The sequence below is a fragment of the Gopherus flavomarginatus genome, chromosome 4 (genome assembly GCF_025201925.1).
Source record: "Gopherus flavomarginatus isolate rGopFla2 chromosome 4, rGopFla2.mat.asm, whole genome shotgun sequence".
NCBI classification, from domain to species: Eukaryota; Metazoa; Chordata; order Testudines; family Testudinidae; genus Gopherus; species Gopherus flavomarginatus.
This window is the reverse complement of record NC_066620.1, coordinates 50,247,943-51,180,006: the sequence shown is the minus strand read 5'-3', so window position 1 is coordinate 51,180,006 and position 932,064 is coordinate 50,247,943. Positions and strand designations below refer to the sequence as shown.

Genomic DNA, 932,064 nt, shown 5'->3' with positions numbered 1-932,064 from the left:
CTTATTACTCCACCAGAGAAACATTAAAGGGGGTGGGCAGAAGGGAGGCTGTATTTTTTTATATGTATTACTGTTTTCAGTCTTCCCCACACCTCTCTGTTCTTTGCCTTCTTCCCTGACTTCTCTCTTCTAATTCCCCAAGAAGACGAGGAGGAAGAAGAAGAAAAGCTCCTGTCCACTATTTCCTGATAGGAAGAATTATCATTGTGACATCTTTTCATTAATCATATCCTTGCTTGGCAGCCAGGCAGGGAGACTCAAGCTGCTTGGCAAAAATGAGAGAGACCAGTGTCCTGTTGCTCTTCCGGCTAACATACATGCATTTTGACTTAATTGTCGCTATTGTCTCTGGAGAGACCCAGGGAGCCACCTCAATCCTGTCTGCATTCTACCAGCATCATGGCACTGAGTGCGCTAAGCCAGCTGCAAAATAATGGGAAACCCAGCCAAAGACAATCAAAGGCATGGTGCATTGCAAGCAGAGGGTGATAACAATGCACAACATTTAAGCCTGTGTAGTTCTGTTTGAGATTTTACCTGAATTTTGAGTTGCTGTCTTAATTCTACCATTCGATTGCCTCCTTGCTCCTGGGAAAAGGACTCGGTGTAGTGAAAGGAAGAGATTTATCTGGCAAAAATGAAGAATGATTTTATGTGTTTGTTTGTATTTAATCGCTCCAGTCTTTAAACCCTAGAGCTATGGTGTCCAAGCTTTTCAGTTCAAGGGCCAAAAATATTATGTGATGGAGCCACAATCAAACGAGGAGGTATGGTTTAGAACTGCCACTTTTTCTTCATTCAGTCACCTCCTTGTTCTTTCCTAAGTTCTTAAAAAACTGATCTGGGAGCCTGATAGCAGATCCCCATCCGGTTCCTAATGCCTAACCTCTTTGTTAAGCTAAATAGATGGAGCTCCTTGAGTCTGTCACTTTAAGGCATGTTTCCTTGACATAGGATATCAGGGTTGGAAGGGACCTCAGGAGATCATCTAGTCCAACCCCCTGCTCAAAGCAGGGCTAATCCCCCAGACAGATTTTTATCCCAGTTCCCTAAATGGCTCCCTCAAGAACTGAACTCACACCCCTGGGTTTAGTAGACTAATGCTCAAACCACTGAGCTACCCCTCCCCCCTTTCTTCTTTCCTATGGCTCTTCTCTAAACCCTCTCCAATTTAACAACATCCTTCTTGAATTGTGACACTAGAACTGAACACAGTATTTTGCGGTGGTTGCAGCAGTGCTGAATACAAAGATAAAATAGTCTCTCTACCCCTACTCCTGCTTGAGATAGCTCTTTTGGCCACAGTGTGCACTTGGCACTTATGTTCAGTTGATTATCCACCTCCACCCCCACATCTTTTTCAGAACCCCTGCTTCCCAGGAGAGGTTTCCCTAACCTGTAAGTATGGCCTGTATTCTTTGTTACTAGATGTTTACATTTACCTATATTAAAAACCATATTGTTTGCTTTTGCCCATCTTACCAAGCGATCCAAATCACTCTGCATCAGTGACCTGTCCTCATCATTATTTAACCCTTCCCCCAATTTCTGTGTTAGCTGCAAACTTTATCAGTGATGATTTTATGTTTTCTTCCAGGTCACTAATAAAAATGTTAAACAGTATAGGACCAAGAACCAATCCCTGTGTGTTCCCACTAGAAACACATCCATTCAGTAATGATTTCCTGTTTACAATAGCATGCTCTGACCTATAAGTTAACCAACTTTTCATCCATGTAATGTGTGCCATGTTAATTTTACATCTTTCTAGTTTTTTCATCAAAATGTCCAAATCAAATGCCTTACAGGATCTAAATGTATTACATCAAAGCTAGTGCCTTTATTAACCAAACCTGTAATCACATCAAAAAGAGATCGATAGTTTGACAGGTTGATTGGTATTAATTATATTACTCTCTTAATTCTTTATTAATTGAGTCCCATATCAGCTGCTCCATTATCTTGCCTGGGATCGATATGAGACTGACAGGCCTATAATTACCTGTTTACCCTTTTTAAATATTGGCACAACATTAGCATTCTTCTTGTATTATGAAACTTCCCCAGGGTTCCAAGACTTATTAAAAATCAACATTAACAATCTGTCCTCAGCCAGCTCTCTTAAAGCTCTTGGACATAAGTTATCTGGACCTTCTGGTTTAAAAATGCCTAACTTTAGTAGCTGCTGTTTAATATCTTCCTGCAAAACTAGTGTAATGGAAAAAGTGCTATCATATGATAGTACTATGTCATCTTCCCTCCCCCCAATACAGAACAGAAATATTTATTGAACACTTCTTCCTTTTTTGCATTACTATTGATACTTGCTCCTCAGCAATACCCCTCACTCCACAAAATCTTTCCCTTCTGCCTCTATTCCCTCAACCACTGCCCCAAACCAATTCTTCTCTCCCAAAGTCAATTACTGAGTCCCCACTAAAATTGATTGCAGTGGAGCTTCCTCCCACATAAAAAATCAATTGCTGTCACTTCCTACCACTTTTTGTGGGTCCTCTGATGTGCTGCTTGTCTTTTTACTTTCCCTTCCCCATCTTGGGAAAACTAGAAGACTCATGCCCCTCTTCCCTGTTAGTGCCTGCTTCCCTGTTCTTAAAGGCACAGCAGCTCAGAAATTGCATCTCTCTACATTATGCCTCCCCTCCAGAAAAATAAGATATCTGTGATCAAATACACATTTTCTTCTTAACACAGACACCCTTCAGAGTCACAATTAAGAGGTCTGAAGGCCACACATTGGAGGTTTCTCTTAGAAGTTCTACAAAGAAAAGTATTCATTATTTTAAAAAATTAAGGCTCAGCATATTAACTTTGGACATATTAAATTGCCTGTTCCAACATTTAGACATGATTATATAACCATGCAATTATAATAGAATGAGTTCAAATATCAGGGTTCACCACCTATCTTCTCCCAAAATCTTGCCATCTTTCCTGAGGTTGAAGTTAGAGCAATTACACATTCCACTCATGTAACTTCAAAACCCTGAGTAACATTGAATCAGGTGTGTAGCTAGAAGTCTAAAACATGCCATGTTCAAGAAGAGAGCAACCTTGAGTTGATGTATGGTTAGGACCTCCAGTTTTGGGAATAAAAAATATGGATGCACTGTTGCAAGCTGTCATGATTGTATCACGATCATTTGGTGTGTTTCTTAAACCCCAGTTCTTGGAGGCATGTGATCAGATGAGAATCTCAGCTTTCATTCTCTAGTCCTCTCAGGGCATGCCCACATAGCATTTTGGAGTGATCCTCCCAGCCTGTGTTGGCAGCTCTTAGTAATAAACCTGTGTAATTCTCTAAGTCCTCTCCTGCCTGGAGGCTTTCTTACTAATGTTCAGAAGATGTATGTGGGTTGATACTATTTCATAAGCAATACAACAAAAATACTGCAAATTTATTTGTCATTCTTGGTTTCTGGTTTCATGTATAGGTAACATTTCCTTAGCATTTGTATCCTATACACTTACATGGGGATTATTGTATGGTTCCACCGGAGACACCAGTCTCTCCTTTAATGGAAAACTAAACTGCAAGACTCCAATGTGTGCTATGTCTTGGCAGGGGGTTGACACTGGTGTCAGAAGCAAGCTAGAACTTCCAAGGAAAGGCATTGTGAGCTGGTATTCCTGTTGGACTGAGATGGAACAAATAATGAAGATACTCACAGAAATCAAAGCTGCTCCAAAAGCTAATAAAAGGTGGCCAGAAGGAATTATGAGATCTAAGGAAGGACCTAAAACAAGGCCTGGGAGCTTCTTAGAAAGAACTAAAATGGGATCTGGAAGCTTCTCAAAAAGGAATGAGAGATGATCCAGAGGCAAAGGTCCAATCCAGTCAGCTGGAAGTAAAAAATTTGCAAATCAGCAGCTGCCAAGTATATGGTATATTTTGAAAGAGTAACAACATGCCCAGTCCAGGCTGGCAAACGAGAAAAGAGAGGTGACCATCAACTTCACAAGCATGGGCCAGCTTATGGACACTTAACTGGATATGGACTTGCAGATCAGGATCACTAAAAGGAAACTGAAGACACTTCATGAGGTTAAGGAATTTGCTAGATGACTGGAGTGCTTCCATGAAGCTTCTAGTGAGGAAGGTGGAAGCTGTCTGCCATAAGCCTGATAAGCACAGATCTATGTCTAAAATGCATGATGGAAAAGGGGATTCTAATCTGGTCCATGACACTTCGAATGTTTAGAAAAAATGTTAAATTCAGTTAGCACAGCAAAAGAGAGTGACAATAATGTAAAAATAAATAAATAAAAATAAAGGAATCAGGTCTGTTATATGCTAGCGCTGTGAAAAGATTGGCCATCAAAAAGTGTGTCAAAGTCCAGGGAAGACAGGACAGAACATCTGAGTTTGGGAAACAGGCTGTCATAGAGCTGAAAAGTCAAAACTTGGGGGTTTGGAGAGTAATCCCACAGTTTTTGTTTAGATCTGGGCAGCTGAACAGCAATAATGGGAGCATAGCCACTGAATGCGTAATAAGGACTGTGAAATGCATAGAAATTGTGGACACTGACTCAAATGTAACAATTATTAGAGTAGGTACACTAAAAATGCTAGAGGGTTAAAAAAATCCAGACTCGAACAGCTTAATTGGTCTGTAATGAAGAAATGACTGAGGAATGGGCATCCATCCAAAATGGAGAAAACTGGGCTGAGAAACTGGACCTCTCGAACTGGAGCAAGAGAACTGGATAGCAGAGAGTGGATGAGTTTATAATTGGCCTGGATTTCATTATGGCTAATAACCACGTGATTAACACCAAGTCTGGTGTCCTGCAAATTTAGTCTGTGGAAATTCCCTTTAAAGCTGTGACACAGGTGGGAAAAAATGTTTTGTAGGTGACTGATTTGCAGCGAGCAACTTGTCTATCCCCAGCAGCTAAAACTTCAGTAGCAATCACATATTTGGTAACTTTATTGACGGGAAAACGGGGAGTGGTTGAGACCTGCTTTGAGACCGAGGGTTTCAGGGAATTTTAGCTGCTAAAATTCTTATAGATCTGAAGTCAGAATGGATGCTTGTTCACTTGTTGACTGTTCACTTGTAGACAAACAGCAAGTAGAAAAACAAAAACAAAAAAACAAGTGGCAAAACATGTAATTCTTGTCTGTGCCAGGGCAGTATAACTTATGTCTGGATGGATCAGAAGAACAGCTCCTGATTCCTAATCAGAAAATATCTTAACCCTTTCTGCTACTCCTCAGTTAAATGTACAGTGCTGCACTGGAGCAACTCCAGAAGAAACTCTGGAAGTTTACCTCCACAATTTTCTTCCTTAAAAAGTCCCTCTATGCCAGCATTTACTATATTCACTTGTTTTGCCCCTGTGGGCCCTGCCCCTTTATTTTATTTTGACCATTTCTAACATATAATCTACTGCAGCAAGCACTGGCCTCTTCCAGTCATCCTTCTCTGTTGCTGTGCACTGCAGGAGCATCCATCCTAAAATGAAGGTCTAGTTCCTCTGAGGAGGTTCTCATACCAGAAGGGGACAATCTTGTTAATTCTCACACATATCTGAGGAAAAAAGTAGTTTCTCGTTCTAAGAAAGACCCCTATTTTATTCCTCCATTCTTTATTCTCCTCTCTCAATAGTTAGCTTGTTAGCTGCAGTTGCTACACTTTGGTTAAGTGTTACGAGTCATTCTGAGAGAGATGAACATGTATTCCTTGTTGCTTTCCTGAATATTTACTGCTTATATAGCTTTGGATTCCAAGTTCTACTATAGACTTCATCCTCTTGTATTCAAGTACTCTTGTCCTCAAGTGTTCTATCAAGTACTATTGATATGAACCTGAGAAAAACCACTATGATGAATTGTATGTTAGGGCTGGCCCTAAGCTAATCCTGATTCTACAAACAGGGGATCCATATATTGAGCTTGGTAATGGTGTGACACATGCTGAGAAGAGGAGTATAACCCACTTCATTTGATGAAGTGAGTTATACCCCACGAAAGCTTATGCCCAAATAAATTTTAGTCTCTAAGGTGCCACAAGGACTCCTTGTTGTTTTTGCTGATACAGACCAACAGGGCTATCCCTCTGAATGCTGAAAAGAGATTCAACTTTATTTTCTGACTCCACTCATCTAACCTAAGTCAGAGTCACAGGTACTAGTTAACCCTGTCACAGTACAGGGGACAGTATCTTAGGGGTCCAGTGAATACTGTTACTTTCAGGAATCTCTCAATGGAAACAAAAGACTTAAGTGAATGTAGTTTGCATAATCGTGTAGAGGGGCCAGAGCCCTTGGATTTTTATTTTCAGGAATACAATAGTTACAAAATATGGTTTACCTAATTTGTTTTATAATGTCACAACGGGTGTTGAAACAATTGGTTGCCTTATAGTAATTGTAAAACCTTTTAGTGTTGCGGACTATGAGGTGATATGCTCTGCTGCTAATTACTTAGTTCGTAGAATCAGATTCATATTACACAGTACAAGTGTTAGGCTATCTTCATGCTCTTATATTATGTGGAGTAGTTGTTCCTTTTTATATATTAGCTGAATTTATCTCTAGTTTTTATTTTCACTTACAGGATGTGTTTGTTTCACAATCTTATGAATAAAGTTACAAGTAATGATTATTCTGAAATATTTGGTCCTAATTAGTATAATGCAGAGCAAATAAGCAATAACAAAAAAGTGTACTAACAGCTTTCTTATTGGTTCAGAAATCTTGACTATTAAGTAGTCCCTTTCAAATAGTTAAACTTTTTGTTTCAAAAGCTTTAGGGATTTTATTCAGAATTTCAATATAAACATTGTGAAGAACCTTAGCACAATCTATTTACATCCTTTAATATAATAGCATTCAACTTCCTTTTCTTTTAAAATTCCCCCTTACAATTTAAGGCTAGCATGATTCAGTGCCATCTATAAAGGCAGTTTCATAATCTTGATTCAGCAATACATTCCTATTCAGCATGTGCTTATGTGTTTAAGTTCCACTTGATTTCAATGGGTCTTAAGCACATTTAAAGTAAAGGATTTTGTTGAACAGGAATGGATTTAAATGCTTTGCTGAATTGTGCTCTCTATTGATATGTCTAGACTGCGATAAAATACTTGCAACACCAAGTCAGAGTCCTCCCCGCTCATGGGGTCTCAGAGCTCCAGTACAAGCCCAACTGTCTACTGCAATTTTATAACCAGGCTGCCCAAACCCCACAAGCCCAAGTCAGCTGACCTGGTCCAGCTGCATCCATGCCGTGGGTCTTTTATTGCAGTATAGACATACCCTATGTCTATTAATGGACTTCATGGAACATCTTTTTGAGTTAAAAAATCTAAAGCTTTTTTTCATTAGGATGCCCAGTGTCTTGTCTGAGATAATCAAGAACCATGAAATCAGAAATTAAAGCATGTTTTATGAAAGGGTTATATTAGAGAAAATAGAGAGAGAGAGAAAATAGACCAGGGCTATAAAGAAGTAAACGTAGGCAAAAGTAGCGTATTCCTTCATATAAACCATTTCACCATCTGTATCATGTTTACTTATATAATAAGTCCTTTAGGGCAGGGACTTGTCATCTTGCATGTCTATAAAAGGCCTACCACACTTTGGGGTGCAATTTAATAATTAATAATAGTTCTCCTTCCATTGATATCACAGAGCTTATTGCTTGAATATTGTGGAGTAATCCACTGCATACAAGAACAACCCAATTGCCACATGCACAGGGCAATTCTCATAACATTTTTTCCAAAGAACAATGACATTCTGCAGGTTTTTTAAACTTACTTCTGAGTCTTTACAGGCTTTGTAGTATAGCATTAGCACATGACAAGGCATGTTTTAGTGGTTCATTAATACATGTCGTGGATGTGCAGCTTCATGCATTCAACCACCCGAGGCGTGTATTAATGGACCATTAAAACATGCCCAAGAGTGTCTTAATACTGTTACAATATAGCTTCTCAGTTTTAAATTCAATTTTTGTTAAAAAAAAATCTTTTCAAAAACATTTTTTTCTTGCTATTTTATGAAACATCTTTTCCACTAGGGGAAAAAAAGAGCTTCCAGCGTAAAAATAAGAAAGCAGCAGGACACCATTTTTGCTGCCATTTTTTAATTCTGTTCTTTCTGGCTTTATTCTATTGTATGTCAGAGTCCTAAAACTTGATTATCATTTATACTAAGGTACCTCTAAACTCCTCAGGCAGAGTATAGGGGTCTTAAAGTGGGTATAAATGTAAATTATATCCGTGTACTTTTGAAATTGCTAATTTCAACAGATGTTTCTAGGTGAGAGAGCCTTTTAAGCTAGTTTTGCTTTCTGTTGGAAAAAAACTAACATACAAAATCCAAGCAAGCTCACAAAGTAAGTTTTGCAATAGAAAATTAAAGCTAGAGATGGAAACTGGGTGCACAAGGAGTGAGAACAGTTTCAAGGAGTCATCTTTGCCCACCCTGAGTGACTGGTCCACTCCAGCACTCAGTAAAACTCTGCCCATGACCATGTCACTTGCAAGACTAAAGTAACTGTTAAACAACTGTGTAAAGCACATATAATCATTTACTGTTATTATTGTTGTATTATTATTTGTATTACAGTAGCACCCTCTCACTCAGGATCAGGGTCTCTCATTAAATGCTTTACAAATATGAGGGGAGAGATTGGACTGGCTGGGCAAGAGGACTAGGACTGAGTGTGGGGTGGAAGAAGGCTGAAACTGGAAGTTCAGAAGGGTGTAATTAGGACTTCCTGGGCAAGGCGATTGAGACTGGGGTGGGACACCTAAAGGAGTAGTGACTGGACAGGCTAGTTGAGGAGCATGGGATTAGGATGAGGAGCCTGGAGTGAGGAAGAGACAGGACTAGGACATACAGTGGTTGGAGGGGATGAGGAGGAGTCAAGCTTGTGCAGAAGAGTTTGTGCCCACTAGAGCATGCTCCTCTCCAGAATCTGGAATGAAATCTAAGATTTTTGAGTCTCATTCCTCTGATGTCAACAAATATCTCTGAAACCCATTGACAAAGTGTTTCTTTCATCCTCCTCTAGAGATGGTCTAAATAGTGAAGATAACCCAGTAGTCCAGGAGCTCAGGTGGCAGAGGTCTGCGTGGGGCTCCTAGAAGTTCCAATCCTGCTGATGACCCAAGTGGATATTAATATAATGCCATGTGATGAAACTTTAGTTTTTTCAATATGTATTTTTAAAAAGCCTAGGAACTTATGTGCATTAAAATTAAAAAAAAAAAAGATTATCAAGATGGTAAAGTCAAGTAGGGGGAGGGATAGCTCACCAGTTTGAGCATTGGCCTGCTAAACCCAGGGTTGAGTTTAATCCTTGAGGGGGCCACTTAGGGATCTGTGGCAAAAATCAGTGCTTGATCCTGCTAGTGAAAGCAGGGGGCTGGGCTCAATGACCTTTTGGGGTCCCTTCCAGTTCTATGAGAGAGGTATATCTCCATATATTAAAAGTACTTAAAAGCTAGGAGATATCAGAATCAAGTTTGCTTATACAACCTTAATTCAGCTCCCTGATTATGATACAGTCTTTAATTACACAATCATACACTATTTTTCCATAGGACCCCTGCCTGATTCAGTGCACAGACTGGAGAGTGCTCACTTAATGAACTGCTATTCAGTCAGACCTCCTCCCTGCTAGATCAGCCCTATTGTGACTGAGAGTATGTCTACACTGCAATCGGGACAGTATCTGTAGGCATACCCAAGCTAGCTTTGATTCAGCTAGCTCCCTAAAAATAGCAGGATAGCCATGGCAGCATGGACTAGCTGACTGAGTATACCCTTGGGTCTTAGGCAGGACTGTACTTAGGTGGCTACCCAGACTGCTGCATATTACCATAGCTACACTGCTATTTTTATCGACCTAGGTCGATAGAAGTTAGCTTGGGTGTGCCTACATGTGCAGTATTCGCGGCTCCTGATTACTGCATAGACATATCCTTAGTGTGAGCAGTGGAGCTGGCCCTTGGCATCTAAAGCCATGTTATAATTAAGGAAAGGCAGTGCATCTTAAATGATGTGATAAGGTAGACAGCCAAAGGCCAAGTGCATCTTAAAACCTAATGAGTGCTGTTATTTTCCTGAAAGGCAATTTGTGGGAGTATTTGCTCTTCAGAAATGGGAATTATACATTAAAAAGAGGGGAAAGTGTTGTGCATATATTGCTCATTCAAGTCAGACCATAATAATTATAATCAATAAACTAATGAAACCATTAATAAATGTTTGTACAACACTTTGGGAAAAAATTAAGTGCTAATGTGCTCTAGAGCACTAAGTATTATTTCTACTATTATGATAAATGACATAGGTATAGCATCACTCAACAAGTTCAAATTATCTCTCGAGCTGTTTCAGTATAATTTTTTTGTAGCTTTTATTAAGCACTTCAGAAAACAGAGGTATAATGTATAGTACAGAGGAAATCATACTATTTGTACAGTGCTGACTATGTATTTGGTGTTGTACAAACCTATAAAATATGGATCCTGCTTTAAGGAAACCACCGTCTAATTCAGGCAACATTGTTGTGAATTAAGTGAAGATTACAATATTACACTTGCCTTACGTCTACCTTTAACATAATAAATTAACATTTAGAATATGGTATTATTCAAAGCCATGCTGTGAGCGAAGCTGCAAGTTAGAAATAGCACACTTGGAAGTCTTTCCCTCCTGAATAGAGTTGACATGGACCAAGACAACCAGGTTTTGGTTTTGCAAAAAATTGTTAGTTGGATTTAGGTTTTTGAAAACCAAATTTTCACCCAAGTTGGTTTGGTTTCAGGTTCCACTTTATCTAACAATGTCCCGAGGCTGACAGGCAAACAAGAGTGCTTTTGCAAAATCATCTCTGGTTTTGAACCATTTCTAGACCAAAGATATATGAATTTCATGGTGTTTGCACTGAAAATACATTTAGCAGTTTTGCTTGAGCTCCTCACCTAATGGAAAAACTATGCAAGTCCTGAGTCTCATAAGTCACAGTAAAGAGCTTGTAATTGACTCCTCCACATAGAGGTACTGGTGACAGCGATCCACAAAATGGGTTTCAGCTTGTCTTTTCAGAGGTCTTCCAACTTTGTGATGACGGGGGAGACCCATGCCATTCACATGGTTTGTGGTCTGATCTGGCAAAGAGCTGAGGCCAGCTGCATTTAAAGCTGTCAGTGCTGCTGGTAGATTCAATGAACCTCACAGGTGCTTCTGATTTACTATTTTTCTTTCCAGTATTACTGACCAGTTACTTACCAAGTGAACAATTTGGCACATACTATATCTAATGTCTAAACTAGCCCATGCTTAGATGGGTGCTATACTTTGTTATTTTATTTTGGGAATTTAGATATGGGGATGACAGCTTCACAGAGACAATCAGATTCCAAAACTATATTATATTGCACATTTTACTCTAATATCCAACAAAAAGAAAGCTTTGTATTACTTGCAATAATGTATATGCTGTAATACTTCAGCCGTAGTAACCCTCGTTTATAACACTTTATTTTACTAGTTTGAGCAAGGCCATAATATAGGATTATAAACAATAAGAAAACAATAACAAAAGACATCCCTATTAAAAATTTCTGTCTAGGACTACTGCATAGGAGGATGTGTAAAGACAGATTGGATAATTTTTAATAAAGGCCTTTGGATTGACTGTAGTTATTGGAGCCACAGTAATTACCAGCAAGACACTCCTGTGAAACCCCTTCAGTGGAGTGGCTCTAACTAACGTTAGATGATGTCATTATGGATACTGATACTGTGATAAATGGGGGTGGGGGTGTAGCTCCCTTTTTTGGACAGCCAGCCAGCCAGTAACTTTAAAATCTCTCTTAGTAGCTGTTCTTTAATTGCTCTACCTGTAAAGGGTTAAAAAGTCTCACTGCTATGCCTAGGTAAAAGGAAGTGCATGGGCACCTGGCCAAAAGACCCAATGGGAAAGCTAGAACTTTTAAAATTGGAACAAGACTCTCCTTTTGTCTGTCTGTCTGCTGTTCTCCGGGGAAGAGGCAGACAGGGCAGAGTTATGCTGTGAGAATCTTGAGCCAGGTATGAAAACCCGTCAGGATTATACCTAGAAACTACTCATTTAAAACCCCGGATATGTAAGTTGATCAGGAAATGTCTAGGGACACACCATTAGGTTTATCCCTTTTATTTCTTTATGACTTGTGGACTCCTTTGTGCTAACCCCAGGTGCTTTTGTTGTGCTTTTAATCTTTAAGATGGACCTCAAGATACTATTCTTGATGCTTAATCCTTGTAGTTGCTCTTTTTAAATCTAGCAATAGCCTAAGTTCCCAGATGTATTTTCTTCCTTTTGTTTTTTTAATAAAATTGACCTTTTTTAAAGAACAGAATTGGATTTTTGTGTCCTAAGAGGTTTGTGCACATGTTTAATTAGCTGGTGGCAACAGCTGATTTCTTTTCTTTTTTTTTTTTTTTTCCTGTAGTTCTTCCCCAGAGATGGGGAGGGGAAGCAGTTAGGGGGTGAAAGGACTTCAGGATACTCCACAGGAAGGAATTCCCAAGTGCGTCTTCCTGGGTTCTCAAAGGGGTTTTGCACTTGGGTGGTGGCAGCATCTACCAATCCAAGGTCAGAGAAAAGCTGTAACTTTGAGAGTTTAGTACAAGCCTTGAGTGGCAAGTATTAATTTTTAGAATCCTTGTGGGCCCCGCCTTCTGCACTTGAAGTGCCAGAGTGGGGAATCAGCCTTGACGGATACTTATGCAGAAAATTCTAACAAAAGAAGTAGATGGGATATGAGAAGATAAAAACAGAGTTTAGAGGCAGACAAATGTTAACTATAATCTGGCACAGATGTCATTACCTCTGTGCTTGAATCAGGCACCAATTATATTTTAAGATAGAAAGCACTATATATATTCTTGTGCAAGTCTAGGTAATGCAGATAAATATTATTAAAGCTGCAAAGCTTTATGGGCCATCTTTTTGTAAATATGCAACAATGACCAAAATATATTTTTTTAAATTTAAAATTAGTACAGGTATTTTTTAATAAATGAAAAAATACAGTTAAATTGGTTAAATAAATATTCTAAATATATGAACATCATAATATTTTACGTGCTGTGTTTTACACAGGTAACATAAAATAATTCTTCATTTACAGAAGGGAGGCATTGATTTTTGTAAAACAAAGATGGCAGAATTGTTGTGCACACACCTGATGATTTTGAAACTGCTAAATGTTTGAGTGGATATAATACATTCTCTAGTCATTGACATGCAAGTACAAATTTTAAGTTTAACTTTTTTCTTTGGAGGAAAAATCACTCAAGGAGAGTGAATATAATAATTTTTCTGAAGTTTATTTGGTCTGCTAATGTGTTACTAAATTATCTTTGTGTATAACAATTGTATTAATGGAATATTTAGCATACAGGTCTGCATACTGCACCATACTATGCTTGTATTGTAATTTTTTGAGTAACATCTCACTAGAATGTTTACATTGTTATGTTTATAACAGTCAGTAGTTATGTTGTTTAAGTTTAAATATCCTCTGTGCAGCTATTCCCTTATAAAAGCAAAGCCCTGAATATGTGAACTCTTTACGATCAGAAAATGAATATACTGTGAGATCCTCATTAGCAAAGGCTATATGCCACCTGTTTATTTTGCTTATGTGTAAGACCATTTGAATTTAAAATATGCAGCGCATCCTAGCTGGGTGATAAAATATATTCATTTTATTAAAACCCTGATTAATTTCCAACCTCAACCCTCTAAACACTTATAATCCGATCCTGCAGCTGAATCTTTTTAGCACACTAAAAGAGTGTTTTCAGAAGTTAATTTTAGAGATTTAGGCCAAGAAATAGAAATAGAATTATAATACATTGATCTGAAAATGCTATTTAAACACAGTTCTTAGCATACAAATGAGATAATGATAGAAAACAGAAAAGTGGGAAAGGACTAAAAGGCAAAGGAAGCACAGTCCTTGTGCCATTTAAAAAGCCTTTTAAAAACATGGTTGCTTCTAGAATTATACTGTTAGCATTAACTACTCTGCTAAATGTAATTTCAGAGCAGCTTGGCTATGCTGGGACCAATAATGTTTCAGCAGATGTTAACAGTGAGGGAATTTAAAGATTACGGAGTTTCATGGGTGTAGTAAAGCTGCAGTGGGAACAGAAATATTACCGTAGCTGTTATGTTCTGAGTGCACCACATTTACTGACAAGTAATACATGAGTGATAGTGAGGACCAAGGGAACAGAACTTTATACTTACTGGTCAGCAGCATATAAATTCCATAAATTAAACAAAGTTTTATGTATTTTTCATTTCTCTCCAGAATGAGCCTCTCCAAGGACTCTTGTTTCATGTTAATTCCATCGACAAAGCATTGCTGTAATGTACAGCATTTTTTCAAAAGAGTATTTTCCCAAATAGGTGTCTCCATTCTCCCTGCATCTCCATTGTCCTTTCCACTTGTCACCCATGTACAGTTTCCATGAAGACCTCCCTCACTGCAGTGTTACGGAATCAAGTCATAGTGACCATGTACAGCAATGTATGCCCATTCATTTGGGAGGAATTCCCCCTATAAATTACCCTTTTCCAGAGGTGGCAGCCATTGGCAAGGTGTGCTGCTTTTGCCCAGCGTATCGACACAAAGAAATAACTTTTATAACTGAGTGAACCCATGGGAAACTGAACCAGCTTCATGATGGAATGCCTTTTACTAGGCCTCAGGCCCAAAGCATTAAACTAGCAAACTTCAAATAAAAGAAGAAAGCTATATTGGGGTACACCTCTACCCCGCTATAACGTGACCCGATATAACATGGGTTCGCGTATAGCGCGGTAGCAGCAGGGTTCCAGTGGCGCTTTAAAGCGTCCGGGGCTCCGGCTGCTGCGGGGAGCCCCGGGCCCTTTAAAACACCGCCGGAGCCCTGCTACCGCTACCCCGGGGCTGCAGCAGCGGGTCTTGCCGGCTATTTAAAGGGCCTGGGGCTCCCCACAGCGGCTGGAGCCCAGAGCTCTTTAAATCACCGCCGGAGCCCTGCCTCCCCTACCCCGATATAACGGGGTTTCAGCTATAACGCAGTAGGGACTTTTGGCTCCCCACAACCACATTATAGCGGGGTAGAGGTGTGTCTATTGTGTTTTACTGTTTTAACTGCTGTTCTATTACTAAAGTGAATGTGGGAACAAGTGAGGTTTATTCGATAGTCTAGTATGTGCTTTGTGTGTCCATTTGTAGATCTAGCTTCAGAGACAGGATAAAGCTAAAGAGTACAACAGAGGCTAAGTTCAGCATGTTGAGGTCACACATGCTCTGTTTGGATGGAACAGAGAGGACTTAGAAATATGACATTCATTTTTCTTAAATTCAGTTTAATACTTTTGTCATGACTAAAGTTTTCTATTTAGCTCACAGTCAGTAAGTATTTAGGTGTTTTGTGCTCATGTTTGTGAGCAAGAATAATATAATGAATTAATTGTGATTTTTTCAGAAGAACGGGGTAATGAATTTAAAAGCTCATGCTTTTTTCTCTGACCATATATTATAATTTACAGAGAATATCTGCTTTCTTCTTTCTGGTCCTGTAAAAGTTTTTTTTTTTAAGTAACATATCAGTGTATCTTTTGGTCTTTGCATTTTCAAAGCCCATTTCAATGCATTATCTAGGGTCTTCTGACTTTTTCCCTTGTATTTGCAATTCTGGCATTCATATGAAAGAAATGCAGCTTTGACACCTTACGCTGGCGTACCCAAGTTCAATGTGATTTTACTACTAATATAAAAAAGGATAATGTATTATCGTTTTGCTTATATATTGTGCTGATCATGCAAAACCACACAAGTTCATTGCCATTGTAGGTACTGTCATGGACCTTTCCCTCACTAAGTCAAATGTGTTTATAAAAGAAAACAATACAGTACCACCATGATGCTTATTAAGAATGGAGGCCCCCGTACAGCAGACGACATAGTGAAAGCCCTTTTTATTCTGATGGCACTATTTCACTGTCTATCATAAACTTAGCGAAGCAGGCTCTCTATCCAGCTCTCCTTTTATTGGGCATAAATCACTGCTGACAGGAAGTTTTATGCCTAAATCCGTTTACTGTCCTTGTTGGTAGTCTTTAAATTAATATTTATAAGTTGAGAGAGGCCTAAAAGGATGCAGCAGTAAAATATCTAAATGCTTCGGTTTGGCTTGAACTGATTTTCCCCTTCCTGACCACTGACATTCCTTAATTACTAGTGACCCAGGCATGCATTGTCGCTGCTAGCCCAAGCCCACAAATCACTGCTTTTCATGGTATTGTGCCTGATAAAATGAGAGGTTCAAGAAGAATCAGTTTGTGTGATATATTGGACAAACAGGCATACAAGGGAAAAAGGAGATACAAAGGAATAACTTTTAAAGGTAAGAGAAACAACTACAAGTTGAAACACAGCAATCATGATCTGAAAAATGGGTAGTAATTTCATTTGGCGAAAGTACCAATATAGTGTTAATTGGAATTTTAAAACAATAGAAACAATCTGCAGGGCATCTTATATTTACAAAAACTCAAATGGGTATACTCAGTTCCTGAATGTACAACACACAAACCCACAGCAAAATGACCATTTTCATTAAATCAAGATGAAGGACACATCTTCTGATTGTGAAAAATCTTTGAGCAGGTTGCATGGTTACCTCAAATTAGAACGTGTCTGCTTTAGAAAAAAACATGATAGACTGGCAAAAAGTGCAAAAAAACCTCAGTGTTTGTCTTTCTTAAATTCTACTTATTATTTATTCATTCATCTCTTTTTAATGCGGTTCCCCTGCCAAAGCACCAGGGGAGCTGTACAACAGAATAAAAGCAAATATAATAAAAACATTATCAAATTCCACCTGCTTAAAATACATGTATATAAAAACAAATGAAGCTGACCAGGTTTTAAAAAAACTTGAAGATACCAAATGAGAGGATCACTCTAAAAACATCTAGCAAAAATATTTAAGATGATTTTTTTTTAAAAGTGGGAAGGGACAAAGGCCTTGAACCTTTAAGGTGTGCAGCATTCTGGCTGTAGTCATGGAAACCAGCTAAGCACATATTTAACTTTGATCACATGAGTAGTCCCTGTGACTCCATGGTGGAGAGTGTAAGGAGGGGGGATTCTTAAATCACAGGTGACACGTAAGTACAGCTACTTATCAGTGCAAAGTTCAGGGGGGCCTGATTCACGATTGCCCTGATTTACCATTGTCCTGTCCCTTGTGTTGTTATTGACACAATATGTGAATTGCATGGGACTCATCCATTCATCAAGTATAGCAGAAATGATTGAGTTACATTTTAATAGCAATAACTAAAACAGATGAAATACAAGAGACCCCAGCATGTGCAAACGGTCTCAACTGGAGCTAGGTGAAATTTTTCAACCAACAATTTTTTTAGCAAAAAAAATGCAGATTCAGTGGCATTGAAACATTTTGTGAATCGGTGGCAATTTCATGGAATTGTTTCAGCTGAAAAAAAATTTTTTTAAATCAGTTTTATTTTGCCATTTTCTAAAAGAAACATTTTTGTTTGGAAACGACTTTTTTGTTTTGAAACTTCCTTTAAAAATGAAATTAAAAATGTTAAGTGCTCAATTCCTAAATGAAACATTTTGTTTCAGGTCAAATGAAACATTGTTTGACCTGAAATTATTCTTTTTTAATTGCCAGTGAACTGAAAAATCTATTATTTGCACAATTCTAGTGTCAATCAGCATGCATGGGGATCCCCCAGATACTATTAATAAGAATTTCAAGAAAACATAAGTTTCCTACCAATTGATTTTTGGGTTTAAATGGTAACAGAATCTACCAAGCCCTTTAACTTTCCAATGACGATACATTGATTTCCATATAATTTACTGTGTATGGGTCTTTCAGAAGAGGCCATAAAACCCCACACCCTACCTACTCTGCATGGACTGCATCCCTCCTTGTGCAATTGCTTGTGCTCATGATCTTCATTGTTTATCTTTCCAGGGGAGATGCACTTCATATGTGCTGTATTTATATATTTACTTTGGAATACATGGGGATGCTATATAAACGTAAAGTTTCACAATATTATTTGATTGCCTGGGAGAAGATTTGGTAAGAAGCCATTTTTTCTTCTGTCTGTCAAAACTCTACTATGCTTTTGAACTCAAAACCCTAAGCTGGGTTGAGGTAGTCTTCAGTCATGGTTACGAACACTGCTCCTGCCAACTGAGACAGCTAATAATAGGCATAATCCTACACTTACAATTATAACACAGACACAATTATATGTTTTATTAGAATGACTCAGACTTCTCCTAAATCCTATTCTTCCTGAACAAGATAAAATTATAAAGGCTAGTAGAATAAGCCGATCATCTGCTGGAGCAACTAATTCCCATATAAGTCTCTCTCTGCTCTTGGGTAGCTAAGTATCCAAAGCGATTTATTCTAGAGCTTAAAAGGCTATAGCTTTTTGGCATCTGGGCCAAGTAACCAGAATTTCCAGATACACATACAAAATGAGAGATGGGCGCCTGGCTCACATCTGGCATTACTGGATACGTTAGATATAAAATATTTGGTAATGATTACAAACAACAAACTCTAAATCCACCAATTAACTATTAATTAGACCCCTATTTTCTGACTCAAACCCCCAACTTGCTTCTCTTTCTGTCATCCTAAAATATTAATGGCATGAATAAGCAGCGAGTTTGAAGAGAAGCAACTCCAGACTGCCCCACCTCCTTTTCTCCCCAAGTCTATCAACTTTTCAAAACAGCAAAAATGTTGCAAGTAGCCCAGGCAGTATCTTTGCCTAGAGATATCTGTTCTGTGTCTGCATTCAGATGTGTTACCATTCTCAAAATTCTGCTTTCATCTCACTAGACACGTAGTAATAGCAGCATTTTCCCCTGGCCCTCACCCTTGTCGGAGAGCCTAGGACTCCCTTCAGACAGACTCTGGTTCCTATGGCCATTCTTATTGTTACCAAACTGGTTTTTTAAAGGTTTGACAAAAACATGCAAACAGCTTCACTTTATTCATATTTATATTTTTAGTTCTTTTGCTGTCAATATTATCCCTTTCAAAATAAAATGTTTATTTTTCTGTTAACGGTCAAAAGTACTGGAGCTTTCAGCTGTATTGAAATACTGGTTACAAAACTAATACTATGGTCACAATGGCTCCTTCTTATTCATCATAACCCTTACTCCTATCAGGAGAATCTAGTGTGGAGCTTTTCCACTCACAGCATCCTCACAAAAAGTGCTTACCTTTCTGGGCATATTTTCCTTACAAAATGGATTAAGAACATATGCACTGTGATAAAGTTCCTCCTGTACCTTGGTGGGTCCTGTGCTTATTTGGCAGATTTGCTCACCTCAGTGATCTTCCCCACAGTCTGGATCAACTTCTCCTGTGTCTGATCAGGAGTTGGGAGGTTTGGGGGGAATCCTGGCCCACCCTCTACTCCAGGTTCCAGCCCAGGGCCCTGTGGATTGCAGCTGTCTATAGTGCCTCTTGTAACAGCTGCATGACAGCTACAACTCCCTGGGCTACTTCCCCATGGCCTCCTCCAAACACCTTCTTTATCCTCACCACAGAACCTTCCTCCTGGTGTCTGATAACGCTTATACTCCTTAGTCCTCCAGAAGCATACCTTCTCACTCTCAGCTGCTCACACACACTTCCTCTCCTCTAGCTCTCCCCTCTCTGACTGGAGTGAGCTCCTTTTTAAACCCAGGTGCCCTGATTAGCCTGCCTTGATTGGTACAGGTGTTCTAATCAGCCTGTCTGCCTTAATTGGTTCTAGCAGGTTCCTGATTATTCTAGTGCAGCCCCTGCTCTGGTCACCCAGGGAACAGAAAACTACTTATCCAGTGACCAGTATATTTGCCCTCTACCAGACTCCTGTACCCCACTGGCCTGGGTCTGTCACAGCACAGACAAGCATGCCTTTGCTGAAGGGACTGGAGTGTCTATGGCAGAGAGAAGCTTGTTAAATGGACTGTCATGCTTTTTAAATGTTCTTTCCTTAGTGTCCTGACCTGAGCAAAAGCCGCATGGCACCAATTTTCCATAGTTGGAAACCCCTAAAATTGAAATGTTTGGAAGTTGCTTTTCCGTTGGCTCTGACCCCATTGTTCTCAGTAGCCCACTTACTTTAATTTCCAGCTGTCCTAATAGAGACAGAATAGTCAGTTCCCTGCTTTCTGCTGTGTTATCAAATTCCTCCCTGTGGCCCAATATGAAAGCATTGGTGCTGTGTTAGAAAATCGTGTAGAATGTAATAGAGAATAACACTTGTGTCAATTTTTACACCAACCTAGAGAATGCTAGAGCAACGATGTTGTTTCTATTAAATTCTTTAAATTGGTTTTAAAAATCCTATAGAAATTATATAACTCGCTTTTTAATTCTATTGGTTTTTAGAGTCAGATTTAGGCCTTGATTCTGCATAGGGATATGCTAGTGTGGACCTCTGCATCCATACGTTCTTCTCTTGCTGTTTCTTCTCTGGCCCTTTAGGTGACCAATCATTCTCTTTCTGTTTCTGTTTAAGTCTCTAGCCTCTTGCTGCTCTTCCGTCGCTTTCTCATCCAATATCTAGTTAGAGCTGGAGGGAATATCTTTTTAGAGTGAATGAAAGCCTCTCTTCTCTTTACAGCTCTTTCCTTGTTCTTCCAGTCTGAGGCCTTAACCAGAAATAGGGTTCACTTGGTGTTTTTCAGGCAGTTGCCTCACACGTGGTTGTGACCTGGGTTACAGAAAAGCAAGAACAGCAAGGGCCAGCCTTATGTGTGTTCTAGCTGTAGTGCAATGAGCAGGGCTTTTGCTCTGGGCTGTGAACTCTACAGAGAATGTCTGCTTTTCCCCTGGGTTGGAAAGAGTGTTTCATGTCACTTTCGGTAGCTACCTCTCCATTTCAAGACTGATGTTGACTGGTTTCAAAGTCAGAGGGAATTGTATCCGTGTTTGGCCAGAGGGATGGGATAATTGCTGTGATGGGGCTTGATGATGAGGAAGTGGGAAATAAAATGAGAGTGGGAGAGATTCTTGGGGCTGCAAGAAGGGTTTAGATGTCCACACCCACCGCATCCTCTAATTGAGCCTCTGGGTCACCTAAAACGGTAAATAAGAAACACTGGGCTTCTGTGCTGCCATATTAGCAGCGGGAAGGCAGCTTTCCAGTGCTGCTTCTTAACATCTGGGGGAAGCAAAATTCTGCTTGGATGTTGCATCGGTGGCACTCTGGCAAACAGACTTCTGAATGTTTGATGAGTACGACAGTCTCAGAGTAGAAGGGCTTATGTGCGGGCATAAAATTCCAAGCTAGCTAGCAGCGGAATCAGGGAGTGAAAATGTCGAAAGACAGTGTTTGGTGCAGGCATCGCATTTCAGTTCTGAGGACCAGAAGAGTCAGGGAATATTTAAAACATGGGTTAGGGGTTGGCAGTAAATGGAACAAAGTTGAGAAACATAGACCTAACTTCGCTTCGTTTACCAGTCATTGGTGGAAGCCTGGATCAGCCCAACTGAGGTGGATTTCAGCCATCCCTACTACCATTTGTGTTCTCTTAATAGCTTTCCAAACTATTCACTATGCAGCCTCTGCTTACGATGTTCCTGCATTCAGGAAAACAGGCCTCAAGTTTTCCTCCTCTGTTGATTGGCTCTTTTCTGTGACCTTAGAATCATAGATTCCATGCCCAAAAGGGACCGTTGTGATCATCTAGTCTGACCTCCTGTATTACATAGGCCATACAACTTCCCCAAAATAATTCCTAGAGCATATATTTTACTTAAACATCCAATCTTGATTTAAAAATTGCCAGTGATGGTGAATCTACCACAACCCTTGATACATTGTTCTACCTGCTAATTGTTAAAAATTTACACCTTATTTCTAATCTGAATTTGTTCCGTTTCAACTTCCACCCATTGGATCATATTACACCTTTTCCTGTTAGACTGAAGACCCCACTATTAAATACCCATGGGGAAGGTACTTCTACATTGTGACCAAATCACTCTTTAGCCTTCTCTTTATTAAAAAAAAATAGAGTTGAGCTCTTTGAGTCTGTAACTAAAAGCATGTTTTCAGATTCTTTTTCATGACTCGTCTCTGAACCATCTACAATGTATCAACGTCTTCCTTGAACTGTGAACACCAGAACTGGACACAGTACTCCAGCAGCAGTTGCACCAGTGCCAAATACAGAGGTAAAATAACCTCTCTTCTCCTATTCAAGATTCCCCTATTTATGTATCCCAGGAGTACCATTAGCTCTTTCAGCCACAGAATTACATTGGGAACTCATAGTCATCTGATGATCTACCCCCATCCCCACATCTTTGTCAGAATCACTGCTTCCCATCATGGAAGTACGCCCTACGTCCTGTGTTCCTAGATGAATACATTTAGATTCAGCCGTATTAAAAACGTATATTGTTTGCTTGCACCCAATTCACCAAATGATCCAGACTGCTCTATCAATGACCTGTCCTCTTTATTATTTACTATTTCCCCATTTTTTGGTGTCACCTGCAGTCTTTATCGATGATTATTTTGTTTTCTTCCAAGTCATTGATAAAAACGTTAAATAGTGTAAGGCCAAGAACCAGCCCCAGTCAAACCCATTAGAAACACACACACTCAATGACAATTCCCTGTTTACAAAGACATTTTGAGACTTATCCGTTAGCCAACTCTTAATCCATGTAAATCTTTCTCCTGTCTTCTCCTTCACAGGCCCTTTGCTGCCAGCCTCACTGCTCTGCTCTCCATGCTCCTCTCCAATTTTCCCTCTCGCTCTCCTGCACTTTCTTCTCCCAACCATTTGCTTATCCCCATCAGTGTTCTCTTTCCTTTGTCTTTCAAGTTACCTGCATGTCTTTCTCTTCTTCTCCCACACACGCACACAGACACTAAGGGCAAGTCTATACTAGCACTTAAGTCGCTCTAACTTACTTTACTTAGGGGCTGTGAAAAAGCCCCTCTCCCCTCCCCCCCCCGAGTGACACAAGTTTTGTGCAGTCTACACCAGCGCTACGTCGGCAGGAGACATTCTCCCACCAACATAGCTTCCGCTTCTCGCAGAGGTGGCTTAATTATGCAGACAGAAGAATGCTCTCCTGTCAGCATAGTGTGTCTTCACCAGATGTGCTACAGCAGCACTCATGCCGCTGTGCCAATGTAGCGCTGCAGTATAGACTTGCCCACACACACACACATACATATAAAAACAAAACACTCCCTCCCCAGAAAATTGTATGGCTACCATACCGTTTGCCAACCACCATACAGATCATTGTACACACCTGTTGCATGCGTTTCCCTCCCCCTTTGTCTGTCTTGTCTGTTTAGATTGAACAAATCAATAATAGTGATGTCTTCAGATCTCCTTTCTTCTCCCTGTGGTCTGGAAACATTATATCAGATTCCATTGACTCAATCCACACTACTTGCAGCTAAGTATGAAGATACATAGTGGCTTCCTCATTGCCCTAACTCTGAATTCCTTCTCAAAGCTTAAGAGCTAGTCAGTCATCTGGAGTAACACTGCTTCTGCCTTGCACTTAATCCATCCAGCATTGTTTTTTCTGTATTGCTGTACTTCCTTTTAAATTCACTCATAAGAAAGCTTTTAATGAAAATTAAGTAGCAAGGGCATCAGCTTTTACTGGGAAAAATATACTGACATTCATGTGTTCCCATGGAGATATGCTTCCTGCATGAAAGTCCAGCTTTACAGAATATTCCACCTAAACTGCTCACCTCGCTATCCCAACCTTTGAGTACAGGATGTAAATTTAAGATTTGCCAGTACAGCAGAAGTCTGGCATGCAAACATTTTATTTCTCCCTTTTATAGATTACAACAATTATTTCCCTCTAATTTTTGGCAGCACTGGTTCAACTTGAACATCACTCTCTTTATTTGTTCTCCTTACATCGCCCCTCTTCCCTCCTTTTGCTAAGAGAAGAATTTTAGAGAAGGGTTTGTTTTGTTTTGTTTGCAAAGACATTTGAAATGGATCCTTCAGTGTTAGGTGAGCTATGGATATCTAGGGATCAGGCTGGTTCAGAGTAATAATTGCTTTTTCACCTCTGGGATCTGTGCTCTAACATAGCCTTTGACTAAAGTGCCTATAAATCAATCTGGTAATCATTGTCCTTATTATAAAATGTGTACCACTCGAATCTGTATTGAGATTGAGTAAGAAGGTTTTATATTCAGGCAACTGCCTTTATGGCAAAGCTCCTGTAGCCTTCATTTAAAATAAATCTGAGAGACCAAATCCATCCCTGGTGTAACTCCATTGGCCTCTATGGAATTACACCAGGGATGAATTTGGCCAGACATATTTGTCATCAGAAATATTTTATACCAGCAATAGCATAGATGAACAAGGCTAGTCATCACGTAAGTCCAAGCTAGAGATTTTAAGTTGCCTCCATTATTACCTCAGGCCCCTACCTCACCTTAGGCTGAATGGAATGATAAGGTCCAACTTGTCAGGATTTATTACTTATTCACAAAACCATCACACCTTTGACACATGTGTCAGTTTTTATACAAAAACCGAATGAGCAAGGATGCTGAAGTTTCCTTTCAGCACACTGGAAGGCAGTCAGTCCTTTTTAACCACACCCTCAAGGCTTTCATGTCAGGGCTTAGTTACAATGACAGAGCCGTGTGAGGGAGTTATCATTTTGCCTATCCATACTGTACGTAGCTTCTGGACAGAGTATACGAGGCTCCTTGTATTTCAAGAGAATTCAACTTTTATGTCTCGTTTTTAAAAACATTCATTACAGAATGTAAAAGATATTAGACACCCCATTTTATGTTAGAGTTGTGGCTTAGGCAAAGCAGTAGCTTTTATTTATTTATTTATTTATTTCATAACATGAAAATTAAAAACGCTATGTTGCCACACTCCAGAGATCCCTATTCTGTAAGAACAAACAGCAAAATACCTGCACCAGTAATGTAAAATAAAAAAATGGAAAACGAAGAAAGGCAAAGAGACAGGAGCACAGACTACCACAAATTGTTTCTAATGAGTTTATGGTCAAAATTATAATTTTACACGTAACAGCGTTGTTATTAAAAAATACTAGATTAACATGAAAGTCACCAGGGACTGCAGGAAACATTATAGGCTATGGTGTACATAACTAATGTTTACAGAATAAAAGAGGGATGGACAAACGTGATTGATTTATGAAAACTCTAAATGCTACAGAATTTATGTATTCCAACAATTGGTTTTAGGTGGCATTTAAAATGAAATTAAATTAAATGTGCAGTTTCATTTTATGTGAGCTTTATTAGCCACCTCTGGCCAGATCTTGAGCAACTTACTGAATCCTTATTCATACACATTTCCACTGAGGTTGAGGATTTGGCTCCAAGTTTCCAACCCATAGATATCCTGTTTTCACTGTCATCTTGCCTTCTCAATACAACAAACAGCAATTTTTATGTAAATTATTTCAACTTTAAATTTTCTTGTTGTAATAATATACACTAAACACATCAAAGGAATAAAGTAAGGAAGAAACCTACACTTCCTTTTTTTTCTGTTCCTGTGCGTAGCTAAACTAGTGGTCACAATAAATAGGAATGCTATGCTATGTAGCATTTGAAGTTATTAATGGAATATAAGATGAGCAACAAAAGAACTTGTGTAAAAGAAAGTTCTTCAGTCATGTTGCATGCAGAACTGAGGTCTGAGCTTTACTTCAGAACTCTGCTAGTGCATCAAAACCCTATTTTTAATAGGCTAGGCATCCAGGGAGTTTTTCCATATTTACTATCCATTTGCCACACTTGTCTTTTCTGTGTTACAATATGTGTGATTTTTTCATTGATAGTAGAGGCCTCATGTAAAAAAATGCCTCAAACTTTTGCTGTGGTGTTATGTTCTTTTATTTCCTTGCAGAGCAGTTCATAATATGAATTATGGGATATTTGAATTTACCCTAGCGCTTTCCTATGGCATTATTTCTGCTATAGTTTTTAATTTGTGATGAACAAGACCAAGCAAACATGTTAACTAACATAGATCTAATAAAACTGCTCTTGCTTTTACACCTATTCATCTCTGTTAATATCTCATCTTTAATAATAAATTAATAATCCCTTTATAGTCGCTACTCAGTGACATAGAAGGAAATCAGCTCCGCTCTGAATGTAGAATCTGGAAGAGCTGATATATGAAACAATAATGTAGACCAAGCCCCCAAGGAGCACTTTTAATACTTTCGTATGTCTGTTGTGTGTCATTGCTATTGAGCCTGATTCTGATCTCTCACTGGTTTTACATTGCTGTAATTCCTTTGACTTCAGTGGAGTTATTCATGAAGTCTGTTGGGGGTGAGATCAGCATCACGTTCACTGTGTCTGCTCTTTTATTTGTGTGTGCATGCATGCATATATGTGATCTTTTTATTTTAAAATATTACATAAGAGGATGTAACATACTTATTAAATGAGCCTGAAATACCCTGAAAAAACAATGACTTGAACTGTTTCGTATTCCACCCTGACCCTCAATTTATCAGAAAGATGAATGAAGGTGCTACATGGACAGAGTAATAAAATGTCAAACTAGCTCACCAAAAATAATGACATATTCCATATTCTAATTTATTAAAATATGATGAGCTGCAAATTATACTTTAACTCTTTAATCTAAATCTCTTGACTGTAATTAAAATCACCCAATGTTTGTGGACCAAGAAATCCCAAGAATTTTTTTGTCTGTTTTTGTTAAAGAATATCCTCTCACCGTGCTGGTTTTCCCAGCCTTAGCGACTACGTGATTTCTGCAGATTCATATCCGATGGCAATAGAGAACCTGACCCAGCAGGACTCCCATTGACTTCCATGGCAGCTGGATCATGCCCTGAATGAGAGCCAGCAGATACATTCTGGATGGTTAATAAATGTATCAACTTTCAGAAACACATTGTGTCCAGTGCAGAGTGACAGTAAGCAAGCATAAAGTAACAATCTGAGAAGAGAGCTGGTATGAGAGGAGGTGTAAGAAGAGCACTCCTTCAGCATTGTATTACCAACATAACAAGGACATAGGACTGAGTTATTAGGGCCCCAGCTCAGCAAAGCATTTAAGCAAATCCTTAATTTTAACTATGTGAGTGATCCCAAACCTCTTCACTTAAGCATATGATTAAAATTAGGCTTAAGTGCTTTCCTGAATAGGGATGAGATAATTCACATGCTTAAGGTTAATGCATGCTTAAGTGCTCTGAGGAATCTAGGCCCAGATGCAGACACCATTAAACAATCACGTTCTGAAAAGGGTGGAAAGTTGTTACACAATTTCCAGACCTTTTAAGTCAAATTTCCTATCTCCCCTGCCTCTCTCACTATCTTTCTTTCTTGCTAGCTGGCGGAAGATATTTTTAAAGCTCCAGTTCACCAAAAATGATAATGTTCATTGCTCCTCAATTGTAATTCAAATTGCTCCATGCAGCCCCAAGCATGTATTCAAACACATAATCACCCAAACAGGAGATTTGAATCTTGCCAATTGGAATACTGTAGGTCACAGATGCCACACATTTTTTTTTCCAAAGCATAAATGGAGATGGGAAGATGATTGATAAAAGCTGGCCTTTGCTGTCCATTTTTGGTGTTCTCTTTCTGTGGTTTGTGTTATTTGGGTTCATGTCTCTTTGTGTCTGTGAGGGCTTCCCCCCCCCTTTCTTTTTTCAGTATGGTCAGAGAAGCAGTGTTCATCACCTGGAGTGAAGGCTGACAGGAATGAACACAGGCAGGAAGCAGCGTGACACACACATTGTCATGCATGACTGACCAGCAGCCATCAACAGCAATTAAACATTGAGAGCTCTGGATCTTTTTGGACAGGTTCAAGTTTCCTGGCACTGCTGTGATTAGATGTTTTGCGCTGTTTCCCTGTAGTCAGTATATGGCACACTCCCTTTTGCTTGCTCTTTTCTGTTATTTATTTTTGCACTGCAGTAGTGTTAGCATATTTTCATAGCAAATCACGTCATGTAAAATGGGTCCATTTTGAATGAGATTTATGAGGCAGGTTAAAGGGCAAACAGATAATAAAAAAACTTGAGCATTTAAAAACAACAACACTGCACTGTATTGTGTTAAAATCCTTTGATAAATCTTAGTTATATACAGGGCCCCCCCTAAGAGAAAAATCTGTTTTATTGTGAATGGCAAGGGCCAGTGAAGCTGGACATGAGTATTGGACTTAACCAAGTGACTGTAATTTTATTATAATTTAAGGCAACAACAAAAAACCCAGAGGCTTCTAAATTTTAGTCTGCACTAGCAGGTTGTGCACTAACTAGGTTGTGTGGACCCTGGGATCAGCTCAGTGGCTGGGATTTCTAGAGAACGGGCAGGAATGGCAGAAGCTGAATCTGCTGGGTAAGAACGGCTACACTGGGTCAGACCAATGTTCTATCTAGCTCAGTAGCCTGTCTTCTGACAGTGGCCAATGCCAGGTGTTTCAGAGGGAATGAACAGAACAAGCACCCATCAAGTGTCGCCCATTCCCAGCTTCTGGCAGATAGAGGCTAGGGACAGTCAGAGCGTGGGGTTGCATCCCTGACCATCTTGGCTAATAGCCATTGATGGACCTATCCTCCTATCCTCTAGTTCTTTTTTGAACCCTGTTATAGTTTTGGCCTTCACAGCATCTGGTGGCAACAAGTTTCTGTGCATTGTGTGAAGTACTTCTTTTTGTTTGTTTTAAGCCTGCTGCCTGTTAATTTAATTGGGTGACCCCTAATTCTTGTGTTATGTGAAGGAGTAAATAACACTTCCTTATTCACTTTCTCCATACCAGTCACTGTTTTATAGACCTCTGCCATATCCCACCTTACGCATCTCTTTTCAAAGCTGAAAAGTCCCAGTGTTTTTAATCTCCCCTCATACCTCTAATCTTTTTTGTCGCTATTTCAGTGCATGTTCAGGAGTGGGGTGTGATGCTGATAGACCAGGTGCCTATTCATGCATAGGCCTCACCGAACACTGACAAATGCATAGCTGGAAACCAGTTAGGCTCACCTGTACGTTAAGTTTATAAGAATGTGTTTAGTGTTTAGACTTTATGAAATGCTTGTAGGATGCTGCATGTATTAATCTTACTTATAACATGGGGTACAGATATCATATTAAGTTTTTGCACTGTAAGCCTCTACAATTATGTAAGTCATCAAACAGGAAAGCAGCGTTACTTAAGGTAGAAATGCTGACATCCTACAGAAGGTGTTAGGTCCTGCCCACCAAGGTTCATTGAAACCAAATGAGCCATTGTGAATCATCAAAGAAAAAAGACTTTGTTGATTGCTTCCCCTCACACACACACACACCCCATCAAGAGGAGATATGCAGGTGCACTCATTGAATCAGCTTGAACACTGGGGGAAAGGAATTAAATAACCCTGATAAGAAGGAACTGTATCTCTATGCTGCTTGAACTCTGAGGGGCATAGATTTGCAAGCATAAGCAAGAGTTCCCCAGTGTCTGGCCTGGATTAGCCCTAAAGGACATATATCTTACACATTACAGCATCTTCCATTACTTTTTGGAACCTAAGACTGTAACTCATTTGTGTGTATATGTTTACCTGCTTTAATCTTGTAAATAACTCTCATTTCTTTGTTAATAAATCTTCAGTTAGTTTATTATAGGATTGGCTCCAAGCATTGTCTTTAGTGTGAGATCTGAGACACAACTGATCTGGGGTAAGTGACTAATCCTTTGGGACTGGGAGTAACATTAATATTGTTGTGATTTTTTTGGTAGGGGACCATCAGTCACAAAGGCAACTTACCTAGGTGGCAAGATAGACCGGAGTACCCAAGGGGACAGTCTGTGTTTCCATGTTAAGGTGGTTATAGCACACAAAGAGTGCATACTTGATTGGTACTCACCTTTATGAGCCACTCTAGGCAGCTTGTGGTAAACAACATGCTGGCATGAGGCCTGGAACCTAGCCACAATGCTTTCTGAAACAGCAGCAGTGTCTGAGGTTGAAGGAGAGGTTGTGTGACCGTCTTGAGGCTGGGGTGTTGGAACAATTTTATAGTGGGCGTGCTGAAAGCCATTGAACCAAACTGTAAACCCTGCATATGATGGAAACCACTTCAAGCCGGGGGATGTTGCCACACTTCCAATACCCTTAGTTCCAGCATCTCTGTCTTGGGGGCTATAGTGAGCAGGAACCTTCCTTGACATGAAGGTGGGGGAAGAAAGTGACAGTGTAAGCACCCCAAATGACAAGTCTGTTTGCTTTGGGGGAATGGCGAGGTACCTGTCATTGTTAGGGGTGAAGGAGCAGGAACCAGTTGGGGAACAGGAAACCTTGTAAAATCTTACTTCCACAGTACATCTGAGGTAGGTGTCTCCCAGAAGAACATGAGAGTTCTAGCCTACCCACTCAACTACAGAAGGACTGGCGGGTGAGGAGGAGGGATTAAGAAGATACTCTGTTCAAGACAGAGGGCGAGGGAGGGGAGTAATAGTTGCAAGAGGTTGCTTGGCAGTAAAATGACGTTGTAAAACATGTAGCAACATGTTCAGTTGTGCTAAGGCTGGATAAGGGAGTAGCTTCCTTCCCCCAACACTGTCTAGTGTGGACAGCATACTACCGTCTAGTCAAGGCATCATTGGAAGGCAGTGGCTGGCTGGCAACATAGTACTGTCTCAGGGTGTGAACTGCCCTCTTAGCCAGGCTCTGCAATCCAAGGCTGGACTGGGATGGCTGATGCTCCTTTGTTTGTTATTTATTATAACAATGCTTCTATATTGTCATTCATCTGGGAATTGCAGTGTTCCTCACAAATACTAAGTAAGCCTCAGAAGAACCCTGTGAGGAACCCTGTAATACAGATGGGAAACTGAAGCACAGAGAGGCTACGGTCCAGATCCTCAAAGACACTCAGGTGCCTAACTCTCAATTTTAGACATTATTGTGATCCACAAACCCCTCCCCTCCCCCTTCCACTGCTGCCTTACCCTGCAGGCACCTACATTTTCAGGGTACAAGTTTCTTAGGTGGTTATCTTGCTGACTTTGGGCATCTGCACTGCAGCCTCGCTCTAGGTGTCTGGATTCCTAGCTCCCACCTGAGCCACTAACTAGAGGAAGGAGTGCCCATTGCATTCTGGGCCAATCTGATGGGTGTGCTCAGAGGCCCTCTAGCCCCCATGATAGCACGGGAAGATAGTGGCAGCCTTCCACATAACTTTGAGCCCACTGATTAGGGAACTTGTCTCGGATGTGGGAGACCCTAGTTCAAGTCTCCCTCTGCCTGATGAGAAGAATGGGTTTAAACAGGGGTCTCTAACCCCTCAAGTAAGTGCTCTAACCACAAATTTGGGATAGTCTGGTGTCGGTCTCCCTTTATTTCTCCTTCTGAAGTTGTCCCATAATAATTGATTAATAATTAGCCATAAAAGAGAGAATCACTCCATAGCCCAGTGGTTAGGTCACTCACCTGAGAGGGGAAGACCACTGTTCAAATGACTTCTTTCAGTAGTGGGGACACTTTAAACCAGGGTCTCCCACTTCCTGAGTGAGTACCCTAACCTCTGGGCTAAAGGTTATGAAAGAGGCTCCTCTTCAGCATACTAGGGCAAGCTAGGCAGATGCCTAACTCATGCCTGCCAGAAATTATTTAGGTACCTAGACAGCCTGATGCCCCAGAGAGGGATTCCCATTTACAGATGGCTAGGAGAGATCAGTGCCTCCCTCCAGCCTGGTCTTACACACTGAATGCCAAGAGAAGGGTTTGTGTTAAGCTCTGCCATTTGTCAGCATCTCCCACTGGCTAGCATAGGTGGCTCCTCATCTATTGTGCTGGCATTTGTGGATCCCATTCAAAGGCACCTGTCTTTCTCCATTCATTGTACACGGAGGCTGGATACATAGCTCAGGCTCATGGATTCCCATTCCTGTTCCTGTGATTTTTTTTCCCTAGGTGCCTAAAATGTAGTCATTGCAATGTCTAAGTCCCTTTGTGGATATGGACCTAAGTAACTTCTCCAAGGTCACACAGGAAATCAGTGGCGGATCTAGGGCTTGATACCAGAACTTCATATTCCTGGTCCCATGCTACAACCACTAGATCATGATCCCACTGATTTTTGTGTGTGCTATTTTTTATCTTTCATATGATTGCATCAGTTTGCATCTGTTTAAGATTCTGAGATGTTTCATCTTTCTCCTCACAGTCCATCCTCATGTCAATTTTTTTAGAAGCACATCTACAATCTTAAGGAAAGAGGAACAGCAGAGGGTTATACATTTCTTGAAATTGGTACCCCAACAGTCGACACAATTAAACATGCTAGGGAATCTAACCTCGTGAAGCCTACTCCCCTGAAGAGCCTGAAAGTCAGTTCTTGGACCTTGATGCTGATGGCATGGCAATTCAACTATACCATGAACAGTGAGGTTTTGGTCTTCCAGATGGGGTGGCTGAGGGACTCTTCCTTTCTCAGCTTCATTTGCCCTGGGGTGGTTTTCTAAGGAAATTTAAAATTGACCCTGCAGTGATGAGACACAACCACAGTGATAACTTCATCAGCACTGCTAATAAACCTGTTATGTCACAGCTGAGCTACACCAGCAGATGTTGCTCTAGGCACTGCAGCAAAGTTATGTAAAGCTACGGCACACCAGCAGATTAAAAAGTGCTGCTGTATGTACGTCAGTTGCCGACATCAATAAAATATTGTCCTTTATTATAGTCATTAGGGAACCTTTTAACAGTGATTAAAATTTCTTAATACTGTAGTAAAAATTTTAGCTGTTGCCTGGAAAAAAGGAAGAGATTTTGAAGCATATGATGGTGGAATATTTCAACCAAATGCCAGCATGACAGGGGGATTAACAAGCACTTGTTAGTCAAAGTTGACAGATATTGTGTTTTCAAAGAGCACTCAGAAAAAGTTACTGTACAAGAGCATTTGGATTTTCTGGATGTAGACCAAGGATAACAGACTTAAGCTGTTCATCAATGAGACTGCAACCTTATCACCTATAGAGGTCTGATCCGTATCAATGGCCAAACTTTGATGTTGGCTCAGTGTTCAGGAGGTCACTTCAAGCATTCCTAAAATGTGAGGGCCATGAAGTTACACTGAGCAGCTCTACCACCCTCAGAGCGCATACAGTGGCACCACTGAACTCAGAAACCACATGGCAAAATAAGAGTTTCAGAGGCACAGCAGGAATCTATTCTGATATAGAATAATACAAGAATCTGGGAGTCTGTTCTACCTTTGTTAGGTTTGCACTTTAAGGGCAGGATTGACAAGAGTAGAAAGGACTAAAGGCCTTATTTATCAACCTTTTGTGATGGTTGTGTTGTTGTTGCATTGCTGTACAGTTCATGTGAGGTTGCTATAGGGGGCATAAGGCTACACAGGTGCTTCACTGAGAGAGAGAGTTTTTAAAAAGGGGGTTCCACAGATACAGCCTCCTCCCACCCCCATAAGGGGCTGGTTTGAATAATCAAAGTGCTCTAACGTGCACATGGCAGGGGGAGATTTCTCTGAAAATCGGTATGCCATAAAAGGGGCTGGAGTACTTTGCCATGAACATTTGGAGTCACTAGATTCCTCAGTTACAACCACCATGTACCAATAAGGAGCTGATTTTAATATTCAAACTGATATAAAACCCATGCACATAGTAAGTAAAAACTGGAACTCCACATCAGAGACTGGGGTAAACTTTGGGAGAGGGAGGAGGAGAGCATCTGTGGAGATGAATGGGTCAGTTCACAACTCTCAGGACTGTTGCCAGGCATGGCATGTCTCCATGGCATGTTCCGATTGACCTGAGAACCTCCTATTGAGATGGATGAGCCACTTCACATTTCTGCAATCCTCCTGTGACAGAGAAGAACCCCTTCCCCCACTGTTAACATGCAAAGTGGAGTCTGGGGCTATGTCTACACTGAAACCACTGCACTTGCGCTGTTGTAGAGCTTCAGGATAGACACTCACTACTCCGCAAGAGGTGATAGCTAGGGCAGCAGACTAATGCTGCCATTGACCTAGCGCTATCTAAAAAGGGGGTTAGGTCGGCTTAACTACATCACTCAGGGATGTGGAGATTCCACACTGCTGGGCAATGATCATGTCCTCACTGAGGCAGAAATTGCATTTAGGCCAGGCTTAGTGAATGCCAGCTGGCTACACCTGGCTTCTACTCAGCCATTTAATTTATACTGTGTTGCCAGGTGTTACACCCCTTAACACTTGTCCTCTGCCCTGTACTATCATGAATGCTACCAGATTGCTACAAATATCCACACCAAGAATAGACTATTGTGCTCTTCTGGCAGCTCTACAACCAACAGAACTCCGCACTGAAACGAGGGGTCTGCAGTCCATTTGGGTGCAGATGCTCCTTTCCTCATATTGCAGTGTGAGCTGGCAACCTGCTGCAAGTAATCTCTGATCCAGTCAGTACAGCTGTCCCTAACACAATGACGGGCAGTGAGTGCAGACAAATGGAAATACAGTTCTGTACACAGCACACCCTATAAAATGAGGCGCTCTGGCTGAAACTTATTTACAGTATACCCCCAGTGACTCTTGCCAGCTCCCAGGGGCAGCGTTAAGGTTGTGAGCGGAGCTGGTGTATACCTTAATTCTATATTTCCTGGGTTTCAGAAGTTCAAGTATAGGTGGATTCAGTGTTCTGCATTAGCTGAGTTTTTGGGAAGGGAATCTACATGATGAAATGTTTGCCTACTGCAAAGACACAGGGATCCATTTTGATATGCTCTCCATGAGCTTTCGGAATAGTAGAGCTAAGCAACTTTAAAAGCTCTCGGCGTCTCACGAAGAAGTCAGGAAATGCCTAGCAATTAGCCTTCTTCACCTAAGCAACCATGGTGTCAAAAGCACACAAATGTCATGGATGCACAGTACGGCCCCATTTGTGCTATGATTGGAATTAACAAAGAGGCTGAGCTAAATGTACTCTTCGTATTCCTCCACTTTTGTGCTTTTCTCAAAACTTTAATAACTTTTCCTGTTTTTAGTGTTTTGACTTTTTATTTTAATGGTGGAAGAAGTTGCTCTGAGATCACTCTATTTGGAAATCTTAGTTTCAAAATGCTTGTAGTAAAATATTGTATGCCCCCCACTTCTTAACAGCATTGTTATGCAATAGTCATAGGGTCTAGACATACAGTGAAATAGTTTTGCCATCACAACTATGCATCCAAATGGCCTCAGAAGGCAGTCCCTGCAAAGATGCAATGAAATCCTTTTCTCGTTGTGACAGCATTGCAAATTCTAATTGTTATGGCATTAGTCTTGCTTTGACTTTGACGTGCAATCAATATTACAAAATGCAGATGCCCATGCAAGTTTATGTTACATTACTACATTCTTTGGCATTAGTGTTTGCCTACACTCTAATTATTCTTCCGATATAAGCATCTTGGCTTTTTAAAACTTTCCGTTCCCCAAAATACCAGAGTAGTTTATAGTGAGGGCAGCTTGCTTATCCACATTTTACTGGGAAAAAACATTTGAAACCATATGAAAATAGTTTACAGTTCTAAAAGTTAAAAGTAGGGCTCTGCTTTTGGTTTCTCCAGGAACCTCAGTAGCTCAGAAGTCAAAGAAAACATGCCTGGGTTTACTGGGATCTGTATTTGTATTTTGTTTTTTCCACACACTGTTTTAAAAAAAACAACTCAGACGTCCACATATACAGGCAGAAGTAAGCAAGATGAGAGCTAGATCTGAAGATTTTCAAAAGCTCCTAAATTCCATTGTCAAAATGACTAAGACACTCATTGAAAGCTGAAGAGACTTAGGCTCCTACATCACATAGATGCTTTTGAAAATTTTACCCCAGCCTTCTCCTTGTATTTAGATAGAGAAATGGGGAGGGTTGTTCTTGAGGCTAAAGCACAGAAGTGCAAGTCAAGAGATCTTTATTTCTGACTCTGGCATGGATTCCCAGTTCAGGGGTGGAGACTGGTTACATCTAGAAAATGAGTGAGCAATCCCAGCTGCTTGGATAGGGAAGGGATGCTAGCTGAAGATGGGCATGGAGATAGGAAACAGAGTGGCACATGCCCTTCTGAAGCAACTTTACTATTTGTGGGAATGAGAGCTGAAAGAGAGAGAGAGAGATGTCACAGCTCTCAGCCTCTTCTGCAGAGCTGGAAGAGGATCCTTTCCCTTGGGTCCTCCCACCACTCTCTGCTCCCAGGTCCAAACAGGGAGTGAGCAAGAGGGTGAATCCCAAGAACATAGGGTTATCTGTTGTGATACAGCATGGCCAGAGGGCAGCAGGAGAGGGTTAGAAGGGAGCCTTATTCCCTGTAAGGGGAAGAAAGTTTGCTATAGATTAACTAGAGCAGCTGAAGCCAATTAGAGCACCTGAAGCCAGTCATGTGATAACCCCCCTGCTTCAGTCAGACAGTATGGGAGTTGGAGCAGAGAGGAATTGGTGTTGGAGCAGAGGACAGTTTGAAGGGAAGCAGAGGACAGTTTGGAGAAGTGCTGGGGTAGGCTAAGAAGTCCAAGACCCTAGGTAAGGGGCACCTGGCTTGTACAGAGAGAGGGCAGGAAGCGCCCCCCTCCAAAAGCTGAAGGGCAGGAGAGGGAAGTAGCCCAGGGGAAAGAACCATCAGTTCAAGTGGTTCACCACTATCCTCAGGGCTGGGACCTGGAGTAGAGTGTGAGCCCAGGTCTCTCCCTCTCCACCCCCCTCTTCTAGGACACTAGTGGGGCAATTAATATTCCAAATTAGGGACAAGAAATGGTGCCCTGAACCCCCTCCCAAAGAAGAGAAAACACGAGATCCATCATAATAGTGCTGGCAATTTGCCACACAGTACAGTGGCGAAAACCTCCCCCTGCACATGCAGACCTCCTTACCCAGCTCACTTCAGCCCTGGGAGCAGTGTGGTGTATAGAGCTAGGTGAAAATTCTCAGCTGAAACTTTTTTTGCCAAACATAATGCAAATGCGGGTTGACCAAAACATTTCACTGACTTGTGTTGATTTTGATTCATTGTTTCAGTTGGGGGGAGAGGGAAGAGAACAAAAATTCTGAAATGCCAAAATGAAACATTACAACTCTTTCAAAATGAAACATTTCTATTTTTCTAGCTAGGTTCATAAGATTTCTTCACCTAGCTCCTACACACCATCCACAAACTGGTGAGTCCAACCCCCCATTATGCCTGATGGCTATGGGCCCCAACTGCAAGTGGCAGACCCAGGTTTGAATCCCCATTCTCATGTGAGTGCCCTAACACTGAGCTTTAGGGTATTCAGGGGTGGGTGTCTCTCTTACTGGAGCTACTCCACTTTGCATAAAATAATGAAATAGTCTTTGGGGGTGAGAGAAAGCAAGTAAGAATGACTCTATCAGTTGGTACTTTGGGCAGTCCTCTGGGAAGGGTAGCCCTGTGTTCCAATGCCTGCTCCCCGTGAATATTCAACCCAAAAATGAATTGTTTTCTGACCTGTTGATTTGCCAAAAAATCCAATATTTTCTGGATTTTCAGTTGACCCAAAACAAAATGATTTTGTTAATTTTTTTTTCAGAACTGCCAGAGAACGAAAAAATCAGTTATATGCACAGCTATTGTGGGGTGGGCAGGCTCATCATTCAGGCTTTAATGTAACCAGCTTAGCACATGTTACGGTACATCCCACCATCTCTAGAGTTGTAGCAGATGTTAGTTGGAGCTAGCTGACATGATGCAACATCACACCTTTAAATCCCAGTGTAGACAATATTTAGGGCCTTTATAATCATTAGCTGGTGATGCACCATTCTTCCTTGTGTAGTCAGACCCTAAAATAGGGAGCTGAGTTCTAACAGTACTTTGCATTTCTACAGGCACGACTATCTATGGATCTCAAAGTGTTTGCAATTTACATTAGGGTAAAATATAAACATTTTGGGAGCATCCAGACTGGCCTTTATAAACATCAGAGGGGTAGCCTGGAGCTGTAAAAGCAGCAAAGAATCCTGTGGCACCTTATAGACTAACAGACGTTTTGGAGCATGAGCTTTCGTGGGTGAATACCCACTTCCTCAGATGCATGTACATGCTTTATAAACATGTTAACTATCTCAAGTTAAGCCATGTCTTCACATTAGGATCTCAACATGTTTTAAGTAGCACATGTTTAAAACAAGCCTTTTTAGCTTGTGATGACAAGGACCTATTTGGCAATCTAGTAAAAAAAACAAATAAACAAACAAACACCAAAAAATTCACAATCAAAAACAAAGTACCCTAGCCCGAGCAGAGATTTGATCCCAAAAAAGAAAGTACTAGATAGTCCATGAAGTCCACTAGGGACTTCGCTGTTGCTATTACTTGGAAGTTGCAGAGACTATAGTGATGGGCAGCAGTCTAAAAACCCTAGGTGAAGGCAGCATAAATCCAGTGAAGACAAGCCAACTGATAGCCACTTACCTGAAGTTGATTCAGGACCGTACACCCAGATCCATAAAGGTAATTAGGTGCCTGCCTAATTCCCAGTTTTAGGATCCACTACGATCCATAAAAGTCCTGTTCAGCTGCTGCCTAAACCTGTAGGCACCTAGTCTCACTCAGCACCTATGTTTTTGCTATAAAATTCCTTAGCACCTAAGTTTCTGTCTCTGGGCATGCACACTGCTGCCTTACTCCAGGCCCCTGGATGCTGTCTCCAGCCTAAGCCCCAGATTGATCCATGAACATTCTAAGGGCATGTCTACATTTACCTCCAAAGCAATTGATCCAGCAGGGGTCTAGTGAAGACGTGATAAATCAACCGCCGAGTGCTCTCCCGTCGACTCCGGTACTCCAACGGAGCGAGAAGTGTAAGCAGGGTCGATGGAGAGTGTCAGCAGTAGACCGATCACAGTGAAGACACCACAGTAAGTAGATCTAAGTACATTGACTTCAGATACGTTATTCACATAGCTGAAGTTGTGTAACTTAGATTGATCGCCCCCTCCCCCCTTCCCAAGTGTAGACTAGGCCTAAGGTACCTACTTCTCCCCATCCATTGTATAGAAGCCTAGGCACCTAATTCAGGTTTTGTGGATTGCAGTGTTGTTCTTGTGATTTTTCTCAACGCTCAAAAGTTAGGTGTTTTAACGCCTCAGTCCTTTCACAGATCCAGGCCACAGATTCTAGTTTACACACCACCTCCTGCAGCAACATGGATACTAGTAGCTGAGGGTAGAAGAGGATCTGCCATTATTTTCAAGGTGAAAGTGGGGGATCTTTTGCCAGGGAGTCTGTTTCATGTTAGAGTGACGCTATACCAAGACTGCAGGGAGTATTTTTTGTGGAAGGAAAAAAAAAACCTCACTTCACTGTAAAAGTTCCAGTGTATTTTACAGAATGTGTTGGTCTTGCACTTGGAATTTAAGATGTGAGTATACATGCAGCTGGCTCAGTTAACATGAATGCATGCATACCAGGTGGATAATAAAGTAATCAGGAGTTGCTTTGCATTACTGGATAACCAAATAGCTCTTGTAGCATTGCTGTGAAGAAATTAAAGCAGCCTGGGGCAACCTTACTTTATGCATCTGAGCTTTCCCAAACTAATTTTGCATTCATGAATTGTTGTGGTTTGTTTGTGGAGAGGCTGAACCCCTTCATGCTTTACATTCCTTCCCCCACCTTTTTTAGGAAACTCCTTGTTCCCATTTCCCTGTTTGGTTTTTTTTTTTCTTTTTTCTTTTTTTTAAAGACTGACTGTGTGTGGGGTGGAGAAGGGAAAGTCATCCATATTAACACAATAGCGTATGCCTACTTGTGTGCAGCGCTGTACATAAACACTTTCCAGTATGCATCCTTATTAAAATAGAATATCTCCTGTGTCACAGAAAGTCAGTTGTTTCATTCACTGATGTATCCACTTGATGTCACTATCACTGCCCAGTACAATGGTATGTCAAAGGACTCTGGTCATAACAACATTTGCACCTGTAAATTGCTGAGCACAACACAATCTACAGCCAGATTGATTTTGGTAATGTTCAAAACAACTCCACTCTATGATAAACCATTCATTTCACTTGGGCACACTCCTACACCAGCCATCTACATTCAAAGTTTAGAGCCCTGAAAAATAGACATGAATTTTTAAGCTATATGTTCCTATTAACCATGAAAACCTTCTGCAGCGCGTCCTCTCTAACAATTAGTACTGTGGTATACTCTTTTAGTATTACAGCTGAGAATAGTTATTTTTTTCTATTTTTTTTAACAAAGTATAGCAAGATATGATTATTCTTGATGTGTCAGCAAATTCTCTGTATTATTTAGTAAAACAGCGTGTGAACTCTGACTGATTGTAATCCCTTTGAAACTCCTTTGTCTTTGCAGAGGGTATATTAACTTTATTACAGGGTTTGCTATATTTTACAACTTCCTTCTCTTCTTTACCTAGATCTTAATCAAATCATAAAAAAGAAAAAGAGATTTTTATTCATCTCTCATTCAATGGCATGAAGGTAGAGTATTTAATGCTTTGGAAAGCAGATGAAGAAAGGATTGCAGAAAATGATTAAAAACTGATTTTCAGCCCATTTTTTATTTGTTTGTCCTTCTGCCACAGACTCCTCAGACAGAGGTGTCATCACGTGACAGAGAATGGAGCACTTAACTTCTTTAAGCCTGGATTTAAACAATTGTCCACAGTGAAACACAGCTATTCCATGTGAACTTGCCAAAGCCTTGCCAAAGCCCATTAGCTGGGATTAAGTGCTTTGGGGAGAGCTGTATCCTGCTTTAAGGGGCCTTGATCCTTTCACCATTGTTTTCTTGCTGCCTGGGTAATAAACACTTTCTGTCAGTTCACTCTTCAGTGCCACAGTAAAGATCAGATCTGACAAAGCACTGGAATATGGTATTTTCTATTCCTTGGTCCAGACAGTCACTTCTTAGTTCTCTCTCCTACCTCCTTTCTAATATCAGTCTTCTTCAGCCTTCCAGTCCCTCAAAGAATTCCACAACTGGCAGCTGTAACTGCATATTAGTAAATTGTACTCTATTATTTGAGTGTGCCTAGGTGTCATTGCAGGTGCTGGAAAGAGAAAACACAAGAGTCTCATGGAAAAACACAAGCAGAGCCAAATCCTCATTAAAAATTGTCTTAATTCAGGGGTTCTCAAACTGGGGGTTGGCACCCCTCAGGGGGTCACGAGGTTATTACAGGGAGGGGTCGCGAGCTGTCAGCCTCCACCCCAAACCCCGCTTTGTCTCCAGCATTTATAGTGGTGTTAAATATATAAAAAAGTGGTTTTTAATGTACAAGGTAGTTGCACTCAGAGGCTTGCTGTGTGAAAGGGGTCATCAGTACAAAAGTCTGAGAACCCCTGTCTTAATGTCTGGGCCAAGATAGAACTGCATGCTCAAAGAAGATTTGAATGTCCTGCAGTTTTAGAAGGTCTCTGTAGTTGTCTTGCATTCTACAGTAGTCCACAACTGCTAAGCTTCACTCTAAAAAGGAATTGTTCAGCTTCTTCCCTGTGGAGGCATGACTACTTTAAGCTGTGCCAAGCAGCATTAAAGTTGTTTGCAACAGGAAAACAGGAGGAGCGTAGGCATCTCCTTCAGTGACTTAGAGCTATCATAGCACCTCCTCTACCACCACCACTTTCTGTTGCTGATGTCTAGGGCATGGTGGTCCATCTACATGCCCCACTTGACTTCTGCCTCCTGTATGAGTAGCAGTCAGAATAATTTAGAGTAGCCCTTAGACTCAGACACCAAGGGGCTGGCATGACATGCAGCTGGCCCAGGATTGGGGGAGTACATAGGCCACCCTTGCACACTGTTCTTGAGCTGTGCAGCATGTACTTCTAGGTCATAACCAGGAATCTGGTTCTAAGTTTCTACCTTTGTCCATTGCAGAGTTACAGGGCTACATTCTCTCCTGCACCAGAGCTCTCCTCAGTGGGAGGGTGGACGTAAGGGGTGTCCAGGCGCTGGTTCTGGCTCCCTGATTAAAGGGTATACTAAGGCCACGTCCAGACTAGGAATTAAAATCGATTTTAGATACGCAACTTCAGCTACGGGAATAACGTAGCTGAAGTCGAATTTCTAAAATCGAGGTACTCACCCGTCTGGACGGCGCGGCATCGATGTCCGCGGCTCTCCGTGTCGATTCTGGAACTCCGTTCGGGTTGATGGAGTTCCGGAATCGATGTAAGCGCGCTCGGGGATCGATACATCGCGTCCAGACTAGACGCGATATATCGATCCCCGAGCAATCGATTTTAACCCGCCGATGCCGCGGGTTAGTCTGGACGTGGGCTTAGACTACAAGCAAAGGTATGATTGTAGCATGGGTAGCAATAGCAGTGTAGACATGGTGACGCTGGCTTTAGCAGAAGTCAGGAAATTGAGTACATACCCAGGCTCCTGGCAAGCTTGTCCTCAGATGGCTAGCCCAAATACCAAGCCTGTGCCACCACATTTTCGGTACTACTGTTATCCGCACTAGCCAGATTTACTAGTGCTAGCTTGTTGCATTTATATAGTATATTCTTTTTCAGTTTTCCAGTTAATTCCCTAATCCTGCAAACACTTTTGAGTGGTCCCATTGGCACGCTACTTAAAGCTAAGCACATGCATAAATGTTTGCAGGATTAGGGCAGAAATATGAGGCTGTGTAAAACTGGGCCCTCTTTTTTCAAGACTCTGGAATTTTTTTGCTGGTATACTTGCATAGATCAAATAACCACCCCCACCCCCAAATTTCAGAAGGTTGAAATGTTTCATGCAAAAACTGTAAAAAGCCAATTTTACTCAAAATTTTGCCACTGAATAAACCTTTTATCATTGATACTGTGGGTTCCCCTACAAAGCATATCATATTGATTTATAATAGACACTTATATGGCACAGTTCAGCACACATGGCAGCTCACATCGGTCAGCTTAAAAGTATATCAGCTTTTCCCATGTATAGGAAGTGAAATCTCCATTACCACCTGTAACTGTGCAAAGCTACCAGACCTCACCTGAATACTAAGGAATAATGGGTCATTTTAAAAGGTCTAGGCAAAGAGGTGTATCTAACAGCACTGTCTGTTAGTGGCCATCCTCAGATGTAGAAATATTCCTGTCTGGAGAGAATTCTAGAAGTGCCTCCCACTGAGAATGCCTCTGTTTGCCTCAAGTCCTACCCATGGAGCAGTTAACTTATGGCAAAAAGACATGTTTTTAAAACACGTTAACTAACCTGTTTTTAACACGTTGAAATACAAATTACACTATCTACATTGGGCATTGGCACACTTTAAAATGGCACCTTTTTCCAAGTCATTCTGGCAAGTGACGGGCAGCCAGTGAGAAACATGAAGCATAAATATAACGTATTCTCCTGAGTCCACCTAGTTCAGAGGTAGGCAGCGATACTTCATCTGGCCTTTGTGGTTTGCTCCAGACAGAGCTCTCTTATAGTTAACAGAAAATAGATAGTGTCTGTCTACTCACGTTGTTATATTGCTCCCACAACTGAAGTATCGGAGCTCCACCCGATACTTAGAATTAGAAAGGACAATAACAATATTGTTCTTCCATTCTGTCCAGACTGTAGGACACTTAGCTTTATGTGCTTGTTTCTTTAATGTGTGTGTGTAAGTTGAGGGAAAGTGGGGAATTATAAGCATGTTTAGACCTTACTGAGGGAAAACCAAGTCAAAGAGATGGGTTTCATTCAGTTCTGAATGCTGTGAAATCCGGGCTCACTCATCATTTGCAAGAGGGAATTCTACCCATCACACTCATGAGAACTCCTCCTCTGGGTCCACAGTTCCATGCTCCACTGGGACATAGCTATAGAGCTGATTCTCCCCCTCCGGTATGAGTGTCCTGGGTAAGCAGATGGGGCAGAAGAAACAAGACTGGTGATTCATGTGCTGCTTTTCCTGTGGTTTCTCCTCCCAGGGAAGTAAAAATCCCTCTTGCTGTTGTTTTCCTTCCTTCTCTAGTGACTGTGAATATTCATTTCAGTATCAGACAGAGCATGGAGAGAATAGGGGACTCTCCTGGTGAGGATTAATGAGTAATGAGTTGTGAGTTGATGGTGGCATACACAAGTTGAGTGGGACATAGGGTGACCAGACAGCAAGTGTGAAAAATCGAGATGGGAAATAGGAACCTATATAAGCAAAAGACCCAAAAATCAGGACTGTCCCTATAAAATCGGGACATCTGGTCACCTTAGTGGGACATGAGGAGATGTCATTCACAACTCTATGACCACTGGGGGCTATAAAGCATAGTAGTGGTATACACACAGAGAAAGAGCACCTTCCTATGGACTGGATTGTTCCTAACCTTTGCTCAGCCATACATGGAAAAAAGGTGAGACAACACCCTAGTATTTGGCTGTGCAGCCAAGGATTGTTCATATTGTGGCTCCATCCACAGGGGCTGCTTGTCTGACACTCCCCCTCCCAAGCAAATGGGTGTGCATGTGGGGGGGAGTTGATAAGCTTTGGCTCTACTCACGAGACAAAGTAGCTGGTCAGATGCACCCTGAGGAACATGATGCCCCTTGAAAAGGGATGAAGCAACTTACTGACCCACCAACACCAAGCAAGGGTGAAGAAAAGGAGGACTGTGCCTCAGAAAGCCAATACCTCTGCCATATGAGTCCTCCATGGGCTACACTTAGGAAGCACAGCCTCCTTATTATCCTCTTATGCTGGGCAGAGCCTAATAACTCAAGCTAGCCATAAGTGACTGCTTAGTATTTACTAGTTCTTCCTAAAGCAGTATTACCCTCTTATAGGAACTGATTTGCAGTGTGCCTTGCTGGCGCTAGCCCTTTAAATTTGGCAGAATGCAGCAGCTGCACCCTTAGCAAGGCCATTTTCCATCTGCCTGCTGTTTGCTGCGCTTCTCTCAGTTCCAGCTGGTAAGTGTTCATAACTCCTGGTGGGTTTTCACCCAGTTTTCCTTTCACATTCTGGAGGTGGTGACACATTCTCACAGAGGGCCCAGGCCCATGGCTAATGAGGAAAACATTTCCTAAGTGTTGGCAGTTTTCCTACTACATATTTTCAAACAAACAGAAATTCCTAACATTCCTGCATGTGTATAAATTCAGGGCAGGCCTTAGCCACTGCAATGACAAAATTGTTATGATTAGAAATTATTGTTTTAGCTCTGCCCCAGACTGTAGCTTATCAGCGACCTTTTCCTTATGGCTCTTGGCAATCCACACTGATGCAATTTAGTTCCTAACCAGCCTGCTTCCAATCCCCTAAAGCTGCACAGCAGCCTCTTCAGAATAGGTGCAGAGACACAGCCAGTGGCTTGAAACGAATGCCATGGGTTCCCCTCACGCAGTTACTCAGCTCACAACACCTTGCAGAGCTCCACAGCAGGGCTTAGGAGGAGCAGAGGTCTGTAAGCTGGCCCTCAACGTGAGAGTGAAATTTAGTCAAGATTATTTTTTGCCCATATGTAGTTGTCCATGTCTTTAATACAGAAGGGCAGTGTATCAACTGCAGGCCTGATCATCAGCTGGTGTAAATTAGCATTGCATCAATGCAGTCAGAGGACCTATGCTGATTTATGCCATCTGTGGATCTGGCTCTATATTCCCAACACTCATTTCTTCATCTTGCTCAGAGGTTAACAGCTGCTGACCACGTAAGATGAGTTTGTGCTGGCATATGAGAAAGGCCTCTCTGATCAAGCTAGACACACAGGAGCCAATCCTGCTCCCACTGCAAGCGCTGTACATCTGCAGCAACAGCAGGTCCATAGTCTCTGTAAGTTGAACTGGTGTATGAAAGATTGTCCCACTCGGGCACAGATTCTCTTAATTGACTCAGAGGTGAAGCCCCATTTCTGGCAAGATACTTAAAACCAAGAATTCCAGGTATGCTAGAGTTTTTGGGTGCCCAACTTGAAACACCTCAAAGGGACTTGATATAATTTCTGAAGTAATTTCTGAAAATGAGGCTCCTTCAAGATGTCTCAGGTGAACACACAAAACTGAGACATGCAACATCTCTAGTCACTTATGAAATGCTTGTCCAATGTGCCACTTTGGATAGGCAGCATTTGGCTGGGCAACTTTGACAAAGAAAATACACATGTCTTTATTACGTGGCCAGGACTTTTGTGCTACTATGAGTGGCAGAATCACAAACGAGAAGTCACCGCTGATGATTTAAAAATAAAAAGCAACATTTCAAATACACCATGTAAAGTCTTCTTTTGACATCAAGGTTTAATTTAGGGTTTTAATGTGTACCTGGACTCCTTTTACCAGTTAGCACTGAGCTGTCTGCCCATCATTGTCTCTTAGCCCCGCTGTTCTGCTCTGATTTCTTACACGTTTTTTAGCTGCTGCTATAGGATGTTCAACCTCTAACATAAATCATTTACTGTACTTTGAATGTTGGATAATGTGTTTGATTCACCCAACATTAAAAGTACACATCTGTTTTGATGTAGGGTGCATCGTGCCAGTAAATAGCATCATTTATCTTAATATCCCTCACTTCACATATAAATTAATAATGAATATACATTCAGAGAGACATTTCCAAGCGGTGCAGGGGGATCCCCCCTAATTTAACACATGCCATGTTGTTAAAAGTTCAAAAGAAACTTTGATTCCCAAATCTGGGATCTGGTTAATTCCCCCCTCTACTTATATCATGTCACATCAGTTAAGAATAGCTGGGCTGCTCTTGCTGTTGGTTTCTAGCAAGAGCTCTCTCTGGCTTCTCAAGGGAGGTTCACAGCCTTTGGAATTTAGCCTCTTGGGGCCCATTTAAGCCTAGTGGTTGTCCAGCTCTGGGATACTATGTATGGCTCAGACATTTGGATTATTTGAGTTGTTTTGCTCTGTATTCTGTTGCTGAAGCCCCTCTGACATGGGAAGGAAATGCAACACAGTTGTCAAATGAGTCAAAGACCAAAGTGCAACTTTTATTGAAATACAGTTACTCAGGCAGGCGTTGGTGATACCAGGATGCTAATAGCGTCCTGCAGTAGCAAGTGTTCACAGAGCCCGAGGGCTCCCGGCACATGCCCTGAACTGCCAAGCAATGTGAGCCCCAAACCACAGCAGCACTGACAAGGACCATGTTTTCTTGTGGGAAGTGCTGTGCGCTGTTTAGGTCCTATCCACACTGTGTTCTTCTCCTTTTCCCTTTATATGTGGAATGTGACAATAGTGGGTTAATTCTAACCTTGCCTCCAGCCACGGAGGTGACAGATCTCAGTCCATTTTTTACTGGCTAAGTGTCTACATCACAAAATCTGGAATTAAGTGAAGCCATTTCTAGCCTCACCAGGGAGGTCAGGGACTGAATATACAAAGACTGAACTACTCACTTGCCCTTAGAAGTAACCCGTCCAGACCAGGATTAAGGCATGCTGGTGAGGGCTGCTGTGTAGTGTTAGGAAAGCTTGCACTGGTACTAGCCTCTACGCTGTGGATAAATATACAATCTTAGTCTTTAAAATGATCAGATCACTTCTTACTATCACTAAATTCACTAAAACAAACTCTAACTAGATAGGAAGAGGAAATGGAGTAGATTCAATGTCCCTCCTTGGTTAGCTTCTCCTTTCCTGTGGCTAAGGACACGTAATACCGTAATTGCCCTCACACTACAGTGAGAGTGAGAGAGAGGAGAGATGTGCTTTTGCTCTAATGTACTGACTAGTGTTTATGCCCTCTTCTGGATAGAATCTGAAAAGCAGAGTTGTGTGTCATAAGCCCCATACTAGTAATGGCTAGCTAAGACCCTTCTTTATATTACATAGCAAAGGAGGATCTGAGTTTTATACCTGCTCTTTTTGTAAACTTCCAAGAGATCACACTGTACAGTACAGTGGCAACCCAATCATCCCAAGAACCCACAGATGACTCATTACAGCCATACCAAGGGAAGGCAAGAATGATAAACATCCTTGAAGTGCATTATTTGTTACATAATTTATTTCCTTAAAATGCTTCAGCCTTAAGAACATTTCATTAAGGGGCTGTACTAATGAAGCATCACAGAATTCTAGAGCCTCCTGCTGGTAGGTAAACACCAAGTTTGTTTTCCTTGCTAAGGGCCTCACTGCACTTCAGTGGGTTAGTGTTTCCTAACACATGAGCACTTGCATCTGAGACCAGCTAGGTTTAGTAGCACACAAACCAGTCTAATCTGTTGGATGGGAAAGTTCACAAACAAAATGAGTTCAGAGATGATCTTGACTCAGTCCCCCAGAGCACATGAGTACACATAATAAAACAGCAGTGCGCTGGCACCGATTTCTCACTCTTAGCTCCACAGGGCCCAAGAAGCGAAAGCAGAAGAAAGAAATGAATGTCTATGGGGCCAGCAGCAGGTGGTGGCACCAGGTCAGGTTTGATGATCGGTGATAGGTCAATGGGAGGAGAAAATATTATTACAGCCTCCTGCTGCAGCAGTTCTCTCTTACTGCAAATGGTACAAAGGGAACAAAACATTTCCCTTTTTATATTTGCAATACTTAATGGCTCCTCTCCCTAATTTCAGCTAACGTGACAGTGTGTAAGCAAACTGATGTGCCTGCACAGAGCCTCGCTGAGGTCAGTGGGGCTCTGCGTCTGCTCACATGCTATCAATTCCAGGATCAGAGCCTCAGATTCTATTGTTCTAAATCTCTGATGCAATTTCAAATCTTGGTTGCTGTTCGCAAACAAAATTGTTGCTACTTTGTCTTGCTCCCCACTCCCAATTGTGATCATAGCAAGAAGGTTCATAGTGAAACTGAACTGTTCTGCACCCTCTGATTAAACTGACCAGGCCAAATCTAGCCAGTAATTTGAACTGTAAAATGGAGCAATCGCAAAACACCTTCAACATGATTGTTCAATAAATTATTTTGATGCTTTGCATTCTGGTATTGTACATGCACACTAATGTAGACTTCCCCTGTTTTATCTTTTACAAAGGGGTTGGAGATTGCTCCCTCTACTGTGTAAAATTGCTGTTGAACAAACTCCTTGAGCTATGAAACACTTTTTTTTTTAACCTATATCCTGATGGACAGCAAAATCCAGGGTGTGACAAATGGCACCTGACATCCAGGAAGGAATATATCCTTAAGAATAAGTCTGTATCTCCAAACTATCTCTAATTTTCTAGGACAGCCTTTCATTCTAGATCCGTATCTATCACCGTTCCACAAAGACCAGATCTTATTTTTCAGTTCCTGTGAATTATAAGCATTAGAAAAGTTCAGTTGTGAAACTAAGTTTATATTTACTTTTCTTATCTGACTGGAGTTTCTTCTTTTTTTTGAGTCTGTATTTGGGGTCTGATCATAAAATGTGACTGAAACACATACCCATGATTTTGGCTGGGGAAGGAAATTTGGGACCATAGGGGAAATAATGAGGCTCTTGGACCACACATAATGAATGTCCCTGTGATGATCCATATTCTTGGCTTAAAGTAAGATACCCAATTTTAATTACTTGGGTGGTAGCACAAGAATGACATTTTAGGATGAAGAGTTAAATAAAGAGGGCCAAGGTAAAGATTCCCACCGTTAAAATTAACCCTGTTACAGTGATTATGATTCCTCTTCCTTTAAATCCTTGAAATAATTTGAAATTGGCCTTTCTCTGTAGTTTCATGCAAATGCATGAAAGTTTTGCAGGAGTCCAATTAGATAGGACTAATCTATGCAAATACTTCATATTCTCAATGATTTCAGTTATGAAACTCTTTCAGATATAATGGCATAGTGCCTCAGCATCAAGATCCATTAACAGAGACCATCCTCTTCTTTGCTGTCTGTATAAACCACCCTTGTTTTATCAGTCAAAATGCTGGCTTCCCTACTATCCCTGTGTATAGGGGTTAAGTATTAGCATCTTTGGTATGTTTTATACTCCCCCATCCTTCCCTTTTTAATGTGGGTGAAACCTCACTATCTGGAATTACAGTACATCCCTGTTTAATCAAAACATTTTAGAGACACTGAAAACATTTGACTAAAAGGGTCCAGATGATGGGAGGACAACTGATCCCCACATATCAGGGGACACAAGAGCAGTATGGGGAAGGTGGAGTTCTGGTTACGTGGAGTACATGTAAATGAAATTTGTCTGTCGTACCTAAACTAGATGTAAATCTGTTCTACTTTAATTTCACTAACTGTGAGTGACCTTAAAGTACTTGACTAGAGTTTAGCGGGGGAAAGTAGGAGGACAAGTGTGGGTATCTCGCAAGCCATAGATGTTCTGCCTGGAAAATCTGTCAGTGGTTTGCAAACATGAATACAACAGAATGAGTGTCTGAGAGGTGGGTCAGAAGTTAACAGGATTTTGCCCTACTATGGAAACTTAAGCCGCAGATCGGAAAGTGTTTATGTGATATCACAATTTGAGTGACAACTGTCAATAGGAGTTGGATGGAGGTGAGGTCAGTATGGATTTTTTCAAAGGCTGTCTGCTGCTATTGCCTGTCATGAGATAGCTGTCATTGTCAAATCATTCTATACATTTAACAAATGGAATACATCAGCATGCTAGCAAAAACACTGAGGAGTTACAAGTTTATTTTAAAAAGGGACTGGCTTTTTTATTTTAATTGTGCTGGTTCTGAATTTTCTACATTTATACATTGTTTAGGACACGGTTTATGTTTAGACGACAAGCATTTTTCTTTATGGCATTTTGCTATCTTTTGTATAGTTTGTAAATTTATGTTCTGGAAATCAGGTCTGTCAAGGCTTTTGTTAATTAAATACTGTAATGTATTTTACGTTTCCTTTAATGGACAGAAAATGACTTTTGTTCAAAAGGACTTCATTGTACAATATGATACATTTTTCATTTGATGTGGAGAAAAATCAATTATTTTAAGAGTGCTATTCTTCTGGCAGTTCATTTAGGTGAATTTTTACTATGTTAAATGATCATCAGTATTTTTTCTTTTAATATCAACTCCTGGAAAAGTACTGTAATGAAAAAAAAAAGAAAAAGAAAAAAAGGTAATTTGCTGTCATGTAGATGGCATTGATTTTGCTCCCCTTTTAAAAGAGAGCGCCACTCAAATACAGCCATAATATTTTAAATTTTTCTTAAAGGAAATAAAAATGAATTATTAAATAGCATAGTAGAACTCATAGGTCTGAATATGTGTGCTATATACGATAGTTATGGGGCCTGGTTCTGGTTAGCCAGATGTACACCAGTGTAATGTGCTTTAGATCAGTGGAGTAAATCATGATTTACATCAGTGGGAGATCAGAATAATGCCTGTAATAGTAACTATTTATTATAGATGTGTATGTTGAAAATATATTCTTCACCATGTGCAATAAGGCTTCATAGAAAAGTTGAATCAGACTTTGTCGGTGCTGAGTAAGAAAACATGTTTGTACAGCCTTTTTGACAAGCATATGAGTAAAAGATTAATATGAGCTTTTATCTAAGATTCTGAATTTTATCTTCTAAAGCTGTAAAAAAGAAATGAAGACCTTCCCCCTTATCTCCAAACCACCAGATTTTTCCAGGTCAGGGGCTGCTTCAAGTGGTTTGGTGATATGTGCCTTAATGGTTGTATGGGGGCAAGAGCCTGCAGCATGGAGAATGTAATTCTCAAAACATGCTTTTAAAACAGTCTTCACAAATGCAAAATGAGAAATGGAATTGCTAAAAATGACATGTTCAGCAGACCCTGCAGTACAGCTGACCTGCAAGTTGCACACCTTTATTTGGCATGTCTGATGGAGTAAATTTTGTTCTTCTGACAAGAAGAAAATGATAATACTTATGTCAGGTATAAAATTCACCAGGTGTTCTACTGTTCTAGCAAGGATTGCTTTAGTCTTACATTCTATATTTAGAATAATGTTATAATGATTAAAAGGTATTTGATTTGACATTAGTCTATTAAAATTGTTATATCCAATTTCTCAAACACTAAAATTAGTTGAACTTTGTAATATAAGACACTTGCATACTAATACTTTTACAGGTTTGTCATTTCTCCTAATCCTTACTTGATATGAACAATCATAAGCTATTGGGAATTTTACATTTGCAATAACCATCTCTTGAGACTAATATTACTGTGTCAAAATCTGAGAGTCAATTTTTAAAATCCAAAAAAGCTATTATATGGATACGCAGCAGACCCTTTTGGATTTAGGTTTGTAACCCATTTACATTCTCATATTTTTAAAGAGACAAAGTAGTTTTTATAAGGATCAACTTGAGCATTCTCTGCATTGATTTGTTTTATCAAAGTGATCACTACATACTGAAACAAGCGCACTTCCCCAGTCAGATACGTACCAAGAAACAAAAAGTTCACTTTGCAAGGTGTGCAAAAGCAATGCCAAGGCAGGTCAATCAGGTAATAAGTAGCTCTCCCAAAAGATGTAACATTCTTTACCTTTTGCTGAATGACATTAAAACAAAGCCTGAAATTCTTTCCTACCTAAGAAAAAGCAATCATTCTGCAGCAGTTAGCCATTTGCCATCACTACAAAAAAGGGAACCAGCACCTGTAAATAATTTTTTATCATTATAGTGGTGATCAACAAAACCAAATTTCAGTCATAATAAATAGTTACTAATTTGAGTCCCTTTTTATGCAGCTGTGTAAGATGTTACTTTTCTAAAACTTGGTTACATAGGTGCTAGAGTTTAATTCAAAAAGTGCTGTGACTAAGGGGTGGTGGGTAATCCCAGGAACAGAGCTGAAAACATATTTGAGTCTCAGACTCTCGTTTCCTCCCCTTCTCCCTCTTCTTTTCTGAGGACAGGGTAGATAACGTCACCCTCTCTTGTGGAGTGCTTTGTTCCCACTGTGTGCCCAGTCAGTTCCTCTGGTCAGAAAACAGGGGAGGCAGAGCCAGGACTTCCCACTCCTTACCCTTTCTGCCTCCTATTCACCCATCTGTGGAGAGTCTCAGGTGAGCGTCAGAGCAGAGCTGAACAGAGGAATAATGGGAGTGATCGGGGATTTACTTTCTCTTGCTTCCCAGTGCAGCTGAGTAAGGGCTGTGACAATGGTAGCCCATTATAATCTGGCTATTGGATGCGGAATTTGCCACAGTGATCCATAGCTTTGTCATATCAAGAAAGGAATACTGCTGTGTATGTGGGGCTATGGCTGACCACCTGGAAGCTTCAGGAGGTGGCTTCCTGCTTCCATAGCAGTGTCTTACTTACTGAACACATTGTGCTTGTACTCCAAAGACTGCAGTGGCTCCCAGTTAATTTCCAGGTCTGTTTCAAGATGTTGGTTTGCTCTATAAAGCTCTTTATAGATAGGATCCTGGATATTTTAGAAATCACCTGTCTCGTATGCTTGGTCCCAAGAGTTCAGACCATCTGTGACTGTCTGCGCTAAGAGTCTCAAAATTTGTACATCTGGATTTTCTTAGTCAGTGGTTTTCAACCTTTTTTTTCATTTGCGGACCCCTAAAAGATTTCAAATGGAGGTGTGGACCCTTTGGAAGTCTTAGGGCTTGGCTACACTGGAGAGTTGCAACGCTGGTGGTGGCTTTACAGCGCTGCAACTCACTCACCGTCCACACTTGCAAGGCACATACAGCGCTGTATCTCCCTGGCTACAGCGCTGGCTGTACTCCACCTCAGCCTGGGGAATAACGACTGCAGCGCTGGTGATGCAGCGCTGCTCTGCCAGTGTGGCCACCAAAAGCTCTGTTATTGGCCTTCAGAGGTATTCAGAAGTATCCCAGAATGCCTGTTCAGCCACTCTGCTCATCAGTTTGAACTCTACTGCCCTGGCCTCAGGTGACCCGCCCTTTAAATGCCCCGGGAATTTTAAAAATCCCCTTCCTGTTTGCTCAGCCAGGTGTGGAGTGCAATCAATGAATCTTTCCAGTTGAGCATGCCTAAACGCACCAAACGAGTCCCAGCATGGAGCAATGGCGAGTTGCTGGACCTCATCAGTGTTTGGGGGGAGGAAGCTGTGCACTGCCAGCTGCGCTCCAGCCGTAGGACTTACAATACCTATGGGCAGATATCAAGGGCCATGCTGGAAAGGGGCCATGACCAGGATGTGCTGCAGTGCAGGGTTAAAGTGAAGGAGCTGCGAAGTGCCTATTGCAAAACCCACGAGGGAAACCGCCGCTCTGGTGCTGCCCCCATGACTTGCCGTTGTTACAAAGAGCTGGACGTGATACTTGGGGGTGGCCCCACTGCCAATCCGAGGACCACAATGCACACTTCAGAGCAGGGGGGAGAGAGGAGGAGGAGGGGGGAGGAGGAAACCGAGAGTGAGGGTACTGGGGTGGGGGGAGACACCCCAGAGTCCCTGGAGGCATGCAGCCAGGAGCTTTTCTCAAGCCAGGAGGAAGGTAGCCAGTCGCAGCAGCCGGTACTTGGTGGAAGACAAACAGAGGAGCGGGTTCCCGGTAAGCGGCTTTTATTTTCAGGATGGAAATTTTACGGGAAAGGAGGGGGAGGGTTAGGGCTGCATGCATGCATGCCTAGATGTGGAATAGCCCATTGATATGGTCTATCACATCACAGTAATCGGCCTCGGTAATCTCTTCAAAAGTTTCAGCCAGAGCGTGGGCAATGCGCTTGCGCAAGTTTATTGGGAGAGCCACTGTGGTCCTTGTCCCAGTCAGGCTAATGCGTCCGTGCCACTGTGCCGCGGGAGGTGGGGGGACCATTGCAAGACACAGGCAAGCTGCATAGGGGCCAGGGCAGAATCCGCATTGCTGTAGAAGACCCTCCTGCTCTTCTCAGGTGACCCGCAGCAGCGAGATATCTTCCAGGATCAACTCCTGTAGAAAATGTTGGGAGAGTGTTCAGTATAGGTGCCCCCTGCAGCTGTTTGCTTTCCCCAATGCACAGAAACCCCGAGGACAGTACCACCCTGAAGCAATCAGTCCCCTTTACTCACCATTTTGGGGCTTCTGTGGGTTATATGTGCTCTCTTTGGTATGGGAAAATTATGCTATTGTGAAGACTGTAAATTCCTTCACTGTGTGGGAATAACTCTCTGATATATACAATACTGCCTCTGTTAAGTGTTGCCTTTTTTGCCTTTCCACAAGCAACCTTGATATCTTGGCTGCCTGTGTTATCAACAGCTCAAAGACTCCAAAACCTCTGGAAGAAGCCGCGAAAAAGCAAAGAAGACATGCTGCAAGCAGTTATGGATCACTCTGTCACAGAGAATCAAAAAGTGCAGGACTGGAAGGAAAGGGAAAGTGGGATCTGCCAGGAAAATGCAGCAGCCAGGAAGAAAAGCACAAAGCAGCTGATAAGCATCCTGGCGCGCCAAGCGGACTCTATCCAGGCGCTCGTAGCCATGCAGGCAGAGCACTACCGCGCCGGCTCCCCCCCGTCCCAAAGCTCTTTCCCTTGTGCCCCAATGTCAGCTCCAAACCCCCTTCCCCAGCATCCAGGTTCTTACCACCACCAGCTGCCTCCAACACCTGTACGTTCACCAACCAGCCCTGAGAACTACGACCCTTACCCTCTGCACTCAACCTACATCACCATGCAGTATAGGCATCCTGAAGTGCAGCAGTCATTGCACAGCACTCCAGACAGGACATATTCAAACCTGTGACTGTACAGTTCCCCACCCCACCCCCCTGCCCTTTTAGGTTCCCAAAAAGGTTGTATGTCTGTCAAAGAAGTTATTTTCTTTTCAATAAATGAATTCTTGGCTTTGAAAACAGTCTTTATTATTGCAGAAAGTCAAAGATACCTTAGCCCAGGAAGGAAACAGGCACTGCAAATCAGCTTAGGAAACACAGATTCCTACTAACATTGTAACCACTGCACTTCACTCCCGTGCAAGGCACCAAACATTACAGTTGGTTTTCAGTCTCAGATTTCTCCCTCAAGGCATCCCTAATCCTTGCAGCCCTGTGCTGGGCCTCTCTAGTAGCCCCGCTCTCTGGTTGTGCAAATTCAGCCTTCAGGCGTTGAACCTTGGAGGTCCATGCCTGACTGAATCTTTCACTCTTCCCTTCACAAATATTATGGAGGGTACAGCACGCGGATATAACCGCAGGGATGCTGCTTTCCCCCAAGTCTAGCTTCCCATACATAGATTGCCAGTGCCCCTTTAAACGGCCAAAAGCGCACTCCACAGTCATTCAGCACCGGCACAGCCTGTAGTTGAAGCAGTCCTTGCTCCTGTCAAGCTTCCCTGTATACAGTTTCATGAGCCAAGGCATTAATGGGTAAGCGGGGTCTCCAAGGATCACAATGGGCATTTCGACATCCCCTACTGTGATCTTCCGGTCTGGGAAAAAAGTCCCTGCCTGCAGCTTCCTGAACAGGCCAGTGTTCTGAAAGATGTATGCATCGTGCACCTTTCCAGGCCAGCCTGTGTTACTGTCAATGAAACACCCACGGTGATCCACAAGCACCTGGAGAACCATAGAGAAATACCCCTTCCGATTAATGTACTCGGATGCTAGGTGGGGTGGTGCCAGAATAGGAAGGTGCGTCCCATGTATTGCCCCTCCACAGTTAGGGAAACCCATTTGTGCAAAGCCATCCACAATGTCCTGCATGTTCCCCAGAGTCATGGTTCTTCTTAGCAGGATGCGATTAATGGCCCTGCAAACTTCCATCAACACGATTCCAACGGTCGACTTTCCCACTCCAAACTCGTTCCCGACCGATCGGTAGCTGTCTGGATTTGCCAGCTTCCAGATTGCAGTAGCCACCTGCTTCTCCACCGGCAGGGCAGCTCTCAATCTCATGTCCTTGCACTGCAGGATAGGGGCGAGCTCCTCATACAGTCCCATGAAAGTGGCTTTTCTCCTCCGAAAGTTCTGCAGCCACTGCTCATCATCCCAGACTTCCATGACAATGTGATCCCACCACTCAGTGCTTGTTTCCTGAGCCCAAAAGCCTATTCCACGGTGCTGAGCATTTCCGTGAATGCCAGAAGCAATTTAGTGTCATACGTGTCAGGCGACTTGCTATCATTGTCGGACTCCTCATCACTTTGGATCTTAAGAAATAGCTCAACTGCCAAACGTGATGTGCTGGCGAGACTCATCAGCATACACCTCAGCAGTTCGGGCTTCATTTCCCACAGAAATTGCGCTGCACAGAAACCGTTGAGAGAGTCAAGATGGTGCCAAATGTGGACGGAAAAACAGGGATTCCTGGGATGTGAAGTGATGCATCACAGGGCGTTGGGACAGAAAGCAGAATGACCCACCCCCTCCACCCCCTTGCCACAACCCACGGCGCCAAAATGGGCCGAGGTGCTCTGTGGGATAGCTGCACATAATGCACCACTCCCAACACCACTGCAAATGCTGCAAATGTGGCCACACTGCAGCGCTGGTAGCTGTCAGTGTGGCCACACTGCAGCGCTTTCCCTACACGGCTGTACGAAGACAGCTGTAACTCCCAGCGCTGCACACCTGCAAGTGTAGCCAAACCCTCAGGCATAGTCTGCATACCCGCAGGAGTCCACAAATCACAGGTTGAAAAACAGTGTTCTATGGTAATGACAACCTTTCACAGACCCCCTTAGATGTAGTCTTTGGTCCCCAGGGGGACACAGACCACAGGTTGAAAACCACTGTTCTTCACTCGCTCCAGGTCTTCCGCGGCACTGAAAGACCCCCCCTGCTGCCAAAATGCCACTGAAGACCCGGAGCAAGTGAAGGACCCCACTACCACTAAAGTGCTGCTGAAGACCTGGACCACCGCTGGATGAGGAAAAAAAATTAAAATTTTTACAGGCGCCTAAGGCACAGGGCCCTCTTAGACACAGGCATGGGGCCCGATTCCAGGGAATCAGGGGAATCAGCCTAAAGCTGCCCCTGACTACAACACTGCATATGACATATGTCCAGATGGTCTATTCAGTTGCTTGCACTCCTTGTGCCTCAGAGATTCAGTCTTACCAGGAGCAATATCCAAGAGACCATGGGATTCTTGAAATCCATGGGGTCAGGTAAATTGATGACTCCACTGCCCAGTAGGAGTCCTGGCCATTCCTTACCACTTTTGAAAAAGCGAACACCCACCATGGTGCTAGGCCCCTCTGGAGAAGGCACAAAAAGGATCCTCTTGTCATCTTTTGTGTATGTACCAATGTGAATGGACCAGCCACAATTTGGCCTTTGGAATGAAGAGAAATGGTACATTGTCCAGATATGTCTCTGCAGTGTGATCCAGTCCCTTTAGTGGTATTTCTTCTTTAGAGAATATGAAGTACAGTACAGAACAATGCACTTTCCTTCCGTCTTCTCTGTTTTATGCATAACTGAAGTAAGGGAGGGATAATAGGATGGGGGTCTTTCTCCTGTTGATCCCTTGTTGGGATTCTTCCCAGCTAAAGTTGTTACCATCTAATAGCCAGAGCGGGGCAAGAAATGGTTTTCCTCCAGTGAAAATTTTTGAGATTTCAAAAAACTTGTCCTTTCATTGGGATGAAACTTTTTTTTGATGTTTTCATAACACACAAGAGACAGAGAGACCACCTCAATCTATCTGATAGGCTGCTGGTAAGAGCATTCACCTGGGAAGTCAGACGGGACTTGACCATGGGTCTCGCACTTCCCAAGTAAGTGCCCAGCCCCTGGGCTATGGGATATTATGGAGTCTCTGTGTCTCTGCCTCTTTCTCTGATTTTGACCAGACATCCCATCCTGGGCCTCAGAAACTCTTTTGTCGAAACTCGTACAATGCATGAAAAGTTTCAGTTTTGATAAACTGGCATTTTCCAACAAAAAACATTTAGTCAGAAATTCCCAATCAGCCCTACAAGAGCAGTTCAATGCCTTAGATAAGTTGCTCATCTCAGTCCACTTCCTAGCAGATGCGTGTTCACGTTTCCAAAGGTTCTGTCACTAATTAGCACCAGCAGACAGGCCATGGACTGAATAGACACTGAAAATACCCTTGGGCCAAAAAATGGCCTCTCCAAGTAGGGATGAGACAGACTGGCAGAGCAGCTTGCACTGCCCTTTCCCATCCTATGTGGAAGTGACCCGGCTGCACACAGGAAATGTCTAATCTAAAGCTATTAATAAACATCTCGGTGTCAACCTGTTCTTCACTTTTGACTCTCACCAGGTAGAGACTGTGAGGAAACGACAACCTGCCCAAGGCATACTGTGTGCTCTCAGAGGTACGCAATGAGAGAGGTGTATTATCATGCTAATAATTTTGATAAGACATCCCCTCTCCCCAGTGATGTACCTGCATGATGAAACTCATGTCAAATGATCACTCCCTTTAGAAGTATGAAATTGGACTGAAAACACTATTAATTTTAAATGCTGCCAAATCCTGGATCTTTAGGCTTAAGCTAAAAACTAAGTGCTGATGAATGCTGCAAAAATTGTACTATTCTGTTTATTCTAGCCAGCCCAGACGTGCCCAGGCCAACCTTTGCACAGCTATTTAGTCAGTTTCCTAATGCCAGGCACATAGCAATCCAAGCCAAGAAGAGAGAGGTATGGAGATAGGGGTCATGGAAGGGTCAAGGTTATGCACTAAAACAAATTGACCTTGTCCCTGGCTCCTAAGCCTCACACTAGAATGCCTCCCAGCTGCAGGACTTGGGGCTGTTCTCAAAGTGTTCAAATGTGCATTTTTTGGGGGATCTAGGATCAGGACACCAGAGCTATGTGCCCCAATATTTCTCTTGTGACTGTGGTTTGTAGGGGAAGGGTGCAGCTCATGAGCTTTCAGAGAAGCACCGTGTATGTCAATACAGAATTTCCCATTCAAACATGACAACGTTTGCTTCTGCTTGTAACATAGAACTAAATGTGTCGTGCAGGTGTACTGCCCATACAGAGGGCCATCTCCTCAGCTGGTGTAAATCAACCACTGCAATCAGTGGAGCAACACTGATTTACACCAGCTGAGATTCAGCCCCAAAGGGTATATAACAATAGTGGCTGGAGTGAGCTATCTATGTTCATGGCTTAGGAATGGTCATATCTCTCAAGAGGTGGAGCCCAGCAGACTTATAGTCAATTATCACTGGAAATTTCTCATGAGAGGGAAAAAATGGTTTATTCCATCTCTCTTCTGGGGTATTTGTATTAATACTACATTTAGCTATAATAACAATTATATGTATTCTGGACATCACAATGTCTGTATCCATTTTGTCATAGTTTTACATTTACATAACTATATACATGTTTTGTGTGCATGGTATCGAGTGCTTAATCTTTCTTCTTTTGTCTGTAAAATTTCAGCCCTATTTACATTATTTTATGCTTCACATTCTATATTTTTTTAAGTTACACCTGCAGATTATTATCTGTGTTCCATCAGCATAAATGCTTCAGGATCAGCACTTTTCTGTTCTCCCATGAAAAGTGATGAGGACTTGCAGTGGCTTAGGTCATATGATCTGTCTCAGTGCTGTCTTATACGGACACCAGAAGCGGGGAGAGAAAGTGAGTGCTATTTTGGCTACACTTTTTTGAATTCCCTGTGCAGATGCTCTGCATGTTTTACAGCAAAATTAGTAACAGTAATCATTGTGGAATATTGAAAATGTCCCTGCGCGTGGCTGCTACTAGCACTGGATGATGACAAACTTGTTCCATCCATTTGACACCACAAAAAGTCCACGTGTTGCAAAGCTGTTTGGTTCTGAAGTGATTAACATCATGGGAATGAGCAAAACTTGGCTTCAGTACCTGAGACTTTCCCTGTCTGACATGCAAAGCTGTTAGCAGGCTGTATGAGGTACAGTAGATCCCTATACCACAGTGCTGTTTTACACCTTGTACTCTGAGGAGAACTTGTCAAATACATTCCTTTTTATACCAACTACATGTATTTTAAATATGTGGTCTGCATATCTGAGCAGTCTTTCTAAAGTATCATTTGATGAATCCTAAAGAGTAACATTGACTCATACTCTGAAAAAAAAATTGCAAGCTTTTCTTTTACTTGAAACAGAAGTTTGCGTCAGTAGCTCAGAAAAACTGGTGGTAACTCAGTAATACCCATAAAAACCTGTGTTTAGGGAATAATTAGACTTGCTTACAGAGCAATAGTGAAAGACTTGTTAGCTCAATTGTTGTTTTGGGGGTTTTAGTGTATATGGAATGACTAAGGATATATGGAAACTATTTATTTATTTATTTGCTACCTACAGTGATGTTGTGTAGGACTTAGCTGTGACTACCATATTATTTAACTCTTGGTTATTTTTGTTATCTATGCAACTGACCTAAAATAGTGCTACCTTAAAAAAGTAGCTTTCAAATATTTGTTTTCCTGATTAAACTGTCAGAAAGGTGGGAATGATCAAAAGCACACAATGTCCAGGAGATAAAGAGCAGGATTTTCCAGCACATGAATGATGGCTTTAACATCCGTACTCTAAATAATTATAAATGCTCTGGGGATGATTGATTAGTTTCATTACATGTCTTTTTAAAGGTATCACATGTTTTTCTGTTGCAAATATTAGTTTCTCTACTTTGGTTTATAGAATTTAATGTGGAATTGGAATGTGAACTCCACACCACAGTATTGAAAATGTTCAATATTTTTAAATTTTCAATATTTTATTGAGTAAATCTTGGTTCATATGTGACCTGCAACTAATGCAGCAGCAGAGGAGGAGGCTAGAATGCTATTAGAAGACTCTATGTGAATCCGATCAGCTCCGGCATGGGAGTATGATTTATAACCTGTGCAATTCCAATGAGGCCAATAGAGTTGAATGGGTTAGGTTAAATAGGATTTGAGCCAGAGAGCTTTAACACTCTTAGGCTGTTGCCAGGCTGGAACCAAACAGGTGTCCTAACCCTTTCTAAAGGCCAAATCCTAAGGTCCTTACTCAGTGTGATGATAGTGGGAGTTTTCTGCCCCAAATAAAGACTGAGTAGAAACTGAATAAGGACCTGAAGATTTGGCCTTATACCAGCAAAACAGTTCACAGTTACAGATACACTAATGAATCACACACTCCCCAGCTCGGCAAGAGTACTGTTTTCCCCCACTGTGAAGAATCTTTAATTTTGAGGGGGAAAAAATTGGTAATATCTGCAGTGATCTGTCTGGATGCAGTGTAGGATCAAGCTCTAACAAACACTCACCTTTCTTTGGGGAGCTCCATCTGGAGGAACTCTATGAGGGAGAAGAGGTCCTGTGACCCACCACCACAGCTCTGAGTCAGCTCTGCATATGGCATCAGTTCATCTCCTTTTCATGTACCCCAAATTCTGCTGCCTCCATATCTGACCAACACCTTTGCCAACTCTTGTCTCATCCTTGGTCCTTCAGCCTCTCTGTGTATTCATCCACTGCAGCCTGATGGCAGCACAACTCACTGAGTTAGGACACCTTTGTCTAGGCCCCTTGGCCAAGGCTGAGAGGGAGGTATAGTTTCCCGAAACACTTCACCCTTCAGCACTGCTTCCTAGAAGTTATGGGGTTCTTTCCTTCAGGAACATTTGCATGGAAATATCCAGACTACAGTAACACTAACCAGAGACGAAGATTGATTATCACACAGAGAGAATGGAAAGAAAAGAACAGAAATTTGCTTAACATCTCTAGATTTGTACTTTTCATAAGCTAAGCTAGATAAAGCATCCTCAGCCTGATGACAGAGGAAAAGGAAAAGTGGATAACATAGTTTTCATGAAAGCAGTTCTCTCTTCTTTGGTCAAATTGTCAACATTGCTTGCTGACTGATAGCAGCTCTTTACTTCATTCAGTGATCTCTTGTATCAAGCCCACTTGTCCAGACATAGGGCAGCCATCCCTATTCTCCAAACCAGTTCTCTCCAGTTACCTACACATACAATAGTAGTATTACAAGCTCTTGCAATTTTATTGCAAGTCTTTTGATCCATGATATTTTTCTTAAAGCCTCAGATCCTGGATTCATTTGCTGACATAAGAATCTCAGCTTTCACATTGTTGTTTTAAAAAAATAAGTTTCTAGCCGCTAGGTTATGGACAAAAGCTAGAATACATGAACCCTCAAGGTTCCAGAAATTAAAAAAAAATGTATTATTTTTTAAATCTCATGATTTTTAAGCCAGTCTTATGATTTTTGAATATTTGGGTTTGGTAATATGGTAAAAGAGTTTGGGACTAGCTCTTTTCTCCGAGATGAATCACTGAGCATACATAACCCTTAAAAATGATTAAAGCTTTAGTGATCAGTCTGAGAACCATATTTCACAGATCCGTATGCATGTCTCTATCCCAGCCAGTTTCTGAATTGTCCTTTCAAATAGGCAGATGGACATTTTCCTAAGTCCTGCCCTTGCCCCATTTTCCATTGTCATGGACAATAAATTAGGGATGGGGGTGTGGCTCTGCTGTCACAATTTGTTTTCTCTGTGTCAGCCTGAGGATGGACCTGGATGGGAGCAACCTGCCTGAAAACTGAACCAGACAAAATGACGTTCACGGACAAGGGAGTTAACAGGAGAATGGAGGGGGATTCTGCCTGTATTTTCTATTGGAAGTGTAATGCTACCCTTTGCCAACATGATGTGCAACCTTAAGGTCCTATTGAATTCTTCTCTACTGCTGGCTGTGCAGATCGCAGCTCTGGCCCATAGTGATTTTTTCCCATTTGTGGATGACTAGGAGATTGACTTTTTCCCTTCTGAATGTAGCCTTTGCCAGAGTCATCCAAGATTTTGACACATCTAGGTGGGATTAATGTAGTTAACTCTAATTGGCCCTGTGATTGATGAGCATCTGGAAGTGTGGCTGATACAGGACTTGTCTGTTCATCTTCTGAAGAGGTTAGGTCATCATGGGCACGGAACACCTGTGTTCCACATGCCGCACTAGCTATCTATTAGACTGGGTGTAATTTAAGCTGCTTGTGATCATCTCTAAAGCCTTTGGCCTGGGACCAAGTTATTTAGAGAACCAACTCCTAGTCTTACGCTACATCATGACAACTGAGGAAAGCAGAGGCATTATTGCTGTCAGTTTCTGAATTTCATTTATCTTTGGCAGATGATTCCTATTTAAGGATCCACATCTTAGGAACTCATTTCCCAGAATTCTTTGCCAGAGTTTGAGCAACAGATCATTCCACTTTTTTGCTCAGTCAGACTTTTTAGGAGTTTGTCTACACTAGACTTCTTTATCTGGACTGACCCCTAAGGTAAAAGGTAAACGTTTGTAAACTGGAATATATATTTGAGAATTGTTCACACTAACCTTTGCAAATGTGTTAACTGCCTCGAGTTAATTGGAAATCAATTAACTCTAGGTACAAATGTCCAGTGTACACATATACTGAGTGGACACGGAGGATGGGATTTGCAAAGGTACTTAGAGCTGGCCCAAGTTGCTTTTACAAAAGAATGTCATTATCCCTGTTTTGCAGATGGGAAACTGAGGCAGAGAGCGGTGAAATGACTTGCCCCAGGTCACTGAGCAGGCCAGTAGCAGAGCCAGTAATAGCAGTGGAATCTCCTAAGGCCCAGTCCAGCGCTCTACCCAGTAGGCCAAAGTTCAATGCTTTTGTAAACCCTACCCTTGAACTTTCCCCCTGTTGCTGGCTGTTTTAGAGAGGTAATTGAGATGCTGATCCTCTTGAGTCAACATTTTTTGACCCTAGACAATAATTTTGAATGTTTTATGGAAAATGCCTAGTTATAATTCTGCCAGGCGCTAAGTACATCAAACAGTGAAAATGTTCAGCCTAACTTTTACCTGCGCAAGCTCTTTGGTGCCATTTTTAAAGGAACATTCTCAGGTTAAAATTTTATAGAGAGAATATTACAATTGAGAGAATGTTAAGAGTCAGAATGTGAATGGAGCTCCCACTCAGCCTCCCTTTTTCAGTTCTCATAATCTTGGTACAGAGAGATGTATCTCGGTGGGACATGGAAGTTCCTAAACATCTGCTTGACATCAACTGTGCTTGCAATTATTTATACCTGCACATTGAAGATGCCAAAAATGAAGCTAGGTTTTAAAAATATGGCTCGTCAATCTATTTTGATTTTTCACCATTTGTTTTTCTTTTTTGCACCAGCCACATCTTGGATAATAAAATAAACTGGTTTCTTTGTGGTTCCCATGAACTGGCACAGCGCTTCTATGTGTAAAATCATTTCTACTAACATTCAGTTTTCAAAAAAACTTAAAAAAAAAAAAAAAAAAAAAAGCAGAATATAACTAAACTACCTGATGCTGTCCCTTTAATATCCTATCACTTTGTTCTTTTTAAACAACCAGTTTAAACCCCGGGGGGTAGAGTAGGCACAAGGGACAAACCCTGCAATTTTAGATCATTGGTAAGACTATGAGATGTACTCTATGCTGCATTTATTTGTATCTTTGAAAATACAGAGGACTTTACCTCAGAAGTGTATGTCTTGGGTTTGTCCACATTTGTGAGAATGTTAATACTGTGTTGTGGGAATAGTGCTGCGTTCCCTGTTATCATGCAAGCAATTGCTAACTGTAGACCTCTGACTTTGTAATTTGTTCTTTATGGACTAGCCTGCAGCCAATAAGCAAAATCAATAGTCTTTGCTGAAAAGTAAGCAAGTGCCAGTGTGTTATGTGACAGGTGAAGATACATGTGCTTACCAGGGGTCAGGGGGCCACATCAAATTTCTCTCTGACTTCTTTTCAAAAAGCTAAATCCATTTAGGGAGCATTCGTCATTGGAAAATGTTGCAGTGGGGAATTAGGCAGGCTCCTACTCTTCTTTTCTCATTTAACGATGTTTGTTTTCAACAGCCTGTTCAATAATGTCACTGAGAAGAAATTATGTGAGAAGAATAAAGTGCTTATCGTCTATTTATTTATTCATTCATTTCTGCAGAATAACACTAGCTATTGCATTCTCATGTTTATTAATACTATTGTGGTAGTCCAAACATTTGTTTGTTCTCATCTCCCTTTGAAAAAAATAAGATGGGACTCATGGCAGTATGGAACTGATTACCTCCGGTTTAAGTCTGAGATGAAGGTTGTACAGGATTGATGGAAGCTATATATTTCTATAAGCTACCATTCTCTGTATTTGAATGGGATGTAAATATAGTCCATCATCTCTGTACTGCTGAGAGATTGGAAAGCTTTTTGTTTTTCAAATTGAAATGATCGGGCTTGAAGCATATCAGAAAAAGCTTAAAAAATAAAAGCTCTAGTGAGCTAAAATAGATTTAGATGGACTTAGTTAAATGGTCTTATCATCTTGGAGATTTTACCACCACAATTCTCTTTTTTTCCCCCACCAACTAAGTATTTGAATGTTTAGGTTATTAGTATTTGAATGTTCAGGTTATTAGGGAAACTGAATCCAGTAAAAAGCCTTGCCTCTCAACATGATGTTAAACTATAATTAAACACACGTATACAGGTGTTTTTAACATTAAATTCTGAAAGGAGGAGGAACAACCCAGCAACTCAACAGAGCACAGATAAATTTTTCAAAAGTGCCTGAGTGATTTAGGCTCCTATGTCCTGTTTTCAAAAGTGGCGTAGGCATTTACAAGTGTAAATCCTACTGATTTTTTTTTCAATGACTTACGTGCCTAAGTCACTTTTGAAAATGGGACTCAAGCCCATAAATCACGTAGGCACTTCTGAAAATGTTTCCCCTCATCTAATGAAAATGAAAGAAGCCTTAGTACCACAGTCTGAATTTTAGTGACCATAGTTGCTCCGTTTGACACCCTGGCTTGCTGCCATTATGCTACCACATCTACCTGCATATATCTGGTCAAGAAAAGATGAGTTACCATTCAGTTGCAATCAGATTAGAGGTTTCCTACATGAAAGCAGAATTTTAAAAAACAATCAGATTGCTGTTTTAAAGATCCAAATTTCTGTTGTGCCATGTTTGATTCTAATATGTAATATAACCAATCCTATTTTAATTTCCAGACTTTGCTTTCTTTATACAAATATTTTTTCTCCTACTGACTATTAAAAGCATTAGAACTAATATTTTCTCTCAGATGAGCCCTGCCTTTGAAGATGCTGAATTACTGTATGCAGTTTTCTAGTAGACTTTGAAACTGGGTGCTGCTGTACTGTGTGCTCATGCCAGGCTCTCGGATTTTACAAACTGCTTTTGAAGCTATGTGTTATCTAGTGAGTAGTTGTCTTGCAACAGTATTGAGAAGAAATAGGAAAAACTTCCAAACTGACTCATAGGGGTCCTATAAGACACTGTAATGGAGAGGCCAAAAAAAAAAAAAAAAAAAAAAAAAGGCCTTCGTCAGCCCTAAAAACAAATCAACACAAAAAAACCCACATTGGTGCTTTTGTAGCCTGTAGGCTGCAAACATTAAAATAAGGCTGGAGTTTTAGCTGTCAGAGTTTTGGACTATGGAAATTTTCTTTGCCACTGAATCCTGTTAGTGTATCTGTTTGTCTTATTTCCTATGCCCTTTGTGCATTATATAATAAGAGTAAAGATTTTGCATAATTTTAAACAGTGTTGTTTTTACTGGACGTAATGCTAGATTCTAACACCTCAAAGTTTTGGTAGGAATTCTTGGCAAAATAGGGATCTGGATTCAGACTCACCCTGGGTGAGTGAATCCACATGGCAGGCTGCAGACAAAATGAGAATTAATAATCTCTCCACCTATGGTTGATAAAAATATAGATATGAGGATTTATTGATAATCTAAGGAAAAAACAAAACCAAAGTACTAGAACAACACTACTTCTGTTATACAAAGACAAGAAATAGTGACTTTGAGTCTTTTCTGAGTTCCTGGTTGCATGGGGCCTAGGTTAAACCTAAGATTTACCAGCTCAGCTCTTTTTTTATTAGGTTATAAACCTTTCCCCCAATAAACAAATACCCTCTTATGGGCTATTTTCCCTCACAAATGGCAAGTTTTGTGACCTCATACTGCTGATACAGCCTAAGTGCTGCCTCATTGCTAACAAACACCCACCAAGTCAGAGTCTCCACCCCTTTTGCAAATAGCTGCTGGACTCAAGAGAAGACTAATGTGTATCCTGGGCTTTCATAACCACAGGCCTCATTGCCATGCCCAATCTCTATGCCGTTCCTGCATCAAAACCTCAGATCCAAACTCCCCTGAAAATTCCCAAAGTTCAAATCTAGAAGCAGACTTGATCCCTTGAACCCATCTCTAGGTCTTATGAACTTTATGTATGTGAACTTTCTGAGGTTAGCATTCAGCATCTCCATCTGAACATAAATTCAGTGTTAGACTGGGAGACATTTAGTTTGACTACAAATCTTTCTTTTAATGTTCATAGAATCCTATCAGTTTTTGTCTTGGTTTTCTTTTGTTTGTTTCATAAATTGTGGGTGCCTTGTCAAAAGAAATTACCAGCAAAATAACTCATTTTCTCTCTGTGTTCTTATCTTGCTACCAGAACGTAACACATACTACTTACAACAACTCCTAACATTTTTTTTTTTTGTGACAGGCCCTGCTTCCATTTGGTATGACACATTGAGAGAGAGACATAGATAACAGTTTGGAAGTAACACAAGTTATAATAGTTAAAGTAATTAGCCTGAAGTTTGAACATGACTGTGTTCTTCACAATTTGGCATTGTTGGGATTTTAATCTGACAGTTGCTTGGCCCTTGTACCTTAAATTCAACTTTTGGTTGCTTTTCTATATTATCAGATGAAACATATTTTTTGAATGTCTTTGATTATGCATCTTAAAACCAACAATCTTTTTTTAATCCCTCTCATTGCAATTTTTCCCTTTGTTTCTCACTTTCCTGCTGCCTAACATACCAGATACTAACAGGATGGCGTGCTAGTTACAAGGGCAGTATAAAGGCCTAGAGAGAATAGACAAAATATGTCCCTCCTACTTTAGGCCCTGATCCTGCAATGAAATCCATGAGAGATGCACCCTGCATCTCTGAAGAACCCGCCCTGGAAGTCGATGGAGATCCATGTCAGTACAGACACCTGCCTGCACACATCCCTGGGAGACTGATGTCTTGATTTAAACCTTCCTGTTTGGTTTTCCCAATAGAGTCCTCCCTTGTCCCTCTTATGTGTGATTTACACCCACACGCAAACCTAAGTCTGCCTACTTTTGTGTAACATAATTCACCAATTATGCCCGCTCTGAATTTGGCTTGATTTCTCAATATAAAGTTTGAAGCTGAATGAAATCTTGATTTGCTCTCTCTATACATAGATGTATAAAGATGTATCCCATTGGAACTTGCTGCTGAGCCTAGTTATGTTCTAGATCTGTATTAATGAACCTAGCAAAGAATAAGAGTGTCAAGTTCTAAAATGTATTTGATAGGGGTTTTCATACTTGAGGAGAAGAGAAAAAAAGTAGCATAGGGGTTGATTCTGATCTCAAACATCCTGAGGCGGGGTACTGTAGCTCTTACAAGTTATTTTGTTTGAGTGACTCCTGATTCAGTTGCCTGATCCAAAGCCCACTGAAGTCAGTGGAAAGATCCCTGTTGACTTAAATGGACTTTAGATCAGATCCTAACAGAGATATGAGTGAGGGCAGAATTATAATAATAATTATTAATAATAATTGTTAAAAGCTTTCTTCCCTCCCCCCAACAACTCATAAATGTAGCTGGTAAATGATTAATAACAAGTACTTCATTCAGTTAATTTTGCCTTTTTCTGTTCTTGAATTGTCTATGAGCAGACTGAAATATTCTAATATTTATTCGTTTGTGTGAAATTGTTCACAGAGTAAGTTCTGCAAATAATTCTTTGGCCCTGATCCTGCAAAGACTTAGGCATACACTTAACCATTATGGGTCCGCTCTCCGTTAATATAGTTAAGCACACGCACAAGTCTTTGCAGCAGTAAGTCATAGTCTGTGGTTTTTTCTCAAGCAGTTCATTTTAAATATTAATATTCAGAATTCAAGCTGTTTTGACTGGATACATACGTCACATGATAGTTTACTTTTCCCTGACTGGATGAGCATCATTAGGATTGGTTTATTATGTAAACACTTGACCACTAATTCAAAATTAACTATCCATGGATAATCTATACTATCTTCTTAAAATTCACTATTTTATCAAACTTTCCAGCTGGTAAATTTGTTTGCTAGAATATTTATGGAAAACAAACACAGCAGGGATCTGAAGATAACTGAAGAAAATTGTAAAAACCAAAATGTTCATGGGAAAAATGTTGCAGTATTACCCTTTCTCTATACATAACTTATTTTAGTTCAAGAGAAAATTGGATCAGTTAGTACTCTAAACTGGACCAGAACTACCTGAAAATGTGATACCAAATATACATAAAATATATTTTACCTTGCTCAAGTAGCTTTCAAAAGGGGGAAAAAAATAAGTCACAGTGAAGGGGATCTCTTAAGAAGCACAGGGACTGACCAGTCCTTTGGAGAAGTTTTAGATCAAAGCATCGGGCAGTCTTGTGCCAGTTTTCTGACCTAGAGCTCTCTGCAGCACAGCAGGGTAATGTTCACTTCATTTTGAGTATCTAACCCCTCTGAATAAAAGGTATCAGTGTTACTTAGCTGTGATGCAAATAAATATTCATAACAATGGCACATGCATAGCTAATTGAGCAGTTTTTGTTAATATTATACTAGCTATTCATGGGCACGTGCCTTTTTCTATAATGAAAATACTGCCTTGGGCTGGCTTTGTTTTTCTTGTCAAGAACAATTTACGTGCTTTCATTTAAATGAATATAAACTCCTTATTCTCATGAAAAAATAATTCACCATTAATTTGGGTAAAGATTTTCTTCCCTTTGTGGTCTTTTTTTTTTTTTTTTAAACAACAACCAAGAAACCCCTAAATGTATCTTGAATATTTTTTTTAGGCATTATGTCTAATTTCATGACACATAATGTGAATAAATAGTGATTCTTGTGATTATTTGAGGCATATATATTGTGTTTGTGCACATAAGACATTTTGCTTAAAATTAATTTGGAAAGTAGTAATATAAAAAAATACAGGATTCCCCATGGATGTTAATATGGTGATTTGGCTTGTTGGTTTATTTAATCCTCTTACTCATTTTTTTTTAAATCTCCCCTCTGCTCCTTTTCTGTACTTACTGCTCTCTTATAACTTCATTCCTTTTCTAAGAGTGGGTGAGATTCTGCTCCTGAAGAGTTTTTTCAAAAGGGTTAGGACCTGAGATATCCAGATAATCAGAATGCACATTGAGTCATTTGTCTCTCTGGTGAGACTGGAAATGAGGTGATGCTCTTTGTGATTTGAATTGTCCACTAAAAACTGGAGTGAGGCAACAAAATTCACATAACAGAGCAGCCATTGAGTAACAACATCAGGTTGGATATGAACTGGTGCCATAGAGCTAACAATTACTAATTGCTCATGGTTTAGTGATAGGTTTATGGTCCAATATCCAGCATCCTTCACGGCTAGAAAAAGAAGCATTATACCATTATAAATGGGAAATCTCCAATGGGGCTGTGGAATTGGTACTAGCCCTATAGCCCGACATGCATCCGATGAAGTAGGTATTCACCCACGAAAGCTCATACTCCAATACATCTGTTAGTCTATAAGGTGCCACAGGACTCTTTGCTGCTTTTTCTAGCCCTAGAGTAGCCCAAGATATTGACTATAATTTGTGACATTTTTTGATATAGCAAAAACATATATAGATAGATAGTGTGTCTACAATAAATAATATAGATATGATATGGTACTGTTCAGACATATGGTACTATTCAGACATAAGTTATATGAAATTCACTTTGAAAGCAAGGAGGACTTTAAAATGCATTACCAATTACTTACATACTGTCTCTGTTCAAAGTTTCAGCACTAATACTTGTGATGAGCACACAACTCATTGCCCTTATTTGTCCAGAACCAGGGCATGGGTGATCAGTTCCAGAGGTCAGAGCCATAGGCAGTTGGGCCTGAGGGAGCTGAGCCAGGGTCCATAGCACAGGGTCAAACTGGACCCAGTAGCCAGGAAGCATAGCTAAGAGTCAAGTTAGAGTCAATACCCAGGAATCAGAGGACAGGGCGAGGAAGCAAGGGGTCTGCCTCACAGCAGGTCAGGGATCTGCCTAGTTGCACAGACAACTTCCTGGTACTCCCTCCAGGCTTAAATAGTGGGTCTGGGCTAATCAGAGGACATGGGGGGAGCTGCTAGTCATTTCTTGCAGTGACTGATCTCCCAGGGTGTGTGGTGTGGAGACCGTCACTTTGCCAAGGCTGCCTGGTGGTGAAGTGGAAGCGCTGCTTGCCTGGGACCCCACAAACGCAGATCCAAGTTTCATGAATCCTCATATCAACTATCTATAACTTCAGCTCCTTGACTTTTCCCTTTACATGAATTACTTTAGGTGAAGGTAGTAGAATGCTTAAATAATTATAAAGCTACCTTTTTCTACGGATATGACACCAGTGCACCTTGAGAGGAATGTAGCAAGGACAAACATTCTCATCCCAACTATCATCTAGCACATTACAAAGGTTTTTCTCTGCATCTCAGTTTTTTTTTATGTGTAAACAAAAGTTCAGTAGAACTCAGCAGGTGGCACAAATAATGAGAGATCCATTGAGAATTTTGTGAATTTTCCTAGTTAGTAAGTAACCAGAAGAACACAAATGTACATTTAATACATCGTGATCATACTGTGCTCAACCCATTTTTTTATCCTTCTCCTTCTCTTGTCAGTGACATGGAGTCAGGGTATTTCTTTGCATAACTTGTCCTGGAGCAGAAATGGTCACAAACAACATTCAGGCAATCCCCTCTTTCTGAAATCTCAGCCAAATTCCTTTTCCCAGGGAGGAACTCTGCCTCAAGAATTGATTCTAGAAACCACAAATCAGAGCAAACTAAACTATCTTGTTTATAGCAGGTTCCCCCAAAGATCCTGTGTCAAAAACAAATAACAATACAGAATTTTTCAAAGACTGCACTTTGCTGGCATGCTATGAAAAAGAACTTGTAAGACTATGTGTGATGGCGCCATCTGGTGACTCCTGCCATTGGTTGAGAATTTAAAAAGAGCTCCATGTTGGCCTAACTCTGCTCCCACTGAAGTCAATGAGAATTTGATTTCAGTGGGAGCCAGAGTTAGGCCAATGCCAAGCACTTTTTGAAAATCCCTCGGTGTGGGTGTGGGTGGGTGTTAATTCGTGTTCACCCTTTCTCTTTCTTTGTCTGTTGTACCCACTTCCTGTATTTTGTCTGAGTTAGTGCCCAATCTTACAATTACTTACCATACGTGATTAGATGTATTCAATACTATAGCTGGGTGAAATTTTACAGACTAACAGTTTATTCACTAATAGGACAGCTTTGGGTTGAACAAAACTATTCATGAATTGGTGTTAAGTTCATTAAAGAGTTTTGACTGAACCAAAGAAATCTAAACATTTTAGTAATATTAAAATGTTTCACTTTGAACTGAAAAATGTTATTTACATGTTCAGGCATTTTGACAAAAGCAAGCAAAGGACATAGGTGTGGGAACTAGGTTTTATACGGGACTCTGCTCCTGACCCCGCACGTGTGGTTCCAGCTCCTGGCCCCATTCCGAAGGCTTCGCTCCTGGTTGTGCACGCGGGCTCCTGGCCCCACACACCCATTTCTGGGCAACACTTCTGGCCCCCGCATGCGGGGTCCTGGCTGCCAACCTGGTTCCAGGGGCTTTGCCCCTGGTCCTGCACCAGACCCGCCCCCAGCTGTGGCCCCAGCCTCAGCGCCCTTACCCCTGTCTGGTCCTCCCCTCCTGGAGACACAGCCCTTCTCCCAGCCCCAGCTCTGAGGGGAGGTGCAGACAGGGATAAGGGGGCTGGTTTTCAATACCCCTAGTATTAAAAGTGTTCCAGCACCACTGGCAAAGGAGTCACAAAATAGAGGGGAAAGGAGGAGGAGGAAGAGGAAGTACTGCATCCCTTCTTAAATTTAACCCTGGGATTAGGGCACTATACTGAAATGGAGGAGGCCCAATTTCAAATCCCAGCTCCATATTAGGCAGAAGAGGGACTTGAACCCAGGTCTTGCACATCCCAAGGATATTTTGGTTTAGGGGCTTTCTTAATCTCTCCTTTAGAAACTGTTCCACTTTGGAGAAGGGGACTTGAATGTGAGTCGCCCAGATCCTATGTAAGTGCCCTGACTCCCAGGCTGTATAATCATTCTCACTTTCTTTCCCTGACCCCATAGGTGCCAACTTCTCCTGGCACTGGTGGGTGCTCACGCCCCTCTGCCCCCACCCCAACCCCGACTTCACCCCTGCCCCACCCCCATCTCAACCCCTTCCCCAAAGTCCCTACCCCAACTCCGCCCCTTCCCTGACCCTACTGGACTCCTTCCCTAAATCCCCACCCCAGCTCTGCCTCTTCCCCACTTCCTCCCCTGAGCATGCCATGTTACCGCTCCTCCCCACTCCCTCCCACAGCTTGTTATGCCGCAAAACAGCTGTTTTGCAGCGGTAAGCTGTGGGAGGAGAAGCGGGGATGGAGCGCTTGGGAGGAGGCGGAGCTAAGCTGGGGCAGGGGGCGGAATGGGGAGCATGGCTGCTGGTGGGTGCAAAGCACCCACCAATTTTTCCCTGTGGGTGCTCCAGCCCCAGAACATCCTATGCCTGGCCCAATGACTATCGATTGTCATTCATAATGGCAATTCATAGTCATTCATGATGACAGTGAATAATCACTGGGACGAAGAAAGAGAGTTATATAAAAGTAATAAAGCTTTAGGCCTGGTCTTCACCTAAAATTTAGGTCAATTTAGGTACATTGTTTCAAGGTATGAAAAATTCATGGAGAAACATAGTTAAACCAACCTAAGCCCCGGTATAGATGCTGCTAGGTTGATGGAATAATTCTTTAGTCAACCTACCTACCATCTCTTGAAGGGTAATTTTACTACAGTCATGGACATGCCCCTTCCGTCACTATAGTAATGTCTACGCTACAGTGGCATAGGTGCAGCTGTGCCTCTGTAGCACTTGTAGTTTAGACATACTCTGAGTAACACGAGACCTGAGTATGTCACTCTGCTATGGATTCCTGGGTTCCCAGATTAGTGAACTGAGAAAGATCAAGATTCTACTGCATAAACATTTAACTCCAAAAATCATCTTTCAGATTCCTTATACCAAATATCAAGACCTGCCCATAGCTCTATAAAATAGGAGGAGGGGTTGGTTTGTCATATATAAAATATGTGCACATGTTTTTATGCACTAGCTTATTGTGAAATAAGGAACTTCTCACTATATCCCTGTAAGATTTTGCTACATTGTATCTTCTTGTCTAAACGTACCTGTATTAGCCATTTAAATAATATTTCATATGGGAAGTGTAAAGGTGGTGGAAATGTTTTTACCTGATTTCTCATGCAAGCAAAGCTGAGAAATCTCTACATGTAAATATCTCAAATGCAATATTTTTTATGTAAACCAGTAATAGCAGCAGGGGTATATAAAACAGTTCATTGTGTGATGTGCTCTCCTGAAACAGGGTGTGGGATGAAATATCAACTCAGGTCTATCACAAACAAAACTGCTATCTTCAGTCATTAACCTTATACACAGTTGGACAATTGGAAGGTGAGTTTTTGCCCCTGGCTCCTCTCCCACTCCCAATCCCAATCAACCATACCAGAAAGAAGCAGATATGAAATTGTATAAAGTTCCTGATAGCGTGTTAGAATTAAAAGTAAAATCAGCCCATGTTATGTGCCTCTTCACAGAAACAAAAGGGCACTTAACTATCAATTAACATGGGTCCTATTAAGAGACTCAGAACTAGATGTACTATATATAAAATACCAGTTTCTCTTTCTCTCCCTCTCTCACCTCCCTCCACCCCACACCACCCATCCATATGGAGAAAGTTCCATTCTTATGGATCATGAGTCTCATTAAATTTTGAAGTCCTGAGGCAAGGATCTTGGACCATATTTTCAAAGGTATTTAGGTGCCTAACATTACTGATAGGCAAGGCTAAGATTTTGTCATGATTATTTTTACTAAAGTCACAGACAGATCACGGGCAATAAACAAAAATTCATGGAAGCCATGACCTGTCTGTGACTTTGCTGCTGTGGCTCCATGGTTTCCCCTGCTACTGTGGTGGCTGGGAGCTGTGGGGTTCCCCTTCCGCTCGTGGCAGCTGGAAGCTGCAGGGAGGGGGGCCCTCGACCCACAATGGCTGGGACAGAGCTGCAGGGAGACCTGATTTCCCAAAGAGAAAATGGGATACTCCCAGCCGCTCACCTGGGGTGTCCCCCTTCCCCTCGCATAGGCTGTCACTGTCACGAAGGAGGGCCCCCTCAGGAGTCTTTCACCTGTCACTGGAACCTTGCAGGGGGCCGCCTGCTGCTGCTGTCGCCTGTTGCTGGAACCCTGCCAGGCCCCACAGGCTGCCAGTTCCAGAGTCCCGCAGCTCCTGGGCCTGAAGTAGAGAATGTCGGGGAGGTCTCAGAAAGTCACAGATTCTGTGTCTTCCATGACCTCCATGACATAAACATAGCCTTACTGATAGGTACCCAGTGAGAGTTTCACAAATGCCTTAAGCAGTTTGGGCAACTAACTAGGCACCTAATCTGTTTTGAAAATCCCATTAGGTGCCTATCTGCATCTTTAAGTGCCTAACTACCTTTAAAAATCTTGCCCCTTGTCTTTATACCTGATGGTAAAATGCCTACTTGGTGCTATACACATAAGGAGTGGTGGATCTGGTAATTTAGCAAAGCAAAAGTACTAGCACATTGGAGAAATACATACATAATTACATTGGATTGATGGCCAAACTAAAGGCTCTACAAGGGAATAACAAAGCAGTAGGATTAATTCCATGGCTATTTTGTACAATCAACCAGTCCTTTTTATTTGGCTTTTGGTTTTCGCTTGTGCCCCCTTTCCCCCCTGTAAACAATTACACTTGTTTTTTAGGAGTACGTGCTGAAAACTTGGTCTTTCCATTGTTTGTTGCTTCCCACCTCTGACCAGATGAATAGTCCTAAATCCAATTCATCACCTCTGAGTGCATTAAAGTGCTCTATACCATCACACGGTTTAATGGTGTCTTTTATATTCACAATAAGATATTTATAATAAGAGACTTAAACTTTCATGTTTCTTAATTAAAGAGATTTTCTAAACCAGTTGTAACCTGCATTTGGCCTTATGATACCTCCTGGAATAACAATGATCTGCCAGTTAATATGTAAGGGCTCACGACTGATTGTTGCTCCTCTTCTTCTGCATATTAAGTAGCATTCATTAATTAATATTCAGCTAGCTTGCCTCTTGCACACAGGACATCATCTTTTCAGTGGGTTCCCAATAGACAAAAGAATAATTGTAGTTTAAATGAAAAGGCTTTGAATGGAATGGTAAGATTACAAACATGAAAAAGTGTGCATTGGCTACAGAATTGTAGGGGGGGGTTTAAGACAATGAAAACGTGCTCCTAAATGGTTTTGGGTTGGTTTGGAACATCATCTCACTTTGTATCCCAAAGGTTTATTATTCTTGTGGATGTGTCTTCCAATTGATCTCTAGGGGCTTGTCTACCTGTTGTCTGGAAGAGAAATAACTAAATTGGTTGTAATTTACACCTACGGATATTTCAGTGTGTGTCCACTCTGATTTCAGATTGAGTATCATATTTTAATACAATTTAATTTAAATAAATTTATCTTGAAATAGGACACTCTTAATCTCAAATCAGTGTCCACACACAAAATTGCACTACAATAACTAAAAGTCTGTATTACAACCAAATTAAGTTATCTCAAATCCAGTTTATGTGTAGACAAGCTCTAAATGCTCAGATTAGCAAAGCACTTGAGTTTGTGCTTAAGTCCAGTTTATTTCAGTGGGACTTAAATATGAACTTAATATTAAGCATGCGTTTCAGTGCTTTGCTGAATTGGGGCTTAAACTATTTCTTGAAGAGGCAAAGAATAAAACACTTTACACAAATGTGTTTGCAATTTTCAAATATTTGCTTTGGTAAGAAGAGCTTCCCGGTGACACAGACTAGTTATTTCATTCTAATAATTCCTGAAAAGTTGAAAATGGATATCACTCTCATGATGAGATCTATGTAATGTTCTTTAAGTCATTTTCATGTACTAGGCAAAAAGCCTAGATTTTGCTGCACATCCTTAACTTGACATACATGAATAGTCCCTACTGAAGTTGCATTATTAAAATTGTTCTATTGAAAGTAAATGATACAGATAGGACCATGAGTACATATCTGAGATGAGTCCACAAAAACAAACAAACAAATCCTCAGATCCAAATATGCTCCAACTTTCGGGGGAATTTGAATCCAGATCCACAGTTTGCAGCTTGGATCCTTTTTCTAGTATATAATAAAGTAAGGACCGTGGCCCTTTAGAATTGAAAAGTTTGGGCTTTGGGCCGAGTCGCACATAAAGCAAACCTGTTTTGCCACTACAGCTGTTATTTTTTAAGTTAGCTTACTATTGTGAGGTTGTTGGTTTTTTGTTTGTTCTGCTATTTTTTTCCCAACAATGTCTCCCTCTGGGACATGTCACTTGAAGCTTATGTTTGTCATGCTTATGGTACAGGGAGAAAACACACACTAAATTCAGTCTTTAAATTAAGCTGTAACCAAGCTTGTATATTCATTAGAGGAGAAAAATTCTCTTCTGAGAAGTTCAAATTGTTTATTGATTTTCATTTCTGTGTTCAAGTGAAGCTTGAGTAAGTCTGTCTCACTGCAGTCCCCCTGGGGCAGCACCACCAACAAGTGCATCACATTTCAAACCAAGTGAGCAGTTACCAAGAAAAATCTGAGAATTCCTTTAGAACCGTATTAATAAACAGTTAGAAGGTGAGAATTCCAGTTCGGTAAAATTGATTCTTTTGCCAGGGGAATAACAAATCTTGAATTGCAAGGACAATATTGGTGAAAAGCCTAAAACTGAGTCAGGTGAGTGGAAAGGGCAGTTAACGGCATGGACTTGTGGGGAAACTGGCATGCTTTTAAAAAATTTTGTAATGTCATAAAAATGATCTGATGTTTCCAGGGCTCTTCTGTTATTGTTATATAGGTTTGTCAACGGGGGGAAATACACAGTGGGAGTTGCTGACAGTGACATCTTTCTATTCGGTTTCTTTTTAAGAATGTGTTGCATCAAACAGTCATAAGATTATGAAAATAAACAATGTCTATGCCTCAAAGTGAAGCCTAAGGCAGCCTTGAAAGTGGACTGAAGTTTAGCTTAACTTTCAGTGCCTTTTACTAGCAATTTAAGTATTACTCTCCTTAATAAAAAGTGTGCTGAGGTGTTAGTCTTCTCTTTCTCAAGGTTAATTTCTATTTAGAAGTCTAATTAAATGAACTTTAATTTATTAAGCACATGGTCAGACTTAGGCAAGGATGGAATTTTCTACCTCTTCTGAGTCCAAGTTTCCATGTGCATTGGAAGAACTCTTTAAAAAAAAAACCCACCACATTTGTATGTTTTAGAATTGTCAATGACCAGAAACTGTTTGTGTCAGGAATGAAAGATAATTCCGGCTTCTTCTTAGAAAGATAAGATAGCAAATAGTGTGTTATACTGAACAAAGAGGAATCAAATAAACTAAGGTATACACAGGCTCAGCATACTTTATGTAAACATGTATGGGGGGACACAAATGTATAAAAATATACCTGAGAAATGAACATATATGTTTTTAAATTCATTAACCCTGATAGAAAAAAACCCTTTTCTAGAAAAAAGACCAGCATAATTTGTGCATCTGCTTTGATGTATCAAATTGCTTGCAAATGCACTGCAGTTTCAGCTAGCTGCAGGTAGTTACATGCGCAACGACAGTGAATTAGGAATGACCTGGGGGCTCTGTGTACTAAGGTGAATCGGTTTTAGTGGGTATCAGTCCTACAGGCGGTTAGTTAATCAAAAACTTCTCCATGAAAGGAAGGGGAGAAGTAGTAATAGAAGAATCATAACCTCTATTCTAAAAAATGTTCCCATTAAGTTTCTCTTTTTAAACAAAAATATTTTTTTTACAAATGTTGCGTGTGATTCCGCTGGATACAGTACATCACTATTTTTGTTGTTCTTCTGTGTAATGATTCTCACTGATGTCTCTTTCTATATATGTTTTAATGCTCATTGAACAGAACGTATTTAACTGTTCCTGCAGCTGTCTGTTTTCTGGTGTTCTGACTTCCCTTTCATCTGGTTTGTCCTCCACTTGTTTTATATGTTTGCAAGTTTTCTACCTTTGAGCTCTGTATGCTCCAATTGGAGCTGAAATACTGAATGTTAAACATCGTTTTTTTCCCCAATGTCAGTTTTCTCTAGGACTCTTTTATGCAATATTTGAGAATCTTGTTTGGTTGTAGTGGTACAAAAAGCAATACACAGAGTGCAAATGTGATAATAGGTTTCAAAATATGGATTGTATGCTCAGATTTTTATAAGTGGTACATACACTTATGCCATGCTTTTTTCTTTTAAGTGGGGCATTCAGATAGTGTGCAAACATTTCAGATTTTTGAAATGCTCATTTATATAGATGTCCATAACTATTACAATTAAAAATCAGGATCTTTCTGGAAGTCCTACTTAATAATAGATTTAGGAATGAAAAATAAAGTAGGGTTTTAAAAATTTCCTCTGAATGCTATTTTAAAAAATCCAAACACTGTTTTGGAAAAGACCAAAGGGATGTAGGAGCACAAGCCCCACTGACTGTCAACAGTTATGACTTTGAATTCAGTGGAATTTGTGTTCCTGACTCCTTTAAGCATCTTAAAACACTCTCCCTTAATGTATAACGCACAGGGTTATTTTTGTTTTACTGCAAAGAACCAACTGTGTTCAGCTCTGATTCTGCGAATGTTTAATATGCCTTAGTAACTTTATTCATATGTGTGTTTGCAGGCTCAGGCCCATATCATGTGCCTGCTGTATTTGTTAAAACAAATGGCCATATATGCACATCTCTTTGATTTAAATGTTTGTTATATTTTAATTTGAAAATTATCCTATTAGGCCCCATACCTGCAATTGAATCCACATGGATGGGGCTTCCTACATGTAGATGGATCACCCACCTTGTGGAGAGTTGCAGGATCAGGGCCGGGCCTCAGTTTGATTTTTCATTTGTTCTTGTCAAAAATATAAATGGTTTCATAGAAAATAACTCGCCGACAATGTCCCCCTACATTATTTCACATTGTACCTCATAAATTTTAAAAAACTGAACACCATATATTTTATGACCTAATCGAATTTACATATGATTACATATAGACAGTGCTCTTCCTTTCTAATGGGAGGCAAGGATGTAGGAGGGTATACTGATGTGTTCAGTATAAATGACAACGTGAAGCAGGTGGAAGAGTACGGACTGAAGAGGGAGCTTATCAAGGAGCTAGTTTGTAACGCACCAACTCCTACTGAATAATATTCTGCACTTTTTTGGAGGCAGGGGCATATCAGAGACTGATCAGGCAAATGGGCAAAGCAGAAGATGAAGAGAAGTAGTTATGGTAGAGCAGCTCTAATAAAAGAGAGAGAGAACTACTTCCTTTAGCAGACAAAATCAAGACTCAGAGGGGTAGCTATGTTAGTCTGGATCTGTAAAAGCAGCACAGAGTCCTATGGCACCTTATAGACTAACAGACGTATTGGAGCATGAGCTTTCATGGGTGAATACCTACTTTGTTGGATGCAAAATCAAGAATGGTACTGAGGATCTGTTGATTGTTAGGATATCTTGCACCAAAACTTCAGCCAGTGTAAATTCTTGTGGGTCCAGTGAAGTCAATGGTACTATTGAATTTCTGCCAGCTAAGGATTTGGCCCACAACACCGTCATGCTTTCTTACATCTGGGGCAAGCTCCATGTAAGCATCTGCATAACTAACTCATTATTCTCCTTTAAAACCCTCCTTAAAACTCCATTGTCATGAGGCCTACTTAAACTGAGGCCATGGCTACACTTACAGTTCTGCAGCGCTGGTAGTTACAGCTGTGTTCGTACAGCTGTGTAGGGCCAGCGCTGCAGTGTGGCCACACTGACAGCTACCAGCGCTGCAGTGTGGCCACATTTGCAGCATTTGCAGCGCTGTTGGGAGTGGTGCATTGTGGGCAGCTATCCCAGCATTCAAGTGGCTGCAACGTGCTTTTCAAAAGAGGGGGGTGGGGTGGAATGTGACAGGGAGCGTGGGGGAGACAGAGAGAATGGATTTTTGGAGTTGACACTGTTCTCAGCTCCCTGCCTTGCAAGTTCTAAGGACTGGAAGACACACAGTGCCTACCTTCAATCATTTTAAAAGTTCTGACCCCCTTCCCCCACCCCTCTCTCATTCACTAAATGCAAATTATGTACTCCTAAATAGCGTCAGACCAGATAAGCATCTGCTCAGCACGGACTTCCCCCTCCCCCTCTGCCGTGTGAGCGTGCTGTTTCTCTCTTCAAGCAAACAGCTGTGAACATTCCAAAGTAATTCCCCTGCCTGCCTCCGCTCGCTCAGCAAACAGGAGCTGTGTTTGTTTTTTAAATAAGCAGTTTGGCTGAACTCCGAGCTCTCCCTTTCTTCCAGTTTGTTGTGGACAGGAATTCTGGGATACCTCCTTATACCCCGGAGGTCAAAAAAAGCGCTGGTTGGGTCCACACTTGCTGACCAGCGCTGGATCACCAGCGCTGGAATCGCTACACCCGAGGCTCTACCGGGTGTACAGCCAGCAGTGCAACCAGGGAGTTGCAGCGCTGGCCGTGCTTTGCAAGTGTGGCCACATCCTAAGTTGCAGCGCTGTAACCCCCTCACCAGCGCTGCAACTCTCTAGTGTAGCCATGGCCAGAGACCACAGCACACTACACTGATCATATTGCCTCATTGTTTCCTTTATCAGAGGAGTAGCCGTGTTAGTCTGGATCTGTAAAAGCAGCAAAGAATTCTGTGGCACCTTATAGACTAACAGACGTTTTGGAGCATGAGCTTTCGTGGGTGCCATGCATCCAACAAAGTGGGTATTCACCCACGAAAGCTCATGCTCCAAAACGTCCATTGTTTCCTTGTTACTCCATCTGTTATCTCTTGTAGTAGGTTGTAGTAGGTTGCTCTTTGGGGCAGGAATTGTATTTTTGTTCTGTGTCTGGACAGCACCTAGCACAGTGACTAAGCGCCTCGGTGATACAATAATACAAATAATAATAATGATATTAATAACTTTGTTGTGGCTTGTTTAGTTTTGTTTGTGGCATTAGATCTCTTTGCTGATTTGTTAGAAGTACTAAAATGTAAGTTTTACAACTGTTGTGTGATCAGGTTAGAATCCCCAGTATGAGTGAAACTGGGGCACCATTTTCAAATTGCTTTTGAAACTTTGCATTCTTGTTTTACATGCACAAATCAACAGCATTTTAAACAGATTGTGCACAGAGTGTGAGATCTCCTGAACATGTTGGGAGTCACCAGAGAGAATGGAAAATGTATGAATAATTGAAAAGGTCCATCCAGATTTAAAAATGGCTTTTCTGTTTACTCTGATTAATATACTCGAGGCTTTCTCTAGCCAAAGTTTTCCATGGCATCCTGGGCTTTGTCTGCTTGCTGCTCAGCACAGTTCCGGAGGCAAGCTGGCCTACTGCAGACAGAAAATTCCTTGGCGTTGCAGAGCTGTTTGAGAAGCAGACAGCTCATTTAAATGAGGTCACTGACATAGGTGTTAACTCATCCCACTCCCTGGAATAACTCACCCCTTGCAAGTCTATGGATGGAGAGGGTCCTGGCTTGACTAGTTCTGTTTTGTTAAGCAATTATAAACATTTGGGAGGATGAGGGTTCTTCCATTCCAGATTGCTGAGGAAGGGAGGGGAATATCCCCCAGTTGCTTGGGATGATGTTGGCCTCACCATCCAGTATTGTTGTGAGATACTCCCTTGGTGAAAGTGGATGGCTTTCCCATGATCTCTCTGTCAGTTTCTAGCCTTAGCATTCATGTGTTACCATTGTTTGGCTGCTTCCAAAATCCCTGAAAGTCCTAGAGCATCTGGTCTACGGGCCAGCTGCCATGGATGCTAATTTGTGCTGGAGAGAACCCCAAATCCAATTATTGCTGCTTAAGGACAGATTTTTTTTCCCCCTCCATTGTTACTAGTTCCTGGTGCTTTTTGGATTCATCGGGGGAAAATTTCACTAATAACCTTGATATTATATCATGCTTTCTCCCATACCTCTCAACCTTCAAACATGCCAATGAGTGACATAAACCATCCCATATGTGTGACAAATAACCATGATGTGGAACACCTGGGGTTTGCTACAATTGACAGCTTATAATGTTTTTAGTAATTGACGGATTTGAATAGTTTCTGGTTTTAACTTTTTTATTGTTAATAATTGTTAATATAACCCATTAGAATCTGTTTGTTTGTTTATTTTAATTCAGAGTTTAAGTTTTCATCTCCTTGTGGATAGACGTTTGAGTGAGTATTTTAAGGAAAAAAGACAATTCTTTTAGCAAATGATCTCTATTTTCTGCCTTTTAATAAACAATATCCTACATCTCCTTTAAAAAAAAACCCACAATGTCTTAACCTTTCTGTCCCTCACCAGCTAACATATCATCTTTGGCTCCCCATCATTAGGAAAAGTTCTGTTTTCTATTTTTTTGGGGGGGGGGAGGAGGCAACACAGGGCAGGACGGGTTAGCATATTTAACCTCCCCTCCCAAAATGAATCAGTTTGCTTGTTTCTGGTCTGTTTTTCTTTCTGTTTCACAGAAATTATTTCTGTATATGATCAACTGTCTCCTTCTCAAGTAACTCTGGTCCATTCTCTTGACTCACCTTCATGCTCCTCATTGAACCCAGTACTGCATTTGTTAATATCAAGATATAATTTTCTCCCTGTGTGCCGTTGCACAATTTCCTAGCACGTTACAGAATTTCCCACCCACACGCACACTTTTATTCCAACCTTGTCTGTACCAATGATTTAATTCATTCCCTTAATCTTTCTGACTCTCCACTGTACTCCTCCACCACCCTCAGGGAAGAGGCTTCCTCCTCTTTTGTGCCTGACTGAATTCCAGGCCTTATCTCAGATCACAATGTATAGATTGGTCTTCCAATTCCTAACTTACCCTGTCTAATAAAAGAATCAAACTCATGCCCTTAGATCTTTCTAATTTTCCTATGTATTCTTCTTTCCCAGACCTTAATATATGTTTACAGTTGATACAGATAGCTCATACATATGAATGAGATTTTTAAAACAGTCCAGGGTATGTAGACACATACCCTTCCATTCATTTTAATCTGCTAGACTTCTTTGAAAATCCCATCCTATGTCTTTTACTTTGTACAATATAAGCTGCAACATAGAACTTTCCTGTGATCGCTTTTTATCAACAATATTTTACCAAAATGGAAATTGTGACATATATCATCATGAATAGCTGCAAATTCACATGTTAAGGTTTATCACCATACAATCACTCAAGGGCTTACTGGTCCTTCTAAAGAGCTGCTTTGTTTGCAGACTTATCAGTCATAAATTATGTTCATCGTGTACTAACAGAAGTAGTGGTTTGGGGCCTGATACCCTACTGAAAAAGCTGTAGTGTGTAACTTCACTGACACCAGTGCAGTTACTCCTGATTCACACCAGTGTAAACCAAAGCAGCATCAGGCTCCTTGTGTGATGTGCTTAAGGAAATCTTGTAGTCAATGGGAGCTTTTCTATTGACTTAAATGGGACCAGGATTTCCCCTTATCTTGTATCTGTTTTAAAGACAATTGCAAAGATGTTTGTTTCAGCATCAAATTCACTTAATGGGACTAAATCGGGGGGCCCAGATAATCTTCTTCCAAGAATATTAAAGGAATTGGCACATGAAATTGCAAGCCCATTAGCAAGAATTTTTAATGAATCTGTAAACTCAGGGGTTGTACCATATGACTGGAGAATTGCTAACATAGTTCCTATTTTTAAGAAAGAGGAAAAAAGTGACCTGGGTAACTACAGGCCTGTTAGTTTGACATCTCTAGTACGCAAGGTCTTGGAAAAAAATTTGAAGGAGAAAGTAGTTAAGGACATTGAGATCAATGGTAATTGGGACAAAATATAACATGATTTTACAAAAGGTAGATCGTGCCAAACCAACCTGATCTTCTTCAAGAAGGTAACAGATCTTTAGATTAGTGGATCTAATTTACTTCGATTTTAGTAAGGCATTTGATACAGTTCCACATGGGGAATTATTAGCTAAATTGGAAAAGATGGGGATCAATATGAAAATTGAAAGATGGGTAAGGAACTGGTTAAAGGGGAGACTACAATGAGTTGTACTGAAAGGTGAACTGTCAGGCTGGAAGGAGGTTACTAGTGGAGTTCCTCAGGGATCGGTTTGGGGACTTTTTATTATTGACCTTGGCATAAAAAGTGGGAATGTGCTAATAAAGTTTGCAGATGACACAAAACTGGGAGGTGTTGCCAATACAGAGAAGGACCAGGATATCATACAGGAAGATCTGGATGACCTTGTAAACTGGAGTAACAGAAATAGGATGAAATGTAATAGTGAAAAGTGCAAGGTCATGCACCTAGGGATTAATAATAAGAACTTTTGTTATAAGCTGGGGACACATCAGTTGGAAGTAATAGAGGAGGAGAAGGACCTCAGAGTATTGGTTGATCACAGGATGACTGTGAGACACCAATGTGATATGGCCGTGAAAAAAACTAATGCTCTCTTGGGATTCATCAGGCGAGGTATTTCTAGTAGAGATAAGGATGCCTTAGTACCATTATACAAGTCACTGGTGAGACCTCATCTGGAATACTGTGTGCAGTTCTGGTCTCCCATGTTTAAGAAGGATGAATTCAAACTGGAACAGGTACAGAGAAGGGCTACTGGGATGATCTGAGGAATGGAAAACCTGTCTTATGAAAGGAGACTCAAAGAGCTTGGCTTGTTTAGCCTAACCAAAAGAAGGCTGAGGGGAGAAATGATTGCTCCCTATAAATATATCAGAGGGATAAATACCAGGGAGGGAGAGAAATTATTTAAACTGAGTACCAATGTGGACACAAGAACAAATGGATATAAACTGGGCATCAGGAAGATTAGACTTCAAATTAGATGAAGGTTTCTAACCGTCGGAGGAGTGAAGTTCTGGAACAGCCTTCCAAGGGGAGAAGTAGGGGCAAAAGACATATCTGGTCTCAAGACTAAGCTTGATAAGTTTATGGAGGGGATGGTATGATGGGATAGCCTAACTTTGGGCAACTAATTGATCTTGGACTATTAGTGGTAAATATGTCCAGTGGCCTGTGATGGGATGTTAGATGGGGTGGGATCTGAGTTACTACAAAGAATTCTTCCCTGGGTGTCTGGCCGGTAAGTCTTTCCCACATGCTCAGGGTTTAGCTGATCGCCATATTTGGGGTTGGGAAGGAATTTTCCTCCAGGGCAGATTGGCAGAGGCCCTGGGGGTTTTTCGCCTTCCTCTGCAGCATGGGGCATGGATCACTTGCTGGAGGATTCTCTGCACCTTGAAGTCTTTAAACCATGATTTGAGGACTTCAGTAGCTCAGACATAGGTTAGGGGTTTGATACAGGAGTGGGTGGGTGAGATTCTGTGGCCTGCGTGGTGCAGGAGGTCAGACTAGATGATCATAATGGTCCCTTCGGACCTTAAAGTCTATGATTCTATATGCTCCTGGTTCCCAAGCAAGCATATTTCTGTACTTAACATCTGAGACTTGTGAGTATTGTGGATATAAAACTTCTTCTCATTCAATTAGTTCACAAACTACTTTGTTTATTAGTGTGAAAACCTGCCATATACTTTTTATAGAGAGCATACTAATCTGAAAGCTCACCTCCATAGTACTTTCACTGGTTATGCGCAAAGCTGACTTCGCAGGGAGCATTTTCACTGGTGGTGTCAAAAGCCTTCAATAATTAACATTACTGTCACATATATAGATTTTTTTCTTTAGTTGTAATAAAAGAAATTTCCTCCAGAGCAAACGGAGAACAAAATTAATTGATCTGACACTGGAGCTATGAAGATGGGCTTTAAGGAATCCTGTTTAAAAACAATAAAAATTAAAGGAATTCGGGTGCTCCAAATAATTAAAATGAGTATTTAACCAAGAAAATGCAGCCATATCCCTCACTGTCCTGCTTTATGTAGACTTGTAAATGTTAAATGTTTTTCAGCATGTATGGCACTACAAGGATTTAATTTCAGAAGTTGGAAAAACAGCAGAATTAATCTCAAACTTCCCATTTCACTGGTGGAATATGAAGACACAGTTGAAAACCTGTTGCTTTATACTGAATGAGATGGGGAATCTTAGTGTGTAAGAGAGGGAGACTATGCTTACACCTGGAGCTAGGGGTGTGATGCCCAGCTCACATAAACATACTCGTGCTAGCTGTCACCAAGCTAACATACTAAAAATAATAGTGTAGTCAGGATGGCACAGGCTGTGGCGAGTAGCACCTCAGGCTAGCCGCCCCAAATATAAACCCACTGGGACCACGTAGGTAAATCCTCAGGATGGCTAGCCCCATGCCATTGCCCATGCTACTGTGGTTACAAAAGTCCTTACAACTCCTGGAGGCTGAGTCCCTTAGCTCTAACAGGTAGAGGCCTGAATTTTTGAAAACGAAGGACCTAGGTTCTATTAATTAATGCTGCATGTTTGCAATTTGTCTGGCAATTTGCATGTGCCTAGGGAGTTAGAGACATTTGTGCTTTATCATTTCCCTAATTTGACCCCTTCTTTGCATCTAGCTATCAGGAAGGTTTTTCAGATGCTGCAAAACCCTTCCCCAACATCAGAGCAAGTTGATAGTTTACTTTCTGAGTCCTAGATAATATCAAAGGCAATTCCAAACTTGATCTTGTGAATTGCTGGTTGCCCTCAACTGCTGTTGAAATAAATGGGTCTGCTCTTGTGAGCAAGGGTTAAGCCTTAAATAGACAGTCTGTCCCAATCTCGCTTCATCTCTCCAATCCACCAGCTCAAAAAAGGAACTATGGAGGGAGCCATACCAATACCAATACACTCTAACGCAGGGTCACCAAGAGCGGGTTCGGGCCCCGGTGAAACAGGGTCGACAAAGCCGGGGAAGCCGGGCCCCCTTCTGGACCACCGGGCCACAGTAATTTGTACCGGCTCCCTCCCCCCACCTCGTCGGCCCTGCTGTAACGATAACAATGTCCTCCTCTATTAAATGAATAAATAAAACGAGACAGGAGTATGAAAAAAAATAACTTTCCTGTGATCCCATTAAAGGCACAGAGGAGAAGACAAACATTTATGGGGAGGAAAGTTTTTTCCTCCGCAATAAAGGCCACAGTAAATATGTTTGTTGAAGAGAAATAAATGTAAGGAGGAGACATACACACTTGATGTTAAAGAAAAGCCTGTTCATGCTTAAGACTTTGGAAAAATTGTTCAAGAGCTGCTCATCCATGTTAAAATATATTACCCCTGTGATATTACCGAGGATAGCGAGAACTATGGGGGTCAACTGAATAAGCACTGGTCACTCATGTTTAAGTGCCTCAAGGGAAGCTACAATTTACACACCCAATTTTTCCAACACATCAACAACAGGTCAGATCCTCAGCTGATGTAAATTGGCATAGTTACATTAAAGTCAGTGGAGCTATGCCTGTTGGCACCACCTGAGGACCTGGCCCAAAGTGCATATCTTTGAACATTTGGGCCACTTCCACACCTTTAACTTCTAACTTGTGGATTTACACACCCCAGTGTTTTTAATATGCAAATTTTAACAATCAGGACCCAGAGTTAGCTTAATTTGAATAAGAGTGTACTGGCACTTTTTTAATTCAAACTGTGTGAAAATCTGAAATACACAGGAGGGTCAGCAAGGGCAGGACAGATCCCTTAGTCTGCAGCAGGATTTATTGCAATTAGACAAGCTTTATGCCAATCACAATTGTTATCATGGAAGTGGACTAGTCTTTCAGGTCAGGGAACCTATTTAGAAAGGAGATTTGACTAGATGGATGTGAACTTGATGGATCTGTATTTTTATAAAAAGGCCACACTGGCCTAATGACAAGCTTTCTCTTTTTTTTAAGTTAAAATTGACCTCATGATAAAACATCACGTGCAGGCTATGTAATTTACAGGGCCTAGCAAAAGAAACAGGTGTTCCAGTAAATATGTGGTATGGGGAGAAACAGGGAAACATTGGCTGAAATGGCAGAGTCCAGACTCTGAAATGGTAGACTTAGTTCTGAGACAGGACTGAGATTGTTCTTAAAAACCCCCAGTGATGGAGATTCCATAAACTTCTTAGGTAATTTGTTTCAGTGCTTAACTACCCTGACAGTTAGGAATTTTTTCCGAATGTCCAAACTAAATCTCCTTTGCTACAAATTAAGTCCATTACTACTTTTCTTAATCTGAGGCTAGATCTACACTGTGGGGGAGTTGACCTAAGAGACGCATCTTCAGCTACGCGAATAGCGCAGCTGAGGTCAGCGTATCTTAGGTCGATTTACCTGGCCACGAGGATGGCAGCAAGTCGACCGCTGCCACTGCCCCGTTGACTCCGCTTCCACCTCTCGCACACAGTGGAGTTCTGGAGTCGACGGCAGAGCGATCAGGGATCAATTTTATCACATCTACACTAGATGCGATAAACCGATCCCTAATAGATCGATCACTATCTGCCAATCTGGCGGGTAGTGTAGACATACCCTCCGTGGGCATGGAGAACAATTTATCACCCTCCTCTTTGTAACAACCTTTTACATAATTGAAGACTGTTTTATCTCCCCATCCCCAACTTTCTCTTCTCCAGACTAAACAAACCCAATTTTTTTCAGTCTTTCCTTGTAGGTCATATTTTCTAGACCTTTAATCATTTTTGTTGCTCTCCCCCAGGCTTTCTCCAATTTCGCCATCTTTTTCCTAAGTGCGGTGCCCACAACTGAACATAATGCTTCAGTTAAGAACTACTTCTCACGTCCCAGATGTTCACCTTTTTTTGCTACAATATTACATCGTTGACTCGTATTTAGTTTGTGATCCACTATAATCCCCAGATCCTTTTCTGCATGCTCCTTTCTAGGAAGTCATTGATCAAGACTTCCCAGACCTGCATGATCAAGAAACATAAAACATAACTGTGTGTAATAGAAATGGACCTGAGCTTCAAAACCTCAGCTGTTGGGGTTGTTGAGATCTGATATTTGCTTTCGCCTATTATGAGGAGGGAGGCCGGTTGCTAAATTTGGGCCCTGATCTGGCTTTATGACTCTGAATGCCATCAAACATAAGGAGAATTTCCAGGATTTGGATTTTGATCTATCTCTAATATTAATGTGTAGATTTATCTATATATTGCTGTCTACCCTCATATACCTTGTGTGTGTGTGTGCATGTGCACTGAAACTTTTTTTTATGTAAGTGATCAACCAAGGGACCAGCAAAAATCAGTGGCCTAATAAAAATGAGTCCTTACATTAAAACAATATTGCAGTGGAAATCTTGAGAGTGCATTCAAGTGGTCATTTTAAATAGATTGCATATGAGAGGTGTCCCTTAGATTTCAGTGTGTACATGTATCTCACATCTTGTATACTCCAGGTCTTATCCTATCTGCAATGGAAACAGTCACAAAGCACACGTAGTCTAGAAAGAATAAAATTTAAAAACCTGACTAGTTTTTATGGCAGCATATTGCACAATTCTAATGAAATGAAAAGCAAACTCAATGAGATAAAATTATCAAATGGAGTGGGCTATATTCTGAGGTTCTTATTCAGTTTTTACTTTGGCAAACCCCCTTTGAGTTCAATGGGAGTTTGCTTGAGAAAGAACTTTAGGATTTGGTCCATTGTTAGGCTTAAAAGAAAATACACTTTTTATCAGAAAGGGAAAAAAGTCCTAAAAGCATAGACCCCCAACTGCCCACGTCTGCAGTAATATGTCAGAGGAAAGAGATTCCAGAGATTTGTCACTGATCATTTCATTAAGATAGCAGAGTCCTCCTTCCCCCGAATAGGCATTGGAATTTACCTCCAAACACTACACATCAATTTCTTCCCCCCGTCTCTACTGCCAGACACCTAGGAATCCTGAGTATCTCTAATGCCGTTTCTTTGCTTTTTGGCTGTGCAGCTGCAAATGAACCAAGTTGATGGGGGTATCTTTAATTGGCAGCTGCCCCATGGAACGTAATTTAAGGGGTATCTTTCCACCATAGCATTGTGAGCAGTGCAAAAAGCTAACAGCCTAAGACTGTGTTACCTGCTGGGTGCAGATTGTGTGTGCCCAACAACCCCCAGCTTGCCTACACATTCTGCCCACTTCCTTTCCCTTGTAGATCCGGAGAGCACTCTCCATAGAGTCTGGACACAGAGTTCTGCCACAAAAACAGCTGACTCTTTCCTTCTGTGTGGGAGCAGTGTTATCTGTGCATAGAGGGTCTGCTCTATACACAGATTGGGGGCAGTGCAAGTGCAAGTGTCTGAACAAATCTAATAAATGAAATGTAAAAAGTCTCCAGATCCTGTATAACAGCCAGTAATGGCAATAAAGGTTTCACATTATCTACCTTGTCCACATTTCCTCCAGGATCAATACAGCTAAGCACATATAAGAGGAGACAAGGAGACAAATATAAAACTTACTTTCATCAAGTGAATTTTAGATATCAGCTTTAAATGGGGGGGTGGGGAGTGGAGGTGAGTGGAAAAAAATATCAGTACCATGTTAGAATTACATTATTTGGAACAAGGATGAATGTGATGGTGCAAAGTCGAAAGGATTTACTCAGCAACTTTCCATCTGTGATAAATGATATTTGCTAAAATATGGCTTGTGCAGTGTGTTTTACTGACATGTAACTTCTTTCAGTTGGATATTATGAAAGTGTTGCAATGTTGGACTACCCTGACTGGCTCTATGGAGGGGGAATATTAACACCTGATATGAGAATGCTTTCACATCAGCAAACTTCAGGCCAAATTTTAGTCTTTTGAAGAGTCCTTTGCAAAACCTTGCAGATTTTGGCTGATCTTGATGGATGACCAGAACAATAGAATTTCTGTCAGATTCTAGCGATGGTCTTGCAGAGGTACAGGATTGGGACTTGGGTGATGTGTGTTCTTTTCTGGCCTCTGCCTGTGTGACCTTCAGCAGCCACTTAGGGGAAGATTTCAAAAACACAAAGAGCCTAACTCCCAATCACATATTTTTGGAAATCACTCCCTTTATCTCTCTGTGCCTTAATTTTCCTATCTGTAAGATAGTACTTCCCTGCCTCTCAGAGGTGCAGTGAGGGTAAATACTTTAAAGTTTGTGAACTATTACAGTGGTGGAAGCCATATAAGTATCTAGATAACTCCTGCTTTGAGCTTTTGGGGTGATGTATGTACAATGCACTGTGGACAGGTTCCTGACCCACATTTTTACCCAATACAGTCAAGGGTAGATTGTGCTTATTAAGCACTGCCTTGTGTAAGGGGTGATGGGTAGCTGCACCAGCCCAGCAGGAGCCCTGGGAAGGAAATTTGACTCAGAGTCACAGTGCCAGACTTGCTCCAAGGGAAGAGGAATTTGCTCCACCCCCCTTACCAGGTGTAGCACACTGGTCCCCACTCTTATGCTGTCTCAGCTCTGCTGGGCAGCATCCATCCCATCCCTGCCCATTTGCTCACAGGGGCAGCCATGATCTGGTCCTTAGTGTTTCCCCAAAAGAGAGATCAATGGAGACATATCCACTTTTGTGTTTATCAAGTGCCCTGTTCTGGCTGCCCCGTCTAGAATGTTTCAGAGTCATCCTTTCATTGGCTAGAACCTAAACCATTGTAATAGATGTGATGTGCATTATGAGGCAAATGCATAATCTGCAGGTGTGGAGGCCCCCTCTGCCCAGCTTAATTGGTGTGGTTGTGTAGTGCAAGGCGTGGCTTGGTGTGTGGGTGAGTGGCAGAGGCACATATCCTTTCAGAAATGCAAAGCCCTCTCCAGGAGAGAGTTTGCCATGGCAGAGTGAATGATGGGCAGGTATGATGAGAGGAGAAGGACCAAAGCGCTACTTCATGTATCCTCTTGTTCTTCCTCCCACCTCCACCCCTTGTTAGAAGTATGCCAGACTACATCAACCATTCAATCAAACTGAAATGCTGTATTTGGGAATACATTTTCCCTCTATTTAGCAAGCTCTGTGACCAATATATTATGCCATATCCTACATTCTTATATGCAGATCTGAGAGGAGAATCAGACCCTTTGCCCTGGTGTACACTACAAATTTATGTCTGTATAACTACGTCGCTCAGGAGTGTGGAAAGTCCACATCCCTAAGTGATGTAGTAATACCAGACAGCACTAGATGGGGGAAGTGGAGGACCTATGCTGATGGGAGAAGCACTCCCACAGGCAGAGGTAGTGCTCCAGTGGTGCAGCTGCACCGTAAGAATAGGCAGGCCCTCAGTTAACGTCACACCAAAATGTTTTAATGATAAACAGAATTTTAATTCACAGTCCTACGCTGACACACTCTTGTTGTTTTTAGGGATTTATTATTCTTGATATTCTTATTGTTGTTTTTTATTTGTTGTCTAGAGAATAGTATGACATTTCAATAGAGAAATAAGATAGCAGTTAATGGTAGAGATGGCTGAAAATAGACGTTTCCATCCCACTAGAAATTGCAATATTTCAAAATTTGCTTTCGTTCCAAATTAGAATGAAAACGTAAAATATAATTTTTTTCATGGCCTGGAAAGATCTGGAAAACTTTGAGCCAGAAGCAATTAAAACATCATTTCTATGATAGATTCATGTTAGAGCTGAAAAAAGGCTATGACTTTCTTCATGGTGGTACAGAAAAAGTTCCAATAGTCTATTAGTTTTGATTGTCCAGTCTCCAGTTATCCACTCATTTAACCGCAAACCCGATAAAATGACCCGACTTTTCTGTTTGCAATACACAAATGTTAAGGAAATCGTGCTCAGTTTATTTCACATCTTAAACCTATAACTACCAAGGGCAGATGTAAAATGCAACTCGGAGTATTTTATACACTGTGAAATATACAAATTGCTGGAAAATTACAGGTGCAGATACTTGGATTCTCTAGGACTCTCGACATGTCATTCTGCAAATTTCAAAACACAGGTGGCCTTTTTATATTTATGGATGACCTACAGTTTATGATTGTATGATTATGGAATGATACCTTAGAATAATGAAAAATTGTAAATTAGCAGAAGAAAATCATTTGTAAGCAATAGTGTTTTTGTCTGTTTAACCACAAGTATAAATATATCTTTTTTCATGGGGGGAAGTGACTATTTTTTTATTATTTATTTATGAAAATAGATGTGTGGACTTCTGGAATAAATTCTAGCATTTAGAAACTGCACATGAAATAATAAGAGACAAATTCAGACTGGAAACAAAGTGTAAATTTTTAATAGTGAAAGTAAGATGGAAAATATCATATTGCCTCTATATAAATCCATGCTATGCACAAATCTTGAATATTGCATGCAAATCTGGTCGTCCCGTCTCAAAAAAGTATATTTTGGAATAAGAAAAGGTACAGAAAAGGGCAGCAAAAATGATTAGGGGTATGAAACAGCTTCCACATAAGGAGAGATTAATCAGACTTGGCTTTTCAGCTTGGAAAAAAGACAACTAAGGGAGGATATGATAGAGGTCTATAAAATCATGACTGGTGTGGAGAAAGTAAATAAGGAAGTGTAATATACTCCTTCTCAGAACACAAGAACTAGGGGTCACCAAATGAAATGAATAGGCAGCAGGTTTAAAACTAATAAAAGGAAGTATTTCTTCACACGATGCACAGTCAGTCTGTGGAACTCCTTGCCAGAGGATGTTGTGAAGGCCAAGACAGCAACAGGGTTCAAAAAAGAACTAGATACATTTGTAGAGGAAAGGTCCATCAATGGCTATTAGCCAGGATGTGCTGGGATGGTATTCCTGTTTGCCAAAAGCTGGGAATGGGCGATGGGATGGATCACTCAATAGTTACCTGTTCTGTTCATTCCCTGTGAAACACTTGGCATTGACCACTGTCAGAAGACAGGATAATGGGAAAGATGGACCATTGATCTGACCCAGTATGACCATTCTTATATTCTTATGTTCTTAAGTTATCCGTTGCAGCAGTTTACCAAGCGTCATGGTGAATACTCCATCATTGACCTTTTTTTAAATTAAGATTGGATGTTTTTCTAAAAGATGCATGCTCTAGGAATTTTTTCAGGGAAGTTCTATGGTCTGTTATACAGGAGGTCAGACTGGATGATCATAGTGGTCCCTTCTGGCTTTGGAATCTATGAATCTCTTATGTCATAGGACGTTAAAACTGAGAGTGAGTTTCAGAGCCGACTCTTGCCCGTCACATCAAGTATTATCTTACTCCAGGAATAATCCCATTCTAGACTGTAAACTCTCTGAACCAGAAACTGCTTTTTTATCTGTATTTGTACAGCACCTAGCACTATTGTAGTAAAAATGTTCACTAATAATTATTTGCAGGAATACTCATGGTATAAAGTACCACTCAGTAATGCTGGTCAAGAATTTTTAGATGAAACTGTTTTTGTTGGAAAATGCTGATTCATTGAGTCCAAAATATTTTGAGGGTTAAAGTTGGTTTTAATTAATTTCTCATTTTAAAAAAATTAGAAATACATTTTGAACATCCTTTTTTGCGGTCTGGAGTGTCTTTTTGTTTCAAAATTTAAGTTAATTTATAGTCAAAAAGAGCCATAACAAAAAGTTTTGATTGACCTGAACTAAACTTTTTTGAGGGGTTCAGTTCACAGAAATTTTGAGATATCAACTTTTCATCTCAGTTTGGACTGAGAAAATGTTTTGAATCTCAAAACTATTTGCAGGATGGGAAAAACATTTTCCACCCAGCAATACCTACTCAGCATGAATAAATGTAGCAGACTGAAGCCCAAATTGAAGTGAGCACAGAATATATTGATTTTCATGCAGAAATCTTTTGAATGTCTTTTTTGTCTTTTGGAGGAATGCATTGTTAGACTCCTTTAAAAAGGGGGAAAGCAAACCAGGTCCTGAGGTCTTCTTTAATGCAGCTTTCTGAAAATGACTTTAGAAAGCCAGAAAGTAGAAAGCCATTTTAAAGTGATTTGCAAGAAGGATGTGTACCTCCACAGAGAAACCTTCACTTGGGTCATTTGGATTTCTCTCTCTTCCCTGGAAGCAGCTAGTCAAAACTGTCTGTATGCAACAGAAAGATAAAAATTTCAATTAGGTTGAGTGCTGTCATAAGCAGACTACATGAGAAGGCTTGAGATAATATGCATTACATATTGATGTCTATCAGCACTGAGAACATAGCCATGTTTTATTTCATGCCCCTTTTGTAGGTTTGGCAGCAGTGGCACCCAATAAAGGCCTAATCATATTAATTTATGCCCCTATCAATTATGCATTCAGATTCCCCCGATAGCTTGTCAGTTTTTATTCACTATTTTCTGAAAAATACGCCTATTACAGTTACTGAGCAAATAGGAGGACTGTCAAAAACTGAGATTTAAAGAATATTACTTAAAAGGGGTGGGTTTCTTTAATTTATAAATCTTGTATTATATGTCATGCCTTTGTTAGTTTTAAAACAGGTGACAGTGCGGGGACAGATGTCACATTAAGGACTTTCTGGAGATGAGGGGAGAAGTCTGCTTTCAAGAAAAGTTGAATAAAGCGGTGCTTTTTAAAGCAAAGTGTGATCTCTGGTCTGCAGATGTAGTAAAAATGTATCAGCTTTGTTATTTAATGTGAATTTAAATGTGTGGCTCTCAAATGATGTGCATCAACAAAGTATTTTTTTTAATTAATCATTTTCAGTTCATAAACTGATCTTTTTTTGTGTGAGAAACTGTTTTATATATTGTAACTAGTCACTAAATTCAGGGTACTCCTTGAGTGTTGGTATAGGTAGTGAACAGAAAGTGTAAATAGAAGGACTGTGTGAAGTGCATGAAATTGCACTATTTACTTGCTTGTATTGAGCACCTTGCCATATGTACTGTATAAGTCATTTACAAATATCCAGATGGCATTGAATTCTGAGTTGCTAATCCTTGCATACCCTGTTCACCTATAACTCTCATTCAAGTCAACAAGGCCATTGAGTTTTGATGTGCAAGGAATGCCAGGGTCAGGCCTTCCATACTTGGTGCAGTGCTGAAATGTGTCTGATCCTTCTGCAACTGAAGTCAATGACAAAGGTTCACATTTTCAGAAATGGTCACTGATTTTAAGTGCTTCAGTTTTGGGGTATCTCAAGCTGGGCTCCCAAAATAGGTAGTAACTTTTTGAAAATTTGGCCTAGCATCCCCATTGGCTGACCAAGATCAGACCCTGTGTGTCATTTCAGTTTACATAATTTAGGAAAGCTTATTATGTTCTATTTTATCCACACAAAGTCAAGCACTTTGACATCAGGAAAGTTTCATCCTCCAAATATATTATACTAAGTTATCCATATGTATGAAACTAATTACATTTACAGGGCTAGATTTAACCCTGGGTTACGCAGACTCTCGAAGCTCAACCCACGGAGCAGGACACCTGTTAGCATAAAGTTTGTGCAGAAGGACATTCTGACAGCACCAAGCAAATTTAGCCCCTCTGTGTGCCTGCACCTGGTGCAGGGCTGGTGAAACGGGTGTGTGGTTCCTTGGACAGGCATGGATACAACTACACTGCATACGCTCACTGACAGGAGATTAGAACTGTATTTTTGTGCTTGCAAAAATTAATATCCAAGGAAAAAATAGGTCTTGGCACTAAAAGTCACATGTCGTTTACTCGCTTTTTTGATACTCTATAGACGTGTTATTTGTAGTATTGTTCTTTACACTACTTTCTACTCCCACCAATCAATCCAAAATGCTGATGCCAAGATCTTCCTTTCCCACCACCCTGACCATGTCTCCCACACTCCCTGCCTGCTTGAATTGCTATACTAGCTCCCACTCTTCTTCTTCATTAAGTTCAGGTTTCTCCTTTCCATGTTTAAAGCACTCTGCCCCTGCTCTGCCCCTGTGTTCCCAAACTCCTCTCCTGACGGTTTCCTTGAGAGAAAATACTTCTGTCCTTCCTTGGGGCCTCTTGCCTCCTTAGGTGGAGAAACTCCGAGGAGGGAGTTAAGGGGGAAGGGAACTCAGTGATGAAAACCTTGCTGAGTTTTTTTATGGGATGTTCCATGGGGTCGGTGAGGTTTGCTTATCTTAGAACAGCCCACAAACCCAGTTGCACAATCCTGGGCCATTAGTGGGAGGTCTGGACTAGCTACACAGAGGTACAGGGCTTCTCACAGCCTCTTTGTCCCCTGTGGGTCCTGTTTCCTGATAGTGCGAGTTCATTGTAGCTATGCTGACATGGAGTCTGCAGCTAGTGGCTTTTTAGAGAGGTTCCCAACCTCAGGAGTGGAGGATATGGGAAGAATATTCTTCCTGTGGCTGTTTTATCTTTCTAGGTAAAATTCAGCAGGACCCATGTCACCTCCCACACTCTGCCTCCTCCTTCTGTGCTGAGCCTCAGAGCATCTTTGGCTGCTGCAGAGAAGGCTGCCTGCCCTCTGCTTTCCGCCAAAGGGGGGGATTTGAATGTGGAACTTTGTGATACAATCACACCCTCAGTCCTCGCTTTGGCAAAGCTCCCATTGGCTTTAATAGGAACTGTGCTTGGGTATCTAAGGATTGGGCTCCTTGTTTCCTTTACCAACTCCTGACTTTGTGCCACTTTTCACCTCTGTCCATATACTTAGGCAATTAATGTACGATAAGCCCCCTTCCTCTCCTCCTGTAAACCCTCATATCCTGGAAGCATTCCAATTACAATGACCAGGTAGCATCCTGTATTGTCAAGTTCCATTGTATTCTCTCTCCCCTCCAGAGTCTAAGCTCTTTGGGGAAGGGACCTGTTGTATGTTCAGCAGAGTTGATCATTCATACAGTTCCTCATACACTTATGTTGCTATCTAGATTATCCTCTTGTTAATTTTAGATAGGCCTGACATATATTAATGATGAGGCTTAGAACTTTTACAGACTTTTAAATCCTCAGAGCATCTTACATATATTAACTAATTAATCTCAAAAACACCTCTTTGACATAGGTAGATATTGTCCAAATCTTACAAATGGGGAACCCAAGAGATGTTAAGGGATTTGCCTAAAGCCACAAAGTAAGTCTGTGTCAGAGCCATGATTCAAACTGACACATTCCTGGCTTTTCATTCCATGCCTATGTCACCATTTTCTTTCTCCACTGATGGGTGGTTTCTAATACTCATTTCAATCATTCTGTAAGTCGGCCTTAGCAGTTGCCTGCCTTTCAATATTAACTATTTTTTGGTTGTTTCCCCACCTCTGTATATCCAATACATCTGCCTAGAAAACTTGAAATTCTTCATAAGTTGCATATGGAATCTGCAGCTTCAATTAAAAAAATCTATGATAGGAATTCAGAGGGGATATTTATAATACCAATAGTACCATTAGGATAGAATCCAAGGAGATTCTCCTGTTCAAATGGAAAAGCTGCAGGACTCCCATTTAAGTCATGTAGCTGCTATTCTCTCAATCATCCAGATTTTTTTTCGTCCCAAAATAGATACACAACAGGTACCCGATGGACAGGGATGTGCATGCCTGCGCATGTTGGGGCAGAAAATTAGGACTGTCAACTGATTGAAAAAATTAATCATGATTAATCGCACTGTTAAACAATAATAGAATACCATTTATTTAAATATTTTTAGATGTTTTCTACATTTTCAAATATATTGATTTCAATTACAACACAGAATACAAAGTGTACAGTGCTCACTTCATATTTATTTTTTATTACAAGTATTGTAAAAAAAACAAAAGAAATAGTATTTTGCAATTCACCTAATACAAGTACTGTACTGCAATCTCTATGATGAAAGTTAAACTTACAAATGTAGAATTACGTACAAAATAAACTGCATTCAAAAATAAAACAATGTAAAATATTAGAGCCTGCAAGTCCACTCAGTGCTACTTCTTGTTCAAGCCGCTCAAAGAAGTATGTTTACATTTGCAGGTGATAATGTTGCCTGCTTCTTGTAAACAACATCATCTGAAAGTGAGAGCAGGTGTTCTCATGGTGCTCATCATGGCACTGTTGTAACTGGCGTCACAAGATATTTACGTGCCAGATGAGTTAAAAGATTCATATGTTCCTTCATGCTTCAACCACCATTCCAGGGCACATCCATGCTGATGACAGGTTCTACTCAATAAAAATCCGAAGTAGTGTGGACTGACTGATTCTCATTTTCATTATCTGAGTCAGATGCCATCAGCAGAAGGTTGATTTTTTTTTTTTTTGGTGGTTTGGGTTCTGTAGTTTCTGCATTCAAGTGTTGCTCTTTTAAGACTTCTGAAAGCATGCTCCACACCCTGTCCCAATCAGATTTTGGAAGGCACTTGAGATTCTTAAATCTTGGGCTGAATGCTGTAGCTATCTTTAGAAATCTCACATTGGTACCTTCTTTGCATTTTGTGAAATCTGCAGTGAAAGTGTTCTTAAAATGAACAGCTTGTGCTGGGTCGTCATCCAAGACTGCTATAATGTGAAATATATGGCAGAATGTGGGTAAAACAGAGCGGGGAACATACCTTTCTCCCTCAAGGAGTTCATTCACATATTTAGTTAACACATTTTTTTAATGAACGTCATCAGCATGGAGTCATGTCCTCTTGAATGGAGGCTGAAGCACAAAGGGGCGAACGAATGTTTGGCATATCTGGCACATAAATACCTTGCAATGCCAGCTACAAAAGTAGAACCGTTGGCAGCAGATCGAGAGAAGCGATTATTCCCCTCTATTCAGCACTGGTGAGGTCACATAGAGTATTGTGTCCAGTTTTCGGCCCCCCACTACAGAAAGGATGTGAACAAATTGGGGAGAGTCCAGCAGAGGGCAACGAAAATGATTAGGTGGCTGGTCTACATGACTTCTGAGGAGAGGCCAAGGAACTGGGCTTATTTAGTCTGCAGAAGAGAAGAGTGAGGGGGGATTTGATAGCAGTCTTTAACTACCTGAAGAGGGGTTCCAAAGAGGATGGAGCTAGGCTTTTTTCAGTGGAGGCAGATGACAGAACAAGGAGCAGTGGTCTCAAGTTGCAGTGAGGGAGGTCTAGGTTGGATATTAGGAAACACTATTTCACTAGGAGGATGCTGAAGCACTGGAATGGGTTACCTAGGGAGGTGGTGGAATCACCATCCTTAGAGATTTTAAAGAGCCGGCTTGACAAAGCCCTGGCGGGGATGATTTAGTTGGGGTTGGTCCTGCTTCGAGCAGTTGGTTGGACTAGATGACCTCCTGCGGTCTCTTCCACCCCTAATCTTCTATGATTCTAAGAAGCGGGCAGCATTATCTCCTGTAAATGTAAACAAACTTGTTCGTCTTAGTGATTGGCTGAACAAGGAGGAGGATTGAGCGGACTTGTAGGCTCTGAAGTTTTACATTGTTTTATTATTTTACACTTTTTGATTTCAGTTACAACATAGAATACAATATATATGAAAATGTAGAAAAACATCCACAATATTTAATAAATTTGAATTGGTATTCTGTTTTTTAACAGTGCGATTAAAACTGTGATTAATCGCAATTAATTTTTTTGAGTTAATCGCGTGAGTTAACTGCGATTAATTGACAACCTTACATGAAATATGTAAATCCAAAAACTGATGAAGTAATAGTAAGCTGACAAGACCTGGCCTGATCAGCTACAACTTTGACAAAATTTGACAAGGAGGAATAGTCCAATTAATGGGGTGCCTCTGGGCAGCTTTACCTTACATGACTGGCACTTCTAAAACAAGAACTTAGTGCACTTGGCAGCATTATCCAGGTAATATTCATATAAGGATGAACAGTTTCTCCAGTGTACTAGTCATCTGCAGGCTCTTCTTCATCATTCAGCATGGATGTCTTTCTGTTTCACCTTTTATTTTCTGTCAGAAGTGTATTTATTGTGGCAATGTACAGTATAATCTGCTTCTTTGCTTCTATCTGAGCTCCCTTCTCACAATACTTCAGGGTATTAATGGAGTACAGGATTCTGTGTTACACATGTGCCTATTTAAAGATCCCCATTTAAGATTGCCTTGCCCTTGGGCTGCTGGTGGTGTTTAATAACTTTCTACACTAGTAGTTCTCTCTTCATCATTACACTAGCCCTTTTTTACCTTGGTATATAAAGATCTTAAGTGTTCCCCTTGACCAGCAGCCCAAGGATTATACAATGGTACCAGCAAGAGAAAATATAAAAGCTACAACTTTGAAACTATTAGAGTGGAAGCATCGGAAACAGCCACATGAGTAAATTGTACTGAGGCACTTCTTCCCTACCCCATCAATATAATATGAACCCAAATAGTTACACAAAGGAGCCTAGAAAGATTAGAAACATAGACTATAAATAAATAGATTCATCTTGGAGAAATAGCTATCAGAGGCTGATGTAAGTGATAGGGTACAGATAAGTTAGTAGTTTTGCAATTTCATATCTGAGTTCTTTCAGAACTTTTGAGTGAATAGCAGAGGTGAAAGTAAGCCGGTACGCCCCGGTATGGCATACCAGCAAGAGCCGATGCGCTGTTCTGGGGCGGCCCAGCTTCCCCAGGCTGCAATTTAAAGGGCCTGGGACTCCCAGCAGCAGCTGGAGCCCCAGGCCCTTTAAATTGCAGCCACAGCCCTGCTGCTGGAGCTCTGGAGTAGAGGCGGGGCTCCAGAGGCTATTTAAAGGCCCAGGGCTCCCGCTGCCTCTACTGTCCTGGGCCCTTTAAATAGCCACCAGAGCCCTGCCACTGCTACCCCAGGGCTCTGGGGGCTATTTAAAGGGCCAGAGCAGTAGAAGCAGGGGAGTCTTGGGCCCTTTAAATAGCACCTGGAGCCCTGGGGTAGCAGCGGCAGCTGGGGGCTCTGGCAGTGGTTTAAAGGGCCCAGGGCGGTAGTGGCGGCCAAGCCCTGGGCCCTTTAAACTGCTGCTGGAGCCCCCCAGCTGCCGCTGCTATCCGGCGGGGGAGGGCACTTACCAGTACAGGGCAGGTCAGGGCTGACTCTGACTCACCCATCCCCACCCTTTCTGCCCAAGGCCCCGCCCCTTCCGGGGGCCAGAGCTGGCCCCAACCCAGTCCTGTACTGGTAAGTCCCTATTTCTACTTTCACCCCTGGTGAATACCATCTGGTACCAGTGACTTATTACTGTTTAATTCATCGGTTTGTTCCAAAACCACCTCTACTGACACCTCAGTCTGGGACAGTTCCTCAGATATGTTAATAATGGCTCATATCTGGGAATCTCTCTCACAGTTTGAGTAACATATGCTTGAGGTCTCGTGCTGTCATCCTCGGAATTTCTAAATATTGTAGATGACAATTTCCTAACTCAGAAAGTGATGCCTTCAACACAGGGAAATTCTATATTCAATCTCATTGTGACAGTTAAAGAAGAATTGATCGCAAAACTAAAAAGTAATTATCACATTTATAATATGCAAACAAAATAAAGCCCAAAACAGTACTATATATACTTGGAGCTGTAAAAGGGCCAATTTCATAAAGCTGAAAATAATTATGAGCCAAATCATCTGGGAGGAAGAATTTAATCAAAAAAAAAGTGAATGAGAATTGGGAATTGTTTAAGAATACATTAATAGATGCTCAAAAAGTCACAATGTCAAAATCAAGGAAGAAGGCTGTACTGGTTAAAAAACTAATCTGGTTTAGTGGTGAAGTGAAGACAGCTATAAAACATTAAAATAAATACACACACACATATAAGAAAGGGGAAGTGGATAGTAATGAATGTAAATCAGAAGCTAAGAATTGTAGAAAATGGATAAAAGTAGCAAAGAGACCCAAGGAGAAATCTATGCCAGCAGAGTTAAGGACAAGAAAAAGTTTTCCAAGTTTGAATAGTATAGGTGCAGTTTAGGAATCAGTTTTTGAAAGTTTGACCCCAGCCTTCCAAAGGCACACAATCTCCTAGTATTGCTGCCTGGGCAATGCCGCCTTTCCTTTTCCCTTAACACAGTCCAGCCTCATAGGAGTTGATAGTTGATCTGACAGTGTGGTATATGCTTGTGAATTTTGTGTTTGTGTGAACGAGAGACAGAACACTAGGGAGACCAGGAAAACAATTGCTTAGTAGAGTTGGCCTTTAACTACAGGCTGAATAAAACTGTATTGTAAACTTGAAGAATAATAAAAGGGGTAAAGTTGAGCTGGGGAATTGCTTACTAGAGATGGTCCTTGATGAAGGTATACTGTGCAGATGTACCCCTTTTATAGGCTCTGATGCTATCATAATAGAAAGAAAACCTCTTTATGCAATTTCTAACCAAAGTTTTGAAACCGTTCCGTCTAGAATTCCTAAACAAAAGGAAAATCCTATAAAGACCTGGGGGGAAAGTACATTCTCTATCTTTGATTTTCTTTACCCTATCTTTACATGTTGACCTTGTTTATATTTTCAGAACTGTATATAGAGTTGTCGACTTGGTCAATAAACTAATCCAGCCATCAATAAAACACACCTTCTTGTTTATTAATACATGATTAAAAATGTATATGATAAAAAGATATTGACTGCAGCAGAGTTTAGGTGACAAGAACAATTATGGTTTCAAAGCCTAATCACAACATGAGCTGTTTAACCCAATGAAAGTCAATAGTCTATTTATGAACAACTATGTTTTTTATTTTAAGTACAGTATTTGAATTTTACTAGGATTCTCATTCTTACATCATTTACTATTGTAATTTGTACAAATCTCCAGAATGAAACAGACAACTGATAAAGCAGAAATGTAATGGAAGTTTTATGCTTCTTGTATGACAAATCTATATATGTGTGCAAACGGTATTTGCTTTCGTTATAGTTATCTCGCTGCAATTAAACTAAGGTGATAATTCAGTATTTTCCATTTTTCAGTGTATTACTAGTTACACGGTTGATAAGCAGGTTTTCAAACCCTCCTAATTTACTTATAATCCATTTTAATATTATTATTTTAGGCTTAATTTTACTGCACTCAACTGTAGGGCTTGAGTTTTATCTTATTTAAAACTGTGTAAATCGGTGGAGTTACACCAGTGTAAAACTAATGTGAAATTAGAATCAGACCCAGAGGATTCAGAGGGTCTGGGGCAAAGCAATTTTTGGGACCCCTTCCATAAAAAAAGTCGCAATACTATAGAATACTATATTGTCATGGGGGCCCCTGCAGGGCCCGGGGCCTGGGGCAAATTGCCTCACTTGCCCCCCCTCCCGGGCAGCCCTGATCAGACCGTTTTTTTTTCCGATCAAGTAAATTTCAGCTTTTTTTAACTCTTTACCATAGTCTTGTTGTACTTTCTTTTCCAGTAATATTCCATAGAAATCAAACCATTCTGTAATAATTTAGAGGAAGGATTTTTAAAAACAACTTAAAGAAGCAAGTTTCTACATTTTATTCCTCATTTACAAATAAAACTGAGTAAAAATATAGCTTGCTTGTTTAAATCTGACCCAGGTCAGTAGTGGCCAAAAGCAGTAAAAATCTGAAGTTTGTTCTTTGGCCTTTGTGAAACAATGGACACTCTAAGAGACTATGGTGATGGGCTTCCGAGAAATTAGATCCATCTAGTTCCTTGTAGGCAGGTACCCATATCACAAAATATTTCATTATGCTTTGTGGCAGAGGGGCCAAGTATGGGATTAGGTAAGGAACCTGAACTATCCCTCTAAACTTTCAAGGTTGAAGGTTCAGGTGTAGGGTTCTGTGGGGACACTTGCACTGCTGCTGCCTGGTTTGTTCCTGTTCTGTAGCTAGAAACAAGACTCCCAGACAGCTCAAGAAAGATGCAGAGTTAAATTTGTTTTCTTAAAAAATTTTAAAAATCACAACTAACTACTTGTTTGACAGGGCAAAAGGGTGGGGGGAGATATAGAACAAGATACAAAAAAAAATCATGTACTGATCCCTGAAGTGGCTACATTTTATTTTATACTACATTACAAAATAAAATAGATACATACCTTTTTTAAAAAACTATTTGCTACTTTCTAGGGGCTTGATTCAATTCCTATTAGAGCAGTGGTCCCCAATGCGGTGCCTGTGGGCGCCATGGCACCCGGCGGGGCATCTATGTGTGCCTGCATACTGGCCAGCGGACAAACATCCACCGAAAAGCGGCATCATCAAGAGGCGTCGCCACCGAAATGCTGCCGAAAAGCGGCGTCATCAAGAGGCGTTGCCGCCGAAATGACACTGATTTTCGGCAGTGACGCCTCTTGATGTTGCTGCTTCTTGGCGGCATTTTGGTGGATGCTTGTCCACTGGCCATGGTCCTCGGTGGCTCGTCGTCTGGTGCCCGCCACCCAGAAAAAGGTTGGGGACCACTGCATTAAAGATAGGAAGGATGGTCCACTAGATAAGGCACTGTACTTGGACTGAGGAGACCTGAAATCAGTTCTTGGCTTAGCCATAAATGTACTATGTAACCCTGAAGAAGTCACTTAATCTATTCTGTGCCTTAATTCACCATATGTAGAGAGAGTGCTTCTCTTCCTCACAGAGGAGGTGGTAGGATTGTGAGCCCTTTAGGAAGCATATACAAACATAGAAATACCTGGATAGCTAAGAATAACATCGATAGGAGTCTTTCCGTTGACTTTCACAGGGATTGGATTGGATTCAAACCACATGGAATAGCTTCTCCAGTGAATGCATAATCATGTTGTCATCTCCACTTCTGTCTTAATTTAGGGGCTTGGATTCTGAAAACACTTATCAGGCATGGTGCTTACTACCATGAGTAGTCCTGTGGAAGTAAGCATTTCCAGGATCAGGCTTTTTAAACTGTAAGATCTTCATGTCAAAAATCTTTTTTTATCACTACTCTAAAATTCCATGAACATCAAGCAATAATAATGATTAGCACTTACATAGATATGCCTTCCACCTATTTATGGTGTCTTCTTAATTCACCTGTTGGGTAATTTGGTAAACACCTCAGTAACAAAACTATTTGTTTTAAAAAATCTCATCCTTTATTGTGCTTAAGTTTGTTTATTTTAGGCAATGGGATAATGGGATAATTTGATCACTGGCGATAGTTGCCATTTAATGAGGAAGAATGAAATTATAAATGAACTGAAAGAGGAAAGCAATCAAAGTACTCACACATTCCTAAATTTTATTCTGAAATTGTTATTGACATTATAAGCACTATTTTGCTACGCACTCTGGTATCATCTGAGAGCTGATCCAACAAAACTGAAATCAATCAGTCTTTCCATTGACTTAAATTAGAATTCAGGTCTTAAGTCAATGAGGCCTTTGAGGGGGAAGGGAAGGAATTTTTCCACATCTTCCTACTGCAGAGTTCTTACACCATCCATTGAAGCATCTGAATCTGGCTCCTGTCAGAGACAGGATACTGGACTACATGGCCAATGGGCTGATCCAGTATGGCAATTCCTATGTTCCTAATCAAAGATATAAGAATTGACTCTGTCAACCAAGAGCAAGAGAGGGCCAAAAATAGGATGACCTGACAGAAGGGAAACTGCACCCCAGTCTTTGCTGTAGTCACTGTTTGAATGTTCATACTTCTGCTTGGAGCTCAGAGAGTGTTTATCCAACCTATTTTTTGTATAAACATTGAATTGTTCCCATTAAGGATCATTCCTCTTTGATTGCGTGATTCAGTAAGAATACATTATTGGCTCAGAAACACACATTTGGAAGGAACAGTCCATATTAAATCAAAAGGATTCTAAAAATCTCAACACTGAAAAGTAGAAATAGTATGAAGAGACTAATTTTTCCTCTCACTTATACCAGTATAAAACCATTGTAGCTCTGATTTGATACCAATATGAGAGGAGAATGGATTCCAAAGCAGCAAGAATGGAAAAAATAAAATATGCAACCAAAAACACTGAAAGAAAAATAATTCCCTGAAATAAAAGAAAAAATCATTCAGTGCACCTTAACGCTAACAGGACTCTATTACCACAAAAGATGATTACCAAACAGAAGTTAAAATTATATATATATATATATATTTATCAGAAGTTAAATTGAATACAAATGTATTCAAAGCGTAAAGAATTTGAAATCCCGGGACAGTGATCACTTGTTTAAAAATATTAGTATTTGACTTGGGACCTTGCACTTGTATGCTTATCTTCAAACCCACTTTGACGAGGACATTGCTCATAAGACACTTTGTTCCAGTCTGTGACCTGATTCACTCACATGTTTAAAAATATTAGTATAGTACATTTAAGGAAGTTGGTACATTTGAGTCTAATTAATTATGTACATTGTAGCTCTTTAGTCTTTCCGCTCAATGGACCAGAGTTTTAATTCATTTCAGTTTCAATGTCTTGTTGGACTCTCTGCCTCTGCTTTAAATCTAGCCTCTAGCATTTGATCAGGTTACTTTACAACTTATGATATTCAGGAACTCCAAATGTAAGGCTCAGATAAATTTTGAAAAACTGACACCCCAGAAGTATTGATATTGAAGAAAATATGGAACAGTTCTAAAAAATTACTCTTCAGGCACAGATAGCAATGATTAAACCTTTTGAAATAAGATAGTCTGGGAATTTTTATGGAGATTTTGGAAGGTAATATATATTTTAATTAATCTTGGCCTCATTAATTGTCAAACTACTTCATCATCAGGTTCTACATACGTTCCTACTGATCCTTTATCTTCATCATCACAGTCTCATTCCATCCAAACAGAAGAAAGATCACACTGTGTGTTGCTGAACATCTCTGTCCTGGCCCACCCGTCCTATATACACTAGGGTACCAATTTGTGTGTCTTCTTCAATGTGTGTGCTATCTGCTGTTGTGTTGGTCTCAGTTCTACAGTTTATATCACACAGAACTTTCAATAACAGTTGTGTTCATCTGGTACATTTCCTTGGAAGGTCTCAGAGAACTATACCACCAATAATTACAGCTGTGAAGTAGACAAGTGTTATTGTTCCCATTACTTTGCAAATGTGTGAACTGAGATGCAGATTCAGAAAGGCAGATTTTCCAAGGCACAAATGGCAGTTAAGCACCTAGCGCCCACTGACAGTAGGGTTAGGCTTCTAACTGCCATTTGTGCCTTTGAAAATATTCCCTAAATGAGCTGGCCAAGGCCACAGAGCTAGTCACTGGTAGAATTTGGAATTGTCTAATCATCCTTAATCTAACTTTGCCTTTCAATTTTGACAAAAAGATGCTGATTGAATCAAAGATGGTATCCAGCAGGGAAATAATGCCAGAAAGGTGAATGTGACAGAGATAGACTAATAATTGCTAGTAAAGATTGAGCTCCTCATGTTCAAGAAAGCTCTAATAATAATCATATTTCTTATGCTCTCCTTTTTTCTCTCTTCCCCTGGTTCGTGTTGGAAGGGTCCAAAGCAAGAGCAGGTTTCATTCATGCAGCAATAAAGCCAAGGGCCTTCACACATGTGGTCATTAATGATCCCACTGTAACCGATATAAACCCTGCACTCAAATGATTCACTGTAGGTGACCACTCCAAGGCACACCTAGCTAAGGAACAGATTATTTCTGTGGTTTGTACATCATCTAGCACCTTTCTCCCAGAACAGCTGCCCTGTGTCAGAATTCTCCTGTGTCAACAATATGTATGCATGACATGTATATCCATTATGTAGAGTCGCTTCTCAGTCATTGAAATACAGCCACCTCTGTGGTGGGATGAGACAGGATGATTGTCACAAGCAAAGCTAATACTTTCTTTACATGAAAATAAGACCTTGATTCGGTCGGGCATTTTGTTCCTAGAAATCAGCATTTTGTTCCTTTTACGAATGGTTGTGGTTAGAGGAATGCAGGGAATACAAATACAGGATTTCTGTTTTAAGTGGGTTTTGTCATTTGGACTTCTGTACTACACCTTAAAGTGAATGATTTTAAAATCCATAGTGGTGTATTTTGCTAATTCTAAATACTTATTTAACAGACAATAGAAAAGATACACCTAAGCCATTCCAGTCTCTGTTAAATAAGTATTTAGAATTAGCAAAATACTGGCTGGGAACCAAATACAAGAATGACAACTAAGGCTATCGGCCCATTGCTATCCAAGATAATGATTCATATTTATGGGACCTGATCTTGTTCTAACTGAAGTCAATAGCAAAACTTCTGTTGACTTCAGTGGGTGCAGCATGAGACCCATGGCTCATAACGGTATTCGTATTCATAGAAGCGTAGTGGTACATTCTGATCTCCCAGTGGTGTAAGGCAAGTATAACATCAGTGAAATCAGAAGTTACACCAATCTAAAACTTATCTACATGAGATTAGAATCAGACCTTCAGTCTAATTCTCATAAATTCAGTAAACTATTTTTTGTTTTCCACTATTTCTTCTTTCAGACAGTTCTTAGAATAACAGATCATGTTCGTAATAGGGCCTGTAAGATAAGAGAAGCCCATCTCATGCCCCTGTAGATGTAGTTAAGTCGACCTAAGCTCCAGTGTAGACCTAGCTACCCCCCTCACAGAGGTGAATTACCTACACTGAGGGGAGAATACCTCCCGTTGGCATAGGTAATGCCTACTCTGAAGTGCTACAGCGACGCAGCTGCAGCTGTACTGCTGCAGCGTTTCAAGTGTAGACAAGCCTTCAGAGAGGAGGATTTAGTACAGCAATGGAAGAACCCCGGCCGTTGCTTTAGTAAGTCTCTGTGCTACAGTGCTACTGCAGCAGTGGTGCCTCTGTAGCATTTCTAATGTAGACATATCCTAAGACAGGGAAGTGCTCTGCTGTCTATGGTGTACCTGCTCAGTAGACAAATAGAGACATACTGCTTCCAGGGCTGCCAGGCTAGTACCTTTCACGAACACTAAACTAAAGGCCAAATTTGAGTGAAATTTCATGCATCTAGCAAAAGGCTCATGCCTGGCACAAACTCTACCAAATTTCAAGTCTCTTTTCTAATGCATTTTAAAGAAAAATGGGGGAGAGAGATGGCTCAGTGGTTTGAGCATTGGCCTGCTAAACCCAGGTTTATGAGCTCAATCCTTGAGGGGGCCATTTAGGGATCTGGGGCAAAAATCTGTCTGGGGATTGGTCCTGCATTGAGCAGTGGGTTGGACTAGGTGACCTCCTGAGGTCCCTTCCAACCCTGATAGTCTATGAAAAAGGCTCACTTTTTAAACAATGCCTCATTCTCAGAAATGGTCGGACCATTTCGGCTGAAATTTTCCAACATATTCAGCCTGAGGCAGACACCCAGCATGGGAAATTTCAGCCTAAACAGTTAACTTTTGGCGAAGTGTAAGTCACTGAAGTATGGGCCTGACTTGGACATGGAACTGTCAGGGAACCTTAATAAGAAGTGGTGTTATCATTACTGCTTCTACTGCCCATACAGAACTCTCCTCTGAGGGTCTCAGATGGTTGTTCAAGCACTGGTTCATAAAGCCACACACACAGAAGCCCCATGGTGGGCAGATGTTATTAGCCCCTTTTATAAACAGGGATACAAACAGAAATGGAGTTAGTATGAGACCTAGGGACAGAACCCACCAGGCCTAATTGTAAGTCCCCCACTGGAGCAGGTTTTCTCCTAGTAGACTGTCACCTATTTCTTTACTCCTGGGGACCTGGCTCCCTCTGGCCTGCCAATGTATTGTACTGCTCTGCCCCACAAGGGCATATATATTAGACAGACTGTTCCTTTTTTATTTCCTAGCTCTGATCTTTAGAATTTTGTGATTTAAACTATTGCTGGGGAGGGGAAAGGGGGAGTCTGAATAAGAAACTCGTTCAGGGCAGCTTCCTACAGTTCAGTTTTGTGGCTCCTATGGGTATGTCTGTACAGTATGGAAAAAAGAATTTGCAGCCTGAACTGAAGTGGCCTAATACACAGCCCTGCAAGGGGAGGCCTGAGATGAACAACTCTGGGATTCTGTGCTGACAGAATGTGTTGCCTGCATGACTGGTTAAATCAGGGCCATTGACTTCAGAACCCCTTGCTAGGTGCATTTCACGTGAATGCATAAATTGCAGGGGCCAGGCCCTGAAGCTGCATAGAAGTTCATGCCACTGTCTGACTTCCTTAGAAAAGTGAGAAAAATAGTTAAGTGCTAACAGTAACTGATGAGAGAGCAGGAACCAGCTAGGAATGCATTGTAAAAATAGTCCCAGCAACAACACATTCCTTAGCTTAAAATTGCAGCCATCTTCAACAACCCAGAGTTTTCCTAACCAAACTGCTGACTCTTTTTTTCTTATCAAAACACCACAGCACCCATGTTAACAACCAGGAGTAAATCAAATGCAGGACCAGCTAGAGTTAGCCAGCTCTTGTCACTCCCTTGATATCAGATGGCAGATAAATTATGATCTCAAAGCAGTGTGCTCAGGGCCCCGTGCTACCATTAAGACAAACTAGGTGGTTGCCTAGGGGGCCAAGATTTGGGGGCACCAAAAAGCAGTGCTCCATATTTTTTTTTTTACAGCAATTCCTCCCCGAGGGCGACCTCGCTGCTCCACTTCTCCTGCCTCCCAGGCTTGCAGAACCAATCAGCTGTTTGGCATTGCAAACCTGGGAGGAGAATTAGAGCAGGGCTGTGTGCTTGGGGAGGACTCGAAGCAGAGATGAGCTGGGGTGGCCAGGTGCTGCACAGCTCCTGGAGGGGGGGCCTCAGGGCAGGAGGGAGCTACTGTGTAGGTAGGGGCGCCTCAGGGTGAAGGGGAGGCGGGGACCTGCCACAGGGCTGGAGGGCGGGGGCACAAGGTAGAAGTTTCACCTAGGGCACAAAACTTCCTTGCACCGGCCCTGAGTGTGCTCCCCTAAAACTTTCAAAAGCACTGTTAAGGTGGTGCCAGAGATTTCCGACCTAAAAGACAGAGCTTTTCCGGATTGCCTCAAACCCCCCGATGTGGGTGCCGGTGATTTTGTTTCCTGTAGTCTTTTGTTGAATTAAACCTCTTCTTCCATCATGTAAAGACTTAAATCCACAGATGTAAGAAGCACTTGGAATTTGTGTGCATCTCTCTCTCCTCTTCCCTTTGGATTTGTTTGGGTCTGACAAGCTCGCCTATAAAACACGTTTTAAAAAGATCCCTTTTAAATAAAAATAAACGCGGGGAGGGAAATCCAGCCAATGTTTGTGATCGTAGCGAATTTAAAACAGCTTTCTTCCCAGGTCGTATCTGGCGAGAGGTGATTCTGATGAGTATTTCTGTAGGATCAGTCTATTCTGTTAAATATAAACTTGTGTTGCCATGAAGGGGAAATGTTGTTGTTGTTTTTTTAAAAAAACAAGACCTTTAATTTTTACCTGAAGAGGAAGTTACTATTTAACTCCTGGGTTATACACTCCAGTCTCTCTGGCTGCATGTAGCCACTTCAAATGTAGGCTGGAATGAACGACCTACAAAAAAATATTAACGAGATAAAAGTAAGCAAGCGAAAAGGGGTTAAGATTTCAGACCACTGGCCCCTATTTTTGCCTTGCATAGGTAACTCTCTCTCTCACACACACACACACACACACCTTTCAAAAGGTTTTAGCAGTCTTGATCCTCTGTAAAATGCTGGTGGCTCAGTTACTACACGAATATTTCTCACCCGTAGCCCGATCCATCCATCCACCCTTCTTTTCTTCCTGATGCTGCTTCTACCTTTTTTGCACACTGCTAAATTTCTCCTGTTCCTCCACACCCACCCCCTGGATACAATCGCCTATAGACAGCTATGGCTCCTCCAAGGTGTCCGGCTCCAGGAAGGCTGGGCGAAGCGCGAAGCCTCAAAAGCTGCAGCCGCCTCTGCCCTCGGTGCACAGCAGTCCCCGCACAAAATCCTCTGGCTTTCAGTTCGCTTCCTTACTATGTAAAGGGAGAGATTTTAAACTGGGTGAAGTCCCACTTAAAGCTCTTGGCTCGAATCAGAACTTAAAACTTGGATCTGAGCAACTTTTGCATCACAGTCAAAGCTACTGCACACTCCCTGAAAGACAGCAACAGGGACCACCTCAGTCATTCAGGTTCTCGGAGTCCTCAAACTAAATCGTTCATGATGTGGCTGTAATTTTTAAAATCCCTCTTCAGGTGAAGGCTCTTTCTGATTTCTCCTCTAAATGACTGTACAAAAGAACGACTACAAAACTCGGCTTCATTAACATGGCCAGTGTGTGTGAAATAACTGTATGTTCCCAACATGTGCACAAAGACTCACCCATTTTGGTAATTATCCTCACCAATCTGGTAATTTATGCAGGATGTTTATATTTATACAACATGCACATTTTTGAAGGAGTCTGCTTCTTCATCAGGTCAATGTGTTAATTAAAAGTTGGTCCAGACTGGTCACTTTGCAGTCCCAGATGTGCTTAACAGCATGCAATTAACACGCAAGGAAAATCTTTTTGAAGATACTAGAATGTAAAAACTCAGTAGAAAGCCCTTCGTTTCTTAACATGAAATAGTAATGGCAGCCCCCCCAAAAGTCATTAGAGATATAATTAAATATGGAGTATTTTTGAAGAGCGCCCTGCACAATCCTCCAAAAATATTAAATAGTAATTTGATTTTTTTTCCTCTAGCACTACAGGTGCTAGCTCTGTTTTTCCTGCATTTCCCACACTATGTATATTAAACAGAGAGGGAACATTACGCTGTTGTTGATGATGACCTGAGACTTGGCTGAAATATTTTGCTCCGCTGTGTAAAATTGCAAAGTGGGTCTCTCTCTAAAATGGCTAGCTTGGCTTTTATAATTACCTCGTGGTCTAAACTTCTCTGCAATCCTTTTTTTTTAAAGAAGAGAAAAATAAGAGTTTGCCCTGGGTATTAACATTTCTGTGTTCAGGGGCTTGAAGCCAGGCTCTCAGTAACTGCAATGGCAGATTAGCCTAAGTAAAGACTGCAGGATCGGGCCCTATATTGCTATACTCACCCTGGTCTACCAGTCCATTCACAGCAACTTGCTTGCCTGCCTGCCTGCCCCTGCATTCAACTTGGCCTAACCGTATCAATGTACAGGCCTCAGTACAGCAGTTTGCCTCCCCTGAAATCCCCCCGCCCATGACCCCCCCTGTATAATATCTTGTCTTCCTTAGTCTCCGACCCTCGGTTCGCTAGAGTGTGTTCCCCACGTATGCACGAGGGAGCTTGTATTTCACACCCTGGGAAACGATTTATTGAATTGTCCTGACCAACAAAATCACTTCTTAAAATGGTTCATTTATTAAAATTGGCTGAATCTTTTTTCAACATATTCCTTCCCTAGGAATATTTCTCCCTTACGCAATAAAAACGACCCCTCATTTTCTTCTGTTTCATTAAAATGTTGCGGCACTCGCTACCTCTGAACAATAATCCCTACACAACCCCTATCCCTAGGACACTGCTTGCATACTGGGCGCGGGTAGGTCCACGCGATGGCAAAAATACTTCGCTCTGTACCCAGAGACAGACAGACGCACAGAGGAAGGCTGCATGGTCCTTGCAAACTGACTAGAATTGTAGCTATCAGACTGAAGATGCAGAAGGGGCTATGATTTAAACGCAGACCCGTTCTCGTTGTTACCAAGAGTATATATATTTTTTCTCCTTTTGTAGGATACAGAAGGTGAATAATGAAATCCTTTTGCTAATAGTTTATGAGCCATGAGATTGGAAATGTATATGGATAGACCAGAGCGCCAGACTAAAAATCACTTGAGAGAGTCTCGGAGCCTGATAGAAGAAACCCTTTAATATCCCCAGCACAGAGCAAAGGGAAACAGGGGGCTGCTAATGTCGGGGGTTGTATGTCTGTCTCTCCCTCTTCCTATCCCGACTACCGGATAACAGCGGTCTTGTTCAGGGAACAGCAATGTCCATACACCACTCATGCCATGGATATGTATATACACTAGATCTAATGCATACTCTTTATAGAGTGTCATTATGTGTATGTATATAGTGTGTACACATATCCATGGCATGAGTGGTGTATGGACATTGCTATTCCCTGAATAAGGCCGCTGGTATATATATTCTGGCTTTATATATATATCTTGTATATACATGATGCACACACTATATATACATTCACTATGTATTTTATATGTGCGAGTGTACGTATGAGTGCATATAGTATATGTTACATGTAGTGTGTAGCCATAGTGTGTGTGTGTGTACACGCAATTTTAGTGGCATATAGTGTGTAGTCTGGGGGGGGGGTGTTATACAATTTGTTGTTCCAAAATGATCTTTCTTTGGGGTTCCCGCCCCGTGGTAGAACTGGAGGACCTGTGCAGAGCCCAGCAGCACCAGTGTAGAGGCTGCAGGAAACACAGAGTGCAATACGAACCCCCACCCCCAAAGCCACTTTTTCCTCGTGTTTTGCAGCACATCACTTCTGTGCCTGCTTCAGAACCGGCCAGGCTGCCACCCCCAGCTTGCCGCACGAGCTCGCTCCTAGGCGAGCCCTGGCGGAGCCCGCACCCTTATAGGAAGAGGCGTTTCACAGAAAGGCTGTGCCGCACGATTTGCACCCCTGACTGCGAGGGGAGCAAACCTCTGCGTGGCTCCAAGCGCTGGGCCCCTGAGCAGCAGCTCCACGGTTGGACCTCTCCTGCGATTCAGTGCCCCCCCCCCCCGGTAGCTGTCGTTAGGAGGGAGACCAAAAAGTGCCAATGCTGCTAAGTTTATTCACAAAAATAGTGGAGGGGGGGAGCCCCGCCCTGACTAGCTGTTAGGGACACGACCTTTCCCAGCTCCGCAGTGGGAGTGCGGCCGAAGGGTTGCTCTGAAGAGGAGGATGGAGCTGGAAAAGAGCGTCTCTGCCCTGGGGCTGTGTCCCACTCCGTAAACTCCGTGTGGCAAACCTGGAGGGGGGGGTCAACCTCGCACAACCTCCCCATAAGCCCCCCCCCATCTTCACAAAGCGGGACAGAGCGTGTGAAAGGAGTTGGGGCGAGGCAGACCCCCCCCCCCGCCAGCCCCGCGGGACGGAGCAGCAAGGGATAGAATGGGCCCCTAACGCCGCTGCTGTTTGCAGGGCGACCTGACTCTTGACCTCTCAGCTCTCGGGTTTGTTTCTTCTTGAATCTTTTTAAATTAGGGGGTTGGATTTATGCAGGAGATTTTTTTAAAGCCTAAATATATTGCAGAGCTCACGGCTGGGTGAAGGGTAGTAATCCCCGCCCACTCCCCCCGGGGGCTGCGAACGGCCCTCGGACAGTGCCCGGCCAGTGAAGTCCCCATCTGGCCGGCCGCAGGAGAGATAGATAGCAATAAGCCTGACACAGCCCAGGCTGAGACCACGGTCCTGTAGACAGAGCCCCAGCTCAGAGACAGGTGGTGGGGAAAGTTTGCCTAAATTAATACCCGTCTGATCCCCAAGGAAAGGGGAACAAACCCCAGTAAGGCCAGGTCAGCTCCTAAGAGAAAGCAGGGGTTGCGCGTGTGTCCTGGGGAAATCCCCTTTGGTTTCCAGCCCCAGCTACATACTGGAGAGCAGGGAGGAACGGCGGGGCACTTAAGGGAAAGTTTATTTTCGCTACACCACCAAACTGTTCCCGGCTCTGAGGAAAGGGGCATTGGATTGAGGGGGGCATTTTCCTCCGTCCTCACTGTCCCCCCCCAGGTTTGCAACCTGAGACTTTTGCAGAGGGCTTGTGGAGCTTTGGTTGTTTGTAGTAGCCGCTAGAGCTTTCACGGTGGTAGGGACACCCCCCCCCACACACACACACACAAAGCAAAATCTTGGCACCAAAGCGAGAGAGACAAGCAACCCCAATGAGTGGCATACCCCTGTGCAGCCACAGAGCCTGAACAACAAGGGAGTTGTCTTCGCAAGGAAACCTGTCCTTGGACCTCACATCACTCCCCTAGCTCAGGCAGGAGGAGTCAAACTGAGGAATTGATCCCAGCTCGGGGAGAGAAATCCAGACTGGCTCTGGAATGATGCAGGCAAACCAAGTAAGTAGCAATTTACAGAACAACCCTCCAAGATGCCTTCTTTGGGGGGGGGTATGTCCCAGCCCCCCTGCCCGTCAGGCTCAAAGCTGGTGCCAATAATTTAACACGCTCCTGCATTCTGGGATTGCTGGGCGCATTAAAGCTCCAAAGCGAGGTGTTTCTCAGTGGTTTGTTTTGTGTGAGATATATGTATAGGCGGTGGTTAAAAGCCCCAGCCAGACACCCTCCCTTCCGTCCATTTTCTCCCAAATAAAATCCCCCCACGAATAATTTCAGGCTGCATTCTCCAGCGTTCCCCTTTATATTTTTCAAGTAAGTGAGGGTAAACGCACTAATCCCCCCGCGCCTGAACCATCACCATCTCCTTCACTTCCACACGGACAGGTATGTGCTTTCTTGACCCCTCCCTCCTAAAAACCCATCAAACGCACCACAGAGCCCACTCGGAGTGAAAGTCAGTGCTAATCCAGGGCAGTTTCTCCCAATGGTTGGGAGGGAGAGGCGCGGGGGGGGGAGCGAATATAAATGTCCTAGGGGAAAAAAAACAAAGGCAAACAAACAAACAAAACAAACCCTTCACACACAATCCCAATAAAGTCCAATTCCTTCCCACACACCCACAACTTTAGCCCTGGCTGCTGCCTGGGGGGTTTTTAATCTCACAAAGAGAAAGGGGGGCTCCATGCGCAAAATTACGCCTTCTCCTCTCATTTGTTAGCTGATTCCATCAAAAAGTTCGGTATTTATAGGCTACACACACGAACCTGGAGTAATACAAACCCTCCCGTGTTGTTCCCCTTGCAAAGTGACCGGTCCCGAAGCATCTGACCGGTTTTGTGCGTGGAAGAGAGAGCCTGCGAGAGAGAGAGACTCACACACACACACAGAGCTACAGTCCAACCCGTGGAAGAAGAGCTCAAGCTGAGAGATTTATTAATTGCTAAACGCTGCTCTGCCATCCAGCCATGTGAGTACCTAACAATGATCACCTTTCGCACAGATGGTCAGTGATCAGACGCAGGCACTGTCTTTTTCCCCCCTCCCCCTTTCTATTTTATTTTTATTTTTTGCCTGTCCTTTCCCTTTCTCCCTATTTTTGATAAAGTTTTAGTTTGCCTGGTTTATGCCTTACGAAGAGGGAGAAGTAAACGTGTGTGTTGGGGGGGGGGGGAAATGTGCCGGAGAAAAGGAAGGAAGGAAGCCGTGGTGGAGAGAGAAGGAGGGTTTATTGAGCGATCGCCTTGTCCCTTGAGTCCGATCCGAATGGGAATTAGTAACAGAAAAATAACGTAGGTTATCCCTCCCCCCCTTTCTTTCCCTGTCGCGTTTAGCCTCCTAGGCAATCACCCTGGTAGCGATACTGGGGATCCATCTGTATTAACCCAAACCCGGCGATGGGTGGGTGGAAGGAATCTAAAAAAGAAGGAGAAGGGAGCTTGGTGATTTCGCATATAGAAGTGACTAGCGAACAGCTCCAAGCGTGATGCACAAACAGGTAGGAAATGCAAACAGGAGTCAATGCGCTCTCTGGCTGGCTGTGAATACAGTTTGAAGGGGAGAGGGCGGACACAGATCACACAGTGCGCTCTGCTATCCTGGTCTCCATTATTCTCCCGCAGTAGGTGCCCGCCTTAGAAATCAAATTTCACGTGGAGGGAATAGGGATTTTAGTGAGATGGCTGTAGGATGGCGTAGAGTTTGTTCCCCAATCTGTCCGGTGTCTTGCCTCGCCTCTTCCGATAAGTGAGGCTTTTCAGGCTCTCATAAAGCTCAGGGTGACACAATAAGTCAAGTGAAATCAAGCCTCACGCCGCATGCAGGACACGGCATGTGCGTTTCAGATAGTGCACGGATGACTCTTTGGAGCAAAATGCAACCTGTAATAGGAAATGTGACTCTTGAAAAGGTAGGTATGTTGCTTTATGCAAAACTGGGAGAACCTAAGGCTGGGAGACCCTCGGCTGGGGAATGCGGGGCGTGGGAGAGTGAATTCGCTTCCAGCTTTTCTAAACCAACACTTGAGCGCCAATCATACACTCCCAGGTTAGTGTAGCATTAAATTAACAGTCAGGATGATCCAGGGCATTAGACTGTGTGCCCGGGCTGGAAACTCTCTTCGTTTAGACACAAAGAAGAGAGCGAGAAGGAATTACCCTGGAAAGCCAAAGAGCACGGTGAGAGTCTCTATTTGTTCTCCCGCCTCATCCCCCATGAGCAAAGTTCAGTGAAAACCAGCGTGTGTTTGTGTTTGTGCCCTTCGGAATCCCCTGATCCCTGGCGGGTTCTGGAGCACTAGTGGTGATGCCTGGGCTTTAAACACAGATGCTTTGGCCTCGAGCGCGCGTACGATAACAGGAAGAACTTGCAGTGCTTTGGCTATAATTTTGCCGCATCATGTGGAAAAAGTGACTTGAATCCAATGCCATTGATAGGTGGCCGTGAAGCCTCCTTTTCAATAAGCAGCGGTGGAAAAGCGGCATCGGCAAGCCACTGCCTTGTTGCTTCAAGGTATTGGACCGTCAGATCCTCACTCCCCACACTGCACCTATAAAGCCACAGCTCTTCTTGGCTGGGGCGGGTGTCAAAAGCGGGAGGGGATCGTGGTTTGCTGACCCGTAGTTCGGACACGCTGAATTGACAATCACAGGCATAGGGCACAAGAGCGCTAGATGCAAGACTTTCCCCTCGTCTTTCAGGAATACACACAATACAGGGCACCTGCAGGGCTGAAAGTGGGCCAGAGCCACACGGTAGGTATCAGATCACACACAGCAGAAGAAAGAAATTCAGTTAAAAATACATGAGTTCATATCAAAGGGCGAGCGTGATTTTTTTTTTTAAACAAAGGTGCACATTAGAACAAGCTAGAAGCGTTTTGTGTCTGATGCTATCTCCCACGCCCACTGGAAATAAAGCACAGCCTGCTCTTCCTTTGCGTCTTTTAAACTCCCTTTTAATTAGAATTGCTAAAGTAGGACACCCCGGTGGAAGATGTTTTCAGTATCCACCTACACCTCTGCTACAAGCAGAATTAGTGCCTGTTAAATCTAGTGTATGAAACGCAGCCCTACTGCAAAACTCTTCCCCACCCCACGCGCTCGTTTGCCACTTTCTCATCCCCACAAATTGCAGGGTGGTGAGGGAAAGGTTACTCTATTTAAAACACTCTCTGAAGCAACAACGAGGAGGCTGGTTTCCAAAAGCCTTGCCTTGTTGCAGGCACATCAGAAAGACTGAGGTTGGGAGTATCCCTTAGAACTCATTTAACTTTTTTTTAAAGTCCAAACGTAGGTGTTCCCTTCCACTTTAATTTATTTGATCATACGATAAAAAAGATAAAATCGTCTGCGTCTGGTTATATGCCCTACCGCACTAAAAGCTGAAGCTGGTCTGAGCTGTGGAATCGGCACTAGTTAGCTAATGGCAATGACTGAAATGAAATTTTAGCCCTTGCTTTCCAAAGGAGCATTACACTCCAAGCGGGTTTACCACACTCATGCACTTCTAATTTGCGCGGCTTTAGTTTCTCGCTACTTTCCCGCCCGGCTCTGATGTTTCTGATGATGGCGAAGGCTGATCACATTTCCGCTAATGAAAGTGTCTGGCGAAACAATTCTTTTTGCTTCTATGTTATAAATGGCTTCAGAGAAAAACTGAAATCCTGTTGATAATGAAACACCTTGAACGTGTTAAGCTTAGAACCACTGCTGGACCAATGCAAGCTAACATGCAGTTTACATTTTCTAAACCAAGAACGCTATTTATTTCCAACGCTAAATAAGTACTAGGTTATATTCGCCTTCAAGGAAAGTTGTCCTTGTTAGAGCGCTAAAAACATTATTAAAACCTTCCCCTTTAAAGCCTGGACCCCTCTTTAATTATTATCTGTGTGAAGACAAGTCTAAATTAACCCTTTAACATGAAAACGCCTGTCCGCAAAGAATGATAATTCTCTTTAATTACAGGGAAGAATGTATTTTTTTAGAATTCATCAGTAATTTAACTGAACTATTATCCCCCACATTCAGTGTGTTCAAAACGGTTTACCATCTCCCCTACATTTCTTTAAATACATTAAAACATGTTTGAAGTTGTGAAAAATAGTTTAGAATGTAGCTTTAGAATTAGCGCGTGATCGCAATTACTGATCTGCTCTAACATGATCCGAATTATCTGAGCATAATTTAAAGTCTAACATTTGCTGGCACAAATGTATAGCAAGCAAATAAAAACCACCCCCACAACAAATGCTTAACAAACAGGAAGGAAAACCCCAACAGCTTCTGCATAGCAACAGGTAACACACCTGCAGAGTTTAAGGGCTAAATGCGGGTCTTTAGCTGGCTAAAACCCACCGGTATGTTTAAAACAAACAACAAGCGCACTTTCGACCATAGGATACCACCAGAAAAACAGAGCTAATGCCCAACGAAATTCAACAAGTTCTAAGCTACCAGTGCGATGAATAGGAAATCTGCCAGGAAATCAAAAAGATCAGCGAATAGTCTTGTTTGCAACTCACACCGCCCCGCTAGCTTGTCAGTCGGCAGAAAGAAGAGGGGTTGATCTTAAGCGGCACAGACACGTGTTGATAGTGAGCAGTCAAAGAACAACAGGGTCTTCATGATGCCCCACCAGGCTAAGGACCAGTCAGGGCTGAACCTCCATAATGTCAGTCCTGCCCGCATCTGGTATGTTATTAAAGCGTCTGTAGCGAATCCCTGGCGTGTCTGATACAAGCCCAGCTCCAGAGCCTGGCTCGGCTGTGCTTTCCACGGGGCAGTAATACACAAAGGGGCACTTCAGTTTGAGGGGGCGATGCACAGTCTGTAGCTGGTTACTTAAACGGCGGGGGCAGACAGCGGTGGGGCGGGCGCTAAGGAACCCGGACAAAAGTAACGGGTCTCCATCACCGTGCAAACAGCCCCACCCCAGGCTTTGTGTGCGGGGCATGCCCAGGTAAGAAATATCGGCCACCTTCCTGGCTCACCCACCAGACCTTCCCGAGAGCCGCCCGGTTTAGGGACAGCTCCTTGCTGCCAAATCCAAACCCATCGGCCCAGGGAGAGTGTTGGGTATTGGCTGGGACAGTGCACCTGCTCAGTGGGGCTGATTCTCCCGTCCTTCCCCGGCACAACTCTCGCTGAAGTCAGTGGGAGTTTTGCCGGAGTAAAGACTGCAAGCTCTGGCTGCTAGGAAAGGTCCTGAGATGATCCGACAGGTCCGCCCTCGCCCCTCCTTCCTGGCCACCCCTGGCTGGGTTTACGGGTTCACACACTTTGGGGAGGGGGCGCTGGGGAGGCTCGGGGAAGAGTAAACGAGCGGAGTTCCCTTGCCTGATTCACTGAACTTCTTCCAAAACTCTATCCCGGCTATTAAAAGTTGTGTCACTCCTGCAAATAAACGGTGCGCCGCACTGGGAACGGGGCTACAATTGCGATGAAAACTAATCCAGGAAGGGAAACTGTTCTAGAGAGACCTTAAAGATCCTCTTGACCCCAGGAGCCCCCATTATATATTGTAAGCATTTCCTCTGTAATTGAAATCAGTTATTATTGCTGCTACAAAGAGGGAGAGAGTGCAACCCACAATACTATCTACAACAGACAGGGTGTATATTTAATAATGAGCAGGGAAGGCAAGTTGCACAGTTGCCGAACTTTTTGAACATCAGACCTTGCATTTTCAGAGTTCGGCTGTTAGAGCTGTACAGAGTCAGAATCTATTTGGCCTAATCCGTTCCTTCTGGGTGTCCTCTTGGTTATACATAACAGCCCTATATTAAATGGCCATGTCGTTTAAACACTTTTAGGAGATACTGAAAATTCTCATTGAGAAACAGAGCAGCTAAAAACAAAGCCATAGCATTGTTAATGAGGGATGATGCAGTCCTAAATAACATTGACAATATTAATGTGACTTCGTTTGAATATGAAAACCTTTTCAAACAGCAATAGTATAGCCATACTTTGTCTTAAAAAATCAAAACTAATTGTAATGATACTTTGCAACTGTATTGCACCTTTCATCCATGGATCTCAAAGCACTTTGCAAGCATTAATTAATCAGCCATCACAGTCCTCATGTGAACTAAGTAAGTATTATTACATTTATTTGAGTATTGTGGAAACTGAGGCACAGAATGGTTATGTGGGACACTGGGCAGGGCACAATGAGTCATTGGCAGATGTGAGCATAAAACTTCTGAGTCCTGAACCCCAGTTCAGTGCTCTGATAGATTATGTTTCCTTTCTTGTAACAAATAATAAAAGACAAGGACATTGTATTTTGAGATTCTGTGGAAATACTAATTTAATTCTCATATTTTATATGACCAGAACCCATAACTGGATTTATATAAATGTATTATATAGTTACTTATTTCGTGTGTGTCTCTCTAACACATGCACAAACACATAAATAGTGCAATACAATATTTTCACAATATTGACATATTATACAAATAATGTAAAACTTTATCACAGTGAGCCAAATTCCATAAAGCTTGCATGGAATATAATTGCACTAATCTTCCCGAGATGAGGAAAGATTAAATACACAGTATATGACATTCACCTGTTTTACAGTAGATGCTCCTTTTTTATATACGTGTATTAATACAAGTTACACTAATGTCTACTGCATATGATAAACTTTGTGGCAAACATTTTCACAGTAGCCTTTAGTTATGGGTGTCCAATTTAAAATCCTTTGGACTTTTTTTCAATGTTGAGCACTCAACTCCAAATTAAGTCAATGGAAGCAGTAATTTTTAGCACTGCTGAAAACCAGCCTCAAGGTGTCTCAGATTGGAAATTTAAAATCTGAGATTGTTCTTGAAAATGTTGGCCTGTGTTATTTAGGAGCCTGGACTTCTAATTTACTCTGAAGTTACAAGACCAGGTCCTAGAAGAGGCTCAGAGAAAGATGCAGGTATCCGATTAGGTAACTTGATTATACACCTCTACCTTGATATAATGCTGTCCTCGGGAGCCAAAAAATCTTACCACGTTATAGGTGAAACCAAGTTATATCGAACTTGCTTTGATCCACCAGAGTGCGCAGATCCGCCCCCCCAGAGAACTGCTTTACCACGTTATATCCGAATACGTGTTATATCGGGTCGCGTTATATTGGGGTAGAGGTGTACTTCACTGCTTTTAGCTCAGTATCTCTCTGCATTTGTCATTTTTATTAGCTTCTTGTTTAAATTCAACCAAAGATCAAATAATCAGTATGATATTAGTATTATTATTTCAAATATATTAATGTGCCATGATATCTGGGTAAAATACATTCAGTACAATTTATAATGGGAAGTCTCCCTTATACAAATACAATAAGCAATAATGGCTAGCAGAACTGAACAGCTGAAAATGTAAGTTTTGAAAAATGAAATATCATCACAGAAGTTGGTGAAAGTACCTCTCTCATTCTGCTGAAAACTGTCTGAAATAGAAACAGACTTCCAAGGAAAACAATATACAGCTAGCTAAACAAAGGGTTTAATCAGGACAAACCAGTACCTTGCTGATCTCACAGGATGCTATGTTTAATTAATGGAAGCTGCTTCTGTGTTTCAGAAGTGAAGATGGTTGGGAGACCAGGTAATACTATTGTGGTGTTGGCCCAACAGAGGGTTTCCACAGTTTGGGACAGATTTCTGATGTAAATAGATACTCCACTGAAGACAATGCAGTTGCACCTATTTACATGTTGGTTAATTTGGCTCTTTTTGACTAATACCTTTTCATGACTCATACATATTACTTCCTGATGGATGAGAAAGTCATAAAAACTCTGCTCCACCTCTTGGAACCTTTAATATTATCAAATACAGACATAACAATGGATTACATCAGGCAATGCCTAAATCTACCACTGAGTTTTCATTTTTCTTTTTTAAGAAAGTAAGATGTTCACAGACAATTGATCCCTTGAGTGAAACCTTTTATCTCAAGAGTTTTTATTACTTTCATCTACCAATAGATACTCAAAACAAAACCAAGAACCCCCTCACACCTGGGATTAAATCAAATTTAATTTGAAGTGGTTTCCCATCTGTGTAACACCACCGATCGAGTTCAACTGATATACTCCTGATTTACACATGTGAACTGAAAGTAATATTGGGCCATAAGAGGATGACATAAACCAGCAACGAGGAAATTTAAAAACAGAGGCTGACACTGTCTGTAACTTTGTTTTGTAATGTGCCAGCAGAAGCACAGACACAAATGAACACACTGATCCAAACATTGATACAATTCCTAACTGAGGGAACACAAAGTTAATGACAAAGGTAAACTGTGAGTCATAATATAATTAGCAAATGATGATGTGCTAACTTCAGAAAAGTGTATAGGGGAAGGTAAAGGGACCTTCCCTGCCTTCCCTATTAAGAAATCAGATCTTAGCTACAGAAGGAAGAGAGAACAGAGAACAATGTGAGTTATTTTGAGGATGTAGGGTTTACAACTTTCATATGGTATTTCTTTTCTTTCATCAGTATATCTTGGATTCTTAACATTATTAAAACATTTTTTCTATTGAATTTCCTTGTTTTACTGTATTGGAATTTACTCAAAAAACAAAGAGGGCTTCTTCAAAATAATGTAATGTCTCTCAGACATACAAGCATTACAAGGGCCATATCATGTCATCACTACATGTGTAGATTTCCCACTAATGTCCATAGTTAGTGTGCATGTGGGCCATGACTCAAGAGCATGACAGTCCATAGATTATTTCTGCAAATACGTATGGTCTGTTATATAATTTATCAGCTCTCCTATGTGCACTTTTACCTGAGGGATTATACACACTCTTCTTTAAAATTGTTCTGTGTCTACTCATTTAGGCAATTTAAAAAAGATTCTATATTCAATAGACACCAATAGCTAAACTGATCTCCTGAATAAATACAGAGCTAGATAATTTTTAAAAAAATGATATCTCATATACCAGGTGGTCTGGGACAGGTTTCAAAGCATACTTTTTTAAAATGTACTTAGGATGTAGCTTGTGCATAGTAACCACATTCAGAAAAATGATGTGCAATAATGGCAAATATCTAATCTGTTTTGAAATTTGTTGTCCTTTTTCCTCCAAAATGGACAGAGCAGTAAAGTCATACTAAGAACTGAAAACTTCCTAAATTTAATATTTTGAAATAAAATATATTTTGGGGGACATTATTATAATTTATTTGTAATTTGTTAGTGCCTCAAGGCCCTAATTTACACACAAAAGAAAAAGACAGTTCCTCCCCTAAAGAGCTTGCAATAGCAGTAAGCCATAGGTGACTTTTTGCATATTTAAATCAGTAATGTAAAAGTGGCTGCTACAGTCATGCAGTTAATGAAAGCTGAGTAACACAAGATGACAAATTAGTATAAGCACCCTAAATAACTTCACTAATTGAGCTAAGGGCTCAGTCCTGCTTCCAATGCCAGAATTCCCATGGACTTTAAGAGCCTGCTCTCATTGTTGGTTGTATTGTGGTATCAGAGCATTGTGGCTCCGTTGTGCAGAGCATCATACAACCACATAAATAAGACACAGAAGAGCTTATGGTTTCAGGCCTCAATTTTTCATACACTTTCTTAGTATTGTGGGGCTCTCATCATGTTACATTGAATGCAAATTGTTAGATTGGTACCATATTTGAGAAGCTGCCAATGACATGTTACTAAGCTTAACATCTGTCAGCAACAACTTTTACATAGCATGGTGTCTTTATTTATTGTTCTTGATGTAATTTAAAGTTGTGTATATTGTTAAACCTATGAAAAACCCAAGCCCATAAACTCTCACTAACATGGAAACTGATGCCTAAATGAAATCATTCTGTGTACTTGTATATACTTATGAGTCAAAACATTTTCAATAGATTCAGTCACACACCTTTTTATTTTATATCCCCCGTTATAAATATTTTAATCTTCATGAGAAAAGAACAAGACTTTTAAAAAGAAAAAAATGTAGATTCTAAAATTTGAATGGGGAAAGCACAGGATGGGATCAGTGGATCAGTGAGTTCCTATGTCACTGTGGGTAATTTCCTTTATCTCTCTCTGTGTCTCAGTTTGTCCATCTGTAAAATGGGTAGAATAATAGTTTCTTATTTTAGGTTAGGTCTATACAGCAGCTGGAAAAGTGCTTGCAGTGTGGGTACACAGATGTTCTAGCTCTGCTTGGGCTAGCATGCTAAAAATAGATGAGTGGCTACAGCAACATGCTCGGCAGCTCAGGTGAGCCACTCTAGTACAGACTCCATGGGAATATACTGCAGTGTAACCCCATAATAGCTTACATGATATAAAGGAGCCAAAGCAATTTACAGCTCTACACATACAGTACTATTGAAATGCAGCCACCTTCGGGGTGAAGGATGACAACCAGCTGGATACAGTAGTGTAGAAAGGGAAAAATTTAGCCAAGGATAGCAGGAAAAACTCTTTTTAAGGGAAGTGTCATGGAAAAAGACTCATGTATAATAAACTGCATGGACCTCAATTTGTCTATGTTGGTAGAATGAAGAAAGGGATAAACGGATAAGCTTGCAGGATCCTGCCCTCCTCATGTGTTCATAACTAACACTGATGTAAGTGAGGATGACAGGTGATGTGCCTATGTCGATGAAAGAGACTGTAGTCCGCAGCTGATCACTGATCATATTATCCAGCAAAGAGATCTTCATACGTGTTGAAATCAAACTCTAGTTTTTTAAACACTTAAATGAAATCATCTGCTTTTCTCTAAAAAACAAAACACATAAATATGCCAGATGGAAGAGGGGACTCATTTATATACTTTGGGGATTATGATTGGACCAACATAGCTCTTTCCTAGATTAACAGCAGGTGAAGGCCACACCAACTGTCATTAGAAAGGTGAAGAAAAGTCCTTAGCTTTGCAGTGAGGTGTCATTTGACCTATGACCCTGATGTCATGATAATGTGAATTCTTAAGATTCATGTTCTTCAAACAGGAACATCCTCTAGCGTGTATGACTCTAAGTCAGACGTGTTTGTTTATTATATTATCTATTAAGCTAGCCTCAGATGCTTTATAGAAACCAGACACAGCAAATCCGAGACTGGTAGTAATACTAAAACACTTACATAGTGAACTTCATTTGTTGATCTCAAATGTCTTGACAAAGGAGGGTAAGTATCACTATTGCCCTGTCCATACAAAGATGCTGAGTTACAGAGTGGTGAAGTGATTTGTCCAGGGTCATATTGTAAGTCAGTGACAGAGCTGGCAACAGAATCCAGGTCACTTGGCTCCCCTACAAACACATTATCTGTTAGGATTCCGATTGCATCACAAAGCGCAAGAATTTTCTGGTGACATCACAAACTACTCAACCATTGCTCCAGTTTTCTTCAATGGGAGCTCTGCACATGTATCCAATGACAGCATTTCATTCATAGAATCACAGAAATGAGGTCATCAATTCCAGCCCCGTGCTATGGCAGGACCAAGTAAACCTAAACCATCCCTGACAGTTGTTTGTCCAGCCTGTGCTTAAAAATCCTCCAATGATGAGGATTCCACAATCTCCCTTACAGGTAGAAAGCTTTTCCTAATATTGAACCTAAATCTCCCTTCCTGCAGATCAAACCCATTACTTCTTGTCCTACATTCAGTGGCCCTGGAGAACAATTGATCACCATCCTCTTTATAACAGCCCTTAACATATATGAGGTCTACATCTGTACAGTATATGTATGTGTCTGTACCTGAGTGTTAACTGGAGTTGGTTGATAAACTCCTCCAAATATTTTTGACTGATATTAATGCTCAGAAAATAGTAAATTCTTAAATATGGTATGATTCATACAGAAAAGGTATTAAAAACTAAAGGTGTCAGTCAAAATGGTGGCCTATTGTATAGATGGCCAATAGGGCTGGTGATTAGAGATGTGGTTTTATAATGGCAATTTTTGTGAAAAAAACCATAGGATATTCGTTGTGAAAAAGCTAAAGGTTGTGGTGAGGTCGGCAACCTTTCTGAAGTGGTGTGCCGAGTCTTCACTTATTCACTCTAATTTAAGGTTTTGTGTGCCAGTAATACATTTTAATGTTTTTAGAAGGTCTCTTTCTATAAGTCTATAATATTTAAATAAACTATTGTTGTATGTAAAGTAAATATGGTTTTTAAAATGTTTAAGAAGCTTCGTTTAAAATGAAATTAAAATGCAGAGCCCCCCAGACCAGTGGCCAGGACACAAGCAGTGTGAGTGCCACTGAAAATCAGCTCGCGTGCCACCTTTGGCACACGTGCCATAGGTTGCCTACTCCTGGGTTATGGAAATACAGAGGCACCTGGCTAAACATCACTTAACTGATGTGCAAACCTGACGTCTCCCAGCATGCCTGGTATGACTCTCACTGAAGTCAATGGAAAAGCTCTGACTGACTTCACCTGGGAGCTTGAATAAGCAGGCTCCAATAACCCAGTGATCTCATTTCTTGGCAATGATTTAGTGGCAAAATGCCCTGAAGTCTCCTACTAGGTAGACTGCTTTGATTTTGACACAACATACAGTAGCGATGCTACAGAGTGTTACTTTAAGTAATTAAAGTTATACATGTCAAAATAAATGAACACGGAAGATTGGGCATGATTGTGATCTGACTGGCTCATGAAAAGTGTAACTCCAATGAAGTCACTGGAATTAACCAAGTGTGAAAATTGGGGTGAGATCAGAATCAGGCTTACTAAGCTCACCTCTGCATTCCTCTCACATCCCAAACACTGATGGACGCCAGTAAGAGTTTTGAGTGTGAAGGAATGCGGGACTGGGCTGTTTCATGATGCATGATCCCTTGATTCTTTTTGCTGTGCTTGTGAACATAGCCACTAATTCATTAAAGGCTAGATTGTAACTTTACACCTTGAGTAAGAGGCAGCAGGTAGCTGCACTTGCCACCCAAGGCAGACCAGAGAAGGAATAATAACAGTGTTACAATTCCGCTCCTGCTTCCCCTTTGCTCTGGGGCATCGAGGGAAAGTAAGTTACTTCACCCCTTTCCTTGGAACAGCTTACTCCCCTACGTGTGTCCAGCCACTCCGGAGCTCCTTCTACTTCCCATACTTTCCCAACCCTTCCCTGCCCACTTGATTGCAGCAGGGGAATACTGGGTGACTAGCCCCCTTTCTTTCTCCTGGCCCCCTGTGGCTGGAGTTGAGCTGAGTTGAGTGAGGAGAGCTGATCAGAGGGTTAGAGGAGCTCTACTCCCCTTTGCAGTCAACAAGGGCTGTGCCAGTCTAGCCCCAAATTCATAATGGATCTCCCTGGCATTAAAGTGGATTTAGTGAGTTTCTACCATATAATTACAAAAAGGATAAAAAAATCATGGGCATTGTGCTGAACAACAAAACCTTTATTTTTCCAGTTTTAGTGACATTAATCCGAACGACACTTGTGTGGTTTTGGGGGTTGTTTTTTCCTAATCTTGTATGAAGGAGAAACTCCCAGATCTGATCTGTACTAGAGAAGTTGCATTAGATTCCCAATTAATCTAATTAAATAAGTGCAAATCCCTAATCTAGATACATTTTAAATCAATTTAATTAAACCAGTACAAAAATTCTAATATACACAAGGCCTAGGATACTATGATGATGGATACAGTGGATACAGCTTGACAGGAGATAAACAATTTGTCACTCCAAGAATTAACATCAAGTTGTATGCATAGGTAGCCTATGTAACTAAGCATTTCTGTTGCAGTTATTCTTTCCCCCTTACTTTCTATTGTTTGTTACAGTCAGTTGTGGCATCTTTTTTTTAAGCTTGTAGGCTCCTTGGTGCAGAGACCTTGCCTTATCATGCATTTATACAGTGCCTGGCTAAGTGAGGCTCTGATCCTGAAAGAGGCCGCAAGGTACTACCCTAATACAAATCAATAATGATCTTGCAAAGAGGGCAAAAGTCCGTTCTCAGCTATTTCAGTGTAAATCTGAAGCAGTTGCACTGATTTCAGTGGATTTGTTTTTGATTGACATTGGTACACTTGAGATCAGAATCTGGCCTGGAAAGTTCACTTGTCTGGTCCTTTGTGATACAGGGGACTTGCTGCTAAGTACCTGCTGTCTTTACCTGCTCATTTCTGTGAGATACTGAGCACCATCTGTTTCCACTTAAGTGTTGGGGTTGCGGACACACAGCACCTCAGAGCACTGAGCCCCACAAGCCTTTTGCACCACCCAGAAATTATCTTGGAAGCTCTCAAAATTCTCATTAAAATCCCATTGTTTGCTTCCATACACTCACATGTAACTTCCCTCCTGCCCCCCCGCCTCTCGCAAAAAAACCCTAAAATGTTAAAAAAAATCAGGGTTATTGGTTTTTTAAAACCTGAAAATCAAGGAATCCGTATCACTCATGATGGGGATGACACAGCTGCAGCCCTAATGATGATGTACCAACTACTGAAACAGGAGGGACAACTAAAATGAGCATGCTTTTCTCTTTGCAAGTTGAACAGTATTCCACCTGGGTGCGTGCTGAAATATGTGATATGTAATTGTAGAATCTGCCAAAGATTCTGCATTGGTGCTCACTTCTCCTTCACTGCTGCATAAGTGTTTTTTACCAATCATTTTATAGCATTGCTAGTGCTCTGTGATTGTCACTGCCCTGGTTCCATGACAGAAACAGCAATTTCTCCATTTTTCCCATAAACAGTCAGATGGCCAGATCCTCAGCTGGTATAAATTGGCATCGCTCCAGTGACATCATTAGAGCTATGCCAACTTTCACCAGCTGCAGATCTGGTTCCCAGGCTGTCACCCTGACCAGCCAGCTACTGAACAAGCCTCCTCCATGAACGCATGCAGCCTTGCAAATTTGTCTGTCTGTGTCTATTATAACAGAATATGGGATTTTGAATGGGTTTAATTAGTTAAATATGATTAAATATATTTAACATCTATTTTATAATAAAGCATTTTTTACTTTTCTCACAATTTTCCACGATAAACAGCTTAATTAAAATATTTTGCTGTTATTTTCCTTTTTTCTTTAAACGATTAGGATTAATTCGGTTAGAGTCCTAGTGATGTAAAAATCTGGCCCATTTTTTTTAACACCCTGAGATGGACCATTTTACGTCAGCACCAAAGGCAAAGTTTCTTGCCAACATTCTAAACTGATGAATACAGCTATGTTTTTTTTGCAGTGTTGTAGCCATGTTGTCACAGAATATGAGAGACAAGGTGGGTGAGATAATATTTTACTGGACCAACTACTGTTGGTGAAAGAGATGGGTCTGACCTGAAGAAGAGCTCTGTGGAGCTCAAAAACTTGTCTCTTTCACCAACCGAAGTTGGTCCAGTAAAAGATATGACCTTACCCATCTTGTCTTGCAGCTATGGATTTTCAGTCAAACATTTCTTGTAACACTGATTATTGTTAGGAAGCCTGAAACATAGAGTCAAATTTTCAGTAATGCACATACAGCATTTGCCATCCATATCTAGGCTTATCCTTGAAAACACAGGTTTTTGTGCACATCAGTGGATGAGCTTGCAAATTCTGTGGACTAGGAAGACTGTCTGAAAATGTAGCTCTTTACAATGGACTTTTACAATTGCTGAAGATAGAAAATAGTGTACAGCCTTGCGAACAGCATGCTTGAGCAGAATACGCCTTTTGTTCTACTTGTTAGAGCAGCTTGCCACTTCTGACTTTGACACAGAATCTCTTTATTATCTGCACATTAACCTTTTGTGGGATAGGAGGACAGCTTATTTGCATCATGGGCATCCACAGAAGTCCCACCAGTGGAAATCCTTGGGAGCTGTCTAGTGGATGCTCTGGCCACATGACCTCTCTAAGTGGTCATACCCATTTGCCGTACAAGCTGGTTCTGATACTCCCTGGCGGAGTAGCAGTTTTGGGAAGCTTGCAGGGGCCTGTGTTTTAAAGTGGGAATGAGTCATGCTCAGGGAATGCTATATGTGTACATGCAAGAACAATATACCTTTGCACGTACAACACTAGCTACAAATCATTGTCTGTTCTGATGTATGTATCCTTCACAGTGTGATAGATGTCAGGTCCTGTTCTGTATTTGTGTTTTAGAGGCTATGTGCTAGTAGTTTCATAATTCAGAACAGCCAGGGCCAGATTGTGACAGAGCCATAGGCTGCTATGGACCCTCTGTGACAGATGCTTACGCCTAGGGTTACCAGATAGCAACTGTGAAAAAACAGAACAGGGGGTGGAGGGTAAGAGGTGCCTATATAAGAAAATGTCCCAAAAAACGGGACTGTCCCTTTAAAAACGGGACATCTGGTCCCTACTTATGCCAACCCTATGCACAAAGTCCCTCTTGGTAACCCACACAAGGCCCCGTCACAATTGCAATCCCTCCTGCGCCAAGCGAAGTTCAAAGATGACTCCATCAGTGTGTCCCAAAGAGAGCAAAAGGAGGTGGGGAGATCGTCTCTGCACTTGCATGTGGAATGAGCTGGCCATATCAGGGGACATACCCTGAGCAGTCCTACTGCACACCGAGCAGTTCAGGGAGGGAATCACTCACTGAGCTCCTCATGAGGTAGCATAACTTTGCACTGGGCTCATTCTTGGGCCAATGGCTAGATGCCACAATCTGGCCCTCTGTAACCAACTTAATAGCTTGTTTTTCTATTTAAGTGAATTTTAGTGTTCAGGAATGATGCCAGATTGACTACTAGAAACTAGATTTAGAGGAACTATCTCTAGAAGTGGAAACAGATCAGTCTTGGTACCAGTTTGGTCCTCAGCCTACCTGCCAAGAATATCAGAAAGAGAGCCAGTTAGCGCCAACTGGGATAGTAGACTTTGTCTACTATGAATGAGGCCAATACCATTACATTTATGTTGTGTTACTACTTCCTGATGGCAGTTCAGAAACTTTCATCATTATCAAACTGAGCAGCTTCTAATCTCCATACAAATTCACTGAGCTCTCCAGTTCTCCTAAGAACAGACTGTGTTCTTATCAGAGATGGGCCCAAACTGTGAAGTTCAGATCTGACTCGGAACTTTTTCAGTTTGAGGAGGCTTGGATCCAGTATTTTGGTGGAGGCCCCAACTCTAATTCTGTACTATGATAAATAGTTGCTACAGCATCTGTACCATATTTTTTCACATAGTATTGCAGCAAGTGTAGAAGTCAAATAGCTAAGAAACATGCTTATGTATATAAAATCAAATGCGATCCCACTCTCTCTGATTTACAGGTATGCTTATTCTGCATATGCATAAAAAATACATGCATCTCATCCCCTACAGCTATAAACCAAAATAAATTTGCATGACTCAGGGATTTCTTCAATGCCCAGGTATAAACTCCAGTTAGAGATGGTAATGGCCAAAGATTAAAACAAGACTATACTCTTTAGTATTAATACTATTGTTCTCATTTAATGCGTAATTCACAGTAGCGGTACAAGAAGAAAAGCAGTCAGTGGTTTCTTATGACAAGTGTTAGGCATTGGCATTACCAGCATACTCCTCCAAAAGATTCTTCACTCATTTTATTGCGTTGACTGTGTGCTGTGGTTGGTTAGGTTTGATTGTCTGTATATGTTGTGCCATCATTTCATTGCCTTCAGTGGTCTCCTGGTGTTATTGACATCCATTTCAGCCATGTTTTCCCCATTTGTTCTTCTATCCTTTCCCTCTCACATACAGGGCTGGCCCTGAGCACATGGATACCCTGCAGCTGCAGGTAGCTCCACATTTTAGGGGTTCCTCATTGGGGACACAGCTTAACATAAATTTAGTTTTCATGGTCTCATGAAGCATGCAAGGGTCTATTCAGTTGTTTGCAGGAAAGCATATGGCTTCAGACCAGGCCCACTCATGTAGACTCCAAACGCCCATTGTCTTCAATGTTATTCTTGCTTGAGTCAGGCCAGAGAGCATAGCTGATACCTAAACTGCCCAACAATAATAGTTTGATTCTTTTTCAGAACCTTCTGTTTTACCTCTCCTTCATTACTCAGTGTGGAGAGAAGCTAATTTTCCTTCCAGAACGTAAGGCTGTATGTGGGAGAAGTATCTATAGGTGGAAATCCCTTCCCCCCACCTGTCATGACCATCAGTCAAGCTTATGGTTTAGGGTACCATCTGAAGGCCATCGCTGCCTTTTGCATGGGATGTGGGACCATTCAATCTGCTTAAATGCAGATCTCTGTCCATGCTCCAGTCTGCTCCCACTGTAGCATCAAAGCAGAGCAGAGACCCTTTTCACAGCATATAGTAGGGACTCAGTTCCTCCATGCAGGCTGCGTCTTCATTAGGAAAAAACATGCATTCATAACTCAAGTTAGCTAACTATCCCAGAACGATTAGTCCAGTTCAGTTCCCTGCTCTGCCTGATTTGGAATTGAGACTTGAACCTGCATCTCCCAGATTAATGCCTTAACCACTGGGCTAGTGACTGTTCTGGGGTGGGTTTTTCTCCTCTTCCCCTGAGTGAAAAAATGCTTTGTCAAAAAGAGTCCCCACCAGCTCAAGTCAGAATAACTTTTGAACAATTTTCTGCTTAGCATTAAACTATAGGATATTTTGGTTAGACTCTCATTTTCATAACGTTCCTATAAACCAGTTATGCTACGAGTGCCTGATTCTGATCTCACTCACACTGATTTTTACTGCATTACTGTACTGACTTCTATGGAGTTAGAACTGTATACGTTCCGAATTAGAACCTTATTCTTAAAGTGCCTTCTAAATGCCATATTAATTCTGCAACCCATTCTGTGGAAGTTTATTAGAAATTCCTCTTTAAGGTAATATGATTAACTTTTACTGGTGCTTCAGTTAGACCTACTGCTTTAAATAGAGTAGTATATAAAGTAAAAATGGATCCTGTGTATTTAAAAGGATATGGCCAATCTATTTTTCATAGTTTTGAAATGTTTTTTGCTTTTGTTTCTCATAACCCATTGGACACTCTTGCAGTTAAGGGCCTAACACTGCCTCCAATGAAACCCAGTGGCAAAACTTCTACTGGAATTCAAACAGGAGTCAGAATGGGTTCTATAAAATCTAACTGTTTTCCTTTGTGGCATATACCCGGGTATGTTATTGTAGAGTTGATCATAAATCCATGGCTGCTGTTAGTGATTTTAAGAAAAAAACATTATTTTGAGAAAGAAAAACCTGCAATGAATTAACTGGGCTTCATAAACAGATAAAAGAAAAGTAGGTCAAATTTTGGGCTAAAATACTTTTGGAGTATCCCTTGAAACCCATCCCTGCATTGTTTCCTTGTGCAGGACTGTCTGCCACAGAAGCCAGACAAAGTTTTACATGTGAACAGTCTGCAGGACTGGGCTAAGTGGAAAAGGCTTGAATTTAACTTCATATTCTAATCACACTGGAGAAGACGTAGTAGGCCTACGTTGTGCACACATTTTAAAGCTATGCTTCTTTGGCAGCTGAGTAAACTGTCTGCTGTATGATCTATAGGCTAAAGTTAACTATGCTGCAAAGGGGCACAACTCAGCTGATTTCACCAAGGCTGCGTTTGGGCCTACAGCTAAGTTCTTACTTGCAGAGATAGACCGATTTCTTTGTTGTTGGTTTAGGAAAGGCCTGATTACTCATTTATTTTATGGAAATGTAATATATTTTAAAAACATAGACTTCTTTAAAGATACTTAATTTAAAAATTAGCTTGTAAATATTCACTCCCACAATCACAATCCATCCTTTCATCTCACAGGGCCAGACAGTGAGAAGTCTTGAGCAACTGCAATTTACCTCTCAGGCAGCCGTATCATGCCCTTAATTGTTAAGGAGAACTCTCCACGGCAATTAACTGGCAGTCCTGCTTAAAAACTGATGGCACACTATAGCCAACAATATAATATATTCAAATACTTTAAGCAATGTATTCTGTTGCTCCAAGAAATGTTACATGCAAGAGAGTGTATAAGTGTCATTTCAATACAGCAACAAAATTTTTTTAAAAAGTAACAAATCACCAAACAAACAAACAGATGCTGCAATTTTAGAATCTGGCTGTATCCTACCATGTTCTAAAAGTTCTAGGTTTTCATTTAAAAAACCCAACTCTCTTTCTTTCAAACTGAAAGATACAGACATCACAATGTAAATCAATGTGGTGTTGCCCTATTAACTCAGCCTTGCAGAAAATTGTCCAGTCAAACAACAGCAGCAGGAAAAGTGGGAATTTACCTCTGCTTGACCCCATCTTCTCAATAAAGTGTGAATGCCAACACCTAATTAGGACCATTTACGGGCTAATAACATGAAGCATGGACAATTTTTCCTTTTTTCTTTATATATAAAAAACCCGGGAAATTAAATGGAAAAAAAAGTTTATTAATCTAATATTAAGGTTGCATAGCTGAAATCACAGGAATGCAAAAGGTAAAGTTCCAGCAATAACTTACATGAGCCACATTGCACACATGCAGAATTTACGATTCCTGTTTTTCTGGTTAAATGTGTCACTTAGCATATTATGATTTATTATTAAAAGCAAGTACTAAAGCATACAGGAAGGTGCAAATGAGCAGAGTTAGCTCTGCTGTAGGACCCTTCATTTTTGCATTCCCTGAATTCTGTGATTTGAGTGTGCAGATTTAATATGCATTAACACAGTTTTGGTATTTAAGGTGTATGTGTGTGTAAAATAATTTGTGTTTAGTTCTATAGTGCAAAAACCTAAATTACTGCTGAGGTTGCAAAGTTAGTGCCACTTCTGCAAACACTTAAGCATGTGAGTAACTTCACAGATGTGAGAAGTTGTTTGAGTTCAGTTACTAATTTGTCAAGTTGGTCTACCCTTAAAAGTTAGGTTGACATAACTAGGGCCTGGTCTGCACTACAGGATTAGGTCGATGTAAGCTGCCTTGCATCAACCTCGCTGTGGAAGTATCATTACTTAACTTTAGCTCCAGCTGACATAAGTGCCTCTCTATGCCAATTTAGTAACATAATCTCCCTGAGCAGCTCAGAGTCACGGTTGAGGTAATTCGGTCGACTCAGTGTCAATGTAGACACTGCGTTGCTTATGTCAACTGTTACTGGCCACCAGAAGCCATCCCATAATGTCCAACACTAACAATACAATCTATACAAGCACTCCAGGTGAGGACACACACCGTTGACACAAGGAGCCAAGTGTTCACACACATGACCGATTTAATAACTGCAGTGGCTGTATGCCGACATAAGTTAGGTTCACACAATTTTGGCCTTCATCAGTCAAGGGTGTCAAAAACCCTGACATAACTATGCCCATCTAGCCCCACTGTAGACACAGCTATCTCATCAGAAGAACGCTTCTGTTGATGTAGCTAGCTTCATTTGAGAGGTAGTGTTCCTGCACCGATGGAAAACCCCCTTCTGTCACTGTACGCTGCATCTACATTACAGGGTCATGCCTGCATAGCTTCGCTGACATAGCTATGCTGATATTATCACTGTAGTGTAGACACAGCCTAAGTGTTTTCAGGATGCAGCCTAAAACTTACAAAAGTCAGAGAATGAAAAGCTAAGCTTCTTGTTGCAACTTTAATCCATTCAGACTGCACATACTATGTGCATTAAGGCAAACACTAAACTGACTGGATTTTTTTTTTAAAAGTACATATGTGCAGTGCAAGCAAATTGACTTTAATGGTAGTTGCAGGATTAAGCCTATCTATATAAAACATTTTATTACTTTTCAGAAATAAATATTTTGGAAGCTTTGCAGCAGATGTAGTGAAAGATAATCTTAAATAATAATATTTGAGGAAAACGTTCAAGGCTTTTTTTTTTAAGAGACACTATTATACTGGTGAATTTTAAAAGTATTGGTTATACCTTCCTTTCTGCCCTGCTGTGTTCACTCTAAAATGAACACTAGGCAATCCCTACACTTAATACTGTACCATATGGATACACTCAGCTGGGGGCATCCCCCCGCCCCATCCTCCCAAGGAGCTCTAAAGCAAATTGCACAAGGCCTATACACTGTGTGTCTGCTAGAGGCAATTCAGACAGTGCAAAGCAAGAACATTATTGGACTCTCTAGATCCATCTAGCATTTCTGTTGCTCTTTCCCTTTGGCCCCCGATGGCTTAGAAAATGGCTTGTTTTCCTAGGTGTGAGTGGGAGAAGCGTCCCGTTTGTTGCAGGAGGAGGAATTTACTACCCAGCATCCGGGCTGGCTGAGGGTTGGCACCTCCTTTCCCCAACCCTTTTTTTTTCCAGGTGGGACTTGGCGATGACCAGAAAAGAGCACATTGGCACTGAATGTCACCCTGAAGGTAAAATGAAAGACAAAAAGATGAACGCATGCTTGATTCCTTCAGCAGCAGCGAAAAACACACACAGCGACTCCATCAATGCAAACACAGCAGAGCCGTCCGCTAACGACCACGACCGTATGATTATGTATTTCTAAAGAAAGTGTCAAATTTTCCCCCCAAATGCATGCAAAGAAACGTTCACATACCAGGTAATGAGCCCAGGGAAAACCTGGCAGCTTCCCCCGTCTCCTGCCAAGTTATCATTGAGAAAACAGACAGGCAGAATGACGTCCTGGGTCAGACTGAGTGCGGATCGACTCTACCAAGGAAACAGGGAGGCCTCCGCATCCTCCGAGCACCCGCCGCTCTCTTGATCCCCTAAGAACTCGCCTCGCCCAGTGCAGGGCAGCCCCTTAGGTGGTCCCGGTGCCGCGGAGCAGCCCGCTGATCCTCTGGCCAGGGCATGGGGAGGTGGCCTGGGCCTGCCTCGGCTAAGCCTCCCCCCTTCGCCGGCTGAGGTCGCGGGAGCCCAGTTAAAGGAGGCGTGTGTAAAGATTTTGCAATGTCCCTGCATGGTGTTGTAGACTTTCCTAGCAAAGAAACCGGCTTCGGCTTCTTTAAAATCCCCGACGACTCACCTGATTAACCTGCCTGCGGTTCTGACCTGACCAGGTAAACCGAGTCCCAACCTTACCATCATGCACATCTGCAGACTGACACCGCATCTGGGGCATGTTTTTTATTTGAGACTAGCAGCTCTATTACCTCCCCCTCTTCCACCTTCAGACCTTGTCAATTTCACTTGCTTAGAGTCAGTCCCTTAAAAAAATAAAATAAAATAAAAATCACACAACAAAGCCCAGGCCCCAGGGATGATCGATTTTCAGCTCTTTGGCGGATTTTAAATAATAGATTATACATAGATTGGTATTTTTTCTGCCGACAGATCCAAACCCGGCAGGTTTTGTCCTGCTCTACCCCCCTCCCCCCTTTTCCCCTCTTTCCAAAGGACCCAGAGTGCTGTGAAAGTGACAAGGTTTTAACGAGCCGGAGTTAGGGGACAGGGTCCTTGGGGCGGCTTTAGCTTTTGCGAAAGGGGTAGGGGGACTTGACTTTACAGCTGTTGTCACTGTGTGTGGTGGCCGCTGCTGCTCCGAGTGTGTCTCGCAGCCTTCCTTAGCGCCCCTCGCAGGGAGCTCAGAAGTTCCGCGATCCCCGGGCTTCCCAGCTCGCTGCTGCTGCTTGGCTGTCTCGGCCCCCGGGTTGCCAAGAGCAGCCCCCATCGGCCCAACACGATGCAGTGGTTCCCCCTAGATTAAGCTCAGTTAAGCTCTTATGGAAAGAGCAACGGACCCAGAGAGAAAGACGCTTCCCTTTCCTCCCCCCTCCCCTTCTTCTTCCTTAAACATTTCTATGAGTGATTCACAAGAGCCAAACAGGCCTGGTGGAAACCCTGTATGTCACTGTGGTGGGGAGGAGGGTTCTCGTTGTTATTATTTATTATGTATTTATTTATTTTTGTCTGTAGCCTGGTTGCTTCAGTGATGTTGTGAAATTGCCACATGGGGCTGCTTGGCTAGGAAAGCACGTTTGCTCTGTTTGTGTTGTAGTATGTACTAGAATCAGTGGACATGCAACATGACACATCTGTAGGCACAAAGAAAGCAAGTCATTTGCAAACAGAATCCGGGAGGACAAAAGGAAAGTGTGGAACGTGGGATGTAGTTCTCATCTTGGTGGTACCCCAGGCTCCAATCTGGAGGGATTTTATAGAATTGACCTCATGTTGCTGTCTAAATATGACCTGCCTGACAGTTGTTTTTTAACTTAACATTAATGCTATAAAAGATAAAGTGGTCTGAGGATATATTTTGAAGTGCTGCAGGGGCAGTTCTCTTAATACTTGTTGTACTGTTGTTAAAAGATTTTGCAGGCTACCCCACATCACATAGGAGGAATGCATTTCAGAAATGAGCAGAATAACAAAAGGGTCAAATAAAAATGAGTAGAATTTAAAAAGAAAGTAAAGGAGGAGGATGGGGGTAGAAATGATGGAATAGAGAGCCTTGATCCCATTTTATTGTGATTTTTAACCCCAACTGCATCATTTTGATGTAGTTAAGCAGACTTTAACAAAACATAAAAATTGAGACAGTACCACAGTCTGTGCGTGGGAGGGAAATTTGAATACCCTTCAAATAAAAGACAGTGAAGAACTATGAACATAGCTCCTTGGTCATATAAGGGAAGTACATGAGCTGCAGCAGGCAGTTAGTGGGGGAAAAAAGATTTCAGAATCTTCTATTTTCCTTGCCAGCCTCATCCCATTTTAAATGTGAAGAAGTGCAAAGCTTTGATGCATTTTAGCTTGGAATTTGAGATGCAGTGTGAGTACTTACAACACAACCCAAGTTAGATTGTACACATGGACATTCAACCCTGCATTGCACTTCCACTGAAAACATCCAAGGGTTTGGGATCAAGAAATGATTTGTATAGTTACTTTAAAATACAGGGAACAAGAATGTATCAGTGTAACAAGTGAATTTTTAAATGCATAGACTGGAATCTGACAGGTCTCCCCTAGGGGGACTTTACAGTTTAAAATGTTCAAGAGGCAGCAGAAGGTAAACATGGCATTTGATGTGTTCATTATCAACATACTGCAAATAAATCAATTACAGTAACTATGTGCAATACCTCATTTATTCTGCACTATTTTTCAGAAATTAAAAGGTTACTATTAGAGTACTATGTCCCTATCTCAAACCTTGCACCACTTATTACTACAACAGTATTTCAATATTAAGTGATCTTAAAGATAGTTCATCTTTCATTTTGAATCCTGAATTTGAATCAGCATTAGAATGTCAGTGCTGCAAGATAAGGTATAACAAACTAAGTAGACAGCTGAAGGGCTCCTGGTGAAGGTGTTGTTGAGAAGCATATCTTGGTCTGTTCTCAGTAACCTTGTTTATAGGGACATTTCAGTTGCAACCAGAATTTCAGCAAGAGGCTGCCTAGACTAATGTCTGTGTGTTTGAAATTGATCGTGAGTGTCTTTTTCACTATAAACATTATATATGCCTTACCAGAATACTCATGCAAAACTTTTCTGAAAGGTTATAGTGTTTTAGTAACAGGAAGACACATCTTTGCAATTGTATACAATAGAAAAAAACATATTTATAAGATTTGATTTTGGTTTTCTGATGTGTCATCCAGAGATAGTTATACTGGCTTTTTAAAATGTTATATATAGGACACACACACATACAGGCTTTGATTTATCAGATTACAGAGTCTTGTGGGTTTTGAATGTACAGCTCATCAAGTAAGTTTAAGGTAAAATATGAAAATATAGCATTTATGCTGTGATTTACTGAATTTTAGCTAGCTTGTTTTAAAATTGTATTTGGAAAATTATTCAAATGTAGAGACTTGGTGTTAAATGCCAGCAGCCACATTAATGATGAAAAATGCTGCTGAAACACTTTTGAATAATAAATAGGATATGTAATGGTCAACCGCAAGATAACATTTTTACAGTGTTTTTATGGCTCTAAATTGGCTACATTGTAAACCAAGCTTACTATTCTATTAAGTCATCATACTTTTCAATTATTTAACGTTTGAAGACAGGCAATCTAGTCTGGTCTTCATTATGCATATCAGAAAATTATATATAAAGTATAATTGCTTGTTGTTAGTATGTGAGAGCTTCATTTTGGATCAGGGTTGAATTTTAACTTAGGACAAAAATTACAAGGTATGCACATAGAAAAAATGATATGTAAATCGTCCTACTCTTATGAAATGGGGATAGTTACTGTGCTGAAATGTACCTAATACAATTTGAGATCCACTCACTGAGAAACCTTGACAGTATCTGCCTTCCAGGTACTGTGCATTTGGAAATACTATATCTCTATTTAAATGCAGATCTTCGGTTTTCTCCAGGGGGCAGTTGGTGAATCTTTCGATTGAACCACTGGTACTAGAAAAACTAACTGAAGATTTCCCCATGAACAAGAGACTCTTTCAAGTCTGCCTGTTTGAAAAAATGATTATACAGTTTTCTGATATTGCAGTTTTATATTGATTTTAAATACCTTTCAACAATCAAACTAAGGGAATAGTGCATTTTACTCAAACAAAGCAGTTTTATGTTTCCACTCTTATGTGAGAGTCTGAGGAAATATTATAACCATTAAAATAAGTTCTTTGTTTTTACACTAACATTGTGTTTGCAAGCAAATTTCATCAAATGGACAGGGGAGTCTTCCTCTGATTTTGACCTAGATTTCTCTTGATTATTCTTAGAAAATTAATACCTGGTTATTTCCCACTCTGAAAATAGGTTGATGCCCTCTAGGTGTGGCTGCATGGGTAATGGGCATACATGCAGTTAACTCCGTCCCTCCTCAAAGACTTCGTTACTAGAGCTGTATGAAAAATGGTGGTCCACCAACCAGGAGATCATGCATTGGTTTCGATCCATGTCTGTCTGCATTCTTTGGGTGTGGGGTTCAAACAAATTCAACATCTCACAGCCAAACCCTATTACAGCTGCTGAGTTTATTCCAGTTGGCATGTTGAAAACAGGAATGTTGGCTGGTTTCTGTGATAAATCGGGCCATGTTTGCTTGAAGCAGAACCCAGCATTACTAGAACCCAGGTCCAGATTCACTCGCATCTAGGCCCATATTCACCTAAAACTCAATGGTCATTAATGGTCATTAGGAATCAGTCCTATTCTCACTGAAGTTAACGGTGACTACTCCAATTGATTTCAATGGGGAAAAAGATCAGGCCCTTGACAAATGTTTCCACAAAAATGCTCAGAGTTGCAGGAGCATTTTTGCTGAAGGTGGCACGTGAGCTGATTTTCAGTGGCACTCCCACTGCCTGGATCCTGGCCACCGGTCCGGGGGGGGCTCTGCTTTTTAATTTAATTTTAAATGAAGCTTCTTAAACATTTTAAAAGCCTTATTTCCTTTACATACAACCATAGTTTAGTTATATATTATAGACTTATAGGAAGAGACCATCTAAAAACGTTAAAATGTATTACTGGCATGCGAAAACTTAAATTAGAGTGAATAAATGAAGACTCGGCACACCACTTCTGAAAGGTTGCCGACCCCTGGTTTATTGTTTCTAATAGAAACCAAAACTAGGCAAGTTTCTTATGCAAACATTTTACATCTTACTTGAATGTGTGAGGCCTAACTCTCCTCTCCTCTCACTTAATGCCAGTGTCATTCCTTGGATATCAGTGGAGTTACTCCTAGTTGACAAATGTATGAGTGAGAGGAGCATCAGACCCAAGAGTTTCACAGCATGTACACTTTTATTAGCATGTCGATCAATGAAGATGGCCCTTTTCTATAAACTTGTGGTAAGACTAGCTTGCTGGTGTGAGTTAAGATTGGCACTTATTTTACAAAAGCATTTTTTCTTTTTTAATATGTGGGCACAGTCCCTTATTAAAACCCAGATATTAAAGGAAAAGAAAATGGAACTTTTTTCAAACTGCTTTTCTGATGGGGAATCTAGTGGCAGTTGCTTTGAAGCATGTGTAATTGATTATCATACATTTATTTTAAAAAGCAGACATAACAGGGAATCTAACATGATGTTTTGGAATATATCTGCTCCCCACAATGTTCTTGAGAAAAATGTAAGGTTGCAGGCATCATTTCATGCCCTGTATGTTTTTGAACATAAATCAAAGAAATTGTTGGAGAGTTATAGATGTTCATAGTGACTGTAATAAACACATGCAGTATATATTTTCCAAGCTGTTTTGTATGGGTGAAAAGCTGAAGCTGACATTTTGTACGAACAATTCAACTTAATCGCTGAAAATTTATTTCCTAGTTAGTGTGGATTACCAGTGTGGCATAAAGTCATACACCTTGGCTTAAGTTCATCTGGTTTTGAAGCCATGGTTAAAGCCAGGAAAGAATTTAAATTAGATTTAGATGCCTAGAATTATTTATCCTAAATGTCACAGTTACAGTAATGCCTCTGTGGTGGTAGTTATAGCTATGTTATAAGTAGTATTTATATCTATATTGTTATTAGTGCTATTATTTATACATGTCTCAGAAGTGTGCTGGGCATGTTACAGAGCAAGGAAAAGGCCCTGAATGAAAAAATCATACAATCTAAATTTTATGCAAGACACAAAAAGTGAGGGTAATAAACAAAATGGGGCTGATGGAGCAATGGAAGGTGATGTGGGCAAGGATTAGAACAATGTTATAGCTCACGTTTACTCAGTTTAGGCATGTGCATACCTTGATGGTTCTATTAATTTTGATTAAATGTTTGTAGCTGACAAGGCAGAAGTGAGTTTTTCAGAGGAATTTGAATGAGGAGAACGTGGTGACTTGGTTGAACAGGAATTCGGAAGGTATTTCATGCATGGAAGAATACACAGAAGGTGGAGCAGAAGGAAGGAGAAAAAGGCAAAGATTGCATGGTGCTCTGATTGCATGTGATGGGGACAATATAAATACTAGACTGGAGACGGAAAGACTTATATGAATCTGATTCTGCAGCTTTTATTTGGGCAAAACACGTATTGCCTGAGTAAAAACTGTACAATTGGTTTCTTGGGGCCTGGTTATGCAAACACTTACTATTGATTGTAGTTCTTACTACTTTGAGTACTCCCATTGAATTCAAAGAGACTATTGCTCTTGTGGATAAAGTTGTGTGGTTGAGCTATATTACCAACCCCAGCAATTAAAAAATCATGAGTATGGCTCCTAAAATCACGATATTAGCTTAAGAACCATGTTTTTTTTTTAAACAACTGTATATCTTGATGGGGTGGTTTATTGGCACTCTCACTTCTGACCCTTGAGGGTGCACTTGAATCACATTTTCAACCTTTTTCCAGCAACTGCAAGGGCTAGAAACTTCTTTTTTTAAAACAAAAGCGAGAATCTCACATTATCACTTCACTCCGGGCGCTGGGGCTTTAAGACTTTAAGAAAAACAACAGATATCGCAAGGCCAATAATGGAATCGTGAGAATCAGTGCCACTGCTTAAGTGTTGGCATCACTGGGCCCTGTGTGATTTACATATTATGATTTTTTTTTATTATAAAGACCTGTTTTTATGGATGCCCCCACACTGTGTGAATGAATTTTTTTTAACTGTTACAGATTAAGGATTTGGGGGGGGGGCTAGTCTCTGCCTTGGCCTCAATATAGACTGGTGTCCCCGGGCATGAGCCCCCAACTCTGAGCAGTTATGTCAGACCACTCCCACCCTGTACTAAATCTAATTAACTTTTCCCCCTCTCCTCATGCTCCACTTCTATATACTATTAAGGTGTATAGCCCTCCTTTACTGCAGGATTCCATTGCTACTGCCGCCAGGAAAGTCTTTGCTACTCTAGCCCCTGTCATGTGCCAGTCTCTCCCCCTTCCCACTAAAGAGCAGACAGAGAGACCCTGTGGCCCAGGAGTGGGCATTGGTTTACTTGTGGGGAGAGGAGAAGTTGTAAGGAGCAGCTGGGCCTGTACGCTCTTCACTGGAGGGAGTGGAACCTCCCAGCTTGTGAAGAACTCAACTGCTCAGGGCCTGCTCCACTCCCAGCTCCCTTCCATTTCTATGATTAATGTAGGGAGCCAGTCTGTTTGCTCCTTACCCAGCTCTTACCTTCCACATATAAGTTGGCTCTTACTCTGGCTCCCTGAAAGCTTCTCATCTCTCTCTGCTCCTTGCAATTGGGGACGAGGGATGAGCGTGCAGGAGATCCCAGAGCTGCTGGAGAAAAGGTCTCCTCCTTCCTCTACCCCACCCCACCAGCCAGCTGCTACCCCGCCTCACAGGGGGCACTTCTTGAGAATGAAGTGCAGGGACAGAGGGAGAGACAGCTGTGACGCAGAATGTACCACCAATGGGATACACTTGAGAGGTCTGAGGGAAGATGGGCTTTTGAAATCCCGGTGTGCTGGGTTGTTGGGTTCCAGGTGGGCTCAGTATGTGCTGTCAGAGGGAGGAAAGTTGAGGGAAGGGGAGTCTCATTTACACAGGTGCAGTGGCTGGGAAACCTCACATGGGAGACATAAAGAGTGGATGCTAATCCTGGCTGGATGTCCTGCAACTCTGTGACATTCCCCAGGTTTGTGGGGTGGATTTTGTCATGCCCACTAATTTTAGAACAGGACAACTGCATAAATCCAGAGTACTGGGCTTTATGCAGGATTCAGGAAGGTCAGTCTTTGTGAATAAGGACTTCTGCACATAAAGGCTTTTGGGCAGTAATCTTGGCTCACTGAAATCCTTATCCTCATAAATACTTTATTATTGATTGATTGAATGAATGAATTAGCGCCTACAGGTCCCAACTGACAAGAGGGTCCCATTGCACTGGGCACTGTACATATGCATAAATTAGAGACAAATCCTGCCCTGAAGAGATCAATTAAAATAGACAGGATAGAGAAATGGTGGGAGAAGGGGATATAACATAAGAAGAATATTGGGAACTGAAGCAATAGTGATTTGCCCAAGTCACAGGGGAAGACTATGGCAAAACCAGGAGCTGAACTCAGAGCTTCTGAGTTTCAGTCCATTGTCTTCCTCCCAAACATTACCCCCATTTCACAGATGGAGAAACTGAGGCAGGGAGACACTGCTCCCACTGATGTCAATGGCAAAACTCCTTTTGACTTTAATGATGCAGGATCAGAGAGGTAAAGTGCTTTGTTCAGGGTCACACAGCAGAATCAGGTCTCCTGACTCCTAGGTTCTCAGTTAGTAGCACCACATTGACTCTTTTACTTCAGTGCAAATGAGATTTCTCCCTCCAGCAGGCGATGCTAACTCATTTTCCCAGTGGAGACACTCAAGGAGCTGACAAGCTCCTGTCCTCCTGCAGGAAACTCTGGGAAGGCAGCAATTGTTTGAATGTTTGTTGTTGTGGAGGAGGATATGTATGTTGGATTTTAATGATGGTCTCTTGATACAGACTGTCTGTTACCATTGTAACCAATCAGATTGATTAAAAAAATTTCTTAACCAATCAGATTGATTAAAAAAATTCAAGGAACTAACATGCAGTCTGATTTTTCAAAGGTGCTGAGCACCTCTGAAAATCAGGCCAGTAATATACCCACTAGGGCTGCCAACTTTCTAATCGAACAAAACCAAACACCCTAGCGCTGCCCCTTCCCCAAGGCCTAGCCCCCTTTTCCACCCTTCCCCCATTCACTACATTCCCCCTCCCTCGGTGGCTCACTCTCCCCCACCCTCACTCACTTTCATTGGACTGTGGCAGGGGGTTGGAGTGCGGGCTCTAACTGGGGGTGCAGGCTTCAGGAAATGAGGAGTTCAGGGTGCAGGAGGGGACTGCAGAAAGTTGTTGTGGGGGAGGGCTCCAGCTGGGGTGTGGGCTCTGGCCTGGGCTCAGGGATGAGGAGTTTGGGATGAACGAGAGGACTCCAGGCTGGAGGTGGTGCTGAGGGATTCAGAGTGTGGGAGAGTGCTGCAGATTGAGGCAGGGGGATGTGCAAGGGGTTGAGGGCTTTTGGTTGGGCGTGCTGGCTCTGGGGTGGGGCCAGGGTTGAGGGATTCAGGGTATGCAAGGGGGTTCTGTGCTGGGGCAGGGGTTAGGGTGCAGGAGGGGGGTGAGGGCTCTGGTATGGGAGTGTGGGCTCTCAGCTGGGGCCAGGGATGAGGGGTTTTGGGTGTAAGAGGGGGCTCCAGGTTGGGGGGGACAGGGCTGGGGCACAGGCTTACCTCTGGTGGCTCCTGGTCAGCAGGGGTGGGGGCCTAAGGCAGGCTTCCTGGCACTGTGGACTGTGCTGTGCCCCAGAAGCAGCCAGCAGCAGGTCTAGCTCCTAGACAGAGGCATGCAGGTGGCTCTGCCTGCTGCTTTCACCTGCAGGCACCTCCTCTCCAGCTCCCATTGGCCAGTTCCCAGCCAATGGGAGTGCGGAGCCGGTGCTCAGGGTAGGGGCAGCACATGGAGCCCTGTGACCCCCCACCTAGGAGCCAGAACTGCTGACTGCTTCTGAAACACAGCGCAGTGTCAGAATAGGTAGGGACTAGCCTGCCTTAGCTGGGCAGCAACACTGGCTGGACTTTTAATGGCCCAGGTGGCGGTGCTGACTGGAGCCGCCAGGGGCCCTTTTTGAGTGGGTGTTCTGGATGAAAAGTGGACACCTGGTCACCCTAACACCAACATAACCGTGAACCCCAATTTTACGTGCAGGTATGTACAATGTGCACACTCATGCATGTATAGCAGATATACATAGAATCTCAATTATTGTGCTGTTTGAATTCTTGAACGTGGCTTGGTTTCTGCCCTTTGGAACAAAAGTTCAGAATATTAGAGAAATAACACAATATACTACTAACTACTACAGTCATAGTGCCAAAGGGTGTTGAATAATCTAAGTCAGGGGTTCTCAAACTTCATTGCACCTTGATCCCCCTTCTGACAATAAAGTTACTATATGAACCTGGGCGGGGGGTTCAGAGCCCTGCCACCCTGGGTGGGGGGAAAACGGATCGCAGGCAAAGCCCTGCCACGCCAGGTGGGGGGAGGAGGGGCTACAGCCTGAGCCCCATTGCCCTAGGTGGGGGTGGAGCTCAGGCTTCAGCTTCAGCCCTGAGTCCCAGCAAGTCTAATGCTAGCCCTGGTGACCCCATTAAAACGGGGTCGTGACCCACTTTGGGGTTCTGACCCACAGTTTGAGAACTGCTGATCTAAGTGATCATAAACTATCTTGCAAACGTCCAAAACAAAATATACAATAACTCTTCTTAACTGGACTCTATCGTGTTTAAAAATTGAACCATATTACATTTCCTTTTGATTTTCATGTTTGTGGCCCAGAAAAGAGAAAACTGACCCCTTTTTTAAAAAAAGCACCTTACATGCTGTTCAGTCATGTTCTAATTGCAATGCAGGTTCCAGTTAGTATTTGGAACATTATCCAGGGCTAAATGTTACAGTAAAAATCATGATTAATGATAACAAAAATAATTACGCACAAAGCGTGTTGCTCAGTTTGAGTTGCAGCTCCTTTCCCCAGAAGTCCACGTAGCTCCCACGGACTGATTCAAAATGTTGTTTTTCTGGTCTTATTTGTTTACTTGGACATCACTAAGAAACTGAGACGCACATCAACATTCTGAACTTTCTCCTTCCCCAAGTTATGGAGTGTTTGGATCTGAAGTTTCGGTTAAGCCTGCTATAAAAATAGTGGCCAGCTCTGCAGTTTGGCTCTGAAACAGGCTTCTGAATCCTTGCAAATTTTTTGGTTGTTGGAATCGGAGGATTTTATTCTAGTAGGAATGTGCCAGAGAGTTTGACATAGGACACTGGGGTTGGGGGGTGGGGGAGGAGAGTCAGAGAGAAAAAAACAAACAAATAATTTGCTCAGTATCTGAAAGAAAGCTAAGAAAAGAGTGTGACTGATGTAAGACAGGGTCAGAATGAATTTAAGACAAACACAGGTTGTGTAGGGCACCTGCTATAACAGTTCCAACACATAAAGTGCCTTAGGGCACAGCTAACACCTTATCACCTACAAAGACCACAATCAAGACAAAGCAAAACATACTTGGACAAATACTGCGCTCCTTACACAGTCTTGACAAAACCCCATTGAAGTGAATGGGAGCTTTGCTTGTATCAGGACTGATTAAGGACTGCAGGATTTCAGCTCATTGTTAGCAAAAATGACACAGTAAATTCACAATTTTAAAAGTCCTCCTGGACATGCAGCAAACCCACTTATTTTAATTGTGTGAAGTTGTCCAAGGTTGCTTTGCTCTCCAGAGCCTGGCACTAGCTCCAGTGAAATGTGATGCCATTGGTTTTCAGAAAAGGTTTCTTTCTGCAGGGCTGCAAACAGAGATCAGCTGCTACTGTGTATACACAACTAGGGAGCAAATCAACCAGCACATTTAAGCAGCCTTTTTAACCCTGAGACTTTCCAAGATTTCTTCTTTACACAGGAAGTTTCCTTTCTATTGTCAGATTTAGCACTTTGCTCATGTAATCAGATCAGAGCTAGGATCATTGCTGCACAGTAGAAAGACTTCCTTAAGACATTTGTCCTTGAAACTGCACCAAACTCTTGGAAGAACCCAGAACCTGTAAGTATGTATGATTTAGGCAACAATAGCACAGTGCAAAGCTGCAATCAACCATTATACAATATCTGATTAGCAGTGCAGTAGAGATTTTTTTTTTCCAGACGTTACGTTACATTCATTTTCAATTCGTTCTGAGGAAACAAATCAATTGGGGCTTCTGATACAGTGACTTTGCAGTAGATGAGTTAGTAATATGTTTGATTTAACTGTTTGTTGCTCTCATGTATCTTGTGGGACAATTATTGTAGCCAGCAAACAGTAGAGAACTTTTCTGATAGTATTAGGCATTATAAATGTGTGTGGTCTCCATCTTGTAAATAAGTTGTTTGTTTGTTTGTTTTTTCAACCGCACCCCACAACGAACAATAAATAACAGGGCAAGTAGAATTAGTTCACGTAGTTCTTAAGAGCAATAAAACATATTAGTTTGCAGGCTTAATTTACTAGTAAAGAACATTCCAGTGTTGTTTTGTCTTAATTGAATTCTACTCAGTACTGTCTATTCTGTGTTTTACTATCTTGTATGTGTCTGTTTAAGTTACTTTGCTAGGACTGCAGTGTGCTTAGACCTGTGTTTAAGCACTATTTATATTCCAGGCACATGCCTGGTAAAATAAGTGCTCAAGATTTAAAAGCTTAAAAAAAGGATAGTTTTATTAGCCTTGAAAGCTAGAGAAGGCACAACATGGATGAATGTCAGATGTAGACCATAGAACCTAAGTCTCCCATGTACTAAGCCAGATCTCAAGACGTCCACTCTTGCAACTACATCTAATAAAAGCCTTGAGCTCCCTTTCTATAAATTTTTAATATGCAACAATACTTATGTTTATAAGATTAATTTCTCCCAGGTTAGCCTGATTGATAGCTGGATTGTGGTTTCTTAAGAGCTTTCTCCATGAAACTCACAGAAGAGCTGCATTCCATTTAACTAGTGAATGTAAAAACTGGTAACCATGGATTCAGCCACCACTAACTGCCGGGTGCAATGACTTGTTGTAAACAATACAAATGAGCCAGGATAGCAGAATCAACCAGACATGAAATGATTTTAATAGAAATTACGGTAAAGGTCATGTGATACTGTATCAGCTTGTATTCAGTATTAAAGGGAAAGTATTTCAATTTTTCAGGTTCAATTTAAACTGTATATCTCCACCAGCGCCACTGTTGCACTAGATCCACTGAAGGGGAAAAAACATTCTCAGGAAATGTTTCTGTTTAATTACATATTATGACTTAGGCCATGATCCTGAAAACACCTATGCACATGGTTAACTCCTGTGAGTAGTTCCATTAAACTAAAAATCAGTGTGACTACTCATGCTTACAATTAGGGGTATGCATAAGTATTTGTAGGATCAGGCACTTAGTAGGTAAGTTACTATACAAAAGATCTTTGTAATTTAAAGAAACAGTCAATGCTGAAATTAAATTGTGAAATAGAAGTTTTAGTATTTTGACAAGAAGGATAATAGGTTATATCTGTTGTGCAGGTTTAAAGTGTTATGACTTTCATTTCTCATTCACCATTTCCCAATCCCTGGTCTTAATTTATAGCCTCTGTCTTTTGGAGAAGTGATAAACCAATAGTGTCAGCTAGTATAATACTGCATGATGATAGGCACATGCAGATTGTGTGAGCAGTGGTGTGTCTTATCTCAAGATTTTCCATGCCACCAAATCTTTGCTGACTCCTGACTGCCATGTGCCCTATCAATCACAAATTCTAACCATAACCAAATCCCTTTCCATGTGTGTATGTGTATACATATGTGTGTCTGCATTTCCATTTTCCCCCTTCCAAATTTCAAGCCTTTCTCAAAGCCTAGAAGATTCAACTATTATCCTCCATTAATCTAGGGTGCTTCCCTTTGCCATGCCTGTGCTAACCATGTAGTTTGTAAAAGAGAACAATAAATAATAAAACCAAACAAAAATACCCAAGAACTTTGTCATATAACAACTCCAATGATTGTAAAACTAAGTCCACAACTCCCACATCCCCAAAAAGCTTCCCTTAAGAACTTTAACCCTCTTCTATTGTTTTTGTCACCCCTTTATCAACTCTGTTTTCTTGTACTTATTATGTCACAATGTTATTTGGATGAATGCAACCGTAAGCTCCGTAGGCAGGGAACTTGACTTATTTCTATGAATGTAGTGTCAAACACAGCTTTGTCCTATCAGTAATGATAATATATAGAGATTTCAGCCAGGAAGTGTTTTGAATTATTTATCATCACTCTGTTAGAATTGACCAGCATGTGTCAGGCATACAGGGTTACAATTAAAAAGTATATAGCTAGACAAAGGGACAAATCCTGTTTGCTTTACTCTTCTGAGTAGTCCCACTGACATCAGTGAGACTCCTTGTGTGCATAAAGAAAGTGGGATTTGTCCCACATGTAACAGTAACAGGCCACTCACTACATATAGGCCCTGTTAACCCGACTTCTATTGAAAAGAAGTGCATCTGAAAAGCAAGTAAAAGGAGAGCTCTCTGATTAGACAGGTATGTCAGAAAAATCTTTCAAATACAACAAGGACCTTTGTCATTGTTTGAATTGTGTAAGTGTTAAGATTTTGGTAGCGCACAGAAAAGAGGGGGAAATATGATTTTTTGAGACAAAATAGTATCTTTAAAATGTGCAAATCCGGCCCTAACGTTACTCACCCCAAAAAGGTGACTTAACAGGGAAGTTACCATACAACTGTTCATACACAGACTGATGGAGATCTAGAATTAAATTAAAATGTTCGGAGAAAAATCAAGACTGATATCCAAATAAATTATAAGACAGTACTGCTTCCCTGCCCCCCCAAGTGTGTTAATTATTGAACAAAAACCCCGAAAATACATATATATTATTGGGCCTGACAGAAGCAGTGATCTTTTGAATGTATCAGAGAGGTCTCAGCCTAGAAGAACAAAGAATTCAGGATCAGACGTGCAGTATGGCTTCAGGGACCCTGTAAACATGGGGCAAGTGGCAGCCTTCCTTTGTTTCAAGTGGGTATCTTTACTGACTGTGACACCAGTTTTTCTTTATCGATTTTGAATAAGATATTGGATTTATGATCTAAAACTTTGAGAAGTTAGAGAATGGGATGACAAAGCCCGTTTTCCAGCAGGCAGAATTGGAGAGTGAGTTTTCCTGTCTCTGGTCCAGGATTCATAGACTATAGTGATGGGCACAATATAAGAACCTACATAGAAAGAGAAGTCTATTTTGAGCAGAAGTTACCAGAAAACCTCTCTGCATACTTGAAACTAAGACGCAGACACATAACACTTAGTGAAGATTCAGGGCACACAAGTTTTTTTTTTTTTTTAAATCGTATAACACAAGATAGAGCACATTTTTGGACACAGTGAAAGTAATCAATGATTACCATTAAGTATTAATAATTAATAATATAGTTGATGGTAGCCTTGCATCTTGTAAACATCCCTACACTTGATCTGCAATAAGAAAAAGAAACAAGGCTGTTGGGATGGGCACTCTAGCTGGTTTTTTATTTTAACTGAACTTTTGCTATTTTTTCAGTGTCTAGGTACCAACATGTTAGCACTTGAGGAATGTTTGTTTGGTTTTTTGCTTGTGAAAATACCAGATGGACAGTCCTGATAACTAAATTCCTGTCATGTTAGTGTAAGCTTCTGCGAACTGAGTCAAAATAGGTTTGGAAGTACCACCTGAAGGGATGAGAGAGTGATTCAATATCCAAGCTCACTCAATACTTGGCCTGTTCTGTTGAGGCTGCCAAAAAGGGTGAAAAATGTGTTGATGTCTTTTATTAAGTGGGAGCCTACCTACCAGGGACTGGACTGAAGCCACAAATTCATTTCATATGGGCCACTAAGCAGCCATCACCAAATATCTAGTCATCAAATATTTCAGAATATTGCTATTTAAATTCCTACACGTTTCAAATATTAACAGTATTTATAACAACACAGTATTTATAGATTCGATTTCCAATGTGGTTTTACAACACAACTCGTATGGACAAAACAGGCCGCATCCAACTGAAGTCAGTGGAAGGCTCCTGTTGACTTCAGTGGGCAATGAATTGGGCCCATAATGATTTTAATTGTCTTTTGATTCCTTTTTGCTTTTCAAATTTACTTCTTTCAGGGGTCATCAAAGGTGTTATGTTCTCCAGGACACACAACTGTCTTGTGGTCTAGAAACAGAGTGATATCAGAATCAGCTGGATTAAAATTAACTTATTCTGACTTGAGCGTGTGTTTTGATTATGCTGAAATATTCTTCCATTGTTTGTCTGTACCAGATGGTAGACTGGTACAGACAAACAGTGCCAGACTGGCCATCAGGATTCTGCTTGCACATGCTTTCTCTTTCCTGGTAAGGCTTTAAAACTGGGCTGTTGGACCTGTTTAGTGTTATGCTAAGAATTTCAAAAGTGACCAGTGATTTTTGGACACCTCTGTTATCAGGTGCCCAACTTGAGACCCCTTTAAAGGGGCTTGATTTTTCTGAGGATGAGTGCTTAGCACTTTCTGAGAATCAGTCACCTTTAAGGGGTCTCAAGTTGGGGACCCAAATCACTAGTCACTTTTGAAGATCTTTGCCTTAAGCTTTTTCAGAGCTGTAGCTGGATGATGACTTGGCTTGGAATGGTGTTTTGTGAAGGCAAAATGAAGCAATGGCTCAGAAGTAGCTGAGTCAGTGATCCTATGCCATCACTAATTTTTAGCTGTACTTGTGCTATTTCATGTAATCTAGCAATATCTACTATTTTATTTAAATCAAGCTTAGTTTCTTGAGTTATCATCAGCCTTTCATGTATTTTTGGACAAATAGGCCCAGATGCTGTCCCAAACTGATGTCTCCTTAAACTGTCTTTAGCTAATAGCTTTACCTCTATCGCATACTGCTCTGAGTTCATTTGGACCTTCTACTTTATTATAAATTATATAGCTTTTGTGGTGTCATATACACTTCTACTCTGAACGCTGTCCTTGGGAGCCAAAAAAATCTTACTGCGTTATAGGTGAAACCGCATTATATCGAATTTGCTTTGATCCGCTGGACTGCACAGCCCAGCCTCCCCGGAGCGCTGCTTTACTGTGTTATATCCGAATTCATGTTATATCAGGTCGTGTTATATCGGGATAAAGGTGTATATCGAACCTATTGTAATATGGCTTTCTTTATTTCAACTGACATATTTTATCCAAATTTTTATAAGTGTCTTTACTTTTCTCTCCAGTCCAGATTAACAGGTGACAGCCTTTTCCCACCTCATTTCTGGATTTCAGGTGATCCTGAAAAATGAACTTTTCCCACTCCTTGTGAAGGTTCCTGCTTTTTTAGTTCATCTTGAGTAGCTGAACTGGGTAGAAATCTTTTTTTTCTTAGGTTGCATCTACACTTTGAGAGCTTCTTATAGCTGTGGTCTGGTCTACACTACCGCAGTAGGTCAACCTAAGCTATGCTACTCTAGTTATGTGAATAACGTATTTGGAATTGACATAGCTTAGGTCGACTTACTGCGGTGTCTACACTCTCTGCGTCGATGGGAGATGCCCTCCTGTCGCCTTACCTTACTCTTCTTGTTCTGGTGGAGTACTGGAGTTGACCGGAGAGCGCTCTGCCGTTGATTTAGCAGGTCTTCACTACACCCGCTAAATTTACCCCACTACATCAATTGCAGCAGTGCCGATCTACCTGTAGTGTAGACATGGCCATACAGTGTTATTGTTTACTTCCATGGGTATAATCCTGTGAGTGATAGAGCTGAACCTAAGAAATTATTCCATTTGTACTAGGGTAGTGCCTGCTGGCCTAGAAGTTATACAAACAGACAGGGGTGTTGGAACAATTTGTGTAGTGTGATGCTGATGATGGAAACCGTGTGTTTGGTGTTTGTTATTACTACTTTAAGTCAGCGGGTGTGGGAGCTGCAACCCTAGTTCTAGCACCACTGCACACAGATAGTCTTTATACCTAACAGCTTGCAATTTTACAAAATTCTAGCTAGATTGATTCTCAGGTAGTGAACAAACTTTACTTTTAATAGCAGCTACTAAAAAGAATTGCATCACAAGTAAAACACCATTTCTACCAAAATCTAACTGCCTATACATTTAGTTAAACAAAATTTGTAAGATGGTTTATAATAGCACCAGCTGGTGACTTTTAGTTATATTACACATGTATTTCTAAAACAACTGTTTTATAAATCTATATATATCTATATAAATCAGTTAGTTTAAGTGGTAGCGTATGTATTGTAAACTGGCCTGTAGATTTCAATTCAATAAACTTCTCTTTACAAAATAGCATATATGAACTCTAATGGGTTAATTTTAATATCTTAAGACTACGAAAATTGATACACGAGTCAAAAGAAGTATTTCATTTTTGGTTCATGGAATGGTATAATGGAACTAAACTACAGCATTTCAAGGATAAACTATCTTGTAAAGTCCCTCAGTGTGGTGTATGTGATGCTCATTTTCAGAATGGATTTGGATTTTCCAAATCACCCCTTTCGTTGTTGAAACACATGCTGCAATTAGCCAAATATGTTTAGACTTTTGTTGCAGAAAGTCTTTTTCTCTTTTTCCCTGAAGATGTTAAAATTCTACATTCCGTGGCACAAATTAGATGGAGTGATATAGATTGCATTAAAACACCAATTGCAGGCCAAGAGCTGTAGAAATCTGGTCATTGCTTTTAGAATGTCAAAGTAATGGTTAATGTACGTATGGTTAATGTATGTAGCCAACAGAAAATGCATGCTGATCAGCAGATGCTCTGTCTTGGTGGCTGCCAGAACTCTTGCAGCATGTTTGCTAAGCCCTATATACAGGACCTCTGTTCATTGGGTTACTCATTGAGCTTTTAATAGTCAACTTAATTTTAGTTAAGGTTCAGTTTAGTAACTCTAGAAATTAATGGAAAATATGCTCTGTGTTAAACTGGTAAACTGTATTAAACATGATATGCATAGACACAGTATCTTTTGGAGGTAAAAGATAACAGATCAATTCCTATGGATCCTACAGTCACAAGCTTTTAAGGATAAATTACAGAAACTTTGTAATTATTGTGTGTAATCTTGCAGAAAATTAAATCTGGAGTTTGCATGTGTGAGGAAGTTTGATCTCCTTTGCACACCATAGCTGTGTAGTGTAAAAGCAGCTCACTGTAGTGTGGGCTCCTTGGTTATCTGTCAGGCTTTGTGTTTCACTTCACTGCAGGTAAAATGCTGTTTCTAAGACTGGCTAAATCCCTGGCAAAAGCAAGAGGTCTTATTGTCAAGGCATGTTTCTGAGACCTGTAGTTCTTACTTTCTCTGTCTCTTTGAAAGTGGCTTTAGAACCTGCTGAAGTTTACAAGGTAAGAGAGAAAGTCTGACTCTTTTCAGATTTTGTTTTTATTGATTGTTTCATGGTTTCAGACTCCTGGTGGAGTACAAGTACCACGGGCAAGACATTTTGTCCTACTTAAATAAGGTCTAATTTAACTGCAGAGGGCCAGTTATTACCTTATAGATTGAAACACCAGGGACTATAAATATACCATAATTAAGAACTGGTTTGAAAAAAAAAAAGGGTACAGTATGGCAACAACAAAAAGCAGCAAGAGGTTTTTCTGTTAATTTTATCAAGGGAATGTTTTAAAGTGCTCTTGGAAGATGTCTGTCTGATGTCCCTGGAGAATAAAAACCTCTGTTTACCCACAGGACAGGTATTACAAGGAGATTTGCAGTGCAGACTTTCTCACATTGTCCTTTATGGCCTTGTCTACATTAGGGTTTTTCAGCCCCATTAATCCCAAAAGATGCAGCCCCATTGTGGGAGAGGCAAACTATGAATTTGGCAGGGCTTAGGTTTGACCATTCCAAGCTGGTCTAGCATCAAATATTTCGGTTGTTACCAAAATTGAAATGGAAGATATCAAGGAGTTTAAAAATCTTACTAGAAATAAATGTCCTTAGCAGCAAAAGAAAGCATATATTAGCAGTAAGGGGTCCTCCAGACTTACCAAGGGGTGGGGCAGTCTTTCTCACAATAGCAGATGCAATTCTGCTTCAGACAGCTGAAAAGAGAATTCACTTGGGAAGAGCTGCATGGTCCCCAAATCAGAGCAGCATGCCTTACAAATGCCATAAACAGTCTTCAGATGATTCTATTTTATAATCTTGTCCATCACATTGTATGATTTTCAGCATAGCAATTGAGATATCTGTAGTGATTTTATTAACTATTAAAAGTATTTTCTTTGACTAACAAGGAGAGACTGTGTTTTAGTTCTAACGATCAGTGGACAGGGAGTCAAGACTCTTGGACACTAATCATAAAATAGATCTATCAATGGGAATGATAATAATATTAAATATCTATCTTGTAGAAGTATTGTGCAGTTTAATGTTTGTAAAGTGCTTTGAGCATCTTGGGCGAAAGGTGTTATAGACGTACAAAGTATTTCTCACTGATATAAGGCTCTTATTTAGGCTTCCCCTTTAATCACTTTTATTTATAACAAAACCTTGAATATCAGTTCCAACATAGTTAGCTACCATAAATGATGTGATAATGAGGATGGAGTATAGGTCATAAGCCTGCAAATATGTGTGAGGAGATGGTGAGCTTAACCTACCAGGTGAAAGAAAGGTTAGTATACCAACTGCAGGAACACTTCAAAGCATGTAGATAGTTTGCTGCACTAACTTAATTATCTGTGCTATAGATATGTTTGACAAACATATCTATAGCCCAGATACTATTACTTCACAGTGGGAGATAGCAGAGTGCTTCTGTTTGGTTGGCAGTTTACTGGATCCTTCCTTCTGCTTCCCTGCATTACTCCTTTCAAGGACTTTCCCCCCTCCCCTTAATCCATTTGATGAATGGAAACTTATTCCTTTCTTGGTAATGGCAGAAAATATTTTAAGGAAGGCAGTGTGCAGCCAGATAGGATGGATTGAAATGATTCTTAACTGAGACTGATAAGAATTGACTTTTTTTTTTTTAATCCATTGATAACTGAGCACCTAAGTAAAAGCTGTCTCTCTCTCGCTCCCTGCCCCCCCCCTTTATTTCTTCACTGAATTGTATTTTGGAGCCAGTTTTGTTTCTCCATGAAAAAATGCCTCTGATCATTATATAATGCTATAGTGTGCTTCTGAGTAACTGAATGTTGTGGACTTTTCTGCAAACAGTGTGATCTGAAATGTAAAATGGGAGCATTATAAACACCACTCATCCCGTCAAAATTGAATGAAGTGACCTGTTCTTTGTCACCAAGATGTGGCCTGTTGTAAGGCTGTTGGTAAGCTGTGGGCTCTAATAGGTAGAGACGATGGAGAACCTCTCAATGTTTTATCCTTTCCTCTTCTGTAAGGTCTCTTACATGGGAAGGTACTGTTTTTAATTATGGTTATTTTAATACTGATCCTCTGAGGTTGGCAGGTAGATGGGGAAAGAGAGAAGATCATGACGACATGCTGAAAAAAGCCCAAATGTTCTATATAAATAAAAATTGAATTCATTTCATTACTCCTACACAAGGGGAATCCATTTTAGGAAGGCTCTTAATTCCAGTGCTAGATTATCTGTTATGGAAAAGTGAAAAGCATTAACTAAGAGGCACTACAAGCAGGGCTGGCTCCAGGCACCAGCTTATCAAGCACGTGCTTGGGGCAGCCACTCTGGAGAGGGGCGGCACTTTCAGGTATTCGGCGGCGATTCGGCAGAGGATCCCTCACTCCTGCTCGGAGCGAAGGACCTCCCGCTGAATTGCCGCAGATCGCGATCACGGCTTTTTTTTCTTTTTTTTGGCTGCTTGGGGCGGCAAAACCCCTGGAGCCGGCCCTGATTACAAGTATTCCTTTAATTCAGTGAATTCACGTGAATTAATTCAGTTGCCAGTACTTCTAACCAGAGAGAGCCACAGGTAAATCTAAATGATTTTTTTGCCCCTGTACAACAATGCCTTGGTTACAAGCACAGAAACAGAGGTTGGACATGTACTCTTTTTTTGTATGTACAAAGAGATTGTATATTGGTTATCTCTGTTGTGTCAGTTGCCCATGTATACTTAATACTGAATTTTGTTATTCAGCAAAGACTCAATGCAGAGACACAGGCCAAAGTCTGATCTCAGTTACGGTGGTGTAAATCTGGAGTAACTCCATTACTGTTAGTGGAATTACTCCAGTTTTCCACAGGTGTACCTGAGACCAGAACTTGGCCAATGATCGTCGGTAATTTTCTGATCCGAAGATGCAGTTGATAAGACATGTCTTACTTATATGTTCTGTACTAAAACTAGTGCCTACCAGTTCTTAAGAAAAGCCTCTGCTAAAATGAAAGTGAAACTTGCAATTTATCCAAGTTATTTGTTGTGGTTGGTTTTTTTTTTTTTTTTTTGGTCAGATTGAATTTCATAAAGAAACTATTGTATTGTAATAATTCCTACAAGCTTTGACTATTTCTTTGGGGGGAAAAGTACTGACCTTTCCCTATTTTTAATAAAACCTTTATGGTTTTCAGTTTGCCTCCTCTGTGATATTGCAGGAATTTTTATTTTGTGTTGATGATCAGGGAAATTCTGTTTATTTCTTCTGTATATAAGACATCTGAAAAGTCTTTAGGAAGAGGAAGGTAAATCAAATTTATAGGGCTGATTATCCTCTCACACTTGTGTGACTGAAAGGAAGATCATGTCCTATGTACTGTATTGCCTGTACATGCAATGTTACATGGAATAAAATAAGTACATTGTGATCTTTTAATTTAAGCACAAGACATTTGGAACAAGTTAATAAAAGCAAGCAGTCAGTGGTAAATTTATGAGGGCAAATATTGCCCTTTGATGCATATGTCCCTCTCCCCTTGCCAGTTAATAGAAGATGTGTGGTCCAGTGGATGGGACAAAGGACTGAGTTGTGGCTCTGCCACTGATCTTTTGTAAAGAGCTTTGAGATCTCTGGATGAAAAGCATTATAAAAGAGTTAAGTATTATTGTCTGCTTTGTTAGACAATTGACTTTATTGGTTTTATTTTTTTATTTTATTTTATGGTTTGTGCTTTGTATGGAAAGAGACTACTAGGAAAGCCTTTGTGCTTTAGCACTGGCATTTTCCTTTGGCCTCCTTTTTCTTGCTCATGCCTGTGCTACTGAGTTAAAGGACATAGTAAAGCTACATAAATAACAAGCATATTGTAATAGATCATCATTAACATGAACAAGTCATTGTTATGGATACCTTCAGATACCTCTGAAATAACTCCAGTCCCTTCCAGTGTCGCTATGCAGATGTGACAGGAACAAACACTCTCCTCCCCTTAGTATTCATTTGTCTGGGACTACTCCTGTGTACTGGAAAAGATCCATCCCAGTCCCTTTTCCAGATCAAGGCTACTTCAGTGGCAAACAGACAGCTTCATGAAGGTGACAGAAAACTAATGGATAGCACCTAAATTCCATCCACCACAGATTTGACCAACAATTCCTTACTGTGTCACCCCACATGGCATTGAAAAGCATAATCTCCAGGGAGTTCTATAAATACAAGCTAAGTTATCTGAGAGCTGATCACTATCTGGAAGGAATAATATGTGCAGTGTATTGTAAGAAATTACCAGCTTCCTGAAAAGCTCACAACACAATCCATTTCTGCATAGATTTCTCTTCTGTTCTTCTGTATGAACCTTATGCACCTCACCTATTTCCTTGCTTCCTACAATATGATTTTGGTCAATGCAGTTTTTTCAAACACTTTCCTAGTAGTCCTAGTTTTCTTCTCATTTCTTCTTAAATGTCAGCCATCATGTCAGAAGATAGACTTAGAAAGCAGTGTGCATAATAATTGCTCCCCCATCACTCCCCCTTTTCCTGTAGCTTGGTTTTCTGACTCCAGCTGTGCACCATAATTTTGAAAACTACTTTTCTGTTGCACCCAGGACTCAAACAAATGCCCACAAATCAATTTCTGCTTCTTTGCCTATTGGGTGTCTGTTGTAGAGAGAACATAAACATGGAAATAACTGCCTGACCTTGTTCCTATTCTGCACCTCCATTTGTGGTTTAACATTGAATAAATTCACCAGCGTGCCACCTGTTCTTGCTTAATCCTCTTTGGCAAGTCCAGCTGTGAACTTGAGGAACCAGTATTGTGCCAAAATCTGCTGGGTCAGAACATGTTTGGGGAAAAAAAGATCCTTTCCTAAACCATTAAATATAAGGACTGGATATTGTTCTGGTTCTGACTAGCAGAAGGCCAATCTCCTTTTTAGAATTGCTTAGGAATAGTGACTGTGTAGGCTACTGAGTCATTGAATGTTATATTATCCTGCAATTGCATGATTTCAGCTACTCATTTTTGAAGGAGGCAGTCCATATCAGTGGTCAAGTAGCTCCTCCAAAATGCTATTTGACTAATCTGAAAAGAAATTGGTCTTGAAAATACCCTTGTCCAGAGTTTCCAGAAAGTCCATAAGCACTTGATGCATGATGGATTCTTTCTTTATCAGGCATCTGCTTCCTTTTGCTAGCTCAATTCTCGAGCAATTTTTTTTTCTTCTGTAGTAAGAGGCAAGCAATATATTCCATATGCCACCACGCTTTGTAAAGAATCTTACTGCTGACAATCTCACAGCTGCTGAGGAATAGTCCAGGCCTTGCTTGTAAAGTGACACTAAGCACAAGAGTATGTATTCCATTGGGATTGACCATGTATTTTCATTCACCTTTTTTTCCTTCTTGAAGGAAATATGTTAATGCCTCCTAACTACATGCCTAACAGATGATGGCAGCCACCAATTTCCATAGCAAAGCCCCTTGGCCACAAAGCATCTAAAAGAAATCTGGAATTAGACAAGTTCATCTTTGCTGCAAGCTCAGCAGCAGACCATCTCAATCAAGAGCAGTGGAAATAATACGCAGTTGTCTTAGCAACACTAAGAACCTGTTTGACCCTGAAAGAAATATGCAGATGTAAACTCTTCAGAATATAAAACCTTTGATACTTAGGGACAGGTTTCAAAGGTGGTCGGTGTTCTGCACCGACCTTAGTTTCTGAAAATCATGTCCTTAGTTTCTGACCATGGATTGCTTGAACAGCTACTGAAAGAGCACCCTTCAAAACATGCAGAATGACCTCCAGCTGAGACAAGCTTAATATACCTCCTGCTGGCTCAGCCAGGTGGAACCTTTCCTTTTGGCTGACCCGATTTGCTGTCCACAGACCATGAAAGTCCCTGGGACTTAGCTGTGGCAATGTGCGGGGACACAGGGCCAGTACAGAAACAGGATGGGATACCCTCCTAATTGTTTGTCTAGTGGCCACAAGTTGTCAGATACAACAGATTCCTCAGGCGATTACAGTGGGTGGCAAAATTTGCCTTTATAGACCATAGTTTAACGAACATAATGTGCTTCAGATACGCTCTTTTTAAAACCGTAGCCAGGTCTCTGCATGCTATGGATGCCTGAAATAAACAGCGGTGCTTCTTCCTCCTGAAGTAGCCTCACACAAGTTCACTGATAGCTTTTTATCAGCTCCTACAATGCCCTACACTGGAAAGTAATAGTAGCTTGTGAAAAATATGGTTGGGGCTTGTGTGACTTCCAGGAGGATCTCCCTTATATATGGGATATGAAGGGACTTACAGAACCAGCAGGTTTCTTGCACATTTTGTCGGAAACACCTACCAAAATATAGCATGATATCACATCTCCAGAAGCACAGAGCAGATGGAAATATCTTCCTGTATATTGACTTGTGTTACTCTGATGAAAGGCATTGTTTCTCTCCTGCTGTCAAGCCAGCTAGCCCCCAGCAGCTGACAAAAATCTCAATCTGCAGGATGTTACCAATGAAGTTCAAATGACCACATGCTTTAAAGCAAAATTTATTGGCTGTTACAACCTGCACCAGCAACTGCTTGAACTCACTGGTCCAAGCTCACCCCTAGTGTAACACAATTGAAGTCAGTGGTGTTCTGGCAGGTTGAATTCAGTCCACTGAGTTTATCCATGGGGAGGTTAGAATTCATTTTCCAAGAAAGAACTCAAGCCCCTAGTGTCTGTGCTGGACTTGGACCATCTGTTTTTATTCTTCTACTCCAAATTCATTAGCTACTTCACCAGTCTTCTACTTCACTTTCTGATGTGATGGGCCCTCCAGAAACTAATCCAAATTCAAGACCCAGAGTTGTATACTCTGATAAAAGAAGTGACTATAGAAGGTGCTTCAAAATATTATATAGTCCAGGAGTGTTTTTTATCCGAAAAAAAAATGTACTTTGTAAACTCAGTTTGTCAATGCAATCCTGACAACTAAAACCATACAAGTGTTCCAGTAGCAATTGAAAAACAGATTCCATATAGGCCCTTGTCCTGATCGGGGTGTTTGACTGCAAGAGCATGCAGTTGCTTGATTGGAAAGATGCATATGAAACCAAACTCAAAAGAGAGTCGAAGTAATCATTAACTGACTCACCTTCTGGATGTGACAAGTGATGAATCAGCGTAAACTTGCCTGAAGCTTTCTTCGAGACAATACCCACAGGGGAAACCCTCATATGCTCAAGTGGAGCGTTATCAAACAGACCCACTATTCTCCCTACCTGCCAGTTCTTTTCTGTCTTGCCGCTAACCACCTGAGGACATATAACTGCTGATCTCAGCTTCCTTGCCAACATTTCATCTTGGGGCCTGAGTAAGATGGTTTAAACCCTCCACAGAACCTTTACACAGCAATTGTGTGTGGTGTTTTTAATTTTTTTTTAACTTGTCAGCCTATTTCAACAACCAGGAAAACATTTTATCTGCCCTCACCGGAATTTATGCTCTTTGCAGGCCCCTTTAATCAACTCTTGGCTTTTTCCACTGTCTTGCTTTGATTTGAATGACTGCTTGAAGCACCTGCTAATGGCCTGGAGCATTCATGCCTAAATTTGCAGTTTCTGTACCACTCACAATCAAACTGTTAGTAAACAGCCTTCTGGAGCACCTGCTGCATTATTTGGGGCTAGGAGTCTGTTCACTGTTTGCTGATGAAAGCATTTTGTACAGTGCTGTCTCTCTACCCTATCCCAGTCCATGCCGTCCTCCACCTAAATTGCTTGCTGTACCTTAGCCACACATTGGCCTTAAAAGTAACATCAGAATTCTTGATCTTCTCCAGATACTTGAATAACGTGCAGGATTTTTCCAGGATATTAGGGTAATGGGATTGGTACAACTATACAATAACAATCTAGCTCTTATACTTGTCATCAGTAGATTGCTAAGCACTTTACAAAGGAGGTCAGTATCTTTATTCCCATTTTACATATAGTGAAACTGAGGCACAGAGCAGGGAATAACTTTCCCAAAGTGACGCTCTAGGCTAGTGGCAGATCCAGGAACAGAACCTGGATCTCCTGATTCTCAGTTCACTGCTCTATTCACTAGACAACACTGCCTCTAGATAGACGTACAGTGAAGGAAAGGAAAAAAAAATCCTAGAAGCCTGTAGAGAATCCCTGGTCTCTTTTCCCCAGGTAATGATAACTCACATCAAAGCTGCTGTGTATTGGTGATTATCTTCACTGCTTTTGGGATTCTTTTGTGCCAGTCTCCTACATGTATTTGCTAGCTCTTATCATGCATAAGCAAGAATACATGGCTGAGCTGCACATACTGTGTTTTCCCATTCATATCACCTGGCAACCCTAAATTGGACTAACTATGCACAAGACTTCACAGGTATCGTGGTCCAACAGAGCAACTGAAACTGTGCTCCTTGTTCTTTCTCTAGTGCATCAGGTTTCCCAGAACCCTGTTCTATGCCTGCAACATTAATGACATGGGATTTCTCCCTCTAAAAGAATCATTTATTTCCTCTGTTAGAATAACTGCTGTTAGCAGTTACTGAAGAAGCATCAGCATTGGGTTTGTCTGTTTACATCTATGTTACTTGCCAGTCTCATTATCAGAAAGATCATGCTTTTTCCCCATCAAGTTTTATTCCTTAATTCAGTCACATCATGCCTGCATCCTACCTTCTATGTTGATGGAAGTGCCATTAGTACAATGTAGGAGTCCTCTCAGTAGCTACATAATATCTTCCCACCTTCTTGTTACTCCTGTGGAAATTCTGCACCAAAAAATTAAAATATTGTGCACAGAATTTTTAAAAGTCTGCATATTTTATTTGTCAAAATAACAGAACATAATCACAGTGGTTTCAATTATTTTGGAAATTTATTTCAGAATACTTGACAGCAAATATGTCTGTAATAATAAACAACAAAAAAGATTCAGGCATTTTTTTTTTTTTGATAAATGGATTCCTTACTGGGCATATTAATACAGAACTCTGAGCAATAATTCATTTTAACTACAATACAGAAATATATTTTCCACATGCCTCAGAAACAGTGCAAAGGCTTGGGGAAGTCAGGGGTAACAGAGGAGCTGAGGGAGAGGGAAGTAATTACTAGGAAGGATCTTGGGAGTGAACCTGGAGGATTGTTGGGTGTGGGTGGGAGAAGTATGGAGCAGGGCTTTTTTGGGAGGTGGAGAGGGATTCTGAGGGAGTTAAGTAACCTCCCCCATACAGACCCTTGCTGACCCCTCCCCTCCTCCATTCTATCAGGCAAATCTGCCCTGTCCCTATGTGGCCCTGCACCCCCAGTCAGCTGCCCTCCCCCCCATTCCCATGTGGCCCTGTACCTCTACTCCCATTCAGCCCTGGCTCAGTGTTGTAACCCAACTAGTTGTTCTGAACCTCAGTTGATGTGCCCGCCCCCCCGCAGCAGCCCCATGTGCCTCGCTCTGTCCATCTTCCCCATATCCTGTGCCTCCCCACCTGGCCCCATGAGCAGGGTGTGGTGAGGAATGCAGCCACGGCCCGCTCCCTGTCCACGGCTGGCTGCTCTGGCCGTTGAGCTTACTGCCCTCTCTTTTGGTGACACAGCAACCCCTGATGAGCGAAAAGTGTAACTGCAGCACCTCTCTGGCAGAATCTATTTTCTGCAGAGAAAAAAATCCGGGGGGCGGGTGGGGGGGAAGACATGAATTCTGCACGTGTGCAGTGGCACAGAATTCCCCCAGGAGTATCTTGTGCTGCAGACCATGTGCTCCTCCACAGTAGAGGTATCTGCTCTCATAAGATAAGGCAGCATCCACCATGCTGTTTGATTTCTCTCACTGTTATCTGCTGGTATTCTCAAAATAACCCTCATTCATATTGTTGAAAAAGAACATGTTGTCTACTTCCCTGGTGGGATTGTTCTCGATGTTGATCTCTTACATGTTGCATATACATGTCTTTGGAACACTTTGTGGCCTGAGCTTGATGACTACTGAGTTACTCATCCTGTCTTTGACACTGTCTCCTGCTGTGGTTTTTGCTCTTTTGGGGTTTGTTTCCCTATTTGTAGAATGGAGATAATATTTACCTACCTCTCTCACAAGGACATTGTGAGGATTAATTAACATTTAAGATGTTTAAATGTTAAATATAATTTCCCCATATCTGTTGTATATTTCTGGTGGTTTGGTTTTGTTTTAGAAAATTACTCTGTTTAACCACCTTTAATCTCTTTAGTCAGTTCCTCATCCTCATTTACTATTACTTCTCATGTCTATCGGTCTGAGGAAAAGCATGAACTCCATTACTTCCTGTCCCACTCTAGCTCCCTTCCATCATTTGCTGACTTGTCCCTTCTCATCTTTCCGAAGTATCGGGTCAGCCGGTCTAGTCTTCTCCAAACCTTATTATGAATGTCATCGATCCTGTAACAGCCATATTGCTGTCCCTGCAATTGATCAACAGCCTGAAACTTGGACTTGTAGTACCTCATCTAAAGCTAGTTTTATCATTCCTTTATTGAAGGAGGGCAGAAGACTGCTCCTTAATCCTTCACCTGGTATTTTTCTGCATCTTCAAATTAAGTTTGTAGGCTCTTAACTTCCCATCATCCAGTGCTTGCTGCTGCTAAGGGATTGCATTGAACCGGGCTAGATTTGGATCCTTTTGCGTTGGCCATCCTTCTTCCACAAGTCATTTTCTCTGTGTCTTTGTTGTGTCCTTAGCTGAGACCTTCTGTTTCTTGGCTTCTTAGTGCTGTGAATTATGGCACAGCCACCCCAACTCTTTCAGAGTAACTTTTCCTGCCCTAGCCCATAGGCCTTTTGACAGGCAGGGCATCCTTAAGTCACGACATAAGGGTCTACTCTGGCCATTTAATTAATAAAGAAAAGGGGAAGTCCCCAGGATAAAACATCCTGCTTTCAATCCCTCAAGAGGTATGGGGCTGAGAGGAAGAGGACCTTCCCTCTTCTCCCCCTCCCCCCAAGATATTGCAAGTCTGTGATCTTTCCTATTTGTGACTGCTCAAATCCTTTTACCTTAGGATTTAAAAAATGATCTATCACCAATTCTAATTTTTCCCCTTGTAATAGTTTAAATACCCACCCCCCAAATCTGACTCTTAAAAATTAAGATAAATATTTGTCAAAAGAAACACTATGTAGTATTTCTCTGGCGGGTGGGTGAACATTCTTTTAGTTGAATCTCTGAAATGTAACTGCACCAGTCTAGTTGGGGAAAATTTGTTTGAAGACGTATTACGTTCCACGATCAAATGGAAAATATGGCACCTGTCATCATATTTAGAAAACAGCTGGGTAACATGGCCAAGTGCCACAGTCTCTTTTCACATGGCCTTTATGATGAAACTATCCAAGCTCCATTCTCAGCAACTGGAGAAACCCTGTGCCTTTAAATGGTTATAGAAACATCTACTTAAGGGACAGCTCTTATTGCAGCAAAGTTTGCTTTTGATGCTTCTAATTAGCAGTTAGTGGCTTACACTTTACTTTTGTAACCCATAGGCTTCCTTCTATGGTCTTTTTCAGCTATTTGTGGCAGTCAGATATATGCATTTTGTGCTGCTTTTATGCTCGCAGAATATATTTGAAATCAGTCTCAAGCCAAGATTTCTTTAGTATTCAGATATTTAATTTAAATGAGTCAGAATTTTCTATGTGTAGATTTTTCTTTTATCTAAGATGTTAAAACCCTCTAATGGGTTAATTGCCCTTGCTGATCTAGTCTTTGATGCAAAATCTCCTAAATACATACATATGTTTTTAATTAAAATATTTATATACACAAAGAAAACCTTGGTGTTTTTTACATTTGCAAACATATCTCCAACATTTGCAAACATATCCCTGCATGCTTATTTAAAATAATATTTTTCCAGCTGAACACAGTAAGGGAACATGCTGAAACTCCATTGCTATTTCAGAAAGCAGGTGTGCTGGTAGAGATTAGCAGTTTTCATACTGATTTTGAATTAAATGACAATGAGATTTCTAACAAAGAATATATATTACATTATCATACATGATATACACACATTCAGACACTATAGCTGAATTAAAAAAAAACCCCTTTTTTAGAAATCTCGCTTAATGGCATAATAACTTCATAACTGAATGAATCTTTAGAGGTGCCATTTTGCTGCTCCTTTCCAGCAGCAAGCCTATCCCACTGACCTACGGTTCGAACCCGCTGTCTTCACTCACTTCCAGTGAAGTGGTCTTTGACACAGACTATACTGAAACAGAAGGGGGAGCTCTCAATGCACCAGCCAAGGAGGAGGAGCTGTGGGGAAGTGCTGCTTTCCCAAGCCAGGGAGAAGAAGGGCAACTTCCCTCTGCTTTGATCAGAGGTGAGTGAGCTGTGCTCTCACTCTGCTCCCTGTTACTCTAACCCCTGCACTGAAGTCATAGGGCCCAATCCTTCATCTCTTATTTATGCAGGTAATCACAGGGTTAGTAAGGAATTACTGGCATAGACTCATTTGGAGGAAGTGATTATAATGCTTTAAAAGTTATTGATATTTAACTTCTTTAAAGAAACCATGTGAAAATGGAAAGGGCCAACATGTACCTTTTTTACTAAAAATAACTATCCCCCTGATTTGGATGAGAATGCTCAGTTAGAGATAAAATCCAGCTTTTCACCTGGCCAGCTTTCTCATGACACACGCTGGGCTCAGCCACAGCTGTGCAAGGACTACAGAATCAGCCTCCATCTGATATGTATCTTTGGATGTGGCTCCATGGGAATAAAAAACCCACAGCAGGCCCTGCTCAGCTGACTCGGGCTCATGCGGCTTGGGTTCCTGGCTGAAATATTGCTATATAGACATTCAGTGACCCAGAGCTTGGTCTCTAGCCTGAGCCCAAACAGCTATTTGTAGCCCCACAGGCCAAGTCAGCTGATGTGGCTTTTATCCCCATGTAGACCTACCCTAAGATGCAAAGCCTCTTGCAGCTGCATTTCCAGACTATGGGTTGGAGTTCTGGTCACAGGCCCCCTATGCCACTTATTCATTGTGTTGGGGCCACCAAGGCCGCATCAGTTTTGAATTCCATGACGCCTCCCTGGTTCCATCCCTGTGCGAGTTATGCAGGGCCAGATCCAAGGTAGGATACAGTGGCTTAGAAGGCCTTTTGTGAGCCTTCCACACCATAGATGAATTATAGCCAGACAGAATCCCTCTCATCCACAATTTACCAAAAATCTTACCATGAATCTGTTGTGTGGGATTAATTTAGAGCTCCGTATCCACAAATATGAGGATCCCTCAAGTCATCTGTGTCTCCCAACGGATGGTCAGATTCACTAGTGAATACTTCATAAATAGTTCTATTTGTTTTTTTGGATTGCCAAGAAACATTGGCTGTTCAGAATCAAAACTCAACTTAATGCTGGAGGCAAAGAGAAATTCAGAACTTATGGGAGTATATTTTTAACATTTTTAATAGAATATATGGGAGAAATGAGGCCATGAATAATGGATATCTTATTAATATCACATGTCAAAGTGTACAGCATCAAAACACGAGAGCGGACTGAAATTGTAACTTTCTTCACAAGCAAATAAAAAGATAAGTCATTCTAGAGTGGAAAGTCTGAGGGAGAGCAGCACATCACTCTGTGTTACAGGAGTGCTACTCTTGCCACTAAATTAAACTCCACTGACTGCTCTCACTTGATGAACCCTTTTGGAAGTTCTTTTTTTAAAGCTAACAGATTGGACTTCTAATTTTAGTTTTGATGGCTTATAATTAGAAATATTTCCAAACTTGTTTACAAACACCTGCACTGGGAGCGTGTGTCTGCAATTTTAGAAGGACTCACTTGTCACCTCTAGCAGGGGGTGAAAGGGCATTTCAGTTCTCTGTGCTTGTACAGTTGCTTGACACTGGAGCAAAAGTTGCTGCTTAAAAAAAAAATACACACACTCTTACAGTGATGTTTTGATTGGGATTCTACACGCTGAACTGACATCAAAATTTTTTTAAAGGAGCTTTTTACTGCTTGGAGATCAAAAGGATGGTTGGTCAATGGCTAGATTTAAAGGAGAAGGTCCAATGACTAATTTTAGCTGCTGTATTCTGCACTGGAGAGGATGATTTTTATGTTTTTCTCTAGTTATCCATAATGTAAACATATATTCCTTCCTTGGATATAGTATTTCAGTAACGGATTTGGAAACAGTTGTAAGAGACCCTACTACAAGAAGCTGAAGAGTAGAAATGAATACTTGTAGTTGAGCATGCAAAGCAATGATACCCTAAGATCTTGAGTGGGGCTTCAGTGGCATGTATCTCCTTATGTGGAATTTCTGCGCTAGGGTGAATTTCACGCTTGGCTCACTGACAACTATTTATTTTATCTTTCTAAAGAACAAAAATTTTATTTTGCATACCGAGGACAGTATACAATAAACAAGAACACAAAACTTAACATTTATAGAATCACTTACATTGGCATTAGAAGTCCTTTGTCTCGTCATTCTTGCCCTTATACCCATTACACATGGATGCTAGCTTCTGTATTTAGATTTAATAATGTTGCTGGTGAATTTTCAAAAAAAGGGGGGCAGGTTATGTCTTCCCAAGGGCCTTTTATGCTGCTAAAGGGGGCAGAAGGAACTCTCAGAAAATACCCCTACTATGGGGTGGGCAATGGCGGCATAAGCAGCCCTATTGACTGCTCTCCACAGTAGTTATTCCTAGCTGCTGTGCAGCCCATAGCTCTGGGGAAGCACCTATCCTGGAAGCCAGATTATCCCTAGAAGGAGCATTTAATCTGGAAGGGGCAAAGGTGCCATAATGCAACTTTCCTTTCCTTCCACCTCCTGTGCTGTGCCTTATAAGTGGCCCAGATCCTGTGCTGAGCCTACGTGTTCATGTTTAACACAGTAAAAGCAAGGTGAGGATGGTCAAAGAAGTTACTTAGCCTTTCTGTACCTCTAGATCCATATATATAAAATGGGGGGTGATAATTCTCACCTCCTAGTGGTGCTGTGAGGCTTTAATTATTTAGTGTTTCTAAAGCACTTTGAGATCCTGGACGAGAGGACACTGTAGAAGCCTAAAGTATTATTTTTATTGCACCTTTACAACAAATGTGCTTGACAACTGTTTTCCCCAACATGCTTTTAGGTGACATTATTTTAATAAGGCTTCCCTGTCAGCATTAGACAGGAATTTTTTTTTTTTAAGACCATACTAGCCACAACTGTGCCACAGATATGGCCCTTAGGAAGCCTACAGAATAGTTTCTTAACAAGTGAAGATGCAAATCATGTTACAGTCATATTAGGCTGTGAACGTGTTTGAAAATAGCTTCAAACACGATTACAACCCTTAATGTGGCCACAGTCTGAGCTGATCAGAATTAGAAATAACTGACATTTTAGAAATCACTGCTTATGATTCAAAGTTGACTGTAGACATTAGACAAAAATAAAATCTCTTACCTCGCTGGAACTCACACTTTTTCTATTTTATTGAGCTTTCCTCTGTTCAGTGGGAGAAAAGAAACCACCTTCCAAATTGAAGCACGAACGGAAATGTTGCTTCATGCCAGCGTTATCAGTTTTCCTCTATTTTTTGTTTGCTTGTGTCAGCTCTGTGCCCACTTTACTAAGTGTTAATATGTAGAAATCTTTCCAAAAGGTTAAGGGAGGCTCTGAAAGCAAGAACTATGCAAGTATGGAAAATCCACCCAGCCAGCATGGTCTTTTTTTCTTTTTCTTTTTTAAACAAAACCATACATTAAAACTTTAGGCGTTCTTTGAGATTATGAGCCTAGAGTGATTACAATTAAAACGACTGGCAAGATCTTAGATTTGCAAGATAAAGAGGAAAATAGGTGACTGAGATGCAACAGTTGCAATGCTATCCCATCAGCTTCCCCTTTCATCATCTTTGGATGAATGAATGGACTGTGTGTGTTTAAGCGGTAATTTTTCTGGGGATTCTCATGGCTCACCTTCTGCAAGATGAGCAACCTTTCTTATGTTGTTTTCCGAGAGAGAGAGAGTGAATCTAGGAAACTATTAATTGGAATGAATGTAGTCTCTAAAAGAGAGAATAAGCGCTTCGGTGTTCTGTTTTGGTTCTGTGCTCAGAATACCTTTTAGTTCGGTTTGTAGATGTGTTCTCTTTCTATGTTTAATAAGGGAAGGATTGCTATCCCTAAGAATTGTGTGTAGCTGAGTGCGTAAACTTGAAGCATGTTGTACACTTGCATTCATATTCAGCTGCACATAGGGAACTTGGTGGAGGCAATCTGTGGTTGTTTTAATATCAAATATGATTGTTGCCAAAGGGAATTCACAGAGATTCCCAGTCTGTGAAGTACCAGTATCTAAGCTAGAGCTGCATTCTGAGTGCAAGAACAAAATATCAACATGGTAAAAAAACTGGACTACCTGATACAAATCCTTCACTCACCTCTCCCATTTTCCATACCTGTTAACCAGTTCAGCTTTTTTTTTCCCCCAAGGAAGTAAAGAAGAAAGATTTTTATATACTGTAAAGAAGCAAAGATGAAGTGGGTCTCAAACTTTTTTACTGGCGACGCTTTTCACGTTGCAAGCCTCTGAGTGCGACCCTCCCCCCATAAATTAAACACACTTTTTATGTATTTAACACCATTATAAATGCTGGAGGCAAGCGGGGCTTGGGGTGGAGGTTGAATGCTTGCGACCCCCCCCCCACATAATGACCTCATGACCCCCTGAGGGGTCCCAACCTCCAGTTTGAGAACCTCTGGACTATGACAATCTATTACCTATGAGAGTGACATTGACTACTGGAAATGATCATAATTTTTCACCTTTAGTGCTTGGCACCTTCACATTGTATATGGGTAAATACAGTCATTTAAGAAAGTATTTGAATCTCTGCAATAGCTCCATGCTATGGTAAATACTCATTTTCTCTGTTTAATTGTGTTAGATACTGGTTGTGCAACCAAGCTGAAGGGATAGTGCACAAGGTTGGGTTGCTCTCAAGCCACATCAGCTCATATGCCTCTGGTTCACCAGAAATTTAAGGCTGAACTTTTCTTTCTGTGCAAAAAGCCAGGACAAGACCCATGTATCGTTTAAATTCAACTCAAGTCCTATTTGGAGGGCTTAAGTGGTACATCAGATGTGAGGGTGGAGGGGGGGACCCTTTGTACAGGGCATGGATTTCACCCTCAGTGAGTACCAAAACCACCTCTGTACTTAGCTTGGCATAAATGTGTGGCTAGAGCGGCTTATTTCTGAGTAAAGTGTGGGAGTACTTTGGCTCACGCATATGTACTTTTTAATGAATTGGCCTTCCTATAGTAGTTGAAGCCAAATACGGTGCTCAAGCCTAGGACACTGGGGAGGAAATTGAATTGACACAAAGCACAGTCATAGTTTTTAACTTTATATAACGTATTTCGCAATATATTAGAAAATTAACTTTGTGACAAGTGGCAAGACCTGTTATGTAAGTAATCCAGCTATAGAGCTGGTCGGTGTTCTTACTTTCATTTGAACTTCCCTGCAATGTGAGTCTTGAAGGAGTGAATGCCTGACACAGTCCCTGCTTGGCTCTCTGGTAAGTCATTTGAATCTGTCTTTCCATATAGTCACTTTCCAAGCTACTGAATAAAAATAAGGAAATTTTTCATGGAGTACTTTAAAAGAGAGCTGTTAATCAATTTTTCTTATTCTTTTATGCCCTGTGATTTTTTACACCACCCCCACCAGCTGGTTAATCATGCAAAAGCTGAACACTTCATTAGCCAGAACATGTTTGCCCATGGGCATTTCTGTAGTAAATTAGTTCTTTCTATTTATACAGGTAAGTCATGGCCAAAAGACTTTAAGGTGCCAAAGGTAAGGGTCGGAATTAATTCCTTTTCTGAGTCTTCAAGAGAACTCGTTTTTAACTCTGAGCACCAGTGGTTTGAAATTACTTTTGAATTAAAGATGATATGGAGAAAAGATCATCCTCAGGCTGGTCCAAAATATATTGTGTCTTTCTGGATGTCTAATGTGGCCTCTGCTGCATATTCTCCTTAAAAAAAAAAAAAAAAAAGGTTATGTAGGAGGCAGGGGGCATATTGACCACTGTTAGAGTACCTTTTTTTCTCATACTAGGTGCCTTTTAAACCATTAATTGAAAAGATGTGGTTTATGGATGCTTTGTTCCCTCGAATCAAATGGTACCGTCTGAAAGCATACAATAGCCCAACAATAAATTTAGCTTTCAGTCAAAGGCTGATACAGTCTTGCTGTATATCACCATTTCCTGGAATCAATGTCATTTTATGTCCACCTAGAATAGAAAGTCTAGATGGTGGTTGCCTTAATTTAACTGATCATCACATTCATTAAGGAGCCAATCATGAATTCCTGACAGGCCCTCAGCTCCCATTGATTTCACTAGCTCCTTTGGGTGGATAGGATGTGCAGGATCTAGCCCTGAGCCTCTAAAAAGTTGCAATTTTTGTGACTAGTGAATAAACACTAAAATTCCTGCTAAGTTTAGGCTGTGGCTCATGTCAGCTTCCTTTTCTAAATGACTGTAAGAGCACCCCAGAAATATATGTTTGTCACCATATCTCTTTGGCTTGCTTGCGGTATTTTACTAAATTTTTGCAAATGAATTTGGTGCTTGGTATGCAGAAGGTGAAAATTACATTGTTATGGGGGCGCCATTAACTCGTAGCTGCTGGGGAGCCATTTATAAAAATTCTGGGATTGGGTGAAGTTTCAGTCAAGTTTGTTTTATTGCATATTTACTAATTAAAGTGCTACTCTTACTCATGCTGAGTAGCACTATGTCATGCAAATAGTGTGGCCCTGTGGGTAGAGTGCCTGAGTAGGACTCAGAAGGAACTGGGTTTTATTCCCATCTCTATCCCGGCTTGCTATGTGAGCTTGGGCATGTTACTCCTCTTTTTTGTTTTCAGTTTCCCTTTCTGTAAAAAGGGGGTTGTAATACTGACCTCCTCTGTAAAGTGCTTTGAGATCTGCTGATTAAAAGCAACAAAGAGTCCTGTGGCACCTCATAGACTAACAGATGTATTGGAGCATAAGCTTTCGAAAGGCGCCACAGGACTCTTTGTCGCTTTTTACAGATCCAGACTAACATGGCTACCACTCTGATACCTGATTAAAAGTGTTCTATAAGAACTAGGTGGTGATGGCGGTGTTATTACTTGAGGAATAAGGTACCCCTCAGTATCTGTAACAACGGCACAATCTTGGCTTTACAGATTTCTAAAATAAAATTAAGTATCAGAGACTGCCATGAAAGCACCTGGGCACTTTACATTGGTAGCTCTCAACCTTTCCAGACTACTGTACCCCTTTCAGGAGTCTGATTTGTCTTGCGTATCCCAGAGTTTCATCTCACTTAAAAATACTTGCTTACAAAATCAGATACAAAAATGTCACAGCACACTGTTACTGAAACATTACTTACTTTCTCATTTTTTACCATATAATTATACAAGGAATCAGTTGGAATATAAATATTGTACTTACATTTTCATTGTTTAGTACAGAGAACAATATAAACAAGCCACTGTCTGTATGAAATTTTAGATTGCACTGACTTCACTAATGCTTTTTATGTAGCCTGTTGTAAAACTAGGCAAATATCTAGATGAGTTGCGTACCCCCTTGAAGATCTCTGCGTACTCCCATGGGTATGCATAACCCTGGTTGAGAACCACCGCTTTACATCAATAAAGCAGTCAATTTTAAAATTGTATAGTGGGACTCCCTGCTCACTAAGAAAACCTCCATTCCCTGTTATGCCTAATGGTTGATCCAGTGGCTGGCTGAACAAATAGGTCTTACGTTCTGCCTGTAAGCTTGGCAGACTTGGGCTCTGGTGGAACACCACAGGGAGCAGGTTCCAGACAGCTGTGTCCTCCGCTAAGAATGTCTTGCCACTTGCCACTGGAGAGTTTAACTCCTTGAGTGTGACCCAATGGACTGCTGGACCTTGGCTGAGAGAGATTCGCTCAGATGACTGGGTCCCAGTTAATAAGAGGCGTAACCCAGTTGTAACCAACCCACTGAGCTGCTTCTGACATCACACAGGCTGGCAATATAAAATATGCTGCCAGAGTTTGAATTTTGCAGTGTAGCTATAAAGGCCCTTGTACTGAAAAGGGTGTAAAAGGGTGTCTTTCCCCAAGAAATTGTATTGATAACAAATCTCACTTTGGGCAGCCTGGTGAATCCTCTAGCTATAAACCTGCTCTCAATAATATATTTTGTGTGTGTTGTGCTAATTTCAGTGGTTCCTATGCATTAATCCTGCAACCTGTGAATGTAAACTCCTTGAGAACAAATCCTGCAGTTTTTAAAGTTGGATATTGGCTACCACTAAGAAATGAAATCACTTACTTCACCTTCCTCATAATATTACACAACATTTTGGTGTTACGAGATTGGATTTTTAAACATTATATTTATTTAGTTATACAATGCCGCATCTTATTTTCCCTTTTTATGCATGTTTATATCTTTGGGGCAAGAACTATGTCTTTTGTATATGTCTTTGCAGTGCCTTGCACAGTGGGCCCTGGTCTTGATTTGGGGATTCTGAACACTGCTGTAATATTTATATTAAATAAAAATAATATATCTTGATGTCCTCAAATCCACTTGAACTCAAGATGAGCTTAAAAATCCAGGGTCTGATTCAGGAGAATTCAGTCCCATCTGGTTTGTGGGTAGCAGGTGTGTGTGAGTTTGTACACGTGTGTGGTGGGTTGATGATTACAGGGACTTTTTGCTTTTGCTTTACATATAAAGCTTTAATACTGTGGTTTCAGGCTCTCTAGCTGCAGCTTAAGTTCCTCTTTAAGGGCCAAAATCTGCTATTTGTCTCCATATCTAGACAAAATAATTGTGTTGGCAAATGGCAGGAGCAGTTAAGTGTACACCTTTATGAAGAAATTAAGGTTCTAGGCCTTAAGATTTGACTTGATTTCTAATTATACCCAGCCCTCTTTCTATATGGTATATGATTCTGAGACTTGAAGAATGTGTGTATGTTACAGAGATCAGGGATATAAAAAAGACAGGAAGGTGTTTCATGTGGACTTTAGTGTGCAGATCTATTGTAATACCTATTGTGTTATCGCACAGCAGCATAGTGAGAATTTCTTCTATTTATTTTTATACTATGGGCAGAAGATTTGTAATTTCATCTCCATTGTCAGCAGGTGGCAAAAGAATAGTCACACACCATTTTTTTTGTTGTTGTCATTCTGATTTGGTATAAGGAAGGAATTCTTGGTCATTTTAAGCAGCACCTTAGAAAAGTAAGTAGGTCTAATAAACTTAGCAAGAAGCATGACCACATTAACCCACTGGCTCCCTGTTCATTTCTTGTATTTAGTATAACCTTCATAAATTTGTTCCCAGCCATCAGAACGGACCCTTTCTTTCTGTCTTTCTGTCTTTCTGTCTTTTTTTTTTTTTTCTCCTCCATCTGCTCTATTTTCATCATTCTCCTGGTCTGCTTCTTCCTATCATCTGTATGTTTAGGAAGTTTAAAAACTTCCTCCACAACTCTTAGCATTGGGGGAACAGATTTCCTGTGTGTCTCTATTCCAGTGATTCCATCTCTTTTAAAAATGTTTCCACTTTTATTTTTCTGTTTGTTTTTGCCACTATATAATTTCAGTTTGTAAAGTGGTGTGTGGGGGGGTGGGGTGGGGTAGAGTTTGTATGAGAGATATGGGGTGTGTGTGTGTGTGTGTGTGTGTGTGTGTGTGTGTACATACATAGAATAAAATTTTATATATATAATATCTATACACCTCATGCAGTTTTCTTGGAGAACTGGTGGAGGTTTGTAAGGCAGAGTGGATGAGGGGCTGCATTGTAAGGGGAATTCTGTCTGTTTGGCAGAGTGAGTGATAAAGTGTTTATCTAGACATCTCTTTAAGGACTCCTTTTATTTGTTTGCCTTACAGAGGTAAGTGGGGAGGGCATCCCCTTTGACAGAGTAAATTTTTTCCAGTAATAGGACTTCACATGAAAACATTTTTTTTTATTAAGCAAGTCATCCATACTGCACTGTAGGCTGTTTGAGAATAACAGTATGTTACAGACTGCAAAGTTAATGCAGTTAATATTCAACTGAACTTTTGGGGGGTTGCTAATCCCTGAGGCGGGCTTAGCAGAAAGGGCAAACATATTTATAGCACTTTGAATCAGACTGCAGCGAGTGAACAACAATATGTGTTATACCATGCAAATGTTATACAATTTCTGCAAAGCTCAATGCAAAGCAAGCTGTTGACAATATTTAAACTGCTGAGGTATCCCTGACAAAGTTGTTGGATCGGACAGACCACAGATTGATTAAAATGGGGCTATCGAAAAGGTCTTGAATTTCTTCTTCTGGCAATAAATCTGTTTGGAACTTGCAGATATTAGCTCCTAATTCAACAGCCCATAACTGTATCTTAAAATTCTGTCATTTATATTATTGCCTAATAGGATTTCATTGGACTTTGTCAAATATCTGAGTATGACTTAGTACATGCAAAGATATAAATGTTCTATTTTATATTGTCGTGTCTTATTGGCTGTGTGGGAGCATGAAGGCCATCCTCCAATTATAGTACAGACTCCTGGGTGGGAGGTTAGTAGTGGGTTGAGTTTGCTGGAGGTCAGTGCTCTGTACCCTAGGCCCAATGAGGTAAGAGTTAAATCGTGAGTGGGAGGAAGTTCTCTCTTTCAGTAGAGCAGGTGAAAGAGGTCAGAGATGGAAGGTACAAAAAGGAGGACGCTTCTGATGGGCCAAGTCCTATTCACATTTGCATCGGTGGCAAAACTCTCCTGGACTTCAGTGATCTAGTCAAGCCCAAAATCACTAAGCACTGCTGACCCAGTGGGAGTCCCAGCAACAAGGGTCCTGCTCTGGCATTTTACATTTGGAACTCAAATAGGCTCTGCTAAATAAGAGACAAGCGACCTTCAAGTCAGCAACAAATTCCTGCTGTATTTATGTTACTACAGACAGACAGACTTAAGATGGCTGCTGCTGACACATCCTTAATTTTTAAGGTAGATTTTTAAGGTGGACTTTTCAACTACACAGAATACCAATTTTAAACAAAGTGGCTACACCAGTACTGTGTTCTGTTGATCATGTTTTACAGATATTTTACCGGGTGGCTATTCCCTCTATTTACTGTGGACATTGGTTATAAGAATAAAATTAGACACCTACGCCCTGATTCAACAAGTCACTTAAAGTCAATGGGACTGCTCATAGGGTTGAATATAGGAACCTGCTTAAGTGCCTTGCTGAGTTACAAGGGCACTAAATAGGGCTGTTCATGCAGAGGCTATCAGAAAACAAATTGTTTCAAGAAGATATACATTTTAGAACTGTTAGAAAAGAAAAGACTACTTTTCTGGGAAAATGGAGATGGACTTTTTATGTATGTTGCTGAAATTTCAACAATCTAAAAAATTATGATTGACTCAACTCACATGCAGGTATGTTGAATTTTTGTCTGAAATATAAACAAAAAACACTTTATTACACTAGATTTTCAAAGGTACATTACATATTTTAAAGATATGAAATACAATTATTCAAATTAAATGTTTCTCTTACGGATTATATTGTTTAATATACACTTTAAAAAAGCAATTTGTTAACCAGTTGTTGTCAAAACATGACTTTAAACTTCAGGTTTATTGCTACTTATCCTTGTGCCTTAAATCATCCAGGATATCCTATGAAAGTATATTTATATGACCCACTAGATCTTTGCTGCACATCCTGCAGCTATCTTGAAGCTTTAAATAAACAGGGCCACCTGCAGCTGTGTTAGGCAAATGAGGAGTTTACACACCAATTTCATTTGTTTGTCGTAAAAATTATTACTTTGTTTTACTTCAGACTCTGCTGTGGTGCTACATAAAAGACTAATGTAAGTTTTATTAATTGTTACATTGGCACTCTCAGGCCCCAGTCAGGACTGGTGCACCGTTGTGCTAAATGTTGTACAAACACCTATATAGATATGGTCAGGTTCTTACCTTGAACTGGTTATAATTTAATTACACTCACTCATTCCCTTTTGTGTTTTACAAACAATGGCAGGGGAGGTGTTGAGGGCAAGGGTAATTGTGATGAGATCACATAGCTGGACAGGGTAGCTATATACACTATCTGGTGGTTTCGAATGGTGTAGATGTCTTTTATTTGCTCCATTCATTTTGCATCCTCCATAGAAAAGAGCCCTTAGGTTGACTGACTCCTATTTTTATATTGTTATGTAAATAGGAACATAGGAATTGCCATACTGGATCAAATCTAAAGTCCATCTGCTCCAGTTCCTCTGTACAACAGTGGTCCGTACATGATGCTTCAGAGGAAGCAGTAAGAACCCCATAATAATCGGATGTGAAGTAATCTGCTCCCTACCTTAGGTCACATCCTAATTTTTCATTATTAGGGATTGGTGTAAACCCTGAAGCATAAGGTTTAAACTTCTGTGTTTGTTCCCCCCATCTCTTCATATAGACTAGCCCACAAGTACTCCTCTACTTATCATTCCTTGTTTAAAATATATAGTATCCCTACAACTCTCACAGATGATAGGGCTGCTCTCCCTGAATAAGCCCCGTGGCTCTTCTTTGGAGTGCCTCCTTTACAGGGAATTAAAAGGTTATTGTGATTCTTTCACTTTCTCACTGTCCAGGAAACAGGGGTAGCTCCCTACATGTGTGAGGAGCAAAAAGCAGGAATCTATTAATTATGGCCCATATACTCTGATGTCACTGTGCACCAGGGCTGTGATGGCACTGCTGGACCACTCCAGTATTTTTACTGCCCAATTTGCAGTAAAACACAATAAGAAATAACCATCAATAAAGCTGCGAATCTTGGTATTAATTTTCTTTGCTAGCCATGTTCATACGAGCAACTTGCTATTTGCATATGTGAATCTTGTCATAACCGTTTCAGGAAGTGATTTGTTAATAATCAAGTTCTCAGAACAGCTCTAAATCAGTAATTGATGCAGGCCTGGATAAAGCAAACTGTCCGCCTGCCTATTTTGTGGAGCGTTTTTTGGCAAATTTCAAGCCTGCATGAAAACTAGCCATCAGAATAAAATTTAGGACAGCTGGGATGCTTTGCAGTGAAGACTTTTGGCTCCACAGTTCAAATAATCACAATAGCAGCTCAATTTAGCCTTTGGCTGGGTAGGTTTGGCAGGGCACAATGAAAAATAATTATTTCATGGCCTGCTTATTTGTCCCTTAACAAATAAACTCTCTGACCTATGCAGTCTTATGTAAAGATGTTGCTGTATGTAGGGCTGTAGAACACTGTAATATCCCCATTAAAAAACTGTTTTATTTCACCCTCATGTCACAATATTTTTTAGAAGTCTGTTTGGGAACCAAATAAAAGGAGCTGATGGTGTTGGAAGTTGAACTCCAGCCAGCCAAGCACTGAATCTAAAAGGCCATCAACCAGTGTCTTCCTTTTGAAAATGTGTACGTTAGTATTCAGCATTGTCACTGATATAAACAAGTCCATCCCTTTACAGCCTTACCTCTCAGGATGGAGAAATGCAGTTCTTAAAGCATTTGGATTTTGGCCTAAATGTATGTTGCTTAACTAACCATGTTTAAACTTTCTGTTTTGTCTCTATCTTATGACTTCCTTGTTCTCCTCTTCAGTTTAAATGACATCTTAAAATGTGTGACAGAGGAAGAATAAAAGCTGAGCAAAGTGCTTTGCAAGGGAGGAAATATGTATATCCTACTGTCCGGAATCTCACAGCCCCTTTTCCCCCTTCTCTGGATTTCTGTGTTTTTGTTCTCTTTGAACTGAAATGCAGCCAATCCATGGCACTCTATTTCTGTTTCCCACTCTGGGGGAAACAAAACCCAAAACACATACACAGAAGCATTCAGAGTGATGTGGTTTCCTCCACCCCTGTCATTTTGTTTCTATAATAGTGAAAGGAAGCCTTTTTCCCCCCTCTTGATCCAAAAGATCTGTCTAGATGCACCCGGACACACGCACACAATGTCTGCTGCACCCGGACACACACATACATGCACAAACAAAAATCAGACTCTCCCTATGATCATCATGATCTGTTTTTAATGAGTGGCACTTCTTCTCGAAGTGTCATTTAAAAAAATCAGCAGTCATGTCATGCATAGAGATGAATTTCTAAATGTAAATGAGATTCTCTCAGTAATTTATTTACATTTGTTTTCAGCACAACAAATGAGACATCACGTAGCTTCATAATTTCCCATGACCGAGTCACCAGCATGCGGTGTGTAATTTACCATGATTTAAGATGCTTATCTGTAGGTTCTTGAAACAGTACCTGGTGGGGTTTTTTTTATAATACTTTCCCCAGCCTTGTAACCCCCTTCTGTACCCCCTTCTGATGGTTTCAACTGAAACAAAAAATATAAATCTGTGTTTTTTGTTCTTGCTATCAAATCTTTTGAGGAATAGAGCCGAGTGAGCTAGGTTTTTTTGGTTCATGTATTCCCCCTCCACCTTCTGTCGCTTGCCCCCAATCTATTGGATTATTGCTGCTGAGGTTTGTGGAACTAGTAAAATTAATATAAAATTTTCAGTAGCCAGAGTGGACACTGCAATTGATTAGAGACCCATTATAAAAGACGGATATGCCATGATTATCAACATGCCTTGACTGACAAATGACTGTCCAGTCACGTGATATGAGTGGAAGGGTCCTGATGTTTGTGGTACTTCCCTTATTAATAAAAATACCAGGAGTCTTAGGCCTGTTGTCAGCTCTATACTGACTTTCTGTGGGTCTTTGACCTGTTTATGACTTACTTTATACTCAGGTGGAGAATGGATAGAAGTCTACATTTTCAGGTATTGTGGGCACAATCTCATACCTCAAAACTCATTTAATTTGTGTCTGCAGTTGAATCCACTTAGATGTCTAATTCCCCGCTTGTCCATATGAGGCAGTTAGATGTTTCAGTGGGTGCCAGTGTTAGCACAAAAATGTGCATGCAGTTTTGTGCCTCTAATCTTGGAGGCTACATTAAGGCATGGTTAAAAAATCAGGGACATAGTATTTATTTTTGATATTGTGTTTACAAATTAATACAGGAGAACCGTGAGGCTTGGATGACCCTTACTATAAAGTACAGTAATCATCCAAAACACCACATCATACAATTGTCTTCTTATAGTGTTCTGGGTCATCACTCTGTTTTAAAACAATTATAATTTTATTCATCACTTCCAGATGTATATGTTTATATGGAGATCTGCAGCATAAACCATATGTGAGTAACAATTTTCTCTTTGAGAGGGAGTATGGAATTTCTTCTAGTTCATTCATAGTAGGGCTGCCCAGAGGATTCAGGGGGCCTGGGGCAAAGCAATTTTGGGGGCCTCTTCCATAAAAAAAAGTTGCAAAACTATAGAATATTATATTCTCGTTGGGGCCCCTGATTCCCAAATTGCCCCATTTGCCCCCCAATTTGAGCAGCCCTGATTCATAACATCAGAACTGAGTAAGCAAGTTCTAAAAAGAATAAATATTTTTGGTTTGTTTGTAAATGTGCACTGGTCTGGCTCAAATTCAGAGTGATCCATTCTGGTCATCTAGGCATTTCCTTAGTATTACTTAGGCCTAGCACTAAATTATGCCAAGGGCCAGCTTCTGACCAGATTATTTACAGAACTGCCTTTAAATTACAAAAATCTTCAAGACGGACAATGCTGTGAGCAAATTATTTCTTCAAGGTTCCTTTACAGAATACATTTGAGCAAGAGCTTAAAGGGGCTACCTGAATCTTATTCTGGAAGAGAAGGGTGGCAGGGAGAAACAGCACTCTTTTTATAAGTGTCAGGCTTTCTACCTGAAACAAAAAGAAACAGACATGTTGAAATTGCTGAGGTTTGTAGTGATTTCTGCTCTTGAAGACTAATTCTCAAAGTGTGAAAGGTGCACTGATAGGAGCAGCAGAGGAGCTTCAGCTCATTTATGTCATGGTCCCATTCAAGATACTGGGGCACAATTCTTTTCTTTAGATTTATGGGCATGCATCTCTGTTCACCTCGTAAAATCAGCTGTTGCGCAGTTGCACGCAGGTGCAAGCATATCAGTTGTTTTACAAGTACTTTCTCATGTCCAGTCCACCAATCCAATCCGATGGACTGATTTTTTACAAGGGGCCTGGTGGGTGGGTGTTTGTGTACCTGAGAGTCCTTGGCATGTCACTCCCGGTGTAGTGTGAATCAAGCAACTATAGGGTTATCAAATGTACAAACAATATATTTCCCAGTGGCAAACCAACTCCCTATTACACTGTCACTCCTTCAAACTCGCACCCCTCAAAACATTAAGCATATTCCTGTGTGGAATAGATGTATTTGGCCTTATTCACAAAAGCCATGCCCAATGGTTCACTTAAAAAAAAGAATTTGAATAGAGCACTGCTTAAGGGCTCTCTGTACGATGTTATGCCTAACCGGAGTATTCTGTATGCCTGCATTTTTGTCAATATTTTTTTAAACGCTTTCATACTGTGAAACAAGAATGCCTTTTTGTGATGCCTATTTGAAGCTGAGAAAGCATAATGCTATGTGTTTCCGATTTAGTGAACATTGCAATGCAGGCTTGAAACTAATTCTCATGCACAGTTCCATGTGAGGCTAGAGGGGTCCTTGAAATCTATGCTCTCTGTCTTGTTAGGGTGAAATTCAACCCTGTGGAGAGGGCTCAAGTGGTGAATAGGGCCTTATATGGGTCATCTACACTCAGGGCCCTGATCCTGCACTCCTTACTCATGGGAAAAGTGGCACTGACAGTGAGAGGATCAGGAGCTTGTGAGTAAATAGAATCAGAGGGGTAGCCATGAGCTTTCATGGGTGAATACCCACTTCGTCGGATGCATGTAGTGGAAATTTCCAGGGGCAGGTATATATATGCAAGCAAGAAGCAGGCTAGAGATAATGAGGTTAGTTCAGTCAGGGAGGCCAAGGCCCTCTTCTAGCAGCTAAGATGTGAAAACCAAGGGAGGAGAAACTGGTTTTGTAATTGGGAAGCCATTCACAGTCTTCATTTAATCCTGAGCTGATGGTGTCAAATTTGCAGATGAACTGAAGCTTAGCAGTTTCTCTTTGAAGTCTGGTCCTGTAGTTTTTTTGCTGCAGGATGGCCACCTTAAGATCTGCTATTGTGTATCCAGGGAAGTTGAAGTGTTCTCCTACAGGTTTTTGTATATTGCCATTCCTAATATCTGATTTGTGTCCATTTATCCTTTTCCATAGAGACTGTCCAGTTTGGCCAATGTACATAGCAGAGGGGCATTGCTGGCATATGATGGCGTATATTACATTGGTGGACATGCAGGTGAATGAACCGGTGATGGTGTGGCTGATCTGGTTAGATCCTGTGATGGTGTCGCTGGTGTAGATATGTGGGCAGAGTTGGCATCGAGGTTTGTTGCATGCATTGGTTCCTGAGTTAGAGTTACTGTGGTGCAGTGTGCAGTTACTGGTGAGAATCTTCTTCAGGTTGTCTGTGAGCGAGGACTGGCCTGCCACCCAAGGCCTGTGAAAGTGTGGGATCATTGTCCAGGATGGGTTGTAGATCCCTGATGATGCGTTGGAGGGGTTTTAGCTGGGGACTGTATGTGATGGCCAGTGGAGTCCTGTTGGTTTCTTTCTTGGGTTTGTCTTGCAGTTGGAGGCTTCTGGGTACACGTCTGGCTCTGTTGATCTGTTTCCTTGTTTCCTCCTGCGGGTATTGTAGTCTTGAGAATGCTTGGTGGGGATTTTGTAGGTGTTGGTCTGTGAGAGGTTAGAGCAGATGTGGTTGTACCTCAGTGCTTGGCTGTAGACAATGGATCGTGTGCTGTGCCCGGGATGGAAGCTAGAGGCATGAAGGTAGGCATAGCGGTCGGTAGGTTTTTGGTATAGGGTGGTGTTAATATGACCATCACTTATTTGCACTGTGGTGTCTAGGAAGTGGACCTCCCGTGTAGATTGGTCCAGGCTGAGGTTGATGATGGGGTGGAAGCTGTTGAAATTGTGGTGAATTTTTTCCAGAGTCTCCTTCTCATGGGTTCAGATGATGAAGATGTCATCAATGTAGCGTAGGTAGAGAAGGGGCGTGAGTGGATGAGAGCTGAGGAAGTGTTGTTTCAGGTCAGCCATAAAAATGTTGGCATATTGTGGGGCCATGCGGGTGCCCATAGCGGTGCCACTGATCTGGAGGTATATATTGTCATCAAATTTGAAATAGTTGTGTGTGAGGATAAAAGCACAGAGCTCAGCAACCAGTTGTGCTGTGGCATCATCAGGGATACTGTTCCTGACAGCTTGTATTCCATCTGTGTGTGGGATGTTTGTGTAGAGAGCCTCTACATCCATGGTGGCTAGGATGGTGTTTTCTGGAAGGTCACCAATGCATTGTAGTTTCCTCAGGAAATCAGTGGTGTCACGGAGATAGTTGGGAGAGCTGGTGGCATAGGGTCTGAGTAGAGAGTCCACATATCCAGACAGTCCTTCAGTGAGAGTGCCAATGCCCGAGATGATGGGGCAACCAGGATTTCCGGGTTTGTGGATCTTGGGTAGTAGATAGAATAACCCTGGTTGGGGTTCTAAGGGTATGTTGATTTGTTCCGATGTTAGTGTAGCGAGTGTCCTGAGTAGATGGTGCAGTTTCTTAGTGTATTCCTCAGTGGGATCTGAGGGAAGTGGCCTGTAGAATTTGGTATTGGAGAGTTGTCTGGTGGCCTACTTTTGGTCGTCAGACCTGTTCATGATGACAACAGCACCTCCTTTATCAGCCTCTTTGATTATGATGTCAGAGTGGCTTCTGAGGCTGTGGATGGCATTGTGTTCTGCACGACTTAGGTTATGGGGCAAGCGATGTTGTCTTGCCACAATTTCAGCCTGTGCACGTTGGCGGAAGCATTCTATGTATAGATCCAGACTGTCATTTCGACCGTCAGGAGGAGTCCGTGTGGAGTTCTTGTGCTGTTGGTGGGAGGGTAACTGTGTATCAGTGGGCTGTTCAGTGTTATCCTGAAAGTATTCTTTGAGTAGGAGACGGCGAAAGCAGGCTTCCAGATAGCCGCAGAACTGTATCATGTTAGTGGGGATGGCAGGGCAGAAAGAGAGACCCCGAGATAGGACAGACTTTTCTTCCGTGCTGAGTGTGTGGTTGGATAGATTGACGATATTGCTGAGTGGGTTAGGGGTACCACGGTTGTGGTCCCATGTGGCAGGTAGGAGTTTAGACAGCTTACAGTCCTTTTTCCTTTGTAGAGAGGTGAAGTGAGTAATGTAGATCTCCTGTCTTATTTTAGTGAAGTCCGTTTGTATGGAAGTTTGGTTATTTATGAGAGTCTCCAGGTTGGAGAGCTCTTTTTTGATGTTTTCCTGTTTGCTGTATAGGATGCTGATCAGGTGGTTCCTCAGTTTCTTTGATAGAGTATGGCATAATCTTTCACTGTGGTCTGTGTAGTATGTAGATAGCAGTGAGTGAATAGAGTACTTTGCACTGAAACAGCAGTCAGGGACAGGTGAACCAGCTTGGGCTTGAACTGTCGACTAAAACTTGAACCAAACCTTCTCTGAGAGCTGGAAAGTTGAACTTTGGTTTTCTTCTCATTTACATTCAATATGGGTCATGCCTGTTGCCAGACTGGTGCGTTACCACAGCATGAAGTGTTGGGTCTGGATTTGAAGAGTGCACACCGTCAGTATGCTGTGGAGCTCCGTTCCATGGAGACTCCTTCACCACACACTTGCAGTGGAATTTGGAAAGACAGGCTTGGGGAAGGAGTAAGTTTTGAGATTTTGCATTGTGTAGAACTGCCTCCACTGCACCCAGTGAAGCAGGCAAGTAGCAGCAGAGTCTACTGCAGCCTCAGGGACTGCAGTGGAAGCTGTGTAAACTTAGGGGTAGAATTCCTCCCCCAACCCAATTATGGAATCCCCCATGTGTCATACTTGGTTTTGATATAGGGTGTGAAGAGTTGTTTCTTGGTCAGTTGTAAATGTAACCTCTCTGGTCAGTGTGTGTTAAGTGTCCCCCATCCCTCCCCACCCCCAATTCCCGATTCACAGAAGATGTGTGTCTCATCATTTCCTTGTGCACCCTCATTGGTCTGTGTGTATCTATCTGTTGTCGCTTGTCTTCTGCTAAGGTTATAAGTTCTTTGGTGCAGGGACTGTCTCTGTTCTTTTGTTTGATTGTTCTGTTTGTACAGTACCTAGCACAATGCAGTCCTGGTCCATGACTGGACTTCTCGGGACTGTGTGTTGTCAAATAGTAAATAATTAATATTAATTAATTAATTAATTGAGTATTACAGCCCCCTTCTACAAAGACTAGCTCTTTAGCTCAAACTGAAGACACGTGATTTTTAGCTCTCAAGGCCCCGGGTTCCAATAGTCATTATGCCAAGATGGTTCCCATTGCACAAACACTGTGACTTAAGTTTCTAAAACAACAAGAGTTTCCAAATTGTATATCACACAAGTGCTTCACCCTCCAGCTTCTAATCTATATCTCACTTATTGCTAGAGTCAACAGTCTATTAGGAACAAAAAACAAAACCTTTCATCATCTATTGATTTGCAGTCTTTAGAAAATGCCAATAAGCTATTTTTTTGTCCAATTTCTCAATAAATAGGAACATTTATTGGTTTTTCAGTTTCAGTGTATTGCATGAGATTATATTTTACTGTGTATTATGGGTAGTGCAGCATCTCGGTACATTTTTTCATTCTGCAAGCAAATTCCAAAACTGCATAGCCCAACTGAGAGGTGTAAATATATTTGTAATATTAGTTTAGTTCAGATGAAAATGCAACCAATAATCAGGCTTGAGTTAACTCTTCTATTTGTCCTGTTCTGATATTTTGACTATAGACTAACAGATGAGAATTACAATTAGAAAGGAATTACAGTGAAAGGGAACATCTACATTGCTCCCCATACAGGACAGAAAAAGGATTTTCTTGTGGCTAAATGGTAGTTAGGAGATCGGAGTTCTGGTGATGGCTCCGCCACAAACTTTGTGTATGACCTTGGGCAAGTTCTTAGCCTCGCTGTGACATACTGTGCTTCAACCTAGAAGGAGTAAATTTTCACTTGAAGAAACGCATGTTCTTTCTGAACTGCCCATTCTATAGCTCTCGCTTTTGAGCATGGGTAAACAAATCACAGTGAGTTTGAGCCATGGCAGATCTTAGGATCCCAAGCCCTGAGTTGCCTGCCTCTCCACTCCTGCTGCAAAAGGGGAAAATCACATGAAGGATTTTCTCCGCCGCCACACCCACTGTTGAAGGAGATACCAAGGTGAACAGTTACCTCTCACTCCAGTCTCACTATCAGAAATGGGAATCTGGTGAGGCTTTCCTCCTCTGGTTGTCCCACTGCTGAAAATGGAATGCAGGCACAGATTTGTCTTCTCATGAAATTCAGCCCTACTGCCAAAGGCAGTTCAGCCCCACTTCTTCTATCCTGTTGTCAGAGAAGATGAGGTGAAGATCTCACTGCTGAGATAGGATGTCAGGAATAGAATTTCTGTTCTTCCATTTCCACTGCTGGAAGTGGAGATCTGGGAGAGGATTACCTTCCGCTATCATCCTGCTGCAAGGGTAGGCAGAATGCTCTCTCTCTCTCTCTCTCTCTCTCTCTCTCTCTCTCCCCCTCCTCTTTCTTCTCGCCAGCAAGGACCATTCTGGAAGACCCCCAAACTGGAAGTCTTCCCTGGGCCCTGAAAAGCTTAGGACCATGTGCTGTCTCTTGCACTGTATGGGTACAGGATTAGCTCTGGTCTAAGTGAGTTTCATGGAACATAGGATTTATATTGAAGGATGGGGAGAACGAATTATTTTGTGCATAAAGCAGCATGTTCTGGGTATAGGGCCAGATTCTGGGAAATGAAGATTCTCTCCTACAAGTTGCTGAGGGCCCCGACCTTGTTGGGAGCTCAGCACTTCTCTGGATCAGGCCCGTAAAGAATAAATAGATGATTGATGAGCAAAGCTGTTTATACTCTTTGGGCACAAGGATAAAGTGGAACATGCGAACCTGGAAGGCAGAACCAAGACTGAAGTTCTCGAAGTTTGTTGATTTTTTTATTTTATTTTCTCATTTAACTTTCCCAGGATCTTTAATTTAATTCGTATTCAGTTGTTTTAAAGCTGATGCAATGCCAAACAACAACAGCATTCTTTTTCAGCAGGAGTCTAGATGACAGCACCCAGCAAATGCAAAATTTGACATTCATATAAAAGTGAGCTGAGCAAGACCAATAGAAAGGAGCCAAAGATTGACTGCAGCAAGAAGAATAAAGAGGCCTATAAGGAATCAACAACTGCACTATTTATTGAAATACCATCGCTGACCTTTAAGGTGGCAGTGCTACAATATAGAGTTATGCAGAGCAGCAGGGAGAGAGATGGCTAATATAGAGGGAACATATGATTGGATGAAGTGTTGCAAACCAGGTTTAGAAGAGTGTTGCCCTTCATTACTTGAGCATATTATACAGTAGGGTTTATATCACTGTGCTGTTTGGAAAGGTTCTGTTTTCAGGGCAGCTGTTTGCTGTGCCTGGTAATGAATTTCTGAAGAGTTTGGGCCTGAACATATATTGTGGAGATACTTGTGGCTGATTAGTAGTTGTGTGGCAGAATATAAAGCTTAGTTTGTTATATGCAGTATTGCTCTCAGTGAGGCTTCCTAAAGTGCTATATTCCAGTAATAATTAATTTTTTTGAAGCTAATTGAACTCCTATGCATCAGATTCACCTCCCCAACAAAGACCTTTCAGGGCAACATGTAACATTGTCAGGGCCAGCTCCTGGCTCCAGCATGCCAAGCGCGTGCTTGGGGCAGCATACCACCGGGGATGCGCTGCCAGTTGTCCTGAGGGCGGCTGGCGGCTCCGGTGGACCTCCCGCAGGCGTGCCAGCGGAGGGTCCGCTGGTCCCACTGCTCCGGTGGACCTCCCGCAGGCATGCCTGCGGATGCGCCTGCGGAACCGTGGGACTAGCGGACCCTCTGCAGGGACTCCTGCGGGAGGTCCACCGGAGCTGCGGGACTGGTGAGCGGCAGAGCGCACCCCGTGGCGTGCCACCGTGCTTGGGGCGGCGAAATGGCTAGAGCCGACCCGGAACATGGTGGTGTTTGTTTTCCCTAACTGGATAAGTTTCATAAGATACCTCCCCTACTACTCAAACCAAATTTCCTTTAATCATGAATAAAGCTTTATTTTGTGATTAAATAAATTTAATTTGCAGGCTTGAAATTTGCTTTCCAGGAATATTTATATGAACAAAGTCTCTTGAATGTTTGCAAAATGTAATGGAAGAGAAATTCTCTGTAGAATTCTCTCACTATCCACTCAGCACCTCAAACACTCATGAGCAGCAACAGATTCACGTTGCTTGATGTAGCCATGGTGGCAGATAGAATGGACTTCCATCTTGAATGGTCCATTGCAAGTCTTCTTCCTTCAGCAAGAGTTAGTGTGGGAGAGTTAAGGCTTCATAAGTCCTCCAAAGCTGAGAGGGACATTAGAGATCCTGTTGCAATTTTAGTAAGAATATGTGGTCTTCCCTGGTGCCTGGTATTTCAGTTTTCTTCTCCTCATACTGTTGTGAGCCAGTGGTGCTCTGCTCCAGAGGGCACTGAATTTCTCTGCCAAAGTGATTCCTTTCTCTGTATAGTTTAATTTGGGATGGACAACACTGCTTACATTTAAGATGTAATTATTATAAAAAAGAATCACAATGGGAATTTTTTTTAACTTCAAAGCATTGTAGGGTACATGTTTCTATTTTAAAATGCAATAGAGAATCCACCATGAAGGAACTCTGTGTAAAATAAAGCCTTAGGACTGAACTTACCCCAGAGTCTGTCTCTCCAGTCAAAGTGTTTTCACATGCTCACTGCCATAGTATCTGAATGTCTGTCTTGATGGAGGCCTCAACTGGTGGAAAATAACCCCAGTCATTTCTATATCAAGGGGCTTTAGGGGGATAACACAGACCAAAGAGTGTGAATCCCTTTCGGAGAGAGACTGTGCTGGGAAGTAAAATCTCTCCCCATTCTCTGTGTATGAATAGTGCCCTCCTATGGGTTGAATAGCATCTGGGGCCCAAGGGGCACCGCTGCCTCAGAGAAATGTGATTTATACTTCTTTGTACTAGCTTTCATGAATCTGTCACTCTAAATTCACTCCGGGTGTAACTACACTGAAGTCCTTGGAGCTACACCAGAGATGAAATTGGCTATTCCACTACACGCATCCATTGCCTCAGACAAAAAAAATCATCACATGGTATGGAGTAGAGATGCTCACTAACCAATCCCTATTTCTATCCCTCTCCTCCTCTTTCCTCCCTATGACTGGAGAAGTAGTAACTGGCCACTTCACCACAAATGGTCCCTTGACATATATGTTAAAGTTTTATGTTAAATAATCTGTTCCACCTCATATTGAGCTCTGACCCTCTGAGTATATTTCCCAGACCTGTGTAAGCGCAAAAGCTTGTCTCTCTCTCCAACAGAAGTTGGCCCACTAAAAGATATTACCTCACCCACCTTGCCTCTCCCTAGTATCCATTGCAACTAGAACTTTACTCAGTGCCTGTGTCATCCTCACACTACATGAAACACACTCTTGCCTTAAAAAGTAAATATTACAATGCTCTTTCATATTGTTTCCAAATTTGAAATTAACTTTGATATGAGCTCTGAGAAAGTAAAAGTAAAATAGTGTTTTGAAAAGAGAAACAGCTAGAATAGGTGAAAGGTGGAACTGAAAGGGGTGGGGGAGTCAGGGTGGCTCTTTTCTCTACGTAGATCTTAAATGATAAAAAGAAGCTAGTATTATGGATCTTCTCCCCTTCTCCATGGTTTTCTGATCCAGCCCATTACACACATGAGGACCCAACACCTTCAATCATTTTATATCAACTCTGACACTGAAGCCAGACTTCACTCTCATGCCTTTTAGCACTGCACTCACTCACTACATTCCCTTTGGTATTCTCTACAGTTATTATTTCTTTCCTCTCTCAACTAGGAAAAAGCACATTCTACTCACACACCTAAGTCAAAGGCCATTTGAGATTGCTTATATTTTTCATTATGTTCCTAAAGTAGTTGGCAAAAGGGTACAATAGCCATTCTAACTGTTTGAGCTCATGGATGGGTTCTGGCTTACTTGTCCTTTTTATGATTAATTATATTAATGTAAGGGTTTTCCCCCCTTCACTGCTCATTCTATTCTTTGCCCAAAGTCTATGTAATGTTTGGCCCTAAGTTATGGCATATTATATATTTCTATTAATGAAAAGCATCTTTCAAACGCCCCTTTGCTATTCAAAGGTTACACCAGCATGTTCAGTAAACTTGGTAATGGCCTCTATAAGCTCCTCTACTGGATCATCCTTCTCTCAAATGCCTAATGAGCATAGGCGCTGACTCTGTGGGTGCTCTGGGGCTGGAGCACCCACAGGGAAAAATTGGTGGGTGCTCGGCATCCACCAGCAGGTCCCCACCCTGCCCCAGCTCACCTCTTCACCAAGAGCACTGTGTGCCCACCTTTCCCCCCCCCAGCTGCCAGGGCTTGTGCCGTGAAACAGCTGTTTCATGGGGGAAAGCATTGGGAGGGCGGGGAGAGGAGGGGGGAACACGGCGCGCTTGGGGGAAGAGGCAGGGCTGGGGTGGGGATTTGGAGAGGGGTAGGGAGGGGGTGGAGTTGGGGCAGGGACTTTGGGGAAGGGGTTGGAATGGGGGCAGGGCAGGGGTGGAGTCAGGGCAGGGCTAGGGCCTGGGGCAGGGGGCACGAGCACTCATCAGTGCTGGGAAAAATTGGTGCCTATGCTAATGAGGATGTAATACAGTGTCACCCAAGGATATAAATGCAACAATGTTCAAGGAAGAGAGAAGGTGCTAGAATAATTTAGAAAAATCCTGTGCTTTTTTGGGAACAGTGAGATGAGAAATCAGGTGGTTTTGTTCCTCTCTGTCACCTAACGAGAGTAATTCAGGACAGTTATTCTTGGTTGCTGATGCTCTCAGCCCATCAATGCTGCTGTTGCTTCTTCCAGTGTTCACCACCTATTGTGTGACGTCTAGTCAGTGTAAATAGAAACTTCATATAAAAATCTATGTGAAAAGATTGCTATTAAGGCTACAGAGTGAAGCTTTCAACCCTCCTTGGTAGTCTTATTGCCAGTCTCAACAGAAAACCTAGTGATTGAATGGCTGTGGAAAGCATATTTCCCTCTCTCACCAAAAGATGCTCACCTCTTCAGAAGCATTATCTGTGCACTTTGGATAGGAAACAGGAGAGAGGTTTGCATTCCGTTGCCTGTACTGTAGCTATTCTGTGGATAAGAACTGAATTAAGTTTCCAGTTCTAGAATCTTTGCTGAGCACAATATTCACTGCAAAAATAACACAGGACATTTATTTCTGGATGGGAGTGAATTATTGTCATTAGACGCTATGTAGTTTTGTGTCAAGGGGAAACAAAAATCCTGTGTACTTCCTGCTCCTTTCTGGAGTGTTTCTTAATGTTCCATGCCAATCATTTTGCTGGGAACATGGAGTCCTTTTTAGTGCTAGTCAGGTAATAAGTCATTTTCTCTGTAGAAAAACTATGCAGTAGGGGCATGAGTTATTTATTTACATACTTATCAGAAGATCATGTGCTAATACTAATGCAAATCGCCAGAGAGTTCCCAGTGCTTCCAGTGGAGTTTTGCCCCCTATTGGAAATTTTATTGTAATTGAACAGAAGTGAATCTTCCTCGAAATTCTGCTCAAATGCAGATCTCTTTAACATATGTAACAAAATGTATGCATGCCTACCAAATGGTGAGCACCCTTACGTTTTGGACATATCTTCCAATTAACTGCAGCTTGGATTAACTGCAGCCGAGCAGCCATTTCCTGTCATCATTCTGCATGCAAAATTCCCATTGAGATTAGTGGTAGCTTGGTGTAAAAATAGCTTGGACAGTGTAACCCGAATTGGACTTCATTGTTTAATGGTGTGTAGTGGGAACCAGTCTTTAAATACATGCAGTTACATCAAAACAAACGTTTTTGGTAGTGTACTAGAGAAGGATGTGGCCCCATGTTTTGCAATGAAATGCATTCAGTTGACCTTTATAGCCATGTCCATCTCGTTCTGTAGACCGATTTTAGATGATTTGAAGACCAGAGACTAAGTGAAAAGGTAAGATGAACTTTTATAAAAGAAGCATATTAGAGGTGCCATGTAGTTAAAAATGCATAGTTACAGGTTTTAAAAGTTCTAATCTCCAAGCTAGTGCATGGATTGTATTAGAAATTTAGAGTTAATGAGATCAGGTTGTTTCATCTGAGCCTAAAACGACCCAAAACTGCATTGGCAGCCAGATATATCAACTTCATTTTACAAATCCATCAGTTTCTGAGGTCTGTTGACACTGCATATTCACACTGAGTCATTTTGGCTGAAGAAGTGGTAGGTGCCCCCCCGTGTCGCCCCCGCCCCTTCCCCTTTTCTCAACTGCAATGATGATTGTTTCCACTACCACACAAATATAACAACATATGATTATCCCTCCTATTCAGAAGCTGCTAGTGGCTTTCCTGAGCCCAGGAGGCCCAGCAGGCAAGAGCAGCCATACATGAAAATGTTGAAAAAGAGTCAGATAAACTCATTGGAGACAGAGTTAGTGACTGCATCAGCCTCTATAATTTCTGAGTTGTTGGATATATCCTCCTTTTTCTGGTCAGAGTCTCCACATGGTGACGTTAGTGTTTTCTAATAAATCAAAATACCCAAGCCCTGCATAGGTTTGTGGGGAAGGAGGTACAGTAGTTTCACTTAAATTCAGCCCAGATTCTCTTGAAAATCAGTCTGGCTGTATCAAAAGTTGATGAACCTGGGCAGATTTCTAGGTTTCTGACTAATTGTGATAGATAGCCTTTGTAGACGGCAATTCCCCACTCACCCACTGCAAAGAAACGAGTAAGGGGTGAATAGCCCTGCTTGTTCTTACTCACCTGGATCCAGGGTAAGTATGTAAATTCAGCTCAAGGGCATTTAGACTTACTGTCGCTTGATGCCATCCATATTACCTACTCTCTGTTCCTACCATATTTGTAAGTGTTTTGCCTTGTATTATTATTGTTAAACATTTCCCAGTAAAATTTTAATGCCAGAAAAAGAAAAACAAGACTTGCCCAAAGCCATGTCAGAGCATGGATTAGAATTTAGGCGATCCTGACTCCTAGTTCTGTACTTGGATCATTAGGCGAAGTGTCTGGAATTCACTCAAAAGAGAATAAGTGGTGAAAGTTTTCCATGTTATATCAGCTGCTCTTTAAGAATGGTCATAGTCATTTTCTTCAAAGGAGAACCCAAGTTTAAATGTATGGTGTAGATGTCCATTCCCCAAGCCCATAACTGCCTTGCTCTTGGCCATTCTGGAGTGAAGTGTACTTATAGCTGCGTGCACTTACAGATATTGGGATTTCCATTTCAAAGCACAAACAATTCTAATATTAAAAAGCCTATCTCCCCAGTGGGAATATGGGTTGCAGGAGCTTCTTGACTTTCCTCTTTCATCTTTTTATCATATGTAATAACACCTTTAGATCTCTCCATCAGTGTGTTTTTTTTTTTGTGTCAACATCACAGTGGACAAAATGTCAGGTAAAGTTAAAGTAGAACATTTCCCTGGAGAAATAAAGACTCTCGCCTATGGATTATTGTTGCATTGTTGAACCTGCCTATATTCAGCCATGGTTTCGCCTGCTAGGGCACTTCATTGCTTAATCTGAAATTTACATTTCTGTTATAAATTGGTAAGAATTTTAGCTACCCAGTAAGTATAAAAATGGAAGGAGAGAGAGAGTGGGATTTCTACAGTGGTTCTGTATGTGTTCAAGACTTAGCACTGTGAAATACCTGATACTTAAACTAACATTCAGTTGTTTTTCTGTAACTACTTTTCTCAATGAGCCTTAAAAGCATTGATATTTTCAGGCTTTATAGCTGACGATAACTGCAGTGCCCTTGAAGTATCCAGTAGCTAAGGGAATGATATTCCCAAATTCAGCTGGTAAACTGCCTCTTGCTTTCATATGTGACACCTGTGTCTCTCTCTCTCTCTCTCTTGTTAGTCTGGTACCAGAACCCTGGCTCATTGCACAGTGCTCTCATAGGCTTACCTGGTACTATCGTCAGATGCTGCCTGGATTCTCTGTTGTCCTCAGAATATCTGCTCATGTACTGTATCGTGAAGCTAATCCTTTGTTGAATTTTTTTTTTGTACATTTCCAAAGGAAAGTAGGGGTCTTGTTCAGGTCTTTCCATTTTTGCATGATAGTACAGTTGAACAACGTGTACATGTGTTAATTAAACATCTCTTCTTATCACTATTTTGGTAAGTGTCCTGTAAATTTAATCACTACGACACCTCTGTACATATTACAATCCTTTTAAAGATCTAGAGAAAAATCCTGGTGGATTATTCAAAGCACTAAATCACACAGAATTACAGTAGTTATTAGAGGAATTAAAACCTGTGATAAGAAGCTTTAAAATGCATTTTGGGGGAGGCTTATTCTTTATCACAAATGACTGTAAATAGAACTGAACAGTAAAAAGCTTGATAACACTTTAGTTTACAGTACACCAATAATCAGATACTGTAATTACAGTATAATTACATGATAATTATTGGGTAGTATGTTAACTACAAAATATTAGTTTTCTTGTTTTTTCCACAATGACAAGTTACAAACCTTCAGGGCTTACGTAAGCTACCATAGGGCCTGATTCCCCTCTCACTTACTTACATTTGCTTTGCATCTATATTCTGATTGACATTAGTGGAGTTGCTCCTGATTTACACAAATGAGAAGAGAAGCAGGACCATACAGTGAGATTATTTATCTCTATATATCTGCATCTGTATATAGATCAGAGTAAAGCTCTGATCATTTCATTTGGGCTGTGTGTATGCATGTTTGTTTATATATTACCTGTAGTAACGTTAAATGTTTTTGGCTTTTTGGAGTTTAGTGTGAATCATGATACCAAGGTAAGTATGTTTTCATGCCATTTATGGTGTTAAAGGTTCCAGCTAATTAAGACCAGCTGTGTTGGCAAGAGCAATGTTGATCACCTTGAACTCATCAGGTTTTCTTGATAGTACATGATGAGTGCATAATGTGCTTAAAAAAATTATCAGTAACATCTAGGAGGCTTTATTAGGGGGAAGGTGATATGCCCTCTGTTTGATCAGAAATCGCCTTTTACTAAAGATTTCCATGGAGAAGTGGAGCAGGAGGGAAAAAAAGAGATGCTTGAGTATCTGAAATAAAAATTATAAACAATCAGTACCCACATAGGTGTAGTAAACTGTTGAAACCAATGACAGTTTCAGGTGGTCAACATCTCTCAGGATTAGGTCCTTCATATGGGGCCCAGTCTTGTCTCAGTTGAAGTCCATGGCAAAACTCCCACTGGTTTTAGTGAGAATGACTGACTCCTTTGATTCTTATACTAGTATAATCCCTATGATCATGCTGAGTATATTAATTGTGAATAACTAAACCACACTTGTGAGATATCGATTACACAGTTTAATAAGTAATTCTAGATTTAGCTAATAGTAACTCCAAATGTAGCAACCCTGTCATTTGTTTTAACTTTGTAATTACAATGTAGCTGCAGTGTCTAGAGCAGGGATTGGCAACCTTTGGCATGCAGCCCACCAGGGTAAGCCCCCTTGCGGGCTGGTTTGTTTAGCTGCCATGTTCACAGGTTTGACCAATAGCAGCTCCCACTGGCTGTGTTTTGCCGTTCCAGGCCAATGGGGGGCTGCAGAAAGCGGCGGCCAGCACATTCCTTGGCCTGTGCCGCTTCCCACAGCCCCCATTGGCTTGGAGCAGTGAACCGCTGCCAGTGGGAGCTGCAATCGGCCGAACCTGCAGATGTGGTAGGTAAACAAACTGGCTCAGCCTGCTTAGGGGCTTACCCTGGCGGGCCACGGGCCAAAGGTTGCCAATTCCTGGTCTAGAGTCTAATTACAGAGTAACTAACTGAATATTTCCTAATATAGACAGAAAAACTCTTCACTACCTGTCCCAATTGCTTTTTTTGTGTGGCCTTTGACTAAGATCAAGTGTAGTATTAGATATGTCCTGATTATTTGCAGGTGAAAAGACGCAGTAAGCTTGTACGGCTTTCCCAGCTATGTCTTCTGTGTTACCATGACCTTAATGAGTTTGTTTAACTTCTGTCATGCCTTCCTAATTTGCCTAGCTGAAGGTCTTGTTTAATTTCTGGTAAATGTTGACACCTAGAGATCATTTCTGTCTGATTCACCAGTATTTCTTCCTCCAAAAACTGGTTTTCAGCTGGTTTGCACAGATTCCTGTAGAGTGAGATTTTTCTTCTGCATCAATGTATTGCTAACGGTTACTGTATTTCTAAGCATGTAACTGCACTGAAATGATCACACATTCACAGGCACATAGAAAATGTGCATTAAACAGTGGTCCTAAAATTGTATGTCCCATTGCCCTGAGAGAAGCTTATAGCTTGGATCTTAGAAACTCTCTTTTATGTACAGGTGAAGCTCACAGTCTCTGATCCACCTAGGCTGTTGTTAAATGGTGTGCAAAATGCCAGAGTGACAAGTAACATGGTGGAAGCATTGTGCCCCCAGGACAGAGAAGTTCAAATCCTGAGGATTAATGTGGAAGTTGTTGGGTTCATTTGTAAGTATTTTATCAGGCAACACGAGCAGGAAGGTGCTGAGATTGCCGTTTGTAGCTGAGGCTACTTTAGCGCAGTCCACTGAGTGTTCTTTGCAGTGCTCATTATACTGCTGTGGGGCCTGGTCTCTGGTTTGGAGGGAGAGGGTCTCTGATGACTCTCTGAGCACAGTGTCATGGGGGAGCCCTTTACATTTCTTTTTAATCTCACTGCATTTTCAGAGTTAATATTTTTCATGGTATGATTTTCACAAAAAGTGGTTTTATTTTAGGAAACATACTTTTATGGAGGCACATCATAGAGGAAAGGTTAGGATTATTTAAGGGAGGGGAATTAATTGAGTCACTTCTATAGGCATTAGGCAAATTGTCTTACTTGGAGTTAAGCGGCAACCTGGGAGTGTTTAAGTATAGGGTGCCTGCAACTCACTTTATGATAGTCTTAGCTTACGACCTTATATCATTTTATTTCTCTATTAAATCAAGACATTCCACACTGAGACTCGAATGGTGCATGGTGCAGTGGTTAGCTGCTCCTGTTCAGAGGATTGTGCAGCCTACTGTGATGAAATAATAAAGTTATACAGTATACATGGAGTTTGTACAGGAGCCTAAAAAAGAAAAGCCGCTGCATGTGTGTGTTAGATTAGAATACAGAAATATCCACACCACAGAACATTGTCATATATGGGTAACGTGTAGTGCCTGCTGTATGTTGTAGGGCTCAGACCGTTGTAAACGTATTCATCCTTGTGACTTAAAAATAATTAGTCACATCCAGAAATCTTTACTGGGCCAAGTCCTTGGCTTCAGTGGTAGTAAGGATTCGGTCCAGTAAAAATACTTAGCACTTCTCTCATCCTTTACTTTTTCACCGGGTTGTGCAAATGTTAGCCAAGTAATATTTAAGCAATTAGAGCTTGATTCTGTGTTGGGCCCACGTGGGATGAGTTTGCTGACTCAGAGTATTCACCAAGCAGCCTCCACAGGAGAGGCTCTTTGAGTGCCCGAGGGGAGGATGGTGCGGCTACTGAAAAGGGCATCCCTCCAGTGCAAGAAGAGGGTGAACTGAGCATATAAGATACAAGTAAAGTATAAAATCTTCTTCTTTTTTTTCTTTAGAATAAACCGCAGCCGTCCTTTCCATTCCTCCTCCACCCTTAGAAAGCTCTACGACTCCAAAATTTCTGTACTTTTTTCCACTTACATTTGCACTCAGTTTAATTCAGTAAAAATGCCACACTAACAGAGCACCTGCTTGATGCAGAACGTTTATGACTATCTCCATGAGTGGCTTCTAAGGTTGTGTTACAGCATGGTCCTAGGAGGTGCTGAAATAGCCCCCAAAATGTGAACTGAATATAAATGATGCAGTGATATTTGCCTATATTTGCACAGCCAGTAGCTCTGAGAGGTGCAACTGCCCCTCTCCTTTTAGTGGGTGTTACCTCAGATTCCCAGTGATGATCCTTTAAGTGACAACATTTGTTAACTCCCGCAGAGAAGTGGGTTGTGTCATGGAGTGGTCCACCCAAATACCCCGAGAGAACCTTCTTCAATAAGAAATAAAATCCCCTCCAACTGCACAAGCCTAGTTGTCACCTGCTGCCCTACACTGGAACCCACACAGGGTGTCATTAAACAATTACAGTTGGGACCACATCCTGAAAGAAATCTTTCCTGAATCCCTTCTTCTGGCCTTCAGAGCCCCCAGCCTCTCCCAACTCATCATAGAATTGTAGGACTGGAAAGGACCTTGAGAGGTCATCTAGTCCAGTCCCCTGCGCTCACGCCAGGGCTAAGTATTATCTACACCAGTAGCTCTCAACCTTTCCAGACTACTGTACCTCTTTCAGGAGTCTGATTTTGTCTTGCATATCCCCAAGTTTCAGCTCACTTAAAAACTACTTGCTTACAAAATCAGACATAAAAATACAGAAGTGTCACAGCACACTATTACTGAAACATTGCTTACTTTCTCATTTTTACCATATAATTCTAAAATAAATCAATTGGAATATAAACACTGTACTTACACTGAAATGTATAGTATATAGAGCAGTATAAACAAGTCAATGTATGAAATTATAGTCTGTACTGACTTTGCTAGTGCTTTTTATGTAGCCTGTTGTAAAACTAGGAAAATAGTTAAATGAGCTGATGTACTCCCTGCAAGAGCTTTGCATACTTCCAGGGGCACACACAATCCTGGTTGAGAACCACTGATCTAGATCATCCATAACAGGTGTTTGTCTAACCTGCTCTTAAAAATCTCTAATGATGAAGTAAAAAGCTCCCCACAGACTAGGACCCATCAACTCAAAGCTGTGCCAGACTCTCTGCTATAACAACATATGGGAAACCTGTAGACATATCTGCACTGCTACGAAGATCAATACCACTCCCCCCCAATATGCCTTTCAAGATCCTTGGATCTTACATGTGCAAATCACAACATGCAGTGTTACCTCATCCAGTGTACTAAATGCACCAATCACAACTATGTGGGTGAAGTGAGACCATCACTGTACTCTCAAATTAACTCACACAGAAAAATGACTAAAGACAAAAAGAGCCTAGCACCTATATCACTGTGTATCTGACCTCTCTATCCTTATCCTCAAAGGAAACCTGCGCTGTACCTTCAAAAGAAGAGCCTGGGAGGTTAAATTCATAACTTTGCTAGACACTACAAATCATGGTCTTAATGAAGACACTGGATTTATAGCTTATTCAACAACCTGTAACCCACTAACCCCTTGCTCTTCCCTCCTTCACTCCTTCCTAGGCTCTGAGTACATTTCCCAGACGTGAAGAAGAGCTTTGTGTAAGCTTGAAAGCTTGTCTGTCTCACCAACATAAGTTGGTCCAGTAAAAGATATTACCTCAGCCATCTTGTCTCTAATATCCTGGGACCAATTTGACTACAGCAACACTGCAAACAATATTGTTAACTATTTCCTCACTCATCATAGTATGTAAGAAAAGTGAGGGAGGGTCATATTATGAAGAGCAGCACAATCAACTGTGAGATATGGCAAAGTTCCCACACACCAAATCGAGAAGGAGCCTAGCAAAGCTAAGTGAGGCATCTGAACCACTCAACAGGAGACAGGCTCAGTAAACCTAGTAGGGCATCTGAGCCTCTCCAAGGGTAAGCCAAGCCAGGGAGTCCAGCAGAGACCATGAGGATATTCTGACCCCACTGAGGAAGTACTGAGCGCAAGGAACCCAGAAGGAGTGTGATCATTTTGTGGATGTTCAGAATATTGTCTGTGAGCAGCCTCCCATGTGCATGGAGCTTTTTTTGTGGCTGGAGCTCAGAAGAGTACCACCACCTTTTTTATTTCATTCAGACCCTGATAGGAGTAAGTTTAGAAGGAATTTAAGACAGCTGGTAAGCAAAGTGTAGTAAAGGCCTTGACACAGAGAAGGGAAGAACAGTGTAGTTCTTTAATTATATCTGTCTTTTGATATGGTGCTGCTAGCATATATAATGTTTTACTTGTTCATGGATTTGTCACTGTGATGATTTGCAATTGTCTTTTAAATGTGTATGTCATTATGTCATTCATGTCTCCTGAGGAAAAAACCTGTTCCCATCGCCTCTTTAGATGAAGCAGAGATAACTACTGCTTTTGTATCCTCAAATTTTCCCTGATGGTTTGTGGGGCACTAAATAAGAAATCCAGAGGACTTCCCAAAAGGGTTGGAAAAGAAATTTTAGAATGTAGTTTGCAGCATAAATCATTGGAAAAACCACACTGTTCTCTTCTGTGGGTATTATCTTTCCATTTCTGAAACCTCCTTCTATTCAAAATTAAATTTTTTATAAGTTCTTGCCTTCCACTGTAGTCACATATGACTTGTTTTTTAGGGCTCTGGTGTCCACTTGGGATACTGATTCTGTGGGGGTGAAATCCTGAAGTGTTTACTCAGCCAAATTGCCAATGATCATGGTACTTTTTAAATTGATTTAGACTTGTCTATTGGGAACTGGACAAAGACACCAACTTCAGTTCACATAAGGCTTCAAGCAACTGTTAGGTGGCAGTGAGTTTTAATTACTATCTTCTGGGCTAAGTTCAAACCGTTGACATAAAAGTGAGCAACTCTGTGTCCCATATGAGCTACCTGAACCATCCAGTTATTCTTAGTGAAACATTTTAAATTGCTTCCACTGTTATCAATGTGTGAAAGATCTCAAATGCTGTCAGAGATGCACATACAATTGTATGGTATGTGCTGTGGGCCAAAGATGGCTTCTTTTGTGGAGCAGCTTATGCACTGCAGTTTGGGCACGTATGTTTGAGTTGCAAGCACATATCTCAGTACTTGTCCCTGGCACTGCACAGATGCTCAGACAGAATAGGTAATTAGAGGCACAAGTACTCTGATCTGCAACCACCTTTTGGGTGCAAAATTACAGGTGCAAATTTTAGAAGCACAAACTGTACCTGGAAAAAGTAAAGACATGGTCTCAGCTTGGCTGAAAATGTGTGTATACAAATAAGTATCTAAAAGGAGCGCACACATGGTTAATACTTGGCACAATTGAATGTTCCTGTGTGTAATTAAAATATAGATCACTGGTTGTTTTCTCCAGCTAACCAAAGTGTAGTAAAAGAAGAGTCATATACCACCATCCAAACTTCAACCAAGCAACTCAGCTTCCTGAAATGTGTTGAAGCAGAATTTTGTTAAAGGCCATGACTAAAAAACATGATTGTTACCTTTATGGAGGAAGAGCTAAAGTGAATTCTCAACACCTGCAGTATCTTCTTACGGTACAAAATCCAGCAGGGCATGAGTTGCTCAGTGAGGTACTGCACGGAGGCTGGCACTTCTTAAAATGTAAATTGCTTAGACTAAAACAGAAGAATAACCACCTTCATCTTAGTCTTACAACAACAAATGTTAGCTGGTAACCGCACACAGGTTAGTAGTTATGATGACTTCTGTGCTCAGTACATCTGTTATGAGAGAAAAAAATTAATCCTAATATTGTAATAGCTCATAATTTTTATAGTGCTCACTGAGGTCCTGATCCTAAAGGTATTGTTCTTGGGCCCTTGATCAGTCCTGTTTCCACTGAAGTCAATGGAATTTTGCCATTGGGAACAGGATTTGGATAAAGGCTCAACCCTACAGTCCCTGTCTGGGTCAAAGTCCCAATTTTTCTCAAGAGAATTTTTGCAGGATCAGGCCCATTGCCTTTCAGAAAGAGAGCTTGCTTGTTTAAATGATAATCCACAAGGAATCCTGTAGGATGAAGAATTAAAAAAACACACATTCCAAGTAATCCATATTGGCAATTTGTGTTCTTAAAAAATAGTACAACGAAATGTATACACACTGCTTATAAGAGTGTGTGTGTGTGTGTGTGTGTGTGTGTGTGTGTGTGTGTGTGTGTGTGTGCTGAGCAATCCATATGTGGATATTCCTCTTTCAGGTCACAATACAAGTTGAGCTCTAGAAGCTGTTCAAGCAAATTTTAGAGAAAACTGACACAGGAACAGTGATCTTGGCATCAAGCATTTCCACCCCAACTGATATCAAGATATGTGCATGGTGGAAGACTTGCCAACAGCTAATTCAAGTGGAAGAGAGGAATCCCATGGAAAAAGTAACAACCCCAGAAAACAGACAGCAGCATGAACAGCTAAATACAGTCTTTCAGAGAACAATGAAAGCTATGCAGAATGAAACATCAGTGGGACACATTGCACAGGAGAATGAGTCCTGGAAGTACAGTGAAATCACATGCAGAAAATTGAGACTTTATTTTTGTAAGCATCATGATCATGCTTTATGAAACAAAAACTACACGACGGTTTAGACCCCAAGTTTACAGTTTAAAAATATTACTACTTTTTATAGAAAATGTAATATGAACAGATATATTTTCATGATATAAATAACAAATCAAGAAAATTCCACTGTAGTGTTTTGGAACCCAAACCCTCCAGCTATGTGCATGACAGCCAGAAAGTGAAACTAACTAGAAACAGGCCTATTTCAGATGTATTGAAGTGCAAAAAGTCAACAAGCAACTTAAATGATGAAAGGCACATTGGAGTTGTATAATTGTTTGATTTTTATTAACACAGAAAAAGTGTTGTGGTTTTTTTTTTTTAAATACTTCTGTTTTGAGTGAGTCTCTGTACTTAAGTAGGCCAATGGGATCAATTTCTTTCTGATGCTAATGATACTGTTTTTTCCTGTGTTCAGGAGAGAACAGATTCTTGAGAGATCTATTTGAAGATAAAACTGCAGATGCTGGAAATATTGCTAGATCTCTGCATAGAACCAGGACAACAAAACAAATACCATAGTCCTGTCTTTTGATTCTCAGTTATTTATTTGTCAGTATGATGGACAGGGTTTCTCTCTATTTATGCTCTTGATGAATATGGTCAGTGTTAAACCTGTGCCTATGGCCATGGTGTATGGATTGCTACTTAAGAGTTTCTTTATCTACCATCTGGTCTATCCACTCCAGAATCAGCTTCCTAGTTACTTCTTTTTCCAGGCCATCTGGCTATTCATCTTCCACCCTGTGGCTTCAGGGTCTCTGTGCTTTTGGAAGGAAAAACATAGCTCATATCACAAATCCATAGTATGAATTTGATGACTGAATAGGAGTTTTTAGCCTGTGTGCTGTATTTGGAGTAAGACTTAAGAGACAAGTAGCAAGTTAGACAAATAAAACTACTTAATGATGGAGAAGTGAAGTTCTGGCTTATCTTTGAATCCTAGCCACACAACTCTTAGGAGACAGTGAAGTGACAGGGAGTTCAACCAATGAAACACGACATGGAAGCGTTACATTCTCAGAACACTTTTTGTTGCCTGAATATAGCCTCAAGGCAAGATACTTTTCTAGCAGCTTCTGAAAGTTGCTTCCTTTTGCCAATTAACCCATTAACATCACAGAGTAGATTTAGAAGGGTGGGTCGCAGCTTTGATTTACCTTGGTGTAACTCCATTGACTTCAGTAGAGTTACCTACACCATTATAAATCAAAAGTAAGATGAGAATCAGAACACTGGAGTCCTGATTATTGGTCCTGCACTCTGATCACTAGATGATGTATCATCTCAGTACACACAGAAGGCTGAAAGATGCTTTAACAACAAACAACCCCCTCTCCAAACACCTCTAGGTTTTATTAAGAGGAAACTGTAATATTTGTAAATAACTCCTCTATTTAACAGGTTTGGAGCTGCCTAATGGATTGTTAATCCAAAGCCAGACATACCTTGAGTGCAGCTCGTGCACCAGAGGCAGCTGCACTTAAGTGCTGAAGTTCCAGTGGAACATAAGTACTTTGTATAACATCACTGTGTTGGAGACATCAGCTAAATAACCTTAGATTTATGACACAACAATAACAAAGCACCTCTCATTTCAAAGGATCTCAAAACATTTTACAAACTTGATAGAAACCACTTCACCTGTCATCGAAATGCAGCCACCTATGGCACAGAGCGCAGCAGATGTTCAGCAGTGCCAAGTGGCACTTCACAAAGTTTTGGAGGGAGAGTGCAGACGTGAAAATGCAATTTGCCAAGGCACTGAAACTAAAATCCCTGTGCTGGCTAGTTGATATTGATATTCCATCACTTTATTTCCCACCTCCCCTGATGCCATGAATTAAGATCACAGGGCTCAAACCTTCCCTCTCCGATCTACTCTCATATTATAATAGTTGGTTTATGTTTGTACAGTTCCTAGCACCATGATTGGGGTTCCTAGATGCTAAAGTAATACAAATAGATAGTTGTTATTAATTAGTAATAATAAATACTTAAAGTTATCACAGTACTTTATAAAGGTGGAGAAATGTTATCACCATTTTATAGGTAGGGAAACCAAGACATGCAGAGGTGAAGTGATTGTACAAGGCTGCAGGATAAATCTCTGGCAGAACATGGACTAGAACTCAGGTCTCCTGATTTTTGCTTTGGTGCTTTAACCAGAAAGACCACAGTGCCAGTACTTTGTAAAAAGTGGCTATGCTTTCTGTCCCCCACCACCCAAAATACCCAAAGGCAAAGTCAAGCCTGGCATGCAGCAGCTGCAGTGTTGAATTCCCTCGCTTGGGTGGTGGTTAAATGGTTTGGTTTTGTATTTTATTTATATGCTTTCATTTGCCTATTGGGGAGTATGGATTACATGCTTTCTTTTGCTTATCAAACGCAGAAATGTGTTTTTCCCCATATCAGTAGGCGAAGGATGTTAGAAACCTTCATGTTTTTCTTTTCCAAGTAAGTAAGTAAATAAATTAAAAGGTGTGATTGTTTGCAGTCTGGCATCCACATAGACCAATGCACATTGAAGTGCTATTTGAAATAGGTGAGTCAGGCCTAGACTTTGACAGAACTCTAGACAGAAAAAATAAAATGAAACTCCTAATGAGGGAAAAAACAAAAACAGCCCACCAGGCATTTTGAGCAAGTTCTGCTCCAAAGGAGGAGGGCTTGGGGGAAAGATGGCGAATAATGAATTCATCAAGCTGAAAATGCACAAGCCAACGGAGCGCTCAGGTTTCAATACAAGGCAAATGGAAAGAGAGCCCCCATTACTGTTGAGATACACAGACACTGCTCCACTAATCGCTTGGTCATGCTTCGGAGACAGTAAGTCATCACAGGCCATGACATGGTGAGAAGGGTTCTGGGGTTTGTTGTCAGAAAAAATTGTTTATTTAACATCCATAACCAAGATCATCCCCCTCTGCTACCTCCTTTCCCTGACTCCCAGTCCACATGTCTCTGCTGGAAAATAGTGAGTCAGAAAATGCTTTCAGACTCCTGGTAGAAAAGAATTTGGTAGCTATTAAAAGCAGTGGACCATTCCCCGTGGGCTGCAGAAGCTCAAGAATTTAGTAATGAGATGTGGAACTGGCCATTAGTTTGCACTGAGCCCAGGCTGGTAGTGACTGGTACTGACTAAAGGTTGTTACTATTCAGCAGCTATTTTATGACTTTTCTAAAATGAGCTGGTCATGTCAGCTTAGGCGACCACCACAAGTGGCACTTGTTGGTAGGGTCAACATTGAGACTGAGAAGATTGAATAGGCATGAAAATTGTAGGACAGTATAGGGTCAGGGCTGGTCAAAGTGGGGATGTTTTTCCCTGCTTCTCCCTGTGCTGTATAATATATTCTGTGTCACAGCTTCAGTCCCTTGGGCTGCCAGTCCAGTACCTTTCACAGAACTAAATTAGTCACTCAGGTACTACTACATAAGAACCTCGCTAGATTTTCGAGAAACTGATCAAGGTTTCTTAGTTAAGGCTACATCAGGTTTTTTGCATGGGACAGGACCGTAAAACCCCCCTGAGGCGGAAACAGTGAACTGCTTAAAAAATGAAAAGTAGAAAGGGGTCTTTGAAGGCTCTGTGGATTTTGGAAGGTATTTGAGTCATTGGTAATTTTTCCTGCAAAAAGAAATGACCAAAAATCACACTTTTTAAAGATTTTGCACCATCTCTCACCACATTTTGTATCCCTTTGCTGAAAAGCTACAGCACCCTCCAATTTCAAAATTCATGTAGATATCAACATCCTCCTCCTCCTTTTAGAGTAGAAATTGCCATTTCCCAAAATCTCCTAAGCCTTCAGTTTGTTTTTGCAATTTATTTTTTTTAATTATCGTGTTGCGTTTATTTTCTAAAAGCAATCCTCTAACTAATAGAAAAAAGAAAATGGATTACAATATACATAGTAATTAGCATTTTGATTGTTATATCATAATAATGCATAATAAAACAAAACTGCTACACTTTTTTTTTTTTTTTAGTCTTTTGCTATATAATTTTGAGGTCTGTGCGCCATAGATAATCTTTCAAAAGTTGATCTTTTCTATTATATCTGTCTCCCCCTCCCAACTCCCTGCCCCAGAAAATAATAATACAAAGTTTCTCTTTAGTTCATGGTTACCAAATAAGTACATGGATGTATCAAAGAGCATAAGTCTCCATATCATCTTTGAAATTACTGTTACATGGAAGTGCACATAAATGTTATTGAAGCGATAGGGATCTACATGTCCTTTCCACTTAGCCCCTGAATGCAGCTTTAAAATACAGGGAACTTCCCAAAAGGAAAAAGCTTCTTGGAAAAATAATCAAGGAATGGAAAGACCCAGCCACACACACCCTTAAAACCAAGAAATGTACAGTTAATATCGCCTTCCTCAACATACATTAGCTCTCACAAATAACATTCACTTTGGCTGGCAGACTCCACCCCTCTATAAATTAGCCTCATACAGTTCCAGCATGTACAGAGAAACAATATCCACACCACATTCCTCCATGAGTGCAGTGTAAGACCAACCTTTAATTCTGACCCCACACTTCACCATGAGAAAATACGCCACTGTATGTTTTACTTATCTTGGCTATTTTGTAATGTTGCTGAGGTCAGTTATGCTTTTATCTTATTTCTTTAAGAAAGAACTTTTAAAGTTCAGAGGCCTATGAATAGTCTGAAAAACCTTATTAAGTCTAAAATATAGAATCTTGATTTGCTGTGGGGTGTTCCACTGTGATTAAACTAAATTAGGAGGGAAGAGGTGGGGGACCCAGAAGCTAAAGTTTTTCCTTCCAGTGCACTTGAATTAGGCAGAATAAGGAACTGAAAATTCTTTCTTTTCCTCTTTCTCCCTTTCCTTCAAAAAACTATAAGGATAATGAGGAAAGGAACACTGATTTGAGCTCAATCTATTGCTTAAGGACAAAACACAAACCTCCTTATTGAGTTAAAAATGAGTCTGAATAGCAGTTAGACTCACACACATAAAAATTACCACTGCTCCCGCAGTCTTTATTCAGATGAGATGAATTCTTTTCCTGATAGGAGATGAATACTGGCTTTGTTAAACGAGCCCGTAATTAACAGACTTTTAACGTCTAGAGCGAAAGTGTCTTAAAACGAAGTTGCCATGAGAATGTCAGACCTGTGGAGACAGAGTTATTAAAGTTACAGTTGCTGAGGATAAACTTTACAGAATGGTTAGGGTGATTTGGGTGGCAACCAGTCAAGTGAAAAGCTAACCAGCAAGGTATCAAACCTTTTCATTATTAATGCTGATAGCTTTATCCTCTGGAGACCAGGGTTCAAGTTGTGGGAAATGGAATTAATGTGGTGATCTTGTTCTAGTGCCAATTATTTTATACCATCAAAAAGCCACAGCACACTCTGGCAAGATTGGCGGTCTGTTCAGAAGTGCTGGGACCTGGACAGCAAGGGTTTTGCGGGGCAACATCAAAGCAAACATAGGCAGAAATTTGTGAAATAACTTGTATAACACCTGGTCTCCAGAAAAACTTGATCCTGCATGGTTCTGAATGTCCTCAAGTCCTATTAACTTCAGTATCAGGTATGCAACACCTCTCAGGATCAAGCCCTCCCCTTGGCCTGAGTACAAACTGCAGACTGTCTATTTATCTACCTACTTGTGGAATTGGCTTGATTAGCAAAAGTGGCCAAGTTTTCACTGTGCTTAGTTAACACAGGCAAAGCCTGACTCTGTATGTATCCATCTCAGTATTTCGACCATGTCCATCATCAGGGTCTGTGCCTATCTCCTACCAGTGGTTTCAGCCACCATTTTTTTTTAAGTATCTAGTCTAATTTATTTGGAAGAAAAGAATTGACACCCTCCTTCCCTGTCCTTGGTTTGTCCAGACTACTGTGATAACATAAAAGATAGGTAAAGTGTAGGTCATTCAAAGAATACATAATATAGTAAGATGGTTGTTCTTTCAGGTTCATATAGCAATCTGATTTCATTTCTGAGTCCCCAATTGATGTTTGTTTTTATTTAAGATGTCTGTAAGGGTAACTGTTCTGAATGTACCATCCGAGATAATAGCATTAACTGGCATGGCTGCAAAATCAATAATAGTATCAAAAATATACATCTACTGATTAAGAGTGACATAAAACAAATTTGTTAACTAAAACAGATGGAGTCAACAGTTTAAATGTGCACCATAAATGTTTAAACTCCATTCAGATTTCTTGTTTGTTTTAACTTTTAATAAATCATTAAAAAAAAAGATGCATTGAAAGACATACCAAAGAAATGAGGAGAAAGGAAAGGAACGGTAACTTAGACAGTGCTTTCTTACCTCCCAAAGGGGACGGTAAAAAAAACAGTAGTAGACTTCACCCAGAGAAAGTAATTGAAAATGCTAATTTAGTGTCCATACTTAACTTTGAAGGACAGGTCTTTGTCATTGGGCTTCTTGAGAAACAGCAGAGCAGAAATAAAAATAGATCATTGACCAAACAATATTCCTTTCCAGCTGGGATGTTTAAAGCACCACAGTATTTGTTCATTTTTAATCCTATATAAAACAGCTATTTCAAAACTATCCCAAAAGGAGATTAAACGACCAAGGTCAAGCACACACAAACTTTTTTTAATTGAAATGTAATTTGCAAAAATATAGAAAACCATATTCTTTCTTTGAGCTCATAAAAATAGTGACAAGGAATGGGAAAGCTGGGCCTGATCACCCCATCTCGTCCAAAATGCTGTAGCCATGCTGAGGTCTTTAGTACATTGATCCTTGGTGGGGGTATTTGGAGACTGAGCCCAAAAATCAGGAGGCATGAACCACATTCCCTTGTGGCCCTCTATTAATCCTCCCTGCTTTGATTATTTGTGTTCCTAGCATGAGTAATATGAAGGCAATGTGGGGATTCATGGGGACTGCATGGGCACTCCCTAGCCAGTCAGCGTAAAGGCACAAATTAATGCTGTAACAGTTTAAATTTCATTTGGAAGGAAACCGTGAAAAGACTCAGAATTTGGCTCAGAGGCTTCCATGCTGTTTGAGATTTGTTTTTTCTTGGAGGGAACATGGGGATGAAGTCAGATTCGGTTGTATCAATATTCGGTAATACTGTTGAATATTGTAGGGAATTATTGAATAATTCTGTAATGCAGTTGAATATTGTAGAGAGGCTCCAAACAGTTTCTTGAGTTTACATTTATTTTCAGTTTCTTTATTTAGATCCAGGAATCAGACCATGAAAGTGCTGCCTTTCTCACTGCTCAGATAGGTGCAGTACAATGGAAGTGGGTTGGCTTCACTTCACAGGTGACAAGATGTAGTAGGGATGTAGTAGACACAAGTAGTAGGGATCATCCCTTTCCTGTGTACTGTTCAGGAGTATTCGACATGAACTGCTTCTAGCTCACATACAGAGACGTTTGAGGATTAGGTGGGAAGTCCAGCTTGTGCGATGGTGGACCCATGACTACAAGGATCTAATGGCCAATGCTTACATTCCTGAAACTATAGTAGCATAAAGGGCTTAACTGCTGTTCTGCAACACATAGGAGAGGATTCCTTACTCCATAGAAGTCTCAAGTGACCCAAGGGCCAGATTTTCAACTACAGTACTGTAAATCCTCATAGCTTCGTTGAAGTAAAAGGAGCTTCAGCAATTTGCACCAGCTGAGGATCTGGCGTATTTATTCTAGCTGTAAGTTGGGATGAAGATATGGCAATTTGAAAATTAACTGGTGATATAGCTAAGTTTTGATGGTGCATTATGACACTGTAGCATGGTGCATACAGAAGTATTTGGAAAACTTCCATTGATGCACCAGACATTGTGTAGAACATTTTATTTGTGACTCATTACTTGATGGACAAACACAACTCTGAGCAGAAATGTGGAGTAAAACTGAGCATTGATGGAAGACACAAAAAAGAGAAGCTACTAATTCGGAACTATCAGAGGTAATAATATCTAAACACCTTAACCTCAAACTCATTAGTCTCACATATCTCAATCAATATGGATTATCTCAGAAATCAGTTTTCACCTGCAAATATGATTGTTAAATAATTCACAAGTTACAGGCCTTCAGGCAGGAAGAGGTTAGAGAAGCAGAAGGAAAATGGTGATCTTGACCTCAGATGCAATTTCAATTAAAAGAGGAGAGCATGTGTAAAATATAGTTTTATGTTCAAGGTGTCAGTCCGTTGTTTAAAGGGGGGGAAAGGTTATAAATGTGCATGATATCTCTTTGCAATGTGATATTTAAAATCTCTCTTATTTTTACACATTAACAGAAAAGATGCTATTCTATTTAACAGCAAAGAATATTTCATTTAAAACATTCATCCAGTAATGGTTGTGTCTTTACTTAGATTTTTTTTAAATTTTATTTTCGGTTTACTTTTGCTATCTTAAATTACACAATTAATTTATTATGTTGTACCATTTTAAAGACAAAGTCAGCAGACAACTTTAGGGGATTTTATCAAATTCTATGAGTATTTTATTTTTAACCAAATGATATAGAATTTATACTTGGATTTTTATTTTTGTTCTGTCGTTTGCTTGGCCCTCTTTGTATATTTTCATACGAGGTATTGTCATAAGACATGCTTGCTTGGCTGTGTGATAGCCATCCACAGTATAACTATTTTATGGGTATAAAAAGCAAGAATGGGGACTTCTTCCTGAGGGTAGTAGAAGGGGCCTGATTCTTTTCAGAAATCCTGATTCAATACCTACTGCAAATCAGTGGTAAGATTCCCATTGACTTAATGCAGTGGTCCCCAAACTTTTTACCTCATGCCCTCCATTGCTACTGTCTATGCCACCCTCCCATCTCCCGTAGCCGGGCCTGGGAGGGGGAAAGGGGACAGAGGTAAGGGGGCCGAGGCTGTGAGCTGGGGACAGGACCGGCAGCCCGGATCCTCGGGGGTGGGGCTGGCAGCCGTGGCCAGGAGTGGAGCTGGCTGGTGCTCCCTCCCCGCTCGCTCCCCATGGGGGCTGGCCCAAACCCCAGCCACACACCCCCTGAACATTCCTAGGCACCCCCCTAAGGGGTGTGCCCACAGATTCGGGACCTCTGGACTTAATGGATCTTGGATCGGACCCTGTGTAAATTCAGAATAACTCCACTAAAGTCTGTGGTGTTAAACTGGTATAGACTATTCAAATTCAGGCTCTGAATCCCCAGAATTTGTGTTTTAGTTCACAGTTGCCAACTTTCACATAGTAAATAAGCACCCCGACTTTCACAATAAGCCAAAAATTAAGCTAATCCCTAGGAACCCCGACACTCTATGTAACCAGATCTCCCTGTGTGCAGTCTGGGACTATGGTGGGCCCACTGCGCACCCCTGACTCTCAGCCCACCATGCCCCTGCTTCCCCCCGCCCCTGCTTGCCAGGAGCCAACCAAAAAAAAGAAGGAACAAGCTGCAAGCCAAAAACTAGTCAACAATCAACTCACAAGCCAACTAAGCCAAAAACAAGCCCAATTTCTGCATTTTTGTCATGGGTTTGGAATGTCTGGTTTAGTTGTATGTATGGATGCAAACTATAGCTTTAGCAACATTTTAAAACCATGATGTAATGCAAATTTATTTACTAACTTAATTATTTCTGTACTAGACATCACTTAGAAGTAATTATAATGATGCATTTTAATCTGCTGTTATCTGTATTCTCTCAGGGACTTTTCAATGGACATGATCTGGATAAATATCAAACATTCCAAATGCATTTGAACTCAGCCCAGGTCAGTAATGACCAAAAGATATTACTTTTGGAAGGCCTTCCTCCAGTGGCTTAGTTAAATGAGCTGGTGATCTCATTCCATTTCTAAAGGCAGTCACACACTCCACTGATGGATGTATAAGAACTTGAATAAATAGATTCTAAGTGAAAAGGTGTCCATGTAAAACGCGCAACTGGCACTTACAGGCCTTCTCTATAGATCTAACTACTTTCTGACCCCTAGAAGTGGTCCCTATAGGTCCAAGTTAAGACACTTTAGTGTGTGAGATATTGTGTGGTGTTACCTAGGCTGTAGTTCCGCGTAGGGTCTCATTCTCAGGGATCTCAGTTTGGCACCTTTCTCTGCAATACATTTTCCCCAAAGCTGAAAAAATAAGATTTCTTCAAAAAAAAAAAAAAAAAGGGGGGGGGGCGTGGCTGTTAAGTCTGCAGAGTAACATTAGGTATTGACCTAAGATGTATTTCTCCTTATGAGAAAAGTTCTGATGAATTTAACAGAACTATTCTATCAAATGTTATCCAGAATTAATTCCCTCCTATGGAATTCTATAGCAGTGGGTATGCAGAAGTCTTCCAGGCAGTACATTTAACTCATTTAGCTCTTTGCCTAGTTTTACAACAGGCAAAGAGCACTAGCGAAATGAGTGAAAACTAAAATTTCATTCAGACAATGGCTTGTTTATACTGCTTTGTATACTAGACACTGGAATGTAAGTACAGTATCTATATTCCAATTGACTGACTTTCTCATTTTTACCATGTAATCATAAAATAAGCCATTTTTCAATACTAGTGTGCTGTGACACTTCTGTATTTTATGTCTGATTTTGTAAGCAAGTAGTTTTTAAGTGAGGTGAAACTTGGGGTACACAAGACGTATCAGGCTCACATGGAAGGGGTACTGTAGTCTTTAAAGGTTGAGAACCACTATTCTATAGGATGAGTCAAAACAGCTAAAGAAATGATATCATTCTCTATTAAACTCTATGACTTGATTAAAATGAGGGTGGAGGGATCAAATAACTATTGTTTTCATCTCAATCAAATTCTATAAGACTTTTCCTAAAGGTTATAACAGAGGTAAGGGGATTCTAATCTTCATGGCAGTGGATAGTGATTGCATTGTGGCCAGAAGTGAAATGTGGCACATTACCCCTTAATATTACATTACTTCTCAATAAATTCATTTGCGCCATTTGGATAGCGAGGGCGACTGATCCCACTTGTCCAAATCAGGCTGAGAGAAAGGTAAGTTATTCTTGTGCTTAGGACCCTTTATTTCTCTCCCCACTCCTCCCCAAAAAAAGAGCGGGAGGAAGAAGGACGAAATATTTGCATAACGCTGAAACAGAATAATAGCCAGACTATTTAATATGATAAGTTGAAGAATTCAGTCAAAATGGGCTAAGAGTAACACACACACACACACACACACACACACACACACACACACACACACACACACACACACACACACACACAGCTTTTCTAAATCTGGGTCTGGGTTGAATGAACTTTCTTTTAAAAAATATATTGTGAAATGTGATTAGTGCCAAAAGTCTGTGAAATTTATTATACTATTAAAATCCTATTGGGTCTTTGTTTATGAAATGTATTTTCTTGTATTTGAGGTTTAGGAAGGCTTGATCATGAGGCTCTGAAGATTCATGGCCCCTTTTCTGCAGCTTAATTTAGGCTCTATATCAAATATGTAAAAGAACATTCTATCTTACTGCAGACTGTGTGTGTGTGTGTGTGTGTGTGTGTGTGTGTGTGTGTGTGTGTGTGTGTGTGTGTGTGTGTGTGTGTGTGTGTGTGTGTGTGTGTCAAAAAACAGACTTCCCTCCACCAAGATTTGAAAGTATCTTGTCCCCCTATTGGTCTTCTGGTCAGGTGTCAGCCAGGTTTACTGAGCTTCTTAACCCTTTACAGGTAAAAGAGACATTAACCCTTAACTATCTGTTTATGACACGCCCCCCCAAATCTCAGACAGTGTGGAACCACACTGGCGGTGATTTCTTCCTAGAACTTCAAAATCTTGGAGAGCTAAACTCCATCAAAGCAGTTTTTTGTTGTTTTCCCTTGGCAGTATGAAGCCACTTTAGCGCAGCATGGTCGGTTTGTAGCTGGAACTGCTGTCCCCAAACGTATGGGCGTAGCTTTTCCAGGGCATACACAATGGCGTAGCATTCTTTTTCACTGATTGACCAATGGCTTTCCCTCTCAGACAGTTTCCTGCTGAGAAACACGAGAGGATGGAAGTTTTGATCCAGTCCTTCCTGCATTAAAACTGCTCCTACACCATGCTCGGATGCATCTGTGGTTATTAGGAATGGTTTGTCAAAGTCTGGGGCCCTTAGCACAGGGTCAGACATGAGTGTCGCCTTAAGCTGGGTAAAGGCCTTTTGACACTCATCAGTCCACTTAACTGCATTTGGCTGGGTCTTTTTGGTCAGGTTGGTCAGTGAGGCAGCAATTTGGCTGTAGTGTGGAACAAATCGCCTGTAATACCCGGCCAACCCTAAGAAGGATTGGACCTGTTTCTTGGACTTTGGGACAGGCCACTTTTGGATAGCATCCACCTTGGCCTGTAGGGGGTTTATGGTTCCTCGACCCACCTGGTGTCCAAGGTAAGTCACTCTGTTTTGGCCTATTTGACACTTTTTGGCCTTAACAGTTAGTCCTGCCTGCCTGATGCGCTCAAAGACCTTTTCCAGGTGTTCTATGTGTTCGGGCCAGGAGTCAGAAAAAATGGCCACATCATCGAGGTAGGCAACTGCATATTCTCCCAATCCTGCTAGGAGACCATCTACAAGTCTTTGGAAGGTGGTGGGTGCATTTCGCAGTCCGAAAGGAAGCACATTAAATTCATACATCCCTGCATGGGTGATGAAGGCTGACCTTTCCTTGGCGGGTTCATCTAGTGGTACTTGCCAGAACCCCTTGGTTAAGTCTATTGTAGAGATGAACTGAGCACGTCCCAATTTCTCCAATAGCTCATTGTTGCGTGGCATTGGATAGATGTCGGGACGAGTTATAGCATTTAGCTTATGGTAGTCCACGGAAAAGCGTATTTCCCCATCTGGTTTGGGTACTAGAACCACTGGAGATGCACATGCACTGGTAGAGGGGCGGATTATATCCATCTGTAGCATGTTTTGGATCTCTCGTTCTATAGCAGCTTGGGCATGAGGAGACACCCGGTAGGGTGGGGTTCTAATTGGGTGAGCATTACCTGTGTCAATGGAGTGGTATGCCCGTTCAGTCCGTCCTGGGGTGGCTGAGAACAATGGGGCGAAGCTAGTGCACGGCTTCTTGATCTGTTGCCGCTGCAGACATTCCAAGGTTGTGGAGAGGTTCACCTCTTCCACGCCATCGTCACTTTTTCCTTCGTAGTAGATACCTTCAGGCCATTCAGCGTCATCTTCTCCCTGGGCTGTAAACTGACAAACTTTCAAGTCTCTGGAATAAAAGGGCTTGAGAGAATTAACGTGGTACACTTTAGGCTTTAGGGTTGAGGTGGGAAATGCTATGAGATAGTTAACACCTCCTAGGTGCTCTTGGACCGTGAATGGCCCTTCCCATGACGCTTCCATCTTATGGGCCTGTTGCGCCTTCAAGACCATAACCTGATCTCCTACTTTGAAGGAACGCTCTCTGGTATGTTTATCATACCAGGCCTTTTGCTCTTCCTGAGCATCCTTTAGGTTTGGGTGGGTGCTTTGTAGGTTGCTTACAAAGTCTAGAATGTTAGTTCCTGGAGAATGCGTAAACCCCTCCCATTGCTGCTTCACCAACTGTAAAGGCCCCTTAACCTTGTGGCCATACACAAGTTTGAATGGTGAAAACCCTAAACTGGGATGTGATACAGCCCTGTAGGCGAAAAGCAACTGCTGCAACACTAGGTCCCAATCATTGGAGTGTTCATTTACGAATTTACATATCATGGCCCCCAGAGTTCCATTAAACCTCTCCACCAGGCCATTGGTTTGATGGTGATAAGGGGTGGCAGCCAAGTGATTCACCCCATGAGCTTTCCACAGATTTTTCATGGTCCCTGCCAGGAAATTAGTTCCCGCATCTGTAAGGATGTCGGAGGGCCAACCTACCCTGGCAAAAATGTCTGCTAAGGCCTGGCACACGGGTTTAGCCCTGGTGTTGCTTAGAGCTACTGCTTCCGGCCATCAGGTAGCAAAGTCCATGAAAGTCAGTATGTATTGCTTTCCTCTGGGGGTCTTTTTGGGGAAAGGTCCCAGAATATCCACAGCTACTCGCTGAAATGGGACCTCAATTATGGGGAGTGGCTGGAGCAGGGCTTTGACCTGGTCTTGGGGCTTTCCCACTCTTTGGCACACCTCACAAGACCGGACATAATTAGCAATGTCCTTGCCCATTCCCTCCCAGTGGAAGGACTTCCCCAACCTGTCTTTGGTTCTGTTCATCCCAGAATGGCCACTGGGATGATCATGGGCTAAGCTTAAGAGCTTCCCCCGGTACTTAGTTGGAACCACCAACTGTTTTTGCGGATGCCAGTCTTCCTGGTGTCCACCGGAAAGAGTCTCCTTGTATAAGAGTCCTTGTTCTACAACAAACCGGGATTGGTTAGAAGAGCCGAGAGGCAGTGGGGTGCTCCTTGCCGCCGCCGAAGCTTTCTGAAGGCTGTTGTCTGCTTTCTGCTCAGTCTGGAACTGTTCCCTTGAGGCTGGAGACACCAGTTCCTCCTCAGACTGTGGACTTGGGCTTGGTCCCTCTGGAAGCGATGTAGGTGATGGGGTTGTTTTCGTTGTTGGTGAACCGCTCTCTGCTGGTGCACCAGGTGGTATTTCAGGCTCCGGCTGAGCCTCTTGAGTATGGTTGTCTGCTGCTTCTGCCAGTTCAGGCCCGCTGGTGTCAGTGCTGGCAACGGTTCTGGTGCTGGTTGCTTTTCCAGTTCCAGTTCTGGGACTGGATGCACTATGGCTGTTGCAGTCGTTGGCAGGGGATCTGGGTCCACCACCTCTGTCTGGGTCTCTGGTAACACAGCCAGGGCCCTTGTGGACGGCTCAGGAACAGGAATGGGTCTGGAAGCTTGCCTGGCTTGGCTGCGTGTAACCATTCCCACCCTCTTGGCCCACTTCACCTGGTTGGCCAAGTCTTCCCCCAGCAGCATGGGGATGGGATAATTGTCATAGACTGCAAAAGTCCACATTCCTGACCAGCTTTTGTACTGGACAGGCAGTTCAGCTGTAGGCAAGCTTACAGATTTTGACATGAAGGGGTAAATTGTCACTTGGGCCTCTGGGTTGATAAATTTGGGGTCCACTAAGGATTGGTGGATAGCTGACACTTGTGCCCCCGTGTCTCTCCACACGATAACCTTCTTTCCGCCCACTCTCAAGGTTTCCCTTTGCTCCGAGGGTATTTGAGAGGCATCTGGGCTCGGGGATCTTTGGTGTGATGGTGGTGTAATGAACTGCACTCGATGGGGTTCTTGGGGCAGTTGGCCTTTATATGTCCCAGGTCATTACATTTAAAACATCGCCCAGCTGACTGGTCACTGGGCCAAGGTGGGTTGCTGGAGACTGGTGAGGTGGGACAATAGGGTGTCTGGGGCTTTCCTTGGGTTGTAGGTGGGGTCTTGGGTTGCCCTCGGTGATAGGGTTTATTTTCAGTTTGCCCCCTGTAATATTCGCTCCCCTTGCTAGTAGCATTTTTCTTTTCTGCCACTTCCACCCATCTGGCTCCAATCTCCCACGCCTCCGATACAGTTTTGGGCTTCCCATCTAGGATGTACCTTTCTATTTCCTCAGGAACACCCTCTAAGAACTGCTCCATTTGCATTAAGAGGGACAGCTCTTCCAGAGAGTTAACATTTGCTCCTGATATCCAGGCATTCCAATTCTTTCCAATGTGGTAGGCGTGTCGGATAAATGACCCCTCTGGTTTCCACCTTAGGGCTCTGAACCGCTGACGGGCATGCTCAGGTGTTAGCCCCATTCTGATTCTGGCCTTGGTTTGAAAAAGTTCATAATCGTTCATGTTCTCCTTAGGCATTTCAGCCACCACCTCTGCTAAGGGTCCACTGAGGTGTGGCCTCAGCTCTATCATGTACTGGTCTGTAGAGATGTTGTACCCATGGCAGGTCCTTTCAAAATTTTCTAATAAGGCCTCAGTATCATCACCTGCCATGTAGGTGGGGAATTTCCTGGGATGGGGAACGGTATCTGGAGAAGGGTTGTTAGGGTTGGCTGTTCCATCCTGCTTAGCCTTTTCTAATTCCAGGGCCTCCCTCTGGAGCTCCAAAGTCCTCCGGTGGTCAGCCTCTTTGGCTTTCTCTTCTGCATCCAGTCTCGCCAGTTCCTGTTTAACTGCTTCCTTGGTGCTCATTTTTTCTGCTTTCTTGTGCTGGCCACACTACCTCTGCAGCTTACTGACTGGGATGCTTCAACTCAGGGCTGCTTGGTTAAGAGAGATTTTCTAACTAGTTATACCCGAGAGGTAGAAAGAAAGAAAACAATTCAACTTATAAATGCCTTTTGCTGGCTGTCTGCTGGCTCACAGCTTGAAGCCTCCTCTTAACAAAGACCCTTGTTAAAAACTTAACACCTCTGCCCTCAGGCTGCTTTCCAAGCAGCTAGAAAGGAGAGAGAAAAAAAATCCTACTGGCTTTTGGTTCCTAAAAATCCCAACCGCTGCTCACCATGTCAAGGTTTTTTCCCCACTTTGAACTTTAGAGTAAGAGAAGTGGGGACCTGCATGAACACTTCTAAGCTTAATTACTAGCTTAGGTCTGGTACGCTGCCACCAGCAAGAATTTAGTGTCTGGCACACTTTCTGTTCCCCCAAAACCTTCCCTGGGGACCCCAGACGCAAACCCCTTGGGTCTTAAAACAAGGAGAAATTAACCATCCCCCTCTTTTTCCCCCCAGACTTTCCCCTCCCTGGGTTGCCTTGAGAGGCTTCACACAGAGCCAAACTCCTTGGATCTTAAAACAAGGAGGAATTAACTATCCCCCTCCTTTCCCCCCACCAATCCCTGGTGAGTTCAGACTCAATCCCTTGGATTTTAAAACAAGGAAAAATCAATCAGGTTCTTAAAAAGAAAGCTTTTAATTAAAGAAAGAAGGGGAAAAAAAAGTAAAACTTATCTCTGTAAAATCAGGATGGAAAATGCTTTACAGGGTACTCAGATTCATATAGACTAGAGGGACCCCCTAGCCTTAGATTCAAAGTTACAGCAAACAGAGGTAAAAATCTTTCCAGCAAAAAGACACATTTACAAGCTGAGAAAACAAACATAAGACTAATCCGCCTTGCCTGGCTACTACTTACAATTTTGAAACATGAAAGACTGATTCAGAAAGATTTGGAGAACCTGGAATGATGTCCCGTCCCTCTCAGTCCCGAGAGCAAACAATGAACCAAACAAAAAGCACAAACAAAGCCTTCCCTCCACCAAGATTTGAAAGTATCTTGTCCCCCTCTGGTCAGGTGTCAGCCAGGTTTACTGAGCTTCTTAACCCTTTACAGGTAAAAGAGACATTAACCCTTAACTATCTGTTTATGACAGTGTGATACACTTTTGTATTATTTCCCTGCCAATGTTATTTCTTTTATAAATGCAGAGCTGGTAAATAGTGACAAACTGACAAGAGCTTAGCTTATTTTCTAGGCCAGAAGGAGTAAATATGCAAGGTATTCCTGTAACTTTTCCATAACATTTGATTAGGGGGGTTCATATGTCCATGCGCACACACACATACATGCACACAGACACACACAAGAACAGCCATACTGGGTCAGAAGAAGGGTCCATCTAGCCCACTGGCCTGTCTTCTGCTAGATACTTGAAAGGAAATGAACAGAACAGGGCAATCTTCAAGCGATCCATCCCCTGTTGTCCAGTCTCAGCATCTGGTGGTCCAAAGGTTAAGGACACCCAGAGCATGGGGTTGAATCCCTGACCTTCTTGGCTAATAGTCACTGAGGGACCTATCATCCATGAATTTATCTTGTTCTTTTTTAAACCGAGTTCTACTTTTGATCTTCACAACAATCCCTGGCAGCGAGTTCCACCGGTTGATCATGTATTGTGTGAAGAAGTATATTCTTTTGTTTATTTTAAACATGCTCCTATTAATTGCATTGGTGACCCCTGCATTTGTGTTTTGGGAAGGGCTAAATAACCCTTCCTTATTCACTTTCTGCACAACATTCATGATTTTATAGACTTCTATCCTATTCCCCCCTTAGTCGTCTCTTTTTTAAGATGAAGAGTCCCAGCCTTTTTAATCTATGCTCCTTTGGAAGCTGTTCTATACCCATAATCTGTACCTTTTTTCACTTTTAATATAGCTTTTTCAAGATAGGAAGTGTACTCCGTATTCAAGGTGTGAGTGTGTCATGGATTTATGTAGTGGCATTAGGATATTATCTGTTTTGTTATCTATCCCTTTCGTGATTGTTCCTAATATTGTTAGCTTATTTGACTGCACATTGAGCAGATGTTTTCAGAAAACTATTCACAATCACTCCAATACAGTCTGGTCCATACGCGTATGCACATGCATGTACACTAATGTATGCTTAATTCTTGATCAGGCATGGGCAATGGAACAGCACCCAATGAAAGTAGTGAGGGAGATTTCAAAGGCACAAATGTGAGTTAAGTGACCAACTGCCCTTTGTGCCTTTGAAAATCTCCACCTATGATGTTAGAACACTTTTTAAAAATAAATTATCTCTTATAAAAACAATATGGGTGTTTCACCACAAAGTTCCAAAAAGTAGTAGCGACACAATTGTAGTACTAGAAGCATTAGTGAAGAATACTCTAGTATTTGTTTGTATAAGGGCTCCTAGCTGTGATGAAGTTGTGGTAGTAGTTATGAAGATCATGATGAGTTACCTTGATCTTTACAGAGTTGATCTAACCTCAGACAAGGGCTTGATCCAGCAAGTCACTGAGTATCTCCTAGGAGGTGCTGAGCTCCCTCAATTCTCAGTAGAGTCAGGATAGGATCAGACTTTCAGTCTTTTGCAATGACATTGTGTGTCTCTCCAAGGGAAATCCTAAGATGTGTGATTTATGGGAACACCTAATATTGCTCATTTCCATGATTTAACTAGAACATTTTTATTCCTGTCTCATCTGAATACAACGCAGTATTTTCTTCTTAATGACCAATTCCATCCTCAGATACCCTAGTCAGTGGGAACTTCACCCAGGTTTCTGAGGGCAGAGTTGGGCCTCTAGTCTGGAAATGTCTTATGATATTGACCCAAAAAAATGACCGTCTTCTGAAAACAGGGTGGAAGATAGTTTTCTGGATTGTGGAAGGTGAGAGAGAATGAGAGGAAAATATTCACCTTTATTGTCGAATTTTTTTTAAAGCTTTAAGACAATGGCATTACTCTAGATTTACATTGGTGTAACTGACATCAGAATCCTGCCCCCATAGTCAACATTAAAACTGATCAATCAGTCATTGCCCAAATGAGAATTGAAAAATCAAAGGCCTAATTCTCCCATTGCTCACACTGGTATAAACCAAGAGTAATACTGTTGAAGTCTGTGGAATTACCTGTATAAAACCAATCCTAATTCTGGTTTTCTAATCAAGCCCAAATTCTTTGGAAGTAGAAACTGCCATTCTCAAAGATATTTTGGTTACGTAATGCTGGTTAAGATGTGACACATGGCATTATCAGTCTCTGATGTCTCCAATAAAAACTCCTCTAAAAGAGTAAACATTGATATAGAACTGCTACATAACAATGTATCTTCCTTTGGTGTCTTCCAATCCCCCTTTGCGTCTATATTCAGTATAGCCAAGAAAACAAATCTTTGGGGGTAGGTTTTCTTTTTCAGAAGTGTCCTGGGAAGTCAAGAGAACAAAGCCCTGTTAATTGTTCTGTATTCAAGATGCATAGCATAATGTTATAATACTCAAACAATATTCATTAGGCAAAACAATTGCAATAATTATCTTATACAAAGTCAGACAGGGTAATTTCTTTTAAAATGAGGAAACTCTCCAGAGAAGATTCTGCTCCAGTTTTGTTTCTGTTTGTTTGTTTTTGGCCAAATGGTTTTAGATAGCAATTACTGAAGTGTCAGTGACCTCTTGGTTCAATTGAATTAGAAAACGTAAATGAAGTTTAACCAATATTGGTCTATGCTGTCTTTAAGATAGAGGAAATTGGAGCCTGGCAAGATGCTATTAAAAAAATCACCAATAGCAGATTCGCTTTGAACCTATGTGTAAATCAGGGCGGTGCTGAGTCCTTCAGACAGTCCCCTGAAATTTGCAGGGACATTTTGTCTTTGGACGTCCTCAGGAAATGTTCTCATTGTATGTTGGATGTTTTTGTTTCCTTTATATGTGGCTGGGTTCTGCATGTATCTTTCAGATTGATGTAATAAAAGTGGTTTGCTGATATAGAGACAGTCCAGCCAGCAACCTCAATACTTTTAAATTCTTCTGCTGCTTCACTACCTGTATGCTACTACCAGGCTGAATCCAGGATCCTGTGACTATGTGGCACGTTCTTTCTTGCAGGCACAGATGAAGGATATGCACAGTAGTGAATAATCTGCAGAAGTAAAATAACAGTTTTTAGTGGACATTTAGATAGAAATCAATCAAAAATTGGGACTATTCCTAGCAAGTCCAGTTTCTTTTTTTGGGACCCTCAATGTGATTTCCACATCAGACCAAAACCACTATACGATTAAGTCCATATTAGAGTGAAACTGCATTGATCTTTCTGATTTCATTATGCTAAATTATTATAGACCACAGTTTTTAAAAATACAATTCTAGAATTCTTATGAACAAGAGCATGATCCATGACTATTTCTTTCCCATTCCAGTCATGAGACAGTAGACTACATTTGTGCTTTTGACAAAATACCAATTTATTGATATTAGATTGTAAAAGATTTTTAACGATTGAAAGGGACATTTGATAAAGAAATTAGGTCACAGAAATAGAAAGGACTAATAGCCCAGTCCTGTAACACCCCCCATTCCCTTCCCCCCACACACTCCTTAAATCCATGAATAATCTTTACTCACAAAAATGGCCACACTGAAGTCCTTGGCACTTCTTGTGTGAGTAAGGATTACTCATGCCAGTAAAGGTTTTCAAGACTAGGATCTATAATTTAATGTGGAATCATTTCCTGACAGACCAGTGGTGGTTTTTTTTTTTTTTCTATTTCTCTTTGCTCACTAATTTTATGGGTTCTTTTTTTTCTGCCAAAAAATGGTTGTTGCATCATTAATGATGGAGCTTATTATTGCTTTTAATATTTGAATTATATCTGGAAAAGCATGAAGATTTATCCATTTCTCTATGAGCATTTAAAGTAAGATATAAAAGAACCTTTGAGTTATACTTTGTATAATTTTAAAATAATTTTGGCATGTTTTCCCTCCTGGCAAGCAAAGTCTTTAACCTTATGGAACTTCGATTTGCAGTGACTTTCAAAGGCAATAGTATTACATCAGTGATCCTGAAATGGTGAGGTCAGAAATACACACAAAGTAATTAAGGGATCAAATGATTATAGTAGAACAAACAGAAAAAATAATTGCCCCAAATACTAAGGGCCATATCCTGCTTGCCTTGCCCAAATAAATTGTCCCACTGCAGCCTATTCAGATCTCATTGACAAAAGTGAAAATCTAGAAAAATTCCGAAGAAATCACCAGTGTAACTGAGATTAGAACGTAGTTGAGACAGAATTACTTACATCTGAATAAAGCAAGCAGGATTTTGCCCTAAAGATACATTCAATGTGAATGCATGTAGGAGGAAAATGAAAACATTGGGCCGAATTCTGCTGTCATTTATATTGAGTCAGCCCTGTTGAAATCAACTAACAGCAGAATTTGACCTAAAGTTGGCACAGATAAAGTCTGTGTTTTTAGTGTTTAAAACTGTTACATTTGAAATAAAGAAATTGTAGCATGTGGCAGACAAAAAAAAAATCTGTTTCTGTGAAAAATCCAGCAAACCTTTGAAACTTTTTTCTTTTTTGTCTTACAAGAAAAAATGGAATGTGGAATGGTTGTTGTTGGTGGGGTTACATAAATGAGAGCAGGTGCGGTCGTGCAGAGGTAACTATTCAGCATATGTAAGTGCAGTTGGAAAATCATTGTCCTGCAGAGAATACTCGAAATTGGTCCCTAATGGCCTTGGTTTTTGTCATATGGTCTTGATTATCAGCTAAAATTGCATTGCCAATGCCTTTAGTGTGAACGAGATGGATGAATAATTATTACGTGCATTGAATACCTTTCTGCAAGGAGGAACCAGGATGTCCCCTAGTCACCGTAGCTACCATTTCATCCTGCTGTCAGAATGACTGTAAGTGGCCAATTCATCACTTCCTTATTTCTTTTTTTTTTAAATATGTAATGTACACACATAACTATGCAAAGAATGGGCAATGTAAAATCCAAAATTGGGAGGAATAACTGCAAGACACAATTTTCACTGAGATTACAGATTAAGGGGAGATAGATCCAGGTGCCGTATCCTGTTTCTGATGGCTTTACCTTGTCTTCGTATGCTTATAATCTCCTGTGAATGTTATAGGAGTTAAAGAATGTCTAGTATTAAAGGAGGCGCACACAGGATAGCAAAAAGAAGTGTGTGAATTGACTAGTAGGATACCTTTCAGCTATGAATTACTCTCCTTATGCTTCTTAAAAGGGGTACCATGCCCCATTTCACTTCCCTCTGCATTCATTTTGCTCCATTATGCATTAACTAATATAATAACTGAAGGTTCCAGTAATGAGGTTAACAAAAATCTTCTTGCTAGCACTAAGAATAATTCTCACTGGTATTCAAGAGTTCATTGCATCCCCCACAGAAGGAAAATGTGCTTGCAGGATCAGAAATGATAAGGTTCAGAACCACTCTAACTAAGATCCATGACCATGACCACGCTGCTCATTCATCACTGGTTTATTTATTGTAAATCGTGGTCTTGTGTGACTGCTGCTTATCCTCTGTGCAATCCTGGCAATTAATGATGCGGGCCACTAGCTCCTAAACAGGATACTTTGAACTTCTTTGCAACACAAATAAACACAACAAATTGCACTTCCTGTTGGAGCATTCTGAGTATCTGATCAGAAGGATTATGTGGAGAGAGAGAGGGCACAAGCTTCTCAAAGCAAGATTTTCAGTGTCTGGAGATGTCTTGATTAATTACTTGGTGTTATTTGCCACTAAACCCTAATGAGGTGCCTAAAAACCAGTTTTGATTAAATAATCACCTCAACTATTCAGGTCCACTGATTATCTTTAACCAGCTGTTTTAACGGTGGGTACCCATATTGGAACTGAAGAAAATATAAATAAATGTAAAAACATGCATTGTACAGTTCTAAATGTAAAGAAAAGAACCAAAAGTGGAAAAAATATTCTGAAAATGCTTTCTGTTTCTCCAGTCACAGTTTTAGCACTGTTCATAAAAAATTCTCCAAATACATTATACTCTTGAATAAATTAATGCTTGCTCTACATTTACCCTGGAAGTTATATCCATTTTACACAAGAGGAGCTATCGGTGATGGAGTCCTGATTCTCATCCCCTGTCATAACTGCTAAACACCACCTATACAGATGAAACACGTAGTACCAAATTCATCCTTGATGTAAAACCATTTATCAGTGGCACTGCATCAGAGAAGAATTTGGCCCTTGCAGAGTCAGCCAGACCAATACTACAAATATACACCCAACCATATATAGCAAGGATATTAGTATATTTCAGGATCCTATTGATATCAAAAACCATGACATGAAACTTGAGTACTTTATGATGTCAGTCTCCTTTTAACTTTCATTTCTAATTGAGAAAACTAAATTGATTGCATCATATGAGTCCTGATTGAGCTTTTAAAAAAAAACCAACAAAAGCTAAAAATGGCTCAGCCAAGCGACTGAAATGTGATCACAAGCCAGTGAGATCAATAATCTTAAAAAAAAAAAAAAAAAAAAAAAAAAAAAAAAAGGTTTTGAGTGACAGTTTAAAAATGGGAAATTTAAATATATATCACCACATTCAGTTCCATTGTGTATTGCATAAAATGCAATGGCAGATTTTTTTTTAGCAGGCCAGAAGGTGATGTATTAGTAACACTGAATTTGTATTTATGTTCCACACTGTAAACTACGTTTATAGCAATATATCTGTATTAAGATATTAATGCTAGAAGAGCTACCTAAGCTTAACTTTACAAATATAACTCAAAATGTAGTTTATAAGTGCTATAACTAGTAACATCAGTATTGACACTTGCTGCATCATCTATGTCCCTGGAAAACTGTGACTGATACTAAATGAAAATTCAGGCAGCTAACAGTACATAAAGCATAACAGTGAATACCAACAATATTTCATGGCTCTCACTGTTGAAGCTCTCTTGTGTTCTGTGCTGAAGAAGATTTAAATGAGGGGTGACACTTCCAAATATTCCTATTTACAAAAATTGTGTGGATTATTAGATGGTATAGAGTCACTGGCCTGTAATTTCATGTTAACATTGTGTATCAGTACAGTACATGACATTACACAGTGTAATGCACATTGTTTCCTCTTTGTTAGAGATTGTTCATGAATGACACACTTGTGACTTTACTTCTCACTTGATCCTGTACTGCAAGGTGTATAAGGATTCCCTGCATAGTGCTCCTAAACTCTCTGAACTCCCATTGATTTCAGTGGGACTGTAGGACACTCAATACATTTCAGGGTATAAGAAGTGAGGAATTGAGCCTTGAATTTACTAGTGAGTTATCTGGTTATCCCTAACTCAAATGTATTCTTTGCTTACCACAATGAGAATGTATATTCTCATTCTCTCTCTTACACAAACATACACGCACTATAGGATGGTGCTATAAAAATTTATATTGGCTCTTGTTTGAGATGACCTGCATAACTCATTCATGTTTCCTTCTCTTGTGATTGATGTAGTTATCACAAACACAAGCAAATGGAAATTTCATAGCATCTTGCATCATCACCATTTTCTCTAACACTCATGTGAACTCTGTAAATATTATTATACATATATGTAAACTGAGGCTCAGAAATGTTAAGTGCCTTTTCAAAAATCACCCCATCTAGTCAGTGATAGATTGAGGGTTAGAACCGGGATTGTCCAATCTTTGCTCTAACTAGAGGTGACATTGAGCCAAATTCTGCCCTCAGATACTCTATTTTAAATCCCAGTGAGAGTCCTGTCACCTGCATTATTCACTTATGGCCCCACCATTTATAGCTAATATGGTCATTCCAATATGGTCACTATGATAAAAACAGCCCTGCAATTTTGTCATTGCTAAATAGTTTGATATTTTAGTCTCCCTCTCCCTTTTTCTCCTTAGAAATACAAAGTACTAGGGAAAATATTATTGATATGGCTGGATATTAGTGACTGCCACAAATGCAGAATAAAGGTAGTTAACAGGACTACGTTAATGTAGACTAGATACTTTTTAGTTCATGCTAGCAAGGTCTAGCATAGGGCAGTTACAGCGCAGCATTTTAGTGTACTCTGCATCTCACACCCCTGTAGCCCACAATATAGGGCCAAGTAGACAAGCCCAAAGATACCTTAATGCAGCACCGTTACACTCCTTTTTAACAGGGTATATGTCGTGTCTTTATTTTGAAGCAAGCACTTTAATTTCCTGTGCCCTAAACCCCACCCACTCTGTCCATATTAGTAGTGCCATGATAGGACTGTTTGTGTGAGTTCATTGAGCAAGATTTGGTCCAGCATGTATTTATTTGAGAGAGTTTTTTAATTGCATAGTATTAAAGGAGTTTTTATCACGCAGTGAAATTAAAGATGTAGGTTTTTTGCAGAGGAATCAAAGTGAGAAGCCCATTACTGTGTTACCTCCTTTTCCTGCTCTTTCTCGTCTTTTAATCTGTCAAGCTGCTGTCTGGACTGGAGCACAGTTTGGCTGAGAGAGAAAGGATGTGACTCAGGTAGGCCACTCTGTGTGAGAAAGATAATGAAGGTGGGTCTGAGCAGCCTAGGCCCAAGATTATAAATGAGATTGGGGAAGGGATGGCAGTGGTTGTTCCCCATTATGGTAAGTCCTTGTTGTGTAGTGCCTGCCCTGAAGAGTTTACAGTCTAATTATCTTTTCCTTTTCCACGAGAGGCCTTTTGAGGAGTTTTAAAGATGGGTTCAACTTTATGAAAAGTGATAAACAGTGGTGCTTTTATGACGGGAAAGATGTTTCAAGTATTAGCTGTAATGGAGAAAGATTTATGTAGAATGGTTTTCATTCTAAGATGCTTCCCCCTCTCTCCACGGCATAGGCTGACATTGTTGCTTTTGTTTTCTCTTCCCCTCCCCTCCAGTCTCTAGATTTGATTGTCTGGGGCTCTGAAGAGGTCATTCATAGTGTAATGCTTCCTGTTCTGAAATGTGCTTCCCATTTTGGTCAACCAGAGCCTGAGTTTGTTGACCCTCAGGGCCTGGTATAAGTTCTATCCCATCAGGCTTTTCCCTGAAGCAGTGATTGTGGGATGGTATATTCTTTGTTTTTTACATTAATCAATATAATCTACATGTTGTTGGAACAACAAGGTTGAAGTTAGTAGTTGGTGTCTTAGCTTTGTACCTTTATCCACCCAAAAAGGGACCCAATGCTTAGTAATGCATACGCTGGCATGGCTCATTGTTGTTGGAGTATTGCGTCTTCATTTTACATTTCATTTCAAATGTCTTTTAAAACTATTTTAGGGTCTTTATGAAACATTTTGACAAAACAGTTCATAATCAGATGACAAGAAAAAGGTATGGAAAAGGCTAGGAATGCCCTTTCTTTATTCTTTTGACAATATTTATTAGATTTTTATTTCTTAACTATTTTTTTTTAATTGCCTAGGCTAATAACACACCTTCCCCTCTTCTTTCTCCTAAGAGCCTTTTCTGCCTTTCAGCAGAAATTTGTGGTCCAGTGGCTTATTTGAACTCTCATAATTTAGGAATATTAAAAAGCACGTAGTTCAACTGGATAACATAGCAGCCAGATTTGTGACTGGGTGATTAATATCCAGGTGATAAGGAGAGAAAGTGAAGCCAGGAAAGGCCAGAGGTAAAGACCTTTTTCACTATTATTATGTCACATCTCAGCTATTCATTCCTTCAAGTAATAGACAAATGGCAAAACTCGCATTGACTTTAGTGGGAGTAGGAGTAAGCCCCAAATGAACAGCTTTCTTACATGGCTGAAAGAGTGAGGACTCAGGTGTTAATTCACAAAAAAAGATCATCACAGATGGAGAATGGGGTGGCATGTGAAAGAATAGCTGGCTGAAACGCAGTAAGGGCCTAATCTTTTGGGTGCCATATGTTGACTTCAGTGAGAATTGAGGCCTTGCAGAGCTGGGTCCTAATTTCTGCTGAAAATTATATAGAGAGAGAGCTAGGAAGAAACCCCCTTTTAACATGAAATCATATAGATGGGTAGATATAAAATATAATGAAATCATGAGACCCCTATGCATGGATCTGGAGACCTGTTTTGTTCAGAATAAAAGGTAGGAAGATGGCATCCAGAAGGACAAAAGCATCCAAGGCAGCCCATCTGTAGTCTGACCATATGATAGACTTGGACAAATCTAAAGCTGCCAGCACAACTGCCCACAGAGTATGCCAAGGAGCCAGATGCTAACTCTACAAGGATATTTTCCAGAGTTTGGCACTGAGAGTCTTATGACTACCATCCAGGGAGGTGAGGAAGGGAAGTGAAACCATATAAACTTGTCACCTCACAGCATCAGCTTTAATATTCATTTGAGGTATATATTTCTATAGTTCTTGGGTAGAAGTAAAAAAAAAAAAAAAACCATAAAAACTGAAAGATTTTTTTCCAAAAAAACCTGAATCAAATACAAAATGTTAGTTTATTTAAATGTAGGGGTACATGACCATTTCTCTGTTCAGCAAAGAATCCACAGAGGGATTGGGTGAGTCCCTGAGATGCTAAGCCAATGGCTTCCTGCAAACTGAGAGTGTACGAAATAGAAAGTTAATTTTCTGAGACATGATGGATAGATGCATTTTAGTGCTATAATATTTTTGTGAATTCAGATTAATTGGCCTGTAGATATCTCCGCTAAGGATAATATTTACATGTTGAAATGTAATGAACATTACTAAGGTAAGCCCAAATGCACGTGTACAAGTTGGGGATTTGAATGCGAGCTCACACTTGTGCATACAAAGCCTGACTTACGTGTGCAGATAGGGCAATTGCACATAAGCAATTCCGGCATGTGCAAAAGTTTATATGCAATTTAGTGTGGAAAAACTGGGAATGGTTGGCTATAGTGGTTAAATTTCCGGTGCCCGATCCTGTAAGTGAATGTTAGTAGAGAGAGCACCGCACCCCTGAAGAAGTGCACAGCACCTCACAGAATTGAGCCTAAATCTCTCTCTTGCGAAAAGGATTGTACCTAGAGCTTACAATGATTTTTTATGTGTTAATTTTGGTTAAGATTGTAGATGGGGGTAAAATAAGGCATAAAGGGTCAAGTTCAAAAAGAGTCTTTCCAGGGGCATTCAACATCTTACAGGGTCAGGTTCAAAGTTGGATAGAATCTGTGCAAACTTCTAGTCCTCCAAGTTTTTTCAGCATAGGTCAGACTTGCAGGATCAGCAACAGTCCTCCATTTCAAAGGGCTTATTTTCCTCTCCAGACTTAGACTGAGAAATAGTGTTGTTTTTCTTTAATATGGAAAAATATCCATTGGGACTAAGCTTAGAGACCCACCAAACTCATCTCACTTGTAAACAAAATACATTTTAATCAAGGCCAGCCAGGGGGCAGGAGGGGGCTGGGAAGAAAAAAGTCCAGAGCATTAATCAACTCATGGCCCCAGCCATTATTTTGTTATGGGCTTTGTTTGGGAGTCAGAGGAAAGAAAGGATCTGACACTCAATAACTTGACCTGGACTACTTGTCCTCACAGGGAAGTTACTCCTGCCCTCTTTATACTTGGGTACTGACTACTAGACATTTGGTCCCTCCCCTTGTGAACAAGTGGTCAGGGAGTAGAAGGAGCCTTGGCAAAGACCAGCAGTAATTCACTACCTCCTGGAGCAAGATGGCAGCAGGGAGTGAATTTGTACTCAGAGGGGTGTGTCTGAGTCACAGTGCTCCGTGAGGTGATGTAGCTTACACGCCACCCCTTGCTCAAAGCAGTGACCGAAGGCACAAACTAACCAAACATTTAAAAAAAAAAAGGAAATTTGCCCTGTGTTGGGCACCACAACAGGGCATTGAAAATTATCTAAATTCATCATTTTTCTGGAGTGAAAGGTGTGTTAGCAGGCCTTTTGAATGAATTCAGTGCATTCTTACTGTGTGTGTGTGTGGGGGGGGCGTATTTTTCCTTTCCTGCTAGTCTCCTTAAAATAGCAGTTGAAAGCAGCAGGCTGTGCAGCCTCAAACTGCTTTCTTTGCAGCAACTGCTCACGTGTTCAGTCTCCTTATTCAAGCCCAAAAGTTACTGCCCCAGGTAAGAACTTTCTTCTTTCCCTAGGTGCGAGGCAGATCTAGGAACTGGGACATTGGTTTTGATGGGCTTTGAGTGCCAGCCCCACTGCATTGTAGAAACTCAAATGAGGGTGGTGTACCAAAAAAGAGTTCTTGTACTGGTTTTGGCACCATTGGTTTGAGTGGACCAATGACCAGAATAGTAATATCCTAAGCCACAGCAATTGAATCTCATTTGCTGGGACTGAAATATAGCAGCCAAAGCAGAGTTCCCTGTCTTGCTGTTTTTATGTATCCCTGAGTCTAGAGTCATTTTTAAAATGTGAGTGATGCAGTTTCTTGCATCTTTCATTTAATATGCTGCTTGGTAAACAGTGTTTTAGATTAGTATATTTGTAATTTAAATGAAGACAATACATCAAGTCAAGTCAAAGAAGAAGGAATGATTGATGCCTCTTTCAGTGTTATGCCCTGTTTTTGAAAGAGAAGAAAAGGAGTGGTGTGCATGTTGGGGATCTAGTGGGAGGAAACAAGAAAGAAACTAACCTTCATGGGTAGAAACACACTATTTTTAAAACCGTCATCAGCCCTGATGGCTGAATCTGTTTTCTTCAAGCACACTGATACATTCTGCCTAATTCATTTTTTATTCTCTCTTGGGGTCTGCTTGGAGATTTGCCTCAACAAAGGAAGCATCATGTTACTTCTTTTAAATAATTGATGGCTCTCAGTCCAAGCCAGTTCGAAGGAAATTCTGAAAATAGGTACTTATTGAGTAAATACCCTGCCTTCCCCCCAGTCTCCCTCCCTTTTATTTATTTTTGCACTCTGGGTGACTGTCAATAGCCGATGATGTCATTGAAGCTTTGGAGATGCCCAGGACTTAGCAGCTCTGATTTCATTTTATGTATTTATTTATATTTAAGAAAAGGGGAAGCTGTTAATTATAAACTGTCTGAGGCAGCTAAGAGCTCTTAATAAATCATCAGCAATGTTATGCCATAATAACAACTAGAGCTGTACTTTAAGCTTGGGCTTGGAGCTGGCATCCATAAAGACACAAGGAGAGGAGGGCTGAGTTGAAGGCACTCAGTCCCTATTCTGGCAGGGAGGCAAGTTATGTGGCCTTTTCAGATGAAACAGTGGGTTCCACTGTCTTGGTTATTTACATTCCCAGAAGTGCTGTCACCTGGTAGCAGCATTATTTGCAGGAATTATGTCATTTTTTTTGGCCAATATTGACTTTCTTGAGGCTCTGTGCTTTCATTTTTAAAGTATTGCCTTCTGCCTCTGTGAATGTCGCAAAAACATGATGGTCTCCACAGAACATTACTGGACTGCAATGGGGGGTTCTTTTTTTTTTCTTTTTTCTTTTTTTTTTGGTAGGATACCTGCTGACACGCGGGATCCTCAATTTCAACATGATTGTTTCTTCTGTTTGTACTGCACATTTATATCGCTATATAAAATAAATTATAATTCGTATATGGGGAAAAAATCAGTCACCTGAACTTCCTGCTTTATTGGTGACCCAAAGTCTAGCAAAGTTCATATTCAAACTCTGGTTTTTAATCTGTTTCGGTGCATGCCTCATAAATGTCTGATGTTGCTGTGTTAGACAAACGGAGAATCATAGAAACGTAGGGCTGGAAGGGACCACAAGAGGTCATCTAGTCCACCTCTCCGCCCTGTGTTAGACTGTTCCTGACAGGTGGACAGATAGGGCAGAATAACATGAAGAATCTCCAACCCCCAAGAGCTTGATTTCATCATTTCTGCAGCACTCCCATCACCTACTAAACCAGAGAGCAAGAGAATGAGCCTGAGAATAAAACTTGAGATCAAGATTTAAAAAAAACAACAGTTTAAAGCAGGGCATCTAAATCTTTGTTAAGGTACCTAAAAAGTGTGCTGAGCATCCAGTAGTTCCCTCTGATTGTGTTTTGCCCACATAATATGGGGTGCATTCAGGTGATTATGCATGAAAGAAATGCAGTGTATGAAACTGCATATGTATAGATGACTGCATATGCATGTGATTGCATTATTTAAAAACCTAGTTACATATTTGCTCCCATGCATGCAAATTCCATAGATGCAATTTAGAAATTCTCCAAATTGTTTCTGTCTTTAAAAAGAGCAGGTGAAATATAAATCCAATAAGAAGAAAAGTTTTTAAAAAAGACAAGGAGATGGTAGCTTACTTTGTGTGTTAATACAGTCCTCCACAGAGGGAAATCAAAGAAATGCTGAAGGCACAGCATACTAAGTTTTATATCTATGAGTGTGTGCTTAACTCTATTGCCTGGGAGATTTTATTAAATGCAACGGCCAGGAAAATTGACCTCACTTTTTAAGGCGAGGGGAAGGGATAGGGGATCTAGGGTGGAGGGGAGTTGGCTCCCTGCTCATGTCATATAAATGAACAGAGCTGGCACTTTACTGATTTATCGATGAAACAAATGAAGATGAGGCGGGGGGGGGCGGCTAATCCTGTAAGACATTGTTGCAGTTGATATGGTAAGATGCTCCCCACAAAATCAGGCGAGATGAATGAACTAAAGAACCCCTGTAATATCATGCCATATAATAAATATCACACCATGAATTGATCACCAGTTTCTTTGATGGGTAGTCTACCAAGGCTACAAAGTGCTACTGTAAGCATTCTGTTTAGGAAAGGAAGTTAAAAGCCTCTCGAGGGTTCACAGAAAATGCTGATACTGAATGTAAAAATGGGCACATTTTAATCCTTACGTTATTAATTATTACTCATGATTAATTATCTTTATTTTATTGCTATACCAAATCCTTAGTCACCTCTCACATTGAAGTGAATAAGAAATTCACCTAAGAACCTCTTGATTTGATGCATTGTCGTTATGTACCATCTATTGATTATTGGACATTATCATTTGTGCTTAGTATACCATCTGGTATCATGCTGTCAAATTACAGCATGTATTTGGATTGCAGGTATAACACAATTTCTTCCTGTACCATCTGATCTAAGTCTAAAAGTACCACATGGGGGGAAGGGGCAACAACAACAAAACCAACACACACACAAGTTTCCCTAGATACAAATTGTAACTCGGAAGGTAGCTTACATGAGTTGAGTGTTCAGATTTGATGGACTGATGAGTAATTTAGGATTTGAATTTATTATTGAAGAGTCCCAGTGGAAAATTTCTTCATTTACCCCCCTCTGCCCACTTCAAATTGCATAAAGAAACGTCTTCTTGAGTTTCCAGAAGAATCCTTTTTCAGAACATATAGCTCCTAATATACATAAAAGCAGTTTGCTTTGATCCTGACAATTAAACATTTATTTTTAAACTCAGACTGGGCTGCTATCCAGCAATGCTCTTTCCTTTGCATCATGCATTGGATCTAAAGTACCCAGTCAGCCTCAGTGGAGCAGGAAGTAGTTAAGAATGAACTGTCTTGATGGGTGCTGCTGGTTCCCCCCCTCTCCCACACACAGTTTCCCTTCCCCACTAGTTTTGAAATTCAAATGAATGCAATTTTCAGCTCATTTGAGCCAGAATATACTGTTGCTGAGCTTCAGTGGCTCTTAAATTCAAACTCACAGGAGAAAACAGATATCATCTGTCACTAAGGGTGGGAAAGAGAGTCCTGCCCACATTTTATTCATGGGAACCAGGGCTGAACTGACTAATTCAAGCACTCCTGACTAAGTGGCAGGCACTGGCAAACTAATCAGCTAATCAATAAGGCTGGTTTTCTGCAGTTTGGTCTCTTCTGATCTTTTTTTTTTTTATTGCTCCCATCTATTTAGTATTTATATTAAATGTCCCAGTGCAGTTCTAGCCAGAATGTGCAAGTATGTTTGCCTCTGACTGCCTTTGCTTATTCTTTCCTTATTCTCTTCAAAAAACTAAAAGAAAGTTTGACAGAGAAGGGATGACGGGTTTCCAAATGATGTTAAAGGATTTGAATTAATTAAAAAACATGCTTCAGAACTGGTGCTAGTAAAAAAATCCATATTAAAAAAAGAAGAAAATGGTGTTTATCTATCTAAGATATATATATAATCTCCATGCACACCTGTGGCTTGCACACCAGAGGAGCTTACTATACAAAATCTGACTCATATTTTAACTCACAAGCCAAATATCTTTTGAGTCATATCATCCCATCCATTTATAAACTGGTATTAGCTACTTTGAAATCAGTGGGGAATTCTGCTTTAAAAGCCATGGTGAAATAAGGCCCCCCATTTAGCCTTGCTGACATAGCTATTTGAAACACAAAGATCTTCCCACAAATGGGATCAGATACTGCTACCATTGATAGTCAGTGACAAAACTCTCTTTAATTTTAGTGTGAGCAGGATTGGACCCAAGATTAGCAAATTTCTTTTAAAAAAGAAAAAATTACAAGCAAAGGGAATTTGGTGGGCATGAGGGGCACAGCTAAAGTATAGTCTGTGCTACCTGGAGGGGAAAGTGGAGGGAATTAAGCTCATACAGCTGCATGATAGCCAGTTAATGCTCTTTTGAGCAATAACAACGTGCTATTGGCAACAATCTACACCATGGCTTAGCAAAATGCATATTACAAGGGATATATGGGAAATGGTGGAGAAATCTGTGGTCTTCAGGTCAGACTGCAAAGGATGGATACACGATTGTGGCACATTTACTATTTTATATGCTATGGCCCTTGGTACGGTACTGAACTTGGCATCTCTCTGGCAACACGGTGCTTTTCATCTTCCCCACTCCAGGTTACTACAAACAACTTCTTGTTTTTTCTCCTGTCTGGATGGCATGATGTGTATTCATTTAGGGGCCAGTCCTGCAAACCCTTGTGCATGTGATATATTCATCACAAGTTTATGCCACATACCTCATCAGCCTGTTCCAGCACTGTTCCATTTTATCATCCTAAGGCTATTTTTGGGTGATGTATTCTTTTCCATGCACTAAAACAATGTAATCCGATTAATAAAACACAACAAAATAAAGATGCACAATAACATTTTCTGTGGTACAAACAAACAAAATATAAACCTAGTGATAATTTCAAAATGATTTGTTCTGATACCAGCCAGTCACTTTGCCCACTGGTGGCTCTTGTCATACTTAGACACTGAGCTGCAATACTGATACTACAAATCCTTAGAAAGGAACTTGATACTTCCAGTGAGATTCTAATGATGTATGTAAATCAGCTGCCACATCCACACTGTAACCGCTCAGCAGAAAAGAAGGGCAAATAGCTTCCTCAGTAGCTGCTGGAACAGTCAGCTATGCTGTGATTGATACCCCACCCCTTTTTCCCAGAAACTTAACATGTCAGCTCTTTCATGTACCCTTTCTCTTCCAAGAATATATCTTCCCATTCCTTCAAATTAATCTGGAACTGGGCCCTCCCATCTGTCAGTTCATTTTTTTTTCTCCTTCAGGCCCAATAGTCTCCCCTCCCGCCACCAAAACCTTTATCCAGATTCTGTTCTCTTCTATATAGGTTTTATATTGTGATCATCCCCATAGTATCTCAGCACCATCTAGCAGATTATTAAGTAATGTGACTAACATTCATCACATGCTTTTTCTCTCATCTTCTTCCCAGGTGAAGTGTGTACAGTGGACAGCTTTTGTTCTGCATATATAAAATATGTGTTTGTTAGAGAAGGCAAAATCAAATCTATGCACCTTGCACTTAAAGCAGCAGATGGTGAGGTTTGTGGTGGGTCTTAATTCTTGTAAGAGTTCATTCCAGAAGTCTAGCATTGCCTCCCTGAGAAAGCCCTGTCTCCTGCACCGACAAGCTTTGCCCTTACTGCAGTTCCACAGCCAGAGGAGTGTAGTTATTGACCATGGTCTTCATTTGCAGAGCTTTAGTTGATTTTCTAGATATTCTGGGCCTGGGCCTTCAAATGCCTTGAAGATAAGGACCGAGACCTTGAACTTGATTCGGTATCCTACAGGAAGCCAGTGTAGGGAGGAGAGGACAATTTGGAAGTGTCTGTGATAGCCAGCATGGCTGGGGAGATGGGCTGTAGCATTCTGTACTAGTTGGAGTTTCCTAAAGGTTTCATGTGTATTGCTGTAATCCAGCTGAAGGGCGATGAAGGCATGAATAACTGAGGCAAGGTGGTCATTTGCTGCTTTCCTGATCTTTTCACTCTTGCTGATTTTCTCACATTGGAGAAAAAAATCAGCTCCTTTTAGCTAAGATTATAACAACTAGATAAAAGCAATAAATAAAATAAAAGCTTATCTCCAGACAGAGAAAAAGACTGTGTGTATGTATGTCTGCAAAATGCTAGTATATTAATATGAAATTAGTAAACATTACTATCTTATCAAAGATGTTTCACCAAAATTTGTCACTGAATCCTAACCCTCCAGTACAGATCAGTTAGCGTTACATCCATTTATAACATGGTAAATTTGCTCACCATTTTGTATAATTAATAACTGAGGTGATTACTGATAGTGGTTCGTGCCCTCTTTGCCTTTCTCTTGGTCCTCCACTTCCACAGACGCTTCTATTACTTAGAGCCTAGTTCTATGATCTCAGTCAAGCTAAATTCCAGTTAATTTCCATGAACATGGACATCAGTGGGTGTTTTTCCTTGACTGAGGGCTGCTCAGTTTGGCTCTTCCTTATTTTAGGTCTTTACAAATGAACATCACACCAAAAAATAAGTTAGTGGTCCTGCCTCTATCCCTGATTCTGCAGCTTATTCCCTGTGAGCAGACCCTTGTGCCCAGCAATGCCCCATTATAGTCGGAGAGTCGCATGTGTAGAACGAATGGGAGGGGTAGTACATGGTGACCTGGATATCTTGCTTGGTTATAACCTTCTAGTTAGATGTGGAGGATTGATAGTGTTGAAAATATATATAATAATAAAAATATCAGTTTTCTTGTATTTTACTTTCATATTTACTGGGCTATAATTATGTATTTGAACATTTGCCATTGTTTGCTACCTCTCCAAAACTAAATTATCATAATAATAATTTTCTGTTTATAGTCCACTGAGGAAATTAATAGTGATCTCAATGACGTTAATGACAAAACTGCCACTGATTTTAATAGGAAGGATTAGCGGTGAAGGAGGAAAAACCCTAGAAAATGCCCCTTTAGCAAAAGCACCAGCTGATTCTCGGATAACAGCCCTCATAAGCCAACTGTTTGCCAGAGTCACGTTTTGTTCCATCCTGCCACGAACTGGACTGGGACGACAAATTGTAGCAACAAAGAGGCATGACATTAGCCTTGCGTATATTTTCAACAGCCTTTGTATTACCATGGTAACAATAGTTTTAATTATGGAGAGCCAAAATGATAACTTGTATATCAGATGTGGCTCAGTTTTCCCCTGTGGACAAAACTCTGATTAGACATTTGAGAAAAGCTTTGTATCTTTGTTTTCCTCCCAGGCTGGATTTTATTATCTGCTTTAACAGACAGCTGTTTTGCTCATGGTATGAACTTAGTGAAGCTGTAGCAGGCGGAAGAGCTGCTGGACTGGGGCCCTTTAGTTGATGAACTGACCCTTTTGTCTCAAAGGCAGTTTGGTACAGTAGTAGCTGGTGCATTTAAGAAGAGTCCTCTCACTAAAGGGCTGCTTTTGGCTTCCCTTTTAACCACTGGGAATCTACATATTTGGGAAAAGCCCTGTGTGAAGCGATGTCTAATAATCATCCTTGATAATAGTCATGATTGTGCTGGAGGGACAAACAAGTAGTTCCGTTACTGCAGTAGACATGGATGTTCACAAATCAGAGCCATATTCAGATCAGGGCTATAGAGTAGAAATAAATTAAGAGTATAGTATGTGTGTCTGGGTGATGGCATGGGGGGTCAGGAATGGTTTTCTTCACCGATGCGGTTTTTAGCTTGGTCAGTTTTTAAGACCTGCCCTATACTGCAGATGATCGCTAACATGTACATAATCCAGAGATCTCACATTGACCCCAGTAGAGCAATGCCCTGAATAGAATCTTGCTGGGTTCTTCATTTTTAGGATAGGCAGAAAAGATAATTAAGTTGCCAGGTAGGTTAATGCTAATCACTACCTTCATTTTTTTTTTATTTGTAACCACTTGAGTAGATCTTTGACATAATCATGAATTATTACTGGTGGACAGTGACACTCGGTGGTTATGGTGGGATTGACTTTTCGTTGTGATCTTCATCACAGTGGTGAGGAACAGAGAAGTCAATAAATGGATAGAAGAGAATCCCAAGCACCCTTTAACCTCATCTACAAATGATTTGAGAGACTGATGTTTTCCTGTAAATTTACTGACTGAGGGCCTGATCGAGTATGGTGCTGAGTGCCTACTGGGAGATGCTTACTGCCCCCACCTCTGCTCCTAACCATTGAGAAATGGTGTTCTCAGCACCCACGAGAAAGCACTCAGCACCTTGCCAGATCACACCGTTAACTAGCCATTCAGTTATTCAGATTCTTGTTTCTGAATGCAAGAGCATCAACAAACAAGTAGGCTGATATTTGGACTCAGTGAATCTCTAATCTTCTCTTTGACTCTGTTGAAACAGATTTTAAAACATAAAATCCCATACAAGTATTTCACTAGTAGCTGAACTGTTTGTTTTGTTTGTACTTTGCTAAATTTAAGAAGCCTTGTCTGTAAGATGTTGGAGTTTCAGATAATTAGTTAAGCATTTGTGTGAAAGGAAAGAGCGTTTTTTCGTGGGGGAGGGTTACTGTTTGGTTTACTAAGATTTCACTATAAGAGTGGCATTGCAAGTCTGTCAGTCCCAGCTTTGCTGCATATGTGTAGCTCTGTGCTTTGAGACCCTTGAAATGTCTGTTTTTAGGACATCAGCAGGAGGCTAATGAAAAGGCTTTGTTGATTTTAACGAATTGCAAGCCACTGTAGCCAAAATAAATATAATCTGCTTTTTGGATTAGTTGTCACAGATGATTTTACCTACTAACAGTGATTAAAGGACCCTGGTGGACCAGAAGCATAGCTGTTCTCTGGTGACTCTCAGTAAAATAGCAATAAACAGAGTAAATAAAGACTTAGGGCATTAGTTATCTTTTTAATAAACAGTGACACTGCATATAATGTTTGGAGGGACTTCAAAGACCTGCATCATGTACAGGAGTGTCAACCTTTCTAGCGCGTAGAGCACTGGTCACATTAGATGACAGTCTTATTAGTGCCAGATAGTATTTTCAGTGTTGCCATGCTTCTTTTGTTAAATGATGAAGACCGAGAGTCACCCGTCTAGAACGCCAAACAAACTGAACACCTTGTGAAAACATTTGCCACTGATCCACTCTCATTCTGCAATGGACTGTAGGAGCAAAATTAAAAATTCCTGCAACTAGAGAGATTACAGCAGGAAAATGAAGGAAGTGTTAAGTACGTGTGTAATTACGTAACCTTCTAACCACTGTAATTCCATCCAGTTAACGAACAAGACCAATACTGTTTCCTTTCACCTTAGTGTTTATAAGCTGATGAAAAGAATTACTTGCCTATGCCGACATCTTTTATCCCATGTGTTTCCCCAGAAATAGTAAGTGGGTGAATTCTTTGATTCCATTGACATTTGCTGGGAGAAGCAGGGGTTATAGCTGAGGGTCTTCCAAAACCACTTCATGTTAGCAGCGGCTCTTCCTCAAAGTACAGATGTAACCATCATTCTTCTGTCCTCTCTTCTTATGACAAAAGTTTTGATAATACTGAGCGTTGGGTGTATAACAAGGACTAATAGAATGAAACTGTGCAGGGAAACATTTAGGCTGAATACTAGGACGAACAGTGAGTTGAAGCAGTCAGTGGAATAGTCTCCCAAGGAAAGTGTTGGAAGCCCAGTCTCTTGGGAGTTTTACAATTAGTTTAAAAACAGTAGAACGTGTCCTGTAGGGAACAATCCTACTACAGCAGGGAGATGGCCTGGATTATCTAATGGGTCTTTCCATCTTAAATTTTTATGAATCTGTGTAGCTTCTGTTGCTGTCCACAGCACCAGCACGTACTATTCTGATGAACGAAAAGAATGCTGCTAAAGATACCTTTTTATGTGACAGGCCAGGAACCCATAACTCTTAAGAGAGTAAAACACCCTGAGGGCTGGATACTCATCTTCACTTCAGTTTTTCATAGCTTTTGTTTATTTGATTTGAGTTTATGACTATAGTTTTTTGATGCATAGAGCTAGATCCTCAGCTGGTGACTTCAGAGGATTTACTCCAGCTGGGGGTCTGGCCCATATACTCTACATACGCGTGAAATATTTTGAGACTTCTTTTTTGCTCAGTGCCTTAAAAAGTGTATTAGAAACACATATTATTGCTTTCTTTTCTGGATGAGATAATTAAAAAAGTATGCTTTAGTTCAAACAGGAATTAATTCAGGGAAATCTTATGGCCTGTGTCATGCGGGAGATCAGCTGAGATGGTTACAATGGTCCCTTCTGGCCTTTAGAATCTATGAATTGATGGGAAAAAATTATCTCTTGATTAGACTTGTAGTGACACTCATTAAAGGCCTGATCCTTCGGTTGGTCTGAAGTCAGTCGAAGTTTGGAAAGTTGCCTGATGGCAGAATTCAAGTCTTGACTGCACATCTTCTTTGTTAAAAATTAGGACTAACTCCAGCTCATCAGTTTTGCTAATAGCTGAAGAATCTATTAATTGTAATTAGGGAGTTTAAAAATAATTAGCTTTGGTGTTCATTGCTATCTTTGGGCCAGATTCTAATGCCCCTATTCATTTTGAAAACCATCTTACTCTACCGTTGGGTCCGTCTGTGGTGTAAGATGCTACTCAGCTTGAGTAAGAGTATCAGAATCTGGCCCTTTAATTGTTGAATAGCACAGTGGTAGAAAAGCTTTAGATAGATCGGGGTCGGCAACCTTTGAGAAGTAGTGTGCCAAGTCTTCATTAATTTAAGGTTTTGCATGCCAGGCCAGCAGTGCAGGCAGAAGACGGAACCCTAGTGAAAGGTTTCACAAGCCAGGCCAGCAGCGGGCTGAGTGGGACCAGTGGCTGGGACCCTGGCTGGCAAGGGGCTGGTGGCTGGGATCCCAGATTGGCAGCGAGCTGAGCAGCTCATCCTGCTGCTGATCTGGGATCCCGGCTGCTGGCCCTGCTCAGCCCACTTCCAGCCTGGATTCCGTCCATCCAGGCCGGCAGTGGGCTGAGTGAGGCTGGCAGCTGGGACCCTGGCTGGCAAGGGGTTGGTGGCTGGGACCCGGCTGGCATGGGGCTGGTGTCCAGGATCCCGGCTGGCAAGGGGCCTGCAGTCTGGACCGCAGACCAGCCGTGGGATGAGCATTTCATCCCACTGCCAGTCTGGGGTTCCGTAATCCAGGCCGGCAGCAGGCTGAGTGGGGCTGGCAGCCAGGACCCTGTCTGGCAGCAGTGTGCCACTAAAAATTAGCCTGCGTGCTGCAGGTTGCTGATCCCTGAGATAGACAGACAGACAGACAGACAGACATTGCTTTGGACAAAATCAGTGGGCTAGATTTTTCCCAGTCCTGTGCAATGGAATATTAGTGCAGGCAGGGCACAAGGGCTTTCTCAGATCCCTTTGCTCAACCGTATTCTCAGTCCTAGTGCTTCTCAGTTTCAGGGGCCATGATCCTCCTGATGCTGGGAATCTCAAAGGCTTTTTCTGTGTCAAGCTATCTGAGCTGAGCTAGCACCTGGTGGAATACATGCTGCACCCTGGGAAAGAGGGGAAAGCATTGTTTGCTGCTGGTGTGCGTATTCCTGGAGGCATAGTGGCACAATGTCTGCAGGATTGGCTACCAAAGCATCCCTTTCTGTGGGTTGTGGCTTATAAACCATAACAGAGTTCTTAGTCTCTGGGTTTGGTTTGGTTTTTGTTTGATTTTTAGTTTACAAACAGTTTTGCCCTTATATAGTATTTATTTGGGAAATGCCAGCATTACCCGCCTCAACTTGACATGATGGCAGTGACACACATAGAACCATACTTATTAAAATAAAAAATATACAGGTACTCTGTGAGATTCCCATGGGAGTTTTATGTGCGAGATGTGTACATCAAATTGGAGTCTCATTATCCTACCAGCTACTGACATGTGGGCAGGGTCTGTGTGGGCAAACACTTCATGCTTCTTCCAGCTCAAGTGAAACCATTAGTGTGTGTGCGTGGGAGAGGGAAGCATCCCCATTTTCCTCTGCTAGTGGCTGATCCTATATTCATAGGTGGAATTTGTGAAGAAACTCACTCACTGAAGTGCACTATAGTGCCAAAGCAAAAACTTCATGGTAGCACATCTGGGATGAGAGAACTGCTGCAAGCCTGCATCACAATCATGCCAGTTTTCAAGAGCTCCAGACTGATTTTATTTATTTTTTTTTGCTTTAAAGTTTAAAGAACAGAAAATAAAATTCCTGTTTAATAAATGGATGAGGAAACCAACTTTTGGCTTGTTGTTGCCTTTTGAGACAGTCTGCATCAAAAAAGGGGATGTAGGGGGACTGTATGGCAGTTGGAGCCCTTAAAAGAAATTGGGACTGACGTAGCTAGAATTTCTTCTAGGGAAATAGGTATCTCCATGCCCAGCTAGCTGTACTGGCTGCTGTCGGAGGAAAGAGGGACTGGACCATTTATAGATAGAGTCTATGATGGGGTAGTGTGGATAAAGGTTTTACTGGAATGAGTTTCCGACAGCTACACTTGTCACCAGTGGTGAAACCATGAATGAGTTATGAAGGCCATCCCAGGCAAGTGCTGATAAAACCTTCAGACTGCACCAAAACAGCTTGCATTCCACCCAAGTCACACATCACCAGAAAAAAAATGATTCCAGGAATGTTTTGGATAGCTTGTAAAGAAATTATTGGGACAATTTTTTTGTATCTTTCACCTTTGAAATCCAGGCTCCCTTTGTTACCATGAATCCACCTCTTCAGGGTGCAGAGGGACCCATATAAACGTTTAAAATAATCTAAACCACTTGTTTATAGCTAAAAATGACATGGTTTTAAGGTAGGATATCTTGGGACCTTCTAGAGCTAGAAGTGAGTGCTGGGGACCTCACTGGAAAGATGAGTATCTCTTTTTAAGCCTCTTATTTCTAGCCTGCATAGCTGTGAGATACAGTTATCTATTGATTTGATTGTACTTGTATGTCCCACATTACAGTAGTATCTGAGCACCTCACAAGACCCCTCTGAGGTAGGAAAGTACTGTTAATGTTAGCTTAAACCTGTCATTGGTCCAGGACTGAATATTGTCTGTCTTCAGCTTCAGACTAGTGTAATTTTGGAGGGAAATTCAATATATGACTGAAAGGAGGGAACATTTTGAGAGAAGGTTTACTTAAAATAATAATGGTGGCTGGTGAGCAATGCAGTATCTTGGAATGTTAGAAGCAATCCTGGTAGGAGATGGATTAGTGACACAGAGCACCTCAGATGGTCAAAAGTGCCTCATACATTTTATGTATCACATGAATACCAGTGTTCTATATGTAGTCTGTTGATCGACTGAGTGTCAGATGATTGATTGATTTGTGTGAGTGTGTGTGTATAGAGAGAGAGAGCTACATAGTCTCAAAAACTATCATTCTTAATACTTTTCTTAATGAAGGTTATGGGAAATCCAGGTAATGTTTGTGCTGATATTTTGTTGATCATTCAGATAAAACTAATGATAATAATGCACGTATACTTATTCAAGCCCTTCGCTGGAGAGTTGCAAATGGTACCCTAGCAATAATTTGAAGCGTGAAAACAAAAATGGAGAGAGAGAGATGCAGCGCAAAAAGCACAAGGGAAGTTTTTTGTTTTTTGTTTTTTTTTTTAAGGATAATTTTATGATAAGACCATGTTTGAAGTGATGTCACCTTTTTTATTCTTTGAATTCAATTGCCTTTCTGAAGCTCTATATATGTATTCTCATGTGCAGCAAAACTGTTACATCAAAGGTTAATGTTTGAATTCAGGCTATTAAAAAAAAAAAGAGGGAGTTAGGGCATGGGGAGAAGGGAGAACCCTCAAATGACTAAAAGTTCTTAAAAGCAAGATATAAAAGAAAATAACTGTCTTCCTCCCCTGACAAATAGTTCAAAAAAGTAGCCAGCAGTTTGAATCTGGCCTGTCACATTGCATACAAATGAATATACTGTCACTATCTGTTTCCTTTGAAAGTTTGTGATCTTATCTTCTGTGGTAAAGGGCATGTGACACGATCAGGGCTCCTGTTCTATTAAATGTAGTCAGAGTCCTGATCTATTAAAATGGTTGTGACTGATTTCTTCTATCAATATTACCTTGCTACTATTTTTTTTTTTTACTCCCCTTCAACAATTTTCTCCACTATGGGTTTATTTCTCCAAACTGATAGATTTCTTTTCTAATAAGGAAGGGAAAGTTAGATTCCTTACTAGGGAGTATCTCGCTAATGCTGTACATTAGTGTTTCCCAATCAGTAATGCTTGTGTGCATATTTCCTCCTCTCTATCCCCGCTTGACTTTGTTCTAGTAAAAGTATGTGAGTAAAATTGCAATATTTAGGAAAGGAAGTTTTCACTGAACATGAAATACTCCTGACAAGTTACTTGGTGCATTCTGGCAATTAGTTGCAGCTTCATTTCTTTCCTGGCCAACTTTAAACAGGAGAGTCAGAGGTGCAGGGCCAGCACTGATAAGGGACAGTAGAGAAAGGAAAATATTTCCCCCACCCAACATTCCGAACCCTATATTGTCCCTAGGTCAGAAATTCAGGTGAGGGATTAGCTACATCAGTGGCCTGATACAGCACTACTGAAAGCAATGGCACTGGCATTGCCACTGACTTCAGTGGTGCAGGATCAATAAAGGCCTAACCCTGCTCCTGTTGCAGTCAATAGAAAACTTCCACTGGGTTCCCTGGTGTAGGATTGGGCCCGAAGGGGTTGGCCATGACGGGTGCTAAGCCTCTAGAACCACTTCAGTGGGAATTCTGGCTATACAGCACTTCTTGAGATCAGACCAAAAAAAAAAAGTTCCTCAGTCCTGCACTGTCATTGCTGGGCTGTTTGATGAATTCCTGCTGAAGCCATTGAGCCCCCATTGGCAAATTGGCTTTAGTGTTTGAGGCAACAGAGTAGTTGTCCCTGGGTAACTGGTGGTCATGCTTGGGATGGAGGGAAAGAGATTTTGCTCTGATTTTATTTGTCTGTTTTTCTGAGTAGGTGGGGTCCTAATGGCTGAATCATCACCGCCTTCCTGTGAAAAACAAGTGCATAAGTTATGTCCTCAATACAGGGGTAATGGGATGAAATGTACTGGCCTGTGATATACAGGATATCAGATTAGATGTTCTAATGGCCACTTCAGGCTGTACGCTCTCTCAATCTATGAAAAAGTGAGGCCTGCTTTCCCCACAGCCTTTCAAACAAAGAGCAGAATAATAGAGAACCATAAATGCCCTCCCCCCAAAACAAATAAAACAGAAACCCTGTCAGATGCCCACTAACCAGAGTCCCATCAATGCAAGCTGCACACTGTTTGTTACTACTAGAGGACTGACAAGTTGCATTTCATTTATAGACAGCTTGTTGGCCATGCTTCTGTCACCGGTGCATACCCGTTACACTGAACATGAGTAACAAACTGAGAGATGCTGAAAGAGAGCCTGGAGCATGCCGGCACGTCTGGAAAGTACAGCTGGTTTAAGTGAAACGGCAAGTCATTTGCAGTGCTTGTAGTGAGAGCTATTTCACAGACAGAGCAATTTTGTTCTTCTGCGATTTTTAGCACTGTCAGTAATTAGACCCGTTTACATTGTAAAAATCCCTATACATGCTAAGGCAGCTTATGTGAGTTCACCCTGACAGAAAAGTATGTAACTGTTTGCATGAAAGTGGGTTGGGGCCCTATCCAATTGCCACTGAACTAATTGGAAATGTTTCCATTAGGCCTGTGGATTCTGGTTTAGCAAAGTACTTAAGCACATGTTTAAGTGTTTTGCTGATTTGTGGGCCCTAATGAGTAAGGTTTTATTGAATGTCAGTGTACAGGAATTGGGTAGAATCCCTTTAAATAGTTTATGAGCCCCCTAGTGCCGGAGCAGCCGTGTGCACAAGATAGGCCTTGCTTATTGAATATAGTTTGTAACTAGGGTCTTTTGGACCCCACTGAACAAAAGACACAACAGTTAGTAATGAGTAATGATGGCTGAAAAGCCTTGGATTTGGATAATGGTTGTACCTGAGGATCCATACAACTATTAGGATCTTTTAATATGAGAATCATCCAAATTAGAGTATCATTCATGATCTCTCCAAAAAGAACCCTCCAATGCGCGCACACAGAGGGCAGTATCTTCAGCTGGCGATCACACGGAAGGAGATGAAGAAAAGTTGGGCCCATTGACTCCTTTTTAACAGATCCATTAGCTCAGCATAGCCTGGGTTGTTTCAGCCCTGAGGCATTAAAGGACCAGTAACAGCTGGACCAGAATGTCACTGTCCTTCTGAAAAAATTGGAGAATGGGTACTGCCTAGGATTTCCCCAACATTCCTTACTTGGTTTAGTTAGGGATCAAGCCTACCAGTCAGCCTTGAAACAAAGCAGGAGTGAAAAGCAGGCCTGCTGACTGGCCTGAAGAGATTGGGGGGGAAGGAGAGGAGCCAAATGGAGGAGGAATCAGACAGGTGGGGACATGGTAGAAGATCATTGTGATGCCCCTTCCACAGTCACCACTGAACACTACTCAAGGTAAATCTGTGTGTGAAGAGCCCAGTCCTGCTGGGGGAAGGACAAATGGAATAACATGCGTCTTCTCCACTTCCCGAATGCACATCTCTCTTCCCCCCCTTGTAAAGACAGTGTAAGAGGTTACCGGATCCAGAACCCCCTCCTTTCCTTTTCAGATCCACTATATGGTGAGCATCTTTTCACGCCTCCCCTATAGCATATGATTCCCAATCATATGGGTAGGATTTTATCTTTTGGACATAGAGAAATAAGAGAAGATGAGGGTGGGAGTTGGATGGGAAAAGAGTTTTATATTAAGGATTTGTCCGTCAAAGACTACCTCTTGGATTTGATTATCTAAATATGGCTGCTTTGCATGGAGCAGGGAAGATACTAGATATATTGAAAACATTAGCTATTTTATTATAATAATAATTTAAATATTTTCCAGCTGTTAGCCAAAGGGTGCAATTTTTCTTTCCAGTGCCATTATATATGCAAGTCCAATTGATAAACTGAAATGTCCTGGGCTATAATTATTCTCCCCTGTAGCTTTAATGAGGAGATCTGTGTGCTCTTTGATGGGAGAATATTATGCTACAAACAGTAACGCTGAAAGTCAAGACAAGTGTAATCTGCTTACTGTAGTCTGTGAATCCTCACCATGTGGTTATGTTATCTGCAGTGCATGTTTATATAAAGATGTTCCTAAAGGGATTTAATTTAATAGAATAATGGTAACTGACACAATATGAAGGTGCTCATATTCAGTGATGAGAGTCGTATAAATACCTGGATGGATGATAAAAATATGAGCTACTACATGTTTCAATTAATAGTATATAAGTGAACTACAAAAAATAAATACAAATTGAGAGGTGCTGTGCATTTAAAGAAAGTCTTCTGGTTATTACCAAACTAGTGTCAACCAGTAGGCTTTGGAGACAGCATAGTGCTTAGAATTAAGCACATGCATAAGTCTTTGCAGAACTGCGGCCCCCATCTTGAAACTGCCTCTTTGTGGGAGACACTGATTAACATCAGTGGGGCTCTGCATGGCTGTACTTGTGGGACTAGCGCCTAACTTAGAGACCATACAAACAATCTCTTGAAGTCCAGCTAGTATGCTGAGCTTTACACTCAGTGCAAGGTATACTACATCCTTCCCATGTGGAGGAATATTCTTCTGTGAAGGCATAAAACCAGGGTTAGGGGAACTGGACTCTATTCAGAGCTCCACCGTGCACTTCTCCTGTAACTTTGGAGGAGTCCTGTGCACTGTGTGCCTCAGTTTCCTTACTTATAAAAGGAGGCTAATGATACCTACTTCCCAGGAAAGTTGTAAAGCTAAACCAATTTATGCTCATAAAGCATGTTGACTAAAAGCAATGTACAACAGCTGAAATTGCGTTAGATTTTTTTTATGAGAGAGCGAACATAAAATTAAGATTAAAAATAACTTTAATACAAATGTGAATCTAGTATTTAGTATTTCAAATGATAAAAGAAACAGGAATAGATCTCTCTGTGGCCATAATTTATTAGTTCTCAATCAGTCTAATCCATCTAAGGAACATACCACTCTAGTGTGTAGGTGTGGAGGGAAACTGATCACCTTCTGGAGCTTACTATCTAACAGAACATGTATATTTGTCCTGGCTTTTCCCATCAACCTGTTTTTAAGTGCATGGTAAGGTAGTGGGCTACAGCGCCAGTACTCAGGTATTTTTTTTCTGATCCGTTGCACCTTCTGTCCTTGAGACCGGAATGTGAGTGCGCCCAAGACAGCAAAAAGTTGATAGCAAGTAATATGCTAAGTGACATTGCCCTCCTCACCCAATTACTTGAAAGCCTTTGGGTTACAGAGCTCTGACATCATGCAAAGTTTATTTCTTTTTTTAAATATTTAACCTTTCTGAAGGTAATGTATGTATATCTGATTTATTATCCATCCCAAGGGTGGCGAAGTACATGGTTCAAGTCTCTGATATTAAATTCCAGTATCAGGCATAATCTGCTTTAAAAAAAATAAAGGAACTTGTTCTTCAGTGCAGAAGGACTAAGGTGGAGATGAGGGGATAGTCACTGGCTATTAGCATTAATTATTATTTTAATGCTGGTCTCACTTGTATTGTGAATCAAGTGACTGTGCTGATGAAGGATTAGCCTTGACTTCTGTTCATACTTTATGGTTACTAGTAATACTGGGCTCAAATTGCTTAGAAGCTTTTCTGTTCTTCTATTACAGTTTCCTAGTTCGAGCAGTTTCATCACAAATGCAGTATCTCCCTCCTAGTGCTGTGCAGGTTGATAAAACAGTTGCCAAGCTGGAGTCCCTAAAGAAATTATTAATTATCTGGTTAATGTGCATCAGGCTGAGGGAGTGTGAGATTAATCACCAGTGCTGGGATGTGTTGCTGAAGTGGATTTTGGTTTTTCGTCTCCTGTCACTCGGTAATGGCTTTTCCTTCCTTCACCATCAGGTGAACAGGTGCGGAGATGCTGTATTTTCATTTTCCTGTAGTCAGTAACAGCCGGTGGCCAGGAGATGCCTTTTTTCAGTCCTGCTGCATGAGCAGTTTACAACATGGAGTGCTAGCTGCTCAGAATGTTCCAGCTGCAGGAGATTCTCGTATAGCGACAGCAATGATCCCAGTGTTCTCAAATACACACATGCATTCACACACATAAGGAGAGGCACCGGAAATCAGCACAGAACCAGGGACTTATTCTGATCTCACTTCTACCACTTCTATGCTGGTGTAACTCTACTGACTTGAAAGGAGTTACTAGGAGTTGTAAATTACACTGCAGGTACCTCAGAGCACAAACAGGCACCTGAAACATATGTGGATGCTGGATCATGTCTGTATTCGAATCTTACATGTATGTACTGTACTTCAAAAGGAAATTCACCAGCACCTCCTTATGTTTAATGAAATAAAACAAAACTCTGCTCTTCCAAAGGCAGCTATTATACCTCTGTACTGGAAAGACCCGAAGAGACAATGGGATTATGAGGAGCCTTTTTCCCCAAATCACAGACTGAGGGAGGTTCCTTGATAAACCTTATGTGTGTGTCTAGTGGACAATGTACTCAGCATTAAAGAAAGTATGTTTAATAAATATTAACCTATGAGTGAATGAATCAGACTTCTCTTCCCATGGTGGGAGAATAAATAGGGGTCCTAAATCAGAATGTTAGATTAGGGATTTAGGCATTTCAACTGCACATATGCTCGTTAATCAATTGCGGTGCCCAGGCAACATAAGGAAGGTCCTGCACAAATTTGCCTTGCACCTGGCAGTGACCTGAATCTTTCAGTTGGAGTAGCTACTCTTTAAAATTTACAGTTGTGAATGGTATATAAGATGGATTGACATTATTCCCCTCCTCACCTTTTTTTTTTTTTTTTTTTTTTTTTTTAGTGGAACAGTGATCCAGGTGCCTCCGTGGCAGACCCACCAAGGGGCAAATTCTTTTTTAGTAATAGTTGATGATGAAGGAAGAAAAAAAGATGGTTGGAGACAAAGCCTGCTTACCTTAGAATAAAGGTCCATCGGAGGTCACTGGAACTGTTTGCATTAGGAATGCAGGAAAGGATTGTCCCCTACTTAGGAAGAAAGGGACGCTGGGGACAATAGCACAGCACCCATTCAAACAGCAGGTGCTTAATGGATAAAAGCAAAGGCTGAATCTCTTTCATGGCCCCCTACCCCTAGTTAAATAACAAGTTATAAATTGTATAATTAATAATTATTAAAATAGTCCCCAAAATGCTGCACTAAAATAATTTCAAATTCTAGTAATCCTGCAGAATACTGTAAACATTTAATGTAAAGGTTCCTAGCCTTCTCCCCTTCCCAAACCTTAAGTAATGGCTTAAATTCACCTAACTCTATTGAATCAGTAGAGCTGAGAATCAAGCCCCATTTTTAACCGTCCCCTTGACGATGCTGCAGAACACCCTTTTGGGATGGGTATGCATTCCCCTGTTGACTTTTCATTTTGATGGCTATATATCCTGTGTATTGCCTTTCATCAGCACAGATGTTTGTTTTTCCTGGGCTGAACGAGTGGCTTTCTCCCAGGTGAACTGAAGCCTTTGGATGACCTTGCCATTCTAAGCAGGTAGAGACGCTGTGTGTTTGAGGTAGCATTACATTATGCCATCATACAGCATTTGCTATTGGTATTGCGCTGTCCTTAATCTCTCTGCAGCTAAAGGTGTTACCTTGGGAGGCAAGAGAGAAGGTGAACAGTATTCTGTACTGAGTATTCTTTATGTCAGTTCTGTGCTCTAGGTTGAAAACCTTTTAGAGCCCCATTATGTTTGTAATGACACAAACATCCATTTGTTTAGCAGGCTAAGGTATAACAACATAAAATGTAGATGACCCATTTGTGCTTAAAATATCCTAACCAGCCAGTCAGCATGGCAGCGGGGGCGTTGTAAGCATTAAGCAGTCCTCAGGGCTTCATGTTTAGTATTTGCATCCCAGTTGTTTGGGTTCCTGCTCCTCGTAGAGCTTCCTGAGCTCATTCTGATAAGTAAAGCCAAGTTTACTTTGTTAAGCTCATCAGTTCCCAGCAGTGGAGAGATAACAGGGGGGGAAATAGGATCTTTAGGAGACAAGAAACAACTTTCTGTCTGTACCGGGAGGCAAGTAGTCTTTTGAATGACTTTATTTGATATTAACATGTGCATTTGCATATATGCACACACACACACACATGCCCAAAAAGTACTTTTAAGGAATGTTAAATTTGACAGCCTAAACCATAAAGGCAAACATTAACCCACTAGACTCTTCTGGCGCCATTGCTGTTTGATATATAAAAGTAAGTTGAGGCAGATCTTCACCTTGACCATTTGCACAAATCAAGTAATTGTGCATGCAAATAACTAATTAACAAAAAATTAGCTGATCTGATGCAATCTCAGTAACTGTTAGCGTATATTAGGCATGTAGTTATGTGTGTATTTGCAAACTTATTTTGCTAGCAGATGATTTTTTTTTAAATGTAGGTTTATTGTGTTTTAAGGGTGGGATTTTCAAATGCATCAAGTGATTTAGGAGCAAAAATCATTAAAGCAATGGAGATGGAGCTCCTAAGTCACTTAGGCATATTTTGAAAATCTCACCTTTAAGCTTCACCCATCCTAGCATTCGGTGTGATAAGGAGATGCACTTCCCCAGTGGGAGCTCTGGGCAGCATTGTTCCTCAGGCAGATTAATTAGGCTAGTAGCATGTTGGGTGCCTCCTCAGGGAGCACAAAGATAAGAGTTATAAGCAGTCCCATGTATGTTGCTCCTCACGGCCTCTGCCCTGTGTAGGGCCAAGCACAATTTGATCCTTATTGTCTTGTAAAACTTTCTATGGACAATAACTGTGGTGAAGCAAGTTTTTTTTTTTTAAATGAAATAACAGCATTTAAATCCCTTCATCTCCAATAACCGCATGGTAGAAAAGAAATCAAAGGAGAAGGAATTAAGGACCAAGTTTATCTATTTATCTGTCTGTCTATCATGATGAAGAATGCTCCATAGAACTGTGACAATTTGTAGCAGCTGTGGATCTGCCACAGAAATTCCAAAAATATGTTTTCCTCTGCATTCCGGAATGTATTTGTTTGTGTGTGTGCACGTGTTTATTTTTTATTAGTGTAATAACCAGGGAAATTCTGTGTTGAAAACTTGTGGTTTACATTTTCAAAGCATAAGCAATGGGTGTAAGAATGTACATCCATTCCTGGCGCACACAAAGCTTTTCATTGTGCTTTAACACCAGAATTGAGTAAGTGACACACAACTGGGTAAAAAATACAGGCTTATGAAGGCACACACCTCTTGAATTCCATTTTGAAAACATTCCTCCTTAGCCAGGTTCTTTTCCTTCCCCTACAAAATACCAGAAACTTTTGAACTATGTTTTGAGTCCTTGACTAATTTTAAATTGTATACTTTAATTTCTCCCCTGGTATTCTCATCAAATAAGGTGGGGTTTTTTGTTGTTGGTTTGTTTTTTGTTCTTGTTTTTTTTTGTAAAAGAAAAGATTTGGAAAAAGGACACACGGACAGTCCTGGAGTTCATTCTGATACCAGGGCGGTGGTTACACTCCGCTAGTTAGAGTTGGGATACTCTCCCAAAGCCCTGCTCTGTTCTTGCCCATCCTCGAACATTTACAGTCCTTGTATAGACTTTGATTACATGATTCTTATTCAAAGAACCCAGAGCACTCTAGAAAGTAATGAGTTAGATCCTGTGCAGTGACTTGTGTTGGTAAAAGGAACAGCTGTTATGTACTCAGCATTAGCTCTGAAGCAGCCTTTGGATATTAAAACCTGTATTATGAAGAGAGGAAAACTTGGCCAGGGCACTAGAAATCTATCTTCAAAAAGTGCCATGGACTCTTTTTCATAGATAGCCATTAGATGGAGGCAGAAGGGACCTCAGTTTAACATGTCATGCAAAGTATAGAACTTCTAATAGCATAGTAGTTAGTACCTAGTGGTACTTCGGTGTAGTATCAGAGAGTGTATTAGTTCTGGTGTAATAATGGAACCGTCTTATCTGGAGGTCAGAATGCTACTAAATGAGTTGTCCTGGGATACACAGGGGGCCTCACAAACATGAGAAGAAAATTTCTTTAAAGATACATTTTTTTTTAAAAAGGGTATGAAGGCCAAGAGTGGGGAAGCCTCCCACACTTCATGCCTGAAAAGCATTCAGTGTGCAGATCCCCTGTTCTGTTTAAAAATCTGTGTGGTGGCTATGCTGAATGTGGGAATTCGAGAAGCAAAGTGGGATGCTTGCAGTGCTGCTTGCATGCCTATACCCAGAATGTTTTTCAGAATCACAGCCTGCTCTTATCAGCGCTAGTGTCCGAGCTCTGGGAACAAAACTGAAAAGCTTGGGCACTGCAACTGTGTGCAGTTTCCCCCCCTTCCCCTTCAGTGTGTGCTTTGCAATTTAAAGATACAGAATTAATTGAATGACAAATTATGATTAGCAAGGAGCTGAGGCCTAACTGCCACAAAGGGAGACTCGGGGGGGATGTGTGCTTGGTCTTGTCAAGGTATGATTCCCCACTCTGAACCTTAGCGTCCAAAAGATGGGGTACCTGCATGAACCCCTCTAATCTTAATTACTAGCTTAGAAATGATAGAGTTGCCACCACCCAAAAATATAGTGTTTTGGGACACTTTCTGGCCCCCAAAATCTTCCCTGGGGACCCCAAGACCCAAAACCCCTTGGGTCTCACAACAAAGGGAAATAAACCATTCCCTCCTCCTTTCTTCCTCCCAGATTCTCCCCTCCCTGGGTAACACTGGGAGATCCCTGTGATTCAACTCCTTGAATCTTAAAACCAAGAGGAAATTCACCTTCCCCCCCTTCTCTCCCCCTCCCAGACTCTCCCTGAGAGAGAGATAGTGATCCTAACACAGAGAGAAATCGGGCTTTTCCTCCTCCCTTCTCTCCTTTCCCCCACCAATTCCCTGGTGAGTACAGACCCCCTCTCCTTGGGTCTTACACCAGAATAAAAAAATCAATCAGGTTCTTAAAAAGAAAAGCTTTTAATAAAAGAAAGGAAAAAAAGTAAAAATTGTCTCTGTAAAATCAAGATGGAAAATGTTACAGGGTCTTTCAGCTTATAGACACTAGAGAGAATCCTCCCCCCAGCACAAATACAAGTCGCAGCAAACAGAGATACAATCCTTCCAGCAAAATACACATTTGCAAATAAAGAAAACAATCAAAAGACTAAACCGCCTTTCTAACTGTACTTACTAAATTGAACAGAAGAGGCTGTTTCAGAAAATTGGAGAGTCTGTATATAGTCCTTGTCCCTCTCAGAACCCAGAAAGAACAAAGAAAAAACCCAAAAAGCACAGACAAAGGCTTCCCTCCACCGAGATTTGAAAGTATCTTGTCTCCTGATTGGTCCTCTGGTCAGGTGTTCCAGGTTTACTGAGCTAGTTAACCCTTTACAGGTAAAAGAGACATTAACCCTTAACCATGTGTTTGACAGGTCTATTTTTGGTCATGCCAAATTTTCACCTCTTCTTCCCTGTCACTCTTTAAAGGGACAGTGTGAGGCTAAGGACCCAGCTATTGGTTTTGCTAAAAACTATTTTGCACTACCAAATATTTTAGATTTGCATGCACACTTTTTTTCCCTCCAATGGTATAAGTATACCTCTTGCATCTTTGTCAAACCAAACATTGCTGCATTGACTCTGCAGATGCATGAGAAACTGAAAGGGGAAGAAATAAGAAACTGACAGAAAACAGAAATGAATTTGTTTAGCTTGCTTTTATTGTCTGAAGGGCAGTTCTAAATAATAGCCAACAGGAAATTAGACTTTAAAATTCTTTCACTCTTAGCAGCGCAGGCGCCAGATTCTGCAAGTATCTCCAAATGGGTGGACCACTATTCCCTTGCGGAGGCTTATTTACCTTATTCAGCTGGTCTCTGTGGGGTCATAGGTCCCTGGCTGCATGTAGTTGCTTGAGGAACAAGACCTAAGGCAGTGCCACAAGTGAATACATTTCTTTATATGTTCTTCTAACCTGACACTGTCCCTATAATGTCTGATGTCATCCTGAAAAAGAATGGGCTAACTAATGCATCCACTGCAGTTTAGAAGTGGGCTAGGAGATGGGGCTGGGGAATGGAAGAGACTGATGAATTTGGCTGTGGAATTTAAATTACTCTGATAAATGTAGTTAAAATCCTATTTCACACACCTGAAAGCCTGTTCAAAAACATTCTCTGAAATAGAGGAATCATCTGTCCCTTATTTTAAAAGAGTCGTCACCCCTACCCCCCATTTTTTTTGGAAGTGATCCAACTTCCACTGAAGTCAATGGAAAGGTTCACATTAAGTTCAGTTGTAGTTAGATTGAATTGTACTGTACACTTGTGACAAGATATAGTCACTTTGGCATGTAAAGGGTTCCTCGGCTCCTGCCTATTTCATGGGTGACCTGGGCAGGGTTATAAAAGGAAAGGAGAAGCTAATGAAGAGGAGGTTACCATAGGGGAAGTGTGTGTCCTCTTTCCTCTCTGCTGGCTGAAGCTGGCAAGGCCTTGGGTGTTTATTATTTAGTAGTAGGAGTTTTGTTTTTGGAAATAAGCAAGTCCTGAGGATAGTGATTGGTAGCTGGGACTTACCAGTCAGGGAAGCAAAAATGTGAGTCTGCACACTGACTAACACCCTGTCCGTTCAGGGTGCTGTGTTTTAGCAATAGCCATGCAAACGATCAAACATTGGGGTAGAGAGAGATCGTTTTATACTATGGCTAAAATGTTGTGGAGAGATGTCCCTTAAAAAAATGAGCTTTGTCCTATATTTTTTCATATCCTTGTCCTCTATTTCCTTGAAATATAGGCAGTGACACTCTTCAGAAAGCAAAGCAAAAGTACCTGGGACAAGCAGTAGAAGAGTAATTATTTTGTCCCATAACTGCTTTATTTCCAAAGTTTACATTGGGAGTTTTAAAATGTCACCAATCTTAACACCAAACTTACTACACAATGATTTATTTTTTTCCCAGTAAAACAACAAGTATGCTATATTGACATTTAAATTTTGAGGTCTTTGTATATTCCCGGTGCAGGAGTTGAAGCTTCTAGATTTGCTGCTGCTGGCTAAGAGACACAGATGCATTATTAGGGATAAGTTGGTTTATCTCCTTTGACACTTTTCTGATATCTCTTGATCATTAAGGGCTGGATTAAGTGGGAAAAAACATTACTTACATGGATGTTATGTAGCTTATGCCTCAGATCTTTTATGAGAGAGTTTGGGTGCTTAATGTCTTCCAATTCAAAAAGAAAAATCGAAGTCTTGTGTGCGGCTTCATTCTGTCAGGTGGTGAGACAAGATTTAGGTTAGCACTTAAAGGGAACATCTCAATTTGAAAGTCACATTTCCACCTGAAAATTTTGTACCGTTTTTTAAGAATAGTAACACCCAGCAGGACTTTGAAAAAATTCTTCTCCAACCTCTTTCAATTAGTTTACTTAGTGGATTTGATGGAGTTTTATGTAACTATAGTCAGTTTCACTCTTAGGCTGACGGTCACTTGCACTTCTTGTGTCATGCACTCGCATGATGACATCACTCTGATGTACTGCTCTACTGGGAGCTTGTTGCACGTTCCTGCCCAGGCCCTGCAAGAGGGTAGTAGCACAAGCAGCAGTAAAGCTGAAATCGAAAAAGAAGTGGAAGTAGGCAGTATGTGCACAGAGAAGATATGAGTGGGCGCTGGTGGACCTGAGCATGTTTGGTGATTCTGTGAGGCTCTCCTGGAAGACCTTTCTGAACTTCAGCAAAACCCTTCTAATTGTTGTAAAATTAATTAATTAATTTCAAAGTTAGGGTATGCTATTTAAAGAGTGATCTATTTGAAACTTGATTTTCATTTTTTTAATTAGTCAATTTAATCTAGTCAATTAGTCAGTTGACACTTTAACTGAATGTAGATCTCAAGCACGTGTCCTTCTGGCCCATCAGAGAGGCAGACCGTGCAAGCCCAACAGGTATTTATGGCATTCCTCAGTTGATGGAGTGGCAGGGAGGCTATTGCATTGCTTCAGTCAATTAGTAGAAACCAGACAGTAACACTGAAGAGAACTGGCCCATGAACAGTTATATTCTAGCTATTCAGAGCATCGAAACCTTGATTCTCCCTTATTATAATGGCTTTCCTTTCTATAGCACCTTTTCACCTGAACATCTCAAAGCACTTGACACACACTAGGCTTTACAGTACCGCTTTGAATATGTGTTACTAGACTTATTTTATAGATGGGAAAACTGAAACATGGACAAATTAAGTGATCTTCCAAAGGTCATCCAATGAGTCATTGTCATTGCAGAGAGAGCACTAGAAACTCCCATTGGGATTAGCTTGCAGCGCTGGGAGCCACGCTCCCAGTGCTGGGGCATTGTTTACACTGACGCTTTGCAACATTGTAACTTGCTGCGCTCAGGGGTGTGTTTTTTCACACCCCTGAGCGAGAAAGTTGCAGCGCTGTAAAGCGAAGGCCTGAGAAACGTAGCTTCCTGGATGCTGCTTTTACGCATGCTTTCTTTAATCATGTTGGGTGAAATTCATCCCCATGCATGGTCTAGCACAAGCCTATATACCACTTAAATAAACTTAAGTTCTCAAAATAGGCGCCGTGCAAGCCTTCTGCACGCTGGTCATTCATAGTCTTCATTCCCTTCATTGGGTGTTTTGAATTAGGAAAGGCAAAGAACTGCATAAGTGAAGTTGTCCTGTGAGGAAAACTAGGACTTCAATATAAAAAGATTTTGCAAATGAACTATGTATCAACATAAAAATTGGAAAATAGAGGCCTGGTGCTTCTTTGTGTGTATCATGGTAAACTGATGTTAGCCAGGTTTAAAGCAATGTAGAGTGTACACACAAAGTTTCACCAGTTTAATTAAATCAGTACAGTATTATACCTTTATAGATGACCCACTGTTAGCCTATCCTAAAACATTTATTTAGAATAAATGAGGTTTTTTCTCCCCAATATATTTGTCATGAGCACCTTTTCTTGTATTGTCTTTGTTTCCTCTTTATTTTTCTTGCTGGTTGAGTACTTGAATCATTTAATCCTTTTACTTGGATGTGACTATAAGGGTGTTATGAACTACACTCAGATTATCTTTCTTTTCTTGAACTTGCTTTCACTACCTTAAAATAAGAATAAAGGTAACTATTGAAGAAAATCTTGTTAAGCACCTAAACGTTTTACTACTACTTAGTTACAGGACATCCTTAGTGAGGATGGTAGTTTCATTTTTCCTTCCTGGAATTGCTGCTTTAGCTCAGGACTCCCTACCAATGTTGCTCAACAGAATGAAACATGAAAGCCTGATTTAAACTCTGAGTCTCTTTTTCATCCTATAGTTGGAAGTGTCTTTTAATCTTTTAGATGTTTCTAAACATGGCAACAAGCATGGCTCTGCAACAGATGCAATTCTTTCTAGGTCTCTAGGTAACATTTTAACCTGTGTAATATTCCAGGAAATATGCTGCTGCTTGTTAAAAAAGGATAGGACCCCAGAGATGCCTTTAAATATGCCTGTAAAGTGAGAGGTGCCAAGAGAAAGATAATATGGCTGATTATAGTTATTTACCTTACATTTTCGTTCGCCCTTAACTGGGTGTAATTTAGGGGCATGAAATCTCTTATTGGAAGTGTATTTGCATTAAACAGCTCTAAGCAACCATGAAAGTGCAGAAGCTGAAAAATTGACACACTGGGTTCCTAGAATCCCAAAGTAGCATTTTTGTAATAGGCATACAAACAAATCAAATAAACATGTTTTGCTTCAATGATTTAAAGAATATGGTCTTTGGAGTAATTTGTCTTTCTTTCTTTTTTTTTTTTTAACTATCATTTCTAACCTTTTCATTGCCTATCTCTAGTTTGCAGCTCCTCCTAACAATCTGCAGCAATTTCCAAACCAGCTGTTGGGGTTACATAGCACTGTGCCTTTGTTTAGATTTCCATGAGCTATCAAACCAGCCTCTAAAGGGGATTACCTGGACAGTATTGGTTTTCAGATCTGCTTCTTTAAAAAAAAATATTTCATGTGTGTACTTTCATTTAATTAAATAAAAATATTCTAAAATTAATCAGGCTACACAAAGTCCAACCGTGCAAAAAGGTACTTTTCCCCCACTTCTTTACCAAATTATCATAAATAAACTGTAATAAACTGTGAAAACAGAATCCATTTAAACATTTTGTGCTTTTCTGGGAGAAGTTTAATGTACAGTTGCTTTTAAAAGAGGTCTTTAGTCTATTTCACTGGTGTATGCTAAGCCTGAAAACTTCTGGTTTACTGTTAAACAGCTGCCATCTTCTATCCCAGAGGTGGCTGTACTTCAGTGGTAAATGAAATGATCTGTTTGTATCCCTTACTTACTTCACAGGGAGGCTGGGAGATTTGCTTAATTAAAGTTTGTAAAGAGTTTTGTGATCTTTGTATGAAAGGAACTATTGAAGTGCAAAGACATATTAGTATTTATTTCAATGCATTATGCATTTATAAGTGGAGGAAAATTGGCAAAACTTCCTTTTTTATAGATATAAAGTACAGTCTTTAAGAAGCCACAAAAGTAGCATTATTATTTAGACATGCCGATGTGTACTTGGGTTTGAAAATCTTGGCTTATATGACTGTAAATATTAGTTGCAGTGTTAAGTTTACTTGTGTTACATCTCATGACAATACGTAGCCCTGTAAATATCTTATGGTATTCACATTTTTATATTGTTTTATGATCCCCTTTATTGAAAGTAATTTAGGGGCATAAAAGTGTTGTATGTAAGTGACAGTCCGCTATTTAGCTCTTTTCAGTACAAAAGGTATTAACTGTACTTGGGTTTCTTCATTGTTTTGTTCCTATTTTGCAAACACAGTATATTTTAATTAAGGCTTGTTAGTCCAGATCTAATGAATACATTTACATCTTCATGAGGTGAACTTTACTTAGAAATTGTCCCTGTCATAGTGTGGCTTGTGATATCGATTTTAAGGACTTATTTTGTTGGTTTAAGAAAGTTTCTTGTGGTTTGTTCTGCTCTTACTGGAGTTAAGCCATCAATATTATCCTAAAGGATCACTGTACAGTGTTTATTAAAATGTATGTATAGGCAGCAGGTAAGAAAATTTCTAAAAAGAGACTGGGTTTCTTCCTGAATATATAATCCACTGTACTGGTATATAATGGTCTTTACTGTGAAACAGTTTCAGAGGTGGCCTGTCAATTAGTTTATATCAAATAAATCAAGAAATCACCCTCACTCCTTCCAATATTAAAAAAACAAAAACAAAAAAATTTACTAAACCAAACGATTAACTGAGAGACACATTGGGTAAAATTCAATCCCAACAAACGCTAATTAAATCAGTCTTTTGCTCATGCCTATCTCCACCAGGGCAGATCGGGACAGACTACCCCCAAGCAAGCAGGGGACAGGCAGCAGTCTATGACACAGCACAGTGTTGCCAGGACCCAGCCTCCCTTTTTCATTCTTTTTTTCTTCATCTTCCTGTATTATGAGTAATGGGATGTAAATGAAAATAATGTGAGGTACCTGAATTGGGGCAGGGTGTTGGGGTACAGGAGAGGCTGCGGGGATTAGGCTCTGGGAGGGAGTTTGCGTGTTGGGTGCGGGCTCTGGACTGGGACAGTGGGTTGGGATGTGGGAGGGGATGAAGGGTCGAGAGTCTGGGGCAGGTTGTCAAATAAGATTTGTCCTGCATTTTGGGGCTCCCTCTGTCGTTGGGGGCCCCGTGCCTCCACACAGTTTGTTTCATGGTAAATCTGTTTCTGCTTAAATTTTCAAAAATCAGAAGGCAAAGAAAAAGAACCTAAAATGTAATGCTTTTAAAAATCTCATAATTTTTGAATGCTTGAGGTTGGTTGCAATCTGTGGCCTTGATCCTGCTAGTGCATACATATAAGCTCTTAACTTCAGCGAGACCACTCAAGTGCCTAAAGTTAAGTATGTATGTGAGTGCTTTCATGATCAAGGGTTATGTGCTGAAATAGTAGTCACAGTTTCCCTTAGTCGCATGTGTGATGGGGTCATTGTTCCTAGGCATATGTGCATCCACTCTCTTATCCATTTTAAAGCACTTTTATATGGCCTCCATCACCATGGTATCTGCACACTCATCATCTTTAATATATTTATCCTCACAACACCCTGTGAGTAGGAAGTACTGTTATCTCCATTTTCCAGACTGGGAACTGAGGCACAGAGTGGCCAAAACCTAAATCCCCAAACTGAAATAAATGGGACTTAGGCACCTACAGTACCTTTTGAGAATCTAGGCGTAAGTGACTTGCCCAGACTCCCACAGGATGCCAGTTGCAGGAACTGATCCCAGGTCACCCAAGTCCTACACTAATGCCATAATCCAATGTTTCTCAAACTGAGGCTGCTGCTTGTGTAGGGAAAGCCCCTGGCAGGCCGGGACGGTTTGTTTACCTGCCCTGTCCGCAGATCCGGCCGATCGCGGCTCCCACCGGCCTGTGCTGCTTCCTGCAGCCCCCATTGGCCTGGAGCAGTGAACCGCAGCCAGCGGGAGCCACAACTGGCCAGACCTGCAGACAGGGCAGTGTAGGCACATGGACTCACCTCTGGGCTGCTCTCTGCAACCCCCAGTACCCGTTGGCCTTCTGCTAGGATGCAGCCTGGGGCTTTCCAGGCTGGAGCTCCCCAGCTCCTCTGCCTTCCCCAGCCCTGCTCCACTCAGGTATTCTGCTCAGGTCCCTCCTTCTCAGAAGCTAGAGCAAGTCTGCTGAGCTCCTGGCTCCCAGCCTCTTATATAGGGCCAGCTGAGGTCTGATTGGGATGTGATCCAGCTGCAGCTGCTTCCCCAATCAGCCTAGTAGCTGCTTTACCCCTGCAACAGCCCTCTCCAGGGCTGCTTTCAACCCCTTCTATTTTAGGAGCAAGTGATCACCCCACTACAGGCAGCTAAACAAATTGGCCCAGCCCACCAGGGGCTTTCCCTATACAAGCGGCAGCCCCAGTTTGAGAAACCCTGCCATAATCATTTTTCCTCTCTAGCTCCTTCCCTAGCCCACCACCCTTGATGTAAACCTAGCCAGATATGATCATGGTGAGAAACTACTGCACTGGTCAAGCAGTGAGGAGGGACTTGAGTGGGCCCTCCACAAGGAGATGGATTATGACTAATGACAAGCATGTGCCAGTAATAGGTACAAGCTTCTTTGACTTAATTTTCGTAGTCAAGCCTTTAATTGACAGAGAAAGGTATAGACAAAGGCAATTAAAAAGGCCAAACAAATCAGAGCTATATCAAGGCTTTAAAAGGAAATACATTTTAGAAAGTTTTTTTTCTTTAATTAATAGGGATTTTGTTGTCAGGCTAAAACAGACTAAAAATAAACAGCGGTATAGTACTTCATTAAGCTGCCTGCTTGGAGTGATTTTCCCATTGATTAGTCTCAGGGCTAATGCTGGTTCATTCCTCATTTCATTGCTAATTAACATCAGCTCTGCTCCTGACCACTTGACCGCACTCTCTCTGTGAACATGTGCTGGTTTGGCAAGTAATAACTACTCCCTCCTGCTTAAAAGACAGAATTAAGGGGGAGAAATAGCTATCAAGCATGGAGCTTCAGCTTCTTCTACTGTAAACAGAGCAAACGAAAGCCACATCAGACTCAAACTAGGGGTAATAAACATCCTTTACTGTACAGAGGAGTTTGATTGAGGGACTATGTAAATACAGCTGATGAGCTCAAGCTGCCATATGAATTGACAGGCTTGGCTCATCTACTGTCAGTCTAGTTGATTCAGGCTCTTCCTGAATGTTAACAGTGCAAATTACCTGACCCCAAGGGCTTACAAACCAGCAGGCCTTTAGGGAACAGAGTACATCGAATGGATGGCAGTTACTTTCTCAAGTCTCCACAACGTTCTGTTGGTCTGAATAATGAAATTCATTGGTGATAGGTAGAGTAAGAATGGGGAACATCGCACCCTAGTTATAGCTTTGTTAGGCAGCTCTCATGCAAACAGAATATAGATTAAAATAGAGGAATGAAAGACTAGAATTGGCATGGAGGCATTCTGAGAAAATCTCTAACAACTTTAATGAAATTAGCTGCTTCTGTTCTGGATGAAAAGGTCAATTTTTCCATAAAACTCAAGTAAACGGGTATTTTGGAAAACATCTACTAAACTTGGCATGGAATAAATAACATTATCCCAAAGTCTTGGTTTGAGTCCAGATCATAGCATTTTCTTTTAATTTAATTGAGTATTGCATTTCATTTTCAGAAAGTCTTTTCTCATTTTTTTTATTCTTACATTTTGAAGCATTCATGTCTCAGGACTAATCATGAAGTCAGCCTTATACAAATCTATCAGTCAGAAACAGTCGCTGGAGAGAAACCTTGCCTGAGTGATGATCCTCTCTTACCTTTGGAGTGGTAACCTAATTCACTTGTTCATAAATGATATATTTTATATATTTCCACAATTAGTTCTATGGATTCAGGGCTCGAGTCTGCAAATACATAAGTATGTGAGTAAATTTACTCATGCGAGCAATCCCATTGAAATCAGTAGGACTGCTTGTGTGATTATAGTTAATCATGTGTAAATTCTTACAGGATCAGGCCCTATAATAACTAGAAATTGCTTCATTTTTATTATTTACACTCTCTTTCCGTGGTCTTTAGTAAAGTGTACATTTTACTCAGATGATAAAATCTGTGTTTTAGCAGCACCTGCACAAGGATAGCTATGATGGGAGAGGGTATTCTGCTTCAGGACATAAACTAATCATCAGTTAGGATCAGGAAGAATGATTATAATGATAAAGTAGTGCAAGATAAGTTGCATTATGGAGTATTCTCGGAATTCTCTAGCATTGGAAACTGACAGAGATAGGGTACCAGATGCTTTTGAGCATTAGCCTGTTCAGGTATGGCAGGTCCTCTGTTCTTATGTCATCCAGGTTGTTGAAATGGCTAAAGCCACACCACATCCCAAATTTTTAGTGTCTGCAAAGCTAAGTTGGCATTTTGTGAGGACAAGCTCTGTGTATTCCCATGGCATTTCTAGTACCTTCTGCTTCAAAAACAGCTGCTCTGGTGGTATTTTTAGCTCTTCTCATGATATTTTCATTTCCGGTCCTGGTTAGAATTGTAGAGGCAAGTGAAAATGAAAAATACTAGGAAAAAGAAATAGTTCCCTGAGTGTGTTTGAGTCTACAAAGTGTTCCTCCTGGGCCAGAGATTCAGGTCAGTTCTTACTTTTTCCAAATCCACAGTTTGTACCCATCATCCTCGTATTTTGTTTCTGCTGGGGGAGGGTATCAAAAGAGATGGTAAAATGTGGATTAATGCTAGATATAAAAATAATTCCAATGTTGTTTCACTCTCTACTTACCATAGCAAAATGAAAATGTTGATTTTTATATGTACATAGGAGTAAATCTTGCCCCCACTTCCCTCTGTCATAGTAAAGGGCATGAGTGCCATGGAACAAAGTACATTTATGTTGTGCAGGCAGAGGTGTCCTGTAGGGATTGTACCTTCCAAGCACTGCTGTGGTCCTTCTGCTCCGGTATGTTGAGGAGTGCTGAGAGTGGGGCAGGCTAGGGAAGGATCAGAATTGGAGCCAATGTGAGTATATGGCCATACTGGCAATCCCCCTTTGCAGGGCTGTGGGGAGACAACAACTGCAGCTGCTACCACCATTCTGGGGCTGCCGTAGTGGCTGTGGAGCACAGCCTGGGAAGAAGAGACTGGTTATTTGGATTGTACACTGGGGTCAGAAGGCTCTCCAAATAGAGTAATTGGTGAAATGTAAACACAAAATAAATTAATAAGGATCCTAACTGCTCACGGTTGTTAGATGATCCCATGATTCTTTTTGTAAAAGGGTATCTTGCGTACTTGCCAGCAGTCCTGTGTTAGGCTCAACTCTCTGACTTTTGGAACGTAGTCTTGTGTTCACAACCCCAAACAGCTCCATAGCTTGGAGGAAAGAGAGAAGGAAAATTTGTGGTCTTCTGTCAGTGCAGAGAGATCAGCAGATTTAAGGCAGACTCCATCCTCTCTGCTTTAGCTGCTTTTCTCTGTTTTAGGGTCTCTGTGATTTATTTATTTGGCATATGCAATCTGGTCAAGCCAAGCCACAGTGTTCTTATCAACGATGCTCAAGGCACGAAGACCTCCAGGAGTCATTTAGCAGTCCTCAGCAACATGTGTCATGGTTTGTGGCTGTTCACTGACATAGTGGACTATCTCTAAAGGAGCACTGAAATTCTGCTGCAGCACAAACTCCATGTCCAGTACGAAAGCGGTTCTGAAGGCTCCATTGCTTTCGCGGTAAATCAAACCCAGGTTTATGTTAATTGGTGTCCGAGACAAGATAATTATTTTCACTTTCTCTGCAGAGCATGAAGCTCGCCATGCACCCTCTACTGTAGTTCCCTCTCGCGGTAACTTATCCACAATGGGCATTGTGATTCCAGAGCAGAACACAGAACACCAAAGGCAAGATATAATGCCTTACTGTCCACCTGCACAGCCCTAAGATGTTGAAAACTCCAAAGATATTGGAGAGGGAGTAGCAGGCCACTGGGCCTCCCACCAAATAGACAAATAAAGGTAAAGATAGCGTGTTTGGAGATGGAGGATTGTTGAGGTAAGCATAGGTTTGGATAACCACACAAACTTCTGATTACATATCTGGACCTCAGTTTTTGAGGCCATGATAATAAAGTTCACCAAAAGGTGCACAACACCTTCCTGTGACTCTTCGGACAGAGACCCCCCAGACTCTCAGCTGGATTATAGAATTGCTCCTGGGAACATTTTTGAAAAACAAATAACTGTGTTATCCTGGCCAAATACCAGTTTGGGTAATGGCATTTCACCTACTTAAAATTCCCTGTTATTTCAATCAAAGGAGGTATTCTTCCCTTCCCTTCCCTGCCCTTCCCTTCCTTTCCCTTCCTAAAAACTCACTCGGTAGTGCTGTCATGGAATGGCTGTTGCTTTCTACCCCAGAGATAGCTGCATTTCAGTTCCAATGTGTGTGAATAATTTATCTATTATTCATTATTATTAATAGCAATTTTATATTATTTACAAAGCACCCAAAATGTACACCTCTACCCCAATGTAATGCCACCCGATATAACACGAATTCGGATATAATGCGGTAAAGCAGTGCTCAGGGCGGGGCGGGGCTGCGTGCTCCGGCGAATCAAATCAAGTTTGATATAATGTGGTTTCACCTATCACGCAGTAAGATGTTTTGGCTCCTGAGGACAGCATTATATCGAGGTAGAGGTGTATTAGGCTCTCAGCAAGCAGAAAAGGAGAAAAAGTACCTGCTCCAAGGGTCTTGCAGCCTAAATAGACAATGAGCAGAAGAGAGATGGGGGCTAAAATGTAAGAACAGCAAGTAGTAGTCAACATAAATAAATTTTATCAAAAGCACGTATGTTCTGTTTTCAAAAGTGACTTAGGGTCAGATTTTTAAGGTATTTAGACACCTAAGTCTCATTGGTTTCCATGGGAGTTAGGTGCCTAAATATCTTTTAAAAATCTGGTCCTAAAGCACTGAGTCCATTAGACTAAGGCTCCTAAGTGCTTAAGAGCCAGATGTTTAAAGATTAGCTACAAATGGAAATTAGGTGCCTAGGCACTTTTTAAAATCCAACTAGGTCTATCTGTTTCTTTAGGAACCTAAATGCCTTTTTAAATCTGGCCCTAAGTCACTTTTGAAAATAGGACTTAAAGTCTTAAGTCTCTTAGGCCCTCTTGAAAACGCTTCCTCCAATTTCATTGAAAGTTAGTCCCTTTTTAATATGGGACTTAGTCACTTCAGGAAATGTTACCCCACGTGTCTTGTGGTTCCACCTTTCAAAAATATTAGACTGTTTTAATTTTTCCTCTCTCCGTGCTGCTCTCATTTCACCTCAGTCTCTGCATCTCAAGGAATGGAGCTAGGATAGAGGTTAATAAGCCTTGTAGAGGCACTATGTTTTAAGGAGGAATTTGAAAGAGGAGAGGACGGAGATGTGGGAATAGTAGCAAAGGGATCCCAGTCCTAAGGGGTAACATGGAAGATAATTTGAAGGTGAAGGTGGGAGCTGGAGCAATGGGACAGCTAGCTGTGTGAACATCCCTTGTCCTCCCTCATCACATTCCCTACCTAATGTTTTGATACTCTTGCTTGTTGGTCCTTGTCTAAAATTAATTACTAAGCTCTTTGGATTGGGGACCATGTCTTTCTATTTGTGTTGCAAAGCACATAGCACACAATTTGGAACAGTATAAATAATAAATAGTGGTAATAGTTAATTGCTATGTAAAGCACTTTGGGATCCCTTGGTATGAATAGGACCTCACACGTAAGTTATTAGTAACAATAATTAATCATCTTCTATGCATCCAGCCTCTTAGACTCTGTGCAAAAGTTTTATAGGAAACAATAAAGCATGGTGTAAAACCGTAAATAAAAAAGTAGATATCAAGCCCTGTCATATGCAATTTTTAAAATGAAAACATTATGAGAGATGCCTTTTCTGACCTCCTTCATCCCCACTCTTTTTGAAAGGGAAAAGGACAGCAACAGTTCAGAGATGAGAACAAGTATAAGGGTGTTTCTGTGATTTGAACTATAAGTTGGCATATCTTGTTAAGCGAGCTCCAGTGGCTTCTTGTTTCACTACAGGCTAGAATTTGGTGAGAAAAGTCTGATTAATGGCTTTTACAAAAAGTGGATGGACACCCAAAGGAGAGGAATAATACAGTTGTGGCATTACAAGTCAGCAGTGTATTAGACATTTTTTTTTTGTTCGTGGGAAAGGATTTCCTGTTGAGGTCTTGGAGAAAAATAAGTTTCATTAGTTGAGCGTGGAAAAGAGAGAGAGCAACAGGATTGACTGTAATAAGCCTCTCCTTTTTACTGAAAATCCATTACTTTCTGAGCTATTAAGTGATGAAAGGGATTAAGAGAATAAAAAAAATATATAAGCGGGACTGTATTCGTAAATCTAATAAAGATGATAACAGTAGGGCATTTTATAAAATTTGCATGTGAATGTATAACATCCTAATCCACTGGAAGACTGCATTGTACTATGGAAGGGGGAGGGGTATGTATTGAACATATAGGGATAAAAAATTCAACAGTAGAATTTCTCGCCAAGAGATTTTTTTTCCATATGGACATCCATATGGTTTATCACAGAATCCATATTTTTGTCACCAGGGCCCGTATGTTTAGTTTTTGCTTATATAAAAGTGAAATCACTTTCCGTTATCTCATTTCCTAGAAAGTGTTTTGTAGGTGTAACCAAATGTGGAGTACACTTTGTTCTGTAGTCCTCAGATGTTGGCGGCATAACCAGATGCGGTACACCTGGCTCTGAACAGAGGTTTTTAAAAATCAATGCCACTGGAGTAAAGTGGCCACCCTCTATTGGGATAAGGTTCATTAATAATGATATGTGATCGGCTGACATAGGGATTGGGGCCAACCCTGAGAATCAAGGAGTTATAAGCAACTTACTGACATGCCCTGATCTCTCTTGCACCGAACAGAGTTCTTGATCAGAATAATAGAATCATAGGACTGGCAGAGACCTCGAGAGGTCATCTAGTCCAGCTACCTGCACTCATGGCAGGACTAAGTATTATCTAGACCATCCCTGACAGGTGTTTGTCTAACCTGCTCTTAAAATTTCCAGTGATGGAGATTCCACAACCTCCCTAGGCAATTTATTCCAGTGCTTAAGCACTTTGACACTTAGGAAGTTTTTCCTAATGTCCAACCTAAACTGCCCTTGCTGCAATTTAAGCCCATTGCTTCTTGTCCTAAAGAACCATGCCCAATATATATTTTTTTTTGGGGGGGGGAGGTGAGGGAGGGAGTAAGTGAATGTAATGCTGGTGAAAGGTGCCAGATTGATAACGCTGTTTCTCAGTTAATCCACAGAACTGGTAGAGAATAGGTAGTGACAATGAAAGCTTCTGCACAGTATCTGGTGAGCCTCCTCCCTGACCTGGACATTCAGTCTTTGACCTTCTTGCTGACATTTCCAATGAGAGATTCAGTGACAGCAAAAAGAATTGGGCATAGAACATTGACTTATTTCACACAGCCCCCAGATAAGAGTATTTTAACCAAATGTAAGTGTGCTATATTACTGCATATCGAGGAAAGCAGCAGTGGTTTGTGTCCTTACTATATGTAGTATCTAATGGAATTGACTGCAGTAAACAGGGATCCTCTGATGTTGCTATGTCTGTAGTATTTAACTTACACAATGGGCAGGGAACACCCTATTCTCGCATCCGAGGGAAAATTCCATCACCTGTGCCATTGGATTTATACTGCCCCAAACTCCTGGATGTGCCACAGGAAAAAAGGCAGCAATGTGAATGTCTTATTCAAATTTCTTTTCTCCAGTTCATGTAATGTAAACTTCAGGTGGGCATGGATTCGTGCTTTATCCTCTACCTCCATAACAATAATGGAAATTATTGTGGGAGGTTAATAACCGTTGTGCGTCAATACTGTATTATCTTCTAAATCACACAAAGAAAAGGCAACTACCTTCCTTAAATAAATTTAGCAGCAGAATCTTGGGGTGGAGGCAATAGCTACCATGCCAGCTTCTTGTAAACAAGTACATTTCAGGTAGACTCATTTTAACCCTGCTCCCATTGGAGTCATAGAGAATTTTGCCACGGACAACACTTGGAGCAAGTTCAGGCTCTTTATATTACCTGCGGCACAGGAGTGATAGACAATCTTAGCCTTGTGGAAGTATCATTGGATGCAGGCATTTTGTGTTGCCTTTTGGTGGAGGCAATCAATCATTTTCAGCACTGCTTTTCCTCGACAGGGTTGCAGCTCTGGAAGGTCAGTGGTAGGTGCTAGTGGGTTGCTACCTCATGGGTCTTGATTGATTGGGTACCAAGTCATTTTTCAAAAGCAACAGCTCATACAGTGTGCCTGACATGTGCAGACAATCTGCATGTGGCAGTTCCTGGGCACGATGGTCATACGTTCCTGGGCAACCTTCTCTGGCTGTCTGGTCAGTGCATGCATCTGAGCCATCTCTGCTGGAGATTTCTCAGTATGAACAGTCAGCATTTTGACCCTGTCATAAACAGATAAGTAAGAGTTAATAGAACAGAAGTACTTCATATCTCTTTTGCCTGTAAAGGGTTAACAAGATCAGTGAGCCTGGCTGTCACCTGACCAGAGGACCAATCAGGGGACAGGATACTTTCAAATCTTGAGGGAGGGAAGTTTGTGTGTGTGCTGTTAGATTTTGGTGGTTGTTCACTCCGGGTTCTGAGAGTGACCAGATGTGCAACCAGGTTTCTCTCCAATCTCCCTGATACAGGTTCTTATAGATTCAAAATAGTAAGTACTAGGTGATAAGGCCAGTTAGGCTTATGTTTGTTTTCTTTATTTGCAAATGTGTATTTGGCTGGGAGGAGTTAAAATGTATATTTGGCTGGAAGGAGTTCAAATTGGTATTTGGCTGGAAGGATTTTAATTTGTACTTGTATACTTAGGCTGGGAGGGTATTCCCAGTGTCTATAGCTGAAAGACCCTGTAACATAGTCCATCTTAAATTTACAAAGATAATTTTTACTGTTTTTCTTTCTTTAATTAAAAGCTTTTCTTGTTTAAGAACCTGATTGTTTTTTTATGCTGGTGAGACCCCAGGGGACTGGGTCTGGATCCACCAGGGAATTGGTGGGGAGAAAGGAGGGAAGGGGGAGAGAGACGTTAATTTCTCTCTGTGTTAGGATTACTTTCTCTCTCAGGGAGAGTCTGGGAGGGGGAGAGAGAAGGAGCGGGGAAGGTGGATTTTCCTCTCTGTTTTTAGATTCAAGGAGTTTGAATCACAGTGATCTTCCAGGGGAACCCAGGGAGGGGAAGCCTGGGAGAGGCAATGGAGAGGGAAAGCGTTTACTTTCCTTGTGTTAAGATCCAGAGGGACTGGGTCTTGGGGGTCCCCGGGCAAGGTTTTGGGGGCGACCAGAGTGTACCAGGCACTGGAATTCCTGGTTGGTGGCAGCGCTACAGCTACTAAGCTGGTAATTGAGCTTAGAGGAATTCATGCTGGTACCCCATCTTTTGGACGCTAAGGTTCAGAGTGGGGGTTTATACCATGACAGACCCCCAAGTTGGCAAAGCATTGGCAGTCTCTTGTTTTTTATAGTCATAGGGAAATATGCTGAGAATATGCTATATATACTAAATGTAACTTAGTGAACAAGGAAATGGCAAGTGCTAAACACCTTTGATTTTTCATGTAGAAATGCTGGTTTGTTTTCTTTTTTGGTATTAGAATGTAAGATTGAATTTATTTTAAGATTCTTTAGGGCAGCATTACATTCCTTCCACTGTTCTATTCCTTACCACATTACCTCACTACATTAGCACTTGTATCTCCCTCTGATGGCATCCAGTTTCCATTCCATTCACAGTGGCCAGGGATCATATCTCTGATCCACTTAGAAACACAATGATCTCTACCCCTGAGAATGCAAACGCTTTCTCAGTCAAATCTATTGATCTACAGGACTCTATTTCTGGCTTTCCATTCACTCACTTGCTGTTTCGGATACTGGATATTCTTTCTGGGGGAAGAGTTAACTTGGTTACTAGGAACTAGATGAAGAACATTTCTGTAGAATCCAAAGATAGAAGTGATCTTTTATATACATTCATGTGCATGTGTGTGTTGCACGTGTATGCACACATGGTACATTTCTTCACTGAGCAAAATTAAAATTGCAGCCAGTAATGCACTAAGCTTGGTGACAATAGTTGAACTCAGGATGGAGCCAAGAGGGGACAGCCAAGGTAAACTGCATTTGCATTCTTATGTTGCAGTCATTTAATCAAGAGTGGCAATGTTAAGGTGACATATACAAGCATAAGTTGGCTGCTGGAAGTGGATATTCAGGGGTAATACAAGGAGATTTATTTGTGCCCAGGGAGGAAAAATATGACTTCTTTTCAGCACCCTTTTAGTGAGGCACAAATGTTTGGGGATAATAAAATACAAGTCCAGTGTCAGAGGGCCTTCTGCAGTGCTGAGCCCTGGTACTCTTTGTAAATCATAGGAGCCCTATAGATGACATTTTTTGCCATCTCTGCGACATCTGGGCCCCACTGTGCTGTAGAAGCAAATAGTTTAAAACGAACAGACTCTGCCCTAAGGAACTTATAATCTAAATATAGAAGGCAAAGAATAGCAGAGAAAACAGGAGCACAGAGGGGTGAAGTGACTTACCAAAAGAACACAGCAAGTCAGTGGAAGTGCTGGAAATATAGAGTACAATTTTCATAGGCTTCTCAGGTGTATATAGGGGCATAAATCCCATTGAAAATCATGGGACTTTGTCTCTTAAGGACTTGATTCTGTGTCCATTGAAGTTACTGGCAAAGGTCCCATTGACTTCAGTGTCACAGAACCAGGCCCTGAGTGCCTAAATCACCTTTGAAAATGGGATGTAGGCTTCTAAGTCACTTTCACTTTTTAAATGTCACCCATAATCCATGAGTTTCAGACTAGTGCCCTATCCACTGTATCCTGCTGCCTCATGATAGACTCACAGATGACTAATTAAATTACTGCATAAGCATCAGGGATTCTTATACAGGTAAAAGTCTGCCAGGTATGTTGATAAATTGAACAAACAGAAGGACTATTATTATCATATAACATATTTGTAGTAGTGTTTAGAGGAAACCAGACTAGGGCCCCATTATGCTAGGTGTTGAACAAACATATAGTAAGACAGTCCCTGCCCCCCAAAACTTACAATCTGAAAGCCAGGAAAGAACAAGTAGATGAGACAACCAAGTGGGCCAAGGTGGGAAGGTGGAAGATGAACTCTCTTTGGGGTGGTTCAGTTATCACGATTACACACAGTGGTAACCTCTCTCAGGATATCTGTGAAGAGCACTTTGGGGTAAGGAAGAAAGTTGACTTTGGGAGGACTATAGAGTGTTTTATCACAGTTTCATTAATCAATAACTGAAATTACAGCAGAACCAATTCCTTGAGCTAGACCTCTATTCTTGGAATTGGATAACCATTTTTTTTTAAAAAGGCAAAGAATCTTAAAAAAATGTCTACAGTCATAATAATGAATAGATGCCATCAAAAAGGTTCCTTCATTAGAGGCAAAGAAGCTGTTTGTCTTAACAGAAGCAAGGGTTGAGCAAGGTGTTGATTCTGCTGTAATTCCATTTTCTGGTTAGTCAAAGAGTCAGGGTGAAAAATTTATCTTGAAATAGAAGTAAAATAAGAAAAAATATCACATTTTTTCTGGCTTAATTTGATGAAGGATTCTTTGTAAACTGTAATTGCATAGTTAATAAACCCTAGATATCTTTTTTTTTGTTTGTTTAGAAGTTTTAAAATTAGTTGACTAGTAGCTTAAAGAATAATTAAAATGATAAATGGTGTGATTTTCTTTAACCAGTCAGGCACTAGGTGTAACCACCTTAATAATAGATGCTCAGAGGGAGCAGGAGATGCTCACAGGGAGCAGCACACATTATTTTCCAGAAGTGCAGACTACCAGCATTTCTGAATTTAAAGAGGGTAGGAGGAGAAGGTGAATCATTTGACCAAGAAAGAGCCTAGTATAACGTATTAATACTATGCATGTATAAGTAATATAATATAATACAGTACCTTTCATTTGAAGATCTTAGTGCTGTTTACAATAGCCAGTTAATTTAGCTTCATAGCATCCCTGAAGTGTCATAGCGTAAGGATCATGCTTCCCATTTTACAGATGAGAAATCTGAAGCACAGACAGAGATTCTAAGAGGTGTTGAGGAATTTCAGTTCCTACTGAAGTCAATGGGAGTTTCAGATGCTTAGAATCGTTTAAGGAGAGACTTAAATGGCTTGTCCAAGGTCACATAGGAAGTCTGTGACAGAGCCAGTTCCCCTGACTCCAATCCCAGTGTCTTAACTGCAGGACTATCCTTCTTCCCTCTGCAAGTGACACAGATTTTGGCAGCATGGCATGGAACATTATGGAAGAAATAGTTGACAATAGGAACGAGCAATTCATTTGACAGTTTAATTGGATCTGTTTTCAGTGCTTGCTCCTACTTTACCACACAGCCAGATGCTTTTCACCCTAACTGAGACTTGTATTGAACCCTTTCCACGCTCTCAAACCCCCACACTTCCCAGAGAACTGACAATTCATGCGCAGAGCAGGTCTACACTATGGGTCTAAGTCGATCTAAGTTACAACGGTATGCTTCTCGTTCCAGTGGAGTACTGGAGTTGACAGGAGAGCGATTGGTGGTCGATTTCGTGGGTCTTCACTAGACCCGCTAAATCAACCCCTGGGGGATTGATCGCCATGTGTCAATCCCCTGGTAAATGGAAACAAGCCCTCAGACAGAGAGGGTCTTTCTAGAGCAGGTTATTTTAATTAGCCTACGTTGAAATGTTCCTATGTAGTTTTGGGGAACGACTTGGCATGAATTCATTTTCCCAAACGCTCTCTCTTCCATCCACCCCAATTCCAAATAAAGATCTTTTGGAGGGCGAATGAGTTAACATCTGTAGAAATGCAGCTGCTACTCTTATTATTTTTGCCACTTACTTCACATTGTTTTATGGATGGATTGTGTGACTATCACCAAAAGACTCAGCTAATGCTGTTGTCCTCTTTTATCAAGGACATTTTTGAGAAACCACAGTAAAGCTGCTGTAACTCTGACAGTGCTTATAATTATAGCCAAAAATAGAAAGCAGTACTTCACACATTTTCTTAATGTAGGGGGTGTGGTCCTTGACACTCAGCCAAGTTAGGGCTTGGTTGTAAATGTTTAGCACAAACTTCATAAATAGCCATTGGTTTATGAAGTTCTTGATGGCAAAAGCTTTTTCTAGAAAGAGCACCCTCTGCTGGCTAGGTCTCCCACAAAGTAGTTCACTTAATTACCTAGTTGGACTGTACATACCAATATACAATTGGCCTTTTTAGGGACCGATCGTAAGAACATAAGAATGGCCATACTGGGTCAGACCAATGGTCCATCTAGACCAGTATCCTGTCTTCCGACAGTGGTCAGATGCTTCAGAGGGAATGAATAGAACAGGGCAATTTATTGAGTAATCCATCCCCTGTATGCCAGTCCAAGCTTCTGGCAGTCGGAGGTTATGTCTCTATCCTGGCTAATAGCCATTGATGGACCTAACCTCCATGAATTTATCTAATATTTTTTTAAGCCAGTTATATTTTTGGCCTTCACAACATCCTCTGACAATGAGTTCCGCATGTTGTATGAAGAAATATTTCCTTTTGTTTGCCTATTAATTTAATTGGGTGGTTCCTGAGTCTTGTGTCATGTGAAGGGGTAAATAACACTTCCTTATTCACTCTCTCAACACCATTCATGATTTTATAGATCTCTGTCATATCCCTCCTTAGTTGTCTCTTTTATAAACTGAACAATCCCAGTCTTTTTAATCTCTCCTTAGATGGAAGCTGTTTCATGTCGCTAATAATTTTTGTTGCCTTTCTCTGTACTTTTTCCAATTCTGATATAATTTTTTTGAGATGGGGCAACCAGAACTGCACAGAGTATTCAAGGTGTGGGCGTACCATGGATTTCTATAGTGGCATTATGATATTTTCTGTTTCATTATCTATTCCTTTCCTTACAGTTCCTAACATTCTGTTCGCTTTTTCACTCCTGCTGCACATTGAGCAGATGTCTTCAGAGAACTATCCGCAGTGACACCAAGATCTCTTTCTTGAGTGGTAACAGCTAAGCCATGGGTGCACCAATATAACATTCCTCTCTCTCCGTTGACATATGGTAGTGCATCCCACAAGGTGCTAAACTCCTCATGTGAGATCCTGAGCATCCTGAATTCCCATTGGCTTGAATGAGAATTCGGGAATGCTCAGCAGCTTTCACAATCAGCCATAATAACTGTCTTCCTGGTGTATTAGAGAGACAAGGTGGGTAAGGTAATATCTTTTATTGGAACCATTTCTGTTGGTGTGAGAGACTAGCTTTTGAGCTTACACAGAGCTCTTCTTCTTCCTGGTATGTTGTTCTTTTTGCTTACAGACACAGAATTTATTTGGTTTTGTAAGTGTCTCTATAACTAGGTTTTTATACTCTCCCGGTACAAATATAAAACCTTGGTTTATTTGCCAGCTCAAACAAGAGTTTACAAATCCAGCTACTCTCCATAGCACAGAATATGGCCACTAATGTGCATAAAAAGACTCTGTGTTGGGATCTGTAGTGTTCCTGAAAGGCAGGAGAGAGAGATGAGATGAGGTAAAACTTTGGGAAAGTTCAGTCAACAAGAGAAGAAGTACAGTCATACTGATTTATAAAGATACTGTAACTTTTAAACATGTACTTTCAATCTGAAGGACTGCAGTGGGGATTTAAAATATTACTATTTAATTTTAAAAAATTACATAAATTAAGTGAACAGCCCATTAACAAGATGCCATCAGGATCACATGGCCAATTCAGATCAAGTTATATTATCTTGCCTGCCAGATTTGAATAAGAATTAAGAAATTACTATTCCAAAGTAGTATTGGGCATTGATCCTCATTTACAATGAAATTTGTCACCATAACTACCTGGAATTCTACCATTTTGACAGAAGCATTCCACTGAATCGTCTTCATGGTGCAACTATTAGTGAAGTATATTAGTAGGAGGAAAAGCTTCTAATTAGTTGTTCTGCTTACATGTTCAAAGAAGTCTTGTCTTCAAGAGAATTCACTTGTAAGCAACAAGACCTGTCTAATGAAAGGTAACCCAGATCTGACAGGCATTGCACTTCCCTTCTTTGGTACGTGTGACTCGGGCTGATGGTTCCTATGTGTGGTTGGTGTCCCACCAGCAGCATGTATTTCGCATTTCACTGCTGGCTCCTCATAGTGTAACCTGTCAAATCAAAGGTTTTTATTTTAGCATATGTGTCCAGGGTAATCGAGCTGCGAGGACTAAACTATGCTTGGTAAAACTGAATATATTCCAGCCTTTATGTTGAGCTAAATAAACCGAGATTCCTTTGTGTGTGTGTGTGTGTGTGTGTGTGTGTGTGTGTGTGTGTGTGTGTGTGTGTGTGTGCGCGCGTAAGTAATACATACACACACACACACACACACACACACACACACACACACACACACACCCATATACATCATTGTTTTGGATGCCAGTTCAAAACCACCTGATAAATTCTTTCTTCTCAGTTCAGTGCTAAATTGTGTCTTTTTATGTCTAAATCCATATACGTTTGGAGTCTCTTTTTGTTGAACACTACAGAGTGAATGAGAGGGCTTGATTCTCCTCTTGCACTAGTGTTATACTGCTATAACTCCAGTGACTTTTTATGGAATTACTTCTTTGAGAGGAGAATTGGACTGAGAGGGTTGCAGTATGTTGAGATCAAAAGCTTACTACCAACAGGGCACACTAGGGAAGGCAGGTGCTGAGCATTGGCATACAGTTCTCACTACAGAATGTAAGGTAGTTATACGTCAATCCTAAGATTTAAAAAAAACCAGCAGATAACCAGCTTTGGACAGCCACTAAAATCATCACTCCAGAATTTGCAATAGACTGAAAATGATACACCCAATGGTAATATATATTGCTATATCTCTTATTCACCAGATCTGTAGCACAGCAGCATGTATCTATCTCTGGTTAGACTGATGCAATAGAGATGCATTTCCCTTGAAAGAGTGACTAGAATTTATTAACCTTTTTTTTTTTCTTCTGATAATATCTTTTCCACATCTGGGCTCCCTTAAGGACACAGATCACAACCGTGGTCAAGTGTTCTTCTGTGCTTCTTTATATCCGGTACCTGCTGAGAATATTTTAGTAACTACACGTCTCAGAGAAATGAGGCACAGACATCAGTTTCAACAGTCATTTTAAATACACTCTCACAACAGTAGAAATTGCTGCGTTGTGAAGATTGAGTTAAACCTCCCACCTCTCAGTAACATCGTTGTACATTTCTAGGTTGGAACTTAAGCCAAACATTGTTTTCCATAAACTGTGAGGTGCTGTTTTATATATTTTCTCATTGTGAGCTTCTGAACAAAACTGGCTTGATAAGATTTCCCGGTCACATTTTCATACCCAAGAGGGTCTGACTTTGGAAAAGCAGTTGGTCTTTTGGGTGCTTACCCGATTCGAACCTGAATTCCAAAACTTTCATTTTTGCTTGTCAACATTGTTGACTTAGAATTATTTCTGACAAAGTGTATATCTCTGTCACTGCTGGTTTTAACTGTGGTTTAACTATTATGGGGATTATAATGGAGGAGTATTTTGTGCCAATGCTATGGATGTTTTGAAATGTCAATTCTAGTAATAATACTTAAAGCTTTGCCTTCCAAAGACCTTAAAGCTCTTTAAAAACATGGATGAATTAATCTTCACAACATCCCTGTGAGGTAGATGCTTATTTTATTCCCCATTTTACAAGTGAGTTTATCTCCCAGCTTCTGTTGAAGTAGATTGACAAAGAATGGAAATGGACTTTATGCCATGCCTCCCTAAAATGACGACTGGCAATCTCTGGGGGAGGAAAGGCTTCTGCTGGTCTAGTTTAACCTGGTGGCAGCTGCAGCCAAAGACTTGTGAGACTAATGCAAAGAAATTCCATTAAAATTTAAAAATAAAGTTTGCTTTGTCCATCCCTGCTTCCCTTTTGTAGTCACTTTCCACAGACATGAGCAGTTGAAGCTTTATTTGGTCAACAGCTAATTGATTTTCTGCTAGTGTGTATGCTCCAGTATGCAAGCTATGGTAGGATGGGACACTGCTTTGGCATGTAAAACGAACGAAGTTCCCCAAACCTCCTGAGAGAGTCCTGATAGAAGAGGCAAGGAGAGGAATCAGAGAAGAGCCATGAGATGGATTAAAGGATTCGAAATCATGCCTTATAGTGATAGATTCAAGGAGCTCAATCTATTTAGCTAAACAAAGAGAAGATTAAGGGGTGACTTGATTACACTATGTAAGTATCTAAATGGGGAGCAAATATTTTATAATTGGCTCTTCAATCTAGCAGGGAAAGGCATAACACGCTCCAGTGGCTGGAAGTTGAAGACAGACAAATTCAGACTGGAAATGAGACATGAAGTGGAAGTCATTAACCATTGGAACTTTCATTTGAAAGTTTAATTGGATCTGTTTTCAGTGCTTGCTCCTATTTTACCACACAGCCAGATGCTTTTCACCCTGACAAATTAAAATCCTTTCAGCAAAATACCAATCATGGTGGATTCTCCATCACTGGTGATTTTAAAATCAAGATTGGATATTTTATTAAATGAAGCGCTGGAGGAATTATTTTGGGGAAGTTCTATAACCTGTTTTATACAGGATATCAGACTAGATGATCACAATGGTCCCTTCTGGCCTTGGAATGTATCAATTTTCATGCCCTCCTCCTGATTATAAAGTTATGCTCAATCGGGGAACAGAAACAATTCCATGTGACTTATGTGACCAAGCACAACAAATCAATACAGCCTGAACAGCCTGGTTTCAGGTTCAATTACCTTAAAAGAAAAAAAAAAAAAGCACAGCAATGCCTCCAAAAATTGTCTGAAAAATTTCAGGAATTTTCCATTCTGAAAGCGCGCACACACACAAAAAGTGTGTGTGTGGGGGAGGGAGGCCTACATTTCTCAAGAAAATCACTCATTTATCTTTTTCATTTCTATATAGTAAGTATTTATTTGTGTGATTGTTAGCAAGCACTGCACCTGTGCCTTAGAGTGGTTTCAGGTGCTCATGATTTCTCCTTACCTGCCGTCTTCCATTTTATCATGGTGAGACTATCTGCAATGAGAGTAGTGCAATGAGAGTAGTATTTAGCCGCATATGTCTTAGGAAATGTTAAGGGAGGAGCCCAGTATCATACATGGGTATCTAAGGAGGGCAACATATCTTGCCTTGTGGATTCTCAGATAGGCACTTGGGTATATAAATGTCGACATTTGTGATTCAGGGGTGGTTTCAAAGTTCAAACGTGGGATCTGTAATCTTAATGTCCGCCCTTGGAAAATTCATTGTGAGCTAGTGTTTTCCTTTTGCCATCAAGCCTTATGCTGAATCATGTGGCTCCTGAGAGGGAAAAAAAGGACTTTGAAATTTTGCTTTCCATTTATTCCTATTCTGTTATTTTGGGCCCCAGTTCAGGAGAGCATTTAAGCACATGCTTACATCCAGCCCTATTCAGGACAGTACTTATCTTTCTGCTGAGCTTTAAGACCACTGATTTAATGTTAAGCATATGCTTACATGTAGTCCTGAACAGCGATGCTTTTGTGAATCAAGGCCTTGATTGGGAGAAGGATTGGGACATGAGGGATTTCACTGTACTGCCCTGCCTATCTTATATATGTTGAGGGAGCTGTGGAATAATTGCTGCTGGGCCCTATATTGTTCCTCAGTAAAGTCCATAGCAGGGCATCCTTTAACTCACTAAAGGCGAAAAGAAACAACCCACAGTAAAACAGGGACAGTGCTTTCACTCCATGTTGTCTGCATTAATACAGCATTGTAGCAGCAGCTGTCTTTTTTTTAAACAGCTTAATTTTTTTCTCCTGTAGAGTAAGCTGACCAGATTTGCAGTTTATAAAACTGGGACAGCCTAGCAGGGGACAGGGCTGTCCATGAACCATCTTCAGGGGATAATAATATCAGTAATAAAATGACTGCCATGACAATTGCCAGGAAAGGTGAATTGCAGTGTATGTGCAGTAAACATTTTTTTTTCTTGAGATTGAGAGAGAGAAAACAAGCGAGCTTCTGAGTTCAGTGCTGGTTTTCATTAGAACCAGGGTGACCCGCTTGCTAAAAAGTTAACTCTGGTCAACTCTCCTCCTGTAAACTCTTGACCTCAATGTTATTTAGAGAGAGAAAGGGCTAGAAGATTTGGTTTAAATAAATAAATAGCTGTAGCAAGGAATCTTCCAAGCTCTCCTGGCTCTGAGTTTCAGTTAGAAGTAAAATATTATTAATAACAAAAATAAATCACAATATTATGAGCAGCAAGTTTCTGTATGCACTAAACATCCTAGACATCCAAGTGTGGATCCTCTGATTTGTTCTGTCTCATTTGGTCCAACAGAGCTTGAGTTTGTTGACTTTGAAGGCATGCTGTAAGGCCTGTCTATTTTCTCAGGCTTGTCCTGAGGCAGTGGATTAGTGGGGGTGTGGTGCGCTGAGGGAAAGCAGTGGAATTGGGGGCAATGCAGCCATTGGCGAATGGTGGTTTTTAAGTTTTACATCAATTTATACAGGCACCTACACTTTAAAGTGGAATAATTTTTGTACAGATTTTAAACTTATAATAAATGAAAAAATTCTGTTTCTGTTTCTGTTGTGGTCTTAAGGACAAAGAACAATAAATACCCGAGAATCAAATAGACATGTGTTTGAATAATGTCTATATTTAGGAATCTGTTAAGTCAATAAAGTAATATATTTACTTGCTGCTCGTGCAGCAACATACTCACAAGTACAGAGATCCGCTTTTTAGTCCACTGATGCTCAGTTGTTCCATATGGTGGACATCATTCCAAGGAGGGCTTTTAAAAAATAAATAAATACATAAATATATTCCAGTCACTGGCCATATATAGCAAGAAGTTTCTGTGAAAACTGGTCAGAGTATTTCTCCAGTTCTCACACCCTCCATAAGCCAGGGTCCAATTTTCCCTATTGTAGACCCAATTATGCTGCTTCCTCATATTTCGGTAACACATATATACACTGTCCTCCTGCAGCCACCCAAAGGTTGAAACCTGCTCTGGCAGGAACCCCTCCTCCAGCCTCCCTTAAACAAAACCTTCTGAAAATGTCTCTTCTTGCTGGAAGTCCATAGGTCTCTTCTGAGATCATTGGTCTGTCAATCTTGTTTAACTATTTAAATACCCAGATACCGGTGAAAGATTTGTTCAGCTGTTTAATAACTTGGCAAATGGCATGAGCAAGCAGGCACATTTGATTAACAATTTTTTTTAATCCCTAAACTCGGAAAGGGACAAGAAATGAGACAGATGGAAACAGGTTTACTTTTTCTTTGTTTGAGTTGGAGCAAAAGAAGTTTAAAGGAATGAAAGGATATTTATAACCTTTTAAAATCAGGAACAGACCTAATTTTCCCCCTCCTTTTAATTTCTAGAGAAAGGTAGGCTGATAAAAGCAGGAAGCAGATTGTTTGTTTGTTAAAAGCCTCTGAGAGCCTGAAAGTGATACACATTCCTCTATTTCTCTATTTCTCTGCCTTCAGTTCTAAACAATTCAGCGACAAAGATTAATTGACTTTGTGCGCACATGTGATTACCTAGCCACACATATCTGTGTGCGCGCATATGTATCTGCATATGTACATATGTACGTATGCCTGTGGAATGTTATTTTTAAATCATTCCTTTTAACTCCTAGATTTCAGCGTTTGACCCCCTACTTCAAAAGCGAGAGATTAAGCGGGCCCCATTATTTTGACATCAAATGCAAGCCCTATTCTGTTGCTAGGATACAGAATGTGGGACTATAATATTGCCTTCTTGCAAGGTTATATTGCCTAAGTGAGAGTAGCAGGCCATATTATAAATCTAAGTAGGTTAAGACAAGAGATAATGATTGCTGCTTTTATCATATACTAATTAAAAGGGAGGGTGGGAAATCTATACAACAGTTACACCACGCACAATGTTTTTATTCTGAGGATCTTCTGATATGGGAAGCACGATGAATGTACAATTTAATAAAAGTCAGTATGAGCCAGGTTCTGCTTTCTGTTTCTGCCTGTGTAAAGCTGGAGTAACACTACTGATACCAATAGAGTTGTTTCAGCTTTATACCAGTTTAACTGACGCCAGAATCTTGCAGCAACATACCCACCGATGAGCCACGAACCTGGTATATTGTGGATATTGTGGGTTTAGTACATTGACATTGTAGTGGCTTGGAAGCTGTATTTTAGTAGGCCAAAGCCAGTGCCTGATTGATTGCCATTACTCAAAAAAAAGGGATTACTCATGATTTTTTATTATTATTATTATTTATTATTGGTGAAAATTGCTCTCTCTTTTCATTGGAAATGTCAACACTGAGAAATTTCAACCAGCTCTATTCAGGAATGGCCGCCATTATGTATCCCTTCCATCTCAATCCAGCTTGATCACGTAGAATAATATCCTGTGGAACCGTTCACTCAACCTCTGTGCAGAAGGGAGAACCATTAACTGCGTAGGCCACAGAAGGGGCAGAATGTAAGCAGAGAGTAGACACTCTTGCCTTCATTAAAGGCTGTGGAAGAGCATGCTAACTGCAGCTTGGGAAGGGTAGTTTAAAAACAAATTCTTGAGCTGCTGTGCAGCAGCATTAGTGTTCTCCTGTGTCAAGGTTTTTCTTTTATAGGTAGAGGTCAGATGACCATACCTCAACCAATGGCTAAGGAGATATTTGACACCAAGAACTATTGATTAGTTAAGAGAGCAATTCTGGAGAGCTGATGTAAGTCTCAAAGCTGTGTTTCAGCAGATGGGATTGTGTCTGGCAATTATTGAGTGCACAACATATATGGCTACATGGTGTTTTACCATCCAACAGCAGTAATTTGAGTCTCAACTCAGCAGTTAAGATGAAGCCCGAGTTTTGTATCTTGTTTTACTTTCTGTATTCTATAGCTTTAATTTTAGGATTGGTTTAGTTTACTCTAATAATTAAATACATACTTTGTATCTATGTACTCCCTTCCATATGAATCTCAAATATATTGTCACAGTATGTCTTTCACAATAGTTAGGATTATTATCCTTATTTTACAGCTGAAAACACATTTTTCCAGAGTCCACTCATTTGGGTGTCTTCATGTGGGGTGCTGCAATTTTGGATGCACCCTCTCCAGCTCTGGTTGATTGAAATGGAGATGTGCATGAAACAGCGGAAACAGAGAAAATGGACTGTCTTCAAATTTTGGCCAAAATTACTTCTCCAGGGTCAGACAGGAAAGCAGTAGCAAAGCCAGGAATAGAAGCTGTGTCTGCCAGACCTCTGCCTTAACCAGAAAACAGTATATGATGCAAGATATCCATATGACAAATTGCACAGTCATGTGATGAATTGCATTACTCGTGTACCTTTTATCGCCTCTTCCTACTAATCCATCTGCCCTGGGATATATTCTAGCATTCCATAGCTCTGAATAGCCATTAAACATTCCTGCTTTTCTCCCAAATGCCCACAAAATTACACCGCTCTGAGGTGCAGACCGGTAATATTCAGTTCTGCATGAATGACCAGTTTAAGGCCGAATATCTCTCAACACATGAAGGCAAGAAATTGGAGACTTGTACCAACAAATGGGAAGGTTTTCCATAATTTGTTTTTGAATGTAGGACTTGCTTCTAACCCTAGAAGGTTACAAGATATTGGACTTTAAAGATGTCACATCTTTATACAATGGTGTGATCGCTGGTTCTGGAACAATTTCTATAGTGGGAGTGCTGAGAGCCGTTGAACCAAACTGTAAACCTTGTATATAAAGGAAACCATTTAAATCCTGGGGGGGGGGGGTGCAGCAGCACCCCCAGCACCCTAGTTCCAGCACTTATGGGTGTATGTGATATAAGGATTTTATTTAGACTTTTTTTGGTAAGTCCTGTATAACTCACTAAGTGCTGCATAATTCACTCATGGCTTCACTACTTATGTATGGTGCATCTATCCAAATTCATGCCAGTAAACCGATATCCTCCACCACACAATTGTGTGTGTGTGTGTGTGTGTGTGTGTCTATAATATAACATTCCTATATCACTATATAAAATATGTATATATTGTGTATATGATTTAATGAATTCTCAGAATAAATATTTATCTAATGTGTTCTGGTGGAGCATGTGACAGTGGGTTGTAGAGGTTAAACCAGGAGACAAACAGTCAGGACATTTGAGGGTCCTAGAAAAGTACCTCTTACCCAGGTTAGCACTTAGGTCCCTTTGAAATCAATGTGACTTAAGCATGTGCTTAAAGTTAGGCATAAGTGTAAGTATGTGCTTAAGTGCTTTTTTTTTTTTAACTGGGGCCCTCTTGAAGTAAATGGAAAATATTCATAGGCTGCAGGGTGATAGTTGGGTTTCAGGATCCTACTGCTAGCTCTGCCACTAACTTATTGTGGCCTTGGACAAGTCACTTAACATTTCTGTGACCCAGTTTATACATCTGTAAAATGGATGTAAAAACACCTACCTCTCAGAGGCCTTCTGAGAATTTATTAATGTTGAAGTACTTTGAGACCCTTGAATGAAAGGCACTTACAGAAGTGTAAAGTATTATTATTATGTATGTCTGTAGTAATATTTCATACCTATAAATCCAAGTGTGATATGAGCACAGTTCATCAAAAACAATATAATGGGTTTCATGGTGGAAACCTGGGCATATTCCTGACAAACTGAATCCAAAACTACAGGACATAGGGAGGGAAAGATAGCTCTTAAAACAAGATAGTTTCACTCTAAATTCACAACTCAGATGTACTTAATTTTCAACAAACCCTGTGACCCCCTCCCTATGTCCCATTGTCTCTGGAGGATTGTGAGAAATAAACTTGTTACAGCACTATTTTTCTTTCTCCCTCAGGCATTTTATATTGTTTCAGAAAAACATGAACTGGGATTTTTTTAATGTTTATTTTTAAATATGAAACTATATGGACAATATTATTGGTGCATTTCTTGAAATGTGTCCAGAATTCAAACCTGGAGGCTATAGAAGTGCTGGAGTGAAATTGGCCCTAGACAGTTAATAAATTCTGAGCAGAGATGCATAAATCAGCAAAGGGTATCTTTCAAACTTTTTTTTTTCCAAAGGGTGGGCATGGGGGAGGGAAATGTCTTTGGAGAATTGTTTTCTATCAGTTCAGAAAATAGAGAAAAGAATCCAGCAATACCCAGTGCTGGTTAGCAGATTGTCATTTTTGGGTTTGATGTTCCTGGGTTTAATTGTCTTTCATGTGAACAATGGCAGGAGCTCTCTAGTGTGCCATGCGAGCATGATAAAAGGGGGCCGTTCTTGCATAGCAATGCCTTTTTTTTATTATTAGCGTAAAAAATTAGCAAGCTGGAAGTCGTTAGAAGGAGTTCCACTGGCATTAATTGTAATGCAGCCTGAATTTGTTTGCAGACCAGTGCGGCAAGACAATAGCAGCAGGGGAAAAAAGCAATATTAATAGCCTTTTACTTATTGTATCATTTTAGCGAGCCTTAATAAGGTGTCTGCTGTCAACTGGAATTTATTAAAAAAAAAAAGACATGGTAATTGATGTATTGCAGTAAGTATGGATGAGGGCTCAACTTGATTAATGTATGAGTTGGCTTTTTAAGGCATTTTAAAAAGGCTTCTTAACTGGGTCTTAAGAGACTGGCACAAGCCCAGTGTAAACTACCTCATTGCAGTTGGAAAACAGCTTGACAGCTGCTGATGTCTCCTGGGCTTTGCTTTTTTTTTTTTTTTTCTGATCAGAGAAAACTGAAGTAATATAGTCCTCGTCAATAATTGCAGTGCTTAAAAATCTTATAAAGGGATTTCTATTCTTCCCTCCGGAGATAACTTTTCAAAGGTTAAATTAGTTTTACTTGTGTGTGCTTCAAATATTTCAGGTCCCAATAAGGATCAAGTTTTGTTTTAAATAAACTGCTAGTTTGTGAGTTGCATGGGATTAACACCTTACTGAATATCTACTGTTTCTAAGAGGAGTTGGATATTACATCACATCCAAGTTTTTCTCACTCTATTCCCCAAAACAATCTACTGCACATTGCTCCTTGTTACATTATGTTGCCAGTTCGTTTCACAGAAGGGCATTTGTTTTTTATTTTTTGTTTCTCATGAATTTATTAACTCCTGTTTTGAGACCTTACCTACTGAGAGAGTCTAGCAGACCTACATTCAGAGCTCAAAATAATCTAGAAAGGCAAAAGCTGGGATTTTCATAGTCTCCTATGAGAGTTAGTACCCAACTTGTATTGAAATTCAATGCAAATAGAGTGCCTAACTTCTTTAGTCTCCTTTTGAAAATCACAATCTAAAATATCATCATACTTGCCTGGACATCCATGGGTGCCACCAAAATACTGAAGAACAATCTAATAAGAAGATTCTTCTGTTTCCTAGTATGTGTGAACCAGGCATTCTGTACACGAACAAGCTACCAGAAAATAAGAATAGTACGAGTAAAAATGTGCTTCTTTAACTAAGCTGTGGACTTCCTGTATTCCTCACCTTAATTCCTCACCTATTGTGCCTTAAGTCAAACAACTGATATGTGGTATGTTGTGCTGATGGGATCGGCAGCAGCATACGTACATCTGTGTATATCTGGTACACTGGTGTTTCTGCTTGTAACTGCAGCTAGCTAGTGGGCAAGCAAAGAAATATGTTGAGAGCAATCATAGAGAGAAATGGTTCAATTACTCTGAATATATGTGTTCATCTTATTATCTCCCGGGGTCACCGTGATCTTGAGGTGTAAGTTAAAGGGGTAGGCATTTAATTTGTATTTTAAAATGTCCGTATTTGTAATCTAAAATAAAGAACAACTCTGTACTGACTGGACTAATCAAGTTCCCATCTGCTCTGAAAATGTCATCTATGTGTACACAAAAGTCAAGTACAGAAATGCAGACTTCTAATTTTCCATAATAGTATGTGGTCCTTCCTGATGTCTTTAGATCTTGCCCAAGAGAAGTATTCTTCCACCTATATAGATGCAAACTTAATTTGCCTGTATAGGCTTCATCAGTCTCAGGTCTTGGGGAAATGTGGCATCTATTTATGCACTCTGCAGAATTTGGAAATGCACCTGCGGTTGCTGTTATAGGTTGTGTGCCAGTGTGACTTTTCTGTGTTCCTAGTATCTTTTGAACTTCCTGGTGTCACCTGGAGACATTCTGTGTCCTGAGATGCTCCTGCCCTTCTTCTTAGCGTATGCACAACATACCTCAAGTGGCACGTGACCAGGATTCATCACCAAATTTGGTCCATTGGTTGGATCACTAGCTTCCCTGGCTGGGGCCAGGTACCGATTGGGAGCACAACCTGAATGCTGATCCATGCCCCCCTGCACCTGCCCTTAAGGATAAGGACCAAGATGTGGAGCCTCGTAGCATCACATCCTGGAGTACTTTGTTTTTAATAATTTTGTTGTTGTTGTTGCTAGGAATGGAAGTATGGGCCAGACACACCAATTAGAGCTATTTTTGGAGTCTGTGTGCAGCCTAGAAGTTAGCTGTTCCACCACATTGGCTTAAATTGGTATCTCCCAATAATATAAAATAGTTTTTCTAGTTTCTTCTTAGAGTTTCAGTTACCAAATACTCAGTAGCAGAAGGTTCAGACTTACATTATTTTAGCTGCTTCCCTGCATAGTCATTGTACTATTAACTGAACTGGTCACCTAGTTTGAAGGAGTGTGATTTGTAACCTTTGTTTACATAAGGTATCATATCAGTAAAGTTTTTAGTAGAGGGATGATTTGCTGTGAACTTTCTTTTTGAGTTTGTCATCATTTCTTCTAATGCCATTTGTCTTTTCCTAGCAGTTCATTTCATAATACCCTATTCTTCCTTAGTCACAGAAAAGAAACCAGAATTAGTCTGCAGGACTATGAAATTGCATTAGTTGCATCTGTTGCTTTTCCTCACTGCTAGTCTCGTGCAGTCTCTTAGAACCCAGACTGTGTTTCCAAGGTATTTCCCCAGTGGATTCAATATTCCCTTTTGAATAGGTGTCTCTGAAGTTTACTCTTCCTTCCTCTAATTACTCCTGTGTGGCAAATGGTGCAAATGGTCCAGCATACATCTGTGTGATCCTGTGCATAAAAAGATGCTATACCAAAGGCTTAGTACTTCCTTTTTCCTAACTCATATTTCTGAGTTCTTTTCAAAATCCAATTTCACCAATATTATTTCCTCCTTCTTCATGTATCTTCTTAATTTCTAGATGTGGACTCGAACCAAAAAATCTGGATCTGAACACTCACGAAGATTAGGGGTGTTTGAAATCCAGACATAAATTCAGATCCAAATTTTGCAAATGGCCCCATCCTTATAATGAATGTAACTGAAACCCTGGATCTGAGCAACCCTAAAATGTTAGCTATTGACAACCCAGATTTAAATATTCTGGCTTTGATCCCATCTCTATATATTATCCAATTTATTTGTCTATTCTTTGTCACTAGACTTGTAAGCGTTTGCTTTCTCTTTCCCTTCCTGAGTCTGACCTATTATCAGGTATTCAATACTTTCACATATAAGTGGATCTGGTTGGAATTAGAAGGTCCACTCCACATCTGCAGGTGGTAGCATCTGCACATTCTTTTCTATACACAGGAATCTGCAGCGCATGCAAGAATGGGAGGGAGATTGGTGACTGTGACCATTAGTTTGAGGTTTGCCATGTGCATACATTATGCAACCAGTTCATTATGCAACCAGAAATTCCCAGAATTCTCAAGGCCTGTATTAACTGTATTAAGCTTCCTGGGAAAATTCTAGTCAGCGCCTCACTTGGGGTTCTGAAGATCTGCATTATGTCCCTGGCTTTGCCATAGACTTTGTATGGGACTTTATGCAAACAAGGTGCATAAGTGATCTTAATCTCTCTAAGACTCAGTTTCCCCATTTGTATATGGGGCTAAAAATACTTATCTAGGTAATAACAGGGCTGTTGTGAAGCTAACTAAATGAATTAATGTCAGTAAATAACATTGATATCGCTGGAAGGAAACAGCCACATAATATTTTGCACTTATTAATTAATAGAACTGTTCAGTAGTTTTGATTAGAAGTGAAACAGAACTGGAGCCGTAGGAAGTGAAAGGCATTGTTACTCGCTTTTAGCAAGCCTGAACCTGCAGCAACGAGTTTGTATAGCTAGAACACTGCAGCTCCTTCAGTTTGCATGTGAAACAGGCTGAATTCACACGTATGATGCTGGCAAAGTGGTTTCCTACGTTTTTGTGGGAGAACTGGTTTGTATGAGCTCACAGACACAGGGGCTTTTATCAAAAGGTATGCATGTGAATAAGCCCAGGCTTTATTTATTTATTTATTTTGTGGTCAGATGTCATTGCCAACCCGTTAGCAAGGTCCTCTCACTGAAACTGGAAGAGGAGCTAGGCCTAATTCTGATGCCACAGCAGAACTCTGATCTCAAATCCCCCCTTCTAAAGCTGGTCTATAGTTATTACATGAGTAAAAATACAGAAGACCACCAGAAATACACAGACTAGGTATCTCTGCTTACGCATCAATACAAAGAATTCTAATCACAGGGCAATTTACCTTTCTGAAAGTGGACTAAACTCATGTGAGCCAGAACATACAGCTAGCTCTCAAGTATCAGAGGGGTAGCCGTGTTAGTCTGGATCTGTAAAAGCAGCAAAGCATCGGCCAAACTGGACAGTCTCTATGGAAAAGGATAAATGGACACAAATCAGATATTAGGAATGGCAATATACAAAAACCTGTAGGAGAACACTTCAACCTCCCTGGCCACACAATAGCAGATCTTAAGGTGGCCATCCTGCAGCAAAAAAACTTCAGGACCAGACTTCAAAGAGAAACTGCTGAGCTTCAGTTCATCTACAAATTCGACACCATCAGCTCAGGATTAAACAAAGACTGTGAATGGCTTGCCAACTACAAAACCAATTTCTCCTCCCTTGATTTTCACACCTCAACTGCTAGAAGAGGGCCTCATCCTCCCTGATTGAACTAACCTCGTTATCTCCAGCCTGCTTCTTGCTTGCATATATATATATATATATATATATATATATATATATATATATATACATATACACATACATACATACATACATACATACATACATACATACATACCTGCCCCTGGAAATTTCCACTACATGCGTCCGATGAAGTGGGTATTCACCCACGAAAGCTCATGCTCCAAAACTTCTGTTAGTCTATAAGGTGCCACAGGACACTGCTGCTTTTACAGCTAGCTGTGTTACCTTGGCTCACACTGGATATGTCTACAGGTTTTTTTCCATCTCATTATTTGATTTGATTGATTACAAAGGTTTGGGGTGGTAAACCAGGGTAAACCCCAAACATCTGGGGAGTGTCTAGACTGGCCTTTATTAAAAAGATCTTGAGTAGTAAGATATTACTCAACGTGTCCCATGATTGGGCTATTAGTACTACTTAGCATGAGTACTGGTGACAGAATCTAACCCATATTTAGGCAGTTCCTGATAAATAGAGGGATTAAAAAGGTATGTCAAACATTTTTACCCAAAAAGATTTTTAATTGAGAAATGTTTCCAAAAATGGAACTTGTTAAAAAAAAAATTCAACATATTTAAAATTTTCTATTTTGGGGAGAAATCTTCCACGCTATTTTTTTTACTAAAAAGTTGCCAAAATTATCAAAATTATTGAAGTTTTTCATTTATTGAAAACTGCATCATCGTACAACATCTAATTTTCTTGGTAAAGACAAATTTGGAAAATCATGTTAAAATGTTGTGATTAAAATTTTAGTAAAAATGACCTCAGAAAACTTGAAAAATGGGCCTGTTTCAAAATGTATCAAATGGAAACAACTTAAATGTCTCAAAATATTGTTATCTTAAATTGTTAACACCTATTTTTATCCAGTTCTGGTAATAACACACTAAGCCACTATTTACAGGATGCAATCAAACACAAGTGCTTGAAGATTTTTTTTTTCCCGGACTTCCTCAGCTCTAAATCATATCATATTGCCTGAGAAACCAAGTGAGAATGCTTCTACTTAGTAGGGTTTCATAAAATCATAGAATATCAGGGTTGTAAGGGACCTGAGGAGGTCATCTAGTCCAACCCCCTGCGCAAAGCAGGACCAATCCCCAACTAAATCATCCCAGCCAGGGGTCTGTCAAGCCTGACCTCTAAAGGAAGGTTAAAAATCTCTAAGAAAGATTCCACCACCTCCCTAGGTAACCCATTCCAGTGCTTCACCACCCTCTTAGTGAAGAAGTTTATGACCTGGCTGATTATATGGGATAGACTCAGCCAGTCATCGACACAGGAAATATATCATGTGACTCCTGGTGGATCAGGGCACAATGGTGGGGGGAGGCTAGGTGGCCTAGCTGGGCCAAAATTGAGTGGTGTTGTGATCCCATGTTCCAGATCGCAAAACCACTCACTCAAATTTGGCTTGGCTGCTGCTGACTTAGGTCAGAGGGGCAGCTGGGACAAATTTGAGTGGCACTGCAACCCTGTGCACCTGCTTGGCCTTCCAACCTTCCAGTCTGTCTGGTGCCCATGGGGACTGAGCACCTCCAGCCCCCCAGAGAGAAGCAGAGCAGGGGGCACCAGAAATTCCCAGTGCCCAGGAGGGTGGAAGGACTGGATCTGGGGTTTTGGTGCTTCTTGGGGGTGCAGGGATGCAAGAGGAGGCAGAGGTTGGGATTCCCAGAACTGCCTGTCCCCTGGTGGGCATAGTACTCTTCAGCCTGACCACTTCTCCAGGTAAGAGCTTAGGGCTGGGTGTGAGGCAGAGAGACCATGGGGTTGGGTGAAGGGGGAGAGCTTGGAGCTGGGTGCAGGGCAATGTGAGAAAAAGAGCATGGTGCTGAATGTGGGGCAGCAGAAGGAGTGTGAGAGTGGTGCTTGGTGCAGGGAGGAGAGCGTGGGTCTGGGTGCAGAGGGAGTGTGGGGGAGTGTGGGGCTGGGTGCAGGGGGAGTGTGAGGCTGGGTGCAGGAGGAGTGGTGAGGGGAGGGAAACTTTGGATCCCCTAGGAAAATTCTGCTTGTATCCCCGATATGTCAAAGTGTAACCCAAACTACTGCCACTTTATAGATATCTGTCTGAAGTAGAAAAATTTTCAAAATATTCCTTTGAACAGCTGTGAACATGGACACTGTCTGAGTGAACCACTGCAAGTAGGAGGCTGCATTTTGAATAGGAATTGAGGATGACTTCTGTTTCTTTAATAATTAGAATCACACGCTTTGCCCGGTTCTGTTCTAGCACGTGCACTTGTGTATTTTAGAAATGGGCCTGTACCAAATCCCCGATTCTGCCATTTGTGGCTCAGCACCAGCTCTGGAAAATGTGTGCATTGCCTGGCACGCACAGGCTAAAGTCCCTGCTTTTGTCTTGGAACTGAACATAAAATACCTGACTTCATGGATATAATAGTGTCTTGTATGTAGTGGTAAAATGTCACAGTTAAATTTATATGCTCAGAAAGGTTGTAAGTTAAAGCTAAGTGCACCCCACAACATTTATATTTACCCAGGATGTCAAACTAAAATGTTTGTAGACATGCTAATGAGGAGTTCTTGCTTCCCGTTAAGAAATGTCACGAACTTAGTGCTGTACAAGATGCCGTTTTGTGCAGTTGAAACGAAGTTCCGCATCCTATTTTTAAACCTTGACATGATCTGAGATTATGCTTTCCTGTTTATAAACTTTAACAGAAGAAATCATGTTGCAGCCTTATGATGGGGATACAATAGACTTTTTATTCATGCTGTGGGTATTTCTCGGTACTTCAGACACATGATTTTTTTCTTATTAACCTGTTTTCAAAATAATCTTCCTATATCAAAGCATGTTTAAAAACAGATTTGTTTTTGATAGCAGTAACTAAAATGCAATAAGAAGAAGCCTTTTGATCTGTTGCAAATAAACTCTTTTGCAGATAAATATGTAACAAGTGTATTTTTGTTCATTTGCTATCATATTTAATAATAACCAGTGGAATTGAGTTCAACAAAAATGGTTTCATATCAGTCTTTGAATACATACTTTTAAATATTAAAAGATAATGATTTGTACGGCATTGTTATGTAATGCATTTCTTGTCTTCTCTTGTATGCATGTGACGAATTCCAGTCGATAAGCCCAGGACTCTGGAGTCAGTTGTCTGGCTAGTTATTAAGATTAAGATAAGTACTAAGAACGGAAAGATACAGTGCATTGTACTACCCTTATGGGACTGGGCCACCTAGGATTCCAAGTGTAAACAATGAATTAGTTCTCCTGGCTCTTTTCAAACCTGAGGTGTACACTGTAAATATTGGTGAAATCTGATGGAAAGAGTGTGCAGGGATTATTCTTATTTTACCCATTAAATGTTGCTGAAAAATAAAAGACAACTTTACCCCCCCAAAATTCTGAACTCATTCAGATGTGCCTATAAAATACTAGCCTAATGCTGAGACTTGTTTATAGGAAAGATCATTATTTTTCATACAATAAGCTGTAAGAAAAACACCAACACTTCACCATTAGAAACTTCATGCTGAATATACTGCAAAAATAGCAACATATTTATATTCAGTACCATGAAGTGCAGTGAACACTTAAAAAAAACCTAAGGGTCTGATCCAAAGCCCACTAAAGACTGCGGGAAGTCTCCTTGTGTCTTTAACAGGCTTTGGATCAGTCCCTAAATGAGAGTTTAGGAAAATGTACTGTTTCTGGGCATTTTGAAACCCTTATTGTTAATGCCTTCAAAGGTAGAGACTTCAGGGCATCACACTGTCTTGTCTAAAGGAAGAAGGGGAGGGCAGGGGAGGCCCATGCCTTTTATTATTCCATGCTAATGAAACGTTACTGAGGTACACCAAACAGAGGCAAATATTTTCTGAAGTGCAAGCAGTGATTCATAGTAAATATAGTAAATATGAGTATTGCCACAAATTGGTAGGCAACATTTTCAGGACTGCAAAGTTTAACTGTCTATAAGATCACTGGAGGAGTGATAGAAAGGGGTAATTTAGCAAGCATATCATAGCAACATGCTGTGTGATGTAGAGCACTCGGTAGCAATTAATTTTTGTTAATGAATTTAAAACTAGATGTATGGAAATGGTTATATAAAATGTATACACTGCTAAACAGCTAACTAGTCCTCGGGGTTTGCGCTTTAATTATCTGTATGTAAATCATTTTAACCAGGGCAATCTAATGAGTCAAAAACTGCTAGGAAATGTGGATCTGGATTTGTAAGGTCTGTAAGACACTTCCCCCTGCCTCCTCCCCACCCTGATGCCCGACTTCACTAAAAGGCCTTTACAGATAAACACCTCTTATGAAAAGGATAGTTTATGAAGAGAAAGTGGGATTTAGTGATGCTTTCTAAAGTAGTATTACTAAATTCTAAGGATGCCAACTGTAGGAAATGTATGCTAAGGAATATTGAAAACTATTCAACTGCTGCAGAGGTTATACTTAGATGACTCATAAAGGTCTTTCCTAACCCTAGTATTTCTAACTTGATGGAAAACAAAACATTTGTTTTCATTCTGTAGAAAAGGAATGAGACAACTATGCAAACTACTTTTTCTTGCAAGTCTGAATGTGTCTTTTAGAATCAGAATAGTCTCATACATACTGCAGTTAAATCATTGTGCTTCCTGAACTCCCTTGTGCATGGACTAAGATTTCCTCTTAACTGGGAATAAAGATAAAAAGCTACTGTATATACATTTTTTATGTTTACACGTTATCTTAAGCAAAATTAAATTAAACCAGAAGTTATGATGGAATCACAATTTATAATTGAATCACTAATACAGTACGGTATCTGATGGCCTTTTGATACCATCAAAATTTGTATTTATGTGCTGTGGTTGGACATATTAAATATACCCAATGGCCTTTGCAATGCTTATAATGCCACACTACTTCCCTTTTTTTAACATGGGATCTTTATAACATGATTATATACCTCACAGTTACCTACTAGAGGGAAAGCTCTACTTGGGCTATTGGTGTGGATATATGCTGTATAAGCAGGCAAAGAAATGGTCCAGATTCCTAATGATGAACACTTCTTGCAAAACTCATATTATAGAAGATAGGAGCACGCATCTATTGTACCCTACACATTGTAACTTAACATAGTTGGATGTACATTTAAAAGTCCAAACATAAACCTTGGGAACAATATCCTAACATACTTTAGATTTTAATTATTCCAAGGGTGGTTGGAAGCAGGTGTGTGTGAGTTTAGCCTCTGTGTAGACAGCTCTGTGCTGTATATTCAGTGAATGCACTTGGAACCAGCTGCTTATTTTAAAAAGCTCCTTAACTCAAACTCCTTATGGTCTGAAATACCCAAATAGTTAGCATTCTTTCCAGTTTGATATGATTGAGACCTTTACTTGAACTGACCTCAGAAGGAATAGCAGACTAATTGAGGCAGCCCTAGTTCCAGCTCTCTAGAGGTGTAAAACACTGCACATGGTATCTGGTGCATGCATAAAGAGGTTTACATAGTGGAGGGGGGAATGGGAGAGGGAAAAGGTCCCCCCCCCTTCTCTCGCTGTACTTTTTTTTTTTTTTCCTTTCAGGAAAAATAATTTCAGTTTCATCTTAATATCGCTGCATAGTAAGATAATAAGCACAAAAGTAAAATGCACCCAAACAATGGAGAAGGTAAAATTAGGACAGTACTCAGGTGCCTCAGGGCTGTAATTAAAGCACTCTGGATAAAAAGAGATATTGTGCCTCAGATTTATGCTCTGAGGAGGGGAAAAAAAGCAGAAAGTGAAATACAGCAAAAGAAACCCTTAATTCCAATGTATTTCAACTCACCCATCAGAAGAAATGGCATTAATTCAGGTACCCAATTACTGTAATGTGGTTCAGAGCACCTCAATAGGTGTTTCAATCTCAAGCCAGGACTAACATTTGTAATCCTTTAAATGCACTTAAGAAATTGATGTTACAGCCCCACAATCTGTTAGGGGCCTTGCTTCCTGGCTGATTGCAAAGTATCCCACCATTAATTGGATCATCAGAATGTGATCCGCGTCCTGGTCCTCGGATTATGTAAGACTGACTTTGCTCTGACGCGTTGAACCAGAGGCTTCTTTTGCTGGATATTTTGACCCTTAATGTAGATAAGTGGTATTTTTCATCAATCTTAGCTTGCATTAAAAAAGGGAAATGTCAATTCAATGTGGGGCGTTTAACTTAATTCAACATCTTTTAATTTAATACCTTGGAAAAGTTAGTCTGTCTCCGACCTACCTCATACTTCGGCTGATGGAATATTTTGTAAGACACTATTGGAGATACATTGTCTTGCTCCTCAAATAAAATCAAGTTCCCAAAGTTTTCACTCTTTGTCTCTGTATGAAAAAGGGGCAAAGGGGGACAACTTGTTTTACTGCCTGCAGTTGTAATGGAGTTGCTTCAGTCCCTGCAGACAGTTACTCCTATAACACCTATCTTTGCCTGAGAGAAAATAAATTCTACATTTTTTTCACTCTGCTTGGACTGTACATTTCCTTCAGGATTGTGTGTGTCGGGGTGCTGCTTCCTCTTCTCACACCTGTTTGCTGAATGGAGTTTTAATAGAACTCCTCACTTTGATTAATTTGCTGAATATATTTAGTAAATGTTAGTGCTCAAGTAACAACAGTGGATTTGGACATCCTCTATTTGGACCAGATCTAAAGTCCATTGAAACTACTGAACACTGATTTTCAGTGCGCTCTGGATCAGGTCCCTTATCCCCAGAGCTGGTGCAGGACAGACAGTGGCAGTGTATCCTTCCCTGTACGGTCTTACCAATATGTCTCCACTCTGACCTGGAGGAACCATTTGTAAGTATGTGATTTCTCTGAATGATCTGCTGGGTTTGATCTTGGATGTCAAGACCACTAGTCCTCTCCCAAGCATTTTTCCTACTTGCGTGGACATACTCAACTGAGTCCAAAGTCAATCACAGGAAAGGTTGTTAGATACCCAGTAGAAGTAGCAGGATGCCCGTGTGCTTTGCCACAATGAACACTGAGTACATTTGACTCTGATAACATCATTGGAACAACCATTTTTAACACAAGTTTGAGGAGTGCTCCCGTGTTTGACACTTAATGGTTACCGTTCTTTCCAAAGGTAAACAGAGACTAAGGGTAAGGGGTTTGTTGAGTATCTATGCCTTATCAGTCCTTGACATCTTTCCTTGGACTGCCAGCAAGGTCGCCTACTAGTCCCAGTTGTTGTGGTAATTTCTGTGAGGTAGACAGATGTTCTCAGGAACTCTCTCCAGAAGAGTGGTCCAGAAGAGTTCTGTAGGATGTATTTTTGCTGTTTCCATGGCAGAGGAGAAGTATGTTGTTTTTACCTCTATTATGGCAGCATTATTTGTGTCTGAGTCTGTCAGTATCAGACTTATTTTTTTTGCCACTCCATTCCTTTCTGCTTTTTTTCTGTCTGCTTTATGGCCTCTAGGTTGAGCAGAGTTTTATGTAAGTACATTTTTTTGGAATTTGGCAAACTCCAAGAGTTTTCTGGCCAGACTATGGAGGTGGCTTTTTCTTGTCTTGCAGTAAGAGAGAGTTTCCACCTGGACGAGGAAGTGGGCTGACCAGCTGAGGAGAATGGTTCTTGCATTTCTTATGTTTACGTGCTGTCCAATGATAAGGTAGATTACCTGTGAGAAATCTAAGACGGAGAGTTTAGATAGCCCCAAACCTCCTATCTTATCAGAGGCATCATCTGAATGATTGTTGAAGCTATCTACAAGAGTTATATGAGGTTTATTGTATGTTAGGCAGTGATAATGTGAGCTGGGAAACTGTAGTGTCTGAGCTTTGATAGTGTTAATGTCCAGGTTAGTCAGTTCTCTGGACATGCAGATTGGTGAATGCAATCAAAGAATTTTGATCTGAGTGTGTGTTTTTTGCATTTAACCCCAGAAAGAAATCAAATGGATATGTTACATCCAGATATGTACGTCTGGGTTTGTTGTAAGAAGTGGGGAGCAGGGGAGGAAAGGAATGAGGTAAGCCAACCCCAGGCCTATATCATCAGCCAGCCAGGTTTCTGGGACCCAGACCAGGTGACTTGTCGTTGATAATAAGATTATAGATCATTAAGGATTTATTTACCATACATCTTGCACTGGTCAACATGAGGCTCAGGTCCTGTTCTTTGTCAGTTTTGGGTCTGTGTGAAATAGCTGTTTGCTTTGAAGCCAATAAAGTTTGTGGCTTCACTTTATACCAGGAGTGAATTTGGCCCAGTTTCTCCAGATCTAGAACATCTCTCTCAAAACCAGCCCAAGAGCAAGAAACAAAACATTGCCCTTATAGCAGTGCAGTGACGGGGCCAGTTAAATAGCTATTGTGGCTGCGGTATGACAATAAAGGAGAAGCTAAACCATTTGGAGTATTTGTGGAAACTCTAATATCTGTAGCGCTTGTGTAGAAGCAGCATTTACCAGCAGGTTTTGCTTTAGAATAAGAAGCTTTTGAGTATTATTCCACTGTATGGAGGTGAAAGGAAACGTTTTGTAGCTTGTGGCAAAGCCTTCCTGATCAACTGATTTTACACACAGCCAGTGTATCTCAGGGTGATCTGTGGCATGGGGTTACATTGTAAGTGCGTCACTTATAATCTGTTTAATTGGAGTCTTGGGTGACATTTCCCTTCTGCTGCATCTCCAGATAGAAAGCTGATCTACATTTTTTGCTTTAAGTACACTACAAGGTTGGAAAGTAAAGTTGAGTTTGTGATGAAGTAGATATATTGGCTACCCATGCTTTTGAAGACAAATGGAATCTCATCCATCGCTGCTGTGCCAGTACACTGATGCTCCGTTTCACATTGCTTTGGGTTAGGATTTCAGTTTGCCCTTCCTTCCTAATGGGGTCCCTTGGTGGTGAATGCCATCCACACACAGGATGGATGAGATGCCCTAAGGACCTGAATCAGGCTTGCCTTTTAAGCAGTGCCTTGCTGAACTGCTAACTGAGGTTTCCTTGAACTGCTGTGTGAGAATATGAATTCAGCTTTGAGACAAAAAGAGAGCAAAAATATTGTATACAGAAGCATATGTTAGTTAACAGCACATGGTGTTCTGTGGCAGTCTGAATACGTATTGAAAACAATTTCCTTGTGGGGTCTTCAGTATTTCTGTGAGTCTCGTTTTCCTTTGTTCTAACTCCCACTGGGACAGGTAGAGAAAAATGGCTGGTGCATCTGCTCCGGCCACTGTCAAACAGAAGCTTGCAGCAGAATTAATTCCGTCTTCTCTAATGATCAGCAAGTTACCTCATTGTCAGGAAATGGCCTCTTCAGTCTAAAGAAACCATCACAACTCCTCATTGTATGCTACACCACCTTTCTCTAATGCCTGCATCTCTTTTACACCAAAAACATTCCCACATACCTTTTAAGTTTAAGGTCAGCGTGGTTTCTTTTACTCCATAAGTCTGGGTGTTTGCGGATATACTATGTGTATCTCAAAGCTTTCAGATTAGAGGCCCTACATTTTATATCTTTTTCTTTTCTTCCGAAGAGCAAGCTCTGCCTTCCCCTTTATGTTAGAGGAAAGGTTAAGACATGATTGCATGATGAAGCCAGGCCTGCCACTCTGTATCCATCTTATTAAATCAGATTCTCACCTGGCTTGCCATACTGTGTTGAGGAGACATGTTTGTGACTGTCCAGTGCAGACAGCTGAGTGCTTCTATCCTGTTATATCCCTTTTCAGATGGATTTAGTGGCAGTTTTTACAGTTTTTGCACAGCTTTGTGCAATAGGAATCTTGCTCAAATTCTTATGTCCATGTTTTTACATAACTTGGCTCTCCCCAGAATAATTTGCAAGACAATGCTGAATAAGGAATGCAGCCATCCCAAACTCCTGGCCTCCAATGGAGGAAAAAATCACAGCCACAGTTATTAGTGCCTGCAGTTGCACCCAGTTTGAGCTCTTCTGTGGTTTGCTGGATGCTGTGCTCAAAAAGTGTGATATATATTGTATATTTTCATGCTTTCTCTGAGTGGTGGCACATACATATGTGGAGTGAGATGTGTGTGAAGTTTAGCAAGTATGTTTGAAATGGCTGAGTTTGGTTTCAGAGTTAAGTCCAGCTGTTGCTTTAAACACTTTGTTTAGTGCAGTGATTTATGCTGTACCAGTCTCACAGAAGCAGGCTGATGTGAATCATGAATGAACTACTTTTGAAAGATGAAAAGGATGTGAGTATTCCCTTTCTCTCTCCCTTGCCTTCCCTCATCCTACCCTTTGCTCCCCTCCGATCCAGTCCAAGTAAGCACATTCCTGTGTGATGCAGAGGAACTTGCTAGATACTGGTTAGTCTGGTTCTTATGTCTGGTTTTATTACTTCATTTATGTGTCATTTCTCACACTGTCTCCCTGTCACCTCCCCTACCATTTGAAACCCATATATGCTAAAATAGTCTTGAATGGATCAGTAAATGTGTGTCATAGAATGAGGCCAAACAAATATGTTCACCCAAGATCTGGGAAGTGGTAGCAGCTGACCTTTTACACTTTTTCTGCTTTTCAGGTCTTTAAGCCCTGAGCCACCCTAAATCTCCTGTCCCTATAAAAAGCTGCATTTTAAAAGGCTTTAGGAGGCTTGCTGACCTTGCAACCTACTTTGTAAGGAGTCTGCACCCACAGCTATTAAACAAAATTAATTTCAGCACTTTTAAATTGTTAATCTTGCAAAAGACAACTCGCTTGCTCTCCAGTGATCCCATAGGTCATCATTCTGTGTGCTGTAAGCCATCACTGGGGTTTGTGGCTCTGAACATCACCAGTCTGCTTGTGGTTTTCCAAATGCCTTTCCAAATTAATTCCCTTGCTCTCCACTTTCCCTCCCCCCTAGCTTTTTGAGATCTGGGAACTTGGTGAGCTATGTGGATTTAGCGGGCATTCAAAAATAGCCCACAACGTCTTATTTTCAGTTTAAGGCTACTCTATCCTAAATCAATGCTTCTGACTCCTCCACCTTATGGTAATGAACGTTGGGCAGCAGGACATTAATTCAGGTAGGAAATGACAGCTTTAGTATTCTGAGTGTTCGTTTTTCTATCGAAAGGGTTACATCTCTTGTAAGTTAAGTATCTCTTTACCCATGGGGCAAATGTTTTATCATGTATCAATTTATTTTGTATCCCTTTTAAGTGCATTTTGTCTGCCTGGCTGTAGAACTTGGAAATGTTGCCTTTTCCCTCCTTTTGATGGTGTGTGTGTGTGTGTGTGTGTGTGTGTGTGTGTGTGTGTTTCCCTCCTTTTGATGGTGTGTGTGTGTGTGTGTGTGTGTGTTAGTTATCTGGGATTATCATTCTCGGTTGTCCCTGCTCCTTCCACATCTTTTGTCTCTGCCACTCAAACCAATTTCAGCTATCTGGGCTTTCATTTGGGATAATAGCCTCTCTTTTTACTGTTGTCTTGTCATGTTTGATTCGGCAGCACAAGGGTTTTAAATTAGCCAAAATGTTTGCATGCTGAGCTTACTCTGCTGCCACTACCAGTTGTAGATCTACTGAACCACTTGATGCTGAAATTGATGATTGCTCGGAAAGAATAAGAAATTGTTGGTGACTACCGGGAAGATTCATTCACACCGAGCCCCTTTTAAACAACATAGAGGGAGGGAGAGAGAGATTTCCTTCATTTTCCTGCCACCTGGCTGGTGGTTGTATCGTGCTTGTGCCAGGTTCCTGCTGAGTGATTACAGTCTTGCTAGGCTGGGTAGTTCCTGTGATTTCAGAAATAAAAACAGAAAAAAACCCTCAAAAGATGTGCAGTTAAATTCAATGACTTACAGCTGCTGGGTTTTAACTCACTGGTGAGAGAGCACTTTAATTTCTTTCTTATTTTATTCCCTCCATATTGAATTTTACTTGTCAGAGGTTTTAACCGACAGAAAGCTACCTTCCATGGCTGCTGGAATTTGTGGTGCTAAACCACCAAATGGGAATTGAGCAGTTTTTTGAATATTTTTCCAATCAAAAGGAATTGGTCATTAATGGGATTTAGTGAGCTCTGGAATCACCATGTCAAATCTACCAATGACCCTCAAAAGTTGTTATTACTGGTGTTGTTGGTATTGAAAGAGATTTGTGACCAGAATTAACAAGTGGCCACCCTACCTGAGAAAGTAGGTATGGCTGTCTTATGCATAAGTTCAAAATAATCAGAAACAATTTGACAGATAGGGCTAAAAACAGATTATACTCTAATCAGTGAGGCCACAGAATTAAATGAGAAGTGGCTGGAATATTACTAGAGATGCAATTGTATTTTTATTATCTAGTACATTCACATCTACAAACATGCCTCTCCCCCACAAGTCCACTGAATGGCCGTGGTTTGATGTAAATCTTCTTTGAAAGATGATACAGGTCATAAAATGAGGATAATAGGTCAGCAAGTTTTCTGTTTACAGTAGCTCTTCATGGAATCCAAATCTGCATGAGGCATAGGAGGCTCCGTTATGTGACCCATGTCTCTATCAAACCTTATTGAGGGAAATTGGGTAACAGGAACATACGATTTGCCGCAGTAGGTTAGACCATCAGTTCTGGCATTCTACATTTTGGTAATGGCTAGTACCTGATGCTTTGTAGGAAGGTGAATAAACCTGGTCACGTCCCTAGCCAGTTGTGTAGTGGACTATACATGGAACTGTTTGTGTGTGTGTGTGTGTGTACGCAAAGAATAGTAAAAATGTGACAGAATTGTGTCACGTGATATCACACACACACGCACAGGCACTGACCTATTCAAATCCCAGATGGTGCTTGACCCCTACTCCACCTCAGGCCCCACCCCCCACTCCATCCCTTCCTCCAACTCCCCACCCATGCCATGCCTCTTCCCATTCCTGTTCCACCCCAGGCCCTCACCCACCCTCACCCTGCCTTTTCCTGATCACTCCCCACCTCTTTCTGCCCTGGCTCCTCTCCCCCCCCCCCAGCGTCTCTTGCATGCTGCTGAACAGCTAATCCATGGCAGGTGGGATGTGCATGGAGGAAGGGTAAGGAGCTGATCAGCAGGGCTGCCAGCGGGCGGAAGGCTCGGGGGGTGGGGGAGGCACTGATCCTTGGGACTGCTTGTGGGTGCTGAGCACCCACTATTTTTTTTCTGTGGGTGCTCCAGCCCCAGAGCACCCCCGGAGTCAGCGCCTATGGACACAAAGGAGCCAGACATATAGGGTGTGTGATTCCAGACACACAGAATACTATTCCTCAAGATTATAACCAAAAATTGTACAGTGTCCTGGATAAGACGATAAATATCACATATTTAGTAATAGGACTCTACAGCATCTAAACTTACAATGACGTTTGCACTGGTATTGTTACAACTAGGCTAATTCCATCATCCAGTTTTTCTGGTTATTAAATTATATGTTGTTGTTTTATAAGCTATCATTTTGTCTGAAAAACACACTGTGATGTAAATTTTAAGGAGTTCCGGTAAGTCTTTTTCTCCCTGCCCCCCTCATGTATTTAATAAATTTTGGGGAAATAATCTGAATGAATAAAACTCCAAAAATATGTATCTAATTAATGGTATGAATCTCCAGGGCCCAGCAATGGATAACTGCAGTGTACATCTAGCATGGCAGGCTTCAGTTTGCACCCAATAACAGCAGATTGAATGGGGAGGCAGGATACCATTATGGGTCTAGTCCTGTTATCTCTCTCTAACTGTTGTAATGTTCCAAATTGCTGATTTCTCTGCTCAATCAAGACAGTTGTATTACAGGAAAATATATTGGTAGAGGTGCTAGTGAGGGAGCTAATGCAAAGGATAATGAGTGGCTCTAGCTATGTCCTCCAGCAGACTTTGATGAGTTTTGATAATATATGGGATAGGTCTATCTGCCCTATTAGCAAATGTAGCCAGTTTATGCTCTACATACAAACTAGAGATTTGATAAAGCAGTAAATGAGTTTTCCGGCTCTCATGCACAAGGTATTAGATGTTCGAAACTTAATGGGATCATCATGCTTCTGCCACACTTCCGTTAAAATGTGTTTTATAACGTAAGCACGAGGCAGCGTGACAATTCAATGAGAGCAGAAAGGTGGTCTTGTCGCTAAAGCACAAAGCTGGGGACTTCTAAAATCTGAGTGTGGCTCATGGCTCTGCTTCAGAATCCAGTGTGATTTAACATCACTTTTCCTCTGTTTCCTCATCTGGTTTAAGTTGGAGCCCTTTGGAACATTTTCAGTTGAAATGAAATTTCAACAAAGTCAAAATGTTTAGCTGAAATGTTTCAGTTTCAACCAGGACATTTTTGAAACAGAGCTGAAGAGAGAGGGAGGGAGTGTGTGTGTGTGTGTGTGTGTGTGTGTGTGTGTGTGTGTGTGTTGAGGGGTCAGGGGGAGATGAGATGGTGGGATGTGAGACCAAGTGACTCAGGCCTGGTCTACACTCAGGGGGAGAAGGGAGATTGATCTAAGTTACACAAATTCAGCTACATGAATAACGTAACTGAAGTCAACGTATTTAGATCTACTTACCGCAGTGTCTTCACTTCGGTAAGTCGACGGCTGACCCTCTCCCGTCGACTCCACCTGCGCCTCTTGCCCCAGTGGAGTGCCGGAGTCGATGGGAGAGCGCTCAGCGGTCGATTTATCGCATCTAGACTAGACACGATAAATCGACCCCCGCTGGATCGATCGCTGCCCATCGATCCAGCGGGTAATGTAGACAAGCCCTAACGTTCACATTCTCTATAGCCTGGTGGTTAGGGCAACAGAGGTTCAAGGTCCTGCTCTGCCTGAATCAGAGTGAGCTGGGATTAAAATCTCTGTTACAGCAGGACCCTGAATTTGGGTTCCCCCCAACAGAGAGAGGTGCCCTAACACCAGGCTTCCCACATCCTCTCTCTTTCACTAGGACATTTGGATACATCTTCCCGAATCGAAAACATTAGCTTTTCAGTTTGAAAACGGACATTTTTACACACATCTTTTTTCATGAAAACATTTGAAAGGTTTCATTTTGGTTTCAGTGTGGAGTGAAAACAAATCCTAGAACCTCAAATGTTCTTGTGGAACAGAATGGTCATCCTCCAGTCCGCTGTAGTTAAACTTCTCCCTTGCCTCATGAGTTTTTATTTTGAGGCTTAAGCCCCTAATGTTTGTGAAGTGCTTTGACTTTCTTTAATGGAAAGTGCTGAATAAGTGAAAATAATAATTCAACCCGTTTCTGGTTTAAGAGACCAGTAGCATTTTATTCAGCAGCTGCTGGGAAATTGCCCAAAACGAAGTGGAAGAAAGTACGGGTCCAGGTGATGCATTTTAGTAAAACTGAGCACAAAAGAATGAAGTTGACTAGATAATAGAGTGCTTTTTTTTCTTTTTAATGTTTCACAGATATCACTGTTCTTGTGCCAAAATTTTACTAGTGTTGAGGAGATAGTATTGAAGTAGCACAGAAAATTCAGTAGACAGGGTAGGCAACATGGCTGCCAAACCAAAGACCTTGTATCAATACATGTTTCTGCATATTAACACAATTAGGCCAAAGCTTGAATATTTGCAGCACCCCTGGCAGGCAAGGGAAGTATTGTTATCCCCATTTTACATTGATACAGCAAGTGACTTTCCCAAGGTCACATACTAAGTCAATGTCTGGAGTAGAATTAAACTGTGCAGTTCCTAGGCCTGTGTTCAGGCCATTAAATGGCATTGTATCTCTGATCAGATTGGCAGCTATATTATAAGTCTATTTATTCCACTATCAAAGAGGAGGCTATATTATGACAAAGTTTTTGAAGCTTTGAATGTTTTCCTTTCTTCTTAAACAAAGACATAAAACTGGTGGCCACAATGTACACTCACAGTGGCCTATAGAGAGCTCTGTTTTAAGATTCACTAAGCAGAAATAATTGTGAATGACATAGTTTTGCAAGGATTTTTTTTTGCTAATGCTCTTAGTTTTGGTTCCCCCCACACTTTCAAGTATTGTTCTGAATTTTAATTTTTAAAATATTGCTCTATTTTTACTAACAACTTATTGCTAACAAAGATCGTCAACTCTGATTGCGTGTTTCTAGCTTTAATCTGTTTCCTAGCACTAGGGAGGCATTTTTACCTTTTTTGCAAAAAGTAACAAGAATGTCATATATAAAATTACCCTGTTTGAAAGAATGGAAGCTGCATCCCAATATAGATCACAGTGGAAAATGACTCAAAATTACATGACAGCTTCTCCCCCTTCTCTTCTCCCCCTTCCTTTTCTCAGTCTGTCTCTAGTTCAGCTACAGCATGAACCATGCACAGTGTATTGTGACATTTCAGTTTACTGTTACTAATAATTCCTTTGCATGTTTCATTAGTCTGTTATTTATAGAATCATAAAAGGGTCTCTACAATATTTAGCCTCTGCGATGTTGATGATGACATCCTAAAGATTGAAATGTTCTTTTAAAAGAAAATAACATGTAGGTGGAATCTTCACTTCACCGTCATATTTTATCGATTCTTTTGTCGTATATAAACTCTCTCACAATCTCTCTACAGAGAGGTGGCTTTAACTATATGAGCAGTCAAGGAAAAGTCCTACATCTTACAACATACAGTTACAGAGGCTGTGGAGAGCATGAACTCCAGATGCTTGTATAAACAAGACTTACTAGAAGTCTTTACCTCATAACTCCTCATAAGCTTACACCTGACAAGCCACTCAGAGCTAGAGGGCTGTGTTTTCCGTAATAAATTCCTTTTTGAACCCACTTGTTAGTCAAGTGTTGTGCACACTAACTACAGAAAGGGCCCTGTGTCTTGGGCATAAATTACTCTTGTGTGCCACTGTCTCTGAGCAGCCCCCCAGTTATGGATTACTTTGTTCTCGACTTGACAGGAACATAATTAGAACTGTTGATGAAATCTACCAAATTGTTCCTCCGTGGCCTCAATGGTCAGGAAATTTGGTTGAGTCGTATTTGTCACCGACGTAGAGGCTCTAAACACTTCATATTAACTATGTTATTAATGTGCCCTCTAATCTGTCCATGAATTGGTAACACTTGAAGTGAGCTGAGCTCTAATAGCACCTTGTGATGAATACATTGTAATGCTGTTAAAAAGTTTCTAGAGGGTGAAAAAAATGTTAATAAAAAGTGGATGTTGCCTTTTTTTTTTTTAAATGGAGATTCATTTAGGCCTTACATTGACAGACCGTTTTCTGTTCTATAGGATTTGCTGACATTTTGGCTGTTTCATTGCCAGAGGAGGCTTTGTGTGTCCCAGAGGAAGTGAGCGATCTGGCCATAACAAAACCCGCCAAAATATTTAAACACCGTTTCGATCTTTTCTAATGCAATGCATAGTGAATGTGACTAGAAAAGGATGGTGAGTTCATGAAGGGGGGTCATTTCCCTCTGGCCTGTCTGGTGAAACGTGCACAAATGAGCCACTGGGGGTTGGGGGTGGGATGATTAGAACCAGGAGCATTTACTTTGCCTCCTTCTCTCAAATATATTGCTTCATAGAAACATACAAATATTAAATATGGGTCTCAGTTAGTATGTTTACATCTGGATTCAGATCATGAACTTCCTAAGAGTTTGGGGTGTTCAGATGAGGTGTTTTGGTTATCAGCCCTTGTCAAAAAAATTTAGTCACTAATCACAGACTTGTAGATGTTTTAATCTTGCAATAAGATATATAGAAGAAATATTAAGACGGGACAATTACTGTTGAAAACCCTGAGCCTGCCAGCCATGGTTGATGGAAATCCTAGAAGTTACCAAGCAGGTATCACAATGCATTGTAAGGAGAGTTATTTGTTATGGTCCTGATTCATTCGAGTTGATATGTTTTGGATCAGGCCCGAAAAGCTAAAATACTTGGTTGCTCAATAAGATGGCTTTTGTAGAGGGAAATGTCTTCAAAACAAAAAAATGATCTCATGCTTTAATGTCACTTTGAAGAACATTGAGATTCTTTTTACCTGGATAAGTAATTGTGTTTAGACAAGTAGTTAGAATACGAAAATGCTACAATAGAGATGTTCACATGTAGGGTTTTACGGGAATGAAGACAGTTCTGACAACATAATGTTTAGAACAGAGCTGGCAGTATAGAAAAACAATAATTTTATGTCCTTTAGCTACTCTGCAAAGAATCAGGTAAATTGCCTTCCATTGCTGCAGTACCTTTGGTGATTTGTTTTTATTAATTCTCAAACAAAACAAACAAACAAATGGAGGGGAAAAAAACCTCGAACCATGCAGCCTGCATTAAGCTAATGCTTAGTGTCTGATTTAAACCCACAAATGTAGAGAAATTCAGAGCACAGCTGAAATTTTGTGTTTATCTCACCTGTAATGTCCATCACATATCCCATTAGACCACCTCTTGCTCAGAGGTTACCGTCCATACTAACATAAGCTAAGGAGTTTCCATCCTACTAAGCTGTATTTTCTTGCTCATGTGGACTTAATTCACATGCTTAAGAATGTCTGAAGAGGGTAAATACTTGCAGTGAAGTATGTAGCAGGGAAGAACCTAACAAGAGGCAGTGAAATAAGTTGGCTATGATCCCTGTTTTGGAAGCAGCTCTACATGAGCTGATCCCTGCAGTTGCCGAGAACTGTTATGAATTTAATTGGGGTCCTGGGTAGGCATCGGGGAGAGGTGTCTATCTGTGTTGCTCCAGTCGCAAGATTGTGACCTATGATAGCAAGGTGCTGTGTAAACATAAATTTTGGGGCCCTTGTCATGATTTATGAAGTCTTTTTCTTAGCTTCCTGTCAGTTTGTCATTGAATACTGGATAGAAGAGAAGGTTCTGATCCTAGTCTTTTAACCCCGGAATCCATGGTGCTGATTTACTATCTCTTCCTCCCTATGACCAGCCGATATCACAGTAGGTCTGCTTGCAGGCACAATGGGACTGTTGCCTACAAAGCTGAGACACATTAGTGTGGGAGATGGAGATTTTTCAGACGCTGACCCATGGTTTCCTCAGATCTCCAACATCTTCCCCATAAAATGCAAGTCTCATCTTTAACCTCTCACAATAATGAATATAATCATAAATAATAAACCATTTAAAGTTTTTAAAAAACAAAAATTGCCATTTTTTTTTAAAGAGGGAGAGACCCAGAAATGCAGGATGTTAAAACTGCATATGGCTCTTTGCAATTTTGTAAGGTGCTCCGATACGTGGTTAATGGCTGCAGTATAAATACATTCAAAAAAATCTCTTTTCTTTTGGTCCCACTCATTCTTTGTCTTTGCCCTTCTTTTTCTCTCTCAATCCATCTATTCTGAACGTTTCTTCTCCTTTTTAATTTCTCGCTTCCCTTTACTTAAGTGCAAAATCACAGGCTTTTGGAGAGCTTTCCAAATAATTGGATCTTGTTGCTTGCAGTGTATTCCAAACTCTGTTATAGTACCTTTGTTGTATGTGGGCTTTAGAATTCTTTGTCATTTGGGATGTTACTGTTACCCAAAGGCACACTTTATATCCTGTATCTACGTCATCTCACTTTCCTTTTAGTATGTATTTGCTACTTATGACATTTTTATTAAGGACTATTATATTATTTTTCTGATACTATTGATTTTCTTTTTGCTTTCAATCTCCCGTGGGAATGTTGTGATATATACTCATTTGCTCCATCTATATATACATTTCTATTTTCATTCCCCAGATGTGCTAAGGGCTGACAGGAACAAGGGCCTAGTCTGATCTCACTTGCTGTTTACCAGTGTGAGTTTGGAGTAATTCCACAAAAATCGGTGGAGTTGCGCCAGTGTAAAAACAGATTTAGATCAGAATTGGACACTTAAATGTTAATTTGGTAAAACTGTCACTCTACAGCATCAGTTGTGTGGAGCATATGTTAGTAGATGCTCATGTTTGGAATGATGATTCACAGTTAATCGTTATAAGAAATAGGCTTACCACTTCATAAACTCTGAGAAGGACTATTTTCTTTTCCAAACATTTAAATTACTCAGCCATTTTATACATTAAAACCCAATTATAACTTAGAGTATCAGAGAATTTCTAAAGCTATTTTCTTCAGCAATTGTGCCTAGACCTATATTTTATCACTGAAAGTTCACACTCTTAAATGCATATTTTTTTAACAGAACTAGCAAGACATTTGACCAGACATCAGGTGTTGCCCTAAAATACTAACAGCAAAACTATATTTTGTCATTTCAAAGGTTGAAATTCTACTCTTGGATCAACATGTTCTTGGCTTTAAAAAAGAACATAAGGTTTTTGTAGGCTGAAACACTGAAGCTTATATTCTTCAGAACTGATTACCAATTGTGCTTTTACCTCAGGTTAGAGATAGGCCAGTACCAGAATACTAGATCCAAGCTCTTTGCAGCTAACCCTCTCTCCTTCCTGACCCTCCCACCCCCTCTTTTCTGTTCAGATCTGAAACCCTCAAACTCTGGGAAAGTTGTGATTGATATCTAGACTTCATGGTTTGGGTCCATCTCTATTCCAGATAGCCATGTCTTCTGCATTTCAGATGGCAGAGCCCTAAGCATTTGGCTCAAGCAGGGCATGAATACCATAATAAACCACTCCTGTTGTTTCTACTATTCTGTATGCACTGAACTAACTGAAGTTTGAAGAATCAAATAAATATACATTAATGACAACGCTACTGTAACTTAAAGGAAAACTCTATCACTCAGACTAGCACTATGAAATTTCTGTGCACCTAAATGAAGTCCAAAATGTAGCCAAATAATCATTTACCAGCTTCCTTTGAAACTGCAATATTTAGAGACAAGCAAAGGCTGCTTCAATTAGTTTGCTTTAAGTATTTTATGAACACTGCATGAGAGAACAAAGCCAGAAGGAAATTTCCCATTCCCACAGCCTTATCCACAATTTGAGAAGGGATTTGCAGGATTATGAGTAATGATGTGTACTTGTTTTGGAATTGAAAGATGTGTCTCACACACCAGGTTTTGGCCGTTACCTACTTGCATTAACGTGGTCTATCTTGGCGGGATTCGATGGCTAAAAATCAGCTATGGCCATGCCACAAAATGCAGAAATCCCTACTGTTTCATTTTGGAATACAACCCTTTGTGATAGTAAACCTGATTTGACAGTGTCCAGCTGAGAAGATGCATGATATATGACCTATTTGCAGTATGTGCAATTTTTTGAAAATGTTGTCCAAGACAATAGAATAATCTTTCAGATTATCCATTGGGAGGCTGATTTCTCAGCAGAAATATATGTGTCTCAGACTGTATTAGTCTGGGGCAGGCAGGTGATCACTGTAATTGTAGATAAAGCAATAACTAGGGATTTTCTTATGTGTTTGTAAACCCAAAGGGAGGCACTTAGAAACTAATAAAACACTCTCAAGTGCAGCCCTAGAAATGTGACTGTCTATTTGTTGAACATTGACCATGTATTTTTGTAATGTAGCTCACTCTCAGAGCCTTATCCACCCATTGGGAATTGATAGCATAATTTTTACCAAACCTTTTCCTGTCTAGATCATGGTTAAAAATCCACAGGTAACCAGGAATTCAACAATTGGAAAATTTTCACCTCTAGGGCCAAGTTCTCTTTTCATTTGTGGCTGTATAGCTCAGGAATAACCCTGAGGTACTTTGGTATAAGAGAGAAGAGAAACCTTGGGCCATATTTTAACATTAGATATGATCAGCATAACTTGGGCAAAACCCAAATTATATTGTAATATTTTCGGAAATAAAAGTACTGACTTACAATAGCATAATGCCTTCAAAATTCATTTTGGAGATGCTTTTACTTATCAAAAATATGTTCAGTTGTATCTAGGATTGCCATCTAGGAACATACACATTCTGTATCATTTAGAGAGAAAGGGAAAAAGCAATTTTACCACCAAAGACTCCGATTTCAAAACAAGGAATAGCTGTGACATTTAATGTGGGTCCAGGGATGTCATGCATGAAAAAGTGAAGGGGGTGTGTTTAAAAAAAGAAGAAAAAGAAGACATTAAAAGGGAACAAGCAGCTGCAGTTCTGTTTTCATCTATTGTGAGTCTTGTATATGGAGCCTAAGCTGAGATAAGAGTCTGGTGTGTCCCTTCATGTAGCGCTGTAAAACTGTATGAATTAAAGTTCCCAATGATATTAAGATTAACTAAGTAAAGTTACACTTGTCAATAGCTCCTCTTGTTAGATATTTAAAGTTCAAGTGCTTATTTGCTTTAGTTAAGTGCTCTGAAGTGCTTCAAAAGGCATTGGCCCATTTATATAAACAAATAGAGAAACTCACTGATAGTCTACTCTACCTAGACAGAGTGTCTTACCCAACACTAAGAAATCCCTTACTGGTGTCTGAAAAGGATCTGCCCTAGCGGCCTCCAACACACTTGAGCCTTTATTTTATATTCTTTGGTCAGGACTTTCTCATCATAGCTTACATTCAAACACAATTTTCATGCTGCAAATAACATGGAGAGGGAGTCAGGTTAGTAGCCCAGGTGCTTATTTATACAGAGTACAAAAGTGACTCATTATCCAAAGTACCATGGAAGACTGATTTTCTTTCAGATTATTGCTAGACTTAGTATTTGTGCCACAATATTTTGTTCTCCTTTTTTCTGGAATGTGCTAATTCGGTAATATGTTTAATTTTTAGTATCCTTTCTTGCTTGAGAAAATCAAAGGAAAACTTTGACTGTAGTGATATTTTGTTACCTGTTACGTGGACTGAGTTCTAAGAGGTCATGTAGCCATAGCTCAGACATATTTTCAAATCTAATACTTGGAAAATACCCATTTCAGTGGGAATTCTTCATGTCCGTTAATAGAGAAAGGGAGAAGGAAAGAAACTTGCTGATACTGAGAGGCTTTTAAGCTATTTACATGCTTCCGACAATGCCTACCACTTGTCTTCATGATGACAACTAAGCTATCCCACTGTTGCTTCTGTACATACAAACCCCTTAATCCCACAATACCATTTTTCATTCAAGGCCTTGAAGCCCAGGCACTTCATTAAGTTATTTATTGAAGAGTAGGGAAGTTTATTAAGCAAGTCTCTCATTTGCACAGGCTCATGCATACAAATAGGTGGATACAAATTATGAGTAGTTACCTATTAAAGTCTAGGCAGTTAAACCCTGAAGTGAAGGCGAGTTGAACTCTGTGCAGGGTTTGGTTGGCAGAACTGGAGTCTCTGATGAACAGCAGTACATGGACTCTTTTTTTGTTCTTTGCTGTTGCCCTTTAGAGAGACAGAGCAGCTTGCAAAATCAAAGATGTCCCAATAGGGACTGATTTTCCCATTGAGGATATGAGAGAGGAACTGCATGAACTGTTCATCAGAGACTCCAGCTCTTCTGGCCAAACTCTATAGGGCTTATTTGTTAGATGTGGGCTGAAATGCAAACCAGAGAGCTGCCATAAACTACACCAAACCTCTACCAACCTCCCTCCAGAATGCAAAGTACTGTGAACAGAGGGATTTACCTGAACCATGCCATTATGCTGAAATAAGATAATTTGGCAACCTGGATGAAATCAGTATGTTGCAGTAGTCTTGATTTGCACGTTTTCTTCTGTGTGATCCAGATGCTGTCTGTGAGCCCCAGGGGCAGTACTACTGGTAATTTAAAGTTCATTTTAAAAAACAGAAGTTTGACTAATCTTACAAATAGTGAATCATGGCATAGTTTGAAGATTTTTTTGTCAAGTTTGATCAACTCCAAAGGAAATCTTTACTAAATATTAGTTTTGAGATGAATCAGGGAAGGTAAGATGAGTCTTTCCTCATCACAGGAAAACAGTGTGTTATCTCTTTGTTTGAGTAGCACGGGAAATATATTTTTAAAGGATTTATTTATTTTTAAAGGTCAGAACAAAAGAAACAGGCATTGAAACAGAGTCAGAGTCCTTTTCTTAAATGTACTGTATTGTAGTGCTTATAGTGCTGCCTATAGCTAAGGTGCTCAACACTTTCCATTGTAAGACCTTGTGTTCAATTGCTTATAACTTTGCCAAACTTCAACCATTTGGATTGAAATTTCCCTTGCCAGGTGCCTAGCTCGGATTGATTTAAAAAAAAATTCAGCTAAAATAGTTCAGCCATTTCCAAGAACATATTTCACCATTTGCCAAGTCTTTAAGATGTAGTAGGTTTGGAGCTCAGTTTTGCTCCAGAATCCAACTTGCAGGCTGCCCATAAAGCTTTGAAACATATCTATCAGTCCTTTCCAAGGTTTAGTTCCCATTTATACACTGTATTTGTCCATCTTATTTTCTCGCTAAAGTCTGATGTCCCTTTGCCATTTATTTCCTTAGACAATTCACTATACCTTTGTTATTGTTGATAAACCGGAGAGGGTTCAGAGAAGAGCCATGAGAATGATTAAAAGATTAGGAAACATGCCTTATAGTGATAGACTCAATGAGCTCAATCTCTTTAACTTAACAGAGAGAAGATGCAGGGATGAGTTGATTACAGTCTATAAGTATTTACACGGTGTACAAATATTTAATAATGGGCTCTTCAGTGTATAAAAGGAAGGTATAACACAATCCCAAGGCTGGGAATTAAACCTAGACAAATTCAGATGGGAAATAAAGTATACATTTTTAATGGTGAGAGTAATTAATGATTGGAACAGTTTACTAAGTGTCATGGTGGATTCTCCATCACTGACCATTTTTAACTCAAGAGTGGATGTTTTCTAAAGGATATTCTCTAAGAATTATTTTTGGGGAGTTCTGTAGCCTATGTTATAGAGGAGGTCAGACCAGATGAACACAATGGTCGCTTCTGACCTTGGAATCTGTGAATAGTTGCTTTCCTTTCATAGAATTCTCACTATTCTTTTTATATGCACTTCAGATATATGAAGTAATGTGGTGAATTTTTGGCCCTATTGAAGTAAATGGGTGTGTTCTCATTGATTCCAGTAGGGCCAGGCTTCATTCAGATTGTATCATTGTTATGTGGCTGTGTGTGTAATGTTCACATACAGATGCATAGTGTGTGTAGATATATACTCTATTACAGACAGGCACCAGTTCTATGCCCACATAAAAATCACAACAGGATCTAATAATAATACACTCTTCCTTTGAGAAGCTTTTAAATTTGTTGTGTAGAGTTCATCAAATTAAAATATATAAAAGGGCCAAGTTGTCCTGAACCTTGATGCCACTATGAGCTTGTGATTTGGCTAAACAACTCAATGAAAGTAGTTTGCAGAGGCTTGACTTTCCAGGTGCCTCACCCAGGCACACACCCCAAGTTCTGGTGGACATACAGGCAGTTCCCCTGGTAGTTGTCCTTCCCAACAGGCTTTCTTGTCTCTCCTATCCTCTTCGCCTGTTCTTTACAAGACTGGTACAATCAGGTGCAGTAGCCTTTAGTGACTCAGGTTTCTGCAGGACCCTATGGGCCTTTCCCAACTTCCCTGAGCTGAGGAAGGGAGTCAGGTAGGCAGCAGAGTGCCTCTCATGCCCCATCTGCTTCCCATTATTAATTACATTGTGGCAAGGAGTGTTATGATACCTAGGGGGAGTCACCTTCTGGGGTTCTGATGGAACCATACAGCCAATCATATCCATTCTGTATGTGGCCGTGATAAATGTCACCTAGACTCCTTTTATTTTACAATCCAAAGTGTGCATTTCATGATCCATGGTATAAACCGCAAAAGATTTACATATATTCACTTCTGTATCTAAGCTCCATTCACAGTAGTGATGATTTTGGAGCCAAACTTGCAGTGCTTCTTGCAACATGCTGAGCACCCTCAACACCTGTTGAAGTCAATGGGAGTGGTCCACTGTTTGTCTAGCAACATATGTACGTCAGTTTGTGGTATGAAGTTTGTCTTGTCCCTTGTTTAGGAAGACCATAATTCATTTATGCCTTTGCTACTTGCAGGAAATGCAGTCATCTCAAACCCATGACAACAAAACTTTTATCCCCACAACACACTGTCACTCATCTTCTCACACATTTTACATATGTATCATTTATTTTCATCAGCATCTGCCTTTCCATTGTTGATTTATTCCTTTCTAGGCCTCTGCCCTTTCATACAATACTAGATCAAAAATCATGTATGTGTAGAGGAAAATGCATGATTTCAAAGAATACTGGTTTTAAGATTTTTATTGCCAACATGAAAGCAAATGTGAAGTTACATTAAATTAACCACTAATTATTTGTCATGAAACAAAGAGTTAAATAAAAATCCTCTCTCTGTCCAAATCAGACTTTTTATCCCCACTCCAAGAAAACTGTTGCAGGAGGTTTGTGTGGTATGAATAAATGTATTTCTTTTAACACTTTCAGGTGTAAAAATGCTATTGTTTCATTTGAGGTGTGAGGAGATGTGCTAACCTTGTCAATGTGGAAGCAGCAGAGCAGAAATGATAACTGTATATACATTTTTTTTTACAAAAATTACTGTGTGTGTGTGTGTAACTGAGAGACAGAGAGAGAGAGACACAACTTATTTAAATCCTGAATACAGTCAGACCTCATATGCATTGTTAAAAAAAAGAAGCCCTAAAGAATTGCATATGGATTAGGGGGATGAATATTCTATTATTTCAGTCTGTTCTGCTGATCTTCTTATTGTGACTTTGCGCTTCAGAAATCTGCCAGGAATTTGGCTTTGCCGTACTAGGCAGTAATTTTAAATGTGTATCAAGCACTTGATAGTGTATGATTTGCGTGCTGTTGCATTCCCATTCCCTAAATTTTCCACCAATTTATTACTTTTTTCATACTGTTTTAATATTTCAGGATGATGAATATATACAGCATCATTAAAGGTAAATAAAAAATGCATGAAATTAAAAAATGGAATATTAGATGTTTCTTTCCTGTAATCCCTAGGTCCAATAGGAATGAAATGTCTCTGTTCTGTCAAGTAATCCCTAAACATGATTAGGGACCTTGTACTTTCCACATAGCCCACATAATATTTGTATCATATAAGCCTATTTATGTAAGGTTTGAGTAAAAGTTGTTATTAGAAGACCTATAAACCTATTTTACAATTCAGAAAGATTTGCTTGCCTCTTAATCTCTCTACTTTTATTATTTTGCTGGAGTTGATGGCAGTGCATCCTTAATTCATTTTTCAGAATGCTGTTACATCTTTTGGGTACTTATATCATGCATTAGCTGGCCCATTGAAATGTATTTTTGAGACACAGGATTGAGTTCATCAGTTCATCTACTTCTATAGCTTCTCCTTAAATCTGAGCTAGGAAGGATGTGTAACCCTTTCCTGCGTCTTTTTTCTGTGACGTCCAGATTTAATCTGAACCATGGGTCAGGAAGACGCAGGAATCTTTTCTGTTGCGGGTTTTTTTTTGTTTGTTTTTTTAAGGATTAATTTTCTATGTTTGAATCACATGAGATACATTGGTGATGTTGATGTTTCCTACAGCATCACATATTGAAATCAGCTTGTGATTTGACCAGCTGATTGAGTGGTTTTAGAGGGAAAAACTGCACATAGGAAAAGTTTTAATTGAAATACTAATAGGTAGGAGATGGAAGATATGATAGCTAATTCTGGGTCAATTTTGTTATTTCTTCCTATAACACTGATCTATTTTTGAAGCAATAATACAACATTCCCTTCTTGGGAATTGAGTCTTATTGTTAAACATCTTCCATTTCCATTGCAAGGACATAATTGTGCCCATTAATTGGAATAGCAGCAAAGAATCCTGTGGCACCTTATAGACTAGCAGACGTTTTGGAGCATGAGCTTTCGTGGGTGAATACCCACTTCGTCAGATGCATGTCATGCATCTGATGAAGTCGGTATTCACCCACGAGAGCTCATGCTCCAAAACGTCTGTTAGTCTATAAGGTGCCACAGGATTCTTTGCTGCTTTTACAGATCCAGACGAACACGGCTACCCCTCTGATAATTGATTGGAATAGGCATTTCTCTGAGTAAGGAGTGCTGAATATAAGACTTTATTAACAAATCTTTTGGAAGCGTATTGAGTCAATCTGCTCCATATTCCTGGCTCTGCCACAGATTTCCTCCGATGATTTTGGGCAAGTCTCTTAATGTCTCTATGTGCCAGTTTTCCGTCTCTAAAATGGAGATAACAGTACAGGATTGTTGTCAGGCTAAATTCATTAATGTTGTGAGGTGCTCAGATTCCATGATGAGAGGGAATCTTAGAAAAAACTGTTCATAAATAAAATAAAAATAGTACTTTTGTGTGTAGTTTAACTGGCCTTTCACAATAAGAGTATTTTTAGTTCATATTTGATGATCACCATGATAATTCTGTGTTTCACGTACTTTGATTTGAGATTACATTATTTTAATGTTACCTAATTGTTTCTTTTAAAATAAATACTAATCAAAGAAAAGTTTGTACTATTTTCAACCATATCCCACTGAAATTGTACTTTTAGTCTGTTTTCAGCATTTAAGGTAGTTTTCCTGAGCAGTGGCTCAGTGCTTGTACTTACGAACAGCAAGAAACATAAATGCTCACTGCTGAGCCACTCTTTCAGGAACACTAAGATCAATAGTGTTATTTAGTCTGCATTTATGGGGTGTGTTAAATAACCACAATTCCTGATGTTCAGCATGAATATGGCATGTTTAAAACTGCAGTCTATATTGCCCAGAAAAATCTAATGCAGTCAGAACCTTCGATCCTTACTCTCATTTAAAATAATCAGTTTAGGTGATCGGGGTTGTTTTGTTAGCTTGAGACATTTTAATTATTTTAGCGTAAGTAAGTGAAGGAGAACTGAGCTTTTCGCACACAAGCCCTCTCTTCCTCCTGGCAGCTCAGGGAGTAGAGCTGAGATACCCTTGTGCCGTGCGGATCCTCAGTCTTTGTTTTGTCTCCTTGGTGCCATTAGTAGCGGCCCTTTAGTTACAACAGTTTGGGGAGTTGCCTTGCATACAGGGGACCCAAAGTCAGAGAAGTACAAAGGTGAGTGTTATGTCATTCAAACTGAAATGTGCACACCCCACAACTTGCACTGGGTGCTGCTGGCCTGTACATGAGATCTTGCCATATATGCAAAATCAGTTTCAGATGCCTTTATTGCTGCAGTTTAAGTGGAAGATGAGAATTGCAAAGGCAAATCTTAATTTAACCAAATAATATTGTACTCTCAATCCTTAAAATGAACTAATTCTTTAGAGTACTTAGGAAGATAACATATTTAAATAACATAGGTATTTACGATGGAATAATTAGATTGAGACTATGCAATGGCTGCCTGTCGTGGTAGTTTCACTGCTTTTACTTCACGAGAAGTAATATCATTATTGCAAAATTTCCAAATTGCTTTTCACACAAATCCACAGAAATTAAATCTCCTCCTTGTTATAAATATGAAGTGGTGTCTTGAGACACTACTTTATTAGCACAGATCTATGGAGACAACAAGCCAAATTGTGCTTTCAAATACACTACTGTAAATATGGAGTAACTAAATTGAAATTGAACTTGAACTCGGTTGAAACTTTGTGTCAGTCCCTGATTCAGCAAGGCACATAAGCATGAGCTTAATTTTAAGCATGAGTAGCACTGGAGGACTTTAATAGGGCAACTTGTGCTTAAAGTTAAGCATGCACTTGAATGCTCACTGAGCTGAGGGGAACTAGGCTTAGTATATAGAGTGCCATGTGGTGCACTAATAGTGGTGAATGATGTACATTGGAAGTCTTCAGAGATCAGTGTCAAACTCAAAGGAAATAACGTGAGTACAGATCTTTGTAGATCATGTCAAGTTATTTAGATGACAAACGAGCATATGATACAATACATATTTGTGTCTGCAGTGGAGGCTTTGAGCCAAATTCTGCTCATATTACTCGTTTCAATCCAGAATAATTCCAAAGAAGGCTATGCATTATGTCAAGAAGAAAGGGTGAAACATCAGTGCAAATTGTACTACCACAAAAAAAAGAGAACAATTTGAGTGTTTAAAATAATATTAACTTTGAGCTCAAGACAGAGCTGCGAATTGAGAATTCTGCATGACAGCTAGCATATCACCTATAAAATTGTGATATCACCTGTAAAATTGTGCCTAGGTGTTGCTGTATACAGAGGGCTACATCAATGAGTCTCTACTTAGGCAACATAACCTTTGATTTCAAGGGGAATTTTACCTGATTAATAACAGAGTAAGAACTGTGGATTTGGTCCAAATGCACTTTTAGAGGGTTCCATTACACTCTGCAGTGCCATATACCAGACTATTGAGAAAGTGTGTGTTACCACATGGGTTTAGTAATCTTTCGCTGGCTTATCATTAGTATCACAACTCAATCTCTAAGCACTTATCAGGACGTATAGAATCATTCATGCTCATAGAAGACCCAGATGTACTACAGTGCCTGCAAGTAGAAACAGCAGGACTCAGTAGGAAGCAATGGGAGACTTAGCTGATAAGTAACTTGTTTTTAAATAGATCTTTGTCAGGACCATATTGGCTTTTTTAGCTTAATTTAAGCAATATCAGAGCTTTTTATGTAAAGTGGAATAAGTTGCACAAGAGAATAAAAATAAGACTTCTCCCAAGTGATATAATCGGTTTTACTTGCAGCGTCAAACCTATTTTATGGAGCAAATCATGAAGAACCATAATTTTAAAAACTGAAGGCTACTCATGGTAGTAGAATTAAGCACATAAGTAAATGTATACAAGTTCAAGGCCTATATGTGCATCTTCACTAGCATCTTAATTTGCTCATAAAAATAACCGCTTACGATTGTAATTAGCTGATTATCACAGTCTTAGATATGCAAAATGCAAGTGTAAACCAACTTCTAGTTTTTAAACATTTGGGTCCCTATGTTTTAGGGTTTGAGCGAACACTCGTTGAAGTCAGTAGCAGTTTTTCCAATGACGTCAATGGGCTTTTGCATCAGGCCCTTGGTGCTAATGTTGTAAACCTTTTACCCCAACAGCTTGTGGTTACAGTAAGGATGACTATTACAATCAAGATTATTGGAAATATGTGGTACTCTTATAGCCATATCGCGGTGGTTTGACCTGTTCGCAGTCATCACCAGGATCTGTTTTTCCCCTAAAAATAAATAAATAAACACATTTAATTCTCAATCTCATTGCAGTATTCTAGTGGATTATCAATCCTCAAAAGTGTTCATGCTTGCTTATTGTTTTAACAGGAACATTTCTGAATGAGTGGATTTTCAAATGCATTAACACCCATTTATCTCTTTCTTCCATTATACTGGCATCACAACCAAAATTAGGGGAGTTGCTCTCACAGTTCCTCTCATTCTTCATCCCTGTAAGAGCAAAATTTGCTGTCTTTTCATAGTAACCTTTACTATGCAACTGATAAACAGTATTGCTTTCTGTTTTAATGATCCCCAAATAATGTCATAGTTAAATGAAATACAGTTTGTCTCAGCAGGTTTCTTTGAATTTGTGAGCGTTTTTGTTCCATATTCCACAATAATAATGTATCAAATATTATTTACATTTTTACTGTTTTCATTCAGTAGTTGAAATACCCATTTTTTGGAGACTTTGGATTGCTTTTGAACATATTTGAATGCATTTTTAGCCATCACCAAGCTTAAAATAGGAACCCTTTTTTCAGCTTATCTTTATTAAACACCTGTAAAAAATCAATGGTATTTCTTTTTCTTATAAAGCTCTCTTCCTTTAACGAATGCCAGACATAATGCACAGTTTTTCCTAGTGTAGATTTGTTTGCTTGGCGTTAATGGGCAGTAAATGGTCCAGTAATGTCTGTACTATACAGATACTTGTTATTTTGTAGATAGGAGTTTGATGTTAAAATACAATTCATCTGATCATTAACCATAATCAATTAAAATGATTGTTTTATTGAGTGTCAGTTTAAAGAAATTCTATCCATAATGAAGCTGTAGGAATGGATCATTCTTTACAAATGCTAATGTCTGCCAATCAAAGAGTGTGAGGTAGGATTTGACAAATTGTATTTCCTTACCAGTTTTTCCTTTTCTTCAAATAAAATCAAATATTCATTTTGTTTTTCTTAAATTACAGTTTAGTTAGATAAACACAAGTTTATATCTTAAGAGTGGAACACCAGCCTTTGTTCTCAGGGAAGTCAGTAGCAAAAGTTCCGTTGACTTCTACCTATCATCTAGGTTCTTACATTGGCGGGGTGAGGCCTTCAATGTTGTTTTGGTAAAAATATGTTGAAACTAAATTATGCTCTTGGAGTGAGACATATTTTGTCTTAGAACTAAATTTCACAGATTTTAAAAAACAAGAGTTTGTGTCTATTTTTATGTCCCTGTGCTAATTTGATTAGGCCTGATGCAATGCCCGCTAAAGTCAATGGGGAATATTTCCAGTGAATTCAGTGAGCATTGGATCAGGCTGTTGTACAACAATATGTTAGGCAGCGAAGTCTGTATGTGTGTCTGTGTTTAAAAAAATTCAATAAGTATCTTTTTTTTCCAACTAAAAAAAGAGAGGGGTTACAATAGAAATGTAAGCAATGCAATCTCCAGTTTAGCAGTGTGAAAGGCACTGCTCAGAATTAAAAACCCTTGATGTGACAAGTAGAGAAGTCATAGGAAGGTACTAGAAGAGATGACGAAAGTTAATATGCTCATAAATAATTAAGTACCATGATCAGGACTGAAGAATGTTGTGGAACATTTGAAAAGGGGAAAAGAATCTGATGCAATTAGAAAGTGGGAAGGTCTGGTATGCTGGTTGTTGCTGTGACTGCCTCTCTGATAAGGTTGTAAGAGTTGCCAATATCAGTATTCAGCCTTGTAGTGTGTCACAGTGCTTTCATGTGAACTGAACTGAACTGTCTCTTCACACTCCCTCCCGCTCTTTCTCTCGCACTCATTCCCTGCACTCATCGCATTGAAGTCAGGGGAAAGAAAAAAGATTTGAGGATCGCCCAATTTGTTCTGACATAAAGAGATGTTTAGCTCTGTGAAAGGTGGTGGAGGCAGAGTGCCTGACTGACACTTCAACAGTGTGTCTGCTGGGATTGCTCACTTCATGTCCCTTCATATTCCCGCTGTGTCCTGCATGAGTGCACTTGTCTAATCTTCACAGTGAGAACACCAACAGTCCCTTGGGCTTTGGTGCTCAACACCTTGTTAGACAGGGCTTATGGTGCCATAGCTCTTGTTTTTGCTCTAACATTTCAGGTTTGTTTAAGGTCCAAATAAAAGATTTTTCAAGTAGTTTCCTACAAAAATGCTGTAGATCTCCTAATCGCTTTGGTCTGCTTTTAACAATCACTGGATTTGGATAGTACCAAGTAAAACCATGGGAGAGGGGGAAGAAAAGGAGAAAAAACAAAAGAAAATGTAAAAGGACCTTGCTAAGTCAAAAATGTACTGCTTCAAGCAACGGCATGCTTTTGGTTTTGTTTTTAAATGAAAATGTGTTGACCTGCTTTTGTAAGTCTAGAAAATAGACTGGTAAAATATGCAGTGAAGAACTGACAGCAGTAGTGGCAAATTGATAAGAAAGTCAAGACCACATCTGATCAGTAGCACCTAAGAAGTTTAATTTAGTTGTTGTACTTCTATTTTTTAAGATTCTGGACACGTTGTGGTACATTCTAGCATGCCACATCCTGTTACAAAACATCACATCTGGTTAGTTTGTGATGCTGAATAACACTAAGAGCATGAGTTAATGAGATGTAATACTCAGCTCTTATTACTGAAGCATTAGTGGGTACCCTGTTAGCTACAGTTACTACCTAAATTCATCCTCTACTGTAAATCAGACACAAACCAGACTCTTTTTTTAACAGATGAATGCTGTTGTTAATATGAGCCTTCTCCAAACATATTAATTGATGGGTTTAGTCCTTGTTAAATCTTTTAAAAAACATTTTCCTATGCCTTGCTTATACATTTTAAATGCCTCCTATATTCCTTTTTTAAAGGCAGTTATTTGCCTCCTAGATCCCTAAAACAATTGCCTGTGACAAATAGCAGAATAGCGTCACCCTCTCTGCTTCCTGCATAGTTGGTGTCCCAGTACCATTAACCCAGAAACATGCTGCACCAGTTCTCTGACACATGGTTGCTCTTGTATCTTTCCTTGGACCATTTACATTTCCCTTCAGCTTCAAAATTTGAGCCCACTCCTTCAACATCCTAACGCATTTTCTGTGTCTCCCTTGAGACTGAGCAATTTGTGGCTCACCTCGTAAGTGATTCCTAATGCAGACTGCATTCTAAGAGCAAAAATTTCGAAGTTGGGCACCTAAAGCTAAATAAAAATCAAAGCTAGTGCTGAAATGAAAAACAAACGCTCTCCATGACTCAGCTCTTAAACATGGAATCAATAATGCATCCTTTAAAAGACATAAAAAGAAACCAGTATGTCTTGACTTGAGTCTTGATTGGAAAAATGCCACAAATGTACTCTGCATATATAGACTGATCTTGTAAATTGCTAAGTGAATCCTAGAAGTCAATGGCTGAGGAGGGTGCTCAGCACCTCACAGAGCTGGGAGTGAATTCCATAATCTGTAAAGAAGATGGCACCAAGGCAAGAGTTCCAGTCTCATTTATCTTGTTTGTTCTGATGGGCCATAGTGCCACAGACAGTTCATCAGTTAGAAATATACTCCCTGAACTTTCAATGGGACTACTTTATGCTTAAAGTTAAGCACATATTCAGTAGTTTGCGGCATTGAGGTTTTAAAGCTAAATTTAAAACCATGAGGTACACTGAATAGCTAAAGCAGACTGTATTTTATGAGTTTAGCATGAAATATAGTCCATATATACACATTTAGTAAGCGTTTTATTCAAAAAATGCATTGGCACAAACCAGGAGGAGCTCTACAGACAACACAAGTTGACCCAAGTATTTGCATAGTTATGGATGTTCACAAACAAGAAAGCCACCAATTTTATATTAATTGAAATATCAGTTTAAAATACAATTGTAATGACTAGTCAAATTAATCCATGGTAACATACCCGCTAAAATGACGGAAGGTCTGAAGGGAAATTCCAGATCCGTGACGGGAAGAATTCTCTTTTGACTAATAACCCCAAACTTCAAAATAAAATGGCATGATCACCAGAGGTGAACAGGGCTGCCCAGAGGAGGGGCAAGAGGGGCAATTTGCCCCAGGCCCCGCAGGGGTCCCCATTAGAATTTTTGGGGCCCCTGAAGCAAGGTCCTTCACTCGCTCCAGGGGCTCCGGAAAACTCTTGCGGGGCCAGGACCCCCGGAGCTTCCTCCGCTCCCAGTCTTCGCCGGTGGGGAGTCCTTCCATTCCAGGACCCACCACCGAATTTCCACCGAAGACCCAGCTGCACTTTGGCGGTGGGTCCCGCTTCGGTGGTAATTCGGTGGCGGGAGGCTCCCGCCACAGGTCTCCGGAGCACTCCGGCGGTGTGTCCCGGAACAGAAGGGCCCCCTGCTGCCAAATTACCGCCGAAGTGGGGGCCCCCCGTCACCGAAGACCCCAGGCCTCCGGAATCCTCTGGGCGGCCCTGGCAGTGAATACCAGAACCTCTGTCTGAGCAAACTTTCTGTGAGCTATATATATCACACAAATCCATCCTTACACAAGTGAACAAGTATGAGAAATTTTTTTTTAATATTTAAAATAGATTTAAGTTAATGCTTTAACTGTGGGATACGCCAAGGTAACATCAGCTTCCTAATATTGAGTAACTGTTCTATATGTGCCCAGATTTGTTGAGTATAATGTCTATATGTTAAACAGTTTTCTGTAGTATTTAAAAATTGGCATTTCAAAGAGTGTAATAGCATAATGAAATGTAAACTGAAAACAGGAATGAGTTAATTAGACTAATGATCCCTTGACTCCTTTATTAGCCAGCTTTTTAGAAATTGGGATTAGCTTTGTTTTCTCTGCTGAATAAAGACAGGAAGGATAATGTTTATTCTAGTAAATGACAGCACCAGAAGAAATGAGTGTTTTCCTGTTAGTTAGGGTTTCATTGGTTAAGACAAAAATTTTGTTTTCATACACACATACCTAATTTATTACACTTTGAGTTAGGCTCAGACTGGAAGAGAGACATCAGGAAAGCATTTTAGGAATGCCTAGTGGTTGTTACTTTAAAAGTGATCTACTGTATTTTACATCAATACTGGATTCTATACTTTAATGGGGATCTTCAAGACACAGAGCCTTACTTGAGTTGAAGAGAAAGCTAGTCAAAGGGACAACCTGAGGAAACTTGATGACTTGGAGGCTGGGCTTCATTTGTTCATTTGTTCTTGTGCAAAGAATGAGTTATACTTTTCTATTACTTGTAAAGATCATCTAAAGAAGCATGAAGAATATCCCAGTAGACATTTAAAAAAAATATAAGCTGTCAAGCGTACACAGAAGAGGAGAATTTTTACAACAATAGCAGGAAGCACAAGACTATTCTCATATAACCATTTTGCAGTCAGTGGAATTGCTCAAACTTATGCCCTCTGTTACACTTGGGTAACTAATACTAGTTTTTACATTAAAATGCATAATCCCCGTTTTAATCCCATGAAGTACCGAGCTCTTGCCAAAGGGAGCAGTAGGGGCAAAAAACCTAACAGGCTTCAAGAGTGAGCTTGATAAGTGTATAGAAGGGATGGTATGATTAGACTGCCTACAATGGCATGTGGCCCATCTGAGACTGCTAATAGCAAATACCCCCAATGGTTAGAGATGGGGAGGGCTCTGAGTTACTACAGAGAATTCTTTCCCAGGTCTCTGGCTAGTGGGTCATGCCCACATGCTCAAGGTCCAAGTGATCACCATATTTCCCCCGCGGTCAGATTGGTAGAGACCTTGTGGGGGTTTTGTCCTCCTCTGCAGCATGGGCCCAGGTCACTTGCAGGTTTAAATTAGATTTTCTATAACTTGAAGTCTTTAAATCATGATTTGAGTACTTCAGTAACTCAGCCAGAGGTTATAGGCATATTACATGAGTGGGTAAGTGAGGTTCTTTGGCCTTCAATGTGCAGGAGGTCAGACTAGATCAGGGGTAGGCAACCTATGGCACGTGTGCTGAAGATGGCATGCAAGCTGATTTTTCAGTGGCATTCACACTGCCTGGGGCCTGGCCACCGGTCCGGGAGGGCTCTGCATTTTAATGTAATTTTAAATGAAACTTCTTAAACATTTTAAAAGCCTTATTTACTTTATATACAACACTAGTTTAGTTTAGTTATATATTATAGACTTAGAGAAAGAGACCTTCTAAAAATGTTAAAATATATTACTGGCACGCGAAACCTTAAATTAGAGTGAATAAATGAAGACTCGGCGCACCACTTCTGAAAGGTTGCCGACCGCTGGACTAGATGTTCACGATGGTCCTTTCTAGCCTTAAAGCCTATGAGTCTGAGTCCTTCCACTGAAATCTATGAGAGCAGAGAGCACCTAGCACCTTGCAGGATTGTGCCTTTAACAAATTCCTGTGGAATATAGAATTTATAACACAAATGAGCCCAAGCAAGGGACTTGGCAGCGGCTGAGTTATGAAGCTTTTTACTTCATGACTATTCCCCCACACCCTCATTAAGCATTCTCTCTCTGTACACCACAATGAAGTAAAAGTAATAATATCATTTGTTTATGGATTTAGTATTTTCAGCTTTCAAGAGTGCAGTTGGAAGAGTGCAGATGAGCAGTTTGGGGTTAGCCCGGCAGCCGCTTGCACTTTTTGGGTATTGCAGGGATTTTCTTTTTTTGAGAAAGAGAGGTTGTAATATTTTGGTTGAGTGCCGTTTGTGATTCATTAGGTGCGATTCAATGGCTCTTGGGTATGAGATGCACTTGGTACTTAATTTTACCCTGTGCCTAGTATAATATGCAGTCTGAGCATTGCCTGGAAAAGAGTTGAACATCATTGTAGTCCAACACTATGCCTGACCTTGCAGCTCAGTATTAATTTGAAATAGTGGAATTAAAATTTTCCATTCTTTTGCATTGTCATGCCTCACATTGATAAGCACAAAGAAATGTAAATAAAAAAGACCTATTTCACAACCCTAGCTACCACCTTTTTGTTTTATGACAGAAGATAGTTAATTAGCATACTAGCAGTAAGCAGCCTTCCCAAACTCTTGCTAATTATGTATTCTGTTGACCGTGACTCCAGTCATAAGGTAATTGGCTTGCAGCAACATGACATTTCAAATCATCTCTTGAAATTACATCAAAAAGCCAGCCTGTTTTGTTTTGATAGGGGAACAATCAATTTGATAAGTGGTAACACAGCTCATTGTTTCACATTAATTAGACTAATTGCAGCATGTTAGCCTCTGAAATAGACAGAACTTGGAGAAGACAAAGGCTGTGGCCTTTAGCATGCAGTGCATGTGATGGTTCCACTTGCTTGCACATACTGTAGGCAGAAAACAGAGTTGTTAGAATTCAGTCTTGCGGGAGGCTGGGTGTTAACAGTGGTTTGATGTGTTGTGCTTAATCCACTGGCTTTCAATTATAAGATCTAGGTTCAAAAAATCCCAGAGAGAGAGAGAGAGAGAAAAGAGGAGAAAAGACATTTCAATATTAATGGTGCCAAAGTTCTCAGTGCTCTTAAGCTTTCTGTCTCCTAAAACACATAACATAGAACTGGCAGCAGGATCTCTTAGACATTTACAAGCTGACAGGCTTCAATTTGAAAAGGTTTTGCTTCTACCTCTGCTGTTCCTGCTCATGTCTATTAATATTTGTTTATCTGTATTTATATTAGTTTGAACATTTTTCTTTTAACTTTTATAGTCCTGTAAGCACAACATAATAACCACTCAGATGCTGGATTACTGAGGACAGATAGTACAGACATATTCCCCTGTTATTGAAAGTGCCAATTGTACCTTGCTATGTGGCGATTTTTATGATGAAGATGTATGTCATCTTTAGATAGACGTGACCAAGTGGATTCATTTGTGACCTAACTGAAATATGAACTGAAGTTTGAAGAGATGAAAAGGTGAGAGTGTATCTCAGTACACAGAGTAGGCTCCCTTTGTTGTTGTTGCTTAGCGCCTGATACACACCACTGGATGCTCTAAGTGCATAAGGATTGCAGGATTGGACCCATACATTTATTACACATTCTAAAAGGATGTCTGATTAAATGGAACTCAGAATTCAGTAAGTGATATGTGACATCTGTAAACTTGAGATGGAATGAGTAAGAGGCAAGATTCCAAACTTACTCTGTAGGAATAACGTATATATATGCACAAGGCCAAATCCTGATTCCCTTCCACACGAGTGGTCCTGTTGAGTTCACCAAGCAGGATTTAGCCCATAGCCAACAGAACCCAAGCATTCCAACTCTGCCGATGCTCTCCTCCCTACAAGATGTGCACTAAATAATAATAATAAAAAAAGAAAACAAAACAAAAACAATTAAAAAATCATGGAATTGATCATCCTAATAGTGTTACCTGCCAATCATTTTCCTCGATTAATAGGATTTTTAAATGAGTGTAAGGAGGTTAGGCACCCCGATCTGTTTGAAATTCAATGGATGTTGGGCACCTACCTCCTTTGAGCTCCTTTGAAATATCCCAGTCTAGATTGTTCCCTATGCCCACAGCGTGTATACTGGCTGTTTAGATTGTAAACTTTTGGGAGGCGGAGACCTTTGGTTAAATTCTGCTTGCAGATACACCACTGTAAATCTGGAGTATGGTAGTTTCAGTGAAATTAGTGGATTGGTTTTAATAGCTTTAAAATTATCATTGCTAGTTGAAGCTTTTTATTTTTATTAGTTTTGCATATGTTTTATGTCACCCCCTTAGCAAATGATCATAAACACTGTTTTAAATCCTACTACCAGTGACTTAATACTGCAGACTTATTTCCATCAATTTAATGGCAAGAATAAATTTTAAAAATTATACTCCAAGCAACTCAATTCCCTCACCTCCCCTTCCCCCCACCAAATAATCCATTTCTAATAGTCTTTCGTTAGGTTTAAAAAATTATATGAGGATTAGTGATGTAACTGTCCTAATGTGCTGGTTTTACTAAAATGTACTGGGTTTATACAGGAGGTAAATTAGCAAAAAAGCACAAGACTGAAGCCATTTAGCATTCCGTTTAAGTGCTGGTTCAACTTGCCTGAACACAAGCTGGAACCAGCATTGTTAGAATTCAAGTCTACACCCTTGCTGTCACTATTGGTTCTTGTGTAGTCAAGTTCCTGCTTGGAGCAGAGCAAATCTTTGTTCAGTTAAGCGAGCGTCAGTCACAGGCAAGCTTGGCTGCCAGCCCAGGGTGGTTAGACTTTTCCATGCTACACCTGAATGAGATATTGAGTAGACATTGCTACCTAAACAGAGTCAAGAAACACTAGATAAAAAAAAAATAATTAAATTGTCATGGGGCTGACAGAATAATTTTAAGAATATAACTTGCACTTCCAATGCACAGTCGGAATGCTTACAGTAGGGAACTCATATTGCTGGCTTGGTGATAGATCATGTACAATCTTGTTGTTTAAATTCTTTTTCTTCAGCATTAATCTTTAGCCATGGATTTGGGTTCTGTGTGGAAAATAGAGGCACGGGCAGATCACATTGGGATACTCTTAAGGGACTGAGTTCCTCTTGCAAGGTAGTTAAGCTCCCTCAACCCCTACTGGTTTCAACTTATATTAGTGGAAGACATTCAGCCCCCTTGTAGCATTGTGCTCTTACCTTGCATAGTTATTATCCATAAACCAAAAATCTATACTTTTTTTAAAAAAGTATTTTATGGTGACATACAGAAAACACAACACTGAGAAATAAAGTTACAAGGTTTTGAATTGTGTAAAGACTTTGACAGTGGGTATTTTGCACAGAGCAGAAAATAAAGGAACATTATAAGAAAACCAGGGGCAGAGAAAAAAGGAGATAAAATAGAATAGTTTTTAAATAGGGATGGCTGGCAGTGCTATTAATCAAACAAGTCTCTGAGCTCTAAGGGTTGCATAAGTGGAGCTAATACTAAAGAAAAGAGATACTTTGCAGATATCTTGAAATACACTATTAAAAGTCACAAGCTAAATTAAAAAGAGATAACAATGTCCGAACAGATTAATGAAACGTAATTAAAAAAAAAACCCAACTCAAGTATCTTAAATAAATACTTAAGTCCGTTGTTGTGTGGTTGTTTTCAAAGAAAAAACAAGATTTGAATAATTGTGCAAATTGCAGGTCGTACCATACGTAGCAACTTCTAGGAGTTGATTCTGATCCCACTTACAACATTACCAATCCTCAGGAACTCCACTGAAGTCAATGCTGTTGCTCTGGTTTTGTGCTGTAACCGTGACCGGACCTGGCCGCTAGTTTTTGTTAGATGCTGCAGTTTTAATGGAAAGTTCCCATATCCCAACCCAGTTCAAAGCTCTGTGGAAGGGAGAGATTTTTTCACTTCAGTTGCTGAGGTAGATCAGTGTGGACAGGACAGCTTTGGTCCGAACCTGTTCCTTCACAAAGTGGCAGATCAGCTTTAGGGATGTGGTACGGGTAACATTTTTTGTTGAAGAACCTAAACATCTGAAACTACAAGATAAAAGCTTTGGTAGTGACTTTCAGTTCTGGTGCTTTACTTTTTCAGTTAGCTGCCTGGATTACCTCATTCCCTTTCAAATGATCCCATCACATTAGTCACTTCAAAGCAGACTGGATGCACAATTTAAGAATATTCTATGAGGGAACAATCCTGTCCTGGCATGGGATTGTACTAGATTACATAGTAGGTCTTTTTTTAACTTTAATTACTATGTTCTATGACTTCTAGTTCCTAACACACAGTTGTACGCTTGTAATTTAAAAAAAAATAGCCCAGATTCCAACTTGAAACCTGAGAAAATAGCGCTGACTTCAGTGCAGACTGCATGAGCTGTAAAAGTCAGTGTGGAATTTGGCTCCATATTACTTTCTCACTGGAAATGGGATATATGATAATTTTTTAAGGTTTCAGATATCATAATCAAACACCTCATAGTAGTGGGCTTCCAAAAAATTTTTAAATTCATGATTATCTTTCTTCTCTTGCAGTGCGATTTTAGTTGGGTCATTTGCTAAAGTGAATACAATGAAACAAGCACACTGTCTTCGCCTAATTCTGGTCTCATACATGTTTTACACCTCAGTGTAATCACATTGACTCCTGGGCAGTTACTTTTGATTTACGCTGAGAGGGTAGAATTAGGCCTTTAATTCTACTGAGCGTTGCTATTTACAAGTGTCTATCTGGTTTCTTTTCCAAATCCTTTAGTGCTTTGTGATGGAGGAAATGTATGTTGCACTGAGTTGGCACCAGAAACTGTTCTTTTTACGACAGTGATAATATGCAAAGGAAACTGTCAAACATCTGCCCCGCAACCATGGTTGGAAAAAGTTTTGAAGGATGTTTATTAGTTGTGTGCAGAATTGTAGGTGCAGGATTTCTGTGGGACTTTTGGCCTGTTCATTGCAGTTGTATGGCGGGTGGATCTCAGGGGTGCCATGGCTAGCACATGCCAATTAGGTCCCTTCTATTCTTTGTAAAAACAACTCTGGTGCAGTGCTCACCTGTGCAGCACTCTGATCTTTTTGTTCTTCTGGCTGGCTTCCTTCCTAACTCCTGCTTCTGCCTCTCCCTGAACAGAGTGATTGTGCCATCCTCAGTGTAGGAACTGAGTGCCTTGAAACGCTGCCTTTAGTTGCCCTGCTTCTGCCCTCAGCAACTGGAAGCTACAAGGGGCCTGACCATGCCTACCACATGGGGTGCTCTGACCAGCCACTTTCAGCACAGTAGCACCTCACGGCACTGTGAGTTCAAAGCAAAGCATCTGGGGAGCTTGCTGATGCCCCATAGGGAGGGGCAAAGAACTGGAGAAGCAGAGGGCAGTGAGAGAGAGAACTTGGGGGGAGCAGACAGCATGGGCTACAACTACAGGGAATGGAGAGCAAGTGGGCAAAGACAATATGGTGTGTTGCAAAGATCTGGCTGCCCCAAAGGTAGAAAGAACTGGGTGTAGATAGAAATTGGGGTAACAGAAGGGCAGAGAGAAGTGGAAGAGGCAAAAGAAAAGCAGAAAGTTTTGGGGGGGAGTTGGGGATGGATCCAGAGAGAGCAGGGTGAGAACTGGGGTCAGAGAAATGGAGGCGCTGGAGACAGGAGAGAGAGAACTGGATGGGGAGAGCAGGGGAGATCTGAGGGAATGTAAAGAATGTGGTGGGGTAAAGGAGGCAGAAGTTAAGGAATGGGATAAAAGGGAGATAGAGACACAGGACGTAATGTGTAGACTAGGGAGTGATGCCAAAGGATTTTGGTGAAGGGAGCCGAGCCTGAGCAGGAGTGGGGGGTGTGCATGTATGGCTGGGAGCCTAGAGACAACTGGGGGAGGAGCATATTTTTACATATGAAATTGGTTCAAGGGCCGAGGGGTTAATGTCACGTGTTAATGGCAGGTTGTCTCTCCAAGTGCATTTGTATCACCTAGCCCAATCTCTGGGGCAGTTTTGAAAGTTCTTTGAGGGTAAGGATTGTCTTTTAGTCTTGTGTTTATACAATGTCTAGCACAGTGGGCCCTGACTAGCTCTCCTAGGCATTATCGCAGTACAGCTAATAATAATTACCGCAATAATAGTTTCCAGTCTAAATGAGCAAAAACAGGTTGGAGAGGGGTATGCTACTTAAAAGCAGACTGTGGAGTTACATTGGGCAAATGATTTGTTAATTAAGCTTTTTTTTTCTTTTTTTTTTTTTACATATCTCCTAAATTGAAGGATTATGTCATGAAGCCATAAGCTGGGTGGGTTTCTGATCAAATCGTAACCAAGAAAAAAAGCTCATGTGTAGAAAGGATGGGAGCTGGGGAAGGAAGGTTGTTCCTAGGCATAGGGAGAATGAAAAAAGTATGGGACAATTAAAGTCTGTGAGAGATGAACAAAGAATGATGTGCCCAAAGGTATTGTTGGGCTTATTTTAATTAAAACTAATCAAACAAATTCACCAAGGGGCTGGAATGAGAGCCAAGATGTGCACAGGAGTTATCACTATGTAGAGCCTTGGGCAGTGAGGTTAAGGAGTTTGAATTTGCTGAAGGAGGCAGGAAGAATCAAGAATGGAGAGACATGAGAATTGGGGTGGTAGTGACATGCATAGAGGAAGAGAACTTTAGCTGCAGACTGGTGAATGGAATAGAGAGGGTACAAACAATAGATGTGGAGTCTGGGGAAGTTGAGGCATTATTTTCTTGGCATATATTTTATAACTGAAGGGGTGCCCAAACACTGAAGGCCTCTCCATTCATTTCCCCACTGGACCACCCCTGAGTCATTGGTTATGGATGGATCTCAGATTTCACAACCGTATAGTAAAATGAATTGAATTACTCACACTTCCTCCCTTGCTTTAGAGAAAGAGGTTTTTGGTTCAGTGAGGGTTAATTATAAGGACACCAAATATTTCCAAACTTCAGTGAAATGCACTGAGCAGTTTTCCTTCCTCCTCCAGTCTTCTCTATCGGTGTTCCAATTGTTCTGCAGGGGCTTCTGTTTCTAAAATCCCTGCTAGTTCTTGTAGCACACAAGTGGAAAGATATGGAGACATGTTTTCAAGTGGCTACTTAGTTGTGCATGTTTGTTGTTTTTTGTGTCTTCAAAATTCATATTTTTGCATGTTAAGGGCTTTTGTGACAAAGTGATAATGGATTTCTGGCCGAGCAAACACCTGTGTCAAGAGGTGTTAAATTTTCATAATGTGCCTTGTCTTTCTAGCACCAATTGCTTGTGTTGGCTTGTATATATATCTGGAAACCATTTCATTCATTTCATTTCCTTCCGTACTAATGAGGGTTTGATTAGGGAATATGAGGAACTCCCCCTGCCGAAAAGTATTGTACTTCAATCTATTTTAAAGAATTAGTCTCGGTATTCTTTAATCATACAGGAACAAGGGAGCATACGAATAATAAACAAAATGTTTAAACTTTTGGATAGGCAGTCCAGTTTGAAAATGTACAATTCGTACATATGTTTAAAGATACAGGGATGTAAAAGCTAACATTTTCAATGGAAGTGGAGTGTAGGGTATAACACAGATGAACAAGAAAATTGGATAATTTAACACAGAATACCAGAGATTCTCAAAACAGGATCTGAGCAGTTCTTGTAGGTAGTCTGTGGGGAGTTGGCAGTTTATGTGGTGCTGGTGATCGTTCTTGTTTCCAGCTGTTAGACTGCATGAAAAGACAGATAAAAGTACATTAAGTCCTTTCTTAATATGACTTTTCCAAGTAACCAATTGCTGTAGCTGCTAGAGCTTTATGATTATGAATGGGAGGAGAATTGCAGCCTTGAAAGAGAGGTAAAGCTTTTGTGAGACAATCTCTCTGTTGGGATGCAGTCCACATTATGAAAAAGATTGAGAATTCCTTCAGAATATTCTTTCTAGGGTATGGTTACTTATGGTTGCAACTGAGAATCACTGTGTTCCTGGGAAGGGGAAAAGAGAATAGTTTATTTTTTCTTGGATTAATTTTTCTGTTAGTATAAATTATGTCTTAAAGAAGTGATACATTCTGTGGAGATAGTTTTGGTTACTGTGTTCCTTGTTTCACACACAGTTAATGCTTCTTTGAATTATTCTAGTCCAATTTTGTGCTCTGGATACAGTTCCTGGCCGTATGGTCTGGCTAGCAGCAAAATCTTGTGAATGCAGCTGAGTTTGCTGGTTCTTGGCAGATGCCAGCATGTGTTGTGTTTATTATATGTATGGTAGTTCTTTCTGCTCTATAACAATACCATATTGATCACTACAGTTTCTGTAATATGCTTTTTTTAATGGGGCTTGGTTGAACTTTAGTGAGGGTCAATAACGTATCCCTCCCCCATATAGTTTTGCCAAATTGGTCTGTCCTTTGCATTTCTCCATATTTGAAGAAGTGGGAGAGACAATTCCCAATAGTAGGAGAGAACCACTGGATTTGGGAGATTTATGGATTGGCTGTGTGCAGAAGTTGAACTGATTTACAAATTTATTTAGTTAAACCTATGCAATTCCTGTGTGTCGATCTGGGTTTAACAGGTTTGTTGAAACAGAAAATATAGATGTGCTGATTTTAAATGATTTAAGCCTAAAAGGATATAAGAAGTGAAGGGCTCCTTGTCACCATTAGAATACTCTTTCTTCACTCCAGGTAAGCCTTGCACAGGCCTTTTAAACACAATTTTTGTCTGTCCACCTAGAGAGTTGTGAAAAAGAGAAGGACAAGCAAAACACAATAGAGTATATGAATGAGAATTTTTTCATAGCACAAACGTGTGTTTGAAATGTAGAACAGACTAGATTCAAATTCAGTTTTCTCTGTCACAGAAACTGCCTTTCCCAGAGCACTTGCAGTATTTTTCATAGTGCTCCAGAGATAAAGACTATACCAGGCTACAAAAAGTGATGATATCTAAGCCTATACATTTTTTTTCAATCCCTTATCCAGACAGATCAGCTGAAACCATACCATACATGTTTATCCTTCCCCATTGATAGGCATGATTCATGATTTTGTTTTAACTATTCTATAATCATTTTCCCGAAAAGGAGAATGTCTTAATCTTAATGTCTGATATTAAAGAATGTCTGATATCCTAAAAAACCCCAAATCAGTCTATGACTAGTGCTTTGGAATGAATGGTCTGGGATTCCAAGCCATGATATATGGATGCTTTTAGTTTCACACAGTATGTGCAAGCATGAAAAACAGGATTTGTATTGAAATGTTATATATTTTTCTCTCTTTTATTTCATTGGAGTTAGTATTTTTTGACATAGTGGTCTGAAATGTAATATAAAGTGCTTGCTCGCTTGTAAGTCCCCTGTCTAGCCCTGCATAGTGAGTATCCAAAGTAGTAGTAGTTGCTTTACATAAACAGGACTGCATCCTCAGCTGTGCCCCACTGGGTGTAGTTGAGGGGGAAGCCACAAAGGAGCCGTTTGAAACTCCCCAATGCTAGGACTGGCTCTTTATGTGTCCCAGCACTGATGTACTTTGGAGTAATTTCAGGGCTGTTCTACAAGTCAGCATGAATTAGCAGCCAGTAATGGGCCATTATACTGCCCAAGGATTGCTGGAGTACAGAGCATTCTGACTACTTCCTAGCAATGGGGGCGGGATGCTGGCTGTATGTCAGTTGAAGATTTTGGGACATCTGGCCCACAGTCTTTAGACCAGGCCTGCACAACATGTGGCCTGGGGGCCGCATGCGGCCCTCGTGGGCTCACTGTGCGATCCGCGGGGAGTGAGTAGGTGGGCTCACTGGCGGTCCGCAGAGGGTGAGTAGGTAAGTGGCGGGTGAGGGAAGGGGGCTGAAGAGGCGGGTGGGCAGGCAGTGGCAGGGGATGAGGAGGCGAGCCAGGGGGGTGGGGGCTGAGGAGGTGAGCGAGGAGTCAGTGGCTGACCTGTTCTACTGATCTGGTCTGGCTCCCATCCCCTCTAAAGGTTGCAGCTGTCTGGAGGTGCCTGCCTTCCATGCCTTACTCATTCACACCTCATTCATTCAACAGGGCAATTGATTACAAAGTTGGGGGAAGAACTTATTCTACTTCTAGCAAAAAGTCATTTTTCTTTTACCTTAATTATACTACCTTAGGGGCCCTCTATAACATATTACCAAGGTTCAATACCGCTGTTTTGGTGGGGCAGCGATGGGGAAGGAGGGTTTGTTTCCATGGGGTGGGCGGTGCTGGAGGGGGTTGTGTTTCAGGGAGACTTGGCAGCTCTGGGGGGGCGTTCAGTGGGGCCAGGGTGGTTCGGCCCTCAGCTGTTTTCTTTGGAGTAATATGGCCCTCGCTGCTTTATGAGTTGTGCAGGCCTGCTTTACACAATCAAATTCACCTTTCAGATACATTATGACAATTTCAGAGCAATACCATCATCATCAGTTAAATTACTCCAGATATACACTGTTGTAGCTCATAGCAGAATTTAGCCTTCAGTGTGTTCTGGAGAATGGGATAGATATGTTTTTTTTTTTTAAGTGCTTTCTAATACATTTCACTTGGAAATATTTGATGAATGCATATGCACTTGGTCTTGGTTTTGAACAATAAGACAATTTGTAGCTGGTCAAAAGAGGAAATGAAAAAGCTAATTTCTGCACATAATTTTTCAGTACATTTAATCTGTGGGGTTTTTTTTGTTTTTTTTGTTTTTTGTTTTTTTTAAACTTACAATACGTCAGAAGATTCCATATAGGCAAAAAGTGGTAGCTCCAGTCTTAAAGATCTGGGATACATCCAGCTTTGTTCCTAAATGAGTTTGGTTGTCTTAAAACTCAGACGTTAAAGGATATATTAGTTTATGCCTCTGGGTCAGTGCTTACAGTTTTGACAAGTAAGCAATCTTTGCTCAAGTGAGGCAGAGAATCAAGGATGCATTTCCTAAGTGGAGCCAAACTGCACCTGGGGGCCCTTTAAGTCTGCTTCTGTTAAGTTCTGCAGTGACTTCAGTGTTCTTAAAATAAAAATTGTATAGATGAGGCTGATGTTTCAGAGTCAGCTGCAAAATAGTTAAATTATTCTGTGAAGGAAGGTGGATCCACTGGCCAGTGGTATGATTATATTATCTCTGGGGTGTAAATAAACAGTGATTCACTTTTATGAGTATTCACCCATACAATACTGGATATTAGGTAAAGTATCCCAAGTCAGTGATGCACCTGTTAAGGGTTTCTGCTGCCACGGAATGTCCTCTTAATGCAAAACGTACAATGTTAGTGGAGGGGGCCATAAGCTCTGGGCAAGATCTGTTCACTCTAACCATTATCCCATGAAGGACCAGAACCTGCTCTCAGTTAAATTCAGGCCAACTGCACTGTCATCAGTGAGGTATTCTAGATTTATGCTGATGCAAACAAAATCTGGCCTATTGTAAAAATTCTGTTGATACTTCAAACACAGGATTTATTTATAATCTTATTCAAAAGCTGTTCGCCCTGTTATGCTCAAGAAATCTTTGAAATATTCCTCTCTCTTAGATAATATCACTCGTTTACCCTTTTCTTCTGTATCAAGAGTTAGGAATGATCTCACTGGTACTTTCTACCTGTCTTGCATAATTCTAGAGGCACAGAATAGTCAGGAACCCAGTTTTGCCAGTTACATTGAGTTTACGGCTGTCTTGCGTAACCAGAGCAGAGCAAAACAGCTGGAGCACACCGGTAAATCTGGCCCCTACTTGTGTATCCTCGTTTTTTAGGTCTTTTCCTGCCTTCACTTCTTCTCTAATTCCTTCCTACTCCCCCAATGTAGTCTTTCCCATTTCTCATCTTTGTCTCCTACCAAACTCTTCTACCAGGCTTCTCTGATACTTGGAACAATGTCTCTCTTATTTTGTGTGCCAAACAGCCAACTTCCCTTTCTTCAAATCCCCTCTTTAAAAATACTCCTTGCATAAGATCTCTTAACCATCCACCAAAGAAATGAAAAGAGGGGAGAGTGAAGGAGACACAGTAAGTTTGAATTGTTTTGAAATCAAGTCTTCATCTTCCACTCAAAACTGTATGGACTGTAATTTTGATCAGAATCTGCCTGGGGCACGTAGTGTAAGCAAGCCTATCACTGCATTACAGCCACTATAATAGAATAACAAAAAAGAACCAAGAGAAGGATCCTTTCACTTATGCGGATTGTTTTTTTACTCCTCTGTTTCAAGGTGCAGATACTACCCAAACAACAATTTAACTGAAATATCAGAAGAAGAAAGTGGATAGCCAGGTGTACTTTTGTATCTTTATGTCAGTCTCTTGACTCCTTATGCAGCTGAGGGAGTTCGTGTGTGAGAGTTACGGATTTTTAATTATAGTGTAATATCTCAGTGTAATCTATCTAATGTACCTACATTCTGATAAGCAATGGGTCATATGGGCACGGTGTATTTAACACTGTCCCATTTCCCATAGAAAAATCTTAAGAATGCCCCATGGATCGTCTCTCTTTCCGCCACCCCCAAATTGTCTTTTATCATTGTCAGAAACCCTGAGTCTTTTGTTATCTTGTTGTCATGTCATTACCGTTTATGCCTAGAAAGTTAAGTGCACAACTATGAATGCATACAAGACCTGCTAAATAACTCAGTGAACCTCATTGTAAATTTATATTGAACTATATAGTGGGAGTTAAATATTTCACCAAAAAAGGGCATTTTAAATTGAATTCAGTGGATATCAATGAGTAATCCCATTACAGTATGCATTCACCTCTATTCCTTGAACTTTCTTAAATATGTTGAGAAAAGTGGTCAAATTCTACCTTCACAATCACAGTTTGGCTAGTGTTCAGTCAGAGTTGCAAGTGTGTAGCCTGCTTAAAAAAATATTAATATTTGGTATTTGCAGTATATGGAGTCCTTCCATCTGAGGATCTGAAAACATTTTACAAATCTTATTTGATGCAGTCTTGCAACACCTCTGTGAAGCTTGTACATATTTTTTTCTCTCCTTTTACAAATTGAAAACTTGAGAGACGGAAGTTAAATAACTTGCCCAACATCACAAAATCAGTCACTTGAAGAGTCAGGAAGGAACCAAGGAGTTCTAATTTCCAGCCTCTGCTCTGACCTATTGATGATATTGCCTCATGGCTGCAAAAAGAACAGTACCAGAAGATGGTGAGAGAAGGGTGATTCTGAGTGTGGTATTCACACCAATATTGGTGTAGAGTGAGTTCAGAATCAAATAGAGCTGAGTATATTTCTCTCTCTCTTTTTCCCCCCTCACCTCCCTCTTGATTTCCCAGATTAGGACAGTGATGCTGAAACAAGCGTTGGGTGAAATCCTAGCTCCATTCAGATCACTGCCAGAACTCCTATTGACTATAATAAAACCAGGATTACATCCTTTTAAAGCATGTGTATGTGTGAACATGTTACAGGCTTTATGCAGGAAATTCGAAGATTCTTGCAGGTTGGTTTACTAATTGTGAGGCTGCTTTGGGTTGCTTTGGTCTCAGGGAGAGATTTTACAGCAGAAGACTGTTAAATATCATTTATTTAACCTTCGAAAATCCACCAGAGAGCTGTATACAAGGGATATTTTTAGCTTACTTTCAAGTTTACAGACAGTACCCTTGCCCTCATCCTCGGCATATTTGTTTCTGAAACTCTGGGTAAAGGTTATAAATAACCAGCAACGGTATCTATTCTTATCTCCCCTCCCCGATTCATTCTACCAAAACATTCTAGCAGCAACCTTGGGAACACATTTAGAGAAATAGTAAGAGAGGAGGAAAGACAATAAATTACTCTAGTATCACTTACTTTTTCTGCACTACTATTAAGACTTACCTCAGTCCTTGCTTAAGCTAGAGATGGACCAGTGAGGAATAGTCATGGGATATGATGTGAAATTAGAGATATAGCAAATCATGCGTGATTGCTCCACAGAGATCACAAATAATACTGACAATATACTCATTGTAAGTCTACCCAAAACAGTTCTTTCTCTTCTGAGATTTATGGCAGATCTTCTGAATGGGAGAGACAAGAGTTTGGCTTTAAACATAAAAATTAGAATGTTGTTGGGTTCTATCATTGACCCTCACTCTTAAAGCATGGTCACATATGTTCACTATTGGCTTAAAGACATAGATTTAGAATAGCAATAAAGCCTCTGTTGATATAGTGGTGAAAAGCCACTTTTCCTTCCTGTAGGCCAAGTCCTTCAGTAGAAGTTTGCCTAAGTAAGGATTGAGTAAAAACTGGGCTAAAAACCTCACAATTTGACCCGTGATTAAGATTGCTTAGATTTCTGAATTTACCAGGATTTTAATTAGCACACAAACTCAGGATAGTACACTGGCCTTTCTTCACTGGTGAGTGTGTTGTTTTCTCCTACCCAATTCTCTGATGAACTGGGTGAATCATTGGCATATGAAGTCTCTTTCACTGCCATGCTAACGACCTGGATTCTGGTTGTCATGAGGACAGTGGTGAAAATGACTGTTCTAGCCAATGGGCCAGTTCCTCAGCTGGTCTAAATTGGTGTAGCTCCACTGACCTCAGTGGGACCGTGCTGATGGATACCAACTGAGGATCTGGCCCAAGGTCTTGACATGGTATGTTTTCCTCAACTCCACTGAATTCAGAGAAGTGGAGCCAGTTGACTTTTGCTTGAAGCAGCTGTCTTAATACCAACTATACATATGAAATGATGGGGTCTAAATTAGCTGTTACCACTCAAGAAAGAGATCTTGGAGTCATTGTGGATAGTTCTCTGGAAACATCCATTCAATGTGCAATGCAGTCAAAAAAGTGAACAGAATGTTGGGAATCATTAAGGAAGGGATAGATAATAAGACAAAAATATCATGTTTCGTCTATATAAACCCATGGTACGCCCATATCTTGAATACTGTGTGCAGATGTGGTCATCCTGTCTCAAAAAAGATATGTTGGAATTGGAAAAGGTTCAGAAAAGGGCAACAAAATGATTAGGTGTATGGAACGGATTCTGTATGAGGAGCGATTTAATAAGACTGGGACTTTTCAGCTGGGAAAAGAGATGTCTAAGGGGGAATATGATTGAGGTCTATAAAATCATGACTGGTGTGGAGAAAGTGAATAAGAAAGTATTATTTACTCCTTCTCATAACACAAGGACTAGGGGTCACCCAATGAAATTAATAGACAGCAAGTTTAAAACAAACAGAAGGAAGTATTTCTTCACCCAACGCAGCCAGTGGAACTCTTTGCCAGAGGATGTTGTGAAAGCCAAGACTATAACAGGGTTCAAAAAAAAACTAGATAAATTCGTGGAGGATGGATCCATCAATGGCTATTAGCCAGGATGGGCAGGGATGGTGTCCTTAGCCTCTGTTTGCTAGAAGCTGGGAATGGGTGACAGGGAATGGATCACTTGATGATTACTTGTTCTGTTCATTCTCTCTGAGGCACCTGGCATTGGCCACTGTTAGGAGGCAGCAAAGAGTCCTGTGGCACCTTACAGACTAACAGACGTATTGGACCATGCATCCGATGGAGTGGATATTCACCCACGGAAGCTCATGCTCCAATACATCTGTTAGTCTATAAGGTGCCACAGGACTCTTTGCTGCTTTTACAGATCCAGACTAACACAGCTACCCCTCTGATGTTGGAAGACAGGATACTGGGCTAGATGGACCTTTGGTCTGATCCACTGTGGCCATTCTTATGTTCCTGTCTTCATTGTCGGTGTGTGTGAGGAGGAGTGGATGCAGCGGACAGGAATGAGATCATGCAGGTCTGCATTTGTGGAGGAGTTTGATGTGGGAGAGATGTCAGGAGAAGGGAGCAAACAAGTTAAACCTGAAAGGGGATATAGCAAGGAAAAGAGGGAGAGGAAAGAGGACAGAGGAGAATTGATGAGTACAGAGGGACAGGGAGGAAACAGAAGGGGAAGAGAAGGCCCAGCACGAAAGATAGTCTTTAAGTTTCGTACTTAAGGGGCCTAGTCTCTGACTTCCAGAAGGCCACATTCTGGTCTCATTTACATAGATAAGAGTCCAGAGTAACTCCATCAATTTCATTGGAGCTAGTTCATATTTACACTGAAGTAACTGAGATCATGATTGGGTTGATCAAGTTGTAACTGAGATCACTTTGCTGTGCTCCTGGGAAAAGGAATATTCAGGTTGCTATGTACCAATTCCTGTAACAAACAAACTAAGAACTGTGAAAAGTGAAATTCAGTGTTGGTTTTATTTCTGTTACACAGAAGCTTCTCTGATGGCTAGGGCATGGGATCACTGCATACTTGTTTATCATGACTTGCTGATTACATTTGCTAAACTGTCAAGCTGTTTTGGCATTAAACACTAGTGATGTGTGTGGATTTCCAAGAGAATCTTACCCAAGTGTTCTTGATGTGAGAGAGGACAACGTAATGTGTGCCCTAAGGAAGGGAGAAGCCCTGGTATGGGGAGAAGAAAAAAAGACTTGCACTGGAGGAATGACCAGTCAGAAATTTTCTTTTCCTTTGGAATAATACTTTGCTCTTAAATATAGCGCTTTTCATATGGCGATCTCAAAGAGCTTTATCAAAGGGAGCAGGGCCGGCTCCAGGCCCCAGCGCGCCAAGCGCGTGCTTGGGGCGGCATGCTGTGGGGGGCGCTCTGCCGGTTGCCGGGAGTGCGGCAGGTGGCTCCGGTGGACCTCCCGCAGGCGTGCCTGCAGAGGGTCCGCTGGTCCTGCGGCTCTGGTGGAGCATCCGCAGGCATGCCTGCGGGAGGTCCACTGGAGCCGTGGGACCGGCGAGCGGCAGAGCGCTCCCCTGCAGCGTGCCACCGTGCTTGGGGCAGTGAAATGGCAGAGCCGGCCCTGAAAGGGAGCGAAGTGGTTTGCCAGAACTCCCACAGCAGGTAAGAGTCAGAAGTAGGGGGGACTAGAACCCAGCTCTTCTGTAGCCTATCCACTGAACCACATTGGCTCTCAAGAACAAAAAGTATGCTTACCATCACTCCTTAATGGATCTTTGGCTGCATCAAAAAATGAGCATACGGTTTTGTGCCCTGGTTGCTAAAGGCTAGATTCTCCCATCTGTTCTGAACTTGGTGCAGAGAACTTCCTTCCCCAACTTGGGATAGCTGCACTAGCTGACGTGTTGGTGGAGTGAACCAAGCTTCTTGCCCAGTTTACTCCTGCCCACTGGCACTGGGATGGGAAGTAGCAGTCCAGAAGCTTCTCTCTTTGTGCTGCTGCGTGCGATCTGGGTCACTAGTGAAAGAGAGCTTGTTATGCCACATTACTCCTCTGTGTGGCCATGCAAGCTGGGCCCTATTTGGCCCTCAGAAAGCATGTTTTATTTCAGTGTGGTGGCATGTGGAGTAAGGCACAGAATCTGGCTCTAAATTTGGAAACAAGTGCAGCTAGTGAAAGGTGGACTTTTCAAAACTGGTTGAGCTTTCAAACATTCATTGTTTTAAAAGTACTGAACTGATGTTCTTCAAACGTGGTTTGTTGTGTATATTGGACTGATATTTAAGAAACAAACCTAGTTTGAAGAACATCAACCCCACACTTTTAAAAGTCTGAATGTTTATATTCAGCAAGTGGGAGCTTTTGCCTTCTTTTTAAGACTGATAGAAGCTAATTGCAAAAACCAAAACATGAATACAATAGTAAGATTGAGGTCAGTAAATGTGCAAGTCCAGAATGAACGCACTACCTAATTCTACTACTTATACCTGTGATCTATGACAGTCTTGATATACGCTGATAATGAAATATTGTATTCTGTTTTATTTTTTCTATAACTTTGGATATTATCTTTGGATTTTCTATATCTTAACATGATCATATAATTATCAGACTATCATAATCATATGCAAAAGAATAGAGTTAAGATGATAGCATGTTTTCATCTTTACATGAAATTCTGAGTTTCTTGTTTTTGTGCGGTTATACTGTATTAACACTAACGTGTAAAATATGTGATTGATATGTTTTTATCTGAAGTCCTTTGAGATTTTTCTCAAGAAAGGTCTTATACCAATTTAAAAATATTGTTTCAGCTGCACTTTGTACCATACCGTTGTATCCCTCTGTCTCTGTGGTTTTCTCTCTATCCTTTACTCTTTCTCTCCATAAAAATGTCTAGTAGTATTATTTTGTGCTGTTACTTTGTGATTTATTCTATATAATTACCACAGTTCCAAAGCCAAGTGAAGTCAATGGGGGTCTTTCCACTGAATTCAGTGGACATTGCATCAGACCCTTAACAGAATAGATACTTAACAAAGGCTGAATTTCAGCTCTAAATGAGATAGATGTTTAAGGAATGCTCTCCTCATCCTGAGAGATGGCAGCCAATACAGAAGGTGAGATGAAATTTGAAGTTTTGTGGGAAGGATACTTCATTTTAACTAAACTTTGTTTTTGCTTCCCCTGTCCCCCTTTGTTTAAAGCAATGATATACACGAATACTCAGTTAGATATTCCTGTTCTGCATTAGAATAGCCATCAAAGTCAGCCGAGACCATTTGGATCATGTCACTTGTCTTAAAGTGTGTAGTTGTTTTAAAAGAAAGAACATGTCATGTTCTGTACCGGGATCTTTAATGCATGAAACTTGTTTTAAGCATTAATAAATCAAGTCCTTGCTGTTAAAACCTATGTCTGATCTTCATTCATGACATTCTGTATCTTTGTGCATGAGAACTGGAAAAATAAATATATCCAGGCCCAAAACTATTGCAAATAGTTCTGGAAGATTTAAAAAATGAAATATAATCAAATAAAAAGCATAGGAAATATAGTGTTCTGCATCTGCTAGGATGTTTAGTAATGGTATTTTTGAACAGCTATTGCCATAGGAGTTTCTGAGCTGCGTAGGGCTATTTTCATTATTTATGCTGGTTTATTGAATAGGTTGTTTTTCACACATTTCTCCCCCACTTCCCCAAAGCGGGGCATAATTAGGACCAAATAAAGAGTATTTGGTCCTTATTCTCCCCTCATTTACAGTATTTTTATACACACATTGCTCCATTGGTTTCAGTGGCGTTACTTGTGATATCAGAAAACATCAGTCCTATGTGTTTCTTGCTCGTCAGCCCCCTTTTTGACCTTGCTTACCTATAACAACTGCAAAAAAAATATATAAACTAAAAAAAACCCTACATTTGGGGTTGCGGAGTATATCAAAGTAGTATGCCTCTGAAGTTACAAAAGTCTCTTGTAAGAAGACAGTATGAGTCTGAATTTTGGTAAATTTGGCAATATATTCCATAATCTTTAATAACTGTAACTACTGGTGGGACAAGTGTTGGGATTTGGGGCCAGGGTCTATGGACCTCATTTTCCGTTGCTTTGAACTATGCTCTTACTCTTTCCTCCACTACGAAGATTCACATGCCTCCTATTGGGACATTACATTAAAAGTAGGCAAACTGTCCTTTTTCTCATTTAAAAAAATTCCTTTAGTGGTGACAAAAGGTCCCAAACTGATAATCATGGGAGTTGAAGTCCCATATGGAACAGATATGCTGCATGTAGAATCAGTGCAAGCTTTCTCACTCCACCTGCCATGGTGCCTCAAGCCTGACTTGGAGATACAACTCCAAAGGTGTTCAGGGAGTTCTGTCTCTGTGCCCAGTCAGTCCTTCGCTGAGCATATCAACAAAGGCGCCAGCTGAAATGGTGTGGGGTTTATTTTTTAAGTGTGTGCTCCAGTCCACTAAGGACTGCAGAGAGACCAAAAGTGCATTGTACATAAGGCTGCAATTTGAACAGCAATCAAATGGTAATGACTTTGAATTACATCTAGAATGAACTTGATTTGAGCTAGTGACCTTGAGCTGAAAGAGTTCATAGGCCATTATCAATGACCTGGGCCCTTTTTTGTAGTTTTAAATGATTTTGTTTATGTAGATTGGTTTAGTTTTATTTATTTTTTAATCTGGGTACAGCATAATACAGGTGACAATCAGTATATTATAAAAACAAATAAGCCCATGACATTTTCCTGTACCATTCTGTTTGCTTTAGAAAGCGGAGTTAGCCACTGGCTGTTGTGTGGTTTTACTTGCTAAGCTGCTTAAAAACCTCAAATTTCCGACAACTGAACTCTTTGTAGCAAACTTGAGCATACAGCATAACACGCAAAGTGTTGTGATTTGTTGCCATGCTGACAGTGTCAACTTAACTACAGCTGACAAACAGTTTTTAAATAGAACATTTCAATTCATTATAGTATTCTCCATCTGTTCCCTGCCCCCCCAACTCAACACACATGCAAAACATTTGAAAAATGTTACCACAATGGTTTGGTTTACACATCCAGTCACTAACATAAAAGATTTGCTTAGGACTGTATTTTAGGAATCCAGTAAAATAATGATAGTCTTCAATTTAAAAAAAGGAAACCCTCTTAATTAACTTAAAAAAAATCTAATAGATCTGCTTACTTGTGTATAGTCAGTTTTCCATATCATTTTTGGAGGAGAGGGAGAATATATTTTTATCTCTTTTTATAGATTTTGTCTAGTTTTCATTTTCATCTATTTTGGTAGCATTTTATCTGCTTCTTTCCAAAATGGCTCTAATCACTGTAGTGTAGTGTCAGTGACAGGAAGAGAACATTCATTATCCAGTGGTTAAACCAGGCTACTGGCGGTCAAGTTTACTGGGAGTTGTTCCTGGCTCTGCCACTGAGTCACTGTGTGACCTTGAACGGTCACGCAACCTTTTTGTACGTCAGTTTACCCATATGTAGAACAACATTGACCTACCTCAAGTACACGTTGTGAGGCTTCATTAAGTGTCTGTAAAGTTCTTTGAAATACTGAGGTGAAAAATACTGTAGAAGTACAAAGTATTATTATTATTTATGATTTATTTATTAATTGTGTCTGACTGCACTACTTCCCACAGACCTGCCACTAAAGTGGTTGTATGGCTTGGTTGCTGAGTGAACTATGAATCCATCAATTCATCCATCATTCTTTCTCTTGTAGATTGAACCCAGCTGGCTAGCATTGCCCATTAGTGACTTTTAATAAATCAAATCATATTTGCTATTTTAATTGTATCTTAAAGGGTAATATGGGCTGTGCTTTTAAATTAAAACTACTGTATGAAAACATGCATATTAGAAGCCCTACTACTCCAGTGGCACACTTTTGCTGCTACAGTGTTAGATCATTGGTTTAAAGCTAGATTTAAAAGTGTAAGAAAACTTCATAATTATAAAACATCTACTTCCAAATTCTGCCAGAAGGTTTCCTCAGCACTTCTTTTTCAAGCTTTGGGCGTGAATGTTTGTAAAATCTGCTCAAAGCATCTTCTCAGAAGGCACATTTTGAAAATATAATCAGCTCATTCATGGCACTCCAAGGTGAAAACAACTAAGGACTGTTGTTTAGTGACAGACATAGCAATAGGCCATTTAAAAAAGAGAAAGATGCCAAAATAATGTAAAATCAGAGCTAATGAATTATTCAATGTTCAATTGAGTGAGATTTTTATTTTTATTGTTAAATGATACGGGCCAGAAAAGCTTTCCTCCAAACAAATAACATAGGGAATAACAAACTGGAATGTTTTATTTTTAATCTGGGGTCAAAGGAATAAAACTATCTTATAAATCTCATTAAAAAGGAGTCTATTCACTAAAACACTGATAAAATAATCTCCTTTGTATATGTCTACCTTGGATATAGGAAAAGCAAGGATTTTGCAAGGAAACTGATGCTCTGGGTGGAATCCTGACACCACTGAAATAAATGAGAGTTCTGTCATTGATATTAGTGGGGCCAGGATCTCACCTTATGACCTATTTGTTTTTAGACCACTGGACAAGTCCTTGAGGTTTCGTGGAGTTTACCTTTTTCCTGAATTCAGAAATGTATAGTTCATTTGTTTTGCAAGCAGGAAAATCAACACAGAGGTGGCTAGTCAGCAATTTCAGACTCTTTAGAGGAGATCAAAGAAGGAGGCAATAGTGAGGAGGAGTATCCTTATATGAAAGGGAAATACCTAAGTAACAACTGAGAGAGTGTAGTGAGGAAATAATAGGAATCAAAAAGATTGATTAAAAAAACAAACTAAGTAATTGTGGGAGATTTCAACTGCTGGGATACGAACTGGGACACACTAAGTGGAGCAATAAACTGAGCAATACGTTTGTGGGCATGGTGACCTGAATCTGGGCCCACATGCTACCTTTCACACTTAAAAAGGGTGGGAAGTATAGACAGATTTGTAGCCTCTGTGTTTTTACCATGTTTTGGCCTATGTCCCTTCTAAATGGGAGAGCTCTGATGTTGTAGATTTAAGAGGGGGATTCGCCTGCAATAATTGCAGAACCTGGAACCCGCAAGGGGAAATTGCATGGATTTTGGGGTTTCTTCATGTCCAGACCCTGTCTCCACACATTTTCCAGCTCTTGACGCACCCAGGGTGTTGACTGGCACTTACTCCCCTGTGTGGACATACTCTATCAGCAGAGTTAAAAAGCAACATATGGGAATTGATTGACACTGCTAACGTACCAGGGTCCTCATGAACTTTATGGGGAACATGTCCCATAATGTGACTGTAACAGTGTCATCTTTCCCTATGGCCTTGCAAAGCAGGCCTCCATTTCTGTAGATGCAGAGAGGAAAGAAGTTTCTATGCAATAGAGGGGGACCATAATGAGCAGTTGTTTTTCTCCTTTGCAGTCACTCCATTCCATCCATTTAGTGTGCTCAATACCCTGGAGTTTCTATGCCCCGTTGAGAATTTCCACATCTAGCTACTCTTTTTTTTTTTTTTTTTAATTTCTACTTACAAGATACTACTGACAATGTGGCCTGGAGTTATTCAGGGAATATTGGTCCGGGTGAATTTTGGAGGAAGGCAGGATGTATCTGATTAAATAGAAAAAAATCCAAAAAAAATTCAGAGAAGAAATGGCAGGTATTCAAGGAAAATACGCACCCAAGGGCTGTGTGACTAGCCACTGGTAATAAGTTCAGCAAAAATTAAAAAGAGATAAAGCAGATGAAAAGTGCAAATATGTCATCCAAAAATAAGAACCGGTAACAATATGTACAGAATATAAGAGCCTAATCCAAGGAGGTTCTGAGTGTCTTCAACTCCCTTTTGAAATCAGAGGGAATTTAGAGTGCTCAGTCTCTTGCAAGACTGCATCCCAACGCATCGGGTAAAGGGGATTGGAAAGCTAACATTAAGAGTTTAAGAAATTGTAAGAAAAGCAAAGGTAAAACTGTGAGAGTAAACGAAGAGGTTATGATAAATACTAACGTAATAAGAAAGGTCAGCAAAGGACACATTAGGTCTGTAAGAGAAACTTTTCCAAGGAATAGAGTGGCTAGTCTCTACAAGGCAATTTGAGCTAGTGTCAAACACAAAAACAAGGGGACACGAGCCGTAGCTAAGGAAAGGGCCAGGCGCTCTAGGAATTTAGGCAGCATTTCTCCAGCGAGAACAGTTAATAATGTATGTGGATTGAACTGCTAAGGACAGTAATCAGAGCAATAGAATTATGAAGGAAAATATTTTAGGGTGTATATGCTAATGTTCTTCTTTGCCTCCTTCTCTCTTAACATTTCTTATTAGTTCGCCATAAGGGAATAGCACATTAATATTATCTTCAGAGTTTGTTTTATCATCTTCCAAAGTGAACAACCTCCTCTCTTCCAACCCACTGCTTTTTAAAAAAAAATCTGAAGTATTTTTTTCCTCTTACGGAAAATTTCCTTTCACTTTTTTTTTTTTTTTTTTTTTTTTTTAAATTTGAATTGTAGTCTGAAGTGACTTCCTTCCAAGATCCTACCATTTGATAAAAGGAATAAAATACAGAAAGATAAGTTTCTAAAATCACTCTGGGCTTTCTTTAATGATAATCATTAGCCCTATTCTGAACTCTATTGACAAAATCAATCTTGGAATATTCTTAAAAGCAGAGCCAGCGTTCTTTTAAAGAGAGAACTGCTTAATTAGAAGTTCTAATGAAACTGACCTAATTCTTCAGTTATACACTAACTTTTTTAAACAAACAGTAAAATAAAGGTAGTTTGGAGATGATGCCTATTGATTCCAGTAAATGAACAGGTCAGAACCTTAACTGCAAAGCTAATATCTCAATAGCTGCCTAAAATGTTTTTTCTTTCCTGAAGAACACCAGATAGTGTTTGCATGCATCTTGATAACCAGTATGGAGATTATATATTAATATATACAGGCGAAGACAGAGACAGAGAGATAATACTTAACAGTCAAAGAATGAGGGAATCATGCCATTACTCATAAGTGGCACAGTCGTGAATGAGTTACTCAGTCATCTTCTAGCAAGTGCAATGTTCTTTGCTTTTTTTTAAAAAGGAATTTACCTGCACTTACTCGCAGCACTAGAGTTAAGGATCTGACACTATTGCTAAGGATCTGTAAGTGTTTCCATCATAAATCAAGGAGTTTAAAATCTTAACTATGAATATTAATGTCAGAGGTCTAGGCAAACAACATCTTTAAAAAATACTTGAAACAGCTGGCTTTAATTTTCAAGGCTATATTAAAAAAAGGTTTACTTGATGTAGATGGAGTATTTTGGGCCCCCCTTTGCTTACAGGCCCAGAGGCAAGACTAGCAGCATTAAAAATGGACTTGCCAGCTTTTTTTTGGTTCACTCTTCCTGTGAATGGGATTTTGGTAAATTTTTGCTTTCTGGGTTGTGTATAAGAGCTGAGCTGAGAAGGCAAATTGAACAGACAGGGTAATGTGGATACTTGTGTCCAAATCAGGTGCATGCAACACCCTGCAGCCATTGTCAAAATAAGCACCCTGAGTTTATCATGGGTGGTTCAGTATATTAAAAAGGTTTCCATCTATTTATTTTTGTCCTTGACAAAAGAACATAATTCTGATACTTTGCCATGGTGCCTCATTAAACTGTTGTGACATCTACCCTTTCATGAAATGAGATTTGTAAGTACATGAGGACATAGTGTCAGTTGGTTATGACGCATTGACATGATGTGATGAGGTCACGATGCAATACTGTTGTGTTGCAAAGCTGTGTAGCAAGGCAAAGTTATGACGCTGCAGTGCTCAGAATAAATTTTCCTGTATGGTCAACTTGCAAGATGTGGAACGGAAACTGTGAAGCAGATTAGGTGGGATTTGGATCATGTCATTACTCTTGTTTCAGATTGACTGATGGCATTTCTAGGATCAGGACCATAGGGTTGGTTTCTTGTTTGTTTTGTTTTGTTTTTTAATAGTATTTTTAGATTTGATTCTGTTTTGAGCCTGTCAACACCTTGACACAGAGACCCTTAAAAACAGCTTTGTTTTTTCAAATATCATCTCTTAAGCTTAGAATTCCTTATATGTGCTGTAGTTCTCTGTGGTATTTATATGAAAAGTAAAACTGCCTAGCTGCATCCCGGGCTGGAATGTGAGCAATGAGGACTTTTACTGTGAATTGAATTTTTTTTAGATCTTTGCTATTCATGTACATGTTGTTGCGTTAGGGATAGATTCTGAACAGCCCTACATCGCTGCACAAAGTGGGAGGGGGATTAAGATCCTACTGCCCCTGCACTGTTCCCTGTGCCCTTTACTGGAGTCTACCAGTGCAGCGCTTGGACTATATGGCTGGTGGATCTTGCCTTCCCAAAGGGAGCATGGTGTAGCGGGGCTGAGTCAGTCCGAACTGCTCCTAGGGCTCCCCCTGCAAAGTGACTCCCTCCACACACACCCCTCACTACAGACCTTAATTAGCACTTAGTTCAGATCTACAGTATATCAATTGATGCTATTTGTCAGAGGGTGAAGATGGACGGCAGGAGAAAGATCACTTGATCATTATCTGTTAGGTTCACTCTCTCTGGGGCACCTGGCATTGGCCACTGTCGGCAGACAGGATCCTGGGCTGGATGGACCTTTGGTCTGACCCAGTACGGCCATTCTTATATTCTTATGCTATGAAGAAAGCATGTTAGATTAAGACATAAAATGCTGCTAACTTGTAAGGGCTCCCTTGACATGATGCTGTGCCTGAAGAACTTTCATGTCTGCAGCATGTTTCTTTCCCTTTTCATTTTTTTGGACATCCTAAAGCATCTTTCATGCAAATATATAACAAAATGCCACACCACTGGTTATAGTCCATGGCTCCAGTCCTAAAGTCCTTACTCAGACAAAACTCCTGTGGGAGTTTGCTTGAGTAAGGAGTGCAGGCTTTGGCCCTGTAGGTGAAGCAGAAAGGCTACAAATCATAGTGGTGAAATATTTTGATATGGAAGGGCAAGGATAAATAAGTCTGCAAAGTGTTGTTGGATAAACTTCTTTAAAAGATTTGGAGGTTTGTTTTTGAAATAAGGCTACCAAAGAGTTCAGATGCTAATCTGAACCTTTGGAGGTTCCTTATCCCTCTTCTCTGCAGTTGCTCTGGCTTCCCGCTTTCTCCCAGAGAATAACTATATCCCCAGTATTCCTACATTCCCTGCTTTGCTGCAGTCTCTTGTCTTCAACAGAAGGCAGCCTTCCCTTCAGTGTTGCCCTCCCACCAAACTCTAACCAGGTTCCAACATTTTCATCCCTCTCTGCAACTTATTCAACAACCCTGCCACCATCGTATCTGCAATAGACACTTTACTCAAAACCACCCACTTTCCCAACAGGGCCATTCAAATTCCCTGTCTCACTAGAGCTCCCAAACACCTGGCCACTCTGTCTGTGTTTGTACAGTTATAAGTCTTACCAGATTTGGCAGCTTCTCTCCGCACCTCTATATTCAAAATATCATGTGCTCTGGAGTATGTGCATATTCTTTTCTGAAAGGCACCAGGGTATTTTGTGCTTTTAAGTTCATGTGGCCCCCAGGGGCCTTTCCTGGAAATCACAGAGAGGCTGTTGGGCTCCTGCAACTTTAAAAATGAAGATTGCAGGGGCCTTGTCAGGGGGTACATTAGGGATTTGCCTGATGTTTGGGCTGGTTTTTATTTTGGGCAAACTAGTTAGCTGCTCCTTCGTGAAAAATGCCAAGTTGCAAAGAGAATGACCAAGCAGTGCAGAGAAACCAGTTGTCCTACGGAGGATAAATATTCCGTTTTCTATCAGAGCCTTTGATATTGCTAATAAATTTAAGTGAAACTATTTCAAAAGGATAATTTGTGGGAGTCATTTATGCAAAGCAGCACAGCTAGTTGAAAAAAACACTTTTAAAATTTCAAAATAAATGAAATCTTTAAATCAAATCATTTCCCCCAAATTTAGGAAAACAGTGGATTAGGAATACAAGGTAACTAATATTCAGTGCAGGCTACTATTAGCATTTAATGACTGCTTCGTAATTCATACTCTTAGTTATGTAAAACAGTGTGATGAATTGCAAGTGACACAAAGTGATGGTGCAACTAAGATTAATATGTTACATCCACCTGATCCAACTGTTACATCCATCCTACACCATGGCCCACAGCTTACTCTAGTTCTATGGGGTATCAGTCCAGGGAGCAGCCTCTTGACTTAAAATGAAGTTAGACGGGGAGTTGAGGGTGTAGGATTTTGGTAATGAGATCTGGGTAAAGCAGGTGCAACTCCACTGGGACAGATTTTGGTCTCTTTTACAGTGGTGTAAATCCTGGTGTAATTCTATTGTCCTGAATTTACTCTGCTGGACTTACACCCAATTGAGATCAAAATCTGGCATGTTGATTCAGTGGGCGTATGCTCTTACTACAGCAGACAGTGTGGCCTGTGGAGCCATTCACTTCTTCATTTGAAATTCAGCACAGGTTGGAGGGAAAATCATTGCCAACTGAGGGCCGTCTAGGTGGGTGATTGTGTGAAGTGGTCCAGTTTGTGGCAGTCGCAGAAGAGAGGCCAAGGACTATAAGGTCACGAACATTAGACTGCCTTCTCACCCCAGAAGATGAGACCTACAGGCTAGGATGGGGGCATGTTGGCAGTGGAAGAAAGCTGGTACCTGTGTATTGTATTTAATGTATCTATAAAAGGGGGTGAGCAGTGAGATGAGACAATTAGCAGATGACACACTATTAGGGTAGTCGAGTCTCAAGAAGACTGCGAGGAGTTTTAGAGAGACTTTTCCAAGTTAGGTAAATGGCAACACTATGACAGATGAAATTCGTTGTTGATAAATGCAAAGTAATGCACATTGGAAGGAAAAAATTGCACTGTTCATCTGCCTGATTGGACTCTAAATTAACTGCATCAACTCAGGAAAGGGACCAGCCATCACTATTGACAGCTCAGTGAAGACCTCCGTTCAGTGTAGAGCTGCAGTTAGAAAAGCAACTGAAATTTAAGGATACATAAGGCATGGGATGAAGAATAATATGAAAAATGTTATAACGCTATTATGTAAATCAGTGCTACAGCCTGATCAGTACTGGTCACACCATCTCAAGAAAGACATTACAGATTTACAAAGGGTTCAGAGATGGGCAAAAGTATGACGAGGGGTATGGAAAAGCTTGCATATACAGAGAAACCAAAAATAATAGGATTGCTTATCTTAGTGAGGAGATGACTAAAAGGGGACATGATAAGAATATACTAAATAATGAATGTTAGAAAGTTGTTTGGGAGCTTCTTTGCTGTCCATATCATGATACAAGAACACAGGAAAATTTAGTGAAATGTGGCAAATGTAAAAGTGGAAGGAAATACTTTTTTACGTGATGCATAACTAGGCAGTTGAACGCATTGTCACAGAATGTTGTTGAGGCCAAGAACGTAGCAAGATTCAAAATAGGGACCGGGAAGCTATATGGGGATATCCAGAGTAGTTAAAGGGATACAAACTTCATGCTAATTATTAGGAGGACACTTTCCTTGGGGGCAGATTCTCCCATTGCTGCACACTGCAAGGTTTCTTGCACTTTCCTGGGGGGAAACTGATTCTGGTCACACTCAAAGATGGGATACTGAACAAGTAGAACAAGGGTCTGATTCAGTATGGCCATTCCTATATGCCTGCTGGTTGACTAATATTGAGACTTCAGTTGCTATTGATGTCTAGCAGGGGCTCACAGTGATGTTACGTTGTATAAGGTCTTTGGGGCAGGGTCCTTCTCTTTGTTGTGTGTTTGTACAGTGCTTAGCACAGTGGGGCCCTGGCCCATGACTAGGGCTCCTACATGTTACTGCAATACGCATATTAAATAACAGTAATGTAAACATAAAACCCTGGAAAATTATGAAACCAGCAAAGTGAAATGTCAATACTAGGTTGTGTTAAGTGTGAATTTTTTATTACCCACAGTTGTCACACTTCTCCCTCTCTCTATACTGGAAACAATTTGTGAAAGGAGAGAAAAGAATACTGAATAAAACATTTCACCTCTGGGATCCAGAGTTCAAGTCCACCTTGAAGGCCTAAATAAAATATTTGTAATTTTAGCCTAATTCCCAATGGATGGGACCTCCCATCACAGGCATCATGTGGCCCAGTTTACTGTTTCTGCTCAGGAGAGATCTAGGTCTGGAAATTGAACTGCCTCTGGAGACTGTCAGTGTTATACTCACCCTTTGATGCATGTGTAACTCTTAATAACACTAATGTGAGCGTGCATCATAGAGGGGAGAATATACCCCTCACAATATTTGTCCCTGTGTTGTTTTTCCCATTAAGTGCTTCCTTTAGCCTCTGCAGCAGCATTACAGAACTGCCTGTAGCCTATAAATAATTATCATTTTCTCTCTCTATATATCAGATCTGAAAATTCTTTAAAGGAGGTGACCACCCCCTGCTGTTGAAAATTCTTCAAGGGGACTCAGAGTGCCGACGAACAGTCCCAAAATAAAGCGCTGTAAATCTAGGCAATCCTAGGAGGTTAATAAAGTTCACTGATGCTTAAATTAGATCAGTGTAATTCACTGCATCTCTAGTGGAAATTAAATTAGCGTTTAAAACTAAAGAGCAAGCTAGCCAGGTTCAGGAGTACATTTGGGATGCAAAAGGCATTAGGTCTGTTGCTGACTTTTCTATTGCTTTGGTGCCTTGAGCTCCTCAGATGAAAAGTGCTCTCTATAAATGCAAGGAATTACTATTTCTATTTATTGTTATGTATGTTGCTATTTCCTGTTGCCACTTACTCATCCTACCCTTTACGGCTTCTAAAAAAAAATAAAATAAAATAAAAAAGAGATCAGGGATAATGTCCTAGTTTCTTTATTTTCCATTATTATTGCTACAGCAAATTAACTACATTTCCTTCAAGTAGCTCCAGACTTTAACCAGCAAGCCCCACCCTGATTCTCGTAACTCCCAAGTTCTCCCTGATGATGGCAAGTTTGCAGTGTTTCCTAGACTTAAAATATGGGGAAAAATACAATATTCTTCTATGGGTCACTGGGACTAACACATCTGAAGTAAATATGGACTTTTCTTATTTTTACAGGATACTGTGTCAGGGTGGTGACTGCATTCTGGAAATAGATGCATAACATGACTAAAGGCCTGTTCCTCCTTAATGTATCTAATTAAAGCTTGCCTCTTGTATTAACTATGGGACTGATTCCATACTCTTCCATCAGTCAAAACTCATTAACATCAATCTTAGCTCCTTATCATTGTAGTATCTTAGCACCTGTGAGAGTTTTGCTTGATTTAAGCACTGCAGAATTTAGCCCCATGTTTTCATACAGCAGTCCCTTTTTATGGTATGAGGGTTTAGTTTTGGAGCTCTGAAAGGCTGGCTGTATTGGAGTAGGCAATTGTATGCAGTTAAATATTTTAACTTAGTTAGAAAATCTGTGTGTGGTTCTGAAATAAGATACGGGGGAAAGTATGTAACTACTGTGCATCTCTTGTTCAGATTTAGAATTAAAAAGTACAGAGGAAGTGTGATAACAATACTAACACACCTTTTTACATTTTTCTGAGCATTTTTTCATTCCCTAATTGGAACTTTGGTGTTCTGGATCAGAACATTCTAGAAGGCATCTATTTTAAAAAACAGAACACTCCAATTTCCAAATGCTGACATATTTATTCCTGATATAAAACACCACGCCACTGGATTGAAGTGTAAAGTAGGGGATGGAACTATTGCAGAGAGCCAAATACTGGACTGTCACTGCCTGCATGCTTTCTGGGAAACTGTTGTACAGCTGTGTAGTTTGAAAGTAAAATCTCATGAAAGTAAAATCAACATAAAAGTCAAGTTTGGACTATTTTAATTCATATTTATGAATTTGGAAAACCTCCACCATGATCTTATCTGGAGCTGTGGTTGCAGTTGACAACAAATGTGCCCTTGAGAATGCTGCCTTACTGCAAAAGAATAGAATAATGAAAAATCCCCTCTTACTTCAACCTCTTGTTTTCTTTTAGTTATTACTATTAACTTGTATGCCACAGTAGATTTCTGCTGGCCTGGAACTCTGGCTTTGTACCAACTACTGTGCGATGGGCCCAACATTGGGTCTACAACGAGCAGGAGACACTTAATCCTCCTGGACTTTTCTGTTCCTGAGCTGCTGGAAATTCTACACGATTAATATGTTTCTCTGAAGTTTATTATATCAGTGCTGTTAAGGCTATGCTCACTCATTTATTTAGATTTAAAAAAAAACAACTGACCCTCTCCTTTGTGCTCTAGATATTTGCACTCTAAAACATTAATACATTTTATAAATAAACAAAAACAAATTATAAGCTCTCCTTGCCCCTTTCAGGAATTCTGGATTCACAAATGCTACACCCCTCCCCTTCCAATTTCTGCCCCTCCCAATCTCAAAAGCATGAGGGTATGTCTACACTGCAGTAAAACACCTGTAGCTGGCCTGTGCCAGCTGACTCTGCCTTGCAGGACTTGGGCGGTGGGGCTATAAAATAGCTGTGTGAACGTCTGGGCTCGGGATGGAGACCAAGCTCTGGGATCCTGTGAGTGGGAGGGTCACAGAGGCTGGGCTCCAGCCAGAACCCAGATGCCTACACTGAACTTTTATAGTCCCTCAGCCTGAGCCTTGCAAGCCAGAGTCCACTAGTATGGGCCAGCTGCAGGTATTTTTTTTGCAGTGTAGATGTACCCTGAGAGTCCATGCTACCAAGGATCTGAAAGATTTGGCCTGCTAGTTGCAGTTTTGGTTTCTCTTGCCAAAGCAGGATGCTCACAAGGTGTACAATAGGAAGATATTGAAAAACGTGCCATGTTGTCAACATTGTCTGATCCTTACCAAAGTTGATGTAATCATCAGGGGTGGCTATATATTTTTTTGCTGCCCAAAGCACGGCAGACAGGCAGCTTTCAGCAGCGCGCCTGTGGGTGGTCCGCTGGTCACGCAGCTTCGGCGGCATGCCTGCGGGAGGCCCGTTGGTGCTGTGCCATTGGTGTCCCCACCTCCAAATTGACGCCGAAGCCGCGGGAGCGGCGGACCTCCTGCAGGCGCGCCACTGAAAGCCGCCTGCCTGCCGCTGTCCCAGCGACCGGCTAAGGCTAAGCTGCATGTATAAATTGCTTGAAAGGCTAATTCTACAAAGAATTGCCTCTACCATTGATAAATATCTTGAGTGTAGATCAAGGCAGGTTCAGACAAACTGCAGCACCTGTGATTAAGTGTTGGCTCTGACCACCTATGTCAAGAATGGCTTCCAGACGAGACAAAACACAGGCGCAATAGATCTTACTGATGCATATAACACAATCCGGTATACAGGCCTATTGGACAAGCTGTCATTGGTCTTACTGAACTGCATTGTCGTGGCTGTGAAACTGTTGCTGGGAGGCCACCAGTTCCATGTTTCACTGGGAAAAAAGCTCCTGGAGGTGCTACAACAGTGTTCTATCTCAAAGCGCAGATCTGGTACCAACACTTTTCAACCTCTTTTTATAAATGACCTTCCCAACACCGTTATCAAGCATTTTATCTATGCAGATGACATCAGTCTGATACATAAGGTTTGTTGTCACTACTGCCGCTAAATCAGCGCCACTGCCATCAATGTGGCAGCATCAGTTTAGGGGGTCTGGTGAAGACTCACTAAGTTGATGGGAGAGCGCTCTCCTGTCGACTTCAGTACTCCGCTTTAATGAGAGGTGGAAGCTATATTGACAGGAGAGCATCTCCCATTGACACAGCACAGTCTAGACACTACTTTAAGTCGATGTAAGTTATGTAATTAGTGTAACTTACGTTGACTTACCTCATTAGTGTAGACAAGGCCTCAGCCTGTGTACTTTAAAATAGACTATATTGTGGTTTATCGGGCCCACCTCCAGTCTTCACTGAGACAAAACTCCAGTTCGCGTTCACTGCATGAAAGACTGAAGGTTTTGACTAATTGTGCAGACCACAGGGAGCTACTTCTGAGAAGAAACTGCAGTAAAGAGGCTGTTTGGCCAATGGCAGGAAAGTCAGAGCATGCTTCCCTTCCTAGATGCATAGTGAACAAGCTGTTTTCCTGTGGGTATTCCATTCCTCCGTGTAAATTACGCATCTGATTAAGTAAACTGACCTGGTGTTAATCAAAAGGGTTCTATTTTCCATGTTTACAGTATTTCAGAAATCAAAGCCAGCGGCTGATCTGTATGGCCACCTTTGTTACGTAGTCCCAGCGTCTACGTTATTTAAACGACTTGTATCTTGTTGTTTAAACAGGCCTTTTCATAAGAGTTGATATAACAGCGTTGGTGATTACATTAAGATTAGCATATCAGGGTGGCACTTTAGGCAGCGGTCTCAGGTCTTTCTTTGCCTGTTTGATACCCTTATTTTATAAACAAATCATTGATGTCTTTGAAATTCTAGCTAGCTCCTGTGCCTTTGTTTTTTTTTCTTTTTAATTATATATATGCTGAGGTTCAGGCTAGTTGGTTGAGTCAGTGCAGGTTGTGAATTAGGCTATCCCTGGTTCAGAGTTAGTGAAGGTTACCAGGTAGGCAGTGGTGGAACAACATAGATATGAGGCAGGAGAGAAGTGATTCACTGGAAGGGAGAAGGATAAGGAAAGGAGCAACCAGATAGAAAAAAGAGGGGTGCAAGGAAGCATTAGGGAGCAAAGGGGAACCAGCCACATGAGAAGAGGAGGACAAGAGGGGAAGCCACATAAGAACAGGGAGAAACAGGGGGAGCTACGAAGGAGGGAAAGGGTGAGGAGATAGGGAGGCCACACAGGAATAATGAGAGCCATTAGGAAGGAAAAGAGGGTGGGATGGGAAGGGGGGTATACACACAGATAGCGAGAGAGACACTCACCAAGAAAGGAGACAGATGGCACATGGCTATGCAGGCATATAGAAAAGGGAGGAGGAGCAGCAAAGAGAAAGGAGCCATCAAATGAAAATGGAAAGGTGGGCCTTTTTTGTACAACTGCCAGTTTCTGGGCCCTCGTAAGCCAGTTGTTTGATGGCACAGTGGCCTCTGTGAAGACTAAGAAAAAGCATGGCATAAATTATTGCTTTGTGTTTTCAGCATCTTCTAAATGAGTTTGTTTCCTTACTAAAGTAAATGTAAAACTGATGCTCCTGGTCTTTTAGGCATTTTTCATGTTGCTACCCACATTGGCAAAACCCTCAGTGTCATCCTTCTATTTCACCTGTATGAACAAGGCCAACACCGTAGATTTTTTGTTTGTTTGTTTTCATATTGGAGGGAGATATATAGGATGAAATCCTGACCCCACTGAAGTCAATGGGAATTTTGCCATTGACTTCAGTGGAGGCCATGATTTCACAGGTAAATAGCAGTTGGAGAAGGTGAACCACCAGAAGGGGCTGGTTTGGGGAGGGCAATCTGTCCAGTTAGCATGTTGAAGGGGAAGAATCAACTTCCCCAATTTGAGTCTAAGCAAGGTCTGAGTTAGGTATGGAGATGAAGGTCATATCTCTTCTTGCCAGATGTATGTAGTTAGAACTGGATGACCCATTGCTAGTGAAAAAACGGCACTTTATTGTTAATGTGTCTTTCCACATATTTTTATCTATTCTAGGGCCCTTTCAAAATTGAGGTATAAATATGGAAACAATCTCTCTCTTAAAATGCATGCAAGATGAAATAACCATAGCTGTGTATTAGAAGAATCTCCTCAGAACAGTGAGCTGTATTTTTAGTTATCTGCAGAAGTACTGTGCACACCTGTAGCAGTATAAATGTACAATACTACTAGTACTATACACACACACACACAAACATTTATAGGAGTATACATATACTCATATATGCACTCATATCGAGCTATAAAAATATGGCTTGTAATATTAATATTGTATCTCTCATTATCAGGAAATATTAAATGTTGCAGAGCATCTAATATTTGTGTTTGTATGGCTACAGATTTGAGTATCTTTGATAAGCACTTCAGAAAATAAATCTAGGGAAAGAAAATAACTTTTTTAAAAAAGCGACAAGAATCAATATTGATAGTTGATACTGACCATACATAGTGCCGCCCATAAGTACAAACATTCAGTTTATTCTGTGTAGTTTAAGCCATACTATAACTATACTCTGTATAGTTTAAGCCATAGTTCGATAGATATTCAAGTAGCAGCTCATAAAATCCATTCAAAAAATCACTCCCTTGATAAAAATGCTCTTTCTTAAACAAATTGCTGTTCTTTAAGAAAAGGGGGGAGGGTTAGGGGGAGCTGTGAGTCAGAGAAATCTAGAGAAAATTTGTAATGTAACCAGGTTAGGAACATCTTTGCCACATAAAATTCTGGTGCATGGAGTCTGTATTTAACAGTGTTTTCCATTTACTGATACTTTGATAATTGATCCTCAGTGGTGCACATGAAGAGGTTAAAATGGAGCTCAAGATGGCCTCTGAATAGACTAAGGGGAATACCTGCCAGTATTTAAAATCTATAAAAAAGGAGGTTTAGGAGATAAATAGCCAGGAAAGCAACTTCTGCTGTCCACTGGATTAGTAGAGATTTCTTGGGGGGTGGGAGGGGATTGGAAATATGGCAGATACCTCCCTTTTAAGATGAGCTATTCTAAACCATGTTGGCTGGCTTGTGGTGGAAAAAAAGCAACCTCCATGTACAAGAACATTCTATGTGAAATCAGCCTGGCAGGTTTTGGATCTGAACACAATCTCACTCGCTCTCATGTTGTTTGGCACTCGAACAGGAGTGACACGCTTTGGTTCCTTTATCAAATAACTGAGTGTATCTATTTTTGTAAGCCGTGTCATTGGCTGAAAAATGTAGGTCCCTCTACAATTATGGGGCATGACCAGGAGGAGCACACGGCAGCCGGGCTTTACTTGGATTCCTACCAGTTAATTGAAATTCAACTCCATCCAGTTGAGATGGGAAGTGATATGAAGATGTGGAAAAACCTGAGTTGAATTGATTTTCCCCCTCCTCTTTTTCTGTATCAAAAAAGAAAGAGAAGAAAAGACAATTGCTCTTTTTTTTTATCGAGGGACTTTGATAACAAGAGCTCAGGGATAGACTGCAAAGGAGCTAGTGCTCATGTATAGAACTTTTTTTCTTTTGTTTTTTATTGCTACCAGAAAAAAAAATTACTGCATCCATTCTACACATTGACATATGTCTATAGCCCTGCTTGTTCAGTTTAAGTGGGGGGAGAGGTGGAGGTTTATGCATACACTATATAAGCATAAGTATCATCATGGCATATTGCAAAGTGCTCCCAGTACATACAGCCCACCATTCCCAGTTTGTTGCTGCTTTTGTTTGCCTCTAAGAATTTTCAAAGAGGTGAAGGCTGATCCTTCTTGACTTTTTTTTTCCCCTCAGCGAGTGAAAGCTCAGTGTCCGTCCATCTTCAAGGGTTTTCTTCCTCAGGACCAAGAGGACAATGCATTGGTAGCATCAAGGCCATCAAACTGCTTCAGGCTTCCCTACAGAAGGAAACCATTTTTTCACTAGCACATGTCATCAGAGAGGTGTCCATCTCTCAGACCCACATGTCTGGATTACACTTGCTTCAAAAGAAAATGTTTTTTCCTTTTGAAATGGCAAGACCACAGCTGTGCTTTTGTTCCAATTTTTACGAATTGGTCATCTGTTCTAGACTTCAGCAAGGTGTATCAACTCAGGCAGATATTTCAAAAGTCAGAATAGAGCTAAAACAGATGTTCTGTATAATTCTTTTACATTCACAAATATATTTCTATAGCGCAGTAGTTGTTCTGCTCAAGATGTTCTGTGCGTGCTGGCAACCTAAAGTCTGCACCATCTAAGGGTGTGTCAAATGCCGTATGTCATGTATCTTTGTTCATATTTTTGTAAAGAAGGAAAATTTGATGAGGAGGCTTGGGAAATTGCTATGAATTCATACATAGGGTATGTCTCCACAATTGTAATTCCCAGCTCACATAGACATAAACATTCACTCTGAGCTAGCATGGTAAAAACAGCAGTGTGGCCACGGTGACATGGGCAACCCCCCTTGCTTGGTTAGCCTGAGCTGTGACACTGCTATTTTTCGGCATGACCTTGAGAGGCTCTAGCATATGTATGTCTATTAGAGCTCAGAATTATAAATCACAGCTGCTGTGTACATGTACCCTACAATTTTCTTCAATAACTGCTGCCTTAGGGTTTGCTCCTAAGAGGTGCAGAGCACCCTCTGCTCCCAGTGAACCTGCTAGAAGTTGAGGGTGTTCATCCCCTAGGTGGATCAGGTCCTTGGCTAGCATGGGCTGGATTATTATAGAGCTTCCCTTTATGTGGGCTCCTTGTAGAGTGAATGATTTTCCAGCATAATAAGCTGGTAAGTCTTTGAGGCTTGGAAGTTGCTGTAGTGTAGTTCATCTGCCTGAACAAGTCCATTGTGCACTAACCTGTAATAGTTTGACTTTGCTAGCATTGAAAAATATTCATAAACTAGCACGAGCAATAAATAAATATGCCTTAGGCTTTGGGCCATGATTTGAAAAAAAAAATCTTCAGGAAAAGGCCAGAAGCACAATATTAACTGGGTTTGGTTTAGTATTTGGACAAAGAAATCATTGCTCTGAGCTGAGCAGAGAGATAAGCGCCTTGACTTGCAATAGATTAAGGGACCTGCCTTGGTTAGAACAAACCATGTTTGAGACTCCCCCGGAGTGCCGCCACGTTTAGATTTAAGATTAACTGCGGCAGAATGGTGGAGCGGCTGTTTGTTTTATGAAACAATCACTAATGACATTAAACAGACGGAGCCCCTTCCAACATGATTGTTCATTTGCGATAAACTGAGAGAAGCCCACAAGAGATTGGAAAAGAAAACTCATAAGTGCTTCATTTTGAGGCTCTTAGCATGTCCTATTGGAAGTGACAATTAGTGGACGAGAATAGGAAGCTAACTCCAAACACATTTAGATTTTTTTATTTGGCAAATAATTTGTAAATATTTGCACGGTTCTATCGTTATACCAAGGAACTGCGGAGTAGTAATATAATGAAAAGGTTTTCTATGCCATTTTTATTCTGTGCCCTCTCCCTTCGCTCCTGTCTGTCTGCAGTGCACACTAAGTATTAATAGTATTAAAAAGTGTTATCTATTAGTTCAGTTAGACATCAGACATTTACTTTTCAATGTATTTGAAGACTGACTTGATTTTGGTCCAATCATTTAAAAATAAGAGAGCAGAGCTGTGTACAGAGCTGTATACAGATATCTGTAGCTCTGAAGTCCTAATTGCAAATTCAGATAAGGATTAGAAGGGGCTGTATCTCTGTAGACCAAAGGTATTTGCTAATACCTGAGATATAGAAGTAGTTAAATTCAATATTTACTAATTTAGGATTTCCACTTTGGATTTTGATTGCACTTTAGTCTTTTTTGGTTGAAAACCCCACATTATTAAGCAGGGATGGAGAAAAATAAAACCTTGTATGAGCCTCATTTTCACATTTTATTTCCAATAATTTAATATGGATCTTTTGAAAGCTGAGGGAATGTGTTTTTTTTTTAATCAAAAACTGTTGAAGGCTGGTTTTAGCATTAAGCTTTTGTTTTATACCCAAAGAAATATATTAATGAAAAGCGTTTTAAGTGCTTATTACAGAGATGGTTTGTTTTGAAACACAGGCTTTTTCACAGCAGTTTTACACTTCATTGTGTACTATGAAAGACATACTAAGTAGAGGTTGTCAGGATCCCATCTGAAGTAGACTACTGCTGGGGAATGGAGCCATTTATGATGCCATTCAAGCAGGACTAATCTAGAGTAGATATCTTATAAATAACCAGCAACAAGAATACTAAATCATTCCATTTTCTGCCAAAACAGATAAAATTGGTGTTTAGAAGAAGGGGAAATCTTTATAATAAAGACTTACCATCTGAATTAATAAATAAGTTGGAATAATGTGCTTTTAAAAGTGAAAAAGACAACCTTTCTGTAAGTATCAAAGAAGCTGTTTCATGCACGCTAGGGTTTTGCATAGTCTTTTCGGCTCTCAGTTTGAATGGTGGAGATTTTGTTGGGTTTTATTTGTTTTGGTTTTTGCATGATATGTTTTACTCCACTGTAAATCCTCTGTCATAAGGTCTTGTCTTAAGCTCAAATTCGGTTAAGCAACACCATGTTTAAATGTGCTATAATCAGCCTCTGCACCCAGTACATTGCACGGTTTTGTAAAATGGTTTACAACATGGTTCATCTCTGCCTATTCTGTCGAGCATTACTGAGTTAGCTCCCTGCTAGCATGGACTAAGTTTAACTTGCACTTTTTAACTTTCAGACATGGTTTTGGCTAATATGGAACCAAATCTTTAGCTATCATTTATGTGAGTTGTCCTGCTTGGGACACTGGTGGGACTACTCATGTGAGTAAAGGTTTTCAGATTGATCCCATGGATTCAGTTTATGGATATATAAGAAGTTAGTGTTCCTGTAAAAAAATAAAATAAAATAAAATAAAATAAAATAAAAATTTGGGTATAGACTTGTGGTTTCAAAGGCAGGAACATTTATAACTTTCCAGGTTGCAACATTCTTCTGTGTTTGTTGCAGATTGCACCAAACCACAGAAGGCTCAGGCATCAGGAACTCATAATATCTATTAGAATATTTATTATATATCTTTGAAATGTATAACTAGAAAGATGGTAGAAGAGCACTTTTGACTCCAAGGATGTCGTGCTTCTGCTTTTGAAAACTTACAGTTGCTTTTAGGATTCATGAAGTCTAAAATACACTTTCCAGTACAGTGCTGCAAGTCTTATTGCTGCAGAGCTCAACTAGTACTGACCACCTGACTTAAGTAATACGGTGTCTTTGCATTGTAAAGGTCTATCTTCGTTCACTCTGTCTTTTCCCTTCTGAAGGAGGCATCATTATTGAGGCTATGGCAACACTACATTTTAAGTTGGTATACCTTGTGTCGCTCAGAGGTGTGAATAAGCCATCCCCCTGAGCGACATAAATTACATTGACCTAAGTGCCGGTGTGGCCAGTGCTGTATCGGTGGGAGAGATTCTCCTGCCAACATAACTACCACTGCTCAAGTGGGCTGGAGTCATTAAGTCAACAGGAGAGCTCTCTCCCATTGGCTTAGAGCATCTGCACTAGCTGCTGTAAGCTCAGTAGTGTAGCCATAGCCTAATCAATCTGAGAACTTAAGAGCAAAAAATATTATGATCACTCCAAGTGCAGGCTGCATATGTAGTCATAGGTCTGATGTCCACCCAGCTCAGGACTGAGAGACACTTTGCTGAGTTTACCTTTGCTTCCATCATTTATCCATATGTTCAAGACTAGTTATGTTATTGCTCCTTTAATTAAAGGACCTCAAAAATGAAGAGAAAAGTTGGTAGCAGAAAATGTTGAAGGGTAAGTCCCATAAAGACAATAAAATTAGTGACTAGTGTATTTCCTGCAATAAGATCGGTGAGTAATGTCCTTGTATTTGGCAATATCAGTCTGTTTTTAAGAATTTAAATCCCTTCCATACCACTTTCTTCTAATACAAAGGACTAAAAATTACCATTTAGAGAGTTTCCCATGACTTTTGGGTGGCTTTTTTAAGTTGCTAATGTGTGATTGTATTTTAAGCTGTTGTGAGTAGCTATAGTTGAGATGGGTTTTACACATTTCGTAGGTATTTTGGTGGCTGCTACTGGCAGGTCCAAGGAATAAAAATGACCTTGCTGGGATTGGATTGTTGCTTGGGAAAGACTCCCTTTGACTTTGTTAGTTTTTGGATCAGGCCCTTACGCTGGTATAACTCTATTGAAGTCAACTGTTTCAAAGTCCAAATTTACACTGGTGTGATGGAGAACCGAACTGACCAATATTTACAAAATATTTGTAGAGTCAAATAACAAGAACTGGAGAATTCTAATATCTGTATCAGTGTGACCTCTGGATCACTTTGCATCCAGTACTCTCTAACCCGGTGAGTGAAGGGAAAGTAATGTTGAAGCAGACAGTGATTGAGATGGAAGAAGACAAAGTGGTGGACAACACCTTGGGGGAAATGCAGGGATGGGGTCAAGTGGCAGAGATGAGTCATCTCATGTGTCCTTCAAAATATTTGAAATCTACATTTTTATGTTCCCAGCAGTTTTGTGATAAAATTACTTTCTTAGAGTACTTATGACTTAAGGGGAAAGAGTAATACTAAAACCAGCATAGTTTCTGACCTGTGTAAGGCTCCAAGCAACAACTGCAAGACAGCCAAATGACATACAGTATAATAATAGTGATAGCCGTCATCACTGAGCTGCTGAAGGCCAGGCAGGGAAAATTTATGTTGCATGGACAAGTGGTAGAAACTTCAGTTTTTATGTGATATTTTTTCTCTTTGTTTTATCCATAGGTTTAACACTGATATAGAGCTGTTAACCCTGTAATAAAGCAGCAGTGAGTTTGAATCGCCCAACATCTCTCTTTAAAATACAACCTTCCATAGGCTAGCTGCTCTCCTTTAATCTCTTTTTTTAATTTTCTAATTTTTCCATGTCGCTAATTAGCCAACATATTTCCTTTGAGAGAAAGCTTTTCTTTACACTTGTTGGCCTGCATTGAGTATTTTGCAGTTTTTCCGTGTGTTGGCCTGACAGATGAGATCTCAAACACAGAGGCTCAGTCTACTCTACACACTTTTCATAAGAGTAGGAATTTGTCTCCCTGGCCAGAATTCTGTTCATGTACTGGTTATCTGCCATGCCTTCCACCAGAGTGGCCATGTTTCAGTGTAATAATACTATTGAGAGTAACTGGAAAAATTACTGTCAGATGATCCCTCCTCCTGGTGACTTGTATTTTACAAAGTAGCTTCTAATGGTCTCTTACTACTGCTTAAGAGAACCACATTGAAGCCAACCTCCTGCATGCCCCAAAAATCAAATTAAAAAACACGTAAGGCCTGATCCAAAGCCCACTGAACTCCATGAAGGAACTCCCTCCTCACTTCAGAGAACTTTGGATCAGGCCATAGAGAGGGTTATAGGCTGGGACTACCATTGATTTCAATGCATTCAATATTAAAAATGGTTGTCCAGTGTCAGCATGGCCTTTTCCAGACCATGGTATGAGAGCAAATATATATCAAACCATTGAAAGATTTCATGCTGGTCGAGGCCAACATTTTCAGATGTTTTTACTAATTTTGTGTATCTTGGTGTTGAGTTGTGTCTGACTTTCAAAGCCCCACAGCACACATTTACATCAATTTAGAACTCTTTCAGTTGACTCAAATAAGATGCAGAATGGTTTCATCTAATGTCATTGCTTTGTACCTCTGAAAACCAGGCACAAGGATTCGGAAGTTGGGAAGTCAAAAACAGAGGGGCAAAAATTAATGAAAACGTTGCAGATTTTGCTGCATGTGTAGAACCAGCATGGATATGTGGTTGGCTTTTCACTCACAATATATGCTTGCACTGGAGCACCAAATCATAGTAATATTTGTTATGTTTAGGTAACGGTCATCCTGAATTCATGGTTTCTAAATAGAAGAGCTTTACTGGTTTTAGAGAGAAATGTTGCCCTTTTTTTCCTTTTAAACATGTTCAAAGTCTAAGAAAAAACAATCCATTAATTGGTGTTCGGTACATTTTAAATCTGTCTTGCCAAAATTTCAATCTCCGGAGCTGAGAAATAAATCTGCTTCTTTGAATAGCAATGAGAAAGACTGGTAAGCATTTTAAAAGGGTAGATGATGCTCAGCTACTAGCAGGGCAAATGAAGTTTTATGTTCTTGGGAACTATTCTGTGCAAAATGATGAAGAGTTTTCTGACTGGATGATTTTCACTTTTATGGAGAGAAAACAGTTAAAGGTGTAGAACTTTTCCAAGACATTTGATATGCACATTTGATATGCTCTTATTGAAAGCACATCAGGGAAAGGAATGCTGCATCACCTTTTGAGACAGGTGAAACTATTTAAAATATTAGAGCTGTGTAAAAAGCTAAAATAAGTCTTTGTAATGAAGAGCAGAATTCAAAACTTTGCTTTCAAGTGGCACCCAGATGCCTTTCAATTTCCAACATTTGTTAGCCATTATTTCTATATCAGTTTGCTAGGAACATGTGCCACACGTGTTAAGTGGCCCTTGCCTACTGCACTTATCAGCAATATTCAGTGGAATTGGTTTATCTTTAAATGGGTGTACAGAGCAATGGATACATAGCCAAGAATTAGGTGAGAAAATGCTCAGAAGAAATCTCCATATGAGGAAAAGTGACTTCTGCTTTATGCGATGAATAATCAAGAAAATGCCACTTTGAAAAGCTGCAAGTATTAGTATGTTGTTATCACATCCTACTTTCTGTGGCCGAATAAGGAAATTTAAAGGAGAAAGAGAGCTTTTTTTTTTTTTTTTTTAAAGAGATGGACAGAAATCCTCTCTCTGCTATATATATTTATCATAGATGATGGCGTTTGTGTGCTACAAGTAGTATTGCTATTTTGTTCTGTCTGATATGTGATGCTTTTGCCAGATTAGAAGCATTAGTGCCCTCTATTGTTCATCAGAGAACTGCAAATATTTTTAAAGATTAGGTCCTGTATTATCAGTCATAGCATCAAATAGATTTTGACAAAAATAATGCTATCACAGAATATCTATGTAATTTACACTGTTTAATAAATAAGAATATAAATGTTTATGTACCATATCAATATTTTGTCAACTTGTTTGTTTTATGAAATATAATACAAACAATAATTTAAATTATAAGAAAATGCACACACACACGCACATACACACGGACACACACACACACACTTACTTACTTACTTACATACTTCTGGACAAGTTCACTTTTTGGTGCTTTCTATATTTTATGAGGTAAAGATGGTATTTGTAGCCAAAGCTTTATATTTAAAGTACCTGTAAAGAAAATATTTTGAAATTTATATTTGACCATATCCTTCTTTTTATTCATTTATTATGTAGCAATCTTTGTTTGTCTTTGTTTTAAAGAATAACAGAAGATTTTATTACTTGAGCAGGCTCAGGGAAGCGTAAGAATGTGTAACTTTTCAAAAGAACAATAGAAAAATAATGTGGCCGAACTGGGTTTTTTTACTATATTAAAGTGAACTGTAAGAATGACAACTTCATTCAAGCAGATCATTTGGAATTACATTAAACAGCTGCTATTAAACAGATGACAACAAAGGAGACCATTTTGATCTCAACAGCACAGAGATTCTAGCAGCATGCTCCCTAAGTGATGTTATGAAGAACACATTGTGCTCTTGTATACCAATACACAGTGTACTCCCCACTGTGCTTGTTGCCAAACACTGGTCTTTCTAATCACTTTGTATTCAGTCAGGGATCCAGGAAGTCCAAATCCAGCCAGACAAATGCAGAACAGCTTAGTTGAAGCAGCTTTAACAGGTGCCATTGGTACAGACTTGTCGAACCAGAGAGACAACACAAACAAATGTGTAGCATTGGTCAATAGGGTACGATTTGCCCCACTGCACACGATGGCACTGGTTACTAAATAGCAGTTTGCAACAGAGGATGGTTAATGGAACTTCTGTAAAGGGGAGAAAATGGAAAATATGTGTTAGCATCTTGCAGACAGAGTCTGCTAGACTTTTATACTCACATTAATTTGTTCTTCTCTATAGTGCCAGACACAGAGTGGACTAGAATAAAATGAGCATACCTATAAAGGCATATACGGAATGAACGTAAGATTGATTTAAGAGGGTGCTTCCCGTGCTTGAAATAGTTGACTGAAGGATGAAGAATAAAATAAGAATAGAGATAATTGGATGGGTCATTGTCTTGTGCTGTCCTTGGCTGCCAGGGTGTGAGATACACTCCTTCATTATATCACTGTGATCTGCCATTGTTCATGATTTGCAATGTGTTGCCCACTATGCTGTGTTACCCATTCCTTGCATATTGTTACCCTGCCACTTTAGCCTTCTTTATAGCCGTAACCTTGACCCACTCCCTGCTGACAACATTCTTTCCTCTCATGAATTTTTACTGGGTTGAAGAGACATTGCTAGAAATTTGGCTAAAATGGCTCCAATCTTATTTTAAGCAATTTTATTTTTTTACTATTTTCTCTGAGTAAATGCAGGATATTGTGCAGCTGCCTCAAATTAATTGCTGATTTTAGAGGACGGCAACGTACTTTTAGTTCCTTTTGGCAAAGGAGTAGAATCCTAAGGTAAGCACTATCTGAAGGTTTGAATTAGAACCTCAGAATGTACTTGCATTGATATTTACACTGTTGGAAGAATACAGGAATTTGCTGATATATGACATTTTGCAAAGAGAAAAACTGAACTTTATTATTTGGGGCCTGATTCTTACGTCCTGCTTCGCATCAGTAGATCTGTTGGCTTCCATGGAACTATTTGTACAGGTAAAGACCACTCAGGGGTAGATGGTTTCAGGATAGGGCCCTGGAATGTCAGTCAGTGTGCAGTTTACAGGCTCGCTTTGTAGAATGTATAGTGTTGGTTAAGAAATCAATTTAAACAATTTCTACAGAATGGAAATGATAGCAACAGTTGCCTGGTGCAGCAAGTGGGAGACATTTTGTCCATATGGTCTATTTTGCAATTATTATGTTAAATATTTTTGTAATGCTAATGCTGGATAGGAACTAGGAGGAAGCTAAGGCAGAGTATGCATAGGTTCAATCCTTTATAATATGGAATAATCAAAATGACTAATTTTGAAGCTGGGTATGTGTAATTCAGTACAGTATAGATTAATTAAGGCCAGAAGGGGCCATTATACTAATCTAATCTGACCTGCATAACACAGGCCATAGAATTTTAGCCAGTTATTTTGGCATCAGGCCCATAACTCCTGTTTGAATTATAGCATATCTTTAAGAAAGATACCTAATCTTGATTTCAAGTGATGGAGAATCTACCACATCCCTCGGTAAATTGTCCCACTGGTTAATTACTCTCATTGTTAAAAAAATGCACTTAACTTCTACTCTGAATTTGTCTAGCTTCAGCTTCCAACCATCAGATCTTGTTATACTCTTTTCTGCTAGATTAAAGAGCCATCAACTAGCTGAAATCTCTTCCCTCTACAGGGGATCATGTAGACCATGCTCAAGCCACCTCTTAATTTTCTATTGGATTAACAAAATAGATTGAGCTATTTTAGTCTCTCACTGTTAGGCATGTTTTCCAGACCTCAAATCATTCTTGTAGCTCTTTTCTAAACTCTTCAATTTGCCAACATCTTTTTGAAGTGTGGACACCAGAACTGGATACCATATTCCATAAGAGTTTGGCAGGCCAGTTTTCCAACAGCCTCTTCTGTATGGCTATAAATTTCTAGTTCAATTCAAAGAAAAGCTTGAGAAATGAAGGGCATTTGCCACTCCTTCCCACCCAAATGAAAAAACGATACATTCACACTCAGTGGTTCATCCACAGCAAAGTCATGTGTACACTACAAGTTTTAAATTGTAGTAAGGAACAAAATCCACATTTTTTCAATTTTTTTAAAAGTGGGTGTGTGAGTGCGGGGTAGGGGTGGCACTAGTTTTGGTAATATTGGAACATAACATAATTTTGAGGATATGCTGTAACTTTTATTTTCCAAGTAAGTACCACTTGTAGGGGGGAGACAGTAGTTCAGACTCCATGCCTATTCATTCTTCAGCCTTACTGTGGACACTGTCAAGAGTTTTTTGTAATGTGAAAACATCTGATAGGAATTCATCTGAGATTAACAATTCATTTTATTCAACCACCAAAGCACTATCAAATGACAGGGACTTTTGACCAGGTCAGTAGAGATCAGAAGTTGAATGGAAGACCTAGAACTGAAAAGCAACATGCCTATTACCAATACTCTGAGCCAGCCAGTCCACTCAACTGCAGCATTTTGTTCAGGCAGTCTGTTCAGAGCACATGCGTTCTCATTGTGTTTTCAGTTTAGATTTTACAAGGATTTTTGGCATGTTTGTTCGATGCACATGTATACAGTCAATTAGTATGTTGATTTCAGAGTCCTAGAGTTTTCACGGTGGTGGCATATGGTAACAATTCTCAGGGATTTGAAGTTTTCAACTGAGATGAGATCTGTCAGGTCAAAAAGGATTTTTCAAAGCTTTTTAAAAAAACCTCTGATTACTGTCCAGAGTAATTGGGAACTGCAAGGGAATTCAGCATTTAAATGCTGAATCTCACTATTGAATTACCCCAGTAGTGCCTAGTTATAACAGATGATGTAAGCTTGAATTTTGCCATAGTATAACTGTTGAGTTGAACCTGCTTCTCCAGCATCATCATGTGGCCCAGAATCTTTTATTTGTGGAACTGAATTATGATAGTCAGTGTGTGATCTTGGATGTGGTAGGCCTGATTTTGAGTGGTAGTGAGCATCTAGTTTTCTTGTGATTGGGTCCTATGTGAGGCAAATCCTTAGATATGTTAAGTTACTTAGAGGCAGTGGGTCAAGTTCTGCCCTCGACCACCCTGCAGCAATCCAGAGGAATTCAATGTAACTGAGGGCAGAATTTGGGCCAGTTTGTCAGCTTTGGTTCTGAATTATCAGCATTGTGAATCCAAGACACATTTTTTGCAAATGGAATTAGTTGTTAAGCATGTGTCTATAATAATATGCAAATGAGAAACAGTTGTGTAAACCAAGCTTTGGGCAAAAGAACAAAGGTATGTAAGTAAGCATATTACTTCTAGCATTGTTATGGATTGAATGCACTTTTTGGCAGCAAGTATAAAATAACTATAATGGTAACAGCAACAAAACTCAGGGAAGAAAAATGAATACAGAAAGAGGTGCAAGTGAGGCTGAAGAAGTGTCTATTGACTTTAAAGCAGCATTGTTATTATTATGTACCTTAATTCACCATAAAGTGACTTATTTGGAACTGATTCACACTATTCTAACCATGTAGTTTAAAGTTAAGAGCTGAGACTGGATGGTGAGCCATAAGGAGGCTGGAAAGGCAATATCATGAAGAGTGAACTCTCTCTTGCTTTTCTTGACACCTGCGTAGTTCATACTGCCAGCTATGATAAATGGAGCAGAAACATAGACACTTACTAAGAAGATGGAGCAGAAGCTAAAGGCTGGAGAGAGAAAGATAGAGAAATGTATGCTTGATCTCACACGGAGAGAGAAACAAATGGGTATGGTAGCAAACCAAGTTGAATGACATCTTGAAGAAAGACTGTGAAGTACTGAGGTTGATGTGGCAGGTGGGCCAGCAAGAAGAACAGATGGAGAGTGGAACAAACTTCTAATCAGACGGGCCATTGGATAGTAACACAACACATATTGCTAGAAACACAGATGATGAGGTGATCTGGTGATCTTTACAGATACTATCTCTATGTGGCTCCCATTCGGATTACATAAAAGCCAGAGTACTTGTGCTTTGGTTTGAGGCACTTGTTGAAAAAATTCCTAGTTTCAAAGGAAAAATGTGCCAGGCAATGTCTAAAAAAGGGAAGGAAGAAGGTAACAAAAAGAAAGGAATTAAGCTAATCAAACAAGTCGCATCTATTTTATCTTTCAGAATATTTTTCTGTATTGGAAAGATTGGATACACAATTGAAAGCTGCGCCTTTAATTTATGCTTGTAGTAGCTAGTCAATCAGCACAAATTTCACTGACCTAAGTGGCCTTACAATGGGCATATTTTCAGAAGGTCAGATTGTCTTGAACAATTCTTTTTTATCAAGCAGCAGACAAAGGAATAACATGTTGTTTGGCATGGTGGCATAGGCAACTGAATTTTAATTTATTGCTTGTTCAGTAGGCTCTTGACCTGCTCCTAAAAATCCTGGATCCATTGACAAACCAACATATCTGGTACTGACCTGATGCTGAAAATAAAAACTTACCCTGTAAATGCCCTAAAGAACACAAGAAATGATGTTTTGCCTGCAGGGCTCATTAATTAGTTGAATTCTTCCTCTGGTCATGCTGAGTACTGTACTTCGCAAATAATGTATGTGATGACCAACTAGAAACCACAGTGATATGTACATTAGAAATACCATATAGAGAGAAATTATGTATGCACTAAGCAATGCATAGTTTAAGGTACAAATTCTGAACAATGGAATTTACAAGGGAGCTGAGACCGGAGACTAATTTTAATTTGGGTGGTGACCACTTAACCTTATTGCATAAACCAACTTGAGATCCACGTTGTCCTTGAACAAATCGACATAAAATGTTTGACCTACCATCTCTTTCCTTAACTGTCAAGCCTCTGTATTGTCTCTTTTCATCTTCAGTAGTTTCCATTAGAATAAATCAGTGTATTCCAACAGTTACCCTCATGTGGCATCTGAGATACCATAATATTTCAAACACTACAATCTGGTAATGGCTGGTAAATGTTCACTTTATGTTGGCAACTTCTGCATTTTTTTCTTCAACAAATGTCTTTTATTTTGTATAATGCAAGGAAAGTCCCCACTCGTAATGCTTTAAGGACTAAATTCTGCCCTACACTCAAGGCCATCCTTAGGATTTATGGGGCCCTACGCAGTATTATTAAACTGGTGCCCCATGCCTGACTTGCTCACAGCCACCGCCCTGGCCCACGGACCCCCAGAAGAACCCTCCCCGCATTGCTGACACACACCAAGCTTCATAAACAGCAGAAGCGCCTCTCGCAGGCCGGTGGCCCTGCACTTACCAACTCCATCCCCTCCCTCTAAGCGTTTCAGGAGTGCCGTGAACAGCTGATTCGTGGCGTTCAAGCTCCAGGAGGGACAGGAAGAAGTGGGGATGGGGGTGTGCTTGGGAGAGGAGGTGGGGAAGAGGCAGGGTGGGGGGCATGAGGGAAGGGGTGGAGTGGGGGCAGGGTCTGGAGCAGAGGAGGGGCGTCGAGCACCTCCCAGAAAGATGGGAAGTCTGCACCTATGGCTCCTGGTGGTGCCTCAAATTTTCAGGTGCCCTACGCAGCCGCGTATACTGCATATGTCTAAGGTCGGCCCTGCCTACACTGTATGCACATGGCCCCCATTAAATCAGCCAGATCCATGTGAGCGCTCATTTGAAGGCAAAATTAATCCTCACTTTCACCTGTTGTCACCCTTGCAGCATATCAAGGTTATGCAATGTTTTGTCTGGTATCACAGAACAACTGGTGGTTTAGTTCATCTACAGCAATAATGCCATTTTCTGTGTCAGGGATAATAAAGAGTGTCTGACCTCTCACTAGCAAGTGGAGAGCCAGAATACACCTTTGTCCCCTTTCTCAAGAGTGTGAAAGGGCAATAGCATCACAGGAAGAGAAGGCAGCGGTTTCTCAGGCATCCAAGTAATCAAAATTAGGGATAGCAGCAGGCAGTTTCAACGAGCTTAGTGCACTCTAAGAATCCAAGCAGTCCTTCTGCATTGCTCACTAATGGTGACTGCCTTATTTTGGCAGTAATAATATTTTAGCTGGGTGTGTGCACGTGCATGAGAGAGAGCATCTGTTAGTGCCCAGTACCATCACCTTGCAGTTTAGGTCAGGAATTGAAATGTTAACCTATCAGCTTGAAACTCCATTATGCTGGGTAAAATGTGTAGTGTGCTTTAAGACATCTACCCCTGTGTAATGTGGACATCCTTCCTCTCCACCCCCACCCATCTCCCATGTTAGAAATCTGTATATTCAAGTACACCACTGGCTAAACCTCTCCCAGAGAGGGTTCTTTGAACTCCAGACTGTGTAGACAAAATGCCTGTTCAGTTGAGCAGAAGATCTGAGGATAGGGAAAGGGAGTGGACCAAGGAGCCAGATACAGCCGGTATATATTTGTCATAAAATGCCAGAATAAAGTCCAAATGTGTATAGAGCTGTGTGATTATAATTTTTTCTTGGCAGTTTAAAGCCCTAACCTGTATTATAACAGGCTCAAGTCCTGTCATAAAACATGTTTGATCTGGAGATTTCAGCTTGTACAGTTTTTGAGTCATTCTTAACTTTTAAATGAGAAGATATTAATTTTGAAGGAATTAAGTTGAAATTTTTCTCAGACTGAAACAAGTCTTGCACAAGTTAGCAAGACTAGCTGCTAAAGGTGCCTTAATGAAAACTAGTGCAATGTGGGAGGTTTAAGATTTCTCTTGAATTTGGTGTATTAAAAACAGTCAAAATGGAGCAGGGAAAGTAGCTAGGTATTGAATCTCCCCTTTACATTCTTGAGCAACTCCCCAGTTTTTAGTTCTGATGGAAATAATGCTTTAAAATCTTCAGATTTGGAAATATTTTTCTCTGAGCTGGCATATCTTTTGGAAGTGTTGCATATTTTTTTAACCAGTTCATTTTCTGATAACATGTGACAGTTCAAGTTTTTGGTGTGGACAGGGGTTATGTGACTGCATTCCCCACAGGATCTTGGGGGGCTGCACTGGGGACTGTTGAGTGTTGAATGTTAAGCTTGTTCCTTTGTATGGCTTAGAAATCTCTGTTGTCCAGAATTGTACAGATAAGGCAGACCCATTTGCTTCATTGTCAGGCAATGTAGCTGAATAGAAATGCAAATGTGACATAAGGGGTCTGTGCTGGGGAGGCTTTTGCTGCTGCCTTCTGTAACAGTGCTCCTGGTTGTAAGAAAATTCCCATAGAATGCAGGATTTTGTTTTTCATTTTTATTAGCTACAGGTTACAGAAAAGACTCTCTGAAAGAAAAGGCATTTCTTTTGCAGATGCCTTTATTTTTATGCAGTGGAACGGCTCAGTTTTAACTCCCTTATCAAGAGCTGCATGAACTGCCAGACTAAATTGGGAGCATCTCCACACTGTTTGACAAATAGATCTTTTTGTAAACTGATTTAGCCTTTTCATTGTTTGCATTTCATTATATTGCAGACTTCATGTCACAAAATTGGTATTCATTCAAAATAGAGAATTTAGAGATCGGACTGTAGCCAGATTAAAAAATATCACATAGGTCAGGTCTGTTAGCCATAGAATAATAGCAAGTCAGTGATCCAAGGGGTAGTTCTTCAGCAGAGAAGGGCTAACATAACTGAGGTCAGGAGTCAGACCTCAGGACTTCAAATGTGGCTGTAGCCAGATTTACAAGTAAATTTACAAGGAAAACAGGAAAAGTGAAGGATCTTTGCAGTGTATGTGAAGAGAGAGGCAACCCAGCCCTTTCACCTGAAATCTCAGCTTTCTCAATGAATGAAGAATAAAATTCTGATTTGCTTATATGTTTTTCTTTATTCAGACACTCTTAACACAGTTCGTTGCTCCAAAGCATGATCCAAGGATCTAAATTAGGTTTTAGAGGATTTATTTAGAAAATATATTGAAAGAGAAATTATTCTCATTTTGCTGCTTTGTAATATTGAATACAAACTGAGAGCATTTCGAACATACATGTAGCAAGTGATGTTCATCCATCGTTGTCGATGAAAACCTCAACAGCTCATTCATTTGATGACCGGACTCTGTGCGTCCAAAGATGACTGATCAGTCCGATTCGGGCATGGAACGTCCTGTCACACGTCGGGCAGACGTGATGGCACTGTCGATGATGTGCGGGCAGCTCTGGACTTGCGCAGCTCACGCTTTCTTTCAGCCTCAGCAGTATGCCTCGCCTCAGAGGTATTACTGCCTGCGTGAATGAGGCTGCACCATGCTGGACGGTTCAGTGCGAGGGTTTCCCATGTGGCGGTGTTGATCTCAAGGGACTTCAGATAGGTCTTCAGCATGTCCTTGAACCACTTCTTTTGTCCTCCTTGGGAGCGCTTTCCCTGGGTGAGTTCTCCGTAGAAGAGCTGTTTAGGAATGCGCTTGTCTGACATTCTCACGACATGTCCAACCCATCTGGTCTGGGCTCTCATCAGCAGTGTGTGAACTGACGGCAGACTGGCTCTGGTGAAGACTTCAGTATCGGGCACTTTGTCCTGCCATCTAATTTTTAGAAGCTTTCGCAGACAGGAAATGTGGAAGTGATTGAGCCTTTGTGCATGACTCCGATAAACAGTCCACGTCTCGCAGGTGTACAGCAGAGTTGGACCTCGGTAGACCTTCAGCTTCGTTGATAGGCTGATCCCTCGACGTTCCCAGACGTTGGAGCGCAATCAGCCAAATGCAGAGCTGGCTTTAGCAATTCTGCAGTTTACTTCATCATTGATTGACACTGCTCGGGAAAGGGTACTGCCCAGGTACGTGAAGCAGTCCACTTCCTGAAGTCTCTGTCCATTTACAGTGATGGATGGTTCTGAGCACGGAGCGTGGGGAGCTGGCTGGTGCATGACCTCAGTCTTCTTGATGTTAATGGTGAGACCGAAGTTGTTGCAGGCAGATGAAAACTTGTCCATACTGGCTTGCATTTCTGGCTCTGTACTAGCATTCAGAGCACAATCATCGGCAAAGAGAGAGTCTCGAAGTACAGTTTCCTTCACCTTGGTGATGGCACGCAGTCTCCTCAGATTGAATAGTTTCCCATTGGTTCTGTACTTCAGGCCTACTCCTTCAGTGCAGTGTTGAAAGGCATCAGTCAGTGGCAGAGAATATCATGCTGAACAAAGTGGGTGCTAAAACACACCCTTGCTTGATGCCGTTGGTGACTGAGAAGGCCTCAGATGTTTCACTGCCATCCAGGACACGAGCCATCATACCGTGATGAAATTGAGGTACTGTTCATATGAATCTGTCTGGACAGCCAAATTTCAACATGATCCTCTATAGGCCCTGGTGACTGACAGAGTCAAACGCTTTCGTGAGGTCCACAAAAGTTATGTAGAGTTCACGATTCTACTCTTGACATTTCTCCTGTAGCTGACGCACAGCAAAGATCATGTCAATAGTCCCATGTCCCTTGCGGAAGCCGCACTGTGATTCTGGCAGTAAGCCCTGCTCCAGGTGAGTGATCAATCGGTTCAACAGAACCCATGCAAGAACTTTCCCCGCTGTAGAGAGCAGCAAGATTCCGTGGTGATTGTCGCATACCTGGCGATTGTCCTTCCTCTTATAGAGGTGCATGATGGACGTGTCTCTAAATTCCTGTGGAATGGATCTCTGCTTCCAGAAGGACTGAAACAGCTCAGTGAGTTTCCGTAGCAGCACGGGTCCACCGACTTTGTACACTTCTGCTGGTATGGCATCTGACCCTGGGGCTTTGCCACTTGACAGCTGGTTGATGGCTTTCTTCGCTTCGTCCTCTTCTGGTGAAGCATCCATGGAGTCATTGACTGCAACCTGGGGCATCTTGTCAATGGCCTCATCATTGATGACTGAGGGGCAGTTGAGAACTGCTTCAAAATGTTCAGCCCATCTCTGGAGAATCTGCGTCTTCTCTGTAAAGAGCATAGTGCCATCAGAGTTCAGGAGGGGAAAGCTCCCAGAAGACTGTGGACCATAGAGTGTATTGAGGGCTTCATAGAACTGCTTATAGTCGTTCCTGTCTGCGTACGCCTGTATTTCATCTGCTTTGGCGCTCAGCCACAAGTCCCACATTTTGCGCAGTCGGTTCTGTACTGTTCTGCGAACGTTGATAAAGGCGGTCTTCTTTGCTGCTGAGGATGGATCGTTCTGATATGCACGATGCAGACGGTGCTTCTCAGCAAGTAAGGCCTGGATTTCTGCATCATTTTCATCAAACCAGTCTTGCCACCTGCGTGTGGAGGGCCTCAATACCTTCGATGCAGCTGTATGGACAGTGTTGCAGAATCGCTCCTAGTCTTTCTCAGCGTCATCCTCAATACGAAGATCAGCAAGCTCATTCTCTAGGTCTTCCGCTAGATTTTCAGTGATGCGGCTGTTCTTCAGCTTCGACACGTTGATCCTTTTGAGAGCCTTACAGCCTTGTGGTCGTCTCTTCGGCATGATACGGAGCTTCATTTTAGATACTATGAGCCTGTGATCCATCCAACAGTCAGCGCTGCACATAGCTTTTGTAACCCTGACATCTTGTCTGTCCCTTCTCCTGATGATGACATAGTCGATCAGATGCCAGTGCTTGGAACGGGGATGCATCCACGAAGTCCTGTTATGGGTAGGGAGGCGAAAGACCATATTGGTGATCAGAAGGTCATGTGCTGCACAAGTTTTCAGCAGTAACAGACCATTGCTGTTACACTTTCCCACTCCATTTTTCCTGATGACTCCTTCCCAGACTGCAGCATCGCATCCAACTCTTGCATTAAAATTGCCAAGCAGGATCAGCTTGTCTGTGCGGTGCACTGATGATAGCAGAGCATCTAGTTCTTCGTAGAATTTATCCTTCACATCCTCTGGGTTGGTCATTGTGGGAGTGTATGTGCTGATCAAAGTAGCTTGTTTTCCTTTTTGAAACGGAAGCTGCACTGTCATGAGATGATCATTCACACCCTTGAGGGGACTGGCAAGTTTCCGAACAAGATGATTCTTGATGGCGAAGCCAACTCCAGATTCGCGACAGTCATCACTGCTGCGGCCACTCCAGAAGAATGTATATCCTCCGCCTGACTCGGACAGCTGTCCTTCATTAGCAAGGCAAGTTTCGCTAAGGACTGCAATGTCAATGTTGTAGTGTGCAAGCTCTCAGGCGACAAGTGCTGTTCTTCTCTCCGGTCTGTCTGCCATGATGTTGTCCAGTAGTGTGCACACATTCCATGTGCTAATGGTGATCGGTCTCTCTCTAAGTTTCGTTTTTGTTCGACCGCTTTTATGGAATCCCTGCCAGCTGCGGTACGCTGGCCAGGGTAAGGTGAAGCAGGCAATGTTTAGGGCACCTTTTCTAGGCCCCTCCTCATTCTGCAGAGGTGAGCAGTGCAATCCTGAATAGGGCTGCTCAGTCGTTCAAGAGGACGCCGAGCTCCACCACTGCTTCGGTCAGTGAGGAACGACCATTATACCAGAGCCGCCTGCGTGCAGGTCCGCGGCTATAGCTCCCAGTGTATCCACACCTGCTGCTTCGTCGCTCGCCCATCACCACAGGACTGATATGATGTGATGTGATATGATGTCGAGACTTGCGCGTGAATTGGATTAAAGTGAGGGAGAGTTGCATGACGTCAACCTCACTCTCTCTTCCCAGTTCCTATCTGTATCCAGTGGCAGTACAAGAGTTGAGATGGCTGGAGATAGGGCAGGGTGCAGTGGGTGACCAGGACGCCTACGTGTCTTGTTGTGCTCTTGAGCGTTCCACAACGCTTGCTGTCACCGCCTTCCTGACCGTTGAACCAGGTTTCCTCAGTCAGCCGGATCCAGCCTTCGCATGCAATGGGTAGACAGGCCCTAACTCACCGAGGGTCTCAGACTCATCGGCTACCCTCACCTGGTTTAGCCCGCCATTGGGGCGGTTTCCGGGGTGTGGCCGCTGTCGCATGCTGACAGCTACTTGGAGCCACAGGTGAGAGCTGGGTGTCAAGTGGGGACCAAAGTGGATGAGCTACTCCTAGGGGTACGACTGCTCCCCTATCAGAGGTACTACCCCTCCCTGACAACCCCGTACATCCCAATATGTAGCAAGTACAAATGGTACAAAAGCATATACATACTGCTCTTAACAATGTGAAAAGAGTTTGTTAATGCCTCAAAGGCTGATAATCTGATGTGAGAGCAAGGAGTTCAATCTGAGAAAAGCTGCGATTGAATTCTAATTATGTTTTGTTTCTAAAAGATGTTTATACATTTCACTCTTACCTCTGACAGTACGGAAGAGATTCTTGCATCCCTGTAAACAACGGTGTCCTAATAGCTTCCCATGGAAGCTGCTTCAGATTTTCCTACTATAGCACCTCCTTACCATCATTCCCATGCTAATGAACCAGAGATAGCTGGGGCTAGGGTGACCAGATAGCAAGTGTGAAAAATCGGGATAGGTGTGGAGGGGTTTTAGGCACCTATATAAGACAAAGTCCTTAATATCAGGACTCTGCCTATAAAATCAGGACATTTGTTCGCCCAAGGTGGAACCAAATTTGTGAGGTGCTGAGCCATCTTTTTGAGCCATTGACAGCAATGGGAGTTAAGGAGCCCAGCACATTAGAAGCCACTCAGTATTTCACAGGACAGCATTATTTGAACTCAGGGGAAGAGTCATCACTTCTGTCTTTGACAGGGTTGTCTCTGTAATTGAAGATCGTGATGAAATTTATTTGTTATCAGTGTAATATCCGATACATTCTCTATCGAGGGACTATATCCTGCAAAACAGTAGAAGTCTGTAACCTGTAACCTCAAAATTGTAACTTAGAGGTTTATTCCCACAGGCAAAAATACCAGTAAAGCCAATGTGAGTTTTGGCTGAGAAAGGCCTAAAAGCTCAGGTTCTAAGAGGGAAAGATGTATTGTTTATTGAACATATTAGTACGTTGACAGGATTTTGAGGTCATTTGGCTTGGATGTTCTAGGTGGAGAAAGCTGGACTTTGTGGCAAAATTAATAAAGTGGCTCTGAGCTAGCCTCAGAAGTTGAACCTGTAATTTTCTGTCTCATGTCTTTCTTCCACATTTGTTCACATTTACCTTTTTGTGCACACAATACTTGGATGACCATATGGAGATGGTTAGGCTTGAGTATATAATGTTTATATACACATGCATGCAATATAATTTACAGGACCCAATTTTCAATGCTAGGCACAAGAGAGGGGCACTGATTTGTAAGTGCATATGTGGCATTTTGCAGTAGCAACATATATACATTTATATACACTCATTGAGCCTCCTTTAAAGATGTGGCACTATCACTTTCATTGCTTTATTTACTATTCTAGTATTTAATAAAAAAATAATTCATTGTTTTTTTCGTTCAGGCACAAAATATCAGTTCTGTCAATGTAGCGGAGTTCAACCAAATCCCTAGGAAATGCAAAGGCTAAAAAAGGTGATAGAACTGGTGAGAAGTAAAGGCTAGTTTCAGAAACTTAGTTTTGCTTATTTATAAAGAAAGAAACCTTGAAATCTATCCAAATTTTCAGGCACATGAATTAAGTTGGATAAGGTAAGCATAATGTTTACATCTCATAGAGCTAAATTTATTGATTGAGATTGAATAATTGAATAGGACTAACTGCCTGATCAATAGAAATGAGGCTGGTAGTGGGACAGGAATGCAGGCAATAATGGAAAGCTCCAGCCACAAAAATATCACATTAGGACTATATTGTCTCATTGAATCTTCTTTGCTAATACTGGTAGAAAAAATGTGAATGTTTTCATTGCATTAGCCACAACAAATAAAGGCAAGACCCACTGTATTTAACAACATGATTCTAATACATGGTAGTCAAAAATTGTTAAAGTGGTCAAATGAAACGATATTGTATAAGCACGTTAGTGACTGCAGAAATGCTATACTGCATTAGTGCCTAGTGCTACCTGGTACATTTTTTTGAATGAATTATTGTGCACTTTTCAGCCATGAACGTGCGGCAAATTCTTTTGGGTGTGGAGAACAGCATCTCACCTGAGCTCAAATGTGTTCTCTCAGGGCTTTCTTTAACCTCATCCGAGTTCCATCGTTCAGGTGGGCTGGGCTGCAAGACTTTGGGTAAGTGTAATCAGTGGTGAAACACAATTTTCTTTTCTTTAGACCTACTTAAACCAATTCCCCTTCTGGAACCTGAATGTTCATAGCTCACTTAAAAAAAAAAAAAAAAAAAAAAAAAGTCTTTGTATTACATTCATGGGGAAAAGCACAAGATGCTGTTTAACTCTACAGAGACTTTGTGTATGTATGTACCTGTGTGTTCTCAAAATTCATTTGGCTGGCCGCCTGGACAATGTCGGTGTTTTACATTTCAAATGTTAAGGGCCCAATCAGTGCTGCAAAGCATTCCACGTTCAAGTAGTCCCACTAAAATCAATACAAATAAATAAGGACTAGTTGCATAACTTAAAGCTTTGCTGGGTCAGGCCTTAATAAGGGGACTTCAAGCTTTATTAAATGTTGTCATTTTAATATTTAGGATTCCAAGTTAGAGAAGGGAAAAATAATCTAATATTCCCCTACCCCACCACCAATACCAGTGATAATTCTCTTTGATTTGTTTAGCTTTCTAACTCAAGAAGTATTCCAAAACTGATTAAACTCACCCCAAATTCTTCCATCTCAATTGAACATCAGAGTTAAGATGGAGAATATCACCTAACTTCTAAATTAGTGACATACTTCCATGTGAAAGTTGCATTCTTTCTTAATAATAGTAACTGATAACCAGGCGGCTCTGGGTATTTTGCCGCCCCAAGCACGGCAGGCAGACTGCCTTCGGCGGCTTGCCTGCGGGAGGTCCGCTGAAGCCGTGGGACCAGCGGACCCTCTGCATGCATGCTGCCAAAGGCAACCTGCCTGCTGCCCTCACGGCGACCGGCAGAGAGCCCCCCATGGCTTGCCACCCCAGGCTCACGCTTGACATGCTGGTGCCTGGAGCCGCCCCTGCTGATAACAAAAGTACAGTGTCAATGTGGACAGTCCTTGGGGTGGGAGGGTAGTGAGTATGCATTGTAGGTGCTTTTTTTCTTGTCGATATTTATGTGGTTAAAGGTCGAAAGTTTAGTATAGTGTTCTGTGCACCCTTAAAAAGTGCAAGTTCTTTATGTCAGGAGAGAGCACGCAGAGATAACCTTGGTGTAAGTGATGGTTCCAGTCATCTAGTGCATGAACAAAAGATTTCTGAAGCTATGTTACTTGGCAGTTCAACATGATCTGGCTGTTTGTTAATCAGGGAACATGAGAAGAACAAAGGAGAGAGAACACAAATGTAGTAAAAGTGCTGCATAGATATAAGATGTACAGTAGGACCACTACGTTGTGGGAGGACTGGATAATATACAGAGAGTGATAGAAACTGAGAGTGGTAGGAGGGTGAAATTTGTTTCACTTTGTTCCATGTGACTTGGGTTTATTGGGAAGGGTGGTAACATTTTTGTATGCAGTCAGAGAGCGTGTTCTGTAAATCTGTTCAGTTGCCCGTTCCCTGGGTGTCGCAATAGATTAAGTCGCTGTGTGATGATATGACACCGCCATCACTCGTCTTCCTAGGATATTGCTGGAGGCAACAACAAACCTGTGTCTTTGGCACATGTGAAGGAATTTAGAGCTTGAGGGGTTAAATTACACAGGCTCCCCTGTGGATCAGCTTATGCTTGGACAGTAATAATAGCAATAACATTAATAATAAAAATGCCAGAGCAAAGGGAGTGGAGGGGGAGAAAGAGAAAGAAGAGTGATGGAAGATGGGCTGGGATACTGAGGATAAAAACAAACTGCAGATAATGTGTTTTGTTTGGCAGGTGTATCGGCCAGAAGTCAAATTTCATAGGGGCGCCTGCAACATGCACATGCACAAACACATATTACAATAGCTTTGAGGATGGCTTGTGGCTTTCGTGTGTGTGTGTGTGTTTGTGCTGTCGCTTCAAGCCATGATATCCTAGGGCAGTGTAACAAGCAATTCATGTCAGCTCACGGTAAAGATTATTGGTATTTTCACTGGGGAAATATTTGCACTCCATCTTCTTCTTTTCTATTTTTAGCTCCTTTAGCTTCCAGTCAGGTAGGAAGACAAGCAAAAAAAAAAAAGGACGTTGCCAACCCATCAGATCTTGTACCTCAATTAGTCAGAACTAAAACCCTAATCTCACTTAGGAATGGCTGTTGATATTAAGTTTTTCTTTTCTGCCCTCTTGTTTTGTGGAATACTATGTTTCATGCAGGTTGTGGAGGGGAAAGAAAGACTGAGAATTAAATGTTTGGGGTTTTTGTTCTGTTGGCAAACAAACCTTTTTTGTAGAAAAATGTTTTCTCAGATATAAGACCTTTGAAAAATAAAAGGTAATTCAAAAGCAGAATAATGTGGACCCTTCTATTTTATTCCTGCATGGAAATGCCACTGTCACAGTAAGGAACAGCAATTCATTTCTTTGGAAAAAAGAAATATGAATTTGTGCTCTTTCAGATTTATTGTTTATCATAATCATCTTTCTAGTGAAAAGGGCTAATTTACTCTTTCTATAGGAATATTTTAAGTGTGATTATCATAATACCACAGCTGTTGAAAAGGTCTAAAATAGGACATTGACCTTGAATGTGTTTCTGCATTTAGCATTTGGTGCTTAACATTCAGGAAACAATATAACTGCAACTCATTTATTAATGTGTAATCTCAAAATCTTAACTCTTGCTCTGTAAATGCATGCCATAAGGATTGTTGAAAGCTTGCAGTATCCCATGAAGTACACGTGGTATTTTATCAGTGTAAATATGTATAAGATTTTCAAGATTTCTGCTGGGAATACTCAATAACTAAAGTAAGTTTCCCCTTTGGTACTGCACTAGTTTATGATTTAATTTTTACTGACATTCCACCAGTCATATTATTAGCTTCACAAAATGAAAGTGAAATAATCCTGTATTAATTAAACAGAGCAACTGAATTCCCTCAGTCATCTTATCCTTGGCTGTCTGAGACAGTAACGCATTTCTGCTTCTCTGAAGAAACTTACACTAGGATAAGAGCTTGGTGTAATCGAAAAATGTCAATATTGGAGCGGATGCTCCATTTATCTCTAACGAGAATAGACTTATTTTGGATGCCATGCAGTGGGTGGGCACCTTTTTTTAGGCTTTGGAAAAGGTATTTTGTTCAGTAGAACAATTTTCACTTACAGCAGTATGAAAGGGTTCTATTCTGTATCAGTGAAGGCAGTCATTTAAATATCAATGCCCATGTCCTTGAAAATAAAGGAAATAGAAAATATGCCGTGTTTTATTAAGATCTGGTGACTTGAATGTACTTTGGTAATATGGCAAAGTGATTGCTGTGATTTCTTAGAGAAGAAATTTCATCTGCTAAAGTTTAAAAAAATAACCAACCAACCCTCAGCTTTGTGTGTAGGAGAACAATTCCTGGTCTGTGATGAAGTCCTAAAGCACGTTTTGAGATAGCGTTGGGGTTTTTTTTGTCTAAGATCAAAGCAAGGAGTGATTAATGCTAAATATAGATTGAAGTAGCAGACGTTTCTGAAGTAATTATCTGCTACCCTTTGCCCAACTATATACAAACGTGAACAAAGTTTGCAACTTTTTAGCGCAAAGGATTTTTTTCAACATTAACAGTGTGTCCAGAGATGCACTGCGTGCCTTCTAATAACAAGCACAAAAGGCAAAACTCCAAAATCAAATCCGTGTGTCCAAACCAATTATGTGTCTAAGACAACAGCAGAGCAATTTTAATGCTGAGCATTCAGTAGCATAACACAAATTTGTTTTTATTTGACACTAGCTCGCTCAGTTATTTGCAGAGTGGCAAAGAGGGAATCACAAATAAAGAGTACTTTGGTCCTCTCATAGTTCATTTCAAACAGCCAGTGATATTTCAACATTTTAATTCAAACTTTATTGAAAATATGATAGATTTTGCTGAGGTGGGGAACATCCTTCTTAACTATAATAGGTTCAGAAAGAGTATTTGTTTTAAAATAAATAATCTCAAAGCAGGTGCTTGAATTTTTGATGTTTTTGTCCCTACCCAACTGTCTTTTCCTCATTGCTGTTTTAAGTAAATATAATGCACTTGGCACGACGTGCTGTGCTGCTTCTGTAAAGTGCCACTGAATCTTTACTTCTTCGGTTGCCTTGAGGTAGCTGTGGTTAAGGAATCTGGCTGCTTGGGTGTCTTGAAATGTCGATTGCATTTAAGTGTGAAGATGCTTAAAGATGTACTGGGGATAATTATATGTGCAGAAAGATGTGCAGATGCAGACACTGCACAGTAATTCTCATTGACTGGTGCAGACACTCATGACAGTTCCCACCCCCCCCCCCCTTTCTCTTTGATTTCATTTCTACTGTGTTTTGTATACTCCTTGTGGTAAGATTTTGCACTGTAGATTTTGATAAGTTACTTCAGACACGTGTGTGTACGTGCAGGCGTGTTCTTAATCCATACCCTCTGCAGAAATTCTGTAAACCAGTGGCTGACTTGATTGTATCTCCCCCCCCACCGCTTTTTAGTTATTTCAAATGTTGTGCAATAAAGTTTTTACTGAGAAAACTTAACTACACACTTGCCTCAGTTATCTGCTGTACTAGCGTTTCACTTTTTTTAGCTGAACAGTAACTGGGGAAACCGAAGTTCAAGCATGTAGATGGAATTCCAGACCCTGGTCTAGTGGAGGTGGCACGTTCAGTCCCGGGGAGGAAGCTAACTGCTTTGTTTATCAACGCGTAAAGTATAGCACTGTGTTTCTGGTCATCTAAGGAGCAGCACGGCAGTGAAGGCAGCTGCTTGCTTGGATGAAAGATGGTTGGTGGAAAGGTAGTGATGGTTAATAGGAGGAGAGAAAGATTGGATAGGGAGGGAAAGCAAAGAGGTAGTGGAAACTATATGGACATGAAAAGGATGGAAGAGAGACCACAAGAGAAGGCAATAGACTGTCAGATTTTCAGCTGCTGAGTATAAATACACACTCTAAAAGATAATGAACAAAAGTAAACATGAGGTAAACTTTGGTCTGATAAGGTTTAAGATGGCTTAATAATCATATTTCACATGATATATGTTCCAGTAAAAACGATGATACAAGTCATTCTTAAAGTACAGTATCAAATTACTCATATATATTTAGATATAGATAGATAGATAGATCCTTCATGGATTATTTTTTAATAATAAAACACACACAGGTACAGGGTCTGAAGGAATTTCAAACCCAAATGCCAGTATAGTTAGAAAATAGCTACTTTATAGTGAGCGTATATGTATATTTAAAGTTATACATTTAAACTAAAGACATTTATTGGTTTATATTTTGTTGGAGACGTGCATGAATAAACCAGTTAGTGGGATTTGGACTTTGGATTTATATGGAAATCAAGATTCTTATAGAATAGAATAAATATTTAATTTTCAAGTGCTGATTTGGTTCCCACAACCACAGCATTTCTTTTATCAAAGTGCTTTTTTAAGAAGGGGTTTTAATGCCATAAAATGATGAAATTTCTTGTTTAAGATTTGATAAAAACTAATATTTTTTTTGTCTATATGGTGTGTCTGCAGAGTGCTTGGGCTTTACATCTCAGAGCTCTTTTAATTCACTGCTCACAACCGAATTTACATCTTAATTACCGAGTTCACATTTAACAATATAGACAACATAATGCTACTGGTAATTAAGCTTTTACTACCTGCTTTTATACGGTAGTGAGAGCCATAGTTTTGCTGTGTGAAGTCTGATCCTTAAACTTGCATGTATTTTATGCCGCATATGTAAGGAGCAAGCCCATCCTTTACATCTGGTTAAATACATTACACTGGAAATCACTCTCCATCACAAAGAGCTTCAAACATGTCTATTGCATTTATATTTTTTGGACTTAATTTCTGGGGTTTCTTTCCCCCAAAAGCTGTGTAATAGATTTGAAGAAGACATTTGTGTTCCCATTTGTGAATGTTATTCATGCATTCTGAGGGTGTGCACTGGTTTGTTTTGATCTTAAAGATTATGTCATTTGCATCATGTAGGACTCCAGTCACAAAAGATTTGTGCACATTAGAGCTGAATTATAAAAAATTGTGGGTCCTCCACTCTTAAGAAAGTAGCAGTTATCTCCTTGTCATAAATAGCTGGTATTTATTTCCACTGCAGGCTGGCAGAAAAAAAAAATCTTTCTCTGAAACCAGAAAATAAGTATATTTTAGCTGTAATGTTAATAATAAACTGTAGCTTTTGAGGGAAATTTATCATACCCTCATTTTTCAGCTGCTCCTTGTAAAATTTGTGTTTTCAGTGTAAACGATGTCTGATTTTGTGTATGATCACTTGCTTAAAATTGGTTTATTCAATGAGTGTTCTTTATGAGGTGGATGACTATGACTTATAAAAAGCAAGTGGTTTGGAGCTATTGGGTTCAAAGATGATTATGTAGGTAGTGACATATATACAAGTTATGGGTTTGATATATTTACTTTCCTTCCAGTTTGGTAAAATTTGCTTTAGAAATAAATTTTAAAAAAAATCAAAACCTGCAGGGGTACGTATGCAGACCTACCACAATGCAGTCTGATCTTGTTCAAATGAAACAGGCTGAGTTTAGTCCATTATAATCCCTGCTCAGTTACAAAAGAAATTGATCAGTGCAGGAGCTTTTCCTTCTGTTTATGATCAACATCTAAATGTTTTGCATTAGTGGCTAATGTGTTAAATATGCCCATATTAACATGTATCTACTATAGGTATATGTACACGTATGTGCTCTCAGCAATGTGTGTACCTGTGCTGTTAAAACAGATTCATTTTTAAAGTGTAGTTTTTCTGTCAAATCTGTACTGAATGAGATTTTCAGTTCTAAATACATATATATAAAATTGAAAAGTTACAGTTAAAAGTTCAATTACCCAGAATCTTTAGAACAATTAATTTTGAGTTTAGCTGCTCAGTATGTACCAGAAAAATTAGAAGATAAAAAATCATTTATGCATGAAAAAAAGCAAAAGCACTTAAACCCTCCCTACCCCCCAGCAATCCCCTCCTCCCCCAACAACAACAGTTGAATAAACAGATAATGGCAGCACAAACTTAGTTCTCTACCTTATGATGAATTCTTCACAACATTAACTGAGAGTCTGCATGTATTTCTTCCATTCAAGGTACCTGGCTAACAGTGTTTTAAGTTACAGAAAACATCTAGAGCCTAGAGAGTTATGCTAATTAGTTTTTCTTTGTAGCCCCTTAGAAAATATTGGTAGCATTTACATTTCTTTTTATTAAGTCCCTGCTCTCAGTTTTCAGTCTCTTTCACTTTCTCCACCCTTTGTACCTGCCTGGCTCTTCTCAATCTGTGCAGCCTCTGTTCTGCTCATATCTGATTGGCTAATGTGCTACCAATCCAGTATCTGTCTGGGCCAGTGGGACTGCATATGTAAAGCCCTACTTCATATTAATAAGCTCCAATCGGGGCTTTAAGTCCTTGATTAGGAGAGTGAGAGAGCTTTTGGTCCCAACTGGCTGTGCCTATAGGCTTGTCACCAGGAGAACATTTGTGTTAATTGCACTGTGCTCTGTCAAGGAAACTTTGATTTATTGCTGGGGTGCACAAATAATGGTTGCCGAGCGCACATGGATTCGGTAGAACTTTGCCTTCCTGAATCTTTTTCCCTTCACTACGAAGAAGAGTAGGTACCTTTCTTCCTTTCTTTTTTTGTTCTTTTTTTTTTAAATGAAAAAATGTAAACACTGATTCAAGTAGTGCTTTGTAGCTTCTGTGTGCATGAATGGTCGTTTGTGTCTGTCTTGTCTTTTTTGTGCTGAGGGTGATCTGCTAATTCAGTAAGTGGAGAATTGTTCTCTGACTACAATGTTACCTTTGAGTCAAAGCCCAGTGACTGTCAGTAAAACAGCTGTGTGACAGTCACTTCTTATTCAGGTACTAATAATAGGCACTTGGCACAAATGCTTAGTGAATTGTTAAAATATGCCTTGAAGTAGAACACGTTTTCCCAGGGAAAAAAGGTTTAAAACTAATATATTATGAAAATGATTTATATTAGTGCCTCTCATGTATTTTCAATATGACAGATATTTTGCTCTCCCTGTCATTTCTGTCTATGTGAAGTTAGCAGGGAAAATAACAGAACTGTTAATACCTCTTTAAGGATGAATATTCACAACTAGCCTTCCACAATTCAGGTCTAAAATACTATTCAACCAGCACTTCACTGACAAATCAGTCTATTTAGTAAAAAGGAAATTGTGTGCCTTTTAATAAAGGAGAAGAAAATACTGAGGAAGAAAAGAACCAAACTGGTTTTTAATGTTTTGTACTTTAATAGAGAACTGCTGGAATGAAGTACATTTGTTCCAACTAGCCTGTAGCCTGTTTTGTTTTATTTTGTTGTTTTTTCCCCCTGAAAAAGACTGTACATTACTTTTTAATGTGTTTAGAGCGAGAGAGAGAGAATTGTTTCATCTGTACCTATTAACTACCTAGTTTTGTATACATTTAGGTATACATACTTGAGATAAAGAGCAGAAAACCCAAACAAAATCCAGCATTCTAGTGCTGATGAGTAGCTTATAAACTTGATCTCAACGTATACTCAGGATTAAATATTAGTATATCATGGGAGCTGTCATTGATTCATTTTTCTTTACGTGAAGCTAGTTATTTTTCTGTGCCTTCATATTATGCTAGCAATGAATGTTGTAATACTGAAGAAAAAATGCTAATAATAAATATAGCCCTAGATATACTGTGTGGGAAGGCTGTTTAGAGAGGTGACAATGTATTATAGGTAGATGCCCACTAGCTGTCCTTAGTGTCTGCATATTGCATTGCTATTTGTAATTAAGCCAGAGATGGAAAGTGACTTACAGTGACTGTATGTTGGTGATATAACATAGGAACTAAAGAGAACAGCAGTAAATAGACTTGCCAATGGGAGAACAGTTCGAGGTGAGAGAGGGAAGAACCCACTATAAAACTGCAGAGTTAAATAAATGAAAATAAACAAAGGTAGGATGCCCACTAAGATATGGTTTATAGGTCCGTGCTCAGTGAGCTGCTGTATAGTGTAAGAATGCAATGGCCATAGCTTTCACTTCATTTTTTAAATTTTCTCTAGAATAATTTTTAAAAAAATTAGATAGGAAGAGGTTCTTTTTTAAAGGAGCTTTCCTGAATTTACCTTCTTACAGCTAATTTGAATGATTAGTTTAGATAAGCCTCTTAAAGTAGATGCATTTAAATGAAATCAGGGCACATGTCTTTTTGGCTCTGCTGCAAGATTTAAACTAATTCTGCTCCCCCTCCCCCCACACCCCCTGGCTCAACTAAAAGTCTTCTTAAAACAATCCAATTTACTTTCCGGATGTAGGGTATGATGGGTGTGTGGTTGAGTGGACAGACAGAAATATCTAATGCTCAGAAACACATCTGTCTCTGTCTCAGTTAATAAATCCCAGAACTATCAATATTCATAGTAGTTGTATTTTGACTGCATGCTGTCATGTGCACATGCACAGGAAACCACGGAGAAAGCTATACAGATGAAATAAACATCTCTACAAGTGGACAATTTCTACAGTAATTATTATGGAGAGAAGGATCCATGCTTAAAATTGACAAAACATTTTGGGATTGCACAGACATCTGTCTGACCATCACTAGGTATGCTTTGATTTTAAGGCAGAACGTGTTAAAGAATGCAGTAACTTAAAGCCATCTGCAGCCTTGGTTTTTGCTTTTCAGCAGTGATAATGATAATAATAATTAATAATAATACTTAATAACCTAACAGTTGCAATAAATATATCTGCTCATTTTGACATATGTGTCAGTTTAAGCATTCTAAATGAATCATTGTGCTCATAACATGAAATCTCTTACAACCTCTGATTAAAATGTAACATTGACTACAGGATTATAGAGCAGACTTAATTTTACTGACTGTTTTAACAGTTGTCACAGCTGTTGGAAGAAGGAAAGGCAATTGAAACACTCCAAAGAAGGGGAGGAGGGGGAGGAACTAGTTTAGTACATTTAAACATGATCTCTGAGTGCCAAACATAGAAAACTGAATAGATTTGTGACTCCAGATAGCTTCTGTGCACTGTACATTTGCCCTTTGTGGCTCACTCTTATCTGTTTCATGAATTTGAACCCCTCGACCCCTTCCCTACATCCCCCATTCAAAAATATGCAGAAGAATGTAATTTAAAAAAAAACAAATGTGACTGCTACAATGTTGCATGGATTTTTATTTGATTCTGCAGTATGAGAAATAAAATGCACAGATTATGAGCAGTAAGATAAGTGTAATTTAGATAACCAAAGTGGATCTAGTCTGGAGTCACGTACAGTAAAAAAAAAAATACTTTTAATATGATAACCAGTGTACATATTTCATATTATTTTTATAAACAGTATCATGTTTCAATCTGGGAATGGTTTGTGTGTTTACTTATTTTGTGTGTGTGTGTGTGTGTGTGTGTGTGTGTGTGTAGTATATATCTGAGAGAGAGTTTGTCTTAGTTTCATTCTTCCCCTATCAAAATATTTTGATATAGCTCATATTTCCAAAGAATTTGATCTGGAAATACCTGCAATTTGTGAAGGTGGGGGAAGGGTGGACTATAGAACATTTCTACATCAATTAGTGGGAAATGGCAACTGACTTCAATCTACAGTTACTGTCTTCAAGGTGGAGATTTTTAATCTCACATATTAGAGTCGTTGGTTATCTTAACCTTTTTTAAAAAATAAAGCAAGCAGTTAGAGTTCAAGTCCAAAAGCTATAGGGTCTCAGCTGCCATACCAAGCACACAATGTAGAACCAAGCTTTCTGGTATGAAGTAAACCCAAAAGTGTGTCTGAATGAATAGATTCCTTTTGTGTTCTCTCCTTGGACAGCAAATGGGCCTTCTTCCATCTTTCCGTTTTTGTTTTTGCTTTTAAGTTCTGTTTTTTGTTTTTCATAGACTTCTTTGGCAAGTTTTCAAATCCTGTGGAAAGTGTAAAGGGCTTGTTCTGAAATGGCCCTTTGACAGCTTTCCATTTACTGGGGCTGGCCCCTCTTTTCGTGATGGTTGCTCTTTTTAATGTGTTTATGGTTGTGCTCTTTTATTTACTGAGCCTGGTGCGTTGCAGTGGTAATTAACCCATGTTATTAGCAAAGCCCTTGTGGATATCCATTAATTCTCTTGAATGGCTGATAATTTTCTCCACTGTTTTTTTTTCCCCTTTTCCATGGCATGCTGTCCTTTTTTGAAGAGCCCTATGTTTTAAGACGTTTTATAGATTTATTTCACTAAAGCCTCGACATATAGAAGGCACTGTACCTATACTTCTACACTAAGGAATACCTGTACTCTTGGCAAAGTGTTTTCAAAGATGTTGATGGGGAATGGAAGCAATAGAGAGAAGCGATAGGAATTATTTATTTAATTGTTATTTTCAAAAACACATGCAAAAAAACAAGGAATAGTCTGAGCCTTTACTTCCTGGAGCTGCGTTGGACTATTGTGACAGTTCAGGTGTTGGTTTTGTTGTTTTAATCAGATTTCAACTTAGCTAATAGCACTTTGGGCATTTAAAAGAAAATATTGAGCCAGCAGAAAAATACTTGTGCTTGCGCTGCTGAGAAAAGATAAGGACTGCCTCATTAGCCAAGCCCTACTTTTGCAATTAATTTCAAATACATGGTGCTATTCATCAAATACAGAAGGTAACTTGTCTACGATTATATTTAACAATACTTGAAGCATACTTTGCTGAGAGTGTCTAGCAGCTATAGTATGCCCACATTTCTTAAAGCTATATGAGCCAATATTGTATAGCAATATCACAGATTATACAGTGAAAATATATTAAATCCTAATTATTTTCCAACAGTGTGATTTAAATAGGATAGTCATTTTACTGAATATTTCCAATTACAATGGCCCTTGACATTTGGGGTGCTGTTTTTGCCCCATTGCAAGTATAAGTAAGAATGAACTTATTAACACATCTATTAGCACCCTTCAAACAAATGGCCCCAATTATTAGTAAGTTTTGCTAATATTATATCAGTCATTACAATGCTTAGGATAGAGATAATACATTTGGAAAGAGCTCTTGGTCAATGTTCCTACTGAAGTTGAAAGTAAGCTCTGTCATGAGATAAGCTTTGATATGAATTCGTGCTTCATAGCAGATTCATGGAGGAAAGAAACAATAAAATGTTGATATGTTACAAGTGCATATGAGCCTTATGCTAGCGAGCTCTCTGGAGGAAATCTGTGATTATGCTGGGCCAGTTTGTTCAGTTTTTATCTCTTTTACATCCACTAGTCTTATATTAAATTGTCATTGTCCTAAAGCACATGAGAGAAAAATGAATTGCACTCCTTGACATGCTCTGACAGTGAAATATTTAGCCTCTCTGTCTCCAATCATACTCATGTGTATGTTTGATAGTGCAGGGATGACATCAACAATCTCTGCAGCTTGACATTCCACTTATTACATGTTCTTTTACATTTCGTACATCTTCTTTTACTTTGACATCACTGATGTAATCACATGCATTTATTTATATGTATAAATCAATTATCAGTCTACATACAACAGATTGTGTCACACGTGTGCATGTTATACATTGTATGTCGTGTGTATATACAGTATACATGCAAAGATCTTTCTCAACTTTTCTGCATGCAGGTACCTTTCTGAGAATTTGTTGTTTTCATCTATTGATTTTGCTTGTCCTAGAAGAGGGAGTTAGCTGAATAAATAACAATGTCCATATTAAAGTTCTTGTTTCTGATTTTGTCAGATTCTTCATAGATTCCAACATTTTTAATTTTTGCATTAATATTGTTTCCATGAAATATGCCACCCTTTTCGATAAATAATTTGACCTTCCTAATAATTTATGTAAGTAATCATATTTAGGGGCATTCCTGTAATTTTTGGCCTTTATAAAAAAAAATCATTGTAAAAGCACACTTCCTCTGACATATGGTACTGTTTTATTAAAATATTATTTGTTTTGTAGAAAAAAGTACCTATCCTTTTTAATGTAAAGCCCAATGCCTTTAGAAACCTATATAAAATATAGGTTCAATTTTAATTTCTTTCAGCTCCACCTCATCCCCACCAAAAGTAATAAAAAAAAAATCAAAAAATCATCCTTTGGTAAATGTTTTAAATTGCTCTTGGCAAAAGGTAAAAGTATAGTGATACGTTAATGCAAAAAAAAAATTTCAAACTGAATTGTGCTTTTGCGGGCTCATGTGTGCTCTTTCTTTATTTCTTACAGGGATAGTATTTCTCCATTTCTGTAGTACTTTGCAGAATAATTAAGATGCAATAGATATTATAAACCATTGACTTTTGATAAGTGCTCCTTAAAACGACTCATATTTTTGTAACATTCTGAAAGGTTTAAACCTCTTAGCCTTATTTGTTTATGTAATGCATGGAATATAATTACAGTATTCTGTATTTGCTTCCTTTGTAACAACAAAGTGTATCTTTCCTCCTCATTGCTCTATCGGGAGGTTAGTGTTATTGGGAGTCCTTCCTTTCCAAATAAGTTATTTTAATTACGGAATCTTTCTGAATTATGAAGCTGAACTTTATCATCTAGTGCAGCATTTTTGAGCACTTCCTTTCAGATGGAAGTACAATTGAATTTTTTGTTTTAATTTTTTCCTACATCTTTGGTATGTAGAAGTCTGCTGCTGATGTCATGTACAGATCATTTACTGATGAAACTTTTAGAATTGGTTGGGGGTGGGTGCTGTTTTACTCTATATGTGACAAACTTACAATTTTTCTGCTTGATTTCTGATTTTGAGACAGATGACAGGATTTTAGATTTGGACAACATTTATGTAGAATTTCCTTCAAAAATAATTTGCATGCACACTATCTGATTTGTATCAAACAAATATGCAAAAAAAAAAATTACTATTAAAAATGTACATTGTATCTTCTCAATGACACACCCTGTAACACAGGACATTACACATGCAATTGTGGAGTGGTTCAATATACTGCAGTAACTTAGTATGGCCTGGGTTTATTGAACAGAAATTCCTTTCCCCCAGTCTAATCAATCAGATTATAATATCCTGTGTAGAACTGTGCACATTTGCTTATGCATGTAGTCATGTATTTTACTGAAACTATTCATTTTTTCAAGTAAAAATCTAAAAAAAAAATCTTAGCAGCCTTTTTTTATAGGTGGGATAGACGTAGCTGGTTAAAGGGTTGTATTCTGAAGCCAAACTTTAAAACAGAATACTTTTAGTCTCTAGACTATTGCTTTGTTATAATCCCTTGTATCTCTTATTCCTCTGTCTTTTCATGTTGCTTTGAGTGAAACAAAATTGCACATCTCCTTTTCATCATTTTGATTGGAACTGCATACTATATATAATGTGTTTTGGCAGCACTTACCTAGCCAAAGAAAACAAATTAATATTAGCCATGCTGAGGGGTGTCAGAAGTATCACAGATGTGTCGATTTAGCTTTGCTCCATCACACACCCTTTCCTTAAACAACTGGTCAAGCTGTCGCAAGATGTACTGTGGGCTACAAAGAGATTCTAATAGGTGTGATCAGCGATTGATGGATGTAGCTAGTTAGAATGAGAAGATGTTGATGATTTGCTGATGCTTATTTCGAACATCGTCCCCCCCAAAAAGAGAAAAAAAGCCAGAAATTGACAACGTAAAATCATACTTTATCCCATTAAAATCTTGCAGATGTAACCATATGTAAGTCCATATGAAATGAAGATGCTGACTTGCCCCTGAGCACTAGTTAAATTCTTTCCCATATGAAGGTTTGAGTGAGGAGGGGAGGAGGAGATGGCTTGTTTTATTAAATCCATCCTTATCCATCAGATTCTCTGTCCCCTCCCCCGCCCCACTTTTGGTTTTGTTGACAGATATGTTCTTGGAGAAAACAACTACTTTTGCATCTCACATCTGAAACTTTTAAGCATATGTAAAACTGGAAAACCGAATGAAAAACAATAGTTAATATAATAGTGAAATTATACACTTCTTAACCTAAGAGACCTGCCCAGTTTAGTCAGCTGGGTTTTTCTGGTAATAATTCTCCACATATTGAAAATGCAACAGAAAGGACTGAACCATTATGTTTTATAGCTATTTGCTTTCATTTAATTCCCGCTCCCCCCCCCCCATGCAGTTCACTGTTTGGTAATTCCTTCCTCAACTTGGGTGTAGGGTTCAGTCTTTTTGGAGAGGATAAGTGTTATTGTCCTTGTGTGTTAAAGCTGCTGTTTTCCTTCTTAAATAGTTCATGGTGCAGTTGACTGACAAGTGTCATGGCTAAAATAATTGTCAGAGGAATTAATTTTGGAAAGCTGGTGGACGTTGCTTAGTGAAATAATTTGATCATTTTACTACAGTAAAGTGTGTCCAGTAAAAGTACATGCTAAGGTAAAAGTAAATGCCATTTTAAAAACAAAACATTTTGGTTACAATTCTGAAAGCAGACAATGGGAATCACTATCAAAACAATTTTTAATGAAATTCTCAAAAAAAATAATTATACAGCAAAAGATTTTTTTCACTAAAGTTGTTTAATGGGCCATGAATCTAAGATTTCCACTACTAAATTATATTCATTTTTCCAGCAGTGAAAGAATTTGCTGGCAATCTTCTCAGAGCAGCCGTTAACCTAGTGGGACAGATCAGATGTTTTGAAGTGGCATGAAATGCCATGTCTTTAACCAACTGTTCCCATGAGCAATAAAGGGGTAAAGCCAGAATTCCTGATAACTGAATAAAGGCTTATGGGCACCACATCATTCTTCTATCAGGAGCTGATTGTGTACAGTTGGTGCTGGGTCATGTTAAAAGAGCTGAGCTGCCACTGTCAGTGGTTTACATTAGTATGAATGACACCTGTCCTATCAATCATGGGGCCATGGTGTCACAGATGGAGAAGCAACTATCGGCTGAATTACACAGCATTGCACACTTGGCTTAATTCATCTCATTGTTCTCCTACAAATCTAGGGGACGGCTCATTCAGTTCCTGGAGTCCAGACAGAAGCAAGAGATGGGCTCAGGTGGTGGCACGTGCCTGCCCTTTTCTGTTTTATCAGAGGTATTCAGCAAAAGTCAGTGAGTGGGCATGGGAAGATGGTGCATTCATAGACAAAAGCTTAAGCAGCCGGTTCTTTCATAGGGGAGGATTTTGTAAGTAATCAACTATTCAAATAAACTTAAAATGTCTTCTAAAATTCCATGAACTCTGTCTATATACTTATATGGCTTACATAAATCCACCTTTACATTTCATTTTTAAATTGCTACATAGTACCTATCAGTTTAAAAGTAAATCGTGCCAAATTCTCCATTGAACTCATTGGGCTTACTTTAATTTACACTGATGTACTGTACGTGTGAGGAGAATTTTGCCCTGTAAAAATGAGGCCCATTTTTCCTACGTCTTACAATCAAACAAAATCTTACAAGGATTTCCCTTTCTGAAACAGAAATTATAATAAAAGATCTACTGTGTATTTACCAGTAAAAGTATCAATATTCTGTGAGATACTTTTTTAAAAATCTTCAGTTTGCATTTTATGAGTATTTTAACAAATTCAACAGGAAAACTAAGGCTGGATCATCATGAGTGTCAGTCTTGGTTTCAATGTTGTCTGCAGCCTGGGATGATAAAGGTGGTTACATGCCCCTTCACAAATCATTGCAGTTTTTTCTACAATTATAGGTGGCTACAAGAAAGAAAGAAAGAGAATAAATTAAAAGGATGAAGAATTAGTAAGCCAAAATATTTTTCAAATAATTTTTTGTCTCAGGACTTGTATGCTATTTCCCAAATAGCTGCTGGACTTAAATGTCCATGTGGTGTTTAGTGGGAGATGTTCTGTACTGGTTTGTTACTTCAAAAGCATTCATTTTCAAGTTCTCCTATTTTCCCCTCATCCTTTTTACGTTGTACTTTAGCTGTGTGCTTTTATACTTTAAAATTGTTGTCAGTCAGGGATATTCCCTGCTGATATTTTTGTTACACTAATGTCAAGCAGAAAACCTATGGCATGCTAAATCAGGCTACAGTGCATCGAAGACACAGCTTATGTTTGATTGTGTGTAAATACAGTTAGTTAGCTGGGTTTATCTGATAGCCTGGCAGAAAGAGAGAGGAGCAGTACAAACTGTTTTCAGTAACTGTGCTGTTCATACTCCTGATAAGATTGAGAGTGCTTTCAAACTGCTGATATGCTTTAAATAAGAAAAGAATAATCACTTCCACTGGCACCGGCTTATCGAGGATAAAGTAAAATGCCAACACTTTTATGTTAGCAAAAGTAAATGTTTTAGACAATTTGTGCCTTTTTCCATTTGCATTAAATAGGAGGGTCCATTTGAGGGGCTATAATGAATGGAAGGATTTATTACCTTGACAAAATTACAGGTGAATATGTTGAGAAAGGAGGCCTCAGCAACAATAAGAGCTCGTTTTATAAGTGGGTACAGCTATTTCATGCATTCTGTAGAGAAATTTGGTATTTTTGTCCTTTCCCATCCTATTAAATGCAACTACTAAACTTAAAGGTGCAGTTACTGTGTATTCCAATATATTTGTCTTGTTCTTTTTGAAGGTATCGGTGACACACATTTGAAATTCAGTCATAATACTATTTTTATAAAATAATGCCTGAGCATTTACTACTGTGACCCACTGAGGCTCTCGCTTGGTGTGTATTTTCACATCCGAGAGAGAAAATGTATCTCAAAATTCACTCTGGGTAAATCTGGCATATTTGCAAGAAAAAATGTGAGTCATCATTAGCTTATAGACACTGCATGGAGGGAACGTTTGCTTACATTATTAGAGAGACAAGACAGGCAAAGATATCTTTTATTGGACAAACTTCTGTTGGTAAGAGAGACAAGTTTAAAGCTACACAGTGCTCTTCCTCAGGCTGGGAAAAGTGTTTAGAGTATCACAGCTAAATACAAGATCAAACAGATAGTTTATCTTTCATTATTACCCTCACTGGGTTTTCTATTTTTGTTTTAATTCTATTACTGTTATTTCTAGCTTCTTTGCTCTTTTTCATGCCTACAAATAATTTTGGTGTATTCAGATTTGATAAATGATAGTTCACGAGTAGATTGATTGATTTTGGATTATTATTGATTACTCTCAATGAGATCACTGGGACATACTCAGATCCATAGTATTCGATTAACCAAAGCACCACTGTTCTATACATTTAGCAGCAGTGGAGAATTTAGGAACGGAATGTTCACAAGCTGATAAATTGACAAAGCATTCAGCTTTAAATAGCCCTTTGTTTGGTATTAGCTTGCCAAAATATGTTTCTTCGGAAAGTTCGTTTTCACAAGTCTAAGCTTTCAGTAAAAGAAAGGTCATTGGTTTAAGGTTTATTAAATTTTAGCTAAAAACAACTGGCTCCATTTGGGTGTAAAATAATTTCAGTACTTACTGCAGGCAATCTTCATGCTTTAGAGCTGTAGCTCAAAGGTTTCATTCTTCTATGAAGATGTCAACTGTAAATATAAAAATGCATCACTGAAAGTGTAATGGGTTTAAAGATTTGAACTGAAATAAAAAATCCTGCCTGGGGAAAGCGCTATAATCAAAATAAAGTAGACTTAACTTTTTCCTGAAGAGGGCATACTTGGAAGCAATGCTTGAAGGCAGGAGGTAGTGAGGTTGGCAGGGTTACTCTTCTCCCGCTCCCTCCCCCCCCCCCACGTAGTATAGCTTTGAATCAAAAATACACAGGTTAACCGCTAATACCATACAATAGGTAAATTGCTGCTGCTGCTGTTGAAGTGGAATATTCCATCATTCAAAGCAACTTTACAATCTCACAGAAAGCATCTTGCCATATTAAAAGCCAGGTTCTGAAGTACAGTATTATTGGAGGCTTTTTTACAGATATTAAATTTCTTAGGAGATAAGGACCAAACTTACAGATGACGGATATTTTAAGTGCACTGTAGTTGCAGCCCTGGGTTATTGCTAAGCAGGAATGTTGCAGAATGCAGATACAAATATTTGACCAAAATAACGAGGGCTTTGGATCATATTGATGTTTTGAGAGTGATCTTTAAAGGCACAAATGGGAAGCTACACTCTGACCTCTCATTTGTCCATTAAAAAATCTTCCCCTTTATTTTTCAGCAGTTTGGGCCTGATCCAATGTTAATTGAAGTCACTGGAAAGATTCCCATTGCCTTTAATGGGCTTGTTCAAGCCCTATTACTGGGGAGGAGGAACCTCAAAAAAAGAATGACTTGGTGGCATTGTAGAGAAATGAAATCTGTGGAGAAGTCAAGCTGAAGTGCAAGAATTCATCTCCTGGGTGTGACATTTGTGCCAGTAAAGAGTTGCCGAAGGGAGGCGAGTGAGTGTGTGGCCAGGAAATACTAAGATCGCTACCACATTTTCTATATCTTCTTAAAAGCAGTGGTGGCATTATGCCAGACTCCTCAGCCCTCGATAGTCTAAGAAGGAGGCAGAACAACTCTGAGGCTGAAATGTTAAGGCTCAGTAAGAATGATCCCCTGTCCTTAGTTTTGGCATCTGAATTACAAGAGCAGTTAAAGAATTAAGCTTGTTTAGCGTTTTTTTTTTTTTTTTTTTTTTTTTTGCGAATGAAGTCTTAACCTTCCATTACAAACTGGGAGAAAGAGTTACAGAATATAATACACAACTGTCTAATGCATATTATTCTGACGTACAATATAGCTACAATATCATGAAGACTCCTCATACCATATAAAAGCTGCTAAAGAATGTTATAATCTTCAAGTGAGTTTTCCTTCATGAGATAAATGAAGTTTAATGGCTAGAGAACTGCCTGGATTGGCGTCAAACCTACATTCCTTTCTTTATGAAAGAGATTTATTTGGGTATTTTAGGAGATGCAGGAACTTGGCTCTTAGACAAGAAGCATCTTGGGCTTCTCTCCTCCATAGAAGAAAGCTTACACACAAGGTGTCACAACAGGAAAAATCAAACATTGAAGGCCTGGTTCCCAGTGACGCTAAGTGCAGTAAACTTGAGAAGGACTAGCTGGGAGACGAAGTAGCTAAGAAGCACTGGATATCTGGATATGGTGGAAGGAGGGGGGCTGAAGTTTGACCACTCTCACTAGTAGTAGTACTATGTAGTTTCAGACCCCTTTCATTAATGGTGAGTCCTTCCGTTGTCTCCAGAATAAGATCTATCTGTAATAATAAAATTAAAGAGGAAGGTATTGGTCCAGCTGTGCACCATTAAAGTCATAGGGATTTTTGCCATTAATTCAAGTGAGAGGGGATTGGGTGTTATGGCAAACCTTTTTAAACACGAGTGCCTAAAGTTGGCAATGCCGGTACTGCAATAAAACTGGCCTGATTTTGAAAGATGCTGAGTACTTGCAGCTGCCATGGATCTTGCTGAAATCCAGGGTGTCTCAGCATCTCTGAAAATGAGGCCAATTTTAGTAGATACCTGAACATGGATTTATGTGCCCAGTTTTACACATCTAGGTATGAAGATGTTGGTCTTATGTCTTTATTTCCAAGTAGACATGCCGAGTGCCCTCTGCGTGGGAGTTGAGCACCTTCAATACATCACTGGAGGTGCTCAGAAACTTCCAGGATTCAGAAAAGAGAGAGAATCTTGTCGAATTTCTCCATGTAAAAACTAAGTGCTCTGGCTACTTGCACTGTAGACTCTCTTAGCCTGATTCTGATCTTACTTATGATGGTTTTACACTGTGATAAAAGATATGATTTGTATTGAGTTGTTCTTTATTTACACCAGTATAATTGAGCTCAGAATCAGGCCCTTTGCATTTTCTGTAAATGCACTGAAGAAAATTCCTCAGAAGCAGCAAAATTCCATTTATATAAAGGTTTACAGAGGAAGTTGTAATAATAGTAGACATTTCTGCTCAGACAAATCTATTTATTTTTGTACAGAAAGGAATAGGTGAGTTGCACAGAGAATGTTTAAAAATTGTGTGTTCTTAGCATTTTTAGCTAACATTTTAATCAGCAGAATAAGTTCTAGAGGGGCTAGGCATGAGGATATGTTTTAGCTTTTTGTTATAGGACTAAAGATAAACATGTACACATAAAACCCCATGTTTATTTCTAAACAGTTGACAGTGGAAAAGTAATCGAAGATGAGGCATATTTTACAACTCTTCCTTTTTCAAGTGTTCAGAAGCAATCAGGTCTTTGTTTCCAGTTTAGCAGAGCAGCTTTTTGTTGTAGAGCTGGGTTAGTGAGGATTCACTGAGAGCAGCACAAACCACAATCCATCAGCAGACTGCTAGTCAGCAGCAGGTGTGAACAACATAAAACAGGATTAACACTGAACCAAAGTGTGCACTAAAAACAGAACCCTGCCTTGCTTTTACAAGGAAAGCAAGATAGAAGCATGCTAGCACCATACACGCCTTGTTTACTAAACAGTGTTCAAAAGACTATGTAAATGGCTATGGATCAGCTGCAGAGAAGTAAGTACAAGAATTATTGTGTAATTCTTATTTTATTTAAAGAAGCTTTTATTTTCTTTTTCTTTTTGTTGAATTGCATAAACGAGTTAAGTCCTGTGTTGGAATTCAAAGTTATGGCTTTAATGTCTGTTGGTGGGGATTGGGGAAATAAGAAATACTTGATGTTATGGATGAGAATGTCATCTTTAGTTTTTAATTTCTGACTATTGATGCAGGGGAAGGCAGTCTGTGCCATAATTTTAAGTATATATGTGTGATTTGAGGCTTAATTTCTCTGTGTTCATTTCTTGCATATATATATATTGTTTTTAAAAATTGTTGAGACACAAACACAGATCTACTGCAAAATATGTTGTTTATAGTCACTATATGCAGCACCAATTTTTTTCTTCACTTATGCTCATGCAGCTCCATTAAAGAGAAAGGGTTCCATCTTGGGGAGAGGAGGAAGCGGGGGGAGAATCTGTCTCATGTAATTTATGACTGTTTCTGAGCCACTCTCATCTCTCAGTTAATTCGATTTTATTTGACCTGAGCAATTTTGGTCTTTTAGGAAAACCCATATTTAATTTGAAGTTGTGTTTTTATAAATATTGTGTGTAATTTCTCACTCTCTTTCTCTGAGTTTCTTACATGTCCATCCCTCTGGCCAAAGCTCAGCACCTAACAGCTCCCATTTAGACACCAGAATATGTAGCTAGATTTTTAAAAAAATCCTCCCTTCTCGCTTAGACACTTGAATGAAGTGGGTGGATTTTTCAAAAGCATTCTGCTCCCAACAACTCACTCCTCCGTGGAGAAACAATACAGACTGCTTGCTGCTGAGGTATTATAACAATCTGACCCTGAGCACTTTTAAAAACTTGGCCATAGTCTCTAGGTTGAGTACAATGAATTTAGAAGTTTAGGCCTTACACCACTTTCCTGGGAATAGGACTGGGAAGTCTTCAAAAATATGAGTTATTTTCTTGATGGGACAGAATTAAATATGTATTTTATGCTTTTTTTTAAAAACAATCTGTGTCCTATAATCACTTTTTTAAGATGCTATATTTTACTGTATATATGTGTATTTAGATATGTACAAATTTCCACTATAATTTGCACACACAGTAGCTGCTTTTCAGAGAGTCAAATTCTTCCCTCAGAGGCACATGCAGAGCTCCTATTGAAGGCAAGTTCCTGATAAGCATATGCTTCACTGGAGAAGAGGCCTGTTACTTTGAGGGGATACTGCTGAGGGCCCAGTCCAGAAAACACTACTGGAGCATAATGCTTACCATTCTGAAGTCAGTGGGACTCTTCAGGACAGTAAGCAATATGCCCAGCCACAAGTAGTTGTTCAAAATTGGGCTCTAATGCACTGCGATTAATTTTGAAGCCAATGAGAGCTGCACCATAGGGTGACCAGATGTCCTGGATTTTATAGGTACAGTCCTGATTTTTTGGTCTTTTTCTTATGTAGGCTCCTATTACCCCCAACCCGCATCTTGATTTTTCACACTTGCCATCTGGTCACCCTAGCTGCACAGGTATATGTGAGAGCAGAAGAGGGCCAAGAATTTACTGCCTTGTCAGTTTAAAAACTCTTCACCTAAAGTGCCCCAAAACAACAAAATTAGTTTATGTACCAGCAAGTTTCTTAACTCCATCTTTTAAAAATTAATTATTTTTGAATAATATATGTGTCAGCAGTGTCCATAACCAGAAAAGATCGAGATGTTCTTGCAGTCCTGCAACCTGAACTATTTTTTCCACTCTTCTTTTTTTCTGCACTTAGATGAAAAGATTAGCTTTTGGTGGAGACCTTGTATGACAGTTTTCATCCCAGAGGGAACATTTGTAGCCTAGTTATGACTTCATGAAAATAAGAAGGGTTTTTTTCCCCCAGTGGTGGGCTAGCACATCTTCTAGCAGATCTAACAGTCTCTAGCAAGGCAAACACACCACTATAATACAGGGGGGTTTGAAAAAACAAACAAACAAAAAAAAACAACCACCTCCAGGTTAATTCCAGAATTATGATATTAAAAAATGGTCAATACATTTGACATCAACTGTCAGTAGCACAATGTGATTGTCTCTAAGCAGGATGTTCCGGTGTGTTCAAAGTAGTGAGCATAAATGTTGTTGAAAGTTGGTTACATAATAATAGTTAATGAAGTCAGGGCCTGTGTGATACCATTTTTAAATAGATTCTGAAGTGCACTATTTTTACCATCTTCCCGTTATGTTACAGATCAGTTTCTATAACTTCAAATGCTTTTCTGAAGAGTATAGTCCTCAGTTCATCATTTTTATCATTTCTATAAGTCACTGGCACCCAACTCTGTTCGATAACTCTGGCAGCATGCCCATACAATCCCTGAAATTTTCCACCTTTTTTCCTTAGCATAATGATGGCCAAACCTTAAAAGGTTCAGAGGCTCGAGTCTGTACACGTAAGCATATAAAAGCTTGGATACTTATCTGAAGCTTATCCAAACTGCTTAACTTCTCTGGCCTCAAAATCGGTCAGGAAATCCCATGGCTACAGACTGTCTTGTGAGATTTTCAGTAATTCCTGGTTTCTGCCACATTAGAAATATTCCAAGAATAGCCTTTTTGATGGTATTTCAATATTTTCTTTCTGTGCCAGCTGACGCTAGAAGGTAAATTAAATATTTCTTTAAAAGAATCTTTTCAAAACTCAAAATAGATTGAGGTTTAGGTTTGGTTCATGTTTTGGTTTTAGGACAGTTCCTAACTTATCCAAATAACTTTAATTTAGGGTCTGACACTGTTTCCACTGAAGTCTATGGTGAGTTATGCCACCTTTTTTCAGTTGGAGCAGAATTGGACGCTTAGAATGATACCACTTCCAGCTTTTGTGATAACACTATTAAACAGGATGCACCTTGTTTTTGTTAGATTTCACATCAAGTATATACATCTTCTCATAAACACTGTTTTGATATTTTTAAACAATAGCTAAGCCCAATTTCAATTCAACCACATAAGAGATTTTCCATGTTGTTGTTGTTTAATATTTCTATTTGGTGGTGCCTAGAGGCCCCCATTACAAATAGGATTTATGATGCTAATTGCTCCATGAATATAACTACTCTGAGAGCTTTACTGTCTAAAAAGATGAATAATATACAAAAGCTGGAGCAAAAGGAAATATATAAAGTTCTTATATAGGGAATATATATGTTTCTGTGAGTGTGTATATGCATGTGTGCGAGGTACACTTTTTCATTGTGTAAATAAATATTGACTTCAGTTGCCCCTCAGCCTGTCTATGAAATGTGGGATAATTTCTTGTAGGTGGTTCAGCAGAAGTGCACCATGAGAAGGGATTTGAAGGGGAACAGGGTGGATTCCTTAGATCGGTTCTAGGAAAGTGCATTTGATGCACAGAGAGTGTAGCGTGAGAAAGTATGCAAAGGTCCGTGAGAGGAACAGACATGTGGTCAAGGCTGGTATCATGGGCAGAGTGGAAGGCCTGGGGAAGGATGCAGTAAGGGGCAGGTATGGATAATGAAAACAAAACAAAAACAGTTGTGTCAAGGGTCCCAGGCAAGTAACCACTTACACCATTTTATTATGGGCAAATATATAATTTTCCTGGAAACATGAATTTTTGCTTAACATACTAATCCGCTATCTACAGGTTTGAAAAGTTTATACTTAGATAAATATTTGTTAACTGATAAAAAAAAATTTGGGGCACCAGTGAAGTTTATAGAGAGTTTAATGTTTTGATTTGTCTGTATAAGTGCCAATCAGAATCTGCCAGAAATATTTCCAGAGATTTTTAAAAGCTGTTTATTCCTAATTAAAATGCATAGTGCTGTTTTTTCCTAGCTGTTCTCTTCCCAGTGCACTATGTAGTGAAGTTCCACAGTGGAAAAAGCATATTAAAATGCTCATTTCCAGATAAACAGAGACTTTGTGTGTACTGCTTCATCTATTGATTACACTTCTTTCATAGGCCATAATGTTTTCAGTAATAAACTATTACCTTTGCACATCTCTTGAAACTGGAAGCAAAATAAGTTCAAAGAATTAGGATCTGATCCTGTATATACATTGAAGGCAGAGTGGGAGTTTTGGGTGCATGTGTAATGAGTGAAAGGTTTTGTGCGGAAACGATGACCATTTACTCTGAAGATCTTTGTTCTAAACCAAAGAATAAAAAACACTTGTGTGCAAAAGGTGATGGGTATTTAAAAGTAGAAAGCTATGCAATGGGTTGTTTGGTTGAATGCTTTAAATTCAAAAGCATCAGCTGTTTTAATGAATACACTTCTGCTTTTCCAAGTTGTTTATAAGACCTCAGGTATTCCTTTCATTTTACATTTACTTCTCAGTGATTTCCTGGAAAAAAATGGGAATAGTTGAATTTTTCTCCTGTAGGAGACTGGAGTAAATCTTTATTTTAACTAACTCCATATATAGTAGTGTAGATAAAGTTTTTTTTCCCCCCTCTACCTACTACTTTCTGCTACGCTGATGATGATGTACCTGGAAGGAAAAAGCATTCCAAGCTGAGACAGCCAGCGTCAGACAGGGCAGTCTGCCATCTGTCCCACCTGCTGCATTCATGTGTCCATCTGGTTACCGCAATAGCTCATTGCAGGCTTCAACAGAAGAACATTTAGGCTGAAAAGAAGGCAGTGTGAATTATTTAGGTAGCTAGTGTAAATAAAGAAAGAGGGAGAGGAGGAGAGAAAAGAGGGAATGGAAAAAAGAGAGAGAGCTCTCTTACTCCTAGATGCTTTGGAATGCGTTAATGCATGAGAGCATTTGATTTGCATATAGATTTAGATGTATGGATCATGGTGAAGATTACAAGCCAATGAATTTTATCTAGATTTAGATAGCTCTCAGCCTGGTTTGCACATAAAATATAGCCAGTTTCAGGAGGAGACTCTTTTGGGACTTTTAACCTAAGTGAAACTGATGAAATGTAATGCTTCTAGCTATTAGTTTATCAGAAATAAAATATTTCCTTTTAAGAGCTTTTTGTGCCCTTTGTTAACCAATATTTTATAACTACTTTACATATCTGATGCATTATACAGTGTGTGTGGTTTTGATTTGGTTGTAGTTAGTTACATTTATAGTCATCTACATTTTCGTCTAGGAAGAAATGCAGTTAGAAAAGTGTTTTTTTCTTCCCATTTTCCTATTTGGATTTAATTGTTATTGAATAAAACACATCAGCAACTGAATAAGTTTAAAACCAGAAATATGTCATACACACACAGGCACACACAAACACAAAATATATATGTGCGTATGTATACACGCCTGTGTACATATTCATACAAAACACCTGTATCTCATAGGTATTTAAAAGGGCAATGAGCAAATAGTCATGCATTAATACAGTAGCCTTCCAAAACAAACAGGTGGATATAAGGCCTGCTTAGGTTAATTTTAAAGATCAAGCAACAGAAGGGTTGAATTTCAGTAGATAAGGTCATCATTATTATTTGCATCTAAAAATAAATTATTTCTAGAAAAGATAAATAGCAGTCAGGTTTAAATTTAAATGCAGGAATGCAATCTGAATACCTAGCACACTAGCTATATTTCTGAAGCTTTTTAAAAATAGTCCTTCTGTGTTATTTCTTTGATATATGAAACTCTTTCGTTTATTTCAATACTACATTTTATAAAATAGAAAATAATATTTTACAGGGTTCATATTAAGCTGAAAGGGAAGTATTTTTCAGTTTCACAAGGCTCTCTTCCATTCTATTTTTAAATATCTGAGTTTTTCCTGAGCCAGGCAATAAAGGCAGGAACCTAATAAGATGAATCCTTGAAAAGGTGGCAGGGTTCGGTGTCATTGTTTTGCCTGGTTTTAGATCTGTGCAGGAAAGCGACATAGCATCTTGAAATCCCAACAGCCTGACTACTTCTGTAAGATTTGCACAAAATTTAGCTGCAGCCATCAAAGGGATTTGAGTGGATTGGATTTTTTAAGGTTAGTCCATGTCAAACCTATTAAGTTCAATTCACATGCAAAACCCTTTTTATGTTTTTTTTAAGCCAATAAGGCTCCAGCTACTATTAAGGCAACATCATGTACTTGCAGTAGAATATCCATGGTAATGGATCACCCTATTGGCACGTGGAGCTAACCAATAATCCACTTTATCTTCTTTCAAATTAAGAGGGGCTGCATCTTCCATAGTAGGCAAATGAAAAACTGTTTGAACATACAAAAATTGAGATAGTTGAGAGCATATTAAAGAACCCAAGTTATGTATTCAGAATGTACATCTTCTATCTACAACACGATAAACAAAATTGTTGCTAAATGAAGATTTGTATAGCCTGTGGGTACAGGTTAGTTAGTTATTTAGTTAACTTTCCATACACTGTTTCTCTTGCTTTTGAATGGTTATGTTCCCTGTAAATTGGCTCTGTTGCTTTATTCTGAATAGATGTACAATATGTACAGAAGAAATCATTGTGTTAGTGAATGTACTGAGCAGTATATATGTACTGGGCGGTGGCTACTACAGGGACATATTTTCAAAAGAGATGCTCATTTTCAATTTAGAGACCGACATGGATAATTTTTAGGGTTTCCACCTGTCTCAAAAACCCGGAGGAGAACATCTGTCTGTGCAATATTCTGATGATTCTAGAAGTTTACCAGCAGACTGTACAAGGGGCGAGTCACTAAGACACACTGCCTCTTTTATACTGTCCCAAATCCTGAACCAATCTGAATTTCCCCCTTGGTGTCAGTGGGAGTTTGGATTAAGGACTAGGAGCCCCAATCCCTTTAGGAACACATAAACTCCCCCTGGTGCTCAGCCATTCTCAGGAGTTGCTTTTCATCCTGCAGGGTTGGGCCCCCAGTAAGTACTGCAGGATTGGTCCCCAGATACTGTGAATGCCTTTACATGCATATTTTTTGTTTCAACTTCAACTCATAGTGACTTAAGTCTTCATAAAATATTGATGGCTGAGCCTACAAGCCTTTATTCAGAGAGCCAGATCCAGAAAGTTATATGGGGCTTTCTGCCTAAAATTGCACACTTCCCATTTTTCCAGTTATTTCTTTGGGAGTTGAAAGTGCTTGGCATATCATAGGAAATGTGAAATGCTGTGGGACTATCTTTGCATTTTTCTTTTTTCCTCCTTAGTTTATTGTTTGTTTTTGTTTTTTTATCACATAACAAGGGTAGATGGAAATAGTCCTTGATATTAATTTAGGCTGCTGCTTTCTTGTATATGATATTTGAAGGTATAGGGTGCTCCTTACGTAAAACATTGCAAACACCTGTATACATAAGTAACTTTGTGTGAGTAGCCCCATATCTTGAATATGTCTTTGCAGGATCCAGGACTTAGTTCTTAAAATGTCAGTGTTTGAAGCTTTATTGTCTTAGTGAAAACATTTTTTTTTCGGTATTTGGATGAAAGCATCATTCGGCAATGTGAAAAAAACTCACAGGCAACCTAACAGCCTGATCCAGCACTCTTTATTCAGGGGTTTTGCCTGAGTAAGAAGTGAAAGATCAGATCCATTTACCAATAGTTATCTCACTTATTTTGAAACTTATTTTGAATTCTGAGCTAAGTTACACTGGCCTAAGACCAGAGAAACTCTGTGGCGGTGTAACTGAACTCGGAAATTGCTCGCAGTTCTTTGTTCTTTATGGCCTAAAAATCCTTTGCCTCAGTAACACAAAATAAAAAATAAAAGAAAGTTTTAACAGGTAAAGGCTATTTACAACCTATGAAACACTTTAGTTATAATATAAATTTATATTTAGTGGTTCATCTAACCACAATTTATAGCTGACAGTCCAGTCTAGCTAGTTAGATTTATATAGCGCTTGCAGCTTTTAATACTGATGCCTGATAGCATTAATATGACTATTTATGCCATTATTAATTATATCAGCTAAGTAGCAAATAGAGCATCCATGTTGCTACTTAATAGCATCACATAAAACACTCCATTATCCCATCTGCAGCATGGGGGAATGGTGGTGGTGTAAACTGCATGAATTTTTCATTTATTAATATTTGAGGAGGGTAAGGTTAGTATTTCTTTGGGGAGGGAAGTGAGGGGAAGGAGGTAGTTCAGAATTCTGGGTTGGATTCTCTTTTGCTTGATGCCTAAAGATATTTTGTTGAGAAGAAGATTATGATTGTTTCGCTAAACAGCTTCGTTATAGCACAAGAGTTATGTCTTTGTTTGTTGTCAGACACCACTTCTGGCAAAAGGGTGCTCTACTTTCATATTTCTTTAAAGTGTGCAGACTACAATGCAATACTGTGTCATCCGGCATATATTAAGATAAGATTACAAGGATTCTGATAGTAGCAATTGTTATATTATTAGACATAGTGCACACGCCAACTCTGTTTGGCAAAAGTAAGGATAGATTCACCAGGGATGTAAATTGTGGCCTTCTAGCTTTCTTCTTAGTGTTTAGCAGCATTTGTCTGAAGGGGGGGCAGGGGAAGAAGCAGCATTTGTTTGAAGCGGGGGAAAAAAGAGCAAGAAAGACTGAAGTTCATTTCTCAGAGTGGCTAAATCATCGTATTGCGACAAATCACAAATTCTTTCCACAGCAGAAATGAGTCATATTAAGGATTCGTTTGGGAAGGCGAGAGTCGAACCCACTTCTCTGCCATCCACATATTTCATCTCTAATGCTGCCAATCTCTTACTTTTCATAATTGCTGAATTCATTTTCCAAAATTAGCAAAGAGTATGGGGAAGAGTTAAGGAAATGAAGTGGTTTTGACTAGCTCTGAGTGCCACTGGAGATTTAGCTGTATCGTTTTATTGTGAGGTGCCTAGAACACTACTGCAGATACATCATACAAATAAAATGTATTATTTGATTATTACTGTTGCAAGCCACCAGAGAATTGTTGCAGAAATGAAGAGATCACAGCGTGCCAAGGGGAAACATAGGTATAGTGAGATATCAGGCTCTAAGTGAAGCACTCTCCACCTGTCTTTTCCTGCCAGTGGAGTAGCTTGTCATCAGCAAGAGCACAGCTCTTGCAATGCACTGAGAATCCTGCATGCTTTCAGCAAGCCTGAAAGATTTTTGTCTGAAAAACCTCAGCATATGAGCTTGGATTCCAGGAGGATGTGAGCACGGTCCCTGTTCAGCAAAAAAATGTGCTCAATCTGTTTCAGGCGAGTTCCCTGAAAGATGGGTTAAATCAACGGATTGAGCTGATTTTCCCTCTTGAGGTGATATTTTATTTATATGATAAAATCCTTGGAAAGTGATTAATTTGTCAGGGGAACGTCTTGTTACTGTAAATTTGCCGAATGTATAATAAAATTGCCATAACACAGATGGGAAAATGAAGATCTTTTAAAATGAAATAACTGAGCAGTCTGCCTGCACTTTCACCAGTTAATTTTAACTTTGTTAAGTTTCTTCACCATTTTTTTTCTCTGAAGAAAGCAAGCTGGGGAGGGTCTGCGCTGAAGGGGAGAAAGAGAATGGGGGAAGAGGCTCTTCTTGTAGCTGTATAGATACCCTTACTCTCTCCCTGGATCAGAGGCAACTGATTTATCAAATTTCTGTCTGGACTGATTGATTCAGTTAATGTATATAAATTACATTGGTCATACTTGTATGGTCATACTTTCGTAGTAACACAGAAGTTAGAAATAGAAACGTCAAAGGAGACCGTAGTAGGCATGTGCTTCTAGTCAGTAAGAAGCACCTGAAGCCATTCTTCCCTGCCTGTTCTGCAGGATCACTTTCAGTCAGCATCCAAATAGTATAACGCTCTTATTATTCTTTTACAGCAATTGCTTAATGTAAGGGAGTGGGGAAGTTTGATCATGTAGAGGTACTCTGTAAAAAGTGAAAGGCAAGGAATGCAATACCTGTCACTGAGTTTCAGAGTGTAACTAGTGAAAATAGCATTAGTGAAGGAACAATGCCTTTTATTCATACCTATTTTACTACCGCCTGTCCATCTGTCCACTGGAATGAGCTACTTATCATGCTTCTGGGTTTTTCTCTTTCAACTTAAAGAATTATGAAAGCAAAATTCCAATTTTTCCTGTCCTTTTATGACAGGTAGACTGAAGATTGTGGTCATTTGGATTAAAAACATATCCATCACCACCAACCGACAGGTTATTATTATGTCTCCTTTGAATATATGAATTTCATCCACTATGTGTTGGAAGTCTAAGAGTGCCATTTTTTTTATATAAATAATTATCCCACTGGTGATGTACTGCATACTGTTGCCATATTTTTTCACTTTTACAGCGTTCTTGGCCTTATCACCGATGACATAAGTTGTGTGCTCTCATATTTGATAAAACCCATAGGATAACAATCCCTGTGTAATGTACTGTCAGCCAATCACACATCATCATTTGACTATTGTTGTTTGTTTTCCTGTAACTGATATTTCAGTAGATACCCCAGTTTAAATTTGACAGCATGTTTGATACAGGGAAATAAGAAGGTGACCTTATTTATGTGCTCACGCTAACCTCAGCACACCACCCCCAGGTAAGTAAGGTTCCATGAATGGACAGGCAATGTTCTGAGTTACCTGCTTTTATTATTTCAGCTTCCTAATCTTTTTGTGCAATGCCAGGGAGACCATCCTGTAAAGAAGTGATAGTGTAGAACCCAGTCTGATTTACTTGACAGTTGCTGTCAAACCCCTACTTTACAAGAGACTAGTTCAGAAGTGGGTACAGTTGCCAACTTCGGTTGGACAAATTCCTAGAGATTTCATCCCATGACATAATCTTTCATTAAAGATTAATTTTTAATTCCTGGAGACTCCAGAACAATCCTGTAGGGATGGCAACCCTAGATGGGGCGTATTTGACTTAATGATGTACATTCTATCCCAACTCTGAGTGAAATGTGTATTGGTGGTCGCCAGACATACCATGTACCATAAAACATAAGGCCTGATCCTGCAAGCCTGCTCCATGACGTGCACTTTTTTTTCTTAAAGATACCAGTTGTGTATGTCTAACATATCAAAACTCCAATTGAATCCCAGTTGGCTTCAGCTGAAGTTTTGGGTATAAAAGACATGCATTTGTGATCTAGACCTTATACGATTTAAATAAGGCAAGTATGTTACAAAAATACAACTGAAATATATGGTTTACGATTTAAGATAAATATTGCCAGCCTAATCTTGCAGCTTTTTCTCAGGCAGATCTCCAGTTGAACTCAGTCAAGATCTTGCTTGAGTGATAATTAAGCAGATTCAGGCACATATCACTGTAACTAACAACGTACCTATGCGGTCATGTTAAAATTGCAAGTATTTAGCATCAACAGTAATCCCGTCTTGAAGCCAATAAACAGAATGACAAGATGCTTTTGTTCACTTCCTTGAATAAATATTTTCTAAAGGTACCAAATTTCCTTCCTTTTTTAAAAACAGTAAAAGCCATATCGATAATTCATAAAGAAGCTTATCCTGTAAACTCGCTTGCTATATTCACACAGACTGTGTAGAAGTGAAATCCATTTATGCGAGTTCCTTCCTGACTTTTGCTGCTAATATCCAGAGGCAAAACTCCAGCATATAAACCGAATGGCATAAATAGCTTTGAATTACACATAGTAGTATGTGAACAGTGTGTAACTGTGAAAAGCCAAAGGTTGGTGGGGAGGGTATTTTTATTTGTTTTAGGAACTATAATCACGCTTATTAAAATCAAAGCTAGGATGGATAGATAGATAGATAGATAGATAGAAATTATGGAAGAAAAATCCTATCTATCTATCTATCTATCTATCTATCTATCTATCTATCTATCTATCTTTCTTTCTGAAATACATTATACAATGTATCGTAATGTGTGATGATATAGTCTTCATGATCATATTCAAGTATTTTTTTGCCCACTTAATTTTCAGAATGTATTGTGATCAAAATAGTTAAGCAAGCAGTGAGGCCCCTTTTCTTACAGATTTCATTAGTGATTTGCAAATGTTAGGACCTTACCACGCAGGAGTTTTGTTATACGTTAACGACTAAGGCTCTGATTCTGCAATCATATATGTGCACCAGATGTGGGTGGACTGTTGCACCACACTGAGTCCCTTTGACTTGAGTGGAGCCCGGCACAGTTGCAGCAGTCTGCCAGCACATTGAGCTTTGCAATATCAAGGCCTTCGTCCCACTGAATTCACTTGCTGGGTTAGGTAGTTCCTCAGCAGGTGTAAAATGTCCTAGTTCCATTTAAATCAATGGAGCTAGGACAATTTACAACAGTTAGGAATCAACCCCGTACATCCAAGCTTTTTTTCCATGACTAGTGGCAAAAGGTTTTTTCCTGCTTGAAACAAAGTCCATGCTGATTTTGCTCACTTTTTCTATTAAGGGAAAAAAAAACCCTTTTATTTTAATGCTCCATATATTTTACTTTTAATCACGTAAGAGTCAGGCAGTAAAATCGGAGGAGACCTCTTCAGATTTCATTTACTTGTTTTATAATGTGCATTTCCTTTCACAGATGTTCCAATGTAGCTGTAAGTTTGTGGTCTTTCCTTCTGTTAGGAATTCTTTGATACATCCAAGTTTCATATAGTGCATAATTCACCTTCGATCTACATGTTGCCGCATATTCCCATTCTATTTATATGTATTTTTGTATTGCCTCTCTCTTCTCTTTTTATTGCAAATCCTTTGTGAAAAATACAAAAAAAACCTTGGGCTAGTCACAGGCACACGTTGCTCACACATTACTCTGTGTGTTGGCTAAAGCTGTTTGTGCCACAGGCTTTATTTTTGGGAAGTCTGCAGACGAAGAAATACGATTACTTTTTGTCAACTGAAATCCATATGTTTCAGCCCTGAGGGGAAAGGTATTTTATTTATTCTATAGCTCCTTACTATGAATGGCATGAAAAGAAGCCCCCCTTTTTGAAACCCTATGTTTAAAAGTGATCAGTGGCCTATTCCTATAAGTTCAAGACACAGAACCTGATTCTGCTCCCATTGAAATAAATGAGGAAAATCCCTGGGTGGAATCCAGGCCCCACTGAAATCAATGGAAAAATTCCCATTGATCTCAATAGGACAAGGATTTTATCCCCATTGATATCCATGGGAGCACAGGGGGAAATCCAAGCCCTGTAAGCCATTAATTCATATAAGACTGTCTGTGAGCTGTGAGGGCTAGAGGTGACTCAATTTCTGAACCTTCATAACTGCAATAAAGGCCCACTCCTGCAGTTCTTATGGAGGCAAAATTCCCATAAAAGAGCTGGATTTATGTTGCCACAATATGGCATGACACAACTAAAGTGTATCAGAAATGTATGCATTTGAGAGAATTTGCCCCAGTAACAGTTTTAACCACCTTTCAACTTTGGTTTGGTATCTTGGGTCTATTTGCATCTTATAATTTGAAAGAAGTATTTTCCTGTTCTAAAATATTATACCTCACTCAACTTTAAAAAAAAAAATACAATTTCAGGCTTTCTGTATGAGACCATGACAAAGTGATTTTATAGCCAGTACTGAAAGTGACTAAACTTGACAACAATTGTATTTCATGACAACCTTTGCTTTCATGTCCCCAACCTTCTTTCCTATCATCAGAGTGTTTTTTTTTCTCTTTCTCCCCCCAACCCTCAAATGTGAGCTATTGCATATCTCTGCATTGGCTGGAAACAAATCCCTTTACCAGAAGTGCGTTTTAATGGAGAGCATGCTTCAGTTAAGTCACCAGAACCTTAACTGTATAATATTCAATTTCTTACCAACCCGGAACCAAAGCTTTTCATAGAGAGCCATGTTCATAAGGGTAGTGGAAGAATTACTACTACAGAACTAAACCAGATTAGGGGGGAATGTGAATTAGATTTGGTAACAGATGGTGCTGTGGAAATTAAAGGTGCTTTGCGAATGGAAGCGACAGCAGCTTGCCTCTTTTTCTCTCCGTCTCTCTCTTTCATGCACTTGATAGACGGGTATAAATCACAACAATCCCGTCTTGACAGCCAATTTCGAGAATTTGATCTGGTTAAAGACATGGCTTTCCTGCTCCACTCACTGAAACCAGCTTCTATTTTATTTTTACACAGCACCTTGTCATATTTAGGAAAATGGAATCACCTGCTTCCTTTTAATGAAATTTTCTATAATTACAGTTTTAGCTCTTTAGAGTTAATTACTTTTCCATTCAGCCTGAGTTCTCAGACTATCTCACTGCGTTTTTTGCCTCCCCCCCCACCCTGCACTCTTTCGTATTGCTTTAATTTTTGTAAAGATGCTGTTCATTGTTGGAAATTGTTGTCAGATCCATTATAGTTAAATCATAATTATCAAAATCATTATTGTTTAGGGAGAAAGCAATTCAAACAATTGTTGAAGTTATTGCATCTTTTTTTGAGAGCGGGGAGAACCCTTTCTGGAAACACTCTCATGTTCCGGGTTTTTTTTAGTTTGTTTATTAAACTAGATCCAAGAAGCACATGGAGAGCTAGGTAACAAATGTTTTTCTTGTAAGTGAAAGCCACTCCAATTGCTGTGGACACAGTGGCAAAATGAGGACAGACACATGCATGGAATTAAGCGCAGGTTGCAACTGATATTAAACTAGGGGAGGGGCAAGACTCACCCATACTCTCCAGGCATTTAATTCGTTTTAGTGCAGGGGTTACAGGGCTCCTTACTATATAACCCGTAACACAAGGTGAGCTCTCCTCAGCCTACCCCCCAGGACTCCTCTTTCTCTGACTCCTTGCACCCTCCCCATCATGAGGGGGGCAGAGAGTATAGCAGGGTGGGGATCTCAACCCGTTAAGGCCACAAGGTTTTACCCTGTCACACAAGCCTAAGGCCCATCACTAAAATCCCAGGTCTTTTACTTCTGGGAACGGTTCATTTTATTCTCTTAACCACACTGGGAACTGGCTGCAAGCAGCAATGAATAAACAGCAGCACATCCCAATATCTCAGTTAGGTACTAAGTGCACTTCTGCTTAACCCACTGTGACTTGAAGGTGGTGCAAGGCAGGCAAAAAACTCCCTGGTCCTCTGTCAGTGGGCCCATGGGAGAAAAAAAATCCTTCCTGACCACCTGAACAGGCGAATTGCTAGACCCGCAGCATCTGTCAGTCTGGGTTCGCATTGCTAGTGTGATTGGGTAAGGTGGTGCTGGTGGAATGGAGCCAAAAGAGGATCCATATGGCTGCTGTGCAGGGCTAAATAGTGCTGGGGAATGCTGGCCAATTAGCACCCCTCTCCAACAGCTGGCCAATGGGTACCAGAGTCTGAAAGGAGGAGCTACCTACTATCCCTTGGGTAATGTTTCCCTCCCGTGCTACTGGGACTCTTCCCTTTTCACTGCTGGCCTCATCAAGTTCCCTCACCTATTGATGTGGCTGGGGGGCTTTTATCTGCCTATAGCTATTTCTGCAGCCTCTGATACCACATTTTTCAGAAAAGATCTGGATAAAATTCCAGAGCTGCTGTTTGTTTATGTAAACTTGTCCCCTGTTCTAGGGTCCAGATTTTAAATTCAGGCCTCTGAGTGCTGAATACAATTCACTTTTTGCAGTTAGGGTGGCAAATTTGAAAATGAACAAACAGACACTATGCTTTGACTTGGAGATTCCTCACTGTATGCCAAAGGTCTCCAAAGTGAAAAAGGGGACAAGAAAAGAAAATGGGGGAGAGGGGCAATTTCTGTCAGGAATTGAAGAGAAGATTCTTAGAGCTGGCAACTAACAATTGGTAGAAGTAAAGCTTCCTACTGGCAGTCAAATCAAATGTAGTAACAACTCAGCGACTTCCTGCTGCTAGCTGCCAGCATGGTGTAACACACAGGGACAAACATTCACTTAAACACTGATTGCAGGGAAACGTTTTTTTCCAACTCACTAAGTATTTTACGCGCACACACATGGTGGTGGGTTTGCATGCAGGGAGAGGAGGTGGGCAGGAACTGGGACTAACTGGATCATTTATTTCATAACTTTTCATCCTAACTCTTTAAGAAACTCAGGATCTGATGTCATTCCTATCATGCTCTTTCTAATTGTTTTTCAATAGCACACTGATTTGAGTGAATGAATTATAATTAATCTATAGAAAATCACTGAGGGGATTGGGTAATGAGATAGGCCGTATGTACATTTGAGCATGCACACAGTCTCCCTCTCAGAGAGTCAGGAGAAAATCATTGAGACAAATTGTGGAAGCTGTGATGACACAAACTTTGTCTGTCTTGAGACTTATGGCCATTTTCTTCTCATCTCCGCTCCCCCCCCCCCCCAGTGACAAATGACAACCAAGTCCCTGTGATCTGCAGTACTGGCTTTCTGACTGGTACAAGTAACTGCTTTTGATGCTATAATCATTTCAAAATAATCCCTCTTTGGAAAGCCTGTTACATTCTGGAATAAATCTTTGGTTATTTTTGTAGTTTGTGGAGGTTCTTTTCTTGAACTAGATGAATGCATTGTTGGTTTTCTTTTACTATTTCAATTGATTTCTTTTAATTAAGAAGAATTCCCAGAATTAATAGTTAGGAGATGCCTTGTCACTTTAACTTCTCCTGAGGATGGAAACATCAGGTGAACTCCGCCTGATATCAGTAGAGAATAATCTCAGATAATATAATTTTAGATCACAGAAAACGAGCTGGATTTTTAACCAGCTGGTGTTTCACTCTGTCCTAATGTGTGACATTAAATAAAATAGTTTGCTCATAATTTGACAATAAAATTTAATAAACGTGTTGTTGTTCCCAGTCTTTATAGTTATTTTCACAGAATGATTCTTGGCTACCATTCTAGTAGTCATGTTCCAGCTTTCCCACTATATCTCTTTGCAGCATAGACAATCTCTTAATATAAATTTGTACAACTCCTGGCACAACAAGGCCCCAGCTTAGCTGAGGCCTATAGACACTACTGTAATATAATTATAAATTACAAGATATGGGATTTAAAACCAACAAAGAAACAGGGAAGTTAAATGTAAAAACCAGCATTTGAACAATATCAAAATTGTGGCTCTAAATAACAACCATATTCCTACTTTATAGGAACAAAGGAGGAGGGAGAAAATTAAGAACCGAGAATCAGCCTTAACTTTTTGCTTGTTCGGTATTGTTGATCTGTGTCGGAACCTTCATACATTGTATACATCAGTACACACTCACGTATTCCGTTATGGATGTTAGTTTCAGACACCCTGGAAGGATTTTCACTTAGCTGTCATCTGCTTCTAGTGTTGGTTTCTCTTCAGTGTGTTCCTTCCTTTGAGTGCTTGAAAACTGAATTGTCTGAACACAAGAAAACTTTATTGATCCATATTTCTATTTGAAAGACTTAAGATTTGTAAAAGTGGGTGACATTCTTTTCTGCAGAAAGCTTACTGCAGAGGGGGTCTGTTAGTAGCATAGTAAATCTCAACAGATGAATAAATGTTACAGGCGCATATACAATATTAGACTTCAGTTTGTGACATATAGCTGCAGTTTTTTGCTTGTGTTAGAGGCTTCCTGTGTGTCATAGTGACATACACTGTTACCCAGTATCTCCAGTGTAAATTGACCTGCTTCTTATCCAGGCACCTGGTGAGTTGGCTCAAAGGTGCAAGGTCATTTATTTTTTTTCCCTCTGAACTTTTTGTTCCCAAGAGAGCGCCTGGTGCACAGAACAGTGCTTGTGTGGTGTGATAAAATTTAAATTTTGCTGCCTGCAATTGCTCCACATTTAAACCTTACAAGTAATTTTAGGATTCATGTCATGGTCTTTACGATCTGTGGGCTCAGTATGCTAGAGAAACTGTGCATGTCTAAGGATACATTTAATTAAAGCTGCATTAGTGCATATATACAGACTTGTTAAAACACTTGGTTTATCTCAATAATATTGATTAAATAGCAGTAGTTTGTTTAATCTAAGTGTATTTTTGCTATTATTACATTACTTCAAAGTAATCAGGGTAATAGTAATCATCAGTGAAATATCACGTTAGTTATAAAGTAATGCCATAAGAATTGATTTGAACTTGGCAGGAAAAGAAAGCTCTTGCGCATCTAGTGCCAAAGCCCAGTTTAGATTATTAGAATGAGAGTTTTAAGCATAATCTCAGTTTGTATAAACAGTATGTATTTTATAGGCTTGTAGGTTACTCTATGCTAGATTATCCATTATATAATGGAACACCTCAGGTAGTTGATTATGCAAAACATCCTGTATGTAATTACACAGTATTATTATGCATTTAGCAGTTTTATTGATTTGCCAGTTGCTCGCTTACAGTATTTAGAGCTATAAACAAGAGATGCTCACCCTAAATTCAAATAGGTCCAAGGAAATGAGCTAAGGATAAATTACACTAGTATGAATTACTGCATCAGATCTAATCCTTAAGCGCAGAAGCTGTCAACAATGATCATTTGCAACACGTTGTGATATCACAGGAGCACTTCCTTCCCATTAATAAAGTTCATCAACCAGGAAGTGCAGGGAATCAACTTGCAAGAGTGAAGAGCAATTGTGGTTGCTTTACATAAATAAAAAATGTAGGGGAAAAAGGCTAAAAATATTTCCCCTAATGTTACAGGGCATAGAATTATTACATTTGAGTCAATAGTTGAAAAAAATTGCAGTTTTTAAAAATAATGCAGTTATGGTGAAGTTGAGCGTCCTGGGATATTGGCCTTTGAACTGAAAATGAATGGTTGTGCATTCTTCCATTTTGATGTTCATGAGCTCTGTGGTGTGGCATGCAGATTGATGATACCAGCTGGGAAGCTGGAACTTGGCTGCAGATTCTTGATCTCCAGGTAACATGGGCTGCTGCTTGCAGCAACTTGATGTCTACATATACTGCTTCCACAGCTCCAACAGTCAGCAGTGCTGACATCAGCCCTGGAGAGAGCTGTTTGCTTGCTTCAGCATGCTTGATAGTGATGGAATAATGGAAACTGCTAGAAAAATTTAAAAGGCAGAAGAAACTTAAATTTTAGAGACATTGCTCAACATTTGTAATACAATGTAGAAAGTCATGTCCATCTTTTTGGTGATAAAGTATTCCTCATTAGGCCATGCATGGATGTTTGTTAATAAAGGCCTAATGCATAACATGGATGGATGTGTGGTGGTGGAGGGGTCAGGATTAGCAATGCTTACATTGCAACTAATGATCTCATCCATTAGGTTAACCAGGCAGACCTTAAGATATTTCTTATTAAAAGAAGGAATCCTTTCTGTTCCTTCCCCCAACTAAGCCAGTGCACCTTAATGCAATGATGATATGTTAGACCCAGCAGTTGTCAAAGCACCGTATTACTGTGATGCCATAATGACACCCTGTCTCCGTAAAGTAGTCATGTTTTCTAAAATCACACGTTGCACCGTTGATTTCTGACATGACACTTCATTCAGTCGCTTTCTCTTTCTTCGGCATCACCATTCTCTGACAATAGCAGCTGGTGCCCATTTTCCTCCTAAGTGATTCACATTTTGCCACTTTACTAGAGTGCAATTAGCTGAAGCAGAAAAAAATGCTCATTGTAAAGTAGTTCAGCTGAAATTGTAACTCAGCTCTGTAACAAGAGCTTGTGAGAGAGTCTCGAGGTGACTTGGGTGTCACTGCAAGAGGCAACATTTTGGTTTCCTTCCACACAAATACTTCTTCTCTTCCATTCAAAGGAACAAAATATAGAAAATCACTGGTGCACGCCTCACCGTTCTCTATTGATTTTGGTACAAAAAGTGAAACGTTACTAAAAGGCAAGCACAGCGTATGAGAGGAGGGCTGGTCTTTGTGGTTAAAGTGTGGAAGAATGGCAAGCTGAGTTCTATTCCTGGCTCTGTTAAAGACTTCATGTGTGATCCTGGGGAAGGCTTTCTTGCCCACTACACAGGGGTTCTGTGAGTCAACCGCAACTGATGTTTGTGAAGCGTGTTGGAAGATAGTGGACGGATGGCGTTCTTAAAGTGCCTGTGTATAAGTGTGTTTAATAATTCCTATCTCACTGGCTTGTTTAGAGAAGTTACAATTAACACACTATAGTATCTACAGTACCAAAGAAATTCTCCTTTACAATAGAAAATAACTGACATCTCATGTACCATTATGTAGAGGCTTGGTAAATGTTTGTTTGTTTATTGGTGACCAGTGCAATTACTAGGACAAAGGGTCGCTCTGCTCTTAGTTACAGCATCACTGCAGCACTGTTGAAGTCAGTGGGGCAGTGCTGATGTAACACGGAGCAAAATGTGGCCCATTTTCCAATCCCAGGATGCCATTATTTGTTTTATTTTTATTCTTTTACATATGTCAAATAAGGGAAGGATGGCGAAAACAACATTCTAACCAAATAGCCCAATCCTGCCATCTTGGTTGTGGAAAAGCTCCCGTTGACTTTAATGGTGGGAAAGTTTCCTCCGTTAAGACTAATTGGGCCCAGTTATTTTATACGTTCCACTAGGACATTGATACTGATTTAACCAGTGTCATTATTGTCAATATCATTAGCAGCGTAGCAGGTAGATAGCAATATAAATGTAATGCCACTAACACCTTCATTAGTGATATTTAGAAAATTCTTGGCCTTGTAGAAAAATGTGGCCTGCAAAATATCTACCACTGTTTTATTTAAAAAGCTATTTTAAGTGGTTTTAAGTGCATTTGCTAGCATTCCCGCTCTATAACTTTCCGCCAAAAGCATTGGGCCAAATAGCTAAACTTTGCTCAGATGAAGGATTTTTGTATCTTGGCATTATAGCAAACATGAAGGGATGTAACTTAAGATGTATTATTAAAGGTTTGAAGTGCCCTGACTGTTTTCCTAAGAATCTGTTCTCCCTTGGATGTAGGCATGGGACTATTGTTAGAGCAAACTGGAGGTGCTGTCTTTGTGGGCACTGAATGGACTGTGAACCCAAAGTCAGCAATGTCTCCAGTTTTGGTTTATGAGTAACTGGAAGAGGTTTTAGCAAACACATGTGGGTATACCCCGGACGGGGAGATTTAGGCAAACCGGTAAAGTTCCTGAAACCACTATTGCTTATTGCTAAAAGCAGCCAACTCAGAAAGAACCCCAGGTAACATACCCCACTTCCAGTGGAGCTATCATTCATTTGAATTAAAATAATATTAAAGAAGAAAACAACCCCACCAAGGCTTTAAAATAAATATTGTACACTTTCGTATGAAACATGTTATTTCTATTCATACACCTTAACTAAATTTAGGTTTTTATTAATCCAATGTGACCTAAAAAAATTCTGCATTAACAGCACAATCTGGAATTGGGCTTATTCTCTTTGCATGCAGATAAAGCCATCATCTTGAAAATAGCTCTTTCTGACAAAAAGGTGTTCTTTTGAAATAAAGTCTTATTCACTACATTCCTCTTAGAGTTAATGTGAATTTTAGTGCCTCTAATTTTAGATTGAAGTGAAGTCTAGAATAAAACCCATGAGCTGACAATTGAATTTATAGATAGTTGTGAATATTTCAGGCTTGAATAATAGAGCTGTAGACTTTCAGAGACATAGAGGAAGAGAGAATTAAGCTCCAACTGTAGTTTTAGAATATAATGCAATTGTGTCTAGGAAGTCTTCAGTGTAATGAGCTAAGTAGTAATTAGGAGGCAACACTCTTCCTAAGATCTGGTTCAGGTGTTATTCCAAATGTTTAGTGAGATGACTTGATGATGGCCCAACCCATCAAAGGTGTAGATCAGCAGTTTTCAAACTTTTTTTCTGGTGACCCAATTGAAGAAAATTGTTGATACCTGTTACCCAGCGGAGATGGGGATAAGGGGTTTGGGGTGTGGTAGGGGCTCAGGGCTGGGGCAGAGGGTTGGGGTGCAGGGATGAGGGCTGTGGGAGTGAGAGCTGCAGAGTGGAGCCAGGAATGAGGGGTTCAGGGTGTGGAAGGGGGCTCTGGGCTGGGGCAGGGAGTTGGGGTGCGGAAGGGGGTCAGGGCTCTGGGTGCAGGCTCTGGGCTAGGGCCAGGGATGAGGGGTTTGGGATATAGGAAGGGGCTCTGGGTTTGGGGAGGCTCAGAACTTGGGCATGAGATTGGGATGCAGGGTTGGGGCATGGGCTTACCTCAGGCGGCTCCTGGTAGCGGCGCAGCGGGGGTGCTAAGACAGGCTTCCTGCCTGTCCTGGCACAACAGACCACACTATGCCCCAGAAGCAGCCTGCAGCAAGTCCTGCTCCTAGATGGAGCTTCTAGAGTGCAGCATAGTGTCAGAACTAGCCTTCCTTAGCCAGGCAGCAGGGGGGCTCTATGTTTTCTGCCACCCCAAGCACAGCAGTCAGGCGGCCTTCAGTGGCACGCCTGCAGGCGGTCTGCTGCTAATGTGGATTTGGCGGCATTTCTGCGGGTGATCTGCCAGTCCTGCACCTTCGGCGTACCCGCCACCGAATTGCTGCCAAAGCCGCGGGACTGGCGGACCTCCCACAGGCATGCCACCGAAGCCTGCCGGACTGCTGCCCTCACTGCGACCAGCACGCCACCCCCTGTGGCTTGCCGCCGCAGGCATGCACTTGCTGCGCTGGTGCCTGGAGCCACCCCTGCCGGGCAGCACCGCCAAAAGACTTTTAACAGCCTGGTCAGAGGTGCTCACCGGAGCCACCGTGTCCCAGTTGTGACCCACAGTTTGAAAATCACTGGTGTAGACAGCTCTTGAGCCTCTTCCATTTGAAAGTGGTGCAGTAAAGGAGAAATAAAATCAGCATGAAACACGTGCCTCTTGTCCACTCACTGCCAGTGTCACAAATATACATATATCCTTTCTTTGGTTTGCTTCTTCAGGGAGTTGAGCAACTTTTCATCCACTGAAAGCTACTATTTTCCTGTGTCCTTGCAGTGGTTAGTTTGAACTGTACTTCTGTACTCCTGTGCACCAATCCAGTTTGCACTATTGAAATTGCAGCCAAGAGCAGATAAACCCTGATTAGTACTGGAAACTGCCAGTTCAAAAACACCAGCAGACTAGCTGTTAACCTGTATCTCATTGGAGATCAGATCTTGAGCTTGTGAAGAGGAGAGATAATATTTTGGTTCTGACAGTATAGTACAGTATAGGAGGAGAAACCCATTTTTTCACCAGATAAGACAACATGCATTTGGACAACTAATTAGTTCTTGACTTAATATTAAGTAATCAAGTAATGATTCTGGGAATGGGAAGGTGACATCAGAGTTTGTACTCGAATAAATTATTCCCTAAACTAGAGCAAATTCACTAGTAGGAATCTTGCAGAGAGGAGAATGTGCCACCAGCGGAGACTAGAGAATATATAGTTGTGCTCCTATGGTTGTAACAGTGATGATTTTATGCATGGAATTGCAACAAAAGGAAGACTAAAGAAAGGCCAGGTACTTGTATTCAAGAAAAGGACCTCTAGTTGGTAGATTGTGAAAGAGTTAATTGATATTTTTTATCATAGCTGTATAAAATTCAGTGTCACAGAACGAGAGAGAGAGAGAGAGAGAGAGACCATGTTTTAGTACCCTAATAACTTCTAACTCTAGTCTAAGATCATAATGTATGTGAGAGTGGTCCAGTAATTATAAGGTAATAAGTGGAGTGGTGGTGTAAGTGCTCTAAATTAAAAGGAATTTGCAGAGCTGCTGTAAGTCAGTGCCGACCCGCTTTCTTTCAAACATTGACTTGAGAAAAGTGCTTAGCCCAGAGTGCAAGTAGAGAGACAAGAGAGAGCTATCTATTAATTACAGCACTCATTAACAGTGACGGGTACAAGGCAGCAGATGCAGAAGGAAAGGCATGCACTAGTGCAGGGTGGCAAGGGGATTCTCCACCCACCCCCCCCACTAGTTCTTGAGAAAAGGACAACACAAGCAGGTGGTCCAAAGCAATAAGGTATTTTTAAGGATTTAACCTTCCCATTTCCTTGGTTTATGTGCTGACACAGTATGGTTTTGTTCCCTCCCCATCCCAAATAAAAATAGTGTTTAAGTGTAGTGAGTGAAGTTTCCACTCATCAGTCTGTTTTTTGTTTCATATTCATATGCAATTTGTTTTTCATATTCTTTTTGGTAAAATTCACCCCAATAAGCAAGGCTATGACCACCTAAATCCTACTTTGAATATAGGGTAAATCTTAGTCTAAATGGACGTTTCTAGTGAGGGGCCAAATTCTTATCTTGATTACTGTGGTGTAAGAATAAACTGAAATCTAGTTGCTGAATTTCGTTCTGATTTACATCGGTGAATTTGGCTCCACAGCTTAAAGCTGCATCTGAATTTTATTATGACATATAAATGTGAGCAAGAGAAGAGCTACATCATCTCAAAACTGATGTGAAATTATTTTAAGTCTGCCAAATTGCCTGCTGCAAACGTAACTACACTTGATTTTAATGTTTAATGTTAATTGTTTCCAAAACAGTAGTGTATAACCACATGTGGGTGGGCTTATATAGTGGTTGCATTCAACTGAGAAAAAGTCGTCAGAGACTTGCTCATCTGTGAACTGGGAGTGACAAAGGCTTTGCCCAGCACGCCAATTGCCACTGTGGCTTAGCAATCACAATAACAGACAGGGAAGGTAATATCTGATTATAACCTTTCTAAATATTTTTCTATCCTCCAACGCCCCGCCTCCTGCAAAAAAAGGACAGTTAACTTTACATACGGGAAAGAAAGGAAAGAGGGTGTGGTTTTTTTTCTTGAGAGAGCGCTAATTTGTCAGATCAAGTGTCTTGTGGCTCTGCTTCACACATTCAATTCTGAAAACAAGAATTGAGAGAGGGCAATCAAGGATCTCACCCTTTGAAAGATAAAACTTTTATCCATTTCCTCCTTTTTTTTTTTTTAACCCAGAAAGTAAAATGTAAAATGTCAGCTCCTCTAGAACCATAGATATATGGGGTGCTGGCATAGTTATTACTGGTTAGTCTGAGGATAATGGCGAAAAAGTAATTGCAGCCAGAGATGATGAATCATTCCACTTAGATTTTGTGAAACTAGTGTCCAACCTTAATTATTTGTTAGAATCCTGAGATGATGTTACTTCATTACTAAATAGTGATACCTAATAAAGAAATTTTAATAATAAAAAGTAATTGGGTGACTTATTCTTCAATTACATGGTCAGATCAATAGATGATGCAGTTATGCTTTATTGAAAAGTGCTGACAAACAGTAATTACTGAGCACAACATTTATCACTTCAAACTCAGAAATGTTTGATTCTGTCGATAGTGGAATTTATGCAAGGAAAAATGCAGTGGGGGAGGGGCAAATGAAATAAATTCTAATAATCAAATAGGTTTGTGAATTCCTGACTCACTGGATGACAAGTCCAGAATTTAGAGAGTTGGTTTAAAATCAACATGCAGTCTAGCAGAAAGAACGGGGAGAAAAAAGGGTTTGGTCTCTTTAAAGTTTTTGTTTACTGCCTGTCTGAAGCTTTGATAAAGCTCTGTCATGCCCTTATGCTGATTACCTTCATGTAGAACAAGAGGTATTGACTAATGAATGAATGATGTGCAGTCTCTAGCCCTTGCAGAGCAATCTTAAAGAGCGCTGTCTTTAATACACAGATTCTTCTCTCTCTTTCCCTCCCTCCCTCTCCCACAATGCAGGCTTCTCTGCAGAATGTCAAGCAAAGATCGACACATTGATTCCAGCTGTTCGTCATATATCAAGACGGAACCATCAAGCCCTGCCTCTTTGACGGACAGCATCAACCACCATAGCCCTGGTGGCTCTTCAGACGCCAGCGGGAGCTACAGTTCAACCATGAATGGACATCAGAATGGGCTGGACTCACCACCCCTCTACCCTTCTGCTGCAGGGCTTGGGGGCAATGGGCCCGTCAGGAAACGATATGATGACTGCTCTAGCACCATCGCTGAAGATTCACAGACCAAGTGTGAATATATGCTGAACTCGATGCCCAAAAGACTGTGTTTGGTGTGTGGTGACATTGCGTCAGGGTACCACTATGGGGTGGCTTCATGTGAGGCCTGCAAAGCTTTCTTCAAGAGGACAATTCAAGGTTAGTGCTGATCACCACTTCTCTCTTGTCCAAAGTAAAACTTTGCAGCCCTGTGTAACTCCTGTTCTTTCTCCCTCCCATAAATTGTTTCTTTATATCTACAGTATCTGGTCCTACAGATTTTACTCATGCAAAACTCCTTCGTTCTTCAGTGGGAGTTTTGTTTGAGTAAGGACTGTAATTCTGGGCCTACAATCATTTCTCTTTTTACTTTCTAAGGTAGGCCAAGCTATCTGGAACCCTACGCATTTTCAGATTTATTTTTTTCCCATAAGAGATCCCCATGGACACTAATAAATAATTACTATTAAGAAAACTGGTTGTTTTGCCATGGCTACTTCTTGAGTGGGCCTCCTTCAGCATACCCTTGTTGTGCATAAGCATCGTGTGGCACATCTTGCTTTGAGCTGTAGCACTGCAACACTTAAATTGTTAGAGAAATCCAGTTTATTTTTTTAAACTATAATCCATTTAAAGACAGAACCAAATGTAATGCTGTAGTGTTTTGTGTGCTTCAGTGGATTAGTCACCTCTAAGATACTACTCCAGCCTTAACCAGATTCACCAACTATCTGTCAGATTACATCCTAAGTGAGGTAAGTTAGCAGGCTTTGGTCTCTGCCTAATAGCCCACATAACAAACCTGCTCCGGATGCTCATTACAAAGCCCCTACATATTTTGGTATAAGTATGTATGAATGGGACAATTTTCATGTCCATTGTTCTAGCAGTGGAACCAATGGAGTCCAAATAACCTTCTGTCCTGCTTTGGAAATCGTCGTCTCAAGCAGAATTGCAGGTGCTTTGTTTAAAGAATGTGAAGCCATGCCTGGTCTGTAGTTATTATACAGGAACTTAGTGTCACATTGAATTAAGGTCAGGCTTGGGTGCCTAAAATTAGGCACCTACAATCCCATATTTGGACACCTAAATAAAAGGTGCTTGATAGTCAGATGTGCTGAATACCTGGAATGCTCAGTGAAGGCAATAGGAGTTGGTAGGGAGAGGCTCTCTGCTCAGTACCTTTGAAAACAAGGCCACTTTTACTGAATAACTTAAATTTGGATTTAATTACCCAACTCCAGGCATTTTACATTTGAATATTTTCACTGAACTGTCTCAAATATGTAACTAATTATTTAATGTAAAATTGAGGGACAGATAATGGATGTTGTTTTGATTTAACCATTCCCAGAAGGTGGTTCTTGAGCCCTCTAAGAGCCTTGAGAATCCCCCTTTTGTTTGTCTATTTAATTCCCATTTTGCCTCTCCCCTCTTCCCCCAAGACTTTGCATTGTTGCAAACATGCAATCCCTCCCCCTGAGGTGTGCCAGATGCTGCTGCTTCTGAAGCCTTCTGGAGGTCAGGTGTCTTTTGCAGAGCAATGCGAGACACTGCGTTCCCCAATGTGGCTGAGTGGTGGCTTCCACTTGTCTCTCAAGTGCCTGCTTGTGAGCAAAGAACACTGATGTGGATCAGCAACATTGGGCTCTCAGGCAAATCTCCTGTTGAAATCCAATGAGACATTTTCACACTAGAGAGTCAACTAGAAGTTTTTCTTGGATGAGGAGTACTGGATTGGACTCATAACAGGGCATTGTTATCTAGCTAGATACCAGACAATGATTAAGATATGTTACTGGAAGTTTAACATCCCTAGAGTAAACACCTATATTATTGCATACTGGTTCAACCTTCAGTAAATATATCCCTGGTTCAGGAAAGAACTTAGGCATGTGATTAAAGTTCAGTTAATGTCAATGGAACTTAAGCATATGCTTAAAGTTAACACGTGTTCAGTCAAAATTCCAAAGAGAAGCACTGGGTTGCAGTTGTCATGGGTCTGATTTTCAGAAAGTTGAGGCCCAAGTTCCCCAAACTTTGCAGGCACTTTGGGCAGTTATCATACATGTGGTTAGATCCATTTGTTCATTAAATAACCAGCTTGAGTGCACAGTTATGGCAATTGCACATGTAGAAAGTGCATGCTGACCTCAGATCTCGGCTTCGTAATAATCAAACCTTTTGAGTTAAATAATTTCCTTTGACCTTCAAGAACGTTATCAGCAAAGCTCAACGGTTTATACAATGGAGGAGCAGATATTATGTAGCTGTTAAACTTCAATTAACATGGCTTTAATAAAGAACTGATGTTTGATTACCATGCAATAACTAACCTACAAAAACAGATATACAATTATTTTAGATTTATCATCATTAATAAAAAATGCCACTAAAATCTTTAACTTAGTAAAGCCTTGACTTCAGTTTTACACCACACTGTAGAGAGCAAGGTTCTGGGTCCTGAAGCATAAGTCACAGACGTCATTCTCCAAATTAGCTCTCTTTATATGTCCACCTAGCTCAAGTTATAACTGGCAGCTGTGCAAAAGCTTTCAGTAGGGATACAGCACTAGCTGTATTAGCACGTATCACTGCACAGTAATATAAAGACAAAAAATGCAATGGTATAAATAAAGGCATTGAATGGCACAGTAATGAACTCAAAGTAGGGCTAGAAAGGTGCCACCTTCATATGAGAAAGCAGCTCCTTCATTCAAGTTATACTTGATCTATACTAAAGATCCAAGCCAACAAAGTGGTGAGTGCTTCCAAATCCTGTTCAAGATAATGGAAGTTGAGCACTTTAGTGGGTCAAGCCCCTAGGACATTATAGGTGAACTAAAGTAACTAAGGCAAGGGTACTCTTTATAATTCTAGGGGCACATTTTACCTTTGAACATATATGAATGGCTCCCTTGATTTCTTTGGCAATTGTTTGATACAAAGGGCAGAATTTATCCCTAATATTCCTAAAGGCAGTTTCTCACTGTATAATTTCACTTTTGTGGTACATATCACACTTCACCTCCTTCTCCATCTGTTTAAAAAAAATAGTTGATAATTGACTAAGCATAAATAAGAAAACAGATATGCACAAAGAGGAACATAAATCTAGAGTAGAAAACAAGGGTGCTTGAAGAACCAACTACTAGGACTGAGTATATAAAAATTGCTTATCTCAAATGAAATAATTGCTCCTTTCAAACGTTAATATTTCAATTCTGATGGGAAATTAATCATAGATTTCAGTGAAAAAAAGACCATGTTTCACTTCTCAAACCTTTCCAAGTTATCATTCATAAACTGTTAAATTAGCTCAGGCTGCAAAGCACAATGCCGCTCCTCATTGACATCACTGACAACACTCCCATTGACTACAATGGAAGCAAGGCTGAGCTTGATAAAGTTAGGTTGAAGGTGAGCATTATGCTCACTTACAGCCTGATCCACTTTCCATTGCCTTCAGTGGAGCTACATCAGCCCCGAGTAGGTGAATTTCACTTTAATATGAATTGTTAAAGGGCAGTTTCACTAGTAACAAAAGTGACAGCTCCTTGCTTTCAGACAGTAACGGTTTGCTCAATTTTTTCTTTTTCAGTTTGAAACATTCCATACTTGTTCTCAGTCTGAGCTAATTTTGTTCTTAAATTTGAGGAAACTGTAATTAGTCTTTGTGTGTGTGTGTGTGTGTGTGTGTGTGTGTGTGTGTGCGCTTTATAAAATGGGGGGGTAGGGGAATCTATTGAGTCCCTTTTTGAGTTTTTCAGGCAGATAATCCAAAACCAGTTGAATTTTGAAAAAACGTGTGGAAATAATTCTTGATGAGAGGTAGAAACAGTTTCTGGAAAATATTTTAAAGTAAATAATTATATAATTGATTCAAAAAACACAGTTGACTGTACACAATGACCATTTGCTTATAGCCTGAGTAGAATTAAATGAAGTTCTGAACACACATACCCCATCCTCCATCTGACATCACATAAAGGAAGGGAGAACTGGATGTTCTCTCTGCTCAGCCGAGCACTTACAGGGTTGCTGCTCTTAGGTTGCTTTTTGGATGATTTACACGAGGGGTGACTGCAAATGTCTCAGAAATACATGCACACAGCCAAATCCACCGCCAAATTGGCTTAACATCAGGGACACTAGAAAATAGCAAGTGTTAGGCTAGACTAGTCACAGGTCCGTTGATTTTTTTTGTGGGGTCTCTCTGCAGTTTTTGATGCATTCTGTGGTATCTTGAAAACACACTTTTCATTACAATAAATAAATAAATAAATAAAAGGGCACATTTTCAGCCTTCAGATAGCGGTATAGGCCTTGTACTGTGCCTCTGACAGAGTTGCACACCCTGTATATTTTGTAATTAACATTTAGCAACAAAAATATCAAAAAACCATTTAACAAGACAAAAATCTGAATAGAAATTACTACATATGCCAAATGTTGCCAAATTATTCTTGTTGTCCCAACATTACATTTAAATTTTCCTGATTCATATTTTGTTGTACTGCTTCAAGTTACACATCGTTGCATTTAATAATATATAGTTGCTCTGGCATCTCTTTGGGTGAAACTTTTATTAAGTTACAGGCACAAAGGTCCTGTTGGTTTCCGTGGGAACCGGATGGGATCCATGGGCTTTTAAAGGTTCAAGTGTATTTTTTCTCTAAATTGATTAACCCTCCTCCCCCATCTCCCAGGTGATTGTCATCTTCAACCTAGCATGAAAATACAACAAGAAAAAACACAATTGCTGAGGCAGCAGCCTGGTGGGAAGATCTGTGGTGTAAAATTAATCCTTGACCAAAGGGAAAATGCTACAAAAGTGTAAATATTTTGGAGTCACAATTGTCATGTTTCCAGATTCTAGGGTATTTTTAAAATTTATTTTTCATTAAAAGTGTTGGATGGACAGCACTGGAGACTGCAGTCGTCTATTAATGCATAGATAGGTGAAACATAGCTATGGAGTCCCTACTCTCTTATCACTATCTCATTTATGAGCCTTAACCCTGTTCAATCCTTGTCCATCTAAGGCAGCCAAGAAGCATTCCAACGTGGTTGTCATCATTGCCTTGTGGACATCTTTCCATTAGGAACTGGACTGAGACTTCTGTCTCATTTCACATTGATTATCGAAGACCTTTCAGCTCCACAGTTCTGCAGCAGTATAGTTCCTAAAGTACATGTCAAACCTTGTTCAAACTATAAGCCAGACACCTTGGGTTGACCTCTTTGAATCACTAAAGTTATTTTTACTTTGTTAACGATCAGGTTTTTCTGCCCTCTTTTGAGTGCCATGTTTACACATTGCTGAGCCAATTTGATCTGCAAATCTATGAATGCTTTACTGTAAACTTTTTTTTTAATCAGCGAGGTAATCAGGAAAGATACAGCTACTTATGTAAATTCAGATATGGTGACATTTAAAATGGGTGACACAAAGTTTGGTTCTGGGTAGCATGTGACCAAAGTGGCTTCCAAAGGTTAATTTACACACTGCTCAGCTGACTCCATCTGTAATGTCCACATAACGTTTTCTTGAGGAAATGAAAACAGATTAAATAAGACTTCATTGTTTTCCAGTATCTCAATCGAGATTGTGATTTTTATAAAAAGGTAGAGGTGAGAGCTAGGAATCTTGGTGCTTACTTTTGAGCATCACTGAGCCATGGATCTTGGCTTTAGTGCAAAAATGGCAGCCTGCCAGTGAACCTAACACTGTTACCTGAATCCAGCATTACCTGATTAATTCATTCACCTTCCTTATATAAGTAAAAGTCTTTGCATCAGCATTTCGTTCAAAGAATATTTAGGCAAGCAGTGAAACTATTGAGAAAGTATTTTAATTCCCTTCCTGTACATCCCTTCATCCCATCATCATGTAACTGCACAACTGTTGCAGCAAAACAAGATGAGACAGTAAAATATAAACATACTAAAATCTGAGAACCAGAGAGAAATTTTAAAATATAGTGATCATTTTTACTATCCTTGCTTCCTTTACGGCATTGTAAATTATATGCTGCATTTAGTTTAGCTGAAAATGGGAATGAGGACTGTTTCTGCCTGCTGTTTAAAACCCATCAGAATCACTGGAAAAGGAAAAGACCGATTAATAGTTCTAAGTACAGTGGCACCAACAGGTGCCATTATGATTAGGGCTAGTTCTCCATTTGTGTTATGAACTTGAATTTCTGAAGGTGTTTGACTCACCTGTAAAACGCAGTATAGGTTAAACTAGGCACACGAGGTCTTAGCCAGCACATGGTTATTATTTTTTTAATATCTGTCTATACATTTTCTAAAGTTAATTTTTATTGCTGGTGAAAGTTGCCAGATTGACAACCCTGGAGCTGAAGTTCTCTGTGTATCCATGGACCAGCAACAAGGCAGGAGAAGTGAAAGCTTCTCTACACTTCCCTATCAATGTATTTCAGCACTTACCTGGATGGAACATCTCTAGCTTTGGGAGAAAACTGTCACATTCAGAGGCCCAGCCCTGGACCTATACACCTACCTGAAGGCTGAAAATCTGGCCCCTCATTTGTTTTGTTTAATGAAAACTTCAAGTTTTCAGCCTCCATGCTTCTTAGACATCTATGCTATGACTGCCAAGGAAGTCATGATTCAGTGAGGTTCAGAACACATCTTGAGATGGCCTGAGAGCACTCATTTCCCACTGAAGACAGGTAAGTTGACTCCAGTGGGAGTCAACGACACTTGGCACATCTAGGGGGTATCAGTCCCACAGTGCCAGTTGTGGTGGTCTTTGTGGTGTTGGATACTTGTTTAAAGTAAAATTAGGCAGCTGAACCCATCATTTCATGTAATATGACACTGAACAATATCTTTACATTTTCTTCTCAAATCTGCATGTATGTTGTTTACTACTGGTGCTACAAAAAGTTTGAAAAGAATATTTTTCAAGTTTTGAACATTTTGTTCTTCTACAACACAATACTGGCTCCTTTGTAAATGGAAATTTAGTGAGGGTCACATGCTGTAGGCTGAATCCCTTGGCTGAATGTTTTGAGGTTGAGTATAGATGTTTCAAAATCAGCCACTCTTTTTGTTTTTCATTTTTAACAGCCAAGGAAACTCTACTATTATGTTTAAGTGGTTTTAGAGACTTTAGTTTTAAAGACCTTTAGAGCCAAAATTATAGAACAATATCTATTTGTGTATGCGCAATTTTGTTATTGTGGTCAACTGGCTGAAAAAACATGGACACATCATTTGTCGGCTTAATCAGCTACAGATGAGGCATGACATAATTTAGACCTCTACAACAGTAGAAGTGCACAATAAGAGGCCTGATTGAGGCCCCCTTAAGAATTGTTCAGTTGGAGTTAAACTTAAAACTTCATACTTGGGTTCAGTCTTTCAAAACCTTACCCCTGTGAGTATTTATTTTTTTTTTTAGTCATGCAAGTAGTCACTTTGACTTCCAGTTCTATGTGCATGAAGAATTCAGACCTTAACCTCTGAACAAATCTTATTTGGTTCCTCAGTTCAGTTTTGTTAAGGTGTCAAAAATTCTGATGTATTTTCTAACCCAGTTGGGGCCTTCTTCTCCTGCCCTGTTCCTAAGTCAACCTGGTACTTTTATAGTGCCCTCCTTCCCTCAGATTCTCTGAAAGTATTCTGTTCTATTCGGATCCTTATACCATGCTCATCACCATGGTGTCTGAACACCGTAGTCTAATCCACTCTCTCTCATAGTTGGGATCCTGTAACTAGCATTCCCCTCACTGCCTTTCTATGCTTCTTTTTGGTCACTGACTCCCAGGCAGGTCCCCCGTCTTCCTTCCTCCCTCTCCCCCCGCTATCTTTATTGTAATCATGGCTAGCTGCTGTCTTCAAGGGCTTTCCTGGATTACAGAGTCCACAGAAAAGTGTGGGCAAGTTTTGAAGATGGCAGCCAGCCTAGAAGAGGCTGTCTTGAAGAAGGAATTCAATGATATTTTTAATTGGGTATCAGCCAATGTAGGGGGTCCTATTAAGGATGAAGAAAGCATTTCTCCTAACTGACCCAAATCTTTAAAAAGAGTTTAGGTTTCAGAATTCTGCAGGAATACAGTAGCAATGCTTTTTGAGTGTAAGTAGAAAGGACATGTCAGAAGGGTACATTAGATGGTTGTAATCAGTTTGAGGCCAAGCCACTCCCTGGATTAGATCCCCTCATTTTATTCTGCTCAGTTTTCATTCCTCGTTATTGACTCTACTTTCCCACCCAAAAGAATTGTTACCTCTTATGCCTTTAGAATTGCCTCTGCTTTCTTACCTGTAGGTGGACTATTCTTCCTTCCAAACAGATTTTCCTCTTCTCTCTCAACCTGGATCTTCTTTTACATCTGTTGTTAGATTTCCTGAACCCCTTTATTCTTTCCTTTCCAGTCTGCGGCAGTACTCTAATGCCTTGAGTATTACACCTTCAAATGCTTTGAGTATTGCTTCAGGTGTGACTGAGGGGAATAAAACTCTGTGTGTGATTTTTTTTTCCATCTTGTTGCATAGGGAATTATGAGTTCGATTCAGTGAAGGATTTAAGCACATACCTAACTTTAATTAATGGTCAGTGTCATAATGGTATGCTTAAAATTAAACATGTGGGTAAGTGCTTTCCTCAGCTGGGGCTTATATGCATATTCCAAATGCATGGAGATCTGAGCAGGCCTCCAAACATTTATTGGCACAACTGGCTTCAGGCTGTATGTACTGCATTGTTTGCTGCCTCTGAGATTCATGAACCATGGCATCTGGAGAAATGAAACAACAGAATTTGTGCAGATGAGAGTTTAAAGGGGGAAGTACTTTTGGTTATACAAATGTTTTCCCCAATACCTGGCAAGTTTTATGATCTTTACATTTTAACCAATTAATATTATTTTGCCAAAAAGCATATAATATTTCTCTCTGTTTGTTTGAGTATATTTTTTTTACTTTGAAAAATACATTTTCAGTAAAAAGGACAAATAAGTGATCAGTTGGATACAGTGATATTTGAGAAGGATGTACCTAATCTCCGGTGTAAAGGATGACATAGATATGGAATATGGCTACTAGTTCAGTTCCCTTGCCCCACCATTTTGTGGCTGTTGAAGAAATACAGCAAAATGGTGGCTAACTATTACAGGTCTGTCACATCTTACACGCATTTAACATGCACGATTTCAGCTTTACGCGATCGGTAAAAACAAAAAAAAGAGAAAAATAACAATTTTAATATTGTACCTGTAGTGCAGGTGATTCTGCCTGCCATTTAACTCAGTGTAATTTTGATTATACACAGTTTTTGCCTTACGCGCTAACCACGGAATGGAACCTCCGCCTAAGATGAGACCCACCTGTATTACCTATCGAAGAAGACGTGTGTAAACTACACCTCTGGCTGAGTGATCTGTCTTTCCATGAATAAACCAGTGGGGTTTGCCTGTGCCTTGGATTAATTTTTGTCTTTATATATTTCTGCCCTGCCTCCTTGCAGACCAGTCTGAAATATGCTCTGTGTATCTTTCTTAGCGCTCATCTCCATTCTTTCACCCTTTTTTCCGTCGAGAGCTAGGGTGGTCCAGTGGCTACAGCGCTAAAATGGGAGCTAGGAGGACCTGGGTTTAAGTCCCCCTTTATCACTGACTGGCCATCTGCCTTTGGGTCAGTTACCTCACTTCTCTGTCCCTCAGTTCTAGCATCTGTAAAATGGGGTTGTATGTACTCATGAAGAGTGCTATACAAAAGTTAAGTATTATTATCTTTGTATCAAGTATTCTAGTATTTCCAGAAAAGCCCTGTTTCATAAACCCCCTCCTTTGCCTCATCCCACAATTTTGAGTCTGTTTCCAAAGCCATCTTCCCACTACTGATATTCATGAGGTTACTTTTCATCTTTGAGGATCACATGCTAGGGGGCCATTTCATATGACCCTGCACTTTTAATGGACCTGTCTTTGTCAGCACTCTACCTTCTTTTGGGCTGTGGCCCTCTATGCCCTGAACTTTGATGAACGTCCAAACATGTTAATCCATATCTATCCCACCCACCAACCAGTTGACAAAACGGTCCCCAGGACCTCAGCAGTGCCCAATCACTCCCAGTGACTGAAAAACCACCCTTTCCCCCCACAAAATGTGTTTTACTAATTATCAAACTCATCTTGGAGCTCCATATGTCACACAGGAGACCTTAAATACCTTAGGGTATTTTGGGCCATTTTTATCTTTGTAACATGAAAATATGATGCCCTTATCCATGCATAATTTGAGCCACATGAAGAGATTTTATGATTTGGGACATTTAAAAGTAGACAGACTGTAGATTATGTACTGTATGTTTTAACATTCTAATTGCTAACTCAAGCACAGATGCTATTATTTCAAAGTAGTTCTCTTTTTTTTTTAACGGTAAATCTCGCTTTTAATGCCTTTTGTGTCATTTATATTTTCTTGCCTTTTGGCCTAGCTAATAAAATTAAAATCATTAGCAAAATAAGCAGATGCTTTAATATAAAATATTCTGTGTCTATATAGAAAGAAAAGGAACTCAGCACTGACATAAATCCCAGTGCATTATAACAATGCGGGGCAATATGTGTGGGGAGTGAGAATTTGACATATATTTTTATTTTGAAACGTCATGCTAATTTACATTATTCAGCCCTTTAACTGCCAAACTGTGAAAGTCCATTAAGCTACTGAAAGGAATATACAAATTATCCACTGGCACTTCAGGCAGGAGTTTTACATATACCCTGTTATTCTATCAGCCAGCTAGCTGCAAGATTCTATTAAGGAGTAAGTGAGAAAATTATATTGCCTGCAAACTAATTGTACAAAAGACTTTAAAATAAGTAATCAGAGCCCAGTCCTTTCTGAAAACCAGCCAGGAGATATTATAAATTGCTCTATCATTCTTGTCAGCTCAGTGTAAAAACCCTGAGCTGCCATGTTGATTTTGTTCCTTGTATAAAACAGCTACCTCTCCAACTATTGACAGAACTGGGCAAACTCAAGTTATGCCATTAGTAGCTGCCCAATTCACCCTCTAGCATTGTTTAGCAACCCTAGATAAGAAAATGGTAATGTATCTTTCTAACATCATCTTCTCACTGAAATTTCAAGGCAGATCTGGAAACCCTTAACATATGTGTGCAACCCCCTCAATAAGTGTCTAGCGTAACCATCTACTGGTAGATGCCTGAGTGCTTGCTGAATAAATGTTTGACTCTTGCAGTTTTTAGTGCATTGAAGAAAAACAAGTGAATACAAGAGACCTTATGACCTACAGGGTACAATAAGTTTGAACTGGTACCAAAATAGATGTAATAATGTTAGTGAGTGCTTGGGACAGCACATTTTTAGCAATACTATACTTTCACTTATAGAACAACAACAAAATTCAAGGATTTTCAGGGACAGTTCACTAGTAGAAATAGGTATAGAGATATGCATGTAGGCATCCAGTAGACTACTGCAGCCATCTGTTGAACAGAGACTTTTTGATTCCACTGAATAGATTTCACACACTGGCCACACTTTAAAATGTTGCTTACTGTTGCTAAAATTGTGGGCCACGCAATTCTTGTGGAGCCATGCAAGGTTCTGATCTTAGTTACACCAAAATAAATCCAGGGTAGTGTTTCTCCATTGACTTCATTGTAGGTACTCCAGATTTGCAGCAGTAAAATGAAGATCAGAATCAGTCCTATGATATAGAAAATGAGTTAGTAAAGCAAAACTGCCTAAATGGATATGGAAATCTTAACCATCCAACCAAATTACTGGGATCTAATGATTGAAATAATGGCAAAATATAACCCTTTTTAACCACTATCTAGAAAATCAGAATTTCTAGACAATCAGTTGCCTGTCATGTCACCCGACAGCCATTTGCACCAGGTTTTACCTCTCCTCTTCCACACAGTCTTGTCTCCAACAGTGTTGGATAGGTCTGAAACTTACAGGGTGATGGGTTTGAACTTCATGCTGTGGAAAACTACTTCATTTTTTACCATATCCTAGTTTTGAACCCAACCTTTTTGTGTCTGCATCTACGTCTACACCTTCAGACAAGGACCCAGCAAGGGGTGAATCTGGAAAATTAGGTGCCTGACAAAGAGAGGCATGGTTTAGTGGTGTGAGCACAGAACCCTGACCCAGAATTTGAGTCCTTATCCTGCATCTGTTCCTAGCTTCTTCTGTGACCTTGGGTAAATCATCTTGCCTCTCAGCCCCTGTTTCCCTTACCGTGGTGTGGTGAGTTTTAATTGAAGTTTATGAAGTCTTTTGAATGCATATATTGATACGTGCCCATGTTATCTCACTGAGGGAGTATAATGCAGCATGAGAAAGGAATGTGTGGATTTTGGAAGAGTCTTGCTGTCACTCTTTCCTTGCCTCCCCCCACATATCTCAAAAATATTCTTTACCACTTCCATTATCTAGTATCAAGCAGAGGTCATCTGGAGAGCATCTCTTTCCTAATTTACTGTACAGGCAGACTCTCTAACCACATTTATTAGGGAGTTTTCTGTTTGGAAGCTATGGAAGGGACCAGAGGGTATATTCAAGTTGTAAGCTGTGCCAGCAGATCCTGTCGTGGTCAGACATGTCCTGATTCCCTGCCTTTTTGCAAGCATTGCTAATTCAACTACGCAGTAATGTTCTAAATGACCGAAGCCTGCACAGCCCTGAAAAGGTTGTGCAAAGTATGTCAGTTTTATTGGCATAAATGCATTAAGTTACAATGCTAATTTAGTGAGAGATTTCTGATGGGTTTATCTTGCATATGTTGCACCATGCAGACCTCTCTATCATAAATACTTAACCAATTTTCAATAGATATAAGTGGTTTAAGTAATACTTCCTGTTGAATTAGCAGTTGCTGAGCATTTGAGTCTTTGTGCTATCCTGCAATCCACTAATGTGATATTTAATGAGGAGACATCAGTCTGGAGAAAGGTAGTCAATATAAATCAGTGTTTACAAAGTGTGATTAACTCTGAAATATTTCATCAATGCTGTGGTCCCAGGCAGACTCTATGCTAATTACTAGAATCTGCACATGTTTCAGGGGATTTTGACGGACCCTGAGTGCAACAAACATGGAGCAGCAAAATTGCAATTATGCTCGGACTGTCTCTGATGACAATTTATTCATGTGGTGTGATGACCCCTCGCTTCCCAAGAGGGCAATAAACAGAATGCATTTTCATTAAGATACTAATGCACTTAATCACAGGGGAAAGGGTTAGAAAGTAACGAAATACCTTTAAAGCAAGATGTGACAGGGCTGATAGGGGAAGATGCTTTATTTAAAAGTCAGTTTCTTTGCAAAACTACTGACTACCACAGACTCTGTCCTATTCAATAGAGTGGTGAACAATAGGATGCACGGTTAGAGAGACATACAGCAGAAGCCTTTTACGAAAAGAAATATAGCTTTGGGACAAAATAAGACAAAACGTTCTGTCATTTGGACTCAGATACTTACAAAGATGGGGAAATTTTGGTGTAATTTTTAACAGTATTTATTTCATCTGTATTTTTTTTTTTATTTATTTGTTGAGCACAAACAGTATGCTTAGTGTTGTGTAAAACAAAGATGAAACACTGCTCTGCCCCTAAGAGCTAGATACCCCAAAAGTGGGTGGGAGAGGGAGGAGGCAGTGACACAGATAACAGAACTGGCCTATAATAGTGGGAAGTGTATGCTGTGGCCTTCAACAGGTGTGATTGTGGCTGTGCAGCCCCGCCCTTTTAGGGACATTGTGCCCCCAGTTCTGGAGGGAGAAGGATGAGCTGCCGGACTGCTGTCTACTGCAGGCTTTGGCCTACAGTCACAGTGTAGTCTTAAGAATGCTTTTAATTCCAACAGTTACCTCCTAACAGCCAAAATAAAGCACTAGAGGCCACCTCTTCCTCATATGTCTACAGAAGAGAGGCGGATAAGAAAGGTACAATTGTTATGTCTCATTCTGCACTCTCTCTAAACCCAACACAGTTCACATTCTGAAGATCTTCTATGGCCCAGGCATGAGGAGGTATTCTGGATTGGGGTTCTTGGATCAGGGACATGCTTCTTGTGATTTAGTGCGGATGCTTCCTCACCCAGCTTCCACAGATTACTGTTGCCCCTCGTAGGAATAATCTACATGAAGGAATCTACTTGGGGATATGGTTGTATCAGGATATAGGCCCTGTCGTGGTATAATTCCCCACTCTGAACCTTAGCGTCCAAAAGATGGGGTACCAGCATGAATTCCTCTAAGCTCAATTACCAGCTTAGAACCTGTAGCGCTGCCACCAACGAGGAATTCCAGTGCCTGGTACACTCTGGTCCCCCCAAAACCTTGCCCGGGGACCCCCAAGACTCTCTGGATCTTTACACAAGGAAAGTAAACCCTTTCCCTCACCGTTGCCTCTCGCAGGCTTCCTCTCCCTGGGTTACCCTGGAAGATCACTGTGATTCAGACTCCTTGAATCTTTAAACAGAGAGGACAATTCACCTTCCTCCCTCCTTCTCTTTCCTCTCCCAGACTCTTCCTGAGAGAGAAAGTAATCCTGACACAGAGAGAAATTAGCCTCTCTCTCCTCCTTCCCTCCTTTCTCCACACCAATTCCCTGGTGAATCCAGACCCAGTCCCCTGGGGTCTCACCAGAATAAAAAAACAATCAGGTTCTTAAACAAGAAAAGCTTTTAATTAAAGAAAGAAAAAACAGTGAAAATTATCTTTGTAAATTTAAAAAAAAATGGAATAGGTACAGGATCATTCAGCTATACACACTGGGAATACCCTCCCAGCCTAAGTATACAAGTACAAATTAAAATCTTTTCAGCAAAATACCAATTTGAACTCCTTTCAGCCAAATACACATTTGCAAATAAAGAAAACAACCATAAGCCTAACTCACTTTATCTACCTAGTACTCACTATTCTGAATCTATAAGAACCTGTATCAGGGAGATTGGAGAGAAACCTGGTTGCACGTCTGGTCCCTCTGAGCCCCCAGAGAGAACAACAACCAAATTCTAACAGCACACACAGAAACTTCCCTCCCTCAAGATTTGAAAGTATCCTGTCCGCTGATTGGTCCTCTGGTCAGGTAACAGCCAGGCTTACTGAACTTGTTAACCCTTTACAGTCAAAGAGATATAAAGTACTTCTGTGCTATTAACTTTTCTTATCTGTTTATGACAGGCCCATGTTAATGAAGCTTTGCACTTTTTGTGTACAGCCGTCTGAACAAAAAAAGTCAAATAAATCGGGTTTTCTACACATAAGGAAATCCTAGCCACACCAGAATGGAGGGCCACATCCTGCAGTCTTTCCTGAAGCAAAATCCCCACTGAATTTGACAGGAGTTTTGAATGGCAGTTTTAACTTATTTTAACTGGCTTTTTTTTTTTTAATTTAATTTCAAAGCTATTTCCTCTGGCCAGCCAGTAACAATTACTTTTAATTGCATGCTTGTATTATCCTGAATGAAATACACTAGGAATGTTATGATTTCTGGTCATATAGTGATGGTATTTGTCAGTTAACATTTCTCAGTGGGTTTTTTTTTCTGAAATCTGTACCACAGGTAACATAGAATACAGCTGCCCAGCAACAAATGAATGTGAAATCACAAAGCGCAGACGCAAGTCCTGCCAAGCCTGCCGCTTCATGAAGTGTCTAAAAGTTGGCATGCTGAAAGAAGGTAAGGCTGTCAATACATATCTTGTCGACAAATACATGTAACAATTGCAGGTCAATCAGGAAAGAAGAGAAATGGTAAGTGTTTTGATCACCTATTGAAGAAAGAAACCTCAGTAGATTCATGTCCTTCATGACAGTCTGTTTTTAACTCCTTGCCTACTTGCTGAAGATTCCGGGTATACCCAGGTAAAACACATTTTCTCTGGTGTGGAATATATCAGGTACACCCTAATGTTCCATCTGTTTCAATGGGCTGCTAGTAGAGTAATCATCACAAAAAACCCTATCTGTTTCCATAAAATTGTTACCTTGTGACGTTTCAAGCCTGTGTTTTCTCTCTTACTCTACACTGTTACTGGTACAACTACATTCTATGATTTTCTGTTTCCACATTGTACTGATTATTGATATTGCCAGGAAAAGTGAAGGAGTTGCTTCTCCTCTCACGATATGCTGGTATAAACCCAGAGTAACTCCACTGAAGTCAATGAAGCTACACTGGTGCAAAATTTGGGGCAAGGAAGAAGAGAATCAGACCCTGAATGTTAAGCGCACACACAAGCTCTCACCCCTGTCTTTAAAGCTTTTTTTTATTTTTTTTGGATGCATACATCTCTTTTTCCAAATGAAGGCACTGAATCGCTGGTAAATGTAGGAAAACATCTCCAAGAAACCATCCTGACAGGCCCAGGGCTTAATATACCCCAGTTATATCAATATAAAACTGCCATAGCCCAGGGAGACTTGGGCCCTAAGCTACAGAAAAAAATACATTCTTTACATGCCAGAAACCCTACTATTCTCTCTATTGTCGATGTTTGAGGATGTCATTTTTTATGCATAGATTTTATTCACTGAATTTTGATTGCATTGTAGCCAACAAGAAAGAGTAACAGAATTCACCCACGGAAGCTCATGCTCCAAAACGTCTGTTAGTGTATAAGGTGCCACAGGATTCTTTGCTGCTTTTACAGAAAATAAAATAATTTCATTGACTTCTGCGCTAGATAACAATTTAAAATAAATACTGTGAAATTTGTTCTAACAGATGCATTCTATGGATAATCCCCAGCATTAAGCAACCACTTTAAAATATCTCCATACAGTTTCCAATGCAATTTTGTTTGAACATAACTTAAAATAGTCAGCTTTAATTGGTGACCAATTTTTACACATCCCGTAGATAGTCCTTTAAAACAGGTTTTAGTGCATAGTCATTCTGGTAATGTCCAAGAATATAGAGCAATAGAGAGATGATGGAAAAATTAGGCCTATCACGCACCTCCAGACATATTCTTATTGGATTATACTTACTAAGAATAAACCTTGTTCTGTGCAACTGCTTTGGCAGACGCTATGATCCTGTGAGCCAAATCCTGCTGTCCTTAGCTTCACTCTAGCAAAACTCCTGTCAAATTTAATGGGGATTTTGCTTCAGGAAAGACTGCAGGATGTGGCCCTCCATTCTGGTGCGGCTAGGATTTCCTTATGTGTAGAAAACCTGATTTGTTTCAGCCACTAACAGCCATTGCGCAGAGGCCAAAATGGAAACTTTAGACAAGCTGGAAAATGAAAGGAACACTCAGTAATGACAGCTTTTGAAATAGACTCTGCTGTTTAACATCTTTGTGAATAGGAAAAAAAGGCCTTGTGTTACTAATAATTTAAAATACAGGCATATTGAGGAACTTGTTCTTAATAGGAGGGAATGGAAAGACACTACTAAGTGTTCAGATGAGTGAACTGATTTATAACTTGATTTTTAAATGTGAAGTGCACAATTACATATGCATAAATATTTGTAATTGCATGCATAGTTTGTGTGGGCAGCTATTGTGGCTGCATGTGCAAATCAGGAAATTTCTTCTGAAAATGACTATGTTCAGTTTCCCAATCTGCATGTGTAATCACAGTAATTGTGCATACAGTTCAGGTGCGGATTTGTTCACCTGATTTTCTTGCACAGTAGCTGTGTGTCTACCATGCTTAAAAATCAGTCCCTTAAAATACACTACCCAGATTTCAAAACAAAACTTTCCTTGATCAGAGTAATGAATACCATGTGATGATGTCAAAGGGATATTATTGGCCAGATTCTGCTTTCACTTCTGTTTACCCATATTACCAGTAAGTGTACACCAATACCAATGTCATGAGAACAGAACCAAACTGGAGCTAAGTTTATCAACACTTTACTGTGTCTAATTTTTCAGTAAAAGAGTGGTGTTTTTTTTTTAAATCCTCTGTTTCATAGAAACGCTTCCTGAATCTCAACTGCCTTTTCTCACCTTATGGTCAACAGTATTTATTTAAAAACTCTACTGTTCCAATTTGGTGTAAGTTACTGTACAGGTACAGTCAGGGCAGTAGAAAATCAAGAGAAATATTACAGTCGACTGACCAAAATTTGACTTACCTCCCAAAATGCATTTTTTAAAGTATTCCCCTGATTATAAAGCAACAATCAGCTCCTCCCAAGTGAAGTCTACTAGACTGTCAAACTTCCAAACTCCTTTGCTGGACCACCCACTGATGACAAACCCACTGTCCTTCTACTTACCTTCTTTGCTGCCTGCCTACGAGCATGCAGTTCTTGCTTATGGATGGGTTGGCCAGCAGACACACAGGGAATTTTGTTTGTTTTTAATTATTTGAGTGTAATGCTCATAAGAAGGGCTAAATTGACAGTATAAGAGGCTGAAATCTTCTTTCCACAAAATAGGTATAAAGCACAGGGAGTGTGGTTGCACTGTTCTGTCCCTGCACATGTGGCTCAGCCATACCTGAGAGGGATGACTTCTAGGGACAATGCCAGGTTTACAGTGGCTCCATGGAGCTGGGCTCATGCTCAGAAGGGGCCCTGGCCTGCTCTGCTTGCACTGCGCCCTGAGACGCTGCTGACTCCCTGTCATGGTATATTTCCCCAATCTGAACCTTAGAGTCCAAAAGTTGGGGTACCAGCATGAATTCCTCTAAGCTTAATTACCTGCTTAGATCTGATAAGCTGCCACCAATCAGGAATTCCAGTGCCTGATACACTCTGGTCCCCTAAAACCTTCCCTGGGGATCCCCAAGACCCAGACCCCCTGGATCTTAACACAAGGAAAGTAAACCCCTTTCCTCACCGTTGCCTTTCCCAGCCTTCCCCTCCCTGGGTTACCCTGGAAGATTACTGTGATTCAAACTCCTTGAATCACAACACAGAGAAATTAGGTCTCCTGGAGAAAGAGACAGATTCACGCTCCGTGAATCTAAAACAAAGGGATTCCACCCTTCCCCTCCCTTCTCCTTCCCTGTTAAGTACAGACTCAATTCCCTTGAGCCTCAATAAGGGGAAAAATCAGACAGGTCTTAAAAGCAAAACTTTTAATAAAAAGAAAGAAAAAAGTAAAAGGTGTCTCTGTACTTTAGATGGTAAAAGTTAAAGGTTCTGTCAGCTTATAGAAACTGGAGAAAAAGCCTCCTCCAACAGAAATACAATTTAAAATACTTTCAGCCAAATACACATTAAAACTGTACCAGCCAGATACACATTTAATTTCTACCAGCCAGATACACATTTGCAAATAAAGAAAAAACAATCAAAAAGACTAAACCGCCTTTCTACCTTTGTACTTACTAAATTTGAAGAGAAGATTAGAGAGCCTGTAGGTACGTGTGGTTACTCTCAGAACCCAGAGAGAACAAAACAAACCCCAAAAAACACAAACAAAGGCTTCCCTCCACCGAGATTTGAAAGTATCTTGTCTCCTGATTGGTCCCCTGGTCAGGTGTTTGGTTCCCTGTTTGTTAACCCTTTACAGGTAAAAGAGACATTAACCCTTAACTATCTGTTTATGACACTCCCCCCGCCCACCGCTTGTCCCTCTCGGCCTGCCTGCTGGCTGACCAAGGGCTCCTCTGTGCACCCTGGCCCCCACCCCCTGTTCCTCTCAGCCCCCTGGCCAGACCCCAGAGCACCTCCGGCTCTGGGCAATCTCTGCTTTCCACCACCTGTGGGGCCCCACCTGTCTCCCCAGAGCTGAGCCACCTGAGACTGGTGCAGAAGCCTGGCCAGTCTCAGCCAGGTGTGTAGGGTAGGGGTGGAGGGCTTGGCTTGGTCCCTCCAGGCAAGTGTATCTTAAGGGACCCCATCCGGGGCAGGTCCTGGCCTGCTCATCACGCCACTCCCAAGGGGACGGAGCAATTCCCGGCCCTGGGACCGGCCCTGGCTGTGCTGCTGGCTCAGCCTGGCAGACAAAGTCACCTCCCAGCAGGGCTGGTGACTGTGGCCAGGAGGCAGGGCTTGGGGGAGTGGGTCTGTGGGGAGTATGGGGGATGGTGCTGGGCTGTGATGGTTGGGGAGGATCTGTGTGTGTTGGGGCACTAGGGAGTGGGGGTTCTGTGGGGGAGGGGGCTGTAGGCAGGGTGGTGGTGTGCAGAGTGCTGTGCATTTGTGGGTGGGTCTGGGGGGGTGCTGGCCATAGTGGGTCCGGGGGGCCTCAGGCCATAGGGAGTCGGGAGCATTGGGCGGGGGGCTGTGTGGTGTGGCATAGGCCCACCTCTGAGGGGAAGTGGCATGCTGGCAGCACAGGGCCGAGTAGACCACTGTGTGTCTGGCAACTGGCGGTTTGTAAATAGTGCCCTTGCCCTGCCATGGCAAACCCCATTGGCTCTGGCTGGCCTCCTCATGCAATGCTTCATTGCCGTCATGGGGGCCCACAAATATGTTTGGCGCTGGGCCCGCAAAAGGTTAATCCGGCCATGTCTAGGGAGCAGAAGGAGAGTTCAGTTTCTTTGCCCCACTTGGTGGTGGTCTTTGGCATTTGGAACCAGACTGATACACGACATGCTGTTGGAGCTCTGTTTTTAAGAGAGAGATTGTTTTTAACTACTTAGGAAACATTTGAGGATGAGCTTTTGTTTAGGATGGATTAAATTGTGGATTTGTCAGTCTTGACAGTGTCCTTTATGTAAAGATTTTAACGATAGATGATAATATTTTGTTTTGTTTTGTTTAGGTTAGATATATGCAGCTGGTTCCTATTGTCTTCCCAGCACCCAGGGAAAATTAGATACAGGAACAAATGTATCCTTGGTATAACTACGTTGGTTAGAATGGAGTTACAGCAGGAATGAATTTGGCCCCCTATGTCTTAAACATGTCTTTATGTATAGACGAGGATTTCAGTCCCATGCAGCATGTCAGAGATCATGCGGCAGTAAATCTATTCAAATGTAAACCTGTTCAATTCAATTACCAATCTATAATAAAATTTGCTGCTACAGCCTCCACGTTGGTCACAGCAGTCTCTACCTGCTGATGGCACAGCATGCCTGGAAATTGACAGCCTAAATCTATTTACTAAAAAATTTAGTTGCAGACCCTGAAATAAAATCAAGTTTCAACCGCTTTGATAGGAACATCATATTCTTTACAGGAACTTCTGCACAACTGCCAATGTGTGTGTCTGATAGAAATCTGCACCAGGGTGTTGAGGAGCTTTTCTTTTTAGAACTTTTCATGAAATTACATATATATCAGTCACTTCATTTCTTTTCACAGCTTGGGAAGCTTATTTAATTTTATGATGTTGTCACTTTGTGTCATCAGCTTTGATGACAACTAGCTAGAGGCGTCAACTTGTCCTTTGTCTTTGAGAAACAGGTTTACCCACTCCCCAGACTTGTCTGGTAAACACTCTTCAGTCGTGATTTCAGTTTATGTTCATAACTTTTACGTATAATGTTACTATGTACATTTCACCATGATATTATTGACTAGCAAGTTATTAGTTTTCAAATGATACCTTACAAGGCATATTTTGTACAAAGATTATTACAATATTGTGTAGGTATGAATACAGGGGCACATTCCGTTGTGGATGGGCAATGCTCTTTGAACAGGAGGGTAAGGAAGCAGAGGGTCCATATACTCTTCATCCACTACATGCACCTGTGCCTAAGTAGCCATAATCTGAACCTAATTATTTAGGCCCAACATTTATCTACGCAGATTCAAGGGGCCGTGTGGTTTAGTTGAGAAATTTCTCCTCAGTGTGAACAGCATGTAATCAAGATCCCAGTCCCTCTTGGGAGCTTAATTTTTTTCCATATATATTCCACTAACATTAGAGTCCTAGACTTGTAGACTTTAGGGCCATAAGGGACCATCATGATTATCTCATCTGACCTCCTGCTAGGGTTGCCAACTCTCCAGGATTGGCTTAGAACCTCCAGGAATTAAAGATCATGTCATGTAATTAAATCTCCAGGAATACATCCAACCAAAATTGGCAACCCTACCTCCTGCACATTGCTGGCCACAGAACCTTGTCCACCCAATCCTGTAATAGACCTATAACCTCTGGCTGAGTTACTGAAGTCCTCAAATATTGATTTAAATACTTCAAGTTACAGAGAATCCACTATTTACTCTAGTTTAGACCTGCAAGTGACCCCTGCTGCTTCAGAGGAGGAGGAATACTCCCCAGGGTCTCTTCCAATATGACTCAGGGGAAAATTCCTTCTTGACCGCAAATATGATGGTCAGTTGGACCCTGAACCTTTCAGCAAGATCCCACAGCCAGACACCTGGGAAAGCATTCTCTACAGAAACTCAGAGACCTCTGCATCTAGTGTCCCATCCCTGGTCGCTGGGATTGTTTGCTACTAGCAATTGCAGATCAGCTACATGCCGTTCTAGGTATTATCATCATACCATCCCCTCCATGAACTTATAAAGTGCAGTCTTGAAACCATTTAGGTTTTTTGCCCCCACTGCTCCCCTTGGAAGGCTGTTGCAGAACTTCTCTCCTCTGATGGTTAGAAATCTTTATCTAATTTTAAGCCTAAACTTGTTGATGGCCAATTTATATCCATTTGTTCTCATGTCAACATTGGCACTTAATTTAAATAACTCGTCTCCCTCCCTGGTATTTTATCCCTCTGATGTATTTATAGTGAGCAATAATATCTCCCCTCAGCCTTTTTTTGGTTAGGCTAAACAAGACAAGCTCTTTAAGTCTCCTTTCAGAAGGTAGGTTTTCCACTCTTCACATCATCCTAGTAGCCCTTCTCTGCCCCTGTTCCAGTTTGAATTCATCTTTCTTAAACATGGGAGACCAGAACTGCACACAGTATTCCAAAGAAGGTGGTGCCAGTGCCTTGTATGATGGTACTAACATTTCCCCGTCTCTACTGGAAATACCTTGCCTGATGTATCCTAGGATTGCATTAGTCTTTTTCACGACCTCATCACATTTACAGCTCATAGTTGTCATGGGATCACCCAATATACCCAAGTCTTTCTCCTCTTATGTCACTTCCAATTGATATGTCCCCAGCTTATAAAAAAAATTCTTGTTGTTAGTTCGTAAGTACGTGACATTGCACTTTGCACTATTAAATTTCATCTGGTTTCTATTACTCAAGTTTTCAAGGTTGTCCAGATCTTCTTGTATGATATTCCGGTCCCGCTCTGTATTGGCTATACCACCCAACTTTATTTGCTTACACTCACTTTTTGTGCCAAGGTCCTTAATAAAAATGCTAAAGAAGATTGGTCTGAAGACCGATTCCTGAGGAACTCCCACTAGTAACCTCCCTCCAGCCTGACAGTTCACCTTTCAGTGTGACCTGTTATAGTCTCCCCTTTAACCAGTTCTTTATCCATCTTTTAATTCTCATATTAATCCCCATCTTCTCCAATGTAACTAAGAATTTCTTATGTGGAACTGTATCAAATGCCTTGCTGAAATCCAGGTACATAAGATCTCCTACATTTGTTTTCTCTAAAAAAATCAATAATCTTCTCAATGAAAGAGAAGATCAGGCATGATCTACCTTTTGTAAGACCATGTTGTGTTTTCTCCCAGTTATCCCATTGAAGGGTTAACTAAATGATAAGGAACTTTAAGCTACATGACAGATATCTGGTTTTAGTATTTTCCTTGACCTTTCCAGGTAATGGTTATTAATAGCATAAAAGAAACAAACTTTACACAGAGGGCCAGTAACTGCGGTCCATGTAGTGTTTTCATTTTTCATTTCTGGGTCTTGAAAGATTAATTATTCAAAGACCACTATGAAATACAGTTTGTTCATTTTTTCCTGGTGTAAATGAAAAAGTTTTTGTTGAAGTGAGTGTGTGGTAGTGGTGGTTAGATTGATCAGATTCATAACAGATGGAAAGGCATAATGACTCTTGAATAACCCCGGGGATATTTAAGAGGACACCATAACTTAAAAATCATAATCCTTTTTCAAATGTATTGCCTCTCGTTGTAAGAAATACCTAAGATTACTAGAACTGAAAAATAAAAATTATTTTGTCAGGGTTTTTGTAGAAATTTTGTTATTGTATACATTTTATCGCAATTTGTGTTTCATCTGTTTCCCTGTTTTATAGTCAATCAGTTAGGCCCAATTTTGTGAACACTTCCACATGTTCTTAACTATAACCAGGTGAGTAGTTCTTTTGATGCAATGGGACTATTCACATGAATTCAAACTGGAACAGGTTCAGAGACAGGCTGCTAGGATGATTTGAGGAATGGAAAACCTATCTTATGAAAGGAGACTCAAAGAACTTGGCTTGTTTAGCCTAACCAAAAGAAGGTTTGGGGGGATATGATTGCTCTTTATAAATATATCAGAGGGATAAATATCAGGGAGGGAGAGGAATTATTTAAGCTTAGTACCAATGTGGACACAAGAACAAATGGATATAAACTGGACACTAGGAAGTTTATACTTGAAATTAGATGAAGGTTTCTAACCATTAGAGGAGTGAAGTTCTGGAACAGCCTTCCAAGGGGAGTAGTGGGGGCAGAAGACATATCTGGCTTTAAGACTAAGCTTGATAAGTTTATGGAGGGGATGGTATGATGGGATAGCTTAATTTTGGCAATTAATTTGGCAATTGATCTTTGATTATCAGCAGGTAAGTATGCCCAGTGGTCTGTGATGGGATGTTAGATGGGATGGGATCTGAGTTACTACAGAGAATTCTTTGCTGGGTGCTGGCTGGTGAGTCTTGCTCACATGCTCAGGGTTTAACTGATCACCACATTTGGGGTCGGGAAGGAATTTTCCTCCAGGACAGATTGGCAAAGGCCGTGGAGGTTTTTCGCCTTTCTCTGCAGCATGGGGCACGGGTCACTTGCTGGAGGATTCTCTGCAGCTTGAGGTCTTCAAACCACAATTTGAGGACTTCAGTAACTCAGACATAGGTTAGGGGGTTGTTATAGAAGTGGATGGGTGAGATTCTGTGGCCTGCGTTGTGCAGGAGGTAAGACTACATGATCATAATGGTCCCTCTGACCTTAAAGTCTATGAGTCTAATAAAGTTAAGCATCTGCTTGTTCGCAAGATCTGGTCCTTAGTTTTTGTTGTTGTTATGTGGTGGATCTTTCACACAGCAATTGATAAGGAGAGAATTTTTTTAAAAATAGAAATGTCTGATTGTAAAACCACATGAATTGACAGAGGTATTCATAGGCAGGTATCAGACCTGAAACAGCTTATAACTCATTTTTTGAAAATGACTGACAGGTTTGGAATGATCTCTTTCAGACCTGTACCAGCTCTACAGAATACATTCCTTTAAACTTCATCCAAAAGAGTGGGGCTTTATAACTCTATGTATACAAGTTGCCACAAATGTCTAAAAGTCTCTCTTGTAGCCCTTGTATGAAGTTGGTTGGCTGTAAAGCTATGCTTCCCTCTGCTTACAGGCCATGTTCTGGTTTGCAGTCTAACTCTATACCGGGGCCGGCTTTAAGCTGATTCGCCTGATACCCCGGAATTGGGGCCCACACCTTAGGTGCCTTTTTAATGTTTTTTTTACTCACCCTGGCGGCGGTCAGCTCTGCTGGGGTCTTCGGGGGCCCTGCTTCCCTGGCCAGAGCGCCGGCCGGAGCGCGGCAGCCCCGTGACCCCGGCCGGAGCTCTGGCTGGAGCGTGGCAGCCCCACGGCCCCGCAACCCTGGCCGGAGCTTCTGCCGGAGTGCGGCAGCCCCGCGGCCCCACTCTCCTGACCGAAGCTGCGGCTGGAGCACGGCAGCCCTGCGGCCCCATGGCCCCGGCCGGAGTGCGGCAGCCCCGCAACCCCGGCCGGCAATCCGAAGTGCTGCCGAAGACTGGGAGCGCCGCCTGGTGAGTATAAGACCCTCCCCAGCCCCCCCCCCCCCCCCCGGAATCAGGCCCTGCACTTGCTAAAGCCGGCCCTGTACACAGCTCCCCAAAAGGGTACCTTCCTTCGGGCCTTGTCAACATGGGGAAATTACTGCAGAGCTATTCTAGAATAATTCCTGAATAACTCCTCAGGTGGTAACCATAATCTGGAATAATAGTGACTAACTCCACTCACAGATTGGAGTATACCAAAATATAGGGTCCACATAAGGGAGTTATTCCGGAATAGCTAAATTATACTGGAATAGCTATTCCAGAATAGCTGTGCTAATCAGTTTTTTCCATGTAGACAAGGCCTCGGTCTTAGTTATGGCTCTGCCTTGCAGGAGCAAGGTTTAAAACTCTCATCAAGGAGTCAGGTGGATGGTGAAGTGGAGCCTAAGGTAATTGTTGAGTATGTGAACAATAGGAAAGCCTTCTCTTGTTAGTGTTGTGCTCTGCAGTACTTGTATAAACTCAACAAATGACTGGTAAAGACCAAAACTCTTCCTATCTGTTAGTGATCTTTGGAGCGGTAATGTTTCATTTCAGTGTTTCTAGTCAGCTGTCTTCTGAGTTTTTTTTATGTCTGTTTTTAGTGGCTGGTCAGTATCATTTGTTACCTGGGACACTGATGTATATTCCCTAATTGGCTGACAGACCACTGATTTATCATTTTATGTTTTTTACCATGTAGGGACACGGGAGAAGTGGATTTGATTCAAAATTGTTTGAGTTTTCCTTGTGACTGTCTGGTTGCTGCTAGTCAGTATCAACTTCTCTGTGACCAGTCAGAATGGAGAAGATGGCAGCATTTTAGCTTTATTACTCTATTAAAACATAGAGGGTGTAAATCGAAGTCAGTAGACCCACAATCGTTTTACACCACTTCAAGATCTGGTCCATTATTTTTAGCCTAATAATAAAGTCTGTTTACCAAGTGAAGGGTTATTGTTAAAATCTACATTTCTTCAGCATTTCTCCCGGAAGAATTGAGTGGACTATTTAAATGCTAGAAAGCTAAAGCCTTTAGGAACTCATTTGCAACCAGTGCTGTAGTAATTTGAGATGTATATTGTGAAAGATTTGTGGGTCTTCAATCTAGGTGAAAACAGCCCATTATCCACGTAGTGACATGAGCACCCTACAGTTCAGGAACCACCCTTGTGCAGTCCTCGTCTCTTTCTGAGTGTGCAGATGCTAGCATGGTCATCAGCCAGCCAACCTTCACAAATAAATAGTAACTCTCTCTCCCAGCTGTGGACTGGCAATGCAGAACCCATACTCAGAAAAAAAAATCTCTCTCCAATATAGTATTAGAATGTTGTGCTCACACGTTTCCCAGAGTGGCTCTAACTGTCAAGATACACTGTCACTTAAAGTTTCTCACTTATTAGTTTGTAGTAGCCTATCAAAAAGTGAATACTCCCTTAAAAATGTACATTACCCTGTCTGTAGGCAGTGTCATGGCAGCAGCCAGGAATCCATCTGCTGTATGGATTAAGGATTTAAGAAATTATTTTTATTGGGTTGCTTCCTTTGCTCCTGGCTTAGCTATATTCTTGGAAGTTTGTGCATTTCTTTCAGATGTCCAGTTGAGATCACAGAGTTGTAGCAAACTAGAAAATTTTAGTTGTTACGTAAACTCTTTCCTAGCATATGTTAGCATTCACAGCTGCTAAAGTATAGGTACATAAATATTTTTGGGTCAGGAGCCTTCAGGAATTTCATTTTTTTAAAAAAACAACCCACAAAACAAAACAAAAAACCGAAGTATCAGAGGGTAGCCGTGTTAGTCTGGATCTGTAAAAGCAGCAAAGAATCCTGTGGCACCTTATAGACTAACAGACGTTTTGGAGCATGAGCTTTCGTGGGTGAATACCCACTTCCTCAGATGCAAAAAACCCAAGCTTTCTAGGGAAAGATCTATCTTTCTGACCATAAATTGTTGAGCTCAATACAGGTATTACTGGGTGAATTTTTCTGGCTTGTGTTATGCATGAGGTCAGATTAGATGATCACAATAGTCCCTTCTGGCCTTAAAAATATTTGAAAATGAATCCTGCTCAGCGAAGAGACTAGATAATGTATATTTAGGCTCATGCAAAGAGGTGCATAGCATCAGCTAGAAACAGATTAAGGCATGCCCTCAAAATCTAATAAATAAAACTAAGTAACCTCCTTTATAACTAAAAATGTGTTATCACCAAAAAAAGCCTGCCTACTAAAATTCTTCCTAACAACATTTCCTTTGAAAAGACCTGTGCATAAGACATTGCCAAGCTACTGTTCTTTCACAAGTCTAATACTATTAGTCTGCCAAGTAGAAAATAGAAATTATTGTGAGGGAAGTTTTAGTTTCTACTGCCTTCAGAAATTAGAACAAAGGGAAGGGGAAAGCTTTAATGGTATTCAAGGAAATATGTCTGTACTGGGTGACAGTTAATAAAACTGCATTGACCTCAGAGATATTTTCTTATGCTCTGTCTTCAATATTATATTTAAGGAGTTTCTTCGTTAATGCAGGGTATTAAACAAAGCTCCTGTGTTGTAATATGAAGAGATGACACAGTGCATCTTCTGTTTGAGTCTCTTCTTGCTATTAAAACTTTTCCATGTTTTTAATGTGTTGTAAAGGGCTTGATTTCTAGTGCAGATATTGCATTAGAGACTGCTTATTTACCTGGGCTTGGGCTTAATGCAGTGATACTCAGACTGAGACTCACAAGCGGCAAGTGTCTCCTGCAGCTCTTTGCAGCACATGATATTAAAACATTGTGTGATTTAATAATTAACCAATCTAAGTTATTAACCAATCAGGATGTTTTTACTATGTTATTAATCAATTGTAGTTGATAAAGTAATAATATTTGGTAGGTCATTTTGCTGTGAGAATTACATATAATATAGTAAATGAAACAATGAATTCACACTACTGTGGTTCTTTTGGGTAATGTTGATCACTAATTTGGCTCCTGAAGCACTGAGAGCTGAGTATCAATGTTTTAATGTATATACCAGGATCTGTTCAATCTCACTGGAAAAAATGGAAACCAAGTGCTAATACTGTTGGTATCTTAAGCAGACCTCTTGCTTTCTAGCCAAAATGTGATGGACAAATTAAGACACTAAACTGGGAAGCTAATTTGTCTGTTCTAAAATGTGCCCCATGACCACCAGGCTACCTGTAACTGAAGGGTAAGGACAAACTGTTCTACTGCAGGTTTGTATTGCTGTTCAGCTCACACAACACGCAGATTCTATTCCTCCATGAAAGAAGACACAAGTACTTGCAAATGTTATAACTGAGGACATTCTATTTGGGTTTTGAAATGATGTAAATTTACATGCAAATTAGGTCCAGTGCTCAGGCTCCGGCTAAGTTGTTGTTGTAGTCCTTGGTGTTGCAGAGTTTGGCAACCCTGATTTAGATCCTGATTCTGCAAAGTGCTGTGCGTCTTCCATGAGGTGTTTCTCGGTCCTATTAGCTTCAGTGGGAGTGGAACTGAAGCGGCTTAGCACAGCACAGGGTTGATTCTTTAGAACCCAATTTAACTCCTATTGAACTCAATGTCAATTTTTCCATTGACATTAATTGAGTGGGCCAGAAGTTTTAAATGACTGTATGACCTTTCATGTGCATATTGCTTTCCCATCAATGTGAGGGAGAATTCAGTACGCATATGGAAGGCAATGCGGTTTATGGCCCTGAGTTTGGAAATCAGTTGCATTTACAGGATTTTTTTTAAATTTCAGAGTTTGTTGATTATGCATTTTTAAGGGTTAGCTTCTGGAGTTTTGGGGCCAGAGCTGCTGTTGGCTCATGTAGGCACAGCTCCACTGGAATTATATACAATGGGTCTGATCCTCTGGAATCAATAGCAGAATTCCCAATGATGCTAATGGTTGGAGATTTGGGCCCACTCTCACCAGCAGTGAATGTGGCACATAATTGATTCAGTGTGTTGTTTTCTTCTTAATCAGATAAAGTATGAGAACTTTTGTATGGAATTAATAACTTTCAATGAAGGCAAACACAAATCATAATAACCCCAACACACACACACACTGTAGTTCTCCTAATGGTTACTTCTTACCCTGCAGTCTCACTACTTCCCTGGAATTAGAAGGAACAATATCTTGAGATTCACAGGCCTGCTCAAATTGGAATACCATTAAAAGCTAATCACTTTTTTAGAATGAAAAAATATTAGCCCAATCACTGGCTTTTACCTGAACAGTCCCATTTGTCATTTTTTTCCTTCTGAACCTTAAATAAGAAACCAGCATTTGTCTAATTTACTGGAAATTATTATTCTCTTTTTTAAAATATTCAATAGATTTAGTCTAAGGGGAAAAAACTGTGAGAACATTTGCTTATGCACTGGAAGTACTGAGACAGCAGTGTAAGTGATATGAGGAGGTTGAGACAAGCCTGAAGGATGTAGGACTCTGTTAGATATGGCATCTTTTCCCATGAGCCCTCAGACAAATGGCTGCCCTTTGTTTTTGCTCCCTGCCACCAATCACACATATATCAATATGGCACCGCCGTTTGTTGCAAAATATTTGAATTTTATATAAAAGAGTCCTGCTCTACATTTGAATAAGAGTCATTTTTAAAATGTTTCATCAGTTTTATTTTTGTTCCTTATTCTTTTCCATTTCTGTTATGCAGATATCTGTACAATTCCTGCTCAAGGGGAATAGGATTGGCATCCTGTGTATAATAAGTATACTGAATAGTTTTGACACTGAAGCATATGCAGCCTCTAAGCATAAAATGCTACTCTGGAGCCACATCCTTTCTCAGATTTTACCCAGCCCTTACTCTGGAAAGACTCTCATCAACTCAATAAGAGTTTTGCCAGGATAAAAGCTGAGTAAGAACTACAGAATTTGGCCCAGGATTATAAAGGGTGAAGCGTTGCTATAGGACATGAAATAAGTGCCAATGAGTACGTCCCGCATGATACATGTACAAGGAAAATTTTGTTGTTTGGAGCGGCATTGGCACCAGTTTTATTGGAAGTTCAGGAACTCAGCCTGATCTCTTCAGTCTATCAAAGCAGCCAGGGTATCAAGAAACACTAAAATTACAAGCTGTAAATATCACATGTGATCTCATATGGCGCTATCCTTCAGGTATTCCATGTTATAAATCTTTGCCTTTCTTCAGAAAGAGTTCCAGAAAACATTTCAGTGGACAATTGATATAACTAAGCTGCACCCCCTCCTAGCCTAGCCTAGCCAATCGACCTTTGTTTAGCTGCAAGGGTTTCTGCCAATGTGCAGCATCTGTCAGTCCCACTGTCTGGGTCACTGTCTCAGGCCAGATAATTTCATTTGCAGTTTGTATCATGACTGTCATGGTTGAGAGTCAACAGTCTTAAGTCTGAGCTACAGCCACAAAATGTATTCTATGCCAGTGCACTGCTAGTTTGTTAGTTTTCACAGTGGTCACTAATTAGTACCAAAAAGAATGTTTATGTGCCAGTTATACAAAAATAGAGCACAGCTAATAAATGATGGCAAAGTAAAAGCTGTGGTAATGCAATTTGAAATCTGTTTCTTTACTAATGCATGATATGCCTTTTAATCACTACAAATGGAAGGGCTTGGTTATATTTTGAGTCCAGAAAATCTATCACAAGGTCCACCAAGCTTTTAACCTTAAAAAAGCTAAAATTACTGATGCTTTAACATATATTCACATGCAAACTAACTATTGAGGGAGTGATGGTTCTTATTTTTAGCCCAGTATTTATCATTCCCACTTTGTTCTTCCAAAAATCTTTCCTACACCAACATGCTGTAATGGAGTTAAAAGGCTAGTCTCTATTTTTAGTCCTTTGAAGTCTCTATTTATAGTTCTCAGATGTTGCCACATATATGCCAACTCTCATTTTAATACACCCTGGCATACTCTAATGCAACAGGTCTAAGGTCAGTAGTTCCGCTCTTTGCACCCGAAGTTAGAGTTGGAGAATGCCACTACAATCCACAGAGTTAATACATTTATTTAAAAGAAACCTGCATGCGAAAATTCTTAGTGCACTTCCACCCCACTAGAAACATACCAACAGGGAGTAAAGTGTTAGTGGTGGCTCCTGTCTTTCTTCTGCTCCTTTTTCTTCCTCTTCTGACCTAGGCAAGAGCCAGTCTATAATTCTGTGTAAGGACGGTGTTCCAGCAAATATCTCTCTAAAGTTTAGTTTAAGTAAAAACTATATTTCTCTGGAATTCTTCCAGAACTTCCTCATAGGTTCCCACGGGGACTTGCGATACCAGTAATCAATAGGAAGCTCTACTATTGTTCTTTAGCACATCAGCACTCCCCTTTCTCCTGTTATTCCTTGTCATCTGTATGGATGGCTGACCATGGGAGCTGTTATCCAAAGAAGGCTTTAGCAAAGTGGTGGGTCTTTGCATTTTGATCAGGCAAGAGATCAATCTGAACTCCCATGGCAGGGAGCTCTGCCGCCAGAGTCCTGCCTTTCCTGGTATTGTACAAATTCCATATAGGGATTGCCACCTAGTCTGGTAAATCTAATTTGCATATGTCATAAACTCTGTGTCATGCCTGGGTCACAGGCACCAAAGAGGTCATAGTGTGACTCTAACCCCAAGGAAGTACCAGAGTGCATGAAATCTGAAGATGGATGCATGTTTATCATACACTACCAGAATTGTTGAGCTGCTGGATGAAGTTGGTGGAATATTAGCAGCTGTAGGAAGCAGTACTAAGAGGCAAGCCCCCCCCCCCCCAAAAAAAAAAAACCAAAAAAAGAAAAACCAAAAAACAACCTTGGCTGCAGTGTAGAAACACTTATCCCTATGGAGGAAAACACTTTAAAATGTTACTCTTGATTCCGGGTTTCAGCTGATTCTTATTTATTATTCTGATCCATCTCTGTCCCTCCCTTTATTGAAGCACTCACTTTTAGCTGCAAGAAATGTTAAACAAGTCTAAATATTGAACAAAGAAAGTTAATGTGTTTCTAGAACATACAAATTACAATTCTTTAAAAAAAAATCAATGTCGATGCATTGGCTTTTGCTAACTCTTATTGAAAGATGTATCTGGAAAGTTTCCCAGATTATACACCAACCCTCTAATTTACACCTCAGATGGAGGATAAGGTAGGCTAGGAAAGATGTGACTATGACTACATTTATTCACAGGAGGGACCATACTCCCTTTCTCCTGAATTGCACCCAGAAGCATCCCCATTAAAAACAAAAACATGGCTGTGTAACAAACAAATACAAGCCAGAGCACCTGTGAGCCTGATATACACAGCTGTAGGCATTGTGGATGCTGCTCCCTCTGCACAGCATACTTCATGTCAATTGCTTGATCTCAGGTGGGATGCAGAGGGATCCATATGACAGAATGCAAATCCACAGCACAGTTTAAATGACTTGAGTTTCTTTTCATTTCTTCCTTTATCTTCTCTCCCTTTTATGCTTGTTTTTTGTTCTCTTCCCCCCTCACGTGGCACTGAACACTGATGAGAAAATACTTAGTACAAACACCAGTCCTGTAGGCAGTCTTTTTTTTTTTTTCTTGGCACGGTGGGAGAAAGAAGCATTAATTTCTGATGCACCTGACCTGCACTCTGTATGAGCAGTACTGCACTATTCAGGCTGGATGACTCTATTTCCTCCTGGGCATCCTGTGTTTTGCTGAGGATACTCAGGTAGTTGAGATAGTTCAGTAACAGCTCGTCTCTAATTAAAATACTTGTTATAAAGGGTTCTTAAACACAGCTGCTTAATGAAGTTAGAAAAAGCATTTGCATGCAGAGTGTGAAGGCTTCAAATGTTGGAGTTTCTCTCTAGGGAGAATTGTTCAGTCAGAAGGCATTTTGAATTGCTAGCAATCCATTCCATTTTGGTCTCATTTGTTTCCTTTAATTTCCTGCCTTTTTAATGCTGGTCAGCTGGAATAAGCCCTCTTTCCCTCTTCCTCTCCCTCCCCCTTTTGGTCAGGGAATGGACTGTGACACGTGCCTGCAAAGTGGCTTCTTGGGAATTTGCAAGTCTTTGAATGCATTATCTGATTAAAGGGATGTATGTGTCTTTAATTCTCATCTGCAGTTCCACCTTTGACCCCATCTGTTAAAGTGGAGAGGAGCTGAGAGTCAGCAAAGTCCCATATTCAACCCAGATAATCTGAAATGTGCAGATTCACATGCTTTAACCCTTTTGGTGGCTCCAAAATCTACATGCCTAATTAAATCACAGGTTCGATAGCAAAATGTGGCAAGTCCCGTGTCTGAAACAAGTGAATTGTTTGGTTTTTTTGAAATGATCAGCATGAACCAGTCTAGTCCTGATTTCACCTTCATATTAGGAAATCAAAGCAGCAAACAGTATTTAGCATCAATAGCGATAAATGATTGTAATTATTTTTCTTAAAGGATAGCTTAAAGAACAGGAGTGGAAGTCCAGAACACTGGGTTCTATTTCACAGGCTTCTTGAGCGTGATCAACTAAAATGTGTTTATAAATCCTTGTGTTATTCGGGGTTAGATTTTCAAAAGGACCTAAGTGACTTATGAGCAAAAGTTCCATTGGCTTTCAGTGGGCCTTGTGTTCTTATGTCATTTAGGTTCTTTAGAAAATCCCATCTTCCAAGTCTAATTTTTGTGCATGTAATTACCACTATTGCTTTTATATAGCTGATCACTTGTGAGCACAAACTGCCCTATGTGCACATTACATTGCAGTAAAAATTTGCACAAATTAGATGAACATTTGCATGTTAATGTATAGGCATATGGTGTAGGAATGTATATGCATATGGTGTATATGCATATGGTCTGAGACCTAATTTTATTATTTGTGAAGCAATTTAAGAACATTGCCCAGATGGTGCCATAGAAGTGCAAAGTATTATTAAAGTGGTGGTGTTATGCTGGTGAATATTGCAGAAGGGAATGTGAGTGTAACTTTTTTTGCTAATAGTATGTATTTACAATAGGAAGATGTCATTGAAACACTTAATGTTTCCGAAAAATGCTTAACATAACTGACTAGAATATCCCTTTGCCACTTCGGGGCATTTTTAGATCTCATCCAATCATTTTAGCTTTAACTTTTTTAACATTTAGCAAATCATTGGAAGTACTGTCACTATCCCATGCCAGTTACCATTTTTCAAATGAGTAGAGCCAAAATCTACCCCCATTTACATCATCCAACTCCATTGATTTCACTCACGAGTGCAGAATTTGTCCCCTAATTTCACTTTTATTTTTAGAACTAGTATATGTTTATGCAAAGAGATACATGCTACATTGAACTGTAACTAGAAAAAATACATATCGATAAATAGCACATGGATAGACTGATAGTATTTCTGTTGTAAATAATACTGTAAATAGGATCTGGCTGTGCTGGAATCTAGGCAATATGAGTTCAATACTAAAGTGTTCAGGTTGCACCTGAGTTAGCCAGAGCCTGCCAGTCTCTGCAAGCCCACTGAGAGCATCTGTCTCGCCACCACCTTTCTCATGCTGTGTCCTCCGCAGGCTCTCTCATTCTTCTGACTATGAGCATAAATCATCCACCTGTCAGGAGCTCTTGCTGCCTGGATTATGCAATGTAGCTTTCATTTGAAGATGGTGTGAGCAGAAGATTGCTGCAAATGGTTTGCATTCATTTTCATGCCACTCCAGCATTTCCTTAGCTTTAATGAGGGATCGGGGTGGTGACAACTCTCTCAGACAATGGAAGTCCTAGAGATCCCAGGCTTGCTTTGTATATTGTATGGCCTAGTTTAGATTTCTTTCTTTTTCTTCTTCTTCTTCTTCTTCTTTGCAAATAAATGAATGGCTTGAAAATTCAGGCAAAGAACTGGTGTTACGCAATGCCAGCTGTCCACAGCTCTGTTTATTGGCCGTATACTACTTCCCCCCAGCTGAGCAATGAAGAATTTAAAATTCAGTCATGTTTAATGCTGTGTCAAACGCTGTGTAATACCAAGTTTTTTGCCTTCGCTTATGTTTAGTTTAAAATCACAACCTTTGCAATTTGCTTAGTTACAGATATATTTGGTTACTTCTATACTGCTGAGAAGCAGAGAAGAACATGCTGTACCTTCCTAAATTAAAGAGTGTGTGTGTGTGTGTGTGCGCGTGTGTGTGTGTGTGTACGTGTAAAAACACTGAGAACCACAACACTTTACCTTGTAATGAAAGCTCCCCGAAGAGTGGTTTTTCTTTGCCCTTTGGTTTTTCTTTCATCAGTCCCATCTATATTGTCTGTCTGCATCTAACCCAGGCCAGCACCCACTGGAGGCACCCAGCACATTGCAGGAATACCCTTTAGATTGTAGGCTTCCTGGGACATTGACCTTGTCTTCTTACTAGTCTGCAAAGCAACAGACATTATAAAAATAGTAATACATAGAAAACATATTAAATCATAATTAAAAATAATTAGTAGATTCCAGATGAAATCCCTATATTTACTTTCTTCTATATACTTATCATTCCAGGTTTTTATGAATATGGCAGTGCATTAACACTAGAACTGACAATTGAATGAGTTCTATTATAATACAATATGGAGTGATAATACTTTTACACTTGCTGAATAAAGCACGTTAAATAAGTTTCTTGAAGTGCTTGATAAACTCTATTCATTAATTTATGTATGTCTCAGAGCCCTCCGGTGAAGTAGATAAGGAGTAGTATTCCCATTTTACAGCTGAGTAACTGGAGACAAAGAAGAGCTGAGGGCAGGTTTACACCACTTAAGTCGATCTAACTTACGTTGCTGAGGGATGTGAAAAGAATGCCTTGAGCAATGTGACCTAAGCGCTGGCTACACCAGCCCTAGGTCAGCGGGAGACGCTCTCCCACCAACATAGCTTCTGCCTCTCATGGAGATGGAGTAATTATAACCACGGGACTACAGTGGCACAGCTGTATTGTGTAGCTGCTCCACACTTCTAGTGTAGACCTGCCCTAAGTGACTTACCAAAAATCACATGTGGCATGTGTGGCAGAGTTGGAAACAGAGCTCAGGCAATGATTGATTTAACCTCTTTCCCATCTAGTCTATTCTACGGAAGGGCAGGAAGTATAAAAGAATGTTCCCACACCACCCACTGCCAGCTGTTTGAGCTCCTTGGTCGTGGCAGTGGATGCAAAAATACAGAAAGTATGCAGAGATGCACTGGGTTGGGTATCCAAATGAGCAGAGACAGGGGTGCTGGAACAATTTGTATGGTGGGGGTGCTGAGAGCTGTTGAACCAAACTGTAAACCCTGTATATCATGGAAACTACTTCAAACCAGGAGGTGTGGCAATTCACCAAATTTAAAGCAAAAACTAAGCAACAGACATTGTTTATAAAAATTATGTACCTTTTTTTTTACTCTTTCTGTCTTTTGACAGCTAGATGTTACCTCTTGTTTACCCACTGTCCCAGTGCTTAGGCCATCGCACTTAACAGCCAGTATGTCACTCAACATGGGAATTCTAAATTCCAGCCACTGCCATCCTGCTCTAAGCAGGAGTCGCCAAGAGATAATGTGTCTAAAGTCTTTTGTTACTTACAATTTTTTACATTTGCCTCTTCATAATAGTCCTTCCTGTCTACATGTATCCCTAGCTCTGGTATTCAGAAACATATAGTGATAAGAGAATTCCTAAAGAGGAAGTCAGATTCATGCCATTTGCCATAGGAAAGGCAAAGTAGTTTATTTCAGTGTATATGCACAACCGCTGTTGATTTTAATGTGGGTTACCTGCACAGATCAACTGGAAAATAATCCACAATATCACTTTAAAACATGCCCACTCTGTTTTTTCCCTTTCATGCAGAAAGTACCCCATTCTGGACATCTCACCAATGCAAGAGAGTCCCAGAAAATTCAGGAAAAGCTTTCACAGATGATCAGTGACATTGGTGGCAGCTAGACTGTGGACATATTGCTCTGCAGCCTGTCCACCGGTCACAAATAATTACTGTGCTTCTCACTTGAAAGCACTGCATGCATACATGTGCTTCCTCCCTCATTTTCAAAGAGAGAGAATTTTATACAACCTGGTCAAGCTTAACTAGACCACACAGAGGAAAGGAGATTTTTAATAGGCTATTTGGAAAAGAGTGAAGACCCTAACTAATGAAATGTGTAGACTTTGAGATCCTTATTTTGAGCCTTATTTGCTTCTGGTAACAGGCTAACCTCCCATGCCATTCCCTCCCTCTCTCAGTTTTAATTTGATGGAAAGCCTGCAACACCACAGTTTTATGTAAAGCCTCCAGTGGACTCAACACCAAATAAAAGATTTGGGTTTTTTGCTTTGTCTTTACAGATAAGTTTAAATTCTTACATATGAAGGAAATGGGAATATTTGAAGACAAAAATGCAACACAACACTGACAAAATCAGATGAGAAATCTCACTCTTTATCTATGAACAAATTAGATTTATCATCAGAAAAGCATTCTCTTTTCATTTTCTGAAAGGTGGTTTTTGACAGACCCTTTGCAGTGGACGTCATGCTCACAAAACATGCTGTCACAGGGCTATTTGAATATGGTGACAGGCTCATTATCATGTTGAAGACAACTGACAACACTGCAGACTAGAAATGGACAGGCTTGCCAATCAGCTGTTGAAAGGATTGCAGTTGAAATAGGGTTTTTTTGTTCCAAGAACAGTAGTACAAATTGAGTACATTAATTCTTTTTATTATAGTCACGAACACTGTAGTTAAGGGTCCATCACTGTTTCCATTATAAATCCCTGTTTTCAAGGGTTTATTAGTCGGCCACAAAAAGAATTAAAATAAAAAAAAATAAAAATTGCTCCTGCTGAAATTTGGCACTCAAAAAAAAAAAAAAAAAGGCCTTTCACTGGGAGAACAATATTTGTGTGTAGTGGAGGAGGGTACAGTTTCATAACTTTTTTTTTTTTTGAGGGGGGGGGAATGGCCTGATTTTTAATTGAAAATGATATAAAGCAAAATGTATTATTATTTTTACAGAACCGTATGTGTCCAATTAGTTTTATAGATAGGTTCCTGCCTGAAGAGCTTGTCCTTTGAGGACCCAGTCCTGCAAGTACTTATTTTCAGGACATGGTGCTTGCTACTGTGAGTAGTTCCATAGGTTGCTCTGGTTTCAATGGGATTAGTACATTAGCAAGCACCATGCCCAGTAATAAGTGTTAGTAGGTTTAAGTCCTGAGTGGTCTAATAGTTTTGGACATTCTTTTCTCTTTTAATAATTAAAAATTTCCATATTTTGAAGTTATTAATCCAGAATAGTAACTGAGGGCCTTAGGTTATATTTGATAGATTGTTGTGAGTTTGGTATATGGATCAACAATCTAATGTAGACTACATATTTAAAAAGAACAGGAGTACTTGTTGCACCTTAGAGACTAACAAATTTATTTCAGCATGAGCATACGAAAGCTCATGCTGAAATAAATTTGTTAGTGTCTAAGGTGCCACAAGTACTCCTGTTCTATTTGCGGATACAGACTAACACGGCTGCTACTCTGATACATATTTAAAGTGAGATGCTGAAGAAAGAGGTTACCATGAATATATGCCTTATGTATGTTATGTAGTTTTCTTTATTGCACACACTTCAGATCCTTAATGTAGTTGCATGATATTCAGTGGGGCTTGATTTTAAAATTACACTCAGTCTGGCTTCCCATTTGGTGCACAGAACGTTGCAGGTTAAAATAACTTTGGTTGTAATTTTGTAGGTACAATTATTTGCAGGCACAGTTGATGCCTATCTGACAACCTGGTTTCCAAGTGCAATCGGGTAGTTAGATGACTGTCAGTTGTGCACACACATACATATGACTGTGGATGCAAAAGTGAAAGATACTTTTGAAAGTCAGGCGCCTAATCCCATTTGCAAAGTCAGAGTCATGCGTCATATGAAGAATGCCAGTTCACAGTAGAAGGTGATAGTGTCTTTCAGAGCCATTACAACCTATCAGGTCAATGTCCATTTTAAAACTCCTTAAAAATTGATAGTAGTTCCCTGATAAGCTCAGTCATCTGTGTTCCACGAGGAGATTTGTATGGATTCATTAGTTAATATTATTTACAGCATGTTTGAAATAAAAAAAGTGCTGTTCAAGTTGGAATTATTAAGAAGGATTGTCTTACATTTGTTTTTCTTTGGATGGAAAGGAAATGGAACCACAAAAGCTACAGGTGGAGTCTGGGGGAGTTTATGCCATTAGCTTCAGTGAATCCAGGATTTCACCCCTCTAAAGGAGAATGTAAGTCTAATGCTTAGAGCAGGGGACTGGAAGTCAAGACTGATTTCTATTCCCAGCCACTGACTGGAGCAAGTCACTTCACCTTCGTGTGCTGCAATAGAATGGGTAAACTAATACCCCTCTCGCTATATGGGTGCATGCCACTATTATAAAACACACAAAAACAAGTCTATTTCATCCTGATCTACTACTTAGCATGTTAAAAAAAGAAAAGATCCACAAAGCTTTACACCCTCTGAAAAGCACTCAGATATTATAACATATGTTCTGTTGTAATATTTAAATCTTTTTATTTTGTATGGTGATGGGGTATGTCTCCATACCCATTCAGATTCATTATTGGATAAAAGCATAATGTCGTCATTGAATATTATTTGAAAGAGTGAATAATTAATATTTTCTTATTGAGCCATAAGCTGTTCATAGCAAACAGTCCATATCTAGTCTAACAGAGGAGTAAATAGGATTGTTTTTGAACCATTGATCCTTGTCATTGTTATAGTATGAACTGCTATCATTGATTCATTGATATAAGTGTTTACTTTTTAAAAGACAACAAAATAATCTTTTTGCCAACCTTGGTGGGAAATAAAAGCAACCTTGGTGAGAATAAACTACTCATGAGTAGTTATCTGATTTTTACTCTCAGCAGTTGAAGTCACTACAGCTAAACAGCTCTGTGAAGAGTTGGAGAAGGTAAGAGGATCATTCAGTCAAGAAAGCATTAAAAATAATGTTGCACAGAGAAGGCATGTATATGTAGAGCAGAGACACTGGTTAAATCAAGAAATTTGCTCCATTTAAGCTCAGCGGGACAGCAAAAATATAATTTAATTTTATATTTTACCAAGTGCAAAAAGTAAACTTTCTGATAACTAGGTTATAAAGCCTGGAGGATATCACGCTATTATCAAAATGCAGTGCCAGCATGGTATTCTTTTTTCGCAGGAATGACCTAGTAAAGTATGCTACCACCAGGATAAAAGTTGCCACCTGTCCTTTATTATAAAGGACTGTCCCTTACTTAGTCTTATAATAGTGTTATAATTAAATAACACCATTATCCCATTTATGTTGAACAAATATGCTGCCAGAATCCTATAGTCTTATCCAGGTACTCAGGAAACTGACTTAATTTGTTCCATCTACAGCCAAAAAATAATAATATGAATCTGGTCTCTCATCCTAATCTCTAACCCTGCATGGTGTTGTAGAATATTAATTTTTTTTATGGCACACATTGCGAAACTCAATAATTCACTAGATGGAGCAGAGTGAAAGTGGAAAAGCAAAGCGGAACATGGCTCCTGAAGTCTGAATCTGAGAGTGTAGGGACAAAACAAAATACTAATACTTCCATAGTTCCTTGTTCCAAGGATCTCAACAAGCTTTGCAAACATCAGTGTATTAAAAGTCACAATGTTCCTCGAGTGGTGTTATGCCATTTTATAGGTGGGGATACTGAGGCATAAAGAAGTTAATTGACCAAATGTGTCACAGGAAGTCTTTGAGAGAGCTGAGAATAATACCTAGATCTCTTGTGCCCCTGTCCTCTACTACAGGAGAGCAGAAGATGATGACAAACAGGTTTTGGGAAAAGAGAAAAAAGAAGAGTTTTTCTTTTAATCTTTATAATGGGGAAAGAAGAAATATGAACGAGAACTAGAGGGAGAAAAGATAAGTTTGGGGAGCAGGTGAATGAAAGAAGGACAATGGGAAGTTCAGAGGAACATCCAAAACTTATGTGTCTGAACCGCTTGAGTCTTGGTTTCTAAGTCAGAATGTCCATAGGGGATAGCATTTTTTTAATGTCTGTGTAGTGTATTAAAAACTCAAGCTTTATATAGGCGTTACTGTATATTAAAGCCTTTCCTTCCTTCGGGAGATTGGCCAGTCAAGAAATTAAGAGTAATATGAGATTTAAAACTGGTATTGTCAGGAGCCCACAGCTCTCCTCTGTAATTTTCCAAACGTTTCATTTAATTTTTATTATGGGTAAACGGAATGCTTACGAATATGGAGACACTGGCTGTAAAACTGCAACCTTCTTCACATAAGTATTCCCTTCAGAGGTGCTCAGAGGCTATGATGATGGAAGTCATGTAAGCGCACAGATTGATAGAGGCTGCCGCAGAGGTTCCAACAGCATAGTTGAACCAATTTCTAAAACAGCCTTGCAAGTGCACCTCAGGCCTGACCTTTAGTCCTCTCTTATTCATTCCTGGGTTTCTTATGAACAGAGGCTGCCAATTATGCCAATGTCTGGTGGTTGGGTTTGATGAAGACAAACAAAAGAAGGGGTGTTTTTATATTGCTTATTGCCAGGGGGACACATGCCACTTTATGAACACAAAGTAAGATGTAGCCAATCCTTCAAGGAAAGCGCTGTCATATTTGGACTGCTGAGACCAGTAAATATATCTGTGCCTGTTACCCGTGGAATGCTTTGAACCCAAGTCTCCAGAGACGAAAGCCTAAGGCACTGTCCTACTGCAATATATATTTAATAAAAAGTATGTACTTAATAAAAAGCTTTAGACAGAGGCAGGTGAACATGATTTGGTTAATATTGATTGTTTTCCTCCTTTGAAATGGGAATTGTAAGAACTTTGATAAATGAATTGAAAAGTTGTCTAGCTTCACTGTAGCTTCTAAGGATGTCTGTGTAACCTCTGCTGAAATGCTGTTTTGGAGTTTCTTATAGCAATATCCTCAAATCATAACAGATATCCTTATGCCTCCTTCAGAAGAGTAGGGTGGAAGTTCACGACTGTCACAAAGGCTGTTCACTATTGTGTAAATAGCTTATACTATATCAATGTACACCAGTTTCTGCTCTCAAAGGGCAGCTCTAAAAGCAAAACCCTTGACTGTAAGTTTAATCTTAAGAATAATTAAAATATTATATAGATGAAAGTTTGCTTAATAATTTCCAGAGCTTTTCATCTTTTTTTCAGTTGAAATATAAAACCAAGACAGTAAAAATTGTTAATTATTAATAATCCCATGGTCAACTTCCCTGTTGTCCTGGCCACATTCCACTGTGAGCAAATACCTACAATTTCCACTTTTTCTTGAGGAAATTCCAATTCACATTCTAGCTTTAGTTGTATCCTTGTTTATTCCCTATCTTAACCTCCAGGGCAATACTCCTCTGCACGGTTAAAGAACTGCTGCATTTCTCCCTGAAGTGAAGATATTTCAGTGATGGGTGATTCATATCTAGGTTAGTCTGTAAAGTACTTTGGGATCTTTCTGGAGGAAAGGTGCTATGTGAATGCCAGGCATGGTCTCATCTTCTGTCAAAAACCTGAATTTTATTGCATTACTGTATGTCCCCCTTGCTTTTTGTTATACTTCACAACACCTGTATTAGGCTTGTCCATCAATGGAACACTTTTATTGTTAATTTCCTCCGAGAATTCAGGTGCATATTTCAGTAAAAGGCAGCATATTACACATAGAATGAATATCCAGTTTTGCTGAAAAATCAGTTTCAGTCAAAATGATTGATAAGCATAAACGTTTTCTGTTGTTGAAAAGTTCTTCTGATCAGCTTGTGTGAACTGAGGAGCTACTATGAAACCTAATCTGCAGTCCAAAAAGAAGTGGTGATTTTCCGTATCTTTAGACTCAGATCAATGCTTCCCCCTTTCTTTTCTCCTCTTCTTGATTATCCTTCCAAAAGGTTGTATTAGGGCAGAACCTCAGAAGGGGCCTGAAGCTGTTCAGAAAGGGGGCTCCTGTTACTTTTGAAATTAGCCATGTTTTTTCAGGAAACTGGGAGTCGTATGCCCTAGAATTAAAATATCTCAAACCAGCTAAAACTGTCCCTTATCCTTCATGGGGTTTAAAAAAAAATGTGTGAGCCTGCCAAGTTGTTCTCCTTCCTGCCCCTCCCCCCATTAATGTGGTTATGCCCTCTTCAGTCAGGTCCCACAAACAATCATTGTGGCACAATTGGGTTTATCATTCTACTGAAATGCTGTGAGCATGTATACTCAGAGTGGTCTGAGGTAAGCACCTTCAATTCCTCTTTCCTTTCCCCCTACTGTCTACTTTTCATGGTTTTAGGGCACACAAAGAGTTGAAGATCCAGGGAAAGAACTCCTACCTGGCTGGTGATGAATCTCAACTGAAGCTTATTGTCAAGGTCATGGACTGAAGCAAGTTTGGGCTCTGAGTAAAGTGCATTCACCTTTCAGTGTTTGGCAGGGAGGCAAGGTTTTTGTCTGTACTGAGAGAAGACTAAAGAGAACCAGACAATTCTTTGTCTGAAGAACAACCAGGCAATAACCTGTTAGTTAGTTATATGTTATTAGTTTGAATATGTTTGTTACTAAACTTGGGAGTTTTACCTATTTCTCCAAATGTGATCAAGTGGGCTGCAGATGGCAGTGTCACCCCCAGGCTTGGAAAAGAGCCGAAGAATTTCCGTTAAATAAATTTGTCTTGTCCTCATTTTGTAGAACAAAGTTGAGGATTCAGTTATAAATGATTAAATACAATGGGTACAGCTGCATCACAAGTGTACAAAATTGCTCCTGTATGTAAAGAGGGGTGTATGGGAATTAGTCACACAATACTCATGAGCATGGATAACATGTTTACCTTATATGTTAGGGGCTGCACTGAATATACAGGAAAAGCTAATGCTGTTTCAGTCTGACGTCTTTCACATATTTACTTGTGCACAAAAATATCTTCTCTCTCTCTCCTTTTTTTTTTTTTTTTTTTTTTTTTTTTGGCAAGAGATGAAGGTGAGGGAGACTCATTCCAGTTTCTGCACAGGATGGAAGGAATGACTACAGCGACAAAAATCCCACTGTCTTGTGCAGACACAACTGATGGTAGCATTATGAGGGCCCTAAAGATATTTGCTGCCTTGTTCAAGACCTCTCTTGAGGAGTTAGGATTATACTTCATGAAATTTGCTATTGAATTATCAGGAATGCTTCTATTATTATAAAGTAGCTGAAACCACAAGCTGTGAGAAAGAAAGAGAGATTAGAAACTTGGGAAATGCACTTAGAGAGTCTGGGGCTAGGATTGTTGCACCAATGCAAACATCACAAAGTATAGTCCCTGAGGGCCTTTTGTAAAAGAGCGTCACAGATGTCACCATGTACCCAATCCTGTATTGGTGTATGTATTAGTTATTTAGTGCTTACAATGAGCTTGGTAATGTGGAATGCACTATATTGAAGTCTTTCCCTTCCTTGAATTGGTTGCTGTCAAAAAGGTAGAGACATAATAGCAGGGGCACTGGAAGAGGGGCGGATGGGGGGCCATGCCTCCCCCACTTTTTACCAGTCATAAGGGTGAGCAATGGGAGTTGTGGACGGAGAGGAGCGAGCAGGGGGTGATGTCTTCTGGGGAAGAGGCTGTGCGGGAGCAGGGCTTGGGTAAGGTGACCAGATGTTCCGATTTGATAGGAACAGTCCCAGTATTTGGGGCTTTGTCTTGTATAGGCGTCTATTACCCTCCCCCACATCCTGATTTTTCACAGTTGCTGTCTGTTCACCTAGGCCTGGGGGAAGGGCAGTGCGAGGGTGGAGACCCAGGGGAATGTGCAGCATGAGGGCATGGGCTTGGGGAGAAGGGGCGGTGCGGGGCCGAGGCTTCAGGGGAAAGAGGCACGGTGGGGGCTGGGGCTACGGTTCATGCGCCAGTGGCCCTCCCACACTTTTAGGGACTTCTGCCGCTCCTGCACAGAAGACAGGATGAACTGGGAAATCCAGAAAAGGTGGGGGAGGAGGGACGGAATTTAGTTATAAATCACAAAACTAACTTTGTAGGCATTATGGGAAAAGTGGATCTTGAATGAGAAGAGGTGGCTGAACAAACTGCTTTAGGGAGGGCATTCCATGGAAAAAGAGATGTTCTTCTTCGAGTGGTTGTTCATCTCCATTCAAAGTAGGTGTGCGCGCGCCGCATGCACGCCAGCCAGAAGATTTTTCCCTAGTAGCGTCCGTAGGGTCAGCCCTGGCGCCTCCTGGAGTGGCGCCACTACGGCGCCCTATAAAGGGGCCCGCCGACCCTCCACCCCCTCAGTTCCTTCTTACCACCAGTGACGGCTAGCTGGAACTTCTCTTGTGCATAGCAAGTTAACAGTGTCCTATCCTTGTGTATAGTCCATGTATATAGTTATGTTATAGTTAGTTTACTTAGGTCATTGTATATAGTCCTTGGTAGTTGGGGGGTTCCCCCCCAAGTTTTCGTCACCCGCTGGGGCATGCTCGGGTCCCCCAGGTTTAAACTCTGCAAGGACTGCGGGAAATTCATGCCAAAGAGTGACCCACACTCTGCTTGTTTGAGGTGCCTTGGAGAGAGCCACCAAAAGGACCGGTGCTCTATCTGCAGAGGCTTCCGCCCAAGAGCTCTCAAAGACAGAGCTCAAAGACTTAGAGTCCTCCTGATGGATGCTGCCCTGGGGCCATCCTTGGACCCGGAACCGGCCGAGGCGGTGCCCAACACATCTTCCTTGGTGTGGAGCGCCCCGGCACCGGCATCAGGACTTAGGGCCCAGCCCAAGTCGTCTAAAACCCGGCACCGGACGGAATCGGGTCATAGGAAGTCGGCCTCAGTGCAGCACCGCTCACCGTCGCCGGTGCCCACTAAGAAGAGAAAGCCGGTGAGGGAACGGTCACACCACCAGGACCTGAGGCCGATGCCGTCCACGGGTGCAAGCAGACAGGCTGGGCTACAGCCCTCAGCTACTCCGTTGACTCCCGCACCGCAGAGAGGGCGGTTGAGTCCGGACCAGCCTAGATCCCCGGACCTCAGCAGAGACTTGCGCCTCCCTTCGACACCGGAGGTGTTCGAGGCAGCCTCAGACTTGATGGGACTCCCAGTGCCGGCCTCCCCGCAACGTAGGGAGTTGCCTACCACGGCCCGTCCCCCAGTACAATCGAGGGGCAAGCCAGCCATGCTGTCGTCTCCCTCCCCGCACCGTGCCGCAAAGGCGGCACAGGACCAGATAAGAGGCTCCCCGCTGTCTCAGCACTGCTCCCCAACGGCACCGGGTGCTGCTCCCTTCAGGTCCTCGTACTCAGAGACTTCAGACTCAGAGGCAGACTCCTACCACTTCAGCCGGTCGCGGAGCAGGAGATCGGTTTCGGGGGTGAGCCACTAGCGTCACCCACAGTGGCAGCAGCAATGACATCCACCCTCACAGTGGCCGTTTTGGACCCCCTGGGGCTACCACCAGTCTTTAGGCCAGGTGTTTGGTCCTCAATCAAGGTTGGCCTCGGTCTCCTCGGCGTCGGTGGCCCCTGCGCAGCTGCCTCCTCCACCGGCACTGTCGCCAGGCTGGGGTGTGCCATATCCAAGTTCAGCACCCCCTAGCCGGGCACTGGCAGCAGCTACAGTTCGGGCTCAGCAGGCACCACCCGATACTCCAAGCCGCTCACTGGTGACCCCGGTATCGGTTGCGGTGCCGCATTTAAAATCGGAACCGGCCCCGCAACCACAGTACCATGTGCTTCAGGACCCCGAAGGACTGCACACACCAGAGGAAGGGCTGATCCATGTAATTTCCTCGTCTTCCTCCCTGGACGAAGCGGTCTCGGGCACGGCTGTGGCACCGGCCCTGGAGGTCACTCGAATCCTCCAAAAACTGCTCCGGCGAGCAGCTCAGAGCCTCGCAATCCAAGCTGAGGAAATCGAGGGGGACACGGACCCTGTAGTAAACATTCTGGCTCCCTCAGGGCCATCCAGGGTGGCTCTCCCGCTGATAAAGACCATAGCGGATACGTCCCGTACCTTATGGCAAACGCCAGCCTCACTGGCCCCCACTGCCAAGAGAACGGAGCGGCGCTATTTAGTCCCCTCTAAAGGGCACAAACACTTGTACACCCCCCCCCCCCGCCGGACTCCCTGGTGGTGGATGCGGCCAACCAATGGGAGCATCAAGGGTTTCAGGGGTCAAGACCAAAGAGCAGGGACACTAAAAGACTCAACCTCTTTGGCAGAAAAATGTACTCCACAGCAGGCCTACAACTCTGCATTGCCAACCAACAGGCAATTGTAAGCCGATATGGTCATAACATGTGTTCAGCCATGTCGAAGTTTACGGAGCTCCTTCTCCAGGACTCGAGGTCAGAGTTTTCGGCCTTGGTGGAGGAGGTGAAGCTGATCTCCCGAGCCTCTCTCCAGGGTGCCCTGGATGCAGTGGACTCAGCCTCACACACCCTGGCCACAGGCCTGTCATGCGGCGGGGAGCCTGGCTCCAGGTCTCGGGCCTGCCCTGTGAGGTCCAGCAGACCATTCAAGACCTCCCCTTCGAGGGGCAGATGTTGTTTTCAGAAAAGACAGACAAGTGTCTGCATAGCCTAAAGGACTCATGGGCCACGCTCCACTCGCTGGGCTTGCATACCCCTGCGACCCAGCGCAGGCAGTTTAGGCCACAGACAGCCCCATGCCCCTATCAGCCTCAGACTCGCCAGGAGCTGGGGTGCAGGCAGGGCAGAAATGGCAGGAGGCATCACCAACGCCACCCCTCCAGCCAGGCATCTGGTCAATTGAGACCACCGTTGGGGCTTAGACCCCCTATTTGATGGTATGGTCAAGGGCGACCTACCTATCGAGACTCTGGATCCTTCTACCCCTACCTTTGGGTCACATCTGTCCCCCTTCTACCGTGCCTGGTCCCGAATCACGTCAGACAGCTGGGTGCTTCGCACGGTAGAGAGGGGATATCTATCCAGTTCTCCTCCCTCCCGCCCCACCAGCCCTCCTCCCCGTCCCTCTTCAGGGACTCATGTCACGAGCAACTTCTAAGTCAAGAAGTGAAGTCCCTCATGGAGGCAGGGGTGGTGGAGGAAGTCCCTCAGGAACTCAGAGGCAAAGGCTTCTACTCCCGGTATTTCCTAATACCGAAGGCGAAAGGGGGCCTGAGACCCATCCTAGACTTGCGGCGGCTGAACAAGTTTGTACGAAAGCTCAAGTTCTGCATGGTCTCCCTGTTCTCGATTATTCCCTCCCTGGATCCGGGAGATTGGTACACCACCCTCGACTTAAAGGACGCTTATTTCCACATTGCCATAATTCCCTGACACCGTTGGTACCTCAGGTTTGTCTTGGCCGACGCCCATCTGCGGTTCACGGTGCTCCTGTTCGGCCTGTCAGCTGCTCCAAGGGTCTTCACGAAGTGCATGGCAGTCGTGGCAGCCTTCCTGCGCAGGTGGGGCATCCAGGTATTCCCCTACCTGGATGACTGGCTCATAAAGGGCTGCTCCAAGGAGCAGGTGGAGATCCAGGTGTCCTTCATCAGGCGGACCTTTCTCAATCTCGGCCTCCTCTTGAACGAAGCCAAGTCCACCCTGTCTCCGATGCAACGAATAGAGTTCATAGGAGCAGTTCTGGACTCCACCCACGCCAGAGTCTACCTGCCGGAATCCAGGTTCCGTGCGATTTCCGAGCTCATCCTCGGACTGCACTGCGCCCCGATTACCACGGTGTTAGTTTGCCTCCGGCTGTTGGGTCACATGGTGGCGTGCACCTATGTGGCAAACCATGCCAGACTCCGGCTTCGCCCGCTACAGTCCTGGTTAGCGACAGTATATCACCCGGCCAGGGACCCCTTGGACTCAGTGGTGTCCATTCCCCACTTGGTGCTAAGCTTGCTGCGGTGGTGGTTTGACCCGCAGAAAGTGTGCATGGGTGTCCCCTTCACTGACCCTCAACCTTCCCTCTCCCTGGTAACGGATGCCTCGGTTTGGTGTTGGAGAGCGCACCTGGGACACCTCAGGACGCAGAGCTTGTGGTCGCCGGAGGACCTCGAGTTGCATATGAATGTCAGGGAGCTGAGAGCGGTTCGCCTGGCTTGTTTGACCTTCTGGTCCCACCTGGCTGGCAGATGTGTTTCAGTCCTCTCGGACAACATGTCGACAATCTTTTATATCAACAAACGGGGGTGCACGCTCCTCTCCCCTGTGCAGGGAAGCCCTCGCGCTGTGGGATTTCTGCTTCCACAATGCTATCCACCTGATGGCGTTTTACCTTCCGAGGGAGCAGAACGGTTTGGGGGACACCCTCAACCACTCGTTCCGGGATCACGAGTGGTCCCTCCGATGGGACGTGGTACGCTCAAATTTTCCAGCTCTGGGGCTTTCCCTGGTTAGACCTGTTCACCTCGAGGGAAAACAGAAAGTGCCGATGGTTCTGCTCCCTCCTGGGCTGCAGTCAGGGGTCTCTGTCGGATGCCTTCCTACAGTCTTGGGGGGTCAGTCTGCTCTACACCTTTCCTCCGATCCCCCTGATAGAGTGATTTTGAAGATTCGCAGGAACCACACACAGGTAATCCTGATAGCTCCGGCGTGGCTGCGCCATCATTCGTACACGTCACTCCTGCGCATGTCCGTTCAGGCGCCCCTGACGCTGCCCCTGCTCCCGGACCTGATCACACAGGACCGGGGCTCCCTCCGCCACCCAAACCTGGAGTCCCTTAATCTCACAGCATGGATGCTCCATGGCTGAACCTGGTGGAAATACAGTGCTCCCAGCAGGTCAGACAAGTGCTGCTCGGTACTAGGAAACTGTCAACTAGGGCCACCTACCTGGCCAGATGGAAGCGCTTCTCCATATGGACGGGTCAGCGAGGTCACAATCCGCTGGGGGTCCCAATCCCCATTGTCCTAGACTATTTGCTCCACCTCAGACAACTGGGCCTCTCCCTCTCCTCCATTCGTGTTCACTTGGCTGCCATCTTGGCTTTCCATCTGGGAGAAGGGGGTACCTCGGTGTTTGCAAACCCGCTGGTTGGGCGTTTCCTCAAAGGGATGGACAGGCTATTTCCGCATGTTCGTCAGCCGGCCCCTGCTTGGGACCTGAATCTGGTCCTCTCCGCCCTCTCGGGACCTCCCTTTGAGCCTCTGGCTTCGTGCTCCCTATTGTACTTGTCGTATAAGACCGCCTTCCTGGTGGCAATCACCTCGGCCAGGAGGGTGTTGGCGCTCAGGGCGTTAACATCCAAGCCCCCATACACTGTCTTCTATAAGGACAAGATCCAACTTAGACCTCACCCGGCTTTCCTACCCAAGATCGTCTCACAGTTCCACATGGGTCAAGATATTTTTCTCCCGGTGTTTTATCCGAAACCACACACTTCCAATGAGGAGCGGAGGTTACATTCCCTGGATGTCCGCAGGGTCTTGGCTTTTTACATCGAGCGTACCAAGCCGTTCAGATGCTTGACCCAGCTCTTCATCGCAGTGGCAGACAGGATGAAGGGGCTCCCAGTCTTCTCTCAGTGTATCTCTTCGTGGATCGCGACCTGCATACGGGAATGCTACTGCCTAGTTAAGACCCCTGTCCCTCCGGTCACGGCCCACTCCACTAGGGCGCAGGCCTCCTCTGTGGTGTTCCTGGCTCAGATCCCAACTCAGGAGATTTGTAGAGCGGCCACGTGATCCTCCATCCACACGTTCTCGTTACACTACGCCATCACGCACCAGGCTAGGGATGATGCAGCCTTCGGTCATGCAGTACTCCAGTCAGCAATGATCTCCGACCCCGCCACCGAAGGTTAGGCTTGTGAGTCACCTACTTTGAATGGACATGAACAACCACTCGAAGAAGAAAAAATGGTTACTCATCTTTTAGTAACTGTTGTTTTTCGAGATGTGTTGTTCATGTCCATTCCAATACCCACCCTCCTGCCCCTCTGTTGGACTGCTGGCAAGAAGGAACTGAGGGAGTGGAGGGTCGGCAGGCCCCTTTATAGGGCGCCGTAGTGGTGCCACTCCAGGGGGCGCCAGGGCTGACCCTACGGACGCTGCTAGGGGAAAATCTTCCAGCTGGCATGCATGCGACGCGCACACACCTGCTTTGAATAGACATGAACAACACATCTCGAAGAACAATAGTTACTAAAAGGTAGGTAACCATTTTTTAAAAAGCACACATCAGTGGAGCAAGTAAACATCATACTTGCATTTCAGATTTGCAGTTATTTATAATAATAAAAGATTTGGTGAAGAAAAGCCAAATGTACTTGACTTTGGCAATCATGTATTGTCAAGTAACCAGTTGTACAATATTGAGGGGCCTCAGTTTAGAAAGCTGTTTTGTAAAACTAAGAAAGCCGCAAAAGTATTTTAAAGGATCTTCTCTCCTTGACCGGAGAGAAAGTTGAAGGTTTTAAATATAAGATCCTATGTTCATTGTTCACAAGTCTGGCGATTGCATCTGTACTTCAACGTATATTAATAAAACAACAGCAAGGGTTCATTTCAGACTATGCTTAATTTTAGTCCCACATTAAATGCAAGCTCAGTTTTACTATACAGACCTTATTATATGACGGGTTAATAGCAAGAGCACTACAGTGTGTCATTTTTTTTTATTATTATTATTATTATACCCTGACTTGGCCATCAAACTTTAATGGCTATTGTCTCTTGTACAATAATAACCATATGCATGAATTATTTTGTGGTACAGTACAATTTGTGCATTAATTTCGGTATCATGTTTCTAACTGTTGATTTTAGTATTAAAATCACTATAGTAAAATATTCATGCCATTAACCATCACTATTGATATTCCCTGGAAATTCAACCACAAGTTAGAACTTCTAGGAGATTTAAAGTCTTGGATTTTGGTTCAAATGAAATAAACTTAAAAAGCACAACAGACCTGATCCAAAACTCATTGAAGCTGATGGGAAGGCTCCCCTGGTCTTCAGTGGGCATTAGATCAGACCCAATAAGAATAGAAGTGTATTTATGGTTTCTTTCTAATTTATTTTAATGAACCAAAATACATTTTAACTGAACCTTTTTGTTTAAATGTTACATTGTAATATTTTCATCATGAACACCCACATAGTTGTTGGTTTGATCATAAACTGTTGATGTTAATGAGTGTTTTCCTTTTGACCTGAGTGGGGAAAGTGTTAGTTCTTGTGCCACAGTAAGAGAACCAGAAAGTGAAATCATCATGTGTATTTTCATCATGCAACTACAGTAACTCCTCACTTAACCTTGTAGTAATGTTCCTGAAAAATGCAACTTTAAGTGAAACAGTGTTAAATGAATTCAGTTTTGCCATAAGATTTAATGTAAATGCAGGGGGTTAGGTTCCAAGGAAATTTTTTGGGGGCAGACAAAAGGCATTATATACTGTACAGTACTGTTTTGTGGTGGGAGAGGTGCCCCGGCTTACTCCTGGGGCACAGGGCTGGGGGTGCGGGATCGGGGAGGGAGGTAGGGTGCGGGAGGGCACTCAGGGTGGAATGTGGGGTCTGGGAGCGAGTTAGGGTGCGGGAGGTTGCTCAGGGTAGGGTGCAGGGTCTGGGAGGGAGTTAGGGTGCGTGAGGGCGCACAGATTGGGGGTGCAGGAGGAGGCTCAGGGCTGGGGCAGGCAGGAGGTGCAGAGCACCTACTTGAGGCAGCTCCTGTTCGGTGCAGGTGGCTCTGCGTAGTGCGGCACCACTCCCACAGCCGCGATTCTGGAAGCCACGATTCTGGGAGCTGCCCACCCACACTCACACTCTCAGCAGGCAGGCCCACCTGGAACGCAGGCGCTTTAGGGGCTGCAGGGCCCTGGGCTAAGAGGGCCCTGGGGCCCTGGCCTGCAGCTCTAAAGCCCCTTTCGGAATGCGGCCCTGCGAACACAGACCAGAGGACTCAGGAGGAACAGGAGCAGCCGCGCAGCCAGCAGCTGAACAGAAGTGGTGCTTTCCCCTTCCCCTTTCCTCGCTTCTCTCCAGCTGGCTTTGAAGGGGAAAGCACCACTTCTCTTGGGCCACTGACTGCAGGGCTGCCCCTGCTCCTCCTGAGTCCTCCAGCCCGTGCTTGCAGGGCCGCATTCTGAAAGGGGCTTTAGAGCTGCAGGCCAGGGCCCCGAGGCCCCCTTAGCCCAGGGTTCTGCAGCCACTAAAGCCCCTGTGTTCTGGGTGGGCCTGCTTGCGGGGGGGTGTGTGGCAGCTTCCCCTCTCTCACTCCCTCCCTCCCTCCCTGCCAGAAAGTCCTAAGTGCCACCAAACAGCTGTTTGGCGGTGGGAAAGCGCTGAGAGGGAGGAAGGAAGGGAGAGGGAGGAGGCAGAGAAGAGGAACTTGTGCAATGCTCCCTTGTAAAGTCAGCCAAATGATGTTATAAGGGAGCATTGCACAACTTTAAACGAGAATGTTCCCTAATAGAGCAGCGATGTAACTTCGAAACAACGTTAAGAGGAAGCACATTAAGTGAGGAGTTACTGTAGAATGAAATGCAAATAGTGAACAAACTGTGTGATTGCCAAAAAATAAATTTGATCTATAATATTTTTCAGTATGAATAAGTGTAAGATGCTAGTTACACAGCTAAGGAAATTTATATACTTATTTTTTAAGATACATGGGTGAAATCCTGGCCTCATTGAAGTCAACGGCAAAACTGCACCCCTGGTTTTTAACTCTGACATTGTCTCTTTAAATGAAAGGGTACCTCCTGGTCCTTCTCTTCTTCCCTTTTAGTGTTAGAGCATCGTTTTTCCCAGTAGAAGTTAAGAAACTGCTGTTGAGTCCTCTTCTGAAACATTTCCGCTGTGGTATGAGAGAGACAGGGTATGCTATTGTATATGATCGGCATTCTTACAAGGTCTTAGACATATTTTTCATAGCACAAACACTTTGCTGTATGTTAACCATTCAGCTGAGACCCAAATGGCTTGCACAAGCAAAGCACTCATAAACTGTTGCTAAAAACAATTTAACTCCAAGACCACTGGGCTCTTTACAGTCTAATTTTGGCCTTATTATAAGGGCTACTTAAATACAGAGATAACATTAATCTTTCAGTAGCAACAAGTGCTGGCTGCGGTTAAGACCAGGAGCTTAGCATTCCTGTAATCAAAATGTTGTTGCTGGACATGAGTAATACAGTATGCGATCATCTCTGAACATTAAATCTAACCTGGATTTCGTTCAGCTCTGCTACTTGATACCATGTTGCCTCACCGGGTGCTGTTTTTCCCCTTTGGTTCCTAAAGATATGGAACAACAATTAGAGAATGCCTCATTTAATTGACTGGGCTTGTATGATGCCAGCCAGTGCCTTCATGAAGCTTGCGTGAGCAAGTATTTCTATTTCTGTAGACATTAGGCATTCAGATAGGGATTTTTTCAATATTATAACTGCCTGGGCTTAATGTTATAAATCATGAAACATTTTGTTTATGCATTATAAATAGTGATAGCTATTTATAAACCAAAACCACTATGTTCTCACTGTATTCCTAGGAGGCCTTAAGTTGTGTTAACATTACCCACACACACGTTACTTCCATTTTGTTGCCTGGGAAGCTAAATGGAAATATATGACTTTTAGCTGGCCTCACTAATGAGACAATGGGACACTGTGAGGGTGCAGAATCTGAAGGAGTCATTGAAATGACATAATAAACAGGGAGAAGAAACAGACTGGGCACATTTCATGTTATGAAAAATTTATTTGGGTGGGGAGAAGCAAACCAAGGGGTGGCAGAAGGTTTCTGAAGGGTGGAGAGCAGTTGATCTCCATCCCAGATAATCTTAGAGGGGCAATTTATTCTCATCTTGGAAGAAGAGGAAAGATTTGTAAGTTAATAATGTTTCTGACACCTTACCTTCTGTCTCCTCCTACCATGCTTTCAGCCAAAGGTGAAAGCCTGCCCTACATCCCTTGACTAGTATAGAATCTACATCAGAAACAAGGAGGGGGGGGTGAGGGAGTAAGAGAAGAGAGGGAGATCAGCTCTGTGCTTTGTGGCTGCCTATAAAACCAGAAGAGGCTTTGCAAAAACAGAAGCCAGACAGAACTCATAAAAAGCTAGTAATCTGTTCCAAACATGGGCAAGTTGGCAATCCCGAGCGATGGTTGTTTGTCATCACAATAGAATGTCTTGCTTCAAATTGGCAGATGATTTCTAATACATTTTTATGTGCACACAGAAGCAAAGCACTCATTCTTATTATTTATGATGTATTCACACAGTGTTGACGGTGCTTAATGCTGTGCAAGACAGACTAACAACAGTCCCTGCCCCAGTGATCTTGCAAAGTAAAAGAGAAATGTGCTAATCCAAAGGAACAGGAGAATGAACTGGCATCACTGACACCCTTTAAGATGTGCTCAGGAGGCTTTATGATAGCAAAATTGCCTGAACATTTACATACATTAATATTTAACTCATTCATCTTTGTAGCCCAGTGCAAACTATAACAGCACATCAACACTGGTGGTATTTTTCCATCATTAATCAGTTAACAGCAAGAAAGACAAATTAGTAGGCAACAAGGCTGCTATTGCATTGTTCTGTTATGGTGTTAAAAGTTACAAATGTCAAGCATATTGTATAGGTTTCTGTATCTGTTGGCATGATACACTGTATAGAGACATAAAATGGGTTTCTACTATAGCAGAGCTCAGCTGCAACCATCAGCAACTGCAGACACCTCTGATGCACTCCTGACATAATAAGCCTGATGACCCTAGGGCCTTGCAGCACTTCTGTTAGGGTGAAGTGCCATTTTGCTGGCTACATAAACTGTATGCATGACCCCTTCTGACATGTCAGACAGCTGCAGAGATCCTGCCTTTAATAGGCAAGGTTAGAAGGGCAGTGTGTGGCTTATGGGCTAAGTTTTCCTTTTTATAAATGGGTAACAATAGGGTGCTGACAGGCCTTGAAGCGTGAACAGGCTATAAGGGTCATCATGATAAGGGTGGATTAGTGTATATAATTTGCCAAATATGGGGGCAGCCTCTAGCTGGGTTTTCCTGCATGTGGTGGATTATCTGTCAAGAAGCTGCATGCGCTGCACCTGTAAAATGCATTGCTGCTTGGCATACTTATTGAGTAAAGTCGATAACTGCAGATCTATCAAGGTTGCAGTGCACATTATGCCAGACCTGTAACAGAAGACGACAGCAAAGAATAAGCAGAGAGAACTTTTCCAAGTTGTCTAAAGACTTCTAGAGTAAAGGTTGAATGTCCTGCAAAATAAATCTAAGAATTCTAAACTGCGTATATATGTTTTCAGTGTTCCATATCTGTCCCCCCACATCCACCAAGATTCTCACTTAAAAGATTTTATACACATCTTTATCCGTCGTAAGTAAAGCTGTTTTTAACTTAATTCCCTGGCTACTTTAGTTATCCAGTCCGAAGATCAATGGTCAACAGAAAGCCTCAAGAGCCTTCTGGATGAGATCTTTGACTGCTTTGAGGTAGATAGCTAAACTGCCCATCCTAAAAGGTTAGGAGAATGATAAATGCTATAAATTCTTGGCTGCAGTAGAGGAGAACTTGTTAACCCCAGAGTTACTGGAGTTAGATATGCTCTGAAACCTATTAACATCGCATTGTTCTGCATGTTATTCCTTCCCCCACCTCTTCTTTTCAAAACCAATAAATATTTTTCAGTTTGGATTTAATTCTTGTAAATATTCTCCAAACCAAATTTTCATTGAAGAATAGGCATAGTGTGTTAATTTACTTTTTAAGCAATCTGGGAAAGAGTTCACATCTTTAATCTTCTCTGAGCGGTATCATGCCCATTTATGGCACCGCATACAAATGTTTAAAAATAATAGTGTTTTCCCTTTTGTTTGTTGTGAGAATTTTGCTTCTTACTGTGACAATTTCTTTACACTAAGATACTTCGTTCCCTTTATTGTTTCTGCTTCAGCACCTTAGTAAGCTCACCGATTAAACAAAACCGACAGTATTAATAACTTTTTGTGAGTCATTTAAGGGTTCAGCTTAGAGATGTTATAATTCACATTTTTAGAACAAACTCTTTCAATGCTCTTTTTCTCAACAAGACCACTTTCCACTGCACTGGAACTGACAAGAATGTATGCATTACTTTATTTTGATACTGACATTTAAACAATAAAATAAAGCCATTTAAAACAAATAGTGGTGCTTTAAGTGTCTGAGCTGTCAAGATATCAAATTATATAACTTGGAAAAAATCAGAATTCATTGTTAATGGTATGCACTTAACACAAAGGGTCTCTGGAGTACTAACCAGATGTATATTCAGCTACCGTGCTGGAGCTAACAGGCTGTATTCCTTTAGATAGAATTGACTATATTCACTTAAATGGACTTGACTCTGGTACAATCACTGTATTCAAATGTCAAAAAAAAAAAAAGAGAAAGAAGATGTCACGTAGGGTCACAAATTATGTTGGATTTTGACAGATTGTAGCCTTGCTTTACAAGAGCAGTAACATCTCATTTGTCACCGTTTGAGCTGTAAGTGCGGGAATGAGAGCGGAAGGCCCTCCATCTCCACCGCAATTTAATCGCTCTGAGGCCGACAGTGGTGGCTAAAGCCACCTGCCCAGGCACTGTACTGCTGATCTGTTTTAATTTAATCGTCCGTCAGCTGGGATGAAAGCATAAATCGTCTCCCTTTGATCTGCAAACAGAGTGTTTTTGTAAAGCAGGGTACAGAATCAGGGAGACAGTTTTCACATTTAGTGCAGCATAGACAACATGGGCTTGAAAAGCCTTGTAAGTGATATTTTATTGTAGTAGTAAATCTAGAAGTTGCTTTTTCTGTAAATTGGTATGGCACAATAGGATCCAAAAACATTGGCAGTTCTAATCTGTGTAGGTTAGAAAAAACTGTCCGTAAGTAAAGAAAGATATTGATTAATAACTAATTAATTATTCAAGTTGGAAAAAACAAACCCAAATCTGAATAACTATCTTTTTTGCACCTTGTAGCCCTTAGGTGCCATGTTAACACAGTGGGAACGCACAGGAGTGTTTCTGTAAGACTGGAGAAATTTGTTCATACGCATATATCTGGCACCATATTTAGTTGCATGGTCTGACATCTGAGTGGCTGGGCAAGCAGAATTTTTTTTCTACAATTATTCTAAAGAGCTCTGTTCTTCATCCATTGTGGATACGGTAACCCTCACTGATGTTATTGGGAGTTTCATGCAGGGCCATAAAGTGTAGAATATTATTTGTGTATTAAATATGTCTGGCAAGCCAAATTATGCTCTCAGCAGAAATCCAGAGTCTCTTCACAGAAGTCAATAGAATGATTCCAGGTACAGTGGTGAGACTGAGAGTAAAATTTTACCTAATTGACAAATTTATATCAAATTCTTCCTATCACCTTATTTTTACATAGAAGCAGTTAGTGAGCAACAACTACAACAATAATAATAGTTAATCTTTTGCATAATTAAAAAAAAATAAATTCCCAAACTTTTCTCTTCATGACTAGCTGTGTAGAATTGATTTTTAAAAATTATAATTTTTGTTATTGAAAGTTATGTTAGTAAATGAATAAACAGGATAAGGTACAAATGCAGAACTTGTACTGAATCAGAATATGTTACAAAGAAAGAAAGAGGTATTTGCTCGGGTCTGAAAGAAAACTTTGTAATTAGAGTGAGTAGACATTAGAGTTTACTGGGATTGTCCAGGCCAACATCCCAGCCAGTTGTATGGAAATTGGGTTTGTGTCTTGGGTTCAAATGTAGTCAGTCAAGATGGCATTCCCTGTGCCTTTTCCAGTTCTGTTCATAGTGCTGGCTGCTCTTCCCTCTCCAGCTCCCCATGCGCTCATCTCTAACCTTTCTTTTTTATTTCCCTTCAAAGCTACCTATTTGAATCATATGCTGGGGCAGGCCCCACAAGGTTCAGTTGGTCTTGAGCAGGGAAGTGTGGTAAAAAGGAGAATCTAGAAGGGCAGGATGTGGAAGGAATAGCTACAACCTTCATCACATGACATGTTCCCCTATCTCCTCATGACATGCACCTTAAACCTAAGCCCCTCTGACTTCCTCCATGTCCCAGTACCCACATTGCTCTCTCACCCCAATCAGCTCCCTCTTGGTCTTCCAGTGAGAGACCCCTCCAAATCCTCCCAAATCTCAGACATCCAGTGAGAGGACTCATGGGCCAAAACCCATTTGTTTACTGCTTATCCTTCCATTTTTCACGACAGCTTTAAGAATAGTTTCCAAAATACAGGCATTGTATTTGTAACTCAGGTTGGGCATTACCTTTTCCAATATTCTACTGTCCCATCTGGGATATCAAAATCTCACCAGAGCTCACAAACTGTCCCAAAATGTAATGAAAACTCACAGGATGATACAAACTCCCATTAAAGAAAATTGAAAACTTCTAAGATTCTTTGAAATGCCCACAAAGAGCCCTACAGAATGCACAGATTAGAACTGCCAATGTTTTTGGATCCTATCGTGCTTGAAAGATAAACTGTTTTGCACCCTAACTGCTAAAGCTTTACCTGTCTGTAATTACTATCATGGACAGAAGGGCCAGAAAAGACCACCTGACCCATCTAATCTACCCCATTGCATTTCCCAGAACTAGTTTCTTCAGCGTCTCATTAATGTCCTATATATGAGCAGAGTCTGATCTCTACTCATGCTGAATAGCACTTTACCCAATGAATGGTCCCATTGGCTCCAGTACCTCTTGTGTTGTCTGTTCCAGTGTTGTTTTAAGATATGAGGTCCCCCAACTCCTGGGAAGATGGGGGGAGAGAGAGAGATGGGCCAGGCTGGGTTCTCCAACCCCACCCCAACAACCCCCTGGATGCATTAATCTATCTTCACTTTAGGATAACAGACTTCTTCTGCTACAAGCTGGTGTAAGAGAGAGACAGGGTGGGTGAGGTAATATCTTCTATTGGACCAACTTCTGTTGGTGAGAGAGACAAGCTGCCAAGCATACACAGAAGAAGAGCTGTTGTACAGATCATACAATTAGCGTAGATAACTCACATGCTTAACTACTTTCACTTTAAATAGTATAATGAGTGAGGTGGAAGGCACAAATAGTATGTACACCAATGATGTGTTTGTGTAAACTGCAGTAACAGGGCTGACCAAGCTCCTGGCAAGGACGGAAACCATTCCAAAGCATCCATAGAGGATCCCACAAGTCAAAAGCCCATTGGTATGCACTGTATTTGTGGCATTTAGCTTATTTTTGCCAGAGTGCGTTACCATGCATTCATTCATGCTGTCCATTCTCATATGCCAAGGTTACTTTAGACTGCAGTCACCAGAAATTATTGTTCCCATTGCAAACAGCAGCAACCAATTATTTGAGAATATGCCCATATTACCTTGTAATAATGAAGAGTTAACATGTGGTACCTCTGCATGTATTTTGTGTTCTTTTGGTGTATTTGTTTATATATCGTATAGCTTGGTTTATACAGTCTTTCCCAGTGTGTATTTACATGGAGAAGAGATGGTTTTAGCTATGTACTGCACAGTACATGGGCATAGTTGTAGCATCAAGTGGCCAGCTTTCATGGATTGCTATGTTATTTCTGTAAAATTACACCATGCCCTCTGGTATATTATGTCAAACTCACTAATACCATTTTGAATTATTTGTACAATTCTTTTTTTTTATTTTGCCAGTCATGGAACACTGTATGTTACTTCTTGAGAAAGAAGGTCTCCATGACCAGACTGGCAATATTATATATTTATCAGAAATATATAGACCATAGTAGCTAGAAATGTGCAAATAATTCTTCACAGGAAGTATTTTCCGAATGTCTGCAGTGAAGACAAAAGCAATAAAGCAAGGATATTATTTAAGTTGATAAAAGATGCAACACAGCTTCATTGGGTTTCCAGATTCAAATTAAAAGAATAAATATTTTATCAGTGATAGTAATTAAAGATTGGTCAAAGATTTGTCTGTGTCTCATACTGCAAATACCAATCAGACCTAATTAGGAGATGTAACATTTATAGTACTGTCCACTGGTTGAAAAAAAGATTAATATGAAACCCACTTCATTCAGCAATGGCTATTTTATTGTGTCCTAATTTTTGTACAATGTTATCCAAGAATTTATGCTGCTGGTTTAATTGAAAAAGTCAATGGAAACCCAGTTTTGGAAACCCAGGTCTCTGCAAAGGGAAACTTTTTAGCATAGGACAACTTTTAATACTAATTTTCTAATTAATGTCCATGTGAAAAGCAGGGATATACTGAAGCATGGAAATATGTGGGAGTGGGGGTAATAAGTCAGGCAAATGATGAATGAACCCTAGTGCTAATATGGTATCTCATCTGTGGTGTATCAGTTTACAACTACACCCAATAAAAATAGGGCCTAGAAATATATTTTTATGGGAACATACTACAATATAATAGAAACATGAAATGTGCTTTATTGGATCAGATCATTAATCTACCAGTCAATATCCAGTTTCGATCAGAGACCGACACCCGATTCTTTTGAGATGAGAAAAACCACGTATAAGGAACTTAGTCAGTTGTGGAAATATGACTGTGATTGGGCGGTGGTGAAAATTGCCTCCCATTATGTTCTTTAATTCAGTACAATGTTAAAATAATAAGGGCTGAGCTTATAATGAGGGCCTGACCAAATTCATGGCTATGAAAAACATGTCACAAACTGAAATCTGGTTTCCCCTGTAAAATCTGGCCTTTTGTGTGCTTTTATTCTATACAATGCAAATTTCATGGGGGAGACCAGTGTTTCTCAAACTGGGGGTCCTGACCCAAAAGGAAATTGCAGAGGGGTCACAGGGTTATTTTAGGGGGGTCACAGTATTGCCACCCTTACTTCTGCACTCCCTTCAGAGCTGAGCAGCTGGAGAATGGTGACTGTTGGCTAGGGTGACCAGATGTCCCAATTTTGTAGGGACAGTCCCAATTTTTGGATCTTTTTCTTATATAGGCTCCTATTACCCTCCACCCCCGTCCCAATTTTTCACATTTGCTGTCTAGTCACCCTACTGTTGGCTAGATTCCCAGCTCTGAAGGCAGCGCCCCGCCAGCAGCAGCGCAGAAGTAAGGGTGGCAATACCATACCATGCCATCCTTACTTCCACACTGCTTCTGGCGGCAGCTCTGCCTTGAGAGCTGGGCTCCCAGCCAACAGCCACCACTCTCTGGCCACCCAGCTCTGAAGGCAGCGCCACTATCAGCAGCAGTGCGGAAGTAAGGGTAGCAGTACCACAACCTCCCTTACAATAATCTTGTCATTCCCCCCCCAAAAAACCCCTCCTTTTTGGAACAGGACCCCTACAATTACAGCACTGTGAAATTTCAGATTTAAATATCTGAAATCATGAAATTTACAATTTTTAAAATCCTATGACCGTGAAATTGACCAAAATGGACTGAATTTGGTAGGGCCCTACTTATAATTTTTTCGCATTTTATAATACTACAAGATTTCACCTACTGAACCTTAATTCCATCCAAATCTCTCTTCATCTAATGCTGCCAGGCTTCTAGTCTTGCTATTTGGTGGGGAGGGATAGCTCAGTGGTTTGAGTATTGACCTACTAAACCCAGGGTTGTGAGTTCAATCCTTAAGGGGGCCATTTAGGGAACTGGGATAAAAATCTGTTGGAGATTAGTCCTGCTTTGAGCAGAGGGTTGGACTGGAAGACCTCCTGAGGTCTCTTCCAACCCTGATATTCTATTCTATGAAATTACTGTGGGAAAGGGAATCAGTGCCCCCTTCCCAGCCCGTTACTATCACCTACCATTTTCTGTGTAGCATAAGAGGGAGGTGTCAGACATCTCCCCTATCTTCATTATGTAAGAGGACTATCTACAGACCTGGGTATCCATACAGACAGGCAGACTAGAGGAATATAAATCATCACTCCACCTATTAGACACTATCTTCAATAAAAAAAAAAATCTAAACTGAATTAACATTTGCCTGACCACAGGGCTTGAGGGTCTGTAGGATTTGGAGATGAAACTTGTCTTGCACAGCAAAGGGAAATCCTTCCTTGTTCCCAATGGAGCAATTTAGCCCTTAGCAGAGCCTTTTGGAGCCCCTCTTGTAAATTTTTGCACAGAATGGGGCAATTCCATTTTAGATGGGAAATTATTATTATTAAATAATGCATATATAGGGCCGTATCTACCAGTCTGTACTGAGCCACAATCTCATCATAGTCTGTGGGGATTTTGCCTGAGTAAGGACTGCAGGTTGTGGCTCAAAATGTGCTAAGGCAAAGTAGTGGCTAAGCGGATACTGCAGATGCTCCTGTTGTATCCTCCAATATTCTCCAGTGCTTGAAAACCATTTACGTTCCCTCTCTTGGATGTGTATTACTTCTTTCCTATTTTAATTGAACTTTTTTGTTTTTAGAACAAGAATCTTAGGTGAATAGTTCAAGATAGGGAAATTGCGTGTGTTTGTAGCTGGGAGATAGAGAAGAATGTTTTCTTCTCTATTTTCCACTTTATCTGTATTACTGGCAATATGAACTCTTTATATTTTATGCTGCTTTACTCTTGCTGTTATATTAGTGAGGGATTTCTGTTTGAAAAATATCTGTCCAACAATCCCCAATGAATGTACAAATCAATCATTCAATGTATCTAATCACTCCTCTCTGTAACCGAGAGGTGTGTAATACCTGCTGTCCTCTGAACACTGGGACTCTTTATTCAGTGTACACTTGCTTGAACCTCTTTCCATTAGCACAAATATTACACAAGGAATAGTTAAAATAATTCCTGTAGTGATCTACTCACACTGTCGCTGTTTCTCATTTTTTGTTACTTACCAGGTACATTAAAATTCACATTTAAATTTCAAATGAGCTAAATATACCATTGGTTTCAAATAAGTGACTGACTTTGTTCCTCTCATGTTATATTAATATTATGGAGTCTTCTGCATCCTTGCTTTACTTTCTGACTGTCTGATAACTGGGTTGGGGGAGCATACCCTGGGTCATCTTGTTTAGCTTATCTGCACAAGAGAAAGAACGGCCAATAATAAGGGAAAGCAGCAATAAAATAGTGAAAAAAAAATTGAAAGGAAGATTTAATCTTTGACCAATTTGAAACATATCCCAGAGAATCCGTGGAGAAAAAGATAAAGTGTGACTATGAGTAAGTTAACTAAACACATTATAGTGTGTGAGAGCAAATGGAGTTAGTCCATTGTACATGTTTAATTTCCTATTAGTCTCTGGCGTTTACTACTACGGTCTGAGTTGGGGCATCTGTAAATTCAGTTAAATACAGTGCATTGTCTAAACATATCACAGCTCCAATCAGTCACCCAGGCTGGTGATAAGAAGCCTCTTGTATTATTGAATCTACAATAGGGAGGCTCTGCAGGCACAAAGATAACAGCTAGGTATTTCACTTTAAGTATGAGAAAAAACAGTGACCTGCCTTTGCAGCTACAGCTCTGACATTTATTATTGCCTTCTGATTTGCTTTATACTACTGATGTGAATTTGCTTTCAGGTGCTTTATATCTCTTCTTATTTCTAAAACATGAGAACTCTATATGGAAACAGTAAGGAAAACAAATAAACTGAAATCAACTTTCATGCTATTACATAGATAACAACTCGCCCCCCCCCTTTTTTAACCGTTTTAAAAACGCATTACTCATTTCCCTTCATAAGCATGAGCCACAGGCTTGTGTTTTACCATTTTGTTTGTTCTGTGTTAATGTTGTTCTGATAAAGTCCCTTCATCAGAGCCCTTGAACTCACAATTCGAAATTGAAATGTAAGTCTGGGTTTTCCAATTTTTTTAATAGGTAAAATAACCAGTGTAACCAGTGTGTCATCTTTTCACTAGACCAATGGCATGGAAAAACAAGTACATTAAAGACCACATTTATATACTGTTATCTATAGATACCTACGTAGACCAGGAATTTGGTATTTTGCCTAAATATACAGTATATGATATGCAAATATACATATAAATACTGTATATTATAGGTGGACTTGGTGGTACTATTATTAAGATTGCCCAAAACTTCCCATTATAAGATCCTGTTTCAGGTTCTTATAACTTTGTGAAACGTTAACTGTTTGGTCACACGTTTTCTATACTGGATGTCTGTCTGCGCCCAGGTTTTTTTGGAAAATGTCAGCCAAAATGTTTCAGCCATATCTGAGAATGAGGCCAAAGAAAAAGATATTGTTTTATTCATGTTAAAAAATTCTGGAGACCACTGCTTTGAAAAGCTCTATCATCTCTGGGCTTTGGAGCAGGGACTTCAATTTTGGTAGGGGGAGGAGCTTCTGTCAGGCCAAGTTATAAGCCTTTGAAAAATCACAATTTCCTTATGCTCAGTAGAGACTTCTTAGATTTCAACAGTTAAATTCCCCAAAGATTCTGAGCACATTGGACATGCTCCATCCTGGATCTAAGCAGGACTTTCCCTGAAATTGCAGCTCTGGGCTGCTGCATGCCAGGTCCAGCTACTTGACTGAAAGCAGGGAGCCTGTCTCTCCTGTCCTCTCACTGACCATCCTGCAGGGTCCAGGCAATATGGAGGACAAAGCTGCCTAATTCAAATGCAAAGAAAAGAAGATCTGGACCCGTAGAGGGCAGGTCAGCGGAGTGGATTGTGGCAAGGAGCTATGGAAGAAGACCAGGACTAGAGGATGGTGGGTAGGGGGACTGGGTTTGAGGTCTTGAGAGAAACTGAGACTGGGGCTGGCTGAGCAAGGAGATTGAGATTGGAGCAAGGTAGGGAAATGAAGGTGCCCAGGAAGCAGTAGATGGGGGAAGTCTGAGACCCAATGAGGAGCCAGGATGGGGAAACTGAGACTAGCTGGGCAAGGAGACTGGGACTGAGAACCGGTAGGGTAGGTGAAGGGACCAACTACGGTGCAAGGAGAGAACTGGGACTGGCTGGACAAAGATACTGGGACAAGGAGGCAAGAGGGCACACTGAGACTGAATGAGGAATTTAGGAGGGAAGTGGGGCCTGAGAGCCAGTGAGAAGGGGAAGCATGGAGGGTGATCATGGTTGGAGGCCATGAAGGGATGAGAAATAGATCATAAGGGGTCAGGAAGAGGGTAATTGGAACTGGCTGAGCACCTATGTGATTGTATTATAATACATGATGGAATTCGTGTTTTTTCCATTTGCTTTTTGAAAAACTAGGAAATTACATACAAAAAATTGATTAAAAGACCATTATTAAGATTGAAAAGTGAAACACTCAAAAGTTAGGAAATGCTAGAATTAAATTTGCCCTTACAACCTTAATTTAGCCTTATTATGTGTATGCATTATGACCCAGTCTTTTAGGAATTGCCTCAAAGATGGCATTGAATGCTTTTTAGTACTCTTACTATCTACTGGAAATACGTATTGGTCATGTTTTAAAAATATATTTGATGGTTATTTTCATTCTTTTATGGCTTTGTGTGTTGTTTTATTTATTTGTCTGATAGAACATTTACAGGACATAGGTTAGTGTCTTTTTAGCTATAAGCCTAGCTTCCAAAAGCTTGATGTCTTATGTGAAAGACAGCTGTGAATTACTTTCCAGCTGTGTCCCCTGATTCAGCAAAGTATGTAAGCATTCAACTTTAAGCACATGCTCAAAGCCACCGGTATTTAGCAAAGCATTTAAGCATGCTCATAAATGTCTTGCTAAGTTGGGTCCTGTGTGGTTTTGGAATGACAAGGATTGGCTTCTCTGGGAACTGTGTCCAGTCATCCATAGTAAGTGGAGGATGGCTTTAATGTAGAAACATGAGGAAAGCTGGAACAGAAAGGGGCAGTATAGAGAGGAAGAAATCTATTTCTAGGCCCTTGATAGTACAGTACCTAGAATGGGCATGGATGATAAATGAAAGATACTACCCATCACCATAACATTTTGAAATGAGGGGCATCGTTATTTCCACACAGTTTTGTATGTACTGTTGAGCCTTCAGAATGCTAGTGTTCATTCTAGTTTGCAGTATCACCATACTGAAGCTTACTATTTCTGAAGCAGTGGGCATCAAATATATGACTAACATGGCAGGTTAATGCATCTGCTCAGTGTGTTAAAGGTGCAGTTAATAAAAGAGTGAGGCTCCAAGTTCCAAAGACAGAGATAGGAAGAAGAAAGCTTAAGGGGATCTCAGATCAGAAGATCGTGAGGGATGGGGATGTTGATTGTAGATGAGGAAAACAAGGCCTAAGACTGAATGGGAGGAAAAAAGCAGAAGATAGGCTGCTACAGAAACAATACAGAAGTAGCCAGGAAAGGAAAGGGTTCAAAATATGGCAGAATTCAGAGACTGATTGTTCCCACCTTTGAGACCATTGCTAGTCCAGTTAATAAGCCCATTTGTTTTAAAGGACAAAAGTTCAATTCACTTGTATACACACAGATACAATTTGTTTTCAGCAAACAACTCAAGTAACTAACTGGACTGTGTGCTCAGGAGTTTTGCTGGGATCAAGGTAGATCAGTCGGCTGATCCAGTAGGAAAAATCCTGTGTTACTATATATTTTTTATATTGCCCTTAATCTGCATGCTCCATTCCCATTGATGTCAATGGGAGTTATACCATATGTCAAAGGCAGTATATGGCCCTTAATTTGAAAGTTATACAAAGGAATTTGTCCACAAAATGCAAATTCAAATGACAGGCAGAGAAGCACTCTGGTAAGAAGAGATGATGTTCTTGGAAGAGTGGGGATTGCCTAAAAATTAATGAAACCAGCATTGTTAAAATCTGGAGAAAATTGCACATCAGTGAACTGAGGAAGCAACTCAGAGTCCCCACCTACTACCTGTAAATCAAAGTTGATTCCAGCATCTTTATAGACAAGGAACACCTTAATCTCCAACTTGTCGATGAGGATCAGAGGTGCTAAAATATATTGCCCATCACAGTTCTCTCAGTTTATACAAAAGGGAGCTGCCAGGTTAATTCTGAGACCAGATTGGGGAAACTGCAGTGAAGATTCTTCAGTGTATCTTTGTATTAGCTTTGAAGTTATTACCCTTGTTTGACTGCATGTTCAGCATAATTAGTATTAGTCCTTTAAGGCTGTTGTTTAAATTGCAGGGTCTAGTTGTACTGTGAGTTAACTTAGGGTCTTTTTGCAAGTGGTAACCTGGATCCAGATGTGGTTATGAGAAGTGAAATTAATTTGGTTGTTCTAACCCAGCCCCTCCTGTAAGTCCATATCACAAAACCAGCGCCCAGAGTGGCACATTCCAATACCATTAGTATTCTCTGCTCCAGAGAGACCCAGGACTAGATTAACCAGCATGTTGCATGTCAAGACAGAGGTTTACTGGCAGAACTGTTTGTGAAGCTTGCATAACATCTGTCTGAATTGGACCATAATTTCTTTCATCAGCCAGTTCTTAAATTCGCCAAAACCCAATTCTTACTCTCTGGCCAAGCCTGAGTAAGTGGGCTTTGCACTGGAATTATCCAAGGGGCAGGAGCATGGGATGGAGAAATCTCCTTTCTGAGGATGTGGCTTCTGTCCCAAAACTACTCCCCCATGCGCTCTCCCACCCACACGTGGAGGTCTATGTAGAAGCAGACCATCTAGCCTCACCCTGCTCTCATCCCTGCTGCTCTGGAGAAATCCACCATGAAGCAATGCCATGCTGCAAACAGAGGCTATTCAGTAGAATCCCCTTGTGCAGCCTCTCTGTGGCCTTCTGTACCATTGCTCAATGTAATGGTACCAGTCCACTCTTTGGGCCTTGTGTTGCAACACCACAGAGACTGGTTAGTGCTAGGATTGTCCCCTTAACATTGACTAAACATGTAATAACTTATAATGCCAAAACAAAAACCTGAAAATCCTTGAATTAGTCTAGCTATGGTGCCAAATGAGTCCAACAAATCCAGTATATGCTAGAAGTCATGCTAGAGGAGAGGTAAAAAATAAGTGGAAATTCATTATATTTTTAATCAGGACCAATGGTGCAGATTTTGTCACCTTATACAAGTTAATATAAAACTTTGCTTATGATGTCTAACATTCTTAGGTTACCATAGCAGACATTATTGCTTTTTAAAATATCAAATAATCAAGAAGTTGTTTTTCCCAGTAGAAGCCCTTCAGCTAACTGGTGGTAGTTTTTGGCTGGTTAAATTGTTCTTTCACAGTTTAGGTTTTGTTAACAGACACAATTATTAGTACTGTATGATTTCCTAATCCCGCTTCAGTAGTGGTGCATCTCCAACCTTACCAGTTTAATTAACACTGAAATTCTCATATTATTTTGGTGCCGTGATTACAGGCAAAGACTAAGTGGAAGTCAGTTTGCATCCCAAGAGACTTCAGAGTTAACAATGCATAGGGTTCCCCCCCGCTCCTTTTTCCTCCTTCATGAACTCCAGATAAGCAGCAGTCCCCAGCTAGATTTCATTACTATCACGCACTCTTCATGGTCATCTTTTAATATTTGAAAGGATCATTTGTTAACTGGAAGTGGTCAATTTTTTCTCCTTTGGCTTTTGAAATATAATTTTCAATTTTTAATTTGATTCATTTAGATGAAATCATTAATCAGGGTTGAAACTGAGTTAATTTTCTGGAAAATAAATGAGGTTGTTAGAGTGAACATTATTAAGTGGGCTCTTTGCAAGAAAGGGATAATAGCTGAGAATATGAAAGACTTTGAGAACTATAGCAGTTGAGGGATGAAAACAGAAGTGTTTTCCCCCTTGCTAAGTCCAGTAATTTATTTTTAAAATAAGTTAGGCATGGAGGGGTGTTTTAAAGGTAACAATATTAAAGAAGCATGGCAGAGTAAATATCCTAAATTTACAGCAGATTTAAAATACAACAGTTCTCTAAAATCCACGTCTAGATAGTGAATGTTTTAGGTTCTTGGATGCGTTAACACTTTTGACAAACAAATTGAGGACATCTCTCCTAAACCTCAGTATTCATATTCTATGAGTGCCATTCTTGATTTAGAGCCTGAGAAACTGTATCAGTAGTAATACAGTAGATAAATAGCCATCAAACGACGAAGGTTAACTAGGCATGGAGCAGGACCCACTAAACCCATTTCACAATCTGACCCAGATTCAAATTCTGTAGAGAAGAGAGTCTGTCTTTTTCACTCTCTGCAGTGCGCAGCATGACACAAAGTGATTAGGATAGCCAGCAAAATATCTTACAAATAGAAACTAAATAAAGGAGGATTGGGCTAGACATGCAGCATGCTAGATTTACCATTCAAGCATGATTCAGTTCGCTACAGAATTTTTTGTTTGAAGTTGTTTCTTAATGCAGCCCACTTTCTGCTAAAGTGTGCCCTCCCCCATCTTCCATTAAAAGCAGTGTAATTTTCTTTTAATAGCTATAGCTGTCTGCTCTGTTTAGATAGGTAGGGGTTTTTTCCCCCTGAAAGTGTTCCAGTCTTTGCTCAAGAATTATTGTAGCACTAGGCACTTGGAAGCAGCTATAGGTCAAAGTTTTAGGTGGGGCACTAGGCTTCTTCGCTGCACATGCACTCATTAATTAAAGGCATTTTTGAACGTGTCCCTTAGACCTTTCCTGCGACTGAACAGGAAAGCTTTTTGGTTTCTTATCTAGCAAAATGCTGAGTATTCTCAACTCTCATTGACAGTGGGAGCTGGGGTACACAGCTCCTTAGAGGAAAGAGTCCTTTGGTGGGTGAATTAAGAGAAAGTTGTTGGAATGGAATGAAAGGTCAGACTTAAATGGAAATATAAATTTGATCTGCTATTTTTTCTGTCCTTTCTTGGTGTGAATTTTTATGTTCAGAAAGAATGGAATTAATAACTTGAGTTGAGTGAATTATTCTCTCATTAATTTTTCTAGTTTGAAACTAGAGGTGTTTACCAAGTCAATTTCCCGTTTTTTTTTTTTGTCTTGCCAAAGTATTTTTTAAAAAAGAGATAGCTAGAGTTCATTTACACTCATACTCGACAATATTTGGCAAATAGTAACTGAGGGTTTTTTGTTTTCTTCTGTTTATTAGGTTTTGCTCTAGCTCTAACATCGAATTTTAAAGAGTTATTACTGAAAAAGTTAATTCGAGGCAAAGTAAAAAAAAATTCATTTCCTTATTTTATATTATTTCACTGTTATTACGTTAGTGATCACTGTGACATCACCAGCGTGAGGCATAATGAAAGAGAGCCCCCTGAATTCAGAATTCTCAATGTGCAACATGTTAGCCCAACGTGGAAGCTGCGTGGTAAAAATGTTCTTGAACAATAGCTTACTTCTGGTGTTGTTTCACAAAAGACGCATGTCTTTTAAGAAATGCAAGAGTACCTGTTTTGTGGAATACCAGAAACCCCCCAAATCTCTCCACATGATTACGATTAGCCACTTGTTTGAATTAGTCAATTGCAGTTAGTTAGTACTAATAGTTTTTGTATCCAAGCTGCATTATAGGTGCTACATGCTAATAAGGATAGATTAATGGAAGGGCCAGTGAGGCTGAGGCCTCAATCGCTCCTAATACAATTGATTAAAATAGTATTATGTTATGCAGATGTTATGAAGTGACATTTGGGGCCACTAAATCTCTGTTGTCCCTATCCTGCACCATTAAAGTTGGGCTTTAAGCAATTGACTTTGGTAGAAGCAAGATTGGGCCCTCTAGGGGCATGACACTAATCTTGAATCTAACCCAGCATATAGCTCTTTGTATGTTTTTTGTTTGTTTGTTTGGTCTGTTTAAGCATTCTTTCTTTATAATTTTTGCAAGAAAAATACAAAACCCAAGCAAATAAAACAACATGCGGTACAGTAAGCAAGCCATTTCAATGACTATGAGAATTGTAATTCAGAATGAAGGGATGCACACACATAAATAACAGTTACTTCATGCTTTCTGGCTATGCAGCTGTTGTTTCTATTAGGATATATTTTGGGGCATTGTTAAAAGAATTTAAACTCCATTCTAGATAATCTTAAAAAATAAAATAAAACCACATTTTAAAACTTCTCCATTGAAAAAATATGTGAATTATTATTAGAATGTGACAGTGTTAATTTTTCTGTTTAGCACTGTTTATGAAAATGACCATTTTCTAGAACTCAGTTAAATGTTGACATAGAATCTTAATCTTATCCAAAGTCAGGTTCATTTCAGGGCTCTTTCACAATCTTACATATTGGCAAGATTCTTTAACATGTCTCAGCGCTGAGGTGATGCTCATCCTCTGCCCTTAGCCAGCCCATTCCCCAGGGTGCAGGACGCCATCCTCTGCCCGCCCTGCTTTTGTTGTCTTCCACAGTGCTCAACTGCTTCCCTGTTCCCCCCTGAAGCCAGATGACCCCTTCTGCTCTGTGGTGTCTTTACAAGGTGCCAGGTTTTTCTCCTATTTGCCCATCATGACAGGGTCTCCAAAAGGAAATGGACTTTCTGGAGCAAAATTCTGCCTCACCCTTCCCCCTCTGCACCACTCTCCTCACCCACAGGGCAGCAGGAGCAGGAAGTGGTAGTCATAGTAAATTTAGGGTCATGGATGAGCTATAATCTTAACACAATAATGTAGTGGGGATTATGCCCCTCCAAGCTAATGTGCAGTTGCTAGGTAACACCTAGGGATTGCTTCACTACAGCATTCATTGCCCATAGTCAGCATCAGGAGCAGAAATGTTTTCCTGCTCCAGCCGTGCTGTGGAGTCGGGCTTCAAGTCATATTCTGCCCCAGGAAGACACTTTCGTATTTGGGAAAGTGACTACCTGCCACTTCCCAAAGACTCTGAAGTATAGAACTGGTTCAAGCTACCAGCCCCTTGAAAACAACAGTGGTATGGCTAGGAAGTTTCTAGAGTCTTGGAGAATGGGGCTGTAAGGTAGAATCCTTGGGGGAGGGATCTTAGCATCTAAAGCTCCACGTGGAACTGCAGAACTGATCCCCCACTGATTCAGACAGAGTCTGTTTTGCATTGTGTGTGTCCTTCTCACCCACAGTTCTGCCACAGTGTGTCTCAAGCTTGACAGGCAAACATCTATGCCTTCTAGCCCTGACCTTCCACTGAACAAGAGGTGCCAACTCTGGTGCTTTTCCCATGTGGACAAATAGGTACTAGGAGGAGACTAGCAATTCACTGTTACTAGAGCAGGTATTTGAACCAAAGGCTTCCAATTTTGGAATACTGCTGCCCTGAGCCACTGTGTAATCTGTTCTCCTTCTAGCCAACTCCTTTCATAGACCATCAGGTTATCTAGTCTGACTATAATGGAAGAGGAAACAGCAATATTTTAACAGTTAAGTGGAAAGGGAAGGAAAAACTGTGACAAATTACATTTATTTTTTGTTGCTGAAGGGACATTTAGTGTGGTTCTTAAAAAATCCTGCAGACTTGCTGGCGGATAGTTTAGTAGCTAACTACAGAAACAAGATAAAGCGGATTCCACTGGATAGAGCTACAAAAACTCTTTTAAATGGTTAATCTTCCTATCTTCACATTTTGCAGCAAACTTGATACTATGAACTATATAGTCATATAATACTTAGGATGCCACTGGCTAGAACCTGTCAGTTTAGATTTGGCCCAAATCATACTGTAGACAGATGCAAACATATTGCCACTGATTGCAAAAAAATTAAATTTTGTTACTATTTGGATGAGGAAGCTAAATCTGTGGTTCACATATTTTTGAATTGACTGTGGTCTGATGGACCAGCCATCTATCCTGCATGTGAGAGGTTCAGCTTGTGTCTAGGTACCGATGGTGGTAATGGCTAGCAGTGTTGGCTAAGCAGCGTAGGAAGGTTTGAAAGTATTCAAATAATAATTGATCTTAAATTGCTATTAGGAAAAAAAAAAACTTTTAAAGCTTTTAAAAGGAAAACAGGGCTTGTAAGTGTAATGGCCCTGCTTCAGGTTCCTTGTTTTAAGCTAAATTTCTTAGTTTAATTTTAATCCTTTTCAAAGACGTTGCTCCTTCTTTAAAGGTGGAACACCGCCCCCTCACAGCTCTGAAGCTGCAGAGCACCCCTTTTTGTTTTCACAAGCTGAAAATAAAGTGTTCGCATGAGCTCATTTACAGAGAGTGAAGTTGGCAACCTTATCAGGAGAAGAGAAAGGAGCTGTGAAGATGAAAAGCTATTGCAGTGACAGAAGTCTTTATTAGGTTGGGCAGTAATGGAATGTGGTGTACACAGGATAAAGTGACGGCTATCTAGAGCATTTAGGGAAAACTAGAACAGTAATCATGTTTTATGTTGTTCCTAGTCTGGCGTCCTTGGTGATCCCGTTGACCCTTGGGATGTTTGGAGTAAAAGGGTGGACTCCATGTAAATAGCGTGCTATCCAAGGAAGAAACTACAATTAGTGTTAAATAACCCACCCACGCTTGCTCTCTGAGACACGAATGGTCACCAAAACAATTGATTGAGAAATAGAGAGAGTAAAAATTCACAATTAATTTTTTTAATCGCAATTAATTTTTTTGAGTTAATCACGTGAGTTAACTGCAATTAATCGACAGCCCTAATAACATTTTAACTTTGCATTCAAACCAAGGGGCAAAAATCACCTCTGTGATCTGCACTGCAGATCTCTGTTGTATCAGTGAAAGTTTTGTCTATAGAGTATGCAAGGGAGATATGCAGGGCAAATAATTGATCATCTATGGCCCCAAATGCAAAGCCCATTGAAGTTAATAGAAGTCTTAAAAGTAACAAGAGCTACAAAATATGTCACCAGAATATAGACCCTCCATATAACTATATTAAGCCAAGTTGTCAGTTTCACACAGCAGAATTCAACTGTGTTCTGTATATATGTGGAATTTCCCATATAATGTAATTGCACAATAACTTTACATGGAACCCCATTGTGCAGTCAGTACTCAGCAAAATTCCCGTTTCCTTAACCCACTTAGCACATAAATGCACATCTGTTGTCCATGCAAACATCTGTTTCTTGGAGCAGCAACCATTGTTCACATGAACATGGGTTTGTGTGAGCAACAGCCTGCTTTGCATGTATTTTGGAACAATAATTTAAGCGTCTCTTGAATATTAAGTCCATTATGGATGAAATTCAGGCAGACCCTTCAGAATTTTTCTGTATGTTGTACTGTTGGCGGGAGTGCTTGTGTGTGTACATACTAGTCTATTCAAATAAGTGTGGGACAGATTCAGCAACTAGTTCACAGTCTATAGGTCCTCAACAAGGAAATGTTCCAGGTGGGCCCTGGAATCAGAGCGTCGCCTGTGCACTCCCTGGATCTGGACACTCTGCATCTTGAACAGATCATTCCTGCCATAGGTAAGAAGGAAATGCCCTAAAAACCCATTGACCAAATCCCATTGTCTTTAATAGCAACAATGTTGGGCTTTTTTACATAATGAATCAACTTTGTATTGATAATAAGCAAATAATACATTTCTACAGAACTGCTCCCTATCATCGAGGGGCCTTAATGGTTTTTATTTAATTTAAGGTGGCAGGCTTGTTTGGATTTTCATTCATTCTTTCTGCTGCTTTTCCATCTTCATTAAGGTTTCTTCCTCTTACCAGTCCTGGATTAAAGCCATGGCCCTTTTGTTTGGGAAATAGTATACTCACAAAAAGCCCTTTAGAATTAGTGGTACTTTAACTAAGTGGAAAAAATGGATAGCTAATTGTTATTCTGGTACTTATACATTTCATAGCTCCTATGAAATTAAAATAAAGACCTGCAGTGCTTTTAGAGTCATCTCTGGCCCTCCAATAAAAACAAAAAGGCTTCACTTCAAATGTTGAATTGCCTTTTTTAAAAATGCCTTTAAACAATAGATCTCTCTCTCAATTTAATTAAAACAGTAGAAGTTGTGCCTCAACTGTACAGATCCACTGAGAATGGTAATTGATTTGGCTCATTTCTCCTTTTTTTAAAATCACAATTAACAATAAAACACTGAACATTTTGGTTAAAGAGCTGAGAAATAACAATGAAAAAGAAATATAAATGGCTGTAATGCTGCTTACATTGATGAGGTGGGTACCTTGAATATTATTCATGCTGGAAAAATTCTGCAGTCAGGACTTCAGTGGCATGAGTTCAGTGGAAGTTTTGTCTGAGAAAGGACCGCAGGCATTAGCCCATCAAGCAAATTGTACAAAACCAGTTAATTTCAATAACAGAGCTTTTATTTGTATTTTGCAACAGGCAGCTGATCTTTTTGTACGCCCACATGTAGCCTACCTCTCAGTAAAAAAAGATTGTGATGGAAGGAATTTACTCAGAGATCATAGAATCATAGAAGATTAGGATTGGAAGAGACCTCAGGAGGTCATTTAGTCCAACCCCCTGCTCAAAGCAGGACCAACCTCAACTAGATCATCCCAGCCAGGGCTTTGTCAAGCTGGGCCTTAAAAACCTCTAAGGATGGAGATTCCACCACCTCCCTACATAGCCCATTCCAGTGCTTCACCACCCTCCTAGTGAAATAGTTTTTCCTAATATCCAACCTAGACCTCCCCCACTGCAACTTGAGACCATTTCTTCTTCTTTTGTCATCTGCCACCACTGAGATAGACTTACCTAAACCCTGCATGCTTGATTTTTCACACATCATGGGCTTGGTTCAGATCCCTTGGTTAAGACAACAGGGGAAAGACACATTTCCGCCGATGCACATGCAAAATGGGATTTGGATGTAATACAGATGATAAAAACATTAAAGCACCCACATTTGGGTCTGGTCCTATAAAACTCTTGAATTTTATGGAATTGAAAAGAACAGAAAAAACATTTTGAAGTTTCTATTCCTTCTAGAAATGAGAGGGAGAAAAAGCAATGTGCCATGCAAGCCTGGATGCTGGGCAATGGATGGTAAGCTCCTTGCATTTTTGCAGAATGACTTCTATTTTGGCTCCTCCCCATCACCAATATATGTTGTTTTAAATTAGGTCTGACTAGCAACATATAACATAAACTTAAACTTAAATTCCATTCTTTTGGGACATATGTTGATCACTGGAGGAGTCATTCCAGAATTTCTCCCTCCCTCCCCACCTATGTACAGTATTGCACAATTGATTAATTGCACTATGAGAAGGACCAGCTTTCCCTAGAAGTGCTGGAAGCACTTTCCCACAGGCATGGTCCTAGTGGGCCTGTGTTGCAATCTAATGCAATAAGGCACATTTTCTGTTCCTATAATCCTATGTATATTTCTGATTTCATTTTGTTTTTATACTTTCAAAAGTCTAAACAACATTAACCAGTCAGTGTGAACATTGTTCCATTTGAATCTCAGATCACATTGTGATATGTGAGCCCTATATGCATAATACAGATGACAGGGCCCAGTCCAATACCCATTTGAAGTAAATTGAAAGACTTCCATTCATTTCACTGTAAAAGCCGCAAAGAATCCTGTGGCACCTTATAGAATAACAGACGTTTTGGAGCATGAGCTTTCGTGGGTGAATACCCGCTTCCTCAGATGCATCTGAGGAAGTGGGTATTCACCCACGAAAGCTCATGCTCCAAAACGTCTGTTAGTCTGTAAGGTGCCACAGGATTCTTTGCTGCTTTTACAGATCCAGACTAACACGGCTACCCCTCTGATACTTGACATTCATTTCACTGTGAGTTGCATTGGGCCCACGGAACTAGGGTGACCAGATGTCCCAATTTTATAGGGACAGACCTGATTTTTGGGTCTTTTTCTTATATAGGCTCCTATTACCCCCTATCCCCTGTCCCAGTTTTTCACATTTGCTGTCTGGTCACACTACACAGAACTCAAAACAAACCTTCATTTTTTTTTATTTTTGCCAACAAAGGCAAAACTCTTTGGATTGCTATTCTAGATCCTGTCTAGGAGTAGTTAATCCCTTCACTTGCTTGGTAACTGCTGCCTGCAATGTATGCTTATGACAAACAGAGACTTGATGTTCCATTTCCCCATAAAGCTCAGCACATCAAGCCTTCCCTTCTGACCATATGCTGACACACTAGGATTTTCCGTAGGTACATTATGACTTGTCAAGACCTTCACCTGCAATTAAGTGTAGCACTCAGCACTTGGAATCTAAATCAGTTTAGTTCATTGCTACATTTGAGTTCTGATAAGGGTTGAGTACCTTCACGGCAATGCTTACCTTGTGGCACACAAAGTTTATCATATAAAGTGGATGTGGATTTCATTGTGAGAGTGTAGTAGATGACCCAGATTAGCAGCAATTGAATGAAAAGGGAACATTTTAGCAAAGGTGTACAGTGAGCATCTTTTATAACATCTTAAGTTTTGATGGCACTAGAAAAAATAAGAACCCTGAGTAAAGAAACATTATCCTCCAATTTAAGCAAAGAAATAAATTAAAAAGCAGAGCATTTTTTCAGTTTGCTGTTTAATGTATAATCAGGGTTTTTAATAATCTTTTATAGAGATAGGTTGGGACCCAAAAGCCTCTGAATTTGGGGAAGATTTATATCCAAATTACAGGTTTCTCTCTAATGGGAAAACCAACGTCCTGATTCTGAATATCCCCTGAACTTTACGAAAGTTCTGATCTGGAACTTCACAGCTGATCCCATGTTCTGTAGTCGGCTGAAACAAACCCCCAGCCTGAATCCTGCTGAAATCTGAACTCCCTTGAATTTACACTGATAAGAACTGAATCAAGATATTAATCTGGGGCCAAACTTTGCAGCTCATGTTTTTTGTTCAGTTTTTTGTATTTAAAAACACAGAAATCTTTAAAATACAAAAGTACTGTGGAGTACATAGCTGGTATGGCCAGGTCCCAATGAGTACATCTACCCTGCAGCTGGAAGTGAGTCTCACAGGCCCAGTAGACAGACGCATGCTAGCGGGTCCTGAGTATGCACGCTAAAAACAGCAATGTGGATGTTCTGGCTCAAGCAAGAACTCAGACTCTGAAGCCCACCCATCCCTGCAGGCTTTAGAGCCCAAGCTCCAGCCTGAACCAGAATGTCTAAATGGCTCTTTTTAGCATGCTAGCTCGAACGCCACTAGCACTTGCTTGACCCTTGCTAGTACAAGTCTGTCCACTCAGACTGGGAGGCTTGCACCCAGCTGCAGTGTAGACATACCCAGTAGTGTCCAATCTTTAATTACTCGCCAAACCAGCTTCAGCAAACACCTCGTCTCAAAAGCATCATTTCTACAGCTGTGAAAGTAATAGACTGCACAGGAGTATGACACAACATAATGAAGTTTGTTGTAGGGCCACACTTTTGTGGGCAGGGGAAAGAAGAAGGGCCTGAGCAAATGGAAATCAAGCCCATGAGTTGAGGATAATAATAAAGGGACATTAATCCACAGTACCACACCATCTCTGACACGGTGGCATAAGCAATAGAAAATAACTTAACTCTGAGAGGTGGGGGAAAGGCAGTAAAAAATAAATTGTGTTATAGTTTCTAAAACCTGCCTCCATTAAAAAAATGAATGTGCCTAAACAATGGCAAGGTGTGTGATGCTCACATAAATCTCCCACTTCAGCAGATGGGAAACATGTAAAACCTTAGGAAACAGTATCAGAAAAATACTATAAATGTTAAGACAGCTGAGATCATAGAGTAATAAAGATCCAACACTCAGTCTCCAGGGTCTTCCTCATTGGATCCATCCTCACTGCCGTCTGCTTTGATTTTCTCCAATAAACATGCGGCTGACTCTTTATTCCCAGAAAACGTATTGATGTTCCTTATAAGTGACACATAATTTTGCTGGATATAAGATAGTTGCGGGCTTGTTCTACAACTGCCAATTCCCTCCTTTTCTCCAGGATGACCAGGCTAAGGCCCAGAGAGACCAAAATCAGTTTGTATCCCTCTGTTCCCTTTCATGACATAGTCAAGATCCTACCCCTGTCATGTGGCTGTAGTAATGTAATGATAAGCAGTCTGCTGCCTTCTCCAGACCTCTGTGCACATTTAAGAAGAAGTACAGTGTTATATAGCATCCTTCTGATCCTCCTTTAAATTCATACTAAGTAGTGTAATGAGCATTCTAATGAAGGTAAATGGATCCAAATCTTCCCACTGGGATCAGAGCTGTTTTCTAGCATGAGCAGAGCTTCTGGCGGAGGGAGGGAGAGAGGGGGGCCTGATCCATTGGAGGGAGGATGGGGCAGTTTAAAGGACAGTACCCAAATTAAGGTTTGCTGCTATTCCAGAGCATTGATCAAGAGGGAGGGGAAGGACAGCATCAGTGGATGAGGATTCCCCAAAATAACCTTACTAGGGAGGAGTGGAAGGGCCATAATCCTGAAGCCAGCTGTGATCTAAGGATCCCACCACTCAGTGATCTCCTTTGGGGCTGATCCTTGTGGGCTTTTCTTAGTGTTTCTAGTGCTTCTACTCTGGCAAACTTCCACTGTCAGAGACTGAGTTCAGTAAGTGTTTGCCTGGGTAAGGAGTAAGAAAAGACTGAGAAAGGACTTTAACATTTGACTCTTAGCTTTCAGTAAGCATTAAGCAGAGCTTTATAACTGATTAGGGGTAGGTTGTGACATTTAGGCACTAGGCAGCCTCTAGAATCAAAATCCTTTTCTAAATGCAGAGGGAAGAGTACGCACCCTGCAACATCATTGCTTCCCTCTGTAACCATGGCCACCTCCCTTCAGCACGAGGGACTGCAACTGTTCCCAGTGCTTGCATAGGGAATAAATAGGGTTCAAAAGACTTCTTGCATTATGCTCCATGCAAAGATCAGAAACAATCTGGCCTTTACAGTCTTTAGTAATTATCTCACAGTTCTTTAATATACATTTGAGTGTTAATTTTTGGTTGTGATGTTTTAGCTTCAAGCCATTCCAAGTGTTTTTCCACAGCTCTCTTTACCTTCATGAGCAGCTAGGTTAAATGGGTCCATAGTTTCTAGTTTGCCTAGCGGTGCATGTAACTAACTTCCCATTTTTGCAATGGAACAAATCTAGTCAAGTCCTACAGGAGCAACACCACCACACCTCTGCTCTTCTAACAGGTGATTTGAAAGGTCAAAGATTATTTATGGTCAGTGTTTTTAAGGTTAAAAATATACATTGCAGAATGAAAGGTATTTGTGGTTACTCTCACATCTGTGCTATTTTCTTCCTTTGGGGTTTTTGCTCCAGGAAGGAGAAGGGAATTTATCTTTTATTACTAATCCTATGTATCTTTCACCCTAAATATAGATTACATTCTTTTAATCTGGCTTTGACTGGAAGTAAAGAAGTCTTAAAGTTAAATGATGATTATGCTAAGAGCATTTCTGGCATTGTTGGCAATAGTACTATTCAGTTACATATTTTCCATGTGTTTTATTTACCCTTTTTGTGCATCTTCTAACTGGTAATTGTCACCTCCTGACCTAATTAATTTTATATCTTTAATATTGATGGCAAAAATGTAGAAATATCCTCATGTTTATGGAGGTCAGATAATTTTAGGATTCTGACTGGGATGATGCAAAAAGTATAAAATAAAAATGGAATACACAAATAATTAAAAACTATGCTCTGGCGAATCTGTATATTGCATAAAGATATTAGCAAAACTATCGCTGATATGGATTATTCCTTTCCAAGGGAAAAGTAACAGTATTAAGAATGCCTCAAAATCATCAGTGGTAAAATTAATCAAAGAAGGAGAAACTCTGCCTAAAGTATCCACTGTGTAAACGTACAAGAGAAGAAAGGGGAGGCATGTGAGATGAGAGGCTAAGAAACAGACACTGCTTGTTTTGTGTAACAGGCATTGAGAAAGTACATGTAATGATTTGTTGTAGTTCTTTTTACTTGAAACTTTGGATGCATTTTGAACATTGAATTAAAAATCAACTGTTGCTGGCTTTTGTGATAGTGTGATCTGTAACCAGCAAAGCAGTAGCTTCTTCCCCACAGCTTAATGAGACTACTTTCAGGTCACGCCTGTTTACAGTCAGCCAATCAAGTAACAGAATTCTGAAAAGGTTAAATCAGTGCAACGCTTTATTATAATATATAGCATATAATGTAGTAGATGGGCTATTACAACTCTGAAACTTTATTTTGGTCACTATGAGTTTGACCAGGGTAAAAAAAAAAAAAAAAAAAAAAGCAAGGCATGAATCCATTACGCTTCTGTCATCTGCTCTCACCCTGGTTTAAATCTGGGTAACTCCACTGGCTTCAGTAGCGTTATTTCAGATTTGAACTGGAGTGAGAGAACAGATTTTGGCCTCTTGATTTTACAGTGCTATGTATGTGGCCCTGGTCCTGCAAAAACTTCTGTGTGTACTTAACCTCACGCACTGTAAATAGTTCCATTGCTGTTACTTTGGGCATAAAGTTAAGCATGTGCATAAACTTTTTGCAGGGATAGGGCTTATGATAGGCTGTGCCTTTCAAGAAATTTGTTGATTTAACCAAAAGCAGAGATGCCTATTGTTAAGAAAATGTGCATAGAATTCATTAAGGATACAGAGCTTACTCATTTTTGTATCTTTATTTTTTAATCATTTTTTGCCTCCTTACCTAAAAGTTTTTATATGTTGCCTATGAAATTACTCTGAAATCTCATCCGAACATTCATTTCATTCTAACAGTTACTCTTATTGTTTAATCTAAAATGTTTTCCTTCCATGAACATCTTTGTATACAGGGCATCTTGAATAGTGAAGTGGAGCCTCTTTGGTGAAAAAGAATATTTCTTATAACAACATTTTTTTTTGTTAATTTAGTCTGGCTAAAATTACATACATATTCATGCATCTTAATAAGAACAAAGCTTTACTCTTGGGTATTTTCCATAAATTTGTCCTCATAAGCAATTTGATAGACATCTACTATAACTGTAATGGTGGAAGTTTACAGTAAATCAGTCTCTCTGGTTTAAAAATCTATAATTTATTAACCCATTCCCCAAAGGTCCAACACTTCATATAAGATTACAAGAAAATTGTCACTATTTTTTATTTTAGAGCAGGAAGCATTTTATAATCGGAGTATATTGTCTAATTGTTACAAAATTTATTGTGTTTTACTAATGTAAAATCAATTTAGCTCATGATATTAATTGAGCGTAAGATTATGGATGGCCAAAAAGGGCTTCAAAACATGAGCCCGTTATTGTAGCTATGTTTTTCAGCTAGGGTTTTCTATATTAAGTCTGATCAACATTTAGCTCTGACGCTGCTGTACAATTGCCATTCTGGCTATGTGGGTTAACCATGGTAGTGATGTACACAAACCTTAGATTACCAATACTACAGCTTGAATTAAGTTATGTGATATCACTAATAAACTTCCAATTGATCACTGAAGTATTAATCTGAGATCAGATGCAGATGCTGCAAGTAGGATAAAGTGTCACCCCAGAGTACTGTGACAGACAGTATCACAAAGGATGAGGGTGGCACTATACATGTTGACGGGTAAATCTGCTGCCCCGGGGTCAAAAATACATTGTTAAATATATTCCCTTACAGATAAAGCTCAATATGAACAGTAGACTACATTTTTGTTTTCATTCTCAGTACTTTTATCTGTATCATTTAGTACAGGTTTTATTAAGTACATTGAAAGGTTAACTCATTGTCTTTTTTATTTTCTTATTTGCTATTTTGCATAGGTAAAACGTTGAAACTTAGTGTTGACAGCTTCTGTGCTTTTATCATAAGCCTTGTGAAACTGAATGTTTTCTTAAAGCCCTACCTGCTGGAGTCAGGTTATTATATGAGAAACTCAGCTTGCATTTTAAAAAAAAGTAACTTTCTAGCTTTCATGGTTGTAGAGGAAAGATTGAGCCAGTGGGATTCACATCCTCAAAAACCAGAAAGTAAACAGAAAGAACACAAAATGTATTATTTTTTAAATGTGATTGTTGGGGACCTGACCTTTAAACTAATTAAAGAAATACCGTTACGAGAAAAAAATGAACACTTCTTATTTTTAAAACCTCCTTCCCTAAACTGCTCTTAGTGTTTTAGTACTCTAGACCCTGACCTAGTTTCATGTATCTGCTTCCATGCTTCCACCTGCACATAACACCATTGAAGTCAATGGGATCTGCACAAGTGTGAAGGCCTGGCCATGTGAATCCAAGTGTAATGACCGTGTGTAGGAATGGAACCTTCTACCATAAACTGAAAGAATTTTAAAATCTAATCTTTTCATTATTTCTATGGTTTACTTCTCACTCAGCTTGTACGATAGAACTAGACTGGTCAATGTCACCTTTGTTTCAGTTTCACTTTCTGGTTCTTATGCGTGTTCAGAATTTTGTTATGGTTAGGTTCATAGTAGCACGGGGGAATGGTTAGCTGGAAAGAAAAATCTCGGAATTTATTGAAACATTTTTGTTCCTGTTAAGTTTTGTAAATACAAACATACCCTTTTACAAATGTAGAGTCTGAGCTGCGTTGATGTTGTCCCTTCAACCAAATCGTCCCATGACCTCATCACAGCATTCGCATACCTGCTGACAATGTCAGCATGAATGTTCATATAGTTTGCCACTTCATATTAAATATTTATTTTATTTCTCATGAACACTTCTGCTGACATGGTATCAGGCCACGATATAAGCATTTTTAAAATCTCTTCCAGGCACAGCCATTTTGAGTATGGATTTCCCCACAGGAGCTGCAAAGTGGGCACTCTGTAACATACAGAATAGTTATGAAGGCCCCAATCATGCAAAAATGTGGGCATTTGCTGAATTTTATGAACAAGTAGTGCCTAGCATTCAATTGGACTCCTCATAAGTGTAAAAACAAGAAGTTACACAAACATTTGCAGAATTGGGGCCTGAGTTAAAGCACTTTTATCCTGGAAAAGCCACTACTGATATACCCAACTTCAGGAGATGTGCTGATCCATGAAGGTTACAGGTCTAAGTTAAAGTGGAACCCCCAAAATCAGAGGCGGATTTATCATGAAACAAACAGTGTGGTGGCACGGGGCCCCCAATGACAGCGGGCCCCCAAAATGCAGGACAAATCTCATCTGAAAACCTGCCCCTAAGTCCTGGCCAGTGGCGCAGTAGGGCTCAGGCAGGCAGGCTGCCTGCATTCCGTGGCTGGTGGCCCCACGCCACTCCTGGAAACAGCTGACTGCAGGCATGTCTCTGTGTGACCCTGGTAGTGGAGGAGGCGGCTCTTGGCGCTGTCTTGGCCCAAGGCAGTGCACGGAGACTCGCTGCCCTCTTCCCTCCAAGGGAGGCGTAGAAATGTGCCAGGAGCAGACAGCAGAGCTAAGGCAGCTCCCTGCCTGTGATGCCTCCCTCCCTCCCTCCGTGCTGCGCTGCTCCCGGCAGCGGCCCGCATATCCCTGCAGGCATTGGGGGCGTGTGTCTCTCTTTGCGCATTGCCCCCGCCTTGAGCGCCCATTGGCTGGGAACTGTGGCCAGTGGGAGCTGTGGAGGCGGTGCCTGCTGGCAGTGGTGCACAGAGACCTCCTGCCTAGGAGCCGCTGCCAGATGGGTGTGCCGGTCACTTTGAGAGGCATGCTGCCCCCCCGACCTCTGTCACACCCCAACCCTCTGCCCCAGCCCAGAGCCTGTACCCCACACCCAAACATCCTCCCAGAGCCCGCACCCCTCAGCCCCTCCTGCACTCTATCCTCCTGCCCCAATCAAGGTACCTCACTTTATTTTCATTTACTTCCTATTACTTATAATACAGAAGGAGGAGGAAGAAAAAAAGAATGAAAAATCAGGGGGAGAGAGGATATTCTTTTTCTTGGCTGGGTCCCAACGGTGGGGTAGGGTGAAAAATGAAACTGTGCACAAGGCCCCACTAATCTAAATCCACTACTACCCAAAATTATCTTGGTTTATATCATCCTGAGTAAAGACTTGAAATTGACACAGGGGAGGGATCCATTTTACATGTTACTACTTGGAGAAGAAAAAGAGCATGTGCTGCAGCATATTCCAGAAAAAAAAATCCTGTCTAAATTCAATTCTGGAACTGATCCTGGAGCCCTGACTCACATGAGAAGAGCTGGTAGAATATTATACCCAAGTAGTTTATCCAATTAATTATTTGTTGAATACATTATTTTCCTACTCTTCTACCAGCTATATAGACTTTCATATGCCATTCATGAGACACATTATTCACCAACTTGTTTTTTAGAAAAGGAGAATAATTTATTTGCAGATAATTTTTCCTACTATTCAATAAGCTGTAGACTTTGGGTCCTTTTACCTGAGAGCTCTGCAAATAAAACATATTCTCCTTCCTGAAAAGACGTATGTTTCTTCTTCCTTCCCACTGGTCAGCAACAGAATATTTCAAGCCACAAAATAGCTAGTATTAGTAAGCAATACCAGCAAGTTGTCATTTCACATGATGTCATTTATTTTATAAAGGTATATTTTGATTTGATGTACATCTGACCACAAAATCTAAAAGAGTTTTGGCTTTGAGTTGAAGGGAGTCTCTCTAATTCAGTGCCACCTGTGTCTTGAAATATAAGATATGTTGTTAAGGTTCATTCTTCTGCCTTAACTCTGAGCTTTTTCTTTCATGCCATGAGCAACACTGCAAAGGAGGATGCTGTGATATGGCATGGCAGTACCCTCCAGTGTGAGCATATCATCCTAAATTAGACAGATTTTTTTCCTTCTAAATGCCAGGTAAAGATTCCCATTATAAAGTAAACAACTGCCCTAGAGAGAAGTAAGAAGGAGGGGGTATAAACCTGGGATCACGAAGTCCTTGCTGTCACAACATGTGGCTGTTTTTATCGCAAACTGGTATAAGCCACCACTGGCCTTTTCTTTTGTAAGAGGAAGCATTTTAAGATATAATGGAAAATGGTATATGGACAGGAAGAAGAATGTACAGAGAAGTGAGGGCATTTCCTGGAGGTACAAGTAACTACTAGTGTGTGTGAGCATTATCTTGCTGGATGCTATTATTATTTCTATTGCAGTAGAATACAGAGGCTTCAATTGTGGCCCCATTTTTATAGGCATATATGAACACTTAGAAAGCCATGGTCTTTAGCCAAAAGAGCTTGCTATCAAAGACAACAAGCAACACACTAAAGGGAGGAGGAGAGGAATACTATCAAAACATGCATCAATTCATATACATTATAGATCCCATTTTTAAACCACTTAAAGGAGTGCCTGCATAAAATGCAACCTCATCTGTCCTGTGTCCAAAACCCACATTTCCATCTATAAGAGGTGTTTATGTCAGTCCATTTTTGTGTGCAGCTGGCGTGCACACATTTATGTGGGCCAGTTTATGGGGAGTACTCTCATTTCAGCATGTGGCACTCTGTGTAGTCTCCTGAATTATGCCAGTACATTCTAACAAGAGGTAAGATTTTATCTAATGAGAACATAGGCTGTATTTAAGCACAATTCTGACATCAGAAAATGCGTTAGTGGAAAGATGTGGATTAAGCTTCTTGCTTTATTATTTCTCAGGGCAGGGAGCGCTGGACTTTGTAGGGCCTTAGAAATGGGGAGTGGGAAGATGAAATGAGTGCATTTCAGGACTGTGACAAGATGTTGGTGAATCCTTGAGAGTTGGTGTATCCTTTAGGTGCAAAGTTGGGGAGGTTCCACAATGTATGGCATAGTTCATGAACAGTGACAGAATGGAGGAATAATTACATAGTGCTTGAGCAACAGAAATATGGTTTGTAAATGTATTGAGTATATGGGAAATAATTGTTTAATAGCAATATGGCTTGGTAATTAAAAATCTATCCCTTCATACACTTCATTGTATAAATAATATTTTCCCCTATAGGCCAAGTACCCAGATCTGAAAACTGTAATTACAACATTTTGTTGACTTGTTCCAAAATTAGTATCTCATTTTGTGTCAAGAAGCTTAGAAGCCTCTTTGCAATCCAGGGATGCTCATGGAATGAAAGAATTAAGAGTTAGTTGGCACTATTAAGAGTGGTCTTAAAATGAAAAACAAATGAAAACTATATTGCCAATGGAGAGACTTAAAATAGTTGTAAATGAGAATCAAGCCCATAGTATTTCAGTGAAGGCCAATTTAAACTTATCTGGCAGAGTAAAGGAGCCTTTAGGTGGGCATAAATGTAGTCTTCCCTTTTATATTGCCAGATGAATGTAAATTGAGAATTAAGCCCCAAATCTTTAGAATCATATTCTGCTCACTTTATTTGTCCAAGTAGTCCCATTGAACTGTCCTTGATGAAGATGAATAGAATTTGATCCTAAAAACCTAAAAAGAAAAGGTATTTACATAAACATAAAAGATTTAAAAAAAATAAGGAAGGATCATTTTGTCTGGCGTTATCGGTGTAAACAACTCATGTTTTTAAATCTGTATGTTGAATAAGGCATCCATTTAGGGGTCTAAATTTTTGATGGTGTTCCTTTAATTTACTCCAGCTCTGTTCCAGGAAAAAGAAGTAAGTTCTTCTGGGCACAAGTCGTAATTCTAAGCAAGGTTCTTCTCAGTCTCAGCAATACTGAGATTCTCACTTTACATAGCTCTTTCAGCTTATAATATTTGGGACTTTGCTGTGACTTCTGGATCCCAAATTAATTTTTGAATCCAACCTCTCCAAGTCACCAGTTGAAATATTACTAAACTGCATATTATTATTTCTGAAAGGGATATTGAGATCCTGATTCATGCTATCAATACTTCAAGTCGGATTACTGTAATGCATTTCATTTCAATCTTCCTGCATCTCTTGAGAGTTGCCAGCAAATGGTCCAGAACTTAACAGTTAGACTTCTTTCCTATTAGAGTTGTCACTAGCATATCTCTTGAATTCTTTATAAGCTTTGCTGGTGTGATCTAGAATAAAAGCTTGCTTGTGACTTTCAAACATTGATGTGGCTTTGCTCCAACTTCCTTTTTTGACCTTCTTGTCTCCTTGTATTCCATGTCCATTGCTTGGATTGCAAGATAGCTGTTTCTCTCCCTGGGCTTGACACCTTAGAATAGTGGTTGCAAGTGTTTTTATCCACTGGTGCCACAACATTCTAGAAAGTTCTCTCTCATTAAAATGGTCTTAATTTTGAATTTCGGAACTTGAAAGCACGCATGTTTGATTAATATTTAAATAGTTTTACATGAGAATTGTTGGTATTCGGGGATAAATTGCCCTTGTGTTTTGTTTTACTCAGTATTGTCCCATGAGGTCATATGTATAATAAAATCATAATGTATATTTAATATGGTAATGATATATAGGCACACTAATATAGCATTTAACTGTGACATTAACACTTTTCATGTTATTCATAAATATCTTTGCAGTATTTTACATGTCTGACTAATTACTATCATGTACTCAATATGCTAATTTAGAAAGAGACCATATTTGGTAGTGGTGATTATTCATTTCATAACCAATCACATAACAGTTTTGCAGTTTATGTGCTCTTGCTTTTAGCTTCCTTTTTTGCACAAATTGCAAAAGTTCCATCTTAGTTGAAACACCACCCCTTTCCTTGTTTTTAACAGGTGAAATAAAAGTTATAAATATTGTTTGGCCCTTCCTTAATAGCTTATTTCTGATCTCCCTAGTATCAGAATAAATTTGTCATAATTCTAGTGAATTTCTACTGCTGTCCAATTGGTGAAAGATTAAACTTAGGCACCCAGTGTTTGGTACATGCAGTGTAAATCTTCTGGATAAGAAATACATTTAGAAAAAGTGCCTGTTTGAAAAGGAGGATTCCTTTAATTAAACTGGGGAGGTGAAAATGATGAGTATTGAATGTTTAATGCAGCATTTTAGATGCCCTGGGTTTTTTTTTCTTTTTTTTCTTTGCACATTTACCTCATCTTGAGCAGAAATAAAAGGTTCAAGGCTTGTCACCATCGGTTTATAGATAGCTGTTTAAAAATAATGAGATATTGGGTATTGTAAGGCTCAGGGCTGTCTTGCCAGACTCATTTATTTCCATTCACCTTTTGTCAGAATTGCAGACGAAGACATTCAATTAAAAGTTGTCACCTGTTGCATATGACCTAATTTGTACTTGTAGGTGTCACCATTTAGGATACTGTGTTTCATATGGAGCCATTTATTTATTTATTTATTTTAAATGTAAAACAACAGTTCACTTGGGAAACATTTTGGGCCATGTTATAAAATGTGGCACCATTTCTGTAGAGGCTACTACTCACTGGCAGTCACTTGTGCAGAAATAATGGAATATATTTGCACAAACCCTCATTTACATGGAAAGATTGACTTTAAGGGGGTTTTATGCATAAACATTGCTTTGTTTAATGCACAAATAATAGTGCACACAAATTCCACATGACGATTGCTACATGTAAACTTAAAACTTCTTGCAAAGAAGGAGGAAGTGTTATTATCCTCATTTTAAGGCCGGGAAAACAAGGCATAGATAAAGTAAGTGACTTACCCACAATTATAAAGTAAGTTAGTTGCATAGTAAAATAGAGAACATAAGACTACTGACTTCCAGCCAACTGCTCTAATCATTGTACATGCTATATTCCCAAACTAGAATGTTACAAGGATGTCTCTTGTAAATGGTAAATTCCATCCCTTAGACAAATTAGGAAATATCTTTTGGGTCCTGGCTAGGGGTGAAAGTAACTTAAAAGTCTTACCGGTACAAGGGCCTGGCTCTGGGCCCCCAGAAGGGAGAGGGCCTCAGGCAAAGGGATGGGGCCTCGGGGGGGGTTGAGGGTCAGCCTCCCCCAGCCATCCCTTCAGCACTGCCCGGCCTGTGCCACCTGGGGCTCCGGCAGTGATTTAAAGGGCCTGGTGCTCTGGCCGCTCCCTTTTAAATTGCCAGGCTTGGAGCAGCTGCCCCTTCTGCCCCTCAGCAGTCCTGAGGAGGGGCCAAGGGGGCAGTGACGCTAAAGCACTGTTGCTGCAGTGCTTTAAAGAGGGTCCCTAAAGCGCTGCCGTGGCAGCAGTTTAGCATCAGCCATGTACCAGCCCGTACCAGCCCATACCAGCGGCCACTTTTTATTGGTGCACTGTACTGGTCCGTACTGGCCCACTTTCACCTCTGGTCCTGACTGACTGTAAAGTAGGAGGAGGATTTTTAGACTTCCTATGCAACACTAAATAATGTGTTCAGTTGTGCAGGTTGCTATCAGGAAACAAAAACTCTGCAGACTTTCCCTTGCTAATTTTTAATTTAGCTGTAGAGCAAGAAAGCTTTAATGTGAGTCATGGATTTTATCTTTGATGATTTAGGACTCAGTTTTCAAAAAATAAAAATAAAAATCAATGCCTAATGACCACGCATTTTGCATCTCTGGCTGCATTTTTAGTTTTACCTCACATGCTTCCAAATATGATACCAAATGATTTCAAACACTCACAAATTGGCATCTGCACAATTCAGCACATACACCAAATGTACAGCACTAGCAAATAAAGATAGCTCATGTTATCCTTCTCCTTCATGCTATGTAATTTACTGCACATCTCTAGTATATTGTACGTGTTTTTCCACTGCAAATCATTTTGATTTCAGGATTAACTGGCCTCACACTATTCTAATCCTAAAGTATAGAAATTACTGACTTGTCTTAATCTAAGTGTTGTTGCCCACCTTATCTCCAGATACTTTCTGTCTATAGTTACGGAAGAAGAAATTTTTTTTTTAGTAATTTTGGCAAATAAATGTACAACTCAATGTACATAATATTCACTCAACTTTATTCAGCAACCTTATAAATAAACACCGCACGTCCAGGTTGAATTGGAGCATCCTGTCAGAATGTTGTCCCGAGAGAGAACTGAATCAAAGTCTGCCACTAAAATTCCTTCTGCAGTTTCTGATACTGCTAATCTGGTTTTTGCCTCTAATACTGATGCTACTGCTCTTTCTGATGCTGAGTGAGGTGTTGTTCCTTCAGTTTCCTCTCTTGTTAGTCTCACTGTACAATCTTAAAACAATTTTGAGAGTCTTACAAGCATCACTTTTATAAGTGGGACTAATCCAATTTCTTATCCACACTGTGGTGGAAGAGGCCACAGAGTACAGTAACTTCTATTGCACATCTTGAGCACATAATTGGAGGGGGAGCCTACCAAGAAGACATGAGTGTGGAACAGAATCCTGACTGCCACAGTTCTCATGGCTACTGTAGGGGAGTTATAGAGGAAGCACAAATGCAATCCAAAACATCCCAAAGGAAGTTAAAATGAAGGGTTTGATTCTCATCTCCCACCTATTCTTCACTGCAGTAACTCCATTGACATGAGGGGAGTTAATTTTGATTTACTATAGTGTAAGTTATTATTTATATTAATTACAGTAGCACCCATTGCATGCTAGGTGTTTTTCAGGTCAGAAGTAGTCCTGACCACAAAGTGTTCACAGATGAAGACATGCAACTTAAGGAAGTGGGGGAGAGGGATAAAATCTGCTTTAAACAAAATAAAACCCTACATCTCAACTATTGTTGGCAATTTCTTGTAGGCAATCAGGATATTAGAGGGCCTTGAGGAGGGTTTGAAGGAGATGGTAGGGGCATTGCAGATCAGTTCAGAAACTGTGTTCTGTGCATAAAGGGCACCATGCAAAGAACCACAAGGATCTTTGTGGGAGAAGTGAACAAATGGGCATTCGAAGCTGACATCATTAGTAGAATAGAGGGGATGGTGAGGGCCAACATGATCAAGACACATGAGTGATTAATAGGAGGGATAAGGTCACGAATAGCTTAAACTCAGTTCTTAATTTTTGCAGGGCTTTCCAGGACTGAGCCCCAGCATTTCTGGGCTTGTCACATCAGTTATGAAAGTACAAAAATTGCTTGAGCCCCGCCACCTCTTTCATTGCAAATTAAGCACTGCTTAAACTTGAGCCAGTGGAGGGGTTTAAAGAATTGGATGATGTAGTCAGATGGATGGATGAGGAAGAAGACCTTGGGAGCTGTATCTCACATGGACTGGAAGGGGGTATATGAGTGTTGGGGAGACCAGAGAGGATGAAGTTGAGATGTGAGCCTGGGCAAGGGTTTAACGATGTGCAAAGAAAGCAAAGGTTAGGTTTTAGAAATGTTAGTGGGATAAATGGTGTACTTTGGACATGGCCTGGACGTGTGGGCAAGAGAGAGGGAGTAGTCAAGGATGACCCCCACATTAGGGTTTGAATAAAGGGAAGTTTGGGGCGGGGATTGTCTTTTTTGTTCTGTGTTTGTACAGCACCTAGCACAATGACATCCTGGTCCATAATGAGGGCTCCTAGGTGCTATGGTAATACAAATGATAAATCATAATACCCTGTGGTACGTATAAATACAGGATTGGATTGATGGAGACAAAGCAGGAATGCAAAAATAGAGTATGGCTTGTCTTCACAGAAACTGGAACTGAAATAACTAAATTGGTTGTAACTCACAACGTAAGTTATTTCAGAGCACGTCTGTGTGTGGACATTCTTTATTTCAAAATAATAGTGCCTTGTTTCATTATTACTTGAGTTGGTAAAGAATTGGCTTATAGTCACCCAGGAAGTTTATGATAGGATCAGGAACTGAACCCAGTTCTATAGAGTCCTAGTCCAGTGCCTTAGGCACCAGACTATTCTTTTTGTAAGGTCAGTTGAAGAAACCCTTATGCCATATTGGATTGTGTAGCTGCCTCTTCAAAAAAGTTTAGTTACTTCATGTATTTGTATTTTTCTGGCTCTCCATGTATTCTAGCCCATGACTAATCCTTACCATCTGAGTTTTGTAAATTATGTTGAAGTGTGTGATTTCCCTTCCTGCTCTAACAGGTGATTTAGTGTTTGTAATTAGAGGCAAAGTGGAGTGTTCTGTTAGTTGCTATAGTGTTGACTGCTGAAATCATGTTTTAATTGGTAATTGGCCCATTTCTTTAGTCCATACAGAGATAAAATTCTCGTTGACATCACTGGGATATTTCCTGTTTAAGGATTTCAAGACAAAGGCTGACATTAGAGTACATTAGAGGCCAGATCCTTTGCTGATCTGAGTTCACTTGGCTTAGGTTAAGCTATACTCATTTATACCAGTGGCCTCAGAGTACTGTAATAATAGAAGGCTTTTCATTGAAAATCTCAGATCACTTTAATGAGGTGGGCTAAGTACCATTATTTTCATTTTATGGATAGGGAAAGTGATGCAATGACAGATTGAGTTGCCAAAGACGCACTTGCACAGTTAGGATTAGAAGAAAGGTCTACTTACTCCTTCTGTACTCTAAATATGTTCCGCAGTATCTCTGTTAATATTATAAACATCCTGTGTTTGCTTACACTAATTAACTTTATGACCAGGATATCAGCTGTTAATATAATTCCCCGAAACCGAGCCTTTTAAAAGCAACTTCTTGCATTGTAATAGTTTGTTTTGGATAGGCAGAGTAGAGCAGGTGAACACAGAAGAGCATATAGTTAGTTATGTTCCAAACAGGCAAATATACTTCTTCTGTTGTGACGACTCTCACAATTGCCATGGTTTACAGGTTGGGAGGTCAGGAATTGGGGGAGAATATATATACACAAAATAAACCTCTCCAACTTCTGGATTCCCGTTCACCACGAAAAACCCCAAATAAACCACTTTTCACTAAGGGTCAGACTCTGGTCTACTTTCTCACTTTTGAGTAACAAATTACTTTGCAAGTAGTCCTTCTAAGACTCCCATTGCTAAGTAAGATTCTCAATGTGAGTAAGAGTGTCAAAATTTGGTTCTAATATAGTTATTTGCTGTTAGGACTAAGCTAAAATTTAAGGAAGCATAATGGTAAATTCTATGTCTATACTAGTAAAAGGTCAGTAGAACCCCAATTTGCTTTTCCATTTACCATTAAAGATATGTTAAAAGCTAACATCTGGGGTGGAGAGGGGATTAAAAAGTATTTTTACACTAAAGTTAGAAGTAGTTACATTACAAAAGTATGTCATTTTAAATTGTGGTTGTTCAGCAATACATTTCCCTAAGATATTAAGAACTACAGTGCTCACACGTTTGTTGTTGTTTGTGTATATACGGATGTTGTGTATATACGGATGTCTGAATGCACATGCGAGTGAATATATAATTCTGTGTATGATTTTGCCACATTGATACTTGTCTGTATTTCCTTCCCATTGAACATGTGAGCAGCTTGAATGACCACCCTGCACCTTTAAGCACGGGGTGGGAGGAAGGGGTGGCTTGGCTGGCTGGCTGGCTGAATGGAAACAATGCTTTATGGCAGAGAGTGTGGGGGATGAAAAACTTTTGCAGAAGGGGACAGGGTGGTCGCTGACTCATGCCCTAGGAATGCAGGGCTTAAAAGGGGCAGCTCTGGGCTAAAGCGTCCCTTTTACACAAAGCCATCTGAAGCAGGAACCACCCTCCCTCCTTTTTATGCAGGAAAATACCAGGTTTGGTTAAGATCTGCTGTGGGCATTACACTAGCCGCACCTTTTTTGTTAGGGGGGTTGGGAAGGAATTTTTCCGTTGCCACCATATTGACTTGGGTGCAGTTGGGAGGAGGAAGGATGTTCCTCTTCCCCACAGCGGGTTCAGGAAGGGCTCTGTTCATACATGGCATGAAGGGCAGTAGGCCATATATCACAACTCATTATCTAAGTGTGCGACTGTCAAGGAAAGGTATACAGTGACCAGATAAATGGCTTGGAAAAGGACTTAAAAAGAGGTGTTGGTTAAAGGAAGGAGCAGGGGGTGGTTGGGGACTCCTATGATTGGTACGGCAAGGAGCCAACCCCTTAACCCTCCTATGAAGAGGGTGGATGATAAGGTCCTGGCAATGGATTTACTGGAGAGACCTGGATGGAAAAAGAGGAGGAGATGGTGGGAGCCCCCTGGGTATGGTAAGGTCCCAGCAATAAATTTGCTGAAGGGACTTGGATGGAAAAAGAGGGGGAGCTGCTAAAAGCCCCCCGGGTAATTACAGAATAAACAGGAGGTTACCTGCACTGTACATTTTATCCGTCGGGTAGTCCCAGACATCTAATAATAAAGTTACGGCCTAATTAAACCCATGTCGTCTTCTTTCGGTGTAGCCAGACAATGTGCATCTGTGCAAATGCAAGGGAGGAAGAATCGTTCTTCTTGGTAGATTTCTATTATTTTAATTTAATCTTCAGTTCCATTACTTTTTGATTAAACATACTTCTGTCCAATGCGATCCGTCTTTTATCTCTATGAAATCTGCTCCGAAGCAGAAAGAAAGATGACACCTGAATTATGCAGAATTCATTTTCTATCTATTTTTCTTAAAATGCTGGGCAGTCTTTTTATAATTCCACCAGTCTCATATGTGGCTTGCTCTAATCCCCTGCCTTTTTCTGAATGTTCAACCAACAAGCCACGACCTTTTTAATGCATTTTCTGGCAGTATAGTTTCTTGAATGTCAGTTTTCCTAGGTGGAGATCAAGCTCCTTGGGGTGCTTATGGACATTTATTAACCATTAATTGAAAATTCTCTGTCTAATAAACTGTAATAACTTGTGCTAATGAATGTATATGCTTAACTTGAATTACAGATAAGCATACACATGTTGTGTTAATCTAATTCTGTTCCCAGTGAAGTTACTCTGGGTTTATACAATATATATCTGAGATCAGAATTTGGTCTCGTGGGTAATATATATATACACACAAATATGTTTATGATAAGGATATATGAACACACTGTAAACACATAGATAAATACATAGAGATTTCATTCATAAGCATGCTTTGATCTCTATGGGTACATGATTGCTTTATGATTTATATAGTGTGATTCATAAATGTATACAGATTAGATGGGTAATTAATCAAAAATGTGTTCTCTGTGTTTAAGTAAGCAGATGTACAGTTTCAGTTAAAACCGTATGATCTCATGCAACACTGTCTAGGCTTGGAGACCACTACACAGTTTCATGATTAGCAAAGAGCATGGAGAACTCTTGCATAGAATTGTAGGTTGTGTATTGCAGTTACTGACTTAGAGCCTGATTTTAATACAAATCTTTCCTCATGCTAGTAACCTTTACTCACAGTAGTATTGAAGTCAATGAGAGCATCAAGTAAGGTGACTACTTGTGTGAGTAAGAGTTTGCAGGATTGAACCCTTCACTTAATTTCTTCCAGTCCTCAGCAACTAGTGTGTCGAGAACCTAAGTGTGTGAATAACAGAAGGGAAAGAGAGGGAGAAATGGCCAGAAGAAATGTAAAAGTGAGAAGAGCTGAAGAGCTGGCTGTGGGATTTTTGACCTTTCATCAAAATATCCTTCTCCAACCAAAATCCATTTAGTCTGTCTCCTCTTTTGGTTGAAAAAGGAGTGATCACTCTTCCCTTGCAGTTAGCTTTTTTTTTTCTCTCACCAGAGCATGTCCATAGACAGCACACTGATCCTTGCTCTTTTAGCCCTGCCAAAGGTGCCCCCAGACAGCAGCGGATTCCAACATCCCATGTTAAGTACAGGACTGGCCCTAGAGAAGGGGCTTTAACAAACTGGAACTCCCATCATTTGTAGATTTTTCTGAGTTCAAGCCAGCTCTGGAAAGAAGGAAAGATGAAGAAGGAAGGATGCGGAGAAGCAGCAGATGATGGGGAAGAGAGAGGACAAGTTAATCATATAATGAAAATAGAAGTGTGCAGGGAGGACGTTGTCATATGTTGAGTTCTTCAGTGGTTAAATCTGTGTCATCAGAAGTTGTGCTTGGCCTTGCCTTACTTGCTGAGGTTTTCTACATAAAGGATGTGTTGCTGCCTGGAATCTGTCTGGATGATTCAGAATGAAATAAAAATAATTTGTTGCTTTATGCATGCCACCTACTTTTTTGTGCTAGAGCAACTCCAGCTTGTTTCAGGAAGTTCAGTTCATATAAATCCCGTGCCTAGACATCTCAAGTAACACAAATGTACTACTTAAGCCATATATAATGTGACAGCAGAATGCAAATGCTGATTTGGCTTTACTGATATCCAGATGCATGCAGATCTCTGTCCTTTGCAGCCCCAACGTAACCCCTACTATCGAGTCATTTCCAAAGGATTTTTAAACCATATTTGTACCCCTATAATACTTCAAGAGGTTACTCTACAGTTACTGCAGTCAGTTCTCTAGGCTGTGTTAAGTAAATGCATCTCTACTATCACAACAAGATTCAGTGTTAATTGTTTCTGAAGTTCTCATTCTTCATGATCCTTTGCTTCATAATGGTAGCCTAGTAAATCTGTTTATGCTTATAACATATAGAGGTTGACAAAGCTGCTACTAAAGAGGACTTTTTAGCTCAGAATCTCCCGAACTGAAGGAATTCTAGGCCAAACCCCAGTCTCAGAGCAGTTAGCATGTTAGTAGCAAGGTGTTCTGAAAATAATTGAAATATTTTAAAATTATCTTCTCCACAAGAAATTATAGTCTAAACTTTTAGCTTGTTTGTATGAAAATATAAATAGGTTGCAAGTACTTATGAGTAATTATATTTTTTCAGTTGCTTTTAATAATTATAGTTGTGAGAAAAGAAATTTGCTTTGGGTATGCTACAGAAATCTCTCAAAGCACTAGGTAGAAGATTGTCACGTGAAATGCATCACAACGAAAGTATTAAATAAGTATGTTCATTTTTCCCATTTTAGGAGTCCGCCTAGACAGAGTACGTGGAGGTCGCCAGAAGTACAAGCGCAGAATAGATGCAGAGAACAGTCCATACCTGAACCCTCAGTTAGTTCAGCCAGCCAAAAAGCCATGTAAGTACATCAGATGTATCAGTTTTTTCTCTGCGTCCAAAACATCAATAAATTCTGGACCCATTTTAAGCTTCCATTGACTTCCTTAGGACAAGCATTTGTCCCTAAAAGGCTACAGTAAATGCGATAATGTTATCCAGTTAACATGAGCATTTAAAAAGATCTTATTAGTTATCTTCATCTTTTTCTCAGACTGTCAGATGAAGCTTTTTGCAGGTGGAAGCATATTAATGCATGGTTTATGCAGTGCACATTTTTCATTTACAGGTTATATTTATTTTCATTGGTACATAAAATGGTTCATACTGTGATCATTAGTTCACTGGAGCTTCTAGTTTCAGATTTCACAAGAATGTGATTTTTGTAGTTTTCACTTACTAAATGAGTTTGACTGCTCAACCTCCCAATGAAAATACATTAGGAGCCTCATTAATTTATAGCTATAGAAGGTTAACACACTAGCTAACATTAGATGAAAAGAGGAATGTGCTACGCTAATAACAAGCATAGGTTGGTAGTTCCGTCTCTGATGTTCTTATGGGCATTATGTGTTTGTTTTTGTTTTTTTAAGTGTCCCTGAAAGAAAATTAGAGTGAGAGAGAAGAGAGTTGATCATTCCTTTGCTAAAATACAAGTTCCATCCTCTTTGCAATTAACAAAAAATAGGAGGTTTTGCTCTACAGCGTATACAAACTCAAGCAGCAACTACTAATTCCATGAAGTAAATTTAATTGCATTATATATCTAGTGCAAGAGACTATGGAATTAGCCTACAAAGGTATGAATTTCCTACCAAGTACTTGTGAACTCTTCCATATTTAGATCCGAATTCCCATACACAGTTGTCACTGTCAAGAAGGCTATTTTGCTATCAAAGTGGGACAACCCTTCTCCCCTCCCCCCCCCATTTAGGGAAAAATAAAAGAAGCACGGAGGTTTTGTGCCCATGACACTACCTAGCGTGTAGAAAACAGTGTCTATTTCAGCTCATGTTCCCCAGTAGGGGACACTGCTGTGTACAATACACATGAGCATATGGGGATCTGTAGAGCAAATAAACAGTCTTTGAACTGTAAGCGAAAGGGCATTTTAGCTATGTCAAAGGAAAAACAACCAGTTTTACATAAAATTAAGGCTTAAGTGAACATATGGCATAGTTTCCCTTTGCCTTTCCAAAAAACATTATGCTGATTATACCTTCAATTGTCCAATCTGGCATCTTCTTCTCAGCCTGCATAAGCTGTTTCACCATTCTGTAAATACAATCTAGGGCTGCATTAAGCAGATTTTTTCACGTTATAATAAAAACTTTCTGATAATACAATAAAATTTACTAAACTCTAAGGCTTAATTTCATTAGCGGTTTAGTTTTGCTGGATACACAGATTGCCAGTTTTTTTCATTTATGTTACGTTGTCATTGAGTTAAAATGTTGATAGCCTCCTAGCATACAAAAATATTCCAGTCCTTTAATATAGGCATAGGTTAACGCTATTGTGCTGAAGCATCCACGAAACTATGTAAACCTGAGATTATTGGGAAGTAATGTATAACAATACCTTTAAGAAGATCACTACCAGTTTCAGTAAACTTCAGTAAAATTTGTCTGAGATAAACTAATCTCCTTATTAATCATTATTACCTAAAGACTTCTGTTAGTTTTCCTTAGTTCTCCCAATTACAAACATTTTTGTAACAAACACTTATAAAACTTAATTTTTGGATCCTGTCAGATAAGTGTCAGGAAACAGTTGAATCGGTTTTATTGAGGAAGTAGCCTGGGAGATTTTCTGGACCCTGACTGATAGTTTGCGCATAACAAAGGCACAGGAATGAAAATTGGGTTCTATTGATTCTAATTAGGGAAACATTAAATAAGATTTACCTAGAAATGGTGCTCATGGCTATTCAATTTCCTGCGTGATGGGGCTTTCTGCGAACATTCAGAATTTTCCTATGCCTATGTACTAAACCTTGCTTCAATACATGCAGCCTTTTTCTCTGTAGTGAAATAACAGGGATTAGGAGGTCTCTTTTAGACAGACCTCTTTCTGCCCTTTTTTGCATTTCCTTTCTTATCTACAGAATCTAGTGGCCTGCCTTCAGGTCTTGTTGTGTTGTCAGAATAATGAAAGTGGAGATTTTGTGAAGCAGAAATGAAAATGTACACTATTCTTGAATCATCTGCAAGAAGCGAACGTTTGATGAAGATGCTGTTATTAAAAGGAGATTTCCAGTCCGTTCCTTGTGTGAATCTGAAGTGAGCACAACTGAATTTGTGGACATTTACCTTAGCAATCTGGAGCTCTTGTTCACAAATATACTTTAATTTTAAATATATGGCTTATGTCCCCATCTTCATGCATTTTAATATGAATGCTGGGTCCATTTATACATTTTTTGAGAACAAGTAGTAAGAAAAATAGAATTTAGTTACTTTGCTTTTCACTGCATATGGTTTGTTGTTAAATTCTTGAGAAAATGTGCTGTAATCTTTGATTTTTGGAAAGAATTATGTTTTCTAATAAGTTAATCAAAAAAACAAATAAAACATCTATTCATTAAAAAAATAAATAATATTATGTTGAATAACTATTTGCCACTATCTGTTAAAATTACCAAGTGACAGCTTTAAATAAGATTACAATTCCCTGTTAATCATTTGATAATAAGTAGAATGTTGAAATAAATAATGATTTAGTTGTCATAGCTCCTACAGATCATATAAACATGAATCCATCCCCTTGCAATAAAACACACTTGATGGAATGCTTTCCAGCTGGGTCTTGCACTTATTTTATGAAGGACTTACATGTATCACAACTTTACACAAATTTGTAATAAGTTAAAATACTAATGAAAATAGATCAGAATCAAGGAGTCAATGTCACAAAAGAGTAGTAAAGCATCAGAAATCAGAATCAAGGAAGGATATTTAGGGAAATCTGACATGAACAGGTATCTTGGAACCTGTCCTGCAGTCGCTATGCAAGTCAAACTCCCATTTATTTCAGTTGTAGTTTTTTCCTGTGAGGACAGTAGGGCCTATATCTGATATTTGGAAGTAGGAAAAAGTATCAACTCCATCAGCTTTCAGAGGGAGTTGAGGGTGCTGGACAATCTTCTAAGGATCGAACCCTATATATGTCAAGCCCCATGATTGTTTATCCCAAGGGACTGAAAGGATTAGTCTTAAGTCCTCTAAAGGGCTACTGTTTAGGCTCTAAGAACATATGCTTTATGTCTGGCTGATACATTTCAGTTTTGCTACAAGATGTCCCTATCATTAAAAGGTAGGACACCTGGCTGCATATATTGGGAAAAGTATAGAAGGCTTAAGGGCCCAATCCATCTCCTACTGATGTCTTTCTACTGAGATCTCTGGAAGGTGGATCAGGCTTCTAAAGAAGAAAAAAGGCTTCTTTTTGCACCTCAGATTAAAGCTTCAATATGCAGTGTAATACTGACAGATTTTATTTGTTTGCAACATGTATACTGTAGAGTTGCGGGCATCTTGTAATAAGCCCGTACAGTTCTTCTTGCGCTTTCTTTTTTGACTGTTCATTCCAATATAACTGATCGCTCCATATAGATCACATGATTCAACTGTGTGCAAAATAAATGTTAAATAAATGAAAATGTTACAGATATTAAAAAGCATTCCAAAATAATACAGTAACATTTTGGTGTACAAAAGAGCTTTCTCAAATAGGGCCTAATTCTGATGTCACTTACACCAGTTTTATGTTGGTATCTTTCCATTGATTTTAATGGAGTTACTCCTGATTTTATCTGTAAATTAAGGAGTATCAGCCCCCTCCTGTTTAAATTTAAAGAAGCAAATTTTGGGTGAGATTCTGAGTTTCTGCACAAATACAGGCAGTAGCTTTTTTATTCCTAGAATACAAGCCCCTGCGACCACAAATCTTAGTCTTATCATTTTAAAAGAGCAGGCTTATAGGTACTATAAGATATATAGGATGATAGCTGCTCAGAAACTCTTGCGATTACATGTATTAGGACAGTTTGACTCTGACATCTAAGATAAAGAATGGCAACAGAAGTTTCAGATTTTAAGGATTTAATGATTTGTTAATTGTCTGTGTTATTTTTATTCAGGCAATGTGCAGGTCTTCTTAAAAACACTATATCCAAAAATATAAATGACAGAAAAAGTTTCAATGTGCAAAACCTAAAACTTATTTCAATCCCTAAAAGTTTTGACAATGACAATTTTATTCCAAATGTTATGATGTAATAATTTTATATGTGCATCTCATATTATTTTATTTGTAATTTATGTACAATAAATTAGTCATGTTTGTTGAAAATGTTTATATCGGGCCCAGTTAATTTCTGCTGTACCTCCTTGGTGGAGTTAATAGAGTCACAAGGGGTAAATTTGGTCACTGTTTTTAAGTTAATGTGAAACTTAATTCACCTATTAGAAAAATAGGGTAACACTGTTGGTGATCTTGTAGCATTCTGGTCCATTTTTACAGATAACAAGATTGTCTCCCATTTACTGGTTGCTGAACCAGAGAAGATCTATGCCATGCCTGACCCTACTGTTCCAGATAGTGACATCAAAGCGCTCACCACACTTTGTGACCTGGCAGACAGAGAATTGGTGGTCATCATTGGATGGGCTAAACATATTCCAGGTACATAATATATATATGTAGTTGTAAAACAATGACCACCTGAAAATCAGCACACAGATTATTACATTACAGTGACAAAATGGGATGACAGATTTATAAAGTTTTATGTTTAAGACTGTAGAATCATTACAGGAATGTTGATTACAATATATCCTGGTCTAGACATAGTATTATTCTTACTATTAAATGGTACTGGTGGAGGTATAAGTGAATGAATGTTTTAACGTGTTTCTTATTAAAGAGGACAGATCTCAGGTGCAGCTGAACTGCACGAGCACTAGTGAGAGATTTGTGTTCAAAGACATCTGAAATCATGCTGTTTAAAACTCTGTACAAGGCTAATTCCTCTGCACCAGATTAGAGCAATCTGAAGGCTGCACTGTGAACACCCCAAAGTGGTAAAAAAAAAAATGCAACGTAGGTTCAGTGTGAAATAGGGGAAACCTGGCCACTATCCCTCTCCTCTGCTATGCCAGCTGGATTTGGGGAAGTGGCATAAGAACATCTACATTAGCAGGCAGATCATCTTATACTGGGGTGACAGTCCTTGGGAGAGTTAAACTGGTTTTAGGGCCAGATTATGCCAGCAGTAGGGCACAAGGAACTACACGTATCTAAATATTTCCTTGGTCTGTGCAAGATGGACCAGTGTCCACATCGCACAATAACATACCATAATTAAAGCTAATTAGCAATCTCAGCAGAGACAGTGGTTAGAAGAAATAATCTCTCAGAGCAAAGATTTGTGGATCTTCTAGGTCAGATCTGAAGCATGTTTTCAATGCAGTGTTTGAGACACTTGTACCTGTTTCTGGCTGTGCCAAGTCCAGGTAAAAGCAGGCTTCTCTAGTCCGGCATGTGCCTATGTAACCTCCCCTTTCTTCCAGTCACCTGAAGCAATGGGTCAGCATGCCCATGCTGACCTGCTCTGCGGCTGCTGCAAACTCATTCTGTACCTCTCTATTCCTTAAAGATGTATGCCCCTTCCTCTAGCAAGCCAGACAAATCCCTCTCTTCCCCCCCTGCTTAGCGTGTAGTGCAGTCATTCTATGGGTTAATAAACAAATACACTCTCCACGGCTGTCAATCTCTCACCTTTCACAAACATATGAAAAAAGTGTTAGCTTTTTATTTGTTGTTTATTTTATTATATTCGTCTTGGTATTCTAGCAGGATAATTGGAGATATTTGTGCATTTCATTCAGCTAATTGCCATATTGGAGCCTCAGCATACCAACCATTCACAGTGAGGATGGATGTACTTTAATTGCTATAGCCAATATAGTAATGTCCTTTTAGATTCCATTTTACCCCATGGAATTTTCTAATTCACCTTAATGTGAATGCATAATCCAGCAACTTTCTGTTTATCAAAGTTAAAAAATAATGTATATTTCTATTACCATCAGAAATTGCACCCTTATTATAATATTATTAGACTGTATAGACTACATATATATACATGCAGCAAGCCAGAGTACTGGATTTTGTTAATGCATGGAACAGCAGATAGTAAACATCTACATTTCAGTATGTTACTTTGTTCCTGAGACACTTTTGTTTTAAGCATTTCTTGTGGTAGTGACTCAACACTTAAGTATTGGGTTTTTGTCTTCCTATATGTCAAAAACAGTGGGGCCCCAATTCTGCTTGGGCTTCTGGTCCTACCACAGTGTAGATAATAAATAATAATAATAAAAATCAATGTGCTTCTAAAGCATAATTTTACTTTTGAAAGGGGACAGTATCCTATACATGCTGAAATATTTCATATTCTGCCCAGATGAAATGTATTTGTTCAAAGTTTGTACCACAAATGGTTTATAAACAAGCTTTTGAATCATGAGCAATGTTTTTCTGGTACAGTTAACTTATTTCTGTCTCCTTAAACTAGTTTGTCTTTATGCTTTGAATGCTACAGTAATTTCTTTAATCAAATTGATGGAAGTCCCTTTCCCAGCCCACACTGAAACCAATTTATTGGTCATGATACGCCAGCTATGTTGCTAACAGTCGTAACGAACTGTCAGGCAATATCGCAGTGAAGCTAATTTGAAGTCATTAGGTGTGCAGCGTTCAGGCAACAATTTGTTACAGTGGTTAGGAACACAGCTGACATTTCTGAATGGCTTTGTTCAAAGCAGTTCTAGATGAGCCCAAGCAAATTGTAAACTAATTTAAACATCACTCTGTATTATACTAGCTACTTTGTCTTACACTGGTTGCTAATAAAGCACCCCAAATTAAGTCAAAACTAGTTAAATAGGTGAGTTTGAGCTTCATCTTCGGAAGATGCCTACAACAGTCTAACTGAAATAGAGCACTGGAGCTAGAAGTCAGTCACACACCACGATGATTGCCCCAGGACCTTTTATCAGTTTGATTTGTGAATATGTTACATAGCTTTCTTTTGGAGTGTGGCGTGCGGGGGGAGTGGAGAAACTGAGCAATCTTTTAAAAACAATTCAATGCCGTAGTTAGCATGAAAAGCTATTGGACACTATAAGATGGCATTATAAATTTAAGACCCGCAATCTGAACTAGCTGAGGAAAACGTCTATAGTCTATAAGTCATAGACTTATGAGACAAAGTCAAAAACACACCTGCCGTGGTAAAGCTGCACTATCTAAGGTTACTTGCTTGACCCCATTTGGGTTAAAAAAAAAAAAAACCTAAATAGTAAACAAAGGCAATCCTTTCCTAAGCCTTCTGATAAGCCAAAGTCAGTGATAAAATCTGTGCTTGCTGCTTTAGATCACAAAAATCAAAATGAGGAAGAGCTTGACATGCTAAAGGGCAAATGTGATGAGCATGATCAGAAGGTTTTTAGTTTGGTTTTGAATGATGGAGTGCTGCTGAACTTGGGCTGCCAGAGCTTAACTAATGACTGGGATTGGCACAAAACAACTGTAGAGAAGCCTGCGATGGTGCTACCCTTCTGTTGCCTATGCCGGCACATGTTATTCTAGGCAGTGATACAATGGAGCTGGGAAAAGGGACAAGTCATAAAAGGAACAAAGAGCAACAAAGGTATGAATTGTTATATAGCCATAGTCAGCCAAATAAACCTTTGGTGTCAGTCCACTGAATGCAGTGGCATTATATGTGAATTTGGCCCGTTATGTGGGCTACATCAGATCTTCCTTTATTGCAGTAATTTCTTCAGGTGTAACATGATTAAAGACCCTTCATTTCAGTTGTGTTAGAACCAATAAAAGACTAAGCTGTAATGCATTGTAATTTAATGGAAACCTTTATATTTTGAAAGACAACTTTATTGTGGAAGAAAATAACATTTTTTTCAGCCATTATAAAGAAGATTCTTTCTTGAAGTTATCTACAGAAAGTAACGTGCTGTACGCCTTTGATCCCTCTGTCTACACCATTCTCTGTGGAGGTCATCTTCTAAAATTTGCTTTAAATTATATTAAATTCATATGCTATCATAAAATCATTAGAACTTCTGAATTATTGGGACTGTTCTCTAACAGCAGTTTTTTCTGAACAAAAAGTGTCCAGTTCTACAGAAGGAAATATTGAAAGAAAAATATGTATGGAAAGGCTTTATCAGCAAATAGAATTAGTCTGCTCATGTTAATAAATCAAATAAATGGGAAGTGTGTTGTTATGAAACATGACCATGTCTTATCTGAAGAAGCAAAAGAGCACAATGGTATTAAGAAATGCTTGACTTTAGTTAGAGGAGCGTAAGGGCACAAGAACAGATGATGGTGCCCTAATAGCCCTTTTTAAGAATGACAGGGCCCCGCCATTAGCATCCTTTTATATTCTTGAAATTGCTCATGCCTCGCTTTTCTGGTTCCTATCTGCCTGACTCTTTTTTATTTCTCTTTCAATTTCATCCGCGCTCGGATAAGCGCATGCTAACACAATATGATTGAGCTGTAAAATGGAATGCTGTCGCCTCTAATCTCTTTTATGTAGATATGGAGGTACTTGCACACTCCACTTCATTCTCTCTCTCTCTCTCCATTGTTGGCCTTTTTAGAATGGGTTGCCAAGTAATGGAGGTTCAGTCAAATATTAGAGCTAGGTTTCACAGGGTGTGATAAGAAGATTATCAGTCCAGCAGTCAGATTCTATTGTTGTTCTTTCTGTCAGATTAAAATATTCCTATGTACTGTAACTTCGTTAGCAAAATGCTGAAGGTGCTTAGGGAGACACTGAGGCTGCTTCATCTCCTGCCTGATGAGACAAAACCCACATTAGCTGACCTATATAAATGGCCTAAATATATTTATGGAGCTGTGCTAGACTTTTTTTTTTACATAACAGACAGCTGTTTCACTCAGTGGTTTACCTGTGGTTGGGGCCCTCCCCTTTGCTTTGGTTTGGGGAGAGGGGCATTTTATTTTGGGCATATTGAATTAATTAAGCTGTTCTCCAGTGTAGGATGGAATTCTGCTGATGTCTAGTCACAGTTTCAGAGTCACTCAGGCACCATTTCTGTAATGTAACTGTCTCATTGACATTCAGCAAAAATGTGCAATGTTCTCTTATTCTAAGTGGAGGCAGGAAACATTAAGCTCTTAAAACTGTGCATAACAGGAAGCTAACGGGACAAAATGTTCTCTAAAAAAATTTGCATGCATGAAAAAACACCAACCAGACCATAGAAATCAAGTTTTCGCACTTAAAATGAAAAATTTGGTTGAGATCACTACATTGGGCTAATCTATCAAAAATTAACTAGTTACACAATTTCATAAGTTAAACTTGCTTGCTTTCAAATGTGGTCGTATTTTGCCAGGAATTAACAATATTTCATTATAGATATAGGTAAAAAGAGGCAGTATCCTGGTATTTAAAAGGGGTACTGCATGAGGGTATTATTTTTGATGGACCAGATCCAAGAATGTTTTGAATATTTTAGTGCTAATGTTAATGTTTTATGAAACATTATTGTTCTAATACACTCTGTGTAGAGGACAATATTTAAGCTTTTCTTTCCAAAGCAGCTCTCAGAGGTGTAGTTTAACATTGTAAAATTGAACAGGAATATGATTCGCTGTAGAGTTGTCATTTTTAAACTGTCCTTTACTCATCATCTGCTCCAAAAATGCCACTCTGTGTGATAAACGTGGGTAAAGACATAAAGAAGAAGCTGGAAATAATCACTTTAAAGTGTTCCAGCAATGTATCTTATGTGTATAGGTAGGTGGAAGGGGTGTGTGTGTATATATGTATTTATGCACATACTCTCACATGTACTATGTGTAACCTAAAGTGTGTGTGTGCATTCTATATAAATCATTGTGTAATATAAAATGTAAATGAAAAAAGTTGAACTTCCGTGCTACTTCACAATAGATGGAGTTTTACAGTACTCGGTGTTAAGCACACATGCAGAACTAATTCCACATAGACCCAAAGGACTTTGGAGACAGGCTGGGATTTTGTGTGGGAAAATTACGCAGGGCTCCATGTAGTATGCACTTCACCTCCCACCTTCCAGGCAGCGTGCCCTTACAGCCTCTCCACTGCCTTTACTTCAGCCTCTCTGCAGCACTTTGACCACTGGGTGTGTATAATCACATACACGTTGGCCAGCCTCCCAGTCCGTCCCCATAGTCCTCTTTCTGAGGCCTTTGTGGAGTTGATGTATAGCCCAGCTCTGCTGTGTGGAGTGGCTACAGAGCCCCACGGAGCACCCACTCCATACCCACTCATTTTCACACAATGTAATCGTGTGGTTTTGTTGAGTTTATGGCCTTCCGCAACCTATTATGCTCTTAGCTGAATTCAGGGGCATTTTAGGCAACACTTCCAATTTTGCAGCTGCACAGGAGTCCCCGGGTCCTGGAGTCCCTGTCCCTTCAGAAACAGGTGGAAATGCTAATGCCGTGTTTACTGGCCATGCTACATGGTATGGAGTATGAGCTGCTTCATGCTGCCTGACAGCTCTGTAGTGATAATAACTTGAGCCTCCTGGGGAGTCAGGACACCTTACCCTTTATCCCTGCACTGTCTTGGATACTTTGCAAGTTTCCCTTGTCTGCTGTTTATCAGAAAAACACTATCCACTCTTCCTTTAACCCCTTCCACAAGCATGCACACTGGATCTGGACATAAGAACTATTTCCCTATGGTATTTTACCTCCTCTCCCAACGCACAGTTTAAATGGCATCTGAGTCATGGGAGAAGGTCACTGGGCCTTACATTCAGGGATCCAAGTCAAACAGCTTCTCACGAGCCCCAGCTTTCCTTGAATGGTCTCTTCCTGAATTTCAGCATATCGGAGGGTTCCGCTGTGACTATTATAGATAACTGTGGAGATACATTTATATGAATATGTGCTTATATTATGCGTTCATATGTGCACTCAACAGTGTTTCTCTTGCTCCCTTGGAGAACACTAAATGGCAAACTTGGAATCTTGGAGCCTTAGTGTGGATGGGCTGCCAGCTGCTGCCTGTGTTTTAAGCACCATGCTGAGTAGCCCTGCTCCAACACTGTGCTTCCAATGCCAGCAACTTATCTACACTGCTTTGGTACATCAACATTGGTAACACTGATGGAACTGAACTAGTGTTAGCAAATTGGGGGGCAAAATTTTTAGAAGTTCCCCTAATTTGGCATACACCACTGCCAGTGGTTCTGTGTGAGAAGATGTATTATGAGGCACACACATTAACAAATGTTCCCAGTGTTTTCAAATAAAAATAGGGAAGTGGTAGTGGTGGAAATGACAAGGTCTTTTTTCTCTCTTGTATGAGATGTTTATTTTAAAAGTATTTGGAATATTCATCTGAGATCTGTGGATCTGGCACAAAAATCTCTAGGGACCTGCTTCCACTCCTCCTGAAATCAACTACAAAACTTTGATGGGAACAGGAAAAGGCCAAAGTGCAATAACAGATACACACAATATTAGCATGTCTGCTGTTCAGGGAAGATTTGTTCCAGGTAAGGATGAGGCTCACTGGGAGGGGGGGGGGGGGGAATGAGGAAGTTTGTCCTACTGATGTTTTGTGCCTGTCCTGTGGATAAACGCAGAACGTCAGTTTCTGATATTATCAGTTCTGACATCTATGACTAGTATTAAATTAACAGAAAAGAAAATCTTGCATACCCAGCCATTTATCCATTCCAAGTCTTATGGTTAAATATAATATAAATATTCTATACGACTCGAAAGAGCTTGATATGAAGACATCCAGTGAAACTCATACAAGTAACCCCAGCTGCTTTCAGTTTTAACATCTGTTGTCTGTCCACTGAAAGAATATTATTTAAAAAATTGTTCAGTTGATCAGATCACAGAAGACCTTCCAGCTCACCACGTATTTATTATTTACTCTTCATTAAAACAAAGCCTTTAAAAAAGCTTAAATCCATCAGTAAAATCAGTTTTTCTCAGAATCCTTTCCCACTTTTTAAAGCAAACGCTACCCCCAACACATTCACAGTCTGGTTGTTGCACTTTTTCCCCCAGTATCCCCCTTTATCTGCCTCAACCAATCTCCAAATGAATGCATGTCTATCATGGCCTTAGCTTTGACACTCTGGATATATTGATTAATAGTTGCCCTAAGCTCCTTTTAGCAAATCAAATTTTCACTTTTAGCAAGGATTTCGCCTCTGATTTATTCAGCAAAGTGAAATGCACTAAATTGGCTTTGACATTCAGGGAATATGGCTGAAAAACAAAGAGGAGAGGAAAGAGAGAGAAATTGTGTGGCAGCTGGAGACTGGAAGCATAAAAGACACCGTTTCCATAGAATATCACAGGCTAATCTGAAAACATATGCATTTAAAAAGGAGGTGGAAAATTATTTTCTTATATTGCAAACTTGGAGAACAAGTTTTACATAGCAAAATGCAAGATTTCCATCCAGTATTCATCACATTTTCTTCATACTACAAATATGGAATCCTGTTTTATATCTATTGATAATAATTGTATTAAACAAAAGATACAAAGGTTTTGAAATAATTTTATAATGAAGTGTGAAATTAGTAAATTTTTTAAAAATATTTTGCTACCTCTATTGCTGCCTATATAATGCTGTTCACTTCTGTGGCACTTTAAAAATAATAAATGGTTAATGAAGTGATAACAAATGAACACCAAATAATTGTAATTCTTTAACTAGAAACAGACATTATTTGATCTTAAATGCCAGAGTAAAAAAAAAATTAGCAATATTTTTCTATTCATAATTTTCATAACAAAATCTGGACAAGTATGTGACATATGGACTGATTTACACAGTCTGCGTCCTTGTTAGGCAAAAGCTGAATTATTGACTTGTCCATTGGATTGAGAATACACATTGCATTTTTCATATTTAAAAGGCTTCGAAGTCATGGAGTGGAGATGAGAGGGAAATGGAACAAACCTTAATCCTGCTACATTAACACATTGGGTTTTGGATTTCTACTGAGCATTTTAGGGCTTTGAGACTAGATATGGGGTGGCCAAACTGGCTCGCGAGACACATGTGGCTCTTTTACAGGTAAAGTGTGGCTCGTGGAGTCCCCTATGCCCCCCACTCTCCATCTGCCAGACTGGGGTGGGAGCTCAGGACCTCTGCCTTGCAGCAGGGTGGTGTGGTAGGGGTTTCAGCCTCACGGGGTGCGCCTGGCTGGGCATGGAGTTTCAGCAGGAACGGGGTTGAAGTCCTGAGCCCCAACAGGCACCTTCTGTGGGGCTAAAGCCCCAAGCCCCAGCAGGCATGCCCTGGCTCTCGAACTTCTGATAATTGTCATGTGCAGCTCAGAGGATCAGTATGTTTGTCCAATCCTGGAATAGATTTTAAATTGGAAAGAAGAACATAGGAATGGTTTATACTTGTTAAAAAAAAATTGAATAATTAAAGTGAGAAATTCTAGAGGAAAACATATATACATGTTTATATAATTAATTTAAAACACACACGCAGTTCTATGACCCAGGTACTCAGATGGTGTAATTTGGCATAGCTTAACTGAAGTCAGGTGAGCTGTACCATACACTTATTCTGGGGATCGACTCATATCAGTAGTCCCTATGCCAATGAGAGCTGAGAACTGCAGCACCTTGCAGAGTTGAGCCTTAAACAGGTAGTCCCGTTTCTGGGACTATAATATTCACATTAGTACTGATTATTTGTGTTACTAAGGGTTCAGTAGATTAGATCCACTCTCACTGCAGGTGACTGTCTTACAGTTTTCATTTTTCCTAGCCAATACAGAATTAACCTTATTACCAGAAGAGAATCTAAATGTATCATTGTATCCTATTTCCTTTCTTATTTTGCTACACTCTATATTTTTTCTTCCCTGTAAGAAAATTAATCTGATATCTGCAGCACTAACTGACCTCAGAATTGACCTGAGACTCAAGAAGCAGTGGAATTTACAAGTGGGAGAGCATCTGGATTGTCATACATGAGATGCCAGGGCATGCTAGGCATTTACAGGCATATTATTTCCTTAAAATCATGCTGTTTTCCCCATAATTTAGTGCAATTTCCAACCATTTTAAATGACTGCTAATTAGGAGAGTGCTATAAAATACCAATTTAAATTGCTGAAATAATCTTTTAGGGTGCTTCAATTCCCAAACAGCTTGCAGCATACAGTCAATAGACAAGGAAGGCCAATTCTTTCTGAGATGAGCAAATGAGAAATACTCAGCTCAAAGCAGGTTTACTTGCTCTGAAACAGGCTAAGACGTGTGGGCCTGATCCCACAATCCTACCTCGAATGAGTGAATATTATTTACACAAGTCGGGAGGGTTGCATCATTGGAGTTTTTATTTGTGGACAATAAATATCACTTTTGTTGCTATCTTCCCCTCCCTGCTTATATAGAGCTATTTCAACCAGAATCAGAAAGAATATAAAGGCTTCCAAACACAGAAAGATTTTTAGATGATTTTAAAAGCCTAATGCAGTCCCTGATCATTTTTTCCATGAGATCACAAGTGCTGTATGATCAAACTTGGTTATCAAAATGATCAACTCACATACTGGATTTGAAGTGGTAAAATCATATCAATACATATTGCAGCCTCTCAGTCTAGTTAATTCTGAAACCAAGCAGGTTACAGTTAATCATCTAGCTTTGCCTCCAACAAAAGTATATTTACTTTGATATGGGTGGGGAAGAGGAGGCTAGCTTTACAGCCATGTGTTGTTGACACTGTAAATCCAGGGTGGGTGGAAAGAGCCAGTTGCTCAGACTGGATTTAGAGCAGACAGGTTTACACCTGTATGACTAGGTCAGCAGCACAGACTGGTCTAGTTTCCTGAAGTTATGTGAGCCTAATTTAAATACTGTAAATCCAAGGGTGCCTCTAAACAGCATCTACTTTCTCTCTGGATGAGGTAGGCTTCACACCTGCTTAACCTACATTAGAATAGGATTAACTACCTGAATTGCAAGGCCCCCTTAGCCAGTCAGCATGTTTATAGCAGGGCACATGGTGACCTGGGCATGGATATAGGGGGAGAGAGGAAAAAAGAGCATATGGGTGCTAATGGCAAGACTTGGACCAATCTGATCAACAGAGTCAGCAGTTTTTAAAAATCAGTTGGCTGTAATCTCCTTCTGCATCAGCTGGATCATACAAGAGCTTTGTGAACTTATGTTTCTAGTGCTAGCAGTAAGCTTCTTTTTGAGCAATGCTTGATAGATATATATAAAAAAGAGAATTAGCCTTACATGTTGGTCCTAAATACTCATTTATTTAATTACCTAAAATGAATACTTACTAGGCAGTAACTATTAAGCTTGTTTCCCTTGATATTTTTAATTCACTCTCTCCAGGTTTAAAACCCTCCAGAGTTAATTGCACACAGTAGTATTTTGAGAGGGTTTGTTTCGTTTACTTAAAAAAAACCAACAACCTCTAGAACTCTCCTTTTTATTTGAAAACGTGTAGACTGTGCACATGTTCTGTAACATTGAATAACATTCCCAAGAGCTTTTGCTCCCTAAACTTCTGAGACACTTTACTTTAGCCAGACACAAGAGAAATTTCTTAATTTAATAAGCAAGCTGTGCTACTCATTAAAGGCTTCATCCTGAAAGCAGTTGACAGCCCTCAACTCTCACTAACTTCAGTGTGTAGGGCACTCCGCATCTTGTTGCAGTGTTCAGCACCTTGTAGAATTGATCTCTCCTTACGTGAGGTGTTGAGTTCCTTTAATTCCAATTGACAGTACTGAGGGTTGAGATTGCTCAGCAGTGTCAAGTGTAAGAAGGTCTCCGAATCCAATGTAAATAGCACTTGAAGGGAAGAGCCTGCAAAGCTCTGCAATTGCTCTCTGTGCATGAGCATATTGGGAAAGAGTTACGAGCAGGTTGTGGGGAATGGCAGGGCAAATCCAGTTGGTTCACAACGCTCATGCATCTAGCTGATGGGAAAAAAAACCAACAACAGAGATAGCAGTTTAGCATTCCAGGGGATGGCAAGCAGAGTAGAGAGGTGGCTCTCAACCTTTCCAGACTACTGTACCCCTTTCAGGAGTCTGATTTGTCTTGTTTCAGCTCACTTAAAAACTATTTGCTTACAAAATCCAACATAATACAAAAGTGTCACAGCATGCTTTTACTGGCAAATTGCTTACTTTTTACCATTTAATTATAAAATAAATCAATTGGAATATAAATATTGTATTTATATTTCAGCATATTATATAGAGCAGTATAAACAAGTCATTGTCTGTATGAAATTTTAGTTTATACTGACTTTGCTAGTGCTTTTTATGTAGCTTGTTCTAAAATAGGCAACAATCTGGATGAGTTGATGTACCCCTTGGAAGACCTCTGAGTGCCCGCAGAGGTATACGTTCGCCTGCCTGAGAACCACTAGAATAGAGGGTGTTGATCATAGGCGCTGACTTCCCCTCTTTCACGAGGGTGCTCAACACCCCCACCCCACCCCAGCCTGCCCCCACTCCATCCCTTCCATGAGGCCAGGCCCTGCCCTGCCTCTTCCCACCCCTTCCCCGCCCCTTGCCAACCCCTTTCCCAAAGTCCTCGCCCCAACTCCACCCCCTCCCTGCCAATATGTCAACTTCTTCCCCAAATCCTTGGCTCCGCTGCCTCCCCTGAGCTGCCAAACAGCTGTTTGGTGGCAGCCGGGTGGGAAACGCTGGAAGGTGGGTGGAGGAGCAGGGATGCAGCGCACTTGGGGGGGAGAAAGAGATGGAGCAGGGAGGAGGGGAGGTTGGCTGCCGGTGGGTAAAGAGCACCCGCTAATTTTTCCCTTTCGGTGCTCCAGCTCTGGAGCACCCACGGAGTCGGTGCCTATCATGTTGATAATGAGAGTCTTAATATGCCTCGTAACTGAGTAATGCCATCTGCAACCATGTAACCTTTGAAGATCATGTCTGCAATGAGAGAGAATAATCTGTGAGAGTGACTGTGAAAGGGCTTGTTAGGGGGAAAAGATGTGTGTGTGTATATATATACTGCTATGGTGGCATATGTTCCTGAAGCTTTTTACGTGATCGGCTAGAATTTGCCATAGAGAACTTCACTAGCAATTGAATGTACTATTTCTGCAGTAGAAGGTGATGACTTTTTACAGCAACACTAAACAACAGTTTAGGACAAGCAGTGAAGTATACCTAATCCAGTTAAAAGTAGAGGGGGAATTTTAGGCAGGTAGAATATAATTATTTAATTGGAATTTGACCAGGATGCTTTTGCACTGTTAGGATATCTTTATATACATTCAAATTGCATTGACTGTGCAGTTTTAAGTTATGGAAATATTTTGAGTCCTTCGAGCATGGAAATTAATTTCATAAATTCAACTTTGTTTTTACCTAACACCTTGTGATGCCTGTTTCCTTAACAAAGTATGAGATGTCAGTTGATGCTTTTTACTGCAGCAACTTAGTAACCAATCCTGCATATACTTAAGTACATGAATAAATTTCTTCACATGAACAGCTCCATTGAGCAAAGTTATCCCTTTGCTTCAGTGGGTACACAATCAGACCCATAACTATCAAGCTTCACACTCCAGTCTTCTCTTTGTAAGAGTCTGATCCCAAACCCCATTGAAGTCAATAGAAAGACTTTCATTGACGTCAGTATGTTTTGGATCAGACCCTAAAGATGTATGTCATGATCCACTTTGCAGGCCTTAAAGTTTATTATTTGCCTTCTACTTTCGGTGGAGTGGGGTGGGAGAGAGGGATGGGATAGGAGACTTATTGCAATTCCCTGTGGCTATGCTGGAAGAAAGACAGGAGACACTGGATGTGGTTTAATTAGGCCACAACTTCATTCCTGAATGTCTGGGAGCTCCCAGCTGATAACATTGCACAGTGCAGATAATTCCATAATCATTTATTGGGAGGGGTCAGGGCCGTCCCTACCCATACACAAAGTACGTAGCTGTGTAGAGTACCAGGAAATTTGGGGCACCAAATTTCCTGGTGCCCTGCGCAGCTGCATGCTGCTCCAGCTTCTGCTCCGCATCTTCCCCATGGCCTCCGCTCCTGCTCCACACCAGTCCCGCCCCCACTGCATCCCTTCCTCAAAGCCCTGCCCTGTTTTGCCCCAGTCCTACCCCTTCCTGCCCCTGCTCCATCCCACGCCCCTGAGGACCATAACAGGGCCGGGCCTGCACTCACCAGCGGCAGGAAGTGCAGCGCTTCAGCCCCAGCCGCGCCCCTGGTGAGTGTTGGGAGGCGGTTGCCTTATGCCCCCCAAGCCAGCCTCGCCCCCCTCCCCCCACAGAGGCCTGGGGCCAGCTCCCCCCCATGGATGCCTGGGACCCCACACTCTGCCCCCATGAGGGGGCTGCGTAGGGGCCCAGAATAGCTAGGGACGGTCCTGGGAGGGGTCCCTGGCCAACCTGCCCCTTTAATAAGGGTTATGGGGGATATAAAAGAGGTGGGGTTATTCCAATCTTAGGAACTCTGACTCCCCTGTTTCCACTCCTTTAAGAATACTTCCTTTAAATCCTTTCCCAATCCATTTTTTCTGATCACCGTATCCGTTCTCTATGGAGTACCTGCCTTGGACATCCACCTCACGGTTACATAATGAATTGCAACATCATAACCTAACTTCCCCTTTTGTTTTTTCCCCCACTAAGCCCCCAGCGTGCGGTAGGGAAGGTGAAAAACCCATCTTGCCCTGGCGATGAGTGAAAAATTCCTTCCCAGTCCCCTGAGAAAGGAGCGACTAGCTAATGCCCACAGCAGATCAGGACAAAACATGGTATTTTAGCTACTTCTATGGGTGAAAGCGTGGATGTTGCTCTGCTTGGTCCAGGTAAAAAGAGGGGATTTTATTGCACAGACATGGGCATAAATAGTCCCCTCTTTCTTCCTGTGACTTGGGGGATGGATCAGCCTCTCCAGGCTGATCTGGTATGGAGCTGCCTGCCTCTGTAACAGGTAACTGTCTGGCTCTCTATCCCTTAAAGGGGCAACACACCTTCTCCAACAAGCCAGACAGAGGGCCCACCACTTATTGTGCGATGAGGTCATTAACGAGGAAAAAAGCCCTGCTGTGGGGAATTAGGGTCACTTACTGTAAAGCAGAATAAGAATCTGTTCTTAACTAGAACCATATTTCAGCCCTTACAGAAATACCAGCACGTGGCCTGCATGCTAGTGTGCCTGTAGTGGAACTTACTCCTTAGCTGATTATGTTATCACTTCACTGCAGGGAAAAATCTATAGAAAGTCTGTATTTATGATCTGGGAGGTTTTAAAAACACTATGTTATAGTCCTTTGAAACTGTTCTCTTGTCTTCTGCCCATAGGTTGTGATTCCAACTGGTCAAACTACTCTCCCAAACTAGTTTCCCATTCTAATAATTTCAGTAATCTAATAATAATCTAATAATTTCCCAAACTAGCTTCCCATTCTAATAATTTCACCTGCAACTTACTGCTTTTGCACTGGTGATGGATATCCCTCTGGATTTCCCTTAATTAAAATGGCTACGTTCTTCTGGGTTTTCTTGTTCTAGCTGGATGGATATTGTTGAGGTTTTTTAAGAAAATAGAAGTCACAGCAAGTCTTAGGCTAGTATGCCTATTAGCCCATTAATGCAGCTATACTGTTCTGAGGTATTGGTTCCTTGTTCCATCCATACTTGGCTTGTTATCCTCTTATCAAGCTCTCTGCATCCCTTTGTTTATTTGAGGAGACAGGAAGACTGTGTGAAGGCTGCTTAGTCAGGGATATCAGCGTTGTTGGCAGGGGAGTGATTGCCAGTTGAAAAACAAGGCATTATTGCTCATTTTTTCCCTCTTATTAGTTTGATTACATTTGCAAATCAAATCAATCCATCAGACATGATCAGGCCTCGTCCGCATTTTAAGGAATAGTAATCTCCATCTAATAAGATGCAAATGTGTCACATCGGTAAGTAACCAATAAATCATCGTCTTGTCTTTGGCAATCATTAAATATCAGAACCAACAGTCAATTTTTAGTATTTTCAATTTGCGATATGCCGCTGGAATATAAAGATAGATGGACGTAATTACACAAACCAAACACTATTTCAGTTCATTCCAGACAGCAAATTTAGTGGAAGGTATAACTGGCTTGTCATCACACTACATTATTCCTGGCGGTTCATGCAAAGTTCACAGACAAGCTTCAAATGGACGTTGCTCTTTTTACTTCCCTAACAACATCCCCACCACCATGACCAAACTTCAGCAAATGACTGAAACGCTGTAGGACATGTCTTCCCCGGGTGCACAAAGAGGCATGGAAAAAAGAACCTCACACTTTTTTCCAATACTGGCCCATCATGCATAACTAAAACTGCAATCTAAAAAGTTTTCTAATATTTATCACATGCCCCCTCTACCGCCTCTCCTGCCTTTTTTTTGGATGACTGAAAAGTTTTAAAAAAATCTTACCCCAATTAAAAAAAAATAACTTTTGGATTTCCTACATATAACTCTTCTGCACAAGTTATCCAGTATATGGCTGAATGTAATGAAGACACAATGCAAATGTGAGAGAGTTTTCAATAACTAAGTAACCTGCTATTTAAACGAGTGGAAATTCAAATTCTTTTTCTTCTTTCTTTCTTTTTTTAATTGATTTGGGAAAATTGATTGCCTCATGTGCATCCTGTGGATTAATTAATATGTGTATTGCCTTACTTGTAGAGTGTTGCTTTCCATTAATGGCTCTATTTGTTTGGATAGTTTTCAAAAGGGGGAAAAGAAATAGGCTGTTATCCTGACCCCACTGGAATCAATGGCTAAACTCCCATTGACTTCCAGGAGAAAGAGATTTCACCTACAGTGTCAATATATGCATCATATGTTTCATTAAATGTATGTACATATGTTGAAAATATACTGTATCAATGATGTAAAATTAATTTTAATTATGAAGATATGCTCCATCATTCAATATATTCAGGATAGATCTGTATACACAAGGGTGCTCCTTTGTGAACAGTGCTTACTGTATTCTGAACTAAACAATGTAGACCACTCCTTTACGTTCACAGACATTGTTTAATGTGTTTGTAGAATGAAGAACCTAAAATTGCAATCCTATACTTAGGCAAAACTCCCAGGGAAGCCAGTAGGAGTTCTGTCGGATTAAGGACTGCAGTATTGGACCCTATGGCTGCTTCTATTATTGTGATACAATGGAAGGGCCAGATTCTACAAAAGGCTGGCTTTCTACTAAGCCATAAATGGCTGTGCAGAAATCAGAAAAGAGGATTTTGGAGGCTTGTGTCATCTTATGTAGGTTTCTACTGCACCAAAGCCAGACATGGGACTTACTTGTATCTGACCTTAAAAGACTTCACTATGGTACCTATATAGAGAAATGTATGCCATATTTGGACCTTCTGTTGCTGAACTCTGTCAAACTAGTTCCAGGGCTCCTTCTCCCCTTCCTCTCCTCCTCCTCCTCCTTTCCCCAATTGAGAAGGGGAACCTCCTATGCTATGGAGTAACTGAGGAGAGCACTAGTTGGAAAGATTATTCAGCAGCCTAAGTAAGAATAATTTTTTCATGGCAGCATTTTGATTTGATTTTATAAATAAATCAAGTGTAAATTAGGTAAGAGGCTTCTTTGTGGGAAGGCTGTACTTGCTTTTGGGTCTGCATCACTTTGAATCTCTTTGCTGACAGTTATCTGGTGAAAGAGAGGTGAAAGGGTGGGGGACTGACTTTGCAAACATGAAAATGTGAACTGCTGCATGACCACCACATAGAATTCATTCTTGGCATGAAAAAGTCTTGTTCTTTTTTCTGGCAAAAGAAGTGGATGAATGAGATAGATTATAGAATATTGCAAAGTAATGTTAGTTAGCAGTGTCTACATGCCAAGCATTTAGACAGCTTGAAATACAGTATCCATTTATAAACAGTTATTGCTGCTTTGAAAAATATAAAATGTTAATATGCATGGGCCAGTTTTTAATCTCACTTATAGTAGTGTAAACCTGGAATAATTACATTGATATGAAGGGATTATTCCAAATTTAAACTGGCGTAACTGAGGTAGATTCTGGCTGTGTAACCCCAACAGGTTCTAAACAAGAGTCTGCCTTAATACACTCCTAGCACTCTTTTTCTGAAGGTCTATGTGCCATTTTAGCATATTCCCTTAAATATTTTAAACCTCAGCTGCTGGACTAATCCTGTAGTGGTCTTTTGCAAAATGTCCCCCATGGTTGTAAGCAGTCGCCAGAAATCTCATTGAAGTACATTTGATAAAGCCATTTTCAGCAGCCATGTGACTTATAAGCTCAGTACCAGAACCTTATGCTCCGTCTAACCAATTTACATACCACCATGGTACCTTTAATTTGCTTTTCCATCAAATCAGTAATGGATCTAATTGAAAAAATTGGCAGAACTACATACAACCTAACTACCAATCTCAGTGTTTTCAAAATATCAGAAATGTTGCACAGCTACGCAAGTGACAGCTGTGTTAGTGGTGCACTTCTGTTACTAATATGTACAAAAACAAACATTACTACAGGTGCAGCATATGTACCAATTGATCACTGCGCTATGAGAATTAATCACCTAGTATTCAGCTCAGAGAATAAAATTTACATCTTAATGTATGACTTTTTTTACAACACACATTTGCACTACTACGAACAGTATAGTTCACTCCAGTTTGAAATTTTATGTGCACGGTCTCAGCCAAAGTTCACAAGTTAACATTCTTGATTAACAAATTTCACAACAATTATATGGTTGGGATTTTATTTTAAGTTCTAACTTAAATGCCAACACTCATTGGGGTAGGTGATGAAGTGGGTTTAATCTTTGGAGCCCTAGTTTCAAATCCTGTTCTCACTTTCACAACTGAAAAGGATTTGATGGTCTTATCTAGTTCATTGTGGACAATGCTCCATGTGAAAAAACATCATCCAATTTGGCATATATCATGCTTGGCAGGCCTTATTCAAGAGGGCCTGACAGTGTTGCAGGTGCGTTGGCAAGCTGCATGGAGAAGCTAATACAACAACTGTCCACATTACACGTAACTCTAGCAAGTTGTATCAGTTCCATACCTTCGTGAGTACTAAATTAGCCTGTCATGCTGCCAATAGAATCTTGCTCTGTGCAGAGCCATGTTGAAGTCAGTCCGACTGGGTGTGAGGGTCTGCACAGGTGAATCCGATGGCAGGCAGCACTGGAACCATAAACAGTAAAGTATAAAATAAGGAAAATCAGACTTCAGTAATTGAGATACTTCTTTTTCCCCTATATATAATGGAAAAATGTGTCTTACTCATTAACATAGCTTTTGGTATTTTGAAAAACAAAATTAAAACAATTGTGTATTGACACATAGAAAGTTAATGTTTTTCAGGGAGATTTTATGGGGATGTTTTACTATGTGGCTAATTACATATTTACATGTAATGGCCCTGACAGAGCCATACAGTCCATTGGGTAAATAATATGTTTTAAAAACCATTTATAAATATGTATTTACTTGACAGACCAGAACGGCTTTTTCTCAGTCATTCTCAGCCACTGAGTAAATAATATATGGATTGCTTTTAAAAATAAATATGTATTTCTCCGACAGACATTCCAGGCAATTGGGTAAATAATATGCATATTTTTCAAACATTTAAAAAGACATGGGCATATATAAAAATTCTGGCCTAAATATGTATCTTCTGTGGAGATCAGAATGACTCTAAAGGTGTCAGACTTGGCTTTGAAATTTCTGTTTTAAATTGCTTTTGTCAGTTTGTGTCACAACCTTCCAGTTAATTAAATGTATTTTTATGTATTTTCATACAGACAGTATAATATCAATGTTGATTTAGAGTTTTATAACACTAACACACTTGACCCTCTTACTCAGTGGTATAAAGTCAGCACTGTATAGTTATTTAAGATCCTAGTTTTAATTTTTCACCATCAGAAAGTGAAAAGACTCATACACTGGTCCAATCCTGTTCCCAGTGAAGTCAATGGAAAAAACTCCTGTGACCTTAATAGAAGCAGTATCAGTCCCAGTTGTACCAATTAGCTGGAATCGCCTGTTAACTGAAGTCTGTTTATGTCCCCTGGGTCTTTTTTAAACTGGTTGGTTGGTATGCATAGCTATGATATCATGAGGACTCTTCGGATAGATTTTGGATCAGGCCCAATATTAGATCTGTGTTATGTTTCAGTAGACAGGGCACAAGAATGGAAGTCAAAAGACCTCGGCCACTGCCTCTTTGCTATGTGACTTTGGGCAAATCACTTGATCTCTGAGTTTTATTTCCCTCTCTGAAAAATGTGAGTTATACCCCCAATTTTTGAGTGCTTTGAGATCTATAGATTTAAAATGTTAGCTATTATTCATGGCACTCTGGGGCTCAGTGACTTAGCACAACGTGTTATCCAGTTGTTTCTTCTGTGGGTACCTCTACACTGCAGGTGGGATTGTTTCTCCCAACATGAGTAGACAGATTTGTGCTAGTTTTGCTCAGCTAGCACACTAAAAATAACAGTGTAACTAGGGATAGCATGAGCAGCAGCATGGGCTAGCCACCTGAATGTGTACCCATGGTGGTCAGGTGGATTTGTACTCAGGCAGTCACCTTGAGTTGCTGCCCTTAGCAACACTGCTATTCTTAGTGTGCTAGCTTGAGCAGAGTTAAGACATGTCTGTCTACTCACACCAGGAAGCCAGCTCTCAGCTGCAATGCAAACGTATCCTATGTACTACATGAGTAGCGCCTGTCTATCCTTTTCATAGTACTTTGGTCATTTTCTTCCATTACCCTTTTCAGGTATCTTCCAAGACTTTTGAATAAACTGGGTTCTATTACTACTACTAATTAACAAAGGGTTTTTTTGCCACTTAACGCAGCATTACGGTTACTTAGTGATAGCTCGTGCTGCTCCAGAATGTCAAGTGCAGCAAAACTCAAACTTCTAAAAAACAGGAAATACAAAAATACGGGGGTACTGTTTCAGATTTTGGTAGATGGGGATAAGGTGGGGTGGGGGGAAATTTAACCGTGATTCCTGGGGCTACTTAAGGACTTGAAAACTCTAGTTTTTTTTTGTCAGATAACTTAGCAATTAGCTGACAGGAGCCCTGTATCTAATTCCTTTATAAAAGAAAGAAAATTAAATAAATATTAGACCCATTCAGCTCTAATAACAACATGTTCTGACGTCTTGTGGCAAGTCACTTAAGGGACACTGGTTAGGTTTAAAATTGTAATGTATATTCTTACTTTATTACTAACTCTGTGGAGAGAGAGAGACCCCATCAGGACTCCTGGGTTCTATCCCAGCTCTGGGAGGAGAGTGGGGTCTCGTGGGTTGCAGCAGGGACCAGATACATCTGGGTTCTATTAACGGGAACATCAGAATGGCCAGACTGGATAAAACCAATGGTCCCTCTAGCCCAGCATCTTGTCTTTCAACAGTGGCCAATGCCAGGTGCTTCACAGGGAATGAACAGAACAGGCAATCATCAAGTAGCCCTGTTGCCCACTCCTAGCTTCTGGCAAACAGAGGCGAGGGACATGCAGATCATTTTGTTAGAGCCCTGCCCACCATGCCTAATAGCCATTGCTGGACCTAACCTCCATTAATTTATCTAGTTCTTATCATAGTCCTGTTGTAGTTTTGGCCATCACAACATCCCCTGGCAACGAGTTTCCACAGGTTGACTGTGAAGAAATACTTTGTTTGTTTGTTTTAAATCTGCTGCCTATTAATTTCAATTGGTGACTCCTAGTTTTGTGTTATGTGAAGAAATAAATAACAGTTCCTTTTTCAATTTTTCCACACCAGTCATGATTTTATAGACCTCTGTCATACCGCCCTCAGTCATCTCTCTTCCAACCTGAAAAGTCCCTGTCTTTTTCAATCTCTCCTCATACAGAACGTATTCTATACCCCTCGTCGTTTCTGTTGCCCTTCTCCATACCTTTTCCAAATTCAATATATCTTTTTTGAGATGAGGTGATCAAACCTGTACACACTATTCAATATGTTGGCGTGCAGTGGATTTATATAGAGACAATCTGATATTTTTCTCTTATGATCTATCCTTTTCCTAATGATTCCCAATATTCTGTTAGCTTTTTTGATTGCCACTGCACATTGAGCAGATGTTTGCAGAGACCTATCCACAAGATCTCTTTATTGATGGGCTCAGCTAATTTAGACCCCATCATTTTATATGTGTAGTTGGGATTATATTTTGCCATGTCCATTACTTTGCATTTATCAACACTGAATTTCTTCTGCCATGTGTTGCCCAGTCACCCAGTTTTGTGAGATCCCTTTGTAACTCTTCACAGTCTGCTTTGGCCTTACAAAATTATTTAAGACAGTTATCTGCAAATTTAACCACCTCACTGTGCTGCGTCCAGCTTCTGAACTCACCAGGTATCACACTCAAGCTGTTGCAGTTAAGAGCTCCACCAGGGGTTAGGGTGAGTAGACCTCCCCTACAAAACTTGGGGGGGAGGGTGTAGACAGGGCTGGTGCAAGGATGTTTTGCGCCCTAGGTGAAACTTCCACCTTGCGCGCTCCTCCATCCCCGAGCCCCCTCCCTGAGGCGCCACCCCCTGTGCGCGGCAGCTTCCTACACCCCACCCTCTGCCCTGAGGCACCCCCCTGCTCCAGCTCAGTCCTGCCCTGCCTACACCCCAAGCGCACCATCGCTGCTTCACTTCTCCCGCCTCCCAGGCTTGCGACACCAGTCAGCTTAGGCGCCGCAAGCCTAGGAGGCGGGAGAAGTGAAGCAGCCACGGCGTGCTCAGGGAGGAGGCGGGGCAGGGGTGAGCTGAGGCGGGGAGTTCCTCTGTCTGTCCCCCTCCCCACGCTCCCCTGCCCAGCTCCCTCCACCTAAATGCTGGCGGCGACTGGGGCGGCTGAAGATCCGGCCGCCGTGGTCGCTGCCGAAAAAAATGCTGCCCCCAAAATTCTAGCGCCCTAGGCAACTGCCTAGGTCGCTTAAAGGGTTGCACCGGCCCTGGGTATAGAACCCACCGCTCCCCCCCAAATGGTGCCCCTGCAGAAACCCCCCCACAAACTTAACCACTGGAGCCGGGGAAAGTACAGGTTTAGGTGGCAATTTGTGTGCAAGTGAAAAGGATACAAAGTGATTGTTAAATGTTACTTTTGTGGTATTCTGTCGTGGGAGTAAGCTCAGTGTTTGAGCTTAGGGCAAGTCTATGTAATGCCTGCCCATTACAGTGAAAAGACAGAGTGTGAGGATGTGTGTTGTAGATTTATTGGGGCATGCTCAATTAGGCCACAGTTTCTGGGTGTTAACCGTAACTCTGTATTTTCTGGTTTTCAGAAGTTTGAGTTTTGCTGAACTCCACTTTCTGGAAGGGTGCGAGGTATCTTAACTCTGCAGTAACTAAGTTTTGATCACTTAAATATCCTACTTTTTTAAACAGAGAGAGAGAAATATTTGTTGGTATGAGTTAGTGCTCATTTCGACAGTTGTATTTCTCACCTAGGTTTGCAGTTAATAGACTACTGTGACTAGATAATAATCAAAAGATCTAGCTTTTATAAAGATCTCAAGGAACTTGACATCATTATCCCCTGTTACAGATGGGAAACTGAGGCACCAAAGGGTGAAGTGAGTTGCCCAAGGTCACCTACCAGGCTGGTGGCAGAGTTGGGACTAGCCCCAGTCATCTGGTCTTTCTATTATACTGCACAGTTGCTATGTGATTCCTCAGTGATCCTCTCTCTCCTGTACATTTTGTTATAGTGGAATGGGGATAATGGTTGTGCATTGAAATGTTAGCAGTGTGCAGTTGCTAACATGGCCAGTGAGAAAAAGCTCATCTAAGGTCTGTGTCCCAGATCCTTGACTGTTTTTTTATTACATGATTGTTGCAGTGACTTTAAGCATGTGAGGGAAGACTCTTGTGTCTGTCTCCTCTGCCCCACCATTCCCCACAATGTGTAGTCCCCTGCCAACATTTCCAGCTCCCCCGCCATCCCATTAAGCCATTAGTCAGTACTGTAAAAGCCATTAACATATAAGAAGTTGCCCCTTGCTGTCTCCTGCCCTATGCTGCTGCATACACATATCACAGGTAGCAGCTTGCTAGAGGGCTGCACAGTACCTCAGTTATGTGAACCGGGCTGCAAACTGAACTGGGCCTCTCAGTCCCACTACCCACCTCCAGCTGCGACTCCCGCCTTGTTTCAGCCATGCCCCAGGTTCACCCAGGCCACCCCTCTTGCAAATGCCCCCACCCACCCACTGGGGTAATGTGCATCTTAAGTATTCATTGTCTAGATTTCAGACTTTTAAATTTGTGTTACTTTCAGTCCCCTGCCCCAAATCTCAGCTCACATGGAGGTACAGGGAGAGGGGCTCAGACACCCCAAGAGGAGCTGAGTCCCCCAAATCCCAGAGCACACTGTGGGCAGAGGGAGAGGCTCAGATCCCAGCAGATACAGAGAAGGAGACAAATCAGGGCTGACATGCCTCCCACCATTTGTAAACCCGCAATTTCCTCTGCTACCCCATAGAGTCTCCACCCTTCTTCATCTTTTCCTCGCACACTCCCCAGATCCCTACTCACTCCCCCTTACCTGAGCCGCCCAACTCCTTTCAATTGCTCTACCACCAATTCCCATTTGTATCCCTCCCCATGATACCCTCCCTCCTCGATGCAGACCCAAACCCCTCATCCCCATTACCACCTACTCATGCTCCCCAATCATCCTCTCTTCCCAGAGAGCATGCTCATATGTGATTCCTTTTTTATTCAAAAATAGTTTCAGCACTTTCTGAATATGCTGCTGTACTCAGGTTGCATTTCTCCACATAAGAATAATAAAAACATCCATCTCAGGGGCAGATTTTTCCCCAACCCTTGTACATTGGAGACCCTGGAGCAATGATCTGAGCCCTGGTTTGATCTCTGTCTGTGAGGGAAAAAAAGTTGCCAGAATCTCTCAACTTTATGAAAATCTGTCTTTATTTTGGAGGCTGTATCTCAGGAACCCCTTGGTCAAGTGGCCCCAAATTCATATCACTGACAAAAAAGTCCATGCCCCCATGAGGCACACCAAATTTCAAGGCAAGTAACCATGTAAATTGTAGAGCACTTAGAGTCAAGCTTTCAACAGAAAGCTGGTCTTAACCTTAAATGTAGGTGAGCTGTCCCTCATCTGTAATACAACATTGTAGAGCCTTCTATTTCAAGACGTAAATGGGTTTCAAACACAAATGAATAACGTCTCACAACAGATTTCTGAAATAGTTTCCTTATGTCTAGCTTATAGATAAGGAAACTGAGGCAAATAAAGGTTCTGTGACTCCACCAGAGTTATACAGGAAGTCTGTGGTAGAGCTGGGAGCTGAGCCCAGATTGCCTGATTCACATTCCTGTGCCTTAACTACTAGCTCGTCCTTCAGCCAACCTTTCTCTACTAGTTTGTTTGTGTGACTATATCAAACTCTTAAAATCCCACACGTTTCAATAAGCTAGAACTCAATGCTTCAACAAAGGTCGATTTGGCAGGTGGCAAGAACTGTATAATATGCAGGCCCTGTGATGGTCAGTATATCCAAATGGATTATAGGAATGAAGGAATGAAATATATAAATCCACAATAGTAGTGTGTTCCAACTAGAGGTTTATTATTAAGACAAAAAGAAGCAATATTGAATTAATAAAGGAGCAGTATTTGGGGCCGGCTCTTAAATCCAGAGGTGGCAAAACATGTTGCCATGCAGTTGACCAGATTCTATGCCTTGGCTGATCTGCTGCTTCCCATCCTGACTTGAGAACATTGCCAAAATAATATTCTGGCAGTGTTGGGGAGGGAAGAAAGGAACCCTTCTGTATCTCACACTGGTTGGTATTGATAACCTTCAGAAAGATAGCCACATCAAGTACTGGTCAACAAGAAGGAGAGTTGCCATGACACAGCATATTAGAGGTAGATCATGGAAAAGTAACAGGCTGAGGAGAGGGAGGGGCAGATTTCCCAAAATAACAGCATTTAAGTGGCTAACAGTTAACTTACTCCGGGTTGAACATGCTTAGCACACCTGCACAAGTAATGTTTTAGAGGATTCACAGCAATATCTTCTTAAATATTGGAAGCTTGGATCGAACTCTTTGTGGGCCTTCCTCAGGAAAAGCTCCCATTGACTTCAAGGGCATGGATTCAGGAGTGCAAGTTAAGGCCCAAATATACTTTCATCATCAAAGTAGTTTTACACTAGAAACTCATAACAAAACATTATCATTCGTTAATTGTGTGTTACAATAGCATCCATTCAAATCAGGGTCCCACTGTGTTAGGCACTGAACAAACACCCATGTACCCCTAAGAGGGGACAGTCTGAATTAAGTAGATATAAAAAACAGATGGAGTGGGAATGGGAAGGCCAAGGGCAGTAGTTAAAGGAACATGTGGTTACACAGACTAGCTATGAGCACAGTTACGATTCTTTTTGAAGCGTATAAATAAGTGAGATAGTTACGACCACCTGCATTGACATTTATCAGTTGCCAATTTACTGAAAACATAGTGGTAGGGATGGATCTTGATGTTTGATTTGAAGGAGGAGAAAGTGGTGGCATTACAAATTAGCTGGGGGAGAGTGTCCAGGCATTAAGGGATGGGAGTCTTGGAAGAAAACACAAAAATGCTTAGGGAGAAGATAGCACAACTGGAGCAGAGATAATATTTGTATTCTACCCGCTCTGTGATCATACTGAATTTGATTGTTAAATTTTCTGTATAATTAAAGCAGATAGGAGCATTCATACATTTTGTCACAAATTGATATGATCTTTTTCGTCTGTGATCTGAATAAGATTGCTCTGTAGTTTTTAATTTAGCAGATTAAGAAGTACAATTAAAATATCATGAAAAAGACCATCTTAACCTTTTTCTGCTTTTCCCTGCCAAGTTGATAATCAGGGCTGGTGTATGTAACAATTACCTCCACTGCTGTAAATTTGTTCTAGTTTGTGGACTGAAGTGTTAATAAATACCTTACAATATTCCAGAGGGAAAAGCTTTCCATCTAATTAATACAACTTGGAAGAATACCCAGGATACTTAACCATATCTTTCTTATTAGTATTGGCTCCTACAAAAGAGAATCCCTGACTCTCAACACATTAGTAAATGTCATACTCCTTGGTTGCACAGAGACCTCTTGAAAAACTGTTGCTTTGCTGTAGGAAAAAAAAAATCACCATAAGAAACAGTTCAGTTGGGGAATACCAAGTGTAGAAAATCAGAGTAAAACATGGCATGCATAACAGCAGCTACAGATTTTTGTGGCATTAAATGAATCTTAACAGTGAAGACATACAATTATGCACCATTTCCTTTCTGGTTTTGGTCTGGATGTATGGTAATGTTTTTCCCTAAGCCAATATATTTTCTTATTACAGGTTGTCTTTAAAACACTTAACAGAAGATTTCCTGTTCATGTAATCTAAAACAGATTTCTTAGAAACATCTTATGGTAGCATGCCATCTGCATGAGAATGTTCAAAATTGAAAATTGAAAACTGAATGGCTTACATGAAAAAGGAAAACGATATAAAAGCAATACTGAAAATCTGTCTTTGATCAAAATATATACTATTGGTTCCCTTTTGTTTGTTTTTTAATCTATATATTGGAATGATAAACGTCTCATCATTTCAATGTGCTGGGGCAAGTTCTACCTCAACCAATATACAGTAAGCCATAAATTAATTGCCTGAATTATTTGTCACACAGAAATTTCCTGTCCTCATTTAAAAACTAGTTGAATTCTCACGTTATGGAATACACATGTACTTATAATTACTAATTGGACAGTTACCAAAGTGCATAAAAATTCAAGCAATTCTTTTGTAAAACAAGAAGCACCGGATAAGATATACAGGTTTTATCCAATTTTAATGTAATTTAGTTTTTTTATGTTTTATTAGGCTGTTATTGCATGTTCGTTGGTATTACCTTTCCTGATAGAACTGAGAATCACAGCCTCTTTGGGGCTACATCCTTCTTGAAGTTTCATCATTGAAAAATGCTCCTGCTGAGCATATCTGTATTTGCTTTTCATCCTAGTAGTGTGAGTGATTGGGTGGGAGGATAAAAGGAAACAAAGCTAAGGGGCTCTTGCATGAGGCTGATGCTAATTTGGCTAAGCACAAGTCAACTGGCTGGGAAGTGGTGGGGGTGGAGGATTTGACAGTTTTTATCAGTCTACATCAAACATTCCCAATTGTATATAGCCCTATGTTTCAGCTAAAGTAGTCAGCTGAATTTTGGTAACTTTTTACAGTTTAAGGAAGTGATTTAAATGCTATCCAGGGATGGGAGTCCATGAGTATCTCTATAGTCTAATATTTTAGATGTTTTAGTATGCTGTATATGTTTAACGTTTATGCTGGGGTTTTTCCTTTCTTTTTGTCCATTGAGAATGTTTACGATGCTTCCAAATACAGTACGGAAATAGATCAATTCACACCATGTGCAATGAATACTGTCCTCACATACACTTTCAATAAAGCATGTTAACAGCACACCCTGGTCCTTAATAGACCATATATCAAGGATTGACAATGTTTATGCTAGAAGAAACCAGAATCACACATCTCATCCCTTCCCTGAACTTGCAGACCTGCTGACTAGTGACCCTCTGTAACTATGGAGACATCTCTCAGACTTAAGATGTTTGATTATACTATTATGTTGTGCTTATAATTCAGCTGGATGATTTTTTTAAAAAACACTTTATAATGAAACAGGCCAAGAAAGCAAAATTACCGAAAAGAGCCCTCCTAATCTCAGTAGCTTTCAGAGTGCCATCAGTTTGCTTAAAGCAACGTACACAAATAAACACACACACACGTGTATATGTGCAATTTATGTGCGAGTAACGCAGACTTCTCACCCATATTTTATTTCTACAGAAGTAGCCTCAAGCCTCAGAATGTGGTTTATCCATCCCTGACAGTCAACATGATGCATGATTTTAGGAACCTATACAGACAGTGAAAGTCCAGATGTTGTGATATTGAAACTCTGTAGCTGATGTCCATCTTCCCAACACCTATTTTTTTTTTAAATTCAGTTTATCTTCTGGGGCCATCATTAATTCCATTTTTAGGAACACAGGAATTGCCAGACTGGATCAGACAGTTTTTGTAGTCCAGTATCCTGTCTCCAACAATGTCAATACCCGATGCTTCAGAGTGAGGTGCAAGATCCCCACAGTAGGCAGATGTGTGGTAATCTGTCTCCGTGAAGATCTCATCATAATCCCTAATGACTAGAAATTGGTTTAAACTCTGAAGTGCACGGTCTTTATTGCTTAGAAATAAGCAAGTAAGTGTGTGTCTGTGTGTGTGTGTGTGTGTATACATATAATATGGAGAGAGAGAGAGCTTTAACTTTTACAACTCTGAACATTATTGTTCTCTATATCAGCGTCCAATCTCCCTTTAAATCTTGTTAAATTCTTGGTCTCTGTGACATCCTGTGGCACTGAGTTCCTCAGTCTAATTATGCATTAAATGAAAAAGTAGTTCTTTTTTTCAGTTTTGAATTTGGTACCTTTCATTTTTCTTGAATATCCCCTACTTCTGATGCTGTGAAGCAGGGAGAACAGAAACTCCTGATCTGCCTTCTCTGTATCATCTGGTTTTTATGCTTTTATCCATGCTTCCTCTTATTAATCTCATTTCTAAAGTAAAAATCCCATTTTTTCCGTATGTCTTCGTAGGACATGTATCTAAGCATTCTTGTCGCCTTTCTCTTATCCCCCTCTAAAGCTACAATATCTTTTTGAGTGACCAGTACTGCCTACAGTATTCCAAATGAAGGTGCACCATTGATGTTTTTAGAGCAGAGGTTCTCACACTTGTTGGCGGACCTCTTTTCAAATTCAATGTTAATCATAGACTCCCAATTGAGAAAATGATTGACAAAAGTATATGCGTACATCATATAAACATGTCCTGTTAGTAATACTTTAAAAAAAAAGAGTAGAAGAGTACTTACAGATATCAGTGAGATGGGTGTGCCTGCTTTCAAGGACACCCTTCCTGCCTGCCTTTCTTCTGGGATGTTCTTTCCTTTTAACCATTAATATGGCACAAGCTCCAGGACTACTCGTTGAATGGTCATGGGTACTGTAGAAGGAATGTAATTGGTCATGGTGATGTTCCCAAACTTGTGCATAGTCTCCATCATGGTAGGGCAGAAACGCTGCAGCCCAGTGTTTTTTCTCCCTAGAGAGTAGCCAAACAGACAGCACTTACCATCCTGCCAGCCATAAAATAATCCCATTCCCATCATCTTCATAAAATGCGTAGATTATGGTGACCCAAGTACCAAAGTCAATGAGGGTCCTTTTTACAAAAGCAGGTAATGCTAATAACTAAGCCTGTTACCTGTTCCTTCAACTTTCACTTTAGTTTTTATTCTCAAATTGAAGAGCAAAGTCATTGATACCAGGGACCAGCTTGCTTACTTCCTAAACTGTGTCTGGGAGATCTCAGGGATCAGCACCAGTCCACGGACCAGTCATTGAGAAACACTGGTCTATGAGGATGTTGCATGAGGTTAAGTTTCCTTACCTCATCTTCATTACTGCCTACAGTGAAAAGCTAAAATCTAACTAAATCTCATAACATATATTCAGAATGTCACTTTTATGCATGTAAAAATTAATTTATATTTGCTTTTCTTGATAGAAGGAATTAAACTGAATACATTTTTGAATGTATAAGATGAAGGGAAGGAGAACAGAAGGCTATAATTTACAAAACTTGTTGACTTGAAATTCTCTCATCTGGGGCATGTTAATTTGCCCATTTAAATTCCTTTCTTCAAACTCTACAGAAGATTAATGTGGCATCTTCCCTTCCACAGAAAAATGTGTGCCCCCCCCCCCAGCCTATCTACTACTATTTGATTATTTTCTAAAACAGTGAGGCATTCAACAAAGGTTTTACATCTTCAAGAAATCAAACAAATTCCATATTGAATAAGAGAGAGAGCCACAGAAGGTTGCCTTCATGCAAGCAGCCTGCTTTCCCAAGTGTCTCATCCTCTCCCCTCTGTCATCCTGAGGCAATGTGCCTGCATTTGTGTGTAGATTTATAGTTTATCTTTATCTATGGCTTCATCTGTAGGTAGCTATTATAGCCGCCTTGCCTGGATATTGTTTGGGCCTGATAGATCTGTCTGTAGTTCATCAAAGGGGAGCTGAGTGGCTAAAAGCCATTGGGTCCAGCTGAGGATGAAATACGAGCCATCAGCCTTGGTAATGGCTGTAAAATTTCATAATTACACGGCCTTTATTACATTGCATAATGATCCTGAAGCAGTATGGAACAATTAATTAAGATTTTCAACCGTGGCTCTTTCAGAAATTAAAAGGTGCTAGTGGCTGAGAAATGGGGAAGTGTCTTGTCCTAAAAGCATTAGGGATGCTTAAGAAGTACTTCCTGGGTACTTAAAGAAAAAGGAGGAAGAGGAGGAAGATCAACTAGTTAGGCAACTAATATGAGGGTCACATTTCTGTACTTCACTCTTACATTTTATGTCAAACTTATCTGTAAAACTCTTAAAAATAGACACCATCACCAAGCTTTTCTTTTTCCTTTTATAAAAATTCTATTTGTTTTCTTTTTTAACCATTTGTTGCATTCATAGATGTTTAGCTCTCCATGCCTTAAATAAATAGATGCCATGAAACAGAAGGGCTAGTTAGCTGCATACTATGGTGTACTGACTAAGTATTTTCTTTTATGCACTTTCTCATATCTGGGCACATTGAAATTCTGTCAAGATCTTTACAATTTGACAGACATCTCCAAGGAAGTCTTTTCTTTTAAAAATTCTTTTCATATTTGTTTCCTTTCTGTTCTTCTTTGTGCAAGTCAGATTTAATATATGTATATTTTTTCATAATCTTGACCTCAGACCTGCTAAGGAGTAATTAGATTTGGTTAGGTGCTTCAAGAGTAACTCAGTAGCCTCTGATGTAAATACTGAAGGACAGAAGGAAAGAAAAAAAAATATACCTATCTTAAAAAGAGGGAGAGAGCGGAAGACATGCATGCAACCTGTTGTGATCAGTTCCTGGCAACAATTCCAAAGACCAGCATACTGCAGTCCAGATGAGGCAGCGTTCATTGGACTAATTGTAATAAAATTAATGAAAAGATAGCAAAAATAAACCCAGCATTCTTTATGGTCAGTCAAAACTTTTGTGAGGTCATTTGACAGGAGGGAAACTCCTTTTATAGGAAGTGCCAGTAGTTTCCCATTTTACCCCCCCCCAAGCTATTTTGATTTATACAAAACTGTCAGATATTTGCCCACTTGCAGTATCGTTGTTTTAAACTGATCAGTCATCGTGTAATGTCTTGCCTTTCTAAATATTTCACGTGAGGCTAAGGTTTCCCTTAGGCATCTCTAATAATAAACTTTCCCCAGAAAATTTGGAAGGATTATGTGTTTCAAAAAGGAGCTGGCTGCTTGGAATAAATTCTCTTGTTGAGTCATTTATTCCCTTAATAGGAATTTTCTGATCTGCTGTCATTCTTGTTCACACACTGGGTGTCACTGCCTCTAAAACACTTGTCATTCTTTAATGGAAACAAAATAGTCATTGCAGTCAGAGCCGCAATGTCATTCCACTACCCCTTGCTGCGTCGGCAATAGTGAAAATGACAGAGCGGCTCTCAGTAGGGGTAATTAAAATGTAAATATTGATATTTTATTATTTGAAATTACTTTCCAGTGCGGCATTTAATATCTCTCCATCTGTGCGGCTCTGTTTAGCGGTCACTTTAGTGCAGCTCTGGGATGCCAAGCGGCGGCTTGATCCCCGTTATGTCAAAATGCTTGTTGCTGCTTAATTTTGATATCTAATTAAGTGGAAAAGTACAGTCCACACTGTAATCCATGGCATCTTAACCAGCTGCTTGGGTATATTTAGAATTAATCTCCACTATGGAATCATCCTAATGTATGCAATTAAGAATCTGCTGATGGCTAATTAGGTATATTAGAATCAGGCAGCTTTTTTCTTTCTTTATTATTTGGACTGTTTCAGACTCAAGATACTCCATAGTAGTAATCTTAATGGTACATACACACTCAGCTAGGGCAAGTGAACCCTCTATATTCATACAGGAGAGGTACCAGTCTTCCTCTTTCTCTCCTCCCCTTCTGAATCCCCTGAGAGCAGGGCAAATGCAAATATTATTTGAAACGTTCAGTGGCACCACAACATTAAGGAAAGAAACTAACTAGTAGAAGGAAGCAAAAACCCGCTCAGGAAAAGATATGAGGCAGAAAGTTTATAACACAATGCTTTGATGTGGCTTTTTTTGTAAGAGGGAGTGAGGGATACATTCATCAGAGATTTTTACAGCCCTGATAAGTTTTTATTCTGTAAACTGAGTTGGGGATGGTCCTGCTTTGAGCAGGGGGTTGGACTAGATGGCCTCCTGAGGTCCCTTCCAACCCTGATATTCTATGATTCTATGAAAGCTTTTCACACATAGCTATCACAGCACAGGCAGGCTTAATTTATGTACATTGATTGTGTTGTATGCATAGCCATTGCTGTATGCTACTACATTCCAACACTGGCTTCATAATAACCAGATTGGGCAATTCCTGGAAATTTGACTTTGCCAGATGGAAAGATGGAGGGACCAGGGATTGCCACTGTTCTCAATGAGGAAAATGACTGGTTGCTTCCCTAGAGAAGTGAAAGCCAGACAGTAATGACCTAACACTATTTGAGCCAAAGAGCACTCAAAGTATACCCAGTAGAGTTTATCAATAAACTGTGGCTCATGTTACACATATACAAAGCCCCCTCCCCTTCTAACATTTATAATCTGATTTTGAAAGTGAATGAAAAATCAAACAAACAAAAAACCACTAAGAAATTGAGAGAGAAGGCTTTTCATGCCATCTTCAATTCAATTGATTGTGCCCAGTCTTTGCAGCACATAGAATCATAGATCATTACGGTTAGAAGGGACCTCAGGAGATCATCTAGTCCAACCCCCTGCTCAAAGCAGGACCAATCCCCAAATGGCCCCCTCAGGGATTGAACTCACAACCACATATGAGTGCCATGATCCCTTATTATTTTCAGACCCTGCAATATCTGCAAGTCTGCGTGAATCTAGGAAGGTTTAAGAAGCTTTAATTCTGAATGTTCTAGTTTTGTTGCCTGTCTGTTAAATTGGGAACCATGGTGATGCTAACTGGGGCAATACAAATGTCTCCAGGAGATGAATTTTGTTCTTGTTTTGTCACTTTCTTTTTTTTTTTTTCCCTTCAGGTTCTTTTTAGGAAAATTTGGGAAAGCCTATTTGTAGGGAGTCAGAATTACTCAGTCTCCATGCTCATTCAACACATGCTGAGACTATGAGCAAGGGAGCCAGCTCTGGTGCTGGTTTGCGTGTAACTATTTTTTCATTATATCAGAATGGCAACATCAGAACTTTTGCAATCTTCATAGAATATCAGGGTTGGAAGGGACCTTAGGAGGTCATCTAGTCCAACCCCCTGCTCAAAGCAGGACCAATCCCCAGACAGATTTTTGCCCCAAATCCATAAATGGCCCCCTCAAGGATTAAGCTCACAACCCTGGGTTTAGCAGGTCAATGCTCAAGCCACTGAGCTCTCTCTCCCTTCTTAATGGAAGTGTGTGAGTTACTCCCATTGTCTGAGGATATATGACATGATTCTTTGCCCATTGTCGCACCAAGTGTATACTTAGATAGTCCTGAATCACTGGGACCTGTGTGAGTGAGCAGTTTAATTCAGGCTAGTTGAAAACCATATAAAATGTTTCGTTACATCTTGATGGGAAGTGCATACACCGTAATGGCTTTTCCATATTAAACAAATTGGCCATTTTATGGGCAAAATTTTCAAAGAGGTTTCAACCCAGTTTCTAATTTTGTACCTGCATTTTTGCATCTACAATCATTTGTAAGCACAAAAGATGCAACATTGATATCTACGTGATTTGCAGGTGCAAATGACATTTGCACCTGCAAATCTCTTAGTAACATGCCTGAATTCTAATACTTCCATCCACAACTCACTGAGGGGAAAATGAGTGCAAAATTAAGAGTCTGGGTTTGAAAATTTGGGCCTTTTTATATAGTAGACTCATCCAAAGCAAACTATCAGCATCATAAATACAGACCTGCTCCTTTCTCTCTCTCTCGTGCAAATGCCTCAGCCTGAAGGTTAACAAGCTCCGGCTGTCTTGGACTATTTATTGAAGCAAATTCCACTGAAAATGTTTTGCCCCTGGTTCACACCTGTTCACATTAGGAACTGATATGGTAGTCAGAGCACATAAATTGATCTCACCTGCAGCAGTTTTACACAGATGAAGAGACACTCCTTCAGGTAGCTGGGACCCAACCATGTTTAAAGACTGTGAGTTGAAGAACTGCAAATTTTAACTTTAAACAAACAAATCAGATTGTATGTACTGGTGTACTAAAAAACAACCATACCCAGGACTCTTTACATTAGGATTGCTCTCCCTTCAGGAGTAGTGTACAGTGTAGCAGGGCCGCCCAGAGGGGAGGGCAAGTGGAGAAATTTGCCCCGGGCCCCGCAGGGGCCCCGCGAGCCCTAGCCTTCGGTCAGCATTTTGGCAGCGGGGGGGGGGGGGGGGGCCTTAAGTGCTGCTGAAGACACAGAGTGACTGAAGGGGCGCCCACCGCTGAAATGCTGCCGAAGACCCAGACCGTCGCCGGGTGAGTCCAAGCGTCGCATCTCCCCCACTTTGCCCTTCAGTGTCATGGACCACACTGTACTACTCACCTGAATGTTCGAGTTCTTCCACTGGCAATATCTTAAAGTTAAAATCACCAGCATAGAAAGGTAGCACAGAAGTGTTTTCACATACCATACTGCACGTAGGAAGGAAAAATAATCCCTTTCTTCTTTATAGTTATTTTTTCCCTTGTTCTCATAGCACCCAATGATGAATCAAAATGTATATGTTGGACCTGATTCTGGTTTCACTTCATGCTAGTATAAATCTGGGATAACCCTGTTTGGAGTCTGTAGTGTTCCAGTGGTGAAATCAGTGTGAGAGGAGAATCAGGCTCTTTAATTGTTAAAACCTGTTTTTTTGATTAATTTTTTGAGATCAGAATAGTAGGATAGTATGGTGTGAATTTACAGGTGAGGGAAATAAAGTCCAATGCTGCAAGCTTTCTGTGTGTGGAACCCCCTCTAAAGGAAGTGCCACGCATGGAGGGCTTACCAAATCTGTCCCCACGCAACTATGGCTAACTTGTTACATCTAACTTGTCACATTGCTGAATGTTAGCAACAGAAAAGTCTAGTAGGGAGTCAGCTAAAAGGTTTCTTTCTGTGACACTTTCAAGCTGCTATTATGCTGTTAGTCTTAAAGAAAAACTTGCAAGAATTGGTACTGTAACTGGAAATAGCAAGAAACTAAAAGATATATAGATATGGACACATTTCTTTCTGGGCCGTAAATCTGATTTAAACAACTACATGCTTGTGAACTACAATAAGTTACATGAGGAATGCAGCCTTCTGTGTGGAAAAATTTTACAAACTTAAATTGTTCCTCTTTAGAATTATTATGTAAGGCTTGATAGAAATATTTCAGTTTTGTCTTCTACTCTCTAACTGGCATTTAAATTACATTAACACCCTCTTGTACAGTCTGAGTGAAAGGTCACGCTAGACAAGAAGCATCTTCACTGTTTGTAAATGTCTAATTTGCTGCTTTTAAATTGCTGTGAACCTCACTTACTTAGTCCTGCTGAATGAATCCAGTGTTGCAAATACTTCTGACAAGTGAATATTTGCTTAGTGAGAATCCATTGTTCTTAATGGATTGAGATGGACACGCAGTGTGAATGCATTTTTATTGCCAACCCATCTATCTGCTGTATTTTCAATGAGATGAAAGTAGCGTTGTGATAAAAACCCAAGGTTTCTCAATCTGCTGTTTGGCACTTGCCATCCTATCAGTAAAGTTTACTCAACAGTGCTTATGGTAAGCATTTTTCTGTGTTATAAAATAAAATAAATTAATATTTGATAAGAACTTACATAAACAGATAAAAATATCAATGTATATTTAAATAAAAGATGGAAACATGAACAGGACTGGCCCAAGACAACATTAGATTCTGAGGATACATGGGGGCCTTTCTTAGGAGACTCAAATTGGCCCCCAGACACCCTTGTTGTGAAATCTATCTGTCTAATGTCCTTGTCCCTATGGCAAAACTAGCAGATGGCAATAAGAACTCGTAATGCAGACAGTATAACTTCCAAACTGTGTGATGAGGTGGAGGGTGTTGTCAGACAAGGATTGGAGTTTACAGATGCCGAAACCAGTTCTTACCTTAGCACACCTATTTTCCCCATTATATTCATGAGGGAGAGGCTTAACTTATCCTTTGTAACAAAGCATCAGTTGGACAAACTGATCATTTTTTCTTAGTTTTGTGCATAAGTCATGGGGCCAAATGCAAGTGAGAGAGAACTTTGGTCCACAGTGCCACAAACTAATCCCTAAACGTACAGTGTTACTATGACATTTCAAATTTGTCCAGAAAGGCAGGATAAAGTCTGTCTATATTTGGTCTTGACTTACAGTTTTGACATGTTTGCGCTTTTAGCTTTATCTGATATTTACCACATGAAAATCTTCAGTTGTTGTCAGACTCCATCTTGCTGTGGCACCGTTTGTAGTTGCTTACCTTCAGTACCAAGGGTTTGTCTTGGAGACTGCCATGAAGCAAACAGCTGTGACGGATATTTTCAAGTTGAGGAACCTATATGTACTGTTGAGACCCAAATTCAAAGCTGGTGTGACGAGATTTAAGTCTTTGGAAGTCAGTGGAGTTGTACTTACCTGCCAGGAGACAAACGGGGGCTGCAACCTATAAAATATAGGTGGTGACTACATGATATCAGAGTGAAAGTACTGCAGCTGCGTTCGGAGATCTGCTTAATTGCTAAAATGTTTATAGACTACAATGAGGTAAATTTGTGCTTTTAAAAATGGGATTACATTAATTGGGCTGGGATTATGCTATTCAAGAGCTTGGAAGTCAGGGGAGTATTTACTCTAAAGGAGAAGAACAGATATAACTTAGATAATTTTTTTCATATCTTAGCTCATAGAGCCAAGTACTATTAATGCTTCCTGCTGTCCCTGGGATTTCCCCAATGGGAAGAGAACAGCTTTAAGTTGGAGTCAGTGCTACCTAGGTGCCTTTCCCCAGCTGCCCTTGTCCTGTCTAAACAACCTCATGTGCCTATAGCAGAAATGTTGCTGCTGGAGTCTTCTGCCAAGGTTTACATCCGTGGGAGTCCCACGGTGAATCTAGGCAAGTATTGAATGTATGTGAAAAGGAGAGAGGACAGTAGTCCTACAGTAACAAATCTGGAAACCTATTAGGCCAGATTCTGATTTCAGAACGAAGTGGAGCTACTGCAGATTTACACTGGTGCAACAGATATAAAAATTTGACCCACTGTTGATTATTTGAATCCCAAGCCAAGCACACTAGATAAAGTATTCTGCTGTGCAGGAAAAGAGGGAGAGAGAAATAAGCCATAGCTTTTAAAACTTTGGTTTTGTTCTTTCAGCCAATGGTGAATAGGCATCATTTTTTAAATGAGGAAATTGCACTGGAAATACCAGTACACACAAAACATTTAGAAGGAAGTTAATCTATCAAAATTAAGTACAAATAATTTAAAAATCCAAACTCTGATATTTCAACTGTGGAATTTGCAACACACTAGTGAACATGTCATTTTAAAGCACAGCTTTGATTATAAAAAATGTAAATGAAAATATTTGATGTATAAGACATTGGAAACTAGAGGAATATTTTGCTCATAGACTCAACAAACATGGAAACAAATGGTGAAGTAATTGGGGCCAGGTTATCCATAAACATCAATAACTTCCAGATTTGTCAATTCTTTTGGTATCCAATACAAAAAAAATCCTGGTTTATAAACAAATACTATTGATGTAATAAATCTAGTTTAATGTGAAGCAAAAGAAACAGGGCTTTAAGAAGGAGTAGCCTGGGTTAGGCATCAAATGCTTAATGCTGAAAATAATAGCAGGGATATCTGTAGACACTCTTTTTGTAAAATAGTTCTCATAGTGCTATGTGTATGCTACCGATCTTGCTTTGGCACTTGACCATCTGCAGCTGCTTCACTCTAGCCCCTAGTGAGTTAGTGTCCACGAAGTCCATCTTAATGAAGTAGAGGAAAGGGGCTTCAGGAATATAAAAGATTTACCCTGCTTAGCATGGAGCTATGTGTGAAGTGAAATAGAAAGGAAGTGCTACATGTTCCGATATTTGAAGAGAGCAATGGATTAAATAGCCCCATTTAAAAGTCTGATAAATCTGTATGTAACCATGGTTTAGAACTCCTAATACTGTGGATAGTATGGTTCAGCTTCTTGTTTGTGGAAGGACACATAATAAAAACGTTAAGGCCTTTGTTACCTATTTATTCCTCACTTTGTCTAAGCACTGGGTTTATTGGTATGTGAAAGGAAAAATCAAGCATATGCTAAGTTGCTCAATCAACCTTCTCTCAATTCACACTTAGTGATCGCAGTGAATCATTATGGCATAATTACAGTTTGAGTGTGATATACTGTGTGTTGAAAAGTCTCTATTTTTAGAGGGAGAAACATTACAATTCCCCCTTTCCCCCCTCAAAAAGAAAACAACTGTAACCAGCAAATCAATGCCATTGCTAACTGATATTATGAGACACCCTGTAGATTTACAGTGCTTGCACTCAGCTACATAAAAATGGCACTGGAAAGAATGCCTAGCAGGGGTTAAATTCATATGCCTGCACTGCAGCCTATTTCAGTCAACACTCAGCTCAGGAAATAAACATTTATACTTTCTGAAATGAAAGTGTATTTTTGAAGACTAGCCGTCAGATATTTTTTGCCCTTCACACTTTCAAATGCTTAGCCTTTTTTGTAAGTTGACTGCAAAGTGCATCAGTTTGCAGGCAAAAATAAAAAAAAAATCTTGACAAGTGCCCATGGCATCATTGTCAAGCACATGAGCGTCTAGTAGAAGATGGCAGGAGGGTTGGCACAAAACATGCTTCCTTCAAGCTTATTACCTCAGGGGTACCTGACTCTTGAGAAGCTTTTCAGTCTTTCCAAATGACGTTATTCCAAACTGTCATCTGGTTTATTTGGAGCACACTGTATTGCAGATAAACATGCTATTTAACTGCAGGTCAAGGTACAGAGTCATTCTGCTAGCAAAATGCCTGAGATACATTAAATGGCACTGACTCGGGGAAGGAGATGAAGAGAGATCAAAGTTGTCACCAATATGCATGGAATGGTCCAAGCTGGGAAGGAGGGAGGGAAAGTACCACAATATAAGTGCATTTTAAAAAGTCATAATACAGCTGAATATTTTAAACTATGACCTGTCAAACACCAGGGATTAAAGACCTATGCAACACACTATATAAAGTTCAGCAACACAACCATAATGCAACCTCTTATGTCTATTTGAAAAGAGTTCACTATTGTGAGCTAGAAGCCTATAACTAGTCCAGATACCTTGACATGTATTTATACATAGTTTGGGGATTTCTTTTCAAATAATTACATTTTGAATAGAAAATAGTCACTTGTCAGAAAACAAGGTTAGTATTTTTTCAAGCTAGGACAAATTGTTATTTGAGTTATTAGTTTAGTTTAGTATTGCTAATGAAAACACTTCATATATCTATTTATTGTGACTTTAGTTAGTAACACTGCTGCTGTCACTACATCTGGATATTAGGTATAATTAAAATATATTTTTCATAAAAAATGTTCCTATATTTGCAAATAGAAGGCCAAATTTTGGAACTTCTGCCCAAAATTTAGAACAAATTTTGGTCCTGATTGATTCATTGAAGTAGGAGTTGAAACACAAATAGCGAGTGTTCATGTGGGTAAGGTTTGTAGGGTCAGGACCAGAGTTCGATGAGATAAAGGAATAGGGGTCTCAACAATTTTAAAAAGATCTCATTATGTAAACACACATCCCTTCTTAACCCCTTCATTTACTGTGATATGCTGAATGTCCAGTGAAAGGAAAATTGTATTGTACTATAGGCATGCCTTATGCTTCCAAATATTCTGGCAAAAAAACAAAAACAAAAAACCACTCCATAGGTTAGGTTCTACAAGATTCAACTTTACGTTCCCATGAAGGGTTGTACCTAAGAGTAAAAATAGGCTTTCACTGAGCAGACTTTCAAGCAAAAGTTGCTTTTAACAGAGGAGGAAATGACCCTGCATATTTGTTTATTAGTAAAGGGTAGAATTTTGGGATTTATATTTGTCAGTTTCTTTGATATAATAATTTGTGTTTGATTTTTAAACATTTCCTGTGAAAAATCTTAGCATCTGTAATGCATCTGCAGAAGATGCATTCTTCATAAGTACTGCACAGTAAATCACAGGCAGCGTCCTCATTTTTTTCATAGAGATTGTATGTGGTTTCCTTTTATTATGACACACGATAAATGTGGTATTGAAACACACTGTAATTTGTAAAAACTCTTGTACAAAAGTAGATATGTAAATAAAAGAAGCAAGTTGAGAGCTTTGAGAAAAATAGAAAGGAGGTGAATGCAAGTTAAACTTTTTTTAATCAAAACTGATTTTATTGCCTTTTGCTTAATTAAACCCCTCAGAAGTGTGTGAAACATTGTTATAGCTAAAAAATTGGTCATTTGTAAATCACAGGGACAAAGGGGCTCTACTGCAACTTTAAAGTTTCCATGCACGTAAATGTCAATAGAGTGCCTTCTCCATCATCAGCACTAAATTCACATTGATGCCTCTTTTCTTCTCTGTATTGATCCTTCCATGAGAACGTAGATTTGTATCTGTTAATTAATGCGTCCTGAAACAGCGTTTGTATTAATCAGGCAGATAAGAAAAATTGGATGCCTGCACCCTCATGACAACCGTAAAAGTGCTGGCCCTGATAAAATCGTGGATGGACCTCAATAAAAAAGTTCCTCCTTCCACTCAATAAACTAATCATCCTGCTTTTAATTATTCGGCAGAAAGATGTGTGGAGATTGGAGAATGTGTAAATCTATTTACTAACAGCAGTGTCTGGAAGGGAGAATAGGGCTGTCACAGGACGGTGCTGCAGGCTACATGCTCTGTCCATCTGCTACTGCAGAAAAACTGGTTCTTGAGAGAAGGGAAAGGAACAGAAGCATGAAAGCTAATTGAAAGCGTACATTCCTCCTTATGACTTTTCAAATTATTATTTCCTTTCCCTTTCCATCCTATTTATTTTAATTACAGATGTGGTGTTCTCTTTTTTCACCTCTTCAGTGTTGTTCTTGCTTGCTATTTTTGTTGGATTTGTTTTGAAGGCAGGGAACTACAATTCTATCACTGGGCACAAAAGACAGTATGAGAAAATGAAAATGAGAGAGAGAGAGCAGCCAGTTTTGTGTTTCAGTTTTTATGGATGCTTGCTGCTTTAGATGCATTAATAAAATAAATGTAATAGGTTTGTTACTAATTTGTAGCAGACACCTGTGTAAATTTGCCAGTTTGTTATATTCTTACTGGAATGTAAATCCAGACTTTCAAAACAGGAGGGAAATACGTTTAAGTATAGTTGAACGACAAAAAGACCCTTCTTGCAGCAGGAACCCTGTCAGAGAACATGTAAGCAGCTCCATAAACAACTACATGAAAGCTTCAGACATGTCTTAAGACCCCCTTAAGAAAAGCTTGACTAATCCCCTTTGATGATTTTATTAAGTACTTGTGGTTGATGGTGCCAACTGGCAAACTACTACATTTCACCAACAGGCCAGGAAATCACTTCCTTTCCCATATTGTTCTGTAGCTCCTAATGTGATTGGGGATATTAGCAGTTTGATATAATAAATTAACAGCTACTGTAAACAAGAGCTTGAAAAGGTAAGACAGTAAAGATACTTGCCCTTAGTGATCCTATTAGGAAAGAGAGCAGGAAAAAAAAGAAGGCAAAACTTAAATTCATTAAGAAGCATTATTAAATTTTCTCTCTCCCTCTCAAAAATGATTGTGTGATTACTATTCACTTGGCACTTTAATGTGCCATCCTGTTATTTCAGCAACCGTAGTAGAGTCAGAAGCCATTACAGAAGTAATTAGCGTCTTTTCTGAAGAGGATAGGCCTTACTTCTCTTTCTGCTGAGGTTGAAGTTCAAAACGCTCTTTGCTCATTGTGATAATCACCTTAATTCTATTAAGGCATAAAATCTTTCCTGTTAAAAAAGTTTTTTTGAAAACATGCTCCTTGGTTTAAAGGGGGCCTCTGAAGACATTAGCTCATTCTCTTTACAGCAGTGATGAACAGAACTAAGCTTCTGCTAATAAAAGCCCTTTAAACCTACGTTTTTTGTTATCTAACTTGTTAGATGCCATCAGATCAGAGCCTCATAGCAGTGGATTTTAGAATGTTTCTACTGAGAAGAGGAAGTGCAAACCATTTTACGTTGCTTCAGAATGAATGCAACTCCTACAGAAAATACATACAAATTCAGGCTTGCTTCTAATTTTTACCTTGATTAGAAGCCCTTTAATTTTATGCTGATTGATCTTGCAGAGGGGGAGAGTGGAATCCATATATATTGATTCATAACTTACATAAAAAGAAAACAAAAAGGGAAAGTTGTAATGCAGAGTTATGGTGCATTTGAACTTATTTAATATTTTTCCCCTGCCCTTTTTTTGCTGTTTAGGATTCTCCACTTTGTCTCTAGCTGACCAGATGAGCCTTCTGCAGAGTGCTTGGATGGAGATTTTGATCCTGGGTGTAGTGTACCGATCACTTTCTTTTGAGGATGAGCTTGTCTACGCTGAAGATTATATTATGGATGAAGACCAGTCCAAATTAGCAGGCCTTCTTGACCTCAACAACGCCATCCTGCAGCTGGTAAAGAAATACAAGAGCATGAAGTTGGAGAAAGAAGAGTTTGTGACCCTGAAAGCTATAGCGCTTGCTAATTCAGGTTGGCAGTTTGTCATGATGGTTGCTACATTTTTTTCGCATCACTTTTTTCCTTCCCATAGTATCTTCTGCATGGTTGTTCTAAACAATGTTTAGGAATAAGTAATTCGTAAATGGACCTTCACTTTTTGTGGCTCTAATATAGAAAGGCTATAAACAAGGTAGTTCAAATTAAGGAAGTTCTTTACAGTTTTAAGCCTTTGTGGAACATATTCCTAATGCAGTAAAGAATAATACGCTAGATAATTTGGAAGGTATTACACAAGCAGAGATCCTTTCAAATGAATATAGACGTTATTCTAGTAAATCCATTTCATAATCCAGATAAGACTAATCATTTCACTTAAACTGAATAGAATGGATGGATGCAGTATATGATTTCCTTGAATACAGCTATTAAATGTATTGGTAAGGTGAACCCAGAGTCGGTTTCGGGGGGGGAAATCCCTTTTTCATCATACAAGGACTACACTTTACCATATGAATCCTCTATTATTATGGTAAAGTTTCACTAAAAGATATTACCTGTGCAGAAGGTGTTAAGAATTGCAAAAAGTGATTTTTTTTCTCTAAATTTGAATGTAAAAGTGCTGAAGCAGTGAAGAGTGTCTGATAAGTAAAAATCATTTGTGCTTTGTTGGTTTTCCTTTTGTCTCTCTAATGCTTTATTATGGTCTTAAGTCCCTTTTATCATTTGCATAAAGTTCAGGATAGATTCCTCTTTAATGACGTGCCGATCATTAGATATCTGTGTGTCAATAACGTGCTCTGATGCTATGTACCATTGACAGTCACACCGTGCCCCTCCATCTGCTTTTGTTTTGACCCTATCTTTGAACTTTATCTTGGTTGCTGGCCAGTAGTTTTCCCTTTAATTACAAGAAGGAAACTGTCAATAAAATCTGTTAAATGGGATGCAATGAGTGGCTTGAATGGGCGGACGGCTATTTGTTCAAATTCTGCAGCATTCAAGGTATTGACAGTTTGTTTTCTGGGGCCATATGTGACGATCAATCTCAGGCTGGGCTCAGCCGCGCTGAAAAATGAAAAACCAGATTGCTTTTGCTTACTTGTGGATGACGACTTGTGATTTGGCGCGGTCCTAGTGAGATGAGACCTTCTGCCCAAATTGCCCCCCTGAGAGTCAGGACGCGTGACTGTTTTTAGAAATAATTTTTTAATTGATTTTGTAATTAACAGTTCATCTACAATATTGATGCATGAAGCCTCAGACTGATAGGAGGGAAATTGTTTTCAACAATGAAGTTGTAATTTCCTATTTGTCTTTGTAATGGTATTTAGCATTTTGCATTTTTAATTGGAGATATAACTCAAAAAATGCAAAACCAAATCACCATTTGTTTCTTTGTTAAATATCCTCCATCCCCTTATTGAATCTTCTTAATTTGTATTTACCCTACCCAGAATGGTTCTAGTATGCCATTCAATGGTCAAAGGCTCTTTTTGTTTGGAAGATGATTTATTTTAGAGCAGGCTGAATATTGAGTTCAAAACGCTTCATAGTTATAGGAAAGGTTTCCCCCAAGATTATATTCCAGGTGCAGAACACCAAAGTTATGGTCATGTAGGGATCTATTTTATTTATTTTTGCTATTTTATATATAGGTTATTCAATAAAAAAGATATGATGGATAATTGCATAAGATATCAAAAAAGTTTAGTTATACATGCTACATGTAGTGGACCAAATTCATCTGTAGCTTAAGTTACTGCAATTCCCATCAACTTCAGTAGGAATTACATCCAGGGTAATGTGAACAAATATAGTGCACTGCATTAAAATTCAAAGCAAGTTAAAATGAAATCATTTCCTCCCCATATTTTAATAAAATTATATGCTGGCTTGAAACTAAACTATTGTGAAAAGGATTTAAAATGCATATCAGCCACCTAACTCCAACTTGGTTTTGTGTTAACGGTATTTATATTGTTAGCACTAGACATTTTAGTTACTAAGGGCCAAAATCTTGATCCTAGAAGCTCTTTAGCATATGAGTATTCCCACTGAACTTTTTACTTAAGAAAACACACATTGACATAAGCAGGAGTTTTATCTGAGCAGGAATTCAGGATTGGATTCTTCAAGTATCATTTTCAGGAAAAGGTCAAACCAATCTCTAGTTTTAGTAGGTTGCACATACAACTCGGGTAGTTAGATGTTACCAATTGCTATCTCACTAATTTGTAGGTGTGAATTGCACTTACAAAATTACAAGTCATTACAGAAAATCAAACCCTTAGTGTTTCGATTGCAAATTCTACTAAAAGTACAGTATAAGCTTTTTCCTAGACAAAATAGAGTAGTTCAGTTTTACGTAACCATGACCTTGATTAATGTAAATGGAACTACAATAGATATCCTAGAATGAAATGCAATTATAAGAATAATCATTTAATAATTTGGTTTTAAATACATTTTGTTGTTGTCATATCTTTTTTCTTCAAGCAATTCTAGTGTTGTTCAGATATTTATTCTCCCAACTTAACATTAATGGACTCATATTCTTTATCTGAGGAAAAAAAGATCAAGTACCACAAGGAATCTTACAGATTTCATATGTTTTTGGCTGTTCTATCTTGTCTAAAAAGAATCCCAGGTTAACTCTAATGTAAATAATAGACAATAAGGGGTTTCTGACACAGTATCTGTATTTAATGATTTACAATTCAACATCATACCATTTTCATTGCTGGTATTTAGAGGCAGAAAAAAAATTGTGGATTGTCTTAACCTTGATTGGACTCTGTTTTTAATAAATACCACAAGCTCTTTGTATGGACTGACAAACCTAGGTGTCATAAAATACCAATTTTTTGCAATCCTAAGTTCTCCTACAGTATATGCCATTGATACCATTAAAATTTCACCATATTCCAACAGTTTCTGTAGAATGGTATCTAAGATACCACCATTATTTCCTATACTAAGAGCAGAGGGGAAATTTTGTATTTCAGGTAGTGCTGTGTGGTATCTATTAGCAAGTTTTCACTTTTGAATGATGACCATTATAGTTCTGCTTCTACAATTCCCTAGACATCATACTATGTCTGTACTTCCCATTTAAAGAACAATCTTTTATAGGTATTGATAAAAACCAGAATGCATATAAAGTCTGGGAAGAATCTATAGTTTATCTACATAACAGCATAAAGGTTTTCACGTTTTTTACACACAGTTCAGCCCTGCGTACAGTCATGATTTCAGTAATTCTTTTTTGACCTGCAGTGCTTGATATGACATTCATCTAAATTAACAGCTTAGTTTTAAACATCTGGCTTGATTCAATAATAATTAATGCACTCTTTATGCTTTAATACCAGAAAAGAGACTTACTATTAATGGTTGTCTTATCAATATCACTGTTCCCTTCCTTCCTTCCTTCCTTCCAAGCACACATAAAGACAGACAGGTACCTCAAAATGACTGCAAGAAAATTCCGTGTTCAGCTGTACACTGCTCAGTGGAAACAATCTGGCACCAATGAGCACTTTGTTTACTCACATAGAAAAATAACTGTGAACATTTTCCAAAATATTCATGTTCCAATTAGTTTCTCAGATGTTAGGAGAGGTGAAATGTTTGCATCGTGTGTGTGAGTGTATATACACAGAGTTACTTGTGCACACACACATGTAAAAGGTGACCTGCCTGTCTCTTTGTGATAGCATTTTATGCTTTTGTGCATGGATTAATACCAAACAGAGAGATCCAGGAGAACAGTTTTTGGAATTGCTTAATCAGTAACAACCTCAACTAGACTGTGTCTTCAGGACAGAATTTTCAAAAAAGCTCAGCATCCACAATGGGGTCAGACATTTCCAGAACTGCTGAGCTCCCATTTAAGCACCAAAGTAAGTGGCCAGCTTTTCTAAAGAGTGCAGCAGGATTGAAAAGCTGGCCCTTATTTAGGTGCCTAAATGAGAGTTGAGCCCTGAAAAATCTGAGCTCTGTTGAAAATTTGCTCCTACATCTCAGCACTGGGTGCATAGTTGCTCCATTTCAGAGGCAGCAGAGGGACCTTTCCTGCTCCCCATCATAATCACTGTTCTCCTACTTGATCTAGCTCTAAAGAAAAGCTCTTTTAATACCATCCCCACCCCAGAAGAGAGAGAGAGCAAATCAAGGAGTTTGTTATACATCATAACACAGACAAATGTTGATATCAATGAAGTCACACATCCACTTATGCCAGTGGCAAATTTTGATCATATCTAGGATTTAACTTGTCAAACTTTACCTTCACCTAAATTACATACTCTGAGCAGAGGCTTGTTAGTATTTAATAGTGTTTCAGTGTAAATGTTAATTGGAAGAACAATATACATTTCCTATTCCATTGAGTCTATATCTTATTTTATGCCCAATTTTGACTGTAGCTATATGGTATACTGTAGCAGGTTATATCTAATTTCTAGTGATGCCATCTTTTGTAGTTGTATTTTGTCCATTGTATTGTTATTTCCATTAATATTGAAATTAGTTTGGAGGATACATATAAAATCTGTATTTACGTCATTGTTACTATAATAGTATTTCTTTTGCTAATAAAAAATACCAAAATTTGTGGGACACCACTTTAAAAAACATATTGGAAATTGCTAGTATAGTAAGCGTTTCCTGATACATGAATGCCATTTCTGCCTCCAGTTCATCTTCCATGTTGTCATCTGAGTGCCATTCACAATTTGTAGAGAAGATGTCCATGTTTGCCACCATTTGCTAGAATTTTATTATTTAATTGACTTTTCTCTGGCACTTCAGTCTAGTATCCGAGCACCTCATGTATGTTAATGAGTTTTTCTTCATATCATTATGAAGTAGGCAGGCATTATCCCCATTTTACAGATTAGGAAACTGAGGTACAAAAAGGTGAAGTGACTTGCCCGATCCTATGGCAGCACTGGGAATGGAACCCCGAGTTCCTTACTCCCAGTCCAGTGCCTTCACTGGAAGACACTATGATTCCTCTACCAAGAGGCAGGTATATTGGCCAGAAAGCAAACCCAGATCAACTGACTATATTAACAACAGTAGCAGAAATAGAAATGCTTCTATTCACCCTATTTTTCCACTGCAGAGCACCAGGAACTCTTATTGGTTATTACAACCATTATTTGTATCCTGCAGTCGAAGAATAGGACCCTTGATGTTATCCATGCAGCTTTGTCTTTTTTTTTAATATCTTGTCCTATTACTCAGTCTTGCAGTCATCCCTTCTCCGGACGCTTTGCATCTCTCCTTGGTAGAAGTCCCGTCTACTTATTCGTTGTCCTGACCCTGTGCTTCCTTTTGGAATGTAGGTGAAAGAAAAGACAACCGCCCCCCCTTTTAAAATCTATTTTAATCCTAAACTTATTGTTTTTTCATGACACCATAAATCCCCCTACACACCTTAATTACCATGAATTAAAGTATTTCTTGAATTCATTTTTACACTCTGTGTGTTACAGTGTCACCATCTTTAAAATATTCTCTCCATCCTACATCAGGGGTACATCTATGTAGGGATAAAAACCCTGCTGCTGCTGGCCTAGAACAGCTGACTTGGGCTCACGGGGCTTGGGCTGTGGGGGCTAAAGTAGGGTGAGCAGATGTCCTGATTTTATAGGGACGTTCCCGATGTTTGGGTCTTTTTCTTGTATAGGCTCCTATTATCCCCCACCCCCGTCCCAATTTTTCAAACTTGCTGTCTGGTCACCCTAGGCTAAACATTGCTGCATAGAAGTTCAGGGTCCCAGAACATGGGCTCCAGCCCAAGGCTGAAAGTCTACACAGCAGTTTTCAGCCGTGGAGCCTGAACCCCACGAGCCTGAGTCAGCATTATCTGGGCCGCATGTAAACTCTCTTGAGAATTCAGCTTTCATGTCTCTACTTAAAAGTAGGCCAGATCAGTGCATTCCTGATTACGTGTGTGTTGATCGAAATTCTTTTTTCTCTTTGCTTGTTATACATGCCCTCCTTGAACTTCTTAGAGAGTTCTTCTAAGAGAACTTCTTAATTTGTTTCTCTTTAATTTCCCTTGTATATTCTGGCTGATAAATTCTGCTTCCCAATGTTATAATCAGATATAATCCTATCTTCAGACTATTTTTGCCCAATCACTTTAGCTGCAGAAAGTATTCTACTTGTCTACCTTCCTATATCCAGCCTCAGGCCTCAGACTCAGGAAATCATCTTTATTCAGGAACGGTGCTTAATCACATACTCAAAATTAAGCACGGGTTAAAGTCCTAAATAAGGATGAGCTGAAGCATGTGTTCAAGTGCTTTCCTGAAGTCTTAATTATGAAGATTTTTCTCAAAAGAGGCTGGATAAACAAACCAGGAATACAGTTTGTTTAATGGTTATAAAGGATCTCTTTCAAGTTTAAAAAAACTTTTTTTTTTTACATTTTTGGGGCTCTATTACTTTTTTTTTGAGTTGCAGTACTTATGAAATTAAATATAAATAATGCAGCGGACAAGCACTTTGCAAAGTTTGCAAGTTTCCCTGTGCAACTCTATCGTGCATCTCAATCCCAACATGCAGTAATTTTTCAGTTTCAGAACAGCGCACCCCTCAGTAGATACTGCAAAATGGTGGGGATTTGTGCAATATTGTTTTGGTTCATTAATTCCAGTTAGAGAAGAGAGTCAGACCACCAAATTCATTTTATTTGAGACATAATCCAAATTTAGATCGTGCTGTCTAGAGTTGCATTAAAAGCCCTGTAATTACTGTTCTACTTGTTCTTGATCTCATCAAATTCTGTCAGGATCTTACAACGGCTTAACTTGATTGTATCCATTTTTGACTTGTGAATTACTTATACAGAACCATCAGTATAGCCCAGTGGTTGCTTTCAGTCAAGTTTCTGTCCCTACTTGTTGAAGTTTTCTTCTGTATCGTGTCTTGTGAGCATCTGAATGTTTCTGCTCACTGCTGCATAATCCCTGTTACTTTATTCATTCTCCTATTTTCTTGCTTTAGATAGTCTCTATTTTTTGAAATGCAGAAATGCTTCATTTGAGGTCCATGTGTTTCATCTCTTCCATGTTTTCTTCCTAGTGATATTAAATACATAAAGAGTACAAAGTACCATTTTAGAGTGGTCTCTCTTCCCTCATTTTAGGTTCATGCCAAACATTTGCTAGTTTCCATGCTCTATGATGTGTCCTGGATTATTCCTGGGTGACCAGATGTTTGTTTTCTTCATTTGAGATGAAGCCTGAATTTTAAACAAGGTAGATGGTAATCTGAGTTGATATCTAGATTTTGTAGTGTTTTTCTCAGGTGAGAGATCTAGTTTTCTCTCTTTTCTGCACAATGATACAATCAATCAGGTTTCCGTGGAGCTGATCAAAAGAGGTCCCATTGTATTTTTCCTTGCTGTGATGGGGAAACAAAGCATTTGCAAGGATAAGATGATTCTCAGAGCGGAGCTTAATGAGTCGATGTCCTAAATTGTTGATTTTACCTTCTTTCATTGCAACACTCTGATCAACAACCTCTTTCGTCACTTCAGCACTGAAATCTCTTGCTCTGAGCAGCACACAGTGTTTGACATAGTATCAATGAGTTCCCCTGCCTAGCTGTAGAAATCTTCAACCTCACCAATCTGTGCTGCTTTTTTGTAGGTCATTTAAGATGAAAATCTGTGTACTTCTGAATGACAACACATGTCCCCGTTTAATTTAACTGTTAATCTAGGCACTGGTTTGAAAGGATTTCACATCTAGGTGTAGATTTCTACCATTTCCCTTTGGAATGGTAATTGTAAGACGTCCAAGGGAGTCTACTAGGAAAATGATTTTTCTAATCTTATTTTCACAGGTTCACTTACCTGGCACAGGTAGAGCATTTAAAATGTTTATATGTAACATAATAAATAGTTAGATGTTATCTGATATATTAAGTCGTTCTGTGTCTCTGCATAGCCTTTGTGTTCCCTTAAATTATAATAGTTCTTATTGATCTCACCATCACACTAGCTTAGACAGGGTTTGTCAACGATAAATTAATCTGTTTCTGGATTCAGTTGTAATTTCTGTATCTGCTGAAGCTATTTCTTTTTACTTTTGCGGGGCCAGTGCAACATTCTGGACCATTTTCCTTATTTCCGGGAACAAATGCCAGCCTGATTAAGATCTACATTCATTTAAAACCAGGAACGAGACATAGAGCCAAACAGCAAGGCTGGAACATGAAGAAGGATCCTAATCGAGATTAATATTTTCCTGAACAGTCTGCCAGCTGAATCATGGTCTAATTAAACAGCCCAGATTTAGTGAGTTTGCATTTAAGTGTTAGCAGACTCTAGGATGAGTAAAGCTGAAATGATTTTGAATCTTTTCTCTAAATAGGAAGTTAAATTATAGTAATTCAATTAAATCATTTTAAAATCTTTCAAGTTAAATCAAAGTCTTCAAAGAGATTGTAATAGCTGTTTGTGACCATATCTCTCTGCTATTTGTTCTCACCTCATTTCCTGTGACATACTTTTATATCTCCCAAGGCACAGCTGCCCAAACTGTGGCCCATGAACCACTGGCTGTCTGCAGAGTACACGCGGGTGGCCCTTGGAGAGTTGGCTGGTCACTTTGTTTTCCACTGCCAAATCGATGTAAAGGACAGCAAAAAATACATTGCTACTATTACTTTTCCATGTAAGCAATAGCTCTGTGTACCCCAGGGATGCTATATGATTACCGATGGAAAAGGAGGGGAACCGCAAGACAATCCCTCTCTTAAGATGTAGTCCACACTGTAAAAAAGTTTGAGACCCTGGGGTGTAACAGCTATGTCATGTCACAGATTCTGATTTGCTTTCCACCTTCATTTTTTCTGTCTGTGGTTTTTTTTTCTTCTCATAATCAAATTCAGTGTGAGGGAAAAAATGTACAGGCAGCAAGCATTCATAAAGCCATATGGCCAGAATGTAATCTGAGCTGCACTGTTACAGATCTACAGGATCACCACTGATTTCAATGAAAGTCTTCCACTCCTCTGAGGAAAATATTACAAAACCCATATATCAATGCAGACTGCCACCCATCCCTTTGAAATTCAAACTTCACATCTGCTGCATAAAACAAAAATCTACCCAGTTAGGAACAATCTGGAGAATTTTCTAGAGGGTAGAAATTGCCAAACATTTAGTGCCAATTTCTAGAATATTATGGCCTCTTTTTGCTCCTCTGTTGGCACAGAGTGGCTGGAGAACAGACAGATTTGGCAAGCTGAATTTCTCTGACATGGAAGAGCTCTCAGTTGGCACAGAGCCAGAATACCCAGCTCCTACACCAGCCGCTAAGCATAGCACTGGCAGAGGGCATGGTGGGGCATAGTCTGCACACACTGTGATTTAGCAATCCATGGTTGATGGACAGTTCCTTGGGGACTGTTATTAGCCAGCAGAGTTTAGAGCAGCACCCACATTGCTCTAAAACTCCATTAGGAATAGCCCAAGCCCAACCAGAGAATCAGGGATCTGTAATTAGAAACTTGGCACAGCAGAGAACCTGGCTTTTGAAATGCAGTGTAAATGTTTGGAAAGAAATCACTTTAAACAGAGTCCAGTGGACGATCAAGAAGTGTTTGTTTATGAATGTTGAATTCAGTAGAGCACTCCATGTTTACACCAGTATAATTAAGATCAGAACGTGTGTGTGTGTGTGTGTAATTAAGATCAGAACGTGTGTGTGTGTGTGTGTGTGTGTGTGTGTGTGTGTGTGGTCTGTACTCAGGGATTTACCTTTCATTGTCCCAGGTAAATAGTATTAACTAACTGGTTCCATACTAATACTAAAGAGGGGAAAGTTGAAGTTGTTGTTACAAAAGTAGCAAAAAAGGCAGATGTGGGTGATGGGAACAGTGGAAAAATTTTACGGATTTTCCTTTTTAAATTTTTTAATCCTTATTCCCTCCTTTTTATACTTTGTTTTTGTTTTTCACTTTTAATTTTTTTAGACCTGACTACCTTGGTGCACGGTATCTAATCTCAGCAGTGTGTGCATAACATGTGTAACTGCATGCTTCTTAGGGCATGTATTCTCTGAGACCTAGAATTATTAAACATGTAAAATCCCCATAGGACTCCATTATATGTAATTAACAGATAAACTGTCATCAGAATCAGTAATACGTGCTAAATGATCCAAACTTGTATATAATTGTCTGTTTCAGAGCAAGAGCTATAACTATTTTCTTTTTTTTTTTAGTTTGCAGCTTTCTTTCAAGATGGAACATTAACCTTTCTTTGTTAACCTCTTATCTATCTGTGTGTGTAATGTTTTTTTCACATTGTCTTTTAAGTAAGAGCTGTATTTCCCACATGCTGAAATTATCTGAGAAAACATGAATTAGTGGAAAATATGTATCTTATCTCTAGGATTGTAGTTCAAGTTCCTGGGCCTAATCCTGTAATTGTTACTCACTTGAGTAACTTTTACTCAAACAAATAGTCCAGTTAAAGCTAATGGAGCCACATGCTTCAACAAAAATTACTTTGATAGGTAAGAGTTGCAAAAATTAAACTCATGGCACACAGCCTGATAGACTATCAAATTTATTTCAGCATAAACTTTCATGAGCTACAGCTCACTTCTTCGGAAAGCTCATGCTGAAATAAATTTGTTAGTCTCTAAGGTGCCACAAGTACTCCAGTTCTTTTTGCGGATACAGACTAACACGGCTGCTACTCTGAAACCTGCTAGACTGTTATCTTCTGTAGGATAAAACTGACAAATCAGGTGCTGTGTCAGCCATCAGGTATGTGATGCTGCTTAATATAAGAGAAGAAATAATTATATAAGTGTATTTTGGCTACAGGAAGAAGTTTCACTTAAACATCATTCCATCTGAAAACAGAGCTTTGCTAAATAGTCAAAAATTAAAATCAAAACTACAATGCTATGAAAATGGGTTTTATATTTAATGGGCCTCTTGAGGAAATACTCTTAAAATGCCATGGACTCAATACCCCACAATCAACCCTAGTGTAAGCTTAACAACTTCACTGATTTCCTTGAGTGTGCACCCATCTGCCATAGTGTTACCTGTGGTCCATTCTCTTAACTGAATAGGCAGTAAGGCCACAATTTGATTGAGTTAACCCTCATGATAAATACTGTATAAGGCTGTGGTATTTTATCAAGCTCTCTTAAGATGATGCACCAATCTGTGTGTTGGTAACTGGAGGGGAGTGCCGATGGCTACTCTCTTTCAACACACCTTTGACAACTGTCCTGGAGATCCAGCTGGTCTCCCCACATAATCAAAGAATGCTTGCACACTAAGGCCTACCATATGTCAGGTTAGAAGCCCTGGAAACACCACTCATTCTACCTCAGAGAGTTAGGGGGTGTCCCAGATCAACCTCCCATCAGTCTTCTGGTGATGATGGTGTTGATATATGTTACAGAAGAAAAAACATTTCTCCCCGCCTTCATCTCCCAGCTGCTGGGGAGCAAGGGAGAAAAAGTGGCTAGTAGGTCCCTGTGCTAAGTATTGAGTTGCGTTAAGTCTCAATCCTGTTAGAAGATATAAGAAAGCGACTAAGAGCTAACACAGACAAAAAGAATGGGAAATTATTATTATGTAACAAATTTCGTTTCAGAAACCATATCCAGGCAATTTAGGAGAATGACTTTTTGACTTCTAGGGAAGGATAATCAATTGCAAATGATGTGCCCCATGCCCATCATTGCCCTCAGGATAACATATTAGGTTCTCTCACCTTTACATACTCTGAACCACTTCTTTCGTGGACCACCTTTTCCCCACCCCAAAGCTCCCATTATTTATCTCTGCGGTATTTATAGTTAAAGGAAATAGTCATAGGATTAGGACTACACATTTAAAATACATCCATTTTGATGCAATGCATTGGCTTCTTGATTACATCTCCTTGCTTTATATCTGTGCTGTCTGGGGCTTTACATTTGTTTGGATTGAATCTCCCTTTGTTGCCTGCAGCTTTCACTGCTCAAATCTTTCTAGGTCACTTGGCAGTTCAGTTTGGTTCCTCCTATATGCTTTGGTTAGATCTCCTATTCAAATCTGATAACAGCTGGCAGAGATAGATATAGAGTAGCCAGGCAAGATGCAGAGAGGCATTTGGTTTGTTTGTTGATTTTTTAAAAAGTTTAATTGGCAGAAGTAACTCTATAGGATCCAAACTTTCTGGGTGGGCTACATCTAGCAAGATATGTCGGTGTTACGAGGCAGAGACCAGGAGCGGCGCCAGGGTTTTTGGCGCCCTAGGCGGGGTCCTTCCGTGCTCCCGGTCGGCGGCAATTCTGCGACGGGGGGGTCCTTCCGCGCTCCCGGTCTTCGGGGCACTTCAGCAGCGGGTCCCGGAGCGAGTGAAGGACCCGCCCCAGAAGTGCCACCGAAGACCAGAGTGCGGAAGGACCCCCCGCTGCCGAATTGCCGCCGAAGACCCAGAGCGCAGAAGGACCCCCCGCCGCCGAATTGCCACCCCCCCAAATCCTGGCGTCCTAGGTCGCCTAAATGGAAGCGCCAGCCCTGGCAGAGACAGCTCCAAGCGCCACCCGTATGTGTTCTGCAGACCACAGTTTGAGAACCACTTCATTAAAATCTATGTAAGGATGACAGACTGGGAGGGAAATTTCCTTGCTAGCCCATGAGGGAGGAAGAAGAAGTCACGTGCACACACACGTCTTCTTTGTGTCAGCCAGTGCGACAGACCAATGGCTCTGTTTTTCTGATCAATGGCATCTCGGTCTGTAACCATGGAGATTGCCATGGATTGGTGCCACACTTTTTGAAGGGAGTCATTCTTGCAGACCTAGCAATATGGGCTGTGACTGAGAGGGACTCTGCCCTTTCATTACTATAGTGTCTATGTAGCTAGAAAATGACTATATGAACTAATTTATGAAGTTGCATAGATAGTTTTTAACTTTTTTTGATATACATAAACTTAGCACCTTCACAGATGGCAATTCCATGTGTATAATTACACAAGGAGACCCAAATATTTTCCTGAAGGTCAATATAGAAGTAAGTGGATAATTACCTAGCTTATCCCTAAAACAATATGGAAAATACTATGTAAATCCATCAATTATGGTACGGTTACTTACTACAGTGCGAATTACAGTTCAGAGCAGTTACACTGTAATTCAACATTCTGGCACACTGAACTAAAAACTGATGACGCTCCTTTGTTTTATAGACTCAATGCACATAGAGGATGTTGAAGCAGTTCAGAAACTTCAGGATGTCTTACATGAGGCTCTACAGGATTACGAGGCTGGGCAGCATATGGAAGACCCACGCCGAGCTGGCAAGATGCTGATGACTCTCCCACTTCTGAGGCAAACCTCCACTAAGGCTGTGCAGCATTTCTACAACATCAAACTGGAAGGCAAAGTCCCCATGCACAAACTTTTTTTGGAAATGCTGGAGGCCAAGGTCTGACTAAAGCATCATGGGCCTTCCCATCATGCTCATTGAAAAAAAGGGAAAATAAACAGGATAATAATGGCAAAGAAACTTGGTGTTTAATTAAGGAAAAAAATGACTGCACTGATATTTAGCAGCAAGACTGTGAAGCAGCTTTCAACTCTTTTTTCTGTGTCTATCTGATGCAGTTTTCCTTTTTCCTTTTCTGTTTTCCTTTTCTGTTCTTTTATTTCTTCCTTTTCCTTTTTTTCTCCCTTTGCTGCTGAACTTTTTAAAAGAGGTCTCTAATTGAAGAGAGATGGAAGCCAGGCCTGCCAAAGGATGGAAATCCATAATATGGATGCCAGTGAACTTATTATGAACTATAATGTCCCCAATGACAAAGGAATCAAAGAAAGAACCATCATACCTTGCAGTACAGTACAACACGACCAACTGACTGAATGCAGTATTAGATTTCATAGGAGCAGTCTCTAATTAGACAACTAAGGAACGATGCATCGGCTGCTTCTTATCATTGCATTTTCCATCTAGATCAGTTACAGCCATTTGATTCCTTAATTGTTTTTTCAAGTCTTCCAGATATTTCTTAGGTTAGCTACAATGTAACTTTTTCAGGGAATAGTTTAAGCTTTATTCATTCATGCAATACTAAAGAGAGAGAAAAAATACTGCATTTTTGTGCTGGCTTGAACAATGATGAACAATAATGAAGGACAAATGAATCCTGAAGGAAGATTTTTTTTAAATGTTTTGTTTCTTCTTACTAATGGAGATTTTTTTGTACCAGCTTTACCACTTTTCAGCCATTTATTAATGTGGGAATTTATCTTACTAAAGCAATAGTTGAAGGGAAGGTGCATATTATCACGGATGCAATTTATGTTGTGTGCCAGTCTGGTCCAAAACATCCAGTTTCTTAACATGAGCTCCAGTTTCTAACTAAATGTTCACTGACACAAAGGATTAGATTACACCTACAGTATATCTGAGTAGTCTAATGTCAAGTACAAATCTATAAAGATGGTAAGAGAGTGTGACTGTACAAATGTACAGTTGCTACATGATTTCTAACTGATTCAGTTGTAAATGAATGGGATACTGCCTGTTACTTGCAAAATTATAACAGTCTCACACAAAGACCTGTGAACCAATACTAGCTTAGAGGCAATAAGGCAAATGCCAATGTTTGCAAAATTAAGAAATCAGAGTAGTAGACTTCTGACCAAATTCAAGAATTTAACACTTCTACACTTTATTAATTTAGACTTTATTTTGTAAATTGCAATTTTTAACAAGTAGCTAAATCAATATATGTGCTTTTCAACCAGTATTGTCACAGCATGAAAGTCAGTCAGTTTCAAGACTGTTAAGAGGTGTAATCTAATGTATAGGCCAATTAGATGCCCCCAGAAAACTACAGTCGCTAAATAACCAATAAACAATAACCTCCATCAAATGCTATACCAATGTACCAGTGTTAGTAGCTGCTCCCTGTACTATGTGAACATCCTTATTCTATGTACACAGATGTAATTAAAATTGTAATCCTAACAAACAAAAGAAATGTAGTTCAGCTTTTCAGTGTTTCATGTTTGCTGTGCTTTTCTGAATTTTTATGTTGCATTCAAAGACTGTTGTCTTGTTCTTCTCGTGGTGTTTGGATTCTTGTGGTGTGTGCTTATAGACACAGGGTAGAATTAGAGACAATATTGGATGTACAATTCCTCAGGAGATTACAGTAGTATATTCTATTCCTTACTGGTAATAAGGTTCTTCCTAGTAATAATTAAGAGATCAAAACTCCAAACAAGTACTCATTATGAACAGATAAACATTGAAATCATAATATTTTCAAAACAAGGGATAATTTCTGTAATAGTTTATTATAGAATACCAATGTATAGCTTAGAAATAAAACTTTGACTATTTCAAGATTATAGATGTCTAATTTTTAAATGCTGTAAATATAGCTTTTATTCAATCATCTCTCAGATGTTGTTATTAACTCGCTCTGTGTTGTTGCAAAACTTTTTTGGTGCGGACAAGTTTCCAAAACTATTGCTACTTTGTGTGCTTTAAACAGATACAGTAGGCTGATGGTGCATCAGCCTTGTGCTAGAAAATACTGTGTATCGAACATTAGCTATATGGGACTATATTGTAGATTGTGTTTTCTCAGTAGAGAAGTGACTGTAGTGTGATTCTAGATAAATCATCATTAGCAATTCATTCAGATGGTCAATAACTTGAAATTTATAGCTGTGATAGGAGTTCAGAAATTGGCACATCCCTTTTAAAAATGACAAAAAAAATACAACTCCTGGGAAAAAAGGTGCTGATTCTATAAGATTATTTATATATGTAAGAGTGCAAAAATAAAAAAGTTTATTTTCCAGATAGTTTGTGCAGGGTTTAAGTTACTACTGTTCAATTACAGTATATATATAAAAATATATAATATAAGTATTGTTTTTGCTGTATCACATTAAAGAACTTGGGCTTCAGGGTCAAAAGCCAATCAACTAAAAATACAAAACCACACAAAAATGGAGATGTGTTAAAGGCACATGGTGCAAACATCAGTTTTCATTTTTAGTGATTTTTTAGAGCTGCAAAAGAACAAGTGTCTCAAGACTGTAAAAACTTTAACTGAAATATGGCTAAAAGAACTGCACAGGCTTTATAATAATGTTCATCCTAAACCTAGCTGGAGGAGAGTTCTTTCAAGACCACTTACTTAATGTGAAGTATAGGGAAAATTTCAAAAGGTGTCTGTTTAGCCATAATGATTTAATTTCTATTTTTTGCTTCTTTTTTTATTTTTTTCTTATTTAAAGCAATATGATTGTGTGACTCCCAGAAGTTACACATTTGTTTCAATCAGATCAGATTGTTGTATTTATTCCACTATTTTGCATTTAAATGATAACATAAAAAAGATATAAAAAATTAAAACTGCTATTTTTCTTATAGAAGAGAAAATGGGTGTTGGTGATTGTATTTTAATTATTTAAGCGTCTCTGTTTACCTGCCTAGGAAAACATTTTATGGCAATCTTATCGTGCAAAGATCGCAAAAGGACAAAAAAAAATTAAACTGCTTATAATAATCCAGGAGTTGCATAATAGCCAGTAGTAAAATTACCATGTCTATAGCTGTAGATGGCTTCACATCTGTAAAGCAATCAACTGTATATTTTTGTGATGTGTATCATACCGTGTGCTCCAACCAATGTCCATTTGTGTAAATGTATTTATTTTATATTGTATATATTGTTAAATGCAAAAAGGAGATATGATTCTGTAACTCCAATCAGTTCAGATGTGTAACTCAAATGATTATGCCTTTCAGGATGATGGTAGAGCAATATTAAACAAGCTTCCACTTTTGATTGCTTTTATTTTATTTTTTGTGTTGTGGTTTTGTTTTTTTGTTTTTCGTTTTTGTTGTAAGAGGGAAACAAATCAATAAGCATTACCTTTTGTTACTTCCATTCAAAGAGTAGCAAGCATTATCCCTTTTCCCTTAAAGTAGAGTACAAGCATAAATAAATGCTATATAAAGCCTTGTCAAAATGAATTCCAGTGTGGTACAAGACATTTTGCATACTCTTAAATATGCAAAATGTCTCATAGCATATTAGAATTCATTCTGACAAGCCTTTATATAGCACTTATTTAATCTTAAAGCATCTCCCCATCAACCTGCATTACTCAAAATCATTGCCTCTCTGTCAATGTCATAAAAGAAAACTTTCCCACTATTTTAAGATCATATTAATACCATCTAGAAGCACTTATTTGATTTCTCCATCAATAACTAAATCCATCGTTCATTTCCTATGGAGGGGACTCCTTTTACATGTTCTGGGTTTGTTTCTTTGTTTGTTTGTTTAAAAAATATATTATTTGAACCAGCTTTTATGAATGGAAGTAAATAGTCCATGGGAGCAATAATATAGATTGGTGGTAATGAAGAGCTCTGATAAGTCTTCAAGATCCAAAGGGGTTAAACAGCTTGGTTTAAAACTGACAGTAAATAGCCTCTCAGCCTTTTACAGTCTGAAAGGTTATAGCCCTTATTGCACAGGGTCAACCTGTGTTTCCTGTGGACCCTTCTGGAGCCATCACAGAAGTGCTAATGTGTGCTTTTCTTGCTTTTTAGCCTATCTTCTTGATAGTATTTTGTCATTGTATGTGCCCAACATATTTCTCACCTTCAGTGCTGGCCATTCTCTGGAGACTTTGGCTGATGACACAAAGGCTACTCAACTGAATGGTATTCAGGGACAAGAATTGTTTCAGCCATTAAGACAAGCTATCAGGATAGCTCTTGGTATTTTTGTATTGTGCAATCTTTTAAGAAGTAATATGCCATTGAAAGACAAGGGAAGGGGGAAATGGTACCTTCTACATTTTTAAACAATTCTAGGAAATTTCTCCTTGAATAAAGGAATGACAGAAAGAAACCAAAATATTTTTAAGGGTGACACAGTATATAAAACTTTTCCTGGCTTGGCTTTTATTATTTGATTTTTGAGTTATTGCACACTTGAGGAGTATGCATCATCACAACCTAAAATGGAGAGAAGCACTGTTTATAAAATATCACTCTAAAAAAATCAAAGCAAACTGTAATTTGCCATACGTAAACAACATGCCACTCTGACTTGCAGATGCTCCAGATTTGAACAAAATGTAGTTATATCCATTGGCTTGAAATGTTTGACTGTGAACATTTCCGCATACAATTATAATCATAATTAGCACTTCTATACCACCTTTCAGCTAAGGATCTCAGAACACTTCACAAGCACTGGTCGAGCCTCTCACTTTTCCAGGAAGGGGAAAAATGAAGTGTATACCTTGCAGAGACCATTTTACACAACTGAAATGCATGCATCCAACTAAGTCGGTATTCACCCACGAAAGTTCATGCTCCAATACGTCTGTTAGTCTATAAGGTGCCACAGGACTCTTTGCTGCTTTACCTGAAATCCAGCCACTTCTGGGGTGCACCATGGCAAATGTTTAACAGCAAACAACATTATTACACAGCAGTTTGGTTGAGGAAGTGGACAGCTATCCAATTGAAATATTTTAGTAGGCAGAAATATTTTTGTAAGTACCCATGGGGAAACTGGCCAAGACATATTAGCAACTCTTAGCTGTGAAAATAGCCCCTGGAACTTTTCAGAGGAAAAGTGGTCAGGATCTTGTTTATAAATCTCATCCAACAGGTGTTATCTCCACCAGCACAGTATCCACTGCTAAAATGCAAAGGGTTCAGTACCGATTCTGGAGAAAAAAATGCTACTATTGAGTACACTACTGAATGACACTCTATTTCTGATAGCATCTTGGTTTTCCTTGGAGACTCCCCTCCAAGTACTAGCCTACCTCTTCTTATCTTTTTATGATCTCATGGACTTACAGTAAAAGGTGATATGGAACACCACCAAATAAGTAGCCTATATTCTCTCCAGATGATCCTTCTGTACAAAAGGAAATCATGTAACAATCAGTAGTTATATTATACATGCACTTGTGTATATGTTTGTTAGTATGTGGTACTATTGTTATGGAAATACTAGTGCCAATTAAATAGATGTAGGAAAAGAATGGATTCCTAAATATAACAAACATAAGGAAATATTGTCTATATAGGGACAAAAAAGCATGATGAATAAATCATTTTTTTAGGTGCTACCCACTGTCTCTTCTGGTAATGCCCCATATAAGATATTTTCTTACAGGCTTTTGCTGCAGAATATCAAACCACTCCTTAATTTTTCACTTAACCTGTGTTGGCTCTTCAGACTAAACTCAAGAATGGCACAACTTTAATCTGATCTCTGAATTCTAAATCAATTTTTGACTACCCCTGTTTATTTTCCTTTTCGGCTTTTTCACTTGCACCTTTCCTTTATTTTGCATTAGGTCTCTCTAGTGGATTGTAGTTCTCTTTGATTTCAAATGGCTCTTTGTTAATTACTATATCCTTGTTATATAGTCTGGCTACAGTAGCTACATCACATAGTGTGTGTTTTTTTCCTGTCTGATAAGATGTTGATTTTATGTGTCCAGAATACCTCTCCTCTAACATATTCTACAAACTTTCTCCTCTCATTTGCTACAGAAATGTAAATATATAAAATGACACTGGTAGATTTGTTTGCCTTTTTAAAAATTTTATTCACAAGCATTTAAAGTGTTTATAGGTGGATTGATATATCTTGGTCATGCTAATAGTTGTCTTTGTTAAGATTTCTGCCCATTCTTTCCTAGCATTCAAATTCTGAAGCCTAGTTTCTTACAATGTTGATATAAAAAAGCAAGTAGCAGTAGATTGATTACACACAGCAGCTTATTAGTAAGCAGAACAGAAAAGAAGGGCATTTCAAAATATAATCCTCCTTTCCCAGGAGTATTTGTCTTGTTCTCCATGAAGTTAAAGGTCTGAAATAATGTGCCCATCAGGAGCTCAATGTTGCATGTCCATGCCAGTTGGTCCAAGGGCTTGTTATGATGGTAATGACCTGCTGAAACGTGAGCTTTGATGGCAACAATACAATTGCTACCAGCTCACCCGCTGGGAGAAATATTTTATTATTGTCAAATGCCCTCCACAGAGATTTGTTTTGCCTGTTCCTGTTTAAATTAAATTCAGAGCCGAGCTGCATTATTATTTCTCTGGAGTATATTTGAAATAAACAACTAGTCTTCAAATTTAGGATTCCTGGCTAGTTTAAATTTTCTTATTAGCAGAAAAATTACAAGAGGTGACACCATAGCTGCAGGAATATGATTATGGCAGCTGTACAAGAGATTTACACACTGAGCACATGGCCTAAAAGCACAAGAACTCCCTTCTACTTTACAGATGCCAGCCAAATTAATAATTAACTGTGCCATAAATTCTGCAGTCTCAAAGAATGATGTCCAATAGGAACAATGCTTTTCTGTGTCTTACTATAGGAATTTTGTCACAAGATTAAGTGGAGGCTCTTCACAGGGCGTGTTACTCAAATGTAAAAATCAGACTAAGAAACCAGTATTTGCCACTCCATACCATAGTAACTCAGTGAGTGACAGCATAACTTCTGAGACCTGAAGAAGAGATTGTCTCTTTCACCAATAGTAGTGGGTCCAAAAAGAGATATTACCTCATTCACCCTGTGTCGCTAATAGCCTGAGACCAACATGGCTACAATACTGCAAACAGCATGATTTCTGAGTCATTCATTGCTGGTTGCCTGAGGCGTAACTGTTATCATTCTGCCAGCCCTGACTCACTACGAGTTTTGCTATAGATTAAATGGACCAAGTTATCCACTCCACTGACTAAATTCACATACAGGAAACTCTGAGTTCCCACTCTTGGAATTTCATTCAATATTCTTCTGCGGGGGAGTGGAGTTCCCATGCACACCTATGGAACTGCTCAAGGGATTAATGGCACTAAAATGTGCAAATATCTGAAAATTTAGGGCATCAGTCAATAACACGGGACCGTACCGCATCCTGACTCTATGGAACCACAGTGTGGTAGCTGCCAGGAATTCTTCTGCCAGTGGAGTGTCTACATTGCAAAAAAGTGTATACTTAACTCAGGTTAGCTAACTTGTGTCAGTCAACTTGTGTTAAAGTAATAGGGGTTGTCATGGTAACTCGGGTAGCAGCTCATAGTCAACCCCAGGTTCCTCTATAGGTTTTAATGTTTGTTGCTAACCGGAGTTAAAAGCCAGGTTGATGGCTCTTCCCTGCAGTTTTATCTGAGTTATCTAACCTGAGCTAAGAGAACACAGTCTCGCATGACAGTCTTATCAATAAACTAGGCAAATATAACTTAGATGGGGCTACTATAAGTTGGGTGCATAACTGGCTGGATAACCGTACTCAGAGAGTAGTTATTAATGCTGGAAAGGTATAACAAGTGGGGTTCCACAGGAGTCTGTTTTGGGACCGGCTCTGTTCAATATCTTCATCAACGACTTAAATATTGGCATAGAAAGTACACTTATTAAGTTTGCAAATGATACCAAATGGATAGATTGCAACTGCTTTGGCGGATAGGGTCATAATTCAAAATGATCTGGACAAATTAGAGAAATGGTCTGAGGTAAACAGGATGAAGTTTAATAAAGACAAATGCAAAGTGGTCCACTTAGGAAGGAACAATCAGTTTCACACATACAAAATGGGAAGAGACTGTCTAGGAAGGAGTATGGCAGAAAGGGATCTAGGGGTCATAGTGGACCACAAGCTAAATATGAGTCAACAGTGTAATGCTATTGCAAAAAAAGCAAACGTGATTCTGGGATGCATTAACAGGTGTGTTGTGAGCAAGACACGAGAAGTCATTCTTCCTCTCTACTCTGTGCTGGTTAGGCCTTAACTGGAGTATTGTGTCCAGTTCTGGGCACCACAGTTCAAGAAAGTTGTGGAGAAACTGGAGAGGGTCCAGAGAAGAGCAACAAGAATGATTAAAGGTCTTGAGAAAATGACCTATGAAGGAAGGCTGAAAGAATTGAGTTTGTTTAGTTTGGAAAAGAGAAGACTGAGAGGGGACATGATAGCAGTTTTCAGGTATTTAAAAGGGTGTCATCAGGAGGAGGGAGAAAACTTGTTCACCTTAGCCTCTAATGATAGAACAAGAAGCAATGGGCTTAAACTGCAGCAAAGGAGGTTTAGGTTGGGCATTAGGAAAAAGTTCCTAACTGTCAGGGTGGTTAAACACTCGAATAAATTACCTAGGGAGATTGTAGAATCTCCATCTCTGGAGATATTTAAGAGTACATTAGATAAATGTCTATCAGGGATGGTCTAGACAGTATTTGGCCCTGCCATGAGAGCAGGGGACTGGACTCGATGACCTCTCAAAGTCCCTTCCAGTCCTAGAATCTATGAAACACACGGGGTTTTTCTGTTTTTATTTTTTGCCAGTGTAGCCATACGCTGAATCAGGGCTGTTATAGTTAGGTCCTGTAATTCTAGAGTGTTTGGAGAGGCAGGAGTAATAGTGCTACAGTGAGCCATTCTTTCCTCAGCACTGCTCTGCTGGAGTCCCAACAGCACATCTCACTTGCAGAGGGAATCCCCCTGTCTCATAGTGAGTGACTCTCTCTCTCACACACACACACTCTCTCGCTCTCTCTCTCCCTCTTCCATAACTGGGGGGATTTTCTGCTCCATTTTGCTTTCCTCTGCTCTGAACAAGAGCCCAATAGAATGCAATTTATTGTTCTTCTCTAAATAATTTTCCTAGTAAACCCTGATTAGAGACCTGTAAAATTACAACTCTCAGCCTCTGCACAGTATTAGCAGGGAGCTAACAGCATTCACGAAGTAGTCTGTATAAATAAGGTTTCCTAATAATGACTATTTGCATAGTTTGCATTTACTGAGCACCTTTTGTCCAAAGAAGTCAATGAGGGGGAGGGTGGGGCGTGTTGTTATTTTTATTTGCTAGGTTGGTAAAGAGAGGCATTTGAAAGTTAAGTGCACTGCTCGTAATCATACCACAAGTCAATTGCTGAGTCAGGCCAGAACCCAGCTATCTGATGCCCAGTTGTGCAATCTAAGCATTAGGTTACACTGTCTGTACTATATAGAAATGCTGAACCTCTAGTAGGTGTACTGCACATCTCCAAAAAAGTCACCCTACACTGTTTAGTTGTTCAGGTCTTGAAAGGATGGGCCAACTACCATTGTTCAGGCTGACTTTTCAGAGAAAGTGAACAATGGTGATTGAAAGGGGTTAAAAGGAAAATATTTCTGTAGGGCAAGAGAATTAAAATCACACTCCTAACACTCTCCAGCTCAATCTACCATGCTCTAGCTAATATCACAGCTTCACTGGGAATGTCCACAAGGTGAGGGACTGTCAGTAAAAGAAAGTCAATAAGGAGGACACACTTCTGGTATGCAGCCTCCAAGGACTTGCAAAAGTGCCAGTTTAACTTTGAGCCTTTAGGAATCCTAGTTTCTCCCCACCCCATCCCATTCCCCCAGCCCATGCTACTTTGAGGGAAGCCTCTGTAACAGACTGATGAGCTTTTTGGTTACAATTATTCACTGAGCCCACCCTATTTCCCACCACCCTCACTTCCATGTTCTCCAGAGCCCCACAGCATAATTAGAGCTACCCACTGCACTGGGAAGAGAACGGGCAGGGTCACTATATGAACATGCTCTGCATAATTTATCCCTTAGAGTTCTGTTGTTTAACACCTCTCTATTAATAAAGTGTTTTGGACACACCTGAACTTGAGTTACTGCTCAGTAATACACATGGCGCGGCCTCCTAGACGTTGGGTTGTAGCGGATAAGTGCATGTATGTTCCTCCCTGCTTCATTCCCTATCCCAAATCAAATACTCAGCCAGTTTGCATGGACTGCTAATGATTAGCCATTAAACACCATCATTTAATTAGTTTGCAGCTACTATGTTTTGACCCACTTATAAAAGCTGCAATACACACAAATGATTTCTTTCCTGCCTCCCCCCCCACCCCCCGCCCAGAGTTGCTTTCTGTTACCATTAAGAACCTGCACTTACCAAAAAACAAAAACAAACAAGTGTGTAGTTACTTCCTATGGAAGACTTTTATTATGGGGTTCCCTAGACAGGCTAGGGACCCAACCCTGGCCTGTGCTGAGTACTTCCTATGAGGTACTGAGCACCCTCAGCTCCCACTGACCTTAACGGGAGCTGAGGCTGCTGAGCACCATGCACCATTCAGCACCTAAGGGTATTGGGCCCATGCCAACTTTACCAAAGTGCTGGAAAGCATTAGTGATGGGACTAATTTAAGCATTCCTGCTGCTTATATCTGTGCTCAGGCTACCAGCCCACACGTCTCTGTTTATTTAGAAAAAATGACCAGAACAGAGGTGTAAGTGTGCAAGCAGAACTGGCACTAGCAAAGTGCTGGAATAGAGGTTATGTGTGTCACTAAGATGCAAGTAGCAGGGAAAGGCTGATACAAATGCTCTAATCTCTGACCCTACCTGGGCCCTGCCATCTACAGCAGTCTCACTTGACGGTCTAAAACCAGCCCTTGTTAACAAAGGTAGTACAGGAACAGGCATCTGATAAAAAGCGGACACAATCTTGTTTCACGGCAAAAGTACAACTTTAGGGAGGGAACCAGTGCAAACCTACAGTGTGTGTTTTCAGTTGAGACTGGTTTAACACCTTCACTGCTGCCTGTCACTGCAAGCCCTCTGAGACAATATTGTTTGTCAATGGTTTCTGAAGCAGGAAGGCCAGATTCTCTCATATGGCTGAGTTGTGCTCTTGTAGTTTTAAGACACCTTTGCTTTTCCTTAATCCCAAGGAAACTGTGTTGGCCCAGTTCTCAGCATCTGAATACCCGTGGCACTTGGCTATCATGCCAGCAGATTGGGATCAGCCACATGCAACAGCAGTTTGACTGAGCCACTTTGCCCTCCACATGGGGAGCACAGGAGCAGCTTGCTGCACTAGCTCTGTGCGCTTGGGAAGCCACCTCACTTAGCTCTTTCAGATGAGTTTAATCTACACTGTGCCACAGGACCAGCCCAAAGCAACCCTAGAGAGGCCAGTGATTAAGCCCAGTGTGTTTTCTAATGATTAAAGAAGGTGCTAGGGAGCCAGGATTACTGATATGTATTCTCTCCTCTGCCCTTGCCTAGCTGTGTTATCACTTAGTGTCTCTTTATTCTAGCTTGCCCAACTATAAACTGGAGATAAATGGGAAAAATGTGTCTCTGTTTCCCTTTGCCCTGTGTATTGATACCCACTGGGGTTATTTTCTCCTGGAAACAGGAAAAGCAATGCCATGCCTGGGGGAGGCATAACCTTATAAGCATGAAGCAACTATTGAGGACTGTTAACCTTTGAACGCTCTATAGAGCCACAGAATAGTCAAAAACCATCATAGCAACTTTATGTGTTCTATGCAGGGCCCTACCAAATTCACAGTCCATTTTGGTCAATTTCACAGTCATAAGATTTTAAAAAATCATAAATTTCATGATTTCAGCTATTTAAATCTGAAATTTCACAGTGTTGTAATTGTAGGATCCTGACCCAAAAAGGAGTTGTGTGGGGCGTGGTCAGAAGGCTGTTGTAGGGTGGGGGTTGTGGTCCCCTTACTTCTGCATTGCTGCTGGCGGCGGTGCTGCCTTCAGAGCTGGGCCACTGGAGAGCAGCAGCTGCTGGCTGGGAGCCCAGCTATGAAGGCAGTGCCGCCACCAGCAGCAGCAGCAGCACAGGAGTAAGGATGGCATGGTGTGTATTGCCACCCTTATTTCTGCACTGCTGCCTGCAGAGTTGGGCCCTCGGTCAGCAGCTGCCACTCTCCGGCCACCCAGCTCTGCAGGCAGCAGTGCAGAAGTAAGGGTAACCTGGTATAGTACTGCCACCCTTACTTCTGCACTGCTGCCGCTCTCCAGCTACCCAGCTCTGAAGGCAGCATAGATGTAAGGGTGGCAATATCGCAACTCCCTTATAAAATAACCTTGTGACCCCCACTGCAGCTCCTTTTTGGGTCAGGACCACCCATTTGGGAAACGCTGGTCTCCCCTGTGAAATCTGTATAGAAAAGGGTAAAAGCACATAAAAGACCAGATTTCACGCAGGAAACCAGATTTCATGGCCTGTGATACGTTTTTCATGGCTGTGAATTTGGTAGGGCCCTTCATTTATATTATATCCTTGGACTATGGCAGCAAAGAATGCTGGCTTTGATATGTCTGAGGTAGTGAGACGTCTTGCAAGTTCATTGTAAGATTGGTTTTGATAATGCTATGAAAGGTAAATGTACCTGCAATAAGAGGATTTTATATAGTCACTACACTGCACCTCTTACCACATTGTAACCAAGACTCAGAAACCCACACACAAGGTGACCAGGGAAAAAAGTGTACAATGAAGTGTGTGGGGGGGGAAACCCTGCTCCTATACAGTAACCAAATGTCTCGCTAAATGACTTGCTGAGCCAGGCTATTCTTATATCTTACATATAAACAGGATCCATCTTTTAACCAGAAGATTCAGGAAAAAATTCCAACTTCCAGTGAGAAAAGATTTAAGGTCAGCTTCTGTACTTCACACTACAAAACCTTTTCACACGGGCAGTGTAACAAAGGGACCTGCAAATGTAACTGCAACATGTTTTATGACATGAAGAAAATCGGAAGATTTCCATGACATGCAGGTTTTCTTTTTCAGGGCTGCACTACATCCTTTACGGCCTGCTTTGGAAAAGGTTGGGGGAAAGAGGGTGATATGGATTGTGTATGAAGGATTGAAACTAACTTCTTTCCGTGCCTCCATTTACCTATTAGTGCTTGTTAGTGGGAGAACCTTTGCAAGGTAGTATGCATGTTTGATGCATAAAACACATATGCCTTATCCCACTGGTCCGCAGATTGTTATAGTCATTCACACGCATAGTGATGTACATTTCCGTTTTTCCTGTAAAGACTAATGACCTTCACGAGTTTAAGCATGTTTCTGCTCAATGGTATAGGTGGGGCTCCTCGTGAATACAAGGGTCTGCTGCCCGTGTGAATTCAGTTTTAGGTTTGGGACCAAGCTCACTAACATACAAATAGCCCCCAGTATAAAATGTATTGCCTAGAGTGGCATTCATGACCTGGAATTTGAGTCCTTCTGACAGGGTGGACTAGTCTCTGATGCCCCCTGCTGGAGGCTTTGTGGCCCTGCCACCTCCAGCCCCAAAAAAGGACAATAGAGAGGCCCTCCAAGGTGCCTAGAGTGGTTGTTTGGGAAGCAGCCTATCAGGGCCCACCAGGCTAGTATAAGAAGAGTTGCAAGCTAACATGAGTTCAGTTCCTTGCTAGAGCTGGAGGAGAGTGGTCTAGGTTGGTTGTTGGGAATCCACCAGGACAAGGTCCTGAGGTAAGGGGGAAGAATGTGCTGGAGCAATGGGCAAGTGACTCAGGGAATTGTAGCAGCAGCAGCATGTTTTGTTTAAAGGGACATGGTGATGGCTGCTATCTATTGGGTCCATGGGCTGAGACCTGGAGTAGAGGGTGGGTCTAGTTCCCCCCACCAGCCACTGGGAAAGTGGCCTGGACTTTGATGCACCATAGAAGGAGAACTGAACTCTTTTAGGGGCCTGGCTGAAGAGCTGTGGCCAAAGAGGTGAAGAGTCCCCAGGGGAGGAGCCCTGGGGGATATGGCTTCACACCAGGGCTGGGGCTACTTAAAGAGAAGGGATAATTTAAGGTAGCCCAGAAGGGTCTGAGAGACAGTTTAGACTAGGTTAGTGTGATAGGCCCTGCTGGACTGATTGATGAGTGGGCCCCAGGATAGGGCTTCAGATTGAAAGACCTTACAGTGGGTGCTGAAATAGACCCTCCCCACTGTACTTATTTCCTTAGAAGACATTTGCTTTGCTTTTATCATGCAGACTGCATGTGACTTGGCCAGAAGGCTGAGTTGCCAAAGACTTACTGCAAACAGGTAGAGTGTGCATGTGGGCACACCAACTTGGCCAGGGGGTGCATGTGAGAGGTGAGTGCACCCCATTATAGTCCTATAGTAGAAGAAGAGAAAATACCTTTTATGGATTATTTTCTTGTTTCTTGAAATATGAGTATAGGCCAAAAGTTTGTTTGATTTACATATTATTTTTCTAAAAACTAGAACTCAATGCTGCTCTTCCCAGCTCGGCTTAAAATGCCTTTCCAGGTGAGGTGAGAGATTACATATATTTATGCATAGCCCCCTTATTACCTAGTCTAAAGGAGAACCTTCAGTAGCTATTAGCTGTACAGGGCCTATGGCACATAGCTGAGCAGACCTGATTCCATTCTGTAGTCTGCAGTAGTACGCATACACTAAATATGCATACTGATGATTTATTCTTCTCTTATACTCTATTTAAAAACAAACTTTACAATGGATTAAAACTATAGTACTGAATGTTTTCAAAGATCTTTAGCTGCTTTAGAAGTAAATATTAAATTCAAATGAACTCACTAGCTGTTCCACCTGAAGGAGAAATTCCTTGTTATGGTCTTTCTCCCCCAGCCAAAATTCCCTTAATTCAGTGGACCCAATCCTGGCAAAACACTTCAAGACAAAAGACTTGCTAGATCACTAAATCCATCCCCTTTCAAGTGTAGGGAACTGCCATCCAAGAAAGGATGAGTCAGACCCTGCTGCCATTAAACTCTTCAGTGAGAGCAGGATAAAGACCCATTAAACTGGATAATGCTACTTGGGATCATAGCCAAAAGGCCAAATGTATTCAAAAGCTGGAAAAAGACATTTACTTTTCTGTTTAGTGCTTTCAGCAACAATTTCGAATGGAGGTGGGGGGGGGGGAAAGAGGTGAAGGGAAGGAAATTGTTGCCTTCTCTTACTGAGTTCTTCAGAACAATGCAGTAACCTATAAAACAAAAAACCTGTTTACAGGTGTTCCTGTATTTCACACATTTCCCCAGATGGCCTTCCCCTAACACATCTGAACAATGAACGTGTTTGGCACAATATTGTTGACCTTGAGTGCCAACGTGCAACACCATACAATGTTTAAGGTAATGGAAGAGTCCTCTCTGAGATGGTTTGGTGTAGAGAGGCTGATATAAGCAGACTTAGTGTGGGCCAAAAGAGGTAACAAGTAATGCAGTAAAATAGTCAAACATATCTATGGTTCTGGGAGATTCTAAAGATGACATGGTAGTGAGAAGGGAGCTGGAGAAATGGAAGGAAGAGAGCTGGGCGTGCAGGCAAATTCAACTATGGGGGAAGAAAATCTGTTAAGAGAGGGGAGGAAAGACTAAAAGAATGTGGCAATGGAAACCCGAGCAAGAAAGAGGAGTTTGTGATGAACAAAAAATGGTGTAATGGAGTGAAAACTGCCTCCATGAGGCTGGAGGCCAGAGAGTAGGAGGAAGAGGGATCAATGTGGAGTAATAAGGGCATAGCCTTACTATGGGTTTTTTCCTGTTTTGTTTTTAACTGTACACCAGACTGATACTTTTACCCTAAAAGCAGGTTTAGAACAAGGTTAAATTACTTTCCATTTTAAATTGAACAAGAGATGTCATGTTCCAAACTGCTCCACTGGAAGGAGCTGTTCATTCTGGCTCCTGTCTGCCACTCTGAGAAGTATGAGTGAGGGGGGGCAGAAAACCCTAAGCCATAGGTGGGGAGAAGGGGGAACAGAAGAGGAATGAGACAAACAAGTGAGGAGACAACTTGACCCTTCAGTGTTGCTAGGACACTTTTTGTCTGTATTGGTAAACTGTTAGAGAAGTCAACTGCAAAGGCATTTGGAGCAAATCAAGGCTCGGAAGATCTCTATGCAGAAAGAGGAGCATGGGTCAGGGAAGCTCAAGAGCAGGGGTTCTCAAACTGGGAGTCATGATCCCTCAGGGTCCCAAGGTTATTACATAGGGGGTTGCAAGCTGTCAGCTTCCACCCCAAACCCCGCTTTGCCTCTAGCATTTAAAATGGTGTTAAATAAAGTGTTTTTAATTTATTAAGGGAGATCGTACTCAGGCTTGCTATGTGAAAGGGGTCACCAGTACAAAACTGAGAACCATTGCTCAACAGGCTTGTCTACACTGAAGTTGTAGAACTTTTGTCTTTCACAGGTACTTAAGCTCTTCCCCCCCCCCCCCCGAAAGACAAGTTTTACTGATGCAAGTAGCAGTGTGAACGCGGCTTTGTCGGCAGGAGCACTCTCCTGCCAACAAAACTAAAACAGCTTGCAGGGCTGGAAGTATTTTGTCTGCAAAAGTGCCAACGAAGTACCAAAAAAAAGTGTTTACACATGCTGACTTTTAGTGACAAAGCTGTATCGCTAAAAGATATGTGGTGTAGACAAGCCCACTGTGACTGCTTCAGTCTTATTGCGATAAACTTCTTTTAACAAGTGTGTTGAGGCCTGCCTGTTACTCCTTTCTGTTCAGAACATCAGCTGAGGTGTCTCAGAAGACTCAGCCCAATTCTTCGCAGCTTGGGTAGTCATCTACACCTGTGTAAGGTGAGTGTGAACTGCTACCATTCTGACTGTTAGCATTTTACACCTACTTTGCACTCGCAGGGTACAGTTAGGCACTAATAACACTATTAATAAATGACTGAACAAGGTGCAAATCTGGGATGCATCTGGCCTATGGGATGTAAAGCCACTGTGTCTCATGCACACTTTGAGGCAGCAAATAAAGGCGACAAGCTCCTGATCAGGGAGAGAGTCTTGAAGAAAAAGTGCTAGTCCAGATCATCTTCCAAGATCCCTTCTGTGGTCTGAGGAACTGTAAAGTCTTTCCCTTTGTGATGCTCTGTACCTCTGGGGAACAACCAGCACCCCCAAGTTCATCATTGTAAAATGATTGTGTGGTATCCAATGCAAAGTTTGTCATGTTGGGTGTCTTCGGAAGGCTCATGATGCACTGAGCCTGGTTATTATAGTAATGTTATAGGGTATAATTTCATGTATATAGTTGTGGCTTAAAGCAAGCCCAGGAAAAAACTCTCTAAGAACAGAGGGGCAGTTCACACCTCACCAAGGCATGTATGGGACAAGCCCAGCCCAGTCTAACAGGAACAAAGGACACTGGCCTAGGCACTAACAGACAGATCTGTTAGACTCCCCCACCCCATTCCTTTGGTCTGTTTGGGACTGCGATGAGGTAATGCTCACCTGACTCTGAAGCAGGGGGCAAAGCCAAGAGGGAATAAAGGACATGATAAAAGGGGAGACATTTGCCATGCTTCCTCTCTCGTCCACCTACATCTACAGACACCACCAAGCAACTGAAATGCTGATTTAAAGGGGAGAGTCTGGCTGAAGAGCAGTGAGCCAGTCTGTGGTGAGAAGCATCTAAGTTTGTAAGGGCATTGAAAGTGTTAAGATGAGCATAGAATGCATTTTGCATTTATTTAATTTGACCAAATCTGGTTAAAATCTATTTTTATAGTGAATACATCCGTTTGTTCTACCTGAAGCAGTGCGTTTGGTTTGGAGCATGTCAGACTCCCCTTGGGATAAGCCTGGTACGTATCAATTTCTTTGTTAAATTGACAAACTCATGTAAGCTTGCATTGTCAGTGGGCATAACTGGACTTTGCAGGATGGAGGTTCCTTGGGTTGTCTGGGACTGGAAATATTGGCTAGTATCATTCAATTGCAAGTACCTGGGACCAGCTTACATGCCAGAGGCTGTGTGTGAACAGCCCAGGAGTGGGGGTTCTCACAGCAGAGCAGCGTAAGGCTGGCTCCCAGAGTCAAGGATTGGAGTGACCTAGCAGATCACCAGTCCTGATCACACCCGAGGGGAAGGTCACACCTTTCACTCTGCTGAGGTCAGGGAAGTCAATCAATAGAGGTATTGCTGCATTAGATGGAAACTCTGCCAAACTTAGCAGGTGGGCTGAGTTTCACCTTGAATTTGTAGGTTTGTTCTAACTAAAAAAAAATCTACAGGTGTGAACCTGTGCAAACTGACACACCGATGTAGTTTGTTATATTGTAGTGTTTGGGGGTCAACCCCATTGTGCTAGGCACTGTACAAACATACAACATAGATTGTTGTACTTCAGGGACAGGGACCATCTGTCCTGAGAGCTTACCCAGTCTAATTTAGGACAAGACAAGATGTGTGTTTCTCCACTAGGAAATGGGCTCATAGCCTAAGCACAATTTTTGGGCTGTACCAGTTTAGACTGTATTTGAATCAGTAACCTAGAGGTGACAGGCTCTGTATCACACTACCAAGCCCATGATCCATCCAATCCCTTAGCCAGTAGCTTTTTAATCCTAGATCTTTGTATAATGGATCATGAACTATTTTGTTGATTACAATTATAAAATGGAAACCTTTGCACACATGGCACTGGAGAACTAAGAGGTTTTTTATTTTGAGACAGCTGAAAAACTGATTACAGCACTTCTCTTAAAGCAACTATTTACACCATTTTGTAATATTAATATGCATCTTCTCACTTGAAATATAGCAATAAAAATCATGCCTGGTAGTCTCTCATTAGAAGTTGGATCAGTTTTTTATGTGGGAGAAAATTCTTTGGACTTTTTGAACCAAAATCTCAGTTGCAGCATTAGCTGCTGCTTTTATGTAAGATGAATGCCTGGATGGGGTATAGTGACCACCTTTCCTGTTGGTCTTCTAGCACAGGAGTCATGGCCAAGAAAAATGAGGTGGGGCCACAATACCCCTGCAGTTATTTCTGGCTGCTAGAATGGCCCTGATTCAGGCAAAGGTTGGGGGAGAGATAAAGGTATATAGAGGTAAAGTGATTTGCTGGAGTTCACAAAGAAGGTCAATAGCAGAGCTGGGATTAGAATTTAGGAGTGAAATCCTGACTTCATTGATTTCAATGGGGCCAACACTTCACAGTAAGCCTCCTGATTTCCAATGCAGTCTTTTTTTCCTCTCCCTTGCTGCTTTCCTTGGAGCCTGCAAAAGTGGTACACTTTCTCTCTTGTCCGGTGCACTGACTGCAGCTCAGAATCTAGGTCTCCCTCTGCATATGTTATTGCCGGTAAGCATACCCCTTTACTATAGAACAAATAAGACACTTGTGTTATAAAAAAAAATCTTTCAAAGCAATTATCATATGTTCTGAGTAATTCTGAAAGTCTTAGCAAACAGACCAAAGTAGGGAGAACTAATTTTCACAGATTAATTTTGTTCTCTAGACCCATTTTATGGGGCAGCAATCTTGCAATAATTATTGATTATCAGGCAGGACTACTAATCCCCTTAAGGTCATTAAGTGTACTTAATTAAAGAGCAGTTAGCAAGCTTCTCTTTACCAAAGTAATAGTGGCTGTTAAAAGTGATTTGCACATTACCAATATGGTGGCTATTACTCTAATGGTCAATTTGTCATTTATATTTTCCGAAACAAATACATTTGGTAGGTCAAATGAGTGCAAAAAAAATCGGACATGTACTTGTTACAATATATGTGAAAAGCAACTGTCAGGAAGATTTTTTTTCTTAATGCACATAAGTGTGAATGCATTTGTTCTACTCTAATTGCACATTTTATCTTAAGATGAAGTGTATTAGTAGAAACCACTTTCTATTTCTTTTATACACTCCAATATCAAGATATTGATGTAGACTTGAATATGATAGATTTCTAATATCTAATGTGCATATAATCTTAATTCCTCACTGAAATTACTTTGCAAAACTCAGTATCTGAGAAATTTTTCATTATCTCAGCTCAGGAGAATATTTGTGGAAAGTGGTGTTTTTTTTGTTTTTTTTTTTTTTTTTTTTTGGAGAAATCAGTTCAGTCTTTTTATTTTTTTAAGGGAGAAAGTTTAGGGAGCAAAACCATTATGAGCATTTGAAAAATCACTTCTAAATGTGCTCAGTTGCATCCTGCTAAGAAGTTTCAGCAGTTCCTAATGAAGCTCTGACCCTTTTGACATCACTAAAATCTGTAGATTCTCCTTGCTTGATGTAATTAGTGCCTGTGAAAAAAGGGGTTTAGTTTCACAGGTTGCTACTGTGATTTTTGAGACTGAAACACACCCTACAAAATCCTTTAAAAGCCTTCAAAGAGAAAAATCTTGGATATTAAAAAAAATATTCTGGCAAGTATTTTAGGTCTCCTCCTTCCCCTGCCCCCCACCCTCCATTTTTAACCAAATCTTTTTCCTAGTGGCAAATAGGATTGTTCACCTAATGGAAGAAAGCACTTTTTTTTTTTTTTGAGCTCTGAAGGGTTACAAGATATCAGACCTTAAACATATCCTTGGACCAGGACTATGCATTACCCATTTTTGGATGTCAGGCCAGGGTCATTTGGGACTTGGGGGAGAGAAGGGATATTCCACCCTTGTAGGGAAAAGAGGAAATGTTTCTAAAGAAGGCTTTTTTTTCTTAATGGCAGCTGTTTAGGGGGTTTGGAATTGACAGAGATGGGCAAAGTGCAGGCAAGGTGGAACAAAGCTGCATAAATAATACATTCAGCTGCATAATACATGCAATTCATAATCCATCCAGGAAGAGACATATCAAATATGGGTAAAATATATTTGGATAAGTCCGTCAATAAAATCAGGAAAATTGCAAGCTGTTCATAGGCAATCCATGCTGAAACAAAATGAGCTCCCCTCCAAAAGGAGGGCAAATTCATAAAAGGGCTTGTGTGCCACCCTGAACGATGCATGGGACTACTGTTGGGGAAAGCTGCTATTCAACATGACTAATGGTACAAAAATTCTCTATCCTTAAGGGCCCTGGTCCTGCTCCCACTATGAAGCGAAGGGGAGTTTTGCCATTGACTTTATTGGGAACAGGCTTAGGGCCTAGTTGTTAATGCTTGATGCCACAGCACATGCATAACATCTTCATTTTAAATGTGTATATACTGTTAGATTCCCCCCCCCCACTACATTTAATTTAGATATTTGCAAGCAGCTTACCAGCTAACAATCTTTTAATATTCTGTTTATTTAATACTGTTGCTTGGGATGCCCATATAATCAGATAAGGGTCATTAAATCACTTTTGTGATTAAATAGGATAATACTATTTATTTGCTTTACTCACCCTATTAATATTAGAGCTTATGTTGATGATATTTTTATATTAAAATGAAGTTATAATTTTTCAAATATCACAATTATATGAAAAGGCTATGTTATCCACCATAATGTCTGCACATATTGGCCTTCAGATTTCCTCATGTTAGCTGCTGACCTCAGGCATTTCTCTGGTCTTCCATCTGGCATCTGTTATTTATCCTCCACATAGTTCTAAAACATGTCTGTCTCTCCACCCTCATTCCTTAAGTGCTGAGTAGTCACTCTTAACTATTCATGCTCCAATGATATCTGCTTTATTCAAAAAACAGTTTGCATTTTTCAGGTGGGCCTGCAAACCAACTCTTCACCTGTTCCTTTCTCCAACTGCAAAAGAATCGTGTCTATTGTGATCTTATCACAATCCCCAGGGCCCACTCAAGGATTTTAGGGAGGGTTAGTGGGACTATTCTTTGAGGTATACCCTCACCAAATTTAGTTGACTCAAATTCTATTTCTAAGGTGCTAGGAACAAATCTTCAGGCTCTTGTGAACCTCCTCCTGCAAGGGAAGTGGAACTCAGCCATTTGCGCAGAGATCGGTGGCTAGCTGGCAACAGCTGAAATATTTTTGCAAGCGACAATTGGCCAATGTGCTGGGTATTTTGGAGCTACAAGCCCCTGGATATGGAAGGGATTTATGTGCATTGTAGTGAATTGGATCACTTATGCAATCCTTATGAGTAACGCTGGGCAAAGAATGCTAACGCTTTTTTTTTTAACAACATTTACACAGCACCTACACCTACCCCAGCACACATTGACCACCACTCCCAGGCCACCCTTTCCATACTTGCAGTGCACACAAACTGACTCCCTATATGCCTTACATTATTAAATATTGACAAGCCTCTTGAGCAATGGTTCTCAGTTTTGTACTGGTGACCCCTTTCACATAGCAAGCCTCTGAGTTTGACCTCCATTTAATAAATTAAACACTTTATTTAACACCATTTTAAATGCTAGAGGCAAAGCAGGGTTTGGGGTGGAAGCTGACAGCTTGCAACCCCCTATGTAATAACCTTGTGACCCTGAGGGGTCATGATCCCCAGTTTGAGAACCCCTGCTCTTGAGCTTCCCTGACCCATGCTCCTCTTTCTGCATAGAGATCTTCTGAGCCTTGATTTGCTCTGAATGCCTTTGCAGTTGACTTCACTTAACAGTTTACCAATACAGGCAAAAAGTGTCCTAGCAACACTGAAGGGTCAGGTTGTCTCCTCACTTGTTTGTCTCATTCCTCTTCTGTTCCCCCTTCTCACCCATGGGCCAGGGTTTTCTGCCCTCACACACTCATACTTCTCAGAATGGCAGATAGGAGCCAGAGTGAACAGCTCCTTCCAGTGGAGCACTCTAGAGCTGGTTGGAAGATTATGTGCATGTATTAAAGGCAGAGAGGTTTGTGTGGGATAAGTCTGTGTCCAACTGTGAGCTCCATCTTGTATTGAGAAATCCCTTTTATACTGTGTGGTAAACACATGTCTAAACTTTCCTGAGGGCAGCTTATCATATTGAATTCCAGGCAGTGTCCTGCCCAGGAAAAGGGCATGCTATCTCACTGAAGGACTATCATAGTTAATGCCCTGGAAGGCACTTCTCCATCAACTACAGGCTTACCTGCCTGGAACAATGGGTCTTCAACCCTCCTGAGGCTTGCCACCAGTGTAGGAGGTTTCCAGCTAGGGACATGCCAGTCAGGGCTGGCTCTAGGTTTTTTTTTGCCGCCCCAAGCAAAAAAAATCTTGGCTGCCCCAGCACTGGACTTCCTCCTCCTCCCCCCCACCCACCAGTGCTCCCCCCACACACCTCCTGCCACCTCAGCCCCAGGCTCTCTTGCCCCACCTGCACCCTCCTTCCGCTCCCGTAACTCGCTCCCAGGGCAGGTCATTCAGCAGGAATTTTGGATGTGCACAAAACACAAACAAGATTGGTTCCAGAGCTGCAATGAAGTAGAACAATTTTCAGCTTGTGTGATTGGAGGATATCTGGATGCATATTATAAGACTGTCCTCCATAAATGAGGAATAGCTGAGGTGCCTTTATTATTCTATTGTTCCACTCTTTCTTTCTATGGGGAATTTGCCAATGCAATATCACTGTCTTTTTCTTTTAAACAAACAAACAAAAAAAGGCAGTGGCTGTTGAAAATAGCAATTCCAGTCCTAATAACCACTGGGAAGCATTTCTTGCTCAATTTTATCCTGCTTTTTCTACAGCAAGTTACAGTGGATCAGTATATTTGATTTGGAAGAAATCAAGTAACAGCTGCCCAAACTGAGCTTGAGCACTCCTGAATTTTGAGGTGTTCAAATCTGGAAGGCAGGTGCTTGGGGGCGGGGGGGCTGTGGGCTCCGGCTCCATGCAGGAGCACAACAGCATGTATGCAGCAATGTGTCTGGAGCTGTGGAACCAGACACGCTGGTCTGAGTGGCATTGTAAGGGGGCTGGGCAGTTGGAGAAGGGGTAAGAGGTTCCAGGGAGCAGTCAAGGGACAGGGAGCAGGGGGGGCTGGATGGGGCAGAGGTTCAGGGGGGCAGGCAGCGGTTGGATAGGCATGGGAGTCCCAGAGGTTTGTCAGGGGACAGGTAGGGGGTGGGGTCCTGGGGGGGAGCTGTGGGGGGGGGAGTGTCAGGAGGGGGCAGTTGTGGACAAGAAGAAGGGAGGCTTAGATAGGGCGTGGGGTCCCAAGGGGCAGTTTGGGGCAGGGGTCCCGGAAGGGGGCAATCAAGGGACAAGGAGCAGCAGCGCTTAGATAGGGGGTGAGGTCCTGGGGGGCAGTCAGGGGCAGGGGTCTGATCAGGGGGCGGTGGGGTTTCCATAGGGAGCAGTTGGAGGGAGTGGATGGTGACAGGGTGGGGCTTCCCTCCCCCGGAGTGTCCTGTTTTTTGAATGTTAAAATATAGTATTCCTACCACTCTCCATTCACAGCACGCTGCCACATGAGGTCCCCCTCCTTCCTTTCCAGTTGGTAGTGGCCAAGGGAATGCTGGGAAATGTAGTTCGTTCTCTTCTCCAGGCTGGCCCTATAGGAAGGGAGCTAACTGAGGAACTACAGCTCCCAAAGCCCCCTGTTGGTTCTCAGCTCCCACCCCTGCAACTGGGCAGCCCCAAGGAGGTGCTTGCTTTGCTGGTGCCTAGAGCTGCCCCTGATGCCAATGCTGCTGCTCTGAGCAGGGAGATGAGCATCTCATAAAGGCAAGAGGGGCTCTGGCTTGCCTGAAACATTAACAGACTTCATGGGGAGAAATCAGACTGGGGAGGGTGCAGCTCAGGACTGTTGTAGTTGTCAATGACCTCTTAATGTTTTTTTTTTTACTTTCAGTAATAGTGTCTGTTAAATAACTTTTGCTAAGCTGTGTTCCTTGCTTTCCTACCATGTTGTCTCCAAACGGGTTAAATTGGAAACCCAGAATGCCCACAGTTCAGGTGGAACGTTGTGTCTGTATGAGAGAATAACTAGGGAGGCTCTGACTGAGACCCTTTCTTTGGGCAGGGGGGTGGAATATTGTGAGTCTGGACAGGGGAGTTCCACTTCCCAAAGAAGGCTGTCAAATGCAGTTGAAACCTGGGAATGGGCCAAGACATCCAGACCTAGAAATAGTGATTCTATGCTATCAAACACAATTGCATTGGAAGCATGTGGGAAACGGGTTAACAGACTGGTGACCATACAGAAAGGAACTAGGTCAGGTTGTAACAAGGGGATTGCAGAAGTTTTCAGAAGTCTCAACTTCATAACAGTTATGAAGCTGGGCAGAAACCTGGAATTATTTTTCTGGTGAATTTTTTTTTAACTATTTGTTGGCTGAAATTTTGAAGTGTTCTAGAGGCATAGACCCCTATTACATGTACACACAGACCGATTCCTTCCTTACCTCTTCCTCCAGCATGCATACTGGCATTTCAGGCATGTTCCATGTTTTGTGCTCCCCATTCCTCTCCTGCTGCTCTTCACTGGCTCTTGTCCACAGCTCCTCTGGTCTGCTTCTCCCCTGCTTTTGTCAACAGCCTGCTACCAATTTGCCAGTTTAAAACTCTCTTCCCCCTGTGCAAGCATATGAATTCTCACTCCTGCACAGCAAGATCTCCTTAATCACATGTTTAAACAAATGGATGGTGAGTGAGTTTTTGCTGCTTCTGTGTTGATTTCCTCTGACTATTCTAGTCAATGAGCTTTACTAGCATGAATGAAAGCAAATGTTAAGCTTGAATGTTTCAATATTCACCATCAATGAATTTCAAATAGTGGGCCAGAACCTCCCCTGGGGCTTGATCTTGACCCACTGAAGTCACTAGGAGTTAGGGTTGCCAAGTGTCCAGTTTTCAACCAGAAGGCCTGTTCGAAAAGGGACCCCAGCAGCTCTGGTCAGCAGTGCTGACCAGGCAGTTAAAAGTCCAGTCAGCATCACAGCAGGGCAAAGGCAGGCTCCCTGCCTGCCATGGCTCTATGCAACTCCTGGAAGCACATCCCTCCTCTGGCTCCTATGCATGGGGTGCCTGGCATGCTGCCCTATCCCAAATGCCAGTTGTGCAGCTCCCATTGGCCATGGTTCCTGGCCAACGGGAATTTCAGGGTTGGGATGCAGAGTTGCCTGGCTGCACCTCTGCTTAGGAGCAAGAGGGGGGATATGCCACTCCTAGGAGCTGCCTAAGGTAAGTGCTGCCTGGAGCCTGCACCCTTGCCCAGCACTGGCTCCCTGCCCTCCAAATTCCTTGGCCCCAGCTCAGAGCGCCCTCCTGCACCTCAAATCCCTCATTTGTGGCCCCACCTCAGAATCTGCATCCCCAGCCCAGAGTCCATACCCCTTCCCACACCCCAACCTCTTGCCTCAACCCAGAGCCCCCTTCATCCCTGGCCCCACCCCAGAGCCTGCACCCCTGGCCCAGCCCTGTGAAAGTGAGTGAGGGTAGGGAGAGCATGCAACAGAGGGAGGAGGATGGAGTGAGTGGGGCCAGGGCCTTGGAAGAGGGGTGGAACAAGGGTGTTCAGTTTTTTTGTGCAAGTAGAAAGTTGACAACCCTGCTAAGATCCACATGTACTGAAATCCAATGGCAGTCAGGAGCCTAAATACCTATGTGGATCTGGGCCTTTGCCATTAACTTCAGTGAGAACAGGATCAAACCCCAGCATAACTCCACTGAAATTTACACCAGCTGAGGCTCTGACCCTTAACTAATCAACTATAGTGCAAATTTCAATTTGTGAATTTTACATTAGTATGTGAGGTTTGAAATTCACACTGTTGTTTGGACATAAATCATCCAAAGAGAATATTTTATGGCTTGCATGTCACACACAAATGCAGCCCATACTTTGCAAAAATAGCAAACTAGTTGTAAACCTAAAATCTGGAATTATCTGAAGAAACTCATGGATGACTTTTTAAAATATTAAATACACTGAATAATTTTGCAACTTGTTTGTGGACTATTTGATTTTTGTCTTGTGTCCTCTTCATAAATTATTTGGAACATAGTATTCACTCACCTCTAGTCAAATATCTTCGTGGAGTAGGTCAGTATTCTCCATATGGGGGAACGAAGATACAGTTGTCAAGTTAATAGCCACAGAGGGAATCTGAGTAAAGACCAGCAACTGACCCTATTCTATTATCTGATACTGCAGTTCCTTCAATGCTCCTTTCATTGAAATTGTTGTTGTGATGCATGTCTTAATTTATATAATTAAGAGATTTAAACCAAGACTCAAGTAGGAAAGATTTTTACAAGGGTAATGCTCCTTCCTTCTGGCCTCTCCTTATACACTGGAGGGGACTGGATTACTAAACTGTTAGTTTAAATCCAACTTGGTCAGTAGTGTTTGAAAGGTATCATCTCATGGCAGTTTGGTGGCTTGTGGAAAAAGAGTTTGATTTTAATCCAGATACCACACCCATAGGGGCAGTATAACAATCCACACAAACACATTGTTCTCATTGCATAGATACAAATATAAAAAAGACAACTAATTGTTCCCTTATTACTAATCTGCGAGGAGCAGTCAATTACTGAGCAGCCCGGGGAGTGAATTACTTTCTCACACCTAGAGCACTGGTCAGGACTGAAAGATATTCCCTAGTCAATGTGCTTATCATGTAAATGCTGTACCTAATCAGATATTTTTCATAATTTACAATAGTCAGGTGGCTTCAAAAGGAAAGCACTTGCAGAGGGCAATTCCACTGTCCAAGTATTTGCAGTTTGTTTGGGAAGTAGTCCTCATCCTGGGCCAAATCATTAATCCTCAAGCACACTCTGATTTTCAATAAAATGGAGTAAGTATTTGTTCCACATCAGTAGGACACACAGCTTTATTTTTCAAAGAAGCAATATCCTGTATGAGCATTTTGTAGCCAGAAATAGCTGGCATCATGTGAAACAAATGCCCTCATGAGTCTGCTCCTTGTGCAGCTTGTGCTGTCTCATTATGCGTTGCTGCTGGTGCCTTAACTCAGGCTTGAAAGATGTATCAGTGGGCCCCCTCAGGACCTTTACATGGCAGAAAGAAGGATCCCATCTAATGATTATAAGAGTGACACATTGGTGAGGAACACTGAGCACTAGGAGGCACTTTCTCTACTGGAATCTTTACAGAAGCTCCTGAAGATAAAAAGACCTCAGGGAGGAACAAGATACAATATCCTGGGGAACTGACAGGATATCGTATGTAGTCATGAAGAAATTTCATCTCACCAATGTGGAAAAGCAGCACTTGCCCCTTCACAGGAAGAAAGCAGCCATGACTAATACTGAAAGTATTTTGACAAAATGCATAGGTTCTAAGTGATCTCCACTGAACAAAGGGTTTGCCTCAGTTCAGTTCCTTCCCCCACCCTTGCACAGATGGACTGATTATGAAATGGCTTCTTGGAAGACAAGCTGGACACCCATAGTCAGGGACTGGGATAAATCTAAAGCTCCAGCATCTCTTTGCTTCCTTTTCTGTTTTTGTTACCTTATTTATTTTCTTGTAATCTTTCTTGGAGGCAGGGGGAGAGAACTTGTAGACTGCCTTTGTGGGGGTGTGTGCTTTTCTGTTATCCTAGCAGCTTACTCTACTATGTATAAAATCATATGCTATCTAAAATTAGAGGGGAAGAAGAGAACAATTTGTAAAAACCCTTCTGGAATAAGCTAGGGTGAGTAACCTTTCCAATATGTCAGAATAAGGGCAACTGAAAGAATCATGCATTGCAATTAGGAAACTGGGAATTCAGTCAGGAGTAGATTGCTGTCCTACTGATCTGTCCAGATTTGTTGTCAGTAACTGAGTCTCACTAATTTGTGAGTCTCACTAATTTGTGAATACCTTAAGAGAATGTCATGGATGCTGGTAGACCAAGTGCCAGCTCTTGCATCAGCTGAGCACTGACAAATTCATAGCTGGAAATCAGATCTGCTCACCTGTCAGTATTCAAGATAGGTGTTAGACTTGTCAGGATGTTTAAACTCTATAAAAATACTTGTAAATTGCTGCATGCACTAATCTTTCCTATGTCTCTAGCCCATGTTTATAAGGAAATATAAGAGTGGTGGTTTTATTTTTGTTTGCTTTATAACTGTAAAAAAGCCTGCTCTTGTCAACTCAGGCACCAGGAGTGGTTCCCTCGACCATCAAGGAGGACTATCAAAACTAAGTTGGCCATTCTGAAACATCACCATATAAAGACTTTGCTAACTTCCCCTGCACAGTTTACATGTGGAAGTGTTCAACTCATCAGTTTGGATTCTGGAAGAGGGAAATAGAGAGCTGATTTAATTTTTTTTTAATTGTTTTTGTTTGTACTGTCACAGGGTTGGAGCAAGCAGGGCTTTGGAGCTGTGCTCTGACTCTGCTCCTGCTCCAGGCAAAAACGTGCAGCTCCACTGCGCCAGAGCTGCTCCAGCTCTGGGCTCCACTCCAAAGCTCTGGGAACAAGGAGACAAAAGCAGAGATCCCCAGGTCAACTTAGGTTAGCCTTAAAAGACATTCAGTGCTGACAGAATGATACATCTGTCACCTTTTGGAACTGTAGTCTGTAACTCCCTTTTGTCTATAAGTTGCCTCCTTTAACTTGTGAACAACTCTCTCAGAAAGTGGAGTAATCCACCAGGGAGAGGCTGTTCTAAATTTCATTTCGGAGGAAGTGGTTGAGAATTTCCAAGTGGAAGACAGCTTGGGTGAAAGTGATCATGAAATGGTAGTTCATCATAGGCACTGATTCTGGGGGTACTGCAGACCTGGAGCACCCGTGGGCAAAAATTAGCAGGTGCTCAGCACCCCCTGACAGCCAAGTTCCCCCCCACACCCCCTCCTTGCTGCCACCTCCTCCCCGGGGCATGCCGTGTCCCCTCTCCTTCCCCTCCCAGTGCTTCCTGCCTGAAGCCTAACAGCTGGCTGACAGCACTTAGGACTTTCTGGGAGGGAGGCGGAGTGGGGATGTGGCATACTCAGGAGAGGAGGTGGTGCAGGGGTGGGTACTTGAGGGGTGGAATTAGGGTGGGAGGGGTCAAGCACCCCCAGGGGAAGTTGGCATCTAGGGAGTTCATGATTCTAAGGAATGGTAGGAGAGAAAATGGCAAAATAGAATGGATTTCAAGAAGTCACACTTCAGCAAACTCAGGGAAGCAAGTCTAAGAGGGGGGGAAGAGTTTATGAGAGTTGGCAGTTTTAAGAGACATTATTAAGGGGAGAAGAGCAAACATCCCCCTGCACATGAAAGATCGGAAGTATGGCAAGAGACCACCCTGCCTTAATCAGGAAATCTTCAATGATCTGAAACTCCAGAAAAAATCCAACAAAAAGTGGAAACTAGATCAAGTTACAAAGGATAAACATAAACAAATTACACAAGTATGTAGGGACAAAATGAGATTAAATGAGCTACAGACATAAATGGTAACAAGAAAATGTTTTACCAATACATTAGAAGCATGAGGAAGACCAATGACAGAGTAGGCCTGTTACTCAATGGAGGCGGGGGTGTGTGTGTGAGAGAAAAATAACAGAAAATGTGGAAATGGAAGAAGAACTGAATGACTTTTTTTTTCTCATCAAAAAGTTTAGTAGCAATTGGACATTTAACTTAATGAACCCCATTGAAAATGAGGTGGGATCAGAAGTGAAAATAGGTAAAGAACAAATTAAAAATTATTTAGACAATGTAGATGTTTTCATGATGAAATACATCTGAGAATACTCAAGGAGCTGACTGAGGAGATCTGAGCCATTAGTGATTATCTTCAAAAAGTCATGGGAGAGATTCCAGAAGACTTAAAAAGGGCAAATATAATGCCCATGTATAAAAATGGGAATAAGGACAAAGTGGGGAATTACAGATCAGTTGTCCTAACTTCAGTACCTGGAAAGAAAATGAAGAAAATACTTAAGCAATTAATTTGCAAACAAACACCTAGAAGATAAGGTGATACATAACAGTTAGCATGGATTTGCCAAGAACAAATCCTGTTGAACCAACCTAATTGCTTTCTTTGACAGGATAACATGCCTTGTTGATTAGGGGGGAGGGATGTTGTATCCTGACTTTAATAAGGCTTTTGATACCAACTCTCGCATGACCTTCTCATAAACAAACTAGGGAAATAGCTCCATCTAGGTTGTAGTGTAAGGTGGGTGGCTAACTGGCTGGAAAATCATTCCCAGAGCGTAAGCAGTGGTTCACAGTCAAACTGGAAGGGCATATAGAGTGGGGTTCCACAGGGATCAGTTCTGGGTCCACTTCTATTCAATATCTTAATCAATGATTTAGACAATGGCACAGAGTACACTTCTAAAGTTTGTGGATGATATCAAGATGGGGGAGGCGGTGGGGTGTGTCTGCAAGTGTTTTGGATGATAGGATTAAAATTCAAAATGATTTGGAGAAACAGTCTGAAGTAAGTGCTCCACTTAGGAAGGAACAATCAGTTGCACACATACAAAATGGGAAGTGACTTCCTAGGAAGGAGTATTGCAAAAAGGGACCGAGCGTCATAGTGGCTCACAAGTTAAATATGAGTCAACAGTGTAATACTATTGCAAAAAAAGCAAACATTATTCTGGGATGTAAGAGCAGCTGTCTTGCAGGCAAGACCCAAAGTAATTCTTCTGCTCTACTCAACACTGATTAGGCCTCAACTGGACTATGGTGTCCACCTCTGGGCACTACATTTTAGAAAGATTTGGAGAAAGTCCAGATAAGAGCAACAAAAAATATTAAAGGTCTAGAAAACATGACCTATGAAGGAAGATTTAAAAAAAAAATTGGAGTTGTTTAATCTGGAGAAGAGAAGACTGAGAGGGGACATAAGTTTTCAAGTACATAAAAGGATGTGAGGAGGAGGAGGAGACAGGTGGTGTCGTGTGCTTTTATTCTTAACCTTGAGGGTAGGACAAGAAGCAATGGGCTTAAATTGCAGCCAGGGAGGTTTAGGTTGGACATTAGGAAAAACTTCCTAACTGTTAGGATGGCTATGCACTGGAATAAATTGCTTAGCGAGGTTGTGGAATTTCCATCATTGGGGATTTTTAAGAGCAGGTTAGACACCTGTCAGGGATGGTCTAGATCATACTTTGTCCTGCCTTGAGTGCAGGGGACTGAACTAGAAGACCTCTTGAGTCCTACAATTATATGACTTTTCCCCCTAGTTAATAAATCTTAATTACTATACCCTAAGCACAGTTTTTGCTGTGAGATCTAAGATACAAATTGATGTGGGGTGAGTGAGTAGTGCCTTGAGAGTGGGAGGGACCTAAATATTTTGTGATCTTTGATATCAATGACCATTTATCCCTAAGTCCTGGGTAGCAAGATAGACGAGTACCCAAGGGGACTACCTGTGACTCCATAATAAGACTTGATATAGTGCTTCAGGAGTTCACAATTGTTACTGGACTGATGAAATCAAATTATAGAACATACCACTAGTTTGGAGTGTTTGCCCTGCACTTTTTTTTTTTTTTTTTTTTTTTTTTTTTTTAGTTTGCCCTGAGGTTGGGTCTCACAGTCTTGAATCATTCTGGACAGCATAATAGTCACCCTGACTGTACATATAATTTTCCTTTGTGACTCCAAACGTTGTGTCAATCTAACAATTAGAACCAGTTTTTATGCTGGAAGCTTGTGTGGGTAGTTTAACCTGTCTTGGTTTGGGTCATACAGGGTATGATCTTTACCTACTAGTGTGAACTGGCTCTAAGCACACCTGAAAAGAGCAGGTCACTTTCAGGTGTCCCCCTCCCAGTTATTGTATTGCTGCGGTTCTAAGCTGAGCCATACCTTTCTGAATCATGAAATCTCAGCAGGCACTTCTGTAGATACTACAATAGCAATCTTGACAATATTTCATAATGTAAGGCCTTGTGTCTTCAGCCCTTATAAAAGTGAGTACTCCAATTGATTTCAATGGGACTGATAATGCAAGAGCTGCAGGACTAAACATATTGCTCATATTGAATTATGAAGAAACAAGGATCAAATTTAGGATACCCAGGTGGTAAACTATATTGTACGGTATCTTCAACAACAAACCAGTGTTTGTTAGAAATTAACTTTTTCCCTTCTAAAAATGTTTTTTCTAGTAGACAGTCTGACCCTTTATTGAACAAAAAATTATTATATAACTTAAATAACTTCCATCTTTTACACCTAGTCATAACTTGTTAACATGTATATCTCAACATGAATGAGGTGGAGGCTACCTGTACAGTAAGTGAATGCAGGGCCGGCTTTAGGCCTATTCCACCAATTCCCCCAAATCGAGACCCTCACCTAAGAGGGCCCACGCCTGGTGAGAATCCCTTCCCTGGCTAGAGGCGCCTTTTTAATTTTTACTCAACTGGCGGCGCTCTGGGTCTTCGGCAGCACTTTAATGGCGGGTCCTTCGCTCATTTTAGGACTTCAGCGGCGAGTCCTTCGCTTGCTCTGGGTCTTTGGTGGCACTTCGGCGGTGGGTCCTTCAGTGCTGCCGAAGACCTGGAGCGAGTGAAGGACCCTCCGCCGAAGTGCCGCCAAAGACTTGGAGCACTGCCTGGTGAGTACAAGCCCCATGTGTTGTCTTTTTTTATATGTGTTTTTTTTATTTTTTTTAGTCATCCCTGCCAAGGCCCCGTCGAAACTGTTCAAATTGGGCCCTGCACTTCCTAAAGCCATCCCTGGGTGAATGTGGCCTTCTCTTTCCAGAAACCTGGATTTCACACCTAGAATTTAGTACCTAAAAGCTAGGTGGTCTCAGCATAATCTCCTCTGAGCGGGTGACCACAGCAAAAAACTTGCTACAATTTAGCACAATTGTTACACTCTTCTCAGGAGAATTGCAGGGTTTCATATCTCCCTGCTTCATTATTATTAATCTTCAGGAAAAAGTTGAAAGTCTCAAGAACACCCATGCAGATATGTTTGTATGAAAGTTCCCAATGGAAAGGTTTGTATGGCCATCTTGGGTTGTTTTTTTTTTTTTTAAATAAGTCATCCAAGCAGAAAACCAAAAATGCCATGTAACTTAGGTGACCATTTCATAGAATATCAGGGTTGGAAGGGACCTCAGGTGATCATCTAGTCCAACTGCCTGCTCAAAGCAGGACCAATCCCCCAACGTTACACACTTACAGATAATGAAGAGTGAATAATCAAAGACATGGGTCCATTCTTGCAGTAGCTATGTGATCACCTGTGCCATCATTAAGCTCTGGGAAAGTCAGTGTAACTCAATGGAAATGCAGGGCACCTGTATGAAAATAGCTTACAGAATTAGGGCCACAGCTGAAGCACATAGTTTATGAACAACCCATACGCTGAAATGTGTTGGCAGAAAATATCTGTTGAACATGTTTGAATAATTAATTTTTACAAATCAAACTCTGTTCATGGAAAATCCACTGGTTTTAATGAAGTTAAACCAGGGATGAATTTGACCTGTAATTTTTCATTCTTAGTAACAGATTTATCTCCAACTTCAGTTGCGTATAGTTGCTGTCTTGAGAAGGACCACTGTAGTCAATATAATTGTTTTTCTTTAAATATGCAGCCATACGTATGAAACTTTTTTTTAAAGCTTTGCTAATTGTATTAGCTCTAGAAGCAATGGATAGCTATCCAGATATCTGACTCAACTTCAAAATGAAAAAAAAAATTAATTGTTTAAAATGGTAACAAAAATGGCTTCATGATGGCACAGGTGTTCTCGCATAGATGCTGTAAGAATGGGCCCATGTTTTTGATTATTCACTCTTCATTATTTGCAGGTGTGCAACTGATCACCTAAGTTACATGGCATTTTCTGTTTGCATTTTTTTATAATATAAAACAGGAAAATGTCACATCTTGTCCAGTAAAATGTTTAGAATTGGTGTGGGTTGTTTTTTGTTATGTATAAACTGATTTGAAGGGATATAAATAAAGTGGTTTAATTTTATAATGGACCTCTTACAAGTGTTTCAGTGAATCTTGAACTTCTGCAATACATTTAGCAATGTATAAATAAATTCTGGTTAAATTTTTAAGATTATCAAGTAACTCATGGCAATGGAAACACAGTACTAGTCATTCTACAAAACGTGTTGTTTTTTTTTAAAAAAACCTACTATAGTGACTAACTTTAGGCAAATCTCAAATGTCTGAGGTCTGTGTTGGATAAGAATTCAAATATTTGTTTGGATGCTTATCTAAACAACTTTCGTATAAAAACTGGGCTGAAATTCATTAGATCATGCTTTTTTATAATTACACTTAGCATTTATATCCCACAAATAACTTTAAGGTACTATACAAATATTACTGAGTAGTACTTGCAACACTCTTGATAAAGGAGGTATTGGTATATATGCATTTTTGTCCCAGATTTACAGATGGGGGAAACTAAGATATAAAGAGGTTTGTGTGACTGGCTTAAGGTGTCAGAGAAGGAATGGATTTACACTGGGATAATATCCCCTGCACCCCTGCCAAATAGTGTCTCCTCCCTGGTGTTTAGGGCTGTGGCAGGCAGCCTTTGCAATACACTGAGTACATCTCCGTCCAAGTTTTGTCTTACCAAGACCATGACTATTTGGGCTAGACTCCAGAAACCCATTATCCTTCAGCAACTTTTCTTAGTCTGATGCTCATCTCTTTGAGGCAACCTCCACAACCATATTCTTCTTTAACAAGTTTTATTAAAAATGAGAGCATAGTAGTAAAACAAACATACTTTATGAGCTCATTTTCTGCTGCCATCTGAAACAAGGATTATTTTTAAGTTAACCAAACTGTTTTGAACATTTAAAAAGAAAAAGTGCCTGGATTACTATCAGAGAGCTTACAACCAGAACCTTAAAATACATAGCCCTTCCATATTTTGCTTTTTCTCTGTGCTTTTCAAAGTGGGTATCATTGTTCTCAAATTGCAAATTAGTAAACCTCATTGAGTGACTTGTGCAAGGCTACAAAACAACCATTGTCAGAGCTATGATTAGAATTTTGGTCTTTTGACAATGTTTTGTACTCCCTTTGCTTATCATGCTACTTCCCTTAATCTAACACTAAAGTTTCTCATTTGGAAGGCTGTTGATTTATCATTTCCAAACTGGTCCAGACTCCCTGTCTTCCATTTAAAGAAAATTCTGCTGAAAAATGTATTCCTGAAAGGGACTCGAACAACTTGAAGTATAAAATTAGTGCACAAGATGACCATGCAGAAATGTGCATATAGTTATGGCAGATGTAATACCCCTGGAAAATAACTGGGAAGAATAAACTGCTCAAAGGTAAAAAGATGAATTATGTTAATGTTTCATTTTCAGGTGGAAGCATAACCTGGTTAACGCCATAGCTTCAGGGAGATTACTGTCTCTTTTAGTGGAATGCACTTTGTAAAGGGCCATGGGAGAAAGGTAGTAGTAAGAGCACAGAATAAACACCAGTTTGAAGAAAGCCAAAGTGGTTCCCCAAGGCACTCTGCTGGCATCTGTTTTGCTTTGTTAAAAATGGCACACAGTGGAACTGGGGAATTCAGGAGAGAAAAATGTGTTGTAGTCAGGAAATCCCTTACTCCACACCTAACAAAGAAGAGAGAACTTGAGTCAACTAACCCAGCCTGCTCTGCCAAAGGCTAGGACATGGCAAAACCCAGTTCATTTGGGATGATTCAAAGAGCTAACTTTTGACTGAGGAAAAGGTAATATAGTTAAACACTGTGCTAGGCATGGGTGCAATTGTAAAGATTTCTGTCTGAGGAGGGAAAATAGTGGGAGCAAAGGGTAGCAGTGCTCAGCCCCTGCTACTGGCAAACAACTGCATGGTAGCCTCCTGCCAATAGGAGATGCTCTGAGTCTCTGCTGAGCAGGCAGGAGAGTGCAATGAGAGACTCACTCAGCCCCTGCCTACAGGTTTGCTTCCTCAGCTGCCCCTGGGTGCTGCACCTTTAAGCTCTGCAGCATCCCCCCTTTTTGGAACAGGTACCAGAAGGAGACCGGAGGGTTGAGGCCCCATGGGAGAGGGCAAGAGGGCACTGGGGAAGGGGAGGTAGGGAATAGGGGTTGGGGAGGACCCTTGGAAAAGGGAGCTGTGATTGGGAGAGGCCCCAGGTTGGTACTTGGAGGGGAAGGAGGACTGAGTAGGGGAGAGGAGGTGAGAATGGGGGAGCTGGGAGGATGGGGGTGGGTCTGCTGACAAACTCAGGGCAGGGCAGGATGATTGAGGATAGGTGAAGTGCAGTGCTTCACAGGATGGAGTAGCTGAGGGGGTGTTTGGTGAGTGAGGGCTAATGGGGGGGGCATAGAGGGAGGGATTTGCAGGAAAAGGGATAAAAACTGAACACTTGGGAGGAGGGGAGAGTGGGATAGTTTTGGAGCACTATGAGGGTGGGAGGACAGGAGGTGTTGGGCTCTTCAGGTGAGCTTGTGGCGTTTTGACGAAGTGTTCTACCTCTCCCATAGCCACCTTTTTTGGGCAAAATTAACCTACTGCTGTCAAGGCTGGCTTTTTCTAAGAATGCAACCCGGACATAGAGGTACACTTTCAGAAGAGCAGCCACCAGGTTTGCATCTGCAGCTGGGTTTGTGAACCTAAAATTGAGTACTTGAGTGGCTAAATAGCTGACTGCACCCCTCAGTGAGAAGCCCAGGCCTCAGCCCTCTTGAAAATTTACGCGATGATTATATCTCAGGGGTTGGCAACCTTTCAGCAGTGGTGTGCTGAGTCTTCATTTATTCACTGTAATTTAAGGTTTTGTGTGCCAGTAATACATTTTAACATTTTTAGAAGGTCTCCTTCTATAAGTCTATAATATATAACTAAACTATTGTTGTATGTAAAGTAAATAACATTTTAAAAATGTTTAAGAAGCTTCATTTAAATTAAAATACAGAGTCTCCTGGACTGGTGGCCAGGACCCATGCAGTGTGAGTGCCACTGAAAATCAGCTCGAGTGCTGCCTTCAGCACACATGCCATAGGTTGCCTACCCCTGTTATATCTACTTAGTAATTTATTGCAAAATCCTGAAGTCATGCTCTGTTTTCCAAATTAATACACTTTACTCAAACCTTTAACTGACTTCATGGAGAGTTAGTGTGATGGGGTGTCTACCCCAAACAAGGCAGAGCAGGTTAAATTAGGATAATTAACCTGATAGGCTGCATCTAGAAGAGAGCCAGGGATTGAAGGTCTGATTGAAAATGGAGCCCCAGCTGTGGAGGAGCATGTTCAAAGCCAGTAAGTTAGCAATAGAAAGGAACTATAGAGAAATGGGTTATAGTCCCTCCCTGGGAATGGGGAGGTGTTTGAAGCTATGAAGTTCAGTAGTCTGCAGCTGAGAGGAGGGAGTTAAACTGGAACAGGCTGGGGAGAGGGGTAGAAGCTGTAGGAAGGAGTCTAGGGAGAGAGCAACAGGGTCTGAGGGAAAGTGGCCTGCACAGTTGCCAAATATAGGGCTCCTGGACTGGAACCTGGAGTAGTGGGCAAGTTTGGGGTCCCTTACCAGCTGCTGGGAAAGTGGCACTGGACCTACCCTTGGATTAGAAGGCCGACTGGAATGGCTGGTAAGCCGCTGATCCAGTGGAATTGTCAAACGCTGGAAGGAAAAGACTGTACAGTCACCTGGATGGAGGGCTGAATCTCAGAGACAGAGATCATGGGGCAAGAAAAGTGGTGCTGGAGCAGAGTGGAGCTAATCCCTGGATGCGGCCACAGGGAAGTGCCCCTAGTGGTGAGTGTATCCCATGATGGTTAGATTGACAGGATTGAATAAGGATTCTATCATTTGGCCTTCTGAAAACAGAGCAACTCTTACATGCAGAAGTGCATGTGTGTTAAGCATCATAATGACTTGGTGAGCCCAGGCCTCTTGCTCTGTGGAGGGCCTCCTCCCCTACAGCTCTGAGAGCTCAGCAACAGCTTCCTGTGTGCGAGCAGTGAGTGTGCTGAGCTGCAGCTGCCTCAACGACATTTCTGATGGCTGTCTGTTGTCTCACTTGTCTGGGGAGAGGGTACTGCTCTGGCTACTCTGCTGCTGTGCAGAGAATGGTTGGAAGGAGCAGGATTAGTGCTCCATTGGCTGCAGATGGGTCCAGCCAGGGGAATACCTATCATGCCGGCCTGTTCTCCCCTCCCTTCCCCCACCATAATCACAGAGCCCAGCTATGGGCAGCAGGGATTTAGCTGCTGAGACCCAGAGTGAAAAGAAGCTTGTTGGTAAGTTGGAGGGGGACACGGGATCAATTTTACTGGAAGAGGGTGGGTCAGGCACAGAGATAGCCAAGGAAACATCTGCTGGGAGTGGTTATATAAGAGGTACTGAGCTGTGGTGTGGGGCAGATATGGATTTGAGATGAAAGATTTAACTGAGAAGAAGATTGAGAGCCTGGGGAGCGGGGAGATAATCGGTTGATTAGGGGGAATAGAGTTGATTTGGGGGGAATAGAGAGTTGATTTATAGGGTTACATAGGAGATACATTGTGGAATTCTGGCTGCTGGAGGATGGATTGATGGAGGAGAAGAGGTTGTAAGGGGGACATGGGGTTTGTGGGGAGCTGAGTGGGAGAGAATAAAATGGATTGGGGGAAAGATAATTGGCTGGTTTGAGAAGGCAGAAAATGTAGTTAGGAGAAGGGGAAAAGGTTAGATTAGGGCAGAGGAATGCTTGGAGAGGCTTATGGGCCTGGGGAAAGAGATGAGTGGATGGTAGAGGACTGATAGCGCTATAAGAACAATATAGATGGTGGAAAAAAGATTGAGCAATGGGTCGGGGCAGGAGGAAGAACAAGAGTGAAGATGGGAGCTGTAACCAGAACTATTGACAGGAGAGAGAGATAAAGAAAGTGGGGGAGAAATCCCTGGGGCCATGCTGCTGAAGAGTAGCTGGGGAGGGAAGCGGTCACTGTGGCCGGGGTTGTTTCAGCTATACAAGCTTCCTATACAAATGGCCTTGGCCTTTCAGGTAATTGATTAACTTTTCCTCTTGCAGAAAGACAACACCAAACTCATTCTCCAATGGAAATATAAGGGGATATCTCAGCAAGGAAGTCCTCTCAAGTCCTTTCCACTGTCTTTTTTTATATGGGAATAGACAGACTGGCTCAGTACTATTTCAAGTGAAAATTTTCTGTTATAGCTCCTTGCCTGAAAGACCATTTCAGTCCTGCCCCTCCAGTAGCAAAGGAAGTTTTTGGTGCTAAAAGCGACTGTGATGTAAAGTACTTCTAAAGCTGTTAAAAGGCTCTTAACAGCTCTATAAAATACTTGCTGCCTCCTCCTGCTCTTTCAGAATTTTTTACTGTAGTATTTATCTCCCTGGCTTACTCAGAATTTCCTCCCCTAAAAGATAAGTTGTTAATTATTCCTGAGATGTCAGGATCTAACTCCCCTCTAGCTATTAAAATATACTTGCATTGTAGTTTTTTATTAGGGTTGAAAGAATATTTTTTAAAAAAATCTGCAAGTCAGTTGAATTCAAAATATCAACTTGATGATGTAAATGGACCTTTCTTCACTTTCTGAAAATATTCTGGGGGAACTTGTATAGAATCAATACTCAAATAAACTTAAACTAGAATGCTTGTTGCATGTGAATCTTGAATTGTGCAGTTGAGTCTAATCTTTGAAATTCATGAGATATTGGCTAGTTTACATATAGGGTGACCAGATGTCCTGATTTTTGGGGTCTCTTTCTTATATAGGCTCCTATTACCCCTCCACCCCCTGTCCTGAGTTTTCACACTTGCTGTCTGGTCACCCTATTTCTTTATGGCAGGGACCTATGTAAGCAGAAACTTAGCAAATGCTGCACAAAGAAAGTTTGGTATTGAATACAAGTTGTGTAAGTATATTAAAGTTACAAAAATATTTTGAATAATGTGCTGAAAATTTTGCACTTTGAGTAAACAGAAAACAAGGCAAAATTGATTAATCAATTGTTATGAATTATTTGCTCAGCATTAATTATTGTAATGCTTAAAAGGGATTGATGCCAGATGTAAATGAATGTGCTAGTTCTGTGGGGAAATTGATTACAGAAAAATTTATGTTGCTCTCTGAATGAGAAGGAATTCTGCAAAACTGTATTACATTCTTCAAAATAGGAACTGCACACAGATATCCAGGGGTGTATGTGTATAATATCCACATGTGCCAGTACACTTTGGTAGAATCATTTGTGTATGATTCTAGTTTTCATGTATACACACACAAAAGACATTAAAAGAACATTAAGGTTGCAAAGATAAACATTCAAAAGTTAGGAGATGCAAAGGTTGTCCTGCATAAAAACCTTAATTTAGCCAGAGCATATGCAAATTAAGATTTTTTTTTTCATATGCTCATAATTTGGGCAGACCTTCAGAGAGATGGCGAAAAGAACCTCTCAGACCCAACATAAGAACTGCCATACTGGGTCGGACCAAAGGTCCATCTTGCCCAGTATCCTGTCTTTTGACAGTAGCCAATGCCAGGTGCCACAGAGGGAATGAACAGAACAGGCAATCACCAAGTGATCCATCCCATGCTGCCTACTCCCAGCCTTCGGCAAACAAAGGCTTAGGGACACCATCCCTGCCCATATTGGCTAATAGCCATTGATGGATCTATCTGCTATGAACATCTCTGTTTTGGTGGTTTTTTTTGCACCCTGTTATAGTCTTGGCCTTCACAACATCCTCTGGCGGACATAGGTGCCAACTTTCTCCAGCACTGGTGGGTGCCTGCGCTCCCCTGCCCCTTTCCCTACCCCAACTCCACCCTTGTCCCACCTCCCATTCCAACCCCAACCCCAAAGTCCTTGCTCTAATTCTGCCCCCTCCCTGCCCCTATTGGATCTCTTCTCCCAAATCCCGGCCCTGCCTCTTCTCCCTGTGTGCCACATTCCTCCTCCTTCCCCCTCTCTCCCTGATCCGCAAATCAGCTGTTCCATGGCGCAAGCGCTGGGAGGGAGGGGGAAGAAGCAGGACGTGGCAGCGCGCTCGTGGAGGAGGCAGAGGTGGAGGTAAGCTGGAGCAGGGAGGTGGGGCGGAGAGCTGCCGGTGGGTGCTGAGCACTCACCAATTTTTTTCTGAGGGTGTTTCAGCCCCAGAGCACCCATGGAGTCAGCGCCTATGCTGGCAGAGATCCATAGGTTGACTGTGTATTGTGTGAAAAAATACTTCCTTTTGTTTGTTTTAAACCTGCTGCCTATTAATTTCATTTGGTGACCCTTAGTTCTTGTGTTATGAGAAAGAGAGTGAATTTACTTTCTCCACACCAGTTATGATTTTATAGACCGCAATCATATCCTCCCTTAGTCATCTCTTTTCCAGGCTGAAAAGTCCTGGTCTTATTAATCTCTCCTCATATGGAAGCTTTTCCATACCCCTAATAATTTTCGTTGCCCTTTTCTGTAGCTTTTCCAATTCCAGTATATATCTCTTTGAGATGAGGCAACCACATCAGCATGCAGTATTCATGGTTCGCCCACATTTCTGATTGATATAGCTATCACTATGATATATTTTCTGTCTGTCTATCCCTTTCTTAATTAGTCCCAACATAGTTAGCTTTTTTGCCTGCTGCTTTACATTGTGTATGTTTTCAGAGAACTATCCACAATAGACTCCAAGATCTTCCTTGAGTGGTAACAGCTAATTTAGAACTCATCATTGTATATGTATAGTTGGGATAATGTTTTCCAGTGTGCATTACTTTGTATTTATCAGCATTGAATTTCATCTGCCATTTTGTTGCCCAGTCACCCAGTTCTTTGAGATCCCTTTATAACTCTTCGCAGTCTGCTTTGGACTTACTTATCTTAGTTAAGATTGACTCTCCCTCTGCATTCTGCTAGATTGCAAGTCCCTGCTCCAAAGCACTGATGTGCTATAGCTTCTCAGTGAGACGGTCTTGAGAATTTTTTTTAATAGGGGAAAATTAAATTGTTTTGCATATCCTTTTGAAATGGCTGAACCTTTTGTAGCTGAAATTGTTACAGATTTTTTTGTCTGAGGCAGATAATCGACATGGACAACTTTCAACTCAAATGGTTAACATTTGGCAAAGTTGGTAAGGGTCTTAATAATGAAGAGTATCAGGCAGACAATTCTAGGCATATCTAATCACACCACTTTAAAATAAGAAGTTAAACTGTCAGGGTTGGATTCTGGAGTGTGCCACAGATTTCCTGTGAAGCTTTGCACAAACCACTCAGGGCCCAATTTTCAAAAGTGATCTAATTTTTTGAAACCACAACTGTAAATAGTGATGGCTTCATCTTCAGCATGCAACTGTAAATATGCAAGCTGAAGCATTCAAAATTGGTCACTTGAAAAACAACCTCAGTTTCTCCTTCTGTAAAATGGAGATAACCATCTTGCAGAAATATATTTCAAAATATATATGCACTTCCACAGGAGATTGTAGCCAGGATCTGAAAGCATGTTTGTATATTTATTAAATAAGCTCACAACACTAAGGTGAAGTGAATAAATATTATTATTAAATGAGATAACTACACATTGAAGATAAGGTTTGTTTTGGTTCTTAAACTTTTGGATGCCCACCTCAAGCACTTTTAGGGCCAGTGTAATTGAATTCACCTAGAGTGTTCACTTCTAAGGTTGTGCTCCCCAAAAATTGAGATGCCCATCATTAGAGGTCACTTTTGAAAATCTGCCCTTCAATAACCTGCTCAACACTGTGGTAAGGTTAGGAATCCAAGTCTGATATCCAGACTCCTTAGTCTCATGCTTTATCTGCAAGGCCATCTCCCCCCTCCCCTTTTTTTTTTTTAATAGTTGTAATTGATTGTATGAGAAGCCAACAAAGGTAAGAGAATATGGCACCTTGGAGCACATGTTGTTCACTGAAATATCTGGGTTCCCTCCCCCCAGATTTTGCAGGCTTTGAACCTTTTAAAATTAACGCTTGAAAACATGAATTAATGTCTTGGTTTTGGAATCTCTACAGAATGTTCCTCTCTGCTGGGCTTAATTCTGGTGCTCATTAGAAAACCGCCCCCTCCCCCAAAAACAAAAACAGAAAAAACGCACCTCTCCACAGCCCTTTCATCCATGCTTCTCTTTGTATCACAGATACTTGCCCCTGGCTGTAAATTGGTCCCTGTCAGGCAAGGAGGCTTTTTTTTTTTTTTAATCTGAACATTGTTGGGTTTCTTGTTGTTCTTCCCTTTTCTTAATCTTCTCATCTTCTTACCCTAGTTCAGGTGGCTTATCTTTTATGTTTCTCATGTCAAATTATTCAGATGGTCAGTGCTGACTCTCACTGAATAATCTGTACTGCTGACCTATGAGGAGTCCTTTGCAAGTTCTGGTTCCGGGGCATGGCAACAGCACTGGTGGGGATGCAGATCTGACGGGCAGTGGGTCTGGTACACAACTGAAAAGGTCCCCAATCACCATCACCTTGGATTTGCTGAAGTGTTACAGTAAGGGCAACCATGTCTGTGTGGGCACCATGAAGTATTCCACAGTGGGTGGGTGGGCAGGACATGGGGCAAATGGTGCCTGGTGTAGGGTGCTGGCAGTTGAGATGGGCTATGTCAAGGTGAGAAACAGCTAGTGCAAGCACTGCCCTCCCACCCCTGGTGGAGCTACCTCTGCTCGCTACTGGCCCATATATACAAATGACTACTTCCTGTAGCCATGACGCGGTGCCTGTCACCAATCTGCTCCGGCCAAATTTTAAAGCCTAACCCAACACAAACATGTCAAATCACTTGCATACCTGACCTGCATACTATGGAACCTGACTACAAGTGGTGGGTTTGGGTCAGGTTGCAAGACTTTACTTGCTGATATGTATGTGTGATAGTTCATCCTTTTTACAAGACTATGATAAATTGTGTACAAAGTATACCTTGTGGTATCATTTTAAAATTCATAATCTACTGAGTATTATTGTCCTGGTAAAATGTACATGGTAATGTATGTACAGTTAAAAGATTCTACTGTATGACTTTACTAAGGCATGTTCCAAATCTGGGGAAACAACTTTAGACCAGTTTCCTAGAGAGAAAAGACTAGTCAACACCTCAGCCAGATGTCAACATAATCAAATGAGCTATCACTTGGTTAAGAGGTGACTTTTTTTTTTAAAGCAGGAAGAAGAGTGTGGGTGAAAGTTATATCTTGGCAAAGGAACAGACTTTCTTTAACCTGAACCTCAGCTGGAGATATAAGAATGAGTAACAGGGCCCGAAGTCATCTCTCTTCCATCACCTCTACTCACAACATCAACAATGTTTGTTTGAAAGACAAAAGAAGCATCATTGACCTGGGGGAGGGGTCCTGGCTGACAGATCCAGCCAGACTGCTGTAAGCATGTGGTATGAGAAACCTTTTTTTGTTCTAAGTTGACTTAGCTTGTTAAGTTGGGTATTAGTTTGCATTTTATCTCTTATTTCTTTGTAACCAATTCTGGCTTCTATGCCTATTACTTGTAATCACTTTCTATAGTTAAAAAACTTGTTCTATTGTTTGAAATGTTTGGGAGCCTGCATTGGAGATAATAGGGTTTGTGCCTATCATTTTCTGTTAATGAAATGACAAACTTTCTATAGGCTGTCTTATCTAGAAGGTAAGAGCTAGGCAGTACAAGATGTGCATTTCTGGGCACAAGTCATCTGGGACTGGGCATCTGCTGGTGTTGCTCTGCAGTTTAATTCAAGGCTGGCAGGCTGGCTGAAGCACTCTTGCAATTTAGTTGGGGGCAATTTACATGCTGAAGGCTGAGAGAGCTGGCCAGAAGCGTCTGATATGAGAGTGAAACAGTGTAAAAGGCACATCAGGTTAGAGAACTGAGAGGACACAGCTATCCAACAGACCAGATTGTACCCTGGGGCATGTCACAGTGTGCGATGTTACAATACCTTGAGATGGCACAATACCTATTCCTGAATATTCTGGGCAAAGTGACTGTAGCTTGGCAATCCTAGTGCTATCACCAGAACACACACGCATGCTACAGTGATTGAAAACAACACTTTGGCTACTGTCTAGCATCACTACTTGGATTTTATGACCCTAGCAAAAAGATAACAGTTTAGGTGGATGTAATCCAAGTGTGGTGGTCTAGGAGCTCATTTCATGTAGGATGAAGGACCTGATAAATATGCATTAAGAGTTTTGACAGAGAATCGTTGGCATTTGTTTTCTGCAAAACTAATTCCATCAGTACAGAGCCAGAGTGGAGGTCCAAGTGCAGTCAGGTCACAAGCCACTTGAGACTATTTTGACTAAATTGCTGGGGAAAATATCAACCAGGTTGCAACCCATGTTACTTCAACTGCAAAGATATAACCTTGCAGTTTCTTAACTATGGGGTGGAGAAAGATTAATTGGAATTGCTCTCTCCAGAGCTATGTCTGATCAACTCCCTCATGATAGGCTCATGGATGAGAACATGAGAATGGTATTCATGGACTTTGTTGCATCTTAACACTGCCATGCTATAGCTATACAGACAAATGATTCATGCCAAAACTGACACACTTGTGTGCCCTGTCAACATGGGTATCTAGAGTTTCCATGCAGAGAGGGAGATGTACTGAGGAATGGCATATGCATTGCAAAACTGGCATAGTAACAGATGTCTGTCTTATGATGACATGGACAGACATGCTTCGTTCTAAGCATGAGTCAATTTAATTTATTCAAAAGACTGAGCTGGACAAATGATCGGTCAGTTCCATTTCAGCTGGTTCTTGACTTCAATTTACACAAGATATTGTAGTCATATAAAAATAGACAAGTTAAATTGCCAACATTTGCAATTTTTCACCTACAGCAGAAAAGGAAACAGAATAATTCTATAATTGCCAATAAAGTTTCAAATCATGGTAATTATTAGTGTGTGTATAAAATCATATATGCAGAAGTGATGTCATGACTGAGGAATCGTTATAAATGCATTTAGCGCAGGTGATGCACCAGGGTGCAATACAGACTGATCAGTAGCTGTGTCACCCTGCCCTCTAACTTGGGGTGTCCTTTAAAATTCTTTGTTGCTATAGCCTCTGCCCAGACTCCTCACAAACAGCCTGTAGCATGCAAGTCACTCTCAACTATGTCTGTGTGGCAGCCAGCCAGCTTGGCTCTTACTAGCTTTGGTTTTACTGCAAAGTGACCCCAAAGCACTCCCAGTCTTAGATTTTCCCCCAAAATGTATATCACGTACTGCCCAGCCCTCTCCTACACAGTAAAAATGTATATGAAGTTTGTTATTTCTTTAATAGAAAGAATATGCTCACAACTTGACACCTCACATTGTTTCCCAAACACTTCAGTTTAAACACACTGGATTAGATAAAACAAATGTATTTACTACAGAGCGATTTGAAGTGAGTATTAGTAATGAAGCATAAAAGTCAGAGATGATTACAAGAAAATAGTTAAAATTCTACAGGTGTCTAACTTAAATTAGTTCAGATTCAAGTAAAGTTTGTCACCATATGCTTTTATCAGTCTTACTGACCAAATTTCTTAGGTAAGAACCTCCTTTCTGAGTTGGTAAATGCTCCCTCTGCACTTCTCATGCTGTGAATCTAACTGCTTTCACACAACTGCCTATATTTTAAACTGGTCCAACAGAGAAACTATTCCTCTGTCCTCATCTGTGGAATTCACTTAACATCTGAGCTCATAAAACAAGTATGGGATGCATGACAATACCTATTCTTGGCCAGGCAGCAGTACCATCACAGGGCATACAGAACCTCTGACCCTCCAAACCCAAACAGCAGAGAACATGCCAGATGTAGCATAACCTACAGGAAGTTCAGATGCATGCTGTCCAAGTATCAAGATTCTACACTAAACCAATGGTAAAGTCTGTTTTCCAGCAGTTTAAATGCTTGTAACCTCTGTAACCCACAAAGAGGAACAAGTTGTCATCACTTGCTGTATTAAATATTTTATACCTTAAACTTGAGTGACTGGAAAATTGCTTGACAATCTTCTGTTTTTTTTTAAAATCACAAGGGAGATAGGTGAAAATCGAAGGGGAAAAATAAGTTTGTGTGTGTGTTGTGTACTGTTACTTTAAAATTGTGTGTGGGTCTAGGATCTGGGTGACTCCCGCTGCACGGAGTACTAGATGCAGGCCTGAGCAGTTAGGTTCTTGTATCCAGGCTAAAGAGCTGACTGCTCTCTGACTCCAGTTAATAAAGTGCTTACCTGTAAGTCTGAGTGTTCCTGCTGCCAAGGCCTGTTTACTAAGAGTAAGTGGGGTTAGCATAGTGTTGCCAGGCAACGGCAGCCAGCGTTCCTACCAATGAGCCAATTGTCAAACCGAGGGAGCAGTATCCTCTTCTTTGAAATGCAATAAATAACGGTAACTCAACTTATTTATCAATTGTAATTAAATAGTGCTAGCTGTCCATATATAACCCAAATTAGATATCTATAGTGTCCGTAAACAGCGCAGACTTTTTCTAGTAAAAGGTTTACACAGGACAGATGGTGATATGTTTTTTTAATCAGCTTTACTGAGAGCTAAAAGGAGCTGCGTCAAACGAACAATGGGGTAAGACACAAAGAGCTTTTGCAAACTTAAACTATATCATTTTTCATTCAACCTTGGGATGTATCTTTTATGTGTTGCATTTTGTGTCATAAGTGCAGGTGAACAGTTTTTGGTATAGTACAGCTGAACATTCTGTGAACTTTAAATATAGAACTGTATAGTTGATATTCTGTATAGCTTAAATATGGAACTGTAGAGCTGACATGCACATAATTTAAAAACAAAAACCCATGTTGTAAAGTTTGAGGTTTTAAGTTTTACAAAAAAAATTCTTAAATCCATATATTTGGTAGCTAAACTGTGGTTTTATATAATTTAGCATTTTTTTCATTACTTTTGAATTAATTGTGTGTTTTACCGTAATAGAACCGGGCCAAACTCTGCAATCAGATATATATATATGCAACTTCCATTAGGCCTAATCCTATATTCTTTACTCCAACAAAACCCCCACATGTTAAATAAGACTGAAGTTAAAGGGAATTTTGTCTGAGCAAAGACTGCTGGTTGGCCCACTGACCTGAAGTTGAAGGAAGAATATGGCCCCTAATATTTCCAACAGGATATCGTCAATTAAAAAGAGAAAGTGGCATTCATCCCATGGACATTGTTTGTTTGTATTGGTTTACAGATGCTGGCAGTCACCCATGTCTGTGCCATTGGCCAGAAGAACATCCGTGTCCTCCAAGAATGCAAACCTGCCTTGGTTTCCCAAAGATGAAACTCTGCATCATTTTAGAACCATGCTTCTTCAAAGCAGTGTTGCCGAGATGGATGATGATATTTATTTAGGGATTCTTTATCTGCAGGAGACTTTTTTGTAAACATGAATTGCCTGGTTCTTTCCTTGGGCGGTGGCTTCCTATTTCATTCCGTTGAAACATTACTCTTAGCTTATTACGCCTTCTTATCATTGGTTAGCTCACAGGGACATTTCCCCAAGCTAGAAAATGTGGGAGCTTTCAAGAATGTGTCTGTTGTGCCAACTCAAGCAACATGTGGATTGCCAGACCGAAGTACTTTTTGTCACAGTTCTATTGCTGTTGAAAGTATTCAATCCTGTACCCAGCGGTTTTGTATTCAGGAGTGTCCATATAGATCTTCACCTGCTTCCTACACTGCACTTTTCTCAACAGGCCTTGGCACTTGTATCTCAGAAGACAAGAATGATTTGCATCCAGGCTCCTCCATCGACTCTCCAAGTTTTATTTTTCGTAATCATAAGGATTGTTTTTCTACTCCCCGTTCTCAGAGGCTTGCAGCATCATTTACATTAACTGTGTGGCTGAAACCTGAGCAAGAAGGTGTAATGTAAGTAGTGTTGCATGTGTTTACTTTCATGGTGCTCTGAAAAATCATGGTAGTCAAGGCTGCTATTACTGTGCTATTCAACATTTAACAAAGGTGCATTGTAGGAAACTGTAAGACATTTAAAAAATTATATTTCAGATTGGGGCTTCATGCTCTTCAAATATTAAGGCACATGAAGTCTGTTCTTGCGTTGTTTACTCATGAGTAATGCCATTAATTTCAATGGAGATATTTATATACAAACCCATATTCATTTTTTCAGTTAAATGTATTGGATCCTAATTTATATAAACTTTTTTAAAGATTTGTAAATTAAAAAAAAAAGGGTTGGGTTGTGCCCTTTTTTGCTTTGTTTTTAAGATGGATGAAAATGACTTAACATTAACACCCTTGCCCTGCTTTAAAAAAAGTAGAAATATCAGGGGTATAAAGTCTTGCTGCCACCGTTTTGTTGGATGATTTCTGCCAGGTTTAGGGATAGACAAGGTGGATAAGATAATCTCTCTTCATGGACCATATTCTGTTGGTGAAAGGTTGAGGGATGTTTATTGAATTTGAAAGGTGCTAAACCTTTTAACAAAGGCTTATTTTATTCCAAATGTTAGTCATTGAAGTTTGAATAAGTGTTAAAAAATAAAGTTTTAAAAACTGACTAAAAATTGCTTCTTGTTTCAATTGCTTAAATTTCACTCTCCTGGCAAACGTGATATCATTATATTAGTTCTCCTATCAGTCTTTCAGCCTGGAGAGGACCTGAATCTAATGTAAAACACAAGCAGGTTGTTTAAAAAACCCCAACCTTTCAGGCTGCCTTTATACATCTTAAAGAAAAGCTCAGTCCCCAAAGTTTTTCTCTTTGCAGGTGACCTTTAAAGTATAGTATGCATAAAGCAGAATATGTTCACGGTGAACATATATTAAAAATAAAATGTTTTCATATCCGTGGAATGTTAAAATCTAATATGCTCCTCTGTACCATTATAGATAGCGATTGTTTATATTTTTGGACTTTACTCAGCTTAGACAAAAAAAACTAGAATATTGTTTTCTTTTGTTTCTAGTTATTTTCACTTTGTGATTTTCATACAGCATCGCAGAGTATGGTGTTTTAAGCACACAACATGTTAAGATGCAATGCGTAATTACATTTAAGCCCTTGCCTTAAGCAGGGGACCACATACATGTATTGATATTGTGGTCAAAATCAGTGGTTGAACCTGAGACCTACAGCAACAAAAGTGCAGGTCTTTACCCCTTGTGCTAAAGGAGAAACTCAGCTGTGATACAGTTGCAGGGTGTTATAGGTTATAACTACCGTGACAGTATATTACATACAGTACCTGTAAAGACCACTGCCTCCTGAGCATCCACAGATGTTAAGTCCAACCTGGGGTGCCTCTCTGTAACAAAGCAAAGTCTACATACATACAGATGACATGGTTATAACAATAGAACCTTCAGACAGAACCAAATGTAAAGTCCCTTCAACTTGATCTCAAGGAATAATTGTAGTCCTGATGCAGAAAAGTGCTCAAGTATTACTCCTGCAGGAATTCTGCACCACTGTGCATGTGCAGAATTTATGTCCCCCACAGATTTCTTTGCTTCCCCACAGAAAAATGACTTTCTCATGGGGTAGCAAAGGGAAGCCACAAGAGCGCTCATATAACTCTCCCTAGCAGTATGTTTTGGGTGCCCAGGTAAATCATTGTGGGGCGGGGGAGGGACTGGGGAAGACCTGGCTAGTGGCTCCTATCCTGCGCTAGGCTCAGCTGCTAGTTCTGCCTGAGCTGGGGAAGACGGGACTTCCTCTTCCGCTGCTTGGCATCTGGGGCTGTGTCAGACCCACCCCCTGATTTCTACCCGTGCTGTAGGAAGCTCTGCAAACTGCTTCCCTCCCCATGCTTCCTGTGCCCATCGCTCCTCGGGGGAGACCCCTCTCATACCCAGACCTTCCCACCAAGCCTAAAGCCCTTCCTGACAAGCCCCACTCCTCCTGCACCTGGACCACGCTAATGAGCCACATGCACCTGGATCCCCACCTCACTGAGCTCCAACCAGCTGCATCTGGACCCCCACACTGAGTCCCCCACCATCCAACCCCCCTGCTGAACTGTATCCCCCCCACATCGTCCCACTGAGCCCCAGCCACCTTCACCTGGACCCCCCCTGCAGAGTCCCATTATCATTGCACCCAGATCCCCCACTGATTCACCTGCACCCAGATTGCCCTGCAAAGAACACTCTGAACCTACACCCACCACATTAAGCCCCTTCACACTTGGATCCTGCCTTGCTGAGCCTGCCTTCTTGCATCTGGTGTACCTGGCACAGAGTGGCAGGACTCTGGGGTGTTTTGCGGGGAGGCCCAGTCCTTGCGCTGTGTGAGGGTTGGGTGCAGCCTCACTGCTGAGACGGTGTCCTGGGGGAAGCTGCACAGTGATCTCCCACCTCTGTGCAGCTAGTGGCCTGTGCTCTCTAGTGCCATGCTGGAGCCTCCACATTTATTTGACAATAAAATTTGCAGAATTTTAAAATGTGTGGAGAATTTTTTTTTTTTTGGCACAGAATGCCCTCATAGTAAAGAATTTGCTTAATTTTAAACAGATTAGTAATCCCATTGAAGTAACTCTGTGATATGAGACTACTTGCATGGAAATTCATGTGATTAATCATCTGCTTAAAGTTAAGCATGTATTTAAGTGCTTTGCCAAACCAGGACCTCTGTTAGATAGTAGTAGTCATAGGCAAGGTCTTATGTCTAGTTCTTCGTTGGCTTCCTCCTTATGTTACATTCATTTTTGAAGAAGCATAAATGACTACACAAGGGGCATACCTAGTGCCTTCAGTTGTGGAATATCATGAAATTTACAATTTAAAATCCTAATTTTAATTTTTCTGTTCAATGTTTGTATTGGATACCAGCAGTTTCTGTGACTTTGGCAATAGATGTTCAGTACATATACATGCATGTTACGCTGCTAGACCATGGTTGATTACAAACTGGTGGTATAGCAGAGTGATCTTGGAACAAAAGCTCAGCACATCATCAGACAGAGGGAGTGCTTGGAGTATTGTGCAGATAGACACATTGGACCATCCTAGTCACACAGAAGGCCAGTCAACCACTTAGTGCCGCACAAACAGGCTCTGAAATCTGACTCAGCAGGCATGTAGTCCTCCACACAAAAGACGACATCACCAGAGCTGCATTTTTGCATTTTGTTATACTGGGTGTGTAGTGAACCTTTCCTTACATGCTCAAAGCAGTAGTAGGCCCTGCCTGTGTCTCAGAAAAAAATCTTTATAGGACAGAGAGACGCTCCAAACCCCATTTGCCCTAACAGAAGGTGCACTGAAGTGGAAGCCAAACTGACCAAGGCTTCACACAACTGCCTTGCAAAAGTTAAGGAGACAGGAAAGTATTAGTCACCCATTTTACAACTAGCTTAACTGAAAATTTACCCAAGTACTTCAGACAGTGTTAGAACAGAACTCTGATCTCAAATATAACAGACCCAAGTCTCATACATTTTTCCACACTGTCTTTCAGAATGAATCTACCAAATCTGTGTGCTTGCCTGTGCTGTTTGGAATGTGCTTTAACCACGTGATCCCACTCTGCTCCCAGAGCTAGGAATAGAACCCAGGAATGTAATGTTGAGAGACTGGAAGACTCCATAATAGAAAGGCAAATACGCACACAAAGATGCAGAATTAAGGCTGAATGTGTATTTTACTAAGTTTACAATCTTCATGTTTTGTTAACATGCATATTTTATATTTATACTTATAGGTCCCTCTTTTAAGTTAGCATTTTGAGAAACTGAAGACAGAATTGAAAGAAAAAAGAGAAGCACTAAGATTCCATATAATGTAGAAAGTTGTCTTTGTGTTACCATTGCATCTGTAATTTTAAGAACTTTGCATTTCTCTGCTTTTAGATAATAAAGCAGTGGCCCCCCACCCCCACCACCCTTTCCTGGTCTGTCCTCTCTTCCCTTCTCACTCCCCCACAATACCACACACATTCTGGATCCTATTTTCTTTTTGAATATCGGAGAGGTGTTCATTCTAAGAATTTCGCAGTCCGGAAGTAACTCTCTGGGGATGTGTTTTACCAGGAAGTTGGAACAGTCACAGAAAATGTCTGTTCCTTGTTACAGGTCTGGCTGGAATGCAAAGTACCATTCATAACCAGAACTGATACTGTTATGCCTAGTTCACCTTTATTGACATCATTTCTCCCTCACACACATCTCACTTTCTTCCTCTTTTTTTCACGGGTGGATCACAATTCATATCTGTAATTTCCAGTTTTCAAAATTCAGTACATCAAGGTCATTTCCCTTCTTATAGTCATGACACCTGTGGGGATAAAAAAATGTGGGGGGTGTTTGTTTTAGATAAGTAAAATAAACAAATCCTGGATTATCCAACTATTGTTTATCCAGAAACTGGGTAAATCCAGTTCCTAAATATTTTGCTACTTAACTGTGCCTTCCCTCACATTTATTATCTACCAAAACTAGCATGTTTACAGGCAAACAAAACAGTGAGAAGACCAATCAACAATATATTAAGAAATGTGTTTTTAGTAAGCTTGGAAAATACGAGTCTGTGTTTGGCAAGTAAATTTTATTGACAACATCCCTGGGGGCTAAAAAGAGTAACAGTCAAAATCCATTTATTTTTCCCTTAGTGGTTTTAAATGCAAGTCAGTTAATGACAAAGGTACCTTTACCAATAAGCCAGCTGCTCTGATACTTTTGTGTGTAGGGGGGAGAGTGGACAACTTAAAGGAATGAGGTTTAGTAGCAAATAAAGTATATTGGAACAAATTCTTATTTCTCTTGCTCCAGTGAGGTCTGTGGAGACATGAGTGTAAAACTGATTTAACTCCTGATTTACTCCAGTGTAGCTGAGATCAGAATCTGGCTCTTCATGTACATGTTCATGGATGAGTGAGTTGAATTCTGCATGAATGGCTTGATGGATTGACAATGGAATGGAAAGCTTTTCAGCTTTGGATTGCTCACTCAGTAGTGCCTAAAATACCTTACTGTCTGAAGCCTCTTATGTAGCCTATTGTCTGCTGCTTAGCTTCCAACAACATGGTGATATGTGGTAAAACTACTTGGACAGCTAGATGTGTGAAATGAATTTGCGTGGCCTTAGTCGAGTCCCTTGTCCATCAGTGCCCACGTTGCATTTGGTGCTAATCTCAGCAGAAAATCTAAGGATTGACTGAACAACCTTCTTGCAACTTGAGGGTTCTCTAGAGAGGGTTGAGGCATATCTACAGATCAATGTGGGGGAATCTTGCACTGCTGGTGACTGACTGTGCTGCACCTGTTCTGTGGGAAAATATTGTCCTTCTGACACACACATCCACTTCATTAAAATTAAAAGAGTGTGCGCTAAAGGCTTAGTGCCTTATCAGGATGCAGTGTTGTGCAGCTTTGTAGGAAAAGTACAGCAAAGAAACTAATGAGCCAGAAGTTTCAATATTAGTTTTAGAGACTATAGCCAGCTACCATGTTTTCTGTCATAGATCCATGAAGAAAGGAAGTGAGACTGTGGGGAATAAATTGCAAATAAAGATTCTCCTTTCAAGTTATAGGGGGTTTTAGCAGGCAGATTTTTCCTTATGCGTAGTATATCCTGTGACATCTCTGCCACTGAGCATCCTCTCAGGTTGTATTTTTAACATTTTATTTTAATACATTCTGGTTAGCATCACTTTACTGCATAGCACCTTGTCTTGAGTGTGTCTGTCTGTATGCCTCTGACCTTATGTTGTTTTTCTTGGTTATTTCCAAAGGTGTGTGATGGAAAAGGCTGTTGATGGGCAGACTGTGTTCAAACTCACAGTCTCCGAAAAAGAGACCACGTTTTATTATCACACAGTAAATGGTTTGCAGCCGCCAATAAAGGTAATGACGCTGGGGAGAATTCTTGTGAGGAAATGGATTCATCTTAGCGTGCAGGTGAGTAAAATAAAAAAAAACCACATTTAGTTAAATGCAGGAAATGTGAGAGTGGTATACCTGCACAAGCACCCAAACTATAGGGAAAATATTAATTAATTAATGGTAAATTGGAAGATCCTGCAGGACTTGGTAGTTCTTGGATATTGTAGAATCAGGCCCTTAAGTAAATGTAAGTAATTTTGAGTACATTAGGGGACAGATTTTGAAATAACCCCTAATTTAGCATTGTCACAACTGCACACATTCAGCCTGGTGAAGCTGACTAAAAAAGTCCCACAAACTCAAAGCTCTAGCACTGGAGGTAAAGGAGAGCTCCTACTAGTAGTAAGTATCATAGCCTCTAGAGGGCAATGTCTCACTCAAATATAGGCACAAAGGCCACAATCCCGCAGCAAGTTATTCATGTGCTTATGTTTATGCACTATGGATAGTTTTGTTGCTTGAGACAGACTACTATAATGTGCAAAGTTAAGCATGTGCTGAACTCTCTGCAGGATCAGCATCAGAGCAAGTACATTTACAACAGTGAACTTATTTGTATTAAGTGTCATATGCAATTATAAAGACAAAGCCCCTGCAATTTAAAAATTAATTTTCTCTTGGCATATCAACGTTAATGATTTAAGAGATTGTGAGGTTCAAGCAACATTTTTTGTTAAATGTATTTACAAAAATCAGTCAACAAATACAACAGAAACTAAAATACTTTCAATTATTTGCATATCTTGGATTACAAACAATTTAATATGGTCTGTTGGGAATTCTAACTTCAATTAATAAGTTCGTCAACACTAATTGTCCTGTATTTAAATGTTTTTCTTCAGTTAGTTTATTTTACCTGTACTATTTAAGTTTACTTGGTTAACGATACAATCAAGAAATGGCTTTAGTGCATTCTTGCAACTTGTTAAATAGTATTACTGTGATTTGCATTTGTAGAGCTGATCCTCCTCACTCATAGAAGTATCCAAGCCGTCCTTGATTTGTTTTTTTTTGGTTTTCTTTCTAAGATAACAGCATAATAGGGTGAATAAAATGTTGTCTGTTGGATTAAAAGAGTGACCTTAAGGTAGAACTAATGAACTTTACACTTCAGACACTCAAAGGGTGCTATATTACTACTATGGCTGTCAGCCACGTTTTGTACTAGTTTCAGAAGCTACTAAAGGCTGGGATAGCCAAGTGAAGAGCAAATGGACCAGATTTCTTTAAAAAAAAATGAAGTTTTAAATTGCATTTAAAAAAAAAAACAAACTCCTCAGCATTTAGTCCCTCATTTATTTGAGGCAGAGCTATCCACAGTGCAGTTCTAGTAATGCAGCTTGTGACCGCCCTCCTCTCTAAGCCCTGATCTACACTAGGGGTGGAAGGGAGGGAGGGATGGAGGGATTGATCTAAGTTACTCAAGTTCAGCTATATGAATAATGTAGCTGAAGTCAATGTACTTAGATCAATTTACCGCGGTGAGTCGACTCTCCCTGCGCCTCTCGCAGCGCTGGAGTACAGCAGTTGATGGTAGAGCACTAGGGAGTCAATTTATCACGTCTAGACTAGACCCATAAATCGATCCCCGCTGGATCGATCGCTGCCCACTGATCCGGCGGGTAGTGTAGACATACCCTAATAAGTACAACCTATTGAAATTTGGGGAGACTATTGACTGAATCCTTTGCTGCAATGCTCAGATCAGCATAGATCCTTGCATACTGCGACCTGTAGGCCACAACTTCCTATAAAGGATGATAATGTCAGCAGCCTGTTCGATATATTGTAGAGTAGATATGGCTTTTGATCTCCAAACAGTGTGCATTGAGGCCTTTAGTTTGGTAATGTTTTTGTAGTCCCTACATTTATGTAACTCTCAGCAAATGATAAAAGGAACTAGTTATACCATTTTGCAGGGATGGGAAGATGGCAAGTTACCAATATTGGGGCAATGATTTATGTCAAGTGTGATGATTTATGTCAAGTAGCGGACTGGAAGTTTCCAGAAACCTCAGCAGACTCAAGCTTTGTCTTTATGGGGGCACAGATGGGAGTGTTCTTATATCAAATTTAGCTAACTCAAGTTAAAATCCTAGTGGAGACAAGGCAGTCTGTCTGTTTTCACATGAGTTAGGTTCCTCTAACTCATGTGAAAACTACAGCCTTGTCTTCATTTGAATATTAACTGGGGTTAGCTAATTTAAATACACATCTTTTATTTTGTAGTCAAGACAAGGCTCAAGATTGATCTAATTGCTTGAACATTATGGAAAAAGTTCAGTGCCATTCTCCAACCAACTTGATTTTAAAGTGTATATTTGTTAGGTGCCATGAGTTTTGAATCCAGGCTTGCGGGGCTGATGGGAGCCTTATCTTCTGTACCACTGAGCTGTGAGGGCTGATAAGGGAACTGCTGCTAGTACCCCACCACTAGAAGCTACACCCAATGACTCAGTGGGATCAGATGACTAACAGACTGCTGATTAAACACCACTGATATAAAATTTCCTGTTCCTGTCCCATCCCTTGTTTGAGCAACTAATTGCTAGGCCTGTTGCTGCTCAGAACTCTGAGACCAAATCGCTGCCTCCTTGCCTCACTCTTGCTCCTGCAGCAAAAAAACTTCAGGACCAGACTTCAAAGAGAAACTGCTGAGCTTCAGTTCATCTGCAAATTTGACACCATCAGCTCAGGATTGAACAAAGACTGTGAATGGCTTGCCAATTACAGAACCAGTTTCTCCTCTCTTGGTTTTCACACCTCAACTGCTAGAACAGGGCCTCATCCTCCCTGATTGAACTGACCTCGTTATCTCTAGCTTGCTTGCTAGCTCACATATATATACCTGCCCCTGGATATTTCCATTACATGCATCTGAGGAAGTGGGTATTCACCCACGAAAGCTCATGCTCCAAAACGTCTGTTAGTCTATAAGGTGCCACAGGATTCTTTGCTGCTTTTACTCTTGCTCCTATTCCTCCTATCTGACCTTGTTCTTGCTATCACGCCTCCTGCCTGTTCCTGTTTCCTTGTCCTGACTCCTGTTGCTGATCCTGGCTTTGTCCCTTGGCGTGACCGTGACCCCAGTGCTACTGCTGGCTGTGACCACTAGGTAAAACAGCCCATGTTATGGGCCCTGATAGCTTTCTCAGACCAACCTTGGCTCCTCTGGGACTTCTTGTTGAACTCCTTGACTGAGTATGGACACTGCTGGGGCTCTAACCCTGCTATCATGCCCAGAGGCCTCTGAGTTCACAAGAACAGATGGCTACCCTCCAGCCAGAAACTGAGGGACCAAGTATGATAGCTGCAGGCAGGAAAACGTTCTTAACAGGAGCAAGCTACAGTGCTCAGTGTGACTGTGGGTAACCACGCGGCTTCTCTTATAACACCAACTTGCAGGACCAGCCCAAGAGTTCCTTTGCTAGAGAGAGAGGGTGAAATCTGCAATAAATTTTGCAGGTTCGTTACCTATTGCAGACTTCTGTTTATGTTTCAGCCCCAGGAGTACATCATAGATCAAGTTAAGATGGGGCTAGTACTGAGCTTGCCCACAGGGGAGGACCTGTTATGGGCCTCTCGCTTTTTTGAACAGAATCACCCAATACTGACCAACTGGGACTCTCATAAGCCTTTGCCATTATTTTTGGTGACCCTCACAAAGTCTGCATGGCAGATTCTGCCTTACCAAAGCTTAGGTGAACCCAGGGGTTAGCCCTTCCTATGTTGCCTAGGTCAGATGCTTGGCCATAGACACTTCCTGGAATAATGCTGCATTCCTCCATTGGATTTGGCTTGGCCTTTGTGAAGAACTAAAATATGAGCAGGCAAGGTGGACCCCCTCCCTCCCTCTAGTTTAGAGGCGTTCATGGACTTGGGCATCCAGATAGACAACAGACTGCATGAATTGAACTGGAACATAGGAGGACCTCACCTACCTCTCACCCTTACTCAAAGCTCAGCCCTCAGGGCCCAAGTGAGCTCAGCCTTGGTCAAGCCATACCAACATACCTGCCTGTCACTGAGTGAACGACAGCACAGAAGACAAGAGAACTCCACTTCTGTTATGGAGGAGCAGAGAATGTGGTAACGTGTCCTGTCAAACACACTGCTAAGCTGATGTCAGGGAAGAGACTAACCCCACACCCAGTTGGGGACTCGAGCCTGAGTACCACCAGGAAGAAACCCCGAGATTATGCTAACCCAGGTGTTCCTTATCTATCTATACTACTACAGATTTCCCTGCAATTGAGGATCCTGCAGGTGGCAACTGGGGAGCATGGGGAAGTCCTATGGTTTACCCCTACTTCCTTTTACCCTGATTTTTAGGGGCACCTTGGCTCATCTGTCATGATCCCCATATTCTGTGGTCCCAACACATCATTGCCTTCCTGTCAAGTTTTTTTTTAAGGAGAATTGCCTTTTCAGTCAAGAACTCAAAACCCTCAAAACTAAGCCAGGTGGTTCCCTTTCAGCAAACCAGATGTTCCCCCATGTGGTGGCAACCCTGTTGTACCTGGAAACATCAATCCTGCATGATGGACCACATCTTCCTGTGAAGTACAAAAGACGACCAGGATGTTTTCAAAAAATGGAACACACACTCGCTACCCCTGCATCATGTTTATGATTTGCTGCATTGACCTTCAGCCTAGAGCCACAGTTCCATTCAGGCATATAAATTCTATGTCCAAACCAGAGCTAGCAGCATGAGGGGAGCACCTCCAGTAAAACCTAGCTAACCCTGTAGGTTCCCCTGTATTTTTTGTGGGGAAAAAACTGATGGCTCTTTGAGACTTTGTGCAATCGATACATTTTACCTTTAATCCCAGAGCTCCTAAACTTAGTATGGTCATCTTGAGTGTTCACCACACTGGACCTTAGAGGAGCATCTAGTTTGACAGCTTCTAGAATGAGGCATGGACACTTAGAATATTTGGTAATATCTTTTGGGCTCACTAGTGCTCCTGCTGCCATCCAGCACCCGATCAACAACATATTTCAAGATATCCTAGACTGTTTTTTAGTGGCATATCTAAGCAATATCTTAATCTATTCTCATAGTCAAGCAAGCCATGACCACTATATCCATGAAGTTCTTACATAGCTGTGCCAGCATGCATTACTGCAAAACTGGAAAAGTGAATATTTGACCAATTGTGACAAAGTTCCTCCTCTACCTTGGTGTGTCCTGCGCTTATTGGCAGATTTGCTCACCTCAGTGATCTTCCCCACAGTCTAGGTCAACTCCTCCTGTGTCTGATCAGGAGTTGAGAGGTTTGGGGGGAAACTGGGCCCACCCTCTACTCCAGGTTCCAGCCCAGGGCCCTGTGAATTGCAGCTGTCTATAGTGCCTCCTGTAACACCTGCATAACAGCTACAACTCCCTGAGCTACTTCCCCATGGCCTCCTCCAAACACCTTCTTTATCCTCACCACAGGATCTTCCTCCTGGTGTCTGATAATGCTTGTACTCTGTAGTCCTCCAGCAGCATACCCTCTCACTCTCAGCTCTTTGTGCCTCTTGCTGCCAACTCCTCTCACACACATCCTCTCCTCTGGCTCCCCCATCCCTGACTGGAGTGAGCTCCTTTTTAAACCCAGGTGCCCTGATTAGCCTGCCTTGATTGGCTGCAGGTGTTCTAATCAGCCTGTCTGCCTTAATTGGTTCTAACAGGTTCCTGATTACTCTAATGCAGCCCCTGATCTGGTCACTCAGGGAACAGAAAACTACTCATCCAGTGACCAATATATTTGCCCTCTACCAGACTGCTGTACCCCACTGGCCTGGGTCTGTCACACAATCATCCATCAAATTTTTGGGGTTCATCCTGTCAATACATAGACTACAGAGGGACCCTCTGTAGTCTATGTATATCTTCAATTTGATTTTAGGCTGAACCCCAGAGCATTTGAAACATCCAAAGGTCCATGGGGGTTTGCCATCTTTTACAGAGGTTTATTCTGAACTTCTCAAAGATTACAGCCCTTAACTGCCATCCTTTATAAACGTTCAAGGTTTCTTTGGCCCCAGGAGGCCCACCAGGCCTTTGAGTGCCTGACGATAGCTTTCTCATCTGTCCTGGGGCTGGTCCACCCTGACCAATCCATTGTCCTTGAGACTGATGCCTCTGATGTAGTCATCAGGGCAGTACTATCCCAAGGAGCGGTACCCAGTGCAAGATTCATCCATGTGTGTATTTTCCACAATAAACTCACCCCACCCAAATGCAGTTATGAAATAGCAGACAAGGAGTTACTCACTATCAAGGCTTGATTTTAAGAGTTGGTGAGATCGCCTTGAGGGGGGCCAAACACCCATCCTAGTCTTAACCAACCATAAAAATCTAGAATACCTATGATCTGCCAAGGTACCAAATCAGCGGCAGTTGGGTTGGGCCCTGTTCATCTCAAGATTTGATTTCACAATCACGTATCACCCAGGCAACAAGAATGACAAGGCTGATGCCCTCTCACAAAAAGGGGAATATTATACAGAATCAGCTAACCCTGAAGAACCACCCTTTGAAATATTAAAACCGTGCCATTTCATTTGTGAATCTGTATCTTTGGACTTCCTTACCATGCTTTGAGCAACCCTCTTAATGATCCATCTCCCAGCCCAGGGCCCGAACAATGGTGGAGTAGTTCACCATTGGGTCAGCGGGGATCTGCCCACAACACACTAGCCGTGTTTCAGGCCCACTCTCAACCAGACTGTTGCCTGCTTTCTTTGGGCTGCTTCCTACTCTCTTGCTTGGGTGTACCTCCTTGCTACACCCTGTGTATCTGTAAACACAAAATCCATTGCTTTGCTCCTTTTCCTCAGGAAAAATATGAATCGTAAAAATGTGGTTAAGAGCATTTGTTTACTGTAACAATAGTTACTAGTTACTAGTATTTTATACAGCCCTATTTAATATGTGCTGTAATGGTGCCTTAGAGTCATTAAAATGTAGGGCTAGGGGGGACTTCGAGAGGGGGACTTCGAGAGGTCATCTAATCCAACCTGCTTTGCTGAGGCAGGACCAAATTAACCATTTCTAAGAGGTGTTATCCAACTTGTTCTTAAAATTCTCCAATATTGGGGATTCCACAGCCTTCCTTGGAAGCCTGTTAGACAACTTAACTAGCCTTAAAGTTAGAGATTTTCCTAATATGTAACCTAAATCTCACTTGCTGTAGATTAAATTCCATTACTTTTTGTCCTACCTTAAGTGGACATGGAGAACAATTGATCACTGTCCTCTTTATAATAGCCTTTAACACATTTGATTGTTCTCAGGTCCCCTCTTAGTCTTCTTGTCTGAAGACTGATGTGTGCAGTGTTTTAGTCTTTCCTCATAGGTTTCCTAAACCTTTTAAGGTTTTTGTTCTGTCCTCTTATATCTCTCCAGTTTCTTCATGTCTTTCCTTAAGAGTGGCACCCAGAATTGGACACAGTAATCCAGATATGGCCTCACCAGTGCCGAGTAGAACAGTACAATTACATTCTGTGTCTTACATACAAGACTGCTGTTAACACACCTCAGAATGATATTAGCCTTTTTGCAACTGCATCATGTTGGCTTATATTCAATTTGTGATCCACTATAGTCCCCGGATCTGTTTCAGGAGTACTACCATATAGCCAGTTATTCTGCATTTTATAGTTGTGCATTTGATTTTGTTTCTGTAAGCATAATACTTGTATTTATTGAAATTCATTTTGTTGATTTCAGACCAATTGTCCAATTTATCAAGTCCTCTTGGCTTCTAATCCTATCATCCAAAGTGCTTGCAACCCCTCCCAGCTTGGTATCATCCACAAATATTATAAGCATACTGTCCACTGCATTATCCAAGTCATACATGAAAATATTAAATAGTACTGGACACAAGACTTATCACTATGGGACTAGTTTGACTGTGAACCATGGATAAATACTCATTGAGTATGGTGTTTCAACCAGTTGTGCACCCACCATATAGTAAGTTTCTCTAGACAACATTTCCCTATTTTGCTCATGAGAATGTCATGTGGGCATGTCAAAAACCTTACTAAAATCAAGATATATCAACTCCTTTGGCTAGCTATTCCTTTACTGAGCATAAAGAACAAGTGTTTGAGGGAAAACTCACCCCTGGTATAATTCCACTGAAGTCAATTGAACTATTGAGTTACACTAGAAATGAATGTGGACTGTTACACTAAAAAAAAAAAAAAAAGTAACGTTTCTCTAACCAAGATGTGCCATGCTTACTTTACATTTAAAAAATATTGTCTACATAGAACAAGTATACAGTTGTGATTCTGTGGTTTGTAACTAATGTATACTTAAAAAAAGAGAGCTATATCCTGTTCCCTTTGAAGTCAATGGGAATACTCTCATTGATTTCAGCAGATGCAAGATCAAGTCTTTAAGGTCTGGGAAAACTGTAGGAGTTAATTCTATATGTTTTGTGTTGATTTACTAGTATTTATTGCATCTCTCATTTAGGTATATATTCCCAGACACAAAACTCTGTTAAGGTGTATAATAAAGTTGAGGTGGAGTATAAAAGAAAGTTACAAGAACATAAGATTTCAAAAGTAGTAATGAAAACGCAGAAAATTCATAGTTAAAAATGAACGTAAAAGAAACCAAAACATTTGAAAGTATAACAATGCACAACACATGCACCCAAACTGCTTTACTTTTGCCTCATAGCGATGCTACCTGTAGATCTACAGATCTTTGTATCAATAGTTCTCTCTATTTTTCTTATCATAGTCACTGCTCAGAGTCCCACATTTTCCCTTTGATAGTTCAAGATTTATTTAACAAATTAAAGATGGAATTTAAATAAGGATTCCATAGATGCATCCAAGTCTGCTGAAACAGGAGGTTCTGGAGAACATGTCAGATTGATGTGTTTGTTGCATATTTAGTGTCTGCAGTTGTAAAAATAATCTTTTTACTAACCTTTATTTTGCCTGATCATATCTGCGTAACTCTGCCATGTTTTGGCAGACAGTAGCACATTAAAAGCTTTAGTAAGAAAGTTTAAAATCTAAATGCAAAGAGGTGCCCATGACTGAATTACTCTCCTGGGAGCAAAATGCTCTTAGAGTGCCTATTGAAATCAGCATTATCATTTCAATACATGTCAAATATGAGTCATTTCCTAGTTTAGGCAAAATTTCTTTATAAATCTTTAAATCTTCCAGTTCTTTCAAGAAAAGGTTAAAGTACTTATGATTTAATGAGACCGCTTTACATCATAACTGTTTGACTATCAAGAGAAAACTTGTCCTTTCCAATTTGTGAAATCCTTTTATTTTCTGCACAAGTTTTTGACTACTTTACATTTTATATTAAAAGCGAAGAACCCAACTGTATCTTGAGGAAAACAGTTACCTTTTCTCTATGTACATAGAAAATATTCCTTTTGAATAGGCCAATGCCTGACATGCACCCCAATTTAATGGGAGCGTAGGCTAAAAAGCAAGGAAACCACTTAATTCATTAAATCACTTTAGTCTCCTGCTTGTTGTCCTCTTTCATTTACAATCCACAGCAGTTTGTCTCTTCAGAAAAGGATGAAATCAGCAACACAAAAAGCTCTAGTAAATGTATTTAGCTTTTTCGACCCAAACATGTCTAACACTTATTGAGAGAGCCATGCTTATTTTCTCACATGCAGCCCCACCATACAACATAGAAATACATGTGCTACAGACTTCTAATGTGTTTTGTATGTATGCTAACAGCTGTGTGTGAGGAAATAAATAAGCATGGGTCTCTCAATAGCTGGTTCATCATTGAGAAATGGTTATGATTACAGCCCACTCAGACATTGCTTTTGACTTTGCAGCTTTGGGGGCCTTCATTTATACTCATGCCACCAGAGTCAGAAATGCCAGTGTGGCGTTTGCTGCTTACTCTCTTGGGCCACAACATGTGGAGTATGGACTACTTTGTGCTGATTGAAAGCTCTCTGGTTATAATGACTTGAGGTCCTTGGAAACTTGGCTATTCCCTTCAACCCCTCATTATCTCGTATTCAAAAGCTTCCTTCCATGAATAAGAACGTATGTTGCTGTCCTGCAAACATTTACAACTAGCAAGGATATTCTGAAGAACTGCACCTAAGGATTTGCAAGATTAGGCCTATTTTTTTTTAACCTGTGTCTGGGAGGATAAGACACATCACTTCATCACAAAGCAGGAATTTAATGCTATTATAGGGCTCTGAAAGAGTAGTGTTACCAATATCCTCTTTGCAGTGTCAATTGTCAACGACAGAACTTGGTCAAAAGCCCAGTGAAGTCAATGGAGACTTTCCATTAACTGCAATGGGAACTCATGAGCTCAATCTCGAGTGTGACCAGTGCTGAGACTAGGAATTAGCATCTGGCTTGTCAAAGAAATGCATTGCTTATCTTTCTAGTGATGGCTATAACAGTTTCTATTGGAATACCAGTGGGGGTTTGATTATATTGGTTATGTGAAACTGCATCAGGCTTAAATTTGTTATACAAATGATCGTTTCTCTGCACAAAACTTGGTGGCAACCAATTGTCTTATTTTAGTATCAACATTAGAAAAATCAGATTAAGGAAAATGATTTAGATGCCTTTTTCTGCAGATATAGTAATTTTTAATGTAGTTTTGGGCATTTTGGAGAGAAAAGAATATATATAATAATAAACCCAAGTCAATTGTATTGCGTATGCTCAGTGTTAATCTGGAAACCAGGATTTTTTCATTTAAAAAGAAAAGCCAAACTCTTATGCACGTCGTCCTGAAGAATTTTACACATTTTATAGAATAAACAGCATTAAAAAATAATCAGCCCAGTGAGCCTTCTAGTGACCATTTGTAATATGAAATAAAACCATTACTGTAATTTACAGCGGATGGGATACAGCAAATATGGAGCCAACCAATGAATTAACAAAAGAATATTTAACATTTCTTGCAAGATTCTGAGAGTGCTACATAACTTGGTGTGTAATAAAGTTACAGTGCGTGCTAATGTTAAGCATTCCTCGTAGGAGTATGAGTGGGAAGATGAAGGTAGGGGTGGGAGAAGTGTTCTGAGTGCCCAAAATAGATATTAAAATTAATGATCAAGAAAGGATTGTGTAACTATAATTGAAAGAATCAAGTGATGAAGAAGTGGTGTGTGGTTTTAAGTCACCCTGTGTCTAAACTAGGGTCTTTGGATTCGTATATCTAATCTGGGATGGCCAGAAATCTGGAGTCCTAATGCAGAAGAAAATGTAAGCAAGGCTTTCATTAGACTAGAGAGACCATGACTAAATGAATCTGTTGAATGTATGCCCATGTATGCACCTTGATAAACCTCTTCCCAGTTATCTATTGATTGCAGTGACATAAAATACGTTTATACAGCTGTATGAGTGCTTTTCCAATTGGTATACATGCTGTATTCCCTGAGGCTCTCTAGGGAGCAAACTATGAGAGTTACAAATATCTGAGTATATCTGATGTCAGTAATAGTTAAAAAACATCAAAATTGTCCTGAGTTAGTACCTGAAACCTTCTGTTGAAATTTAACTGGAAGCTTCAGAAATGTAGTGAAATGTTTAGAGCAAGTTTTGATTTCTTTTTTTTTAATGAATTATTGAATAGTTTCAGGTTTTCCTGTGAAAGAAAAGCCAAAAATCAGATCAAGAAATTAAAGACCAGATTTTCCAATTGTCCTTAATCCAGCCTCCATTTCTACATGTGCAATTTTCTGCCGGCAGAAAATTCTGCATTCATGTTTTGAGTGCTATCACCTCTGCATACAGCATTTGTAGAGCAATAGAAATTACATATGTAGATCCCATCCATTGTCTAAATAGGTTTTGTGTATATAAAATGCAAAATGTATATGTTCAGGTGGAGTACTCAAAAAAGAAAAAAAGAGAGTGTGTAATTCTCTCACACAGGCAAAAATCTTCTCTTCTGTGCCCAGCTTGAATAATTCAGTTTGAAGCTGGTAAAGTCTGTGAAGGAAGCTAAGTATGAGAGAAGGCAAGAAGGGAACAGTTAGGCGTTGGTGCAGGGGACAGAATAAGAGAGGGAGAAACATGAATTGAAAGCAGAATTGTTTATTGCTTTTAGAATGAGGAAGGACTTGATTTTGTTGCAGGAGACAATGGAAGGCTGTAAATAGAAGAGTGGTGTGGTTCAAGCAGTAGGAGAAAATGATTTTCTGGTTACGCTGCTAGATTGTGCCTGGCCATTGCCTGGATGTTCAGTGTGGGTGGAGGGGCACTCGAGGGCAACTCCCTCTTCTCCTCTCCATCTTCCTGTATCCATGGAGCTGACCAGAAGCACCAGCAGGCTGTCTGCACATTCCCCCTTCATAGTGGGGAGCTGAGGGAGACTATGCCTTCTACCCAGAGTTCCCCCAGTCAGTTCAGTGCTGCACCATGTTCAGCACTGGACAGTGCCTAAATGTCACTATGTTGCTCACATATTGAATACATCCTGATCAGGTGATTAGAAATAGGCCTATAATCAATAATGTAATATGTATTAATCATTGTGTATTGATAGCCGTTGACTTCCTTGATTCTGTGCAAATAGTTACTTATTCTTTGACTGCTAAAGTACAGAGACTTTATTTAAAACCAACATTTCATTTGACATCTACATCTTATTACTCATTTACATGATTACAAATAGTTCAGGAAAAAAATCAGAATCAGTGGTAGCATTGTATTTTAAACAGATTAAAAGAAAGAAAAAATGCAATTTTTGAGATTATCTCAAATGTACTTCCAGAGCTTTTTGTTTCAATTAATTTTGGCATGTCTATTTTATGTAGCTGTTTTAGCTTCTAAAAGGCAGCTTGTTGACTCCTTAATACTTGTCTCTTTTCATGTTACTATAGTGATCATTGGCTCTTGAATCTGATTTGTTCTGTGACTTGGGAAAAATAGAGTTATTATGCGGCAAGAAAGCAATTGTGCTCCATCTATTTTCAGATCTGATTACTAGGATCCTGTTATGTTTTATTGTTTGGAACTCATTAGTAGTACAAGTTACTTGCTTCTCTGCAGTTGCATATGGAAGAGCAAAGACTGCTAAAATAGCAGTTAGAGAAAAGCTTATTCATTAATTATTTAAAGTTTTTCAGAATGTTTGTTTACAATTTTGAGCTTACATTTCCACCCCCTTCCCCTGAAATTTATGGTTTGTTCTCTCCTGGGGCATCTTTAATAGCATAATAGGGCACTACTAACTGAGGTAATAAAAGAATGTTTTTATTACCACAATGCTGTTTTGGGGTGAAATGCAACTAAACTACAATTAACAATTTTAATCTTGCTTCATACTAATAGCCAGTTCTACACACCAGTAAAGGATGAAGTGACATTTTCAGACTCTTACTTGCAATTGTTGCCTGTAGAGCATGGGGTCAATTTATCTCTGATTCGACAGATGCTCTTTTTAAAATTTTAAAACAATAGTCACTCTTTGCTGATTAATTACTAATTCTTTCTTTATCAAAATACAGACCTGTTTCATATGTTGCCTCTCTTCCTAATCTGTCATCTTCTGGCCAGTTGGTCAGGTAATCAGATATGTGATTTCACTCAGATTTTAGATCTTCTCACAGCACTAAGATTACCCTTGCCCAAGTAATTAATGTTACACTTGATGGATATTTTGGATCATTCTTCTGTTAAGTGCTACTTGACATTGAAGTATTTTGAGAGGGTTATTCAGAAGATGACCGTTAGGTTGTCTGTAGTCCCTGAAATACCTTCAGGTCCACACCATGTTCTGGTTCCCTTCTCATCTCACAGTCTGAGGTTAAATATGTATTAATACATGGCTTGTTCTTGCACACCAAGTTAATTGCTTCAGGAGCACACCAGGGTTCCATTGTTGGCCCCTTCTTTTCTTTTAATTTACATGGTTCTTTGGGGGATTCAAGCTGAACTAGTGGCACTATGCACAAAAAGAAAGACTTGGATTGAAGGAAAACCATTTCCCGTTGAGAAGGGATTAACATTGTAGGAGATAGTGAGAGAGAAAAATAAAGGAGGAAAAAGAGAAAAGCTAAATATCTTTTATACAAACGCTAGGAGCATATGTAATAAGACCGCTGAACTGGAGTGACATGTTTTCAAGGATAAGAAAGATATTACTGGAAGAAGAGAGACAACCAGGAAAATGAAGGGGGATTTAAAATGCTAAGATACAGAGTTTTAGTGAGGGAAGAGCTAATATGAAGTTGGAAAAGAGGTAGTAATATTGGTGAGGGATGACACTGAGTTTTCAGAGGAAAAAAATCATAAAATGTTGACTCAACAGAGACAGTTTGTATAGAAGTTAAGGACAATACAAGGTGGTTGCAACAGACCTCCAGGTAGCCAGAAAAAATAGATCAGAAAATGTTTATTTCCAGCATATAATAGGCCCCTAAAAAGAGCAATTTTTTGATCATTTGGGAAAAGGGGGAATCTGGGGTGAAGTTGTTAGGAAGAATCCCAACTGATTTCTGTGTTAAAACTACAAAGGAGAGCATGGTTCCAGTGCAAATGCAAGATTGCTGCCTTTATGCAGTTTCTTAGACTATACAGCAAGAGTATTCTGAATATTATTGTGGGAGAGAATAGAAACATGAATGTACATATGAAGATGAAGAACAGGCAGGATCAACTGATCACAAAATCACTAGATTTGAAATGCTCTTGAGGGTATGTACTAGATAAAGGAAGCAGCCCCAAAGTTATTGATTTTAGCAAAGCTAACTTTGAAGGAAAGCAAAATGCTCCTGGGATTTTTGCCTGAAATCTTGTGATGAATGGGAAATCCACTCCACACAAATGGAAAGTATACAGTGTACAAAACACGTAGAGAGGCTGAAATTAAAATTCATCCCAGTTAAGTCAAAAAAGGGAAAGGCCGATATGGGCCTGAGGCAAAAGAAGGAGAAGCAAAGAGACAACTTGCCCCTACTGACCTTGTGCTTCTCCCTTCCTTCACTGTTCTTTATCAATCCTCCTCTTGTCCCTTTATCTTCCCCAGCCCTTCTGTTTTATGACAGTTCTGTCACTCTGGTCCCCTGATGAAGTTTGTTCCTCAAGCCTCTGACTATTTTTCAGTGCTTTTTTTTTTTTTTTAATCTTGCAGTTTCTCAGAACGTAGGCACTACCATTGAGGGAAGTGAGAATGAGATCACGTCTCTTCTTCCTCCAAAACATTTTTGTGTCCTCCTCACATGGCTTTGGATCTTGTGTTTGTGGTACCCCCAAAACCTTTTTACATGGTTACATCTTAGAGGTGACTCAATGCACTGCATGCTGAGGGGAAGAATGTAGACAGATTGATCTAACACTTCCTGTAGTATGTGTGGCAATATGCAATTTTTTGAAAAAATATGGCTGTCATGGATCAGAACAGCTGGAACTAGTGTGAAAGGATTTGTTTCAATTAGGGTTGCCAGGTGTCTGTCTTTTTACTGGAATGCTCAGTTGAAAAGGGAACCCTGACAGTTCTGGTCAGCACTGCTGACTGGGCTGTTAAAAGTCTGGTCAGCGGTTCAGCGGGGCTAATGCAGGCTCCTTACCTGTCTTGGCTCTTTGTGGCTTCTGGAAGCAGAAGCGTGTCACCCCTCAGTGTAGGGGCAGCCAAGGTGCTCTGTGCACTGCTCCTGCCCCAAGCGCCAGCTCCGCAGCTCCCATTGGCCAGGAATGGCAGCCAATGGGAGCGGTACCTGTGGACTGGGCCATGCACCGAGCCACCTGGCTGCGGCTCTGCATAGGAGCTGAATGGGGGACATGCCGCTGTTTCCAGGAGCTGCCTGAGGTAAGCACTATCCGGAGTCTGCATTCCCTCCTGCGCCCCAAACCTCTGCTCCAGCCCTGATCCCCCTCCTTCCCTCGGTCCCAGCCCACTCCTGCACCCTAAACCCCAACTCCTCATTCCTGGTCCCACCCCATTGCCCGCATCCCCAGCTGGATCTCGTCCCAACCCATATCCATCTCCTTCCCTCTGAACCCCTCGGTCTAAGCCCAGAGCACCCAAACCTCTCATAGAATCATAGAATATCAAGGTTGGAAGAGACCTCAGGAGGTCATCTAGTCCAACCCCCTGCTCAAAGCAGGACCAATCCCCAGACAGATTTTTACCCCAATTCCCTAAATGCCCTCCTCAAGGATTGAACTCACAATCCTGGGTTTAGCAGGCCAATGCTCAAACCACTGAGCTATCCCTCCCCCCTCATCCTTAGCCCCACCCCAGAACCTGCACTGCCAGCCAGAACCTTCACTCCCACCCCTGCACCCAACCCCCTGACCCAGTGTGGAGCCCCCTCCCTCACTCCAAACTCCTCAGCTCCAGCCTGGAGCCCCCTTCTGTACTCATCCCTGACCTCACCCCAGAGCCCACACCCCCAGCCAGAGCCCTCACCTCCTCCTGCACTCCAACCCCCTGAGCCAGCCCAGTGAAAATGAGCGAGCGAGGGAGGGTGGGAAGGGTAAGCAACAGAGGGAGGAGGAATGGAGTGAGGGGCAGGGCAGGGCAAAGGTGTTCGGTTTTGTGCAAGTATGAAGTTGGCAACCATAGTTTAAGTGCAAAGGATTCTGCGAACATCTAGAGAATAGCAGTTGGTGTCTCTTCCTTTTTGTGGAAAGTAAAGGCATAGATCAGGTCACCACATAAGATGTGATATGAAAGACACTCTCCCCTCCAATTTTGCCCTCCTATACACACCTTATTGGGCATTTTGTTTTGAGATGTAAATTACAGCTGTCAGGAAGAAAGTGAATTTAACATATTTGACGCCAGAGCCTCAGCAGCTGTCAGTCAGTATAGCTCCAACTTGAGGCCAATGGAGCTATTACTATTTACATCAGCTGAGGATCTGTCTCTTAACTGCTCATCCAAGCCAAAGCATGTAGTTTAAATGAGTTTAAAGGAGGCATTTGTTTTATAGGAAGGGAAAATGAAGAGTATAGTGACAAAGAGAGGTGAATTGAGAGAAAAATGTAAAGAGAAGAGTGATGATGGATCAAGTGTCTTTTTTGCGGTCAGTCAAATCTGTATCCCAGTATGAAGTCATAATGACTACAGGAATTGGCAAAAGGCAGAATATGATGATGCAGTCATATGGCATCTCTGGCCAATTGATGACTGACTGCCCAATTTCTAAAGATGGTATGAAGGAGCATAAAGTTTAGTTCCGTGTATATTGTGGTGATAGTTGTGTCTATATTTAAAGCTTTCTGTTACTGAAGCACTGTTGGTGTTGGACTCTCTGTTGGACTGGATGAGCTGCAACTCCTTGCAATTAAATGTCAATAACACCAAAGAAATTTTGGTTGATTCATAGCACCAGCTTAAGCATATTCACTTGTAAAGATTACATCTGACAGATAGTTACCTTCAGCTGAACTCTGTGGTTTGAAGCCTTGGTGTACTCTTGACAGTGAGCTTAGAGTTGATGGCTAATGTTTATTTCATATCCTATTTTTACCTACCTACTATTGCTTGTGTATGTCCACATTTAAATATATTCACAGCTAAGATCTAGTCATTCCACTTGTTATCTCTGGACCAAATGTTGTAATGATTCAATTTTAATATTTTTAATAAGTACATTTTCCCAGTTAAGGAATTTTAATTTCAGAAGCCATCTGATCAAGATGGTGTTGTTAGGTACTCCTTGAAAAGCGATTGTCCGAGGCTACATCTATCCTTGGAGCTATGGGTGTGATTCCCAACTCTTGTAGATGTACTTATGCTTGCTCTCCCTACTTAGCATGCTAAAAATAGTAATGTAGCTGGGCTAGCACAGGCCACAGCGAACAGCGTCACAGGCTAACTGTGCAAGGATAGACTTACGGGGATCATGTGGGTTTGTGCACGGCATGGTGCTGTGCGCTGCTGCTCATGCTACCCTGGCTACACTACTATTTTCAGTGTGCTAGCTTGAGGAGAGCTTGCTCAAGTATATCTATATGAGGTGGGAGTCACGCTCTCAGCTCCGGGTGCAAATATACCCAAAGTGTAACAAGGAGAGTAGAAGCATGAAAGGAGTATAAGAATGAAAATGAAGGGAAATTTAAAGTAAAAAGGGAATTTTGGACTTATTCCCTTGGGGCACAGCTGTTCTGCAGACAAACGCATTCCATGCTGATGTTCTGAGATCTTCCAAATTCATTAAGAGTTGAGGGTGCTTGGCACGTTGCAGCAAGTTTGGACATTGGACTAATTTATATATATAAAAATATTAAGGGATTATGTATACAGATGTACACACATGGCTGGTATATACCAGGAGTGGCCAAACTTACCGATCCTCTGAGCTGCATACAATAATCTTCAAATTTTCAATATCTGCAAGATATGCCCAACCGGCCCTGTGGGACGGCGCCTGCTGAGCTGTGGGGCTGCTGCACCAATACCCAGTCTCCCCCCACTGGGCTGAAGCCCTTAGATTCCCCCTCTCTGCAGTGCAGAAACCCCTAGTCCCACCATCTCTGCTGCGGGGCAGAAGCCCCGAGTTCCCCACTGGCCAGTCTTGTAAGTGCAGAATTGGGGTGGTGGTGGTAGTGGCGGAGGAGCATGGAGGGCTCCAGGAACCACACAAACTGTAAAAGAGCTGCATGTGGCTCACAAGCCACAGTTTGGCCACGCCTGGTATATATACACATATATTACACGTATGTGAGTACATATGTGTATATATAATCTCTTATATTTAATCAAATTAACTTGCCATATTTCTCATAACTTTGCTAAATTAGAATGTAATACCATGGGTTAAAATGTAGGTTCATTCATAGATTTAGATACACTTGTACCTGTCGATGATGAACTTGAATATATTGCAACTCCATGTACTGAATGCTGATCTAGAATAAAATTCCTGAATTATTTCAGAATATTTCTTTTTATAAACATCAATCTGCTTAAAATGAATCCCTGCTTCTGTAGTGAAATTCAGCTTCACCCTGACATGTTATGTAAGTACACAGTTTGTACTTGTTTATAACTTTAAATAAATATGATTTTTAATGGGCTAAAGATGGATTTTTTTTTTTTTTAGTTTTGAGTGTAATCTATTTAACATATTTAATAGACACTCAAAGTTGCCACTTTCCTTTCTCTGCAAGGAATTGGGATACAGACTTTCCTCCTTTAAGATTTCTTTTTTCTTCTTAAGTTTAGAGTGGCAGGAAGTGGTAATGAGAAGACAAATCTGGGTAGTATTTTGGACTAGGCTCAGACAATGGATGACAATTTGGGACAAACATGGCTTGATTTCACTTAAATATCTAGAGTGAATAGCTGAAAATTAAGGAATCCAGTTTCCCCCCCTTGTTTTCTTCAAAACATAGAATCCTGACCTCGTTCTTGTTGAAGTCAGTAGCAGAACTCTCATTGGCTTCAATGGAAACCGAACTTGGCCCCAGTTGTTTTCCATTTGGTCTGAGAGACCAGAAGACTTGAAGGGCACCATCTAACAGACTCTGTGTGGGCTTTTGGGCTTCATTTTTTTTTCTTTCTTTTGTTTTGGCTGCTCCCTTGTGTTTCAGGTTTGTACCAGGTTTTGGGGGCCCTGATATATATCTAGTGTTGTGACTGTTTATATTGAGTACATTTTATTTTTTGCAGTGTGACTGATGCACTGTAAGGTTACAATATGGAAGTATGGGACTGTAGAACTCTTTTTTGAAGAGCCAATGTCCTTTTATGATCTTTGTGTTCAGTTTGGCTACCATTAATGTGTGTACATTTCTTGCATTTTTTTATATTTAAAATATAATCAGACAATCTGGGAAAAATGTGAAATTTTAAAGAACCTAAAATAGCCTCATGAGGTGGCAATTTTTGTTCTTTTTCTCAATGGAGAGCTATAAAGACAAATGCATTTGAAACTATATGATACACAGGATTTCCAGCTGTAACAGCACCCGGCTCCTTGGCAGACACACCAACAAGTTGTGTTACTAGCTTAGAAGTTGCCATTGGTCTGTCAAATATTATGTAGATAAATTATGAGCTGGCTTGTCCTCCTGGACATCATTCTTTGATTTTCCCCTCTGTTAACATGGCGTTTGCATCTTTTTTTGGTCTGTTTGAGAACAAGGCCCCAGACAAATTTCTCATGACATATGCAGAGAGGCTCTTTTATGTTAAAAGTGACGTGTGTCTTGTTCTCATATGTTTGCTACATAAATTAATTATCTCTTGCCAAGCGTTAGATCTGCCAAGTTCCCTCTGTGTTGTCTCAATTTTCATTCCAACTCAAAAATTAAAATGCAAAGAGCAAAAGATTAACAGCTCAACTCTTTCATCTGTGGGGCTGTATGCTTTGCTTTTGAAAGAGAGCACTGAGAGATTTTGGTGTATGTAAAAATCTTGCTGTAACGTCATCCCTGGTATATTGCACTTGTTCCTGATCATTTCATTCTGCTAGAGTTTTTGTAGCTTACTAGGTATATTATCCATTATTATGCAGTTGTAAGGGGTGAATAGGTGCATTGGGACAGTCAGTTTTGGGAGTGATTTGATCTGTTAAGGAATATGGTGTGTGATGGATGAGGTGGTATGGAGCTGTTTAGGGGTTGGTATCCCATCCAAATGAGCTCCAGAGGGCTAGGACCCCAGCATTGAGGCTGTGGTGGTTACTGCAACACTGGAGCTTCTAGAGCAGGGGTCAGCAACCTTTCAGAAGTGGTGTGTCGAGTCTTCATTTATTCACTCTAATTTAAGGTTTCGCGTGCCAGTAATACATTTTAATGTTTTTAGAAGATCTCTTTCTATAAGTCCTATAATATATAACTAAACTAGTGTATATATGTAAAGTACATGAGGTTTTTAAAATATTTAAGAAGCTTCATTTAAAATTACATTAAAATGTAGAGCCCCCTGACCAGGACCCAGGCAGTGTGAGTGCCACTGAAAACCAACTCGCTTGCTATAGCTTGCCTATGCCTGTTCTAGAGTAACTATTGTATAGCTGTTGAAGGGACTAGAAGAAAGGAACCAGGCCGGATGTTTATATTCTCTTTACTTTGCTGAGAGAGTATTAGGATATCCTTCCTTCCCTTTCTGACTACTTAGGTTTGTGAGAAGGGATATTAGTCCCAATGGGCCCTGGACTGAGTGCCAAACTTAAAGTACTGTATTTCTGTAGAGAAGCAAGAAGCAGCAGACTTATAAGGAAAAGGCCACCTTAAGGGAAGAAATAAAAATGAGTAATACAAAATAAGAGTGTGTGACTGATACTGAAAGGAAAATAAGAAGCAAGAGAAGGAGGCAGACTGAGGGGAAAAAAGCCTTGGAGAGAGGGAAGAATGGTTTTACAGAAAATGTGTAAATGAAGGAGACTGACTCAGTGAAAAGAAAGAGTTGACATGTGACAAAATGATCTCAGCTGCTCCTGATGCATCACTTTAGTGGCACATTGGGACCCAAGAGTTGTCAACATGCAAAGAGGAACACAAAATGTTAGGCTCAGTGGGCTGTACTTGGGTTAATATAGCCCTGGTCACAGGTGAAAATGAGTTTGCTGGTCTCATTCTACTCTCTAATATCATAAACTGCCATGTAGCCTGGCACAATTCAATGCAACCAGCAGTCTCTACTCATGAGAGGGAAAATAGCATGAGATTTAAAGACTAGGAATGAATGTATTGACAGATCTCTGAGTGGCTCATTTTCATGCTTTGCCTCTTCAGGCCAATGTCATTTGGCCTCTCACTTTCAGGAGTACAGAATTCACCCACAGCTTTAAAAACATCAAAATACTAAAATACATGTAAACATTCTAAATAAATACCCCCATCTATAACCATTGCAGTTGTGCAAAGAAACATCTAAGCACATAACCTACATCTCTCTCATTTTTTGATGTGTAAATGTCCATTAGTGTCTCTTGTATTGTTAACTATTATGTCTGTGCTCAGTAGCTGTTTTTCCAGAAGGTGGGGTGATGTGAACCTGTGTACCAGAGGACAGAATCAACCCCCAATGGTAAAATATGCTATCTATCTTTTCCTACATTTAGGCAAAAGTAACATTTTTAGACCTGCTGAAGGTGAAAAAAATGTACACTCGAGTTTAGACTGTTGTAGCAGCATCACTAATTTGCTCCTCCATCTATTATATCTTCTTTATCTGTTGTCATCAGTGACCGCTGCTGATTTGTTGTCTCTATTAAAGTATTCAAGGAAGCCATAGGCCTGTCATTTTTGTCATATCCTCAATCTGTTTTATGACCTTGGAAAAAATGTTTTGATCACTGTCCATTTCTGTACAGTGAGCTTATTGAGAGAGCTCCTGATGTGTACAGTGTTTACAATGCATCTAAGATTGTTGGGGAAGCTTACTACGTAGTCAAAGAATAGGAGTTCAAGAAAAGGCCATATATTGGAAATATCCACTAGAAGAAACATACAAAATTACACGATGTGGAACAATTGTAAGGGAATATGGTCTACTGATTTAAAGTTGGTAGTTTGGGAGACGTGACTACCGCTGGTTAACTGCATGACCTTGAGCAAATCACTGAGACAAATTCTGCTTTCACTTACAGTGTAAATCCAGAGTAATTCGATTGACCTCAATAGACTTGAAGATTTTTATCAGCATAACTGAGATGAAAATTTGGCCCTAAACCACCATGTGCCTCAGTTTGCCCATCTGAGACATGGGTGTAACCATATTTTTCTGCTTCACAAGTGTGTGGTATGGCTCAGTTAATTACTTTTTGTAATCTGCTTTGAAATCCTTGGAATTTATATAAGTGTACAGTTTTCTTATTAACAGTATTGCTAGTCCTGAGGAATTTCTAGTACATAATTGAGAGCTATTTAACGGATGAACTAAATTAATTTGGAGGCTATCTCAACATGCTCCCAGCTCCCAATTTGTCTGAAATTAGAGGAAAATGTTAGCTTCCTTTTCTTATCTGACACACCAACAGATTTTTCATTTTTACATCTTGCGAACACCTAATGTTCATAATGGCTCCATTCGGTGCTTTACAGTCAGGTAGCAGGTGCGTTTGCAACTTGTTTTTCCCTACAGCGGTAAGCCAGTTGCAGTACCCCCTGGGGTCCTGAGCATATATCATGGTTTACTGGTGTGCTTACTGATTGGAGAAAGTGACTGTCCATAGCAACATGGGTGTGTCCCCTCCTCACTGGGTTCTGCAAATGTCATGTCCCTGTCACCTGAGACTTTCCTGAGCATAGCTGATCCTGGGTTGGAGACTGCAGTTGAACCTGCAGCCATCAGTAAATTGACTGATTAGGCTTGGTGGCATTTATCCTGACTGACTAGTGGAAAGTTTATTATTTTCCTCTGCTTATAAGAGTTTCTACCTATTGCAAAAGTCCTCTTTCCTGATCTATATGCCAGGAAGAGGCCCTTCTAGTTTTCCCGTGTATCTTACCAGACAACGTGGTATTGTTGTTAGAGCAATAGACTGAGGTAAAACATTAGAATTAAAATTCTGTCCTATGGAAATTAGGAACTGTGGTAAGGCATTAAAAAGAATATTTTTAACAAGTAAAAGGAATGTTTCCTTTTAGAATATCAGAAATAAGAACATAAGAACAACCATACTAGGTCAGACCAAAGGTCCATCTAGCCCAGTACCCCATCTTCTGACAGTGGCCAATACTAGGTGCCCCAGAGGGAATGAACAGAACAAGTAATCATCAAGTGATCCATCCCCTGTCACACATTCCCAGCTTCTGGCAAACAGAGTCTAGGGACACTATCCCTGCCCATCCTGGCTAATAGCCATTGATGGACCTATCCTCCATGAATTTATCCAGTTCTTTTTTGAACCCTGTTATACACTTGGCCTTCACAACATCCTCAGGCAAAGAGTTCCACAGATTGACTGCGTTTTGTGAAGAAATACTTCCTTTTGTTTGTTTTTAAACCTGTGCCTATTAATTTCATTTGGTGACCCCTACTTCTTGTGTTATGAGAAGGTGTAAATAACACTTCCTTATTCACTTTTTCCATACCAGTCATGATTTTATTAGACCTCTGTCATTTCCCCCTTAGTCATCTCTTTTTTCCAAGCTGAAAAGTCCCAATTTTACTAATCTCTCCTCGTAAGGAAGCTGTTCCATACCCCTAATCATCTTTGTTACCCTTTTCTGAATCTTTTCTAATTCCACTATATCTTTTTTGAGATGGGGCAATCACATCTGCATGCAGTATTCAATATGTGGGTGTACCATGGATTTATATAGAGGCTATATATTTTCCGTCCTCTTATCTGTTCCTTTCCTAATGCTTCCCAACATTCTGCTTGCTTTTTTGACTGTCGCCTCACATTGTGTGGATGTTTTCAGAGAACTATCGACAATGACTCCGAGATCTCTTTCATGAGTGGTAACAGCTAATTTAGACCCCATCATTTTATATGTATGGTTGGGATTATGTTTTCCAGTGTGCATTACTTTGCATTTATGAACATTGACTTTCATTTGCCGTTTTATTGCCCAGTCCCCCAGTTTTGTGAGATCCCTTTGTTACTCTTTGCAGTCTGCTTTGGACTTAACTATCTTGAGTAGTTCTGTATCCTCTGCAAACTTTACCACCTCACTATTTACCCCTTTTTTCCAGATCATTTGTGAATATGTTGAATAGGACTGGCCCCAGTACAGACCCCTTGGGAGCACCACTATTTACCTCTCCCCATTCTGAAAACTGACCATTTATTTCTACCCTTTGTTTCCTATCTTTTAACCACCTACTGGTCCACAAGATGACCTTCCATCTTATCCCATGACAGCCTAATTTAGAGACAGAGTGGGTGATGTGGTGTCTTTTATTGGATCAGCTTCTGTTTGTCTCTTTTACCAATGTTCAACCTCTACAGAGCTCTTCTTCAGGTCTTTTTGTACGTTTTTCTTCTGGCAAAAATTTGAATATGACACACAGTAGCTTTTTGATAGCACTTATGGTAAAGCGGGTACTTATTTAACGCATATAAAACATAGACTATGAGCTGTTTGGGGCAGAAACCATCTATTTGTACAGTTGCTTGCAGAATGGGGCCCTGGTTTATGACTGGAGTGTCTATGCTTTACTGCAATGCAAATAATATAAATAATTTTTTATTTAATGGAACCTAAAGATTTCTTTCCTCCTTCTCTCTTCTTGACTCTTCTTCCCCTCCCCCATTCATATTTTTATCAGGGTATTTCATGGTTGGGTTCGTTGGTGGGGAGTGCTAAGGCAGAGATTTATTTCTACTATATGGTCTTGTCGACACATGAAAATTTTACTGATTTAACTAAACGAAAATAAGAATGGCCACGACACACAGACAGACACACACAAACACACTATAATTTAACTAAACCAGTTTCTAAACAGATTTAGTTAAAGGGATACAATTTTCTTGTGCAGAGGAGTCCAAAAATACAGTTCCCTGCCTCTTGCAAAAGTAGTTGTTTTGCTTTGTATAATAATGTCAGTTTGAGTGACAGACAGCTTTGTATGCATACATAAAAACATTTTTATATGCTACATAGTGTATCTATATAGTACTCTAATGTCTTTGAAGTTCAGTCAGTATTGTTACCTCTGGGAGAAAAGTTTGTGAATTCAATTCCCGGTACATAAGGACTTGACTTGGGTTTATGCATGGAAGGCCAGCAGCGTGGTCTAGGTTGGGGTCAAGATACCTGGGTTGTCTTATGCGTTCTGACAGGGACTCACTGTGTGAACATAGCTGCGCTACTAAATTTTCTACAACTAGGTTTTCTCATCGGAGTCTTAATTACTTCCCTTTGTTGAGTACTTTGAGCCGTGAAAGTGCTATAAAAGTACAAAGTACTTTTATTACCATTATGCCTAAAGCTGACACGCCAGTGTGATACTCGACATATGATATATTGTTAGGTCCCATCCACTTAATAGAAACAATTGTTGAGCACAATAATAGTCCATGTATATCAGAATAAAATGTGTTACAGCTCTGCATGGTCAAACCCATGATTCAGAACTATTGTTAAATTCAGTTTTTTGGACAGTGTGGATGGGTCTTCAGGAGGAACAGATCTTCAAATGAGATAATATTTAGCATTTATAATGCATTTTTTAATCTTACCTCATTTTACAAATGTTGGGCCAGATTAACTTCATGCACAGGAAAGTGCAAACCACACTTCTTTGAACCAGCCTGACCCTCTGCCGCCATGGGGGATTTACCCCAGGGAGGGTAGGTGACCATACTTCTTGTTTTCTTGGAGTTTCTGGATGCAGAGGTCAGTTTTAATCATAGCTGGGGCTTTATGAAAACCTCACTAGTGGAGACTTTAAGAGGGATGCTTATCCCTCATCTCACTGGACTGCCCATTGCTGAGGCTGTGCAGGATGATTACAGGCTCTCCACTAAAGGAGAGGTTTTGGGCACCTTGCACCACTACAGCTTCCTGCTAAGTGGATTTTCCACTGCCCCCCCCTTTTTTTTGTCTTTGTATCAAGCTCTGCATTAGCAGAAGCCAGCACAGTTTCAAGGTGAGTCTAGCTCAGTAACTAACTATTCCTCACAACCTAATTGTAAAGTGCTTTAGTGAATATTTGACAGTTTGGGACAGTTGTCAGAGGGGATTAGAATTCTGGCAGTACAGGTCTCAGGCCCTGTGCTCTGTAAAACCATGAGGCCACACTTCGACTCATCTATCCATCTCTTGCTGCTCACTTGGGGGAAATTAAAGATCGCATATAACTTTATTGATAGCAGAATAGGGGGATAATCCTGTTGTCCTGGGCATCTGACAGTAAAAATATTTTCAGGGTTTTGTATGTGATGTAATGCTCCTGGGGAGGACACTTTAAATAATCACATCAAACAGTCAATTCAGTTCCAACCTTCCTTCTTCTTTAGCTTAGTTTACATAGACACCAAGCTTGGTGACATTCCCCTCCTCCCACACTGGAGAGCCACTGGGATTTTTTTATACCACACATGGTTCCCTTCCTACAATTTCTTCCTCTGTCAAGTATTCATACCTCCTTTAATAACCAGCAGGGGGATCATCACATTGAGCTACTGCCAAATGCGTAATGACTGCTGCCTTAGCTGTACACAGTCACTGCACTACTGATATCCAGTTCAGCACTGTAAAGTGCTTAGGGCTACTTTGGGAATGTGCTATATTAAACCAAACTATTCTAAATCCTATTTAATATAAAGAGGTTGCAGCAGAGGGAGTGGGAAAGCTGGCGAGAGGTTTGAGATTGCATTAATCTATTTTTACTATATAAAATATCTAATCATTTAAGGTCCAATTCTGCCAATAGTCCCACTGATTTCCTATAGCAATACTTATAGAATAAGGTACTACTCAGGACAAAATAAATGTGGCAGAATTGGGTCCTAGAAGAATTGAGATAGCAAATTTGTAATGAGCTGATGGAGCTGAGAATTGGCCTACTCACCCCCAAGTACAGATGTTATTACCATGAAAACAGAAAATAAAAAACATGCTTCATATCTGACTCAAAATAAAGGTGCACTTAAACTTGTAAAAAGACAACATTTTTATTTGAATGATATGACAGAGCTGTCACAGGAGTGTTACCTGCTATAAAGAAAGCTTAAGAATTATTACCTTTATTAGACCAGTGACACTGAGGTTTAGCCATACATTTCTAAGTTCTGTCCCTCTACAGAGACAATTTTCTTTTCTTAAATAAACTGTCATGCTAGTGTTAATATATTGTTGGCTCCCTCATACTCTGAGAATACTGCTGATATAAAACATGTATATGTTAGATTGGTAATAGTATCTTTAGTGTAGCTGACTAGAACAAATGTGTTTCCCTCATGGCTGTGCTAATGTGATAAAGGAAAATTGGCTGTTCATCAGCTTTTGGCTGGGTAAAGACAGTAGAGATGGAACCACATTCTTTTTTATGCATTAATACAACTGAGAACTTTTTACTAGTTATATTTCATGTGCCTGCATGTTGTGCAAAGATGTTGTAAAACATGAGATAATGCTACAAATAACAAAGTAGAAAAGCCTGTATCTTTTATAATGATAACAGTCAAACAGCAAATGACAGTAAAAGGCTGTAAAAAAAATGTGATGCAACCTCCCTTGCAATTCAATTCCCCCCCGCCGCCCCACACACACACACTCACTCTAGCACACTCTCACATACAGGGCATTGACTGTTTAAAGGCTTTGTATTAAATTAAATAAGATCTTCCTGCATTTGGGTCATGGATGTGTCAACACAGAAAGCTAACTTAAAATGAAAGTGATGTGCTTACAGTGGAGAAGCCCATATGCGAGAACTTTTTGAACAAATCTCGATGCCTAGTAATTATGATGATAACCTTCCGATTTTTTTTCAGAGGAAGGGCAATAAATCCTTGTCTAAATTTGGGAAATATTGACTGCATCTGGAAATAACAATAATAAAACTTAGCATGTATATTTATTTTAAAGTATAATTTAAGGGAAATAAATTTTCTCCATAAAATCAATTTTCTATTCATTTCACATTTTCTTTCTTAAAATACTAATAGAATAATGGTGCCTGAAGCACCGATGATAATCACTCAAGCTCAGATTTATAGATAACTGTGACTGTTCATCTTGGTCAGAATTTGAAAGGTTTTGTTGGTGGAATAGCATTCTGAATGCTCGTTTTCTGATTTTCAAAATTAATTTTTCAGGGTCTTGCCTTCCTTTTGCACCAAATTATGTTGGCTCACAAGCCTTTTGTTTGTCTTCACACACCCCTTGTTCTTAAGGATGCAATTATTCCAGCCCTATTTGATTTGATTAGAGTGGATCTCAAGGCAGGCTAGAGCACTCCAGCTTCTCTTAGCCTCTATCAGTAGAGACAATTCACCAGGCATCCATTTAAGTTCATGATTACCTGTTTCTTCAAAATGGAAATAACATTCCATAATCCGGCAACAACAAAGTAATGTTTTGAAATCTGACACTCTCCAAACCGTCATTTGAAATAAACCTTACACAAACAAAATACAGTTAAAATCTGATAATTCCTGGTTTGAATGTTCTTGCGAATAAATCACTCGCATAAATAAACAAGAAGGTTTTTCAAAAAAGTTTATTCATTGTATTTATTAATGCAGTGAGCTATCAGGGCGAGTTTGAACATTATGAATGGATTGCATTTAATATATTTAAGTTAGAGAAATATGTGTATAAGGCAATGAAACTGGTATGTGGTTTCCTTTCCCGTGTGTCTGTCTCTCTCTGTTTTTCAGATTAAATTTTTGAATTCCATAAAATCAAAGCTAGAAGCCCGGTGCGTTATAAATTCTTTCTAATTTTGTGTAATTTATACTCTAATTCAGCACAGTCCTTAAAGAAAAATGCTCAATGTCTTCTGAATTACTAGGACTGGGAGACAGCCACTAAATATTTCTGTGAATATTAACTCAAATTTAACATGAATTGACAAGAAAAAGAATGCTTGCAGAAATGACTGTCTGGAGTGAAGACTGTCTGCACAGACATCTCCTAGTGTAGGGGAATCTCCAGTAGGTACAGAGTAGGTTTAGCTAGCACTCTTTGCAGTCACTGACAAAAGGGACAGATCAGGGGTTGGAAGGTATGTTGGAGGAATGTCAGAGGCCTGTTTGAATGTGTTGTGCTTGTTTTGCTAAAATAAGCTGGTGGATGGTCCTTTGGGGTCCATATTAGATGGTGCAAATTAGAGAAGCCCCCAGACTGCCCTAACGTGTTCAGAGCCTGGCAGAGAATCAAGGACTCATAACAGACAGCCTGATGCCATCACCTCCTCTCCAAATTTGGCCCCACATTTCAAACCTGTATGAATGATTATTTGTGGTAAGCAACTTTTAAATAGCCCAGGAAGTGATCTAAACTAGGGACTGACCATATACCTGGTGAATCTCCACAGTCACATGCATACACTTCATGTAAAATCACTATGGTCATGACAGAAAAAGGACAGTAAATCAGTGCATTTGGTATATTTTGCATTATCCTATGTTTAATGGGATACTATTTAACACATCAAGAGGGCTAACTTTCCCCAAACACTTTGCTATATACCAGGCACAGAGAGACTCTAGCAAGGGAGACCAGTGTATAACCATATACTTTACAACAAGGATTGGGTTCCTGTAGTGCAAACATTTATTCATATGTGTGACTTTATGAATAAATCACTTTTTGTATGAAAGTAGTAAGAGAGAATTTAAATTTAAACTCTGTACTCATCCTCTCAATCTGACAGAAATCTCACTTTTCTAGGAATGAAGACTAGGCAAAATTTTGTGTGGCTCAGAAAAGAAACAGTTGCAAACCTATATGACAAACACCCAGTTGCAACTAAGCCACAAAGCTTGAGCTCTAAATGTTGAGTATTGTATACTACAGGGGTCGGCAACCTTTCAGAAGTGGTGTGCAGAGTCAGTAATACATTTTAATGTTTTTGGAAGGTCTTTCTATAAGTCTATAATGTATAACTAAACTATTGTTGTATGTGAAGTAAATAAGGTTTTAAAAATTTTTAAGAAGCTTCATTTAAAATTAAATTATAATGCAGAGCCCCCCAGACGGGTGGCCAGGACCTGGGCAGTGCCACTGAAAATCAACTGGTATGCCATGTTTGGCATGCGTGCCATAGGTTGCCTACCCTGGTATACTATCATCAAACTGTTAGTGTTTAGTCTTTGGAGTAAAAGGCAAAAAATTGGTTAACCGAGGAAATTGTGATCTGCTCATAGTTATTCTGTGAACAGAAAAAGGAGGCTAAATTAATCTAGTAAAGTATTTGTTCACTTTGTTCACTCAGCTCTATAAATTAAAGGGATCTGTTTGCAGTGCTTCATTTATCAATAAAGTAGGGCTGTCAAGCGATTAAAAAATTAATCGTGATTAATCGCGCGATTAAAAAATTAATAGCGATTAATTGTGCGATTAATCGCACTGTTAAACAATAGTAGAATTCCATTTATTTAAATATTTTTGGATGTTTCCCACATTTTCCAATACATTTATTTCAATTACAACAGAGAATATATAGTACACAGCGCTCACTTTATATTTATTTTTTATTACAAGTGTTTGCACTCTAAAAAGACAAAAGAAATAGTATTTTTCAATTCACCTGATACAAGTACTATAGTGCAATCTCTTTATCATGAAAGTTGAACTTACAAGTATAGACATGTACAAAATAACTGAGTTCAAAAATAGAACAATGTAAAATTGTAGAGCTTGCCAGTCCACTCAGTCCTACTTCTTGTTCAGCCAATCGCTCAGACAAACAAATTTGTTTACATTTGTAGGAGATAATACTGGCTGTGTCTTGTTCACAATGTCACCTGAAAGTGAGAACTGACGTTCTCATGGTACTATTGTAGCTGGCATCACAAGATATTTACGTGTCAGATGCGCTAAAGATTCATGTGTCTCTTTATGCTTCAACCACCATTCCAGGGAACATGCGTCCATGATGATGATCGATTCTGCTCAAAAACCATCCAAAGCAGTGTGGATCGACACGTTGTTTGTTTTCATCATCTGAGTCAGATGCCACGAGCAGAAGATTGATTTTCTTTTTTGCTGGTCGGATTCTGTAGTTTCCACATTGGAGTGTTGCTCTTTTAAGATTTCTAAAAGCATTCTCCCTATCTCCTCCCTTTCAGATTTTGAAAGGCATTTCACATTCTTAAATCTTGGGTCAAGTGCTGTAGCTATCTTTACAAATCTCACATTGGTACCTTCTTTGCATTTTGTCAGTTCTGCAGTGAAAGTATTCTTAAAATGAACAACATGTGCTGGGTCATCATCCAAGACTGCCATAACATAAACTATATAGCAGAATGTAGCTAAAACAGAGCAGGGGATGTACAATTCTCCCCCAGGGAGTTCAGTCACAAATTTAATTAATGCATTATTTTTTTAATGAGCATCATCAGCATGGAAGCATGTCCTCTGGAAAGGTAGCTGAAGGATGAAGGATCTCGTGAATGTTTAGCACATCTGGCACGTAAATACATTGCAGTGCTGGCTACAAAAGTGCCATGCAAATGCCTGTTCTCACTTTCTGGTCACATTGTAAATAAGAAGAGGACAGCATTATCTCCTGTAAATATAAACAAACCTATTTGTCTTTGCGATTGGCTTAACAAGAAGTAGGACTGAGTGGACTTGTAGGCTCTGAAGTTTGAGATTGTTTTGTTTTTCAGTGCACTTATGTAACAAAATCTACATTTGTAAGTTGCATTTTCGGGACAAAAAGATTGCACTACAGTACTTATATGAGGTGAATTGAAAAACACAATTTCTTCTGTTTATCATTTTTACTGTGCAAATATTTGTAATCAAAATGTACACTCTGATTTCATTTGCAACATAGAATACAAGATATATACAAAAATGTAGAAAAAACATCCAAAATATTTAATAAATTTCACTTGGTATTCTCTTGTTTAAGAGTGCGATTAAAACTGTGATTAGTTGCAATTAACTTTTTTGAGTTAATCACGTGAGTTAACTGTGATTAATTGACAGCCCTATAATAAAGTAAACTTTTAAAACTGTGTGCCAGATTCTGGCTCAGGTCTGGGTTTGATCCCCATGAATGCCCAGTTAGGCACCTCTGTGCTCCTGTGTTCTTGTCAGACCTACTTTTTTTCCAGCATACTATCCTAACACATTAATGCAACTTCTTCTGTTTACTTTAAATTGTAGATGGTAAAAAATAAAAAAGTAAATTATAGTTTTAAAGTCAGGGTTTTCTCATGGTTAGCACAAAGGACTCTTGAAATCTATGCACCACCTCTACCACTTTGTGTTTTGACCATTGGCTAGTCATTTAAATTCTTTGGGCCTTTTTTTATGCATCTTTTAAAGGAGGATGATATATCACAAGTGTGTCACATAATTAGTTAATGTTTTGTAAAGTGCTTTAAGATCCTTGTATATAATGTGGGAAGTAGTAATTATTATTTTAATTACTGTTCTGCACAGTGAAGGAAGGATACCCTCAGTACTCTGAGAAAGATGTGTTGAAATGTCCTCCCCATCAAGGAAAAATACTAATAGAATTATGGTGTGTGAAGCCCTAATCTTAAAATGAAGAAATACCTAAGTATTAAAGTAAAATTGGGAGTGGAGTGAGAACCTTGACTCTGCATTTCCTTGGTTGTGTGTTGGTTCAAGTCAGACAGACCCCTTAATATTTATTCAGTGTAGCTTTTTGTTTGTTTTGACCATTATGATACTTTTCTAGTCTATGTATCTGACATTTTTGTTAACTAGATTACTAATGGGAAGATTAGTTAGTAAATATGGAAAACGGGCCAGGAAATTTAAATGACATCAAAAAAGTTAAAAAAAATCTCCCTTACTTAATTCAAAATGGTTAATCAATAATAGATGCAATTAGTACAAAATTCAAAATGATTATTTCTAATGAACCTTTATTTGCCTCTTTATATATATCTTTGAAGGTTCACCACACCAAAATCAGTTTCTTTGTAGATGGTTTGGAGGATGACAACACTGCTTTTGATTCAAGAATACTTGGTGGACCAATTGCAGACCTTGCTGCTGATGGTGCACTGCAAATTGGGCAAAGTTTCAGCGGTAAGTTCTTCTGTATTTTAGCACTGTATGCTCAGCATTCAAAGTATTATATGCTTGATGTTTGTCTAAAACCGTGGTATGTAGCTCTGCAAGCTAATTTTCTGTGATGTAATGCATATTGAAAGGGTACAGAAAGCTAGGCACACGGCTCCATGCAACAAAAAATGCCCATTAGTAAACGGCATTCCTCAGAAACTTGGCACCAAGACAGAGGTGCCTGGATGATGGCATAATAGGTCATGGAGATTATCACAGCCAGGTAGATTTTTCAGCATGTTCTGGTATCTAACACAGCCAGCATCTCCCACTGCATTTCAGAATAAATATGCCAAATCTTGTACTTGTCTGAACTGTTTGTAGCAACTAGACAATTTTCCTTTCCTGAGCCAGGAAGAGAACTCAAGTTTCATGATGCCTAATATTCCTCTGCTTTCTATCAAATACTCATGAAAGCCACTTGCAAAGTGTGGGGTTCCTCAGCCTTTGCTAATGACTAGTTCACATAGATGGTAACTTACTACTGCTACCAGTCCTTCCTTTCAGACTGCATCATGATTTATAGAGCTGTACATCAGTCTACATTCAGAATTAGACAAATTCAACATCATTGTATGAACAGTGCAAAATCCGGGTACTGTTAGTTTGTCTCTCTCTTCAATTCTGTGTGATGATGAATTGGATCTGTGGACAAAATAGGTACCACTGATCAAGAACATATTGTAATTTGGAACTGACTCCTAAATATATCTGTGTCCATCTTAAACAGAGTTATTTTGTTATTGGGCAGCCAAGAAAAGTAATTTTCCATTCTACTTTTAAAAACTCTTAAAATATCTGGAAATGTCTCTGTCATTCTAACTTTTAAATACTATCAACCTAATGACTGTATAAAGGAAAGGAATATTTTAAATACTTTTTATCTTTATTTTATAAATTGATAGGTACAGTTGTACCTACTGTATCTCTTCTCTAATTAGAGGTGGCACATAGACTGGCTCATTACTTCTGTCTAATGAGCCGGTCCCTGTGCCACCTCTCTAATCAGAAAAGAGAGAGGTACAAAATGTTCCTATAAAGTTATTATAAATCATTCTTTTTATCAAATATTTAAGTCACTGCCCTCTATAGTTTTGTCCACATCCAAGATGGTTTCATTCAGGGGAGGTAATTGTGCAAGAGAGGTCACTGTCTGCTGAATAAAGGTGCTCTCAAGCAGTGCAGAGTTGCCTTCTGGTTGATGGAATTAGATTATTTATTTATATTATATTTTCATAGGTTTAGAGCAATTTGTTGGAAGAATGCAAGATTTTCGTTTGTACCAAGTGGCACTTACAAACAGGTAAAAAAAAACAAGACAAAAAAAACCCTGTTGTTCTTGGTAAAACCTAGGAGTATGATGAGGGAGAGGCAGAATACATAATGGTAAATTTGTTCCCAAAAATACAAGGATTTTTTGATATTTTCCTTAAAAGATTGTTACTTTTGTGGTCATAGTTTACTGGGAATGGATTCAACAGGACTGTTCGTATCAAACAGGCGAGATCAATCATGGGTGGAATGTTAGATATAATTGTGCTTTTCAGATGTTTTTAAAATATATACAGTGACTTCTAATACTAGATGGTCATACTGTGATATCCTTCGTGTTTATATGTTGTCATTGTTGCAACCTGGCCAGTACTCCACTGTACAGTTACCCAGTTTGTGGTGAGTGGACCGCATTGCTGTGTCACACATGCTCCCAAGCCAACAGGGTCAGGGTAGAGTCTAATCCCTTTTTTGTCTCTGGGTCTGTACACTCCCAGGCTCAGACTGCTGGTCTGAGATGCTTTCTTGTGACATTTGGCACCACTCAACCATTCTAGACCCTGAACTCAGTGTCTGAGACTTTCCAAGCAACCTCAGAAGCTTATACACACTCCCCAGAGCTATGGGTACTCCAGACTTCTAATTTAACTCCTCTGGGGACAAAGTGGCAGGTAAACTAGGAAAGCAGGTTCAGCAAAAACATTTCTTAACTACAGAAACTTTGCTGTTGAAGCCCTCAAGAGTTACAATCTTTGAAGACAAAAATCCTTAGAGCACAATCCCCTGGTTTGATCTCGCCCCTTCTTGTGAGTCTGAGATTTGTTAGTATTCCAGACTAGACAGAGACCTTTCTGCTCTCACTCTCCTGAAAGCCCTCCTTGCATGTGGGGATGGTCTGTCTCCTTGTCCAGAGCAATATTCCGCTCTGAAGGAGACCTTTGTATCTGCCATGTGTTTCACTGGGAAATTCTCAACCACGTATGTTCCACCTCCATGCAGGCCCCTCAATAAAAAGTCCATTACTCCATGCAGGTGAGCAACAGTTGGGGCACAGTCAAAGTTGATGGCCCCAGATTGCAATCTGGATGACTTCTCAGTGATGGTCCTGCAATGAGGTATCAGTCATCTTATTTGGAAAGTCAGCCATCTGGAAATATATTACAATAGGCTGCCCTTAGGCAAGAATAGACATGGGTGCAAGGCATAATAGAAAATGAGTTCATAATTCAATACAGACATATCTGTACACTGTCAAATCACATTGGCTGTATATTCTCAAGGAAATCCTCGCTGTTTCCCATGAAATAAAAATTAGATTAATTCAGCCAAATATACCATATTCTAAACTGTTTATCTGATTTTAAAAGATCCTTAACCCAGCATCCAATTTTGTGTGTATAGTGGCCACAAACAAATGAGCCCAAAATACCATGCCCAGAATTAACTGCAGGTGCAGATGATAGATAGTGGTGGACGTGATATACTTTGACTTTAGTAAAGCTTTTGATATGGTCTCCCACAGTAGTCTTGCCAGCAAGTTAAAGTAGCATGGATTGGACGAATGGACTCCAAGGTGGACAGAAAGCTGGCTAGATCATCGGGCTCAACAAGTAGTGGTCAATGGCTCTATGTCTAGTTGGCAGCCAGTATCAAGCAGAGTGCCCCAGGGGTCAGTCCTAGGACTGGTTTTGGTCAACATCTTCATTAATGATCTGGATAATGGGATGGATTGCACCCTTAGCAAGTTTGCGGATGACACTAAGCTGAGGAGGGAGGTAAATACGCTGGAAAGTAGGAAGAGGGTCCAGAGTGACCTAGACAAATTGGGGGATTGGGCCAAAAGAAATTTCATGAGTTCAACAAGGACAAGTGCAGAGTCCTGCACTTAGAACAGAAGAATCCCATGCACTGCTATAGGCTGGAGACCAGCTGCTAAGTGACAGTTCTGCAGAAAATGACCTGGAGATTACTGTGGAAGAGAAGCTGGATATAAGTCAACAGTGTGCCCTTGTGGCATACTGGGTTGAATTAGTATGAGCATTGCCAGCAGATTGAGAGAAGTGATTATTCCCCTCTATTCAGCACTGGTGAGGCCACATCTGGAGTTTTGCGTCCAGTTTTTGGCCCCCCACTATAGAAAGGATGTGGGCAGATTGGAGCGAGTCCAGTGGAGGGCAATTAAAATGGTTAGGGGACTGAGCACATGACTTATGAGGAGATGCTGAAGGAACTGGGGTTATTTAGTCTGCAGAAGAGAAGAGTGAGGAGGGATTTGATAGCAGCCTTCAACTACCTGAAGGGGGGGTCCAAAGAGGATGGAGCTAGGCTGTTCTCAGTGGTGGCAGTTGGCAGAACAAGAAACAGTGGTCTCAAGTTTGAGAGTGCAAATTTGTCTGCATAATTGGATGTTTTTCAGAAAATTCAGGTACTAACACTCAAGTGGATTAATTGATACAACTACTATAGACACGATGTCAATGCTATAATGTGTTTTAAGGAAAGTATTTGGATTAGTGATCAGAGTCAGGCATGATAATAAAAGAGAACTATTAATGGTGGTGTTCTAATCACATTTAGTGTGGTGGTTTATGATGGTGGTGGTTAAGGCTAGGGCTGAAATTTAATCTGTAATCATAGATGCACATAATTTCACTCATCTTTCCCTTTTACCCATGTACCTATTTACTTTTTTATGCTGTGACAGAGACATTTTGGAGGTATTCTCTGGGGAATTTCCTCACCTGCACACCCAGTCAGAATGCCGCTGCCCAGGCAGTCACCCCCGGGTACACCCTTTGGTGCAGAGGTATTGCATCCCTAATGGTGCAGATGACACAACTAACAACAGAGTGCTTAGGCTGAACCCAGAAGCCCATTCCCTGTGTTATATCAACGATAATGATATTGGGACCTCCTGGATTTCATCTCTGTTCATTGACACTGCACATCCGGACCATGGCGTTACTATCACAATAGATTTACAAAATGGACAGTATCAGGTAATGAGAAGGCTATGTTTTTCTTGTTTGTTTGTTAGTGGGGCATGAGAATGGAATGTAGTTGATGCTTCCTGATTTTTATTAAATGACAGCTAGGAGGAGGCTTAAAGTACACCAGTTTTCAATTTTAAGCAAGTTCAAACCTCTTTCTTTGAGCTATCCACAGTCACTTTGGTGGCCTGGAAGAAATTTCCTCCTGCTCATAATGTTGCAAAAAGTGAGCAGGTGCATTGTGTTTCTGGTTTCTGGCTTTTCTCTGATACATCAGATCTTGGCTAGTGTCAGAGGCACTGTAATGGAGTAGATGAACTAATGTTCAGCTCCAGTATGACAACTCCTATGTTCATTAACAAAACGTGCATTTTTAAGTTGCTTCACTACTGTAATTTTTAACTGTAATTTCTATTAAAACACAAGGGACTGATTTCATGCCTTCAGCCACTGGAAGATAGGTGCAGTAAAAAAAAGTCTGCTCAAGGGTGTGCAACAGTACATAACCATGTGAAATCTCTGCTTCATCAGGGACCTGAAGTTGGTTCGTGAAGCCCACAAAGGGGATGGACTGCTTTGGGTTGGGACAGACAGACCAACTAACATTTCCACCAGCATGGGTTCTGTGGAGTCCTGCTTGGAGTTTGGTGCTTCCCTCCAGTGGTGAAGGGCAGTAGCCTACTGTGGCCTGCCCTGGGGATGAATAGACCCCCTGATGAAACTGCCTCCATGAGAGCAGGCATTTCAGTTTGTGCCCCTTATATGCACAGAGGTGAATCAAGCCCAAAGTCTAATGTTTATAAAACTTATTCTCATTTGCTTTTTTGTTTATTGCCAGTTGAGTTTGCATGTTTGGGGTAGCAGAAGAGAAGAATATGAGGATAGATTTTTGGCGTAGTTTGTAAGAAATTTGTTCTCTATTTAAAAACCAATTTAAATATCTGTGAAATATTAAGACTCAATTGCTTTGGAGTATACATGTGGGAGTGCTTATCACAAATGCCCATACAACAGTGTGGTGGAGGAAATTTCCTTCTATGTCACAGATATTTGAAGTAGTTCCAGGCCGAAGGCAGGAAAAAATGATAAATTGGGTGGTCTTAAAATCAGAAAACTATCCACCACCTGTTTGGCAATACATAAGTATCCCTTATTCTTGTGGCCAAAATGTTGGTAATATCACAGAGCACGGACTTGCCATACAATGAGGTACTAATTTCAAATAGACCTCAAAAAGTAATGAAGAAGAATTGTCATGGAATGATTCCACTGCCTACCAAGGAGCAGTATAAAGAGCAGGTTTAACAAGGAAGTTTACTTTAACTCTTAAACCTGTCTTAGAGAAGGGGAGAAATATCTTAGATATACGGTGAACGCTATGAAATACGTTTTTTATATTACTGCATGTGGATACAGAAATTTTTTATTTGTATTCATGTTGATATGTAGCTCAAGCTGTTCTAATTTCAGTTCTGTATTTTGTTGTTCATTTGTAGGTGTTCTATATTATCCTTCAGTTCTATAGTCCACAGCCAGAAGCAATGAGAATTCAAAGGAAAAAGAAAAATGATTTAAACTGGGAAGATTGGCAGTATTTTGCTAGAAATTGCAGTATTTTTGGAATGGATAACAATGGCTCTCTAGAAAATCCAGACTCTGTCAACTGTCTCCAGCTTCCTAGGTATGAATAGATACTATCTATATTACAGATGCTTTTAACAGGTGTCTGACACGATTCATTTCCATGTTCCCATTGAGATAGTATCTTGAAATTTGATATGCTCATGTATTATGGGCTGCCGAGTACATAAAAGATCCCATATTTAACCTTTCCTTGGAGATCACCAAAAGGTCATCTGTCATTTTTATCAGATTTCAAACATTCAAGCACCTGACACAATTGATTTCCATGTTCTTATGGAGTAAGAATATTGAAATTTGGTAATTCATATTTTATGGGATTATTATCACTTAGTAAAGAAATTGAGGTGCACTGATAAGAGGGATAGAGAAGGGTGCTAGTTTAACTGGTTTTGAGCATCCAGTTAATCTAAAAAATATCACAGATGACTTCTGAGAGTGTCAGATCTTGTGTTGGAACTTAGATGTTTTTGTAGTGATGGACAAAAATCAGCAAGGGCAAAAGTGAGGACAAAGTCAGCTCTTTAGAATTACAGTGGATGTGAGAAACCATTCAAGAAATAGGGTACAAATTCATTTTCTAATTCTTTCAGCCTTTAAAGGCAAGAACACATTCTGTTTGGGGACGCCCTTTCAGAAACATATTGCCAGTCCTCTGTTTCACGGACTACTTTTTAATTTGCACAAGGCAAACTGGTTCTGCTTACAGCTATACCTGTCATAATGCACTAGCACTTGCCTGATTTCAGAAGCTAGTCAGTGTGAGGCCTGGTTAGTAGTTGGCTGGAAAACAATCTGGGAATACAGTACCAGGTGCTGTAGGCTTTTTCTGTTTCACATTTGCCACCTTGCTGAGGCTTTTAAAGTGTGATCATATTTCTCTGGGCTCTAAGAGTTCAGGATTCTAGGGGAAGCAGCATCTGGTCACTTGAATTGTCAGTTTTTAACAATGACTATTGAACATTGTTGCTAATCAGTGGGGGTGGGGAATAGAGAAAGCCAATTCATTAATTAAGTAAGCAAACAAAAGAGTTTTGATCATCTAAACTAGCTGTAAAATACCTTGTCCAACATTAAAACTAGGGTTGGAAGGATTAGATTTTTATTGGAATATGTCAGGGTGTTTTTTTTTTTTTTTTTTTTTTTTTTTTTTTTTTTTTTGCTGTATACACACACAAACTGACAAGGAATAGTCCTAACGATGATTATAGAAATTTACAGATAGGCAAACTAAGAAGAACGTGAGTTGAGAACTTACTAGAGTAAAAATCAGTGATTTAGACTTTTTTTGAATAGACTTGTTACAAGTGGATTAGCAAATGAATAGCAAAAACAGTTATGACTAGTTGATTTAAGGACATTTACTATATTTTACATTTATGTATATTTTGGCATGTGATATTGACAGTTTGGGTTTTAATGGTTTATAAAGCTTTAACTTTTTCAATCTCAGTGTCTATGGTCAGTAAATAATTTTCTGCCTTGCATCCCATAATTTCCCACAACTGTACAAAAAAAGTAAATGCTTAAACCCATAATTGTGGACAGCTGCAAAATCTAAACTGATAAAAAATTGATAAAATGTTTAAAATTAAACTGATATTATCTAGTAAAATTACAAAAAAAAATCTGCCAAGCCCAATTAAAACATAATTAGTTTATCTTCTTAAAACAAAAAGCCAGTGTATGAACTGCTGCCATAAATGTTTTATAATATAGTACTATTTCTCCCTTCAACTACATTGTCTATATGATAAAAGTGTATAATGTTGTGTATGACTGATGTACACTACACTTCATTTAAAAAAAAACAAACCAAAACCCTCTGAAAAGCCCTCTAAAGACCAATGTATATTCCGTATAGTCAAGCAGGCATTATGTGGAAGAGAAAAATTGGTTACTATATTATGTATTCTTTTTAAGGACAGGAAAACACCCACTGACTCCTTTGGAGAAAATACCATATAGCTCTAACACTAAACTTCTCAGTGAAACTATATAGATATATTCTATTCTAGTATTTCTTTGGATATTGATCATCCAAACCCATTCTCTGGTCACTTGGTGCTATTTCTGATGACATGTTAATTTGCGATGTGTACTAACTTGCAATTATACACACTTGGAGCCTCATCACTGATGACCAAACAAAAAGGGGATCTGTGCTAGGGGCAGAAAAAATGGATGAGGAGCAAGAATCATAGAGAGTTACAAGAAATGGGTAATAATGGGTTGCTTGGAGATCAGTTTGTGGCCCTCCAGCCATTTTCTGTTGAAAAGCTGTAGCATGGGCCCATGATTTGTGTAGGGGTTCAGCGAAGTCAATAGGACCGCCACTGAGACTCAAGGGTCTACACTAGCAGAGGATTTCATTGCAGGGTAGAGGCTTAAACTGGGAACTGTTTACAAAGATTCCTAGCAAGAGCTTCTAAGTTTCAAACAGCCCAGCAGTTTTCTGGAGGAAAAAACAATGCATGGGAATTTCATTTATCAAGTGCCAAGTTCTGCTTTTGGGTGCTTAGATTTTTAGAAAGTCCAAATTTGGGTAGGGGAAAAAGCAGTGTTTCTTCTCCATAGGTGCTGTCTACTTGCCAAACTCTGCAAATTAAAGAAGACAAAAATGAGATGCTGCTTAATAGTTGGTCATGAATAGGCATGCTGTGTAGGACTTTGCTTGGTTATGTCCTCTGTTGTTGAAGCTCAAATATTCAGCTGGGCTTGTTGGCTTCAGCTCCTATTGTGCCCTGCTGGGTTTCACTAAACTCCATGTGCTTGCATTTTTCTTGATTTGGGAGAGGGAAATAAGTTGTAGAACTCTACCAAGTGCCACCCACTCATTCCACCCACCTGTGCCACCAAAATGAAATGTCTCAGTAGTTTGTATAGGTCTTCATAGTGTGATTTGTGCCTCTGTTTTTTACATACCTTGATCAGCTGGGAAATAATTTAAGTGCCCACATTAATAACTATCACCACTGACCATTTGAGTTAACACCTTATAGTAAAAAGACCAGTTTACACCTCTGAGCCACTGTTTCAGGCCCCCTGCAAACTGGCGAAAACATTGCTGTATTCGTTTTCAAAGTTTTCTTTGCACTGATAAGGGCTAGAGGCTTTATATTTAAAATGAAAATTTATATTTTGGACCACAAAGTGGCAGTTTGGGGAAAACAGACATACAACATATGCCCGTGTATATCTTTTATTTGAGTTCTGTGTGTGGTTTCCATTTTCATCAGAATTTGTCCATTAGAAGCCATAAATGAAGTTGTGCTCATTTAATTAATGTCCTCTGTGAAAACACGAAGAATAGATAACCTGTAAAAATGTTTTCAGTTTGTCATCTCGTTTAAAAACAGATTTACTCCATACTCCCGTGGAAACATTACTTTCAGCATTCTTACACCTGAACCGAATCGTCGGCCTGGTTACAATGACTTCTATAATATTCCATCTCTCCAAGAGTTTGTAAAAGCTACGCAAGTGAGGATTCATCTTCTTGGCCAGTATCATACAACTGAGCCTTGGGTTAACTTCAGGCACAGATACTACGGAGTTGATGAAATTACAATCAGTGGAAGGTAGGAGTTATTGGAATGTCTTTTTTTCAGTTAAAGAAACTTCTGAACAATTGAAAATTTGAGGAAGATGTGTGATTAAATCATTAGACACCTTGAAGTCAATGGCTTTACTCTGGTTTTACTTTGACTGTGCAAAGTATCTGCCATAGCATTGGATCAGGTCCCACATGCCATTAAACATATTTTCTGAACATTTATCCAAATGCATATTTAAAATAATTAATTACTTTTATTACACAAATATGCCAAAAGGGTTTTTTTCTTGGAGTTACAAACTCTTCTAAACAGGGGCTTATAACTGAAATCCTGTCTTATGCTTTGCTTTTGTAGGTCTTCTAAGTTTCATTACACATTTCCAGATATGGCAAATTTAATGGTCTTAAAAACGATCTACATTCTTTGTTTTTGCCACAGTTTTTTCCTTTAAAAAGGAAGCTGTTCTGAAAGTGTTGTATTATCTGTGACTGACAATTTTAATATGTATGTTAAGTATGCAATCTTGTTAAAGGACTAATTATGCCCTGTAAATAATATGCAAATTTAAGAGTGAAATAGTATCCAAAGGAGTATATGGTGCTGATTTTTGCGAACAAGTATTATATATGAATTTATATTTTGAAAGATGTGATCTCATTTTGGGAGATAACACCCTATCAGAGCTCACATTCATCTTTTATATTAAATTAATTTTCCTAATTTGTAAAATTTTGACTGTTTATTTAGATATATTATGATTTCTATTTCAGTTACTATGTCGGTGACTTTATACATGCACAGTCCTTTCTACTGCAGAGCTACGAGACTATTTCATACCTCAAAAAGAGTAGACTGCAGACTCAGTTCTGCGCTCAGTTACTTGGGTGTATTACCTATTGACTTTCATAGGAGGACTTGACTTCAGTGGAAGTAATTTTTTTTTAACTGAGGACAAAATGGGCCCTGTGTGTTTAAGTTCAATACATGAAAGATCTTTAAGATATTATGACCAAGTTATAAGATCAAAGAGTTAATACTGACAAGATAGGTGCTAGCTGTAGTTCAAATAATTAAGGCATTGTATCTGCATAGTATGTAATGAAAGCACGTAATGCACACTTGATAACTTAATAGTTGGTCTAGAAACGGTCCTGTCAATTTACTCCCCTGGAAAGCTGCATTTACTTGACATTTATAAATGTTGAATGGACAAGACATCTAATGGTTACTACACTTAAGAATGGTATTTTCTGGGACTTGGTTTATTCTTAACAAAGCAGAAAATTACCTTCATGACAGTGTAAAAATAGTGGAGAGATGTCTCTCAAATAATGCATGTTGTGTATTTTCTTTAATAGCTGATTTTGTTTGCAGGTGTAATTGTTATGGCCATGCTGATCATTGTGACACAAGTACTAAGCCATATAGATGCCTCTGCTCTAAGGACAGCTACACACAAGGAGATAATGTAAGTCCTACCATCCTGCATGTATTATATCTAAGTGTGGACCTAAAACAAAATTTGGAGGGGGGTTTTGATCCCTGAAAACTTGGAGCTTTTTTGGATCCCGTGTTTTGATAGGGAAAAGTTGAAAAATTTGGCTTTAGATCCAGGTATGGATTACAAAAAATTTTCATCCTCAAAGTTCAGAGGTGTTTGGGTTCAAAGATTTGGTTTGGCCTGTTGCAAGAATATCGTGAGCTGCAAAATTTGGATCCAGATCTAAATTTAGATTTTGAACATCTATCAAAGATTTATGGATACTTGGGATTCCTCTGAGCCAATTTCTGATTTTTATCTTATAGTGAAATACTTTACTGTAGTTAATTGCTGGAAGATTCTGTGTGGAGTCTAAAATGGAAATGTTTTGAACAACTCGAAGTATAAGTTAACAGAAAGCTGAGACTATACTTGCCAGTGTAGGCTTACTGCTTAGATATGCTCTCTGGACTATATTTGAAGTGAATTGAAGAACAGAATCTAAGCACTGGCCTTTTTAGAGGCTAGTTGAAAATGTTAATCTGCTCATATTTTTACAGTCACATATGACATTTAGATATTTTAGATGCATCTCTTTCTCTCCAACTGCAATGGACTATTGTTCTAGTAAGAGATCAGGGTTAATATTGCACTTTTGAATATTTTCCACATTTTTTCTTAAAAATTGGAATTTAGGATAAACCTGTTATATTTCTATTGGAACCAGAAGTAAAGCACTAATACATATATATATATATTTTATATATATTTTGTTTTTTTAAAAAAAGATCTGGATATATTCCAGAATGTCCTCAATTCTGCCATGTTCTTCTTACCATTAATAATAATGTTCACTAAACAGGACTTTTGTGAATTTTAATGCAGCCATTTGGCAAACTTAAGCCCTGATAATTTCCCAGTGTTCTTGGCATTGGAATACCCAGAGAGAATACCTTTACTGAAAATAAGAGTGTGTTAGGGGAAATTGGGGAGGAGGATACAGAATAATGCCCCTTCTAATATATTTTCTGTTTTCTTCTCCAGTCATGTGCAAGCTATATGAAACTGTAAAGTTGACTTCCCTGGGGGAGCCTGGGCAGATGGAATAAGAAAAAGGTGTATCATTTGGCATTTTTACAAGACTTTTTCATATGTGACTCAGCAAAAGCAGAGCCATCTGTTATATGCAAACTATTTATAAATACTTTATTGAATATTCAATAGACAGTTCTGCTTTGGCTGAACCAGATGTGTAAATTAAATAAACTAGCATGAGAAAAGCCCTGAATTCTAAGTTCCCCTGTTCCCATGCTGGATGCAGGAAGGGGGTTGAAGAAAGAGATATGAAGATTACTTTGTCACCTTGTGCTTTCTGGACTCTGGGACTGTGGGCGGGCCTGCCTGGTCCAGGAGTTGGGAAGGTAGCAGCTCAAGACTCTTGGGGAGGAGCCAGTGATTTTTCCTTTCTCTAGAAACCCCTCCTTCATGAGTCTTCACCTTCTCCATTGAGAGTTTCTGGCTCTGTGTTCCTGAATAAAAGTCTGCTTGGGCCTAATTTTAAAGCCCGGCCCAAACCCACCTAGATTACAGCCAGTCTGAACCTGACCCAAGCATGTTGGCTTGTTTTCAGACTAGACTCAATCCGACCTGATCCCAGCACCTGTAGTGGGGTCCTGTTGGTATTGGGTTGGGTTGCAAAGGTCTAGCTGCTGGCTCAGACTTCATTTTGTTTTCTCTGCAGAGTCCCTGAGGGCTAATTATTCCCTGGCCCACCAGCTGCTCCCCCGTTCTCCTGGCCCAGCATTGCTCACTGTAGAGCAACCTGTTTCCCATGAACCTGTGTCAGCACTGCTGCCAACACCTTGTCTTTAGGTCTTGGCATGGTGGGGCTTTCTGGCTCCCCATACCCAAAATCCATTTCTGGATGTCTCCTCCGTGCGGATTGATGACCTGGCAACTATATGCCCCACTCTTGCTGCTGGCTGCCTCATTGTGCTGTGTGTGTTGCAGAATGAGAGGTGCTGCAACTTGTTGGCAAGCTCACCCTGCAGCACACCCTGCTTAGTGAGGTGGTGGTGGCAGCTGGTAGGAGTGGGAAAAGCAGTTACTGCCGTGTCAATCCCATGGGCAGAAGAAGTTGAATAGAGACTACCTGACCCAAGCCTGAGAGTGTCAGGTTGTTTTCATACTTGATTCGACCTAATTCCAACACCTGTAGTCGTGTTCTGTTGGATTAGGGTTGGGTTGCAGGAATATGTTCCTGAGCTTTCCCTCAAACCTGGAACATGCAGGAGAGGTGGGCTGCTCTGGGAGCTGAGTGCAGGGAGAAACCAGTAGAGAACTGACAGTAGCTCTGTGCGCAAGGAGAGGGCTGGTGGCTGTGGGGAGTAGTCAAGATAATGTGAGGCTCTTGGGCTGCTCAGTGAGGGATGTCTTACAGACCTTGTAGAAGGAGAGGGCTAAGTAGGAGAAAGGTCCTATTTGGTTGAAGTGGGAGAGTTTTCTCAGCTCATATTCCTTAGTGAGGAACTTTATGAATGAACAGTCTCATCTTTAGCACCATAAGGGATATAGCCCTGTATCAATTTGTGCTCAGCACTGACATACACAAATAATTTGTGTTTGGTTCAGTCATTTAGACCTCCAACTTTCTAACATCAATTGCTCAAGCAAAATTAGAAAGCTGATGAGTACCCTGCCAAACTCTTTCCTTCACCAAAATTTTTAAATATTTCTCCCTCATAGCTTTGGGTGCTTAATGTTTCTCCTTTTGAGTTATATCATATCTGTAAACTTCTTTAATAACTTAAAGTGGTGTTAATTGAAACCCACTATATCCTTTTTTATCACTGAGTTTCCCTAAAGCTAGCCTTAGGATAGCTCATATCATAATAAGCACATTGCCAGCATACTTTGTGAATCAGGGAGTAAGAACTTTATCCTCTCTCTGCCACATGATGAAATCACTCATCTATGATAAGCACTTGCATTAGCCCTTTCTTTGAGATAGGGCTGTAGGCTATCAAAATCATCAAATATAGTGATGTTGTAAACTCTGAAAAATTAGTGGGCTGGGTGTGTGTGGGCTTGCCTGTTTTTGTAGATTAATACAGAAACAGGTACATTGCCATACATATTGTATTACAGGGACATTGTCAGCTTGAAAATCACATTTCTTTCCAAAAATCCCAAACTACTATACTAGTAAGTAATCCCATAAATAACTTTAATTGGAAGGTATTAGATTTTTTTAAATTCTTTTTCATTTCATTTACACTGTGTATTTGACAGCACTCTGTATAATCAGTTGCACTGCTTTTTTGCTTATACACATACCTCCAAAATGTGAGGGATGTTACTCATTTCAATCCCAAAGTTACCTCATTTCTACACAAATGTGGTGTTCCCTTCCATTTTATTGTTGAAAATTAACCTAAAAAATAAAGAATTAATAAACTGCTCTTATAGAAAGAGCTATTTATTCTAAAGGAAGAGTCCCACTGCAATTTTTGTGTTCATGATTTTTGGTCTTTGTCACATCGTGTGTACAATGGTCGACAAACTTCCCCTGGGCCTGGAAAGTTTGACAGTAACAGCAACAAGCAAAGATGAAACTGAATGGGCAGCAAGAAGCAGAGAGAGAAAAGGTTGGGGTGGGGTGAGAGGTTTAGCCTGAGTTCATTTGTCGTTTTGCTCTCAGGATCACTCCACAGATCCTTCTAAATATAAACTGAGGAACAGAGAGCCTTTGTAACCATTTTTTAAAGTAATTAAAAATATTAGCCTCTACTATTTAAATGGTAATCTATCAGAAAACTGAAGTTTTTAAAGTAGTCATTTTAAAAAAAATTCAAGTTGGCAGTGTCCCTTTAATTAGAACAAGCACTGTGAAATGTGACTTTGTAAGGATTAATTATAAATATTTAATAAGATCTGGAAGTTCACCAGCACTCTAGCAAGACCTGCAATACCTTGTGAAAACAAACCAAATACATATTAATGATATAACTGCCTTATCAGATAACTTTTGTCATTGTTAATGGACTGTTTCAGTGGGTGTCACATTTTTTTAAATTGGCTTGAGTGCGTTGTGGTTTAAATTAACCAAATTCACTCAGAGAAAAATAAATGGGGTTGTTTAATTATATTTTTTAATTCTTTAACAGCAATATCAATATCTACTAAAGATGAACCAACATAGAATTGGTTATTTGCAACTCATTATTCCTTTCCCTGATTTTCATGGGGAATTTAGATTAACGAGATCCAAATGACTCCAGGTTTTGAGTTTGTAAGGCAAAACACACAACTGATGTAATGCAAAACCAAAATCTACCTCTGTTTTTTACCATCTCAGGTATCTGTACACTAGTGGTTGGAACCAAGAGCGTGTTTTTCCTCTGTGTGGTTTACTTGGATCATAATGGTGGATATAATACCTGAATATGAAAACTTTAGTAGTCCTGTATTTGATACTACCATTGTTTGAAAATAAAAATCAGATCATAGCCGTAGAGTTAGTGTTAAGATGGTAGATATGATACTCCTTTCATTCAGGTTTTACACCATCATAACTCTGTTGACTTCAGCAGAGGGTTGCAGAAGCTGCTATAACATTGAGACTGCAGCAGTGGTTGCAGAAAGCTCTGTGGCTTGTGGAAGAGGATTTGGATCCCCCCGGGCTGTGCAGCTAACTCCTGCACAAAACTCATGTACTCTTTGTACGGGTGTCAGGATTAATTCCACAGGTAGATGTCTTCTCTTTGTATTAAATCCCTCCATGCAGACCTAACATAATGCAATAAAAGCTGTGTTATCTGACACTTTATCAACCAGAAAGCTCTAGAAACCGACATTTCTGATATCTCAATACAAATCTTCAATCTAATAACCAGGACTGATGCTGAAGCTATTCAGGACCTGAGAATTTCTGAGAGCAGCCGGACTATGCTCGATTTAGCCGAAAAGAGCCAAATATTGTTCTTTCTGTTTGTATCTGCCATTGTGATCGGTCGGTTTATTACTTGGTGTATTGTCCTGTGTTTATCATTAAATATCAACACCACCATACCATTATGGCATCCAAAATACCAGCAAAAAGCAAAGGAGAGAAGCGTAACTGAGTTGTACTGACATTAAAACAGAAAATAGATATTTGTACACATCTTGAAAAGGACAAGAGTAGGAATATTTTGATGCAACTGTACAGTGTTGGCTCATCCATGATATATGACATCAAGGATCAAAAAGGAAAATTGCTAAAATTTTTTGGTAGTTGTGATTCTAATAAATCTGTTGAACAACGGCGTATTAGAGCAGCTAGGCAGTGTTTTATATGAATGGTTTTCACTGAAATGATCGGAGGGTGCCCCTATCTCCGACTCACTGGAAAGGTGAAAGATTTTCATAAGCAAATGCAATTGACTGATCCGTGTGCATTTTCTGATGGATGGCTTTCATGTTTTAAACTTCGTCATAGCATTAGAAAACTAGATCCAGTGAACAAAAATTGGCTGACCATGAAGCTGCAGAAAAATATTGTTCAGCAATTAAATTTCTAAAAAATTTACATGATCTGAGCCTTGAACAAATTGATGAAACTGGCCTATTCTGGCGATTCTGGCCAAATTCTACCCTAGTAGGTGCAAGTGAATCTAGTGCTGCTGGTTTTAAGCAGAATAAAGACAGACTAACTGTTCATGTATGTTAATACTGAAGGCTTGCATAAAATAAAACCTTTGGTGATTGGAAAATATAATCGTCCTAGAGCTTTCAAAACCTGTTGTTTACAAAGTGCAAGGTAATTCATGGATGGACACATTTTTTATGATTGACTTCATCATGTTTTTGTACCTGTAGTGAAAGAACATTTTAGAAAAATAGGCTTGCCTGAAGATAGCAGAGCTATTCTATTGCTAGACAGAGCTCAACAGAGTTAGTGTCTGGTAATATTTTCACTGTCTTCCTGCCTGCCAATGTTACTTCATTGATTCAACCTATGGACCAGGGCATCATCCAGAACAGGAGTGGGCAAACTTTTTGGCCCGAGAGCCACATTGGGATTGCAAAACTGTATAGAGGGCCGGGTAGGGAAGGCTGTGCCTTCCCAAACACCCTGGCCCCCACCCCCATCTGACCCCTCCCACTTCCCACCCCCTGACTGTCCCCCTCAGAACCACTGACCTATCCAACCCCCCTTGCTCCTTGTCCCCTAACCACCCCCTCCCGGGATCTCCTGCCTCTAACTGTCCCCAGAAACCAACCCCCATCCAACCTCTCTGCTCCCAGTCCCCTGACTGCTCTGACCCCTATCCAAACACCCACCCCATGACAGGCATCTCTGGGACTCCCATGCTTCTCCAACTCCCTCCCCCCAGAACCTCCGCCCCATCCAACTGCTCCCTATCCCCTGACTGCCCCCGGGGTCCCCCTTCCCTTATCCAACCCCTTGGCTTCCGTACCATGCTGCTCAGAGCAGCATGTCTGGCTGCCACGCCATCCAGCCGAAGCCAGACACACTGCTGTGCTGCTCGGCAGTAGCACGCAACCCTGCCCCCCAAAGCGCTGCCCATGCGGCGATGTGGCTGCGAGGGAGGGGAGGCAGCGGGGGAGGGCCCAGGGGCTAGCCTCCCCAGCCGGGAGCTCACAGGCCGAACAGGACAGTCCTGTCTGCTGGATCTGGCCCGTGGGCCATAGTTTGCCCACCTCTGATCCAGAACATGAAAGGTTATTACAGAAGAGATTTCTTGAGAAAGCTGATCAATCATGAAGGCACTATACCGGACTTTCAATCTTGTTATAACATGAAAGATGCAATTTTTAATGTTGGTTGTGCCTGGAATTCTGTTAAAAGTGACATATTAAGGAGAACTTGGACAAAATTGTGGCCTAGTGTTACGTTTGCAAAAGTGTCTTCTGATGAAGATGAATTTGAAGGCTTTAAAGCAAAAGTTAGAAAAAATACATTAGCACAAATTCTTGAAATGGTGGATACTCCTTCACACCCAATCAACAAACTTCCTGAAAGTGAGACAGAAGAGTGGGTTGAAGCGGACAAGGAGGTTGAAGTGACACATACTGTTAATGATACAGAAATAATAGAGAATGTTTTGAATCCTGAAAAGTCAAAGCACACTGATAAAGACAGTGAAGAAAAAGATTTTAATGAAGAGGACAAAATAACCTGGAGAAAGACTGCTTCATCTTTTGATACAACAGTTAAATTTACAGAAAGACAGCCATGTTATATTGCACAGGAGGCTATGCAATTGCACATTCTGCCCTCCACTTTTATGCAAAAGAGGCAGAAGACAAGTAAGCAAGCTAATATCAGGGATTTATTCAAAAAAGCAGCTTCCATGGGGTGTCATAGGGTCATTACAGATTCAGCCCAATCTCCTACACCTTCTACATCTACAATGATAATTGATGTTGATAATGATGACCCTGAGGCACTGCAAGATTCTGACAGGCCTTCTGAATCATCAAAAAAGTGTTCAGTATAGTTTTAATGTTAAGTGTATTCTTAGTGATCTGGGTATATGTCATGCGCTGGCCATAATGATATGTAGTGTTATAAGATAACTTTACCTGTATGCACCTAAGTGCTTCAAGAAACCAACCACTCTGCAGTGCGGTACTACTACTGGGTTGGTGAGTACCTGTTATTCTTTTAATTGTATTCTAATTCTCTGGAAATTGGTATTCCATTGTTAAGTATAACTTTAGTTAATTGGAATTTTTGACTAACTGGCAACTCCCATTCCCCCAACATGCCAGATAACAAAGCTTTTACTGTATTTCTGGGTAAATTTTCACTCTTTTGCGGGCACAAATTATATCTGTATTTTTGAACCCACAAAAAGAGGTGTTCAGATCTTGTTACACCTCTATCTAATTATTGTGCTTTGGATATAAATCAAGTAGCTGTAGGGTGAACTATTCATGTGTACCCACAATTTGTTTTATAGGCATAAGTTTTGTGAGAACAAATAGCACTGCAAACAAGGTGACTGAGGCTTGAGCTTGCAACACAAAATAATAGTAATAACTAAAGGACTGCAAGTAAGGGAATATATGAAAATTGAACGATTTTTGTTGAACAAAAATCTGAGATCCTTTGAAAATCTCCTAACATATGACAGTGTGCCTTTGCCACATTTACACTTGTTACAGCTAAAGTTACCATCTTGAGCATATCTGCCATATACATCTGGATGGGTGTTGCACTCTAAAGCAACAAAAGACATTGAAAATCAAATAATTTATTACAGATGGAAATTGTCATTAAACAAATCACTTGCATCTAGTCCTTATCTGAAATGGATCGGTCTAGTTGAGTTTCCAGACACAATTTTTTTTTTCCTTTTTAGAGAGTTTTGTTTGGGTTGAAGACCCATTTTGATGTGAAATTCGGAGCAAGGAATGCTTCCTTATGAGTCATTTGCACATGTAGACCTAGCAGATTCTGTAGAGGAAACAAATATCTACATCTGAGGGGGACAAAAAAATCTTTCCTGGAAGAATTTTAAAATTCTTCTGAGCCACTGAAAGGATCATCAATTACCATATGAAAAGTAATAATTTACTTCATAGAACACCTATTTTCAAATTGCTGTATGAACCAGTGTTAACTAATTTTTACAACATCTCTACCATGTAGATTAGGAAGTACCCTAAATTTAAAGCAGAAACTGAGGCGCAGAGAATGAAGTCCTGATCTTTCAAACATTTACATATGTGGGTAGCTTCACAAACATGAGTAATCTTACGTCCAAAGAAATGTTTGGACCAGCAGAACATCATATGAAAAACTGGAACTGTCCATGGGAAAAACGTGGCCCTTGATCACCTTAGCTTTACCTTGCCACGCACAGAGACTCCTTTGAATTGGTCACAGCTGAACATTAGATAGATGTTTTTCCCCTTCCGTTTCTGAGAGATGTGCATGCCCTGGATTCTGAGATACTGTGCATGCCTTGGAGTTGTTTGGGTGGAAGTTGAGAATCAGTTATTGATTACAACATAGAGGGCCGAGGCCTTCAGAGGTTTCAACTTAAACAATCAATTCAAACACCTCTTCTGTCTTCAGTGCCCATTAAATTAAAAGAGGGTGCTGTGCTGTTGATTACCATGAATCAGATCAGTAAGCCATTTTATACTGTTACAGGAGAATCTACTATTAATAAAGCCAGTTTGGATTAGTATATTTTTAGATGTCTAATTAATGATTTGTGTCTGAACTGTTACAGCTTTTAGTATAGTATGTACTAGTTAGATTAATAAGTGTCTTCCTATCTCAGGCTATCCAATAAATAGTGTACTGTAGTTGGGGCATCGGGGATAAATTTGGGAGGAAGCCAGTCATTTCAGAAACATAGCTGGAAATGATTGAGTAGAGTTTGGGAAAACAGCAAATAGAAAGCCATATGGTCAGGAGCTTTACAAGCTTGACGTGTCTCTGGAAGTTATGAGTTTGTCCATGAATTCATCCTTGGAAAACCACTGTAATTTCACAAATGAAAGATCACAGACTTCTAAAATAATCTGTGTACAAGAATTCACTGAAATATTGAAAGTACTTGTTGCTATCTCTAATACCTGAAGACATGTTGCCCAGATGATCATTTACTAGGGGAGTTGTGAAAGGGTTAATGCTCTGTCTAAAATGCTCATCCAACAGTAGTACATTTCACTTTGCAAGGATGATGAAAACCCATGTGAGATCTAAGTCAAATGGCAATTAAAGTTGCACTTGTTAGAGTTATCTTTTGCAGAAGTCAAAAAAACGGAGTCTGACCGGACAGTTAATTTAAGAGGCTCCTATCCATGCTAGTACGTGGGTTGGTCCCTTCCACACCGGTTGGTTGGTTGAACCATGTTTGGCTACAGCTATGTTTAAATTGTACTTTTATTTTTTAATCCTGGCTGAAAAGCCAGTTTAGATTAGAAATTTATTCCTAAAATCCCATGGAGTTTATAGAAAACAAGGTTCACACTCCTGTTACTGTTCATAGTGCGGTTGTATTCCTAACACTGTGTGTAAATAGCTGAAAATGTAACTCCTGTGAACAATGCTGGGAGTTGTAAGCCTAAATTTCCAAATAGTTGGAAGACTGTAGTTTTTGTAGCATAGCATTCCATATTGAACTGGTAGCACTGATTCTCTGGAGGTGTCCACAATAATCTGCGTGTGTTGGAGGAATTATAATACATTAGAAGAATACATTGAATGAAAAAAGTTGTATACTCTGTTACACTAGACAGGCTGCCATGCTGACTTTGAAGATAAGCAAATTTTGGGCCTGATTCCAGGGGGTTCCAATTGCTCTGCACTCACCATGAAGTTAAGTTACTATTTATTTGTTAAACACTGACTGCATGAGTGACACTATACAAGATGCAAAGGAAGACAGAGATGATCCTATGATGGGATCTGGTCAAGGTATAAGCTGATGTGTGGCTAACTCAGTCTGAAAGGGACTCTTCACTATAGCACACGGAAAAATTAACTACCTTTTTGCATGTCCTAGCCACTAGACTACATTTTAGTCTCTTTATTTTCTGAATTCCTACATATACCTTCTTTGCAGTAGTATTGTAACCTTATCAGAATCAAGAAATACAGGCCTTTCTACTTGCAAGTATTATTCCATTGCTATGGAGCTCTGCTTTACTGGATTATGGCACCTGATGGGGCAATAAGGAGTCATGTCCTCACTGAAAGAGGGCTGAAATTTCCCATACTGGGTGTCTGCATTAGGCTCATAATTTTTTTTTCAATTTCAGCCAGAATGATTCAGCTGTTTTTTGGGAAAAAGGCTAATAACAAATATACTGTTTTTCCCATGCTAAAACAATTCTAGCGACCTTTTATTTGGAAAGCTAGAGTGACCCATGCTTTGGAGTAGGGACCTAGGTTTTGGCAGGGAATTGGCTATTGTCAGACCAGCTTATCAGACTTTGAAAAATTGCAGTTTGCATGCTCAGTAGAGACTAAGATTTTGTATCAGCTCAATTCCTCAAAGATTCTGTTCACAATGGGCAGACTCCAGCCTAGGGCTAAGCAGGACTTTGCCTGAAATTGCAATTCTGGACTGCTGCAGGCCACGCTGGGACTGGGCAACTCAACTGAGAGCAGGAGACTGTTTCCTGTGCTATCAGTGACTCTGTTGCTGGGTTCAGTCCGCAAAAGAGGAAGGTGCCTGATTTGAATGCAGAGGGGACAAGAGCCAGACCCCTGGGAGGAGTAGATTGAGAGAAGAAATCTGGGGGGGAAGGAGGGCGGCAGAGAAGACTTGACTGGAGGCTGGCAGAAGGGAAGAGGGATATTGGAACTGGGAGTTGGGTGTGAGGAGACTATGGCTGGCTGGCCAATGAGACTAGGACTGGAAGAGATGATGAAGTGATACTGGGAGTCAGTATGTGGGTAGAGTCTGAGACTGGATGAACAGCCAAGGGAGACTGGGACTGAGAATTGTTGAGGTGGGAGGTGAGACACAGGCAATAAGATGGAACATTTTAACAGAATTAGAGAAGACGGGGTTAATTAAGTACTACTTATTGTAAGGCTTAAAATACTTGTACCTTTTCAAGCACCACTCTGCATTGTTGATATGTTGAAGATTGCTTCACTCTGATTTTCCTCCAGCATTCCAAATGATTAATAGGGAACTCTGCACATCTGTGTTCAAGCTGATGTCATTAGGTCTATTCACAGATTTGCTGGATCCAGGAATTAAGATAAAATGATGACAAATTAGAGCAAAGACTTGTTTTGACTAATGAATTGGGTCAAGATGAGCTAGATATTTTGAGCTAGCTGACTTCATGTAATGCATTTTCCCAGAAAACTATCCCCAGAGAAGGTAAGGGGATCAGATGTATATCAGCTTGAGCATATTTTTCCATCCGTGTGCACAGACTGAGCCAAACTCTGAAAGGTACTTGTCTGCACCTAGTCCTGTCAGACAGAAATGGCACCCAACATGATTTACTGACATCAGTACTATCTGGAGAAAGGACTTTCTGTCTATAATTAGCAGTCGTCATCACTAAATTGTATCCAGTTTTGGGCACACACTTTAAGAAGGATGAGAACAAATTGGAGAGACTCCAGAGGAGAGTAGTAAAAATAAGAGGTTTAGAAAACATGTCCTGTGAGGAAAGGGTGAAAGATTCATGCATGTTTACTCTAGAGAAGAGAAGCTGAGAAGAGTTGTCAAACTTGTTAAGGGCTGTTATAAAGAGGACAGTGGTAAATTGTTCTCCATGTCCACCAAGGATTGAACAAGAAGTAATCAGCTTAGTTTGCAGTGTGGGAGATTTAGGTTAGATATTGGGGAAAACTTCGTAACTATAAGAATAGTTAAGCACTAGAACAGGTTATCCTAAGGAGGTTGTAGAATCCCTGTCAATGGTGCTTCTAAGGAAAGATTAGACTAACACCCCTGATGAGACCATTTGATCTGAGAAATCCTAGATGTGGGACAAACACTCAAAATTTAGGATGTGAGAAAAATAGTAGCTCAGGGAGCCTGATACAATGTGGATTCATGCCTCCTCATCATTTCAATTTCTTGATTCTAGTATTTCTGCTATCAATAGGGTGTAATCCCAGGTAGTTCCGGATCTGTGTGTGGTTCAGGGCTAGAAGTGGGTCTATGATGAGGACCATTCTTTGTAAAAAGGGACATGTGAGAGGTGTGCTAGCTCTGACAAATAAAAATAAGTGGCAGCCTAAGTACCACAAAGAGACTGAAAGATTCAACCCATTTTAATCCCCTATTTTTTTGCAACTCCCTTGTAACTGTCCTTAGGTAATTCTTGATTTTGAAAACTCATTCCATAAATAATCTTGCAGAAAAGCAGCTCATGGTAAAATATGCAGAAATGGAAACTTTCAGGATCTGATTGGCTAAAATTTATCAAGAAAATAATTTAAAATATTTTACGTTCTATTCCGGTGTCTTGCCATTGGTACCCGATTCTCTTTAAGCTGCTCTCTAGAGTGAACCACAAATATTTGTAACCTGGCACAAATGTTTAGAAAATAGCTTGAGTATTTTTTTCCAAAAGTGGACACTGCAATGTTTAGGAATAGGGTAATAGCCCTTTAAACAGATCTTTGTGTGCATAAATCTTCCAGTCGTCATAATGTCATGCAATTCAGCCAGCACTGGATCATATTTAGTTTTGTGTTGTACCATGGTATTTGTCATTGGCATAGTTACATTTTGCAAAGGTAAAACAGCTAGAAGCAAAGGCCTTTCAGCATGAAATTAGAGCTCCTGTTCCATACATGTGCAGCTAGATCCCAGATAATGATTTACTAGCTATATATAAGTTTGCAAGGCCTAGCTATACGCATACTGCTGTTCTGACATGTTTCTGGTAGCTTCTAGAACAGAATACACAGAGGTCTCACACTTATTAAAGGAATACTACACTATTCCTATACACTGCAGACACTCAGTATGTTCTATGGCACAGATGATTTGTGATATAGTTGTCTCAGAAAGATGCTGTCTATACTAGAGCTTGAATGAAGTCCAAGACTTAAATAACTAAGTCACTGTTGCCCAAAAACTGTCTCCAGTGTCAAATGCCAACATCCTGGACCCCTCCCATTAAGGCTTCAGTTGGGAGCATGGGACAGACAGCACTTGTTGCTTTGGTGCATTACCTTTTCCTGCTTCTTGACAATAAAAATGCATCCATTCACATTCTGCTGGACCTCTCAAGCATTTAATTCCATTGATAACCAAACACTCTTGTCCTGTCCCCAAGAAACTGCAGAAGTGATGGAAATACCCTGAAATACTTTAAGTAAACCCAGAATTGTTAAGGTCAAAAGCCCTCACTTATGAGGCTTTGCAAGGTTGAGTCCCCATCCTGTTCAATATGTATATAAATGTGTCTAGAAAGCCAGTAAGACAAAACAGGCTGCAATGCCAGCAGCATGTGGACAACACCCAGCTCCACATCTCTCTCATAGCATACATTAATGGCACACTCTCAGTGTGTGGACAACACCCAGCTCTACATCTCTCTCATAGCAAACATTAATGGCACACTCTCAGCATGTGGACAACACCCAGCTCTGCATCTCTGTCATAGCATACATTAATGGCACACTCTCCAAGCTTTCCAAAAGTGCCTGGCTGAAGAGCTTGTGACTGAAGTTGAACCTTGACAAGACTGAGAGCATGCTGGTAGGAAGAAGGCAGTGCTTTGAAGAATTCACCTCTATTTCAGCCCTCACTGTTGAAGGAATCTATACTCGGATGGTTAGATTGAACTGCTGCCTTGGGGGCTGTCTTAGGCTGCACTGCGCTAAGGCACCCAAATAGCCATTGTGCAAAGAACACCCACTTTATCTGTGACTAGCCAATGGAATGTGCTGGATTCTATCAGATACTGATCAGGCCACAGTGACCTACGTGTTTATAGCCTCAGGGTGGCCTATTGAAAATTTCAGTATCTAGGAATGAAGCTCAATGGCCTGAGGAAGCTATAGCTGCTTCATAAAACAGCAGTTCATCTGCTCACTAACACTGGTATTTAGGAAAGCATCCTCCAAATTTGCTGCTTCCTGTGCTGGCTTCCCATTCAATGCAGAGTCTAGTTCAAGGTCATCAGACTGATTTTAAAATCCCTGCGTGGTATTGACTCTCAATATGTGAGAGATTACCTTTCCTACTGCAATGATGACCTCGCATGACAGTTTCATTCCATAGGAAAAAAGAATCTGTTGACAAATGGGAAAACTCACAGAAGAAAGAACCAGAGAAGTTTTGGACAAAGACAACAGAACCTTGTCAGACGGATTAAGAATGATAACCACCTTCACCATATTCAGAATTAAACGCATCTTAACTTTTCTGCAATAACCTTCTCAAACTCAACCACCCCCCTCTCTTAATACGTTTGTTTGTTTCTACCAACAGAGAGAGAGAAATGTTTGTTTACTGGGCCAAATTCAGACTCTCTTTATGCATACAATTACTTAATTGAAATGAATGAACTGCACTTCCTCAAATGAAGTTTGAATTTTGTCCATTTTTCTTTGGCAGTAGATGCTTTCTCATATCATTTAGCTTTTTTCTGTTCTCTTGCTCTTCGTGTTCGTGGTGAGTTGCTTAGCTTACGTATGTCTCAATACCAGCTCCTTTTACTTTTTATGCTTGTTTTCATTGTGGTGATGTAACTAAAAAACACACGAATGGCCATACTGGATCAGACCAAATGTCCATCCAGCCCAGTATTCTGTCTTCTAACAGTAGCCAATGCCAGGTGCCCTAGAGGGAATGAAAAGAACAGGTAATCATCAAGTGATCCATCCCCTGTCGCACATTAATTGGATCATTTCTGAGTAATTAGAATGTCATTGTCCAAAATACCATCCATTAGTTATCTGTAAGAAATCCAATTTTTATTTTTGTTTTTGATGAACCAATAGTCATATTAAATCTTCTCCTTGAAGTTTTGCAGAGTCTGTTAGAAACTTGAGATTGTCCTTATTTCATACTTTTTACAAAGCTTTACAGATGCAATAGCCCAGTTTCAACAGAACTTCAACAGAAATTTTGGGTTCTTTTGGATGAAGGAATACAATCAAAATCATTTGCTTTTGTAAATACTAAATACATTTGAAGAAATAAAAACCTTTTTGATAAGAAAACATTTTGCCACAGGGCACTTATATAAACAACTACAACTGGTTCACTAATATTGCATCAATATAATATTCCACACTTAATCTGGTAAATACATCATCTATAGAACTGGAGAGATTTTGATTTAACCATCTTTGAAACTACACCAAACTTTCTTAACTTAAATGGACATTACAAATCACTGGTGAAATATAGACAAATAATTAAGACAAATATAAAACTTAAGGCAATATTTCCAGCTGACAGATGCCTACAAACACGTTTAGTGTTTTAAAATTAATAACATTGTATATCAGTAATGATCATTTACCATTTTTTTTCTGAACATGAACAGAGTGATTTTGAGTAGTTTGGAATGATGACTAATGTTTATATTTTTGGGCTTGCAAATATTTGTATAAAACATGTGTAGGGCCAGATTATAGCTAGTCTTGTGTAGGTACATTATAGCGCGGGTGGGAGGATGCAAGGGAACCATCTTTAGGTGTCTAAATGCCACTGTAATTGTACAAGATTTTAATTTTACAGGCTAAAATATAGCTTTGGAGATCTGGAGACCTTGAAAACCAGGGAGGGAGTCATTATACCTATTTATTATGTCTTAAAGCCGCCAAATGCCTAAGCAGGGTAGAGGCCCAATTCCCATTGATCTACTTGGGCATTTTTGCAAATCCCACCAGGGACCTATCTGTATCTTTTGGTCCCTATGTGCCTTTGTAAATCTCGCCCTAAGTCTGAGCTAAGTTTCCTAGCAGTTTTTATTGTGTTATATTTTATATCCCCCTTGAACTTAATTCTTGTGAAAAGTTATAGCATGAAGATTTTGAGTGGTTTTTGCTTGCCAAACATTTTTTAAAAGTCTATATGCCAACATGTTCAACAGTGAAAAAAGGAAAAGCATAAAATGCAATATGAATATGTACCTTGTAGAGATATAAAGCAAGAAACGTTCTTTTCTTTTTTAAATTTTAGTGTGAGCGCTGTTTGCCATTATATCATGACAAGCCTTTTCGTCCAGGTGACCAAGTCCAAGCTTATAATTGTAAACCTTGTCAGTGCTATGGCCATGCAGTAAGCTGCCACTATGACATGGCAATGGATTCTTTTCCTAACGAACACTATAGAGGAGGTGGCGGAGTATGTGATAACTGTCAACATAACACCACAGGTAATTTAATGAGCAACATCAAAATATGTAGGGTCATTTTGGAGAGAGTCAGTCATAAAACCCAAATGGTTCTGAGGCTCAACAATGATGAAGAGAAATTTTTTTTTTAAGTACAACCCCTGTGTACTTCAGTAGCTAGAATTATGTAAACAGCTAAGATAGAAAAATGCCGTCACTACAATACAACATAATTTTATATAGAATCTTCCATGTAAATTATATCCCAGCATACTTTATTATAGCTTGAACATCAACATCTGCTGCAGTTAAGCTTGCAAAATGGTTTCCATTGTACATGATGTACCATGTTTCTGTCAGGACCATCAAATTGGTCTAACCAGGTAACATAACAAACATAGATTTTTGGTAAAATATCAGATTCTTCTTTAATGGGTAAAAATTTGCTGACTCCATATGTAGAGGATTTGCATACTACTTATTTCGATGTTCTTGGCTTTCTCTATGAAAGGAGAAAGTTTGAGGTTCAACAGTAAGTTGTCCAAAAAAATGTATAGACATTCACATAGCATAGTTTTATAGAACTGTGGTATTATATAACAGATGGAAGTTTAATGGAGTAAAACACAGTTTGTAACAGGTTCATTGTTTCATATGCTCTGGATCACTAAATTGGCAGGTAGAGATGAAAGGTGCATTAAAATGGACGTCCTGAAAATTACAGAATTCTCTCAAAGGAATAGAGTCTTTAATTTTGAATTATACAGCTAATTTTAATGAATTGGAAGCCATAATGCATAACCTTTCCCTCTTGCAGGAAGAAACTGTGAGCTGTGTAAGGATTTCCATTACCGGGAAACAGGTGCAGATCCTTCAACTGTCAATGTTTGTAAAACCTGTGACTGCTACACAGCAGGCACCAAAAATAATAGCCTCCTGTGTGATAAGGTAAGTGACCTCAACACAAAATATCAGAAAATGTTCTATCTGCTGGTTGGCGTATCAGTAACATTAATTACAAAATGTGCTTAAATGGATACTGCTTTATATAAGTCGCTGTAGTTCCTCATTTACAAAATGGTGGCTGATTCATACTGAAGACTGGAAGGCTAACAAGACTTCATAAGCAATCTGAGAATGATGTTAGGTGCAGAGCTTTTTTCTGCAATCAGGAATGAATGTAAAATATACAGGTACTAATTTTCAGAAATAAATATTATTGTGAGTGCCCAATTTGAACACTGTCCCTCTTAAAATCTGGGCTCTTTAAGGTGTCTCTGGTGGTGCACTCAAAAAATTGATGCACCAGAAATTACTGGTCAATTTTGAAAATGTAGACAGAGTCCAAATTAAGCTAAAATATAATTAGCTTACCTCCTGAAATATAGAAAAAGATTGATCTCCATATAAGTCACCATGCTCATTTTGTTTTGAAAAATAAAAAGGGCATTAGCTATTCTTCTGGAGGCTTTGGATCTCATTTACAAGAAAGGCATATAGTCTGCTAATAAATCTTACTGTGTCTTTCAAAGTGCCTACTGAGTGCCTGTTAAAATGGTGCTCAGTCACAGTGTAAGAGTGATAAATCATGGGATTGAATCCAGCAACGTTATAAAATGCTGGGTTTGTGGTGTTTTTTCCTCAGACCTGCATATGGAAAATAAAGTGAACAAGAAAACACAAGTGGCATTCAAGACTTGCATATGTGTTGCGTTGAAAAAATGCATTGACACAACTTTTTATCACATTGTACCACTATTCTGACCCTGAACTGGCTCTGATAGGCAGTTTTGCAGAGGCTTTTTTTTTTCTCTCTCTCTCCAAAAGTAATTTTAAAATCTGGAACCATTTCATAGAATCATAGAATATCAGGGTTGGAAGGGACCTCAGGAGGTCATCTAGTCCAACCCCCTGCTCAAAGCAGGACCAATCCCCAACTAAATCATCCCAGCCAGGGCTTTGTCAAGCCTGACCTTAAAAACCTCTAAGGAAGGAGATTCCACCATCTCCCTAGGTAACCCATTCCAGTGCTTCACTACTCTTCTAATGAAAAAGGTTTTCTTAATATCCAACCTAAACCTCCCCCATTGCAACTTGAGACCATTATTCCTTGTTCTGTCATCTGGTACCACTGAGAACAGTGTAGATCCATCCTCTTTGGAATCCCCCTTTCAGGTAGTTGAAAGCAGCTATCAAATCCCCCCTCATTTTTGTCTTCTGCAGAGTAAATAATCCCAGTTTCCTCAGCCTCTCCTCATAAATCATGTGCTCCAGCCCCCTATTCATTTTTGTTGCCCTCCGCTGACTCTTTCCAATTTTTCCACATCCTTCTTGTAGGATTTCCTCAGTATATTTCAACGTACATTCTTATTTCTCTTCCATTGAGGGTTAGCAACTTATTTCAAAAGTTCTTCATACAATAATCCATTGTGACATTTGTCCTATAATTTGTTTTACTTTTGTTTATTTTACTTAGATTGTAAGATATTTCTGGTTGTGTTTTCTTTGTAGCCTTCATCCTACAAATGACCCCATGGGTATGGACCACCATGTGACTTTATCTGCCTGTGCAGAGCTCATTGCAGGGCTGATGCCTGTGTTTGTAAAGCAATGTGTAAAGTTAGAGCCCTATATTTTAGTAATGATAATACCCAATAGCCACAAGCAGAACAGACTCTGATATCCATCTTCTGAGGATGTTGTTTCTTAACTACAGTGCAGAAATGAAAATCCTTTAAAACTCTAGAAACAACATTAGGACCTCACACTGTTGTAAGGCACTAAAGCAAGGAGGAAACAAAAGAGAAATTAGATGCTAGTTTTAACATTCGCTGTTGCTGATGATTTATTACTCTAGTGTAACAGTAACTTGGGGTAAAAATTAAAGGTGGAAAAATAAATTAAAAAATTATTAACTGATGCAACATCATCATTGTCACTGGTGATCCCTTGAAGTCGAGGATGATCTCTTTCACAGATTTTATTTTTTATGGGTCCTTTGGTGACTGAAGAGTCCAATTCTTGAGCCACAAACTCGTTGGCAGACGTTGCAGGTGATGTTGGAAGACAATGTTGGGCCATGATTACTATGTAACAAGTTGTCATCTTTTTTTTTTTGTTTCCTGGTGTTTTTGTGTGACTAGGGCAAAGCAATTTCCCTCAAAAGTGGATGATCCCTCTCTGATGGGTCTTTGCCAGTCATCCCTATCCTGGGCTGCTGTCTCCCAGTGTGTGATGCCAATGCCGCATCTCTTGATATTTATCTTCAGGGTGTCTTTAAAGTGTTTCTTTTGGCCTCCCCATTTCCTTTCTGCTTTGGTGAGTTGGGCATACAGCAGTTGTTTTGGTAAGCGTACGTCAGGCATGCGCACACAGTGCCTGCTCCATCTCAGCTGGTACTGGATAATCAGGGCCTCAGCACTGAAGATGTTGGCCTCCCTGAGTACACTGACGTCAGTGCGGCAACCCTCCCACTTTATGCTGAGGATCTTCCGAAGAAGGTGCTGGTGCTGGTTTTTCAGGCGTTTTCTGCAGGTCACCCAAGTCTCACAGCTGTAGAGGAGAGTTGGGATTACAACTAATTTATATAGTCCAGTGTGTGTTCTGATGTTGTGATTGTTGAACACTTGATGAGAGAGTCTACCAAAGGCAAGGCTGGTGCAGCGGATTCTTTGTTGATTCTCAACATCTATGTCTGCCCTCTGAGAGATGGCTGCCAGATAGGCAAAGTATTCTACATTTTCCAGTTCTTCTTTGTCAATGTAGAATTTCCTTGCTGGGTCTGATGATTAACTTGGGACTGGCTGGTGGACAGCTTTTGTTTTGACAATTTTCAGAGTTAGCTCTAGGCTTTTGTAAGCTTCAGAGAAACAATTAAGAGCTGTTTGAAGATCCTCCCTCGAGTGTGCACAGTCATCTGTATTCTGGAGTTCGGTTATTGTTGCTGATATTACTTTAGTTCTGGCACAGAGACGAGAAAGGTTGAAGAGGTTGCCGTCAGTCTAATATTGGATGCCAGTGCCTTGCAGTAGACGGTCTTGGGTTAATATTTTCATAGCTGCTGAGAAAAGGGTGCTAGTACACAACCTTATTTTATGCCAGTTTGGATGACAAAGGGCTCAGCGGTAGAGTCACTGCACAGGATGGAGGCAGTCATCTGGTCGTGGAGGAATCTTACAATGGTGATAAATGGGCTTGGGCAGTCAAACTCTGATATGATTTCCCACAGAGCCTCGTGGTTGACAGAATCAAAAGCTTTGGTCAGATCTATGCAGCTCCTGCTCATGTTCTTGACATTTTTCCTAGATCAGCCTGGCAGTGAAAATCATGTCTGAGATGCCTCGTGATGGTCTGAAGCCACAGTGGGACTCTGGAAGTACTTCCTCTGCAAGAGGAAGCAGGCGATTCAGTAAGATTCTACCAAGAATCTTCCCAGCGGTGGAGAGGAAGGAGGGCAATGCTTTGATAGTTGCCACAGTCGGCCCTGTCTCCCTTTTTGAAAATACAACATAGTAATGAGAGAGGCTGAGGCATGAGCTTGAAGCTGTGATTATAAAAAAAAAAAAGAAAAAAAGAAAAAAGGGAAAAATGGGGGAGACTGAGCTGGTCAAAAAGGCATCAGTAGACTGCTGCAATAGAAGCAGGACAGAGAGAAATGATTAAGAGGCATTAAAAATAGATTAATAAGGCTGTAGACTAAGGGCTGAAATGAATTACATGAAATGGAAAGGCATCACTGAAGGAAGTGTTTCCAGGTCTGACCCGTGGAAGATGGAATCATAAGGAATAAGGACCCTACTCATGAAAATTAATTGTCACATCACAATGATAATTTTCAAGGAAATACACTAAAAACGATATAGAATACACTTTCACTACATAATTTACCATTTCCTGCAATTCATCAATGCTTTTTTCTTTTGCACAGAACTAGTTATCTGTCATCAAGCTCTAAAGAGCTGAGGAATTCCAGAAGGGAACATTTGAATTCCCCCAAAGCATATTTACTCATCATATACAAAAATGTGCATAGATAAAATTAACAGGAGGGGCAAAAGAGTAATCAGTACACTACTGCTGCCCCCAAAACTTAATTGAAATGAACATGGACACTGTATTTCTGTTCTGCTTATCTATTTCACTCTGCTCTTGATGGGAAATGTGAATGTATGTATTGTATTTTTACATGAACGGATTCTAAATTCTTACAGGGCAGTAGATAGTGTACATTCACAGACTATGTTCTAGTAACTGTGAAGAGGTGTTCACCCCACACTTGTCCTGAAAGGGTTAATGAAGACAAAGGGGGGCTAATTAACCCAATAGGACACAGCAGAAAGGAATCAGGTGACTAAGCAATCCCTGATTGAGGTAGCCCAGCTGAGGAGGAACAGCTGTGCTGGACTTACAAAGTCAGGAAATTGGCAGTAGAAGAGAGCTGCTGGGAAAGTCTGCAGTTACTCCCTGGGAGAATAGAGGTGTGTTTGGGCTGACAAACCCAGAGAATGGGGAATCAAGGAAGGTAGGAAACGGCACAGGGAAAGGCAGTAAGGTCTAGAAGGCAACAGACCTTGGCTGCTGACTAGAGAGTTCCTGAGCTGGAACCCAGAGCTGAAGATGGGCCCAGATTCCCCTGCCAGCCACTGAAGGAGTGGCACCTATGGCAGCAAATGGGAAGACTGCCTAGGACTGCTGAAGGAAGACTGTTATCCTGGAAGGGGAAAATGTGTAGAGTGATCTGACTGGGAGGCTGAGTCACAAAGAGGCAGCAGCAGTTTGTGGAGTGAGAGAGGTGGAGAGATGGCGTGCAACTGCAGGAAAGGTGGTCAACCTGATGAGCTATTCCCCAGAACAACCCGGAGGAGTTGCCACCCTAGCGGTGAGTGGAGCACCCTGTCACAGTACCTTTTATTTACATTTTATTTACACTTTATGTACATTTTATGTACAGATTAAACATAAAAGTTGTATTTTTGCCTTGCAAACCACAGCTGTGCTAGTGGGAATTTGGAGGAGCAGCTTACCCAATGGCAGTGGCTGAGACACTTTGCTATGGAGAGAATGTTTCAAGGGAGAAAGGTGCATGCAGGAGCCAGCAGCTACACCCTTTTAAGGCATCTACCTGTGCCCACTCTTGACCAACAGTCAGTCTAGAAGAGATGTGGAGAAATCCACCACTCATTTAGAGTGTCTGTTGCCACTGGTAATGCTGTAACTTTCCGCTTGCACTCAGGAAGCCCAAAGTGCATTCTTTTAGGTGTTGTGTGAAGAGGGAGAATGAAGGAAGAAATGGCTTCCAACTTCACTCTCCCAGGCTGCATGCACAGGTAAGAGCTTCTGAAGTAAATCCCTACTATAGTATTTCCTATAACATCTGGAGTTGGAGATTCATCTCTTCTGGCCCTCTTTCTGTCCCTCCCTTACCCCGTAGCCATTTCCCTGGCTTGTTTTCATCTAACCCACTTTACAATCTGCTTACCTGTTCCAGCACATGCAGCAGTTTGCAGCCCTTTTCCTGTTCCCATTGAAGTACAAGTATTCTACATCTCTTCTAGCCTTCCATATGTAACAGAATGGAAGAATTTTCCCTCTCACATTTATCTTCAATGATACTTGCTTCCAGGAAAATTTGGAACTGCTGCAACAACCTCTTCCCATTCTCAGTTAATTTCCCATCTCAATTAAGGGAGTCAGGTGGCTTTGTCTCCATTTTTGCTTATTTGTAACACCATGTAACAAATGTGTCACATGCACTAGCCATGATAAGAGACTGCTTTTTATTATACATGCCGGGGCCAGGGTTACAAAAGCTTATATTCCTGTCACATTGTAGGGGTCAGTATCCAGTCCAGTGCCATATATTACAAAGTAACATTGGCAGGGTGATGTGGGAAAATTTCACTCCTTTTGCAAAGCTGTACCTGGAGGCCTGATCCTGCACCACTAAGTCAACGGAGTGAGGAGGGGCGGTGTTGCCTAGGCATGTTAATCCGGCTTCTTTCATGAGCATTTATTTCAGGTCAGAACAATTTTTGAATAGGCCCCTCAAGCAAAAATTTGAAGTGTGGTCTCCTTTCTACCATCATATTTTTTATCCCCCCTCCTTGTCCCTGTATCCCTTCTCTTCTATTATCACTGCGTCCCAGGTGCAGGCCTAAATTCTCAGTCATACTTGGGCTTATTTATGCAGCCAGTGAAGCGTAAAGGGGTATTACTGTTACTAAGACTTCAGGCCACCATCTCCGTTTTGTCTCTGCCCCATCAACAGGTCACTAAATACACTTGCATGATATGAAGCCACATACCCCGGTACTCTGTCAGACCTTTAGACACACACTACATAACTTTGAGAGTTGCTGGACGTTTGAGAGTTGCAGGATATTTGAGATTAAGGCCACTTATTTGAGTGCCTAACTATAGACTTAAAAGCCTAACTTTAGGCACCCATTTTTGGAAACCTTGTTTATACGTATTTAATTTCATCTTTTTCTTTAGTTTAAATTTAATTTCATTTAAATAAAATGCATGTCAGCTCCTAAGTGCCTAAACCACTTTTGAAAATGAGGTGCCATGACAGAGACCCTTTAGCAAAGGGTCCCCTCTTCTTTACAAACAACTCTAGTCTCAGACCTGACAAACTCATTAGATCAAACGTGTCTTTCCGGGTTTGTATCCATAAGGAGTATCATGTAAGATATCTACAGAAAGCTCATAACATATCAAGATATATAATCATTGTGAGACATATGTACAGGTAATATTTAAGGACCAATGTAACTATACTGAAAGTATGCTTTTTGGACTTTGAATAAAAGTTGATCACCAGGGGATAATATATTTCGGTGATGGCCCATTCAAGCAGGGGGGAGTTGTCACCTCAGCCTGGTTAGCCAGTGGTGTAATGCAAAGCTTGATTGTCTAGTCTTGCTCCATCCCAATACTTTCAATGGAAAACCATCCAAGGGAATTGCAAACAATTGAAAACACTTGGAGGGAAAAAGGGGACATTACAACAGACAGCAGATCACCTTGTCTGTGAATAAAGACAAAAGACTGATTCAGTATATGGGAGGGTGGACGGAAGACCCTTTGGATTCTTTCACTGAGGAGACTTCTTGGGGGCTGGGGATATTATGAAAAACTGGACTCCTGGTTCCCGTGAAGCCTGCTAGCTCTGCAACAGACTGAATGCTGGGTGGAAAACCTACTTTAATACATAGGAAAGGTAACTATGAATGTGTAGAGCCAGCTTTTGTGGGTTTATGATTTTTTTTCATATTGTAATTTATTTCCACCACTCTTTCTTGTTTTTAGTTTCCTTTGTTAAGTAAACCTGCTTTTTATTTCTCATAAGTGCTCATAAGTGCTGTGTGGTTTACTGGAGCAGTGGTTTAAGGTGAAACTGGTAAATTAGAGGTACACTGCACCTTTCGGGGCAGAGGATTTGGGATTTCTCTGAGTAATCAGTGTCAGGAGCTGGATATCACAGGGGAATGCTTCAAAGTGAAGTGCCCCAGGGATTGGTCTTGAGGCTGGTTTTGTTCAACATCTTTATCAATGATCTGAATGATGGGAGGAGAGGTAGATAGGGTCCAGAGTGACCTAGACAAATTGGAGGATTGGGCCAAAAGAAGTCTGATGAGGTTCAACAAGGACAAGTGCAGAGTCCTACACTTAGGAAGGAAGAATCCCACGCACTGCTACAGGCTGGGGACCGATTGGCTAAGCAGCAGTTCTGCAGAAAAGGACCTGGGGATTACAGTGGATGAGAAGCTGGATATGAGTCAGTTGCGAAGGTGGCCAACGACATAATGGGCTGTATTAGTAGGAGCATTGCCAGCAGATCGAGGGAAGTGATTATTCCCCTCTATTCAGCATTGGTGAGGCTACAATTGGAGTATTGTGTCCAGTTTTGGTCCCCCCACTACAGAAGGAGGTGGACAAATTGGAGAGAGTCCAGCGGAGGGCAACAAAAATGATGAGGGGGCTGGGGCACATGATTTACGAGGAGAGGCTGAGGAAACTGGGGTTATTTAGTCTGCAGAAGAGTGAGGGGGGGATTTGATAGCAGCCTTCAACTACTTGAAGGGGAGTTCCAAAGAGGATGGAGCTTGGCTGTTTCCAGTGCTGTCAGATGACAGAACAAGAAGCAATAGTCTCAGGTTGCAGCGTGGGAGATCTAGGTAGGATATTAGGAAACATCATTTCACTAGGAGGGTGGTGAAGCACTGGAATGGGTTACTTAGGGAGGTGGTGGAATCTCCATCCTTAGAGGTTTTTAAGGCCTGGCTTGACAAAGCCTTGGCTGGGATGATTTAGTTGATGTTGGTCCTGCTTTGAGCAGGAGATTGGACTAGATGACCTCCTGAGGTCTCTTTCAACCCTAATGTTCTGTGATTCAAAGGGATGTGGGGACTGTGGTTCACCTATTGTTGACCTGGAAGGCAAAGCCCAGAGAAGAGTGCTCGAGTGACTGAAAAGCTGGAGGTGTTAGGGAGCTGGTAGCCAGCTAGGCACAGGCAAGACCCCCTCACATTGGAGGCAAAGGGTAACAAAGTGACTCTCAGTCCTGAGTGCCCTGAGAACTGTCCCAGGCACTTTGGAAAATTTTATTGTAAATGATCTAAAAGATCTTTTCCGTCTTTAATTTTTATGATTCAATGACTGTTTTGACAAACACAAGAATAGCACCATGTATAATTTTGCCATTCAGTAAGCATTTGTAGAAATGGTATAATATATTGAAAGATTCCACAAGCACCTTTCACAAATTATGGCTCATAATTTCAGAGTGAAATATATCCAAGCAGCAAGAAAAATATTTCAAAAATGTTCTACTTTGAGAACTCATGATGGCTATTAATTCCCTTTAAAAGACATTCAAGTATGCAATGCTAAGAACTGTATATGGGGATTTCTTTACTGTATTGCTGTCTTGGGCATTCAAAGGATCAAGGGTAAATGTATTTCAGTTCTACTATATAGCAGACTTTAGAACTTTACCTTGCTGTATGTTCCTTAGAGATTGTTCAAGATACATTTTGGAGCACTTCTTCTGAACTATATACATTATTTAAAAGCACCATGAAAATCTATCTGATGGATAAGACACAGGAATTATTTTAAAAATATATATATATTTTTTTGTAATAAACCAGTGTGACTTTTTCTTTCTTTCTCAAACATATCCAATATATCTGACTAGTTTGATAAATAGCACCAATTGAACACATTGAAACTAAAAGATGCATTATGATGTACATTATTCACCTCATATTTTTCCATGCATGACATTCATGAATGACAGAATCCCTCAAAATTCTGTGATGTCATGGAAAAACCATCTTACAAAAGCAGCTTATCTATTTATCCTCACTGTTTACTTGTATCAGGTCCTACATGACCAAAGAGAACTTGTAAAGGAGTGATGTACAGGATGGAATAAAGAGGAAAAAGAAATGATGCAGAAATTAACCAATGCACAACCAAGACCAACTAAGGGAGAACATGTATCAAAACCATTAAAATTGCATAATGTTCAATGCATTATTATAGGCAAATAGCACAGGAATGCAGAGGCAAGATTAGAAAGGCAAAGGCACAAAATGAGCTCAAACTAGCTGTGGGAATAAAGAGAAACAAGAAGACTTTTTATCAATACATTAGAAGCAAGAGGAAGACCAAGGACAGGGTAGGCCCACTGCTCAGTGAGGAGGGGGAAACAGTAACGGGAGACTTGGAAATGGCAGAGATGCTTAATGACTTCTTTTGTTTCGGTCTTCACTGAGAAGTCTGAAGGAATGTCTAATATAGTGAATGCTTACGGGAAGAGGGTAGGTTTAGAAGATAAAATAAAAAAAGAGCAAGTAAAAAATCACTTAGAAAAGTTAGATGCCTGCAAGTCACCAGGGCCTGATGAAATGCATCCTAGAATACTCAAGGAGTTAATAGAGGAGGTATCTGAGCCTCTAGCTATTATCTTTGGGAAATCATGGGAGACGGGGGAGATTCCAGAAGACTGGAAGGGGGCAAATATAGTGCCCATCTATAAAAAGGGAAATAAAAACAACCCAGGAAACTACAGACCAGTTAGTTTAACTTCTGTGCCAGGGAAGATAATGGAGCAGATAATTAAAGAAATCATCTGCAAACACTTGGAAGGTGGTAAGGTGATAGGGAATAGCCAGCATGGATTTGTAAAGAACAAATCGTGTCAAACTAATCTGATAGCGTTCTTTGATAGGATAACGAGCCTTGTGGATAAGGGAGAAGCGGTGGATGTGATATACCTAGACTTTAGTAAGGCATTTGATATGATCTCGCATGATATTCTTATAGATAAACTAGGAAAGTACAATTTAGATGGGGCTACTATAAGGTGGGTGCATAACTGGCTGGATAACTGTACTCAGAGAGTAGTTATTAATGGCTCCCAATCCTGCTGGAAAGGTATAACAAGTGGGGTTCCGCAGGGGTCTGTTTTGGGACCGGCTCTGTTCAATATCTTCATCAACGATTTCGATGTTGGCATAGAAAGTACGCTTATTAAGTTTGCGGACGATACCAAACTGGGAGGGATTGCAACTGCTTTGGAGGACAGGGTCAAAATTCAAAATGATCTGGACAAATTGGAGAAATGGTCTGAGGAAAACAGGATGAAGTTCAATAAAGATAAATGCAAAATGCTCCACTTAGGAAGGAACAATCAGTTTCACACATACAGAATGGGAAGAGACTGTCTAGGAAGGAGTATGGCAGAAAGAGATCTAGGGGTCATAGTGGACCACAAGCTTAATATGAGTCAACAGTGTGATACTGTTGCAAAAAAAGCGAACGTGATTCTGGGATGCATTAACAGGTGTGTTGTAAACAAGACACGAGAAGTCTTTCTTCCGCTTTACTCTGCACTGGTTAGGCCTCAGCTGGAGTATTGTGTCCAGTTCTGGGCACCGCATTTCAAGAAAGATGTGGAGAAATTGGAGAGGGTCCAGAGAAGAGCAACAAGAATGATTGAATGTCTTGAGAACATGACCTATTAAGGAAGGCTGAAGGAATTGGGTTTGTTTAGTTTGGAAAAGAGAAGACTGAGGGGGACATGATAGCAGTTTTCAGGTATCTAAAAGGGTGTCATCAGGAGGAGGGAGAAAACTTGTTCACCTTAGCCTCCGATGATAGAACGAGAAGCAATGGGCTTAAACTGCAGCAAGGGAGATTTAGGTTGGACATTAGGAAAAAGTTCCTAACTGTCAGGGTCGTTAAACACTGGAATAGATTGCCTAGGGAAGTTGTGGAATCTCCATCTCTGGAGATATTTAAGAGTAGGTTAGATAAATGTCTATTAGGGATGGTCTAGACAGTATTTGGTCCTGCCAGGAGGGCAGGGGACTGGACTCAATGACCTCTCGAGGTCCCTTCCAGTCCTAGAGTCTATGAGTCTATGAACATTGTGGGTTTTTAATTACACAAGGATCAAGCATTTTGATCTGATCAATCAGCTGTTGAGGGAGTAAACAATATAAGGTGGGAGGTTGATCTCTAAGAGATGTTAGAGGCCAAGGAGATAACAGAAATTATTGGATACGTCTTATATGAACTCTGGTCTAAAATGCACATGCATAGCAAGATTATTTTGAAAACTGGTATTCTCCAGTGGGCAGGGTATACTTGGGGAGAGGGACGAGAACATGCATTGAGAAGAATAGGTCAGTTCACACCTGTGAGCTATTTTGTCTGTCAGGCTATATTCATTTCCTTGGCATGTTCCTGATTCATCTGAGAACATCTTATTGAAAGAATGAGCCATTTCACGCCTCTGCAATCCTCCTATGCTGGAGAAGGTTGTGCAGAGACCCTTCCCCCTACACTAACCCCTGAAGTACAGTCTGGGACACTCCCCCTTAATCCCCCCTTGCTGCCTTCAGCTGGTAGATACATGTCTCACAGCCTATCAGTTACCACTTGCCTTCCTCCCTGTAGTGCCCTACTGGAGGCATGAATAGGGCAGAGCTCCTGACTGAGTGGCAGTGAGTTGTTTCCAAGGAATCTTTTGTGCCTCCTAATCACATCCCCTCACTACTAACATTCCTCAAAAACAAAGAAAATTCACTTCTGAGAAATGTTAACTCTGAGTTAAAGTTGACCAGCAGTGCCTTTCATCCTTCCACAACATCTATACTTAAACCTCTGAAAACCAGGGAATAGAGTTAAGGTAAAACAAGCTTGAATCTCAGAAAACCAGGAAATACTGGGTACACACCAGTCCTTTAATGCATTGTTAACTCTACTTTCTTTGAGCAAAACCCTCATATGCCAGTAACACATTACTCATGGAGATGCTACAGAAGACTCAAGTAGCAGACCACATTAAACATGGTACAACAAAATCCAACACCCTTTTGCTGACAAAATTTGAGTTTAGATCAGGCATAGTGAATAGGAACTACCTACATCTGGCTTACACTCAAACAGCAAGCCTGCTCCACACAAACCACCATAGGCTTCCAAAATGTTATCACCCATTCACTGTTGTTCTGTGGCTTCTTTCTGAGATATTGACTTTGCTTACTACTCACTTAGCCAAAGAGACCAGTGTTATGCATGCCGCTAGACTGCTGACCTTCCCCAATGGCAAAAAGAAACCTGATGCTCACATTCTTAGTTCAGTAAGGGTAAGCATGAGAAAAAACTATTTCCAGAGGCTCTTCCCAGCTCCAGAGGGGCTGAGTTAAGGTTGTTTTTCAGGGCTGGTATATACCTTAACTCTGTATTTACTGGTTTTCAGAGGCTTAAGTGTAGATGCATTTGACAGGGCTGCCCGGGGGGTGGGGCAATTTGCCCCAGGCCCCGGGCTCTGTAGGGGCCCCCACGAACATGGCTGAGGCTCCGTCTCTGGCCCCATCTCCTCCTCTCCCCTCTCCCGGAGCCTCAGCCCATCCAGTAGCGTCCCTAACAGCTGCAGCATGGCTCCGGCAGGGCCCATGAGCCCCACCTCGCTCAGAGTTGCGTGGTGAAGGGGCGGGGCTGCGAGCTCCAGGCTGAGTGGAGGGAGCTGAGCTCAGGGTGGAGCTCTCAGAACCTGCCCCCTGACCACGTGGTTATAAGCGGGGCAGAGCTCAGGCTCCTCCGGAGACACGCTACCTCTGTTGAGCGAAGCTCTTGGATGCGCTGAGGCTCTGGGTGAGAGGGGAGCCAGGAGTAAGGGGCCAGGGCTGGGGGGGTTGGCTAAGGGGCAGGGAGTCCTGGGAACAGGGAGGGGGCAGAGGTTGGATCGTGGGCATTCCAGGGGTCTGTCAGGACTGAGCAAGGGGGTGATAGGGGTTGGGGCTGTCAGGGGACAGGGAGCAGGGGTGGGGTCCTGGGATAGTAGTGGAGGGTCTCTGGGGGACAGTGAGGGGCCAAGGAGCAGGATGGGTCGGGGATTCTGAGGGGGGTGGGCAGTCAGGGGCAGGAAGTCGGTGTGGGTCGGATAAGGGAGCAGGGCTAGGCTGTTTAGGAGGCACAGCCTTCCCTATCCTAAAGCTCATTCAGCAGTTTGAGGCTTGCAGAAGAGCCAAGCTGTTAGCTTTTCCATTAGGGCTACCATCCCTTTCACTTCTCAAATGCCAAATTATAGTCTATATTTAATTTCAGTGCCATAGGGAGATTCATGTCAGAGGAGGGTAGCTTCATTTAAAATTAGTCACTGGGGGAGGGATCACATGAGAAGAGCAATATCCTACACCACCTACCTCCTTCCCAACTCTACCAAAGGAGACCCACCCCCTCCCCTACATTTCCTGAGGCTCCAGAGGGGTTAATTCAGTGGTTCTCAAACGTTTGTTCTGGTGACCCCTTTCACATAGCAAACCTGTGAGTGTGACCCCCTCTTATAAATTAAAAACACTTTTTTATATATTTAACACTATTATAAATGCTGGTGGCAAAGCAGGGTTTGAGGTGGAGGCTAGAAGCTCGTGGCCCCCAGTAATAACCTTGTGACCCCTGAGGGGTCCTGACCCCCAGTTTGAGAACCCCTGGGGTAATTTAATTTTAACACCCTATGTCCATTCACATGCATGTGCTATTTTGAGCATTTCAGTTTTCACAACATAGGCTCATCCAAGATTTGGAACAAGCTCAAATGCTCAGTTCATGGAGTATGTACATAGTCTATACTAAAGACAAACCCACAGTAACCGTCTCCAGTTTGTGAGGGACCCAATGGAGCCAGTCTCTAGGAAACAGATAAATGCATGGAAGTTAAGACCATTAATGGCTATTAGCCAGGATGGGTAAAGAATGGTGTCCCTAGCCTCTGTTTGTCAGATGGTGGAGATGGATTGCAGGAGAGAGATCACTTGATCGTTACCTGTTAGGTTTACTCCCTCTGGGGCACTTGGCATTGGCCATTGTCGGTAGACAGGATACTGGGCTGGATGGGCCTTTGCTTTGACCCAGTATGGCTGTTCTTATATTCTAACCTAAATGAACCCAAAGTTATGGAGACAAATATGAGTCAAGGAAGCCAGCAGAGTATCATAAACCTGGAAAAATCTCTGACTGGATGGGCTCAGGCGTTTGGTCACAAGCTGAGGTGGTTCAAAAAGTTTTGGATTTTTTTTTAAGCAGAATTTTTTTTTATTGTTTCTTTAAACAATCAAACACAGCAAGCAGCAGATATTTGGCCACACATTTCTGAAACCTCAAACCATATTCAGGTTATAGCAGACTAATTTCAGCTTTTCAATTAAAAAAACCGCAACAAATTTTGAAGGAAAGCAGATGTTGTCCATGATTTTTTTCTGCTTTTTAAAAACCCCTAGTTTTCGATCCAGAAGCAGTTTTGACAGCACATATTTGTCCAACCCTTTTAATGAGCTTTAGCGTCTTTTAGCACTAGCTGATGCTGAGAACCAGTGATGTCTTGTAAAGAAGTTTTCTCAAAACTGGATTTGTGCCGAGATGCAGAAGGTTTATTTTTCCCAGGGCCGCCCATTGGGAGGGAGCAAGTGGGGCAATTTGCACTGGGCCCCGCAGGGACCCCCACGAGAATATAGTATTGTAATTTTTTTTTTATGGAAGGGGCCCCCGAAATTGATTTGCCCCAGGCCCCCTGAATCCTCTGGCATTTGTTGTTCTGGAAGGATAAGAGGCACTGCTTGTCAGGATCATGACTAGGACGTGGGTGTTCAGGTTTAATGGTCAGAGCCATGGAGGTGGCCAGGCCTGGGGTTTAAAGCAGAGCTGAGCTAGAGTCAAGAATCAGGACCACAGGACACTTGGGGTTGTAACTGAGATTAGAGCCAAAGGCAGAGACAGGGATCAGAAACCGAATGCCAGAGGCAATGGGCTAGCAAAAGATGTGATCAGGAAATGGAGCCAGGGCTCACAACCAGTGGTGTCATGGATGGGTAAGGGCAGGAGCAGGGTGAGCAGGTAGGCACAGGTTGGATGGAAGTAAGAGCAGGTACAGGAAACAGGATTAAGCAGCTGTGGCAGGGAACACATTGAGCACCCAGGGAGCGCTGGGTACTGCACGGTCAAGCAGTAGTTTAGCTCCACCAGTCAGGAAGTGCAGTCCATCTGACAGCCCCTGTCAGGGTCAGCTATGCTCAATATGTTGCTAGGGCCTGGGCTACACTGGGGGGGGGGGGTTGTCGATGTAAGATACGCAACTTCAGCTACAGGAATACCGTAGCTAAAGTCGAAGTATCTTATTCCGACTTACCTCCCGCCCTCACCGCGTGGGATCGACATCCGCGGCTCCCCGTGTCGACTCCACTACCGCCGCTTGCGCTGGTGGAGTTCCGGAGTCGACGGGAGTGCGTTCGGGGATCAATATATCGCGTCTAGATGAGACGTGATATATCGATCCCTGAAAAATCAATCGCTACCGCCGATACAGCGGGTAGTCTGGACATACCCTAGGAGACTGACATTGCTGAAGCTGACTCCTAACCCTGTTGGTCAGCCTTAACTCTGTGTTAACACAATTTTTGGGTAATGAATTATGCATTCAAGACAAATAGGGGCTAAAACAGATCTTCCATTGCTTTTTGAGGTGGTGGGGAGCAGAAAAGTATATTGTCATATGATCTTTTCTTGGTAAGACTCAATCAGAACACTTAAAGATATTTTAGAAATGCATGGAAATTTTCAATAGTGCCTTCTCAATCAAACTGGAAGCTTGTCTTATCTACAAACATGTCTTCTCTCATCACCTATTTCAAAACGTTACAAATCAGGGTGGGTGACAGTATGTCAGTGGGTGACGACAGAGACCTTCTGCAGGCACATACCCATACTTCTGATCCCATATTACCCAACCTGATGAGACTTCCTCTACTGTTAAATATATTCATTCAAAATCCCAGTTTCCATTACTTCTTGTTTAGCTACTGAGATTATTACTGTTTTAACTGGTTTCCTGGCTTTAATTTCCTGTATTGATTACAAAGCGTAGGATAACTTTGAAAGGTAGTGCCACTGTAGGAGGAAGAGATTTTTATAATCTGATCTGTAGTGGATCATATTGACTGGTCTAGAGATAACTTAATTACACCTAATGTTCAGCCAATGTTCCCTTTCTTGGAGTGCCTGTATTTTCTGTTGTGGACTCTCTCTCCTTGCTAAAGGTGAGTTCTTCAGTGTACATTTTCTGCCACTGAATTTTGAGAGCACTGTGTCACCACTTGGCACTCTGTACTACCTGGCACGTCAATGACACTTAAATCTTGTCGGTGGTACTGGTGCTCCTTCCCAGTCCTGGCACTCACTACCCTGAAAATTTCACTAGTCTTCATGAGACTCCTCTGTAGTTGATACAGCTTGAGGAGCTTTTGCTGTACATTTATTTCATGCAGTATTCTTGATTTCTAATCATGTTTTTTTTTTTCCCTTGTAAAATTTGGTAATCTACAATAGGTCTCTCTGTCATCAATACAAAGACATTCTACTGTATAATATAATGCAAGATTTTCTTTTGGAATGTGCTTGGATATAACCTTCAGGCACAGTTTTTGCATCCAATATTTACTATCAGGCCTAGAGATGCTGTATTTTTTCTCACTCAGGTTAATGATCCTTAAATCTACACTGTACAGATTGGAGGATCCAGATAAATAGAAAGTATATTTTACATGGAATATTTTTGTAGCTTTGACCCAGCCACCTCAAGCCTCATCCTTTGCTCCAGTTTGGCCTCGGTTTTGGGGTAAAAACCCAGAAAGGCCTTGGTCAAAAGTTTTGAATTCTATGGGAGATAATTTCAGTAGAGAGCATTACAAGAGGAATGTTAATGTTTTAGAATATTTTGTTTTTCCAGTTTGAGCCAAATCGTGCTTTCTTCACTCACACGAGGATTCACATAGAAATAAATACAACTGCATGTGTGGGTGAAGCAAATAGCTTTGGCCCTATGCAGTTAGTTAATCCTTCCTGAATGTCCAGGCAATGGTGAATCAGTTCTACAAGGCTGTCAAATTATGGAAACAGTCTGATTCTTCTCTTAGGGTGTAACTCTGTTGTAATCAATTGTTAACAAGGGGGCAGTTAGTTCCATAGTATCCAGAAATTGTCCCATCTCGCTCACGTGGGGTATTTAGCTTTATTTTGGGTAAAGTCCTGCAATCTTTATTCCATTTTCATTTAGCCAGTACTCCCATTGTAGTAAATAGAAGCACTGTCTGAACAAAAATGACAGGGTTTCACCTCTAGAAATTATATACTATTCTGTAATAGCTGCAGATCAGATGGTACGTACTATCTATTTTTAAGCAGAAATTCCCATTTGTAGAATAGGGTCTTGTATTTGTCACAGAGTAGCTGGTCCCTGTACACAGACTAAGCCTGGTTCCCCTGAACTGGAGCAGATGAATCCAATCCAGCCAATTAAAGACTGTTTTTTTCTATTTGTTTGCTAACCTCCTTGCAAAGAATAGGCATGTCAGAGGATGCTTTGGAGCTGGGAAAAAGCATGGCCTGGTGACTGTTCTCCTTCATGGTTTTCAGTATTTAGATTATGAATACATCTGTGTTTAACTCTTAATTTTTTGCACCCTACAAAAAGTTCTTTGATTTAATTAAATTATTATATTTATGCTTGTTTAATATTTTAGTTTTTCTTCTCAGTAAGTAAAATAATACATGTATTTCACAGACCTATTTTTTCCTTTTCCATTTAAAGTTTTCTCTCTCCCCTGCACTCATTAGCAACAACAGCAGAGGGTATATCATCTAAAAATAGATATGTTCATCATTCAATAATATTTTGTATCTTTCTAGATTGGAGGCCAATGTAATTGTAAGAGACATGTGTCTGGCAGACAGTGCAATCAGTGCCAGGAAGGATTCTACAATCTACAACAGTCAGACCCTGATGGCTGCAGTCCCTGTAACTGTAATACCTCTGGGACAGTCAATGGAGATATTACCTGTCACCAAAATTCAGGCCAGTGCAAGTGCAAAGCAAATGTTATTGGTATGTGTAATGTAAGCATTTTCAGCCATATTTCTTATCTGCTAGAAATAAAACATTTTATTTCTAAACTGAAAAATACAGTAAATTTCTTTTGCTGAAGGCAGATTAAAAAACTGAATGAAATAAACTGTCTAAAAATTATTAATTTAATAATTCTATCAAACTACAGTTTGAAGCTTAGTTTAATCAACCCTTTAGAAGTCTCTCTATTCCATAGCTGCATTGGCTCACATAGCTCCATACTAATAACTCACAGAAATAATATTAATTTGCTTACCGGGTAGATGTTTCTTTTAGGAAATTAGCACTTTTTCAGAATATTTTATACTTAATGAGTTCTAAGCAAATCATTTCCATGCTAGTTTTCTTAATAGACCAAAATAAATGGATTTTTCCCCCTCAAAATATTCTGTGCTACAGGGTCCCTTTGTGATAAATCTTTCCATGTTTTTTCTATTGTATTTCTTTGAACTGTTCCTATGAAATGCAAAATAAGTCAACTTTATTCCACAGATCATGAACATTGCTAGGGTTAGTTATCAAGGGCCACATAATTTTAATTTTGTAATTCAGTGCCAAGCTGATTATAATAAACTGCTACCTTCTGTGTTATTTATCATTTTTTTTACAAGACGTGCTTTTTTGTTTGTTACTCCCACAGGTATTTTTCAGAAATTAGATTTGATTATAGCAATTTATTACTTCCAGCATATTTGAGGGGAGCCACCGCCACATAAGGACAAAATTTATCAAGTGCCCAAAATACACAATGTACATAATACACTTTGAAATATTGATGTATGGGAATATTATGCAAGGAGAATTTCCTGATAAAGTGAGCCCTGCATGGTAACTGTACATGTCTCAGGCCATACATATGGCTCAAAAAAACTCTATACCTATTTATCATTTAAACTATTAGTAATCTGTATTTTTTGAACCAACCATGATCATATGTTGATACTAAAAATACCTTTCAATGTTCAGATCTTAGGTAATTCATATTTACTAAATTGTGAACAACTGCTTCTTCCAGACTTCTAAATCTCTGTTAGTGTCCACCCATATCTTTGTAAGAGAGAAATATGATAGCTCTTGAATTGTTGTGAATTTTTACAAGTTGTTATTCTTTGTTCTTGTGGCTGGAATTTCCAAAACAAGCCTATAAATAAATAAATACATGAAAATGTGCCTTTTAAAAGGATCTAATTCTGAGTAATTCTGAGCTTCCTTCATATGGAGTGCTGAGTGCCTTTAATTCTTGTTGTCTACAGTGGGGATTAAAGTGTGGTCAACATCCCTCAGGAGGTGCTCAGGATCCTTGCTGGATCAAACAATCCTGATTTTTTCAGTGTAAACAGTTAATGCATCTTAAAATTGAATTTCCTACATTAAATAACAATTCTGTAGTATATTTTTTAATATACATTTGGGACCTGATTTTGGATTCTTTGTATATTCCCAAGCTTGCTTTGATGTCAGTGAGAAATTGGGTGTGCAAGGATTGCAGGATCAGACCCTTGCTTTCTTAAATTATTTCAAACCTTTTACACTATCTATTAAAGTATTTGGGATAATTTTTCTCTTCACTTAAAAAAAAATCTATGAGGGGTGGAGGAGAGGAAGATACCAAAGCCCAATCTTGTAAACATGTATGTACATGCTTATATTTAAGCACAGTTGTTTCATTGACTTCAGTGAGACTACTTGTGCTTAAAGTTAAGCACGGCCGTAGGATTGTTTACACAACTAACTGTAAATACTCTGCTTTCCCTTGTTACCATGTGTAAATAAATGTTATTTACCAGTCCCTGTGCAGTGAACTTTTATAAAGAAAAGCTACCTCTTTAAAATGTAGGTTGAATTATTTTTTTAAACTTGGTTTACAAGTAACCTCAGTCTATTTTCATTTTGTCTAAAGAAATGTGATAACAGAAAATGTAACTGTGTACTGCAATGTTATGGAACGTGAACTGTTAGAGTTAACACAACTGTTAAATCTTACTAATGATTCTATCACCAGTAAAATACATTAGCACCAATAATTTTATTAAAGTAGGTCATTCATCTAGAATAAAAAGGTAGAAGAATGTGAATTAAATGCCAAGCGTGCTAACTCCCCCGTACTTGTTAACATTGAATGTGATGCCCTGTAGGCCTTCCTCAGTATCGTTAGGAATAGATTACCTGTCAGGAATATGTATGGCATATTCAAATAAGCACTGCGCATATTTTTAAAACTGATATGATATGAATCCATGTAGACCAATTTTAATAGTTCAAAATGAGTCATAATTCTTGTTAACAATACAGTTATTTTTAAAATTTGCAGCAATAGTGGGCCTTTTTTATTTTCCTTATTGAAATTAAATGATATGCCTTAGGTGAGCCATTCATCACTGTTAAAGGAATTTGCTTTCTGTTGGAGTTCTCGAGCTTTTATCCATGTATATAATGCACATCCTACCATTTCAAGACATGCTTTTCTACATATGAGTTTCTAAATGTATTATATTTATTGATTTTTTTTAAAGGATGGAAATATTTTGTTAATATCAAGGTTTTTTTTTCTTTTACTGGATGCCACAATTAAACTGTCGTATCACAGTGAAAGATTTTCCCACTGAAAACTAACACACACACACCTGTGAGTTAGCATTTCTCAAATAATAATTTACTTTGCTTTCTGGTGAGGTAAATTTTATAAACCAAAATTCAGCTGCAAACCCTGAGGCAGGGATAAAGCAATGAATTTGTAAACAAAACTAACAGAGCTACAGGATGAAGTTTGAAAAAAAAAATTTACTTTCTAATGTATTGTATTAACTGAATCATACATCTAGACAAAAGCATTATTTCATCTTGGATTATGGAAAACATTTTCTGTATCCCATAAAGACTCCTAATAAACTCTGGTATATAAGTGTAATCAATATTAAAATTGAATTATGATGAGTAAAACCCATCGAAATTAGTCTAATTTGCAGTGTTTATGTATATGTCATCAAAATGAGTTGACAGCCCTCAGCACAACTTCTGCCCATCCATTTTGTATCATCTCTTGTAGTTAAGAAGATAGGTCATGTAACAAGTGGTCAAAAACATTTAGTTTTTGCCAGAGATTTTACAATGTGCTTGAGGTGAAAATAAATCTATCTAAAAAACTGTTTATGAAAAACAACAAAAACCTTATTATTTCTGAAATATAAACATACAAAAATAGCTGTTACATTAGCTCCTGCTGTTTTCTGTAGTTTTGTGCAGCCACCTCGTTGCTGCTGCTATTAAAAATTGTTGTGGGAAAGAACTTTTTTTTAAAAGATCTAAAATATATAGTTTGTATTGAATTTCTGTTGACTGAATTGAATGTCCCCCCTCCTTTCTCCCCTTTATTAATAACTTTTTCTCTCTTCAGGGCTCAAGTGTGATCATTGTAATTTTGGATTTAAAGTCAGCAGAAATTTTAATGAACATGGATGTGAGCCTTGTCTGTGCAATATCTATGGCTCAGTGAACCAATTCTGCAACCCTTTTACTGGGCAGTGCAACTGTAAAGAAGAAACCAAAGGGCTTCAGTGTGACACCTGCATGGACAATTTCTTTGGGCTGGATGCTACTGGCTGTAAGACTTGTGACTGTAATATCGCAGGATCGCTTTCTGGAATGGTTTGCGATGCTATGACAGGGCAATGTGTATGTAAACCTAATACTGGAGGAAGACAGTGCAATGAATGCTTAGATGGGTATTACAAAGTACAACAAAATAATTCCTTAGCCTGTCTGCCATGTAATTGTGATAATGCTGGTACAGTAAATGGCTCTCTGTTGTGTGACAAATCAACAGGACAGTGTTCTTGCAAAGCTGGTGTAACTGGGCTTCAGTGCAATCAGTGTGTGCCTCATATGTACAATCTTACCATTAGCAACCTTCTCGGCTGCCAGATTTGTGACTGTGACTCCTTGGGGACATTAGCAGGAACAGTTTGCGACCAGATCAGTGGACAATGTGTATGCCTGCCTAATCGTCAAGGAAGAAGGTGTAATCAGTGTGAATCAGGTAAGGAAATCGGAAGAAAGTTGCGTGTCACACTCTGCAGTATTCCAAAATCAGAATGGTCTTTTCCATTATTATGTTGGTCCTTTTTGATAGGGCTTTAGCCCTGATTCACCTCCAATTTATACAAGTTTGTTTTTCATACTTGTACATCTCCATAGACATAAATGAAGTTACTCCTGATTTGACTGGTGATTTGTTATAGGAGTTGCAGCAAATGGAGGTCTTGAGGAAGGAATTGAAAGAGTTTCCTCAAAGTTCAGTTCAGCAAGGGTCTTCCATGCATGAGCGGTTAGTATGGAGGAAGCTGTGGAGACATTTGTAGGAACAGTTTAAGAAGGCTGGCAAAACAAATTGTCCTATAAGTGCATGTGATTGCACCATAATGTTGGGGATATGCAGGTTCTCACAAGGGCTAAGCTAGGATTGGCCTTATAAGCAGCTGAAAATGCAACTGGTACATCACAGAGCACTGAAACAATTAAGGAATTTCATTCTACATTACCGTAAATTGAGTTTATATCTGAGTTTATGATAGTGGGTAGCACTATAATTATCTTTTTATTAATTTTTAGAAAACAGGTGAATATAATGAAACCCCATGTATTATTAACCTAATCTGTGTTAAAGAGAAAGATTTAGTTCAAGTTAAATTTATAGGCAGTTTGTTAAAGTAGCAGTGCCCATTAGAAGGTACATTAGAGCCTCATTGGGTTTAATATGCCATTCGATAACTTGAACATAGGTTAAAAATGCAGCTTAACCTCCATTAGTATTTTTTTACATTAATTTAAATTATTTTAGGTATGTGTACTAATAAATATAGCACTATTGTGGTTTTTTTTTCATTCCTTCCCCAGTTCTATCTGACCTGCCGACACTCTACAGCGGACACTTAATCAGAGAGCAGGCTGGGGCTAGGTAGAGGAGTGATGTCAAGGCTTCCTGAGTCAGTGACCCACCCTTGTCCTTGAAAAGTGAAGGCAAGGGTTTATGTAGATCTATAAAATGTCTAATTGATAGTATGAACAGAATAGCATGTGGAATAACCTACATGGCACACGAGGGAATATTTTCACATACTTGTTTGTTTTTAAAAAAAATCTTGTTATGAGAAAGTAATTTGTCTTGTTTTACTAAGAAATGTATATAAATGTGTAAGTGACTAGCATTGAGTTTACTGCTTTATAGATGAGTTTGATTCCTTAACATTGCAAGGGCCCCATCTTGTACTCATTGTATTAAATAGGAGTTTTGTGTTGACTTCAGTAGTATGGACCCTAAAAATATCACCTGGCCTAGGTCTTATACAGCTTTTTCCATCAGTAGATCTCAAAACACTTTACGAAGAGAGCCAGTATCATATACACATTTTACAGATGGGGAAACTGAGTCACTGAGCGATGAAGTAACTTACCTCAGGTCACCCAACTGGCCGGTGGGAGACCTGGGAATAGAACCCAGCTGAACCAGAGTCCCAGCCCAGTGCACTGTTTCCTGGACCACATGATAGATGCTGATATCAGGGTACATTCAAAGGAGGGAGGAGAAATTTTGACGATGTACAATAGTAACCCGAAAAAGATCTTTGAGGTGTCAGTATTAGATTTTCACTGTTGTAATAATGAGGGGATTTTTAAGGTGGGAAGTAATGTGGAGGAGGAGGAGGAGGGTAAGAAAGCAGGAAGGAATACATACCAGTGGATGAATCACTTTGGATGATTGAACTTAATCTTGCAGTTTCTAGATCAGCTATTGAAAAAAACCCTGAGAAATCCAATCTGCTAAGACAACATACTAGCCCTGTATGTAATAAGTATAACACAGTGAGTTATAATAAAAATACCCAGCTCTGAAGAGTATGCATTCTTTAAAATATTATTTGTTTACAAACTGATCTGATGATAATAGTGGTCTTGAATTATGGAGCAATTTCATCAGTTTCAAATAATCTAACAATGTCCTTTGGCTTTGCCTTAGGCCAAAGATGACAAAATGTACTGCAAGCATATCTGTAGCCATCACAGACTAATTAAAAGCACGTAATTAATTAGGTAAAAATGGCAACCATAAAAATATATTAAGAGTAGGTTAGATTGATGGGACAATGCACCTATTTTAACTCAGTTTCCTGAATAAATTTACTCTGTGATTTATAGCATAAACTCAAGTAGTTTTAAGTGTTCTCATTTCCCAGTATATTTCCTTAAAATAAATTCAAGTAAGAGACCTAAAATTAGCCACAAAAAGATAGATATTTGCACTCTAACTTTCAAAAAAATCTCTGTTTGATGTGATTCAAAATCTCAACACATCTTCATGCCTTCTCGTCCCGTTTTCTCACCCGTGGAGAAAGGAGATCAATTAGATATGTTTCACGGGGAAATCTCAGGTCTCCTGGTTTGTTGTTGATTTATAAAGAATAGTTTTCTTGCATAGATTTTTGTTTTTGACTGAAAAAATATTGAAATTAAATACAACTTGAGGGAGGCACTGTTTGCTCAGATATTTTAATTAGTGCTGTATGGAAAGGAGAACCAACCCTTTTTCAAAGAAAAAAAACCCTTTTTACTTCACACATGAACTTAATGCCTATGAGAGGCAGTGGATTTACAGCCCTGAAGAATTAAAGCCTCTAGCCACAAAGCAAGTACAGTACTATTTGCCCTGGACCTGTCTTCACTCACTGTGTACATGCCCTGTCAGCACACTTCCCTGCCATCCTGACCTGGATGAGCAACCTCTCCACAACCATTCAGGCCTTAGAACCTGTGCTGAGCAGAGGCCTTGCAACAGGAAGGCATTTAGGAGTTTCTTGTAACCATAGACCACAACTTTCCATGCAGCCACTCAGAGCAGGTCTATATCACTGCTTATGTCGATATAATTTATCTTACTCAGGGGTATGAAAAAACCACCCCCCGAGCGATGCAAGTTACAGCAACGTAAGTGCTGTTCTCACTGACGTTATGTCAGAGGGAGACATTGTCCCACTGACATAGCTTCCACCTCTTGTGGAGGTGGAATAATTATGCAGACGGGAGAATTCTCTTAGGTCGGCATAGAGCATCTTCACCTGACGCAGCACAGCTGCATCAGAACAGCTGCACCAGTGTTGCACTTCTAGTGTAGACTAGTCCTCAGACTTTGACTTGAGGTAAAATTTTCAGATGTGCCAATGACACATTTTCAAAAGTGCCTAAGTAACTTTAGGAGCCTCTCTCACATTTGAAATGGGACTTCAGTCCTAAGTCGCTTGAACTAGACACTTCAGCTAGTTTGGAGACAACTGACTAAATCCCAAGCAGCCATTTCTTAAAGCCTCTCCCCAAAACTACTATTTCTGGTTAGCAACAGATGGATGAATGCCATGAGATGCTGCACAAGACTACTAGGAAACAAATGGGTTCTGCATGTTACAAATGTTTTGGGCAATTAGTGGGCTGTTAGTCTCTCAAGACTAGATATCAGGGAATATTGGTTAGCGAGAACCTCCTGATGCAAGGTAGGACTGAAAGGGGATGATGCAATTCACTGGGGCTAGAGGTTCCCCAGCTGTTGATATGTTGAGGGATTTAAAAAAAAAACAACTTCCTTCATTATTGTATTTTTCCTCATTCTCTGCCCTTCCCTTTCCCATCTCCCCACCTTACAATTAGAGGAGAGCATCTCAATCAGATCCCTTCCTACCTCGCCATTGTAACTGACGAACATATACAGTGTGCCATGGTTAGGTGCTGCCACTAGTAGCACAGACAGAGATCTATTCTGCTCCCGCTGTGCGGTGATGCAAAATACTCACACAGCATGCTACCTTTGTCATCAGTAAGGAATTCTGGTCTCACTGTCAGGATTTCAGTTGCATTCCTATTCTCTTGCCATGCTGGCCAGGATAGTGCTTAGCCCAACATGTGCAATATCCGTTTGCAATTTGATGCCTCTTCTATCTTGTTTTTTGGTGATCTAGGACTACATTTTTCAAAAGTGACTTCTGGGTGCCCATACTGAAGCGCTTCAAATAGTCCTAATTTTGAGAGAGCAGGCACTGATCACTGATCACTTTCTTAAAATCAGCCTCCTCAACTTGTCTCTTAACTGGGTATCCAGAATCAGAGGCACCCAAAACTGAAAGTCACTTTTGAAGATTTAAGCCTTATTATGTATATTTAGAACTTTGAAGCGTCACCATGGCAAAAAGTTTATAGATGATTAGTAACAGAGAGAGAGTGCCAGATCCTTACCTGCTCTAAATGGGCATAGCTTTATTGACTTCAGGATTTAGGATCTGGCCCTAAAATGGTAACCTTAACTATAGGGTTTGCTGCTGTAACAATTATAATAAAAGATGTTCCTATGAGCAAGTCAGTTCAGTTGAGATTCATTATAATACTTTATACTTACTCATTTATCTGTTTCCGTCCTTTGTCACTTGTAAATTTTTATGCTAATTCACTAGTGGATAAGGGTCTGTCTTTTTCTAGATTCCACTAGGGTCTGCCTAATATTAATGTTTAGTACTTTCTCAGCAGATTATAAATTAGATACCTACCAAGGTGCACTGACCTTTTGCATGAGGTCTAGGGTTAATCTTGTTTCCTATCTTCCAGCTATACTCTTACAGTTGAGTTCTTCATTGTGCTCGAGAGTGACATTGCTGGGAAATGGCCTCCTCTATTTATGTACAGGACAGGTACTATACTGTACATGCAACTGCAGTTTGAGATAATACATGCTGCCTCACTAATAACTTCAAGATATTCAGTCTCTGTGATGGCTCAGTTCTGGGCCTCTCTGGAATAAAGTGCCAGCAGTATGGTTGTTTTATGGTGCGAATGTGTGTTAACTGGAGACTGATATCACTTGACTGTCCACTTGAGATTTATCTCACTGAGGACCAGAAGCTAAACTTGAACAAAGACTTGAGCAGTAAAATTCTAATGTTTTCAATTTGTTTAGTTCTTTTGCTATTTTGGATATGAGCTCACAGCACAACATTGCTGCAAAGAAAGACAATTCCACCCTGGGGGTGTATATATAAAGGTATCACTTGTAAGAGAGAGGAAATAATGCCTTGGTTAGATAGCACATTACAATGCAATTTTGGGCCCTTCATTATAGAACAGGACATCAGAAAGTTAGAGGGAGAGTTCATGAACAACTGAAGAACTTGACTAAGGAAGAGAAGCTTACTGAACTTTATATAATCAGGGAGGAAAAGTGACTAAGAGGTCTATGAGAATGCTGCAAGAGTGTATGAGAGGAGGGCAAAATTTTTCTCTGTCCTTGTGAGTCATACCATAAAGAATAATAGAAAAATGTTGACAAAGGGATGCCCCCTCCCACCCAAATATTCTATTTTTGTAAAGCATTTTGAGATGTGTGGATGAAAAGTACTATATAAGGGTTTGGTGGCATTCTTATATTAGAACTTGCTTTATTTAATATATTTATTAATGGTTGGGGTGAGGGATAAACAGTGTGGTGACATGCAATTAATGTAGATATGTCAGGACTAGACAAGAACTCCAGGAAGACACCACAAAGCAAGGAGAACGGGCAGCACAATAGATTAAATTCATTGTTGACAAGTGCCAAGTAATGCATATTGCAAGAAATAATTTGAACTACTCATACACAGTACTAGATTCTAAATTAACTATTGTCACTCAGAGAAAAAGGCTAGGGCAACTTAAACCTGATCCTCTGCTAAATGCGCAGTGGGGCAACCCACCAGCTCCTAAAATAATATTAGCGTGCATAAGAAATGAGAGAGGAAATAATGTTATGCTTATGAGAAGCACACGGGATCTTTTTAGGGAAAAGGCAATGTGCCGCGTTTATTGAAGATACAACAATTAGCATATGCATTCAATCACATATACACACGCACACACACAATTGTCCTGCCAGTCGATGTTATAGTTACCAGTCCAGAATCCAGATCAATCTAGTGGCCAGCTAGGTTGATCATGGGTAGGGAGGAGCCGGGTTCTGTCGGTCATGACACAATGCTCTGGGCAAGTCTTGGCAGGACGAACCCAAAGTTTCTTGGCAAGGCACCCTGTTTATATAGTGATTTTTTGTAATTGGGACCAATGAGTTTTGCACTGTTCTGCTGTAATTTAATTGTTTGAGCACTTGCTTTTTTTTTTTTTTTAAATTTTTAATTTTTTTTTCTTACGTTTTTTAGGGAGTTACCCCATGCTGGTTTTGATCACAGCTATCTTGTTCCCATTGAGAGGTGCCTGTCTTATTTTTAGAGTTGTTAATTTACCCTTTTTGATGTTTTAGTAGGGGTGTGTTGTAATCTTCTGACGCCCTTGCGTCTGTCCTCTGTTCCTCCCTAGAACATTTGGTCCTGTAAAGGCCTTTACGCTTATTTTCTAACACACACATTCCTCATTCACACACAAAACAGAATTGATTTACACAGAACATTTGAACAGGAACATCAAATTGCAATGCAAGAGAAAAACGATTATTACATTCTTTTACTTATTTTAAAATGCTAAATCTACAACAAAGTGGTGACCCTAAAAGGTCTGTTATGCCTTGAAATCAGCTCAGACACAGATTCTGGCTGATGCACCTCTACCAATGGCCCATTAGGCCGTTCCTTTCTGCTATTCAAAAAGAGTGGCTGGCAGGATATGATTAAATCATACACCAATACATTTAATACATGCTACATTATTATTCTTTACTTTTTATCCTAAATTATATAAAATACAAACCTAAAATATTTCTACTACATGTGTGGTGCTACTTTACTTGAGTTCAGTATTCAGCTCTGGTCAATGTCAAAAAGATTTAGTAGGAATAAGATATTCAGAGGTGGATGACGAAAATGATTAGAGATCTGGATAGACTTTCATATAAGCAGAGATTGATAAGAGAACATGGTAGAGGTATATCACACAATGCAGTGTTCCCCAACCTTTTTAGTCTGGCGGGCACCAGATGACGAGCCACGGAGGACCGTGGCGGCGACAAGCATCCGGCGAAATGCTGCCAACAAATGGTGTCATCCAGAGGCGCGGCGACACCTCTGGATGACTCTGTTTGTTGACGTCAAGCAGCGTCATCCAGAGACGTTGCCGCTGAAATGCCGTCAAATTTCAGCAGCATTTTGATGGATGCTCGTCCACCGGCCAGTGCGCGGGTGCACTTAGATGCCCTAGTGAGTGCCATGGCAGCTATGGGCACCATGTTGGGGACCCCTGACATAATGAGTGAGGAAGTGATGGTCAACCAGATGCTTCTGTATATCTCTTTTTCATAATATCAGAACAAGGGGATGGGGGACAAAACTGAAAGCAACCATTTTAAAATAGAGAAAAGAAAAGTTCTTACACAAAAACTAATCAGCCTGTTAACTTTTTGTCTGACTATACTGAAAAAAGGACAGGAGACATTTAATATGGGTTTAATCAGGCCGCAACTTTATTATTTGATGTCTGGGACTACCTGGCAGATAAAAGTGTACAGTGCAGGTAACCCCCTGTTTATTCAGTAATTACCCCAGGGGGCTTTCACCAGCTCCCCCTCTTTTTCCATCCAGGTCCCTCCAGCAAATCCATTGCTGGGACCTTACCACCCACACCCTGCCCTTGTAGGAAGGTTAAAAATGGGTGATGGGGTCTGGCTCCATGCCTTACCAATCATAGGAGTCTCCAGCCACCGCCCCATTCGTTCCTTTAATGAACTCCTTTTTAAGTCCTTTTCCAAGTCATTTATCTGGTCACTGTAAAACTTTCCTATGGACATCCACCCCACACTAAAATAATGAATTGCCACATATAGCCTATTGCCCTTCTTGCCATGCATGAACAAAGCCCTTCCTGAGCCCGCTGTGGGGAAGGTGAAAAAATCCCAACTACACCCAGGCCTTTTTTGCAGCAGTTTTCTTCTCCCACTCCCCCCTAACCATAAAGCACTTTTCCCTTCATTTGGCCAGCCAGCCAAATACCCCCTGCTTAAAGATGCAGTCATTGCCACAAAATGCAGAGCTTAGTAGAAGTTTAAAATAAAAGGTATTGAGATATTTATATGGATAATAGGAACATTGACCACAGAATGTTAGACAGGATGTTTTTCTTATTAAGGTACGTTAGCCCTCATGTTTGGGCGCATAAACCAACCACTTACCTAGAAAATTTTAGGAAGGAAATTCTTTAATGAGGACATATCAGTTTCTTGCAGTTCCTTTGGAAGTGACTGGTACTGGTATTATCAGAGACAGGATCCTGGACTAGATGAACTACAGCTCTGATCTTGCATGGCATTATGTGCATGTTCCTGCAGTCTGTGTTGAATTCATTAGTGCCTCCCATGCAGTGGGATCTTTGTTTCCCCCACTGCCTGATACCTGTGGGACTGTTGTCCTGTTTTTTAATACTGCTCTGCCTATGAAGATGATTTGCGGGATTCAGAATAGAAAATCAAAGTTGGCAAGCAGAGAATAGATAACAGCTTCAGAAAATGCCATATAATGGGCTTAGACACCCTGCTCCACAAAATAACTGCATAGATTTGTAGATGTTGGGGTGTGTATATGTACTAGGTTTGTTAGGTGGTGGTGGGTACATTATTCAATTGCTAAATACGAATGCACAAAATTATATTCTTCTGTTTGTATTGCTTTTTCTGCAAGTTTGTTAAAATGTGTATTTGTTCACCAATTTGTCTTTGCTAGGTTTCTACATATCTCCATACCGTGCTTCTGGCTGCTTGCCTTGTTTATGCCACATAACTGGTTCAGTGAATCAGGTCTGTAATAGTTTAACTGGCCAATGTGTTTGCCAAGATGCTTCCGTAACGGGACAGCGATGTGACCTCTGTGGAAAACTTTATTTTGGATTTGATTCTGATTCAGGGAGGTAAGTATTTGTTTTGTTTTGATTTTATAAATACAGTTTATTTCAAATTTCTTCTTCATATTTCTTCACACCAACTAACTTTAAAATCATTAGTAACAATAAAAAGGCCGTATATTGAAAACAGTCTTCCACTGAAATTTATACATGTCCAGATTTACACAGGACCCATTTACACAGGACCCATGGAAGTTTTACCATTGACTTCAGTGGAAGCATAATTAAAACCTTAAGCTATGTCTCATGTTTATAATGGTTTGAGGATTGTCTTAGTACCGTTATTCTATGTGTGAAATAATCAACTATTCAGGTATTTGGTGTGGTATGTGGAAAAAAGGTTACACGCTATTCTTATCAATAATTAACACTGGTGGGAAAATTGCAGAGAAAATGAAATTTCACCGGAGAAGGATGGCAAAACTTTGATGTCCCCATATTTTCTATTAACAATAGCAGAAAATGTATAATTTGCAGAGAATGGATTCATCTAATGACAGACTTTTCCATTTCCAAAATCTGTAGTCCGAGATTCTCTCTTATCAGCACCCTAATTTTGTGGTGCAGGGAAAATTTTGTATCTAATGTATCCTAGAACCTTTATGTGCACTAAAATAGTGTGAATATACTTCCTTGAATGTCTGAGGTACATCAGTAGGTGATGTATTGTTATTCTGTCTATTGCTCTATCTTTCTCTTGCAGCTTCTTCTTTTGCTTGTCTAATCCCCACAATCTCAATTTCCTTTTTACATGTTGTCCAATAAGATTTCACAGGCACTCGTATTATCACATTTTCCTGCAGACCACATGATTGTAAAGTATTTTGCTACATTTAATATTTATATTTTTTTAAAAATAGAATTAAATGACAGGGATATGACATCCCCATACTAACCTTGAGTGAAAAAGGGTATAAATATATCCAGACCCTAGAACGTGAGTGTATATGTCTTCCTGAGTGCACTTGACATTGTAGATTTTTTCACTTTAACTTTTATGTTATTGTTATCATTAGGCAGGGGATTTTTTAGCATTGCGGGTCATAGAGGTATCTGTTAATGGCACTCCTGGAATCTGTAAGAATGGGGATTTTCTGTTTCACTTCCTGTCATTCTTGATGGTAAGGGATAAAAATAATGTAATATTAAGTTTCCTTCTAAATTCATCTTCCTTATTCTTTAGTTTGAAATAGGATTTGATTTTGAGTTCCAGACGGGATGTGAAAAGGTTCACAATTTCTGTCTGGTCAGCAATGCCTTTCGTGCACTAGAGGTGGGCTCAAGCCACCAAATTCATATCTGAATCCGTATCTCAAATAACTTAGTTTGAGAATGTCTGGATCCCAGAGTTTTGGTTACTACTGTCCTAAAGGTGTTTTCTTACAAAACTGGGATTTGAATCCAGACTGAGCTTTAACACTCCACTTCTCTTTTTTTGCTTCATAAATTGTCAATCAATTATGTTAGGCAAAAGACAATGTACGCTGTTGACTTGTGCCACCAATGGGTAGGCTTCTGTTCTGTTCTCCTCAGGTTCTGATACCACACTCTCTCTTTGTGGTAATATTTGTATGCCTTGCAGTAATGCATTAAGCAAAGACTCTCATGTTTGTTTGGCTTCATGTTTAGTAATATCCTCTTAGCTATTTATAATTATACAGTTCTGTTGGTAATGGTAACAGAGTTAGACAATGCCAGTGTCATAGTCATGAGGAGGAATATGGATTTAATCTCCCATTGATGCAAGCATTTGTTATCCGAATTTTTTAGAAATCCATTTAAGATTCTTCTTGTTCTTAATCCCACAAGGCCTCCATTTTACCTCACAACAAAGAATTCCAGCATTGGGCTTTTTAGTAATTTACAGTGGAATGCTTGTCCTTTGTGCAAGGGTAGTGGAACCAGGAGGGCTAGAGGGGCTAGCACCCCTGTAATGGAAATATTGTGGGGGATCCACCTCTGTGTAAACTCCTGCATGCCCCAGGGGGGATGGGTGGGGCAAGGAGTGGGACCCAGTGGGTCTGGAATGGTCTGGGAGCAGGTGGGAAATCCAGAAACCCTCTTTCCCAACCTGGAGCTGGTTGGTGCCCCCTTGCCTCCGAGTCTCAGTACTTCCCTTCACTCCCCCACCTATTCCTTCACACACACTTCTTCACAGCGAGCATCTCCCTGCCCCCCCATGTGTAGAGCCAAAGTAATCAGGTTTTATATGGGGAATGCAGAGAAAGGGAAGTACAGAATCCCATACCAAGCTTAGATCCAGGCAATGGAACATCTGCAGAAAGTCTGTGTCCGCTGCTGTGCACCCAGCTACACTTGAGGCTGGTGGACCTATCAGCTATGTCTCAGTATACTCCCTGGGACTCCCATAATCCCTGAACAGGCCTATGGAGAGAGAGCCACCATAGAGCTTCGCTTTGGTAGTGTCTGCGAGATCTGGATCCTCCTGTGTAGTAGATCCATGATGGTTCCACTGTATGATGGGTAATGTTCCTTCTCTTCAGAAGGGTTTCTCTATTAAAAATGATCATCTGCAGCCATATTTGCCTGTCTGTTTTCATTCAGTTTTTCAAATTTTAAGACTTCTTTTAAAAAGGAGCAATTTACCATTTTTTGCAAATTACACACTGATTTAAGCATTCTCTGTCCCTTTCTAGAAATTTTGGGATTACGAAACCAATCAAGCAAAGAATACTAGCCGCCCATAATCTAAATGTCAGAGCTGTGTTGACTTCTGCCATTTTTCTGTTGCTATTCTGTGATATGCAGAGAGAGAGAGTCATGAAGCCTTAAAATTCCACCAACCTTGTAGGTACATGGAATATTATTCAGTGGAATTCAGCTTGCAAAGTAGAAAATTCCCTGCAGGAAGGGAGGAATTTTAGACTCCAGGATTTTATAGTGATTCAAACAGAACCCCTAATGGTCACAAACATTGTGGGAGATTAGATAAGCCTTACTTCTGTATTGTTTACTATAATGAACTGGTCAATGAACATTACAAATTGTTTATCTATATATATCTCTTGACAGATTACTGTTTATGAAATCCACTTAGCAAGTGAGGTTTTCCCATAAGGATGAAAAATTAAGATTTTAAACAGATTGCTGGAGAGGCTCTAACTGCACCTAGAGAGTCAATGTAATAAAGGTTTCTCTATATTAATATTACAAAAACCATTTATCTTTGCAAAATCAATATTGCAATTCATCTTGGCTTGGTATTTCTCTTTCCGTGCTTTAAGTCTTTTTTCTTTGATTATGTGTAATTCTGTTTTAATAAATGTGAAATATGTTTGATTTAAAATGTCTTGGGAAGGTAGCATTTAAAAATAACATAAGCTTCTAATTTATTTTATTAACAGTCCTTGAGAATGTTGAAAATATTGCTTGTGTGGCTGGAAAGTTTCAAGGAATGTGTGTTTATTTACCATAAAAGTCCTTAGTGGCATAAAAATATTGACTTCACAAATGTACAGTAAACTTTTAAAATAATAAAATGTAGTAATTTCACTGCTTAGGATACTAATGAAGACTCTTATACTGAAAATACAGGTGAGTAGTCCCATTGAAATCAATAGGACAACTCATACATGAGTGTTTACAGGATCGGGGCCTACGTTAATAAAAATTGCGACAAGTATTTCTATATGTTGGCTAGAAGACAAAATAAATACTACAGGCAAAAAACCAAAACAAACACACACCCTCAGACAACTGTAAGGCACTGTAAATGTACTGTATGTAAAACTAATTTGATTGTTTCATGAGTGAATGATGATGAAAACTGAAATACTCAGCAGACCCTTATTCATGAGAGATCTTAGTAATATACCGAGAGAAGTCTCTCATTATTTATGTACTGAGACACTTGCATTAAAACGCCCCACAAACTATACACACAAAATAGCAGCATGTAATGAAATTATGAAATAATAAAATAGAATTATTTTCCTATCAATACACTATCTTCTTTTTTATCTCGAACTAAACCATTTTCTTTAGTCATGATATTTAAATAGTCTAAACAAAACCTCTATTTAAAGGGGGATTTGTATGCACTGTCTTCAGATGAAAGGACTTAATACAGTTGTTTGAAAAAATTGCCCTTTTCTCTTGACTATAAGAGAGAGCAAACTACAGTATAGTGTCTTCCAGGAGAGAATGTATTTTATTTATTCCCAAAGGGATATTAGTCCATAAAACAAATTTGCAGCTTATTTTGCAGCTTTAGCTTTTATCAGCCTTTTTAAGGGTGTTGAATGATTACTCAGGAGATCACACAGCAAGAGTTGCAGTGGAGTAAAAGAACTCTAATAAACAGAGCTCTGCGATGGGCAAAAAAATGTATGTGAATAGTTCTCTTAAACTTGTTTAAAAATCTGTCACTTTTAATGTCTATTTCACTGATTATTGACCTGGATCTTAGTACTCCAATGTGAAAAAAGTTGTTTTTTCCCCTTTGTTTTTATCATCCTAAAGTGTAGATGAACTCAGCATTATTTGACCTACAGGTGTGTCTGAGAGAGAGAATAAAGAAAAGAGAAGTGGAAATATGGGGCAGAATCTTGAATATGATGCATTCACTTTATATTGCACAACCAGTGAGATCTGGCCACAGAGTCAGTGTAACCAGTCAGGGGAGGGTCAGTTTAAGTGTAGGAAACCTTTCCAGGCTAGCACAGGTGTCCTACGAGAACAAAGGAAACATAACTGAATCTTCCATATAGCCTACAAGTCCCTGACTGTTATTTAATTGTCCTCTTGCGACTGTTGGCACCTTGTGTAATTTAGAGCTGCCTTCAGGCTGCTCTCATTTATGCCAGAGGACAGGACCGTTGCACAACCAGCTCAGGTTTAAGTGAGTGCAAACTGAGTTTCACAATACTTTTGTGGATCCCCTTCCTGATTTGTACTGTATAGTAATGAATTGCAGCCAGGGATTTGGCCCATGTTTTTTTAAACATTTGTTCCGTCCATTAAGGTACAAATGTGAGATCAGAAAAGTTAATTATGGTTTATTTGCTGTTATTAAACTCTACACTGAGGTGGTGGCATGACTCAGAGAATTGGCTATGTGTTGTAAGTTGTTCACTCAAAGACAAACCATTGTCTGTTATGTGGATAAGTCCATTATTGAGCATCACACACCTTATATTTTTAATTGATTTTGGTAGTGATAATATAATACGGTGCCACTGGGGAAAAATATATATCAATTGCAAAAACCCTTGTTTAGCAGGGTTTTCAAATATATGCTGTTGGGAGGAGCAAATTCCTTTTTTAATTATGGTCCATGAGCCAGCATATAGATTTAGGATCAAATATCTCAATCCACTGAGGATATTTCACTGATGCCAATGAGATGAAGGTTAGCATGTGGACCTTTGTGTAGTAGTTACACTTTTAATTATTATCATTTATTTAAGTACCTTATTGTCAATTTCAGTATCACATAGTGGGGGAAATGTGCTCGCCATTATGACCAGTGACATTTCTGACCTTTCTCTTCCTACTCTATCCTCCTTTCTCTTTTTCTCCTTCTTCACAGTCTTTGGATCTTTCCTCTCTTATGTATTTTGTATTTGCATCCCTATCTATTGCCTCTATTGACAAGAAACTTTTTATTTGATGAAAGCTTAGAATCTTCAGGATCTGAATATATCCTGAAGATCTCTCTCATACATAAAGCAGGCCAAATAAATATATTGACTTCAGTTGCACTTTTTTTGTGAGTAAGGAATATTTTGTGTGACTAAGGGTTATAGGATTGGGCCAATAATAGGTTTATTAATCAGTACTGTGATACACTCTGTGTACAGATCAATTCTATATTAACACATTTTTAAATCTAAACCATTTTCTTTATCCAATTTAGCATAAATTTCATCTAATGCTCAGATTTCAAATGCTTATTTTGAGTATTTATTAAAACAGTATGAAATAGATAACTTGCAAATTTTTAAGCTGCATTTTATTTTTTAAATAGATCCAAGTGTTTACATTTTTTTACTGCACCTCTGTCCGCTAAGCTGTTTAATTATAATTCTGAATTATGTAAGACAAAAGAAGCCGCTAAGTAAAACCATACTGTGTTTAACTGAAGTGTTAATGTGCTTTGATTACTTTCTCAGTTTGTTTTTGTTTATAGATGTCAGCATTGTAATTGTCATCCTTCAGGAGTCATTAATGGGACTTGTCATCCTGTTACTGGACAATGTGTTTGTAAACAATTTGTAACTGGCTTGAAATGTGACAACTGTGTTCCCAATGCTAGTAATTTGGACGTCCACAACCTATTTGGCTGCAGTAAAAGTAAGTGGATGTTGGTCTTAAAAGCATGTCTTTCAAATTAATGGCTTTTAGTGTTAAATTAGTTCTGTAATACTAAAAGTGGATTTTTTCCCCGTATTTCAAGATCCTATTTTTCTTCTTTTTTTATAGCTATCTTAGGAGATCCTTCTGGAAAGATTTAGTTAGAGTACTTCATAGAGCTTTGTGCCACACACAGAGCTTGAACTCAAGTTGCTGAGCACCCTCAGCCCTCACTGACTTCAGATCAGGCTCATAGTGAAACTTTGCTTGCCACCTCCTGGGGCCTCTGTACATCACTGTGGGAGACAATGTAATGTATCATGACAGATTATCATAAACTGACTTGCATAGAGTGGGCTAGAGCTATGTTGACAATTGAGTGAGACATTGAAAAGAAACAAAGAGTTCTGTGGCACCTTATAGACTAACAAACGTATTGGAGCATGAGCTTTCGTGGGTGAATATAAGGTGCCACAGAACTCTTTGCTGCTTTTCCAGATCCAGACTAACACAGCTACCCTTCTGATAATTGAAAAGAAACACATTGCTACTGAGCACCTGCACTGCAGCAACTGCAATGAGTCTGAAGTACAGGGATGGCAAGGCATCAGCCTTTATGTAATTCTGAATTAGTCAAAATGATACTTTTAAATTTTGTTTTTCTGTGGCTTATCTCTATGCCGGCCTCGGTGCTTGGCTATAGTAACAGTTGGATTATTGATACCAATGGTGAAGATGCATCCCTGGGAAATTTTACAAAAAAAGTCTAGTGTAGAAAAGGATTAGAATTTTCAAAAACTCTTACGTGATTTAGGCTCTTAAAACACTTTTGAAAATGGGGTCTTAGACGCCTAAGTGTCAATGAAAATCAGTAAGACTTATGGTCATCACTGATCATTTTTTATCACATGGCTATGTGTTTTGGGACATTGCTTCTGCAAAGTATCTGTTTATCTAGTTTGTCTAGGCATTTGCATCATGTTCAACACCATTGTATCTGTGTGGTAGATTTTGTATGTGTGTATGCACACATGCAGAGGGCACTCACAAACACACAAAACTTTCACTTTGTTCACAGTTTGTGTTTGGGTCCTATATCAAGTTAAGTTTAAACAGTATACCACTGAAGAACATATACGGTACTGTAAATGGGCCTGAATCAGAAAGATGTATTTATTTCCAGACATGAACTTCTCAAATTTGACAGTATTTAGATTCAGAGTTTTGGTTTAGGCCCATCTCTAGAACACACAGTACTTCTCCATTGTCCTGATAGTTTGATTTGGTTTTGGAATTTCACTTTTAAGCGTATAGTGCTTCATTTAAATTTATAATAATAATACTTAGCATTTTTATGGTGCTTTTCATCTTTAACTGATCAACGGATTTATAACACTGTATACATTTTATAAAGGTCAATGGCAATTCTGCAATAAAATGTTAAATGACTTAGATTAATATAGATTTCAATTAGAAAATGTGTGAAAATTTGTACAGCATTCTGAACAGTAACTGGAGTTTTTTCTGGACATAAATCATGTAGGAGTTGTAATCTTCTCCTTTCAGGTATTCTTGTAGTTTCTAATTGTTGTCACCAGTTTTGGGGCTTTGTCCCTCTCGATTAATGCCTAGCCTTGTAAATGCTATTCTATATCTGCTCAGTCTTGTGCAAATCTAGGGATCTGTGGCAAGACAATGAATTCACACTCATTAATCATAACCATATAAAAATAATGTATCCAGATGTTCAGTACTTCCAGTGCGATGAATGTTCCAAAATTGAACTTCTGTATTTTAAATGGTACATCATTTGTGATTATGCCTCATTGTAATTTAGCATTTTACTGACAGCTATCATATTAGTAAGTGCACCACCGACGTAAATCTGTGTTAGCAGAAACAAATGTAAGGCACTATCAGTGTCCAAATAACATTCTGCTGGCCGGAGAATTATTTTGGGAGGGAGACTTACATTTTGGGGCCTAAAATATGCCAGATGCTTCATTTCCCTCCCCCTTCCCCGGGCAAATGAAACCAACCAATGAACAACAACAGGAAGGCATGTTCCTTCCCCCAAAGAGCTTATACTCTAACTATAACAGGCTACAACAAATAAGAGTAACAAACCAGGGCAAGAGAGAATCCAGGTTAACCTAGTAAATTCATGTGGTTTCTCAGTTGGACAGTGCATGTCTTGATAGATTAACAATATAGCTATATTGTGGGGGAAACTTTCAAAGGTGCCTGAACGATTTGGGAGTGCAAGTCCTTCTGACTTTGAATTGGACTCCTGCTCCTAAACTCTTTAGGTGCTCTTGACAATCCCTCTCTCTAATCCTTATTGAACCTAAAAGCTAGATAGTACCAAGGATACCTCTTCCAAGAAAAAGATGCAGATTTTTGCAATTTACACACACCTGAGGAACACTAACAATATGTTCTGTGTTATTTCTGCATTTAGCTCATGTTTTAGTTGTGTGTTGAGGACTCTTGTGCAATTCATGGTGCCATCATCCTTCAAAAGTCTTATTTGTGGAAGTCGAGTCCTCATATTAAAGAAAAACAGGTTTGGCGAAGCAGTTATATATTTTGTAGAGAGAGAGAATTGGACATATTCAGCAAACCGCTCTATATAATGATGACACAACTAGAGTCCAAAGGTCCATGAAACTCCACAAGTTTTGAATTGTGATGTGGTTCCCATGGTTAGCTCTTTGGCCCTTAGAATAGGGAAGATGTTTAACCTCCACACCCAGGATGATCCTAGATTCATGGAGCTTTCCTTACAGATATTAGTCCGCAAAGATGGCTAAGTGCAGAAAAGTGGCAAACACATTCCCCATCTGTACTGGAAAGCCTACTTAGGAGATTGGCCTTATGTGTTCTGCCTTATACATTATATCTATTTTTATTAAAAATGTTGATAAAAATTCATTTAAGAATATTTAAGAATGAGCAACACCGCCACCACTCAGAAAGGACTGTGGTCATTCATTTGGGCCACAGAAAGAAAACAGAGGGAATTTTGCTTTTTGATAATAGACCAAGACCTAAATATGCCTTGCACGGAGATAACTGGCTATCCTCTAATAAACTGTAATCTGATAATTTACTTGTGCTGTAAAAAGGATGGTAACTAGAACGTACTGGGCCTTGCTTGCTCCCTTCAGGCCTCTATCTGTTGATACTAGTGTAATTCAGGGGGTAAATCCATTGAAATTTATGTAGTTAATATTGGTGAAAACTTGTGTAAGGGAGATCAGAATCAAGTCCAATGGCATCAGGATTCATCTCTTGCAGCCTTATGATAGACAGAGGTAAGATTTTTCTCTTCTGCTTTGTTAGTGAAGTTATCTGGCCATTGAGATAAGTTGAATGGAAAGGAACCTTCTGAAAATACAATACATGATTAGATGGCAAACTTTAAATTAATAATGTACACAGAGGAATATGATCCATCTTCTGATCATTTCCTAAAAGCAAAAGAAAAAGGAGCTGTTAAAAAACTGTGGTAATACTGATGTTTAACTTTTGTGGTTTTTCTAAATGTATTTAGGCTGCTGCTTTGATTAGTTTTATGTAGTTAGATAAAAAGCTTTGTTGCAGAGTAGTTCTGATGCATTAGCTTTGTTTATTAATGTCCTATTGATCATATGTCCACATGATGACAGTTTTTTTTGTGTCAGAACAACCTTTATCCTAAAATTTTCACTTCTATTTATTTGTATGTTTATTGATGAGCTCGGTTTTAAAAATGTGCTTTTTAAAAAATTGTCCTTTAGCTCCATCCCAGCAACCTCCACCCAGAGGAGAAATCCTAAATTCTTCTGTTATCTGTCTTTCATGGAACTCACCTGATTCTCCAAATTCCAACTGGCTTACTTACAGACTATATAGAGATGAGACTGAAATTTATACAACGAAAGACCACTATCCTTATAGTGAGTATTAATGAAGACAGCAGTGTTTGACATATATATCTATATATAGATATATAGCTATATAGAGGTATGTTTTCCAATTGTTGTCTCAGGTTCCTGTCATTTTTCTATAAGGTTTTTCAGTGTTCAGTTTTTCCTACTAGTTGGCTAAGGTTCCACACTGCTTAATTTCTTTGGAAAGAAACATCTGATTAAATTTTCAAAACTGATTACTGAATTTGAGTGCCTCAGTTGTTTACTGTCTAATCCGAAACCTGTTAAAAATGCTTGAGCTATATAGTCCCTCATAATTTTTAATTCTGATATATTATGTTTAAGTACTTATCATACTTGGTTACATTGCAAACCTTACATGTAAACACTATGTAATACTACTGAACACAGTCAATCAAAAGTGAAAGTATGTTACGTATATATAAGGGATTAGATGAATGTGGTGAGAGAAACAGAAATGACCGCAAAGTTGAGGAATCATATGATAGATTTTAATTTGTGTCATTTCCTAGCAAAAAATGAAAACTTAGAATTTAAGTTGAATCCTTTCACAAGTAAAGTCAATATATTTTATTCATGTTCATAATATCTTACCATACAATCTGTTTAAGAACAGAGTGAAAGATAAAGACGCTATTTCATGATTCCACTGATATATTTAAGGAGCTGCTTTAAAAACCCTAAATATTCACTACTTGGATAATCAGACATTGATATACTCCTATTTAACAAAACCATTATTTTCTGTTTGGTTAAAAAAATTACGTTGCTGACATTTCCTGGCACTCACTCTAACTAATGATGTGAAAATCATCTTCATGGCATTTCAACAGTAAAAACAATTTGTTAATGCTGTCAGAAATTTGTATTCTAATAATATTCTTTAATCTAATAATATTAATTAATACTTTATTCTTGGAGTGTGTGTCGGGGTGGGGGGAGGAGAGAGTGGAGGAGTGGGGCATCTATAGTACACACAGGAAATGTCACTTAAGTGCAACTGAATGAATACAGATCTTATTACTAAATGAGAGTTTGAAATTACAGTTGTGGAAGCACTGAACTTTTCTAGGAAAATTAACAATAGTCTTCTAACTTGACCTGATGATTTGGCTGATAGGATTACAGAGTACCTCATTAGAGTGATTTTTTTTTTTCCAAAGCCCTCTGCTGGCTTTGCTGTTGGAAGCTGGGAACGCTCAGGCGATCACAATCTCCATCTTAAAGATAAAATAGAATGCTTACTATAAAATATGGAATAATACCAAAATCTATTTTAAGATTCTAAATCATAGTTCATTGGACTTAACCATGTAGAAATATAAAGGGGATGGGAAAGACTCTTTCTGGTGTTTTTTTCCTTCCAGACAAAATGAAAACAGGAAACTAGCATAATCAGGATGCAGATGAAACATACATGAATAAAAATCCTGTTCTTGGGCCTTGACCCTTTTCTTTCCCCTTTCTCCCACTCCTCTGATACCCTGGGGTTGGGAAGACTACTTGATAATGGAATATTTTACATTTTTAATACTTGATCTTTTCCTATGTGGATACTGTGGCCTTTCAAAACTTGCATAAAAAGCAACAAATTCAAGGCAGGTTTCTAGGTGTTTGACATGTGGAACATAATTTTCTTCTTATGTTTGTTCTAGGTACTCAGAGCTTCAGTGACACCACTTTGTTCCCTTATACCTTCTATTCCTATTACCTCAAGGTCAGCAATGTTCATGGTTCTACAAGGAGTGTAACTGTGATGTACAGAACAAAATCAGGGACACCTAGAGGAAACCTACATTTAAATATAATTTTTCCTGTTGGCCCAGACACCATTTCCTTTAACTGGACAACCCCATCAAATGACTCTGGGCCTATAGAAAAATATGTTTTGACGTGTACTTATTCAGTTGATCTTCAGCCTTGTGGCCAGTATGAAGGTTTAGAAACCTCTACAATTATTCAGAATCTGTTTCCATTTACAAAGTATATTTTTGTTGTTCAAGCATGTACCAGTGAAGGCTGTTTAAAGAGCTTGCCAGTGACAATAATTACTGCACAGGCCCCCCCAGAGGGGCAACATTTTCCCAGGATACAAAACATCAGCGCTACAGAGCTCACCCTAAAATGGTCTCCACCTACAAAACCAAATGGTAAGTCTTAATATGTTTAGTTTCTTAAACCTGAGATTCAGCAGAGGAAAAAAACAGTATTTTATCTAAATCTGTTCATGTTTTCTAGGTCAGTGGGACACAAGCATTGGACAAAGAAATCAGTTCAACTATCTCTTAATATTATCTATTGTCTGATACTATTGTGTAGTTTCTTAGAGTCAAGTCTTGATTCCATTGGAGTGCAAAATTCCAAGTGACTGCAGTGGGACCAGGATTTACCACTTAGTGACATCTGCCTTAACAAGAATGATGTTTACAGTTAGAAGTTTATTGTAAAATCCATTTTTTCTCACCAATTAATTCACACAGATGCAGTGACTATTGCTGTATCTACTAGATCAGTAAGTAAAAGGATTAACGAACTAAGAGAATTAACTGAGATAACCTTTTTTTAAACCATGAGGCATATATGGCAGCTCCTTCTGTCATTAAGCTAGCTTTGTTACAGATTTGATAATGTCCAAGTGTTATGGGTCTATCTTGGTTTTAGTTTTTGTATGTGGAAGCACCAGCTTTTGTAAGGAAGACACTGTGGTGCACTCCATTCTGCTGTTTACTATTTTATCTTTCAGTCTATCGGCCAAATTTTTGTGAGACTCTTGTAAATCACACTGGTAACGTTTGCATGGCAACCCTCACAGATACTTCAGGAAAGAGCATTTGTGTACACAAAAGTGGTGCAGAGGTCTCAGTTCCCACTTTCTATGAGGACCTTTTCTTCCTAATTTAGCAAGAGTCAGGAAATTAGCCTACACCAGAATGTTTCTGTATGCTTAGGGCTGCAATTATTATGACTACAGGCACTGCAGTGTTAGCTCATGTCAATACTAGCCTCTTGATCCTTACAGTGTATGCTTCATAGTTATATTTGGTGGTTGCCACTCCCTGATCTGTAAGCCTATGATAGTTGATGCAATCAATGTCAGCTCCTGGGTTCCATTCTCACTTCTCCCAGCAACTGCTGATGGAGGAAGCACTTCATTTTGTTTGTCAGAAAACTCAGTGTTAGAGCAAATGAGTGGTAAGACCCCCTGTCTGGTATAGTGTAAATAGGTCACTACTTTTTGGCCCACAGAGGCTGCTGTTAACTGTGCGTCTGGTAGAGCACAGCAGTGTTAAGGGCATGCCTAGCAGGAACAACTCTTCAATGCTAATATCATATGCTTAGTATTTGCTAAAATTCAAAGATATTGGGGAAGGTAATAATTCCTATGTATGCATTTTTTATTTAACTTAATACTAAATAATGTGACTTTTCTCTAAGAATGACACAGAAAATAACAAGGTCCCAGTGTAATTTAATTATCTGTAGCTTAAAATTACCATCACTTACATGTACTTGCAAGACTAGGCAGCTGTGAACAATGCTATTTCATTTCCTTTGATGCCTGGTCAGATCTTTCTGTCTGCCAAAAAGACCAAGGAACAAGTTGTTGTCCTGTCCCCCTCACCTCTACCACCACCAGTTATGGTTATTCAGTTCCTTGAAGTCCATAAATTTGGCTCCAGATACTTATCCACTGTGATGCTTATTAACTTCTGGCTGTGCTGATGTTCCAGGTCTCTCAGATGTCTCCCATTAAATATTTACATTTTTTTGCTCTCTTGGCCTCAGTTCAGGAAGGTGCTTAGGTACATGTCTAATTTGAAGCATGTGAGGTTAATGGGCCTACTCGTGTGCTCAGAATTAGGCATGCACTTAAGTAATGTGTTGTACCTAAGTCCAACTGCTGTTTCCTGACCATTGAGATCTTGCCGCTTAGTTATAGATTCCCTTTGATGGAAAATTGACAAAAAACAGTTTCCCATCACACCTTATTTTAAAGGCACTGCCCATTGCTGGCACTTAAAATAATGATCTGCCCATTGCACAAACACTTGTTTCTTTGAAAATACTATTATGCTGTACTACTATAGTATCCATGTAGAAACTCTCTAGAACAATCTTTTTATCTGTCGTTAGAGAAAAAGCATAACAAATCAAAATTATAACAGTCCAACCTGAGATTTTTTTCAAGTGCAAAAATTATGTGGGTTGTAAAACCAAATGTTTAATCAAATAACAACCACAACAAAAATTGTGATAGAATAACAACAAATTAGGGGGAAAAATATCCCTAGCTAAGTGAACTTTTATAGCAATTAAAATTACACCTCTCTGTGCATTATATTTTCTATGTGCTCTATTGCTAGATTAATAGTTTTTAAAATATTTTTGTATTGACTTTTTTAATTGGATGCTGAATAACAATTTGAAATAAATTACTATTGTTCACTCACTGTTATTTCTAGGTATAATCATAAGGTATGAAATCTATATGAGAGGAGCATTACGATCAGATGGAAGTCGTATTCCTCCTGAAAGTCGCATCTTCCAAAGCAGTGGATGGCTCAGTCCTCAGCCAATTATGGAGTCTGCTAATGAAAATGCATTAATGCCACCTCAGACCAGCACCACAATTACTGATCTTGAGCCATTCACAGAATATGAGTTTTGTGTTTTAGCCGTAAACATGGCTGGTAGCATATTTTCAGACTGGATATCAGGAAGAACTGGAGAAGGAGGTAAGTATTAGTTAATATCAAGTAATTTTTAAAAACCTAGAATGTATTTAAAAAAGAGAGCTTTTTTGTTAAGTAAATAGCTAGAGGGCCAAATTCTGCTCATCTTATTTATCCAAAACTCACTTAAATTTGCTTGAGTAAAATGACTGTGGAAGAAAAAATTGCAATCACACTGCAACAAACATCTAAGACCATATGATAACAAAATCTTATTACTCTTAAGTTTGGTTATCTGAATTTTATCTAGTTTTCCTCATTATTGTGTATATCTTCTTCAAGCAAATCCTCAGTAACCCACTTTTTTTCATGAAAACCTGGGAGAATAGGTAGGGTTGAGGTGAGCCTTGAAGGTCAACAAACTCAGACTCTGTAACACTTGCAATTTTGGGGGAAGAAATAAATGTGGATGCAATGACTACCTTTTAAGTCCTTATTCAGGAAAGATGCTTAAGCATGAGCTTAACTTTAAATACATGCTTAAATTACGATATATACTTGTTCATAAGCTATTTTTTTTAGTAAAAAAGGGAAGCACCAGAGAAGGGGATCGGCTTATGAATGGGTATAGACAGGGAGAGGTGGGGGACAGCTCCTCCCACCAACTGAAAGAGCAAAGAGAGGCAGCACAGCCAGCAGAAACAGAAGGGAAGAGATGGGGCCAGAGTCTCTCTCCTTCTAGCTGTGCTGTTCTCCCCCAGCCTCCCAAGCAGCTGCAGCTCTGGGGCTGGCAGGCTGCAGCTGTGCCGCTCAGCCCCGCCCCCCAGAGCAGGGTGTGGCAATGTTGCCTGGCCCGCCGAAGCACAATGCGGCCATGCTGTCCGGCCCAGCCTGCTGGAACATGCTGCAGCCACGCCACCCGATCTGGCCTACCAGAGCAGGCTGTGGCTGCACTGTCCAGCCTGCTAGAGCAGCTCCAGCCAAGCCAGAGACATCCTCCCCTGGCCCTCCCCAGATAAGGTGGGAAAGGATGGGATGGGGAGAGTGGGGGTCCCAGGCTAGTGGGGGTGTCATGTGGGGGATAGTCACAGGGGTAACTTTACTGACTCCCAGCTTCTCCTGCTCAAAAAAATTTACCCACAAGTTGGTGTCCCGGCCCGTCAGGGTAAGCAGCTGGTGCACCGGGACACTTTGTTTATTTAGGTTTACCTCCGTGCCTGCGGATGCTCATGGTAAACAAACCGTCTCGGCCCACCAGCAGCTTATCCTGATGGCCCAGGAGCTAAAGTTTGCTGACCCCTGAATTATAGGGTCAGCTTATGAACAGGTTATAAAATGTTTCCATTTTTACTTATCCATCTTGGGGGGGTCGGCTTATAAATGAACCAGCTTATAATCGAGTATATCCTGAATCAGAGCCTTAGTTTGCATTTACAGCTCGGTTTTACAGAAAGCTTCAGGTCCACATTTTCAAGAACTCAGCGCACACACAAGTGGGGCTAGATTTTAAAAGAGCTCTGCTCTCACACACTAAATAAAGGCCAGGCACCTAAGTAGGGACCAGATTTTCAAAAGTACTCTGCACACAACAGCTGGCTTTGTGACTCCAATGGCCAGATTTTCAAAAGAGTTCAGTACTCAACATACTGAGCTCTTCTGATAATAAGGCTACTTATTTTCTTGCCTAAATTGGAGCTGAGCTCTCATGACAATTCTGGTTTTTCCTACCTGATAGAGCTCAGATTTCAGCGATTAAATGTCTCATCAATATCAGTAAGGCTACGATTTAGTCACGGGTGTTTTTAGCAAAAGTCATAGACTGATCAGGGGCAATAAACAAAAATTCACAGTCCATGACCTGATGATGACTTTTACCTGTAATTAAATCTTGGGGTGGGATGCTAGGGGAGCAGAATGGGGTCACTGCTGGGAGGGTGCACCCAGGATCACCGACACCAGCTGCCGGGGACCACGGGTGCTCTGGCCAGCTGGGGATGGCTGCCCAGGGCTGCCAGAGCAGTGGGTGGTGTGGCTGTCCCTGGGGGCTATCTGAGCAGTTGACCCCGGTGCCAGCTGTTTGGGAGGCCCTGTGGTCAGCCACACTGGCCCCTGCAGAAGTCAAGGAGGTTGCAAAAAGTCATGGAAACTGTGATTTCCGCGACCTCCGTGGCAGACATGGAGCCCTACTTATTAGCGATGCCCACATTTGTTGGTGCCTCCAAAATCATGTCCTCAGTTGTTTGCTTCCACAAAATGGGAGGCAAGGATAAAACCCTTTTCAGAATTTGGCTTTCTGCTTGTCAGTTTTTAAATAGCATATATCACAAAAGTGTCAGATTTTCTCTTGGGAAGAGGTCCATTAGTATGGTGTTTGTAATAAGAGGCACTCTGAGTTGGGATTCTATCATTACAAAGTGAGAAGGTGGGGCTTTTACTACAGTGCAGACAGCCCTTTTAAAGGTTATGTTATCCAAGACAGGAGCATTCCTCTATAGCAAGTGAGAGATGTGTTAATTTCAAACCTGCCCAGCAAACAAAATTGCTTTTAAGGTGATTAAGCATTGAACAATCATTGCTTTTATCAGGTTTTTTCCAGATCAGATGAAAAATTTGCATCTGAGAGCTTTTTATCTATGTATTTCCTACCTATATCTGCCAAAAAAGATGTTTAGTAGCTAAGTGGTGGTTAGTACCTCTTTAAAAACGTGTGCATTATAAAATCAAGGTTTTATTTTGCATAGGTGATTTTTTTTGCCTTCTTATATAATATTTAAAACACTATAAAATTCCATTTTGACTTGAAAATTAATTTTTACAAGGGGCTTATTAAGGAATTGGATGTGAAAAGACATTTTATAGTCTATAACAGATGGCATTTTACAAATACAGTAAGAAAACTTGCATGACACATGTTGTTCATTTATTTTATGGTAAATTAGCACATTTGTTTTTAGCTCCTGTATTCATGCCATCTCCATCAGTATTCCCTCTTTCACCGTATTCTCTCAATGTATCTTGGGAAAAGCCACAAGATAATGTAGCAAGAGGAGAAGTGATGGGATACAGCATCAATGTAATTACCACACAAAACAGGTTGCCAGTATTTTCCCAGGTATTGTTGTTATCAATCTGTTTTCATTGTTTACTAATATATGGATGTTATACAGAAGAAGAAAAAATAGTATCAGCCTTGGTGTCTTGGCAAAATTTTTATTTGCCTATTTACTGTACATTCTGCTTACCTAATTTCCTCACCCAGCAGTTTATGGCATGCTTTTCATTTTCTGTAATGTTGTGTGCATTGCTTAAATAGGTGTTGAATTGTACCCCTGAAGAGAGCTGTATTTCAGTGAAGGGGAAAGAGATGCCTAGATATGAAGAGACAATTCAGGTGAATTGTGTCAATACCCTCAAGCTGTGCATATGTTGATTCTGTAAAAGCGGCATATATGTGTGCCCTGAGGGCACCCAGCAATAAGTGCAATCCATGCACAGTCCCTCTATCCCCTTGCCAGTGTTGACATCTCTCTGTTTTATTATTTTTAAAGCTTTGCCTTTTGGAGTCAGGTGATTATGCAAGAATTTCAGCTATGTTTTTGGTGACCCTTGTGGTTTCTAGGAAAAGTTTGAAAACATGATCCCCAAAGGTTCAAAAGGCAAATAAAAAGAATGCAAGAATAGTGGCTAAAAATCGTGACATTTTAAAAAATAAATCTCATGATTGTGGGGTGCTGACATGCGATTTTGGAATTATTGGGGCTGGCAATACTGCCTTACACAGATGACTACTGATAGCTCCTTCTGTTACTCCTGCTCCTGAACTGTGCTAAAAGCAAGAATAATCTGTGTGGGAGGAGCATGTAAATTGGCCATTGTTGGAATATGCCACAGGATCTGACTTTTTCTCCTTTTCCCAGGGGTGCTCCACCCTTGTTCTGCCCTGAGGCCTGACCCCTACTCTGCCCCCTCCCCCAAAGCCCCACTCTGGCCACGTCCTGCCTCTTTCAAATTCCACTCTGTGTCCTCCCCTGAGCGTTCCCCATCCTTACTCTGCCTTTTTCCACCCCTCTGCTCCCTCGCACCCACCCCACTTCCAGCACTTCCTGCCCACTGCTGAACAGCAGATTGGCAGCAGGCAAGAGGCTAGGGTGACCAGATAGCAAGTGTGAAAAATCAGGACGGAGGTGGGAAGCAATAGGAATTAAAAAAAAAAAAAAAAAGCCCCAAATACTGGGACTGTTCCTATAAAATTGTGACATCTGGTCACCCTACGGGAGGCGCTGGGCAGAAAGAGCTGATCAGAGGGTGGCTGGTGAGGGCTGAGCAGCCATGGAACACCCAGTGTCAGCACCTATGGAATATTCCAATGACTTCTAGGCCCCATCCCAGAACATACCACTACAATTCCACTTGCAGAAATCCTACAGCGAATGGAAACTTTTTGCTTGGAGCCACAAATGAGAATGAAAAATAGTTGTAATTTACTTTCCCTTGTCCTATGGCTTCTCTAGTGTGTGTGTAAATGTAGGTTAGAATTCAATCCATAATTTATGGAGCACTTTGGGTACCCTGCCGGATGAAAAGTGCTATATAAATGTATTATTTGCAGTGCTGCAATTTTTTGCAATTTTATCGCAACTGTCCCAAAATTCTTTTTTCATGAAGTCCCAGTTCCTGGAGTCATTTTATTTTGTGAGAATCTCAGCTTTTATTTTTAAAATAGTATCTTTCTAGTCTTCTGGTTGAAAATGTGAACCCTGAAAAACAGAAGGCAAGTAAAGAGAATCCCAGATCTTAAAATCACAAGTTTTTGGAGGCCTTACTCATAACTTTTAAATGTTTAGAGTTGACAATACTGGATTTTTAATTTTAATTATTTTGGCAATGATATTGAACTAAAAATCTAAAGAGTGAGTGAAGAAGTGTTGCATATTAGCTAGGGAGCAAGGGAATGGCAGCCAGAACTCCTGCGTTCTATTTCTGACACTGATGTAAGTATATTATTTATGGTACTGTCTCTCTGCCTCCATTTGCTTATCTGTAAAATGGAGACAGTAATACTTATCCACCTCATGGGGTTGTTGAAACTGTAACTTACTTACGTGTAAAGTGCTTTAGACCTTCTAGGTTCCAATTCTGTGAGACTTTAGATTTCTAGAGAAACGAGAATCTGAAACAGTTTATCTGAACAACAAACTCTTTGCCTGTGTAAATATTGACTGGTCCCATCAGAATGTGTGTGCCACTCATGTCATTTATTCCACAATGATCAGATTGATAGGCTTAGATTTCATCACTTAATGGTGACATCTTCGTCATCCATAATCTACAGTGTTTGTAGTGATACCAGCACCACCACACAGCTTTATGAGGCAATAACTATGTCTCCTCATTTATTCACCCAGGAACTGGATTATTACCTCATAAAACAGTGTGATGGAAGTATTATCATTTAAATCCTACCTTGTTGATATTCACCAAAATAATCCTTTTCTACTAATGGATCGTGGCAAACCTTTCCATGTTTAAATGCATGAATCTACAGATTCAGAGTCTAATTTCTTATTAGCAATAATATCCTCTATTAACAGGAATGAAAACATTATTTAACTAAGTACCATCTTCCAATTTGTTTGCCTTGCAGGTCGTGTATATAGCTGAAGCTCATGAGCTGTCCTATATAGTGACAGGATTAAAACCCTACACAATGTACAACTTCACTATTACTCTCTGCAATCGAATTGAATGTGTAACCAGTGAGCCAAGCATGGGACAAACCTCAGCAGCTGGTAAGGAAATAATCTGATCCATGTACAAAGTTGATGCAGCTTTCTAATGAGTACCATTACAGATGATCATAGTTTGATGCACAGTGACAGGGATAGGTGTTGTATTAATATAAAGTGACTTGCTTAATTATAATTTGTTTACCTTGACAGTTTAGAAACAAAACACAATGTTTTCCTTGCAGGTTTACAGTATACTCTAATGCGATGGGATTTATGTGCTTCTCTCTCAATTACAAGTCAGTTATTTAGTTATCCTGTTCCTGTTTGTTTATATCATGCCCATCCATAGCTCTTACACTGATTAGAGCTGATAATAAATCAGTTGCTTCTTATAAGTCTTCATGTGCCAGATTTTCAAATGAAGGCATGCAGAAGTGTGTGTGCACTTTTGCAAATGCTTGGCTTTACACACGAGTAGGAGTTGCATTCTTTTCTTATGAACTGGACTTTCAGACTTTGACTGGCTTGTGTGTGGTGAGTATTTGTGTACCTATGCCAGAGACACACTGATGTACATGCATATTTTGCGTGTGCCCATTTGAAAATATTCAGGTTATGAAGGTTCTTTGTTACAGAGCTGCAATACTGTAAACATCAGTTCCAAATCTGTGGAGCACTTGCTGGTGGTATGCAGAGAGTTGGCTGGTCACATTGCTCTCTCCTTATTTCCAGCTGCGGCACTACATTTAAAAAAACCCAAACATTAAATGATTTCACAATATTACCATTTCCAGTTCTGCAACTGTTGTATAGGATATGAATGGGAAGGAGGTGGTCCTTGCAATCGTGAACAGTAGGGGAGGTGATCCACGAAATGAGCTATCTATTGTGATGTGGTCCATAATGTGAAAAAAATTGAGAACCCCTGCTATATAGAATATTTTAAAAAACTTTTTAATGTTCCATTCATCCCTTCCATGGTTGCCAGTCTACCTGTTTTCAGTTATGGGGAAAATGATTTGTTCACTCACAATGGATACCACTCCCTCACTGTTCAGGCCTTCTGTTTGAATAGACAGAGATGGCTCTGAGGTGGTGTCTCTTCTGTTTCTGGACTCCAGGAGATTTCTTTGATCTTTGTGTTGCAGCCCCTTTAAAATTTTAACTTGGCTCTGTCTTGAGAACCCATTCCATATAAGCATGACTTTACTTCTCCACCATCATTCCCAACCGTCCAGTTGTCATCTCTGGAATGGAGTATCAAATTAGTGCCAGCCTAGACAGCTCTGCCCCATAGGAACCTCACTGTTCCATGGGATTCCAAAGGCTAATAGCCCCAGAAACCAATATGACCTACATAGGACCCTTTGTTGTTGTTACAAATTATCCAATCTTGCATGTATATATTTATTCAAAGATTGAGAATGAATAGCTCGGTTAAGCTTGACAGCTTGTTTATGACTGTCTCCTCCTCAGTTGTGTTAACGCTTAGAGACCTATCACATTAAAGAAGACAGGAGAATACAAAACAGAATAACAGACAGGTCTGGATTTATTAGACTTTTCACATTATAGCATTTTTCTGTTCACCATTTGCAGATCTTGAGAGTGACCACTTTGAGAATTGAAGGGTTCAGTCTCGTATTGCATTTGCTCAGTTGAAACAGTACTATTGATGTTGATTTCCCCAGATTTTATGCTCATAAATTTTAAAATATAAAGAACAAAACACTTGGATTTTGCATACCATTTCTTCTTTCACCATTCAGATTTTTCATTACTGTAGCAAATTGTTTGCAGTCGTATGGTTAAGTGTCTAATACTATTTCCATAACAGGTTTATATTTGCAACAGTTCCATCCTGGGAGAAAATATTTCTAAAAAAGAAGTATTTAAAATATATTTATTTTTAAAATAAAACTGCCTGGTTTTGTAATCTTCAAGTTAATATAAGAAGGTAGAATAATATTAGACAGACTTGGAGATGCCATTCCTATCGACAGCAGGGATAGTGGATCAGATCCTGGTCAATGCAAAGTCCTTGTTGCACCAATGAGTGGTTCAAAGGTGAATTAAAATTGCCTTGAAAGGGGAGGTAAGGATTCCCTGAGTGTGAAGGAATCTCCATTTGGCAAAGAATCACTAACACTGGCTCTCTGCCACTCCCTGTTGGCCCCCTGGCAGAAGGAGCTTGCTGGAGGAGGTGTGGCTGAAGTGTGCTTCAGTGTAATGGTCCCTTACGGTGTTACAATCCAGTGCAATTTAGAGTAGCCTTGAGTTTTGTTTCAGCTTGTGGTAGAGCTGAAGGCTGCATCTATTGACCTTTGACTTTTGAGAACAGAATTTGGCCCATTATCTCTTATTGATACCAGAGTGGAAGGACCCCTTCTTCCCCCACAGTCTCTTTCTAAGCACAGTTTTATTTTCCAAACATAGGCAAAACACACAAAGAGTTCCTCAGCCCACCACGGGCTACAGTTCTCAGGGAACTTTCCCTTTTGCCTCATTATCCCTCCTTTTTCAGGACCCACAACAACATTCTTCTGTGCTATTTAAATTGAGCACTGCCTCTCAGGGCTTTCTCCTTGGAGGCCCTCTTTCCCCTGTAGGCTCCCAAGGGACTGAAGGTAGTGAGACTTTGGCAGTCTCACTCAGGGAATTTCAGAGAAAGAGAGAGAGCTCAGAACCCAGAGTAATGAGAGTAGCGAGAGCTCAGAAGAAGGAACAGAGCTGGGCTGAACCTTCAGGGAGAGGATGCTCCTGAAGTGGGGAGTAGTGGAGTCAGATCAGGTTCGTGAAAGCAGAAAGCAGTTGAGTTACTTCCCTGGGACAGAAACCATGGCCAGAGAGGGCTGAGGGAGATACCTTCTGGCTGTCTAAGCTGGAGAGCCAGAGAGATCTGAAGATTGGGAAATGATGGGGGGGATGAGTCTCTGTGTAAGGGCTAGAACTAGACCTGGTAAGCAAACAGGATGGAGCTGTTCCCCAGCTCTAGGTTCTGAGGTGGGAGGTGTGAGGGTAAGAGGTGCTGGAGCTGTACATGGTATATTGATGTATTTTTGGGACTTAAAAGAATGAATGTACTGTTTGGTCTGTGCTGGAGAAATCTGAATTGTGGTTGAGAGTCTTTTGTGGTAATTAACCCTGCAAAAGGCTATTTATATGTGGAAAGCTTGTGTGGAGTTATTGGAGGCTATGAAAGAAAAGAGAAACTGAGGCAAAAGCACTGGTCCTGTTGTGCTCTGCTGCAGCGCTAGGAAGAAGGAGATGCCTTTTCATATATGGTGAAGAATGCAAGCATGTGATCAGCCCATGGGAGAAAGGAACTATGAATGCTTGGAAGAGGGCACTCGAGGCATGGGGCTGCTTGCACAGCCACTTTGAAGCCATGAGGGGCACCCAGGACGTGTACCCTTTGACATAGATCTTATGCTATTTTTTTTATTTTCAAAGTTCTTCTTCTGTTTTGTGTTTAATTGAGACCATTACATTATGGATCATATTCCCAGCAGAGGTAATTGGCATTGCTTCATAGAATGGAGGTATACAAATTACACCAGAGGAGGATCTGGTCACAAGAAAGAGGTTCAGAAAATGTAATTGCACAGAATACTAGCAATATTTGCTGAATATTAAAATGAGGTCAGAGATGTCTGTCATTAAGGATTTCTACTTCATTTCAGAGGTGCTGGAACAATTTGTATACTGGGGTTGCTGAGACCCATGAATCAAACTGTAAATCCTGTATATGATGGAAACCACTTAAAGCCAGTGGGTGTTGTGACACCCCTAGAACCTCTAGTTCCAGCACCTATGGTTCATTTTTGAAAGCAGTTTATGGTCAAATCAGTGTCACTGTAAAATTAATGCAGATTTCTCAAAGGCAAAACTTTTAGGGGCTCAAAAGTTTTTTGTAAAGCACAAAGACATCTAGTTGTCTCTTCTTCCCCTGCCCCTCCCATTCCTGGTTTGTGACATTTCAGCAGAATAGAATTAGCTGTGTGAGAACAGTAATTGCTTATCCTACAGATCTCAATATCAAATAGTCAGTGTGACTTAAACAATCTATACAGCTGTGTTTCATTAACTGCTGTGTGACTGAACTCACTTTTTGTAATTAAGTTTGTCTTTCATTTGTCCTTTTGTAAGATTTTTTTTCAAACTTAAATTTAACATCATTTGTTTTTAAAAAAGACACCAAAATACATCCTTGTGATTGCTGCCATTCACCCCAGCACATTGTATTACTGCTCCTTTGCTTTTGATGGCAATTACAGGGTTCAGAAGCTAATTTGTAGAAGATATTCTTCCAGCAGCAGCTGCATCTGGCTTCTTGGCAGACTCTTCAAGCAGTTATATTGCTAGTTTTGGAGTTACCTCTGGGTTTACTGGGGTAATGATGAGGATGGGCTGTCTTGTGCTCCTGGATGTCATTTTATTTTTTGATTACCCTTTTAATCTAAGTAATTTTGTCCATTTTTATCCATTTATGAAAAAAGTCCAGTACAAACTCTTTTGGAGAGCTACATTCCATTTGCACTAGCAATGCATCACTTGCTTATGCCTGTCATAAATTGGTTTTCTGCACAATTCTAAGCAACAGTCTTAAAACAACCCATATCCTGTTATGCTGGTAATTAATCGTGCATTAACTTCTCTCTCTCTCTATTAAAAGTAAAATATGAAGGCTCTTTGCTGCTGGTCTGAAAACACACATTGTTTTGCATGCATGTACATAAGTCTTTTCATTGAGGATAGGACCCAAAGTGATTAAACAAGCTCTCTTAATATGTTAATTTATAATTTTAATTACAACAATCTTGTGTATATATAGTCATTAGTGAATACTAATATAAATATTGTTCTACCTTTTTATTCATAATGCATAAACCAATCATCCAGTTACTTCTTGGCAGTTGCCTGCTTTTGTTTCATAATACAATCTTTGTTCTCAGTTATGAATGCATTTTGTTCATTCCTGTCTTGAATAATCCCTCATTAAGCTAGTCACTTTCTGCTCCATGCTAAAAAGGAAAAATTATCATGCAAATGTGGCATGCCATATTAAAAAGCACATTACCAAACACTTTTGTTGCTGTCCTTCAATTAGTTTCCCTTCTTTGAATTTAATTTCATTTGTTGTTAAACTACTGACTTGATGTATGGACTCATGAATTTGAGGCTGCTGCCAAGAATGTAGAAGGAAAAAAAATCAAAGCCTCTTCAGAAGGTTGCAGAGGCAAAACTGAAATGAATTTGCTTCACCTTTGACAAGAACACTTGAGCAGCATTTGAGTCGTCTGATGATTCAGCTTGGCTAATTAGCTGATTGTTTATTTCAAGAATAAAGGCACTGTTTTATAATTAGAGAAGTGTAAAGTAATCTAAGAAATTTGGTAATGACAGATGACTTAAGTAACTTCTGAGATAAACAGTATCTGCTCAAACTTGTCTCGCTGTGTGTTCTCAACCTGTAGTTAAACTGCTCTTTGAGTCTTGGTAAAACAGTAGGAAGCCAAATGTTTGTTTGTTTGTTTGTTTGCCCAACATTACACTTCAAAAAGTAGCTCACATTATTCTTTTGCCAGTGTGTCAAATTTGCATGGTTTTTAAGGTATGTGTAAGTTGTATTTCTCTTGATTAAAAGCTTTTGGTTCAAAGCAATACTTTTTAATTGCCTAATGATATAAGTCAGTTCTTAGGAAAGAACCGTGCATTTAGGAGTTCATTTGCAATATAACTGAAAAATTCATTGCATGGCAGTAAAACAATTTACTGTTAATTACAAGGAGAAAAATTTGCTGTACCATGCTCACAGATTGCCATGAATCATGCAGCACTCCTAGAGATTTATAACAGATGTGTAAGTGGGATGAATTAGCAGGGTTTAATAACAGAGACACAAATCATGCAGACTTCAAGGAGCTTTAATTGATATACTAGAATGTGACGGGCATGAATCACTCAGCCATTCAACAGCACTGTAACATATGGTCAGCTCAATATGCTGCATCTTAAATCGGTTGGTAAGTCGTTGGTTGTCCCATATGGTGGAAGCAATATATTTTTCATGATTTTTTTTTAAATACTGTATTTTACATTTATTTTAAAGATATGATTATAATACATATTATTAAATGGTCTCTTGATACCCTTTATGGATGTTTTCTTATGTGTTTTTTCATTTAAATTTCTTTAAAAAAAACACCCTAAAAAGAGTCTTCTGAAAAAGTCTAAAATGATTGTCAGAAGCCATAAGTACTATTGCTTCACTCATTTACTATTGTCCCATTTGATACTGCTTGAAGTGCATATGGAAGCGGAGCTTGTACCAGGAATGCTACAGCAATTGCAGGGTCCTGTGAACCAAATAACCCACAGCAATAATGAAACTGATAGCTGTCTGGCTTTGCATATAGTTTTACTCATAGGCAAAATTTGGAGACAAATAGGACTCAGGCCACCGTGACCGCCCCCCCCCCCCAAAAATAAAAAATTTGCGCCTCCAAAATGGTTGTGACGTTCACAACAGCTCTGATTTGTATGTGCTACAGTATGAACTCTAATGGAGAGCAGTCAAAAGTTTAAGTATTTATGTCTTCCTTGTTAATATTGTCTTTTAAAATAGTACAAACAAGAGCAACACCTTGCTCCTGTAATCATCTTGAAAACCTTTAAGATCTAATTGCAGACTAATACTGTTGGGTCCAAAACACCCACCTGTAATACACTGAGAATTATTTATTCAAACATGTACAAGTATGTAGAGTGGTAAAGGTTTTGTAGCCAGACTGTAAACCCATTTTTATTGGGACAGAAATCTGGCAGTCTGTGGAAAAGCTTTAGCAGTTGTATTAGTAAACCTGACAGACTTGAGAAAGGAATATTGCATCTTTAGAACTGTGGCTGCCAGAATTTAATGTCAACAATTAAAATTTATTTTGATCCTTACCTAGTGTTTATTACTGTTTGTATACACAATAGACCTTACTAATACAGAGATGCACTATTAGATGGAATTACCATCTGTTCAGAGTGAAATGTTGGCATCTGTCTTAGATTCTAAAACTAAAATGATATTATTTCAAACAAAAACAAAATTAACTGCTCTTTACTTAGCAACTTCGTTTTTGCATGTGCCCTCACATACATAGGAAAGGCTTATTTGTAATGACCTATGTAATCACGTCTATATTTGGATATATGACTTTAAAATAAGCTGTATGGGCCATCTGTCTTTACTGGTCTTTTTGGTGCCCTCTGGTATTCAGTGGCATGCAGCAATCATTGGCTTTTAAATACTGTTTTAGCTTTACAATATATTAAATATGTATTATAGTGCAAGACATTAAAACTACATAATTAAAATATCCAAAATGTGACTTTGAATTTACTGAAATACAGTATGCTCATTATTTTGACAGATGTGTCTTAACAGAATGTGACTGAAAAAAATTTAAATAAGTAAAATTATAGTCAATTCATCTTAACATAGTAGCTACAGGTACCACAGTGACACCTTTAGGAAAATATATACTATATCTTTTAGTCCCGAATATTTTTAATTTCAGCATACAGTACCACAAAGGCCAATGTTACAGATTTATTTTCAGCTTTTTGGGGGGGTCTATACTTAAGAATAGGCTCTCACTGTGTGCAAGAAGGTGAATTCTCAAGTACCAAGGACATTGTAGTTTTAAATACTGATGTTATAGCAAAGACTTTCTGAAAGGCTAGGCTTCTATTCCATATATCACCAAATAATAAATTGTGTCATGCCAGTGTTTAATGCATGTACACAGTGCATTAACTGTAACTGTAGTACATTTATTTGTGCTAGAGGAGACTTGAAAATGATTAAAAGATCAATACTTCCCTGTCACAGAAGCAAGTGTTACGATGCATTTAAGTAGTTAATTGCATAAGCCCCATAAAAGCTTCAAGTTTGGGTAGCAGGGATGCCATAATTACAGTCCAAGCCGCTACCATTTATTAATGGTGGACTTCTAAGGGAGATATGTTTGTTGTCATAAGTGTTGGCTATCTGTGTACATTTTAGAAATAATGAATTTTAGCATTTCTGTTTTAGCATCAGTGAGTTGAACCGGAGGGCTCAACCTCAGTACTCACATTTAAAATGCTGATGTACACCTATTCTCTCCAGCGATGAAGTTTTGATTGTTAAGCCACATTTTCTGTTTAAACCTCTGCATTTATATTGAAATTCATTAGTGTTCTGCCCTACTTATGCAGGGAAAGCTTATGACCTCACACCACATTACTTTAATTTTGACATTGTAAATTTCTAACATAGCAGTGTGATGCTAATTAGATTGTGAAGTCATAAATGATGTCTAAGTAGGAATTTACAACACACACAGTGTGGTTGGTGGGGTTTTTTTTTCATCTCTTCAAGAAGAGTATTTATCAAGTTGGAGGAAAAGAAATAGCAACATGCTACGGGTTAATAGTCCTGTAAATGCAAGAATCTTTAAAAAGACATCATTAATTCAATCCAAATGAAGGTATATACAATGAACTCATAGTATACCCAAAGATGTGTTGTGATGCAATTCGTCAGATTTTGAAGACCTGTATTTCAGTCCTGATCATGTTATTCCTGAAGTGAGTTTGGTGACCTATAGTCATAATGGGAACGATTTAAGTGAACGTGTTTCCATCATACCTCCCTTCCAGTTGCACACAACGAAGGTTCATTTATTAAATCCTTATTTATCAGACAGAGGGGTTACTAACAATATAAAATGGATATGGATTCCACTAATAAAGAACTTCTGTACATCAGCTGTAGACAATAGCTGGTTACACTGCTTTGCTGAATCAAACCACTTACACCTGTAGGACCATCATTTCGTTATCCAAACAGGTCATGCTGCCCTCCAGTGGCTTACTGTACAGTGTTTTTTAAAAACTTCAATAGTTTTATTTCATAATTCAACTGTAGAGTGATCATCACAGTTGGCTTGATTAATAGGTATCACACTGAATGTTCCAGTATTAGGAAAATAAAATAATAATATCAAACTCCCTGACATACTCATACCTGCAAAGAGTCAGTCTTGTATCAGCTTCGTAGTGTCCTACAGAGCACCAACTTCTAGGCAAGAAAAGATGGAGAGTAACATTTACTCAGTTTGGAGAATTATCTGTATACATGACAGTGGCTCATAAAATTATATATCTGCTTTGAGAAAGAATCTTTCATGGAAACAGTGAGGATGTGCCAAACTGGTTATTTGCTAGAGGGCAATCACCGTGTAGGTCCTCAATACAAGTACTGGGATAAAGGTTCTGCTTTTGTTGACCAAAATTTGTTCACTTTGTGGCAAAATCTTGTGTACTCATGTACCAGAGTGCTAAAATGAAGTTAGGAAGAAGCTACTAAAGTTTGATTTTCCTCTGAATTTAGACCCCGATCCTGCATTGAGAACCCTGTGGGAGTATGCCTATATGGAGCCCCTTGAGAGCAATGCAGAATTGGGGGCTAAGAGTCTAACCAAAGAGAGAACATTAATTCTATTATGTGGAAGTGATTCGTATTATTAAGGGTCTATAAGAGTTATGTCTCATGGTCTGCTTGGGATGGAATAGTAGATAATTGTATCCAAAGTTTGAAGAGCAAATGAGACATTACTACAAGGTGGGGACTAGGGTTTTTTTTAAATATCAAGAATCCTTCAATTAGTATAGTAGCACAGTATAGGGGCTCCGTGGAAATTTGCATTTATTGTTTGGTTGACCAGAAACTGGGTCCCTCATAAACAATATATTGTGTGTATGAAATTAAGTTCCAAGCAGTCTGAACAGTTATGCATGGGTAACAATTTTTTTCCCTACACATAGCTCCAAGAAAACTTGCTGCACCTCTTCTTGAAGGAGTAAACAGCACAGTGTTAAAGATAAATTGGAATGAACCTGAAGAACTTAATGGGCCTTTTCCCATCTACCAGCTGGAAAGAATGGATTCATCTTTAGCTATAACGAGGGTGGAAGTAATGAAAGGAATCCGTTTCCCAGGAAATGGTTATTACAAATTCCCCAGTTCTACTCTCCCTGCCAATACTGACTTTACAGGTAAATGAGTTTAAATTACTTACAGAATGTTTAAATTGTACTCTGCATTTGTTTTACCATTTATTATCTTCTATATCATTTTTATTGCTAGATCTGTAGATTTTACTTTAAGTATTGTGTGATTGTTAGCTATGTAAAGACTACTTCAGTTGTGCTAAATCTGTAACTGAATGCATTCACTTGAAAGTTACAAATTCTCACAAAGAACCTGTAGAAAACTTTATCAGACATGGGCTTTTGATTCCTTTGGACTCAGAAACTGAGCTATGGTGAGCTGTGCTGCAGACATGATATATTTCTTAGTGGGAAATATAAACTGGGTTTTTATTTATTTTTCTGGGGTGAGATCTCTGCAGTGTATTCACTATTGATTTTAAAGCATGTTTCCTCCTCTGCTACCATTTAGTGTTCCAGTGGTAGTGTGAGAGCTGGTAGAAAAACTCTCTCTTCCTTGCTCCTGTTTTGGATGTCTGTAGTATTCTAAGAGTGATGGGACAAAATGTATCTGTGACTATGAACATCAGTGTTTTTAGGTGTATGGTGGGGGTAGGAGCTTGGGGGGGGCGGGTTCACCAATCTGACAAATCGGCTGGTACCTATAGTTCTGCTGTTTTTAGGTTGCTGCTGCCTATCATCAGCACTCTTTATGTCTTTACTTCTGGATGGGAGAGTAAACTTTTCAGGTGGAAAGCCTGTGAAAGATAAGAAAATAAGAACATAAGAATGGCCATACTAGGTCAAACCAAAGGTCCATCCAGCCCAGTATCCTGTCGGCCAACAGTGGCCAATGCCTGGTGTTCCAAAGGAAGTGAATCTAACAGGTAATGATCAAGTGATCTCTCTCCTGCCATCCATCACCACTCTCTGACAAACAGCGGCTAGGGACACAATTCCTTACCCATCCTGGCTAATAGCCATTAATGGACTTAAACTCCATGAATTTATCTAGTTCTCTTTTCTAGTTTTCTAGCCTTCACAACCTCCTCAGGCAAGGAGTCCCACAGGTTGACTGTGCACTGTGTGAAGAACTTCCTTTTATTTGTTTTAAACCTGCTGCCCATTAATTTCATTTAGTGGCCCCTAGTTCTTATATTATGGGAACAAGTAAATAACTTTTCCTTATTCACTTTCTCCACATCACTCATGATTTTATATACCTCTATCATATCCTCCATTATTCTCCTCTTTTCCAAGATGAAAATCCTAGCCTCTTTAATCTCTCCTCATATGGGACCCGTTCCAACCCCCTAATCATTTTAGTTGCCCTTCTCTGAACCTTTTCTAATGCCAGTATATCTTTTTTTGAGATAAGGAGACCACATCTGTACGCAGTATTCAAGTTGTGGGCATACCATGGATTTATATAAGGGCAATAAGATATTCTCCATCTTATTCTCTATCCCTTTTTTAATGATTCCTAAAATCCTGTTTACTTTTTTGACTGCTGCTGCACACTGCGTGGATGTCTTCAGAGAAGTATCCACAATGACTCCAAGATCTCTTTCCTGATTTGTTGTAGCTAAATTAGCCCCCATCATATTGTATGTATAGTTGGGGTTATTTTTTCCAATGTGCATTACTTTACATTTATCCACATTAAATTTCATTTGCGATTTTGTTGCCCAATCACTTAGTTTTGTGAGATCTTTTTGAAGTTCTTCACAGTCTGCTTTGGTCTTAACTATCTTGAGCAGTTTAGTATCATCTGCAAACTTTGCCACCTCACTGTTTACTCCTTTCTCCAGATCATTTATGAATAAGTTGAACAAGATTGGCCCTAGGACTGATCCTTGGGGAACACCACTAGTTACCCCTCTCCATTCTGAAAATTTACCATTTATTCCTACCCTTTGTTCCCTCTGATACCATGACAACTTAATTTATGTAAGAGCCTTTGGTGAGGGACCTTTTCAAAGGCTTTCTGGAAATATAAGTACACTATGTCCACTGGATCCCCCTTGTCCACATGTGTGTTGACCCCTGCACTCTATTGAAGTAATCTGCTTCTGCTGGTGCCCTTCATTTTGTGGATCAGACAAGTGTGTTTCCAGGGCACCAATGGAAAATTGAGCTGCTTGGGAAATGTCTAAGCCAAGCTGATGATGATTTCTGAGTACTGATTGAATCTGGTGAAAATGATGAAGGCCAAAGTGATCACTTTTCTCTGATTTCCTGTTGATGTGCTGAATAAATAACTTTGCTCAATGCTAGTGTGTCAATTGAAAGTTTTGTATTCACTTATTTTGCTGACTTTGTAGCCCAGTGGTGATTCACAGGAGTTTTTGCACAGCAAGCCCTTGGCAACAGCCAATGGACTCTTCACAACACCTAAATTGCTTGATGTTCATTCCCCTGATACTAAAAGCATGTAACCTCCCCTGCGTGATTAGTGAAAATATTTTATTTGCTCGTTCCATTGTCTCTCTGTACTGTTGTGGCCTAAACTGCATGGAGATCAAGGGTGCAGTTTTTCTGATTGGGCTATTGCTATCAGCTCCATCTCTGCAGTGGAGGGGGATATTTTCCACTATGAGTCTGAGAAGAGACAAAGAGTGGTGGATATCACTGAATGTCCCCTCTATTCGTGCTCAGAAGCCCCAGAGTGTTCCATTTCCCTTCAATGGGTGGGCCAGCTAGCTGGGCTCATTAACATAATCTGTTCTGTTGTCGTGACTTCGGTGCTACAAGCAAAGTATTGTTTGACGATGGGACAGTGCAGCCAGTGAGGTTGTTTGTACTATTGAAACTGAGGGCTAGGAGTAAGGAAAAGGTCTCTCTGGAGATGGTTGAAGCGAACTCTGGAAGGTATAGACAGAAGGGATGGGAGAAGATGTTAAAATAAAATCCCCTTTAATTTGCCATTTTGTGGCTGCTTATGATATAGATAAATGTCATTTATCATCACTTGGGGTTATAATCTTTCTATGGAGATCAGCTATTAGTCATAGTATCTGGAGATGGGCTGGGACTGAAATATGGTAAGCAATTTATCCAGACATCTACAGATAACGCCTGGCAATCAGGTTAAATCAACCAGTATGATACCCAGAAATGTAGAAGTCATGTATCTTGACAACTCAATAAATTATCCACAAATAAATGTGGGTAGCTGTACATTCAGTCATCTGGATTCAGCACCCCTTCCAAAATATCACTGAGGGAGAGAGGGGGCAGAGAAATTGAAGAATGAGACCATCAAAAGAAAGAGGTGGTAAAATCCTTTTTAATTGTTTTCTCCACATATTCCTTCCCTAAATCTTTCCCTTACAATGCACTACTGAAGTCAGACATTTGGCATACAGTGTATTCTTTAGATGGAATGGTTTTGCTATGCATACAGCTGTGTGCATTTTTGACACAAAAGCGTGCCAACTTGTACATGGCAGCCAGCAGATGTGGTGTGTGTGAATACTTACTGTTCCAGAAAAGACAGATCAGTTTATTCATTGCTAATAAATGTAGTTGTCCTCACTTCCTCCCCTGATCATTCTTGTACTCTGAGGGGCAAGTAATAGGGGCAGATGTATTATCTGGGAAGTTTTCCAAATCTTATAAAAAGAAGTTAGGCAATAAACATTGGCTGTACTAAGAAGCATCCTTCTGTCTGTAACAGCGCCTCCATCTGCACAGTAAAATGTGCCCTGAGTATACATTAGGTAGAGAGGAAGTCAGGTATAGAAGAAAATCACTTCTGCCACAGCTGTCCACAAGCAACTTGTGAAGAATTTTCCTCTATACAGCTGCATGTTTAAGGCATCTGAAAATAGTCTTTTACTGAAGAGGTGGATTGAATTATTTTGAACACGCCTGCCCTACCGTAGAGGTAACAAAACATGTCTTAAATTGTCTGCATTCTCCATATTTTGCAAAATGTTACCGGGTGCACTAATTGTTAGTAGTTTTGCTTAGGTAATACTGTTTCAGGTAATGTCATGTCAATTTTGCTGGTACTGTTTCATTAGACTCTTTTGCAGTCTCTGAAGTGCTCAAAATACACTTTGTTTCATGAGTCGTACTTAACTGGGGAGGAGGTCAGTGAGGTGACTTCCACGACTATGGTTATGAGAACATCTAGCAATCTCCATCTGCAGAAGGTGGAAGGATGGGAACGCCTTTCTACCCTAGAGATGTTGATGAAGTCAGGTGGTCAACATATATGTTACTTTTAAAACATTACCTTGATTCTGGGTCCTGAGACTTGCTTAGAAGCTACTATTTTTGTTAATGCGTTTTTAGCATGTGTCCTTATGTTTAAAATTCTCTTTGGTAATAAATTTTCCAACTGTGGATTTAGTGGCTGGTTAGGAAGAGGTATTCGATTACAGCTAAAATGTCTTGTTTGGAGAAAGTACCCTTTGGGCAGTTTTTCAAAGGACCTTCCAAAATACCTGTTTGTGCGCATTAAAACTCACTTACTAGTCTAAGAGTTACTTGTGCTGGGAATTTGTGATTGCAAAGAAGGTGACTCTAGAGTACAGAGATGGTATTTTCAGTCAAAAATTTCTCCTGTAGAATGTAGTTTACCAATTAGGCCTGATCTACACTAGTCTGTTGTTTTGGAATTAGCCGAGTTAATTTGAAAAAAAAAAAAAAAAAGATTCCGTCCACATGACCAAACAGGCTTTTTCGATTTAAAGAGCTCTTTAAATCAATTTCTGTACTCCACCTCCGCAAGTGGAGTAGCCCTTAAATCGAGGTCTCAATCCCAGGTTAAAAGTATTGTGGACGCAATTCAACGTTATTGTTCTCCAGGAGCTATCCCAGAATGCTCCTTTGTGACCACTCTGGATGACACTCTCAACTCCGATGCACTAGCCAGGTGGGCAGAAAAAGCCCCGGGAACTTTTGAATTTCATTTCCTGTTTGGTCACCATCAGTACAGGTGACCATCAGCACAGTCCACCATCACAGGCGACCATGCAGAGTCCACCATCACAAGAGATCACGCAGTCCCGGATTTGCAAATGAGCTCCAGCATGGTCTGAATGGGAGTTACTGGATCTCATTACATGTTGGGGAGACGAGTCTGTTATGGCAGAACTATGTTCCAAAAAAAGGAACGTAAATACATACGCAAAAGTCTCCAGGGCCAAGATGGAAAGAGGCTACTCCAGGGACGCAGAGCAGAGACGTACAAAAATCAAGGAGCTCAGGCAAGCATACCAAAAAGCCAGGGAGGCAAACGGGCGCTCTGGCTCACAGCCCCGTGCAATTATGGGGAGGTGACACCGCCACGACCCCACCACTGTCCATGGACACCTGCAAGGGGGGAGTTGCATGGAGTGAGGTGGAAAAGTCATTGGAGGACAAAGAGGAGGAGGAGGCGGACAGTGCACAAGTGTCAAGTGGGGAATCCATTTTTCCCCCTAGCCAGGAACTATGCTTAACGTTGGAGCCAATAGCCTCCCCCCATGCCCAATATGGGCTTCCGGACCATGACCCTGGAGAAGGTACTTCTGGTGAGTGAGAGCCTGATTGGAGCCACGCGGTGGGGGGTGGGGGGAAACCCAGCCATGCTGGGCTGTTTGCATATAGTTTAAAGGGCTCTTCCCTGCTCAGAGCCTCACAGGGGTGCGGGAGTTGGGGGGAGGGGGGGTTGTGTGTTGTGTGAAGTGATCATCCCAGACAGCCTGCAGGCCCTCCTTTATGCAAACCCACCAGGCATTGCTTGCTATGGGAAAGGAGTCCCAGCAGTTTGGAAACACTGAAATGAATGTAGAAGAAGCAGAACCCCGCATGCCCCCAGGCTGCCTGCAAGCTGAATTCTGTTGCTCATCTGTGTGTGACGGCTTACTCATACCAAAGTGTCCCCTTTTTTTTTCTGAAATGTATATTTTAAAATACTGCCCTCCCTTTTTCTCCTCCTGCAGGCGCAAATGTTTCAATACAGCCCCTATCTACTCCGTCCCAGAGGCTGGCCCAAATTAGAAGGCGGAAAAAACAAACTCGGGAAGACATGTTCGCCGAGCTCATGCAGTCCTCCCTCACTGATAGGGCCCAGCTGAATGCATGGAGGCAAACAATTGCGGAGTCCCGTAAAGCATTACAGGAACACTAACAGAGGAGGGACACGCGCAATGAGAGCAGGCAGGAGGCTATGGTCAAACTCATAGGGAAGCAAACTGGCATGCTCTGCTGTATGGTGGACCTAATGCGGGAAAGGCAGCAGGACCACAGACTGCCGCTGCAGCCCCTGTATAACTGCCCTCCCTCCTCCCCAAGTTCCATAGCCTCCTCACCCAGATGCCCAAGAACACAAGAGGGGGAGGCTATGGGGACCCACACACTCAACCCTAGAGGATCGCCCAAGCAACAGAAAGCTGGCATATGTGAACTTTTGATTTGGTTTCTCAACTTGTCCTTCCCTCCTCCTCCACCCCCTAACCCACCTCCACCCCTAGTCTGCCTTCTGATTTCTCTCAATGTGTTGTGCAACAAATAATAAAGAACAGTTTTTAAACAATTTAGACTTTATTTCCTTTCATATGGGGTGGGTAACTTCAAGAGAAACAAACACAACTGTCACACCGTACCCTGGCCAGTCATGAAACTGGCTTTCAAAGCTTCTCTGATGTGCAGTGCGCCCTGCTGTGCTCTTCTAATCGCCCTGTTGTCTGGCTGTGCAAAATTAGCTGCCAGGTGAGTTTCTATCGCCCCGCCCCAGCGCATTAAAGCCATCTGCACATTTCCCAGAGTCACTACTCTTGATAGCAGCTGGTCAATGATTTCTTTGAATACTTCCATCACAGCAGCCTACAGTAGATTTGCCCACTCCAAACTGATTTCCAACTGACCGGCAGCTGTCGGGCATTGTAGGCTTCCACAGTGCTATGGCAACTTGCTTCTCAACTGTGAGGGCTGCTCTCATTTTGGTGTCTTTGCTCTTCAGGGCAAGGGACAGCAAATCACAAAGTTCCATGAAAGTGGCCCTATGCATACGAAAGTTTCGCAGCCACTGGGAATCATCCCAGACCTGCAACACAATGTGGTCCCACCAGTCGGTGCTTGTTTCCAGGGCCCAGAATCAGCGTTCCATGGCATGAACCAGGCCCAATGCCCCCATGATCTCCCAATTGCCACATGCCATGCTTCTAGGAATGTCCTCATCAATCATGTTGTCATCGCTTCCTCGCCTGGTTTTGCAGGTACTGCACATACTGCTGGATAACGCGCGAGGTATTTACAATGGTCAAAAGTGCAGTGGAGATCTGAGTGGGCTCCATGTTTGCCACACTATGGCGCCTGCATGGGTAATCCTGGAAAAAGAGCACGAAACGAGCTGTTAGGTTCAAGATGGCTGATAAAAAGTGGTAAATGGTTGTCTTCTGTAGCTTTCACAGAGTCAGGAAGCTCGTTAGAGCCGCAAGAGTGGGAGAGCAGAGTTTGGGTGGAAACATGAGCAGAGTTTGCGGCGGAAGCTGTGCAGGTCTGTTCACGATGGCCAAAAAATGGCAAGGACTTGTTGCCTTCTGTAGCTTCCACGGGAGCCCAGGACAGAAAACATGGAAAAAGCTGTGGAAGCTGTGCAGCTCTGTTCCTGGTAGCCGAAAAAAGGCGGGAAATGGTTAGATGAAAGAGTAGATAGAAAGACGAGAGGACATGTGAGGTGGATTCATAGTACCAGGAGACAGGCGGTGCACTGTGCTGCACCTTCTGCTGGTAGAGTGGCATCTGCTGTAGCTTTCGTGGAAGGAGGAGCGAGTGACGGTACACACCCAGAAACACCCGCAAGAATGTTTTTGCCCCATCATGCGCTGGGAGCTTAACCCACTATTCCAATGGGTGACAGAGACTGCAGGAACTGTGAAATAGCTACCACAGTCCACCGCTCCAACATTTGATGCTAGCCTCGGTACTGTGGATGCACTCCACTGAATTCATGTGCTTTAGTGGGGACACACAATGCCGAATGTATAAAATTGCTTCCAAAAATTCAAATAAAATTACAGTATGGAATTAATTTTGTACTGTAGACGTACCTGTAGTTGTTTTGTTTGTCATATTTACAATGAGTATTGCTCATGTCTCTCTAATTTAAAGTCCTCAATCATCCAAAGATATTGAAGAATCAGATTTAATATTTTCTTCTTCCCCCTCAACATACCTGTAAGCAATTAACAGTGGTCAGAGCAGCAGCAGAGATGTTATTGTTGATGCTGATGTGTTTGCTGCTGGAGGGAAGCCTCCAAATCTTTGTTACTGGGAGCATTTACAGTGGCTAGTGGCTTTATTTAATTTTGCCTTTTTTCATTGCTATATACAGTATGTTTAATACATAGTCTAAACTTGGCTAGTGATTAGTATCCTTAGCACAGACTGAGAAGAAGAAATTACACTGAGGTTTATGTACACTGAGAGATATTTGTAAGCCTTGTGGAACAGGGTGCTCTGTCCCCATTAAGTGGTAGCAGGACTGGAGTTAGCTATCCCTTGTTGCAGTTCTGGCACACAGACACACTGGTGTATGAAATGGCACGGGCAGTTGCTGAGAGAAAAGAAGTGGTCCTGAGGTGTCTGCGGGCGACGGGGGAGGAACCCAAACAGGTTACTGCTTATTTAAGGGATTTGGACGCAGGAGCCTGGTATTGTAGGGTAGGATAAGTCTCCCCTCTCTCTCTGTCAACCAGTTTTGGAAAAGAGGGCAGCATATATAATCTGCCTTTTCCCTAATACACCTCTACCCCAATATAACGCTGTCCTCGGGAGTCAAAAAATCTTACCGCATTATAGGGGAAACCACATTATATTGAACTTGCTTTGATCCACTGGAGCACGCCCCCTGCCCCCTCAGAGCACTGCTTTACAGCGTTATATCCAAATTAGTGTTATATCGGGTCACATTATATCGGGGTAGAGGTGTAATGGAAAAGATACTATCAGGAGAAGGACTGCTCACCTGCTGACCTCTCCCAGAGGAAGAAAGACTGAGGTGGTTTGATGTGTCTTCCAGAGGTGAAGATGATTGGAAGACTGCACTCCAGCAGACACACCTATGCAGAAAGGGCTTTGCTATGAAGGTGTGGAGTTCTGTTTTTTTCAAAGACTTTGCTGCCAGTCCAGGTAAAACTGGATGAGCCCAATTTAAAAAGATGATCTTGGAGAAGCCAACTTGAAGAAGGACACAGTCCCATGAAGGAGGGGTGTGGAGTTCTCTGACCAGGGGAAAAGCTTTTGGCTTAAAGGGCCAATAGAGACCATTTTTGTAGACGTAATAAATTAGACTCTCAAGAAGAGGAGTATTGTTTTAAATACTTTGGACCACAAAAAAGTTATTGGGAGACCCAGGAGGCAAGTGATGGCAAAGTGCTTATGGGACACTTCATGCAATCAGAGGGTGCTCTCCAAAGATGCCATTCTGCCATAGCCCTCATCACTCTAGTGTCTGAATACCTCAGAAGCATTAAAAATGTATCTTCACAATGTCCCTGTGAGGTAGGGAAGGTACTGTCCCTGTTCTGTGGATGGGAGAACTGAGGCACAGTGAGATTAAGGCTGGGATTTTCAAAGGTGCCTAAGGGGGTTAGGTTCAACAGGAGCTGGGTGTCTGACTCTGTTGCACTCCTTTGAAAATTGCAGCCTAAATGACATTCCTGTGATCAGACAGCATGTCTGTGGCAGAGTTTACATCTGTCAGGAGCCCTGGATGTTTGAGAGCATTGCTGAGCTGCAAAGCCTTTAGGATCTAGTCGGTGGAGGTAGGGATTGATGGATTGAGTTCAAGGGAAGCTGTGGCTCATTGGGCTCTATGAAGCCCAACCTGGAGCATTTAGGGAATATAAAGAGTTGTTAGGGCTGCTAGGAATGGCTCACCTGCCGCACAAGGTGGAAGTTGCCTCTCCAGTATGCCTGGTTTTGTCCTGTTCGGAAGACCTTTTTTTGGTTTTTGGTTTTGGACCAGGAAGGGGCTTTAGGGACTATGTCTATTTTCAATATGTGAGGGCTTTAATCCTTCCTAAATGGAGAAGATTCAAAAACTGCAGTTGGGTAAACTGTTGAAGAAATTACTGTACTGTAAGGTCATTTTTAGGGAACAGATAAGAGAGTCTATGAATTGATGAGAAAGTAACCTTGGTGGGGCAGGAGAGTTTAGCAGGCCAAGCCAGACCCCTGAACCTGAGGTTGGAACTCCACAGTGTAGGGCAGTTTGTAGTTCCCTTCTTTCTTATACTGGGAAACAATAGGTAGCATTTAAGTCCAGATATCCTGAGTGCCTTAACCACAAGATCATATGAGAATGCTCACACATAAAATATATATATGGTGGGGTGGGGGGATTTATTGGGTAACATGTTAATGATGCTTTCTTCCACCTCTGGAGACATTTTTAAAATTTATATTGGGCAGTGAAACTGGTTGATTTAATTTCTACTCTCTACTGGATGCTGATCCATAGGAAAACACCATTACACAATTCTAGTTCAGAAGTAGATGAGAACTAGAAATGAACGTGCACTGTATTTAGGCTGTGATGTAAAACGTGACTGAGAAAAATGGTCATCATCTGTCAGATTATGATCCATGAATTTTTTTAACACTTTTGCTATTCTTCTATTTAGTATCTTAAGTAGGGTATGGGGAGTTACCTATATAATCATCCACATATTGAATGAGAATATGCTTTAAATTGGAACTGTAACTTTGAGCAGAAACTGACAGTAATGTCAAACTGGGTTGTGTTTTTTGTGTTGCAGACAAACATTCTTTTAGAACCAGTGAAGAAAACAGTCAACACATTTTACATGTGATCTGAAATGAGATTGAAGCAATCGAGCAAATTCCATTCAGCACAGCAATAAATGTTGAATAAACATTTTGTAGTTATTACAAGAAACAAATATTTTCATTGATAAATAGAAAAAACACAAAATGCCCCCAAACTATTTCAGACATCCCAGAAGAAAATTCTGGAATATATTATGATAAACTAGGACAGATGGTCACTTTACAAAGATGACATTAAAAGTATGTTTGGGATTTCTGTCAAGAGGTGCTTTGTGTTTTCAGACCCTGTTTGATCCTTATGCCAAGCCCCTTGAGTTTTCTCTTCAGACTCAGTCTTGTCTTCACAAAAGAATCATTTTAACCCATGTTTTCCTCTTTATTTTACTTCCTTCCACTGAAGGTCTTGTGCCTCCCCATGAAGTTGGTAGTCTCAGTGAAGAGCCATTTCACTTTTTTTGCCAGATAGCCGCTCACAGAACTGTTGCCCGTCCACTCCAGAAGAAAGACAAGAGGCAATGGATGTGGTGTAAATTAGGCCACAGTTTTATTCACATAAAATGTATGGGAGTAATGGGCAACAAATAGCATGGTGCAGGAAGAAGGGGGATCGATTTCCCCACTGTTCCAGAGGTTTGAGTTTCAAGGTCTTTTCCTCACCTCCTTTAAAGGGGGTTACAAAGAGGAGGGAGGATGTCATCTCCCCACAGTATGAAATGCAGGTGCCCCTACCACCTTACTCAGTTCCCTTAGGGATGCTTTCCTTCAAATCCTTTTCCAATTTATTTTATCTGATAACTATATTCCTTCCATACTGAGTACCGGTGCTAACCAGATCCTGGTAAAAGAGGACGGTGCAGTGACTTTTTCTCCTGACCTGGCCCCAACTGCTTCCTGCCCTTCTTGTACATCCCCAGAAACTTTCCTCCTCTCCCCACCTCTTGTAAGAAGCTTTTAAAGTGGCAATGCCACATGTCTTCTAACTAGTCAGACAAAGATCCTCTTGTGTGAAGGTTGCAGTGGGCACATTTTAGCGAGAATTTAGTCCTTGCACTTAATGAATTCACAGTTTCATCTGGAAAAAGACATTCCTTCCTTCCTTACTAATCCCAAGAAGCCTAAAGATCAGGAGATGGGGGAGATGGATATAAAGAAAAAGGAGTGATCCAACACAACAAAGGGAACTGTGCTGCTTTATGAAAAAAAATCTTAAAATGTTTTCTAACATGCACAACAGGGACTTATGCAGCAAATACTCCAAGCTGACACTGACCTCTCCAGCGTTACAGGGGTAATATTTTCACTAAGATGAACTGTTTTTGTTAGGCATAGACATACTTTCTATCAGCATCAAGCATCTGCTTTTTCTCTCTCTTCTATATTGTAAAAAGATTTATTATAGCCAGTACAGAAAAACCCCAATTCTCCACTTGTGTATGAATTCTCATATTTACCTCTTGTAGCATAATAGGTCAGCTATGCAGCTCAGGCTCTGGCACCCAGTTGCTTTTTTTTTTATCCTCTCAAAGACTCCAGAGCCAAAGTACATTATTGCTAGTGTTCAGTGGCATTCTGCACTGGAAGGTTTAAAATTTATTTTCCTGTCTTTGCATGATAAGTTTTAGAGTAGGTAGTAACTACAAGAGCACAAGTTTGAAAAGCAATACATTTTGGTCCTGATCCCATAACAGGCTCTGTGCAGAAAGAACCCTGTTCCCATGTGGATGCTTAGTGTCTGACCGTGGGGAGCCAATTGCAGGATCAGGATCTCATTATTTTCTCTGCTAATTTGTGCTAATAGCCAACAAACCAATTTTCGTTCATGAACTTCCAGCTCCATATCTCCTCTTTTTAACCCGAATAATTTCAACCCACTCCCTTTCGTACCTTTTCCCATCAATATTTGTTGTTACAGATTATTGTAACTTCTTGTAAACTTTTACATACTTTTTTACAGTTAAGTTCACAATTTAGATAAATTTGCAAGCCCAATTGTTGCATGTCCTCCACCCTCTTGAATCTTTCCTCAGAAAAATAAAATACCACTATCCACGCTGCCTAAGAAATCATTTTACCTTTTATTTGTCCCGGTCTTCAATAACAGAAGGACAAATTGTGGCATAAAATACATGGTAGAAAAACCATCAAAGATGTACCCGAACAGAACTGATCAGTTCAAGAAATCTTTCTTAATCGCAATATATTTTCATTTGAAATGCCTATGTTTGAAGATATGAGTCTTCTATAGTATGATGGATAAAATGCTGAATTACTGAAGCATATGCAACAGCAGAAAAATCTGTTCTCCGAAGAGGTTCAAAATGTATTCAACATACTTCATAACAATATTAGTAGGATACAGGGCACCACAGAAGAAATCTGCAAGGATGTGACCAGGTCCTCCATCAACATCTTCATGAAGCGATACAGGCTTGGTCTATTTTGTTCTGCAGAAGCAGACTGGCAGCAAGTGCTCCATATGGCGGTGCCTAAGTAACTGACTTCATCACTGTCTGTGAGAACGGGAAAACCTATTACTGCTTATCTCACCCTTTCTGCTATTTCTCCTTACTGCTTGTTGTATCCCGCTAGTGCTGTGTTGAGGCGCGACAAAAACAATATGTAGAACAGATACATTTTTCAAAGTTTTCCATGTTACCACTTTAACTTTTGTTCTGGCCATGAGAGATTTTCTAAACTTCAAAAGGAACACTGCAAGATTGGAATATAACTCTATTTGGTGGGCTGCTAGCAAAGAATCCAGGATGCTGAATTTTTTTTTGTAATTACAGACATATGTAAATGACTCTTGTACATTTCAGTAAGAATGGAGTAGACTGATGGAGCATGACCTCAGACATATACTGAGGTAGTATGATATGTTTAAGTTTAGGCCTGACTAGACACTAACTTCTTGCTATCTTTTGTCTGAGATAGCTGAGCTTTTATGTTTTCAGCTAGATCAGAAAGCAACAACTAAGACATTTTAATAGTGTTGGCTTCAGTCCTTTTTATCTTGTTTTTCTGATATAGTTGTGCTATTTACATCTTTTTAGAGAAGACTGATTCAATATGTGAGGAATCTCGCTTCCATCCTCCAAGACCTTTCTTAATTCTGGAAGGCTTATAAACACCAGCCTCTCCCTCCCCTTCAAAGTGTCAACAAAAAAGATATAAAACAAATAGTCATTTAACTATCACAATGTGGGCTAATCAGAACTGCTCAGTCACTCAACTGGAGCCATGCTGACAGAGCTCCTGTAGCTTACAGGAAGGTACCCTGCACAGCGTGAAAGAACATGAAAAGTTATACAACCAGGAGCTATATTATCTTTCTGTGAGAAGTTATGAAGGACTGGCTGAGGGCGTGATACCTTCCTCCTACCCACAGTAAACCATGGACTCTATGGAGAGCTCTCAACAAGGTCAAGGGGCAGGGAGGAATGATGCTATGGAGGTATGTGAGATTCTTTCCGTATGGAATGGGAGAACCATACATGGAGGTTCTCACATGGATCTCTGCACTATGTTTGGTCCCATACAATATTTAGCACGTCGTTCCACTACATTGTTATCCAATATGGTGAAATATAGTAATCATAGTTCTGAAAGGCTAAAACATTTCATTTCACTGACTCTGATCCTTATAAATGCTGTCTGCTTTTAAGATGATGTTTCCTCATTCCCAGATTTTGACTTTGGAATAGAACAGGTCTAGACGGAACTACTGAACAAAGTGTTGAATAGACATGTATGGAAAGACATGCATTGATTATAATTCTGTTGTGACTATCACTAGGAAACGTTCATATGAATATTATCAGTATGCATTTCAGCTTCTAATTGATCCTCCAAAGAGATCAAATTAATACCGTGTCTAAGTTTGATGGGCTTTATCAATTGAGTGACTGCTAACAGAGTAAAGAAATTAAAAGATTAAAAATGTATGCTTGTTAGGATTCAGTATCTAAGGTCTAAAATCAATCAGCTCATAGACTGAACAATGCCATCGTGTCAAAGCTATCATTCAGGATTAGACTGATAATTTGGTAGGGAAAATTGCTGTCTATATTACATACACAAATTCAAAAACCAAAACCTACCACCTATGTTAAAATAATGAAGATTGCAAAATAAAACACTTAAGTTATGAAATGCCAGAATAATGTTGCCCGTGGAACCTTAATTCAGACACATTTTGCATATGCTGTATCATAATTTTTAATGATATAATGACATGCTATTTTTTTCTACATGACATGTGCCTCATTCAGTGCAGAGGAAGGACCATGCTCTCTGAATAGCTAGCTATTTCTTTTTATTGTCCTTATTCAGTGTATGGCCCTATGTTTTATTTACTGCATACCACCTCTGCCATCTAACTAACAGAGTAACTGATAGCAGCAGTGGATTGTCCAAGACTAAGCATGCCCATTTTTTTCAATCTTCCCACATAGGTCATGTTTTCTAGACCTTTAATAATTTTTGTTGCTTTTCTCTGGACCTTCTCCAGTTTGTCCACATCTTTCCTGAAATGTGGTGCCCACAACTGGACACCATATTCCAGTTGAGGCCTAATCAGCATGGAATAGAGTGGCAGAATTACTTCTCAGATCATGCCTACAACACTCCTGCTGATGCATCCTAGAATCATGTTTGCTTGTTTGAAACAGTGTTGCACTCTTGATGCATATTTAGCTTGTGATCCACTATGACCCCCAGATCTCTTTCTGCAATACTACTTTCTAGCCAATCATTTCCCATTTTGTATGTGTGCAACTGATTGCTCCTTCCTAAGTGGAGTATTTTGCATTTGTCCTTATTGAGTTTCATCCATGCGAGACAGTATCAAAAGCCTTACTGAAGTCAAGATGTACCACATATACTGCTTCCCCCCCATCCAAAAGGCTTGTTACCCTGTCAAAGAAAGCTGTTGGTTGGTTTGATGTGATTTCTTCTTGACAAATCCATTCTGATTGTTACTTATCACCTTATTATCTTCTAGGTGTTTGCAAATTGATTGCTTCATTATTTGCTCGTTTATCTTTCTGGGTACTGAAGTTAAGCTGACGGGTCTATAATTCTCCGGGTTGTCCTTATTTCCCTTTTATTAGATCTCTCCCGTCTTCCATGACTTTTCAAAGATAATCGGCAATGGCTCAGATACCTCCTCAGTCAGGTCCTTGAGTATTCTAGGGTGTATTTCATCAGGCCCTGGTGACTTGAAGACATCTAACTTGTCTAAATAATTTTTAACTTGTTCTTTCCCTATTTTAGCCTCTGATCCTACCGCATTATCACTGGCATGCACTGTATTAGACATGCAATTGCTACTAACCTTTTTGGTAAAAACTGAAACAAAAAAATGGAAACTTCTGCCATTTCCATATTTTCTGTTATTGTTTCCCCTCCCCCGCATTGAGAAACAGGGCTACCCTGTTCTTAGTCTTCCTTTTGCTTCTAATGTATTTGTAGAATGTGTTCTTGTTATCCTTTATGTCTCTAGCTAATTTAATTTTGTTTTTTGTCTTGGCTTTTCTAATTTTGTCGCTATGTACTTTTGTATTTGTTCATATACATCCTTTGTAATTTGACCTAGTTTCCACTTTGTGTAGGACTCTTTTTTTTGAGTTTCAGATCATTGAAGATCCCCTGGTTAAGCCAGGATGGTCTCTTGACAGACTTTCTATCTTTCCTACATAGTGGGATAGTTTGCTCTTGTGCCCTTAATAATGTCTCTCAAAAAAACTACCAACTCTCTCATACTGTTTTTCCTGTTAGACTTAATTTTCAAGGGATCTTATCTGTCAACTCAGTGAGTTTGCTTAACATTGCCTTCTTGAAATTCATTATCTATATTGTGCTGTTTTCCTCCTACTGTTCCTTAGAACCATGAACTCTATCATTTCATGATCACTTTGACCTAAGCTGCTTTCCATTTTCAAATTCTCAACCAGTTTTTCCCCATTTGTCAAAATCAAATCTAGGACAGCCTCCCCCCGGTAGCTTTTTCCACCTTTTGAAATACAAAATTCTCTCCAATGCATTCCAAGAACTTGTTGGATAATCTGTGCCCTGCTGTATTGTTTTCCCAACAGATGTCTGGGTAGTTGAAGTTCCCCATCACGAGCAAGTCCTGTCCTATGGATGATTTTGTTAGTTGTTTAAAAAAAGCCTTATCCTCCTCTTCTTCCTGGTTAGGTGGTCTGTAGTAGATCCCTACCATGACATCACCCCCTTTTTTTTTTTTTACTCCTTTTATCCTTACTCAGAGACTTTCAACAAGTCTGTCTCCTGTTTCCATCTGAATCTCAGTTCAAGTGTATAGATTTTTAATATGTAAGGCAACACCTCCTTCCTTTTTCCCTATCTGTCCTTCCTGAGCAAGCTGTGTCCTCCCAGTCATGCATATTATCCCACCAATCTGTGATGCCAACTGTGTCAGAATTGTGTTTATTAACTAGCATTTCAAATTCTTCCTGCTTATTCCCCATACTTCTCGCATTAGTATACAGGCATCTAAGATACTGATTTGATTTCCTCTCTATGTTGTCTCTTTTTCTCTCTCTCTTATCCCTGCTATAATGACCCATGCTCCACCCAGATTCTGACCCTTCTCTCAGGTCTCCATGTTTTGGACTTACCTGTGGGCTATTGTCACCTCAACCTGTCGAACCTAGTGTTAAGCCTTCCTCACTAGGTTAGCCAGTCTGTATCCAAGTATGCTCTTCCCTTTCCTCGATAAGTGGACTCCAGTTCTGCTTAGCAATCCTTCCCAGAACAGCATCCGATGGTCAAGGAAGCCAAAGCCTTTCTGGTGACATCATCTTCACAGCTAAGTATTCACCTCCAGGGTGCATCTGTGTGTGCCCGGACTCCTACCTTGACTGGAAGGATCAAAGAGAACACCACCTGCATCCCCAACTCCTGGACCCCTACTCCCAAAGCCCTCCAGTCACTTCTGATCTGCTCAGGGTCATACCTCGCAGAACCATTAGTGCCCACATGGATGAGATGCCTGGGGTAGTAGTCAGAGGGCTGGATGATCCTTGACAATTCCTCCGTAACATCTCTGATATGGGTCTCCAGCAGGAAACATACCTCTCATCAGGACAAAAGATGGGTACCTCTGTCCCCCTCAGAGAGTCACCAAACACCACTCCCCTACATTTCCTCCTGGGAGTGGTGGCTGCAATCCTGGCTTCTTGTCCACCTTTTTGGGCTGATTCCTCATTGCCAGGGCAAAGTAGCAGTTCCTCATCACTATCGTGGGTGGGTTGGGAATAAGGATGGAGCACTGTCTGCTGCCAGAAGAAACTACCAGCCAGTGTCCTCTCTGTGATGCAGTCATCTCCTCCTACCTAAGTGGCATGAAAGCAGTCCTCTCTAGATGGATAGCTTCCTCAGCCTTGGATGTCTCCATATGAATATGCTCAATGGGCATATGAATATCCTCGTGAGTATTCCTCGAGCCACCTTCTCCTGTAACTCTTCCACCTGCTTCCTGAGAGATTCCACTAGCAGACATCTTTCACACTGGACAATCCCTGTCCCCACCCTAGTCTGGCTTTCTGAGAGTGGGAAATGCAGGCCACAGTCTCTGCAAATCCACACCAGGTTCTGAGTAGAGGCATCCATAGTCAGGTTCTCTGGATACAAGTGCAGTTGGAGGAGACAAGAGCAGTGTTGGCACTGGTGATGCAGCCCTGTCCCAACCATAGCGATTATATTACAACTCCCTCTTACAAATGCCCCTGTTTGCTAGATCCCTTCTCTCCTAGATCAATCCTACCCCCTCATTAATCTCACAGAAGAGGCTGATCAAAGATGATCAAGGATGATCCAGGGAACAAAGGCGCAAACAGTCACCAAACACACAATCCCAACTGAGCCTGTAATTTTAAATAACCTGAAAGAGAGAGAAAAATACAAACAGCCAAAAACCAAACAAGCTCACTTGCACCTTGTTTGTTCAACAGGAAGATTGCCTTCTCTCCCTCTCAAACTGCCTTGTTGCCATTCCCCTGTTCACTAGCTCAGTATTTCAGTCAGGATCCCTCCTCAGTCCAAAGCTGTTTCCTTTGTTCTTCAGGTGTTGTGGATACCATGGGTAGAGAGAAAGGGAGGAATAAGGGGCATCTGCTCTCCCTTCTGATAGCTCTTTCTTCGAGAAGCATCTCCAGCTGGCGTTCAGGAGACAGAAAGTCTGTGTGGACAGGAACCTCAAGCTGTTTCTTTGACAAGATATAGATTTTTCGCCCACACACTTTCCTGCCAAAGAGTGGCATTTCACCAGGTGATGGTCTATTTGATTTTGTTGACACCTGGCTGATGTGTCAGCTTGCCTTTTGTCTCTGAGGAACTGGTTTGTCTCTGAGGAACTAGGCTGCTCCCTAGACTTTGGACATGTCTTAGTAATACCACACAGAGGAATCTTATAACTTTATATACAATGTTGCCAGACATTTTACCAGGACAATAATGATCAGCAAATCATGAGTTTTGAAATTACACCTCACAAGGAATTCTTTGTACAAAATGTATCATCCTGTGAAAGGGGTGAACATGAATACAGACCACCACAGAATCTTTCAAGGGACAAGAGGCTAGAGCTGATGAAGAAGTGAAACCAAAAATTAATATCTCCTCATTGTCACCATATGAGGCTGTGATGCCTCCTCCACTTTCTGATCATTTCAAACTGTTTTAGGACCTTATGAAAAAGATTGTCGAATTGCTCCCGATCCCCTTAGAAGAGGTTTAGGAATCTCAGCAAAAGTTTTTAGATATTCTTCCCGTGACAGCTTCTGGTTAACTGGCCTTGCAGGTGAATGAGGTTCTACTTGAACCTGTTAAGACCATCTGCCAGCCCTAAATCACTATACTGCCTGAATGTGAAATATTAGACAAAATGTATTACATTCCAAAAAAACCCTCCGAATTTTTATTTACTCATCCTTCTCCTGGTTCTTTGGTTGTTGATACCATCACCAGAATGGCAGGCAACATCATTCCAAAACAACACTTTACCAGAAAGATCAAAAATGTTTATAGTTCTTTGGTCAAAAGAGTTATTCCTCTGCAATGCTGCAGCTTAGCATTGTGAATTACCAGACACTGATTGCAAAGTATAGTCACATGAACTACAGCAAATTTAATTTATTTATTTGAACATTGGGAACAATTTCATTGGGGAGGGACAGCTCCTAATAATGACCTAGTTACAGGCCTCCCTAGATGGCACCCCACACTGTTTTTACAGTTGTTGTCATATGTCAAGCATCTTGGCTGCAATCCTCAGGATTCCCTAGTGAGGTCCAAGACATAGTAGAAGACCTTCCTTTTGATGGTCTTAAGCTCTTCATCAAGTGAATTGGTGGGTCCTTGCACACCATTAAGGACTTGAGTGCACACTCTGGTCTCTTGGGATTTATATACGTGCAATCAAAAAAAATGTGGATTGCAGGTGGCTCAGAGATCCAGGCCAGGCCAATTCTCTAACTTCCATAGGTCTGCTGAACCAGCCAAGAAGAGACCGAGGCTTCAGAAAAGAAAGCAGTCTACCACATCCACCACTGCCACCCAGACTGCCTCATCACTTAAACATCAATTTTGATGTTTTGATTGATGGTTCAGAATAGTCTCATCAGAATCTACTGTTGTGTTACTCTATCCGCCGCCTCCTACCTTTTGGAGACCATTTCTCCTGCTTTTAACCTTCATGACAACAGACTGTGTTCAGCCAGTGGATATTGGACATTATAACATCAGGTAATTTATATATACATAATAGCTAATAGGGATTTAGTCAAATACATTTTTTTTGCACTTTCTGTTTATGGAGGCAGCAAAAAGGTCCACTTCTGAGAAACCCCATGTTAAAAAGAAGTCTGATTGTCTAGTTGTCACTTGCAGTCCTGTTCAGAAGATCTCTGAGGCTTTCTTTTGTAGACGGGTCTAAAGGTTCCACTATTCTGACGCAAATACTTTCAAAGTGAGTTTCCAGGTGTTTCCTTTCTTAGTATGAGGCTGTTAATTTTCAACTACCTCCTAAAATAGTAGCCCATTCTACAGGATCTGTCTCCCTTCATGAAGTGGACCTTTTTGCTGCCATCAGTAGAAAGTGCAATGCATAAAATTGAAAAAATTACAAATTGCAGAAATGTACAGAGCTGCTGCTTGAACTTCCATTCATACCTTTTCCAAACATGCCTCCAGGCAGGCGTGGCTCTTGGGACTGCAGTTCTGTCATTAGTCCTATACCCTGCTTTGAAGCTTTCACCTCCATGAAGGGGTACTGCTTGGTTGTCACCTCAAGTGGAACACCGATAGGGATATTACTCTAAGAAGGAGGAGTGGTTGCTTACCTTGTACAGAAACTGACATTCTACAAGATATTTGTCCCTCTCAGAGCTCCACTACCCACTCGGTGTCATAGGTATCACCCTCACTCTGAACTTTAGGGTACAGATGTGGAGACCTGCATGGCCACTTCTAAGCTTAATTACCAGCTTAGATCTGGTCTCGCTGCCACCATCCACAATTTCTGAATACCTGGATCACTCCCTTTCCTCCCAAAACCTTCCCCTCCCTGGGTAGCCTTGAGAGACTCCTCCACCAATTCCCTTGGATCTCAAAAACAAGGAAGAATTACTCCTTCCCCCTCCCTTTTTCCCTCCACCAATCCCTGGTGAGTCCAGATCCAATTCTCTTGGATCTGAAAAAAAAACAGGGGAAAAAGTCAGTCAGGTTCTTAAAAAGAAGGCTTTTAATTCAAGAAAAGAAAGGTAAAAGAAAGAAGAAAAAAAAAACCTCTGGGGGACAGCATATCAGCTAACCTCACAGACAATAGATTGAAAACACAGGATGTTCCCCTGGGCAAAAATCTTAATACACACAAGAATACCCAATTTGATAATTCCCTTAATGGCACCAAGACAAGTCACAAAAGAAAATAAACATAAACCTATTTATTCCTTTCTAAAACTTACTACTCTGATAAGAGGCTGGTTCTTTAATTTTTTTCACTCCAGCTGAAACTGAAACTGACTAAACAAAGGAAAACTTCCCTACTTCCTTTTGAAACATCTTGTTCCCCCATTGGTTCCTCTGGTCAGGTGTCAGCTAGGCTTGGTGAACTTCTTAACCCTTTACAGGTAAAAGAGGCATTAATTCTTAACTATCTGTTTATGACAGTCCTATACCCCGCTCTGAACTTTCACCTCCATGAAGGGTTACTGCTTGGTTGTCACCTCAAGTGGAGCACCCATAGGGATATTACTCCAAGAAGGAGGAGCGGTTGCTTACCTTGTACAGTAACTGACATTCTTCAAGATGTTTGTCCCTCCAAGAGCTCCACTACCCACTCGCCCTCCTCCCTGTCGCTAACTCTTGTCTCATGAGACTTTGCACTAGAGAAAGATCTGATGGCCATTTACTTGTGTGGCTAAATATATCTTTGGTACGGGACATGAGGAGGTCTAGAGTGCATGTGCAGACCAAACTACTACCAAGACTCTCCAATCAAAGGTGCATGGGGCACATGTTCACCTGAAATGGAACACCCACAGGGACAAACATCTTGCCCTCAAGTTTCTGTACAAGAGAAATCACCTCTCCTTGTCATATCATAATCCACAGTGGGGAAATTCCTTCTATATCTCTGAGTATCAGCAAGATTTTTAATAAATGAACATACCCTCCAACTTGGCATAAATTGTTACATTTTAATTTGACTAAATCCTTAGTAGCTATTATCTGTGCACAAATTATTCAAATATTATAATAAAGCTAGACCTCTTGATAGGTACCTCAGAAAACAAGAACAAAATAATGTTTTTGACAATAAGAATGACATGCTATCTCAACAAATAGCCTGTTAATATTTTTTCTGGGTAAGTTCAGTGTTTTTGCTAGGCTGAACTTAAGGTAAAAAAAGAACATTTATTTTAATAGATACTCATGATTAGGGTTTTAGGATCTCAGCTTTTGAAGTGTTACCTGATTGCTTCAGTTATCGTACCATACCAGGCTGTGTTTTCAAGCAATGAAAATAAATACAAGCCTCCACAAATAATTGCCATTCAAGTATATAGACATTTTCTGAATGAAATAATATAACATATATTTTTGTTTCTGAATTCCCATCTCCTTTCAAGTTACTCATGCTTTATGTGAAATGCATTGGAATTGATACACTATCTCTGAGTCTAAATGTACACTGACAAAATTATTGTTACTTTAGATAACAATGCAGAGTAATAACCGTGAATTCAGAGTGCTACTATTATCATAACTATTAGAATGAAAACATAAGCTCTGCCAAGCAATGTTGTTCGTATAATAGCAATTTAAGTTGGATGGCAGAAATGTCATATCCCAAATTATTTGAGGATTTATTGATCTCTGCAATTTTATTTTGATCATGACATAAGTAATCTTTTTATCATAAAAAAACCCTAGAAAGTTAGGATAGAGTTTTCTGAAATGCTGAAAAATTAGCCATTTGCCACCTATCTACACCCACAATGAAGTTTGTTTGAAGTTTGTTAGAACTGTGCTTACTGACCTAAGATCCATATTACCTTAGGATTAACTGAGAACATAAATGGAGAAGCTGACAACCTGGAACCTTGACTTCTTAAAATTGCTGACCCAATTACTGCTAAACCCTTTGCTGGCATGTTAATATGTCTCTTTAAACCGGTAAATTACCACCATTTGGGGTTGTACTGGAGTTAGTCCATTGGATAAAGGAAGATGTAAGTTTAATTTAAATAATTATTGACCTGTTTTGACCTGTTCATTTCACTTGCACTGCTCTTCTCAAGGTAAGCAATTATATTTTATAGCATAGGATGGTAATCAATGTACAGGAACTATCTTTATTGATTTAACTAAGCCCTTTGATCTGGTAATCACCAACTATTGCTATCTAGATTGGCCTTAGCTATATTAGGTACATCATAGTTCTCTGATTTTTAAAATGAGCAAAATCAAGAAATTTTATTTAACAGTGTTAACTGAAGTTAAAGGTTTGTGGAAGCCCTTATGAGAAATTTTGAAGTCCTCATCAATAATTCTAAGCAATTATTTTATGCAGTAGACACAAATGCTACAATCTTACAATACTATTTTGGGGGCCTAGAAACAGAACTATTTTTTCACCTAGGGCGAGACTGCTTGAATTTTTTACCAATCTTCCCTAAGCAAGTCATTCTGTGGATAAACAGATGGCTTTGGTGTCTATAACTGGCATTTGAGCACATATCATACATGCCAGGTTTATAAGTAAAAAGAATAAGAATCCATTGCTTTAAATATTCACACCCTCACACAAACAAGCACACCATAATACTTTTGTATGATATTAGGGTTTAAGAAACCCTGTTTATTATTTTGTACTCCATGTTTACATGGCTCTGTGCTACTGGATTCTGGCTTGTAATGTAGGCAGAAGTGTGAACTTATAAGGCAAACAGTTTTTATGGTAGTTCCATCTCTAACCAAAAACTCCCGAGGAAACATGATCTCTTAAGGTTCTCACACCAATTCTGCAGCTCATCAAAGTCCAAGTGATTTTAAGAAGCATTTGGCATCTGTCATGCTCGTCAAGTGGTGCCCATTTGTAGGGTCTCAGAGCACCTCTCAATAAACTCATAACAGTCCAATAATTTAAATTTTCTCCTTCTTTCATTCTCTCCTCCTTTACCTTTTCTCTTTCTCTCTTCCTTCTTGCCTTTGCCTCTTTTTCATCTTGTTCCTGTTCCTCCTCCTCCTCCTCCTTTATTTTGATTTGTGTCTTTCGGAGGGCTGAGGGGAGTGATTTTTTTCACTTTGCTTAGAAAACTCTGAGGTTTGTGGTCACTCTTCTAATGAGTTCCGTATCCTATGTTCTGTTTGCCAAGAAAGATCAGTCTCCTGTTCTGATGAGCCTCACCCTGGAGATTGACAGCAGCTGTTGGGAGAGGTCATCAACATAATGAGAAGGGTGCTCTCTGAGAGATCCCGAGTAAGTTTCATGGATAGTCTTGCAGGTTAGTACCGAGACCTTAAATTTGACTCTGTATTCTACTGAGAATCAGTGTATTCAGCAGAGCATTGGAGTGATGTGTTCTTGGCAGTTAGTGTTAATGAGGAGAATGGGCTGCTGCATTCTGGACTAGCTGACCTTTTTTTTTAAAAAAAAAAATGTTTAAAGAATTTATCTCTTTATGTGGTGAGTTGCAATAGTTTAGCTTAGAGGTCATCAAGGTGTGGATCATTATGACCAGTGCATGTTTAATAAGAAAGGGCATAGTCTTCTGATTAGTTGTAGATGGTAGAAAGCAGTTTTGTGACCATTGTCAACTAGGTGTCCAGCAGAAGTGAAATTAATGAAACTATGAACTTGTTGATGGTCAATCACTAAATGTGATAAGACAGTGGAACTAGCAATTAAGGGTATAATTACTCCTTCTTTGGTTTCTAAATTTTGTGGTCTATAGTTCTGTTTTTATTTGCAATAAGGCTCGTACGCTGCATCACAGATTTGTTCTAGATATGAATCCTAATATTCCCCAATAAATCGTTCTTGATAACCGTAGTCTGATTGCTTGTTTAAAAGGCATGTTGTTTTTTCAGTCCACATTTGTACCCTGATATGGTGTTGCTTCCATTATTTACTTGAATGATTCTTCTATTAAGTCATCTATCTAGAAGCACTGTCTCTTTGTAATATCCAATATTGTTAATAGATTTAATTGTGTATGCACCCAGTATTGCATATCACTTAATCTCAGTCTTTGTTATTCAATCAAGATCCTGATTGTCTTTTAAGACTGGCAAAGATCCCACTTCTCCAGGCAGCTATTGGCCTGCATCTTTAACAAATCAGCTTTTCATAATAATGAAAAGAGTGGTACAATCAAAGCTTTTATAGTGGCTTTTAAAAGAAGGGAATATAGAACCTACCCAAATGGCGTATAGGCCCTTGCATTCATTTGTGGACATATTGGTGGCCTTCCGTCAGCCTATTATTGATGATTTCAAAAAAAAAAAGCCACTACAGTCACAGATAGGTGTCTTTTTGGATCCCAGTATAGCATATGACAGACTTTGGCATGATAAACTCCTAGTGAAACAGATATCTGTGGTAAAATGTACCTCTCACTAAGAGATTTCCTATAGTAGGGGTTCTCACACTTCATTGCACTGTGACTCCTTCTGATAAGAAAAATTACTACATGACCCCAGAATTGGGGACAGAAGCCTGAGCCTGCCCAAGCCCCGCTGCCCTGTAGGGGTGGGGAGCAAAGCCCAAACCCCACCTCTCTGGGTGGGAGGGCTAAAACTGAAGCCCAAGGGCTTCAGCCCAAAGTAGAGGGGCTGTAACCTAAGCCCTGCCACCCAGGGCTGAAGCCCTTGGACTTCAGTTTTGGCCCAGGGTAGTGGGGCTTGGGCTTAAGCCATGGGCCCCGGCAAGTCTAAGCCAGCCCTGGTGACCCCATAAAAATGGGGTTGCAACCCAGTTTGGGGTTTCGACCCACAGTTTGAGAACCACTGTCCTATAGTATTGGGGAAAAAAGCAGTAAGGCTGAATGGTACTATTTCAAAGACAAAGCCACAGAAAGTGGGAGTTCCTCCCAGTTCAGTTTTACATCCTCTTCTTTTTCTGCTGTATTCCTCTGAACATTGAGGCATCTTGAAGTCATCTATATACATGATGCAGATGATATTGCACTTCATATCATAGGTCATGAAATGGATGTATTGGAGAATGAATTGAATGAGGACTTGGAAATTGTAACTAGGCGAGCAAAGGAGCATAAATTCCATCTGAATCCAGCAAAAACAAAGTCCCTCTATAATAGGGTTTCAAATTGGGTAAGCTGCATCTGTGCAACTCCTGATGTTCATGGCTGTAGCATATCTGGGCCAGAGTTGTGCACTGATGCAACTACACCAGTGGCTAAATCTCTCATACTCAAAATAAAGTTCTGTTTTCCTAGAATTGTTGCAAGTGGCATAAATTACTTACCTTACTGTAACTGAAGTCCTTCAAGATGTGTGGTTCCTATCTGTATTCTAGTACTTGCCCTTCTTCCCCTCTGCTTCAGATCATGACTGGATTTTTGTGATAAGGAAGAAACTCAGGAGGTAGTCCATCTGTCCCACTCCTTAAACACTCGGTATGGAGCACAGGAGAATAGGGTGTGGGGGCAGACTAATGGGAACACTGCTTGCAGTAGTCCTCCGTTCTCAGGAGTGTGGAGTGCATGTGTGCTGCACAGTGAAATACAGATAGGGGCCATTTATCTTAAAGAACTCCAGATACAATAAAGTAATTTTTATTTATTCAGAATATTCTGCTGAAGTTAACAAAATAAATTCTTCTGAACTGTTCACTCATAGACTTTTAAGAACATAAGAATGGCTCTACTGAGTCAGACCCAGGGTCCATCTAGCCCATTATCCTGTATTGCGACAGTAGCCAGTGCCTGGTGCCCCAGAGGGAACGAACAGAACAGGAAATCATCAAGTGATCCCTCCCCTGTCGCTCATTCCCAGCTTCTGGCAAATGGAGGCTAGGGACACCGTTCCTGTCCATCTTGGCTAATAACCATTGATGGACCTATCCTCCATGAATTTATCTAGTTCTTTTTTGAACTGTGTTATGGTCTTGGCCTTCACAACATCCTCTGGCAAGGAGTTCCACAGGTGGACTGTATGTTGTTTGAAGAAATACTTCCTTTTATTTGTTTTAAACCTGCTGCATATTAATTTCATTTGGTGACCCCTAGTTCTTGTGTTATGAGAACTAGTAAACAACACTTCCTTATCTACTTTCTCTATACCAGTCATGATTTTATAGATCTCAATCATATCTCCCCCTTAGCTGTCTCTTTTCCAAGCTGAAAAGTCCCAGTCTTATTTAATCTCTCCTCATACAGAAGCCATTCCATACCCCTAATAATTTTTATTGCCCTTTTCTGAACCTTTTCCAATTCCAATATATCTTTTTTTGAGATGGGGTGACCACATCTGCACACAGTATTCAAGAAGTGGGTGTACCATGGATTTATATAGAGGCAACATGATATTTTTGTCCTATTATCTTTCCTTTTCTTAATTATTCCCAGCATTCTGTTTGCTTTTTTTGACTGCCACTGCACATTGATTGGAAGTTTTCAGAGAACTATCCACAATGACTCCAAGCTCTCTTTCTTGGGTGGAAACAGCTAATTTAGAGTCCATCATTTTATATGTATAGTTGAGATTATGCTTTCCAATGTGCATTACTTTGCATTTATCAAAATTAACCTTCATCTGCCATTTTGTTGCCCAGTCACTCAGTTTTGAGAGATCCTTTTGTAGCTCTTCACAGTCTGCCTGGGTTTTAACTATCTTTAGTAATTTTGTATCATCTGAAAATTTTGCCACCTCACTGTTTACCCCTTTTTCCAGATCATTTATGAACATGTTGAACAGCACTGGTCCCAGAACAGACCCCTGGGGGCACCACTATTTACCTCTCTCCATTCTGAAAACTGACCATTTATACCTACCCTTTGTTTTCTGTCTTTCAACTAGTAACCAGTTCATGAGAGAGCCTTCCCTCTTATCCCGTGGCAGCTTACTTTGCGTAAGAGCCTTTGATGAGGGACCTTGTCAAAGACTATCTGAAAATCTACGTATGCTGTATCCACTGGATCCCCTTGGTCCACATGCTGGTTGACCCCCTTGAAGAATTCTAATAGATGGTGAGGCATGATTTCCCTTTACTAAAAGCATGTTGACTTTTCCTCAACAAATTATATTCATCTGTATGTCTGACAATATTGTTCTTTATTATAACTTCAGCCAGTTTGCCCAGTACTGAAATCAGGCTTACCTTACCTATCCTCCAGTCATCTGATACAGAAGCTGATTTAAATGATAAGTTACAGACTGCAGTTAGTAGTTCTGCAATTTCACATTTGAGTTCCTTCAGGACTCTTGGATAAAACCATCTGATCCTGATGACATATTGCTTTTTAATTTAACAATTTGTTCTAAAACCTCCTCTAATGACACTTCAGTCTGGGACATCTCAATTCCTCAGATGTGTCACCTAAAAAGAATGGCTCAGGTTTGGTAATCTCCCTCACATCCTCAGCTGTGAAGACCGATGCAAAGAATTCATTTAGATTCTCCGCAATGGATTTTAAGATCCGATGGGACCATCATGATCATCTACTTTGACCTCCTGCACATCGCAGGCGACTCATATACCTACCTGCACAGTTGAGTGCTCCAGGTGATCATCCAGTCTTCTGTCTATAATCCCTCCTTAAAAGTCATTGCCTCTTTTAACCCATGTGAAAAATAGACTCTTCATCACTCATTTCCATAGTGACATTAAAAAAGATGTTCTAAGACAGAATGATTATGATGTCATTGGAATTCCCCGGTTATTAGACTGTAGGCTATTTGAGGTCAAAACAATGTCTTTGTCCCTGCCTGCTGGTATATGGGATCTTGGGGAGCACTTACACACAGGTGGGGTGCCAATTAATTTCTTTATTAAAGGGAAGAGGAAGTGGTAGGAATTTAACAATGAAATGCGATGGGATGGGGTGTATAAGGTGTTTACAATAGACAATGATGGGGAGGGGGTTCTTATTGAACAGTGTAGGGAGTTTTAACAATGGGGTACAGTAAGTGGGGTTCAGCACAATGGGATACAGTACAGTCAATAAGCAACTCAACTTTATATAGGAACAACTCTAGATACAGTGTGGAGTGCAAAACGTACCCAAAAGAAAATGCAAAACAAAATGGTAGCTTCTATATAAAAATGGTATACAAAGTAAAGAAAAATGGAGGCAACTAATGGGGTGTTACAACCACAAGTAATATGTGAGTCACAGTGCAATAATACAATATGGGTGATAAGTGAAATTATGCAATGTAGAAAATAACTGACTTAATTTGTGAGGCTGTGATAGCAAGAGTGTACCTAAAAGCTGGGTCAAGAAACAGGAGGGGAGGGGAGTGAGTGATTAGTGGTAACTAACGAGAGGAGAGTGCAGCTGCAAGCAGCGAGAGACTCTGAAGCCCTGCGGGGTGAAGCCCAGAGCAGCAGTCTTCAGGAGCCTGCGGGCTGGAAGTACGGGAGACAAGAGCAGCTGGAGCGCACTTAAGTGGAGTCTGGGAGCAGCAAGAGGGGAGGGCACTGAACGTGTAAGCGATGGGAAGGCACGTGGAGAATGAGGGAGATGGCTGAGGGAAGAAGCAGGTTGCAGCAGCGGAGAGCACTTCAGGGAAGTTGCGGAGCAACGGGGTGAAGACAAACGGAGCAGTGTGATGGTGATCTTCGGTAGGGGAGGGGAGGGTCAGCGGAGGAGTGGGGGCACGAACACAGGGGATACAGGGAGAGGCAGCAGAGAGGTGTAAAGAAGGGCTAGAGGAACACCCAAAAAAAAAAAGGAAAGAAACGGCAAAGGGTTTGGGAAATTACACGGGTGGGGGGGAGCAGCAAGGGGTTACCACAGGGAGACATGGAGAAGTACACAGAGGGGGAGATTGGAGCGGGGGAAAAACAGACACGGGAAAGTTCAGGGAGAGATTGGGACAGTGGGAAGACGAATTCAAGCAGTGAAAACCTTATCTATCCTCTAACTTAATTAAACTTATATAAATTACCAGCAGCTTATACAAAGTAATAAAACAGGTACAGAATACAACCAGGTAATGATTTTTTAAAATCTATCTTAATCAACGACTAGGCAAAACAACAAATATCACAATTCTAAGCAAACTATAACAAGCAACTATACAGAGCAACAAAACAGCAAACTCTAACAAGGCAGGTGAAACTTACAAGCTCTACAATCTTAGCAAACTATGACTTATTAAACTAAAAAGCAAAACCTACGGTGCACCTTATGCTATGGGGAAGTCACAGAGGGCAGAGTGGTATGTGACCAGGATACAGCTCCCAAGGCAGCCCCCAAGGAAGCCAAGGGATGGTGGCTGCAGCAGTGGATACAACTGAAAGCAGGGAGCAGAGCTTAGCAGCGGCACAAGCTTATTTTTAGCAGCAAAGCGCCACGGAGTTTAAGAGAGGTTTTAAGACACAGACTAAGGTTTAGCTTGAGTCTGTGTGCTAGGGAAACAGAGCCGGCAGCTAAAGTAATAAAATAAAAGTATGGAAAGCTTTACAGAGGGATTCTTACCAGTCCCCAAGGCAGCAGCAAAGGCAGAAGCAGCAGTAACATCAGAAGAAGCAAGGAGGGCTCGGTAGGGTCTTGATAATCAGGAGATCTCTCAGGCAGCAATTCGTTCTTCGTGGGTTTTTTTTTTTAAAAACCGGGGGTACGCTCAAAAATAAAACAAGAGCGGAGAAAGGACCCCGCAAAACCCCTGGCTGATCAGACCAGGCAGCAATGCAGGAACCTTTCTGATGTTTGTTTCAAAAATGTCTGTTTTTAAAGGCAAACTTAGGCAGTTTCCCGCCAGTGAATCTGATAGGCTCTCTCTGTCACAGGGGAGGAGGCACAGGGAAAAACTGCAGGTGAGCACAGAGACATGCCTGGGCAGAGTCCTGTGCAATAGGTGACTCAAAAGCACATGAGGCCTATGACTCATGCCCAGGATCTTAAAAACACAATAGGTCTTGCAGCTCTGGACATTGCCTGCCCTACACCAAGCCCAGGTTCAACAAGGTGATAACAGGACTAACCCTTTGAACAGGGCAGTGGTCCCACTTAGCACGCAGCACAAGTGGCCATCCCTTTATGAAGGGCAATGGCTCTTGGTAAACAACTTAAGGGGTCCTCCCTTTGATAAAGGGCAGTGGCCCTGGTAAACAACTTAACAGCCAGGGAAGGGCGGCCACAGGAGGAGAACAAAAACAAAATGGAGTATGGGGACAGCTGTAAGAAACAAAATGGAATAGGGGGATAGCTGTAACAGACAGTCTTATTCAGTGCTCCTGGGTGAATTCTGTGCCAAAAAATTAAAAATTCTGCAAATTTCTGCATATTTTATTTATCAAAATAATACTATATAATCACGCCATTTTCAATTAGTTTGGTAATATATTTAAAAATATCTGTCAGCAACTATGTCTGTAACAACAGAGACAACAATAAAATGATTCCCCCAGGAGCAGAGAGTTAAAGAAACCCCCTATGATAACCCTGTTCCTGTTTCTCTTCCCCCTGAGCCCAGCCAGATAGCCACCCCTTTTCCCCACAAAGCCCAGCTGACCCCCACCCCCGTCCTGGCACAGACATCCACACCCCTTCCCTCCAGAGCTTAGCCATGGGGCATCCCCTAGCCCAGACACCCTCATCCCCTCCCACAGAGCCCAGGTTCTGGGAGTGCTCCCCAGCCCAGATGCTCACATTCCTTTCCCCCCCAAAGTTTTGCTGGGAACACCCCCCAGCTCAAACACCCACACCTCCTGCCACCCAGAGCTTAACTCTGGGGAGCCCCCCAGCTCAGACCCCACACCCTCTCCCGCTAGAGACTCATAGACTTTAGGGTCAGAAGGGACCAATATGATCATCTAGTCTGACCTCCTGCACAACACAGGCCACAGAACCCTACCCATCCACTTCTGTAACAAACCCCTAACCTATGCCTGAGTTACTGAAGTCTTCAAATTGTGGTTTGAAGACCTCAAGCTGCAGAGAATCCACCAGCAAGTGACCCATGCCCTACACTGCAGAGGAAGGCGAAAAACCTCCAGGGCTTCTGCCAATCTGCTCCAGAGGAAAATTCCTTCCCGACCCCAAATATGGCGATCAGCTAAACCCTGAGCGTGTGGGCAAGACTCATCAGCCAGCACTCAGGAAAGAATTCTCTGCAGTAACTCAGATCCCATCCCATCACAGACCTGGCATACTTATCTGCTGATAATCAAAGATCAATTGCCAAAATTAAGCTATCTCATCATACAATCCCTTCCATACACTTATCAAGCTTAGTCTTAAAGCCAGATATGTCTTTTGCCCCCACTGCTCCCCTTGGAAGGCTGTTCCAGAACTGCACTCCTCTAATGGTTAGAAATCTTCGTCTAATTTCAAGTCTAAACTTCCTAGTGCCCATTTGTTCTTCTGTCCACATTGGTACTAAGCTTAAATAATTCCTCTCCCTCCCTAATATTAGTCCCTCTGATAGATTTATAAAGAGCAAGCATATCCCCCCTCAGCCTTCTTTTGGCCAGGCTAAACAAGCCAAGCTCTTTGAGTCTCCTTTCATAAGGCAGGTTTTCCATTCCTCGGATCATCCTAGTAGCCTGTCTCTGAACCTGTTCCAGTTTGAATTCATCCTTCTTAAACATGGGAGACCAGAACTGCACACAGTATTCCAGATGAGGTCTCACCAGTGCCTTATATAACGGTACTAACACCTCCTTATCTTTGCTGGAAATACCTTGCCTGATGCATCCTAAAACCGCATTCGCTTTTTTAACGGCCATATCACATAGGCGGCTCATAGTCATCCTGTGATCAACCAATACTCCAAGGTCCTTCTCCTCCTCTGTTGCTTGCAACTGATGTGTCCCCAATGTATATCTAAAATTCTTATTATTAATCCCTAAGTGCATGACCTTGCACTTTTCACTATTAAATTTCCTTTTACTCCACTTTACAAGGTCATCCAGATCTTCCTGTATGATATCGCGGTCCTTCTCTGATGATATCCCGGTCCTTCTCTGATGCATAGCTGTGGGACACCCCCCCTCCCCCGCCCAGATACCTTTGCACCCTCTCCATAGAGCCCAGAGCCTGGGCTCCCCTAGCCCAGGCACCTACACACCCTCAGAGCCCAGCAGTGTGGCACCCCTTGAGCCAAGGTACACACACTCCCTTTACCAAGAGGCCAGCCATGGGGCCCTCCCAGCCCATGCATTGGCACCCCCATCTCCCAGAGCCCATCTGTGGGGTGCCCCCTGTCATGGTATATTTCCCCAATCTGAACCTTAGAGTCCAAAAAATTGGTGTACCAGCATGAATTCCTCTAAGCTTAATTACTTGCTTAGATCTGATACGCTGTCACCAACCAGGAATTCCAGTGCCTGGTGCACTCTGTTCCCCCCAAAACCTTGCCCAGGGACCCCCAAGACCCAGACCCTCTGGATCTTAACACAAGGAAAGTAAACCCTTTCCCTCACCGTTGCCTCTCCCAGGCTTCCCCTCCCTGGGTTATCCTGGAAAGATAGACAGATTCAAGCTCCGTGAATCTAAACAAAGGGATTCCACCGTTCCCCCCTCCCTTCTTTCTCCCTGTCTCTCACCAATTTCCCGGTAAGTACAGACTCAATTCCCTTGAGCCTCAACAAGGGGAAAAAATCAAACAGGTCTTAAAAAGCAAAACTTTTAATAAAAAGAAAGAAAAAAAGTAAAAGTTGTCTCTGTAACTTAGATGGTAAAAGTTACAGGGTCTTTCAGCTTATAGACACTAGAGAAAAGCCGCCTCCCCAGCAAAAATACAATTTAAAATACTTCCAGCAAACTACACATTTGCAAATACAGAAAACAATCAAAAGACTATAACCGCCTTTCTTACTTAATACTCTCTATTCTGAATATGTAAGAGACTGTAGCAGGGAGATTGGCAAGAAACCTGGTTGCGCGTCTAGTCCCTTTCAGGACCCAGAGAGAACAAAGCAAAACCCAAAAAACACAAACAAAGGCTTCCCTCCACCGAGATTTGAAAGTATCTTGTTTTCTGATTGGTCCTCTGGTCAGGTGTTTTTGGTTCCCTGTTTGTTAACCCTTTACAGGTAAAAGAGACATTAACCCTTAACTATCTGTTTATGACACCCCCTCTGTGCATATACACTCCCCTCCCTCCCCCAGAGCCCAGCCACTGGGCCCCCCTCTCCTTAGGTGTACTGGTTTATTAACCATTTCCAAATACAGATTGTAGGTGGTGGGTGCTAGAGCCTTTGTCTTTTGTGCCCCAAAGCTAAGGTACTCTCTGCCTAAAGATATTAGATCAGCCAATTTTATCTGTTTTATAAAGCTGGCATTTCTGTTTTCCCAAGTATTTCAGGCACCCTAAATCAACTTTGTAATTTATCTACCTTTTTAACAGAACCCTGGGATACCAATCATATTAGGTGATATTATAAGTTTATATTGCACTGCAAACATTTTTTAACAAATTACCTACCACGTGTAGAGAAAAAGGGAAGCATAAGCAAAACAAACAAATGAACAAACAAACCCAAAATGAAACTTAGTCCTTGGCGTAAGTTTTCAGTACAATATATGGCATTTAACCACACAAGTCCCATTAATGTTGATGGTCCTAAGCTTTCTTTTATTCATCACGGTACTGATAGCACTTGGTCAGCTTTTTATCAGCTTGAAATATTGACGGTAAGATTAGGCATTCCCTTAGCCAGGCTTGATTATTACAATGCTCTTTTAACTTAGTCATCATGCAAATACTCCTATAAATGGGTTTATTTCAGCAGATCCAAAACACATGAACCAGAACATCTTACCCTGGTGCTGGGCTCTTTGCCTTGGCTCCAGTTTGCAAGACTATTCATTTTAAAATACTGATTGTTAATTTATAAAGCACACTCTCTGGTTCTGTACTATCTTATTTATTTGATCACTTTTTTTTTACTTAGACTTGTTTCAAGTTGTACCTTCATTTTGTTAGGAAATGAGTATTTGCTCCCTGTGGTCTTTATTAAGATTTCAGTTCTGAAGCAAGAATATTCCCCAATACCATGTTGTAACTCTAGAACTTTTGTATTGTGCTTTTCTTTTCTGTTCTGTTCCTTTTGTCTTTTCCCAGCTCTAACTTCAAAACTGCACAAGTATGTTGCACAAATTACATTGTACTTCTGGATATATTCATTTTTTTTCAGGTATACACTTTTTTTGGGGAAGGGGAGAGTAGTGGACCATATACACTAACATGATGCCTAAGTCTTCCTCAACTTTTTATTATCGATTTATATATTTTTCCTAAAAATAAGGAGAGAACAGAAAAAAGGACAAAAGAACAAAAAAGCAAAGGAATGGAAAGTGGGGAAAAGGAGAGCAACATCTTGGTTTCCGTCTGCTAGGGAATAATCAAAGGTTTCTAAGAAGTTAGACCAAATCTTTTCAAACTTGTCCGATGTCCTTCTTCTCTGGAACGTTACTCACTCTTTAGATGCCAGGTCAGCAAAGTCGCCGTGACAAGCTTCCATCTACAGATGCAGTCTGCTCTTCCATCTGAGCAATCTGCAACTTTCTAAACACAGCTTCAAGTCACTGTACCAGGGGTAGCCATTAAAATCTATGCAATATTGCCTTTAACAATAAGCAATATAATTATTATTATTATGTTCACAGTATTCCCTATTGTAGGTTTAGGAGTACTACAAATATAGCAGTAATGTTCAGTACTTTAAAATAAATTGTTAAAAATTTTAATAAACCCCAGTACTGTAGAGAATGTTAAGGAAGAAACCCTGATACTGTACTGCTATAACAAATCCTGGAACTGAACTCCTCACAGCACTTTGGGGATCAGGCCCATCTCCATGCAAAAATCTTCATTCTGATCTCCTGTTTGCACAGATCAGGAGTAACTCCACTGAATTCAGTGGCATTATGTTGGCGTAATACCAATGTGGGAACAGAATCAGGCCCAGAATATCTTAATAACGAAAGAGAAGTAAGGAGATAAGGGTGGATATTTTAAAATCACTTTGCACAGGAGCCATTCTCCTTCTAACCTTTGGCATTTAACTGGTGCTGGGTTATATTGGTTTATTATAAAAGCCACAGTTCTGGGTATTTTTAGATGACATTAGTGGCACTGGAAAATGAAACATCAACAGCCATAGTGCTATCACTAACATTTTGTGAGATTACATAGTTGTTGGTTACGGGTGTGATTTTTGTCAGAGTCCTAACTGACACAGCTATGACAGAAAACTTTTAAATGTAGACCAGGCCTTAATTACACTGGGGGCCATTTTGTTTTCACAAGAAGCCCAGGACTGGGAAGCACAAAAGTGGCTTCCAGCCTTTTTACCTCACTCTTTTCAGCTGCACTGAGGATTGAGCCCTTAAATTTTTGAATGTATGCTTAATTACTTAGATTTTATGTTTTTCATTAATATTAAGACTTTTTACATTTAATATACATATACCCATTGGGGCTAGATATTCAGAAGTGCTGTGCATCTGAAGCTCCCACTGATTTCAGTTAGACATATGGGGGGTTCAGCTCTTCTAAAAAATCAGGTCCCAGAAATGTGTTTCCCATTGTAGGTGCAAGCTGGTTCACTAACCTAGTTGTCCCCCACAAAAGCAGTCTTCTCCACTATTTTAATTTTGTTTATTTTCAGATATGTTACAAAAACTGTGTATCATGGTTATATTGGAAAGACAGAAGAATATAGAACAGAGTATGATGTCTTTAACCAATATTGTATGGCTAGTCATCCAGCTTCTGATTCATTATATTACAATATTGCAATCAATCATAATCTTCCATGTCCTATAAAGCCCCATATCTGAGAGGAGAGAGGAAAAAAGGAATTAAATTATCAGTGAGTTTACCACCAGAGGAAAGAGATTTCCCTATTATCATCATTCAGGATTAGTCAGTCATATATTTGGCAATCATTCATGTTTTAAGCAATACTATAAAAATCAACAGAAAGGCAGGAAACAAAGACATTGCCTTTAATTCAAGTTTGCCATAAGGAATTAAAAATATACAGAGGTAACATAAAATAATTTAATTTCCCTTTTCAAATCTCACAATGCATTGAGGCCAAATTATATCACTCTATATTGAAGAAATACCATTGGGGAAAAGAAAAACTATTTCTAATACTGCCCTTATCTTTATGTTTTAAATTGTTATTTAGATCATTAAAATGGAAAGCACATTAAAAATATATGGCCAGATCCTCAGCTAGTTCAATTTGCCATAATTCTATTGATTAGTGTCTTAGACCACTCTAAATCATGAGTTACTCCATTTAAGTCAATGGCGTTTCAGCAGCATAAAAGAGGTGTGAGGTAAGAATCAAGTATATGTCTGCATGGATTGGAAGTATCTTCCTTTCAGGTTTGGATCAAATAATGTCTGTGTATTCTCTTTCCTTTCAATTTCTTCTGTGACACTATGACTCCAACCGACTCCTACTAAAACCTTTTGGTTTCAGTTTCATTTTGCATTTTTCCAGCACATACCTCCAATACAAGTATTCAATAAAAGATTGCTTTGTAGGTCTTTTTCTTCCGTTTTCTTTTTTGGCCCAAGTGACCAACATAAAGTGTAAAGTTATATGATCTTGCAAAGAAATTCCAAAGAGTGTCATATAACTTTTTCCATTCTTGTGTTTGCCATTATTTTATAAGGTTTCAAGCGCCAAGGAGTTCCTTCAAGTTGAATTTGCCTGCCCAAGTCCTTGATTTCAGCAGTTGCAACTAGGACTTTTCTGGCTTTCATGGCCTGGAAAATATGTCTAAATGTTTTACTTGTCACTATTAGAATATATCCTGGAGTGCAGTTATTAAATATCTGATTAACAAAATGTAAATGGTATACAGCACATGATATCAGAATATAGCCACTATAGTATTCCCCACATGCTATTCTTCCATGCATGCTTGATTTGTACAGTGGGTCCAGAGGTTTGAGTCTTGGGAATAAGCCAGACTCCAAATTGGTGCTAAACCTTCCACAGCTGGCTTAACGCACTGTGGTCATGTTGTTCATGACACTTATTTTGTAGAAGCTAGGCAGAACAGAGATGGTAGGGTGAATGTTGCCTAATGTACTGTGACTAACATAAAATCCACCAACTGATCATTGGTCCATATATTTGTAGTGACAAGATCATGAATATAAAATAAAAAGATAGTATTTATTAATAATGAATAGCTTAAAATAATTTTAAATGACCATTTTAAGAGAAATTCAAGTGCTGTGCCTGCTTCAAACTATAGAATAGATCAGGGGTAAGCAACCTATGGCACACGTGCCGAAGGCGGCACGTGAGCTGATTTTCAGTGGCACTCACACTGCCCTGGTCCTAGCCTTCGGTCCGAGGGGCTCTGCATTTTAATTTAATTTTAAATGAAACTTCTTAAACATTTTAAAAATCTTATTTATTTTATGTACAACAATAGTTTAGTTATATATTATAGTCTTGTAGAAAGAGACCTTCTAAAAACGTTAAAATGTATTACTGGCATGCAAAACCTTAAATCAGAGTGAATAAATGAAGACTCAGCACACCACTTCTGAAAGGTTGCCGACCCCTGGAATAGATTCTACCTTTACACACTCAGAAGCATTGGAGAGAGTGAGGAGAGGTCATACAGAAGCTGGAATCAACCAGAAGAGATCTGGAGCTCCTCTCCTAGTGGTTCCCATGCAAACCAGTGTCATCTGTGCCATCCATGACGAGGATGTATCACCCATAGAGCCTTGCCATCCCCCCCTAAACCAGCACTGGAACCATAACTTCTTCCTGCTGCCTTTTACACCCCTACATATGGGGTCACTATGCTGGTCAGCCACTGCACAAAGATACTAGCTGGATCGGAGGGAGATTCTTGTCTCCTCCCCCTTGCACATGCTTGTACAGAGGTTGGCTAGTGCATGCTCTAATTAGGGTCACACTCCTCTATTACTTACATGGGGGATATAATTCTCTTTTCAGGAGTGTCACTTGTGTTAAAGAAGACAGAATTAGGCACTAAATTATTATACTACATAGTAATTTTGTCACATTCAAAATAAAATATTCTGTACAATAGCAGATGTCTTGTTTTGAAATTGAAAATTGTTGTACTGCTGACAATAGATTCTTGCCTTTCTTAACTTTTATTTATAACTTTGAACTTCAGTCTACAGTGGCTATATACAGCTATTCAATCATAGAGATGTAAGGCTAGAAGAAACCTTGAGAGGTCATCTAGTCAAGCCTCCTGTGCTGAAGCAAGGCTAAGTATACCTAGATCAGCCCTCATGGTGTTTGTCTAACCTGTACTTAAAAATGTCCAGTGGGTGGGATTGTAAAACCTCCCTTGGAAGCCTGTTCCAGTGCTTAAAGTTTTTACAGTTAAAACGTTTTTCCTAATATCTAAGTCTAAATTGCCTTTGCTTCAAATTAAGCCCATTAGTTCTTGTTCTACCTTCAGTAGACATGGAGAACAATTGATCATAGTCCTCTCTAGAACAGCCTTTGACATATTTGAAGACTATCAGGTTCCCTCTCACAGTCCTTTTTTCAAGACTAACCATGCCCAGTTTATTATAGACATTTCCTCATAGGTCAGCTTTTCTAAAACTTGGATCATTTTTGTTGCTCTACCCTGGACTCTCTCTGCTTTGTCTACATTTGTCTTAAAATGTAGTGCTTAAACCTGGACATAGTACTCCAGCTGATGCCTCACCAGTGATAAGTAGAGTAGGACAATCATCTTCCGTGTCTTACATAAGAAACTCCTGTTAATATACCCCAGAATGATATTAGCCTTTTTCTCAACTGCATCACATTGTTGGCTCATACGAAATTTGTGATCCACTATAACCTTTTTCAGTAGAACTACTGCCTACCCTGTTAGTCTCCATTTTGTAGTTGTGCATTTGATTTTTCCTTCCTAAGTGTAGTACTTTGTACTTGTCTTTATTGAATTTCATCTTGTTGATTTCAGACCAATTCTCCAATTTGTCAAGATCATTTTGCTTTCAAATCTTGTCCTCCAAAGTGCTAGCAAACCCTCTCAGCTTGGTGTCATCTGCAGATTTTTATGAGCCTACTCTCTACTCCATTATCCAAGTCCTTTAATGAAAATATTGACTAGTATCAGACCCAGCACACACTCCCTGAAGGACCCCACTAGACATTTCCTCCCAGTTTCATGGAGAACCATTGATAATTACACTTTGAATACAGTCTTTGGCCAGTTTGGCATCCACCATATAATAATTTCATCCAAGCCTCATGTCCCTAAGTTGCTTATGAGACTGTCATGTGGGACTGTGTCAAGCCTTACTAAAATCAAGATGTATCGCATCATGTCTACAACTTCCTCTTGCCCCTATCCACTGGGCCAATAAACATTGTCAAAGAAGGAAGTTAGGTTGGTTTGGGATGATTTGTTTTTGAGAAATCCATACTGGCTATTTGTTGTAATCCGATTGGCCTCTAGGTGCTTAGAAATTTATAGTTTCATAATTTGTTCCAGTATCTTTCCAGTGTTGAAGTTAGGCTGACTGGTGTATAATTTCTCAGGTCTCCTATTTCCCCCTTTTTAAAGATAGGTAATATTTTTGTCTTTCTCCAGTTCCCTGGGATGTTACCCATCTTCCATGTGTTCTCAATCCCAACATTGTTTCAACTAGTCCCTTAGTACTCTAGTGTGAATTTCATCACACGAAAACATCTAATTTATCTAAATATTCTTTAACTTACTCTTTTTCCCTTTTGGCTTGCATTCCTTCCCCCTTGTTGTTAATACTAATTGGGTTAAGTATCTGGTCATAATTTACCTTTTTAGTGAGGACTGAAGTAAAATAGGCATTAAACACTTCAGCTTTCTTGATGTTGTCTGACCTACACTTTCCTTCATCCTTTTCTTGCTACTAATGTATTTATAGAACCTCTTCTTATCTAGTCATATGTACAGCATCAACAGGTATCCTGAATGCATCTAATATATTAAAATTCTATTGCAAGTGATACAGGTTACTTAACTACAATATACAAACATCAAAAAGGAGCAGTGATCCCCTTGGAGACACCATTATTCAGTCCTTTGGGGGAAGATTTTAATTTTCCATTTCTCCTCTTCTTCTTCTCCCTTGTTTTGCAGTGGTGAAAGACAATTTCTGACGGCAAGTGCTACGTTTTACAATTACTAGTGTCAGCCCCATTAAAAAAAATGGTAGTGAGGCCTGAACTTTCTAGGTTTAAAGGCTCAGGTCCAAAGAGAAAACAACAACAATCTTATGAAATGTTGTTCTCAGCTGCTGCGACACAGGACCAACTGCACTTTTAAGGTGCAGTCCTACAAGGTTCTGAGTATCTCTCATGAGTTGATGAATGCTCTCTCATTTAAATTAATAGAGGTCTAGGTCTCTCAGCATTTTTCCTCAGCGAGTCTTTAATGTGGTGTTTGCATCATATATACAGTAAATGTAGCTTGGTTAAATATTTACCTAGCGAACTCTCCCTCAAACATATATGAAGTAGTTTGTTGTCTACAGATAAGACATGGAAAAACTCTTCTGTGAGTTTATTTCCTGTAAGTGAACCCAGCTTTTTTAGGTTTCTTCTGAAGGTCACTATGTCAAAAATAATTAGGAGAAGGTTATTGCAACTGCTACTGAATGAAATAGTGCACATTTCTTACTTTCAGTTATTGCCTCCTTGTTTGAATCATTAACATTTGTCAATTGCTGAGTTTGTTGTTCTGCTTTGAAACTTTGTGTTAGCCTGGGTACGTTGTTAGCTCGATCTTGCAGTTCTGCCATCACTTGCATTTCTTGCTGAGGTTCTAACTTGAATTGCTATATTTTTGCTGAGCTTTTGCTTTGTCTTATATTTCTAGCTAAAGCTTTTTTTAATTCTTCTTGTTCCATTTCCACTTTGGCCTACTGTATATCTCAAACCACTCATTAGGCTTATTTTAGTTATCCTCTTATTCAGTATGTACATCGTCTAATCAATAAGCATCTTAGTTGCTGTAGGATTTCCATCTTATTGTACTTCTATCTTCTCTGATACCATGTGATGGGATTCTGGCTTGGCTAGTGTGCTGTTTGTTTAAATTTGCTGTTTCAGATCATTACACTGACTTTAATTTTGATGTATTTGCATTTTACCCAGTTCTAGTCATGCACTTTTCCCTCAATCAGTTTAATTACTCTCTACCTATGCAACATTATGTTTGTACTACTGTTGCAAATACTAAATAAAGGGTTATATTTTATCTTCTATCTTTAATCACTGACCTCGAGTTTGCTTGTGGGTTCACTTCATGGTGTTATACTTTGATGGTTTGGTTCATGCGTATCTCAGAGACCTTTTTTCTCTCCATGTAGTTCCCAGGCAGCTGTACCTAGAGGCCCCAGTCAGGGAGTAGGGCCCCATTTTGCTAGCTACTGTACACACAGGTAACAAAAATACAGTCCCTGCAACAATGAACTTAGTTGGATATTACAAAGAATGCTTTATCTGACCGTCCCTATATTTCAACATTAGGGGTTGGGATCAGAACATTTTCACTAGAGGGCCCTTTACTCCAGAAATTACTTGCCTTTTCTTCCAACAGAGCCTCAGTTTGTTGACCTTATGGGTGCATTACAAGTCCTACCTACTTAATCAGGCTTTCTCGGAAAAAATATGTTGTACGCAAAGATTTGGCTGACTCTTTTTTTTGACCTTTTCACTTTTTAATGTATATACTTTTAAAGCATTATTAATATGAATTAGGGTGAGTTTTATATGCATCGCATATTGTTATGCTGTGAGCTGGGTTGTTATGATAGGCTCATAATTAATTAGATATATAAACAAAAAAAAATCAGATGTTACCTGAGAAAAACACTACATATTTGAGAAGCTTCCTGATTTCTGCTCAAGTCAGATAATAGTATATAGAAGCTCTTTTATGAATAATCGGTTACTTGTTCATGCAGATTACCACTGCCCTGTTTTTTCAGTATAAAACAATGAAATTACAACTAGCTTCTACATTGTGCAAGGCTTGGCCTTGTGAAGAAATCTAGGATGAGAACTCATATTCCCTTTCATTGAAATCCCATTCTAAAGGTATAATCCTGGTTAAGTGCTGTATCCGCAACCAGATGACTGAAAGTCAGAACTCCTGAGATATTCCTAGATGTATTTATTGAACTTGGACAAGACACTTAGCTTCTTTAACGTGTATCCTTTTATGCATCTGTGTAAATGAATGGGTACAGTAAGCAGATATTGACTTTAGTTGAGGGGAAAACCAACATTTATTAAACCCAGAGGCAACTGTTTGCCTTCAGGGACAACAAACTTGACTTTTCACTGAAATATGAATCCAGCATATGTACTACAAATATTCACAAGTAGTTAGGCTAGAATTTTAGTTAATTACATAAATCCCCTGTAGTTTTTCCATTCCTTTAAATGAATAATGTTCAAAATGGATTATTGAGTTAGAGGTTCAGAAAAACCTTCTTACCTTCTAGAACATAGGAACTGCTGTACCCGAGGTACATCTAATCCAGTATCCTATCTTTACAGTGGCAAGCACCAGCTACTTCTTAGGATCATGTAAGAACCCCCCAACAGAAAAATGTGAAATAATCTGACCTCCACATTAGGTTTCATCCTGACCTCTAGTAGTCAGAGATTGGCTTAAACACTGAAACGTGGGTTTAATATTCTTTCTGAAAGGTTTGTTATTAATTAAGTTGATTGGATATTTTTATATCCATGTGAACGTCCACTCCCTTTTTTATTCTTATTAAGTTCTTGGTCTCAATGACTTCCTCTGGTAATGAGCACCACAGTTTAATTACATATTGTGTGAAAATGTTTCCTTTTATTTGGTTAGAACTTTTCAACTTATAATTTAATTGAATGTCCCCTTGTTTTTGTATTATGAGACATGGAGAACAGAAGCTCATAATCTCATTTCTCTATATCATTCATTATTTTATATACATTTATCGTGTGCCCCTCTTATTTCTCTCATCTCTAACAATGACAGTCTTCTCAATCCCTCTTCCCTCATGAGAGTTTTTCCATGCCTTTGATCATTCTGGGAGGGAAACAGAACTCACAGTGCGCGCTTATTTAGATATGTGTGCTGAACGATCCACATTCTTGCAGGACCTCAGTATTAGCTGCCTCGGTGGAAGTAAAGAATAGAAATATAATGAACAGGAATACTTGTGGCACCTTAGAGACTAACAAATTTATCTGAGCATAAGCTTTCGTGGGCTACAGCCCACTTCATCGGAATGCATAGACTGGAACATACAGCAGGAAGATATTTATACATGCAGAGAATATGAAAAGGTGGAAGTAGCCATACCAACTGTAAGAGGCCAATCAATAGATTCAGTAGTGTAATGGCTAATTACACTAATTGAATCTATTTCCCCATGTTAAGTATCCTCACACCTTCTATGGGTAATCTCGATTATCACTTCAAAAGTTTTTTTTACTCCTGCTCATGATAGCTCATTTCAGTTGATTGAACTCTTACAGTTGGTATGGCTACTTTCACCTTTTCATGTCCTCTGTATGTATATCTTCTTGCTGTATGTTCCAGTCTATGCATTCTGATGAATTGGGCTGTAGCCCACGAAAGCTTATACTCAAATAAATTTGTTAGTCTCTAAGGTGCCACAAGTACTCCTGTTCTTTCTGCCGATATAGACTTAACACGGCTGCTACTCTGAAAGAAATGTAATGACTCATCTCATGACTGTTTTCAGCCAGTCATGAGACAGGATTTTTCTTTTTCTTTTTTATGTCACAGGTATACCTACTTCTTCAGGATGTTGAGACTTCAATTAATTAGTGTTTATGAAGCCCTCATTGACTCTAGATTGAAAAGTAACTACTGAACTGCAAAGTAATATTAACATGGAATGAAATGCCATTATTTTCAGAGGAAACTTGTGATTTGCTATATAATACACTGCATTTACATAGGGTTCTACAAGAACACTTTTCCGGGATAAATCCTGTTCCTCAAGTGGAAGAATAGAGCTGACATTCATGTAATTTTTCCAAGTATATTTGTCTGAGTTTGGCAGCTTTGGTATTTTTCAGTTGATCTTTACAACCCCTCCACTATTTCTTCTAATGTGGTTGATTTATAAACATTAATCAAATCTCAAAATAATCCTGCCAGATTATGCAAGCACTATTAGACCCTGTTTACAGACAGAGAAAACTGAGGCACAGAGAATTTAAATAACTAGACAGAGGCTACCTTCTGAGTCAGTAGCTGGGTACAGAATCCAGATCTCCTATTCGCTATACCTTAATTTAACCACTAGACATTGCTTCCTTAGTGAACAAAACATCACTTGATTACTGTGAGGAGAAAGTGCTACTAATATATCAAATCTTATCAGATGACTCTAAACTTATCTTGGCTTTCTTTTCTCCAAGGTTTGTTGTAAATCTTACTAACTAGAGAGTAACAGGACTGATGTCCTTGCTAAAAAGAGAAGATTGATTTACTATATTCATACTGAACCAGCTGCTTCCTATGGGTATGTAATAATGAATTCAAAGCCTGTAGCTTTTACTCCTATGTGACACTTAAGAAGGCCTTCAAGATTGGAAAACATTGTAAAAGTCCATATGACAAACTTAGAAAATTATCCAAAGCTGTTTGGAATAACTGCCTGCAATCTTTATTATGTGCAATTTTCGTATTCTTCAAATATTCTAATTGATTGTTCATTGGGCTCAGTCAGCCAAAAGTAGAGAGAAACTTTGTACAGACATCATTAGTTTTTCTCCATTTAAAGATTAATCATGAAGAGCTCTGGCTCTTTAATTCTGTAATTTGTATATTTAATGGGCTGCTGCAGAATCTATGACAGTAATTAGCATAGCCTGAAAACTCATTAATACGCAACAACATGATTAATGCAGCATTAATGCAAACATGACTGAAGTTATTTGGGTTATGTAGTAAGAAGATTAAAGCTAAAATGTCCTGTTTGTTTTATCAGTAGTGGATATAATAGGGTGGCAAAAAATAAAATAGGTATCAAATTAGTCACTTAACATAAAGAAAGTACTGAAATCTAAATCAAGATGATTTTCTCTAGCTCTGAAATTTGGGATTTGTAGAATCTACTAGTCTCGCCTTTCAGGATTAAACAAAGACTGTGAATGGCTTGCCAACTACAAAACCAGTTTCTCCTCCCTTGGTTTTCACACCTCAATGCTAGAACAGGGCCTCATCCTCCCTGATTGAACTAACCTCGTTATCTCTAGCTTGCTTGCATATATATGCCTGCCCCTGGAAATTTCCACTACATGCATCTGACGAAGTGGGTATTCACCCACAAAAGCTCATGCTCCAAAACGTCTGTTAGTCTATAAGGTGCCACAGGATTCTTTGCTGCCTTTCATTTATTTATTTATTCATTCATTCATTGTACCTGTATTCAGCCTTGTTCAGTCTTTAAGTTTGACCTATTTAGCTTTTTTGGCAGCTTTGGATATTATTAAGATTATATCAAAAACCTCTTCAAATTATGACATTCTTCAACTTTAGCCAACATTACAACATAAAGCTTTGTGCATTGGCAAATATACAAAGCAAAGTAAAACTGTCTTCTCATTAGAGGTAGTAAAAAGGCAGATATCAAAAATATAAATAGAAAGACTTGGAACTGTGCATTTCATTTACAAATTGCAACAATAAAACATTCTATCCCTATCTTTTGTGTGTGTAGTATAGATAAGTATTGTACACTTAAATACAGGGCTGTCGGGGGGGGGGGCAAGTGGGACATTTTGCCCCAGGCCCCGGGCCCTGCAGGGGCCCACATGTGAATATAGCATTCTATAATATTGCAACTTTTTTTTATGGAAGGGGCCCCCCAAAATTGCTTTGCCCCAGGCCCCCTGAATCCTCTGGGAAGGCCTGCGTAAATATACAAAATAACTATGGATGTTGAAAAAATATTTTGGAAGTCATTAAAATAATAGCAGAAATACAACTTCTTCCCCTTCCCTGAGGGACGGGACACAGCAGTGGGCAGAGAGTTGAGAAGCAGAGTGTCTAGCTCCCTTTCCGCTCAGAGACAGAAAGCAAGAGCAGGAAGGCTATCACAAAATTTCCCTTAAAAAAAAAAAATGACACCCATTGGAGGATCCATTCAGTGATATGTGAAACAAGACAAATTTTATTTTAAAAGTAGATATTCTTTTAACATACAAAACTTGCCTATTTGGACTGATACAAATACAGTTAGACCTTTCAAATCCTCAGAAACACTAATTCTTCAGCTTGTACTTATAATTGGATAACTTGTCTTGGAAAGGAGGAAATCCTATTAATCTTCAAAGACTCAGAAATGATTGATCTTAAAAGGCTCATATATGAACCATGGTAAGAAACTGAAAAGTTTCCAGACTTATAGGGCCAGATCTCAGCTGGGGTAAATCAGCATAGCTACATTAATGATTTTGCACCAATTGAGGATCTGAGCTATGGTCTTATTTGTCTTAGTTACAGAATAATCATTACCTTTTTTTTCATAGTGAAAATGTGTGTTTTACATATGAGCAATGACAATTAAGTAATATACCTACTGGGTCATTTTTGTATCATGAGGATTTTTCTCCAGATGATTTCTCTCCTTTCCCATGTGCTCTCTTCTAGACCTTTCTCTTTTTCTTCATCTTCATTGATACAATAAAGAGGCATTTCTGTAATTTTTTTATTTTAATTTAATTTTCTCTCTCACTGTGTAGATGGAAATACAATTCAGCTTGCCACAAATATATACATGTGATCAGATAGAAAGGTAATATACCTGACAATCAGGTTTGCCTAGTGGGAAATAAACATAGGGCTGGAGTTTGTATGTGAAACTGCTGTAAAACCTGGACCATTTCTGGAAAAAAGTTCTCTCCTTTTTTAAAAGCATGGTTTTTTTAAAAATCATAAATAACTTGAGAAATGTGAGGGAAGTTGGTGAGATAATATATTTTACTGGACTGATGTCTGTTGGTCAGAGAGACAAGCTTACACAGCTCCTCTTTAGGTCTGGGCTGTTTTTTAGGGCCAGCATGATTAGCTGGTAGCAAATCAGAAACACCATTACCCCACAAATAAAGAGAACAAATAAATGGTCACTCATTGAAAAAATGTAGTATCCTTGAAATTGTTTGGGGGTGCACAGATACATCCTAACTGAAAGTAGGCTGACGAATTATTTTTGATTAACTGGAAATGTTTTTTGTATTTTACAAACTAAAAATTTTGGTTTCGTTAGATTTGTAACTTCTGCATAAAAGTGTATTTAGATGAAGTTTACAGAATGTGACCCAGATTCAGCAAAGCACTTATGCACATTCTTAACTTTAAGCATGTGCTTAAATCACGTTGACCTGGTAGATTGCAAAGTGCTTTAGTTATGATGGATTTAATTTTGCAGTCCTTGCAGACCCACAGCTTTCATTAATTTCAATAGCTGTTACATGTACATAAAGGCTACAGTATACATCCAAGAATCACTTCGCTCATTAGTAGTATGCAGTGAACTCGGATGTATTGTGCGACTGTAACTGCTCACAGCACTAGCATACACCAGCAGCAGGCAGCTAGGAAATAGGAGTTGTGTTGGATAAATTCTCAGAGAATTAAGCTGAAAATTGAGATTGTTCACAATTTGTTTAAAATTAGGGTTACCAGATAGCAACTGTGAAAAAAGTGGACAGGAGGTGGGGGATAATAGGCACCTATTTAAGAAAAAGTCCCAAAAAACAGGACTGTCCCTTTAAAAACAGACTTCTGGTCACCCTATTTAAAATACTTTGCAGTATTTACAATGGCTTGTAAATTAAAAAAAAAAATTAGGATCCACTTTTTCTGTGAGTTGTTCTTCCCTGAAATCCATTTTTCATGTAGTGCCAGAAAATGTGTTCATGTGCTGGGGCATCTCTTCATTATTTTTATATTTTGATCTTATCAGTGTGGGGTGGGATTGGCGCCAGCTATGAAATGCAAATTCAGTTGACAGTGCTTTTGCTGACTGAATAAATGTTAGCAATACAGATATATTACTTTTCAAAATGTCTTTTGATATAGCAGTATGTATTTTGGTGAACTGTCATGGAATTCTACAACTTCCACAGGTTTATAGTATGTTGGCATCTAAGTCTAGGGTTGCCAACTCTCACGGATTGGCCAGGAGTCTCCTGGAATTGGGCTCGATCTCCCAGAGGCTAGTGAAGCCAATCTGGGAGGTTTTAGGCCACTAAAAGTCCAGCAGCACAGTGGGTCTAATGCAGGCTCCCTACCTGTCCTGGCTCTGCAGCACTCTCTGACATGGCCAACATGCCCAGCAGTGGCTCCTACGTGGAGGCGCAGGCAGGGGATCTCTGCGTGCTGCCCTCACTCCAAGCGCTGACTCTGCAGCTCCTATTGGCCGGGAACAGGGAACCACAGCCAATAGCAGCTGTGGGGGACGGAGCCTGCAGGCAGTGGCAGTGTGCAGAGCCACCCCTAAGCCTAGGAGTTGCTGCCAGTCACACTGCTGCTTCCGGGAGCCACCTGGGGTAAGGGCCGCCTGAACAGAGCCTGCACCCCAAACCCTTTCCCACACCCCAACCCACTGCTCCAGCCCAGAGCCCCCTCCTGCACCCAAACTCCTTCTCAGAGTCTGCACCTCGAACCTCCTCCAGCACCCCAACCAACTGCCCCAGCCCTGAGCCACTTCCTGCACCCAGACTCCCTCCGGAAGCCCTCGCACCCTGACCCCCTGTACCAGGATCATCCCAGAGCCCCCTCCCACACCCAAACTCCCTCCCAGAGCCTGCATCACCTCCTTCACCTCAACTCCCTACCCCATGCTATGCCTGGAACCCCCTTGCACACTCAAAACCCCTTGGTCCCAGCCCAGAGTCCACACCCCCATCTCAGCCACCTGCCTCAGCCTGGTGAAAGTGAGTGAGCATGGAAGAGAGCGAGTGCTGGAGGGAGGCTGGGAGTGGGGGGGTGAGGCCTTGAAGAAGGACTAGGGCAGGGGCATGGTTTTGGGGGAAGGGTGCGGTTTGTGACTGGGTTTGTGCGATTAGACAGTTGGCAACCCTAGCTATCACTCTCCTCCCACCCTGATCTGCCCTGGCACAGCCCAATGCTGAGAAGATGGTAAAGGGAGTGGCAAGGGGCCCCTTTTGCCACCACAGGAGTGATGTAAAGGGCCCTTTATGTTTAAGGAGCAAATCCTAATACCAGCACATGTGTTATACACTGGTGAGTTCCACAGCTCCGTAGATGTTGTGCCTCCGCTTAGCACCCCCACACATGTGAAGGGAATGGTTGGTGAATCTACTTGCACTCAGATCCACAGGCCCTGCTATTGCTGCTTCTCTGGTCTGACGTTCAGCAGACCCTAGTGTGTTCTAGGGAGCAGGAACCTAGGGTTTGTGAAGTCTCTATTGGTACTTCTGACTGTCTACACAGCTGCTGGGAGCATGCCTTCTACCCGGGTAGACAGGCTCATACTAGTTCTGCTTGAGCAGTGCACTTAAATAGCAGTATGGACATATCAGCTTGGGCAGCAGCGCAGGCTAGCCTTTCAAGTTCAAGCCTGCCCTATGCTCTGGGTCTGAGCATGGGGTGGTTATCTGAGCCGCCTCCTGTGCTACAGTGTCCATACTGCTATTTTTTTTCAGCACACTAGCTGGAGCAGAACTAACACGAGTCTGTCTAGATTATTAATATGTAAGTAAAAATGACTTTTATTATTCTGTGCACTAGGCTTTGCTGGGTGATCACATGCTGATATTCCCCTCACATTTCCTTCTTTAATCCCATCCAGGTATTTCATTGACCCATTATATTGTATCATGTCGAAATTAGGCCCAAATCCTGCAATGCAGTCCACCAGTGCAGGCCCTAAAACTGTGTGGAGTCCTATTACATTAGTGGATTCTGATTCATAGTTTGTATACTTCCTGAGGCAGGGATCATAACGTCTTCTCTGTATTGTGAGAATCCTAACATGGTTTTGGTTGCTTTGAAGTAAGTTAGTAATACTACAAAGAATAATTTCACCCATTCGTATCTTCCTACTTTCTGTAAGCTTACTTTATTGCTTCTTTTTGCTCTCATCAACAACAGGGACATAAAGGGTTGTAAGATAGTACTGACAAACCTGATATAATTAAAGAAATTCAGAAATTCAGAGATAAGTCTGTAACAACAGGTACAATTGTTCAATTTAGCAGAGGTACAATATGTAAACTACAGATTTTTGCTCATTGTGGTGCCTAGGCTAGTTGAGGACAGAATGGCTGCCCCCAAATCAATGGATATGTGTAAGAGCTGAATTGTGGCTTTGCACTAAGCCATGTACATGAGCAGACTGGAAAGCAGATTCTGACTTGGAGCTTAGAGGGTTACTCCAACTCTTCCTTTGCTCTGCAGAGATGTACCTTGTGCAAGACCTATGCCAGTCCCACCGCATAGCTATGCTAGTCAGTGCCTTGGAAAGTGGAGCCAAAGCTTCAGCTAGTACCTCTCTTTTTGTTCCACAGTACAAGCGAGACATGGTTGGGCCCTAAATGTGTCCCGTCCTAAAAGAAGGAATATGTGGCCAGTGGCCAAAATAATATATGGTCAATGGACCAAGTTCTTTTTCAGATCAAATCCGTGTTCTAGGTCCAGTCAAATGTGGATGTTTTGAGTATTAGCTATCCCTTTGCTTCCCTTAACTTTGAATTTTCTTGTCTGAATCCTTTATTATTTTGTTTATTTTTTTTCTTCACAGAAAAGTGTGTAAACTTGCTTTATAGCTTGTAATGAGTGGGTTCAATTATGTTCAGTAGTTAGGCTATTTTTAAAATTCTTGTTGGTTTTAACCCAAGGAGTAACAGCACCTTTGCAACCACTAATGTCTGTCACATAAACAGACCTACAGAATAAGCAGAGTAAATCTTTAGTTGTAATTCAAAATCCAATTGACTTAAATTACATTCAGATCAAATTATATCCCATGGCTGGTCATGTTTTCAATCCAGGGTGCAACAGCTTTGTGCTACGAGCCTGAACTGAAATTTATTTGTGTGATAAATGAAATATTAGAGTAATTATAGTGTTGCTATTGGGTAAGCTGATTGTAATTGAATATATACAGTGTACATATTGTCGCTAACAGGACATTTTAGATATGTGTCAGCTGTGAAAGCAGGGGGAGAGTCTATTTCTTTTAGAGGTTGCCTTTGCAAATTTTCCCTAAAAGAATGGCCATATGTGTCATTTAGTCTCATAGACGTTAAGGTCAGAAGGGACCACTGTGATCATCTAGACTGACCTGCATACTGCAGGCCACAGAACCTCACCCTTCCATTCCTGTAATAGACCTCTAACTGCTGGCTGAGTTACTGACATCCTCAAATCGTGGTTTAAAGACTTCAAGTTACAGAGAATACACCATTCACACTAGTTTAAACCTACAAGTGAGCATGCTCAGGGGACAGTGAAAAAAACCCAGGATCTCTGTCAATCTGACCTTCCTGACCCCAAATATGGCAATCAGCATGTGGGCAAGACCCAGCAGGCAGATACCTCTGAAAGAATTCTCCGTAGTAACTCAGAGCCCTCCCATTCTAGTGTCCCATCTCCAACTGTTGGAGATTTTTGCTAATGGCAGTAGCTGATGGGCCACGTGCCACTGTAGGCAAGCCCATCATACCCTCCTCTCCATAAACTTATCAAGCTCAGTCTTGAAGCCTGTTTGGTTTTTTGCCCCCACTGCTTCCCTTGGAAGGCTGTTCCAGAAAGTCGCTTCACTTTTTCTAATATTTTGTTCCAGCAAAAATAATAAAGAGTGAACTCCATGCCTTTACAGAGGGCTAGCATGAGATCTTGTCACCACTTACCTCACAATAACGCCTTTATACCTATGTATTACAAACACTTATTCAGAGCAAAGTATACCACCACAGGCAGAATTTACAAGAGACTGTGGCTCAGGAGGCAAAATCCTTCTCTGAATTCTCTAATGGGCAGGGGAAATGTGCAGACATGGCCATGCACACTGTGAGTTTCTTCATAGGGAAATGAGCTATTGTCCCTGTCTTTTCCCTCTTTTATGGGTAGATGTGTACCCTTGAGTGCAGGAATTGAGATTCTAACTGGCCCCTATTTGGGACTTGCCAAAAAAAGGGGGGGGGCTGTCTGGCATTTGGCAATTTTTAATGTTCTCCTGCTTTAATAAGAGTGTATTTGTAATATTAGGAGATGGCTGTGACCCCTTTACGTAGGTTATCGAACACTTTCCATTATAATAGGAGCAAACCAAAAAAAACAAAAACTCTTTCAACCTTTTTGGAGAAACTCTAACACTTTCATTGTTTGCAACTGACCTTTGAAATTAGGTAAGCCTTTGGACTGGAGAAATGCCTCTTCTTTGTCCTTTGAAAGTTTTCAACAGTTTATAATTAAGTAGAACTTTAAAAAATTGCCATTCTCATTATAACAGGGCAGCCTGCCCCTTTAAGAGCATGAGGCCTGGGGTCAGTCAGTCCTGTTTAGTTAGGAGACCAGACAGGCTGTTTTGATGTGAGGCAAGAGGCTGACCTTGAGCTAGGAACTGGGTGAAGGCTACAGCCAGCCAGAGGCCCTTGGTAGGAGGCTAGACCTGACCCAAACAGAGCTACAGAGCTATATCTCATGATATAACTGCCAGCTCCCAATCTCCAACCAACCCCAATTGCTTTTGGTTATGCATACTCTTCCAGAGTTCCCGTTTGGGGTCACTCTGATTTATAGTTTAATTCTTTGGAGACTTGTAGCAGGTAAAGTGAAAAAAAAGGTTTTACATAGGAACATATTAAATACATACTTTTTACGCTTAGAAAGCACAGGAGAGCTACAGATCTATGCAAACAATAAACACCTGAACACAATCCTCCCCTCAGAGCCACAGAGTCCTCACCTCTCCTGAGCATTTTGAGGGTTGGTCCATGTCCTTAGCAGAAGGCGAGGTCCCTCCTGCCCCCACTCCTCCAGCTGTGTCTCGTGTGTCTCACAATGGAGTGGCTCCCTTGCTTAGAGAGACTGTATCATAACAAAAAAAAAACCAAAAAAAAAGTCTGTGATACCTTTGCTCTTATGCTGGATAATTTCTATGCTTCAACCCCTTCCTGCTACCCCCTCCCCAGTTGGTTGCTGGTCTAAGAGTTATTAAAGTCAGTGGCTCTGCCCTTAGCAACCGTATTGCTCCATCGGGGTAGGACTGACTGTTCAAGGTTGATGTCCCCTTCGTGGCTGTGTTTCAGACATAGTCTGTTTTCATTACAAAGTGGATAGTCTAATCCACAATTTACACTCAAATGATACGTCACAGAACAAAAAGGGAATTTCATAATTTCACAAACATATTCCACAAATAATACACACACCCACACACACACACCCACTCACCCACACACACTAGTTGGTAACCTTGGAATTCACAAGCCAGTAGAGTGCCCCCTCTCCACTACATGTTTCCTTTATTTGGTCTTACTTTTTTCTCCTTTTCTCTCTTTTCCAGAAGTAGACTTGTGACAATTCCTGGTGACCCTGGTAATCATAAGTATGAAGCTGAGCTTTCCCCTCTCCTGCAGGACCTCTTCCTGCACTTCTGGTTGCATTTTTTCCATCTTTGTATTTGTAGGCATCCTGTCAGTGTATCATTTCGGGCAGCAGCTAGGTTGGCTATTTATAAACCCAGAAAGCAGAACCTTTCTCAGAAAGAGGAATGGTCTCTTGAAATGTGTGTCTATTTATTTAGTTCTTAGAACATGCAACAGGTTGTAATTACACCAAGCCATATCTACTAGCTGAAGTCTTTTGTGGACCATCCTGATGCCATCAAATAGCATCTTATGTCTCTTGATCTGAGGGATTTACTGATCACTGGTGATTCTGTTAAACTCGGTTGATTCTGTACTCAAGGGAAGAAGTGACATTACAATAAAAGGTGTTATGTATATATATAAACAAAGTTCATTTTAGAGGAGAAAGGGGAACAGCATCCTCCAGAAAGGTAGAAAGGCTTAAATATTTCTAGCAGAAATACCTTTATAACTTAATTCAGCTAAAATAGCACTTGTGTGGGTAATACTTCATATTTGTCTGGTGTTAGTTATGTAGAGTTAGTTATGTTAGTTATGTACAGTTGATTTTAATAGGTATTTTAATAGCATGATTGATTTTCATTATCTAAAGTGAATGTCTTCATATCTGAGTGCATTGTGTTATACTGCATGAGAACTTGTACTGTGATTAAAATATGTGAGTCAAAGGATACTACTTATGGGTAGAGGTAATTAACTGGCATTATGAATATGATATGAATATGCATTGGAGTTATGATTCCTTAATTTTTTGTAATAGATTCTGTCTACAAGAAAAGCTTCCATTACTTATTATTTTCTGCCTGGCATAAGAAGGGGAAAATGAATGTGAAGAGGTTGAATTGTTTGATACAGCTGGATAGAACACAATAAATTACCCTGTTCTGTATTAAGTACTTTACGGGGATCACAAGGACATGAGTATTGATGTATTTGAACTGAGCAGCAGTGGAAAATCATGAAAATGCTACTGCAAATCAGTTCTTGATCTGGAAAATAATGATAGCATGCAATAGAAGGATGATATAACCTAGCTTTTCACCAATTTCTTCCAGCTTCTCCCCTCAAACTTTTTCATCCAGCAGTTATAAGCATGGCAGTGACATAATCACATGCTGTTGTCCAATTTGAGCACTGGTACTTACTGAATAAATGAGTTTTGAAAGGAGGTTCTGATGCTAAATTTGTTGGGTTTCTTTTTTCTGGAAAGAAAATGAAAAGGGCAGAATTCTAGCTGGCAAATCCACGATTTAGGTAGCATGATAGCAGACATAGCAGCAGAGCAAAAGGAGCAATCAGAAGTAGCAATTTTTGCAAGTCAGAGAAAAATATAAATGTAACTAAATTAGGATATTAGAATAGGTGATATGCCACTTGGGTGAATAAGGATTCAACACAGAGTATGGGTTTAAAATCTCAGGCTGCAACTTTACTGACATGCCACAAAGGTGTAAGCTGGACCCCAGGCCTGTTAGGCAATGCGAAGGGACTGGAGTGGGATGGCTTTCCACCAACGCCAAGGAACAAGATCTGGCCTCCCCAAATCACCCATGGGATCTAGCCAGCTTGTTAAAATTCTTGACCAATATAGAGAGTATCTCAATCTTCACTAAATGTCCACAAGCAACATTACAGACACCAGATTCCCCTTGAATCCTGCATCCAGGTTTACCCCAGGATCTAGACTGACTCTCCTAACTTTCCTCACACTGGACACTGGCCAAAAGCGGGGACAATCAAACTAATCCCTCACTGAGCATTCATGGATACTGTGGGGAAAGTCAAAAGATCCTCAGTGCTGATTTTGCTTTAAGGGAAATTCCTTCCCAAACCTCCAAAAGGCAATCACACTGGGTCCAGCAGCTCACTGGAACCGGTTCTGCCACCCCCAGGGACCCTAGTAGACAATGGAGAGTAGATAGGTACTGTCTGAGGAACACAAAGATAGCATCCCTGGGTGCAGACAGAGGTAAGCTGGGAAGAAGGAGCAAGTCTGACTATGAAGGTCTGCCCATGGCACTGACCGCGCTTCCCTTCCATCCTCTCTGGCTTTATGTGTTCCTGCAGGAGAGGGAGGGAACACCTGTGTCTGGTAGGAAGAGTTACAACTCCTTTTCCCCTTCCCCAGGTAGCTCAGCACTCTAATAGAACTCTGGTTAGAGGGTCATGTTTAAGACTGTTGTTTGCAGTGAAAACTGGAGTGTCTTGGCTGTGCCACCTACAGTCTGACTCCTTCCTTATGAGCCCAAAGTTACTGCCCTGTACAAGTTTAATTTACTGTTGTACATTTATTCTCAAAACACTGAATCAAGAAACTGAGGATATAGAAAATGACATTAATGCTAAGAAATACATATTGCATCAGTTAAAGTTATACTAATAATTCTCTTGTGTATTGAAATTTGAGACTTTATCCCATATTTTGTTGCAGAAATTGAGAGGATTATGAGATGGCTGTCACTAATGCTGCATGTTCATTTCCCCATGCAAAATACTGGTAGAGTTACAGGTTCCCAGGGCCATGTTTTTAAAATAGACCCAGTCTTGCATCTGGATGTCTGAAATTTTATACCAATATTTATAACATGCAGTCTTACATAGCTACAAACTGAATTTGCTAGTGCATATTAAGTAGTTAGCATATGCAAAACCAATTTTGGGAATATGCAAAATATTGGTTGCCTAAAAAACTTAGTCACACATAGTTACATGCTCCTAAAACTGGTACATGCATTTTTGTTTAATGCTGTTTTTGATAATATTGCCTTAAATATTAATGGGTAAGATTTTTAGGCCATCTTTCTACGAACACATTCCAATATATATCAAGTCACTGAGGTAGCTTTTTGGCTTGGTATTTCATTCTGGAGTAAAATTAAAGAAAGAAAAGTAGTTTTATTCTTGTGCACCTTTATTGTGATACTTTAATTGCTTAATCCTAATTGCCGAAGTCCTAATTTCAGAAGCTAGAAAGAAAAACAATTAGGTGACAATCTGGGATGTTCATACACTGGGAAAAAATAGTTTCTTGGTACTTATATTATCCCTCAAAGTATTTCCAATATTAGTTGAAACTTTTAAAAAAAGAAAAAAGCAACCATTATGTTTTTCCAGACTTTTCATTATTATTTTTGCACTTAAAAATCTATACGTCTTTCAGGAACTATACAGACATTAGTATTCACAGCAACCGTGTGATGTAAATAAGTAAGTAGTAGTATTCCCATTTTGCAGATCAGAATATTAAGGCAAAAGATAAAGGCCAAACACTGAATAAGTGGTAATACTGGAGTTAGAGCTGAATTATTCCAGGTTCTCAGTCCTGTCTTCAGCTACTGGCACAGGCTGCAACTATTTCAATTATGTTTCCTTTAGAAAGAGGTTCCTTAACTGTGCTGGACCAGATTCTGCCACCCTCACTCTGAATGAATAATGCCTTATTGCACAAATAGTCGCTTTGATTTCAGTTTGGCTGCTCATGGAATATGGTGCTGCTCAGCTTGAATGAAGGTAGCAGTATCTAGCATAGTAACTAAACGGGGTTTAATTATCAAATTTCCATAGTGACATTTTGATATTCCATTTTTTTGTTAAAGGGAGTAGCTTTTCATTTCTAAGTTGTCTTTATCTGATAGAATTCATAATCGCTACTATTAGCGTTAACTCTCCACCTGCTTTTTCTAACCAGGTATTAAAGTGAGCTTTAAAACCAGGGAACCTGATGGTCTGATTCTTTTCTCTATGTCACCTGGGAATCAAGAGGAATACATTGCACTTCAGTTACAGAGTGGACGTCCTTACTTTCTTTTTGATCCACAGGTACGGTAAGGAGAAAGATCAAATAAAATATAGCTTTATTACAGATCCCCAAGGCATATTGTATGCTTAATGGTATAAGAGGATGAGGGTGCTTGCTTTTTCCATTTTTTTCATATTGATCCAGGTTAGTGAGTTCTTCAATACACTAGATAATTGGTGATCTTTAGAAAAGAAGCATTGAATCCCCCAGGGTTTTGTAATACTTAGTTATGTTTGCAAGTGTTAACATTTATTAATTAGAGTTGCATTACATTTTTAAAAAAAAGTATTGTTCTTACCATTACCACTGAATTAACAATCATTAGTACCACTTTAAAATTCATTTTTAAATACTAAGACACCAGTTATGGATACGTCTCTTTTTGATTATTAAATGAAGATAGCATACTTTTCCAGAAAATATTTTTAGCATCTCATTTGATTGTACACCCATTGAAGTCCAGGAGAGTTTTCCCATTAATTTTAGTGGAAACACAGTCCTTCAAATTGGTGCCAAAAATATGCATATATACATCCTTTTAAATACTGTTATTGATACTGTTATTTTTTAAAATAGGTATAATTTAAAAATACAACCCTGTGGCCGTAGCATCATATAGACAAATCCATTCTGATTGATTTAAAAGTTATGCAGTGTGTGAATTAGGTGTCTGCATTAGCTCACTTTTTAAAAACCTAGAATGAAATCCTACCCCTTTGAAGAAAACAGGAAATTTTTCATTGGCTTCAGTGGGGCCAGGGTTGCCTCTGTGATCTGATCCAAATCCCACTGAAGTCAATGGAAAGCCTCCCATTAGCTTCATTAGGCTTTGAATGAGAATCATAGTGCTGTGACTTTCTTATATATTTTGATTATAACAGTGGCCAAGGTCTTAATCAGAACTGGGGACTCTTTGTGGTGGGTACTGTACTCTTTCAGATGAATGATATGGGTGATATAGATAAATGGAGAGCCCCTACTCTAGGGATTTAGTCTAAAATACTAAAGGGAAGACACACACACAGACACACACATTTTTTTGGCTATTGGGAGCTGTTAACAATTAAGGTCTGACAAATGGTTCAAGAAATTAATTCAGATATGGTCCCTACAAAGCGTTTGATTTTCCAAATGTGAAATGGTCTTGTTTTATATAAGAATATTTAAATATGATCACAGTATAATTCTGCTACTCTGGTAAAAATGTGTTATGGAAGCATTTAGTAGAATGTATTTTGAATCCAGAGAATAGTTTCCTCCAAAATTAAGCGCAGGTTGGCACATGCAGTTGTGTGGTCCCAGCTTGAACTGGGTACAAATAAATGGTTTCTGATGTAGAAAACTATTAATGCTTTAGATTGTTGCCAAACATAAATATGAAGAACCACTTATTCAAACACCTGATCTTTAGAATGCAGCATCGTTTGTAACAATTTTAACGCTAACTAAGTACACTTTGATGAGACAGCATTTAATAAAATGCTCATTAATTTCATCATTAGCAAGGGTATGCTAAGAAGTAAGCCAGTTTCTTATGTCACGCCCAATTAGCATCCTATGCTAGTAATCCCATTAGTATTGTTGAATTCACTAATGGAAAAACTAATGGGCATGCTACCAGGGCACATTAATTGGGCATGACACCAGTTCTGGTTTTAATTATTAAACTACGATAATGAAATGTGTGTTTGTAAAATTTTAAAAAGTTGAAATAAGGTAGAAGACAATAAAAATAGTATATGAAAAAATGCCTGGGTGCATGTAAGTGTATGTGAGTTTGTGGTGTTATTGTGGGACAGTGAACTGATATACAAACCATGCCTGAATACCTAGCAGATACCTTTTAAGAAAGGCACATGCATCTACGTGGAAAACATACTGCATATGCTCATGGGAAATTACTCCCGTTTTATAATCTTAAATACATCATACATATTCTCATGCATGGTGTGCTCAGTGACAGCATCCAATTAAAAACATACTAGTCAGCAACACTCAGATAAGGTTTGAATGGAACAGAGCTTTGTTCTCTTAGGCTAATGCAGCTTTAAAGGTTGTGGTAGTAGTGTTCAACAGAATCATATTAGTATTTATTGCATCAGTACACTACATTTTTCATCAGTATAATAATAAGATCACTGAAAGGGAGAGAAGTTGAGAACAAAGGTGTCAACAAAAATTACAACGCTATCTTTTTCATTTACTGCTGGACAGTGACACATCAGCTACTACTTTCAGAGATGCCAGTAACTATTGCAAAAAACTAAGAGAGTTTATTTGCAAGTTTGGAAAATAGTTTTCTGAAATTTGTCATCAGAGTAACAATTTGCAAGTCAATTTTACTTTATTAATATCTACTGTCTAAGAAAACTAGCATTTTTGCAGTTAAATAATTGCCTGGGAAGTTTTACTTATTGTACATATGAGTATCCATAAGTCTCAGCTGCTTCTTGTTCAGAGGGACTGATTTCACCTAGTTGTAATGAAATTACAATATAAGGCGACAACCTTCAAACACTTGTGCTTAACTTTACTATTGCAAGTAGTACTACTATTTCTGGTACAGTATAGGATTTTGCAGGATTTGACCTAATTGTAGCCAGCTTTAAACCAAATTGTAGAAACCACTGTACAATTATATTTGCAATCTTAGGCTAAATTAGAATATAATTTAACATGATGTCAGCTCCATCTCTAGAAGAAGTATAAAGTTTATAATAATCTTTCACATCTCTACCTCTCATTTAGTTTATCCCATTGAATAGGGTTGCTCCAAATATTAACAAGGTATTGATGGGGAGAGGGAGAAAAAAATACAAGAATGCTATTCTTTAAAAAGTATCAGAGTATCTACATGCGTCTGACGAAGTGGGTATTCACCCACGAAAACTTATGCTCCAGTACATCTGTTAGTCTTTAAGGTGCCACAGGACTCATTGTTAATTCTTTAAAAAGTTTTTCTATAGCTGGCATATTAGCATTTTGTAGGCAGATAGAAAATGCATGCGATGTTAGACCATTGCTCTGTCTGTTGGCAGCAAGATGCCAGGACAGTGGCAATGCCTCAAATACATATTTCAGAGAGTCTCTTTCCTCATTTTTATCTTGATTAGTGATGGCATTTTATTTATTTTTTAAGAGCATGGAAATATCCTTTTTGGAATGCTTGAACACACATTGTGGTCTAGTTGTTAGAGCAGGGGGATTGGGAGTCAGGACTTCTGGATTCTGTTCTTAGATTTGCCACTGTCTTGCATTTGCCTCTCCAACTTTCTGTGCCTTTGGGAAAGTTATTAATATTACACCTCTACCCTGATATAACATGACCCCATATAACACAAATTCGAATATAATGTGGTAAAGCAGTGCTCCAGGGGGGCGGGACTGCGTGCTCCAGCCGATCAAGGCAAGTTTGATATGAGTGATTTCACCTATAACATGGTAAGATTTTTTGGCTCCTGAGGACAGCATTATATCAGGATAGAAGTGTATTATATGTATTCTGATAGCACCCAAAATGTAGTAGACATTGACCACACATACAGTAAGATACAATCTTGCCCAAAGAGCTTATAACCTAAGAAGACAAGCAATATATGAAGAGTGGAGGAAACAGATACAATCAACATGTTCACAGTTTTTGGATCTACATTAATGAAAGTGGAAGATGTATGGCTAAGTATATTTCAGTGGTTAAAATCTCAACAAATAATAGTGTGATTTAAAAAAATCAACTATGACCAATTACCCTCATCCTAGCCATTATTAATTGGCTTATTTCTTATTTCTTCATCTCAGTTTTTCCCATTTATAAAATGGGGGTAATTATTTTTAGCTCACAGTGGGGTTGTGAATCTTTAATTAAATAGTTAAGGCACTTTGAGATCTCTAGGCAAAAAGTTCTATAAAGAGACAATATTATTAATCGTTGCTTCAGGTGTTTGTACAAAAGATAACATATTAGCATAATGCTTCTTTTTCTTTAGCATAAGGGATGCATAAGAATTGTGATAATAAATTAGAGAGCACAGTATTTCATTGTCAAGCATTCACGATATTTCATTGTCAAGCTTGCTTCATAGCAAACATTTATTTTTTGCTTTTCCCCCTAATCACCTGAGATCTATTAACAAGAAGCTTATCTCCTGTGTTTGAGATTTTCGGTGGAAACTAGCATTAAAACAAGAGTCTACTCTTTGCCATTAAGGTCAGCATCTCTCTAATGTAAATTGGAATCACCAGTGAGAGCTACTTCACCTGCTAATTAGAATGTGACTTCTTGATTTTAAAAATAAAAGCTAATGATTTGTTCAAATGTTCCATTCTCCAAGAGTGTTACATTAAGCTGGCTTCTTTCGGTGTTATAGGCAGTGCATTGCCCAAGTACAGCGTTTTGCTTTTAAGAACAAAAGGTGAAATCCTGGTCCCAATGAAGTCATTGGCAAAGCTCCCACTGACTTCACTGATGTGATTTCACTCAAGTATTTTAAAGTTTTCCTGGAACAGTAACAACGAAGGTTCAATATATAGTTCTGCAGCCTTAAAATTCTGTCTGTTCTGTAGGGGTATCCTGCCCTGAAGGATGAATTCCATTGAATAATACTGGATTCCTTGAAAAAAGGCACTTTATCTCTGCAAGTCAGGTGTAATTTAATGCTCTGGGATTGTATTTATTAAGGATTACTGGAAGATTTAAACACCAATCAGGCATCAATCCCTAGGAATTGCCCTATGACACAGTCACTTTTCCTACAGTATTATGAAAGAAACATCTGTTTAAAAAATGAATAATTCATTTTGATGTGACGTCTGCATCCGTTATTTTCCTTTTACCCGGCGTCTTTAGAAAAGTTTTGTACTAGATGTTAACCATTGAGATCTCAAGTGTATCTTAGCTTATCATTTACAATTTTGTATGTCCAAAATAATTTCAGTATAACTTGGAAAGAGTTATGATTAGATTAGCATTTGTTTTGCATGCATCGCTTACATATGAATGGCATCTTAAAACCACTCCTCTCTGATTTTTTTTCTGCTGATTTTTTAATATGATTTTTTCACTTCTCCAAAAAAACTGGACTGACTGTCCTTCAGATTGAAGTCTTCTCTTTATCCACAGAATGGGGTGAACAATGGCAGTGCAAGCTTCCCAATACTGCCCTATAAGTATTCCTATACCTTCACTTAGAGAGACTACCTAGAGACAGAAACTGCCAAACAATCCCAATTAGTGTTAAATGTGATGATGGCTTCTGTACACCAGACTCTCATTTCACACACTGCAGGCTGCCTAACAGTCATCCAATAACTGTCTGTTGAAATATTACAGAATTTCAATTTAACCCTTACCCACCCCACTGAAATCAGTGGAGCTGCAGGGGGGTGAGTCAGAAAAGAATTTAGGCTCTAACTCATAGTAGCAACTAAACTGGATCTAGTCCTACACACAAACTTTTGAGTAGGCTAATTGACCAAGGATTGGGATTGCAAAGAGATGAGTAAAGCTTGCTCAGTGTTAACCATTATTCACTATTTTAGCATAAATTTAATAGAAGAGGTATATTTTGCAAATCTTTGTATACTGCAGGATGCTTTTCTACATGTCTGAGTTTAAGGCTACAACACACTTAAATGCTTCTATTTCACCTGCATATATAATTTAGGTACTGTGACAGACTGTATCTCAGGGGAACACCCTGCACCCCCATGTTCTTCCTTCTAGTATGATTGTGTGGTATCCAATGCAAAGTTTGTCATGTCAGGTGTTTTCTGAAGGCTCATGATGCACTGAGCGTTGTTGTTATAGTAATGTTATTGGTTATAATTTCATGTATATAGTTATAAGGTTGAAAATGTGTCCTCATGGCTTAAACCAAGCCCAGGCAAAACTCTCCAGGAATAGAGGGGCAGTTCACACCTCATCAGGACATGTATGTGACAAACTCAGCCCAGACTCCCAGGAACAAAGGACACTGGCCTAGACAGTAGCAAAGGATCTGTTGGACTCTTGAATGAGTTACCCCCCTTCCCTTGGTCATTCAGGAACTACGATGAAGTAATGCTCACCTGACCCTGAAGGCAGGGCCAAAGCCAAGAGAGAAGAAAGAATATGATAAAAGGGAGAGACGTTTGCCATGCTCTTCCTCTCTCTTCCACCTCCATCTACAGACATCACCACCAAGCAACTTAAATGCTGATCAAAGTGGAGTGCGTGGCTGAAAGGCAACCAGTCAGCCTGTAGTGAGAAACGTCTAAGTTTGTAAAGACACTGAAAGTGTTAAGATCAGCTTAGAATGTGTTTTTCTTTTATTTCATTTGACCAAATCCCACTTGTTGTGCTTTGACTTATAATCACTTAAAATATATCTTTTGTAGTTAATAAATTTGTTTTTTTATTCTACCAGAAGCAATGAGTTTGGTTTGAAGTGTGTCAGAGACTCCCCTTGGGATAATAAGCCTGGTGCATATCAATTTCTTTGTTAAATTGACAAACTCATATAAGCTTGCAGCATCCAGCGGGCATAACTGGATACTGCAAGGTGGATGTTCCTAGGGTTGTGTTTGGGACCGGAGATATTGGCTAGTGTCATTCGGTTGCACAATCCAAGCAGCTTACATGCTAGAGGCTGTGTGTGAACAGCTCAGGAGTAGGGGTTCTCACAGCAGAGCAGGATAAGGCTGATTCCCAGAGTCAAGGACTGGTATGATCTAACAGATCACCGGTCCAGATAACACCAGGGGAACATCACAGGTACCTTCTATTAATATTTTAAATATTTCTTTAAAGGGATCTGCCGTGGCAGTTACTCCAATAAATGATGGTGGAAGACAATACAATGATAATGTTTGGCACCATATAATTGCTACAAGAATTCAGGCTTTGGGAAATATCACTGTGGATAGTCAGTACACAGGTAATTAACCCACTTCATTGCATTATATCATTATCATCAGGGTATTACTCACTTGCTTTCACTTTCACTACTTACCCTCTTCTGTGTGTCGAAAATATTTGCACAAATTTTCATGACAAAATTGGTCACAGTACATTGTACAGTTCTTGCCATCCAAAATAAAGTCTTTCTGCAATAGCTATGGTCTGTAAATCATTGGCAATTTTAATACTAGACTCGAGGATTTTTGTCTCTTTTTATACTTCTTGATGATATGCTGCTATTATGTTGTTCTATTGTAAAATGCCTTTGTAAAGCATCCTGGGGCTTGTGTAAAAGGGCACAATATAAGCATGCATAATACTATATCTGAATCCTGGATCTAATATGTGATACAGCATCACTATTAAATTAAAGATTTGTTGAAAACTTTGTGTAGAAAAATAACACCCTTTCTTTTTTTAGGTTCGTCCTCAGCTACAAGTGGCAGTACCATTATTGGGGAAAACACAGGTGTTTTTGTTGGAGGACTTCCAAAGGATTATACTTTCCTAAGAAAGGACATGAGTGAGTATAGTTGTGTTATTCATGTGATGTATCTGAAATCCATTACAGTGGGGTTGACTTACCTACCTTTGCAACACTGAGGGCTGCATTGATAATTTGCCAGGAAACTGAGGGCAGCACTTAAATTACATAATTATTTAGATAATTGTTTAATCAAAAATACATTCACACAAATTTTCTTGTATTTGCATCTTCAATGATAGAAATTGCTTTTTGTCTGAGTTCACTAGCAATATAAGCAACATTACTTCACGCATATGTTGACTTATATAGGATACGTACATATAAGTTAGTAACATAGCCATAAAGCATGTGAGCACATTTCATATTTTATATAGCATAAGGATTCCAAAGTACTTTTCAAAGCTATAAATATATATTGTGTTGATGCAAAAACAATATTAATAAAAAATGGTTATCATAATTTTGTCATTACAAACTTCTTTGTGCCTTTACTGAATATTAATATATTGTTACAAGTGTGCTACAGCAAGGATGCTTAGAAATAGGACAATACACATGTTTAGCTAATTACGTTAAAAACTGTTAAAGCTAACAGATGAAATTCCAGATGTTTTCTACTTCTGTGTCCCATGGACAAGCAAATATCAAGCAGACTTACCACATAAACATTTTTAATAAAAAACCTAATTGTGACAGGAATGCAGGGTTGTGTTAACAGAACAATAAATCTAGAGGTAAAGTGGGGCTATACCATCCCCCCGTCCCCCTTTTCTTTTTAAAGGAAAACCTGAGTTTAAAGCCACACAAAGATCATCTGGGAGCATAGTGTAGTAAAATCTCATTCCGTGGGCAAGTTAGTGACAGAAAGGTAAGAGAAGTGTCATTTGATTCAGAAAAATCTACGGAACCATAATTTCAGTGGCGTTGCTCTCTGTGGTGTGGCAAGGGGGGCCTTACTGCCTCTGGTTCCCAGCTCCAGGTCCTTCAGATGGTGTAAATGTCATCAGAAAAGGGTCAAGTTGGGTATAATTGAAAAGCTCTTTCTAAGAACTCCAAAAAAACAGCATGTTTGGACTTTTGGAAAACCTAATTTTCTTTTCCGTCAAACTCTATTAAAACTGAAAATATCTCAGAAAATGGACTGAATAAAAAAAAAATTAACGTTAGTTTTAACTCTGTTTTGATCTTTCTGGCCACAAGAACAAAGGCAATTAAAGAAATGTTGCATAGTCATTAAACAAAGTGCATATTCAGGAGCTGAAAGTGTCACCTAAGCCATGAACCAAGGCATGGAGCCCATGAAAGAAGGACAGCAACCAACTTGAATCTAAAAAAGCATGGAAGAGGTTTGTTTTCTTACAATTCCAGGAAAAGAAGGGTATATAAGACGGAAGTGAGCACCCCACACTCACCCCTGATACTCTGCTTAGGCAGCAAGCACTGTGTAACTCATTCTGTCCATCTCTACAAGCAAACTGCCACAGACAGATAAGAAAAACAGAGAAGACACCAACCTAAGGAAACCTCTCCAAAACTTTGTCCAGCTGAAACAGTAGAGGAATGTAGAATGCAGCTACCCAAACTCAAATGTAATGAATAGTTATATTTAACCAGGACACCGGACATAACATCCTACTCGTGCAAAATTGCCATGGGTTTTTTAATGTCTACAAGTAAATGAGGCCTGGTCTACACTACGGGGTTAGGTCGAATTTAGCCACGTTAGGTCAATTTAAAAATGAATGCGTCCACACAACCAACCTCATTCTGTTGACCTAACGTGGCTAAATTAGTAGCGCTAAAATCGACTTTGCTAGGTCAGATTTGGAGTAGTGCAGATGCAAATCGATAGTATTGGCCTCCGAGAGCTATCCCTGAGTGCTCCATTGTGATCACTCTGGACAGCACTTTGAACTCTGATGCACTAGCCAGGTACACAGGAAAAGCCCGGGAACTTTTGAATTTCATTTCCTGTTTGGTCAGCGTGGCAAACTCAGCAGCACAGGTGACCATGCAGTCCCCCCAGAATAGTAGAACGTAGAATATTTCTACGCTCCCCCTATCATCTCCGTCTCTGAGGTTATCGCAGATTAGAAGGTGAAAAAACGCACTTACGATTACATGTTTTCTGAGCTAATGCAGTCCTCCTGCACTGATAGGGCACAGCTTAATGCATGGAAGCATTCAGTGGCAGAGGCCAGGAAATAATGAAGTGAGCATGAAGAGCAGAGGCAGCACGTGATGCTGAGGCTAATGGAGGAGCAAACGGACATGATGAAGCATCTGTTGGAGCTGCAGCAAAGCCAACAAGAGCACAGATCCCCTCTGCATCCACTGTATAACTGCCTACCCTCCTCCCCATGTTCCATAGCCTCCTCACCCAGATGTCCAAGAACGCGAGGGTAGGGGGGGGACCCGGCCACCCCACTGCAGAGGATGGCCCAAGCAACAGAAGGCTGTCATTCAAACAATTTGCTTATTGTAATCACAGTAAAAATCAATATGGCCTTGTCCTTCCCTGCTCCCACACCCTACCTGGGCTACCTTGTCTGTTATCTTTTTTTTAATTTTTATTTTTTAATTAATAAAGAATGCATGGTTTCAAAACAACAGTTACTTTATTTCACAGGAAGGAGGATGGTTGGCTTACAGGGAATTAAAATCAACAAAGGGGGCAGGTTTGCATCAAGGAGAAACACACACAACTGTCAGACTGTAGCCTGGCCAGTCTTGAAACTGGTTTTCAAAGCCTCTCTGATGCACAGCGCGCCTTGCTGTGCTCTTCTAATCGCCTCGATGTCTGGCGCGAAACTATAGTCTGCCGTTGCTTTCACAGAGGGAAGGGCTACTGATGACATGTACCCCAAACCACCCGTGACAATGTTTTTGCCCCATCAGGCACTGGGAGCTTAACCCAGAATGCACTTAGTGTGGACATATGCAATCAAATGTATAAATAACAATTTCTAAAAATCGACTTCTATAAAATTGATCTAATTTCATAGTGTAGACATACCCTGAGACTTTTTCACATCTCATCCAAAATAAAGTAAGTCTAGCAGTAGGGTGACTCCTAACACAATGTTCAGTAATTAGTCCAGTACTGGAGCATAGGAAAAAATGCTAGACTACAGTGTTTTCACCAGCTTTAATTGTTATCTATCTATCTAGATAATTTAGGTACTTGTATGGACCTCATTATTGTAGTATCTGAGTTCCTCACAGTTTTGCTGTATTTATCCTTCAAGACTGCTGTGTAGGGGGTTCGGAAATACTGACACCCATTTTACAGGTGGAGAACTGAGAAACTAAAAGACTTTTGGATCACACAGGAAGTCTCTGATGGATCAGGTTACTGAAGCCAGATCTCCGGGGTCCCAGTCTTGTGCAACTGGACCATTCTATTTCTCTTAATTGCTTATGTACTTGAATTTTTATTGCCTTACTTCATACAGCTGCATACAAAGCACATTATACTGTGAGCAGTGGAACACAATGAAGAGGCTAAATGGGTTACTTATGATCTGTTTCGATAAGGACCTACGCAGTCCGCAGTTTGGACCTCTTTGTAATATTTTGCACTTTCCTCACATAGCTGTGTCCACGTGCAAGGAGAGTGCAGATTACACACACTGCAATTTTACCACCGTTTAAAATCCTCCTTACTCTTAGAGTCTAAGAAGTGACTATGTAAAAATGGTATTCTGGGATTTCATATTTGTTGTGTCTCAGTGACTCCATATCATGTTTGCTCAGTTTACAAGTAAAAAGATGTTTGTTCCTAACTGATAGCACTGGGATCTGAAAGTCAAACAGTGTTTTTGAGTTTATAGCACCATCAGTAGTAAAGACTTAGAACTTAGTTGACAACTTGCTTTCATGATGTGCTGCCTGAAATAGACTCCAGCTCACTCTCTTGTCATTGTGTTAACTCTGCAGGGTTTACATGAATCAAAAGTAGCACAAACTTACTTTTGTCATTAAACATCCAGTTATAACACAGAAAGGCAAATTCTGTCCCTTCCTGAGAAGCTGCAGAGGGCTCTTTGGAAGTGCAGCCAATGTAGTTATGTTACTTAATATGAGGTTGGATATCAGGGAGCACTCATCCACATTATCGAGTCTTGTTCCATACGTGTGTCCAGCAATGCAGCACACAGGGAATGGGGGGGAAGGATCCATGAGTGTATGTAGGTATTACATAAACAAAAACAACAAAAAACTCAGCAAATGCATGGAATTACTAAACCAAAAAGCTCCCATTTCCTGTGTCTTTATTTCAATTCACCAAAACCAGAAAAACATGCATAGTCTTTAGGAAATTGCTTCAGACAATCATCCCAGGTGTCTGCCTCAGAACCCAATGTAACTCAAAAGGACTATGCGAACAAACTAACCAGAGTGGGTTTACATATATATATTTTTCAGGAGAGGGCCATCAGTAAAACCTGCCTTATTACAGATCCCTCTCCAGTTAGGAAAAATGGATGTGTACAATCTCTTTTCTCCCAACATTTCTTTCCCCAGCCAGGGCTACCAAGAAACCCTGTTCCCCTGTATTTCTTAGAGATATTGGATAGGAACTACCCTGTCCCTTGTACAGAATGGAAAGGGGAGTTTGAGCCCATACTGCTCAGGAAACTGATTTTTGGGGTCCAAAGCCAGATTCAGAAACTGCGGCTTCTATGCGACCACATATTTCCCTCCATTGGTTGCATCCCCTTCCTCATGGTATTTTTAAGAAGTAAAACCTGAAATGGAGGAGTGCTAATTTAGAAGGATTCCCTTAGAATCCTCATGAGGCATGTACATGCTGCTGTATCCATATGGGCTAGTTTCACTGTTGATCTGAAGGAGCCTCCGTTAAGCAGTTCAGCAAGTTCAGAATTCTCTCAGGCCCAAGAGTGGTGGCTGCTCCCCTAATGGCTGGCCAGGCACTAGAGTCTGGATTTGACCCAGGGACGCGATCCATAAGGAGATAGATATTTATATACATATATACCTCTCCATCTGTGTGTGAAGTATGATATGTATGCATATTTGTCTTTATTTTAATATCAGGTGGTTAATTTCCTAAATAATATTTTCACTTTTGCAGGGACTAAGACAATAATCCAGAAAGGTTTTGTGGGATGTCTCAGTGATGTATTTTTGAAAAAAACACACAATCCCTATGAAAATTGGGAACCTTTAGAATGGCAGGATGCTGAAGAGGAAAACAACGTCTATCACAGTTGGGAAGGGTGTCCCACTGTCCTTATGGAAGGAGCACATTTTCTTGGCAAAGGTAAAATAGTATATTATATAGTGGACCAATCAATTCTCAAATTGAATAAATTATCGCACCTGTATTTCAATTGTCCTTTTTTAAAACACACACTTACCCAGGGTTATTTTCAGCTGGGCTAAGGCTTAGCTTCTGTGTTTACAAGAGCAATTCATGCCCACAGAATGAATTACAGTCAGCAAGAGGTGCAGCTTCTTGAAATGCACACACATTTACTACAATGAAATATTTTGCAGGTGCTGATTGTGCCTACGAAATGAGAGGGCACACCTACGGAATATTAACACAAAATACCGTGATGCATCAATGGAACACCATGATGCAAAAATTACAATGAAGTATTAGGTTGTTGCACTTTCTCTCCTTCCTGGGTTTTTGCTCCATTTGATGATGAAGTGGCTTTACGAGGCTGAATGACACTGTTCTAGAACATCAACGCAGCGTCGTCTGTTAGAATTCTATAAATGACTGTGCAATGCAGCATCTTTCCTTACTTTTGATTTCTGCTTTGATTTATTTCTTTAAAAACCTTGTTATTTTGTCTTTCAAGGTTTCCTGGAACTCCATTCAGATATTTTTCATGGTGGACTCGACTTTGAGATCTCCTTTAAGTTTAGAACAGACCAACTGAATGGATTACTTCTGTTTGTTTACAACAAAGAAGGGCCAGATTACCTTGCAGTAGGTTCAGAAATGAATTATTACAATTTTTTTTCAGATACCTTGTATGAGATTTTCTTGTTACTGTCTCTCCCTAAAATCACTACCATTTGTTGTTTATTTTTTCAATGTAATCTTATATTTATATGTTCACCAAATACCAATCTGTACAACATGTTAAAATGTATAACAAAAGAGTTGAAAAGAAAAAAAATATAATTCATATATATATTTTAAATAAGAAAAAAATCAGTATCTTACATACACTGCAACATCTTCTACTGGATTGTAAGCAATTAGAATCCTTTAGAGAAGGAAAAGACCTATATTAAGTCCATTGCCTTGACAGTGTGGGATTATTCTCTTTTGTATATTTACAGGACAAGGACTTTATCCAGCTCAGTTTAACTATCTCAAGTTACAAGAGTTCCATCACTTCCTAAGGAAACTGTTCAACACCCTAATAGATCATCATAATCAGGAATTTTTTTCTTATTAGCAATAATTTTCCATTTTTAATAGCAATATAAGAATTGCCACACTGGATCAGACTAATGGACCATTTTAGTCCATTATCCTGTCTCCAACAGTGTCCTATCCCACATGCTTCAGAGGAAGGTGCGGGGAAAAAACCTGCAGAGGGCAGCTATGGAATTATCTGCCTATAGGGAAGTTTTCTTCCTAACATCCAATAGGTAGAAGCTGGTTTATGCAGTGAAGCATCACTTCTTTTTCAAAACTTTGTTTGGGATTTTTTTTTAGTCCAGTCCTTTAGACTTGTTAAGCTCTTCAGTTCTACAGGTAAATTGTGTATTGTGAGAAACACTATTTCCTTTTATTATTTTTAAATGTAGAGCCTTTCAGTTTCATGAAATTTCTTCTTGTTCTTGTATTATGAACGAAAGTTAACAGAAGAGCCCAATCCAATTCCTGCACACCATCATTAATTTTATACCTATAATATGTCCCTTATTTGTTTCCTCTGTACAGTAAAACCTCCCCAATCTCTTTAATTCTCTTGATAGAGAAGTTTTTTATGTCTCTAGTAATTTACATTGCCCATCTATGAACTCCCTTTATCTCTGCTATATCCTTTTTCACATAAAGTGACCAGAACTGAACAAAGAAGCCTTTTTGCCATGCTTCCTTGTTTGTTTATTATTTATATTTCTGTATCTTTGCTTTTAAATGTTGATGTCACAGTCATGGGTTTTGGTACCTTTACTTCTACAAGGATATTGAACTTCGTTTCATTGTGGTCACTGTTACTTGGCCACTCAACTGCAGTTACTTCTTGAATCAACTCCTGTTTGTTATATGGGATTAGGTTGAGAATGATCTCTTCTTTTAGTTGTTCCAAGAAGTGGCCATTTAAGGTGACAATAAATTGCTTCACTATACCATGTCCCATTATTATATTTAACTAATTTATATATAGGAAGTTTACATCACCCATTATTATTGTTTTATTAGCTTTTGTTGCCCCCTTGAGCTGTCTCAACATGGTTCATTCAGTATCCCTTTCCTTATCTGGAGGCTGGTAGTATTATAATCCTACTAGTATGTTTGTATTTTCATGACTTGGGATTTGAATCCAGACAGATTCAACTATGTGGATCTTTCCACTCAGAATTATCTCACTAGATTCTAGGGATTCTTTCTGGGGTGTTGTGCTATTCCTCACATCTCTATGATCCAATCTACCCTCCTTGTATAGTTTTATATCCAGACGTTACAGTATCTTATTAATTTTTGTCATTCCGTCATTTCACTAATACCTGTTATGTCTCTTTGCCAGACATTCTAATTCACCTTTTTTTGCTTTAAACTTCTGGCATTCATTATAATAGTTTTTATATTTTGTGATCAGGTATCTGGTTTTTATCTAACTTAGTCTGACATTTGTTGATCTGTCAGTTTCCTTGTCTGACCCCAACCCATCCCTGCTCCAGTTCAGCTATAATTTCTGTTCCGTCCTTCATCCCTAGCAGATATGTTTGCCTGACCTGTGAACTCCTCTGCCCCATCAGCTTTCCCCCAGCTCGTAGTTTAAACAACTCCAAAATCTTCTTAATTTTCAGTGCCAGAAGTCTGCCTAATTTCATTCTATTACTCCAATTCATTATTTATATAACAGTGCTGCCCAGAGGATGCCATCAGGATTATGGCCCCAGTGTGTCACACTGCACTAACTAGGGCTCAGTCCTGCAAACACTTTTGGGTAGATAAATTTACCTACTTTACCCATATGCTCAAGTATTTGCAGGTTTGGGGTCACACGATCCCTGCCATAAAGATGATAATCTAAGAAATTATATTGTAAAATCCTTTGGGCAGGTGCTGTCTTCGTACAACACCTAGAACAATGGGTCTTGGTCTATGCCTACCGACCTGAGGCACTATGGTAATACAAATAATTGAGAATAATAATATATCCGCTTGTACTAAACTAAATATTTTTTCTCCATCCTTAATGTTTACCTAGTCTATTATGTGTAGACTGTTACCATATTTTCTAGAGAGACAAGACTGGTGAGGTAATATCTTTTATTGGACCAACTTCTATTGTGAGAGATAAGCTTTCAAGCTACATGGAGCTCTTCCTCCAGTCTGGGAAAGATACTCTGGGAGTGTCACAGCTAAATACAAGATCAAACAGATAGTTCAGCATAAGTAGGTAGCACATATTCAGAGAGACCATTCAAGGTGGTGTGGCCTATTTAACACCCTTGTAGTCATAGGTCAAAAGGGTTAGTGGGTTACAGATTGTTGAAATAAGCCATAAATCCAGTGCCTTTATTAAGGACATGACTTTTAGTGTCAAGTAAAGTTATGAATTTAAGCTCCCAGGCTCATCTTATGAAAATTCCTTTGAGGATGAGCACTGACAGTGATCGCTTTTTGAAAAGTGCTCACCCAGGTGTGATGTGGTGTTTCTTTTATCATTTATCTGTGTGAGTTCATATGAGAGTGAAGTGATTGGTTTCACCCACATCGTTGTTATTGGGGCATTTAGTGACCTGGATGCGGTACACCACATGTTCTGACAGGCATGTGTAGGACCCATAGATCTTGAAAGGTGTGATATGGGAGGTGTCGATCACTGTAGCGGTGGAGATATGTCTGCATATTTTGTGTGTGTTGTTCTGGGAGGGTCTGATGCTGCTTTGAATTTGAGCTTGCTTCTGATGATGAGCATGGAGAGGTTGGGGGGTTGTTTGAAGGCCAGAAGAGGGATTCAGGAAGAATTTATTTCAGGATTCGATCCCCATTGAATATGAGTTATAGTTGTTTGATGATACACAGTACGGGTTCCAATGTGGGGTGGCAGGTGACAACTAGGGGTGTGCAGTTTGAATCAGACAATCACTGTGGTCTTGAATGAACTAACGAGAAATGATAAAAGAGAAAAACACCATATCACCTGTGGATGAACACTTCTCAGAAAGAGGTCAGATATGGAGCGATCAATCATTGCTCAATCTCAAAGGAAACCTGCCCAACACTCAGGGGCAGCTCTAGGCATTTTGCCACCCCAAGCATGGCAGGCAGGCTGCCTTTGACATGCCTGTGGGAGATCCTCCGAAGCCCCGGGACAAGCGGACCTCCCACAGGCAAGCCACCGAAGGCAGCCTGCCGCTCTCGTGGCGCCATCAGAGCGCCCCCCGCAGCTTGCCGCCCCAAGCATGTGTTTGGCGTGCTGGAGCCTGGAGCTGCCCCTGCCAACACTTTCAAAAGATGAGCCTGGAAGCTTAAATTCATAACTTTGCCAGTCACTAACAATCATGGACTGAATAGACACACTGGATTTATAGTTTATTGCAACAATCTACACCCATAATAACCACACCCCATTCCTCCCTTCCCTCTGATTGGAGGGATGTTAATGGGCCACTTCACCTTGAATGGTCCCTTGAAATATATATCATCTACTTATGCTAAACCATTTGTTCCAGCTTATGTCTAACTGTGACACTCTAAGGCCTTGTCTACACTACTGCTTATGTCAAGGGTGTGAAAAAAAATTCCCAAGTGCCATCACTTACATTGACTTAACACAGTGTCTGCACCGCGCTATGTTGGCGGGAGACGCTCTCCACCAACAGAGCTTACTCCTCTCATTGAAGTGGATTAATTATGTCAATGGGAGAGTGTGCTCCTCTTGACGTAGCGCAGCTTCACCAGATGCGCTGAATTGACGTCACTCCATCAATCGCAGCGATGCTGATTTAGAGCAGTAATGAAGACAAGACCTGAGTTGGTTTTCTGGACCTGAAGAAGACTCAAAAGCTTCTCTTTCTCACCATCAGAATTTGGTCCAGTAATATCTCTCTAATATTGTCTCTCTAATATCCTGGGACCAACATGGCTACAACAACACTGCATACATCTTATTTGCTGTCAGTTGTCATTTCACTCACCGATACGTGTTTCAAACTTTTTTCTCTTTCCTCTTTAAACTTCTGTCATAAATTAGAAAACAGCAACAAAAAGCACCTTGTGTTGATTTTTAGGATATTTCTAATTTACAAATGAAACAGCAGCTAAATGGACTTAATCCCAATTTTAAATTTAATTTTGGGTATTATGCTTGCCCCTGACCATTTTTGTGTCTTTACAGCCACATTTTCTTATTTGTAAGTGTTTTTCTTTCCCCTTTTATGTGGAAGTCCCACAGAAATAAATAAAAATGATTATCTGACTATAAAGAGGAAACGACTGTACAAAAAGCACTGTCAAATCACGAAGTAAGCAAAGAGAAAAATAATTTCTCCCTCTAAAGTCACTTTCCGCTTTAGTCAATTTAGGTGTTACAACTCAGTTGGTTATTATTGCACTGAAATGTGTGGTTGAATGTGTTTCCCTGCCTCCATTAGCAATTTTCATCTCACCTCATCCCCTCACCTCAAGGAGTGCTATGTGCAGAGTACATTTTCTAGTCTTTTGCAATCTGATGTTACAAACACACATAAGGATGTCAGAGGTGTTCTCTGTGTATTTAAGCTCACAGAAAAAAGATAACACTGAGTGGAAGTGAGGTTTATGGCATGCTGCTCATAAATGATGGTGCTGTTGTTGGGAGCCTTGCTCAGAACAAACTTGCACTGGAAAATAGGTTAGAAGTCACCACTTTGCCAGGGTACCATTTTGGATACGATGGTATTCCTGACTTGTTCTTTCACGTGGATCACTGTGGCAGGGGCATGGCGTGCGCCCCGTTAAAATCACACATCACCTTTACCTGCATAATGGATTCTGTATTGGAGACAGACATGTCTGTAGCTGAGCAGATACATGGCATGATAACACAAAGCTCATTCCCCATCCCCCTGATTGCTATGGATTAATATGTAATATATGATATGCAGTCAGTTCTTTTCCTAAACAAACTGTAACAGATTAAAAACTGCATTATTCCATAAGAGGTAATGTTGAAGTCTCATTACAAAATGGCGTATGCCATGTTCTAGTTGCTGTTGTCTCAGCTAGAAAAGTGAGTGAGCGTCAAGCATTTCTGGCTGAACTACATTATATGACACTGCACAGGACAAGGTGATACTCAGCCCCCACTCCTTTCATTCCTAATGTGGTCTCAGAATTTCATTTAAACCAGTCAGTCAACCTGCCTGTCTTCTTCTTGAAACCATACTCTGCACTGGGAGAATGGAAACTACATACACAAGATGTATCTAGGGCTTTGCTTTATTATACTGCCAGGACCAAACTGTTCAGACTGTCACCATATCTATTTCTAGCCACAGCTGGGCGTTCTACAGGTCAGGCCATTTCCTCAACAAGAATATAGAAATGACTTACACAGTGTAGTTCACTGTGTTACCAACTAGCTGCTATACTTCTCCCACTGAACATCAAGGCTCCCTCCACCACAGAACAAACATCCTCCACCTGCTTCAGGAATGTGCTAACATCAAAAGTCTGTAAGGCGGCAATGTGGAATAACCTACTGACCTTTGTCAAGCACTATACCTGCACCTTAGCTGCTAGGTCATATGCCAAGTTCAGGAGAGGAGTACTTCAATCACTGTTTTGACTGATGCAGCTGAAACGCTTCATTCCCATCCTTTTGAGGATTTACTGCTTGCCGGTCACCTACAGTAGGTTTCACACAGACTCATACTCAAAGACAAAAGAACAGTCACTTACAGTAACTGTGGTTCTATGCTGTAGTCAGTGTCAATCCCACTGTCCCTTCTTTTTGGAGTCTTCATCTACCCAGAGCTTCAGATTATGACATCATTGAGGGAATGTCATAGCCGTTCCACCCTTTATGCCCTCACATGAGAACGCAAAGAGGCACAGAGTGCATTTGCAGCCTCGATTGACACAGCTGTTCAAAAGACCCCAGATACTACACAAATGAGATGCATGCGATCCACATGGACTACAGCATCTTGAAGAACCACATTTATTGTGGGGTAGGTTAGCATTTTTTGGACACTTGGAGTAATTGTTACTAAAATGCAATCAAAATATAAATACTTTAATGTGAGATATCATTGGTATTCTCTATTTCTCAAAAATACACATTTTTTTCCAAAAGAATGTTAAAGATATATATTTTTATAGATCTATCTTTATATTTTATCTTTATATTTTAAAATCTTATGTCACTTAAATTTTGGCATGGAAAATGAAATGTATTTTCTGTGGGCTTATCGTTTGTTGTTTTTTGTTTTATTTTTGTCAAGGTTTTTTCCCCCCACTTTGAACTTTAGGGTACAACAAGTGGGGACCTGCATGAACACTTTTAAGCTTAATTACTAGCTTAAATCTGGTACGCTGCCACCAGCCAGAATTTAGTGTCTGGGACACTTTCTGTTCCCCCAAAACCTTCCCTGGGGAACCCAGACCCAAACCCCTTGGATCTTAAAACAAGGAGAAATTAACCATCCCCCTCCTTTTCCCCCCAGACTTTCCCCTCCCTGGGTTGCCTTGAGAGGCTTCACACCGATCCAAATTCCTTGGATCTTAAAACAAGGAGGAATTAACCATCCGCCCTCCTTTCCCCCCACCAATCCCTGGTGAATTCAGACTCAATCCCTTGGATTTTAAAACAAGGAAAAATCAGTCAGGTTCTTAAAAAAATAAAATAAAAATTAAAATAAAATTATCATAAACAGATAGTTAAGGGTTAATGTCTCTTTTACCTGTAAAGGGTTAAGAAGCTCAGTGAACCTGGCTGACACCTGACCAGAGGACTAATAGGGGGACAAGATACTTTCAAATCTTGGTAGAGGGAAGGCTTTGTTTGTGCTTTTTGTTTTGTTCATTGTTCTCTCTTGGGGCTAAGAGGGACCAGACGTACACCCAGGCTTTCCCAATCTTTCTGAATCAGTCTTTCATGTTTCAAAATTGTAAGTAGTAGCCAGGCAAGGCGGATTAGTCTTATGTTTGCTTTCTCAACTTGTAAATGTGTCTTTTTGCTGGAATGGTTTTTACCTCTGTTTGGTGTAACTTTGAATCTAAGGCTAGGGGGGGTCCCTCTGTTCTATATGAATCTGAGTACCCTGTAAAGCATTTTCCATCTTGATTTTACAGAGATAACCTTTACTTTTTTTCTTTCTTTAATTAAAAGCTTTCTTTTTGTGTTCACAAACTACCATATTTTAAATTCAGTGTTCTGTACTAGCCAATTTGGAATCTCAAAACATACTTGCTGGTGCATTTCAGACAATCAGGATTAAACAATTTGGCAGTAAAGCATATGGAAACTTTACTTCCACAATGAAAATGTTGGTAAAATATATTCATATTTGAAAATTGTTACATTAATCTAGAAAATACATACAGAAACAATTATTTGAGAGTTGTAAAACAATAAGGATGAAATATGGAATCAATATGTTATTGTTCAAATTTAAAATTGCATTCACTAGATAATTAAAAGGAGCTTAATCAGGTCTGACATTTAATTTCCTTATTGTCATGTCACATTTTCCCAAAAATTAAATTGACAGGAGAAAATAGTGTTTTGTCATTTTCAAAAAAGTCAAATAGAAATAGTCCTACTTTAAGCTGTTCTTTTCTTTTCAGTCAATTATACGGCTGCTGAGACTGAAGTCCTAAATAGGTTGCAAAAAAAATAAATTTTTTGTTACATGTCAAATTGTGTCGTTCATGGATAGAAGTGTACTTGCTACAGTTGTTATATCCTATGTTAACAATTATATTGTCATTACAATTACTTGAAGGAAAAATATTTTTGTACCTTTCCTTCAGTTGAATGTCTTAAATGTCGGTAACACTTTGACCTTTTCCTCCTCTGTTGCTGTCATTTTTAAAACCTTTCTTTATTTTAAAATACAGGCTGAGCTGAAGAGTGGAATTCTGAGCTTCCTGTTAAAAACTGGCACTGTTTTTACACAAGTGGCTCTCTGGGCGGGGCTGTCCTATTGTGATGGAAACTGGAAGAGAGTAGCTGTGAAGAAGGAAGGCTCAAGAGTTTCTGCAAGTATGAATGAATTGACAGAGCATGTTTTGGAACCCCGTGCTCAGCAACTGAAAGTAAACTCTCCAGTCTACGTAGGGGGAATCCCCTCTGAGCTACAGAATTTCTATAAAGAACTAGGATTAGAACAAGGTAAGGAAATCCAGGAACAGGTATTAGTAATTCAGTAGACAGCTGTCTTTGCTCTGAAACGGTACTAAATGTATGCACCAGTACAGTGTTAGGGGGCACTTATACAATGTAATATTTGTTCAAGTCTAAAGGGGAAATACAGATGTTCTCCCTACTTTTGTTATTGTCCCATGTTTCTGCTCACATTTCTATCTGTCCACCCCATCTAGCTAAACTTCTTGCTCCAAGCCTAACGCCTTAAAGGTCGCTTAGATCTCACCTGCTCCTTCGCTTGCCTGCAAAATCAAGATGTTCGCATCCTAATTTACATATCAGTTGTTCCTGATCAGAGCTGTTAGCTTAGGCTATGTCTGCCCTAGCACTTTTGCTGATATAACTTACATTGCTTAGGGGTGTGTGAAAAAACACACTCCCCCCCCTCCGAGCGGCATAAGCTACACTGCCAGAAGCGCCGGTGTGGACAGCACTATGTCAGCGGGAGATGCTACACCTGTCATTGGGAGCATAAAGTGGCTACATGCGAGATCTTACAGTGGTGCAGCTGCATCAGTACAGCTGTGCTGCTGAAAGGCCTCCAGTGCAGATATGGCCTTAGGTAGAAAAAGGGCTTATCTACACTTGAAATGCTGCAGAAGCACAGCTGCAATTCAGTGAAGACACTCCCTATACTGATGGGAGGGGTTCTCCCATTGAAGTAGGTAATCAAGCTCTCCAAGATGGGGTATATAATTCTTCCATCAACTTAATGCTTGCTACGCTGAGGGTTAGGTCAATTGAACTACATCATTCAGGGGTGTGGGTTTTTCACTAGACCCAAGTTAAGCTTGGGCTGTCTGTGCCCTTTTGGTATTGACTTCTTCAAGAGGCAATTGTTATAATTCCCTAATTCCCCTTAGCAGTACTCCAGTTCTGTATGACATATGACTTGTAGGCAGACACTGGATCATAAGCCCTTGGGTAAAAGAAGTATCACCCATGTAGAATCCAGTGAGGGCACTTTATCTTGCTGGCTTCTAGGCAACAGACATAGTATAAAAATGAATCTTACAGTCTAAGTAGTGTATATATAATATATCAATTAAATGTTATAGGAACCCTAAACGATCACTCCTATTTTTGTATACTATCAAAATCCTCCCACCCTTGTGATGTCTTAAGCAATCATTCAGATCAGCTGCATCAGAAAAATGAGACGTGCTAACTTCAGCTGCACAGGCAGAAAAGCTAATATCTTCAAGAGAGAGATTTTCACAGCACTCCACTCACACAAGTCCCCTCCATAATCAGGAATGATAACACACTCAACCAGTGAAAGACAAGATAGGCACATTAGATCACTGGAATGCTCTCCATTGAGTATAACACGGCAATATGTAGCAGCTACTAGGAGCTGATTAATCATTTCACAGGCATTGCTAGAGGTAGTGTGACAGACCCAGGCCAGTGTGGTACAGGAGTCTGATAGAGGGCAAATATACTAGTCACTGGCTGAGTAGTTTTCTGTTCCCTGAGTGACTAGAGCAGGGGCTGCACTAGAGTAATCAGGAACCTGCTAGAACCAATTAAGGTAGACAGGCTGATTAGAACACCTGCAGCCAATCAAGGCAGGCTAATCAGGGCACCTGGGTTTAAAAAGGAGCTCACTCCAGTCAGGGAGGGAGGAGCTAGAGGAGAGGAAGTGCGTGTGAGGAGCTGGGAGCAAGAGGCACAAGGAGCTGAGAGTGAGAGGGTGTGCTGCTGGAGGACTACGGAGTACAAGTGTTATCAGACTCCAGGAAGAAGGACCTGTGGTGAGGATAAAGAAGGTGTTTGGAGGAGGCCATGGGGAAGTAGCCCAGGGAGTTTTAACTGTCATGCAGCTGTTACAAAAGGCACTATAGACAGCTGCGATCCACAGGGCCCTGGGCTGGAACCCAGAGTAGAGAGCGGGCCCAGGTTCCCCCCAAACCTCGCAACTCCTGATCAGACACAGGAGAAGTTGATCCAGACTGTGGGGAAGATCACTGAGGTGAGCAAATCTACTAATAAGCGCAGGACCCACCAAGGTAGAGGAGGAACTTTATCACTGTAGTTACAGAATTTTGTATGCAATGAATACTTTAAGTGAGATTTTCTGGATCAGCTAGTTGTATCTGGTACAGAACAAGGAGGAAGGGGAGACAAAGGTACTTCAACTCACCTTTGTGCTCCCTTCTCCCCCGAGTTCTGGGACAGGCTTAATCTCTGGTGTAAAACAGAGTAGCCTTTCTTTACTCTGTTCAACACTCAGTTGTCTGTGGCCCTTGGTCAGGGACCATCTGGATGCAGAATGTCTGCAACATGTCCATAAACCAAGCTGCCCTCATCCTGTGAATTTTGGCCTCTTCTTTTTTTTTCTTTTCCTTTTTCTTTCTTTTCTTGTTTTATTTTGTTTAACAAGGTCCTTGCAAATAAACCGTTATTTATAAAGCTATTCATTATTCTTAATTTATTTTACTCTATCATAAACAATCAAATGATAGTCAGTAGATCATATGTGAATTGTCTAATATTGGTATTCAGTGTTGAACATCTCAAGTTGGGTAAATACATGTGTTGATGTTGGATATCTGTATTCAAGTAAATTAGGCAGACAATTTTTTGAGCTTTATGAGGTCATGGATATGGAAAGGTTCAACCCAAAGCACTAGGATTCACAAGTAATTAATACTGTTCTTTCTAGTATTCAGTAGCTGTAGGCATCATAATACATTATAACCTATCCCAGACCCTATACACATCATTTTTCTGGCCCAAAAGGATTATCCATTATTCATGTCCCATTAATGCTATATCTTACCAGATGGTATCACTTCTGAGTTGATGCACTCCCAATTCCTGTAGCCAAGGGATCTATGAACAATTAATCTAGGGCCAAACATTATTAAAGGTGAGTGTCTAAAGTATATGTTTAGGCACCTAAGTAAATTTGGTCTGATTTTTCAAAAGTGCTGAATCCTCACAGGCCTGGTCCACACTACACTGTTAAACCGATTTTAACAGCGTTAAATCGATTTAACACTGCACCCGTCCACACTACACTGCTCTTTATATCGATTTAAAGGGCTCTTTAAATCGATTTCTGTACTCCTACAAAATGAGAGGAGTAACGCTAAAATCGATATTACTATATCGATTTAGGGTTAGTGTGGACGCAAATCGACGTTATTGGCCTCATTCTTTTACAGTAGCTACCCACAGTGCACTGCTCCAGAAATTGACGCTAGCCTCGGACCACAGACGCACACCACCGAATTAAGGTGCCTAGTGTGGACGCGCACAATCGACTTTATAATATCTGTTTTATAAAATCGGTTTAAGCTAATTCGAATTTATCCTGTAGTGTAGACGTACCCACAGACTTGAGATGGGAACTACAGGTCCTCAGTATGTCTGAAAAACTAGCCACCTATTTAGGTGCCCAAATGTGGATTGAAATGAGCATCTTTCTGCACACGTTTGAAAATTTTGGCCTATATTCATATTTTTAACTTGATCATCTTCCAAACTGTAGCCTATCAGTGTGACCAATAGGAATGGGAGTATGTGATGTTTTGATGATCACGAGGAAGAGTAAAGGGCTTTGTTACTGCCTGCCCTGTAACCTTGGGGTGTGTTAATGCTGTACAGCTTTGGTTCAGATCCTTGACACCAGTAGCCTGCCCACAAGCACAAAGTCTCATCTTTCAGGAGGTGGCCTGCATTGTGCAGGAGGTCAGACTAGATGATCATAATGGTCCCTTCTGACCTTAAAGTCTATGAGGATGACACCAATAGCCCATCTAGTCTCAAGTCTCCCCAGAATCATCATTCCTGAGTTCTTAACTATCAGGCATTTGGACTTTTCTCCTCTGATTTGTCACTCCTGAAGATATGAAACCAGCCGCCCAGATACCAGCTTACTTTGGCCCCCCATGTTCCACTCAGTTTGTACAACTCAGACCTGCTTGGGGTAAAAATAAACAAAAGATTTATTTAATAGAAAAACCACAGATTCAATGATGAAGTGGTGAGGGAGAACAAATGTATACAAGTTATACAGTAAATAGACATAAAGACATAACTTCAAGCTTTACACTTCCATATTGGATAAAATCCCTTTTCCAATACAAGTTACTGGCTGGCCTTGAATAGTTTCCCAGCATATCCCCTAACTATAATGGGGATCTAGTGTTTCACAGACAGCTTCCTGCCTAGAGGCTGTTCCTCAGTTTCTGGATGAAAAACCTTAGGCACAAGCCTGCTTTTAAAAGGCTTCCCATTCCCTTTTTCTCAGGGCTTATCTACACTGTAGAGACTGCAGCTGTAGGGTTCTCCATCAGCACAGGTAATCTACCTCCTTGAGAGGCAGTATCTTGGTCAAGGGGAGAATTCTCCTGTTGACATAGAACTGTCTACATTGAGGGTTAAGTCAGTTTAACTGTGTCACTTAGGGGTGTGGATTTTTCACACCCTTGAGTAATTTGGTTATATTGACCTAATTTCCTGGTGTGGAACAGGCTTCAGTCCATGGTGACTCATGAATATTCAGCATGTGGAAACCCTTTCTTGAATTGAGAGCTGGGATGTCTCAAAGATTTTTCATTAATTCTAATGGCCCATCCTTGTTATTTCCTGGACTAGACAGTAGGTAGTAACTTGAAGCTGATTACGAGTAAACACCTGGCTGGAAAGTGCCTTTTCCTGTCCTGTTGTGAAGTGGAGCTGAAGTTTAGGAGCTCAGTTCTCTCTATACACAAATAACCATAACTGGTATACATGGATCATAAAGATTCTTAAGTTCAGAAAGTTACAAGCTTTAATAAAAGATTTTACTCAACACATTTTTATAGCACAATAACATTTTATAAAATAAGTTGGTTCAACTGCTTATTCTTTGGGTTTCAACCTCCCTGCTCTCCCTTTGGGGTGTCTGAACACTGATTGTCACAGAAGCATTTGTCAGAAAGAGAAAATGTGACTAAAATGGCATGTTTCTAGGTAATAATTTAGGATGCATAATCTAGAAAATATTGTAATGTATGTTACTGTTTGTTTCTCTTGATGTAATTCAAATTTGAAAGAAGCTGATGTTGCAAGACTTGTATTTATAATCAGCAGAATGATATATTGTCAATAGTAGATCCTGATGTGTTAACTTTATGTTTTTGTGCTTTATACTATCTACTGTTTAAGTACAACTTTGCATTTAATTCCAATTTTCATTGTTGGGATATACGTGGGAGCCTAGTTGGCTTCAGAGACCAAATGTTGTTACTAACTGATGATTGCTCAATGGTCTATTTGACATAAGTTTCTGAGCATTGTTCAGTTCCTCATCACAGATTAGGTATCTACTTCACAAAGCCATATGACAATTGTCATTATTACAAGCCTTGTTGGGAAGTTCAGTTAGAATCCATGATTTTACCTATGATTGGGAGGTCTTGAGTTATGTTTTATGCTATGTTTGTGAATGAGGTACAAAGTATGGTGAATGAGGTACAAAGTTATGATAATCTGTGCTATGCTGATATTTCCTCCATACGCAAGTATATTTGCTGTCCTTAGGCTCTTCTTAGCTCAAGTGACTAAGAATATAATGCAAATATATGGAATATGAAAATATGAAATGCAAGGGCTGACCCCAAACTTAAAATCAATATTAGTCACTGATTTTATGTTAATACTTTTGAACATATGAACTGAAGAGGCAAAATAAAGTTTGGAGATTTTTTTTTTCCACAGAGAGTGGAATGTTTAATAATAAATATATATTTCAATGTGGCAGGAATTCAACGCTGGAACATTAGGAGTCCTTACCAGCTTAATATGTAAAAGGTGTGTGGGAGGGAATAATCATTTCTCAAACATAAATTGAAAGTTAACATTTACACCCAACTCCTCTTATCACAGAAAATATAGCATCGCAAGGAACAAAAATGATTCTTAATTAACGACGAAAGCCCTTTATGTGATACTAATCCCTTACTATTTCCTAGGTTTTGGTGGTTGCATGAAGGATGTTGAATTTACACGAGGTGCTGTCGTTAACTTGGCATCTGTGTCCAGCAGTGCTGTCAGAGTCAATCTGGACGGATGCCTATCAACTGACAGTGCTGTTAACTGCAGGGGAAATGACTCCATCCTAGTCTACCGAGGCAAAGAGCAGAGTGTTTATGAGCATGGTCTACAGCCATTTACAGGTAACACATTGGGACCTTAAATGAAATGCTACACTTTTATTTCATTCTGCATTAATATGTTCTTGAGTTCACTCTTTTTTTTTATTTTATTTTATTTTAAAAGAATACCTGTATAGAGTGGTTGCCTCAAATGAAGGAGGATCAGTGTCTAGTGTCTGGAGTTGTGGTCGGACAAGAGAATCAGGTACACATAGTTTCTAAATGTATCCGTTTTATGAGTTATCTAATGTTAGGCTGTTTGCTGGAGAAAATCCCACTGTGAGAATTTTAATTACCATATATACTCGTTCATAAGCCAAATATTTTTGGTAAAAAAGTGACACATCAAAGAGCAGGGGTCAGCTTATAAACAGGTCTACACCAAAATGTGATTTTAAACTCTATGGAATCATTGAATTGAATACCTACAGGGATTGGCAACCTTTGGCACACGGCCCAGCCAGCACATCTCTCGGCCCGTGCTGCTTCACGCTGCCTCCATTAGCCTGGAGCCATGAACTGCGGCCAGTGGAAGCTGTGATCTGCTGAACCTGTGGACGTGGCAGGTAAACAAACCGGCCCTCCAAGGTGCTTACCCTGGTGAGTTGCGTGCCAAAAGGTTGCCAGTCCCTGATCTAATACATTGTTTTTTTGTTTACCTGGAACATCTGCAGGCATGGAGCCCCTCAGCTCCCTATGGCCGTGGTTCACCGTTCTCAGCCAGTGGGAACTTCCCGCAGCTCCCATTGGCTGGGAACGGCGAGCTGCAGCCGCGAGGAGCTGAGGGACTCCATGCCTGCAGCCGCAAGGAGCTGAGGGGCTCCATGCCTGCAGACGCTCCAAGTAAAAAAAAGTGTCCCAACCATCTAGCAGCTTACCCTGACAGGCCAGGAGCCGAAGTTTTCCAACCCTTGAAATATAGGGTTGGCTTATGAAAGGGTCATACAATTTTTGCTATTTTTACCTATCCATTTTGGGGGATTGGCTTATAAATGAATGGGCTAATGAACAAGTATGTACAGTAAATAGTAAACATTGCAGAATATTCTAAGGCGAACCAATTTTTTTTGACATTTGGATTAATAACATACCAATATTTTATTGTCGCTATGAAATGCACAAAGAGGCATTTTTCACAATATATTTCAAGGTGCTTTCTAATTATAATACACCATATTTATTATGTTTACTGAAATCAAAGATACACCTCTACCTTGATATAAGGCTGTCCTCGGGAGCCAAAAATTCTTACTGCGTTATAGGTGAAACCGCATTATATCGAACTTGCTTTGATCCTCCAGAGTGTGCAGCCCAGCCTGCCCGGAGTGCTGCTTTACCGCATTATATCCAAATTCGTGTTATATTGGATCACGTTATATCAGGGTAGAGGTGTATTTAAAAGGTTGTATTGCTTTATCTTAGCATGAACATATATGAATATAAGCTACACAACCAGTTTATGTTATATGCAAATCTAAACCTCCAGTCAAATTACATGTCTGCTAGAAAAAAAGGCATCTGGTGATGATAAAGTGCAAGACCACACAGGACTCTCAAAAAACATTGCAAAGCAAAAATATAGTGCGTAATTGGCATTACTGTTCATGATGGGTCACACAGGTGTGTGTGTTCACACAAAAAGATTAACTTCTCCTTAAATTTCATGGAGGAAATTTGGAGGCACTTTCCTTTTTGTACAGTAGGCTTTTTTATACCCTATTGAACTAGTAATTTTCTAAGATTCCTCACACTGTGAAATCTGTGTCCATGGACTGCCATCACTATGAATTAGATCCAAATTGTACTCCAACAATTCAGAGAGTTCTACTTATAGAAGATGGTCAAACAGCATTATTGTATGATCTCCCCAATTATACCAAACTCTTCTTTAAAAAAAATACTTATAATATAATTGCATTGCAAAAGATGCTTTAAACATGTTCACCAGAGTAAATATTTGACTTTCAAATACATTGTTTATGCAGCTTAATGTCACCATTTTGTCTTCCACCCAGAAGAAAGCATGTACAGCCATTTTTATATGAATTATCTGACCACAGTAAGTTTTACCATAAATTTATATTTACAATCTGACCACAACACTGATCAGTTACACGCTCCCAAGGGCTGGAGAATAATTGCACTATTTAATTATTTTTGAGTCAGGTTTGTTGGGTCCCTTATGAAAAGACCATCTGCTATCTTGTACCTTACTTTGCCCTGTGCTATATTTCGGAACTAATAACATCAATATATTTCTGTACTATTCTCAGTAACCTGAAGCTATCTGAGAGTATCACATTATTACTTTCCATAGGCACCACAAACATTTAAACATTTTTACACTTAGCATTCCAGGGTCCTTCCCACCTCTAACAAAGGTTGCAATTATTTAATGAGTCAAAGCAATAAGGTCACTACAAAGAGGATATGTGATGCAGGGAAAGCAGAGTGATCTTCATCAACAGGCCTTAGGAGTCCACAAGCATTTACAGCAAACTCGCCATCCACCATCCTGCTGTAGTGTTCCTTGGGCCTTTCCTCTGCGTCCCTTGCGCGGTCATCTGTGATGAAGTCGTTACTGGCCAGACCTTTATTTGGTATAACAATATCTAATAAATACTTAAAGGTTATGGGAAATGGGATGAATTTTTTATTAGGGATTGTATGTGTACATGAGGTTGCCTTTCAGCTTCCTTTAAACATCTTTATTCTCTTTTTTAAAAATCATCTGAAGTGATTAAAAGCAAAGGCTAATGCGAAAGGCCTTGCACAAGCCCAGTTTTTACTTCTGACAGTTGTATGCAATTATTAATTTATTTTCATAAATTAGCCCACCCTGTCATGTGGCATTGCCCTTCTAAAAGTTTGAAAGATCCTATTATATATACAAGTTACTCGGGAGATATTGGGAGAGAGGAAACAATCCTGTGAGTAAGAAGTGTTTGAGAGGGAATCCCATTACTGTTTCTTTAAAGACCTGGGGCCAGGAAGCTGCAAAAAGTGGACCAGAATAAATGGTGCCTGGTCTGTTATAGCAGGGCAGACACAATGAGACGTTGGCAGGGAATGACTGGCCTGCTCAGCACCCTTAAGGAAGAGGGGTTAGCTGAGGGAGAAGCTGGCAAAAGGCCTACAGCTGGCTAGCCCACAACTCAGCTCCAGAAAGGAGAGCTGGGGAGAGTCTTGGTTAAGGAACGAATGAGGGACCAACTAATACAGCTCAGTTTGAAAGATTAGAGTTTGGTATTCCTGCTTAAGAAAGGACTGAAAAAGAGTAACCCAGAGAAGGAACTGGGGAAGGTGCTGGAAGTACTGTGTTACAGGCGCAGGAAAGAAGATTCTTCTAAAGGGAAGATCCAGAGACTGCTAGTTGAACTGAACCTGAGATGGTGAATGTCCCCAACTGTATCTAGTAAGCTCCTGCTTATGCAGCTTAATGTCACCATTTTGTCTTCCACCCAGAAGAAAGCATGTACAGCTATTTTTATATGAATTATCTGACCACAGTAAGTTTTACCATAAATTTATATTTACAGTCTGACCACAACATTGATCAGCTACATGCTCCCAAGGGCTGGGAGCACGCTTATGCTTAAGCTTATGCTTATGGCTGTCGTTAATAAATTAGACCCTCAGAAAGGGGGGTGCTCTTTGATAATTATGTCTGTGTAGTCCCATGTCTAACCTGGGTAAACAGAAGTGAGGCAGTGCTCGCCTGCGACAGTATGCCTGAGTGAAAGAAAGTTCACGGAGATAGTCTGGAGGTCATCACACTATATTTTCATATGCTTTTAAAATTATTCTGAAATACTTTAATTTAGAAAATGAAACTGGATTTTGAGAATGTTATTGCATTTGTGATGTTTAGTGGCTGATGTCTCCAAGAGATAAGTGCCAAACCTCTGTGTATAACAGTCTAATCCTCTTGCTTCATTCAGTTACATCATTATATTGCTTGAACTTGTTAGCTGCCTACAATCCACCTCCTTCTTATGAATGATGTTTAATCACATTTGATACATTAAATGTTTTTGGAAAACCTCAACTAGACAAGAAAGAATGTTATGTAGATGGAGTTTTGATGGTTTTGAAATATAGCTTAAACTGAACGGCTCAAGATGTGCAGTCATATTAAATCAGTGCTGAAAAGTTACAACTCTAATAAATTGTATTTATGCTAATGGTTCAGTCTGATTTACTGCAGCCATTAAAAGTGAAGAATAGGGGCAATAGTCTTCTCAGAACTGCCATTTTCGCTATTTTCTATTTTATCCTTCTCCAGTCCCAGAAAATGTGCCAACTCCCTCAAGAATTGACAGCATAAATGGTTACAGCATTGAGGTGACTTGGGACAAACCTGCTGGGGTCATAGGTGTAATTGAGAAGTACATTTTGAAAGCATACAATGAGGATGGTCCCAGTGTACCCGTCATCAGTGCTGAGTTTACTGACACTACTACATTCACAGGTAAATGTTGCTAACTACTAGTTTGAAGGGAGATGTAATAAAACAAGATGTATATAACTTATTTTGTCAAGCTGAAAAATATTAGTTGGATACTGTGTAGTATATCCATCTTTATGTGTCAATGGCCTAAATAGTGTGTGTACAAATTTTAATTTACTTCAAGAGCAGTAGAAATAAAATGTAGCCCAAAAGCTGGAAGGTATTTTTACCGGAATCTATTTTTGTCATCCTATTGCCATTGAGTATTCTGTGTTTGTTTGGCTGTCTTTAGTAGTTTCTCCTTCTCCCTCTTCTTGCCATTCCAGGTCCCTTAGGGGTTGGTCCTGCATGGTACTGCAATCCTGCAAACACTTTAAGCATCTGAGTAACCCTGATGACTTCAGTGAGACTACTCGCATGCTTAAAGTTAATCATGTACTTAGTGCTTTGGTAGATTGGGCTGGAGCATCTGCACTTTGCAGGGTGAGCCATTACTGAATGAAGGATTTTTTTATTATTTTTTTGCCAGTAGCAGGAATAGTCTTCAGGATTGGGAGTGGAGCAGAAGCAGTTTTATTGGATGAGAATTTTTTTTTTACGGGCTGGGGCTCTTCTCAGCAGCCTCTAAGAGGGAGGCTGGTTTGGGTGTGGGGAAAAACTCTGGAATCTTGTCTGCTACAAAATGATCACTGGAGACCTGGGGACCCTCTCTCCTTGGCAGTATGTGTTGGAGCTGGCTAGCTGTTTTTCCCTTTGCCAGTAGAATCCTCTCTCTAAGTGGATGCCTTTCCACTGCATAGTCAGCTCTCTCCCTGTTGTATGTTGAAGAAGCAGTCCCTTATGTGAGCCAAACTCTTCCGTTGGCAGCGAAGAGAGTATGCAACAGCTGACCCTTTGAACTATGTGATCTATGAAGACTCAGGAGGGCAGTAGTAAAAATCTATTTTTCCAGAGTGTAATGTATGGGATTTGTTTAAAAATTCCCTAAAATTAATTCTATGATTCATTATAATTAAAAAAAATGCCAGTAACATATTGCCCAAAGCTGAACGCTTGGTTTGGCTCAGCTTTGGATGTTACAGCACAATCTCAGGATATACCTTCTCCTCGGGCAGTATACTACTGTTGATTCCCTCAAACCCAGTTAATATGTGCTTCACGTTTGTGCATAAATATGTACATTTTGTGTACTGTGTATGTACCATATAATTGTGTATGTATATTCGAGAGATAACATGCACATATTTTACTTTCTTTGAGTTGAAGTTTCTTGATTACTTGTGGGTGGTGTGGTGGCTATAATAGTTATTGTGTTTTCTTTATTCATTTAATTAATTAACCAATGGCAGAAAATTATCCAAGATGTAAGGCAGTACCAAATATATTAGCAGAAATAAAGGTCCACTCACAAATGATTGAAAAATCTAAAAAGGGCTAAATTAATCAGATAATTTATTCACAATGAATAATTTTGACCAGCATCAAAAATGCTTCTTCACTTTCAGCATTTTCACTTTTGCAAGCATTAGAATATGAATATAAAACATTACTCTCAAGTTTATGGCTGGCCCCTGTGCAGGTTCAGAAGAGGAAAAGTGCAAGGATACTCCGTAAAAGGTCTGAGCTCATAGAAATTTTGCATTCACCTGAGCGACAACTGTGCAAGGAAGGCTAGTCCAGTGTTTATGGTGCTAGGTTAGTCTCTCTGCCTCAGTTTTCCACCTGTAAAATGGAAAAACTACTTCCTTGCCTCATGGTGGGTTGTGAGGATCAATACATTAAAGACTATGAGGTGTTCAGATACCAATAATAGGGACTATGTAAGTACTGCAGAGAGGTACTAGACAACTCAGAAGAGATGGGTCTTTGACCACTGTCCCCTCCTAACAGATGGTGAAGTGATTGTGCTTCTCCTGCACACAGGGCTGGCTCTAGCCATTTCGCCGCCCTAAGCACGGCGGCATGCCGCGGGGGGCGCTCTGCTGCTCCCCGGTCCTGCGGCTCTGGTGGACCTCCCACAGGCGTCCCTGCTGAGGGTCCGCTAGTCCCACTGCTCTGCTGGAGCATCTGCAGGCACACCTGCGGGAGGTCCACCGGAGCTGTGGGACCAGCAAACCCTCCACAGGGACACCTGCAGGTCCACCGGAGCCGGCTGCTGCCCTCCCAGCAACCGGCAGAGCGCCCCCCGAGGCATACCGCCCCAAGCACGCGCTTGGTGTGCTGGGGCCTGGAGCCGGCCCTGCCTGCACACCCATGAGCTCAAGAAAGTATTGTGCTCTAATGAATCACGACGCTTCTCAGAGCCCTCATGGATACAGGGCAGTATGCATAGATCACAACTGAGCCAAGTAACATTCTTTACATCTTTTTAAAAATACCTAATTTTGAAGTTTTTGCCTTCTGGCTGCCTTAGCAGTTTGATTGCAATGCAGTTTGCACAGCTGGGCAGGTCTGCAGGTGGCTGAAAATGTGTTAGGCAGGTGGCCACCTACTAATGTGTGAGTTAATATGGAGGAGATAGGAAGTCTCACAGGGATTGAGATTGTGCTGGCTCTTAACACAAGTGACCTCAGATAGCAGCAAGCCATAAAAGCAGATTCCACTGTATCGTGAATGCACATGCTTCTTGCCTAATAGATTCATTTTATTTGCAAATATTTGTATTGTTTTAAATGACTAAGGACAATTAATGTAAAGAGGCATTATCAAAATAAAACGTCTGCCTTAAAATAAATGTTGTTATGATGGCTGGGTTGTAAAAACGCACAATTTTTCAAATCTCATATTTTTCACTATTTATTTTCTCGGTTTACTTTTTGCACTTCACTTATCGTGGACACTGAAACTAGGCTTTACCAGTTTCACTTTTGTTTCAGATCAGTGCTGCTTTTTGGTTCAGCGAGGTGGTCATAGTGTTTTCTTTGATATTCATAACACAATACAGAAGTTTTAAAATTTAAAAAAAATCCTGTTTTTATTGAAACGATATTGAAAATATTTATTATTTTATCAGTAGTATAGCACCAGATTACAGACATGATACTTAGAAGACACAGAAATAAAACAAGCTCTGTATTTATAGGAACTTGCAGTTTAATTAAAATGTTTCTATGTAACTAGATTTGTAAAAAGTATTTTGGGTTTTTTTTAAACAAAATCCAAATTTGGGGTCTACAAATAGCTATAGGGAAATGGTAAACTAACTTCTCGTTGATTTGAATGTGTGTGCGCTTTATTGGGAGATCAATAGAGAGGAGACAGAGAGTGGTTCATTAACTCACAACAGAAAGCGGTTATAATTGCAGTTATACTGCAGTCTGCTGGAAAACTGGTCTGTCAGAAAAATTACAAGACTTACAACAACATTCTTGTTTACTGAAAAACAATGACTAGAAACTGATCAGGATAAGCCTGTTTGAATGAGTTGTTTATCTGAAGTTTGGAATCTCTCTTTGAAGAGAGATTATAATGCTGCAGTATAAGAAGATAAGAAAAAAGTGACTAGCACTTAAGGCCCAATTCAGCATTGCCCTGTGGCCCTCTTTTTGTTACCTTGATAGAGGCAAGGTGGCTATAGAACACATAAGGGGAACCCCACAGGAATACTTTGGATACAGCAGAAGCCCTGATGGACTCAGCGTTGTGTTAACCAGCCTTGCATCACCTCCATGACAGCTCCCAGCACAAGGGACTTTGAGCGAAGGCCAGGTGTGTGGACTTATGCTTAACTAACTAGCTTAAGCAAAACATAATACCAGAAACAAGCTATTTTATTAAACTACTTGGGTTCAAAACTCTTGAAGCCCTTACTTCTCAGCTTAACAGGAATTCCCACCCTTCCACCACACACGTACCCTCAGAGATCCTCTCTGTGGAACTCAGCCAAATAGAATGGCTGCTCAATATACAGTATTCCTACCTCATGCCATTTTGTAGCTTGGGGACCACCATAATATTCAGGGACATAGGTGCCGACTACCTGGCTGCTCTAGGGCTGGAGCACCCATGGGGAAAAATTAGTGGGTGCTCTGCACCCACTGGCAGCCAATCTCCCCTCCCTGCTTCACCTCAACTCCGCCTCCTCCCCTGAGCACGCCGCGTCCGCGCTTCACCCCCTAGCTGCCAGTGCTTGCCACTGAAAAACAGCTGTTTCGCGGCATAACAAGCTCTGGGAGGGAGAGGGGGAGGAGTGGGAATGTGACATGCTGAGGGGAGGAGATGGAGCTGGGGTGAGGATTTGGGGAAGGAGTCCAATAGGGGCAGGGAGGGAGCAGAGTTGGGGCGGGGACTTTGGGGAAGGGGTTGGAATGGTGCAGGGCAGGGAGCAGGAGGGGGCGGGGCTGGGGTGGAGTTGTGACGGGGCCGGTGAGAGAGGCGGCTTGAGCACCCACCGACGCCAGCAGAAGTTGGCGCCTATGTTCAGAGGGTCAACCTGGAATCCTGACAAGAGTTGCACATGTCAGTTTCCCTCTTGTTTTATTCATGTTCACAAACTGTACTCATCACTGCAGCATGTGAGGGCCCTGGCATCACCACAGTTGTTCATGATGATGCACGCTGGACACAGGTGCCTTCAAATCCTGCTGATTTGACCCTTATTAAAACTGAATGTAAAGGTGAGCCATCATGCTGCAACTAGCTCTTTTGGCTGGAAAAGAGAGTATCAGTTTAACCTCAGGCTACTCCAGAGAAGTGTGGAGCACCACCAATAGGTAGAGCTGGGCCCATACCAGAATGCTAGATCCAAATAACCCCTAATTTTTGGGGGTGGGGAGTTGAACCCAGATTGTAACTCTGTGGCAGGCTCTGCGGAACTGAATCAAAACCCAAGATATGAACATCCTTGAATTTTGAGGAAGTCTAGTTCTCAGTTTTGCAACTCAGGAACCCATCGTTGTTTTGAGGTGGTAAACCATACTTAACCCCCTCACTCTATGGCCCCCCAGAGTGTTAATTTTCTTAATAATGTAACTAACCAAACTATTCCATTAATCATACACATTAAATGCATTTAAATAAATGTGGTGAAATAGCTTGTATACAATGGAGAAATGCTCATCATTACAATAATGCATGTTCCTCTGCTCAACAGCTTCAGAAGGTAGGATCTGACCTGTCTGGCTCTTCTTCTGTGAAAGTGCCCAGTTTGTTCTGCCTCCCAGCAGCTTCAGCAAGTGGGCCTCTGAGTCACAGAGCAGAGAAGACCCTTTACATTTTCAGACATGACTCAAAATGTCTTTATCTCAAGACTTTCCTTTTTAAGGCATTTTTTTTCTTGGAAGTTTTCAGGTCTTTCATGGGTAGGGTGACCAGACAGCAAATGTGAAAAATCGGGACAGGGGGTGAGGGGTAATAGGAGCCTATATAAGAAAAAGACCCAAAAATCGGGACTGTCCCTATAAAATTGAAACATCTGGTCACCGTATTCATGGGTGTCTGGCTCCACAGTATATAGCAGCTCTCCTTCTGCCCAAGGCCTCAGGATGGCAGGGGAGCCCTCCAAAATGAAAAGGAAATCTGACCCAGCCTGTGGTGCACACCATCACAATGCAAACTGTGGACCTCCTGAAAGCCCACAGCTTTATGATAAACCTCAAGAAAAGTTTCTTGATCTCATTGATAACCCGTCTGAGAGTGGACATAGACACCTTGGTGGCAAAGAACTACCAATCACACAAAAGGTTCAGGATGTTATCCCCATCCTGCACAAGTGCACCACACCAATCATAGCTCAGTGCCTTCAGCTACAGGATCTCCTGGTGTTATGCATAGATGTCACCCAATGGGCAGGATCCCACGTCAGGCATCTTCAAGCCTTCCTTCTTAAAGTATGGGACTACCCCGCGGAATGCATGAAGGATCAGGTGGTGATCTTGAACCAGAAACTTGGCTCTTTAGCATGGTGGACAATCCCTGGGAAGGGACTTCCCATATGTCTTCCAGAGCTTCTGGTTCTCACAACCAATGCCAGCTTGCCAGGTTGGGGAACACACTTGGGACCCATAATGGTGCAGGGTACCTGAAGTGCCAAGTAGAGAAAACACACCATCAATCTCCTGGAGCCCAGAATCTTCAAGTTGGCTCTCAGGAGATTTCAGAGCTACCTACAGGGCAATCAGATCCTGATCCAGTCAGGCAATACAACCAGGTTGCATACATAACCAAGTGTACGAATACAGAATGGGGGATAACTGGCTTGGCAGCAGCACTGCTGAGAAAGATCTGGGAGTTGTGGTGTATCACAATCTCAGCATGAGTTAGCAATTCAGTACTTTTGCAAAAAAAAGCAAATGCAATTTTAGGTTGCATTAACATAAGCATAGCATGCAAGTCATGGAAGGTGAAAATACCACTCCATTTGGTGCTGGCTAGGTCTCAGGTGGAGTACTGTGTCCAGTATTGGTCACCAGTGTATAGCAAGGACGTAGACAAAGTGGAAGAGATCCCAGGTGAGTGACAAAGATGACCAAAGGGATGGACCTGAGTATGTTTAGTTTGGAAAAGAGGAGATTAAGTGGGGGACAGGCTAGCAGTCTTCAGATACTTGAAAGGCTGCCATAAAAAAGATGGAGAAAAGTTGTTCTCTCTTGCCACAGAGGGCAGGACAAGAGTGAATGGATTCAAACTGCAGCATAGCAGATTTAGATTATAACTCAGGAAAAACTTTGTAACCGTAAGAACAGTAGGACAATGGAACAGACTGCCTCAGGAGGTGGTGGAAATGACTTCACTGGAGGCTTTCAAAAGGAGTCTGGACAGCCATCTGTCTTGTATGGTTTAGACACAACAAATCCTGCATCCTGGCAGGGAGTTAGACTAGATGACCCTTGCAATTCCTTCTAACACTATGATTCTGTGATAAACATCCAAGAAGGAAAAAATTAGTATAGCTCTGCTTGCAGAATTGATGGATATAATGGAATGGGCAGAAAAGACCCTTATCTTCCCTAATGTGATACATACAAAAAGAGAGCTGAATCAGAAAGTAGACTGGCTCAACAGACACATAGTCAACAAATCAGAAAGGTACCTGAACCAGCAAGTTTTCAATCTGAACTCAAAGATGTTGTTTCTCCTTGGTTGTTCTGTTTGTAAGTTACAAAAACATCAAAGAGCTGAAATACTTCATACAGGAAATAGATCCCAAGCCCCTGGGAACAGATGCCTTTTTGCGCAAGTGGCCACAAGGTCTGCTATATGCGGTCCCACTCTTCCCTCTTATTGGGCAAGTAATCCAAAAATTAAGCAGGAAAAAGCAAAGGAGATTGTGATAACTCCACTCTCTGATCTGATAAAACTGAAACTGGAATCACCATTACAGCTGCTACCCAGACCAGACATTCCTTTCCAAGATTCTCTTCAAGGGAAGTGTTACCAGCACTAGACCTATCTTCCAAAATGATCACGACTTTGCTCATATCCAGGTAAATCTCCACAATAAAATCCTATTCCTTCATCTGGACCAAGTTCAGCTTTTGGTATCAGGAGCACAATACTAATTGGAATTCCAGCTATCCTGGACTTTCTCCAAAAAGGTGTGGATAAAGGTCTTCAGCTTTGCCCAGTCCAATCTTCCCTAAATGAGACCTACCACTGATGTTGAAGGCTGAAGGCCCTAACCACTCACCCTTAAGAGATTCTGACTTCTACATCATTGTTTTATCCCTCCATCAAAACTAATTTTCTGGTCATCATCACATCTACTAGCCACCGTTCAGAGCTGGAGGTTCTGTATGTTCTGTGATGACAAGGTGGTACTACGAACTCTGGAGTTATTTCTTCCCAAGGCAAACTGTCCTTTCTGCACCTTACAGGAGAATATCTTTCTGTCCTTCTGCCCAAAGCCACAGCACCTGTCTGAGAAGTGTGGCACACTTGTGATGTCAGAAGAGCACCAAAAATCTACCTCAAATGCGCACAGTCTGCAAGGAGGCCAGGGACCTTGTTTTTCTCCTTTCCTCTGAAATGTCAAGGGCTCAGAGTCTGAAGGCTCTCTCTTGATAGACTGGTCAGATTATGCAGTGTTGAGGCTCACAAAGTGTCAGGCACTCCTGTTCCAGAAGGAATCAGGGCATCCTTCACGACATCCAATTGGGCACCTCATGGGCCAAACAAGCATGTGCCTCCACAGCAGAGATGTGCAGAGTAGCCACATAGTTGTTGGTTAACACTTTATCAAACATTACACAGTGGACTTTCTGTCCTCCACAGAAGGCAGGAAGATGCTCCAGGCAGTGGTCCAGTAGTGGCCTTGCCTTTTGGACCGTTTTCAAGGGAATGTCTATCAATCTTTCTGTTTACCTTTTCTTGTTCCTCCCTACTTGTGTTCACACTCGCTACTTCTGGTGCGTAGCAGAACTGTAAGAGACAGTGGGCTACAGAATGGAAAATTTTTTACCCAATAATTTCCTTTCAGTTAGCAGTGTCTCCCATGATACTATCCACTTTGGATGGCCTTCTGCCTGGGGGTGGGGGTGTCAGCATTTATTTGGCCTATCTGCCATTCAGAAAATTGGCTTGATGTACATAATCAATGAGTTGGACATTGATGTTACATTAATAAATACTTTATGAGTTTTTCACACAGCTATGGAATGACTCATCTGGTGGCAAGTGGGAGAAGAGAGTGTGACCAATATGAGTCATGCTGGACCTTTCAAATGCCTCTGGAAGCTGCAGAGAAAGGACAGCAGCCCATGCATAGCAGAATTGTAGGAGATGCTTCTAGCAGAAAGGAAATGACCAGATAAGAAAATTTCCGTTCCTGTGCCCCAGCAGGAAAGGCTATTTTCAGAAATTGAGTGAAACACTCCCCTCTCTAAGACAGTTCAGTAAGTTAGAGTATACTACGGTTTGGAATAGATTCAGTTCAGCCACATCTCTCAGATCCTTGATTATTCACAGGGTGAGTTATCACTCAGCCTTGAGGTAAATACCTCTCAGATGTGCCTCCACAATTCCATCCACTATAGGATTATTCCAGCAAGGTTTCTTCACATGTCACCTTTATTAATTAATTGATGCTCAAAAAAATCTATCAAAACAACTAACCTCTCAAATGAAGAAACAAAAACACTTTAGGGTAGCATTGTGGAAACTCAGCTTGGTGCTAAATGTCCTTACCAAGCATCTCTTTGAGCTCCTGTTGACCACTTAGCCCTCGTCCAGACTAACCCACGGCATCGGCGGGTTAAAATCGATTGCTCGGGGATCGATATATCGCGTCTAGTCTGGACGCGGTGTATCGATCCCCGAGCGCGCTTACATCGATTCCGGAACTCCATCAATCCGAACGGAGTTCCGGAATCGACGCGGAGAGCCGCGGACATCGATGGCGCCCCATCCAGACTGGTGAGTATCTCGATTTTAGAAATTCGACTTCAGCTACGTTATTCCCGTAGCTGAAGTTGCGTATCTAAAATCGATTTTAATTCCTAGTCTGGACGTGGCCTTAGTGTTTACATTGGAATCCTCATTTGCACTATGCAGAGCTGCACCTTCCATTTTGACAAAGTGGTCCATCATCCGGACAGGAAATGATCTTTTCCTTTCACTGGGCACATCTTGTCCTTCCAATATTCTGTCCTAAGCCACTGCACCAGAGAGAAAAGCAATGTCATATTTTGGAACTAGTCTCATCAAGATAAATCCATTCAGGAGATCTACAGCACATTTATTAGTTTTACCTATTACTGTTACTGGCTGTCAAGAAAAACAGAAGCTTTAATTACTAAATGGCAAAAATACTATATTAAATAAGCTTAATGCAATTAAGCTTTTTTTTTTTTTTTTTAACATAGCTGTTACACTGAGGTTTCACTGCTGCAAAAATCCAAGTGCTACAAAAACCCTAATGTTGGAATTGTGACCTGGGATCTGATGGAAAAAAAGAAATTTGTTGTCTAATGATTTTTCTTTTCCAGCTATCCATGATTGCCATTCCATCCCTCCCTTGACATGCGTTTGTAATTACTTTAGACCTTTATGTCTTCTGTGCTCTGTACATGGATATCTCAGAAAAAGTTAGTCAAATGGTTCAATATAGTTGTCAAAGTCCTTAGAATGCATTTCAGCTTTGGAAGTAATCTAATGTGGGCTGTTCCCAGAAGGGGACAGTAAGCCTCCTTGCTGTGACAAATAGGTCTCATCTGTCTCCTGGAGCTTCAGAGCAAAGCAAAACCCATAGTTGGAATGGTAAGCCTGGGTATTTGGATAAGAACCATCAGGTAAGACACTTCTCTGTCTAATGCAATACATTTAAAAGAGAGGGGGAACTTGTAAATCTTTGAGAGTTCTTCACTTTGTAGATTACTCTTCAGTATACCACAGGGAACTTTGGTTTCCAGAGAACAGGTTCTAGGTCTTTTGTTCATTTGAATTTTGCTACTACTGCAAATGATATTTCAAGCATCAGTAAATCAGAAATGTAGTCAGACAAGCAGAAAAAGTGCTTTCTCTTAGTATGTGTCATCATATTCTCAGGTACCCAAGTCTGTTACAACTCTAAAACAATCACACAAATGTTAGGCCAATGTCTGACCATCAGTATTGTCACACAATACCACAAGTTAATTTTTCAGATACTATTTTACATGTGTCTCAAAGACACGTTTAAAGATATTAATTTAATTAGTCTCAAAATACCTCCTCACAGTAGTTAAATACAATATTGTTCCCACTTTGTAGATGGGTGAATTTGAGGCCCAGTTTAATGAATTGATTTGCTTATGGTCACACAGTGAATCAATGGCATAGATTAAAAAAAGAATTTAGATGTTCTGATTCTCTGCTCTAAACAGTAGACAAGATTGCCTCAGCTACCTGTTAAGTATCAGAATGCTAGCATTTTCAATGCTTTTTTACACAGTTGTAAATAACTACACAAAATGCAAATCAGCAGAGGCCCAGCATGTTTAACCTATTTCTTTAATAATTACAAAAATGTATTTTCAGATTCTAAGTTATGCAGATCATTAATCATAGAACTTAGTTTTAAATTACTGCTTTCCAGAACAGATTTTTTTATGAAGTTGTTACTCTTTCAGTTGATTGATCATATTATTTAAATACAAGTATGTGTGTTTTATATATATATATATATATATATATATATATATATAAATTCTGAAATCAACTGTTTCTTTATCCTTGCTATTTGGAAATCTGTGGTCTGAACCATGGCATAAATAATATAAACATTGCTCATAGCAGAAAGAATAAAAATATGAATGGTGCTGTGTACTGCATCTGACTTGAAATAAGGTAGCAGGAAATCACACAGCTTATATCATTATCATGATAAAACCCTGGTTATGGATATGTGTATGGCCCTCACAATTAGAGTAAATGAATATTTGAGTTTTCAGTTTGCTGGTAGTTTTGAAAAAATCTAAAAAAAATTGAGCTCAGATTGAACCCAAACCAAAATTGCAAATAAATATATATTCTATATAAATATTTAATCAAAAAAGTTGACAAATTAATTTTGAACAAAATGTTTCATTTTTATTTAGGCATTTTTGAACTCAAAAGCAAAGGAAATGATTCACAGAACAGCAGGGTGGGCAGAGGTGGTGATGGTGCATTTTTAAAAAAAATAATTTATTCACAAACAAATGTCTACCCCTGATTATTCATGAATTTGACATTAATTTTCTGAATAGTTTTGGCTCAATTTATTTTGGGATTTAAGTGCCATTCACAAAAGGACTGAACGGAGACTTGGCAGTGGTCATTTCTTTTAACCTGTAGCCCAGTGGTTAGGGCATTCATCGGAGACCCTGTGTTCATCCCCCTCCCTGCCTGATGTGGAGAAGGGATTTGAACTTGGGTCTCCTATGTTAGAGGAAAGTGCCCTACCAACTGGACTTTGAGGAATTTTGGTGCAAATCTTTCCCTTGAAGCCATTCTACTTTGTATACATAGTTAGTCATTAGAGCTTTGACTAAATACAATCTTTAAAAAAAAAGAATTGGTTTGTTTTATAACTTTTTTTCTTTTATAAATAGTTTGTAACCACTGGAGTGGGGAGAGGGAGATGAACAGTGTTGTTTTAGTCTTTAATAAGTGATTTACATGCTTTAAAATGGGTCACCATAAATTAGTACCGCAAAAGAAAAACAATGTAAAATGATCACAGAAAAAACTAGAGGAATTACCCATTCAACTCCCATTCATTGTATGGCTAAATCCTTCAGTTAGCTTTGAAAACCTCATGTAGCACAAAAAAAAAGCTCAACACATCAAATTAGTATGACATAAATATAATATTCTAAATACATCTGACAAAATTGTGCTAAGCAACCTTACAAAATTCTACTCGAACACTAGGCTGGGATGAGTACATTTTGGGCTGGTAGGGAAAGTATCATTATTGTTTACATTACACTGGTCTACAATTTTTGAGAAGTCGTCTGCTTCAGAGATAAAATGTGATATTTATTATGTATTTTGATGTGCTGAATTCAAATATAACAATTAAAACAACTGATTGGCTACTGTTTCTAAGATATTTAAGTTTTTACATTTTATGTCTATGTATGTTGTGTAGATAGTAGAGTTTTAATCATAAATTGTAAACCTAGGTCTTTTCATGTGTTTATGGTTGCTTTACATGATAATTTTTCACCTGTCCTGTTTATGTAACACTTTAAAAATCAGCAAAAGGGTTACATAAATAAAATTTATTATGAAACAAAAGGCAAAAAACTATTATGTACATAGTTTAGTTCTATTCAGTGTCTACTCGGGGCTTCTTGGCTTGTCTCTTGTATTCATTAAATGGAGCATCTCTTGTCACTGTCCAGCAATAGTCTGCAAGCATTGATGGGCTCCATTTGCCCTGATAGCGTTTCTCCATTGTTGCAATGTCCTGGCAAAATCGCTCGCCGTGCTCGTCGCTCACTTCTCCGCAGTTCGGTGGAAAAAAATCTAGATGAGAGTGCAAAAAATGTATCTTTAGTGACGTGTTGCAACCAAGGGTTTTGTATGCCTTGAGGAGGTTTACCACCAACAACCTGTAGTTGTCTGCCGTGTTGTTTCCAAGAAAATTTATTGCCACTAAATGGTAGGCTTTCCATGCCGTCTTTTCCTTGCCACGCAGTGCATGGTCAAATGCGTCATCTCGAAGAAGTTCACGAATCTGAGGACCAACAAAGACACCTTCCTTTATCTTAGCTTCACTTAACCTTGGAAATTTTCCACGGAGGTACTTGAAAGCTGCTTGTGTTTTGTCAATGGCCTTGACAAAGTTCTTCATCAGACCCAGCTTGATGTGTAAGGGTGGTAACAAAATCTTCCTTGATTCAACAAGTGGTGGATGCTGAACACTTTTCCTCCCAGGCTCCAATGACTGTCGGAGTGGCCAATCTTTCTTGATGTAGTGGGAATCTCTTGCACAACTATCCCATTTGCAGAGAAAACAGCAGTACTTTGTGTATCCAGTCTGCTGACCAAGCAAGAGAGCAACAACCTTCAAATTGCCACAAAGCTGCCACTGATGTTGGTCATAGTTTATGCACCTCAAAAGTTGTTTCATGTTGTCATAGGTTTCCTTCATATGGACTGCATGACCAACTGGAATTGATGGCAAAACATTGCCATTATGCAGCAAAACAGCTTTAAGACTCGTCTTCGATGAATCAGTGAACAGTCTCCACTCATCTGGATTGTGAACGATGTTGAGGGCTGCCATCACACCATCGATGTTGTTGCAGGCTACAAGATCACCTTCCATGAAGAAGAATGGGACAAGATCCTTTTGACGGTCACGGAACATGGAAATCCTAACATCACCTACCAGGAGATTCCACTGCTGTAGTCTGGAGCCCAACAGCTCTGCCTTACTCTTGGGTAGTTCCAAATCCCTGACAAGCTCATTCAGTTCACCTTGTGTTATGAGGTGTGGTTCAGAGGAGGAGGATGGGAGAAAATGTGGGTCCTGTGACATTGATGGTTCAGGACCAGAAGTTTCATCCTCTTCCTCTTCCTCATCTGACTCAAGTGAGAATGATTCTGGTGCATCAGGAACCGGCAGTCCTTCTCCGTGGGGTACTGGGCGTATAGCTGATGGAATGTTTGGATAATGCACAGTCCACTTTTTCTTCTTTGATACACCTTTCCCAACTGGAGGCACCATGCAGAAGTAACAATTGCTGGTATGATCTGTTGTCTCTCTCCAAATCATTGGCACTGCAAAAGGCATAGATTTCCTTTTCCTGTTCAACCACTGGCCAAGATTTGTTGCACAAGTGTTGCAGCATATGTGTGGGGCCCACCTCTTGTCCTGATCTCCAATTTTGCAGCCAAAATAAAGGTGATAGGCTTTCTTAACCATAGTGGTTATACTGCGCTTTTGTGATGCAAAAGTCACTTCACCACAAACATAGCAGAAGTTATCTGCACTGTTCACACAAGTACGAGGCATCTCTGCTCACTTTGGCTAAACAGAAATGTGTCCCTTTGCAAAATCAAACACTGACAAATAAGAAAGCATGACACTGTATGATTTCTAGAGCTGATATAGGGCAATTTGTTCAGCAGAATGATGTAAGCTTCGTTATGATTGCATCATCCATGACTTCTAGGAATAACATGATGCAATTCATATCATGTATGACGCAATACCAGCTTCAGATTGCATCATTCATTGTTTTGCCTAAAAAGCAAGTACTGTCCAAACCCAGTCATAGATTTATTCATAGATCCAGTCAAAGATGTATTTTAGTCATTTCTGGTTTAAATTGAGATCTCTTCGCTTTATAACTCACTTATCCTCCGCTATTCCCAAATCAAGGGTTGTATATACTGACTCAATAGCATATCTTGAAAACTAGAGCCAATCAACAATTTTAAGCATCATTTTTGTTCTCAGTGACCCAGAATTAGTAAAGTTGGACTACATTTATTTCAGAAGCATTTTGACTGTAGAGCAGTGTTATCAAAACAGAAAGGGCAAACAGATTTTGTCCCTGAGTTGGTAATTATTTTCTGACTGTTTTGTAAAGCTCCTTTACAGAATTTACATTTAAAACTCAAGCCTTCATCAGGTCATTTAACCAGTCCATTATTATGAATAAAATATACACAAATATTCATAAAAGCCTGGATTCCCATCTCTGAAGACCTGTGCCTGCTTAGAGAAACACCTTTCTGGAATGCACAGCAACAGTCTGGAGCAGCTGCTTTGACAAAGACTCTTAATTTAAAAGGTAGCAGCACTAAGGTGCTGTAATTTCACTGAATTTATTTTCTAATTTTGCTGAACGGAGCACTGGCCCATATGCCTCAGTGGCAACGTAGATCCATCCTCCATTTGGAATTATGCACCCGTTTCACAGCATCTGGCCAAGTAAGAGAATAGGGTCTCAGCCAATCTGACCTGGGAGGAAATTCCTTCCCAACCCCAAATATGGTGATCAGATACACCCTGAACATGTGGGCAAGACCCACCAGGCAGATACCTGGGAAAGAATTCTCTGTAGTAACTCAGAGCCCTCTCCACCTTGTGTCCCGTCTCCAGCAGCTGGGGATTTTTGCTACTGGCAGTCACTGCTGTACCACATGCCATTGTAGGAAGTCCCATCATACCATCACCTCCATAAAATTATCAAGCTCAGTCTTGAAGCTGGTTAAGTTTTTTGACCCCACCGCTACCCTTGGAAGGCTATTCCAGAACTTCACTCCTCTGATGGTTAGAAACCTTCATCTAATTTTGAGCCTAAACTTCTTGATGGCTAGTTTATAGCCATTTGTTCTTGTGTCTACATTGGCTCTTAACTTAAACTCCTCTCTCTCTCTCTGGTATTTTCCCTCTGATGTATTTATAGAGAGCTATCATATCTCTCAGCCTTCTTTTGGTTAGGCTAAACAAGTCAAGCTCTTTGAGTCTCCTCTCATAAGGTACGTTTTCCATTCCTTGGATCATCCTAGTTGCCCTTCTTTGCACCTGTTCCAGTTTGAATTCATCTTTCTTAAATATGGGAGACCGGAATTGCATACAGTATTACAGATGAGGTCTCACCAGTGCTTTTTTATAATGGTACTAACACTATTGCAAATGTTATGCATCCTAGTACTGCATTAGCCTTTTTCATGGCCACATTGCATTGACGGCTCATAGTCATCCTGTGATCAATCAATACACCCAGGTCTTTCTCCTCTTATATGGCTTCATAGTCATCCTGTGATCAATCAATACACCCAGGTCTTTCTCCTCTTATATGGCTTCCAATTGATAAAGTCCCCAGTTTATAGCAAAAATTCTTGTTAATCCCTAAATGCATAACTTTGCACTATTAAATTTCATTCCATTTCTATTACTCTAGTTTACAAGGTCATCCAGATCTTCTTGTATGATATTCCGATCCTCCTCTGTAGTGGCTATACATACCAACTTCACGTCACTGCAAATTTTATTAGCGCACTCTCACTTTTTGGGCCAAAGTCAGTAATAAAAATGTTAAATAAGTTTGGTCCCAAAACCGATCCTTGAGGAACTCCACTAGTAACCTCCCTCCAGGCTGAAAGTTCACCTTTCAGTATGACTTATTGTAGTCACCCCTTTAACCACCTTTCAATTCTCATATATCCCCATCTTCTCCAATTTAACTAATAATTTCCCATGTGGAGCTGTATCAAATGCCTTACTAAAATCCAGGTAGATTAGATCTAATGCATTTCCTTTGTCTAAAAAATCAGTTATCTTCCCAAAGAAGGAGATCAGGTTGGTCTGGCACAATCTACCTTGTTGTATTTTATCCTGATTACCATTCGCCTCTGTCCTTAACTACTTTCTTTTTCAACATTTGTTTGATCTTGCATACAATTAAGGTCAAACTAACAGGTCTGTTGTTTCCTGGATTATTTTATTTCCCTTTCTTAAAAAGAAGAACTATCATAGGCACCAATTCAATGGGCATTATGGGGCTAGAGCACCCATGGGAAAGAAATAATGGTGCTCAGCACCCACCGGCAGGCCCACCAATCAGCTTCTCCCCCTCTCCTCCAGCACCTTCCACCTACCAGTGGGCACTGCCAATAAGCTCCTCCTCCTCCCTCCCAGTGCCCACACCCACCATGACCAGCTGTTCGTTGGTGAGCAGGAGACACTGGGGGGCAAGGGTGGGGCATGCTAAATGGAAGGGGCAGAACAGGGTGGGAAGAGGTGGTGTGGGGATGAGAAGAGGCAGGTGGGGTTGGGGCCTTTAGAAAAGGGGTGGAGAGGGGGCAGGGCGTGGGTCAGGGTGAGGGTCAAGCCCCCCTCCCCTTCCCCAGAAAATGACAAAGTTGGTGCCTGTGGGAACTATATTAGCAATTCTCCAATCATAGGGAATGACCCCTGAATTTACAGATTCATTAATATCATTTCTGTTGGGCTTGTGATTTCGTGTGCCAGTCCCTTTAATATTCTTGGATGGCACTTATCTGATTTGATTAAGCCCCATTAAGCTGTTTGAGTTTGACTTACAACTCACACATGGTAATTTCTACCTGCATATACTTATTCCCATTAGCCACCCTGCCTCTACCTCTAAGCTATTCATCAGCCTTATTAAAAACTGAGGCAAAGTATATGTTTAGGTGTCGGGTCTTGCCTAGATTATCTTTAATCTCCACTCCATCCTCAGTGTTTAGCAGTCCCACTTCTTCTTTCCTTGTTTTATTTATTTATTTATGTAGCTATAGAACCTCTTAATTCCCTTTGCAATGTCCAACTCTGCTTGGCTTTTGGCAGTTCTCATTTTATCCCTACACTTTCTGACTTCCAAGAGGTAACTTTCCTTGCTGATCCCCCCATCTTCCATTTCTTGCAGACTTTCTGCTTTTTCTTAATCACCTCTTCGAGATGCTTGCTCATCATGTTTAGTCTGCAAACCTTCCTTATGATTTTTTCCCTTTATTTGGGATGAAGGCTTCAGATAGCTTCTGCAACTTCGACTTAAAGTAATTCCAGGCCTCCTCCACATTCACATCCTTGAGTTCTTCGGTCCAGTCCACTTCCCTAATTTATCCCCTTAACTTATTAAAGTTAGCTCTTTTGAAATCAAGAGGTCTTCTTGCAGATCTATTTTTAAACTGAATTAACTCAGGATCACTTGAACCAAGGCTGTCCTCTACAACCCATTCTTCTATGAGGTCCTCACTACTCACCAATACCAAACCTAAAATGACATAGCCTCTTATTGGTTCAGCAACTATCTGGTAAAGAAATCTGTCAGCTACTACATCCAGGAAAATCTGGGCCCTACTGTACTTAATATTTGTCCTCCAATTTATATTTGGGAAATTAAAGTCTCCCATAATCACACAATTTCTAGTAGTATTTAGTTAATTAAAAACATTAAAGAGGTCTCTATCCATAACCAAATCGAATCCTGGTGGTCTGTAACACACCTCAAGCACTATATTGGGGATCCTCTAGTAGCTTTCTTCCCCAAAGTGATTTTGGCCCAGATAGACTCTGTCTTGTCCATTCTATCACTTCTTCTAATTTCTTTACAGTCTATAGTCTACTCAACCTTTCTTTCTTTCTTTCTTAACAGCCCATACCTTTCAATACCTGTAGTCCAATCAGGCTACTATTCCACTATGTTTCTGTTATTCCTATAATATCTAGTTCCTCCAGTTTGTTACTGAGGCTCCTTGTATTGGTGTACAAATATCTTAACTGTTGCTGTTTGGGTTTGCCCCACATTCCACACCTGATTGGGTACAGTCATTCTACTGCCGTGTCACCAAACTGTCATCTTACCAGACCTCCATTTTACCATAAATGTATTGTGGACCCATTTCCCTACATGTTTCCCCCATTTCAGATAATGTGAGAATAATCCTCATGTTTTTTCTTCCTAAACTGTTACTAAATCCCAACTTTAAATACTACAAATAATTTTTAAAACTTTTTAATAAAAATATAGAAAATTAAATACTAGTTTTGCATACCAAGTGGGCTTAATGTTCTAGGTGTGGGTTTACAGATCTGTTACACTGTTAACTTTACATTCATATTTAACAAATGACATTACTCAGTTTCATGGGGTCACTGCGTCAAAATGTCTGTGTTAGGACTTTAATTTATTTCCTGAGGTTCCTTTTAGTGGGCAGAAAGAGTGGTGCATTGGATTGATTTACTGTCTCTAATCCACCATGTGGATTTTAAGTCTTGGAACTTATTCTGTGATTTAAATTTAAAACCTAGAAGAATTCAACTGTACTTCAGTAGCAAGCTGAACAAGACTGGGGATCTCGTAACTCAAATGTTGGAAGGATGATTCTATTGCAGAGGTAATGTTCTATAATTTCCAGTAGCTTTAACTGTAACATTTACTCAGCATTCCATTCCACCCACTGGTTTATCCACACAGCTCCTGTTTACTTCAGTGGTAGCTGTGGACGCATATCTGAGGGTAGAATTTGTGTGGTGTGATAGACCCAGGCCAGTTGGGAACAGCAGAGTAGTAGAAGGATGATAAACTGGCCACTGGATAAGCACTTTTCTGTTCCCTGAGTGACCAGAACAGGGGCTGCTCCAGACTAATGAGAACACCTGACTCCAATTAACCTGCTAAGAGTCAGGTGAGGCTGTTAAGCACCTGACTCTAATTAAGGCCTCTCTGATGCTATAAAAGGGCTCACTTCAGTCCGGTCAAAGGCAGCCAGAGGAGAGGAAGTATGTGCGAGGAACTGGGAGCAAGAGGCATGCAAAAAGCTGAGAGTGAGTAGGCATACTGCCAGAGGACTGAGAAGTACAAATGTTATCAGACATCAGGTGAGGCCAAAGATGGTATTGGGAGGAGGCCATGGGGAAGCAGCCCAGAGAGTAGTAGCTATCGCGCAACTGTACCAGGAGGCACTCTAGACAGCTGCAGTCCACAGGGCCCTCGTCTGGAACCCGGAGTAGAGGGCGGGCCCGGGTTCCCCCCAAACCTTCCAACTCCTGATCAACACAGGAGGAATTGACCTGGATTGTGGCTTCTACCAGAGGGCAAGGTCTCTGGGCTGTTTCCCGACCCACAGGGTGAATCTGTGAGGCAAGCAAATCTGCCAGTGAGCACAGGACCCACCAAGGTAGAGGAGGAACTTTGTCACAATGGTTAGCATCACTTTGTGATGCAGCCGCGTGAACTATCTACCTGGATGTCAAGTATTTGCCTTTAAGAGATGCTGACATGATAGTGTACAAATTAAGGGTTAAGAAACTATTTAAAAGACCCTCTACCATTTTCAGATGGGTCTCAGGGCAGTATATAATTTTCTTTGCTCTGTAATAAATTAAAGCATGTATATCAAAGATGATCTTTGTTATGGGACTGCTGACTTTACACTCTGGGATAGGCAGGCACCGGGTGTAAATTTCAATAGCTGACTAAAAGTGCAGAGGAAATGAGCAGGTAATGAGAGAAGAGCAGCCAGTTCTTTAATTGAATTAAAAGCCGAGTGACACCAAAGCAGACACCTGTCCAATTACAGACAGGCCAAGGTGTTTACCATTGCTGTACAAGTGATTTGAAGATGACAGCAATCTTTCCGCCCACAGATTAACATAATGAAGGAGAACAGATTACAGCGGATGCTGGCCAAATAACTAGGTTGGCAGCCGAGGAAAAAAGTAGTTTGTTGAAGTATGTAAATAAAAACTGCACTTTCTGTTTCCTACCTATTTAGTTCATCTGCTTCCTTGTTACTGGCAAAATAGCGAACGTTTTATGTGTAAAGGAAAAGAGTGAATTTCTCTGTATAAGCCTTTACTAAAAAAAATGATTTTTAGAAGCCCACTGTTCTTCACATCACTGTCAGATGATTCAATATGTAAAATCTAATGCAGTGCAGATACAGCATGTAATATTTTTCCATTTTGTAAAATAAATAAATAAAAAGTCCTCCAGTGCTTTGGGCATCTTTCTGGATGTACTGTTGCTGCGGGTGGTGCCTGAAGCCTTTGGAGAACCCACAGAATGTCTCCCAACAAGAAATTCAAGGAGTATTAACTCACTATCTCATAAGGAGAATAGACTATGGCTGCTAAATGTAAAATAAAACTAAATTGCATCCAAAAGCACAACAGAATACAGTGTGAAAAGGCATTTGATGTATAACAAAATATCCCCTACCACACTTCTCACAGCAGAGAACATGCTAATGTCACATTTAGATGCATTGGTTCATGCACCTATTTATTGGCTCAAGGTAATTCAAACTGTGTGGTTTTACTTTCCTCTTCGTCCTTCCCCTCTCCCTCCTGCCCCCCACACTAGGTATGTGTCAATGTTAAGTATTAATGCAAAATGCATTAGTGCTTAGCAGAGCGATTCCCTGGAGATGCTGGTGCCAAATAGTTTAATACAGATGCCTGCATTCCTGCATTACATGGGATGCTAAACTTTAAAAACATCAATAATGCCTACTTTATGCTTATTCAATGTGCTTTCAAATTGCTGTCTTCCATCATCGAAAGATTACAGGCAAAGTTTGTTGGTACTGCTGCTGACCCTGCTCTGCCTTCAGTGTATCTGCTGTAGCATTTACATTAGATTCAGAGGTGTCAGTGCAGCTTTCCATTTTCAACTGATGATTAGCAGAATCAAGAACTATGATCATAGAGGGAGGGTATCGATCTTTCTCCATTTTTACTCTTAAATGGAACTACATCTACTGGAGTTAGCCCTGATTTATACTGTTGTAAGGGAGAGTAGAATCAGGCCCTAAAAGAGATAAATTGAAAGATCTTGCAGATGCCAAACTTTCAGGATTTTTCAGTCAAGTACAAGAATAAACCAAGCATCTCCATTTCAGTGAAAGATTGGTCTGAAAAACTGTAGCATCTGCAAGCTTCTTTGCAAATACTAGACGAATACATCAACTCACTTTGGATTGTCACTTGTGCACATCAAAGAAAAACTGTACCAACTTTGACATTTACTTTGATGTCCTGCACAAGAGGAAGGGACATTTTCTGCATTGACTGTTAATGATAGGGACTGCTACTTATGTCCACCTCCAAGTGCGCACATCACCCCAAAGGGGGCAGGAGATGAAGGAGGCAGCATCATGACACACTGCACTAAGGGGATCTTAGGGCAAGCTCTTTACCTCTGCATTTTCCAATTCAATATAATTTTGTAGCTTTCAATAGCAAGTTCTTTCCCAAGCTGCTTATGAAAAAGTACAGCTTTTTATCACCCCAGTGCAGGACAGTGCCTAAGCAGCACAATTGGGCACCTGAGGTGAAATTCTACACTTGGAAGCCAGTGTATACCTAGTGGACATCAGAATATGATGCACATTGAAAGTCAGCAAGAGTCTGCTTTCCTTTTTTATTATTTTTTTATTATTTTGTGAAGTTTCACTTCACATTATTTTATTATTTCACCTGCTTTAAAATGGGGACTGCTAATGCTTTGACAGATTTCTTGGACATTTGTACACTTTCACTATGGTGCTTCTATATTTTCCAATTTAATATAACTGTGAGATTTCCTACGCCAATATTCCTCACTGAATTGTTACACCTATCCCTACATTTTTTTAAGTATTAGGATGAGCTTTTTTTTTTCAGGAGTGCATCCAGGAGTGAAATCAAATTGGTATCACTCATGGCTGATTTATAACAGAATTCTATCCACCTCTCTCCACTAACACCAATAAGTCCTGAAAAAGCACAAGTATACAAATCTTTCCTTGTTGAATCCTTGGGTGCTGTGTCAACTGGGTTCCATTACTGTGGTGGTGTATTAACATGGGGATTATGTGATGTCACTGAAGTAATGGAACTCAGACGATTTGTTTCATATGGTACCAGGAGCCTGATATCTTGGATTAAAATGGGAAGCTTTGTAGAACAGTGTTAATGCCTGAGAGAAAGATTTTTTAGTTTTATCCAAGAGGTTAGAAATTCCTTGGGAAAAACAAAACTTATAAGTAAAATAATTTGGTGGGGAAGGGATGAAGAAAAGCTGAGTCAATAGTTATATGTATTTAAGCTGCTGAAATCTTGAAATAACTTCTAGTTTACAAAGAATAACTGGAAGATTCTAGTGGCACAATATTAGCATATTGTTCTGAACAAAACATGATTTATTTTTAAAAAGCAGAAACTATTCCAAACCACGAGGAACTAGAAATGCAAGTTTTAATGCTTTGTCCTTTCCTCCTGTACTACTATAAGTATATTATTTTATGTAAATATATATTGCTGGACAATGCAATTATAGCATTGTGACTGTATATGTACATACATGGGACTGCATAGTGTATATATGCAACATTAATTTCTTCTGTTGTAGGCATGTTGACAGGCTTGCAACCCTTTGCAAACTATGGTGTAACCCTAACTGCTTGCACTTTGGCTGGCTGTACTGAGAGCTCACATGCATTGAACATCTCCACTCCACAAGAAGGTAAAGTAATTTCAAAGGTCTTGACTTCCACATTTCAGTCATGAATAATAAAATAGGAGAAGAGCTAAATGCTGCAAAGCCATTTGCTGGAAAACCCCAACCTAATTTGATGACAAAGTGCATTGCCAGAGCATAATTGCTCCATTTTTGGGGGGGTGCGAAAATGAATCAAACTCCATACCCTTTAATGACATGCATCTTTAATAGCTGTAATGCAGATTAATGGGCTTTTTAATTGCTGTTACATTGTTCATGCAAGAGCCTTGTCATTAATATGAAGCATCTGAAAGATTAATGAAAGCTTCCTCATTTTACTATGGCTCAGAAGTAAATCTAGAGACAGTCTGACTAAAAAGAATTGATTGTATGGCACAGTATGAAATTGAGAATCAAACGGTTGATTTCCATGGTCTCTTTTAACTGCTAAACACTAGTATAGGCAACAATTATTTTAGTATGATGGAACCTCCGAATGCCAATTTAGCCATTTATTAATCACTGCTCAATTTTCTGCTTCTTTTCTTAACTCCTGCACATTTTTTGTTGTACTTGGAACTTAAAAGTTGCAAGCATAAATTAAGGTTTCTTAAGCTTGCATTAAGATCTAGAGCTGCAAGAAAGAAAATATATTACAGTTCTGGCTTTAGAGACCAGCTCAATAACTACTGTACATCAATTACTGGAGGAACTGTTCCCAAAAGATCTGAAGCATATGTAACTCCTATCTCACTTAAACAAAAGATCCAGGTCAAATTCATATCTTGGTTACATCAGTCTAAAGCTGAAGTAATCCACTTGAAATCAGCAGTTCCTCCAGATTTACACCAGTATAATTTGACCCTTATGTGTAAAACAGTATTTTGTCTTCCATGAGGTGAAACAATTTCAAAACTCATCTTAAAAAAATATTCCTATCTGGTGTGTGGTGTGTTTTTTAAGAAGCAAATATATGCTCCTCTTTGTTTAATTCATCTTTTTTCAAATAAGTTAAATAAAGAAATAGTGATACAGTGCTAACATGGAACTAAGACTTCAGTATAAGTTGATGTAAACTAGAGGCAAACTAGAAAATCAAAACCGCACCACTTCAAATGAGTTAAAATTAGACCTGGTTCTCAGCCACAAAAGTTTGGATCAACTGTAAGCTTATGCCCCAACTCTTTGTAGGGATGGGTGAATTAGTGTGGGGAAAAATATAACCCTTTACCCCTCTGGACTCATGTGCTTTTCTAGAACCAGGTTTTAGCTAAAAGGTCAGTTTTCAAAATGGAGAAAGGTAAATATAGTGTCCCCCAGAGATCTGTACTGGAACCAGTGCGGTTCTGCATATACTTAAATCATGTCGAAAAAGAGGTAAACAAAGATGTGGCAAAATTTTCAGACTATACAAAATTATTCAAGATTGTTAGATCCAAAGCAGACTATGAGGAGTAACTAAGGCTTCATCTACACTTAGGGGGTGGGGATCCATCTAAGTTATGCAACTTCAGCTGCGTGAATAACGTAACTGAAGTCAATGTACTTAGAACGACTTACCGCGGTGTCTTCACTGTGGTGAGTCGACTGCTGCCACTTCGCCGTTGACTGTGCCTGTGCCTCTTGCAAGCTGGAGTACAAGAGTTGATGGGAGAGGGATCGGGGGTCAATTTATCATGTCTAGACTAGATGCGATAAATTGATCCCCGCTGGATTGATCGCTGCCTGCCAATCCGGCCAGTAGTGAAGATATACTGTAAGGGATCTCACAAAACTGGATGACTGGGCAAACAAAATGGCAGATGAAATTCAATGTTGATAAATGCAGAGTAATGCACATTGGAAAACATAATCGCAACTATACATACAAAATGATGGGGTCTCAATTAGCTGTTACCATTCAAGAAAGAGATCTTGGAGTCATTGTGGATAGTTCTCTGAAAACATCCACTGAACATGCAGTGGCAGTCAAAAAAGCTAACAGAATGCCAGGACTCATTAGGAAGGGATAGATAATAAGCCAGAAAATATCATAATACCCCTATATAAATCCATGGTACTCCCACACCTTGAGTACTGTTCGCCCCCTCTCAAAAAAGATAAATTAGAATTGGAAAAGATACTGAGAAGGGCAACAAAAATTATTAGGAGGATGGAACAGTTTCCATATGAAGAGAGATTACAAAGACTTGTAATTTTCATTTTGGAAAAAAGACTACTAAGAGGGGATATGATGGGTATCTAGAAAATGATGAATGGTGTGCAGAAAGTGAACAAGGAAGTGTTATTTACCTCTTCACACGACACAAGAACCAGGGGTCACATGATGAAATTAATAGGCAGCAGGTTTAAAACAAACATAAGGAAATACTACTTCTTTGAGTAGCGTCCCTATAGATGTGCTTCTGTCTCTGTACTGCTGATCGGAGAACTTGGGTAGCAGTGTCGGTTAGGCCCACACATGCACTGTCTCTCCTCATGCCCTGCCACAAGGCTAACCAGCGCACACAGGCTAATATCCTTCAATTCCTTCTCAACTGCCCTGGGCTAGAGACGGAGCCATTAGCATTCTGTTTTGATAATTAGCTTCTTTAGCATTTTTACTTAGTCTCCTCAGTCTTAGTTGGAGCCTTTTTCTCTATATCTCTCTTCCAAAACAAAAAGCAAACAAACAAAACTTTATTTTTCTCCTTTTTTCATTCAGGACCCCTTTCCCCAGCAAGGCATACTTGGCTCACCAGGCTTCAAGAAATGCCTTATCTGTCAAGTTTTGCCCCCGAGGGATAGTTCAGTGGTTTGAGCATGGGCCTGCTAAACCCAGGGTTGTGAGTTCAATCCTTCAGTGGGTCATTTAGGGATCTGGGGCAAAAATCTGCCTGGTGGTTGGACTACATAACCTCCTGAGGTCCCTTCCAAACCTGATATTCTATGAGTGGAGAGTAGTTCCCCCTCCATCAGTTTTGGAGGGAGGCTGCACACCCTCATATATGTCTGTTATCAAGATGCTCCTTGGGTATACCCCCAATCTTCCCCCCTACCACTGGCATATGACCAACCATGGGCACCACCACTGGGCTCTATTCCACTGCACCAGTGGCCATACTGGGATACCTGGGTGCATATCACTCTCAGGCTTCCAGCCTTACTCATAAGCCCTTGAGACATTCCCCTTTGGCTATGGCATCCAGAACCTCAAAACCTTCAGAACAGATCATGGAGGAATATGAGGGTGGAGTTGAGGAAGAAGTTACTCTGAGGACCAACATCTCTTCCTCCTCTCCAAATGAGGCATTCGTGCCCTGCCACCATCCTTAGCTGATGATTTCCAGCTCTCCCAGGACTTGGCAAAAAGAGTTGCAGACACACTGCAGATACCCTTGGAGGAAGTCAAGGACATTCATTACAAACTCCTTGATATCCCACACTCTTTCTCAACCTCCAGAATAGCTTTCCCCATCAATGAGGTTCTCATGGACCTGCAAAACTATATGACAAACCCCAGCATCAGTGAGGCCTACTTGTAACTGGGCCAATAAAAAATATTACATCCTGTCCAGGGAGATGGAATTTCTTTTTTTCCACCCTTGCCCTAACTCCATTGTTATAGATGTGGCAAACTCCCAGGCCCATAAAAACCAAATGAGATTCACTCCCTTTGATAGGGATTGAAAATGCTTGGACCTCTTTGGGCAGAAAGCCTACTCTTCAGCCACATTGCAGTTTCGAATCATAAACTATCAAGCCTTAACAGTGAAGTATGACTATGTCAATTATTCAAAACTCAACAGCTTTATTGATCATCTCCTAGAGTCACAGTGCAACCAATTCTGAGCTATTATCAAGGAAGGGCAGCTAGTAGCCAAAACAACTCTCCAGTCAGCCCTCGATGCAGCCAATACAGTGGCCCAGTCCATCTCCATGACGGTGGTCATGCGATGTATGCCATGGTTACACCTTTCAGGTTTCCCTAAAGGGGTGCAGATGACTGTTGAAGACCTTCCCTTTGAAGGCACTAAGTTGTTTGCAGAGAATACTGATGCGTCTCTCCATACCCTTAAAGATTTCAGGGCCATTCTCCACTTAATAGGAATCTATACACCTGGACAAAAAACAATATTTAGTCCACAGCCCCAACATAAATCCTGTACCTCCTGATACCAGATTCAATGCTTTTATGAACCTCAGAGAAATAAATCTAGGTTCTCCAGACACAAACTGTCAGGTCCACAGCTTTCCAGGTTGCAGCCATCTACCTTAAAATATCAATTTTGACATGTTAGTTGAGGTGTTGACAGACCACTCCCCTCAACCGCTACAGCTGACCCATTCTACCCAGTCAACTACTACCTTGCCATGTTCCGCAGGACCTGGGAATGCATAACATTGGACCAATGGGTCTTGGAAATCATTCAAAATGGGTATTCCATCCACTTTGCCTCCCTCCATCATTACCCTTCCCATCCTTCAGGGACCCTTCTCATAAGAGTTTACTACAAAAAGAAAGAGATCACCTCCTCCAGTTGGGAACCATAGAACCATCTATCAGGCAAAAGTTTTTACTCTTGTTATTTCCTAAAACCCCAGAGGAAGGGAGGTTGGAGAGCTATGCTAGACCTCAGAGCACTTAATAAGTTTGTCAAAGCTCAAAAATTCTAGATGGTCATTCAAGCAACGATTATTCCAGCACTGGAAGATGGAGACTGTTTTTTGGCCCTCGATCTTCAGGACACTTATTTCCATATTTCAATCCAACTATCTCTCAGACAGTTCCTCAAGTTTACCCTAGGACAACACCACTATCAGTAAAGAGTACTCCCCTTTGGGTTGTCATTGGCTTTGGGGGTATTCTACAAGGTTCTTTCAGTAGTGCGTGCTCACCTATGCTCCCAGGGGATCATGATCTACTCCTACCTGTATGATTGCCTCCTGAGAGCCTGCTCCTTCAACAAGGCTTGTCGGGTTACCAAAACTGCTATAGCCTTATTCACGGAACTGGGCCTACAGATCAACACCCAGAAATCAACCTTCATCCTAGAACAATGCCTAGAATTCATAATGATTGACCTCATCTTGTTACAGGCCAAAGCACTCCTGCTTCAGCACAGGTTCCTCTCCTGGGGTGTGCTCATAGAGACAATAGAAGACAGCCCCCAAATATCAGTCAGACACTGCCTCCAACTTTTGGGGGATATGGCAGCTGGCCCAGCAGTGATACCTCATTTCAGGCTTCACATGCAGTGTTTCCAGATGTGGTTCAGCTCAGTCTACAGACTAAACCGAGATGGACAAGATAAACCTCTGTCACTGTCCACCAAGGTAAAAAGCTCCCTGGACTGGTGGAAAAAAAGCAGGAAATATTTGCAAAGGGATGCCCTTTTTGCAAACTTCCCAGTCGGTACTTCTCACCACCAACAAATCCCTCATAGGATGGGGCACGCATCTAAACAATCTTACAACACAAGGCAAATGGTTGTCCATGGAGATATGCCTCCACATCAACCTCCTTGAGCTCAGGGTGGTCAGCAGTTCCTGCACCCACTTCCTCCCACTGATCAAGGGAACACACACAAAAGAGTCCTAATAGACAACATAGCATGCATGTACTGCATAAATCGACAGGAAAGAGACAGATCACCCTTTGTCTGTGCAGAAGCACTAACGTTATGGAACTGGTGCATCTCCCACGTTACACTATCAGCAGTCTTATCTTCCAGGCACACAAAACTCGATAGCGGACAGTCTCCATTGCAGGTTCCCACATGACCATGAAGGGGAGATGCACCCAGCAGTGCTTTACAACCTATTCAGATGGTGGGGGACTCTGATCACAGACCTGTTCACCACTTTATTGAACAAGAAATGTCCATGTTACTGCTCTAGAGCAGAGATGGGGCAACATTCCCTAGGCAATGCTCTCCTTCTTCCCTGGGACAGGGACCTTCTCTATGCCTTTCCTCCATTTCCCCTACTGTCAAAAATCTTATTAAAAATAAAATGAGAAGATACACGTCATGCTGATTGCTTCCACTTTGCTGAGACAGAATTATCACCCTTACCTGTCAGAGCTCTCAAGGTGCCCACCAATCTCTCTCCAGTCCACTTCATACCTCCATTCATAGAACAAAGGATGTACTCTACATCCCAACCTTGGGATTCTCCATGTCAAGGCTTGGCTCCTTCATGTTTCAAATGCATAGAAAGTTCCTGCTTGGAGGAGGTACAAGAGGTATTATTACACAGTAGAAAATCCACAACATACTGTATTTACCCACAAAAAAAAAATCCAGATTTCAGGCTTGGTGTAATTCTTAACAAATTTCTCCAACATCCACTGCTCTTCCAAAGATCCTAGACTGTGCACTGACTCTTAAAAATGGGGACTATCTCTCAGTTCACTCAAAGTTCTCTTAGTGGCTATAATAGCCTTCCACCGACAAGTAGAGGGCTACTCAGAGCTATCACACCCAACCACAAAATGATTCCTCAGGAGTATAGTAAACCTTTTTACACAACCCTGACATCCCACCCCTACATGGGATCTACATCTAGTGTTGAAAAGCCTGACTGACCTCCTTTGAAACCCATGGCTGTTCACTTACATACCTGTCAATGAAAACGGTCTTCCTGGTGGCAATCACCTTGGCTAGGAGAATAGGGGAAATAGCAGCTCTGATGGCACATCTTCCCTAAATGGTATTCTTTTGGGACAAGGTCACACTCAGGCTACACCTGAAATTCACCTAAGGTGACCACCCCTTTTCACGTGAACCAAATGATCCACTTTCCAACTTTTTACCCTGAGCCACACAGTGATAACAGGGAGGCTATACCGCACACACAAGGCTTTAGGAGCTCCCTGGCCTTTTATCTGATTAGGGCAAAGGCTTTTAGGAAGTCTCCTAGGCTTTTCCTTTCTACTGCGGAAAGATCCAAGGGCTCAGCAATATCAGCCCAGAGACTTTCCACATGGGTCTCAAACTGCATTAGACAATCTTATTGGGTTCACAACATGACACTTCCAGATGGTATTCTCACACACTCTATAAGGTTGATATTTTCATCTGTTGCCTTCCTCAAGAATGTCCTTACAACAGAAATCTGTCCATACCTTCACAGAACATTATGCGACTGGGGATTCCACCTCTGATGCCATCTTTGGCTCCACAGTACTGTCATCTGTAACTGACTCGACTCCGAAGTGCCAGCCTACAGTGGGGATACTGCTCGGGAGTCACCTACAGTGGAGCACTCCGAAGGGATACTACTTGAAGGAGAAGAGGAAGTTACTCACCTTGTGTAGTAACAATGGTTCTTTGAGATGTGTCTCCCTGTGGGTGCTCCACAACCCACCTTCCTCTCCTCTATTTCAGTTCTTGTCAATGATTCTGCTGTAGAGAAGGAACTGTGGGAGGTTAGCCTGTGTGCACTGGTTAGCCTTGTGGCGGGGCATGAGGAGAGATGATGCATGTGAGAGCCTATTGGACACTGCTACCGAAGCTGTCCAATCAGCAGCACAGGGACGCAAACATACTTACAGTGGAGCACCCTTAGGGACATACATCTTGAAGAACCATTGTTACTGCACAAGGTGAGTAACTCCTCTTCTTCACATAACACACAGTCAACTTTTGGAACTCATTGCCATGGGATATTGTGAAGGTTCAAAAAGAATTAGATAAATTCATGGAGAATAGGTTAATTAATGCCTATAAGCTAAGATGGTCAGGGATGAAACTCCATGCTTTGAGAGTCCCAAGCCTCTAACTGCTGGAAACTGGGAGGGGACAACAGGGGATGGATTACTCAATAATTGCCCTGTTCCATTAATTCCTTTTGAAGTACCTGACATTGACCGCTATCAGAAGACAGGATACTGGGCTAGATGCACCATTATTCTGACCCAATATGGAAATTCTTATGTTTTAAAGGCAAAAATCTGTTGTCAGATGCTTGACCAGAACTCCCATTGACGTCAGTGGAATTTTCTGTGTAACGGTATAATTTTCCCTTAATTTTGTTTTTGAAATTTTCAAATACCCTTTTTCCTTTCTGATTTTCAACCAATCCAGGACTATCCTGAGAAAGGTCATTCTTCTGAGATTTCTAGCCTAATTTTGCAGAATCAATAAGTTTGTCAAAGCTTTGGGTAAGCATTAAACTGAACCAAACCTAAATTAGGCTGGTGGTAGTTTTAAAGACTCTTAGTGTTCCAACTCTGCTCCCATAGAGGTCTCTGATGGGTTTTACTGTGAACTTCAGGGGGATTAGAGTTAGGCAAATGCTGAGAGCTTTTGAAAATCTCACCCTAAACTTTTTAATATTTCTCCATAACTGTGTCACAGTCAGCTAGACTACAAATGGGGGGAGAGTGAGATGGCTTCCCCAAGGGAAAAAATATTCTTTCTATTCCATTGCTCTTAGTAATAGGACACATGAATCAGCTGGTGATGTCCCATGGAGAGTCACCAAATTTGATACATATGATAGTACTTCGAATTGCCTGTAGGCTAAATGTTTACAATGAGAGAAAAGTTTACCAAAATAAGCAGGTTTGCTAGGCTTATCCTGAGGGGTTTTCCCATCTGCAATTATTTGAGCATTGTTTTTATGTCAATCCTTTGATATCTACTAAGAGTACCAATCAGTTCTAAATCCTTAAGCCCAATTATAGTTTTGTAAGATGTTGTTAAATACACTAATTTATATTTTAGTGAATTGATAACTTATTACTCGTTCCATTATCAATGAAAATAACATTATTTGTGGGCTTCCTCTGCAAAAAAATGTTAATGGAGCCAGCGCCATACGTAAGGAAACCCAATATTGTCATATATTTGCTTTATTGCATATTACAATTTTCCTTAAAATTATTTGTTCAGCTTAGTAAACATACTAGCTAATACAGGAATTCTATGTGATTCAGAAAAAAAAATGCTCATTTCTGAAGATACACTTTCACGTTGGGAAGGTTTACATAAGAATATATTTTTTTTGCCAAAATAGTGCTTGTAAATTACCGGATATTCCTGCCAGAGTGAGTAAGCCCCAGGTCTGTCACCCTTATGATATTCAAAGGTGTTGCTGTGAAGTTATGTTTTAATTCACTATAAGTGAAGCAGAACTGGACCTTTGAGAGTATGTCTATTCAACCTATGGCAGTTAGTCTCCCAGCCCAGGTTGAGAGATTTGGGCTAGTGTTCTACAAATAGCTGTGTGGATAGCTCTTGGAAGTAGTAGCTTGGGCTGGAACTCTGGGCTTGTCTACACTACCGGCTGGATCGATGGGCAGCAATTGATCCAGCAGGGTCAATTTATCGTGTCTAGTATAGACACGATAAATTGGCTGCTGATCACTCTAGTGTCGACTCAGGTACTCCACCTCAACAGAAAGCGCAAGGGGAATCGACGGGAGAGCATCTCCCATTGACACACTGCAGTGACAAAACCGTGGTAAGTAGATCTTAGTACGGCAATTTCAGCTACGTTATTCAAGTTGCTGAAGTTGGGTAACTTAGATCGACCCTCATCCCTCTCCTCCCCTGTAGTGTAGACCAGCCTTCAGACTCTGAAGCCTAGGGAGGGGGGTGGGCTTCAAAGCACGAGCTCCAGCACAAGGCACAACTTGAAAGAAATGTCTACATAGCTATTTTTAGAGTGCTAGCACAAGCCTTGGAAACTCAGATCTGTCAACCTGGGTAAGGAGACTTGCTGCCATGAGCTGTATAGGCATACCCTAAACTATCAGCGATTGCCAACCTCTAGTTTACTACATACACACAAATTACATTAAAAGAGCGCTATTACTGTTGCAAAGTCAAACTATCAGAAGTTAGGTAATGTCAGAATTAAAGTTACATGTGCATAATAATATAATACTTAAGGCTCCATGTTTGTCACGGAGGTCACAAATTCTGTGACCTCCGTGACTTCTGCAGGAGCCCGTGCAGCTGGCTGGGGAGCCGCCTGGGCCACTCAGGCAGCCCCTGAGATAGTTGCACCAGCTTCTGCTGGGGAAGTCTTGGGCCCCTCTCCACCCCCCAGCAGCAGAAGTTTGAGTGTGGGGGGGCTCAGGGCTGGAGACTTGGGTGTGGGGTGGTGCTTACTGGGGGGGATCCCCAGAAGGGTGACAGGAACTTTCCTCCCTCAGCTCCTAGCTCCACATGCTGCCTCTGCCCACAGGCACCACCCCCACAGTTCCCATTGGCTGTGGTTCCCAGCCAATGGGAGCTACAGAACCAGAGCTTGAGGTGGAGTGGCGGCAACAACTGAAGCTAGGAACTGGAGGTCACTGCTTCGCAGGGGCTGTATAGGGAATCTGCCCAAGTCCCGCGAACCCCCCCAGCACCCATGGAGTCCCCTCAGGCCGTGACCTCCCTGAGTACCTATGGGATCCCCCTGGGCTGCGCACCGCACCCCCACTGGGCTGTACCCTCCTTCCTCCCCTCCCCCTGAGTATCCATGGTTCCCCGCAGGTCACACCTGCAGCACCCTCTGGCCACCCTCCGCTTCCCCTACACACACTGAGCTGCACCCCTCCCCCCATTTTAATCAGGGATATATAGTATGAGTAATGGACAGGTCACGGGCTGTGAATTTTTGTTTACTTCCTGGGACCTGTCCATGACATTTTTACTAAAAATACCCGTGACTAAAAGATAGCCTTAATAATATCTACAGCCGTGATTTTGAAAAAGAAATCAATTTGTGGTTCAAGATATGAAGTCAAGGAGAGAGGGATTAAAGCTCTTGGTCAGGTGGTTAGTTTTAATAAAATGTCAAATATCTTGGGTCAAAATGTTCATACTTGAGTGCTTAAAGTTAGGCACATAAAACCCTATTTAGGCATCTAAATAGTGGCCTGATTTTCAAAAGTGAAAAGTGTTCTAGCCTCTGTTTGAAATTTATGGAGCCACAGGCACTGAGCATCTCTGAAAATAAGATAAATGTAGATTTAGGTGTCTAACCTTAGACATTCAGGCATAAAATTTTTTGTCTTAGTAACTAATTTCTAACATCATTGTTAAGGCTTTTGGTTATCCTTTAAAATTACCCAGTGCTTGAACTGGCAACCAGTTCTACCACCTATAAATGATAGGTCCCTTCCTTCTTCCTTGTCATAAATTAGTTTGCTAACCAGTTATATGAAAGATCCATTGCTCTAAACAATGCATAGGGAATTCCCAATATTGTCAGAAGTGGTGATGTGCACACACAAAGGATTTTCACAAAAGGAAAAAGTAAAAGGAAACAGAGAAGAAATCACCCAGTAAACCTAAATCATCGATGCTGGTAAACATGCCAGGTTTTCCTCATGGCAAGTGGTGAGAGACACCCTCTTGTTGGTAGCACAGTTTAAAAAATGTAGTTGGCATCTTGTAGCCACAAGACCACCAATGAATATATAATGTTAAGTGAGCATATTTCTAATAGCAATCAATCACTAAAAGTTAAATAACCTGGAATATCACTGTTATAATGGTTTCCTGTCTGTAAACTTGATTTATAATTGTGAAGTTTTGGGTTTTTTGATATCTGTAGATATAGATATTTGTGTGAGTGGATGTGTATCTGTGTACCCAAAAACATTACAATATACAGTTATATATGCACAATATTTATTTATTTATTTTATATTTTTACAGCTCCTGAAGATGTACAACCACCTACAGCTATATCCTTTCCCACATTTTTACTACTGAGTTGGAATCCTCCAAAAAGACCAAATGGAATTATAACACAGTATGCTTTATATATGGATGCTGTATCAATCTACACTGGAAATGGAACTGAATACATTGTCAAAGGTGAGTTATATAGTGGTGACTCCTAAGATGAGTATGTCACAGTCATTGGGCTAACTGCACATCTAACCCTTCCTGGACTTGTCAAATGCACCCTCCTCTCAGTTCTCAGGCCTGTAGCTGTCACCTGTGTTGGGGTGAAAGCACGTGGTTCTTCTGCTCTAGGCGTGCATCGTAGACTGCCATCCCCAAGTCCTAACTGTGATTGCCTCAGCGGGCCTGATGTGTCTACGGAGCCTGCAGTTCTGTTCCCTTCGGGAGCAATGACACCAGTGACCAGATACCCTTCTTATAGCAAAGTATTGATTAGAACAAAAGAATTTAAGAGAGAAACAGATCTTGTAATAGTAAAACAGACCAAATACATGTCTTGCTTACAAGATATCTAACCATTTTCCACATGGTGATCCTGGTAGATCTAGCTTCCTTATAGACTCCTCCACAGAGCCTCACTCTGTCTGGGTGATCATCTATTTCCTTAACTCACAAACCAGTACATTCCCTCCCTGCCTTGGGGAGTCTTTAAATCTTGCTCAGTCCTTTTATCACCCCTCTTTACAGAAATCAAGTCTCCTTTAAACTTCTTATAGTCCTTTGATCTGGTAACTTTCAGCTTTGGCAAAACGAGGCTTGAAACATGTTGGAGATCCCCCAAGCTACTAATTTTCCTCATTGTCTTTCAAATGTGTGTCTGGATGGCCTTCTCTGTGTTGCCTTCCTGCACAGCCCCCATTGAATTTGAGCATATAATAAACATTTCACTACCTCCAATATAACTTGTACAGTCTATCTCAATATCTATTTTACATATCTGTATCCTCAGATTATTACATAGCCGCTCCATGACCCTCATTGGCTGCTTGTATTGATGTACAGTTATCTGTCATCTTACTTTCACGTTAACCTTTTGTTTCACCAACATACCACAAATTAGTCATTCAGGATTATCATACAATAAAAATAATGAACTATGTGTAGCCTTGTGCAGCAAAAGGAATAGTCTAGTTCAGTCACAGTTGTATGCATGTTTGTAGATAGGTGTAAAACCAAAAACAATATTAAAATCAGAATCTACCCAGGATAGAGGAGGGTCAGGGTCTTACTTTCTTTTTACTATAACACCTTAGCATACTATAAGACCTCAAAGACATTTCTGCATTTTGAGTTAGTACAAAACATTTTTAAAAATGCATAGTTCAATTTTTTTTATTTGCACAGGCCATAAGCTACTAGTGCGGTGGGTCAGTTCTGACACTGAAAAATGAATCCTGTTAGAGAACCTCCTGAAGGCTGTTGATGTTTGCTATAATAAATAGCGCACACTTTAAGTCAAACTTTTTCATTCTGTATTCAAAGGTAATGGATTTTTTGTAACCATAGTAACCTTGTTGTATTTCTGGATAAATACATGAGGTATATACATTCTGGTTTTATTTTTGAATATAAACTACCACATTATATATTACTAATAATATGAAAAATAGGATAAAGGTTAGCATAATGACAGCTTAAACTAGTATGCATTTTTCTTCTGCAAAAAATAAATATTTATCAAAAATATAGGTTCAATTAGTTTCACCTCCTTCCTGCTCCCAGTTTTCTGGTATTCTTGTAGTACCATTTATCTTTTTTTCCAAGATCTCCATTAATCTCTTATTACTGTCCCATAACATTCTTTTTAAAAAATTGGAAGCAAAAATACATGTGCTTCCAGTCTTCTTATTAAAAACATTATTGAAAGATTTGTGCTGATGTTGTTACTAGAGTTGTGCTCTGCCCCATAGCATATATTTGCAAAATGGTCATGAATTAGAAAGTGTGAAAAACATTTTTGGAATATGTTCACCATGCTAGTGGTTTTTTAGAAGTGCATATCAGATTACATCGTGACTGATAACTACTATCTAAGCTGTAATGAAGAATTATCTATTGAAACTGCAGTCAAGATAATTTTTATAATTTTCCAACCAGCAATTAAGGGTAGGCTACTCTCAAAAGGCTCAATATTTGGCTCATCATCCAAAATATTGGATGCTTATCTGAGACTTTTCCAGCCAGACCTGATTCTGTAAAACTGGCCTAAAGAACAGACTTTTAATGACATTTTTAGTGCTTGTTTTTGTGGTAATATCTGGAAATAATGGAAGAACCACCTTTCTCACAGTAATGTAGCATTTCTATTTCTGCTCCTGGCACAAACATTTATATGAACATTTCAGTAGCTTAACGTAAGTTTGGTTTCCCTTTGTTTTTTTGAAATGGGCAAAGGTTTACAGTTTCAGTCCCTGAATTTGATTACTGAAGAAAATACATTGATAGGTAGGTCTACTAGGAAACTCCCCATCTCCCCAGAGACAGCAGGACTCCGTTTCACCAAAATGGACCTAGCTGATTGCAACTCTGATAGAGTCAAAGACAATTTTCAGAGGGCAGGCCAGTTTAGTTCACTGCCTGTAGTCTAAATATGTCTCCTCTTCCATGTGGAAGCCTCTACCATTGCCCCATTTAGTGTTATTCAGTAAGACCCAGTTTCCCTCCAATGGGGTCCCTGCTTCTCACCCAGAGTGCACCATATTTGTAAATCTATTGCTTTTTAATTGATATTAGTTGCTAAATGGAAGGAGATTGATAGTCTCCTCATCTGAACTGGTGGAACTTGAGTCACTTTCTTATTCTCTCTTACCATATGGGACATGACATGTATGACTGTTTGCTTCTGTGCCACCTTTATCTTGCTGCTGATTTCTCACTCTGCCTGAGGTGTGCTGGAAATCTGGAAGGAGCCCAGAGGAAGAAATGTGGTCTGAGTCACAAGGTTGGGATTTAGGTCAACAGAAATCCAAGTCATTCTGACTCAGGACTATTCAGATTTCTAGCCCAGATTTATGCTTGGCTCTAATTTTAATCAAAGAAATGTCATTTTTGTTGCTAAAGTGGAAGGGCCTTTGTTTCTTTACAGAACCTGCAATCTGCTCCTTTGTAGGCACAAAGTGGCACAAAGTAATCTTGCTTCTCCAAGGGCTATATCTGCACAGTGATAAAATCAAAGGATTAAAAGCCAGTGTTGTGTCTGTCTCTCCTGCCTGTTTGTTTGTTTGTTTGTTTTTGCTTGGGTGTGAAGGTTAGTGCTGTTGGCTTCTACTGAGCATGTGCATACTGGTTTTTCAGAGGCATATAATTTGGCCAAATTGGGTAGATTTTCCTAGGGACATCAAAAAGCACCTCTCTGGCCCCTGGGGAACACCCCTTGCCAGAGCATGGAGTCTCTAGAGCTTCTTAATGAAACATTTGTAAGATTTTTTTTCACATTAGCAAAACAATGTGGTTTTATCTAATATCATTCTCATAAATGGCTGACCTGTTTTAGCCAAAACATTTTTTTTAATCATCTCAAGGCAGTCAGCATGGAAAGTTTCAGCACAAGTGGTTAAAGTTTGGCAAAGTTTGTAAACAAGTGAAAACTGTGTTTTATAAGGAAAAGTATCAGACAACTTTAACTCTAGGCATTGCTGCCAGCACAGCTTATAATGTGCAAAGAAATAATAATATAGCACAAACTTTTCTGAGGAGATTGCTAGTGATGGTTGATTGTCAAAATCTGAGCAAAATTTCTCCCTCCCATGTCATCTGAGAGCTGGCTACCTTTGTGAGAAAAGTTTCTGGTAAAAGCCTGTAGTGAAAATAGTCTTCTTTTCTATAGTGAAACACATTTGATGATCTAACCTGGTGAAGCCAAGAAAGACATTACTTGTAGATATATGTGACACACAAAATGTTTATATTTCCATCACTGTAGAGTGTAATCTCCAATTTTGACACTGAGCATGTAAAAGTCGGCATTTTCTTCAGCACTGCATACTTGACCCTGCTAACAAATTTGGTTCATTTAATTTCTCTTGCATATAGTAATGACTCTGATTGTGAATCCTTAAAAGAAAAATATTCCTATTAATACTCATCTGATTGAAACTGTTATTTTCTCTGCCATACAGTAAGAAAGAATAGTGTTTGCAGTATTTCAGGAAAGGGATACTTCACTTAACAAGTCACAGGGCCAGATTTTCAACTAGCTCAATAGAGCTGTGCCAGTTTACAACAGCTGTAGATCTGGCTCACATTCTCTGGCTTTCTACAGTTAAATTACAAATAATAATCTTTTCTGGTGTCTGTGATATGTCACTTTTGATAATTTAGTTTTTATGGACTATAAAAACAAGGTTAATCCTTAGAAAGAGAGAGAGAGAGAAGAATATAACCTATAGGAATAAGTAACAGTTTGGCTGGCTCAAGTAAAGTGACCAGGTGTCCGGTTTTTGACCCGAATACCCAGTCGAAAAGGGATGCTGGTGGCTCTGGTCAGCACCGCTGACCATGCCATTGACTGTCCGATAGGCAACGCCGCACAGGGGGGCTGGCAGGCTTCCTACTAGCTTCCGCACTGTGCGGCTCCCAGAAGCAGCGGCATGTCCCCCTCAGGCTCCAATGCGTAGGGGCTGCCAGGGGGATCTGCACACTGCCCCCACCCCCAAGTGCCACCCAGAGCCAGCACCCCTGCACCCCCCTGGGCCTCAAACCCCTGATCCCCCTCCCCTCTCCAAACCCCTGAATCCCAGCCTAGAGCACGCTCCTGCACCCCAAACCCCTCCTCCCCAGCTGGAACCCTCTCCCTGCCTCCCACATGTCCCAACCCCCTCCCTAGCCCTGATCTCCCCCTCCTTCCCTCCGAACCTCTTGGTCCCCACCCAGAGCACTGTTCTACACACCAAAACCTCATCCCAGCCCCACCCCAGAATCTGCACTCCCAGCCAGAGTCCTCACACACTCCTGCCTCTGCCCAGAAACCCCCGGTCATACTCTGAACCCCTTGGCTTCACCCCAGAGCTCCCTCCTGCACGTCATACTCTTCATCCCAAGCTGGCACCCTCACCCCCTCCCATACCCCAGCCCCCTGAGCCAGCCTGGTGAAAATGAGCAAGTGAGTGAGGGTGAGGAGAGCAAGAGACAGGGGGCTCGGAGATGGAGTGAGCGAGGGTGAAGCAGGAGCGGAACTTCAGAGGAGGGGCAGGGATGGGGCGAGGGTGTTCAGTTTTGTGCGAGTAGAAAGTTGGCAACCTAGGCTCAAATTGTTCTTGAACTTGAATGCTGAAAGACAGATTTTGTAAGACCAGACAGATCAGAGTTGGAGAAGAGAATGAGGAGACTTGTTGAATTCTATGATTAATAATAGGGATGGGGTGGGAGTTCAGCATCTCTTAAAATCAGGGCCCACTATGTCAAATATTCAGAAACTGAAGCACCTAAAATTAGTCAACACTCATATGAATTCCTTTCTTGAAATCAATGATAAATAGTATCTTTAATATATGTGATCGCACAAATGCCATACTTCTTCAAGAAACACTTTTGGACCTTTTTTTTGTCCTTTCCACACCTATAAAATTCTACTGATTTTTGCGTCTATTATTAAGAATCCATCACAATTGTGTCAACACTTTATATGCTGTACAATTAAACATGACTTAAATGAAGGGAAATCCAGAAAACATTTGAACTGCAGAGTTTGATTGCCAGTCGGGGCATCACAAAGAGGAAAAGGCCTGTTAGATCATATGATTGTTATTGTTATGGTTATTCTAATTAAATATTGAATAGCATGGTAGCACCCAAAGGCCACAGTCAAGATTGAAGCCCCATTGCGCTGGGTGCTGTAGAAATATAGAAGAGGCACTCTTTGCCCTGACAACTTACAACTACTAGATACTGTAGTATTTCTGTGGGACCCACTGTGGAACTGTTTCCTATCTTCAAAGATGTAGTATAATATTCGTAAATATCTGAAAGAGCCAAGTCTTCTGTTTCACTAGGTCCTAGGGTAACCTATTCCAAAGAGTCATTCAACATCAATATAATATTGGCATCCAGTTAGTGAATTTAAAACTCTAGTTTGTTCTGGAAGCATTGAAACCTGCTGTATTAGTGCGAGCAATAGAATATTCATCTTCACCTGAAATACTACCCATGTTACACAAAGTGATATGAACTGAAGTCCAGTTGTCATTTTCAGGTTCTTGCTCTAATGGACTACACTTCGACAGTCACCATTCCCATATGACTGAATGACACATCCAGATTATAAGGCAGTACAGCAAGCAACATACTTCCCAAAGCAGTACAAAAAGAACATCATCCCTGCTGCAGGTTTAATACGGGCCAAAATACTTAAACATGATGATGAGCACTATAAAAAACCCCAAAATAGTTGTATTGATGCACCCAGCACTAGAGGACAGATTATACTAGGTTTATGGAAGGAGTAAGCTTCCCTTAATGTTTTTTATATATATATTATGTTTATATATATATATATATTTAAGAAAGCACATTTGATACACCTGAATTGACAACACTGACATTGCCAGTGACCTGTACTAGTGTAATTAATTCTTCAGACCCAGAATGCAGATTCAGCAGGCACAAAACCAAAGGGCAATTGGGACTGTCTAAGTCTGTCATTTCTGTGTTTCAACTTCAAATGGAAGACTCTAGTCCATTCACTGGACTTAACTGTACAGATCCGGAGGCCAGGGAGGAAAGCGTTATGTTTATTTGTAGCAGCTCTCTTGTATCATTTTCTGTTGCAGTGCATTAGTGTAGTGTTAAATAAAATCTGCTTATTTAAAATCCTTTTAAATAGTGTTTAAATATTTCCTGCTGATACAATCTGCTAAAGTAGTTATCCTTGCTGCAGATTTCAGTTAACCTTGTCGCAGAGACTAAGCCTGGAGCTACACAGACTTTTAGGGGCCTTGATTATGGAGCAAAACCTAATGGTGTCATTATAAAACCACAGCTGGACAAGCTTCTGGAATCCTTGTCCTTCAATCAGATTTGCGTAACACAGCAAACCAGGAGAGAACTCATGTTAACCCTGCCTGAATTGCTGAGCTCTCAGGTTATTTGGGCACCACTTTCTAGAAATTAAAATAATAAAATAAAACTCAAATTATAAAACAAAAGGGATTGGCACCTCCAAATCTGCCACATACAGAAGCACAAACTGTTTTGAACAAATGGCTTTCTCCAAAGCTAATAGCAATGGATTAGCCAAAAGAACAAAAAAAAAAAGGCACATTTGTATGGCAATGTAGGGAAAGTGCATTGCTGCTACCCATTCTGGATCTGTTCAGTGAACAGAGAGAAGGGAGGCATTAAGCTTCCAGGTCTATCAATCACAAACCTTGACAAGACTTAAAGTCACTCAAAAATGTGAAAAGCCCAAATGATTCTTTCTTTCCTGTGATCTCACACCAAGCGTTTATCATAGTAAACATTTGGTATTTTAAACTCTCTTATCCAATCTACATATAATTGTCCCTTCACATATATGTAGATTGGATAAGAGAGTTTAAAATACCAAATACTGTTTGAGTGATATTGCATACTGAAAGAGAGGATGTAAGACAAGTATTCACCTAAGTAGTCATGGGATAAGAGGGATGGTCCTTTCGTAGGTCAGTAACTGGTTGAAAGATAGGAAACAAAAGGTAGAAATAAATAGTCTGTTTTCATTGTGGAGAGAGGCAAACAGTGGTGTCCCCCAAGGATCTACACTGGGTGCTGGGCTGTTCAACATATTTATTAATGATCTGGAAAAGTGGGTGAATAGAGAAGTGGCAAAGTTTGCCCATGATACAAAATGATTACAAAGCAGACCATGTGAAGTTACAAAGGAATCTCACCAAACTGAGAAACAAAATGACAGATGAAATTTAATGTTAAGTGCAAAATAATGCACTTTGGAAAAAAATAATCCCAACTATACAGATATAATGTTGGATTCTAAGATAGCTGTTCCCATTTTAAAAAAATCTTTGAGTCACCATGGATCGCTCTCTGAAAACTTCCATTCACTGCCCAGCAGTGGTCAAGAAGGCTAACAGTATATTAGGAACCGTTCAGAGAAGGATAAAAAAAAGATAAAAAAATCATAATACCACTACATAAATCCATGGTGTGCTACTCAAATAGGATCTAGTGGAACGGGAAAACATTCAGAGAAGGGCAACAAAAAAGATCAAGAGTATGGAATTACTTCCATATGAGGAGAGACTAAAAAGATTAGGGCTATTCATCTTAGAAAAGAGACAACTAAGGGGAGAGATGATAGAGGTCTATAAAATAATGAATGGTGTGGAAAAAGTAAATAGAGAAGTGTTATCTACCTTTTCACTAAATACAAAAAGCAGAGGTGACCTGATGAAAATAATAGTAACATTTAATACAAACAAGAGGAAGTACTTTTTAACTCAACACACAATAATCTGTGGAACTCATTGCCATGGGATGTGGTGATGGCCAGAAGTATAACTGGGTTCCAAAAAGAACTGGATCAGTTCATGGAGGATAGATCCATTCATGGCTATTAGTAAAGATATGATTTGGTCACAGATTCGGTAACTTTAATGAACCTCTGTGACTTCTTTGGCTTCAGCCCTTGCCTCAGCCACTGTGGCAGGGGCAGGGGCTGGAGCTGTCAGTCCCGCCTCCTTGTGTGGCTTGGGCTTCAGTCCCCCGGTGGTCAACCCCACCCCTGGACGCTGGTTAGTTTTAGTAAAAGTCACAGGCAGGTTGTGGGCTTCTGTGAATTTTTGTTTATTGCCTGCAACCTTTCCATGCCTGTATTAAAATTAACCGTGACAAAATCTTAACCTTAGCTATTAGCCAAGGTGATTAGGGATTCAGCCTCCTGCTCGGGGACCCTAAACCTCTGACTATCAGAAGCTGGGAGTGGAAGATAAGGTGGATCACTCCGTTATTGCTCTGTTCTGTGTACTCCCTCTGAAACTCTAGTATGGGTCGCAGTTGGAGACAGGATACTGGGCAAGATGGACCATGGCCTGACCTCGTATGGCAATTCTTATGTTCTTATAGTCTTAGAATTTCTGATGTGTTGATTACCCTCACTCAGTCTGAAGTCAACTGGGCCACTTATTTTTGGTGCCTAGATATGGATTTAGATGCCTAGATGTGGTACAAATTTGAAAATTTGCACTTATCTTCACAGTGGTAGAAACGGAACAGTTATATTTGACATCAAGACTTAGGACTAAACTCTGGTTTTGCTTTCTTCAGATAATATGTGTATGTTACCATTAACACTTTTAGAGAGATTAAACTTTTTTTTAATTTGGGCTTTAGTGAACATTTAAAAATTGACAACCCCCAAAGAACAAAAATAAGAGATGGGTGGATTTGGGGCTCTGCAAAATATTCACAAAAGAACAGATTGTAAACGCCTTATTCACATTGGTGAATATGAGGATTTTGCATATTTTGGAAAGGGATGGGATGGTTTTAGAACAGAGTCTAGTTTCATGAAAAACTGGTGGAATGTTGTTGCTTTCACTCACAATAATGCCCATTTTTCAATGAAACTCTGTCCATGTTCACTCAAAAAGTTGGAGAACCACAAAAATCTCCACATTTTTTAAACTTCTTAAATTGGACGTTTTCTTTCTACAAAGATTAATTTTGTTTTGAATCCCATTCAAATTTAAAATTTCACATGCATCAGTGAGAGAATTTCAGTTTCATGAAAAATAATTTATAAGTGAACATTTGGGAGTATGAAATGATCCTGGATAAAACTGCAAATATTTTTTTCAGTGAATGGATAGCACTTAATTTACATAACTGGAAAGGGAAAGAGTACTAGAAACATTTATGACAAATTGGTGTGTAAGAAAAAGAAACAACAGTTGGACTAAGTTACTAGAAGTCACAAGCAGCTGTGCTGCATACTGACAATTATTGCTGGCTGTTAACCCTTTGGGTGTTGAATATTACAGGTGTAGCCACCTGGATTGTACCACCTGCATAACTGAATGTGTTCTGTGTGTCCTAATATTCCAGTGACACCAGTGAAATGTTCATTGATGGTAGCAACACAGCAGGCAGCTGCACTAGAGGCCCAACAGTGATAGTGTAATACTTCTGCATGTAATGCTGTTCTCCAGGAAGGCAGATGGAGAATATTACAGGGCTGCTTGCTCTAAAAGGATCAAAATCAGTCCATGAGGTCAATGGAGTTGCATCTGCTTACATGAGACTGGATCTGAGACAGTTCTTGTGCCCAGTAGGTGAATGGATGTTTACTAGTGACCCTCATAGGGGAAGGTTTAGGTCTTTTCTTTAAATTTTTTATTTGCACTGCATCCTCACTCATAATCTCCATCCCTCTTTGGAGCATGCAGTACTGCCCCCAGCACATACTGGATAGTTAATAAATTAATTAGTCTGAAAACTATTTTAATTGTTTGAGAGACTGGAAATCTGCATTCTGTCAATTTTAGCAGTGAGCGAACCTCAGATGTTTGGACATTTGTAAACTTTGCATGAGCATCCAGATATCTGGATGCTTGTTCAGGCCTCTTGCTTCTGTAAATTTGTGGTGAAAAATCTGAGAATGACTTTTAAAAATAGTTCCAGATTATTTTACCAGTTAATATCACTAAACTATTTCTATTTAGGTTTAGAAATAATACAGGAGCAGCTTTTCCTTCATTCTTCTCAGCAGTCTTGGTTCTCATCTGTTCATGGTGAACAATACATGTCTGAACATTATAGAATCTTAGTTAGATTTGAGTTTAGTTCTAAAAATACATGACAGTTTAGACTGTTGGAAGAGGATTCTTGTATTTTCCAAACCTGCTGCCCCCCTCCTAAATTATGCAAAAATAAAAAATTTATGCAGGGCATAAATCAAGTCAGATTCCAGCTTAATATGTCACAAAAATCATGAAAAGAATTCTGACAAATTTCTTTTCCTGATGAATCAAGAATTTAACCTACATTTTTACACCCACCACCCAAATTGTTTACATAAAACTTTATAGCCATTTAGTTGGTACTGAACTCGATCAGACTTTTCACTATTCCTTTAAAATATGGTATTTTTTATGATAATCCACTTCTGATCTAAATTGCAGTTTGGCTTCAAATGTTTTTTTATACGACAGATATATTCATACCAATCATAAAGATTCATACCATGTAAATATAGGAACAATTTAAGATGATGTATTACAAAGAAAATAAATAGTGTATAAGCACTAAAATTAAGTGAACATAAATCGAAGCACGTAAGGAAAATATCAGATTAGTGTTCCTTAAGTAATGCATAAACTCAAAATCTTTTAAGATGGCTATCATGAGGCAGATGAGAAACAGAGTTCATTACTATTTCAGTGATGGCAGCGTTGCAAATACTGCACTCCATTATTGTAGATACAACTTAAATGTTCATATATTGATTTCCTTTTTTCTGCCATTGCTGGCAATGTATATGATGGCATGTAAAACAACATCTGGATTCATAATTTAACAATGCTGTTGTTGTTTAATCATTTCAGTAATGTACTGCACAGCACAAGGTCAGCAGATGTAAGGGGGAAAAGCGTCAGCTGAGGATAAGTGAATTTTCATTCTGATGCTAATCTTCTATCTTGTGTCCTGTATGAAGGAGTATATCTCTGCTCATTTTTTATTCTAGTTTTCTATTAATCAGTGAAACTTGAGATCTTTTTATAATAATCCTTATTGTGAATGCCTGAAGGTTCTATCAGCGTAGGTACATCAAAATATGTAATTTTGTACAAATATCTTTATGGAAACATTTAACATTTTGTATTTAGATTTATTGGGGCAATATAAATTAGAGTGGTTTGGAATAAGTATTTGATAAAGAGCAGCAGAAGATAAAATATTTCTTGTTTGAACTTAGGATGGCATCAGAGTGGAGCTATGTTATAGTCAGAATGGAAATATTTGATCTTGCATTGAAGCCGTTTGAATTGGCTTTTACATTAAAAAGATTTATTTTGAATTGATGTATAAATAGGATATATGATGTAATTTACTGGGCAAATAAATATACCACTTCTAGTGAGGGATAAAACTCATTTTTCTTGAGAGGTAAATGTGTAATTGAATATGAATGCTCTGTTTACACTGTACATTACAATGTTGTACATTTAAAGTGTGCTCACAAAACCATTATTTTTATTATCTTTTGCACATTGCAATGGCAGTGGTACACTGGAATATTTCTTTTTTGTATCTTTTCTAACTGATCCAGAGGCTACAGAACTTGCATTACATGGCTACCCTGGACATACAAGAGAGGGAATACAGATAGTATATAAAACACATAATATTCTAAACCCAGAGATACTTACTACGGTCTCTCTCTAGCATCCTTCTAAAGTAATTGAAGCCAGATTTCTCTCTCTTTTGAGGATCCATCTGATTCAGGCCTTGGAATATTAACAATACTTAGCACTCTTTGTATTCAAAGCATTTTAAAGATATTAATTCTTACAATTTGCCTGTGGAGGAAAATAGGCAACTAGTGTTAGCCCCATTTTTCAGACAGAGAAATTGAAGCACAGGACAGAGAGTCTGATGGCCAGATTTCCAGAGATGCTGAACATCCCACAGCTCCAATGGCACCACTGAAAATACAACCTACCCAAAGTCACACACCTGAACAGAGCCTGCATAAGAGCACAGCAGTTTGGGCTCCCCTGTCCATGCTTAATCTACTTGGCCACACTGTGTTTCAAGTCAAAAGTATTGTAATGAGAATTCATAGAAATAGATGTTGAACAGAGCTGTAAGGAATGTGAAATATCTTGGTACAAACATATTACCTTTGCGTTAAGAATAGGTATTTCTGTTTATTGAAAGGAAATAATTATTGTTTGAATATGTGTTACCAACTTGCCCCTACATGATATCAGATGAGTAGAGCTATTTCATGACCACAGTAAAACAGCTGGACTGCCCTTTTAAGAGGGCTGCTCCTCCTCTCCCTCTTCACTGGTTTTGAGCACATGGTGACACAGAAGGCTAGAATGAGTGGAATGTATAAGCAAGGTTCAAAGGAGACAGGTGACAAAAGCCTACATGTAGATATAAATAAAGGTGACATTAACAGAAGGCTGGATATTTGGGGGAGGATGGAATATTATAGTAGAGTTATAGGGAGCAACAGGTGGGAAGAGCCATGGGGAATCTGCTTTAATATCTTTGTCTATTCAGAAAAGCAACAAATTTGGGAAATAAATAGGAAGAACTGAAAGTATTAATACATAAGCTAAATTATGACTTAATTGGTATCACTCAGAATTGGTGGGATAAATCTCATCACTGGAATATTAATATAAAGGGGGAAAAGGACGGAGGTATTGCATTACGCATCAAGAACATACACACTTGCAATAACGGTAGGAAGTCAAGAAGGAGAGGATAACCTATAGTGTCAACAACCACAGACAGGACAAGGAGAATGAAGATGGAGTAGAAGCCCTAATATATAGCCAGAATAAGAAACCTAAGTGTGAGCTTTTTAGGATAGTGAGGGGAGGAGGCCAGACTGGAAAGGATCCAAGATGGAGTTACAGGAGATTAAATCAGTGTATTATGTAGACATTGTGTTTGAGTTTAGAGAGGAAGAGGAGGAGGCCGATGAGATGATGACTAGTGGCTGAGAAGGTCCATTATGTGGACTGGAGCCTCCTGCAATCTTTTTTTTTTCCTCTGGCATGGGGAGAACAGAAACTTCATAGGAACAGAAACTTGAATTTGTTCCTTCTCTTATTTAAAGCTGCTTAATGTTTGAATTATGAGGCCAAATACCCAGGCATGTCTCTTATGTACATTGTGGGAAGGACAGGTGATTTTACATCACCTTTCTCCTCTGCTGATCCTGGAGACCAGCCCTATATGGGCCAGTTGAGGAGTCCAACTAATCTGCTTGACCAGTGTGTCTGGACATTCTTCTTACAACTCTGTGTTCCATGCCCTGGAAGGGCCTTCCCATAGAAACAAATTTTGATAGGAGCATTGTGTACATTTATCAGATAGATTATTTGGGATAATTGAGACATAGGCTAATATCTTTAAAAATTAGGGTAAAAAGGGGAGTTTCATTTTGTCAGATGAAATGTTTTGGGCTCCTGTTGTGAGGCTGGCAGGATTTAATATCATTCTCTTAATGGCGCAAATTCATTTTTTTCAAAGTCTTATGTTGTATTGGGAATGTGAATATATGCATAATTGAAGCCCTTCTGTTAAATGTATATGCAAATATAAAACACATTGGCCAAACAATACTCAAAATAATGTAAAATACATTGAAAAAACATCAGAATAAGATAATGTATGTCTCTCTGATTTCCTGGAACCAATGCAGCTACAACAACACTGCATAAGCTAATGTATGGAGTTGCCTGAAAAAGAGATGCCTGTATCTTAGCTTAACTAGATAAATCTCTGGCAGAGCCAAGAGAGAGGCAGCAAAAACAGATGGTAGCTAGAACTAGAACGCGATTGACGATATTTGCATATAGGGCAAAGGAAAATTCCAGGGGACTAAATGGACTGATTTGGTTTGAGGCAGTTCAGAGAAATTACAAGAAAACTACTTTCACCAAATAGTCTGCCCCAAGTGATTCGTCTTTGGGAAGCACATTAATCAATGCTACGTTACTCTGCCATAGAACCACTCCTCCTCACCCCACCTTACAGTTAGGTGCCACTGTTTTGTGAAGGCAGATTCACTGTGGCTGAAGCTGCAGGGCAGTCCTTTGATGACATGGCCTTCCTTTCCCATCAGATAAATCCCCCATCAAAATCGACAGTAGCTGGAAGTCTCAGCAGGGAATTGGAATGGGCATGGAGACGAAGTTAATGCTCCATTCCTACAGATAGTCTCTCTAGAAAGCTCACTGATGACGGAGTGTGGGGAAGGTTGCAGCACTACTGCGTATGCTGTATCTGTTTTGTACGTAAAAAGAGGATTCTGGTTTTCCAAAGTTGTATATCTGGGACCTTCTGAAAGCACAAAAATCACTCAGACTTAACCAAGAGATTTTCTTTGTGCAAAAATTGTCCAGTGATTCTTCATTACAGTCAGACTGAGTCTACACTAGATTTCTTTTGGGAAATCTCTAGGAGCTGCCATAAAAGTGGTGCAGCTCACACTGGTAGTAGCAATGGTGGAATTATCCTACAGGCAGGTCACCAGACGTTTTACCACCTTGTCATCTAAGCCTGCTCAGAGCAGATCTGGAGAACCCTGTGGTAAAAAAAGCTTCTGAACACTGATGCCCCACCTGCACAACCACTCCCATCACTGAGTACAACGGTAAGCAGTTTCCCCACAAGCCAGGGGCTATGAGTCCAAAGAGAAAAGTCAAACCTCCATTCTGACTGACAGCTCCACAGAGACTAAGGCCAAACCTTAAGAAGAGAGAATCACCTTCGGAGAATTGCAATTCCCATGGAAGACTGAGAATTGCTGGTGCCCAGAGATTCATGTGATGAGATTTATCTCAACATTTGCTCCTAACTTTCTATGTGTTCACTGTGTTTTGATATATTTTAATACATTTCATAGGATTGGCCAGTCTTCTCTCCAGCCCTCTCCACCCACCTTCTGTTGTTGTTACTGCAGTATTGCAGCAAAGAATCCTGTGGCACCTTATAGACTAACAGACGTTTAGGAGCATGAGCTTTCGTGGGTGAATACCCACTTTGTCAGATGCATGTAGTGGAAATTTCAAGGGGCAGATATATATATGCAGGCAAGCTAGAGATAATGAGGTAGGTTCTCCTCCCTTGGTTTTCACACCTCAACTGCTAGAACAGGGCCTCATCCTCCCTGATTGAACCTACCTCATTATCTCTAGCTTGCCTGCATATATATACTTGCCCCTGGAAATTTCCACTACATGCATCTGACAAAGTGGGTATTCACCCATGAAAGCTCATGCTCCAAAATGTCTGTTAGTCTATAAGGTGCCACAGGATTCTTTGCTGCTTTTACAGATTCAGACTAACACGGCTACCCCTCTGATACTTGCAGTATTACAGTGTATGTCTGTTACAGTCGTCACTCTGGCACAAGCAAATCCAGAAAGCTTTCCTCAACAAGCTAACAGAAAGGAAATAAATTCACACCAATAATACTTAATGGTTAATAGTCTGTAGACTTTCTGTACTATAGAAAGTAGGACATGGAGAATCTGAACTGAGGGGAAAAAAGGAAATGTATAGGACTGTGGGAAATGAATAATATACCTTGCTCTGTACACATGAGAGTGGGGACTTCAGAAGTCTCTTAAGGGTTCACCAGTTGTGAATTATGCATCTCACTCTCACTAGTAGGCGTAAATGCATAATTCTAATCTGTTCTTATTACTTATTTATAACACACCAGTAGAATGTAAATTCTATGCCTCCTTTGTACAAGCTGCACATGCCACTTACGGTATGCAGATATTTCAAGGAGCCTACACAGACAACTTTCTTGGTGTAGCACATCATTCCCAATTAAAAGGCCTAAACTTCTAATGATAAATTAAACCTATTCTTCCCCAGTTCACAGGTGGATCATGCTTAGTGCGTGCAAGAGAAAAGGGAGAGAATTAATAGAAAATAAGTATTCAGCTTGAAATAACCTACTCTGCATTATCATCGTTATTTATTATAGTTACTGTAATAAACTGTATATAGTTGGGGAAAAGCCTGCAACAAATACTAAATGTATGAGATCGGGGACAGGTGATTGTTCTTTCTTTTCATGTTTCTGACATTGATCAATTTGTATTTTTCCCTGATGATAGTTTTTGCCATAATAACTGTTTGGTGGCCCTTTACTACTGAGTTATGGTTGCAACAAACTCCACATACGAGAAGGAGCCTGTGAACTTAATATCCTAATCTGGGCATCCTATAGATACACAATAATACAAAGCATCTGACTGCACCACCTGTTATCTGTGTACCCAAAAATATGATTTATTCTGTTAATCTTAGTGTAATGCATCACCACAGATTGCGGAAGTTATGTTATCTGATGACATTACTGACACTATATGACATGGCTAGGTAGTGCAACACATGAGCTAAAAAAAATGTAAACCTTTACAGGGTCTTTTTTCCCCCCCCTATATTAAAGATTAAGAGAAATTGATAACGACCCTTTTCCCAGCTATGTATTAGGAATTAATCCTCAGCTGTAGCTGAATTCTGCTCAGCACTGCTAAGGAGAGAGTGAATCCTAGGGCCAGCTGGAAGCTGGCTCAGCTCTTGTACAATTTAGAACATCCTCAGAGCTGCTCTAAATTGGTCTGGCTAGTATCAGGGCTCAGCTCACCAGTGCGATTGCAGGAGTGCAGTGGTTCTTTGGCCATATCCCTTTCTTTCCAGCAGCACCCCAGATGCACTTTTCTCTGGCTCTGGGAAGAGGGTGGTATGCCACCTATGGAATCTCTTACATCAGGGGAATCCCTAAGTGGATGGTAAAACTTGTTTTCCATCTGCCTTTCACTGCTGAAGCAGTGGAAATCATGTGGACTGAGGCAACCTTATCTAGCTTTAGAATATATAGCTTGCTACTATTTTAAGACTTCTAGGCCCATTGCTCCTCTGTTTTGCACTAGTTATAAACTTACTAATGCAGGAATTTCCATACTTCATCAGATCCAAGAGCCATCTAATTCAGTATCCGGTCTCTGACAATGGCCATCACCAGATGCTTCAGAGCAGAGGTGGGCAAACTACAGCTCATGGGCCATGTCCAGCTCGCGGGACCGTCCTGCCTGGCTCCTGAGCTCCTGGCCTGGCAGCTAGCCCTCAGCCCCTCCCCTGCTGTCCCTCCTCCCCTGCAGCCACGCCGCCGTGCAGGCAGCACTCTGGGCAGTGGGGCTGCGCGCTCATGCAGGGCAGTGTGGCAGCATGTCTGGCTCCGTCCAGGAGGTGCGGCTCCAGACATGCTGCTCTGAGCGGCATGGTAAGGGGGCCGGGACCGGGGGGGTTGGATATGGGGCAGGGGATTCTGGGGGGGCAATCAGAGGACAGGGAGCAGGGGTGGTTGGATAGGGCAGAGGTTCAGGGGTGGTCAGAGGATGGGAAAGTGGGGGTTGGAAGAGGGTGGGGTCCCGCGGGGCCTGTCAGGCGGTGGCGGTGTGGATAGGGGTCAGGGCAGTCAGGGGACAGGGAGCGAGGGGGGTTTGTTAGGGGGCAGGGGTTCTGGGAGGGGGTGGTGAGGGGACAAAGAGCGGGGGGGTTGGATGGTGGTGGGTTCTGAGATGGGCAGTCGGGGGGCGGAAAGTGAGGGGGTCAGACGGGATGGGGGCCAGGCTGTTTGTGGGGCACACTCCTCCCTACCCAGCCCTCCATACAGTTTCAGAGCCCCAATGTTGCCCTTAAGCCAAAAAATTTGCCCACCCCTGCTTTAGAGGGAGGTGTAAGAACTCTGCAATAGGCAGTGGTGCAATCTGTCCCCCAAGTTAAGTCTCATCTTGAGATCTACTAGCTAGATATTGGTGTAAATCCTGAACATGAGACTTAATATTCCTTTTAAAATTTTTGATATCACTAATTAAGATAACACTGGATAATCTTGTCATCCATATAAATGTCTAATCCCTTTTTGACTCTTATTAAATTCTTGGCCTTAACAGCTTCCTGCAGCAATGATTTCCACAGTTTATTTTATGTGGAAAAAATATTTTCCTTTGTTCATAGATTCATGGATTCTAAGGACAGTAGGCACCATTGTGATCATCTAGTCTGATCTCCTGTATAACACAGGCCACAGAACTTCCCCAAAATAATTTCTAGAGCATATATTTTAGAAAAACATCCTATATAGATTTACAAATTGTTACTGATGGAGAATTCATCATGACCCTTAGTAAATTGTTTCAATGGTTAATTACTCTCTCTCTTTAAAATGTATGGTCATGATTATCCACCACAACCCACAAATCTTTTTCAGAATCATTGTGTCCCAGGATAGAATCCCCCATCCTGTAAGTATGGTCTACATTCTTTGTTCCCTACATTTATATTTAGCCATATTAAAACACACATTGTTTGATTGTTCCCAGTTTACCAAGTGATCCAGATCACACTTAATCAGTGAGTTGTCCTCTTCATTATTTACCACTTCCCCAATTTCTGTCATCCACTAATTTTATTAATGATGATTTTATGTTTTCTTCAGGGTCATTGATAAAAATGTTAAATAGTATAAGATGAAGGCCCTATCCCTGTGGGACCCAAATGGATGTAGACTCTCTCGATGACAATTCTCTGTTTACAGTTACATTTTGAGACCTAACAGTTATCTAGTTTTTAATCCATTTAATGTGTGCCAGATTAATTTTATATAATTCTAGTTTTTTAATCAAAATGTCATGTGGTATCAAGGCAAATGCCTTACAGAAGTGTAGGTGTATTACATCAACATTATTATCTTTATCAGTCAAACTTGTAATCTCATCAAAAAAAGATATCAAGTTAGTTGGACAGGTTCTATTGTCCATAAACCCAATATT

At 40.3% G+C, this 932,064-nt stretch overlaps 2 protein-coding genes and 1 long non-coding RNA gene across 9 annotated transcripts in view; 2 read left to right on the top strand and 1 right to left on the bottom strand.

The window, feature by feature from the left end:
- Positions 1 to 107,411: 107,411 nt before the first annotated feature.
- On the bottom strand, positions 107,412 to 141,645 carry LOC127049473 (uncharacterized). The gene is made up of 3 exons (XR_007773996.1): positions 141,559 to 141,645; positions 114,441 to 114,533; positions 107,412 to 107,920 (listed from the first exon to the last, which is right to left on the bottom strand). It is a non-coding gene; the product is annotated as an uncharacterized LOC127049473 (long non-coding RNA).
- Positions 119,967 to 609,044, top strand: ESRRG (estrogen related receptor gamma). 7 transcript variants are annotated; one of them, XM_050950236.1, is made up of 8 exons: positions 153,337 to 153,492; positions 318,116 to 318,271; positions 444,277 to 444,692; positions 460,128 to 460,244; positions 543,905 to 544,015; positions 548,518 to 548,679; positions 591,969 to 592,238; positions 605,440 to 609,044. In XM_050950236.1, the coding sequence occupies exons 2-8, from the start codon at positions 318,237 to 318,239 to the stop codon at positions 605,682 to 605,684; spliced, it is 1,356 nt and encodes a 451-aa protein (XP_050806193.1). In that variant the 5' UTR covers positions 153,337 to 153,492; positions 318,116 to 318,236; the 3' UTR covers positions 605,685 to 609,044. The 7 variants fall into 7 exon arrangements, with proteins under 7 accessions (XP_050806195.1, XP_050806197.1, XP_050806193.1 ...); XM_050950237.1 differs by lacking the exon at positions 153,337 to 153,492 and adding an exon at positions 160,763 to 160,868; XM_050950238.1 differs by lacking the exons at positions 153,337 to 153,492; positions 318,116 to 318,271 and adding an exon at positions 119,967 to 120,037.
- Positions 609,045 to 654,934: 45,890 nt separating this feature from the next.
- Positions 654,935 to 932,064, top strand: part of USH2A (usherin) — a 570,592-nt gene continuing 293,462 nt past the window's right edge. Inside the window, exons 1-31 of the mRNA XM_050950274.1 lie at positions 654,935 to 655,531; positions 661,356 to 661,521; positions 694,965 to 695,100; positions 696,376 to 696,439; positions 699,113 to 699,407; positions 700,895 to 701,079; positions 704,399 to 704,620; positions 705,971 to 706,064; positions 722,726 to 722,921; positions 723,697 to 723,827; positions 742,140 to 742,335; positions 745,751 to 746,392; positions 755,085 to 755,268; positions 761,414 to 761,577; positions 765,360 to 765,518; positions 767,168 to 767,662; positions 769,976 to 770,248; positions 773,140 to 773,297; positions 775,830 to 775,974; positions 785,779 to 786,009; positions 844,767 to 844,897; positions 851,665 to 851,791; positions 852,236 to 852,337; positions 857,400 to 857,588; positions 858,139 to 858,269; positions 866,577 to 866,850; positions 872,850 to 873,053; positions 873,157 to 873,237; positions 877,318 to 877,503; positions 900,765 to 900,878; positions 912,497 to 912,658. Coding sequence (XP_050806231.1) covers positions 655,047 to 655,531; positions 661,356 to 661,521; positions 694,965 to 695,100; positions 696,376 to 696,439; positions 699,113 to 699,407; positions 700,895 to 701,079; positions 704,399 to 704,620; positions 705,971 to 706,064; positions 722,726 to 722,921; positions 723,697 to 723,827; positions 742,140 to 742,335; positions 745,751 to 746,392; positions 755,085 to 755,268; positions 761,414 to 761,577; positions 765,360 to 765,518; positions 767,168 to 767,662; positions 769,976 to 770,248; positions 773,140 to 773,297; positions 775,830 to 775,974; positions 785,779 to 786,009; positions 844,767 to 844,897; positions 851,665 to 851,791; positions 852,236 to 852,337; positions 857,400 to 857,588; positions 858,139 to 858,269; positions 866,577 to 866,850; positions 872,850 to 873,053; positions 873,157 to 873,237; positions 877,318 to 877,503; positions 900,765 to 900,878; positions 912,497 to 912,658 — 6,322 coding nt within the window. The 5' untranslated portion in view covers positions 654,935 to 655,046. The remainder of the gene's footprint in view (positions 655,532 to 661,355; positions 661,522 to 694,964; positions 695,101 to 696,375; positions 696,440 to 699,112; positions 699,408 to 700,894; positions 701,080 to 704,398; positions 704,621 to 705,970; positions 706,065 to 722,725; positions 722,922 to 723,696; positions 723,828 to 742,139; positions 742,336 to 745,750; positions 746,393 to 755,084; positions 755,269 to 761,413; positions 761,578 to 765,359; positions 765,519 to 767,167; positions 767,663 to 769,975; positions 770,249 to 773,139; positions 773,298 to 775,829; positions 775,975 to 785,778; positions 786,010 to 844,766; positions 844,898 to 851,664; positions 851,792 to 852,235; positions 852,338 to 857,399; positions 857,589 to 858,138; positions 858,270 to 866,576; positions 866,851 to 872,849; positions 873,054 to 873,156; positions 873,238 to 877,317; positions 877,504 to 900,764; positions 900,879 to 912,496; positions 912,659 to 932,064) is intronic.

Excerpts from the sequence above, each read along its gene's own strand:
- ESRRG (XM_050950235.1), top strand. The coding sequence starts at position 404,765 with ATGGATTCGGTAGAACTTTGCCTTCCTGAATCTTTTTCCCTTCACTAC. Across the intron at positions 404,821-444,276 it reads TCCCTTCACTACGAAGAAGA|GCTTCTCTGCAGAATGTCAA; the intron begins GTAGGTACCTTT and ends CCCACAATGCAG. Across the intron at positions 548,680-591,968 it reads ATGGGCTAAACATATTCCAG|GATTCTCCACTTTGTCTCTA; the intron begins GTACATAATATA and ends TTTGCTGTTTAG.